At 44.7% G+C, this 1153433-nt stretch overlaps 2 protein-coding genes across 4 annotated transcripts; both read left to right on the top strand.

Moving 5' to 3' along the window:
- Nucleotides 1-237704: 237704 nt before the first annotated feature.
- Nucleotides 237705-320744, top strand: CACNG8 (calcium voltage-gated channel auxiliary subunit gamma 8). 3 transcript variants are annotated; one of them, XM_078650933.1, is made up of 6 exons: nt 237705-237932; nt 253160-253162; nt 290974-291049; nt 314715-314855; nt 320161-320645; nt 320697-320744. In XM_078650933.1, exons 1-6 carry the CDS (start codon nt 237705-237707, stop codon nt 320742-320744), a joined length of 981 nt encoding a protein of 326 aa, XP_078507059.1. The 3 variants fall into 3 exon arrangements, with proteins under 3 accessions (XP_078507059.1, XP_078507060.1, XP_078507058.1); XM_078650934.1 differs by lacking the exon at nt 253160-253162 and having other exon boundaries at nt 237705-237927; nt 290966-291049; XM_078650932.1 differs by lacking the exon at nt 253160-253162 and having other exon boundaries at nt 237705-237927; nt 290966-291049; nt 320161-320744.
- A 344809-nt stretch (nt 320745-665553) lies between these two features.
- On the top strand, nt 665554-1145841 carry CACNG6 (calcium voltage-gated channel auxiliary subunit gamma 6). Its single transcript, XM_078654965.1, has 4 exons — nt 665554-666087; nt 1119848-1119922; nt 1121754-1121891; nt 1143486-1145841. Exons 1-4 carry the CDS (start codon nt 665775-665777, stop codon nt 1143716-1143718), a joined length of 759 nt encoding a protein of 252 aa, XP_078511091.1. The 5' UTR covers nt 665554-665774; the 3' UTR covers nt 1143719-1145841.
- Nucleotides 1145842-1153433: the final 7592 nt, after the last annotated feature.

Genomic DNA, 1153433 nt, shown 5'->3' with positions numbered 1-1153433 from the left:
CAAAGTGGGGGGGTAAGGGACGCCCGTCAGGAGGGTTGGCAACTTTGATCGCCTCCCACCTGGGCTGTAAGGCTAGTTGTTTAGCTGTAGACTCTCAGGATATTCTACCAGTCCTCCTAGAATGGCTAAATCTGGTTAAGTTACTGATCATAAACGTCTATTCGAGACCCGTGCCCTTATCTGGGGAATCGAAAACAATTGAGGATCTCTCAACCCTTCTGAGTGATATTCCAAGGGATCTTCCTCAGTTGGTAGCAGGAGACCTCAACTCCCACTATGAGCCACTTCCCGGATTGTTGGAAGGACCATCCCTAGAAGAGGACGCTAGTTGCCTGATACCAGACACGGTGGGTCCTCCACCAAGAGCCTGGACACCCCTTGCATTACAAATTACAGCCTTGACCCTTAATTACGGTCTACGCGCATGCAACGGGCGTACAAAATCAGACAACCCCTGTAGATGTACATTCAACAAATCAGGTAGCGAATCCAGACTAGACTACATTCTAGCCCAAATAACAAACTGGACACGAATAATTGATTTCAGGGTACAACCCAGAGAGGATAGCGACCATAACGCACTTATACTTGAATACGCCACCCCTGGTATAGATGACATGGGAATGGATAATGAAAATGGGACCACTGGGCTACTCCTAGAGAACAACAGGAGGAGAGTGAGGTGGGGGAAGTTGGCAACTAATGATGCAAAAATATCCAGGCTCTATGCCAGAATCACTCCAGTCCTTGAAAGGGCATTAGGTCTCTCCGATAAACTAGCGGACAGAAGGAATGTAGAACTACTGGGCCAAACCCATAAAGACCTAATAAATACTTTACAGTGAGACCTATTCTCAGAAGCACCATCAAAAAGCAGTACGCTAAATAAAAAATCCTGGTACAAGACCGTATGCCGGGAATCTAAACGGGAACTTTTATCTGTAATTAAGGCTCATGGATCCCGTGAGATAATACAAGGCAAAAGACGGGCATATAGGACATTGCTGGCAAATGCCAAAGCCGAATGGGACCAAAAGCATTGGGAAGACCTATCTGAGGCACTAGCCAATAAAGATTCTCGTAAATTTTGGCGAGTGGTTAACCACGGGTCAGAGGATCTTCCCCCTGCCATTGAATCTAACATTGCTCCTGCCCTATGTCAGGAACACTATCAATCCCTATACTCAACTGAGGATATGCCTCATACCAACTCTAACAGTATTGACATGATAGGTCAAGTGGGCGAACCATTCGTGTTAAAAGAAGTTCGCGCCGCAATTGCAGGACTGGCAGGAGGTAAAGCACCGGGACTGGACGGGGTCCCTGGAGATCTGTACAAACAGGAACCAGAGATATGGGCATCATATCTATTGCTGATATTCAATGCGGTCCTTAGGGGCATGGAGGTCCCAGATACTTGGCTGGGCGCAGAGGTGGTCCCTATATTCAAAAAGGGATCCCCTCTGCTCCCAGCCAACTATCGCCCCATAAGCCTCATTGATGTCTCGCAAAAGCTCTTTGGCAGACTAATCCTGAATCGCTTACAGAATTGGCTGGAGGAAACGGACACCCTCAGCCCATACCAGGCTGGATTCAGGAGGGGTGTCTCCACATTGGACCAAGTATTCAGATTAAATCTCATATACTGGAGACGGGCACTTATCGAGGGCGGCACCTTATATACGGTCTTTGTGGACCTGCGTGCCGCCTTCGACTTAGTGCCAAGAGCAAAATTGTGGGAGGTAATGATTGAACTGGGCGTCCCAAAAGACATCCTTGCGATTTTGTTTAAACTACATCACAACAATTTCGCAAGGGTCAGATGCGGGAGAAGCGGGAAGCTGACTGAAAGATTCCCCGTTCGCAGAGGGGTGAGGCAGGGCTGTGTGCTTGCACCGACCCTGTTCTGCCTCTTTGTGAACGGGGTAATCTCACACCTGACTGGGATTGCCAACACCGACGCCCCAAAATTGAACGGCAGCAGGGTGCCAGCCATTATGTTTGCGGACGACACCCTGCTGCTATCTAAATCCCCCATGGGCATACAGAGGGTGATTGATGGCTTCCAGGACTTTTGCACAGAAAGGGGCCTCGAAATAAACCCCCAAAAAACTAAATTTATGATCATCAATCCTAAGTCCCAAAAGCGCTCAAATCCCTTACTTGGTTCTGTGAGGCTGGAAAGGGTATACACTATTGAGTATTTGGGGCTAACGCTAAATGAAAACTTAACATGGGGGGCCCACCGGATAAAAGCCAATATGAGGCTAGTTCAGAGGGCGGGGGCTATCATGAGAATCGCTTCACAATCAACTTTTCGCTCTCTGTCCCCGGCCATCCAAATTTATAAAATGCAGGCTCGGGGTGGTGCTACGTATGGGGGAGAGATTTGGGGTCACACGTCATCTTCCAATCTACAGGTGACGGAAAATAAATTTATAAGACAACTTACAGCTTTACCAATAAGCACCCCACTCATGCCGTTGAGATTGGATCTGGCTCTGAGGCCCATTACAGAAGAACCTAGGGCTAAAGCCCCTAACATTTTGGCGCCGCATATGGAGCAGCCAGGATCTCACTTCCTATCGATCTGAGTTGCAGGAATTTCTAACCCTACCCAACGCCGCCAAGATACTTTGGCTAAATTACATAAAGACAACATGCGAGACCCTCGGATTAACAGAACTGTGGCTAGACCCACAAAGCACAAGCACCAGGATCTCAAGGAAAGCACTCTCCAGAGTTTAATATGAAAAAATGCTCACCCGAGTCCTGGCAACTGCCCGAGAGGGCTCCTTGACGCATGCCTTTATGATAATTAAAGACTTATACAACTTTGAAAGCGTGTTGGATGGCATGGCTCCTGCTCTAACAAGGAACCTTTTTTTTACAATGGAGGTATAGGACTCTTCCCCTAAAGACCTTCACTAAAGCGTGGGCGGGACAGTTGCCGAATGAGTTGTGTCCAGCTTGTGCTACAACTAGAGAAAGCGAAGTCCATGTTATCTTCTTCTGCCCAGCCTACCGTAAAAGCAGACGATATTGGTTGACCCCCATTACTGAGAAACCTAGGATTCAGAACTTTCCTTCCTGCATTTAGAGTTTTAAAAACAGACCTATCCCCGTCAACGGTGTTTGCCTTGGCTAAATTCTTAACAGCAATGTGGTATGGCAGAACCCGATATATAAAGATTGCAGAGGACCACTGAGAACTCGTTGTTTTGATACACTGTAATTTCTGTTTTAATAGTCTTTTATATTTTTAACGATGATGAACTGTTGTACATCTTTTATGATCAAATGATCGAAATAAAGATTTGAAATTTGATAGAATACACATTTTGTATATTATGACATTTAGAAGCTAACTGCATTCTAATACATAGCAATGAAAACAAAGTTAAGAGTCAAATTTTTTTTTCTTCCAAGCAGCAAAGAATGACCAGAAGCTCTAGCATCAGTCCTCAGGTTACACAGATATCATTATATAAGTAAGTGATAGCTTAATTTATAACGATGACAGACTCAGACATCACGTTTTGTTAATGGAGGGTCTATTTCCTCTGGGAGCCATTTGCAAACCAATAAGTGCTCTCCTGATTCCCATTCCCTTGTTTGTGGTAATTCCTGCTTGCTGTAATATAGTGAAAGAAGTATCATGGCTTGGAATGGCCTGAGGATCATGCTACCTCTATGAATATTATTTTAATTATTTTTATTGGGTTTTTATATTTTCTTAACACACAGAATACAAAATAGAAGAATAAATTCTACAGTCACAGGTTAATGTCTCTCGTCTGCTAGAAGCTTACATGGTGTAACATTTGCTTAAGTGATGAGGGTGCAGAGACAGAAACGCCACTCCCCGCATATAGGAGCTCATTACGATGTCAGTCGGAAAGCCTCCGCCAGACACGTCTTGGATTCGGGACTGACTGACTGGCGGTCGGTGGTTCTGACCACCAGATTACGATGCGACCGAACACTGTTCGGTTTGAGTCCCATTGTTCCCTTTTGTGAACTCGTGTTCTGCCTGACAACTGGTCATAACACAGGTTCCTATGGGGAAATGGGGTGTGTGCGGAAAACCCTGTACCCTGTCGCAGGCACCCCATGATGCCTGCTACACAGTTTTACAGGGGGTCCCTTAGGTACCCCCTCGACCATCAAACGCAGGCCTCAGGGGCTACAGGCAGCACACAAAATACAATATTAAATTCTACAGTCACAGGGTAATGTCTATCGTCTGATAGAAACTTACATGGTGTAATATCATTTGCTTAAGTGATGAGGGTGCAGAGACAGAAACCTCCACTCCCCACATATAGGGGTTCATTACGATGCCGTGCGGAAAGTCTTGGATTCGGGACTGACGACTAGCGGTCAGCGATTACAACCGCCAGATTATGATACGACCGAACACTGTTCCATTGGAGTCCCATTGTTCCCCTTGTGAACACATGTTCCGCCTCATAACCGGGCATAACAAAGGTTCCTACGGGGAAATGGGGTGTGTGCGGAAAACCCTGCACCTTGTCGCAGGCACCCCACGATGCCTGCCACACAGTTTTACAGGGGGCGCCCTTAGGTACCCCCTCGGCCATCAACTGAAGTCCGCAGGCGTTAGGGAGCCCTGCTAGGGGGCCCCAAAGTCACTTTCCGACAGCCTTTCCATGTCAGACAGGCATACGCGGAAAGGCTGTTGGAAATAGACATTGTAATCCCGACGGCGGAAACGCTGTCCATAGGGGTGTAAGATGCGGTTCCAACCGACACGAATACTCAGAACTGAGTCAAAATGACTGCACGGTGTACGTTCTGACCGTGAAAAATGGTAATCGGGCTGTCATAATGTAAACCAACAAAGTTGTTTGGAGGTGCTCCAATGCGCTCGAGGAGATTCCGACTGTATGGAGGGGACTTTCCGTCCGACATCATAATGAGCCCCATAGTGTGTGGCATGTGCATTGCATTTCAAAGTAAGCCATAGTGGCTATGCCAACCTCCCAAATTTTACAAAAGTTCCCTGCACAGCTCTTGCTTTCACAGTTAATTTTTTCTTTGTCCTTACACCATTAAAGATTTCTTGTCCGACGGATCTACGAACACCAACATTTCTGGGCTATGCCCCTCATTTGGAAACTGGCGCCCCAATTACAAATAACTTTCTTTACATTGAACCATCTTACCCCATTCCAAACAGTAAGTGGTCGGGGTTTCACCACTATGGCTATTTGTTCTATCTCCCTATTGCAGAATTATTTAACCTACGGGCACTGGCATAATGTATGGTAAAATGTTCTTTGCTATCCACAATTCCTCAGGCATTCAACAGTATCAGAGTGGCCTAAAAATAAGCATTCACATACTGGTGTAATAAACCCTATGTGGTATTTTGATTATAAACCCTAGAAGCTAATCAAGTGTCATTCACCCATGCCCTGAAGACGACTGACTTCCCCCGCCCACACACAATGGAAAAATTCCTAGATTGTTTTCCTCTCCACTATTTCATGCCGAGCCCTTGTTATCACTTTTGCTGGGTTGGGTTTGACAGATGCTTGCTTATCCCTATAAATAATGGGCAGAGCCCTTTCCACCATTTCGCCCCTTTCTTGCTCCAGTGACAGTTCCGCTAAATGTCTGAAAGGAAAGGTTTCTCGATTTTTTTGACCTGGCTCTAACAGGTATTCCATTAGAGTTCTTTGAGTTGCCAGACCACTGCTGTTGTCGTTATATAGCTAACATGCCCTCTTTCCCTTACTGTTCTCATGCTAACATGCACTGCATCTGAAGCATCTTTTAAAGTGTAATCCGGATCGCCATTGGTTGCTTATCCCCTTGTATTGTTGACAGCGGTGGTTGATGTCATTAATACAGTTTTTAACCGAATTTTCAATCTTTTGTTGTCTTCCGACATCATGCCAGACACATGGAAATTTGCTAGGGTGATTCCTCTTCTTAAAAACCCATCCTTTTAAAGTAGAGGAAGCTTCTAGAGGTTTTCTATCCCCCTAGAGGGTTAGGCATCCCCCCTCCTCCCATTCCTGGCTCTAATGTGTCTGGAGTCACAAAAGACTTGTGTCAACTCTTTAGTGAGAGTGCTCAGGCAGAGCCTTATGATGTGCAAGTGTGGTAGGTAACAGCTCCTCCCCTCATCATCTCAGAGTGGCCCATCCTGCCAATGCCTATCTTCCCTTTGTCTCACTGTCTGGGAGCAGTACGAAAAGACCAACTGCCAGCTACACCTAGTCATTTGACCCAGGATTAGGCTGCAGGCACCAAATGATTAGCACAATGAAATGCCAACTTTTTTAAAGTGCCATTTTCAGAATTTGTGACAAAACATCTGACTTTACCACCAAAGAGGAATTTTACTTACAATTCTTTAGACAACAAACTCGAAATGTCTACCTGCTCTCAGTTGAAAGTAATCACTACATTAAATGTAATAAGGTAACCCAATGTTATTCTGTGGGAGAGGTAGACCTTGCGAAAGTGAATAACAGATTTAGGAGTTTTTCACTACCAAGACATGTAAAGCTTAAAAGTACATGTCCAGCAAATTGCGATTCCCAAAGTGCATTCGCAAAGTAGGTAAGCGCAAAAATTGCGATTACCTATTTTGCTAATGCAATGCCTTTGATGATTTGGAGAAGGTAATTTACCGGTTGCAAATGGGACGATTCTGCGAATCGGCCCGTTTGCGACCGGTAAAATGCTTGATGCATGTGCCCCAAAGTGCACAGAGTCCTAGAAGCTAACAAAAATGGGTTCCGAAAACAGAAAGGGGAAGGCAAGACGTTTGGGGATGACCCTGCAGAAAGGGTCAAGTCCAGCACTCATCTTGGATGAGAGAAAGGCAGAGAGCACACTGCCATATTGTTAAAAAGGTCTGGCCAGTGAATGACAAATTTCCATTTACACTCAAAGGACCAAAGCATTGTTGTGGGGTAGGAGGGCAGAGGAGGAGTGGCAGTTTTTCATTCTAACTCCAAGGCAATTAGAAAAGATTGTATTGATCAGCATACAAAAAACCAAATTAATAAAGAAAATATGGAAAAGCACTGTTACAACAAGTTAAGGTTTTTTGTAGGTTTTTTGGCTGTCTTTTCTATGTTAGGCCAATGTTGGAATGCCCTGTTGAGTCACTGGTGCCCTTAATAGACTATATTCACACTTATACTTGTGTGAAATATGAATGTGCATTCTGAACACTCTTTTTGAGTAGCCGTGCGCTATATAAAAGAATAAATAACATAACATAACATAACATAACAAATGTCAACTTAGAACCACGGACCTTTGCCGCCGGGTCTGCCTGCCAGCCTGTCCTTTACATACTGTGAGAGTCCTGAGGTGCCCAGAAACTGACTGAAGCAGATTTCTATGGAACACAAGAAAGATCTTTTTGATTCAATAGGTATATGTGGACCTACTCTATTGAGAAGCTACCTCCTTGTATTGTATGCTTTTTACTGTGAGGTGCTGATTTCGCTCTCAATCATATTTGTGGCCTGTTGCCTTCTAATCATCACGAAGCTGGAGTTAGGAGCACATAAATGTCCAGGCAGTTACTTTTGGATTGTACCCCCTTTGATTAATATTTACTCAATGACATTTGAAACCAAGGGCTGACTTCCTGCTTCGGCCCTACTTTGACCCTGAGTGGTTCTTGAGGTAAGGGACAACAGTGGGGAGTGTGCACCAGCCCATAACCTGCTGGAAACACTGGAGAGGCATCTCTCCAGTGTGTCCAGCAGGCTGTTGCTGGTTACCCAGGTGTTCTGGCAGCCAGAGTGATCCCCCCGTGATTGGGCGGGCCTGACAGAGATGGATTCTAAGAAGCAGGGGACCAGAGACGTCTGTGCAGATGGTCCACTGTGGGCTGAGACCCATTTCTATTCAAGATCTCAAACGGCTTAGTTAACTGGATCCTGCGGTAAACACTACAACACTACTGCCATTGGTAACCATATACATAAAAAATGGACTACGATGGCCATTTTTGAATGGCTTTTTGAGATAGAGGAAAACAGTAACAAAGACATGAACTAATTTATGAACCTTAACTTCTACTTGAGCACAGAGACAGCAGACAAGTCCCCACAGGGCCTAGTGAGGAGAAACTCTTGACAAAGGCCAATGTATATGTCCAAATAATTACTGCACCAGTCAGGCCATGGTACATTGGGAGCCTAAATGAAGAAAGATGCAATTTGAGACTAGCTGAACGAGTGTGGAGGTCCACAGTGTCCCTAAAACACCTCAAGCACCTGAGGGACACACACAATAATCACACCAGAGACTCAAAAGCAAGGTTCTTCACAGTTCAACGAGACAAAGCCAGAAATCGTCCAAAAACTGTTCGTAAATTATCCCTTACGCTGCTAAAGTGCAACATATTTGCCTCCTTCTTTCTTGAAAAGTCTAAACAGATTGCAAGTGCTCTCCAAACAGTAATTAAGTTCCTACCAATGATACCCCCAAATAGCACAGCCCCACATCTGATCGTTCAGCACCCACACATTCAAAGACTCACCCTCAAAAACAACACATCGTGGGACACTTACAAAACCTTTGATGAAAATGCCATTCTTAATATCTTAACAACACTTAAACTGTCAAACCACTTCGGCGACCCTCTACCAGCTAACGTCTTCAATGAGATTAAAACTTCTTTACTCCCTCTCGGAACTAAGATAGTGAATGCTTTGCTACTTCAAGGGGCTTTACCAGGCTGCCTAAAATCAGGCAGGCAACCCACATTCTAAAAAAAACACAGCAGATCATACAAATTCAGATAACTTCCATCCCATCTCCACCATTCCCACTCTGGCAAAGCTCTTGAGAAATGCGTACATACCCAACTATGCAATCACATTGATCAAGTCCACCTTATTGAGCAATTCCAATCCAGTTTCCGTCAGGGTCACAGCACGGAAACAGTCCTTACACACATAGTTGATGACACACTTAAAATGCTGGATGAGAACAAATCTTGCCTCCTAATCTTCCTAGACCTATTCTCAGCCTTCAACACAGTCAAACATGACAGCCTCCTTGAAACACAGAATGAGAATATCAGGGGTTGTCCTAAATTGGTTTGCCACATTTCTACACAACAGAACTCAAAGAATTAAGGTTAACCAATCCTTATCCAATACCACTCTGGTCACTTTAGGGGTCCCTCAGGGGTCCACCTTATCACCTAATCTCCTTAACCTGTTCTTGGAGCCTTTAACCTAAATTCTGAAATGTTGCAATGTACAATACCACATGTATGCAGATGACACCCAAATAAACCTCAAAATCTCCTCCCCTGAGGTTATCTGTCTACTCAACACAACTCTTCGAAAAAACCAAAACTGGCTAACCAGATACCACCTTAAACTCAATTCACTCAAAACCGAAGTCCTCTTAATTGCCCCACCAAAAAGCTCTCTTGACATCGAAGATTGGATGAATCACTTCACAACCTTAACTGCCTTCCACATTATAGATTACACAAGATCACTAGGAATTACACTTGACGATAATCTGAACATGCAAGAACGCATCAACTCAGCCATAAGAGGAGCAAACTTTCAAATGAGCATTCCAAGAAAAATAAAACCCTTCCTCCCCTTCGACGACCCCAAATCAGCGGTGCAAGCTCTAGTGATTCCCAGATTAGATTATGGGAGTGCTACCTTATGTGGTCTGCGGAAATCCAAGTTGGCTCTACTAAGGGCATCCTTTAACTCTACTGCAAGTCTCATTACTGGATCGAAAAGGTACAACCACATCACTCCAGATCTGAATGCACTAAACTGGCTCCTTTCTGAAGCTAGGATCAGATAAAAATGTAGTGCATGACCCACAAAGCTCTACATTTGAACACACTGAAGTACCTAGCTGACAAACTGGAACTGTCCAGCGGTAGCAGATCATCGACAAGCACCAGCACCTTACTGTTGGAACCTCACAAATGTAGGAAAAAGAAAACCTACAACCAAGCCTTCTCCGCATTGGCCTCTAGAATCTGGAACTCCCTGCCCCCTGAACTCATACTGATCCCTCAATAACTTGATTAAAAAAATAAGTAAAAATGCTTTTGATGAATAACTCTCTACCCTGAACCAACTGATTCATTCTCTGGATACTGATATGACACAGTTCTCCAACCAGGGATTACACATGCAGTCTGAGTCCAGTTTTATAACTCACGGTCCTAATCTTGATTTGCAACAGACAATCGCAGCGTTTATGTTTCTTGGTTATCTATTTTCTACTTATTGAACTATTTGTAAAGACACCTGCTCCGCAATCGGTGTGTCCAATACACATATCACCCCTTTCACCATTAGATAGGTATGAGGATAGTCATGTCCTAAAAATGTATGCCTCTCAAGAAGTCATCAGTCCTAATATACTTCTGTGCCACACACCAAGGCACTGATGCCAACAAATGCTGCAACCCTTGCCTATCCATAAACATTAGTGCCTATCAACTGACTAGACATGATATTTAAATCGGTGAGACACCTTCTCTTCATTGAAGCAGTCACTGGAAAACCTCAGAAAGTGACCATCAACCATAGCACCACATCACTAGATACTGCACAAGAAACCATTCTGAATGAACTCAAGACCTTTAGGACATCAATTGACATAACAGAAGACACAATAATGAAAATGTTGGCAGAGATCCTCTCTATGAGAGCATCATAGCATCCTTAAGCAAATATCTGCAAAGACAAAAAACAGATTTTCCCAAATAGAATGGAAAATTGCACTCTCCACTGACTGGGAGCAGAGCCACTGGTACAGGAATAGGAAAAACATGAAACTGGATGATTAAAATCATCAAGACAATCTTTGCTTCTATAGTATACTAGACCAGCTGGTAGACAGAGGCGGAAACATGCTCATCTTTCTAGTCCATTTAATTCCTGAAATCACCTATTTAGCATTTGAGTCTGCGCTGGAAATGCAGCGACCACACAGAATTAGAACCAGGGGCTCAATAAGCAGAAAAGGTCCAAGCTACATGATTGCTTGGTTTTTTCAGACACCAGCATACAAGTCTGATTATAAATTAAGCAAAATCGTTAGGCCCCTTTAAGATCAGAGTACAGCACTTCTTCACCTCGCAAGATTTCTCATAGGAGATTGCACAATGGCATAAACGATTTCAAGCTATGAGACCCCTCATGAAGAAATTAGGCAACCATTACAGTCTACTAAACCCTGCAATGATGTACATTACCTATAGCAATTATACCTCCGAATACGAAAGCCCTGCCAGCTAGAAGGCTTTATAGACTCCATATAGAAATTGGGCATTGACAACACTCAGAGACGAGAAGACCAAGAACTACGTTGGATTCAGAATAATGTGCAAATTGTAGAGTAGAAATGGTTAGATGAAGTTACCATACAGTGGTCTATAGGATCAAGACCCAAGAAGGCCAGTAAATCACCCCCACAAGTGATAAATAATTACCGCCAATGAAACCCTTGTAGAGGCTCAATTGGGATGCTAACAGATCATGAGAATGCCACAAATACCAATTATCCAGGCAGGGGAGGATCTTTGATAAGAACCACTTACTAAAGGGTCTCATACTGATCTCTACCATAGGAATAACGTAATAAAACATGGTGCAATCATGCAACACCCCTTGCACAAAGTCTGGAGGAGGGTGAGATAAAAGCTACAAAGAAGGGTTACATAATTAATCATACTAGCCTATCAATCATGACCCTCGGAATTATAGAGGGTGGATCCCACCAGGTCTGTTCAGGTCCCTAGTGCCACCCCTGAACGTAAAATACGAGGAACAATTATTCATGGGCAACTCCTCATATAATTCACCTTAGATTCCACTCACATGCTGGAATGACATCTATAAAATATGGTCAGCTTCTTGAGAGTGTAGGTTGACCAGAGTGATAGGCACCCCACCAGTTTCTCAATCTGTTATCCACCTTCCTCATTAAAAACAGAACTCTTCACGTTACGCTTGAGCAGTTGCTATCACCCATCCTCCACCACTAGATGACATACAAAATCTTAGGGAACACTAGCTTTTGTCTGATGAACATAATTCCTGCATACTTATTCCTAAAACAACTCACTATCTCCCAACTCTCCAACCTTACGGAGCGATTCAGACAAGTGCATCATAATCCCATCGAGAAACCACTAAATGTATGCTCCACACAAATTGTCAGTAATATTGGTGGAGCAAGGTGGCAAAACAAAATTTTGGGTACCCCTTGTGAAATCAATGTTCCATAACGTTAACATTTATTAATGGTGTGTTGTGGTGAATTAATCAACAATAGTATAAAATGCACATACATGAACTCGTGGGAATACTAATTTTGCTTGCATGAAGCAATATAATTAACTAATTTGTATTGTTATTGTGATGTGAACTAATGCACGGCTTAAATATAAATAAACGCAGCATGAATGTGCTTATTGTACACGTTATTGTGCTGAAAAGTCGTCGGATATGTAAGTATAAAACGCATTTATGTGGCTTACCTGCTAGGTAATAACTAATAGGGAAATATTAGTACGGTGGGAGGTAAACAGAAGGGCATTAGTTCCATATTTAACATGAATTTGTGTTTGTTTCTATGATAGTTCCAAAAGTGGTCTCTGAGGCCTAGTGACAACATGGCTGCTCTGATAAACTGCGAGCAAGTGCTGGACTGCGCATGCGCGCCCAAAGCCTGCAAGCGAGAGTGAACTGCCTGTGCTTAGATGGGAAGTTCAAGGCTACTGTGCCCTGGAAGTCAGGATGGTTGCCAAAACATGGACAGTCGAGTGTTCTGAACGTGGGAAAGTAATGCGAAGTTACAAGTCAAGGAAGTGACCAGGCCAAAGACTGTCCTAAACAATACCCCTTTATTAAAATACTGATTCACCGTGAATATGATGTTGTAATGGTGAGGAGATGCTCGCCCATCCTAAATTTGTCCAATCAAACCCCGAATTGGTGATGTTAGATACGTTTTAGTTAGATTAAGTTAGGAAATTAGTGTATAAAAAACCCTGATTTTGCTTAGAGAGTGTCGCACTTTCGATTTCCTCTCGAAGTGCTGTCGGATTGCAGATCGATTCCTGGATGTAAGACTCTTTGATTTATTTCTTGCTTTCTTTGCAGGACTGAAGGATAAGATGAGGGCGTTAGTTAGGGATGTTAGGAGAGAATTAATTTGGAACTATCTGTTCTTTGCTAAACTTCAACTGATTTCTAAATAAATGACTATTTTCTGTGCTCTAAATAAAATTATCATTTCTGAAATAAAGTTTAAGATTTTTATGAATAAAGAATTAATTAATGCCTAAATGTCAGACATATTAAAGTTTTGCTTTTAATAAAATTAGGAAAATGGAATATTAAAGCTGGTCTTGTAATTTTTCCTACGCCTGATTTTCTTTCTAGCAGATCCATTGCCACTATGGTGGTGTGTCTGAATAAAATGTATGTTTGTTAAAACCATGGTAAATTGTATAAAACTATAAGTGTAAATAATAACTTGTTAAATAGGTTTAGACACTCCGCCAAATGCTACAGCATTACTCCTTTGTGTTTTACCAATCCCTGGAGTCGAATTAAATGAGCATAGAAAGTGTGCAGTGTTATGGACCCCACTGGAGAATAAATGTGTGATCGGAGGTTTCAGGGAAAGGTGATGCTGATTTAGAATTTATCTTAGGAGTTCCGCTGGAGCAATATCGCTCAATGTGAATGGTCTCACCCATTTCATAAAGAAGAAAAATATATTGCTCTACTCACACTCCTCCAGACCCAAAATCGCCCTCATCCAAGAGGTCCATCTCTCCGACTTAGAGACCGAAGAAAATAGGCAATACTAAGTAGGCATGGAACATCACAATAACAAGGGCAGCAGAAAAAACACCTGTTCCTTAACCAAATCAATCCAAAAAGCGGACTCGCCATCCTGATCAAACAAGGACTACCTCTTCAAGTCTTTAGGATTTGGCAGGACCCCTGTGGCCATTTTGTGTACATCAAAATTACAGTACAGAGTCAATCATTATTAATGGGATCAGTATATGCACCAGTACAGGATAAATACAAGACATTAGGTGAGATATTCAGAATATCAAAAGTACTGATATCAAGTGGCTGGATTTGGTTGTCGACCCATTCTTGGACATTCCAACTAACCCATGGCAAAACAGCATGCCAATAATGGTCTGTTCCAAGAGTTGACGTCCAACCAACCCCTGACAAAACAGCATGGCGACTGTCAGAAATGGGATCTCTAGTTGGCAGTGGTTTTCCCCAGGTAAAAGTAGGAACCCACACTCTAGTCAGGGTAAGTGCAGTACACGCTAAGTTTACCTGTGCTCACTTTCTGATACCTTGACACAGAGCAGTTCGGCTAAACTAAAGAGGCAATGTGTACAGTATTTGTGCACACACACACACAGTACAATGATGAGAACACCACAAAAGTACTCCACACCAATTTAAGAAAATAGCCAATAATTATCTGACTGAAACAAGACCAGAACAATAAAAATCAAACATACACGTCAAGATATGAATCCTTCAAAATTGAAGGCAGATTTAGTGTTCAGAAAACAACAGCTCAAACTTGGGCTATTTAGGCACGCTTGACAGAGACAAATCCACTAGTTCAGTCTGGCCGTGATGGAGCGTGGGCCGGATACAGGAGTCGCACGGACCCCAGTACAGTACCTTGGATGCGTCACAAAGTGAAAGACGGTGCGATGCACAGAGGTGGTGAGGGATCACAAAGGCAGGTGATGTGTTGGTTCTTTACTGCTATGCAGGTTGTTGGCACTTGAGGACGATGCATTGCTGAAAGGAGGTGAGACATTACTGTAGCAAAGTGATACATCAGTTCCTGGAGGTGGTGCAGGCTATTGAGCCACTAACACCCAGGGACCATGCAGGGTGCAGGGGAGGTAATGTGTTGGTTACAGGTGCGAGACCCCGGGTCCTGAAGGCAATACCTCGGGTCCTGAAGGCAACGCGTTGTGGATGATGCGTCAATGTCACAGTGCTGTGTGTCAATTCCACGGAGTCGATGTTGAACAACCGAGGCCCCAGGCACAGAGCTGGAGTCGGAGCAGTGCGTCCTGGACTTCGGTGAAGCAGTGCTCGAGACTCATGCAGTGGCACTACTTTGAAGGCACAGTGACATCAATGGGCTTGGGTTGCTAGTCACAGTCGTTGCACTGCACACTCAGTAAGCGGGGACCACGGCTTTGTTGCAGGCAGCAGCGATGTGCAGATTTTCAAGGGATGCGCCAGTTCCGAACTGATGCTTGGAGTCGATGCATCGATTTCTTGGTTGCAGCACCAGAACCACCTACAAGGGTCCAGATCAGAGTTTGGCACTGCATGAAAGGTCAGGGCTCAAAGCAGAGGAGCCCAGGTGCTGGTAGCAAGATGCAAGTGAAGTATTTGATGGCCCTGAGACTTCTAACAGGAGGCAAGCTCAACTCAAGCCCTTGGAGAAACTTTAGAAAGTAGGATGTGGAGAGTAGAGTCCAATGCTCTTACTCCCAGGAAAGAAGCAGCAGATAGCAGGTCAACACAGCAAAGCAAGCAGCAAAGTGGCAGTCCCTCCTGGCAGTCCAACAGCTCTTCTTCCTGGCAGAATGTCCTCAGTCCAGAAATGTTTCTGAGTCATTCTTGTAGTACTTATGCCCTTTTTAACCTTTGAAGTAGGGAGACTGCAAAAAAGGTCTTTGTAGTGCCTACGACCCTGCCGTGCCTGGCCCTGGCTCCAGACACACTACAGGAGTGTATGCAGCTCTTTGTGCAGGGACAGGCACAAGCCTACTCAGCTGCAAGTGTCAATTCCTCCCACCACTCTAGCTCAGGAAGACCTATTAGGATATGCAGGGCACACCTCAGCTTCCTTCGTCTAGAGTGAATTCATAAAGCCCAACTGTCATCCAAACAGGACCTATTTTGTAGGGACAGGCAGAGGCACAGAATGGTTAAAGTAAGAAGATGCCAACTTTCTAAAGAGGCATTCTTAGACTTTCAATTTAAAAACCAACTTCAGAAAAAGATGTGTTTTAAAATTGTGAGTTCAGGGACACCAAACTCCAAGTTTATATCTGTTTCCAATTGGAAGATACACTTGTAAATGTTCAAAGCAGCTCTAATGCTAACCTATGGGGATAATAGGCCTGGCTGTAGAGAAACACAAATTTAGCAGTTTTTCACTACCAGACATGTAAAACTCACAAGTACATTTCCTACCTTTTAAATCCACACACCCTGCCCATGGGGCCACCTAGGGCGTAACTCAGGGGTGTCTTACATGTATTAAAAGAAAGGTGTGGGCCCCGCAAGTAGGTGTACTTTCCAGGTCGACATGGCAGTTAAAAACTGCACACACTGGCTCTGCAGTGGACGGCCTGAGGCAAGTTTGGAGGGTTACTCATGTGGGTGGCACGATCAGTGCTGCAGGCCCACTATTAGCATTTGGTTTACAGGCCATGGGAACTTGTAGTACACTGTACAGGTGATTTACTAGTAAATCAAATATGCCAATCATGGAGAAAACAAATGTTATTACATGTTAGACACCGAGTACATGCACCTTAGCACTGTTCAGCAGTGGTAAAGTGCTCAGAGTACAGACACCAGCAAAAAAAAGTCCAGCACACCATCAAGAACAGGAGGCCAGAAGCTAAAAGACGGGAGATCACACCAAAAGATGTCAGGTCTAACACAGACAGTGGTCTGGTACGAGACTTAATGACTGATTTTTCATTATCAGATACCTGGAGACTGATGCACTTGACAGAACACGGTTACACTTATAACTCCTGAGTATATGGTACATGCACAAGGAGGACTACTTCTTAACTTCTGTAACACTCCTGGGTAGAGTGGCAGAAGCAGCCATTCTACCCATCAGTGTTTCGGACCATGACACCATCCAGATCGGGCTAGATCTGGGTATCCTGAGACCCGTCTAAGGACAATGGAAACTTAACATGTCCAGATACAATCTCCCTCATGGCAAAAAGAGCCTAGAGTCTATACTCAGTACATTCTAAGAGGAAAATGAAGGTTTAGTATCCTCTGTTCAGATGATCTAGGAAGTGGGAAAGGCATACCTATGAAGAGAAGTAATGCAAGACTTTGCGCTCCACACGCTGAAACACTCCATACTCAACATAGCTTGGATCAACAGGTCACCTTCCTATCCATACACTACAACTCCATGAAATGTCCTGTCTATGCTGCTTAAGGCAAATTACGATCTAAACACTATCTAAACCACGGAAGTAGAGAAAGGTCTGTTCTTCCTTTAACAGCGACTTCACGAACAAGGAGAGAAAGCAGACTGACTACTTGCTCTACAACTCAAGACAGTAAGAGGCCTACCACACTATACCACTCAATATAATTGTTCAATATATTGCCCTTACACATCCTCTAGACATAGCTACCACATTCAGTGATTTTGTTAAGACTCTGTCCCCCTAAATGCAAAATGTTATACAGAGGCAGACAGATTTATGTCCACCATCCTGATAACAACACTAATTCCTGATCAAGAACATTTGGATGACGATATCAGAGAGAAAGATATCAGCTATAGGCAACTTTTCCTATAGTATAGCTTCTGAGGTCGACTGCTACACTTCAGAGTTTTATAAAGCCAACAAAGAATCATTACCCCCTCTGGAAGATCTTCCATGAGATATAAGATGGCACTACTTCCCTGAAGGAGACAAATAAAGCTAGAATCTCTGTCATCCTCAAACCTAGTAAAGACCTGCTGAGTTGTGCCAGCTACAGGCCTATCGTGTAGTTCCTATAAAACCTATAAAGGATCTTCGCGTTCGGACAACATACACTATAGTACTGGTGTCAGACTGATTCTAAACACCCCCACTGGCCTTCTGTATCAGCTAGCTCTCAGTGCCACTAGAATCTCCTCTTACCAAGGAGAGAATAGCTCTTGGCAACCATCAAACATGACAACCCTGATCCCTCAGGACCATGGAAACAGTGCACTACTTTTCATTCAGTCACTCGCGCTCGCTAAGTCTCAGAGAGATACACAGAATAAAGGTCTGGACGTTTTTAAATAAGCATTTATTGAACAGTTGTTATTCTAGTGTAAAATAGATGAGCTGCAACAACTATTAGACATTAACAGATAGAAATGATTAGAAGCACTATGAAAGTAAAAGGATAATAGAGTTCTACCATCTTGAAAGAATCATGAATACATTTGAGTATATAAAATACATGATAATAACAAGTGCCTACTCCTACGATGCCTCCCTAACTAGATGATACCTATGTGTACCTAGCATATATGTGGGTGTTAAGTTAAGAATCCCTCTAGGATAATGTCAGCCCCATTACCTGGATTGAGAGACTCTGGGACCCCATCTTGATCTCGAGTTGAACACCCTGCAAGGGAAATAAGACCACTGCGAGCTGGAGAATCTGCATGCAGGAACCTCAGCGTCTTTGGTCAGTGTGTCGGCTGGGAAGTCCTGGTCTTGTCTGCCTATTGGTGTTCCGTGGGGATGGTGGACTTGCTGCAGGATTCCTGCAGGTCTTCTACTCTGCTGTCTTATTCCCACCATTGGTCTTTCTTCTCTATTTGGTGCTGCTGAATGGGGTCGACCCTGTCTCGGTAGATCCCTTGCGGGTCAATGATTTCCTCACTGAGGGGTTTTCCCTTGGTCTGGCTCCTTCCACTCTGTGGGCTCAATGGGCTGCCTTGTGGGCTTTCCACAGTCCGGTGCTGGTCGGCCTCGATCCTTTGGTGGCTCGCTTGCCGCGGAGTTGTTTTTTATAGCTGCCTCAGGCTATTTACCTGGCTTCGCCCTGGGATCTCCCCTTGGTTTTGCGGGCCCTCCAGGGGTCTCCCTTTGAGCCACTGGGCTCAGTGGATTTAAAATTTCTCACCTTCAAGGTGGTGTTCTTGGTGGCTATTGTTTCAGCTGATAGGATGGGCAAACTGAGTTCTTTCCTTCGGTCTCCTCCCTTCTTGTGGGTACTCCCGGATGGTCTGGTTACTCGGTTACTTCCCAAGGTTCCTTTGGTCATTAACCGCTCCTACGAGGTGGCCTTGCCTTCTTTTCCTCCAGGGGTTGACTCGGGTTCTGATGACTCACTGTCCCTGCTTGATGTCTGCAGGTGGTTTTGGTGCATCTGGACCCCATGGTGGCCTTCTGTTGTTGTGACAATTTGTTTGTGATGTATGGCCTGGTCCAGTCTTGTCACAAGCCTTCCATCTCCACATTGAGTCGATGGATTAAGCAGGCTATCTTGCTGGCCTCCGGGTCCCAGGGGTCTGAGCTCATGGCCGGGGTTCCGGGTCATTCCACCCGGGGCCTCTCTGTTTCTTGGGCCTCATTTAAGGGGGTTTCTACAGAAGATATTTTCAGGGCTGTGACCTGGTCCTCCCCGCACATGTACATGGAGCACTACCAGGTGGTTTTGAGTGGTTCTCCTCCTGGGGATTTTGAAGAGGTGGTTCTCGGTGCTGGATCCTCCGTCCCTTGATTTTGGCTTTCTGGATAAGGCCTTTATGGTTTGTTCTGGATATTTTGTTCTCTGGATTGAATCCTGTATTGGTGTCATGTACCCCTTGTCGTTGGTTTCTTGTTCACTATGAAGCCTCTTGGCTTGGGTATGTGCTCACTTCATTTATCATGTGGCTTAGAAGACTTACGAGGAGGTAATGCCCTGGTTACTTACCGGTAATCTTCATTACTCCGAGTATTGTCTTCCTCGCCATATGAGTTCCCATCCCTTCCTCCCTCCCTGGGGTGCTATTGGCTTCATATTTGGGCTTGGTAGTTCTTCAGCATGGGGGTTGGGCCGACCCTCCTCTTATAGGGGTTAGGGGTGATATGGGTTGGCCATGTTGGGAAGGGATGGGAGGCATGGGAGGCAAACCTTTGCTTTGAAGGGTTCTGGTGTGGAGCTGAAGCTCACTTTGTTTATCATGTGGCGTGGAAGACAATACTCGGAGTAATGAAGATTACCGGTAAGTAACTGGGGCATTTCATTTGCAGAGATGCTTTCACATGAAGAGAAAACTGTTACTAGCATGGGGGATACCTTCTATAGAACTGGAGATGAACTGTTGTGAAGAGGGGTGTCTGCTTCAGAAAGGAATTCGAATATACGGGACAATATGTCATCTCTAGCATTGAGACTGATTTTTTGTTACAGTAGATGTTTCTTCGTCAGTTCAAAAGTATTACAAGCAAATGAGCTATTCTCTCTAGAATTGCAGTGGAGCCCCTGTGACAGGAAATGACATTTACAGAGCTGACGAGCAGGTGCTGTGATAGGAGATGCTTTCTGTGGAAAGAGATGCAACATGTATAACTAGAAATAATTCAGTGTCACAATAGATTCTATCTCTAGATCAGGAAAATACTTGCAATGAGAGAAGATGCTTTCCCTTTAAGGGGACACTATGACTGGGATTTGGGGTTCCTTCTCTAGAACTGGAAAGGAAATGATGTGATGAGAGATGACATGTCTAAAGAGACTTGCAGTCTTTTGTATCAGCGCCTTCCCTTTCTAGAAATGAAAAGGAATTGTTGATGCAGGGTTTGTCTTCTAGTGTTGACAATAGTGCGTCTGACACGGGAGATATATTCCTTAGAAATGTAACAGAACCACCGTGAATTCCTTTTCTTGAACTGGTAGGTAGGTGTTGTGATAAGAGGTACCTTCTTGGAAAGGGAAAATTATTTCCTGCCAAGGCATCAGAGGCTTCAAAGGACTGGAAATAAACTAATGACAGAAGAAGACATCTGTAGATTTCGAAAAGATATGATATAAGTAGAGATGTTTTCGGTTAAAAAGGAAACTATTATTGTCATATAGGGTGCCTTCCCCACTACTTAAAAGGACCTTTTTTGATTTGATGTGATATAGCTCTGGAAGAGAGGTGTCAGCTCTAAAAGAGAACATGAATCAATACGAGAGCACACTTCTGTGATTGAAGGTTTGTGTCCTGTGGCACGACAAGCATGGGACCCTCATCTTGGCGAACAAGAGCTATAACTTAAGGCATTGCCATGCGTAAAACGCAATGAAAGAAGTGACATGATGGCAAAAGTCTCTAGCAATTGCTCAGTCACATTGAAGTGGATAGAATTTTGCTCATGCTACCAATTCAGACAGAGATATTTAAGGGGTAGACCCTCAAGCTACGCCTCGCTGATAAGATCTGGCTAGCTCGAAACTGGTCTGGGGTTGCTTGTTCAGAAGCACGTTGCCTGCACATACAAATAGGATTGTTTGTATTTGACTCATTTGAGTAAGGTTGGTTTCTGAAGTTGCATTGTGGGCAACAAACGATGGACTGGAATGCAAACTCGAGCAGGCACTTTGACTGAGAATAATTCAAGCATTCCACCATTCACCTTTGTGTTTTCTAACTGGGCCCGAACAGAAATGCTAATTTCCCTCCAAATACTATGGTCTCCCTGGTACACAGAGCACACAAAGCTGCTGCATTGAAGGTATCAAAAGAGACCTTTTGTCTAGACTTCTAAGGAAAACACTTTCGAATGAGGATGGCAATCAACACTGTTGCTTTAACTGTTGGAAAGGCATACTGGACTAAAAAAAAAACAATTTAGCCTGCTGTGTCATCACGTCTCAATGAGGACCTTCCTCTCTATTCCACTTAAGGTCATTACATCAGAGACCTTCCTCTCCACTGAGCAGCGGGCCATTACATCAGAAACCTTACTCCATTCAAGACCAGGTCATTACATCAGAGACCTTCCTCTCCACGGAGCAGCGGGCTATTACATCAGAAACCTTACTCCATTCAAGACCAGGTCATTACAAAAGAGACCTTACTCTCCACTGAGCAGCGGGTCATTACATCAGAGACCTTACTCTCCACTGAGCAGCGGGTCATTACATCAGAATCCTTACTCCATTCAAGACCAGGTCATTACATCAGAGACCTTACTCTCCACTGAGCAGCGGGTCATTACATCAGAATCCTTACTCCATTCAAGACCAGGTCATTACATCAGAGACCTTACTCTCCACTGAGCAGCGGGTCATTACATCAGAATCCTTACTCCATTCAAGACCAGGTCATTACATCAGAGACCTTACTCTCCACTGAACAGCGGGTCATTACATCAGAATCCTTACTCCATTCAAGACCAGGTCATTACATCAGAGACCTTACTCTCCACTGAGCAGCGGGTCATTACATCTGAAACCTTACTCCATTCAAGACCAGGTCATTACATCAGAGACCTTACTCTCCACTGAGCACCAGGTCATCACATCAGAGACCTTACTCTCCACTGAGCAGCGGGTCATTACATCTGAAACCTTACTCCATTCAAGACCAGGTCATTACATTAGAGACCTTACTCTCCACTGAGCAGCGGGTCATTACATCAGAAACCTTACTCCATTCAAAATAAGGTCATTACATCAGAGACCTTACTCTCCACTAAGCAGCGGGTCATTACAACAGAAACCTTACTCCATTCAAAACCAGGTCATTACATCAGAAACCTTACTCCATTCAAGACCAGGTCATTACATCAGAGACCTTACTCTCCACTGACCAGCGGGTCATTACATCAGAAACCTTACTCCATTCAAGACCAGGTCATCACATCAGAGACCTTACTCTCCACTGAGCAGCGGGTCATTACATCAGAAATCTTACTCCATTCAAGGCCAGGTCATCACATCAGAGACCTTACTCTCCACTGAGCAGCGGGTCATTACATCAGAATCCTTACTCCATTCAAAACCAGGTCATTACATCAGAGACCTTACTCTCCACTGAGCAGCGGGTCATTACATCTGAAACCTTACTCCATTCAAAACCAGGTCATTATATCAGAGAACTTACTCTCCACTGAGCAGCGGGTCATTACATCAGAAACCTTACTCCATTCAAGAACAGGTCATCACATCTGAGACCTTACTCTCCACAGAGCAGCGGGTCATTACATCAGAAACCTTACTCCATTAATGACCAGGTCATCACATCAGAGACCTTACTCTCCACTGAGCAGCGGGTCATTACATCTGAAACCTTACTCCATTCAAAACCAGGTCATTACATTAGAGACCTTCCTCTCCACTGAGCAGCAGGTCATTACATCAGAAACCTTACTCCATTCAAGACCAGGTCATTAAGTCAGAGACCTTCATCTCCACTGAGCACCAGGTCATCACATCAGAGACCTTACTCTCCACTGAGCAGCGGGTCATTACATCAGAAACCTTACTCCATTCAAGAACAGGTCATCACATCTGAGACCTTACTCTCCACAGAGCAGCGGGTCATCACATCAGAGACCTTATTCTCCACTGAGCAGCGGGTCATTACATCAGAAACCTTACTCCATTAAAGACCAGGTCATCACATCAGAGACCTTACTCTCCACTGAGCAGCGGGTCATTACATCAGAAACCTTACTCCATTAAAGACCAGGTCATCACATCAGAGACCTTACTCTCCACTGAGCAGCGGGTCATTACATCAGAAACCTTACTCCATTCAAGACCAGGTCATCACATCAGAGACCTTACTCTCCACAGAGCAGCGGGTCATTACATCAGAGACCTTACTCTCCACTGAGCAGCGGGCCATTACATTAGAAACCTTGCTCCATTCAAGACCAGGTCATTACATCAGAGACCTTACTCTCCACTGAGCAGAGGGTCATTACATCAGAAAACTTACTCCATTCAAAATAAGGTCATTACATCAGAGACCTTACTCTCCACTGAGCAGCGGGTCATTACAACAGAAACCTTACTCCATTCAAAACCAGGTCATTACATCAGAAACCTTACTCCATTCAAGACCAGGTCATTACAACAGAGACCTTCCTCTCCATCGAGCAGCGGGTCATTACATCAGAAACCTTACTCCATTCAAAACCAGGTCATTACATCAGAGACCTTCCTCTCCACTGAGCAGAGGTTCATTACATCAGAAAACTTACTCCATTCAAAATAAGGTCATTACATCAGAGACCTTACTCTCCACTGAGCACCGGGTCATTACATCAGAAACCTTACTCCATTCAAGAACAGGTCATCACATCTGAGACCTTACTCTCCACAGAGCAGCGGGTCATTACATCAGAGACCTTACTCTCCACTGAGCAGCGGGTCATTACATCAGAAACCTTGCTCCATTCAAGACCAGGTCATTACATCAGAGACCTTACTCTCCACTGAGCAGCGGGTCATTACATCAGAAACCTTGCTCCATTCAAGACCAGGTCATCACATCAGAGACCTTACTCTCCACTGAGCAGCGGTTCATTACATCAGAATCCTTACTCCATTCAAGACCAGGTCATTACATCAGAGACCTTACTCTCCACTGAGCAGCGGGTCATTACATCAAAGACCTTACTCTCACCTGAGCAGTGGGTCATTACATCAGAGACCTTACTCTCCACTGAGCAGCGGGTCATTACATCAGAAACCTTACTCCATTCAAGACCAGGTCATTACATCAGAGACCTTCCTCTCCACTGAGCAGCGGGTCATTACATCTGAAACCTTACTCCATTCAAGACCAGGTCATTACATCAGAGACCTTACTCTCAACTGAGCACCAGGTCATCACATCAGAGACCTTACTCTCCACTGAGCAGCGGGTCATTACATCTGAAACCTTACTCCATTCAAGACCAGGTCATTACATCAGAGACCTTACTCTCCACTGAGCAGCGGGTCATTACATCAGAAACCTTACTCCATTCAATACCAGGTCATTACATCAGAGACCTTCGTCTCCACTGAGCAGCGGGTCATTACATCAGAAACCTTACTCCATTCAAGAACAGGTCATCACATCTGAGACCTTACTCTCCACAGAGCAGCGGGCCATTACATTAGAAACCTTGCTCCATTCAAGACCAGGTCATTACATCAGAGACCTTACTCTCCACTGAGCAGCGGGCCATTACATTAGAAACCTTGCTCCATTCAAGACCAGGTCATCACATCAGAGACCTTACTCTCCACAGAGCAGCGGGTCATTACATCAGAGACCTTACTCTCCACTGAGCAGCGGGCCATTACATTAGAAACCTTGCTCCATTCAAGACCAGGTCATTACATCAGAGACCTTACTCTCCACTGAGCAGAGGGTCATTACATCAGAAAACTTACTCCATTCAAAATAAGGTCATTACATCAGAGACCTTACTCTCCACTGAGCAGCGGGTCATTACAACAGAAACCTTACTCCATTCAAAACCAGGTCATTACATCAGAAACCTTACTCCATTCAAGACCAGGTCATTACAACAGAGACCTTCCTCTCCATCGAGCAGCGGGTCATTACATCAGAAACCTTACTCCATTCAAAACCAGGTCATTACATCAGAGACCTTCCTCTCCACTGAGCAGAGGTTCATTACATCAGAAAACTTACTCCATTCAAAATAAGGTCATTACATCAGAGACCTTACTCTCCACTGAGCACCGGGTCATTACATCAGAAACCTTACTCCATTCAAGAACAGGTCATCACATCTGAGACCTTACTCTCCACAGAGCAGCGGGTCATTACATCAGAGACCTTACTCTCCACTGAGCAGCGGGTCATTACATCAGAAACCTTGCTCCATTCAAGACCAGGTCATTACATCAGAGACCTTACTCTCCACTGAGCAGCGGGTCATTACATCAGAAACCTTGCTCCATTCAAGACCAGGTCATCACATCAGAGACCTTACTCTCCACTGAGCAGCGGGTCATTACATCAGAATCCTTACTCCATTCAAGACCAGGTCATTACATCAGAGACCTTACTCTCCACTGAGCAGCGGGTCATTACATCAAAGACCTTACTCTCACCTGAGCAGTGGGTCATTACATCAGAGACCTTACTCTCCACTGAGCAGCGGGTCATTACATCAGAAACCTTACTCCATTCAAGACCAGGTCATTACATCAGAGACCTTCCTCTCCACTGAGCAGCGGGTCATTACATCTGAAACCTTACTCCATTCAAGACCAGGTCATTACATCAGAGACCTTACTCTCAACTGAGCACCAGGTCATCACATCAGAGACCTTACTCTCCACTGAGCAGCGGGTCATTACATCTGAAACCTTACTCCATTCAAGACCAGGTCATTACATCAGAGACCTTACTCTCCACTGAGCAGCGGGTCATTACATCAGAAACCTTACTCCATTCAAAACCAGGTCATTACATTAGAGACCTTCCTCTCCACTGAGCAGCAGGTCATTACATCAGAAACCTTACTCCATTCAAGACCAGGTCATTAAGTCAGAGACCTTCATCTCCACTGAGCACCAGGTCATCACATCAGAGACCTTACTCTCCACTGAGCAGCGGGTCATTACATCAGAAACCTTACTCCATTCAAGAACAGGTCATCACATCTGAGACCTTACTCTCCACAGAGCAGCGGGTCATCACATCAGAGACCTTATTCTCCACTGAGCAGCGGGTCATTACATCAGAAACCTTACTCCATTAAAGACCAGGTCATCACATCAGAGACCTTACTCTCCACTGAGCAGCGGGTCATTACATCAGAAACCTTACTCCATTAAAGACCAGGTCATCACATCAGAGACCTTACTCTCCACTGAGCAGCGGGTCATTACATCAGAAACCTTACTCCATTCAAGACCAGGTCATCACATCAGAGACCTTACTCTCCACAGAGCAGCGGGTCATTACATCAGAGACCTTACTCTCCACTGAGCAGCGGGCCATTACATTAGAAACCTTGCTCCATTCAAGACCAGGTCATTACATCAGAGACCTTACTCTCCACTGAGCAGAGGGTCATTACATCAGAAAACTTACTCCATTCAAAATAAGGTCATTACATCAGAGACCTTACTCTCCACTAAGCAGCGGGTCATTACAACAGAAACCTTACTCCATTCAAAACCAGGTCATTACATCAGAAACCTTACTCCATTCAAGACCAGGTCATTACAACAGAGACCTTCCTCTCCATCGAGCAGCGGGTCATTACATCAGAAACCTTACTCCATTCAAAACCAGGTCATTACATCAGAGACCTTCCTCTCCACTGAGCAGAGGTTCATTACATCAGAAAACTTACTCCATTCAAAATAAGGTCATTACATCAGAGACCTTACTCTCCACTGAGCACCGGGTCATTACATCAGAAACCTTACTCCATTCAAGAACAGGTCATCACATCTGAGACCTTACTCTCCACAGAGCAGCGGGTCATTACATCAGAGACCTTACTCTCCACTGAGCAGCGGGTCATTACATCAGAAACCTTGCTCCATTCAAGACCAGGTCATTACATCAGAGACCTTACTCTCCACTGAGCAGCGGGTCATTACATCAGAAACCTTGCTCCATTCAAGACCAGGTCATCACATCAGAGACCTTACTCTCCACTGAGCAGCGGGTCATTACATCAGAATCCTTACTCCATTCAAGACCAGGTCATTACATCAGAGACCTTACTCTCCACTGAGCAGCGGGTCATTACATCAAAGACCTTACTCTCACCTGAGCAGTGGGTCATTACATCAGAGACCTTACTCTCCACTGAGCAGCGGGTCATTACATCAGAAACCTTACTCCATTCAAGACCAGGTCATTACATCAGAGACCTTCCTCTCCACTGAGCAGCGGGTCATTACATCTGAAACCTTACTCCATTCAAGACCAGGTCATTACATCAGAGACCTTACTCTCAACTGAGCACCAGGTCATCACATCAGAGACCTTACTCTCCACTGAGCAGCGGGTCATTACATCTGAAACCTTACTCCATTCAAGACCAGGTCATTACATCAGAGACCTTACTCTCCACTGAGCAGCGGGTCATTACATCAGAAACCTTACTCCATTCAATACCAGGTCATTACATCAGAGACCTTCGTCTCCACTGAGCAGCGGGTCATTACATCAGAAACCTTACTCCATTCAAGAACAGGTCATCACATCTGAGACCTTACTCTCCACAGAGCAGCGGGCCATTACATTAGAAACCTTGCTCCATTCAAGACCAGGTCATTACATCTGAGACCTTACTCTCCACTGAGCAGCGGGCCATTACATTAGAAACCTTGCTCCATTCAAGACCAGGTCATTACATCAGAGACCTTACTCTCCACTGAGCAGTGGGTCATTACATCAGAGACCTTCCTCTCCACTGAGCAGCGGGTCATTACATCGGAAACCTTACTCCATTCAACACCAAGTCATTACATCAGAGAGCAGCAGTTCATTACATCAGAAACCTTACTCCATTCAAGACCAGGTCATTACATCAGAGACCTTCCTCTCCACTGAGCAGCGGGTCATTACATCAGAAACCTTACTCCATTCAAGACCAGGTCATTAAGTCAGAGACCTTCCTCTCCACTGAGCACCAGGTCATCACATCAGAGACCTTACTCTCCACTGAGCAGCGGGTCATTACATCAGAAACCTTACTCCATTAAAGACCAGGTCATCACATCAGAGACCTTACTCTCCACTGAGCAGCGGGTCATTACATCAGAAACCTTACTCCATTCAAGAACAGGTCATCACATCTGAGACCTTACTCTCCACAGAGCAGCGGGTCATTACATCAGAGACCTTACTCTCCACTGAGCAGCAGGTCATTACATCAGAAACCTTGCTCCATTCAAGACCAGGTCATTACATCAGAGACCTTACTCTCCACTGAGCAAAGGGCCATTACATCAGAAACCTTACTCCATTCAAGACCAGGTCATTACATGAGAGACCTTACTCTCCACTGAGCACCAGGTCATTACATCAGAGACCTTACTCTCCACTGAGCAGCGGGTCATTACATCTGAAACCTTACTCCATTCAAGACCAGGTCATTACATCAGAGACCTTACTCTCCACTGAGCACCAGGTCATCACATCAGAGACCTTACTCTCCACTGAGCAGCGGGTCATTACATCTGAAACCTTACTCCATTCAAGACCAGGTCATTACATTAGAGACCTTACTCTCCACTGAGCAGCGGGTCATTACAACAGAAACCTTACTCCATTCAAAACCAGGTCATTACATCAGAAACCTTACTCCATTCAAGACCAGGTCACTACATCAGAGACCTTACTCTCCACTGACCAGCGGGTCATTACATCAGAAACCTTACTCCATTCAAGACCAGGTCATCACATCAGAGACCTTACTCTCCACTGAGCAGCGGGTCATTACATCAGAAACCTTACTCCATTCAAGACCAGGTCATCACATCAGAGACCTTACTCTCCACTGAGCAGTGTGTCATTACATCAGAAACCTTACTCCATTCAAGACCAGGTCATTACATCAGAGACCTTCCTCTCCACTGAGCACCAGCTCATCACATCAGAGACCTTACTCTCCACTGAGCAGAGGGCCATTACATCAGAAACCTTACTCCATTCAAGACCAGGTCATTACATTAGAGACCTTACTCTCCACTGAGCAGCGGGTCATTACAACAGAAACCTTACTCCATTCAAAACCAGGTCATTACATCAGAAACCTTACTCCATTCAAGACCAGGTCATTACATCAGAGACCTTAATCTCCACTGAGCACCAGGTCATCACATCAGAGACCTTACTCTCCACTGAGCAGCGGGTCATTACATCTGAAACCTTACTCCATTCAATACCAGGTCATTACATTAGAGACCTTACTCTCCACTGAGCAGCGGGGCATTACATCAGAAACCTTACTCCATTCAAAATAAGGTCATTACATTAGAGACCTTACTCTCCACTGACCAGCGGGTCATTACATCAGAAACCTTACTCCATTCAAGACCAGGTCATCACATCAGAGACCTTACTCTCCACTGAGCAGCGGGTCATTACATCAGAAACCTTACTCCATTCAAGACCAGGTCATCACATCAGAGACCTTATTCTCCACTGAGCAGCGTGTCATTACATCAGAAACCTTACTCCATTCAAGACCAGGTCATTACATCAGAGACCTTCCTCTCCACTGAGCACCAGGTCATCACATCAGAGACCTTACTCTCCACTGAGCAGAGGGCCATTACATCACAAACCTTACTCCATTCAAGACCAGGTCATTACATCAGACACCTTCCTCTCCACTGAGCAGCGGGTCATTACATCTGAAACCTTACTCCATACAAGACCAGGTCATTACATTAGAGACCTTCCTCTCCACTGAGCAGCGGGTCATTACATCAGAAACCTTACTCCATTCAAGACCAGGTCATTACATTAGAGACCTTACTCTCCACTGAGCAGCGGGTCATTACAACAGAAACCTTACTCCATTCAAAACCAGGTCATTACATCAGAAACCTTACTCCATTCAAGACCAGGTCATTACATCAGAGACCTTACTCTCCACTGAGCACCAGGTCATCACATCAGAGACCTTACTCTCCACTGAGCAGCGGGTCATTACATCTGAAACCTTACTCCATTCAAGACCAGGTCATTACATTAGAGACCTTACTCTCCACTGAGCAGCGGGTCATTACATCAGAAACCTTACTCCATTCAAAATAAGGTCATTACATCAGAGACCTTACTCTCCACTAAGCAGCGGGTCATTACAACAGAAACCTTACTCCATTCAAAACCAGGTCATTACATCAGAAACCTTACTCCATTCAAGACCAGGTCACTACATCAGAGACCTTACTCTCCACTGACCAGCGGGTCATTACATCAGAAACCTTACTCCATTCAAGACCAGGTCATCACATCAGAGACCTTACTCTCCACTGAGCAGCGGGTCATTACATCAGAAACCTTACTCCATTCAAGACCAGGTCATCACATCAGAGACCTTACTCTCCACTGAGCAGCGTGTCATTACATCAGAAACCTTACTCCATTCAAGACCAGGTCATTACATCAGAGACCTTCCTCTCCACTGAGCACCAGGTCATCACATCAGAGACCTTACTCTCCACTGAGCAGCGGGTCATTACATCTGAAACCTTACTCCATTCAAGACCAGGTCATTACATTAGAGACCTTCCTCTCCACTGAGCAGCGGGTCATTACATCAGAAACCTTACTCCATTCAAAACCAGGTCATTATATCAGAGACCTTACTCTCCACTGAGCAGCGGGTCATTACAACAGAAACCTTACTCCATTCAAGACCAGGTCATTACATCAGAGACCTTACTCTCCACTGAGCAGCGGGTCATTACATCAGAAACCTTACTCCATTCAAGACCAGGTCATCACATCAGAGACCTTACTCTCCACTGAGCAGCGGGTCATTACATCTGAAACCTTACTCCATTCAAAACCAGGTCATTATATCAGAGACCTTACTCTCCACTGAGCAGCGGGTCATTACATCAGAAACCTTACTCCATTCAAGACCAGGTCATTACATCAGAGACCTTCCTCTCCACTGAGCAGCGGGTCATTAAATCAGAAACCTTACTCCATTCAAGAACAGGTCATCACATCTGAGACCTTACTCTCCACAGAGCAGCGGGTCATCACATCAGAGACCTTATTCTCCACTGAGCAGAGGGCCATTACATCAGAAACCTTACTCCATTAAAGACCAGGTCATCACATCAGAGACCTTACTCTCCACTGAGCAGTGGGTCATTACATCTGAAACCTTACTCCATTCAAAACCAGGTCATTACATTAGAGACCTTCCTCTCCACTGAGCAGCGGGTCATTACATCAGAAACCTTACTCCATTCAAGACCAGGTCATTACATTAGAGACCTTACTCTCCACTGAGCAGCGGGTCATTACATCAGAAACCTTACTCCATTCAAGACCAGGTCATTACATTAAAGACCTTACTCTCCACTGAGCAGCGGGTCATTACATCAGAAACCTTACTCCATTCAAAACCAGGTCATTATATCAGAGACCTTACTCTCCACTGAGCAGCGGGTCATTACAACAGAAACCTTACTCCATTCAAAACCAGGTCATTACATCAGAAACCTTACTCCATTCAAGAACAGGTCATCACATCAGAGACCTTACTCTCCCCTGAGCAGCGGGTCATTACATCAGAAACCTTACTCCATTCAAGAACAGGTCATCACATCTGAGACCTTACTCTCCACAGAGCAGCGGGTCATCACATCGGAGACCTTATTCTCCACTGAGCAGCGGGTCATTACATCAGAAACCTTACTCCATTAAAGACCAGGTCATCACATCAGAGAAATTACTCTCCACTGAGCAGCGGGTCATTACATCAGAAACCTTACTCCATTAAAGACCAGGTCATCACATCAGAGACCTTACTCTCCACTGAGCAGCGGGTCATTACATCAGAAACCTTACTCCATTCAAGAACAGGTCAACACATCTGAGACCTTACTCTCCACAGAGCAGCGGGTCATTACATCAGAGACCTTACTCTCCACTGAGCAGCGGGTCATTACATCAGAAACCTTGCTCCATTCAAGACCAGGTCATTACATCAGAGACCTTACTCTCCACTGAGCAGCGGGTCATTACATCAGAAACCTTGCTCCATTCAAGACCAGGTCATCACATTAGAGACCTTACTCTCCACAGAGCAGCGGGTCATTACATCAGAAACCTTGCTCCATTCAAGACCAGGTCATTACATCAAAGACCTTACTCTCCACTGAGCAGCGGGTCATTACATCAGAAACCTTACTCCATTCAAGACCAGGTCATTACATCAGAGACCTTCCTCTCCACTGAGCACCAGGTCATCACATCAGAAACCTTACTCCATTCAAAACCAGGTCATTACATCAGAGACCTTACTTTCCACTGAGCAGAGGGTCATTACATCAGAAAACTTACTCCATTCAAAATAAGGTCATTACATCAGAGACCTTACTCTCCACTGAGCAGCGGATCATTACAACAGAAACCTTACTCCATTCAAAACCAGGTCATTACATCAGAAACCTTACTCCATTCAAGACCAGGTCATTACAACAGAGACCTTCCTCTCCATCGAGCAGCGGGTCATTACATCAGAAACCTTACTCCATTCCAAACCAGGTCATTACATCAGAGACCTTCCTCTCCACTGAGCAGAGGTTCATTACATCAGAAACCTTACTCCATTTAAGAATAGGTCATCACATCTGAGACCTTACTCTCCACAGAGCAGCGGGTCATTACATCAGAGACCTTACTCTCCACTGAGCAGCGGGTCATTACATCAGAAACCTTGCTCCATTCAAGACCAGGTCATTACATCAGAGACCTTACTCTCCACTGAGCAGCGGGTCATTACATCAGAAACCTTGCTCCATTCAAGACCAGGTCATCACATCAGAGACCTTACTCTCCACTGAGCAGCGGGTCATTACATCAGAATCCTTACTCCATTCAAGACCAGGTCATTACATCAGAGACCTTACTCTCCACTGAGCAGCGGGTCATTACATCAAAGACCTTACTCTCACCTGAGCAGTGGGTCATTACATCAGAGACCTTACTCTCCACTGAGCAGCGGGTCATTACATCAGAAACCTTACTCCATTCAAGACCAGGTCATTACATCAGAGACCTTCCTCTCCACTGAGCAGCGGGTCATTACATCTGAAACCTTACTCCATTCAAGACCAGGTCATTACATCAGAGACCTTACTCTCAACTGAGCACCAGGTCATCACATCAGAGACCTTACTCTCCACTGAGCAGCGGGTCATTACATCTGAAACCTTACTCCATTCAAGACCAGGTCATTACATCAGAGACCTTACTCTCCACTGAGCAGCGGGTCATTACATCAGAAACCTTACTCCATTCAAAACCAGGTCATTACATTAGAGACCTTCCTCTCCACTGAGCAGCAGGTCATTACATCAGAAACCTTACTCCATTCAAGACCAGGTCATTAAGTCAGAGACCTTCATCTCCACTGAGCACCAGGTCATCACATCAGAGACCTTACTCTCCACTGAGCAGCGGGTCATTACATCAGAAACCTTACTCCATTCAAGAACAGGTCATCACATCTGAGACCTTACTCTCCACAGAGCAGCGGGTCATCACATCAGAGACCTTATTCTCCACTGAGCAGCGGGTCATTACATCAGAAACCTTACTCCATTAAAGACCAGGTCATCACATCAGAGACCTTACTCTCCACTGAGCAGCGGGTCATTACATCAGAAACCTTACTCCATTAAAGACCAGGTCATCACATCAGAGACCTTACTCTCCACTGAGCAGCGGGTCATTACATCAGAAACCTTACTCCATTCAAGACCAGGTCATCACATCAGAGACCTTACTCTCCACAGAGCAGCGGGTCATTACATCAGAGACCTTACTCTCCACTGAGCAGCGGGCCATTACATTAGAAACCTTGCTCCATTCAAGACCAGGTCATTACATCAGAGACCTTACTCTCCACTGAGCAGAGGGTCATTACATCAGAAAACTTACTCCATTCAAAATAAGGTCATTACATCAGAGACCTTACTCTCCACTAAGCAGCGGGTCATTACAACAGAAACCTTACTCCATTCAAAACCAGGTCATTACATCAGAAACCTTACTCCATTCAAGACCAGGTCATTACAACAGAGACCTTCCTCTCCATCGAGCAGCGGGTCATTACATCAGAAACCTTACTCCATTCAAAACCAGGTCATTACATCAGAGACCTTCCTCTCCACTGAGCAGAGGTTCATTACATCAGAAAACTTACTCCATTCAAAATAAGGTCATTACATCAGAGACCTTACTCTCCACTGAGCACCGGGTCATTACATCAGAAACCTTACTCCATTCAAGAACAGGTCATCACATCTGAGACCTTACTCTCCACAGAGCAGCGGGTCATTACATCAGAGACCTTACTCTCCACTGAGCAGCGGGTCATTACATCAGAAACCTTGCTCCATTCAAGACCAGGTCATTACATCAGAGACCTTACTCTCCACTGAGCAGCGGGTCATTACATCAGAAACCTTGCTCCATTCAAGACCAGGTCATCACATCAGAGACCTTACTCTCCACTGAGCAGCGGGTCATTACATCAGAATCCTTACTCCATTCAAGACCAGGTCATTACATCAGAGACCTTACTCTCCACTGAGCAGCGGGTCATTACATCAAAGACCTTACTCTCACCTGAGCAGTGGGTCATTACATCAGAGACCTTACTCTCCACTGAGCAGCGGGTCATTACATCAGAAACCTTACTCCATTCAAGACCAGGTCATTACATCAGAGACCTTCCTCTCCACTGAGCAGCGGGTCATTACATCTGAAACCTTACTCCATTCAAGACCAGGTCATTACATCAGAGACCTTACTCTCAACTGAGCACCAGGTCATCACATCAGAGACCTTACTCTCCACTGAGCAGCGGGTCATTACATCTGAAACCTTACTCCATTCAAGACCAGGTCATTACATCAGAGACCTTACTCTCCACTGAGCAGCGGGTCATTACATCAGAAACCTTACTCCATTCAATACCAGGTCATTACATCAGAGACCTTCGTCTCCACTGAGCAGCGGGTCATTACATCAGAAACCTTACTCCATTCAAGAACAGGTCATCACATCTGAGACCTTACTCTCCACAGAGCAGCGGGCCATTACATTAGAAACCTTGCTCCATTCAAGACCAGGTCATTACATCTGAGACCTTACTCTCCACTGAGCAGCGGGCCATTACATTAGAAACCTTGCTCCATTCAAGACCAGGTCATTACATCAGAGACCTTACTCTCCACTGAGCAGTGGGTCATTACATCAGAGACCTTCCTCTCCACTGAGCAGCGGGTCATTACATCGGAAACCTTACTCCATTCAACACCAAGTCATTACATCAGAGAGCAGCAGTTCATTACATCAGAAACCTTACTCCATTCAAGACCAGGTCATTACATCAGAGACCTTCCTCTCCACTGAGCAGCGGGTCATTACATCAGAAACCTTACTCCATTCAAGACCAGGTCATTAAGTCAGAGACCTTCCTCTCCACTGAGCACCAGGTCATCACATCAGAGACCTTACTCTCCACTGAGCAGCGGGTCATTACATCAGAAACCTTACTCCATTAAAGACCAGGTCATCACATCAGAGACCTTACTCTCCACTGAGCAGCGGGTCATTACATCAGAAACCTTACTCCATTCAAGAACAGGTCATCACATCTGAGACCTTACTCTCCACAGAGCAGCGGGTCATTACATCAGAGACCTTACTCTCCACTGAGCAGCAGGTCATTACATCAGAAACCTTGCTCCATTCAAGACCAGGTCATTACATCAGAGACCTTACTCTCCACTGAGCAAAGGGCCATTACATCAGAAACCTTACTCCATTCAAGACCAGGTCATTACATGAGAGACCTTACTCTCCACTGAGCACCAGGTCATTACATCAGAGACCTTACTCTCCACTGAGCAGCGGGTCATTACATCTGAAACCTTACTCCATTCAAGACCAGGTCATTACATCAGAGACCTTACTCTCCACTGAGCACCAGGTCATCACATCAGAGACCTTACTCTCCACTGAGCAGCGGGTCATTACATCTGAAACCTTACTCCATTCAAGACCAGGTCATTACATTAGAGACCTTACTCTCCACTGAGCAGCGGGTCATTACAACAGAAACCTTACTCCATTCAAAACCAGGTCATTACATCAGAAACCTTACTCCATTCAAGACCAGGTCACTACATCAGAGACCTTACTCTCCACTGACCAGCGGGTCATTACATCAGAAACCTTACTCCATTCAAGACCAGGTCATCACATCAGAGACCTTACTCTCCACTGAGCAGCGGGTCATTACATCAGAAACCTTACTCCATTCAAGACCAGGTCATCACATCAGAGACCTTACTCTCCACTGAGCAGTGTGTCATTACATCAGAAACCTTACTCCATTCAAGACCAGGTCATTACATCAGAGACCTTCCTCTCCACTGAGCACCAGCTCATCACATCAGAGACCTTACTCTCCACTGAGCAGAGGGCCATTACATCAGAAACCTTACTCCATTCAAGACCAGGTCATTACATTAGAGACCTTACTCTCCACTGAGCAGCGGGTCATTACAACAGAAACCTTACTCCATTCAAAACCAGGTCATTACATCAGAAACCTTACTCCATTCAAGACCAGGTCATTACATCAGAGACCTTAATCTCCACTGAGCACCAGGTCATCACATCAGAGACCTTACTCTCCACTGAGCAGCGGGTCATTACATCTGAAACCTTACTCCATTCAATACCAGGTCATTACATTAGAGACCTTACTCTCCACTGAGCAGCGGGGCATTACATCAGAAACCTTACTCCATTCAAAATAAGGTCATTACATTAGAGACCTTACTCTCCACTGACCAGCGGGTCATTACATCAGAAACCTTACTCCATTCAAGACCAGGTCATCACATCAGAGACCTTACTCTCCACTGAGCAGCGGGTCATTACATCAGAAACCTTACTCCATTCAAGACCAGGTCATCACATCAGAGACCTTATTCTCCACTGAGCAGCGTGTCATTACATCAGAAACCTTACTCCATTCAAGACCAGGTCATTACATCAGAGACCTTCCTCTCCACTGAGCACCAGGTCATCACATCAGAGACCTTACTCTCCACTGAGCAGAGGGCCATTACATCACAAACCTTACTCCATTCAAGACCAGGTCATTACATCAGACACCTTCCTCTCCACTGAGCAGCGGGTCATTACATCTGAAACCTTACTCCATACAAGACCAGGTCATTACATTAGAGACCTTCCTCTCCACTGAGCAGCGGGTCATTACATCAGAAACCTTACTCCATTCAAGACCAGGTCATTACATTAGAGACCTTACTCTCCACTGAGCAGCGGGTCATTACAACAGAAACCTTACTCCATTCAAAACCAGGTCATTACATCAGAAACCTTACTCCATTCAAGACCAGGTCATTACATCAGAGACCTTACTCTCCACTGAGCACCAGGTCATCACATCAGAGACCTTACTCTCCACTGAGCAGCGGGTCATTACATCTGAAACCTTACTCCATTCAAGACCAGGTCATTACATTAGAGACCTTACTCTCCACTGAGCAGCGGGTCATTACATCAGAAACCTTACTCCATTCAAAATAAGGTCATTACATCAGAGACCTTACTCTCCACTAAGCAGCGGGTCATTACAACAGAAACCTTACTCCATTCAAAACCAGGTCATTACATCAGAAACCTTACTCCATTCAAGACCAGGTCACTACATCAGAGACCTTACTCTCCACTGACCAGCGGGTCATTACATCAGAAACCTTACTCCATTCAAGACCAGGTCATCACATCAGAGACCTTACTCTCCACTGAGCAGCGGGTCATTACATCAGAAACCTTACTCCATTCAAGACCAGGTCATCACATCAGAGACCTTACTCTCCACTGAGCAGCGTGTCATTACATCAGAAACCTTACTCCATTCAAGACCAGGTCATTACATCAGAGACCTTCCTCTCCACTGAGCACCAGGTCATCACATCAGAGACCTTACTCTCCACTGAGCAGCGGGTCATTACATCTGAAACCTTACTCCATTCAAGACCAGGTCATTACATTAGAGACCTTCCTCTCCACTGAGCAGCGGGTCATTACATCAGAAACCTTACTCCATTCAAAACCAGGTCATTATATCAGAGACCTTACTCTCCACTGAGCAGCGGGTCATTACAACAGAAACCTTACTCCATTCAAGACCAGGTCATTACATCAGAGACCTTACTCTCCACTGAGCAGCGGGTCATTACATCAGAAACCTTACTCCATTCAAGACCAGGTCATCACATCAGAGACCTTACTCTCCACTGAGCAGCGGGTCATTACATCTGAAACCTTACTCCATTCAAAACCAGGTCATTATATCAGAGACCTTACTCTCCACTGAGCAGCGGGTCATTACATCAGAAACCTTACTCCATTCAAGACCAGGTCATTACATCAGAGACCTTCCTCTCCACTGAGCAGCGGGTCATTAAATCAGAAACCTTACTCCATTCAAGAACAGGTCATCACATCTGAGACCTTACTCTCCACAGAGCAGCGGGTCATCACATCAGAGACCTTATTCTCCACTGAGCAGAGGGCCATTACATCAGAAACCTTACTCCATTAAAGACCAGGTCATCACATCAGAGACCTTACTCTCCACTGAGCAGTGGGTCATTACATCTGAAACCTTACTCCATTCAAAACCAGGTCATTACATTAGAGACCTTCCTCTCCACTGAGCAGCGGGTCATTACATCAGAAACCTTACTCCATTCAAGACCAGGTCATTACATTAGAGACCTTACTCTCCACTGAGCAGCGGGTCATTACATCAGAAACCTTACTCCATTCAAGACCAGGTCATTACATTAAAGACCTTACTCTCCACTGAGCAGCGGGTCATTACATCAGAAACCTTACTCCATTCAAAACCAGGTCATTATATCAGAGACCTTACTCTCCACTGAGCAGCGGGTCATTACAACAGAAACCTTACTCCATTCAAAACCAGGTCATTACATCAGAAACCTTACTCCATTCAAGAACAGGTCATCACATCAGAGACCTTACTCTCCCCTGAGCAGCGGGTCATTACATCAGAAACCTTACTCCATTCAAGAACAGGTCATCACATCTGAGACCTTACTCTCCACAGAGCAGCGGGTCATCACATCGGAGACCTTATTCTCCACTGAGCAGCGGGTCATTACATCAGAAACCTTACTCCATTAAAGACCAGGTCATCACATCAGAGAAATTACTCTCCACTGAGCAGCGGGTCATTACATCAGAAACCTTACTCCATTAAAGACCAGGTCATCACATCAGAGACCTTACTCTCCACTGAGCAGCGGGTCATTACATCAGAAACCTTACTCCATTCAAGAACAGGTCAACACATCTGAGACCTTACTCTCCACAGAGCAGCGGGTCATTACATCAGAGACCTTACTCTCCACTGAGCAGCGGGTCATTACATCAGAAACCTTGCTCCATTCAAGACCAGGTCATTACATCAGAGACCTTACTCTCCACTGAGCAGCGGGTCATTACATCAGAAACCTTGCTCCATTCAAGACCAGGTCATCACATTAGAGACCTTACTCTCCACAGAGCAGCGGGTCATTACATCAGAAACCTTGCTCCATTCAAGACCAGGTCATTACATCAAAGACCTTACTCTCCACTGAGCAGCGGGTCATTACATCAGAAACCTTACTCCATTCAAGACCAGGTCATTACATCAGAGACCTTCCTCTCCACTGAGCACCAGGTCATCACATCAGAAACCTTACTCCATTCAAAACCAGGTCATTACATCAGAGACCTTACTTTCCACTGAGCAGAGGGTCATTACATCAGAAAACTTACTCCATTCAAAATAAGGTCATTACATCAGAGACCTTACTCTCCACTGAGCAGCGGATCATTACAACAGAAACCTTACTCCATTCAAAACCAGGTCATTACATCAGAAACCTTACTCCATTCAAGACCAGGTCATTACAACAGAGACCTTCCTCTCCATCGAGCAGCGGGTCATTACATCAGAAACCTTACTCCATTCCAAACCAGGTCATTACATCAGAGACCTTCCTCTCCACTGAGCAGAGGTTCATTACATCAGAAACCTTACTCCATTTAAGAATAGGTCATCACATCTGAGACCTTACTCTCCACAGAGCAGCGGGTCATTACATCAGAGACCTTACTCTCCACTGAGCAGCGGGTCATTACTTCAGAAACCTTGCTCCATTCAAGACCAGGTCATTACATCAAAGACGTTACTCTCACCTGAGCAGTGGGTCATTACATCAGAGACCTTACTCTCCACTGAGCAGCGGGTCATTACATCAGAAACCTTACTCCATTCAAGACCAGGTCATTACATCAGAGACCTTCCTCTCCACTGAGCAGAGGGTCATTACATCAGAAAACTTACTCCATTCAAAATAAGGTCATTACATCAGAGACCTTACTCTCCACTGAGCAGTGGGTCATTACAACAGAAACCTTACTCCATTCAAAATCAGGTCATTACATCAGAAACCTTACTCCATTCAAGACCAGGTCATTACAACAGAGACCTTCCTCTCCACCGAGCAGCGGGTCATTACATCAGAAACCTTACTCCATTCAAAACCAGGTCATTACATCAGAGACCTTACTCTCCACTGACCAGCGGGTCATTATATCCGAAACCTTAATCCATTTAAAACCAGGACATTACATCAGAGAACTTACTCTCCACTGAGCAGCGGGTCATTACATCAGAAACCTTACTCCATTCAACACCAGGTCATTACATCAGAGACTTTCCGCTCCACTGAGCAGCGGGTCATTACATCAGAGACCTTACCCTCCACTGAGCAGAGGGCCATTACATCAGAGACCTTACTCCATTCAAGACCAGGTCATTACATCAAAGACCTTACTCTCCACAGGGCAGCGGGTCATTACATCAGAAACCTTACTCCATTCAACACCAAGTCATTACATCAGAGAGCAGCAGTTCATTACATCAGAAACCTTACTCCATATAAGACCAGGTCATTACATCAGAGACCTTACTCTCCACTGCGCAGAGGGTCATTACATCTGAGACCTTACTCCATTCAAGACCAGGTCATTAAGTCAGAGACCTTCCTCTCCACTGAGCACCAGGTCATCACATCAGAGACCTTACTCTCCACTGAGCAGCGGGTCATTACATCAGAAACCTTACTCCATTCAAAAAAAGGTCATTACATCAGAGACCTTACTCTCCACTGAGCAGCGGGTCATTACAACAGAAACCTTACTCCATTCAAAACCAGGTCATTACATCAGAAACCTTACTCCATTCAAGACCAGGTCATTATATCAGAGACCTTCCTCTCCACCGAGCAGCGGGTCATTACATCAGAAACCTTACTCCATTCAAAATAAGGTCATTACATCAGAAACCTTACTCTCCACTGAGCAGCGGTTCATTATATCAGAAACCTTAATCCATTCAAAACCAGGACATTACATCAGAGAACTTACTCTCCGCTGAGCAGCGGGTCATTACATCAGAAACCTTACTCCATTCAACACCAGGTCATTACATCAGAGACTTTCCGCTCCACTGAGCAGCGGGTCATTACATCAGAAACCTTAATCCACTCAAAACCAAGACATTACATCAGAGAACTTACTCTCCACTGAGCAGCGGGTCATTACATCAGAGACCTTACTCCATTCAACACCAGGTCATTACATCAGAGACTTTCCGCTCCACTGAGCAGCGGGTCATTACATCAGAAACCTTAATCCATTCAAAACCAAGACATTACATCAGAGAACTTACTCTCCACAGAGCAGCGGGTCATTACATCAGAAACCTTACTCCATTCAACACCAAGTCATTACATCAGAGAGCAGCAGTTCATTACATCAGAAACCTTACTCCATTCAAGACCAGGTAATTACATCAGAGACCTTCCTCTCCACTGAGCAGCGGGTCATTACATCAGAGACCTTACTCCATTCAAGACCAGGTCATCACATCAGAGACCTTACTTTCCACTGAGCAGCGGGTCATTACATCTGAGACCTTACTCCATTCAAGACCAGGTCATAACATCAGAGACCTAACTCTCCACTGAGCAGCGGGTCATTACATCAGAAACCTTATTCCATTCAAGACCAGGTCATTACATCAGAGACCTTCCTCTGACTGAGCACCAGGTCATCACATTACAGACCTTACTCTCCACTGAGCAGTGGGTCATTACATCTGAGACCTTACTCTCCACTGAGCAGCGGGTCATTACATCAGAGACCTTACTCTCCACTGAGCAGCGGGTCATTACATCAGAAACCTTACTCCATTCAATACCAGGTCATCACATCTGAGACCTTACTCTCCACAGAGCAGCGGGTCATTACATCAGAGACCTTACTCTCCACTGAGCAGCGGGCCATTACATTAATAACCTTTCTCCATTCAAGACCAGGTCATTACATCAGAGACCTTACTCTCCACTGAGCAGTGGGTCATTACATCAGAGACCTTCCTCTCCACTGAGCAGCGGGTCATTACATCGGAAACCTTACTCCATTCAACACCAAGTCATTACATCAGAGAGCAGCAGTTCATTACATCAGAAACCTTACTCCATTCAAGACCAGGTCATTACATCAGAGACCTTCCTCTCCACTGAGCAGCGGGTCATTACATCAGAAACCTTACTCCATTCAAGACCAGGTCATCACATCAGAGACCTTACTCTCCACTGAGCAGCGGGTCATTACATCAGAAACCTTACTCCATTAAAGACCAGGTCATCACATCAGAGACCTTACTCTCCACTGAGCAGCGGGTCATTACATCAGAAACCTTACTCCATTCAAGAACAGGTCATCACATCTGAGACCTTACTCTCCACAGAGCAGCGGGTCATTACATCAGAAACCTTGCTCCATTCAAGACCAGGTCATTACATCAGAGACCTTACTCTCCACTGAGCAGCGGGTCATTACATCAGAAACCTTGCTCCATTCAAGACCAGGTCATTACATCAGAGACCTTACTCTCCACTGAGCAGCGGGTCATTACATCAGAAACCTTGCTCCATTCAAGACCAGGTCATTACATCAGAGACCTTACTCTCCACTGAGCAGCAGGTCAATACATCAGAAACCTTGCTCCATTCAAGACCAGGTCATTACATCAGAGACCTTACTCTCCACTGAGCAGTGGGTCATTACATCAGAGACCTTACTCTCACCTGAGCAGTGGGTCATTATATCAGAGACCTTACTCTCCACTGAGCAGCGGGTCATTACATCAGAAACCTTACTCCATTCAAGACCAGGTCATTACATCAGAGACCTTCCTCTCCACTGAGCACCAGGTCATCACATCAGAAACCTTACTCCATTCAAAACCAGGTCATTACATCAGAGACCTTAATCTCCACTGAGCAGAGGGTCATTACATCAGAAAACTTACTCCATTCAAAATAAGGTCATTACATCAGAGACCTTACTCTCCACTGAGCAGCGGGTCATTACAACAGAAACCTTACTCCATTCAAAACCAGGTCATTACATCAGAAACCTTACTCCATTCAAGACCAGGTCATTACAACAGAGACCTTCCTCTCCACCGAGCAGCGGGTCATTACATCAGAAACCTTACTCCATTCAAAACCAGGTCATTACATCAGAGACCTTCCTCTCCACTGAGCACCAGGTCATCACATCAGAAACCTATCTCTCCACTGAGCAGAGGGTCATTACATCAGGAAACTTACTCCATTCAAGACCAGGTCATTACATCAGAGACCTTACTCTCCACTGACCAGCGGGTCATTATATCAGAAACCTTAATCCATTCAAAACCAGGACATTACATCAGAGAACTTACTCTCCACTGAGCAGCGGGTCATTACATCAGAAACCTTACTCCATTCAACACCAGGTCATTACATCAGAGACTTTCCGCTCCACTGAGCAGCGGGTCATTACATCAGAAACCTTAATCCATTCAAAACCAGGACATTACATCAGAGAATTTACTCTCCACTGAGCAGCGGGTCATTACATCAGAGACCTTACTCCATTCAACACCAGGTCATTACATCAGAGACTTTCCGCTCCACTGAGCAGAGGGCCATTACATCAGAGACCTTACTCCATTCAAGACCAGGTCATTACATCAAAGACCTTACTCTCCACAGAGCAGCGGGTCATTACATCAGAAACCTTACTCCATTCAACACCAGGTCATTACATTAGAGACCTTACTCCATTCAAGACCAGGTCATTACATCAAAGACCTTACTCTCCACAGAGCAGCAGGTCATTACATCAGAAACCTTACTCCATTCAAGACCAGGTCATTACATCAAAGACCTTACTCTCCACTGAGCAGCGGGTCATTACATCTGAGACCTTACTCCATTCAAGACCAGGTCATTAAGTCAGAGACCTTACTCTCCACTGAGCACCAGGTCATCACATCAGAGACCTTCCTCTCCACTGAGCAGCGGGTCATAACATCAGAAACCTTACTCCATTCAAAATAAGGTCATTACATCAGAGACCTTCCTCTCCACTGAGCAGAGGTTCATTATATCAGAAACCTTAATCCATTCAAAACCAGGACATTACATCAGAGAACTTACTCTCCGCTGAGCAGCGGGTCATTACATCAGAAACCTTACTCCATTCAACACCAGGTCATTACATCAGAGACTTTCCGCTCCACTGAGCAGCGGGTCATTACATCAGAAACCTTAATCCATTCAAAACCAAGACATTACATCAGAGAACTTACTCTCCACAGAGCAGCGGGTCATTACATCAGAAACCTTACTCCATTCAACACCAAGTCATTACATCAGAGAGCAGCAGTTCATTACATCAGAAACCTTACTCCATTCAAGACCAGGTCATTACATCAGAGACCTTCCTCTCCACTGAGCAGCGGGTCATTACATCAGAGACCTTACTCCATTCAAGAACAGGTCATCACATCAGAGACCTTACTTTCCACTGAGCAGCGGGTCATTACATCTGAGACCTTACTCCATTCAAGACCAGGTCATTACATCAGAGACCTTACTCTCCACTGAGCAGCGGGCTATTACATCAGAAACCTTACTCCATTCAAGACCAGGTCATTACATCATAGACCTTCCTCTGACTGAGCACCAGGTCATCACATTACAGACCTTACTCTCCACTGAGCAGTGGGTCATTACATCAGAGACCTTACTCTCCACTGAGCAGTGGGTCATTACATCAGAGACCTTACTCTCCACTGAGCAGCGGGTCATTACATCAGAAACATTACTCCATTCAAGACCAGGTCATTACATCAGAGACCTTACTCTCCACTGAGCAGCGGGTCATTACATCAGAAACCTTACTCCATTCAACACCAAGTCATTACATCAGAGAGCAGCAGGTCATTACATAAGAAATCTTACTCCATTCAACAGCAGGCCATTACATCTGAGACCTTCCTCTCCACTGAGCAGCAGGTCATTACATCAGAGACTATACTTTCCACTGAGCAGCAGGTCATTACATCAGAAATCTTACTCCATTCAAGACCAGGTCATTACATAAGAGACCTTACTCTCCACTGAGCAGCGGGTCATTACATCAGAGACTTTATTCCATTTAACACCAGGTCATTACATCAGAGACTTTCCGCTCCACTGAGCGGCGGGTCATTCTATCAGAGACCTTACTCTCCACTGAGCAGCGGGTCATTACATCAGAAATCTTACTCCATTCAAGACCAGGTCATTACATAAGAGAACTTACTCTCCACTGAGCAGCGGGTCATTACATCGGAAACCTTACTCCATTCAAAACCAGGTCATTACATCAGAGAGCAGCAGTTCATTACATCAGAAACCTTACTCCATTCAAGACCAGGTCATTACATCGGAGACCTTCCTCTGACTGAGCACCAGGTCATCACATTACAGACCTTACTCTCCACTGAGCAGTGGGTCATTACATCAGAGACCTTACTCTCCACTGAGCAGTGGGTCATTACATCAGAGACCTTACTCTCCACTGAGCAGCGGGTCATTACATCAGAAATCTTACTCCATTCAAGACCAGGTCATTACATAAGAGAACTTACTCTCCACTGAGCAGCGGGTCATTACATCGGAAACCTTACTCCATTCAAAACCAGGTCATTACATCAGAGAGCAGCAGTTCATTACATCAGAAACCCTACTCCATTCAAGACCAGGTCATTACATCATAGACCTTCCTCTGACTGAGCACCAGGTCATCACATTACAGACCTTACTCTCCACTGAGCAGTGGGTCATTACATCAGAGACCTTACTCTCCACTGAGCAGTGGGTCATTACATCAGAGACCTTACTCTCCACTGAGCAGCGGGTCATTACATCAGAAACATTACTCCATTCAAGACCAGGTCATTACATCAGAGACCTTACTCTCCACTGAGCAGCGGGTCATTACATCAGAAACCTTACTCCATTCAACACCAAGTCATTACATCAGAGAGCAGCAGGTCATTACATAAGAAATCTTACTCCATTCAACAGCAGGCCATTACATCTCAGACCTTCCTCTCCACTGAGCAGCAGGTCATTACATCAGAGACTATACTTTCCACTGAGCAGCGGGTCATTACATCAGAAATCTTACTCCATTCAAGACCAGGTCATTACATAAGAGACCTTACTCTCCACTGAGCAGCGGGTCATTACATCAGAGACTTTATTCCATTTAACACCAGGTCATTACATCAGAGACTTTCCGCTCCACTGAGCGGCGGGTCATTCTATCAGAGACCTTACTCTCCACTGAGCAGCGGGTCATTACATCAGAAATCTTACTCCATTCAAGACCAGGTCATTACATAAGAGAACTTACTCTCCACTGAGCAGCGGGTCATTACATCGGAAACCTTACTCCATTCAACACCAAGTCATTACATCAGAGAGCAGCAGTTCATTACATCAGAAACCTTACTCCATTCAAGACCAGGTCATTACATCGGAGACCTTCCTCTCCACTGAGCAGCGGGTCATTACATCAGAAACCTTACTCCATTCAAGACCAGGTCATCACATCAGAGACCTTACTCTCCACTGAGCAGCGGGTCATTACATCAGAAACCTTACTCCATTAAAGACCAGGTCATCACATCAGAGACCTTACTCTCCACTGAGCAGCGGGTCATTACATCAGAAACCTTACTCCATTCAAGAACAGGTCATCACATCTGAGACCTTACTCTCCACAGAGCAGCGGGTCATTACATCAGAAACCTTGCTCCATTCAAGACCAGGTCATTACATCAGAGACCTTACTCTCCACTGAGCAGCGGGTCATTACATCAGAAACCTTGCTCCATTCAAGACCAGGTCATTACATCAGAGACCTTACTCTCCACTGAGCAGCGGGTCATTACATCAGAAACCTTGCTCCATTCAAGACCAGGTCATTACATCAAAGACCTTACTCTCACCTGAGCAGTGGGTCATTACATCAGAGACCTTACTCTCCACTGAGCAGCGGGTCATTACATCAGAAACCTTACTCCATTCAAGACCAGGTCATTACATCAGAGACCTTCCTCTCCACTGAGCACCAGGTCATCACATCAGAAACCTTACTCCATTCAAAACCAGGTCATTACATCAGAGACCTTACTCTCCACTGAGCAGAGGGTCATTACATCAGAAAACTTACTCCATTCAAAATAAGGTCATTACATCAGAGACCTTACTCTCCACTGAGCAGCGGGTCATTACAACAGAAACCTTACTCCATTCAAAACCAGGTCATTACATCAGAAACCTTACTCCATTCAAGACCAGGTCATTACAACAGAGACCTTCCTCTCCACCGAGCAGCGGGTCATTATATCAGAAACCTTACTCCATTCAAAACCAGGTCATTACATCAGAGACCTTCCTCTCCACTGAGCACCAGGTCATCACATCAGAAACCTATCTCTCCACTGAGCAGAGGGTCATTACATCAGGAAACTTACTCCATTCAAGACCAGGTCATTACATCAGAGACCTTAATCTCCACTGACCAGCGGGTCATTATATCAGAAACCTTAATCCATTCAAAACCAGGACATTACATCAGAGAACTTACTCTCCACTGAGCAGCGGGTCATTACATCAGAAACCTTACTCCATTCAACACCAGGTCATTACATCAGAGACTTTCCGCTCCACTGAGCAGCGGGTCATTACATCAGAAACCTTAATCCATTCAAAACCAGGACATTACATCAGAGAATTTACTCTCCACTGAGCAGCGGGTCATTACATCAGAGACCTTACTCCATTAAACACCAGGTCATTACATCAGAGACTTTCCGCTCCACTGAGCAGCGGGTCATTACATCAGAGACCTTACCCTCCACTGAGCAGAGGGCCATTACATCAGAGACCTTACTCCATTCAAGACCAGGTCATTACATCAAAGACCTTACCCTCCACTGAGCAGCGGGTCATTACATCAGAAACCTTACTCCATTCAACACCAGGTCATTACATTAGAGACCTTACTCTCCACTGAGCAGCGGGTCATTACATCTGAGACCTTACTCCATTCAAGACCAGGTCATCACATCAGAGACCTTCCTCTCCACTGAGCAGCGGGTCATTACATCAGAAACCTTACTCCATTCAAAATAAGGTCATTACATCAGAGGCCTTACTCTCCACTGAGCAGTGGGTCATTACAATAGAAACCTTACTCCATTCAAAACCAGGTCATTGCATCAGAAACCTTACTCCATTCAAGACCAGGTCATTACATCAGAGACCTTCCTCTCCACCGAGCAGCGGGTCATTACATCAGAAGCCTTACTCCATTCAAAATAAGGTCATTACATCAGAGACCTTCCTCTCCACTGAGCAGAGGTTCATTATATCAGAAACCTTAATCCATTCAAGAACAGGTCATCACATCTGAGACCTTACTCTCCACAGAGCAGCGGGTCATTACATCAGAGACCTTACTCTCCACTGAGCAGCAGGTCATTACATCAGAAACCTTGCTCCATTCAAGACCAGGTCATTACATCAGAGACCTTACTCTCCACTGAGCAAAGGGCCATTACATCAGAAACCTTACTCCATTCAAGACCAGGTCATTACATGAGAGACCTTACTCTCCACTGAGCACCAGGTCATTACATCAGAGACCTTACTCTCCACTGAGCAGCGGGTCATTACATCTGAAACCTTACTCCATTCAAGACCAGGTCATTACATCAGAGACCTTACTCTCCACTGAGCACCAGGTCATCACATCAGAGACCTTACTCTCCACTGAGCAGCGGGTCATTACATCTGAAACCTTACTCCATTCAAGACCAGGTCATTACATTAGAGACCTTACTCTCCACTGAGCAGCGGGTCATTACAACAGAAACCTTACTCCATTCAAAACCAGGTCATTACATCAGAAACCTTACTCCATTCAAGACCAGGTCACTACATCAGAGACCTTACTCTCCACTGACCAGCGGGTCATTACATCAGAAACCTTACTCCATTCAAGACCAGGTCATCACATCAGAGACCTTACTCTCCACTGAGCAGCGGGTCATTACATCAGAAACCTTACTCCATTCAAGACCAGGTCATCACATCAGAGACCTTACTCTCCACTGAGCAGTGTGTCATTACATCAGAAACCTTACTCCATTCAAGACCAGGTCATTACATCAGAGACCTTCCTCTCCACTGAGCACCAGGTCATCACATCAGAGACCTTACTCTCCACTGAGCAGAGGGCCATTACATCAGAAACCTTACTCCATTCAAGACCAGGTCATTACATTAGAGACCTTACTCTCCACTGAGCAGCGGGTCATTACAACAGAAACCTTACTCCATTCAAAACCAGGTCATTACATCAGAAACCTTACTCCATTCAAGACCAGGTCATTACATCAGAGACCTTACTCTCCACTGAGCACCAGGTCATCACATCAGAGACCTTACTCTCCACTGAGCAGCGGGTCATTACATCTGAAACCTTACTCCGTTCAAGACCAGGTCATTACATTAGAGACCTTACTCTCCACTGAGCAGCGGGGCATTACATCAGAAACCTTACTCCATTCAAAATAAGGTCATTACATTAGAGACCTTACTCTCCACTGACCAGCAGGTCATTACATCAGAAACCTTACTCCATTCAAGACCAGGTCATCACATCAGAGACCTTACTCTCCACTGAGCAGCGGGTCATTACATCAGAAACCTTACTCCATTCAAGACCAGGTCATCACATCAGAGACCTTATTCTCCACTGAGCAGCGTGTCATTACATCAGAAACCTTACTCCATTCAAGACCAGGTCATTACATCAGAGACCTTCCTCTCCACTGAGCACCAGGTCATCACATCAGAGACCTTACTCTCCACTGAGCAGAGGGCCATTACATCACAAACCTTACTCCATTCAAGACCAGGTCATTACATCAGACACCTTCCTCTCCACTGAGCAGCGGGTCATTACATCTGAAACCTTACTCCATTCAAGACCAGGTCATTACATTAGAGACCTTACTCTCCACTGAGCAGCGGGTCATTACAACAGAAACCTTACTCCATTCAAAACCAGGTCATTACATCAGAAACCTTACTCCATTCAAGACCAGGTCACTACATCAGAGACCTTACTCTCCACTGACCAGCGGGTCATTACATCAGAAACCTTACTCCATTCAAGACCAGGTCATCACATCAGAGACCTTACTCTCCACTGAGCAGCGGGTCATTACATCAGAAACCTTACTCCATTCAAGACCAGGTCATCACATCAGAGACCTTACTCTCCACTGAGCAGTGTGTCATTACATCAGAAACCTTACTCCATTCAAGACCAGGTCATTACATCAGAGACCTTCCTCTCCACTGAGCACCAGGTCATCACATCAGAGACCTTACTCTCCACTGAGCAGAGGGCCATTACATCAGAAACCTTACTCCATTCAAGACCAGGTCATTACATTAGAGACCTTACTCTCCACTGAGCAGCGGGTCATTACAACAGAAACCTTACTCCATTCAAAACCAGGTCATTACATCAGAAACCTTACTCCATTCAAGACCAGGTCATTACATCAGAGACCTTACTCTCCACTGAGCACCAGGTCATCACATCAGAGACCTTACTCTCCACTGAGCAGCGGGTCATTACATCTGAAACCTTACTCCATTCAAGACCAGGTCATTACATTAGAGACCTTACTCTCCACTGAGCAGCGGGGCATTACATCAGAAACCTTACTCCATTCAAAATAAGGTCATTACATTAGAGACCTTACTCTCCACTGACCAGCGGGTCATTACATCAGAAACCTTACTCCATTCAAGACCAGGTCATCACATCAGAGACCTTACTCTCCACTGAGCAGCGGGTCATTACATCAGAAACCTTACTCCATTCAAGACCAGGTCATCACATCAGAGACCTTATTCTCCACTGAGCAGCGTGTCATTACATCAGAAACCTTACTCCATTCAAGACCAGGTCATTACATCAGAGACCTTCCTCTCCACTGAGCACCAGGTCATCACATCAGAGACCTTACTCTCCACTGAGCAGAGGGCCATTACATCACAAACCTTACTCCATTCAAGACCAGGTCATTACATCAGACACCTTCCTCTCCACTGAGCAGCGGGTCATTACATCTGAAACCTTACTCCATACAAGACCAGGTCATTACATTAGAGACCTTCCTCTCCACTGAGCAGCGGGTCATTACATCAGAAACCTTACTCCATTCAAGACCAGGTCATTACATTAGAGACCTTACTCTCCACTGAGCAGCGGGTCATTACAACAGAAACCTTACTCCATTCAAAACCAGGTCATTACATCAGAAACCTTACTCCATTCAAGACCAGGTCATTACATCAGAGACCTTACTCTCCACTGAGCACCAGGTCATCACATCAGAGACCTTACTCTCCACTGAGCAGCGGGTCATTACATCTGAAACCTTACTCCATTCAAGACCAGGTCATTACATTAGAGACCTTACTCTCCACTGAGCAGCGGGTCATTACATCAGAAACCTTACTCCATTCAAAATAAGGTCATTACATCAGAGACCTTACTCTCCACTAAGCAGCGGGTCATTACAACAGAAACCTTACTCCATTCAAAACCAGGTCATTACATCAGAAACCTTACTCCATTCAAGACCAGGTCACTACATCAGAGACCTTACTCTCCACTGACCAGCGGGTCATTACATCAGAAACCTTACTCCATTCAAGACCAGGTCATCACATCAGAGACCTTACTCTCCACTGAGCAGCGGGTCATTACATCAGAAACCTTACTCCATTCAAGACCAGGTCATCACATCAGAGACCTTACTCTCCACTGAGCAGCGTGTCATTACATCAGAAACCTTACTCCATTCAAGACCAGGTCATTACATCAGAGACCTTCCTCTCCACTGAGCACCAGGTCATCACATCAGAGACCTTACTCTCCACTGAGCAGCGGGTCATTACATCTGAAACCTTACTCCATTCAAGACCAGGTCATTACATTAGAGACCTTCCTCTCCACTGAGCAGCGGGTCATTACATCAGAAACCTTACTCCATTCAAAACCAGGTCATTATATCAGAGACCTTACTCTCCACTGAGCAGCGGGTCATTACAACAGAAACCTTACTCCATTCAAGACCAGGTCATTACATCAGAGACCTTACTCTCCACTGAGCAGCGGGTCATTACATCAGAAACCTTACTCCATTCAAGACCAGGTCATCACATCAGAGACCTTACTCTCCACTGAGCAGCGGGTCATTACATCTGAAACCTTACTCCATTCAAAACCAGGTAATTATATCAGAGACCTTACTCTCCACTGAGCAGCGGGTCATTACATCAGAAACCTTACTCCATTCAAGACCAGGTCATTACATCAGAGACCTTCCTCTCCACTGAGCAGCGGGTCATTAAATCAGAAACCTTACTCCATTCAAGAACAGGTCATCACATCTGAGACCTTACTCTCCACAGAGCAGCGGGTCATCACATCAGAGACCTTATTCTCCACTGAGCAGAGGGCCATTACATCAGAAACCTTACTCCATTAAAGACCAGGTCATCACATCAGAGACCTTACTCTCCACTGAGCAGTGGGTCATTACATCTGAAACCTTACTCCATTCAAAACCAGGTCATTACATTAGAGACCTTCCTCTCCACTGAGCAGCGGGTCATTACATCAGAAACCTTACTCCATTCAAGACCAGGTCATTACATTAGAGACCTTACTCTCCACTGAGCAGCGGGTCATTACATCAGAAACCTTACTCCATTCAAGACCAGGTCATTACATTAAAGACCTTACTCTCCACTGAGCAGCGGGTCATTACATCAGAAACCTTACTCCATTCAAAACCAGGTCATTATATCAGAGACCTTACTCTCCACTGAGCAGCGGGTCATTACAACAGAAACCTTACTCCATTCAAAACCAGGTCATTACATCAGAAACCTTACTCCATTCAAGAACAGGTCATCACATCAGAGACCTTACTCTCCCCTGAGCAGCGGGTCATTACATCAGAAACCTTACTCCATTCAAGAACAGGTCATCACATCTGAGACCTTACTCTCCACAGAGCAGCGGGTCATCACATCGGAGACCTTATTCTCCACTGAGCAGCGGGTCATTACATCAGAAACCTTACTCCATTAAAGACCAGGTCATCACATCAGAGAAATTACTCTCCACTGAGCAGCGGGTCATTACATCAGAAACCTTACTCCATTAAAGACCAGGTCATCACATCAGAGACCTTACTCTCCACTGAGCAGCGGGTCATTACATCAGAAACCTTACTCCATTCAAGAACAGGTCAACACATCTGAGACCTTACTCTCCACAGAGCAGCGGGTCATTACATCAGAGACCTTACTCTCCACTGAGCAGCGGGTCATTACATCAGAAACCTTGCTCCATTCAAGACCAGGTCATTACATCAGAGACCTTACTCTCCACTGAGCAGCGGGTCATTACATCAGAAACCTTGCTCCATTCAAGACCAGGTCATCACATTAGAGACCTTACTCTCCACAGAGCAGCGGGTCATTACATCAGAAACCTTGCTCCATTCAAGACCAGGTCATTACATCAAAGACCTTACTCTCCACTGAGCAGCGGGTCATTACATCAGAAACCTTACTCCATTCAAGACCAGGTCATTACATCAGAGACCTTCCTCTCCACTGAGCACCAGGTCATCACATCAGAAACCTTACTCCATTCAAAACCAGGTCATTACATCAGAGACCTTACTTTCCACTGAGCAGAGGGTCATTACATCAGAAAACTTACTCCATTCAAAATAAGGTCATTACATCAGAGACCTTACTCTCCACTGAGCAGCGGATCATTACAACAGAAACCTTACTCCATTCAAAACCAGGTCATTACATCAGAAACCTTACTCCATTCAAGACCAGGTCATTACAACAGAGACCTTCCTCTCCATCGAGCAGCGGGTCATTACATCAGAAACCTTACTCCATTCCAAACCAGGTCATTACATCAGAGACCTTCCTCTCCACTGAGCAGAGGTTCATTACATCAGAAACCTTACTCCATTTAAGAATAGGTCATCACATCTGAGACCTTACTCTCCACAGAGCAGCGGGTCATTACATCAGAGACCTTACTCTCCACTGAGCAGCGGGTCATTACATCAGAAACCTTGCTCCATTCAAGACCAGGTCATTACATCAAAGACGTTACTCTCACCTGAGCAGTGGGTCATTACATCAGAGACCTTACTCTCCACTGAGCAGCGGGTCATTACATCAGAAACCTTACTCCATTCAAGACCAGGTCATTACATCAGAGACCTTCCTCTCCACTGAGCAGAGGGTCATTACATCAGAAAACTTACTCCATTCAAAATAAGGTCATTACATCAGAGACCTTACTCTCCACTGAGCAGTGGGTCATTACAACAGAAACCTTACTCCATTCAAAATCAGGTCATTACATCAGAAACCTTACTCCATTCAAGACCAGGTCATTACAACAGAGACCTTCCTCTCCACCGAGCAGCGGGTCATTATATCAGAAACCTTACTCCATTCAAAACCAGGTCATTACATCAGAGACCTTACTCTCCACTGACCAGCGGGTCATTATATCCGAAACCTTAATCCATTTAAAACCAGGACATTACATCAGAGAACTTACTCTCCACTGAGCAGCGGGTCATTACATCAGAAACCTTACTCCATTCAACACCAGGTCATTACATCAGAGACTTTCCGCTCCACTGAGCAGCGGGTCATTACATCAGAGACCTTACTCTCCACTGAGCAGCGGGTCATTACATCAGAAACCTTACTCCATTCAATACCAGGTCATCACATCTGAGACCTTACTCTCCACAGAGCAGCGGGTCATTACATCAGAGACCTTACTCTCCACTGAGCAGCGGGCCATTACATTAATAACCTTTCTCCATTCAAGACCAGGTCATTACATCAGAGACCTTACTCTCCACTGAGCAGTGGGTCATTACATCAGAGACCTTCCTCTCCACTGAGCAGCGGGTCATTACATCGGAAACCTTACTCCATTCAACACCAAGTCATTACATCAGAGAGCAGCAGTTCATTACATCAGAAACCTTACTCCATTCAAGACCAGGTCATTACATCAGAGACCTTCCTCTCCACTGAGCAGCGGGTCATTACATCAGAAACCTTACTCCATTCAAGACCAGGTCATCACATCAGAGACCTTACTCTCCACTGAGCAGCGGGTCATTACATCAGAAACCTTACTCCATTAAAGACCAGGTCATCACATCAGAGACCTTACTCTCCACTGAGCAGCGGGTCATTACATCAGAAACCTTACTCCATTCAAGAACAGGTCATCACATCTGAGACCTTACTCTCCACAGAGCAGCGGGTCATTACATCAGAAACCTTGCTCCATTCAAGACCAGGTCATTACATCAGAGACCTTACTCTCCACTGAGCAGCGGGTCATTACATCAGAAACCTTGCTCCATTCAAGACCAGGTCATTACATCAGAGACCTTACTCTCCACTGAGCAGCGGGTCATTACATCAGAAACCTTGCTCCATTCAAGACCAGGTCATTACATCAGAGACCTTACTCTCCACTGAGCAGCAGGTCAATACATCAGAAACCTTGCTCCATTCAAGACCAGGTCATTACATCAGAGACCTTACTCTCCACTGAGCAGTGGGTCATTACATCAGAGACCTTACTCTCACCTGAGCAGTGGGTCATTATATCAGAGACCTTACTCTCCACTGAGCAGCGGGTCATTACATCAGAAACCTTACTCCATTCAAGACCAGGTCATTACATCAGAGACCTTCCTCTCCACTGAGCACCAGGTCATCACATCAGAAACCTTACTCCATTCAAAACCAGGTCATTACATCAGAGACCTTAATCTCCACTGAGCAGAGGGTCATTACATCAGAAAACTTACTCCATTCAAAATAAGGTCATTACATCAGAGACCTTACTCTCCACTGAGCAGCGGGTCATTACAACAGAAACCTTACTCCATTCAAAACCAGGTCATTACATCAGAAACCTTACTCCATTCAAGACCAGGTCATTACAACAGAGACCTTCCTCTCCACCGAGCAGCGGGTCATTACATCAGAAACCTTACTCCATTCAAAACCAGGTCATTACATCAGAGACCTTCCTCTCCACTGAGCACCAGGTCATCACATCAGAAACCTATCTCTCCACTGAGCAGAGGGTCATTACATCAGGAAACTTACTCCATTAAAGACCAGGTCATTACATCAGAGACCTTACTCTCCACTGACCAGCGGGTCATTATATCAGAAACCTTAATCCATTCAAAACCAGGACATTACATCAGAGAACTTACTCTCCACTGAGCAGCGGGTCATTACATCAGAAACCTTACTCCATTCAACACCAGGTCATTACATCAGAGACTTTCCGCTCCACTGAGCAGCGGGTCATTACATCAGAAACCTTAATCCATTCAAAACCAGGACATTACATCAGAGAATTTACTCTCCACTGAGCAGCGGGTCATTACATCAGAGACCTTACTCCATTCAACACCAGGTCATTACATCAGAGACTTTCCGCTCCACTGAGCAGAGGGCCATTACATCAGAGACCTTACTCCATTCAAGACCAGGTCATTACATCAAAGACCTTACTCTCCACAGAGCAGCGGGTCATTACATCAGAAACCTTACTCCATTCAACACCAGGTCATTACATTAGAGACCTTACTCCATTCAAGACCAGGTCATTACATCAAAGACCTTACTCTCCACAGAGCAGCAGGTCATTACATCAGAAACCTTACTCCATTCAAGACCAGGTCATTACATCAAAGACCTTACTCTCCACTGAGCAGCGGGTCATTACATCTGAGACCTTACTCCATTCAAGACCAGGTCATTAAGTCAGAGACCTTACTCTCCACTGAGCACCAGGTCATCACATCAGAGACCTTCCTCTCCACTGAGCAGCGGGTCATAACATCAGAAACCTTACTCCATTCAAAATAAGGTCATTACATCAGAGACCTTCCTCTCCACTAAGCAGAGGTTCATTATATCAGAAACCTTAATCCATTCAAAACCAGGACATTACATCAGAGAACTTACTCTCCGCTGAGCAGCGGGTCATTACATCAGAAACCTTACTCCATTCAACACCAGGTCATTACATCAGAGACTTTCCGCTCCACTGAGCAGCGGGTCATTACATCAGAAACCTTAATCCATTCAAAACCAAGACATTACATCAGAGAACTTACTCTCCACAGAGCAGCGGGTCATTACATCAGAAACCTTACTCCATTCAACACCAAGTCATTACATCAGAGAGCAGCAGTTCATTACATCAGAAACCTTACTCCATTCAAGACCAGGTCATTACATCAGAGACCTTCCTCTCCACTGAGCAGCGGGTCATTACATCAGAGACCTTACTCCATTCAAGAACAGGTCATCACATCAGAGACCTTACTTTCCACTGAGCAGCGGGTCATTACATCTGAGACCTTACTCCATTCAAGACCAGGTCATTACATCAGAGACCTTACTCTCCACTGAGCAGCGGGCTATTACATCAGAAACCTTACTCCATTCAAGACCAGGTCATTACATCATAGACCTTCCTCTGACTGAGCACCAGGTCATCACATTACAGACCTTACTCTCCACTGAGCAGTGGGTCATTACATCAGAGACCTTACTCTCCACTGAGCAGTGGGTCATTACATCAGAGACCTTACTCTCCACTGAGCAGCGGGTCATTACATCAGAAACATTACTCCATTCAAGACCAGGTCATTACATCAGAGACCTTACTCTCCACTGAGCAGCGGGTCATTACATCAGAAACCTTACTCCATTCAACACCAAGTCATTACATCAGAGAGCAGCAGGTCATTACATAAGAAATCTTACTCCATTCAACAGCAGGCCATTACATCTGAGACCTTCCTCTCCACTGAGCAGCAGGTCATTACATCAGAGACTATACTTTCCACTGAGCAGCGGGTCATTACATCAGAAATCTTACTCCATTCAAGACCAGGTCATTACATAAGAGACCTTACTCTCCACTGAGCAGCGGGTCATTACATCAGAGACTTTATTCCATTTAACACCAGGTCATTACATCAGAGACTTTCCGCTCCACTGAGCGGCGGGTCATTCTATCAGAGACCTTACTCTCCACTGAGCAGCGGGTCATTACATCAGAAATCTTACTCCATTCAAGACCAGGTCATTACATAAGAGAACTTACTCTCCACTGAGCAGCGGGTCATTACATCGGAAACCTTACTCCATTCAAAACCAGGTCATTACATCAGAGAGCAGCAGTTCATTACATCAGAAACCTTACTCCATTCAAGACCAGGTCATTACATCGGAGACCTTCCTCTGACTGAGCACCAGGTCATCACATTACAGACCTTACTCTCCACTGAGCAGTGGGTCATTACATCAGAGACCTTACTCTCCACTGAGCAGTGGGTCATTACATCAGAGACCTTACTCTCCACTGAGCAGCGGGTCATTACATCAGAAATCTTACTCCATTCAAGACCAGGTCATTACATAAGAGAACTTACTCTCCACTGAGCAGCGGGTCATTACATCGGAAACCTTACTCCATTCAAAACCAGGTCATTACATCAGAGAGCAGCAGTTCATTACATCAGAAACCCTACTCCATTCAAGACCAGGTCATTACATCATAGACCTTCCTCTGACTGAGCACCAGGTCATCACATTACAGACCTTACTCTCCACTGAGCAGTGGGTCATTACATCAGAGACCTTACTCTCCACTGAGCAGTGGGTCATTACATCAGAGACCTTACTCTCCACTGAGCAGCGGGTCATTACATCAGAAACATTACTCCATTCAAGACCAGGTCATTACATCAGAGACCTTACTCTCCACTGAGCAGCGGGTCATTACATCAGAAACCTTACTCCATTCAACACCAAGTCATTACATCAGAGAGCAGCAGGTCATTACATAAGAAATCTTACTCCATTCAACAGCAGGCCATTACATCTCAGACCTTCCTCTCCACTGAGCAGCAGGTCATTACATCAGAGACTATACTTTCCACTGAGCAGCGGGTCATTACATCAGAAATCTTACTCCATTCAAGACCAGGTCATTACATAAGAGACCTTACTCTCCACTGAGCAGCGGGTCATTACATCAGAGACTTTATTCCATTTAACACCAGGTCATTACATCAGAGACTTTCCGCTCCACTGAGCGGCGGGTCATTCTATCAGAGACCTTACTCTCCACTGAGCAGCGGGTCATTACATCAGAAATCTTACTCCATTCAAGACCAGGTCATTACATAAGAGAACTTACTCTCCACTGAGCAGCGGGTCATTACATCGGAAACCTTACTCCATTCAACACCAAGTCATTACATCAGAGAGCAGCAGTTCATTACGTCAGAAACCTTACTCCATTCAAGACCAGGTCATTACATCGGAGACCTTCCTCTCCACTGAGCAGCGGGTCATTACATCAGAAACCTTACTCCATTCAAGACCAGGTCATCACATCAGAGACCTTACTCTCCACTGAGCAGCGGGTCATTACATCAGAAACCTTACTCCATTAAAGACCAGGTCATCACATCAGAGACCTTACTCTCCACTGAGCAGCGGGTCATTACATCAGAAACCTTACTCCATTCAAGAACAGGTCATCACATCTGAGACCTTACTCTCCACAGAGCAGCGGGTCATTACATCAGAAACCTTGCTCCATTCAAGACCAGGTCATTACATCAGAGACCTTACTCTCCACTGAGCAGCGGGTCATTACATCAGAAACCTTGCTCCATTCAAGACCAGGTCATTACATCAGAGACCTTACTCTCCACTGAGCAGCGGGTCATTACATCAGAAACCTTGCTCCATTCAAGACCAGGTCATTACATCAAAGACCTTACTCTCACCTGAGCAGTGGGTCATTACATCAGAGACCTTACTCTCCACTGAGCAGCGGGTCATTACATCAGAAACCTTACTCCATTCAAGACCAGGTCATTACATCAGAGACCTTCCTCTCCACTGAGCACCAGGTCATCACATCAGAAACCTTACTCCATTCAAAACCAGGTCATTACATCAGAGACCTTACTCTCCACTGAGCAGAGGGTCATTACATCAGAAAACTTACTCCATTCAAAATAAGGTCATTACATCAGAGACCTTACTCTCCACTGAGCAGCGGGTCATTACAACAGAAACCTTACTCCATTCAAAACCAGGTCATTACATCAGAAACCTTACTCCATTCAAGACCAGGTCATTACAACAGAGACCTTCCTCTCCACCGAGCAGCGGGTCATTATATCAGAAACCTTACTCCATTCAAAACCAGGTCATTACATCAGAGACCTTCCTCTCCACTGAGCACCAGGTCATCACATCAGAAACCTATCTCTCCACTGAGCAGAGGGTCATTACATCAGGAAACTTACTCCATTCAAGACCAGGTCATTACATCAGAGACCTTAATCTCCACTGACCAGTGGGTCATTATATCAGAAACCTTAATCCATTCAAAACCAGGACATTACATCAGAGAACTTACTCTCCACTGAGCAGCGGGTCATTACATCAGAAACCTTACTCCATTCAACACCAGGTCATTACATCAGAGACTTTCCGCTCCACTGAGCAGCGGGTCATTACATCAGAAACCTTAATCCATTCAAAACCAGGACATTACATCAGAGAATTTACTCTCCACTGAGCAGCGGGTCATTACATCAGAGACCTTACTCCATTAAACACCAGGTCATTACATCAGAGACTTTCCGCTCCACTGAGCAGCGGGTCATTACATCAGAGACCTTACCCTCCACTGAGCAGAGGGCCATTACATCAGAGACCTTACTCCATTCAAGACCAGGTCATTACATCAAAGACCTTACCCTCCACTGAGCAGCGGGTCATTACATCAGAAACCTTACTCCATTCAACACCAGGTCATTACATTAGAGACCTTACTCTCCACTGAGCAGCGGGTCATTACATCTGAGACCTTACTCCATTCAAGACCAGGTCATCACATCAGAGACCTTCCTCTCCACTGAGCAGCGGGTCATTACATCAGAAACCTTACTCCATTCAAAATAAGGTCATTACATCAGAGGCCTTACTCTCCACTGAGCAGCGGGTCATTACAACAGAAACCTTACTCCATTCAAAACCAGGTCATTGCATCAGAAACCTTACTCCATTCAAGACCAGGTCATTACATCAGAGACCTTCCTCTCCACCGAGCAGCGGGTCATTACATCAGAAGCCTTACTCCATTCAAAATAAGGTCATTACATCAGAGACCTTCCTCTCCACTGAGCAGAGGTTCATTATATCAGAAACCTTAATCCATTCAAAACCAGGACATTACATCAGAGAACTTACTCTCCGCTGAGCAGCGGGTCATTACATCAGAAACCTTACTCCATTCAACACCAGGTCATTACAACAGAGACTTTCCGCTCCACTGAGCAGCAGGTCATTACATCAGAAACCTTAATCCATTCAAAACCAAGACATTACATCAGAGAACTTACTCTCCACAGAGCAGCGGGTCATTACATCAGAAACCTTACTCCATTCAACACCAAGTCATTACATCAGAGAGCAGCAGTTCATTACATCAGAAACCTTACTCCATTCAAGACCAGGTCATTACATCAGAGACCTTCCTCTCCACTGAGCAGCGGGTCATTACATCAGAGACCATACTCCATTCAAGAACAGGTCATCACATCAGAGACCTTACTTTCCACTGAGCAGCGGGTCATTACATCTGAGACCTTACTCCATTCAAGACCAGGTCATTACATCAGAGACCTTACTCTCCACTGAGCAGCGGGCTATTACATCAGAAACCTTACTCCATTCAAGACCAGGTCATTACATCATAGACCTTCCTCTGACTGAGCACCAGGTCATCACATTACAGACCTTACTCTCCACTGAGCAGTGGGTCATTACATCAGAGACCTTACTCTCCACTGAGCAGCGGGTCATTACATCAGAAACATTACTCCATTCAAGACCAGGTCATTACATCAGAGACCTTACTCTCCACTGAGCATCGGGTCATTACATCAGAAACCTTACTCCATTCAACACCAAGTCATTACATCAGAGAGCAGCAGGTCATTACATAAGAAATCTTACTCCATTCAACAGCAGGCCATTACATCTGAGACCTTCCTCTCCACTGAGCAGCGGGTCATTACATCAGAGACTATACTTTCCACTGAGCAGCGGGTCATTACATCAGAAATCTTACTCCATTCAAGACCAGGTCATTACATAAGAGACCTTACTCTCCACTGAGCAGCGGGTCATTACATCAGAGACTTTATTCCATTTAACACCAGGTCATTACATCAGAAACTTTCCGTTCCACTGAGCGGCGGGTCATTCTATCAGAGACCTTACTCTCCACTGAGCAGCGGGTCATTACATCAGAGACCTTACTCTCCACTGAGCAGCGGGTCATTACATCAGAAACCTTACTCCATTCAACACCAGGTGATTACATCAAAGACCTTCCTCTCCGTTTCCACACGAGGTCATTACATCAGAGACATTCCTCTCCACTGAGCACCAGGTCATTACATCAGAGACCTTACTCTCCATTTAATCCAAGTCGGTACATTAGAAATCCTCCTTTCGCCTATTAAAGGGATTATGTTGTGTCTCAACAGAAATCTTTCGTCCCTGAATATGATAGCGGACATCATGAGGCCTACTCCAGCCTACACCTTTTATCCCTATCACATTTTCTGACAAACTACGTCTCTCAAAGGCCTAATCAAAGGCACATTTGTCTCTGTTAAAAATCTTGTTATGAATGCCCCTTTAATAGTGATGAGGCAGGTACCTCCTGTTACTGGACCAACCTGATTTACACATTGACATCATTTATGGGTTGCCTGGCTTGCCACTTGCAACCCGTAGCACTGCCTTGTTGGCCCCTATCCTCAGGGGTTGCAAATTCAGTGCCAAGAACTCCAAATTCCTTAATGTCTGCCTGTTTTTCATTATACTAATAGTACATAATATTCTATTATTAACTGTTAAAGTAATAAAAAAAATGGAGCACACTTAGGACCTCTGGCGGCATCTGTGGCAAAGTAAAAATGGTTTTAAATATATGTTGTATGCGTGCTTGCAGGAGAGAGCATGTCTAAATGAGAGAGAGCATGCATGTATGTGAGAAAATGTTTCTGTTTGTGTGAGCATTTGTAGGCGGGTGAATGTGAATGAGAGTCATGGAACAGGTAGTGAGTGAGATTGTGTCAGCTTGAGCCCAGATTTACTATTTTCTGAATCAAGACAATGCTGCACCAAACTTGCTGCACTGCCTTGCATCAAAGGGGCGAATTAAAAATGTGCCATTTCAAATTCGATATGACACATTTTTTCTCTCCGAGTGCAGTTTGGGCAGCTATGTACAGTGGATATTTCCTTGTAACAGAGTGCCAGGTGGGCTAATTTTCGGAAGAACAAGTTTTGTACTGAAGGAGTCCCATCCAGACCACAAACTATGATTTAAGGAGTTTCCCACTTTTCATGTATGCTGTACAATACAGCACTGTTAGAAATGGGTGTCTGTAGTTGCCAGTGGTTTGCACCCTGTTCCAGTAGGGACCCAGATAACCCCTGCTCGCCGCTATGGTAGCTTGGCACAAACAGTCAGGCTTATTTCAGAGGCAATTTGTAAAGTATTTGCACATAAAAACACAGTAACACAGTGAAAACACTTCAAATGGACACAACACCAGTTTGGAAAATTTTTAAATCTTTATCTAAACCAAACAAGACCAAAACAACAAAAGTCCAAGATGCAGAACTCAAAATATCACTTTTTAAAAGTTTAAACAAGTTGGTCCATAGAACTATATGGATGGGGTAATTTTACACATAGTACCTCTGATACGTCAAAATCCAAGTTGAAAAACAGCCGCAAGGGAGGGAAGCATTAGAAAACAAATGGATGCATCGGTTCCTGAGTCCTCAAGGAAGCGATGCATCAGTTCTGCTGCATGCAGGAGAATTATTGTGTCGGTTCTGGGCTGCATTTGGAAGCAATGCATCGAAATCAGAAGACAGTTTCAGCTTGTGGGTGATGCATGTAAAACTTGGTTTGCTGGAGTCGATACGGCAGCAGCAAATTAGGCGCTGATTTGATTTTTCCAGCCGCAGAAGGGTGATGCAGCGATTCTTTCAGCAGGGCCTGCATCGAAGTCGGAGTGGGGTCTAGGACGTTGCAGACTCAGAGCTCTGAACTCAAAAGCTGCAGCGGTTGCTTCAGCCATGTACAGGTGCTGCATCGATTTCTTTGCCTGCATGGCAGTGGTGTGGGGATCCGTTTCCCAGACTTCAGTGCTGGGTCGGAAAAATAGGTGCTGGAAGGGTGATGCTCCGTTTTGAAGGCTTTAAGCAGCAGAACACACTTCAAGGTCCCAGAACTGGATTTGGCACTACAAGGCAGGTGAGATTTCCAAACAGTGGGTGCTGCAAATTACGTCTTTGCAGATCCTGAGGCTTCCAAAGGAGGCAAGCACACACAAACCCTTGGAGAACCCTGGAAAAGCAGGATACAAAGCAAAATCCAGTTCATGCAATGCAACTGCAGGCCAACCCAGCAAAGCAAAGGAGCAGTACTCCTCCTGACAGCTCTTCAGCTCTTCTTCTTGGCAGCGTTCTGAAAATAGGGGGGGTTGCCTTTGAAGTGGGCATACTGTAAAGAAAAGTCTTTGTAGTCACAAGTTCCTGCCTTGCCCTGCCTTGACTCCAGACACACACCAAGGGGGTGGAGACAGCAATGTGTGAAAACGGGTGCAGCCCTATTCAGGTGTCAGTGATAACTCCTCACTACAACTCCTCCCTACAACTACAGTGACAACTTTAGCTCAGGAAGACCCATTAGCCTGGTGGTGGGCATTCAGGTTATGCAGGGCACACCCCAGCTCCCTTTGTGTGACTGTCTAGAATAATGCACAAACAGACCCTGTCAGTCTAAACATTGATTCCAGAGGGAGGCAGAAACACAGAATAGAAAAACAAGAAAATGCTCACTCTCTAAAAGTGGCATACTCAAGCACACAATTTAAAAACAAACTCCACTGAAAGATTTGTTTTTAAATTAGGAGCTCAGGGAGCCCAAACTCCAAATCTCTACCTCTCCCAATTGAAAGTTACACTTGTAAAATGTTGCAAGGCAGCTCTAATGAGAACCTATGGGGGACCTTGCAATAGTGAAAATCAAAATTGGCAGTGTTTCACTATCAGGCCATGTAAAACACACCAGGACGTATCTTACAGTTAAAATACACTGCAGCCTGCCCAGGGGGCTACCTTGGGTCTACCTTAAGGATGCATTGCCTGTAATAAAAGTGAAGGTTAGGGCCTGGCAACTGGGTGCACTCACTAACTCCCCACTGGGCAGAGGGAGCAGACCAGCCAGCACCTAAACAGATTACATTTTTGAACTTTTGAATACTTGACGTGTGCCACGCCACCCCACATATTGCACTTGCCAGGTCGACATGACAGTTTAAAACTGATCTCACAGACACTGCAATGGCAGGCCAGAGACAAGTTTACAGTGCTACTCATGTGAGTTTTCACAAGTGCTGCAGGCCCACTAGTAGCATTTGATTTACAGGCCCACCGCACACAGTCAAAAATACAGGAGGTAGAGGCATAAAGACGAGGGAGACCACTCCAAGGAAGCCAGGTCTAGCACACACACATGCAAAGTTCGAAAAACGAGACACAATGAAAAAAGTTCTCCTCATTTCGCCTGACTGGAGGTACAAATTCTTGTCTACCAATGCTTATAGATAGGGGTTTGTTTCAAAACTCATGAGTGGTTGCATGAGAACACCCATGCACCATCCATCAAACACCCCCTTGTTTCAAAATAATGCAAAGCAGCACATAGCTCAACTTTGAGGTACTTGGTGATACTAACCAACGCAAATTTGCAATTGTTGTGATGTTAGATCATGTGACATGCCTTCCTGGAAAAAGATCTGGGGCAGTGCTCCTATGATGCCACCTCATTTGATGTCACTGAGGTCGAAGGGTATGTGATGTCACTTCCACTACCCCTGGCATTTAAGTGAATCAACGCCCATGGAATAACAATGTACACAGAACTGGTAAATTCTTCCCAGATAATTCACCTGTTCCAAGCAGGCAAAATGTCTAGGAAGATTCCCGGAAGAAATGAGGAATCACTAAATGAAATGGATTTCGAATTACCAACTCCTCAGGTAAATCCTAATTTCTCAAGGGAGCCTGAAGGTCCCACGTGCTAAGTAGCTCTGGTATGTAGGGGTTTGACAGCAGATTCAATGTGGCACTCGTAATGCGGCCCAAAGCATGCCACAAAAGCTGGCAATATACACTGAGACATTCAGGGAGGGGAGTTTCAAAAAGCAAGCCCCGCACCCTCCACCCATCATCAGATCAGCCGTTCATATACTGGACGAGTGAGATACAAAAAGTCATTAAAATTAAAATAGCTCAATGTTTCCCCCTCGGTGCTCTGAAAAACAAAAGGCATTAAGATGCATTACCATTACCCCTTGAAAAGGCAAGGATGGGGAGGCTCTGGTACTCGCTGAGCATCCCAGGTTGCCGTGGAAACAGCGAGATGAGAGGCAGAGCTGGAGCTGGGCCTGGCTGCGAGTGAGGGAGATGCTGACTTCCAAAGAGGGCTGCAGGCAAGGACTCTGGTTCCCACAATTATGGCCTCGTCAAGAGGGAACATAGCCCTCTCATCGCCTCCATCGGTGTGCACCTGCGACCTTCTGGACGCATTTGCTCTCCCTAGTCGTATTACCTCGCTTGCCCCTTTACAGTTGGATTAACACGTTGGAAACGTTAAGCCTTCCATTTTTATTCGCACTTTCGCCGTCTTTTTTTCCACTCTTCACGCCTCTTCATTTCCCCTTTGGTATTTTACTATGTATGGCCGCCACGGTCTGACCGTCGCCTTCTCCCTCAGGTGCTTTTCATTCACCCTTTATAAATGCCCTGCCCCCACGTCCCCGTGGCACCTAGTGGGGAAGGTCACACCCGCTTTGCCGTTCTCTCTGCTCCTTCTTTCCACCCGTTTTTCTTGTTATTATAAACGGGTCTTCCTATGCGCTTTCGCAGGAGTACGAGTTCCTTTTCTCTTACATTCTCCGTCTCTCGTTCTTACTTTCTGTACAGAGCTCACATCATTTCTGATTCTGCCCCTCGCCCCTTCTTTTATCTGCCTCCCCATCGCCCCCTTTCTAAGTTCTACTCTCTCCTACGCACCCCTCCTCTTCCCAGGCCCATTCCTTCCTAACTCTCTTTCTCGTTGCCGGTGCAACACCTCCTCTCGCCTTTCCCTTTACCCCCTCTGCATATATCCCCGCCTCTTAAGTCTTTCTTTCAATTCCCACCTATCTCCCATTCCTTCTCTTTTCTTTCCTTGCGCTTTTTTCTCCATTCCCTACTTCTCTCATTATTCCTTTCCTTCTTCCCTTTCCGCCTTTTGACCCTCTCTTTCCTTCACTCGATCTCTCACTCCTCCGATCTTCCCCTCTCTCTCGTGTCCATGTTCCCATCCGTCATCATCTAACTCCTTCTCCACCTGTGCTCCTTTCATGCCGTCACTGTCTCTCTCGTTCCATCCACCCCCCTCTCCCTTCCGGTCTCTCCATCTTTCTTCCTCTCACATTTCCCATTTTCACAGCTGTTCATCCCTGGCTCTGATGTAGAAACATCCCCCCCCCCCACCCCACACACACACAAACCCACCGCCTACCCTCAGCTCACTTTGCTCCTGATGCACTTCCCCTCCGGTCTACCTTTTTTTCCCATTTCTGCTCCCCTCACCCTCCACTCCCCCACACTCCCTGTCAGCCCACCCACCCACATCCCCACCTACAATCCCAGGGCACCCTGCCTCTCCGGCTCCCCTCCCTCCCTCTCTCGCGCTCCATCTCTGCCTTCCTCCCTGCCCCCTCCCCTCCTCTGCCTCTCTCTCTCTCTATGGTACTTTTCTCACAGTGGTTCCTTCCAGTGACATAATCACAGGACGCTGAAGTCTTTCTCCTTTTCTGCAAAGATTCCCTCTTAAAATAAACGCCATTTCCACAGACTCTTCCCGGGCCGAGGGGGGGACGCGCGCCCGGGGCACCTATTGATTGGAAGAGCGGCAGACGGAGCGACAAATGTATATTTATGCATTTCCAATATCTATTTGATTTTTTCGTTATAGAAATAAGCACTCATTCTGAGCTAAAGGTAAGCCGTTTAACCTATTATCTCTCACAGATGTTGCAAATGCAGGCGCTTTGGACGGGGGCGGGGTGGGTGGGGGGCGGCGCGGGGGTAGAGCCGGCAGTGGTCTGGGAGAATGGCAGCGGGGACATTGGCCCCACCGCATTAATTGTTGAATGCATTTTGTTCACATGGGCAGTGGTTTCCAGCGCCGGGGTGGCTCTGAAGTGGGCACCTTTGAGAGAGGGATGCTTGTAGGAGGAAGTGGGTGAAGGGGTGGGGGGGTCATTGGGGAGGGTGTGGACAGACAGTGAATGCAACAGATACCTTGCTTTATCGATATTTCTCACTTCTCGAATGGCCTGGGGGTTGGGGGGAAGGTGGGGGTTATGCTACAGAAGGGCTGTGTTGCTTCAACCAAAAAGGACGGACATTTTCACCAAAACATGCGTGTTTCTGCTCTGTTACTTCGGCCGTGCTGAACACGGACGCGTGGATGTCTGTGGCCTCCCAGCTCGCGGGTGAGCGCGCGGTGTGGGCGCACGGAGCCGGGCAGTGAGGGCGGGGGCTCAGTTTGCATGCACTGTTTGCCCAATTACCGAAACTGCAAAGCAATAACCTGGTGATATTTCTCTGGGGTACGAGAGGGAAAGCCTGGGGCTTGGTAGTCAGAGAATATGTTTTAACATGCTTGCTTCCCATACGAGCCCCAGGGCACCTAATATTGACCGCAGTTATTTCGCGATTTTCAATGCCCCCCCCCCTCCCCCATAGAGACGAAGTGTATTTCGTCAATGAGCTCTTTCCCCCCAATTCCCATTGATGTTCCCACTGCCCTAACATTTGTTGTGGCATTTTAATGGCAGGTCACAGTGTGACATTGCCAGAGAAATGCAGCATTTGGTAAACCTCACAGCAGAATAACGCCAGCCCTCCCCCTTAACCTCCCCCACTCTCCAACGCCCTGCAACACCCCTGTCCTGAAGAGAGGGTCTGCTGGGTGCTGGTGGGTGTGGGATGCTGAAGCAAATGTCCCCACAGAAGAGAAGTGAGAATACGACCCTAGCCCTTCACGTGAAACCCAAGAAGAAATGAGAATTAGCTTCAGTTGTGCAGAGACTCCTGTTGAGTGCAGACAACGTAGGTTAAACACGTTCCCCTCAGTCCATGGTCTAAGTATATGTATGTTACGTCTGTGCATGCAGCGCTATGAGGTTATACGAATGGCAGAATAAATGTGTATATACCACGTCCACGTACTAAGTGTATGCAATCTACTGAAGCTAATTTATAATAAAAGTTGTATTGTAAGATGGGCTGCAGGCACACACGCAGTTTAAGTGTATATACACACATACATGCACAACACAAACCGACAAGGCGCTCTTAAAGCACATTTGTTTGCAATATCGCTCTTCAAGAGGGGTACATCAGCCTGTGAACAGGGACGTCGCTCCCACTGGTGCAGCAGGTGCAGTGGCACAGGGCCCAGAGGCCTGAGGTGCCCATGGAACCCTGATTATTGCTGCATTTCACAGCTCAAACAGTGAAGGGGGAGGAGGGTACGGTGGGGGGAGGGGGTGTCTTCCGTCTTTGCACGAAGGCCCATGACACTCTGGCTACGACACTGCCTGTGAGCAAGCCACATGCGATGGTGAATGCGATACTAGCTACAGACTGTTGCGTACGGTACATACTAGATTTCATTATACAGGAAAATCATGCTTATTTCGACTTGAACATATTTCACAGTTTACTAGTTAGGGGAGATGTCCAATTTGAACTTCCCTATCACTTGGCTCATGACATCACAGATGACGTCCTCAGTGACACAACTGGCGATGTCACAAGCTTATCACTTTTGCCATCACCAATGACATGTTTAATAACGTCCCCAATGACATCACACACAACAGTATTTGAATCGGTTGCTGATTAACACGTTTCATATTGTGTAATACTCTGCCTAACCGTAGCATTTTCAATTCACCAAGCAATGACCATGTCGCATTTACCACTAAATAAATACCGTGGCGCGCTCGTGTTGTCACTCCCCAATTACCACAACTTGCACATATTTATTGTCTCTTGGATGCCATTGGCTCCATTTGCTGTGTATGTGAAGAGTAGCGCGTCATTAGCTGTCCAGTGGATGCCAGGTGGGATTACATGGTACCAATCAGACTTTGATTCTATGAAGAAGTCCCTCATGAGTTAGGGTAGAGACACAAAGGAAGGACGGTGATCTGTGTGTGATACATTACTGCCAGGCCTAGAGGTTAATGTGCATTATCCGGGGTTTCTAACTGCGTGTGTTAAACACTTGACTAGAAGGGCGCTATTTCGAGGCACGTGCACGCCAAGAGTGCCCGTGGAGAGCACAGGGGTGCCAGGAGTGTGTCCAGGAGAAGCAGATGCGCCCCTTGGATAGAATGCGGGAAGGTGAGTGGCAGGGTCGGTGGGGTACAGGCCACACACGTGTGAAGAGTTCCCATGCAGAGAGCTCTGGTCCTGAGATCATGTGTGTAAAGGACATACATGTTACAAGGGCATGCAAGGAACACGAGGTTCCTAAATCGGAGTTTATAGGAGAAGCAGCAGCAGAGGAAGCCTGCATAGAAGGAATGCATCCCAGTACTGTGTGCACGGATATGTACTGACAGAGCTTTATGCTGAAAGAACATGGCCACCAGGGATGTGTATATGGAGCACTTTTGTTGTTTTGTAGTACATGTGATGTCATTAATGCCGTTGGCGATGTTAAATGTGATGACATTATCGATGTCATCTGTGATGCCGCGTGTGACGTCATGAAACATGGTTACGTTTCTAGTCTGCTTACCTCCTTAACTGGTGAACTTCACTGAACTGAATCAGTTGAGGATTGGAGTCGCAACCTCAAGGTCACTTCATCTATAGGTTTTCACATCATTGCTATGATTTTATTCCCCGAATGGCATTTTCCATCCCCACTGGGCCATTTTGTGTTTACATTTTAATCCTGTTTTTTATGTAATTCCATCAGCTTTATCATCTTTTACTGTGATAAATCACAGTTGCAATCCTCCAGAGAGAACGCACGTGCACAGAAATGAGATTCATCAATCTAGCTGTGTGTTGTGCACCTGCTGCACACAGGGTAGAGACGGCTAAAGATCATAGGTGTGCGACTGGGATACAACAAACTCGGCGGGGCCAGGGTGTCAGTATATTTTAGGCTATGTCATCAGTATGTAAAGTCCAAGTGCGTTGGTGCTCCATTCAGAGTATGTGTGGAATGGAAAAGTATGTTGTGACTTCGTTCCGTCCCATTGTACTGTGGCACCATACAACCCAGCTGTGCTGTCAAAACTGTATAATCAAGGAGTGTCGTGGCTTTTGAATTCCAGGTCGACCGTGGCTCTGTAAAAGGCAGGTATACAATGATACTGTTAAATTAAAGTGTGCTGTACAATGCAGATGCGCGGTTGGCTCTGCAAAATATAGATGTGCGGTGTGTAAGAAAGAACGTCACATTCCAATGGATTCACCCTTTTTTCCTGTTTGATTTTGCTAACTTTAGGATTCTGTGTGCTATGGAACTGCTAAACAATATGCACGTTTCCTCCTAAAATGTGTACTTTATATCGGATTCGCCCAATTAGCTTATTTAACTTCCCAGTAAAGGTGCAATAAGTTGGTGCAGAAAATATAACAGTGAGTTTCAAGATAGGTGTCATATGTGGGCATATGTGACTAGAGTGTATGGCTTCAGAGACAACCATAGTGCTCTGGTTCATAGGGAGTTTTAAAACCCCTTCTGTGATACATGGAAAGGAAAAGTGTCTGTCATGTAGGAAAACCTACTTTTATATATGAGCTAAGGCACCCCTAAGTGGTTTGGGTCCTTAATGTGTAAACGTGGGACATGCTAAATGTTAAGGAAAAGGGTGCCCTCACAGTGAACAGCTGAAAAAAAGTTGTTTGTCACTGTGAACAATGAGCTACATTTTCCAAGAGAAGGCCTATTCATAATTAAATGACTGCCTTTGTAGCTTCAGCTGGGAAGATCCTTGAAAATTCATAAAAAGTTATTTATAGCTTGTTAATCAAAAATCTAATTCAGTTGTGAAACGACCTTTTTGGTAGATTAAGTTCGAAAGCAGCCTTTTAAAACTGCACATTTTGCTGCCTATTGCTTTAGAACCAGTTTGCCTAGGAGGGTTGCTCCAGAGACAGGAAGACACACCCCAGACAGGTTTTTAACAACCAGAAAATGGATGACTGTGCAACTGTTACTAGGGTCATGCCAGCTGAAGTGGCATCAACAGTGAATACTTAGCAGAGTTTACTCATTTGTTAAGAGAGGAATAGAGGGAAAAACAAAGGGCAGCCTTGACAGATATTCCTTTTGAAGTGTGGACCCCAAAGGAGGTCTCAGGCACCAGAAGCATTCATGCCCAGAGACACACTAGACATTCAGTCTGTGCTTCCACAACCAGAATGAAATGTTCTAGCTCTGGGAGAGGCGAGAATACCTCATGTTCACGTGGGGGTAGCTAGAGGGTATGACAAGGCTCCTGCAGATAGAAGAAGCCATTTTGGATGAGGAACTCTGCAATGATTTGCAGTATGTCGAGAAAGGAAGTTGTGTAAAAAGGAGGTCTTGCCATGATTGGGTGTAGGGAATTCTAGAAGCATAGTATAGTGTATACCTCACCAGAACATTCCTGGATCTGGAAGAAACATCAAGACAAACGAATATATTTTACCTGACTTATGGATAATATAAGACTTGCTAGTGCCCAGGTACTCTAACGGCATTTTTAAATATGGTGACTATACTTCATCGGTGTAGCAGAATAAATACCTCCACTGATCTCGCAGAACTTAGTATATCCCGCGAAACCCTAAATAATTCCCTTAGTATCGGTCTTGATGTCTGGGGAGCAAGCACAATGTGCTAAGGCTTCTTCATGGAGGCTGAATTCTTGACCTGCAAGATATTCTGGATTGGCTTACTTAGAGCTTTAGGTGACAAAGGAAAGGCTTCAGTCGGACCTCATGATGAAGGTATCCTGCCTTGTCAAGCTCTGCCCAGCTACAGCATTCAGCTTAGCCTGGCTGGAGGATTTCAACATCTAGAAGCATAATGAGTATGAAGTAAGCTGAGTTTGGGATCAGTGGCAAACCCACCCCGTAGCAGAGAGACTTTAGCGACGACTGAATCCTGCTTTTTCCCAGTTGGTGCATGTGGTGTCAAAATGGAAGGTTTAGTGAGAGCTCCATGATAACATATCCGACTGCAAGTGTTCCCTGTCAGCTTCAGCATCCCTCCTTGCTCCGCATGAGGATTTTGAGAAGTAAGAGGTGTCTAAGCCCCTAGTTAGAAAAGTTAGTGGAGTGACCTGCTGTGCATACCTGACAAGTACTCCACAGCAGTCATCAAGAAAACATTGCCTAGGTCTTGGTCAGACATAAACCATGACTTTCAATTTGACCTTTGGGATTTCTTCGCACTTTTTGGTTTAACATGAAAAAATATTTAACCGTGCTCTCCCATCTCCAATTGTAATATATTTGGCGCTAGCACCACCAGAGTATTTATATTTAGGATAGGTAACATTAATTTCCCATTTTGGTTTCCATAGAAGTGCTTGCTCTCTGATAGGCAAAAACATGACAGACAAAAATTACACCAAAATTTGGCAAAAAGTTCAACCTTTACTCACTAACCATACTTTTCATTATTTGGTGAAAATCTATTCAACAGTTTTCGAGAATTGTTTTATTTAAAAAGGAGCTCTGGTGGTCATGAAGGGGTTTGTTACTAGAAAAAGTTAGTGATACCTGGACTACTGGTGTCAGGAGGTGCTTTGTTTGGTCATTTCAAAGGAGACTGGTCAATCCTGATTGGCTGGCCACAAATTAAACAATATGTTGTGGCAGCCATTATAGAACTCAGGGACATGGCCTTGACGTCTTGAAATGAGAAAAAATATATAAGGGACTGAGCATTCCCTTTTGTCGAGGGACATTTGGGGATGGGAAACATCCCCTTTATTACCTGGCCTGAACATGGACAACATGTTGTGACAACCATTACAGGGCAGAAGTAAATGGTTCCAATTAAAATAGATTGTAGTGAAGGCCTGTTTTACAGAGTCACATAAAGAAATAGATATAAATGGCGGTAACAGATTTTAGTCGCAATGTAAATCATTTGTTGGTGGTATCATCAAAATGTTTGGAATTGTGAGGTGTTCTAGGGTGATTTTATCCTGTGAAAAAAGCTGATCCTCTGCTAGGATTTGATGAACCAAGGTTGACAGAAAACTGTTTTCTCTCATGATTTTCTCATACAGGTTATGGAAGGTCATCCAGAAGGTAAAATGGGAACACCTTGGTTCATACTATCTACCTCAGCTATGTGAGAACAAAGTAAAATATTCTTACTGAAACATTTACTTCCGTCATCCACAGCACCTTTTAGCTGAATCCCTTTTGTTCTACTATAGGTTCACAGCAGCGTTTTAATGAATAAATAGAGTGCTTGTATTATGTATTTATGACAAACGTGTGGCAAACCTAAATGCCATGTTGATGGAATCACAGCTGTAAAACTGAAAGCATTTTAATTGGAATTGAATTAAACGAAGTGGTTCAGTTTGTCATAGACATTATGATTTGTGCTCTAGAAATCTAAAACGAGGACACATTTTCAATTAATTTTCTAATATATTCCTCATCAATGTCAGAAAAAAAGTCTGATATGCTGTGTGAATTGTTCTTCCAACACCAGCAGTAACCTGACAGTTGATTCACCAATGTTTTAATGCAGCTTCACCACTAGGTTCTAATGAACAATTAAAATATTAGAATGCTAGGAGCTCCATTGAAGAAAATGAAGAGGCTCAGGACTTATAATGGCTGGTATAAGCCTTGTGCTCCAACATTAGAATGTTTGCCTTTCTGTTTCTCCCTTTTTAATTTAGAACATTCTACCCTCTGTGTGTATATTCGGGCACTAACGGTCTGTATTAATTAAAAAATGGTAGCACACAGAAAATACTGCAGTAAATGAAAAATTGAAGGGTTTCTTTTCATTATAGAAATTATGATTAGTGCTCATTATGATTAGTGCTTTGAAAACTAAAATGAGATACAAATTTCTATGACTTCTCGCATATCTTCCTCATCCATTTTAGTAAAACATTCTGACATGCAAAGTGAAGCATTTGCTTCCAACACTATCAGCAGTCTGTTAGTTATCTCCCTAGTAATCAACTGCAGCTTCTCCAGAGTTCTAATGAAAAAGTAGAGAGCTAACGTTTTGTATTCAAGACAAAAGTTAGGCAATCCTTAATGCCATTTTAATGCAGTAGGAGTGGTTTAATGTAAAGCCTTTCCTGAAGAGTAGGCTGGAGTAAGTGACCATTGAGATGTTAATGCAGGCATGAAACCAGAAGGCTAACAATGCGATGGGAGGTGTGGGTTTTTAGTAATTTTAGGTATAGTATATTTTTAAAATCACTAAAAGTAGTTAAGAGACACATAGAGCTATTTTTTGGGATATGTGTCTCTGCACACTAAGATGTTCTACAAAAATGGGTGCCCTACTTTTCTGGATGAATCGTACCGAAAAAAACAAAAAATGAAATACATCAAAGAAAACGAATGGAAAGAGCACACCACATAATTAGTAATGAGCTAATGCAGTCCTTTCATGCATATTCGACAACACTGATCCGAAGTGCCACGAGTCCAGAGCACTCAAGATGAGAGATGCAGCCAAAGCATTTTTGCCAAAAGAGGCAAGAGGAACTTCTTCAATGCTAAGAAACATCCCCAAATCAATAAATTCTCATAATCTCACATATTCTGAATGGCATTTCACAGGTTTCGAAAATTCCTTGTCTAATTATCAGATAACTAATGCCCACATTTCATTAAAGGTTGACAGATCAGCAGCTTTTAAACGTAATATCCAAAAGCATAAACCCCTGTGTGGGAAGCCCAACCGGGGTGTTATTTCCTCAACAGAGCATGCTTCAAAAATATTTAATTGCAAAAAACACAGTTGATGGACAGAATGTAGAACAATGTCATACATTCACCCCAGTACAAGGATCTGGGCCTAAATCCATCTTTTTTTGCACTCCACACCACCCTGGGTTAGACACTGGCTATATGCAAATCAGCTCTGACCCTGTGCCTCATGGGAACAGTCCAGTCCGAACTACCAAGCCATGTCTTTCCCAGACCGGAATCAAGCATCCAAGGACCGGTTTCTGGCTATCAGCCTTCATCAGCCTGGATAGCTTAACTCCAGTGGTGTGGAGAGCCTGGGACTCACGTCTGAGCATACCCAGCCCACTCGGGGTGAAAATTGCAAAAAACACAGTTGATGGACAGAATGTAGAACAATGTCATACATTCACCCCAGTACAAGGATCTGGGCCTAAATCCATCGTTTTTTGCACTCCACACCACCCTGGGTTAGACACTGGCTATATGCAAATCAGCTCTGACCCTGTGCCTCATGGAACCAGTCCAGTCCGAACTACCAAGCCATGTCTTTCCCAGACCGGAATCAAGCATCCAAGGACCGGTTTCTGGCTATCAGCCTTCATCAGCCTGGATAGCTTAACCCCAGTGGTGTGGAGAGCCTGGGACTCACGTCTGAGCATACCCAGCCCACTCGGGGTGAACATTGCAAAAAACACAGTTGATGGACAGAATGTAGAACAATGTCATACATTCACCCCAGTACAAGGATCTGGGCCTAAATCCATTGTTTTTTTGCACTCCACACCACCCTGGGTTAGACACTGGCTATATGCAAATCAGCTCTGACCCTGTGCCTCATGGGAACAGTCCAGTCCGAACTACCAAGCCATGTCTTTCCCAGACCGGAATCAAGCATCCAAGGACCGGTTTCTGGCTATCAGCCTTCATCAGCCTGGATAGCTTAACTCCAGTGGTGTGAAGAGCCGGGGACTCACGTCTGAGCATACCCAGCCCACTCGGGGTGAAAATTGCAAATAACACAGTTGATGGACAGAATGTAGAACAATGTCATACATTCACCCCAGTACAAGGATCTGGGCCTAAATCCATCGTTTTTTTTGCACTCCACACCACCCTGGGTTAGACACTGGCTATATGCAAATCAGCTCTGACCCTGTGCCTCATGGGAACAGTCCAGTCCGAACGACCAAGCCATGTCTTTCCCAGACCGGAATCAAGCATCCAAGGACCGGTTTCTGGCTATCAGCCTTCATCAGCCTGGATAGCTTAACCCCAGTGGTGTGGAGAGCCTGGGACTCACGTCTGAGCATACCCAGCCCACTCGGGCGAAAATTGCAAAAAACACAGTTGATGGACAGAATGTAGAACAATGTCATACATTCACCCCAGTACAAGGATCTGGGCCTAAATCCATCGTTTTTTTGCACTCCACACCACCCTGGGTTAGACCATGGCTATATGCAAATCAGCTCTGACCCTGTGCCTCATGGGAACAGTCCAGTCCGAACTACCAAGCCATGTCTTTCCCAGAACGGGATCAAGCATCCAAGGACCGGTTTCTGGCTATCAGCCTTCATCAGCCTGGATAGCTTAACTCCAGTGGTGTGGAGAGCCTGGGACTCACGTCTGAGCATACCCAGCCCACTCGGGGTGAAAATTGCAAAAAACACAGTTGATGGACAGAATGTAGAACAATGTCATACATTCACCCCAGTACAAGGATCTGGGCCTAAATCCATCGTTTTTTTGTACTCCACACCACCCTGGGTTAGACCCTGGCTATATGCAAATCAGCTCTGACCCTGTGACTCATGGAAACAGTCCAGTCCGAACTACCAAGCCATGTCTTTCCCAGACCGGAATCAAGCATCCAAGGACCGGTTTCTGGCTATCAGCCTTCATCAGCCTGGCTAGCTTAACCCCAGTGGTGTGGAGAGCCTGGGACTCACGTCTGAGCATACCCAGCCCACTCGGGGTGAAAATTGCAAAAAACACAGTTGATGGACAGAATGTAGAACAATGTCATACATTCACCCCAGTACAAGGATCTGGGCCTAAATCCATTGTTTTTTTGCACTCCACACCACCCTGGGTTAGACACTGGCTACATGCAAATCAGCTCTGACCCTGTGCCTCATGGGAACAGTCCAGTCCAAACTACCAAGCCATGTCTTTCCCAGACCGGAATCAAGCATCCAAGGACCGGTTTCTGGCTATCAGCCTTCATCAGCCTGGATAGCTTAACTCCAGTGGTGTGGAGAGCCTGGGACTCACGTCTGAGCATACCCAGCCCACTCGGGGTGAAAATTGCAAATAACACAGTTGATGGACAGAATGTAGAACAATGTCATACATTCACCCCAGTACAAGGATCTGGGCCTAAATCCATAGTTTTTTTTGCACTCCACACCACCCTGGGTTAGACACTGGCTATATGCAAATCAGCTCTGACCCTGTGCCTCATGGGAACAGTCCAGTCCGAACTACCAAGCCATGTCTTTCCCAGACCGGAATCAAGCATCCAAGGACCGGTTTCTGGCTATAAGCCTTCATCAGCCTGGATAGCTTAACTCCAGTGGTGTGGAGAGCCTGGGACTCACGTCTGAGCATACCCAGCCCACTCGGGGTGAAAATTGCAAAAAACACAGTTGATGGACAGAATGTAGAACAATGTCATACATTCACCCCAGTACAAGGATCTGGGCCTAAATCCATCGTTTTTTTGCACTCCACACCACCCTGGGTTAGACACTGGCTATATGCAAATCAGCTCTGACCCTGTGCCTCATGGGAACAGTCCAGTCTGAACTACCAAGCCATGTCTTTCCCAGACCGGAATCAAGCATCCAAGGACCGGTTTCTGGCTATCAGCCTTCATCAGCCTGGATAGCTTAACTCCAGTGGTGTGGAGAGCCTGGGACAAACAAAGTGTTTCTTTTTAATAATGATCTGTACAAACAGGAATGCGGCACGGCCATGGGAATATCATTTTCCCCTAATTATGCCAATATCACCATGGGGTGGTGGGAAAAGACAATTGCATGGAATGACACCAACCAGGAAGAATTAGATCGAATAATTCTGTGGGTCAGATATATTGATGACCTTTTCCTAATCTGGAATGGTACTGATGAACAATTCCAAAGATACTTTGCCGGATTAAATGATAATGAGGTTGGTCTGCAATTTACTTGTTCAACAAATAAAAGAGAAATAGACTTTTTAGACACCAAGGTCTACATCTCCAATGGTAAACTTGAAACAACTCTGTTCCTCAAAAAAACTGCAACTAATAGTGTGCTACATGGCACCAGTTTCCACCCGAAGGCATTATTGAAAAGTATTCCATATGGAGAGTTTGTACGTTTAAAAAGAAAGTGTTCAAAACCAGAAGATGCAGAAAAGAAAATACATGAAAGCCAAGTCAGGTTCCAGTCAAGAGGATATAAAGATTATGTCCTAAAAAACTGTAAAAACAAGGTGGATAAGATCAGTAGAGCAGAGACTCTGATTGTAAAAGCAAAAACCCCCACAAGACAAAGATCCCCCAAATCAAAACATACAGCAAGGAGAGTGGAGTAATTGCCAAAAAAATTAAAAAATATTGGCATCTAATAACCAGTGATCCGGATATAGGCACAATAGCTGGTAATCATCCTTCCATCACGTATAGAAAAAATACATCACTTCAAGACCTACTGGTGAAAAGCTATTTTCAAATCAAGCAGCAACCTAAATGGTGGACAGAACAAAATATAGGTTTCAAACCCTGCACCTCATGCAAAGCGTGCAAAATAGGAAAAAGAATGAGAAATGTGGTGGAACCTGATGGAAAAAGCATGCCTATCAAACAATATATCACGTGTACATCAAAAAACGTGGTATATGTTATTGAATGTAGGTGCGGAATGAAGTACATAGGATGCACCACATGCATGCTTAAAAAGAGGATATTGGAACATATCCGTGCCGTGAAAAACTCCAACATGCTGTATGCCACAGCGAAACATTTAAGTACTTGTCAAAATGGAGACTGGCGAGCAATGAGCTTCTATGGATTAAAAATGCTCACCAAATTGGAAAGAGGAGGGGATACAGTCCGTCTTCTCCGACAAATGGAATCACGTTTCATTGTTCGGTTCCGAACAAAGCATCCCAGAGGCATGAATTTTGGAGAGGATCTCCACATACATCTGGAATAAATATGAACTTATCCGGCTAGTAATAATGTAAATAGGGGTACTATACCCTAAACTGAAGAATTAAAATTTTGAAGATAAAGAATATGATGAAAATATATGCCCTAAGTGAAACGAACTTTGGACGCAATGTACTATACATTAACTTAAGGAACATACCAGTCCTTTGTTTGTTGTAACTGTTTTATAAAATTATTTTTTCATGAACTACGTATCCCATAATGCCACCTCAAGGCAAACATGGGGCAGTATATAAATGGAAATTTAAAAAGGACTTGCTGACCGTGAGAAAAGCCGTGAGGCTGAAACGCGTCGGTGGGGTGTTGTGAAGTGTGAATAAAGCTTCTAAAAAGTATCCGGTTGTGCCGCCCTCTTTGTGCTTATATATATATATATATATATATATATATATATATATATATATATATATATATATATATATATATATGAGGTATGTCAAGTTCCTTTATCCACCAGCGCTGCAATCTGCCACACAAAACGAACAGGAACCAACGAGACCCAAATGTGGTGCAAAGTTATTTTATTATTTCAAAAGACCCAGCACCAGTCCGCCACGACGCGTTTCGGCTAAACGTAGCCTTGTTCACATGACAACGTCACGAGGGCTGGCCACCCTTTTAAAGTGCATAATAGCCATCACATGACACAAACATAGAAGAGTTCCTAAAATCTTATCAGATAACTCACGCGTTTGTTGATATATTACAGCATGAATGCTGTTCAATTGCACACTATTGCACAAGCCCAAACAAATATCAATTCTTATCTGTCCGAGTAATTGTAAAATACAAAATACAAAATAAACCGTGTCACTGCACATTACATGCTATAGAGGAGTCCCTCTTACCAAAATTTCATATATAGACACACATCATATCACAATGGTTACTCAATAATTGATAAAAGCTCAAAAGGACAATATAAAAGTTAAAAACATAAATATTTACATTAGAAACCATGTCCTGATGGTGGAACTCTCTCCTAATAGTTAACCAAATTGGCAACTAAATCCATATATAGCGTATGCAGTTCAATAGATTAAGTGTGCAAATAGCAAAATTTGTGCAAATTGTTTCTAATTTGATATATGTACAGATGGCTAAAAAACAGGTGCTACCATACAGTGAAAAATAGTGCAAATACAAACTTTGTGATTAAAATCAGTAATACAGTAATCTGGCGAGACGTCCAGGGTACAAGATAAAGTTTAAAGTGAAATACAGCTACAGAAAGGCTATGTAATCATAGGTTACATGTAACAGTGGACCTTGTTCATTAAAGATAGGTGTGGCAGTCCTCCCCAGTGTTGAGGCCCTGTGGTACCTTAGTATCTAAAAGGATGATATAGCGCGTTTCTAATTTACGCAACAGGGACTCTCTATCACCTCCCCTCCTCTGGGGAGGAACACAGTCTATCACAAAGTATGACAAGAGGGAAGCATCTTTCCCATGGCACTTGTCAAAGTGCCTGGCAACTGGATAAGAGGTGTCAACGTTGCAGATTGCTCGTAAATGTTGAAGAATGCGTTTGTGGACCTGAGGCCTCGTACTGCCCACGTATCTTAGCCCACAAGGGCACTCCAAAACATAAACTGCAAACTCTGTCTTGCAGTTGAGCTTGTGTTTAATTTTAATTGGAAATGGCGACAATGGTGTTCTCACTTCTGTTTTACTAACGCCATTTTTACAAGCCTTACAACTTGAACACCTCAAAAAGCCCTTACTCTCATTGAGCCAGTTTCCCATCACCACCTCAGGACTGCTGGATACCAGGCTATCTTTCATTGACCTAGCTTTGCGATATGCTATGCTAGGAAATTTTGGAATCACTGGACCCAAGATAGGATCCTCAGATAGTAGGGACCAATTCTCTTTAATGATTTTATAGATGCTATTATGCTGGTTACTATAACCCATAATCATCCTTGTTACCCCTTGTGGATCTTTTGCCTGTACTTTTGACTTCGTCACTCCTGAGCCCAGGAGTGACAGCCTGTCCATTCTGTTAGCCTTTAGAATTGCCATATTAATGGCTTCAGTTTTATAGCCTCTAAGAATGAAACGCGATTTACAATGGAGTTGTGCCAGCCGGCACTCCTCCTCACTGCTGCAAATCCTCCTGATACGGAGCATTTCCCCATAAGGTATGCTCCGTATCAGGTGTGCAGGATGGTGACTCCCCGCATGCAGCAATGTGTTGCCCGCAGTGGGCTTTCGGTGCAATCTTGTTTGAAGGCTGCCTGTCTGAACGTAAATCTCAACATCTAGGAACACAATTGAAGTCGCACTGATGTTGCTGGTAAAACGGATGTTAAGGTCATTGTCATTCAGTTTATCAATGAAATCAATCACCTCCGTCTCAGTGCCCTCCCAAATAAAAATCAAATCATCAATATATCTTGACCAGAGTTTCACCTTAGTATTCATAATGGCCAAATGTTCTTGCCATAGGACCTGCTCCTCCCAGTACCCCATATGCAAACAGGCATAACTGGGAGAGAAGCAGGCCCCCATAGCCACTCCCCTGGTCTGAAGAAAAAGCTGTTTGGCAAACAAAAACATATTGTTCTCTAAGCAGATTGCAATCATGTCCATCAGCATTTTAGAATGGTCTTGGAAACAAGATGGTCTTTTCCCAAGAAAATGCTGTATTGCTCTCATACCATCATGGTGGAATATACTGGTATATACGAGGTGACATCCATAGATACCAATAAATAGTTTGTATTCCATTGGAAATTAACTAGTTTCTGCAATAAGTCACTAGTATCCAAAATAAAAGATGGCAGGTTTCTCACAAAATCTTGCAAAAAGAAATCAATATATTTGCTCATATTCTCCAACAGGCTATTGCAAGCCGAAATTATGGGCCTGCCTGGAGGTTGTTGGTAGCACTTGTGAACTTTCGGAATGAAGTAGATGACTGGTGTGACCGGAAAATCATTCCTCAAAAATTTAAGTTCTTCCATAGTGAGCAAACCCTTGCTCCTCCAGGCTATCAGCGTTGAATATATTGTGTTTCGCGCCTGTAGAGCATCCTGTGGTGTAATACGTTTATAACAATCCCTGTCATTCAGTTGTTTAAGGGCTTCTTCTAGATACATCTTACGTGGCCATAAGACCACGTTGCCCCCTTTATCTGATTGACGTATCACCACATTTTTGTTTGCACTCAGCTTTTTGATCAATTGATGATATTCACTGTCCCTATAGTTGAAACGTTTCTTTCTATGGGCATTCTTGATCTGTAGTTCCTTCAATTGTAGTGCCACTTTGTCATGAAAGATATCCACGTTGTCTTTTATCATTAGTGGACAGAATTTCGACTTCGGTTTGAAGGGTGTTGTACATGAGGCCGTAGCAGGTTCCCCACCTATTATCATAGAATTGTGAGCACCTGATGGAAACTCCTCCTCTTGAAGCTCAAATAGTTCTTGCGTTAGAGCTAATCCTGTCGATGGCTCCACATTTCCACCCTCTGGAGTACCACACCCTACGTCTACAGGCTGATCGTTGCTATTCGCCACATTCTCTGTTGTTTTATGCGCATTATGATATTTCCTCAGCTTGAGTTTTCGCACAAATTTAAATATATCGATCTTTGTGGTTGTGTAATCAAAATCTCCCCTTGGACTGTACGTTAAGCCTAACGCCAGAATGCTGGTTTCTTTGGGGGTTAGGTCGATATCAGTCAAGTTGATGACAGAATGTCCATCCTCATCAACTGCTGTGTGGGCGTTCAATCCTGTGACGCTGCTGGCTGTGCTTTGTTGCGCTGCCAGCGAGTGCGCTGTCTCCTTGGGGTTTCCCTTGCGCTTGCGGCGTTTGTTGCTTTTGCGCCTTTCTGAGCGTTTACGATTGGCTTGCTGCCTGCGGTAGATTGATTTGCTGAACGCAAAGTTAATTTGCGATCCCGCTGGACCAGCTCCAATTCCTGCCCCGGGGTAAACTTCCGAAACCCCGACCTTTGTTGTCGCCTCATTTCCGAGTCTGACTCACTCTCTGGTTGTGAGCTATCCCCCGAAACCGAGGACAGTTCTACTTGTTGTAATGATACAGTGGTATCAGTTGACCTTGTAGCAGCTGCGATTGGTAAATTTTTACTTTGTTTAATGCTGTCATATTTTCTCGCAAAAGTAAAAATTTGGCCATTTTCATAGTCCAGTCTATCACGTATGAACTTGAAAGCTTTCCTCTTCTTAATGATGTCCTCCTCACGCGCTAGTCGTGCATTCATATCCGTTCTATACTTATCAATTTCCGGAGTAGGAGGTAACTTAAGAATGTCAGCTTCAATCAAGTTGATTTCGTCTAAGAGTTTTAATCTATCGCTCTCAGCGAACTGAACTAGTATGGCCATCAATCGTTTGGAGTTTTCTAAGTTGCAGAGCGCCCATGCTTGTAACATAAGTGGGTCGGGCTGTTCATAAGAAGGAGCTAGCATAATGCGCAGTCCGCGAGGTACTCGCCCCACATCCAAATAGCCGGTCAGGGAAGTGAATTCCCACCACTTGGATAACTCTCTCTTACTGCACTTTTCCAAACGTTTGAATAATTCCTTTGCCTCATTTCTCGTGCTGCTAACTGCAACTACAATAGGATTTGTATTAGTCCCGGACCCCCCAGCCGGGGAATCCGTAAACATGCCCCTGGACGCCTCAACACGCCCCCTTAACGTGTCCGCCGACATGGTGCTTGACAATGGGTAATATTCAAAAATGCACACAGCAGTCGTTGCTCCTACCGGTTGATATACCGCCGAGCCGATCCCGCTACTCCACACAGGGTATCTCGCGGTCCGTCCGCACAGCGTCTCAGGTACACACACGGGGAGTCCAGTAGTTCTTGATCCGCTTCCGCCGACCCAGAATGCCGAACTCCTTCCGGTTTTCCTCTGACCCGCCGCGGTCAATTCCGCCTTCCCTGGGGCGTTGGCGACGTCTCCTCCACGGAGCTTTGTTTAAAGTCCCAGAAGACCGTTGCTTCTTGCCGCCGTTGCCCAAAACATGGAGGGGTCTCGTAAAGTCCGGGGAAGCAGTCCCGGATGCCAAATACGAGGTATGTCAAGTTCCTTTATCCACCAGCGCTGCAATCTGCCACACAAAACGAACAGGAACCAACGAGACCCAAATGTGGTGCAAAGTTATTTTATTATTTCAAAAGACCCAGCACCAGTCCGCCACGACGCGTTTCGGCTAAACGTAGCCTTGTTCACATGACAACGTCACGAGGGCTGGCCACCCTTTTAAAGTGCATAATAGCCATCACATGACACAAACATAGAAGAGTTACTAAAATCTTATCAGATAACTCACGCGTTTGTTGATATATTACATATATGAACAAACAAGGGATGCCCTTGAGGAGATGTCACTCCTGGAAGAGTTACCGCACTTGCACCCACGGCAGCGGCAGTCCTGCTGCCCTTCTCACTTCCCTCCTGGATATCGCCAGACACGTTTCAAGCAGTAAGCCCTTGTTCACTGGCATTCACAGAGACACGGAGGCGGCAGCTGCGTTCAGAACTCCATTTAATTAATAACACAGTCCCGCCCCTGTGGGCGTTGACGAGCAGAGCATTCTGGTATTTGCAGTTCATTACTTATCAAGACCTGAGTTGCTGAAACAGACACCCCAGTGGGTATTGCCACCTTCGTTCCAAATTTGAAAGCAATCACGCTACAGCTGAACTGTCCACCAATACAATCCGTAGGTGAGGCCCCCTCCACTCCACAAGGTGCCTGCAATCTCAAGCACCAGGATCCGCTACTGACAGCGGCGGGACACCTCCGCGACCGGGCCGGCCGCCAATTATGAACAAACAAGGGATGCCCTTGAGGAGATGTCACTCCTGGAAGAGTTACCGCACTTGCACCCACGGCAGCGGCAGTCCTGCTGCCCTTCTCACTTCCCTCCTGAATATCGCCAGACACGTTTCAAGCAGTAAGCCCTTGTTCACTGGCATTCACAGAGACACGGAGGCGGCAGCTGCGTTCAGAACTCCATTTAATTAATAACACAGTCCCGCCCCTGTGGGCGTTGACGAGCAGAGCATTCTGGTATTTGCAGTTCATTACTTATCAAGACCTGAGTTGCTGAAACAGACACCCCAGTGGGTATTGCCACCTTCGTTCCAAATTTGAAAGCAATCACGGTACAGCTGAACTGTCCACCAATACAATCCGTAGGTGAGGCCCCCTCCACTCCACAAGGTGCCTGCAATCTCAAGCACCAGGATCCGCTACTGACAGCGGCGGGACACCTCCGCGACCGGGCCGGCCGCCAATTATGAACAAACAAGGGATGCCCTTGAGGAGATGTCACTCCTGGAAGAGTTACCGCACTTGCACCCACGGCAGCGGCAGTCCTGCTGCCCTTCTCACTTCCCTCCTGAATATCGCCAGACACGTTTCAAGCAGTAAGCCCTTGTTCACTGGCATTCACAGAGACACGGAGGCGGCCGGCCCAGTCGCGGAGGTGTCCCGCCGCTGTCAGTAGCGGATCCTGGTGCTTGCGATTGCAGGCACCTTGTGGAGTGGAGGGGGCCTCACCTACGGATTGTATTGGTGGACAGTTCAGCTGTACCGTGATTGCTTTCAAATTTGGAACGAAGGTGGCAATACCCACTGGGGTGTCTTTTTCAGCAACTCAGGTCTTGATAAGTAATGAACTGCAAATACCAGAATGCTCTGCTCGTCAACGCCCACAGGGGCGGGACTGTGTTATTAATTAAATGGAGTTCTGAACCAGCTGCCGCCTCCGTGTCTCTGTGAATGCTAGTGAACAAGGGCTTACTGCTTGAAACGCGTCTGGCGATATTCAGGAGGGAAGTGAGAAGGGCAGCAGGACTGCCGCTGCCGTGGGTGCAAGTGCTGTAACTCATCCAGGAGTGACATCTCCTCAAGGGCATCCCTTGTTTGTTCATAATTGGCGGCCGGCCCGGTCGCGGAGGTGTCCCGCCGCTGTCAGTAGCGGATCCTGGTGCTTGCGATTGCAGGCACCTTGTGGAGTGGAGGGGGCCTCACCTACGGATTGTATTGGTGGACAGTTCAGCTGTACCGTGATTGCTTTCAAATTTGGAACGAAGGTGGCAATACCCACTGGGGTGTCTTTTTCAGCAACTCAGGTCTTGATAAGTAATGAACTGCAAATACCAGAATGCTCTGCTCGTCAACGCCCACAGGGGTGTGACTGTGTTATTAATTAAATGGAGTTCTGAACGCAGCTGCCGCCTCCGTGTCTCTGTGAATGCCAGTGAACAAGGGCTTACTGCTTGAAACACGTCTGGCGATATTCAGGAGGGAAGTGAGAAGGGCGGCAGGACTGCCGCTGCCGTGGGTGCAAGTGCGGTAACTCTTCCAGGAGTGACATCTCCTCAAGGGCATCCCTTGTTTGTTCATATATATATATATATATATATATATATCTATATATCATGGATCCTATGCTGGATTCACGATATCTGTGGTAAAAGTACTTTTATTTTAATTTTAATACTGGGAGAGTCCATTTGCGACCTCTCCTAACAAACACTTCACATGGGTAGGTTCACCCTGTCTCTTTCTGAACTTTTTTGGTGTGACTTTACAGCACAGCTGTTACCAGACAATTATATGACAACACGAGGAGAGTTGATTTTGTTTTGCCCACTTATTGGGAGCCAGAAGTTTATGTTTTGAGTCAGCAGAAGTTGTGTGCTTCCACAAAAAAGTGGTCGCTCTCCACACAATTGTGATTATTTTGTTTATTTATCCAGCTCCCTGAGGTTGAACTTTTAGGAGCACACACATGAGAATATTATATTATTAAATTGCCATAGATAACTAGATAAGTTATGGTGCTTTTCTCTGGCAGCAGCACAGATGGGGGGGATAGCAGTCATTAACCTACATGGACTTATATATCTAGCTTGACAGTGCAGCTGTCACATAACCTTTTATCCTACACCAATAATATTCTGTAATTCTTTGCTTTCACACAAATACGCATCCATTCCCATGCTATCTACGAGTAATACTTCACATTATCATACAGCATTATTTCAAAGCCATACCTGTTGGCATTCCCAATGCTTGTTCTTTTTGGGAAAGACTGTGCTCAGTCCACTCAGTTCTGTCATGATAGCTTAACAGAATTGCCTCAGTGATGACCAGCCAAACCAATCAGAAAGTGGCATATTCACAAATCGGGAGCTGAATTTGTGAAGCCGCATTGCACAAAGAAAGAATGTGTGTCCTAGTCCAACTGGGTCCCTATATGAGTCATAAATGCCCCATAGATTTATGAATTCGAGGAGGATATTCAAATTAACTGTCAAGATATCTCTAAAATGTAAACTCTTCTCCAGATAGCTCTAAAATGTAAACTCCTCATGCCCTATCCAGCACCTTTTCAAAAGCTAATTTCTTAAAACAAATACAGACATATTTACAACAAAAAAATAGCCATTGAGATAAGTTCTACTTCATGCTAAAATTGGTGCAATTCTGTTTAGTTGTTTTTTCATAGAATCCTATGGTTATTAAAATGAGAAATTAAACACTTGGACATCCCCTCTTTCTCGCTGCACACTTGATGCATTTGCATTAAACTTACCACAAAGAGCCCAAAGTGACTGTGGAACTTTTTCTGATAAAGGTTCATGCAGAATAATCAAAGACCTTGAAAGTTATTAAGAAAACAAAAAAGGCTTTCCCTACGGAACTCTGACCTAACCATAACTACAATGATGCTATCACTGCCACTTTAATATACATGTGTGTGTGTGTGGGTGAAGGGTGATGGTGTGACTGTGTATCATGAGGAATACAAGAATGTGTGCTGTGTGTTGAAAGGATATTGCAAGTCAACTTAGAATTTGATTATCTTATTATATATTTGTATATATATTTAATACATTTGAGACAATATTGGCATAGTAATCAGTTAGTTCAGAATGTCATAGGAAAGGCATTCTTTTTTTCTTTATAACTTTGGTGTTGTTCAACGAATCTGCACAAAACTTTCCAAAAGAAAATCATCCACTTTGGCTCTTTCATGGAAAAGGTTGGTGCTGATCCACCAAGCAGAGGCCAATAAAAAGAGGGTGTCTCAAAACATTAATTTCCGATTTTAATTTCAATATGAAGGTTTACTTATTGATACAGCAATAATTCTGAATGGAATTTCATAACATTTGGTACAAAGTTAGAACTTTACTCAGAAAGCCGTCTGTTTGTTATTTGGTGTAAATCCATTCTGTAGTTTTAGAGAAATTTGCATTAAAAGAAGTGTGCAGGTAGGGCATGAAGTTGTTAACCTCGAGAAAAAGTGAATTATATCTGGACCATTGGCGCGTCCAGCCATTCTCTGTTTAGCTAATTTAAAGGGGAATTCTCAGTGCTCTCAGTTCTTCCTCTCCCAATATTCAAGAGTCTGGCACCGAAAGGCATAAGTAGGGCCTATTCAAAACTTAGGAACAAGTACCACCAACCAAAATTCTCTCTCTAATACTATCTCCAAGGTTAAGAGGTTCAAACAGGGAGGCTGATAGAGTACCCCACTTCTGGCCACCCTATACTTTACACTGCAGGAAGTACAAGTTCTCAGCTGTGCCATTAAAAAAAGTTAAGGAAGAGCCGAGTTCAGTCCTTCCACCATGAAAAAGACTCGAACAAACTGGAGCACAGAGCTAACTCAAAAAGTCCCCAGGACAGGTGAGCCTTGCAACAAATGAAACTTTTCTGACATTAGGTGTAACTACCTTCTAAATGTGCTTCCTTTATTCATGTAGCTGTGCGAAAAGATTTGAATGCATTGTGGAGTAGTGTGGCTCACTGGTTAGAGGCGGCAGGCCCGAGAGCAGAAGTCGGCCTGGGACCAGGGTTCAATTCCCGACGCAGCAGGGTTGTGGACCTTGGTCAGCCGACTCGATAATTCTCGCTTCGGTGCTTACTCTAATCAGGGGTTCCACTGGGCATCAGCTTGCCTAATCTCCACAACGGCCCCACCAATTCCGGGGATGCCTGGCTCCACCTTGGGGACTCCCAGCAAGGGACCATCCCACAGGGAAAGCCAGGACGGGTTCCCCAGAGTTATACAGTGCCAGGAGACCTATGGACGGGTAGCAGTGTGCTTTACAAGCTCAAAAACATTTACACACATTTACTGGTCAGTGACCTAGTAGCCAATAATGAAAAAAATAAAAACTTTATTTTCTAAATATTGCATTTCACAAGACTGACATTAATAATTCTTGCTTCATGGCCTTACACAGTGGGCAGAAAAGAAGGAAGTGCAATAGTGCATTCGACTTCAATCCCATTGCAGAGACATGTCTGGTTTGGCTGTGCTGTTTTTTCACCATGTGCAGGTACCATTGATCAGAGGGAGCTTTGTCATTCATAACCGATAATTAGACTTCACTTCAATGATTTTTTTCTCTGAGAATGTATGATTACTGGCCAGTTAAGAGCCAAATTTAGCAAGGTTTTGTGTCGCCCTGCAAGGGGGAGCAAGGGCGACGTAAAACCTAAGTGAGATTTATCAAGCCATGTAAGGCCATCTTGCTTGGTTCTGTAAAGCTTGATAAATCTAGAGTAATGCAAGGCACAAATCGCTACTTTGTGTTAGTCTGTGGCAGGAAGGCGTTCCATGGGTGGAGTGTGGGTATTCCCACGCATGCACCCATGGATTTTGGTGCATTCCCAGATTTACCATTAGTGGTAAGACCTAGGAGTGCGTCAAAATATTACGTCTCCCCAGATGAATTGTATCAAGGAGAAATATCTTTATTTCTCCTCATTGTTTTCTCTTTCTATGTGTGCTGCCTTCTGCAGCACGCACAGAAAAAATGAGATGCCTCCCAGGATTGTTTTTGTGCAGGAAGGTATACTTCCTGCACAAAAACATTCCTGCCTACAATGCGGGCACCCTGGCAACGTGATGCAAGGGTGGCTGCACTGGCGCTAGGAAGCCAAACGTGTGCCAGTACTAGGAAAAGACCAAAGTGGGCAGTACAATGTTAAACGTGGTAGATTGCTGCCCTTTCTGTTTAATGGCTTGCGGCGTTTAGCTGTGTGAAAGATTGATAAATATTCCCCAAAGTATTAAGCTTGGCCCTCACTGTTGCAAATGTGATTTCATGTACATTTTAGTCATTCTCTAACCAGCGATAATCTTGCTCTCTAGCCAAATGCATGTGATTTCTTTTATAGCCATCTTTCAGACCAGGCTCTCATTCCCAATTTATAGAACAAGATTTGAGGAGCAGCAGCTTAAGACATAACAACCCTTAACATGCACTAATTAAGGGCAGTCTTGAGATCAAGCAGAAATCCAGAATACATATGCGTTCTTGTTTTCCTTATCCCCAATTTTATAACCCTAAACCCACACAGATAGGATAATTTGTAGAGGAAGTTCTGTTTAGTTGCCTATCGGAGGCATAAATGCATGAAATGCAATTGTCATAGAGAAAATATAATGAAAACACGAATAATAAGTATGTCTACATATAACAATAATAAGCACAGCAGATGTTGATGGGCTACAGAGAGCTGAGAGTGGGGACTGACTGGTGGCAAGTCCCTGCCTTCAGCCTGATTCAGATGGTCGAAGGCTGTGATTAGCAGTGGTTGGTCATTTGTGGAAAGCTGAGTACAGTGGCTGGCTCGAGGCTTATGACCTCACAACATGTAGACCAATATATAATTAGTATACTATTAAATCAACATAAATCAAGCTCTAATCATGGCCATCTATTTATTTTGGTCCTCAACATGTTGCGCATGATATTTTGATAGCACGATATCCTGAAGTCAATATTAAGGTGGAATACCGCATTACACTGTGTAGATACTTGCCCCGAAAAAGCTTGCCCATTCTATGCCACGTGTTTTTATCTCGAAACTGTCATTGTGACATTGCTGCAGATCTCAGATGCCTGGTTGGTTGGTGTAAATTATATTGTAGGAAGCCTAGCCCTATGTCCACATAACTGTTTGTATCAAGCATAGCGATTTATGCACACAGCAGCGTCAAGCCAAAGGGGAGTGATGGTGTCCTATGGTCTCCAAAACCAACAGCAAGTAAAGTATGCGTTTAATGAATTGGGGCTTGTTTACCAACATGTCCGCCAAATACAGAGATTTTTTATATTACAAGACAAGATTGTGGTCGGTTCCAGGGTCAATTGTGAGGTTTCGTTTGGCCATGACCTCGAAGAGGATCCGACCAGCATAGTTTTAGTTTTAAGGTTTAGCTAATTAACTGAGGAGTTCTGTGACCAGTAAGGCTGAAGGATTAGGTACTTTATAAGGTCATGGAACTCAGAGGAGACTTGAAATATTCTTTTATTGGACTACAAAGGGTATTTGTGTTTGCTATAATATGTGGCCACGTAACCACCCTTCCCACATACAATACATGATACATTCAATCTTGGGTGTCTTGCTTTTTCATATTAAAAAAACAGCATGATTGCAGACATGAAGAATAAAAGTGAAATATGCAGTGTGATATCAAATACATCAAAAACAGTTAGTAATTTAGTTAAAAAAAGAAATGTGAAACATTTTAGTCTAAGTCAGATCAAATAAATGCTGTAGGTTAGAATGTGTAGAAACACGCAGAAAGATCTATTTTTCCTTTAATGAAATATAGAGTGCAAAAAAAATGTATCCATAAATCTATACTTTTTGCTAGGGACAGTTCATTTCAATTAAACAGATCAGAAGAACGAAAAGCCAGTTCTTGCGTTTGAACTTCATTTGCAATCATGCTCCATAACCTGCTATTCACCTATACGTTTTTGTGTGACTATTGTGTCTTTAGTCTGTGACTATCACTATGACTAATTCCATGACTTTGCACAATTCAGGCACGACATCTGTAAAACCCACGCAGTCTTTGATTCTGCACAATCCAGCTATGTCACCTGTAAGACCTAAGTACTCTATGCCTCTCGGCAATCCATTTGCGATAACAATATTGCCCTATATTCCCTCCACCCCTATACCCTAAAAATATTCTTACCACCCTATACGCTTAACCAATCCTAATCCCTAAAAATGTCCATGCCACCTTATGCCCCTACCCACCCCATAACCTTAAAAACTCCATAACCACATTACCCTACCCACCCCATAACCCTAAAAATATTATTACCACCATATGCCCTTATCCACCTCTAAAACCTAAAAATTACCCATATCATCCTATGTCCCTACCCACTCCTAAACCTTAAAAATTCCCTTACTACCCTGTGCCCTTACCCACCTCTAAACCCTAAAATGCTTTTACCGCCCTATGCCCCGACCCACTCCTAAACCTTAAAAAATACCTTTACCAGCCTATGTACTTACTCAGCCATAAACTCTAAGAATACCTAACCACCCAATGCCCATACCCAACCCTAATCTCCTAAATGTATTCACACATACACACATAGACACAGACACACATACATGCACACACACAGGCACACATACACAAAACCACTCCCCTCACACACACACACACACACACACACACATACTTACCTGAAGTATACTTACCACGTGTGGTAAAGGTATGCGTGGTAAAGGCTCCAAAAATTGTATGTATAGTAAACGCATGTGTGATGAAGGCACTGGATGGTAAAAACATTGTAGTAATGTATGTTTCTCCTAGGAAACATCCTAACCATGTAGTTGTTGGAGGGGCACCATCAAAAGCTGAGGGCCTTAAAAATGCACCTCTTCTAAAAGTGAGCTAGAGGAGACCAGTAAAAAAATCTAAAATCCTAGCCAATTGAGGCAGGTTTAGTATAAGAATGTCTGTAGCATTCTGTATGAGCTGCAGCCTGGGGAAGGGATTGGAAGAAGGACCTAAAAATAGGGAGCTACAATAATCCAATCTACTTTAACTAGAAACTGGACAAGTGTTTTTTTAAGGATCTCGTAATAAACACCAAGTTTTTCCTCAGGGCCGCAATAATGAAGAAGAAATTGACAATGAGTTTGTTTATAAGAGCCTCAAATTATTTTTTCATCAATAGTTTTTTTTGCATTTGTCACCTTGAGTGGGACGGGTATGCCCAGAGGTGGGTCCCGTGCTCTCCATGCCACTGGAGTCAAGCTATCCTGGCTGATGAGGGCTGAAATCTCGAAACAGGTCCTAGCATGCTTGTTTCCAGTCCAGGGAGGACCTGGCTTGGCAGTTCGGGCTGGACTGTTCACATTGGGCGCAGGGTCAAAACTGATTTGCATATGGCTGGGCCCAAACCGGAATGGAATGGTAAGCAAAAAGACGATTGATTTAGGCCCAGATCTCTGTACTGGGGTGAATGTCTGACATTGCTCTGCAGTCTGTCCATCAATTATTCTTTTTGCATTTGTCACCCCGAGGGGACGGGTATGCCCAGATGTGGGCCCCATGCTCTCCATGCCACTGCAGTCAAGTTATCCTGGCTGATGAGGGCTGAAAGCCCGATATCGGTCCTAGGATGCTTGTTTCCAGTCCAGCGAGCACAAAAACGATGGATTTAGGCCAGATCTCTGTACTGGGGTGAATGTATGACATTGTTCTGCATTCTGTCCATCAATTGTTCTCTTTGCATCAAAACAAACACTAGCATCACAGACTACTCTTAACTTGCAGCACTGTGATTGGGAGAGGGTCAGGACCCCAAAGACCAAGGTCAACAGTGTGGACAGATAGAAGAATTACCAAAGATTAGGACTATCGATTTACCCACCCACTAATTGAAGGCAGCATTTAGAGTGGTCCTGAGTGGAATGTTGCCCACCCTCCAGGCATAGGATGATTTTGTTAACATCAGCATTGGAATGCAATGTAAATGCAAAAGAGTCAACCAAATCAGCTAAAGGTGCCACACACAGATTCAATGGTGTGGCGCTGAAGGAAGACCCCTCCACTTCAGCCTAACCACCTTGGTGTGTCAATTGAGGAAAGATTTGAATCAACCCCAAACATTTACTTGCACGCCCATATACCAATGAGTCTGTCTAAGAGGATGTTGTGAGAAACTATGTCCAACGCGGCCAATGGACAGAGGAGAATGGGGGCAGCCAAGCCTCCTGAGTCCGAGATCATACAGAGGTCATTACTGGCAGATGTTACCATGGTCTCGATACTGAGAAAGGAGTGGAACCCTAAATGATATGTGTTCAGGCAGGCATTTTCCTCAATTTTGGGAGTTGACACAACTTTTAACAATGGTGTCAATCAAAGGAGTAGAGAAATTGGGAGATAGTTAGAATAGATCAAAGGATTGACGGAGGGTTTACAGAAAAATGGAACCTGGTGCGTGGACGGAAATTTTTTGCAAAATGACATTAAGACCAATGACACAGAAGGAGCAAGTGCCTTTTTGCAGAACACAGGTCAAGTGGGGCCCGGCAGTTGACAAGTGTCAGCTCGGAGAGTATGGTATTAAGTGACACCGGGCTGAATTCAGACCAAGGAAATAGAATGTGGAAGAAGGTTATGAAGGCACAAAGCAGCCAGGCCTAACTTAGAAGCATTGTGTTAATTATGTCTGTCAATTTTACTCAGTTTAAAAGGAAAGCACAAGGACTTTAACACTGGTTAGTAAAATTAAAGTGCCCAGATTCCTATTGCCAACAAAAAAAGCTTCAGAAAAAGGTAGAATTCTGGGGAATGCCACACAAAAGATGGTCATTTCCAGCATGCCACCCCTCAGTAGAAAGCAGGGAGAACTACATACCCTTTTTGGAGTCCTCTTTACTAAAGCGGGAAATCTTGGAAAGACCATCAACATTACCCAGGGTAATGTTCCACTTAAAAGTCCACTCCATGTACGGAGATGGATCACCTCAAACGTTTTGGATTTTCACACTGCATTGCAACAGCCATCCAAGTGGTCTGTGGTCTGTCTGATGCCTGTGGTGAGTCCCAAACAGGTTCGGTCTCAACTTCTTTAGTGCGCTGACCAATGCAAATGCTTCAGTTTCAATTGCACTCCACCTCAGTTCCCTGGAAAGTAGTCTACTGCTGAGGAAGGCTACACATGGGTACAAGCCCTCTCATTTAGCTGAAACAAGATAGCCCTTGTGCCATGCTCTGATAGAGCCTTGACAATGGGTGCTGTACACATAGCCTTCTTTAGGGTGTCAAATGCCTTCTGGTTCCTCTCTATCCAAATCACTTTTCTGGGCAGCTTCATAGAAATCAGCTCAGTTAAGGGGACAACAATGGTGCCCTTTCTCTTAACAAATCTCATGGTGTACCTATTAAGGCCTAAGAAGGCTTCCACCTTGGTCAGGGTCTTGAGAGGCTCCCAAATCATAATGGTCTGTATCTTGGACTGGAGAGGCTAAAACATGCCTCCACCAACTTGGTGACCCAAGAACATCACTGATCCCTGCCCCATCAGGCATGTACTAGTCTAGATAGTCAGGCCTGCATGTTACAGGGACCACTTGACAGAGGGGATGCAGGTGGTCATCACAGCTGGAGATGAAAAAAGCAAAGTCATTCAAGTAGGCGGTGCTGATGTTTTCTAGCCCAGCAAGGACTGGTTGGTCAACCTCTTGACGGTGGCAGGGGCATTCTTCAGCCCACAGGCTCCGTCACTCACACCTTTTGACCAGGCTGATATGCCAGTAGAGTCACCTTCTGGTCATACTGGTGCTTCACGACTTCCTGGATGGCTTCATGTTCTCAGTGGCCTCTTTCTAGAAGCACTTTATCTGAGACTTGAGGGCTAACATATAGCTTACTCAATACGGGGAGAGTTCCCTGGGAGCTTGCTCCCACCCTCCCTTCACAAGACTGAGAGGTCCATGCACTGGGTGACCAAACAGAAGTTCAAAGGGACTATACCCCACTCCTTTCTGAGGCCCTTCCCTCTACGTAAATATTGAACTTGGTAAGAGAATGTTCCACTTACACCTCAAGGTCTCTGATAGTCTCATAGGCCTACAGGGTGTTCTTGGATCTTCAAAAAAGCCCATTGGTCTGGGGTGGTATTGGGTGGAGATTGTGTACATGATCCAACACTCATTCCATAACAACTTCAAGTATGCAGACATGATGTTGGTGCCTCTATCAGACGCAATCTCCTTGGGGAAGCCCAGATGAGTAAATATCCCTATCAGTGCCCTGGCCCCATACAGTCACCAATGAGGAATGGCCTCAAGGTACCAAGTGGGACGGTCCACCAAGACCAGGATAAACCTGTTGCCTAAGACAATACCCATCCTTTTTTAACCCGTTGGCCGCAGGGCTAATTCCCCCGCTGAGCTGGGGGGCGGGGAGGGCGCACACAGCTCCCTGGTGCCCATGACGAGCTCAGCTCGTCACAGCCACACCCATTTTCATAGAACGTTCAGCACAGCGGGGGAATTAGCCCCGCGTGCGAGCGTTCGGACCGTTATGACTAGTTCAGCTCGTCATGAGCACACGAGCACCGTGGCTCATGATGAGCTGAGCTCGTCATGAGCGTTCAACGGGTTAAGGGTCTTCCCACTACAGGGAATAGAAGCATCTACCTTTTGCTTCACCCCTAACTTCCCACTGGGCTGGCATGTTTATTTATAGAGTTTTGTATAGCGCGGACAAGACCCGTGGGTATCAGAGCGCTTCACAAGGAAAGAGATACACATATAGACATTCAAATAGCATTGATAATAACAAATTGATCTGAGGTAGCAGGTACTATACTCAAAGCTGTGATTAGATATGAGTATTCCTATTGTCTGTGCAATTAGCAGTAGGTGCTTAACATGGAAAGAAATGACATATAGACATTATATTAACATTAATAGTAACAGATAGATATGAGGTAGAAGGCAGTGTATTGTAAGGACGTGATTAGATATATATACTCCTATTAACTGCCCAATTAGCAATAGATGACGAGCAGGCTGAGCTCAGGTCAGAAATATCACACCTAGCTCGGTGAGGTAGGGTTATAAGGCATTCAAGTGCATCGCAAGGATGAAATGGGTAGATAAATACAATGAGGTAGCGGTTATAAAGTTTGACTGTGAGATATAGTTATAGGTGTCTAGCTTCAGCTTGAACCCGGCAGCAGTCATGTTTCATGACGAGGAACGACCCTCCATTCTTGTAAGTGATCGTCCCAGTCATCTTCATTTTCTATGTCGGGTATTTACTCATCAAGTGGCTCTTCAGTTCCCGTTTGAATGTCATTATATTTTGAATCATCCTGATGTTTGGAGGGAGGGAGTTCCATATTCTGGGGGCCGCTCCGGAGAATGCTCGGTTGTAGGTCTTTTTCTTGTGGAAAAAGGCTGGTCGTAGTAGTAGTTCTTTTGCGCTTCTGGTTGTTCTGTTACCCCCTAAAAGCTTAAGTTTCTTAGCCAGGTATCTCGGCGTGTTGTAGTGGACCGCTTTGTGTGTAATGCAGGCCATCTTCATTTGGATTCTGGCCTCGTAAGGTAGCCAGTTTAGTGCTTTCAGGTGCGGGGAAATATGATCGAATTTTCTCGTTCCCGTAATGAGTCTAGCCGCTGCGTTGAGGCAGGCTTTTAGTGGTGCAGTGGCTGTTTTCGGTAGACCCGCTAATGTGGTGCAGCCGTATTCGATCCTCGAGATGACTAGTGATTGGATAGCCAGTTTTAGATCCGACTCTGAGATAAAGGGTTTCACTTTCCTTAAGTAATTCAAATGGAAGCGGGCGCTCTTGGCCATTGAGTTAATATGATCTTTCATGTCGAGGTTTTCGTCTAGTATAATTCCAAGTGATTTGACTGAATTAACTAGGGTCGGGGTACAATTTAGCGCCGTCACCAGTTTAGTCCATTCTTTAACTTCAGATTGGCTCCTTGTCGGTGAAATTAGCAAGAATTCTGTTTTCTGGGAATTTAGTTTCAGATGGTTTATTGTTAACCATCGCAAAGCTCTCTTTAGTGTTCTGTTCATTAGGTCAATGTCCTCAAGGGAGGCGATTTTTATGTATAGTTGCGTGTCGTCTGCATACATATGATAGGATACCTGTGATTCTTGAAGGATCTCCGTGAGAGGTTCTACATATAAGTTGAATAGATCTGGGGAAAGCGTTGATCCTTGTGGAACCCCGATTGCATTGGGGCTCGGGGTGGAGATTGCTTGGTTAACCAGGTATCGTTGAGTCCTGTTCTGTAGGAAAGAATTGAACCATTTCAGCACGTTCCCTGACAGACCCATCCTGTCTTGTAGTCTGGTCATTAGTAATTCATGCTTTACCGTGTCAAAAGCTGATGACAGGTCTAGGAGGATCAGTAAGCATGTTTGATTTCGGTCTAGGGCTTGTAGGGCGTCATCAACAATATGCAGGATCGCCGTTTCAGTGCTGTGACCAGTTCTGAATCCTGATTGGCAATCGTCAAGTAGCGAAAATTTAGCGATGTGTTGACTTAGTTGGCCCTGCACGCATTTCTCAATGAGTTTGGCCAGTAGAGGGATGTTGGTCACTGGTCGATAGTTGTTCAGGTCAGTTGCGTCAGCCGTCGGTTTTTTGAGGATGGGCATTATCTGCCCTGTTTTTAGGCAGTCAGGGAGGGTCCCTTGTGCAAGTGAGGCATTTATTATATCGGTCCATATCGGAACTAGAGTGTGGCTGATTTCTCTTACACATTTTCCCGGTAGAGGGTCTTGGTAGTGGTTGTTTGGCTTAAGTTCCGCCAGCGTTTTGGCGATTTTTCCCTGGTCGTATAATTCAAATGTGTCCCATTTCGCCTTATTTTTTGATTGAAGACCCTCTGCTGAGACATTGGCCTCATTTTTAGGTGGAGGAAGGGTCATAATGTTAGTTGCTGCATTTGTGAGTTCAACTTCTAGCACTTTGGATTTTTCCGTGAAGTGTGCAGAGAATTCCTCGCAGCTTATGGGTGTTTTTGTCTTCTCTTGAACCGTTTTGGCCAGTTTATTCGACTGTTGTTTTAAAATCTCGAAGAGCTTTCGTGGTCTATTTACGGCACTGTCCAATTCAGATCTGATAAATTCTTTTTTGGAGTTGATTATCCTTTTGTTATATTCTTTTCTTGTTTTTCTGAGGGCTTTCAGTTCAGGGGAGGAGGGATGCTGTCTCCATTTCCTTTCGGCCATTCTCAGTTTGCGCCTATCCTCATTCAATGACTCATTGAACCAAGGATTTTTTGGTTTCTCTGAGACTTTTTTCAGTTTTTGGGGCATGGTATCATTAACGATATTGCCAATTGAGGTTAGGTAGTGGTCAGTCAGCTCATTAACATTCTGCTTATTGTTGGGTGGCTTCAGGTCTGTCTCACACCTTTCGACCAGTAGTTCAATATTCGCCTCTTTTGTGTCTCTGATCAGTTTCTTGAGATTGCGTGGTTGCACGGTCCTGCCCTTTTTCATTGTAGGTAACGCGAATGTTATGGTATGATGGTCCGACCAATCACATGGGTCTATAGCGAGGATTGATGCCTCATCCTTTCTTGAAATAATCCAGTCTAAGGTCGCTCCATGTGAGTGAGTGGGTTGGTTGCAAGATTGTATAAGTTTTAGCTCACTGAGGAAGTCTTTGAGCGAGTTGACCAGTTTGTCATTGCCGTCATCCCAGTGGAGGTTAAAGTCGCCCAGGAATATGTTATTGACCTCCGAATTAGAGTTGGTCGTTATGATCTCCATCAGTTGCTCAGTGAACTTTGCGTTCTCTCCTGGTGGGTGGTAGAATGCGTGCAAGTTGCAGTTTTGATTATTTGGTGTTCTCACCTTAATACCAAGGTATTCGCAGGATTCTAGGGGGTCAGATTGGAATTGGCAGACCTCAATCTCTGAGCGGTGAATGCAAGCTATGCCTCCTCCCACATTCTTTGGTCTATCTAATCTGACGATGTTGTATTGTGGGGGTATTAAGAGATCCATGGTAGGAGAAGAAGATTCTTTGAGCCATGTTTCGGTGAGGATGGCCAGGTCAATTTCCTTATTAATGATGAGGGCAGCTATGTCTGATGCGTGTTTAGTCGCCGAGCGACAATTAAGTAGTAGGCAATTCAGGGGTTTCTGTGCTTTAACGAGTTTTTCACTATCGGATTTGGATGCTGTTAGCTGAATATGTTGTAAGTTTTGGTGAATTGCTTTCCTGTCATTCTTTCTGTACATTCTGTTAGAGTCAATAGGTACTGTTTTGATCTTCTCCTCCCTATTGCAGGCAGGTTGTTCATACGATTCGAGTAAGGCTAGAGCTTCTTCATTTGACAGGGGCTTAGTCCTGATAGGTCTGTTGGGTCTGAGTACCAGATTCTGGATGTGTGAGACCTTGGTGTGCGTACTTAAAGCCATCTCCTAGATTTTCCCAATTGTCTGTGAGATTTTTATCGAGTTTTGTGTCAGGTTGCCTACGAGCTTCTGGAGCTCATAGACTTCTTTCTGTGTTCGGGATGATTTCTTATGTGCGATAGGTCTGGTAGGATGAGTATTGCAGTTTGCTCTTCTCCGTGAGTGATCTGTTCTCACTGCCACACATCTTTTCTTAATAACCTTAGATTGTTTGTGATTTCTGGCTCTATTCGAGATGTCGCCATTAGTACTTATGTTATGGGATGTGAGGGGTCTTTTTGTGGATAGGGATCTATGGGACTCAGGACTAGCATTCGGTGGAGGCTGGAGGAGGTCGAAATCATTTGTCTTTTTCATTTCGTTGACTTCCATGCGGGACTCGTTTGGGGCTGGGGTACACTCTTCTTCAGGCGCAGTGGAGTTGTGCGTTGGCGTCAGCGGTACTATCCTTGGGGCCCGGTTCTTCACTTTGTTTCCAGGAATAGTGGCCAGCGTTATCCTTTCTATCTCATTCTCTGTAATTACCATCTCGTTGTCAGTTACGTCTTCGGTGATAGCAGTTTGGTTGTTATGGTCATCAGTTGGAATGATGTCTCTAGTATTGGAGTCGTTATTTTCAAGCGTGCAGTCTGGTGGTTTCAAGTTATTTTGGTGGTTTGGTCTTTCAATGTATTCCTTCAAGTTTTGAAAGGTTAACTCGAATTTCTCGAGTTCTCTGTTGCTTGCTTGTATCAGCACTATTCCCGTTTTATACATAGTAATGCATACTTCTGTCTTGCTTCTTTTGGTTAATGTGGTCGTTATCTTTATGCCATATGGTATGTTTTTTATAGATTTAGTGAACAGCATATTTGAAAGGGCGTTGCGCCATTTGGCTGTTTTGTCTGTGTAGAAAATAAGATCATTCATCATGATGCCTTTGACACTGTCAAAATATGGGTCAGAGAACAGTATGTCCGGGTTTTTTCTCAAGGTATAGTGTTTGAATTTTTTGGCAGCATTTTTGGATAGCGTTGCAGGGTATTCTATGCTCTTTGCATAGGACCCAGTCGATCCTTGGTGACTACCATCCATTTTCGCTTCACCTTGGGGATTTGCAGGGGCCAATTGAACGTTATGTAATGAGTAGTTCCCAGCTGGAGTATCTTGGTGGTCGTAACAATGTAGTAACTAAGTCCTATTGTTACGAGGTGGAGGTAATAGCTCCTTAGTGGAATAGTTTGCTTTTAGTGATACACCTTTGTATACGTGGGAGATATCGTGGGTTCAGTTGACTTACAACATACAGTTTTAATTTGTTCCTTTGGTTCGTTAATCCTTATTAGTTATGCTGCTTTATTCTAGTATGTAATTTGTAAATAATTGTAGTCGATTAAGGGTAATTAATTAATTAATTGACTATCTCTGATTGAGATAGGTAGTTGTCCTGAGATCAGTAGCCAGTACACGAAGTCAGCCAAGATTCTCCCTGATTAATTCCTGAGAGGGGGGAGGGTTTTCTCTCTTTTCTCTTGAAGTTGTTATTCCCTTTTTACTTTCCTTGGTCCTTTCTTTCTTTCTACTTTTCTTCTTGAAGTTGGTTGGTTCCTTTTGCTTCTCTTAGTCCCTTCTTTCTTTCCACTCCATGACTTGTTTGTGCATTTACCATTATCCTTATCAGTTGAGAGGCTTCTGGGAGTTCTCCTTTCTCTTGTTTATCTTAGTCCTTTGACAGTTTTCTTTACCGAGTTAGGTGGGTTCTGGGAAGTATCTTTTCTCTTCCCCGGTGCCAGTCCTATTTCAATTCAATTGTAAAGGTTAGTTGGTCCCTTTTCACTGTCTGTTCGGTCGGGTTAGGGAGGTCTTCTTTCCCTGGCTCAGGTCGCCAGTCCTTTCTCGCTGTCTGTGTCTCCAGCGTGAGTACAGTGAGTGGAAGAGTGAGATAGTCCTATGCGGCCGCCATTTTAAGGACAGGCGAGCCGCTTTCCGTTATTCCCAGTAGCAGTGATTCCCCGTTTTTTTCAAATGCCTATATTCGGCGAGTTGTGGTCTCGGGGAGCTCCCAACTGGTGGGGCCGCGCTGGGGATGCGGAGGATCCTACCTTTTTGTCCGTCTCCGAGGTCTCCCAGCTCCGCCTTCCGAGCTGGACAGTCTATGTTCACGGGCACCGGAGCCTACAGACCGCCGCCGATCGTTCTCCTCAGAGTCCTCAGGCTCGCATACATCCGTCGGGATGTCCGTTGAGGGTGCTGCTGATGGTCCGCATCTTGGGGGTCGTCAGAGGAGTCCGTGGAGAGGAGTCAGCCTCAGGTCAGCCTCGGAGTCCGACTTGTCCACCGCCCAGGTAAATGATTCACTCCGGCGTCTTGCTTCATATATGTTCGTTTCGCTCACACAACATACAGCAATGGTTCCGCTTGGTGTAGGGTCGTGAATTAGGGGATGTTCAGGGATTTAATCCAAAATTGGAGATCCCAAGCCCCCGGAGCTCCTCCCTAGGGCTCTCTTACAGCGGCCATTTCCGGCGGCATGAATGTTATCCTGGATTTGCAGAATGTATGTGATTGCATCCTCATGTGGGGCAAATAAAAGTGGATGACTAGTGGGAAGGCTTTGGCCTGCCTAAGACCTCCTGCCAAGGGGACATCATATGCCAAATCCAGCGTGGTAGCACTGAGGGACCACTAACACATGGGTTGAACCAGGCTAAGGGACTTTAGACTCACTATACCGGAGACCATTTTCCCAATAAATGAGGTGATCACCAGAGTTGTCGCGAGCTGCCTAGGCTCAGCCAACAAGTAATAGAGAAAACAAGGGTACCCCAATATGTGAACCTGGGGTGGTAAGCTGTTTAGGTAAAACAGTGGTTCTGGTGGAGCCTAAAGGTCCATACAGAAGTGACCTTGTGTGGGGCACTATGATTGAAGTTTAAGAAGTTAATGTCTTAAAAGGGAGCAGAAAGTAATATACAGATGGACATGTAGGTCAGTTTATGACAGGTGTTAATTCCAGAACAGTAGTATTCAGGTGCTCACACAATAAGTGACAATATGAGTTACTTGATAAGCGAGGCTGGTATTAAATAAAGACATTGCATTGACAACAGTAATATGAACTCCTTAGAAAAATTTTACAGAGTGAAAGGAGTACATGTTGTAGAGGGTCGATGGCATTTCGAACTCAATTATTTAAGTTCGTCATCAGGACATACATAGGTGAGCAAGTGAGTTATGATGCTGTTAATTAATAATCTGTGGTTGCCAGCGCCTGTGAAGCGTGGCGCTCTTCTTTACGTGAGCGCGGGACACTGTAGTGCCGGTTTTAATTCTGGACGTGCTGCTCTGTAGCACTGTAGGGCGATTGTTCCGTGCTGAATAGTTATTTTGAAGAGACCAAGGCACTTAATGAAAGCCTGGAGCCTGAGAGAAGGATGCATCCTTCTGCTGCGATTGCCTGTGCTCAGAGTGGGCTCAGCTACTGTCCCTCAAGGGAAGGGTACTCCCTCTGCTCCTGCAGAACTCTGCCTGAGATGGCCCTTCATCAGTTTGCCTCCCAGCTAACTCAGGTACGTCCTTCATGTTAGCAATGTCTTCCCCTGTAGTTTTCAGGGCATTGCCCACAGGATCCTCCTCCTTCTCCCAGATTGTGGAACTGTTTGGGGAAGGTTTACCACACCCCTTGCCCTTTCTTTTTCTTGGCAAGTACCTGGGGCACCTTTTTCGGCTTCTGGTCCTTCTAACTCCAGCGATGGGCTTTCATAGATCGTGTGGTCAGACACACCCACTCACGCAATGCCAACATCTCCAAGTGGGACCTGAGGTCCACCTCTCTCCAGAGGGTGTAATCTAGGTAATTTTCTAACAGAGAGTCAACAGGCATGACCCGACTCACAGCTACCTTTAAAGAAACTGAGACCCTTTCCCCCCCTATTCAAAGGGAACTAGAGTCACTGGATAGTGACTCACCTGGTTGTCTGCTGTCGCAACACAACCAAGTGTACTACACCAGGGACTACCTGCTCTGAGGAAACCAGATGATACAAACACTAGCCATACTGGCTCCTAGGTCACTCAGAGCCTCCACCCTCTAACCATTGATGGTGAGTCACTGACTATGCGTTTTAGTATTGTCACGCATGTGAGACTTGGGTACCATCTCTTTGTTACCTAGCAGCACTAGAAAAACCTCTGAACTGCGCACAAAACGAACCTGGACAAACTACTCCCCTAGCACTATACTGGCCATTCCTGGGGTGAACATTCAGTGGGGGAAACTGCTTCCTTGGAGGCAGGTGGCATTCCCCCTTAAAGTGCCCACACTGGTAACATTTATGGCACTTTGGCTAAAAGTAGCCCAGGGACTTCCCATTAATCACACACTTCTTCTGCCCAGGTTTGGATCACATTCCTTCTCCTGAAAACACTTTGGGGGTCATTAGAGAATCTCCTTTCGTCTTTCCCTCTTACCCCCACTTCTCTTTCTGTTGGTAGCGTTCTGTTCACCTTTCTTGGGGTCCCCCAGATTCCTTCTTTGACACTGGTTCTAACCCAGTTGTCAATCTAATTTGCAAGCACTCTGGGCGCAGTGAGCTTTGAATCAATCAGGTTTTGACGCAGCACTCTAAAGCAATTACTGAACATGGGCTCTTTCATAAATAGGTTGTACAGCACATCTTCGTCACTAACTTTGTTGCCTTTCACCCAATCATCTAGTGCCTTACATGAGCAATCTATTAAATCCAGCTAGGACTGGATAGACAACTTTTGGCTGACCCTAAAATTCAAGTGGTATTTCTCTGGGGTAAGACCATACATGACAATAAGGGCTGCTTCCATGGGGGCATATCTCGGCTAGTCAGCTCTAACTAGGGCCCTGAGGGTATCCCTTACAGGTCTTGGCATGTTTTTCTAGAGACTAGCCCCCAATTCTCCTCTAGGGCTCTGTACATGTACAAAGCTACACAAAGCAAGGCACCAGGTCTTGGGGATGTGGACCCTCTAACCTCCTTTATGTAACCATGTATGACTGCAACCAACTTCAATGGACTCTGTGACCTTCATGACTTTCAGGTTCATGTCTTGCTTGATCATCTCAGGAGCAGGCGGTAATTTCTTCCTCTCCAGGGTTTGCCTTGTTTCATCTAAGGCTCTCTCAGCTTCTGCCTGAACTGTCTGCAGGTGCTTCAGCTTTCCGCTCCACCATGGGCAGTTTTGTCTCCTCCATGGCTAGAGTGGTCAGTTGCAGCCTCAGTTCTTCCTCTAACTGTCCTCCAACTCTTCTGGGGTCAGGTTGTGGGAGGACACACTAAGATGTAGATTACAACATGTGGACCCCTTCCCAGACAGCTATCTGATAATCCAGCATCTTGGAGCCATTTGCTGGTTTGAGCCCCCTCTTCTTACACACATTTTTCAGGTCTTAAAGTGGGGTATTAATGTCACTGAGATCCACCTTCATACCTGCGAAACTCACAGTGGAAAATATAGGGACAGGAGTGAGATTTAGGAAAAAGGAATACATCGCCAATTAAAAATAAAGGAGAGTTAACAAATTGATTTTGATGTCAGATTATACGAAGGGATTTTGGTTTCCACACAAATCACTGAGTGACACTGCACTAACAAGTGTTGGAACCCACTGTTACACACGAATGTACGAAGTTAGAGTATTAGTTGAAGGGGGAGAGAACCCTCTGTGATATTGTGCTTCTGTTTCTCTTATCATTTCTGCACTGTTTCTTTAATTACACATCTCTGGATTCTTTTTGATCCTCCTGTATTCGAGAATGTTGATAGGATTTGAGTCAGTTGACTCTGAGCGTTGGTGGCTGAGGTTTTAATAAACCCTACGCTTAAGCCTATATGTTTCCAGAGTAATTATTTATTTATTACAAGACACCACATAAATTGGCGACGATTGGAAAGGAAGAGAAAACCTCAACACAGAAGAAAATTCAAGCGGAGTCCCCTACCTACGTCTCTCCTCCAGCGGCGGTTGATGACAAGTGAAGCGTTGTCTTCCCAGCGGCAGATTATTGAAAAGTAACTCTATCCTGATTTGAGTTATTGGTGAGGAGTATGGCGGGAGGTTAATTTAATTTGATAAAGGGATCGTGAAGAATAAACCTTGGTCACTGGTGGCTGATGAACTCACTATCACAGATGGTATGCTGACTCGTGTTACTAAATTAGTTCCTCCTTTGGGGATTCGGAAAAAGCTATTATCTCATGTTCATAGTGGTCATTTGGGTATAGTAAAAACAAAGGAGATGATGCGTTTGCAATTTTGGTGGCCTAATATGGATTTAGAAGTAGAGAGATTAGTCAGGGATTGTGTTGAATTTTGTGCGAGTGACAAGATTTTAAAAACTAGACAGATGCCTATGGTGTGTAGAGCTTTGCCTAGTTATCCTTGGGATGAAGTTGCCGTTGATATTTTAGGTCCACTAAATGGTGTGTCTGACACTCCGTATTTGATTGTTCTTATTGATTTGTATTCCAGGTGGATTGAGGTGACTGCGGTTAGGGACATTACCTCTAACTCTGTCATTAAGTTTTTGGAAGAAGTATTTAAAAGGGAGAGTTTTCCTAATAGTTTATTGTCTGATAATGGTCCTCAGTTCTGTTCTGGTTTGTTTTCTGATTTTTTGAGAAAATGTGGTGTTGTGCACAAAAGATGTTCCCTATATCATCCAGAGACCAATGGTGCTGTTGAGAGAGTGAACAAAACACTCAAGGAGTCTATACAATTGGCAAGGTCCAATGGTTTGAACTGGATTGTTGTTCTTCAAGAAAGGATAAATGCTTATCGTTTTTCTCCTCATTCCTCTACTGGGAGATCTCCTTTTGAGTTATTCAAGGGTAGAATACCCAATACTTTGTGGTGTCCTGGTTGGATGAAACAGAATAAAGGTTTGATTGATAATAGCATAGGTGAATGGAGAGAAAGAGAGTTGGATAAACAGATGTTGAGAAAGGTTTATTTTGATGAAAAGAAGTGTGTACGTTTTCAAGAGATTAATGTGGGTGATCTTGTTAAAATAAAAGCACCTGTTGGATGTAAATTGTGGTCTAAATATACAAATGTAAGACCAGTCATTAAGGTTTTCAAGAATGCTATAAAAACACAAGATGGGAGGATATGGAACAAGAGTCGTGTTGTGCTTGTTAAATCTAATACTTTAGTTTCTGATTTGTCTAATGAAAATGATTCTTCGTTCAATGCTTTCAAGTTCTCTACAGCTGACCCTTCCACTTCTTGTACTCCCCGTAAGAGGAGCATGAGGTTATGTAGCGCTCCAATGTACATGAAAGATTATGTTTAATTATTTTCTTATTTTTGTTCATTCTTATTTGTGTTCTGTTGGGAAGGAAGATGTGTGATATTGTGCTTCAGTTTCTCTTATCATTTCTGCACTGTTTCTTTAATTACACGTCTCTGGATTCTTTGTGATCCTTCTGTATTCGAGAATGTTGATAGGATTTGAGTCAGTTGACTCTGAGCGTTGGTGGCTGAGGTTTTAATAAACCCTACGCTTAAGCCTATATGTTTCCAGAGTAATTATTTATTTATTACAAGACACCACACCCTCCTCAAGTAATATTCACAATCCTTGTTAGGATGCACAGCTAAATTGACTAATTAAACCTGTGCTTAACCCTTTAGTAGCTTGTCACAAAGCAGAGGGCTTAACTTAGAGGCAATGTGTAAAGTATTTATGCCAATTTTACAAGGTTTAAAAGGGAGAGCTCAAGCACGTTACCACTAGTTAGCAGGAGTAAAGTATGCAGAGTCAACGGGCCAGCAAAAACAGGTTAAGTAAAAAAGGAAAAAATTCCAGGGAGGTTCCATGCAAAAGGTGGTAATTTACAACCTTATACTTGGAGTACAAATCCTACGCTATTCGCGTCTGACTCGCTCAAAATAGTGCGAGCCTGAGCATCCTGCAGAACACTCATTTTTAGCACTAGCACCACTGATAATGTCATTGCTTGGAAACTCTATCTACACCTTGTGGTGCACCTTTTTTTGTCCTCCATACAATGCAGCGCACATAGTTTCACAGAGCTCTCCACAGCGTGAAGCATAACAAATCTGTCCCACCTAGTACCTCAGTACCACCCAAGTGAAGATTGAGACTAGCCAGAAGAAATACCAAGTGTGGAGATGAGGAATGGATGCAGGCTGTGCGTCAAAGGCAACTGGCACACAGGGAAAGCAGTAGAGCAGCAACAGATGTAGGCTGAGGGCATTCGGCCTAAGTATTGAACAAAGCTGTGGCAAAGGGTTCGGGCAACCATGAGGGTCAAAGGACGATATACACAAAATAGAAAAATATGAGGGCAGTGAAGGTCAGTCAGTCAGTCACCTTACAAGAATGCCCTGGTAAGCAAGCAAAACTTGCTCTGCCCTGGCAAGTAAGCAATACAGAAGTGCCACAGCCCCCTTGATCCGTGATCCTGTTGTTCTTTTTCCCATTTTCCATTTTTCTGTTTCTTGTAGCTCTTTTGGAGATTTTGCGTATCTGGTCTCCGTTCCGTTCCATTGTCCACCAGGTTGTCACCTGGCTTCTAACAGCACCACCGAATCATCTCAAAAGAGGCACTCCTGCGGTTCTGGGTTACTGGTGAGTCAGTTGTACACCACAGATGAGTCAGTCCTGCTCAAAGGGTATGCACATGGAAACAGCCTTAAAGCATGACTCGGTTCCTTACATGACTAATGCAATGTATTGCTCTATTCAAACTTGAGGTTGGATTTCTAAATTATGCTCCTCTGCCTCCCTACCTCCCTTTGGCATGCACTAGTCATCCTATTCTTACTACGGCTTCGCCCCTACGCATCTGTGGAACGCAAGTGTGCCTTTCCATTATGATTTATAATATACACATAATTACTTGAAAATTACTATAGGGAGGTTGGTCCAGTCATGAGACACACTCCCCCTAGAAGCTACACAGTGGTATTCTTCAACTACCATTGGCATAGGAGCGCCAGAATCTACCACTTCCACTCATGAGGGGTTTCTCTTTCTCTGTCCTGTTTAGCTTTACTGCAATATATGATCTGCAAATCTTCCTTCTGCGTCTGTAGTTATTTGGTTTATAAATATAGAAGTTTAAACTCCCACTTTGCAGATGCGTTCATTGACCTAGTCACTCAAACAGTATTGTTCTTTGCTTAGCTTATAATACTTAAGGATTTCAATGCTTGGGCTGATAAGCCCTTCCTACAACCTCTGCTATCCTACACCTCAGAAGAATTCCCTAGCAACGTCTCAGTTCATCTTAGATCTATAGCATCATTTGTCATGCAGAAGGCCTTATGCAGAAGGACATATGCACAAAGCTCAGGCAGAGCTTTATGCACAAAGCTGTATACGAAAACCTCAGAAAGATATGCAATGTCATGTAGTGTGTCCAAGAGTTCCATTTTAGGACACCCGCGCATTCACTATGTTTCTGGTGCTTTCGAGCTCGGTGTTTGAGGCAACATGAGTTTCCACTAACCAATATGTTTGTGATCCAAACCTCTTGTTAAAAATCTTTCATAAATTATATTCTCGCTTGGTGTCGCCCACTTAGTGCTTGGATGGATGATAACTTTTTGTCTCAACCACAAATAACAGATTTGCTCCATATAGAGTCTAACTATAAAGACAGGTTTGATATCTCATTCATGGGTGGAATTAAATCATATTTTCCTTCTTTTTCTTCATTTGTGAATTCTTTAAGATTTACACTGAACTTGCTTTTTTTTACTGGTTTCTCACATAAACAAAGTTATTAAAACTGTCAATTTTCACCAAATACGGACACTGCTATTGCTTGGCCACCTAAAAGCAGCAGTGCACACCATCGTTATCTCTCGCTTGAACTTTAGCAATGCCATCGAGGTTGGAATAATTAAATCCTCTTTCACCCCACTTAAGGATATTTTACGCTCCACAACCAAACTCCTATCTTCTTCAAGAACAATTTATTGCATCATTGCTATCCTAAGCAACTTACACTGACTCCCAATTAAACAGAGGTTGAAATTAAAATATGGTTCTTAGAGGTCAATTTAATTCTTGGCATTATGGATACACCATAGCAACAGTGATGGCGTATCCTTACTGCCAAGAATGCGGTCCGCCCACCAAATTTACATGTGGGTGGACCTTAATGTAAATCAAGGCAGAGCCTACAGCGTCTCCTCCTGAATAATCCTCTCTCACTCCCCTGCGAAGTAATGGCCATCAGAGGCTGACCTGCCATTCCACCCACCTAATTTATATGAGCGGAATGACAGGTCAGTCATTACTAGGGGGTAAGGGGTAGTGAAAACTGCTTAATGCTCTCCAAGTCATGGGAGAGGGCTCTCATTGTGAGGGGAGCACTGTAAATTTTTATTTTCAAAAAGAAAATCCCATTTCAGGATTTTCTTTTTGAAAATAAAAAAGCAACCTCTTTGGTATAGGACTCTGCTGACAGAGCCATGAACCAAAGTGAAACATGCATTGACAATTGCTTATAAATGATAGTCAGCTTGATGGTCATTTATAAATCTGTCAGGCAGTCCATCCACCAGGGCTGTGGAGCATTTTACTCCATCGCCCTGGAGGAACAAGGTGTCATCCGCCAATATATAAATGAGGCCTTTAATCACCGCAGTTTTTGATTTTAATACTACTACTACCTATCTTTCCAATCAACTCACGATCTCCAGTAGTTGAAGAAGACCAAGAAGCAGGAGTTCTGTGAACAATAAAATGTCAAATAAATAAGGGCCTGCATAGGATGTTGGTGGAGCTGCTACCGGCAGGCCGTCAGTGGTGGTCCCACCAACTTCCAGCTGAGCGGTCCGACTGCCAAAATATGATGCGGTCGGTTGGACCACATTGGTCAGAGGGACCGACCAACGCTTCTGACAGGCTCAAGCAGCCTGTTGGACCGTTGGTCGATCGTAGTCCATACATTAGAGACGGTACCTGCTCAGACACCGCTGTAGGGAATATGATGTCCCTTTCCAACAGATTTTTCATTGCGGTCCGACCACCTTAGAAACACTGTCAGACATGGACTTTGGGGGCCGCTATCGCACTTGGGCGTCCACTACGAGGCCTAGGGGCATATGTGGTGCTCCCCCAAATATCCATGCTCCGTGTGCCAGGCACCACAGTAGCTAAGCTAGTACTGGTAATTGAGCTTTCTTTTCAACAGCTGGTGGGCAACAGTGCAGATGTTACTGCTCTTATTTTGTTACATATTTTGCCAACATTTAAGACAGTCAACCTTGACATCTTCATCAATTGGCGTACACTTACGGAAATCACTGGTGCAGGGTTAGTATTCATTTCAGCATACACTGGTCTTTCCTCCCATGCCATACCTTTTAACCCCTTCGAGGCGGATGACGAGCTCATGAGTTACGCCTCTCGTACGCTCATGACGAGCTGAGCTCGTCATGTACCGCGGCTTTTTTACAAATGCAGCGCAGCGCGGAAATCTGCACCGCACGCATGCGGTTAAAATGTGAACCTCTAGATTCCCTACATGTTAATTTCCATGTGCAACTTCTACCACTGTCTATCTGCTCAGTCGCTTTCCAGTTGTGTTTGTATGCTGAGATGCTGCTCCAGACGACTGGGGGTATGACTCTCTCACTGTTGTGGTTCAGAGACTGTGCACCGGTGATGGACATCTGAATGAGAAGGAGCTGCCTTAAATTGAACACTAATTAGAGATGGATGATCAGGGTGCAAAGGTTTACTCCTTATCAGTGGCACTCACCTTGGCATACTCACCTTGGCATAGAGTAGTGTATGAATTAGTTCTATTTGCTTACACCTCTCATAAGGACCTCTTTGTTCTCACCTGGACTAATGTTCAGCATCCAACTTATTTCCTAGCTGGAGCATCTTCAGGTGCAGTGGGATGTCTTTACGAGAACTTCTGTTCCTCTGGACATTTCTCTAGGGCAGCTCCTGCTGCCATCCATCATGAAGGACTCAATAGGGTATCTCTCTCGGTAGGTAGGTAGGATGAGGGCTTTAGGCCCAGTCCTTATCAAGAAAATTCTTGGACAGGGAAAAGATTCTTGACTGTTGACCATTATTGACTCGTGACATCAGGTGCTCCAATATTGCCAGATTCGTCTAGAGCCCTGCACCGAGGGGGGGAGCGGTCTGAGCTGCAGAAGCAAGCCTTTGAGAGGACTGGGTTTCACCACTGGCAGTCATGTTGAGGAAAGAAACGTTTATACATTTCCTCAGGAAGTGGCTTTCCCTTTGTTATGGTGCCTCAAAGGAGAGATAAATGTATACTGTTGAACCACCTCTGAGTAGCCCGAATTACCGTGAGTTGTACATAAGGACTTGATATTCCTCATGATGAACTAGAACAACTTCAACTGCCCTATATTCAGTTGTGAAACCAAGAAACTCCCAGCAGCCCATCCACACCAGGATGCTGAGCTGGCTGCCTTGAAAGACCGTTCTGCATTCACTTCAAAGCACCAGAGTCCATATAACTTTTGTGGGGTGTCTTTTCTAATCCCTCTTACCTTAATGACAGGCAACAAAGGCATACTTGTTGATTTCCCTTCTCTTCCATGGTGTAAAGTGCACACCGGGATTAGTATTTTATTGTATACAGTGTTGGCATCATTATTTCTAGCTTTGTAGTGCAGGTGGTGTCGCTAGTCTATTTACTGCCCAACAGGGATTCTGAGACCTCAGGTGAGGCGCGGGCACCCAAACCCACATCCCACTGGACAGTAAAGTATGGCGGCCCAGGGCTTTAAGTGGGCCAGGTCTCACCAGTGCTTAGCACCGGCAGTATTTTAGAGGGGGCCTCGAAACGGGTCTCTATCGGGCTCTGTTTTGTGCCATTGGCACAGGGGGTCAGTTTTTTCCCGGACTGCAGTGACAGCAGGCACAATGATGTGCGCGTGCTCACACTGCTCACTTCTCACTAGTGGAGAAGTTACGGCATGACGTCATGCCAGGTGAGCGTTGTATGGGAAGAGACATCGTTTAAAGAGAGTCATTTTCTCTCTGGATTTCCCTTCACTTTTTGAAACTCACGAGCAGCAACGTTGTTGTGGTGTCTCTAGGGCTTTAAGCAGAAGTTTTTTCAATATTATATACAAGCCAAAGTTGCCGCTTATTTATCTTATGCAACTAACAGCCATTGACAAAGCCAATAGTCCTGACTTGCTGTAGGTATGATGTTACTACTTGTATCATATACATGGATGCAATGAAAGAAAAAGCAAAATACCAGTCGGGCGGCGCCCTGTGCTAAGCACAGATTTTTGGTTATGTGCTTTAAGCCACGCCCCTTTGAGAGACCCCCTATTTTTTTCACCCCACTTAAAGCCCTGTGAAGGCCCCTAGTCTTACGACTTCTGTTCCGCACATCATGTAACCCTCGCTTACCGGGCGGCCTCCAGTGACACACCTCAGGCGTCAACCTTTTGCAGGTCTCTGTTTGGCCTTTGATTTCCGGTGATGGTCTGTCTCTTCCATCCATCACGGATCGTTATCTCTGACTGGTACAGGTTGACTCTGTTGTCATGGCTTCCTGCCGCCTGCAGACAAAACTGTGGACGGCACAACCTTCCAAGGCTTACAACCTTCCACGGTTCCACTGCGGGTTCAATGTGCTCTGCAGGTCCCAGAAGTCTGTTCGCGTACCTGCCTCTACTGTGGTGCTGAAGAAGCTAAACCCCTCTCTCCTAGGTCGGTCTCTGCGAATGAGCGCGGCTCACAGATGCTTTCCTTAAAAGTAACCCCGTGAGGGAGGCCTCTGCTTCGGCCCCCTCCCTCTTCGGAGTACCGAGCGCTCGCGCCCATCCGGGCCCTATCTAATCATCTGCCATTCAGGCAGGACATAAAGGCCTCGCTCTCCGCAGTTTTACAGCCAGCTGACTGTCATTCTTCATCACTCAAACCCCAGCATCCCCCACCTGCGCCTGCGCTCCGTGAGTGCTCGATACAATGCGGTGTAATCAATGGGATTACGCTGTTTCTCCCCCATGCAAACACCGCGATGCGTGACAAGAGCAGCCATGGGACCCACAATAAAGAACATGTGTGGCGTGACCTAGCGCTCAGCTGAGTGTGTGCTCCGACTCCGAACAACCCAGGTGTGCTGCGGCTCTCTGCAATCAGGGAGGGGTGCGTGCTACTGGCCTCTAAACTCAAGACCTGCAAGGAGTCTGTCAACAAGCTGTACTGTTGCTGTGTGCAATAAATAACGCCGTGTCTGATGTGTAGAATATAGAAGGATAGTGGCTTTCGGAACCATAGCTGTGTACTCTCAGGATTGCAGTGGCCTTATAAAGGCCTATTAAAACCCATCTCTGACACTCTACAGTCTGGTTACGTTATGGACCTGTAAAGTTCAGGGGCCTCATTTATGAAAAGTGACGCATCGCTGCGTGAAAACAGCGATGCGTCACTTTTCACTGCGCCCTCCTTGCGACACCAATGATGCGTCATATTTACAGTATGACGCATCATGGCGCTAGGAGTTACAGATACGTTAGTATTTCTGACGTATCTGTATGGCACAAAAGTGACGCATTGCTGGAGTGTGTCACAAAAGTGAAGCAACTCCAGCAATGTGTCCTTTCACATGGGAAAAGCCCCATGTGAAAGGGCCTGCATCAGTCTTACGCCTGCTGTGAGGCAGGCGTAAGAAATTGACGCATTTGTGTCCGAGAAGTGGCGCAGTGAAATCTTATAGATTTCACTGCGTCACTTCCATGACCCTTTCTTGCGTCAAAACGCCCCCCTTGCATTCATTATACCTGGCGCAGGTATAATGTGGCGCAGGGATTTACAAAGTGACGCATCTACCTAGATGCGTCACTTTGTAAATATGGCGCAAAAAGGTGCATTTTTTACGCCACTGGTGCGTCATAAAAAGTGACGCACCGGCAGCGTAAAAGTGACGCACAGCCTCATAAATGAGGCCCCCGGTGTTTTCGTACCGTGCAGTTCCGGTGCTCTGAGTTTCCTTATAGACCAACTGGGTCATGATTTTGTAAAGTTCAGGTTGTGGGTCCCTGTGCTATCCTGTTGTGCCAAGCCACTGTACAAGCGAGTTGTGCCAGAGTACAGTCCAGCTCTGCTCTCACTCTCTAAATCCTGGTCCTGCCTCTCCACAATGTAGGGTTGAGGGAGCTTCTTACAAGAACGCTATGCTGTCGCACACTCATTTGTTACATCTCTGTGTATAAAACACGTATGATATGATCACAGCCGTGGAAACCATGACATGTTGCTGCACATTATGTTTAAAATGGGATTTGCCTCAAATGCTTCCAAATTGGTCGCTGTAGGAATGTGCTAAACAAAGGTACAGTTCTCTTCTTACAAAGAGTTAATGACTGCATATGTTCCTCCTCACCCACCTCTCTGCCTGTCCCTCACTGGTCATCAAAGATTGATGCCTCGTCTACCTGATCCATAGTCATGCAGGAATCTGACATATCCTTGTCATCACCGGTCAATGCTGTCGTGAAATCCTCCTCCAGAGCTTCAGACTTCTCAGGTGAATATGTCTTATGTTCGGATGTGCAGAGGCGATGAGATGTAACTCACCTTAGTGCATAGAGTGTCTTATCATAGGGTAAATCCCTGAAATTTACTTACGCTGGTGAGCCGGGTCAGCTGTCATTCTACAGATTTCAACTCTATCCTCATCAACTTCAACTAGAGTAGCAGGTTTTTGACTTGAGATGCTGCTTATTTCTTCATATCAAGCTGCTGAGGCTTTTGTTCTCAGGCAAAGCATCCAAGCTTGTAACCCTTTGCCTGCTCGCATCACAAGGAAAGGCAACCACCTCCCTTTAAAGAACACTATCACAACATAGCTGCTCCTTAACATGATTGATAACTGAAGTAAATATGATCATGGACCACAAGCACAGGTAAGCTTTGTGTAAGCTTTATTGCAGCACAGAGATTAGTAGATCAGCTCCCTGTCTGACCAGAGTTCCAACTGCCAACAGGGCGAAGGAGGGCTCCAGAACCTAGAACACAGGGCGAGATCTAGAGTGCTAGCTCGAGAGGAAAGCAAAGCACTGTACAACATATCTCCCTTCCTTGTAAGGAAAGAAAACACAGGAACATGGAAGAAAACATTATTGAACATAGTCATTCAAATATATGGGTGGGCGGCGGGAGCGAGAGCTCCTTGAACGGACATCAGGTAGGGAAGAGGAAGAAAGAGTAGGGGTACGAGGTACAGATGAAGAAGCAAGAGAAGTAGAACCGGAATCAATCACAGAACTCCCATGATAGGTACACAAGGAAGTGGAGGCATCACCACCACCTACCTCCCCCCGACCAGTTGACATGGGAATGGGAGATGAGGGACTACCAGAGGACAATAAATAACCATTACAACCATCCACCTTGGCAGGAGACAGGTCATCAGAAGAAGAGTCTTTACGTTTCTGGTAGAGAGCTACCCTCCGGTAATTCCAACTCTCACCATTGGCCAATAAGATGAAGTGGGGAAAAACTTTCTTGACTCTGTAGGGACCTCTAAATTTGCCAAGACCCTTGGTAAGTCTGCCAGGCTTAACTTTGACCAAATCACCCACGGAGATGGGCAAGGAGGCACTGTCATGAGTAAAGGGTACATCACTACGAGAATTCAGCCAAGAAGGGGTCAATTTACTCATTGGTGTGCGACCACGCATAAGCTCAAAGGGAGACTTTTCACCAGACTTATGGGGTGTGGAGCGATAAGCCCAGACTAGTTCTTGGACACGCTCATCAGAGAAACAGCCAGACTCCACGAACATCTGAATCACGCCCTTAATGAGGCGATTCACCCTCTCGCAAAGTCCATTGCCTTGTGGATTGTAAAGACTCGTCTTCTGATGTCTGATACCACAATCATTAACAAAAGAAATCATTTTTGAGGAGGTGAGCTGAGTACCATTGTCTGAAATGAGGACAGAGGGGTACCCCTCATTGTTAAATATGCCCTTCAAAAACTTAATGGTAGCATCGGTAGTAATCTCCTTTACGAACTGTACACACAACCACTTTGAAAAACAGTCAATAAGAACAATTGCAAAGCGGTGATCATTGGGAAGCTCGTTCATGGGGCCTATGAAATCTATACAGACACTATGCCAGGGCGTATTCTCGAAGAGAATCTTGTGGGTGGATTGAGAGCCTAAAATTTTGAGCCGCTTCTCACCCTCCTTGCAGAAACTACACTTTAACACGCAATCTACTGCTTCATTATCAATAGAGGGCCACCAAAAGTTCTGTTTGACCCGGCGTTGTGTGAGACTTTGACCTAAATGTCCTTCGTGGGCCAAGCTCAAAATTCTCTTTCTTAACGAACTAGGGGGAACAAAGCGATCACCTCGCACTAGAACATCTTTTCCTTCTACAGAAAGTTCGTCCAAAATTTTCAAGAAGGGTCTGACAGAAGGACTAACAGTGCTTTCCCTCCTAGCACCACTAGACAAGAGGCCGATAACGGCCTTCAAAGTCAGATCCTCCTCCATGCCCTTGGACCATTCCTCACGGGAAAATGTACCACCACTTACCGACAAGACATCTTCCATAACAGCAACTGCAAGGTCATCTGACTTGACTTCAGAACTACAATCAGTGGAAGGCATAGGGAGCCTAGATAGACAATCAGCTTGGATGTTTTTCCACCCATGAATAAATTCAATCTCGCACTGAAAGTCTTGCAAACGAGAAGCTAGTCTCGCCAACCTCGGAGAACCCTTACCAGCACCACCAGGGGCCAGAACGTTAACAAGGGGTTTGTGATCGGTACGTAAAACAAACTTGTAGCCCCACAAGTAGGTTCGAAAATAACTCGTGCCCCAGACTGCGGCAAGGGCCTCACGTTCTATCACTGAGTAGTTTGACTCAGAGGAGGACAAGGGTCTAGATGCGAATGCAATTGTTTTTTCAACGCCACCATGTCTCTGTAAGAGAACTGCGCCCAGACCAATGGCACTGGCGTCCACCATCAAGATGGAGGACCGAGTAGTGTCAAAAGGGGTGAGGACATTTGCGGATTTGAGCTCCTTTTTGATCAAATGGAAACAGGACTCATGTTCCGTGGTCCAACTGAACTTGACACCTTTTTTAAGTAAAGATCTAAGGGAAGCCGTCTTGGAAGAAAAATCCCTTACAAATTTCGAGTAGAACTCAATCAAGCCCATAAAGGACCGAAGTTGATCTTTATCAACTGGGGAGGGTGCTAGTTCAATAGCTTCAATTAAATTCTTTTTGGGTTTAATGCCTTCTTCAGATAAGCAAAATCCTAAATATTCTATCTCTTTCAATAGGAAGGCACACTTTTCTTTTCTTAAGGTCAATCCAGCCTCATCTACCCTAAGTAACACATCGTGCAAGATTTTGTTGTGTTCTTGTAGAGAACTACCATAAATCAAGATGTCGTCTTGAAAAAACAGTACCTTATCAAGACCCTTAAAAACTTCAGAGACAAGCCTCTGGAACACGCTAGCAGCTGAGACTAGTCCAAAAGGTAGTCTGGTGAATTGGAATGTGCCTTCGCTGGTGATAAAAGCTTATATCTCTGTAAAATGAGGTTCTCTTCTTTACCAAAGCGAGTTTCTAATCTTGTTACTGCCTCTTTAAATTCGTCAAAATCAGCTTGTGATCCTGCAGGTAGAACTTGAGGAAGGTATCTGAACAAGCGTTGCCCCTCTTTACCCAACGAGGTCAATAACAGTGCTTTTTTCCGTTTGGGTGAATAGTCTTCTCCATCAAGAGCTTCAATATAGTTGTGGAACATGACTATCCAATCCTCCCAAGCTATAGGGGGATTACCTGGCTCTGACAAAAATTGAGGGGGAAGAGCAACATTGATCGATTGTGCCATGTCCTTTGGGAGTTATTAACAGATCAATAATAAACAAGTATACCAAACAGCAGAGTAAAAATAAATTATGATGACAAACGCTTACTATTATCACGAGTGATTTGTGGTAAATTGTTGATGCTTACTAGTTCACCACAGGCGTTTTCAACGATGTCAAAACGAGAATTTGTGCAAAGATAAGCTTCCAGACTGCTGTGTGCGTTACATCCACTCCGGTCACTGAAGTGACGTTCTCCTGTTTTTTTTTGGGCGTGTGCGCTGGGCGTGTACGCTAAGCTCCTGTATTCCCCGGCGTGTAACCAGGGTAACGGCAATGTTGTTAAGATGGCCGACAGCGTCGTGCGTGTGCGTCACACGTCAGACGCTTCACGTCAATTACAGCGTGAGACTGCGCGCATAGGAAGACGCGCTCAGTGACGCAGCGTTGCCAGGAGACTCACCGGGCAATGAAGGCTGGCTCTGGTGACGCTGCTGCTTACGATGTCTGAGGACGTAGGCTGATGACGCGGCTGTCAGTGGTCAGTTGCTAGGAAACGCGTTGAATTAGACGTTGATTGGGATGACATCACGCAATGTGCCACAAGCAGGAAATCGACCCAAAAGTCCACAAATCTTCACCACGAAGTCGCTGTCACTGAGGAGACAGAGGCGATACTCTGTACTCACGTTGTAGATCACACGCGGATTCTTTAGGGAGTTGATGCGCTTCTACTTCTCTGGAAATTGATTCAGGCTGCAGCATCTAGGAGGGGACAGTGGTCAGACACTTCTCCAGTCCAAGTCGCCAAATGAAGTAAATATGATCGTGGACCACAAGCACAGGTAAGCTTTGTGTAAGCTTTATTGCAGCACAGAGATTAGTAGATCAGCTCCCTGTCTGACCAGAGTTCCAACTGCCAACAGGGCGAAGGAGGGCTCCAGAACCTAGAACACAAGGCGAGATCTAGAGTGCTAGCTCGAGAGGAAAGCAAAAATGTTGTAAATAAATATTCCAAAGTGTAGGCCGAGTGGTAGTTCCAAGTAGATCCTTTATTAGTTTCAGTTACAGTTGTAGAAGATGAAGGTAGGATGGTAATAGGATAGAAGTAAAGATGTATAGGATGTACAGCCCCACCAGGAGCAGTCTCCCTCTGCTCAGCCTCTCATCCTCCAACTGACGCTGTCCACTAGTCCACACACCAACATTCCATGACATCATACAATAATCTACTGTCATGCAGGCTGAACAGAGAGAGCATTGATGAGAAGAAAGAAGAGGGGAATTAACCACTACAACATAAAGCACTGTACAACAATAACCTTCTCTACTGGAACTTCTCCAGGATCCCCCAGGGCTGTCAATGAAAATGTATCTTCAATTCTATAATATATTAGGTTATAGCCGGAGTTCTCTGTTGTTATCTATCAAAGAATTTGAGCAGCCATGTATACTACCTCCCTCCTTGTTGACAATTATGTCAATTCAGTTCTTGAACCCCCAAATCTGGCTAGCCATGTATAGTATACAATAAGGGGGAGGAAAGATCTGTCCGCTCAGAAGGGCGAGAGTACCACTCGGGGCCATGGATAGTACATTTTTAGTTTATGCACCAAATTAGACCTCAAATGGCTCTGTGAGGTATATGCGTGAGTGTGCATCCTTCTGCCGAAGCACCATGTCCGTTGCGTCATAATCTGAGCAATAATATCTCTGAAACATGCAATACATGGCGCAATCTTGCAATACTAGTTGGTTGTGCTATGGCATGCATACTTTTATTTACTAGGTTCATATTTCTACACTGATGTAGAATATGAGATGTGATCTGGTGGCTAAAGTTTCTGCCTTTGAAACCTGGGGACCCAGGCTCTACTCCCAGCACCACTCAACATCGTGTGATTCTGGGGAAATCAATGAATCTTTCTTTGCTTAAAAAAGTAATGGTGTAAAAAGTGTTTTTTTTTATAATACCCATTTGATGTATAAGACAATATAGATTATTTTCCAAACTTTTTATGTAATGAGTTATTTGTATGTGTTTTCGATTATTTTGATTTGCACAAATGAGAATGTGCTCTACCTGCCATTCCACCTTTGTTTAGGTTTTACCCTTAACTTGTCGAGAGGACAAACACTTGAATCAGGCGCAATCTGTTCAAAACCCATTTGGAAAAAAACTTGAGTTTATACCTGGAGCAGGATGAACACACTCTTTATAATCAAAGCCTTGGCTTTGATGATGTTGTCATTTTGATTTATTTTTGTTTGGTTACATGTCAGAATATTGGCAAGAAAAGTATGTTCTGACATACAGCTATTGTGGCCTAAATAAGTTTTTCAAAAATATTGTTCCACGCAGTATATATTTTCTAATACTAAATCCAATGAAGTGATTTTGTAGTAAAAAATACTTAGAACATTATATATTTGTCAAACGATATTACAGAATGATATTCTGGAACCCTATCTTTTTGCTGTTACCTTCTTTCCAAACAAATCTCCTGTGTATATTTTGAAAAAATATGAATTACAAAATGGAAACTTGCAATAAGACTTCTGAATTATTTGTTTAGAATTTATCTGCTAGGCTGTAAATCTTTTCATTAGGCTTTATTCAAATTTGCCTGAAGATAATGGGTCTCATGCAATACTTCTTTGTAATGAGATGAGGGCTGTAAGATTTGCTGACCCATTTTAAATCAATGACTTCATTCAGTGTTGTGACACTGTTAATAAGATGCTTACAGGATGTTACAGCAAATGCCTTAATTCCATGGTTTCTGTGAAGACAGTTTCTTTCTAACAAGCATACTAAGAAAATATGTAAATGCTAACTCCATTACTCCATTACAGAAGCTGAACGCCTGAACACCTCTCTCTCTCTCTCTCTCTCTCTCTCTCTCTCTCTCTCTCTCGCGCTCTCTCTCTCTCTCTCTCTCTCTCTCTCTCTCGCTCTCTCGCTCTCTCTTTCTCTCTCGCTCTCTCTCTCTCTCGCTCTCTCGCTCTCTCTCTCTCTCTCTCTCTCTCTCTCTCTCTCTCTCTCTCTCTCTCTCTTTCTTGCATGGATATGACATCTACTTATGGTATTCACTTTTGCTCGTTCTCGTCCCTTCCCACTTATGTTCCACAACAATGAGGTATTCTGTAGCCAGGAAGACATTTTTGAAGTTCATGCTTCAGTATCCTAAATGTGATTTACTTTACATTAGCAACCCAAAAAGACTATCCCCACTCAGACATCTGCCTTTAATGGCGCCTCCTCATGATACTGCCCAAAGCAACCTATTGACCTCCTTCACTCCTCAGTATTCCAATGAATTATCCCCTCTTTTTTTCACATTCCCTTCCTTTACAAAGAGGACCTACCCAAGCCACCCATGGGAGAAGGACAAAGAATATCCAGAAAAACAAAACACACAACACAAGAGGTCATGGTGTCGCACCCATATGTTTTTTCTGCACACACACAGAAATATCGCGTATGATCTCAAGCTACCACTGACCTCCCCACAGTTCCTGCAGCTTCCTTTTCCAACAGAAACGTTTAATGTGTCAAAAGGCTGGTAAAGATGCCCAGGACAAAACTTGATATGCATCCACCCAGAGGTAGCCCCACCACCAATGACTATGAAGCCAAAACTTTCTTTTGAACACGTTTGAACCAAATCAGGCAACTTCTAACTGCTTCCCTCACTCATTGTAAGCCATAGCAATCAGGGACCCATGTGTTCTACATAGATCTAAGAGACTTCTTCCCAGTCATCTCTGGGTCAAAAGTGCCAAAACGATGAGTTGCAAGATGGTAATTCCTCATTGTTTACCAATATACCTATAACAACTGCTTGACGTCCTGCTCTGCAAATCTGGACAGCCGTTACCTCAGCAACACCACCTAACAATATTGCCTGCTCATCTGTAAATCTGGAGTACACACATCACCAAAGGTAAATGCCAGGGTGGTCCTACCACCTTTGTAGGTGGAGGTAACAGCATGTACTCTTTCAGTGATTTGGGAGTCAGAGGCCGAATTATGCTATACTCCCCCAACCCTAAGGAAGGCTGAAAATGTGTGTAGCCACCCAAGGGACAATTAGGACTGCAACAGTAAAACTCTTATGAAACAATCATTGCATGCGAATACATGCCTGAATTGTAAATAGCCATTTAGAGTGATAAACAGCTGCAACCGCCATCCTGGACATTCCCTGATGCTTGAGACCAACATTTCAATTCCCAAACTGCTGGTTTCGAGAGAAAAAAGTCTGACTCAGAGGCTGCCATTGGACCCACTGACATGCTACCATAGGGAACTAAGTATGCAGTACTAACATCACCTCCAGAATCTATCACTGAAAGTTGGTTCCACACTCTCCCTCTGACCCATGATCGCTACCATTGAGAGCAATGGGGCAAGTGGGAAATGATATTGCAGCTTGGACTAGAACATGAGACTGAGTTGTTTAAACCTCTGATTGGCTACTCCTCTTAGTTGCACCACACTCAGACAATGGGGTTTCTTTTCTGACATCAGGAAGATTTTGGCTGTCAGTCTCAGAAGGCCTTGATGACTGACAAACACCTTGCAACAGTATTGCTGGCACATGAACATCTTTTTTTCCTTGACTTGATGTGATAATGCTCTCATGTCATGTCAGATTACTTCACGTTCCTTCCAGTGTCTAGTAGAGCCTCCATCTGCTCCACCGTGGATTCTAGCCTCCTCTGCAGGCATCAGCGTTGATGACTAAAGAGATAGAGGGGACTAAGGAGACTCTTTTCCTCATATTTGTGATTGGAAATCACTAATAAAGCAAATTAAAGATTTTCTTGGCGGCAGGGGTTGCCACTTAAATTGTTCTGAATCTAAGCTTCGCTGAGACAGATTGCTGGATATAAGCAGCTCAGAGTATGTCTGACCCAAGGTACCAAGACGGAAGTGGAAACTAAAAGCTACGCCTGCACCAGAGCATTTTGGAATCACAGTGGCAACACTTGAATCCAAACCTCCAGGAGGAACACCATTCCCAGGGTTGCGTAAAAGAGCCTCCCAGTTAACTCAGGGAACTCTGTATGCACAAGATGGGCATTCTTGCCATTGAGGAGAGTGCCACACTTGCCCCTCACCTATCAGAGACTCCATTGCATGTGTTGTCTAACTAATTGGCTAAAGGAAGTTCAATTAATTGCCATTGAGGAGAATGCTGCACTTGCTCAACACCTGTCAGAGACTCTGTGTGGCACTTGCTGTGTTACTGATTGGCCGAAGAAAGCTCAATCAACCAGGTATGCTATTAAGGATGAATTTTGATCCCCTCTGGATGTAGTACACCCACAAGAGATGCCAAACTCTTTGCAAATATCTTAGAGGCAGCTTCCAGACCAAAGGGTAGAATAGTGAACTAAACTTGCTACCCTAATATGGTGAACCAGAGAACTCACCAGTGATTCGCTGCTTTTGGAGGATGATGACAGTTGCCACACAGATCCACTGACATGATGGAGTCCAGAATCATCAACATCATGCTTTGTGTGTCACAAAAATAATCATGTAGAATCCAAATGTGACCTCTGAGTGCAAGACTGGCAAATGGCCTGCTTAAGCAGTAAATCATGTCTTCTGAAGCCATACAGCATTCAGGATTCAAGGGGCCCTGCACCATTTTCAAGCCATATTGCAATGGAGCCCCCTCAACCTTTATGCATTCATCAGGATTCATGGTCTACATAACCCAGTGATCTGAGACAGATAGATCTCACGCTACCCCGAAGAGACAAAAATGTCCTCATACCAGATTACCACAGCAGCAGAGTTTGATGATAATCAGGACCGACACAGCTTTATTTGCTACTACTACCTAAAAAAATAAAGTTTCCTTTTCCAGTGGACTTGTAGTACAGTTACAACAGCTTGTAATCAGCTGTGTGCCTGGAAGAAGAGAAACCCACTGAGCAATATTCTGTGTCTCTTAATTTTGAATACTTAGGGCTTAACTTCCAATGGGTAGACATATTTTCTATTCTCAAAGGCTTTTTTCACCCTGTTTTCCACATTAGGCCCAAACAGTGTCTGTATCATAGAGACTGGTGGAAAAGGTGCCTACACATTCAGTGCTGCTGATTCTGAGTTTGAGTTGAGTATCAGCAGCATATTGGTGAAATGTGCTATTGTGGTTACAGCAAATCTCTTAAAAGGGTTCAACATAAAGGTGAAAAAGTAGGAGGGCTAGAATGGAGATTTGTGGTACTTCATGGGACACAGTTACATGGGCTGATATGGAGTATTCTTTTTTAATACATTGGGATCTGTTTGATAGCTAGCATCTAAGCCAATGTAGTACCCTGCCTGGAATGTCTACTCAATTAGAGTCCAGAGGAGAATGTTATGGTCTATGGCACTGAAGGCTGCAAAGAGATGAAGGAGCACCACCATGCAATAATTCCTTACATAGAAGAGATGAAGGTGTTACCTGTGATTATTAGCATGGAGGCTCCAGTACTGTGTCAAGATCTGTAACCAGATTAGAAATGTTGAAGGGGATGTAAATGCTTTTCAGGTTTGAAGATCCCTAGTTGAAAGGACATAACCGTAGCCATAAAGGATAGGCCAGCGATGGGTTTACAGTCCTTAGTGATACTTGGATTTGCATTATTTAATGAGGATGGATATGGTTAAATGTTAGTTCTTTTTGGAAGATATGTTGCTTGAAGGATAAACTTATGAATTTTAGCCAGCGAACAGAGATAAAATCTGCATGTGGTTTAGAAAGAAGGATAAATAGTTTAGAAGATGAGGGTTAAGTGATTTTTAAGGCAGGGTTGAAAGAGGTCCAAAATGCAGCATTGTATTTTCAGGAAACGTAATAGGTTGTGTTTCAGGATATCTCAAAGTTTCTGGATTTTTTATGTAAAGTCATCTACACAATCCAGCTACAGAAAATAAAACATAGAATTAATTATGTTATGGTCAATATCCTTAATCTCACAAAAAGATGCTGAACATTGACAAACATTCACCCTCAGTCACAGATTCGGGTTAAATCCATCATCTTTCTTTAGCAATTTTCACCCTGAGTGGCAAGGGTATACCCAGACGTAGGTCCCATGCTCGCTACTCCACCGGATGCAAGCTAGCCTGGCTGATGAGGGGTTATGCCTGAAACTGGCCCCAGGATGCTTGTCTTCCGATCCCGGGAGAACCTGCTCTGGCAGTTTGGTCTGGACTGTTTTCATTAGGAGCAGGGTCAACACAGATTTGCATATGGCTAAGGTTAAACTGGAATGGCGAGCAAAAAAATGATGGATTTACTTCCAGAGTGAACTAGGTGTAAATGTTTGACACTGTTCAGCATTGCATCCATCCTCTTTGTTTGTTTTGTGATTTTTGCCCTGAGTGGCAAAAGTGTACCCAGATGCGGGGGCTGTTCTCGCTACGTCACAGGATTCAAGCTAGCCTGGCTGATTAGGGGGGATACCCTTAAATAGGTCCCTGGATGTCAGAGTTTTAGGCTCACTTCTCTTTGATGCTGATGAAAAGTTTTGACGGTGAAGAGGATGAAGCAGTGTTCTGATCAGTTGAGAGTGCAGGGTTCATAAAGTTGGATATGGTTGTTACTGGACATGACTAGGTCTAGAATAGATCCCTTGATGTATGTTGACAAAATGCAATGTTATTATGTCATATTCTACATGAAAATATTTTAAATGAGAGGTGAAGGTGCACTTCAGGTTGTTCCAGGAAAGGATTAAAGTTGCCTACAAAATGTGCTTGTAAATGACAGGAGGTGAAAAGTCATGAAGTGAAAAAGTTCTATTAGCAAGTTGTTTTCTGCCAGGTTTTTGGGGTGATATATCATAAGTATTCTGGTAGTTGTGTGAGATGAATATCCTATAGCTATCGTGTGAACATGGAGTGTCAGAGTAGTGGATGTTAATCAGTTATGCATCTATGTAAATATGAGCTACAGCACCCTACATTTGTTTAGGTCAGTCAATGTAATGGATGGTACACCCAGTTGGCAGCAAGAGATTAAAATGTGGTTTCGGGATGGGTAGAACCAGGTTAATATGATTGTAAGAATACCTGCTCATAGTCAAGTAAATGAGTGGACATGTCAAATGAGTTCAAAGCACCTTTTATGAGGCGAGTTTCCTCAATGAGAAGAGTATTATAGTTGCTATTGACAATGATCAGTCTGTTTGGGACTATTGTTGATTGACCGTTAGTAGAATCTAGGTTTGGAAATGATGAGAATTGGGAACAGAATACAGTGGAAGTGTGCTAGGCATTGAGTGGGGCTGGTGGTGAGGATGAATTCAGTTTTCAAGGTAGCCAGGCTGGGTGAAGGGTGAATCCTGCTGGAGGTTTTCCATAATATGGAGAGCTTAATTTATGAGGTCAAAGAGAGATACAGCTTTGCTGCTTTTGCAAAGAGTTATAGAGGTTTCAAGGCTGTGATCATGTTGGTTCAGTGTTGGACAATGCACATGGTAGGATGACGGGCTCATATGTTGGGAGATGAGGATACAGGATATGGTTGGGTAAGTTAAGGAGACCATTTACACTCATTTTGAAGTTTAGACACCATTGTCATGGATGGTATTTAATAATAGGTTCAGGGCTACAATCTCTCTGTGAAATTCTTTAGTGTTCGGGCAGTAGGCAGGACACTGCTCGAGGAATCCTTACTGACTAGATTAGAGAATCATTCACAGGTGGCATGATCCCCATGGGCCTAGTTGTAGGGTAAGCTGGTGTTAAGGATATTCATGACAGGGAGAGCGGTGATGTTGAGATTAGGGTGTGTAGTATAATGATTAATCAGCAGAAAAAGAAAAGCAAGGAGGTTAGTTAGGGTTAGCATTCAGGTGAACTTGGAACTTTATCAAAGCCATCAAAAGGTGAGAATGAACAAACAAATACCCTCAAGAGAATTGGGTCAACCTTTGTATGTAGACAGCTGAATATGGATGTTATAGAACCTCGACAAAAATATCTTAAGTGCCCAGTTTCTTTTTCAGCTACGTAATGTCAACAAAATAACTCACAACGTCTGTACATCTGTAGTTCAATATAATAAGATGTGTAAAAGCCGTGTAATAGCTCGGTACAATCCATGTGGTCTAGTGATCTAACCAGTATAAATGTTCAATGCACTCCATATGTGTTGTTGCTGTTTACAACCCAAGTATGGTGTGGCTGTTTGTAACCTAGAGGAAGATTACTAAGACTTTGTACTTGCACAATGACATGCAAAGAAACACAATGAGGCACAAAGTCTCGGAAGGCATTTATTTTCTGATTAAATAGACTGACTTTCTCCCTTATGTTGTATATATTTATTTTCTAGTGCCAAAGCTAATCTGCGCTGGAAGTGAGTCCTCTCCTAAGCTCAAATTGCGCTTTGTGCTGCTTTGTACCAACTTGCATCAAGGGGGCATTACATGGTTGGTATTTGGGCATTAGAGTGTAAGTACCCATAGTTTTTAACACAAAGCTAGGTCAACTAAGATAGTCAGACCAAACTCTATGTAAAAAAATAACATCTCATTGAAGCCGCAAAGTGGAGATGTTTTAATTTCTCAAAATACTCCACACATTGCATGTGCCCTGCACTGTACAGCACACTACCAATCTGTGGAATACTAAGGAAATTGGAAGGGTGTCAGATTTTGTACTGCAATGGAATATTTCCAGTACAAAACTGTGAGAAAGTGTCTTGGTTTGCATTATCATCCCCATCTTTTGCTGACTGATATTCCTTTTTTTACTCTGTATACTGGGGAACTGATGTCCAGACTCCATTCTATGTTCTATGGCCCTTAAAGCATGGTAACATTGTCTAACTTTTAATTGGCCACCAGAGAATTTGGTGCAGACAAATACACCAATGGCATGACACGCTAAAAGTCACATGTGGATAGCAGCATTTACTGTGCCATACAATAGAGGGACAAAGAGAACATAGCTTTAGGGCTACCTGTGTAGCTTGACTACTGCAGTTGTTTCAACCATGCAATCGACCCTGTTAAAATAACCCTTAAAAAAAAAATAATAAGTCAACCTGAGAAGGCCTTGTAGCCCACAAGGTAGGGTGTCTGGTATTTAAAAGGAGTAAATGCTATAATTCAATGTTGGCGTATAGCTTCTGTAATTAGTCCCCAGAAGTTATTTTCACTTTAAGGAACTATAGCTGTCATTTGAAAAATTATATTTTTTCTTAAAAAGGGGAAACCCCCACAAGAGAGAGGGTCTTATAGACCAATATCATTAATTAATGCCGATGCTAAGATATTCGCAAAAACACTAGCGACAAGACTTGCGTCACTAATGTCACAGATGGTTTCACCATTTCAACACGGGTTTATCCCTAAACGGGATACTACCGCTCACATTAATACTGCTATAACAGCATTTGACGTTGCTAGGACGTCTTCCACCCCACTCGGCATGATCCTTTTAGATGCAGAAAAGGCATTTGATCGCGTGGGGTGGGACTTCCTTTGGGCAGTTTTGGCGGCATTCGGCATAAAAGGTCAGTATTTGAAATGGGTTAAATCCTTGTATGATCAACCAAGGGGCAAGGTATGTTATTCAGGACGTTGCTCACCTACCTTTCCAATCAAACGTGGTACACGACAAGGGTGTCCTTTATCTCCTTTGTTATTCGCTTTAGTAATAGAACCCTTCTTGATTGCACTGCATAAGCAAGAGATGATTATACCATTTAAAAATGGCCTTAATATATTAAAAATAACTGCTTATGCAGATGATGTAGCGGTTTTCTCTACAAATGTCCCTGATGCGATATTAGGTATAGGTACCGAAGCAGATAAATATGGTTTGGTATCTGGGTATCGGTTAAATACTAGCAAAACGCAAGTTATCATAAACTTTTCTCCAATCACACCAGTAGCTAGAGTATGTAACGTGGCAACTTACCTCGGGGTAAAAATCTCTTCTAATCCTGAATCGATAATTGCACTTAATTATGAACCCCTGTTAATAGAAACCTCTCTTCTCCTCAAGAAATGGCACAAACTTCCAATGGGGATTTTGGGGCGAATTAACTTAATTAAAATGAAGATCTTGCCTAAATTTTTATATCTTTTTCGGTCTATACCTTTAAGAGTGTGTAACACATATTTCAGCAGACTGGAGGGTATCATCAGTAGCTTCATATAGGGGTATAAAAAAGCACGACGGGCTCTATCTTTGCTTAAACTCCCCTATGACCAAGGTGGACTTGGGTTACCAGACTTTAAATTATATTATTGGGCTGCTTTTTTAACTCGATTTCGCAGCTTGCTTATCCCTGACAAATGTCTTTATTTTCATAGATTTATATTAGGGGGGGAGGCTGCTATGTTTTTATATAGACTTAATGACCCTAACTACTTTAAACGAGTACGTTTTAAGACGATTCGAGACACGGTTAATATTTGGCGATCTATTCTTAATAGGAATAACATCTCCTTATTTCATGCCAAAACGCCCCTCTGGTATAATCCAGGGTTGCCAGGAATTTTTCATGATTCAGCTAGTACTATGTTTTCGGATAACAGCATAAGTAATCTTGGAGACCTGTATGACCATATTGGATTTTCTACTTTTGAAAAGCTAAAGATGATATATAACCTACCAGAAGGGGCTTGGTTTAAATACAATCAGATCAAGGATTATATTATTCGTAGAACAGGCTTTGATAGCATAGCCAAATCTGAAATCTGGAGTTGTATGTATAGAGATTCTGACAAGGCACTGATCAGCTGTGGTTATAAGACTTTTTCTATCTTACACAAGGATGATATCAGTAAGGTGGCAGAAAAGTGGAGTACAAAGTTAGAGGTGAATGTAACCCCAGATATGATAACCTCCTCACTGAACAGTCTAAATAACGCAGTTCAATCGTCAAGTCTGAAATTACAGCTGTTTAGAACTTTGTTTCAACTGTACTATTCTCCAGACAGGATTTTAAAATGGGCTTGCAATAATGAAATGAATGATCGTACAAAATGTCCTAAATGCGCACTTAAAGGGGCAGATATTGTGCATATGTTTTTTTCATGCCCTGAGTTATCCATCTTCTGGAAGGATGTAGCTGGTGTTATTTCAGCCAAAATGGCTAGGCCAATTGTACTCATGCAACTGGATATTATGATCGGGGCTGCTGGGGCAAATAACAGATTCCGGGACTTGATGAATATACTTCTGACATGTGCCAGATTAGCTATTGCTAGGGTTTGGATTCAAAGTCATCCCCCCACGGTTATGGAATGGTGGCTTTTGGTTAAAGACATTCATAATATGGAAAGCTCTTTGGCGATAACTAAGGGACAGAAGAAAAAACGAAAAGTGGAAAAAATTTGGGGATTAATTATGTCCTAATGTTTAAACTGAAATATTGATTTTTAGTACTGTTCTGATCGATGTCTCGTCTTACATGATTTGTCTGATACCCTTGTTAATTTGATTTTTTTTTTTTTTTTCTTCTTTGAGTTATCTGTATTTGATGTTACTCATGATGCTAATAAAAAATATATAAAAAAAAAAAAAGGATAGCAGCATTTATTGTGCCATACAATAGAGGGACAAAGAGAACATAGCTTTAGGGCTACCTGTGTAGCTTGACTACTGCAGTTGTTTCAACCCTGCAATCGACCCTGTTAAAATAACCCTTAAAAAAATAATAATAAGTCAACCTGAGAAGGCCTTGTAGCCCACAAGGTAGGGTGTCTGGTATTTAAAAGGGGTAAATGCTATAATTCAATGTTGGCGTATAGCTTCTGTAATTAGTCCCCAGAAGTTATTTTCACTTTAAGGAACTATAGCTGTCATTTGAAAAAAGCTAAAGTTTTGAATAAAATCATATCTCTGCTATCATTGGCTTGGGACAGCTACCCTGATTCATTCAAACACTATTTTTAAGATTGATTAAAAATACAATTCAGTGGTGAAGCCAGATATTAAAAACATATTTAGGGAACATGACTTAAAGAAAAATTGACATTGGGTCATATCCCTGAATCTCCAGTAGGTTAATTAGCATTAGTCTGCCAGCAGCTGGCCTGTTAGTGCTTTTTCTTAATAAGGTGTGAAACAATTTCCAGAGAAGAAGCAAGTTTGGCAAGTTTGCAGTTTGGCATGTGACACATCAGCTCAAGAAGTGCATCTGGGAAAGGATTCAACACCTTCATTAACTTGATATGGACCATAGTAAGGTCTACTCATTCCTAGTGTGAAGGGAAATCTGGGGAAGAGAAGCCTTTTCTTTCTATTATGTATATATCCTGCTTAGCATCAGCCCACTGCAAGGGGAACTGGTCTAAAACAGTTTGGTGTAGTTATGTAGGAGGGGGCTGCTCATTTTCTTAAACATTGGCACATTGACCACCTGCAAGAACAGAAAGACTGCACCCTTTAGTTTTTTTATCTAACAATAGTGCTCAGTGGGATAGTTTACAGTAAGACAAACAGGATGTGCTGCAGAAGTGGGAAGGTTTACTGCTGGGAACTTGTTCTTCGTTGATTAGGGAGTGTGCAAGAGTAAGCGGATGAGGGTACCTGGGGAAGGCAGAGATAATGTAATTTGCCATCCCAATGGAATAAACTCCATCTCCCAAACTCTAAGTCGGCCCCTAAGTCCAAAGATAGAAATCTTGAATGGGAGAAGGCACTAAAAGTATCCGCCTGACAGGAGCACTTTGGCAACTATGACATTTGTATTTCTCCTGCTTGGAGCTGAGGAAAGTCAGGAAAATGGTCAGGCGATTTAGTCGATGTTTCTTAAGTAATTTTGCCCGGCGTTAAACGCCTCTAATACCATACGAAGTTTATCAAATAAAGAGGCAGGCGCTGGAGACAGGAAGACAGGAAACAAGTTTTATTCCGATGGAGCAGAACACATCAGATCGGACAACAAGGTATCGTCTCGAGGTGCTCTCTAGCAGCCTCTCTGAGGCCTGGCCTTTTATACACTGGTTTACGACATGTGACCGCTCTTTATTACAATAAAGACATTGTGAAGTAATGAGAAATGACATCCCCGGTACCCCCCCCAGTTCCGGCTCATTCCAACACGTGGCTACAGTAGAGGTCCTCACCCCCCATACAATAGGAGGGGGCTATCACGCAGCTGAGTGTTCCGCCGATTCCTTTGGAAAGTGTGCGCCTGATCGAATCTCAGGGGGTGGGGAGGTCATGATCAATAGTAGCTCCTTTGAAGAGGGGCGAGTGCATACAGTAGTGGGCAATAAACTGTATCCTCAGGCCAAGGGATGACCAGCGGTCCGTGCAGACAATCGGGCTCAGAGGAAGGGGTCATCAAAGGAGAGATATTCATGAAAGAAAGGATCGGTGTGGACAATCGAGCATAGAGGAAGGGTTTATCAAAAGAGGGGTATTCATGGAAGGAAAGGAGGTGTTGGTCAGGCGCGGGGTGTGATTCCCAGAGACAGAGTCATGCGGAAGAGGGGGGTTCATGACTTGTGCATGTGAGCGCGGGGGCAGCCAGGGTGCATGGGGGATGCTTGCAGGGTCAGGGAAGTGCGCTGATGATCGATCGTGAACAGGGAGACCATGGTACCTAAAATGGCTGTCGTGTATGTTCATACGTGAGTCTGAGGAATGGGCAAGATGGCGCAGATGATGTTCAGTTCACGAACTAAAATTCCACAGTCCTCCCTTTTAACATGTCTCGCCAGCTTGTCAATTCGGATCTATCCCCATAAGACCACGTATTTCTATCTCATAGAGGGGACTCATGTGCTCAGTTCTAAAGTCCAAAGTCTTAGGGCACATACAGTTAGAAATGAGTGAACACAATGGTGGCAACCATTGAATACCTAAGCAACACCCACACAGTATCACGACTGGTATCAGTATAAATGTAAACAACCTCCATCCCCAGTCCTTCAAAGTGTCCCAAAACCAGCTTCCAAGCGACCATCCTTCTTGCTCCTGGTGAACCTCTGAGGATAGTCTGTGGAGGTGTTCGATTGCTTTGTAGACTGAAGGCGAGTTATCTGGCACATAGGTGCAGCAGCTGGAGCCAATGATGCGGCATGCTCCTCCACGGTCGGCCAGAACCACATCTAGAACAAGGCGGTTTTGAAGAGCCACCAGGCGGACTGCCAGAAGCTCAGCCGTGTTGTTAGCGAGGATGCCAGCCGTGATGTTAATGGTTGTTTCTACTGCCTGAGTCAGATGTCGGATAGCGCGGCTATTTGCCATTGGGCCCCACAGAGGAACAAGTCCCTTCACCGCATCCAGGAACTGTGCTCCGGTGGAGTCGGCTTGTCCAATGTCTCCGGCGCACTTATGCCGGTGATGGTAGGCTGGGGCCACATACGTGGGGGGAAGAATGAAGGCGATGTAGCACGTACCCCTCCAACCTTTCGGGAGCCAGGTGTAAGCTTTGATGCCACAAACAAAGTACATATTCGGAGAAGCAACAAAGGAGGGGGGATCAACTGAGACCAATGTTCTGGTGATGTGGCAGGAACTGTGACCCACCGGCTGTGTTCCTTGGCCTTCGAGGCACACGAGACCTGTGACATTGATGACAGACAAGGCCACAGTCAGAGTGGCAGCCGTTCGCTTCCGCAGGTGGGAGAAGGTGGGTCTAGCTGGATTGTGGAGCACTTGCATTTCAACTCGTTCTTTGGCAGGGATGTTCATATGGAAGGCGGAACCTGAGGTCACAGGACAAAAGGGGGCAGACGTCCTTCCTGTTTTGTTCAGCCAGAACCCATAGTAGAAGTGTGACACTGTTTGACCAGAAGCGGCGTTGTCCTTGTGGCTTTCCTGCAAGAGGATCAACCAGGCGAGGCAGGAGCCGTGAACTGAGAAAGGAGAAGGGATGAAGGGGATGGAGTGTCCAGTGGCATGCGGGAGCAACCCGCAGACCCAGCAGTTTGTGGCATTTGCAGCAAGGTTGTGCTGGTGCAATAGTTGCACGAAGGAATTGTTCCAGAACTCCTTACGCCTTTCTCGGAGCTGAGGCGAAAGGGAGATCAGGTGATGCTCTTTCATGGTGGTTGGCTGTGCAGTGGTCAGCAATATCTGATGAGCGGGTGTGCTGTCCTCCAAGATCCAGAAGGAAGTCATGAGGAGGAGGCAAAGGAGGAAGAGAATGAAGAAGGCGATTGTCTTTGATTTATGCAAATTGTCAGTCTTTGGGTTCCTGTAGTGGGTATTTCCGGTTGCGTCCATCATCTTCTTATCTGGCGCTTCCATCATCTTCTTATCTGGCGCTTCCATCATCTTCAAGGTGCTCGGTAGTGGGCAGAACCACAGACTTTGTTTAGCTTCTCTCCGGGTAACCCTTGGTTGTTTTAGGCCACCGTTCTGAGATTTTAACTTAGTCCGTGGTCTACTTAGCCGAAGCTCCCTCCTTTCGACGCAGGAAATACCCTTCCCGGGATGGCACAGTGGGATCAGGGAATTTTGCAAGTTCAAGTGCCTCGGTATCAGGATAGCAGTTCAGTGATGGCCGGTCTTTGTTCAGGAGCTCTTCTTGGGTGTCGACGTTGTCTGTCGTGGCCAGGGTCGAGGAGACCTTCTTGCAGTGGTGGGCGTGCAGCCAGTGCCTTTTTCCCTCTACTCGAAGAGCCGTCCGAGTGGTGATCAGTACTTGCCAGGGGCCCGTCCACCGGGGTTCCAGACTCTTTGCCCGTTGAAAATTCCGGACTAAAACATAATCTCCCGGTTGGATATCGTGACCGGGACCCCTGGAAGCATCGGGGATGGCCTGCTGCACCTGTTGATGAATGACAGACAACGTTTTAGTTAACTTGTATAAATAATCTGACAGCAGGACGTCGGGGACGTCGTGAATGGAGGTCGGTTTGGGGGCAGTCCAGAGGTTCATTGGTCGCCCAAACACAACCTCGTAGGGGGTCAAGTGGTGCTTAGTGGGAGTGGAGCGCATCGATAGCAATGCCAGTGGGAAGGCATCTGGCCACTTAAGTCCTGTGGTGGCCACTATTTTTGACAGTTTCAGTTTCAGTGTAGCATTGTGTCGCTCAACTAGGCCAGCGGATTGGGGGTGGAAGACCGCATGGAACCTTTGCTTTACCCCCAGTCCCTTCAAGATTAGTTGGATAACTTCAGCTATGAAGTGGGGGCCATTGTCGCTCCATAAAATTCGACAAAGGCCGTAGCGAGGGAAAAACTCTTTCATTAGTACCTTGGCAGTGGTCATGGCAGTGTTATCACGGGTTGGATAGGCTTCCACCCATTTGCTGAAGGCGCATACAATGACTAATACGTACTTCAGGCCTTGGCATCTCTCCAGCTGGATGTAATCCATCTGGAGGACCTCAAAGGGGTGGTCGGGGATCCCAAACCCTCCCCGGGGTACCACAGTTCCTTTCCCGGGGTTGTGTTGTAAGCAGATAAGGCACTGCTGGACCAGGTGTTTGGCTGAGTCGGGGATTTTGTTGTTGTGCCAGACTTTGGAAATGAGTTGAATCATGGGGGCAGAACCTATGTGTGCAGGGGAGTGTGCCATAGTCAGTATGGGAATCAAGTATGAGTCAGGCAGCAACCATTTGTTTGTGTCTTTTGTCCGCCAGCAGCCTTCATCGTCCTTTAGACCCACCTGTGCCCACTCAGTCAGTTTGTGAGGTGTGCTGGCCGACTGGATGTCCCTAATCGTTTCCCTAGCGTCAGTCCATTTTTCTGCTTGTGACCTGGTCACATATATGCGTGTCGTCGTTCTATTCTCAGCTGTGGTTCGGGCAGTGATGTCGGCCAGTGCGTTTCCCTGTCCAACTAAGTCCGTCACCTTCTTGTGTGCCTGGCATTTGATCACTGCTAATCGTTTGGGGAGGAGAACTGCTTCAATCAGGGCGGAGACTAGATCTCCGTGAAGGATGGGCGTGCCGTGGGACGTCAGGAATCCCCTTTCCCTCCACAAGAGCCCAAAATGATGAACCACCCCGAAGGCATACTGGCTGTCCGTGTAAATGTTCGCCGCGGTTCCTGCTGCTATGATACATGCTCGTGTGAGGGCAATTAGCTCTGCCGCCTGTGCGGATCGTTGCGTGATGCGGGCTGTTTTAACTACTGTTCGGGCTGTCGTCACCGCATAGGCAGCTGAAGTGGTGCCGTCTGGGAGTTTGATACAAGAGCCATCTACCCATAGCTCTCCATCAGGGTCTGTAAAAGCAATGTCTCGGAGGTCAATTCTACTCCTGGTCTGTTCGTCCGTAAGGGTCACACAGTCGTGTATAGGGGGCACATCGGGGTCATTTTCAGGCAAGGGCAACAGTGTAGCAGGATTCAAAGTTGTGCATCTCTTCAGAGTGATGTGGGGTGCAAGTAGAGTCAATTTGTACCCTGTCAGTCTTGCACTAGTCAGGTGTTGGGTCTTGGTCTGGTTCAAAAGGGTGTCAACTGCGTGGGGTACTAACACCGTGAGAGAGTTCGAAAGTACAATTCCCTCACTCTGACGGATAGAGACAGCAGCGGCGGCTACTGCTCGAAGGCAGGCAGGTAAAGCTCTGGCGACTGGGTCAAGAGTGGCAGAGAAGTAGGCACAAGGGCGTTGTTTGGAGCCGATGGGCTGAGTTAGAACAGACAATGCGCATCCCTCCCTTTCGTGAGTGAAGAGGGAGAAGGGCTTGGAGTAATCTGGTGTTCCTAGGACGGGTGCCGAGCAAAGGGCATCCCGCAACTCCTTAAAGGACGCTTGGCATTCGGGGGTCCAAGGGAGTGGGAAGGGAACATCTTTGGCCAACAGGGAAAGTAGGGGCTTTATAATGAGACTGAAATTTGGTAACCATTGTCGGCAAAAAGAGGTAAGGCCCACCAATGAACGGACTTGCTTCTGTGTTTTTGGGATGGGGGTGTCTAGGATGGTTTGGATTCGGTCGGGTGTAAGTTTCCTCCCTTCTTTGGACAGGAGATGGCCTAGGTATGTCACTTGAGGCTGGCAGAACTGTAGTTTCTTTTTGGAGACTTTGTGGCCGCTCTCCGCAAGGAAGTGCAAGAGTTGGATAGTGGCCGTGATTGCAAGTGGAGTGGTGTCGGCCGCCAAGAGGATATCATCGACATATTGGATCAACACCACTCCATCTGGTAGCTGGACGGCGTCCAGCTGTCTTTTGAGGGCCTGGCTGTAAATGCTGGGACTTTCAGTGTAGCCCTGGGGAGCTCTACAAAATCGGTACGAACGTTTTTTTAAGGTGAAGCCGAAGAAATAACGGCTGTCTGGATGGATGGGGATAGAGAAAAAGGCATTCTTGAGATCATTAACGGTGAAGGTGGTGGCAGTGGACGGGATGAGGGTCAGAATGGTGGTGATGTCTGAGACTACGGGGTACTGTGGCACCACCACTTTGTTGACTTCTCGCAGGTCGATGATGAAGCAGTACGCTTTCTCATCTCTCTCACCTTGCTTCTTAACAATGGGTAAGATAGGGCTGTTGCAGACATTACTAACCACTTCCTCTACCACTCCTGCATCTACCAGGGACTGAATAATCGCTACCAATGCCTTCTCGACTTCGGGCGATATCCGGTACTGTGGGAGTTTCGGGAGTATTGCGTCTGGTCGAACAGTTATGTGCACAGGGTCGATCATCATTCGTCCTACATCCGAGTCGTTTCTGGCCCATAGGTACAGGGGTAGGGTGTCGAGCAAGGTTAGGTCAGCATCAGTTATAGAGTACATATGTCGTGCGGGGCGGGATCTGGACATGCTCGGGTTGTCGTACAGGATGACTCGGACTCCATCTGGGGAACACCTAATAGTAGCTCGGAAATGTTTTAGTAAATCAATACCCATAATGGCGTCAGGAGAGTTGGAGGAGAGCAGAAATGTTGTGTCAGTGGGGTTGTTTCCTAGGTCAAAGGAGATAGGTACAGACAGGGGATTAGTGGAGGGCGTTCCATCGAAACCTATCGACGTAATGTGTGAGCCAGACAAGGGTGCCCTTGGAATCAGTCGCTTTGATAATACACTACGTGTCGCTCCAGTGTCTACCAAGAATGGAGACTTTGTACCCAGGACCTTAGCGGTGACGTAAGGACCTTGCTGGTCAACACAGAGATCGACTGGATCCCTCCCTTGCCCCTGGCAGTCCTATGCGAAATCGGGAGTGTTCAATCTTCCTGGTCTGTCGCTGTTGGTGTCGTTTGTGTACCCCCGTCCCTGTCCTCTAGTCCTGGGGCCATTCGTCATGTCCCTCGTTTCTTTATTTTTAATTAGTTCCAGAAGAGCCGGACATTGAGACTTCCAATGCCCGAATCCTTTGCAAAATGCACACTGATTATCTTCTATATCCCTACGTCCAGAGTAGGGAGTGGGTGTGCGGTCCTTTGGGGGTGGATTTCTAGGGGCGATTGATTGGTAGCTCCCCCTGTGTAGTTCTTTCCCGACTGCCACCCCTTGTATCTGGGCTATCATCACCCTTTCTTTCAAATCTTTCTTCTTTCTCTCGGTTGCCCTATCATTCTCATTCTTTTGGCGTTCGTAGTACTGAGCCATTTGGAGGATAGCGGCGGGTTTGGAGGCCCCCCAACTACTCTCGCTCGTTTGTAACTTTTCGGAAACCTCTCGTGACAGACCCTTTACGTAGTTTTTCACAAATAGGTGTTGTCCGGTTGTGGTGGTCATGTCTTGGCCACTGTAGTCGGAGAACACCGTTTCAAATCGGGAGAAGTATTCTGATACGTCTTCCTGGGGTTTCTGACGGCAAGCCGTGACTATTGACCAATCTACCTTTTTCTCTGGGATCAAGGTTTTCAGCTTCTGAACTATTTTGTCCGGAAGTTCCAGTATATCTTTTATCGGTTTCCTTCCGGGCTCTCGTCGTCTATCTAGCTCACTGAGTTGATTCCAGGTATGTCCGAACAGATCTGTGTGTTCGGCTTTCCGGATTTGCTTCCACACGTCAGCCGGCAGACATAACCCGAAAAACAAATCAATGTCTGCTAGAGTCATTATCGTTGAGCCCAAGGCTGTGCCTAAATCGGTGTAAAATGCTGTCGGGTTCTTCCTTAAATCAGGCAGGGTTTGCCTAAAGGTTAAAATATCTTGTCGATCCCATGGTTGGTAAACCCAATTGTACACAACCCTTCCTTTTGCATCTGCGTGGTTGATATCGTCGTTTGTTCCCTGACCTCTTAGTAGGGGGCGGCTTCTCTGATAGGCATCATAGTGTTGGCTACTTCTAATGGGGACTCAGCCGTTTCAGGGACTGTGATCTTAACCTCTGGTTTCTGTTCCGTGAGGTGGCGGAAGACCTCAAGCGTTTGCATGAAGAGGTCCGTCACATCGCGTTCAGTCCCATCTCCAACATCGATCTTTCTATATAGAGCCGTCAGCTTAGCAGGACCCTTAGTTTGATACCTATCCTCATATGCGTTCAGGGTGTGGTAGCTGAACCGTAAAATGAAATGCCGTCTGTGGCTACCGGCATGTGAATTGTACATATCCATCGTATATTCTTCGCTCTCTTTCCGTTCTACCAGTGTCTTTGCTATCTTGTCAATCCCATCCCGCTCGTGTTTGCTCAACCTATTTGGTCTGGCCGTTAGCTGCTTGCTAGTCTCGAGTTCATCTGATGTTGTTACCGATGTGGCTGGTGCGAAGGCCGTAAGAGCCGGGGCACTAGCGCTAGAGTCACCCTCGCCCGCACTCAGAACTGGTAGGTGCTGTGCCAGAGGCTGGCAGGGGGCATAAGGAGGGGGCATGTAGATAATCGGAGGACCTAGCAGTAACTCGTCGTTTGCCCGTTGTTTGGAGGGCATCTCCGGGTAGAGCGTAGAGGGGGTCCTAACAGGGCATTGGCCTGTCGACCCTGATTCTTGCCTTTGTCTAACTTCCTCTCTCCTTCTTATTTCTTCATCTAGTTCCTTAGCGGCCAGGTGGGCTGCCTTTCGTAACTCTTTCCCTATTCTTGCTTCTTCTCTTTTCCTTCGTTGCTCTGCTTCTTTGCGCCACATGCCGATACTATCGAGCATGGTGGGGGTTGCCTTATTTATTCTAACAGCTGCTTCTAGCGCTTTTATTTTATGATCATCAAAGGAACCTATCAGTGGCCACTGACTTTCGGGGTCCTTTTTTGTATATTTATGCCATAACTTACTATAAGCTATAGCGACTAGTCCTTGTTTAGTGAACATGTCCTTATTAGGGGTGCCTTCCAATGGAGCTGGATGGTTCATCTCTAATAAGCGGTCCGGGTTGTACCAACTACCAATCAGTGGGGAGATGACAGGCACGACAGATTACAACGGGGGACAAAGGTCCGCACTACCTATCTTTCACTATTTGCAAAGACTAGACAGAATATTGCTATTCTACGTTATTTGCAAGCAGAGAACCTCAAAAGAACTATACTCCAAACAATCTATGTTCGGACAATCAATCAGTGGGGAGAAAAATAGGCACGGCAGATTACAATGGGGGACAAAATTCCGCGTTACCTACCCTTCACTATCCGCAAAGGGAGATAGAATATTCCTATTCCTCCCCGTTTGCAGGCAGCGAATATCTCAAAGAGCGAAAATGCAAATACTAGTATTTCAATCAACCAAACAATCAATCAATTCGCAATTCGTCGTGTGTCACGACCTTACCCGGACCGCATGGACAGTTTCTTGTCTTCCGCTTCCAGCGCCCGATCGTCCTCTACTCTCTGCTGCTACCGTGGCACTCCTGATGGTTCCCAGTCAGGACCGTAGATCACTCGGGAGAGGTCTGCTTGGAACCAGTGAAGTTCGGATGATCGGCTGTCAGACGAGGGTCTATCGGACAGGAGCTCTCTCGATCGTTGCAGTCATTCACTCTGTCGTCGGGACCTCTCCCACTGGATCCACGTGTCGCTGATGGGCCCCACGTTTGGGACGCCAATTGAGGAAAGTCAGGAAAATGGTCAGGCGATTTAGTCGATGTTTCTTAAGTAATTTTGCCCGGCGTTAAACGCCTCTAATACCATACGAAGTTTATCAAATAAAGAGGCAGGCGCTGGAGACAGGAAGACAGGAAACAAGTTTTATTCCGACGGAGCAGAACACATCAGATCGGACAACAAGGTATCGTCTCGAGGTGCTCTCTAGCAGCCTCTCTGAGGCCTGGCCTTTTATACACTGGTTTACGACATGTGACCGCTCTTTATTACAATAAAGACATTGTGAAGTAATGAGAAATGACATCCCCGGTACCCCCCCCAGTTCCGGCTCATTCCAACACTTGGCTACAGTAGAGGTCCTCACCCCCCATACAATAGGAGGGGGCTATCACGCAGCTGAGTGTTCCGCCGATTCCTTTGGAATGTGTGCGCCTGATCGAATCTCAGGGGGTGGGGAGGTCATGATCAATAGTAGCTCCTTTGAAGAGGGGCGAGTGCATACAGTAGTGGGCAATAAACTGTATCCTCAGGCCAAGGGATGACCAGCGGTCCGTGCAGACAATCGGGCTCAGAGGAAGGGGTCATCAAAGGAGAGATATTCATGGAAGGAAAGGAGGTGTTGGTCAGGCGCGGGGTGTGATTCCCAGAGACAGAGTCATGCGGAAGAGGGGGGTTCATGACTTGTGCATGTGAGCGCGGGGGCAGCCAGGGTGCATGGGGGATGCTTGCAGGGTCAGGGAAGTGCGCTGATGATCGATCGTGAACAGGGAGACCATGGTACCTAAAATGGCTGTCGTGTATGTTCATACGTGAGTCTGAGGAATGGGCAAGATGGCGCAGATGATGTTCAGTTCACGAACTAAAATTCCACAGAGCTTTTGCCACTAAAACCAATAGCTTTAGCGGGACTGCGTTCAAAGGCTATCCACCTTTGAGAGGATTTCAGTAGATACAGACTGCAACCCTGTGCTCACAACCCCAACTTCATGCAGTGCACCGTAAGTGTATCATGTGGAGCAAACTCATTTCATATAACCCAAGGCAAACAGGTAATGTCTCCTGTGCATTCAAAAACCAAGTGAGTTAGTGCATACACTGGAGGGAAACCTGAAAGGTATCACTTGTGGAGTTCTTTGGACCACCTGCAATTGTAAAGTGCACTTGCACAATGACTAGTAAAGATAAATAGAACTAACCCTTTCACCCAATTGGAGCAGGGGTAGTGCATAGAATAAGAAAACACTGAATTAATAAAGTGTATTTATCAGGAATATTCATTCAAAAACCCTGTTTCATATGTAAAATGATTTGGTTAAATAATAAAATCTCAATGTAGACAAACAAGGAGGGAAACAAATTATTAGTACATAAAATCCTTAGAATGTTCACACGCTTGCCCAAAAATACTCTGATGATGATCATATATGATATTGGGATGAAAAGGCTAGAACATCTTGCTGTATAGAGGCTATTGGTGTATTGGATTAGTATTTGGACAACTAGGGAGCTAGAGACCTACAGGCAGACCCTGAGGGAGTTACCGCATCTGGATGTATTTGTTACTCTCCCTTGGTTGTCCCATATCCGAAAATGGCTCACCGATCTAGGTTTGAGCCTTTATTGGGTAACCCTGTGTTTTCAGACCCCTGATTCAAAGAGAGAGATCAAGACTACATATTGGGACTTTATTATGCACAAAGTCACTTTTAAACCCTGAGCTAGGAAGATTGACTGCTCAATTCCTGTCTTTGAGTTTTGAGCCTTTTCTAGATGAGATCGAACCCCAACTGGCAAAGTCACTTTATATGACGTTTAGGTATGAGATACTCAAAGTTAATGTTTTCACAGCAAATGGGCAAAGTCTCAATTGATGGGAAGAGATCCTAAATGCTCCCTGTGTCTACTAGGTGTAAATGAGGACATTGCGCATGTTCTATTTTTTTGGGCTGCATATGCAACCCCTAGATGCAAGTGGATCAAGCCCTTCTGCAGAAGTTTGAATATTAAGAACTACCTAGAGTCGTTCTAAAATCTGACAGCTCCCAACTTATTTTATCTGGTGTCAGTAAATTGTTGTTGGCTGCTAGTCCCATAAGAAATAAGAAAGGGCTAAAATGTTAAGAGTCCTAAAAGAAATGTTAAAACTTTTTTAAAGAGTTTTAAAAAAATGTTTTTGTTTTGTTTAATAGTTTACTGGTTCTAGATTGAATCATCTAATTAAATTAGCGGCATTGGAGCTCAAGTTGGCACTGCACAAGCTATTGGAATAGTTATCTTTGTACTGTATTGGCAACAATCTTAATGAATTCATGTTTTTAGTGAAAAGACCGAAAGTAGAAAATCCTAATTGTAGATACGCCTTGCATTTAAGTTTCTTGTCATCGAAAAATTTGGTTTAAATGTCTCTCTACCAGATGGGCCAATATTGTAATGTGTATAAAGATCTGTTTGTAATGCTTGGATGACTCCGCAAATCAAATAAAGGTTTTTGACGATGCATAAAATCGAAGGGTATTTACAAAATATTTTTTAATATAAGTATAGAAAACTTCAATAGTGCAAATGGCGTAGTGCTCCATGATGGGAAAAAACATTTAAAAATAATACAAATTATGTTAATAGGTTTCTGAGCTTCATCTCACTGATATATGACAACAGTCAATTAAATCCTCTGAGATTTGTGTATTGTAACAATATGTAGTCTTGGTCTGTTAGTGTTAATGTTTCGATCCAGTGAAGTACATTTCAAAATCAACTGTCGGAGTATTACATAGAACAGAATAAAAAGGTTCCCTCTTAGAACTTCCAGTACTGTGATGGAATATATCACGTGGGCAAAATATATGAATACCCATAGCTAAGCAATGGCTTATTAAATCATGCGATGTGAATGAGAGTTTGCCTATAAGTAAGAGAGGCTGTGACATATGTGAATCTGCTGTCTGATGCCCACAGTTAAACCCCACTTGTGATTGGATCCAATAAGGAAGTTACCCATAATGCCTACAAGGGATTGGTTGCCTCAACTTGCAGGGCGGCTTCGCACAAATGGGCATGTAGCATTCCGCATTTTGGCACACCAAGGCAAAAAGAGAACTGCGAAGCCCAACTGAGTACATCACTGGCTTTATTGCTTTTTAGAAATGGCAGGACATCAAACCCTACGCGTTTTGGCTGTTGGTCATGGCCTTGTTCACAGGTGAGGTGCATCACACCTAATCAGCTCTCACATTTTGAACACCTTGATCATGTGACCTGGTGCAATACTACCAATCCCATAGTGCACCATGATTGTTGCTGCAAACTACGGTAGTTGTAAAATATTGCTCAATAGCACAGTTAGAGTGGAACCCTTGCTCAGTGCTATGTACTGTGATATGATTAAAATACAGTGGCATGGTGTCCTTAATCACAGTACATTAGTCTGAGTGCACTTGTTGTTCACAGAAAATGTCACGCTATAAATGTGCAGCAGTTACCTTCCACAATGGAGTCCACAAGATGTACTGCCCACAATGTCACCAGACTTACTAACCTGGACCAGTGATTCCAAAGTCGGCAAGAGAAGATGTCCCTCCTCCTGTACTCCCTTCTGGGCACCGTGCAAGAATCTCTGAGAAATCCACTCTGTCTGCACAAGGGCGCGTGGGACATGCTCCCCAATTCAATCGATCAAAGAATTTCTCCAACTGATGGGAGCCCCCATGCCTAAAGGGCGGCTTCGCAAAAACGGGCTTGGAGCCTCCCGTATTTGGCACACCAAGGGAAAAAGATATATATATATATATTAGTCTACATATTGACACCAAGGTTCTAGAACCAATTCTTTGTAAAATTTAGATATTGCATAGATCACAGGTGTTCTCAGGTTTGGTTTGTTGAGGAATTCATTACCTTCTCACTGGGTACACTGAGTTACTGTCTGCTCTGTCTCTGTTCTAATCTTCTGTTGTGAGTCGTAAGTGGGTTCCTTGGTAATTTCTTGTGGTGATCAGTATTTGATAATTGCGTTAGAATTTCTAGTCATTTTTGCATGTATCCAGTGTTACAACTGCCCACCCTTGTCAGCTGGTTTGATCATGAGAGCACCATTGTCATTTGGAGTATGGGGAGCCATTATGTCTGCTAGAGGTATATTGTGTGTTTCAGGGAAATTCAGTGTTCTAAGTTATCTACTGAGTACATTTTTTCAATGCTAGAATTTCAACATTTTTGTGTGGGGGAGATAGAAACGCAAGGGTAGTTGGAAGGCTGTGGAGTCAGTTGATCTCCATTGGGGTTAACTGAAAAATTGTATCATAATCTTATATTACAAAAGAATTACTGTGTCGCTTTCTCGTTCAGGAAAGAAATGTTTTCTTTGCTACTACAAAACCCAAATCTTTAATTCAAATACTGGCCTCATCCTGGTTCAACTTGCATGAGGAGGATATACTGATTATTAAAGATGGCCCTCAGAGCTAAATTTCCTTGCTCTCTGAGGCTACTGTTTGTGTAAAGTTACTGTGTAATTCTTAAACAATTTTTCATATGTCACAGAGAATTCCGCGATCTGTACATTTAAAATCTTCTATACATGTATTAAAAGAGATTGTGTAAATACACTTGCTGAATGTAATGCCTCAAGGCCTGGGTCCACAGGCAAAACTGAGATTGTATTACCAAAGTAGTTTTTTAAAATGAAAGAGAATTTTTTTCTGTCATTGGAAAGTGTATTTATAAATAGCACCCTCTTTTCAAAGAATCCAGTCGGACCCGTGTTCTCTTATTCTTGCACAAATATTGACATAAATATTGACTCCCTGCCTACCCTTGGAAGATATCCTTTTGTGTGGCCTTATCATTTCATTGGGAAACTTTATGCCAGATTCCATTGATTTTGTCTGTTCATTATAAAAAGTTAGGACAAAGCCATTAGACCTGACTTACTTTCTTTGTGTTAAAGTGCATAAACTTATAAGGATGGATTGTAATTAAACTGGGCTAAAGTATTTAGGCCGGTATGTTGCAACTTGGATTTTCAGAGATATATTGTGAGTATACAAGGCTTGTGGTGTTGATGATCTTCCAGAATAAACCTGGGAATGGAAGATGTGCACTGAAATAGTTTTTTCTAGGTTCTCTTAGGAGGGGTTTTATATTGTTTTGACAACTGTAGATGTGTACTTATTTGTAATTTTACCAGGGTATGCCTAATGGCTGCTTTGTAGGAAAGCTAATGCCCAACACAGTAGGTCTGAGTTGGATACAGCGAAAATCTACTAATAATAAAGGTTATTATCCTGATTGTTTATTATGAAAAGTTATGATAAAACAGGTGGTTTGGTGTATGTATTATGAAAAGCAAATGTAAAATTCAATATGTTCTTAAGCGTGAATTGTCATCACTCTGCATTAAAGCCTGCTGATAGGTATTTTGTGTTGTTACATGACATTTTACCAATTACAGTAGTTTCAAGCATTTTGGTGTTGGCTACCCCCCTGACAAACTGGGGGGACAGGAGATTTGCACCGTGAGAATACTCATTAGGTCCTTTTAGGAGAAATAGAATTTTGCTTTGGTAACTGTAATTTTGTATACATTTATGAATTTATGACTGTATGCCGGATGGTTGTTTGTAGGGAAGTTCATGCTCAATAGAGTAGGCCTGAGCTGGTTATGGTGACAAGCCATCAATAACAGTTATAGGCCTGATTGGGGCAGATGCCATAGGTCTAGTTGTTATAAATAATTATGACAAAGCTAGTAGGCCTGGTTTGTTTACTGTGAAAAGCATTTGCTTAGGCCCATAAGCCTCTTACAGTGGATTGTTATCACACTGGCGGTAGACAGCTATTTAATCAGATGTAATCTCACAGATTACCATATTAAGCAAGGAGTTTGGTGTTGGTCACTCAAAACCAACAAACCCTAGAAGTAGAACATTTTCCCTGTGATGATTCTTCGTAGACCTTATTGAGGGTTGTATGTTTTTTTGCTGTAAAACTGCAGTAAAACAGTAATTTTTTACATATTTGTAATTTCATAACTATATGAACTATATGAAGGATGGTTGCCAGCGCATATACATTTCATTAGGCTAGAGTTTGTTACAGTCCAAACTAATGGTAAAGGGTATAACCTTTTGGTTCACTGGCAAAATTATGCCAGATTCTTTAGGTGTGATCTGTTTAGAATTAAAGGTTATGATAAATGAAGTAGGCCTGACTCACTTATTGTGAAAAGCATGTGTTAAAGGCAAATGTTTTGAGGGCTGGATTTTAAAACATTGTACTAAAGCCTGTAGTCAGGTATTTTGTGACACATAATCCTGCGGAGTACCGTAGTAGGCATTATTTTGATGTTGACTACCCTGTAACAAACTATTATTATATAAGATTTACAATGTGAGAATCCTTGTTAGCCTATCTTAAGAGAGATAGTATTTTACTTTTCCAACTGTAATTTTGTATACTTTTTCAATTTTATAGCTGCATGTCTGATGCTAGCCTTTTGGAAAAGCTTATTTGAATACAGTAGTTCTGTGATCGCGATGCTGAGAAGCCAGTAACAGCAGTGATAGGCCTGATTGGTTCAGTGAGAAAAGGTATTTCAGGTGCCATTGTCTGATGTGTTCATTATGAAAATGTATGACAAAGGCAGTGGTTCTGATTTATTTATTAAGCAGCACAAATGTTTAAGTGAAGAGTGCTTTTAAGGGTGGATTGTTTTTGCCCTGGGTTAAAGATGCATGTCACGTTTTTGTTACATGAAATCTCTCAGATTACCTCTGAAGGGAAGGATTGGGGTTGGTTACACTCTTTGGCAAATCCTAGGAAGCAGAAGATTTTCACTGTACCAATGTCAAGATCTTATTATCGAAAAATCTTTTTAAAATACATATATATCCATATAGATACTTATAAAGCCTTTGCATCAGTCTTCTTCTGCCATTGGTCTGTCTGATTGCCATTTACACCCTGCTTCCATCTATGATAGCGTACTGCATGGGGTAATGGTTTAGTACACATCAGTCATTGGTTCTCTTGCAATGTGAATGACGGCTTTTTCTGAACACGTGTACATCCAGTTAAAAATAAGTGTTCTTCAGTATCAGGGATGGCCCGCCAGTTCTTTAGTTTTCAGTTTCCTTGTTTTATAGTGTGCCTTTCATTTCTTTGCTTCTTCTCTTTTTATTTTAATTTAGCTTAAGAGAATACTACAGCTCCCCAGGCAGTGAAAACGGGGCTGCTTGCTTGCACTTCATTTTAACCAGGCGACCATTATGAATTGTGGTTGTCCATAGTATATCATTATTATACTGTTTTGCAAGCAGGAGTCTTAAAAATGTAGCAACCATGCCAGAACTTTAAAACAATAAACTATGGACAATACCACTATAAGATTGACACTGGCTGCTGTGTTTAGTTTTTTTTAAAATTACAAGCATTTTCCGACTGTGCTTAGACAGCAGCATGTTTTTTCTACTTACATTATTTTAATTTCTTTGCATTCGTTGTTACATTTTGTGTGTTTTATCCTAGCTGTGTCAAACGGTGAATGCAAAAATGAGTCAGTATATGGATGAATGATTGCATGAGTGACTGATAGACTGCATATATGATGACTTACAAAGTGCCTAAACCAATCAGTAAGGCAAAAAGCACTTTAGTTCAAACATAAGCCATATTTATTGTCATTGCCAAAGTGATAACAATGCCAAAGTGTATAACAAACATCTCAAGAACTTCAGACCCATTCTCCCTGCTCTCCTTCCCAGCCAAGGTCATCGAAAAGACCAGCAACGCCCAACTCTCCGAGTTCATTGAGGCCAACCACATCCTAGACATCTCCCAATCCAGCTTCCGAAGCAACCACAGCACTGAGACTGACCTCCTTGCCGCCACCGATGACATCTGCTTCCTCCTCTACCAGGACAAAACACCAGCCCTCATCCTCCTGGACCTCTCAACTGCCTTCAACACCATATCACACCTCACCCTAAGCAGGAGACTACACGACACAGGCATCCGTGTTAAAGTCCTGGACTGGAGCCAATCCTTTCTCACCGGTCGAACACAGCAAGCAAGGCTACCACCATTCCTCTCAGAACCCACAGAGATGAGATGCGGAGTCCCACAGGGCTCCAACCTGATTTCCACCCTCTTCAACATTTACATGGCCCGCTCACAGCCATGGCCAGGAACCATGGATTCAGCATCGTCTCCTATGTCGATGACACCCAGCAGATTCTTTCCCTCACCACGAACCCACTATCACCAGAAACAACTTCTACGACGGGATGAAGGCCATCGCTACCTGGATGAGAGACAGCTGCCTTAAGCTCAACTGGGACAAGACCACAGTCCTCATCCTTGGCCCACCACCTCTGCTTGGGATGAATCCTTATGGTCTGCTACACTAGGACCCGGTGGAGGAGGGTAGATCGGAAGACACCCAGACTGAGCGATACACGAGCTGAGCCGTGTGACTGGCTCCACCGGGCACTGTTGAGGCCTGGGGACCACGAAGAATGGGTAGATCCAGGCAGGTTGAAGATAAAGTAGGGTAAACTAGTTACCTGTTTTAACACTTATTATTTCTTGTAGATAGCACTTTTTTCCACGGTCCTGAAGTATCGCAGGGTTAATTAACCAGACAGTGAGAAACATGTTGACCGACACACTATAGCAGGAGCACATAGACCCACATAGTGGTACATGATAGCACCCTGTTACACTTCTTTTAATTAGGACAGGAGACACCCAGAATAAAGTTTGTCCATTCAAGGTACTCCCAGCCCTATTTTAACTCACCACATAGCATTTACATTCCTTGGCCCCACACCCGCACTCATCTTATGGCAGTTGGATAGAAGATCTCCGACAAAGAGCCCCTTTTTAGGGAGCCTGTTGGGGATTGCACCGCCGCCCCAACGAGGAGCAGCCCAGATGATGAAGCATGACACCTGAAAGGGTGTGTGAGGGCATTATGATCCAACAAAAGGATCCCCACTACAACCCTTTATAGGGGACAGTGAGGACCATTCTCTTGGCTTCTCCAAACAGCTAATCTTTCTCTTTCTTTCTCTTAAGAGAGGAACAACATAGAACTCCTTTGTATATTACACTAGGAACACCCCCACACAACCAGACCACAGACCTCTGCATCATACCGGACTCCTCGCTCACTATGAACTGCCAGATCAGTGCTGTCTCCTCATCATGCATCCACATGCTTCGCCTGTTTAGAAAAACCTTCAGATGGATCCCCATGAAATCCAGAAAGACAGTCACCCAGGTGCTCTTCAGCAGCAAACTCGACTATGGCAATGAACTTTACACCAGCGTCACCCAGAAATCGCTCAGGAAACTACAGAATTATCAAAACGCTGCAGCCAGACTGGTCGTCTACATCCTCCGCCACATCACCTAACACCTGCAAAAACTCTACTGGCTTCCAGTGAACAAAAGAGTCACTTTCAAACTCCTCACCCATGCCTACAAAGCCCGCCACAATGCCAGAAAAGCATACCTGAACTACAGTCTCTCATTCAACGTACCCACTAGACAGATCCGCTCTGCTCAACTGGCTCTGGCCACCGTCCCATAGATCTGCAAGCCCAGAACCGGAAGAAGATCTTTTTTCTTTTTCCTTCCTCTCCACCTCAGTTAATCCCTGACCCAATTCAGGAAAGATCTCAAGACCTGGCTCTTTGATTTCACCTAGGTAGATCAGCAGCTTTCCCCCCCCCCCAGTACCTTGAGACCCTCACAGGTGAGTAGTTGCCCGTTACAAACACTGATTGTTTAATTAAAACAAACCCTCACAAAAATATGATGATTAACATTGCACAAAAGCACCAAACCACACATTTTACAGAAGCCTACTAATATGCCTTTTAATTGCCTAATAATGTGTAATCTTAATACCGAACATCAGCTACAGGCATGTTAGCAACTATAAAATGCATGGACTTTAAAATGGGTAAAGTATAAAGTGCTTAAGGGAGAAATGAAAAGTCATGGGACAAAACCCTCATTGACCATCCATAAAAGACTGAAAGAGCCCAATCATATCCGAAGTATATCCAAGGGACCTGGATCCTTGTCCTAAAAACATTTAAAAACAATAAATATGAATGGCAAGGATGTAGTGCCCCTTAACCTAAGTCGGTCACTTCGCCCACCAAGTGAGCAAATGGTTATGGCAAGCGGCAGCATCTTACGCATACTATTACCCAAGGTATTAACTGTTCATTTTCTCCTTTTCTTTAAAGCTAGTATGCTACCACATTTCCATGAATTTCAGATTCTGACACAATTATCTAACTGCCTCGGATCCTTTGAAGACCCTTGCAAGCCCATTAAGATCTGAATAAAATGGTAAATCAATGATTATTATTCCACCCGGTGCATGAAATATGTTATTCCAAAATGTTTTCAGTAAAGAGCAAGTACAATTATTAGTTTCCGGGCTCTCCTATCCACAATGCAACCTTGACGCATCTCGTTTACTAATGACAATATTTTATGGTGCTATGCCAGTTGAATAATAAAGGTAATAATAACATTCCAAGGTATTTTACTCTCTTTATATTAGACACTATAATGACCCTGTGCATGCAAATAGAACTTATTTTAATTATATTACCAGGTTCTGGCTTCAAGTGACTAAATAATTATCAGTCTTCTATTGAAGAAATTCAGTTTACTAATGTACAAATAACTGAAATGCAAACCTGCCTTGTGCTAGAATCAAAAAGTGATAAAAGAGTGATATCACTCTATAATTGCAGTAATTTGAAAAAATGCTCAACCATAATCTGAACTCATCAATGATTGCTGTACATTCTTTTAGACTGCCACCCAACAAAATCTGTATAGAAAAAATATACCTCTTTTGTAGATTCTCAATACAGTTGGAGACAGGTGATATTTCATGGCAAATAAGTTTGCTTTTATGTAGTGGTATATACTTGCGGGAGTAATTTATCAGTGTGAGTATGGTCTATAGAAATGTTACAAATATTTGTTTATGGCAATATAACCCCTTAACTGCTACGGCCCCCCCACTGCCCACCCCCTCCCAGTGCTGAGCCTTATTTTTGGCTATTTGAGGTAGTACAAGCTTAGGGCTTCATAACTTATTGGAGTGACTTGCACGGCTCTCCCAAGGTTTTCTCACCCAGAATCCCTTATAAACCTCACAATTTGAACAAAAACACATTTTCCTCACATTTTTGTGATGGAAAGTTCTGTAATCTCTGGCAAGCCACAAACCTTCTGCCACCTGGCATACCTCCGCATCTCCCGATAAAAATGGTAGCTTACTTATGTAGGTGGGCCTAGTTCCCACGACAGGAAAGAGCCCAAAATGCAACATGGACACATCACTTTTTTTCATTGAAAAAATACCCTTTTTTATTGTTGGTAGCTGTGGATTTCGATCCCTAGCTCAGCCAGCACCTAAGGAAACCTAGCAACCCTACACATTTTTAAAACTAGACACCTGGGGAAATCCAGGAATGTAGGATTTCTGCTGATGGAATTACGTTTTCTTAGGAGCAATTACAAACATCAAAAGTGACAAAAACACATTTTATTCAGATTTCTATGATGGAAACTCCTTCCACCCAACATTCCCCCCCAAGTCTTCCAATAAAAAATGGTACCTCACTTGTGTGGGTAGGCCTAGTACCACCAGAGGTAAGAGCCTAAAACGCAACATTGACACATCACATTTTTCCACTCAAAATGGACCCTTTTTTTGTAAAGTGGGTAGCTGTGGATTTTGGGTCCTAGCTTAAGGGCAAACCTGACACACCTGACAAACCTGACACACGTGCCCATTTTTGAAAACTAGACAAATGGAGGAACCCAGGGTGGGTCAATTTGCATGGCTCTCACTTGGTTTCTTTTACCCAGAGTCCCTTGCAAACCTCAATCTTTGACTAAAAACACATTTTCCTCATATTTCTGTGATGGAAAGTTCTGGAATCTGCAGGATTCCACACACTTCCTTCCATTCTGTTGCATTGGTAGGCACAGTGCCCACGAAAGGAAAGGGCCCGAAACGCAACATGGTTACATCAAATTTTTCCACTCAAAATTGACCTTTTTTTTTGTAAAGGGGTTGCGGTGGATTTTGGGTCTCAGCTTATCTGGCACCTAAGGAAACTTAGCACACCTGCTAATTTTTTTAACTAAACACTTGAGGGAATCCAGGGTGGAGTGACTTGTTTGGCTTTCACCAGGTTGGAAATCTAGCACACCGCCCATTTTTGAAAACTAGTTACTTGAGGGTATCCAATAATAATAATAATAATAATCCACATTTGTAAAGCGCACAATCACCCGTAAGGGTCTCTAGGCGCTGGGGGCCGTCGGGAAGATTAAGCAAAGCTATTGCCCAGAGTCACATGGTGCTGGGCTAACCTGCCGCCGCAGCCAGGGATCGAACCCTGATCCCCAGATTCCAGCGTCAGTCGCCCTGGCCGCGGCGCCACACCTCTCCAAGGTGGAGGGACTTGTGTTGCTCTCATCAGGGTTTTTCTTTTACCCAGAATCACATGCAGACCTCAAACTTAGACACATATCAAATTTTCCTCACATTTCCCTGCGTTGGTAGGCAGAGTGCCCGCGAAAGGAAAGGGCCCAAAACGCAACATGGTTACATCACATTTTTCCACTCAAAACTGACCTTTATTTTGCAAAGGGAGTAGCTGTAGAATTTGGGCCCTGGCTTAGCCGACACCTGTGCAAACCTAGCACATCTGCACATTTTTGAAAATCTGAAACCTTGAGGAATCCTGGGGGGGGGATGACATGGCTGACTCCAGGTTTTGCTACCCAGAAACCATTGTAAACCTCAAACTATAACTACAAAAATTAATTTTTCTCACATTTCTGTCAGGAAAACATCCAGAATCAGTGGTGATCCACAAAGTTTGTATCACCCAGCGTTTTCCCACATGTCCCAAAAGCACCAGTACCTAACTTGAATGAAATGAATGAAAAAATATTTATATAGCGCCTAAACTACCTGGAGGCCTCGTAGCGCTTCAGGGAACCAAGAGCGGCACAAATAGAAGTCTCTACTAAGACTGCCAGTCAAACAGGTGTGTTTTTAGGAGTTTGCGGAAGGTCGTCAGATTGCGAGCCTCTCTTACCGACTGAGGAAGAGAGTTCCACAATCTGGCCGCCGTGTAAGAAAAGGAGCGACCTCCCCATCTTGCCCTCTTAACCTTCCTGGTACTAGCCAGGAAATGGTTGCTGGAGCGAAGAGGTCTAGATGGTAAATAAGGCGATAGCAAAGAGTGAAGAATGGCAGGGCCTGATTTCCACATGGCTTTGTGAGCTATGCACATCGCCTTGAACTGTATCCTGGCGGCCATAGGTAGCCAATGAAGCTGGCGGAGGGCTGGTATTGCAGATTGTCTCCTAGGGACCTGAAGAAGCAATCTTGCTGCACTATTCTGGATCACCTGGAGTTTGTTTATTATGGCCAGTGGGGCTCCTAAGTACAGCACGTTTCCATTGTCCAGCCGAGAAAGTATCAAGGCCTGGACCATAATTCTACGAGCTTCGAATGGGAGTAAGGGAAGGATTTTGCGTAGCATCCTCAACAGCCCATAGCAGGTTGATGATAGAACCGTGGCTTGGTGTCCGAAATTGAGGGTGTCATCTAGCCACACACCTAAGCTCTTTATGTATGGCTTTGGCGAAGGAACAGGGCCTAGGCATGATGGCCACGTGGGAACGGAGATTAAGGGGGAACAATTGCCCAATAGCATGATCTCCGTCTTGTCTCCGTTAAGACGGAGGTAGGAGCCCTCCATCCACCTGGCCACTGCTTCAAGGCAGGGGCCAGCATGCACGACGATCCCTTGTCGTGGCACAGAGATACCACTAACTGGGTGTCGTCTGCATAGCTGACGATCTTAATGCCAAATGGATGGATGACAGCTGCCAGCGGCCTCATGTATACATTAAAGCGCGTCGGACTTAAGGCCGAGCCTTGTGGTACCCCACATTCCAAGGATAAGCTGGAGGACAACCACATCTCCCTCGAAAACTTGGAGGCGGCGGTTACTGAGGAAGGAGGTGAACCAAGCTAGTGCAGCACCCGACACACCACTACTCTTGAGTCGGTTGATCAAGATGGTATGATTGACCTTGTCGAACGCTGCACTTAGGTCCAGAAGAATGATAGCAGCCCCCCCTCCCTCGTCCACCAGCTTCCTTGCCGCATCGGTTACTAGCAACAGCGCGGTCTCCGTCCCATGATTTGGGCGGAAGCCGGTCTGTGTGTCATCCAGCAAACCGTTGGATTCTAGGTGGTCAGCAAGAAGATTGTTTACGTGCTTCTCCAACAGCTTACTGAGCCATGGCAGAAGCGAAATTGGACGGTAGTTCTAGAATATGGTTGGGTCTAGCCTAGGTTATTTCAGTAATGCCTTGACCATGGCGCATTTCCACATTAGGGGAACAGTGCAGGTTAAGATAGAGAGATTTAGAACCTCTAAGATGGTGGACTGAACAGCTTCCAAGGCTGCTCTAAGCTGTTGAGACGGAACAACGTCCAACGGGGAACCCAAAGTGACTCTGCTGACAACTTTGCCAAGCGTCTCGATGTTCAGGGGCTGTAGTTGGTCGAACCCTGGTTCATGAGCTAGGTCTAGGTCTATTGTGTCATATTCCCCCGGTTCGGACTGTTTGGAATGAAAGGCGGTGTAAATGGCCTGTATTTTCTCTTTGAAGAACACCGCCAGTTGATTACAACGTTCAAGGGCCCCTTCCTTCGATGGAGGCGTTTGTGAAGGGGTGATAAGAGACTTCACTATTTGGAAGATTTCTTTGGGGGAGTTGGCTGCGGTACTAATTTTAATCTCGTAAAAATGTATCTGGGCCATTTTTATCTCTTGTGAAGGGTGAGCTAAGAAAACACAAAAGGCCTTAAAGCAGAGTGGAGAGATTAGCGATAGGGGTAACTGCTGTATTTGGGGCTGTGCTGGGCCATTACCCATGGAAAACCTACAGACCAGAGACATTTATGAAAGCTAGACACCCAGGGTATTCCACTGTGGTGCTCCTCCTGTGAATCCCACAAGCTTTTCGTACCCACAATGCCTTGCAAACCTCAAACTTTGACAAAAATCATGCATTTTCCATACATTTCTGTGATGGAAACTACCACAATCAGAAAGAATCCATAAAATTCCGACGACACAGCATTCCTCTACTTGTCCCGATAAAAACACTGCCTCATATGTGTTTCTGCCCCTAGTGCCAGCAAGAGGAACCAATCACACCAAGGCCAACAAGAGTTCCACTGTGGGACTTATTGACCCGGGTTTTATCCATTGTTTTCATGATCATTAGTATATGTGCTACAGTTGGTTCTGTTGTGTACAATAATTGCTTTACAGTTGCATCAATAATTGTACAGAAAGAAAAGAAACACACCTGAATAGAATTAATCAAAGTCAATGTATTGACACCTTATTCGCTTTGTTTTCTTTTTTATTATAACATACTATGGCTGTCACAAGCAGACAAAGATTATTGAAAAACGACGCAAAGATAACTTATAAGTGATTAGGTGATCTAGAAGTGGCAAGGTGCTGTAAGTGAATGAAATATATACACAGTGCTTTACAAGAAGTATCTAAAATGTTCAAATCATTGGACATCTGTCCCTAAACACATAAATCTCCAATCTGCCTATTGCTTACTATGCTTAATCTGCTTTTCGTGTTGGATGGAGAGGGTATAGATTTTACAGGCACGTCGATGTTTCGACCCAGATGAGTGCTTGATTTGCGATGGAGTCACTGCGGGACTTCTTCAGGACAGGGGGGAACAGCAAGTATAGGTGGTATGGGATACCATTTGAAGTCTTCAAGTTATAATCCACCAGAGGTTGGATTCTTGTGGGTGATGGAAATGAATCACATCATTCAGAGAATCTTATTTCATGACTCAAAGGCTCGGTCGAGCAGCTCGCTGAATGGAAAACCACAGTCATTAGGGCCAGCCACATAACTGGGGTAGCATTTTTATTGGAACAAGTGGGAGAGCGCTTGGTGGAAGAAATGTGTGGATTCCTCCTGATTCCGTAAGTTTCCATCACAGAAATGCATGGAAAAACTTAGTTTTAGGCACAGTTTGAGGTCTGCAGGGCATTGTGGGTAAAATAACTTCATGGGATCCATGCGCAGCACAACACCCTAAACTCCCCAGGGTGTCTAGGTTTCAGAAATGTGTGGGTTTAGTAAGTTTCCCTAGGTTATGGCCAAGCCCAGGCCCAGTTCCTGTAGCTACCGCCATCATCAAATCAGGTTAGTTTTATGACAGGAAATGTTGTTGTTTTCACATGTTTTGGAGCTTTTCCAGAAGTTGACATCACAGAAATGCAAGGAAAACGTGTGATTTTAGGCAGAGTTTGAGGTATGAAGAGCATTATGGACTCCCCCCTCTCTCTAGTTTTCCAAAATACCTGGGCTGCGTAGCCTACCCAAACCAAAAAAGTACAGCCATTGACCATAGCAAGTAGGATGATATTAGCATTTAGCCTCACTCTCCTGGCCCATATGCAGAAACAACACCCAAAATAATCAAATGTCCTCTCGCTTGCCTGTGGGATTGGATTCTATGGTCTGTAGGAGAGCAGAAAGACTGTGGAGTCTTTAGGGGTGAGGGTATGGCCTGTGCCAGGATAGGCCAGATCCACTCCATTATTTTATTTAAAAAATATTCCTCTCATCCAAGCAGTTTTCTGCCCCCTGGAAGAAGATTGGGGCCAATCTCCCTCCCTGCCAAAATATTTATTTGTCCCCTTTGGGGTATGAGTATGCCCTAATGTCAGAGTGCAAAAAGAACAATCGATGGGCAGAATGCAGAACAATGGCATACATTCACCCCAGTACAGAGATATGGACCTAAATCCATTGTTTTTTTGCTCACCATGCCATTCCAGTTTGGACCCATCTTTATGCAAATCAGTCTTGACCCTGCGCCCAATGTGAACAGTCCAGCCCGAACTGCAAGGCCAGGTCCTCCCTTGATGGTAAACAAGCATCCTAGAACTGGTTTCCGGCTTTCAGCCCGCATCAGCCAGGATACCTTGACTCCAGTGGCATGGAGAGCACAGGACCCAAGTCTGGGCATACTCGTCCCACTCGGGGTGACAAATGCAAAAAGAATAATTGATATACAGAATTCAGAACAATGTCATACATTCACCCCAGTACAGAGATCTGGGCCTAAATCCATCGTTTTTTTGCTCACCATGCTATTCCAGTTTGGACCCCGCCATATGCAAATCAGTCTCCCTCCATCAACTCCTTGTGTTTGCTTTGTTTGCCCTAAGTTGACAGGGTATGCCCGGACGTGGGTCCCTTGCTCACATTGCCACTGGATTCAAGCTAGCCAGGCTGAAGAGGGCTGTTACCCCGAAACCAGTCCCAAGATGTTTGTTTCCGTGCCAGGTTGGTGAGTGAAGGTTCTTTTAAGAAAACAAGTTTTTTTTTCTTTTCACCTGAATCACACCTTTCTGTGTTTTCTGTTATATTTTGTGTTATTGTATAGATTGTTGCAAAGTTGTAATTTTCATTTGTTTGCACCACTAGTCACTCTTATGTTGTTGTTATTTAGTATCTTTGAGGGGTAGAGGAGTGACCGAGCGACCCTAACTCTCTTGTTGTTTACATATATCCGTTCCAGGGAAGACATGGCTTGGCAGTGCGGGCTGGTCTATGCCCATGAGGCACAGGGCCAAGACTGATTTGCATATAGCTATGTCTAAACTGGGTGGCATAGTGAGCTTAAGAATGATGATGGATTCAACCCAGATCTGCGACTGGGGTGAGTATCTGAAATGTTTCAGTGCTCCGTCCATCATCTCCTAGTGCTTGCTTTGTTTGCCCTAAGTTGGCAGGGTGTGCCCAGACGTCGGTCCCTTGCTCACTTTGTCACTGGATTCAAGCTAGCCTGGGTGAAGAGGGGTGTTACCCCGAACCGGTTCCAGGATGCTTGTTTCCGGTCCTGGGAAGACTTGGCTTGGCAGTTCAGGCTAGACTGTTCCCATGAGGCACAGGGTCAAGACTGATTTGCATATAGCTGTGTCTGAACTGGGGTGGCAAAGTGAGCTAAAGAATGATGATGGATTCAACCCAGATCTGTGACTGGGGGTGCGTATCTGAAAAGTTTCAGTGCTCCGTACATCATCTCCTTGTGTTTGCTTTGTTCGCCCTAAGTTGGCAGGGTATGCCCAGACGTGGGTCCCTTGCTCACTTTGCTACTCGATTCAAGCTAACCTGGCTGAAGACGGGTGTTACCCCGAAACTGGTCCCAGGATGGGTGGAGGAGAACACAGAGCCATGCCCAGGGGAGCTACTCTCACACCCCAAAAATAATGCATAAATTCAGTCCCTGGTGTCAAGTGGGTTTTCTGACCCCATGGGGCAAATTGGGCATAATTGTCCCCATCTGTCCCCCGTGGAGGCATAAAGACTGTTGAGCCTTTCTTTGGGGTGGGGACAAGGCCATGCCGATGGTGGATAGACCACCATATTTTGTTTACCCTAGTGCTTTTTTCTTTGGTGTTTGATGGTCTTTCTTCTCCCAGGGTGGTCATTTTAAAGGTAATCGCCCACATCGGCACCCCTGGAGGGGTGGAAAGAATATCTGTGCCTCTCTGGATTATGGCATGGGCTGAGAAGGTAGGGCCGATGTGGGCCAATGGCTATGTTTAGATTATGGGTAGGCGATAAATTCCGCTCTGCCGGCAGAGTTCGCTGAGTTTTGACTACTTTGTGTTGCGCTTGTAACACAAATTTTTTACAATACTTCAACATTGGTTGTATGTCGAATTTTTTGTCTAGCATGCAGCTCACCATCAGTAAGTTGACGAGCAAGGATAGGAGTCGCCTAACGCGATTTCCAGGCACTAGGACGGCACCCATCGAAATTTTCTCAACACAAGCTGTTGCAACGTTTCTCAGTGAGAAAGCTGCAGCTTGAGTAGAAAATCTACTTGAGTGGCAGCAAAGAAGCAGCACCCTCTGGCACATCACGTGGTGCCATTTGCACTGATTTTGCAGTGTGGAACAATGTCCCAGCACTAAAAATCAGTGCAACGCGCAGATTTCTGCCTGTGCGTGGAACTACATTGACTCCGTTGACTCCTGTGGAGTTTTCATGTAACTCAGCAGAGTTAGTTCCGCCCACCCCTAGTTTAGGTCATGTCATGTTTAGATGATAGCGAAATCAATAGAAACACTGTTAATAACAGATACAATTTACCCCTGATTCACATTTTATTGGATAAGGTTAGAAACACAAATATTTTCCCTAAACTAGATCATAGGTAAACATACCATGTAGAGAATGATAGGATGAAAAATGGAAAACTGTATTCCACTGTTAGAATATGAAGTCAAGTCTTTTGAACTTAGCAACTCTCCTGCAGCTTTTCAGTATTTCATGAATGAGGTTCTGATAGCATGCTTAGATGTATTCTGCATAGTTTGGCTGGATGACATTCGGATCTACTGATATTCCCTGTACACACACACCATATTAAGGCAAGCTTACAACAGCTGATAGAACACCGTCTTTGCGCTAATAAGTTTGTTTTTCATACCACTACTGTAGAGGTTTTGGATTACATTATTAGGCCTGAAGTCACTAAGCTAGAGTAGAAGAAAGTGTCAGCGGCCACAACTAACCTCAGGTATAGCTCTACAAAGTTTTTGGCCATTACCAACTTTTATAGACGATTCCCTCATCAGTGTTCTTAAATAGTACGGCCTGTCATTAGATTACTATGGAAAGGAGCAGTTTTGTTTGGTCTAAAGAGGCTGACTAATTGTTTTGCTTTTCTTATGCACTGATTTTGCAACATCACAATGCGGAGCATCCATTTATTGTTGAAGCAGACACCACTAATTATTGTATGGCAAGTGCTTTGTCTCAGATAAATCCATATGATGGGCATGCCCATCCAGTCACTCATGTCTCTCAAATCATTTCTACAGCAGAACTAAATTATTCCATCACTCACAGTAAGCTTTTCGAGACTAAAAGGTCCTTTGAGGACTGGAAATAGTATTTGCTAAGAGCTAAACACATAGCTGTGTGGCATAGTGTGTATTTGTGCTTTTCAGGACAGTGAAAATGGTCCCACCAATTGCTACAGCAAGGATTAACCCCATGGTGATGGTTGTATTACAAAAGCAGTAATGATAGACGTATGTATCCATCATAATTTTGACTGAAGTGCTATTAGTGTGGTAGCGCTAGTTTCTGTAAAAGTAGACACAAAACCTGTAATAGGAGCAATAGTATGATTTACAAAGACCTACTCTATTTTATCTGTACATCTATTCCCTGGTGGAGCTCATTCTCTCTGGGCTCAGCTTCATATACTACGCCACTGATGCTCATTTCCCTTGATGAACAGCCTCGCAACAACAGCGCAGGTTTGATATTTGATATTTTATAATTTATATAGCGCCCGAATCACCCGTCAGGGCTATCTCCGCGCAGAGATTACGAGCTACAGCTAGACAAGCACATCTCAGAACAGGAAGGTCCTTAGTAGCTTTCAAAACTGTAAGTAGTCTGAACATAGACGTAGGGGCATGGGGAGTTGGTTCCAAAAGAGAGGGGCTAGATGAGGAAAGGCTTTACCACCCATGCGAGCTTTTTTAAACCGTGGGATGCAGAGAAATGATTTAGAACCTGACCAAAGGGATCTAGCAGGTGAGTACCTTACACGTTTGTTAGATAGGCAGTTGGGGCCCAGGTCATAGAGAGCTCAAAAACAGTACCGCAAGGTTTTCATAAGTGTGACCGAAAGGTGGCCAACTGGATGAGGACGAATGCTCAACACAGAGAAGACTGAGATCTTACTGTTCTTTGGTCAAAACAGGTCCCCGACCTTACCTGCTGGCTTTTGGCCTTTGCATCAGGACTCCCAATCTGTTCCTGTTTTCTCTTCCCGGAACTCAGTCTTCGTGTTTGATCAAGATCTCTCATTAGTCTCCCAGGTCATCAAGCTTTCCTCCACATGTTTTGATTTTCTTAAGTTACTCGGCAATCCTCCCTTTTGTTCCTAGTGAGTCGTGTCACTTGGTTACCGTTGTCACTATTTTTAGCTGTCCGGATTATTGCACTTTATTTCTAGGCTATCCATCCTCTCTGATTGAAAGGCACCAGCATATTCAAAACATGGCTGCCCCGTTGGTACTCAGTGCTTCCATTCTCACCTCTTCTTCTGCCTGTCTCAAAACTCTCCACTGGTTGCCCATTGCCAAATGCATCCTCTTCAAAGCCTTGTGACTCACTTTCAATGGCTTTCCTTGATCAGTTTCCAGTTACTTCAGCATCAATTGTCTACTTACTCACGCGGTCATTTCAGATCTTCAATGAGATGTTGCTGCTGGCCCCTAGGGTCAGTCATTACTGGTGGGGACTTCGGGCCTTTGTGGTAGGGGCAGCTAAACAATGGACCCTCCTGCCGGCACCTTTATGACCTCATGATCAGTTAATACATTTTCTAAAACCTTTGAACGCCTGACTTTTCACTCTCTATTCTGATTTTTCTAGCTTACTTCGGTTTCTTTGATGTGATTTCTTAGCACCAGGGCACTTTTTTAATGACTATTTGCTTTATAAGCTGAAAATAAAATGCAGTAGAATAGATACCATCAATGCCTCCAGCTGTTAGGAATTCTGTCGGTATAGTGTCCTGCTTGTTGCTGTAAAAAGAACAGGCAGAGTCACATTCTGTCAGAAAAGGTAGATGCCTTGCAGAACTTCCCAGGCCTCTCCAATAGAACTTATAAAATGTTTAAACAACATGTGTCAATAATGTGGCATAACGCCTATCCTATCCATTAACAGAAATGTCGGTGTTTAGTCCCTTTTCAAGGCTACCAGCCTGTTCATAAAACAAAAAGTGGGGCCAAGTGGTAATCCCAAAATTGAGAGCCAATGAATTGTAAAGAATTTACCAGAACAACTTTCTCTTAGGTCCCAAGTGGGTGTATAGGGAAGAGTCGAACTCGACCGATACTCTGACCCGTCACAATGGAGAGCCTTACGCATTATCATCAGGGCGTTGAATTTTATTCAGGATTTAAAGGGGAACCAGGTAAGAGTTTGACGAATGGTAAATGTAACAGTAATAGTAGAACTAGGATAAGATAGATAAGGCTTGTCACAGCAGACCCCTTATCGTTTGCACGAAAACGTAGGGCAAGCATCCCTCTAGTACTGGGCCAATAACGCTGCATCCATGACCCATGAAGGCCATCAGAGATACACAAGGTGAGTGACAGCGGAAGGGGCTTGAGAGAGAGAAGGGGGATACATGGCAGAGCATTGTTACAGTATCCAACAAGAAAATACCTGAAGAACACAAAGTGTGCTATACCAATAACTGTACAATGCTGGTTTAGTTTGTAAAACCCAATAAAATTTGTTTGCAAGAAAAAAATTAGTAGAACTAGGAATATAGTATTCTCACATTATAGTGTGTCATAATGAGGTACATGTTGTGGTTGCATGGGACAATATGTGATGGTGACAAGATGTGATAGGACAATGACTAGAAGTTGCCCTTGGCGTCCTGCATGCGATGGCATAGGTCATGGTTTTATGATTTCATTACTAAGATCAGTAATCACAGAAATTCTTGCGACTTTGACCTGTATATTCTTTTGGTGCTGATCAGTCATGAACTATTTTTTTTGAGTGTTGTTGATACTGGGTGCCAACTACTGCATTCTACAGCGGGAGTGTGGCAGCAGGACCTGTGCAGCTACTGTTCCCCTCTCACAGTTCTATGACACTGCATTACCACTCCTGGGCTGGTAAGGACGATGGAAAGAGTCCTATTCGTAGCATTGTTATGTTTCTGCTCCAGTGGATAATCAGACATGGCAGGACAGACCTTGTATTCCATCGGGCATTTCCCCAGTGGGCTGGAGTCACCGAAGGTCGGGTTTGAAAGCCCAGGGCCACTACCTCTGTCACTTTATCCAGCTTCCGGTGGTTAATTGCACCAGGCACGGGTGGGGACTGGAGAAGGGACTCCAGAGACAGACGAGAGAGAGAGATTTTGAGAGAATGGCACTGAAGAGAGAGATAGAGAGGAGAGAGAATTGGTGAATGGAAACAGAGAGACAGAGTATAGGGAGGAAGGGAGAGGGGCTGGTTCGTGCATTTTTTCCAGGGTTGCTCTTAGTTCCCAAGTCCCTGCCTTGAACGGCAAAGTAAGGTGCACATACCAGCTTTGTGAAGATTTGCACAGTAATAGTTTGTCACAGTAGATTGCACATAGTTTCTGCATGACGTTGCGTGTGCACAGTAACTCCACATAACATTATTCATCTCTCAGTACCTGGTGTAATTGACGTAAATGATGTGATTCCCTATAAATGATGGGGTAGGTGTAAGTAGTAGCTGAACGTCACAGTAATGTGCACATGCATGCTTCACAGCTGTTAATTCCGGCTGGGCTTTTGATGTGCATTTTTTGAATTCCTTTCAAGATCCTCAAAGAAATTCTCAGTCCCATGCGTGCAATTTCGTTTTAAGTAGAGACAGGTGACCTTCAGTGGTTATACATGACTCTGAGAAGGAAATCTGCATGCAATGTTACGTTTTTGCTGTCAGCAAAAAAATGATGACACGAACTCTCATTTCTAATATGCATCGCACCTTCTGTCTGAATTATGATTCACAAGCAGTCGACAGTTTTGTAAATTATAAATGGTCATCAACGCGTCTATCCTGGAAAGTTCACATTCTGAGTCAGCCCACGGAGGAACATTTGCAGGCTGTCTGCTAACACATATCAGGCTCGTGGTGACGTAGCACGAATTAAAGAGCTCTCCCCTCGGCATGCTCACTTGTCTTCAGCAGACTGGAAGTACACAACAATTTCACACTGCTTAGACTCTTAGAAGTCTGTACGTGGACGTTTGCACAGCATATTAAGCACACTGCTCTGGGCCCATCACCTCACAGCTTGCAGTTTATGAGGCCACACTCACAGTGCATTGTAACCCACATCTAGTAAAAGAGAGCACCTCCCTAACTGAAGATGCAGAACTTAAAGGGGCTGTCAGCTTTTGAACCGAAGTCCACCTCAAAGACTGTACGTACCAACACAGAGCTAGGGTAATTTGATCAATTAATCAATCAACCAATCAGGATTTGTAGACGGGGCTGCTTCACCCTTGAGTGTCTCGAGGTACTATTGGATGATGCTGTCAGTTCTCCTATTGGTTGAACCTCTGAGTTTTGAGGTCCTCACTGCTGGAGTGACGGTGACGCTCTGAGGTGCAGGGGGAGGTCGTTCCAGGTTTTGGCCGCCAAATTGGACATCATGGCATCATTAGAATCCTGGAAGTAATGTCTATCCATATTTCTTCGGAAGCTGATTAGGTTCAATGTAGAGACAGACATCACATAAACATCTAACAATTCATACTGATGTGAAATGATTTGTCATAGATCACAGAAAGTTTAGCACATGTACTTCCCTGCATTCATGAGATGACTCCTCATTAAACACACAAGGCTTCCATCTCAAGGCTGGTTAACTCCAGAACAATGTGAAATGCCTCTTAAAGGCCCACAGAGGCCTCCTTTAGAAGACCTATTAACTCTAGTCCATTGTGTGACAATATCTCATTGAACATAGGAGGCCTTCTCTAAAACATCTATTGGCTCTTACACATTTGTGATTATATCTTATAGAACGTAAGAGGTCTCGCTTGTAAGACCTAGTAACTCCATGTGATATTTCATAGAACCTAAGAGATTTATTTTACAAGACCTTTAACTCCGGCGTAACATGCTATGACATCTCATACAATACTCACACATCTTTACTAACTACAAGTCAGTGTAATATGATCTCATAAAATACGAGTCCTCTTTTACAGGGCTTATAAACTCCAATCATCTGAGATATTATATCATGGGATAACACCACACCATAAAGTCCACATTTGTAAAGCGCACAATCACCCGTAAGGGTCTCTAGGCGCTGGGGGCCGTCGGGAAGATTAAGCGAGCTATTGCCCAGAGTCACATGGTGCTGGGCTGACCTGCCGCCGGAGCCGGGGATCGAACCGTGGTCCCCAGATTCCAGCGTCAGTCGCCCTGGCCGCGGCGCCACACCTCTCCCACACCATGGTCTGAGTGCCATTGAAGGAATAAAAATAATACCTGATTTGTGGTTTATAATGTGTTATTCACTAACTAAGCGGTCTCACTGTGTTTATTGTTGCACAGTCTTCGATCGAGCATTTATCACTTCAAATCTATCAGTCTGCAAAGAGATGAATGAGACATATCATTCGGCAGACACTGTAGCAGTCCTTGACTAGTTTATGACATTTTTGACTTGTAGGAGTCAATTGATTTCTTTTGCATTTTAGGTCTCGCTGAGCCAGCGCATGCGCTACTCTGCGAGACATTTAGTATTGGGGTTTTCAAAGTGCTGCCACAGGCTTTTGGTAGCCTAGCACTTGCATTCACGCGAGCGTGCACGCATGCAGCCGCCATCTGCCTCCCTTCCAGCGCAATCACTTTCACTTCTTCGCGCTGCTGCGCGCCCGCATCACTAGCGTGTTTTTTTTAACATTACTGCAAGCTTCCCCGATTCGCGAGGCCAATGCTTGTTTCTTCGTGTCTGCAGTTCACCGGTGAGCAGTATCGAGTGTCTGTGGGAGCTGTTGCCTACTTTTATTAAGGACATCTTCTGTCTTGCTGGGACTGTTATGCTTCGTGGCTACGCATTCATGTCGGTGTTCGCGGTGTTATGTTTCCCCACGGCTCTTAAAAGATGACCCCCGTCACTCTCAAATTGAACCCCACTGTTTTTACAACTGTTCGCACAAATTGGAGAACAGAACATTTCTGTGTCTCGGCGAGCCGAATGGGGATAATTGCACCAACACTGGAGAGTCTGCACTTTTCAACACACAACCTTGTTCCTTGTATTCACAACATCACGTGACTTTGAAACTGCCACTTGCTGCTTAATGAAACACACTCGATCAGCTTTAAATGGCGCTGCTCATCTGTCTCTTCATTCACAAAAATATATTACAGGTTTTCGTCAGGGTAAGACGTAAATATCACTGTACAGCAGAAACGTTTGTTAATTTTACGCTAGCCATTTATTCATCCATGCATCTCGTAATGTTAAAAATATGACATTGGCACTTCATAGCTTAGTTACTGTGGTGCAAGTAAAGATTTTAAGGCAACTTCGTCTTTCGTACTGAAAGGTCAGACATTTGCTAACAGGAGACCTTGAATTAGGAAGCTATCAGTTGGGTTTTGTCCACATTTTTTGTCAACATGACTTTTTAGCATATTGTAAAATGTGCACATCAACACAATGCACCACGTTTACTGGCAATAAATTGGCAGCTGCTAAGAAAGTAACTGCAATGATCAAATGATGCAAAATTTAAAGGCACCACTACTTGACTTTGCACTTTGACTAAAATAGTTTCTACCTGCATTCCAAGTTCATTTCAATTTTGCTTGTCGATTTCTTCCCCAAAATAAATACCATCTGCATTTTAATTGGGTTAAAATTTCAAGCTGTTCAACAAGCAAAAAAAAATAACCAGGACTGGTAAAAAAAACGTCAGCAGCTTTTCCAAATGCATGGCCACTTCTTCCCCATGCTGGTATGCAGTCACCACTTGTTTAATCCTTCATTCACGGATTTATGCATTAACGCATCCCTTTTATACCGATAGTTTGGGGGTGCTGTGCACGTGACTAGTCATGCATTCATCATTCTTCGACAACTGCGTTCTTTTAGCGCAGCTGTCCTTGTTACTTCAATCATTTATTTGACAACCTGTCCCTGCGTGCCAGGGGTTCACTCCGCTCTACGTGTGAACACGATTAATTCGCTCATTCATTTGTTACCACCTCAGTATTTTCAAACGGTTATCAATCATACCACAGAAAACAAGCAGTGGCATTGCCAATAGATCTCGCCTTTGGAACCTTATAAGTGTTTAGCTATCCAGCACAATATCCTTGGTGCAACAACAACAATGTTGCATTGCTAAACACTTATTAGGTCCCAAAAGCAAGACCTATTGGCTATGCCAATGCTTGTTTTTTTACCATAGGCTGTTACCAAATGTCCTGTGGTGTCCTCCAGATACTCATGGTTACTTGGGGTCTGTTCAATATCCTGTCCTTGAGCATCAGCTCCTACCTGTTTCCTCTCAATATCAAATTAATGTTGAATTTTCGAGGCATTCCATTTTCACTTATAGGGCTGGTTGTGTAGTAATTGGAAGAAGTGAAACAGAGCACACACAAATCACAATTGTTGGAACAGGAGATCACTTTGGGAAACCAACTTTTGATCTCCAACATGGATGCTTGTCCTAGTCCTGTCGACCCTCTAAGGAACAGGGGATTTAAAACTGATACATGTCTCTCCCTTAACACCACGCTAATTCTGTGATTTCTTCCTATTTCTACCAGCTCTAAGAGTTCCACTAGGTCACACCCTGTCGTTTTTTTGAAGTGTGGAACGCTTCGGAGTTTGTTGTAGTTAGCTCGAGGCTAGACTGTAGCGACACTTTACTTGGAGATTCTGGAATACTTGAACAGACTGAGCACATCTATTAGTTGTGTAAGACGGGCGATCACTAGAGGAGCAAAACTTTTCTTGGACTGGAAACCAAAAGGAAAACTTGAACTTGAACTTTTTTTGATTTCATAGGAACAAAGAAGAAACACTGTGTGTCACTAGAAGAAAAATGTAACATCCTTATATACTTCAAACCCAGGGCCATAGGCATTAACAGAAAGTGGTGTGTTAGTACCGGTGAAGTCTCATATCAGTGGCAGTAAGAGATATTCACACCGAGTCATCAAGCATTGATGCAGAGCCTTAACCCAAGAGAAGCACCCTAACAAGGCTATCAGTTACCTTAATATCTGAACATACCAACTGTCGTAAACAACAGGTACATAGGTGGAGTTAGGCAGGGGCCAAGATGGCTGCCTCCGCCTAGAGCTCTGCAATGCTGCTAGCCATTGGGTGTCATTTCTGCACTACGAGCCACAGAGGTCACCACATCGTGGCATCGACTCTTCAACGCGTGGTTACTGTGAGTAGCTGATACTGCAGCTGTGAGTGTGAGGTTGGGTGTATAGTGCTGCTGGAGTGGAATACAAACAGACGACAGTGTTAGAGAGCGACAGCAGCCCGAACCCTGCTTCTGGATTTGGAAAGGTGACTCACTGAATCCCAGGGTAGCCCTTGTGCGAAACAAACACGTTTCTTGCTAAGAGGGGCGACTATGGAGTGGACAATATCATGCAAGATGCAAAAAGGTGCGCGGCTGCAGCAAATAGCATGAGAGTCTATTTCCCTGCATCCAAGTCCCACTCAACAGAGTCCTGGCCTGTGCTTCACCAAGATTTCCGTCTTGGACATACCTAGAAGGCTGCTGACTGTACCAAATCCTACTGACGGGCCTAGGTCACCATTCACTCCTCATTTACCCGTCCTACCTGCAGCCCAACTTCAGTCAGTTAAAAAACAATGGGGTTCATCGAGACAATGGCACATATTAGGCTCCCAGGGTGTACACACGAGTTTAAACCTCGCTCACCCCCGGGGATTCAACACATAAATGGTGCAAAGGGGCTGCTAGCCGTGACTCCGGGAGCCTGATACTCCTGCTGACTAAGCCTGAGATGGGCCCCAGGATAGAGCCATAGACTGACGTGATCCTGGACTAAGGGCTGGATTACGATCTTGGCAGACAGGGTTACACCATCACATACAATTGCATTATAACCGATGGAACTTGTAATATAGTGGACGGGATATCCATCGCGTTTGTGACAGAGGGCCTGATTACAATACTGGCAGATAGGATACTCCATCACAAGCATGACGGATATCCTGTTCGCCAAATTACAAGTTCTGTAGGATATAATGAGACTGTAATTTGACGGCCAATATATCCGTCACATTTGTTACAGAGTAACCCTGTCCACCAACATTGTAATAAGGCCCAGAGAATTCCATCCGCCAAGATTGTAATCAGGCCCCAAGTCTAGCCATGGACCAGCCCTCTTTGACGGAACTCCTGACAGGACCGATTCCTTCTTCAGTCCTGTTTCCTCGCGTACTCCCCTAACTCCCACACAGGGCACCAGATTAAGCTAGCCTGAACATGATAAAATTGACATCACACGAGCTGGCCTCCACTCATAAGAAATGACCCAAGACCTGTGAAAGCCATATAACTAAAATACTAAGATATGCAACTCAAGGTTAGACAAGAGTATTAAATAGATTGAGCGTGTGAGGTATGAAATAAAAATTGGATGAAATATAAGACGACAGGTGACGAAACAAGCGATCGACGTAATTGATCAATTATCTAATTAATTCTTATTTAATACCTCAGCATTGAGACATCGGAAACAGAAAAAAAAATGACTCACTCTATCATTATGCAAGAAAACCTTTCCCTTAATTGGAAGAATATATTAAACCCTGCTCAATTGGATTTTCTGCTGGTTGGTATGTCTGAGCATTAACAAACAACAAAACAATTTATGACAATGTAACAGGTTTTTGAAAACTGCTATTAAGTGAGCGTCACAATTCCCGTGTTGCTCAGGCTGATCGAGGAATGAAGAACACATTTTCTATTTCGATGAGCGTCAATCATTTGGTTTTCAATTACATTAACACAGCGCGAAACGCCTCTAAAAGGACGATACTCCGAAAACAACACCTTGACTTAACTGTAAATGTTTTCTCTCGCTGTGATGAGAACCCGCTCTCTTGCACTGCTGAGTATTCAAGAGCACCGGTGTGTCTGCTAAGACCAGAAATAAGAATATGGGCATAGATTCTTAAGAGATACAAGCACGCCTGAGACTGTAAACGGACTGCCATCATTGTGTAGATGTTTAGGTACACACACTCCTTGGAGCTTGTGAGACAGAAACAAAGATGAAATAGTGCACCTAGGGCCAGATGTAGGTAATTCATATTTACCGACTCTTAAATACCGAATTTTACCGATTCGGTATTTAAGAGTCGGTAAATATGAAGGGGGAGATGTAGGTATTACAGATTCTGTAAATACCGAATCGTTAAGATTCGGTATTTACCGATTCTGTAATTACAGATTCGGTATTTCCTATTGATTCCTTTGGGCTGTGAAGTCCATAGGAATCAATGGGAAATACCGATTCGGTAATTACCGAATCGGTAAATACCGATTTTTGCAAGGGTGCAGGGGGTGTCACTTTGACATGCTCTAGCACCCCAAATACTGTCATGTGTGCCATGTGGCAGACAGACATGCCCTAAGGGCATGTCTGTCTGTCACATGGCACAGGTGTGCATGCACACATGTGCATGCACACCTGGATTCGGTATTTTACCACCCAATTGGATTGGGTGGTAAAATACCGAATCTGTAATGGCTTTGGGACTCTGAAGAGTCCCACCTACATATGAAAGATTCCGAATCGGTAAAAATACCGCTTCGTTATTTTACCGATTCGGTAAAATATGCCCCCTACATGCCAAATCTTAAATACCGGTCGGTAACGGCCGAAATCGGCCGTTACCGACCGGTATTTTGGCTCCTACATATGGCCCCAACTCCTGTAGAAACACCAAACAGAAATTAGCAAAGGCAACAGGTCTATCTTATAAATTAAAATTACTAGATGAGTCTATCCTTGCAGCCACTCCTCAGCCCATGCTCTAGATCACTCATCATCCATGCACTCATCTACTCATTCTTGCACTCATGAATCCATTCATTCCCCAGTTGACTCAATCTTGCATTCACATGCTAGCTTATCCACAACAATACGTGCACATCAGTGGCGGCTCACACTGTGGGGCGGTGAAGGGGGGCGGGGCAGGGTGGAGGGGTAGTGGAGTTTGACATTCGACAGGAAGCTTAAAGTAAAGAAGTAAATACATAAAACCACTTACCTTACGCTCATCGTATGGCCGAGTCGGCGATGTTGCGAGAGCAAGGTTAGTGATTTTATTTATTTATTTATTTACTTTAATCTTTCCTTTCATATGTCGAACTCCACTACCCCCCATCTTGCTCCACTCCCGTCACACCACCCCACAGCATTACCACTGCAAACCTCCACTGGCACACATTAACTACCAAATTTACCAATCAGTCAAGAGACACTTTCAGTTATAAGACAGCTATCAGTCAGTCCTGTGTATTCCTGTGTTCAGTTGTGATGCATGTGAGTGTGCTGTTAGTAATATGTGACAAGTAGTTGGTGAGTAGTTGGACAGCTTGTTTGTGAGGGGTTGTGAGAGTGTTGTCAGTGGTGTGGGAGGTTACCAGTGGTAGTGCGAGGCTACCACTCTGTGAGGGGTGTAAGAATACTTCTGGTGGGGTGTGAGGGGTAGTATGTGTGGAGTGTAAGATGGCTGCTCTGGCTTTCCCATCATTCCCTTTGTGTTTTCTGTGAGGTCATTGCTCTTGAAGCAATGCCACAGCAATCAATACTTCGCAGAGTCCTCTTTTAATACCTGTGAGCATCGAAGGACTGCCTTAATTAATGGGACTGCCCAACGATTAGGTACTAATGACCCAGACTGTCCAGTTATTTATTTTTAAGAATGCTTGCCCAGTGATCACTGGCAGACTGCTTGCACCCATCAACCCATCAACCCCCCTGAACAGATCACTGACCTCTACATCATGTGCACAGTCAATTGTATTTACTGCCATCAACAAGCATGAGATGCAGCAGTAAACAGAACCTCTGTCGCCATTCCCAGGACATCCTTGTATTCACAGGCTGTCACACTGTTTCGGTACTCTGATACCTCTCTTGAACTGCTTAGCAGCAATTTCTAGCAGTTACTCTCCAGGACTGAAGACAATCCTAGTGCACTAACCCAGACGTCCCTCCAACTCCCCAGCATGCGTACACACAATGTACATATGCAGTAAAGTAAAGTAAGGTGCTCTTAAGGAGCATGGCACATGTGCACTACAGTGAGTTTGCAAGGCACAGCTGGTCCTTCACCAGGCATGATCATGTGCCGAAGAGCGTGTACTTAAGCATTCATCAAAGAGCAGTGGGATGGCAGAAGCCCTGCAGCAACCAAGACAATAAATCAACCAATCAATCAATCAATCAGGGGTTGTAAAGCATGGCTACTCACCCTGAGGGTCTCAAGACGCTGCATGACACCATCAGGACCGGAAACAAGCATCCTGGGACCAGTTTCGGGTATCGCTTTGATTGTTTACTACAACAAGCATTGCCTACCAACCCATCATATATGCTGTTGCCCCGTTATGTTTGGAAACTGTGTCATCTCAGGTGTGGTGAATCTGCTGCGTGTGGTGCTATTAGTAATGCCCCTACTGCTGGCAGCTGCAAAGGGATGCTCGGTTGCTTTTTGTTCAATACAACCAGCACTGCCACTGTTGGAGCTTGTGATATCACAACGAAAGACACAGAGGGCAACTGGCAGTAGTAGGGATGGCTTATTCTGGGGAAGGGAGCGACAACAACACACCTCCATTGCAGTTCATGTGGTAATGTGGGAAGTGGGTCAGGCATGTCCGGAGGTAAGCAGGTGTCGTTGGGCTCCAATAGTGATAAGTGAAGCCTTTCACCTCTGATGCCCTCCAATTGCCTTACTATTGGACCCCCATGTAAGCACCAAGAACACCACTTTAGCAGTGACCTTCCGGATAGCTAGGCAGAGCAGTTTAAGGCTTAATGGTGGGGCAGAAACAAAGAACCCAGCGCCAGTTCCGTCAATGTTTTTACTTTAAAAAAGTACTGTACACCACACATAACTGAATACTAAACATAAAATTACTAAAGCACACATTGGAATCAGACCTCTGTAGCCTGTCTCGAAATAGCAATGTCTCTGTACGAAGGTGTGCCATAGCCCCTTCTTGTGGTGCTATGACATTCACATGTAAAATCACTTCCGATTTTATTTGTCAAAGAGTTTGCAATGTACATTCCCTTTCAATTGCATTTGTTTGGAAGTGAACAACGTAAAACCCCATCCTACTGTGTGTTTTCACTGGTTCACATCATGCAAACCTCCTTTTTACTGAATTTATCATGGGGTCTGCAGTATCAATGCCTCTATTGGATATGAGCAATAGGACCACATCACTGATGGGCTGACATACCTGCTGCCCAGTCAAGCGCTCATAAAGATCTCAACGGGGCAGAGGCAAAGCCTTGGGTCACTTTACTATTGGACTCAAACTGAGCACGACCACCCCGCTAGCACTTGACTCTCAGGGTAGCGAAGCGAAGCAGTCCAAGTCTCACTCAGGGAGGTGGTGTGGGTTAGAAATTTAACAAAGAAATAAATGTCCAGCCAGTGTTTTTTTGCTGTTAATAATAATGTACATTCATTCATTTACAGTCAACTAAATAGTAAACACATATTTACAAATGTTCACAAAGAAAACCGGATCATTTAGCCCCTCTTGAGCTATAGATCGCTGTTAGAAGGTCTATCACTGTTAAACTATGTAAATCTTTCTCCTGTGGTGTTTGATATGGAGTTCACAATGTAAAACCCCTTCGTACTGCATTGGTCTGAGAGTTCACAATATAAACCCATTTCTGGTTGCATTTCTCATCAGATCCACAATATAAACACCCTTTCTATTGTATTTGTTATAGAATGTACACTTTTAAAAGCCCTTGGCGTGGTGCCTGTCAAGGAATCCACAATGTAAATGCCATATAACTATATTCTCTCACAAGATTACACCATGCAATGCCCCTTCTTACTGTTTCGCACATGAGGGCCTGTTTTACTAATGTCTCTGTCAGTTGTGAGCAATGGAATAACATCACAGGCGGGGTAACTCCAGTGCTTAATTTGAGCCAGTGCTTTCCGGTGCTCTGCACCGGTACCTAATTCCCAACACCATACTTTGAACAGTCTACCACATGGTGGCGCTGCTCATTTTATTTATAGATGAGCAAAATAACGGTTGTTTAGGAATACAATATACATTGAAAAATTGCTAACACCTACCTCCCCAGCCATTCCTTTAGCTTTGGAGACCTGGAATATTCTGAACTGTCGCATTTATATGAGAAAGAGATGGTTAGTAGTTGTTTTGGCAGCGATGACAGGGGCGATGGGCGGTGCAAGCTGCAGTGGCCTCCTGGTCAGAGCCCTGGCATTTAATATTTTTCAAATTAAGCACTGGGTAGCTCATCTGCTGCTGAATCAATTACGTGTGAGAATAAGATCAGCAGAGGGCAGAACCAACTGTCCTTGCCCTCTACTGCTATCATAATTTCTTTTGATACCCTATTGTCTGGAAAACAGATAAAGCTATGTCAAGCCAGACCTAAAATGTGTTTTGGATCAGAGAAATCTTTAGAAAATTGTAACTTATAGATTTTATGCCTATACAAAATGCCATCTCCACTAACTGCAATTTGTTACTGGTGTTTGAATTTCACAGCAGATATATTTGAATCAGTTGTGAACAATATTTTAAATAATAACATCAATAATAAATGCAAGATATGGGGAAATTTCTCTAACAGCCCATAAAGCCTACAAATCCCAAAAATTCAGACACCATTTTTAAAAATCATTATTTATTTATTTATTGAATTTATAAAGTGCAGGCTGTCACCAAACTGGTATCCTGGCGCTGGAAGCGCAACACTGCTGACATAGAATAGAGAGAGCACATGAACAAGGGACAAGTTTCTGCTGGAAAAGTCAGTTCTTTAAAACTTTCCTAAATTGCAACAGGTCTGTGGATTACTTAAGACTGGGTGGCAGTTTGTTTCACAACTGGGTCGCTTTAACTGTAAAGACCCAACCACCTTGTCTTCTCTTATGAAATATATTTATTGAAACAAGATTTGCAGAACTCGAGCGGAGATATCTCTGAGGAGTGTAACCTTTCAGTCTAAATTGTAGAAGCTCAGAACCTTTGCCATGTAAAGCCTTAGACATGGTGTACATCATTTTAAAAATGATCCTCTGCTCAATGGAAGCCAGTGCAAATCCTTCAGTGGATTGAATCCCAAAGATCTACGGGGTATGTTTTAAGCAAATCTAATCTACTTAGTACAACACAATAATTTGATTTTATCCCTGCGTATTGTGAGGGAACTTAAGTTCATCCAGTTAACAATATCTGAAAGGCAGTTCTGAAAGGCTGCCATTCTATCCTGGTGGCCACAATTTAGGGACAAGATCAGCTGTGTATCGTCCTCATAGTGGACCACCTGATGTCCTGTGACTTTATCAGAATAATCAATGGCCTCATGTAGACATGGACGTAATGCCTAGCCCTGTGGGACTCCTTGACCCAGGCTTTTAAATTCAGAGCAATAGGGGGGCAAGGCAACATCCTGACACTGATCTGACAGTTAGGATTCCATCTACTTCAGCACTGCACCCTCCACTCAAATTGAGACTAATCTGGCAAGAAGGATTTTTTGGTTGACCGTGTGAAAGGCAGCCGACAAGTCAAGCATGACCAAGACCATCAACTATCCACCCTCATCCGCAACTCGTCTATGGTGACAGGTATGGCTGACTCAGTGCCATGCCTAGGTCTAAAGCCAAATTGTTCATCCCCAAAGAGAGAGTGAGTTTCCAAATATTGGGTCAGATTTCTGCTCACATATCGCTCCATTATTTTCAATGGAAATGGTAGTGTGGTTACTCAACACCAACGGGTCGGCTGTAGATTTCTTTAAGAGGGAGGTAACTATGGCCTTCTTCCATGTTTGTGGTACATCACCCATCTCCAATGATTTATTGCATAATAACATTGTGGGGGGGATGAGTTTATCTTCCAACTCTTTCCGCATCCTAGGAGGTAATGTATCAAGGGGAGAGCCAGATAAAGTTGACCCTGCAATCGATAGGAAGCATTCCTTGGGGATAGGTTCAAAAGTATCAAACCTATTAACCTGACTCTCAAAGGAGTCTGGTCCATTGTGGATCATGGTGGGATCTAGCACAGATACTTCTGTTTGGACATTGAAATCACTGATTCTGGATATATTTCCTGAATTATTTGAGGTAGTCTGACCGGCGAGTTTCAGTTGGAAGGGGCACCAATGTCCACCAGGATCATGCTGATCTTCTTATCAAAGAAGTCAGCAAGATCATTGCAAAACTTTTGCAAGGGTGTGAATTCCTGTTTTACAAAGTTTGGGTTTGATACTTCCCAAAAAATATCGTAAGCCCTTTTTGCACCATTAGTAGTTTTAAGCAGTGCATCCCAATTACCGGATTCTACCTTAGTTACTGTAACATTCTTAGATTCATACCATATCATGTTATGTTCCACGTTCTTCTTGGAATCCCTGTCTGGTTTCCAGGAGAGGTGTCAGTTTCCACTGAACCTTCTCCGAAGCCACTGAATACTTCGCCATGGGTCCTTTCTCTTGGACTTATGGAATAAACCTTTTAAAATCACTCTCACAGTCTCATGTATCGGTCTTTCAGCTAACCCCGATACTACAGCAACATTCCTTGAACTCACTCCTATTTGTAGGTGATGATATCAAATAACACTTCCACATATCCGCATCTTTGGGAGAGATAAGGGCAGAAGAAATTCAGACCGAGATTATACTTTTGGGTGCACTATTTGCAAATGTACACTGGCCCCTGATATTCTACACTGGTTGCAGACAACAGAGGTGCCATATGCACATCACCCAAGCCTTGTGCCTCAGCTGCAAAGAATATGCATTTCTTTAGATGTTGTGAATACATGGGGCCCGATTCTGATGCGGTTTGGAAAGCTTCCCAACCGAATGGGTTTGGGAATGGTTTCCAACAGAATCAGATCGGGACAGTCCAATTGACCGAGGACGATGCATCCGGATGCTTCCAGATACGATTTGGTTGGACTCTCATTGACTTCAATGGGAGCTTTTGTTCCGACCGAATGCATAAGCTCCCATTGAAGAAAGGTGTGGCTAGGGAAAATTGGGCACCCTGTGATGGGCACCCCCTGGTGCCTGCCACACTGTGCATGGCTGGTAAGGGAAGACCCATGGGTACCCCCACAGGCCCCACTGGGAAGGCTCCAGGTGCAGGGGGCCCCCAAAGTCTGATTCTGACTGCCGACTCAAGCGGACGAGACAATTCAGAAAGGCTGTCCAAATCCAGCATCGTACTCATTTGCTTGGAAACGCGGCCCGTGGAGATATGCAATTCTGCTCCGAACAGTTTGGTCATTCCAAAAGCTCTCTGGGTTGGATTGGAATATTCCTAACACCTAACTTGCATCATACTTGGTTGGTTGGAAACCTTTCCGAGTCAGTTGTAAAGACACATTCCCGATCTGATTTGGAGGGAGCAAATGCCGTTAGGAGGCCTTGCTAACCACATCAGAATCAGGCCCATGGACAGGGCTGTCTTTTTTTATTTTTATTTTTTTATTTATTTATATTGGCAAATTCAATCGTAGTACATATTCAAAAGAAAAACAGAATATAAATGTAACAATTGATATCCTGGCTTAATTACTAAAAGAAGTGATGTAACACACAAAGAAAATATACACAGTTTCAGATAGGGTGGTTACAACATGCTAAGAAATCAAAATTAATTAATCATTGGCAGAATATGAATAGCGCCTCTCATTCGTATACCATCTAGAGATGGGGTCCCATATCTGTGCTCCTATTGCTCTTAATTTTCGACCTCTAGTAGCATATATTGCGGTTTCTTGTTTATAGATTGAGAGAAATCGGCTTAACCACATACGAAACGTAGGGGGTTCCGGGTCTTTCCAGCGAGCTGCCAGAATGATACGGAAGACGGCATACCCCAGAAAAACTACCGCTTGCTCCTCACTATTATGGCCGAGCGAATCATCGTGGCCTAATATATACAAAGTTAATGAGTCTTTTATCTGATGTTCAAAGACCTGGGCCCAGAACTCTAGTATCATGGTGTTTAACCCTGACAATTCGGAGCATTCTGAAAACATATGTAGAAGGTTAGCAGATGGTTGTTTACATCTAGGGCAATTATCATCGGCCCGAAGACCCCAGGCAAATAATTTCGCCGGTGTGTAGTATAGATTGTATATAACTCTATAGTGTTGTGCTTTTAAGTTAGTAGCTATAAAATATTTTGCTGACAGCGCAATTGAGAGATCGATATCGACATTAGGGTTTGCTAATTTTAGAGCCCAGGATTGTTCGGTTCGTTCTATATCATCAGGGATTTTATCCATCAACATCTGGTAGAGGGCCCCTATTCTTGTAGTTTTCTTACCTATAAGTTCAAAAAGTGGCAAGTTGTCTAGTGGTATAGTTGGTATAACGTTGCGGATACTTGACAATATTTGAAAATATTTAAGAAAATCATATGTGGGGATGGAATATTTTTCTTGGAAAGATTCGAAAGATATGGGAATATTATGTCCTAGAATGTCTCCAACTGTACTGATACCTAGGCGTTCCCATCTCTGCGATGTAGCATCGTTAAGAGAGGAGGAGATAATCTTACTATGCCACAAAACGGTATATTTTGTAAAAGTGGGAATGGATAGTTGTTTAGAGATAGCTTTCCACACAGCCCTTGCATCTGCAACTGTCTTCAGTTTAATTTTTTTATAATACGAAGGCTCTACCTGCCTTAAAAATAACCCCTTGCATTTATCACCTAGACCAAGTTCATAGATCGAAGGAATATATAAATCTGGGGGCAATATGGTAGTAATTTTTTTATCCGTAAGTAGGGGATCCATAGATTGTATTAATGTTGCCCATAGATATAATTCCAAATTAGGAATAGCTAGTCCACCTCTGTCCTGAGGTAGTGACATTAAGCGAAGCGATCTTCTTATCTTACCATAGCCCCACATAAATTTAGAGAGGGCAGTATTGATGTTCTTAATGAAGTTAGATCCCGCTAGGAACGGGATCGCTCTAAAAAGGTAGAGAACCCTTGGGAAAATATTCATTTTTATATAATTTGCTCTTCCAATTATAGATAGATGTAGATTGTCTATTCTTTTAAGATCTTTTTTAATTTTATCAATGAGGGGGGTGTAGTTCAAATCGTTAATTTTATCCACCTCAATAGAGAGGCATATTCCTAAGTATGTAGCCTCTTTGACTTTAAGAGAGCTTTCATATTCAGTATTTTCAGTAGCTAACACCATAGTTTTATCCCTATTTAAGGAATATCCTGAATAAGTCCCAAAAGCTTGAGTAATTGATTCAATTTCCAGAATTGCATCAGAAGGGTTAGTGGTTATAATGGCAACGTCATCAGCGTATGCCATCACTTTGGTAAAATATGAGCCTATTTTAACTGGTTGGATTAAGGGTGTCGAGAGAAGTTTCTGAATGAGGGGATCTATGTATAAGGCAAATAAGATCGGGGAGCATGGACACCCCTGCCTTGTACCTCTTTGTACCTTAATAAACTCTGACTCATCGCCGCATATAGAGATTTTTGCCTTGGGATTGATATATATGGCTTTAATAGCTCTAATGAAGTTGTTTCCAAAATTCTTTCGTTCTAAGATGTTCCATAGAAACTGCCATAATACTCGATCAAAAGCCTTTTCGGCATCAAGGAGAATCATCGCCATCTCGCCCCCCATGGTGCCCATGATATCGAAAAGGGTAATGGCTCTCCGGGTATGATCTGTAGTGCCCTTTCCGGGAATGAAGCCGTGTTGCCAGGGGGATACGAGATGTTTGACGACCCTACTCAACCGACTGGCTAGTATTTTGGCATATAGCTTTGAGTCAGAGTTTATCAAGGATATCGGTCTATATGATGAGGGGAGATGAGATGGTTTTCCTTTTTTGTGGAAAATTATTATATTCGTTTGTTTCCAGGAGTCAGGTGGTACTGAATGATACTGTACTCCAAGAAACAAATCTAATAGAATGGGTATTATTTGATTACCTAAGATTTTATATAGGTCTAGGGGAATTTTATCGGGGCCTGCCGCTTTACCGTTAGAAAGTTCGGATAAGGCGGACTCTACTTCAATATACGTGATTTCTCTATCCAGAGTTAATTTAACCCTATCATCAATCCTGGGATTTAGATCTTGATCGGGTAACCAGTTGTTCAAAAATGTTGTTATATCCGCGTCAGAGTATGACACATCACTGTGATAGAGTTTTTGATAATATTTTTGAAATATGTTTAGAATATCCTGCGTGGATGTGTATTCTTTAGCTTCATATTCGATCTTCTTTATGCTATTATGTGATTGTTTTTGACGTGTTCGTAATGCTAGCTGCCTGCCAACATTTTCTCCCGATTCATATAGTTTGGTTTTGTTTGCTTGGTAGGTTTCAGCAGCTTTCTGAATTAAAGAGTTATTTATTTCGTTCTTCAGGATCAATATTTTTTTGAGAGTTTCTGAGGTTGAAACACCCTGACCTATCTGAGTGGCATGGTGGGTCTCGAGATCAGAAAGTTCTTGCATGAGTTGAGCATTAATATTATCCTCCTGCTTCCTTTTATTGGCTACAAATGAGATAGTTTCTCCCCTTATTGCGGCTTTAAAGCAGTCCCAAACCATTATTCTTGATGCGCTGTACCGGTTACAATCGAAAAAGCCTTGAGCCCAACTTTTCATGTGCCTTATATATTCCTGGTTGACCAAAAGTCTTCTGTCGAAGGTCCATTTAGTCTTTGATTTTACCAGTTTGGCTGTGTCGAAGATAAGGGTAAGCGCATTATGGTCCGAAATCGTTTTAGGGGATTTAATTATATCCACTATTGCCAGACCCTCTAAAGATGACATAACGTAGTCGATTCGAACATATTTATTGTGGGGGTGAGAAAAATATGTATAACCATCAACGTTTTTGCCTGATACATCCCAGATATCAAATAAGTTATGACTTTCCATGAGCTGCCTTAATGCGTTAAATACCTTTGGCTTACGTCCTTTATATTTTACGGACAAGCGATTGTCGACAAGTATTCCTACATCAATATTAAAATCTCCACAAAAAATTAGTGGGCCAGTCCATGAAGCCAATTCAATTTCTAACTCCTTGAAGCTAGTGGGATCGTCAGTATTTGAGCCATATATTGCACATATCGTTAGGCCAAACTTTAGTTGAGCTATGGCCCGTCTACCATTTTTATCAGCCAAACTGCGAGTCGGGAGGCCCAGTATGGGTTTAGCTAAAATAGCTACTCCTCTGGTTTTGAATGATTGGCTTGTGGCTATCATAAGGTTATATCCCGGTAATTTGAGTAATTCTCTGTCAGCAGCTGTAATATGTGTTTCTTGCAGACAAAGTATGTCTACAGGGTTCTGGCGTGTTAATTGAAATAGTTGAGTCCTTTTATTTCAATCATTGAGGCCAGCCACATTCCAAGAACATAGACTCATTCTCCCCATTTAACATGATATTGGTTCAACCTGGCTTTAAAACATTGATCAGATGAGTAATAGCTAACATTACATTTTATATTGATTCTTTGTTTTCTGCCATATTGATTATAATCCACATACAATCTTTGCATATATTTTACTTTTTGAATGAATTTGCACACTTTTTAAAGTTTCCCCCCCCCTCCCCTCTCCCTTTTCCTACCCTCCCCCTCCCCGTCCCCCATCCGCCCCCCCCCACACACCACCCATTGAGGCATTTAGACTCTAACCAGAGTCTGTTGCGATGGAGAGACACCCCTAACCAGTGCCGCACACTTAACTTCTAACAACCCTTTATTGGGCTAAAACTAAAAAAAAGGCTAGGAAGAAAAAAAAAAGATAGTGACAAAAAACAGAAAAGAACTAAAAACGAAATAAAAAAAGATAGACCCTTATAGAAACTGAGAAGAATTATTAAAGACCCTATCGAGAAAGATCAGTATAAATCAGTGCCGCAAATAACAGTTGTCTCTGTGTTAGAGAGGCCCAATAACCCTAGATAACCCTATAGCCAGTTATCTAAAAATATCAAGTATATGATGCTATTAAGAGTATTTTTGTTGGCTAATTCCAAAAATCAAATATTTAACTAGGTCCTTAGCTTGATTTATATACTGGTTAGATTAATTCCATCTCATTTTCAGCGATAGGGAGGGTTCAGTGTCATAGAAAAAAAAAGAGATATATTTTTAGCTCAAACTGTCTAGGAAGTCCTTTGCTTTGATTTCTGAGGTGAAAAATTTAGCTTGGCCCTTGTAGATGACTTTAAGTGTGGCTGGATTATTCAGGTAAACCTGAATCTTCTTCTCCAGAAAAGGCTTAATCAGTTGTCGAAGCCGCCATCTCCGCTCCACCGTGGTGTGGCAAAAATCGGGCCTTACAAAGTATGAAATTTCACCTCTAGTTCGATGGGCATCCGGTCTTGCTTTCTCGGTAATTGCTTGACGGAGAAGGAAGTTTCCGAAATATACTAGAATTGCCCTTGGGTATTTGCTTTGCGAGTTTGAGGCCCTTAGTGTAAACGGAGTTCTGTGGACACGTTGGACCTCTAGTTCCTAGTTCCAGGTGGACAGCTCAGGGAATGTATCCTTGAAAAGCTGGATCACAAATCCACGTACATTGTCCCCCTCAATTTTTTCAGGAATACCTAGTATTCTGAGGTTATTGCGTCGCATACAGTTTTCCATTTCTTCCAGTTTCCACCTGACGTCCTTTAGTTCTGCTTCATGAGCTTCTACTTGTTCTTTTACGGCTGTAGCGTCCGCCTCGTTTATTACAATACGATCCTCCATATCGATCAATCTTGCATTAGAGGCGGCAACAGATTTAGAAAGTTTACGCACTACACCTTGAACCTTGTGTAGTGCTTGTTGTGCCTTACGCCCATCCTTTGAGGTCTGTTCTCTATGGGAGGCTATTGCTTGAAGCACCGTGTCCATAACCGATGTTAAGTTGGCATTTTGCTGCTCAAAGAAGGGGGTACCATCGAGATGGACTTTAGAGGATGGACCCTGCGTGCTTGGAGCTGTTGCCGGAGAAAGATCCCAAGGTGGACCATCCACGCCGCGGTGGCTTTTTTCCCTTCTTAACACTGTATGCCTTTTATCTCGAGCTTTGCCCATGGCTGCGTCAGAGTTACTTTCTCGAGAGCTCGCGCTAGAGGCCGTATGAAGATCTGAGTCAGAATAGGAATGAGAATAAGAGTCTGAATCAATGTCTTGGTCTTGAGATAATACAGGATCCTCAGCTCCTTCAGAAATGGTGAAAAACTCAGATGGTTCTTTGTCTGTATCCGACAGTATGCCCGCCCCCACTTTGAGATCTCTTAAGGGGTCTACTGGACCCTGCTCGGTACTTAAATGTTGCCAAGAGTTGTCATCCTCGCTAATCAAACTAGGGGAGACAGTCTCAGGAAGCGAGATATTAGTCTGGGGATGCACTGGAATTAGTGCAGTAATGTTGGGGTTCAAAGGGGATATAGCGTTATGGGGGGTAGGTGTGGCCTGTGCTAGTTGTGATACAAGCCCACCTTCCTTCTGAATCAGACCCAAAGTTCCATACGCTGGTCCCTGCCCAACCGCTGATGTTATTTGCGTTGTTTGTGTTGTAAGTATTATTTCTGTGCTAGGCACCCCTAACGTGTCCACTGATTCCCCATTCACCTGCATATGTGATGTTACCTGTGGCTGCGCGGTTGTATCTGCAGCTTCAGTAGCTTCAGTAGTTTCTGTGAGAGCTGCCACTCCAGAGGCCATGGATGATTCTGATTCTACCTGTAGAATAGGTTGAGCAGACAGCGAATCCGTATTGGCAGGAACCGCGGGTGCTGCTGCAATCACTGTCCCGCTTATTGCATGGACAGGGCTGTCAACAGTCAAGAGATGGCACCTCAGCTCATGCACTGCTCACCACATTTAACAGTGCCCCAAATGCATTTCCTCTCTTCGGCACCATCAATGTTTATATTTCCATTAGAGAGAGTTTATGCCCAGTTGACATTACATCTCAATGGGTCACTTGGAATGCTGGAAATGTTCCTTTGTCCTGCAACTCTGTTGGCTGTTCATTAAGCTGCATAGCAGCAATGCTCCTGCGTACTGTGGATGATCCTGAAGTTTAAATGTACAATTTTGTAACATTTAGAAATGTTTAGTTCTGGGAGCAACCAGCCACTAAACCACCCAAACGCCCTTTAAGAGGGTGAGCTTTGCTTGTCCATTTTACTGGCTGTAATATGGGGCTTGGATTACACAGTTTTCCATTGTTGACTATAGTGCTACTGGCACCCTGCTTAGAATCCTGACTACAACAGAGAAAGTTGCTTAGGTAAGAATTAAAACGTTTCCAATCTGAAACAAACAGCCACAGCAGAAGTAACGCTCAGCATGTATGTAATGCTAGAAGAAATAATGACCATCTGGAACACTGTGTTCTATTTAAAGAAACCTGATTTTGAATATAAAGCTAGTAAAAAAAACTGACATCAGAAATATGGCATACCTAGTAGAAATAGTGCTTCACTGTAGTGTATTGTATTGTATTGTAGCTTCATACCCTTAACAGGATTGCAAAGTAATACTATGCATTGGCATAATGCCCTTCAGAGTATTCTGCCATCAAATAATGCTTCCCCATACAATCGGCTCAGTCCTTACCCACATGTTACTAAATTACACAATATGTCCTCTGAAGAGTGTGCAGTAGAAGGAAAACATTTTGGTAGTCATTAACTGAAATGAAAATAATTTAAGAAAATGTTTACAGCATTAATCTGAACAGCCCATTTCTGTTATCAGAAAATATTTTAAGTAATATTGAAAACTGGGACATTCTGTGAAATGCCAAAGAATGAGTTTTCAGATTCTTTCTGCCTGCTTGTTTTTCTACATAGGTTCATATCAGATAAGTGTCTGCAGGGCTCTGATCTCATATAATTTCGTACTTTTTGCTATATAGCCTTGGATTTTCAGTTAGTTATAACCAACGTCTTGCTGTTCTCTGTGCATGTTAATATCCAGTAACAGGTCCTACAAAGAAGTTAGAAAAGTAATTGTGACTCCTTGAAAGTTCAGTACTTCCTCCACTACTGTTTACTTTTGACTATTATTATTTTTTAATTGTTTTTTATTTTCTATTTTTTAATTATGTACAATTATTTGTAAAAAAAATAATTTGTTAATTACATTTTATTTTTACAGGTTTTGTACTAGTTTGTTTTTACTTGATATATGTTTTTGTTATGTGTTAATATGAATGTTTAAAATATTGTAAAAAATGTTTATGTAATTTTTTCATTGTTTAAATATTGAAATATTATCTTTATATTTGTTAAATACTGTTTGTATATATATATATATATATACACACACACTTACACACACACACAAACACACACAAACAAACACACAAACACATATATATATACATACATAAACAAACAACTTTTCCTCCCAGTTTGAAGAAATTGCACAGACTACTCACGATGCTTCAGTGATTTATTTACACGAAGTCAGCAGCTCCCTACCGACGCGTTTCGCCACTTAAGGCTTGGTCACGGTGAATGTGGTCAGTTACAAAGTGCTATTTACATCTTAAATCATTAACATAAACAGAGGACTTTCGTTAGACTTCACAGACTACCTTGTAGTAGCCATCTTTGAGTGTGTAATAATTTCGTTTTTTGCCACCAAACTTTACAAAAATTAAATTATTCCAGCGTTTTGCTGATTCATAAATATTTGCATGGAGTTAGCTTAATGTCGCCCAAGTGGGCAATTCATTTTTCTTGATACACTGTCAAATTTGTCAACAAATTAAATCACAGAGCATATACTCTTATTACGCCCCAGTGGGCTCCTGTTAAACATATATTTATAAATAAACTTTATACTCAATAACCCCAATGTGGGCAATTGCATTCCAAAAATTCATAAAGTCAACAAATTATATCGCCCGATTTGGCTCAATCCATGCCCCAGTGGGCTGGTGTACCAAGTAACAGTTCCTGAGCTGATTTACTCCACAATTGTCAAAAGTCTTGCCCCAGTGGGCTACTTGTGAGTGGCTCTCCTTTTGTCCACAAAAATGTTACGTTTGTCCTCCAGATCTTGCTACATGTTCCTGCATGAAAAAGATGTAATTTTTAAAATTCATAAATTCGACAAATTTACATGTTAAAACTAGAGAGAGATGTCTGAACCTGATTACATTTACACACATTATCATAGGTGGACTGCCATTTCTTCACTGCAATTCATCCCATTTGGATGTAAGGTCTCGAAGTCAATTATATATTTCGACTCGAGGATTCTCAGCTGTCGCAACCTATCACCACCCCTTACATTTTCTTTGACTGCATCCAGTACCACGAATTTCAACAGATTGTCATTCTGGTTGTGGTGTGTCTTGAAATGTCGGGCAACAGGATAAAGTTCATTGTTGTTTCTAATGGCCCGTTTATGTTCCAATATCCTGATTTTTGCCCTGTGTTTGGTGCTTCCAATGTAGACTTTCCCACAGGGGCAAATTAAACAGTACACACAATATTCGGTATTACAGTCAAAGTTACCCATGATGGAAAATGGCCTGGAGCTGTTGGGCATCTGTATTTTCTTACAGTTAGTACTTCTTTTACAGGCCTTGCACTTCATACAACACTCAAATCCTGCTCTATTCCTGGCTGTCGTTTTCTTTCTTGACGAAACCATATTTTTGCTTAGATCGTCTTTCAAAGATCTTCCCTTGCGAAAAGTAATCTGGGGATTCTCTGTTATGTGTTTGCTCAGGAACTTATCTGTATTTAGAATTGGCCAGTTTTTTGTCAGTATCTTCCTTACCTGATATGCTTGCCCAGAATAGGTAGTGATAAATCTTACTGTCCCCTCCACTTCACTCACATTTCTTTGTTTGGGTACTAGTAAGTCAGTTCTTGACATTTTATCAACTCTGACAACTGCTTGATCGATTGTTTTTGCAGAGTAACCTCTCTCCTTAAACCTCTCTGTCATCACTAGTTTTTCTTTTTCAAAGTTGATACTATCACTATTGTTGCGTTTGGCTCTCAGCAGCTCACCGAAAGGTATACTCTGGATGAGACTGTAAGGGTGAGCACTAGTAGCAAACAGCAAGCTGTTCCCCGCTGTGTCTTTTCTATGCAGGCTGGTGGATAGTTTGTTGTTTCTGACCTCCACTACGGTATCTAGAAAGATGACCTTCTCACTGCTTATGTGAGAAGTTAGTTTGATATTCATCTCGTTGTTATTAAGACTGGCAACATATCTCCTGGCACTCACTTCATCTCCCCTCCAAATGCAAAAGATATCATCTATAAAGCGAATCCAGAGTATCACCCTTTCCCCCTGGTCGCTTTGGCTACTGGACACCTGCTCCTCCCACCAGCCCATGAATAAATTCGCGTAGCTGGGGGCGAAGCAGGTGCCCATCGCCGTGCCCTGCATCTGCCTGTACAGTTGATCGTTGAAATAAAAAAAGTTGTTTGATAGACAAAATTGTGTCATTTCAATCAACATCTCACTGTGTGACTGGGCAGTGATTGATCTCGCTCTAAGGAAGTGTCTGACTGCCTGGATGCCAGTTTCGTGTTTAATTGATGTGTATAAACTGGTCACATCCATAGTTATTAACAAATAATCAGATTCCCAGGTTAGGTCATGAATTAGATTTAAGAAGTGCATGGTGTCTCTGAGGTAGGCAGGTAGGGACATCACAAAAGGTCTCAGGAAGTAATCTATATATTTGGATGTTACCTCCAATTGTGACCCCATGGATGACACAATGGGTCTCCCTGGTGGACACAGTGGGTTTTTGTGTAATTTTGGCAGCAAATATAAAACTGGTGTTTTCGGATATTTACATTTCAATCCTAGATATTCTCCCTTTTCCAAAATTCCCTTTTCATACCAGTTCAATAGCATACCCTCATATTTTACCTGAGAGCCTTGTAAATCCTCCATGGATGCTTTACAATAACATTGTGTGTCATCAAGTTGTATCAGACCTTCTTTCAGATATTCAGCCTTACCCCACACCACAACATTCCCTCCCTTATCCGAATTGCGAATTACAATCGAATCATCATTTTTGAGGGAATCAAGTGCCTCACATTGCAATCTCGACAAGTTGTATTTAGCCAATCCAGCAGTACTGTAACGAATCTTTTTTAAATCTTTGGTGACGCTGCGCTCAAAGACATCAATTGCATCACTCTGAACGAAAGGAACAAATGTGGATTTTGGCTTAAAGCCACTCTTACACGGTAATGCTGTAGTTACTGCATCATTATCAGTGTTAGAGACAGTATTTCCCAATATGTCAACATTATCTATCTCTTGTATTGGGGCCACATCTGTGGTCAGCGAATCTGTTATACCATTAGATGCCACATTTATGGACCCATTCAATGCTTGGAGTTGAAACCACTTTTTCAATTTTAGTTTGCGAATGAAGCAAAAAGTGTCTATTCGTGTTTGGACATAGTCCATTCTCCTCATTGGACAAAATGACAACCCCAACGAAAGCAAGTCAATTTCAATGTTATTTAACTCACGTTTTGAGAGGTTAACAACTGTCATCATGTCCCCTTTCTTGCTCTGGTCTGCATTGGTGGTGGTGCGGGTGTGTTGGAATCTCCTTTGCTTCCTCCGCCTCGCTTTTTGGTTCCTCTGGATCCTCTTGCTATGCCGCGAAAGTTTCGTCCTCGGCCCCTGTGAAAATCCTGATCCGCTTGGCCCCCTTGTTGGTTTTGTTTTGCTTGGTTCAGCATTTGAAATTGCGTTAGAAAATTAATCCTGCCCGTAACTGCTCTTCGAATTGGTGTCCCTGGTGAACTTCCTGTCGCATCAGAGATATTGCCATTGGATGCATCACTTTCTTCGGGGGCAGTACTTTCCCCTTCCAATGTAAGATTTGCTTTGCTTGTATCAGCTTCATTCATGTTTGCCTTTAAAAACAAGTGATCATATTTCTTGTGGAATGTTAGGGTTCTACCCGTTTGATAATCCTGAAAGTCCCTTATAAATTTCCTTTGTTTGCGTGCTGTTATTTCGTCTTCAAGTTTGTTTAGACGTACTTCAAGCTTGGTCATGAATTCTTGAATTTTCTCTTGGGTAGTAATAGTAGCCAGTTCTGATAATATTTCATCAATTTGTTTTAATAGCTTGGCTCTGTCTTTTATAGCGTATTTAATTAGAATGCGCATCATTGTTGCAGTGCAGTCTTTTGTATTACATGCCCATTCTTCCAGCATCTCAGGGTCCGGATTGTCAAAGGTGGGAATGGTGTAAATCCTCAGTCCTCTAGGTGCCCGCTGTGCATCCAGGTATTTCTGTAAGGATTCTGCTTCCCACCATTTTGCCACCTCTTTACGGTGTAGCTTGTCCAATTTGTTAAACAGTTGTTGTATTTTTACTTCGTTGGTTAGGAGAGCTTGACCTCCTTGTTGTTGGCCCTCATTCCCAGCTCCAGTAGTGGGGTCAGTGAAAAAAAGCCGATCAGACATCTCTCTCCTTTTCGCTTCAAAGCGAGCCGCCATTGTTCGTGCTAGTTGTTTATATTGTTAAGCGCTAGTCCTAGCGCTTTAGCATCGTGTGTGGACTCGCTCGTTTCAATCACGGTTGAGATCCACTCCGTTACCGCAAATGCCGCAAGTTCAGTGGCTGACCCGGTCTCCCTGCAACGACACGTACCACGTTTGTACACCGCGGAGATTGCCGAGGTCGGGTTCCGTTCCAGGGGGTTTTCTTCAACCACTATGCTCACACGTTAATAATTCAACATTCACTCTTGAATTACTCACGAACTTGCTTTCCGCCGTCTCCTGGTGCGGTGTGTGCCGCTCAATTAGTTCCGAGGATGTTCAAAGCGGAGTTCTTTTGCGGGAAACCAGGAACATTTCATAACATGTACGACAACCATTCCCGGCTGTTCCCAGTCTCTGGTTACGGCGAGTCTGTGCGGGTGCCGGCCACCCTATATAAACAAACAACTTTTCCTCCCAGTTTGAAGAAATTGCACAGACTACTCACGATGCTTCAGTGATTTATTTACACGAAGTCAGCAGCTCCCTACCGACGCGTTTCGCCACTTAAGGCTTGGTCACGGTGAATGTGGTCAGTTACAAAGTGCTATTTACATCTTAAATCATTAACATAAACAGAGGACTTTCGTTAGACTTCACAGACTACCTTGTAGTAGCCATCTTTGAGTGTGTAATAATTTCGTTTTTTGCCACCAAACTTTACAAAAATTAAATTATTCCAGCGTTTTGCTGATTCATAAATATTTGCATGGAGTTAGCTTAATGTCGCTAACTCCATGCAAATATTTATGAATCAGCAAAACGCTGGAATAATTTAATTTTTGTAAAGTTTGGTGGCAAAAAACGAAATTATTACACACTCAAAGATGGCTACTACAAGGTAGTCTGTGAAGTCTAACGAAAGTCCTCTGTTTATGTTAATGATTTAAGATGTAAATAGCACTTTGTAACTGACCACATTCACCGTGACCAAGCCTTAAGTGGCGAAACGCGTCGGTAGGGAGCTGCTGACTTCGTGTAAATAAATCACTGAAGCATCGTGAGTAGTCTGTGCAATTTCTTCAAACTGGGAGGAAAAGTTGTTTGTTTATATAGGGTGGCCGGCACCCGCACAGACTCGCCGTAACCAGAGACTGGGAACAGCCGGGAATGGTTGTCGTACATGTTATGAAATGTTCCTGGTTTCCCGCAAAAGAACTCCGCTTTGAACATCCTCGGAACTAATTGAGCGGCACACACCGCACCAGGAGACGGCGGAAAGCAAGTTCGTGAGTAATTCAAGAGTGAACGTTGAATTATTAACGTGTGAGCATAGTGGTTGAAGAAAACCCGGAACGGAACCCGACCTCGGCAATCTCCGCGGTGTACAAACGTGGTACGTGTCGTTGCAGGGAGACCGGGTCAGCCACTGACCTTGCGGCATTTGCGGTAACGGAGTGGATCTCAACCGTGATTGAAACGAGCGAGTCCACACACGATGCTAAAGCGCTAGGACTAGCGCTTAACAATATAAACAACTAGCACGAACAATGGCGGCTCGCTTTGAAGCGAAAAGGAGAGAGATGTCTGATCGGCTTTTTTTCACTGACCCCACTACTGGAGCTGGGAATGAGGGCCAACAACAAGGAGGTCAAGCTCTCCTAACCAACGAAGTAAAAATACAACAACTGTTTAACAAATTGGACAAGCTACACCGTAAAGAGGTGGCAAAATGGTGGGAAGCAGAATCCTTACAGAAATACCTGGATGCACAGCGGGCACCTAGAGGACTGAGGATTTACACCATTCCCACCTTTGACAATCCGGACCCTGAGATGCTGGAAGAATGGGCATGTAATACAAAAGACTGCACTGCAACAATGATGCGCATTCTAATTAAATACGCTATAAAAGACAGAGCCAAGCTATTAAAGCAAATTGATGAAATATTATCAGAACTGGCTACTATTACTACCCAAGAGAAAATTCAAGAATTCATGACCAAGCTTGAAGTACGTCTAAACAAACTTGAAGACGAAATAACAGCACGCAAACAAAGGAAATTTATAAGGGACTTTCAGGATTATCAAACGGGTAGAACCCTAACATTCCACAAGAAATATGATCACTTGTTTTTAAAGGCAAACATGAATGAAGCTGATACAAGCAAAGCAAATCTTACATTGGAAGGGGAAAGTACTGCCCCCGAAGAAAGTGATGCATCCAATGGCAATATCTCTGATGCGACAGGAAGTGCACCAGGGACACCAATTCGAAGAGCAGTTACGGGCAGGATTAATTTTCTAACGCAATTTCAAATGCTGAACCAAGCAAAACAAAACCAACAAGGGGGCCAAGCGGATCAGGATTTTCACAGGGGCCGAGGACGAAACTTTCGCGGCATAGCAAGAGGATCCAGAGGAACCAAAAAGCGAGGCGGAGGAAGCAAAGGAGATTCCAACACACCCGCACCACCACCAATGCAGACCAGAGCAAGAAAGGGGACATGATGACAGCTGTTAACCTCTCAAAACGTGAGTTAAATAACATTGAAATTGACTTGCTTTCGTTGGGGTTGTCATTTTGTCCAATGAGGAGAATGGACTATGTCCAAACACGAATAGACACTTTTTGCTTCATTCGCAAACTAAAATTGAAAAAGTGGTTTCAACTCCAAGCATTGAATGGGTCCATAAATGTGGCATCTAATGGTGTAACAGATTCGCTGACCACAGATGTGGCCCCAATACAAGAGATAGATAATGTTGACATATTGGGAAATACTGTCTCTAACACTGATAATGATGCAGTAACTACAGCATTACCGTGTAAGAGTGGCTTTAAGCCAAAATCCACATTTGTTCCTTTCGTTCAGAGTGATGCAATTGATGTCTTTGAGCGCAGCGTCACCAAAGATTTAAAAAAGATTCGTTACAGTACTGCTGGATTGGCTAAATACAACTTGTCGAGATTGCAATGTGAGGCACTTGATTCCCTCAAAAATGATGATTCGATTGTAATTCGCAATTCGGATAAGGGAGGGAATGTTGTGGTGTGGGGTAAGGCTGAATATCTGAAAGAAGGTCTGATACAACTTGATGACACACAATGTTATTGTAAAGCATCCATGGAGGATTTACAAGGCTCTCAGGTAAAATATGAGGGTATGCTATTGAACTGGTATGAAAAGGGAATTTTGGAAAAGGGAGAATATCTAGGATTGAAATGTAAATATCCGAAAACACCAGTTTTATATTTGCTGCCAAAATTACACAAAAACCCACTGTGTCCACCAGGGAGACCCATTGTGTCATCCATGGGGTCACAATTGGAGGTAACATCCAAATATATAGATTACTTCCTGAGACCTTTTGTGATGTCCCTACCTGCCTACCTCAGAGACACCATGCACTTCTTAAATCTAATTCATGACCTAACCTGGGAATCTGATTATTTGTTAATAACTATGGATGTGACCAGTTTATACACATCAATTAAACACGAAACTGGCATCCAGGCAGTCAGACACTTCCTTAGAGCGAGATCAATCACTGCCCAGTCACACAGTGAGATGTTGATTGAAATGACACAATTTTGTCTATCAAACAACTTTTTTTATTTCAACGATCAACTGTACAGGCAGATGCAGGGCACGGCGATGGGCACCTGCTTCGCCCCCAGCTACGCAAATTTATTCATGGGCTGGTGGGAGGAGCAGGTGTCCAGTAGCCAAAGCGACCAGGGGGAAAGGGTGATACTCTGGATTCGCTTTATAGATGATATCTTTTGCATTTGGAGGGGAGATGAAGTGAGTGCCAGGAGATATGTTGCCAGACTTAATAACAACGAGATGAATATCAAACTAACTTCTCACATAAGCAGTGAGAAGGTCATCTTTCTAGATACCGTAGTGGAGGTCAGAAACAACAAACTATCCACCAGCCTGCATAGAAAAGACACAGCGGGGAACAGCTTGCTGTTTGCTACTAGTGCTCACCCTTACAGTCTCATCCAGAGTATACCTTTCGGTGAGCTGCTGAGAGCCAAACGCAACAATAGTGATAGTATCAACTTTGAAAAAGAAAAACTAGTGATGACAGAGAGGTTACTCTGCAAAAACAATCGATCAAGCAGTTGTCAGAGTTGATAACATGTCAAGAACTGACTTACTAGTACCCAAACAAAGAAATGTGAGTGAAGAGGAGGGGACAGTAAGATTTATCACTACCTATTCTGGGCAAGCATATCAGGTAAGGAAGATACTGACAAAAAACTGGCCAATTCTAAATACAGATAAGTTCCTGAGCAAACACATAACAGAGAATCCCCAGATTACTTTTTGCAAGGGAAGATCTTTGAAAGACGATCTAAGCAAAAATATGGTTTCGTCAAGAAAGAAAACGACAGCCAGGAATAGAGCAGGATTTGAGTGTTGTATGAAGTGCAAGGCCTGTAAAGGAAGTACTAACTGTAAGAAAATACAGATGCCCAACAGCTCCAGGCCATTTTCCATCATGGGTAACTTTGACTGTAATACCGAATATTGTGTGTACTGTTTAATTTGCCCCTGTGGGAAAGTCTACATTGGAAGCACCAAACACAGGGCAAAAATCAGGATATTGGAACATAAACGGGCCATTAGAAACAACAATGAACTTTATCCTGTTGCCCGACATTTCGAGACACACCACAACCAGAATGACAATCTGTTGAAATTCGTGGTACTGGATGCAGTCAAAGAAAATGTAAGGGGTGGTGATAGGTTGCGACAGCTGAGAATCCTCGAGTCGAAATATATCATTGACTTCGAGACCTTACATCCAAATGGGATGAATTGCAGTGAAGAAATGGCAGTCCACCTATGATAATGTGTGTAAATGTAATCAGGTTCAGACATCTCTCTCTAGTTTTAACATGTAAATTTGTCGAATTTATGAATTTTAAAAATTACATCTTTTTCATGCAGGAACATGTAGCAAGATCTGGAGGACAAACGTAACATTTTTGTGGACAAAAGGAGAGCCACTCACAAGTAGCCCACTGGGGCAAGACTTTTGACAATTGTGGAGTAAATCAGCTCAGGAACTGTTACTTGGTACACCAGCCCACTGGGGCATGGATTGAGCCAAATCGGGCGATATAATTTGTTGACTTTATGAATTTTTGGAATGCAATTGCCCACATTGGGATTATTGAGTATAAAGTTTATTTATAAATATATGTTTAACAGGAGCCCACTGGGGCGTAATAAGAGTATATGCTCTGTGATTTAATTTGTTGACAAATTTGACAGTGTATCAAGAAAAATGAATTGCCCACTTGGGCGACATTAAGCTAACTCCATGCAAATATTTATGAATCAGCAAAACGCTGGAATAATTTAATTTTTGTAAAGTTTGGTGGCAAAAAACGAAATTATTACACACTCAAAGATGTCTACTACAAGGTAGTCTGTGAAGTCTAACGAAAGTCCTCTGTTTATGTTAATGATTTAAGATGTAAATAGCACTTTGTAACTGACCACATTCACCGTGACCAAGCCTTAAGTGGCGAAACGCGTCGGTAGGGAGCTGCTGACTTCGTGTAAATAAATCACTGAAGCATCGTGAGTAGTCTGTGCAATTTCTTCAAACTGGGAGGAAAAGTTGTTTGTTTATATAGGGTGGCCGGCACCCGCACAGACTCGCCGTAACCAGAGACTGGGAACAGCCGGGAATGGTTGTCGTACATATATACATACATATATAGGACTCCCACTTCAAACTCCGAACTCAGGGCGGGTGCTATCATCCTTCAGTGAGGGTGAGACCTCACTCTTGCTACACATCAACTCAGATACAAATTGGAGCACTCGCAGGTTCATTTTAGGTTTATTTTGTTAACAGCAGACGTGTTTCGGCGTTCCTCGCCTTTTCAATGCTGTGAAGCTTGACCATGGTGCACAGTATGAGATTGGACAATTATACTGTATCCACTTTAGCCATTGGATAATACCAGGCCAATTGGGTGGCTCTGATGTTCCGTTAGACCAATGTCCAATTGATTTCATCGCCATTTCCATGGCCCATGTCGTTCGCCGAAGTTGTTGTTGCCGGGGAAGCACAGTGTCACATAAGATTACTTATGCAATCATTAGGCATCTCCTGCTCCATATCGCCATCCAATTTCAGCAGCACATGGACCCACCAGGTTCAGGCGGTGGTGCTCCTCCTTGACAGGGGCCGGCCACTTCAATGCAAACCAAAGTTGTCCTTGATGTAGAGCACTCTCAGGATCGCTCCACAGGCACAAGCAGGTTACGTAATCACATCCCCTTTCTTTCTCCGCTGCCAACGCATTTCGGGCCAACCGCCCTTCCTCATATGCAGCCAGTGATTAAATAGCGGAGAACAAACCAAAACCAGCATATCCCCTCTTTCATTTCCATTAATGCCTCAATAGGTAATCTCAATGAATTGTGGAACTGGTGGTTTACAAATAATCAAACCCAAGTGGGATGCCGCCATTATCAACATTGAAGTTGTTGTTGTTGTCGGGGAAGCACAGTGTCACATAAGATTGCTTGTGCAATCATTAGGCATCTCCTGCTCCTTATCGCCTTCCAATTTTAGCAGCACACACTCCTGCCAGGTTCAGGCGATGGTGCTCCTCTATACATAGACATAGAGCAGTTGTAGCCACTCTGTAGTTATAGTTAGAGTGACCAGAGATTTGGTGTCTTTGGATTTTTATCCATTCATAACTTTTTATCCGTTTGACTAATGTTTACAAAACTTTGCAGACTTGCTGCCCCAGTTTTATTTGGGGGGGCACAGTATTTGGTCAATGGGGTACAAAGAAAAAGGGGGAGGTCCCAAAATAGGGTTGAAATGCAATGCATTTTCCATAGACGTTTGTATTTCACATACCATAAAAACCATCAGCTTGATTTTTATGATAGTTGACAGTATTACAAATTAGGGGCGCAGATGGTTCTATGGGGGTAGTGCAGGTAAGTAGAGTAGGTTTTTTTTTAAGTTATAAGGTTTTTCAACTTAGTTGTATCCTGTAGCACAATGCTACTAAAAATAACATGGAAGCCTATAAACGAATACACAACAAATAGAATACACCTTAATCTACATAAGTTTTCTCTGCATGCTCTCTGGCTCACAAAATAAAACTGCGCCCAACAAGCCAAACAAAAAATATCTTCCTTATGTACTCATCTGCAACAAAATGGAAAAGTGACCTAGCAGTGAGCGACCCTAGCTAATATATGGAAGACATGATAATTGGCCATTAGGAATAAAAATTCTTAATTTTTATGACAGCAATGGTTGGCTTTCATTCACTTTGGGATTCACATGTAGCACATCCTATTACAAGTATCAAGAAAGCCCAAACAAAAAACTAGACTGCATATGTAAAGTTTCAAAATTTTACTATGTGAACAACTAAAAGACACATTTATGATCACATGATTATGTAAACAAATAAACAAATGCATAACATACGCAATAGAGAAAAAAAAGAAATCACATTAAATCTGATTGTCACTCTATAGTTATAGTTAGTATTCCCAAAGAGAAGAATTCCTCAGATATGAGCTCCCTAATAACTTTCTACCCATTTGACAAATCACCAGAAAGCTTTCCAGACCTAAAGCATTTTCTACATTTTGAGATGAAAGGGGGTCCCAAAATTCGTTTTCCCACCAATGCATTTTCCATAGACTATTGTGTTTGACATATGCTGCAACAGCCTAATGTTTTTACATGAAATTTGCCAGGATTATACTTTACAGAGCAGAAATAATGCTTTTTAGATACTGCAGTTAAATAGGGAAAATATTTTTTAAGTGGTAAGGCATTGGTGAGATCTGTCACCACAGTACTTTTCAAGAATTTCACAAACGTTTCTGAAAGTACTACCGTACATGGGCGTAAACTTATTTTAAAATATATAAACAAATTCCCCTCCCTATTACCACTTTGTTAAAGTGGCAATAGGCAGGGACCTACTATTTAACTATATTTAAGTCCCTAACACTGAACACAGTCAAAGTAAAATAATAACGATATAGTGGCTTTTTCATTCTCTAAAAACAGCCATTACCAAATTATATACTGGCTTGTCATCATCATCTACCACAGTATGCGGTTTAGCATGGCCGAAAATATAACTATGGCCTAGCTGTATTATTGAATTGTGGTACCCTTGCCTCGCTCAAAATGTTGCATGGCATTGTAATACTTAAGTCAGATTTACAAAAGAATGCAATGCTACCATGCGTGGCCCTGTGTTGATTGGTTAATCTGGAGAAACGCAAGGCAGCGCAATTCACTGTTTTGGGCTACTCGGCACGCCATAATATACATTACTGCTAGCTTTCACACACATCAGTATGTCACACCACTGTAGCCACTCCCTATATGCTATTTCACTCTATGCCACTCCATTCTACGCCTCTCCAATGTACAAGACTCCAATCTACACTACTCCACCCAAAACGACTACACTATATGCAATGTCAATGTACGCCACTCCAGTGAACATCACTCCACTGTATGGCACTCCACTGGATGCTGCTCCACTATATGCTATTCCACTCTACGCCTTTGTACTGTATGCCAAGCCACTCTACTCTAATTCACTATATGCCACTCCACTCTACAACACTCCACTGTATGCTATTCCACTGTATGCCACTCTACTTCAAGCTAATCCACTCTACACCACCCCAGTGTATGGCACTATAATCTAAGCCACTTCATTCTATTTTATTCGATTGGCACCGTTCCATTGTACGGCACTTTACTGTATGCTATTATCCTCTACCCTATGCCTTTGCATTCCACTCCAGTCCACTCCGTTATACGCCACTCCACTGTACACTACTCTACTATACACTATTACATTCCATGCCACTCCACTGTACAACACTCTGCTCTTAACCACTCCATTTTACACTATTATACTATACACAACTCCACTCTATGCTAGTCCACTCTATTGTATTACACTGTATGCAACTCCCCACTATGTCTCTTAAGTGAATGCCACTCCACTTTATGCTTCTCCAGTATATGGTGTTCCACTCTACGCCAATCTTATTTGCCAATACAGATATTCACACCCTTAGTCAGTTGCTAATACAGGTGCACTCACCCACCTACACAGTAACTTATACAATTAATTGACCATGCATTCAATCCCTAAGATACTCAATCACTTTTCCATGTAACTACTTATACACCCAAACACTCACCCATACAGATGGAAAGACATCCACTCACTTCTGTAAATATCATGCATACACTTACTTACTTATTTAAACAGCTACTAACACAGCCAGTCAGTTACTTGTACAGCTATTGTCATAGATATTCAATATTACATTCAAACACTGACTAAGTCACTTAATCGCCCATAGAGGAACTCACACAGCCAATGAGTCACTGTTGCAGATGCTTATGCTTATGCACCTGCTTACTCACCAATAAAGATACTCACCCATCCATTCACAAATTTATACAGACTGTGACACACCCAGTCACACACTAGTGTACACATTATCACACCCAGACATGCACTGATGCTTGTTTCCTTTCCAGTAAAGAATTGGCTTGGTAGTTTGGTCTGCCCTGTTCCCATGATGCACTGGGCCAGGGACAGACTAATTTGCATGTAGCCAGGTTCTGAACTGGGATGGTGCAGTGAGCTAAAAAACGGTGATGGATCAAGCCCTGATCTTTTGACTGGGTAGGAGTGTTCTGATTAATTCAGATATTCTGTCCATCACCACCCCCCCTTTTTGAATCGTCTCCAAAACTACAGCAACACACTGCTTGCCTACGTTAAGCACTGCATTGAAATCTAAACAAAATGTTCCTACACTCCTCAGTACAGGAGACATTTCCAGCAGACATTGCTCCACTTCGGCAGAAATGATGACTCCTGCAGTAGCTGGTGTAGCAGTCCAAGTTGATGGTTCAACAGCACTTCTCTCCCTCACTGCACTCTTCAGCGGCATACTATGAGAAATGGGAAAACATGTTGGTAGTCCCACATGAATATTTTTTGGTAGTGTCCCCCTAAAGAATGTTGCCACATAAGAAGCACTTTACATATTTGGTGACAGTTTTTTCTCCCCAGAGGGAATTGTGAAGAAATCCCATGCAATGAATTGCCACTTAGAGGCTGGTTCTTCATTTGAAGAGTCTCCTTCTTGAGGGCATGGCTCCTGCCCCTGACTTTCTCCAGATGCCATTTTACATAAGATGGAACACAAAAAACTCAAAAGGGAGTTGTAGCAGTGCAAAATAGAGGACACCTGCAAATAAGCTTCCAATATCTGCACTGGAAGTATGTAAATGAGAATACTGGGTGGGAAATTCCTTTGAAGATTACTAAAAAGTGTCTTGTCCAATCAATTTGCTTTGTAACATAGTCACATAATATTTCCCAAACGCCGATGTTATCATGAATAATGTTGTCACCATGAGGACGACAAATAGAATTGAAAAGTGTTTCACAATAAGATTACTTACAGAAATATAAATTTATACAGTATATTAGTAAACTACTGATCGCCAACATTAATTATAATATGGGTATATATGTGTTTTCACTTTTTGAAAAACACGCCAAATTCGTGAATATCCATGACACCGGAAAATATATAACGCAACATTTCGTGACAAATTCGTAAAGAATAAAAAAATTTACAAAAATATATAATGAGCAAACCACTAAAAAACCTGCCTCCAGATGGACTCAGGAAAAAAGTGGACTTCTACCCCCAACTAGTAGCATGCCAGGAGTAGCGTTTGCAGACTAGTGGAGAAAGGAGCATAACTTCCTAAGACCTCTCAGCAATCCCACTGTGTGTGTTGTGATGCTAGTAGCACAAGACAAATAAAAGGCCACTAACCTCGGAAGTCTGCCAGCGGGGATGATGGCGAGCAGAGAAGCCCCCCTACTCCCCTGGGTGCAACCCCACAAAGAGTGAGAAAAACACTACTATGCAAGAAAGCGCTCCGGGGAAAAGGGAAGTGGATAAAATAATAAATACTGCAGGCCAGATGGGATCTTCCTAGCCCACGTCTGTTTTTTAGGGTTCAGCACAGATGCAGACGAAGCCCCTAGTGTTTGAATTATGTACAAAGACAAAACAAGAAGCCATATGTTAGGCTGTAATATAAGGAGAAGGATCTTTCATACCAAACATATGTGATAAACAAGATATAGCAACTCACACAACAGCACAGGTAAGGATTAGAGTACCTTGGTCCTAGCACAGGAGAGCATGCTTCCTACAGCTTGTGTCGTGAAGCCCTGCGTTTGTAGACAACACAGCGCTGTCACGAAGGCGTGAAGTAACCAGTTGCGCTTCAGCACAATCCGGCGAGAAAGACCAATACAGGAGTATCTCCAGGTCGCTGTTACCTCACAGCAACAGAGCAATCCAACAAAAAGGTAAACCAATCCGGGAGATACATAACTGAAAGACGCGGGTTTGGGAGGAGCACTGCTGCGCAGCTCTCCCTTTCCGCTCACCTAAATACCTGGGGAACTCCGGCATTGCATGCAGTTCGAGTCCTAGGCTGCGAACAAAGGATGACGAGAAACTAGCTGAGCAGGACACTGAAAATGCGACTGGAAACCCTCAAATACACGAAGGTGGAAGAAAAGGCTAGATCCCATCTCTAGCTGTTGAAAACGAGAAACGAGAATCTGGAACACAGGAACTCCAGTGGGGAATACCATCCGCTTGCTGAAAACAGCAGGAAAACTGGGAAGTATGTTAAGCCCCGACCCTAGGAAGGGGAGGGGCTTTATAGGAGTGGTTAGGGTGGCAATGCTGGATTCGAATTCCTGTTTGGCGTCCAAAGGGCTTCTGGGACTTGTAGTGTCTCATGCACCGTACGCCCCCTAGTGGTTCCTCACTCGCCACACACTCTGTCTTGCTCACACATGCAAAGGGACATGAAGGGGTAACCGACTTATAAGCCCCCACCCTGGCGCCAGGACAGTAATTGCGACAGTGTGGGACTTACAAGAAGTAACAGGAGGGGTAGTTGAGCCCCATGGACCCTCTGGAGCTAAGGTGACTTAATCGCCCAGCCAGCATTGTGCCAGGAAGAGCATTTGCAGAGTATTGGAGAAAGAAGATACAACCTCCGAAGACCTCTAATCAATCCAGATATGTGGATCTTACTGGAGGTAACAGGAGGGCTTGTTAGCCCCCAAGGACTCTCTGGAGCCAAGGGGTCTTCATCCCCCAACTCTCAGTGAACCAGGAGATGCCACCAGGAGATGCGTTTGCAGAGTGATGGAGAAAAGATTGGTGGCCTCCGGAGACCTCTGAACAATTGCAATGTGTGGAACTTACTGGAGGTAACAGGAAGAGTTGTTGGCCCCCATGGCCATCCTTGTGGGCCAACTATCCCTCTGGTTACCTTCAGTAAGTCCCACACTGTGGGGGACTACTCAGAGGTCTTTCGTGGCCCACCCCCTTTCTTTACCACTTTGCAAAAATGCCTCCAGGTGCACTACTAGTTGGAGATGCAGTTCACCTTGGCTGCTGAGGGACCCTGGGGGCCAAGAAGCCCTCCTGGTACTTCCTGTAAATCCTGCACACAGCGAGAGTCCTGAGAGCTGGTCAGAGGCCCCACCCCTTTCTCCACTACTCTGCAAACACCTTTACTACTTAAAAAAATAGAAATTTAGGGAGAAAAACAAATATTACAAGGATGTTATAGTTAAGAATTAGCATTTAAAAAACCTTAGAAATTCACTGAACAAAACAAAGGTTACAAGAATGTTATAGTTAGGAAATGGAATTTAGAAAAACTTTAGAAAATCACTGAAAAAAACCAAAGGTTACAGGGATGTTATAGTTAGGCTCAGGTTTCACTCATACAGAACCAGTGAAATTCAGCAGTTATAGGGCCAGATGTAGGTCACCAAATACCGGTCGGTAATGGCCGATTTCGGCTGTTACCGACCGGTATTTGGTGATTGAGATGTAGGGGGCCTATATTTTACAGAATCTGTAAATTTACCGATTCGGTAAATTTACCGATTCGGTAAAATACCGAATCGGTATATTTACCGAATGGGTCAATCTATATGTAGGTGGCACTGGAAACAGTGCCACCGGCCGCTAAGAATTAGTTATTTACCATGTAATATACTTCTTCTTGTTTGCTGAGGAGGTACTTTGCATATATATATATACATATATATATATCCAACCAAAGAGTTGCCTGCAGTGAGGGAGCCCACACAAGTATTTTCCTTCAGCAAACATCTTTAATGAAGGACAGCGTGAGAAGCAGCATGGTACCTTCGCACAAATCAAATGTCCAGCCCGACGCGTTTCGTGCCTGACAGCACTTCCTCATGGGCTCTGGGCTCAGGTAAGGACTCCGGCAGTTTGTAACAGCACCTGTTAAATCTCTTGACACCCCGCCCGGATGGGCGTAGCCACCCGCGTGGCCTCCTGGTAGTCGTAGTGCCGTTAGTCTTACTCATGTGAGTTGTCGTGCCTTCCTGATAATTAAAAACTGTATTAATCCAAGTGCATTGCGATGAGCACTTCAGCAGCTTCTAACGCCCACTTGCCCCTTCATTAGCTGGTACTTGTTCCTTAAGCTGCCGCGGCATGTGGCGCTACAGCGGGTCTTCACAAAAATGAAGCAGGGCTCTCCTCGCGGCTCAGGCGGTGCCGCAATACATCCAACCAAAGAGTTGCCTGCAGTGAGGGAGCCCGCACAAGTATTTTCCTTCAGCAAACATCTTTAATGAAGGACAGCGTGAGAAGCAGCATGGTACCTTCGCACAAATCAAATGTCCAGCCCGACGCGTTTCGTGCCTGACAGCACTTCCTCATGGGCTCTGGGCTCAGGTAAGGACTCCGGCAGTTTGTAACAGCACCTGTTAAATCTCTTGACACCCCGCCCGGATGGGCGTAGCCACCCGCGTGGCCTCCTGGTAGTCGTAGTGCCGTTAGTCTTACTCATGTGAGTTGTCGTGCCTTCCTGAATAAGTTGTTATCAGTCTTATTTCATTCTCATTGCTTTTTGATGTTTTCTTTTCAGCAATTAAATCAGTTCGTGATCGTTTTTACATCCAAAAGGCGGAATCAAGATTCAAAAAGAGGATGTATAACCAAAGTACAATTGAGTCTGCCTTAGAGAGAACTGAAAAACGATCACGAACTGATTTAATTGCTGAAAAGAAAACATCAAAAAGCGATGAGAATAAAATAAGACTGATAACAACTTATTCAACCAGTAACAACCAAGTCCTAGCCATCTTGAGAAAAAATTGGCACATCCTCCACATGGACCAGACAACTGCAAAGATCGTAGGGGATCATCCACAAGTGACGTACAAAAGGGCAAAAAACCTACGGGACAAACTAGTACATAGCCATTTCCAAATGCCAAAAAAACCAGAAGCTTGGCCGAAAGTAAAGGTTTTTTTTAAATGCTCTGGATGCAAGGTGTGTGCCATTGCGGAAAAGAAAAAGGAAATTACAATGGCAAATAACAGAATTTGGAAAATACAACAGCTCATCAATTACAAAAGTGAATACGTCATATACATAGTGGAATGTCCATGTGCCTTGAAATACGTGGGAAGCACGAAGTGCGAATTGAAAAAACGAATCCTTGAGCACGTAAGGGCAACAACAAATTGTGATAGAAGTAATGCCATCTCAAGACATATGGAAAAAGAACACAACAGTGACTGGAAGAAATTAAAATTCTACGCTATTGAAAGCGTCATCAACAACCCACGCGGTGGCGATCGAATCAGAACCCTAAGACAGAAGGAATCAAAACACATCCTAAACTTTCGAACATTAACCCCTCATGGATTGAACCAGGACGAGGAACTTCATTACCATCTGTAACATCAATGCCCCTAAAGTATAATTAATTGCTAAAAAGACAACCTGCTCTGTCTTCCTCTTTATTGTCACCAATTTTTATGTATGATTAATTTTGCACCTTTTTTTTCACTTCAAGTAACCTAGCTGACTAGATACAAACAGTGCAGAGTAAAGTTACCAAAACTGTTAACAGAATACCCCCTTGAGCAATCAATGTCCACAAGAAGGACAATAATGAAATGATTGAAATGAGCAACCGGCTAAAAACTTAAAAACATGGAACCTTTATGGCAATCCACTGGAGGAAATGAATAAAGTTAACTATATGTGATGTAAGAAATTATGCCCACCAGAGGGCTAAAATGATGTTATTGAAATGTTTAATACTTTATTGAACAGCCATTAGACAAGAATAGAGTAAAAGTATATGCAACAAAGGGTACTGCATATCAAAAATATGAGTTTTTGAAAATGTTTTGAATTAAGAACTACATAGACCATAATGCTCAGCTGCACTTTGTACAGGAAGTCATTTGTAAATCGTCACTTCCCACCACCCCCTTCCGAAATTTTTTTTTAGAAGTGAACACAACACTTTATTTAAACGTGATGACAAAATGCACAAATGTAAAATTTGCCTCGTGAGAAAGCGGCGTGGTGCCGCGAAACGCGTCGAGGAGTATGCTGATTACGAGCTGTAGAAATAAATGAAAATTTAAACGACCAAAATCGTGTTGCAGTCGTACTTGAATACCGGGAGTGCGGGAGAACCTCTGCCTTTGCAGAAACCGATGTAATTTTCAGCAGCGGGGCCCTGCTGCAATCTCCCTCGCACCGCCAAGAGAGCGCTCGGAAGCCTCCGCCCGGGCCAGTCGAGTGGGATATATATATATATATACACGTAGCTCGTCAACAAAACCAGGCAGCAGCCAAAGTCTTTCCCCAAAATGATGAAAGCAGACCCAAATTCTGTGCTAATTCAAGGTGTTTTTATTTCTCCAGCCAGCCAGCCGCCATTACGCGTTTCGCCTCCAACGAAGCTTCAAAATATATATATATATATATATATATATATATATATATATATGTAGAAATTTGCCACCACCAACTGCTTTTCCTTACAGCACAATGACGATGAGCAGACCCAAGGTTTCTGGTGCAAAATTAAAGTACCTTTCTTGTGCCCAGCATGTCCGCCATAACGCGTTTCGCTTCCCTACGAAGCTTGATCACATGAGATGTTGCGAGTGATCAGGACGACTCTTAAAGTGCTAGTACTGAAAAAAAGGCCACTTTCAGTGCAAAAAAGGCATATACATAAAGGACATACTACACGCATAAATAATTGACATTGCAGTACACTAATTCATCATTATTAAAATCAACGGGGCATATAAATATATAAAGATATTAAAATCCAAGGTTTCTTAAAAAAATCACAAATTTGATTGAATTTCTAAAAGAAAACCCCCCAAGAATAAATAAATAAATAAAGCCCTCTACAGTGCATAGAGATCACTATTAACCTTATAGCTGATGATTGCTAAAGTAAATGCTTTATAAATCAATAAAGCCCGAGTGGGGCACTAAAGTGCACTGCCCTTTGACTTCATCCTGAATTTTAAAAAATGGCCAACCCTTTAAAGATCGTGTGTAAAAAAAAAACCAATGTGCAAAAAACAGTGAGTACATTTTGTTAACCTACAACTAAAATCAACTCTTACACATTGTAAATAACTAAAACCAGGAAAACAGAGGCAGACTTATAACAATTGTAAGATGTAATAAGTTTCCTTAATGATAATACCTCTTCCATACCAGTTTAGTTATGTCCCTATATAATACATTTGAGAAAACCCAGACAGGCACTTGAGAAATGGAATCTAAAGGCAGGTATATAGATCCTCTCTGGCGTTCAGCCCTTTTGGATTTTTGCTATCAAGCTCCAGTATATAACGGGTCTCGAGAAGACGCAATTTAGCCTCACGGTCCCCTCCTCGCTTTAATGGTAACACCGTATCAATAACAAAATACTGGAGATGATTTGGATTCCCTTCATGTTTTAATTCAAAGTGCCTGGCAACTGGGTATGCCTGATCCTTGCACGTGATTGCCCTAATGTGCTGGAGTATCCGTTTGTGGGCGGGTAGTCTGGTACTCCCAACATACCTCAACCCACATGGACACTCCAGCACATAGACTGCGTGATCAGTTTTGCAAGTCAATCTTTTAGTAATCTGGATGGGTTCCTTTCTGAAAGGGCTGCTATAATGGGTCTTATTGCACCCAAAACGGCACGCTTTGCATTGAGAACACTTTTTAAAACCCTTATTTAAAGACATCCACGTACCCGGAGTTGATATTTCTGGGCTGTTGCTCACTAAAGCCTTGCCCATGGAGGGAGACTTTCGAAATGTGAGTGCCGGTTTGTTAACTACACTCTGACCAATTATGAGGTCTCCCTTAATCAGATTCCAATTATTATAAAAAAATCTTCCTTAATTCCGAGTGTCGTCTGTTGTATGTAAGGATCACATGTGACTGGATACTGGGGTCCTCGATTGTTTCTGATCTAGGTTTGAATTTGGGAATTAGTGCTTCCTGCCTCGTCATGCTTTGAGTGCGCTTGATAACAATATAGAGAACTTGATGAGAATAACCCCTGACTCGAAAACGCAACCTACTTGCCGCTTGTGCAATTGCACATTCGGCATCGGAGCTGCATATCCTCCTGATACGCAACATCTCCCCGTATGGGATACTGAGAATCAGGTGGTGCGGATGGTGACTCGCCGCATGCAGAACAGTATTCCCAGCAGTGGGTTTCCTGTACAGTTTTGTAGCCAAGTTATTGTTTTCTACATATATTTCTACATCAAGAAAGCAAATAGATGTTGCGTGGATAGTGGATGTGAACTTTAAATTAAGGCTGTTGTTATTTAGCTCATCCACAAATGCCCTGACACTGCCTTCTGAACCCCTTCAGACGAAGAACAACTCATCTATATATCTTAGATACAGGATTATATTGTGTTCCACCGTTTCTCTATGTTGCCCAATGAGGACCTGCTCCTCCCACAGCCCCATGTGAAAACATGCATAGCTGGGGGAGAAGCAGGCCCCCATCGCATATATATAGTCCGAACACTGTCGTCACGGAGCACTTTTGTGGGAATGGAAACAGAAAAATAATCAAAAAATATTGTGGAACATACCAATTGGTGCCGTCTCCTGCTTTAATGGTGAATAGAAGTGGTTGAAGGGATACGGGAACTAAGCTCATACACACTAAGCATGGGCGTAAAATCCGTTCCGCTCGCGGAATTTGCGATTTTTTTACAAATTTGCATTTCGCGAATCATGTGAATTTGTCAAAAAATTCGCAGTTTGCAAGCTTGCGGATTTTTTTGCTTGGTCGCAAGACTTTTTGTCCGCGAGCAGGCAAAAACGGACGCGAACACACAATTGCACAACACGAGCATGCAACTAGCCCATGTACGACCGCATGGGTAACCTCGCGGTAGCCGTGCTGAGAAAATCCCGCAAACACGCAAAAGGCCCCACGAACACGCAAAAAGCCCCGCGAACACGCAAAAAAAATGTTGGCGCAAAATTTGCTTATGCGCAAATTCGCAATTTCGCCCATACTTAATACACACACACACACACATATATATATTTTTTTTACTAATACTCCGTCGCACTTGGGCTGGAGGCAAATGAGACAAGTGTAGGATGCTGTGTAGGAAAAGCGTTTTTTGATTTTCTAATAACTTCGGCGTTGTTTGAAGACTTCGCAAAATTCACCCAAAAAAAGGTCTATCCAGATTAGCTCCTATCCTGAAAGTTTGGGGTGATTCGTCAAGCGGGGGCTGAGGAAAAAGGGTGGTCCCAAAAAGTGTTTTCTCTATGTTCATTTCCATAAGAAATTTTATTACAGGCTACAGCCCAAACTGCTGAATGGAATTACACCAACTTTGGCAAAAAGGTAGCACTTGGTGCAGAAAGTGACCTTTTTTTATTTTTTAAATGGTGTAAATCCGTTCAGTAGTTGTTGAGAAATTAAAAAAATAAAAGTCTGAAAATCAATTTCCCACAGGAAACTTTAGCCATGGCTACTGCCCGAACTGCTGAACGAAATTACACCAAATTTGGCAAACAGGTAGCGCTTGGTTCAGAAAGTGACTTTTAAAAAAAAAATGGTGTAAATCCACTGAGAAATTAAAAAAATAAAAGTTTTGAAATCTGGGGCAGCGGTGGGTTCGCACACTCTCCCGACCACGAGCTTTACTGTGATTGGCTGCCAACTCTCCAAACCAGGAAGTGTTGGCAGCCATCTTGTGACTCGGTAGAACCAAGTCACAAGAAAACAATAGAAAAAAGATTCAAAAAGAAGAAAAGGGGAAGGGTAGAAACACCCTGACCACCTAGGCCTGCTCTGGGGGTCCCATAAGGACCTCCAGGCCCAAATTTCATTTTTTTAAACATCCGAATGCGCGCTGGGTGCACGAATCTGGACCAATTTTGTTTTTTAAATGAAGCAAGGCTCCACCACTTCATTTAAATGAGCCAAAGGTGGGTCAGGTCCCGGGGGTAATCCTATAATCCTGGGGCCCGCTGCCTCCCTGGGGCTATGTAAAGACCGCCACCTCCCCAGGGCTTGATTTTTAATTTGTGGGGAGCGTCCAAGGCTCTCCTAAGCCCCGGGGACCGCCACCTTGGGGCTTTAATTAAATATGAAGGGCGGCCTTGCGGGCCCCCCGAAGTCCTGGGGACCACCTCCTCCCCGGGGCTTTGAAAATAGAGGGAGGGGGCCACGCGGCCCCCCTCCTGGAGCCCTTGAATGGCCCTGGGGACCGCCACCCCCCAGGGCTGGCTCATTCAATGTGCTAGGGTACTCACCCCTGGGATATTGCTGTTTGCCATGGCAGGGTGGGAGCACGGCTCCTGCCCTGTATTAACAAACCCTGCTTTGCTTCATTGAAGCGAGAGCAGGAAAACCTGCTCTCGCTTCAATGAAAAAAAGCAGGATTGCTCTTGGGCGAGGGGAGCTGCATGTTAGCAGTTCCCCTTGCCCAAAAGCAATGCCTGTTCCCGTAGGAGGCGGGGAGCCGACGGAACCGTGGGGGCATTGGGGCTCCCCCCACGATCCCCAACAAAGAGGCTAGGGCCCTTGGTATGGGTCCCCGGGGCCAGAATGGACCAGGGAAGGGGGACCACACGGCCCCCCTTCCTAATTATTAATAAAAACATTCAAAAATTGGGCATGCCCCAGGGAATGGGGTCCTCGGGGTGAATATAAATTAATGGAAATTAACCGTTTTTTAAAAAAGTTTGGAGCGGCGATCCTAGCGTGGCACTAAGCACGGCCCCGTAGTGTAAACGCGCTGGGTGCACAGCTCTCAGTGCGACCCCCCTAGTGTAAACGCGCTGGGTGCGTGGCTCTCAGCGTGGCCCCCTAATGCGAACACGCTGGGTGCATGGCTCTCAGTGCACACCAGAGTATTTCACAAGTCTTTAAAAAACTATTTTCCTGTAAATGAGGCTTTGTTGTGTTTTTATCACTTCTTAGATCCCCTGCATCTCCACTCTGCCTATGACTGGAAGAATTAGCCCCTACCCCAAAATGTTATCAGCCTCCCTGAAATTTGGCTCTAGTTGCACCCCTGACTGGCGTATGCCGGTTCTGCCCACTCCGCTTACGCTTACAGAATTCCATAGATTCTATCAGCTGTATGTCAATGATCAAGCTGTGAGGCTGGGAATATCTTGCAGACAGGATTCTGGGCCTTTTATTACTGGTGCTCCACGGGCCGAGCAGCTCGCTTAAGGGGATCCAGTGGAAGGGACTCTGGGGATCCAACAGTCAGAATTCCTTGATCCAGAGATCCATGACCTAGGAGGGTATCCACTGAATGAGAATGCAGTTACCACAATGAGAATTCTAAGCTACAGGACTCGGTTTTCCAGGCATCTGTGCTGTATTCCTGCTAGCCAGTGGCCCAGAATTTTAGTGGGAGGGAACCCAGGGTACTAGAGCAAAGGCTGTGGGGATCCCATAGCAAAGAAGGCGGGTGCCTCAGGAACCGGCGTGGTGCCTACTCACGCTCTGTGCGTTGCGTCGGTTCTCCCTAGCCTTGGTTTGTAATCCAGATGCTCCGCCGGGGTTGCCACTGGTTGGCAGCAAATTAGAGCCAAGCTTGTGCTCGGGGGTTAGGCTCTGCCAACATATGTACCTATCCAATCACTCTGCCAATCCCCAAGCACTTATAAATTCACCATACACTCTCCTTGCAGGACTCTAATCATCCAGTCCCTACCAATGTACTCATAGAATGACCCAGCCAAAGTTATCTAACAAAGGTCTTCCCCACTGCCGTAGGTAATATGGTTGCATGCACAGTCAACAGTACAATGTAATGTGGTAGGGCCCAGGGCAATCATGCATACATAATGAACACATGCACACAGTTTGATAGATAGTGGAACTGGCTATGGGCATGTGTGCTCAGCCCTTTTTTATTACCAGGGTCACATGTCCAGTGACGTCTGTGCTGGATGCGTGTGGGGTGAGTGTAAACCAGCCCTCAGGGAATGGTTGGTGCTGGCAACAACTACAACAGTGATCATCGGATCACACACAGAGATTCAATCATAAAGGGTCCATGACTTGTGGTGCACTAAGGTAGGGGCACCAGATCTTAAATCACACACAAAAGATTGTATCATAAAGGGTCCATGACTTGTGGTGCACTGAGATAGGGGCACCAGAGACGAGCATGCTCATGTGAAGAAATTGTTAATGTCCCTTCTGGATATTCCTGCTGCCTGAGGTAACATTGTTGCGTCCGGTGTCTACAGCATGAAAGTCATTCATAAATGGTCCATGAGTTGTAATGCACAGTTAATGGCACCTGAAGAGCTCAGCGTGTGCGCAGCCAGCGATGATGGCGTGTCCTTGCATGACAGGATTGGATTGGATATACGTGAGACCTGCTGACCGCAGTGTAGGCCCGGAGGCAGCGGTCAGCAAGGGCCCACAACCACGTGTTGTTGACTTGTGGTGCACTGAGTTAGTGGCAACAGTGGCACTCAGCGTGTTTGCAGCCAGCAATGATAAGTGGTTCGGGCGGGCCGCACTGGGAGCAATGTCTTTTGCCTAATGTGGCAGTGACTTGTGGTGCACTGAGTTAGTGGCATCAGAAGCATTCAGTGTGTGCGCAGTCAGCGATGATGCGTGGTGCGGGCGGGCTGCACTGGGAGCAATGTCTGTTGCCTACTGGACCGTGTCATCTGCAATCACGACTCGATATGAATTGTGAGCCCTGCTGTCCGCAGTGTAGATGGAAGGCAGTAGTCAGCAAAGTCATGGTATGCCCTTGAAGGTTCATGCTTGGGCAGTTTGATAAAGAAACAAAATGAACATAGCTGTGTGAAGCGCAGTCATTTTTTTAATGTAAGCTCACAACCTGTGCCCAATCAAAACATGTAATCGTGGCTCCTGAAATGTGGGTGGAGCCAAAGCCCATGTCCAGTCATGCTCACATAATTGTCTGGCAGCAGCTGCACTGTCAAGCTAGACCATAATAATAATCAGTTGTTAGACCAAAAACGTATGGATGGCCTGTCTGGCTCTGGTCACAAATTATATTTCCTGAGACCCACAGCTTTCCTTACTGATTTGTTTTGTATTTGTTTGTAACTTTTTCAAGGCATATACTAAGGTGAACCCAAATACAGACTGCTGCAGTAGTCGATTTTAGTGAGGACACAGTCTGAGATGACTAGCATGGATAGATTTGTAAATGAAACCCAAATGTGCAGATGATCTAAGAGAGGGGTTGGACATAGATACTAAATAGCATAGAAGGCGGAAGGAGTCGTAGGGATCAACACATTGTACTGATGATTTCGCCGATCTATCATGAAATTAGCTGACAGCTCGTGTACGATCTTGCAGAAAGGCAGAAAAACAATTGGCTAGAATGCTCATGCGTGCCAATTTTTCTAAAGCAAGACGTGGGATAGTATGATCAATCATACCAAATGCAGCGGACAGGTCGATTAACATCAATCCTGCTGCATCTCCCTGGTCCCTAATTTGTCTTAGGTCGTCTTCCATCATAGTGAGTACTGCTACTGTACCGAATCTTGGGCAAAAACACATTTGCAACTATCTAATACATCACACTGCTCAATATAGTTGGCTATCTGATTGGCTACAGCTCCATAAATGACCTCGGCAAGAAAAGGCAGGAGTCTGATAGGACAATAGTTTTCTTTTACAGTGTTGTACATATATTACATTGATAGTGAACCACTCCACTTTTCCCAGCTAACCACAGGTTGAAGAGATGCAAAGCAAGAAGTGCAATAGAAGTAGATAGTAGCTAAAATACATGTTCTAAGCAGATGTCATTGGGTGATCCAACCTAATGAAATAAGGCACTTATCCCCTGCAACTCCGAAGCATTTTGTGTGCGAGAGCATACATTGTTTACCTTTTCCTGAAGAGGAATACAATGCAAATTTCGCACAAATACTAAATACTTGCAAAGTCCTTCTTTTCACACAAATCGAAATTCATGTGAGACTTTGCAAAGTATAAGTGCTATGCATAGTTTTTCGATCAATATCACAGTTTGAAAGAAAAGGTTGCCATTTTAACGTCAATAGTGCTTCCCTTACATTTTCAAATTATTAATGAAATACATTTATTTAAGTAGAGATATTGGATGACGACAAATGTGGCAAAAGTTCTGGTTTTTTATATGCATTCTGCTACTTGGCTTTAGCAGAGAATGTTATAAATTGCACAGAAGTGGTAACAAAGGCGGGCACTCAGCGGTACAGTTCCTCAGCTGCAGGGGGCCACAATAGCGATAGCGATGATTCTCGTAGGGCGGCAAATGAGGACACTCAGCGGCACAGCTCCTTAGCTGCAGGGACCCATGATAGCGATGATTCTCATAGGATGGCAAATGCGGGCACCCAGGGCATAGCTCCTCAGCTGCATCGGCCCACAATAGCGATAGCGATAATTGTCATAGGATGGCAAATGCGGGCACTCAGTGGCACAGCCCCTCAGCTGCAGCGGCCCACAATAGCGATAGCGATGATTTTGGTAACACAGGCAAATGCGGGCTCTCAGGGGCAGCAGCTCCTCAGCGGCAGCGGCCCACAATAGCGATAGCTAGGACTTTGGCAACACAGGCAAATGCAGACTCTCAGCGGCAACAGCTCCTCAGCTGCACCTGCCCAAAATAGCGATAATGATGACTTTGGCAACACAGACAAATGCGGGCTCTCAGCGGCAACAGCTCCTCAGCTGTGGCGGCCCACAATAGCTTTAGCGATGACTTTGGTAATGCAGGCAAATGCGGGCTCTCAGCGGCAACAGCTCCTTAGCTGCGGCGGCCCACAATAGCGATGACTTTCAGTCCGCGTTCCCCGCAGTAGAATCAGAGGCTCTGGAATTCTCAACAGAGGCCTCACCTGCAAGTAGAATTCCCCTCAAATAGGTATCCGGACGGCTGATGGGTGAAGTTTAATGTCTCTGAGACTTCGGCAGGAGGCAAGCCTTAATCAGGCCCTTGGGTAGTTGCTTCAGCAAGATGGATGAAAGTTTCAAAGTCCTTTCCCTCTCGTTACACGGACAGAGGTTCGTCTTGACATCCAGAAGTAACACCCCGTGTAGGGGTTTTAGCACAGATTTTTATACCCCAAAAGTCTTTGTTCTTAAAAAGTCACAAATTAGCGGAACCCAGCCAGAACCAGTTTGGTGTCGTCCTGAGGCACTTTGTTTAGAAGGCTGCATCCTGCCTTTCAGGAAGAGGGGGTCTGCCATCAGACGCACAGTGGGATGTGGAGCCATCATTCACCTTGCCACACACAGCCCTGCTCAGATCAAAGGGTCACCCCTCCTCATACTCCAACTGCAGAGCTCTCTATTCAATCCAGGTCGGGCTCAGCCTGCCGTGTCCCTCCAAGACCAAACAGCCACTACACATACCAGCAGAGCACACTGAAAGGTTTAGGCACGAAAATACCCACTTTCTAAAAGTGGTATTTTCAGCCACAGAATATAAAAATAAACTTGACTCCCAGATGCACTTTAATATTGTAGGCTCAGGCATACTAAATTTGGCTTTCCTATATTGTTCCTTGGGTCAATGAAAATTATAGAATGTAACACAGTCCATTTACAATAGGGAGCATTTACTCTGTGGCACTGAATGGCAGTGGCACAGCGCCCAGAGCATCTAACACCAGCAAACACACAGGAGACAAAAAGCGAAAAAAGGAAGGGAGACCCACACCAATGGTGCCTAACAAAAGGCAATACAGAAAGCCGTAATGTTCGCTTCAGACTGGTGATATATAGAGATGTGGTCCATTACGGTATTTGCATTTAAAATAAAAGATCTATGAAATGAAATTTGATTTGTAAAGCGCATGGCTGCCCGAGAGCGTCCCAGCGCTACAGAACAAAAAGCAACCTAAGATGGGCAGGGTTAGTTAAGGGTCATTGGGAAAAGAAAAGTTTTAAGAAGTTTCCGAAACTTCCAAAGATTGGGTTCAGTTCGGATCATATGAGTACAATATGTATGTAGTACGTGGGCCACAAGTATCAGTTTTGATGTACATGGCTCTATACTTTGTTTAGTGATCTTTGTAAGTGATCCGCAAGTATGCACTCTGCATGATGCATAAATATGTATACGTTGCATGTGGGGTATTTTAAGTGCAAAGCTCTAGTCTAGGTAAATGTGTATGTGAATTTGGTAAACACTGATTTTCGAGTGCAGAGTTCAGTGTCTAATACATAAGTACTTACATTCGGTATGTTGGTTTTCCTGTGTACAGAGTTTTGTGAGGAATTTGAAATTTGGTTTGTGAGTTTTCATGTGTGCTGTACTTTATGTACGATGTATAAGAATTTGAATTTGGGATGCAGATTTCTCTATGTAAAATGTCGTGTCAGATGCATAAGTATCTGGACTTGGTATGCGGGTTTCTCTGCAGGACTTTGTACAGCACTGATGTGTATTTGGATGTGGTATTCATGTTCTCTGTGTGGAGAGATGTGCCGATCATGCACAAGTATTTGAGGTTGGTGTGCGTGTTTCTCTGCATGGCAAGCCTGACCTCTGTAAACTTACTTGGATTTGCTATGTGGTTCTAAGTGTGCACAGAGTTTCATCACAGTGCATATATATTTGGATTTGATGTGAAGGTTTCTGTGTGTGCAGGTTTGATACGTATTTGAATTTGGTGTTTATACGAGATTCTATAAGTACAACACAATGCCCAGTAGAAATGGCCACACTTGTGTGGACTGCAATTACTCGAACCTGATGTGTGTTTTTATATGACTGCATAGCTGCGTGCCTATGTTTGAGTATTGGAATTTGGTGTCTGATTTCTATGCGTACAGCGCTATTTGCAAAATGCGTTCCTATTTGATTTTGGTGAGCACGTTTCTGTGCGTTCACGTGAAGCATGACTACTTGACCTGGTATGCATTGTTCTTTCTCTGTGTGACAATATTTTTGGGACATTTGATCATGGTATACTTGAATTCCTGTGTGCTAAGGGGATAGGAAGTGTAATGTGGTACGGATGCCTCTCTATGTGCACAGCTGCACGCGCGAAGCCTGTGTTTGTGCTCCAGTGTGCGTTGCATCGAGCCTCGCGCACAGGTATCCTCATTATTAGCATCAGTGTGAACCGGGCTCGGAGTTTTATGCAGGACGCACATTTATTTTACCTTGGCCACGATGTGCACTTAGAATAACAAGACATCAAATTGTGCTGTGGCTCAGATGCTTACTTTGGAAGGTGGCGACAAAGATCGAATCCCGGACTTGCCACTACTGGAAATTGTTGGATTCTGGTCGAATCACTTCATCTCCATGTGCCTAAAGTGTGTATATGTCAAAGGTGTGAAATCTTATCGTGAACACAAAGATGTAAATTCACTCTTGATGTACAAGAAAGATCATTTCTCGAGACTTCTATAACATCCAGCTGTTCCCCTGCTAGGTTTTCTACATAAATACCACTGCATGCATCAAAGAGCTGAGCGGTAGCCTTGAAGACACTCCAGCCTATTAACGCGTGTAGGGAAGCCTCCTAAGACACCCACGGGCATTTAAGCCGCTCCACAATGCTTCTCTCACCAGCTAGCATCTCTTTGTCTTGTCAGGGCGGCCAGTTCTTTCTTTTCATAGCACTTACGCTTGTTCAGTAGCCCCTGAGGCAGTGGAGAGGGACATGGGTACCCTCCTCACACATCCCCCCATCAGGGGCGCAACTAGAACCAAATTTCGGGGGGGGCTAACACTTCAAATGCTGGAGGCGGAGCCAAATTCAGAGTCAGACTAGAAATTGCTGGTGGGTCATCCTGTCATTGTAGTGGCATAATGCATGGGGGTTATTTTGTTGCCGATACATCACAGCTCAATTCAAAGCACGTTGGGCTCTAACATTAATGTATTCATAATAGTATTTACCAAGTTTTGCAGGAAGTTTAGGACTTTCCTTCAAAGAATTCTAGTAGAACAAATATTAAATGTTGTATTTTAGTAAACATTTAATGAGTTTACCTACCCTCACATGACATTTATTTTTATAATTACAGTTTTACCAACAATTAGTGACATATGATGCACTGTAAAACACCTGAGGTGAATTGTATTAGCTTCAACCCATTAGCCGTTCAAAATACTTTTAGAAGATATTTGGGTACCTCCATCGTCCCACCTCCCAGAGTGGTTCGAAAAATGGTGGCAAATAGTGCAGTTTAAGCACACTTCTATAGTTATTGTTCTACTGAATGAAATGAATGATTAAAATAATATGTAAAGTGCACTTTTGGCCCTAACCAAGCAGCCTGGTGCTGAGCAGTAAATGAAGGAGAGGTGGAGACTGCACTAATATAGAAAAGGCACGTTTTTTTGTGAAGGACTGGAGTCCTTGGAGCTCGGGAGCCAGAGAGTTTCAGTGTTTTGATGCCAGAAATGAGCAGCATCAGCATTCATTAGGTACTTGCCTAATGTAAGGAATGTAGGCAGTTGGCTACTGCAAAGCATAGGATTTTGGAAAGAATATAAAGAATGATACAATGGTGAAGAAGCAGAGAATCTGTTTTATGGAGAGTGCCAAGATCTAGGAACAACACTTTGAAGTCACATTGTTTCACATTCAAAGGCAATAGACAGTACAGCAGTGAGTGAGAAGAGATTGTGAAGCAAGGGGGCAGTCCTCAGATGAGGCATGCAAGAGGGTTTTGAATGATTTGAAAGCAGGAAGCCCAAGATAGACTTCCATTATCTAGTTGTGAGAAAATAGTTTAATTTATAGCAGTCCTGTGATCGCGAGAAGAGATGGTTTTGCCTAACATGAGGATGCTGTTAATGCAAGGAGAAAATGTGACTGATCTGCTGAAAGAATGAGAACATTAATCCAGGATTCTTTGCTGAGTCAACCTCGAGTGGACGATGGGTCCAACTCCACCACCACCACCACCAAATTGAAGACCATATCTATTCATTGAAGGTTCCCTAAAGATGAAGCCCTCTGTGTTGTCATAATTGAGTTTTGATTTGACTTAATCCAGGAGGCAACTGTGAAAAAGCAAGATCATAATTTCTCTTGGGCAGACCCCAGATCATTGCAGAAGAAAATGATCCTATGATATCATCTGTGTAGGACATCACAGAGAAACTAAAGGGTTGTATAAATAAAGCAAACTTAATAAGATCAACAGTAAACAATGTAGGGCTCAGAGAAAAGCCCTGTGGGATCCTGCAAGTGAGAGGTCTCAAACATGACTAAAATACGGGATGTGAACTGTTTATGCCCTCTCAGATAGAAAAAAGGTCAGACACTCCAGGGCAGTAGCTTCAATGCTACATTGCACCAAATAATTGGTATTTTAATAAACATTTTATAAAGTTTAAAACAATCATGTTATTACAGTGCATATGAATATCACCTTAAAGCACATACATTGTTATTTTAAAATGTACTCTTTATGTGTTGGGGGTCAGCTTTAACCTGTTTTTAATGAGTGATCACAACTATGCAATACCATAGGATACTGATTTGGACCCCGAGTAAACTGGGTCTCTCACTGGTCGTGAGCCTATTAAACTTTGCGGTGTATCTGCTCTTCCGGTGAGCAGTGTGTTGTCATCCCTTGATTATCTTCTGACTCTTATACAGTATATATTTATTTGTTAACCACACACCAGTGTCTACATTGAATTGGTAATCACACACCAGTATAGTGTTTTATGCAGTTGGGAGGACCAGTTATTGAGGGTGGCCTATAATCTGAAAACTTTTCAGTTTACAACATTATTGTTTCCACTAGCTGCTCCATGTATGTGTATAACTGAGTTTCTCACTGTTGTACATTCTGCCTCCACCTATTTCTTTGTCTGCCTCAAACTGTTTCGTTAAGTGCTATTGATGCTCTTCATGACAAAGCTATGCTACATGTTGCTGCCACTATGGTCAAATCTGCACACCTGAAAAGTCTTCCTTCTTTTGGCTCTAGGCATCAAGGCCATCATGCTCACCCTCTGAGTAGTCTATTCTTTCACCTACTACTTTTGCTGTTGTTTGAGTCATGTTTCCAGTAGTCTAATAGATACCAGCACTCCTAAAGACAGACAGATGATGATCAAATCTATCTTTAGACCCTCATGTCTGAAAGATTAATCTTTAAAGTCCATATCTTTCTGAACTTCCTTGGGGTGAGATAGTTTTGATGAAGAAACTTACATTGTATTAATTTGAAAAGGGCAATGATGCCACTGCTGGTAATTGTAAAACATCTAGGAGGGCTGCCATTGAGTAGACCACTCTCTTAGAGTTCAAGGAATTTTAACTATCCAAAATGAAGCCATTTTGATCATGAGACAGAGAGCAAGGGCAACAATCTATTTACTAGCACCTTCCCCAGCATTTTATACTGTATAGTCATCATAGAGAGTGGTTGCTTGAAAGTCCTATCAAAACTATCACAGCCAAATTGTAGAATCACTACTAGAATCTATGTCATTTGCGGAAGCATGAGTAAAGTTTCAGTCTGGTTATAGACATCCAAGAGCTGAGGAGCCATCAGTCTTTTGTATGTTGAGTAAAATTTGTTTGGCAGGCTATCCGACCCTGGATTCTGGCCATTAGTTATCACTTCTATAGCTTGAATAGTTTCAGCCAGGGGTGCCTCCAGAGCAAGTCTATGATCTTGTGATGAAATGTGAAGAGCCTGATGTCCTTAAATCTTCAGTAAATGCACCCTATATCTCACATGGCAGCGCATCCAATCAGATGAAGCAATTACGAAAGTTTGCTAACAACCTGCCTGATCTATCACCCTCTCAGAGTCGTTTGGCTGTGAATTCCTTGAAAGCAAATGGGGTTCAATCTATGTTTGATCATCTTGTACCTTTCCCTACATGCTAGTAATCTATCATTACTCTTAATGCCAACCCCAGTATCCCTCAGAGGTGTATGCATGGCAGTCTCTCTCTTGCATACTTCCCTCTCTAGCCGCACTTGAGCCCCAATTACTATGCTGATACACACTACCCGAAACATTAGCTTTAACACTTATTATTCAGTCAGCACTCTCCCTAATGTACCTCCACTTTCCCTACAATAGTCCACATTGGCTTTGCTCACAGCCACCCAAAAAGTTGCATTTCAGAGCGCTGCCACCTAAGGTTTCCATGATTGAATGCTAACAGGCAATATACCCCAGCCCAGGTTAACTAAGAGCAGCAAGTGGGCCTTATTATTGCGCTTACGTACTGAGCATCAGCCACGAGTCCCATATTCAGGAAAGTTTCCGGGTCACCTGTGGTGCCACTAATCACCAATGTGCTGTCTCCTAAGCCACAGGTGATAATCAAGTCCAGCGATTCATGGAGTGCCTCCACTGATGCAGCAGCCCTCTCAACTTGTGTAGAGTAGCGGATGGTCTGTCAACCTTTTGTGTTTATCTCCTACGCTGTGGTCTGGATTTCAATCTGTTCTGGGATGACAAATAAATAGGGCTTCCCGAGTTTGTCAGAGCTTCAGCCAATTTCCATACTGCTGATGTATCAGTATAGATGTGTGATTTCTCATTGTACAAGACTTTCAGGTTCGCTGGGGAATGAAAACATGTACTTGAAGTGTAATTCAGGGAGTTGTTTCTTAACTTCCAGATATGCTCTCCCCTGTTTTTGCACCATTAGAGTGTAATCTGGAAAATCAGTACTTGTGTATCATCAATTGTGGATAGTCCATCCAGGCCAGCCTGGAGCTTTTGTGGTGCCCTGACCCAAAGAACCTGTCTGTCTATAATGCTCAAACTGTATGACCCTGGTCAATTGCTTTCCTTCACTGCGACTCCTTTTTCAGGATCATTATATGTTAAGGCACCTTGAAATAATTGTTCAGGATGCAAACTGTGCAGAAACCTCTCTTGTTTATTGTTTAATGCACCACGATGTTGCTCAATATATAACAATAAAGGCCTTATATAGGAGGCTCTAAACACCTGCCTAGGCATGCTTGCCTACCACAAACTGTCAACTGGAAGCCAGACTTTTGTCACAGCATGGGCATGGTCTGTTTCACAGCATGACTGATTACAGCTAACCCTTCACCCTGTGAAAAATGCTGCACATCATGCCGACAGTCTCACTGATAGCGCATTGCATGGCCTCTTCAAGGAGCAGAACCTGAAGAAAATTGTCCCGCCTGCCCACTTCTTGGCAGTGCTGGGGTCATCTCACCTAGCACACTGCCCGATTATGCCGCTTTGTGTCAATCTTTGATACCAGAGCTGCATGAGTATGCTTTATAGTGAGCAATATAGGTTAAATATGTCAGCAGTGTCCACAGTTGCAGTTCAGCCCTTACCTCCATGCCCTAATCTTCAACTGTCAACTCTCCCCTGTCTCTTACCTTCTTCCTTGCATGTCTACCCTTCCTCTTTCTTGCGGAGCATTACTTTTTCTGACTGATTAGTTCCCTCATACACTCGCCTTTCCCCCTGCTCCCTCCCTCTTTCCTATAGCCTGTTACTTTTGCTCACTGGTTCTGCCCCACTTTCATCCATTTTTCCCTCCATGCTGTAATTTCCCATCGGATTGCACCTGGCCAGTCTGTTACCTAAATAGCGGATATTTTTAAGTAACAGCTGGTTAAAAAAAACCTTGGAACTCAGCAAAAGCTCATAGTTAGTCTTGTTTGAAATACGAGGTCCAAGCAGTTAATACAGGTATATATCCATAGACACTGGAGGTATGCAACTGTATGGCTGTGTTTTTCTTCTCGCATAGTTGAATATTTGCTGCATTTGCCACATAAACTGCCTCACAATCTCCAGATGTTAACAGAAAAAAAAATGTTTTTAGCTTAAATGTTCAAAAGTTACTAAAAATGCAGTAACAGGTTGCCACGCAGTGGAAGGACTTTTGAAAATGGTGACTGGTCACCTTTCTGTTGCTTATTTCTATATTTGAGTTTTTAACTAGTATTAATGAGATGCAACCAATGTCTAGACAGTGTTAAAAAGTGTCAAATTTACAAATTCATATAGTAATGCTATCACAAAATGTGCAGCATTATGCCACATAATTCACTCAACCTTGCTGCATGATTTGGCTCACCCCTGCTGCAGAATTTCAGTGGCCTGCATATATCGCATCAAAATTATTACCAAGCAACATACACAATTCCTAAATTATTATTAAAGCTAACAGAGTCTTACTCTTCGCTGTTCAATAATTGTCTCTAAACATTTTTGATGACCTGACTTTATGACTTCGATTCCCCGTGTATTATATCTAATAATTGCAGCTTCACGTTCACTGTGCTCCAGATGACGTTTTATTTTTGTCTATTATATCTGAGTGCGCATTGCGAACTCCTCAAGACTACTATACTTTATGTGACACTCTGTACTGTGTTCATTTTCAACCCCATTGTCATTTTAGTTTGGTGACATTATAAATTAAAATAAATTGCCTGAGCAAAAAAGTTAAGAGTTGTGAGTTAATAATTGTATTTAAAAAAAAAAAGGCTAACAGCAGATTTAGTTGCTATTCACTTACCAGCCTCCTCCCCATTTGCATCTGAAAATGTGGCAACCCTATGTTTATCATGAATGATATGCCCACTTTACAATCATCACTCCGCTACATTCTTTGCAAAAGTCTGTCGTGATGTGGCTGTATTCCATTTTGTTTGCAGGATACGCTGTTGATTCCCGGACGGGGAGGGGAAGGTTAACTTTACTTCACACCTTTGAACACTTTTAACTTTGCCAGTCTCGCCGCTGTTGTCATGCAGATACAGCCATTAAGGAATGAAAGGGTCATTCGTGCAGGGGAGTGTACTAAAAGAAAGAAATGGGTAAATAGGATAAACAAGAGGATAGCTGTAACCGCCAGGGCTTCAGGACAGATCGAGTAATATCCTGGATGAACCTTGACTACTGCCTGGCAGCCTCAGCCCGGCCCACGGAACCTGACGGGGGGGGCTGAAGCCCTTTCAGCCCAATGGTTGTTGCGCGCCTGCCCCCCATCAACCTGTAAGTTCTAAGTGGCCCAGCCTGTGCGTGAGATGAGTCACTGCGAGCTTAGCGTCCTACATCTAGCTCCCCTTGGGCTATCTGCCTGCCCATTGGGCAACCAAGTGTTCCAAATTGCTCATGCCAAGATGAATCACGCGCCCTGCAACGTAGCTCCGCTGGAAACCCTTGGTGTCAGGATCGCGAGGGCGCGAAGGGATAGTGGCTAAAAGGAACCATGGGACGAAGAGTGCTAAGCCTTATCCTATTTTTAGGCACCACTCCGCAGCAGTGAGTATCTTGGACTATACCAGCGGAACAATATCTTTTTTTCCTAAACGGGCCCCAGGGAGCGTGCGTGACATGCGACCACAGTCAGAGGATGACTACTGTCTGGTTTGCATTGATGCAGACAGCTGCAGGCATTGACCTTCCAGTTTTCACTTTATCTTTGTTAACTCACTCAAACCGACTCAGAATGTAAATGAAATAACTAAAGCAAGGCATGTAAAGTGTACTGTGCTGATCTTCATCTCTTTACAGAATATCAAAGAACTGCCATGTTTAAATTGATAGTTTATAATGACTTAGCCAGTAATGACTTATTGTTGTGTCTTCTCTTGGCTGGCTGAGACCTAGTCAATATTTCCAGCATGAGTACCTGTGGACCCCATGTAAACTCCATCACATGAGTGAAGTGAAAATAAGTTTTGTAAAGCACTCAATTGTCCCAGGGCATCCTGGCGCTGGTAGCATAACAGAAGGGAGAATAGGACAAGAATTAAAAAGCCAGGTTTTGAGATTCTTTCTAAAAACTGACAGGCATGGACTGGTCTTTAAGCGGAGGTGTAGGGCATTCCGCTGCATGGTTGTACCATACACGAAACTTCTTCCCCCCAAAACGTTCTTCTAAACTTAATCACTTTAAGGTTGGCTGATGAAGAGGATTGAAGTGCCCTAAAGGGAATGTATCTGGCCAGTTTATTTTAATAAGTACTCTAGGGCTTTGCCATGTAAGGCCATAAAGGTGATACAAAGTGCCTTGAAGTCCATCCTCTTCTCAACGGGCAACCAGTGAAGCTCTACTAGTGCCTTAGTCATTGAGCTTCGTCTAGGTTTTCCAAGCAATAGAAACGCTGCTGAGTTCTGCAAAATTTGTGGTTGTTAAAGAGCATTTCTGCAAGCTAATGTATAGACCATTACAGTAGTATATTTTGGACAAGGTAAGGACAGTTACTACCAGTTTCATCAGCTCCAAATGGATAAAAGGTAAGATCTTTCTCAGAATTTTTAGCGTAAAAAAGGCACTCGAGGTATCAGCGTTTACCTGTTTGTCGAACGACAGATGGTCATCAAAGGTCACCACCAAATTTTTCACCCTTGTGACTGGGTTGGTACAGAACCAAGCTCCTCTGGCCACCAGACCAAGTGTGTTATATCCTGCCTATTTACTAATGTTTCTCCTATGTTACCTAGCTCCTAGCTGCTCAGCCAGCGTGAGTGTTATGAGTGGAATGTTGGTGTGATGGAGATGCATGGAATGTTTGGGTGCATGTGTGGAGAGGTAGGACAGTTGAAGATGGGCTGAGCAGCAGGTTGGCTGCTCCTGGGGGGGGCTTCTGTACATGGACTATAAGGCTGAAGTACATGGACAGGGGATGTGGAATGTAACTAGAAGATGTCAAAATTCATTTCATAATCCTTTTAGAAAACAAGTGGCATTTTATTGTAATGGAATATAATGATTTTATGTGGATGTTCATATTGGTTACAAGGTGTGTATTATAATAATTAATCAGTTCTATGAATTGGATAATACTGTTGGTAAATCTGGCACTGACATTTTATTTTATATTCATTAGGGATCGCAAGATTACAGGATGTTTTGCAAGCAAATTTTGTTGCATTACCTTTCTTTAACCCCTTCTATGCTCATGACGCAATGGTTCCGTCATGTGCATAAGTACCAGTGTACTCATGACGGAACCATTCAATCATGAGCACACATTACAAAAAAATCCCTCTGCAGAGGGATTCCCCATTTTTGTTTTGCTTTGGGAGGTGGGGAAGAGCTTCCCCAACCTCCCAAAGCATACTGTTTTCATTGTAATGACGATCGCGCTCATGGCGTGCTGTCATCATTACAATGAAAACTAAACTAAAACGTAGTTTCCGTTTTACAGTTTCGGTGCTTGTGGGGCTATCTCAACGACTCGAGCACCGCAAAACATGGGAGGGGTATTGTTGGAAAGGGGAGAATCTCCCCTTTCTAATGGTACCCTTACCTAGTGGATCCCTGCTTGGTGTTCACCACAGGAAGGCGATTCCCAAGCAGGGATCCACCAACTAGACACCAGGGAGGGGTGAGCAGTCCCTTGGGCAAGGGCCTTTGCTCCCCCATATAAAATTATTCCATACAGACTTTCTGCCCCCCGGGGGGGAAGATGGAGGCAGTAGCTCTGAATCTGCCCCTCCGTGGGGGAAAGAGCATCCTAGGCGCCAGGGATTTTTTTTATATGCCTGGGGTGGGGGCTGCCCAGAATGGGCATGCCAATGCCCCCACCCTATACCCCCAAAGAAGGCACAAGGCGTTCTGCCCACCCAGGAGGCATATGGGGGCAATAGCTCCTGATCTGCCCCCCCGGGGGGCAGAAAGCCCACTAGGCCCCAGGATTTTTTTAATTTTATATATACGTTGGGGTGGGGGCTGCCCACAATGGGCATGCAAATGCCCCCACCCAAATGGTACAGTCTTCTTTTTGCCCCCCCCGGGAGGCAGATGGGGCATTAGCCCCTTATCTGCCCCCCGGAGGGAGCAAGTCTGAAAGACACCAGGGATTTTCTTTTATGTACATAGGACTTGAGTATGCCAATGCCCCCCCAAGAAATTGCCACAGTCTTTCTGCTCCCCAAGGAGGCAGAAAGGTTCAAAAGCCCCTCTTCTGCCTCCCGGCGGGGTGGGCAGACAGGCCAATATGCATCAGGAAATATTTTTTAATTCAGCAGTGTGGGCTGCCCAGAATGGGCATGCCAATGCCCCCACCATGGCCTCAAAAATGCCACAGTTTTTCTGCCCCCCCAGGAGACTAATTGGGGCAGTAGCCCCTGATCTGCCCAAGGGGGCATCAGAGGGCACACTAGGCACCAGCGATTACGCAGGCTCTTTTTATCCTTAGGTGTGGGGGCTGCTCAGAATGGGCATACCAATGCCCCCACCCGCCAAACTAATAGCAACAGTCTTTCTGCCCCCTTTGGGTGCATATCAAGGCAACCCCCCCCCCCACACCCTCTCGAGTTCCCGCCCAGGGCAGCAGAAAGCCCACTAGGCACAGCCTTGTTTTTTAGCAATGTGCCTACTTGTGGATTTTGGGCCCCAGCGCAGCTGACACATAGGGAAAACTAGCAAACATGTACATTTTGAGAAACTAGAGACCAAGGGGAATCCAGTATGGGGTGACTTGTGTGCCTCTCATCAGGATCTGTTACCCAGAATCCCTTGCAAATCTCACACTTAGTTTAAAAAAACACATTTTCCTCACATTTCTGTGATAGAAAGTTCTGGGATCTGTGTGGATCCACAAAATTCCACCCACTGCACATTCCTCGAAGTCTTCCGATAAAAATAATACCTCACTTGTGTGGGTAGGCCTAGTGCCCGCGACAGGAAATGGCCCAAAACGCAACGCGGACACAGCACATTTTCACAGTGAACATTGACCCTTTTTTTGCAAAGTGCCTTGCCAATTTTTCCTATATTCAACTGGTAGTTTCTATAAAGAAACCTTAAAGGATCTACTCAAATAACCCCTTGCTGAATTCCTAATTTTGTCTACTTTTTAAAAATGTGTAGCTTTCCAGTATCCATTTTTGCTATTATACCCACTTCTACCATTAATTGGAAGAAGGTTAAAAACACAAAAAATAGCAACAATAGGCTATGCCCCAGTAAAATGTCAAAACTGTGTAAAAAATGTTGGTTTTGTGACAAAAGACTGTCAGTCCCTAAAAGCTGGGCAAATGGTGATTTCAGCCACACAACCCCTTTGTTGACACCATTTGCCAGGAAGAAAACAGCCACTTTCATTTGCAGCATTTATTTCCCATTTAAACAAACAAAAATAATTTGTTTGCTGTGTATTGGCTAATTTCTGGGTCCCCTTCAGGGGGATCCACAAACCCTGGGTACCTTTAGAATCCCCATGATGTTGGAAGAAAAGGACGCAAATTTGGTGTGGATACCTAATGTGGTCAAAAAGTTCCAGGGGCCTAAGTGCAAACAATCCCAAATAGCCATAAAACCGGCTTAGCACGGTGGGGGGTGGCAATGATTGGGGGTTATACAAGAACAGGCCAGCTATGCTGATCTCTTGTAGCTTTTATGTCTGTCATGGGTTATTGCAGCTTTTAGTGTGTTTGTCCTCCATCTTTTAAAATGGATGTTATGGGTTCTTGCAGAATTTAGTGTGTTTGCCCTCCAGCTTTTAATGTGTCTGTGATGGGTTCTTGCAGCTCTTAGTGTGTTTGTCCTCCAGCTTTTAAAATGTCTGTTATGGGTTCTTGAAGCATTTAGTGTGTTTGTCCTCCAGCTTTTAATATGTCTGTCATGGGTTCTTGCAGCATTTAGTGTGTTTATCCTCCAGCTTTTAAAATGTCTGTGATGGGTTCTTGAAGCATTTAGTGTGTTTGTCCTCCAGCTTTTAATATGTTTGTGATGGGTTCTTGCAGCCTTTAGTGTGTTCGTCCTCCAGCTTTTAATTTCTCAGTGATGGGTTCTTGCAGCTCTTAGTGTGTTTGTCCTCCAGCTTTTAATATGTCTGTGGTGGGTTCTTGCAGCATTTAGTGTGTTTGTCCTTCAGCTTTTAATATGTCTGTGATAGGCTCTTGCCACATTTGGTGTGTTTGCCCTCCAGCTTTTAACATGTCTGTGTTAGGTTCTAGCAGCTCTTAGTGTGTTTGTCCTCCAGCTTTTACTATGTCTGTAATGGGGTCTTTCAGTGTTTATAGTGTTTGTCCTCCATCTTTTAATATGTCTGTCACAGGTTCTTGCAGCATTAAGTGTGTTTGTCCTCCAGCTTTTAAAATGTCTGTGATGGGTTCCTGAAGCATGTAGTGTGTGTGTCCTCCAGCTTTTAATATGTCTGTCATGGGTTCTTGCAGCATTTAGTGAGTTTATCCTCCAGCATTTAATATGTCTGTCATGGGTTCTTGCAGCTTTTTGTGTGTTTGTCCTCCAGCTTTTAATATGTTTGTGATGGGTTCTTGCAGCCTTTAGTGTGTTTGTCCTCCAGCTTGTAATGTCTCTGTGATGGGTTCTTGCAGCTTTTAGTGTGTTTGTCCTCCAGCTTTTAATATGTCGGTGATGGGCTCTTGCCACATTTAGTGTGTTTGCCCTCCAGCTTTTAACATGTCTGTGATAGGTTCTTGCAGGTTTTAGAGTGTTTGTCCGATAGCTGTTAAAATGTCTGTGATGGGTTCTTGCAGCTCTTAGTATGTTTGTCCTCCAGCTTTTAATATGTCTGAAATGGGGTCTTGCAGTGTTTAGTGCGTTTGTCCCCCAGCTTTTAATGTCTGTCACAGATTCTTGCAGCATTTAGTGTGTTTGTCCTTCAGCTTTTAATATGTCTGTCATGGGCTCTTGCAGCTTTTAGTGTGTTAGTCCTCCAGCTTTTAATATGTCTGTGATGGGTTCTTGCAGCCTTTAGTGTATTTGTCCTCCAGCTTTTAAAATGTCTGTGATGGGTTCTTGTAGCTTTTAGTTTGTTTGTCCTACAGCTTTAAATATGTCGGTGATGGGCTCTTGCCACGTTTAGTGTGTTTGTCCTCTAGCTTTTAATATGTCTGTAATGGGGTCCTGCAGTGTTTAGTGTGTTTGTCGTCCAGCTTTTAATATGTCTGTCATAGGCTGTTGAAGCTCTTAATGTGTTTGTCCTCCAGCTTTTAAAATGTCTGTGATGGGTTCCTGAAGCATGTAGTGTGTTTGTCCTCCAGCTTTTAATATGTCTGTCATGGGTTCTTGCAGCATTTAGTGTGTTTATCCTCCAGCTTTTAATATGTCTGTCATGGGTTCTTGCAGCTTTTTGTGTGTTTGTCCTCCAGCTTTTAATATGTTTGTGATGGGTTTTTGCAGCCTTTAGTGTGTTTGTCCTCCAGCTTGTAATGTCTCTGTGATGGGTTCTTACAACTATTAGTGTGTTAGTCCTCCAGCTTTTAACATGTCGGTGATGGGCTCTCGCCACGTTTAGTGTGTGTGCCCTCCACCTTTTAACATGTCTGTGATAGGTTCTTGCAGGTTTTAGTGTTTTTGTCCTACAGCTGTTAAAATGTCTGTGATGGGTTCTTGCAGCTCTTAGTGTGTTTGTCCTTCAGTTTTTAAAATGTCTGTAATGGGTTCCTGAAGCATGTAGTGTGTTTGTCCTCCAGCTTTTAATATGTCTGTCATGGGTTCTTGCAGCATTTAGTGTGTTTATCCTCCAGCTTTTAATATGTCTGTCATGGGTTCTTGCAGCTTTTTGTGTGTTTGTCCTCCAGCTTTTAATATGTTTGTGATGGGTTTTTGCAGCCTTTAGTGTATTTGTCCTCCAGCTTTTAAAATGTCTGTGATGGGTTCTTGTAGCTTTTAGTTTGTTTGTCCTACAGCTTTAAATATGTCGGTGATGGGCTCTTGCCACGTTTAGTGTGTTTGTCCTCTAGCTTTTAATATGTCTGTAATGGGGTCCTGCAGTGTTTAGTGTGTTTGTCGTCCAGCTTTTAATATGTCTGTCATAGGCTGTTGAAGCTCTTAATGTGTTTGTCCTCCAGCTTTTAAAATGTCTGTGATGGGTTCCTGAAGCATGTAGTGTGTTTGTCCTCCAGCTTTTAATATGTCTGTCATGGGTTCTTGCAGCATTTAGTGTGTTTATCCTCCAGCTTTTAATATGTCTGTCATGGGTTCTTGCAGCTTTTTGTGTGTTTGTCCTCCAGCTTTTAATATGTTTGTGATGGGTTTTTGCAGCCTTTAGTGTGTTTGTCCTCCAGCTTGTAATGTCTCTGTGATGGGTTCTTACAGCTATTAGTGTGTTAGTCCTCCAGCTTTTAACATGTCGGTGATGGGCTCTCGCCACGTTTAGTGTGTGTGCCCTCCACCTTTTAACATGTCTGTGATAGGTTCTTGCAGGTTTTAGTGTTTTTGTCCTACAGCTGTTAAAATGTCTGTGATGGGTTCTTGCAGCTCTTAGTGTGTTTGTCCTTCAGTTTTTAAAATGTCTGTAATGGGGTCTTGCAGTGTTTGCTGTGTTTGTTCTCCAGCTTTTTGCATGTATGTCACAGGTTCTTGCAGCATTTAGTGTGTTTGTCCTCCAGCTTTTAATATGTCTGTCATGGGCTCTTGCAGATTTTAGTGTGTTTGTCCTCCAGCTTTTAATATGTCTGTCATGGTCTCTTGCAGCTTTTAGTGTGTTTGTCTTCCAGCTTTTAATATGTCAGTGATGGGTTCTTGCAGCATTTAGTGTGTTTGTCCTCCACCTTTTAAAATGTCTCTGATGGGTTCTTGCAGCTCTTAGTGTGTTTGTCCTCCAGCTTTTAATATGTCTGTGATGGGTCTTGCAGCATTTAGTGTTTGTCCTCCAGCTTTTAATATGTCTATCAGGGGTTCTTGCAGCATTTAGTGTGTTTGCCCTCCAGCTTTTAACATGTCTGTCATGGGCTCTTGCAGATTTTAGTGTGTTTGTCCTCCAGCTTTGAATATGTCTGTGATGGGGTCTTGCAGCATTTAGTGTTTGTCCTCCAGCTTTTAATATGTTTATCAGGGGTTCTTGCAGCATTTAGTGTGTTTGTCCTCCAGCTTTTAATATGTCTGTCATGGGCTCTTGCAGCATTTAGTGTGTTTGTCCTCCAGCTTTTTGTATGTCTGTCACAGGTTCTTGCAGCATTTAGTGTGTTTGTCCTCCAGCTTTTATTATGTCCGTCATGGGCTCTTGCAGATGTTAGTGTGTTTGTCCTCCCGCTTTTATTATATCTGTCATGGGCTCTTGCAGCTTTTAGTGTGTTTGTCCTCCAGCTTTTAATATGTCAGTGATGGGTTCTTGCAGTTTTTAGTATGTTTGTCCTCCACCTTTTAAAATGTCTCTGATGGGTTCTTGCAGCTCTTAGTGTGTTTGTCCTCCAGCTTTTAAAGTCTGTGATTGGTCTTGCAGCATTTAGTGTTTGTCCTCCAGCTTTTAACATGTCTGCAATGGGATCTCGCAGCTTTTAGTGTGTATGTCCTCCAGCTTTTAATTTGTCTGTGATGAGTTCTTGCAGCTTTTAGTGTTGTTTGTCCTCCAGCTTTTAATATGTCTGTCATGGTTTCTTGCAGCATTGTGTGTGTTTGTCCTCCGGCTTTTAACATGTATGTATTGGGCTCTCACAGCTTTTTGTGTGTTTGCCCTCCAGCTTTTAACATGTCTGTGATAGGTTCTTGCAGCTTTTAGTGTGCTTGTGTTGATCTCTTGCAGCTTTTGACATGTCTAAGCTGGGATGTTGCAGCTATTGCCACGTTTATGCTGAACTCCTGTGGAGTTTGGGATGTAAATGCTCGTTTCTTCCAGCTTTCGGTATGTCTATGCTCTGCTCTTGTGACTTTCAATATGTCTCTGCTGACCTATTGCAGATTTTGGTATTCTACGCTTAGTTCTTGGAGCATTTGATATGTGCATGCTGGGCTCTGGCAAATGTTTTAGTATGAATGTGCTGAACACTTTCGGGTTTTGAAATATCTGAACTGAGTTCAAGTAGGTTTTGATATACATGGAGCATTTTCTTTGTCTGTCTGTCTTGCAGATTTTGTATGTTTATTCTTCACTCAAAGTTTTTGCTGAATTTTCTGAAGCTCTGATATGTGTATTATAAGCTCTTGCACCGTTTTGTATGATTCTGATCAGCTCTTGCAGTTTTTAGTGTGTCTTGGCTAAGTTCGTGCAGCTTTTGCTATCTCTGGGAGGGCTGCAATCAGTCTTTAATATCTTCATGCCAAGTTCTTACAGCTTTGGGAGTGTCTGTGCTGAGCGCTTGTAGCTTTTGTTATGTCTCTGTGGACTCATGCATCTTTTGATGTGTTGAAGCTGAGACACTGCAGCTTTGGTTATGTAGGTGCTGAGCTTTTGTTTTGTATCTAATGTTCTAGCTTAGCCCTTGCAACATGCGTTGTTGTAGCTTTTGGTATATCTATGCTGGGTTCTTGCAGGTTTCGGGATGTCAGTGCTGAGCGCTTGGAGCTTTTAGGATGTCATTGCTGAGTTCTACTCTTGAAGCTATTGGTATGCTTATGCTGAGCAATTTTTGTATGTATATGATGATCTTTTGTAGCCATAGGCATGCCTAAATGCCTAAGTTGGGCTCTTCCATCATTAGGGATGTCTATACTGAGGTCTAGCAGCTTCTGCTCTGGATTTGAGGAAGGACATGTCTTTCACTCCCCTCATTTTGCGAAATAAGTGGGTTATTGGGTCTTCTTGACCTATGTCCACTGCAGGATCATTGACTGAACTCCAGTGAACACAGGAGGCACATCTTATTAGCTTTCATTTTAGTATTTGTGGTATTGTGATTTTAGCACTGACTCTACAGCTGACACCATGTGCATCTCTAGTGTACTGTTAATGGGAAACATGAAACATAGGCAACACAACCTAATTGTAAACTGTTTCTTTTTTGCCAACAGGACTGCCTCTGCATTCTTTTCCATTAAGAAGTAAGTTCGCCCCCTGTGCCTCTCAGCAATCGAAATGTGTGCAAACCGCCTCACTGAACGGTGAGAGGTATTCAGAAGACCATCAAGACGTCAATGGAACCAAGTCTAGGGCTTGCTGGAGGAAAGCTCATCCCTTGTGAGTTGGTGGCTTCCTCACAACCTCCAAAGAGCCCTGCTGCCTTGTGGCTGACATATCAACACTGTCTCTGAAGCCATTATCACCAAAGGGGTGGACACAAAGACAAGCCAGACAGGAGTGCAAGAGGAGGAGGAAGAAGGAAGTTCAAGGGAAGGAACCCGACACTAGAAAGGAACATTTTTCTCTGGCTGGGAACCCTTTAAGCTGTCACCCTGGAGTCGTGGAAGAGGTGGAATGAGGGCAGAATGGTGTGGTGTGAGAAAGGGGTCCAGATCCTGCTAACCACGGTGGGGGCCTTTGCAGCATTTGGCCTAATGACAATAGCTATCGGCACAGACTATTGGCTGTATGCCAGGGCCTTTATTTGTAACACCACCAACATTTCTAGTGAGGACACACCATTGAAAGACAAGAAGGACCCTGGAGGGCTCACCCATTCCGGCCTCTGGAGGATCTGCTGCTTAGAAGGTAATGTTCACAATTCCCTTTTGTACATATCCCACAGTGCACCTGAACTTTCTTTTGAAATGTGACATATATATATATATATATATATGTATATATATACTCTGCATGATCCATTACTCCCACTACTCCTCCCTCTAATACTTCAGTCTTTTGATGATTACATACATACACACTCAATTATTCAATTCAATTAAGAATCTTTATTTGGTGATTAAAAAACACCATAAAAGCACATATGTATATACATTGATAAAAAGTTATTAAACATTAATCAAGATCCTTATACAGAATTAATACAAGTAGAAATACCGACATACAAAACCATAAACTTAAAATAGAAAATCCAGAATCTTTCATTCCTAACCCCTAGTCATCCTTAATCGGACCGCAACCTTAATAAAATTCATAATACAACACAAGGTTAGGGGATCGGAGGCTTTTTGCAAGAAGACTAATGCATCCCTAGCATGTTCCTGTTGGGCATTTTTTTAAATATTTACAAGAAAACTGCGCCTGGGCATAGAAAAATAGGGACAAAGCAGAACAAAATGGAGGGAGTCCTGCGGAGACCTGTTGTCGCAACCGCAGGGTCCCTTCTGCTCGATTGATGTGGTGAAACCTGCTGGTGAAGCCAACATAAAAGGAAGTAAATTCAGTCTAAAACGGCACATAAGAAATCTATCCTGTGCATTATGCACGAGGTACAGATAAGGCTCCATACCCTCCACATTCTTCACCAGATTATGAGCCCTCACAGTCTTTTTAACTCTTTCAGCCTCAGCTCTGCATTGGATTTTCCGCTCTAGGAAAATTTCCCCTACTTGTTTCTTGTGCTGGACTGAAATTGTTGTAGGGTTCGTGAAGAGGTTTCCACAACCTAAATCCTCAAGGGTATTTTTCACGTATTTAAGCCAGGGGATGCGCATACAATTAGTCCTATCTAAGCAGTCCAATAAAATTTCTCTGCTTAGATGCGCATCTGGATTAACCCATATTTTTAACCAGGCCACAATTGGCCTAAATTTTAACAGGTCATCCAAGTATGGCCTCCCTAGCTCCCTATGAGCTATGATTCCAGCGGTGCTGGGTGGCACCCTCAGGATAGATTTCAGATATTTGTTTTCTTCCTGTTGGATTCTAGTAGTGTTCACAAAGCCCCATACTTCTGCCCCATAGATTACTTTGGAGCATGATACGGAGCAATACAAGTTCATCACCTGTTCCAGGCTCCATCTACCTAACCTCCTGCCGTATCCTGCTATTGCCCCATTAGAGGCAATCATTTTACTACAACGTTCCGCCACCAAGGAGTTAAACTGCAAAGCGCCATCGAAGGTTACTCCAAGATAAGCGAACGTTTTGACCTCCTCTAAAATATGGGTGCCTATTGTATAAGTAAATTTAGAGGAAGGTTTTTTGCCGGCCAGGAGCACATAAGATTTACCCAGGTTGACAGATAGATCCAGGGTGCTCATGAACTTAACGAACCCATCTATCAGGATTTGTAGGCTTCGCGGTGTGCGCGCGAGCAAGACCGCGTCATCCGCGTAAAGCAGGACAGGGATATGCCTCGGCCCGACCCTAGGGGAATCTGCCTTTAAACCCAAAAGAAACTGCTCCAAGTTGTTAATATAAAGGGAAAACAGAAAAGGGGCAAGGATGCAACCTTGTCTGACTCCGCTCTTACATGGGAAAGAGTCAGACAATCCTCCCTCCCTGTTAAATCGAACCTTGGCCGTGGTGTCGCTGTGCAATTCCCTTAATATAGTGATTAAACCACTCTCAATCCCCATGCTTGACATCAAGTCCCACAGCTTTCCTCTATTGACGTGGTCAAATGCTGCTGCCAAATCCATGAATCCCATATAAATAGGTTCATCACTGGCCAGAGTATATTTGGCAGTCAGCATGTAAAGGTTCAGGCATTGGTCACTAGTGGACCTCCCTGTCCTAAACCCGTATTGAGTGTCCGAGAAGATGTTATTCTCATCGGTCCACTCGGACAGTCTGTTAAGGATTGCCCTACCCAAAAGTTTGGCCGATACGTCAATCAGGGAAATCGGCCGATAGCACTTGGGGTCGTCCCTGTTGCCCTTTTTAAAAATTGGCACAATAATCGCTTTTGACCAAGATGGTGGCAGGTCACAAGAGATAGCAGTATTTATGACTCTGGTCATCAGAGGGGCCCATAAATCTATATTGCTAAGAAACAGGTCAGGGGGAATCCCGTCCGGACCCGGAGCCTTATTTTTGGTCAGACCCTCCATCCCTGCAGTAATCTCCTTAAGAGTAAATACTACCGGGGGAAACCTGACTTAGGGTTACCGGTGGCTCTACAGGGATACCGGGCTCATGGTTATATAAACCCCTAAAGTGTGTGACCCACTGCTCCGGGAGGATGTTAGCCCCTATATCCGGGAAATCATTTTCTTGAAAAGTCGGTCTATTAATGATTCTCCAAAAGCCCGCAAGATCCTTTCTTTCCCCTGCCTCTCTTAAATCTGCCCATGCTTCTGCCTGCAGGGCAAGTTTCCTCCTTTTAGTCTCTTTTTTGTATTTTTCTCTGCACACCCTAATTTTTTGAGGGTCCCTTGGTTTTAGCTTAAGGCAGCATTTCAACTCCCTTAGTGCCTTCGAGCAGTCTTTATCAAACCACCGGGGATTAACCAGGTTACGTGTGGGCGCACTGGTCTTAAGTAGGCCGTCGATCAGGTTAGCTATCTGGTCAAATGCTTCCAGTAACCTTGATCCCTGGACTTCTAAGTCTAGACAGTCATTAATGGCCAGTAGGCCCTTGTCACCCAAGGTTTTAAAAAACTTTACCCCGTCTATTTTGGACCATTTCAGTCTCCTGCCCTGGTCTATGACCCTCTCCTCAATTGTGCGATGGGCTCTGGTTCCAGCACCCACCCTATACGAGAGCACCAAAACGAGAGGGTTGTGGTCGCTGAAGCTGCTCCATTCTATCCCTGCACTAATTATTTTATTTATCAGGGATCTCGAAGCCAAAATATAATCTATAATAGATGAGCAACCCCTACCCTTAAAAGTTGGTGGAAGTGTGCCATCCGACTGTGGATCTATCATATTAATGGTATGTTCTAAGTCATACTTAAGCCGAAGCAGACCAAGAGCCGACCCGTGGGTGTATGAGAGAAATGCGGCCCCTTCTCCATTGGGCATTGTGACCAATCTGAGTTTGCCTTGACCAATGCCGGACAAAGATGGCAGTTAAAGTCTCCCATTAAAAGCAGCCCATGAGACTGCCCCTTATTTTGAAATGTTGTTTCTTGTCCCAGCCTCTGGTCTAGTTCAGCTAGTAGCGGGATATGGTTGTTTGCTGTCTCAGTGTTATAGATGTTAAAAACAGAAAATCTTAGCCCCTTTCCAAGGAACCGAACTACCTGGATCCCATGTGAATTCCAATCTGGGGAAGACCAGGTGCCTGGGAGGTCTAAATCTACGTAAATGGACAACCCGCCCATTGCTCTCCCTGATCTAGATTTTCGGGCGGGAACAAAAAAACACTTGTACCCCTGTAAATGGTAATTGTTCACCAAAGCCCATGTCTCTTGAACACATATAACATGAAATTTCCTAATGAAATCAACCCATTCCTTGTTGTTAAATTTACCCGCTATGCCCGCTACATTCCAGGAAATCAGTCTCACTCCCTCCCCCCTCCCTTCTGAGCCCTCCTGTGGACTTGATTGTATCTCCTGTATTGACCCTTGCAAGGCCAGCCCATGTCCCCCTCCTATACATTCTATGACTGTAGCCTTAGGTTCAGCACACCCGGGTTTCCCAACACCAGTCAGTAGGGTTTGCTGAACATGAGAGCTTCGCTCGACCAACACCTCTGCCAGGACGCCCTTTTCCATGTAACCCTGGGGGGCGTTATCCATTTGTCAATCTACCCCCTCTAGATCGTTCAGGCAATTAAACCGATTATAGGTGTGAAAGGGTGGTTCTGGTCGGCCAAATAATGGTCTAGGGTTAAAATCCTGGTGTCTCCCCCTTCTGCCAACCCTCTCCCAGTTGTTTTGCATTTGTGGCGGCTGTAGTGGGACTGGAGTGATGGGAAAGAAGAAAGACACCCGAAGGGTTTGAATGGTGGATTCCCTAGATCTGTTTTTCCCTTGGCATATATAGGTCACTGTTTCTGTGTCCCTAAAACTCACCAGTATACAGTCCCCTATAATGGATTTATGTGTTCTCCCCACCCATGGCACCCTTCTTACCATTATAATCTCATTATTAAGGTGTATCGGGAGGGGTCTATTTATGTTTAGCCACTTAATGACCCTACTTTTCAGGGCACAAAAATCCTCGGTTTCACCTACTTCGAGTGGGGGAACACCTGCCATGACTACAGTAAAATCATTAGTCTCAGGGGGTAGGTTGGGCCTACGTGGTCTCGAGGGAAGCTTCATTAGAGGGATCAGTGTAGTACTGTCTACCGGCTGTGCCGGATAAACCGGACCTGAAGGGGGAATGGGAATGTTAAAGTTAAGGGGCTTAGTTGGTGCAGGCTTGTTCCTTAGGGGATGTTGCGAGACCGCCGCATTTGCGGTTTGTGGAGGGACTATGTTTGCAGCACTATTTACAGGCTGTTGGAGGGCTAAAGTAATGGGAGTAGGTTCTGGATGCCTTCCCTGATGATCAGCCGGGATTTTCAGACTACTTAGTGTGGTCTCCAAAATGGTTAGTCTGATCTCGATCTTTTTTATACTCTCGCTAATCGGTAATAATAGAGACCTTAGCAAGAATTCCAAGTTCCCAAGCGGGACAACAGAAAGGGGAACATTGGCGATATTAGTTCCCGTATTTTTTGTCGAGGCTGGAGCTAGATCATCCTGGACAATAGGTTTGGGGTGTGATTCAGCCGGTAATTTCGCTGCTAGTACGGGGGGTTTAGTAGAAGACTTCCCAAAATCCAGATGAGAGATTTTTGGTTTGCTCCTTCCCTGGGCTCCCTTCGATTTCCTCCTACGTTTGTTAGGAGGGGGCCCAAGTACTCCTTGCGCGGTGGCTGGTTTGGGTTGAGCTTTCCTAGCCTTAGGGGCTAGGGGGGGTTGGGAAACTAAATCAATGGTCACCCTAGTGGGGCTTGGACTGGTAACTGGAGCTATACTTATGGCTTCAACTGGTGAGGTGTTCATACAATCCCTCAGCAGGAGTGGGACATCGTCTATTAGGGACAACTCCTCCCTAGGCGTGGTGGATTGGTCTCCAAGGGGGGTATTTTTCAAATTATCTATTGAGCGTCTCCTTTCTGCCCTTAACCGGGACAGATTACACTCTTTGTCCCCCTCCCCCCCGCCCGCGAGAAATAATTCTCTAGGGTCCTGCTTTTGACACCTCCCGGCTTCAATGGAGTGCTCTCCTTTGACGGGGACGGCATTATAATAGTACAGAGTTATATTCAGCAGGGGATTGTAACAGTTAATGTGACCAGGAATCGAATACACGAACAAAGGGGGTAGGCCCAGCCCGGCCTCCTTGGCCCCGGACGGCCACAGACGGTCCCGCCCTTGTCCCGGGCTTCTCCCGGCGCGCTCCCGCAAAGCGGAAGCTCTGCTCAACTTTGTACACTACCACACCCGCTTGGAGGGCTGATAGGCGGGGGGCGTGGCCAGCGGGGAGAGCAGCCCAGGCGTGACTGATTGGGCGCGCAGGGACTCCTGGACGCTGGAGTCCCTGCCTCAGTGCTCGCAGCCCCGCTGACACACTCGCCTGCCCCGCGTTCCACAAAGCTTCCACAGACAACCAGCAGCTCCCACAGTCAACAAGGGGCTGCGGGACCCGCGAAGCGGGTCCGGCGAGGCGCTAAGATAATCCTTACGTGCAGGGGTACAAAGGCTTCCCACAGTGCGTCAAGGTCCGCAAACAGGTCTTCGCAATTGGCTGGAGGGTCCCAGTAGGTCGAGTGTTTGATCCGCTTTTGGCTCCGTTGGCGGGGGGCGTGGCCAGCGGGGAGAGCAGCCCAGGTGTGACTGATTGGGCGCGCAGGGACTCCTGGACGCTGGAGTCCCTGCCTCAGTGCTCGCAGCCCCGCTGACACACTCGCCTGCCCCGCGTTCCACAAAGCTTCCACAGACAACCAGCAGCTCCCACAGTCAACAAGGCGCTGCGGGACCCGCGTAGCGGGTCCGGCGAGGCGCTAAGATAATCCTTGCGTGCAGGGGTACAAAGGCTTCCCACAGTGCGTCAAGGTCCGCAAACAGGTCTTCGCAATTGGCTGGAGGGTCCCAGTAGGTCGAGTGTTTGATCCGCTTTTGGCTCCGTTGGCGGGGGGCGTGGCCAGCGGGGAGAGCAGCCCAGGTGTGACTGATTGGGCGCGCAGGGACTCCTGGACGCTGGAGTCCCTGCCTCAGTGCTCGCAGCCCCGCTGACACACTCGCCTGCCCCGCGTTCCACAAAGCTTCCACAGACAACCAGCAGCTCCCACAGTCAACAAGGCGCTGCGGGACCCGCGAAGCGGGTCCGGCGAGGCGCTAAGATAATCCTTGCGTGCAGGGGTACAAAGGCTTCCCACAGTGCGTCAAGGTCCGCAAACAGGTCTTCGCAATTGGCTGGAGGGTCCCCACACACACTCATCAATGCTACTTCCCACAAAGAACACCATCGAAAGTCACACAATCTCAAGTTGTGATTATATGCAGAGATTTACGACCATGGGACAAGCCTGGACATTTACCTCCACATTATGAACAGCTGATATGCATAACATCTAGATTTTCCTAATAGACTACAGAAGATTCAGTGCATAGTGAGTGCTGCAGAAGAAAACACTCTCACTACCTCACTTTCTCATTCATTCAGCTGCTCTCCCCAAACCACTCACTCACCGTGTGTCACTCACACACTTATTCACTTGACTGACTCAATGACTATGCTGTCACTCACACTCTAACATATTCACTGACTTCTCAAATCAGATGTCTTGCTTACTTCCTTGTCAACTCACTCCCTCCCTTACTCACTCACGTTTAAATAATTTTACACAGCTGCACGCTAACTCATCGTTTCATGTATTCACTTAACTAAATAATTTTACATACACTCACTCATTTACTAACTCACCAGACTAATCATTCACTGACCGCTTAAGACTAAAAAATACAAATAGTTTAATGTTTATTGTGCATATATTTGAACTCTTCTGAAATGTATGTTCGCCTTAGAAATACTTTAGCATATAAATACGGTATTATGAATTTTCAAAGATTCAATTAAAGATGTGATTTTACTTACTCGATCGCTGAATCGTTTACTTTACTGAAATGTTGGGTCAGATTGTTTCTAATGAGGAGGGCATTGAGCACCAAGGTGAGATGATTTACAATACGAAATGAATATTAGCAAAACTTCAGAAAAAATGCCCCAAGTTTGGGCTGCATCTCACTTCACAACGTTTCTCTCTCTCTCTCTCTCTCTCTCTCTCTCTCTCTCTCTCTCTCTCTCTCTCTCTCTCTCTCTCTCTCCATTCAAAGGCATTCTTAAGCTCAGCCCAGCTGCTTGCATCACAGGCACAGAAATATGCTGTAAACATAATAGAAATACTATATATATTGCACTGTAATGTTAATGAAGGTTGCCTGAGCCATTCTGAAGGATATCGGGGCATGAGGATTAAAGGAAGAAGGAACAGGCAGATGAGATGGGGCTGCTAGGTGCCTCTGCACAGCCACAGTGTCTGGCTGGAAGGACACATTTGTTAGGGAATGCTCCAGTCCATTGATTGGTTGATTTCTCCTTTGAATCTGGATGAAGAGAGAAACTCATTTGATTTGCAGCGAAAGGGACCAAGTCTTCCGGTGAAAGACAAAAGCCAGCGGATAACTCCCTCTTGGAGGATTCACCACATCATCCACAAATGCAACAATTTTCGTTTACCACCCAACTGTAAATGAGGCTCTTCTTGATGAAAGGCTGTTCACTTCCTTGATATCTTTATTCCAATGGCATCATAATTTAATTTATATCTGAAAATTAAAGCGGTATTAAGAAAACATTATTTTTTACAACAATTTGTTTCATGGTGTTGGCTGAATTTGAAGATATTTTTTTCTATATTTTTATAACAAGAGATAAACCCTGTAAGTTACCTTACTTCAGATGGACCAGTGCAGCATCTCCTCGCACTGACCTTGGGGGGTGCTGTGTGTTTAAGTTAATAAATTACAATCCTAAAATAGCACAGTGACCTATGAGCTGTCATCAAAGAGCTGCATGCAAGCGGTATGGTATAGGTTAAAGTATTATGCCCCACCTCTTATGTTATCTTATCACTTACCCATTCTTCCTCTACGAGGGTACCCCCATCGCCCGAAACAGATTCTGTGTTGCCTCACAAACTAAAACAGCTGTTAGCTAGTTTACCCAGCCACCACCTAAAGGCTGGAACAATGACCACCCTCACTAACAGCATTCTGGTTTGTATGGTGTTCCATTGAGGCTGGTACCGTGAGGCGTTCTGAACTGCGGGCCAATGTCAGACTGGCCTCTGGGGCAATCAGGCAGCCCAATGGGCTGATCTGACAGGTTAGCATATGGGCCTGTTTTGTGGTTTGCTGGCTGTTTTTGACTGTTGATTTCCTTTATATCAATACAAATATTGCCTGCAGCAAGCTCAAATCCTTGCAATCTTCCAAATCTTCTAAACTATTTAAACAGCATGTTTTTACAAGTTTAAAAGTACTGCAGTATGCACACATGGGCCACTGTTTTAGATATCTAATTCACAAATGTGGGCCACTTTTATTTTGGTGCTTGGACCTATTTGCTGTCCTATTCCAACCCTGCTTCTGCCTATTGTAGAGAACCAGCAACATCATCCAGTGGATCCCGTTCTTATATCATCCTGTAAGGGACCCTGCTGTGTGATCAGGAAGAGAAAGAAAGACCATCAGAAAGCACACTAAGAAGCAAGCATTGTCTCACTGCAATGGCCCTTATTCCTGATACTGATCAGCCTTTGTCACTGATTCAGAGACTGACGCTATTGCTCTTACTTTTTCTGTGCTTTAAACATGTTTAAAGCCTTGACTATTACTCATAAAGCTGATAGCGCGGAAAGAGTTCAGATTTTAATTTCCAGTTCCACCAGTTCAACTGGTGACTTACAAGAATGGGCTCCAACTCCGTGCCAAAATCTTCTTCTTGGCGGCAGATCTTTGCCACTGTTTTTGAATGGAAGCTAAATTAGATCATATTGATCAACATCATATTAAGAGAGTTTTAGATTGGTTGGTTCCAAAATCTATTACTCTCGTTAAGAGATTAGTAAATTATTTTGATATTTTTATTTAATTAGTTAGTCAGATAAATCTGTTTATAGAAATGTATCAAGGAAAATATGGTTAGAGTATTCAATTATGCAAAAATTACACACTTGTTCCATAAATAAATTAATCCCTATTCTAAATAAAGTATAGAATCAAAAACTAATAGAAGCCATAAGTAGTTTGAGAAAAGAGTGAGGTGAAAGGAGCATGACGTTCAAAATCAAATTCGGTAGTCAAACTCCCCATAAACAGCAGTTCATGAAACTCAGCAGAGTCTCAATATCCAAAGAGCATCAGCATACACTTGCGGTAGCAATCTGTATAAACAAAGCCTCAACAGGGAAAATATGGGGCAACAGATGCAGCAGTAGCTACAACCGTCAGGGACAAGAAGGGTGGTTAAAAGTCTCCAAGAGAATCTGGAGGGGCATCACCTCAGAAAGAAGTCTCTGCCTCTGTCCTAAGAGCCTAAATTGCTTTCTACCTAGAAACACGCACTAATATAAAAGACAAGAACATATGTAAACAACATTGTTGCAGGTGAGATCACTTCTGTCCAATGGAAAGATATCTTTTGATGTCAAGCAGGCTTCATTCTTACTTTTCCACAGAAAGCACATGAAGTCAACAGTATGCTATCAAGTACGTAATAGGCATCACTAAATTAATTTATTTATGCCATTTATAGAGAGCACTTATCACCAAACTGGTAACCTGGCACTAAAGCTTGGAGGTGGATACAGAACAGCCAAAATATAACCATCAAGGGGAATACATGGGCATGATTATTTAGGGAAAAGCCATGTCTTCAGAGCTTTCCCGAATTGCTGTAAAATCAATGCAGATCTGAGGGATGGCGGCAGCTTATTCCATAGTTGGGCTGCTTTGACTGAGAAGGACGGACCCCCTTGTTTTCCCTTACCAAACTTAATAATACACGCTACGTTTTCAGTGGTGGAGTGAAAGTGTTGCTCTAGAGCATACCTCTTCAATCTCCACTGTAAAGGCACCGAACAAGTGTCCTTTAATGCCTTGAACACAATGCACATGGCTTAGAGACAATCCTCTGCTTTAGAAGCAGCCAGTGCAGTTCCTTCAAGGCATTAGGGGCCAGATGTAGGTCACCAAATACCGGTCGGTAACGGCCGATTGGTATTTGGTGATTGAGATGTAGGGGGCCTAAATTTTACAGAATCGGTAAATTTACCGATTCGGTAAATTTACCGATTCTGTAAAATACCGATACAGTGAATTTACCGAATCGGTAAATCTATATGTAGGTGGCACAGGAAACAGTGCCAGAGGCCCCTCAGAATTCGTTATTTACCATGTAATACTATTGCATGGTAAATAACAAATTCCTGTGTACATGCACATCTGTGCATGTACACCTGTGCCATGTGACACACATACATGCCCTCAGCAAAAAAAACTCAAAAACTACCTTGTGGTCTTAATTTGTTACATTAGGGTTTCAATGGTATCTGAGGGCATGTATGTGTGTCACATGGCACACAAGCCTGAATCAGGGGTGCAACAGGGTGTCAAAGTGACACTCTGTCCCCCTTGTCAATTCGGTAATTTTACCGAATCAGTATTTACCGATTCGGTAATTGCCATAGGTTCCTATGGGCCTCAAGGCCCATAGGAATCAATGGCAATTACCGAATCATACAGATTCGGTAAAAATTACTGAATTATTACCTACATCTCATTTACCGAATCTAGAATACCGAATCGGTAAAATTCGGTATTCTAGAGTCGGTAAAAGAGATTTACCTACATCTGGCCCTAGATGCTGAAGATCTGCGAGGTCCGTTTAAGGCCTGTTTGGCTGCTGTAACTTTGGCTCCATATAATCTGTTAAGTAGAAAGCCAGGAGCCCTAAGTAGCAAGGCATTACAGTAGTCCAATCTGCTGACTATGTCGCTACACACTACAAGTGATTTAACTTGAGCAGGCAGCAGTGGTAGCACCTCCCTGAGACTACGTAGAAATGCAAAACATGTGCCTGCCACTTTTGTGACAAGGTTTCCAATGATAACTTGTAATCAAATGTGACCCCACATTACGAACTGTGTCTGATTGCAGCAGCTCATGTCCAGCTGAGAGGGGCCAGAAGTTAAAGGGGAGAGTCATGGGAACCTTGCTTGCCGAGCAGCACATTAATTGTGTTGTGTCCCCATTTAGTTTTAATGAATTTGCATTTATCAAACTGACAATACCCAGCATGCCTTTGTGAAATGTTTTTACTCCCTCCTCTTTATTATTATTAAGGAACAAAATCAGCTGGGAGTCATCGACATAGTTGACCACCCTAATGTCATGCTCCTTTCTCAAGGTAATAGGTGGCCTATAAATGTTGAATAGGACAGGGCTGAGAGCTAAGCTCTGTGATACTCCCTGTCACAGTTTTTTAATGCAGAGCAGCAGGGGGGCACGATGACAGCTTGACATCTGTCCGACAGGTAGGACTCCATCCACCTTAACGCTGTACCTCCGATTTTGATTGAGGCTAACTTGGGCAAGAGGACTTTGTGGTAAACTGTGTCAAAAACAGCCAACAAGTCAGGTATGATGAGGACTGATGACTGCCCGCTATTAACCTGCATCCATAACTCATCCAAGGTGACGAGTAGGGCTGACTCTAAGGCCGGACTGGCTGTAGCAGGCACCGGGCGTTTTCCCATTGAGCCGGAAGCATGGGGGCCGGCTTTGACCTGTGGAGGCCTGTTTTGTTACTCAGAGATGGTTTTTCAGCAGTGCTGCAATATTGGCCCCATGTAACATTAGCAGCAGCGGTGCTTGACACTAGCACCCCCACTCCTGGCCGGTGCTTCTCAGAAGCACCTCCCTCCCCCGGGGCCGGTGGAACTCAAGTGGCAGGGTTGGTTTCTGGTCCAAATCTGGCCGTGGCTGACTCGTTACCATGTCCAGGTCAAAAGCCAAATTGTTCATCCTCAAGGAGAGTGTAAGATTCCAGATATTGAAGCAAATTTTCACTTTCTTATCATTCCAGCATCTTCACAGGGAGTGGGATGAGTGAGATGGGCGTATAGTTACTCAGAATTCAGGATCATCTGACAAGATCTTCAAAAGGGGGGTGACATTTGCTTTCTGGCTTGAGGTACTGAACCCTTCTTCAAGGATTGGTTTCACACCTGCATTATTGGGAGTGTTAGCTCATCTCCCAGCTCTTAGCATATCCTAGGAGGTAGGAGATCCAAGGGAGATCCCTAGGTAGTGGACTTGGTGATATCTAAGAAGGTTTCCTCTGAGATAGCATCAAAGGTGTTAAGCCTACCGTCATAGCATCTATACATTTGTGTTTCTGGAAGCGTTAACATTGGTTCCCAGAGAAGCTTAATGAAGAGTCTATTCTATCATTCATACAATGTTTCACTGCATGACAATGAACTATACTAAGGACAAAAACATTTACCAGCAGATTTCTAGTTAGGTAAAGCTTTTCGTATTTCATGTAAGTGAAAGTTATAGTTAAACTATGCAATTCCCTATTCAGTATAGGATGAACATGAGATAGACAGGGAGTTCAAGCTTGGTGCAAACGAGAACATGTAGCTTAAAGAAGGCAATACCTTTTTATAAAACCGTAACATTCTGCAGTTGTGACGAAGATTTTAAGCAAGTCAAATTAAGGTCAAGCTATAAAATACATTTGTGTTTAGTTCAGCAATTTCTAAAACTTCTATTTGTTAAAGAGCAGCCTAGCAGTGAATATGACTGCCTAATGCATTTTGCACATTTTGACTAAGTGCCATTTTACAGTGCATTTTCACGTTAATGCCTAAGGCAAATTTTCAGCTTTGTTAGTTAATTTTAATTTTACAAATGTAGCTTTGTCAGGACTTTGTATCACTCTGGGCCTCTCTACTTACAAAGGAGATTCAAGAAATATGACTCCAGTAGGTCTTTACGCTCCTCCAACCAAGGCCTTGTGTGTATTCCCAAGATACATAAAGAGAGGCTGGGTGGATGCTCATTGGCCTATTTGGCCACCAAAAGCTGGAATCTGCTTCCTAAAGCTCTAAGAGAGCAAAATATGAAAATTACTTTTAAGGCGCCTTTAAAAACATTACTTTTCAGGGAATGCTAAGTTACTGTACCACTCTATAGGCACATTCAGCACCGGGACACTACTTGGGAAGCAGCTGTTTGCTTTACAAATGCCATTCATTCATTCTGTCCCTTTCCCAGCCTCAGAGCTTGCTGAACTAGGTGTTCCAATCCCATCTCAGTGGAACAGTAAGCCATTTGATTGAAGACACTGTTACACTTATTACAACCAGAGATTTCTTTGAGATGTCCATCCTAACAATCCCAGAGTTACTTCTGATTGTGTTTCTGAAGAAGGGGAGATAATGTCACCAAGTCGTGCCTGGCCTCTGTCTTGGTGGATGTGGATCAGTGGCAAGATAAGCTTTACGCGTCAAAGGCTGACCCCTCGCAAAGTGCAATACTTATGAAACTTTCCTTCCTGGTACAGAAACTCACTGGCCCATGACTAGAAAAAGAGGATCAACAGTCTTCTCAACCTGACAAAGGAACAACCATCTTCCCTTTATTCTCCTAGGCATTTGTATATGTAATTGACTTCCAAGTGTACCTCTGGCACCAGTTACTGAAGCATTATTTCGATCTGTCTGTGCAAGGCCACTGTTTTCTGTGATCCCATTTTCTGTCCTCCAGATTATGCCAGTCTTACCCTGTTACTGTAACTGAAACCTTTACAGCACTAGCACTCGATGTCCAAATATCATGGACGAAGAATGTAAACGACCTTCAGGTGGGTGAAGTATGCCTTAGCTATTCCATCAAATGTTGAACACCTGTCATGGACCTTGCAATTATTCCTAAACTTGGGCATCTAGTTGACAACCCTGTTTAGCCATCCCATTGAGAGTCAGTCTCTAAAGAGATCCCAGGAACTAGTGGAGGAAGGAGCCACGATCACAGTTGCATCTCAAGAAAATTGGTTTACTCAATCTTGGCTTGATACTGAACTTGTGTGATTTCTTTAAAGCATGAGCAGTTAAGGTTTTACCTTGACCAGGGAAGTTGGAAGTCTGGACACTTCACCGTGATGGTGACAGGCTCACTTTCCCAGCTAACTTTTCCAGTTTCTACTGCTGTTGCTGAAGAAAAGATTCCTTGCCTGTGGCCCATACAACTGGCCTGTTTTCATTGCTGAATGTCATGCGTGTGACAAACAAGACAACAAGCAACTAGTGCTACCAAAGATATTACCTGAATGGAGCAGAGTAAAGAAGGTTGATTGGTGGTTGGAAATGAGGACAGTTAAAAAAAAGTACCATGCCAGTGAAGGAGGGGGTTAATAATAGAAGGAGTGATATCTCAAGGCCAGGGAAGTGCAGTAGGGGATATTGCAGGCATAGTAGCTCTGTCAGGGATAGGTGTCGAGCCGCTCGCTTGGCAGGACCTGGACCCCTAAGTCTGTAGTAGTTAGCAAGAGACTAGTTCACTTAACCCTTTGATCACCTCTCTAGTCCTGGAGATCCAAGCCAGAGGGCAGAGGGGAGAGGATGTAGCCTTATGGCTAGAGCAGTCGACCTAGGACCTAGTCTCGGCAACAACGCTCAAATTCTGTGATTTTGGGCAAATCACTTAATCTCCCCGTGCCTAACAAAAATGAATGTGTTCATCTATAACGAAACTGGTGCTCACGTAAAGCGCTCTGATACCTCTTGACTCAGGTCTAGTTTGCGCTACATTAAAAGATAGATAGAATAGAATTCTTTTAGCAGCAAACAGCCAAATCAGTTTTTCATCTTAATTTCTAAACTGTTGAATCTGTGACTGGCAAAGACACCTGCACAATATTCACCCAATAGCTTCAAGATAGTGACTCATTCCCTGTTAATGTTCAAGGGATATGCTTTCTTGCAAAAGCCAATGTAGAGTTTGTTTTTTCACAGAACAAAGGCGCAGGAGACTGGTCCTATCTCTCCTTTTTCATGGGTCCCTCCCAAGGTTGACTCAGTTACTTCCATCAATCATAAAAGAAAATCACCCTTTCCAAACTCCATTTGTCCTCTCTTCCTTGTTGTGGGTTTCTCGGCTGATTTGAGAAATGACTCGAATTTTAAATGTCCTTAGTTTTGTGGATTCCCTTTCCTAGGGATAGGTGGCCTGAGTGTGTTGGAATAACACACTCTAGCCCTAGGTAAGGATTCCTGAAGCCTTTCTGTGGGCATACCTTTGAAGCCTCGTAGCTGGCCTCATCCGTCCAAGAGGAGGTGAGGTGTGAAAAGTGACAATGAGTTTGACCAGCAGCCAGGCCAGCTAAAGAATATGAATAGCCTTTAGCTAAACATTATTTCTAAAGTTCAGGCAGGCAATGTTAAACAATTTAAAAGATGGATACTTCATATAGTTAATAAAAATGTAATGATTCATTTGATGTTGTCTTACTTGGCTGCCCATTGTAGTACAAGTTTGAAGTTTGTAGCATATTATTGACATAATTTAGCAATTTAATTCGAGATTACAAAGCTTATGTGCAGTTGCAAACCCTGTGATACACAAAGTCAAAGGTTTGTGATCACAAAAACTAATTCTTCATATACAAAATCCCTTTTATGAGTCAACAAGTATTTCTACCCCATAAACTGCTTTTTTTTATCCTTTCTGAATCACAAATAGAGAGAGGCATGACAGGTGTGTGTCTCCTATTTCTGATTGGGAAACAAATGTATCAAGTATTTGTGACCGCAATTGTGGTAGCAAAACATTGAAGATTTACCAACAACTGAGTCAGCGTGGTAACGGATTCAGAAAGGGTAAGGGTCCTCTTGAGATACCTTCTCCTTTGTAAATCCTATTGGTGGCCTCCGAGGACTCCTTCCGCTGTCTTCCCAAACTGGAAACATCTTTCTTTAAAAACAGCACCTGTTCCTTTAATGTGTACCAACTGCTTTATTAAAAAACATGTTTCCTGTTTTGGAAAGAACGTGCAGGGGTTGGAGGTCTGCTCTGCTGCGCATTGCCAACCAATCACAACAGGGAGTAAATTGTGGCCTGCCTATTGGATATATTCATTTGGCAGGTCCTTTAATGTCTTGTTGTGAATGGACAATTTGCAGTGCAAACTATTAGTACATATGCTTCATCACACATTGCATTACCACATGCAAACCAGGGGTCGTATTACAGATTGTGCCCCGGGGGTGCAAAGGGTGTTTGTGACCGCTTTGCACGCTCCTGGGGCACCTAGGTATTATATTAGGGGGCGCACATGCTTGTGCGTCCTCGTCTATAATACCATTAGTGATGGCACACTTAAAGCGTCAGCGCTATCTTCAGAGGGAGTTCCCTCATTTGCATAGGGAGTTCCTTTGACTCTGCCCGCGCCATACTACAGACGAGGGCGCAGAGTCAAATAAGCCCTTAGAGGCGTGCCGCGCCGTCAGTGCGCCATTTAAAAGGCGGCACACTGTCATCGCGCTCCCTGACAGCAGCCCTCTGCAGGGAGTAGAGGGGGTCCCATGGAACCCCCAGACATCCCCTTGCAGGCGGGTGCAGTCACTGACTGCACCCGCCTGCAAGGGGATCTCTAAAACCCTTTCAAAGTACAGGCGGGTGCGCCCTGCACAGTGAAAACACAGAGCACCATGGCTCTGTGTTTTGACATGAATGCGCTGCCCCCAGGGCAGCCCGAGGTCGGGGCTGCCCTGCGGGCAGCGCATACATCATAATGGGCATATTATCATGGTTGCCCCCGGTGCACCTTTTGAAAGGTGCGTCGGGCGCAAACAGTGATAATGTATAATACGGCCCCAGTTGGTGTGCAAATTTCACATCCCAAATTTGTGAATAGGAATGATACATCTGGTCCTTAACTTTTTTTTAATCCATCTTGCCCTTCTAAGGGCAGGCCTTTTTGATCTTGCTGTATTAATATGCTTTTTAGCACTTGATCTGTTTTTTAGATGCAAGTACAGAAAACATCATCTTCACTCTAGTGCCCCCTATCTGAACCTTCTGGAACTGAGCAAAACTTTTGTGCACAATTGCAGAACACTTGCTAATGTATCAGTTATTGCAAATTTGAAGCAAAAATGAGTTTCTTTATTAGGAAAGTGCACATGTAGCTGGATTCTGGTCGACAGTGCCAATTTCCTGTAGCCGGATGTCCCGCCCTGCTAGGGTAGCACAACTAGCAGTAGATAATTCATTTCCTAGGCAGAGTGCCTGCATTTCAAAGGGGGCAGCGATCTCCTAGCAGGCTGGCATAGTGAGTGAGTGACTGAACCCGGCTGCAGGAGGATGGGCATGGGACTCTTTATCCCCTTTCCTAGTGGCACCATCAGGCCTCTTTTCTTATGCACCTACATATGTAATATGGAGCATGTTCAATGACAAAGAATCCCCTCACTAGCTTGGGGGCATGGAAGGAACGTCTCCTCGAGACTGCGCCAGCATTACACGTGTGCCAGCTTGTGTGGCTCCTTCTGAAATACTAAAGTGTCCTGAGGACTGAAAAATGTGGCACACACACCAGCTGCGACAAATCCAGTTGGGGTAAAATAGGGAGTGGAGGGGCAATGCAGCATTTTGCTGCAGTAGCTTACTACAAAGTGCAGCCCAGAGTAAGTGTAGGAAGACCTCCTCTCCCTAATATACCAATTTCCTGTAGCCGGATGTCCCGCCCTGCTAGGGTAGCACAACTAGCAGTAGATAATTCATTTCCTAGGCGCACTGACTTTCATGTGTGGGATGTCTTCCAGCAGGCAACCCCTGAGCGAGAAGCTAAACTTAACCTCAAACAAAATTCTGCACAGAGGGAAACTTCACTCATCTTCTAGAAGGGCGATGTTTTCCAAACTTTGCCCGACTTCCATAATAAAGTTTTAATTTCTAACACCCATAACGTCCATGCGATCCTCATAGCACATCAACCTTTCTTGTGATTTATTCATTCAAAATAGAGAATCCCAATTCACAGTGCTCCCCTATTGAGATATACCCACGTAGTGGTTCATTTTAATGAGGCAGGAGTTCTCCTCCATACTGTGATTGGACCGCTCTGTATTTGCAGAGGACTACAGTTATGGATGGATCTCGAATCTCAGGAAGTTCTCGTCAGTATCCAATCACAGTTGAGCCTTTATAAGTGCCCTTTTTCAAGGTCATTGGCAAGGTTTTCTTTTTCCTCCTCTGAGTAAGGAAGCCATCATCTCAAGTGTCCTCCCTTCTAAAAGGAAAGTCACCATCATATTGTTGGTGGTTTATTTTCAGGGGATATTTAAATTTCTGTTTTCTTCGTTCCCACGTGTTTTTCTTTAAAAGCAGCGCACAGATGTAATACAAGGTCCCCTAAATGGCAGGAGCTTTCAGAATTGTTAATACCACCTACATTTTTAAGTTGCCATGGAATGCAATGTGTTATTGACAAAAGATAACAATGAGGTTGGCTTAATATATGTAAACCTTGAGGGACACACTGAGTCAAGAACACTGGGATATTTGGACATTGTCTATGTGTGTGTGTGTGGAATTCAACCTGCATTCTATCTGCGCATCCCTCTTACCTCTACTTCTCTATGACGCTAGTTCTTTCATTCAGGAACTTCAGAGGTCCTGCACCTCAGTGATGGTTCTCAGCATCCAGCAGAAATGCTCTTCTTCCTCATTACTGTTCCAGGGCACTGGCATCTCAGATGTGTGCGTGTGGGTGCAATGGTCAATCTCACAGCTGACATTAATACTTTTCACCCTTTCTCCTTTACTCTAATAGCCACAGTTCCTTCCAAGACCAACTGGAAGAGTTCTTTCTTGTCCCCGTTTGCCTTTGGAGTTTGTGGTTCCCTCTTCTCTGCCACAAGTCAATGACACATGAATGAGTTTTACCCTTGGACCTATTTACACTTCAGTGGCAAGGTCTGCCAACCACAGATGGTCCTATTTCGTAATTGATGTGTTGGGAGCTGAACAGGTTAAGCTCCAGATTCTTTAGATAGCTTACATGCCTGTATGCATGAAATTGCGACATGGCTGAAGGGAAACTCGCTCCAGTTCAACAACGGAAAAACGGAGATCCTACAATGCAAGGTGGGGAAGGTCGCCAGAAGCCTGCCTGCAGACTTTTGGCCTCTAGTCTCGGATGGACCACTGACACCAGTGAATACGGTGCGGAATCTGGGGGTCAGCTTTAATGAAAATCTAAATCTGGAGACCCACGTTAACAAACTGGTGGGCAGCTGCTTTACTTTAATGTGAGGTCTCCGGAAACTGCTACCTTTGCTACCGGTACAGGCAAGAACTACTGTAGTCAGGAGTACCATTCTTAGTCGCCTGGACTACTGCAAAGCCCTGTTACTGGAATCACCTGGCTATCTGATTACCAGGCTACAGAGTATCCAGGCGGCAGCAGCTAAGTTGGCCCTCTCACGAACCCACCAATCCTCAACGACTCAAGCGCTGGCTGACTTGCACTGGCTACCAGTACCTCAGAGGATCCTATTCAAATCCCTATGCACCGTATTCAAAGCAGTGCATGGTCAGGGCCCTAAGCCACTTCAGGACAAGTTCCAGTGGTACGAGCCCACATGGGCCCTCTGCTCCTCTTCCACCAACCTTGTCAGAATACCCAGGATAAGAAAAGCGACCCAGGGCGGTAGAGCGTTTAGCGTACAGCGGCCCGACTCTGGAATAGCCTTCAAATTAATATCAGGAAAATCAGCGATTTTCTGCTGTTCAGCATAAAAAATCAAGACCTCGCTCTTTCCAAGGGTATAACCCCTTAGGGGCAATAGTAACAGACTCCTGTCAACACACCCTCCTTATGCTCTCAGGACTGACTGTTTTTCGTTGAACCTTTCTCTCAGTGCCAGGATGCCCGCAGGGTTACAGCGCGCTCTATAAATGATATAAATAAATAAATAAATGTAGATATTTTAAATGTTTGTGCACATCTAAGTCCTAAATGTTAGTTCAGAAGAACTATTCTGTGTGTATGTTAATATAGCTTACAATGATATTTCAAAAAACTGATAAAAATATATAGTGGAATATAAGATAAGTGTTTTGCGCTATTTGGTTTGGCCCAAGGTACATTTTGCTTTCTCATTTGTTGACTGTTCTCATCCATTTGGAGAGACACAATTGCTTTAAAAAAAGTTCTTTAGATCTTTAAGAGTGGTAGAACCACTGTTTCGCATATGCACATGAAGACAAACATATTCACATGGCCCCTCCTGCGTAAAGTTGATTGTTGATTGTGAGAACTGGGCCTGCACAAGCAGAAGACACATTCATATGGCTTCTTCTATGAAGAGATGATTGTACCGCTGCTTGTAAACACTGTGCCTGCATGCTGGCAGTGAAACACATATGTTATATTAGCCTCATATTTTTAATGGTATTTCAAAAGTGGGCAGTCTCAAGTCCTAGTAATAGGTGGCCTTTATGAACATTCCGCAGGGCGTGTTTACAATGCGACAATGGCCTCCTCTGTCATTAACACAGGTTACATGAGCGTGGAGAGGAATTACCTAATTGTTTGATTGACATAGAAATACATTCACACTATTTCAGGGAGCATAAAGTAATGCTTCTCTTTATTATATGGAACAAAATTAAATAGATATCAGACATTTGTTTTACTTCTCTCTAGTACAGCTAACAGCAAATGAGCTCAGATTTGTTAATTATAAGAAGCTTGACCTCAATGACCTTGTGTATCCTCAACAGGAACTTTGTATCTAAATAACAGACACCCTCTTTGAGGCACACTGCTGATTGAATGTTACTTCTCAATAGTAACTCTAATAATTTAAACATGAAATAATCAAGGTTTTTTGAACAATTAAATGGCCCTCATTTTTATCAGACTCAAAAAGATAAATGGCATAAGTCTGCAATTGGTGCTAAACCAATGAGGTTTCTATAGCTGCAATAAATATTTTTGCAACTATCATGGTAAAGTGTTATCACTCAAGGAAGAAACACAATACTTGTCAAGGTGAACCACAAAAGCCACTAAATAAACCTATACTAGACCCTCTGATAGTTTGGCACCAAAGCAGTATGGCTCATCTTAAAAGCAAATGTAAAGTATATTTATGCAGCACTCAAACAGTAATAAAGTGAATACATAACAAGAGAAAAATCCCAAACTAATTTAGAGAAATGGATTCGATTTTAATAAATAAAATGACACCAGAACAACAAACATCTAATACACAGACTGAAGTTATGAATTTTTGAAGTTTTAAGTAAAAATATCGTCAAGGACAATGTCAAAAGTTAAGGCTCATAGCAATGAAGTATGGGTCGGATACAGGGACCAGGTTCATTCCGGTGAAAAGTTTACCATCTAACGCAGTCCAGTTCCAACTGATGCGTCTCAGCCGGAGCTTCACGTTGGCAGGGTTCTGCAAGGAGATCGTTGGCGTGAAGTTCTGGTCGCCGGTCAGAGTTTTGCATTGGCTAGGAATATGAGGCAGTTGTTGCTGATGCAAAGAGCACTGTGCAGTTGAAACACAGATTCTGTAGCTGGGGATGTCATGCCAACAGTTCGGTGAAGGTCACGTGCCAGACTCAGTGAATTCTGTTTGCATTCAAGAGACCAAGGATGGTTCTTTTTTAATGAGAAGAGCACAGAACCTCTGGAGTTTCACCTGAAGTCCAGTTCTTGAAGTTTGCAGGTTTGAGTAATAAACTCTGACACCATCCAAGGGTCCAGAACATGGGGCGTCACCTTTTGGGGGACTAACTTCAGCAGAGGCTATTCTGATAGTAGGTTCTGAGTGTGCTAATGTTATACCCAGTGCAATCCTGTGTGTGGGGTTCACTTCCTTTGTCTAACCCTAACCTGGTCAGCTCTACCTCTTCTCCTAGTTTTAGCTCCAAACAGTCTAGGGCAACAAAGGGCAGGTATCATTTGCATTTGGCAATGACAGAGGATGCAGGTTCAAAAGTCAGGAAGTGCGTGTCCAGAGCCCTCAAGCTACCTTTTAAAGTTTAGGCAGGGCTGAGTTCAAACCTCCACCCCACAGGCCAACCTGCTCAGGAGAGGAACAACCTTCTTTACAAAGTCCTTTTGACCCCTGCCTCGAAGGCATACACATCACACCACAGGAGAGACATTATCAATTATGTGACCTTGAACACTGCAGAACGGCACATTTGGTTTAGACAAAAAAAGCCATATTTTTAATGGTTACAAAAAGGGGGTGGTGATGGACAGAGTATCTGAGTTAATCAGAACACTCCTACCCAGTCAACAGATCAGGGCTTGATCCATCACCGTTTTTTAGCTCACTGCACCATCCCAGTTCAGAACCTGGCTATATGCAAATTAGTCTGTCCCTGGCCCAGTGCATCATGGGAACAGGGCAGACCAAACTACCAAGCCAATTCTTCACTGGAAAGGAAACAAGCTTCCGGGGACCGGTTTCTGGCATTACAGCCGTCTTCGGCCCGGCTTGCTTGAATCCTGATGGTGCAATGAGCAAGGGACTCATGTCTGAGCATACCCTTCCACACTCATGGTGGCCAAAATAATTACAAAAAGGGGGTGGTGATGGACAGAGTATCTGAGTTAATCAGAACACTCCTACCCAGTCAACAGATCAGGGCTTGATTCATCACCGTTTTTTAGCTCACTGCACCATCCCAGTTCAGAACCTGGCTATATGCAAATTAGTCTGTCCCTGGCCCAGTGCATCATGGGAACAGGGCAGACCAAACTACCAAGCCAATTCTTCACTGGAAAGGAAACAAGCTTCCGGGGACCGGTTTCTGGCATTACAGCCGTCTTCGGCCCGGCTTGCTCGAATCTTGATGGTGCAATGAGCAAGGGACTCATGTCTGAGCATACCCTTCCACACTCATGCTGGCCAAAATAATTACAAAAAGGGGGTGGTGATGGACTGAGTATCTGAGTTAATCAGAACACTCCTACCCAGTCAACAGATCAGGGCTTGACCCATCACCGTTTTTTAGCTCACTGCACCATCCCAGTTCAGAACCTGGCTATATGCAAATTAGTCTGTCCCTGGCCCAGTGCATCATGGGAACAGGGCAGACCAAACTACCAAGCCAATTCTTCACTGGAAAGGAAACAAGCTTCCGGGGACCGGTTTCTGGCATTACAGCCGTCTTCGGCCCGGCTTGCTTGAATCCTGATGGTGCAATGAGCAAGGGACTCATGTCTGAGCATACCCTTCCACACTCATGGTGGCAAAAATAATTACAAAAAGGGGGTGGTGATAGACAGAGTATCTGAGTTAATCAGAACACTCCTACCCAGTCAACAGATCAGGGCTTGATCCATCACCGTTTTTTAGCTCACTGCACCATCCCAGTTCAGAACCTGGCTATATGCAAATTAGTGAGTCCCTTGCTCATTGCACCATCAGGATTCAAGCAAGCCGGGCCGAAGACGGCTGTAATGCCAGAAACCGGTCCCCGGAAGCTTGTTTCCTTTCCAGTGAAGAATTGGCTTGGTAGTTTGGTCTGCCCTGTTCCGATGATGCACTGGGCCATGTTCAGACTAATTTGCATGTAGCCAGGTTCTGAACTGGGATGGTGCAGTGAGCTAAAAAACGGTGATGGATCAAGCCCTGATCTTTTGACTGGGTAGGAGTGTCCTGCTTAATTCAGATACTCTGTCCATCACCACCCCCTTTTGAATATTTTTAATGGTGGCATTTTCAAAATAGTGAATTAAAATCTGACTTTACCATTCATGTGGATTTTAAATTGCAATTAAAAAGAGTGGAAGAAGTATTTCTCTATCTTCTCCTAAACTGATGTTAACACGTTTTAAGTGTAGTAAGGTAACCCAGTGTTAGTCTAAGGAAGAATTAGTCTTGCTAGAGTGAAAAAACACTTTGGAAGGTTTTCTCTGTCAGGGCATGGAAAACGTAAGGAAACATGTCCTGCTTTTTTAATACAATGCACCGTGCCCTATGAGCCTTTAGTGTCTACCTTAGGGGTGACTTATTAGTATTAAGTAGGAGAGTTTATATCTGGCAAATGGTTTATTTTTCAGGGTCACAATGGCAGTTTAAAACTGCACTACAGGTTTCAGTGGTTAAATTAGTAGGTGGAACAATAAGTGTTGCCGCCCACTAGTAGCATTTAATTTACAGGCCCTGGGTATATGTAGTACCATATAATAGGGACTAATAAGTAAAGTAATCAATGAGGTGTATACCAATGTTACCATGTTTAGAAGAAGAAAAAGAACAACCACTTTACCACTGGTTAGCAGGAGTAAAGTGCACAGAGTCCTAAAAAGTCAACAAATACTGGTTCAGAAAAGGAGGGCAAAAATCTGGGGTGACCTTGCAGAAAGGGTCAGGTCCAACAATGGTCAACTTTCAATTATCACTTGGCAAGTCACATTGACTTTGTGGAGAAATACATGGTGTTTCCTTTCCATACACAAAGCTTCTCTATACTTTTTTTTATTATTTTGCTGTAACCAAATATTAAGTTTTTCAAGTGATTACTGTGTCATACTGTATATTTGAGTTCCAATCCTTCAACCACTTTTTGGAGTAAGCCTTGACTGCTCACTTTTGTTGCATCTGAAAAGACAAGTTTACAAAATGAATAATTCTATTGTGCAATGGGATGAAATAGAATGTAGGTCCAGAAACACAAATTGTAAACAACATTATCCATCACAGATACTCCCCAGTAAATCCCTACTGCCACAGAGCTGATAGAAAAAAGGTATTATAGTCTACTTAGAAAACATTTAGGTTGCGAGTGCTATTAAAACCCTAGCAGGATCTGTTGTTAGACACCACCACTAAATGGGTTTCACTGCCCATATTGTACCACCATGTGGTAGACTGCCATAAGTACTGGTGTTGATAATTAAGTGCTGGTGCCGGGCACCAGAATCTACAGGCTCAAATGAATCACTGCCACAAGTTAAATCAACCAAACCCTCCTACACCAGGATGAAGCGGCTGCCTTGATCCTTCTCGACCTCTCAGCTACCTTCGACAGTATGTACCACCACACCCTGATCAAGAGGCTTCATAAGGTCGGAATCCAGGAGGACACCCTCAAATGGATTGCATGCTTCCTCACTGGAAGAACACAGACAATCTGCTTTCCACCCCTCTCCTTTGAGCACACAAACATCATCTACGGAGCCCCTCAAGGTTCATCCCTCAGCCCTACTCTGTTCAATGCCTACATAAGCCCACTTGATCAACATCAACAGAAACCACAGACTGACCATTATCTCCTGCACAGACGGCACCCAGCTCACCCTCTCTACCTTTCCGAAGAACCATCCATCACAAATGCCATCTTCCACCTGTGCATGACCAGCATCACCGACTGGATGCAAACAACTGCCTCAAGCTGAACACAAACAATACAGATGTGCTGATCTTTGAGAACAACACCTTCCTGTGGAACGTCTCCCCCTAGCCTGCTGAACTAGGACCCTCTCCCACCCCCACGGACCCCGCCCAGAACCTCAAAATCACCTTGACAGCAAACTCACAAGGAAAAACCAAATCAACACAGTCTCCTCTGCCTGCTTGGACACCCTGTGCATGCTCCCAAAGATCTTCAAATGACTTTCACTCTCCACCAGACACACCTTCTCTCAAGCCCTTGTCACCAGCCGCTTGGACTACGGCAACTCACTCTACACAGGAATTACCAAACACCTCCTGCAAAGACTGCAGACCATTCAGAACTCAGTGGCCAGACTCATCCTCGACCTCTTCAGATAGACCCTTTGGATAGTGTGGCTCACCGATTAGAGCGGCAGACCCTGAGGCAGAGGTCTGGGCCGGGACCAGGGTTCAATCCCCGTTGCGGCAGGTTCTTGGGCTCAATGTCCTGGGACCCGATAATTCTCGCCTCGGTGCCTACTCTAATCATGGGTTCCACTCTGCAACTCTGGGCAATAGCTTGCTTAATCTCCATACCGGCCCTAACAACGCTAGGAGGCCTGGCTTCACCTTCTGGGGTGCCCAGGAGTGGGCACCTCACAGGAACAGGCCAGGAAGGGTTCCACAGCGGTATTCTTACAGCGCTTAGAGACCCCTGGGTGATAGGCGCTATACAAGTGCAAATTACAAAATTACAAAATTACATCACCCTCACCTCTGGCACTCCCTCCACAAGAGATGCCAATTCAACATTCTCACCCATGCCTACAGAGACCTGTATAACCAAGGATCAGCATACATCAACCACTGCATGAGCTTCCATCAACCCTCCAGACTCCTGTGCTCCACCTCCTTCTCCTTCTGCCTCACCCACACCCCCACAAGCAACAGTAAAGTAAAGTAAAGTCCACATTTGTAAAGCGCACAATCACCCGTAAGGGTCTCTAGGCGCTGGGGGCCGTCGGGAAGATTAAGCGAGCTATTGCCCAGAGTCACATGGTGCTGGGCTAACCTGCCGCCGGAGCCGGGGATCGAACCGTGGTCCCCAGATTCCAGCGTCAGTCGCCCTGGCTGCGGCGCCACACCTCACACAGTGGAGTACACTAATTATCCTACCTCTCTACGAAGTCCTTGAACAGCCTCCCCCTCCATCTCCAGACCTCACCTCTCTTCAGGAAGGGGACTCAAGACTTGGCTTTTCAACTGATGCCACCCAAGCAGCTTGGCTCTCATTGCCTAGATACCCTCGCAGGTGATTAGTTGCACTTCAAAAATCCTGATTGATTAGTTGAACCATTTCATAGATTCATAACCATTTGAGTTGCCTTTTTTATAGTAACCGTAATTAAAGGGACACTGTGTTTTCTTGTTCGTTGGTTCATTAGGACAATAACGCTTGTTGAGAAGGGATCAAGCAGGAGACTATGCAGGTTCTGAAAATAATAAGCAGGCTTGAAGTGGGGTAAATGATGCCCTAAATATTGCCCATGAGATACAGTGGAGCAATGATATTGGAAGATGCCTAGGTAAAGCTAGAGCAGTACAAAAGGGGGTGGTGATGGACGGAGCATCTGAACCAATCAAACACTCATACCCAGTCAACAGATCTGGGATCCATTACCGTTCTTTAGCCCACTCTGCCTGCCCAGTTCAGACATGGCTATATGCAAATCAGTCTGACCCTGTGCCTCATGGGAACAGTCCAGCCCGAACCGCCAAGCCATGCCTTCCCTGGACCAGAAACAAGCTTCCTAGGACCGGTTTCTAGTTTTAAGGCCATCTTCAGCCAGGCTTGCTTGAATCCAGTGGCAAATTGAGCAAGGGACTCATGTCTGAGCATACCCTGCCAACTTATGGTGAACAAAGCGGTACAAAAGGGGGTGGTGATGGACGGAGCATCTGAACCAATCAATCACTCACACCCAGTCAACATATCTGGGTTTAATCCATCACCGTTCTTTAGCCCACTCTGCCACCCCAGTTCAGATATGGCCATATGCAAATCAGTCTGACCCTGTGCCTCATGGGAACAGTCCAGCCCGAAGTGCCAAGCCATGCCTTCCCTGGACCGGAAACAAGCTTCCTAGGACCGGTTTCTGAAAGCAAAATATTTATTGTAGCCCCTAGACATATGTCTGTACTCCATTCCGATTCTTCCCTCTTTAATCAGGTCAGCTGCACTTCAGCACTCATTTCAGTTTTATATATTTATTTTAACTAAATATTTCTAAACTTCCAACACGCATCCATACCGGATAAAAAGATATAAACAAGAACTAATCGGAATAAATGCAGTTACAATACAATACAATACCTTGGCTCTTCTTCTGTAACTGTTGGTGAGCAGGCAAGGCTCACTCACAGGAGGTGGGTATAGGGACTTGGGGCCAGATGTACAACCTTTTTTTGCAGTCGCAAAAGGGAAATTGGCCCGTTTGCGACCGCAAAATAGGTCTGCCCCATGTACAACCCCTATTTTGAGAGTCGGTAACCTATCACTGACTCGCAAAATAGGGTTTGCAACTCGCTATTAGGAAGGGGCATGCCAAGGGGCGTCCCTTCCTAATAACGACTTGCACTTGCACTGGGAAGGGGTCCAAAGGGACCCCTTCCCCTTTGTGAATGTATGCGAAAATATTTTTTAAGAGCAGGCAGTGGTCACACGGACCACTGCCTACTCTTTAACAAGTATTTGCAATGCAATAGGTCTCGCATTTACTTAGGTTTAAGCTATTGGCATTGTAAATGACAATGCCTTTCATTTATGTTTTAAAAAGGAAAACAAAAATAAAAGGCATTGGTATTTGCAATGTCAATAGCTCTAACACACATAAATGCGAGACCTATTGCATTACAAATGCTTGTTTTTAAATGCATACTGTTTTCCTTACAGGAAAACGGGATGCATTTAAAAAAGAAAAATTAAATGTTTCTGTTTCATTTTTTAAGAGCAGGCAGTGGTCCCTGGGACCACTGCCCGCTCTTAAACAATATTTCTGTATACATTCAAAAAGGGGATGGGGTCCCATAGGGACCCCTTCCCATTTTCAAGGGGCTTACCTCCTACTTGATGTAGGTGGTAAACTGTGAATGTTTTGCGGTCGCAAATGCGGTTACAAAACAATGACACATTCCATTGTGACTCACTATTAAGAAGGGACGCCCCTTCCTAATAGCGAGTCGCAAACGCTATTTTGCGAGTCCCTGACTCGCAAATTAGCATTTGTACATGCCAGGACCCTATTTTTCAGTCACAAACGTGCTGATTTCCTATTTGCAACCACAACAGCGCATTGGCATAGTCAATAGGTCTCGCATTTGGGACCTGCTGCATAACTAAATACTTATAAGGTCCCAAAGGCGAGACCTATTGGCTATGCCAATGCTTGTTTTCCTATTACAGGGAGAGGCAGGGGTTGAGCAGCACTGTGAGCAGGGGGAGGAGAGAGAAGTTTGATGTGATGGGTTCTGCCTACACATTCCTATTCCTTAGTGCTAGTCTGGGCATCAAAGGCAGATTGTGACAGGGCTATTGAGAGTCTGCTCTCCACAAGTTGGATTTCTTTGTCAAGTGCGATCACCGTCTTATCTATATACTCATCTAGGGTGCCAGATTTCTTGTTGACAAGCCCCTCTGAATGCAGGCCTAGCTTGTGCTTTGCCATCGTTGTTAGTCACACAGGACACAAGATCCCGCAACAGGAAGCAGCTAGTAAATTAGACACGTAAAGTGCCAAGATGCCACTAAATCAGAACTGAAGGAGGTAATTCAATGGTAAACTAAGTAAGAGATCACAGTCCCTTAAAGTACAATGCCAAGATGGGTGGCCCAGCCTACTCTGGGCACTGATGGGCGTGGATGGGCTTTGCTCGGGTGTGTCCCGTGCGCTTTCCACAATGCAGGGTGGTGTTGGTGCTTTTATAGCATGGTGGGGGATCCTCTGCATTGCCCCAAGTCAAACGCCTCCTGGCGCCCTGGATACTGGGGCTTTGAGTCCCCAAACAATGCAGTAGTCGACTCGCACTGCGGTGTGGTGTTGACGCTTTTGTAGCATGAAGGGGGACTACTCCCCCTTGCCTCTAGTCAAGCGCTTCCTGGCACACTGCATACTGGGGCTTGGAGTCCCCAAACAGTGCAGCAGTCGACCCGTGCTGCAGGGTGGTGTTGGTGCTTTTATATCTCAGTAGGGGATTTCTCCCCCTTGGCTCAAGTCAAGCACCTCCTAGTGCGATGGATACTAAGGTTTGAAGTCCCCAAACAGTGCAGCCATTATCCCGCGCTGTGGGGTGGTGTTGGTACTTTTATAGCGGTGTGGGGAGCTCCTTCCCCTTGCCTCAAGTTGAGCGCCTCCTGGCACGCTGGATACTGGTGCTTGGAGTCCCTAAACAATGAGGCAGTCGTCCTCGCACTACTCGAATGGAAATCAGACGAGACCTATTGGCTATGCCAATGCTTGTTAGATTGTGTGACTCTCTGGGCTCCCCCTACACGCCTGTTAAATGTCTCAGCACATTTTAAAGGTCATAATGTGGCCTTTCCCACTCTACTGAGCTCGAAGCTGTTTAGCTACATGGGTCGGTAACGCATTGATGCCCGCAGCAGTGTACCCGACTTCAGAAATGTCCTTACCACGAGGGGGCGCTGAGCCTTTCGTGCATTTTACTGTTCAACTCAATGTAAAAAATGCTTCTTGAAACTTAACTGTGTGGTTTTACGATCCATCCTGGAAATAATGACGCACATTCGATGAAATTACTTTACTGAAAAATACAGATCAGGGGTTTAGAGAGCTCAGCAAACCGTTAGCCTGAATTTACAGCTGTTGCTGCGTGCTACAGTAAAGCCTGCTACTGGACTGCATGGAGGACATTAAGTTGCAACAACGGGCTCAGCACAGACTGCTGATGCACCCACTGCAGCGCAGCCACGCACGTGCGTGCACTTCCAGGCTTGAGGTGCGCGCTCTGGACCCAGCGTGTCTCGGCGACAAAACGTTTCACGTTGCAGCAAAGGGCCCTACCAGTAGCATTACGGTAATTATAACCTACCAGACCCTAATGACAGGTATAGAGAAGTAAGGGCAATTTTGCTGTCAAGGACCCGATGTGAGGGCGGGGGCTGATTGAGTCGAGTCGAACTAATGAAAATTCGCAGTTCTTAACTTTCAATCAATGTCTGTTAGAAGGATTAGCTTGAACTAGTTAAAAGAATGCTTTTCTCCAAGATCGGCTGGCAGCTGCGGGATGCGGCAGACTCTGACTTCGGAGGGCCGGGGAGGGAAGGGGTTAATGCAAAGGGAAACAAGCCTTGTGCTAAAAGTGGGAGGGGTGGGGGGAGTGTGGCCCAGAGCACACACAGCGTTTCCCTTGCGGGGAGCAAGCCAGGGGCACAATGTGTTTGTAAGTTAATTACAAACATATGGTGTCAAGCTCGCTCCTGCAAGTGAATCACCAGACGTGCACGCGTTGCCATTGAAGGCAATGCAACCTATGCACGTTTTTGGGGCCAAAACTGCATCGATGGCTAAAGGTCTTTTTCCAAGCAGCGCATGCACATCTGTCCCCAAACACCGTTGAATTGCACGGGTGGCTCATTAGAGCCATGTTCAAATCACCTGTCCTGAAACCTAGAATAAATCCGGCGTCACACTGAGTATCTCCAAAATGTTAAAATAAATAAAAGTAACATAGTGCAAGGCTTGTAAAAGTTTAAATAAAGACAAATAGCATTGCAGGAAGCATGTGCAGAACGTCAGCGGCAGCTGAACATCTCCAAAATGTTCAAAAAGTGTCCCTATCTAAAGCACTACACAGTGTCCATCACTAAAGCATTGCACACTGTTGCACAGTGTCCCTCAGTAAAGCACCATGCAGTGTCCCTCACTAAAGTTCTGCTAACTGTCCCTCATTAAAGAAGTGCTAGGTGTCCCTCACTGAATCACTGCACGGACTGTCTCTCACTGTAGCACTTTACGGAGCGGCTCTCACTAAAGCACAAGCAATTTAGAGTGCCCCTTCACTAAAGCACTGCACAGTGTCCCTCGCAGAAGGACTGCACAGCGTCCCTCACTAAAGGACTGCAGAGTGTCCTCAATAACATGATGCATTGAAAGCTACAGTACAGTTCGGATGGCTGAAGTCAGTTTTATGCACCAAACAAATTTAAATTGCATGAGTGGCTCGCTAGAGCCATGTTCAAAGGATCCGTCCTGGAACATAGAATAAATCTGACACCGTGCTGAGCATCTCCAAAATGTTTAAAAATCTAAGAGTAAAATGACGTGGTGTGTAATAGTTTAAATAAAGAAAAATAACATCTCATGAAGCGTGTGCACAGTGCACGGCAACCGCTAAGCAGAAGCACTGCTAAACGATTCGGCTGGGAACCTTTCTGCCTGCGCGAAGTAAAGATAACACACATGAGCAGAGGCAGGCCAACAAAAAGAATGCTCTGCATGTATCAAGTGTTTGTAATAGGAGCAGTCCTCATGGGAAGTTACAAAAGTAGAAAAGGAGGGACTACTATGCATATTAACCGATAAAAAATCAGTAAAAGGAGCCAATTAAAAAAGGGGCAATGCTTAAAGCCCACATTATAGATACAGCATGTCTCAAAAAACCAGCGCATGCGCTGTCTAGGTGAGACCTAAAAACCGACCCACACTCTGATCTGTCATACCTGCTCACCTGGCACTGTCTGATTGCCCTATAGGCCAGTCTGACCTTATCTGTGGGAACAGTTTCTCAGCGTGGACTAAAACACCCTGTTGGGAACATTTTATGTCATTCAAAATGCAAACAGAACAGACTAGAAAGTCCATGAGTTAAGGCTACAATGTAATAGGTTGTGGTAATGCTAGTCTTGGCAGCAATGCTGCCTCTATCGCATGAATCTAAATAGTCATCAAGAACAAGCTTCACCTGGAATGTAAAATAAAGACACAGTAAAGCAGAAGGTTGACGTTATAACCATTAATGTCCAGCAAACTCTTCACCTCTCAGGTTCTACACTTATGGACCTCCCATTCTCCAGACTTATTAGCATTCATTAGCTTCCTGCTCCATCATTCTATCCTGAATACAGATTTTTCCACCCTGGGCCAGCCAGCCCGAACTTCGACCATGGACATCAATCCCCCATTCCTTCTGTTTATTACCCATTTTTCCAAATTACCAAACCTATCTCACACATACTTTATTTCTCTTGAGAGCTTTGTATGCCACCAGAAAACCCCTCCTGAGGTGTTCGTCATCTCACCCAGTCCTGCTATTGCTCCTTCCACCCTTCTTTAACCGCTACTCTCACTTTCCTGCTGTACTTGCAAAATCCCCAGGTTCTAGCCGTGTCGAATCCTGCACCTACCCCAAATCACGTCCATGTACCCTGTACCATGTACCCTGCCACTCACTGCTCATTTAGCAAACAATACAAACAAATAGTTTCAACTCTGTCTGCCTTCTAGGCAATTCCAGTGTCAGAAGCAGGCCATATCAAATACAGCATGATATACTTTCTTGATCACCTCCACTGCTAACCACTGAAAAACACATTGTCCAAATCTTCCTTTGACTCACCACTGTCTTGGTCCTTGCCTATACTTCAGCTCCAGACAGCCCTACAGCAGGTCCCACACCAATCTAGCAGCTAGCTTGCCTTCTGTAACACTGGAGAGCGAGACACTTTTGCACTGCTTGCTTGCCTATCTAAAGAAATCAGTTGCTCGTCCCAATCCTCTGAACTGTGCAACCCCCCAACAAATGCAATGCCTTACCCATGCAAGCATCCTTTCTGCTTTTCCAGTTCCACTCACCCCAGTCATACTCAAGCACATGCTGTTACTTTCCCTGTTTTTTCTCATGTGGTGTGCAACCCAAAACTAACTGCCACTCAGCAGTCACCCACAACCTTTATTCTGCTGATGTCCCAATGCCGGTCCACCCCATCTGCAGCCAACATGCCCACATATGCATACACATCCTTCACCAGCTCAGGCTGTGGCAAGAGACTGTTCGATGTGGCATCTGCAGTAGTCCCAGCAGCACCATGGCAAACATTTCCCATTTGATCATGTCTCCCACATCATCATGCACATCTAAAAGTCCTTGCAATCCTGCCATCAGATCCTCAAAAGTCACTAACAGATGCCCAAGTCATCTCTCTGTGTCACATGCACTTCAAGCCCTGCCGCTCATATTAAGGATATAATAAATTCATGACCAACAGACTAGTAACAGCATCACCTTTGTTATGGCTTTGATACCCAATTTTATATCTCAGTGCACAAAGACACACAAGAAAAAAGTCCCCAAACACAGTAATAATCTAGATACCAGCATCAATGTCTTCATTTCTATTCTCCCTTAAGCAGCCATCGACTTGGCTCTATCCCCTTAATGTGTCAAAGCCTGCTACCCCCACCTGCCAGTCAGTCCCATCTACTCTGTTAAGCCCTATGAGCTTCTAAGGGCAGGAACAAGCAAGCCTTCTCAGGTATTGCCCTGAGAATCTGGAACTCCCTCCCCCCTACAATCAGACTGACCCCTTCCACTGTATCATTTAACAAGCATTTACAATGCAATAGGTCTCGCAGCATTAAAGTTTGAGCTATTGGCATTGTATATTACAATGTGTTGCATTAATTTGTTATCAAACTCTGAATTGTTGTATAAAGATGATTTGCAAACTGTCAAATGTTGCTGAATAGTAAGCAACGTTGTGAATAATATTGTTTGCTAGTCATCCTTGGGTACCAGAGTACTTCACTTGAGGCAGAGGTAAGGGGAAATAAAAAGAACCGGCGAGACTGAGATACAGAGAGTAAGTGTAGGGTGGGTGAGGATTGGAGAACAAGGCACAAGGTGAAATCGCCCAAGGTTCTGTTTTAGACGGGGAAGGCCACTTTTATTCTCAGCACCTGACCAGGTCCATGTATCACCTCCATGCCCACCTATCAGGTGGCGGGGTTTGATTTTTCTGGGAGTTGCACTTGTGCATCCTTCAACCTTTTAATTTGCAGTGTTCAATCTCCGTAACCTTGAACAGTGATTAATTCATGTGCAGCTGCGTGCTCGGGTCCAGGTGAGACTGATTTGCATGCTTCTGAGGTCGATAACAGAAGCGAGTCAGTCGTGCTCAAGTGCGTACAGCAAATTCGGCTTCCAAGGAGGACGACAGAAGAGAAGTGTTTATAGTTACCCGAATGGCTCGCTCTTGGCAGCATTCTGGTGGGAGTTTTCAGGGCTCGGGACGAACGCCGGACCCCCGCCTTTAATTTGGAAATAATATCGAGTCACAGGCCGCGCAATGGGCGGATGCCGCCCAGTGACTCGTTTCGCATTTATTTAGAAAGGTCTCTTCCCGGATCAGTTGCGCAAGTGTCAGCGTGACGCAAAAGGCAGGCGAGCCGGGGCGAAGCCATGACTCATTGTATGTAGGCTTACTGATCACGATGCCCCACCCAGCCTCCCAGGGAGAGCTGCCACAGGTTCTGAGTAATACCAGCCATTAGTTCAGCGTTTGTGATTCTGGACGGCCCGGCAACCGGTACTTATCGTAGGATGTATCTATCCTCTTTCCTGTTTCCAACACAACAGGTCTGCATGTTTCTCGTTTAATAATGATATACTTGCAGTATGTTTTGTTATATTTTTTGTAGTAGAGCATCTGTAAGGTTAGAGCCATGTTGTTGGTTCGTGGCAGCAGGTGTGAGACACAGAAAGGGGATTCGCGGCGTGTTAAAAACAAGCCGTGAGCGTGCACTCTCCCGAACTTCCGGTCTTGGGATGTGCCCGCTCACGGCAGTCGTGGGGCGGGACTTCCGACTTTGCGAGAAGCCCGCGCCCACAGAGTGGATGGCAGCAGAAGTCAGGAGAGGCGGCTGAGGCGGTAAGTGGGGCTTGGCACCTGTGTGTGAGCATGTGTGTATGCAGTGTGTGTGTGCGATGGCGGGGCGGCAGCGGCGGGGGGAGGGGGGTCTTTGTATGTGTGCGTGCGTGCGTGAGTGTAGGTGCGCTGGTGTGTGTGTGGGGGGTCTCTGTGTGTGCGTGTAGGTGTGCTAGTGTGTGTGTGTGTGTGTAGGTGTGGGGGCGGGGCGGGGGGGGTGTGCCTGTGTATGCGTGTGGCTGTGTATGCGTGTGGCTGTGATGTGCGCATGCGTGAATGTGGGTGCGCGTGCACGCAGTGTAATCCAGCCGAAGAGAAGCTCGTGGCAGTTTTTTGTCCTTCATTCCCCCGAGTCAGCTAGCTATAAGTCTCCACCTGGACGCATCCTTTGGATGCGAATTCCAGGCTCGACCTAAAAAGGAAGTCAAAATGCTACTCATGAACATATTTTTGTTCTAAGCTCATATACTTTACCAGCTGGCCACTTTGGCACATCTGGTATATATTTGTAAGTTATTGGACTTCTATGATCATGTATATCTCAAATTGTAGCGGTTGCTTGGGCTTTGAGATGGCCTCCTCCCTCTTTCGGCCCCCTCCCTCCCTGTTTGCTCCTGATTTTATCTGTTTTACTGTTTCTTTCCTTGAGCACTTATAAATCACTCTGATACCTTCTAGGGTCACGTGTATGCTATATAAAACTTTTATAAGAATAAACCCGCCAAACCTTTCCTGTCACTCTTCCACAAGAAGGATGCCCCTACCACCATCCGACTTCTTGGCATGCAGTTAGCACTTAGATGTTTACGTGAAGACCTAGACAAGGCCATTCAGAGGCCATCTCAACCGGCACCTTTTATAATTATCAAGCTTTTCCCCTTTTCGATATTCACCCTTTTAAGCTAGATATGTTGGTTATTCAGATATGTGACAAACATAGAATACATGTTTATTAATGTAATTATTCTCTGCCACGTGAAAATCAAGTCTGCTCAAATATATTCACACTATTTAATCTGAATATAATTCTCTGTTCTAATTAATTATTTTCGAGTTATGAGCAAGGTTTCATGGAAGGTGATAATTACATTTCTCGTCTACCATTGTTTAGCAAAGGGCACAGTTTTGCAGAATGAAACTAAGCAAAATGGCTTCAAGGTCTTTTTCTGCTAGTTTTGTATTCTGAAAGATTCAACAATGACACGCCGTGGTGGCACAACTGCAATTACCCCCTGCCCCTTTCACTGCATTGACATGCTCACCTTCAACATCTTCTAATATGCTTCATTTGAGTGGGTGTCGAGGTTAGAGCCTCTCCTTTACCATAACTCATTGTCTACTCAGTGGCCCCATTCATTGTGACTTCCTAAAGTCTTGTCCCATAGGATAATTCTGGCACAACATCCACATGGAGCCAGTCATCCAGCTATCCAGTAGGGAATTTCCTCTCCAATGTCCTGACCACTAAGGCGTAGTTTCAGTTTTTTTCGTTCAGCTCCCTAAGCTTCAGTTCCACATTACAACCATTAGTGATGTGGATACCTAAATCCATATTTCCCTCTCAAATATTCACTGATGGGTTGCACATTTCCAAAACTAATCTTAATCATGTCACCTCTTTCATGTTTGTGCTTAGATGGTGACTACTACCCAACAGCTCTGTTCACTACATCATTTTTCCAATACCCTCATTCGTGCAGGAGTTCCCCATCCTATAAAAATAGATCCACAGTACAATAAGGAAACCAGCTATGGGATCCACCCTATACATTTTCTGCTCTCCTCTTAACTGAAGTTCCATTCCTTCCCTACATGCAGATTCATTTCTTCTTATCCTCCTCGTGCCCCTTTTTTCTCTATCCCTAGTCCCACCACACTTTTCAAGTGTTCCTTAGCAATGTCTTATGCTGTCGGCGTCGGCTATTCCTTTTGACCTTAGCCTGTGTTGGTATCAAACTAGTATAATACATTTGTGACACCAATCACAGCCAGTAGTTTACACTTTTAGAGTATACACACAAAACTTCTAATCTCAGAAGCCTTTTTTTGAAGTATATTGATTTTATCTACTTCGTTCTGCAGGAGTATGAACACAAACGTACTCGACTATTTCTTTTATCAAGGATATTAGATAGTAACACAATCCACATCCCATGTCCTGCTCCTGGCTCCCTCTTCTGCCCAAACACAATGAAATGGTTGGTATTGTACACATAAAGAGATACGTGGTTATTGTCTGGCCAGTATGTCAATGTCATAGCAAGTATTTTTATGTCAAGACCAATCATAGTTTTTAGGAAAGTAAACACAAGCCAGTACTTTTACAACTTTGCTATTTAAAAATAAAACTGCAAACACAAGCATTTAGAAAGTCATTTGACATGTACAACTATTCCTAAATGATTATGCAAGCAGAGAAAGAATGACTATGTTAAGAAAGAAAATGGACAATATTAGACAACATTATATTCCAATACCAGTCCTAACCCTTCCAGAATCCCAAAATCAGATAAATTGCCTGTAGTTTTCAAGAGAAAGTTGGCAAACACAGAATGAGAGGATGGAGGGGGATATTCAGAATGGGCCCTACCAGACGTGCAACACCCATTGGGCTCACGGGGCTTCGCCCCCCCCCCCCCATCCCCCTCCCGTTGCGTGTGTCAGCCCAGGCTGACACAGCTTTGCGGGCTGGCGACCATCTAATTGCACCCGCACCCGAGTACTTAACAGGTCTTTAAAAGACAATTTACTTGTAAATTAGGCTTTTGTTGTGTTTTCACCCCTTCTTTCAGTCACTCTGCCTATGGTTGGAAGAATTAGCCCCCCCCCCCAAAATATTTTTCAGCCCCCTCCGAAATTTGGATCTAGTTGTCCGCTTGGGCCCTACCACCAGTGATCACCCCAGACCCTTTCTGCTCTGCCCGGGTAGTTAATGATGGGAGCCCATCTAGTTCATTAGTCCTCTTCTTCCGGCATCTGGGATCTCTAGTTCTACCTTGCCCTTCCCATTGGTGTTGTGCTCTTTACTGGGCTCAAAAAGTAGCCCCTGGTAAGCTCCTTCTCTCAGCTCCAGAGGTCTTGTACATTCAAAGGCAGCACCTAGCAGTCCCGAGAGCTCCTCCTGCACTGACAGGGACTGACTAAAGGAGCTCCTGCAACACAAACATCCTCTTTACGGAATGCGCAAGGGATTAAAATTCCCTCTGCGAATGCCTGATGGGTGGTCCTATCAGGTCCATTAGATGAAGGCCGCAAGGCCATCACGTTTCAGACCGCTCCGCCCTTGTTCCCTCGTCCCTCCCTAATGAAGGAAGTTCCATTCCATCTGTCCAGAACACACCTTCAGCTGGGTATCTACGGGGTGACTTGAGCAGATCAGCGAAACACAGGTGCCAGCTCTTCACCTTTCCCGCATTATTATTTAGCGCTTGGATGAGTATGATCGCCATGCACAAAATGTGGACCAGACATTTTTTATCAATAAGACAACAGGATAGGACAACCTGTTCTGCAGAAAACATAAACTGTTTATTTCAACGATTTGAAAGGGAATGTTAGAAAATTGTGTCCAAGTTATTATAGGTCATCTGGTATACCATATCCTAATCTGGAACAGCCAGCAGCAGAAGACCTTTCAATGCCTCCCAGAATAGCCTAATTTACGAACCAAAAAAGCAGTGGCAGGGTCCAAAGTGCTGATGTAGGAGCTGGTTCCAAATGCTGGGGGGGGGTTTACCAAACACCGGGCTGCCTTACCTTAATTTCACCTTATACCTCTTTCTTACATGACACTAGACTTCCAGGCTCTTTAATTCACTCTAGAAGGTTCTTTATCATCCCTGCTTTTTCCCTTTGTCATTGTTTTCATCTCTTTTTCTTCCTCCTTCTGTTTCCCTTTTCTGTCTTTCTCATTCTTGCTCTGGGTCAAAGTCTGATAAATCCTTGTCCCCAAAAATGAGTCCTGGTGCCCAGCACCTGCAATTACTTACAAAACTTAACTGTCTCCCAGCCATTCTGCAGAAGCCAAGTCCTATGCGGTATGTCTTTCCCAATTTCATGGTGCTGACAATCTAGGAATTGTGGATGCTTAAGGGCTGCAGGGCAGTTTGTCAAAGTCTGCAACAAGTAGGAGGGCATCACGGTCTCTGTTTCCAGTCCAGAAGTTTCATATCACAACATAATGCATTCTTGACTTTGTAGTCTTTCAACCCTGTCAAGTTTCTGATATCCATGCGTAGTATGCCGCTCCCGTACAGGTTTTTACTTTCCATTTTGTGACTTGTTCTCCTGGCTTTAGAATGTGATAAGACTACAAGTTCCAGAATGCAAAACACAACATGGACCGGAACAGCTAGTCGCTCATGGACTTGGGAAAATGTGATGGTTTGTTCTTGCTTTAATGAAAACAACGCATCATTATAGGCCCATTCACAGAGAGCTTACTAGTCCCACGTCTTCCTGAATAGATCATGTACTCACTTCTTGCTTTTAGTCCTATTCATACAAATAGAAAATCATGATTACAATACCATCATGCGAAGAAAAAAACTAGGTAAGCCACTCAGGAAGGAGCTGGGAAACATAAGGGCAATAGGATGTCAGTTGGAGATAGACTTCATTTCATTTGCCAGTATTGTTGATGGACAGTCAATATAAAGAAATGGGTTGGGGTGGGTCCCCATTGACTAACAGCCACATGCATCAAGCTAAAAACCGGTCGCAAATGGGCAGATTCTCAGAATCTGCCCCTCTGCGACCGGTATTTTTGCATTTGGAATGCATCATCCCAAATGCAAAAATCGCAATTTAAGGAATCTTTAAACTGAGATTCCTTAAATTGCGATTGCATTTAAGGAATCCCAAATTGAGATTCCTTAAAAGCAATGCATCAAAGCAAAAAAATTAGCGATTTTGCTAATAGGAGTAGCAAATTACCATGAAGTTGAACTTCATGGTAATTTGCAAAAACTTTGAAAAATGCACTTTTGTGCATTTCATGTTGCGCACACGCATGCCCTTAGGGCATGTGTGTGCGCAACATATGTGCACAGAACAATTTCAGGGGTGCAACAGGGTGTCATTTTGACACCCTGGCACCCTTGAAATTGCATTCTCAATTTGCGATTCTCTAATTGAGATTCGCAAATTGAGAATGTCTTCCCATTCATTCCTATGGGCCTCAGGGCCCATAGGAATGAATGGGGAGGTATTCCTTAATTGCGATTCACAAATTGCGAGTCGCAATTAAGGAATGTTTAGAAATCGCTATTTTTTTAAGCGATTTCTAAATGCATAGGGTTTTGCGATTCCTTAATTGTGATTCCTTAAAAATCGCAATTAAGGAATTGCAAAAGCCAACAATGATGCATGTGCCTGTAAGTGTCAACCGAAAACCAATTGGACAAGGAAAGGGTCACTCGCCAGTAAACAGAATCTCTGATGTGACTGACACAGCCTCAGCTGTGCAGGGCCGGACTGGGAATTCAAAGCAGCCCTGGCAATTTTGTCAGACCGGCCCCCAACCCCCAGGGGTGGGGGTCAAGCATGAAGCACTGCTGCTAAACAATACCAGCCCCCAGCACTGTTGCTTTTGTTACTGTGCGTCGATATTGCAGCATCGCTACAAACCCTGCCCCCACAGCTCCAAAACCTGCCCCCACACTTCCTGTCTTCCGGGCAAATGCCCAATGTGTGCTATGGCCAGTCCGGCCCTGCAGTCATGTCTGCATTTCCTATTCTGCAGTCAGCCAAAACCAATGTAGATAGAACAACATGCTTTTGCTCATTTTGGGTCAGTACAAAACGGACTTAGGCTCTGCCTCCCATTACGTCTAGCTCGATTGAATATTAACCATTTGATGTAGGCATAGATTTAATATAATATGCTTTACCTGCGAGATCTAACCACACTTAAAGGCTTGACCACCCAATAATCTGCCATTTTTTTTTTATTGAACCCAAGAATGCTCCCCAGACAGAATGAGGTATCTTTCTTGGGAGGCTTAGTGCGATGTGTGACATTATCTACCAGCGCTGTTTTTTCACCCAACAGCATGTAACATTCTTGAACGTATAGTTCTTTTAACGTTGTAAGGCTGGCCTAAAAAAATCCCTATACATAAAGTGTTGATACCTAAAAGTGCTTCGACTGGCGGAAGGTGCTACACAGGACATGGAGCCGCTTGACAACTATGTGGTACCATTATCTTCCTTACTGTAATGAATCTTCCACTTCACGCCAAAATTACAGTTTTACTAATGGTCGAATTGTAATGGAATGCCACACTTCTCGATTATAAAGGGCATTTTAACGTACAAGAAAGCTTATGGAAAGCTTATAAAAGCTATAAGAACACTTTTATGCAGGAACACTAATATTGTGGGATTCACAACCCTAGCACTCGGCTGAAGAAGAATACAAAGTATTTTAAGCAGCCAGGTTTTTCAAAGTTTCTAATTTTTGTTATTAACTTTATGGACATTCCTAATTGAAGTCCACATTTGCCCATTAGAAGGTTTTCTGCACATTGCAAGATGTGTTCCACTGCATTGTATAATCACTTCAATTCTAATTAAACCCAGACAATGTGGAAAATGTATACCGACCTTTGACTCTGCGATCTACCTTTTGCAGGTAATTCTATCTACAATAGCAAAATTATATAGCCGTTTTCTCTGCACGTTTAACTTTTGAAATAAGGGGGGGCAGAAGTCGTGTAAGGGACTATCGTGGAGAGACACGGAGATTGGTTCAATCTCCGTGCCTCTCCGCGATATTCCGTTATGCGCCACCTGCCCGCTGCCCACCTCCAGCCTCCCGCCCGCCTCCCGCCCTCCTTATTAAATTATATGTAAAAGCCTAAAATTAAACTTAAATAAAACTTACCTTACTGCGGCCGCAGTCAAGGACTGCGCATGCACAGGCTCACGTGCATGCGCAGTTTCCAGAAGAAGCCGCGATGGACAAGGATGCGGCCGCAGTAAGGGAAGTTTTATTTAAGTTTAATTTTATGGTTTAAATCTCTTTAGTAGCATTTTAGACATAACAAAGGGAATAGGACCTCCTGCTCCTTTAAGTGCGATACAGACTCCCGAGTCGGCGAATATAATCTTACCAAGTAATTGCTAGGAGCTGGTCAACAATACAGATTCATGTATAACACAAAAGTATGAACCAGCAAACCCCCCCCACCCCTGTCCACAAATCATGAGAAAAACGGAAAAAGAATTGGATATAGAGTTAGCGTGTTTTGGGCTTCCGCAAGTGTGTGTGGCTGCTTTGCTCAGGGATTGGTGTATCTGCCAAGCGCAAAAGTCGCAGATACAAAGTTCAGCGAAGGGTTATAAGAGTGTTCAGAAATAGGATGGCGCTCTACAGGTAGTGGTTGTAAGGTAATTGTGAGACTTAAAGTGGTTGGTGCTTCTTGATCAGAGATAACCCTAATCTCTGAAGAAAGAGGGGAGAGCAAAGCTCTACCTTCTGTATATATGCATGCAAGGTCAAGCGCACACAACCTGAGTCGGGTATACGGTCGGTCACAGGCTAGCAAGCCGATCCGCTTGCCCCATTTCTACGGCTTATTGCCGTGGCGAGAAAGACGGGGAGTAGTCCGTCGGTTCTCCGGGTGTCTCACACACCGAGAACCGACGGCGGACCTTTCTACCCCGATACATTTCTTGGACGCGTTTGGAAGCACTCCCCTTTGCGTCCATCTTCATTTTTTACACCCGATTAGGACCGGGTTGGAATTATCACCGGTCTGACGATACTGTCTTCAGCCTAACTTCGACAGCCCTGAAGAGTCACGGGTCCACCCCGTTATTGACGAAACACGTGTCGGCTGGTATTCGTGTAAAACAAATACTTTCAGCGGGCTAAATAAATAAGAAACGAAACAACAAGAGTGGAGTTTGATCTCATTCTTTCATCGAAAGACATACAACATACCATTGAACTAACTCAGGTTGTGTGCGCTTGACCTTGCATGCAGAAGTCACAGATATCGCGGACAGCTCAGCTCGGGAAATTCCCAGATGGGAGTCGATATCATCAAGGATTGTAGTCCAGTAGGAGTGAAGCCGATCACAACTCCAAAGTAGGTGTTCTAGTGTGCCTAGTTCCCCGCACCCTTTCCAGCAGCAGTCACTAATGCGGGAGTCGAATTGGTGGAGGTGCTCTGGTGTATGGTACCAATAGGTGGCTATTTTGGTCAGTGTTTCAATGAGGTCTGCATGGTAGTAAATGCCATGCCATTCTTTATGTGAGAGAGCCCTCCCCAGGTCCCGTTCCCAACGAACCCTGCCAGGGTTGTAGGTGTGAATGTTCGCTACAAGGAGGTGTTGGTATAGGTCAGAGACTAGCTTTTTATCAGAAGAGTGAGTGACCAGCCACTTCTCGTAAGGGGTGAGGTGTCGTTGTGCTCCCGGTCGGACCTGTGGGTGAAGCGCCCAGTGTTGCACCTGCAGATAGGGTAGCCTGTACACCTCAGGAATGCCATAGTCGTCTCTCATTTGCTGGAACGAGAGGATACCATCTAGGGTAAAAAGGTGCCCGAGGGACCGGCAGGGGTAGCGCCGCCAGGTCACAAACGCTTTAGGATATAATCCTGGGGTGAAGTCAGGATTATTAAACAGCGGGGTCAAGGGAGAGGGGAAGGACGTCAACTCGTGCTTGGTGGCGGCCCGGTCCCATGTCTCCATAACAGTGCTGGTGATGTAGGACGCATATAGGTTAGGTGGCCGGTGATGCTTCGGGAGAAAGGGGATCCCTTGTAGGGGCATACCCGCAACCGTCTGGTCCTGGAACGGCCAGTGTATACCAGACTCCAGCCAGTGCCATTCCACCAAGTAGCGGAGCAATGTCGGGTAGAAATAAAGTTGCAGGTCAGGCACTCCTACTCCACCGAATTCTGGCGGGAGGACTGCAATACTCTGCTTGAAGCGTGGTTGGCGGCCCTGCCAGATGAAACGTGCCAGGTCAGACTCCGTCTGTTGGATCCAGTCTGCCTGTGGACGCAAGGGGAGGGTCTGAAACAGATAGAGGATCTGGGGGAGAAGTGACATTTTGATGGCCAAGATCCTCCCTAGCCAGGATAGGGAGTGATGCTTCCATCTCCGGAGTTCCCCACGGAGTTGTGTGCGGAGCTTGGTGTAATTCGCCTCAACGGTGGCAGGGATAGTGGGGCCCAAGAGGACACCCAAATATAGGACTGTGGTGTCAGACCACTGTACGGGATGCTCCTCCTGAATGGAGGCGAGGGTCGAGTTGGACAGGAAAATGTTAAGGGCAATCAATTTATCTGCATTGATCTTAAATCCTCGCCTGTGCAAAACAGTGCAGTTCAATAAAGAGAGCTCGGATGGATTGGACAGGGTCAGTAAGGGAGAGTAAAATATCATCTGCGTATTAGCTAATCATATGAACATCCCCCCAAATTTAATTCCCGCAATGAGAGCGTGGTGTCTAATTCTCTGGGCTGGCGGCTCCATGTAAAGAGGGAATAAAATGGGGGAAAGAGGGCACACCTGTCGAGTCCCTCTACCTATAGGGATGCAGGAGGACGTATGGCCATTGAGGCGTACTGTGGCATTAGGCGACCGGTAGCAGTTTAGAATGCGGGTGCACAGAACACTCCCAAGGCCGAACAGATGTAAAACTTGCTCCAGATAGGGCCAGTGGACCCTATCAAAGGCCTCGGCTTCAATGAGGTGCACGATCCGTTTGGTATTGTCACTAGTTTGACGCTGTGTGATGAAGCCGGCCTGATCCGGCTCCACCAGTTGTGTCATATAGGGCACCAGCCGTCCCGCCAACATGCTCGTATACAGTTTGAAGTCGATATTAAGAAGAGAAATTGGCCTATACGAGCCACAGCGGGTTGCATCTTTCCCAGACTTCGGGATGACAGTAATCGAAGCTTCTAGCATTTCCTCTGGGATAGCCCCAGGTTGGGCGAAAGAATTAAAAAGGTCCTAAAGCAGGGGGGCCACCTGATGGCAAAAGGTTTTATAAAAAGCTGCCGAGTACCCATCCGGGCCGGGGGATTTTGCCCAATTTGAGGCACGACATGGCCATGATGATCTCCTCCAGTCCGATCTCCATGTCTAAGATTGCCGCCTGGGCGGGGTTTAATGAGGGAAGCTGTGCACCCTTCAGGTACTCCAGGCTAGAACGCGGGTCGAGTGAGTTGCCCGCATAAAGTGACTCATAGAACGCTCGGAATGCCTCTGCTATGGCCGCGTCATCCGAAACTAGGTCACCCTGTGCCGAACGAATGGCTTGCACCCCATGTCTCTGGCGTTTTTCACGCAGCTTGTGCGCTAGGAGGCGGCTGCATCTGTCCCCTCTGGAATAGTAGGCGTGACGTAGGCAGAGAGCCGTGTATTCTGCCTTATCCTTGTTCAGAGCGGCTAGCAGTTTCCGCTCTAGGCACAGTTGGCGCCATGCCCTTGCTGCCCCAGCACGCTGGTGCATTTGTTCCAGCTCAGCTACCCGCTGTGAAATCTCTGCCCGTTTCAGCGCTCACTCTTTATTGTTGGCGGCGGAAATGGAGATAAATTCTCCCCTCAAGACAGCCTTAAGGGCAGACCATTGCGTTGCCAGGGAGGTCTCAGCGTTAGCATTATGGGCTAAGAATTGTGTAATGGCCGTTTTATTCTGGTCCACTGTCAACGGGAGATGTAGGAGGGAGTCCCAAAGGCGCCAATGTCGCTGCGGTGTGGGGGCAGCGGGAAGCAAAAAGGTAACCACTACTGGGGAGTGGTCCGATAAAGACGCAGGAAGAATGTCGGTTTCCATCGCCAGTGCCACCAGTGAGGAGGAGCACAGGAAGTAGTCCAGCCTGGCGTAAGTTTTGTGGGCTCCTGAGTAGTAAGTGTAGGACCTGCTATGTGGGTGAAGGTGTCTCCACATGTCAACAAGATCTAAGTCCCGGAGGTGTGCTAAGCCGGACCTGGAGAGAGCCCCCAATTGGCCTGACCATTGGCAGGAGCGGTCAGTCAGGTTGTGGAAAACAAGGTTGAGGTCACCCCTCAAAAGTATGTGCCGCTCAGAGTTGGCCGTGGCTGCCGAGAAAGCTCTCCTGACCTTCGTTGGGAGCGTACACTTAGCCCCCCACCAGGGCCTGACCCGCCACTAGGAACCAATAGGCCAGCAGGCGCCCCCTGATCTCCACCTCCCGCTGAAGCACCCTGCCCCGGAATGCTCTAGAAACCAATATCGCCACCCCCGCAGATTTCAAAGAGAAGGAGGAAAATAGCTGTGTGGGAAAGGCTTGGGACTTCAGCCGATGTTGATCTTTATGTAGCAAATGAGTCTCCTGCAGGAGGAAGATGTCTGCGGCAGAATGCTCCAGAAGGGACAGAACTGCTCGTCGTTTGATGGGATTATTCAGCCCTCGCACATTGAGGGATAAGATTTTAAGGCGCGAGTGAGTCCTCTAAAATCCAATGTTTGGCTATTAGCATGGAGTGCCATCTGTATGCCGAATGCCAGAAAGGGGAAGTACGGACAGCTTCTGAATGTAGTGTGCTTTAACCAAAAGGAAAAGTGTGGACAGGGGAACCCCCCCCCCCCCCAAGAACTAACGGAAAAAATGAACAAGGGAACAGCAGCCCACTCCCCAACCTCCCCAAGCCTCCCCCCCCCACCACTCCGCTTAGCGAACAGCAAATCGGGAGTCCAAGTCTCGGTGTCAAAGAGGACGGGAGTCCCAAAACCCAGCCCGGCATGCCCCCCCCCCACCCTAACCCTAACAGCCCAAAACCAAAGAAGGTCTATGGGTAATGTCTGTTTCCAGAGGGCGTCCAGTAGATGCAACCAAATGGGGAACATGGTGAATCAGTGAAAAAAGGGAACAAAGAACCCTCCCCTCCACCCCCCGCCCACAAAGCCCAGCAAAGTCGCTGCAACAAGGCGCCAGAGGTGCCCCTCCGCCAGACCCTCAAGTGCCCTCCGGGGTCTCGTCCGCGAGGGCCACAGTGGCGGTTGCCAGTGCATCCTGCTGACTCTGTGCTATTTCGGATGTGTGTGGCTTCCGGTGACGCCGTCTCCTGGTTTGTCGCTGCCATCCCGAAGGGGATGTCGTGGGTTTCATGCTCGAATCCTCAGTTGCCTCCTCAGCCTGCGGGGGCGTCAAACCCAATAGTCGGCAAGTGTCTTCCAGAGAGCGAAGCTGATGGATCTTATTGTTAAGCAGGAAGATAAGGCGAAAGGGGTGCCCCCAGATATGCCCCCAGATATGCGATCCCTTGCTGCCTCAAGTGGTCAGTCACCGGTCGGAACTGCTTGCGCCGCTGTAGCGTGATTAATGCTAAGTCCTGGTATAATACAGGTGAGTGGCCCTGGAAAGAGATCGGGCGCAAGGCTCTCGCTTTCGAGAGAATTAGTTCCTTTGTCTTGAAGTCCTGCACACAGACCAAGATGTCCGCGGGTGGAGCCCGAGAGCCCCAGGGTGGGCCCACCCTGTGTGCCGTGTCCAAGACGATTTCTGCCGTGTGGGAGTCACCCAAGATGTGCCGGAATAGGCTAGTTGTAAAGGTGAACAGGTCCCTGGGGTCATCTGTGAGCTTCACCTCTCGAATGCGAATATTATGCCGTCTGGACCGATTTTCGACGTCCTCCAGGTGGAGCTGCATGTCCATGTTCTGGTCCTGAAGCCGGATGACCTCCTGCTGAAGGGTTGACAGGTCCGCCACCGTGGTGTCACTGTTTTCCTCGAGAGCGGCTACCCGTTCACCGATGGAGTCCACATCACGTCACACGTCCTTAAGCTTCGAGGGGAATTCAGTTTTCACCGACTGGATATCCTCCCGCAGGGTGAGGAAGAGTGATTCCAAAAAGGCCTTCGTAATAGGTTCGTCTGCAGCACCGGCAGGGGGCTTGGGCATCGCTGTTTCAGAGCCCGCCGTCACCATGTCTGGGTTGCACTGGGTGCGACCAAAGATGTCCTTCAAGGGCTTCACCTTCACGCTCCGGGCCTTGGATATACTCCTGTATGGCTAGCGGGATCTGAGCAGGTGGGCCGGACCTTCAATTGGATCCAGGGACACCCACGATGCACCCACTGGTGAAGCGCTCCCACGACGGTGGCGGCGCGGGGAGAAGCGATGGGGTATGTGGTGGAACGTCAGACGCGGGCCCCAGACAGAACTAAGATGTCCGCCCACCCCTATTTTGAAACGTAAATGTGGGGAAAGCATGAATCTTCACAGCTTCCTAAAATGGCAAAGGTTTCTATAGCATTGTAAGAAGGTTGAGAGAAAGAGAAACTTGGGATCTTATCACACCACTATTTCGGTCATCTGTAACTTTCTGTGGTTCAGTCATTATGAACCTCACATACACACACAGGGCATTATTTACAATGATTTCGTGTAGGGCAGAACCGCAAGTGTTTTTGCCAAATCAGAGGGCAGGAATGCACCATATTTACAAGATACAGTGCCTTCTGTCCATTCAGCCGATGAACAATATTTTGTTTAGCGCCAACGCAGGCACCCTTGCTCTATAGTGCAAGGGTGTCTGCGTTGTTGCCAGGATTGTTTTTGTGCCGAAAGATACACCTTCTAGCACAAAAATAATCCATGGAGGCATTTTCCTCTTTCTATTTGTTCTGTGGAATGCAGTACACATAGAAAGAGGACAAAACTAGGAGAAATAAACATATTTCTCCTTGTCAAGCCTGTCCTGGCGAGGAGTACAGTTTTGACGCATTTCCAGGTTTACTGGTCCTTGTAAATCTGGGAATGCATCAAACCCCATGGGTGTGGCTGGGAACACCTACCGCAGTGCCCATGGTACACCTCCCTGATGCAGCGTAAGATGACACAGTGTCTTGCTCTGCTTTACCTTACACCATATCTAGGAGGCCATGGAAAGCCACACAAAGTGGCTTTGCGTGGCCTAATAGATATAGGCCCGCACTCTGTGCTACTAGAATGTCATAAAATGTGACCTAGCGGTGGTGCAAGGGCTTGTAAATAAACCCCACAGTTTTTAGAATTTTGGGCCCTAATTATGATCTCAGTTGGTAAATATTGTGTATAGAGTTGAGTCAGTGTTACTGTTCCAGCAACTATTCATACATATTTCGATATTGTGCAACAGTTTGGTGAAATAACTGATAAAAACATTAGGGTGACTAAAGTTTCATGCGACACAACTCAGCAAAAAAACTTATTTCACAATGTTGCATTAAACAACAATGCTACGTAACCTACTAAGATATGATGTAATTCTGCTCCTTCCTTGCACTGGCACACTGAGTGCTGCCTAGCGCCAATGCGTACACCCTTGCGCCATGGTGCACGGGTGCCTGCTTTCCAGGCTGACGCGTTTTTATGTATACCTAGATGCACAAAAACAATCCTAAAAGGCAATTTTCTCTTTCTATATATGATGCAGATTACATCAGGCATAGAAAGAGGTAGTAACAAGGAGGAAAAAAACATTATTCCTTGTTACACCAGCCTCAGGTTGGTGCACCATTATGGTGCAAGCCCAGGTTTATAGATTTTAGTAAATCTCGGTTTGCATCAATATCCATGGATGGATGCCTAGGATTACCCATGCTCCACCCACTGAATGCCTCCCAAATGCAAGGTAAAAGCAAGGCAGCATCATGCACTGCCTTGAGTTTTTTTTTACTAAACTAACCAAAGCCATGCAAATCTGGCTGGGTGTCTCAGTAAATCCAGATATACATATTGCATTAAGCTGCATCAAAAAATGTGACACAGCCCAACACAAAATATTATTTAATCTGGCCCATCGTTTCCAGCAGTCATTGTTTCAGACTTTTGCTGTGGGAAACACTTCTGATAGTAACCAGGAGATGCACAGTATTACTGGAACCACTTTTGGCAATTATCGAAGATACTTAGGGTGCCGCAAGATTCTCAGCTCCATATGTGAGTATCTCATCTAGTCCGAAATGTTTCCTTTCCATTCTAGGATTTGTAGCCATATTGTTGAGATTATAAAATAATGACTACCTGTCTTAGTGTGCAAGGAATAAATGCACTTCTGCTCCTCCCTAAAGTCCATGTTGCCGTATCAGCCTTGTTTCCACAGACATCACCAGAGCCACTATGGTCTGTCCTTGTCCATTCCAATGCACAGATCAGCTTGCCAGTCTCATGTCCATATTACTCCAGTATGTACAACACCATTGTAAACCATATATGCAGTATGCAAAGGACATATTGACACGCGAGTCCTGTTTTCACAATGTTCTGATATGTGAAGTAGGGGTGTTCCTGCAACATTATGAGAAATTGTCCATTACGTGTAGTTTTTCATTATTTTTGGCAAGATAGTTCTGACTCTGAAAGCTTAACTGGCTCTAAAGGGCACTGGGTGCTTTCCCAGTGGGCTGGCAGGTTGTAGATAGGTTTCACTGCTGCTGGGGGATGGTTTGGGTACTTGTGGCTGGGCCTGCCACATTTCATACCTGCTGTGCTTCGGTACTTTACAAATAAATAATACAAAACAAATGGTTTTAAAGCGAGGCTCAATTCAAAACTATTTGTTTTTGCATTTGGGTGGTTCTTACCGCCTGAAACAGCCATGAGCATCACTGGCCATGAGGAGTTTGGGGGGCTAGGGATCCGCTGTTGCTTGGCTCAGAGTGCCCACTACATACATGCTAAAAACTCAGCAAAATTCAAAACAATGTCTTTCTTTGTAATGTGATCCTTCCAACAAATTTCAGTTTAGTATTTTAAATTATACCATTGCATTAAATAGCAATCATTAAGTTAGAAGCAGATTCTATTCATGAACTTAGAAACATTCATGCCCCAAGTCCCACTGCCCTGAAGATGATGCTATTAGTGAACCAAGAGGAAAGTCCGCTGTTTGTTCCCCGCTATATGGGGCCTAGCATGTTACTATAGATGGTTTAACATTACTGTGTTTTGCTTTCGTGCAATGCACACCTCTTGCTGATGTATTTCGAGGTGCTCTCATGTGATGATGAAGGTAAAGGAGGAATTGTAAATAAAGTAATTGCGTAGCAACCCACATTTGGTCAAGGGGAAAGCAGGATTGATGCAAGGTGTTCTGGTTTAAATGTGTGCTATTCCGCCACTGCATGGTTGTCTGTGCCTCTCGTTCATTTTTAATCAAAGCCTGATGCTTTCTGTTTAAGGTTTCGAGGTACTAAATCAGTGGTGCACAGTATTAAATACATTTGAGCTATGCATGTTTCACAAGGGCTGGTGGTGGTAGTGTTTGGGGAAGGTGATAGTTTAAAGCTGAAGCCAAAATGACAACCAGAGCACACGTCATTGGTGAGTGTGAGAAACTTTACCCCACCAAACTAAAACTCAATTTATTGTCATCAATTCTTGAATGTATTCCTCTACACACTCTTCACCATCAAACTGGTGCTTTCACTGTGAAGTATTCCTTCTAAATAACCATGTTTAGTGTATACACGTATGCTGGGAAAATAATTGTAACTTTCATGGTTGTCATATTGATTTCCTAAATCCAAAATCAAAGCTCAAAGGCAAGTTGAAACAAAATCCATATACCTTTAATATGGTTGGACCAAAAAAAGGTAAAGCATTAAAGGTAAGCACCCTCCGCTATCCAGAAGCTGCTTCCAGTTTGGAGATATCAGCATCATGTGTAGGGCCCACAGTGTGAGACTGTGAGAGTGATGTCCAGCTAACCTGCTGTTCACTAATACATACCCAAGTGTCATGCGGCAATTTAGTGCTGCTGCGGCAAAGCAGTTGGCAGTCCTGAATTTGTGGGCATGGTGCAGCTATCTGCATGTACAGAGAGTCATGCTCCCTCGATGAGTTATGTGCAGACATAAGTTGTAGAAAAAGCAACACTCTTTCACTGGTACTTTTCTATTTCATTCAAGAAAAGCAAGTGACTTGTGAAACAGTGCTACCTTCTTGTGACTTTATCCATTGTTGTCATCTTGGCTAGGTGATTAGGTGGATTTAGCTGATGGGCTGCTGCATGGGCTGTAAGGCTACTTTTGGAAATGGATGAGTTAACGAACCCCCAAAGAATGCAGCCCCATAGTCCTAGATGGCCAGTATAGCCCTGTGGTGTTGGTCAATCTTCGACGTTTGTGCCTATACATACTTCAAGTCGGATCTACACAACTACCCTATTCAGCAAATTTGAAGTAACTGAGCCCTCTATTAAGCTCCATACCATGATTTTGCGCAAGCTGGTGAGTAGCACCACCTTTAACCCAAAATAATAAAAACAATCACTGTAACAGCTAGTCAGACCTGACATGTGAGACCTTGAGATCCCCTCATTAGCAGTGCCTAGCTGCAGTATGCCTCTCCAAAAAGTCCCTTGCAGCTCCAATAGCCCTCTGCTTTGTCCAACTTCTCATTGTCAAGAACTCAAAGAAATCAAAACTCAGTTGCTAATTAGTCCAGGAAGCTAATGTTTGTGTTTCTTTCATATTTAGGTCTTAAGAGGGGTGTGTGTGTGAAAATAAACCACTTCCCTGAAGACACAGACTACGATCATGACAGTGCCGAATACCTCCTGCGTAAGTACTCTTGCTCTGATGATTGCTCTGTTGTATGTTGTTCCAAATGAGTTTAATTCACTGAATCCCTAAAGCTGAAGGCAAACAGCAATGGCCATAAAGGGAACTTCCTCCCAAACACCACTCTTAGTCATGAACATCTCTTACGCAAATAAGAAAGACATCTATTTGTCCCCCCCCTAAGTAATGACAGTGACAAATATACCCACCTATGCGTAAACAGAGGCGCGCATTAAGAAGGTCCCTCGAGGAATGCGTGACAGTGGTAAATGCCTCTGATGTATGTGCCTGTGGAAGGGCTCAATGGCTCTAGATGAGTGATAATGGGAGAAATGATTACCGCTCATATGAACGTTAAGTGTGTATGAGTAACGAGTGCGTACCCAGCAACCGCCTACAGGGCTACCACAGACGGCAAGCAGTGCTTGGAAAATGAATGTCACATAATACCATGCTTCCGTAAAAGCAACTGTGATCCCATGGACCTCCGACCTAGCGATGGTCTTTTGGATCTGGGACAAATGATGAGAGAAGCTGGAAGATGAATATAAAATCTCTTTAAAAGAGCAACAGCAGTACGCTACCTTTACCTATAGCAAAGAGGTGAAATGTAATTGACAATGAGCACATCAGTAATCCATAAAGTCATGGAAGCAAATCAGTTAGTGCAGTGCTCTCTGACTGTCACGGAGGGATCCATGTCAATATTCGGGATAACCATAAAATATGACTTTTCATACCATTAATCGCAGCAGAACTCATTCATACATTTAGTGGTTATTCAGAAAATTTGACATGAAATCATCCCTCCTTGTACTATGTTATAGGCCCCTCAGTTACTTGCATCTTCATCAAAGATAAAACAAAGAGACAGAATGAGTTATTTAGACCCTTTTCGACAACCCACCAGCCTTCTAGGTCAGTGGAGTCAATGGCCTTTACACCTGCAGCAGAGGATTGCCTCACACATTTAGAGATTCCCATCATGGGAAGCTGGGATGCATATGCCCTCAGGTGATATGCCAGTGTAGTATCTCCCTGAAAGGTACTGAACTTTGCCAAATGGAGTGCCTTGGTTTTTTCTTTGCAGGAAATGATCTTACAAACTGGCACTCTGGTTCCTGAAAACAAAAAACACAGTGGCCATCACATGCAAGGTGTTTTCTCCAGCACCTAGTGGCCATTGAGCTATTTCCTTATCTGGGACCACTATGTATTTCATGATGATCCCAGACAGGTAAATAACTAAAATAGAGTTCGGTGAGCATCACTAAAACATAAAACCCATTGCCAGACGAGCATTCGGGTCATTGGCTTCTGACAGCAGAGCCAGCTGATGGTCTGCCGACAGAAGCCCTGCAGTTCCTCCACATCTAAAAGGGACAAAGGACCTGCAAGTTTGGCAGTGTACATTGCATCACTTGGGCCTCGCTACAATCTATATGAACACCCCGAAGTCGTTGCCATTCGTTGTGCTTTACATTTGCCCCTAACAATGGCACAGTCCACTAAGGGGCGTGGATTGATTCACTGAGGCAGCCCAAAGCTCCGTTCTGGCTGTGCATCTAAATCAGAAAGAAGTGTTTCTGTCTGCAGCGCATGCGCTACAGACAGCGCACGATGGAAAATCAGAGCCAGCCTTTACTTGTTGCTCCTTGCTTTTGTGCAGGTGAACTACCAATCCAGTAAAGGCTCAGTTTATGGTTTCCTCTTAAATAGAAACTTACTTTTCAAGTTCGAAATATATTGATATCTGGGTGCTTCTACATATCGCTGATATATCATAGAGATGTATAATATACAAGTAACTAAGAATATTTTTAAGCCTTGGATCACACTTATATCAGACATATTTAGTCAATAGCCAGAAAGACTGTTCTCTTTACAGCTTGAATTTGCATTTGGGCATTTTGTCTAGAACTTGAACCCTCATGTTTCTAAGCACTAGTTCTGTTTTCTGACTTTCTCCTGATTGTAATGGTGTTCTTGTACTTGCTTTTAAACAGGAGCATTTTAGCACTTTTCTAAATTTGCTATAGTTTTCTTCCAATCAGACATGACACGTGAATCACCAAGTGTGTCTAACTATATATAAAGCCCACACTACAGACTTAAGTGCCCCTTGGCTTGGTTCGGTAGGGTGCAGAATTTCATATTCTAAGTCCAGCTGAAACCAAACATTAGGTCCCTTCAGGTTTTGCTTCCTACATGTTGGCAGGGCTGATGCTACATTAAGGCCTCTGTAGAGAGTGGCCCTTTGGTGCCACCCCACATGGCTACCAAAAGGGTGCTAAACCATTACTGGTGTTAGAACTTCAACTGGTAAAATATAATTCTGCTCACCACTTCAAAAATCATTGCACCGGAGCTGTAGGTTGAAAAAATGAAGTAGTATAGAGAAATAGACCTGAAAAGTACACAATGGCATTTAACATTGGATATTGTCAGTGGGGTAGATAGAGCTGCCCATTCTGGATGGATGCAACCAGGCAGCAGGCAAAAGTAAACGGCAAGAAAAACCCCTGAAATAAAACAAATCTAACACTACTTTGACAAATGGGTCCTGATTGTAAGCTGCTTATGGAGATTCCCGAGCAATTACTTTTGGCAAAAGTGTGGTTATAAGATAAACAGAGACAACAAAAAATAGTGTTTTATAGAAAGTGCCAGGGTAACGATCATAAAACTAACATGGTAGGGCCTAACTAGAGGAGGTAAGTATATGCATGTGCACCCTAAATTCAGTAAGAACACATTGTGCATTGCTGTAGTTATAATTTAAATATTTATTCTCTTCAGACAGGCCTTAGAATCTGAACCATTCGATTTCTGGACTGGACTACTGCTTTCACCTCCTTAATGAGATTCAAAAGTTTATAACATATAAATGGAGGCCTACAGTTATGGTGTACATCAATAGCCAATATATAGCTATGGCGTTCAAATCAGTTTGTGGAAGGAGACCTGTTTTGGTTGAGCTCTCTCCAAGTACTTACATATGAATTGTATTATATTCTGTACTTCAATTACAATACTACAAGTACTTACACATGAATTGTATTATATTCTGTACTTCAAGTTTAATACTTCAAGTACTACACATGAATGGTAGTGTATTCTGTACTTCAAGTACTGTACTTCTAGTACTTACATATGAATTGCATTATATTCTGTACTTCTAGTGCATTACTTCAAGTACTTACATATGAATTACATTATATTCAGTACTTCAAGTACTTACATAAGAATTGTATTATATTCTGTATTTCCAGCAAAATACTTCAAGTGCTTACACATGAATTGTCCTTGCCATCTATAGAGCCTTTCCCATGGTCGCTCCTTCTGCTGGCAGTCCTTCTAAGCCTCCAGTACTGGATGTTTTACATTCCTTTCCGAGTTTAACACTGGAAAGCTTTGGGAAATTGGCTCAGCAGGTCAAGTCCGGGTCTCCGGCTGACCCTTTACGGCCAGCTTTGTTCAGAGTCCTAACATCTCATGGTCTCTCGCCGATATGCTCTCTGATTAACACCTCGCTAGCATCCGGCCTGGTCCCTGCGAAGTGGAAACAGGCGGTGGTTATGCCCATCCTAAAGAAACCAACTCTGGATGCTGGCAAACCCGAGAACTACCATCCAATCTCACTTCTCCCGTGGCCAGCCAAAGTTGCGGAGGCGCATGTTAATTCTGCCCTCTCGGACCATCTTCTACGAGCTAATATCCTTGACAGCACGCAGAATGGTTTTCGGGCGGGACATAGCACGGAGACAGCCCTCCTCTTTATGGTGGAGCACCTTCGCTCCGTGCTTGATGCGGGTCAAACGACGGCGCTGGTGCTATTAGATCTGAGCGCCGCCTTTGACACCGTTTCCCACCCGATCCTTCTGCAACGCTTGGAGGAAGCTGGAGTCACCGGCCCTGCACTCCAGTGGTTCCGCTCTTTCCTTGCCAACCGATCTTTTTGCATGGCCGTTCCGCCCCATCAGTCCAAATTCCATCCTCTGGATCTTGGGGTCCCGCAGGGCTCCTCGCTGAGTCCCACGTTATTCAATCTTTACGTGAGACCGCTGGCTGAGGTTGTCAAGCACTGGGGTATGACCATGGTGTCATATGCCGATGACACTCAGCTAGCGGTTACGATCAGCGGGGATGCGGATGTGGATTCCCCCAGATTCCAGAACGGACTCCGGGCGGCCGCCAGCTGGATGACCTCCAACTGTCTCCAGTTGAACGCAAATAAGACGGAAATTATGATCTTTGGCAAGCATACGGAACTCTGGGGAGACAGGTGGTGGCCTTCGGATTTGGGTCCTACGCCAACTCCGGTCGCTGAGTTAAAAAACCTTGGGGTGTGGCTTGACCCAACTCTCTCCTTTGTCTGCCACACAAAGCGCACGGCGGCCTGTTGCTTTGGCATCTTGTGTGGACTACGTCCCGTATTAAAATTCTTCGATGCCACCACTAGGCAACTTGTGGTTCAGGCAACGGTGATCTCTCGGGTCGATTATGCCAGCTCCCTTCTAGTTGGGCTAAATCGGGCCGAAATCACCCGCCTGCAGCGGGTACAGAACGCAGCGGCAAGAGCGGTTGTGGGCTTACCTAGATTCTGTCCCACATCCAATACCTTGCGTGCCCTGCATTGGTTACCGATTGTGCAAAGGATCCAGTTCAAGGTTCTTTGTGTAGCCTATAAGATTCTTAAGGGCTCCCCTGCCTTGATTCTTTCCAATCTCCTGTCCCGCTATGTTCCGGTCCGCGCTTTAAGATCTTCGGACCTAGAACTTGCGGTCGTTCCCCGTTTCAAGCGCTGCCGGGCTGGCGGCCGCTCATTTTCAGTCCGTGCTGCGGTTTTGTGGAATTCCCTCCCCCTGAAATCCGTGCTCTTAGGGATTTGCTTTCTTTTCGCCGAGCCATCAAAACTCTTTTGTTCCCTTAGATTCATCCTTACTCTTTCCCAGTTGTGTTGTGTTGCTACCTTGTCGGGCGCCAGGACGCTCCTTTGCTGGAGCATCTGTGCGCGTAATAAATGATGCTAGCATAACATAACATAACATAACTTCAAGCACTTACACATGAATTGTATTATAATCTGTACTTCAAGTACATACATGTGATTTGTATTTTATTCTGTAATTCCAGTCCAGTAATTCAAGTACTTCCATATGAATTGTTTTATATTCTGTACTTCAGGTACAGTACTTCAAGTACTTACATATTAATTGTATTATATTCTGTATTTCCAGTACAGTATTTCAAGTACTTACATATGAATTGTATTATATTCTGTACTTCCAGTAATGTACTTCAAGTACTTGCATATGAATTGTATTATATTCTGTACTCCAAGTACCAACATATGAATTGTATTATATTCTGTACTTCCAGTAAAGTACTTCAAGTACCGAAATATCAATTGTATTGTATTCTGTACTTCCAGTACATTCATTCAAGTACTTACATATGAATTGTATTATATTCTGTACTTCGAGTACAGTACTTCAAGTACTTACATATGAAGTGTATTATTTTCTGTAAGGCGTTCCATCTGTACAGTAAGCATCTCCAATATAGGTACAGAGAACCAGATCCACGCAGGATTACAGAATGGCCAATAACTAAGTAAATCACTTCCATTTAAATACACTATATTCACTGTCTGTCCATGTACTGTAAATTAATATAAATCTGGCATGAATCCAGCCGTACTGAATTCAAAGTGGCCATCATTTGGGTCTGATCTATATAACATAATATTTGCATGACTATTCATGACTTATCATTCCTTGGTAGGTAGAAGACAGCAGGGGTGAGAGTTTGGCTTTGAAGTGCAGCCAAGCCCCTGGCATGGTGCTGCTGTCCTACTTTAGATTATGCTGTAAAGTCATTCAGTAGGGCAGAATAGCCAGTACTCAATCTGGTAAAATCCAGATCTCATGGAAGCCCGGCTTCCAAAGTAGAATCGTTTTCAGTAAAGAGGACCTCCACAGCATCTGTGAATGGAGCTCCCCCCATCGCTTGTATTCCTCAGTCATGGGACCCCTGTTGGAGATAATCTGCATAAGATGTAAAATGAGAAAGCAAGATAAGTGGGACAGCAGGTTTTGGCCCTCATTAGAAATTCATGGCTAAATTCCAATCCCTTTACAGACAGGAGTTTGCCAAGAAATTAGAATTTCACGTTTTGTGATAACTATCACTCAATCAAAAATTTCCCCTGATAAACTCTGGCAGGTCAACCTGATAAAATGTATCTGGGTAAAAGACGAGGAAAAAAAGCAAAAAATGTTAACCTTAGTGTGTTAAAAACTGATTCTTTATGACATGCCTCAATAACGGAACTTGGAAGATGAGGTAAATACCTCACCCTATTCAGCAGAACTGGTAACCAGGGCCTTTGATGGCTAAGTCATCCACTCCATTAAACATTAAGAAATATAGTTTAATGAACAGATGCATGCCCTGTTCTCTTTTGGCAAATGTATCCTATTCTAGATAAATCTACAGGTGTCTTCATATATGCCAGCTTTAAAAGCAATGACTTCTTAACAGGTCAGGAAAAAGGTACATTGGGCCCGATTCACAGAACTAACTTAAGACAAAATTCTAAACTTACTACTTTTGGTATTCACAGTAGGCATTTAGTAGTAGTAAAGTTAGGATTTTGTCTTAAGTCTGTCTTAAGTCTGTCTTAAGTCCTAAGTTTGTCTTAAGTCTGTCTCAAGGCTGTCCTAAGTTTGTCTTAAGTCTGTCTTAAGTCTGTCCTACATTTGTCTTAAGTCTGTCTTAAGTCTGTCCTACTACTTTTGGTATTCACAGAAGGCATTTAGTAGTAGTAAAGTTAGGATTTTGTCTTAAGTTTGACTTAAGACAGTATTAAGACAGACTTCAGACAGACTTAAGACAAACTTAGGACAGACTTAAGACAGACTTAAGACAAAATCCTAACTTTACAACTACTAAATGCCTTCTGTGAATACCAAAAGTAGTAAGTTTATTATTTTGTCTTAAGTTAGTTCTGTGAATCAGGCCCTTTGTTTCTAATATGAAATTAACCTCTCCAACATCTGCAGATACTTTACCTTAGTAAGTTTAATGCTGGTAAAGGCTTCACACTCTATGTCTTGTGCTTCCAGCTCCCTAATGCTTATCAAGGCTGGTGGCTAATATGGCATCTGTGATCAAAGCCTGTGGTGGCACCTGCAGGATACTAACCAGAGTTTGACTGCAACCTGTAAAAAACACAGGAGGTCCATGGCAACTCAAGACTCCAAAAAACATACTGGACAAGGCAAAGGAGACCATAGTGTCAGATCCCAAAAACTTGAAGAAATTACCTCCACTATCCTACTAACAGAATCACATATCCATTGTTCAATTTAATTTCATATTTCTCTATACTAATAATGTATGACTAATCCTTTTTGGGTTCCGCAGTCGTGTGCTATTAGCAGAAAAGCTCTTCAACGGCTCGTCAGGGGTAGTAAGCGCTATATAAATGCAATTACAATTACAATTTCGTTACAAGTTAAGGTCATCATTGGCGGTGCTTGATTTGTGGTAGTGTTTGCAGGGGATGGGCAACAACACTCATGTTTGTTAATTGGGACTTAGTTTTCATCATCAGACATTAACCCACAACAAGACAGAATAAAACAGAAGATGGATGAGGAAAAAGACAAAAAGAAGAGGAAAAGATAGAAGAACGATGACAAATGGATACATTGGAGATGAAAATAGTCTGCAAGATCAAAAAAGGTAGAATCTAAACTAGGCAGACTTGGCATTCGGCAGCATCGGCAGTCATGGCACTAGTGGTGCACTCCAAAGAAATATGTTTGAGCCCTGCACTCATTTATTTACAAATAAAGCACTGGCATCAGTAAGCCCAGTGAAGTAACCATTTGTTTTTTGCATCAGCGATCGTCTCCCCTTAAATTCATCTCGAATTAAAACCTGGAATGTAGATTACCCTACTGTGCTAACGCCTGAATGGGACAACCAGATATGGTAATTCAAGGTATCAAAATAATCGTTACATTAAACACGACTTGTTGCTCAAGTCAAATTTATTGTAATTCTTTCACAAAGTTGTCACTTTGTTGCCTTAAGCTTTCTAGTGACTGTTTACAGTTGCACACAAGTTGCTGTCCTCGAGACAGCCTTCTGCCTTCCTGGGGAGATACCTGAATGACTCTCAGGAAGGAACACAAATGATCTGCCAAAACAAGGTGTGTGACCTCCTCCTGTGAGCCCAAAAGGGGAGCTTCAGAGGGAAAATGATAGTCACACACAGAGGCTACTCTTTTGTTTTTGCAGACAAGCTAGTATTCTGGCCATAGAGGGAGAGGATGTTGCCAAACCTGTTATCAAGTAGGCGTGTAGCCCCCAGGTAACCACACCCCTGGGATGGGGTAGGTAGATCCACACACTTAAAGTTGAGTTCTACCATGTTGAGGGTGGCATAAAGGTGCACCCTGGGATAGCTAGAGGAACCTTTTCATAGGAAGTTGTCATCAAGTGTGAGGAACCTAGTTGCCCGAATGGCTATCTAGCCACCCCATCCCCTATTAGCTCATAGTGGGCATAAAAATGGCGCTCAGACCTCAGTTCATGTCTGTACTGAAGAGGAGATGAAAAACGACTGCACCAAAACTGGACTGCATCTGCTGCTTCTTGCACTAGCAAAGAGAGGACTGTGCCTGTGGTTCCCTTTTCAAGGAAAAGTCATCTCCAATCCACATACAGAAGTGACTCCATGAGTCATTTAGCTGACTTCCTGTTACAGCGACAGGGCCACAAAATCAGAAGAAATTTTCTTTGGTGAGCCATTAAAGTTTATAGCTGTTCAACGATAGAGCCTGGAACTGGACTGGAGACTGCTTTGACTATGAGGTAACTAGTCATCTAAGTCTCTTTGACTCGTGACTTAGTCCCTGCTGGAGTTGGCTGCCTAAAGCAGGTGGGAGCAGTAGTTTCAACTTTATGAAATGTGTTCCAAAGTTTGCACAATTGACCACAAGCATGGTCTATTACCATGAGTTATTGCTCTGGGTGAAAGATTCATATCTCCAGAACACTCTGGTGGGGGAAACATCCATAAAAACGCGGGCATTACCCGCACTGCTATTACAACGCTGCTATTACAACACAAGTCATTACAACGACTTGCGCTGGAGGGCGCTGTAGGATAGGGAATAGTTTAATTTTCTATCGAACACCTTCCCTACAGTCAACGTGGGCTGGAGTTGGAAAAGAAAATTAAACTATTCCACTATCCAGTGCCCCCCAACGCAAGTCGTTGTATTTACTTGCGTTGTTAAAACTGCGTTGTAATGGCATGCGGGGTAAAAGCCCACATTGTAATGCCGTACAACCCTCTGGTGGATTTTTGACATTGAGGTGTCTATTAAAAGATAGAGGTATAGTCTATTTTGTAAATTGGTGTAAGATTTTTATTGAGTATTGTTTCTTAGTCAATTGTTTTGGTACTTCTTAATGCTTTTCATGTGTTTTCTCAGTTACCCAGGGTTGAGCTAAGGGTTTTGAAACAAATCTGAATGGACAGTGAGTTTATTGCACAGTGAGGTCACACAACCACACCATATAATAAACAGCTTTCCTCACAAACTCATGTGTGGCTTAGAGCCTGGCTGCTTTTTTTTACTGCACTCTAATATTTTCATTCGTCAATTCTTTCTTTACTATGATGGGTTTTCTATATCCTCAAACACACTCATTTATAGATCTCCTTTCCAACGGCCGACGGGAGCAATCCCTCCCTGGTGCTGCGAACGGCCGTTGGCCGTGTCAGCCCCGCCCACCCTTTAGAAGGCCCGCACTGCGGCAGAATTGCTGCCGCGGTTAAGGCGTTAATGATTAGCCTCTTAAAGTGACTCTTTGTACCTCCTGTGGCATAGTTAGTTGTATTTGTATCAGCAGAGCTACTCTACTTATATATAAAAACAATTTAATACAATGTAATTGAAAAACATTTATGGCAGTTTAGTCAGGCAAAATTTATGGCAGGTATTTTTTTTCATTTTACTAAGTTTATTTAATTGCTTTATATAATACCTTGTTCCAGTTCAAAGTAGACCTGACTTGGCAGTTCCAGCGAAACTCCTATTGGAGCAGCATTAGGGCTGATTTGCATACAGCTGGGCCTAATATGAGATGGCATGGTGGGCCAAAAAAAATGTTATGTTATGTAGATTTGTAGACCACACTAACACCCTAGGGGTATCCTGGTGCTGAGCAGATGTGAGTGCAGGCATACCTAGGGCCTAGTGGGACTACTTGAAAAGCCAAGTCTTTGGCTTTTTGAGAAAATCAAGAAGTGGGGAGGAGGCTCTTATGTATAGAGGCCGGTCATTCCATGCTATAGCAGGGGTGTAGGTGAAGGCTGTACCACCAGACCTAGTTTTCTGCATACGTGGAATTTGTACAAATAGGATACCAGATGAGCAGAGGTGTCTGGAAGGTTTATGAAAGTAGATGCTGCTGTATGCTGGGCCAGCATTATTTAGTGCCTTCAAAGTGTCAGTGAGGAGTTTGAATTGTGCTCATTTGTGAATGGGGAGCCAGTGGAGCGTGGGAGGTAGAGAGTGATTTTGGCCGCCAAGTTGTAAATGGTCTACCGCCTTTTCATGAGTTTTTTGTTGACCCCAGCATAGAGGGTGTTCTCAAAGTCGAGCCTAAAAGCTTTCTACTCGGTTGAATTGTTGCTCTGAATTCAAAAGAAGCTTCTCACCTGTTTGGGCCCTCACTTCCCAACAGCTCCTTCAAACCTTAGGGAGTACTGAGGCTCAGGACTCAGGAGCCAGAACTTGATAACACTTTGAGGAGACTCTACAGACCAGCTGAGATAGAGTGCTGTCCATGAGATGAACTCACTGATACTCTTATTTAGTTCTTGTTTCTTATGTTAACTGCTCCAGTCTTTCTAAATGGAAATAAAGCCAGACTGATTTTAGATCCTTTTTGGACCCTCTTCTGGACCACAGTGTCTTCAATTTTAGGAGTTTTTGACATCTTTTTACCAAATCCTCTTTCTCCACTTTGGGTGTGTGACAAGGCTCTGGCCTCTTGTGTATTTCCTTACCTATAGTGTCATGTGCATGGTACAACATTCTACAGTTCCTCCGGGGTATTCCTGGCATTGATAGCACTTTTGTAGCCCTCCTCAAAAAACAGCTAATAGGAGATCAATTTTTGTAGCCCTCTTTACAGACCAGCACATATGGCAGTCAATATGGTAGCCCTCTCCACAGATCAGCCAATAGGAGATCCAATTTTGTACCACTCTTCACAGACAAACCTCTAGGAGATCCAATCTTGTATTCCTCTTCACATGTCGGCCTACAGGAGATCCAATCTTGTAGCATGCTTCACAGTCATTCTGCAGAAAATCCAATCTTGGAAACTTCTTCACAGGTTAGCATATATGAGACCCAATCTTACATTTCTTCGAAATCAGCCTTGCATACTTCTTCACATGCGAGCCGATAAGAAGAAGGATTCAAGAATGAATATTCTGTCAGCTTATAGGAAACCCAATCATCTAGCATGCTTTAAAATCAGCCTGCAAACAATCTAATCTTGTAACCCTTAATGTCAGCCTATAGAAGTTCCAATTTTATTACCCTTTTCAAAGGTCAGTTTATACAATATCCAAGTGTGTAGCCATCTACACAGACTACGCAGCACTTTGAGTTGAAATAAAAAAAACCCTGTCAAAATTCATTGCAAAGATTGACTTTTTTGTTTTTAATTGGCTTTCAGTTTTAATTGGGTCCTTTTTTGATTTTGTCCTCAATTCATTCTTACACTTAATGTTTGAACCTTAAGCTTTTGGGAACTTGCACCCACATGCATCATTGTAGGAATTTGCGATTCCTAAATTGCGAAAATTAAGGAATCTCAATTTAGGATTCGCAAATTCCTATGCATCAAGAAATTTCAAAAGTTTTAACGATTCCTTAATTTTCTGTATTTGCGATTACTTAATTGTGAATCGCAATTAAGGAATCGCATTACATTGATTCCTATGGGCCTAAAGGCCCATAGGAATCAATGGCAAGGCATTCTCATTTTGCGAATTCGCAATTAAGGAATCGCAAAATGAGAATGCAATTTCAAGGGTGCAGGGGGGGTCCAAAGGATCCCCCCTGCACCCCTGAAATGTCACGTAAGTACATTTTACTCACACACATGTCCCAAGGGCATGTGTGTGTGTAAAATAGAAGTTTCAAAACTGCACTTTTCTGAATTTTTAAAACTTTTCGCAAATTACCATGAAGGTTGACTTCATGTAATTTTCCCCTTCCTAATTGCAAATTCGCAATTTTAAAAAAATCAGGCATAGCATTTAAGAAATCGCAAAATTTGCGATTTCTTAAATGCTATAGCAATTTAAGAAATCGCTAAAAATTGCGATTTCTTAAATTGCGGGGAAAAAAATGATGCATCCCAAAAATGGTTTTTGCATTCGCAAACGGCCGATTTTTGCGATTCGCACCGTTTGCAAATGCAAAAACCAATGATGCATGTGTCCGATGGAGGTGGATGTGGCTAACAAGGAGACATGGCAGAGATGATGATCATATGCAAGCAATGAACAATTAATTTGACAAGTAGTCTAAGAAAGAGGAGCCTGGAGGAAATCAGTCAGTAACAGTCCACCTCAGAGGACAATAAGGATGAAGTGTGAGAGGAAAATGAGGCTGCATTGAGGTAGCCCCAGTGCCCGGGGAATATTCTCGAAGCAGGAGCATTACCTGCATTGTCCAGGGCTGAGAGCATTATGTCCTCCCATAGTTTATCTTAGAATTGAGGCAGGTGCACAGATTCCCTTCGTCGTTCCTTTATCACAGATTTAAAGTTGATTTAAAGGTGCTCCACAAGTGGCGTCCGAATGCCCTATGACGCCTAAAAGGATTCAAATTAACGTGCTCCTAATTTGGGAAACAGAGTAAGAAGAACATCACCCAAAAGGATATAGACACTTTAAGAAAACTGGCAGCCAAGACTGAGATAACTTGCACTAAGGCAGACAAGGGCGGCGCCCTAGTGATCATGAACACCACAATGTATGAGGATAAAGTCAGAGAACACATAATGGATACCAACACGTACATGAGATTGGATTATAATCCTACAATGGAGTACATGGGAGTGTTGAGGAATATCGTTGACAAAGCCTACGAAATGGGTATCATCAACGACAAGACGAAGAATTTTTTGATTAAAACTAATACCAAAAGTCCGGTATTCTATATGATACCTAAGATCCATAAAAACCTCTGGGATCCTCCCCTTCGACCGATTGTTTCAACTTGTGGGAGCTTGCATGAGCCGATAGGGCAGCTACTGGACACGTATCTGCAGCCGACCGTTAAGGGTATGAAGACGTATGTCAAAGACACTACGGATTTTTTATTGAAATTGGAATCATGTACAATGGAACCTGGAGAAAAACTGATCCTATGCACAGCTGACGTCCGTTCACTTTATACATCGATACCTCATTTACTAGGTATAGAGGCAGTTGAAAAAGCACTAATGAACACCAACCTAGAACTTCCATTCCAGACATTCCTCATGGAATTGATGTTATTCACTCTGTACCAGAGCTACTTCCGTTACAAAGATGAATGGTACCAGCAACTGGTGGGTACGGCCATGGGAAATCCGGCGGAACCGGTATATGCCAATATTTTCATGCAGGATTATGAGGAGACACACATATTGAAAAAAACTGAGTGGCAGGATAATCTGAAACTACTCGTGAGGTATATTGACGATATATTCATCGTTTGGAAAAATATAAAAGAAAAACTGCAGGAGGAACTTACAGAGTTCAATTAAAGGGATGACCGCATACAATTAACCTGGGACATTTCAGACACACAAGTAACCTTTTTGTATGTAAAAGTAACAATTACAGATAAAGGTTTTGAGACTGATATTTTCAGGAAAAGTACTGACAGGAATAATATGCTTCATTACCTTAGTTTTCATCAGCTAAGCCTCAAAAAACATCTTCCGTTCTCTCAAAATGGCGAGAGTAAAAAGAATTGTTTCCAATGAAATTACACTAAAACGTAGAATTGATGAGATGGCCACAAGATTTTCGAACAGAGGTTACCCGGATAACATCATTGATGAATCTAGAGAACGGGTGAGCACAATGCAAAGAAGAGAATTACTCCAAACAAAAACTAAAACGGATAAATCAAGAATAGTGGCAGTTTCTAAATTTTCCACACATAGTGATCGTTTCAGAAAATTATCATAAAGAATTGGGCAATACTGAACTTGGAAACAGATTTTAATGGAATTTTCGAAAAACCACCTTTGTTTGCTTACACTAGAGCCCGTAATTTGGGAGAAATATTGAAAAACAAACCACCGAAGGCTGAGGTATATAAAGGCACAAAAGCATGTTTGAACTGTGGAAATTGTAATAGCATCATCAAGGGTAACAAGATCAATCACCCTATGAAAGGCCATGAGATAAAACTCAAAGTCAATGCCACATGTGAAACAGCAAATGTCATCTATGCTCTAAAATGTCCCTGTGGAAAATTGTATATTGGGAAAACCAAAAGACGTATGAGAATAAGACTCACGGAACATAAATCCAATATACGTACGAAAAACATGAAGTCCTCAGTTGCTACACATTTCATAGAGGAAAAACACAATATATATAATGCAATTGAAATTCATGATTCTGGAGATTGTGGAGAAAAAAGAAGGGAGAGACAATACTAAATATATGTTACAGCAAGAAAACCATTGGATTCAGAAATTATCTACCCAAAAACCTAATGGTCTCAATGATCGCACAGAACTATCATGTTACCTATAAAGACTTTAATGCTCCTTGATCAAATGGATGACTCTTGTGCAATTTTACTTTGTATGAACTATATATTTGTATATTGAATGTCATGGTTAGACTTGTGGATAGCTTTAGATAATAGGCACTTTCAACCAGACACACTAGATAGCTCTACACATAGGACATCAGACGTTGGAGTCAGTTTTTTTGCTATTGAGGGTTCGCGCCCCCTATCTGCATTGGGAGGAGCAGTTATAATTTTTTGAATTAGCTAATTTTTTTTAGCGTTATTTCATGTACCAGAAGGTGAAACTTTATGGAATTCTGTTTTGTAACAGACAGTGGGAGACCCCTGGAGGGAAACTATTTAGTGCATGAGTATGTTGTTTAGCTCGTTTTTTGGTCACATGATCGGTCTCATGGCCAATGAGAAGGCAAATGAGATTATTTTTGAAAGCAAACTGATAGTCCAAACAAGCTGGAACCTTTGGGACTTCGAAGAAACTTTGGTGTGAGTTAAGAACAGGTCAGTTTGTTTGTTGTTGGAGATTAGATTTTTTGGAAAAATCTGAATGCGATAATTCGCATGAGTATAGGTGTTACAATTTGGTTTCCCCCGTTTTTTCTTAGAAGAGTTCTCGCTATACGCGGTGACACCGGCATGTGAGTTTTTTTGAATTTTGTAAGTTACTCCCACAGGTTATAAGGTTATAAGGGTTCGAATGTAAAATACACTAATAATTTTTATAGTGTGCACACCTTATAAACTCGATACTTAGAAGGATTTTATGGACTCCACGGGATGAATAGTGGTCGTGCGGTGAGATGCAGGATATTTACACTCTAGTATCACACTTTAACATTGAACACGAAGTTACAAAAGTCGCTTGTACGAATAATTTGCTGATAAATAGTTTATATGTGGATTATTTTCATTTTTTGAATTTTCTTTAGTATTATACCCTGATGAAGGGCAGTCATATATGCCCGAAATGCATTGGATGTTGACGCAATATATGCCGCATGTATAACAGTGAAATCAGCTAATGAATGGAACAAATGAAAGCTAAACGTAAAAACATTGATAGTTTGTGAAATAAAACATGAAGAAATATTGAAGGAATACTGTGTTCAGAACCCTCATTTGTTATTGAGGGGTGATTGTGTGTCTGCAAGGATGCAACTAATGACCCATTAGGAGCACGTTAATTCTCCCATAGTTTATCCCCATCAGAGCATGTGCACAGACAGGTGGATAGGGACTTGAAGTTGCAACTGGCTCACTTGCCTTTAAGGGCAAAACACTGACCTTGGATGCTGAAGAGAAGAAGATTACATTGACCATAGACGAGAAGGAGGCTCTGCTGCCCCATGAGAGGACAGAGTGCAAAATTTACTTTAGACCCTGGGGGGCCTTTGAGTCCAGTGATGATGGTGGCAGCCTAGGAAATGTAAACAAAGGGTCCACATCCCAAAAGAGCTGATGCCTCGGTATGTGTTGGGGGAAGGTGACAATGATTAGTGGCTTTAACCTTATCCATGCATCATGGTGGGCGTGTGCGGAGGGCGACCAGCGGCCGTCCAAACTGCGCATGTGTCAGGGAATGTCCGATGCAGCGCAGCGGCTAAGCATATGAGATGGCCCTGCATATGCACAAGGGAGATTGGGGTGTTAGGCTGTGGTAGCACATGCTTATTGTAGGGAGGGATACACTATGGGCCCTAGATGCAGCTGACCAGGTTAGACATGCCTGCATGAAGAAGGCTCTTATCTGCAAATCGGGTTTAACCTCATCAAAGTACAACCTGATGTTTAAGGATAGCCAGAAGCAGTCACAATAGTCTTAGGCGGATTTTGTGGCTTTATCTAACAAGGCACTGGATGGTTGGGTGAAAGGCTTAAGATGGGCTATATAATTTTATTCTGCGGGAGCACAACTTGAGTAATTGCTTTACAGAGATACGTTAGCACCTGATAGATTGCAAGCTCGCTGTGCCCAGAGAGTTTGGAAAAAAGTTGACCTCTCGCTCAGCACCCAGGTGTCCAAGAAGATACCCTGAGTGACTACTGGAATGGTGGTCTGGGTTCCCCTCCAGAGAGGGAAGTGAATACCAGAAGAATACTGAAAGGTTCCCTAATGGTCCCCAAAAGAGTCTGAGGGGAGGGATTCCCAGACCAGTGCCAAAGGGGGGTTTTGGAGGGAAGAAGCACACATTGCCATATCACCAAGCCTGGCCATAAGATGGGGGTGATTTGTATGTACCCAGAAGCCATCCACAAGTGGGCACTCCATATGGGTGACTAACCTAGACCTAGGAACATATTATTTCCAGGAGGAAAGGGTAGAGCTTTCCCTATTATCCGTTAGCTGGGAGGTGGATCAAGAAGGTAAATTAGTGATCACTGAGGGTGGTAGACATCACTACCATGAGGTCACAATGAATAGGGTTTGTGTCTCTCCTCTATAAGGTACTTTTGCCAGCTAGACCATGGAGGTAGCAAAGCTGGTTCCCGAACAATATCTGTCAAGACCGGTCTATAGGGTAACGCAGGCCAATGGGCAGAAGCATGTCCACTTTATGGCCATGGTATCCTTGCAACTGGTGGGGATACTTGCCCAGAGGAGGGTTTTCATCAGTTCCCAGATGCTCTGGGACTGCATCCTAGGCAATGACCTTCATCTGTTGTAAGAAGAGCCAAGAGGGGCAGCTGTCCATGGTGCTACAAAACTGCAGATTTCAATGGGTATCGTCCCTAAGTGGAGAGTACATAGACGAAGATAAGAAGTAAGTGGTAGGAGATAGATTCCATCCACAGAGGGGAACAACAGAGCCAGATGGTACTGCCTGACAATATAGCACCCCAATACTGACCCTGGTGAGGCAACCTCTGATCTGGATATGTTGCACACACTGTCACAGAGACAGATCACAACTGGCAGACACCTACATGACACCACCAAAGTGTGTCACCCTTAAGGGGATACTGTGTCCACCTAACACGTGATGGACTGCTAGTCACATGTTCAGTCTCCAGAAACGGACCTTGAGGTGGGGAACAAGTCTCAGGGTATCACCCCTGAGATGAATTCAGGCATCACATCCATCACTTTTTTGTATACTTCATTGGTTTGTGACATGAAGGAATTTCCTTAGAAGAAAAGGAAGTTACAAATGCAGAGAACATGGCATTATTTTCTGAAAAACTGGCACTATCATAAAATATCTCCAATTTTATAAAGTTTTTTAAAACTTTGCACTGATTTTGGATTTTTCTTCTCGCTGTAGATCTTTTCGCAAAAACTTGAGCTGAACGAACTACATTTTATATATCGCACCGCTGTTTAAAGTCAGATCTTTAGGTACCTGCACAATACTTCAGTACTCCTCATGCCTACCTTTTCTCAAACATTCCTGTAAAGTAAGTTTAGCTGGTGTATCCCATTATAGTAACAAAGTGTTGCTGGTGAAGAGTTTCAGATAGTCAATGCATTGCTTTTTATTGTGTACAAACCTCAAGGTCAAAAACTCTGATTCTGGTGGAGATTAACTCTGCATGTATTCCTTTCATGCTACCTATTTTGTTACTAAAATAACCATTTGTAAAATGTTCTAAATGTGTTATATGAATACCGAATAAACAAGGTAACTATTTGAAACCTAGTATAACCAACTTAGTTTGTCATTCTTCCAAAGCCAGTAAAAACATGGGCCACTTTCACATATGTAGGGTAAAGTGTATTTAAAGAACGTGTCACAAAGTGCTATAAATGAAACCGATACATCTGCATAAGATAATTGTTGGCCTTGGCCCTTTTTGCAGGGTCATCCCTGAACTTTTTGTCTTCCTCCTAGCCTTTTTTCTGACATGGTGTTGGTGGTTCTAGGACTCTGGGCACTTTAGCACTGCTGTCCAGTGTAAAGTGTGTGTGCTCTCTGTGGTAAACGTGGTAAGATTGGTCTACACCTGTTTGGTATATTTAATTTACCTGTCAGTTCCTGGTAAAGTGGTATCTCAGATACCAAGGGCCAGTAAATTAAATGCTACTGGTGGGCTTGCAGCGCTGATTGCGCCACCCGCCAAAGTAGCCTTTCAAACCTGTCTCAGGCCTCTGCCATTGTCGGGCCTGTGCACGCAGTGTTACTGCCTCTGTAACGTGACACCTAAAGTGTGTGCCACGTTTGTGACCCCCTTTTTAGTGCATATCAGTCACCCCTAATGTAGACCGTAGCTAGCCGTATGGGCAGGGTGCATTGTAGGTAAAAGGTAGGACATGTACCTTAAGTGTGTGACATGTCCTGATAGTGACAAACAGCCATTTTGGTTTCTCACTGCTGTGAGACTGCCCTCTCACAGGAATGCATTGGGGATTCCCTAGTAAGTGTTTCAGTGGTAATTCCTGATATGAGAGGAGCAGTGTGGTCAAGTTTGGTATGTTTGGAATAGTAATAATAAATGCTGCGCAAAGGTGTGCGCAGATTTATTATCACTATTTTAGAAATGTCACTTTTAGAAGTTGGCATTTCTGTGTGTTATATGCCTGCCTGCCTATTGTGTATTGCAAGTCTGGCTCTGGAGTGACTGGGACTGAGGAGGTGTGTGTGGCTCCAGGGAGGGCAGGGTGAGTCAGCGCTAGGCTGAATAGGAGATCTGCCTTTAGAGGAGTGGAAGGAGTAGCCCCCTGACCCTGAATAGGTTTGTGCCTGCCTGGGTGAATGCTGGCTCCGCCCCCCTGTGGTGGTCTGATGACCGAGGCCCCACCTCACAAAGGGGAAGAGGAGCCCTGTAAACAACGTGCTCCAATACTCCCCAGAACCAGTTGAGGCTGGTTCCCTCAAGCCCTGTGCCAAGGGCAGAACAAAGAAAAATGCAGTATAAGTACTGGGGCTGTGACCCCATCTGTTGTGCTTGTGCTTCCTTGCTTTTGGGGACTTGCTGCTGCTGGGCTCCAGGAGGTACCAACATGAGGGACAGCCTCCCTGCTGGAGAGCCCTGTGAGCTGGCCTGCCTGGGCTCAGCCTTGTGCCCCTGAAACTTTGCCTGGGCGCCTTGTGAGCGCTATATATCTCTCCCAGGATGGGGAGAGTGCTGGGACTTTGCAGCGCTGAGCTGCGACATATTTGGAGGTAATCCCGACTTTGGGATTCCCTTGCGTTGATGCCTTGGAGGAGGGAGCCCACCCCGCATTGGTGTTCCTGAACCTACTCCACTGTTTTTGTGATCCTGAGAGCTGGAGCCTACCCCGCAACGGCCAGCCTCGAAGAGTGGGAGACCACCCCACATTGGTAATGAGCCGCTGGGATCGCCATGGAGAAATCACTGCCAAGATCGCCGGCCCGGAAGCCAGGCGAGGAGCGCCTGACTCGAGGCGTGGCCAGGAGTTAAGTGCTGCGCAAGAGGAAGATAGGCAGACCTGCTCTCTGTAAGTGGGCAGGGCCCCATGCCAGTGGGAGCCCCGCGTATTGACGGCGACTGTTGCAGGAGGGAGACGGAGCCTTGTGGCAGCTCTCCCACTGCGCGTAGATGTCCAAAGAGGAGCTCCGAGAGGAGGGGCTCGACTGGAGCCTAGCGGTCTCCCAGCGCAGGTCGACAGGCGTTCTCCCTGACTGGAAGAGTGAGGAGAAGCCGCCCGTATAGAAGAAAAGCCGCCCGCCAGCTTTCTGGGCCGGCCAAGGCACATTGTCGGTGCCTATCCCATGTGTGAAGGAGACTGGAGGAGTCCCCAGAGAGCCCAGTGAGTAGGGCTCGAAGTGAAACAATGCTGAAGCCAAAGCTAAGCTCCTCAGCTGCACCACAAAAGCATGGGCAGCTGCACCGTGGGGCAACTTTGTTTTAGGAGTCCCAGAGTGGGGCTTCAGAGGCATGGTAGTGTTAGTGCTGGTTTCTGTGCCAAAGCTGCACCTCAAACACGGGCAGCTGCAACGTGGGGCCATTTCCTTTTTCATCATGATAAGGAGGGGGTGAGTTGCACCCCACGCCCTCAGCGCATTGCGCACAGTGTTTCCGCTGCCAGGGCAGCCAAAGGGGCCAGATGACAGCCCCAATTAAGCCCTGACATTTTGGACAAAGGGCATTTGAGCCCCAGTGAAAGGCAGTTGGACTGGGTCAGGTTTGGTACCTGTGTGTACCACGAGGGCACTAGGCCCTAAAGGAAGGTGATGTATGTACCTAGGGAGTGTTACTAAGGTGCACTCCTAATTGTGATTTATGCATAATGTGATATAATGCTGAGTTCAGTATTTTTGCCAGAAGTTACTGGTTGTGTTTTACAATTGCTACATGTGCTTTGTGATGGTTCCTACAGTGGCCTGATTGGCCATGTCATGCATATAATCCCCTGTAAATTATGACCTGATGCCAGTTGGCACCGTGTATATGTGTGATGATGATTCTAATGTGTTTTGGATAATACAAAGGCTATTTTTTATATAACCTTGTGTGGAGTTTCTTTTGTTGTGTGTCTAGTGTATTTCTGCTTTATGTGTCTGTTGTGCAAATGCTTTCCACATTGCCTCTGGGATAAGCCTGACTGCTGGTGCCAAGCTACCAAGAGGTTGAGCAGGGGTTATCTTCAGTGTGTAACTCCCCTGCCCTGACTAGAGTGGTGGTTTCTGCCTGGCTTAGGCGCAAGACCTAGCCAACCATAAATTCCATTGCTAACAATAATATTATTGTTCTTTTGTGCACGCACACAGACACAAACACAATCTGAAATGCGCTCACAAAATAGTATGGGGTCCACTGATGTTGGTAGTTTCATCTGAGACAATAAACATGGTGGACCATGTAACAGTAATGTTTTTTCTGTTTTTAAAAGCATAACTTTCAATTGAATTTTACAATCAAATTGTACAAACACAATAATTTACTAGTTCAAAAATTGTTTTGCTGTGAGATTCCTTTTTTGTTTTAATAATGTGCAAAGAAATAAAAATCTAGAAACATAAAACAAAATGCTATCGCTATTTTTAGCCGAATCACATTAGAGTGATGTGCAGTTGTTCCCGCCTGCACAGCCAACGTGATAAATTACCATCGAAAATTCCCTTGACATTTGGGAGAGAATCAATTATTTACCGTTCTGACAGAGTCCCACGCTGCACCGTAAAGGAACTGTTATTGAGTATATGCTGCGTTTTAGTTCTGTTTCAAATGCATTGTTTATAATTAACTAAAAACTAGCACAATAAAAAAATTAAAAAAACATAAGATAGCGTTTTATAAAATACTCACATTTCCACGAGTAAACGGCAGCAAATTGAAAATGCATACAAACAACAACGCATGTAAAGAGCAGGCCACAAAAATGAAACGACCAATCCATCTTCATTAATTATCCGCTGTGGTGACCACAAGGAAGTGCCTGGCCTTTAGCCCAGAAGCTAATACTCGTGTACACAGTAACAGTGAAAAGCAGACCTAGTACAGAGCCTGCTGTAGAAGACAAAGCAAAAGCGTGATTATCGCAGAGGGATTTAGAAAGTTAGAAAGAAATCACTACAGTACTGATATGGTCTTAGGCTAAACACAACAGACCCTATTCACACAGGCATTTTGGACTAGGTAAAATATAACTTTCGGTGTACCCCGGTCGCATACTCTTAACTGCTTTTGTCAATTGACCCCATAATATCTAAAATAGGAAGAAACTTGTAAAATTCAGTGAATGTTCATATACAGTTAGTACAAATAGACAGGACTGTGCCCTTTTGCACTTTTACTAACAGGAAGTTGGGCGTTTCTGGGCTGTTTCACAAAGGCATACATGAGGATGTAAAATAATTCCTATATAGTACTAGCTCCTGTACTCATGAATTCTCTTTTGAAATAATCCCATTTTGGTATCTGACCAGAAGATCCTACAGGCGTTTCAAGAACTGGTTTAAATATTAGAATGGTGGCAACAGAGTTGCATTTTGTCTCTTGTAAAGGAACTAGTCTACGAGCTAGCAGCCCTTAACTAATGAGACACCTAGAAGAAGAAGACACTGGCCTAAGTAAGTTCTTACTACCTTTGGTTAGTACTTGAACACATAATATGAGAGTGATCATGTTTATAAACCCCACAAAGACAATTCTAAAAGCATGCACCTTTAGAATTACTTCAGGTTAGTAGCGGTCGGTGGTAGGAGTGCTGCCGGGTGGTGATGTGGGGCGGGGAGGGGCAGGGCGGGGGTAGTAAACTATGGAATACGGCCAAATGCAGGTAAGTAAACATATAAATAAATAAAACGAATTTCGTTACGCGCACTGCATCGAATTTGGTGATGCAGTGCGCGCAACGAAATTCGTTACAGTATATTTTACCTGTACATGTGTACTCAGATAAGAAGGGAACATACGTGCTGCGCTTGACTGTTGCAAACCAGGAATTAATTATGGATCTCCTGTGAGTGATGCATGAGATGGAGGGTGGAGGGAACACGCCAGAAGACAATGTGAATTGTGGGGCACCGCCAAAGCATTCATGAGGATCAAATGGGATGTCTCTTGTGTTCTGCTTTGGTTTTAATAGCAAAGTAAGCAACAGGACAACAGAGGTGAAAGTCTCTTATTATTACAATCTGAGCCCAGTAACTCCGGATTGCACTTGACTCCTAAAAGTTTTCCCACAGTGCTTCTATGTGCAACCTGCCACCCTCTTGCATGTGGAACCTTGGACAGCTGCTTAATATTATCTTAAGCCCTAGCTATGGTTCTGAATGGAGATGTAATAGCCTTGGTCATTCCATTTTTATTCTGCGCATGTGCAGTGCCCAAATGTCTTCTGTCATGCCTTTGTCAATGTGCCTGACTCTTGCTTTCCTTTCTTCTCCTGACAGGCGTAGTGCGCGCTTCCAGCATATTTCCCATTCTCAGTGCCATGCTGCTTCTCTTGGGAGGACTGTGTGTCGCCGCCAGTCGTGTTTACAAATCCAAGAGGAACATTATCCTGGGAGCTGGAATTCTTTTTGTGGCTGCAGGTGAGTACTTTGTATTCCAGTTTGGGAAGCAGCTGCTAAAAGCTGCCATCTTACTGAAAAACATAAACGTTGTGCCTATTGCCCACACTTTATCCATCACACTGCTAAGTGCTGTGCCACATAACATGATAAACACACTTCAGTGGTCCTTATGCATGACATGGAAATACTTCCCGCACAGGATAATAACGGTAACAGCACCCTTCCACAATACACTATACATCGCAGGATGATGCCCTTGTATGCAAGCGCTTCAGCACCCCACATAGGAGTAGTAAGTATTATAAAATTCTGCAGTAAATGCAATGCAACATATTGCTTCTGCTGGCAGCTTAGTTTCAGGAGCTGACTGAATGCCTCTGGCACTGAAATAAATTACTACTGAATAACTTAATAATGGGTTTTATCTGACATTTTCCACACAAAGGGTAGGATTTAACAACAAGTGCATTGTTGTCAAACCAATCTCTCTCCTTCGTGCGTAAGCTTATTTGTGTGCACATATGTTGGCATTTATTTCGATTTTTAACATTTTCTCCATCCCCCTGCACCTCTGATTCTAATGCATCCGCACATGCTGCAAGCTACCAGCCCTGCCATCCTCCCGCCAAGGTAGAACATCATTGCTCGACGTAAATCTGACCAAGCTTCATTACATATATTTAATACTTTTGATATAACTGTTCAGATTTCGAGTCCACTTCCACATATAGGGGCCGATTAGGATGGCGGACGGACTTGCGTCCGTCCGCCATCCCAGAGGTGGAGGGACCGTCCGCATGGACTGCGGAGGTCCCTCCATGCAAATCAGGATGTGACCGCCACCCTGGCGGTCACATCCTGGATATTTAACATTGCGGCGGGTGCTGCTTCAAGCAGCACCCGCCGCAATGTTAAAAGTGCATGTGTAACATTTACATGCACAAAGCGGCAGGCACCATGCGGTGCCTGCCGCTTTGTGCATGTAAATGCTGGGGGGTACCATAGGTACCCCCATGTGCACCCCCCACCCGCCTACGCCCTGGGGGCCCGCAACGGGCCCCCAAAAGCAAAAGTACACATGCTTTTCCACGGCGGAAAAACCGCCGCGGAAAAGCATGTTTACTAATGCTTCCTAATTTGGCTGGCGGTGTCTGATAGACACTGCCAGCCAAAGGAGAGCTTTTCCGCCGCGGTTGTAATCCGACCGCGGCGGAAAAGCAGCGACCAGAATCCAAGACCCACCAGCCATCGTAATGCGGCGGTGGGTCTTTGGTGACTCCGCAGAGGATTTTCCGCCTCCTCCGGGCCGGCGGTGGCTTCCGCCGGCCCGGAGGAGGCGGAAAATCCTCTATCATAATCGGCCCCATAGTTTGGAACTCAATGTGTTTCACACCGTTTTGGTGCTTCTCAAGGAGTATGTATATGTGGTCACAGTTTGCTCAATTCCTCGCGATTCTTAGCTGGGTAGCATCTGCTACGATTGTAAGGTGATAGGATTTGCTACCTTTCTTCCCATATTTCTTGTCGTACCCAATGACATATCCACATGATTTCATGGTGTCGAGATACGATGTGTCATATTTTATCAAATGTAACACGTTTCATTTGCACTGCTCTGATTTGGGCTAAAGGTAACTTTTTTCCATAAAAAATAAAATATTATAGCTCATGACCCTCTCACGGACCAGAGGGATGGACAGGCCAGCACTAGGATGGTTTCTGAGCCTGGTGTGTAATTTCCTTGGCATCCTGATGGTTGTTGACCATCTGTGGCCTTCTCTGGCACCTAGAGAGCCCTATAGTGCCAATATGCTAAGAGTCCTTCTAGGCAATACGTAGTTTTTGTCAGGTGGGGCACCATTATATGTTCCCTACCAGGGCAGGGTGAAATAGAATGAAGTTGTCCTGTCACCACTAAAAGCCAGGAATCTAGAGATGGTCCTGCTGTTCAAAAGACCACCTGAAACACTGGAAGGCTATCCCCTCGTACCAGCTCACAAGATCAAGTCTGATTAGACCATCTTACTGTCTGTACTCTGAAGCAGGTTGGAATACTCCTGGGATCCTCCTGAGAGGTCGAAGGTGCCCTGAGCAATGTGCTAAGATTCCTAGGAAAGTGCAGTACTTCTTTTCACAGCGCTGAGTACATTGAGGACCAGAAGTAGATATGATGCTGTGTGTTCTTATGAATGATGTGCTTGCGACTGAGTGACTGGGGGATGTAGCAGAGGCCAGATCTTAGAGTCCTGGGGTTGCGACGGTGAGTATGCACAGGACAGGCTTCATTGCTTAATATTTTGTTAGTGTTATGTGACTCCCTGGAAAAGTTTTCTCATCCCTATTTTAAAGACGTTGGAGTTTAAGCAGGTGCGACCAGCTTTTATTTATTTACAATTGCTGTCTGAAGACACTATTTTATTTTTTCTTAACTTTATTAAATCAGCAGTGAAGCTCAGAGCCTGTTGTGATTAATTGATCGTGGCTTTTAAATTAGGGCATAGTCCAGTTAAGGACCGTGGGTTCATTTTTCTCCTGTTATTTATTTTTAATGATTTATTGTATATGGTTTTAATATTTCTTTTAAGTATGGTATGAGATTTTAGGTGAGTTTTGTAATTTATGTAATTCCAGCGTAATCACTTTGTACCAGTTTACTTTTTGTACTATGTATGGTATTTAGAATACTTTTATGATTTTATGCAGAAACCGAATAAAGTGTGTTTGATTGATTGATTGGTTGAGTGACTGGAATATCCAGATGGTTGTGTTGCACTTCAGTATATATATGTTTAGACAGAATCAGGGAAATGTTAATGGTAAATCAGGGAAATGTGACAATATATGAGCGTGACACACGGTCTATATGGTAAGATTACAATCATCAATTTATTTAGTGTTCCTGTTTTTGATGAACTATGAATGCGTGTGTATATATATATATAGAGAGAGAGCGAGAGAGAGAGAGAGAGAGAGAGAGAAAGAGAGAGAGAGAGAGAGAGTGTGAGTGTGTATTGAAAGTTGCTCCTTAGCCATGACTTCACCAGTTGGCACCAACTTCAATCACCTCAAATTTAAAAGGGCTAAAGGTCTACTTCCTCCCTTGGTGTCCCTAGATATGCATATTGGATAAGATCAGAGTCTAGTGCTAGACACTTTTTGTGTAAAAGTGTTCTTTATTAGCTCTTTATACGCTCAAATCATCATCAAACTTCCCAACTAGGGGGCCTATTACGATTGCCGATTTCCCGCATCCTCTGGGCCGGCGGAAGCCACCGCCGGCCCGGAGGATGCAGGAAAACTGCCGCAGAGGCTTGAAAGACCCACCGCCAAATTAGGATGGCTGGTGGGTCTTGCAATCTGTCCGCAGCTATTCTGCCGCGGTCGCCTTCCGACCGCGGCAGAAAAGCTTTAACATGGCTGGCAGTGTCTATCAGACACCGCCAGCCATATTAGGATGGAGTAGAAAGTATGCTTTTCCACGGCAGCTTTTCCGCCGTGGAAAAGCATACGGACCTTCACTTCGGGGGCCCGTTGCGAGCCCCCTGGGTGAAGGGGGGGTGCCTGCCGCTTTGTGCATGCAAATGCACAACTTACATTTTTAACATTGCGGCGGGTGCTGCTTCAAGCAGCAACCGCCGCAATGTTAAAAATACAGGATGTGACCGCCAGGGTGGCGGTCACATCCTAATTTGCACGGAGGGACCGCCGCAGCCCCTGCGGACGGTCCCTCCTACTCTATGGTGGCGGACGGACTCAGGTCCTTCCGCCATCATAATCGGCCCCTAGGATAGGTATCAACAGAGAAGAAACAAGAGACGACGGGCTTATGAAGAGACACACTTTAACTCATCATTTCCATCACAATAACACTTGATCACACATTTATGTATTTATTTTATATATATTTATGTGAAACTGGCAACATTTCAGAAAGAAACACAGTACAAAATGGACAAGTAAGTAGGTACAGAAATATTTAGTGGTTGGCTGCTAAACTGGATGTGGCAAAGGTACATTTGTTTGAATGAGGATTTCGAGTCCAAAAGTAGCGATGGTCCCGGGAACACTGTGCCACTGGAACCTGGCCTGGCAGTTCGACTGGACTGTTTCCATTGGAGCAGGGTCAAGATTGATTGCAGAAGTAGGAGAACAAAACAGCTCAGTTTTTCGCCTCGAGTGTCAGGAATAGGTGCATTTTAGATTGGGAAAGGAGAGGAAATAATTCCATGTTTACAAGAAGTGTAGGTTAAGAGATCCCTCAGTTGAAACAGAGCATTTCCCCCTCCGAGGAAATAAAGTTATATGCATTAATTCAGATTTACACATCACTTACGTATGCCTCATTTTCTAATTTATGTAAATTACTGATTTGTATATTGTATGTAATTTTCTATGTTACTTCATTGACTGAGAATTCTTTAAAAAATATAGAAACTCTACACTAAGTGGATTTGTAAATCAGGCCCCTCAGGCTGCTCTGCACATGTTCAACCACCTGTGGAATTATATATTGTAGCCATTTCATAGTCCATAAACCCAGAGGTGCCTAAAATGTTCTTTCTTATCCTTTTGGTTATTTACTTAAACATATTTTGAACAGCTGTTAGCTTGACATTTTGTAAGAAATGCTTATTTGTATTGAATCTGAAAGTCTGCTATTGCTGTAGCTGTCTGTTGAGGTGTACATCTCCAGGAGTTTCTGAAATCAGAATAAGGCTAAGTTGGTCTCGAGTTGAAGTGGTAGGACTTTGTAGCCTCTTTTTCTACTAAAGTTCCCTCCCTCCTAGGTTACATTTCGAACACTGGCTGTTTAGGTCTGGGCTATGATACAAAGCTGCCAAATTGACGTATAGTTAACCCAATGCACATAGAGCGGGCTTTGGGTCCACCTTTTTCAGCCAGTTGATTTACAATCAGTCAGTCATTTTTTTTTAGCTAAGCCTCTCACCTCATATGACTGGTTGTTTGGAAGTATGTTTCCAACACAATTGAGTGCTTAGATGAAACTGCAAAAGGGTTTGGAAGTATGTTTCCCACACAATTGAGTGCTTAGATGAAACTGCAAAAGGGTGTTTATTGTACAAAAAAATGTAATACTAAATGAAAAAATGTATGTTGCCAAAGAATTAAGGATGAAATATAATGAAAAATCTGCATCTTCAAGGAACCGAGGGGCTTCTATTACATAGAATGTCTTCTTGCAAAACATATGCACCTTTCTAGACAGGACATATCTTAATTAACTAATTAATGTTCTATTTATTTAGTTAGCCATCAAAGTAATCTAAGTAATACATCTTTTTCATTCCTCCCACCGCTGCAGGTCTGAGCAACATTATCGGAGTGATTGTTTACATATCTGCCAACAATACGAGCGAGCCAGCCGGCAAGTCTCATGACGAAAAGAAAAGCCATTACTCGTATGGTTGGTCTTTTTACTTCGGAGGGCTATCATTCATACTGGCAGAGATGATCGGGGTCTTGGCTGTCAACATCTACATCGAAAAAAACAGGGAGGCCCATTGCAAATCTCGCACGGAACTTATCAAAAACCCGTCGGCCATTTTACGACTGCCCAGCTACCGTTTCAGGTACCGCCGGCGCTCCCGCTCCAGCTCTCGGTCAACCGAGCCCTCCCAGTCCCGGGACACGTCGCCGGTGGGAGTGAAGGGGGTCCCATCGACTGACATCTCCATGTACACCTTGTCCAGGGATCCCTCCAAGGCCAATGTCAGCAGCCTGTACAACACAGAGCGGGCAGACCACAGCTTCCTGCAGCTCCACAACTGCTTCCCCAAGGAGTCTGGGGTCACCGTGACCGTCACTGGCCCAGCGTCCAACACGGGCACGCTGGGCAAGGATGGCTCCAACACCAACACGCTAAACAGGAAGACCACGCCTGTGTAGGGAGTGGGCACGCCCGTGGGGTGTGTTTGTGTGAGTGAGTGTGTGTGGGAGTGTGTGTGTCTTGGCGACTGTTGTGGGAGGAGGTATTAGCCATTATTGCCATGAAGCAACATGAGGAAGATTCCAGAAATGTTTTCCTTCACAAAGTATGAAAGTTCGCAGAGATAGATCAGGAAACTGGAACTGGTGGACGGAGAGAGGAAAATGAAATAATAATAATAGGTTGCACATAAAGAACAGAGAAAATAATGTATGTTTAAGAACACTGTAAAGAGGCAGTGTAAGGGAAGAAAACTGAGATGTGAAAGGAAAAACGCATTTAAGAAAAGATATGAAAATAGAGACGGGAGGAAAAAATAAGGAATGATTTAAGCAAAGAAGGAAAGAGTGAAGAAAAAAGGCCAGGAGAGAGGAAGGATGGAAACAAGGAAATAGGGTGAATGGGGGAAGAGAGATAGGAAGGAAGTAGGGAAAATAATATTTTTACAAAGTTAAGAGGTTTCCCTCTGGAACGTAAGCATATCCCAGCTTTGTTGGGTAGTTAGATGGACGTTGCTTGCTGTGTTGCTGTTTGATCCCAGAATGTCCTGGCTCAGATACAAGGCTTCAGATGAAGGAACCAATCCCTGGAACTCTAACTACCCCGCAGTGCTGAGTGGAGTTTGAGCTTGTCCTGCAGGCCTGGTGACAACAAAGTGCAAGGTTGTTATGGCCTTCTGCCAAGTCACTGACTGATGCCAAACAGCTATTAGGAGGTGCTGAACTTCATTGGCTGAGGCGAGGCATCAGGGGTCTACGTTGAACTAATGCCAGTCAATCGAGGGCTCATTTAGACAGCCAGGGCCTGGTGTTGAGAGGTTATGGGAGGATGCCTGACAGTCATGAAGTAATGCTGGGCTATTCTTGACTGATGCTGGGTAGCCACTGGCTGATTCTAAGCAGCTGTTTGATGTGTGCTGGGCAGTCATGCACTGATGTTGGCAGTCGCCGGCTTATGATGGACAGATACCAGGCAGTCACAGACATGGTCTGATGTTTGGCTTAATGAGCTGATGAAAATATTTATGGTCTAATACTGACGTCAAATACTAAGCAGTCTCGGGCTAATTGTAGGCATTAATTTGCTGATGTCAGATAATCGCACCTAACACCAGCTGTCTGTTGTCGAGCTGCCATAAAGATATAGATCGGTAACCAGATGATGCCCTGAACTCACAAGTTCAAACTGAGCAGTCATTTGTTAATGTCAGACAGGAACATCCTAATACCAGGCCGTCATGCCGACATCCGCAGCCTGAGGGAGAGCAGTCATTGGTTATTGTCAAGCAGTTACATCCTACTGCCTGGGCATCACTGGCTGAGGCCGGGCATTCACAGCCTGATGGTGAGTACTCATTGGATTATTTTTAAAAGTCAGTGGCAAATGCTAAGAAGTAATTTGCTATTGTGGACAGTAATAAGCTGGCGAAGCACGCTCGTGGTAGAGGTGTTGCAGTGGCACATTTTGTTTTTGTGAGAACTTCCCAGTTTCTGCGCTTAGTTGGCAACGGACCTTTTATGTGAGGTTTCATGTTCCATTTCCTTTTATGTCGTTTTGAGGGGAAAACGTTCGCCAACATCCATCCAGCTTCAAAAAGAAACAGGCGAGCTTGTCAGTTTGCGATGATTTTTTTTTTTACAAAAAAATCATAAATGAAGGAAATTCAGAAAACTTTAAAAAGCACACATCGGTCAATTATCAGAATCTCCGGAAGACTTTGCTTACTCCATAAAAACTTTGCTCATAGACAATGTGTGATTAATTGCTGGGTTGACAGACTGATGCGAGACAGCAGTGCTTAATTTGTGCCGGTGGTGGTTACGGGAGGACTGGGGGTTATTTTTGATCCAGAAAGAAGGGGGAAAAGGGGGAGAAAGAGAGCGATCAGAAACAGTAGAAAGCAGGAATGCAAAAGAGCCAACGAGAGTGAGTTAAAAAGACAAGAACTCGGGGGGGGGGGGGGGCAGGGGCGTAAGAACTAGGGAGAACGGCGTGACTGGCAACCTTGTCAATAGGCAGCCCCGGCATTTGGCGGGGGCAGCGACGAACTCCTTAGAAAACACTCGGGACCCATCACTTCTTTTATTGTTTTATTTCTTTTTACAAATTAAGCAGTGCGGGCAGGAATAGGGTACCGAAGGGCATCCCTGGGCTCTTCGGGACATTGATGGGCTATTGGGGCGTGCTCAAGAGTGGGCGTGTACTGATGTTGGTCAGTGAGATTTCAGCCATAATTTGGGCACCTAAACCATCACCCCAGCATCAAACTCCTCCTACTAATGCCCCACAGACAACAAACACAACAAACACTGCCTGCGAAGCTGCCGGGGCAACAGAACCCCCACCAGCAGCTGCCAACACAGCGCATGCAGGTAGACCCAAGAGAGGGGTTCAGCGGGCGCGGGAGGGGACAGAGATGGATGGAGGCGTTTACACGTTATGCGGAGGGCCCGCGCCGAGCAGGTGTCTGGGACAGATGTCTCGCGCTCCTCTGTCCTGGGAGACTCCCTCTACAGATGAGGGCAAATGCATCCGAATCAACGGGTAATCTACCTCTGCCAGCATCGCCCACGCGTCGTTTATTTCGTGTGTTCCTGGATGATCACCCCGCTGCTGTTTTGGATAATTTATGGCGATGCTGAGCAGGGAAATGCTTTACTTCGTCTGAGGGAGCGGGGATCGTATGGATTAGGCACGGAGTGGAGCGGCGCTGGGCTTGTACGTTATAGATCTGAGCCACAGCCACTCTGGGGGGAGAGCAGGAAGTGTGAGAGGCCGGCGGCGAGGCCACGACCCCAGCCGAGCCCTCCGTTTATCACAAGAGGAGAACAACACTGGTGGCAGGGCTTGGGGGACTGACGTCACTCTGGACTGGACCGAAGCTTTGTAAGTGATGCAGACAGTGCATAGGTGGTGAGCACATACGCAGTGCTGGTGGCAGGGCTGGGGGACTGACGTCACTCTGGACTGATGCCTAAGTTGTAAGTGAAGCAGTGCTGGTGGGAGGGCTGGGGGACTGACGTCACTTTGGACCGAGGTCTTCTATGTGATGCACTGCATAGGCGGTGAGCCCAGTAGCAGTGCTGGTCACAGGGCCGAGGGACTGACGTCACTTTGAACCCAAGCCTTAAGGGATGCAGAGCATAGGTGGTGAGCCCAGTAAGCAGTGCTGGTGGGAGGGCTGAGAGACTGACGTCCCTCTGGACTGAAGCCTTGTAAGTGATACAGGGAATGGGCAGAGAGAGCACATGTGCAGTGCCGGGTGGTGGAAGGGGCGGGAGACGGACATCACTCGAGTCTAGACTGAAACCCTCTCTCTGATTGACGCCGAAAATGCACAGCTAAGGCAGAGCAAAGCAAGGGCACGTCAGTGACCGAGGACTTTGAACCCCTCAGTTTATAGGAAGAAAGATTAGTGCAGACCGGAGCAGCGCTGCGGTGGGTGACTGACAGGCCAGTGGACCGACTGCCTTCTTATCACACAGCAGAGACAATGTAGAGCAGAGCGGGGTACAGGGCGGTAAGGGAACGACAACTCTGGATCCCAAGCACAGGGATAGGACAGGCAGGAGCAGACCGAGGGGAGGTGAGGGACTGGCAGCCGTATTTATCCCAGCGGGGAGGGTGGGGGGGACGACAGGTCTAGGGATAGGAAAAGGGCCGACATCCTCTGTTTATCCCAAAGAAAGAGAGAGTGCAGGCAAGAGAGGCGAGGAGGCAGCATCCTCTGTGTATCCCAAGGCGGGCAAGGACAGGGAAAAGGGGGAGACGAGGGACCAACACACTCAGTGTATCCTAAGGACAGGGAGTGCACGGGCAAGGAGAGGGAAAGGGGGAGGTGAGGGGCAGGCATCCTCTGTTATCACGGGGCAAGGGCAGTACAGGCAAGGACAGGCCTGACGGGGAGGTGAGGGACCGACAGCCTCTATGTATTATGTGGACAGCCCAGACACAGGCCTGTTAGAAGGGATAGACCGAGAAGGCTGGGCTTTGTGTATCCTAGGACAGGGCGATCCAGGAGTCGGGCTAGTGTAAAAGTGATTATCTGGCAACCGTGAACCTCCTGAAGCCCTGCCCTGTACTCAGGGCGAAGCAAGCGGTAACTGGTCATTTTTATCGGTAACTTCTATAACTGCACCCTATTTGGACCAGCCTTTCATCCTAGCCGATTGCCCCTTCCATTCCGGTCACAGCCCTTTGTTTCCGGTTATTCTTGCTCTCTTCGTTTGCCGCATGCTCAGGACTGGGCGGGCTGGAGTAAAGAGGGAGAAGTGTTGTCTCTGACAGCTGGAGGGGTAGGAGTATCACAGGAACGGAGCAGGGCTGGTTCACGACTCGTAGGGGGAGAGGAGTGGGGATACCGGGCAGTGACATAACTCAAAGTGATGGGAGGGGCCCTTAGTTTCCCATATCTCAGTCATGCATTGCCCTTGGGCTGAATGAAGGGTGGGGCCCCCTGAAGCATTGGAGCCCCCATGCACTCCAGGGAGTGCGTGGGCCCGAGTTACAGCCCTGATGCTGGGACCACCTGCCACTCTCTGGTTATCCCAGGACAGTGACAGTGCAGAGGCGAGGGTCTCTCAGCACTGGAGGATGAATGCATCATTTATCTCGGGAGAGAGGCAGTGAAGCAGTGGTGCTGATTGGCTGAGGACTGACACCACTAGGCACAATAGCCCTCTGCATGTCACAGGCCCGGAGCAGTGCATGCAGGAACAGTTGTGAATGCCTCGTGTGTGGCGTAGCTAGGGGAGGGGGGACGTTTTTGTTGTTGTTATTAATTCTCATTGGCGTTGCTAAACGCCTCCTATGCTCCTTTTTGTCTGTCGCCCGTACCCCTGCCCGTCGCCTTACGTCAGCATCCCCCCCCCCCCTCTTACCAGCACTGGGTGGCAAACTAAGGGATCGCCCCGGGCGTCCAAAGCTCTAACTATGCCAGTGTGCCTCATGCAGTGAACACATTGTTAATGCACGGAACGCAGAGTAAAAAAGTGCAACGCTTCATTGTGCCGCAGTAAGAAATAGCAGTGCATCAGATTTGGTAAGGTTCACCTGCCAGTGACATCATTGGCAACACTCACTCTAAATCTCATGGTTATTCGTGACACTAAGCCTTGCCCTGGAATGAAAGGTGAGTCAGCAGTGTCTGGCCACGGACTTATACAGTTCTAGGTATTGATAACAGCAGAGGGCTTAGACATGTACGATTTTTGTTTCAGGGTAAAACACACTTGTTACAAGTAGATATATTAGGCAATATATACCTCTTGACTTCTGCTTTCAGTAAGCGTTAGAATTTTGGGCAAAGCCAGATCACACAAATTTAGTAGAGCAGCCTGTGTGCCAAACTTCAGGTATTTGCTCTGGACTGCCCCAGACATGCCCCTCTACCCCCTTTGCATGCATTAATGGATGATGGTGCAAGGGGTTTGGGTGCAGCACGAGGACCAACTATCAGTGAAAACACATTTTACATGTGAATGTTGACCCCTTGTTGCTGTGTGCAACACTTGGTGATGCTTTGCATCACACAAGAACCAGAGCAAACCTATAGCAAATATGGGACATCAATCTATCTCCTCTCTCTTCTTATCACATGATGGTGACTGTGAGGGAACAGTCCTGAGGACGTGCAAACGGACAGATCTGGCGTTGGAAGCCTTCTAGTTATCATTGACCAGGAAAAGTGCAGGGGAGAACAGTGGAAGAGGGGAGAAGGGCAGCACTCGCAGCTGATTGTGTTTTTTACACAGATCGAAGACAAGGGGGCTCACTCACTATATGTTGATGCATGGAAGCGCAGCAAGCCTTCCCGCTCACTGCTGTGCATCAAAATAAAAGAGCAGGAATGCGCTGTATCTACAAGATGTACTCCCCTGCACAAGTGCACAAACAGCAGCCGTGGGCCAATGCAGACACCCTAACGCCATGGTGCAGGGAAGTCTGCGCTGCCGGGATGAATGTTGTTGTGCAGGAAGAGACATCTTTCTGCACAAACACAATAATAATTGCGTGTTGCTTCGATGCAGCACCCGGCGAAAGTGCAAAAAATTAGGAGAAACAAAAGTTTCTCTTCATTGCACCACTCCTACGCTTTCCCTAGGGAGCTGTAGGATTCTGACGCATTCCCAGATTTACGGAACATTGTAAATCAGGGAATGTGTCAGGTTCCAAGGATGTTGCATGGGAACACCCACAACACCACCCATGGACTACCCTTTTCACGCAGAGTAATGCATGAAAGGGGCCCATATTTACAAGGCGATGAAAAGTCACACAGGGTGACTTTACGCAGCCTTGTAAATATGTGCAGACACACTGCGCGGCCTGTGCATAAAAAAAAGTAACTCACCGGCAGCGCAATGGGATTGTAATTAAGTCCCAGTGTTGGCATTAGTGGCGTAATACAAATATTGGAGACTCCCTGCGGAATGTGCTGAGGGTCCCAAGGCTCCTATATCTCAGAGATAGCACATAGGCTTCATCCATTGAGGAGGGAACCACCATAGCACAGTAGGGGCTCAAGAGGTCTACGTTACACCCTGGCAGGCAGATGCAATGTCAGGTTTAAGATTGGGAACCCCCTTACACTTCTTTCAGGGAGCAGGTAGTACTGGGAACTGAGTAGCTGCATTTAGTTTATTTGCAAAGGAGAGTACTGGCACTTGTGAGCAGAGGTGCAGCAGTTTTAGTGGGTCACTTGTTGCATTTCTTAGTTCCAAACAGTACTCAGAGTGCGTCTTCCCATGTCCCATATCTATTTCAAGCATTGTCCACATATGGGAAATGTACAATAGTTCATAAAGTTTCTTAGACCCGTTTTGTCTTTAGTAATGTAATAGTGTTCTGGGGAAGCAGGAGTCATTATCTGCAGTTCAGTCTGATCTTGACGTTTGACTCCTGTTCATATTTGATAAAAACCACTGTTGATAAGCGTGATGTCACTCAAGTGATCACTTATAGAACAGCTGCACACTCATTTTGAGGTGGGCGTTAAATAGAATAGAGTCAATGGCGCAGAGTATTAATGTTACCATACAGTATTATGTCTAGATTGAGCGTACAATGTAAGAAAACGAGGAATAGCGTGCAGTATCATTTCCATTCAACTTTCCCTTGCATTTGAGCTTTCTGAATCAGTTTGCTGCATCATTGTAACTCTGTGGTAAGAAAGAAATGAATCTTAATTGGGTTGCAGCTAAAACAGCATTTAAATGGGGCACTCGATGAGCCTGTCATGGTGCTACACCAAGACAAAGTCTGTCTGTTACTCAGTACCTCAGTTCTACCAGAGCAGTACTTACTTTGAGCCGGTTGTTGTCAGTAGGGGCCACCGGCACTCTTTTTGGGGGACAGGCACTTATTTCTCTTTATCAGACAATTCCTGAGAAAAGAGAGGGAAAAATACACACATGGGAAAAAACCCAAGGAAGAGAAAGGTGGAAAGCCCTCATGTAGGGAGAAAGCAGGAACCTGTAAGAGTGAGTGCAGGGAGAGTCTGGTGATGAATTAAAGAAGCCTGATGTGGATTTAGGAGGTCGTAGCTTTGGTATTCGGCATACTGATGTTTAATAGAATGCCGGACATGGTCATCTGAGAAGCACTTTGGGCACCCGCACTTATTGTTTTACAAGTAAGCACTGTTCCAGGGCATGGTTTAAGATCCCGACAATGGTATACAGAGCCTACAATTCCAATGCCACCATATTCATGCTGAACTGACAAATAGGATATGCACCCACCACTGCCTTATGAGCTCCACCAGCTACTATTTGATTATTTGCCCTTTGAGCAAACAAAGGGTAGGTACTAACTACTCGGTGTAGGGCTCCATGCTATGGAGCACTCTTCCTGCATGTCTACATTTTGTTGAAAACCATAAGAGATTCAGAAGTGCTGTGAAGAATCATTTCCCCCAGAAGGCTGTTCAAAGTTTAATTTTCAGTTTAGTTTATATTTTTATCAACATGCCCTTCCTAAAAGGGATATCATACTCAATACACTTTGCATGGTTTAATCAATACACAATATAGGTATTAAAGACATCCAGGGAGTAATAATAAGTTTCAACTTCAGCGTTCTTCACAAGTCTGAAGGCAATGCGTTTCAGCACTCTGCCGTCACTCTAGAGAATGCAAATATCCCTGTTTATGTGTAGTATGCTGAGCCTGAGATAGCATATCTTTGAAAAACAGTGGCATTGCAAGGGCTCATATGCCCTTACCTGGAATCCAACTGAGTAGTGAAAGACTACCTGTGTAGTAGGCTCCTCACACCTCTGAGTCCTGGTGTCTGTCACCTACAGCTACAAATCTGGAATGAAGATTTGCTTTCTGGCCTCTGGAAAACAGTCGAGGCTGAAAAGGTGTCATGTACCATGCAGGGTTTTAAAAACCATCACAGTCAGCTTGAAGTTGGTAAGGAGAAGAAACATAACCATCACCTCTGAAACACTCGGAAGTACTGGGACAGACACTCACCTGGCAGGCTTGAAATTTAAAGGGATGCAAATGCTTGTTTGGCTTAGTATTCAGAATCTTGTCCCACTTGGAAGAAGACCAGGCGCAAGCACAAGATAACCCCCATGTCTTGGCTCTGCACGATGGGTGGCTTCCTAGCAGTGGAGGGGTTTAGCGCTTCAGATCTCACCTTGTGACCAGTAAAGGTGGCTCGGGACTTTATAACTCGCTTGATTAAAAGTGAATTCAGAAGTTGCTGGGTGCACTGATTCCTTCTGCAAAGAGATGTCAACTAGGGGGACACATGTCTGAAAGAGACATGTGTAATATTATAAATAATCCAGGAATTTACAGTGAACCTGCTTGACCTCAGGTACATCTCCTTATGTCTTTAATTTCTCAGTTCCAAGGCCTGTCAAAAGTGGGAAAGATGCTTTAAAACAGCACAAGAGTAAGGGTGTGGGTGAGGGGAGCTACAATATTTTGAAGTCACATTGGTCCCCATTTACAGTTTAAAAGTATCTCAAAGTCCTCCAATTTCTGTAGGAAACTTTTAATGTGGAGTAGAATCGGCTGAATTTCCTCCACCATTGGGATATTATTGTGGATGAAATTCAGCCAGTGGATTCTACTCCATATTTAGAGTTTCCTCCAGAAATTGCAGGATTTTCATTTCCCTCCAAACTTTAAAGAGGCCAATAATGTGAAATGACTTAAAATCTGGGAGGCACTTGATATGAAATGAAGGATTTCATTTGAATGAAATTACTATTTTGTTATATAGTTAAATATATGTATAGCAAATGTGACGATTCTCCCAGTATCTCGTTACCAATCACAAACTTGCTCGCTGACACATGTTTCGCAACACAAGTTGCTATGTAAAAGCATGTCAAGTACTTCACTCAATATTAGTTAGTTAGTCTTTGGTCATGCCACTGCTTTCCTCATAACCTGCCTTCCTCACTAATGTTAACCTGAGGAAAACGCTCTAACAAATAAACACGACGAGTCGAGAATAAACCGATAAAGTGCATTTGACCTAAGAATTGATATGTTGAATGAAGCATTATGATGAAAGAATTGGCTCACATGATGCTTAACAAGCTAATACTGAGTGAACAGTGCATTAGGCCTTGAGAAGACCACTTTTTTTGCAAAGCATGTGTTGCCAAACACGATTTTTATTGAGAGAATGAGAGAGATGTTATATTTATATTCAGCAATGTATATTTTTGAAACAATTCATTTCGAATGAAATTATTGATTTGATAACAAGTGCCTCCAACATATTTAATATTGATCAATGCATATTTTTTACACACAGGAGAGCTTGCGTTTCCTGCTCTTCCATATCTCCCTGGCTCCTGCTCTCGCTACCCTCTCGGTCACATCGCCTTCAGGTTGAGTCTCTTCCCGTGTTATGAAGAAGAGCTTTGGCAATGGCAGATACACTTATTATATTCAAGCGATGAACTTTGCACTCAGCAATAACATCATCCTAAACCTATATAATTTATCAAGATGATTACAGCGATGTAGAGGTCATACCTCGTTTATATAAAGAACACTGAAACGAAAATTATACATTAAGTGTACTAATTTGCATATAATAATAGTGTTCTGAGTAAAATACCACCTTGTATTCTTGGCAAGAAAGAAGGGCCATAGATGAAGTTATGCAGTGAGAATGGAAGCCTGCTTTATACTTTGCCGCGACTTCGTAGCTGCCTGCTGCAGCAAGAGGCTGTGAAGGAGAACAAGATGGCGATTCTCACATTGTGACAGGCAGTCCATTGTGCTTCCTATAGGATTCAAATACAGATATGTTCAGCTGCAGTTTCACTTCGTGGCTGCAAAAAACACAAGACAAAAAGGTCAGGAGCCAGTAGTAGGGGACACCCTCCAGGTGAACACTGAAAACAGGGAACCACAAAACAACAGCAGTGTTACGGTTGGACCAAAATGGCTGCTAATAAAGTAATACCGAGTGGGAGCCTGATCAAACCGGCCACAAACAAAATAGGTACTGAGTTGCATAATGCTTACAATAGATACTCATAAGCAGATACTATTCAAAATGCTCCTCAAAGTAGCTAAATATACAAAAGTTATAATATTTTGCTTATTTAGTGATTGATGGGAGTTATGTATGCATATAGTTCAGGCCCTGGTTGGCGTCTGAGTGATGTGCAGAGATCAAAAGAAGATAGGATAACTCCTTTTAGTAATCATTGTGAGATATTCAGAGCGAGTTGTAAGGACTTGGCCGGCATACTGTTTTAACTAACCTTTTGAAGATTGTTGGGGTGGGGAGAAAGTCTGATGTGTTCAGGGTTCCCTCCATTTGCTACCTACCTCAGCAAATAAAGAGCATATTCAAGTGTGTATATTTTTCAACCATAGCGTTTTCCAGTCCGATAAAAGATGGGTTGACCCTTGTTATGATCCTCAGGAGGTGACACCCACATTTCACCTGTCACCCTATCTTTTTCACACCCCTCATTTTGAGCATCAGCTAGTTTGTCAGTCCAAATGACTCCAAGCTAATACGTCACACAGCAGGAATGATTCCTGAGCTGTAAAGTTGTAGATGTGGTAAGAACTGAAGCATGGGGGCAGCATGTACTGGACAGAAGCAGGAGGGACCATATTCCCTCTTCCTGTTAAATGTGTTTTTGAAATGCATATTTTATGCTTGCTTCATCCAACATCACAGCATAACATAACTTTTAACCATTTGAAAGTAGCGGGAACATGTGCTGGTACTTTATAAACATATTTATGAGTAATTCTCTTGGTAAGGTCTTAGCTATCCATCTAGTTTAACGATTGTGTGCATTTATGATCATACAAGCTATTATTAGTTTTGGGGGGATCTACAGCAGTCATCTAGTGGTGTTACCAGAGAGTGAGAACGATTGGGTAGGTAATCTCAATATCAGCTCCTTATCACTCATGATATAGCTATTTAAAAAATAAACACATTCTGGGATAGTGTTTTAAGGACTTGACTAGTAATTAGCGAGTCACGTGAGCTACGCTGTCGTCTTGCCCCATCTAAAGTTGTGTTAAATCTAAAGTCTACCATCATGAAAACAACTTATCGATGTACACAGTGCAAATTCATAAACACCAGTTCTGCCAAGGCAGTGGTTCTTTATACCACAGTGCTACGTCAATACATCATTGATGTACTATTGAAATGCTATTTTGTGCCAAACACTGCAGTCACAGCAAGTAAATGCCTATATGTAGTCTTCAAAATTGGTATACTGCATCCATGACATTAATCTACTTTTTTAAGTGTTGGGTTCATATGCTGCAGTCCTAACAGGGATCAGACCATTGTTAGGTTGGCAAATTGTTATACTGCAGTTATAGCATAGATGTTCACTGGTTGAGTGTTCCAAAAGCCATGTATTTGAAATGTAACATTACTATACCTAAATACAGCATGGCAAACTAATACGGAAATATACAAAGAAATACATGATAATAAATGCCAAAGCAGTTAGCAATGGTTATGCCATGAATCTAACCCTCTATACCTTGTCAAACCTGTATTTACATTTGTTACACAGATATAAAACTATTTATTTTGACAAAAATGTATACTACAGTACTTCGATGTCTAAATCAATGATAGAGCTTGCCAAATCAGTGCAGACTACAGCCAGTATTGACCTAACCATAAATAATGTGCTCCAGACTTCTACAACAGCAGTCTTATTACTGTAATGCCCTTTGAAATGTGCCAAATAACAAAACTGCAGCCATTCGATACATACAGAAGATTTAAACATGCCAAATAAACACTAAAGATGTACAAGGTGCACTGTTTGTTCTGTTTTCTAAACTTCACAAACATTGTGACCTTCATAAAGTTTGCAAAGTTAACAAGCATTTGCAATGCAATCAGTCTCGCCTTTGAGACCTTATATGTATTTAGCTATGCAGCACATTAGCCTGGGTGCTGAAACAGCTACTGTTCTTAAACATGGAGGGAAAGTAAGCACCATAGTGTGTGACACATCAGGTATGGGAACACATAAAGATAAATATTGCCTTTCAACGGGAAATGGCATAGCCCAAAGCTCGGTTTTTAATATAAAATCAGGGCCTTTGGTGTTTTGCTGAAATTACAAGATTTGAAAAAAATATTATTGTCTATGGGTGCTTGCGGAAGACAATTTCTACGGACAGGAATCCAGAGAATGCTAAAATAATTCTGGTATTTGACTGACCTATGCTGGTCATTTCTATCAAGAAAGTTAAATAGAGGCAGTTGGACAGACAAAAAGTCCCCAAATGGAAGCAGACAAGTCCTAGGGCTGATCTCCAGAGCCCACAAAGTACATACACATATAACTATATACTAAAGTATATACAAGAGGCCTCGGATGCTCGACCTAAAAAGCCTTAGAAACAGATTTTAAAATTAATTTGTACGATGAAAACTCTGTAATACATTTATTATAGCAAGTGAACTCATTCTCAGAATGTTTCTGCAAGAAAATAATTATATCACAAACTAGTTCCAAGCATGTACAGAGTTTTCTATTCCATCCAGCTCTGAGAGCGAATTTTAAAATGTGTGCACCATGCAATAATGCTATCAATATTAAATGTACACCTATTGGATGCCAGAGCAATATTTTGCAGCCGTGTCATGGACAAGTCCTCATTCAGTGTATTGATTACATAGCAGAGCTAGTGATGGAATAAATATACACTTTTTTCCAATAAATAGATACTCTGCATTCATGTCAAGGGTGTATTGAGGACTAGTGTGCTAATTGTGCAATCTTTAGTCATTTTACGGGTTATTTCAGAAGAGTGTGCCAAATCAAAATATTCCATTATGTTATGATTGCATCTTTGTATAATGTGCCAAATCTATTTGCTTCAGCGACTCAGTGGGAATATGAAAAAATAGTGTGCCATATCCATAAGCTGCATTCATGTCCTCGGAATACCAGTGCATAGTGTGGACTATACTTACATATTACCTGATGAAATGTGTGCCAAATCCTTATGCTGCAATCATGTGGATTTTGATAAATCATTTGTGAAATCCATACATTGTAGTCATGCCAGGGCATACTCAAGTAAACTCTGCAACATCAAACAATGCAGATGTACAATGGTGCCAAAGGATAGTGTGCCCAATCACTGCAATCAGTCATTATAGGGATCTGTTGAGGTGTTGCATGTCATAATCATGTACTGCAAACATGCCATGGGGATATTCATTTATAAGGCAGCAGTAATATCTTGCAGTTGGGCAAATGTGACACCCATCTATCAGTCACTGTAATTCTAAATGAAATACAAGACTTCAATGTGAAACTTATGCAAAATTACAATAATACCATAGCTATTCTATTAATTAATCTGATCCTGCATCGACTGCGGTCATATCATAGATACGTTTCTCTATAATTCCCCATTTAGTATTCATTATAAAGTGCTTCAGAAACATATGTTTCAGCAGTCCCATGGGCATTTTAATCTGTCATCCTCCAAAACCATGTCCCCAAGAAATCACCATATTACCATTTGTACTTTGTCCAGACTGCCTTGTACACAACTGGAAGAGGCCAGATATACATTTAAATGAAGTTGCTCTAATGATAACATGATAGAAGGGAAGTTCTACAAGTTAACCATAAAATGGGAAGTTTGAACTTCAACGTCATTGCTTATACCAAAGAATTTAAGGTCTAATTTAGACAACTACCAAATCAATTACTGCATTGCTCTTAACGCACACTGGTTGTGGTCTGTGCTCCAGAGAATATCTAATCTAAAACTATGATGAAGCTAAGTATGCCAGTTCCCTCAAATTGTTTCTTGACCACCTGCAGAAAGCCTAAATCATATAATATTATTGTATCAATGGACTATCAAAGCTATACCATTCAGATGGGCCCCCAATCCATTCTTCTCTTTTTTATATCCTTTTTATTTGAGCAAGAAAAAAAGAAACAGGCAGTACAAATAACTTATGCCTTACTTTCAAAACGTACAGGTATAAGGCACGTAAATAATTCTCAGAAAATTATCAACTAATTCATAAAAATAAACTAAACACATCTTCCTCACAATAGCAGCATCAATAATCTACTTTAGAACACCATAATGCAATTGTATCTTATTAAAAACAACAACAATAAATGTGAAATATTCAATACTAAAATCTATAAAGCAGCATTACCATTATTCAATTAAGAGCAGAAGCTTGCCGTATTCCGCATCACATACCTCCTTCATCTAGATTGCATAATGGTCCTTATATTTCATTGAAAAAATGAAGAGTAATCAGCCCACGTAGCCTACGGAGTGCGCTTACTCTCTTCGGATGTGACTCCTCGAATTCATAGGTCTTGGCTACCTTATTAAGCCACTGACCTATTGTCGGCACCTTTGATGATTTCCAGTTCTGTAGTACCAAGGACCTGGCTACCGCTATTGATATACAAAAAAATATTGCAGGTGTTTTGTTAACTGACGCACCAAATGCAAGAAGCCAAATAAAACCCACACTGTTGATAGAATAGCCATCCACATGCAATAACTAATTTTCTGAAAAATCTCCTCACAAAAGTGCTGTAGGCGAGGGCATGCAAAAAAGATATCATCTTGCATCTTAAACATTAATCCAGAGTTGATGGGAACATTGTATGTAGTCTATGAGGCGTATAATATGTCATCCATCTAGATAGGAAAGCCATTCTGTTAAAGTTTGCCGCTCTCAATGCACTATGACCAATCTCACTCAGTAACTGCCATTCTCTAATGTTAGACCAGCATCCCGTTCTTGCAAAATGTTTGGAAGATACTCCTCCATAAGTTTATTAACATCCTGCATTAACAGGCAATACCAGTTTCCTATTCCACTCATCTTATTGTCCTTAATCCGGTTTATCATTCTTGCGGTTTCATTAATCATCATGTAATTATTTTTAAGAAAAGTGTTTATTTGGTTAAAACATAGCCGTAGAGCTGCATTTTGAAGACCAAATTGTTGTAGTATCGATTTGCATGTTATCAAGTTAGTAAGGCTATAAAAATCCCCTAGCTTCACAAAACCTAGATCACGCCAGTACTGCAAGACCCCTTGTGAAAACTGTATGCCCCAGATCACATAGCCCTGAAGAGAAGTAAGAACGTAACATGCTGGTATATTATATAGAATGCCTGGCTGCATGATACTATTGTGGTTCTAACCTTATATCTCATTTTCTTAGGTAGTTTCAGGTAGGCCTCCAATCCTTGCCAACAGCAGATATGCTGGAGCGTTCTAATACTGATTTAATCATAAAACAAATTAAGAGGGTTTTGTCAGTGCTTTAACACTGCCACGAAGTGATCTAAAACACCAAAAAACCTATATAATAAATAAAGAGTTGAACTTTTCAAAATGTGAATTAAAAGTTGAGCTACTACAGTATGCGATGTAAGGATGGAAATCAAGGAGGTAGGACAGATTATGAGAGACTGGATATGTGGCATTAAGAGAAGAATTAAAAGCTTCCAGTGATTGCAGGATGTGATGAGATTAAAGACATAGGGAATTACAAGGTATGTTTTAGATCTGCTACAAAATGTGTTTAACAATCAGAGAGATTACCTGATGTAGTATGATAAATTAACAGATTGAAAAATGTATTCCAAGAGCCAACAAATTGAAAAATGTATTGCAAGAGCCGAGGGTTACCAGTAGATGATGTAGGAAATTGGTGGCTAGAGGATTTCAAGTATATGCTAAGAGATAGCAAAATGTGGAGTATGTATTGAGATATTACAGAATGAGGGTTACTTATTAAGGTAGAGCTAAATATTTTTATTGAATGTGTGGCAAAAAATGGGAAAGTACATATTATTATGTAAAACCTAAGAAGTCGAATGATATGATATAAGAAATTAGGATTTTTAGAGGTGATTGAAACAGTGGAAGGATTACTGCCACACATAAGTAGAGATTACTGAATGTGACATAGAGTAAGTGAATACATGAAGTTACACAAGAATTGAGGAATAGCATGATGGAAATAAGTGCTAAGAGATGTTATACAGTGTGATTCAAAGTCTATGACACTTCAGAATAGGATAAAAGATATTTCAGCCGTGAATATGAGAATGAAGGTATACAAAATGTGACGTAACAAATGCATCTCTTCCAAGATGTCATCATAGAACATAAAAAATATGCTATGTAAATACACAGGAAAACAAGATTTAATATAGGCATATGTGTGTATTCTGTGATGTTCAGCCTGAGATTACAGAATGCAGATTAAGAAAAATGCAACCTAGTGCAAGTGGAAAAGAATGTAGTTCATTAGGCAAAAGTTTTTTCTTTATAGTCAAGATCCATCAAATGGATCTAACAGGTTCTCTCTGTTCCCTAGGAGGCGGGCTGTTCATTTCCATGTTGTGTTTAGAGACTCACTGCTACTTATTACATGACTAGTTATATTCATCTTCACCTTGCTCCATAAAATGGCTAGAAGGGTATATTCCCAGTGCTATAAATATACATTTGCTCAGATAAATCCAGAGACATTCAAGGAAAGCAATGACAGCAAGATCAAAAACAATGTACCACAGAAGCAAAACAACTGCAGTCCAAAAAAAGGAAAAGTAGGAAATTAAAGCTGTCCCAATGTAGCCACTTAGCCTCAATGGAGAAATGAAATGAAAATGGCACTTATAAAGCGCATTGATACCATAAGGCCTCCCAGCGCTAAGAACCGAGCCTGCAGGTGCGCGACTTAACTAGCTGGAAATAGGGACGTCTTCAACTGTCTGCGAAAAGACAGATGGTCTTCTTCCAGCCGAATATAATCAGGAAGAGTGTTCCACTGTTAAAACCTGAGTCGGGTCGGGGACAATCGATATTTGCCCGGCGGTATTGCCTCTGTGACCCTCTAGTTATTTAATCAATGAAGAGGCAGGCGCTGGAGACTGGAAAGCAGGAAACAAGGTTTTTATTCTCTCCGGAGGAGAACACAACGAAACGGACAGAAGGTATCGTTCTGAGGTGCTCTAGATACATTTCTGAGGCCTGGCCTCTTATACACTGTTTTATGACTTTATTGTAGATTACACATTCATGTTAAAGCTTTGATGTATGAAAAAGACATTCCCGGAACTCCCCTTTGGGCCCGTTCCCACACACATTTACAGTTGAAGTCCCCACCCTAGTCACAACAGGTGATGAGTATCACGCAGCCGGATATTCCGCCGATTCACGGAATGTGGGGGGTTTGATCGGATCTCATGGAGTGGGGGCTTTGATCAACCCGGGGATCCTTTGATGGGGGAAGCTTTCTATTGTACGGGGAGGGGCAAGGAATGGTATCGGCAGAGCTGGGTGTCGGCCTGGGAACGGGGAAGACAAAACGGGCACACGGGGAAAAAGGGGTTTGCATCTAAGGGCCGGAGATCATGAAAGGGAAGCAGGGAGGTGTCGCGCTGGGAACAGGATGAGGGCCTGGGGCAGAGCAGCGCCGAAGAGGGGTTTATGACTCAAGGCAGGTGCAAGCAGGGGGTGGTCTTAGTGAAGGCGAAGGGCTATGTCAGGGGCCAGCGGCATGCAAATGGGTCCGTTCTGCTCGGGGCATCTTAAAAAAATGGCGGGCGCGCACGACAAAAGTGTGGCATCAGGGGAAGAGGCAAGATGGCGCAGATAATGTTCACCAAAACGTACTAATTTTCAACAGTCCTCCCTTTAACATATTCAAGACATCTTGCTGGTTCATTTTCTACTCGGTTCTATTGTGGTGGGCATGAGAAAGAAAACGGTAGGAACCCTAGAGGAAAAGAGTTGTAAACAATACATTTTAACATTTCTAGTTTTTAGGAGGTGGGCCTATTTGATAAACTTTGATCAATTTGTTTAGCAGGAAAGTCATAGGAATGCAATACAAAAACGATTCTGTAGCGAGAGCAGCAAGCATATTTCATACTGGCAGGTTATTACATATATATCAGGTTCGGATTGGAGCATGATCAATACAATGGCGGCTGGGAGAGAAATGAGGTCTAGCAGAAACGGCGATTGGGGATGTCAAATGTTCGAAGTTTAACGAGTTCTCATCATTCTTTGTTGCCTTTCGTTGGCGCTGTTGAGCACCGGCGGTGGAGCTACAAGTCCAGCTCTGTTCTAAGTTCTGCGTTGCAGGGCACGACCCTTTCCTCGCGTTTCTGGTCGGAAAGGTCCTTATCACCCTGTGTCCTTTGAGGTGATTGTCAGAAAGTTCAGATGGAAGAAGAGCGTACAAAACAGTCCATAGGGTAGGTCAGAGGAAAAGGGGGATGGAGCAAGGCCAAATTAGGAACAAACTAGGGAAACGAGAGACTTCAAATAGGCAGGCGTGTGACCGAATTCAGAGAGCGGGGACTTGTCGACCAACACTGGACATCGAGCAGGGGCATCAGGTCGACCCTTTCTTCTCATGTTGTCGAAAACAGTGCCTCGTCCTGCAGCTCTTTTCTGTCGTGGTCTCGCCTTGGCTAATGTCGCAGGTGTTCCTTAGTCTGCAGTCAGGCCTCGTGCTCCCACATCCGGTCCTTCTCTCCTCCAACAGCAGTACCCTTAAATAAGTTTGAAAAGACAGTCTTTAGAGAATTTGTAGATGAAGATAATCAAAAAGTCTATTTCTCTCCCAGCTCCAGGCAAAGAATGAAAATGCCCGTTATATTAGTGTTCACAACTGGCATATGAATGACCGGTGACGGGCCTGTTGGATTTACTATGACTTTCCTTTACAATTATTTATTACAGTCACGACAGTTCATCTGATGGTGACCCACCTTCGTGAGACGAACCTGGCAAAGATATGCCGTTCTCTAGAGTTTTACATTTACAAAGGGTACTGTGAGTCGTCAACATGGTACTACACAGGTATTTTGCTGAGAGACGAACATGGCTACCTGTTTTTCAACTACTACGGGGTTCATTTCGATGATTTCTTTACCTTGGACTAGTCTGTTAACCTTGTAAAACATCATTCTGGATCCTACGTAACCCTTTACAGCCCGATTACTTAATTAGGAAGGACAGGGGTTTTATGGGAAACAACCAGGGACATAGGAAACTTGTGGTAAGGGCATAAATCGACCCATCTCTCACAACCGGAAATGAGGGGTAGTTTCATAATTCCAGTTTTTGGGCGGCTGATACAGGGGAGGTAACAGGGGTGATCATTTTTCCGGTTTGGGTATTGCGACAATTCGGGGAGGGGAGGGTCGCGTATTCTGAGGTCCTTGTTTTATACCATAGGAGCCGTTGACATGTAGTTCCCTTATTTCGGGTCAGATTAGGGAACCTCTGTCGTCTTACCTGTCCTTTCCCTTACGGCCCAATCTCGGTTCATTGACTTCTAGCGGAAAAGGAGAGGTAATGACGCGGCCTCAGGGTGATTGTATTAAAGACAAGTTTTTGTGCAAATACTGACGGTATTTGAAGCCAATTAGGTGGTGTGCTAGGGGTGGCAGTCTGCCAATTTCGGGGCTAATCACTCGGAAGAGTGGGAATGCAAAAATAGAGGGAGAGAGAGAGAGAGAGAGAGAGAGAGAGAGAGAGAGAGAGAGAGAGAGAGAGAGAGGGAGAGAGAGAGAGAGAGAGAGGGAGAGAGAGAGAGCGCAACGGCAGGCTAAATAGTACACGTGCAACAGAGAGGGTGGCAGTGTATTCAAGAAAGGCTATTTAGTGCATTACACAGTAAAGGGTATTCACGGGTCTGCGTTAGAATCTTGTAATCATGCAGTTTGAGCATTAGACAGGGTAGAGGGGACGTGCCTTGAGAAAAAGGAAAGAAGAAAGGAGGTACCATTTTGTCGCACTTTCTCGCATTCTCGGTCCTTCGACCAGTTGGGTCAACGCCTCAGTCACACACACACATTCCCTCATAGTTTCGCATCATACGTGACATGGGTTCATTCGTCCGGTCTGGTTTAAGGGTGATCACTTTTTATCAGGTTGTGCTAATTTTTCGGGTTTATTCGATACGTGAGTAGTTTGCAGGCGAGCTTAGACACCACCTTGCAGCGCTAGTCCGCTTCGTGTATTAGACATGGCAAGGCTTCAGATCTTCGCCACACCTCGGCTGTAATCTCTGATGTAACCTGCAGAGGGAGGAAAAAAAGGGGGTGGGGGAGACAGCATTCGCGCATATTCAAATACATGGATTCATAAGTTCTTTACTTACCTCTTACTCGTCTTTCCTCCTCGGGGCAGGGTCCCCGGGGATATGGTTTCTGGAGTCGAGGGGGGTAGTGTGTCCATATAGGTCGTGTGCGGGGAAACGTAAAAAGGAAACCAGAGGTGCTTAGTGCGAGGTATCTAGTCAAAGGATGTATCTCACTATCGGGATCCTTAAACCTCTTTCAACGCTGTGGCGTTCTAAGGTTCTTCGGTTCTTGGGTCAGCTCCGTTCCCTGATACTTTGGAACGTTGTACTTTATAACATTTACATTATTTCATTTCACCCTCCTTTTACATTCCCTCATTTACACCGTTCGTTTTACCCATCCTTGGAAGTCAGGGTCTTCCTCTGCGCGAGAGTTCATGGGTCAGTCGCGTACTTTGAAGGCGGAGTGTCGTGTTGTCGATCCGATCCGTCCTCCAGGGCTGGGCAACCATCTTCTTTTAACCTTAAAGAGAGAGCAGAGTAGGGTGCACAGAAAAGAACTTTCCCACCGATCCCACATTTTTAAAATAAAGCATGCAATACCCGTCCATAGTTTCAAAAACTTTATTTTGCAAAATCATTTCAGCATGTGGATTATGAGGGTGCGGTCGTATTTGGCCGGTCGTGGCAATGGCTAAAGTGCGTACAGTGGGGGGTGTCGTTTGCAGCAATAAAAACATCGGAAAGTTTTACTCATTCATTTGTAAGAAACTAAAACGTCTATTAATTGGCTGGGGGTTCGGGGGCATTTATTTTCATAATTTAGAAGCATAATCATAATAGTTGTAATCAGATTTCCTATATGCATACCGTACGTGTGCGTCGTAAATGAGGTTTACATCAGTTATAAAAATATAATACATTGTACATTTGTAATCAACATTTGTAACGGGGATCCTTTCGTACTGTTCGTCGAGTGAGTTCTCCTTGTCTTTTCTAGCCAAGTGTACAAAGGATCATATAAAATCTCAGAACATCAAGTTTATATTAGTGCGAAGGAACACCACGAGGTGTTCGTAAGTTCTGATTGACACCAGCGCCATTTTGGGCGGGGCCGGCTCAGTCCGGAAGCAGCATCAGGGGGAAATGTTTCCCATTACTGGCAGTTTGGACCAGAGTCCTTTTCGGCAGTTCTAGAATTCATGCTAACAGAAGGAGTGGCAATGTCATGTTTGTTTCGTTGGCGGTCAAGGCAGCCGTCCCTTACCGGAAGCCTGCAAAGGCCGAAGGTTCCGCCGGGGACCTTTGTAGGATCTTCAAGGCTGCGGAGATGCTGTCGGAGATGGGGGCTCGTGCTCCAGGGGGCAAATGTTCGAGTTATATTGCTGGTCAAAGTTACTCTAGTGGCCGGGGCCCGCCTTCCAGCGGACCCAGACGCCATTTTGAGGCCCTACAGGGGCCACTCTCGTCGAGTTTGCAAGAGTGGGAGAGATCCTTCGGAGTGAAAGGAAGAGGTCCCTGTTGTGTGAAAGCGGGACGTTCAGCTGGGGTGCAGCTGTGATGCCCCCACCCGGGGGGGGGCGAGGGAGACTCGTCCGCATCGTCTCCTTCTCCCGGTGCACTCCATGCCGCTCCTTTTCATCGCCCCGCATGAAGGTCTCTCCACATCCGGTGTTCCCCAGGTCCTGTGCTCAGTGCTGTGGGAGTATGGCCACCTGTGGCGCGCATTCGGCGCGGCACGAGTATCAGTGCAGTCATTGCAGGTTCGGTGTTCCGAAAATATGGCCACCATTGCACGTTCGGTGCTGCGCAAGTACTGGGGTGCCACCATGGTGTGTTCGGTGCTGTGGAAGTATTGGCACCATCGCCTGACTGGGGGTGTTCGGCGTCGGGCCGGGGGCTGGGAGACCTCCTATCGGTGGAGGTGGGAGAGGCTCGTCCGCGTCGCCTCTCCCTCCCAGCCCAACTTGGACAAATTGTTGTGGAGGTACGTGCAGGACATCCCGCCATCCAGAGCTGCTGCGGCTGTTACGGAAGGGAAAAGGAAGAGGTGCCTCGTTCTTCTCTGGACATGTGGCGGGACTACTTAAGTCTATCCAGGCCCGTTGCGGCTGGCTGAGGAGACATGTGGCGGGACTACCTACAACTGCCCGGGCTGCTGGCTCCTGCCTCTCCTCCGGCTCCCCCATACGTTAAGATTTCCTGACCAAGAGTTGGCGGCCGGGCCCGCCTTATATGGGTTGCCGTTGGTTGGGCGTAGCCGTAACCCTGCCCTACTTTGGAAGGTTCCAGAATGGGGGGGGGCGAATGTTCTGTTTGACTTTCATTTTCTACAGTTTACCGTTATTATTCCTTGTTTGTTGTGCTAAATTAAAAGTTCAAGTTCATTAATGGTCGACGGATTTTGTTTTACCATTTCTTTCTTTCCAGGTTGCTTTTATGCTAAGTTTCTGCTAACAGAGGTTGAGTAACACGGAAACACGTGTAGAGGGATGACGCAGATTTGTACATTACATACACACAAACTCAGACGGGGGACAGTACAAGTACGACATACAAAGACCCAAGACGAATATAAAACAGTTATTGGTCGTAATTATCTCTTTCCGTCTGCGAATTTGAAACGAGGCTGGGTTCCCGTCTTGACGTTGCCCGACCTAGGAGAACTTGAGCATGCCGCTGAAATTGTCCTGGCGAAATCTGTGCCATCGGGCATAATCAAACGTGGTGGTTCTGTCTGGTCTGTCTATGTAAGTCGGGTTCTTCTTTGTCTCGCGCTTTTTCTCGTACTGCCGGTCTGTCGTTCCTGTCGGCCCTTTGCCTTTACTCACGCTCAGTAGAGTCGGGCATTGGGCTTTCCAGTGTCCGACATACCTACAAAAAGCGCATTGGTCTGGCCCTAAGTCTGGTCGTCTTTTGCATAGTGTCGGGGGATAAGTTGTGGGTAGCGGTGTCCTGGGGTTGTCCTGTCGGTATATTTCTCTACTTGGTTTGTCCTCGTCTTTTCTCTGTCGTTGCATAGCCTCTCTGCGCCACATACCGAGACTGTCGAGCATAATTGGCGTTGTCTTATTATTTCGAAGGGTTATTTCTAACGTTTCTATTTTATCAAGGTCAAAGGATCCTGCCAGTGGCCACTGTTTGTCTTGACTCTCTTCGGTATACCTGTGCCACAATTTATTATAGGCTATGGTGACTAATCCATAGTTTATGAACATGTCCTTATTAGGGGTGCCTTCTAGTGGAGCTATATGGTCCACCTCTAATACACGGTCCGGGCTAAACAGGCTATTAATCAGTGGGGAGAAGACAGACATGACGGCTCGTAACGAGGGACTAAAAAGTCAGCACTGCCTATCTTATCACTAGGTGCAAAGACTGGACAGAATATTTCTATTCAACGTTGTTTGCAGGCAGTGAATACCTCATGGATCAAAAATAACAAAAAGACCAATAAATAACAATGGGGAGAATGAGTAGGTCCGCAAAGATCTGCGTTACCTACCCTTTTCACTATCTGCAAAAAGGGTGGTCTCTTCCCTGTTTGCAGACAGGGAATCTCCAGGAAACAATAGTTTTGCGAACAACAGTTCAGTTTCAAGTAATTATTGAGTGGGGGAGAAAAAATAAGCACGGCTGCTGCCCTACCTATCCTCCACTGGTTGCAAAGAGAGAGCCCGTTGTTTCTCCGTTTGTAGACAGTGAATCTCCAAATAAATAAAGAGCAATACTAGTATTTTTAAACAATCAAACGATCAAGCAATCATTTCGCAACTTGTCGTGATTACACGACCTTACCCGGACCATGCGGACAGTTTCTTGTCTTCCGAATCCAGCGCCCGATCGTCCTCTTTTTCTCGTATTTCTCACGGCACTCCTGATGGTCCCCAGTCAGGACCGTAGATCACTCGAGAGAGGTCTGTTCGGAACTAGTGAAGTTCGGATGATCGGCTGCCAGACGAGGGTCTATTGGGCAAGAGCTCTCCCGATCGTTGCAGTCGTTCACTCTGTCGTCGGGACCTCTCCCACTGGATCCACGAGTCGCTGATGGGCCCCACGCTTGGGACGCCAATTGTTAAAACCTGAGTCGGGTCGGGGACAATCGATATTTGCCCGGCGGTATTGCCTCTGTGACCCTCTAGTTATTTAATCAATGAAGAGGCAGGCGCTGGAGACTGGAAAGCAGGAAACAAGGTTTTTATTCTCTCCGGAGGAGAACACAACGAAACGGACAGAAGGTATCGTTCTGAGGTGCTCTAGATACATTTCTGAGGCCTGGCCTCTTATACACTGTTTTATGACTTTATTGTAGATTACACATTCATGTTAAAGCTTTGATGTATGAAAAAGACATTCCCGGAACTCCCCTTTGGGCCCGTTCCCACACACATTTACAGTTGAAGTCCCCACCCTAGTCACAACAGGTGATGAGTATCACGCAGCCGGATATTCCGCCGATTCACGGAATGTGGGGGGTTTGATCGGATCTCATGGAGTGGGGGCTTTGATCAACCCGGGGATCCTTTGATGGGGGAAGCTTTCTATTGTACGGGGAGGGGCAAGGAATGGTATCGGCAGAGCTGGGTGTCGGCCTGGGAACGGGGAAGACAAAATGGGCACACGGGGAAAAAGGGGTTTGCATCTAAGGGCCGGAGATCATGAAAGGGAAGCAGGGAGGTGTCGCGCTGGGAACAGGATGAGGGCCTGGGGCAGAGCAGCGCCGAAGAGGGGTTTATGACTCAAGGCAGGTGCAAGCAGGGGGTGGTCTTAGTGAAGGCGAAGGGCTATGTCAGGGGCCAGCGGCATGCAAATGGGTCCGTTCTGCTCGGGGCATCTTAAAAAAATGGCGGGCGCGCACGACAAAAGTGTGGCATCAGGGGAAGAGGCAAGATGGCGCAGATAATGTTCACCAAAACGTACTAATTTTCAACACCACCTTCTGGAGGCAATATAGGAGAATTGTCGGCCTCCACTTCTGGTCCTATAAATTCTCAGAACAGTAGCCAAGCCTTTGTTTCCAGAGCTCTACTGGGATGATATGGGACAATGATTGACTGTAAGATTGGCAGACGTTTGGCGGCCATAATCTTATGGGTGACACAGAGGGCTTTAAACTGAATCCTCTCTGTAACTGGGAGCCAATGCAGAGAAGCTATAGCTGCTCAAGCTGATTCTCTGCGGGGAATATGTAGAAGCAGTCTAGCTGCACAGTTCTGAACCATCTGGCGTCTCATTATTGTGGATCGTGGGGATCCAACATAAAGGGCATTCACGTAGTCCAAGCGAGAGAGAATTAGGGCTTGGACTACTAATTTCTTAGCATCCCAGGACAATAGGGGGAGAACTTTCCTCATCATCCTTAGTAGTCCAAAGCAGTATTGCCTCCCCTAAAAAAAGATTATAAATAGCTGAATGTGATATTACCTCGCAATAAAAACGGTATAGAGAGCAAACTATTTTGTTTTTAAATAGTTATACTTTGTGATATAAAGACAATCTTTGTATACTGAGAATACCAGTATTCAGGGATGCATCAACCAATACATTTTAATCCAGAACTCTAGGTTCTTATACTGTAATTTGGACCCTATAGAAATATACACTGTGCATTTCAAAATATAGCTTCACACAGTCTTAGTTAATATATAATTATATGCTGCTTTAGTAAGAATCACGTTCCCAAAAAATAAAGATACCACATACACTTGAAAAATTGGCATAGGGAAAGCAATTTTAAATAATGGGAGCGAGCCAAAGCATCAGAAAATTTACATATGTCATTGTAATGAAATCCATTTAGAAAATATAGTTTGCAATATTTTACTAGAGCCTCATATCATCTACAAATAGAGTGGAATCTGAGAGAGTAAAGTATCTAATTTAATTGAACAAACCTCTATTTCTAAAGCAAACGTTCACTGCTTTTAACGGTAAGGTGCTTTTTTAGTCTTTAAGTCTGGTGGTGGATCGTTTCTGAGACAAAGGTCTTGCACAATAAAAGACCTGCTTTTCAATGTCTTCTTTCTATAGCTAAGAAAAACAAAATAATTATGTGAGGAATGCTTGAATACATCTTCGGTCTCAGAGGTTCAAAGTTATTACTTTAAACCTCCTCCCTGTCCATTTAATTTTGAAAACATTCTGGAGTCATTTGAGTTACCATTTAGAAGGGTGTGGCCCGGCAGTTCTGACTGCACTGTTCTGATTGGAACAGGGGTAATCTGCTGATTTTACATAAGACTGGTCCCTGTCTCGAGTGGAATAGTGGGCATAACATAACAACAGACAGGAAGAAGCCAAGACTATTTACCATTATTTCTCTCCTCTCTTTAAAGGATTGCTTTCTGTATAGAATGCATATGAGTTAAATATTTAAATGTGGCAAACAGCTTATTGATTCAGTGTAATTTTCAGATGTGAAATAGTCCCTAATGGAAGAACTTCCTTTCCTCGAAGGCAGAATGATACATCAAATAACTAATAGCTTCAGATGTGAGAGTAATGCTCCTTTGAGAGGACCAAAAGCCCACTCTCTTTACACTTTAATCAATTGGTAACAATACATTAACAGACAGCTATGCTGTCAAGTCAGACCTAAAAAGCAGCAGGTTACCTTCAAGGCATCCATGAAATGGGAAGGCAATGAGACATCTAAATGCATAGCTAATATTATGCTAACACTATAATGAAAATCACGTCTGAGAACCAATAACGGCCATCTGCATCTAATTAATCGTTGGAAGCAGTTATAACCTTACCTTTGTGCCAATCTATTGGTAACATAGTCTGTACTGCAGTAAACGAAAGACAAACACAATTTCAAATAATATAACAAAAGATAATAAACTACCACAGGCTAATTTAACCAATGGCAATAAAATATACTAATAAACAAATACATTTCTTTAATGCAACTGAACATGACAATCATATACCAGAGATGATAAACACTTCAGTTCCAGGGCTAGTGAGCAAATAATTTACTTTGCTAATGTTTTCTTTCAATTCATTATCAGGGTTTATTTATCTAGTCATTCTTCATTATGTGTTTAAACTAGGTCTTCAATTAATTAAAAGTTATCTTTGTGCCAAAACTATCCATCCACAAAGGGGTTCTGCGCCATTTCTAAGCACAAATGCCTGCTAGGAAGCACTAGTACTGTGCTAATAAAACCACATGCAACGGTTCTTTTATTTTTCTAATTTATTGCAAGCAGATGTCTGTCACGTTCTGGCAGTATTAAGTTTCTTTAATTTTTTTGTGTTACTTTTCATTTTTGTGTTATGTGCTACAATAAAAAAAAGATATGTAGTCATTGCACCAGCTTGCCAAAGCTATTTGTTTTGTTCAACTCATGTTTGCTGGACCCTAAGATTTTAGTAGTATGCATGCCCCAACACATTCCAAATAGGTACATACACCGGTTTAACATTTTTCTGCATCCTACAGGCTTTATGTTAGCCAAAAGGTTAACAAAGATACATTTCCCACAAAATGTAACGAAATGCTAGATAAGAGCTACATTCTAGAAAAATTGTTCACCACAGGAAAGATCCCGAATGCAGGCAAATAATGGCAAAGTACAAAGTCAACTGAAGAGGTTGGTACAGACAGACCTGGACACCAGAGTCAGACTAGATCGATCAGAAATGTCACTTGAGCCTTTTGGAGCGTGTGATCCGCTTCTCCAAGCTCTGTACCGAATTCTGGACCAGAGAAGCCCTTGTGAGAGGAGTACACACAAGAGAACTGACTTTATAGGTTTCAATTCTTAGCACAAGAGCTGTATCCAGTTGAGAGAAATCCTAGAGCCACCAACACTCGTGTAACATACAGGTCATGCTTGGAAAGCATTATTTGATTGTGAAAGTTCCAGAGATTTGGTTCCGGGCTAATTCTTAAAGCTCACAGTATTTAAGTAGGGTATGTGAAATTCGAGTGATTTGCTTTTTGTGTAACTATGCAAAATTTCAGCAAAATTGCACAAAATGCAAATCTTTCAGTTTGCACAATATTGTAGCACAAAATGTTTCCTAGCATCAATTTTCTGTGCAAGAATGCATTTAAACAACATCTGCTTATATTCTGTTGTTTGCATGCACACTTGGTAATTTTTTACCATGAAGACACTAAAACATATTTAGCTTAATCACACTTAAGTTTATTTATTTTTTGGCCATTTCAAATGATTTTTGGAAAGGAAGCTACACAACCTTTGCGAAGGGTTAAGTGTTACTGACATCTGGTCTATGCCACACACAAAAAACTAAAACTGCAGAGGTTGCCCATAATACATGTTTCTCAATATGTGCCTTTATAGCCCATCTTCGAGATGTCTCAGTTGAAAAATTACATGGCTGCAACTATGGATGAAATATATGTTTTGCAAAAATGACACAGGGTAAAATACTATAGTCCAGGTCTATGATGGGAGTCCCATGAATTCGGTGTTGGTTTTCTACAGCTTTTATAGTGAAATAAAAATAGAAAACATAAAGGGCCCTATTCATAAAGGTGAAAATGTTATACATCTACTCAGTCCCATATTTATTTCTTAGGATGGTTGCCTGAGTAAAGTTTAGATAATTTGCTTAACATATTTATTAGTCGATTAGAAAAAAAATGCAAACTTTTGTATTGCTTAGCAGATTTGTTATGGGAATTAGGCAGATGTTAGCAGCAACACAAACATCTGGCGGTTTTGGTCTTTTCCATATTAGGGTCAGGCACAAACGACATTGAATTATGCGGAAGTAAATTTTAGACAAAATCCACATAATTCACTGTTGGGAGTAGAAAATCCACCTGGCTCTAATTTGGAATGTTCACTGTGAATATCCATTTCTGATTTCCTTTTGAATGAGAAAAACCGAGCATAATGCATTCCATGCAGTTGCTTTTAGCAAAGAGCATAAATCCAGTAACCTATTGTCTCACATACATGAATAGTAAATCCTGGGCGTTTTAGAAACCAAGGACTGGTGACATAAAAATAAAAGCAATTAACGAATGCAAGAATTCTCATCCAGAAAATCCATCCCCTAGGCTAGTGGTGGTACCTAACCATTAGCTTACCCCCTCGGACTTTAATTTTAAAGATGGCTACTTCTAGTTCACAATGAATGTCCCTTCACACACGTAGGCAAGTAATATAATACTAAAGGCACAACTTCTTTATCGAAAGATCCGCACTCACTGCTCTGTAATACCCCCTATTGAATATTTTAATTATGACATTGCCTGAGCGAGATGAATGTTAAAGACGACTAGTGGGTGATTAGCCTCATATCTGTTTTATAGCCGGTGCAATACTGGGCACATATGTCTTACAGGACGTGCACATAACAGAAACACAGTTTACCATCCTCTCTTTGGGTGTAAACTGTTTGCTACCGTTGAGTTCAGGTTATGCTGTTGTGTTTAGACTATTAGTGACTGTACACTGAGATAACAGCCGTGAAACACTCAAGCATCAAACTCATTATGCCGTTGGAGTTCCAACAAGGTTTTCAAACAGACAAAAATGTGTTAATTTCACATTACATTTGGGCACATAACTATGTATATACTAGTTAAGATTAGACAATATACTCCACATGAAGAAGTATATATTTTATAAGAAATATTTCTTATGTTTTATAGCTAATCAAATATTTCTGTTGTGGCAGTATAACTTTTGATATCTATCTATCTATCTATCTGTCTATCTATCTATCTATCTATCTATCTATCTATCTATCTATCTATCTATCTATCTATCTATCTATCTATCTATCTATCTATCTATCTATCTATCTATCTATCTATCTATCTATCTATCTATCTATCTATCTATCTATCTATCTCTCTCTCTATCTACCTGTCCGTGTGTCTGTCTGTATAACTAGCTATCTGTCTATCCAACTATCTATTTATCTGCCTGCCCTACCTACTCACATGATACCTCCCACTCAATGTATATATAAAATTATATAGCATAATTTATGTGTAGAATAATGTACATATGAATGTATGTATATAAATGCATATCTATATAAAAATAGGGCAAACCTATGCATAAACCTATCCATAAGATTCTTATGCTTTTTGTCTCCCAAGGGCTCTGAAGAAACATATCTTGAATTATTGACTGACCGGATATCTTTCACTGTGCTCCATGTGATTTTTTAGCATGGCACCATCATTTATTTTTTCAAGTGTTTTGTTTTCTTCATCCATACACATACACTATAGGCAGACATTAAGGCCCACTATATGCAGGGCACAATGGCACAGTTATTCTATTTAGAACAGCCTATATTCAGCACTTCGACACTTTGTTTTTGAGAATTGAAAAATCTTTCTATTTGCCTGAAATCATAGCAGATAAGTGATGGCCAGACAGGCTCTTGATGGCTTTATTGATGGATGGACAGATTCACAAAGAACAGCCAGCGGTCTGCAGCGAGAGAGAGTCTTCCCAGATAGGAGGTAGAAGAATCAGAATTCAGTAGTGAGAGTGTGTCTGTTTAGCTATCTCTACAGCGCAGTGGTCGTCATACAGACAATTTGCTACTGTCACTCACAGGTCCAGCTTTTCTAAGATGCTGATTTGGGGCATCAGCTGTCCAGATCACTCTTACTGTCTGGTGCTTGGTTTAGGTATACAACCTTTACAACGAAACTTTTACAACGACCTACCGTTACAACACAACTTTTACAACGCAAACTATTACAACGCATTGCTCTGGGGGGCGCTCTAAGATAGGGAAGAGGTTAATTTACTATCCAATAACCTTCCCTACTATCCACGGGGACTGGAGTTGGAATAGTAAATTAAACTATTCACTATCCAGCACCTCAAAGCGCTATGCGTTGTAATGGTATGCGTGGTAAAAAACGCGTTGTAAACGTAGGCGTTGTAAAAGTATGCGTTGTAACGCCATACATCCCTTGGTTTAAGTTTAGGGCATACTTGCTTAATATGATGATTTATTGGTATCTGCTGGTTAGCTAGTATTCTTTGCAGGCGACCATACAAGCAGTGTCCACAAAAAACAGTTTCATGTTCCCCCACCTAGGAATACAACCTGCTGTAGATAGACAGGAAGTGGGTAGATTATATAGAGAGTTCAGGAATGGTAACTGAATGCATTTCTATATATAAGTATATGGCAAACATTTCCGTTCACGCTGTCAGGGCTCACTAGGGCACACCAGGGACAACTCCTCCGGCTGCTGAGTGGTGTGTGTGCACGACAATGTGGCAAATCTGAGGGAATGGCGTGTTCCACAGCTTAAGAAGTACCTACAGCTGTTCATGAGGCCTCTATAGTTTCTTTTCACTTATTTCCCCATGTGCCATGGCCTACATACCTTCACCTCTTTCTTTTAAGGGTCCCTATGACCTTTTAGGCAAAATCCATCATCAGCAACTTGAAAATTTAACTCCATCTGCCAACTTTTTCATCACAATCCTCATTTTTTTGTGACGTATAAACATTAAAACTAGAGAAGAGGATTCTAAGTTGTCTCCACCCTCGTTTGGTCACCGGACCCAGTTTTATGTCTTTCTGCATGCTACACTGATTATCATTCTGAGAAAGTGGAATGGTTGCTGTTCAAGGGGCGTCTTTCTTTTCTTTTTACTAAATTCTGAATGTTGCCTTTAGTATGATGTAAGTGGGGAGGAGAGCGAGAGATGTACCTATGGCGTTAGAACTATGAGGACTGAACATACTGGTCATGGACTGAGACAATGTCTGATGCCTGCCCCCAAAAAATCGAAGTCAAAACTGCCATCTCTCACAAAACATATAGGTGTGTGCCTGGTTGTATTTGTATGGTGATACATGCTAGTAAAGACCAATCAGGCCTTTACCAGTATATGGAAAGAAAGTTGGAGAAAGTTGGAAAATCATGTCATTTTGGCTAACACAGCACTGTATTAAAGCTCTAAAGCTTGTTTTCTCAACCAGTGTTTCTTTGAAGGATCTAAAAAGGAATTTTAACTGACTGCATTAACGATTGGACATTTGTGGTGTGTATCATAACTGTTTCCATGTATATTACTTTATTTGTATTTCTATATTCTTTCCTGTTTATAACTCCTGGATTTACAAACAAATAATTATTTAGTTCCCTTCTATATCACACTGCATTCCATTACTGCTACTCATGTGATATCTTATAACTCTGTGCCATAATGTTATTTTAATATCACAGGAGGATGCTGGCAGACCTAACTACTGAGAAGGGACAGCATGGTGTATCTAGCTATATGTTCAATTGTCATTTAGAGCTGTTCCTACTGCTCAAATTTAGGTTTAGCAGGTTACAGAATCGAGGTTTAGGGAAATTGGTTTTCCCAATGTTGGTGAAGCGGGGAAGCCAGGATTAACACTCAAGTCTGCATGATCCACAGTCAACAACGTATCTTCTGTTTCGTGTCCTTCAAATGAGAACATTTACGATTCTAATAGCAATTGATTAAGTTGCCAGGGTCTTATCATCGGTGTATCATTTCAAGAGATTTCCACCTGCAGGCCAGTCACTCTCCGAAATTGCCATACATGTATATTCATTCCAATTCAGGATTGGAGAGAAAGTACTCTAGCCGCAAGGCCAAATGAAAAACATTGGTGTCAACTGTTGTGCTTTAATTAAAACATTTATTAGTTTGCAAAAATGTTTACAAACAAATGTATTAAAACAAAGAGGCATTGCATTGTCAATTTTATGAATGTACATTGGGGGTGAGGCTTCTTCAAGCAAGCTGCTATCGATATAATCATTAGAATACATGGGATCTGAGCTAAACCACTGTAGATCGCTCACTATCCTGACAGCTTAGCCGAGGCCATGGCCTCTGCCCCACTGGATGGGAACTGCTTGCCATATGTTGAAATCCCCTCTTGCCTTGTGGGGATCTCAATGCTTACAATGCATCCTTTGGTATGGTTTGATTTTTGGTGGTAGAGTCAGCTGGGGGATCCGCTATTAGAATATCTGTGGCTCCCCCACCTCGAAATAGGATGTAATGTTGTACTAGAGCAGGGTTCTCCAAATTCGGTCCTCGAGGGCCGAATCCATGCCAGATTTTTAGCATAGCCCTGTATAAATAAATTAAGTAATCTTAAAAATCAGGCATGGATCCAGCCCTCCAGGACCTACTATGGAGAAGCCTGGACTAGAAGTAGCGGGCACACCATCCATGGGGGATTACCTTCTAGACCATAATGAAGAACAAAGTCACAGGAGATGAGGTCAACTTCCTGTCATAAGAACCACTGGAATCATTTGAAAGAAGATCTCTTTTTCCATGGCAAGTGGATAAATGGAGACAATCAAAGGGTGAGGCCTTCCTTTTTAATTAAGTGATTGGCACAGGGGAAGACAATGTGTGAGAGATCCTCTTATGCAAAGTCATTGCAGAGAAAAGTCTTCCCTAGTGCAACCATCGATCACTACGTCACTAGGGCAGTGTGCAGTTAACATTCTTGGATAACTGTAGCTAGAGGTGCCTCCCGGGCATGTATGATTCCCTGATAGGGCTTCTCATCTCTGGGGTCCTTTAGTGCTATTTAAGCAGGCAACTGATGCAGAGAAGCGCTAAGCGGATCACGGACAGAAAGTCTCTTATTCCTTAACATGCTGAAATGTGTTAAGCGCTCTGCAAGAACCTAATGATTTATTGATTACCATACCACAACCACTGAGACAGAGACCTATATAAAATGCACAGCTGTTCTCTTTCTGTATTGAAAAGTGCCTCAAAAAGTCTTTCCTCTGGTTAGATCAAATGCAGCATCATCAGCCATTGTGTTCAACTTACCTGTTGAAAATTGGGTTGGGTTGACCACACATTTTCTAATATCCGGGAGGTCCAACATCTCATATTCTTAAATGAATACTCTGAGTCATTAGGAGTCCTAGGTGCGTGGGTTTGAGAGTGGAATAGATGTGGTGGAAATTTGCAAATTGTGGATCCTGGATCCCTGAGTTCTAATCCTGCCTACACCGCTTGACTGCACTGTGTGATTCTTACTTCATCGCTTCATGCCTTTGTGTTTTCTTATCAGGCAAATACTGGAGTCCTTTGAAAGAGGCAAAATGAGAAAATTAGGCTTTATGAATTTGTACGTTGCGTCTCCATTTATAAACAGAAATCCTGCAACCAGCTGTTGCAGAGCCATGCTAGTGAAATACAATCCATACATTGGATGACTTGACTATAATCTGGGCGTTCAGTCTCTGCCATCAGTCCTCTGTAAATACCTTAGAAAATAACTTCTTGACACGCTGGCTAACTTCGAAGGGACTGTGGAGAGGAGACATTTCAGAATCTTTTTTAAAACAATGACTTATAAAGTTGGAAGACTGTGTGCTTGTGTGTGAGTGGCAAAGACAGAATGAAACAATGTTTTTTACCAGAGCACAATCACTTTTGAAATTTTTTCATCGTCATTTATCTGTCTCCCCATCTTCTCACTTCTGAAAGTGGTACCTGCTGCCCACCCATGCCGTTTAAACAAGCGCTTTCCCTCTAGCTCTCTGCATTTCAACATCATCAATATGTTTTATATGAGTTGTTTTATTTCCCACGCCACCCCTTTCTTTTTGAGAAAGGAGAGTGCAAGCTCAGCGCCGACCCATTCCATGTTCTCTAACAAGCGATGTTCCTGTGTACACCTGTTGTACTGCTGTTGAATAGTTGACAAAGAATAAACAGACAAACAGAAACAAAAAAACATAAAGACCAAGAATGACAGTGCATGAATTTTTACTGGAGTCCTTCTATAAATAAAGTGCTATTAAAAGAAACTGCCTGCAAGTAGTGCTTCTTTCTGATCTCACGCTGTCCAGACACCAGATATTTAATTTATATTGATGGACTTGAGTACTCACATGCCTTAACTATTCACACAAAAGGGTCAACATGTACCTGTTTTGGGAGTGTGTCCGACTTGAAATTGAGAGGCACATTTGCATGAAGGTTTTTTTGAATTCTCTCGCAATTTCAAATTATTTTGATGAATCTAAGCTTCTTTCACACGCGTTTGACAGTCTTTCCAGACAATTGATCGCATAAAAATGAAACATAATAATGTTATTGGTTTAATCTAGTTCTTGTTAGGTTGTCACTCAATTTGTGCAAAAGAAAAAAGTTTCACATTCTCTGTTTATGAACAAGGAGTCAGGTATAATTTCGGTCTCATTCCGAATCTTTCTTACAAATATAGCCACTATTATGACCATCTCCCGTACATTTCTCCATCAGTGTTTCCTGAAACCTCAGCGAATGTTCAAGCTGTTTTCTGGCAGTCATCTGTGTTGAGTAAAAAGTACACCAAAATCCGTAGTATTTTTTGTGGATTTATTCAAGGGTTGAAACATCAACAGAGCACATCATCTTCAATGCTGTTCCCCAGCAAACCAAGGCAAGAATGCTGGTTGCCAAGGAGAAATGTTTGAAGAATGGAACATACAAGTTAAATAAATACAATGCTCACGCAGTATCACAAGATAGGCACGAGATATACAAAATAATTTAAAGTGAAATACACAACACATCTTCCCCCTTAATGAATATTTTAAATAATAAAGAGGAAATTAACTAGAATGGTCATCACAGTCAAAATCCGATAACCATTTTGGTTTCAAATCGGCGCGTGCACATCAGCTTCTTTCTTCAACAACTACATTTCCATTACTAGCCTCTCCAACATCCACACTTTTATTACTAACATTAACCATGTTATCCTTTCCAATAGAAGATTTAGGTTAACATGAATCATGTTAGCATCTGCATGAACATTGGGAATATCACTATTGGCATTTTTTCAAATTATCATTGTAAACAATGTCATCATCAGTATCATAGAATTGTAAATTACGCCTTGAGAGAGAACAATCTGCAGTTTTCTGCTGCTAAAAACTTAAACCTTCTACAGGGACACATGGTTTAGAATGATTAAATAACCACTCAGGATTAAATTTAGTTTTGACAGTTCTTCCCCTCATCACCTTAAATGGTGACACTTCTAAAGCATTGTGTGGAGTAGTTCTGTACATCCAAAGAGTTTTAAATAATTGCATTTCCCAATAACATTTATTGATAGTAGCTGATTGTATAGCATTTTTAAGAACCCTATTAAAACGTTCAATTATGCCATTTCCGCTTGGATTATATAAAGTAGTGCAATGTTTTATGGCCACTTTTCCATAGTAATTCTTAGCAATTTTAGAAGTGAACTGGACTCCGTTATCACTGATGATGAGTGCTGGAAGACATTCACTTACAAAGACACTGTCTAAAAATCTTATGACTTCTTCACAATACACATTTTCAACAATTTTAAGTACTGGCCATCTGGAGAAAATATCAATAAGTGATAAGATATATTTGCTTTGAATGCCAATGGTTCCCATAATGTCAATGGCAACAGTGTGCCAAGGTAATCTGGGAATGATTGGTTCTGACATAGCAGGTTTTAAAGTTATTAGAGTTTTATCAGAGTTGGCACACCACACACAGTTCCTTACAATTCTCTCAATGGACAAATCCATACCTGGCCACCAATCGCATTGTTTTATTCTTTGTTTTGTTTTAACTATGCCCCCATGACTTTCGTGACACATCTTGATTATATCAAGTCTGAGTTGTGAAGGGGGTATCATTTTCTCTCCTCTCATGATATTACCATGTAGTACTGATAATTCATCACAAAGTTCCCAAAATTGTTTAATCTCTTCTGAAATACTGTTTTTTGGGGGCCACCCATCAGTAGTAAATAAGCGTAGTTGCTGTAGAATTCTGTCATCATTATAATTCTTAATCCATTCATCTTTTATGACCACATATAAACCTTGATCATGGACCAACACGACTTGGACATTTTCCTATTCATGGTCAGAGCTGTTTTGTAATTCTGTAGGCATGAGTGACAAAACATCTGCCACCACATTTTCTTTCCCTGAAACATAAACAATTTTATAAATGTAATCTTGTAATCTTAAAGACATTCTGGCAATTCTAGGAGATGCATTAAACAACTCTTCAGTGGTCAGTAATCTTACAAAGGTTTGTGGTCACTACGTACAGTGCAAGGTTTTCCCCATATAAATGCTCTGAAGTGCTCTAGGGCCCATATGCATGCTAAAGTGTCCTTCTCTATGACTGGGAATTTTTCTTCAGTGGGTGATTATGCTCGTGAAGCGCAAGCGATCATAAATTTCTTGCCCTCTTGATTAATTTGAGAAAGTACTCCACCTAAACCTTTTTTACTAGCGTCTACAGTGATATAGTTATTGAGACCATGATCAAAACTACTTAGAGCAGGTGCACCAGCAATAGCTTTCTTAATATTTGCAAATTCTTTATCACAGTCTACACTCCAATTGAATTTGTTTCTGTCTTTGAGAAGTTGTCTTACATTAAAACTTCTACTTGAAAATTGTTGTACGAATTTGAAGTAAAACTCAACCAAACTGACAAAGGATCGTACCTCATCCTTATTTTTTGGATTTGGATGGGGGCATTTATAATAGTATCTACTAATGCAGGTTTGGTGGACACTCCTGCACCACTAATGACATGACCTAAGTAAGTGATGGTCTTTACACCAAACTTGCATTTAGTATGTTCAACAGTTAAGCCTTTTTGTTCTAATACACTTAAAACATCTTTCAACACACTATCATGTTCTTCTTTGTCTTTGCCAAAAATTAGAATGTCATCTTAAAAGCACTGTACCTTATCATGTTTTCCAAAAAGCTGATACATTAATCTTTGAAAGATAGCTACGGCTGAAGCAAGGCCAAACGGTAAATGCTTGTACTGAAAACAACCTGATGGGGTTATGAATGCAGTAAGTTATTTACTATCTTCAGATTGAGGAATCTGATGGTACACAGCAGATAAGTCTATGGTGGAGAACCAATTAGCATCTTTTATGAGGGTTAACATTTTAGAAATTTTAGGTAAAGGAAACCTATCCACCACTATGTTGTTGTTTAAATGGCGCAAATCAATGCAGAACCTCAATTTCCCATTGCTGCGTCGAGCGACGACTATTGGAGAAATCCACTATGAAGATTCAATGGGTTCAATTAAATCTGCTTTGGTTAATTTCTCAAGTTCTATCTCCTCCTCCTTTCTGAGCAGAATAGGTATGTGTCTAACTTCACGAACCTTGGGACAGGCATCTGCTTTCAATATGTTACAGTGTTCAAAATCATTAATTTTGCCTATTTCTTTACAAAATACTTTAGGATTTTGTTATTTAATATCCTTACATAGGCTTGTATTATCATTTAATAACATGACAGGAGCAGCACTATTAGAGTTGGGAATTATACCTAAATTACCTTGATTCTTCCAACAGAAGACTGCAGGACCTTTTTTAGCCACATATGGTTTCCCAAAAGACTCTCTTCCTTTAAATCTAAACAACAAGGAACAGAAACCAATCATATCAATTTTTCACCTGAGAAACCTTCTGGATAAATGCCAGCTGGAAGTAAATGTTGCTCTAACTTATTAGCAAATGTATTCATCCATGTTTCTTCATGTAGGGTGATTCTAAATCTGCATACATCAATACGTTTAAGGGTATAGAACATAAGGGGTTCTTTTTGTTATCTATTTTCTTGTAAATAATATCTAACACAAATAATTCCCTGGAATCAAAGTCATTGGAATCCTCACCACATGTAATCCTGTGAGAAGATAATTTTTAGAATAACCGCTCTTCATCACTAGACCTGGATAAATCATTATCAACACATTTTACTTTAACATTCTTCCTTCTTCTGCATACTTTTGCAAAATGGGCCACGACATTACAATTTGAACATTTTTGTTTTGAGGCAGGACAAAATTTGCTAGAAGCTAAGTGTGAACTGCTATCACAGCAATAGCATCTAAAGGTACCACTTTTTTTAACAGAATCATATCTTTTAGGACTCACCCTCCTGGTCTTATCTGAAGTATTATTCTTAATTTTGCTAACGATATTTTCAGATTTAGTTTTACAATCACCCTTAAGTACTTTTGCACTGGGGCTCAATAACTCTGCCTTTTTTACAATAGCTAATATGTCTTTCAATTCTGCATCACCATTTATCCTTAAGCAATCTTTTATAGCAGGATCCCTGGTGTGCATGGCAACTTGGTCTCTAATAAACTGATCTTGTAAATGGTCAAATTTACAATCATAGGCGAGTCGTTTAAGGGCAGAAACATAGTCATCAATTAACTCATTCAGCTCTTGTTTCTATGCAATAACTTGTACCTTAAAATGCCTATGCAAACTTTAGGTGCAAAATGGTTATCAAAATCTTTAAGAATGACATTAAACACATTAGTATCACCACTCACAACCCCTTTTTGCATTCCTTTGTAGGCCTTTAGTCCACCTGGACCAATAGAATATAAAATATAGTTTTTTTGCTCTTGGCTGACATCTTATTTTCTTCATCTATGGCATTAATGAAGTTTAAAAAATAGGATTTCCATTCAATCCATTTCATGCATCAGGTGTTTCCTGCAGGCCAGAAAGCTTGAGGCAACTAAACTGTGAAATTCTGTGTTGCCATGGTGTAGGTAAAAGAGAATGTAAACTCTGTAAATAAAAGTAATATGTACACTTTTGTCCAATACAAGTAATAAGTAATATTGTGTAATCCAAATGTAAACTCTGTAGATAAAAGTAGTATTTTTAAGTAATGTTGCACAATCCAAATACCAAATAAAGACTCCCACAAGGAAAAACAATAATGTAAATAATGCAAATAATGCAAGATGTAATTACAGTACCAGAGATGATGCACTCGTAAATTCTGTGAGAATTGATGAATGGGGCCCGATAAATGGTAAATCCAAGATGTCGTCACGTAATTGACCTTATGTGACCTCGTAACACACTTACTCCGACGCTGAATCAAGGATGTGGCAGACTTCCGACCCAAGATGGCGTCACATAACGATGCGTGTCACTGTAATGCACCGTGTACGAATGCTGACACTTCGCTCCGTATGACAGTACTGGAAAACAAGCACCAATTCAAAAGAAGAAGAAGATGGTTTGTGTTCCACAGCTCATCAGGGAATCTGGGGAACTTCTCTCATGATGGCATCCAATTCAAAGGATGCTTCCAATGGACAAATGTAACGAAAGTGGATCAGACACGCAAATGCATGCTACGCCGACAATAATCCACAGGCAAAGCAGAAGGTAACTCTCCCATGAAGTCAATGTGTAGAAGGTCCTCGTATATTGAGGTATTACAATTAAAAATCCTCAAAGTGCGCAAAATACAAATATCGCATAAAATCCATGGGTTTTTTGATGGCGTCTCAACAATAACTCGTCACCAAAATTGTTGAGTAAAAAGTACACCAAATCCGTAGTAATTTTTGCAGATTCATTCAAGGGTTGAAACGCCAATGGAGGACATCATCTTCAATGCTTCTCCTCAGCAAAACAAGGCAAGAATGCTGGAAGCCAAGGAGAAATGTTTGACGAATGGAACATACAAGTTAAATAAATAGAATACTCGTACAGCAGCATGAGATAGGCACAAGATATACAAAACACTTTAAAGTTAAATACACAACAATCTGTCTTGGAAGAGACCAACTGAATGCTAAAGAGGATGTGGAATATATTAATGGTAACTTGTCTTTTATAAAGAACTCAGCGTGGTTGTGTGATCCCTAAATGCTGTTTAACAGTGAGCAAGCAGGCTAGCTGACCTCAGAAGGATGAGTAGACATTGGGAGGTGTCAAACACTTAACCTGCAGTTTACAGCAGAAGGCATTTAGGAGTATCTAACTCATTAAGGACCATCTTGGCTGCTCAGAATAGGTAACAATGTAAGAAACTTGTCTGCTGTTCTAGTCCCAATGCCCAATCCCGAAGGTTGAACAGATTATCATGTAAGGTATCCTCAGCTCATCTGTGGTAAAGTGGTTTGACCATCAATGCTAGACTCTTAGGGAAAGTGCAAAACTTGGGTAATTTCTATTCGTTTAATTACAGGAATTATTTGGAAAAAGTATGCAAAATTAATTGTAATTATGCAAATCTGCCATTTGGCGCCACATGTTAGCACGAAATGTGTCCACACGTCCATTTTAGACACAAGGAGCATTTTGCAGTATGAAAATATAGGCCCAAAAATAAGCATTGCAAACAACAACCGCTTGAGTTCTGGTGATTCACGTTGTTCCCTTGTGGAGTGCTACATTTTTGCTGCGAACGCACATGTAGCAAAATTACCACAATTGTGAAAGATTTCACCAGCGTGACAGAAATGTTAATCAGGCATAGTGGTGATGGTGTAACAATTTACACAACAATACAGTGAAAAGGGAGAAAAAATCTTTGAGACTCCAACTTATCTATAATGTCCATTAAATAGTAAAAATGATCACTATTAGTTCAGTGAATTTAAAGTTATGAACATCAAACTCTGTGAGGATAAAAATAAAGGTGAGATCTAGCTAAGCATAGTTAAAACAGAAAAAAGGATGTCTGCTAATTCTCATCTATGATAGTAGGTGGTAAGCCTCCAGCGTTGTTACACAGTTACCTGGCAGAAATCAGGACGTACGAAAAATTCACACCCCATACCCTTCCTAGGGCGTAAGGGTCTAGAAAGGTCATACAAAATCTCACGAAGCAAGTAATTCTGCAGACAAATTAGAATAGCCCTAGGCTTCCCAGCGCCCCAGCCCTATCTTGTTTCTGAGTAAAAGGAAAGCGATGAGCCTTTATAATCTCTTTATCCCAGTCCCAATCCTTGAGATCTGGAAAAGCAACTGAAAAGATTTCAACAACAAATCGCCGGGCATCTTTTCCCTCGGAAAGTTCTGGAATCCCCAGGATGCGCAGATTGTTTCATCGTGCGCGAGTCTCTAAATCGGTAAGTTGTAGGCAACGAGAGAGAGCCTGGCGATTAGACTTTCTCCCGGAAAAAAAGGCATCTTACAAAGAGGCGATCAAAGCCTACAGAGAAGGGGTCAGGACGGCCCAGGCAACCTACTACTCTGACAAAATTCTGGAAGCTAAATCAATGCCCAAGAAAATCTTCCACATTATAAAACAATGCACCAGTGTCATCAATGCCCCCCATCCGATCAAGACTCAAGATCAATGCAATGAGCTGGCGGAATTCTTTCATAATAAGGTGTTGAAAATTTACTCCACCTTCCCAACAATAGCCTCAAACCCGGATGCGACTGATTTACTTCACCCGAGAATCTCCCTCCCCCCAGACCAGCCAACTCTTGATCACTTTCCCCTTCTGGACCTTGACACCCTAGATAAAGTGGCACGCCAAGTTAAGTCGGGCTCTCCACGTGACCCAGCTCCTCCAGAAATCCTGATGCAGGCAGGTGAATCTACCTTGCCTGTAATCCTGGAACTTCTAAACTCATCCATATCTGCATGCTCAGTTCCCACTGCCTGGAAGCAAGCCATGGTGCGGGCGCTGCTGAAAAAACCCAACCTGGACCCTGATGATCACTCCAGCTACCGCCCCATCTCACTCCTCCCTTGGGCTAGCAGAGTGCTGGAGAAATATATAAATGCCCAGTTGGTCCAGTTTCTAGAGAACCACTCTCTACTACATACGTCCCAGACAGGCTTTAGACCAAAGCATGGGAATGAAACCGCCTTATTAGCAGTCACCGAAGAATCTCGAAGAATACTGGATCAGGGAGGATCAGTGGCAGTGATCCTCCTTGATCTAAGTGCCGCCTTCGATACGGTCAGCTATGCCACCTTGCTGAACCGTCTCCATAACATCGGAGTCTCAGGTGATGCATTAAGGTGGTTTGACTCTTTCCTGTCTGATAGATCTTTTCAGATCTTCGACGGCGATACAATGTCATCTAGCAAGCCTCTCAGCTGCGGAGTACCGCAGGGCTCTTCCCTGAGCCCTGCGCTATTTAATGTATATATGAAACCACTGGCTGGGGTAGTCGAACCGTACGGCATTAAAATCGTGTCGTACGCCGACGACACTCAGCTAGTGGTTTCATTGGCCCAAGAGAACAACAGGCAATCCCCGGTAGGTCTGCTGAAATGTTTAGAGAACGTGAAGGAGTGGATGACCAACTCCTCCCTCAAGTTGAACGGAGAAAAAACAGAGCTCATGCTCCTAGGCCCAGCCTCGCCAGTACCTTTCACTTCTTTGTGGCCCTGCGGTCTGGGTGTTCCCCCACCCCCAAGGAAAGTGTCAAGAGCCTGGGAGTATGGTTAGACAAAAAGCTCTCCTTCTCCACCCAGGCCACTAAGTTGTCCGCTACCTGTTTTGGCCTACTTAGAATCTTGAGGAAGGTCCTCCCACTTCTGCCTCTAGAGGCCAAAAAAGTGGCAGTACAAGGCCTCATCCAGTCCCGCCTGGACTCAAACAATGCTCTATACGTAGGGGCCCCTGAGATGACCCTCCGGAAGCTGCAGGTGGTACAAAACTGCGCTGCACGTACCTTACTCCAGATTCCGCGAACCCAGTCAGCTAGACCTGGATTGAAAAGCCTGCACTGGCTGCCAGTGAGGCAAAGAGTGGCATTTAAGGTGCTGTGTATTGCGCATCGGGCCTTTTGGAAGACGGGATCAGCAATCAATAACAACCTTGTCATCCCCTACCACCCAAACAGGAACCTTCGGTCTACGGATGCTTTCCTGGCAGTTGTTCCTAGAGTGAAGAGAGCCAGGACCGGGGGAAGGCTGTTCTCGCTGAACACCGCCAAGCTCTGGAATGCTCTCCCCCTCACTCTTCGGTCTAACCCTGACCTGCTCTCATTCCGGAAAAAGCTGAAAACATTACTGTTCGCCAACCCCCTCTAGTCTTAATCTCCCTGTTCCGTCACATCTCTGCTTCAACTCAGCGCTTGGACGCCCGTGGGCAGCAACCGTGCTTAACAAATCTTTTTTCATTTCATTTTTCATTTCAAGTTTCCAGTCAATGTCCTGACCAGTCTTATGTAGTTGATTAATTGAGATTTTTTGAGTGGAGAGCTCGTCCTCCACAGTGGAAATCCGATCTTCCGCTTCCTGTACTCTCGTGGTGACTTCATTACAAGACTTGGCCAACCGGCGGACCACATTTTGCAGTTTACGTACTGCCCCTTGAGTCCGGAGCCCCTCCGCTTTAGTCTCTTCTCGATGGGCCATGATAATTTTATACATAGATGATTGCAAGGTATAAATGGATTTAAGTGTGATTTCACCTTCTGCTTCCACATTATCCAAGACCTCGCCCTGGTTATCTTGTGCTTCCCATTCAAAATGGTTCACCAGGCTCGGGATATTAGTGCAGAGGGGGTTCTGTACCTCTAGATTTTTCCGAACAGTGCCAGGCACTTCCACATTAGCGGGGGATTCTAGGCTTAGAATATCTTCTTCCAGAGATAGATTACCTTCGTCTGCCCAGCAGCCTGAAGACGAGATCCTCTCATTTTCGTTACAATCATCACTCTCCTCCTCTGACACTATAGAACCTTCGGACGTAGAGTAAAATTGGCCTCCCGAGCCTTCAGATTCCCCATCATTCAGGGGCTACATCGCTGCATCAATCCCCTTGTTCTCCTTATGTTTAATTGAATTGACATTAATGTGCTTCTTGTTTACAAGGGGAGCTGCATCAGAGCACAGAGGCCCATTAGAGATACCAGAAGTCAGATTTGTGATGGCAGGGGGAGAAACTCTAACTTCTTCTACGGCCTGGCAAAGATCAGCCAATTCATCATCCGTGTCCTTCTCATGAGGCTGCCCAAAGTCTTCGATAGCTGGTATAACCGAAACCGGAGAGTGAGGAAGGTTCGGCAATGGACGATGTTTAGGGATGGCTCCTAAAGCTGATGTATTAACATTACTATGACTGCCTTGATTATCAGAAATAGCAGAGACTTGTGCGGAAATCTTAGAGGCATTCGTCATGTTCTTTTTCTTGAATAAATCCAGCACTATGCGTTCTCTTGTGTCTCCATTCCGGGTAGATACATTTAAACCGATCCCTGGGGTGCCCTTAGCACTCGGGTTTGTACCTTTAGCTAAGGAGCCAGCAATAGGAATCCCTGTATTCGTATTTAGCGTTGAGACTGTGGCTGCAATAGCTGGCGTAGCATTTGGGGTATTAGAGGTGTTGACAACCTACACTTTAACCCCCCTGCCCTTTGGAGCCATGGTATGCCGTCAAAGAATAGGGGCTCAGAACACAGATATTACCCCAAGAAAGAGTACTTCAGAGAAAAAACACCAGTCCTTCAAAAAAAAAAAAAAATAGATAAATAAAAGGGGGGTGTAAGTATAGCTATTCTCCCCCACCATAAACTCCTGGCCGCAAAGTAGCAATTGCTGATCCTGCCGGTAACAATGTCAATGTCAATGGTTCTAACACTTCAGAGGGTTTTCCAAGCAGTGCCGCCGTAAAAAGAAAAAAGAAAACTCATAGGCCGTTGATCGCCCGACAGAGCGTGTGGGAAAACGGAGGAGAAGCCCCACGCTGTGATATTCGGCAGTAACCGGCACCTGGAGCCGGTCAATCAAAGCCCGCAAAGCCGCTGGTAATTACGGCGCTCTCTCTTCAGCTCCGCCCGCCTTGATCCGCAACGTTGCTTCGCTGAAACCGGCTCTCCTGCAACCCACACCGGCAGCGGATCAGCACGCCAGCACACGGAGGTCGGGATATCTCGGAGAAGGGAGACACTTCCACACATGCATTCCTCCGTGACCCTCCACAATCCGCAAACAAGCACAAAGCTCAACTCCAGCCAACGAAAACAGCGGGAGCAGCTGGAGTCACTCCGGGCAGGTCAGTTTCCAGCAAGGACGCTCCGTACCTCCTCTCACTCGGCCTCTGATGCGGCCGCCATCTTGCCTCCAAAATAGGGAGGGCAGGTGTTTTTATTAAACCCTGCGAAATTGAAGGTTATTTATAGAGAAAAAACATCCTTTTTCGTTTCTGAAATTAAAGCGCAGGAATTTGTGGATGCAATGTAATCTCAGTATGTAGAGGAGGATACTATTCTTACTATTCTATAGGCTTAAGTAATAGATTACTGTTTTTTGGATGTGTTTTTTTTTCTTTTTTGTTGGTACAGGCTGGGACGCTACGCTCACGACCACTCACCATCAATGAGGGTTTTGTCCTTACGCCTCGGTTGGGTGGGTTCTTTGAGGGTGGGGGGGCGATGTGGGGGAGGAGAGGTGGGGAAGGGGTGGTGCTTGGGGGGCAAGGGAAAGAAAACAAAAGAATGGTTTGTTTCAACTAAGACTAAGATTCAACATTTGGTGATTTATCTTTTTTGTCGCTGTTCTAATATATTTGTGTTATCCAATGACTTCTTTATTCTGTTGGAGGGTGCTGGGCTCTTAAACAGTCAAGAATATGGGTAGAATTACTTTGTGTTCATGGAACGTATGTGGCCTTAACGATAAAAGAAAAAGGGGCATAACGGGTCAGATCCTGAGAAATATGAGAGCAGATATAATATGTATTCAAGAGACTCATTTACCCTGGAAGAATAGAGGATGGCTTAAGGATCTTGGGCTAGAGGTTGTGGGTTGCTCTCGACAGAGTTCTACTATAAGAGGGGTGGCAATTTTGAGACGATTTGGGTTGGGACAGGTTAGAAGAGTCAAAGAAGACCCATTGGGTAACTGGGTAATAGCTGAATTGAAACTTGGTGCCGTAATTTTGACTATTTTTTCAGTTTATGGGTCGAATGTCGATGATGCTACGGCCTTAGATCTATTAAGTATTGAATTAGCCTTATGGTCACCCCTGCTAATTCTTTGTGGGGACTTTAATTTACATTTGGATGCGACATTTGATTTATCTAGTAGCAGCCCCTATACTGGTAGGAAGAAAAACGTCTTTAGAACTGTTAAATGTATGGTTCAAGAATTTGGATTAATTGATGTAGGGTATTCTATGTCTGGGGACACATTGGGGCCTACTTTTTTTTCAGCTCCACATCAAAGGCATTTTAGGCTTGATTATTTTTTTGTTGCGGCAGTGCTTATTAATACTTCTGCTAATCTAGGGTACAATGTTCTTCCTAAAGTTGTTTCTGATCATAACCCCATTGTTATGACTATTGAAGTAAATTTTACCTGAGACAAGGGGCAAGATGGCTGCCGAGACGCCGTAGGGGAAGGTCGCACCCTACCCTGCTCCTGATGGTGGCTTGATGAAATGAAAGAATGCTCATCCCGTATCTTACACTCTCAAAGTATCGGGCGGCGCAATATTCTATATCTAGCACTGCATTTTGAAGTTCCCGTTGATGAGATGTTTGCAACTTTGACAGACTGGCCCACAATACTTAAAGATTTCACGTACGTTAAGAAGCTAAGAAAAGGAAGAAATTTTTTTGAATCCTTCACAGCTTTAATTGCAAGGACATTTCAGGCGGGTCGCTTCTATTACTCTACAACGATGGCGCCCAAAATCTACCGCACGAACAACAAAAGTAACGACTTAGCCCCCTCCGACGAGGAGGAATTGTCCGCAGATGGTCCTGGAGCCTCGGCTACCAACCTGAGAGCCAAGTCAAGGAGTAAAGCCCAGTTGAGGCGGGAGGCGGCGAAAGAGGCAAAGGAGGCTAAAGCACGAAAGCTAAAAGAAAGAGAGCTGACTAAAGCGAGTAAAACGGAAAGTGCCCGATCCGGTAAAGGTTTTAGCAAGGGAGTCACAGACCTGAAGTTGCCGGAAACGCTGGGAAAAGAACCTGCTCTACGACAGACCACAATAGTGGAATCGTTCCTACCTGCACCGGGAGTGGCGGCGGGAGTATTGGCGGATACACAAACGGAGCAGCAGGCGCCTCTCATTCCCACGCTGGCGGCTCTGTGCGGGGACAGGTTGGGCCATGTGCGACTGCAAAGCACTGCAGCGGCTGTCGCTCTCGCTGGGGCCAACGAAGATGCGGTGGGCGCCGAAATTGCAGGCAGCCTGGCGAAGCCTCCTACAGGAAGTGAGGTTACAGAATCGGAGGGAGCGGACGTCCTTTCAGCGGCTGCAGAAGGGGGCGGGTCTACGGATTTAAAGGGCCAGGAGCCTGATGCAGACACTACTTTAACAAAGGAAGGAAACAATGTGGCAGTCCTATCCTTAGTCCTACACACAATTAGAGATTCTGGTCCTGGCGCAGTGGGCAGTGTTGTGAACGAGGGTGTGAATGCCGCCCCCTGTGGAAACAATGGAGGAATGCAGGCTATGGAAAGGCAGACACAAGCGCAAGTACAGGAGGTACTGGATCCATCAATGTCAAACAGTCACATCTTAGTGGATACAAACACGACCACTGGCAACATAAAACACATGCAAAGTATTCCAGAGCCATCTTTGGCATCCCCTGGCGAAGAGATCTTCTTCACTGGGAATGATGAAGCAGACAATGAAGAAGACAAGGAGGAGCTTGATGGAAGCGAAACAAGCAGTTCAGACTCTTCTATTTTAGATTCAGAATTGGGCATCTCAGATTCTGTGGTAGGCTCAGGTTCAGAAACTGATATATCCGGACTTGGGAACGTTTCGACCATTTCGGACAGTGATACTGACTCATTGGCGCATGAGACAGTACAAAGAGTGGTAAGACCAAAAGTAAGACCAAAAGTTAAAAAAGGTTTAAGAGAGGAGCTTAGGAAGTCAAAAGATAACGTCTCTGTATATAAGGGTAAAAATGGCAACCCAAGCCGCAGGAATGAATCTAAAGCACCTCGCAGAAGACAAGTGAAATCAGTTGCAAAAAAATTAATTTGGGATAACACAGCAGAGTGCGGAATAACTCAGACTGGAGTATTTGTAAACACGGAAACAAGGGTTCAGGAGTTTACCTCTCATGGAGCTGAGGGGGGCTCTGAAAGGGGCGCCTCAAACTTTGAAGTCTTATTTTCGACCTTAAAGCAAATCCAAACTGAGGCACGCGCTGAGAGCCAGAGATCAAGCAGGAGGGCCAGGCATGCAAACAGAAAGATACAATCCTCTCTGCAGAAGGTTAACAAATTGTACGAGGACATGGTCGGGAGAGTATCTGAGCTCGAGGTCAGAACAAGCAAACTGGAAGACGATTTTGTTAAGATGAAAGATGCTGGTGATGATAAGGATAAGACAACCGCTGATATGCTCTGGAAGCTAGAGGACTTCGAAAACAGACAAAGGCGGAATAATATCAGATTAATTGGAATTCAAGAGGGGAAAGAGGGGGGGGGATGTTAGAGCTTTTGTTATTTACTTGATGAAAGGTGCATTCCCTGATCTGGCCTCATGGGATTGGGAACACGAGATTCAAAGAGCGCATCGATTCCCGTTGATACGAAAGGATTCGCAGGGCAAGCCCCGGGCAATACTGCTTTATGTTGGTAACTTTCTTTTGCGCGAAGAAATAATTAATAAGGCAAAACCACAGTCTAAACGTTCCTATAAGGAAATTGAGTTTTTTGCCCGGCCTGATTTCTGCCACGCCACCGTGGAAAGAAGGTGGCGGATGAGACAGCTCATTACCCCGTTTCAAAATATAGGCTATGAGGCTTATCTTTTATTTCCGGCACGTTTGAAAGTCGGACTAGAGGGTAACTTCAGAGTTTTTTATTCTGAAATCATGGCGCAAGAATATCTCACCTATTTGAGAGAGAATAGGGGCCGTCAAAAGTCTTCACGTGGTACTCTGGAGGTCCAAGATATACAAGCTGGCCCTGTCAAAAATATACCCCGTAAAAAGTAACATACTATGCAAGAAACAAAAAAGAAAAGAAAAGTAAGGTAGTAAGGTAGTAGGAGTAGTCTGATCTCTAACCCTATTTATTTATTATAAACTCTTAATTGAAGGGTGGTCGTATAGTAGTGCAGCTAACTGCTAACTCCTTTGTATATTCCTTTTCTCTTGCAATATATTTATTCTTGAGAGGGTTTTTTTGTATGCTGTATAATTTTCTAATGTTGCTCAAATTGGTGGATATGCCTCTTTAAAGTGTAAAACCATTGCCTAATGGGTAGCAGTTACTGCTAAAAACTCTGAATCATAGCATATACGGTTAGCTTTGATTCTATGTTAGTGAGCATTCTGAATAATGTATATAGTTAAGGAAATTCAGGGGGGGGGGGTGAGATAACCCGGTGGCAAACGTCGGCCAGACATAGGTCTTATGGACCTATTTGCCCGTAGGGGGGGAGGGACTACGAGGGTGGGAATTCTGGGGTGGGGGAGGGAGAATCCAGGGACAGGGCACAAGGGTATTGAAATTTGTAGGGGTCATGATGGACATATGATGGAAAAAGTGATTCAGTGGCAGGATGTTAAGGAAGGGAGTATTGAAATTAAGTTCTACGCATTGAATGTATCAGCTGTATTGAAGATAAATTTCGTTAAAATAATGTCAAGTGAGCAGGCAGTCAACGGTTTCGGGAAAATTAGCAATGACACTTAGGTTTGTAACATGGAATGTGTGCGGCTTAAATGATGTCCAAAAGAGGTATAAGATAGGCGCTCGATTACGCCAGATGAATGTAGATTTTATTTTTTTGCAAGAAACGCACATAATGAGTACCCAGGAGTTTTGTCTGAATCAGCTGGGCTACCAGCTCATAGTTAGTTCTAAACAAGGTGCTAAAAATAGAGGAGTTGCCATTTTGTCAAGGAGTAAGAATTTGATAATAGGGAGAAAATTAGAGGACAAATGGGGAAGATGGGCCATGGTAGAGATAGAGATAGATGGGGTTTGGACAACGATGGTGTCAGTTTACGGATCCACGCAGGACGATCCGGAGGTGTTACAGTTTATAGACTCTGAGTTAGCTGCTTGGCCCCCACAGGTTATTATAGGAGGCGATCTCAATATCAATGGGGCTGACGGGTTAGGAACTGGTCAAAATAGATGTTATAAAGGCCGTAAGAAAAGAGTCCATAAGGCACTTGTCGATCTCCTGTGTAATAATAATCTGAATGATGTTTGGGGCACAATTAGACTACAGCAGAAAGGATATACTTACTACTCTGCACCACACCAAGTTTGTGTTAGGCTCGACTATTTTATGATTTCTAACAATCTAATGTCAAGGGTCAAGATCGATAGATTGCCAAGAATCTTGAGTGATCACAACCCATTAATTTTGGAACTAAAGTTAGAAGGAGGAAAAAGACCTAATCGGGTATGGACTTTTGAAATAAGACTTCTTTTAGAAGAGGAATATGTACTACATATGTCGAAATGGATCACTGAGTTTTTTAATTATAATAAAGGAACGGCATCGGTGGGAGTCATATGGGATGCTTTTAAGGCAGGCACCCGAGGAGAAACATGTAGTTACAGCATTCATAAACGCAAATTGGAAGGGGCACTGCAAAGGGAGTTAGAGAGAGCCGTCTCAGAAGCAGAAGAACAACTTAATAACTGTCTCATCAGAGGGGACCCAGTTGAACAATATCTGATAGATTTAGTAAAAGTTAAAAGCGAGGCGGAAGGGGATCTGGCAAAAAAAGCGGCAGTACATTATACAATTCGTAGGGAGAAATGTTATGAATACAATGAAAAAGTTGGGCATGTACTGGCCATGCGTACTAGGCAGATAGCGGCAGCAGGGACGGTTAGGCAAATTAGAGATGAAAACGGCAATATACAAACTGGCCCTGAAGAAATTAGGGAAGTATTCAGGAAGTTTTATCAGACCCTTTATGATCACCAACACCCCTGTAGTAGTGAAGAGATTAGCGATTACTTGGAGAATATACCAATCGAGAGGGTCTCGGATGAAGAAGCAGATAGATTAGAAACTCAGCTAGAAATGGAAGAGGTTAAGGAAGCCATGGGTAAACTCCCCTCAGGTAAGGCTGCTGGTCCCGACCAGATACCTCTAGAATTTTATAAAACTTTCTGGGGAGTGCTCGCTCAAGAGTTAACTAGAGTGATTCAATCTGCACAGCTTGGGCAGTCTATACCAAAGTCTTGGGGGGGTGCAGACATTGTCCTGATTCTTAAAAAGGGCAAGCCGGAGGATGAGCCTGGGTCTTATCGTCCCATTACATTAATGAACAATGATACCAAAATATATTCCAAAATGTTGGCAATGAGATTCGCAGAAGTGATAAGCTCATTAGTTTATTATACCCAACATGGCTTCATTCCTGGTAGAGGAACGACCCACCATACTAGGAAAGTAATAACATTATTGGATGCCACCGAAGTCACAGGGGACCCGATGGCAGCGATGCTGTTGGACGCTGAAAAAGCGTTTGATCGGGTCTCCTGGGACTATTTGTGGTATACTTTGGCTAGAGTTGGACTTAGGGGTGGGTTTATAAAAGCACTGCAAACTTTATATAAAGAACCGGTTGCGGCTTTAAGAGTCAATGGGGGGACTACAGGCCAATTTTTAATTAAAAGGGGTACACGGCAGGGGTGCCCATGCTCCCCATTACTATTTGCCATGTATATGGATCCACTGATCCGTAAACTAGAGCTTTGTCCAGAGATAACTCCGCTGCCGACATTGCTGGGACCATGTAAGATCTTGGCTTATGCTGATGACGTGGCGGTGATAACACCAAACCCCACAGAGGCAACTGTTTATATAGAAGAAGAGGCCCGCAGATTTGGACGGATATCTGGGTACGCTCTAAATGCCTCCAAGACTCAGATTATTAAAAATTCAGCGACCACGTGTGATGATAATCGTGTGGTTCAGGCGGGGACCTACCTCGGAATAAAAATATCAGCTGATCTAAATAATTTGGTAGAAAATAATATTGTCCCAATAATAAGCAAAACAAAGAAGGACCTGGACCGGTATGAAAATTTACACTTATCACTAGTAGGCCGGGTCAATATTATTAAAATGATGATATTGCCAAAATTTTTGTATATATTCAGGGCCATCCCACTCTTATTCGAAAACAAGTGGTTTAAAATATGTGAACAAATGATCAACCGCTTCGTCTGGGCTAAAGGAAAAACACGTAGAGCACTGAGATATATGTCTCTACCGCGGGAGCGTGGTGGCTGGTCCTTACCAGATCTAAAAGTGTATTATTGGGCCGCCGCATTCCAAAACATGTTGGGATTGGTAGGGGGGGCTGATATAGATGACTGGGACAATGCCGGATCACTTGCAATTTATGGTTTGGTTTTAGGTAAAAACGCGGAAAATATATTTTTGAGATTCACTGAGGAAAGTTATTATAAAAGAACACGGTTCAAGATCCTAATGGCTGCGCACAATGTCTGGAAGGGAATATCAAAAAAGATAGGATTTGGGAAATATAATTTTTACACTAGACTCAAAAACAACCCCTCACTCCCTAGTATGGTTTTTTCGGGAGTTGTATTCCAAGACTGGGAGATGCGGGGGATAAGAAAGATTGGAGATATTCAGGGTCCCCAAGGTATTTTACAATTTGTTGAGCTACAGGCTCGATATACCCTAGATACAAAACACTTTTTTAAATATCTTCAAATAAGGAGTTGTTTAATAAACAGGAAAGGAGGGCCCTTGGGGTTTGATAGAAATATATTGATGGATATTATAGAGACAGGCTCGGATTGCACCATTAAGAGATTCTATTTTGAGATGACAATGTTAAAGAAAGATGATATGGAGAAATGGATCAACAGGTGGTCTGTAGATTTGGATATAAATAGGGATATTTTCTCAGATTCATTAGAGATGGGAAGAAAATTGTTGTGTTCATCATCATTACAGGCTCAACACTATAAGACCCTATTCCATCTCTATTATACGCCTGGGAAAATTGCTCAATGGGGGGGCTCTACGGGAACCACCTGCTTCAGATGTGGTAGTCCGGGGGCGGACCTAATACATATCTTCTCACTCTGTCCACACTTAAATAGTATAAAACTGGATATTGAGCAATTTTTACAGAATGTATTAGCAACTACAATAGAACTAAATTCAGCTGTAATGTTATTAGGAGTCAACCCTGAGACACACGTGGGTAATGAAAAGTTTCTATTTGTAGCATTGGCTATTCTCAGACTATTAGTTGCCTCGGCTTGGTTGGATCCTAACCCTCCTACATATCATCAATGGTTGGGGAAGATACTATCTATTCAAAAGCTAGAATCAGCTATATATGCGAGGAGGGGGAGAAATGGCAAGAAACTTGGTCTACAAATATGGGAGCCTCTCGTCCGTTGGAAACAAGGTCCCGATTACTGATTACTGTTTTACTAGGGGGGGGGGCAGGGAAATTGAGAACGAAGTATATAGAAGTCTGTGTATATTTGGTATATATGATCTGTCTTGGAAAAATTATGTATGATTTGATATTATTTTTGACTTTAATGCTTTGTATAATTCCCATTTCTATACATGATTCTGCGCTGTAATGAATGTTATTGTGCCCTGTCCACATCTCAGGGGGGGGGGGGGGGGGGAAAGGGGAAAAAATTTCAATAAAAACATTTTTAAAAAAAGAAGTAAATTTTACCCAAAATCCGAAACCATGGTCCTTTGAGCGAAAACTCCTTCTTGATCCCTGTTATATCAAGCACATGAGTAAGTGGATCCCAGAGTTTTTTTTAAATAATAGGGGATCAGCTTCCGTTGACGTTGTATGGGATACATTTACGTGCGGGCTGCGCGGGGAAACTTTGAGTTATTCGTTGAAGAATCAGAAGGAGATTCGGAAGAGGGAAAAAGAAGAGATGGCTAAGCTGAGAGAACTTGAGATGCAATTTATGTGGGCATGCAATGGGGGACTTGATACCGAAAACATTTCTACAGAATTATTGGCCCAAAAGGTTAGAATTCATCAGGGGTTTGCCACTACACTTGCTCAACAATTAGCGGCGTTTAGATCAGAAGTCTATGAAGTGGGGGAGAACTCAGGGAAACATTTGGCTAAGAGATTAAGGCAGAAAGCTGCCTTCTCCAGCATAGAAAAGATAATGGATGACTCAGGGAAAATTCTTAATAATACCGCAGAGATATTGGGAGTGTTTAGTGATTTCTATTCGAAACTATATACAGAAGATATAGTGGGGGATTTTGCAGCTAGGGTAATGGACTTTGTAGACCCTACGGATAATCTTACTTTGGTGGGAGAGGAGAGGGAACAACTGGAAATACCTATCACCTGGGAAGAAATAGAGTTATCTCTCCTATCGTTAGCACCAGGTAAAGCAGTGGGGCCCGATGCCATTCCCCTGGAGTTTTATAGAACTTTTAGCTTTTTTTAAAGTCTGAACTAGTGTGTCTATTTAAATTAGCTCAATTGGGTACTGCTCCCCTTTCTTGGGACGAATCTATCATTACCGTCTTCTTAAAGAAGGACAAACCTCCCCTCTCCCCATCCTCTTTTCGCCCTATTTCATTAATAAATGCTGATAGCAAAATATTCTCTAAGATTCTGGCTTCACGACTTTCCAGTGTTATATCTCCATTGGTCTCTAAACATGGCTTTATTCCTGCCCGGGATACGGCTGACCATATTCGCCGCCTTATTGCTTTCCTGGATTGGGCCCAGGCAACCCGATCAAATATTGGAGTAGTTTTATTGGATACCGAAAAGGCCTTTGATAGGGTTGCCTGGGCTTACTTATAGGATATTCTGGCCAGAAGGGGATTTGGCCGTGGTTTTGTTACTGCCCTAAAGACTATGTATGTTGCCCCTAAAGCTTGCATTCGCATTAATGCTCAGGCCTCTTCTTTTTTTTCAATCACTCGGGGTACCCGACAAGGGTGCCCCTGCTCCCCTTTACTTTTTGCTCTCTACATTGACCCTTTAATTAATCGTCTTAATTTGGAGGAAAGAATTCAACCAATTTGCTTGGCTAATGTCAGTTATCGAGTACTGGCGTATGCCGATGACATTGTTGTTGTAACAAATGACGTCCAGACAGGGGTACCAGCAATTAATGATTTAGCACTACAGTTTGGATACTTTTCAGGGTATAAGCTCAATCTGGCAAAAACACAGATTTTATGCTCTGGTGACAACCCTCTGGTTAACATACCCGTAGTCCCGGAAGTTACGTATCTCGGAATTAAAATCTCATTCCCGATTTCCGGAATTCCGGAACTAAATATTAATCCAGTCGTGGTCAAGATTAACTCTATTTTAGAGCATTTAGATCACTTACATTTATCTCTACATGGTAGAGTCAACGTTTTAAAAATGCTGATCCTACCTAAGGTATTTTATATGTACCGCACAATACCTTTGGAATTTCCTTCTTTCTGTTTTAAAAATTTAGAAAGGGCGACATCTAGGTTTTTGTGGGGATACAAAAGACAGCGGAAAGCCCTCAAAAAGATGATCCTTAATAAAGATTGCGGCGGCTGGAACGTTCCATACTTTTTGTTTTATTATATTGCAGCGACTCTTCAAGGTATCAGCCCATTGATAATTGGGGATAAAGCCAGAATTCCCGCGTTTAATTTCCCGTCAATCTATGAGTTGCTTATGGGAGAAGGAATGAAAGCCTGTTTCCTTAGAGTGGTCGAACCTAGCTATTATAAAAAAAACGAGGTTCAAGACTCTGAAAGCAGCATTTGGTGTGTGGCAAAAGATCCGAAAGCATTTGGGATTAACTAAACTTAATGTCTACACACCCTTTGCTGCCTCCGGCTTATCTGCCATTAGGTGGAAGGCGAAAGGAGTATGCTATTTAGGGGATTTGTTTTTTGATGGCCATTTTGCGGCTTTTCAGGAACTACAGTCTAAATATTCTTTAGATAAGAATGATTTTTTAAAGTTTCTACAGATTCGTAGTTATTTACAAAATTCATTGCATATTGCAGCTGCAAGCATGAATAAGATTCCTCTTCTGGAACATTTACATAAAAAAACCTCTATTGGCATTTTGTACTCATGTTTGATGCAGCAATTCCCGGAAGATTTAGAGAATTGTCAAATAAAGTGGGCAAGTAAATTGGGGATACCAACAGTCGAAGTTTATGAGTCTGTTAAGCTTGCCACTGAATTTCTAATAACCGGGATGATGAAGTCGCAACACTTTATGTGTATACATGATTTGTACTATACACCCGGCAAGGTGGTTAAGTGGAGTACAACAGTTGGTACGAATTGCAATCGCTGTGGGCTGTACGCAGCTGATACGATACATATGTTTTTTCATTGTCCTAAGCTTAGGGAGTTCTTCAAACAAATTGAAAGGTTTTTGGCTGTTATTTTAAAGATTAATATTGATGTAACTGCCGAAATGGTGTTAATTGGATTAAGCTCTAGTATCTCAAGATCTAAATCTTTGACTTGCTTTCTTTTTATTTGTATGGCGGTAGCTCGAGCCTGTATTACCAGGGATTGGATTAATTCCGATCCCCCGTATTTTTTCAACTGGAGGGAGAGACTATTATTTATGTATAATATTGAATCTGCTATGTATAAAGTTAAGGGCATAAAAAGGAGGGCTATGGGGGAAAAATGTGGGCGCCAATTGCAGATTGGATTTAGACCTTGTATTAATGTGAGTTTTCTCTTTTTTTTTATTTCTATTGTTGAAACTTGTCTTGTGAAATTATGCCCCTTTATTGCCTTTCTTTTGCTGTTCTTTTTTCCTTGCATAAAACAATAAAACTAAAAATATTAAAAAAAAGAAAAAAAATGATAATAGCTACAGTGATTGGATTTCTAAATACTTTTAAAGCTTAGTTAAATGCCTGTTCAGGACGAATATGCTGGACAACTTAATGGTATCCGCAGTGGTGATAACCAGAATACCATGCATAAAATGTAAGGATCATGAGGTAAGCGAAGCATGAAAAAGACAACAAAAGTTGATAAACACTACAGTTCTACTATGCTCCCTTTATTAAAAGAAAAAAACTGTCTGTCTGTGTACAATCTGAGAATGTCCATGTAGTGGAATAATTCTGCCTAAAAGTGCATTTTTGTCTCAAATCGGTTTGCAATTTCACTATGAACAATTATATATTCCTTACATGGCTGTTACATCTGTACTTGGGCTATATACTTTACTTTTTTTAATTTGTTTTATTTCTAAAGCCTGATTAACCACATTGAGTTGGCCTCTGAGTGCCATGGGTCACGCGACACATAACGGTTTGGAGTTGCAATAGAAGATGTTGGCAGGATCCTATAATTGGGGGCCAATTACTTGAATAGAGAATATTCTGCCATGATAGTATCAATGTGTGTGTGGATAAAAATGTATTGGTATATAGGTTGAACCTAGCTAGGAAGCAACAGAGCACTGTACATTACATAAGGCGTTGGGAGCCGATTTACAAGATCATGAACATCGAGTGTGGATTTACAATTTTTAGATACAGGGAAATTAGGAATTGGACCAGAATTCCATGACATTGAGCCAACTATTAAGGCTGGGATTCAAACCTGGGTTCCCGGTTCTTAACTCAGTAACTCTAACCACTAAACCACATCTCTTACCAACATATTGAAAATATTGTGCTTCAAATATATTTTAGCCAAAATATTAGATACAATAATATTGAGAAATTAGGTTTATGTAGGAAAGAATAGATTTAATATAATTTACTCCACTTAGAGGTGTGCTGAAAATGCATCTTGGTTCAACATTGCAAATATGGTGTTAAGAATAGCAAATATATTCATAGACATATACGCTGGGGCTGGGGCTGGGGCTGGAACGTCAAGGGGACCAAAGGAAGCCCGAGGACGTCATTCCAAATTCAGGGCCATCCATCTTAACACTTCACACCTTTGCCCTGGTGATAGGGACATGAACTCTGTCTCCCCCAGGCAATGCCTATCCCGAAACAGTGAACTCTGGGACCTGTAGTCAAGATCGCAAACTACAGAGGGCGTGCAAATATGAGATCGTGGGACTGAGCTCTCCAACCAATGGGAGCATGGCAGGACATCCAAAGGTGAGGGTGGAGCAGCGCCGTGTTTGCAGTGACATCTGATGAAGGCAATGAACGCCAAAATGCCTTATGCCGATTTGTCCCATTAAAAGGCTTCCAACTGGAACTCCCCGGGTGGCCTTTTACTTCTTTGCACCGGAGGGGTTTGTTTGGATATATTTATATATATATATATATATATATATATATATATATATATATATATATATATATATATATATATATATATATATATATGAACAAAACCACCTCCTCCAAGGACGAAAGTATATATATATACGCTCCAAACTGCACCTTAACTCTGCACTCCCAGGCGGGTGCCCGAACGCGGCGGTGCTTGCCGCGAATTAAATTCACGCTGCCAATTCCGTCGATTCAGAACAGAAATACGGGCACACAGGAAGCATCCATCGATATTGATTTATTCAGCAAATGGTATGAGAAACAGACGCATTTCGGATTACTCCTTCGTCAGTGTTACATCGACTGACAGTCAGACACCATTTTAAATGTTCCCGCGTCACTGAGCAGACAACAGTGACGACGGGTTAGCTCACCAGAGCAGTTATGAAAAAACATGAGTCCCTTGCTCACTTTGCCACTGGATTCCAGCAAGCCGGGCTGAAGACGGCTCTAATGCCGGAAACCGGTCCTCGGAAGTTTGTTTCCGGTCCAGGGAAGGCATGGCTTGGCAGTTCGGGCTGGACTGTTCCCATGAGGCACAGGGTCAGACTGATTTGCATATAGCCATGTCTGAACTGGGGTGGCAGAGTGGGCTAAAGAACGGTGATGGATTAAACCCAGATCTTTTGACTGGGTGTGAGTATTTGATTGGTTCGGATGCTCCGTCCATCACCACCCCCTTTTTTACCGCTACAGGAAAGTTCAGGCCAAAGCACGGGCTGATCTTTTGGAGGATCAATGGAGAAGTACAGGAAGGGCAAAAGCCAATGAGAAGGATGACAAAGTTCAGTTTCGGATGATTACTGGCTACTCTGAGGATGCACAGAATGTGAGACGCATCTTCAGGCGTAACTGGCACATCCTACAGACTGACCCAGTTATAGGCTCGGATGTCCCAGGATCACCGTTGATGACTTTTCGTAAATCGAAGTCTCTAAAGGACATCCTAGTACAGAGCCATCTGTCACCGATAGCGCCACGAACAGGAACACTCAAGGATATGAAGGGCTTTTCCCCCTGTGGGAAATGTAAGGCCTGTGCCACGAGCAAAAGGGTTCTGAACTACATGATCCCAGGTTGTAGGAAGCCGTAAATGATTGGTAAATTCATCTCCTGTTTCACTCCTTTTGTGCTGTACTGTTTGGTATGTCCCTGTGGACTCAAGTACATAGGGAGTACTGTCCACAATGTAAAGGTAGGAATTTTAGAACACCAGCGGGCCATAGTCAACAAGGACGAAAACTAGCCTGTAGCTCGGCACTTTGCCTTGAAACATCAAAGCAATAGAGAGCTGCTACAATACTATTGCATCGATCATGTCCCAATAAACCCAAGAGGGGTTAATAGGCTTCAACGATTAAGGAGACTTGAATCCCGCTATATTATAGACCTGCAAACCAAGGCACCCAATGGGTTAAATCAGAGTGAAGAATTAACTGTACACTTGGGATAGTCATATGTAATTTCTTAACTCTGAGTTAAATTGTATTGAATCTGTAGCTGTTCATGATGCAGCGAATGATACAAGTATGAGATTATAATGCTTCCTCTATTCAGTTTTTTTTTGCATTGTATAGTTTACTGATGAGGGGGTAATGTTAGACTAACATCGATAACTTCCCACACAGGGGCTCACTCACGGTCATTTGGTTATGCCGATACACGGCTTGATGTTATTGTCCACTTACGGGGCTTATGGTTTAAATATCTGAGGCGAGATCACTCTCTCTTGATACTTTTTGAATTAACTTTATTGACAACCTGACCCCTCTAACATGTGGACCTGTGCCGATCCACGGCGAGATTTTTTACATTGTCCGTTGATGTTGACTACTCTGGTTATGCTCTAGGAGTATAAATTAAATTAATTATATATACTCATATATATAATTTTTGTATCATAACCTCCACGAATCTATACATATGCATATGAATGTAATATAACATTGACTGTGTTAAAATGGCGACCGTTTTTTCGTAACTGCTCTGGTGAGCTAACCCGTCGTCACTGTTGTCTGCTCAGTGACGCGGGAACATTTAAAATGGTGTCTGACTGTCAGTCGATGTAACACTGACGAAGGAGTAATCCGAAACGCGTTTGTTTCTCATGCCATTTGCTGAATAAATCAATATCGATGGATGCTTCCTGTGTGCCCGTATTTCTGTTCTGAATCGACGGAATTAGCAGCGTGAATATATATATATATATATATTCACAGAAAAAACCATAGGTTATAGACCATATATAGTTAGGAATTAGCATTTACAAAACCTTGAAAATTCACTGAAAAAACCATAGGTTATAGACCATATATAGTTAGGAATTAGCATTTAGAAAACCTTATTTTACTCACACAAAACCATTGAAATTCCATATATAGTTAGTTGCACTAACTATATATCGCGCACCCGCAATCCACTGCTGATGATGTCACATATTACATCATTCATGACATGGTCAGTGACATCACTGATGACATCACTGATGACATCTCAAATGACATCACTGATGACATCACTGATGACATCTCATTTGACATAATTCTTGTGCTAATACGATAAACCTCTTCAGACTCTAATATAACCTTAGATACACTCAGTGTATACAGACACACACACACTGTCACTCATCCATGGAGTTACTCACACACCTAGTCAGTCATGCAAAGAAACAATCTCACCTCCATTTCCTCAACTATACAGTTATACACACCTTACTTATTCAAACATATACTAACACATATTTACTCTCTTATACAATCCCTGATAGAAGTTCACAATGATCCATACAGCCACTCACACATTCAGTGGCTCTCATGCACAGTTATTTATATATGCCAACTCTCACATGTACTGTGTTTTACATATGTACTTACTATGACATGTAGCATTGAGATATCCATTCACTCATCAATACACTCATGCACACAGTCAACCGCCCATGTAGCTTTTTCCACATGCACTCTTGAACTCATACACCTAGTGAATCAACTGCTCACACATCTATGCACAGAGTCACACACCTCCCAGCCACCCCCACACAAACTCAATCTCCCATAGAAATACTTGGGCAACCAATTAATAACACATATAGCCTCTCGTATAGCTAATGATCAACACATGCAGCAGTTTACATCACAACAGACATAATGATGCACAAATTAAGACAGTTTAGTCACTAACCCATGCATTCAGTGAGACACATTTAATCACTCACTCATACAGTCAGTCACGCACCTACTAAATCCTTCATCCAGACACTTATACATCCACTCATTCTTCAATATCTAAGACATATTTTAACTTTACAGAAACATACAGTCACTGGATGTTGTCATCAGTGATGTCATTTGAGATGTCATCAGTGATGTCACTGACCATGTCATGAATGATGTAATATGTGACATCATCAGCAGTGGATTGCGGGTGCGCGATATATAGTTAGTGCAACTAACTATATATGGAATTTCAATGGTTTTGTGTGAGTAAAATAAGGTTTTCTAAATGCTAATTCCTAACTATATATGGTCTATAACCTATGGTTTTTTCAGTGAATTTTCAAGGTTTTGTAAATGCTAATTCCTAACTATATATGGTCTATAACCTATGGTTTTTTCTGTGAATTTCATTGGTTTTTTAACAGCTAATATCTGTAGCTGTAAAATGTATTCTTCTTTAAATCCAAAAATATATTTTATATGTTTATGAATAATTTTTTTTTTAAATATTTTTTTTTCTTCGTTCCCGCTTCGCGAATCGGGAAGCTTCCCGTTAGCTGACCTTGATGCCGCGAAATAGACCGCGAGCCGGTAAACGTTTCTTTACCGCAAGTGCCGCGTTAGAAAACAACATCGTGACGCCTCCCGTCCGCATGACGTTTCACGTTGTCGCGTGATACGTCATATGACGTGCTACGTTAGCGAACTGGTACGCGAAGCGAGTGCCAAAGCGCAGGTTTCTGGAAGCAAACCGGGAGGCCCTGCAAAGCGCTTAACGTAAACACAGCAAGTCATGTGACTTGGTAATAACACTTTTCATTGGTTCATTTCACTTTTGGTTTCCTAATGATGTAAGACTAGGTCATATAATCTAAAATGAACACTTTTGATTGGTTGAGAACTCTTGTTTTTCCCAAATGATGAAAATCCCTCCTTCTTTCCTCACTCTGACTTTCATCATTGTGAGAGAAAGACCCTTTGTGATCACTGAGCAATGGCTTCTTTAGTAGCTTCAGCTGGTGCTTCCCCACCACCTCCACCACATCCAAGGAAGAGTGGACCACCTGCTCAAGTTGTAATTCAACAAGAAGAAGAAGAAGAGGAACAGGAGGACGAGCACGAAGAGAGGCAGTTTTTGCCTGAGCAGCCCAAGACGTCTCACCGGAAAGAAAACTTCATTTGGCAATTTTTTAAAATTCCCAAAGGTCAGAAAAAAGTAAATGCAAGATACGTAACTTGCCTTATATGTCAAGATAGACTGTCCAGAGGGACCGACAAAAAATACAGTTTCGGAAACTACACAATGCATCGCCATATGACTAGGTGGCATCCTAACAACTACAGTGCTGCACAGTTTCGGAACGACCTAGATAATCTCCCTATTATGGCCAGAAGATCTGTTGTACCGGAAGTAACGGGACCAGAGGGCAGGGAGATGGTGCCAAATATACAAATGAGATTTGGTGAAGTAAAACACACCTGCGTATTTTGCGATGGATTCATTTCCTACGGAGAAAGAAGCATCACTCTGATCAACAGAGCTATTGACTATCATATGCAAGTTTGTCCGAAACGCCCAAAATAATAAATACTTCTTTTTTTTGTTTTGTTGCTCCTGTTGAGCCCTTTACAATGAATCGTTTTCATTGCCCCCTCCAAGAAAAACCCAAAAAAATATAAAACTGTTCCGAAAAATTCAAAAACAGTAAAAAAATGTTCAGAAAAATAAAAAAAAAAGTTCTTTTCAGAACTACCTCCCCGTTATTAAAAAATTGGTACAATATTTGGAACTGTGCCAACCTCTATTTCTCTTAGTTCGCTTCCTAGTTCGCTCGCTGGTACGCGAACTGGAAGCGAACCAAAAACAGTAAGTATAAGGGAAGGAAACACACACTTATGTTAAAAGAAAGACAGCTATAGGGGAGTAAACTAGAGATACTATTACCCATAATCCACTGCTGATGATGTCACATATTACATCATTCATGACATGCTCAGTGACATCATCAGCAGAGGATTGCGGGTTTTTTGGCAACATGCCTTATCCACGGTTTAATAACGCTGCCTTTTGCTTTATATAAGTTTTCAAATTGTATGAAATATATACCAATAGGTCTTTATGAACCTTTAGGTAGTGCTTTTGTTCATGAGGTCTGGTCGCTTCCATACACATACAGATGTTTCAAAGATGATCAAGAAGTTTATCTGAATGGAGAGGAATGCACTGAGACGCCAGATCATTCACTAATGTGTAGGCACATACAGTTACACGATTCATGCAACAAACACCGACCAAATATGGCTTGCGTGTTGCAAGGCACGCCAGTTCCTGCTATCATCCCCACGTTCAAGTTGTTGGAAAATGGTAGTTATTTGATGCTCAATAATGAAGATTGTTCTGAGTTAATTAAAAGTATTCCTTTTATCGTAACAGTAAGTGAACGGGTTATTTGCTGCAGAAATGTTCTATTTCCTCCCACACATGAACATAGGGAGTTTTCAATCTGGCCACAAATACCAACCTTGGGACACGTTTCAACGGCATGGCAAGAATAAGAGCTCTTTTGTCTCAGAGAGAGGTGGCCTTGAGTTCGGCCCGTGAAACTTTCGTACTTCACATAGCGAACACCCGTACACAGGTTTGCCTTTCAATTTCAGCAACATGTTTCCGACTATCTTTAACGCATCCTCCACAAAATCCCTGGCACACTTTTTTAAAGTTGTTACCAGTGGTCTCGTGACTTCATTTGAGAAAATCTTTGGAGTCATCCCTGCTCCCTTTCATTGTATTTTCTGCACTCTGGTTCGTGGATTGGCATTTTTACTTGCATTACCAGCGGACGCTCTTGTGCTTTTTTACATTTTTAAATATGGATGTCCCTCCTATGCAACCTCCGACCCTGCAGCTGCTGACACTGTTCCGCAATCGCATGCTAGAATATTATGGCACAATGCCGTTGGCGATATTAAGCACGGCATATGGATTATCTTTTCGGTTCTCCTACTTCACCTGTGTCCAGCCTGTATTTCACTGCCTGACCTGTGATTTCGATTGGGCCATTGATTTGTGTCTCTGCGGACCGGTTTCTCCTGACGTCGACTTTAATCAGCTGATGACTCCTATCATTACTCACGAGTTGATTTGTCCTGGCGAAAGGATTATGGCTGTGGCATTGATGCATGGACTACTTGGTCCCTGGAATTTACTGGCGGCAGCACAGTCTTTCTTGGAACACAGCTTTCTTGAAAACCCACCGAGCTGTCCTCTGATGGTGATAGAGGATCCGGTGCTGGGAGAGCACGTATGTTCTTTTCCGCTTTTAAATTGGATGGCTGAACTGTTTTCGGATGAAGACGGTGACTTCCTATTGGAGGCTGTTGCAGCTTATTTTGCATACACAGTTATGTCATAGACCTTTTTCATGTTTGATATGCTGAGTACTAGCATTTCATTGACAATTCATTGACTTATTTGTCAAGTTTTTATTATTTACCTTGCCTATTGGCTTAAGACTCGATAAAGTACTTGGCTGTTTTATTTTTCTTTAGCATTGAATTTTCCTAGTTTTTAATGCTTTACCTTGCGGACCGTCCACATATAAACTTGCAATCTGCTCTCATGAGATGGCACTTCTATTATCTTATTCAGTTCGTTTCCGGATCATGAGGAGGTGTCATCTAGGTCCTGGATATCTTTACACCGTGTTAAGTTAGCATGGGCTCATTACCGGTTTAAACGCCATTTTTCCTTTTTTGCAACTTCTGCACACGACACTTAGTTGTTGCTTTAGCTTTCCACCTAGTAGTTCATCGTGGTTTACATGAGAATAATATGTTATTGGTCTACTATCTGCTTTACTTGTTAAACTATATCTGTACAGCGAGTGCTAAAGTTTCAAGAACAACACGATACAGAATTGTTATGAGGTCTGATCTCCACGACTTCATACTCATAACATAAGTGCAACTTCTGCCAATTCTGGGCATGAGGCGGGTTTTATATTGCTTTGCCGAACACACATACACAACAGTTGATGCGGTTCACATGAAGAGAGAGCTGGTGTATGCTGATGTGATTCCTTCAAATCTAAGACACTAAAGTATGGGCACGCCCTAAACCAACACAAAGAGACCTTCTTAGCAAATAATATAATATGTGTATTAGGGAGGGTGAGATATAAGCAGCCGCGGGCCGTGGAGGGAGTTACGATGGGGCAGGGAGGCGGGGAGGGGGAGAAGCAGGGTGGAGCCCTCTCTACCTTGCCCCTCCCCCTCCCCGCCTCCCTGCCCCACCGTAACTCCCTCCACGGCCCGCGGCTGCTTATAAGTGTTGCTAACTCTTATTCATTTACAGCATGTTAACATACTGTCACCATTCGCTTTTTATGTACTAGTAACTATGCTGGTAATTTTGCTACTGATAATATGTGTACTTGTATTCTCCACCCTGCTTCTCCCCCTCCCCGCCTCCCTGCCTCACCGTAACTCCCTCCACGGCCCGCGGCTGCTTATAAGTGTTGCTAACTCTTATTCATTTACAGCATGTTAACATACTATCACCATTCACTTTTTATGTACTAGTAACTATGCTGGTAATTTTGCTACTGATAATATGTGTACTTTTATTATCTAAGGTACTACGCCTGAGAAGACGGCATTAGTAAATAAACATTTCAAATACACATCTGTTCTTCTTAACTCCATGTTCTGGTTTCTAAGAAATCTATAACGACCGACTGTTCATGAGTTCCACGTATCCTGAGGTACTATAAGTTCATATTCTGGATTGTCTAAACATTGAGAGTTTGTTATATCCAATGTGACACTGTACCTAGCTTGCTAAATAGTTTTTGATTACTAACGTGAGTTTTGGGACACCCTAATTCGCCGAGGTTCCAATCCTCTGTCCACAGTTCTGTGTGAGAACAGAAACCCTGCGACAGGGGCACCCCTGAGCCTTGCTGGAGCTTCATCACACTTGCGATACAACTCCAGCAATGCGCCACCTTTACGGCACAGATACATCACGCATCTGTGCTGTTTTTGCCCCATGATGCGCCGCATTGTAAATGCAGCACACCATAGGTGACGGAACAGCGGCACAGAATGACTAACACATCCCTGGTGATGCGCCAGTCATCATAAATCTATCCCTATGCTTCTTATCTTGTTAGAGATGAACCGCCATATGTATCATCAAAGTTATTTGCATTTCCTAAATAGCGAACTTTAAGGAATAAATAGCGATTCTTTACCATTCCTAGTTTGCGATGAGCTATTTGCTAATTAGCCGAATGTAGCCCAATGAAGCCCAATGTAGCCCAATGTAGCCCAAAGATGGCCGCCAGACACACAAAAAAACAAATGTAGCCCAAATATCAGCCAGATGTAGCCCAACTATAGCCCAGTGACAGAATGACCAATCAGCTTCGCAAACCTCCGTTACGCGAAGCGGAGCGCTGTTACAGATATATATCTTTTTTTGAACGTTAATTTCTCAAAATCCACTGGAGCACATATATTGAGACCTAGCAAAGGCACATCGGGCTACCAGTCCCTAATATTTTGCCAAGTTTCGTGCAAATCCATTCAGCCGTTCAATTATTATTTTTATTATTTTTCTTTGCCCCGCGGGGCCCTTTTAAAACCTCCACATCAAACCTAGGGGGTCAGCGAGGATCTACTATGCCCCCTTATAGTTATTTCCCCCTTTGTTTTGACCTCCTCTTGTCTCTCGATCCTACCGAGAGACAAGATGGCGGCCGCTACGGACTGTTTGGAATGTTGACAGACGCCGGAGAACCAATCAGCTTCGCTTCACAAAGCTCCGTTGCGCGAAAAGTCCGCGAACCAGAGCGCTGCCTGGTCCGCGCTTACAGATATATATCTTTTTTTAAACGTTAATTTCTCAAAATCCACTGGAGCACATATATTGAGACCTACAAAAGGCACATCGGGCTACCAGTCCCTACAATTTTGCCAAGTTTCGTGCAAATCCATTCAGCCGTTCGGGCTAAAAGTGAGGCCAACCGCCCTATGGAAAACTCAATGTTAAAAACACGTTTTGGGACCCCCCTTTTTTCTCGGCCCCCCCTGGACGAACCCCCCCCAAATTTTCAAGGGCTGCTCAGAAACAAAATGTGCCATTTTCCTGAAAATTTCAGCCAATTCCGTCCACAAACGCCAAAGTTATTAGACATAGAATTTTCAAAAAACCCATAGAGAAAAAATCCTAACTATATATACCTACTGGCGACCGCCAGTAGGTAATATATATATATATATATATATATATGCAACAAAATGATAACATTATAATTTGTGGTTCAGATAAAGGGGGAAATGTAGTCTTATGGAAAATACAAGACTATATGGATGAAGCATTGTCACAGCTAAATGACAGGGCATGTTATCGTACCAGCAACATCTTAGCACTCAAGGGAATATATGGAGAATACTATGGTAAACTAGTGGCCTGGAAAAGTGTGGGATTGATAACAACAGATGAATATAAGTTCATTAGGAATGACAACCCAAAGGTACCAAATATTTACTTCATCCCTAAAATACATTAGAGTGCAAACAAACCCCCAGGAAGGCCAATTATTTCGGCTCAGAACAGTTTGCTAGAAAATACCTTAATATATGTTGATTATTTTTTACAAGACTACGTAAAAGAGTTACCATCTTACATAAGAGATACAAGTGATTTCATTGTAAAAACCAAAGATTTTAAACGAAAAAAGAACTATCTCTTAATGACTCTCGATGTAGTATCATTGTATACTTGTATCAATCATATTGACAGATTGCTTGTACTGGAATTCTACCTGAGGTCAAATGAGAATGTGTTAACCCCCCCATGATGCTATGTTGATAAACATGATTAGTTTTTGCCTAAATAATAATGTTTTCTTGTTTGACAAAGCGTATTACCAACAGATGCGCGGAGTCGCAATGGGAGCCAGCTTCTCCCCCAGTTATACCTGTTTGTTCATGGGATTGTGGGAGAAGCTGGTTTTGGAGGTAAAACACAATGACTACATGATGAGCAACGTAAAAGCATATTTTTGGTATATAGTTGATCTGTTCGTTGTTTGGGAAGGAACAAAGGAAGAAGCAAATGATTTTGTTGCTGCAATTAACATAAATGATATAAAATTACGATTCACTGCTACCATAAGTGAAAGGAACATTCACTTTTTGGATGTGGAAATTTATATAGCCAACAACACCTTGGAAACCAAAATGTTCAGAAAGGAGACAGCCGGTATCTCGGTGTTGCATTCCAGCAGTTTCCATCCACGACATCTAATCGAAAGTATACCCTATGGGGAAATGATTAGAATATAAAGAATATGCAGTAACAATACAGATCTTCAACTTGCTCAACAGGAAAGTAAAAAGCGATTCCTTGAAAGGGGATATTCTAGAAAAACAGTAGAGGCCGCAATTAGCAAATCTAACGATAAAGAAAGATCCCTTCTCTTACAAACTAAGAATGAAAGTCAATTGAAATAGGACCAATCACCTTCAGATGTTAGATTCATTTTAACCTACAATGCGCAACAGCGAGAAATCTAAAAAATAATGCAACGCAACTGGTCAATAGTTAAAAGCGATCCAATAATTGGTGAGAGTATGCCAAAGAGGTTAGGAGTAACCTATAAGAGAGCAACATCCATGCATAACAGCTTGGTAAGCAGCAACCCTGAAGTGAATGAACCAAGAAAATGGTGGCTGCAAAATGGCTTTACTAAATGCAAAAATTGTAAGGCATGCCAATATGGGGTTAATGCAAAATCATTTAGGGCAGCTTTTAGCGAACAAATCCAAATGATCAATAAGCCCTTAACTTGCAAGACCGAGTATGTAATCTATGTCTTAGAATGTAGTTGCAATCTGAAATATGTGGGCAGCACTAAGCTTCCTGCTCACAAAAGAATTTTGTAACATATAAAAGCTATCTGCAATAACGATCATACTTACCCAGTTGCAAGGCATTTTAAGGAAAAGCACAAGAATAACCTCAATGATTTCTTGTGTTATTTAATTGACACCATCCCCCCAAACAGAAGAGGAGCAGATAGGGAGGGTCAGTTAAGAAAATTAGAAACTAGATACATTTTGAACCTCGACAGTAAGATGTCAGGGGGTTTAAATACCACAGAGGATCTTTACACATGCCTATAAGAATAAAATGAGAAGCAATATAAAATTAGATTTTTTAATCTAAACGATCTGAAGGGTTAAACAAATTAGAGTACTGAACAGAAATGGGCCGCCGAACCAACCCAATAATGGAGGTATTGGTTTGTTAACCATGTAACTGTAAAAAAAGAAAGTTTATGACATGATAAAATCTAATAAATATGTTTTTAATTGTAGTATTTGCACTATTTAGGATTTAGGATTTGCACATCGTAACTTATCTATGTTTAGTGATATGTTTTGCACTGGTGTTAGAAGATATCGATTTTAGACAAACAAGGCAGTAGACTACAGTAAATTTCGTAAATAAAAGGCTTTATTATGGATTTTAATAAGTGAATGTTTACCTTAGGTGAAAACTATGCATTTATGCGACAATTGTGAATTAAAAAATTTATGGACAGCTTATACTAACAGGCTTCTAGAGTTTTAAAACGGAATATTTATATATTTATATTTATTTATATATTTATCTATTTATTCTATGTTCTTGAACAATGAAGTGTTTTAACATAATTTAACTTTATTGACATTGGGTTTTTAGACAAAAAACCAGCACAACAGGTTTATGCTTTTTTTATGGACATATCATCTACTTATAACGTATGTTTGTGTATTATATGTAAAGGCAGCTATTGTAAACATAAGAATCTTATTTATCCTATTTATTTGCCAATACAGTTTGAGGGAATGAGGAAATACTTTATAGGGTATTTCTTTCATGTCTTCATGTTGACTTCGAAGTAATTGTTGCACTTGTCACTTTAAAAGGGGTGTCAGAATGGTTGAGCGTTGTCATGTGATCAAGGTCTTCGGACTGAAACGCGTTATGGCCGACTTCTGAATAAAGAAGAAATTTGAGCACTTACTCCGTGGTCCGTGCCCGCTTTACCCCGACAGAAGGGGCTTTGGAGGAGGCAAGTTCTTGGGATATATATATATATATACATATATATATATATTCCAAGGCTTTTCTCCCCCATTCAGATCAAGAAAGAGGCGGCACCACGGGGCTCGGGATACACCAGTTTTTATTAAAAACATTAGGCATGACGCGTTTCGGAGGGTTCCTTTCTCAAATGCCCCTCTGTTTTTGAAAGTGCCACTGTTGCTCGCAGTCCCATCTTTTAAAAGTCCTTTGTCAGTTGCCTAATTACTGAAGTAGTATAGGCTCCCTTGAAAACCTGGCCCGGAGTTGTCTCTGCATCCACGAGTGGCCTGCATTTCCCAGCATTTAGTATAGCTTGCTTGCTGGCGATCGTTCCGTTTGTTAGCAAATCTGTTTCCTCGGTTGAGTAGCTAACTTGCCAAGTTCGTAGGTGAGGACTCCAGCATTCGTTCTGGGCATGACGGTGTTCTTCCATTTTCGAGTCCCGTACTTCAAGCCTCGCAGGTGTGCCCGTCGAGGAGTAAGGAATGTCCGTGAAGTAAGGGATTTTCTCCATAAAGTATGGACTTTATGTAAGTTGCCTTTTTAGTCTGCCCGTGAACAAGGACATTGATTGTCTGAAACGCGTAGGGCTCTAATACTAGGATGCAAGGAGCGAGACTGCAGCTCTGTATCTGTGTCCGCGAATAAAAGGTGTTACTCTCCCTGCAAGTGGCGTCTTCAACTGGTGTGGATATATATATATATATACATATATATATATCTATATATATATATATATATAGATATATATATATATATATATATATATATTCTAACTCATGAATAGAGTTCTCGTTAAAAAAGATATACGAGCAGGTATTCTCAACTGGAAATATAGCTAGTAATTTCTGCAGTTTAAAGAATTGGGTTTGCAGATAAAAGGATGAGTTTTAAGGGAGGATGATTGCCCCACTTTATTTGGTTATGTGGAGCGCATTGACAAATGTTGATGAATGCACCATGCAGCAAATTGTTTTTCATGAATATGATATTGGTAATGACAAAAAAGGAAAAACGATAAATATGGTTAATTTTCTTTTGGTGACCTTAATAATGAATTTTAATTGTGTGGTACAAAAGAAGAAATGTAACAGAATTTTGTCAGAATGTTTATGCAAAACTACGAGTCTTTCTACCATGGCATTGTGTTTGTAGATCATCACGTTGTATGTCACATGCACAACATTTGAAAATGGTTGATTTTGGCATTAACTTTGTTGGTGAGCAAGCCTGCTGGGACAGGCAAAACGCGTCCAATCAGCCGAAAAATAAAACCTATTATTTGTCAAAACACGGCGTCGTCAATCCTTTGTTGCAGAGGAGTGTAACTGATATGAATTACAGATCGAGCTTGGGTGGTCCGGTGTGACGATGCACCCTCTGGTCAGGAGTTTGCGGCGGCTGGTACACAGCAGTGTGGAGTAATTTGTTTGCCACCGCCCCCCGGAGCGCGAAACCAAACCAATCTTGGTGGAATTATGATGAAGCCAACCAGAGGCATACAGCGTGACTCGATAAGTCGGAGGATCCGAGGAGTACACCCGTTAGCCCAGGTGAACGCCAATCGTGAAGTGTAACGGGAAGAGGGGAAGCCAGCGAAAATTGCTTTAATTTCCTTAATTTTTGAAAGCAGACACTGTCGGTTTTTGACATGTGGAGTAACACCCACAGGCAATTCGAATATGTCGGCTGTGGAGATGAAAGAGAGGGAGGAGGCAGCCTTAACAATATTTGACGATACAAAAATGGCCATTAATAAAGGCACAGGAGGTGCGAGTAGCAACGATAAAGTGTCAGATGTAATGGCAAGACTAAAACGCTTGGAAAAGCTGAAACAAAGAGAACTATCCAAATGGTGGGAGGCTAAATCACTCCTGCTTTATTTGGAAGTTAAAAGAATTTCGAGAGGACTTAGAATTCTGGTAGCCCCCACATATGAGGACCCCAATCCCAATATATTGCGAGAGTGGGCGGATAATAATCAAGAGTCTTCACGGAGGATGTTAGCAATTTTGATCAAATATGCAGAAATAGACCGCGTTAAGCTAATGGAAGAAATCAGTGAAATCACAGAAATGTTGGAAAAGGAACAAGACCAAGAAACAATAAACAAATTTACGAAGGATATGACTGAACGTTTACGTAAACTAGAATCCTCCATTCAAAAACGGAAAGCGCAGAAATATTCGCGAGATAAAGGTGATTATGAACGTTGTCCAATCTATACGTTCACTAAAAAGTTTGAAAGTGTGAGAAGGCAAAAAATTAATGCAGGTACGAGACCAACAGAAGAGATGCAATCGGGGCTTAGTAGCGTACAAAACGTACCATCAATATTGGATGAATTTGGTCTTTTACAGAAAGAGCGGAGGTTCAACCTTCGCCCAAGGCCATGACAAGTTATGCAGTTCCGCAAAGGGGAAGAGGCAGAGGAAACAGAGGCGCAAAGGCGCAAAATAACTCGAGTACAGAAGGCAGAGCCAACAAGAAACAAACAAGGGAGTGGATATGGAGAATGAGGCATCTATTATCAATCTCACTACGATCCCCTTATCGGAAAATGAAAAAAAGATTTTAAAATTGGGATTTTCCTTCTGCCCAACATCTAAATTTAATTATGTGGAAACCAGAATAGATACCTTTAAATATACCAAAATTCTCAAATTGAAGAAACATTTTGCGCTAAATTAAAACAAAGCAAAATCAACTACAGGGAGCAACTTGTCTGGAACGCATAAAGAACCAAGGACTTTACAAGTCAGTGATATGGATCTCTAATTAGAGATGAATCAATTGCAACTGAAGTACATACCAATGAACCGTAAGGAAATGAATCAAGTTTAACAGAAGTGAATCAGTTGGCGATAGAACAAGGTATTGACATTGGAGACAGTGAAACAACGAGTTTTAGAATGAGATCACGTTTTGTTCCCATGTCTACAAGAGACTCAATAGATTTCTTCAATGATTAAATGATTAATGACTTCAAAACTCTTGAGAAATGTACCAGTGCAATGCATAAAGAATGGTCCAAGCAGCAAGAAGATTGTGAGGCCCTTGTTGTCAAACTATCCACAAATGACAACTGTATAGTGAGAAATGCGGATAAGGGCCGAAACGTAGTGCTGTGGGACAGACAAAAGTATTTAGATGAGGCATATAAACAATTGAGGCAGTTATGGCAGTATATCAGCATAGGTGATGACTACTAGCCATCCTTTATATAACTCTCAGTTACAGCATTGGTATGATAATTGTTTAATCAGGCATGAAGAATTGGTGTTTCTCAAGATTAGTAATCCTGTGGTCCTGGTATTTTATTTCATTCCGAAAGTGCACAAAGATCTTGATAATCCGTCAGGCCGTCCGATCATTTCAGCCATAGGCAGTGCTTTGGAAAATACATCCAAATTTATTGATTCTCTTTTGTGCCCTTTGGTTAAATTATTGCCATCATACACACGTGACACAGGAGATTTTTGAAAGGCATTGATTATCTACCTTGGGAACAAGATATGTTATTAGTTACTATTGATGTGACCACGCTCTTTACGAGCAATAGACATAAAGACGGTCTTAATGCCATAAAACATTTTTTAGGAAACAGAACGATTTCATTATGGTCACATACACAGATGCTTATTTATATGACTGAAAGCTGTCTACAGAATAACTTTTCCCTCTTCAATGGAGAACTATTTCATCAAACCTGCAGTACTGCGATGGGCAACTGCTTCACCCCCAGCAATGTGAATTTGCATATGGGCTGGTGGTCTGAAAGCAGTACCATGAAGAATGGCAGAATATTATTCTGCACTGGAGTCGCTTTATAGACAACTTATTTATTGTGGAAGGGGAACAACTGAAACAGCTCAGTAATTTATAAAAAAATCTTCAGGTGAATAATCTTAATTTAAAATTCACAAGTACCATCAGTGACTATTCAGTTAACTTTCTTGATTTAACAGTATATTTGAAGGAAAGGAAGCTGGAGACGAAGCTTTATCGTAAACCTACAGCAGGAAACACGTTGCTTCCTGCAACAAGCTTCCATCCTAATACTTTAATTAGGAGTATACCTTACGGTGAATGCCTATGTACAATGAGAAACTGTAGCTAGCCAGAAGTTCTTGAGAATGAACTGTCAAATTTACATGCACGTTAGATCTAGAGGTTATGGAGAAGGATGTGTGCAATCTACAATCCATAAAATCTGAAGAAAAACAAGAGAAAAATACTGTTTAAAAAAAGTACGACTGAGAAGGTTACTTTCAACGTGACTCCTAATAATGAGTGTAGAATGATAACAACATTCAATAACAAACTTGGGAAAGTCAGAAATATTCTGACCAAACATTGGCACTTAACCCGCAAGGACCCTATCTTGGGGAAATTAGTGTCGAGGAGACCTTTTGTGACATTCTGCAGGGCAAAATTCTTCAAGCAAATGCTAGTTAGCAATATGGTACCAAAATCTGACACAAATAAATCAAAGGCAACATGGTTACAATGAAAGGCAGGCTTTATTAAATACATGAAATGCAAGGCCTGTAAGCATGGCAGAAATACTAGCATTTATGTCCCAGGGTTATCTAAAAAAGAATGAAAAATAAAGGGACAATAAGATTGTAAGACCGAATATGCCATTTACGTGCTAGAATGTCCCTGCAAACTTCAGTATGTTGGGAGCACAATTTTACCTGTACACAAGAGGGTGCTGCAGCACCTCAGAGCTATCAAAATGGCGACAAGACATACCCAGCGGTGCGCCTTTTTGACAAGTATCAGAACAAGAATGAACAAGGCCTAATACATTTCGTCATAGATTCTATCCCCCCCTGATTAGAGGTGGGGACAGAGAAAAGAAATTAAGAAGATTAGAATCCTATTGTATATTAGAGCTAGATACACGAGCCCCGGCAGGATTAAATATGGAGGAAGATTTATATACACACCTATAAACTTCCCAATAACTTAATGAACTGTACAATTCAGATTAAATAAGAAACTCCTTCCGATTCTCTGTTTTAGTAATTTTAAGTTATTAGTCAACGTTTACACTTTTTTTTAGTTTAAGCACCATGTGTACACAATGCTAAGCTACTCAGAACTGTAGTTTGGTTTTTACGACAGCCCACTTGGGCATGACGATTGAGCACTTTTAACGTCTGTGCTTCTGCATAGAGTATGAAATTTAAGCCCACTGGGGCAGTATTCTAACTCATAAATAGAGTACTCGTTAAAAAAGATATACGAGCCGGGAATCCCAACTGGAAATATAGCTAGTAATGTCTGCGGTACAAATAATTTGGTTTGCAGATAAAAGAATTAGTTTTAAGGGAGGATGATTGCCCCACTCTATTTGGTTATGAGGAGCGCATTGACAAATGTTGATTAATGCACCATGCAGCAAATTGCTTTTCATGAATATGATATTGGTAACAAAAAAAAAATATGGTTAATTTCCTCTTGGTGACCTTAATAATGAATTTTAATTGTGTGGTACAATAGAAGAAATTTAACATAATTTTGTCAGAATGTTTATGTAATACTACGAGTCTTTCTACCATGACATTGTGTTTGTAGTTCATCAAGTAATTTATCACATGCACAACATTTAAAAATGGTTGATTTTGGCATTTACTTGGTTGGTGAGCAAGCCTGCTGGTACAGGCGAAACGCGTCCAATTAGCCGACAAATAAAACCTATTATTTGTCAAAACACAGCGTCATCAATCCTTTGTTGCAGAGGAGTGTAACTGATATGAATTACAGATCGAGCTTGGGTGGTCCAGTGTGACGACGCACCCTCTGTTCAGGAGTTTGCGGCGGCTGGTACACATGCAGCGTGGAATTATATATTTTCAGTTTTCCTCGAGTGAAACATTAATATATATATATATATATATATATATATATATATATATATATATATATATATATATATATATAAATGTTTCACTCGAGGGAAACTGAAAATTAGCCCACCTCTATTTGACAGATCCCCGTTATCCCTACAGGGAAGAGTCCATATGGTTCACTTTGGTTAATGTTCTGAGAAGGACACACATAGCACTATAAAAGGTCCATATAAAGTCTTTATTTCCACAGCATCTTCATGTTAAACATTTCTCCAAAAATCTCCATTTAAACACACATATATGACAGCCAAGTCATATTTTCGACAGCCAAGCCAAAACTTTCATGAGTATCTCGCTTCTTCAGGGCTTCTAATATGAAATTTAAGTACGAACTTCCACTATTCGATTCTTCCTGTTATCTCAGCCAAGTAATTTAAAGCGATGCAATGGCTGTTGCTATCATCTATTCCCTCTGAACAAATGCACTCATGCCGAAGCGCAAGTAGGAGCCCGCACTTCAGAGCAATGTATCAACATCAATTTATTTCGGCTGAAGCATTTGACCTGCCCAGTCATTGTCAACGCCATCATATCAATAGTGATAGTGCCATACTTCTTTTAAACAGAATTCACCTACACGAGTAAACATAGTAAACAGACTTGTGGGATCTAAGCCAGTTGCATTCCCTAAAAGCAAGAAAAGACAGGGTAAATATTGTTTGAAAAATGTGATACAAATTAAATAAACACAAATGTGTGTTCAAATTAAGCAAATGCATATACCAATTATGTCAACACTCTGGGCCTCATTTCAACAAAGTGATGCACCGCGGAGCCGCAAGCCAGTTTGCTGCGCCGAGCTGCGTCATTTTAAAAGCCCAGGGTTGTGTCATATTTACAACAATATGACGCATCCCTGTGCTTTCCCCTGCACTGGCGCACAATTGGCTGCCATGCGCCAATGCAGGCCCCTTGGACCATGGTGCAAGGGTGCCTCCGTTGTGTGGATGAATGTTTTTGGGCAGGAAGGGACTCCTGCCTACACACAAACAATAATTGATGGTGTTTTCCTCTTTCTATGTCTATTGCAGAATGTATCTTGCATAAAAAGAGGAAATAACTATGAGAAATAAAAGTATTTATCCTTGTTGTGCCTCCTTACACCTCCCCTGGGGAGGCATTGGAGTCTGACGCATTCCCAGGTTTACGAAATGTTGTAAATCTGGGTGAGGCTGATTGCATTGATGTTGCGTAAGAACCCCCACACAGCAATACCCATGGCATGTCCTTTTCACGCAAAGTGATGCATGAAAAGGGGCCATATTTACAAGGCCATGAACAGTCATGCAGGGTCACTTTGCGTGGCCTTGTAAATATGGGCCAGCACACTATGCCGCTGGTGCGTCAAAAACAGTGTTGCACTGGTGACGCAAAGGGCTTGTAAATAATCCAAAACACACGGAAGGTACAGAAGGTCTCAGAAATACAGAGGGAGAGAAAAGAAAATAGCAAATCTCTCTATTGGGACCTAATAGTGTCCTCTTTACATGCCCAGAATACACAGTTAATCTGGAAACAACCAAGAAAACAAAAACAAGAGAAGATGCACAAGGAGAGGAAAAAGATACCCATCAGCCCACTCATAAGTGGAATCTCGTCATCTGGGTATATGTTGGTAAATGGTGTCCTCTAGGGTCTGCCTTGGAAACAATCCATAGGACTGCCTAGTGATGGACCCAGAACATTTCACCAACAGATGACAGTATATGAGCGGGAGGGGTTGAGGTTGCAGTGCTCAAAGAAAAAGAAGAAGAAAAGGAAAATAATCCAAGTGATTCTAAAAATACCTACGATGATGTCATGAAATACTTCCAAATTGACCATCAAAGTGGTATGGTTAAAAACAGTATGCTGATAGCATGTAAGGAATTGCTACCCACCAATGTTGTTATTCGGTCAACATGTTTCAGCCTCAAGGGCTTTCGTCAGGACCTATGGTGCTACTGCAACACTTACTTAAGTGATGTGAAAGTGGGATCTACATCTGCTTTCCAAACTGAAAAGAGTGTATCTTCTCCTGCATAGACACAATACAAAAGACAGAAACAGAGACATGGACAAATTATGTCAACAAAAATAAAGTGCACAGACTGCAAACTCTCGTTTCTATGGTCTTTATAATATGGCTATGAACACTTGAAAGACACACACCCTTATTGTGGGGAAAGAAAACCTCACCTCACCTGGCCACTGCTCAGGAAGAAAGGGAGGCCACGCACTGGAAATAAACAGAACACTTAGAAAGTTATAACCAGTGGTAGTAGAAACACAATCTACAGACAAGAAAAACTGGATTCAAAACACATAAATCAGAGACACACATGGTGACACAATGGCCAGACTGGTTTCCTCTTGCATCAGGAAAGTATACCACAAAGCCTCACTGACTGCACTGCTTGCACAAACCTGTAGACCTATAAAGTACAAAGGCCCAGGTAGCCAGCCGCAGTCACTGGGAATAGAGGCGCCTACTCCTGTGCTTTCCACCTAGTACTCAAAGACCAAAGACCAAAGCAATAATGCTATTGACTGTACCACCACCACTGACCTCTCCGTCGTTGCCTCGGAGTGAAAACTGAGCCGAGGGGGAGGCGACGACTGATGGTCACACGCGATGTTAAATACACTGCAGTGGACCTGAAAGGAAACTCCTTTGTTTCAAAATTTGATTGGCTCATGTGTAGGCCAATGGGAATTGGCTCACAGGCAGCCAACCGTGACCTACACTGATAAGCCTGCAGTGGACCTCGATCTCCGATCTCAGTGGTGACTCGATCTCCGCTTCCCAGCAGAGTGGTCGCTCCCCTGAGGCCGTGGTATCGTTACTGCAGCTCTTTGCCCACAACTACTTACACATTTATTTGCCAGCGCTATCTGCTTTATTTATTGCTGTGTGCTCTGACCGCCGAATTGCATTTATTTCACGTTAGTCTGCCTGCGTTATCGTCATAGTTTCATATTTGTGTGTTCTGACCGCCGCTCTGCATTTCTTCCACGTGTATTTGCCAGCGCTATCTGCATTGTTTATTTTCAGCCTAATTCTTCCCAGCATTTGCGTTCTCCCCAAGCGCTATCGGCGCCCAGACCCCTCCGCCTCCATTTTGATGATTGTTGTCCTCCGTAGCAAGCCCGCCCCGCCTCCCAGCTGAGACGCCCTCCCACAGTCAACAAACAGCGCCCCAGCACCTGGAAGCGCCGTGACTCGATCTCCGCTTCCCAGCAGAGTGGTCGCTCCCCTGAGGCCGTGGTATCGTTACTGCAGCTCTTTGCCCACAACTACTTACACATTTATTTGCCAGCGCTATCTGCTTTATTTATTGCTGTGTGCTCTGACCGCCGAATTGCATTTATTTCACGTTAGTCTGCCTGCGTTATCGTCATAGTTTCATATTTGTGTGTTCTGACCGCCGCTCTGCATTTCTTCCACGTGTATTTGCCAGCGCTATCTGCATTGTTTATTTTCAGCCTAATTCTTCCCAGCATTTGCGTTCTCCCCAAGCGCTATCGGCGCCCAGACCCCTCCGCCTCCATTTTGATGATTGTTGTCCTCCGTAGCAAGCCCGCCCCGCCTCCCAGCTGAGACGCCCTCGCCCCTCCCCCTCCACTATCCATATATGACAGTAGTTCCCGCGCGCAGCGTTCACGCGCAGCGTCCGCGCCCAACCCGCGCCGAAGGTGCGCCAAAGGTAAGCCCGTCTACGCCCGTCCGCGCCTGGACCGCGCCCAGCGCCAGACCCCCTGCCCCCCGCGCAGCCCAGCCCCCCCGCATTACCTACGATGCCGCCGCCCTCCTAGCCCTTAACACCGGGCGCGCCCCCAACTGCGTCCAAGCCGCTCCTGGACACACCCATGGACCTTTCTCATGCTACTCCTGCAAATTCAGCGGCACCAACAACATCTCCGCTACGACCACAACACAGATTCCCGACCCCAACCACCTACAATGCATCCTTCTCAACACCCGCTCGGTCCACAGGCACGCCATTGACCTTTGGAACCTACTAGACACCATCTCTCCTGACGTCGCCTTCCTAACGGAAACATGGATGAACGCTTCCTCCGCCCCTGACATCGCCACCGCTATCCCTGATGACTATAAGATCACACGCAAGGACCGCACCGACCATACAGGAGGAGGTATCGCTATCGTCCATAAAAAATCCATCCGCATCTCTACCAGCTCCGACGCCAACCTCGCTAACTCCGAACACCTTCACTTCCAGATCCACACCGACCCCAAGACAACTCTCAGAGGCACCCTCCTCTACAGACCACCAGGACCCCGCGCAAAATTCAGTGAAGACATCACGGACTTCATCACCCCACACGCGCTCCCCTCCAAAGACTACATCCTTCTGGGAGACCTCAACTTCCACCTTGAAAAGATCAACGACCGCAACTCCGCCACCCTCTTGGACAACCTCGCCAACCTCGGACTTAAACAACTGGTCACTTCCCCCACCCACATCGCAGGTCACACACTCGACCCCATCTTCACCTCCAGCAACCATGTCTCCTTCAGCCACACTACGAATCTCCTCTGGACTGACCACAGCTGCGTTCACTTCACCTACAACAAGCCGAAACCCATCATCCACTTCAAACCAACTCTACAAAGAAACTGGAACAAAATCACCACGGATCAGATCTCCACATCGCTCCTTCGAACCTCCCCAGCCCTCTCTTCTAACGCCAACGAAGCCGCCTCCAACCTCACCCTTTGGTTATCCAACACCGCCGACACCTTAGCACCACTGAAAAAACGTCAACACAAATCTGGCAACAAGAAGGCCTCATGGTTCAACGATGATCTCAAGAAGTCCAAGAAACAGTGCCGCTGCCTTGAAAAGGCCTGGAAAAAAGACCCATCCACCAGCAACAAGGACGCCTTCAAATGCGCCACCCATACTCACCACCAACTGATCCGAAAAGCCAAGAAAACAGCATTCAAGGATCGACTTGACAACAACGCCCACAACAGCAAGGAGCTCTTCAACATCGTCAAGGAATTTTCCAACCCCTCGGCCAACTCCAACGACATCACCCCCTCTCAAACCCTCTGCGACTCCCTAGCCTCTTTTTTCCACAACAAGATTGCTGACATCCACAACAGCTTTGACAACCAACCCGGAAGCCAACCCACCCTACCATCTGCTGACCATCTTCCCCCCGTAAACACCCTTAACACCTGGAACCCAATCTCCACTGAGGACACCATCCGCCTGATGAACTCCATCCACTCTGGATCCCCCACAGACCCATGCCCTCACCACATCTTCAACAAAGCAGACTCAGTCATAGCTCCGCACCTCCGAGACGTCATCAACTGCTCCTTCAACTCCGCTACCTTCCCAGCAGACTGGAAACACGCTGAACTCACCGCCCTTCTGAAAAAACCAACAGCAGACCCCACCGAACTCAAAAACTACCGCCCCATCTCGCTTCTTCCATTCCCGGCCAAAGTCATCGAGAAAGCTGTCAACAACCAGCTCGCCGCCTTCCTCGAAGCCAACAAATCACTCGACCCCTCACAATCTGGTTTCCGCGCCAAACACAGCACTGAGACCGCCCTCATCGCAGCTACAGACGACATTCGAACTCTACTGGACAATGGAGACACAGTCGCCCTCATCCTCCTCGACCTCTCTGCAGCCTTCGACACAGTCTGCCACATCACCCTTCTACAACGCCTCAAAAACATCGGAATCCAAGGAAAAGCACTGGAATGGATCACCTCGTTCCTCACCGGAAGAACCCAGAGAGTCCGCCTCCCACCATTCAAGTCCGAGGCCTCTGAAATCATCTGCGGAGTACCTCAAGGATCCTCACTCAGTCCCACCCTCTTCAACGTATACATGAGCCCCCTCGCGGCCATCGCCCGCCAACACAATCTCAACATCATCTCCTACGCGGATGATACTCAACTGATCCTTTCTCTCACCAAGGACCCCAGCACCGCTAAAACTAACCTACACGAAGGAATGAAAGAAGTCGCCGAATGGATGAAACAAAGCCGTCTGAAACTGAACTCAGACAAAACAGAAGTCCTCATCCTAGGTACTTCCCCCTCAGCATGGGACGACTCCTGGTGGCCGGAAGCCCTCGGAAAAGCACCCATCCCGACGGACCATGCACGAAACCTTGGCGTCATCCTGGATTCCTCACTCTCAATGAACAGACAAGTCAGCGCCGTATCCTCTTCCTGCTTTAACATCCTTCGCATGCTCAGAAAAACATTTCGCTGGATCCCATCCGAAACAAGGAAAACAGTCACCCACGCTCTAGTCACGAGCCGACTGGACTACGGAAACACCCTCTACGCAGGTACCACCGCTAAACTCCAGAAGAAACTACAACGAATCCAAAACGCCTCAGCCAGGCTCATATTAGACATCCCACGCAACGAACACATCTCTGGCCACCTTAAAGACCTCCACTGGCTACCCGTCAATAAGAGGATCACTTTCCGACTGCTTACCCACGCACACAAATCACTCTACAACATCGGACCAGATTGCCTCAACTCTCGACTGTCCTTCTACACCCCCTCCCGCCAACTTCGCTCTTCCAGCCAAGCCTTCGCCACTGTACCTCGCATCAACAAGACCACCATGGGAGGCAGATCCTTTTCATACCTGGCTGCCAAAACATGGAACTCACTCCCCGCTCACCTTCGCCTCACCCAGAATCACCTAGCGTTCAGAAAGCAGCTTAAAACGTGGATATTTGACAAATAATCCTCCTCCCCTTCCTAAGCGCCTTGAAACCCTCTGGGTATGTAGTGCGCTATACAAATTTTATGACTTGACTTGACTTGTGGACCTGAAAGGAAATTCCTTTGTTTCAAAATTTGATTGGCTCATGTGTAGGCCAATGGGAATCGGCTCACAGGCAGCCAACCGTGACCTACACTGATAAGCCTGCAGTGGACCTGAAAGGAAACTCCTTTGTTGCAAAATTTGATTGGCTCATGTGTAGGCCAATGGGAATCGGCTCACAGGCAGCCAACCGTGACCTACACTGATAAGCCTGCAGTGGACCTGAAAGGAAACTCCTTTGTTTCAAAATTTGATTGGCTCATGTGTAGGCCAATGGAAATCGGCTCACAGGCAGCCAACCGTGACCTACACTGATAAGCCTGCAGTGGACCTGAAAGGAAACTCCTTTGTTTCAAAATTTGATTGGCTCATGTGTCGGCCAATGGGAATCGGCTCACAGGCAGCCAAACGTGACCTACACTGATAAGCCTGCAGTGGACCTGAAAGGAAACTCCTTTGTTTCAAAATTTGATTGGCTCATGTGTAGGCCAATGGGAATCGGCTCACAGGCAGCCAACCGTGACCAACACTGATAAGCCTCAGCCACATTAACAGGCCGACCGTGAGACATACCTCACGCGCATATGCGCACCAGTCAAATCGTAAGGCAGTAAGATGGTGTGTTGTATTCTATCCGAAGAAGAGCCATAAGAAGAGCTAGGTGTGTTTATTTATTTATACTGCTAGAGGGCAATGTTTAGAGGTCGCGCGCTAATTTAGCCGTTTGCCAACTTCCAGTCGGATAGTACCAGGGGCTTAAACTGATATAGACACTGGCTACATATATTCAATATATGAGCCAATCAAATTTTGAAACAAAGGAGTTTCCTTTCAGGTCCACTGCAGGCTTATCAGTGTAGGTCACGGTTGGCTGCCTGTGAGCCGATTCCCATTGGCCTACACATGAGCCAATCAAATTTTGAAACAAAGGAGTTTCCTTTCAGGTCCACTGCAGGCTTATCAGTGTAGGTCACGGTTGGCTGCCTGTGAGCCGATTCCCATTGGCCTACACATGAGCCAATCAAATTTTGAAACAAAGGAATTTCCTTTCAGGTCCACTGCAGGCTTATCAGTGTAGGTCACGGTTGGCTGCCTGTGAGCCGATTCCCATTGGCCTACACATGAGCCAATCAAATTTTGAAACAAAGGAGTTTCCTTTCAGGTCCACTGCAGTGTATTTAACATCGCGTGTGACCATCAGTCGTCGCCTCCCCCTCGGCTCAGTTTTCACTCCGAGGCAACGACGGAGAGGTCAGTGGTGGTGGTACAGTCAATAGCATTATTGCTTTGGTCTTTGGTCTTTGAGTACTAGGTGGAAAGCACAGGAGTAGGCGCCTCTATTCCCAGTGACTGCGGCTGGCTACCTGGGCCTTTGTACTTTATAGGTCTACAGGTTTGTGCAAGCAGTGCAGTCAGTGAGGCTTTGTGGTATACTTTCCTGATGCAAGAGGAAACCAGTCTGGCCATTGTGTCACCATGTGTGTCTCTGATTTATGTGTTTTGAATCCAGTTTTTCTTGTCTGTAGATTGTGTTTCTACTACCACTGGTTATAACTTTCTAAGTGTTCTGTTTATTTCCAGTGCGTGGCCTCCCTTTCTTCCTGAGCAGTGGCCAGGTGAGGTGAGGTTTTCTCTCCCCACAATAAGGGTGAGTGTCTTTCAAGTGTTCATAGCCATATTATAAAGACCATAGAAACGAGAGTTTGCAGTCTGTGCACTTTATTTTTGTTGACATAATTTGTCCATGTCTCTGTTTCTGTCTTTTGTATTGTGTCTATGCAGGAGAAGATACACTCTTTTCAGTTTGGAAAGCAGATGTAGATCCCACTTTCACATCACTTAAGTAAGTGTTGCAGTAGCACCATAGGTCCTGACGAAAGCCCTTGAGGCTGAAACATGTTGACCGAATAACAACATTGGTGGGTAGCAATTCCTTACATGCTATCAGCATACTGTTTTTAACCATACCACTTTGATGGTCAGCCCTAATAAAGTATTTCATGACATCATCGTAGGTATTTTTAGAATCACTTGGATTATTTTCCTTTTCTTCTTCTTTTTCTTTGAGCACTGCAACCTCAACCCCTCCCGCTCATATACTGTCATCTGTTGGTGAAATGTTCTGGGTCCATCACTAGGCAGTCCTATGGATTGTTTCCAAGGCAGACCCTAGAGGACACCATTTACCAACATATACCCAGATGACGAGATTCCACTTATGAGTGGGCTGATGGGTATCTTTTTCCTCTCCTTGTGCATCTTCTCTTGTTTTTGTTTTCTTGGTTGTTTCCAGATTAACTGTGTATTCTGGGCATGTAAAGAGGACACTATTAGGTCCCAATAGAGAGATTTGCTATTTTCTTTTCTCTCCCTCTGTATTTCTGAGACCTTCTGTACCTTCCGTGTGTTTTAGTGTCTAGTTGGGGGACTAGGTACCAGTAGGTCTATAATAATTTTTTCCCCTCGGACCCCCCTCAACCGTTTATCTCTCTGTCTTGTAAATAATCCCCCATATTCTTAGTACTTAGGCGACTCTGACAAGAAATGAAAATCAGTTGAGATTATTACACAATGCTGCAACAGTGTGCTTGCGAAATACAAAAACTAAGCAATATTTAATGACAGATATCTTGGTCACAAAATAAAAAAGAACATAATGATATATTGCATTTTCAAAATAAATAGATAATACCTAGTTTGTTCGTTAGATGTCAAGGGACTTAGCAAGTAATCTTGATCTTACCATAACATAATGGTGAACCAAGATCAAAAATACAATGTTATAGGAGAATATCAGCTTTAAGGTCCTATGACACGATGATCAAACAAGGTATTATCTATTCATTTTGTAAATGTAATATATCATTATGTTGAAACAATTGTTTCCAACATAATAATACACTGCATGACTATGTACACCCGTTGTTTGTGAAATACAGCATATGATGTTCGATCGCCTGTACTTCTTTATTGTACTAACATGTACCTATTTCTAATTTTATTATTTATTATTTTGTGACTAAGACATCTGACATTAGATGTTGCTTAGTTTGTATAATTTGCAAGCACACTGGTGCAGCATTGTGTAGTAATCACAACTGACTTGCATGTCTTGTCCGAGTCATATATGTACTAAGAATATGGTGTTTTTATGGACATGATTAGTATATGCAATTATTTATTTTGCATTACATTTTTCAAACAATATGTGCTCAGTCTTTCCTTCCTTTTAAGGAATGCATCGGTGTTAGAACTGGCATAATTTGAGTGGGTTTCCCCTGTATTTTTGCCTTTTGCCTCCTGTGTTTCTGTTGTGTTTTGGACTTCGTTTTGCTAGTCTAGATGCTTTGGGCACTTTTCCACTGTGGTTCAGTGCCAAAGCGTAAGTGCTCGCTTTGCAATTGTTGTTATGGATAGATGATTCCATGATTGGCATATTTGGTTTACTAGTCAGTCCCTAGTACAGTGCACTGTGTGTGCCCAGGGCCTGTAAATCAAATGCTGCTAGTGGGCTGCAGCACTGATTGTGCCACCCACATAAGCAGTCTGTAAATGTAACTCAGGCCTGCCATTGCAGAGCCTGTGTGCAGTCTGGTACTTCCATGTCGAACTGGCAAGTGCACCCACTTCCCACGCCCTAACTTTCCCTTTTCTTACATATTAGTCACCTCTAATATTGGCCCAATGTACCCCTGTGGGCAGTGTGCAATGGGGAACATCCTTTTCAACGCAACTTTTACCACGCAGTGCTTTTACAACTTTACCACGGAAACCATTACAACACATTGCACTGGGGGGCGCTCTAGGATAAGTAATAGTTTAATTTACTATTCAACACCTTCCCTACTATCCACGGGGACCAGAGTTGGAATAGTAAATTAAACTATTTACTATCCAGCACCCCCCAAAGCAATGCGTTATAATGGCTTGCGTGGTAAAACTTGCGTTGTAACAGCATGCGTGGTAAAAGCATGCGTTGTAACAACGTACATCCGTGTGCAATATATGTAAAAGGTAGGCCCTGATGTGTGTGGCATGTCCTGATAGTAAATTACTGCCAATTTTGTTTTTAACTATTGCAAGGCTACCTGTTTCCATAGGATAGAAAGGTGGTTTTGACATAACATATAAACATAACTACCCCTGGGTACAAGGTAGGAAACTAAAGTTTGACATGCCTGAACTCAGAATGTTAAAATGCATCTTTTAGTAAGAGGGATTTTTACATTCTGTGTTTGAAAACACCACTTTTAGAAAGTAGGTATTTTCTTGCTTTGCCATCCAGTGTGCCTCTGCTAGGTTTTTGTATTGCCTTTCTGGCTTTGGAATGACAGGTGCTATGGAGGAGCATTGGCCCCAGCGAGTCTGATGAGTCAGGGCTGGGCTGAATAGACCTGGGCTGCATTTAGAGTAAGAGGGGGAGATTTTCTTTCACCTGAATGAGCCTGGTCTGGCTTCCACAATGTTCTCTCCACCTCTTGCCAGGAAGCTGCACCAGAGAGGATTTGTTTTGACTGAGCACAGGGCTTCTCTCCCACCAGAGAACAAAGGATTTTGTAATATAAATATTGGGGCCCAGACCCCAGATTTTTAGATCACTTCTGGGAATCAAGAATAACCTTTGCCAAGGAGAAGAGCCAGAGAAGCTGAGGAGGAATACTGTCCCTGTGCTGTTTTCTGCCTGGGATTGGCCTGCAGTGGCTACTTGATGCCAAGGAAAGGAGAAAGGACTTTGCTGTTTGCTGTGTCCCCTGCTTGAGGAAGATCTCTAAGGGCATGAAACTGAGCTTGCCGCCTGTTCCGAAGTCTCAGGGACACAAAGAGTTCACCGCCAGCTCCCCTGAACTTCCTTTCTGGGAGTTCTGACCTGCAGAGAGGTGGCATCTGTTGTTTTTGACCTCTAGAAACTGTTTTCTGCTGGGAGCTGTAAAATCAATGCAACACCGAGAAGCATGACGCATTCATACTTGTTTCCGATGCATCACCGAAGAAACCGATGCAGTGCCTGCCGTGGCTTGAAAAAGTGCTGCACGCCACATCGAGTGCAACGATCTCCGAAGTCCGAGATCACCGCACCAATTCCAACGCAAGCCCTGCATTGCAGCTACAAGAATCCACGCATCGTCCCGGATTGTCGCATTGCATCGAGGCGCCAAGTGTATCGCATTGTTGGTGGACGCAGTAAGGAACTGACGCATCACCTCCCCACACAGTAAGAACCTGACGCATCACCTCCTCCCCAGTAAGGAACCAACACATCACCTCCCCTGTGCAGCAGTAAGGAACCGACGCATCACCACCCCACAGCAAGGTACCAACGCATCACCTTCCCTGAGTGTAAGAAACCGATGCATCACCTTCACTGTGGCCATTTTTATTTGCGTGCACAACATATCCAAGGTACTTTGTGTGTTATGTTATGTTAAGTATGCTTGTAAAGCGCATGGCTGCCCCAGCAACGGGGCGTCCCAACGCTAACGGACCGGCAGTCAGAGGGCAGGCGAGGGGGTGGCTACTGGATGCAGCCTAAGTATCGACCTCCTGAATGGAGGCAAACAACCAGGTTTTGATGTATTTCCGGAAGTGCCAATGATTTTGAATGGCGAGTGCCTCCAAAGGGATGGAATTCCACAGGGCCGGGGCAAGGGACCTGAAAGATCGGCCCCCATCCTACTCTTACGTACTCTGATGGTGCGGGCAAGATTAAGATCAGCAGAGCGTAAGGCCCGGGTAGGGACGTAGGAGGTACAGAGATCCTGCAGTATACGAGGGCCAAGGCCGTGAAGAATTTTGTGGGTGAGACAAAGGATCTTGAAATCAATCCTTTGTTTCACTGGCAGCCAGTGGAGTCGGCGAAGCAGGTGAGAGGTATGGCAGTGCTTGGGTAGGGCAAAGAGGATACGGCCGCCGCGTTCTGAGCCCGCTGGAGTCCCTTGATTACTGCCTTCTTAGCACCCAATAAAAGACCGTTGCAGTAGTCTAGGTGGGAGAGAACCAGGGACTGAACAATAACTTGGCGAGTGGGCGGCTCAAAAAAGCCTAAGATGGGCTTAATACAGCGTAAGCGGCCAAAGCAGGTTCCTGCAACTTTTTTGGCGTGCGATTCAAAGGACAAAGAGTTGTCCATTAGGACTCCTAGGTTTTTAACAGTCTCTTTCGGAGTAGGGGGGGCCAACAGCGATGGTCCCACTTCTGTATGTTGCCTCCCAGCCAGAGCACCTCCGTTTTGGAGGAGTTAAGCTGAAGATAATTATCCGACATCCAGTTGGAGATGGCCAGAACATCTTCTTGGAATTTAGCATGGTCAGGAATGGTGCCCTTAGGGAAAGTAAAGATAAGTTGCGTATCATCCGCGTAGGAAATCATGTTGATCCTACGCTCCCTTGCCAGTATGGCCAATGGGTGGACGTACACGTTAAACAACGTGGGGCTGATCGCCGAGCCCTGAGGGACGCCGCACTCAAGAGGGAACATGCTGGAAGAGTACGGGTGTCATGGATCTGGAAGGAACGGTCAGATAGAAATGACATGAACCAAGCCAGGGCCCCCTTTTCGACCCCGATCTCCCAGAGGGGCTTAAGCAGTATCTCATGGGAGACCGTGTCGAACGCCACACTCAGATCCAGCAGGATCAGGGCGGATGTGTTACCAAGATCCTGAGAGGCCCTCAGTTGTTCTGAGACGGCCACAAGAGCTGACTCCGTGCTATGTCTAGCCCGGAAGCCATTTTGTGACTCGTCCAAAATACCATTACTTTCCAGGTAGTTAGTCAGGGTAGCATTCACATGCGCTTTCATCACCTTTGCCAGATACGGTAAAAGGGAGATGGGTCTAACATTTTCGGGCCGGGAGGGATCAAGGGAGGGCTTCTTCAGCAGGGGGACGACTTTGGCGTGTTTCCAGGACCTAGGGATAATGGAGGATCCCAATGATCTATTAATCAGTTCACGTCCTTCGTGCAGGATGGAGTCCTTGCAGAGCCTAAAAATATCAGGTTTGACTGGATCGTCAGGAGATCCGGACTTCACCTTGATGGCAAGGAGACCCAGATCTTTATGTGAAATAAGGGGAAGAGTTTGTAGAGGGGCTGGGAAATCGGGTCGGTATAGCGCAGGGCTAGGGGTGGGGGAGGCTTCCTGGCTTCCAACGAGGAGTAAATCACCTGTATTTTATTAGTAAAGAAGAGGGCCAGATGTTCGCATTGTGAGTTGGATGAAATAAGATTATTAGTGCCCACAGGGGCTTTAGTTAGTGAAAAAGTGGTTTTAGAGGGATTTTGACTGGAGTGAATCAGGTCAGTGTAGAACGCTGCCTTGGTATTCCTGATAAGTTTGTGGTATGCTTTGGTAGCTGACCTACAGCTATTTTTTGCAGAGGAATCATAGGAGCGCCTCCAGATGCGTTGAAGAACCTTACAATGCTTTTTTTCAGACGCTAGGGTCTCGGTATACCAGGGGTGAGATTGCACACGTTCTGGCCGGGACATTTTATTGGGTATCTGGAGGTCCAGGGAACTGTTGACCCAGCCCCTGAAAGCATTATCTGCGTCCTCCAAATTATGTGGCCAGGCCGGACGGGAGGTTTTAGGATGGACCTCTAAGCTGGGGACGTTCAGTTTGTGCCACGGGCGTCTCCAAAGGGGGGGGGGAGGGGCGCTGGCGAGCCACAGCCGTGACCCGAATGCAAATATGGATAAGAAAATGGTCAGTCCAGATGAGAGGGAGGGGGCAAACACTCTGATTCCCTCAAGTTTAGAGAATACCGGGTCGAGTAAGTGGCCTGCTAAGTGAGAAGGGCCTTTGACCAGCTGGGAGAGTTGACAGGCCTCCAGCTCTCCAAGAAAGTTAGTGATGCCCTGGGAGTCAAGTCGCTCTAGATGAAGATTAAGGTCACCCAGTATACTAAAGTTAGAAGTCTGCAGGACCAAGGGGGAGATAATCTGGGGCAAAACTTCCTGGAAGGCTCGAGACGAACCAGGGGGGGCGGTAAATAAGGAGCCCCATAAAAGTGAAATTGTCTGAAATCGTAATTTTAAACTGCGTGCATTCACAGTCAGGTAATGTCACTGGGGAAAGGGTGCAAGGAAAAGTAGACTTGGCTATCACTGCAAGCCCACCTCCCCTACCGTAGGGCCTATTCTGGGTATACATAGAGTAGCCCGATGGGAGGGCTAAGGCCGGGATAGCAGTCGCGTCATCGGTAAGCCATGTCTCCGTGAGGAAGAGTAAATCAGGTGACCTATCCTGAAGCAACTCAAAAACATCCTCATGGTGCCTAACCATGGACCTACAGTTCAGACTAAGTACATTAAGGTTCACGGGGTTAAGTGACTCTGGGGTTAAAGGTTCAGCCCCAGTAGCCTTGAACCCGCATTTTATGCACCTAGTACCTGGGGTGTCAACATGCCAGCAATGGTCCGCGCAGGGGGCCAGAGGTCGGAAGGCAAGTAGCTCCTCGCGGGAATACTGGAGCAAACAGGCTGTCCGACACCCAGGGAGTCCGGCGTCTGGCGTCGGACTGGCGCGGACGGGCGCAGACGGGCGTGCCCGCCGCGCGCATCCGCTGCGCGGAAGTGTAGGCATTTCCGCTATAAGGGCTCAGGACCCGCCCCTGCCGGAAATGCGTCACCCTCAAGAGGCTGAGCCAGGTCTATCAATGCAAGCGGCACCAGCCGTGGTGGAACGGGGCATAGACCGCAAGAGGGAGCAGATAAGTAAGTAAAAGAGCACAGTTTAAAATATACACAGGTATTTTTAAAAAAACACTCCAAATTGGCCATTTTTGTTTGCGTGCACAACATGTCCAAGATACTTTGTGTGAAAAGTGTCACATCTGCAATTTACACACTGCCTCTGAGATAACCCTGTCTGCTCGTGCCAACCTACCAAGGGGATGAGCAGGGGTTATTTTAGAAGTGTATCCTCCTTACCTTGCCTAGGAAGAGGGGTCCCTACTTGGACAAAAGTGCCTACCTCTGCCAACTAGCGACACCCATTTCTAACATTGGTGGTCAGCGATGAGGATCTGGACTTACATTTCTATCTTTCATACAGTGATTGGTGTTCACTACTAGTAGAGTGCAGACCATCACACAACCACATACAATTGGTGGAACTTTTTCTTGGGACTATTTTTTCTTTGCAACTGAGAACTGCCAATCTTCATCATGTCAAAGCTAGCATCAATTGCATCCATGGATCTTGAGTTTGAGGAGGATAGGGTTGAAACCTACACTGTGCCACAATTGAAGGCCATCTGCAAAAAGTTTAAAATCTCTTTAAAGGGTTTCTCTCGGAAGCAGGAACTCCAAAAGGTGCTGAGGGCCTGGTTGGAGTCAAGGGATGCCAGCGAGCATGTGATCAGCCTATGGAGGAGGTGCAGAATTTAGATGGACAGCAGGATGGGCTATTGTGTCTGCCTGGGGGGAGGATACCTTCCCGGGGGGGCAGCAGTGTCTCTTTAAAGGGGCTATCTCCAGCAGAAGAGCTGGAAAACAAACAGGATGCATGAATTGGAGCTCACAAAGCTCCTGCCGGGGAAAGAGGACGGGAAGTTGGTATTTCAGAGGGAGAAGTTAGCCCTGGAAGAGAAAAAGATGTTCTTGGAGCATCAAAGAGGTTTGAGAGAGCTGGATCTAAAGGCAAAGAGTTTACAGTCCAATCCCCATGGTGGAAGTGCCCCATCAGTGCCTGGAAAAGGGAGGGTGTACATCCACAAGGAGGTTATTATGTATTTTATGAAGCAAGAGGACATTGGTTAGTGGTCAAAAGCATACGAGTTAGTGATGAGGTCCCACAGAATCCCTGAGAAAGACTGGAGAGCGGGATTGTGGAGTCGCTTTGTTAGTGAAGGGAGGGACATGTTGCTAGCATTACCCACTGAGAATCAAATGTCTTATGCCCCCTGTTAGACCTGGCATCTTTGGCGTGGTTTCCCCTATCTTTTTGCCTCTACCTCCTGTATTTTTGATGCTGTGCTGGATTTCGTTTTTGCTGGTTTAGATGCTTTGGACACTCTGCCACTGCTGATCAGTGTCAGAGTGTAAGTGCTCCCTGTGTACATTTTTATTATGATTGGATATACATGATTGCATATTTGTATCACCAAGAAGTCCTTAGTAAAGTGCACTGGGTGTGCCAGGGCTGGTGATGACAAATGCTACTAGTGGGCCTGCAGCACTGATTGTGCGACCCACATGACTAGACCTAAAATGGTGTCTCAGGCCTTCCACTGCAGTGCCTGTGTGCAGTCTGTGAACTGCCATGTCCTCCTGGTCAATGTCCCCACTGACTAGGCCTAACCCTTCCCTTTCGGTGCACATTGGTCACCCCTATGGAAGGCCCAAGGTACCCCCTTGGGCAGGGTGCAGTGAATGTGAAAGGTAGAGCATGTACTTGTGCAGGTGACATGCTCTAGTAGTGAATTACAGCCATTTTCGTTTTTCACTGCTGCATGACTATCTTGCTCCATAGGCCATCATGGGGGATGCTGGCGACAGTGGCTACCAGCATATCTTCCCATAGGAACAAGATAGGACATAAAAGTCTGGAATCCCTGAACTCAGAATTTAATAACACATCTTTTAGGAAAGGTTGTTTTTAAATCCTGTGTCTGAGAACAGCACTTTTAGAAAGTTGCTGTTCTCTTGTCTGACCTTTCTGTGTGCCTTGGCCTGTTTGTGAATTGACTGTCTGGTTTGAAAGTGACAGGGGCTGGGGATTCCCCAGGAGGGTGGCTGAGTCAGCCCTAGGCTGAATGACTGCATTTTCAAGTGGTGGAGGAGATAGCACCTGGGCCTGAATAGGGCTGTGCCTGCCTTCCAAAATGCTGGCTCCACCCCCTGCTGGTCGGCTGACGACCCTGCCCCTCACTCTGAAAGGAAAGGAGAAGCCAGGAAAACAAAGTGCTCAAGGAACACCCAGAACTGGTTCAGACCGGGCTCAGGGCCAACTTGCACAAAGAGAACAAAGACTTTTAGGGGTATAAGTAGAGGACCCCTGACAACAGAAAATTAGATCATCCTGGAATCAAGAAGGAACCTCTGCCAAGGAGAAAGCTGAAACTGAAGAAGGAAGACTGTACTGCTGTTGCTCTACTGGACTGACCTGCTGTTGCTTTGCTGCACCCTTCGTTAGTGGGAAGATTTCCGCCGCTGCAAACATCGTCGCAGAGCTTATCATCGCTGGGTGAAATCATCGCATCACGTCACTGCGGGAATCGTCGCAGAGCCATCGCATTGAGGCGCTGAGAGAGAAAGATCGCCGCTGAACCGCGCATCGTCGCCCCGGAGATCATCGCAACACCCGAGAATCATCGCATCGTGCCTTTGCGGGAGAAAACTTCCTACAGAACCTACACACCGGAATCCATACAAGTGGCCTTTCTCCCCATACAGACCGGATTCGTCGCAACACGCCCGCTGCTGCAGCGGGGCTGCCGCAGCGGGGCTGCCGCTAACGCCTCCCCAGGGTCTCAGGAGCAACACATCGCTTGTTTTTCACCGCTACAGCTTCTGTGCTTGGAACTTTTTATAGCTAACGTGACGCAACTGTGGATAATTTTATCACTAACCTTGAGAACATTAAGAACTCTTTTGCAACCATATTCTTGAACAGTGTATGTTGGATTTTTGTCGTTTTTGTCTTGTGTAGTTTAGATTAAATACCTTTATATTTCTAAACTGTTGTGGAGTCAGTTTGTGGTGTTTTCACTGTGTTACTGTGTGTTTTGGTACAAATACTTTACACATTGCCTTTGATAAGCCTGCCAAGCTACCAAGGGGGTGAGCAGAGGTTATCTAAAGAGTGTTTCCTCCTTACCCTGACTAGAAGCAAGGTTCCCTATTTGGACAGTGGTACCTACCTCTGCCAACTAGAGACCCCCAGTTCTAACATTGTTGGTCAGCGGTGGGATTTGAACTTTTATTTGTACTAGACCCACAGTGATTGGTGTACATCACTAGTGAGTGCAGACCACTACGCCACCGCATACTAGTGTTTTTGATTTTTGGTTCTATTTTTGAGTAACTCTTCAAAGCATCATGTCTGTGAATGGAAAGGCACTCAGTGAGGAGGCAGAAGTAGAATTGGAGTTTGTCATTGAGGATTTGTATTCCTACAAAGCAAAAGATCTTAAGAGATTCTGCCAAGAGTTTGAGTGCCCCATAAAGAGCAACACCAGGAAAGAGGAGTTGCAGAGAATCTTGAAGGCCCATTGGGAGGCACAAGAGGGAAATGATGCAAGTACAGGGAATGGTTTTCAAATCACAGATCTGCCTGTGAGCAGAGTAGGCTCAAGGGCTGGCAGTCACCATTCCAGTAGAGTTTCACTCAAGAAGAGTTAGAAGAAAATCAAAGAGCAAGGGACCATGACTTGAAGGTCCTGAAATTGAAAATGAAGCAATTGAAAATGGAAAAAGAGAATCAAAGAGCTGAGAGAGAAAGAGTGGCAGAGGAGAGTTAAAATGCCCGTGCCCTGGAGGAAAAGAAATTGCTTTTGGCTCATGAGTTGACCATGAGAGAACTGGATCTTAAAGCCAAGGAGGTGTATGCCAGTTCAAATGGTGGCAGCGCACAGCCAGTGCAGGGGGGTAAAGTATATATATTCCCAAGGATATGGTACAGAATTACAATAGGAGTGAGGATATTTATGCCTGGATTACTTCTTATGAAATTGCATTGAGAATGAATGGTGTGCCTGAACAACATTGTGGGGCGGGCCTGTGGAAACATTTTGAGGCTTCTGGGATAAGTGCTCTAGAGATCTTAGAGTTAGCAGGTGCCATGACCTACCCCAATATGAAGGAGGCCCTATGTCTCAGGTATGGACTTACTCCAGAGCAGTACAGACTGCAGTTTAGAAACTCTAAGAAGAGAGAGTCTGAGACTTGGATTGAATGTGTGAATGTGTACTCACGTGCACTGGAAGGTTGGATGAAGGGCAGCAAAGTAACTGATTATAAGGGGTTGCTGCATTTAATTAGTTGAGAGCACTTGAGTAGTCTTTGTGTTCCAGAGCTGCGCCAGCATCTTTTAGACAGCAAGCTGACAGACCGCATTGAGCTTGCTAAGGAGGCGGACCACTGGACCAGCACCAGGGTCCACAGAGGAATTGTGGGTACAACAGTCAAAGGTGGGCAGGGTCCCCAGCAGAAGAGTGGGGGGGGGACAAGGGTAACCAAAAGGAGTTCTCTCAAGGCCCCAAAATAGTTCCCACGGAAAGGTGTCCCAACCCCCAGGCCCAAGCAGCCATGGCCCCCTAGGGGCAGATGGGAAAACAGAGGTCCCCCTACCTGCTTTCACTGCAATGAGGTGGGACATGTTATCAACAGGTGCCTCAAGAAAACCCCAGCACCCGCTGGTGCTCCCGCCCTAGGATTAGCATGCAAGGGTCCCTATTTGGACAGTGGTACCTACCTCTGCCAACTAGAGACCCCCAGTTCTAACACCCCCATAATGGAAGCCTTGGTAAGGAGGTATGGTTTGACCCCACAGCTTTATAGGCAGAAGTTGAGGGATTGAAGAAGCTAGAGTCAAGCACTTGGGTGGAGTATCTCTCTTATTTTTGCAGAGCACTAGAGGGATGGGTGAAGGGTAGCCGAACTGCTCCGAACCACCGTAGTTTGCCATAGCAAGTGAAGCTATATTTATACCTTGAAGGTGTTTAGGAATGCCATAGATTGACGTAAAGTCGGGCATAATAACGTCAGGAAAGAACCCTTAGGGAATAGTTGTTCTTTGCAAAGTATATGAGTTCTTGGACTAATCAATATTCAAGCAAGGGGAAGTTCCCTAACTGCTTAAGCCGATTTTCCAAGAAATCGTTGTGACGTTTGGTACGGGTGGAAGTAGCCATGCCTGTATTTGGTCTGCATGGGCTATGTCTAAATAAGGGATTGATTTCTATGCCTATATAAGGGCAATGTGAATTGTACCTATATAAGGGCATGAATCGGGAGAATTCACTCAGAGCCTAAAACGCCACACAACACCCACTCTCCTTTATTATGTATGACATTACTAAGTTATAAACACATTAAACATATCTAAACAATGTGTTAAAAACCACCCAAAATACATAAAGATACATTGGTACTGTTTGTACACGAAAAGCATTTGTGCTGTACGCATTTAAAGCATTGTATGTATGTATGTATAGGCGTTCTTATATAGCGCATTTGCTGTCACCCGACGGGCATCCTGGCACTTAGACTGTTATGACACATACATGATGTTACCAGCATCCGATCCGTTTACAGTATCCTAGGAAACAGGTAAGTTTTCAAGGCTTTCTTAAAAGAAGGGAGGTCTTCCAAGCCCCTCAGGCCCAGCGGAAGGGAATTCCACAGTCTCGCTGCAGTGATTCTGAAGGACCGACCACCCATCCGGGACCTCGAAATCTTGGGTACTACTGCCAAATAGGCTGAGGCTGACCGGAGTGATCTACACGGAGTGTACCAAGAGAAAAGGTCCTGCAGAGTGGACGGACCTTGTCTGTGAAGAGCCCTAAATACCAAGCACAGAGCTTTAAAATCAATTCGTTGAGCAATTGGCAACCAGTGAAGGTCCCTAAGTGCCTTGGCAGAAGAGTCCAGGCGTCGACGCGACAGTGCAATTTGGCGGCAAAATTCTGTACTCGTTGCAATTTCCCCAGCAAAGAGGCAGGTGCCCCCAGAAGCAGCGCGTTGCAATAGTCAAGTCGACTTAAAATTGTGCTCCGCACTACCTCTGGTCTAGCCTGTACAGGGAGCAAGGGTAAGATCTTTCGCAGCGAGCAGAGCAGTGCCATGCAAGTGGCTGCCGTTCTCTTCACTGATACATCTAGCTGCAAGCTGGAACTGAACATCACCCCCAGATTTCGAACAGATTCAGCAGGCAAACTAGTCCCTTGTTTCATTCAAAGCATTAAGATGACATTTGAAAATGCTATCCGAATGAATCAAGTAAATACATTTATGAAATGGCTCTTAATTATAGAAGAAAAAGTCGAGACCATTCCATGGCAGATTATATAAACTGTTTGAATGTGGACAAGGTCAGATATTGTCTCTTGAAAGTTTTTCAAAGAATTCTAGTTCTCTATGAATAGTTCTACTATGAGCAGATTACTTAATGCCAAAAAATGAAAAAAATACAAATTTGGAAAAACAAAAGCTTGATCATAGACAAAAAAGAGTTCCAAAGTTAGAAACTTGTTTTGAAAAATGAAGGTCGAATTCAGAGTCTCTCCGAACACTGTGTGCCAATTCAAAAGTCAGTGTTATTGTTTAGAGAAAACATCAAATCTTCTAAGTCTGAAAGAAAGTTGGATGACCTCGTTTTGAAGATTAATTGCACAAAGATACGAAGCATCGCCGACAGCGTTGGTCGCATTAGCAATGTTCGAATTGGATGGTACCTGTGTGCTGCTTTCCTCTCGTACCTCACCGTCAGAATTTTGCGTGTGTGAGATCTCAATGAATGCTGTCATCAGAATTGGTAGCCGCTGGGGATAACACTGCGCATGGGCCTTTACTGGGTCCAGCAAAGCATCAACATCCATTGGCATGACTGATGGGAGTGTGAGCCAGATGTCTAACACGCATTCTTCTCCACAGGCATCGTAGAACAGGTAAGATGCAATCTTGCCAGATTGGTCTGATTGACATAAACCATGTGGTATTTAATTCTCTTAAACGAGTTAATCCCAAAATTTGGACTGTGCGCACACAACACTTCATCGCCAGAAGAGTGTTCTAAATGGTGAACTGGGTATCGCTTGTGATTTGGCTTGCCATATCGGAGCAAAAGGAGCAAAAATAGTGTCTCTGCTGCGAGTCCCAAACGAGAGGCAGTCCGCCAAACACAGAGTGCATGAAGTTTGGACAAATTCCTAGGACTGCTTCAAAAGGTGCTTACAGTCCCGAAAAAATCATCTTAAAAACATGTACAATACCACTCATATCAGACATATTTAAGATACGACCTAACATTTCTGAGAAATGTACAGGGCAGTTTGTAGTTAATAGGGTGTGTATCTCTGCAGAAGTCCTTGCGACTTGCAGATCATAGGTTTCTTTGGCCGAGGTCAATGGCACGTTTTTTTGTAAAAGAATGGCTTTCATTCTGTTCAAAGTATCAATTCGTATAAAAAAGATGTTCAGTGAAGGCCATAACGGCAACTCCCAGTCTGTCTTGGTTTTTGGAAACAATACTTGCATGCAGTAAGTGACCCTGGCTGACACAGTTATGAGATAGACTAAACCTGGCAACATGCTACTGCAGCTGTGATCATTCAACATGATGTAACTTCCATTAGAAAGTTGCCTAGTGTATGTGAACCCTTGTGTCTTATTCAGGAATCTATTGTGACAGTTGTTTGTATCTCTGGGCCAGATTAACCATTTTTTCAAATCAGGATCTGTTCTGTTGTGAAGCAAAATAGTATGTACGTCGACCTCCCCCTCTGAAGTGTTACTGCTATCAGGTGTAGGTGTAGGTATGGACGGTTTGTTTAAATCTTTTATCTTGGCTAACCCAAGACAAGATGTCTGCTGAACAGTGTCATTCATAAACATTATTTGCTCTGGGATGAAACAGGCTCTAAATAAAGCTTCACTTGCTTGTCTTTTGTGCCCCAGACCGTTTGTGTCTCTATTGTGTCTTTCCAAAATTCAAAACCTAATGCTGACAGCTGAGCATATAAGGCCGCAGAATAAATTTGCTTTGTATGTGTCATACTTTTCATTCCTGTTCTATTAAAATTTTTGAAGTAAAATGATTCTGGATTTGAAACATTATACCCTGAAAAGTATGGAAATTTGCCATAAAATGTTTTTGACCTACCCTTTGGTGGCATAGGACAATGTTCCTATTGGTTATATGCAAATACATTTCTAGGATTTGCAGATTTGTGAAAGAAATTATGACCATAGTGATTATAACAATACATTGGTTCATAATCTGATGAACCTTCTAAATATTCATGATTTGTAAACTTTGCAGACATTTCTGAGTCTGACATCATATTATTAACAGTCTTGAAGTCCCAGTCATCAGGAAAGGTACTAGATGAAACAAAGTCACTCAAGGAAATCTTGAATTGGTGTGGAATCTTCAACAGCTCTGCCGGACCAAGAATGTCATATTCAGTTCTGTCCCAAGCTATACCACCTGGTATAGGAACGGCTGTGATATTCACTGATGACAAGTCTCTTTGTTCACGATAAGATGATTTGTGTGGCTTGAGGAGTAAGTTGATGTTCTTACTTGCTGTGTCCTTTTTAACATATCTTCCATTTATCAGCATTCCCAAAGTTAATACAAGAGTCAACCAAAGTAAAGAACAAGTACACCCAACACAATCCAAAGTTCAATCCATGGTGAAACCAGATAAGTCTTTTCCAGTTGAAGAAAAAGTTCTATTGCTTGTTCTTTGAAAGTTCTTTTTACTGGCATCATTTCTGGTTCGCTGGGATCCTCAGAAAACGTATCAAAGTTAATGGAATATCCAGAGGCAGTTCTGTCAATTGTAGGGATTGCATCAGGATTTGGTGAAATTGCTGATCACTTGTTACATTTGTATAGTCAGTTGCTATTTCATTGTAGGCAGGCGTTTCTTTACAAACTGTTATTTTGGTCTCAAGAGGTACAAGTTCCATGGCTTTGTTGCATAGTCGTTCTTTTTGCACTGCAAATTCTACAAAGGTGATGAGTCTCTCAGTTTGAACCTCTTGAATAGTAGCCAGATTCGGGCGTCTGCTACATCCTTGGAGTCGACTTGGCCTACTACTTATGATCGGCCACATGATGTGGTTTGACCAGGTCGATGGACACGAACCTGTTCTCCTTTTTACCAGCAAGGGGCGGCAGTAATAAAGTTCTTGATCCGTGGATGGCTAGGACAGGTACTGGTTGTCTGTAAGAAGGCCCACATTCCTTCTTGTCCGCAATCTTTTCTCTGACTAGATCCCCAATCTTTGGAATCCAGACAGGTCTTGCTGGGATGGATGGTTTCTTTTAAGTGGTTGTTAGATTAAGGAGTATGTTTATTTGTCTGGATCTTATATCATTTAAGTCCTGCAAAACAGCCAAACGATCTTTAATATAAAAGGGTTTTTGTTCTACCAATGAAGTGTGACAATTGAGGATCTGCACAATCATTCTAGCTTCAAAAAGGATTTCATATGGAGTGATACCCCCTAGAGAACTTCTTGGCAGATTGTTAAGACTATGTTGGACACTTATTAGATGTTTGACCCACCCGTCACCCGGGCCTAGTACCCTAGCTGTTATAGAATGCTTTATGTCCTGGTTTTTTCTCTCCACTACCGAATTTCCCTCAGGATAGATTGGACTAGAATACAGCAATGCAACACCCATATTGGCCATGGCCTCTTTGTAAGCTCGAGAGCTAAACGCAGGATCCTGGTCAGAATGTAGCGTGCCGACTGCGTATGTGTCGATAAAGACTCGCAAATTTTTTATAACAGTTCGAGCGTCAGCCAAGCACTGAGGCCACATCCAAATGAATCTTGAGCATGAATCCACTGCGACCATTATATATTTGTAGTTACCATCCCTCTGTAAGGGACTGCAGTGATCCAGGTAAATGCACGCTAATGGTTTATCTGAAATTACCAAGGGCGTCTGTGCAGGACGTTTCACAGTAGAGACTTTCATCTTTTGGCAGATTTCACATTCCAAAACATAGTTTCTGGTCTGTTTCCTCATGCGCTGCCACCAGTTTCTTTGTTTTAATAATGACACTTTTGCGGAAACACCTGTGTGTACAGAGGCGAGCCCTTCATGTGCTGCTAAAATTAGTCCTAATCTAAATGCGATGTTTGGAATTACTCTACCCCCACTCCAGGGATTTGAGCAAAAGGAACGCTATTTGCATCAGTTATGTATGAGTATTTGAGTGGAAAGCCTTTTGGTAATGTTTTACTACTGTCTTTGCTTGAAGCATTGACAGCTTGCATTATTTCGCCGTCTATTTCCGTTTTTCAACAAGTGATTGCAGCTACGGAAGCCGTTTTCACAGCTGACTTTCGCGGCTTCATCTGCCAATGAATTCCCTGCAACGTGAACGCCATCACGTTGATGACTCAGTGTATGTATCACGTGAGCCTTTTGTAGTCCTTGTCGTAAATGAACAACTTGTTCCCAAAGCAACTTATGCTTGATTGTACCACCTTTTGCAACTTTGAAACCGTTTTCAATCCAGTTCTGCAAGTATTCATTGTAAGATTGAACACAGTTATACGAATTGCACACTATGAGTGTGGGGCATTCGTGATCAGTATTTTCAAGCTCCATCTTGAATGCTTGTAGTTCAGCTCACTGAGCTATACAATCTCCTCGAGATTAATTTTTAGTGACTATTGGTCGGAATTTGCCATCTCGCAAGCGACCTTTAACGATCGCGCACGCAGCACTATAAGCTTGTTGACTCCCAATAGCGGGCTGTGCTGATCCGTCTGTATAAATTATACATTCATACAGTTCTACAGGCAGAATCTCAGTAGGCAGAGGACATTTTTGTTCATATTGTAGAAATGTTTGTGTTTTCAAATAAGGGTTGCAGCAAGAGAATTAACCCATTGTATCCATCTCGGATGTAAAGCTTTTGCATTCGGAATGCTCGCTTTCGTCAATGCCTCTAAGGCAGGTACAGGAGTAAGGACCATTATGCGCTTACCCTGTGCGAGCGCTCTCTCTTTTGCTACTGCAGTTTGAACCGCTGTCAGAATTTTTTCTGTAGAAGTGAATTTCATTTCAGCTTGTGTGTACAAGTGAGATTTGATCGCTATTGGTACTTTTTCTCCTTCATTAAAGGTTAAGTACATGAATCTGCATCTTCCTTGGATGATTCGGATCACTAAGTTGCGTACATTTACGCGTGTTTGCAAATGTTTTGTTGCCAACATGTCCGTTTGGACTGAACGCAAAATTTCTGTGTGTTTTTGTGTCCAATTGTTAGAACTGGGGGTCTCTAGTTGGCAGAGGTAAGTACCTTAGACCAAATTGGGGCCCTTGCTTCTAGTCAGGGTGAAGGAATAACCTTCTGAGATAACCCCTGCTCACCCTCTAGGTAGCTTGGCACGAGCAGTCTAGGCTAAACAGAGGCAATGTGGATAACATTTGCACTTAACACAACAATAATCCCCAATCCACCACAGACTGAGACCACACAGGTAAGTATATTTTATAAAAATATAAAACTTTATCTAGTTTCAGCAAGGTAAATAAAGCAGTTGCACAATAATCACTTCATCAATAGGATGTTGCTCTTAATCTTAATGGTTGCAGGTATATAGGAAGTCTCTTATTAACAGGCAGTCTCAAGTCTCTTATCCCTCAATATCCAACAACGAGTGATATTGATTTCTTTTATCTTGGATCTCAAAACGAGTCAGGAGAACAATGCCGATGTCAAAATATGCCACAGGAATCAGGGTTCGAACTAAGCACTACTGGCTGACTTCCGGCATATACGCTCTCAAAACGAGCAAGGGATCACTGCCCACGTGTACTCTTACTTGCGGGCCTCAAGCGCTGCAAATGCGCTTCTTCGCGAGGCCCCCGGGACTCTTTCTTTCCCCCGGGACAGATTCACTCGCACTTGGGCTCCAGGCGCCCCGCGCCAAGCAGAACGCACGCGTCCCCGCCCCGGCCGCTCCCCTTTCCTCTCCCGCCCGCTCTCGACAATCCAACGAGCGGCGGGGGAGGTGGTGCTGCTCTCCTTGTGGGGGGACGGCAGGCCAGGGGTGCGGGACGCTCTGGATTCCCCCGGCGAGGTCCGGTCAGTCTTCCCCGGTCCCGGCGGTGATCACGGTACTTCCTCGGCTTCCGGATCAGCTTCAGCTGAGGCAGCCAATCCCGTCGCGGCTCCTGTGACGAGCCCCTCTGAGCGCGAGGCCGCCAACCAATGGCAGCGCGGCCTCGCCGATGACGCTACGCTCCACGGGCCAATCCCGTTGCGGCGTTAGTGAGGGGGCTTGGCTCTCTCAGCCAATGGGAGCGCGGCGGCTTCGTTCTTCGCCGCTGCAGCTCCCCAACGATCGGCAATCTCCTGGAAATATTCCTGTCCCCCGGGCAGCGGCGGTGAAGCTGCCCACAGTGGTTTTCAGTGCGCCCTGCACGGGGAAGGCCCACAAGTCTCTGGTCTCCCCACACGTGTCGATGAACACGTCGATCTCGGCCACACAGCAGGCTGGGTCAGCGTGGCGCCCTCGCTCCAATTAGAGAGCAGCCAGTGCGCTAAGCAGACAACTTACAGGGCTTCACGATCTCTTCGCCACACAGCAGCTTCAGGGGGCACAACAGAGTCTTGTAGTCCTTGGGCAACCTTTATGTCCCTGGGTTGCAGACAGGGGGCCAGCTCCTCTCAGGCCCTTGGAGATTCAAGTTTGTAGACACAGCACACAGCAAAGTCTTGGCAGTTTCAAGCAGGTAGGGTCACAGCACACAGCAAAGTCCCTTTCTCCTCCTCAGCTTTCAGTTGCACAGCAGAACAGGTCAGCCCTTAGAGCACACAGCAAGGCAATCTTCCTTTAGTTCTCCAGCAGTCCTTCTTCCAGCAAAGGTTCCTTCTTGAGTGTAGAATCTTGGAATCTAATCTTCTGTAGTCAGGGGTCCTTCCCTTATACCCCTCAACGTCTTTGAAGTCCTTTGAAGTCTTTGTGCAAGGGGGCCCTGTGCCCGGTCTAAACCAGTTCTGGGGGTTGCGGAGCACTGAGGTGTCTCTGGTTTTCCTCTTCCTGTCAGCTTCAGGGTCAGAGGTGTCAGGTGGCCAGCAGGAGGGGGAGCCAGCATGGTGGTCAGACAAGCACAGCCCGGTACTATCAGGCGCTTTCTCCTCCCACCTCCCTGGCAGCAGATGTGCCCTTTCATCCCCGGGCTGCCTCAGACCCTTTCCTCCGGGGGCTCTGTAGCCCCCCTGGCACACCCAGACCAGACAGGCATTCCACAAACCCAGGTACACAGCAAGGTTTAGACAAGAGAACAGCCACTTTCTAAAAGTGCTATTCTCCCACACAGGATTTAAAAACAACCTTCACTAAAAGATGTGTTATTAAATTCTGAGTTCAGGGATATCTTTCACTCATGTCCCATCTTGTTCCTATGAGGAGATAGGCTGGTATCCATTGGGACCAGCCTCCCCCATGTTATTCTATGGAGCAAGATAGCCTTACAGCGGTGAGCGCACAAAATGGCTGCTGCCCACTACCAGAGCATGTGACCTGCACTAGTACATGCTCTACCTTATCCATACACTGCACCCTGCCCAGGGGAGTACCTTGAGCCTTCCATAGGGGTGACTGATGTGCACAGACAGGGAAGGGTTAGGCCCAGCCAGTGGGGACACTGGCCAGGCGGACATAGTAGTCACTGACTGCACACAGGCCCTGCGCTGGCAGGCCTGAGTCACCACTTTAGGGCTACTCATGTGGGTGGCGCAATCTGCGCTGCAGGCCCACTAGTGGCATCTGTCATCACCAGCCCTGGCACACACAGTGCACTTTACTAGGGACTTCATGGTGATGCAAATATGCCAATCAGGTATATTTAATCAATATGGCAATTTACAGAGGGAGCACTTACACTCTGGCACTGATCAGCAGTGGCAGAGTGTCCAAAACATCTAAACCAGCAAAAACTAAATCCAGCACAGCATCAAAAATACATGAGTCAGAGGCAAAAAGATGGGGGAAGAACCACGCCAAAGGTGTCAGGTCTAACACAAATTAACTGTTTTGAAATCTGGTTTGATGAATTCGTAGAGAGGTTTAACCCTTTCTGCGTAATTTAGAATGTAAGTTCTTCCAAAATTTAGGAAACCTAGAATCGACTGTAAGTTTTTCAGCGTTTTTGGAGGTTGGAGCAGCGCACATTTCTCAGGCTTTTGCCTTCACTTGAAAGTTCATATCCTAGGAAAAGGACGTTTAAATGGGCAATTCTTGATTTGTTGAAATTGTATTTATACCCTTCAGAGGCGAATCCCACAATAATGGTGGTCACTCTGTTCAAGTGCTTATCCAAGTCATTATCTGTTAGATAGATGTCATTGACATATGGTAATGACTCATCATCATAGGTTTGTAGTAACTCTGTTACTCTGGCTGAAAATACCCCTATACTATTCTTGAATCCCTGGGGGACACGACAGAATTGACCTTGTGTCCCCATGATTGAGAAACCGGTCAAATACCTACTTTCATGTGCAGTGTTTTGACAGAAGAAACCGTTAGAAATATCTAATGTGGTTTTATATTTTTTAAGCACAATGTTATTCATTAGTGCTCCACAGTGTGCTTTTTGTACTGCAAAAGTTTAGCAACAAGAGTTTAAATGTCTGTAATCCAAAACTAGACAATATATATTGTCTGGTTTGGAGACAGAAAACAAAGGATTGTTCATGGACAAGGTGCATGTTTCAATCAACCCTTGGTATTCAAGTTTTTAGCTTCTTGCTTAACTGGGTACTGCCTTTGTGCAGTTGGTTGAGTTTTTAACTGGATTTTATGTTGAGGAGAATCCTCATCCCATCCCACATGATTTCTATATAATGCAGGAGCCTGGGCTACTGCCCATTTCCTGGCATAGGTATATTTTTTATGAATTGGAATATGATTGGAGAAAGCTGGCATAATGTTGTTTTTGCCATGTGGGCCCTCCCTCACAAATTCAGGTGGCCAGTCTTGTTGAGCTAAAAGAATGTCATAACCCTGAGAGAGCTTCTCCCAAAAGAGTGCTCTTATTTTTCTAGTTATGTCCTCCTCCATCCGGAGTGTTACTTCATATAACTTATGTGGGACACTAACCCTGGTATCTGCAGTTTGAACTTGGATGTACTCATTCAAGTCCACTGTCTCCAGATGATCCTTCAAGTTCTTGCGAGCTATGGTGCCTTCTGCTGCGCTGTCCAACATCCTTTGAGCCTATTCCCCGTGCTTGAGTTGTGTCCTCAAGATCATCGGCATGTCTGATTTTTAGACCTGCTACTTTCTTTTTGGTGAATTGATGTTTTTGTTTTTCTGAACGTGTTGATCGTCTTTGGACTTCACGCGTTCTTCTTTGTTTTCTGACCGTCCTCTTCTTTCGGATTTTTGTAACGAAGTCTGAAAGGTACGAGAGGAACGTGTATCAGTATCTTGATATCTATCAGGTTTTCTCAAATTATCCCTATTCCTGAGGCTGTACCTCCTTTCAGAGGGCTCCTTTTGAGGAGACCTACATCGGGATTGAGAATGCATCTCTTTAGAAGTGTGTTTAGTGTTCTCCCACTTCTTTTTGGGAGGAGTAGGAGTGTTTTTAATAAAGACCTTTTCAGGACTTTCAGTCAGTTGGGGTTTCACTGGTTTACCACGCAAACTGTCTCTTCCTAGTTCTTCATAGGATTTTTCAATTATTCTGGCCAGTTCATATGGTTGCTCAGTTACATCAAATTCCCTTAACTTTTGGCGGATCACCACGGATGTCGCTTCACCTTTAAAATTAGCTAATATTATTGTTTGGACAGTAGTTTCATACCTAGATTTAAAGCAGGCTCGGCCCCGTATTCATTTTGAATCTGTTTCAGGATGTCAGGTATTACCGCCATAGACGGAACACCAAGTGTTTTGGTTTCGATTGCAGCAAAGACTGTACCCCAAGTGTCGCAGTCCTCCAGGTGTGGTGCGATCCCCATTGGTAAACAGATTGTTAGAATCCTGTGTTTCTCATGAAGGGTAGTATCAGGAAATACTGCCTCGATTTGAGTACTTTTTTGAGATATCCAGAATGGAATTTGAGGTGTGTTGCAGAATCCTTATTGCTGTTTGGGTTGTAAGAGTCCGCATGACATATTGGACCAATTGTCTGTGAATTTTAATTAGCTCTTTTAGTTGAACTAATAATTCTACATCTGTCTTATGTTCAATGGCAGGATGTGGTGTATAGCTGGCTAATACCAGGCATGTTGCTCCTAGTCTACCTAGTGGAACAAGCCTGGTAATGTGATGTGTATGTTTTAGGGCGCCTTTAAACCAGAGCGCATGCTCTTGGTATGTTAGTGGAATTTCAACATCTTTGAAAGGAATGTATTCCTCTGGAGCTTCATCTTCTTTGTAAAAGTGAAATACTTTTGTTCTTGGATTTGCTTGAGGGAAGACTATCCATAAATAGAATACCTCTGTCTGATGATATTCGTGTGCCTCTATCACAAAAACTACCCTACCACCTCTAGATGATAGGCCATTTCTTATAAGTTTCATAGCGATAGCTTTCCTTAAATCCGCATCTGCGTCGGTCTCTTGGAGACCTGTAAAGTTTAAAGCTTGAACGGCATTGCTGCCTGTAGCTTCACCGTTCTCGGTGTCCCTATCCGGCATTTTTGTTTAATGAAACTTTGCAGAGCAAGTTTCAAGGAAACAAAGATAAGGTGCACAATATTTTGGAACACTATATCCTTCAACGTTGAAATAAACCAAAAACGAATACATAGGATTTTCGTCCTACTCAGCTATGGCGGAAATTTATCCCTTTACCCACTCTAGATGTCTATTGGAGTATTTTACGGGGAAAAGGGTCTCTGAGAAAAGCACAACTGAGTTACTTTAGTATCTGCAAATCAAAAGGGAGAGAGAGGACTAGGTAAGCCAGTCCGGGTCCCCTGGTTATATGTAGAGATATCAATATAGGACTAGCTATGTTGTGTTAGAGGAAACTCAGAAGGTATATCTGTAGGCAAACCCTTAGGTTTGGTCATGAAGCCCTCACACACCAACCTAGTTGGTGTCATGCTTCATCATCGGGCCCACCACAGTGACACCGAATGTGTCCCGGGTGTGCTGCGACTCCAGATTACTGAGGAGCTGGTATTCTTACTGAGTGTGCAGTGTTGGTGAGAATGAAGATGAAAGGTTTTAAAAGCTATACAGGTGGTCCCAGTTCCCGAGGGTAAGAGGTAAATTTAATACCTGGGCCCCTGTTAGCAAGATAAAAAGGCTGTGGACGATGTGGAGTATATTAGGGGCTCCTACGTCCTTGTGGTCTACATGTTTCAGCCAGGCCTTTTGATTAAAACTGGCTTTCCTCAGGACCAAATGAGTATGTGTGGGTGAAAATAAACTATATTAAGTGAAAGTGTGTGGTAAAAAAGTGTTGCACTCGCTAAGGTGCCGTACGTGTAAGAGGGGGATTCCCTCTGCTTTACTGTACATAAAACACAAAGACAGTACAGACATACAAAAAGAGTCATTGAGAATGGTATTAACCAAAACACAACAAATAGCCGGCTTCTGGTGTGCGTGAGCGACCTAGAGCGGCAAGTAACAATCCCATGAGTGTGCCATGGCTAAGGTGAACTATGGCGGTTAAATATTAAGCGCAGTGGCAGTGGTGGGCTACACAGCGAAACAGGCATAGCGTGAGGTACAGGTAAGTATGGTACATAATTCCTCACACTTGCTACTTGCTGTTAAAGCCTCATGGGTCACTTGGCAGGGAGGGAAAGAAGATCCTAAATGTTTGTAGAGGATTACAGTTAGGATAGTACCTGTGGAGAGAAATTGTTGCTTACCCAGAGCGTTGTGCAGAGATCAAGCTTACTCACGGTATTTCCGATCAGCGGTTCCTGCGACCTATCGTCCTGCTCCAGTGTCCCGAATGAGCTTTGCCAGAGTCAGGTATGGGCTTAAATAGCCGGTTTGATTGTTATCACCTGGAGAGGGGAGAGGGCGCGGTCGCGTTTCCTTTTTAGAGCGCGGGCGCTGGGAGCTAGCGGTCTGCGCGTTGCGCATGCGCGATGTGAGGTTTCCAGCGCATGCGTGGTAGAGGTGTGTGCGAGCGCTATCCATTCGCGCATGCGCCATGGTACCAGGACTAGGTTAGCATTGGTAGTGGCATGTGCGCGCGAGTGCGTGCGCAACTGGGGCAAAAAAAGGAAAAGAAGCCCGTGTGGGTCTTTTAAGGTTTAAAAAGCAACAACAGCGATTGCAAGGTATATAGGCAAAGAAGGCAATTACAGAGTAGGGACAGATCACGAGTCTGAGCGCAGACAGGGATACTGACCAATACTTTACATAGGAGTGTTTATCTCGCCAGAGCATTCCACGGGATGGAATCATTGAGCCCCTCTATATGGGTAGAAAGGCGATAAATCCAGCGTTGCTCTTTGGTGAGCAGAGTCTTCTCATCACAAGCTGAAAGTGCGAATTGTTCGATGACCGTCCAGGTGAAATCATTCGGGGTGTGATTTTGCACGATGAAGTGCTGGGTCAGTTTGCTGATGTTTTTACCACAGCGCATGGTGCTCCTGTGTTCAGTCATCCTGGTTCTAACCTTCCTGGTCGTCATGCCTATGTATCTCAAGCCACAGCGACAGGTGATTAGGTATACTAGGTTAGATGAATTACAGTTCGTGAATTGTCGTTGTGTCCAGGTTTTACCATCTTCCAACGACAATGTTTTGGAAGGGGTAGTCAGGTGGCAGACGCTACAGTTGTAACATGGTTGGTGGCCTGTTAGTTCTGGTAGGCCCCAAGTGTTTAAAATTGTATGGCCGGTTTGCTGTGTTTTTCTGGGTCTCGTGGTTACCAGCTGATCCTTCAGATTTTGTGCTCTTTTGTAAGCAAAGCGGGGGAGGTCCCAGTTCCTCGCGCCTGAATTGATGATCTTCCAATTTTTGCGAATTATGCTGGAGACCTGATTGGAGGCGGTGTTATAGGTGGTGACACACGTCATGATGGGTGTTTCTGGTGGTCTGACCACGGTCTCAAGAAGGGCCTCCCTGTTTTGGTTGCGTGCTCGTTTACAGGATTTTGTGATGATTCTGGATGGGTAGCCACGGTCTCCCAACTTGTGGACCAAGGCTTTGGACTGGTGTTTGAAGTCATGGAGGTTGCTGCAGTTCCGGCGAATGCGCAGGAACTGTCCAAATGGCAGGTTCTCTCTCAAAGGTCTGGGGTGGAAACTATCAAAGCGCAACAACGAGTTCCTGGAAGTCGGTTTGTAATGAGTCGTTGTGGTCAGACCCCCCTGATCAGCTTTTATGTTGAGGTCCAGAAACGCCAGTTCAGTAGAACTGCTAGTGCAGGTGAACTTTAGAAAGGGATCAAGGCTATTGATCCAGGTGAGAAAATCTTTCAATGTCTCCTCATTGCCTTCCCAGACAATGAGGATATCGTCAATATATCGACGCCAAATTGTTATATTTGCTGAGTAGGGGTTCGTGGGGGCTTCGATATTTGTCTGCTCAAAGTGGTGGACATATAGCCCCGCCACGCTCGGCGCAAAGACACTGCCCATCGAGGTACCATTCGTTTGTAAGAAGAATGTATCTTCGTATTGGATGTCAGTTTCGATAGAGACAAACACCTCCTGGTGGGATTGGACGTGGAGAGCCTATATACGAGCCTCCCTCAGGATGCCACACTGAAGGTACTCCATGATGTCTTGATGGAGATTGACTGGCAACATCGTACACCCCGTCACTTCATCTTGGATTGCGCCACGCTGGCATTAAAAGAGAACTATTTCCGTCGATATATTGACGATATCCTCATTGTCTGGGAAGGCAATGAGGAGACATTGAAAGATTTTCTCACCTGGATCAATAGCCTTGATCCCTTTCTAAAGTTCACCTGCACTAGCAGTTCTACTGAACTGGCGTTTCTGGACCTCAACATAAAAGCTGATCAGGGGGGTCTGACCACAACGACTCATTACAAACCGACTTCCAGGAACTCGTTGTTGCGCTTTGATAGTTTCCACCCCAGACCTTTGAGAGAGAACCTGCCATTTGGACAGTTCCTGCGCATTCGCCGGAACTGCAGCAACCTCCATGACTTCAAACACCAGTCCAAAGCCTTGGTCCACAAGTTGGGAGACCGTGGCTACCCATCCAGAATCATCACAAAATCCTGTAAACGAGCACGCAACCAAAACAGGGAGGCCCTTCTTGAGACCGTGGTCAGACCACCAGAAACACCCATCATGACGTGTGTCACCACCTATAACACCGCCTCCAATCAGGTCTCCAGCATAATTCGCAAAAATTGGAAGATCATCAATTCAGGCGCGAGGAACTGGGACCTCCCCCGCTTTGCTTACAAAAGAGCACAAAATCTGAAGGATCAGCTGGTAACCACGAGACCCAGAAAAACACAGCAAACCGGCCATACAATTTTAAACACTTGGGGCCTACCAGAACTAACAGGCCACCAACCATGTTACAACTGTAGCGTCTGCCACCTGACTACCCCTTCCAAAACATTGTCGTTGGAAGATGGTAAAACCTGGACACAACGACAATTCACGAACTGTAATTCATCTAACCTAGTATACCTAATCACCTGTCGCTGTGGCTTGAGATACATAGGCATGACGACCAGGAAGGTTAGAACCAGGATGACTGAACACAGGAGCACCATGCGCTGTGGTAAAAACATCAGCAAACTGACCCAGCACTTCATCGTGCAAAATCACACCCCGAATGATTTCACCTGGACGGTCATCGAACAATTCGCACTTTCAGCTTGTGATGAGAAGACTCTGCTCACCAAAGAGCAACGCTGGATTTATCGCCTTTCTACCCATATAGAGGGGCTCAATGATTCCATCCCGTGGAATGCTCTGGCGAGATAAACACTCCTATGTAAAGTATTGGTCAGTATCCCTGTCTGCGCTCAGACTCGTGATCTGTCCCTACTCTGTAATTGCCTTCTTTGCCTATATACCTTGCAATCGCTGTTGTTGCTTTTTAAACCTTAAAAGACCCACACGGGCTTCTTTTCCTTTTTTTGCCCCAGTTGCGCACGCACTCGCGCGCACATGCCACTACCAATGCTAACCTAGTCCTGGTACCATGGCGCATGCGCGAATGGATAGCGCTCGCACACACCTCTACCACGCATGCGCTGGAAACCTCACATCGCGCATGCGCAACGCGCAGACCGCTAGCTCCCAGCGCCCGCGCTCTAAAAAGGAAACGCGACCGCGCCCTCTCCCCTCTCCAGGTGATAACAATCAAACCGGCTATTTAAGCCCATACCTGACTCTGGCAAAGCTCATTCGGGACACTGGAGCAGGACGATAGGTCGCAGGAACCGCTGATCGGAAATACCGTGAGTAAGCTTGATCTCTGCACAACGCTCTGGGTAAGCAACAATTTCTCTCCACAGGTACTATCCTAACTGTAATCCTCTACAAACATTTAGGATCTTCTTTCCCTCCCTGCCAAGTGACCCATGAGGCTTTAACAGCAAGTAGCAAGTGTGAGGAATTATGTACCATACTTACCTGTACCTCACGCTATGCCTGTTTCGCTGTGTAGCCCACCACTGCCACTGCGCTTAATATTTAACCGCCATAGTTCACCTTAGCCATGGCACACTCATGGGATTGTTACTTGCCGCTCTAGGTCGCTCACGCACACCAGAAGCCGGCTATTTGTTGTGTTTTGGTTAATACCATTCTCAATGACTCTTTTTGTATGTCTGTACTGTCTTTGTGTTTTATGTACAGTAAAGCAGAGGGAATCCCCCTCTTACACGTACGGCACCTTAGCGAGTGCAACACTTTTTTACCACACACTTTCACTTAATATAGTTTATTTTCACCCACACATACTCATTTGGTCCTGAGGAAAGCCAGTTTTAATCAAAAGGCCTGGCTGAAACATGTAGACCACAAGGACGTAGGAGCCCCTAATATACTCCACATCGTCCACAGCCTTTTTATCTTGCTAACAGGGGCCCAGGTATTAAATTTACCTCTTACCCTCGGGAACTGGGACCACCTGTATAGCTTTTAAAACCTTTCATCTTCATTCTCACCAACACTGCACACTCAGTAAGAATACCAGCTCCTCAGTAATCTGGAGTCGCAGCACACCCGGGACACATTCGGTGTCACTGTGGTGGGCCCGATGATGAAGCATGACACCAACTAGGTTGGTGTGTGAGGGCTTCATGACCAAACCTAAGGGTTTGCCTACAGATATACCTTCTGAGTTTCCTCTAACACAACATAGCTAGTCCTTTACTTTAGTATCTAGCATTAAATTAGTGCCTTACCAAACATTGGACGCCATGTAGTGTAGTTCCTATATTCTCAATAGGCTCTGCGCATTGGAATAATATATCCTGTAGATTAGACGTAGGACTGAGGTCGACTAGGTCTCTATCGAATATACTAAACTTAGTAGTGAGTGCTAGCTAGCTATGGGGTCATTAGAAACTTTCTCGAATTCACAAGAAGGGATTAGTTTCTGACAACCGCATAAACATGACAACTTTGTTTCCCAAGAATGAGAAATATACCTCTAGTGTCACAGAAACAATAGATAAGTATTTCACTCAGTCAATCGTGCATGCTTCGTTTCAACAGAGTTGCAGAGAAATAGAGAGACGGGCGTTTTCAATAAAAAAGGTTTATTGAACAGTCTTCTTTCTCATGCAAGAGGAGTGAACTGCTACAATCGTTAAGCAGACTGCAAAGTATAATGGGTACAGCGAGAATAGTATTATAAAATAAAACTGTAAAAGCATTGTGTGCTTTCTAAGCCATATAAAAATACATATGTAAATAACATTGACTAAAATACTCAACTGGTGGTTCTAAATACGCCTACCTCAATGTACCTAACCTAAGTCTAGTATGCGGGAAGAAGTAAGTATTGTGTAGCATAGATTTAGTTGTTTTTTGCCAAGAATCTACCAAAGGTTTCTCTAGGTTCTAATCAGCTCAATACCTTGGTTTAGGATGAAGGAGGTCTGGTATCTCTGTCTCAGGACTCGACTTCCCAACACCCCGCAAGGGGAGCTTGGAAATACTGGAGCTGGATTCTCAGCGAGTGAAAGCCAGTCTCTTGATCAGTGCGTCAGCTGGAGGGTCTGCTTCCTTCGGCACTTGCTGTAGCGAGCTGCGTCCGGCAAGTAGATAGTCGAACTGCTCCGAACCACCGTAGTTTGCCATAGTAAGTGAAGGTATATTTATACCTTGAAGGTGTTTAGGAATGCCATAGATTGACGTAAAGTTGGGCATAATAACGTCAGGAAAGAACCCCTAGGGAATAGTTGTTCTTTGCAAAATACATGAGTTCTTGGACAAATCAATATTCAAGCAAGGGGAAGTTCCCTAACTGCTTAAGCCGATTTTCCAAGAAATCGTTGTGACGTTTGGTACTGGTGGAAGTAGCCATGCCTGTATTTGGTCTGCATGGGCTATGTCTAAATAAGGGATTGATTTCTATGCCAATATAAGGGCAATGTGAATTGTACCTATATAAGGGCATGAATCGGGAGAATTCACTCAGAGCCTAAAACGCCACACAATCTTGCCTCCTGTGTTTATGCCATGTGTGGGACATCATTTTGCTGGTCTAGATGCTTTGGGCACTTTTCCACTACTGTTCAGTGCCAAAGTGCAAGTACTCTCATTGTTAATTGTTGTTATGGATTGATGATTACATTATTGGCATATTTGATTTACTAGTCAGTCCCTAGTACAGTGCACTGTGTGTGCCCAGGGCCTGTAAATCAAATGCTGCTAGTGGGCTGCAGCACTGATTGTGCCACTCACACAAGCAGCCTGTAAATGTAACTCAGGCCTGCCATTGCAGATCCTATGTGCAATCTGGTATAGCCATGTCAACCTGGCAAGTGCACCAACTTGTCAGGCCCTAACCTTACCTTTTCTTACATATTAGTCACCCATGAGGTAGGCCCAAGGTACCCTTGTGGGCAGGGTGCAATGTGTGTAAAAGGTAGGATGTGCCCTGATGTGTGTGGCCTGTCCTGATAGTAAAATACTGCCAATTTTGTTTTTCACTATTTCAAGGCCTCCTGTTCCCGTAGGGTAGAATGGGGAGTTTGCTTATAACATCATATAAACATAATTACCCCTGGAAACAAGGTAGAAAAAGAAAGTTTGATATGCCTGAACTCAGAATGTCAAAATGCATCTTTTTGTAAGGGGGATTTTACATTCTGTTTTTGAAAACACCACTTTTAGAAAGTAGGTTTTTTCTCGCTTAGCAATCCAGTGTTTCTCTGCTAGGTTTGTGTATTGCATGTCTGGCTTTGTAATGACAGGGACTGGGGAGGAGCAGCAGCTCCAGAGGGTCTGATGAGTCAGGGCTGGGCTGAATAGACCTGGGCTGCAGTTAGAGCAGGGGGAGGTGATTTCCTTTCACCTGAATGGGCCTGGTCTGCATTCCACAATGCTGTCTCCAACTCCTGCCAGGAAGCTGCACCAGAGATGACATAGCTGGTTTTGACTGAGGAAAGGGCTTCTCTGCCACCAGAGAACAAATCATTTTATAGTATGTGTTAGAACGGGGGGTCTCTAGTTGGCAGAGGTAGGTACCTTTGACCAAATAGGGACCCCTGCTTCTAGTCAGGGTAAGGAGGATACACTTCTTAGATAACCCCTGCTCACCCCCTTGGTAGCTCAGCATGAGCAAACAGGCTTATCCCAAAGGCAATGTATAAAGTATTTGTACCAACACTCACAGTAACACAGTGAAAACACCACAAATGGAAATGGAAAAATAAAGTATCTTTATCTAAACTTCTCAAGACCAAAACGACAAAAATCTAATATATATAGTTTAAAAATAGGACTTTAAAAAGGTTTCAAGAACTTGTACCATAGAAATCTATGGATGCATGACTTTGCACCAAAGTACCTGTAGAGGCGACAAAAGTTCCCAAGCCAAGCAGCTGCAACGTTGAAAAACAAAGAGATGCAACACTCCTGAGCCTCTGAGGAGGTGATGCGACATCCACTCTGCACGTAGCGGGCGGGTTGCGTTGAGTCTGATCTGTAGGGGGAGCGATATGTCGAGTCTTTGTGCCAGGTTTGGAGGTGATACGTTGGGAAAGCGTCTCACACAGTTACGATGCGTAGATCTTCGGGATGCAACAGCGATCGATGCAGCAGCATTGTGCTGCGCCGCGTCGTTCCTCTTCAGCTGCGATCCCTCGATTCGTCGCTTCTTGCAGCGGCGAGAGGCGCTGCGACGATCTTCGCAGCGGCATTGCAATGTAATGGAAATCTTCTTCTGCCGTCGAGATGCGCTGGTGAAATGTGCTGCAAGAAGAGCGATGCAACGGGTTTTGAAGTTCTTTTTACGCTTCTTCTTCTTCCAGCTCCCAAACAGCAGCAACAACCTCCAGAGGCGCCACCATTGGATAAAGCACTCTAGGCAGGTCAGAACTCACACAGCTGAATTCAGGGGGAGCTGGGGGGTGAAGTCCTTTTGTTCCTGGGACTTCAAAACAGGAGGCCAGCTCTCCTCATGCCCTTCGAGATTTCTTCAAGCAGGGGACACAGCAAAGTCCTTCTCCTTTCCTTGGCAGAATAGCAACTGCAGGTTAGCCCCAGAATACACAGCAAGGGCAGTCCTTCTCTTCAGTTTCTCCAGGTCTTCTCCTCAGCAAAGGTTCCTCTTGAATTCTAGGTTGATCTAAATTACTGGGTTTCAGCTCTCAATTTTATACCCCAAAAGTTTTTGTTCTCTATGTGTGAGGGGTCCTGGACCCAGTCCAAACCAATTCTGGGTGCACTCTGCCAGTGCACAACTTCTTCCTTTGTTAGTGTGGGCCAGAGTCATCAGACACACCGCAGGAGGTGGTGCCAGCATTGTGGAAGGTCGGCACAGCCTTATTCAGGCCCAGGTGCAACTCCTCCCACCGCTCCAAATGCAGACCAGCCTATTCAACTTAGTGCTGACTCACCCAGATTCCTGGAGTCACCTCAGCTCAAACCAGGCAATCAATCCACAAACAGACTGAGGCACACAGAAAGGTTGAACAAGAAAATAGCCACTTTCTAAAAGTGCTATTTTCAAACACAGTATTTAGAAAACATTTTTACTAAAAGATACCAGACTCCAATTTTCTATCTCACTCTTATGGGAAGATATGCAGGTAAACATGTTACACGGCATTCCCAATTCTGTCCTATGGCCAAGATAGCCTTTCAATAGTGAAAAATAAAAATTGGCAGTATTTCACTATCAGGACATGTCCTACCTTCACATACCTTTCACCCAGACCCGGGGGGTACCATGGTCCTACCAAAGGGGTGTCCTAGGTGTAAGAAAAGTGAAGGGTAAGGCCTGGCAAGTGAATACACTGGCCAGGTCAACATGGCACTTAAGAAACTGCTCACTGGCCCTGCAGTGGCAGGCCTGAGACCTCTTTTCATGGATACTTATGTGGGTGGCACAATCAGCGCTGCAAGCCCACTAGTAGCACTTGAATTACCAGACCTGGCGCACTTAGTGCACTTTACTAGGGACCTACTGGTAAATCAAAAATGGCAATCATGGATAACCAATCACAATAACAATTTACACAGAGAGCACATGCACTTTAGGACTGATCAGCAGTGGTAAAATGCCCAGAGTTCTATAGCCAACAACCACAGGTCAGGAAAAACAAAGGAGGAAGAAGCAAAAGGTTTAGGGATAATCCTGCAAAAAGGGCCATTTCCAACAGTATGAATATTGGTGCCCAGACCCCAGAATTTTAGATCACTTCTGGGAATCAAGAGGAACCTTTGCCAAGGAGAAGAGCCGGAGAAGCTGAGGAGGAATACTGCCCCTGTGCTGTTTGCTGTCTGGGGTTGGCCTGCAGTGGCTACTTGCTGCAAAGGAAAGGAGAAAGCACTTTGCTGTTAGCTGTGTCCCCTGCTTGAGGAAGATCTCCAAGGGCTTGAGACTGAGCTTGCCTCCTGTGCTGAAGTCTCAGGGACACAAAGACTTCACCACCAGCTCCCCTGAACTTCCTTGCTTGGAGTTCTGACCTGCAAAGTGGTGCCTGCTGTTGTTTTGGACCTCTAGAGACTATTTTCTGCTGCAAGATGGAATATCAGCGCAACACCGAGAAGCGTGACGCACTCGTACCTGTTTCTGATGCATCACCAAAGAAACCGTTGCATCGCCTGCCGTGGCTCGAGAAAGCACTGCACGCTGCATCGAGTGCAACGGTCTCCGAGATCACCGCACTGATTCTGATGCAAGCCCTGCAGTGCAGCTGCAAGAATCCACACATCGTCCTGTATCATTGCATCGCATTGAGGCGCCAAGTCTGTCGCATTGTTGGGGGATGCAGTAAGAAACCAACACATCACCTTCCCATGCAGTAAGAACCCAACCCATCACCTTCTCTCTGGTAAGGAACCGACGCAGCACATCTCCTGCGCTGCAGTAATGAACCAACGCATCACCTCCCCCGGAGAAATCAATCAACGCATCACCTTCCCTGAGTGTAACGAACCCTCGCATTACCTTCCCTGCAGCCATTATTGTTTGTGTGCGCCACACATCCATGGTACTTTGTGTGAAAAGTGTTGTATCTGCAATGTGCTTTGAACCAAACTATTTCTACCATTGGAAAGTTATATTTATATTACTGTATTGTGGGTTTTTGTCGCTTTGGTCTTGCTTGGTTTAGATAACGATTACTTGTTTTTCTAAACTAGTGTGGTGTCCATTTGCAATGATTTCACTGTATTACTGTATGTGTATATCAATGCTTTACACACTGCCTCTGAGATAACCCTGTCTGCTCATGCCAAGCTACCAAGGAGTTGAGCAGGGGGTTATTTTAAAAGTGTATCCCCCTTACCCTGACTAGGAAGAAGGGTCCCTACTTGCACAAAGGTACCTAACTCTGCCAACTAGAGACCCCATTTCTAAAAATCAGGCTTCGATCCAACAAGTCTGTTTACTGTGTTTACTCGAGTAAGTGAATTCTGTTTAAAGGATGTAGGTCGCTTTCCCTATTGGTATGTTGCCTTTGACAAAGACCGGGCAGGTCGAAACTTGTCAGTCTAAATTAATTGATGTTGATACATGCCTCTGGAGTGCGGGATCTTAAAATATGCAGAGAAGCATGTCAATTTTGGGTTCAGTATATTCATGGTGATCAATATTGACAATTTTACCATTACAAGACTGAATGTTCTATCTGTAATCACTTTTTCATTGCGGTATTATTCCGTATTTAAGGTGTATGGATATCAATATACCGATGTACAATTAAGCACTTGTTATATTGTATATACTGTATGAATTAGGTTTCTCTCAAAAAACGTTATTGAACCTACTGTGCTTGTCTATTGTGTATACAAAACACCATTACAAAATGGCCGCCAAAAAACGGAGTGTAGAGACAAGTAATTTCTATTAATTTTCTCCACTATATGTAAAGTGAATTTTCAAACAGTTCTTGACCCATGACCAAGGTGCTTGTCACCGGACAGCGTTGGGCATGTTATTTGCTTGCATGTCTTAAATAAATTATCACGCTGCAAAAGAAAATTTGGGCTCAAACTATTCTTGGTGATTGCTGGAGGAATCAAGGTTGGAGTTTAAAGAGGGTTGCGACCTCGTCTCGAGCCCGACGCCATTAAGAGGCAAAGAGACTCGTGAATGCTGAGGTATATATATATATATACAGATATATATATATATAGATATATATATATATATATATCTATATATATATATATACATACATTATACATATATGTGGCTCATAATCCTCAAACTCCTGTCGGAAAACAGCACTCGTAGGTACGTTGATTTTAACTCTCCTGTTTATTTACACAGAGTCGACAAACGCGTTTCGGCTGCAAGCCTTCGTCAGTGTCGATTACTGACTAAGTCTTGCAGCCGAAACGCGGGAGGACGACGCCAGCTGTTCAAACTAAAACGCGTTTGACCAGCGTGACGAGAACATGGTGTTGAACTGCGCACAGTCCATGAGGAAGGGGCGTTTGTGGCCCGAAACGCGTCGGACCCAATTTTAATTCAAGGGAACCTGTGAACATTGCAGAGGAGCCTAATACAGACCGGAGGGTCGGATGAGGCGGTGAGCCCTCCCGAAGCGCTTGCGCAATTTGCTCTACTATATTCAGGCGGCCAGCCTTGGTCGCGGAAGGAGCTCCACTCTGATGGCGGAACATGTATCCTGTCCTAAGAGACTGAGGCGAGATCAAGCACACTCGCCTGTCAGCGCAACATCCATCTGAATAAAACGTGATGCCCGCAGCTTCCCTCCCATCCTACTTAAGGATTTTAATGACAGTAATGAAAGTGCAGACACGCCAGCCTACTTAAGGTTACTATTTTGTTTCACTTCACAGGACTACGTTGCCCAAGAGTCCCGGTGTTGCCAGACTCCACCCCCTCAGGGAGGACGACGCCAGATGTTCAAACTAAAACGCGTTTGACCAGCGTGAAGAGAACATGGTGTTGAACTGCGCACAGTCCATGAGGAAGGGGCGTTTGTGGCCCCGAAACGCGTCAGACCCAATTTTAATTCAAGGGAACCTGTGAACATTGCAGAGGAGCCTAATACAGACCGGAGGGTCGGATGAAGCGGTGAGCCCTCCCGAAGCGCTTGCGCAATTTGCTCTACTATATATATATATGTATATATATATACATAAGCTACTGATGGTCGCCAGTGGGTAGTTATACTTATTACGTAGTTTACTTAGGAAAAGCATTATTTGCTTTGCCAATAACTTTGCTATTTGATGACTATTCATGAAATTTTCAAAAATAGTACACCACTCACTTCAGCTGCTGTCTTGAAAGTTTCAAGGTGATTCGTCAAGTGGGCACTGAGAAAAAGCTGGGTTCCAAACCTAATTTTCCCCATGCAATTTCCAATTGGGATTTAGAACCAGACTAAAGATTGAACCGCTGGACGGGATTACACCAAATTTGGCAAAAAGAAAACAACATTTGTATATCTAGCGATGCGGATCCTCCACGGATCCTCCCGCGATAGCTCTGCAAATTCTCATGCCAAACAAGGTCCTGATTGGTTGGCTGCAACTTGACAGAAAAGTTGCAGATTCCATTTTATATATCAGCTAACAGTCCCTGGGGCTGAAAAGTAACATCTAAACTAAATGAAGTGGTCAAGTGAGAGCTTATCTGACTCTATGTGTGTGTTATAGATGTGGGAAAAAAGCATGTACAATGGGCAGCAAAATGCCAGATTTTGTTTTTTTGCCATGCCAGAGATCTGCGCATCTCGTAGCGAATCAAAAAATTATCCATACTCACGCACCCTTTATGACACCGATACAGACACTCTCACACCCACTGTGACACTCAATCAGACTCTCACACCCAGATGGATGGTTTTACACCCATTGTGACACCCAGACAGACATTCCCACATCCACTCTGTTAGAAATGGGGGTCTATAGTTGGCAATGGTTTGCACCTTTGTCCAAATAGGGACCCTTGCTTCTAGTCATGGAAAGGGGGATACACTCCTAAAATAATACCTGCTCACCCCCTTGGTAGCTTGGCACGAGCAGACAGGCTAATCTCAGAGGCAGTGTGTAAAGCATTTGTGAACAGATACGGTAACACAGTAAAGCACTACAAATGGACACCACACCAGTTTAGAAAATAAGTATTCTTTATCTAAACAAGACCAAACGACAAAAAATCCACAATACAGTACTAAAATAGGTTCTTCAATCGTAGAAATAGTTCAGTTCAATGCAAGTTGAAAAAGCAACACTGCTCCAACAAAGTACCTTAGATGTGTCACGCAAAACAAACAAAATGTTAATGTTAATGTTTATTGGGATTTCTATAGCGCATTATCACCACTGGTCTCGAAGCGCTTGAGAGAATGCCCAACATTGGTACCCTAGTAGGAAGTGTGCCCAGGATTGACCTACATTGTGCCTCAGGCTTCAATAAACAGAAGGGTTTTGAGTTTTTTCCTAAATGGGAAGAGAGTGGGCTCCCTACGGAGCTCTGCTGGTATCTCATTCCAAAGTTGAGGAATCAAAGAGGAGAAAACTCTACACCCCGTGGACAAAGTCGGGAAACGGGGGCAGACCAGCCGGCTGGCATCAGAGGAGCGCAGGGACCGTCCTGGCCTATAATTTTCCAAGCTTTCCTTAATATATGCTGGGGCTTGACCATGGAAGGCTTTGTGGGCAATACATAGCCCCTTGAATATCATTCTCTGCTTGATCGGAAGCCAATGGAGTCGCTGCAGTAAGGGGGTGGTGTGGGCTCGTATAGGGAGCCTAAACACCAGTCTGGCAGCATGATTCATGACTACCTGAAGTCTACACAAGACTTTTCCGGGGAGGCCCACATACAGCAAATTCCCGTAGTCCAGACGGGAGATAATCAATGCCGACACTGCCATACGAAGTGCCATTAAAGAGAGAAGGGGGGCAAGTTTCCGCAGCAATCTCAATAAGCCCACACATGTCCCCACCACAGTTGTAACCTGGTGAGACATGGAGAGTTTAGCATCAATTTTTATACCCAGACTCTTTACCACAGGGCTCTGGGGAGTGGCCCAGATCTGGTGGCCAGAAGAGATCACTCCAAGGGTTGGCATTTGTGGCGACAGCCAAAACCTCAGTTTTATCGGGATTGATTTTGAGGTAGTTGGCTGATATCCAGTTAACTATAAATTTCAGGACATTCTGCATCCGTACATGTGCCGCAGGTGAGTTGTCAATCTGGGTCAGGATTTGGGTGTCATCCACGTAGTTGAAGACCTGGCACTCCATTCCAGCCAATGCTGTCACCAATGGCTGAAGGATTAGCATTAAAAAGAAAAGGGGATAGTGCCGATCCCTGAGGGACGCCCCACGTTAGCTTGCCTGCATCCGATACCTGGTCCGCAAGTTGAATCCTTTGAGATCGGCCTGGCAAAAAGGACGCCAGCCATTGGAGTGCAAACCCCTGAACTCCCATCTCCCTAATCCGCGACAAAAGAAGGTCATGATTGACCGTATCAAATGCCGTGGACAGGTCTAGGAGTACCAGGGCGCAAGGCTTCTTTTTGTCGGCCATAAATCTCAATTCATCTAAAACAGCCAGCATTACCACTTCTGTGCTGTGGTGCGCCCTGAAACCAGCCTGTTTTGTGTGAAAAGGCTAGTTGCTCTCCAGGTGGTCGGATAGTTTTCAACACATGTTACTCCAGCACTTTAGCTAAGAAGGGGAGCTTGGAGATAGGTCTAAAATATTTAACATTTGATGAATCAGCCCAAGGTTTTTTCAGTAAGAGTATGACTCTCCCTCTTTAAAATTAGTTGGAACTTGACCGATTTCAAGGGACCGTTTCAGTAGGTTGAGGACCTCATTCTCCAATCCCGGGCGTGCCATGCAGAAAACCCTAGGTGGACAAGGGTCCGCTGGTGACCCTAATTTGTTGCGGGCCACTTTGACACTTAGTGAGTCATGATTTAACCTTGGGAAGGAAGAAAGGGGTTTGTTATAGACAAGTAGTTTGGGTGCACCCCTTAAGGGGATGTGGGCAACCGGGGTATGTTGGATGACCGATAGGAGGTCAGTGACTTTTTGTAGAAAATAGGACTCAAGTTTATTACAGTCTTGCGGACAGACCGGAAGTCTTGTACATGTGGCTGTCTCAGCTCAGTTAAGATACGAAAGGTCTCCTTCTGCTTATTATCTGCAGCCAGGAACCTTAGTTCGTAATATTCTGCCTTCCTGCCAACAATGTCTTTTTTATATGTGGCAAGCATAATTTTGTATTCCGAGAGAGCACCTGGATTGTAAGCTTTACGCCAGGTTCTCTCCACTTGACGCAGTATTTGTTTCTTCCCTCGCAGCACCTCGTTAAACCAAGGGGCCCCTTTACTTTTGTACCTTACTCTTACCCTATGTGGTGGGGCAACTTTGTCGGTGGCATTCCTCAGCCTAGTCGAAAGGACTTTGCTTTCCTGGTTGAGGTTGTCTGGTACTGGCCTTCCAGTGGCTGAGTTGCGTAGGGTCTACACAAGGTTGCATTCCTTGATTTTCCTCCACCCACGCAGAACCTTCCATTCTGGGGGTGAGGGAAGTGATCGAGTTTCGAGTGGGATCACACATTTAATCAGAAAATGGTCTGACCAGGCACATGGACTGATTTCCACCAGGGCAGCTTAGGGACGAATGGTCCAGACTAAGTCAAGTGTGTGACCCTTGTTATGAGTGGGTACATTAACAAGTTGGCTAAATTCCAAGGCAGTTAATGCGTCTTCTAGTTGTTGTGCATGTGTATCTCTGGGTGTCTGGTCCCAATGTAAATTGAAATCCCCAGTAAGCATGGTGCACTGATACTGGGAGCGGAGGTCACTCACTAATTCAGTGAAGCACTCAATAAATTTGGAGGAAGTACGCGGGAGCGATAGACCATAACTACGGTCAGACAAGTAGTCTTAGTGGAGATCTTAGCTCCCAGAATATCTGCACCCTCAATGTTTTCAGTAACAATCATCTCTATTCCCAATTGCCGATTAAATAGGATGGCTATCCCACCTTCCATATTTCCCTGCCTATTGAGCCATAATGCCACATAGTCCAGGGGCAGGGCTGCTACTATGTCTGGGGTGGAAGAATCCTCAAGGCAGGTTTCCGTAACCCCTAAAATATCTATTGAGTTGTCCTGGAGAAGTAAAAAGACCTCCATGTTGTGCTTCTGCAGGGAGCGGGTATTCAAAATTGCTACCCGAAGTCCCTGTGTACTACCATGATTTTCATGTCTAGGACGGTGCGGTAAAGTACTTATAGTTCCAACTGCAGTTGGATGCCTTAGTAGCCCTTCCGTTACAAGGGTATCTGCTATGTTAGTATTTAGGGAGGCAGAACCATAGGCTAAGGCTGAAAGAAAGTCTGCTGGATAGACTTTGCGCAGGTCAGGGGATGTGGCCCCTGGACCCAGCCGGGTGCGGACGGGTGCATATTGGCTTTCCTTAAGCGCGCTGCACACTTGCTCCAGCGTGGTAGATATTGTGTTGGCTCCCCCCCACTAGTCAGCCCTGCTGTGCAGCAGCTGATCATGTCTGAGTGGTCCCTGACCAGAGATGGTTTTTTGATTTAATCAAGCTTATAATTATAAGTTCCTAGATGTGAGCTTACCTCACTTGCTCAAAGTATTCAGTACAAACATTTAGATTAAAAATGCAACAACCCAGATTGTCATAGTGGAGAATAAACAGTTTTATTCTACCAACTTCCAATAGTCTTTTTATCTTTTTTCAAAATCAATTCTACTCACTTTAGGTACACAGAGAGGTTGCTCAAAAGAACGTGCAAAAGGAGAGGTGCTCAAGAATTAGAGGGGTGAGTGAAAAAGAGCAAAAATACGTGACATTTTAATACCATAGAGAAACATGGACTGGTTCACTAATTCCAGTTAAGTGTGTCTTGGCCACAAATACTATTACCACATAGTACATTATCATCAAGAATTTCTTTTTTGGCACGTTTTTACAGATTGGGGTTATGCGTGGTCAAAGAGGGTATAGGGGGGCGTCGACGTTTCGACCCGGCTTAGTGCTTGGGGATTAGTGGGAGCCTAACAGAGGCATACTGGATGGTTAGGCAAGAAAATACCTAATTTCTAAAAGTGGTATTTTCAAACACAGAATGTAAAAATCACCCACACTAAAAGATGTATTTTAACATTCTGAGTTCAGGCATACTAAACTTGTGTTTCTACCTTGTTCCCTGGGTCAGTTAGGATTATAAGATGTTATAATAAAACTGCCCATTCTGGCCCATGGAGACAGGTTGCCTTGCAATAGTGAAAAACTAAATTGGGTGTAATTCACTATCAGGACATGCCACATACACCAGGGTGGGAAACATCCTTTACAACGCAACCATTATATCGCACTACACTTACAATGCAGTCATTGCATCGCAACATCCTTTACAACGCATGTCGCTGTAACTAAGGCATTACAACGCATACCATTACAACGCATGACACTACATCACATGTTACTACAACGCAGGCATTACAACACATACCATTACAACACATAGTACCCCTACACTATCCAACACTTACCCTACTGTTGCACCCCCTGGAATTAGAATAGTAATTTTTACCCCTAAACACTAGCCAACACTTACCCTACTGTTGCACCACCTGGAGTTAGAATAGTAATTTTTACCCCTATACTTACCTTAAATGCAATGTAATGGTATGCGTTGTAAAGGTATAATGCGAAGTATTGGAATGTGTTGTAAAGGTAGTTTCTAAAAATGTGATGTAATGTCTTGCGATGTAATGGAGTGCATTGTAAAGGATGTTGTGATGTAAAAACTGTGTTGGAAAGACAGCGTTGTAAATGTATGTGTTGTAACTTCATACATTCACCAGGGCAAGTCCTACCTTTCACATACAATGCACCCTGCCCATAGGGGTGACTAACAGGGCCGGACTGACTACCGGGCGTTTTGGAATTCTGCCGAGCTGGGGGCTGATTTCACTGCGGTGGGGGCTGATTTTGTTCATGGAGACCTGCGTGTACTTCAAAATAATTAATGCAAAACAAAATTTGTTCCGTTCACGCAGGTTCCCGTCAACGAAATCAGCCCCCAGCTCAGCAGCATTCCAAAACGCCCGTTAGCCAGTGCGGCCCTGGTGACTAACATGTAGAAAAGGGTAGGTTTAGGGACTGGCAAGTGTGTGCACTTGCCAAGTCGACATGGCAGTCCCAGACTGCACACAGGCTCTGCAATGGCAGGTCTGATCCACATTTTACAAACTGCTTCTGTGGGTGGCACAATCAGTGCTGCAAGCCCACCAGCAGCATTTGATTTACAGGCCCTGGGTACACATGGTGCACTGTACTAGGGTCTGACAAGTAAATCAATAACCAATCCTAGAATCACTAATCCATTACATCACTTTACAGTAGGGAGCACTTGCACTTTGACACTGAACAGCAGTGGCAAAGTGTCCAAAGCATCTAGACCAACAAAAACAGATGAGGTAACAGCAAAAAGTGGAAGGGAGACTCACGCCAATGGTGCCAAGTCTAACACGTGTCCCCTCCAGCTGAAATGTGGGCAGAACTACCCACCCTCTTGGGAGTTCTCTTCACTAACAAGGAAAAATCTGGTTAGACCATCAGCATTGGCGTGTGCTGTACCAGGGCGGTGTTCCACCGTAGTCTATTCCCTGTAGGGAAATGGACCACCTCAACAACTTGGCATTCTCACCCCTCATCTGCATCAACCATCTGAGGGGCCTGTAGTCTGTCTTAGCCCGGAAGTGAATCTCAAACAAGTATGGTCTCAGCTTCTTCAGTGCCCAGACCACAGCAAAAGCCTCACGCTCAATTGCACTCCACCTCTGTTCCCGTGGAAGTAACCTCCTACTGATGAAGGCTACAGGTTGGTCTAGGCCCTCCTCTCACTCATCTGTAAAAGCACAGCCCCCATGCCATGCTCTGAAGCATCTGTCTGCACAATGAATTCCCTTGAGAAGTTGGGCGCCTGAAGCACGGGCACCATGCATATGGAAGATTTCAGGGCATCAAAAGCTTTCTGGCAGGCATCACTCCAGTTCACTTTCTTGGGCTGCTTCCTGGAAGTCATCTCTGTCAAGGGTGCAACAATGTTGCCATACCCCTTGACAAACCTCCTGTAATACTCTGTGAGTCCTAAAAAGGCTCTCACCTCTGTCTGGGTCTTGGGAGTTCCCAAGCCAGAATGGTATCAATCTTGAGCTGTAGGGGTGCCACATGGCCGCTCCCAACCTGGTATTCCAAGTGCACCACAGAACCCTGCCCGATCAGGCACTTTGATCGTGAGGCATGCCCTCTGCAGCAAAACAAACAAGATGATGGATGGAATGTTGCACAATGGCAAAACATTCACCCCCAGTCACAGATCTGGGTTTAATCCATCGTTATTTTGCTCACCAAGCCACCCCAGTTCAGACATGGCCATATACAAATCAGTCTTGACCCTGTGCCTCATGGGAACAGTCCAGCCCGAACTGCCAAGCCATGTCTTCCCTGGACCGGAATCAAGTCCTCTGCAGCGCCTTCAACACTTCCCAGAGGTGGTGCAGATGTTCCCCCCCAAGTAGCACTGAACACTGCAATGTCATCCAGGTAGGCGGCACTGAAATCCTCCAGTCCAGCGTACACCATGTTGACCAACCTCTGAAAGGTGGCAGGGGCATTCTTCATTCCAAAGGGCATCACTCAGAATTGGTAGTGCCCATCTGGTGTGGAGAATGCTGACCTCTATATTGCCCCATCAGTCAAAGCACTCTGCCAGTACCCAGACGTTAAGTCAAACGCTCTGAGGTACCGGGCATCCCCCAACCGATCTATGAGCTCATCAGCTCTGGGGATGGAGTGACAGAATTGAGCCCTTGGTAGTCCACACAGAACAGGAGTTCAGGTGTGGCACCGGCCGCAGCAGCCTTTGGGACCAAAACCACTGGGCAGGTCCAAGGGCTGTTGGAGTACTCAATCACCCCCAGCGCTAACATCTTGGAGACCTCCTCCTTGATGCAAGCTCTGACCCTGTCAGTCACTCTGTATTTCTTATTTTTTACTGGAGGACTGTCCCCAGTGTCCTCATCATGGACACACCACTGAGTGACACCAGGGGTCAGGGAGAGTAAATCAGAAAACTGCCCCAACAGCTGGCTTCAGTGATCCTGTTGCTCAGGGGTCTGGGCGGTAGAGAGGTTTGCACAATCCACTGACCCGGCTTGCTCCTGGGCAGACGGGTGGTCAGGAAGAGTCTTTGTCGCCTCTTCCATCTCAACATCTGTTGCTAGGAGCATGCCCACTTCGGACCTCTCCAAGTAGGACTTCAGGGGGTTAACATGAAGGACCTGCAAAGGGTTCCTAGGAGATCTCAAGTCCAGCAGGTATGTGACGTTACTCTTGTGCTCCACCACCTCAATAGGTCCTGTCCACCTATCCTGGAGTGCATAAGGCTCCACTGGGGCCATGACTCAAACCTTTTGTTCAGGCTGAAACTCGATCAGAGTGGGATTCTGATCATACCACCGTTTCATCTCCTCCTGGCTGGCTTCAGGATTGCCTGAGCAAGTTGTCTGTAACGCCTAGTCTGGTTTCTGAAGGCCAGCATGTAGCAATATACATCCTGGGGAGGTTTACTGAGCGCTTTCTCCCAGCCTTCTTTCACCAAACTCAGAGGTCCTCTTACAGGGTTACCATACAGCAGTCCAAAGGGACTGAACCTTAAGGACTTCTGTGGCACCTTTCTGTAAGCAAAGAGAAGGCATGGCAAGAGGATATCCCACTTATGCCTCATGGGTTCCTCAAGGCCCATAATCATGCCCTTCAGGGTCCGGTTGAATCTCTCAACCAGCCCATGACCTTGGGGGTGGTACGGAGTGGTGAACTTATAGGTTACACCACACTCCTGCTACAGGAACTTCATATACTTAGATATGAAGTTGGAATCATGGTCTGACACCACCTCTCTGGGGAACCCCACACAGGAGAAAATCCCCATCAATGCACAACCCACCACGGGGGCCGCCACAGTCCGGAGAGGGATGGCTTCCGGGCACCGGGTGGCATGGCCCACCAAGACCGGGATGAACCTGTTGCCGTTGGCTGTCTTGGGATCCAGAGGACCCAAAATGTCAATACCCACCCTCTCATAGGTGGTGCTGACCACAGGGAAAAGTTGGAGAGGAGCCTTGTGCTTCCTCCCACTCTTACCACTTGCCTGGCAAGTCTGACAGTTTCTGCAATGAGTATCTCAACTCTTGTGCATTTAGGGCCAGTGAAAGTGGGTGACAAGCCTTTCAAAGGTCTTGTCTTGTCCCAAATGTCCTGCTAAAGGCACATCGTGAGCCAGACCCAGTTGAAAGGCTCTGAAGCACTGGAGTACCATCAGCACATGGGCTGACCCAGGCTCAGCAACCTTAGGCTCACTATACAGGAGGCCATTCTCCCAGTAGATCCAATGTGATTCAGACTGATCACCTGCTGCCTGTTTTGTGGCCTGTTGCCGCAAACCCACAAGTGAAGGGCACGTTTTCTGCTCCTTGCAGAACTCTTCCCTGGACGGTCTTCCTTCCTGCTGCCAATGGGTCAGCTCAGGCAGGTCCGCCAGTTCTGCTACCTATTCCCCTGTAGGTTCCAGGGCATCACCCTCAAGGTCTGCATCATCCTGGACCATGGAAACCTCAGGGGCCAGTTTCCCACACCCCCTGCCTCTTCTCTTTAAGGCAGGCACCTGGACCACTCTTTCAGCTTCCAGGTCCTCTGGAACACCCTTACCGGCTGCCATTGACCAAGTGGTCACACATGCCCACTCAGGCAGACCCAACATCTCCAAATGAGACCTCCGCTCCACCTTCGCTCAAGGGCAGCTCTCCAAATCATTGCCTAGCACCCAGTCAACAGGCATGGCTGGCCCCTGACAGCTACTTGAAAGGTACCCGAGACCCCCCAACCCCCCTCAAAGGGAGCCTGAGCCACCTTGCAGTGGCTCTCTAAATTGTCAGCGGCAATCACAGGGTAGAATACATTGGGGATCACGTGCTCTTCAACACCAGCCGATAACTAACAGCTGTCACACTGGCTCCATTGTCTCTCAGAGCCTCCGCCCTATGGCCATTGATGGTCACCCACTGCCTGTATTTCTTAGTGTTATCAGGCAGTTGAGTCCTAGGGACCATCTTGCTTTCTCCTAAAGAGACTAGGGACATCTCTGCGGTACCCCACCCACCTTGGGCACCCAACTCCTCCCCCAGGGCTACACTAGCCACCTTCCGGGGTGGGGCACCAGTGGGTGTAATGGTAACTGTTTTGATACACTTAGGATCTCCCCTGTAATGACCCTCCGGACCACAGCTAAAACAGATTTTATGACCCTTCTGCCTAGGCTTACCTGGCTGAACTCATGGTTTCTTGTCACAGGGAGGCTGGGAACCCTTCCCTTAGTTCCTTGGGAATTACTTTGGGGCCCTTTCTGGAACTCTTTTGGTTTACCATTGTCCCCCCACTTTTCTGCTGGGGACACCGCCCACCTTTGGCAAAGTCTCCCACATGACCCCTGTGGACCATGGTACTGACCCAGCGGTCCACCCCCTCAGCAAGCTTACTGGGCTCAGCTTACTGTCAAACAAATGATGACGTAGCTCTGGAAAGCAATTCCTGGACAAGTGCTCCCATGCAATCAAATCATAGAGCTCCTTAAAATCATTTACTTTGCTACCCTTCACCCAACCATCCAGGGCTCTGCAAAAGAAAGTCACATATTCCACCCAGGTACTAGACTCCAGCTTCCTGTATTTTCTAAATGTCAGCCTATAAAGCTCTGGGGTCAACCCATACCTGGTCATTAAGGCTTCCTTCATGGGGGCATAGGATGTCTGATCCTCTTTGGGAAGGTCTAACAAGGTGTCCCTCCCTTCACTGACAAAGCGGCTCCACACCCCGCTCCCCAGTCTTTCTCAGGGACTCTATGGGACATCATGGCTACCTCATAAGCCTTAAACTACTGCTCAATGACCTCATGCTTCTTAAATTCCTTAATGACATCCTTGGGAATACATACTCTACTTTCCACAGGCAATAATGGTGTGCTGCCACCTCTGATCTCTAAACTTTATGCTTTCAGATCCAACTCCCTCAACCCTCTTTCATGCCCCAAAAGCATATTTTTTTCTCCTCTATGGCTAATTTCTCTCTCTGAAATGCCAACTCCTTATCCTCCTCCTCCAGCTTGAGCTTTGTGAGCTCCAATTCATGCATCCTGGTTCTCTCCCTGTCTTCCAGCTCTTCTGGAGACAGGCCCTTAGAAGAACACTGCTGCCCACCCTGGAAGATTATTTCCCCCAGTCAGGCCCAATGGCCCCTCCAATTGCCCATCCACATTCTCTCCCTCCATTATAGGCTCTTCAGGATGCTCACTGGCATCCCTAGATTCCAACCAGGCCCTCAGCGCCTTTTGGAATTCCTCTTTCTTGGTGAGGCCTCTCCTGAAGATTTTGAATTTCCCAAAAACATCTTTAAGGTGTGGCACAGTGTAGGTATCAATCCTCTCTTCTTCAAAATCTAAATCCATAGATGCATTGGATGCTGGTTTATTTATGGTAAGTATTGGCACTTCTCAAAAAATAGTCCCAGAAAAGATCTACCAAAATGTATGTGGTTGCATATTGGTCTGAACTCACTAGTATTGTACACCAATCACTGTATGTAAGGCACAAATGCAAAGTCCAAATCCTCCACCAAAGTTAGAAATCGGGGTGTCTAGTTGGCAATGGTTTGCATCTCTGTCCAAACAGGGACCCTTGCTTCTAGTCAGGGAAAAGGGGAAACACTCCTAAAATAACCCCTGCTCACTCCCTTGGTAGCTTGGCGTGAGCAGACAGGCTTATCTCACAGGCAGTGTGTAAGGCCTTTGTGAACACATGCAGTAACACAGTGAAACACTACGAATGGACACCACACCAGTTTAGAAAAATAAGTATTCTTTATCTAAACAATACCAAATGACAAAAAATCCAGAATACAGTACTAAAACAGATTCTTCAATGGTAGAAATAGTTCAGTTTAATGCAAGTTGAAAATGCAACACTTTTCCAACAAAGTACCTTATATGCGTCACGCAAAACAAACAAAAGGGTCACAGGGCAGGTGATGCGTCAGTTCCTTGCTTCTGGGGAGGCGATGCGCTGGTTCCTTACTGCGGTGTAGGGGAGGTGAAGCGTCTATTCCTTACCAGAGAGGAGGCAATGCGTCGGTTTCTTACTGCTTCCGGTTGCTATGCGACAAGTTGGCACCTCGATGCGATGCGACGATCAGTTGCGATGCGTGTGCTTTTGCAGCTGCCCAGAAGGCACTGTGACGATGTTCTCTGTGATGCGTCTGGACTCGGTGTAGATGCGGCACACTTCTAACTGTGGCTCGGAGATGCGTCGGGTCTCGGTGTGGATGCGACAAGCTTATTCGTCGTTGTGTCGTGCTTCCAGCGCCCAGTGCCAAACAGTCGCTAGAGGTCCTAAACAGCTGCAGGCACCTCTCTGTAGGTTAGAATTCCTAGCAAGGAAATTCAGGGGGAGTTGGTGGTAAAGTCTTTGTGTCCCTGAGACTTCAAACAGGAGGCAAGCTCAGTTCAAGCCCTTGGAGATCTTCCTCAAGATGACAGAGCAAACAGCAAAGTCTTTTTCTCTTTTCCTTGGCTACAAGCAACCACTGCAGGCCATCCCCAAACAGCAAACAGCACAGGGGCTGTAATCCTCCTTCAGATTCTCATGTTCTTCTCCTTGGCAAAGGTTCCTCTTGATTTCCCAGAAGTGATATAATGTTCTAGGGTCTGGATCCGCCTTCTTTTTATACAAAACACATCCTTTGTCTCTGAAGGCAGAAAGTGTCTGTACCCAGCCAAAACCAGTTCTGTCCTTTCTGGTGCAGCGTCCTTGCAGGAGTTGGAGACAGAATTATTGAAAGCAGACCTGGCCCAGGTAGCTGAAAGAAAATCTCCTCCCCTTACTCTCTATTCTATGAAAGGGTCAGGCAAGTGAAAGTAAATCTCCTCCCCCTACTCTCTATTGAATGCAGGTCCTATTCAGCCCAGCCCTAACCCATCAGACTGCTGGAGCCAAGGCCCTCCCCAGCCCCCTGTCACTCACAACCGAGACATGGAATACACAAACCGAGCAGAGGCATGCCCGGATGGTAAGGTAAGAAAATACCTACTTTCTAAAAGTGGTATTTTTAAACACAGAATGTAAACATCACCCACACTAAAAGATGTATTTTAACATTCTGAGTTCAGGCATACTAAACTTGATTTTCTACCTTGTTCCCTGGGTCAGTGAGGATTATAAGATCGTATAACCAAACTGCCCATTCTGGCCTATGGGAACAGGTAGCCTTCCCATAGTGAAAAACGAAATTGGATGTATTCACTAACAGGACATGCCACACACACCAGGGCATGTCCTACCTTTCACATACAATGCACCCTGCCCATAGGGGTGACTAACATGTAGAAAAGGGATGGTTTAGGGACTGGCAAGTGTGTGCACTTGCCAAGTCGACATGGCAGTCCCAGACTGCACCCAGGCTCTGCAATGGCAGGTCTGAGCCACATTTTACAAGCTGCTTCTGTGGGTGGCACATTCAGTGCTGCAAGCCCACCAGCAGCATTAGATTTACATGCCCTGGGCCCACATGGTGCACTGTACTAGAGTCGGACAAGCAAATAAAATAAACAATCATGGAATCACTAATCCATTACATCATTTTACAATAGGGAGCACTTGCACTTTGGCACTAAACAGCAGTAGCAAAGTGCCCATAGCATCTAGACCAACAAAAACAGATGAGGCAACAGCAAAAAGTTGAAGGTAGACTCACGCCAATGGTGCCAAGTTTTACACACTGTGACACCCATACTGACACTCTCACACCCACTCACACACCCAGACAGAAACTCTCACATCCACTCTGATAATCATACAAACACTCTCACGTGCAAGGACATGCACAGACAGACACTTTCACACCCACTCTGATGCCAAACACACACTCTCATACTCATTCACACACACACACAGACACTCTCACACCCACTGTGATGCTCATACAGACACTCTCACACCCACTCACTCACAGATACTCTCATACCCACTTATACAGAGACAGACACTCTCACACCCATTCTGATGCCCATGCAGACACTCTCACACCCACTCACACACACAAACTCTCTCGCTCCCATTCTGACACCCATACAAACATTGCCACACCCAGTAACACACACAAACAGACACTCTCAATATCTGCCCATTCAGATATTCTCACACCCACTGTGATATCCAGACACTCTCACAACCAGTCACACGCCAAGACAGATGCTCTTACACCCACTGTGACACCCAGACAGACACCCCCACACCACCACATCCACTCTGACACCCATACAGACACTTACACCATTTAAGAAAAGAAATGCTCTCGGGACCAAAAGCTACCTTTCTACCTAATTTGGTGTAATTCCGTTCAGCAGTCTGGGCTGTAGCCGCGTGTAAAGTTTCCTATGGAAATTAACATAGAGGCTTTTATTTTTGGGAGCCTCTATTTTCTTGGCCCCCACTTGACGGATCACCCCAAAAGACAGCAGCTGAAGTGACTGCCCTGATAGTTTTGAAAATGTCACGAACATTCGTCAAATGATGGCAAAGTTATCGGCAAATGAAGAAACGCTCTTCCAATGGAAACTACATCCTCACAATTACTATGTACTGGCGACTTGATTAGCCGTGGGAGTTTTTTCTCCCATTGGCCATTTCTATAACACAGGACCAGTTCTGATCTCATGATACCACCAGATATGCAACTTGGAGAAAAATGTTGTAGCCACCATTACTGGACTCCTGAAGTTACATAACAAGATATAAGGGGGCAGGGTAGAGTACCCAGACACCCCCTGGAACTTTTGGGGGGAAGGGGCCAAAAGATAACGGTTCTCAGAGGCCAAAAACTAAAGATTTCCTTTTTAGTGCCACAGTTACTCTGGTACTCCCACAGGACCCAGCATGGCCCTCCAATGGAAGCAACCACACAAGCTTCACCCTGATGGTAACGCAGTACCGCACAGGTTTCTCTAAGGGAAGCTTGCACAGGACCATAATACCATTAGGGTGCAGCTTGAGCACTGGTACCACAGGATTACCCCAGTATAAACCAAAAACTTTTAAAAATGAAATGTGGGTTGGAGTTCTGCAGCCTGTTGGCAGCCTGAAATGGGTTGAGTCCATAGCCTGGTCAGTCACTAATCTCCAGCTGTGCCCAGCCAAAGACTGTTCGCTTTTGGAAGTTGGCCACTTGCAGCAAAGTTGTCAGCAGGGCCTTTCTGAGGTCAGGTTGTGGGTCCTCCACCAGAAGCTCATGGCCAAAGGATAACAAAGACTTGATGATGTCCTCAGTGATGTTATCAATGATGTCATATAAGATTTCATAAGTGATATGTGTGGTGGTAAGTGCTTGACAAGGACTCAAGTAACAGCTGAACAAACTTAATAACTGATGAACTTTAGTATTTTTTGTTTTTTAAATGTAAATTTTTGTTCCACAATTTGTTTTGTGCAATATTCTCATAAACAACTGAAAAAGCAAGTAGTATGTGGAAAGAGGACTGTTGTCAAATATGACCCCAGAAGCTTCGAGGGGATGAAGGTATCTAAACCATTGAAATAGGAGTCATGGAGGTCTTAGGTAAAATCTGTGTCTTGATGGACAGTATGCTGCAACAGTAAGCACAATGACTGTGGATGCTTAAGTTTTTCCCGTGCCACAATGATGGAAACATTTGTTATTTGTGAGGAAATTACTGGTGATTTTGGGATGGCATTATAGGAGCTCAAATTTGATCAGCTTTTGGGAATTCACAAAATTGCAGAAGGTTACGCTAAGGAAATCTACAACATTCTGAAATTTCCATGTATAGGTCCTTAGTTTACTAACGTTCCTAGGCCAACCTGGTTTCAGCAAATACCTTTACTGGAGAATCCATTTTTCTCTGAAGGAATTTTGGGGCATATTAGCAAGAACCTTGTTAAAATTCCCGCTGTTTTAGCGGCAGGAAACAGCCGCTAAACGGCGATAAGGGGCTTGCTAATATGCGTTATAAAATTCCAATAGAAGTCCAGGATAGATGTGCAGGACATCTAACCTGGGCTTCTATTGGAATTCTATAACGCATATTAGCAAGCCCATTATCGCCGTTTTAGCGGTAGTTTCCTCCCGCTAAAACGGCGATAATTTTAAAAGAGGTTCTTGCTAATATACCCCATAGTTTTTCCTTGTGGAGAAGAATCTTCCCCGAAAGCCCATGAAATATAAGGGTGTTCCACCGTGTAAACACATTTAATCAAGACATGTTCAGTAGAGATTTTCTGTATGCTTTCAGAGTAGAAAATGGTACCGATGTTGGCACTTTGTGGACACTATGGGGTGTTTGCATGCCACCAACATTTTCAGCGATGACTGTTAACCAATCAGCTACACTTCTCTGCACACGTTTACATCTAGAAACACATCAATACATTTTGATTCTGTGAATCAGCAGTGTGAATTTTAGAATCCCAAATTAAACGTTTTTGCAAACCTACATGAAACTCAGGTGTGAACGAGGTGGCCCACACAGTATTAAGGGAAGTTCTTGCTGGTTGCAAGACAACCTTATGTTGATTTGAAAAAAACGCTATGACATTTTCTGTCATAGTATGCAACAATTTTTCCTGACTTGCTGTGCAAAGGGTGCTTTTGGAAAGCACATTTTTCTTATCTTTTTTACAGTAATATGTTCGTTTTAAACCTTCTACCGCTTCCACAATATTTACATCAAAAATGTAATCCACATTAACAGCACAGAATGTCAGAAGAGCATTAGAATTGTTAGCTATTGACAAGTTTGGAGAAAAGCCACCACATCTTTTGAGGTGTCTTGTAACCCAATTGTTTGTTTGTGTTTAAAATGTACATTTTCAAAAAATGCAATTAACAATGGTTTGCGTTAAATATATTTTAGAGCTAAACCTTTAAAACAGGTGAGCAAACATTTTGTTCTAATAACCGCTGTACCAGAAGCCCTTTTAGGTTGTATGACGATCCGTCGCACACAATGTTATCGCGGCAATTACATCGCAAAGGCCGTCACACTGGCCATTATCTCATCGCACGTAGGTGCGACGCAAATGCCGCAATGTAATTGGATCGTGTGTCACATCGGCAATTTAACATTGCGCGACATGACAACGCGATGTTTGAGGCCACTCTTTAAAAATGGGTTTGTGGGGGGGTGGGGGTATATATTGTATTGCCCACCGTTTCAATCGTTTTTTGTGTCCTTCTGCCCTTTGTATCCCTCGTATTTTGTGTCCTTCTGCCCTCTGTTTCAATCGTTTTTCCCTTGTTTTCCGTGCCCTTCTGCCCTCTGTATCCCTCGTTTTTTATGTCCTTCTGCCCTCTGTTTCAATATTTTTTTGTGTCCTTCTGCCCTTTGTATTCTTCGTTTTTTGTGTCCTTCTGCCCTCTGTTTCAATCGTTTTTTGTGTCCTTCTGCCCTTTGTATCCCTCGTTTTTTGTGTCCTTCTGCCCTCTGTATCCCTTGTTTTTTGTGTCCTTCTGCCCTTTGTATCCCTCGTTTTTTGTGTCCTTCTGCCCTCTGTTTCAATCGTTTTTTGTGTCCTTCTGCCCTCTGTATCCCTCGTTTTTTGTGTCCTTCTGCCCTCTGTTTCAATCGTTTTTTTGTGTCCTTCTGCCCTTTGTATCCCTCGTTTTTTGTGTCCTTCTGCCCTCTGTTTCACTCGTTTTTTGTTTCCTTCTGCCTTTGTATCCCTCGTTTTTTGTGTCCTTCTGCCCTCTGTATCCCTCGTTTTTTGTGTCCTTCGGCCCTCTGTTTCAATAATTTTTTGTGTCCTTCTGCCTTTGTATCCCTGGTTTTTTGTGTCCTTCTGCCCTCTGTTTCAATCGTTTTTTGTGTCCTTCTGCCTTTGTATCCCTCGTTTTTTGTGTCCTTCTGCCCTCTGTTTCAATCGTTTTTTGTGTCCTTCTGCCCTTTGTATCCCTCGTTTTTTGTGTCCTTCTGCCCTCTGTATTCCTTGTTTTTTGTGTCCTTCTGCCCTCTGTTTCAATCGTTATTTGTGTCCTTCCGCCCTTTGTATCCCTCGTTTTTTGTGTCCTTCTGCCCTTTGTATCCCTCGTTTTTTGTGTCCTTCTGCCCTCTGTTGCAATCATTTTTTGTGTCCTTCTGCCCTTTGTATTCTTCGTTTTTTGAGTCCTGCCCTCTGTTTCAATCGTTTTTTGTGTCCTTCTGCCCTTTGTATCCCTCGTTTTTTGTGTCCTTCTGCCCTCTGTTTCAATCGTTTTTTGTGTCCTTCTGCCCTTTGCATCCCTCATTTTTTGTGTCCTTCTGCCCTCTATATCCCTCGTTTTTTGTGTCCTTCTGCCCTTTGTATCTCTCGTTTTTTGTGTCCTTCTGCCCTCTGTTTCAATCGTTTTTTGTGTCCTTCTGCCATTTGTATCCCTCGTTTTTTGTGTCCTTCTGCCCTCTGTTTCAATCGCTTTTTTGTGTCCTTCTGCCCTTTGTATCCCTCGTTTTTTGTGTCCTTCTGCCCTCTGTATCCCTCGTTTTTTGTGTCCTTCTGTCCTCTGTTTCAATCGTTTTTGTGTCCTTCTGCCCTTTGTATCCCTCGTTTTTTGTGTCCTTCTGCCCTGTGTATCCCTCGTTTTTTGTGTCCTTCTGCCCTCTGTTTCAATCGATTTTTTTGTGTCCTTCCGCCCTTTGAGTTCCTCGTTTTTTGTGTCCTTCTGCCCTCTGTTGCAATCATTTTTTGTGTCCTTCTGCCCTTTGTATCCCTCGTTTTTTGTGTCCTTCTGCCCTCTGTCTCAATCGTTTTTTGTGTCCTTCTTCCCTCTGTATCCCTCGTTTTTTGTGTCCTTCTGCCCTCTGTTTCAATCATTTTTTGTGTCCTTCTGCCCTTTGTATTCTTCGTTTTTTGAGTCCTGCCCTCTGTTTCAATCGTTTTTTGTGTCCTTCTGCCCTTTGTATCCCTCGTTTTTTGTGTCCTTCTGCCCTCTGTTTCAATCGTTTTTTGTGTCCTTCTGCCCTTTGTATCCCTCATTTTTTGTGTCCTTCTGCCCTCTATCCCTCGTTTTTTGTGTCCTTCTGCCCTTTGTATCTCTCGTTTTTTGTGTCCTTCTGCCCTCTGTTTCAATCGTTTTTTGTGTCCTTCTGCCATTTGTATCCCTCGTTTTTTGTGTCCTTCTGCCCTCTGTATCCCTCGTTTTTTGTGTCCTTCTGCCCTCTGTTTCAATCGTTTTTTGTGTCCTTCTGCCCTTTGTATCCCTCGTTTTTTGTGTTCTTCTGCCCTCTGTTTCAATCGTTTTTTGTCTCCTTCTGCCCTCTGTATCCCTCGTTTTTGTGTCCTTCTGCCCTCTGTTTCAATCGTTTTTTGTGTCCTTCCGCCCTTTGTATCCCTCGTTTTTTGTGTCCTTCTGCCCTTTGTATCCCTCGTTTTGTGTGTCCTTCTGCCCTGTTTCAATCGTTTTTTGTGTCCTTCTTCCCTCTGTATCCCTCGTTTTTTGTGTCCTTCTGCCCTCTGTTTCAATAGTTTTTTGTGTCCTTGTCCTGCCCCCAAAACTACCCCGACTCCAGCCCCCCTACCCTGAGCCCTGTACTCCATTCCCTACATCCCTAAACTACATGTAAAGTTTCCCTTCTCCGCCTGCCCTGAGCCCTTTAAAATAAGCCCATGCCCCAACAAGTACCCCAGCCCCCCTGCCCTGAACCCTAAAAAACTGTCCCCTAACCCCGTGAAGTACTCAGACTCTGATCCCTACCTTCCCTGGGGGCCTAAAACTGTCCTCTGCCCTGAACCCTAAAAACTATCCCCTACATCCCTAAACTAACCTGACCCTGCCTTGACTTCATAAACTGTCCCTTCTCTGTCTGCTTTGAGCCCTAAAACCTAAGCCTAGGCCCATCCCATCCATGCATACACCCATCCATGCATCCATCCATGCAGTCATCCACCCATCCATGCATCCATCCATCCATGCATCCATCCATAGTCATCTACCCATGCATGCATACACCCATGCATCCATCCATCCGCCATCCATTCATCCACCCATCCATGCATACACCCATGCATGCATCCATCCATCCGCCATCCATTCATCCACCCATCCATGCATCCATGTTATGTTATGTTATGTTAAGGGGATTTTGTATAGCGCACTGTCACCGGAGGTATCATGGCGCTGAAAGGGTGCTGAGGAAACAAAGGGAATTTAGCGGGATTGTGGGAAAAGCCAGGTTTTTAATGATTTGCGAAATTGAATGAGAGTACCGGAAGTCCTAACTGAGAGGGGAAGAGAGTTCCAAAGTTTGGGGCCGAGAAAGGCAAATCTTCGACCCCCAGATCTACAGAGTTTGAAGGGAGGGACCACCAGAAGATGTAAGTGAAGTGATCTAAGGTTACGTGAGGGACAGTAGGGGCAGATAAGGGATTTCAGAAAGGCGGGACAGGAACCAGAGAGAGATTTGAAAATAAGACAGCCAACCTTAAAGGCAGCCCTTAGGCTAACCGGGAGCCAGTGTAGCTTGATAAGGAGGGGTTTGGCGGACTGCCACTTCGGAATCCCGAGGGCCAGTCTCGCCGCCTGGTTTTGAATGACTTGCAACCTATTGATGGAGCATTTGGGCAAGCCATGATAGATGGAATTTGAAAAATCCAGGCGGGAGAGAACAAGGGCCATGATGACTTGAAGCAAGGCATCGGGAGTAAGAAGGTAGGCCACCTTCCTGATCCTGCGCAGTTGGTACATGCAGGAGGAAACCACTGTCCCCACCTGCGGCCCCAGAGAGAGCCCGGCGTCAATAGTGACCCCGAGGCTTTTCACCGAGGTTACCGGGGAGGGAGGAGAGCCAAGCTCTGTCGGCCAGAAATATGGACCCCAGTGGACGGCGCTCTTACCCGGCAGGAGGAGCTCCGTCTTACCGGGGTTCAATTTCAGCTGGTTCTGACACATCCACTGAAAGATATGGGACATGACTGCCTGAAAAGTAGGAATAGAAGAAGGAGAGTTAAGAGAGAAAATGAGTTGTAGGTCGTCCGCGTAATTGAAGACGCGGACGTCCCACTGCCTCAGAGAAGAGAGAAGAGGGCAAAGATAGAGATTGAAAAGAAGAGGGGATAGAGAGGAGCCCTGAGGGACCCCACAAGGCAGATGTTCCCTAGGGGCCCTAAATGTACCTAGGCTGAGGGACTGGGATCTCCCCATAAGGAAAGATTTCACCCAGGCCAGCGCCAGGCCCTGGATGCCGGCCTGTTCGACACGGTGGAGGAGGATGTTATGGTCCACCGTGTCGAAAGCGGCCGACAGATCTAGTAAAACCAGGGCCTGGGAGGTACCCTTGTCAGCTCCGTCTCTCAAGGTGTCTAGGACAGCCAGGATTTCAGCCTCCGTAGAATGACCAGGGCGGAAGCCGGCCTGGTTGGCCTCGAGAAAGATGGAACTCTCGATGAACCCCGAGAGACAGGCAGTGACATGGGCTTCCAAGATTTTTGAGAAAAAAGGTAAGAGAGAGATAGGACGATAGTTTGCCGGGACGGCAGGGTCGGCTCCAGGCTTCTTCAACAGAGGCACTAGAACGGCCTCCTTGAAGGAGCTGGGAACCGTCCCGGAAAGAAGAGAAGAATTGAGCAGAGGAAGGATACAGTCGGGTAGAGAGTGGCAGATATCGCAAAGTATGGAAGGTGGACAGTGGTCGTCAGGGGAGCCAGACTTGATCCGGGCAGCCAGGTTGGCTAAAGATCTGGCGTCTAGTGGGGGAAGCTGGGTGATAGAGAAAGCATTATGAGGGGGTGTGATGGGAACAGCATCCAATGAAGTGACCGGGATAGTGCCCTTAATCAAAACAATCTTCTGTAAAAAAAAGGTGCTAAGTGCATTGCAAGATTCCTGGGTAGGGGCCTGGGACAAAAGCGTTCTGGCGTCAGACGTGAACTCGTCCAGAACTCTAAAGATCTCCTTCGACTTACAGGGAGCTGACAGGATACGCTCGGAGACATAGGCTTTCTTGGCTGCAGAGATAGCAGATTTGTACCTGTTACGAGCTGCCACATAGATATCTCTACTTGACGGGCAGTAGTCTCTTCTCCATCTGCGTTCGAATTGACGAAGTTCTAACTGTAAAGTTTTGAGGAGTGGAGTAAACCATTTATGAGAATGGTTATGACGAGAGCGAGGGAACTTGGTTAGTGGGGCAAAGATATCGCTGGCTGATATGAGCCAGTTAGAGACTTGCCCATCTAGCTCATTAATGTCAGGGTTATTGGGGGGAGGCGGACGTGTGTGAGACAGATGAGTTAGCAGTTTGGAAGAGTCGACGGCCTTCCACTTGCGAGCCATGCCACCCTCCCGCGAAGGGATCCTGACCTGACCAGCCATCGAGATGGTGGTATCGATAAGGCGGTGGTCCGACCACACGTAGGGTGTAATAAGCGGGTGGGAGGGCTTCACCCCATAGACCCAGATATGATCAAGTATATGGCCACCACTATGGGTGGGGGAGGTGACTAACTGGCTGAAGTTCAGGCTCGAGAGACCTTCAAACAATTCGAGGGCATGGGGGCCGGCGTCCCTGTGCTGAAACCAATAATTAAAATCCCCAGCAATAACTATGCGAGGAGAAGAGGTAGCAATACTAGCAAGCTGCTCAATAAACAGTGCGGGGAAAGAGGGCATGGATTGTGGGGGGCGGTAAAGTACCATAAAGGTAACAGCGCCCACCTCAGTTCCAAGACTGAAGACAAGATTATCTACATCGGGAAAAATCATGGAAGTGGGGGTGATAACCTGAATATCCTTACGTATTACCGCCGCGACCCCTCCTCCAGGGCGACCCCCATGGCGGTTGGTGTTAAGCAGGCAGTAGTCAGGAGGTAATGCTGCCAGTATGTCCGGGAGGGAGTCGTCCGTAAGCCAGGTCTCAGAAAGTAGAAGAACGTCAGGTCTTTCAGTCGTAAGTAGATGGAAAATATCAGTTTGATGCCTGACTAAAGAACGAGTGTTCAAATATAGTAGGCGGATCTGCGACTCAGGAATAGTGAGGGAAGTGGGAGGAGTGAGTGGGCCAAGGTGGGGGGGTAGATTACCAGTGATTCCTAAAGTAGTGATCCGCGTCCAGGTGTCAAACGGTAGGGGGCAGTCAGCAGCTCGAAGGTGCATCAGGGCGGGGGATGAGTAGGAGATGGTAGTATCCACATCCCTAGGCCCTAGGCCCGTCCTGGCGCGGACGGGCGCAGACGGGCTTGACTCTGGTGCGACTCCGGCGCGCCTACGTCGCGCCCGCTGCGCTCGTCCGCTGCGCTGACGCATGGGGCCCGTCTAAATAGGCGATGACGCCGAGGGGGAGGAGTCAGGAGGGCGGGGTGGGGGAGGAAAGTTAAAACACAAGGTGTGCCACTCACCACTAGTAGTCAGCGGGGGAAATGAAGTTTTAAAGCTGCTAGCACTCAGCAGCAGAGAGGCAAGCAGAACAAAGTTAAAAATACAAGGCTTCACAGCGCTCAGCGCGCTAAACCTCTGCCCTCTGCCACAGGGCTTTGGTAAATCGCGAGGCAAAAAGTGGGCGGAGCTTAAATAGGCGATGAAGCCAAGGGGGAGGAGTCCATCCATGCATCCATCCATACAGTCACCCACCCATCCATGTATACACCCATGCATCCATCCATCTGCCATCCATTCATCCATCCGCCATGCATTCATCCACCCATCCATGCATCCATCCATCCATACACCCATCCATGCATCCATCCAGCACCTATCCATGCATCCATCCATAATACAGTCCTAAAAAGGTAATGTAGCGCTGCACGTTTAAGTTTGGCATCCATCCATAATACAGTAATAAAAATGTAATCGCGAGTTGATAGGAGGCTCGAACCCTGGTTGACAACACCAAAGTCGGCAGAGATATCCGTCATGCCACATCCTCTCACAGCCATCGATGCGGTCATTCGAAGCTATATGTTAGCCCGTTTTTAGTGAAAGGACATTTTCTTCTGTTCTCCTTTTAGCAAAAAGTTTGTGTCACCCCTTATGCGTTTTGATATGTGAAATATATCTTAGCCCGTTTTGTAACTGTTTCCGTTTAGCCCGTTTTTTGCTTTGTCTCACCCCTTTTCCGTTTTGTATATAAAATATACACCCCTTTTGCGTTTTGGTATCTGAAATTTATGTTAGCCCGTTTTCTAACTCTTTCCGTCCGTTTTTAGGTTTCGACCTGGGGAGGGCACGAAGTGCCCCTCCCAGATCGAAAACTTTTGTCAAGAGTATGGATGTCGGCACCGCCTCTGTCTCTCATTGGCTAGCTCCATAAATGGAGGCTAGCCATTGGGAGACAGAGGCTGTCAATCGTGCTTTCTCTTGAAAACGCGATTCGGGGGCATTTCGCTGTGTTTTTTTAAGCCCCGCCCCTTTGTCCTGGGCCGCGCTGCGATTGGCTGCCGGCCCGGGACACCCCCGTGACGTCATTCCCGGGCCGCGCTGTGATTGGCTGCCGGCCCGGGACACCCCCGTGACGTCAGCCAATCACAGCACGGCCCGGGACCTGACTTGTTTTGTTTGTTTTCGTCGCCATGTTGACACCAAACCCCAGGCTGATGCTTCTCCCGTATGCCGAGGCCCCCTCTCACCACACCGGATCAGGTATTCATTCTCTCAGTAACATCAATTCCAGCCGGAAGAAAAGAATTTGTTACAGAATTACGGGTAATCAGGGCAAGCATCTCTGGGGCCCTGGGCCACAGCCTACTTTGCCCCTTAAATCGTCTCTGTACAACCACCAGTTTTTGACCCACCTCTTCATGAGACCTTTGGTGTATTTTGCAGACTGCAGCAAGGATACCCTCCTATCTACTACGATGCTCAACTTATATAATAGCTAGACCATTAAAATGCAATAAATGCAATCAACGTGCTCTCACCCTTGTACATAGTGGGCACCTGTATTAAACCTCACATCCATCCTATTTGGCTTAAAATAAAGTTCACGAATAATTAGGAACATTCAGTGACCAGTTTGACATTGCCCTACCAAATTATCCGCTGCTTGTCTATGGAGACCTGTGAAGTCTACTTGCATTCCTTGGCGCTAGCGCGTGGCTCATATGAGCTGTCTGAGACTGATTCATTCACTCACGTAATTAGGCAGCGCAGGACGTGTCTTTTCAAATTTCAAATAGAGTTAATATTAACATTGTCAAATAAGTCATCAGCGCCTTGCAGGACGAGGGTGATGATCTGTGATGTTTGTTGTTCTTTGGAGATCTCGGAAGATGCTCCAGGTGACGTCACCGTATCTGTTTCAATGGAGCCTGCTTGATTGGTCCGCATGACGCATGTACGTGAGGCGGCTCCTCTGTTTCGAGAACAGCATGTTCGACCACAATGGCGCTGTCAGCATTAATTAATGAGATTGGTGTAAAAGTTAAACATCACCCCGTGTCTTTGTCATGCTCCGGGTTAACTCTGATTAATGGTCTTGAGAGCTGGAGACACGTTTCCAGTTTCCACTTATGATCTGAAGAGCTCCTGAAGTAGAGCTGGGGTTAGAATTTCCTAGATTCGTTCACTTATTTTCTTTAGAAATCTAACTAACTTTGGTGGCTGGCCATTTGGCATCCCATTAGTCACCTCCGAGCTCCCCCCCCCCCCAGATTAATTGGTATTTTCAAGTGCTTGTGAATTTTCTTAGCTCCACTCTGGAGCAGTCCACTGAGGAAGGGTTTAGGCATTGGTTTTGAGCTGAATAGTTCACGTTCTCAGTTCAACATAAGGTCTTCTATTATCTTATTTTCACTCAGTGCCTTGTTTATAAACAATTAAGCGCAAATACCAAAAGTTTTACTTAGGAACCCATCAATAGCCATGCTGGTTGCCGGGCTGGCTAAATGCCAAGGTTGCCTTGTCCGGATTACACCTCATGCCTCTTTCTTTCATCTCCCTACAGCTCCTGTCTCTTTACCTTGTGTTCAGGTCCTTTGTTATCTCTTCTTTCTCCCCTTGTCACATTTGTATTCCACCTTCTTTCTCGCTTTAATTCTTTTCTCTCTCTCTTGCTGTGGGTAACAGACTAATAATTTCAAAGCAGTTGGGGGTCCCTAAAAAAAGGAGTGCTGGTGCCTGTGATGGTGGTCAGGCCTTGATCTATGCACATAAATGATCACACGTAGTTGCTTGTATGGCAGTGGCCAGATAACTGCGCCAGGCCCGGAGCCCTGGGATTTTTATTAACTCTTTACATTCTCCTGGCGTACTCCTGGTCCTACCATCTACACCACGCAGATGGGGGTCACGGCCGCTTCCCCCAGTGCCAGCAGGAATAGTGGACTAGTGACCATCTTCTTTCCTGACAGACCTCCCATTTTAAACATGGCAGTCCAGGATAGAAAAAGTAAACAAATGCGCTACACAAACTGGGAGAAGACTTCTACAAGCCATAGATATTGGTTCTGGTTTTTTTAAGGTAGGCTCCATCACATTTGAAGTCTGTCATTAGAAAATTAAATGCTGAAAGGTGCTTTATAGCTTGAAAAATATCAGACACCGTATTTTTCGCCTCTTAATGAACCAGCCAGCCCGGTACATTTTGGAAGGCCTCCTGCACTTGGGATCTCAGCATGGCCTTACAGCAGGCTGATCCAAGGGGATGAAGATGGATTGTTGAGGGAGTGCTCAAAGTTTCTTGAGGGCCGGGGTATGCTAGGCAGCACCCAAGGTCACCAGTGCGAAGGTTCCAGATTGCCCAGGAATCTTCAGATATAGCCTCATTGCTTGTGGAGGGAGAGGCATGAAAAAATAGTGTAACAAGCATTTACAATGCAACGGTTTCGCCTTTGGAAAAGTTAGAGCTATTGCCATTGTAAATGACAATGCCATTTATTTATCTGTTTTCAAAACCAACACATAAATACAAATTTTGTCATTTACAATGCCAATAGCTCAAACTTTTCCAAAGGCGAAACCGTTGCATTGTAAATGCTTGTTTGCTTTGTCTCCCCCTTTTCCGTTTTGTATATACAATATATGTTAGCCCATTTTGTAACTGTTTCCGTTCTGTTCCCCCCCTTTTCCGTTTTGTATATACAATATATGTTAGCCCATTTCATAACTGTTTCCGTTCTGTTCCTTTTTATGAACGTCGCAGTTCCTTGCGTAGTAATGGCTTTTTAACATCGCATGCGTTGTAATTGCATGCGATGTTAATGCCATCGCTCCGTTGTAGCACGCACACTAAAAGGCTGCGATGCCAACGACAATGCGATGTAACAGTCGCACCGCGATGTATTTACATCGATGTCATTGGTGTTTCCCCTTTTAGAAAAGTAGTTAATTAACTGTTAGCAGCTACTTAAAGGATATAAGCACAAAACAATAGAAAATATTAACCAACTATTCAAATTTCAAAAAACATTCAAGACAATATCTAGTACTCATTTACGAGACATGAAGAGCCCCTTCTCAAAATAAAAATTCAACGCACCAATTTGACCTTACAAGATGAGTGTGAATGGTAGAACTCCAGAAAGCAATGTTCTAAAATATGTTTGACTGACCTTTTGTTATATTTAAAGATCCCCCATTTTTGCTAATGAGAAGTATTTGCGTCAGAACCCGTTATACAGGGCAAGTAGGGATTACTGTGGCATACCCACCACAGTTGAAGCCTTTTAGCAATGATGACCTGGAGCCTGATTTACCATAGCACTGAAAGTTAAGTGACAAGTCCACCCTTTCTGCACTTGACTCTCAGGGTACAATATGCGAGCAGTTCTAGACTAATCAGGATATGGGGGGATTTATAAAAGTACTTCAATCACACACCTTAATGTAATGCTACTTATAGGAAGAGTTAAGCAGCTACACACTTCTAAGAAACTACTACGGGGTTCTAAACACACCGAAATATTCACGCATTAATCTGGCGCAGGTGTAAGACATTAATATGTTGCAAGCAGCTTCCCAGGTTCTGTGGCCCATTGATCAGTTCATAATTGCGTCAATTCAAAGATTTCTTTAGGATAGTTCAGTCCCAATGCATTAAATAAATACCTGAGCTTTAGCAAGGGAAGTCAAGTTCATGCACCTCAAGTTACCCGGTTGACTGGGCACTTGGAACACACTATTGTGAAGCGACAGGTAACCTGAGCATTTGCAAGTAATCCTGGTTGCAGCTCCCAGTAGTGTAGGCAAGTGGCCCTGCCTCCTTTCACTCGCAAGGCTTGTCTACAGTTGCTCCAGACAGTAGCCAAACAGATCTTGCAGCACCCCAAGATCCCTCACTGACAGGAATCCTGCCATTGGACCATTTAGGGTCTTTAACCCCTTCGCTGTGGCGGCTATTCTGCCACAGCGCTAAGGGGGAGGCGGGGCCGCGCGGCGGTCCCGTGCTCGTGACGGAACCGCTCCGTCACGGCCCTCGGGTGAGCTGTGCTTGTGACGGCCCCGCCCGGTCTTCAGAACGTCAGCGTAGGCGCGGAATTCGCGCCACGCAGGCACGGCGAGCGAGCCGTGACGGAACCGTTCCGTCACCAGCACAGCTACCCGAGGCTCGTGACGGAACGGTTCCGTCACAAGCATGGGAGGGGTTAATCATAGGGCTCGATGTCTCAGCAAAGTTAGTTCTTCAGCCGCCGGCAGACAGACACATTGCAGATTCACTGGATAACATTTGCTTGGATTCAGCTTACTTGGCTTGTTGTGGAACCCTGTAGGGGAGCAGTGAGACCTTCTACAAAATTGGTACAGCATGTTTTCAGACGCTGGATGTTGCTCCTACTGTCGATGTCCAGAAACCAGCTTGAAGTTGTTCCTTTTCATCTCTTTTTCCTTCTGCAGAGCAGGCACATTCTTGCACATTCTTATTCAAGTATGCTGTTTCTCACAGCATGTAATGACAATACTAAAAACTAGCTCCAAATGATGCAGACAATGAAGCTCAATGAAGAGTGAAGTCTTTGCACATGTCTGTCACCAGCCTTCTGCAGTAGCATTCAGGGAAGAGAAAAAGGAGGCATCCTCTACCTCAAAGAGTCCCTCTCTTTATTAACACAATCCTCTACCCTTCACTACTATCAACCCAAATGACAGTGCTGAGGAAGAGCTAACCATCAACCCCAACTAATCAGAGCCTCTAGTTTTGCCATACAATTAGAGACAGGCTTGCTATACTGGGATTGCAGGCTTCTCTGCATTGTTCTAGTGTTGCCTTCACCTATCTGTACTGTTTCAGGTATGGGAGACTGGTTTGCACAGATAATGTCTTGCACGAATCAAGACACTGATGTCTGTCACAGATGCCTGTCATAGAGATTGAAAGAAATGTTCTGCTGCACAATCTCCAGCAGGCATTTTGAGAGCTTGTTTATCCTGAGGTATTCCATCATATACAATATTTACATTGACAGTCAGAGCAGTCTATTGTTCGCCCACTGCTTGGGAGAACGTTGTCTTGTACTATTAGTATTGAAATCACTGAAACAATATATCTTCAATATTTTGCTGCCATTGGAAATGCTTGGATTTGTGCTGAAAATACACCTTGGGGTCTCTGGCATACCCTACTAAAAACCATATAATTAATGCTGAAGTTGTATTCCCTACTGAGAGACAGCATTGATCGATTAAGTTACTAGCACGAGCCAAGACATGTGAGCAACTTTAAGCATTGCTACCCTTAACAAGGACCTTTTAAGAATTCTGTCGATGGCACTTGTCATGACACTTTTTTGGAAGCTATTTTGGACTATTATACTCGTACTGTAGGAGAAGCTATCGCTTTGTTTCATTGTTTCTAGTGGGCAGAACGTTATCTATTAACCCCTTCGCTGCTAGGCCTTTCCGTCTCCTGTGCTAAGCCTTTTTTAGGTGATTTGGGGTAGTGTGCGCTTAGGCCCCTGTAACTTTTCGACCACATAAGGTATCCACACCAAATTTGCGTCCTTTTCTTCCAACATGATGTGGATTCTAAAGGGGCCAGGGGTTTGTGGATTCCCTTGGAGGGGTCCCAGAAATTAAGCAAAATACAGTAACATTTTTGTTTTTTTCAGAAAAATGGGAAAAACGGGCTTCAAATGAAAGCCTCTTGGTTTTTCCCTGCAAAGGTTATCAAAAAGGGTTTGTGGGGCTGAAATCTCCATTTTCTCAGCTTTTAGGTAATGACAGTCTTTTGTCAGAGAACCAACATTTTTCACACAGTTTTGGCCTTTTTTCTGGGACATAGCCTATTGTTGCTATTTTTAGAGCTTTCAACCTCCTTCCAGTTAATGGTAGAAATGAGTTTGAAAGCAATAATGGATTCTGGAAAGCTATACATTTTCGGAAAGTAGACAAAATTCTGAATTCAGAAAGGGGAAATTTGTCTAAATCCATGAAGGTTTCTTTACAGAAACTAACAGTCAAATATTCAAATAATTGAAAACTAGTTGAAAAAAACAGCCTTTTGTCTCAACGTTTTCACCTGTAACTTCTTGTAATTTTGACAGCTCTTTGAAAACAATATACCGTTACATCCAATTGACCTTCCTGGTTGTGGGGATATATAGGACTTGTAGTTTCACCAAGAACCCGACGAACCCAGAGCCAAAAATTGAGCAGCAACTTGCAATGGTATTTTATTATTTACCGGGTATAGAGCACTTATTCTTGGAAAATGTATACATGGAGAAATCGGTATGAAAGACACCTACGTATTTCTGAATTGGGTACAAATTATAGAGTTTAGAAACAGTATATGTTTGCACATTTTCAAAATTGGGAATAGTCATACTAGCATGAGAATTATTGGTCATTTTTCAAAATGATTTTTTTTTACAGAATGTCTTTCATTGGGAAGGGAGAAATGCACAAAAACTCAATAGGTAATAACAGTTGATTTACAAATCTGAATTACCCTAAGTCTCCCGATAAAAACGGTACCTCACTTGTGTGGGTCGGCCTTGTGCCTGTGACAGGAAATGGTGCAAAATGCAACGTGGTCACACTCAATATTGCAGATAAAAATTGACCCTTTTATGGCAAAGTGCCTAGCTGTAGTTTTTGCACCCTAACTATGCTGGCACCTAGGGAAACGTAGCAGACCTATACATTTTTGAAAACTAGACACCCAGGAGAATTCAGGATGGGATGACTCGACTGCCTCCCACCAGGTTCTGTTACCTAGAATCCCTTGCAAACCTAAACAATTGGAAAAAAAATGCATTTTCCTCATATTTCTGTGGTGGAAAGTTCTGGAATCTGCGTAGATCAACAAATTTCCACCCACCCCGCGTTCCCCAAAGTCTTATGAGAAAAATGGTACCTCACTTACCTGGGTCTACCTAGTGCCTGCGACAGGAAACGGCGCAAAACAGAACGTGGTGGCACCTCAATTTCGCAGTCAAAACTGGCCCTTTTTTTGCAAAGTGCCTACCTGTAGTTTTTGAACCCTAGCTCTGCCGGCACCTAGGGAAACCTAGCAAACCTATACGTTTTTGAAAACTAGACACTCAGGGGAATTCAGGATGGGGTGACACAACTGCCTCCCATCAGGTTCTGTTACCCAGAATCCCTTGCAAAGCTAAAGAATTGACAAAAAAACGCATTTTGCTCACATTTCTGTGGTGGAAAGTTCTAAAATCTGCGTGGATCAACAGATTTCCACCCACCCAGCGTTTCCCCAGGTCTCCCAAGAAAAATGGTACCTCACTTGCCTGGGTCTGCCTAGTGCCTGCGACAGGAAACAGCGCAAAACGAAACATGGTTGCCCCTCAATTTCGCAGTCAAAACGGGCCCTTTTTTGGCAAAGTGCCTACCTTTCGTTTTTGAACCGTAGCTCTGCCGGCATCTAGGGAAACCTAGTAAACCTATACATTTTTGAAAACTAGACACCCAGGGGAATTCAGGATGGGGTGACTCAACTGCCTCCCACCAGGCTCTGTTACCCAGAATCCATTTCAAAGCTAAAAAATTGACCAAAGAAAAGCATTTTCCTCACATTTCTGTGGTGGAAAGTTCTGGAATCTGCGTCGATCAACAAATTTCCACCCACCCCGCATTCCCCCAGGTCTCCCAAAAAAATGGTACCTCACTAGCCTGGGTCTGCCTAGTGTCTGCGACAGGAAACAGCGCAAAACGCAACGTGGTCGCACCTCAATTTCCCAGTCAAAACAAGCCCTTTTTTGGCAAAGTGCCTACCTTTCGTTTTTGAACCCTTGCTCTGCCGGCACCTAGGGAACCCTAGTAAATCTATACATTTTTGAAAACTAGACACCCAGGGAAATTTAGGATGGGGTGACTCAACTGCCTCCCACCAGGATCTGCTACCCAGAATCCCTTGCAAAGCTAAAACATTGACCACAAAATTCATGTTCCTCACATTTATGTGGTGGAAAGTTCTGGAATCTGCGTGGATCAACAAATTTCCACCCACCCTGTGCTCCCCCAGGTCTACCAAAAAAAATGGTACCTCACTTGCCTGGGTCTGCCTAGTGCCTGCGACAGGAAACAGCGCAAAACGCAACGTGGTCGCACCTCAATTTTGCAGTCAAAATGGGCCCTTTTTTGGAAAAGTGCCTACCTTTCGTTTATGAACCCTGGCTCTGCCAGCACCTAGGGAAACCTAGTAAACCTATACATTTTTGAAAACTAGACACCCAGGGAAATTCAGGATGGGGTGACTCAACTGCCTCCCACCAGGTTCTGTTACCCAGAATCCCTTGCAAATCTAACAAATTGACCAAAATAACACATTGTTCTCACATTTCTGTGGTGGAAAGTTCTGGAATCTGCGTGGATCAACAAATTTCCACCCACCCCGTGTTCCCCCAGGTCTCCCCAAAAAAAAATGGTACCTCACTTGCCTGGGTCTGCCTACTGCCTGCGACAGGAAACAGCGGAAAACGCAACATGGTCGCACCTCAATTTCGCAGTCAAAACGGGCCCTTTTTTGGCAAAGTGCCTACATTTTGCTTTTGAACCCTAGCTCTGCCGGCACCTAGGGAAACCTAGTAAACCTATACATTTTTGAAAACTAGACACACAAGGGAATTCAGCATGGGTGACTCAACTGCCTCCCACCAGGTTCTGTTACCCAGAATCCCTTTCAAAGCTAAAAAATTGACCAAAGAAAAGCATTTTCCTCACATTTCTGTGGTGGAAAGTTCTGGAATCTGCGTCGATCAACACATTTCCACCCACCCCGCATTCCCCCAGGTCTCCCAAAAAAATGGTACCTCACTAGCCTGGGTCTGCCTAGTGTCTGCGACAGGAAACAGCGCAAAACGCAACGTGGTCGCACCTCAATTTCGCAGTCAAAACTAGCCCTTTTTTGGCAAAGTGCCTACCTTTCGTTTTTGAACCCTTGCTCTACCGGCACCTAGGGAAACCTAGTAAATCTATACATTTTTTAAAACTAGACACCCAGGGAAATTTAGGATGGGGTGACTCAACTGCCTCCCACCAGGATCTGTTACCCAGAATCCCTTGCAAAGCTAAAACATTGACCAAAAAATGCATGTTCCTCACATTTATGTGGTGGAAAGTTCTGGAATCTGCTTGGATCAACAAATTTTCACCCACCCAGCGTTCCCCCAGGTGTCCCGAAAAAAATTGTACCTCACTTGCCTGGGTCTGCCTAGTGCCTGCGAAAGGAAATAGCGCAAAACGCAACGTGGTCGCACCTCAATTTTGCAGTCAAAAAGGGCCCTTTTTTGGAAAAGTGCCTACCTTTCGTTTATGAACCCTAGGTCTGCCAGCACCTAGGGAAACCTAGTAAACCTATACATTTTTAAAATCTAGACACCCAGGAAAATTCAGGATGGGGTGACTCAACTGCCTCCCACCAGGTTCTGTTACCCAGAATCCCTTGCAAAGCTAAAAAATTGACCAAAGAAACAAATTTTTCTCACATTTCTGTGGTGGAAAGTTCTGGAATCTGCGTGGATCAACAAATTTCCACCCACCCCGTGCTCCCCCAGGTCTCCCAAAAAAAAGGTACCTCACTTGCCTGGGTTTGCCTAGTGCCTGCGACAGGAAACAGCGCAAAACGCAACGTAGTCGCACCTCAATTTCGCAGTCAAAACTGGCCCTTTTTTGGCAAAGTGCCTACCTTTTGTTTTTGAACCCTAGCTCTGCCGGCACCTAGGGAAACCTAGTAAACCTATACATTTTTAAAAACTAGACACCCAGGGGAATGCAGGATGGGGTGACTCAACTGCCTCCCACCAGCTTCTGTTACCCAGAATCACATGCAAATCTTAAAAATTTACCAAAAAACATGTTTTCCTCACATTTCCGTGGTGGAAAGTTCTGGAATCTTTGTGGATCAACAAATTTCCACCCACCCCGCGTTTCCCCAGGTCTCCCGAAAAAATTGGTACCTCACTTGCCTGGGTCTGCCTAGGGCCTGCGACATGAAACAGCGCAAAACGCAACATGGTCGCACCTCAATTTCGCAGTCAAAACGGGCCTTTTTTTGGCAAAGTGCCTACCTTTCGTTTTTGAACCCTAGCTCTGTGGGCACCTAGGGAAACCTAGTAAACCTACACTTCTTTGAAAACTAGACACCCAGGGGAATTCAGGATGGGGTGACTCAACTGCCTCCCACCAGGTTCTGTTACCCAGAATCCCTTGCAAACCTCACTTGTGTGGGTGGGCCAAAGCAGAACATGCCAAAAATGTATTTTTAAGATATTGGAGCGTTCAGGATTGACAAATTAAGCACAGAGATTTCCACAGTTTTGGGGTCATCCTAGTCACAGGCCTTTGGCCCATCCACACAAGTGAGGTATCATTTTACTCGGGAGAACAAGGGGAACGATGGGTGGTAGGACATTTGTGCCGGCACGGAGATCCCACGCAAAAATGTATGGAAAACTGTTTTTTTAACCTAATTTTAAGGTTTGCAGGGAATTCTGGGTAGGAAAACTTTGGGTGACCCACGCATGCCATACCTCCCTGGACTCCCCGGGGTGTCTAATTTTCAGAACTGTTTAGGTTTGGTACTTTCCAAAGATGGCCGCCGAGCCCCGGGCCAAAAACTCAGGTGCCCCCCACCAAAAAATAAGGTAGTTTTGCTAAAGGTAATTTTTAAGTCTCCACCGTACGATTTGGGCCTTTTCCTGTTGCAGCCACTATGCCTGCCCACGCAAGTGAGGTACCATTTTTATCGGGAGACCTGGGGGAAGGCTGGGTGGGTGGAAATTTGTGTGAGCCCAGTGATGCCACGCTTTCCCACACAAAAATGTGTGAGCGAGGTTTGCAAGGGATTCTGGGTAAATGAACGTTGGAGGATCCACGCAAGCCATACCTCCTTGGAAGCCCCCGGGTGTCTACTTTTCAGAAATGTGTGGGTTTGGTAGGTTTTGCTAGATGCCCGTCTAGCACGGGGCCAAAAACCCAGGTAACCCCTCTTGCAAAAGCTGGTGGTTTTGACATTGTGGATAAAAAAACAATAGCATTCACAAGAAAGACATGACCATATAATTCCATGGTTTAACAATAATATTTACATTTAGTAAGTTATTTATAGCTATAATGTACACCTTAACAGAGTTACTCAAAAGTCAAACTTTCCAGCACGGCTATCTATTCCTCAAAGGCACACACATACAGGTTGGATTTGGCACGAGGGCGAGTGATGGTTCAGTACATAAAATTTTATTAACAAGATATTTCAACTAAATGAAATGCTCTGTCAACAAATAAATGCATAAAAACCGAACCAGTGACTCGCAACTCGTGAGCTGTAAAGCCACGACAAGGCACCAACCGTTTTACAGGCCATTCACGCACCTTTCAAACCTGATACACACCAGACCATTGACACCATCCGGAAGGAAAAGCAACACATTACAACATTCACAAAAAGGGACAAGGTACACCCTACTTCAGAAAGAGAAAAAATACAAATATTACTGCACAGCCATCTATTCCACAAGCACACACACATACTGGTTGGATTTGGCACGAGGGTGAGTGATGATTCAGTACATACAATTGTATTCGCAAGTAATTTCACAAAAATGAAATGCACTGCGAATAATTGAAAGTATGAGAAACTGATCCACTGACTCACAGTTAGGGGCTTGGAAAGCCACGTCACGGCACCAACCTCTTCACAGGCCATTCATGCACCTTTCGTACGTGTGACACATACAAAACATTCACACCGCCAGCCCGGGACCCATCACATTACAACTCTCACACCAGCAGACAGCGCCATTCAAGGGCCCATCACTTTCACACGCCCAAACTCCTGACACTGCAACTACACAAAATGATGGACTGCATGGAGTGTCACTCAACTAGCAGTGCGTGTAGTGACCAACAGAAAGTAACTACTCACACACCGCCAGCCGAGCACCAGTCCACCCACACCACCAGACCACGTACACCGCCAGCCAAACACCACTCCGCGCACACCGACAGCCAAGTACCACTCCACGCACACCACCAGCCAAGCGCCACTCCACGCACACCACCAGCCAAGCACCACTCCATGCATACCGCCAGACAAGCGCCACTCCACGAACACCGCCAGCCATGCGCCACTCCACACACACCGCCAGCCAAGCACCACCCCGCGCACAGACAGCCAGAACCACTCCACGCACACCGCCAGCCAAGCGCCACTCCACACACACCGTCAGCCAAGCGCCACTCCACGTACACCACCAGCCAAGCACCACTCCACGCACACCGCCAGCCAAGTGCCACTCCACACACACTGCCAGCCAAATACCACTCCACGCACACCGCCAGCCAAACACCACTCCACGCACACCGCCAGCCAAGCGTCACTCCACGCACACCTCCAGCCAAGTACCACTCCACACACACCGACAGCCAAGCACCACTCCACGCACACCTCCAGCCAAAAGCCACTCCACGCACACCGACAGCCAAGTACCACTCCATGCACACCACCAACCAAGCGCCACTCCACGCACACCACCAGCCAAGCACCACTCCACGCACACCGCCAGCCAAGCGCCACTCCACACACACCACCAGCCAAGCACCACTCTGCGCACAGACAGCCAAGTACCACTCCATGCACACCACCAGCCAAGCGCCACTCCACGCACACCGCCAGCCAAGCGTCACTCCACGCACACCTCCAGCCAAGTACCACTCCACACACACCGACAGCCAAGCACCACTCCACGCACACCTCCAGCCAAAAGCCACTCCACGCACACGACAGCCAAGTACCACTCCACGCACACCACCAACCAAGCGCCACTCCACGCACACCACCAGCCAAGCACCATTCCACGCACACCGCCAGCCAAGCGCCACTCCACACACACCGCCAGCCAAGCACCACTCTGCGCACAGACAGCCAAGTACCACTCCACGCACTCCACGCACACCACCAGCCAAGCGCCACTCCACGCACACCACCAGCCAAGCACCACTTCCATGTACACCGCCAGCCACGCTCCACTCCACACACACCGCCAGCCAAATACCACTCCATGCACACCTCCAGCCAAACACCACCCCACACACACCGCCAGTCAAGCGTCACTCCACGCACACCACCAACCAAGCACCACTCCACGCACACCTCCAGCCAAGCACCACTCCACGCACAGCGACAGTCAAGAACCACTCCACGCACACCTTCAGCCAAAAGCCACTCCACGCACACCGATAGCCAAGCGCCCCGCCACGCAGACCGCCAGCCAAGCACCACTCATACACCTTTCGTACGTGTGACACATACAAAACATTCACACCGCCAGCCGCGGACCCATCACATTACAACTCTCACCCCAGCAGACAGCGCCATTCAAGGGCCCATCACTTTCACACGCCCAAATTCCTGACACTGCAACTACACAAAATGATGGACTGCGTGGAGTGTCACTCAACTAGCAGTGTGTGTAGTGACCAACAGAAAGTAACTACTCAAACACCGCCAGCCGAGCAGCAGTCCACCCACACCACCATCCAAGCACCAGACCACGTACACCGCCAGCCAAACACCACTCCGCGCACACCGACAGCCAAGTACCACTCCAGGCACACCACCAGCCAAGCGCCACTCCACGCACACCACCAGCCAAGCACCACTCCATGCATACCGCAAGCCAAGCGCCACTCCATGCACACCTCCGGCCAAGCGCCACTCCACACACAGCGCCAGCCAAGCACCACTCCGCACACAGACAGCCAAGTACTACTCCACGCACACCACCAGCCAAGTGCCACTCCACACACACCACCAGCCAAGCACCACTCCACGTACACCACCAGCCAAGCACCACTCCACGCACACCACCAGCCAAGTGCCACTCCACACACACTGCCAGCCAAGCGTCACTCCACGCACACCTCCAGCCAAGTACCACTCCACACACACCGACAGCCAAGCACCACTCCACGCACACCTCCAGCCAAAAGCCACTCCAAGCACACCGACAGCCAATTACCACTCCACGCACACCACCAGCCAAGCGCCACTCCACGCACACCACCAGCCGAACACCACTCCACGCACACCACCAGCCAAGCGCCACTCCACACACACCGCCAGCCAAGCACCACTCCGCGCACAGATAGCCAAGTACCAATCCACGCACACCACCAGCCAAGCGCCACTCCACACACACCACCAGCCAAGCGCCACTCCACGCACACCATCAGCCAAGCACCACTTCCACGCACACCGCCAGCCAAGCGCCACTTCACACACACCACCAGCCAAGCGCCACTTTACGCACACCACCAGCCAAGTACCACTTCCACGCACACCTCCAGCCAAGTACCACTCCACACACACCGACAGCCAAGCACCACTCCATGCACACCTCCAGCCAAAAGCCACTCCACGCACACCGACAGCCAAGTACCACTCCACGCACACCACCAACCAAGCGCCACTCCACGCACACCACCAGCCAAGCACCACTCCACGCACACCGCCAGCCAAGCGCCAATCCGCACACACCGCCAGCCAAGCACCACTCCGCGCACAGACAGCCAAGTACCACTCCATGCACACCAGCAGCCAAGCGCCACTCCATACACACCACCAGCCAAGCGCCACTCCACGCACACCACCAGCCAAGCACCACTTCCACGCACACCGCCAGCCAAGCTCCACTCCACACACCGCCAGCCAAATACCACTCCATGCACACCTCCAGCCAAACACCACTCCACGCACACCGCCAGCCAAGTGTCACTCCACGCACACCGCCAACCAAGCACCACTCTACGCACACCTCCAGCCAAGCACCACTCCACGCACACCGACAGTCAAGCACCACTCCACGCACACCTTCAGCCAAAAGCCACTCCACGCTCACCGACAGCCAAGCACCCCGCCACGCAGACCGCCAGCCAAGCACCACTCATACAACTTTCGTACGTGTGACACATACAAAACATTCACACCGCCAGCCGCGGACCCATCACATTACAACTCTCACACCAGCAGACAGCGCCATTCAAGGGCCCATCACTTTCACACGCCCAAATTCCTGACACTGCAACTACACAAAATGATGGACTGCGTGGAGTGTCACTCAACTAGCAGTGTGTGTAGTGACCAACAGAAAGTAACTACTCACACACCGCAAGCCGAGCACCAGTCCACCCACACCACCATCCAAGCACCAGACCACGTACACCGCCAGCCAAACACCACTCCGCGCACACCGACAGCCAAGTACCACTCCACGCACACCACCAGCCAAGCGCCACTCCACGCACACCACCAGCCAAGCACCACTCCATGCATACCGCAAGCCAAGCGCCACTCCACGCACACCGCCACCCAAGCGCCACTCCACACACACCGCCAGCCAAGCACCACTCCGCGCACAGATAGCCAAGTACCACTCCACGCACACCACCAGTCAAGCGCCACTCCACACACACCGCCAGCCAAGCACCACTCCACATACACCACCAGCCAAGCACCACTCCACGCACACCACCAGCGAAGTGCCACTCCACACACACTGCGAGCCAAGCGTCACTCCACGCACACCTCCAGCCAAGTACCACTCCACACACACCGACAGCCAAGCACCACTCCACGCACACCTCCAGCCAAAAGCCACTCCAAGCACACCGACAGCCAATTACCACTCCACGCACACCACCAGCCAAGCGCCACTCCATGCACACCACCAGCCGAACACCACTCCACGCACACCGCCAGCCAAGCGCCACTCCACACACACCGCCAGCCAAGCACCACTCCGCGCACAGATAGCCAAGTACCACTCCATGCACACCACCAGCCAAGCGCCACTCCATACACACCACCAGCCAAGCGCCACTCCACGCACACCACCAGCCAAGCACCACTTCCACGCACAACGCCAGCCAAGCTCCACTCCACACACCGCCAGCCAAATACCACTCCATGCACACCTCCAGCCAAACACCACTTTCACGCACACCGCCAGCCAAGCGCCACTCCACACACACCACCAGCCAAGCGCCACTTCACGCACACCACCAGCCAAGTACCACTTCCACGCACACCTCCAGCCAAGTACCACTTCCACGCACACCGCCAGCCAAGCGCCACGCCACACACACCGCCAGCCAAGCACCACTCCGCGCACAGATAGCCAAGTACCACTCCATGCACACCACCAGCCAAGCGCCACTCCATACACACCACCAGCCAAGCGCCACTCCACGCACACCACCAGCCAAGCACCACTTCCACGCACACCACCAGCCAAGCACCACTCCACACACACCACCAGCCAAGCGCCACTCCACGCACACCATCAGCCAAGCACCACTTCCACGCACACCGCCAGCCAAGCGCCACTCCACACACACCACCAGCCAAGCGCCACTTCACGCACACCACCAGCCAAGTACCACTTCCACGCACACCTCCAGCCAAGTACCACTCCACACACACCGACAGCCAAGCACCACTCCATGCACACCTCCAGCCAAAAGCCACTCCACGCACACCGACAGCCAAGTACCACTCCACGCACACCACCAACCAAGCGCCACTCCACGCACACCACCAGCCAAGCACCACTCCACGCACACCGCCAGCCAAGCGCCACTCCGCACACACCGCCAGCCAAGCACCACTCCGCGCACAGACAGCCAAGTACCACTCCATGCACACCACCAGCCAAGCGCCACTCCATACACACCACCAGCCAAGCGCCACTCCACGCACACCACCAGCCAAGCACCACTTCCACGCACACCGCCAGCCAAACTCCACTCCACACACCGGCAGCCAAATACCACTCCATGCACACCTCCAGCCAAACACCACTCCACGCACACCGCCAGCCAAGTGTCACTCCACGCACACCGCCAACCAAGCACCACTCTACGCACACCTCCAGCCAAGCACCACTCCACGCACACCGACAGTCAAGCACCACTCCACGCACACCTTCAGCCAAAAGCCACTCCACGCTCACCGACAGCCAAGCGCCCCGCCACGCAGACCGCCAGCCAAGCACCACTCATACAACTTTCGTACGTGTGACACATACAAAACATTCACACCGCCAGCCGCGGACCCATCACATTACAACTCTCACACCAGCAGACAGCGCCATTCAAGGGCCCATCACTTTCACACGCCCAAATTCCTGACACTGCAACTACACAAATGATGGACTGCGTGGAGTGTCACTCAACTAGCAGTGTGTGTAGTGACCAACAGAAAGTAACTACTCACACACCGCCAGCCGAGCACCAGTCCACCCACACCACCATCCAAGCACCAGACCACGTACACCGCCAGCCAAACACCACTCCGCGCACACCGACAGCCAAGTACCACTCCACGCACACCACCAGCCAAGCGCCACTCCACGCACACCACCAGCCAAGCACCACTCCATGCATACCGCAAGCCAAGCGCCACTCCACGCACACCGCCAGCCAAGCGCCACTCCACACACACACCGCCAGCCAAGCACCACTCCGCGCACAGATAGCCAAGTACCACTCCACGCACACCACCAGTCAAGCGCCACTCCACACACACCGCCAGCCAAGCGCCACTCCACATACACCACCAGCCAAGCACCACTCCATGCACACTGCCAGCCTAGTGCCATTCCACACACACTGCCAGCCAAATACCACTCCACGTACACCTCCAGCCAAACACCACTCCACGCACACCTCCAGCCAAGCGTCACTCCACGCACACCTCCAGCCAAGTACCACTCCACACACACCGACCGCCAAGCACCACTGCACGCACACCTCCAGCCAAAAGCCACTCCACGCACACCGACAGCCAAGTACCACTCCACGCACACCACCAGCCAAGCACCACTCAACGCACACCGCCAGCCAAGCGCCACTCCATGCACACCGCCAGCCAAGCACCACTCCGCGCACAGCCAGCCAAGTACCACTCCACGCACACCACCAGCCAAGCGCCACTCCACACACACCACCAGCCAAGCGCCACTCCACGCACACCACCAGCCAAGCACCACTTCCATGCACACCGCCAGCCAAGCGCCACTCCACACACACCGCCAGCCAAATACCACTCCATGCACACCTCCAGCCAAACACCACTCCACGCACACCGCCAGCCAAGCGTCACTCCACGCACACCGCCAACCAAGCACCACTCCACGCACACCTCCAGCCAAGCACCACTCCACGCACACCGATAGTCAAGCACCACTCCACGCACACCTTCAGCCAAAAGCCACTCCACGCACACCGACAGCCAAGCGCCCCGCCACGCAGACCGCCAGCCAAGCACCTCTCCGCCCAGACTGCCAGTCTGCGCACACCGCCATCAAATTTTGAATTTGTTTTAACAAAAGAAACAAAATAATTGCAAATAGATAAAAACTCTAGTAACACAAAATCTGTAACTAAAAACATTGCACAAATGCCAACCTTAAAAAATAATACAAATTATTTAAAAAACACAGACCAGGCAGTACATTTTACCACTCATGGATACTCCCAAAAATTATTTTGTGTGTGGTAAGCTCTATAACAAGCAGGCACACACAGCCCAGGGTTAGAAGGACACCCAGGGCAGTAAAGACGAGTCTCCTTCCGCAAACCTCTTCGCCAACAGACTCTCCATCTCCTAGTGGGAAAGTCTTTTGTAGATGTGGGAGGAATGTAATCAGGAAAGTGGCGATCTTTCAATCGAGCCACATCCTCTACCACTCCAAATCTAGGAACACTTACTTGCTCCACAACAACAAGGCTAGATATCACAGAGTGCTGAGACTGAAGAAAGGTAAACTTTGACCCAGGAGAACACGCCTTGAACACAATAAAAGCATTGAAAGTTGCTAAGTTGAAAAAATGGATGGCCAACTTCTTATACCAAACATAAGCCTTCCGAATAGCAGTGTAAGGTTCCAACATCTGATCTACTCTGTCAACACCACCCATGTGCTTATTGTAGTCCAGAATTCACACAGGTGTGTGCACTTCAGCAACCTGGCAGAGGTGAAGTACTCTCATCATGGATGGTACTCAGCATGTACACATCCCTCCTGTCCACAAATTTTACAGCTAATAGTTCGCCACAACGTAAGGAACTGCACTGATCCCTCTGAAGTTTCTTGCAAACAAGCTCCTTTGGAAAACCTTTGCGGTTAGAGCGGATATTGCCACATGCAAAAGTGTTCACTTTAAACAATTCCTTAAACAATTGCACAGCAGTGTAGAAGTTATCAAGGTACAAATGGTGACCTCTGTTGAACAGTCTTCTAGCAAGATCCCACACAATTTTCTCTGACACTCCAAAAGTGGACGGACAACTAGGGGGTCAATAGTGGAATCTCTACCAGTGTACACACGAAAATTAAAAACATACCCTGTCTTACTCTCAGACAACATATACAGTTTAATTCCATAGCGTGCCCTCTTACTAGGGAGGTACTGCCTAAAAACCAAACGACCCTTGAACAAAACCAAAGACTCATCAATAGAAATTTCTTTTCCAGCAATATAAATCTCTGAAAAACGATCAACAAAGTGATCAAGAACAGGCCGAATCTTAAAAAGACGGTCACAGTCAGGGTGACTACGTGGCAACGCCTCAGAATTATCCACAAAATGCAACATGCGTAGCAAAAGTAAATACCGATCACGAGTCATAACAGCTGGAAATATGGTTGTTGCCATCAAAGGACTGGTAGGCCAATATGAAGCCAGGTTCAGCTTCTTTAACAAACCCATCAATAAAGTCAATCCCAAAAACTTCTTCAGCTCTTCCAGATTTGTGGGAGTCCACCGGGTAGCTCTAGAGTGGGGCCTAAGTTTGTCACTGTTGACCCTCAAAAACTGTTCAGCATACAAATTAGTCTGCTCAACAATCTCATCCAAAAACACATCATCCATAAATAACTGAAAATACTGTATAGGCAAAATGTTTTCACAATCCACTACACACCCTGCATCACCGCTAAAGGCAGGCAACACTGGCTGCACCATGTTAGGATCAACCCAGAGTTCAACACTTCCAGTAGGAAGACTAGCAGCCTCAGGCTGCAATCCAGCTGCCTCATGCACCATCGGCACAGCAGTGTCCTCCTCTAACACAGGCCCTTCATCTGCACTGAGAGTACCTTCATCATCCGATGATTCCATGTGGAGCGAAAACTCACTGCCAGAATCTTCCCCTCCCTCCTCTCCCTCAGACGCACTGTCAATGTCATAATCCGGCTCAGAGGAAGATTCAAGAAGCATACCTACCACCTGCTGAGCAGTCATTCTACGGCTAGCCATAATGATTACTAACAAAGGTAACTTGACACACAAGTCAACAACTACAATCACTATGTGAAATAAGCAATGAACAAAATTCACCTTTATCAAAAATAACTACACAGTGCAAAACAATACCACTCACTTGCCAGAAGCAACTAAACTCACCACCACGTAGTCTGCACTGACACAGTATGGATCATCAATATCCCACTAAAAAAGAAAGAGAAAAAAAATAGACATAAGACAATGCAAAACACATCACAAAAATGTTCATGCTCACAACACTAACTAAATGCCACTAAGACACCACTTACAAAAAAAATCCAAACATTGCAATATTACTCATTTGGAGTACATACAACAAAAATAATTTTCTTACCTACAAAAATGCAAATACACAAAACTGCAGAACAACCACTGTCGAAACCGCAAACAGGAATCAAAAGCTTTAGACTAGATTTAAAAAGAAGAAAAAAAAACATTAGATTCACATACACAAAAAATACACTAGTCCAACATGCCAAGTTAAGGGGTAGGTGGGCCTAACAGTATAACATCAATAGGAGAGCAACCCTTGCCCTTGAGGCCACCCCCAAAAAGACAAAATCTTTAAAAATTCTGGTGTCTACTGGCTTCTGCCCCCCTTGGGAACAGATGGGACTGCTACGCTGCCACTCAAAGAGGGCAGAAAAGGCCTCAATCATCCTCCCATAAAGGAAGGGGAACGACCGACGACCATGGGGCGGATCACCAAAATAAAAATAAACCCTGGTGCCCTAGTGGCCCTAAAAAAAAAAAAAAGCAGAACTGCCCTTCCAGGTGATACCAAAGGGGATGACGTACGGAGCGCATGCGCAAATCTAACACTCACCCCCAGGCAACTGAACTTGAATTAATCCATCATCATTGTTTAGCTCACTTCACCAACCCAGTTCAGACATGGCCATGTGCCCTTTTATTTCCCTAAGTTGGTAGACGTGGGTACCTTGCTCACTTTGGCACTGCACTCAAGCTAACCTGGCTGATAATGGCTGATTAGCCAGTAACCGGTCCAACATAGATATGGGACCCCCTCTATATGTATTTTTCAGGTCAGGGAAAGAGAGGAACACAAATATAACATACAGAAATATTCCCTCACGACCTACACAATTTTGAGATTAACAATTTTTATACTTTGGCAATTATTATTTGACACAGGGTGACAACATTTACTTTTTTTCATATATAGTTTTTATTATTTTTTTATGTATGAAATTTCTTTCATCTTTTTCTCCTTTCAAGTTATCACAATCATTTGATAAAACATATAGTACTTCGTTAGAACAATAAAAAACATAACCATACCATGCAGAGAAAGGAACAAAAACTTGATCAAATCTTACAAAAATCCCTGAAACAAACTATCTCACACACACTACATTCACTCCTTATTCTGCGTCTGAGGGATCGCAAGTTGTAACGCGAAGTTGGTAGACGTGGGTACCTTGCTCACTTTGGCACTGCACTCAAGCTAACCTGGCTGATAATGGCTGATTAGCCAGTAACCGGTCCCATTATGGTTATTTTTCAAAAAATTTGACCCCACTCCCAGCCAAAGGCTTACAACATGCCCCTTAAAGGGGAGCGACCCTTGTCCAAGGGGTTGCTCCCCAAAACAAAAAAAACATTAAGGCTACTCAATGAAAGTGACCCTTGCCCAAGGGGCCACTCCCCTGCTCTTTGCCCCAAAGCATGGTGTATATATATAAAAAATATTTAAATAATGCCCCCCGGGGGGGCAGACAAAGCAAAAGTAATTGCCCCCTAAAGGGGAGCAACCCTTGTCCAAGGTGTTGCTCCCCAAAACAAAACAAAAAAACATTAGGGCTACTCAAAATGGCCTCTAAAGGGAGAGTGACCCTTGCCCAAGGGGCCACTCCCCAGCACTTTTCCCCAGTGCATAGAAACATTTGTATGCTACTGCCCCAGAAAGGGGAGCGAACCTTGTCCAAGGGGTCGCTCCCAAAAACTAATAAAAACAATAGGGCCACACAAGATAGCCCCCAAAAAAAGAGTGTCCCTTTCCCAAGGGGCCACTTCACTGTTCTTTGCCCCAGTAAAGAAATATATACATATATATATTATAATGCCCCCCAAATACAGGAGCCTCCCCAAACCAAAAATAAAGAAAAGGGCAGCACAAATGGCCCCCATTTTGAGAGTGACCCTTGCCCAAGGGGCCACTCCCCGAACGCACAAACAATGCCCCAAAATGCAGCTTTTTAAAAAAAAAAATAGGCAAATTCTGGCCCCCCCTGGGGGCCAGACAAAACGAAACATATTGCCCTCAAATGTGGGAGCGACCCTTGCCCAAGGGGCTGCTCCCCGAACGCACACACAGCCAATACAACAACAACAAAAAAAATCCCTGGTGTCTAGTGGGCATTCCTGCTGCACGATCGCACGATCGAGCAGCAGGAATACTCTAAAGAGGCATTGAGGGAAAGGAAAACCCTTTCCTTTCCCCCGATGCCTCTTTAGTTTAAATCCCACCCGCCCCAGGCCCCAAACTTACCTCTTTCTCCTCCGACGCGCAGGAAGCAAATGGCTGCCCTGCGTGTCGGAGGAGAAAGGGAACCTCCAATGACGTCAGCGCGCCTTGCGCGCTGACGTCATTGATGACGCGGGCGGGGAGGCCGGGGGGAGGCAGGGGAAGGTCTTCCCCTGCCTTCCCTGCAGAAACTTAGAAAATCGGGCACCAGCGGGGGGAGCGCAGGTGCTCCCCCGCGGTTGGAGCTCATGACGAGCTGAGCTCGTCATGAGCACCCGAGCACTGTATGCCATGACGAGCTCAGCTCGTCATGAGCATACAAGGGGTTAATAACTGTTTACCCTAAAGTCCGATTTGGGTAATTTGTTTTGCATTTGTATTTTTAATGTTTGTGTCATTGAAAATGATCCTGTATGGATAGTAGAGCGATTTTATACTAATATTACTTGTCCTAGGGTTTGAGAAAAACTGTGCCTAATATCTTTTCTGTGTGGAATCAGCCTGATTACTCACACTATATTATCGAAGATGAGTTATAGTGGTGGTGTGAAACCAGTTCATGAGGTGAGTCAACCACTCAGCAGTCTCTACAGCAGACAGTTGCCAATTTACCTGACATCTCTGAATTTTCTCAAATTGTTTATGTGTTTGCTGTATTTTCAGTGTTTGTGTGTAAGAATGGAGATGATACAGAAATATTGTACACAGAAATACTCTGTTCAGTGCTGCATTGAGTCTGGAAGTAAAATTGTGTCTCTAATTGACCAGGACCTTCCACTAACTGATATGTTAACCCCTTGCGTGCTTATGACGAGCTCAGCTCGTCATGAGGCACAGTGGAACTGTGCTCAAGACGAGCTCAGCTCGTCATAACGGCCGAGGACGGCCCACGCAGGGCTAATTCACCGCCTGTGAGGGCGTTCCATGGGAGTGGGTGGAGTCGTGACGAGCTCAGCTCGTCATGAGCACAGCTCCACTGTGCAGCATGACGAGCTGGGCTCCCTCCTCGCACTGCAGGGAAATTAGCCCTGCGTGGAATGGTTAATAAAAGAGGGCATTTTATTTCCCTATTGCATTTTATGGAAGGTGCAAGATGCAGAAGGGAGGACGTTTAATCATTTTCAGCCTGGTACTAAGATTGCATGGATGAGGTTATGAGGTTTCTTGATTCTTGGGATGCTGGATTTATATAAAATGTTGCTACTTGTGTGACTACAGTGGCTGGGGGTAGTTAGTTTTGTAATGTGGTAGAAATGTTACTAGAGCGTCTAAATTCACTGGTGCAGATGGCGGCAGTGGAATCCAGTGCAGAAATCTGAGGCCAGGTGTGATAAAGTGACAGTTCCTCACCCCAGTAATGAGTCAGGATGCAGGATTGAGCATGGATTTTGAAGTGGTTGCACAAGCTGTGATTCTATGAAGTTGCATTTACTCCGCTGACATGGTTCTGAATAAATCCGGGAAAGACAGAAATGTATGTCTATGATGTGGTTTTGATGTTACTGTGTCAACTGTGTCTAATTGGCAATGTGCCTCACAGGGAACAGTTGGATTCCAGGAGGTGATACCACTGTTTGCCAGAGAGGGCCTCAAAGACTGGGTATCATTTCTTTTCTAAGCAGGTCAAACAGAGGAGGTACTCTATTCGGTCAGGGTTGGACTTGAGACTGGCAGTAGATATCCAGGTCTTAATCAGTGACAGGTAATTCTATAATTGATAGGTATGGGGTTCTGAGAATACTCTGAGGAACGCTTTGGTGTCGTAGGCCATTGTCTATAATGTCAAAAGCCTCAAAGAGATCCAGCAGGAATGTTAAGCAGGTTCCTCTCTTGTATGTGTTCTGGAAAATGTCACTGACCACCTACAGGGAATCTGTCTCTGTTTCAGAGGGCTTTGAAGCCACATGGATAAGGAAGGACAAGGTTAGATCTGTATGTGGAGTTTTACGTAACATGTCAACATTTCCTTGATTAGACCACCTTGGAGGGACATCAGTACTTAATTTGGTAAATGACAAGTGCAATCCTAAAGATTTGTAAAGAGGCCACCACCACTTCTGCCACCGCCACAGACTGTTTCCATCACTGGCACAGGCCATTGCCACTATTGGTGTCAACCATATTCAGGTTGTTTTGCCCAAACCCAATGTAATCATCATATCTACCCTTTTGCTCTCCCACTTGTCTCTACCAGGGCTCTGCACTCTCACCTTCTTACTGCTGGGCTGGCTCCATGCCTCAACCCTTGCGTTTCTATCTCTGCTCTTCAACCTATTGTTGTGGACCCACCTCAAAATAATTTCCTTAGCTCCAAGGGGGTATTTGCTGATTTCCCTCTCTTTGGAGAAATGGAAAACAGGCTTGTGTCACTCATCCTTCTCTATAATGAGTTAGGCTTATCTAGATTTAGAGGGTTGTGAGTCAGACAACCCTGCCAAAGATTATCTTATCTGCAGGAGTTATTTGTAGTTGTGCAGACCCATACCCTGATCTCTGAAATTAGTAGACATGTATAGCAATTGGTGTTTATAATGATTAGCTATTTATTATGCACCCAAGTCTTGTGCGTAATAATGATAAGACCTATTATGATTATTATTTCAGCTGCCATCATATAATACAAAATGAATATTGGAAACATCAAAAGAATATTATATATCACACATTCCCACTGTCCATAGTAATTAGTCTAAACCCTACATTTCTATTTAGCGATCATTCTTCGTGTCTGCCCTTCTCCCTAATTAACATTTCTCTTAGTATGTTCTTCCTATATGATTTTCTATCAAGACAGGAGGGGGAAGTACGTGTGCAGCTTCTTGCATCTATATCGGTACTCTAACAATACCTCAGTTGAGACATATCCAAAAGGCAGGCAATTGTATCAAAAACAGGCTTCTGCCATCGGCTGGATGACCTTGCAATGTTTCCTAGTGCATACAGCTTCCTAAAGAGCTGAGTGGAAAATATTCTATTTTCTGCATTTTTGTTATTTTTGTTCAAGTTCAATCTTTATTTCGTTGCGTTGCAACATAAAAGATGGCAATAAAAATATAAGCATAACATAATGCAACATATAACAACAATCAACTTACAATTCATTGTATTTAAGGACCCTATTTACAAAATCACATTTCATCATATTTGGTCACACAGTTATAGTTTGAATTTAACACAGAAATTAAATAAATATTTAAAAATGTTAAAAAGCAAGTTAAGAAAACATTAAATTAGTTTATAACAGCCAGGAGTTTAAGATGATACAGCTAACTAGACATAATTCATGAATAAGGAGGTCCAGAGTAAGCAGTTTTTCTTGGTTAAAATGGAATGGTTAGTTTCCGTCTAATAAAATATACGGCCAATAAGAATCTACTGGTGCCGAACACAATTACTTGGCTAGTGTCCGTTATTTTTGTTAATGTCAGCCTGTTTATGAAACACTATGGAAATCTCACAACTCTGCTAGCTATTATCACAGTTTCAAATATTAGCTTTATCATTCACATTCCTGAGAATTAGTGTGGTGATGTTTAACATACAAGTAAGCCTCATTTATATGTAAGATGTTTACGTTGTCAGGAAAATGCCCTGTCATATATGTAATGTAATGTAGTGTAATTTATTTTTATAAAGCGCAACTTACACTCCACGGAGCATCTTGGCGCTGACCGTAGTGTCTAGGAGGTGTATGGCCATGGAGCTGGTCGTATACCAGTGTGACAGGAAGATGAATTCGGGGGGGGGGGGGGAGTTTAGATCATGGCCAGGCAGGCTGAGTCAGTGAGTTTAAAAATCCATATTTTTAGAGCCTTTCTAAAAAGGTTCTCTATCGGGATCTGGCGTAGTTGCAGAGGTAGCTTGTTCCAGGCCTTGGCGCCCAGCACTCCAAGGGTTTTGCCTCCTTTCGTAGCTAATCTAAATTTGGGAATAACCAGCAAATTAAGGTTGGAGGATCTGAGTGATCGGGAGGGCGCATATCTTCCAAACCTTTTAGACAGGTAGTTGGGGCCCAGCTGGTAGTAGGCTCTAAAGGTGATTACCAGGATTTTGAATAGTATCCTTTTGTGGATGGGCAGCCAGTGTAAGGTCTTCAGAGCTGCAGATGCAGACGACTTCCTTGGCCATCTCAGCACAAGGCGGGCGGTGGCATTCTGGACCATCTGCAGTCTATGCAGTACTGCTTTGCTGGAGCCTGCATAAAGACTATTACAGTAGTCCAGACGAGATGTAATTAGAGCCACCGCCACGGTCTTTCTAGCTGTCAGGGGGAGAAGGTCGGGGGGGAAGTTTAGATCATGGCCAGGCAGGCTGAGTCAGTGAGTTTAAAAATCCATGTTTTTAGAGCCTTTCTAAAAAGGTTCTCTATCGGGATCTGGCGTAGGTTTTTTTTGTTGTTTTTTTTGTTGTTTTTTTTTTCATTTTTAATGCGCCCAGCTGCTCCAGCGAAGGAGCGTCCTGGCGCAGGGAAAGGTGGACACAACACAACACTAAAACAAGAGAAAAAGGAAGAAGCAAGAATTTAAAACAAAAAGGTTTTCAGGGCCCTACGAAATGTTAATAAGTCATCTAGCAGGCGGATTTCTAAAGGAAGAGCGTTCCAGAGAATCGCAGCTCTAACTCGAAAGGAGCGTCCGCCCATCCGGCTGAGTCTGAAGCGTGGGACAACCACAAAGGATTGACCAAGAGATCTGAGTGGGCGAGTTGGGACATAGGGAGATACAAGATTGTTAAGTATCTCTGGCGCCGACCTTTTTAGAATTTTAAAGGCCAGGCTAAGAGCTTTAAAGTGAATTCTACTTTTGATCGGTAGCCAGTGCAAGGACCGAAGAGTATTAGAGGTAGGACAGGTCCGAGGCAAACCGACCACCGCCCTCGCCGCTGCATTCTGTACCCGTTGTAGGCGGAGGATCTCAGCTTGGCTTGCTCCAAGAAGGAGTGAACTAGCGTAGTCCAACCGGGAGATAATCATCGCTTGGATGACCAGCTGTCTTGTCGGGGCGTCAATAAATTTGAGCACCGGTCTTAATCCACGTAGGACACCAAAGCAGCTTGCCTCCACTCTCTTGGTATGGGTTGTAAAACAGAGTGTATGATCAAGCCACACTCCCAGGTTCCTGAGTTCCAAGACTGGTATAGGGGCCGGCCCCAGCTCAGGCGGCCACCAACTGTCCCCCCAGCGGTCCGCATCTCTTCCAACGATCATCACCTCAGTTTTTTTCGCGTTCAGCTGGAGACAGTTGTTATTCATCCAGCTGGCCACCTCTCTCAGCCCGTTTCGGAACCTGGGGGGCATCTTGCTCGGCCTCCCCGCTGATCGTAACCGCTAGCTGAGTGTCGTCGGCATAAGAGACCATGGTTAGGCCCCACTGCCTGGCGACCTCAGCCAGCGGTTGCACGTACAGGTTGAAAAGCGTGGGACTCAGCGAGGAGCCCTGGGGAACCCCCAGGTCTAAAGGATGGTACTTGGACTGGAAAGGAGGGGTGGCAACGCAGAAGGAGCGATCACTGAGGAAGGAGCGGAACCATTGCAGAGCAGAGCCACAGATGCCAATGTCCTCCAGGCGGTGAAGAAGGATGCGATGGGACACAGTGTCAAAGGCAGCGCTAAGGTCTAATAAAATAAGCGCTGCCGTTTGACCTGCATCCAACACAATCCGCAGATGTCATACCATTGCCAGAAGGGCCGTCTCCGTGCTGTGACCAGCACGGAACCCATTCTGCATGGGATCGAGGACATTGGCCCGGGTCATATGCTCCGCAAGGGCCAGATTGACGTGAGCCTCCATAACTTTGGCCGGCCAGGGAAGCAACGAAATAGGGCGGTAGTTTTCTGGTTTTAAAGGATCCAAAGATGGTTTTTTCAGGATCGGGGAAACCACCGCTTGCTTCCACTTGGCGGGAACGATGCCTGAGGTCAGGGAGAGGTTAATCAGTGAGCACACTGTCGTGCGCCCCTGAAAAGCAGGATCCCTGAAAAGGGCAGATCTTAGAGGGTCTGCAGGCGAGCCAGACTTGACTCGCTGTGCCCGCTTGGCAAACTCATCCCCAGAAAGAGTGGGAAGAGAGTGCAGCGACGGACAACTACTGGAGCCCTTCAAGGGGATCACAGGCAGCGTCGTACTAGGGAACGACTGGTAGATGTTCTTAACTTTGTCCAAGAAAAAAACGGCTAAAGTTTCGCAGTGGGAGATGGAACTATCCACTTGCGGGGCAGCTCTCTTAGCCATCAAATCCTTAATAGTTTTAAAAATGGTCTTAGATGGATTGAGGCTGCTACGGAATTCTGCCGCGTAGAACGCCGCCCGGGTTCTGCATATGGCTTGGTGGTAGAGCTTGACAGAAGCCAGATAGGCAGTTTTTTTGACGGCATCATACGTCTTGCGCCACTCCCTTTCTGCCCGCCTACAGGAGCCCTTCAAAACGCGGAGAGCACTGTCGTACCAAGGGCTCGCCTGCCAGGAACTGGATTTACTAGAGATGATAGGTACCAGAGCGTCAAGCGCCTTAGTAATCCAGTTACAGAACAGATCATAGCCCGAGGTAGCATTAAGCAGAGGGCCTAATGGCTCGTCAGCCATGATGTGATGAAGGTCCTCTAGCCTAAGCTTGTTCCAGTGGCACCGAGGAATCCACTTAGAAGATGGAATAGTAGTTGTTACAGGAAGGGGTAGCCAGACGGACACCAGAAAGTGGTCAGTCCATGCCACAGGAGAAACAGCCGAGACTTGGACATCCGTTAGGTTGGTAAAAAACGGATCCAAAGTGTGACCAGCCAGATGTGTAGGTTGGGAGACAAGTTGGATCAACTGCAGGGCCTCTAGATCCGCCAAAAAACCACTGATAGCCATAGTCTCTAGCCTGTCGAAGTGGAGGTTAAAGTCACCTAAGATAGAAAAGTTGGCGCAACCACTCGCCAGCGTGCTCACCGCCTCCAGGAAGGCGCCCCTAAAAGCGACATCACTGCCTGGGGTGCAATAGACAACCATCCCTGACAGCGAGAACTGGGGGCTAATGATGATCTTAAAAAGGGCGCTTTCGCACCCAGCAATCTGCAGACCCGTCCAGGTGCACGCAAAAGTGGATTTAATAACTAAGGCGACGCCTCCACCTCTAGACCGGCGATTACATGTGAAGAGCGAATAACCGGGAGGACAGGCTAGACTGATTATGGCAGCATCGGTGTCCTGTAGCCAGGTTTCAGTAATGGCAAATAGGTCTGGCAGCTCATCCATGATGAGATCTGCAATGGACAGGTGGTGTTTTACCAGAGATCTGGTATTGAGATTTAGGATCCGTAGACCAAGCACCAAACCTCTAGTCACCGGGGGCACGCCGATGCGTGCTCGTGGAGCAGATGGGGGGTCAAAGTCTCGAATACCTACTGGCAAGTCCAGCGACCACCTCTTACAGGCACACTGATAGGGGCCACACAACGGGTGGTGCGGTGCAAAAGAGCACCGTGCGAGAGAATTCCCAATTGCCCGAAGCGAAACACTGGAATATACGATCATCCTACCACCCAAACGGTATAGCCGGGGGGAGACCCGCGACGCCCCGCGCGTCCTTAGCGCGGACGGGCGCAGACGGGCAAACTCTGGCTTGACTCAGGCGCGAGTCAGGCGCGCCCGCTGCGCGTCACCGCTGCGCGGGAGTGGTGAGGATTAAATAAAGACTCACCTGCTCTGAGCACTAGAGCGCTCAGGCGAATAGCACAGAGGAGGTCCCGGTCTCACCCAAGATGGCGGAAGACGCCACGAAGAGCCGGTAAATACACAATTAAATCCGCTCAAAAAGCGGTGGGGGGCACAAATTAGAGTGCAAGTGTGTGGGCGCAATGATAGTGATTTTAAAAACAGGGTCAAATAAATTAAGTAAACCTAAATAGAAAAAGCGGTAATATTTAAAAATTAGCGCTGCATGCTCTGTTCTATGCTGCCAGTGAAGCGCAATACAAATACAACATTACCTTTCCCAAAGTTGCAGAGGTAGTTTGTTCCAGGCCTTGGCGCCCAGCACTCCAAGGGTTTTGCCTACTTTCGTAGATAATCTAAATTTGGGAATAACCAGCAAATTAAGGTTGGAGGATCTGAGTGATCGGGAGGGCACATATCTTCCAAACCTTTTAGACAGGTAGGTGGGGCCCAGCTGGTAGTAGGCTCTAAAGGTGATTACCAGGATTTTGAATAGTATCCTTTTGTGGATGGGCAGCCAGTGTAAGGTCTTCAGAGCTGCAGATGCAGACAACTTCCTTGGCCATCTCAGCACAAGGCGGGCAGTGGCATTCTGGACCATCTGCAGTCTATGCAGTACTGCTTTGCTGAAGCCTGCATAAAGACTATTACAGTAGTCCAGACGAGATGTAATTAGAGCCACCGCCACGGTCTTTCTAGCTGTCAGCGGGAGAAGGTCGAAGAATCTTCTGAGGCCTTTGATTATGTTGAAGCAGGACCCTGCCACAGCACCTGCTTGTTGTCTAAATGGCAGGGCCTCTTCGAACCTAATCCCGAGATTGCGGGCCGTAGTGATGGTGTTGGGGGGAACTTCTGCATCTTATGGCCACCATGAGTTTGGGCAGAAAAGGTTTTGTTGACCGAATGGTAAGATTTCGGTCTTGCCCGAATTACATTTAAGGTGGTGTTTTCTCATCCAATCGAATGTTGCCACCAGAGAATCTCTCAGGTTTTCCTCTGCCTTGGTAGTGTTGCTATCTAACAGAAGGATAAGCTGAGTGTCATCAGCGTAGGATATAGTGCTGATATGGAACGAGGTGATGATGAGTTCTATCAGGGGGGTCATATACAGGTTAAACAGTACTGGGCTTAGGCTGGAGCCCTGAGGTACTCCTGTATTTAATGCTTTCTCCTCGGAGTGGTATTTCCCTAGTACCGTGACCTGTTTCCTGTGGCTAAGAAAGTTTTTTAGCCATTCAAGAACAACTCCTGATATTCCTGATTCTGCTAGACGGCCAATTAATACGGAGTGTGAGACCGTATCAAAGGCCGCCGATAGATCGAGCAGAACCAGGACAGCCTTTTTTCCTTGGTCCATAGCTATCTTCAGGGTTTCTATCGTATGTAGTAAAGCTGACTCCGTGGAGTGTTTAGCCCTAAAACCCGCCTAATTAGGATGCAGGATATCATTTTCTTCCAAATGTCTGGTTAGCTGCTTATTCACTGCTGCTTCCGTGAGCTTAAAGAGAATAGGGAGCAGTGAAATAGGACGGAGGTTTGAAAGTGTGGTGGGGTCTGCTAGGGCCTTCTTCTGCAGAGGTTTAACAGCGGCCAATTTCCATTCTGATGGGAGGCCGCGATAGACAAGGAGGAATGTATGATAGCATTTATGCTAGGGTTTACTGTGTCCACTAGAGCGTGTAACAGTAAAGGGGGGCAGGGTCAAATGGAGAACCGGATTTGCTGGATAGAATGGCCCGACAGGTTTCTTCCAGGCTAATATGGGTGAATATGTTAAACTGGGTCTTGTCATTAGGAGGTGTTATTGTTTCTGCGAGGGGGGATGATGGTAGGTCTGGGAAATCCTTCGTGAGATCAGATATTTTCTGTTGGAAGTAGTTGGTGATTGAATTACAGAGTGGGAGCGAAGGAGAGCTCTCCTGTCCTGTCGCGGTACATTTCATGTTACCTTCTTCTTCATCTATCTCCAAGCCTTGTATTGGTAAGAGCAAGCCTTCCTATCGGTGGGACAAGCTTAACATGATGGCATTTAACCAGCATCTTACTGAATCTATTCAGATTCTGGAAAGCGCTGGTTCAGAATCGAATGCTGCAGTTTCTCAGTGGTTAACAGATGCTGTAATTGCATCCTCTCCTCCTTTATCTAATAACCACAGATCCCTTCATCCTCCTGCACCTTGGTTCTCTGAAGATTTAAAATTACAAAGAGCCAAGTGCAAGGCGTTGGAAAGAAAATGGAGACTTTTCTACTCTACCCCTAGTAAGGTGGCTTATAAAACTGCATTAAAAAGCTACCATGTTAATTGTAAACTGGCTAAGGCAGCTTTCACCGCATCCTCGATTACCCAGGCACAGAATTGCCCACGGACTCTTTCTGCTGTGGTAAAAAAGTTAACGGGAGGAGACACAGTACCTTCTGCTCCGGCATTGGATAAATCACAGTGTGATGCCATTGCAGAGTTTTTCATCTCTAAGGTGGAACGTATCTATGAAACTTTAAATACTTCCACGCCACTTGCTGACTCCCAATCAGCGGCTATATCTAGCAGTCCTCTCCCTTCCCCTTCAATGTACATTCACGATTGGCTTCTGTTTGATGACACCACTTTTCTTTCGTGCCTGAACAGTATCAGGTCAGGTTCCCCACGGGACCCTGTTCCTATGAAAATCTTGAAACTGTTGGACCTTGAACCACGGTGAGTCCTGATGAGACTCCTAAATTCATCTCTTACAGAATCTCTGGTGGCGCAAGAGTGGAAGCATGCCATGGTTGTTCCCTTGGTGAAAAAGATCGGTGCGGGCACCTCGAATTTAGCCAATTTCAGGCCCATATCCCTGCTGCCTGCATGTTCCAAAATTTTGGAACGACATGTGAACACTCAGCTTAACTCATTTGTCGAGAACGTGGGATATCTTCATCCATCCCAATCCGGGTTTCGAGCACACTATTCCACTGAGTCCGCTCTCCTCGGGGTGACGGAGAGGCTTCGGCACGGAATCGATCGCGGGGAGACCTTTGCACTCATCCTTTTGGATTTGAGTGCAGCGTTCGATACCGTGTCTCATTCCATCCTTCTTGACTCTCTCCGCTCCCTTGGTGTTGCTGGATCTGCGCTGGCCTGGATTACCTCCTTTTTAGGTGAGCGCACCTTCCAGGTGTTCGACAGAAGCTGAATCTGCTGTCTACCCATCGGCATACGGCGTCCCCCAGGGGTCGATACTCAGCCCTTTGCTGTTTAATATCTATATCAAACCCCTTGCTACCATCGTAGGGACGCCGGGTTAACTATCTCTTCGTATGCCGACGACACGCAGATCGTGTTCTCTCTTTCCAGCAGTGAGGGTCATGAGATCTCGGCCTTGAAATCTGGCCAGTCACGCGTTGCTACTTGGATGCACAACCATCTGCTCAAGCTCAACGGTGACAAGACCGAGGTGGTTATCCTGGGCAAGAACAAAGATCTGTGGGGCCCCCGACATTGGCCCAGTGATATGGGTCCTTTGCCGCAGCCATCCCCCGTTGCCCGCAACCTAGGCTTTCTCATAGATGATAGGCTCTCTATGAGACAGCAGGTAACAAAGGTTGCTGCTATCTGTTTTTCCACTCTAAGATGGTTGCAAAAGATCTTGTGGATGCTGCCTTGTTCTACGCGGAGAACTGTTGTCCAGGCTCTGGTAATTTCTCGTATTGATTATGGGAATGTGCTTTATCTTGGAGCCGATAAGGCCACTATAAATAAACTTCAAGTGGTGCAAAATTCGGCAGCCCGTCTACTGTGTAATGTACCTCGGAGATCTTCTGCAGTTCAGGCTTTGTGTGACCTTCATTGGCTTAAAGTCCCGAACCGTGTAAAATTTAAAACCTTATGCCTCCTTTTTAAAATCAGGCATGGTTCTGCCCCTAAATATCTGCAGAACCTGGCTCAAGACTATAAGCCTGGTCGGATTTTAAGATCTTCCACTAGTGGCGACTTCTCTGTTCCAAGAATTAAACTGGCTAAAATGGGCGGCCGCTCATTTTCTTATCTTGGTCCAAAGATGTGGAATGCCCTCCCGACGGTTCTGAAAGCTGAGACTGATCTTCTTTCTTTCCGTAAAAAACTGAAGACTCTTTTGTTTAATTAAATCCCTGCACAGCCAGTTTTTGTCTGGACCTTCTGCTTGTCTCTTTCTTCTATCTATCCCTGGCGCCGGGAAACCCATTGAGGGTAGCTGTGCGCAATACAAGTTCAAATAAATAAATAAAAATAAAATAAAGAATCCTAGGATTCATGAAGTCGTCGACTATTTTGAAGATATCTTTTTGTTTGTTGTTTGACGAGTTTATGGCATCAGAAAAATAGGTTTTTTTTGCACTTTTAATCATTGCATGGTACTGTTTTCTAGATGTTTTATAGATGGCTAATTCTTCTGTTTCATATGTACAGCGCCATATTCTTTCCAAGGTTCTGATTTCTTTTTGTTTTTCCTTTAAGGCGAGGGAGAACCAGGGGGCGGACTTTTTGTTCCGCTTCTTACTCACTTTACTGGAGTCCTCAGTCCCGCAGAATCCAGTGATCCAGGTACAGAAGTTGGTGTAGTCTATTTCCGTATTTCCAGTTAAAAGGGGTTCACTATCCTTGGCAATTTGCTGCAGGTTGGGGGTGTCCCGGATCTTATTCCAGTTTTTCTTTGAGTGGACTTCAATTTTCTGATGGTCCGTTTTGATCCCTTTCCTTTCCAGGGTTAGGTTAAACGGGACCAGCAAATGATCGGTCCAGGTCAAAATACGAGGGGAGTCCACTTTCATGGATTTAGTATTAGTACAGATACAATCTAAGGTATGGCCCGCTATGTGTGTGGGCTCCTTTGTCAATATTGTGAGTCCTAGGACACTGACTAGGTCATTCAGCCATAGCGCCTTTGGGTCCTCAGCCTCATCAAGATGGATGTTTAAATCACCCAGCAGAGTAAAATTGGCTAACTTGAGAGTAAGGTTGCTGAGTGCTTCCCCAAGATTTTCTAAGAAGTTATTCTGTGAGCCCGGAGGGTGATAGATTAGGGCTCCTGAAAAGGTAGTTTCCTCGTTTATCTGGATACAGAAACCCATGCTTTCAGCCCCCTTGATGTCCGAGAGTTCAAACATGGTGCATTTGATAGAATCGCGGTAAATGATGGCCAGACCACCCCCTCTCTGTTCCTGTCTGTCCACTCTTTGAATGCAGTAGCCTTGAGGAACTGTTAGGGCTATTACCGGATTACACCATGCATTGAGCCATGTTTCTGTGACAAAAAGCAAATCAAGTTCGGTCTCCGTGATTAGATCATGAATGTGCGTCCCATTTTTGTACATGGATCTCGCATTGATCAGTCCTCCTAGGAGGCGGGTATCATGTCCTGTTATGGATGACGGTGGCTCTGGGGTAAAATGAGTTCTACATTTGGAACAGCAGATTGGTCCCAGCCAGTTATCAACATTTATAGATTTATGGCAGTATTCGGACTGGGAGTTTAAGGCAAGGATCCCTTCCCTAGTAAAGGATGGAGTGTTAGCAATAATAGACGTGGATTGCGTAGTGTGACTAGCCGCGGCACGGACGGGCACAGACGGGCTTGCCTTAGACGCGCCTTCGGCGCGCAAACGGCGCGCCCGCTGCGCTCACCCGCTGCGCGTTCTGAAAAGGCACATATTTATGAGACTCGGAATCGTCTATGTGGGGCGTGGCCTCAGAAAGGGGCGTGGCCGTGGTTCGCGGCAGTAATGGCGGGGAAAGACTTTTGTTGTTTGTGTTACCGTGACAGCGCTAAGATCCGCTGCACGGTGATGCGAGGAGCGTGAGAGAATGCTGGTAAGAGAAAGCTTTCCTAGTTTTAAAATACAAGTGAAAATAGTGACAATTACTGTTTAAAACAACAAACAGGCTCCCGGCTTCCGCCTCAGGAGACACACACAATCCTAAAGGTCGCTCGTGTTCAGCGGCGCTTTGGTAGGAGAGGCGGTGGGCGTGGCCTCAGAAAGGGGCGTGGCCGTGGTTCGCGGCAGTAATGGCGGGGAAAGACTTTGGTTGTTTGTCGTTACCGTGACAGCGCTAAGATCCGCTGCACGGTGATGCGAGGAGCGTGAGAGAATGCTGGTAAGAGAAGGCTTTCCTAGTTTTAAACTACAAGTGAAAATAGTGACAATTACTGTTTAAAACAACAAACAGGCTCCCGGCTTTAAAACAACAAACAGGCTCCCGGCTTCCACCTCAGGAGACACACACAATCCTAAAGGTCGCTCGTGTTCAGCGGCGCTTTAGTAGGAGAGGCGGTGGGCGTGGCCTCCGAAAGGGGCGTGGCCGTGGTTCGCGGCAGTAATGGCGGGGAAAGACTTTGGTTGTTTGTCGTTACCGTGACAGCGCTAAGATCCGCTGCACGGTGATGCGAGGAGCGTGAGAGAATGCTGGTAAGAGAAGGCTTTCCTAGTTTTAAAATACAAGTGAAAATAGTGACAATTACTGTTTAAAACAACAAACAGGCTCCCGGCTTCCGCCTCAGGAGACACACACAATCCTAAAGGTCGCTCGTGTTTAGCGGCGCTTTAGTAGGAGAGGCGGTGGGCATGGCCTCAGAAAGGGGCGTGGCCGTGGTTCGCGGCAGTAATGGCGGGGAAAGACTTTGGTTGTTTGTCGTTACCGTGACAGCGCTAAGATCCGCTGTACGGTGATGCGAGGAGCGTGAGAGAATGCTGGTAAGAGAAGGCTTTCCTAGTTTTAAAATACAAGTGAAAATAGTGACAATTACTGTTTAAAACAACAAACAGGCTCCCGGCTTCCACCTCAGGAGACACACACAATCCTAAAGGTCGCTCGTGTTCAGCGGCGCTTTAGTAGGAGAGGCGGTGGGCGTGGCCTCAGAAAGGGGCGTGGCCGTGGTTCGCGGCAGTAATGGCGGGGAAAGACTTTGGTTGTTTGTCCTTACCGTGACAGCGCTAAGATCCGCTGCACGGTGATGCGAGGAGCGTGAGAGAATGCTGGTAAGAGAAGGCTTTCCTAGTTTTAAAATACAAGTGAAAATAGTGACAATTACTGTTTAAAACAACAAACAGGCTCCCGGCTTCCACCTCAGGAGACACACACAATCCTAAAGGTCGCTCATGTTCAGCGGCGCTTTAGTAGGAGAGGCGGTGGGCGTGGCCTCAGAAAGGGGCGTGGCCGTGGTTCGCGGCAGTAATGGCGGGGAAAGACTTTGGTTGTTTGTCCTTACCGTGACAGCGCTAAGATCCGCTGCACGGTGATGCGAGGAGCGTGAGAGAATGCTGGTAAGAGAAGGCTTTCCTAGTTTTAAAATACAAGTGAAAATAGTGACAATTACTGTTTAAAACAACAAACAGGCTCCCGGCTTCCACCTCAGGAGACACACACAATCCTAAAGGTCGCTCATGTTCAGCGGCGCTTTAGTAGGAGAGGCGGTGGGCGTGGCCTCAGAAAGGGGCGTGGCCGTGGTTCGCGGCAGTAATGGCGGGGAAAGACTTTGGTTGTTTGTCGTTACCGTGACAGCGCTAAGATCCGCTGCACGGTGATGCGAGGAGCGTGAGAGAATGCTGGTAAGAGAAGGCTTTCCTAGTTTTAAAATACAAGTGAAAATAGTGACAATTACTGTTTAAAACAACAAACAGGCTCCCGGCTTCCGCCTCAGGAGACACACACAATCCTCTATATGTCACTATCTAAAGCAAATCTGCCTTTTCTGCATGCTCCCCCCAGATTGTTCTTCCTTTCTATGGACAATATTTTTGCTGTTTTTAGGACTTTTTGCATCTTACCACTTCTATACTGTAGTAATGTGCCTGTGCTTCCCCTCTAAACTCTAAACATGAGTGCTGTGTATTGGAACTCCCTACTTGGCCAATTTACCTTTCCTATAAGTCCATGTGAAAGGTGCCTAAAGTACGTCTATCAAATGGAATTTGAAAGCCATATGTAGGCTGCAGCGTGTATTCATACTACCCACAGATATGACAAAGCACCATTGTGTCCAGGCAGGCCTGCGTCTGACATGCACTGCAATGTCATATGGCAAGGAAAATGTCTCTGTCATGTAGTACAATCTATTTTCATTGGTTACAATTATCGCGTGCCTTGGAAAGCTATGAGGCAGGGTGCTAATATATGGAAATAAGGCACCCTACATCTAAAACCCAAAAGCTATTTCACTTTCTAGGCATGGGTACACTTTTCCCTAACAGATGGGATTAAAATTATTATTTTCCTATCAGTTTAGGAAAAGACTAGAAGAATACATGCTCCAAGTGAATTGCTGCTAATGTTTAAAAATCTGACTTAATGATGAAATTAAATGTCTTATAACTTAAGCAGAGAAGTAACTTTGGAAAAATGCCTAAGCGATAACTGATCAAACGAGTTCTGCCACTCATCACACCCGAGAGCTGGAAACACATTCTTGGTTGGGGGGGAGTTAACAGCCCTGACTCAGAGTACAATAGCCTGTAGTGTCTCTCTCTCAGCACAGCAAAGGGCAATTGGTGTTACCAGCTGACCATTTAGCAGGGATTAACACTTTGGGAGAGAACAGGAGGAGTAGGCAGGTCAAGGGCAGCCTTAGCAATACCTCGTTTGACTTGAAGATGCCTGGAAGGGCTTTTACTATTCATTCCCAGGTACCTCTCAGACAGCCAGCCTCCAGTCACACTAGGAGGAAAGACCAGGCCTGGGATACACATCCTTTGCTGTGTTAATGGCTCTGACTCGGAGTATAATGATTTGACTCTGCCTAGGTAAGCCGAATTGATGGTAACTTCTGACCACATAGCAGGAATTAGATATATGGAAGTGGACAGGAACAATTGGCAGTCGTTTGACTTGGAGATGGCAGGGAGAGATTCACCTGCTCATCCCAAGGGACTCTCCTAGACAATCAGACTTTGGAGACAATAGAAAGGGAAACTAGTTTTGATCCTGTGAGTTAGAGGAGTGGCCAAGAAGCTGAAGACAGACGTACCTGGTGGCAGCAGAATCCTGCCATGTTGTAACAGGGAATTCTGAGTAATGCTACAATAAGGAAAATAAAAAGTGGTGAAAACTAAGGTAAGGGGGCTGCAAGAAAGTAGTTAGGATTTTCTTCTGTCACTTGCACAGCATACGTTTGGCACTTCAACCAGCACCTCTTCAGAACATTTCTGGACATGGGAAGACTCGTTTGAAGAAGTTCCTGCTGGAAGAAGAAGCTTGACTTTTTACTTCTACTGGACGAAGAGGATTCACACAAGGTCTCAAGTACTCCATAATCCTGCTGAACCAAGGGACTGAAATGCTTTTCATGAGGCAAGTGGGTTGGCCTCCTGCTTACCTGTTTCAGGGGCACACACATTAGAAGGACCCCTTACTCCAAGATGGCCTAGCCGACTAATGAGAACCAGACCTTGCATAACACCTAGCTGGAAATAGACCTGGGTCCGTGTATGGAAGTGGTCAAGGGTGCAACAGGTGTTTGTCCCTGCTTTGCACACTCCAGGGCACTTTGGTATAACAGAAGGGGCAGCAGATGCATGTGTGTCTCTTTCTGTAATACTGATAGCGCTGGTGCAGATAAAGCGCCAGCGCTATCTTCAGAGGGTGTTCTATCATTTGCATGGGTGGGTGGCTCCAAGTAAATGAAGGAATCCCTTTGCCTGTGCGCCCATGTCGTATTATAGATGCAGGCACAGAAGCAAAGAAGCTTGCATCTAAAAGGTGGCACACTGTTACTGCGCCCCTTGATGGCAGTCGTCTCGAGGCGGGAATGGGGTCCCATGGACGCCGCAGACATCCCTTTGCAGACAGGTGCAGTCACTCACTGCACCTGCCTGCAAGGGGATCTTTAATCCCCTTTAAGAGAAGAGCGCAGGCAGGTTTCCACCTGCACTGTGCAACATGGGTCTGCTTCAAAGCAGCTGCTCCATTTTTCACATGAATTTTGCGGCTGCCCCCATAGCAGTGCATTCCATGTAATAGGGCTCACTTTCTCTGTTTGCACCAGGCAACACCTGTTTAAAGTTGCCCAGGGTGGAAACAGGGAAAGTGCACCCTTAACATAATAGGACTCCTGGTGCCCAGAAGCCTGCCCTGTGGAGCTAGGGGCTGCAGAACTGAATAAGCTTTGCTAGCAGCTGGAGACAAAATCTAAAGACAATGTCTTTGACTAGGACAATTTGCTTGGTGTATCTAACTTCCGTTTCATTGTGATCTGCCTGAAATGGGCCTGGTCCAACAAACAAACTGTTGCTTTTCCAGTGTGCTTTACATTTTCTAGGTGTATTTTGCCATAACACTTTACAAATGTGTACCTCCAGTTCCTCATAATGCATTTTGATGACCTTGGTGTCATTTTTCTAATTAAATATCGATTCTCTAACCACTCTGGCCACAGAAATGTGCTCTTCCAAATCAGGAAATGAAAATCAATAAACACGGTGTCACACTCCACGGCCAGGACTACCCCTGTACACTGAACCTATGAGACCTTACGGCGCATTGACATCATTTACTATCAGCTCCTAATCAAAAGATTGACCACATTTACTCACATCAGATGAAAGGCGCTGTCATGGTAGGCCTCGTATTTCCAAAACCACACACATCAATAACAAATGCTATTCAACATTTACCTGACCCTGCTTGCTCATATCGTAGTCTCCTACAAGTTTGGTTCTCATATGAATGCTGATGATCGACAGGACTACTCACACATGCACCTCAATCTGGGTGTTGAGCCAGACAAGCTCCACAACTTGCCTCACTGCCTTTCATGGTTTCATCATTAGAAGCAGAATACATGGTTCTACTTGAATTATGAAAGAACTGAAATCTTGCAGTTTGCCCTATCATTCGAAATACCCTACCTTTATCTTGGCCTGAGATGTTGACCCTTCCCCCAGCTCTCTATAATAAAGCATACAGATTGGGAGTGCTCTGTGGTAGTGACCAATCATTTACCCCAAATAAACAGTCTCCAAAACATAATTCCATCATGTTTTTTCAGCTACAAATGGTGCTGCTGTTGCTTGTCTGCTCTCCAAAAATCAGCCCTATCCTCACCATGATCAAGACCATTCAATGACTAAAATGGCGTATACTCAAGGCTAGCAACATGTCTCTTTAATATCTGCACAGTGTTCAAAACTACTCATCCCATCTTTGGTTTGAACCAACATGAGCACATTATATCAACCATGGAACCTCTCCATTGACCACCAGTAAAAAACAGTGTCCTTAGAAACATCCTTCTCACCTGGTTAGAGAGCGAGAGATTATAATACCAGTTGTACTCTCCCAGAGTCATTAGTAACACATAAAAAGCAACTGGAATGTTTCCATAAATTGATCAGTGATGAATTAATCGATCCTTTCATTGAACCTCTTGGATATCTAAAGATATTAGATTAGATGCCTTACTCACTCGATCGTGACATGCTTTATCATCGGCACCAATCCACACCGTAGTAGGATGGTACCACCAAGGTGCACTCAACTAAAGATGGAATGAGAGTTCTTAGATAAATCAAAACTGGATAAGCAGGGATCCAGGTGAGAAATATATTATTATAAATATCCACAGGCAATTTCTTTTATTCACAGGGTACCTGGGGAATGGTTTAAAGAATATTTTGAGGTTTTTGTTGAATTCAACTGTTCAACGAAACCTGCTGTGTTTTTGTCACATCTTCATATCACACAACCGATCTATTTTAATTATACCAATTCCTGGAGTCTCTAGTGTCTCTAAGGAGTCAGTTTATATTCTTTGGAAAGCTCCAGCCAGAGGGCAGTACTTTGTACCATGTACTCTCATGAAATGTGCCAAAGTAGTTCCAACGCAAGAGGTTGCTTTCATTTCCATCTGTTTAGAGAACCTTGTGAGTGGGGTGCTCGTATAGTTTAGTTTTTATTTCACCATATTGCCCCTTAATAGTTGTAGACTTAATTTTATAAGGTGTTCCTTGCTGGCAATATATGTGGGTCTAGTGCTCGGGCAGGCAACACGATATGAATGGATTGCTTTATTTCACCCTAATGAATGTCTTTTACCTGCAAAGAGTGTGACTATAAGACGGCGCCACTCTTCAAGACTGCATGAACTTCGAAAACCCAACATCAAGGGTAAGCATAACAACTAGAATTAATGGTTTTCCCCACGTTTTTATCCCATATTTGTCACCTAATACTTTGTCCACAATGTTAAAAGTGTATTAAATTATCGGATATATCCATGATAACTAATGGTTAGTCTTTAGAACAACAAAAAAATATTTTTTTAACCAAAAGGAACAGTGAATTAACTTCTCTGTAGATATAGCAATTATAATGTTGTACCTACACTGAAGACATTTGGCAAGCCCTGACAAAGGCCCCAGTCCCGAACAGGCTCTAAGCGAAGGATGAAACATGTTGGCAAAAACACAGCAGGTTCAGTTGAACAACTACATTCAACAAAAACCTCAAAATATTATTTTAACCATATCCCAGGTACCCTATAAATAAAAGAAATTGATGGGTATACCTGTAGATATTTTTAAAATATACTTCTCTCCTGGATCCATGCTTATCCAGTCTGGATTTATCTAAGAACTCTCATTCCATCTTTAGTCCGCCCTGGAGGTACCATCCTACCAGGTTGTGGATAGGCGAAATGAAGGATGTCACGATCAAGTGAGTAAGGCGTCTAGTCCAATATATTTGGATATCCAAGAGGTTCAATGAAAGGATCAATTCATGCATCACTGATCAATTTATGGAAACATTCCAGATGAGATGAAAACTACCATGCAATACTGTTTCTTAGTTATGGAACAGAAGTGTCAGGTCTGCAAACAGGTGCATACTGACTATCTGACTGATCAGATACAAGAGATTTTTCATGTTCTGGCCTTCTCCATATAGCTACACATGCAGGCCCTCCAGGACCATTAGCTGTTTTTACAAAAATCCTAAATAAAATACTAAAATAACTCACTCTTCACTTTTGAAATATACTTGGGGATACACACAAAAAAATTGTGTCTACCCTGCCATCAACGTCCTCACCAGCATCACATCAGATGTCCAAGTAAAACTTCATATTACATTTATATACACTCTTAATTAGAAACATTTTAACCATTTAGTATCAGCATATAGGGTTTATTATTGCCCCACTAATCATTCTGTACTGTTAGCCAAAGCAATATAACTTCAATAGGGAAAGCAGCATGCCAGATAATTTAGAATACATGACCAGAGCCCACATATTTTGACTGACAGAACAGCATTGCCGGTGACACAGTAAGACAAACCCAGAGAAAAGGAGTGCAGAGGTATAAATATCCAATTCATTTTCAATGTAGGACGCAATTAATTTCCCTAACGTGAGTCTATAATTCTACATGGACCATTTATCAAGATTAATTTAACACACATACATGCCATGGGGCAATCTCTGACCATAACTCATTCAAAAACTACGTCAATACAGAAGCATACAACAATACATGTACACGAAAAGGAAAAAATATACATATATATATATACACAACACTCTATATCACCAATACCCCAACAAGTTATTTAATGGCTAATGTTCACTCATTAGATCTGGGTGATAAACTCAGATGTGAAACACCGCTCTATCCTTTCACTCTGTGTGCTCCTGATCAATTCAACAACATTTAGAATTGAAAGTCACTCCTCTATACAAAGCTGTCTACGCGGGCGCGTTGCAGCCATCAATTTCTTCTGGCCTCCTCAGGACAAGGGCAATGAAACCAATCTAAAATATCCATAGAAAAATATAGCAGCAATGGATCACTGACATAATATAGAATGACAAAATATAGACTTACCAAAATATAGTCACCAAAATATAGAATGCCAAAATATCGAATTCCTATCTACAAACAGGCAAGTACAAAAATATCGAATCCAAAATATAGTCTGTAAAAAATATAGTCAGTCAAAATATCACATTTTTTTAAATGTCTTAAAAGTAATTTAAAATTAATGAAATAATAAATATAATTAACTAAAACAGACTTAAAAATACTCAAATAACCTTAAAATAAAGATATAATTAATTTAAGTTATTAATAAAAAATGTACAATATTTTACCGTAGGATAGCAGGAGGGTAACATCTAATATTACCACTCCAGGGAGTGCAACAGTAGGGAAAGCGTTGGATAGCGTAGGGGTAAAAAATACTATTCCCACTCCAGTGAGTGCAACAGTAGGGAAAGCGTTGGATAGCGTAGGGGTAAAAAATACTATTCCCACTCCAGAGAGTGCAACAGTAGGGAAAGCTTTGGATAGCGTAGGGGTAAAAATTACTATTCCCACTCCAGAGAGTGCAACAGTAGGGAAAGCGTTGGATAGCGTAGAGGTAAAAAATACTATTCCCACTCCAGTGAGTGCAACAGTAGGGAAAGCGTTGGATAGCGTAAGGGTAAAAATTACTATTCCCACTCCAGAGAGTGCAACAGTAGGGAAAGCGTTGGATAGCAGGAGGGTAAAAAATACTATTCCCACTCCAGTGAGTGCAACAGTAGGGAAAGCGTTGGATAGCGTAGGGGTAAAAAATACTATTCCCACTCCAGAGAGTGCAACAGTAGGGAAAGCGTTGGATAGCGTAGGGGTAAAAATTACAATTCCCACTCCAGAGAGTGCAACAGTAGGGAAAGCTTTGGATAGCATAGGGGTAAAAATTACTATTCCCACTCCAGAGAGTGCAACAGTAGGGAAAGCGTTGGATAGCGGGAGGGTGAAAATTACTATTCCCACTCCAGTGAGTTTAACAGTAGGGAAAGTAATGATTTAATATATTATTAAAAATAAATTAGATATCAATACCAATAAAACATTAATTGAAATTAATAACCAATTTAATATTATGTAATAATTAATTAGAAATACAACTACATATTAGTTATTAAAAATTAATAACCTATTCATAATTATTTAACAACTAATTATTTTCAATACCAAAAACTAATTAATAATAAAAATTAATACCAATTAAAAATTAACAGTAAATTAATTATCAATACACAAAAAGTATTTTTAATATGTAATTAATTACAATTACATTACTTCCCACCCTATTCCCCTATAAACCCACAATCCACTACAGAAAATACATTAATACAATTATCATAATTATCAAATATTTAATTAATACAAAATAATTACCAATTAATAAAATGTAATTGCCAATTAATAGAAATTAATTACCAATTAAAAATTAATTAACAATAAATTTAAAATCAATACCAATAAATGAAAAAAATTATTTACTTAATTACAATTAAATTACTTCCCACCCTATTCCGATATAAACCCACAACCCGCTACAGAAAATAAATTTAGAAAATTAACATAATTAACAATTAATCAATTAATACAAATTAATTGGCAATTAATAAAAATTAATTACCAAATAAAAAATAACAATAAATTCAAAATGAATACCAATAAATAAATAAAAATATTTAATTAATTACAATTAAATTACTTCCCACCCTATTCCCCTATAAACCCACAACCCGCTACAGAACTAGAAAGCAAAATTTAATTAAAAATTAATAATAATTGCTAAAAATAATATTTAATTTAATATAATTAAATTACTTCCCACCCTATTCCCCTATAAACCCACAACCCGCTACAGAATTAAATTACGCAAAAATTAAATAACATAAAATTCATTACTTAAAATACATTAAACATACATTACAAAAATTAATATACACTTTTCACACATATACTAACATACAAAACACTTTAAAAAATTTATATTATTAAAAAATTTATATATTTAATGCCTATATTTTATACTTCGATATTTTGACTTCTATATTTTGAAAATCGATATTACTTACCTTAAATTCGATATTTTTAACCACTATATTGTGTCCATTCGATATTTTGTCCATTCTATATTTTTACTTCGATATTATGTCCATTCTATATTTTGGAATCGATATTATGACTGTTTACCAGCAGCAATATAGAGAATCCACATCTATCCGATATATTACACACAGTGCGCTGGGTTTGTGCTGCTATCAACCAAAAACACAGCTACGTGTTCACCTCCCGGTGCCAAACTAAAAACCAATGGGTTCACTCAAGTAGAGGTTCACTGTTTATTTATATACTTTTTTATTTATATTCTTTTTGTATTCAACATGTGCACATTCACCGCATCCTCCCCGGTTTATTATACGGTGGTAGGGGCTTGGAAGACTAGATGTTTAGGATGCATGCACAAATAACATCAGCATGCTTACCTTTGTAAACATCATATATTTGCTTTATTAACATTAGGCTCTAGAAGAAGTTCACCCGCAATTGATTATTGAGTGAACACGTTGGTATTTCTTGGGTATTCCATGCCCTGATTTGTTAGTTACGCATTGTATTTGCAGGATTTTAAGTCTAATCCCGAGTGAACATACGGACAATATAGCATTGAATTTTTGTAGAGGTGACTTGAACGATGCAGACCTTTGTAGTCTGGTTGCGATTTCTTTTGTATTTTTGGGCGATAGTTTGTTGACAGCACTCAAACCCAGGATGATTCAGACTCTATGGAATCTGTCCTCTATGTTCATTTCAGCCGGTACAGGCATGCGATTTGTTACCTCGGCCGGCCAGCCTTTAAAGATATGTTGTCCCGCGGCTCAAGCTGGCACATGTAGATCCGCCATTAAAGAGAGTACTCAGACTTTTGTGGTGGCAGACTGCTTCAATAATTGGTGAATTTGCTGCATTGACTGCACTATGCTTGGCTTCTCAGTAGAAAGCCAGAGTATAGGTGTTTCTGGATTGAACAACATAGTTCTTTTGTCTTTTTTCTTGTTTTTGTCCCTGCTTGCGCATTAGGAAAGGGTGGTGGCGTAAGGGAGACGGAGGCCCGTTTAGTGCAGATGGCCACCATCAGAAGAGGTAACTGCCCCGTATTCGTACGGTAAACTCTCAAGGTCCAACAGTGGGTAACTGGGAGCCGTTCTACATATTCATTTGGTCCCACATTTATAGGTGACCCCGTCGTGGGTAGAAATTCAACACGAGTATGGGTGTTTGGACTCAGGGATTGCAACCTGACAGAAGAAGGATTACAGTGTGAATTTAACTGCGCAATCCAACATTATAGGTACGGTTTTGTTGGTACATATAGCCAGACCATGAGGGGAGCACATGTAGAGGGAGAATTGACCAGGAGCACGTCAGAATATTATAGTAGTTCTTCTGACTCACGGGTTTCATGTGTTTCTTTGTTCACATACGGAGTCTGTGTTATAATTACTTCCATCCCTATTATTAATTCATCTTTTTTTTTGTTTTAGCACTCGGAGGTGAACCCGTAGCTGTGTCTTTGATTGATAGTGGCACAAACCCAGCTCACTGTGTGTAATATATGGGATAGATGTCGATTTTCTATATTAATGTAAGCATTTTTCCATGGATATTTTAAATTGGTTTCATTGCCCTTGTCCTGAGGAGGCCAAAAGAAATTGACGGCTGAAACATGCCTGCGTCAACAGCTTTATATAGAGGAGTCACTATTAAATCTAAATGTTGTTGAATTGACCAAAAGCACATAGAGTGAAAGGACAGAGAGGTGTTTCACCTCAGGTGCTGTAAGGACTACCTCTGAGTGTATCACCCAGATCTAATGAGTGAACACTAGCCAATAAATAACTTGTTGGGGTATTGGTGATATAGAGTGTTGTGTGTGTGTGTGTGTGTGTATATATATATATATATCCACAAAAGGTGCCTGCTGATAGAAAGGCCACACGACAGGAAGGTATCTGCCACACTTGTTTAATGCAGGGAACAGCGGTGCTGAATACTCGTAACCACAGCAATTTCTAGTCCAAAATGCCTGACGCGTTTCGTGGGGAAAACCACTTCTTCAGAAGCAACGGACTTGCTAGAACAGAGGCACGGCATTATTTAACACATCTGAAATTCATCATAGTCCAGCCCCAGTGGGCGTGGCCACTCCCGTGGCCCGATGGTATTTGTAGTGTCTTCATGTGTCTAATCTTGCTTCAGTGAGCTAGCGTGCCCCTGCTATTAAATTATCTGCAATAGTTCCACAGTGGGTAGTGAGGAGAGTTTCAAAACACTTCGCTGACACTGGATTTCTGTAAAAAAACGGCTCCTGTCCCATTTGCAATGGCGTCGGTTGGCGGCATCGCAGGAGTGCTGAAACCAACACAGGGGCTCTTTCCGCGGCTCAGGCGGGGCCGCAAAACATCCATAAAAGGTGCCTGCTGATAGAAAGGCCACACGACAGGAAGGTATCTGCCACACTTGTTTAATGCAGGGAACAGCGGTGCTGAATACTCGTAACCACAGCAATTTCTAGTCCAAAATGCCTGACGCGTTTCGTGGGGAAAACCACTTCTTCAGAAGCAACGGACTTGCTAGAACAGAGGCACGGCATTATTTAACACATCTGAAATTCATCATAGTCCTGCCCCAGTGGGCGTGGCCACTCCTGTGGCCCGATGGTATTTGTAGTGTCTTCATGTGTCTAATCTTGCTTCAGTGAGCTAGCGTGCCCCTGCTATTAAATTATCTGCAATAGTTCCACAGTGGGTAGTGATGAGAGTTTCAAAACACTTCGCTGACACTGGATTTCTGTAGAAAACCGGCTCCTGTCCCATTTGCAATGGCGTCGGTTGGCGTCATCGCAGGAGTGCTGAAACCAACACAGGGGCTCTTTCCGCGGCTCAGGCGGGGCCGCAAAACATCCACAAAAGGTGCCTGCTGATAGAAAGCCCACACGACAGGTAGGTATCTGCCACACTTGTTTAATGCAGGGAACAGCGGTACTGAATACTCGTAACCACAGCAATTTCTAGTCCAAAATGCCTGACGCGTTTCGTGGGGAAAACCACTTCTTCAGAAGCAACGGACTTGCTAGAATTGCTAGAACAGAGGCACGGCATTATTTAACACATCTGAAATTCATCATAGTCCTGCCCCAGTGGGCGTGGCCACTCCCGTGGCCCGATGGTATTTGTAGTGTCTTCATGTGTCCAATCTTGCTTCAGTGAGCTAGCGTGCCCCTGCTATTAAATTATCTGCAATAGTTCCACAGTGGGTAGTGATGAGAGTTTCAAAACACTTCGCTGACACTGGATTTCTGTAAAAAACCGCTCCTGTCCCATTTGCAATGGCGTCGGTTGGCGTCATCGCAGGAGTGCTATATATATATATATATATATATTTATTTTTTTTGTTCCCTTTTTTTCATATGTACATGTATTGTATGTTTTTGTATTGACGTATTTTGGAATGAGTTATGGTCAGAGATTGGCTTCATGGCATGTATGTGTGTTAAATTAATTTTGATAAATGGTCCATGTAGAATTATAGACTCATGTTAGGGTAATAATTGCGCCCTACATTGAAAATAATTTGGATATTTATCCCTCCGTACTCCTTTTCTCTGTGTCTGTATGATGTCCTATGCCCAGGTATAGGAGGGTAATTTGGGTATACCCCAAGTCTTTTGTCTAATGGTGACACAGTAAGAAGCATCGTGCTAATGGTGTATTAGGGAGATGTGGAACACAGGAAAAGCAAGACACAACACAAGTATTAAGGGGGCCATAGCCTGACAACCAGACCATACTACTTGCAAATGGGACAGGTTTTGAAGAATCTCTGAATTCTTGCTATGGTGGGACAGTAGCAAAGTGTGAAGACCTCTCCTCAGTCTTTATGACGTTGTGATGCTTTGCATGATGGATCTCATGCAAGAGTGTCATCAGAAACTTCATGTGATACTTTGGCACCCCATCCACAGAAGGTGATACTGGCTTCTGCAGAAAATAATTCACCCTAAAACCGTGAAGTACCAAGGTAATTCTTCTTCAGTCTCCATCATGAAGGTATATGGCTATCATGGTGTGGGTATTATAGTTGTACCTAAGCAAACTCTATTCTATTAGGCCCTTCCTCCTGGTGAAAGTCATACAACTCACTTACTTATAACTGTAAAAATACCCTTAAAATGAATTGCTCTTACTTAGAAGCCCTGTAAAGCATGTAGACTCAAGATAGGCAAACACTCAAATTGCCTCAAACAAGGTGAGAGCTAACTTTTTAAAATACTTAAACTGCTCCTAAAAATAATTAAGCCACCCTATACAATGTTAGATCAGCAGTAAAAAAAAAACAGAAAAGCTAGTAATACTATTATTACTAATGACAAACTAGATTTGTTCTTTTCAAATGAAACATGGATATTTAAGATGAGAGCCTATATTCGAATACCTCATTCAGATGAGTTGTAAAGTGCATTCCGATTTGGAAACTATGGGCTGACTACAGTGGCACAGATCTGCCTTCCATACGTCCCCCAAAATCCCTCATCAAGCAGGAAATAAGTTCATATGGCCGAGTGTATACTCTCACTTTATAGATCCCATCATTCCAATGTTGTAGTCAGACATTCCTTGCGGGAGGGGGGGTGGGGGTGGTACCTGGTGTGTGCCTGGGTTTTTCCTTATATCTTTTACTTCTTTGTTGACGTTTTGAAACATGGGTTCTGCTCAGAAATGTACTATACCTTGATCTTTGTGAATGGGCCTTTCAGGCCGTGCTGTACCGCCAAAATCTCAATAAAATCTTTTTTTTTTTTTAAAGTACATTCACATGACTTGTCAAGTACTAAGTATGGACCACCAGGAAAAAAGGAGATGGCCTTGCAGTTATAGTTAAACAATCAATAGACGTACTAAGGCAGACCATTCTTCTCTTTCCAGATGCTCAGGAGCTTCTTATCAAATTAAAGCAAACAGTAGACTCTTTTTATATCCATTGCCCTCCATCTTTATCTGTAGAATTCTTTACCTGGCCTTGAAAAACATTTATTTTACACTAAAACTAAAACTCACTTTGATAAACAATTAGTGCTGTATTTTTCAAATATCTTGGCCGATTGCCGTAATGATCATACAAGAAGTGTTATCTTTCACTCCATGGAGATTTCTATCAGAATTCTATATTCATTTGGAACATCTTATCACATTACAGTGAGTACTATAATTCATTTGCATGAATGTAGCATGACTTGTTCACGGTAACAGTATCTGTTCTTAGATCACATAGAACAGTAAACATTACTTAAGTACATATATTTTCACAATAACTTGGCCTCACTTCGTATTTTCCTCAATTGCACGTGCCACATTGTCAAACCGATGTTACCCAGGTATATCTAGAGCACAGAGCCTACTATGTCATTTTTATATATGGGATAACTTCTCTGTTAACCACCATCAATTGGTTACTTCAAAACATTGATGCTGTAGTCAGACATTGATTCCCGGGTAGAATATTCATAACTTATTCCTATTGTTTAAAATGAGATAGAAATACTTACATATATCTGATAATCTCAACTCAGATTAAAATTCTACTCCTTGTACTTTTAGGGAGCCCTTGGTGTGGTAAAGTGGCATTAGGTCTGATGAATGATTGCAATTTGATCATTAAGGGATATATGATTCTTTTGCACTCAGCTATTTTTATCATCTCTTTGAAACATATAGCATGTGTGGGCCAAAGTGTGGATTCCCAAAATCTTTGGGTGCACAGTTTTGCCATTACCATGGCCAACTAACATCTTAAATGGGATGCTATGCCGTGTATCCCCGGCATGTTAAAAGTCTGATCACAAACCATTTCAGGACTGTACCTATGGCCATCCAAAACCATGTGAGTTTTCTACAAGACCAGAGGATGTGTAAATTATTGCAGTCTGCTTGGCTCCAGCACCAGAGTTCGGGCACATGTGAGCTCAATGTACCCTTTTGGGGCACCTGTGCTAATCATACAATATTTCAAAATAACTACATTTAAGCCTTGCTTTACTTAATCATTTATCATTTGCTTCTGGAATATTGTTCCATATGTCATCACTGCGTTGAAGGTCTAGTTTTGTTTGCTATCTGAATATAAATAGCCTTGCCTTGGGCTTTGATGCAGTATCTATTAAGATCCCATATAGTCCAGAGATCACTCTTCTGTAGGGCCTCCAAAGTTTAACGTATTTCAAAATCAGTGAAGCCTGAACATAATAAGGGGGTCCCCTAATTTTGCATCAACAGAGTGGATCAGTTGGTTATCTTTCCAGACCTCAGTGTGCTGAAGGCTATGTTCTAATTTAAGTATATCAAATGATTTTAGTTTCCCATGTAAAAGCAGATCTCCAGTGATCTATCTCCTGGCTGTTCCCAAGTTTCCTTGTTATTTCCTGTATTACCGGAAACTGACATGTTTACATGTATGTGAGGGTCTAGCAGAATGAATTTGTATGTGAATCTCTATCCACATGCTGTTGAAGGTATACTTGGGTTAAGATGTTCCAAGGTTCAAGCGAGATCCCTACATATTTAGTATACGCCTTTGGTAGCTACAAGTAATTTTTCCTCAATTTTTACCCACAATGATGCCTCTTCTAGATCAATAAGTAATTTAGATAATAGGCCAACTAGTGCGCCAGATAGTAAGTTATCATACTTCTCAAAAGTAAACTCCCGTTCTCCATGGAAACATGGGGTTTAGACGGTCTGGGTTAGGTTGCAACATTCACCAGATAAATCACTAAATGACTCAATCAATATCTGCTATTAAGCTTTCCAGGATGGGTAATGGTGAATGCATAATTAAACCAAGGAACTACAGACATCTTAATCATTTGAAGTCCTGCCCCAAAGTGACGACTGGAAGCTAGACCAATTTACAAAGTCTGCCTCTATCTCTGTCGATATGATTGGATTTTATTCCGTACCATATGTGCAATACCTTGGTTAATAAAACTGCCTATATATTTTAAATGGGAGGGTACTCATTTGAAAGGATTTACCACCCAGTACTGCATCTAGTTGTGACCTGAAAAACTGGAAAGGCTTTACCTTTAACACAATTGGTATGGTATGCCGAGAATTTGAAGAAGATTTCAATGATTGACATGACATGACATCTCCTCTTTACTTTTTCTTACATTGCTTACATATCTAAAAGCTGCTTGTCTATCTAGAATTCTCTGTCTGCCTCTGTTAACTTAGCCTTTTCTATCTCAACATTTTCTACTTAATATGAAGGTCGATTTTGTCTGTTGTTTGGGGCGTGGGGGTTTATAGGGCTGGATTAGATCTGCTTAGTAAAGGCAGTAGAAGTACCATGGGTTGATTCTTTCTCATGAAGACTCATGCTGTGTATTACATGATCCCTTATCAAAGGCTTTATACAAGGCAAGTAGGTGACGGAGCGAGGGTGAAAACAAGAATTTTTGTATACCCCTCTCGTAAACTCTTTCTCATAACAGTAATATGTATTAATCGTGTGGTTTTTAGATTAACCAACGTAGAATAGAATTCATACACACAAATACACGTGGGATACTAATTTGCTTGTGTTGTGAATCTTAATATATTAATTGAGTGAAATTGTTATACTAACATAGTACGCAAATGTCATAATCTAATGAAAACTTGTGTATGTATGCTTTCTATATGTCCTATTGTGGCAGAAAGGATGGAGAATGGTAAGAAAACCACACATAAATGTAGCTAAATTACAAGTTAATAACTAACAGGGTTACCTTAGATAGGGGAAAGGAAAACAGAAAGGCTATACTTTGAAATCTAACGTTCAATTGTGTTTGTTTCTATAATAGTTCCCATTATGGCCCATGCGGCCTACTAGAAAATGGAGGTTTCCAAGACTCCGAAACTGTGGTGATCTACACATACGCAACTATGCTCGAGAGATGTGCAAGCAGTCTGTGCCTGTACATCGTGGGTCAAGGTCAGCGTGGCCTGGAAGTGTAGAAGAGTACCAAAAATTTGTATGACTGCGCTGTGAGCCTGGGAATTAATACCGAATTGACAATTTAAAGGACACAAGTGAAAAAACTGTTAAAGAACAATTGAAACCTTATTTTTGATTATAACGATGACTTGGCTGAAATATGGACAATGAGGAGATGAGGTTATGCTCATCCACCCCTTACATGGACCAATGAGAGTGAACGAGGACCCTAAAAGTTTCAAATCTTAGACAGATAAGTTAGGGAAAAAGTTTATAAAAGAAAACGTTTGGAAGTAAGAAGAGAGATTGCTTTTAATTTTATTTTCGCACCACGACATTGTTAAACAAAAGGGTTCAGGCAGATCGGGTCGATTACCCCTTTCAAGGTTTGCCCAGCGTCAGCCGCTTCTCACCCAACTCACGAATTATCAAATAAAGAGGCAGGCGCTGGAGACTGGAAGGCAGGAATCAGGAGTTTATTTCCGACGGAGCTGAACACATCAGATCAGACAACGAGGTATCGTTTCGAGGTGCTTTGACAACCTCTCTGAGGCCTGGCCTCTTATACACAGTTTTATGGTTTTATTGCATTCATTGCATCCGTAATATTACTTTGAAGTACTGCATGACATCCTCGGAATCCCCGGCCCAGGCCCGTTCCCACACACATCTACAGTAGAGTTCCCACCCCGATCTCAGCATGTGATGGCAATCGCGCAGCTGGACATTCCGCTGGGAACGGGAATGTAGGCGATCGGTCGGATCTAGGGGTGTGAAGGTATTGATTAATCTCTGCTCCTTTGATGTGGGGTGAGTTCCTGCAGTGGGGGCAATAAACTGCATCTGTTGAGCTATGTGATGGCCTGGGGTCAGGCCAGACAATCGGGCAGGGAGGAAGAGGTTATCAAAGGGCCTGTTCTATGAATGAGATGAAAGAGTGAGGGGGTGCAGCACGGGATGTGGCTGGAGGTGCGTTTATGACCCAAGCAGGAGAGACCGGGGGCTGTCGGGGATGCTTGCGAGGCTGGGGAGTGAGGGGGGGAGAGAGAGAGAGAGAGAGAGAGAGAGAGAGAGAGAGGCTGGCTATCGGGTGTGGGCAGAGAGGCCATGGCATTCAAAATGGCTGCTGCTTACGCGCCCGTACGAGTCTGAAAAGGGACAAGATGGCGACCGATAATGTTTATGCCACAATCTAGATTTTAACAGTCCTCCCTTTTCAACATATCTAGCCAGCTTGTCAATTTACGTCAATCCCCATTATATTTCTTATTTCAAGGTCATACAAGGCTTTCATGCGTTCGTTTTCAAAGTCCAGAGTCTTACGGCAGATACAGTTAGTCAAAAGTGAGCATAGAGGTGGCAAGCATTGAATACCCAGGCAGAATCCACATATTACGACAATCGGTATCAATACGATTTTAAACAACCTCCACCCCCAGTCCTTTACAGCACTCCAGAACCAACTCCCAAGTGACCATTCTTCTTGTTCCTGATGAACCTCTGAGGAAAGTCTGTGGAGGTGCTCGATTGCTTTGTAGACTGAGGGCGAGTTATCTGGCACGTAGGTGCAACAGCTGGACCCGATGATGCGGCATGCTCCTCCACGGTCAGCTAGAACCACATCTAGAACAAGGCGGTTCTGAAGAGCCACCAGGCGGACTGCCTGAAGCTCGGCCGTATTGTTAGTGAGGATGCCAGCCGTGATGTTCATGGTCGTTTCTACTGCCTGGGTCAGGTGTCGGATGGCGCGGCTGTTTGCCATTGGGCCCCACAGAGGAACAAGTCCCTTCACTGCATCCAGGAACTGTGCTCCGGTGGAGTCGGCTTGTTCAATGTCTCTTGCGCGCTTCTGCCGATGATGGTTTGCTGGGGCCACGTACGTTGGAGGGAGAATGAAGGCGATGTAGCAAGTGCCCCCCCCGACCTTTTGGAAGCCAAGTGTAAGCTTTGGTGCCACAAACACAGTACATATTCGGAGAAGCAACAAAGGAGGGGGGATCAATTGAGTCCAATGTTCTGGTGATGTGGCAGGAACTGTGGCCCACCAGCTGTGTTCCCAGGCCCTCGAGGCACACGAGGCCTGTGACATTGATAACAGACAGAGCCACTGTCAGAGTGGCAGCAGTTCGTTTCCGTAGGTAGGAGAAGGTGGGTCTGGCTGGATTATGGAACACCTGCATTTCAACTCGTTCCTTGGCAGGGATGTCCATCTGGAAGGAGGGACCAGAGGTCAAAGGACAAAAGGGAGCAGATGTTCTTCCGGTTTTGTTCAGCCAGAACCCATGGTAGAAGTGTGACACTGTTTGACCTGAAGTGGCGTTGTCCTTGTAGCTCTCTTGCAAGAGAATCAACCAGGCAAGGCAGGAGCTGTGAACTGAGAAAGGGGAAGGGATGAAAGGGATGGAGTGTCCGTGGCATGCGGGAGCAACCCGCAGATCCAGCAGTTGGTGGCGTTGGCGGTAAGGTTGTGTTGGTGCAACAGTTGCACGAAGGAATTGTTCCAGAACTCCTTACGCCTTTCTCGGAGCTGAGGCGAAAGGGGGATCAGGTGATGCTCTTTCATAGTGGTTGGCTGTGCAGTGGTCAGCAATATCTGATGAGCGGGTGCGCTCTCTTCCACGATCCAGAAGGAAGTCATGAGGAGGAGGCAAAAGAGGAGGACAATGAAAAGGGCAATTGTCTTCGATTTGTGTATACTGTCAGTCTTTGGGTTCCGGTAGTGGGTATTTCCGGTTGCTTCCATCATCTTCTTATCTGGCACTTCCATCATCTTCGAGGTGCTCGGTAGTGGGCAAAACCGCAGACTTCGTTTAGCTTCTCTCGGGGTAACCCTTGGTTGTGTTTAGGCTACCGTTCTGAGATTCAACTCAGTCTGTGGTCTACTTAGCCGAAGCTCCCTCCTTTCGACGCAGGAAATACCCTTCCCTGGATGGCACAGTGGGATCAGAGATTTTTGCAAGTTCAAGTGCCTTGGTATCAGGATAACAGTTCAGTGATGGCCGGTCTTTGTTCAGGAGCTCTTCTTGGGTGCTGACATTTTCTGTCGTGGCCAGGGTCGAGGAGACCTTCTTGCAGTGGTGTGCATGCAGCCAGTGTCGTTTCCCCTCAACTCTAAGAGCCGTCCGGGTGGTGATCAGTACTTGCCAGGGGCCCGTCCACCGGGGTTCCAGACTCTTTGCCCGTTGGAAATTTCGGATCAGCACATAATCCCCCGGTTGGATATCGTGACCCGGACCCCTGGAAGCATCGGGGATGGCCTGCTGCACCTGCTGATGAATGACAGACAATGTTTTAGTCAATTTGCACAAGTAATCAGACAGTAGGACGTCCGGGACGTCGTGAATGGAGGTCGGTTTAGGGGCAGTCCAGAGGTTCATCGGTCGCCCAAATACAACCTCGTAGGGGGTCAAATGGTGCTTAGTGGGAGTGGAGCGCATCGATAGCAATGCCAGTGGGAGGGCATCTGGCCATTTAAGTCCTGTGGTGGCCACTATCTTCGACAGTTTTAGTTTCAGAGTGGCGTTGTGTCGCTCAACTAAGCCAGCAGATTGGGGGTGAAAGACTGCATGAAACCTCTGTTTTACACCCAACCCTTTCAAGATTAGTTGGATAACTTCAGCGATGAAGTGGGGGCCGTTGTCGCTCCATAGAATTCGACAAAGACCGTAGCGAGGGAAAAACTCTTTCAGCAGTACCTTGGCAGTGGTCATGGCAGTGTTATCACGGGTCGGATAGGCTTCTACCCATTTGCTGAAAGCACACACAATGACTAATACATACTTCAGGCTCTGGCATCTTTCTAGTTGGATGTAGTCCATCTGGAGGACCTCAAAAGGATGGTCGGGGACCCCAAACCCTCCCCGGAGTACCACAGTTCCCTTCCCAGGGTTATGTTGCAGGCAGATAAGGCATTGCTGGACCAGGCGCCTGGCTGAGTCGGGGATTTTGTCGTTGTGCCAGACCTTGGAGACGAGTTCGGTCATGGGGGCAGATCCTATGTGTGCAGGGGAGTGAGCCATAGTCAGTATGGGGATCAGGTATGAATTGGGTAACAACCATTTGTTAGTGTCCTTTGTCCGCCAGCAGCCTTCATCGTCTTTCATTCCCACCCGTGCCCATTCAGTCAATTCGTGTGGTGAGCTGGCCATCTGGATGTCCCTAATCGTTTCCCTAGCGTCAGTCCATTTTTCTGCTTGTGACCTGGTCACATACATGCGTGTCGTCGTCCTATTCTCAGCTGTGGTTCGGGCGGTGATGTCGGCCAGTGCGTTTCCCTGTCCGACTAAATCTGTCACCTTCCTGTGTGCCTGGCATTTGATTACAGCTAATCGTTTGGGGAGGAGAACTGCTTCAATCAGGGCGGAGACTAGATCTCCGTGGAGGATGGGCGTGCCGTGGGACGTCAGGAATCCCCTTTCTCTCCAAAAGAGTCCAAAATGGTGAACCACTCCGAAGGCGTACTGGCTGTCCGTGTAAATGTTTGCTGTAGTCCCTGTCGCTATAATGCATGCTCGTGTGAGGGCAATCAGTTCTGCCGCCTGTGCGGATCGTTGCGTGATGCGGGCGGTTTCAACTATAGTTCGGGCTGTGGTAACTGCATAGTCAGCTGAGGTGGTGCCGTCGGGGAGTTTTATGCAAGAGCCGTCTACCCATAGCTCTCCGTCGGGGTCTGTGAAGGCGGTGTCTCGGAGGTCAACTCTACTCCTAGTCTGTTCGTCTGTGAGGGTCACACAGTCATGTATGGGGGGGACATTTGGGTCGTTTTCGGGCAGGGGCAACAAGGTGGCTGGGTTCAGTGTGGTACATCTTTTCAGCGTGATGTGGGGTGCAAGCAGAGTCAGTTCGTATCCGGTCAGTCGTGCGCTAGTCAGGTGTTGCGTCTTAGTCTGGTTTAGGAGGGTGTCAACAGCATGGGGCACTAATACCGTGAGGGAATTCGAGAGTACGATCCCCTCACTTTGTCGGATAGAGACAGTAGCGGCAGCTACGGCTCGAAGACAGGCAGGCAAGGCTCTCGCTACGGGGTCAAGGGTGGCAGAGAAATAGGCACATGGTCGTTGTTTGGGGCCAATAGTTTGAGTTAGGACAGACAAAGCGCACCCCTCCCTTTCGTGAGTGTAGAGAGAGAAGGGCTTGGTGTAATCGGGGGTTCCTAGGACTGGCGCAGAACAAAGGGCATCTCGAAGTTCTTTGAAGGAGGATTGGCATTCGGGGGTCCAAGGGAGTTGGAAGGGGACATCTTTGGCTAGTAGAGAAAGTAGTGGCTTTACAATGAGGCTGAAATTTGGCAACCACTGCCGGCAGAAGGAGGTGAGGCCTACCAGGGAGCGGACTTGTTTCTGGGTCTTTGGGACAGGGGTTTCTAGAATGGCCTGAATTCGATCGGGTGTAAGCTTTCTCCCGTCTTTGGACAAGAGGTGGCCGAGGTAGGTGACCTGGGGTTGGCAGAATTGCAACTTCTTTTTGGAGACCTTGTGGCCATTTTCCGCGAGGAAGTGCAGGAGTTGGATGGTGGCTGTGACTGCAAGGGGAGTGGTGTCGGCCGCCAAAAGGATGTCATCGACGTACTGTATCAACACCACTCCCTCCAGTAGCTGAACGGCGTCCAGCTGTCTCTTGAGGGCCTGGCTATAGATGCTGGGACTTTCAGTGTAACCATGGGGAGCTCTACAAAATCTATATGAGCGGGATTTTAACGTGAAGCCGAAAAGGTAGCGGCTGTCTGGGTGGATGGGGATGGAGAAGAAAGCGTTCTTGAGGTCTATTACAGTGAAGGTGGTGGCTGTGGAAGGAATCAGGGTCAGAATGGTGGCGATATCTGAGACTACGGGGTACTGAGGTACAACTACCTTGTTGACCTCTCGAATGCCGATGATGAAGCGGTACGCTTTCTCATCTCCCTCGCCCTGCTTCTTCACAATGGGTAGGATAGTGCTGTTGCAAATATTGCTGACTACTTCCTCTACCACTCCTGCCTCTACCAGGGACTGGATTATCATTACCAATGCCTTCTCACCTTCGGGCGATATCCGATACTGTGGGAGTTTTGGGAGTATCGCATCTTGGCGAACAGTTATGCGCACGGGGTCGATCATCATTCGTCCTACATCAGCGTCAGTTTTAGCCCACAGATACAGAGGTAGAGAGTCAAGTAAGGATGCGTCAGTGTCAGAGATGGAGAACATGTGTCGTGCGGGATGAGGTCTGAGCAGAGTCGGGTTATCGTACAGAATGACTCGAACTCCGTCTTGTGAACACCTGATAGTAACTCGGAAATGTTTCAGTAAGTCAAGTCCCATAATGGCATCGGGGGTATTGGAGGAAAGCAGAAACATCGTGTCAGTGGGGTTACTGTCCAAGTCGAAGGAGACCGGTGCGGATAAGGGGTTAGTGGAGGGCGTTCCATCAAAGCCTATTGATGTTATGTGTGAGCCAGACAAGGGTGCCCTTGGAATCAGTCATTTAGATAACGCACTACGTGTTGCGCCAGTGTCTACCAGGAATGGAGATTTCGTACCCAGGACCTTAGCGGTGACATAAGGACCTTGCTGGTCAACATAGAGCTCGACTGGATCCCTTCCTTGCCCTTGGCAGTCCTATGCGAAGTCGCGGGCATTGTCGCAGTCAGTCTGTTGGCACTGATTCTGCCAGGGGCGGTCAAATGTGTTCGGTCTGCCAGTTCTGTCATTGTTGGTGTTATGGGTGTGCCCCCGTCCCTGCTCTTTAGTCTTGGGACCATTCGTCGTATCCCTCGTCTCTTTATTTTTGATCATTTCCAGAAGAACCGGACATTGAGACTTCCAATGGCCAAATCCTTTGCAAAACGCACACTGGTTCTCATCGAGGTCGGTTCGTGGAGCGCCGGGTGCGGGTGTGCGGTCTCTAGGGGGTGGATTTCTAGGGGCGTTCGACTGATAATTTCCTCTATACTGTTCCCTTCCTGTCGTCACTCCTTGCAATTGAGCAATCATCACTCGTTCTTTCAAGTCCTTTTTCTTTTTCTCAGTCGCCCTATCGTTCTCGTTCTTTTGGTGTTCGTAGTACTGAGCCATCTGAAGGATAGCTGCAGGTTTGGAGGCCCCCCAACTACTTTCGCTCGTCTGTAATTTCTGGGAGACTTCTTGCGATAGACCCTTTACGTAGTTTTGCACGAATAGGTGTTGTCCGGTTGCAGTGGTCATGTCTTGGCCACTGTAGTCGGAGAACACCGTCTCAAATCGGGAGAAGTATTCTGATACGTCTTCCTGAGGCTTCTGACGGCAAGCCGTGACTATTGACCAGTCTACCTTCTTCTCTGGGATCAATGTCTTTAGCTTCTGAACTATTTTGTCCGGGAGTTCCAGTATGTCTTTTACCGGTTTCTTCCCGGGCTCTCGCTGTCTATCTAGCTCACTGAGTTGGTTCCAGGTATGTCCGAACAGATCTGTGTGGTCGGGTTTCCGGATTTGCTTCCACAGTCAGCCGGCAGACATAACCCGAAAAACAAGTCAATGTCCGCTAGAGTCATTATCGTTGAACCCAAGGCTGTACCTAGTTCGGTATAAAATGCTGTCGAGTTCTTTCCTAAATCGGGCAGGGTTTGTCTAAAAGTTAAAATATCTTGTCGATCCCATGGTTGATAAACCCAGTTGTACACAACCCTCCCCTTTGCATCTGCGTGGTTGATATCGTCGTTGGTTCCCTGACCTCGCGGGGGAATCCAGTAGGGGGTGGCTTCTCTGATAGGCATCATAGTGGTGGCCACTTCTGTTGTGGGCCCAGTCGGGTCAGGGACTGCAATCTAAACTTCTGGTTTCAGTTCCATGAGGTGGCGGAAGACCTCAAGCGTTTGCATGAAGAGGTCCGTCACGTCATGCTCAGCCTCGTCTCCAACATTGACTTTTCTATATAAAGCTGTCAGCTTAGCAGGACCCTGATTCTGATACCTATCCTCATATGCGTTCAGAGTGTGGTAGCTAAACCGTAAAACGAAATGCCGTCTGTGACTACCGGCATGTGAATTGTGCATATCTATCGTGTATTCTTCGCTCTCCTTCCGTTCTACCAGTGTCTTTGCTATCTTGTCAATTCCCTCCCGCTCATCTTTGCTCAATCTATTCAGTCTGGCTGGTGGCTGCTTGCTAGTCTCGAGTTCATCTGATGTCGCTACTAATGTGGTCGGTGCGGAGGCCGTGAGGGCTGGGGTACTAGCTCCAAGGTTATTCTCATTTGCATTCGGAGCTGGCAGGTGCTGTACTAGAGGTTGGGAGGGGGCGTATGGGGGGGGGCATGTAGATGATCGGAGGACCTAGCAGTAACTCATCGTTCGCCCGTTGTTTGGAGGGCAGCTCAGGGTAGAGCGTAGAGGGGGTCCTAACAGGGCATTGACCTGCCAACTCAGATTCCTGCCTTCGTCTGCTTTCCTGTCTTTCTTTTATTTCTTCTTCTAGTTTCTTAGCGGTCAGATGGGCTGCCTTTCGTAACTCTTTTCCTATTCTTGCTTCTTCTCTTTTCTTTCGTTGCTCTGCTTCTTTGCGCCACATGCCGAAACTATCAAGCACAGTGGGCGTTGTTTTATTGTTACAAAGGGCTGTTTCCAGCACGCTTATTTTTGCGTCATTGAAGGATCCTATCAGTGGCCACTGACTTTCCTGATCCTTTTTAGTATATTTATGCCATAACTTACTATAAGCTACGGCGACTAGTCCATACTTTAAAAACATGTCCTTATTAGGAGTGCCCTCCAGAGGAGCCGGATGATCCACCTCTAATAAGCGGTCCGGGATGAACCAACTACTGAACAATGGGGAGAAGATAGGCATGACGGGTTACAATGGGGACAAAAGTCTGCAGTACCTATCCTTTCACTGCTTACAAAGACTAGACAGAATATCTCTATTCCACGTTATTTGTACGCAGAGAATACCTCCAAAGAACCAATATCGAACAATTAATGTCCGTTCAATCAAACAATCAGTGGCGAGAAAGAAATAGACACGACGGGTTACAATGGGGGCAAAGGCCTGCATTACCTATTCTTCACTATCAGCAAAGGAGGACAGAATACTTTTATCCTTCCCCGTTTGTAGACAGAGAATTCTCGAGAAAACAATCCTCGAACAAACAATGTTCGAGCAAACAATCAATCAGTGGGGGAGAAAGATAGGCACGACGGGTTACAACGGGGGCAAAAGCCTGCGTTACCTACCCTTCACTACCTGCAAAGGAAGAGGGAATACTTTCTATTCCTCTCTGTTTGCAGACAGAGAATCTCCAAGAGAACCAACAATTCGGAGAGTAATACTAGTATTTTCCAATCAACCAATCAAATATTTCACAGTTTGTCGTGTTACACGACCTTACCCGGACCACATGGACAGTTTCCTGTCTTCCGATTCCAGCGCCCGATCGTCCTCTATCTTCTGTCGCGGCACTCCTGATGGTTCCCAGTCAGGACCGTAGATCACTCGAGAGAGGTCTGTTCGGAACCAGTGAAGTTCGGATGATCGGCTGCCAGACGAGGGTCTATCGGGCAGGTGCACTTCCCGAGCGTTGCAGTCGTTCACTCCGTCGTCAGGACCTCTCCCACTGGATCCACGTGTCGCTGATGGGCCCCACGTTTGGGACGCCAATTGTTAAACAAAAGGGTTCAGGCAGATCGGGTCGATTACCCCTTTCAAGGTTTGCCCGGCGTTAGCCGCTTCTCACCCAACTCACGAATTATCAAATAAAGAGGCAGGCGCTGGAGACTGGAAGGCAGGAATCAGGAGTTTATTTCCGACGGAGCAGAACACATCAGATCAGACAACGAGGTATCGTTTCGAGGTGCTCTGACAACCTCTCTGAGGCCTGGCCTCTTATACACAGTTTTATGGTTGTATTGCATTCATTGCATCCGTAATATTACTTTGAAGTACTGCATGACATCCTCGGAATCCCGGGCCCAGGCCCGTTCCCACACACATCTACAGTAGAGTTCCCACCCCGATCTCAGCATGTGATGGCAATCGCGCAGCTGGACATTCCGCTGGGAACGGGAATGTAGGCGATCGGTCGGATCTAGGGGTGTGAAGGTATTGATTAATCTCTGCTCCTTTGATGTGGGGTGAGTTCCTGCAGTGGGGGCAATAAACTGCATCTGTTGAGCTATGTGATGGCCTGGGGTCAGGCCGGACAATCGGGCAGGGAGGAAGAGGTTATCAAAGGGCCTGTTCTATGAATGAGATGAAAGAGTGAGGGGTGCAGCACAGGATGTGGCTGGAGGTGCGTTTATGAGCCAAGCAGGAGAGACCGGGGGCTGTCGGGGATGCTTGCGAGGCTGGGGAGTGAGGGGGAGAGAGAGAGAGAGAGAGAGAGAGAGAGAGAGAGAGAGAGGCTGGCTATCGGGAGTGGGCAGAGAGGCCATGGCATTCAAAATGTCTGCTGCTTACGCGCCCGTACGAGTCTGAAAAGGGACAAGATGGTGCCGATAATGTTTATGCCACAATCTAGATTTTAACAACATGCTGCCGGACTGAATTTTTCCATGGTGCAAAGACTTTAAAAATTTTCTTGACTTTAACTTTTGATGGGTGCGGAGGCCGGATGGGAGGTGAACATCAAGAAAGAATAGAGAGGCGAATTTGGGGAACTTACTTTTGCTAACCTGATGTCCATTTACTGAAATCTTGGTAATATGGTTTTAACTTATTTTTCTGAACTATTCTGCTAATAAATGTAAACTGTTCGAATTTAAGTTTTCTTTTCTCTAGGTTACTAAAATGGTTTCATGGGTATTGAATTGAGGCTAAATGAAATAAGGTCATGCTAGGAGATTAAGTCTCTGAATAAAAAATTAAATAAATGGAGAATTAAGCAGGTCTTGTTTTCCATTAGTTAACTTTTACTAGCTGATCCATTGACCAAAATGGTGGGGTGTTTTAATGTTTCTTCAGAAAAAACCCATGGAAATGTTGATAAACTGCAGATGTATATAGTGTATATAATTCAGAATGAGATAAGACACTCCGCTAAAATCCAGCATCTCCTCCTCTAGTCTTCGCTGATTCTGGGAGCAGGGTCATTTGTGAGAATGAATGACTTGCGGTGTTGTGGACCCCACTGACGAGTAAAGTGTGATAGCTCCTAGGAACATAGTGATGGTTTGGAGGTTTCGTTTGGAGCCGCGCTGGATCATAGGTTACCAGGACTCACGGTCCTCAACTAATTTTCCTCAATGGCTACAGTCTCATCATTTTGTACACCAGCTTATATTAATAAACAGCATTTCATTGGGTTGCAGTAATGTGTCAGATTGCAACGCTATCAGCACATTTTCTATTGAACACACTGTTGCAGGGGACGACAGCCATGCTAAAAGTGCCCCACTATCTAGGAAACCAAGTACATGATCTGCGGTGGAAAGTTGAATTCCCTAAGCCTCTCTCATTCTAAGCCCGGATAATGAGGTTGGGGCGAATAAAGGATGAAGTATTTACCTCCCGCCCAAATAAAACATTATCCCAGGGTGATGCATTTATCTGGTTTTGCAAATAGCTCTTAATTCATGATTTGCACTTGGAAAGATGCATCAAATGCTGAATCTGTATTTAACACACATAATTCTGTATGTTTTGCCTTTGTCCTGGGCTTTTCCCTGAGACGTTGCCAGGGTTGAGCTGCCTGAATGTATCTGGGTTTAAGTTTAGTGGCGGTGGTGGTCAATAATTGAGATTTCTCACAATCTATATGCCCTATTCGCTTCAAATCAGAAGCTCCTCCATTTTGGGGATGGTGCCTAGCAACCTCGATGATGAAGTGGGTAAGACCACTGCCTCACCCACATGAATCAGTGCAAACTCGCAGTCATGAAATACTTTACTTAGGCAACCCATACCTTTCTCAACCTAGCTTTCTGGCATGGCAAACCAACTGAGTGCTGGACCTCTGTGACTATAAGTAGGTCAAACAAAGAACAAAACGATTATTTTGGGGCATTTAGGAAGTGGGCTCAGCATGCAACCATCATTCAGCTCCCCTGATTTAGCAATAGATTTCTTGAACAACATTCATCTGATCACTGGTGAGAAATAGGGGTAGTTTCAGGGGCCACTGTCAGAAGAGCCTCTCTAGATCCCAGTGAGTTTTGTCAAGTAGAGTCACATCCTTTGGCTAATCTATTAGATGCATCTTCCATGTCAGCTGATTGCAAAGCCTGCTGAAGGTTTGTCTCCATGCCCTCACCTTGCAAAACTCCCCATTCACTATGCCTCATTTTGAACTGGAGAACGAACCTGAGTGAAAAATCATCTTGCTATCAAAATGGATGTAATGTATGCTGTTAACAGGGCCGGCTCTAGGCTCATGGTGGCCCTGTGCAGGGAGCGTAGGTGGGGCCCCCGGAAGAGGGGGTCCGGACGGGGCAGAGCTCAGGAAGGTGTTTTAATAATACGTCCAGAAAAGTCGTTAGATGATTATCACCCCTCGCCCTCTTGCGCTCGTCCTCTCTGCCTCGCCCTGTGCCCACTCAACGGTGCCCCCCTCCATCTCGACTATATATGTCTCGCCCCTCTCTCCCTTGCTTCTCTCCAGTTTGTTCCCGTTTCTCCTGTGCATTTAGCCCCGTTCTCTACCTGGCCTCTCTTTCTTCCACGTTCATGTTTTAATTACTCTCCTCATTGCACCCCACCCCGTCGGTTACCTTTCTCTCTTCCCCTTTCGTCCTGTTTCCCCACTTGTTTTCTTTCCACCCTTCTCATGTGTCTCCCCAGTTTCCCCATATCCATCACTAGCCTTTCTCTCCCACGCATCGCCTGTCCATGTCCTTCTAAATGTCTGCACCCACAGTTTCCTAGGGTTTCTTCCTCTCGCCTCACCACCAGCCTCTCCAGTTCTACCTTTACCCCATATATACAGTGCTTTAAATGGGCCGGTACTGCCCGGTATGGAGTACCGGCACTTTTTTATTTTGAAAGGGGCACTACCGGTACCGTTTTAAAAGAAAAGCAATACTTTGCATTGGAGAGTACTGGCACCTCTCACAAAACAAGCAGATACTCTGGTACCTGCACTTCTATTTTTCCTTTTCAAGCACTGCATATATTTCCCTTTGTTTTATCAAGTCTTCTGCGTATTCATCTTCTTCCCTCCCATGACTTTCTCTCCAGTTTCATTCTGCCCCAGATCCAGTCCCCCCCACCCCTATCCACGTGTCTCTTGCTCCTCCGCATGTCTCGTCTACCCAGTGTTCTCTTCTCACCCACTCCATCCTGTCTGTTTCTCTCTCCTGGTCATCCCATGCGTACATCTCTGATTTCCTCCCGTTCTTTAACAGCACCCCGTCTTGTCTCTTCATCCACCTGTTCATCTTCCTAGTCCTTCTTCTCTGTTCATGCTCACCCTTCTCTCGCTCCCTCTCACTGTCCCTTTTTCCTATCTTACCCCATATCTCTCTGTCTTCTCACCTACTCGGTCCCGTTTTAGCTTCCCGCTGTTGAGACTCCTCGAGCCACTGTTTGTAACCCTCATCTCTACTGTATTTGTACACGTGTTTCAGATACACAAGTTTAGTTAAAAAAATCCCAGTTAATTTAAAAACAGCCTGTGCGGCAACTGGCAGAACGCTTAGAAGTTAGAATGAAAATGGTGGTTAACTAAAAAACAGCAAGAGGCACAAAAATACAGATGAAATATACTCCTGGGAAGAGGAGCCTGATTGGAATTGCCCAGAACGGATATACCCGCCCCTCCCTCTGCTGGCTGTCAAGTTCAAGTTTCATTGTCTGTTCGACTCGAGGCCTGCACCGTCCCGCATTGCACAACAGTGCCTGCCTGTAATATTCACAGATCGATTCAAATTTGAAATTAATTGTACGGTCAGTCTATATTCCTGCAGTGCAAGTCCGCTGTCGTCCGCTGCCTGAGACTTTTACAAGTAATAAAGAGAAGAAGTTGATGCAGCTTGTAGTTTATTTGTAGATAGGACCCTCAGATGTCACCAGTACAGGAGCTCAGCAGCAACTGACTCTTACATTCCTATGTACACACAGTGGTCACTAACATTCTACAAGAATTAAAGGAACAGTAATAATGTAGGAGAATGTAACACATCCCTTTTCTTAAAATAAAAAAAACAAATAAAAAAAACTATGTACATTGCAATGACGCATTATATATATATATAGAGTCACATAACATAATCTTTAAGCCTGACAGGTTTCACAATGATTCGTCCAGATAACCTTCTGGAATTGGAAACATCTAACCTTGGAAGATCAGATGACGTGGGTTGAACATGCGGAGAATGAACGGAACAAGGAACAGATCTGGAACCAGACTCCTTTTTTAACCAGAGGTCAAGCTCTAAATCATTGCACTTAACAACATTACAAATATTCCACTTCTGTCCATCATCCAGCAGAACGCAATTACCCAATACTTTCAACACCTTCTTGGGACGAGACCACCTGGAAGAACCATCCTTGGACAACCCAAAACGAGAAGACTTGACCCAATCACCAATTTGGAAACTACATGCATGTTTTATAATTTTGTCGTTATGCCTGTCCACATACTTCTTTTGGTAAAGACTCATTCTACTGTCGAGATTTTCTTTATAATTACGGCCAGCAGAAACCTTGAGCATCCAAGCAGGAGTCACCTTGTTACCAGCAGAACGCCCCTTCAGAAGATGAAATGGAGACACCATGGTAGCAGAATGTGGAGTATTCCTATAACTCCAAACCAAGTTTTTGACAGCAACTTTGCAATCATCACCACCAGAGACAGCTAATTGTATACAATCCTTTAAAACACGGTTGAACCTTTCTACCATGCCGTTCTCTCTTGGGCAATAAACAGCCGTAGTGATGTGTCTAATTCCGCAAGAATGTAAGTAACTTTGGAACTCTGAAGCAACAAATTGTGGACCATTATCAGTAGTGATGCTCTCAGGAAAACCTTCCCTATGAAAAACCTCCTCACAAAAGTTAATTATGCTGGAAGCTTTAACTTCTTTAACAAAAGCAACTTCAGGCCATTTGCTATAGTAATCCATCAATACAATGGCAAATTTGCCAGTAATACTACCTACACTGAACGGGCCACAAATGTCTATAGCTAGTTTCTGCCAAGGCCCATCCGGAAATGCTACAGCAGAAATTGTGGTTTCTTGAGAAACATGAGATTTGTCACTGCACGTGCAAGCAGCGCAATTCCTTACACATCTGTCAATATCTTTGTCCATACCTGGCCACCAGAAATCACACCTACATCTTCTTTTCATCCCAGACATGCCTGAGTGCCCTTCGTGCATAAGATCCAGTAACCTATTCCGTAAGGAAGACGGTACAACAAGTTTGTCAGCTCTTCTAACCACACCCATCACAAGGTCATAAGAGAGTTCAGGCCAAACAGTTTTATATTCGGATAAGTCAGAATCACTCCAAGAAAAATTATTGAATGGTGATGCTAAACGTGTAATTACCTCCTTCAATACCACATCATCCTGAACAGCTTGTTTCCATACCTCTAAACTTATAGCACCACTACAAGCTTCATCCACAGAAGCAATTGACCAGTCTTCATCTTGTTCAACCGGAATATCCTCACCCCCAATAGGAAGTCGAGAAAGGCAATCAGCATTGACATTTTTTATTCCAGGTACATATTCCATTGTAAAATCATACTCTTGTAACTTATATATCCACTTGGCAATTCTAGGCGTGGCTTTCCCTGCACCCTTAGTGGAAAAAATATCAACAAGGGGCTTATGATCCGTTCTCAACTCGAAATTAGTGCCCCAGACATAGTTCCTGAAATAATTAACACCCCAAAAACATGCTAAAGCCTCCTTCTCGATGACAGAGTAAGAAGATTCAGCACCCTTCAATGTTCGTGAGGCAAAAGCTACCACCCACTCAAATTTGTCTTTCCCTTGCATCAAGACAGCTCCAAGCCCATATGCACTAGCATCCACCACGATGATCGACCTCTTGCTGGGATCGTAGGGTTTGAGAGCAACAGCATTAGCAATCTCTCTTTTTACATCATCAAACACTGTTTGACACTCCGTGGACCACAAAAATTTTGCATCTTTTTTCATCAACAATCTTAAACAGAAAACTTTAGAGGCAAAATTCGGTACAAATTTCGAGTAATACTCGGCAAGACCTAAAAAGGATCGGAGCTGGTCTTTATCAGATGGTGCCGGAGCATTCTTGATCGCATCCAATAAATTCTTTTTAGGTTTAACACCATCTGCAGATAAAGTGTGCCCAAGATATTCTATTTCATTGGTAGCAAATTTGCATTTCTCAGCAGCTACAGTCAAACCAGCCTTTTGAAGTTTACTTAATACATCATGCAAAATCATGTCGTGGTCACACTTGTCCGCACCCCATACAAGTACATCATCTTGAAACACTAACATGTTAGGTATGCCTTCTAGGACTTTGCACATGACTCTTTGAAAAACGGCTGAAGCAGAAGATAATCCAAAAGGCATTCTCAAAAATTGAAATGCACCCTCAGGAGTGATAAAAGAAGTTAGATGACGGGATTCTGGGTGTAACTTTATCTGATGATATGCATTTGATAGATCAATAGACGAGAAAAATTTTGCATCTTTAACAGAGGCAACCATTTCATTAATCTTGGGTAAAGGAAAGCGATCTACCCAAATATTTTTGTTTAAATCTCTCAGATCAACACACATGCGCAATTTTCCATTGGATTTGCGTGCCAAAACTACTGGACTAAGCCATTCAGAAGCTTCGATTGGTTCAATGATGTTCAAGTGACAAAGGCGATCTAACTCCACTTTGAGTTGAGACCTTAACACTAACGGTACATTACGTACTTTATGAACAATGGGGGTACAATCAGATTTAAGAACAATTCTGTGTTCAAATTTTTTAAGACACCCTAATTTGGGATTAAATAAATCAGGGAACTTTTTATGTAATTCTGACACACTGTTATCATCCTGAGTTACTAGTACTTCTTCAGAATTTATTTTACGCCAATTGGGAGATAGTAAAACTTGGTCAGGATGATTTGGATCAAGGGTCAAACCTAAATTCCATACTTCTTTCCATCCTAATAAGGCTCTTCCCTTTTCTACCACATAGACAGTTCCAGGAGTACTCCTATCTTTAAAAATGATCTCAGATGAAAAACATCCGATCACAGGTAGTCTAATGCATAGGTACCCCACAGGAGATCTTTGTGAATGAACTAAGGTGGGTTTACCACACGTTTCCCACATAGTTTTATCGATAATGGTATACAGGGAGCAAGAATCAGCCCAAAGGAATAACTTGTGGTTGTTGATAGTGACTTCACATTTTGGTGGTTGAATTTCTTCAGAAATATGATTAACCTCATCCTCATTCCAAATGGTCATAACTTCAATATCACTATCGTCATCAGATTCATCAATAAAATTCACAGAGCTTTTCCAAGCATTGGGATTCCCAGACCTGCACATTTTGGAAAAATGGCCAGATTTGTTACACTTGAAACAAGTGACATTAGACGCCGGACACCAAGAATTTTCAGTGGTATGCTTGGCATTCCCACATCTAAAACAAAACTGCTTATTGTTAGGAAGCATAGTCTTATTAGAAGACATCTTGTTATAAGATACAGTGTTTTTGTTGGCACCAGAAAAATTGCGAGGTCTAATTCTACTATCATATCTGACATTATGCTTGGTGTCAAAAGTTTTTGGCTTACTGGATACCGCACATACTTCGCCAGAATCTTTACTGTCAGTTAGCTTTCGATCTGTAGTATGCGTAATGTTTAACTCTTTGACATAACGTGAATTATTTTCCACCCTCCTGGCAATAGAAATAGTTTTGTGGAGAGATGGATCTTTTAAGTCAAGTAATTTCTCCTGTATTTTAACATTGTTAGTTCTATTGATGAACTGATCCCTTATGATTTCCTCATGTAACTCTTTAAACCTGCAAGTGACAGCTAACCTTCTTAAGGCAGTAACATATTGTTCTACAGTTTCCCCAACCATCTGTGCTCTTGAGAAGAATTTATGTCTTTCTACAACAATACTAGTTTTTTTACCGAAATTTTCCTCTAGTGCATTAAGTGCATCTAGATATTCATCAGACAGAGGTGGTTCAAGTTTGGAACAATCAAACACAATTTCCTCTTCACTGAGATCTTCATCTCCTCCTGCACATACCTTTGAACTAACAGAAGATACAATAGGTAATGTTTTTAGTACTTTTCTACCTTCTACGCCAAGACTGTGCTTGAGTAAAGCTAATTTTCGTGATGCAAGAAATACCTCTCCTCCTATTGCCTCCAAATAAGTTTCGAAGGATTCACGCCAATCCTCCCAATTCATAGGAGGTATACCAGGGTCTTGTAAGAATTTGGGTGGAGCTAAAATATTATTAGTTTCCATGTCGAATTATGACAAATTAATATAAGATACACAATAACATCACAGGAATAATATTATAATCAAAGTTGGTATTTTGAACAAAATAAAATTAACCACAAAAGTAGTCACCGTTGTCTGCGTCGATTCCTAGAAGAATGCTGAGAAAAAGGAACTGTTTTCCAGTAAATTTGATGCTGAATACTGTTGTTTGTAAAACGAATAAAGTATGTTTTTTTTTTTTTTTTTTTTTTTTTTAAATGTCCCAGAATGCTTTGTAATCAATTTCCCAGAATACAATGCAGAGGAAACGAAGAAAGGCAGCAGGTGAGTGTCATATCGATGTTGTAGCAGTAGTCAAAGTTAAAGCAATAGTTAGTTGTAAAAATATAGTTGAAAAGGAAAGCTTGGCGAGTGCTCTGTTTGGTACGAGTTGATCGTTGTTTGCGTTTTTTTTTTTTATTTGGAAGATAAACGCTGGGTTAACGCTGGGTTAATGTTGTTGAAATCGGTAAAAGACGCGTTGCTATGCAACTGGAGATATAAGATGGCCGCTACGCAACGTGATGCCTGACACTGTCTGCAGTTCGTGCGCCTGACGTATGACGCTTATGACGCTGGTGCAGAGTCAGCTGGAAGTTGCATGCCGATGCGCTCGAGCGTTCCAACAGATGCTTTGTCTTTTAAAGGATGCAAAAATGAAATTACACGCCTGTTGTGCGCTTACATGCCTGTTGTGCGCTTACTCAAATAAACGAAAAAGGTTGTTTAACGAGGCGTTTTAACAATTTATCAGCGCTTAGTAAAACACAATAATAGTTTTGGAAACAGAGTTTCTTGGCATTAACGAGCGCTTCCAGAGTTTGGAAATAATAAAAAAAATGATAATATTATGACAACTCACTGCATGCGAAGCTGTTCTTGTTGAAAGTTGTTTTGCAGATGGGTTTTGATTATTGATTCCTCAGTTGAAGGCGATTTCTTTGATTCCTTTTTTTTTTGCTTGTAGGAAAAAAAATACAAGAAATTTTAAAATGAAAAGAACATCCAAGGGTCAAATGGGTCGTTTTCCTCGCTCGTCGCCACTTTTACAAGTAATAAAGAGAAGAAGTTGATGCAGCTTGTAGTTTATTTGTAGATAGGACCCTCAGATGTCACCAGTACAGGAGCTCAGCAGCAACTGACTCTTACATTCCTATGTACACACAGTGGTCACTAACATTCTACAAGAATTAAAGGAACAGTAATAATGTAGGAGAATGTAACAGAGACCTGCTCAGTCTCTCACCGTCGTTCACTTCCAAATAGGGTCGGGGAACCGACGAACCAGAGTCGGACAGCCAGAGGTGTTCAATCTCTGTGAGGGTGGCCTGCGCGTTACAATGTTCTTTCTTTATTCTCGATGACGAGTGACGACGCAAGCACGCACTCTCTCGTCTCGTGACCAGACCACCACTCGTGACCGGGCGAGACGCCGCGTTAGCTGCGCAGCAGGTAGTGAGTTGCGCACTGCGCACAGGCAGCGCGCGCCGCGGGGGCTGTCCCAGGGCCGTCACGTCATTGGTGCTAAGATTGACGGCCCTGGGACCCAAACTGATGGCTGCACTCTGGGATTGGGAAAGTAAAACTAGTAACTACTAGCAGGTATTGGTAAAACAACAAAACAACGGCGCTGGCCGGCCGCTGTCATTGCTAGCCGCCGGAGCCGGAGTGGAGGCCGCCAAATCCTGCCAGGGGGCCGCCAGTGCCACGAACGGATCCTCGTCGTGGCGGCCCCTGGGGTTTGGCGGCCCTGTGCAGGTGCACAGTTTGCACATGCCTAGGGCCGGCCCTACTGTTAAAAACTTCCCAGAGGTTTGATAACTAACACTTCAAAGCCAACATTCACCAGAAAATCAGGGAAGTGTTGTTAAGTGCATATTATTTTGAGGTCTGGCTTGACGTTACAGCCATTGAGACCTCATGTGATCAATAAAAAAAGAGCTGTAAGACATACCATTGAAAGAGGGGCTTTGGTTTCACTCACATTTGTTTACCATGAGTACAGCATTTCATTGGAGAGAAGCTGTATGGTTCCACCAAAATAATGCATATCTTGCACTTCAATAGGCGGTTAGAGGGTCTCCCCTCACCTAAAATGGCTGTTACAATGAAACGTCATGAAATGCAAGAATAAATCCTCTATGGTACTGTGATCTGTGTTTGAACTGCCTATTAGCACAGACTATTGATGGCTTACCAAGCTCCGTGAGTCAGGAGCAGTGTGGCCAGCAGAATAGTTTTTGCAACACTCAGATTACAGCAATGATATCTCGAGGTGGGTGAGCCACTAAAAGCTCAAGCCAAGTTCGAGCCTAAAACCCAGAAGCGGCTAGTGTGGGGTCGGAGTGTCGGGGCAGTTGGACGAAGGGGAGGTGGGGAGGAGGGGGTTAAAACAGACAACACACATGAAACAAATACAAAGAACGTACCTGCCACCCGACGCTCATTTCCAGGTACTCGCTGCTGCAGTCTCCTTTCTCCTGGCACTCCTTGGCTGACTCGGGCAGAAAGGGAAGGGCTTCCGCCCGAGGACAACGTGAAACCAGCTAATCCTGGAGATGAAGTGGCTGTAGCAGACTAATCTGCAGCTCATTTTGAGGCTGGGGGCCTGCGGCTGCAATCCCTCGGCTGTTTCTCAGCTTTGGGATTGCATGCTCTGAAGTGCGCACAGGTCAGATTGGTCAGCTTTAGATAGCCGGCCAATCTGACCTGCACACTGGCAGGGGGCTCAATTACTAGTGCAACCGCACTGATCAGCCCCGCCCCCTGCCAATGCGTTGTAACAGTGTGAGCCTTCAACACATTAATAAATGTGTTTGAACCGCAATCCCAAAACGAGCTGAGCTTTCATGTGACTTCTGCTTGTCACCCTCCTTCTACCCAGGATGTAGCATTATGGACAGAGTTGCCGACTTTGGAACTTGAGGAGCAAGTTTGAGTCTTGGCATCATCTCAACATACTGTGATTCTGGGGAAATCACTTAATCTCCCCGTGCCGATAAACAGTGAATATGCGCTTGTGTAATCTAACTGGTGCTCATGTAAGGAGCTTCAATACCTTTAGCCGAGTTCATGCCACATAAAAACAGCAGAAACATGTAGAAAAGAGGTAAAAACAAAGCCTTAACATAAGGAGATATACATAGATACTCATTTACTGACTGATTTGTATAAAGTACCACCAGTAAACCTGATAAATCAAGACTTCCCCCACCGGAACCCATGTTAATTCTTTATTGTGTATGAAAGCACTTTCAAATATGTGAAAGAAAAATGTCCTAGCTACCGTAATGGAACGTTTCAATTCTATTAAGGACACAGAGGCGAGGATTAGGCTTTTCCTTCTTCACTTTTTCATTTCAGTAGCTTTATCAAAGCAACATTCTTTAATAACAAACTACATTTCCCATGAAACAATCGGGAATGACGGAAAAAGTCCATTGAATCAGAGTGCCGCACCTTGCATAACCATCCCCATAGACACTCTATCTCCCTCTTTCTTTCTGCAAACACAGCATCTCTGCCCGAAGACTACTCCTGTCTGTTGCATTCAGTTCATGTAATAAAAGGTGTAAAGAAGGTGTAAATGTTCCTTCCCACATATAGGTTCCAATTATAACAAGTATACATTCCATGCAAACATCACAGGGTAAAACATCTGTGGTTCTTAGTTAGAAGATTACACAAATCAAACTTTGAATCATTCCAAAAGCACATACAACCGCCACTGTTTCTTTAATGACCCGAATTCCCCGTCCTCTGTTAGGGTGGGTTCCAGTATATAGTTACAACAGGTGGGCTAATCCTCACCTCTGTGTCCTTAATAGAATTGAAACATTCAGTTACGATAGTTAGGACATTGTTCATTCTATTTCAGGAACCGGAGGCGAGGATTAGGCTAGTTTAAAGCTGGTTTACCACAACGTTTGCTAGAGATGACAACGGTTTAAAATAGAACCTCTTAAAAGTGGAGTCAGATGACCAATCTGCCACGTTTAGGATGTCTTCCAGCCTTGTTCCGAGAGAAAGCCGTATAGGGCATGGGGAACCTCACTGAATGCGCCCCAAAGTGGGAGATATTAATGCCTGCTTCTCCCATTGCCCATCTGATCCATCTGGCAATCGTAGGAGGTGAAACCACACTGTGAGGCTTAGTTAAAGCAATTAACAATTGTATTTCCCCATGAGGCCAGAACTAATCTGTGACGACTTTGTACATTTTAAGAGCATGAACCACACATCATTTCAGCACTTTTGGGAACTCTGGATAAGACACAATCCTTGAATTACATTTTGTCCTATGAGCAATATGAAATGTCACTCCTTCTGGAGTGAATACTCTACCTGTAATGTCCAAAGCCTGAACATCGGAGACTCTGCGACACCAAATGAGACATAGTAACATTGCCATCTTCGCTGATAACTGCTTCGTAGACAGGTATTTATTTGAAGGCCAGGATTTAAACATTGTAAGGACCTTATTCACATCCCATAAAACCGAGAATCTAGGTTCGGGGGAAGAGATAATCTGATGCCCCTTTGGAGCTTGCATACCAGCGGATGCTCTACCACTGGATGCCCATCCACGGGCCAATGTCCCGCTGAGATAGCTTATCTAATCCTATTAATGGAACTGTAGCCCAAACCCTGAGAAGCCAACGCCACCAGACAATTCAGAATCTTGACAATTTCCGTCCCCACGGGATCCACCTTGCGTTGGACACCCCAGCCCACCCTTCTAGACCAGGTCGATCTGTACCTTCTGGTGGTGCTATCCGCCCAGGCTCTAGCGAGAAGCGAGGCAGCCTCTGCTGAAATTCCAAGGACTTTCTATTGTTCCCCGTAATCCTCCATGCCATGAAGGGGAACCCGCCAACACCAGGGGGTGAGGGTTGCCCTGAGTGTCCCTCAGGAGATTCGGACACAGGGGTAGAGGCATTAGAAAATAACAGGAAAGTTCCATCATCACTGGAAACTAGGCTTATGATCTCGAGATTGGGGTGATCCCCACTAGGTCCGCTCCCTGTCCTCACACTTGTGCTGACAATCGCATAATCATCGTGAATGGAGTGAACCCATAGGCTCGTTCCAAGCTCAAGTCCTGGAGGAAGGCATCCCTGGCTATGGCCTGGAGGTCCAGTCTCCAGCTGCAATACTTGTCCAGTTGGAAGTCCAGGCAAGACACGAAGAGGTCCATGGAGAATGGACCCCAATACTCCTGGAGTTGCTGGAAAAACTGGGAATACAATTTTTACAGGCCGACGTCTCTCCAATGGCGGGCGTGCCAATCCCCTATCTGGTTGGGGCCTGGCAGGTGCTCCGCTGCCAGGGAAATGCGATTGGTTAGACAGTACTCCCATATAGTCCTAGCGAGGTCCGACAGGGTTTTTGATCGCGTGCCCCTGAGACAAACTATTTTCAAACGTTGCAACGCCCGATAGTGGACGGGGACCAGGTAGATCACCTGAATTGAGGATGAGAGAAACTCCACTATGCGTGTCAGCTGTTTTAAGGAGACTTGGGACTTGGCAAGAGTTCTCCAGAGTTTGTGCCTGATTTTGGTTAACTTCTGAGGTAGAAGACTGAGGGTCGCCTCTACCAAATTGATGGGGAACACTAGAAATTGCAGGGATTGGAAAGGCACCAGAGCTGATTTATCCATGCTTATTACAAAGCCTAGCTACTCAAACAGATCTATAGCTATCTGTAACGGCACTGAGAGATTCTGGAGACACCGATTCAAAATGAGGATATCGGCGAGATACACAATCAGACATACACCCGCACCTGCAGGAGTTCAACCACCGGCCTCATCAGTTTGGTGAAACACTAAGGGGCTGACAAGAGCCAAAAGTTAGGGAGGTGAACTTGAACACCTGAGAGCTCCAGTGGAATTGCAAGAAGTGCCTGTGAGGCTGGAAGATTGGCACGGGCAGATAGGTGTCCTTTAGGTCCGGATGAACCATTCAGTCCGCCTGCAGAAGGAGGTCCCTGAGGAGGTGGATTGAGGTGGATTCCCTCCATCTTGAAATGTCTGTAAAGGAGCCAACCATTGAATTATTTTAGGTTGATCACCAGACACTGACCCCCGTCCCTCTTCTCTACCAGGAAGATTTTCTGAGGACCCATTGCGTGCACCGTTGTGAGAACAATAGCCCCTTTCTCCAGAAAGCTTGTTATCTCTAGGTCTAACAAGAACTGCTGGTCCTGTGGAAAGGCCAATGGCCTGGGGCTGTAGGACTGGGTAGGGATCCTGCAAAATTCTATGCGAAACCCTTGCACTGTCTGATGGACCCAAGCATCTGTGGGAAGAGATTCTCAGTTCAGCAAGAATTGCCCCAAACGACCCCCAAGCCGGAGACCCCCCAGGCTTTGCGTTCTCACCTTGTGTATTGCTGTCGTTGTTGTGGCCTCTAGAACCGCCTCTAGCTCCCCTGCGTCTGGCATAGGTTCTGGTCGGATAGAAATTTCCAAACTTGCTGGAGTCCTGGTATTGACCTTGACGAGAATCTCTTCCTCTGGGGGCATGCTGAAGGGGACGGCAAGTCGGGCGCCCCCTTCTTCAGCCAGAGTTGGCAAAAACACGGGGGTTAAAGATTCTCTTTATAGAGGTCTGGGCTTTGTCCAAGGAGTTGAAAGTATTAACAGATTTCCCCAGCTCACGTCTGAAAGGATCTCAAATTAGGTTGCCTTGGGCGACTGTACCTGCCTCAGAGGTAGAGAGGTCCCCTAACTTGGGGTCAATCTTAATTAACAGTGACCTGTTCTGTATAAATTGCGTGATTCACATGCCCAAGAAAGATAATTGCCCTTTGACCCCAACTTGGGAGGAACTCGGAAGAGATTAGTGCACCCCAGGCATTCGCATCCTCCGCCATGTCCATGATTTTGGCCAGTGGCCCTGTCAAATCTAGCAATTTGTCCTGGGGTGAGCGCCAGGACCTGTTGTAACCTTTCTTTGGGTCACGGACGAACTTGGCAGAGAGGAAGAGAAGCCAGACGTCAAGGCCTAGACTGGTCCCCATCACCGTCAGAAGTGTTCGGGGAGTAGTCCCAATCTCCTGGATTCGCTTGGGGGGGGGGTGTTTGGATTTTCCCCGGGACTCCTGATCTGGTTGAGCATACAGAAATGCCTTTTTTAGGAAAGCAAAGGCATTGAGGTCAACACCTGACTCTTCGGTTTGTTTGCATTTATCTTAACTGGGATTAGCTGCATTCCCTGGAGGTAGTAGGGCTCGTGAACCTGAGACGTCTTCCCTCTGCCTGAGCGGTTTCTGGCATTGCACTTGCAAAGCCAAAAATGTATGCTCCAAGAGTGCAACCACTTGTATCACAGCTTTGAGGTTGGAGGCGCCATTACTTGACAGAAGTGATCAACAATTAGGAGATAATTAACCTCCTCCTCCTCCATGTATTTCTCCTAGCATTCAAAATCCTCCATTATGGAGATTATGGTGATAAATGAATATATATAGCTTTATGGGGTAGAGAATTGGGTATGTGCCCTTGAAGTAATTGCCCTGACATAGGGTTTCTTTTTTTTTTCTTCGGAGTTTTAATAGCATGGACTTGACCCAAACGTATTGGGTATTAGAGCGCTTTACACGAGCACCAGTTACTTACACAAGGACTCATTCATTTCTTTTTTTGTTAGGCACTGGGAGATTAAGTGATTTGCCCAGAATAACAGGATGTTGAGCTTCATTGTTGAGACTCAAACCCGGTTCCCCAGATTTGAGTTCATCCGCCCTAGCCGTTAGTCTACATTCTCTACATAGGGCTACATGTTCAACCCCACATCCCTAATTCTTTATAATTTATTTATTTAATTTATGTATTTAAAGAGTTTTATATAGGGCTGGCTAGACCCGAAGGTATCAGAGCGCTTTACATGAGAATCAATAAAGTTCAACAATTACACAATACATAAAAAAAAAAATAGGCAATACAATTAGGAGAGGAGAGAAAGGAGAGAGAAAAGTAGTGGAGGGGGACTTGCTCCCTATCTTAGCAAGGGAATTCTTTGCCATCTGGGAAAGTCCCACAGATCTTTAAAACTGACTGTTCCTACTAGTTCAGGGTTTCGGGTCTCCAGGTGCGGGCTTGCACAGGTGTTTGAACGGCGAAGCAAATTATATTCACCCGTGCCAATTACCATTGCCGGCCGCTCTTCACTGAGCTTACAGTGAAATTCATGTGTGCTGGACGGGGGGGGGGAGGTGCAAGTCATGCTGCGTGAGTACAGGAAGTTCATGTAAGCAGAAAAGCGGGTGCTTCTACAGGAGGCTTCTGGAAAATGATGACCTTGAAGAGCAGGATACGAAATGGAGTAACAGACCGTGGCATGGTGAGGGCTTTAACAGAGATTGATTGACATGGCAGGGAAAATTCTGATTTCCTCAAGCCTCAGCACTGTAAAGCCATTTATAATCTGTATCATACACCCTTAAAGATGCTGAAGTGGGGCGGGGTAAATGATGGTGAATGCTTTAGGTGCAGAGCTGACTCAGCTGATAGTCTTCACGTGTTATTTGCATGTACGAAATTGTAGCAGCTTCTTCTAGGGATAGAGCACTTTGTAGGTCGAGCTCGACCTGCATTCAATGCAAAGCATTGATTGCTGTCTGCTCGACAACTATTGTCAGCCGTTTCTGGGAATGTAGACACGAGTCAGACGCGCGCTTTTGCAGTCTCAGTTTTGACCGCGGGAGCGCGCTTCTGAGACGCGCTTGCGCAGACGAACACACAGCCCCTGCTTTAGCTTGGCTCGCATGCACTAACGGCGCACACACACACACACACAGACAGCCCCCACCCCCCTGCACGTACACACACACAGGCGCGCGCACACATACACACGCTGCCGCCCCCGACCCCCCTGCACACACATAGACACGCACGCATACACACACGCCGCCGCCTCCCTCTATCCACCCCCCAAACACACACACACACACACATACACACACACACACACCCCGCCCCCCTTACAACTAAGCCCCACTCACCGCATCACCGCCACTCCTGACTTCTGCAGCCACCGCGGGGCATCCACTCCGTGGGCTTCGCGGAAGACGGAAGTCCCGCCCCACGACAGGCGTGACGCTCCCAAACTTCCGTTTTCAGGATGCGCAAGCTCACGGCTTGTTCATCTATGGTGTGCAATGCAAAGTGGAATAATTAAAGAGCCCGCTGGATGTCCAAGCCACTCTGGGGTTGCATCAGTCAGGTAAATGTGCTTTTTATTCATCATATGCTGCTGGGAAAGTTGGGCTTTATCATAGCTTACCAAGCGGTGTTTATTCTAATGGCTAAGCAGGTGGCTGCACTTGCCATTCTCTTTTATGTGAGAAATGCTGCTGTCTGCCCATAGCGCTGCTCACGCAAGGACCCGCCGGGCGTGTGTAATGTGCGGCGGGTGAGGGGTGCTTCGCACGGGGCATTGTTACGCACTGTATGTGCAGAGCCTCCGAGGAGAGAGCGTGTGCCTCAGTGCATTGTGGAGCGTGCTGTGTGGGGATAATGTGCTTACAATACAATGCGCCTTCATGGGAGCCGCGGATAGCAGAGTCATGCTTCCAGGAGCGCCGGAGCAATGCGATTTGTTGCATCCTTGGGGCATCAGCAGATTGAAGCATGCGCTATTTTCTCTCATGTATGGTTTCATTATTGCAAACGCAACGGAAGAAACAGCTCTCCAGTGAAAGTTAATGGCATTCAGCGGCGTTCGCCTGGTTACCCTGATGTCACGGGTGTTTGCTGATTCTCAGCACTAGTGTAAGTCGTCAAGCAGTCTCTCTGTTGTGCCCCCCTTGTTTAGTTCTGTCACCAAAGCCGGTGCTCGCCGAGCATCCTCAGTAATTGTATGTTATGTGTCTGAAGCGAAGGAATATGCCGCGGAGCTACCACTCACAGGGAATTATGCGTCATGCCAACAACCATGTGTGCAGAAAGGTGCCTCTCCCCTCCCCCTTTCTCAGAACGCACCTCGGTTCTGGCTGACGCGCGAACACCGTTCCTCTTAATTGTATTTTGAATGTGTCTGACGGGAAGCAGCAGCCCTGTCTCAATGGCGAACCATTTTCTATCCATATTTGGCAACTTTACCTACAACTTAAAGAAAATAACTTTTTGCACAGCACTTACAAAGTGTGGCCTATAATATATTCCCAAAAATATTTTCTCTTCCTGTGCCATAACAGATGGTGTCTATATGTGCATATTGTGTCCAGCATGGATGCTCAAACCAAATCAGTTAATTCGCAAAACGAGCAGTGTGAGTGCCGTTTGCATTTTTAACAGATTTAAGACCCTGGTGTAAAATGTGAGCTCAGATGCATGTCAAGCAGTGTGGCTGGTGCACATCTTGCTGCATTCCTTTTTAACAAAGGAACCCAGCAAGATTTGGCCTGCCACACAACCACCACCTGTGCGCCTGCCTAGTGTAGGCTGGCTCAGAGAAATCACATACTTGACAGGGGAGAGAAACATCCACTGCTCGTATTGCAAGCCCCATGCACTTCGCTGCTCTGGTATGCCACGAGCAGTGGAGCATAGAATTACATTTCTAACCTGACTTTAGAGACAAAAATGTAATTCAGTAAATTTGCAAATAATTGCTCTTCGATGGTCGTACCGATCATCTTTGAGGGGCACTACTGAACGCCACAGCATCACTCGGTGCCACCACAATATCAATCTGTGCAACCATTCAAAAACAACTGGTTCAAATATGTTCTCTTAATGTTTCAAGCTTTATTACAAATGTCACAAAAAGATGTTAATATTTCACTTTTGTTATTCGATTTTCGTCACAATAAAATACACTGAACATAATCTTCACAAAAGTTATTTACAAAAGTTTAAGCTATTGCCATTATAAATTACAATAACTTTTATTAAAGTATTAATTATTTAAAAAAATTAAAAGCCATTGTTATTTGTAATATCAATACATCTAAGTCACATAAATACAACACATATTGCATTACAAATGCTATAAGTGTCACATTTGCGAAAGTTATAACCATTGGCATTGTAAATAACAATGCTATTAATTTCACTATTTTCAAAACCAACACATAAATAACAAATTTGTCATTTACAATATCAATAGCTCAAACTTTCCTAATGCGAGACCTATTGCATTGCAAATGCTTGTTAACTTATGTGACAGGGGTAGAAATCATGCTTACCCCGACAGCTATGCTGCTAGGCTTGGCAGAGGATTCATTGGCTAGAGTTGGTACACCAAAGGTCGGCTACATTATATTCATGGCAACTGCTTTCGCTCCGCTTTGTATTACGTCAGCATGGTTGCAGAAAGAATCTCCTTCTTTTGAAATGTGGAAAGCCAGGTATTTTGTATTTTTTAGCCTAGAGCATAACTTATACTCTTGAGAGAGCGCAAATCAAGAAAAATATAGAAGTGCACCATATTTACAAGCACGTTGTATTAGTTTAGTAAACATTTTATAAGAGTGTCGAATCTATAGAGTGAAAATATATAATAGTGTCTTATTAAAATAGAATACTTATATCAAGTGTGAAAAGCTAATGTAGATGTTTGCAGAGATGTTAGAATGATGTTGAAATCTCATGTTATGTGGCTGTTGTAGGGGAAATGTAATTCTGCTAATGTAGAAATGTGTAGGCCACATGGCAGTTCACATAGAGTACAAGATGCTGTTACACTCTTACACGATGGTGGATTTCAATGTTATTGTAATTCAAAGTATTATTGATCCTAGAACTGAAATATGTTTTATAGACATTTCATATAATCATAGTGTGTAATAAGTTAGAATGCTGTTTAGAAGAATTAAATGTTTTACAGAGTGCACAGGCCCGTTCATGTAATTCTAGATAGGCCTGAATAGACAAAGTTATTTCTTTTGATCTGCATGTGCTCGTTAGAGAAAGGTCGTGTTAAGCACAAACTGTGGAGCCTGTTCGAATGGTTTACGACTTAAAGATATGGTGGAGGACGGAATTTGGGGCCCACAGTACAAGTGTCTGTTTGCAGGTGCGAGGAGGTTTTAATCAAGAGAGTGATGAATAGACTTTTGTTCAAGAGAGCCAGGCACAGGCCTGGAGGAGTCTTCAGGAATTTCCTGGGGGTACCGTCTTGCCGGAGAGGAGCTTGGGAAGCAAGGTCAACGCTAACGATGGGCCCAGAGGAGTACCAGCATGGAACATACCAGAACCAACACCACGTGAGGGGCGTCTCTAAGGGGTGTCTCCAAAGGGCGTTTCTATTGTAAATGTGATTTTGTGTTAGGGACAGCACCCCTGGGTGGAGTTAAGGCAGATGATCTGAGGAACCTAAGAGAGCGGATGGGTAGGCAGATAGGGAACTGCGAGACATCGTTTTGAAACAAAGACTAAGGGAAGTGTGTGATCTTCTTTGGAAGTCACCACTGCTGACACCTTTTTAGGTTAAGATCTTGCTAAGTAGGGATGTCACTTAGTCTAGTGTAGGGACAGTCTAATCTGATTTCTTTCCTTTCTGTAAATGACTCATAAGCTACAGCTTGTGTCTATTCTTGCAACTTTGATGATTTTTGAATTGGTTTTGGTAATATTCTTTTGCCGACTAAGAGCATTTAGAAAATTCATGTTTGTATTGATACCCGTATGTCTTTTTGAACCTTATATTGAGATGTTTGTATCTCCAGTTAAGTTTGGCTTTGTAATAAACTTTTAAACCTTTTAAGCTTAAGTGGTTCTTTAGAGTGGTGTAAGTCATTAACGGATTAACCTGGTAGTGGATTGCCTTTTACTCAATGACAGGTACCAACGGTTCAGTCGACCTGAGTTGGGATCTAGGCCTATAACTATAGACCAGAAATCCCGTGTTAACAGTTGGTAGCAGAGTGAGGATGGTTACCTTCTTGAGGAAGGTGATCTAGACTAGGTTAAGTTTACCCCAAGGTCCCTAGAGATCGAGAGGTGGCCCGCCGAAGAGGGTGCTGACGGCGCGAGAGAAAAGCAGCAGAATCGGACAAGAGTGAGTATAACAAGGGTCATGCGTGGACAGATTGCGGTGTTTTGTGTTGTATTTGTAGTGTAATGTCATGCGGAGTAGAATGCCTGTAGTGTGAATGAGAGAGGGTTGTGAGCGCGCGTAACCTGGCAAAATCTTACGTTCGGGGAAGAGCTTAAGTGGTTCGGGTGTATCGAACATCCAGAGTAGTTGTCGACCAGAGAAAAGGGGGTCATGAGGTGCCATTGATCGCCCGCAGGACCGAGATAGGGGGAATGCAAGAGTGAGTGTGTGGGTAACGGACGCAGGTCGAAAGTTACCTTGTGCAAGTAACCTATCAGAGAAGGCGATTGTCTGGACGTACACGGAAAGACATTTCGTCAGTTAAGGTGACAATTACAGTTAGACTGTGGACGTACAGTCAAGGAAAGTGATCGCTTGGACGGAAGTAATCATTTTTCAGAAGTATGAATGGGACGCATGCATGACCGAGAGACGAGCGGAGAAAGGAGGGGAACTGCTGCAAAAGGGGGACGAGTGGCGTCAGCGAGAGCCGCGCTGTGATAGGCCGGTCGGTGTGAAGCCGCGCTGGGACGAGTGACGTCAGCGAGAGCCGCGCTGAGATAGGCCGGTTGGTGTGAAGCCGCGCTGTGATAGGGCGGTTGGTGTGACGTCAGCAAAGAGCCGCGCAGTGATAGGCCAGTTAGCGAAAACCGCGCTGAGATTGGTGGATTGTCATCAGGAAGTAAAACGAACGCGGAGAAAATAGAAATTTTGTAGATTTTGAACATGAAGTGTTTTAAATGTTTGAGAGGGATTTTTAAGAGAAAAAGAAGAGAATCTTATTGCGGGGAAGAGGCACCGCCGGAGGGTACGCCAGCTCACTATATGGCAACGAATGTTGGGTTGCATACTATACTGTGGCTTGGGACTTGGAGTAAGATTACAGAGGGGAATGAGGAACTGACTTTTCCAAAATACGGAACGTTTAGATTAGAAGTGTTACATCAGTTGAAAGCAGTTATGTCCTCATTGAGACCTTTGCCTAGACCAACACAGTTTGAGGCGCTTAATGCATGGATTAGGGCGGCGCACAACAGGAGTCAGAACAGACGCCAGGAAAGGGTACGGCGATCAGTGAGGGCAGTGCAAGATGCCAAATGGGATGCGGAAGCCAAGAAGTGGAGGGTACTGGTGATTGAGGTGGATAAGTTGTACCCCATGAGAGAGGTCACAGGTGGAAAGAAACCCATAGAAGAGGATGATGAGAGCGAGTCGGAGGACGGCCTAATAAATAGGTTGTTGATAGATAAACCACCTCCGGACAATAGGGAGATAGAGGGTACGGAGCTCTCAAGGAAAAGTAGAGTTGACATAGAAGAGAACAGGCCACTCCCCATAACGGATTGGGTGCCTACCAAAGGTGAGGAGACACCTCAACATAGTCCTGTACAGAGAGTAATCGGAAGGGTTGTGGTGCAGAAGATGCCAGCAACAGAGAGGGTTGAGTCTTATGGATTGCCAGATGCTCTTCAAGTACCCGTTACCATAGGTCCTGTAGTGTCGGTTTACCACCCAGAGAAAGGGAGAGAGAAAGAACAGGTACGGCTAGAGAAAGAGAGAGTTGAAATGGAAGGAAGGAATAACACGACCAATGCCTGGAGGCAATTGCCAGGACCAATAACGTGGAGCACCCCATTGGATTCAGCAGTGGGCCCCGTAACAGAACAGGGGTGTCAGAGAGGACCGATGGACCTGAGGGGACCACGGCCGAAATCCTATAAAGAGTTGAGGGCTGACCTGAGGGAATGGGATGGGTAGACAGGAGTACCGAGCAACAGGTCAAGACCAGAAGCAGAATGGGGAAGTCGAGGAAATGGAATATTATCTCACTGCGGGGCTAGCGAAAGCAGTCAGGAGTGGGAAGGTAAAAGTCAGGAGAGTAGAGGAGTTACACGTCATACAGACAGAGGAAATGGGCAGGAACAAAGAGGCAGAAGTACGGAGTGTGGAGAGACATCTCGTCCCATTCAAAGTGAGGAAGACCAAAGGACCCAAGAATACAGAGCTAGGTTTAGGTGCACTCACCATGCACCCAGTGATAATGTACAGCACTGGAGTCGTGGGAGCATAGGGAACAGTGAAGGATCTTGCCATGTGCCGACTGATCAGAGACCACCGGCAAATGGTGAAGAGATGGGGAATAACGGGAGGTCTTACCATGCACCTGGAGAAACCAGGCAAAATGAGAAATATGTGATCATGGGAAACAGAGGAGTGTTTCACCATACACCCAGAGAGGATGGAACTGCATGGGACCTGGAGAGATGGGAGCAAGGGAGGACTCCCCATAACTCGCCTGAGCCTAGACGTAGGACTCAGAGCTGTGATGGGAGGGATGTAAATAGACTCTCTAGAGATGGCATATTGAAAGCTGTAATAAAAGCCAAAAGACTCGACGTGTCCAGTTTAAAATCTGACCTGGACGAGATAATAGATGGTACAGTGCCGATAGAAAGGATTGACATGTACGAACAAGATGAGCTGTTGTTTATAGCAAAGGACATCACTCGAAAAGCCAGAGCAACTCATGAGGAACTGTCTGAACTGGCAGACAAGTATATGGTAGATTTGTCCAGAACCAAGGCATTACAGGGTAACCACAGGTTGCATTATTCAGATCAGGACCTAGATGAGAGGAGGACAACTGGATTAAAAACACACATAAGGGAACTGATCACAGGAATAAGAGCATGGAGAGATCTGGACAAATGGGAAGAGAGGTGGCCGAAGAAGGGCACTGTTAGGCGGAGTGCGAATGTGATGTCTCCGGAGGGAAGACTAATGCAGATGGAGGCATTCCCTTTGCGAGAAATAGCGAATGGGAATTATGTACACGTACCCTGGAGTAGGGGAGATTTGGCTGCCTTCACCAACTCATTTCCGAAGTTAAGGGAGAACCCTGTAGAGTGGTACAAGCAGGTAGAGAGGTTTGTGAAGATCTCAAAAGTATTGTGGATTGATTTGAACACCTTGTTTGACATTGTGGTCCCAGGAGACTTGTGGATAGCATGCAAGGTTAGTGTCGAGTGGCAAACTACAGAACCAGCAAGGGATACTCGTACTAATGGACCGTCAGAAACAGTAATGTTAAAATACGATAGGGTAATGACATGGCTGAAGGAGAAGGTGCCACCACAAGACATAGATTGGGTAAAAATAGACCGAACAAGACAGGAACCAAAGGAGACAGTCCATGAGTATTATGAGCGATTGCTGAAAGCATTCAAACAATACAGTGGACTAGATGTAATGGACCCCAAGGATATAGGACAGTTTGTATCAAAGTTTGTTTTGGGGTTGAGACCTGATATTTGTCTGATGATTCAGCAGCATTTAATTTGTTGGCAAAACAAACCATTGGATGAGATTCTGAGATACGCAAGATACTGCAGTGATGAGATAGAGTCCAAAGCAAAGAAATTAAAGGAGAAATTGATGATGGTGCAGATGCAGTCAGCTGGAAAGGGAGGACAGCAGCAACAGGGAACAGGGACAATGGGACGGAAATCAAACAATCAGAATAGGGACAACGAGAAAAATCCGAGACCTAGAATAGACTTTGCTACATTGAAGAAAATGACAAAGTGCCATCAATGTCACCAGGTGGGACATTGGAGACGCGAGTGTCCCTATAACCCTGAAAACGGAGAACTGGAAGTTCTAGAGGAGGAAGTTCAGGAAGTTCCAGTCCAAAGGGTGACCGTGACAAAGGGTAAGGTGGCCAAAGGGGGGATTTCGGCTCCACGAGCTCAGTTCCCGCAGCCACCAAAGATTACGACAGGAGGAAAGGTCTATAGACAGATGCCTTTGTTCACAGGTAAAGAAGAGTGTTACTACGTTGATCCATTGACGGGATGACGTGTAAGTAGAGAGGAGGACTGTACCCTCGGGGCAGTTCTAGAAGTGGATCAAAGAGGACCGTTCGTTGAGGCAGAAGTGGCAGGGTGTCCTACAACATTCTTGGTGGATACTGGAGCTACTCGATCCACTCTGAGATCGGCAGTGGTTCCAGATCTACCAATGTCGGGGGAAACGATTCAGGTGGTAGGAGTTGCAAATAAAAGAATGATTAGCCCTTTGACGGAACCAGTATCAGTGAAAATAGGAAACTACACGGATGAACATCAGTTTGTGGTATGCGATTCTAGTCCTGTGTGTCTGTTAGGAAGGGACTTATTGTGCAAACTGAACTGCACAATATACTGCACACCTCAGGGAGTAGAGGTACAGACTACAGATGATGACGCTACCTTCAAAGTTGTAAATTCGAGAACATGCATAGAACTGTATCCTACCCTGACAGTGGAGGAGCTCCCAGGGGATTTACGAGAGGCGGTGTCATCAGAGGTATGGGACTTCACTGGAGAAGAGATAGGACTGATCAAAGGAGTAGAACCAGTGAAGATTATGGTTAAATCAAATGCTGAATATCCAAGAACGCCCCAGTATAAACTGACCCCGGAGACGATTGCAGGAATAAAACCCGTAATCGACTCTATGATTCAACAGGGAATACTGAAGGAAATCGTGGGAAGTCCATGCAACTCCCCGATTATGGGTTTGCAGAAACCTAGTGGGAAATTTAGAATAGTGCAAGATCTTCGAAAAATTAACAACATAGTTGTTTCATTTTGTCCAGTGGTACCGAATCCATCAGTGATATTGTTTCAGATACCATTCCAAGCTGAGTAGTTCACAGTGATAGATCTTTGTCAGGCTTTCTTTTCAATCCCATTGGATGAAGAGAGCCAGTACCTTTTCGCTTTTAAAATGGAAAATCGCGTTTTAACATGGTGTCATATCCCCCAAGGGTTTACAGATAGCCCATCAATTTTCAACCAGCTGTTGAAGAAAAATCTTGAAAGTCTGGTACTGCCCCAGAACTCGGTTCTGGTCCAATACATAGACGACCTACTTGTTGCGTCAGAAACAGAAGAGGCTTGTAAGACAGATACCATTGCCTTGCTGAACCATGTAGCTGAAAATGGGCATAAGGTATCTCCAAACAAATTGCAGTACTGTCTGACAGAAGTACAGTACTTGGGTCACAGGATAGAAAAAGGAAAGCGCAAAGTGTCACCAGATAGGATAGAGGCGATAATGAAGATGAATGCGCCTACGACACAGAGAGAAGTCAGGATGTTCCTAGGAATGGTTGGTTATTGCCGACAGTGGATAGCTAACTTTTCACTGAAAGCAAAACCTTTACAAAAACTGACGCACAAGGAGGTGAGTGATCCGGTACCATGGGACAAGGATTGTTTGATGGCGTTCCTCCAGCTGAGAGAAGACTTGTGCCGTGCTCCGGCTTTGGGAATGCCAGATTATGAGAAACCATTTTCACTTTTCTGTTGCGAAAGGGAAGGTTGTGCTTTGTCAGTTTTAGTGCAAATTCATGGAAATGCCCGTAGACCAGTTGCATACTTTTCGGCTACCTTAGATCCAGTAGCCGCAGTGTTGCCCGGATGTCTGGGGGTCAAAATTGACAATGGTTTGACCCTCAGATCTCAGATTCTCACTCTTACAGGCTCGTGGTTTGGACTTCTCCGCATGTTGCGGAAGTTCTTTCCGCTGCTCTCATAAGATCACAGGAGGATTGCGGTGCAGGCCTTGATCGGTTCAAGATTGGACTATGCTAACATCTTATATCTGGGCCTGCCTGAATACCTCTTGCAGCGGATGCAGGTGGTCCAAAATGCGGCGGCTCGCGCCATTTTTGGCTTGCACAGGCGAGCGCATGTCTCTGGCCTATTACAGGCACTTCATTGGCTGCCTATCCGACAACGGATAGTTTTTAAAACTCTGACTCTTGCCCATAAGGCCTTTTACTCAACTGGGGCTAAATACCTGCAGAGGAGGCTCAAGCAATATTGCCCGGCGCGATCTTTGAGATCAGGATCACAGTTTCTTGCCGTTGTGCCCCGTGTGAGGAAGGCTCGACTGGGAGGTCGTTCCTTTATGCTTCGGGCTCCTCAGCTTTGGAACTCTCTGCCTTTTCTGTTACGAAGCAACTCTAATTTGCTATCTTTTAGAAAGGCCCTCAAAACCTGGTTGTTTGCCTCTTAGATTTTACAAATAATTAAAATTCTTTTTTCTGCTTCTCTCTCTATTCTTTATGTGTTATGTTTGCTTTTAGGATGTCAATAAAGCGCCGGGACACTCATTGAGTAGCCGTGCGCTATAAAAGTCACAAATTAACATAACATAACATAACATGTCTCAATCCGTTGCTGCAACAGGTGTCAGCATTGAGCAGTGTGAAAATATTGTAATGGGACACCAGTTAGTGGTGTATGTACCGCATTCTGTAGAATTGTTGATGACCAGGACCAAGACACAGCACATGACCAACAGTAGGCTCACGCGCTACGAGCAAGTTATACTTGCTGCGGAGAACGTGACCCTTAAGAGGTGCTCTGTTTTGAATCCTGCTACATTGATGCCACTTCCTAACGATATTGAAGGCGAGGAATGTGAAGATCACGACTGCCTTGATGTGACTGAACTATGCACGAAACCAAGACCAGATATCGTGGATGAGCCGTTGATCGACCCTGATGAAATTTTCTTTGTTGATGGCTCATGTTTAAGAGACGATACTGGTCGGTTGAGAGCAGCTTATGTGGTTTGCACCATTACTGGAGTTGTGGAAGCCGCTTGCCTGAAAGTAGTACACTCCGCACAGGTGGCAGAAATCATTGCATTGACACGTGCCTGTATAGCAGGAAACAAAATTAGAGTCACCATCTATACGGATAGCCAATATGGTTTCGGTGTAGTTCATGATTTTGGGCAGTTGTGGTCTCAGAGAGGTTACATGACCTCCTCTGGTTCGCCTATTCGAAATGGAGAATTTGTGCGACTGTTGTTAGAAGCATTACAAGGTCCAGCTGCAATTGCAATCGTCAAATGTGTAGCCCACACCAAAAATACTGATTTTGTGTCACAAGGTAATAGATATGCAGATGAAGTTGCCCGCTATTGCGCGGAGCAAGGATACTCTTTCACGGAGGTGAAAGTAGGTGGGGCTCAGGAAAAGACCGAATTAAATATGATGTTAGAAACAGTAGATACTTGGGAGGACTTAAAAAACATGCAAGAGAACGCACCTGATTCAGAGAAAAAGGCATGGGAAACAGCAGGATGTGTGAAAAGTGAAATGGATTTCTGGGTTTCAGCAGATGGAAGAGCAGTGTTACCTGCGGAATTAGTGAGTCCAATGGCACGACAGATACATGGTCCAGTACACTTAGGAAGGGATGCCATGCTGAGGGTATTCAGGCAGACTTGGTATTGCCCTAAGTTTAGGATTGCAGCAGAAGCAGTGTGTAGGAGATGCGTTACTTGTCAGCAACTGAACGTAGGGAAAAGAACACCGGTTACAATGAGTCACATTGGGAGGTCTGGGGGGCCTTTCAACAGAATGCAATTAGATTTCATTGAGATGCCAAAAAGCAACCACCTCAGGTATGTTCTGGTGGTTGTATGCATATTTTCCAGATGGGTCGAAGCATACCCTACACGCAGGTGCGATACACTCACAGTAGCAAAGTTGTTGCTTAGAGAGTTGATCCCGCGCTACGGGGTGTCAAACTCCCTGGAATCAGATCGAGGAACTCATTTCAACAGTGAAGTTGTGAAAATGCTTTGCTCTGCATTGAATATTGATCAGAAGTTGCACTGTAGCTATCGACCAGAGGCCTCAGGTATCGTGGAGCAGATCAATGGCACTTTGAAGTCCCGAATAGCCAAAGTATGTTCATCGACGTCCTTAAGTTGGCCTGATGCTCTGCCCTTGGTACTCATGAGTATGCGTAGCACACCAGACAGGAGGACAGGTCTCTCTCCACACGAAGTCTTAATGGGGAGGGCAATGAGACTTCCGTCTGTACCCACTACAGCCTTGTTGAATATTACAGATGACCTGATCCTGGATTACTGCAAGGGTCTGTCTGCCGCCATTCATTCTGTGTCTCTTCAGGTGCAGGCTGCTGAAGTTCCATCTTCAAGAGATCTATGTCACGACTTGTGCCCAGGTGACTGGATCCTGCTGAAGAAGCACGTCCGGAAGAACTGCTTAGACGTGCGTTGGAAGGGGCCCTACCAGGTGATCCTGACGACGAATACCGCTGTGAAGTGTGGAGGGCTGCCAAACTGGATTCACGCTTCCCATACTCAAAGAGTTCCAGCACCCCTAGAAGAAACAGCTCCTCTCACAGATGAAAATTCAGCAGTGGAGAGAGAACCACTAGAGGGGATCAGTCAAGCTGTGGGGGTGTCGGAAGAAGTTGGGAGCGCTACAGATCAAGAAGAAGGACAGGACGGCAGTGAAACTGAAGTTGCCACAGAAGGAGAAAGTTGCTGTGAATACGGCTCAGACCCAGATCAAGCCCAGAGTGATCAAGAACCGAGTGTGCGGACAAGATATAGGAGAGAGAGGCGTGGAGAAGCTAGTTGGCCAAGTGAAAGAAGAAAGAGGCCAAGCTTGAAGACAGCTCCAGAGAAAACTCTTGCCCCTGTATCTGAAGACTCGGATTTGGACGAAAGTACACAAGGACAGGAACAGGAAGGTCCGAGAAGATCGAGGAGGGTGCGAGTGCCTTGCAGAAGATACGCTACTCCTGAGTGGACCTCCCTCGCTGCAGATGTCCAGTGTACGGGGAACTGGGAGGGTGAGGGAAGTGACCCTGATCAGTACTGACCCCATCATAACAGTGGAGATAGTGTTGTTGATACCGGGAGTGGAGGTCAAAGGGTTGCTGACACTCAATATCCCCTATCCTCCTTATCTGAGTGGAATAAGAGACTTGGTTTTAAACAGAATAGATTTCCCGACTTGTTGTCCAAGGAGGTCAATACTTGGGGAGGTCCTTCTTCGTTTGGAAATATTAGAAGCTGTGATTAGAGTCGCTGGAACACGTATAATTTCGGATTGCTAAAAAGACTGTGTGAAAGACTTTGCAAATAAACAAATTGAGAGATAACCTAGCGCCAAGTGGAAGAAGAAGAAACTAGGGACTTCCATTTAGTGGACGGAGAAGGGCTAGGGTTGTCTGTTGCTATAGAAACAAAGACTGATCTTGCGGAGAAGATTATCAGCTTCCAGGTGTGGTTCGAAAAGAGACATTGTGCTGAGAAAGAGAACTGGAACTACACTGTTTGAGAGCATGGAGGTTGGCAACCCGAACCGCAGGGCCAAATGTATAATAGGCACACTTTTAGTGGGAGTGATTTTTCTTATAGCTTTAGTGGTTACAATATCATATGTAGTGGGACATGAAAACGAAGAGAAAGCAACAACAAAACCAAAGATTACATCGACACAGAAACCTACTATTGCTGGTAAAAAGGGGGACAATACAGAGGAAGATAAAGCTTTACTAGCAGCTGAGACTCGTAGGTTACATGTAGATGAATCACAAGGGAACTTTAAATCGAATGCATATGCTAAATTGCTATACGAATATGTTGATGCTATGGAGGCTAAAAATTGTTATGTCTGCATGAAACTGCCAGCCTCTGTAGACGAAGGTATCAGATACCATCATCTTCCATTGACTTATGGAATCACATGTAGTTTGCTGCTGAGCATATTTTATAAACGAGATGGGTTTGAATATTATTTCTCAAACTTTGATTCAGTGTTACCAGAAGTTCCAAATTACAAGCATTTGAATAAATGGGATTATTACAAGAGTGAAGACAGATTACAGAAATGTTTCCTTCCCTGGAAAACATTAGATACTTCACATGCCCGAAGAAATAATTTGACTTGTAAAGTGTCAGAAATTGAGAAAAGGTTTGTAGGGCAGGTGGATGATCGATACAGGAGACAAAAGATTCTGAAAGCTTCAGGTCAATGGAAGACAGATTGGACCGAGGAAGAAAGGGCACATCAAAGAAAGGGTAGCAATGGTCCAATAGCTTTAGACCGAGAGAAAAAGGGGAAATTGTGCATACATAGAAGTGAAAGTTATTACGAGAATGTGTTTGCTGGAAAGGTGAGTTGTGAACATGCTTTCCAATTAGAATATTATTCGAAAGATTTCTTGAAGGAAATGCAGGTGATCCCAAATGTATATTTTGTCTGCGGGAAAAATGCATACGTGAAATTACCAGATAATTGGTATGGATCATGTTATTTGGCAATTGTCTTCCCCAAAATATACCATGCTAAGGATTTGGAAATTATAGAGGGAGGAACTCAAGCTAGAGGAAGAAGGGATGTAAGCGCTGAGGAGGTAGTTGGAGACGTATTTGGTGCTATGTTTCCTATTTTGGGGATAGCACTAAATGATGTCAAGATTAGAAGATTGGCAACAGTTGTAGATAGGTTGTCCGCCAGTACTGCTAGGTCACTAATGCTGGTGGAGGGAGAAATGCAATCGATAAGGGCAATGGTTCTTCAGAACCGACTTGCTCTAGATGTTATGTTAGCCAAAGAGGGAGGAGTCTGTAAGGCTTTGAAGGTCCAGGAATGTTGCACTTACATTCCAGACAATTCAAAACCTTTAGAAAAGTACATTAGGAACATTACTGAAATACACCATGAAATTGAGGATTTGACAAAGGTAACAGTGTGGGAAAAGGTAGGTCAAGGAATGGGTAAAGTTGGAGGTTGGTTTGCCAACCTAGGAAAGAATATTATTTGGTACATACTGAAACCTATCATCATAATAGTGATTTGTATAATCACTTTGTGGGGATTGGTGCGGCTGTACCAATGGTATAGATCAAACAGGTTGCAAAGAACCATGAGAAGGCAAGAGAGGAGATTGACTGCGATGCAGGATAATCAGTACAGGAGTCTAAAAGCTCTAGAAATGATGAAACGAGGGGGTACTGAAACGACTTCAGTTTGACTCAGACCATACCTCAGGGATGGTGTTGTGATGGTGATGACTACTAAAAGTCATCAAAGGGGGGATTGAGAGAGCGCAAATCAAGAAAAATATAGAAGTGCACCATATTTACAAGCACGTTGTATTAGTTTAGTAAACATTTTATAAGAGTGTCGAATCTATAGAGTGAAAATATATAATAGTGTCTTATTAAAATAGAATACTTATATCAAGTGTGAAAAGCTAATGTAGATGTTTGCAGAGATGTTAGAATGATGTTGAAATCTCATGTTATGTGGCTGTTGTAGGGGAAATGTAATTCTGCTAATGTAGAAATGTGTAGGCCACATGGCAGTTCACATAGAGTACAAGATGCTGTTACACTCTTACACGATGGTGGATTTCAATGTTATTGTAATTCAAAGTATTATTGATCCTAGAACTGAAATATGTTTTATAGACGTTTCATATAATCATAGTGTGTAATAAGTTAGAATGCTGTTTAGAAGAATTAAATGTTTTACAGAGTGCACAGGCCCGTTCATGTAATTCTAGATAGGCCTGAATAGACAAAGTCATTTCTTTTGATCTGCATGTGCTCGTTAGAGAAAGGTCGTGTTAAGCACAAACTGTGGAGCCTGTTCGAATGGTTTACGACTTAAAGATATGGTGGAGGACGGAATTTGGGGCCCACAGTACAAGTGTCTGTTTGCAGGTGCGAGGAGGTTTTAATCAAGAGAGTGATGAATAGACTTTTGTTCAAGAGAGCCAGGCACAGGCCTGGAGGAGTCTTCAGGAATTTCCTGGGGGTACCGTCTTGCAGGAGAGGAGCCTGGGAAGCAAGGTCAACGCTAACGATGGGCCCAGAGGAGTACCAGCATGGAACATACCAGAACCAACACCACGTGAGGGGCGTCTCTAAGGGGTGTCTCCAAAGGGCGTTTCTATTGTAAATGTGATTTTGTGTTAGGGACAGCACCCCTGGGTGGAGTTAAGGCTGATGATCTGAGGAACCTAAGAGAGCGGATGGGTAGGCAGATAGGGAACTGCGAGACATCGTTTTGAAACAAAGACTAAGGGAAGTGTGTGATCTTCTTTGGAAGTCACCACTGCTGACACCTTTTTAGGTTAAGATCTTGCTAAGTAGGGATGTCACTTAGTCTAGTGTAGGGACAGTCTAATCTGATTTCTTTCCTTTCTGTAAATGACTCATAAGCTACAGCTTGTGTCTATTCTTGCAACTTTGATGATTTTTTAATTGGTTTTGGTAATATTCTTTTGCCGACTAAGAGCATTTAGAAAATTCATGTTTGTATTGATACCCGTATGTCTTTTTGGACCTTATATTGAGATGTTTGTATCTCCAGTTAAGTTTGGCTTTGTAATAAACTTTTAAACCTTTTAAGCTTAAGTGGTTCTTTAGAGTGGTGTAAGTCATTAACGGATTAACCTGGTAGTGGATTGCCTTTTACTCAATGACAGGTACCAACGGTTCAGTCGACCTGAGTTGGGATCTAGGCCTATAACTATAGACCAGAAATCCCGCGTTAACACTCTCTCAAGGGACCTCGTAGAAGGAACTTTGGTTTAAAAGTCTGGGGAGCCATAATAGATTATGTGACCAATGAAGGTGAAAGCATTGCATTGTTAAATTTCTGTTTTTCTATCGCACCCTTTTCCTATCCCATCGTGATGCCCTGCTTGCTTTTGATTGAATTGATCATTCTTACCGCTTTAGCTAAGCAATGATTAATGTTAGCTCTTTAATATGTAATATGAAAGTTGAATATTATGTATGTAAGCTAAATTAACTTTTTGTATTTTGAGACAAGGTATATTTTTATTGTGATATTAATTACTGCTCCACGCTGATATAATAGCCGAATAACATTAAAAAAAAATTACAAAAGGAAGTGTATGGGCCCCCTGGTGGTCAGCCTGCTGCACTGCACATGCAATCCTCAATGGATACGACTGTGTAAGAGCGAGGAGAAGCTTCCGTGGTAACTACGAACATGAAAGGAAAGGCAAATAAGTAAACAAAAGTGTGGCGGAGCCGACACAGAGCATAAGCATGAATTCAAGCAGAAAATATGAAATCGCCTCCTTTCTAGAACAAAGGACCCCAATAACATTGAGAGAGCTGAGCACTTACCTGTATGTAGCTGGAGCAGCAAAGTAAGCGGGAGATAGAGTGTCTGCGGGGACCGTTATGTACAGTGCAGCACTCTGATTGGCTGCACTTTTTTCTGTTGTTCCCGATGTGTCATGGGAAATGTAGTTTGTTATTAAAGAATGTTGCTTTGAAAAAGCTGCTGGAATAAAAAAGCGAAGAAGGAAAAGGCTAATCCTCGCCTTCCGGTCCTGCCATAGAATCCAAAATACCAGGTGCACAAAAACCTATTGTGTTGATTTAATAGACTATAATTTTGCTCTATAATAATCTGGGCTACGTATAGGGTGTACCTGACAACACTCTTGCCTCTTTTAGTAACTACTTCTCAGTGCAGTGCTTTCATATGATGTATTAGTGTCAAAGCTTCCACATGTTGAAGAAATACACTCTTTTGAATTTTTAAGATACTTTCTCAAGTTTTATGTGATGTTTATTGTATGATTAACATAGCAACCATTTCAGGGCTCAGTTTGTGCAAGGGCTCTGGCTTGGCTTTCCCTGTTAATTTGTTGGCACACCCACCTCTAGTGACAACTCTGCAGCCTAGAGGGCGGCTGAACCTCATTAGGGGCCGGGGATTCAAGTGTCTCATTTGCAACTGAAGAAGGCTTGGAAAACCGAGTTGAGAAAACCACTCCTGTTTCAGATTAGCACTATAGTTTAGGTGAGCGGATGACAAATCCTGCACTAAAGGTAAGGATTTAGGGGCATATTACCGCCGCTTTTGCAGCTCTTTTCGGCCGACAAGCGGCGATAATTTCATCGCCTTATCAGCAAAGACACGCTATTACGTGTTTTGCTGATTTAGCGCCCCTTTCAACAATGCCCAGCTTTGCATCTCTAATGAGATGCAAAGTGGGCGTTCCGTGCAAAAATAACTGGGAAAATGTCGCTAACCGACATTTCTCCAATTATCAAGCTGCACACTAACAAGCAGAGCGTGAAGAAAAGTAGCGCTAACCACAGTTAACGCTACTTTCCTAACGCTGCTTGTGACCTGTTTTAGCCATGTAATCCAACGGGAGGTGGATTACATGGCTAAGATCACCCTGCCCTATCAGCAAGGTTTCGCTGGTAGCAGTGTGATTATCCCTGGATTTCCAGCGATAATCACACTGTTTTACAGCTAACGCATGGATTCCTATCGCTTGGGAGATAAGCGTTGCTGATAGCATGCTATCTCCGTGATGGAATCCAGCGTTAGCCTGCGATAATTATCCTCGCGCTAAAAGCGCTGATCGATAATTATTGCAGGAGATTTCTAATATGCCCCATTGTGTGACAAGCACTAGCGTCAAACATTTCCCCAAAAAGCAGAACAAATGCTCGCTACAATGTCACTACACCTTGGATTTCAGCCTGTTCCTCAAAGCGCAGGAAAGAAACTACATGTTTTGGAATATCTGATTAGTGAAAGGGGAAACCAATTAGGGAACCAGAAACACTGGCATCTCGCTTTTGCAAGGACTGGGCTGATTGACCACTTTCCAAGGGGCCCATTGGTACATCATATGGCTTCATTTATTTGTTGTTGTGCCTATCACCCTCAACTAGCACTCCCTTTCCCCCATCTCCCCCCCCCCAACACCCCCTCCCCCAAAAAAATAAGGTAGAGAAGAACGGTACAGAAGAACGGTACAGGAGGTGAGGGAAAGGTTACCATAGGTCGAGGCTTATTACATTATTTCAGGAGTGTATACCATTCAGCTGAGAAGCAGTTCTTAGAGCAGCCTTTTCAAAGTTAGCCCAGTCCTGGCTTTTTAGCCAACAACACTTGCAGGCCGAATTTGAGCTAATGCAACGTTAAATAGCAAAACTGCAGGCCCCAGAATACATTTCGTAGTTTACTCAAAAGTCAACAGTGGGTATACAGGTCACCTATTTCACGGGACCACTTCGCAGCTATGCCAGCATACGGCGTGTTCTCACACTCCCTTTTCAACAGAGGCAGTACATAGGAGCAGACCGGAAAAGCATATATCAGGGCTGCTCTTCTTTACAGAGTGTGCATTAATCGATAGCTTTTCACTGAGTACACAATTTCGTTCAACAAAGTATTATAAAGACAACACTCAGTAAAGAAATACAAATTAAAGATTTTCTGTTTCGAATAATTCATGCAAAAGTAGCTCAAAGATCTGTATTCTGTGTGTTTTTGCCAAATGTTTTTAGAACCGTGAGTAACTAACTAGCTATGTTAGTTCAGGTTTGTTTTTGTATTCTCAGAATCGTATTGCTAGTTTTATAATGGGAGACAAAAGACAAAAAGACAATGGGGCATATTATCAAGCACAGCGTTAAAATTATCTCCAGTTTAGCGGCAGAAAAATGGACTTTTATTGGAATTCTCAAGGGCATATTATCAAGCCCATTATTGCCGCTTTAGCTGCATTTTACTGGCGCTAAACCAGCGATAATTTTTAACGCCCTGCTTGATAATATACCCCTAAGAATGCAGAGCACACCCTGAAGTGGAGCAGCTAATCACGCTGGATCTGGGGTACTTGGCAGGAGCGCACAGAAGATTTCCCCTTCCTATCCCCAATGGCCCAGTCTGCCATCTATGCCAAGACTGGAAGGAAGAAGCCTTTCGTCGGGCTATATCTAGGAAACCCCCACTAGGCTGCCCCTCTGAGTCCTGTAGAAAATACATTTGAGCCCCTGTCCCTTGGCCTCTCTGTGGGGCCTTGCTTGAGGTGGCCAGCAAGCGGCCTGACCCTATTCCTTTTAATAAACAATCGGTCTTCTGTGCCTCATCTCCTACCTTTACATGATGCTTACAGCCCTGCAGGAGTCTGCACACTGGGTCGGTCTGCATTGGAGCCACTGCTAGTCCAGTGGTGTAGCCCATTGCCTTGTCCTCCCTCCTTCCACCACTCACCTTGAAAAGCTTCTGTTTGTAAACAAATCCACACTATCTTTAGTTACAGGGACTGGTGACATGTCCCTCTACCAGCTTATCCACTGCTCTTATGGTCCAGTGATGCTCTCGTATTGCTGAGGGCTGTATATCTAAAGAGGCCACCTCACACCAGGTCATTAGTCACTATCTCCAGTCCTGAACCTTTCACCTACACATCATCTATTTCAGGTGTGTTTGTCTTCTTAGATGAATGGAAATAAACCATGGCAGCAGCACCCAGAATGCATTAGGCTATCACACAACAGGCCAGGACTGGAAATAGTGCCCTAAATGAAATATGAAATGAAATAAAATACCAGTATTTGTAAAGCGCACAAAGTGGTGTCCCAGCGCTGGGGCCCTCTGGAAGATTAAGCAAGCCATTGCCCAGAGTCACATGGCACTGGGTTGACCTGTCGCCGGTGCCGGGGATCGAACCGTAAGCCCCAGATTCCAGCATCAGTTGCCCTGGCCGCTGCGCCACACCTGAAGGGAGGTGGTGACCCTATGCATGTCAACCTGGGCTTTGGACCGCACCTTCAACTGCAGGGAGAGGATGTGACGTAAGAGCTAGAGTGGTACACTATGAAGCTGGGGAACTAGGTTCCAGTCTCGGCGGGAGGCTCAACACCCCGTGATTATGAGCAAATATGTTAATCTCTTCATGCCTAAAATTAAATGTGTCCATCTGTAATGCAGCTTGTGCTCATGTAAACTGCTCTGATATCTTCAGGTTGAGTTCGCTCTATAGAAAACTGCACACAAAAAAACAACTAGTGCAAGACCTCTGACTTACAATATGGAGTGGGTTTTGCGCATCTCCCTTTAACCATTAGTTTATTTCATTCAGCCTTTTTCAATCAGTGGCTTAAAACATTGTCAATCACAATCTATATCAACCCAGTTCTCTCTGACATTTATGCTGTTGTCTGATTTTATTCCTTCATTCTGTCTGCTATGTATGCTTGCACTGCAATGCATGATGGATTATTTTAAATCTAAAAAGTGCACTCATCCATCACACTTTTTTCATATTCAATTATTCATCTCATGTATGCATTGTATTCTGAAAGCAATCTCTTTTTTGCTACAACTGACATATCTGTATTTCTTTTGTCATGCCTCGAGTGCAAGGCTGGCCTTAAAATGACTTCTTAATTGATTTTGTAGCATTCACGCCATCCCATTTGTGTTCCCTCAACAGTCCTCATTGAGATGCCTTAAGTGACATAGAAATACTGAGTCACTGATATATTGAGTCTTGGTTCCTGTGCACACTTTTCCACAGCAATCAACCTGCATCTCACTCAGGAAACTTAATTAGACAGAAACCAGCCTGGGCTTGTTTTTTCAGAAGGGCCCGATGGGATATCAGGCTGAACTGTTTATATTAGAGCAGTACCAAGGCGGATTTGCATCAGGGTTGTTCTTGTCTGGAGTGGCACAGTAGGCAATACACAAATGTGGTGCAGAGTAATTATGAGTCGCTGAGATTAATTCAAGCATTCCATCCATCACCTTTTTTAGGTCAAGCCAAGAGTCAGCGTGCATGCGCTGCTCTGTGAGGTATGCTGCATTCCGTATGAGGAGTTTGGCCACGCCCACCACTTTTAATCGATTCCTTTCTGTGCCTCTCAAACTACTTTATTTTTGTGTGGTAAATGGTGCCATGTGTCCTTCCTTTGGGTGTGTTTGTCATGCCCATTGCGACAGATCCTCTTACATGGGTCATTTTGCTTCAGGCTATTTCCTACTTGTGTCACACTCTTCAACTTATTTTTGGCTAGAACACTAGTGCTCGTGTTTTCAGTTACTGTACGCTTGTGTTTTGTATAACATTTGTTTTTTGGCCGAAACACTAGTGCTCGCTCCTCCTCCTGACATCCGCTATCACAGCTTTACTTTAGTTTGTGATGTCGCCCCAAAACTATGGCAGGCTTCGCTTTTTAAAAGGGACACTTTACTGCCTTGCCCCACAACGCCTTTCTCCAGGTCTCTCTCCTTCGATCCTTTTCTAGATACCTATTGCATTCTCTATGATATCCTACTCTTTCCTGGTGTGCTACAGTCATCAGTCTCTGTCCTTTAACCCCTTGGCCGCGGCAGTAATTCCGCCGCGGCCCTGGTGGGAGGGGGTCATGCGGCGCCGCCATGTTTGTGACGGAACCACTCCGTAACGAGCCACGGGCGGGCTGTGCTTATGACGGAGTAGTTACGTCACGACTCCGCCCACTCACTAATTCGCCTGCACAGGCGAGGAATCGGTGCTGCGTGGGCGGAGCGGTCGCGGCATGACGGAGCCACTCCGTCATGAGCACACGCCACCCGTGGCTCGTGACGGAGTGGTGCCGTCACAAGCATGGAAGGGGTTAATGAGTGGGTTAGCCAGTTGTCATATCTGATCCTTCCTTTTGGTTCCATGCCATCTGGCATGACGGACATGCACCGGTAATCAGTAGGTAGCAGTATTGCCAAAGTATGACAGATTATCTTGACGCATTTTGGTGTGTTTTGGCAGACAGCAATGAAGAAGTTGGAAACCGAAAGTGAAATTAGTAACCTCAAATTCTGGGGTACTGGATTTGAAAACTGGTATAAGATGTTTCAGCACAATGGTATTAGATTTCCTTAGTACTCAGTACTGGCTTTAGGTTAGGTCGATGCAACCTGTGCCGTTGCACCTGGGGCCAAGCTGGTATGGGCTGTCTTTGCATGACAGGTTGAGTAAAAACAGAAATCTTTGTATGCATGACATTTTTTAGGCACTAATTGCAACAACATCATAAATAACTCTGGTGGTTAATGCCCTTGATGGAGAGGATGCAATTTGTCTAGTCACAGTTTTGACTAGTGATAAAGTGGCATTACGTGTTGTTTTTTGTCCAGCATGACTACAAAGAATAATAATCAGAAAAAGAATTCTGATGCATACAGCGCTAATGCACTTAAAAAAAGTGTATTAGCCCTGGCTGCTTCATGTGTCCATAAATGTTTCCTGGAGCAAGCATGTATTCCCGAATTACACTGCATGACCCAGTGTGCAGTACTTGTATAGCTCTTCAGTCCCTGAGGGCACGGCAGCCAGGATAATGTGCTACATGGCTAAAGGATTAGACTGTCCCAAAGGCGAGACCTATTGGCTATGCCAATGCTTGTTGCTTTTCTCAATGCACAGGTCTGAATATGATGGGGCTATCTAGACATGAGTAACATGCTCGGAATGCCACAGGAAACAAGCTGCACCTCACCTAAAAGGCCCAAATAGGCCAACGCCGGCCTGGAGCTATTTCCCACTCAAAGGGAATCTGTTCTTGCAGTTTGGGATGGATTGTTCCTGTTGGAGTAAGAACATGCCTGTTCCACATGAAAATGTCACTGTCTGGAGTGTCACAGTAGGAAAAAAAACAATACTCTGGAATGTGGGCCAGAGTATTTACGAGTGGCATTTTAGCCAACACCTTTTTTTGTTTTCCTTATTACATCAGACATCCATCTTGGGGTTAGTTCATACTGATGTAATAAAAATAATAGGAGGTGTTTGTACCAGATATACACATGCTAATATGTGGGCATGAGATCAGAACAACTGATCCTTTAATCACCAATATCGCATCACCACCAAGAGTATATTAGTACTAGGACACCATCAACAGTACTATCACACTAATAATGATACCTTCACCACCAATCCTCCATCACTACCACCGCAGCTATCAACATCACCAATACCATACCACCAGTGTCATCACCAGCAATACCCCTAACATCACCATCAATACTAACAATCCCACAACTATACTGCAACCACCATACCACAACTACCACTGTCAAAAACACCAACACCATTCCAGCAAGTGCCAAACACCCCACAACCAGTTCCAACCACCACCACTACCAACACTATCAATACTGCCACAATACCAACACCCATAGCAACAAATATATTCAACAAGACACCAAAGCCACTGGCATGATCAGTACCATCAACAAAAAATGTCAAAAACACAAAACCAAAACAACCACCCACACCAACAGCACAATACAAAGACTACACCACCCCCACAAATACCATCACTAATACTATCACCAAGATGACTACCACCAAGATGACTACCACCATCACCACAGAAACTACCATCAACATTACACATAACAAGTATTACACCACCAATAAAATGACCGCCATTTCTACTACCAACAATACCATCACCAATACCAGCGATAGTAACACAGAAATAACACTACCAGTAACATCATCAATATCGAATACCATCAGCAACACACCAATAGCTGCACCATCCGACACCACCAATATCATCACCACTACCAATATCACCACCAGTACCACCCATACTGTCAGTAATGCCACTAATACCATAAGCTATACAAAGCCACAAAAGTAATCTACTCAATTCCAATGCCACTACCACCAATAACACACCACCAGTACTGCTAACACAACCACTACTACTTCTACCATCACTACAATATGTTGGCAAAGCCAACAGGTCTGGTTTTAATGTGCTATTACATGGAACCTTCATGTCTCCATGCCTTTGCGTATGTACATTATAGCAATAAACCCAGCGTTGCTTGTTTGTGTTTACTCTTATGAAACAGGATGAGTTGCCTTAGGGAAACACTAATCAACCTTCTTTATGCTGATCCTGAAAATGATTTGTTGTGTGCCAAATCCACTTAAAAATTCTACAAGGTGAAAACAAATATGGTTGTTCACCTAACTATAGTGCCATGGCATCAGAAAGGCAAAAGAACTGCAGGAGTGCACACCTTGAGATACAGTCCTTACCATGGGTTACTGCATCACAAATTTGGTGAATATCCAGTTCACCATATTACAAGTACATTATATCCTATTAAACATGTGATAGGGAGTACAGGATTTCTTGAGTAAGCCATCCACTAAACTTTAAATCTGGCTCTAAGTTACCATTGTACACTCTGCTTCTAATGGCACATATTCAGCGATTTGCCTCATTTGGCAACTGCAAACCCAACTCCCAAAGGCTGTTGTCACAATCCGCAATAGACTGTGAGTGAGTGCACAGCACACATCTAGTAAAGAAAAACCTCCATTTTCAATATAGGAATGGCCTGACTTCCGTATAATTGTCAGCCGTAGGAAATTGTGTTAATGGTTAAGTGGGGTGTAAACCCTCCTCAATCAACAAACCCAATCCTTGTCAAGGTGAACCACAAAACCTCACTATATTAACCTGTGCTTATCCTCTGGTGGCTCGGCACAAAAGCAGTCAGGGTATTTTTGCAGCACTCAAACAGCCGTAAAGTGAAAACACAACACAACAGAAATCCTAAACAAAAAAAAAAAAATTAGATTATGTTTTAATAAATAATTATCTGGCGTTGGTTCTGATGTGTGACAAGGTTTTGTGGGGATTGGCATCACTCTGTGTTGGTTCTGATGAAGCTTGCAGCTGTGTGGCATGGCTTTGTGGGCTTCGCTTCACACCGGATTTGGTGGAACATTTACTTAATCTAAGAGGAATTCTCTCTGATGCAAGGCAATGGTTCAGGACCTCAGGAGGCACCTCTTGGGGATCAGAGACTAAGTCCAGCAGAGGTTAGCAGGGCTTAAGCTGGTCCAGTTGCTGGTCAAGTCAGGTCCAGACAGGGCCAGTGCAACAGATCTGCTGGGCAGTTGCAGGATGACTCTGGAGGTTGTTGTGCCCTGTAGCTAAGAACAGGGGGCCAACATGACATTGGAGTCATTCAATCTGGGATGAAGGGAGCAGGGCAGGCATCGAGCAACAAGGCAGTCAATCAGCAAGTCAGTCCTCTGGCAGCAGGGCAATGCTTCTCTTTGTAGTATCCATAGGTACAGGAGTGTACTGAACAGTTGGTCTGAAGGTATTTATATTTATACCTGGTGTCAACTTTCCCTCACATCTGGTTCTAGGGCTTCCTTCCTTCCCCTACCCAGAATCCAATGGGTCTGTGGTGACAATAGGCTGTCAGTGTGCTGGAGACAGCCCCTGCCAACACCTAGTCCCCCTTTTTCTCACTGTCTCAGACGAATACACATGCCAACTGTCAACTACACCCAGTCATGGGACCCAGGATACAGGTTGCAGTCATCGAATGGTTAAGACGAGAAAATGCCAACTTTTTAAAGTTATCCATGTGGCAGGAGAACGATGTGATCCAGAGGGAGCCCTATCAAGCTTTTGTAAAGGAATCACACAGGGCTCCAGTATCCACTTCTGAACAAATAAAAATTACAGAGGCTCACAGAACAATATGAGCAATCCAGAAAAGCCTCTCCTGATTCTTTGATTTGTTGCACAAGTAAAAATCCCTAATAACCTCGACAACTGATTAGTCGTAATCAAAACCTTTTGTTGTGCCCCCTAAGAATTCACAAAATCTTTGTCCTGAAGAGAACCCCTAAAGAAAGTGTGGGTTCGAAACGCATAGCCAGGGATCAATAGGGGATCCTAGTTCAAATATCTTCCAAAATTCACACAGAACTTTTTAAAAGTGGCATTTTCAGAATTTTTACTTAATATCCAACTTTACCATTAAAGAGGGTTTTAAATTATAATGGATTTTGAGTGTAAACATGACATTCTTACCTACTCTCAATCAAAAGTCATCACTTATTAAATATAATATGGTAACCTAATGTTATCCAGTGGGAGAAATAGGCCTTATGGTAGTGAAAAAACGAATTTAGTAGTTTTTCACTGCCAGGACATGTAAAACTTAAAAACACTGTCCTACATTTTACATGCAAAGCACCCTGCCCTGTTCTGTTTAGGGCCTACCCTAGGGATGATTAATATGTATTGATAAAGGTTGGTTTAGCCCTGGCAAAAGGTTTATTTGACCAGTGGAGTTGCCAGTTTAAAACTGCAAACAGGCTGTAATGGGAGGCTTGAGAAATTCTTTAAAGGGCTAGTTACGTGGGTGGAACAATACATACTGCTGGTCCACTAGTAACATTTAATTTACATGCCCTGGGTACATGTTGTACCACTTTACTAGGGACATATAAGTAAATTAAATGTGCCAATCAGGTGTTGGCAAATTTTACCATGTTTTAAGGAGTGACTAGAAGTACGTTACCACTAGTTAGCAGTGGTAAAGTCCTAAAGCCAAAAAAAATGAATTTCAGCAACAGAAGGCAAAATATTTGGGGAAAGCCCACCCTAAGGGCTGTCAGGTCTAACATATGTCCCCCCAGCTGAAAGTGGGAAGAACTTTCCACCGCCATGGGAGTTCTCCTCACTAAGGCAGAAGAACCTGGATAGACAATCAGCATTGGAGTGGTCTGACCCAGTGTGTTGTTCCACCATATAGTCCATTGCCTGTAGGGAGATGGACCACCTCAACAGTTTGGTATTCTCACCCCTCATCTGTATGAGCCATCTGAGAACCTGTGGTCTGTCTGCATTTGAAAGTGAGTCCCAACAGGTAAGGGAACCAGGAGAGTCTTGAGCTTTTTATTTTATGTCACACTGGCCTGGCAGGTGGGACATGACCTACAGAATGTACTTGAGGCTGTCTTCATCCAGGGCCAATAAAAGTGGATGACAAGCCTGGCAAAGGTCTTGTCCTGCCCCAGATGTCCTGCAATGGGTATGTAATGAGCCAGACCCAGTAGGGAGGCTCTGTAGCAATGGGGGGCCACCAATACACAAGCTGCCCCAGGCTAGAAGCCTTAGGCTCACTATATGTGAGGTAATTCTCCCAATAGAAAAGGTGATCTCTAATGGTGTAACCAGTTGAATGGGCTTCAGCTTGTTGCCTCAAGCCCTCTAGAGTTTGGTACTCTTTCAGAGCTCAACCGAACTCTTCCCCCTAAATGTGGAGCACAAGTCAAATATGTGTTTATTGTGATTAAAATTATTCTTGCATCATGCAGTGCGACTGATTGGCGCATTAGGTATGCACCATTTTTACCGTTAATCATACATCTTTGACAGTTGGGACAAATCATGGCTTCAGTCTGCACGCCATTATATAACTAGAGAGAGAAGACGAACACAAGGAGGTGTGCATCCTATCACCTTTTACATTGTAGTCCCACCATCAGCCTGCCATCCTACAATCTCAGGCAGGTGTCCAAGGGCTGCAATGTCCTCACCTGTTGGCTCCAGAGTGACACACTCAGTTTCTGCTTCCTCCTGGACCATGGGATCTTCAAAGGCTGGTTTAACACACGCCTTGCCCTTTATCTTTCTGGCAGCTGCCTCGGCCATTTTCCTAAGCTCCAAGCCTCCTTGACTCCCCTCTTTTAAAGAACTTGAGACCCTCTCCTCCCCCACTCAAAGGTAACCAGAGACCTGGATAGTGATTTTCACTGTTGTCTGCTACCACAGGCTGGGAGATTGTTTTTGGGATACCCTGATCTGAGGGCACCAGATGACACCTTACATTAGTCATACTGGCTCCTGTGTCCCTCAGAGCCTCTGCCCTCTTCCCATTGATGGTGATGCCCTGCCTGTAATTAGAATTATGTGAAGGAAGGTGGGCTTTTGGCATCATCTCTTTGTCACCTAGGGACACTATGGTAACTTCAGCTCTACCCCCACACTAATTGGGGCAATATTCTCCCCGCGCTCTACACTGGCCATTCCTTGGGTCCACCCACAAGTGGGTGGCGGTCGCCTCTTGGGATACTTGGTATCCCCCTTCATGTGCCCTTACATATGACACTCATGGCACTTGGACACTCTGGTGCTTATCTGGAAGCCCTCCTTTTTGCAAGCTCCCTGAAGTCAGTTAACTCGCAGTCAATCAGATGTTGATGCAAATCTGTAAAGCAAATATTGAGCATGTGCTCTCTCACAATTAGATTGTACAGCCCATTAAAATAACTCACTTTACTGCCGCTCACTTAACCACTTATAGTGCCTTGCTAGAGAAATCCAAGAACCAGACTAGTTTGGCAACCTTATGGGTATCCCTGAACCTGATGCATTGTTTCTTTGGGGTGAATCCAAACTTAGTGAGCGGAATGGCCTCCATACTTAATCTAATCCCCCACCTCTAGTGTAAGAAGGGTGACCGTCCTCATTATGGACATTTATTTCCATATTTCCACAAGCTTGCCCTCAATCCTCCTCTAGGACCTTGTGTATCCCCAGTGCTACCCCCTAGGCTGAAAACAATATATCTATATCACCCCCTCCACCACAAAGTTAGGCACCAGGTCTTGTGGTATGTGGACTCTCACCTCTCTATTGGCCACTGGATTGCTGCCAATATTGTTGCTAGACTCTGCTGCTTGCTTAGCTTTAAGATTGTGTTCCTTCATACTCACTTCATGAGCCAAGGCTTCCTTATAGTCAAGGCTCTTTCAGCCAAAGCCTTCACTTTCTCCGGGCCAGCTTCTCTTTTGCCAAGGTTCTTTGTGCCTCAGCTTTCCTCTGCCCCAGAGCCCCCTGGGCAGCAGCCTCCTCCTTGACTGCTTCCACCTCCAACTTGATTTGGCCAGCAGCAGTTCGAACTACCTCTCTGCTCTCCTGTCCTTCAGCTACTCTGGGGTCAGTTTGCGGGACCATAGGCTTCTGCCTGTCCGGGAATTGAACTGGCAGGGACCCTCACTCCTGAGGGTCCTCCTCTCACCTCTGGAGCCATGGTCAGGGAGCTGCCCCATTCCATTTCTTCCTCCTGCTCCTCCTCAACATCCACCTCCACATCCTCCTTCTGTACTGTAGCCTATAACTAACAGGCCTCCTCACAGGCCCTGAGGGCATTGTGGGGCTTCTGCTTCTTGGAACTCTTGTTTGCTGGAAGCTCCTTCTCTCTGCAGAATTCCTTTAGCAGAGCTGCAGTGTAGCTCTCCAGGTTGTTGAGATCAAACTCCATGCTTGCACCTGACAGAGTGACAGATGCACATGGTAGGGTAGAATGGAAGTGAAGTTAGAAAAAGCAAGAGGTAAATCAATGAGAATTTCAAAAGAGGTTGAATTTGGAATCATATTATTTATATGTGATTTTAGTGTTATTCAAAATCATTGAATGGCACTGGACAAATGCAAGTACTGGATCTTACTGCTGCCACTAATGTACGAAATTGGGTTATTGGTTGAGGAGGTTGTAAACACTTCTCAGGCAACAACCAAAATGCTTGTCAAGGTGAATCACAAAACATCACTAAATTACCCTGTGTTTAACCCTCTGGTAGCTTGGCACAAAAGCAGTGAGGCTTAACTCAGTGTGTTAAGTATTTATACAACACACAAACAGTAATTAAGTGAAAACAAAATACAAGAGAAATCCCAAACCAATTTAGATAAATAGATTATGTTTTAATAAATAATTTGAAACCAAAGCGACAAAATATCCAATCAACGGAACTAAACATAATGAAATTTAAAAGGTGTACATACAGGTAGCGCCAGAAGCCACACAGCAAAACTGAGAGATATCTGGTCACACTAGAGCAGGACAAAATCACAAGCTCATGCTGATGGCGATGTAGCACAGACCAGGACCAAGTTTGGCATGTTCAAAATGACACTTATGTCCTTTGTATGCGGTCTGGCGCAGTGTTGCTTTGTGAGGCTTTGCATCTCTCTGAGTCAGTTCCGATGAGAGTGTGCGGCAAGGGTTTGTGGGGCTTTGCATTACTCTGCGATTCTGATGGAGCTTTTATCTGTGCTGCGAGGCTCTGCGGGGCTTCGTGTCACTCAGCATTGGTTCCGATTAAGCTTTCAGTTGTGCGGTGAAGCTTTGCAGGCTTGTACTTTGCACCAGATGTTGTGGAACGTCCACTTAGGCCAAGAGGAGTTCTCTCAAAGGCAAGTTAATGGTTCAGGACCTGGGGAGACATCTCTTGGGAATCAGGGACTCCTTCCAGCAGAGTAAGGCAGAGCTCAGATAGGCCCAGTTGTAGGCCCAGGAAAGGCAATGTGTATCAGATCAGATAGGCAGTTTCAGGGAGGCCCCAAGAGATTGTTGTGTCCCTATAGCTCAGAACTAGAGATCCGCCAACTGACCCTAGCACTCATTCAGCCTTGGATGAAGGGAACAGGTCCAGCCTTCCTTCTCAAAGAGCAGCGCAGGCCTCAAGCAGCAGGGCAGTCCTTCTTCTGCCATGTCCACAGGTTCAGGAGTGTACTGAAGAGTTAGTCTGAGGGTCCAATATTCATACCTGGTGCCAGCTTTGAAGTGGGAAAAACGTCTAGACATCCCTCCACATCTGGTTCTGTAAATTCCTTCCCTTCCCTGCCCAATCTCTAAGGGGTCTGTAGTGACATCAGGCTGTAGTCAGGTTCTTTATGAGTGTACTGGAGGCAGCACCTTTGAAATGTAATTGGGACAGGGAACACATCTGATCTTCCCATCTTGGTATGAATTTCAGCATCAGGATTTGAGAAGCCAATACATTTAGGGGAAGACCATCTGACGGAATGTCAGGTCTAACATCAGCTACACTAGTGTCATATTATGCAGCTGAGAACTTACTACCAAAGCGTAAATGGTGTCTGGTAAAACAGGAGGACTCCAAAAATTGGGCCAATCTCCACAAAATGTATTTGAATATCAAAGGAGGTGTATGGGAAAGGCAATGCAAAGCTCGCTTCAAATTTACTAAAGACAAAGCTCGACTTCAGGAAGGACAGATAGACAAAGAGAGACCCTCTACTACGCAAATAGTTCATCAGGTCAAACAAGTTCAATGTTTTATTCGTGCCTTGGCACCCGAACACCGCACACTTAAGAATTTCACCTAGGTAGAACTTTATTGCACATTACTTGTGGAGTGCATTCATCCACTTTAAGGATTGTTCCTACTTGAGAATTTAGACCACCCAAAGTCTGACTCTGAGGTGATACCCTGTTAGCTTAAATGACCCACGGGTTTCGAGAATATGTTGGTTTGCTCCATGGTGACGTGGGGGAAGGCAATACAAGGGGGTGCACTGAAGGTCAGATAGGTTTCAGGTGCATGGTATCCACCAAACCTGGCGGTTTATTTAAAAGAGCACTGTGCCACTGGAGCATCACTTTTTATGGCGCTCCGTGGTCCAATGCCCTGCTCCATATTTGCAAGGCGGAGCTAACCCACTTTGCATGGCTTAACACCGCCTTGTATATATGGCCCTCCTTGCCACCATTTTCTGCAGCAAAGGGGCATGCAATGGGTATTGCTGTGGTTGTTCCCACGCAAAACTCATTGCTTTTGACACTGCCCCAGATCGACACGGATCTGTAAATCTGAGGCATTGCCAAAAACGAACACCTTCGAAAAGAAGGCGCTAGAGTGGCGCAACATGGAGAAATACCTTTATTTCTTCTTGTTGCTTCCTCTAATGCAGCACACATAAAAGGAACATATTTTGTTGAGGAAGGTGTACCTTCCTGCACAAACACAATCATCCCTGCAAGTCAGGCACCCTTAAACCATGGTGCAAGGGTGCAAACGCTGGTTCACCCTATTCTTGTCAGTACGGCGCACCCCTTTAGTTTTTAAATGACACAGCACGGCTTAGCTAATTTGCTTAGAACGCCGAGCTCTGCCTTTTCTGCGTAAATATGCCCTCGGTTTTCCGTGTCATTCAATAACCAACACCACAAGACCTTTACCTAACATCTCCCACACACACCAGTATTCAACATCCCCTTTTCAACCATGCACTCCGAAAGGATCCCCGAGGAGCAGCCGCCAACGGTGGCGTTTTGTGACCCCTTTCGTGGGTATGAAGCTCTAGATAAATGCTACAATGCAGTTCAGGTGTAACAGCATATTTTGTGCCTCTGTGTGCACCCTCTCAAAAGAAGCCACGCCAGCTTTGCCAAAGGCTTTCTTGTACATTGAAAAAAGAAAATAGAGACCGGTTAGGGTGGGAAAAAAACATTGGGCCTCCAAACCCCTTTATCTGTCTGTGTGCAGAAAATCAGTCCATTTGTTTGCGTGCCCATTTTTCCAGAACGTGGGTAATGGGCTGGCAAAGAATGCATATGCTGCAAGCTGATTATTTTGCCTCACAGGTTCTGTTTTTCACGGCTTGACTAGTTTGAAGGAAGAACGCCGTTCAGTCCAGCTGTTACTATACTTGCTGAAATGTTTCTGCAGGGTTTTCATATCAGCAAATTTTGGCATACACAAATTTATGGTGTAAACAGATCCCTTGCATACATTATCTGCCTATCTATGTAATGTGTACTGTGCTAACTGTATTACTGTCATTCTGTCTGTTCATGCAGAAGAGTAAATCTTTTTTTTAATCTATATTTAGTTATGGTATTTGTACATATACATACAATACAAAAGGGAATCGACTTACCATAATTCTGTGTGAAGATAGAAAGGAAGGAAGGGTGACAAGGAGGGATGGAAAGAAATAAAAATATGAAGAAAAGAAATAGAGAGTAATAGGAATAAATGTCAGGAGAAAATTAGGCAATGCCTAAGTAGCTTAATTTCCATAGTGAAATTATTCAAAATTGTCGAAACATTACGCCAAATGAAGAGCAAATGTACAAAATTCAAAACTGGTGCTGGGTGCTACATTTAAACATTAAATGAGTGCTTCAGACAGTTTTGGACTGGAAAGATACATTGGGGCAGATTTACAAGCCCCTTGCACCACTTTTGCGCCACTTTTCCCATGTTAAAAGTGACGCAAAAGTGCTGCAAGGGGCTTGTAAATCTGCCCCATTATGTGCAAAAAAGTAGCGCAAAAAACACAAGCGTCGCAAATAGCAGTCTGCTTGTTGGCATTGTTTCTGTGCACTTCTGCTAAATTTTCGCTGCGAACTGTGTGTAATTTTTGGGTGTGGGGTAATAGTGTAACTTTGAAAAATGCACATAGCAGACCTAACACAAAATTACTAAATGTATGCGAGATTAAGCCGGCACTACAGACATTTTACCTTGCCAAAAAAAATTATGTTTTTAAGTCCTTTTGTTTTTAATTTGTGACATCTAGTGGTGGTACCCTAATACTGCTGACTTGATGCGCATTGTGGAGGCACCAAAAGTTAGAATAGGACAACAAAAGCTCGAATGGAATAGGATCACATTTTAGAGAAGAATCCCGTTTTTGGAGCTTCCAAGTTTAGGAATGCCATCACTTTCTTGTACTCTTAGCTAGAACCAGGTGTCACACACATATTAATATCCTGCTGCTTTCACTTCAGGTATATGGACATCAGTCATTCATAATTCCCATCATTGTTTGTAATGGGAACACAAGCCACAAAACATTCAGATGCAGGGGAAGAGAGGACAGTATTAAAACAGTGATGCTTACCAGCACTTTTTCATTGGAGATTAGGCATTTGATTTCAGCTCATTTCTCAACCGGAAGAGACTGATGGAGCTGTGCATGTTCAGAAGCACTGAATTCCATGAGCATACTGCCCTGAATTCGAATTTTCTGCCTTTGGCCTTCTGGAATGCCCTTGATCTTAATGACATTTTATTTCTTGTGCGAAGATCCCTAGTGGTTTCATACAGGAGGTGCCTCTCCTCAAATAGTTAGGAGCAGACCCTTGTGTGATAGCATCATGCATCAAGGTCAAAGTCTTTAAAGTTTTTTTTCTTGGCCAGGCTGTCTACACATAATCTGCAATTCAAGAGAGAGGTGCTGTCTCCTGGACTGACCGGTGATAGTCTTTGCCATTGTTTTGATCAGCACTTGCAATTTCCTAAAGTTAGTTGCAAAGGCATCTGCTTGTACTGTACTACAAAAAATCAACGTAGCGCCCAGACTGGCCCTTCCAATAACTACCCTGTGTTTTTCTCCAGGTGTTGGATCCTACATATCAGGATGATATGGTAACTAGTAAATTCAGCAACCTCGTTCACATGCTCATTAATGGATATCCACTAGTCAAAGTTCACCCGCAATTTCTTAACTTTATCCTGGAAGAAGTTTTCACATTGCAAGTATGAGGTGAAAATCAGGAGGTGTAATGGAGCCCTGAAGCTCCTCCAGGAGAGGTTCAGATGGAGACTTGAAAGATTTAAATTGTGCCACCTCAGTTCTTGTCAACAGGAAAGGGGAAGAATGAATCCAGGTCCTGGCTGCCATATCCCATCCTGGATAACGGAATGGCCAGGAATCCCTCATGGGGAAATGTCAAAAGGTCTAATACTTGAATTGGCTATGGTGCATTGATCCTGAATGCTACAGATCTGTTGATACTAGGCTAACAGAATCTGCACATTTCCATGTGGTACTCTGCATAGAGATTTACCACTGAGAGTTATGTAGATGTGGTATTTTGCACAGTTTTTAAGGTCCAACCTCTCTTCCTGAATGAGTGCCAGTGTTATTGCTTTATATGTAAAAAAACTAAAATAGGTGCAGAGGCCCACAGCCTTTCTCAGAAGTCCTCATCCTACAATAAAATAACTGCAGAACTTAAAAGCCTTTTTTTTTTATTAAACATTTTTATTTGCATTTTGGTTATAACTCAACAGTACAGTCATGCAATTATCCGTGCTCAACCCCCTACTCCTCCGCCCACCCTTCCACAATCCGACTTTGCTGTTACGTTTCATAGCACACTTGTACAATGTCTGTAGATTCGATGAGCAAAGACCTCTCAACGTCCCCTCCCATACCTCTCAGAAGGTGTCTAAGCGGTTTCGCACCCTAATGCTGAGCTCACCTCCCTCCCAGCCCCCCATCCAAGCCATGGTAATGGCGCCACCTGGCCTAAACCTTACGGAACTTCCTTGGACACCCTCTAGCTTTATAGGTCACTCTCTCGGCAGCCATGTAGAGATCCAACCCTCTTCTCCATTCCTCTAGTTCCGGGGGAGCCGGCGACCCCCAGTATTTCGCTATGTCCCTTTTTGCTACCACCAAGGCCAAAACCAAAAAGGTTAGGAGAGGGCGCGGTAGTCCACGTCGTTAGTCATTCCCAAGAGGGCCAGCTTGGGCTCCTGGATAAGTGGGACCTCCAATACCTCTCTCAGTTCCATAAATATGTGGTTCCAATAGGTTTGAATCATGTCACATGCCCACAATATGTGGTAAAAATCTCCTTCGTCCTTGTGGCATCGGAGGCATGTGGTGTCGTCTATTTTCCCCATTTTATGGAGTCTCACCCTGTCATAATAAGTCCTGTGGAGTACATTATATTGAATAAGACGCAGCCTAGACTTGATCGCCACCTCCCTGGGATGCATCAACACTATGTCCCAATCCAGGTCATCCAGTTCTCCCACCTCCACCTCCCGTGTATGTCTAAGTTTCGCCAGGTCTCCTAACATATTGTTAGTTAAGGTTTTATAGGTGAGTGAGACCGCCTTCCCCTGAATCTGTTCTTGCAGGAGCCGACCCTCCAGTGGAGCATATTCTGGGAGTCCAGGTAAGTGTATGTTTTGTATCCGCCAGGCATGGCGCAGCTGCATGTATTTGAAGAGCTGTGAGTGTTGAAGCCCAAACTCCGACTTTAGGGTCAGAAAGGATTTCAATTCCCCCTTGGCGACCACATCGCCAATGGTGGAGATTCCGATGTCATCCCATCGTTTAAATCCCTTCAGTTTATGAAGTTCAGTTAGCCATTTGCAGTGCCATAGTGGCCTCTGCCGGGTGGGTTTCTTCTCCCAGCCAGTACGTTTCTGGCACAGTGACGCCTTGTGCCACGCAAGTAATGTAATAACAGTCGCTGGGAGGTGCTGCTCCTGTCCAGAACCCCCATAAAGATAGTGTAGTAAATTGTGCGGGGACAGTTTGTGTCATTCTAGGGCATATGTGGGATGGTCTGCCTGGGTATGTAGCCACTCATTGATCGGGGTCATGTGTTCCGCCCAATAGTAGGCTTCCAAATTAGGTAGCGAGATTCCTCCACTGTATTGGCGTCTCTGGAGGGAAGTCAGCGCTATTCTAGGTTGTTTACCTAACCAGAGTAAAGCCCTGAGATCTGAATGAATTTTAGGCAACATCGTTTCCGATAGCGGATAATATTCATTCTGCAGAGCGTAGAGATATTTGGGGAGGATGATCATTTTGTACATAGCCGCTCGACCTAAGAGTGTAAGCGGCAGCTGCCTCCAACGGTCCATATCCGCTGTGGAGTTCAGCATGATCCTCTCTCAGTTTTTCTGAAGCGATAGTTTCCTGTCAAGGGTGATGTGAATTCCTAGATACTGAAAGCCCTCCGTAGTCGTAATTAATTGCCCTGGCAGTGTCGTCCAGCGTTCCCTACCCCGTGGGTCGTACAGGACCGATTTATGCCAGTTTATTTTGTACCCGGAGTGTCTACCATAGCATTCCAGTTCCAGGAAGAGCTCCGGGATAGTGGTTTCCGGGTCGGTAATATACAGTAGCACATCATCCGCATAGAGGGGTAGCTTCACTTGTGCGGGGTCAGTATCGGCTCTTCTGAATCCAGTGATCCCTGGATTTTGTCGGACCCTAGCTGCTAGTATCTCGATGGTAAGTGTGAAGAGGAGGGGGGACAGAGGGCATCCTTGTCGGGTCCCTCTCTGAATCTGGAATTCACGTGATAGTCTCCCATTCACCCTTACCCTAGCTCGCGGCGTGGTATAGAGGAGCCGGACCCAGGTCCGAAATTTAGGACCAAAGCCAAATTTATGCAAGACACCCTCCAGGAACAGCCAGTGGACCGCGTCGAAGGCTTTCTCAGAGTCAAGGGAGAGAAACCAGTGCGGTAACTCTCTGTCACCTCCTGCAGCCAATTGTGGGTGCGTCTAAGGTTCAGCTTGGTGGCCCTGTCTGGTAGGAAACCGGTTTGATCCAAGTGTATGAGGTCCGGGATCACAGACCTCAATCGCAGCGCCAAGATAGTCGCAAGGAGTTTCACCTCTGTGTTCAGGAGGGAAATGAGGCGGTAGGACGCGCCGTCCTCTCGTGGTTTGCCCTCCTTATGTATTGGAATGATCGTCGCCATGGAGAGGTCTGGAGGGAGCCTCCCCTCCTGATATGCCCCCATGAAGAGGTTCCTCAGGTGAGGCACCAAAAGGTCAGCCGTACACTTGAAAAATTCCACCGGGAAACCATTTGGTCCCGGTGTTTTACCCGCTCTCAGTCGAGCAATGGCCACAGAGATGTCCTCCACTGTGATGTCAGCCTCTAGTGTCTTAAGGGCCACAGGATCTAATGAGGGAAGGTCAATCTGCTCCATATATTGTAACGCCTCCTCGCAAGTCCCTAGGTCTCTGGAGGTGTAGAAGCGTTAATAATGCATAGCAAAAGCCTCGGCAATGTGTGCATCAGTACTAACAAGCGCCCCATCTGGATCCCTAACATGGTCCACCCATCTAGCTGCCCGTTCCCTTCTACTAAGCCACGCCAGGAGTTTGCCTGATTTATCTCCTAAGTCATAGAGGCGGTGGAGGGTGGCCAGGTGTTGAGTCTTAGCCTCCTCCATCACTAATTCTCTATATTGTTTCTGTTTATCAACCAGTCTCTGAAGAGTCCCAACATTTCTCGTACTCAGGTGTTCTCTCTCCAGGTCCAAGATAGTGCGCTCTACTGCAGCTACTTCTCCCTGGAGTTTTCTCCTTTCCTCTCCCAGTCTATTTTGTATCATGTCCCGCATCACAGGCTTCAAGGCTTCCCAGAGGGTCACCCCTGAATCAACTGACCCTTCATTGTCGTCGATGTAGACCCTCACATCTGCTCTCACACCTCTCCGTACCGGTGCCTTTTGGAGATCCCAGGCAGCAAGGCGCCAGGAGGCCCCTCCGGCACCCCGATTCTGTCCCATACTCACTAACATTGGTGAATGGTCGGATATTCCCCTCGCCTGATATACCGCAGTTGCGTCTGTAGTTAGGTGCTGTCTGGACATGAATATGTAATCTAGCCTCGAGAAGACCTTGTGGGCGGCCGAGTAAAATGAATAGGCAGTGTTGCCCAGGTGCAACCATCTCCAAATATCCGTAAGGCCCATAGTCTCCATCTGCCGGGCTAGTGGGGTCCGGTGCCCCCCCGTAGCTGGCGTCCCTGACCGGTCCATCCCTATTTCCATTACATCGTTAAAGTCACCACCCGCTATTTGTATGGTGTCAGCCGTGTTGAGAAGTATGTTGGCCAGTATTCTAAGTGTGTTCGCCTGTAACTTGGGCGGTGCATACACTGATATGAGTGTGTAAGTGCGTCTGCGCCACGTCCCCTGAACCCCAACACAGGTCCCCAGTGGGTCGACCCAGGTGCGCGTAGTACAGAACGGGGTGGTGTTCTTTATAAGGACTGCTACCTCTCTCGAATCAGTTGTGTAGCCCGCGTGCGCCAGAACTTTGTGTCGCCCCCTGGCTATAAAGGGGCAAATATGTCCTTTAAGATGAGTTTCCTGTAGGAAAGTGATATCTGGGTCTAGTCTTTTAAGATAGGAGTTCACTAATCCTTTTTTAATCTTGTTACCAAGCCCGTTTACATTCCAGGTCAGGACACTAACTTTTCTGTGTTCTGCAGATTGTACTGCTACTGAATTCGCCATTCTAGGGTACAACTAGAGCTGTGTGGACGGTCTCTGGTGTAGGAGTGTAACGTGGAGCACCAATGCACATGACTGTATTCAACCAATTGTTTCCCCCTCCCCCCAACCAATTTCCCCCCAACAAAACTGTTCGAGGACCCCCAACCCCGCCCTCCCCCTCCCCACCTTTTCCTCCCGTCCATCCCTTCCGTACAACAATTGACCAACAGGACTTTCAGGTGGTAAAGGTCTGTCGCCCTCCCAGTGGTAACCCCAACTAAGCTATCCCTAAGGCTCTATCTAGAGCTCCCACAGGGCCTTTTGTGTGTCAACTGCCCCACCAACAGTAGGGCGGGTCCATCCGTGTCGTGTGGGGCGATGGGAGCGCCAATAAACCAACAAACAATGTTATGAGTCAACACAGGAAGAAAAGTGCTCGTAACTTGCGTGCCCCCAGCAGCGGTGTACTGCTGTTTCGGATATCAGTTTCATACTTCCTCAGGAGTGGAAATCTTGCGTTTCAATGTCGTGATCGTCCGACGTGCTAGTCGCTCCTTGTTCCAGTTCTCGGATTGTTGTGACTAGAGGATGCAGCGAGTGATCCGTCAATTCCTCCACGTCTGACATACGGTCACGTCCCTCGTTTTCCACCTCCGCACCTGTGTGATGCACCAGACAGCTGAACCTGGACCCCTGCACCGGGTTTTCCTCTGCAGACGTGGCCCGACTCCGTTCCCCCGGCCCGTCGCGGGGTGATCTGGATAGGGAGTCAATTGCGTATGTCGTCTTGTTCGCGGATTCTGGGACCTTTGCGCCTTGGGTGGGCTCCTCCGGAAGTTGGCTACCCCCATTTCGTTCGTATTCTGCGACCTGCCTCCTCAGCTTCACGGAGCAGGGGGCGCTCCTCCAACCACTGCCAGGCCTCCTCCGGTCGATTGAAAAAGTGGGACCTTCCCTTGTAGAGTACTTTCAATTTCGCCGGGAAGAGCAGCATGTATGATATGTTCAGATCTCGCAGCTTTGCTTTTACTGAGTCATAGGAGCGTCGCTGTTTCTGTACATCCTGGCTGTAGTCTGTGAAGATCATGATATTCGTGTTTTCCAATCGAAGTTCCCCCTTTTTTCTGGCTTCTCTCAGAATGAGGTCCCTGTCCGCAAAATTAAGAAAGCGTGCAATGATCGGTCGCGGTCGCGCCCCCTCCGGCGGTTTCATCAGCAGGGCCCTATGCGCTCTTTCAATGACAAAACAGTTCGAAAATTGGGCCTGCGGAAACGTGGACGTTAGCCAGGTACGTAGGAAGGCCGCTACATCGGTCTTCTCGATGCCCTCTCTAAAGCCCACAAATCTTAAGTTGTTGCGCCTCGCCCTGTTTTCGGCATCGTCCACCCTCCACAACAGCTGTCTGTGTGATGCTTGTAGCTCCACCATATCTTTCCGGAGGGTGGTAAGGGAATCTTCTGCTTCGCCGATTCTGGTCTTCGCTGTGGTCACCCTCTCATTCAAATTTCGTAAGTCTTGGCGCAGCAAGAGGACTTCAGAGCCCACCTCACCTATTTTAGTCTCCAGCGCCGCTCTAGAGTCCTGTATATCCGTCCTAGAGGCTTGGATCGCCTCCAGAAGCATAGCTGTGTGAGTGCGTGCGCTCGGTACCACCGGAGTAGCCTCCTTCTTTGCCCGCGTCATGGCATAGCTCTCAATGGTTTCCTGCCTCGCCGGTCTCGCCACCGGTTCTCTTTTCCCTATTTCGTCCCTCCATCATGGGCAAGAGCCGCTTGGGGCGGCCGAAGGGGGGGGAGGGAGCTTGCCCAGTTCACGTCCAAGCTAGTAGGCCTCCGCAGGCGGACAAACAGAGTGGGCGGTGAGGGCAGGGGGGCCGAGACAGTAGTCGTGCGTCTCCTGTGCAGCGACAATGAGGCCGCACCACCAGCCTGGACTCGCAGCCGGTAGTGGGCTTCCTCCCCAGTCGTCAGCGGCGATGCAAGGCCCTCAGGAAATCCAGCTCACGGGAGTCCAGCAGGATCAACCCCCAGGCAGCAGAGGCGGTTCGCAGGCCCAGTGGGGTCCCACAGGCGCCCACAGGCGCGTCACACAACGCAGGTCTCTCCAGGAGGGGCACAGGGCCGCCGGGGTCGGGACTCCGGGGCAGGAGGCACCGCAGCAGGCCAGACCCCGATATGGTGGAGGTCAGGGTCTCTCTGTGTGGCGGGGTCCTCCTCCTCCTCAGCGCATCTCCCCCCCGGGCATTAGTGGACAGCCAGCAGTGTCCCAGGTCGAGAGCCCCGGCCGCCGCAAACAGGGGCCAGAACCAGCTCCTCGTCTGTGCTGGAGGGGGAAGGGCAGTCGTTCACTCACCAGCCGGTGCAGTGGTTCCTTAGACCTGCGGACGTCCGATGTCAAATTCCCCCGCGAGGGGTGGTCTCTGTCGCAGGCGGTGCCCCGTCCGAGCTACAGTATGCCCCGCCGGGCTGGTCTCAGTGGCGCGGGTGGAGTCAGGTCACTGGTCGCGGGAGGCCCACCGTCAAATCCTCCGGGCGTCTCTGCCTCCCGGCCTCTCTCGGACCGCAGGTCAAGTAGCCCTCCTCAGTGGCGGCTCCCCCGCTGTCTCCGCACAGTCCGCCGTCAGACCCCGGCCGGGTGGCAGGTCTCCGCCGGAAGGCTCTCCTAGCCTCTGCAGTCACTGGCCGCCCCGGCGCCCCGAACAGCCGCTCTCGGGGGGGGAAGCGCGGGGGTCGCTCCGCTGCCAGCTGGGCTCTCCCTCAGTCCCCGGATGCGTAGAAACTCCGAAGGCAGCAGGCTCCGAGGTCGGGGTGTAGTCACACTCGGGCCGAAGGAGCGCTCCCGATCGCCATCTTGGGGAAGGGGTTACGCGCCAGCGAGGTTTCCGCGGCCGATCACAGCTTGTAACCGACCCGATCGTTCGAAACCCTCAGCTGCACAGAGGCAGTAACTGGTCCGGTCGTCGATTGTCAGGTTTTTGGAAGTTTTAGATGTGTTTTAAAGTCGGATTTAGTGCAGGACACCGGGAGCCAAGCAGAGGCACGTCCTACCTCGCCATGCTGTTGGCCACTCCCCCCCTTAAAAGCCTTTTTTATGGCTCCTTACCCACATTTAAATAAGTGCAGGTGTCCAAAACGTATTTATTAGTTTTCTGCTAAATTTGCCACATGCTGATATTGCTCAATACTAAGGCTACTTAGTCTTGATTCCACCCAATTTCTCTTTTCTCCACTACCCTAAACCTGTCTTTATCTCTTGTAGGTTGTTTTTCATCCACCTTGCCTCTCTTTGTCATTGTTTCCCATATTTCTCTTCCATTTTGTTTTCTCTCTGTTCTGCTTCTGCTCTCTTTTTCTGGGTGATGAAGAAGAATAAGTTCTGGTCCTTCACAATACTTACTGGTGCTAACCACCTGCACCCAGAGGCACAATTTTAACAGTGACTCGTGGGAAACAACCAGCAATTGGTAGGCAATAGGTCTATCCTCACACCTGCACCCATGAAGAATCATTAGTCTGGCGTAAAATAGACCCTGGCCATTGAGATAATGCCATCTCACCTAATGCCAGAGACTGCAAGTGTGAGTCACTATAGGAGGCACAATTCATTTAGGGCTGCTCAACTGCCTCACAATCTGCCTCTAGAATGATCTTGAAGTGCTGTTGGCTGTCGATGGGTGCCTCCATACAACGTTTACATCACAGATCTGAGACTGAGTTGTCTGAAGGTTCTAATACTGTGGGGTGTAACTGTCTGGTGTGAAGTTGGATGTTGAGTTCAACTTTTACGTAATATATTTAATGAATGTCTGGCATGCTTTGTACTGCATGTGAAGGGATTAACAGATGCCTACATGAGTGTAAAAGACATTTGTAGATGAAAGCTTCAGTGTTTGATTTAATTTGTGACAGAATCAATTACTTATCGATGGGTTTCCCATGCTGGTGCTGGAGGGCTGGATCCATGCAAGATTTTCATGATATCCTCATGAGGTGAGTTTACATATAATTCATCTACATGGAACACACCTACATAGTCAGAGGATGTGGTTTAGACGTGGTAACAGGAGTACATTGATTCTGATACTGTCTACCCTCTATGTTGGATGGTAGAAGAAACTAATCAATCAGTCAGGGTTCTTATAGAGCACGGCTAATCCCCCGTGAGGATCTCAAGGCGCTGGGGGGGCGGGTGGTTCTGCAGTTCAATTGAAGAGCCAGGTCTTAAGGTCCTTCCTGAATTGAGGTAGTGCAGTGACGGTGATTGCCTGAGCTGCAGATGTATGGAGTTCCAGGTCTTTGTACTAAGGTACGAGAAGGATCTTCCTCCAGCCAAGGTCTTGCGGATCTGTGTGAGAGTGGCCAGGGCCAGATGGATGGAGTGGAGATGTCTGGTTGGCGTATAGAAGTAGAGGCGGTAGTTGAGGTATTCAGGTCCATTGTTGTGGAAGACTTTGTAGGCATGCATGAGAAGCTTCAAGGCGATTCTTTTGTTCATTGGGAGCTAGTGGAAGTCTCTCAGGTGACTGGAGATGTGGCTTCAGTGGGGGATGTCCAGGATAAGTCTGGCGAAGGCATTCTGGATGCGCTGCGATTTCTTGTGGAGTTTTTCGGTCATGCCGGTATTGAGTGCGTCGCAGTAGTCGAGCTTGTTGCTGAGGAGTGCCTGGATGACCGTTCACCTGGACTCTGTGGGGATCGATTTGAAGATCTTTCTGAGCAGGTGGAGTGTGTGGAAGCAGGAGGACAATACAGCATTGATTTGGCAGTTCACAGAGAGTGAGGAGTCAAGGATGATGCTGAAATAGCGTGCGTGGTCGGTGTGTGTTGGAGGGAGTTCCAAGTGCTGCTGCTACCAGGAGTCATCTCAAGCAGAGATTATTTTAAGATTGGTCTCTGTCAGACCAGAAGGTCACAGGAGATATACAGACCAAACCCTCTAAGCCTACTTGAAGGCAACTTGTTCACCCAAGATTAGTTTCCTGAAGTTGTTTTGTAAGTTGTCACATACATTATACTCCCAGCAGAGATTTGGAACCTGAGATAGGTGGACTCCTCTTCGAACTGTCTGTTGTCTTATCTTTATCCAGTCTTGGTTTTCTGTAGAGCAAGGAAGATTAAATGTGTTGAGCAAGTAATTGCCCAACACTGGGTGGCAGGGCAGGACAGTGAAATGATACAGTAAAGCAGGCACCAGTCAGACAAGTCAGAGAATGTCACATGTAACAACAGCATTCCTGTGAATAAAATCATAGTACATTTTCTTTTGCAATCAATGCCTAACATATTGCCACTTTACTTGAAGCCGCTAACCAGCCTGCAGCTTTATACCTGGTCACTCTTCAATTATATGAAGCAATCTTGCTAATCATAGTCACTTCTAAAATGGTCACTTTCAGAGAAGCAAATATGCGATCAGAAAGAAAAAAAGCTGTATAATCATCTGGAGGTGGCTACTGTCTACTTGCATCAATATCCCAATCTGTGTTCTTGCATGATACTTTTGACACCCAGTCTGGGCTCTTAACTACTACACTTTGTAACCAATATTTGCTAGGGTCGGACTGCTTGGTACAGTCATAACAGGAAACAGGTAGCTGCACTGAACAGGTGTTAGTCTCTGAAGGTGTGAAGGTCGAGATCCTGGAAACTGGATCCAAAATACATTGCTACGCCATATGCCATATGCAGTGATAAAGCAAACACAAGGAGATGATGGACAGAGCACTGAAACTTTTCCTACACACATCCCCAGTCACTGATCTGGGTTAAATCCATCATCGTTCTTTAGCTCACTTCGCCACCTCAGTTCAGACCCAGCCATGTGCAAATCAGTCTTCACCCTGTGCCTCATGGGGACAGTCCAGCCCGAACTGCCAAGCCACGTCTTCCCTGAACCCGAAACAAGCATCCTGGGACAGGTTTCTGGGTAACACCCTTTATCAGCCAGGCTAGCTTGAATCCAGTGGCAAAGTGAGCAAAGGACCCAAGTTTGGGCATACCCTGCCTCCTAAGGGCAAACAAAGCAAACACAAGGAGATGATGGATGTAGCACTAAAACTTTTCAGACACGCATCCCCAGTCACAGATCTGGGTTGAATCCATCGTCATTCTTTAGCTCACTTCGCCACCTTAGTTCAGCCCCAGCCATATGCAAATCAGTCTTGACCCTCTGCCTCCTGGGAACAGTCCAGCCCGAACTGCCAAGCCAGGTCTTCCCTGAACCGGAAACAAGTATCTTGGGACCGGTTTCAGGGTAACACCCTTTATCAGCCAGGCTAGCTTGAATCCAGTGGCAAAGTGAGCAAAGGACCCAAGTTTGGGCATACCCTGCCTACTAAGGGCGAACAAAGCAAACACAAGGAGATGATGGATGTAGCGCTGATAAATTTGCCTCTTTCGTTTCTTTCATCAGAGGATATACAGCATGATTGAAGCTCCATGCACCCTGTCACGTGATGTCTTATTTTTCTTTCAACAGGCACAGGCAGGCCTTGCTTCATGTTTATTAGTGCTGGTGTTCAGCTTCATGGTGCCTCATGAGCAGGTGTGCCACCCCTCCAAGTGGACCAGATGTACTCGTCCATCTGCAGTTAATCTTCCTTTGTTGTGCCCTGCGTTTTTCTCTCCATACACCCTGGTGCAATTATAGGTGAAAACAGTTCATTTTGCAGACCTCTTGCAGGCAGTACCACCATTGTACTCATATTTAAGCTTATTGGCACTCACTTGCTTTTGCTCTAAGATGGCTTCACACTTACTTGCTTGTACCCTAGTTTGTGATTTTGTAACAATATAAGTCTAATTAACCTATTGCTAAGACCAGATACATGCACTGAGTGCCAGCCTTACATTACTTATGATTTAAAATATTTTCTTTACTTTTACAAGTATCTGTATAAACATGTACTACTAATATTTGTGATATCAATACCTGATTCTTTTCTTTTCAGATGATTTGGATCACTCTGTACAAATGTCCTGCATCAAACCACTTGGTGCACTGAGATGACGCTCGGTGTCTCAGATTTTGTTTGACATTGTCTTGTAGTGTAAGTCATTATGACTTACTCTACAAGACAATTCATTGCACTGAAATATGTACCTCGTAAATTTGTAAAGCATGAAAAGCATTTGCAAAGCAGACCATCATGAGTGAAAAAAGTAACAAATTCAGTACACACAGGGGCATTTCTCAAGGACTTATCGCCAAGTTATCTGCACTTTAGTGCAGCAAAAGTGGTGAAAGAATTATCGCCCCATCTCAAGTTGGTGCAAACTGCTGATATCGCCAGTTTTCCAGCGATAGCTTCCACAAAAACATTGCCACGGATGAGAGCGACAACTAACGCTAGTGATATGCAGAGTAGGCGTTCCCGTGCAAAAACACACACAAACACCACTTCGCGATATTCTTAATGACCAGCTAGATCTGCGATGCGATCCAAAAACAGGCGATAAGGCGTGTTAGCAGCAGGGATTTAACACCTGCCTTTTACTGGTGTAAAGCAGGATGATTACCTGCAGTATGAAAGGGAGCCCAGCCCAGAGCCACATCTGAAAACCAACACATGTCATGGAGACACTGATCATGCAGCTTGGAGACCCAAGAGGTCCACAACACCTACCGCCACCACCCCATGCCCCCCCTGACCACAACCCTCCCCCGGACTACCACCGAGGCAGCGCAGAACAGGACAGCGGACATTCCGAAATTGGCATGGCCCCTCAGCCACACAATAGTAGAATGTGGGGAGTGGTAGGAACCAAGTATGTGTGGAGGTAAGTCACCCATGAATAAGAATACACACAATGCCAAGTGTGGCGGTGATGTGCTGGACAGACCTCAGTATGCAGAGCACAGACCTGTCCATGTGGACATATACTGCTGGTGTTTTTGTAGTGTTGTGGACAGTGGAGGCGACCATGTTTCCTCAGGCAGTGGAGAAGACCTCGGTCATGTAGCTGTGCCGTCCCCCCTTTAAGCATAAGCGGAGTGGGCTGGTCCGGCGTGCGCCAGTCCAGTGTAGGAATGTGAATAAATAGACCGGGGCTTTGGGCATTGTTCACTCCCGGGATGGCCAACGTGTCTTCCAGGGCGGCGCCCCTCACCCTGCCACGAGGCAGCCGTAGTGACCGCTGGCCTCCTCAGCCGATCGCTGGCATTCGCAACAGAGGCCCCCAGTGAACCCAGTGGCACAGCACCACAGAGTTATGTCTGTGTTGACTACTTCCTTTGACCTACACTGCGGTCAGCAGGGCTGACAATTCAGATTGAGTCACGATTGCAGATGATTCAATCCAGTAGGCAACAGACATTGCTACCAGTGTGGCCCCCCAGATGATGCATCATCGCTGGCTGCGCACCCGCTGAGTGCTTCAGGTGCCACTAACTCTGTGCAGCACAAGTCAATGCCATGTGGCTGTGGGCCCCTGATGACCTCTGCCTCTGGCCTACACTGCGGTCAGCAGGGCTCACACACATCAAATCCATTCCTGACCTTCACGGACGATGCATCATCGCAGGCTGCACACCTGCTGAGCGCCACAGGTGCCACTAACTCTGTGCACCACAACTCATGGACCCTTTATGATTGAGTCACGTGCTGTGGACTGCGGATGCAACAATGTCACCTCAGGCAGTGTGGAAGACCTAGGACGATGATGATGAAGATGAGGCAGGTGTAACACACCCCACTTCAGCTGCAGCAGGAAGATCCTGAAGGGACACAATCATTGACAATTTCTTCACGTGAGCAAGCTCAGGTCTGGTGCCCCTACCTCAGTGCACCACAAGTCATAGCCCCATCTGACTGAATATTGGGTGACCTCTGTACTTGCTCCAGCTACCTCCATGATGATTCGCAGTTGCTTGTGTTATGTCGATGTTTTCTGTTTCCGCTTTAATAGTGATCAATGTTCAAGTTGTTGCCAGCACCAACCACTCCCTGAGGGCTGGCTCACACTCACCCCACACCCATCCAGCACAGGCGTCACTGGATATGTGATCCTGGTAATAAAAAGGGGCCGGGCGCACGTGCCCGTAGCCAGTTCCACTACCTATCCAAGTGTGTCCGTGTGGTCATTATATATGAATGATGGCCTCAGGCCCTACCACATTACATTGTGCTGTGGACAGCGGACGCAACCATATCACCTCAGGCAGTGGGTAAGAGCTTGGACATGTAGCTAAGTCATCCCCCCTCTGAGCGACAATGTTGCAATGTAGCATGCACCCGGAGGGCGGGCTTGCACGAACGGAGTAATAAAGGAGCGCAAGAATGCTCAGGGTACAGGATCATACATGCCAAGTGTTGTGTCTATCTGTATTGCCGCAGCATGAGCCAAATGCCTTGCCACATTAGCTGCGCCAGTTCAGCCAGGCATGTACTCTCCCTATGTGTCCGCCCTATCCTTACCATATGCCTACACTCATGTGGCCCACCACCTTCAACGGCCAACATCATAGTGTCGTTGTCAGGCTTGTGGACATGCGCAGACAATCATGACAATACTGTGCCGTAGGAATGCAAGTGATGCAATCGCACAGCGCACAGAAGTAAATGGGTTCAGGGAGAGGGAGGAGCAGCTGTGAGGCAACGTAACACACAGTGATGCCGCTTATATGCCACATACAAGACATGTCAAAAATTAATCCCAAAGTCGCACTCATCCCACCCCACCCCCAACAAGCCACTTCACATTTCATGACTGCAAGCAGATTACAAACTTACACTTGAGATGAAATCTCCTTTGTCTGAACCACCAGGCGGAAGCACATCTGCACCTCTGACCTCGGAATTGCATGTGCCCGGCAACCCCTGACAGATACTATAGCAGCTGATGCCGACTCCCACACACTGCACAGCCCGACAAGAGACCAATGTATATACACCCCACACACAGGAGTACTTGCTCGAAGTTATCTTGCATGGAATGGCCGTCACACTTACTCCTACAACATCCCAGGCGTACAACTGGTGCACACTAAAACAACTCATTGATCCGAGATGTGGCATTTCATCCACAGAACTGGTGCAGGTCAGAACAGTGCTGCTTCAACAAGAGCCACTAACGCAATGGCCGAACATCCCGGACACATGCACAACCCCTGTCACATGGAACGGTACACTTCACGAATGCTGCATTTACTGGGGGCACTGCCATTGGCAGTGCTGCGGATCAGTTACCGGATAAGCTTCCGCCTTGCCAACGTTACCTGCGTTCAGCCTGTGTTGCATTGTCGATCTTGCATATTCGAGTGTTCCATGGATGTCTGCCTATCCCATATGACCGCAGGTGAACTGGATTTTGACATGTGTGTGCACCTCCTGTTGGCATATGACCAGGAGTGTCACCGTGTTACCAGTTGGGAAGCTAGGTCTGATGTCCCGCTGTCTATTGTCGATGGACTTTGATGCAGTGTACACGCTCATGCTGTCTTTGTATGTTTCATTTATTATAAATGTCAATAAATGTGATTATCAAAAAAGAAAAACTGAGTCCTAGAGAGCCCTCCCATCACTCATACACGTCCTGCCCCCACCACAATGATCTTCCAAATTTGGCACCGCTATATTCCCTAACCTCTACCACAGGTTCCCTGTTTTAGAGGTACCCGCACGAGTACATGATATGATGGATATAATGGACATCCCACCTCTTCCAATCCTCGGCCTAGACCGCACAGCTTACTCATGCTCTTCCTCCCATCTCTAGAGTCTGGAAGTGGTTTAGTTGCCACCTCACACCCATTCTGCACCCCCTGGCAGATGTACCCCTGAACTGCTAACTTCAAGTTGCTTAATGTCAATCCTGATGCATGTAATGTTGTCATTCTCCTACTGTGTCATATTGTACTGATAAAATGCCTCGGTAAAAAGAATTTGAAAAAAAACATAGTACTCAAATTATAGAGATGCACATAAGTGCAACAGCATGTAATATGCAGAAACATAAATTGTCTGTTTTCAAGAGACTTCAAGCATATGGGTATTACATTAGTGAACTGAGCCTTGACCACCATGACACCTGGCTTTCTCTTTAGCTTTCCTCCACAGTATCTTAGTTAGGGCTAAGACTTGTAAAGCATGTAAAATAAGAGTAGAGTCTACCTTGTGCTCTTTACCTACTTCCATGACAGCCTTTTCTGTAGGACAAAAGACCCTATCTCTGAACACAGTTATTAGTTCAGCATGTCCCTGGTCCTCATTGCACTCCTCATCCATGATACAATCTGCTACAGTGAGGTGTTTCCTAATCTGTATGTATCACAGTACACACGCACACCAGGGTATCTGATAACCATTTATTTTTCCAGCCTGGTAACCCATTGACTTTATGGTGTTGTCTAAATTGACTACTTGTTTGGGGAAATGTAATTATATCATTACAAAGGTATCCCTAGAAATGTCAGAATCTACTGAACAGGGACAGAAGCAGAGATCTGTGTTTTGACACAGTAAATCTGATACTGTCCGGTTTATCGACATGACTACTCAGTGTGCTGAGGGGCAGACTTTCCTGGCATATGTATGTGTTTGTTTCCATGACCTTTATGCTTCAGGACTGACACAGCAGCAGGCTCTTGTACTGAGTTGGGAACTTGTAATATAGCCAAACTGTTTTCCCTGTTTGTTGAGTTGATGGTAGGAATGAAAGGGGTGAATATTCTAAATGTTTAGGGCCCTGAGCAATCCTTTGGTCTGTACTCATTCCAATAGATGGGTCCCATTCAGTAAAGAAAAGAGGGCCCCAGTAATAGCCTCTGGATCTGCTCCTGGGCAATTGTCCACATGTGGTGCAGAGTGACTGCAATTGAGGGCTTCTATACCAGCTCTGACTGTATTGTTGTGGATTACCTGATGTCCCCTTGACAGAGATTCAGCTTTTCAAAATTATGAGCTGCTTCTTGAAATGCACTTACCACTAACTGGTCTCATACAGATGTAGTATATGACGTATCTAAATTTCACCCCGCAGCTTGTCTCACTCCTGAAGATATCCTGATGATTATATCACTAAGACCAGCTACATTGGCTGAGTTGAGTATATCATTGGCTCTTTTAAGCACTTCCTACTGTGTTCTCAGTGGCGGCAGGTATGAAATGAGGTGGTAGGCGGTGAGGGGCGAAGGACAACTAAAACAAAACAAAATAAAAAAAGTACCTTTTGCCGGCCGTCATCTCTCCTCCGATTCGGTCCCTTCCCACACTGCCTTCTCCTCAGCTTCGGCAGAAGCAGGAAGCAGACAGGTTCCCTCCCTAAGCTAATCATTGGTATGAGCGCAGTGGTTCGGTGCTCAAATGGGGAATGTGAGCCTGGGAATGTTCCTCACTTGGGTCTGTAATGCAGCCTGGTGGGACACATGCAAATTGTCCATGACTGTTTGCCCGGCCCAAGAGGGCCAGACAAACAGTCCTGCACAATTAAGGAGTGCAAACCACTCCTCCCCCTGTGACCCCAGTCCTGCCCTAACCTAGCCCGTAGTGAAAAATAAACAAATAATAATGGGGTCATTTTGTTTTTCCTTTCTCTTGCTCTGAGAGCAGTGGGGCGATTTTCCCCCGCCTTAGCAGAGGAGCCACCCCTGCGTGTTCTTTTCATTCTTGCTTTTCCTCTCTCCTCCCTGTGTTTATATTTTCCCTCTGTATCTAGCAAGGTGTCAAGCTCACGTTCCCACAGTTCCCTCATATGTTCGCATTCTTTCGGCATAGTCCGATCAGTGAAGACTATTCATTTAGGCACATATCCATTTCCAACTTCAAAAATTGTGGGGCATATTACCAACGATTAGCGATATTTATTGCTAACTTGGCTTAGCAACAAATTTTTTATCGCTATGCATCGCCGGAAATTATCGCTGAGATAAAGTGCTATTAGCAACGTTTATCTCCAAAGCGATACATTTTCCGGCGATAGCGTGAATATCGCTGAGAATACAGCGATATTCACGCATTAGCGACAACATGCTCTTAGCCATGTTATCCACCTCCCATTGGATAACATGGCTAAGAACTGGTCTGAGCAGGCGTTAGTTTTTGGAGATATTCGCGCTTAGCGCGAATATTTCAAACGCTACGCCTGCCTTGTTAATAGGCAATAGCGACGTTATCAACTGCTTTCAGTCGCTAACGAGTTGGGTACGCCCACTTTGCATGTCATTAGCGATAAACATCGCTGACATGCAAAGCGGGCCCCAAACCGCTCGCTATCGCCTAAAAGCTGTCGCTAACATCAGTTAGCGACAGCTTGCTAATAGGGCGATAGAATTATCGCTGCTTAGCAGCCAAAAACGGCCGCTAAATCGGCGATAATTGTCTATCGCCCCCCTTGGTAATATGCCCCTATATTTCCAGCCATTATGGGCAATTATTCCTTCCTTAGGCCACATAGGTTCATAAATACTAGTTTTTCCGTTTTTTCCTTGCTATGCCTATCTGTCAGAGTTGTGGCCTGTGTGTAGTGTGTTGTTAAGTCAGCAATTATTTCCTCATCTTTGCATTCTCACCATCAAATGGTGTTTTCTGTGGCATTATGGAAAAAATAAAACTACATATATTCAAAAGTGCTCACTACTCCTAATCTATTAGTATCTATTAGTGGCCCCAGAATACCTTTTCTATGTGGGTCCCATGAACCCTTCATCATTTTGTCCATAATATGCAAATGTACCACATCCACGGGTATGTTAGGCCATACATTTGCCAGTTGTATCTTGACACTCTGCAGAAAAGAACACAAAAGCCATTGTTCTTTTTAATGCCATCAGTAAAAGCAAACATGAAGGGGAGAGGGAGTCTTCTGTGAAACTTTTCTCTAAAACAGAGGAGACACTGTTTTTGGCTATTGTACCAACAAATTAGACTACACAGAAATCCAAATAAGATTTGGATGCCGAAATATATTTTCACAATCAGTTATTACATGCAGAGGAAAGGGAAATATCCAACTATATTGGCGCTGGGCGTAGACTTCTTTTCTTTTCTTACGCAGTGCCAGATCTCATCTAAAAAGAACGAATATGAAATTTACAATCAACAAAGCACATCTCTCTTTTTTTCTGCATATCAACATGTCAATTGTTTATTTTAATGTTTCCTTGCATCACTGCTGCACCAACAGGCTTTGCTACTATTTCGGGACACATGGGGCGCACTCCGGTCATTTTGTGCACTTTTCTTGTTTTTACTGGTTTCATCTCTTCAATGTAGATCCAGTGTTTCTGGTCTATTTCAGAGCTGTGTACTTGATACACAGCAAGGGATAATTTGTCTGTGATGACATATGGCCATGAAAACCATGATGCTGGAAAAGGGATGTATTTATCAGAACAGTACACTCAGCTCTAAGATTCATCTGTCTAATATCTGAATGAATGTCATATCAGTTTCATTTCTTCTTTCATCTGTTGGTCTGCAGAATCTACAAATGCATGTACTTCTGCTAGCCTGTCAATCATTTCCTGTACAAATGCTTCTGGCACCTCTTTGGAGCACTTAAATCTGCAGACGTGGTACAATTAATCCACCCTTGCATTGGTCTCCCAAAAAGTGCTTGATAGGAACTTGAGCGTATACCTGAGAGGTGTTGTGCTTGTGCTGCTTGAAGTAGATCTGACAAATGCTTATCCCATCCACCTCCTTTAGCATATGACCCTTTTTTCAACTGTTTTTTCAACTCTGCATTCAATTATTCAACTAGTGAGGTTGCGAGTTTTAGTTACTTCATGTTATGAGTTATAATTACTTGAAATAACTATAACTGGTGAATTTCAGCGGTTGTGTTAATTTAAACGTTGTTTTAATGGATATTTCCACCTAAACCTTTAAGCTTTAACCCTTTAACGTTTGGGTTGTTTTTTAGAGAATTTCTATGTTTTTTTTAATGTGAAAAAAGATAGTACAATTCTCAACTCCACGGTCACTTTAAACGTTATTTTTTTTAGTGAATTTATATGGGTATTTTTTAACATGAAGTAAAATGTCCATCACTGTGCATACCGTGGGGTTGGGTTCAGGGCCTTGCTGCACAATATAAAGGGTGTGATTTTAAGTAAGCCAGACCTACTAGCTTTGTCAAAAGGGTCAGAACAACAAAATATAAAAAGAGGTGGTCTTATTGGCTTTATCAAGGGACAACCACAACATTTATATATGTAGCAGTCCTACAATAACTATAAACAAATGAACATTTTGTAAATTCACATATTTCAAAGTTTAATAATAGTGATTGGTGGAAACATTTTCAATAAAGCATTTTTTTTTATTCATCATGTCTTTGAGGTTTTTTGTTGCGTTTTTCAGGCCATAAGGAGCAGCCATAGAACCAATCACAAGGGCTCACTGCATTTCAGATGAACAGCATACAGCTCCAGTTTGGAGTGCTTTAAAAAATATGGTAAGCTTTCCTGGGGTAATTGATTCAATGACTCCGGAGACTTACTGTGAATTTTTTTCATGTTGGTTGTGGGCTGCTTTTTCTAAGGACAATATCTGTGAAGTACTGCTGGCCGATGGTGGTCAAGTAGTAGAAGGAGGCAGTTGCATCTTCATGGGCCCAGCTGTATGGACCTTGGAAATGACATTGCTGCCACCGCAGGCAGGCTTGATTTCCAGCCACCCAAACCTCTCCCCAAACCCAACCACCATCGCAGACTTTGCCTTCCAAAGTCAAATCACTTGGGACCTGTACGAAATTAGGGAAGGCCAGCAGGATCTCATGCGACGGATGGAGGCAGTGGAGGGTCATTTTTATAATGAGGCGGTGGGACTTGTGAGTGATGAGGGTGGGAAGAACAGTTGGGTGACAAAGATGTTTTTTGTTTACTTTTTTCAGGTGAGGTTGAGGTGGTGGGCCTGTTGTGAGAGGAGAGGTTTGGAAGGACATTCGGAGCTAGGATATTTTTGGGTTTGGAAGGTGAGAGGAGGAGGCCTGTTGTGGGAGGGGAGGGCAGGAGTTATTTGTGTATTTAAATAAATGGGTTTGGTTTTCTTCACTATCTGTCTTTACATTTGTAGTAAGTGTTGCATCAATGTTAATTTAACACATAGCACTGTCCATGCAGTGATGAAATAGGATGTTCTTCAGTTCGCACCTGTTCCACCACAAAGCAAATGTCCCAATGCATCCATCCCCTCCCCCCTCTACTTTTTGGTAGATCCCTCGCCAAACTCCCTTGCCATTTGTTTTTAAGTAGTTCATTGCTTTATCCCTTCAAACCTACAACCCACTGCGTAAACAGTGCTGTAAAACAAACTATGAATGACCATACATAACAATCCCACTCTCCAATTGCTTGATCAATCTGGACAGCATCCATCTCCCCATCAATGTCACTAACAGTTGTCTACTACTTACTGCTTTTGCCCCACCACTGGTAACTAGTGGTTGCTAAAGGAGGCTGTCAGTGTAGAGCAAAACCAACAATCTCTCTTTCCAGAGAACTTATTTTCTTACCTGAGTGGATGAAGCAATGGCTGCTCCCTCTCCTAATGGGCCCATACCTTAATAAAAGGTTTTCCAAAGGGGCTTCTTAATGCTACCGGTGGGGGCCCACCGGTACTATCAGGGAACACATCACAGGAAAAACCTGAGCAATTCTGGTGAGGTGAACTAGTGCATCACAGGCAGCTAAATTAAAAGAAAACACAGAATGATTGGAAAATTCAGTTTTGGGACCATCATGATTAAACACTAGGCATGGGTGTAATTTTAATTGTGCTGGAGTAATCAGATTATTTTGGTAATCCCGCAGTCCTCTTTGATGCAGAATTTCAGATAATAACTTGCTATTTGTGTTCTGCTGCAATTAGTGCTATTTGTTCATGGAAAATGCATCCCTGCGTCCATTTTGGCTGCTAGGCTGCATTCTGCGCTAAGAAACGAGAGCTTGTTGCCCGTAGAAAGTTGGGGGAAAAGTCTACTCAAATAGCTGCGGGGTAGCACATATAGCACTTTTTCTTAATGCAAATGCCTTCACGCGCTCAGTTGGGATGTGAGGTGGGAATTTTGCAATAAGACATCAGCACTAAATGCTGGGGGGTAGGTTGGGGGAAAACCTTATCCAAAAAGCCCATTTAGTGAGTAGCTGCTTACTCTTGCTATTTGTGTTCTGTTGCAGTTAGCACCATTTCTTAGAACAAAATGCATTCTTGCACCCATTTTGGATGCAAGGGAGCATTTTTGCATTAAGAAATAGCGCTAAATGTTAAATTACTCATATCACGTAATTATGCATAGTGTTGCAGAATTTTGATTACGCTACACTGAATACATGAGTTATGACCACCTCTATTAAAAAAAACAACTAGCCACATAGAGTTAACTCACTTAAGAAAGCATAACAAACATAAGAAATGAGGTTACTGGTTAAGGGGGGGGGGGGTTGAAACTCTATTCAATCACAAACCACATTCCTTGTCGGGGTGAAGTCACAAGCAAACCGCAAATTAACCTCTGCTCAAACCTCTGGAAGATTGGCACAGAGCGATTAGGCTTAACTTAGAGGCAATGTGTAAAACATTTATCTAGCACTTCAAACAGTAATAAAGTGAAAAACAACACAAGAAAAATCCCTCTCCAATTCAGAAAAATAGGGCAAAATGTAATCAATATTTAAGACCAACGCAACAAACATCCAATCAGTGAAACAGGAGATATGTAATTTTGAAGAGTTAAGTATAAAATACCACCAAAAAGTACAATGCGGCAATTGTGAAAATCTGGTTGTGTCAGAACGGGGCAAAGTCACAAGTTAATGCCAGCTGTGATGAAGTGCGGGCCAACTACAGGGATCCAGTTAGGCCCGCTGAACACAGTGACTTAAATCCTGGCATGCAGAGCGTAGTGAGAATCCACGTCGAAGATGAGTTGCGCCGATGAAGCGAAGCAGCTGTTATGAGATGAAGCGGGCTGCATGAGAGGGCCGGCGTCGTTATCAAGGATCTGTCGGGAGGGCTCATAAGCAAAGTCCAGCATTGAGGATGCAGTGTGCACTCGAGGCAATGCATCTGTCTAGAGGAGCATTGTCATTGAGGCTGCCGTCGTTGAGAAATGCGAGGGCCTGTGCCGAGGATGCGTTGCGCATTGGTGGTTCTAAAGGCAATGCAGGCTGCGTGTGGGAGTGAGACATGTCTTTGCGATGGGCCCAATCCACACAACAGCAGAAATACATCAATTCTGCTCTGGGTTGCACCGCACAGCAGAGAAGATGTTTTGGTTCTGCTGGGTCCACAGGGGATGGCAGAGTACCTTAAGCCCACTTCCAAGGATCCAGGACTGTGGTGGTACCACTTGGCCGATAGACTCACACATTGCAGAGTCCTGATGTAGTTGCAAGGTTGTTGGAAGGCTGTTGTATCTCTGAAGCTTCAGATCAGGAGACCAACCAACGAGCCCTTGGAATCAATGTGGGTTCTGCATTCAAGAGGTGCAGGTGCAGTTCTTCTCATCCAGTCAAAAGGTCAACAGGCACCAGGTCAGAACAGGAGGGCAGCAGTTCCTTCAGAGCAGCTGTCCAGCAGAGTGGCAGTCCTTGTAGTGAAAATAAAATGTAAGAGTTTTTCACTACCAGGACATGTGAAACTTATAACTACATGTTCAACTTTTTAGATACAATGCACCGTGCCGTTGAGGCTGTCCAGGGCCTACCTTAGTGATCACTTATATGTATTAACAAGCATTGGAAATACAATAAGTCCCACATTTGTTGGAGTTTTAACTACTGGCATTGTAAGTGGCAATGTTTTGGACCTATGCAATAGGACTTATATTAGCTGGAGCTATTTGCATTGTAAATGGCAATGTTTTCAACTTACCTTATTTGAAAACTTTTATATAGTGCTGGCTAGACCCGGAGGTATCAGAGCGCTTTACAAGAGGAACAGCGAGTTACAGGTTACATAGTGACATCAATTAAATCGAAGAATCATGGTGGGAGAAGTAGGGGCAAGGGGAGGGAAGGAAACACAATGGGGAAACGAGGAAAACAGTGTCAGATGACCGGCTGGGTAGGTGACAGCCGAGGGGGTGAAACCAGGGCCAGACTCCTCTATAGCTGCATATGACAGCTCCACCCGGCATCAGCCAGGGTTGCTCGTGCACCGAGGTAAGTACAAACAGTTTTGGTATCTGCCCAGGGAGCATTGTCCAAAGTCCATGGAAAGTGCCATCAAAGTTCCACCGGGCATGGGCCCTGTTGATCCGGCTCCATGGTGTGTACAATGCTCAAGGTTTCAGTCCAGGGGGCATCGTCATAGATCAAATTGGTTTCACCCATCCCAGAGTTACTGGGAGGCCAAGACATATGGTAGGATTGATATGCACTCAATAGCAATGCTTCCAGGAGACAGGCCATGACAGCCATCTTCAGGTCAGGCATATAGAATGGGGAGGACCAGGGTTGTAGGGCACTCAGCTGTTGCCCCAAGTAATTCTCTTGGTGTGAGTTAGGCTGACGTAGGACTAAGTGTAAAAAACAGTCCCATTGCAAGACTTTTGCACTGTGGAGACCCTGGTGTGAGCAACAAAATCACGCTCCGGACGCCATTCTAGGGACAGCCACAGCCCTTGCCTGGCCCACCTTTAAGCAACTCTGCCATGATTTTCAGTCATTTTGGGGTCAAGCGGGCTGGAGTGGATAGGCGGGGTGGGGGTGCAGAAGCACCTGGGGTCAAGGCATGACTGCTCTCGGGAGGTCAGGGAAGCGAGGCTTCATGGTGGTCGGCAGACAAGGGAATGGAAAGCCACAACAACAGGGCACACTTCTGAGGCAGCCAGAATCTTCACGCACGGTCCCCCATCCAGGAGCAGGTTGCTGAGGGGGGCGGGTAGCACCCTGAGAGCCCAGCGATCAGCCTCTGTAACACTTAGAGCCCGGGGCACGCTGCGAGGGAAACCGACTCACCCAGCAGCTTGGGAGTCAGGATTCCTCGGACGTAGCACAGCTCTTGTACCAAAGGGGGTCCCAGGGCAGCGATTTTGCAGAGTGCGGACAGCAGGGGTAGGTTGCCAGTGGCCCGGGTGCAATCAGTCTCAGAGAACCTAGACTGCCTCAATGCATCCACTGGACTTACCAGCATCTGCGCATCAGGACTCGGTCTTCTTGTTGTACATAAAATAAGATGTACACGTAGGAACTTCAATGTAAGCTTTGGAGTTTATTCACAGCACACTCCAACTGACTCACTCAGAATGCCCTATAGAACATCAGAAGGTAATACATAGACAAAGTTCCAATTGAAAGACACAAAGGAAAGACTAACCCATAAATAAGAGAAATCATATTTACAACACATCTGCCTCCCATGAACCACTAAAGTAAAAACAAAGAAAACAAAAATGATTAACAAATATAATCACCCAGATAAGCAGGTGGATGTCGGGAGCGAGAACTTCTTACAATTGTTCTCACATTTGTACTGACAGCATTGTCATTGTTGATAACATTGTCATGAGTAGAAAAACTAATAGCTTGAGAATTTTCACAACCAGAAGCATCACCACTACCCACCTACCTCCTTGCACCAGACTGCAAAGATTCATTCGAAACAATTTGAGTAGAAAGCATATATCCATTATTGCTAATACCAGGGTTATAACTAGAATTACCAGGTACAACATCAAAATGTCTTCGATACAGTGCAACTCTACGGAAATTCCATTTCTCCCCATTCACAAGGACAATAAACTGAGGAAAAACTTGTTTAACATAAAAAGGACCTCTAAACTTCTTGAGTCCTTTAGAAAACTTTCCTGGTTTAACTTTGAGAAGATCCCCACAGCAATTGGCAAAGAAACGCTGTCACTAGTAACTTGGGAGGAAAGATTTACATTAAGATTTTTTAACCAAGATGGTATCAATTTCGTGACAGGAGGACGACCTCGCATCAACTCAAACGGAGACTTCTCATCTTGTTTGTGAGGAGTAGACCGATAGGCCTACACAAGCTCTTGAACACTATCATCAGAAAAACATCCAAACTCACATGACATCTGAATAATGCCCTTCACAAGTCTATTGACTCTCTCGCACATACCATTTCCTCTAGGAATGTATAGGCTAGTTTTGCGATGACTTACTCCACAACTTTGCAAAAACACACTCATTTTGTTCGAAGTCAACTGTGTTCCATTATCAGTTATTAAGAATGAAGGAAAACCTTCATCCACAAAAACACTTTTGAGAAAGTTAATTGTGGTATCAGTAGTAATTTCCCTTACGAAACGCACTGTTAGCCATTTGGAATAACAATCTACAACCACAATTGCGAATCGTTGATTAAAAGGTAATTCATCCATGGGACCAATAAAGTCCAAGCAAATAGTATGCCATGGCTTATTGAGATAGGAAATTTCACCAATATCTTTGGAACTTACAATTTTTAAACTTTTTTCTCCTTCTTTGCAAAAACTGCACTGCACCACACATTTTACAGCATCCGCATCAATAGATGGCCACCAAAAATGTTCCTTTACCCTACGTTGGGTAAGGGTCTGGCCAAGGTGCCCTTCATGTGCCAAAGAAAGTATCTTGTGCCTTAATAAACAAGGAGGAATGAACCTATCACCCCTCATCAACACATTGTTGTTAGAAAGAGATAAGTCATCCAGTATTTTTATGACAGGACGGACGGAGGGTTCAACAGTGCTTTCTCTCCTGGACCCTTTTTTGATAAGATCAATAACTCTCCTAAGAATCACATCGTTCTCCATGCCCATTGACCACTCATCCCAAGTGAAAGAACCTGCACTCAGAAAAAGAACATCATCCATAAAAGCAATAGCACAATCATCCTGAGGTTCGATCACCCCATTAGATTGAACGGGAAGACGAGACAAACAATCAGCTTGCACATTTTTCCAGCCCTAAACAAACTGCAACTCAAACTAAAAATCCTGAAGACGTGAAGCTAGTCTAGCTAATCTGGGTGACCCCTTCCCTGTACCACCAGGTGCCAAAACATTGATCAAGGGCTTGTGATCTGACCGTAACAGAAACTTATTTCCCCACAAAAAGGTCCTAAAATAATACGTGCCCCAGACCGCTGCAAGCGCTTCGCGCTCAATTACGGAATAGTTCCGTTCTGAAGAGGTTAGAGGTCTGGAAGCAACCGCTATAGTTTTTTCTTCTGAGCCATGCCTCTGTAAAAGAACAGCACCCAAACCAATGCTGCTTGCATCCACCATTAAGATAGATGAACATTTAATTTCGAATGGAGTAAGAACCTTAGCAGAGACTAGTTCTTTTTTTATAATTACAAAACAAGATTCCTGCTCTGAAGTCCATGAAAACTTAACACCCTTTTTCAGTAAACCCCTCAAAGGAGCAGTTTTGAAGGAAAAATCTTTCACAAGTTTCGAATAAAATTCGATAAGGCCCATAAAAGACCGCAACTGATCCTTATCAACAGGAGATGGAGCCATTTCAATCGCCTCTAGTAAATTATTCTTAGGTTTGACCCCATCAGCCGAGAGAGCAAAACCTAAATATTCAATTTCTTGCGACAAAAATGAACACTTTTCCTTCCGTAGAGTAAGGCCAGCCTCATCAATCCTACACAAAACACGTTGGAGAACATTATTATGCTCTTCCAAAGAATCACCAAAGATTAACATGTCATCCTGGAAATATATGACTTTATCAATGCCCTTAAAAACCTCTGACACCATCCGCTGAAAGACACTAGCTGCAGAAATCAGCCCAAAAGGCAATCTAGTGAACTGAAATGTCCCCTCTCCAGTAATAAAGGCTGTAAGGTGCTTAGACTCATCGTGAAGACAAATCTGGTGATAAGCATGTTTTAAGTCCAGTTTACAAAAAAATGTTGCTCCTTTCAAAGTAGAAATCAGCTCACCAATATTTGGCAACGGGAAGACATCTGCAACTACACACTTATTAAGGGATCTCAGATCCACACAAAATCTAATTTTTTAATCAGATTTCTGAGAAATAACAACAGGCGAAATTCATGATGATGCCTCAACAGGTTCAATGATCCCGCCTTGAAGCATTTCCTCTAAAACTTCTTTGACTTCATTTCTAACAGCAAATGGGACCCTTCTGGCTTTATGTTGGAAAGGGATGGCACCTTCCTTTAACAAAATTCTGTGAGTATACCCTTGTAACTCCCCCAATTCATCTCTGAATACATTCTGAATACTGTGGAGAATGTCATCAATGTTAAGATCATCTACAACCGACACAGGTTCAACAGCCCTTCGATTGATCTTAATGTGAAGGTCAAATTGATGCATCCAACCTAAAATGGCTGGACCATCAGTCGAAACATAGAACTTTCCATGAATCAATCTGTTTTTAAAGCGAATTTCACCCTCAAAATACCCTACTAAATCAATCTTTTCACCCTGATAGCCTGATGGATAAATGCCAGAAGTCAATAAGATTCTATCACCCCACACTTGCTTCAGTAATGACATAGGAATAATGGTCCACTTAGAACCACAATCAACCATTAAACTAATGTCCTTGCCATCAATGACAAAGTCAGCTTTTGGGCGTCTCTCTCTATTTTCCAGACAAGAGCCAATCAAAGTATCATCCACAACAAGAATTTTGTTTGCATCACGTTTTATGTCATGTTGCTCACCAACTACAGTCACTCTCGCACTCATTTTATTTTTGCACATTTTTGCAAAGTGACCAACTTTGCCACACTTCAAACACTCTTTATTGTTAGCAAAGCAAAACTTTGCATCAGCACTATGAGTGTTACTTCCACACCTCGAACACACCTTGTTTTTTTTTTTGGCATGACAACCCTTTTTTCCTGACAATTGCAACAGCTCCACCTTCATTGTCACTGATATCACTATTAATTACAGATTTGTGGGATACCTCTGTCACACTCTGCTGTAAACCACTTTTCTGTAACTGTAACATGCACTTTTCTGATTCCTCAACAATTTTAGCAAGCTCAATTGCAATTTTTAAGGTTGGGTTTTTTGCCGCCCAGAGCCTCTCTTGTATCTTACGATTGTTACACTGAACAATGAGTTGGTCACGTATGTGTTCGTCAGTCATTTGTCCGAAGTTACACTTCACTGACAGCTCTCGCAACCGAGCCACAAAATCATCAATAGTTTCTGCTTCACGTTGTCTATTTTTGTAGAATTTGTATCTGTTCAGGACAAGATTTTCCTCCTTTGCAAACCTTTTTCAAGTCTAGCAATTGCTTCCTTGAATTCATCTAAAGAAGATTGCGAACCAGAAGGTAGGACCTGAGGTAGGTACTTGAATATTCTTTGTCCTTCTTTCCCTAAGGTGGTCATTAACAGCGCTTTTTTCCTTTTGGGAGAAAAGTCCTCACCATCTAACGCCTCTATTTATTTATTTATTTATGCAATTTTTAAAGCGCGCAAATACCCAAGGGTGTCTTGGCGCTAACGTAACAGAACCCTCACTGTGGCAGAAAGTAATTTATGGTGAGAACAACCATGTTTTGAGCTTTTTTCTGAAGTTAATGAGCGTGGGACCGGTTTTGATATGGAGGGGTAGGGTGTTCCAGAGTTTCGCTGTCGAGATGGTAAAACATCTGTCTCCCCAGTTGGCCCTTCTTGTACGTGGGACCTTCAGCAAGTGGGCTGATGATGAACGTAAAGTCCTTGAATGTTCGAGCGGGCAAAAGGCTTTTTTTAGAAATAATGGGCCTAAGTTGTTGATGGCTTTATATGCGATGCATAAAGCCTTAAATTTAGTCGGGCTCCTCACTGGGAGCCAGTGCAGCTGTCGGATATACGGGGAGATGGATGTGAACTTGGGGATAGTTAGTAGGGTCCTGGCCGAGGCATTTTGGACCAACTGCAGTTTGTTGAGGACCTTTTCCTGGGCATTCAATAGAAGGGCATTGCAGTAATCTGTTCTGGAGAAGACCAGGGTACTGATTAAAGTTTTGCCCGCGGAAGGAGGTAGGTAAGGGATTAGTTTTTTGATCCTCTTTAAGACGTAAAAAGATGAGGAGACCACAGAGTTGGCATGTTGGTGGAAAGTCATTTTGTTGTCAAATATGACTCCTAGGTTACGTACCTTGGCCACCGGTTGAGGGGGCGATCCCATCTCAGGTGGCCACCATTGGGGGGACCAGATAGGTTCCAGTTTCCCGAATGTCATCACCTCTGTCTTGTCAGAGTTTAATTTGAGACAGTTTGATGACATCCAGGAACTTATTGCCCTCATTCCCTCTTGGAAGTTATCCGCAACCGATATGCCATCGTTGTATGCAGATAACACCAGTTGAGTGTCGTCCGCATAGGTTGTAAGGGCGATTCCATAAGATTTTATAACCCTCGCTAAGTCCGAAACATAGATGTTGAAGAGTGTCGGACTTAGCGAGGAGCCCTGTGGTACTCCGCAAGGGAGAGAGAAGGTCTGGGAGATGTAATTACCCATCTTCACTGTCTGCGGACGGTTAGCCAGAAACGAGGCAATAAGTTCCTTAGCTTTGTTTTTTATTCCTAAGGCTGAGACACGGTCGATCAAGGTGACGTGATCGACCGTGTAAAAGGCTGCGGAGAGGTCCAAAAGTATTAGTACCGCGGCTCCTCCCTTATCCATTGTGATCCTTATCTCATCTGCTGCTTTTAGTAGTGCTGTCTCCATTCCATGACCCTGTCTGAACCCGAATTGGGTGTCATCAAGTAGGTTGTTGTCATTGATGAATTTCGATAGTTGTGTGTTCATAATTTTTTCGAAAACTTTAGCAGGGAAAGGAAGACAGGCAATGGGTCTGTAGCTGGCGGGAAGGAGAGGATCTAAAGTAGGTTTTTTAAGAGTGGCTTGATAATGGCCTCCTTCCAAACAGATGGATATATGCCAGTTAAAAACATTGCATTGCAAATCGTGGTAAGGGCGGAGGAAATGGCTTCAGGGATGAGATTGAGGATGGCGGGGGGCAAGGGTCAAGTGGTGACCCAGATTTAGTGCGAGCAACAAGCTGTTGGATATGTTCCTGCGTAGTAGCTTCGAAGGCAGAGAAGTTTGGTGCCTTATTGGGAGGGGATACCATGGGGGTAGGAGAAGAGGGAGAGTGGGAGAAGGTTGAGAAAATGGCACTAACTTTGTCTTTGAAGAATTTAGCTAAAGAATCCGAAAGTGACTGTGATCCTTCTAAGCGCGGAGCAGGTGGGTTGGACAGATGAGTGACCACCTGGAATAGTTCTCTTACAGAGTTTTTCGCCTGGTTAATTTGAGAAGTATAATAGCGTGTTTTTTCCGATGTAATAAGTATTTTGTATTTGGCGAGAGCGTTTTCATAGGCGGTTTTATGGATAGGACTGTAATGGCGACGCCAATGCCTTTCCAGGTTCCTGCAGTGTTGTCTTTGCAGTCGTAGGGATTCCGTAAACCAAGGTGCCGGGGGGAGCTTTCTACTGCGGTAGGAAGTTTTAATCGGAGCTAACTTATTGCAAGCTGTGTTTAAGTTGCTCAGATAGTTGATGGACGCTACTGTGGGATCCTGTTCGTTAGGGATAGTGCTGTGTAGCATCATCTCCGCAAGATGGTCTGGGTTAATATTTTTCCAATCTCTAAAGGAGACGGGGAGGAAGATATAGAGGGAGGAGTGAGGGAATTGGTTCTTATGGAAAAACAGACGGCTGCATGATCCGTCCAAATAAGAGGGATTACCTTAGAGACAGATATATGCGGATTGCTGGTAAATAGTCCATCTAAGGTGTGTCCTGCTTGGTGAGTGGGTTGTTTGACAATTTGCAGAAGACTGGCTGCAGCTAGGTCATTGATTAACAGCGAAGTGTCAGGATCATCATTTAATTCGAGATGAAAGTTAAAATCTCCCAATAAGGTGAAATCGGGGGATCCCACTGAAGCCTCGATTAGGTTACCAACATTCGTGAGGAATTTCGACCTAGACCCGGGGTGGCGATAGATTAACATACCTTTGAATGATTGTTTATCAGAAAGGCCAATAGTGAAGGAAAGAGCCACACACTCGGTATAGTTGGGTTCCACAATTGTAACTTTGAAGTGATCTTTATAAATGATGGCTATACCTCCACCCCTTCTTTTAGGTCTATGTAGTTGTTAAACATCACAATCCAATCTTCCCACGCAGTACTCGGATTACCAGGTTCACAGAGGAATGGAGGAGGCAAGGCTACATTTACTTGTTGAGACATTATGAACAAAAGATCACAAACAAAACAGAGAATAAATTGAAGATAAGTTGCTTCTAATTGTTACTTTGTACTTTGTGAGAGATTCACCCCGAAAGCAGAAACATGTGAGAGGCTTAAAATGTAAAATAGTCAAAAGCGTGATGACATTAACTGAAAGAATTTCCTTACTTCCTTCTTTTCACTATGGAGGGATCATGAAACAGCAAACTAGCTTCTTCTAAATTGCAGTTAAGCAGTGTAGCGTTGATACTCCCTCACCGTAGGTACACCTTAAACGAAATGAGGTCGAAAACAGCAGGATAAACATGCCCAGTAAGGAATTGACTTCACTTCACCTTCTGTTGTAAACAGAAAACTCAAGATGGCCGCCGACGTCGTGCGTCTTGCGTCGCGACGTCACAAGGTCAGAAGTCAAATGCACGGAAGTCCCACTTGCGCGTTATGACCTCACCTCTTTCAGCGTACACCTCTTTGGATCGTTAAGACAAGAAAGAGACTCTATTCGTTGTCGTGACAACTATTGCCATATGCGTTGACTGACACAGCTCGAATCATCAGTTACTAAGCAACAAAAGTAACGCGCTTCAAACAAAGCACCCAGCTCGTGCTCGCACGCGAAGTAAGTTTCAACGCTCACCTCCAAACTTTCCAAAACGTCTGCTATTCATCCGACATTATCCAAAACACGATGGAAAGATCTATTTTACGCTGCTAATTTTTCCACAAACCGTAGCACGCTATGGATTCTTTCTCGATGCCTGTTCTGTCCGTTTTCTGTTTTTCTTCATAAATTGTCCTCTGTGAGATCATCAAACAGCTTGCCAGATTCTTCAGAGTTCCCTCTTCGCCAAAATGTTGTACATAAAACAAGATGTACACTTAGGAACTTCTTCGAGTATCCGGGTCAGTTGCAGGAAGAGCGGTTGCACATACATCCAAAGCTACCTTTCAACAATGCGGCAATCCACTCCCTGGTCCGCAGCAGTTCAGGGGGAGCCTCGTTGTCATAGTTGGCTACCGGGTAGATTGCCAGGAAAACCGGCAGCCACCATGGCCAATTCTTCCTTGTGGGGAAGTGAAGCAGACCACAGCAAAGAGGAAACAGGCCTCTCCGCGGTGGTGTCGATCATACGGGTGGGCATAAACATGGATATTCACTAAAAATTGATTCTTAGCCCCGGAGCTACATCGCAGATCTCCTGCCCAGTGGCCATCTTGTTTCCTCAAATCCTTACGTGTTATGGAGTGTATGTATGTAGTGTGTTGTAGATCTATGTAGGTTGGATTGGGTTAGTTAGTTGTGTAATTGTGTGGAGTGGAATAGTGTGGTGTGGAGTGGATTTGTGTATTGGAATTATGTGACATGGTGTGTTGTGAAATTATGTGGATAGTAATTATGTGGTATTGAGTTAATTGGAATTATGTGGAGTGGGAGCATATATTTTGGAGTGTAATTATGTGGAATGGTATTTTGTGTTGTGGAGTGGTATGTAGTCTTTTTAGGAAGTAATAGGTAGCAGAGACAAAATAGTAATAACCTGGTCTCGAGTTGAGAATTAACATTAAAAGCTTCAACAATTTTCATAAAGTTGCTTTAAGAAGGCCCATAAAGGTGCAAGAAACAATAGTGCTTGCGTATTGTAATGGGACATTTCACCTGTCCATGTTACCTATTTTTTACAATTGTGGATTTTGAATAAACTATTTTTGCACATTATTAGGACTCCCTGTTTTATGGAATTCATTTTTTTTACATTTCCATCTGTATTTATTCATAATTATGTTTGCTAGTTTAATTTGTATTTATCCATATTTCTCCATATTTTTTGGGGGGGTTCATGGAAAAATGAAGCTGAAATTAGTATATTTCCACATTTATTTAACCGATAAATATGCCCTCATGCATGCCTGCCAGGTTTCAATGCTGTGAACACCCGCAGAAGTTAGATCAATGCACTGATAGGAAAATATGCAAATTTCAATATCAACCTTGTACATATCTACTGCTGTTAAAGCCTCTTAACTAAAACTCCTTGATTTTTTAACCTCCTTACTTATCAATCCACACAGCTACTGGACAGGCAGTCATGGCAGACAGTATTTAGAATTACTTAAAAAGCAACCAAATTGCTGTTTTTATCCACATTTTAAAAATAAATACAGGCAAGTAAATAGATGTTTTCTGTCGGTATAGATCTGTAAAAATCAGCAAAAATGGAAAACAGGGAGCCTTCATTATAATATAGCGGAGACAGGACTGATACCTTTCATGTTGATTGAGGATTTATGGTGCTTGCTTTGCTGTAGGTACTGGCACTGAATTACATGGCATTCTCAGAAGCGACAGTTTGTTCGCTCAAATAAACACATGCAGAGTGCAGTCTGTTGCAAAAAAGCACTCAGCCACACAGCATCAGAATTGCCCTTTTTTCTGCTGTAGCTCAAAGCCCAAACCAGGGATATACCGACCTCAGAGCACAGCTTAATTAAAAGCCAAAGAGCCCACACTACTTACACCCTTGCATTGTTCAGGATACAAAATTATTAAATCAATTGAAAATATGTCTGGGTACCCAGCTTACGTAGTCACAACAATGTAAAGAAAATTCATAATCTTCAAGTTGCCCACAAATGTATCGCAGTAGATTAATTCCTCAACATGTCGAAAATAGAAATTTTCACCAGGTGTCTGATGAAAGCCAGTGAGACTCCATTAGTAGACAGTCCTGCTGAAGGGTAATACACAATATACATTTATCCTGCGGGCTGAAGTAAGATCACCAGCCACAGTCCACAACATTACAAAAAGGGCTGGAGAGATACCTCCACATCATAGCCCATTGCTATGATGTGGGAAGAAGAAGAAGAAGAAGAAGAAGAAGAAGAAGAAGAAGAAGAAGAAGAAGAAGAAGAAGAAGAAGAAGAAGAAGAAGAAGAAGAAGAAGAAGAAGATGAAGAAGAAGTAGAAGAAGAAGAAGAAGAAGAAGAAGAAGAAGAAGAAGAAGGAGAGAAAGAGAGAGAGAAAGAGAGAGTAGAGACAAGGAGATGAAAAGAGAGAAAGTGAGAGAGAGAGACTACGATCCCAGGCACATAAACCTAATGATGGGAGGTTTAGATGAGCAACTCTGATAAGCGCTGCAAGCTGTGATCTGAATTAACTAAAACCTACAGATTCTGGTAACAGTGATAGGGGGATATGGAGTAGACACTGGAGGAAAGAAGTTCCATCCTCCAGTATATACTGGAAGATGGAGGTTCGTCTCCCGGAGTTCAGAAATTAATCCATTTGTCTCTTTCTCAAAGATGGTAGAATAGCGGTGGTAACACACAACCCAGAGGTGCAGCAAATCTAGATATAGGTATAAGCAGACACAACTTAAGTACAAAAATAAGTCTCTGTCACAATGCAGCATCGCTTTCTCTCCTGCACACCGACAACAGCGGGAATCACAAGCTGTGGGTGGTATGCCTTCCAGCAGTGCGTCTTACCCTGCCCACCGCCATCAGCAGGAGCAGCCCACAGTGGGAAGGGTGTGCAAACTGAGTGGCTACGCTTCGGATTGGCGTGCGACTCCAACCATGAGGATCACACACGGGGGTGAGAGGCATATCATGTTATGGTGAAGATAGTGGGCATTGGACTCTCCAAACGAACCCTGAAAGATTATTCCTAGGGCGGAAAGGCTAATACCAGAACGGCGAGTGATCACATAATTGCGGGAATGTTGGGGATTGTAGTTGCCGCCCCCTGCTCACCAAGGTCGGTAACAAACAAGCGAACAAAACGTGGTAAAATAAACCGTGCAATATAACATATAAAATGTGTGTGAATTAAAATGTTTCCAGTTACAAGATAATGTACGTCAGATGAAATAGTATGTGCGGTGAACAAGATAAAACATATGGTATTCTCGATTCCTCACTGTAGGGCGGACACATAAAACCCCAGAAAGGAAATTCCCACCAATGAGTGAAACAGCCTATCAACATACAAATCAAGGAGCATGGAAGAGGGATTTTGTTTCTGTTGACAAAACTAGCTATAAATAAACCTGAAATAGACAGATTGGAGGAGAGAGAAGAGGCCATCACAAGCTATAACAGTGTGAAGTCCAAACAAAATGTTCTATTAGTGAAATTGCCTAGGAGGGAGCTAAGCACACAAGGGAGGGGCATTCAAACAAATGCACCAATAACAAGCCATCATTTTTAAATGACACACATAACAACCAATAGCCATTGGTGGGTGTGCCAAATGCCCGTACAAGAGATACAGCAGGTCTTGCAGACAGAATAAGCTCTGTCAAGGCTTGACCTAAAAAGGAAGGTATGGACCTAGCAAAAGGATTCTTTTGAAAGGCCCAAATGACAGTTAAAACTGCACACACAGGCTTCAATGGCAGACCTGAGACATGCTTAAAGTGCTGCTTAAGTGGGTGGCACAATCAGTGCTGCAGGCCCACTGGTAAAAGACACACAAATGATGGCCAGAATGTGGAACAAATCGAACATTCACCCAGAGTCAAGAGATCAGCGGGAAATCTATCATTCTCTTGTTCACCATGCCACCCCAGTTTAGATCCAGCCATATGCAAATCAATCTTGTCCCTGCTCCTCGTGGCAGCCCGGGACCATCGTCTGGGGTACACGGTGTACTTAGGGTGAAAAACCAAAAGACACTCAAATGATTGACAGAATGAGGAACAAATCAAAATTCACCCAGAGTGTAGAGATTGGGATTAAAACGATCATTCTTTTTCTCAACATGCCACACAGGTTGAGACCCAGCCATATGCAAATCGGTCTTGACCCTTCTTCTCTTGGGAGCCCGGGACCAACGTCAGGGGTACCTGGCACACCTAGGGAGAGAAAGCAAAAGGCCATTGTAGGAGTGTAGGGTCTGCTTCCTATGGTTACCCCCACTTTTTTCTTTGATTTTCTGGTTTTTCGACTTTAGTGTGGCTGTGAGCCTGCTAATCAGACCCACAGCCCAGCTGTTCTCTCTCTAAATTGATACCATCTACTTTAGGTACATACCTGATTGGGTACTGGGTCACCTTTGTGAGCCCCTGTATAGTGTACCATAGGTACCCAGGGCATAAGTGCATCCAAGGCCTACCAGGGGCTGAAGCATGTATTATGCCACCCCTGGATGGCCATCCAAACTGGCACCACAGGCTGATCACTCAGCTTGGGTAAGGTGGTGTAATCACCCCTTGCTTAGATATATTATATCTATATCTAACTTATTTATAGACATATATGCACCTATAAGTCACTCCTATGGTAGGCCTCGACAATCCTGGAGGCAGAGTGCTTGGTTTTATGTGAGAGGGTGCCCTAGCATGAGCTGATCAACAGAAAGTGAGCAACCCAAAATACCCTTGAGGGCTTGGGTGATAAAATAGAGAGGTATAGATGCCTTCAAGGGGATTTGTTCGGAGAACAATTAGTGATTCTAGCTGATTTCAAAGGATATATTAGTGATCCTTCCAGGCAATCAATGCAACAATAAAATCAATATTCAATTCAATACATAACCTATATTTAGTCAAAACATATAAACGACATATAAACAACAAACACAAAGGTGTATTGGAAAAATAGAGTTTATCAAAAGACATTTTTGAAGAGTAAGTGATTTCATATATACAGATGTGAATGACACAGAAAAAATTAGGACTGAAGGTACACAAATAAATCAATTAATAAGTGACTCAACAGACCCTAAAAGCACCTATCCCAGATCAAAATGAATAAAACAGAGTAGGGATGAGATGATGGTCGACGTTTCGGTCTCCTAAATAGCACTTTCTGAGACCATCTTGAGGACGGATGTCAATTATGAACTGTATATGACCACATGTAATCTTGATTGCAGTGCTGCAAGTTAAGAAAAAGTATTTACTCGATCACGGTTTCATGCGTAGCGGAGCTACTGGAACTGCTCCTAGATTTGTATAGCACCAACACCTTAATGACTTAAGGTAGAACGGCTGTAAATTTCAATTACCACCAACCGGTAGTCTAGTGCTCAATACTAACTGCATATACTCCAAAAAACGAGTGATGTACTCTTCATCAGCCGTAGGAATTAAATGATACAAAAGGGGATGATGGACGGAGCGTTTGAGCAAATCAAACACTAACCCCCAGTCAACTGATCTGGGTTTAATCCATCACCATTCTTTAGCCCACTCAGCCATCCCATTTCAGACATGGCTATATGCAAATCAGTCTGACCCTGTGCCTCATGGGAACAGTCCAGCCCGAACTGCCAAGCCATGTCTTCCATGGACCGGAAACAAGCATCTTGGGACCTGTTTCGGATTCATAATCCTCATCAGCCAGGCTATCTTGAATCCAGTGGCCAAGTGAGCAAGGGACTCACGCCTGAGCATACCCTGCCACACTTAGGGCGAACAAAGCGATACAAAAGGGGATGATGGACGGAGCATTTGAGCAAATCAAACACTCACCCCCAGTCAACTGATCTGGGTTTAATCCATCACCATTCTTTAGCCCACTCAGCCACCCCATTTCAGACATGCCTATATGCAAATCAGTCTGACCCTGTGCCTCATGGGAACAGTCCAGCCCGAACTGCCAAGCCATGTCTTCCATGGACCGGAAACAAGCATCCTGGGACCGGTTTCAGATTCATAATCCTCATCAGCCAGGCTATCTTGAATCCAGTGGCTAAGTGAGCAAGGGACTCACGTCTGAGCATACCCTGCCACACTTAGGGCGAACAAAGCGATACAAAAGGGGATGATGGACGGAGCGTTTGAGCAAATCAAACACTCACCCCCAGTCAACTGATCTGGGTTTAATCCATCACCATTCTTTAGCCCACTCAGCCACCCCATTTCAGACATGGCTATATGCAAATCAGTCTGACCCTGTGCCTCATGGGAACAGTCCAGCCCGAACTGCCAAGCCATGTCTTCCATGGACCGGAAACAAGCATCCTGGGACCGGTTTCGGATTCATAATCCTCATCAGCCAGGCTATCTTGAATCCAGTGGCCAAGTGAGCAAGGGACTCACGTCTGAGCATACCCTGCCACACTTAGGGCGAACAAAGCGATACAAAAGGGGATGATGGACGGAGCGTTTGAGCAAATCAAACACTCACCCCCAGTCAACTGATCTGGGTTTAATCCATCACCATTCTTTAGCCCACTCAGCCACCCCATTTCAGACATGGCTATATGCAAATCAGTCTGACCCTGTGCCTCATGGGAACAGTCCAGCCCGAACTGCCAAGCCATGTCTTCCATGGACCGGAAACAAGCATCCTGGGACCGGTTTCGGATTCATAATCCTCATCAGCCAGGCTATCTTGAATCCAGTGGCCAAGTGAGCAAGGGACTCACGTCTGAGCATACCCTGCCACACTTAGGGGGAACAAATCGATACAAAAGGGGGTGATGGACGGAGCGTTTGAGCAAATCAAACACTCACCCCCAGTCAACTGATCTGGGTTTATCCCATCACCATTCTTTAGCCCACTCAGCCACCCCATTTCAGACATGGCTATATGCAAATCAGTCTGACCCTGTGCCTCAGGGGAACAATCCAGCCCGAACTGCCAAGCGATGTCTTCCATGGACCGGAAAGAAGCATCCTGGGACCGGTTTCGGATTCATAATCCTCATCAGCAAGGCTATCTTGAATCCAGTGGCCAAGTGAGCAAGGGACTCACGTCTGAGCATACCCTGCCACACTTAGGGTGACCAAAGCGATACAAAAGGGGATGATGGACGGAGCGTTTGAGCAAATCAAACACTCACCCCCAGTCAACTGATCTGGGTTTAATCCATCACCATTCTTTAGCCCACTCAGCCACCCCATTTCAGACATGGCTATATGCAAATCAGTCTGACCATTTGCCTCATGGGAACAGGCTAGCCAGAACTGCCAAGCCATGTCTTCCGTGGACCGGAAAAAAGCATCCTGGGACCGGTTTCGGATTCATAATCCTCATCAGCCAGGCTATCTTGAATCTAGTGGCCAAGTAAGCAAGGGACTCACGTCTGAGCATACCCTGCCACACTTAGGGCGAACAAAGCGATATAAAAGGGGATGATGGACGGAGCGTTTGAGCAAATCAAACACTCACCCCCAGTCAACTGATCTGGGTTTAATCCATCACCATTCTTTAGCCCACTCAGCCACCCCATTTCAGACATGGCTATATGCAAATCAGTCTGACCCTGTGCCTCATGGGAACAGTCCAGCCCGAACTGCCAAGCCATGTCTTCCATGGACCGGAAACAAGCATCCTGGGACCGGTTTCGGATTCATAATCCTCATCAGCCAGGCTATCTTGAATCCAGTGGCCAAGTGAGCAAGGGACTCACGTCTGAGCATACCCTGCCACACTTAGGGGGAACAAATCGATACAAAAGGGGGTGATGGACGGAGCGTTTGAGCAAATCAAACACTCACCCCCAGTCAACTGATCTGGGTTTATCCCATCACCATTCTTTAGCCCACTCAGCCACCCCATTTCAGACATGGCTATATGCAAATCAGTCTGACCCTGTGCCTCAGGGGAACAATCCAGCCCGAACTGCCAAGCGATGTCTTCCATGGACCGGAAACAAGCATCCTGGGACCGGTTTCGGATTCATAATCCTCATCAGCAAGGCTATCTTGAATCCAGTGGCCAAGTGAGCAAGGGACTCACGTCTGAGCATACCCTGCCACACTTAGGGTGACCAAAGCGATACAAAAGGGGATGATGGACGGAGCGTTTGAGCAAATCAAACACTCACCCCCAGTCAACTGATCTGGGTTTAATCCATCACCATTCTTTAGCCCACTCAGCCACCCCATTTCAGACATGGCTATATGCAAATCAGTCTGACCATTTGCCTCATGGGAACAGGCTAGCCAGAACTGCCAAGCCATGTCTTCCGTGGACCGGAAAAAAGCATCCTGGGACCGGTTTCGGATTCATAATCCTCATCAGCCAGGGTATCTTGAATCCAGTGGCCAAGTGAGCAAAGGACTCACGTCTGAGCATACCCTGCCACACTTAGGGCGAACAAAGCGATATAAAAGGGGATGATGGACGGAGCGTTTGAGCAAATCAAACACTCACCCCCAGTCAACTGATCTGGGTTTAATCCATCACCATTCTTTAGCCCACTCAGCCACCCCATTTCAGACATGGCTATATGCAAATCAGTCTGACCCTGTGCCTCATGGGAACAGTCCAGCCCGAACTGCCAAGCCATGTCTTCCATGGACCGGAAACAAGCATCCTGGGACCGGTTTCGGATTCATAATCCTCATCAGCCAGGCTATCTTGAATCCAGTGGCCAAGTGAGCAAGGGACTCACGTCTGAGCATACCCTGCCACACTTAGGGGGAACAAATCGATACAAAAGGGGGTGATGGACGGAGCGTTTGAGCAAATCAAACACTCACCCCCAGTCAACTGATCTGGGTTTAATCCATCACCATTCTTTAGCCCACTCAGCCACCCCATTTCAGACATGGCTGAATGCAAATCAGTCTGACCCTGTGCCTCATGGGAACAGTCCTGCCCGAACTGCCAAGCCATGTCTTCCATGGACCGGAAACAAGCATCCTGGGACCGGTTTCGGATTCATAATCCTCATCAGCCAGGCTATCTTGAATCTAGTGGCCAAGTAAGCAAGGGACTCACGTCTGAGCATACCCTGCCACACTTAGGGCAAACAAAGCGATACAAAAGGGGATGATGGATGGAGCGTTTGAGCAAATCAAACACTCACCCCCAGTCAACTGATCTAGGTTTAATCCATCACCATTCTTTAGCCCACTCAGCCACCCCATTTCAGACATGGCTGTATGCAAATCAGTCTGACCCTGTGCCTCATGGGAACAGTCCAGCCCGAACTGCCAAGCCATGTCTTCTATGGACCGGAAACAAGCATCCTGGGACCGGTTTCGGATTCATAATCCTCATCAGCCCGGCTATCTTGAATCCAGTGGACAAGTGAGCAAGGGACTCACGTCTGAGCATACCCTGCCACACTTAGGGCGAACAAAGCGATACAAAAGGGGATGATGGACGGAGCGTTTGAGCAAATCAAACACTCACCCCCAGTCAACTGATCTGGGTTTAATCCATCACCATTCTTTAGCCCACTCAGCCACCCCATTTCAGACATGGCTTGGCAGTTCGGGCTGGACTGTTCCCATGAGGCACAGGGTCAGACTGATTTGCATATGGCCATGTCTGCATGACCTTCATCTCATCCCTACTCTGTTTTATTCATTTTGATCTGGGATAGGTGCTTTAAGGTTCTGTTGAGTCACTTATTAATTGATTTATTTGTGTACCTTCAGTCCTAATTTTTTCTGTATCATTCACATCTGTATATATGAAATCACTTACCCTTCAAAAACTTCTTTTGATAAACTCTATTTTTCCAATACACCTTTGTGTTTGTTGTTTATATGTCGTTTATATGTTTTGACTAAATATAGGTTATGTATTGAATTGAATATTGATTTTATTGTTGCATTGATTGCCTGGAAGGATCACTAATATATCCTTTGAAATCAGCTAGAATCACTAATTGTTCTCCGAACAAATCCCCTTGAAGGCATCTAGCATGAGCTGAGCCCCTCTGCAGCTTTCGGAACCATCTCCTTATAGCCATACCATATACTCTTAAGTGCATCATAATCCTCGCGGTTAATGCTAACTTTGGTTTGGCTTTATCAAAACATGTTGTGTAAGGTGTCAAACACTTTGGAATACTACCCCCCCTCCCCACACCAGTCCTGGTGGTGGGGGTAGCATTCCACTCTTCTAAAGGGAAAAGACTTGTATGTTACTGCTTTACCCGGTTAAAGTTAAACAGAGCCCCAGCATTACAAAATGGATGCTGCTGCCACAGACACAAGTCTGACCTCCTGCTGTTGGACGAAACTCCATCAGGGGAGGCCTGGACAATAGGTTTCCTGTCCAGGGAGGTGCTAACACCTCCCCAGACAGGCTGATGTGTATTGGGACAGGGAGGGCTGCATCAGCAGATGTTTTTTGAGGCACTGCCTGGGGCAAACAAGGTAGCCCGGTTCAAACCAGTTGCTGGGGCACTCCAGCCCCGCTCTGGCGTGAAACTGGACAAAGTGAAAGGGGTGTAACCACCCCCTTCCCAGGTCCACCCATAGGAGGGACCTAGCAGGTAATCCAGCCCATTTTCATAGTATAAAGATAGGTGCTGTGTCCCCAGGACTTTAGATTATCCTGGAACGAAACTCTGATACGAAACTCCGTTCAGACCATCAACATCTGCTGCAGGTCATGAGGGCAAGGAAGGTAAGAACTGGTGGCAGAAGATTTTCCATCAACGTGGCCATCTTGTGGAACTCCCTTCCTCTGCACATGCGCTCGGAAACAAGCTTCTTACGCTTTCGCAAGCTGTTAAAAACCCACCTGTTTCCTGCTTAATTCCTGTGTCGCGTGTCATGGCGTCTCTCTCTGGATAAGCGCGGGGATGCCCAAGGGTAACCAGGCGCGGTATAAAATTCCTTAATAATAATAATAATAACTCTTGGACCTTCGATGTTCTTTTCTGACTAGAAGACTGACGACATCTCCCTTGTGATCAAGGAGTGACCACCCTGTGCAAACAGCCACCAACAGTAACTTGCCAGTCTGCTTTGTCTACGCTCCCACCAGAACTCGAAGACTCAGCGACACAGGAACTGGACTCTCAGACTTGTTTGACTCCGACCCACATCCACAGCAAAGCTGAGACCTGTGGCGGGCACGAGAGACGTGGGACCGGACACCCTGGACATCCTGCATTTTGCTAACAGCTCGACTGCCAAGGTACCCTCGCAATTGTGCATTGGGTTACGAGAAGCCTCAGACCTGAGCGCCATTTGCACTGAAGCTCATCCCTCCACACTCTACGAGTGCCGCGTGGGGCCTGCTCTTGCATTTCAGCTAAACGGGTCTTCCCTGTTGCAAGCCCGCTGGCTAGTGAGCACCCTGAAGACAAACCTTTGAAACCAAACTGCTTTCCTGGTTGCTCCAGGCTTGCTCCAGCTTCTCTGTAAAGGAGAAACTCCTCAGACCTGGCTGGTCTGCTCCGAAGCCAATCTTCCCTTCCTGCGTGGATTGCGTTTGCCAAGGCTTGTTGGGTCCAATCCGGATACCAATACCACTGTCAACTAGATCCTTTGTGAGACAGCTCGAATCCAGCTCTTGGTTGTCGTTGACGCCTCCTGGTCTTCGTGGCTGCAGAGACAAGCCTCACCTCTTCACCTGAGATCATTGTGACATCGCCTGTTCCTTCCTGGTTCCTTCCTGGTCACTGGCTAGTGACCCAGACTCTGTCCCCTCTGCTTTCAGGTTCTTCACTTCATCGATCCACCCTTGGATCCCCCAGACACTTTTCCTCTGGTCACCTGCAGCACTTCTTTGCAGATCTCCGTAGAAAATGACGACGAAACCCGACACGAAAAGACACCTATGCACCCGGCTTCCCTGGGTGAGGTAACACGAGTACTCCGGTGCTCCCTTGGGTCTTGACTCTCCAAGTGTCCTAGTTTAAAGGGGCTTTACCGTAGTCCATCCGGAAGTGTCCTTAAACAGTAACGTTGTAACTTCTTCATTCTCCATTATAAGTCAATGGTAACTCGCGACTGTGTTTAGACACTGCACGCGTCTCCTGTGGGTCTCCTACGTCCTAACCTTTGGTTATTTAGTGTAGCCCCAGCGATTCCCTAGGCCCTAGACCTTTTCACTATTTCTGAAGTGATTCTTTTACCACTTACTTAGTATATGTTTTGTGAGGCCCCTAGGGCATAACTGTATTTGTGCAACTTATCATATGCTAATTGAGTAACTTGTGATGTACTTTGATCTTTGACCTCATAAAGAGTGCAGAGGGGTTGTGTTAGAAATAAATACATATATGTTTGATATATACCTTGTGTGGTGTCCTTTCATTTGGTATTCAAGAAATTATAATTGGTAAAACAGCTTGCTTCACATGCTCTCTGAAGTCTTAGCCTATGACTGCTGGTCCATGCTATCACTAGGATAGCTTGTCTATAAGGTTGACTTTACAACCACCATCAATAAGGGATGTTTAGACTGGTGCAAGCTGCCCACTAGAATAGTGGACATCATATGCCAGGCTAACTTCTCACACACACAAATAATAGACGAAATGCGGAACAAATCAAACATTCACCCCCAATCAAAAACTCTGGGTTAAATCCATTGTTCTTTTGTTCGCCATGCTGCCCCAGTTTAGACACAGCCAAGTGCAAATCAAGCTTGACTCTGCTCCTCATAAGAACAGTCCAGCCGGAACTGCCAAGCCATATCTTTCCTGGACCAGAAACAAGCATCATGGGACTGGTTTCAGGGTATCCTTCCAATCAGCTAGGCTAGTTTGAATCCATTGGCATGTTGAACACAGGACCCATGTCTGGGCATACCCGTCCCACTCGGGAGACAAATGCAAAAAAAACAATTGAAGGATGGATTGCTGAACAATGTCAAACAATGGACACCCCCCTCCTGATCTCCATCTTCGGGCCTGCCTGGCTCCTAGGTCTCATTGCTGAATCACAGGGCTTGGGACCTGGGGTCTGGTGCCTTTGTCCTGGGTGCTGGGGACTGAAACCTTGGGCCTGGGGCCTATGTCCTGGAAACTTGGCCTGGGTCATGGGGACTGGATCCTGGATCCTGGATCCTGGATCCTGAATCCTGGCACCTGGGGCCTTAGTCTTGGGGCCTGGGTACTGGGGCCTGGGAACTAGGGCCTGGGTCCCTGGGCCTAGGTCAAGGGCCTGGTTGAGAGGCATGGGTCCTGAGGCACAGGTCCTGTGACCTGGGTGCTGGGTCCTGGTGCCTGGGTCCTGGGGTCTGGGTCCCGAGCCTGGGGCCAGGGTCACGGGTCCTGGGGCTCAGGTCCTGCACCCAGGACCTGGGTCCTTATGCCTAGGTCCTTGGGCCTGGGGCCTGGGCCTTTGTCTTGGGCCTAGATCATGGGCCTGGGCCGTGGGGCTTGGGTCCTAAGGCACAAGTCCTGGGGCATGGGTCCCGGGGCCTGGGTCCTGTGGCCAAGGTCATGGGTCCAGGGTCATGGGTCCTGGGTCCTGCACCCGGGTTCTGGGTCCTAGGGCCTGGGTCCTGGTGCCTGGGCCCTTGGGCCTGGGCCTTTGCTCTGGGCAATCTGATCCTGTGCTTTACTTGTGCATTATGGTGCCCACTGGCCTTGAATCAGAGCTCCACCAGGGCCCCTCTCGTAGCCTTGTGCCTGAGGCCCAGCTAGGGCTTCAAGCATCTGAGCTGCAGGCTCCCCTGAACCTCGCCATCTGGTTGCATGCCATGCTTTCCAATGGAGCAACCAGATGGCTGGGCTGCCCTGGAACTCCTGATGAGGGCTCATTTGCTTCCTCAAGCCCAGCCAGGGCTCCAGGATGTTGGATGCATTTGCGCCTTCGGTCTCCACTGTCACTCTGTGCACATGGATTACAAAAAAAGGGGCTATTCTTCCTCCAGATCTCTACAATCAGGGTACTCCGAACCCCCTTGTGATCCCACGGTTCCCAGCAGGGTGCTGCCAAGGCCTGGGGTGGCCCCCTGGAGCGCGGGCTCCCTCCTGCCTCCCAGCCCTGCCCAATGGATCTTTCTTCAGAGCTTGCCTTCCCCAAGAGCAGTCAGGGACACAAAGTTGACATCCCAGTCGACCTGGAGGTCCAGATGAGGGCTCATTTGATTCCTTAAGCCTAGGCAGGGCTCAAGGAGATTGAGTGATTTTCACCAGTGTTCCCCTCTGTCTCTCAGTGTGCATGAATTACAAGTAAGGATGGCAGCCTCTCTCTGGATCATTAGGGACCTGGTACTCCAGACTGCCTTGTGGTCCAGCGGTTCTCAGCTGGGTGCTGCCCAGGCTGGTCTACCTGGTGTCCCAAGGGCCCGGGTCAACGCCGGCCTCCCAGCTGTGCTTGATGGGCCTTTCCTCCTAGCCTGCCCGAAGATCAGGCAGGGAATTAAAGCCGCCATCCCAGCACAGGGCTGCCTTCTCAGGGAGGGTCCAGCCAACGCCACATACTCTTATTGATTGGTCATGCTTGGTCCATTTAGGGATAGACTACTTGGCCAGCCTTGGCTGTTGTTTCAAGCAAAGAGTTTCCACCCTGCCTGGCACAATACAACCCGAGGGCGTGTCATTTGTGGAGACCCTACTCAGCAAAGTGAAAGCAAAGCAGCCATGTCAGCTTGTGGTCCCCTCAGTGGCCTGACCAGAGTGGAAGGGGATGGGTGGTGCCAGGTCCTGGGTGCTGCCTGGCGGTCTGGGCACCCATGCAGCATGTCGTTGCCCTCCTCCGCCAAGCGCATTTGCACAGCAGCTCAGACTGACCATTCTGAGGGATGTCCTTAGCTGCCTGACCAGCACGCCTGTGTCTCACTCAGGCTTCACCTTAGCCTGCCTCTCCCTTCTGTGGAAACGGCTGGGCCTGATGGTGCCCGTGTGACTGCACCTGTGACCCCATCAATCTCACCCAGATAGACAGGATTCCCCAGCAGGCTCCTGGGGTGTGAAAAGGTCAGCCTGGGACAGCCTAGGACAGGCACGTTGCTCCAATCAACCTGTACAGCAGGTGCAGCTACCTGGTTGATCCTACCAACAGCATATGCTTGTCTCAAAGATTAAGTCATGCACGTGTAAGTACACACGGATTTTACTGTGAAACTGTGAATGGCTCATTAAATCAGTTGTGGTTCCTTCTGTTACTTGCATAACTGTGGTACTTCTAAAGCTAATACATGCCAGCGAGTGCTGACCTCCCGGGATGCGTGCATTTATCAGATGAAGACCATTCTGGGCTTGCTTGGCTGCTCTGGTGAATCTAGATAACCTTGGGCCGATTGCCCGTCCCTGTGATGGTGACAATACGTTTGGATGTTCTGTGCCTACCATGGTGACTACGAGTAACTGGGAATCAGGGTTCAATTCCGGAGAGGGAGCCTGCAAAATGGCTACCACATCCAAGGAATGAAACAGGTGTGCAAATCACCCACTCCTGACTCAGCAGACTTGGTAATTCCAGCTCCAATCGTGTATATTTGAGTCGCTGCACTTAAAAACCTCATAGTTGGATCTTAGGATCAAGCTGTCAGTCTGCTGCGAGGCTAGCTTCCACATGTCCCAGCCCTTGTCTCTTGGTGACAATTTGATTCCCTTGACTGAGTTTCCTGTGGGTCCAAAGCGTTCACTCCGAAAAAACTAGAATGTTCAAAGCTAACCTGTCGCCTGAATATTTCAGCTAAGAATAATAAAATAGGACTCCAGTTCTATTTTTGGGGTTTTCGCAACTGGGGCCGGATTAAGAGGGATGGCCAGGGGCATTCGTATTGTGCCATTAGGGGAGACATTTTTGAATCAGTGCAAGACGAACCAAAGCAAAGGAATTTGACAAGAATGCTTTCATTATTCCAGAAGGATAGTCGGAGGAATGAAGATGATCAGTTCTCTTCATAGTTCCGACCATTAGTGATGCTGACTAGTGGTCTGGCTGCATTATTTCCATGACCCGCAGAGTGGTTTCCAGGAAGCCAAAGTCTTTTGCATAATCTGAAAATTAAAAGAATTGACGAAAGAGCACCACCAAGAGTGGAACACGTGGCTTAGTTTTCACCTGGCCCGGACATGAAAAGGTTGACAGATTGATAGCTCCTTCTGGATTCTGTGGGTGGTGATGCATGCAAAAAACACGAGAGGTACTAAAAGTCTAGAAATCAGAGAACTACTGGAACCTAATTGTGTCCCATATTAATGTTCAGACCACACTGTTAATCTAAACAAATGACAGTGTCATGCCAGAGAAGTGAGACAGAGAAGATACAAAGTCTAAAAGACTAGAAAAAGACTGGAAAAAGTACCCATCAGCCCACTCAAAAGTGGAATCTCGTCATCTGGGTTGTTCAGTGTTGGAGACAGGTGTCCTGTAGGCTCCTCCTCAGGGAGAGTCTGAGGTTGCCTAATGATGGACCCTGGGATCAAGCATCCAACCAACAGAAGACAGTCTGTGAGCGGAAGGGGCAAAAAGTTGCAGTGCTCAAAAGAAGAACAGAAAAGGAAAATGATCCTAGTGATTTAAAAATACCTACTTTAATGACATAAAGAAACTTTATTGGGTCTGACCATCAAAGTGGTATTATTAAAAGCAGTATGCTGATAGCGTGCAAGGAATTGCTATCTACCATGAATGTTAGTTGGTCGACATGTTTCAGCCTAGAGCGGCTTTCTTCAGGACCTATGATTGGCTACTGCAACACTTACTTATCGTGTTATAAGACGTGATTTACAACCATTCTCCAATTGATTAAGAGGAAAGATGGTATATCTTCTCCTGTGTATACAAATGTGGGAGACAAAAGTAAAACAGTATTAGAAATATGCATATCTGTAGCATGCACTTCACAACTCCGTACAAGTGAAAGAAATAATATGAAAAAATGTAGTTCTCACTCACCCTAATTGTGGGGAGAAAAAACCTCACCTCACCTGGCGACAGCTCAGGTTGGAAGGAGGCCACGCACTGTAAATAAGCGTATGGATCTGACGTTAATTTCAGGGCGACTATTACAGTCACACAAAACATTTAAAACATTTCATAAGTGATACTGTTGAGGCAAAAAGGCAGAACTAGATTTAGAATGTACAAAGCTATGGAGAGCGTCCAACTGGAATATTCCATTAGGACACCTCACTAGCTGGTCAAAGTAACCAAGTAGCTATTCCATTAGTGCTTGGGTGAATAATTAGTACTCAATGAAAAAGTACCACACCTCCAGTACTCTGTCAAAGACAGAGAACAACCGCATAGTAAACCGCCATGACTCACCTCTCCGTCGTTGCCTCGGATTGAAAACTGAGCCGAGGGGGAGGTGAAGTACTGAGTTGTAAGCGGTGTTTTATCAGTAGGTGGCGGACCTTAGAGGGAACTCTAAATGTAAGCGTTTCTATTGGCTTGCTATCTGCACATAACATGAGCCAATGGTGGCAGTTCGGGCCTCCATGCTGGGCTATAGGAAGCGATGAACTGTCGGCCAATGGAGGGCCATGACGACAAAATTAAGTCCGTTAGGGTGGCGGACCTTGTTGGAAGCTCATAAGCGGAGTATTCCCATAGGCTGGCTGTCCCGACCAATAGGAAGTCTCAGAGCAGAATACCACTCGAATTCAGTGATTGGTTAAATGTAGGCCAATCACGGAAGAGCTCAACTTCCGTGGTTCTGTCCAAGGGGACTGGTTTCAGAAGTGTTGTTATGCATGCGAAACAAGGGTGACGTCTGCGGTATTACGCGGACCAATTGGGAAGGTGAATGGGAAGGAGAGTTTAATGCCGCCTTCCCATTCGTAAGAGAGCTGCATTCCCATAGTCATTTCCAAAGAAATAGCGCATTATGTGGAAAATTATTAGTAGCAGAATTGTAGTAAATCCTTCGCTTGCAAATGAGGGTCACAGGCTAGCGCACAGACTCAAAAATGTGTTGAAATTTGAGCCAATGCCAAACAGCAATAACGTCAAGGGTTGGACGCGGACCAAAAGGGAAAACAGTTGGAAGGATGGTATAATTCGGCCAAAACAGAGTTCATTTTGACTAAAGGCATATACTGATCAGCCTGAATGCTAAACAGCTACCTTCACATTCAATATGTCAGTGCAAAGGGCAGTCGATCCTTCGTACAACATTGATCTTGCCGACAAAGGAAGGCAGACCCAAAGTACGATGAAGAGAAACTCAGACAGAATCAAATAACCACACGATCTAATGCGCCATGCATATGTTGCAGTGTGGAATCGATATATCCATAGACCAACGTGACCACAGTAGATAGTGAGGCCAATGTACATTTAGAAAAAAAAAAAAAAAAAAAAAACATTAGAGAAAACATTTAGAAAAATGGCTCGCGAAAAAGGCAGTGCCTATCGGTCAACATGGTATGTAGAGCCAGGTGGTTTATCTAATGGATGGGCATGTGTCAGTAGTATATGACATTATAGCCAAACATTCAGGAGCATCAATACTTCTATGCCAGGAGTGTCATTCAATAATGTCAATTGAGTGATACAGCTTATCAGCTAAGTCATACTGAGTTCAGGCTCACAACTGCATCCACGGGATGTCGTCGTTCAAACCTTCTGTGTCACTGCGTAATTTATAGACCCATCTTTGTTCTTTCCTGAGGAGAAACAGTGGAATATCTGTAACGTGACTGGGTATATATGGTTGCTCAAGGATTACCCACTTCAAATCATCGGGATTGTGTTTTTTGTCTAAAAAATGCGAGGTGAGGCGGGTAGCCTGCTTATTGCGTCTAATTGTGCTCTTATGCTCTGGTATGCGCAATTTGATTTTCCTCGTCGTCATCCCTATGTACCTCAGACCACAAGGACAGGTGATTTGATAGATGACTTTGTCACTGTTGCAATTCGTGTGGCGTTTAAGTAGCCAAGGTCTGGTAGTGCCAATGTCTACTGCAAGGGTCTTACTGGTTTGTGCACACACTGAGCAGTTCCCGCAGAGATGATGTCCCTGCACCGGAGGAAGGTTCCACAGGTTGGAAGTGGATTCTACAACTTCTTCTCGGGGTCTCGTGTGGACCAGTGCGTCTCTCAAATTAGTACCTCTCTTGAAAGAGAACAATGGCAAAGGAATATGTTCTCCTGAGCTATTCAGAATACGCCATTTCTGTCTAATGATTTTCTGAATTTTAGACGAAGAGGTGTTGTATGTGGTCACACACACCAACCTCCCAAGAGGTGGTTTCTCAACTGGAGGCTCCAGTAGGGCCTCTCGATGATTGTTCGCAGCGCGTTTTAAAGATTTGCGAACTAGAGTGTGCGGGTAGCGCCGCATTCTCAACTTCGTGGAGAGATCTTTGGCTTTAGTATGGAAATCTGTGGGGTTGGAACAATTCCTCCGAACCCTCAGGAACTGCCCAAACGGGAGGTTCTCTCTGAGGGAACGGGGATGATGGCTATCAAATCTCAGCAATGAGTTTCGTGCCATTGGCTTCCGATATAAGGAACTGGCCAGATGTCCTTCTTGTGGGAAAATTACCAAGTCCAAAAAAGGGAGTTCAGTTCTGCTGTACTCCAATGTGAACCTGAGATAGGGGTTCTGTCCATTCAGCCATTCTTGAAAAAGCAAGAGGGATGGTATGTCCCCTCGCCAAACAACTAGAATGTCGTCAATGTACCGCTTCCACATCATCAGTTGTTGATGATGTGGGTTGGTGTTATTAAGTACATGTTGGGTCTCAAAATGGTGGACATATAAATTCGCCAGGCTCGGGGCAAATTTGCTGCCCATTGATGTCCCCGTTACCTGTAAGTACAGAGATTCCTCAAAGGCGAAAAAGTTCTCCGTCATGGCAATTCTTGCCAGTTCCATTATAAAATGAATGGGGGTCACAGTGTCAACAGAGAAGTCCTCTAGAAGTGTTTGTACCGTTTCTAGTGTCTCAATTTGAGGTATACAGGTATACAATGATTCGACATCAAAGCTAGCTAATATGTCAGTGTTGATGTCGAAATGAACCTCAGGTAGTGTACGTAGAACATCCTTTGTATCCTGAAGATATGTTGGCATGGTTTTCACAATGGGACTGAGAAAGACATCAACAAAAGTTGATAGCGGTTCCAACAAAGATCCAATTCCTGAGATGATTGGACGACCGGGCGGTGGTCTGACCGGTTTATGAATCTTTGGAAGAGTATAGAAATATGGAATGATAGGACATTTAGTCACCAAAAAAGTAGCCTCTTGTTGAGTGATCCATCCCTCAGCGCTTGCTTCTTCCACTAGATGTTTAATCTCGTTGGTGAGTCTAACGGTGGGATTTTCAACAAGGGGGGTGTAGAACTGAGTATTGCCTAGTTGTTTGAGACATTCAGTGCGGTATGCATTGGTGTCCTGAACGACTATAGCTCCCCCCTTGTCCGCCGGTTTGATCACTATTGCAGTGTCCTTGGAAAGGGTGTTAAGAGCGGCTCTGTCGTTCTTTGAGAGGTTCTGGTAGTTGCCTTCTTTAGAGAAATCAATAGATTTCAAATCTTGCAGTACTGCTGCCTCAAAAGTACCAACCTTGGATGGTACTTGTTGGAGTAGGGGCATGAAGGTGGATTTAACTCTTAGCCCTGTACTGATATCTTCAATTGGTGTAACTGGCTCTTTCTCCTTAAAGAAATAGTGTAGCCTTATTGTCCTGAAAAATCGTTCGATTTCTCCTCGTAACAGAAAAGGTTCTCCGCTGTTAGTAGGAACAAAACCGAGACCTCTATTGAGAACCTCCTGTTCACTGGGGGTAATGACCCGGCTGCTCAAGTTTACAACCAAGTCTTCAGTGGGCTGGGGTCTAATGTCTATTGGCCTCGTTTGTTGTGGGTCATTGGGGGATCTTGATCGGCTGCCCATTGTACTTGGCCTTGACCCTGACCTCTCCGTCTGCCTCGGTTCCAACCTCTGCCCTGTCCCAAAAAAGCCTGGTCGTCAAAGTACTGAGGCTGCATAGGATAATGAGACATGGGTGGGGGAAATTGCGGATAACCCCATGGCGCTGGTGGCCACCATGATCCTGTCTGGTACATGTTCCCACGTCCATTGTATCTCCTGTTGGATCGGTTGTTCCGTCCTCTGCCCCTCGGTTGACTGATGTCTCCGCTGTCTGAGCCGGAGGAGTCGGTGTCTGAGGATGTGGCATAGGAGGAGCCTTGAGTGTTTTTCTGTTTATTAGAATCAGTGGGAGTGTAATTGTCACTGGTGTAGGGGTACACTTTCTCATGTGAGAATTTAGCCAAGTCTTTTTTAAACTTCTCTATTTTGGCAAAGAAGATAGGTTCTTTATACTCCTTATTGGCCTTATTAGAGTCCTCTTGCTGTTTCTCAAATCTTTTAGTTGTTAAGGTGGTTTTGATTTGTCCTTCAAGAACCTGTATTTCAACTAGAATGGCATCTGCAATTCTTTTGGCTGTAGTGATAATTAAAATAAGCCAGTCTCTGGTGCAGCGCCAGGCTATCAGGGACCAGTCCTTAATGAAGGCCTTGTCTGTGAGGAATAGCCTGGGCGCATTAGTCACTATGAGACCTGTAGGTGAACATTTTCCATGCAAATACTCCGCCATGATCTGTCCATGTATAATGGTGCGTGAATGGCTCTTTTTGAGATTGAGTACTGTCTCCCAATCCCCCACTATAGTTGGTGCCGGGGTTGGAATTTGGTCTAACATACTGGGGTTTTCTGACAGAATAGATGAAAGGATTTCATCGTCAAAACCTAGGCCGCCAAAGTCTGCCATAGTATCACTCAATGAAAATGTCAAAAAGCACTTACAATGTGGTGCATTGATTTAGTAAATAGGGACCCGCAGCCTCAGCTGCACAAGTAAACAAAAAGACAAAAGGAGTGGTGGAGGGTCCTAGGGGAGTTTGTTTATAGACCGTGAGAGTACCTAGTCCCCCAACTTGACAGCAAAAAACACGAGAGGTACTAAAAGTCTAGAAATCAGAGAACTACTGGAACCTAATTGTGTCCCATATTAATGTTCAGACCACACTGTTAATCTAAACAAATGACAGTGTCATGCCAGAGAAGTGAGACAGAGAAGATACAAAGTCTAAAAGACTAGAAAAAGACTGGAAAAAGTACCCATCAGCCCACTCAAAAGTGGAATCTCGTCATCTGGGTTGTTCAGTGTTGGAGACAGGTGTCCTGTAGGCTCCTCCTCAGGGAGAGTCTGAGGTTGCCTAATGATGGACCCTGGGATCAAGCATCCAACCAACAGAAGACAGTCTGTGAGCGGAAGGGGCAAAAAGTTGCAGTGCTCAAAAGAAGAACAGAAAAGGAAAATGATCCTAGTGATTTAAAAATACCTACTTTAATGACATAAAGAAACTTTATTGGGTCTGACCATCAAAGTGGTATTATTAAAAGCAGTATGCTGATAGCGTGCAAGGAATTGCTATCTACCATGAATGTTAGTTGGTCGACATGTTTCAGCCTAGAGCGGCTTTCTTCAGGACCTATGATTGGCTACTGCAACACTTACTTATCGTGTTATAAGACGTGATTTACAACCATTCTCCAATTGATTAAGAGGAAAGATGGTATATCTTCTCCTGTGTATACAAATGTGGGAGACAAAAGTAAAACAGTATTAGAAATATGCATATCTGTAGCATGCACTTCACAACTCCGTACAAGTGAAAGAAATAATATGAAAAAATTTAGTTCTCACTCACCCTAATTGTGGGGAGAAAAAACCTCACCTCACCTGGCGACAGCTCAGGTTGGAAGGAGGCCACGCACTATAAATAAGCGCATGGATCTGAAGTTAATTTCAGGGCGACTATTACAGTCACACAAAACATTTAAAACATTTCATAAGTGATACTGTTGAGGCAAAAAGGCAGAACTAGATTTAGAATGTACACAGCTATGGAGAGCGTCCAACTGGAATATTCCATTAGGACACCTCACTAGCTGGTCAAAGTAACCAAGTAGCTATTCCATTAGTGCTTGGGTGAATAATTAGTACTCAATGAAAAAGTACCACACCTCCAGTACTCTGTCAAAGACAGAGAACAACCGCATAGTAAACCGCCATGACTCACCTCTCCGTCGTTGCCTCGGATTGAAAACTGAGCCGAGGGGGAGGTGAAGTACTGAGTTGTAAGCGGTGTTTTATCAGTAGGTGGCGGACCTTAGAGGGAACTCTAAATGTAAGCGTTTCTATTGGCTTGCTATCTGCACATAACATGAGCCAATGGTGGCAGTTCGGGCCTCCATGCTGGGCTATAGGAAGCGATGAACTGTCGGCCAATGGAGGGCCATGACGACAAAATTAAGTCCGTTAGGGTGGCGGACCTTGTTGGAAGCTCATAAGCGGAGTATTCCCATAGGCTGGCTGTCCCGACCAATAGGAAGTCTCAGAGCAGAATACCACTCGAATTCAGTGATTGGTTAAATGTAGGCCAATCACGGAAGAGCTCAACTTCCGTGGTTCTGTCCAAGGGGACTGGTTTCAGAAGTGTTGTTATGCATGCGAAACAAGGGTGACGTCTGCGGTATTACGCGGACCAATTGGGAAGGTGAATGGGAAGGAGAGTTTAATGCCGCCTTCCCATTCGTAAGAGAGCTGCATTCCCATAGTCATTTCCAAAGAAATAGCGCATTATGTGGAAAATTATTAGTAGCAGAATTGTAGTAAATCCTTCGCTTGCAAATGAGGGTCACAGGATAGCGCACAGACTCAAAAATTTGTTGAAATTTGAGCCAATGCCAAACAGCAATAACGTCAAGGGTTGGACGCGGACCAAAGGGGAAAACAGTTGGAAGGATGGTATAATACGGCCAAAACAGAGTTCATTTTGACTAAAGGCATATACTGATCAGCCTGAATGCTAAACAGCTACCTTCACATTCAATATGTCAGTGCAAAGGGCAGTCGATCCTTCGTACAACATTGATCTTGCCGACAAAGGAAGGCAGACCCAAAGTACGATGAAGAGAAACTCAGACAGAATCAAATAACCACACGATCTAATGCGCCATGCATATGTTGCAGTGTGGAATCGATATATCCATAGACCAACGTGACCACAGTAGATAGTGAGGCCAATGTACATTTAGAAAAAAAATAAATAAATAAAAACATTAGAGAAAACATTTAGAAAAATGGCTCGCGAAAAAGGCAGTGCCTATCGGTCAACATGGTATGTAGAGCCAGGTGGTTTATCTAATGGATGGGCATGTGTCAGTAGTATATGACATTATAGCCAAACATTCAGGAGCATCAATACTTCTATGCCAGGAGTGTCATTCAATAATGTCAATTGAGTGATACAGCTTATCAGCTAAGTCATACTGAGTTCAGGCTCACAACTGCATCCACGGGATGTCGTCGTTCAAACCTTCTGTGTCACTGCGTAATTTATAGACCCATCTTTGTTCTTTCCTGAGGAGAAACAGTGGAATATCTGTAACGTGACTGGGTATATATGGTTGCTCAAGGATTACCCACTTCAAATCATCGGGATTGTGTTTTTTGTCTAAAAAATGCGAGGTGAGGCGGGTAGCCTGCTTATTGCGTCTAATTGTGCTCTTATGCTCTGGTATGCGCAATTTGATTTTCCTCGTCGTCATCCCTATGTACCTCAGACCACAAGGACAGGTGATTTGATAGATGACTTTGTCACTGTTGCAATTCGTGTGGCGTTTAAGTAGCCAAGGTCTGGTAGTGCCAATGTCTACTGCAAGGGTCTTACTGGTTTGTGCACACACTGAGCAGTTCCCGCAGGGATGATGTCCCTGCACCGGAGGAAGGTTCCACAGGTTGGAAGTGGATTCTACAACTTCTTCTCGGGGTCTCGTGTGGACCAGTGCGTCTCTCAAATTAGTACCTCTCTTGAAAGAGAACAATGGCAAAGGAATATGTTCTCCTGAGCTATTCAGAATACGCCATTTCTGTCTAATGATTTTCTGAATTTTAGACGAAGAGGTGTTGTATGTGGTCACACACACCAACCTCCCAAGAGGTGGTTTCTCAACTGGAGGCTCCAGTAGGGCCTCTCGATGATTGTTCGCAGCGCGTTTTAAAGATTTGCGAACTAGAGTGTGCGGGTAGCGCCGCATTCTCAACTTCGTGGAGAGATCTTTGGCTTTAGTATGGAAATCTGTGGGGTTGGAACAATTCCTCCGAACCCTCAGGAACTGCCCAAACGGGAGGTTCTCTCTGAGGGAACGGGGATGATGGCTATCAAATCTCAGCAATGAGTTTCGTGCCATTGGCTTCCGATATAAGGAACTGGCCAGATGTCCTTCTTGTGGGAAAATTACCAAGTCCAAAAAAGGGAGTTCAGTTCTGCTGTACTCCAATGTGAACCTGAGATAGGGGTTCTGTCCATTCAGCCATTCTTGAAAAAGCAAGAGGGATGGTATGTCCCCTCGCCAAACAACTAGAATGTCGTCAATGTACCGCTTCCACATCATCAGTTGTTGATGATGTGGGTTGGTGTTATTAAGTACATGTTGGGTCTCAAAATGGTGGACATATAAATTCGCCAGGCTCGGGGCAAATTTGCTGCCCATTGATGTCCCCGTTACCTGTAAGTACAGAGATTCCTCAAAGGCGAAAAAGTTCTCCGTCATGGCAATTCTTGCCAGTTCCATTATAATATGAATTGGGGTCACAGTGTCAACAGAGAAGTCCTCTAGAAGTGTTTGTACCGTTTCTAGTGTCTCAATTTGAGGTATACAGGTATACAATGATTTGACATCAAAGCTAGCTAATATGTCAGTGTTGATGTCGAAATGAACCTCAGGTAGTGTACGTAGAACATCCTTTATATCCTGAAGATATGTTGGCATGGTTTTCACAATGGGACTGAGAAAGACATCAACAAAAGTTGATAGCGGTTCCAACAAAGATCCAATTCCTGAGATGATTGGACGACCGGGCGGTGGTCTGACCGGTTTATGAATCTTTGGAAGAGTATAGAAATATGGAATGATAGGACATTTAGTCACCAAAAAAGTAGCCTCTTGTGGAGTGATCCATCCCTCAGCGCTTGCTTCTTCCACTAGATGTTTAATCTCGTTGGTGAGTCTAACGGTGGGATTTTCAACAAGGGGGGTGTAGAACTGAGTATTGCCTAGTTGTTTGAGACATTCAGTGCGGTATGCATTGGTGTCCTGAACGACTATAGCTCCCCCCTTGTCCGCCGGTTTGATCACTATTGCAGTGTCCTTGGAAAGGGTGTTAAGAGCGGCTCTGTCGTTCTTTGAGAGGTTCTGGTAGTTGCCTTCTTTAGAGAAATCAATAGATTTCAAATCTTGCAGTACTGCTGCCTCAAAAGTACCAACCTTGGATGGTACTTGTTGGAGTAGGGGCATGAAGGTGGATTTAACTCCTAGCCCTGTACTGATATCTTCAATTGGTGTAACTGGCTCTTTCTCCTTAAAGAAATAGTGTAGCCTTATTGTCCTGAAAAATCGTTCGATTTCTCCTCGTAACAGAAAAGGTTCTCCGCTGTTAGTAGGAACAAAACCGAGACCTCTATTGAGAACCTCCTGTTCACTGGGGGTAATGACCCGGCTGCTCAAGTTTACAACCAAGTCTTCAGTGGGCTGGGGTCTAATGTCTATTGGCCTCGTTTGTTGTGGGTCATTGGGGGATCTTGATCGGCTGCCCATTGTACTTGGCCTTGACCCTGACCTCTCCGTCTGCCTCGGTTCCAACCTCGGCCCTGTCCCAAAAAAGCCTGGTCGTCAAAGTACTGAGGCTGCATAGGATAATGAGACATGGGTGGGGGAAATTGCGGATAACCCCATGGCGCTGGTGGCCACCATGATCCTGTCTGGTACATGTTCCCACGTCCATTGTATCTCCTGTTGGATCGGTTGTTCCGTCCTCTGCCCCTCGGTTGACTGATGTCTCCGCTGTCTGAGCCGGAGGAGTCGGTGTCTGAGGATGTGGCATAGGAGGAGCCTTGAGTGTTTTTCTGTTTATTAGAATCAGTGGGAGTGTAATTGTCACTGGTGTAGGGGTACACTTTCTCATGTGAGAATTTAGCCAAGTCTTTTTTAAACTTCTCTATTTTGGCAAAGAAGATAGGTTCTTTATACTCCTTATTGGCCTTATTAGAGTCCTCTTGCTGTTTCTCAAATCTTTTAGTTGTTAAGGTGGTTTTGATTTGTCCTTCAAGAACCTGTATTTCAACTAGAATGGCATCTGCAATTCTTTTGGCTGTAGTGATAATTAAAATAAGCCAGTCTCTGGTGCAGCGCCAGGCTATCAGGGACCAGTCCTTAATGAAGGCCTTGTCTGTGAGGAATAGCCTGGGCGCATTAGTCACTATGAGACCTGTAGGTGAACATTTTCCATGCAAATACTCCGCCATGATCTGTCCATGTATAATGGTGCGTGAATGGCTCTTTTTGAGATTGAGTACTGTCTCCCAATCCCCCACTATAGTTGGTGCCGGGGTTGGAATTTGGTCTAACATACTGGGGTTTTCTGACAGAATAGATGAAAGGATTTCATCATCAAAACCTAGGCCGCCAAAGTCTGCCATAGTATCACTCAATGAAAATGTCAAAAAGCACTTACAATGTGGTGCATTGATTTAGTAAATAGGGACCCGCAGCCTCAGCTGCACAAGTAAACAAAAAGACAAAAGGAGTGGTGGAGGGTCCTAGGGGAGTTTGTTTATAGACCGTGAGAGTACCTAGTCCCCCAACTTGACAGCAAAAAACACGAGAGGTACTAAAGTCTAGAAATCAGAGAACTACTGGAACCTAATTGTGTCCCATATTAATGTTCAGACCACACTGTTAATCTAAACAAATGACAGTGTCATGCCAGAGAAGTGAGACAGAGAAGATACAAAGTCTAAAAGACTAGAAAAAGACTGGAAAAAGTACCCATCAGCCCACTCAAAAGTGGAATCTCGTCATCTGGGTTGTTCAGTGTTGGAGACAGGTGTCCTGTAGGCTCCTCCTCAGGGAGAGTCTGAGGTTGCCTAATGATGGACCCTGGGATCAAGCATCCAACCAACAGAAGACAGTCTGTGAGCGGAAGGGGCAAAAAGTTGCAGTGCTCAAAAGAAGAACAGAAAAGGAAAATGATCCTAGTGATTTAAAAATACCTACTTTAATGACATAAAGAAACTTTATTGGGTCTGACCATCAAAGTGGTATTATTAAAAGCAGTATGCTGATAGCGTGCAAGGAATTGCTATCTACCATGAATGTTAGTTGGTCGACATGTTTCAGCCTAGAGCGGCTTTCTTCAGGACCTATGATTGGCTACTGCAACACTTACTTATCGTGTTATAAGACGTGATTTACAACCATTCTCCAATTGATTAAGAGGAAAGATGGTATATCTTCTCCTGTGTATACAAATGTGGGAGACAAAAGTAAAACAGTATTAGAAATATGCATATCTGTAGCATGCACTTCACAACTCCGTACAAGTGAAAGAAATAATATGAAAAAATGTAGTTCTCACTCACCCTAATTGTGGGGAGAAAAAACCTCACCTCACCTGGCGACAGCTCAGGTTGGAAGGAGGCCACGCACTATAAATAAGCGCATGGATCTGAAGTTAATTTCAGGGCGACTATTACAGTCACACAAAACATTTAAAACATTTCATAAGTGATACTGTTGAGGCAAAAAGGCAGAACTAGATTTAGAATGTACACAGCTATGGAGAGTGTCCAACTGGAATATTCCATTAGGAGACCTCACTAGCTGGTCAAAGTAACCAAGTAGCTATTCCATTAGTGCTTGGGTGAATAATTAGTACTCAATGAAAAAGTACCACACCTCCAGTACTCTGTCAAAGACAGAGAACAACCGCATAGTAAACCGTCATGACTCACCTCTCCGTTGTTGCCTCGGATTGAAAACTGAGCCGAGGGGGAGGTGAAGTACTGAGTTGTAAGCGGTGTTTTATCAGTAGGTGGCGGACCTTAGAGGGAACTCTAAATGTAAGCGTTTCTATTGGCTTGCTATCTGCACATAACATGAGCCAATGGTGGCAGTTCGGGCCTCCATGCTGGGCTATAGGAAGCGATGAACTGTCGGCCAATGGAGGGCCATGACGACAAAATTAAGTCCGTTAGGGTGGCGGACCTTGTTGGAAGCTCATAAGCGGAGTATTCCCATAGGCTGGCTGTCCCGACCAATAGGAAGTCTCAGAGCAGAATACCACTCGAATTCAGTGATTGGTTAAATGTAGGCCAATCACGGAAGAGCTCAACTTCCGTGGTTCTGTCCAAGGGGACTGGTTTCAGAAGTGTTGTTATGCATGCGAAACAAGGGTGACGTCTGCGGTATTACGCGGACCAATTGGGAAGGTGAATGGGAAGGAGAGTTTAATGCCGCCTTTCCATTCGTAAGAGAGCTGCATTCCCATAGTCATTTCCAAAGAAATAGCGCATTATGTGGAAAATTATTAGTAGCAGAATTGTAGTAAATCCTTCGCTTGCAAATGAGGGTCACAGGCTAGCGCACAGACTCAAAAATGTGTTTAAATTTGAGCCAATGCCAAACAGCAATAACGTCAAGGGTTGGACGCGGACCCAAAGGGAAAACAGTTGGAAGGATGGTATAATACGGCCAAAACAGAGTTCATTTTGACTAAAGGCATATACTGATCAGCCTGAATGCTAAACAGCTACCTTCACATTCAATATGTCAGTGCAAAGGGCAGTCGATCCTTCGTACAACATTGATCTTGCCGACAAAGGAAGGCAGACCCAAAGTACGATGAAGAGAAACTCAGACAGAATCAAATAACCACACGATCTAATGCGCCATGCATATGTTGCAGTGTGGAATCGATATATCCATAGACCAACGCGACCACAGTAGATAGTGAGGCCAATGTACATTTAGAAAGAAAAAAAAAAAACATTAGAGAAAACATTTAGAAAAATGGCTCGCGAAAAAGGCAGTGCCTATCGGTCAACATGGTATGTAGAGCCAGGTGGTTTATCTAATGGATGGGCATGTGTCAGTAGTATTTGACATTATAGCCAAACATTCAGGAGCATCAATACTTCTATGCCAGGAGTGTCATTCAATAATGTCAATTGAGTGATACAGCTTATCAGCTAAGTCATACTGAGTTCAGGCTCACAACTGCATCCACGGGATGTCGTCGTTCAAACCTTCTGTGTCACTGCGTAATTTATAGACCCATCTTTGTTCTTTCCTGAGGAGAAACAGTGGAATATCTGTAACGTGACTGGGTATATATGGTTGCTCAAGGATTACCCACTTCAAATCATCGGGATTGTGTTTTTTGTCTAAAAAATGCGAGGTGAGGCGGGTAGCCTGCTTGTTGCGTCTAATTGTGCTCTTATGCTCTTGTATGCGCAATTTGATTTTCCTCGTCGTCATCCCTATGTACCTCAGACCACAAGGACAGGTGATTTGATAGATGACTTTGTCACTGTTGCAATTCGTGTGGCGTTTAAGTAGCCAAGGTCTGGTAGTGCCAATGTCTACTGCAAGGGTCTTACTGGTTTGTGCACACACTGAGCAGTTCCCGCAGGGATGATGTCCCTGCACCGGAGGAAGGTTCCACAGGTTGGAAGTGGATTCTACAACTTCTTCTCGGGGTCTCGTGTGGACCAGTGCGTCTCTCAAATTAGTACCTCTCTTGAAAGAGAACAATGGCAAAGGAATATGTTCTCCTGAGCTATTCAGAATACGCCATTTCTGTCTAATGATTTTCTGAATTTTAGACGAAGAGGTGTTGTATGTGGTCACACACACCAACCTCCCAAGAGGTGGTTTCTCAACTGGAGGCTCCAGTAGGGCCTCTCGATGATTGTTCGCAGCGCGTTTTAAAGATTTGCGAACTAGAGTGTGCGGGTAGCGCCGCATTCTCAACTTCGTGGAGAGATCTTTGGCTTTAGTATGGAAATCTGTGGGGTTGGAACAATTCCTCCGAACCCTCAGGAACTGCCCAAACGGGAGGTTCTCTCTGAGGGAACGGGGATGATGGCTATCAAATCTCAGCAATGAGTTTCGTGCCATTGGCTTCCGATATAAGGAACTGGCCAGATGTCCTTCTTGTGGGAAAATTACCAAGTCCAAAAAAGGGAGTTCAGTTCTGCTGTACTCCAATGTGAACCTGAGATAGGGGTTCTGTCCATTCAGCCATTCTTGAAAAAGCAAGAGGGATGGTATGTCCCCTCGCCAAACAACTAGAATGTCGTCAATGTACCGCTTCCACATCATCAGTTGTTGATGATGTGGGTTGGTGTTATTAAGTACATGTTGGGTCTCAAAATGGTGGACATATAAATTCGCCAGGCTCGGGGCAAATTTGCTGCCCATTGATGTCCCCGTTACCTGTAAGTACAGAGATTCCTCAAAGGCGAAAAAGTTCTCCGTCATGGCAATTCTTGCCAGTTCCATTATAAAATGAATGGGGGTCACAGTGTCAACAGAGAAGTCCTCTAGAAGTGTTTGTACCGTTTCTAGTGTCTCAATTTGAGGTATACAGGTATACAATGATTCGACATCAAAGCTAGCTAATATGTCAGTGTTGATGTCGAAATGAACCTCAGGTAGTGTACGTAGAACATCCTTTGTATCCTGAAGATATGTTGGCATGGTTTTCACAATGGGACTGAGAAAGACATCAACAAAAGTTGATAGCGGTTCCAACAAAGATCCAATTCCTGAGATGATTGGACGACCGGGCGGTGGTCTGACCGGTTTATGAATCTTTGGAAGAGTATAGAAATATGGAATGATAGGACATTTAGTCACCAAAAAAGTAGCCTCTTGTGGAGTGATCCATCCCTCAGCGCTTGCTTCTTCCACTAGATGTTTAATCTCGTTGGTGAGTCTAGCGGTGGGATTTTCAACAAGGGGGGTGTAGAACTGAGTATTGCCTAGTTGTTTGAGACATTCAGTGCGGTATGCATTGGTGTCCTGAACGACTATAGCTCCCCCCTTGTCCGCCGGTTTGATCACTATTGCAGTGTCCTTGGAAAGGGTGTTAAGAGCGGCTCTGTCGTTCTTTGAGAGGTTCTGGTAGTTGCCTTCTTTAGAGAAATCAATAGATTTCAAATCTTGCAGTACTGCTGCCTCAAAAGTACCAACCTTGGATGGTACTTGTTGGAGTAGGGGCATGAAGGTGGATTTAACTCTTAGCCCTGTACTGATATCTTCAATTGGTGTAACTGGCTCTTTCTCCTTAAAGAAATAGTGTAGCCTTATTATCCTGAAAAATCGTTCGATTTCTCCTCGTAACAGAAAAGGTTCTCCGCTGTTAGTAGGAACAAAACCGAGACCTCTATTGAGAACCTCCTGTTCACTGGGGGTAATGACCCGGCTGCTCAAGTTTACAACCAAGTCTTCAGTGGGCTGGGGTCTAATGTCTATTGGCCTCGTTTGTTGTGGGTCATTGGGGGATCTTGATCGGCTGCCCATTGTACTTGGCCTTGACCCTGACCTCTCCGTCTGCCTCAGTTCCAACCTCGGCCCTGTCCCAAAAAAGCCTGGTCGTCAAAGTACTGAGGCTGCATAGGATAATGAGACATGGGTGGGGGAAATTGCGGATAACCCCATGGCGCTGGTGGCCACCATGATCCTGTCTGGTACATGTTCCCACGTCCATTGTATCTCCTGTTGGATCGGTTGTTCCGTCCTCTGCCCCTCGGTTGACTGATGTCTCCGCTGTCTGAGCCGGAGGAGTCGGTGTCTGAGGATGTGGCATAGGAGGAGCCTTGAGTGTTTTTCTGTTTATTAGAATCAGTGGGAGTGTAATTGTCACTGGTGTAGGGGTACACTTTCTCATGTGAGAATTTAGCCAAGTCTTTTTTTAACTTCTCTATTTTGGCAAAGAAGATAGGTTCTATATACTCCTTATTGGCCTTATTAGAGTCCTCTTGCTGTTTCTCAAATCTTTTAGTTGTTAAGGTGGTTTTGATTTGTCCTTCAAGAACCTGTATTTCAACTAGAATGGCATCTGCAATTCTTTTGGCTGTAGTGATAATTAAAATAAGCCAGTCTCTGGTGCAGCGCCAGGCTATCAGGGACCAGTCCTTAATGAAGGCCTTGTCTGTGAGGAATAGCCTGGGCGCATTAGTCACTATGAGACCTGTAGGTGAACATTTTCCATGCAAATACTCCGCCATGATCTGTCCATGTATAATGGTGCGTGAATGGCTCTTTTTGAGATTGAGTACTGTCTCCCAATCCCCCACTATAGTTGGTGCCGGGGTTGGAATTTGGTCTAACATACTGGGGTTTTCTGACAGAATAGATGAAAGGATTTCATCATCAAAACCTAGGCCGCCAAAGTCTGCCATAGTATCACTCAATGAAAATGTCAAAAAGCACTTACAATGTGGTGCATTGATTTAGTAAATAGGGACCCGCAGCCTCAGCTGCACAAGTAAACAAAAAGACAAAAGGAGTGGTGGAGGGTCCTAGGGGAGTTTGTTTATAGACCGTGAGAGTACCTAGTCCCCCAACTTGACAGCAAAAAACACGAGAGGTACTAAAAGTCTAGAAATCAGAGAACTACTGGAACCTAATTGTGTCCCATATTAATGTTCAGACCACACTGTTAATCTAAACAAATGACAGTGTCATGGCAGAGAAGTGAGACAGAGAAGATACAAAGTCTAAAAGACTAGAAAAAGACTGGAAAAAGTACCCATCAGCCCACTCAAAAGTGGAATCTCGTCATCTGGGTTGTTCAGTGTTGGAGACAGGTGTCCTGTAGGCTCCTCCTCAGGGAGAGTCTGAGGTTGCCTAATGATGGACCCTGGGATCAAGCATCCAACCAACAGAAGACAGTCTGTGAGCGGAAGGGGCAAAAAGTTGCAGTGCTCAAAAGAAGAACAGAAAAGGAAAATGATCCTAGTGATTTAAAAATACCTACTTTAATGACATAAAGAAACTTTATTGGGTCTGACCATCAAAGTGGTATTATTAAAAGCAGTATGCTGATAGCGTGCAAGGAATTGCTATCTACCATGAATGTAAGTTGGTCGACATGTTTCAGCCTAGAGCGGCTTTCTTCAGGACCTATGATTGGCTACTGCAACACTTACTTATCGTGTTATAAGACGTGATTTACAACCATTCTCCAATTGATTAAGAGGAAAGATGGTATATCTTCTCCTGTGTATACAAATGTGGGAGACAAAAGTAAAACAGTATTAGAAATATGCATATCTGTAGCATGCACTTCACAACTCCGTACAAGTGAAAGAAATAATATGAAAAAATGTAGTTCTCACTCACCCTAATTGTGGGGAGAAAAAACCTCACCTCACCTGGCGACAGCTCAGGTTGGAAGGAGGCCACGCACTGTAAATAAGCGCATGGATCTGAAGTTAATTTCAGGGCGACTATTACAGTCACACAAAACATTTAAAACATTTCATAAGTGATACTGTTGAGGCAAAAAGGCAGAACTAGATTTAGAATGTACACAGCTATGGAGAGCGTCCAACTGGAATATTCCATTAGGACACCTCACTAGCTGGTCAAAGTAACCAAGTAGCTGTTCCATTAGTGCTTGGGTGAATCATTAGTACTCTGATGGGTACTTTTTCCAGTCTTTTTCTAGTCTTTTAGACTTTGTATCTTCTCTGTCTCACTTCTCTGGCATGACACTGTCATTTGTTTAGATTAACAGTGTGGTCTGAACATTAATATGGGACACAATTAGGTTCCAGTAGTTCTCTGATTTCTAGACTTTTAGTACCTCTCGTGTTTTTTGCTGTCAAGTTGGGGGACTAGGTACTCTCACGGTCTATAAACAAACTCCCCTAGGACCCTCCACCACTCCTTTTGTCTTTTTGTTTACTTGTGCAGCTGAGGCTGCGGGTCCCTATTTACTAAATCAATGCACCACATTGTAAGTGCTTTTTGACATTTTCATTGAGTGATACTATGGCAGACTTTGGCGGCCTAGGTTTTGACGATGAAATCCTTTCATCTATTCTGTCAGAAAACCCCAGTATGTTAGACCAAATTCCAACCCCGGCACCAACTATAGTGGGGGATTGGGAGACAGTACTCAATCTCAAAAAGAGCCATTCACGCACCATTATACATGGACAGATCATGGCGGAGTATTTGCATGGAAAATGTTCACCTACAGGTCTCATAGTGACTAATGCGCCCAGGCTATTCCTCACAGACAAGGCCTTGGGGTTATCCGCAATTTCCCCCACCCATGTCTCATTATCCTATGCAGCCTCAGTACTTTGACAACCAGGCTTTTTTGGGACAGGGCCGAGGTTGGAACCGAGGCAGACGGAGAGGTCAGGGTCAAGGCCAAGTACAATGGGCAGCCGATCAAGAACCCCCAATGACCCACAACAAACGAGGCCAATAGACATTAGACCCCAGCCCACTGAAGACTTGGTTGTAAACTTGAGCAGCCGGGTCATTACCCCCAGTGAACAGGAGGTTCTCAATAGAGGTCTCGGTTTTGTTCCTACTAACAGCGGAGTACCTTTTCTGTTACGAGGAGAAATCGAACGATTTTTCAGGACAATAAGGCTACACTATTTCTTTAAGGAGAAAGAGCCAGTTACACCAATTGAAGATATCAGTACAGGGCTAAGAGTTAAATCCACCTTCATGCCCCTACTCCAACAAGTACCATCCAAGGTTGGTACTTTTGAGGCAGCAGTACTGCAAGATTTGAAATCTATTGATTTCTCTAAAGAAGGCAACTACCAGAACCTCTCAAAGAACGACAGAGCCGCTCTTAACACCCTTTCCAAGGACACTGCAATAGTGATCAAACCGGCGGACAAGGGGGGAGCTATAGTCGTTCAGGACACCAATGCATACCGCACTGAATGTCTCAAACAACTAGGCAATACTCAGTTCTACACCCCCCTTGTTGAAAATCCCACCGCTAGACTCACCAACGAGATTAAACATCTAGTGGAAGAAGCAAGCGCTGAGGGATGGACCACTCCACAAGAGGCTACTTTTTTGGTGACTAAATGTCCTATCATTCCATATTTCTATACTCTTCCAAAGATTCATAAACCGGTCAGACCACCGCCCGGTCGTCCAATCATCTCAGGAATTGGATCTTTGTTGGAACCGCTATCAACTTTTGTTGATGTCTTTCTCAGTCCCATTGTGAAAACCATGCCAACATATCTTCAGGATACAAAGGATGTTCTACGTACACTACCTGAGGTTCATTTCGACATCAACACTGACATATTAGCTAGCTTTGATGTCGAATCATTGTATACCTGTATACCTCAAATTGAGACACTAGAAACGGTACAAACACTTCTAGAGGACTTCTCTGTTGACACTGTGACCCCCATTCATTTTATAATGGAACTGGCAAGAATTGCCATGACGGAGAACTTTTTCGCCTTTGAGGAATCTCTGTACTTACAGGTAACGGGGACATCAATGGGCAGCAAATTTGCCCCGAGCCTGGCGAATTTATATGTCCACCATTTTGAGACCCAACATGTACTTAATAACACCAACCCACATCATCAACAACTGATGATGTGGAAGCGGTACATTGACGACATTCTAGTTGTTTGGCGAGGGGACATACCATCCCTCTTGCTTTTTCAAGAATGGCTGAATGGACAGAACCCCTATCTCAGGTTCACATTGGAGTACAGCAGAACTGAACTCCCTTTTTTGGACTTGGTAATTTTCCCACAAGAAGGACATCTGGCCAGTTCCTTCTATCGGAAGCCAATGGCACGAAACTCATTGCTGAGATTTGATAGCCATCATCCCCGTTCCCTCAGAGAGAACCTCCCGTTTGGGCAGTTCCTGAGGGTTCGGAGGAATTGTTCCAACCCCACAGATTTCCATACTAAAGCCAAAGATCTCTCCACGAAGTTGAGAATGCGGCGCTACCCGCACACTCTAGTTCGCAAATCTTTAAAACGCGCTGCGAACAATCATCGAGAGGCCCTACTGGAGCCTCCAGTTGAGAAACCACCTCTTGGGAGGTTGGTGTGTGTGACCACATACAACACCTCTTCGTCTAAAATTCAGAAAATCATTAGACAGAAATGGCGTATTCTGAATAGCTCAGGAGAACATATTCCTTTGCCATTGTTCTCTTTCAAGAGAGGTACTAATTTGAGAGACGCACTGGTCCACACGAGACCCCGAGAAGAAGTTGTAGAATCCACTTCCAACCTGTGGAACCTTCCTCCGGTGCAGGGACATCATCCCTGCGGGAACTGCTCAGTGTGTGCACAAACCAGTAAGACCCTTGCAGTAGACATTGGCACTACCAGACCTTGGCTACTTAAACGCCACACGAATTGCAACAGTGACAAAGTCATCTATCAAATCACCTGTCCTTGTGGTCTGAGGTACATAGGGATGACAACGAGGAAAATCAAATTGCGCATACAAGAGCATAAGAGCACAATTAGACGCAATAAGCAGGCTACCCGCCTCACCTCGCATTTTTTAGACAAAAAACACAATCCCGATGATTTGAAGTGGGTAATCCTTGAGCAACCATATATACCCAGTCACGTTACAGATATTCCACTGTTTCTCCTCAGGAAAGAACAAAGATGGGTCTATAAATTACGCAGTGACACAGAAGGTTTGAACGACGACATCCCGTGGATGCAGTTGTGAGCCTGAACTCAGTATGACTTAGCTGATAAGCTGTATCACTCAATTGACATTATTGAATGACACTCCTGGCATAGAAGTATTGATGCTCCTGAATGTTTGGCTATAATGTCATATACTACTGACACATGCCCATTCATTAGATAAACCACCTGGCTCTACATACCATGTTGACCGATAGGCACTGCCTTTTTCGCGAGCCATTTTTCTAAATGTTTTCTCTAATGTTTTTTTTTTTTTTTTTTTTTTCTTTCTAAATGTACATTGGCCTCACTATCTACTGTGGTCGCGTTGGTCTATGGATATATCGATTCCACACTGCAACATATGCATGGCGCATTAGATCGTGTGGTTATTTGATTCTGTCTGAGTTTCTCTTCATCGTACTTTGGGTCTGCCTTCCTTTGTCGGCAAGATCAATGTTGTACGAAGGATCGACTGCCCTTTGCACTGACATATTGAATGTGAAGGTAGCTGTTTAGCATTCAGGCTGATCAGTATATGCCTTTAGTCAAAATGAACTCTGTTTTGGCCGTATTATACCATCCTTCCAACTGTTTTCCCTTTTGGTCCGCGTCCAACCCCTGACGTTATTGCTGTTTGGCATTGGCTCAAATTTAAACACATTTTTGAGTCTGTGCGCTAGCCTGTGACCCTCATTTGCAAGCGAAGGATTTACTACAATTCTGCTACTAATAATTTTCCACATAATGCGCTATTTCTTTGGAAATGACTATGGGAATGCAGCTCTCTTACGAATGGAAAGGCGGCATTAAACTCTCCTTCCCATTCACCTTCCCAATTGGTCCGCGTAATACCGCAGACGTCACCCTTGTTTCGCATGCATAACAACACTTCTGAAACCAGTCCCCTTGGACAGAACCACGGAAGTTGAGCTCTTCCGTGATTGGCCTACATTTAACCAATCACTGAATTCGAGTGGTATTCTGCTCTGAGACTTCCTATTGGTCGGGACAGCCAGCCTATGGGAATACTCCGCTTATGAGCTTCCAACAAGGTCCGCCACCCTAACGGACTTAATTTTGTCGTCATGGCCCTCCATTGGCCGACAGTTCATCGCTTCCTATAGCCCAGCATGGAGGCCCGAACTGCCACCATTGGCTCATGTTATGTGCAGATAGCAAGCCAATAGAAACGCTTACATTTAGAGTTCCCTCTAAGGTCCGCCACCTACTGATAAAACACCGCTTACAACTCAGTACTTCACCTCCCCCTCGGCTCAGTTTTCAATCCGAGGCAACGACGGAGAGGTGAGTCATGGCGGTTTACTATGCGGTTGTTCTCTGTCTTTGACAGAGTACTGGAGGTGTGGTACTTTTTCATTGAGTACTAATTATTCACCCAAGCACTAATGGAATAGCTACTTGGTTACTTTGACCAGCTAGTGAGGTGTCCTAATGGAATATTCCAGTTGGACGCTCTCCATAGCTGTGTACATTCTAAATCTAGTTCTGCCTTTTTGCCTCAACAGTATCACTTATGAAATGTTTTAAATGTTTTGTGTGACTGTAATAGTCGCCCTGAAATTAACTTCAGATCCATGCGCTTATTTACAGTGCGTGGCCTCCTTCCAACCTGAGCTGTCGCCAGGTGAGGTGAGGTTTTTTCTCCCCACAATTAGGGTGAGTGAGAACTACATTTTTTCATATTATTTCTTTCACTTGTACGGAGTTGTGAAGTGCATGCTACAGATATGCATATTTCTAATACTGTTTTACTTTTGTCTCCCACATTTGTATACACAGGAGAAGATATACCATCTTTCCTCTTAATCAATTGGAGAATGGTTGTAAATCACGTCTTATAACACGATAAGTAAGTGTTGCAGTAGCCAATCATAGGTCCTGAAGAAAGCCGCTCTAGGCTGAAACATGTCGACCAACTAACATTCATGGTAGATAGCAATTCCTTGCACGCTATCAGCATACTGCTTTTAATAATACCACTTTGATGGTCAGACCCAATAAAGTTTCTTTATGTCATTAAAGTAGGTATTTTTAAATCACTAGGATCATTTTCCTTTTCTGTTCTTCTTTTGAGCACTGCAACTTTTTGCCCCTTCCGCTCACAGACTGTCTTCTGTTGGTTGGATGCTTGATCCCAGGGTCCATCATTAGGCAACCTCAGACTCTCCCTGAGGAGGAGCCTACAGGACACCTGTCTCCAACACTGAACAACCCAGATGACGAGATTCCACTTTTGAGTGGGCTGATGGGTACTTTTTCCAGTCTTTTTCTAGTCTTTTAGACTTTGTATCTTCTCTGTCTCACTTCTCTGGCATGACACTGTCATTTGTTTAGATTAACAGTGTGGTCTGAACATTAATATGGGACACAATTAGGTTCCAGTAGTTCTCTGATTTCTAGACTTTTAGTACCTCTCGTGTTTTTTGCTGTCAAGTTGGGGGACTAGGTACTCTCAAGGTCTATAAACAAACTCCCCTAGGACCCTCCACCACTCCTTTTGTCTTTTTGTTTACTTGTGCAGCTGAGGCTGCGGGTCCCTATTTACTAAATCAATGCACCACATTGTAAGTGCTTTTTGACATTTTCATTGAGTGATACTATGGCAGACTTTGGCGGCCTAGGTTTTGACGATGAAATCCTTTCATCTATTCTGTCAGAAAACCCCAGTATGTTAGACCAAATTCCAACCCCGGCACCAACTATAGTGGGGGATTGGGAGACAGTACTCAATCTCAAAAAGAGCCATTCACGCACCATTATACATGGACAGATCATGGCGGAGTATTTGCATGGAAAATGTTCACCTACAGGTCTCATAGTGACTAATGCGCCCAGGCTATTCCTCACAGACAAGGCCTTCATTAAGGACTGGTCCCTGATAGCCTGGCGCTGCACCAGAGACTGGCTTATTTTAATTATCACTACAGCCAAAAGAATTGCAGATGCCATTCTAGTTGAAATACAGGTTCTTGAAGGACAAATCAAAACCACCTTAACAACTAAAAGATTTGAGAAACAGCAAGAGGACTCTAATAAGGCCAATAAGGAGTAGAAAGAACCTATCTTCTTTGCCAAAATAGAGAAGTTTAAAAAAGACTTGGCTAAATTCTCACATGAGAAAGTGTACCCCTACACCAGTGACAATTACACTCCCACTGATTCTAATAAACAGAAAAACACTCAAGGCTCCTCCTATGCCACATCCTCAGACACCGACTCCTCCGGCTCAGACAGCGGAGACATCAGTCAACCGAGGGGCAGAGGACGGAACAACCGATCCAACAGGAGATACAATGGACGTGGGAACATGTACCAGACAGGATCATGGTGGCCACCAGCGCCATGGGGTTATCCGCAATTTCCCCCACCCATGTCTCATTATCCTATGCAGCCTCAGTACTTTGACAACCAGGCTTTTTTGGGACAGGGCCGAGGTTGGAACCGAGGCAGACGGAGAGGTCAGGGTCAAGGCCAAGTACAATGGGCAGCCGATCAAGATCCCCCAATGACCCACAACAAACGAGGCCAATAGACATTAGACCCCAGCCCACTGAAGACTTGGTTGTAAACTTGAGCAGCCGGGTCATTACCCCCAGTGAACAGGAGGTTCTCAATAGAGGTCTCGGTTTTGTTCCTACTAACAGCGGAGAACCTTTTCTGTTACGAGGAGAAATCGAACGATTTTTCAGGACAATAAGGCTACACTATTTCTTTAAGGAGAAAGAGCCAGTTACACCAATTGAAGATATCAGTACAGGGCTAAGAGTTAAATCCACCTTCATGCCCCTACTCCAACAAGTACCATCCAAGGTTGGTACTTTTGAGGCAGCAGTACTGCAAGATTTGAAATCTATTGATTTCTCTAAAGAAGGCAACTACCAGAACCTCTCAAAGAACGACAGAGCCGCTCTTAACACCCTTTCCAAGGACACTGCAATAGTGATCAAACCGGCGGACAAGGGGGGAGCTATAGTCGTTCAGGACACCAATGCATACCGCACTGAATGTCTCAAACAACTAGGCAATACTCAGTTCTACACCCCCCTTGTTGAAAATCCCACCGCTAGACTCACCAACGAGATTAAACATCTAGTGGAAGAAGCAAGCGCTGAGGGATGGATCACTCCACAAGAGGCTACTTTTTTGGTGACTAAATGTCCTATCATTCCATATTTCTATACTCTTCCAAAGATTCATAAACCGGTCAGACCACCGCCCGGTCGTCCAATCATCTCAGGAATTGGATCTTTGTTGGAACCACTATCAACTTTTGTTGATGTCTTTCTCAGTCCCATTGTGAAAACCATGCCAACATATCTTCAGGATACAAAGGATGTTCTACTACACTACCTGAGGTTCATTTCGACATCAACACTGACATATTAGCTAGCTTTGATGTCGAATCATTGTATACCTGTATACCTCAAATTGAGACACTAGAAACGGTACAAACACTTCTAGAGGACTTCTCTGTTGACACTGTGACCCCCATTCATTTTATAATGGAACTGGCAAGAATTGACATGACGGAGAACTTTTTCGCCTTTGAGGAATCTCTGTACTTACAGGTAACGGGGACATCAATGGGCAGCAAATTTGCCCCGAGCCTGGCGAATTTATATGTCCACCATTTTGAGACCCAACATGTACTTAATAACACCAACCCACATCATCAACAACTGATGATGTGGAAGCGGTACATTGACGACATTCTAGTTGTTTGGCGAGGGGACATACCATCCCTCTTGCTTTTTCAAGAATGGCTGAATGGACAGAACCCCTATCTCAGGTTCACATTGGAGTACAGCAGAACTGAACTCCCTTTTTTGGACTTGGTAATTTTCCCACAAGAAGGACATCTGGCCAGTTCCTTATATCGGAAGCCAATGGTACGAAACTCATTGCTGAGATTTGATAGCCATCATCCCCGTTCCCTCAGAGAGAACCTCCCGTTTGGGCAGTTCCTGAGGGTTCGGAGGAATTGTTCCAACCCCACAGATTTCCATACTAAAGCCAAAGATCTCTCCACGAAGTTGAGAATGCGGCGCTACCCGGACACTCTAGTTCGCAAATCTTTAAAACGCGCTGCGAACAATCATCGAGAGGCCCTACTGGAGCCTCCAGTTGAGAAACCACCTCTTGGGAGGTTGGTGTGTGTGACCACATACAACACCTCTTCGTCTAAAATTCAGAAAATCATTAGACAGAAATGGCGTATTCTGAATAGCTCAGGAGAACATATTCCTTTGCCATTGTTCTCTTTCAAGAGAGGTACTAATTTGAGAGACGCACTGGTCCACACGAGACCCCGAGAAGAAGTTGTAGAATCCACTTCCAACCTGTGGAACCTTCCTCCGGTGCAGGGACATCATCCCTGCGGGAACTGCTCAGTGTGTGCACAAACCAGTAAGACCCTTGCAGTAGACATTGGCACTACCAGACCTTGGCTACTCAAACGCCACACGAATTGCAACAGTGACAAAGTCATCTATCAAATCACCTGTCCTTGTGGTCTGAGGTACATAGGGAAGACGACGAGGAAAATCAAATTGCGCATACAAGAGCATAAGAGCACAATTAGACGCAATAAGCAGGCTACCCCCCTCACCTCGCATTTTTTAGACAAAAAACACAATCCCGATGATTTGAACTGGGTAATCCTTGAGCAACCATATATACCCAGTCACGTTACAGATATTCCACTGTTTCTCCTCAGGAAAGAACAAAGATGGGTCTATAAATTACGCAGTGACACAGAAGGTTTGAACGACGACATCCCGTGGATGCAGTTGTGAGCCTGAACTCAGTATGACTTAGCTGATAAGCTGTATCACTCAATTGACATTATTGAATGACACTCCTGGCATAGAAGTATTGATGCTCCTGAATGTTTGGCTATAATGTCATATACTACTGACACATGCCCATCCATTAGATAAACCACCTGGCTCTACATACCATGTTGACCGATAGGCACTGCCTTTTTCGCGAGCCATTTTTCTAAATGTTTTCTCTAATGTTTTTATTTATTTATTTTTTTTCTAAATGTACATTGGCCTCACTATCTACTGTGGTCGCGTTGGTCTATGGATATATCGATTCCACACTGCAACATATGCATGGCGCATTAGATCGTGTGGTTATTTGATTCTGTCTGAGTTTCTCTTCATCGTACTTTGGGTCTGCCTTCCTTTGTCGGCAAGATCAATGTTGTACGAAGGATCGACTGCCCTTTGCACTGACATATTGAATGTGAAGGTAGCTGTTTAGCATTCAGGCTGATCAGTATATGCCTTTAGTCAAAATGAACTCTGTTTTGGCCGTATTATACCATCCTTCCAACTGTTTTCCCTTTTGGTCCGCGTCCAACCCTTGACGTTATTGCTGTTTGGCATTGGCTCAAATTTAAACACATTTTTGAGTCTGTGCGCTAGCCTGTGACCCTCATTTGCAAGCGAAGGATTTACTACAATTCTGCTACTAATAATTTTCCACATAATGCGCTATTTCTTTGGAAATGACTATGGGAATGCAGCTCTCTTACGAATGGAAAGGCGGCATTAAACTCTCCTTCCCATTCACCTTCCCAATTGGTCCGCGTAATACCGCAGACGTCACCCTTGTTTCGCATGCATAACAACACTTCTGAAACCAGTCCCCTTGGACAGAACCACGGAAGTTGAGCTCTTCCGTGATTGGCCTACATTTAACCAATCACTGAATTCGAGTGGTATTCTGCTCTGAGACTTCCTATTGGTCGGGACAGCCAGCCTATGGGAATACTCCGCTTATGAGCTTCCAACAAGGTCCGCCACCCTAACGGACTTAATTTTGTCGTCATGGCCCTCCATTGGCCGACAGTTCATCGCTTCCTATAGCCCAGCATGGAGGCCCGAACTGCCACCATTGGCTCATGTTATGTGCAGATAGCAAGCCAATAGAAACGCTTACATTTAGAGTTCCCTCTAAGGTCCGCCACCTACTGATAAAACACCGCTTACAACTCAGTACTTCACCTCACCCTCGGCTCAGTTTTCAATCCGAGGCAACGACGGAGAGGTGAGTCATGGCGGTTTACTATGCGGTTGTTCTCTGTCTTTGACAGAGTACTGGAGGTGTGGTACTTTTTCATTGAGTACTAATTATTCACCCAAGCACTAATGGAATAGCTACTTGGTTACTTTGACCAGCTAGTGAGGTGTCCTAATGGAATATTCCAGTTGGACGCTCTCCATAGCTGTGTACATTCTAAATCTAGTTCTGCCTTTTTGCCTCAACAGTATCACTTATGAAATGTTTTAAATGTTTTGTGTGACTGTAATAGTCGCCCTGAAATTAACTTCAGATCCATGCGCTTATTTACAGTGCGTGGCCTCCTTCCAACCTGAGCTGTCGCCAGGTGAGGTGAGGCTTTTTCTCCCCACAATTAGGGTGAGTGAGAACTACATTTTTTCATATTATTTCTTTCACTTGTACGGAGTTGTGAAGTGCATGCTACAGATATGCATATTTCTAACACTGTTTTACTTTTGTCTCCCACATTTGTATACACAGGAGAAGATATACCATCTTTCCTCTTAATCAATTGGAGAATGGTTGTAAATCACGTCTTATAACACGATAAGTAAGTGTTGCAGTAGCCAATCATAGGTCCTGAAGAAAGCCGCTCTAGGCTGAAACATGTCGACCAACTAACATTCATGGTAGATAGCAATTCCTTGCACGCTATCAGCATACTGCTTTTAATAATACCACTTTGATGGTCAGACCCAATAAAGTTTCTTTATGTCATTAAAGTAGGTATTTTTAAATCACTAGGATCATTTTCCTTTTCTGTTCTTCTTTTGAGCACTGCAACTTTTTGCCCCTTCCGCTCACAGACTGTCTTCTGTTGGTTGGATGCTTGATCCCAGGGTCCATCATTAGGCAACCTCAGACTCTCCCTGAGGAGGAGCCTACAGGACACCTGTCTCCAACACTGAACAACCCAGATGACGAGATTCCACTTTTGAGTGGGCTGATGGGTACTTTTTCCAGTCTTTTTCTAGTCTTTTAGACTTTGTATCTTCTCTGTCTCACTTCTCTGGCATGACACTGTCATTTGTTTAGATTAACAGTGTGGTCTGAACATTAATATGGGACACAATTAGGTTCCAGTAGTTCTCTGATTTCTAGACTTTTAGTACCTCTCGTGTTTTTTGCTGTCAAGTTGGGGGACTAGGTACTCTCACGGTCTATAAACAAACTCCCCTAGGACCCTCCACCACTCCTTTTGTCTTTTTGGTGGTGATGCATGGCCATTTTTAGTTGGTGCAGTGATTGGTCTAGTTAATACCAATAATGAATGTGGCCCCTCCATGCTAACTAGTTATGCAACTCCCCCCGGTAGGCATCCAACTTCTTAGAGGGAAAAGCAGCATTTAGTCACAGAAGATTTAGCAATAATAGGTCTGAGATGCCCCTAGATGACCAAGGCTGCACAAGTGCCACACTGATATGATTTTGTTATAGGAAAACCTTGAAGGATCTACACATATGACCCCTTGCTGTATTCAAAATGTTGTCTACTTTTCAGAAATGTATAGCATTCTGGGACCCACCATGGGTTTCACACCCATTTCGACTAACAACTAAAAAATTGGTAAAAATGGGCTATGACCCAATAAAATGCCAAAACTGTGCTGAAAAATTGGATTTCTGAATTAAGGTGCCTGCGTCTGAAAGCTGTGAAGATGGTGATTTTAGCACCACCAACCCTTTGTTGATGCCATTTGCAAGAACAAAAACAAATATTTTCTTCTGAAGCACTTGTTCCCAAAAAAAGAGAATGTAGGTGTATTTTCTCTAATTCATCAGTCCCCTCCAGGGGAATCGACAAACCCTATGTACATTTAGTATCCTCAGGATGTTTGTAAAAAAAGGGCATACATTTGGCATGGATACCTTATGAGGACAAAACCTTATGGGGCCTAAGTGTGAACTTCCCTAAATAGCCACAAAGAAAGGCTTAGCACAAGGGGGAAGGGTGGGCCTAGCAGCAGAAGAGGTAATCACAAACAGGCACCTTTTATACCGGATACAGAGGAGTGTTATCGGGAGTCAATTCAGGATGGGCTTCTGCCAGGCTAGAATTTCACAGGAGATATACAGGCCAACTGGCTAAGTGTGCCTAAAGGCACCTCGTCCAGCAAAGATAGATGTCCTGGAGATGTTGTGCAAGTTGTCACATACATTTCTCTCCCAGTGGGGATATAGACACTGATATAGCTGAAATCCTCTTGGTCTTATCTTCAGGAATCCAGTCCTGGTGGCCTGTAATGCAGGGGGCTTGAATGCATTGAGCAAGTGATAGCCCCACCCTGGGTGGCAGAGCAAGACAAATAAATGAGACTGCAATACAGGAACTAGTCAGAGAATTGAGAAAATGTCACTTATCACAATAGTTTTCCTAGCAATCAAAACACAATTGATTTCCTATTCCAATGAATATGACGTTAAACAACCCATAGGCAAAGCAATTAATTATGCAGCACTGGCGAACCAAATAAAGCTAAAGAGATGACTAAATTATACATAAAAGGGCAAATTGTGTGGCATAGTGTGGTACATTTTCATAATTTGTTATTTTATTACATTTTTTAAGAGTTTTCACCTCATTAGCAAGCATCAGTTCCACACCTGAATATGGCCTTCTGCAATTAAAAGATAAAAAGTTAACCTTTGCAAATGGCCGGTTACTGTGGCGCATCACAAGTGATAATTTTTAAAGTATTTATGATCCGTTTGACCCCCAAACAGTTTTTTTCATTGAAATCTGCAGATGCTGCAGCAGATGGTGGTTTATCTGGCAAGTGCAATGAATACATATGTATGAACAAAAAAAATACCATAGCGAGAAAATTGCATAATTGCATAATTATTACGGACCTGCCTATAGAATTACCAGTAACAAAATGCATCAATAGCTGGGTATCAAATAGCAATTTATGGGCGGTTTATTGCCAATGAAACAGGGTATATTTTTTATGCAGTGTTAACTTTTGATGTCGTCACGTAATAAAAGTATTACAAATCTAAATAAACGGATGTATAGAGAGGCTTCACATATCCCCAAAATCACAGATATTCCCAGTAGGTCACGTTAGAACTTGGTGTTACTAATGGCCACGTTTAACTTCTTCCCACAAAGCTTTTCAATTTTGACAACTTTACAATACGTTTGCTATATGTCGAAATTAACATAATTGATATGGTGTTGGAGGAGTATTCCCAGTTCCAGATATCCAGAGTCTCAGTGGGAAGTAATGTCGTATATCTCTGTCCATGGAGCAACTATTAGACACTCCAATTCTAACACTGACACGGAACACAGTTAAATTCTTAGCGGCCCCCCTTATCTCTGTCACTCCCACCAGCAGGAGGCATTGTACCAATAACCCACCTTGTCATTTCAGACTTGCTCGGCAGGGGTCACTAAAGGACGCTATACGCTCTGTCCTCACAACACCAACCTGTTTCACAATCCCGACCACCAATACAGAAAGCAATGATCAATGTGTGTCACATACTCTCCATCTTCTTGCACCTAAACAGATTTTTGAGGCGATCGTGGGCAGTGCTCGGACTGTGCTCGGGCAGTGCACAGTGCTGCCTTTCCCTTTCCCCCATCCCGTGGTCAGCACTGTGTGCCCTGCTAACTAGGCACGCGCCTTTAAGGGAGACTTAAAATAACCCACTCGCCTTGGCTATCTGATGAATGCAACAGGTGCAAAAATGATATCCAGGCAGAGTGTGTGCCCGCGTGTGTGCATGCAGAACTATCAGGGCAGAGCTCGCTACTCCTCCGGTGCTTGGGCCGCGCTTCCCTGCCCTACAAAAGCTCCGGGAGAACACTGGCTAACACATGATATAAATACCTCAAGTCCAAACACAGCAGCCTACGTCGCCAGCGGCGGAAGTAGAACAAGCACCGGAAGCGCCGTGCACCTGTCTGGGACCCCACACAGCTCCAAACGTGGCGAACCCTTCAGAAGCAAGGATGTGGTCCAACTTTTTCATGCAGGAGGAGGAACAGCGGCTGGGGGCCCGGGGCCGAGGGAACCGGGGCCAGATGAGCGACGCCCAGGAGGGCAAGATCAAGTTGGCCTTTTTCGTGGCCATCGCGGGCGTGACTTTGACCGTGCTGGCCGTGGGCACCGAGTTCTGGGTGGAGATGAACACCTTCAAGCAGAACCAGAGCCTGACCTGCGAGGCCGCGCACTTCGGGCTCTGGAAGTTCTGCTACAAGAAGATCTACGTGGACGACGTGGACGTGCTGCGGGCCACCTGCGGGCCCGCCGAGCTCCCCGGAGGTAGGGCTCGGCGACGAGTGTCCCTTCGCCTGGTGTGTTGTTGTCACCGGCATTCGGTGCGGGTTCGTTCTTGACAGCCGTTAGCCAACTCCATCAGGGCGTTTAGTGAGATGTGCTAAAATGGAGGCTTGGATAATCTGATGGGGGTGCAAAAACGAGTGGTTTTACACTAACAGCCCTAGAAGGTTTGCATGCAGTTAGTTTGCTATGAGATAGTGGGGTTCCTGACAGAACTACAGCAGGGAGGCCATGAGCCCCGGTGCAAGCTAGGAAAGTGGCCCCTTTGACTTCTGCTGGTGTCAAAAAATGCAGCATTGTCAGAGTTCAGTGCACCCCTCGGGGATCTGTGCCCCGGTTCCACTGCACCTGCTACACTAATGATAGCTACGCCCCTGTCCAGGCCAGTGTTATGTTGCGCGCTGTGCAACGCTGTGTGGTGCTGGAAACGTTTAATGTCGAATAATAACCAGTGTTGTTTTTTTAAATCTGAGAATAGTACACCTCAGATTGCACATGCTATACACACCGACGTTGTGGTAGGTTGGGGGAATGCGTGTACTTGCTTGATGGTCATGCACAGGACATGATCGTTTTTGGTCTGTGGCAGTCTTTCCTTGTAGCACTTTTGAGCGCAACACTAAGCTATTCTGAGGTACACACAACGCCTTGAGACCCGTCTGGCGGTGGTGGGGGGAGGAGAGATTAATGATGTTATTTGCCTGTAACGTAGGGACGGAGACATCAATACACCTGGCTCCAGTCCAAATTAGTGGGCAGGTGTCCAGTTTGCACCCACTGCCAAGTGCCAACCGAAAACCTCTGCTGAGAAATCAAGTGCTGATTACGTATCAAAACGAAGCATTCACCCCTGCAGAGACGATTGGCCGGTTCATTTATGGGCCGAGATAAACTGGCAGCATATGAGGATGCCAGTGCGTCCATGTGTGCGCTGAGCGCGTGATGAGCATGTGAGCCCGTTTTCATGCATACGCTTGTGTACTTGTGTGTGTTAGTGTATCAACTGCTCCCAGATAGTGAAATACTGACAAATGGCCAATTTCCTGTTTATGTTATCTGTTCCCGTTGTGAATAGCATCCTCTCGTTTCTCCGCAATGCTGCCCTCCTTTGGGGTGGAACACATTTGCCAGTAGAGTTTTTTAACACTCATTCTTTGTTTTGGCAACAAAATATGTTTATTTTGTAAGATTCAAGGCGGGACAGGTCTGTAATTGACGAGCGTCCCTTAGAGATGTCCCACTGCCACAATAATATTCGAAGTGCTGCTGCTTCTTTACATGACAGTGGCGTGAAGCCAGTGAACATGCTCGTGCCAATACCTTGATTTTGGTGTAAACGTTTAAAGGGCTGCAGGGGACCCATGATGTGGGAATATGTTCAAGCGCCATGCTACTTTTGCCAACATGTATTTTTAAAATTGGAATGGGTTAAGAAATACAAGGAAATTACCTCAAACACAAAAACTGTGCATTAAACTGAACATACATCTCGTGGGGCGTAGCTTGGTCAGTAAGAGGAGGGGGGTAGATTCAGATTTTTCAACAATCACGTTGCCTTATGAAGTTAAACTGCATTATAGGACAAGCAGGGCGCATGAGAGGGGCTAAAAGTGCGGTGGAAATGGAGACGAAGGTGGATTAGTAGGGGTGCTAAGTGAGAGAAAACACAATATTTTGTAAAATAACGAACACTTTTGAAGATTTTCAAAACAGAGTGGGAGAAAGTGTGTGCGCATATTTACTTGTGTGTATATAAACATTCCTGGTGAATTTCGACAGACACCGAACACAACCCGACCGAAAGCCTCTGTATCCAACTATTTACCAGAAAACACGTGTATTGGGAGGGAGTGGGGGTGTAACGCCCCAAACTCCCCTCTGAAGCTTCACACCCCTGACGTGAAGCTACACCCCTGACGCTCTGTCCATCGGCCCGGTTCGTAAATAGCTGACACGGTGTCTGCCCGGATCGCCTTCCCGGCCATACTTTAGGAATAGATCGCTTTTCGAAGTAACGTGAGATTGTCTGTAAGGGAGACCGTCTTAGAGCCTGATGCGCGAAGACCATTTTCAGTCTAGGCTAGCATTCCCTTGCTGGCTTCTCAGTAATCATTTAGTTGCCTTCAAATACTTATTTCAAAGGTCGAAACATCTGTAGCAATTTATGAGGAAATTAGGGAACTTTCAGTTTTGCAATCCAGTCCTGGCTCCGCTCCCGCGCGCTGACCACTCTTGTTACCCTGGGCAGGCTTTGAGGCGCTCCTTCTGTGAAGCTGTGCTTTGGAAGCGCGCTGCCACTCACGCGCCCACTTGGTGCTTGCTACTTATAAGTAGGGCTCCGGCGCCCATGCCCTAAATGTGGCCATCACAACTCACGTGGGCCCGCTGCTCACTGACAGCTATCATTGAAAGCACCTTCCTTTTCACACGAGGACTCGCTTTGGCGGGACCTCCTCGGCAGCGCGGTCAGGGACCTGGAAACGTATCCTCTGCTGTTCCTTGTAATGGCTGACAGTGGTGTCCTCTGGGGGCCATCAATAGCTCTCTGTTCAAAGGGGGGTTCGTTCCACCAGGTCAGATTCTGTGGCTTTTGACCACTCACCAGATAGTGCATTGTGCTCATTAACAGCCTGATTCATCAAGCTAAATTGCACTCGCAAAGGGCAAGATTCTCAGAATCTTGCCTTTTGCGAGTGCATTTTTTGCATTTGGGATTCATCATCCCAAATGCAAAATTCGCTATTTAAGAATTCGCACATTTGTGAAGAATTGTATTTAAGGAATCTCTATTTGAGATTCCTTAAATGCAATTCATGAAGCATTTTAAAATTGCGAAAATGCAATATTGGGCCGCTATTTACCGAGAGGTCAGACCTCTCGGTAAATAGCAAAAACTTAGAAAAATGCATTTAAATGCATTTTTCTAAGTTGCATGTTACACACACACATGTCCTTTGGACATGTGTGTGCGCAACACCTGTTTCAATTTGCATTTAATGGGTGCTACAGGGTGTCCTTTGGACACCCCTGGCACCCTTTAAATCGCTATCTTATTTGCGATTAGCTAATTGCTAATCGCAAATAAGGAATACTCCCCAATCATTCCTATGGGCCTTTTGGCCCATAGGAATGTATGGGGAGTTATTCCTTATTTGCGATTAGCAATTTGCTACTCGCAAATAAGGAATGTGTAGGAATCGCTATTTATTTAGCAATTCCTACATGAATCCCGTTTTGCAAGTCCTTAATAGCGATTCGTTATGAATCGCTATTAGGGGCTCGCAAAACGGGAGATTGATGAATCAGGCTGTAAGTTCCCAATTGCCACTGCTTTTAATCGCAGCGGTTTTTCCGCCGCGATGCGGGTGTTCTGAAGAGTGGGCGGGGCTGCGACGGCAGCACTAGGGAGGTAGTGCGGTAGTGCTGCCGTCGGCCAAAGGCCCACGGCAGCTAGCAAGGGGTTAAGACTCACATAGGTAGGAGCTGATGCACCGACACACAGCACTGTGAACATCCCTCGTCCCCTGTAGTCCACGGAATCGCCCTCTGCTGTAGATTCACGCACACCAGCTGGACCACCTCCACAATTTCCAAAGCTCAGCTGCCCACATCCAGGGCCGGATTGGTAAAGCGGGCACTTGGGCAACGGGCGATGGGCTGGTATCTGAGTTGCAGCTGTGGGTCACTTTTTTGGCCAGTGTGCTGTCCGATTTGTGCAGTGTCTGTGCTGTTCAGATGCCGCCAGTGGCCCAGTTGGGGCCTGAGCGGCCTTTCCAGAGGCTACTGGGCCTCTATTACCCCCCTCTTTTTTTCCATCGGGGCGGAGGTGGTATTCCCAGTCTCTCGATGGGCCGCCCATTGATGTAAGCAGATGGGGCAGGGGCCAGAGCAGAAGTGGCCTCATTTATATTCAGGTGTGGTTCACAACTGTGAACTAATCCGTGCAAAAAGAGTCCTGGCAAAAATATTTTATTTTCTCAGCGTAGTTAAGGACAATTGCCTCTTTTAGAGAACTCTCCCCCTCCCTCCTTTTCACAATACTTAAATCACTGAAGTAGTCTTTTGTGAAAAAGCGCAATCCACAAATGTGATCACCATTCTTAGGGGTCCCAGGCCTATTTTTGATCCCAATTCAACCCTGCCCACATCAAGTGATGTAGTTACGGCCATCTTCAGAAGCCACCTCCAGGGCTCTGCACGCCTCAGTGCACCGTTCATACTGCTAAAGTTTATCTTCAAATACCTAACTGGGTCCTTCCATCTCCACTCTCGCCCTTCAAGCCTCCTGGGTGACCCCACACCCCAGACCTCTTCAGAAACTCCGTTTTCCCAGATACAGATTGTTAGTGGCACCAGCAGCGCTTCGGGATCTAGGCCGCACTCCACTGAATTTTCTCAAGAATATTAGAACCATGGGTACAACACAGCCCCCTACAGCCCCTGGGGCGCAGTTGTGTGTGTGGGGGGGGGTCGGGGGTGGGTGGGGGGGTCGGGGGTAGCAACTCTCTAGGCCCCCCAAACGTTTAACGGGTCCACATTTATCCAAAGGTCAATGAATATCTGTGAGATATTGGAATAATGTTGTAATTTATGGCGTGAATTTGGGTAGGAGAAGCACACCTTTTTCACGTTTTCCAAACGGGTTATTTAAATCTAATAATCTACGCGTGCAACAGTGGTAGCACGTTTGCCCTCACGTGCCCACACTTAAACCAACCTACCTCGAGTGAATTACACCCGACCACTGTGCACTGTTGCGAATCTCTATTGAGTTTAATTTTTCAAAATTTTATCAATGTCAAAGAAAAATTTCAATTTCATCAACATAACTTGTCAATTCAGTACATTGAAGAAAACATTCATAATTTGTACATTTCTGTACTCTTTGATTTTAGAATTATACAGTGTACACAACACAACATATCATCCTTTCATTATACATTTGAGATGCCCGATGCATTTCGAGCCCTGTGAGGCTCTTCCTCCGGGGCCTGAAATCTGAACAAATATGAAAACAGCGTTACATTTTGGGACCACAAGTAAGTTTGAAATGAATACTCTTGCTAAGTGCACCTCCACCATCTAACCGTGTGGGTGATAAAAGTTGGGCTTACCCTCTACTTCTTAACGCTGGACGTAAAACCTGTGTAATGTGAAAAAATACCATGAACTCTCAATCCCTATATCGAAAACAACACACAAATAAAAATAACCACATCAGCGTGGCGGCTTAACTCACCCTCGTGCAGGCATATATCCGTGACTGATTCTACAACAAAAAACCATAATCAGAATTCCTGGAAAACCTTAAGCTATTCATTAAAAAAACCATCGAAAACCGCTTAACAGACTGCGTACCTGGATGATAACGCTGTTCCTCCGTATCATTACTCGTGGCGGTTGCCAAACGTTTAGGTGCACCGTAAATGACTGCCGTACTAATCATCACGTAAACTCAGAAACACCCAATGAAAACGCTGAACGCCCTAGGGCGTCACGAAAACGACTAGAACGGCCCGCTGACACTGAACGCGGCTTCACTTCCTGATCACTCTCCTCACCAGTGACCACGTGTTACTGTTTCAACCAATCCTCTTCTACCTCTAAGGTGCCCTGAACTTAAAAGCACTCTTGGGTGCGCGGCGCATGAAAAATAAAAGAAAATAAATAAAGTGTGATAACTGAAAATGTGATACATGCAGTGAGAGAATGCTGGGGGAAGACAATGTATTCATTATTTTCAATCAACCATAAGTACATTCAAAAACACATGACGCATTGAATTACATGAATTTACAGGAAACACGAAAAATCAATTTTTTCATTTAACCCTTTGGGATCTTGTGTCCCCAACCTTTTAATCCAATACATTTCTCTTTGTAGCAGAGATCTGGTGAGATCTGTGCCCTCAAACTTCTCAACTTTTTCTAAGACTGAAAACTGCAGTTGGGCTATGCTGTGTTTAGCCTCCAGCCAGTGTGCTGCTAGGGGACTCTTAATAGATTGATTTCTAATTGTGCTTTTATGTTCCGAAATCCTGACTTTTATTTTGCGCTCCGTTTTACCCACATAGAGTTTCCCGCATGGGCACTTTATGTAGTAGATCAGAACATTGGAATTGCAATCAGCATTGAAAAATAACGGTATAGTTTTGCCTGTTTGTGGATGGTGTATGGATGTGCCTGTAATAACATTATTACAATGAACACAATTACCACATCTCTTCATTCCTTTAAAAGAAGAGATTTGTTTTTGTTTAAGCTTAGGTGCCAAAAGTTCTTTGAGATTCTTAGACCTGGTGTAGGCAAACATTGGCTTTTGCTCGAATATTCAGTTGAAGTCTGCTTCATTTTGTAGAAGTGCCCAATGTCTATTCACTATGTTCTTTATCTTTTGGGAACTAGTGGAAAATTTCGAAACAAATACATGTCTTTCCAATTTCTGTTTCATTTTTTTGGTGTAACAAATTAGTTCTATCATACGTTTTCACACGTTCTCTTGTTTTATCCAGGATATCTTTCGGATAGCCTCTCTGTTCATATTTGTTCTGTTGTATATCTAAATGTTTCTCCAAGTCTAAATCCTTAGAACAAATTCTTTTGATCCTCATGAATTGCGAGAGGGGTAAATTGTTTTTCAGGTTCTGCGGGTGAAAACTTTGATACAACAGTGCATTATTTACATCAGTCTCTTTACGAAAGACTTCTGTGTGTATTTCTGAGTTCTCTAGACTGATCGCCACATCTAGAAAGGAAATTCTCTGATCACTGATGTTTGACGTGAACTGTATGTGTTCATTGAATTGATTCAGTTGGGTCAATTTCTTTTCCAATAGAACCTTCTCAGCGTTCCAGATGACAAAAATGTCATCTATAAATCTACAGTACAATACTGCATGTTTTTTCCAGTCTTCGTCAGTGTATATATGTCCCTTGTGTATCGGCTGTTTTGATTTCTTGAATAAGTGAATAGATGTTTGATGCTTCTTCTGGTGTATAGGCTAGAGTACTTGCTCTATGTTCAGTTGTATTCGAGATTGCTTCAAATTGCATGATGGGTGCTTTCTCACAAAGGACAAAGTTTCTGAAATGAATTTGGGTAGGAGAAGCACACCTTTTTCACGTTTTCCAAATGGGTTATTTAAATCTAATAATCTACGCGTGCAACAGTGGTAGCACGTTTGCCCTCACGTGCCCACACTTAAACCAACCTATCTCGAGTGAATTACACCCGACCACTGTGCACTGTTGCGAATCTCTATTGAGTTTAATTTTTCAAAATTTAATCAATGTCAAAGAAAAATTTCAATTTCATCAACATAACTTGTCAATTCAGTACATTGAAGAAAACATTCATAATTTTTACATTTCTGTACTCTTTGATTTTAGAATTATACAGTGTACACATTGATGTAAAATCACTGTATACATCCATCCCCCATCAGGGAGGACTAGAGGCTGTAGAATGGGCCTTGTTGAGTCAACCTTCAATCAGAGCTGATAAAGTGTTCATCCTGGAAATTCTTCATTATTGTCTGTATCACAGCTATTTTCAATGGGAAGAACGATTCTTTTTACAACAACAAGGAACTTCTATGGGATTTGCCGGGGCTCCGGCATATGCCAACACATTTATGGCTAAATTTGAAGCAGACCATATATACACTGATGAAGACTGGAAAAAACATGCAGTATTGTACTGTAGATTTATAGATGACATTTTTGTCATCTGGAACGCTGAGAAGGTTCTATTGGAAAAGAAATTGACCCAACTGAATCAATTCAATGAACACATACAGTTCACGTCAAACATCAGTGATCAGAGAATTTCCTTTCTAGATGTGGCGATCAGTCTAGAGAACTCAGAAATACACACAGAAGTCTTTCGTAAAGAGACTGATGTAAATAATGCACTGTTGTATCAAAGTTTTCACCCGCAGAACCTGAAAAACAATTTACCCCTCTCGCAATTCATGAGGATCAAAAGAATTTGTTCTAAGGATTTAGACTTGGAGAAACATTTAGATATACAACAGAACAAATATGAACAGAGAGGCTATCCGAAAGATATCCTGGATAAAACAAGAGAACGTGTGAAAACGTATGATAGAACTAATTTGTTACACCAAAAAATGAAACAGAAATTGGAAAGACATGTATTTGTTTCGAAATTTTCCACTAGTTCCCAAAAGATAAAGAACATAGTGAATAGACATTGGGCACTTCTACAAAATGAAGCAGACCAACGGAATATTCGAGCAAAAGCCAATGTTTGCCTACACCAGGTCTAAGAATCTCAAAGAACTTTTGGCACCTAAATTTAAACAAAAACAAATCTCTTCTTTTAAAGGAATGAAGAGATGTGGTAATTGTGTTCATTGTAATAATGTTATTACAGGCACATCCATACACCATCCACAAACAGGCAAAACTATACCGTTATTTTTCAATGCTGATTGCAATTCCAATGTTCTGATCTACTACATAAAGTGCCCATGCGGGAAACTCTATGTGGGTAAAACGGAGCGCAAAATAAAAGTCAGGATTTCGGAACATAAAAGCACAATTAGAAATCAATCTATTAAGAGTCCCCTAGCAGCACACTGGCTGGAGGCTAAACGCAGCATAGCCCAACTGCAGTTTTCAGTCTTAGAAAAAGTTGAGAAGTTTGAGGGCACAGATCTCACCAGATCTCTGCTACAAAGAGAAATTTATTGGATTAAAAGGTTGGGGACACAAGATTCCAAAGGGTTAAATGAAAAAATAGATTTTTCGTGTTTCCTGTAAATTCATGTAATTCAATGCGTCATGTGTTTTTGAATGTACTTATGGTTGATCGAAAATAATGAATACATTGTCTTCCCCCAGCATTCTCTCACTGCATGTATCACATTTTCAGTTATCACACTTTATTTATTTTCTTTTATTTTTCATGCGCCGCGCACCCAAGAGTGCTTTTAAGTTCAGGGCACCTTAGAGGTAGAAGAGGATTGGTTGAAACAGTAACACGTGGTCACTGGTGAGGGGAGTGATCAGGAAGTGAAGCCGCGTTCAGTGTGAGCGGGTCGTTCTAGTCGTTTTCGTGACGCCCTAGGGCGTTCAGCGTTTTCATTGGGTGTTTCTGAGTTTACGTGATGATTAGTACGGCAGTCATTTACGGTGCACCTAAACGTTTGGCAACCGCCACGAGTAATGATACGGAGGAACAGCGTTATCATCCAGGTACGCAGTCTGTTAAGCGGTTTTCGATGGTTTTTTTAATGAATAGCTTAAGGTTTTCCAGGAATTCTGATTATGGTTTTTTGTTGTAGAATCAGTCACGGATATATGCCTGCACGAGGGTGAGTTAAGCCGCCACGCTGATGTGGTTATTTTTATTTGTGTGTTGTTTTCGATATAGGGATTGAGAGTTCATGGTATTTTTTCACATTACACAGGTTTTACGTCCAGCGTTAAGAAGTAGAGGGTAAGCCCAACTTTTATCACCCACACGGTTAGATGGTGGAGGTGCACTTAGCAAGAGTATTCATTTCAAACTTATTTGTGGTCCCAAAATGTAACGCTGTTTTCATATTTGTTCAGATTTCAGGCCCCGGAGGAAGAGCCTCACAGGGCTCGAAATGCATCGGGCATCTCAAATGTATAATGAAAGGATGATATGTTGTGTTGTGTACACTGTATAATTCTAAAATCAAAGAGTACAGAAATGTAAAAATTATGAATGTTTTCTTCAATGTACTGAATTGACAAGTTATGTTGATGAAATTGAAATTTTTCTTTGACATTGATTACATTTTGAAAAATTAAACTCAATAGAGATTCGCAACAGTGCACAGTGGTCGGGTGTAATTCACTCGAGATAGGTAATTTATGGCATAACACAGGCCCCCGCAGCCCACGTGGTGCGGGGGTGCCCGAAGCTCCAGGGGCCCTCCTTGGCACTGCACTCTGTCCAGAGAGCTCCTAATTGAGCCCGGAGGGGGCCCCTCTACATACCTTGCAGGGAGGCCCCCTCAATTTTTGTTACGCCAGTGCCTGTTGTCCAAACTAGATGTGTTCTTCCGAGCCGATGAAGCAGATTTCTGTGTAGCAGTAATTTAGGGGTGAATTCTGAGAATTTCGTACTTCATGACAAAGTGTAAAGTTTTCCAAATTTGTCTCAAGATAGCATGTTAACTTCGTACGTCCTTGCAGCCGGATGTGCCATCACAGCCCAGAGGTGGCATCAATCTGCAGGGGCTTTAGTCTTCCTGGTGTCACCTGAGTGGCAGCGGGGAAACCCAATGGCTGCTGCTAGGCTGCACGAGCTCTGTTCTCTTCTCCCAGATGTCCCAGGATAGGACACACAGGAGCAGGAGAAGAAGGAGGACTGCAGTGCTTCCATGGAAACAGAAAAGGGGCTCTGCTGCCACCCCTGCATCACAAACGCAACAACGGACCTCGTCCACCAAACTCTTGCTCCACCCACTCATTTATGAGTCCGGTGGACTGTCAGTGTTATGGCACCGCATATGAAACATATAACCTTGTTCACCACCTTTCCAACACAAGTCTGAACCTCCCTAGGGTGCTTTTAATTGCATGGTATTGACATTTCTCCTTGTTAAGATTTTATATTATTTGTCCTTGTGCTGCATTCATATAGACAACTTTGAAGCTATTACCCAAGTATTGGACCACAACCTTCCAGATATTGTTGTATTCAGATTTCTTTCCTATATAACAAAGTATTTATGTGGTTTGTCTAAATGTCTGGTAATCATATGTAGACAGAAGTGTGAAGTTCCATTTTTTGTTTCTTTTTTTGTAGAAGATTACCTCTAATGGTGTTTTTCCTCTAATTGCTAGTTCTTTAGTTTGCCTTTTGTTTCTCCAGTGTTGCAAGTGAACCATTCTGTAGTGGTCGTTTGGTGTCAATGTCCCTTCCATTACTGGAGTGTTTCTTTCTAATTTACCCCACCAAAAAAGTTTCCCACTCACCCAAAGGACAGAAGTCACCCCAACTCTTTTAAAGATTGGAATGGGTCAGAGAGAAGTTTGTCAATGTCCTTGTGGGTGTGTCCAAAATCTTAGGGGCCTCTCTGCACTTGAAACCTCGTGCAAGCCCCTGGCCACCCTCCACCTCACCCGTTATGTATGCTTTTTTCAATATTTATGTACGTACACCCTTTTAGGAGTGTGTAAACCAACTTTTGTTGAATTACAAAGGAGAGCTTACATTTGTAAACAAATCCGTTGTGTCTGTTAGCTAAACTTACTGGCTCCAATAGCTTTGTGAATCAGCATTATGTCGATACCACCACACGGATGGAGGACAAGGACAATCATCCTATATAGTCTTCTATGGCCTGAACAGCTGTAAAGCTCTCGCCCTTGCACATCCCCCAGGTTCTAACTTTGGTCTAAAACTGTGATTAGTGACTGTCAAGTGCTCCTAACACTGACTAACAGTGATTGGCCAATAAGCTTCAGCACTAATGCACAACAATCACATTTGAAAAGATAGCCAAGAAATTACACCCTCGCCATCCGATCTCTCCAAGAGATAGACACTCCCTGGCGAGTGCCAGCTGCAGTGGTGCTTTTACTTTAATTGATAACAACTCAAGAATTTTTAACAACCAATTCACTTCCATCAGGCTCTCCAGCATTCACATGATGATCACTGTTTGGAAGTAAATTGTTGGTCTGTATGAAGGGAGAAGAAACTTGGATGAGAAAAGTAATGTATCGGTTTTGCTTATGTTATGAAAAATAAGCTGTTTTTATCAATCCCGTCTGGGACAAAGGAAAGAGCTCACTAACAACAAGTATCACAGGAGTGGAGATGATGTGGCACAGAGGCCAGAGCTACTGACTCAAAAGCTAGGGATCCGATTCGAGTCTTGGTGGCAGAACATCCTGTGATACTGGGCAAATCTCTCAATCTCTCCAGCCATGATGATAAACTGGGCTTTATAAATCTGCTGCAGGATGAACAAGCAGAAAGAGGCAACACTTTATGAAAAAATAGTTCCACCAAAACGCATCTTAATAGTATTTCGTCTACGGGAAACTGATAAGAGAAGCAGATGAGGAACAAGCACTGGTAAATATAAGAAAATATGCTACAGCCAATAGAAATGGAGGAACAGTAAGCAGCAAGCACAGGAACCAACGAACAGCCAGGAAAGAGAGGGGTTTTATTAAAAACAATAGATTTCACAAGCACGGCGCAAGCGCTGTGCAGGTGAAACCTAATGAAAGCTTTTTTCCAGGTTCATCGGGTAGTAGAGTTTAAAAAGTGGGATGATTATTTATAAGAATAGTTATCTCTGATCTTCTTCCAGCAAATCAATGCCTCACTTAAAATACAAGGTTTAATGGTTCGGTTTCATTAATGAATGGAAACTATTGCCTCAAATCCATCAGTGGTTAATAGATCTGAATGGTTCCTTTTCCTTCCCTTCCGCCAAAGCAGCCTTCAAAGACCAAACCAACAAAAAGGCCCAAACAGCCTAGTACTGTGTAATTTTTTGAAAAAGTATAACATTTTTTACCCTAAATCTTTCACATACTCATAAAAGCACGTTTCCTCCCATATTGAGAAAGAAAACATCCTGCTCGCTGGCCCTACCAACACTACCCTCATCCCACTCACAGGTGCCTAGCACCCAGCTCCCTGGAGAGTATAAATCCAACCACAGTCCTACCACCGTTACTGACCTGCAGAAGCTCCCCAACCTAGTTCACTTGAAATTAAATTCATAGGCATCAGTGACGGAGCTGTCTGCCCATACACCCACCTACCTAGAATGGCTAGTTATGTTTCACTGGCTGCACTCGCTACCCTTTTATCACTGGCCATTTTTTCATACGCATAAAAAAGCAAGAAAGAAATAAACAAGAAAATAAATAGTTGCACCCATTAACCTCCATCCACTTGAGAACGACACAAACCCCTCCTCTTCAGGGAACAGCCAATTTACTAAGGGCTGTTTGAAATCATGATGTGCAATAGTACACCAGCTGGTTTGAACTGCCCTTCACTGGGCAATGTGATTAGCATACTAACTAATCAGCCGCATTGCAAAATGTATCTTCATTGAGCATCATAAAAGGTCCTACCTCACATATATGAGTGAGGAGCTCGATACCAGAATAGCGAGTCTTAAATTACGACGTGCGGAAATATTAGGGGGAGAATACCACGAAGGTCAGTATTTATAGGTTAGTATAAGCTTCTATAAATACCTCTGCTTCTAGGTATCTTTAGGATATATATCTTAAAAGTACGTATGTGGAATTAAGAATAGTAAATCTATATTTAGCAATATATACTTTTTTTCACATAATTCTGGTTTTCGATATGTTTTCCAAAATACTTTTTCACGGCAATATTGGTGTACTGGATATTGTGACATACAAGTAATGGCGATAGGATGCATTTTGCGGCGCTCTATGAATGACTGTGAACACAGGGATGGCGGCCGGGAGGGGCACAGACCTGCATTCACTTCATCACAACCACAAGCTGTCTTTCAAAGCTGCCTGTGTCCCTTACATGTGACGTGTCTGCTTTCATAAACATGTCTCATGTAGCTCTGCCTTTTGGATTAGAATCAAATGGCTTCCTTTTTGTACTGGCTCTTCTTTTTTTTACGTATTTTGAACCATTAGCTGATCATAAATCACGCTTACTCTTTCCTTTTCTGAAAATATTCATCCTTTCAGACATGTGCACATATTATCCACAATTGCCATAGTAGGCGAGGATCCCAAGAAAAAGGAGTGACCACCGTTCATTGAATTCCATACCCAAATCAAGAGTATGCCTTAAAATAGATCATTCTTCTAAAAGTCAAAACAAACTCAAAAGGTTGAGTGCTCCAGCAACTACAGATCTTTTAATAAAAATATCCACATCCTGAAAAGACTTTGGATGGGGCATACATTGGCCCCTCCTAGACGTCCACCATGATACCCAATGGGGAAGTTGGTCAATTTTAAAATGGAAGTGAGATGCCCTTTTGATGACCCTTCCCATTTGAGATTAGGAAAGAGCTACAAAACCATCAGAAAAAACATTTCCAACTCCCAAAAGGAGTTTGTTTGCATTTCAAAACGGTATTATGTGATTCTAAACCATATGCTTTTCCGAACTGCTAGGCTTTGTGACTCGAAATACCTTTGTATGTTGAGCTTCTCGCCCCTGCTATCTGAATACTTCGCACCCTAGTAATCCACCCCCATGCATGTAAACATACGCCTACGTCTGTGTAATCAGCACTCACATCATGTAACCCTCAGATCTACATAAAGCTCTCCGCTATCACCAGGGATTAGAGCTGAGCTATATAAATACCCCTAAATAAAAATAAATAAAATACATGCATTCCCTCATATTGTATGTTTAGAAGCAACTGCCACAAGCGGACTGGCATTTAGAAATTGTGGGATTCATTCCTCAAAGGCTGAGGAAAAACACATGCCACTTACCTATAAATACTAAAATTTAACATCAACATTTCTGTAGGTTGCTTTATATTTCCCGAGTCCTAGAAAAGCACACACCTGTCTAACTGTGTCCATCTGTGTCACGGAAATGGAATGCAGTTTGTTGTATCATATCTCCTCCCTCGCACAAATGCTAAGTCCTTTGCTGTATCAGATAAGACCAGTCTTATCCAAAAAGTCCATATCTATTTGTAGAGAGTACGTCACTGGCCTTCGACTCTCCAGCTCTGTTCAGCCAGCTTCCTAGAATCACCTTGGCTAGTTGTTATGGGGCAGACTAAAGAAGTGGCTATAAGTGCAGCGGCTTGCAGCAGGCATTTGCACTAGCTTTTTGGCACTTGACTGCAGTAGCGGCCCGTGGAGGGATTTCCGTGGGGCGGGGAGGGGAGGGTGGGGGGTAGTAAACACTGGAATATGGATGAACGGAGGTAAGTTAACATGTAAATAACTAAAACAACTTTCGTTGCACGCGCTGCATCGCATTTTATGATGCAGCGCGCGCAACAAATTTCGTTTTATTTATTTAAATGTTTACTTACCTCCATTCATCCATATTCCGGTTTTACTACCCCCCAGCCCACCTGCCCCTCCCCCGAACCACGGAACCGCCCCACGGAACCCCTCCACGGGCCGCTACTGCTTAACTGTTACAGAAGGGAACATAAATACGTGTGCAACTGCTTACGTAATTACCAGTTTGCAGTGACACATTTCATGTCTGCATAATGGTAAGGGGGTGTTTCCTAATTTGCATTGAGGGTGGCCCCATGCAAATAAGGAAATGCCTTTGCCATTAAGACCGTGCCATATTACTGATGCAGGTGCAAAGAGGCTCTCGGTAGATGCCTGAGTTGACCACTATCTTGGAAATGATGGATCGTTTGTGTGTCACAGGAAGCAGAACTTTCACAGGAGTGAAAGAGGGACCCTCAAACTTCTCTAGAACTCCAGGTAGGGTGTTGGAGTCTGCGAGGACATCTCCATACTCCTTGCAAATGTAAGATTTTTCAAAGGCAGTAACAGATGCAGTGGCAGTTTTAGAATCAATACTCTATTTTCACGTATTCAGTCTCTCTGTAAGAAATTGGACTAATAGTTGAGGGAGTGAGTATCCACCACAAATAATAATCACAGTCCTTGTCCAGGAGAACCACAATAATCACTAGATAAACCTGTGGTTTAGCCTCTGGCAGCTTAGAACAAAGCAGTCAGGCTCGTCCTAGAGGCAAAGTTAAAGTGCCAATGCAGTACTCAAACAGTAAAAAAGTGAAACCGCAACACAGGAGAAATCCAAAACCAATTTAGAAAGATAGAGCAAAATGTAATACATAAAATGACATCAAAGACAAAATTCAATAAGTTGAACTGTAGTTATTAATTTTTAAAAATAGCATCAAAAAGCATTAAGTACCATTTGTAGTTATCTGATTGCGTTTCATTGGGACATGGGTAAGGTTTAAAGCTGACCTCAGCTGAGCACGTGCCAGCTACAGGGACCAGAATGGTCAGAGTGAAAAGTTTTACCTTCAGACCAAGGGGCATATTATCAACGGGCAGCGATAATTATCGCTGGCTGCTCTGAGCGTGAGAATTATTATTGCTGGCTATCGCTGGAAATTATCGCCATGCCAGCGCTGTATTAACAACGCACAGCACAATGGCGATAATCATTCCAGCGATAGCGATGTTTTCCATGGAACATCGCTGGTTTTCCAGCGATGTTCCATGGAAAACGGCGATAACCTTGCTGATACGACTCTGTGGTCGTATCAGCATAATCCACCTCCAATATAAAGTATAGATAAGTCAGCATTTTTGCAGACGTTAGGTTTTTGCAAAAGAACGCGGTTTTCTGCAAAAAACGCGGTTTTCGCCAAAAACACAGTCTTCAAAAATGCCTGGGCCTCCTTGTAAATATTGCGATGTGAACATCAGCAATAATTTACAAGGAGTACTGCCCAGTGATGCCCACTTTGCATCTCATTAGAGATGCAAAACGAGGCATCGGGAAAACGGTTTACAATGCATGTTAGCACCACCTTGTAAATAGGGCCATTAAAATATCGCCACTTTAGCGGCAAAAAGTGCAGCTAAAGCGGAGATACTGCCCTTGTTAATATGCCCCTTAGACTCCGGGGCCCTCTGAAGAGGAACTATCGATCCTGTTACTGACTCGATCCTTTCAACAGGAGGATTATTCGCACATCACACCCCTGATCAGCGCAGCTTTCAACAGCGAGGCCTGCCTGCCTCTCACACATCACAGAAAGGCTGCCTGCACCTCACACTTCACTGCTGCCTGCCTCTCACATCCCTGCTGCCTGCATCTCACACTTCACTGCTGCCTGCCTCTCACATCCCTGCTGCCTGCACCTCACACTTCACTGCTGCTTCCTACAGCGAGGCCTGCCTGCCTCTCACACATCACAGCAAGGCTGCCTGCACCTCACACTTCACTGCTGCCTGCCTCTCATCCTGACCATCCCGACTCGCTCAGAGGCGGTCGCTCCCCAAGCTCCCTGGCCTTTGGGTATCGTAGCGCTGTACTGCTGTGTCTGCTATTTGTGCATTGCTCGCATTGACTGGAAGTCATCTGTGCCTCTTTAGCTTCGCAGCGCTCCTCTGCCCTGTTTACTGTTTGTGCATTAATCAAAGTCATCTGTGCCTCTTTGCATCGCAGCGCTCCACTGCTCTGTGTAGTCTTTGTGCATTGCTCGCATCGTCTCGCATATCATTTGTGCCTCCTCTGTATCGTTTGCGATATTGCTCGCATTGCCTGATAAATATACATTGCGCCAGACTGTGGCCCCAATCTCGTCCTGTTTTCACTTTCGTATTTACAGCCATTTTGTTGTTGCGCCTCGTAGCCCGTCCCTCCACCCCGCTCCCGCCTCCCAGCTGCCCCTCCCTCCCACTGATAGTTGAGCTGTGTGCCATCCGGGGAAGCGCTGTGACCATCCTGCCTCGCTCAGAGGCGGTCGCTCCCCAAGCTCCCTGGCCTTTGGGTATCGTAGCGCTGTACTGCTGTGTCTGCTATTTGTGCATTGCTCGCATTGACTGGAAGTCATCTGTGCCTCTTTAGCTTCGCAGCGCTCCTCTGCTCTGTTTACTGTTTGTGCATTAATCAAAGTCATCTGTGCCTCTTTGCATCGCAGCGCTCCACTGCTCTGTGTAGTCTTTGTGCATTGCTCGCATCGTCTCGCATATCATTTGTGCCTCCTCTGTATCGTTTGCGATATTGCTCGCATTGCCTGATAAATATACATTGCGCCGGACTGTGGCCCCAATCTCGTCCTGTTTTCACTTTCGTATTTACAGCCATTTTGTTGTTGCGCCTCGTAGCCCGTACCTCCACCCCGCTCCCGCCTCCCAGCTGCCCCTCCCTTGCCCCTCCCCCTCCACTATCCACATATGACAGATGCTTTTGCGCGCAGCGTTCACGCGCAGCGGACACGCCCCATGCGCGCCGAAGGTGCGCCAAAGGTAAGCCCGTCTACACCCGTCCGCGCCTGGACCGCGCCCAGCGCCAGACCCCTTGGTCCCCGCAATATCCACTCCACCCGCATAACATACGCTGCCGCATCCGTCTCTGCACTTAACCCCGGCCGACCTCCAAACTGCTACCAAGCCACCCCAGGACACACCCATGGACCCTTCACCTGCCACTCCTGCAAGTTCGACTGCATCAGGACCCGCACCAAATCCACAAACTACAAACACAGCTCCGACACCAACCACCTGAAATGCATCCTGCTCAACACCCGCTCGGTCCACAGACACGCCATTGAACTCTGGAACCTACTCGACACTACATCGCCGGACGTCGCCTTCCTTACAGAAACCTGGATGAATGCATCATCAGCTCCCGACATCGCCATAGCCATCCCGGACGGCTACAAGATCATCCAAAAGGACCGCACCAACCAAACAGGAGGTGGCATCGCCATCGTCCATAAGAACATCATCCGCATCACGACCAGTTCCGACGATAACCTCGCTGCCGCCGAACACCTTCACTTCCAGATCCACACCGACCCCAAGACCACACTCAGAGGCACCCTCATCTACAGACCACCAGGACCCCGCACACAATTCAGTGAAGACATCACTGACTTCATCAGCCCACACGCCCTCCCCTCCGAGGACTACATTCTACTGGGAGACCTCAACTTCCATCTGGAAAAGAAAACGACAGCAACACCACCACCCTTCTGGACAACCTGGCCAACCTCGGACTCGAACAACTTGTCAACATCCCCACCCACTATGCCGGACACACGCTCGACCCAATCTTCACCTCCAGCAAGCACATTTCCTTCAATCACACCACAGCTCTCCACTGGACGGACCACAGCTGCGTTCACTTCAACTACAAAAAGACCACGACCCACAAGCCCCCACAACCTATTCCCCGAAGAAACTGGAACAAAATTACCACCGACCAGCTCTTCACATCGCTTCACCAAAACCCTCCTGCCAAATCATCGGACCCAAACCAAGCAGCCACCAACCTCACACAATGGATCACCCACAGCGCTGACGAACTAGCACCCTTGAAAAACCATCAAATCAAGCAAGGTAGCAAAAAAGCCCCCTGGTTCAACGATGACCTTAAGAAATCCAAGAAGCTCTGTCGTACCCTCGAGAAAGCCTGGAGAAAAAACCCAACCACCAACAACCTGGCCACCTTCAAGAACGCAATCCGCAAACACCACCAACTGATCCGATCCACCAAAAAATCAGCATTCAAGGATCGCCTTGACAACAACGCCCAAAACAGCAAGGAACTATTTAACATCGTCAAAGAATTTACCAGCCCCACCGCCGGCACCAACGACATCACTCCCTCACAAGACCTCTGCGACTCCCTAGCCTCATTCTTCCACAACAAAATCGCCGACATACATAACAGCTTTGGAATCCAGTCCGAAGACCAGTCCACTCCACCCACTTCCGAACCAAAACCACCCTCTAACAACCTTTGCGCCTGGAACCCAATCACCACTGAAGACACCATCCGACTGATGAACTCCATCCACTCAGGATCACCAACCGACCCATGTCCCCACCACATTTTCAACAAAGCAGACTCCATTATCGCACCGCATCTCCGTGACATCATCAACTGCTCCCTCAACTCCGATACCTTCCCGGTAAGCTGGAAACATGCCGAACTCAGCGCCCTTCTGAAGAAACCCACAGCAGACCCCACTGAACTTAAGAACTACCGCCCCATCTCGCTCCTCCCATTCCCTGTCAAAGTCATTGAGAAAGCCGTCAACAGTCAGCTCGCCGTCTTCCTCGAATCCAACAAATCCCTCGACCCCTCACAATCCGGCTTCTGAGCCAAACACAGCACCGAAACCGCCCTCATCGCAGCAACAGACGACATTCGAACTCTACTGGACAACGGAGAAACAGCTGCCCTCATCCTCCTTGACCTCTCCGCAGCCTTCGACACAGTCTGTCATAGCACCCTCATACAACGCCTCAGCAACGTCGGAATCCAAGGAAAAGCATTGGACTGGATCACCTCATTCCTCGCCGGTAGAACCCAGAGAGTCCGCCTCCCCCTTTTTAGATCAGAGGCCACCTAAGTCATCTGCGGCGTCCGGCAAGGATCATCACTCAGTCCCACCCAGTTCAACATATACATGAGCCCCCTCGCATCCATCGCACGCCAACACAACCTCAACATCATCTCCTACGCAGACGACACCCAGCTGATCCTCTCCCTCACCAAAGACTCAAACTCCGCCAAAACCAACTTACACAAAGGAATTAAAGAAGTAGCCGAGTGGATGAAGAACAGCCGTTTAAAACTGAACTCGGACAAAACGGAAGTCCTCATCTTAGGTTCATCCCCCGCTGCCTGGGACGACTCATCGTGGCCACCAGCCCTGGGAACCGCACCCATACCTACGGACCACGCACGTAACCTGGGCTTCATCCTGGACTCCTCCCTCTCGATGACCAGACAAGTCAACGCCGTCTCATCATCATGCTTCAACATCCTACGCATGCTCAAAAAAATCTTCCGCTGGATCCCCACCGAAACAAGAAAGACGGTCACCCACGCACTGGTCACAAGCCGACTGGATTACGGAAACACCCTTTACGCCGCAACCACAGCCAAACTACAGAAAAAACTCCAACGCATCCAAAACGCCTCAGCCAGACTCATACTTGACATCCCCCGTCAAGCTCACATTTCCGGTCACCTGAAAGACCTCCACTGGCTCCCCGTCAACAAGAGAATAACGTTCCGTCTCCTCACCCACGCACACAAAGCCCTCTACGACCTAGGACCCGAATGCCTCAACACGCGACTGTTCTTTTACACCCCCACCCGCCAACTACGATCGTCCAATCAAGCCCTCGCCGCAATTCCGCGCATCCATAGATCCACCATGGGGGGAAGATCCTTCTCCTACTTTGCGGCCAAAACCTGGAATTCTCTCCCCACCCACCTCCGCCTTACACAGAACCACCTCTCCTTCAGAAAGCAACTAAAAACTTGGATATTCGATAAATAAAGTACCCCCCCTCCCCAAGCGCCTTGAGACCCTCTGGGTGAGTAGTGCGCTATACAAATTTTTGAACTTGAACTTAGTCTCTGGAATGCAAGTCAGAAATCCACAGCATGGCAAGGCAGGTTTTGGCAGAAGATGGCTCCATGTCATTGGCTCGTCGCTGAAAAAGGTCTGCATAAGCTGTTGACTTTTGGTGGAAATTTGAATTATGTGCCAAGAGAAAGTCCCTATCCGTCGGATACTTTTCACATCTTTGCATGGTGGAGAGTTCTCCCTTTGGACTTGGTCACTTTTTTAGAGCTTGGGTCTTTCAGCAGGTCAAGGCCAAAGAGAGTTCCACATAGCCAGATACCTTCTCCAAAAGGCCCCACTGAATCAGATTTGCTGCTGTGCAGAAGAACATAGTGGGAGCAACATGAATCTTTGGCCAAGCGGCGATGCACTCCTGTTGGATCAGCTTGGCTGGTTGGCCTTGGTCTCCCGTCATATTCCAGAGCAAAAAGTTGGCAAAAAATGTGTACATCCCAGGTTTCCAGAAACTTCAGGAGGAGTACATTTTCAGCACTGGCCAAGGATTCAGGACCTTTGGATCAGCCCTTGGGGTCAAAACTCACTCCAGTAGAGGCCAGTAGTAGGGTCTGCTGGGAATGCTTCACAGAACCTCTTGGAGCTTTCTTGTGTCCCTGTAGCCCAAAGAGGAGGTCTGCCTTTGGACCCATGGAGTTAACTTCTTTGTCATAGGTAGAGTGGGAAACCAGTCCATTCTTCAAGCTCTTCTCAGGTCACAGAGAGCAGGTCCAGTCTTTGTTCTTCCACTGGTCCAGAAGAGACACGAGGGCACTGGGCATGCCATATTGATGCCCATTGCCTGCATGTGGGGGAATTTCTTGGTCACTCCCTAGCCAATAGGGTGAAAGTTCCCAGATATGATCCCGCCCAATTTTGTAGCACTTCTTGCATTTTTTACTTTAAACTATCCCACGGCCCATGTCTACCCAAAACCTACATGGCAAAACATTTCTTGCCTTGCTCTTAGCTTACTACGCCCACTCAGATTTTTGACTATGATAATAGCAATCCCTTCCTTGTGGTTATTCCAAACCAGTTCTGTGGCCGCTCCCCGCTTTAACTAGGGAGGATGGCCTAGGTGTGAGCTACATCTGCCAGTGACAGGGTAGGCATCTTTGAAGCACAGCCCCTAGGTTATCCTGCTCAAGGAAGAAATACACCTCTCTGCGCCCCAGCCGTTTATCCACTCTCTGGGAGCAATCTGCTTCACACCATAGGGGAGACATCAGCAATCAGGTGACACTGGACATTAGCATAAAGACCATTTTGGCTTAGGCAAGAAAATTACAACTTTCTAAAATTGTAATTTCTAAAATAGTTATATGTAACCCGACTTGACCATTAAGCTAGATTTTTAATTACTATTAAAAATGAGTCCTTCAATGATTTTTTTCTAGCTACTCCCAAACTGGATAAAACACCTATTAAGTGTAATGGTGTAAACCAGCATTAGCCTATATGAGAGTCAGCCTTGCCACAGTGAAAAATTAGTTTGGAGCTTTTCACTGCCAGGGCATGTACAACATTGAGGGGCGGATTTACAAGCTTCTTGCACCACTTTTGTGCTGCCGTTGTGTCACTTTTGTGACACAGTGGTGGCATAAACAATGCGGCCAATTTACAATGTGACGCATCTAGGGAGATGCGTCACTTTGTAAAGCCCTGTGTCACAATATGCCTGGGTCAGGTATAATGTATGCAGGGTGGGCGTTCTCATGCAGGCAAGACTTATAAAAATAACACAGTGAAATCTATAGGATTTCACTGCACCACTTCTAGGACGCCACTGCATCAAAACCATACGCCTGCTTGAAGCAGGCGTAAGGAGTGACGCAGTACAATAAGTATAGGCCTCAACATGCATTGCAGGAGTTGCTTGTGCTTGCGACACAGCTCCAGCAATGTGTGACTTTTGGGCCAACTGATGCGTCTGAATTTCTGACGCATCTGTAAATCCTTGCGCCATGGTGCGCTGAATTATGAATATGGTGCATCCAAGGTGGTGCAGGGGTATCGCAGGGAAACAGACACATCTATACTGATGCATCAGTTTGTTGTAAATTTGCCCTTGAATGAGAAATTAAGAATTTTACTACTGGTTAGCAGGGGTGAAATGCAGAGTCCAATGGCCAGCAAAAATGGATGCAACAAAAAAAGCCAAAAATCTGGGGTAATAGCATGCAAAAGATGTTCAGCTCCAATATTTTCCGACTCATTCACTTTGATAGTTAGCACCTGCTCTGGATAAAGCACAGTATTTTTGTATTTAAACACATACCTAGATTGTGTCTCCATTTTAGTATTACAGAGCCTGGTGCACTGTGGTTAATCAATGGTGTAGAATGTGGAGCCCAATAGAACATCTGCCCAAAAGGCCAGGGAGGGGGGAGCAGCAATGAGTGGACAAGTCATTCCAGTGGGGGCTCATTAGTTGCTGTGTTTTGTACCATATGCACCTAAGTGATGTAAAAGTTCCAAGAAGGCCCTAAAGATATAATCAGATGACATCAGAGATTACCCGCAAGGCACTGTGGAGCTGCACAAGATGGCGTCCAACAGAGTCAATGGAACAAGGGGTGCTCTGGAAGGTTCTATTTTAAAACTTACCAGGTGACTGAGGCCAGTAAATTTCTCTGTTTAAAAAGGATTTCACTTAGATCAACAATTACTCTCACAAACTCTTTCTCGTTTCCTTCACAGTGGTCTTTGCAAACTATCCTGGTTCCGTTGTTTTCAGTGTTATTCAAGGATATTCTTAATCCATAAAATTTGACATTGTAAATACGTTGTGGTTGCTTTGTGCCGTTGTTGCTGGTATTTTTTGTTCTCATTAACACATAGGCGAACTCTACTATTACACCAGGGCTTTAAGTGGGCCAGGTCTCACCGGTGCAGAACACCTGCAGTTTTTTTAAAGGAGGCCTCGAAAAAGGTCTCTATCGGTCTCTGTTTTGTGCCCTAGCACAGGCGGTCCGGTTTTTTCGAACTGCAGTGAAAACAGGCACATCCATGTGCGCCTGCTCACACTGCTCACTACTCACTGGTGGAGAAGTTACTCATCAGGTCATGCCAGATGAGCCTTGTAGGGGAAGGGAAATCCTTTAAAGGGAGTCATTTTCTCTCTGGATTTCCCTTCTCTTTTTTAAACTCAGGAGCAGCAACATTGTCAGGGTGTCACCAGGGCTTTAAGTGGAAGCTTTTTCAATATTATATACAAGCCATAGTTGCTGCTTATTTACCTTATGCAACTAACAACCATTGACAAAGCCAATAGTCCTGAATTGTAGTAGGCATGATGTTACTTGCTGTATCATATATCTGGATGCAATGACAGAAACGGCAAAATACAAGTCGGGCAGCCCACTATGCTAAGCACAGATTTTTAGCTTAAGTGTTTTTAAGCCACGCCCTTAATTACATTGGCCACGCCCCTGTGAGAGACCCTCCAGGTTTTTCATCCCACCTAAAGCCTGCAGTACACTATCAACATTTACAATCCTTAATCATGGGAGGCAGTGTTTTAGAAGTGTGCTTATAGCTAATTAGTTGTATAGTGCATAGTAGGTTCGTCGTCAGGGATGGTAAGTTCTGGAACCATAATGTAAGAAAGCGGGGCGAGTGTGGCAGACCTACTTGGTAGCCTGTCACCCTGAGCGTCGGCTATTTCTTAACTACAATGTCTAAACGGAGACACAAAGCCATTTGCACACCTTTGTTAAGAAAAGACACGTGGAGGTGTGAAAGAGAGCTTCAGGTTGGATAGACGTCTGACATAAGGAGAGCAGATCTACAAAGCTCCAATTCTTTTCTAGCTAGGCCCCCTGCTCCCTTCTCACACTTGCAAAACAGGTGAAATGTTCTGCTCTCTGTGGAAATGACGGAAGGAAACACAGGAATGGAAGACCTATGAAACATTAGAGAATGAAGAATTGTACCTAAACTGCTATTTTACCATTATTGAACTTCTGTTAATTCCAGTACTCAATTTGAGCTGGTGGTTGCAAGAGGGGCCTACTAACACCCAATTCTGGGACTTGCACTTATTTTTGCTCAACAGACTTTGACCCAAGGCAAGAGACAGAAAAACAGTAGAAAGAGAAAGACAGAAAAACATTGCCAAAGGGAGAACGCAGGGAAGAAATAGAACCTTCAAGAGTGAGATAAAGTTGCAGGGAGTGTCTGGTGATGGATGAAAGAGCTGTGAAATGGAATCAATACTGCAAAGCCTTAACCTTCAATACCGCCAGCTGCGGGCTTCTGTGAAATCTTTAGACACCGGCACAAATTAATTTACAAAATAAGCCCTGTCGATTCCCTTTATCTGAATATACCAAAACACAAACTAAATTAATTACAAAGCCAAACAGTAAGATTGCTCGGGGATGAAACAGAATGAGACAATACTAAACATTTGCTGGAGAAACTGAAGTGCCTTCTGAAGATATTTAGGATCTAATAGAAGATGACCTATATAGCTAACAGCCATAATTTAAATCCCCAAGAAACGAATTCATGATAATTAGATTAACCCGAAGATTAATGTTCACAGTGACAAACACTTTGAAAATCCCACACTCTATCACACCTTCATGTGTTGAGTGACCATCAAAAACTACAGATTTCTGGTCGGAATAAAGATAGGTTCCTCACAAACTTTTATACTACTAATGATGATTAGGACTGGGTGGAGTCTGCTGAGTACCATGCAGCAGATCTCATCGAAGAGAACAAAAAACTGCAGGCGACAGAGTGTGTTAGGTCCCGCTGTTTGCGTGGATTTTTTGCACCAGGTTTTTTCCTGCACTTGAGCATCAGCACGAATGACACCATGCACAAGGTAAGAGGGTGCTGCTTCTGTCTGCCGAATAAGTAGATGTTCTACTCGAGCAGCAGCTTCCTCAACGCTAATGGTTGGTTTCTCAACATGAACAGTTATGACCATCCGTGATCGCCAGCTTTGAGAAATCTCACTGGGAGGTGGTCTTGTGTTGGATTTTCGTTGCTCTCGATCGCCAACACAACATTAGCAAACACGAGGGAGGAAAAAACTTTGGTCTGTGAAGTTTTTCTGAACTCTGCATGCTCCGCGGTGTGCAGAAAACTCAGCAAACTCCACGAACGGAATGGAGTTCACCAACCAAGTCGAATATTGATAAAGTGAGCAGGACAGATTCGGGTCCTATCAATACCTACAACTTCATTCTCAGTGTCAAAGGAATACCAGCTTCAGGTGACAAGTTGTACTCGACCCTCAATGTCCAATAGTGTGCATACCGGGTGCGAGTCGCCCTCCCATAAAAGACACGAAACAAGTTGTTGTCGTTCACCGCGTAGTCTTTTATTGAATCTTTAAGCAGTGTCATTAATCCTTTATTCATCTTGGATTATTAATCCTTTATTCATCTTGCTTATGGTAAATCTTTAAAATACTTTGCTTATCAATGCCACAGCATATAAATAAATCTCAAAGTTGTACATTGTCATTATATTTTCAACCCACTCTCCAAGGGGCCTTTTTCTTAACCTTCAGGCTGTGCCAGCAGGCCACAACCAAGATAGCCTGCTCTCCTTAAGTTGACCGCCCTCCGGTCAACGGAGCCGCAGGTAAATAATGTGCCTCCATGAGACAACCATACTGGGGCATACCCCCTTCAATGTTATAAACATATACCAAGGCATCTTGGGTAGGGGAGGAGAGGTCAAGGACCACCAGCAGGTCAGTCCCCCCTCTCCCGCCAGCCCAGAGCCCCACAATGACTGCTTGCCCTTTCCAAGGGGCATCCAGTCCATACCAAAAAGGAAGTCCACCGCCTTTTCTTGCCTGGGACCCCGCTATGCTATTCCTTGTTGCAGGGATGGGTGGGTGGGTAATTCGTTGCTGGTCTGCTGCCGGAGCTGTAGGGAGAAGACAAAGAGGGTTAGTTCTGCCTCCCCCGAGGTTTTATACCCTCGGGGGAGGGAAGGTCGACCCTGCCTTCCTGACGACTCTGGTCTCCCGTGATAGGCTCACTTGGACCTGCTTTGCTGGCTGCTCCTCCCCTGTCCTGTTGCTGCCTCAAGGACATTCCTGCTGGCCTCCCGCCCCAGATGCCCTCTAAGGGCGCCACGCCCCTAGGAGCGGGTGGCGCCGTCATAGTGTGCATACCGGGTGCGAGTCGCCCTCCCATAAAAGACACAAAACAAGTTGTTGTCGTTCACCGCGTAGTCTTTTATTGAATCTTTAAGCAGTGTCATTAATCCTTTATTCATCTTGGATTATTAATCCTTTATTCATCTTGCTTATGGTAAATCTTTAAAATACTTTGCTTATCAATGCCACAGCATATAAATAAATCTCAAAGTTGTACATTGTCATTATATTTTCAACCCACTCTCCAAGGGGCCTTTTTCTTAACCTTCGGGCTGTGCCAGCAGGCCACAACCAAGATAGCCTGCTCTCCTTAAGTTGACCGCCCTCCGGTCAACGGAGCCGCAGGTAAATAATGTGCCTCTATGAGACAACCATACTGGGGCATACCCCCTTCAATGTTATAAACATATACCAAGGCATCTTGGGTAGGGGAGGAGAGGTCAAGGACCACCAGCAGGTCAGTCCCCCCTCTCCCGCCAGCCCAGAGCCCCACAATGACTGCTTGCCCTTTCCAAGGGGCATCCAGTCCATACCAAAAAGGAAGTCCACCGCCTTTTCTTGCCTGGGACCCCGCCACAGGGCGAGTAGCTTACTGGCGCGCTCGCCCCCCCCCCCCGACCGAACAGACTTCACAGCTGGGAGCCACCTCTGCACCAATCCCCTGTTCATGTATGCCCGGGAATCAGCCTCCGCTCTTACCACTGCCAGTTAATTCCCAGCTGATGGCATGCTGGGCCCCCCCGATGGTAACTCACCGTCTATCATAATGTTTATGTGGAGGCCTGATCAAGACAACTGCCCTGTAGTGATCTGACTGGCGCAAAGCCAAGAAACCCCATATCTGGCACCTTAGTGGCTTTCCTCACTTGCCGCTTTTCACCCTTTTTATCCAGCCGACCTGTGACTGCCAATCCCATTGTAAGAGGTAGACAGTTAAATTAACTTCCAGACTGATTGTAAATACCTGTAGAGACTTGCAATCCTTGACAAAATACCTGACATGTATTATCTTCAGAATAATTATACGTTCAAGATTGCGGGCCTGTGAAGCGGCTCGAGATTCAATGTTCTTGGAGGCTACTTCACCCATTGTCCAATATAATGCATGGCCCACCAAGCTCGAGGATATTATGCATGAAATAAATTATGCAAAGATTTCACCGCTGCTGATGGCGCCCAATTTTAGCTAATGAAGCATTTGCCGTAATATGTGAACTTTTACCCTCACCTTAACTGCAGGCGGTTACGTTAAAGACGTCTTCATATCTAAAATGCTTTCACACTTCATAACCCCACATTGTGAAAAGTGAACGTATTAAGCATGAACTTTACAATCTGGAACATAGACTTACAGGCAATATCCGCACACATTCACGGACTGCTCTGATGAAGTGGCTAATTAACACCCAATATCATGAGAATGACATAATTATGCCAGGTTCCCACATATTCTCTTTTGTGTGCCAAATTCGGCGGTTATGAGATAGATGTGTGTGAGTGGCGTTGCGTGTGTGAGTGGCGTTGCGTGTGTGAGTGGCGTTGCGTGTGTGATTGGCGTTGCGTGTGTGAGTGGCGTTGCGTGTGTGAGTGGCGTTGCGTGTGTGAGTGGTGTTGCGTGTGTGAGTGGCGTTGCGTGTGTGAGTGGCGTTGCGTGTGTGAGTGGCGTTGCGTGTGTGAGTGGCGTTGCGTGTGTGAGTGGCGTTGCGTGTGTGAGTGGCGTTGCGTGTGTGAGTGGCGTTGCGTGTGTGGTGTTGCGTGTGTGGCTGGCATTGCGTGTGTGAGTGGCGTTGCGTGTGTGAGTGGCGTTGCGTGTGTGAGTGGCGTTGCGTGTGTGAGTGGCGTTGCGTGTGTGAGTGGCGTTGCGTGTGTGAGTGGCATTGCGTGTGTGAGTGGCATTGCGTGTGTGAGTGGCGTTGCGTGTGTGAGTGGCGTTGCGTGTATGAGTGGGGTTGCGTGGATGAGTGGGGTTGCGTGGATGAGTTGCGTTGCGTGTGTGAGTGGTGTTGCTTGGGTGAGTGGCTTTGCGTGGGTGAGTGTGGTGTTGCGTGGACGATAGTGGGCTTGCGTGGGTCTGAGTGGCGTTGCGTGTCTGTAAGTGTTGCTGTGTGGGTGAAAGTGGCACAGAGCCTTTGATGTGGCCTGGCGCAGGAGAAATGCTGCTGCTGCTAATTAAATACAAGAGCGGCCGGGAAGCGGCCGGGAAACACAAGTACGGCCGGCCACATAATTAGGGGAGGAGAAGCCGCACAGCACACGCTGGGAGAAGCCCTTTGATGTGCTGTGCGGCCGCGATGCGCGCTCTGTGCTGGGGGAGGGCCATTAGCCTGAACTCGCGGCAAGATCAAACGAAGGGTGGGAGGGACATTGAGGAACAGATGGCCATGAAAGTGTATGGGCCAAAAGCGCGTGCCTGTGGCCACGTGCACTTGAAGAAAACGCCACGAAAAAATGCGGTGGTTTGACAATCAGTTCGAGCACTTGAATTCTCGCCATTTCCCATTCCTTCGGAATGGTAAAGGACGAGACCTAAAAAACAAGCTTAGGGTGGTGGAAGTGGCTTGAGGTGGAATCAAAACCAAGGGCCTCATTTATGAAAAGTCACGCATCGCTGTTTTCTCGCAGCGATGAGTCACTTTTCATTGCGCCCTCCTTGCGACCCCAATGATGCGTCATATTTACAATATGACGCATCATTGCGCAAGGACTTACAGATACGTCAGTATTTCTGACGTATCTGTAAGTGCAAAAGTGACGCATTGCTGGAGTGTGTCACAAAAGTGACGCAACTCCAGCAATGCCTCCTTTCACATGGGGTAAGCCCCATGTGAAAGGGCCTGCGTTAGTCTTACGCCTGCTGTGAGGCAGGCGCAAGATTTTGACGCAACGGCGTCCTACAAGTGGCGCTGTGAAATCTCATAGATTTCACGGCGTCACTTCTACGACCTTACTTGCGTCAATACGCCCCCCTTGCATACATTATATATGGAGCAGGTATAATGTGGCGCAGGGGTTTACAAAGTGACGCATCTACCTAGATGCGTCACTTTGTAAATATGGCGCAACAAGGCGCATTTTTTACACCATGGTGCGTCACAAAAAGTGACGCACCGGCGGCGTAAAAGTGAATCACAGCCTCATAAATGAGGCCCCAAGTACCTGTGGAGGGGTGGACTGATGCTCGGTATATAGGGCTGTGAAAAAAACGGCATGGCATAACTTAATTGTCCTACATAGCATAAAACAATGTAACCTAGCATTACAACATAACAAACACAACATAATATATTGAGTTAAAAAGTGTACCTTGTGGCATGTTAAGACGCGCAGGGGCCTAAAAATGTTCTTTGGAGATGATCGCCGGCACTACTGATTGTAGAATTGCTGAATCCCAAAGGTACTTGGGGCCTCATTTATGAGGCTGTGATTCACTTTTACGCCGCCGGTGCGTCACTTTTTGTGACGCACCATGGTGTAAAAAATGCGCCTTGTTGCGCCATATTTACAAAGTGACGCATCTAGGTAGATGCGTCACTTTGTAAACCCCTGCGCCACATTATACCTGCTCCATATATAATGTATGCAAGGGGGGCGTATTGACGCAAGTAAGGTCGTAGAAGTGACGCCGTGAAATCTATGAGATTTCACAGCGCCACTTGTAGGACGCCGTTGCGTCAAAATCTTGCGCCTGCCTCACAGCAGGCGTAAGACTGACGCAGGCCCTTTCACATGGGGCTTACCCCATGTGAAAGGAGGCATTGCTGGAGTTGCGTCACTTTTGTGACACACTCCAGCAATGCGTCACTTTTGCACTTACAGATATGTCAGAAATACTGACGTATCTGTAAGTCCTTGCGCAATGATGCGTCATATTGTAAATATGACGCATCATTGGGGTCGCAAGGAGGGCGCAATGAAAAGTGACTCATCGCTGCGAGAAAACAGCGATGCGTGACGTTTCATAAATGAGGCCCTTGGTTTTGATTCCACCTCAAGCCACTTCCACCACCCTAAGCTTGTTTTTTAGGTCTCGTCCTTTACCATTCCGAAGGAATGGGAAATGGCGAGAATTCAAGTGCTCGAACTGATTGTCAAACCACCGCATTTTTTCGTGGCGTTTTCTTCAAGTGCACGTGGCCTCAGGCACGCGCTTTTGGCCCATACACTTTCATGGCCATCTGTTCCTCAATGTCCCTCCCACCCTTCGTTTGATCTTGCCGCGAGTTCAGGCTAATGGCCCTCCCCCAGCACAGAGCGCGCATCGCGGCCGCACAGCACATCAAAGGGCTTCTCCCAGCGTGTGCTGTGCGGCTTCTCCTCCCCTAATTATGTGGCCGGCCGTACTTGTGTTTCCCGGCCGCTTCCCGGCCGCTCTTGTATTTAATTAGCAGCAGCAGCATTTCTCCTGCGCCAGGCCACATCAAAGGCTCTGTGCCACTTTCACCCACACAGCAACACTTACAGACACGCAACGCCACTCACACCCACGCAAGCCCACTATCATCCACGCAACACCACACTCACCCACGCAAAGCCACTCACCCAAGCAACACCACTCACACACGCAACGCAACTCATCCACGCAACCCCACTCATCCACGCAACCCCACTCATACACGCAACGCCACTCACACACGCAACGCCACTCATACACGCAATGCCACTCACACACGCAACGCCACTCACACACGCAACGCCACTCACACACGCAATGCCACTCCCACACGCAACGCCACTCACACACGCAACGCCACTCACACACGCAACGCCACTCACACACGCAACGCCACTCACACACGCAACGCCATTCACACACGCAACGCCACTCACACACACAACGCCAGCCACACACGCAACACCACACACGCAACGCCACTCACACACGCAACGCCACTCACACACGCAACGCCACTCACACACGCAACGCCACTCACACACGCAATGCCACTCACACACGCAACGCCACTCACACACTCAACGCCACTCACACATGCAACGCCACTCACACACGCAACGCCACTCACACACGCAACGCCACTCACACACGCAACGCCACTCACACACGCAACGCCACTCACACACGCAACGCCAATCACACACGCAACGCCACTCACACACGCAACGCCACTCACACACGCAACGCCACTCACACACGCAACGCCACTCACACACGCAACGCCACTCACACATTGTGGGTGCAGATTGTGGGTGCAGATTGTGGGTGCAGATTGTGGGTGCAGATTCAGAGTGCAGATTGTGGGTGCAGATTGTGGGTGCAGATTGTGGGTGCAGATTCAGGGTGCAGATTCAGGGTGCAGATTCAGGGTGCAGATTCAGGGTGCAGATTGTGGGTGCAGATTGTGGGTGCAGATTGTGGGTGCAGATTGTGGGTGCAGATTCAGGGTGCAGATTCAGGGTGCAGATTCAGGGTGCAGATTCAGGGTGCAGATTCAGGGTGCAGATTGTGGGTGCAGATTGTGGGTGCAGATTGTGGGTGCAGATTCAGGGTGCAGATTCAGGGTGCAGATTCAGGGTGCAGATGTGGGTGCAGATTGTGGGTGCAGATTGTGGGTGCAGATTGTGGGTGCAGATTCAGGGTGCAGATTCAGGGTGCAGATTCAGGGTGCAGATTGTGGGTGCAGATTGTGGGTGCAGATTGTGGGTGCAGATTCAGAGAAAACTCAGCAGCACCACCACCATTGCAATGCAATAGGTCTCGTTTTAACGCAAATTTAAGCTATAGGCCTTGTAAATGACAAAGTCTTTTATTTATGTTCCAAAAACCAGAACGCAAAAATAAAGGGCATTATCATTTACAATGCTAATAGTTCAGACTTGCGTTATTGCGAGACCTATTGCATTTCCAATGCTTGTTTTATTTGACATTTGCAGATTCTTTTACATCACTGCCTTCTCCCTTTGTCAGCTGTTACACATTTCTATTCGTTCCCTTTTCTGCCTTTGTCTATCTTGTTCTGTGTCAAAGTTTGTTCATGAAAAATAAGTTCCAATCTAGAGATATGGGTGCTGATGCCTAGCACATGTAGCCACAGGTAAGTGTGCTCTGTAGAAGATGCAGGATTTGTCTGAGACAGAGTGAATTCCAAGTGAAGCTGACTTGAAAAATGGCAGATGTGAATCCCATGCAGGGACAATTCAACCATTCATGCTTCTGAGGCCCAGTGTTGCATCACAGCAGCACCTTTGACTATTCCATTGGGGAGTAGCACTTGCTGCTAGATTTGCGGTGATGGAATCTCCATTTTCACAAACACAGCCTTTCATCTTTCCTAGGTCGGTACATTGTGTACCATTAAATTGTACAATAATATCATGTGTTGTTTACGGCTCTTAGAAACGGGGGACGTGCTGTTTCTTTTTCAAGCTTTATTACGAGGACAATGAGATCTTTTTAGAAATAACGTCTGATAAGTGATTCCTAATATTTGCTGTCGGGAAGCCTAACGGGACCTATGTTTTTGTTTGGAAGAGGATGTCTAAGGACGTCAGGAGGTTCTGTGTAAAGGTAATCTCGCGGGATCGTATGTCTCTAATGTCACACAGTACGGCTAGAATCTGAAGGCATGTAGGACTAGCAGAAACACATCAAGTGATGCCTGGACTTCAGATATCAGATGTTACCCCTCCCCCAATCAGCAGCGGATGAATTGTCACATAGGGCCTTGTTGGAGAGCTGAACCCAGCATTAGCTCTAAGATCCAGAGCACGAGTCGAGCATCACAAGATATAAACCGAGCAACAATAGTCATGAAGAAATAAAATATGAAAAATACTTAAATGAAAATATATATATATTCTTCAACATTTCTGGGTCTCTAAGTTAATTGCATACAGTTATATCACTGGATTGAGGGACGTTTATTAGAAGGTATGTTTTTTAAACATGAAACATTAAAGAATGCACTATGCCCTGACAACGGATGTATGACGTTACAACGCATACTTTTACCACGCATACCTTTAGAACGCGGTTTTTACCACGCATACCATTACAACGCATAGCGCTTAGAGGTGCTGGATAGTGGTAAGTATAATTTTCTATTCCAACTCCAGTCCCCGTGGACACTAGGGAAGGTGTTGGATAGAAAATTAAACTTATTCCCTATCCTAGAGCGCCCCCCAGCGCAATGAGTTGTAATGGTATGCGTGGTAATACCTGCGTTGTAATGGTAGTGCGTTGTAAAAATTTCGTTGTAAACGTTGCATACCCCTGACAACGTTTGCAAGAGTTAATTAAAATGTGTCAATTTGTCATGTTCTCTATTTACATAGCCTATATTGTTATTAAACATGAAGCAATACTATTTTATGCGGACTATATATAAGGGATTTATTTTCATAGAGCACAGATCCTGTACTGAATTGTGCTCTCAAACGGGTTGAAGGAAAACGATACATAGTGAAGTAAAGAGGTAGGCCATAGATCACACAATTTGGCTAAGTGGGGAAGCTGGGATTGAGATCATGATTCCATACTGTGTAGTTCAAAGACTATATGGTTGCATTCTTCTGTCTTTCGTTTAACACCAAAGATATGTGCTTTATAGTTGGATATTCAGTTATTGTTATTCAGTTCGGGATAGTACTTGGCGCTTCATAAATACACCTATCGCAAAAAAATCAAATTGATACTATACTCATATATATATATATATATATACACATATATAGTATATATATATATATATATATATATATATATATATTTATATATATATATATATATATATATATATATATTCACTGAAAAAACCATAGGTTTCACACCAGTTATAGTTAGGAATTAGCATTTAAAAAACCTATTAAATTCACTGAAAAACCATAGGTTTCACACCAGTTATAGTTAGCTGGAAATTTTACTCGCATAAAACCATTGAAATTCCCACGTTATAGTCAGTTGGACTCACTATAACTTGCGCGTGCAATGCACTGCTGATGACGTCACATATTACATCACTCATGACATGGTCAGTGACATCACTCATGACATCACTGATGACACCATCCAGTGAATGTGTGTCTTTCTGAAAAATAAATATGTGTTATATATGTATATGTTAAAGTTTATTTTATTTTTATTTATTTTCCAAAGTTTTATATAGCGCGAACAAGATCTTCGCAGATATCAGAGCGCTTTACATAGAGGGGTACATTAGGGAACATTGTCAAACAAATAAATCAATAGATCACACAGTACAAATCGGTGGCTGCAAAGCCCATCACGTGAGTAATAAGAAAACTCATACAAATAAGTAAATGGGTCAAACATGTAGTACAGATCGGTGCAGGGTGTTAACAGAGTTCGAGATAATAGATCAAGTGTATTTAGCCATGAGGATAGCTTTTACTTCTTTTTTAAAGAGTGTAGTGGAAGAGATAAGCCTGGTTTCGGGAGGGAGTGAGTTCCAAATCCTAGGCGCCATTCCTGAGAAGGAGCGCTTGTATGTTTTTTCCTTCCGGAATCTTCGAGGTTTCAGCAGAAGATTGTTTGTGCCTCTCGTGTTTCTAATTCCCCCAGAGATTGTCAGTTTCTGAGCGAGGTAGCCGGGTGAGTTTAGGTGTACCGTCTTGTGTGTCATGCAGGCTATTTTCAGATGTATTCTGGCTTCAAAAGGCAGCCAATTCAGGGATTTCAAGTCAGGGGTAATATGGGAGTGCTTTTTTGACCCAGTGATGAGTCTCGCTGCAGCATTCAGAGAAGCTCTTAGTAGTGCGGTTGTAGTTAGGGGGAGTCCGCAGAGGGCGGTGCTGCCGTATTCAATTCGTGGGATGACTAGCGCTTGTACTGCGGTTTGGAAGTCTTTGGCTGGGAGGTAGGGTTTAAGTTTCCTCAGAGTATTGATCTGGAAGTTCGCTCCCTTTGTTGCCTTGCTGATATGTTGCTGCATGTTGAGATTGGTGTCGAGTGTTATGCCTAAAGATTTTGCTGAGTCCACGATGGTGGGTTGGACATTGAGTGCGGTTAGGAGTTTAAGCCAAATTTGAGTGGTGGATATCTTCGCTGGAGGTGAGATCAGAAGGAACTCTGTTTTCAGGGCATTGAGTTTGAGGTGATTATCGGCAAGCCAGGATTGGGTGCATCTGATCGTTGAGTTCAGGAGCAAGATGTCATTGGGGGATTGTAATTTGAGGTAAAGTTGGGTGTCATCGGCGTACATGTGAAAGTGTACATTGGATGCTTGTAGCAAGGTGGTGAGAGGTTCCATGACTAGGTTGAACAAAGTTGGGGATAGAGAGGATCCTTGGGGGACGCCTAGCGTTACAGGTATTGGCGAGGACATCAGGTTGTTACTCTTGAATTTCTGCGACCTGTTGTGAAGAAAGGAAGTGAACCACTTGAGAACAGTTCCAGATAAACCCATTCTTGTGTTTAGTAGTTCGAGTAGATTCTCATGTTTAACGGTGTCGAATGCTGAAGAGAGATCAAGAAGGATGAGGAGGCAGGTGTCGTTTTGGTCTAGCATTTGAAGTGCGTCGTCAATTATGTGAGTCATAGCAGTTTCTGTGCTGTGTCCTGCTCGGAAGCCTGACTGGTGAGGGTTGAGGAGATCAAATTGCTCAATGTGTTTAGTCAATTGTAGTTGTGCGCAATTTTCCAGCAGTTTGGCGAGAGTGGGAATATTGGTGATGGGACGGTAATTGTTGAGATCAGAGGGGTCGGCTGTAGGTTTCTTTAGTAGAGGTGTGACCTAACCAACTTTGAGGGAGTCAGGTATGCTTCCTTGTTGGAGAGAGCTGTTGATAATTTTAGTCCAGAGAGGGAGAAGCAAAGGGGTAAAGTCTTTTACTGCGGAGGCAGGGAGGGGGTCCGTGAGGTGATTGGATGGTTTCAGGGTGCTGAGCAGTTTGCCAATTTCTTCTTCCAAGTATGTGCCGAAGGTTGACCATGTAGCATTGTTTTTTGGTTCAGTGGGTGCTAGGCATTGGGGTTTGGAGTAGAGGCTTGCGTCAATGAGGAGATCGCTTTTTATTTTGTCAGTTTTTTTGGATAAAGAAAGCAGCGAAGTCTTCACAGGAGGGTGCCTCATGCCTGGTGTTGAGTGGTTGGGGTTGCTCCTTGGATTGTGAATTGATTAGCTCAAACAGTTTTCTCGGGCGGTTTTTTGCTTGGTCGAGTTGGAGGCTGAAGAAGTCTGATTTTGAGCGTTTTATTTTCCTGAAGTAGGCGTTTCTCTTTTTCTTCAGATCTTTTAGGTGCATTGCAGAGGGAGCTGATCTCCAGGTACGCTCTGCCATTCGCATGTCTCGTCTATCCTCATTGAGACTCCCGTCTTACCATGGTTTGGAGATTTTAGTAGAGACTCTTTTCAGCTCCATAGGTGCAGCCTCATTAATTATAGAGGTCATAGCGTTGAGATAGTGGTCAGTCAGAGTTTGGACGTCCATAGCGCCTGTCGGTGGGAGTAGGAGATTGCAACTGTTAGGGGGCAAAGAGCCTGGGTTGAGCTTTTTCGAGTCTCTTTTCCAGACTTTGGGCTTGGAGAGTTGAGCCGGGTTAACTTTGACTTTTTCATTGATAAAGAATGTGACAATATGATGATCTGACCAGTCACAGGGTTGGATGGACTCGAGTTGGATAGATTCCTCTTTGGAGATGATCAGGTCGAGGGTAGAGCCTTTCTCGTGGGTCGGGCTGTTGCATATTTGGGTGAGGTTAAGGGCAACGAGGAAATTTTTAAGACTATTTACCACTGCGTCGTTGCGATCGTTCCAGTGGAGGTTGAAGTCACCAAGGTATATTTGGGTGAGTTGCCGTCCGGAATTGGTTGAGATCAAATCCATGATTTGTTGGGTAAAGGTGAAGTTGTCCCTGGGTGGGTGGTAAATGCTGTGAAGAGAGCATATCGGTTTGCCCTCACTAATAATGTCGAGGCAGATGTATTCCCAGGATGTTGGGGATGGTAGGGAGGTGGAATTGACTTTCTGAACAGAGAGGTTGTTCCTGTAGATGCATGCGGTTCCACCACCTATTTTGCCTGTTCTGTCGAGCCTGATAATGTGGTAGTTGGGAGGAACCAAGATGTCCATTATAGGTGTCGAAGATTCAGTTAGCCAGGTTTCGGTCAGGATGATTAGGTCAAGGTCCCGCGATAAGAGGAGGTCAGCAATGGCGGCGGAATGTTTCTTGGCTGATCTGCAGTTGAGAAGAGTGCATTTGAGACGGGGTGTGTTGAGGGTGGTAGATGGTTCTAGAGAGAGAGGGACTTTTCTAAGGTTATTGGGGATGGAGAATCTGCTGTTTAGTGTGGGTGGTCTAAGGGGATTTGAGTGTATCGTGGGAATGTTGAGGTGTGGGGTGGTTGTGTGAATTTGGGGGGCTGGGTCATAGGAGCGGAGAAGGGTGAGTGTGTCGAGGTCAGAAGAAGAGTTGTGGGTGTGCCGAGGGCGGTTGTTGCGATTACGAGCTGGGATTGTGTCGAGGTCAGAAGAAGAGTTATGGGTGCGCCGAGGGCGGTTGTTGCGATTACGAGCTGGGATTGTTGATGTTGATGAAAGTTGATGGAAGAATAAATGTTTAAATAAGTGTTTACATGGATTTTTTTTAATTGATTAGTTAACTGGCTTATTAAGTGTATCTTAGTGAATACATATATTAGTGAGTAATGTTTAAATATTTAAATATATGTATTAGTTTTTCACTTTGTGTATAAGTGGCTGCATGGGTTGGTGAGTAGCTACATGTGTATGTATATGGGTTATTAGATGTTTTTCTTAGAATCAGTATGAGTGTTTGTATGGTTTGGTGGGGGTATTACCTAGCACATAGATGCATGAATGACTGACTCTCTCTTTGTATGTGATTTAAAGACAGCATATGTGCAGGACTGTATGGGTGGATGAGTGTGTATATGTGTGTGTTAGGGAGTGAATGACTGTCTCACTAGTGTCTTTATCAGTAACTACATATGTTTTAATATAGTATATGTGAATATTGATGTATATAAGTGAGTATATGTGAGAGTAAGAGATTGTAAGAGTTCCTGTTTAAATAAGTATGTGTTTCTATAAGTGATTGTTTAAGAGAATAAATATGTGTAAATTTCCTTAGAAGTAAGGTGGTAGTGTGTGTATAGCTCTATATGCAAATAAATGGATGTTCACTAGTTTATTTGCATGTGTGAGTATGTGTGTGAGTAACTTTTGGATGACTGTCGGTGTGTAACAGGATGTATAGGTGTTTCACTACATATGATGAGTGAGTATATGTATGAGTGACTATATAGAACTGTTGGTGAATGAGTGGATGTGTATATAGATGGTGGTATTACTGAATTGGTTGTTGTAAGTGGTATGGCTATCTCCATTTTTTTGTAAATTTTAGTTTCTATTTTTGAATATTTGTTTCAAGGGTTACATTACAGTGAAAGGAGGTCTGTCACTCTGTCACAAGGATGGTGTCATCAGTGATGTCATGAGTGATGTCACTGACCATGTCATGAGTGATGTAATATGTGACGTCATCACATATATGTGCTCCAGAGGATTTTGAGTAATTTAGGTTAAAAAAAATTATATATCTAGAGCCGCGCCCCGGTACGCGTACCGGGGAGCGCTCCGGTCGCGCCACACGACTTGCGCACGGCAAGCTGAATAGTTCTCGGGTGTCTGTAAACATTCAATATGTTGAATGTTTCCACAGGCTTTGGAGATCAAACACAGTGAAAGACCATGCCTGTCTCGGGCTGCACTTCACACAAGTGTTTTCTTGAAGTGCTGGTATTTAAGGAGTAAACTCTGTTGGGGTACCAAGACCTCTTAATTTTTTGCTAATTGTTTAATTGCATTATTGAGGTTTTGAGAATCTCCTAAAATCTGTCTTTTTCTCAAGTCTGCCCAGCTGGCAATAACATTAACATAAAATAGAATCTCCTGCCTTTCTATACTCTTCTGGCATTGCAAAGAGGATGATTGTAGGAGTGGCCAAAACCTCATAGTTAAATAATTAACAAAACAAAGAGGTCATAGAGCCTTCCTAGAGTTTGCTCCTCATGTAACAGTGCTTTGGAGAGAGTTAGGCGTTGTGCAGCATGGATTCAGATAGACCTCTTCTGTCTGAAACTGTTTATTCTTTAGTTTTCATTTAAAAAATTGTCGAGGAGGGGTTGGGGGATATTGTTACCTGTTCCTCTGTCCCGCCACTCACGATTCCTACGACCAAGCGTGTTTAGATAGGACACCTCATGTTGGGCATGCACGCTGAGCTCAACGCAAGGCCCACTGAACAGTGCAGAAATCATTAATAAGGGCAAACTGAGAGATAGGTAATTGATTATAATTCCTGACAAAGCTAGGTGTCTAATGTGTGACCAATATAGGGTTAACCATTATGCTTGGCATGTAACCAACTCTGCCCCTCTGTCTTTTAGAGCCACCCAGCAAATCTTACAAATTCTGTGCACCCTAGCCCCCTTCTGTACCGGCTCAGGCGTTTATATACTAATATTTTGTGCAGTAAGCAGGCAAAGCGTTGCATCAATTTACTCACTGTGCAGTGTCGCATAAGCGCCCATAAAACTAGGCCTTAATAAGCAGTTCCACAACCATAGAAATGTGAATAAGCAGTTAACGGGTATATTAAATGAACCCGTCTTAGAATATTGCAGCGTGAACTATTTTAAGCCACAGCAGTTTTTCCTAGCTGAGTGAGCACCTGAGGAGGGTCAGGTGATAGCAGCTTTCCACGAACCAGTGTGTGAATTCCTGGAGTCTCCTTGCTAGGACAGCTTACATGGTCTTGCTTTGTGTCTTGATAACCAAGTCTGGCCATGAGTGTTCCCTGCTTCTTTGGTCCATTGGCAGTATGTGGCTTTTCATTGAGGACTTTTCCAGAGGGCGGTTGGGTCTTCTGATTTCCCACCAACACCTGCATGTGTACTGTGGTTCACGATTGATGGTTATTTAGGTATATGTAGCTATTTTATGTCTGTGGGAGAGTGGATGAGCATTTTGTTATCAGAAGATCACTTCTAGAGGGAGCTCTGTTTTCTTGAGTCTCCTAGATTTCTTTTGTGTTCTAGGTATCAACAAGGGGCGGTGGCTTCGGTCCAGTCTGTCTAGCTTTACAGAAAGCTTTAATGTAAAAACAAGTGCTGGCCTTAGACTTCGGAGCGTTGAATATTTACGTCGTTGGGTCACGAGGGAATGTATCTGGTCTTGCCTATCAAAGAAGTCCTCCCTTTGAGCTGCTTAGATACCTACCAAACTTGAGTATTGATGGAAGACAAAAAGGGTTTTGTCTGATGCAACCTTACCATGAGGGGATCCATATTTCCTCGTATCCCTATAATGGTGTTTCATAAAATATCTGTCTGATTAAAGTCTTTCATTCTCATATGGAAAGAAAAATATTGGTGCTGTGTTGTAGGTGAGGCATGGTGTCATATTGTGTGAGACGATGTAGCCGTGGGCGGTGCATTATCCCATGGCTACACCATCAAACTTCCAAACCCAACCTGGATACAATTATTTGGAATCTCAAGAACTTTGGAACCTGCAGCAGTAACAATGGATGTAAATTACATCTACCTCATCGCCCAGCAACTCCGCACCCTCCCTAATAGGTCACAGGCTTGTACATTCCTTGGGATATGTGCAATTTGTAAGATGGTTTTGTGAGGGGGAATGAATTCATGCGCAAACTGGCAGAGCACTGGCTGAGAGGAGAGGGGGGGTGAGGGAGAGTAGGGGTTGAAACTTCCCACAAACTAAGTCGAAGCACAGAACGATAGGTTACTATCAGTGCTCTAAATGGACAGGTGATGTCCAGTACTGAGTTCCAGTACTTATTTATTTTTACAGGGAGAGTACCTGCACTTCTCAGCACTGCTGCAATACATTTAATGGGGAGTACAACACTTCTCAGCATTGCATCACTATATGTAATGCAAGAGTACAACACTTCTCAGCATTGCAGCACTATATTTAATGCAAGAGTACTACACTTCTCAGCATTGCAGCACTATATTTAATGCAAGAGAACAACACTTCTCAGCATTGCATCACTATATTTAATGCAAGAGTACAACACTTCTCAGCATTGCAGCACTATATTTAATGCAAGAGTACAACACTTCTCTGCATATATTTAATGTGAGAGTACGGCACTTCTCAGCACTGCTGCAATACATTTAATGGGAGAGTACTGGCACTTCTCGGGACGGCAGCAATATATTTAATGTGAGAGTACCGGCACTTCTCAGCACTGCTGCAATACATTTAATGGGGAACACACCACTTCTCAGCACTGCAGCAATATTTTTAATGTGAGAGTACTGGCACTTCTCAGCACTGCTGCAATACATTTAATGGGAGAGTACAACACTTGTCAGCACTGCAGCAATATATTTAATGTGAGAGTACTGGCACTTCTCAGCACTGCTGCAATACATGTAATGGGTGAGTACAACACTTGTCGGCACTGCTGCAATACATTTAATGGGGAGCACACCACTTCTCAGCCCTGCAGCAATATATTTAATGTGAGAGTATCGCCACTTCTCAGCACTGCTGCAATACATTTAATGTGGCTCACACCACTTCTCAGCACTGCAGCAATATATTTAATGTGAGAGTACCGGCACTTCTCAGCAGTGCTGCAATACATTTAATGGGAGAGTACTGGCACTTCTCGGGACGGCAGCAATATATTTAATGTGAGAGTACCGGCACTTCTCAGCACTGCTGCAATACATTTAATGGGGAACACACCACTTCTCAGCACTGCAGCAATATATTTAATGTGAGAGTACCCGCACTTCTCAGCACTGCTGCAATACATTTAATGGGAGAGTACACCACTTCTCGGCACTGCAGCAATATATTTAATGTGAGAGTACCGGCAATCCTCAGCACTAATGCAATACATTTAATGGGAGAGTACAACACTTCTCAGCACTGCTGCAATACAATTAATGGGGAGCATACCACTTCTCAGCACTGCAGCAATATATTTATTGTGAGAGTATCGCCACTTTTCAGCACTGCTGCAATACATTTAATGTGGCACACACCATTTCTCAGCACTGCAGCAATATATTTAATGTGAGAGTACTGGCACTTCTCAGCACTGCTGCAATACATTTAATGGGAGAGTACAACACTAATCAGCACTGCAGTACAACCGGCACCTCTCAGGAGCAAAGTCTAAATAGGAAGTACCTGCACTTCTATATTTCTATTTACAGCACTTGTTACTATGGTTATATTACAATAAGGGCACATTTGGCTGTGCACTTAGCCTACCTCCATAAAGTAACCTGCACACCGAACTGTGGGGCATATTATCAAGCCTGGGTGATAAAATTATCGCCGCTTTATCAGCAGAAAACTGCAGATAAAGCGGCGATAATGGGCTTGATAATATGCTCTATGGAATTCCAATCGAAGTCCATGTTAGATGTCTTCACCTCTAACATGGGCTTCGATTTGAATTCCATAGAGCATATTATCAAGCCCATTATCGCCGCTTTATCGGCAGTTTTCTGCCGATAAAGCGGCGATAATTTTATCGCCCAGGTCTGATAATATGCCCCCTAGTACGTAAATGTGCATTTTTTCCATGCAACACTTCATTCTTGTGCTCAACCTGTTTTTTCTGACGCCCTCTCAAGTTTGCAAATAGAAACTGAGGTCCAGAGAAGTAGACACTTGGTCAGCACACACAGTTTTTATTAAGGGTAAAATGCAGGCCAAGCCTAGTAATTACCTATTCTGGTACCATTGTCGGCAGGCTTCAATACACTATACATAACACAGAATTCAATAAATACAGGGATATAGCCTTGTCGAAGGACGTGCGTCATACCGGTCTCGATGAACGAATCCATGGGCATCTGTATTGTGAAGCGTTCGTATTCTTCTGTCAGCCCACTGCATAGTGCGACAGGATATGAACGGGGATGTTGATTCCGCGCGAGCGCAGGGCTTTCACGCTCGCAGGCCTAGGTACAACATTAGCAGAAGGGGCTAAACGGAAATATGTGCAGCTGCGTCAGGGCAGAGGGGGCATTCCAGGGTTTATCGAGAGGCTGCTTTTAGGATCGCGAGGCCTCCATCGAGGGGGCCGAGCGTGACTTACTGACAGCTTCGAAATCTGAGACCAGGAGTGAAACCTGCCGAGAGCAGCGCGAGAAAAGGGGTAGGTGGCACGACGGCGCTTGACTCCCACCCCACCTCACCCCATCCTCTGGCACAGATTCGAGTTGCTGCACTAAGAAGCAATGCTGCTCATTTTGCTCAAGGTGTTGCTCAGCGCCAGGCGCTTGCAAAATAGACCGTATGAGATAGTTCAGTGGGTTGGGCATCTGCTGCAGAGGTCTTCGTGTATCCTGAGCAATGTTGAGTTCATGCTGCCATTTATCCTTCTGAAATTCATAGGAGGGCCACTGTGCAGAAGTCTAATCTTGCTCCCGTGGATACAGTTGTGGCTGGAGTCAGGGCAAAGTGCGGGGCGCGAGAAGGAGTGGGACACAACACATTTTTTTTTTTTAAACTTACCTGAATCTGGGGGCGTGGCTTGGATGGCAAGGAGGCAGCAGACCTAAGTCCGGAGCTCCCGACCCCCAAGTCAAAAGAACGGCGAGCAGGAGAAGTGAAACGCTAGGAAACGTGACAACGGTCACAAGGAGAGGTGCATGAACACAAGGGGCACCGCCAGAAGTGTTTCAAGTCGGCCGCGTCCATCGAAGAAGCGAGGATAAGAGAAAAGAAAGCGGGCTGGAAAAGAAGAAGGGGGAGCGCAAGATGGCGGAGAGATCGTAGAGAGGAAAGACCGAGACGCAAGACCACCAAGCCACCAAGTAAGAGCGCCCGAAGACCGGAAGCACAGAAGCCCAAGCCCCCGTTAAAGGGGAAAAAAAAAGACCCTCCCCTGGCGTTTGGCCCCGCATGCAAGGTATCGAGCGACTATAACCTCCAAGACGAGGAAGACAACACACGGCGGCCATCTTGGGAGAGGAGCGAAGCTAGGGGGCAGCCATCTTAGTTAAACTACAAAGGCGGGCTCGTACACCCGAGCGAAATACAGACTCACTCAGGTACTGTTACTGAGGGCGTTAGTGAAAGGAAATTGCAGGTCGAGGAACGAGGCTGGCAAGGAGGCAGCAAACCTGAAACTGGGGAGCGCAAGAGGTCCGAGAGAAGCGAAACCGAATAGCACACAGCAGCAATACCTCCCAAGTAAGAGCGCCCTAAGCAAGAAGCGCCGCCAGCGATAGGCAAGCCGCCGATGCACAGTAGGAACAACGCTAACCTAACTAGAGACGAACAAACAAGTACACGGTACCCACCTGGAGGAGGCACAGAAGCAGGGGGGCGGCCATCTTAGGGAAGGCACAGAAGCAGGCGCGCGGCCATCTTGGAGAAGCAACGGCACGGCGCGGAAGAGACGTGCCTCCGTGAGTAGAGACAGCAGCAAAGCGCAATCCAGCCCAGCGCAAGCTGCCGACCAGAACTAGCTCACACCACATATCCTCCGTACCCACCCCTGAAGCGAGTAAGCGGACCACGAGAGAGGGTGGCCATCTTAAAAAAAAAAAACAGTGGACAGAAGCGGGCAGGCAGCAGTTTGGAACAACAGCGGGCACGAAGCAAGGTGCAAAAAGGTGCAAAAAGGAACGGCCAAATAGACGTACGCCAAGATAAGTAAACCGACCGGTGCACGCCTCAAGCGCAAAAAGCAGCAGACCGAACCGAGGCGGGGGAGGAAGAACTGCGGTAGCCCGCAAGCCGCACAACAACAAGCCAGAGGTAGGCCGGCACCCCCAGCAAGCAGCTAACCAATCGACAGCCCCCAGTAGAAGCAGCAGGGCGGCAAGAAACAGAGACCGAGAGAGCGCAAAGAAGGCAAGACGCAGGGGGAGGCTGGCGGAGTCTAGGACCAAAACTAGAGTGGTCAAGTGGCCACCCAGATTCAGGGACAGCTCCCTAACAACAACAACAATCCTGAGCAACAAAGAAGAAAAGGGACCGAAAAGGGCCGCCTCAAAACAACAACTAACAGAAGGGAGACCCCAGACACTCCAGGTCAGAAGAGGTTTCGACGCCATGGCAGGGAGAGAGGGCAAACAAGTCACAAACGACCTGAAAAAAAGCAAGAACGAAACCCCTGCCTCACCGGCCAAGGAGTGTGGCAGTCAAGGCGACGGAACTATCACACTTGACACACTTCTGAGGAAGATAACGGAAGGAAACGAGCTAGCAAAAGCCACAAAAAAGACAGTGGACAGTATCCAGATGGAACTGATAGCAATCAGAGCAGAGCAAAGCAAAGCCAACGGCAGAATCGATGAGGCGGAGAAAAGGATAAGCCAGCTGGAGGACCGCGCTAATGTGACCCACAAAGACCTGGGCTTGGTGATAAAGAGAACCACAGCACTACAAAAAGCCATGGCGGAGCAAGAGGACAGAAGCCGCAAAGGAAATATAAGACTCTTGGGAGTGCCCGAGGAGGAAGAAGACACACCAGGGGCGTGCGCCCTAATGCTGGAAACCTTACTCCCCAAACTTACTGGTCTCAGCTTTGACAGACCGCTCGAAATGGTCAAAGCCTACCGCATACCAGCCAGGAAACAAGCGAACAGTAACTCTCCCAGACCAATAATATGCAAGCCGTTAAGAGACAATCACGCAGACGCGATCTTCACAGTGTCCAGGAAAGGCCGCCCAATGTTGATAAACGGGAAGAAGGTAACAATCACCCAAGATTTTTCCAGGCTAACAGTTGAAGTGAGGAAAGGCTTCCTAGCCCAGAGAGAGCACCTGCGCAAAAAGAACATTACTTTCACCTTTGCAGGCCCTTCCAAAATGCGAATAACAGACAGGCACGGGAGCAGAATCTTTGATGACCCCAACGACCTACACAGATACCTGCAAGGCCCAGCCCCAGAAGAAATGGAGCTACCAAGCCCAGGAGCAAAGCGAAGAGCATCCTCAGACGAAACGAATGGAGAGGAGGAATGATGAAGGGGCAAACGTACACGTATGGAACTCGAACTTGAACGAACTTGACTACCTCAGACAAACGCATACAATCAACCGCAGCTACCTCAGCATCGCCGCCACAACTACGGGAAGGAAGGAGAGGAAGAACAACAACAGCCATATCCTTTTTATTTTTGTATAAAGTCCTTGATCTCTCCCTCCTCTATAGACGGACTTTTCCTGGCGTATGCACAACTCAGCAATAGAGACTATGAAAGGACTTGGGGGGGGGAGTGCGAGGACCCTTGCTGTCGCACACCCGATTTTCTACCGGCGGAGGGAGGGGGGCGGGCAGGGGGGTAGGGCGGGACAGGTGGACAGGACGGCAGATGATACAGCAGGCAATTGTGTAACAAAAAATTCCCTTTTTCTTTCTCATTTTTCTTTTTCCATTCCCCACTATATCCTTTCCTCACCTTTCATCCCATACCGTACATCCCAACCCCCAGGGGGGGGTCACAAGGCACACCACGAAACATGGACATACAGGCCAGCACCAAACGTAAGAAAAAAAGAAACACCAGCGATAGCACGGCACCACCGTGACAGACCCAACAAAAGCTAGCCTGACCGCGAACCTGAAGGTGGTATCCATGAACGTTAAAGGCCTGAACCACCCAGTCAAACGCAGGAAAATACTAGAACACCTGGCCAAACTAAAGGGGGACATCTACACACTGCAAGAGACCAAACTCTCAGAGGAAGAAGCAAAGCTACTCAAAGCAAGATGGATAGGGGAAGTACTCTGCTCGCCGGCAAAAGGGAAGAAACGAGGAGTAATAACCATCCTGAGCAAGAGGGCCAACCTAACGATACAAAAAACAAACGCAGACGAAGACGGACGCATGCTAATAACAAGCGTCCAGAAAGGCAGCGACCGAATACACGTAGCCAACATCTACGGACCAAACTCTGGAGATAAACAATTCTGGCAAGAAGTAGACAGCAAACTATCCGACTTACCGCAAGAAGACCTCCTGCTCGTAGCAGGAGACATGAACAAGACGATGGATCAGGCCACGGACAGGCACCCAAACAGACCAAGCCATGACTCCCACAACAACAATACCCTGAAAGATCTGTGCATCAAACAACACCTGGCAGACCCATGGAGGCTACAACACCCAACGGCGCACAAGTACACGTTCTACTCACACCCACACAACTCCTACAGTAGGATTGACTATATACTTATGTCCAACACACACACGCACCTAATAGAAGAAACGGAGATAGCTCCAATAACCATCTCAGACCATGCTCACATATCACTCACTCTGAGCGGCAAACACAACGAAAACCCAACGAGAAGATGGAGACTAAACGACGACATCCTGCAGAACAGAGAAAACGTGAAAGAAATTGATGAAGCAATCAAAGACTACCTCAAACACAATGATAATGGCGAAGTAGGGAAGAGCACCATATGGGACGCCCTCAAAGCGACACTAAGGGGTAAATTGATCAACATCAAATCAAGGATGAACAGAAGCAGAAACAAAAAAATCTCCGAAATAGAGGAGGAGATAAAAGCACTGGAGAGAGGTCATTGCGCAAACATAACAGACAAGAACACACTCACCTTGCTCACAAAGAAGAAATACGAACTGAACAAGATTTTAAGCGAGAGAGCAGGCTCCTGGCTAACAAAATTCAAATCCGTGAACTTGTGCGCAGCCAACAAAGCAGGGAAACAACTGGCATCCTACCTAAAGGCAAAACAAAGGCAGCACACAATCGCAGCGATAACAGACAAAACGAACAAGTCCCAAACAACAAACAAGGGAATACTAGAAGTCTTCAGACAGTTTTACCAAGAACTATATTCCGAGGATAATAACCTGAGCAAAGACGCAGGACTCACTCTTCTCAATGACACCAATCTGCCAGAACTCAAAGAGGAAGAGAGAGTGTCGCTCGGAGCCGATATAACAGAAAAAGAAGCAGCAATCAGCCAGCTAAAACAGAACAAGGCGCCAGGACCAGATGGATACTCCACCATGTTCTACTAAACCTTCGGCCACCACATAAAAACGCTACTGGCAGAAACATACTCGGCCTGCATACAGAACGGCAAGATGACGGAGTCCATGAGCGAAGCAAACATCACAATAATCCCCAAGGAGGGGAAAGACCCACAGTACCCTCAGAACTACAGACCCATCTCGCTAATAAACGTCGACTGCAAAGTCTACGCAAAGATACTAGCCAATAGACTAAACAAATTTCTACCAGACATCATTCACAGCTCACAAGTGGGCTACATCAAAAGCAGGCTATCGCAAGACAATACAAGGCTACTATGCCATCTGATCAATCACACAACACAAAGCAGCGAACAGGCTGTCATGATAGCGCTAGGCGCAGAGAAAGCCTTCGACAGAGTCTCCTGGCCGTTCCTAAGGAACTGCATGGGAAGATTCGGCCTGGGGGAGAAATACATAGCAATGGTGATGGCCCTCTACAACAAACCAAAAGCAAAAATAGTGGTGAACGGAAGTTCATCCGAAACGCTCACACTAGGAAGAGGCACCAGACAAGGATGCCCCCTCTCTCCCGGCCTCTTCCTGCTGGCACTAGAACCCCTACCAGCTAGAATTAGAGACAATACGGAAATCACGGGCGTCAAGGTCAAAGAGAAGACAGTTAAACTAGCGGCGTACGCGGATGACATCCTAATCACAACCACAAACCCATCCCCGTCAATAAAAGCGCTCATGGACACTATAGGAGAGTACGCGGAAGCCTCAGGGTACAAACTCAACAAAGACAAATCGGAGTGCAAACCAATGAACGTCCACACCACAAGAGAGGTCCTCGGGGAATCCGGCCTGGCATGGCAGACAAAACCACTCAAATACCTAGGACTGCACTTTGGGAGAGACCTATCATCCACGCTTCAGCACAATGAGGACCTAACGCTGAAAAAAATTAAAGAAAGACTAGAACTATGGTCGCCAAAATACATAAGCTGGTGGGGAAGGATAGAAACTATCAAAATGATGATAACGCCGGCGATAAACTACACGCTAACCATGCTACCACTCCTGATGACAGAAGCCTTCCACAAGAAACTAGACAAACTTATTAACATCTTCCTATAGAGAAACAAAAAACCCAGAATCAGCCTACACCAACTGAGACTAACCAAGGACCTTGGGGGCCTCAACCTGGCAAATTTCAAAATATACCAAACAGCCTCATGGCAAGGCAAGGTACAGCCTGGGTAGACGATACCCAAACATACAAACCAGTCTGGCTAGAGGTAGAGAAAGACATCCTGGGAGGCCTCAACCCAATAGCTCTTCTAACAGCAAACAGACACCCCCAAAGATCTAACCCAATACTGAAACACACGAGGGAAGCGCTGATGAAAATAGACAGACGCATGATGCAGAGTTTGAAAGGCACAGCATGGGAATCTATCTGGTTCAATACAAAAGTAACTTACCAAGGGGCAACAATGCACAACGACATATGGATCGAGAAAGGAATTAGTCTCCCCAAACAGATGGAAACCAAGCAGGAACCGTTGACATTCCAAAACATACAGCAAATACACGGTCTCCCAAACCAAGAGCTCTACAACTTCCTCAAGATCAAGACAGCCATAACGAGAGCAAACCTACACAGAGAGGAACCAAGCATCATCAAATATATGCAGACCCTCAACTCAGCAGGCCACCAAACTGCAAAGATCTACAAGCTCCTGAGCCCCTCTACACTGTCGCAAAACAAGAAAATAACAAACACATGGGAAACACTCCTAGGCAGGCAACTAAATGAAAAAGAACGGGCAAAAATGTGGGGGTCAGCGACAACAAACAAAGTCACCCCACAACTAGTGCAAACCAAATTCTGGCTTCTCCATAGAGCCTACTGGACACCGTCCAAGCTCCACAAGGTCGGCATTGCAGAATCGGGTAACTGCTGGAACTGCCAAAAAGAGGAAGGAACACTCGAGCACCTCATTTTCAAATGCGTGAAAGTCAAGAAGTTCTGGACACAGATCAACACCTTCATAAACGACATGCTCAAAGCAGACCTAACAATCAGCTTTGTAAGCCTAGCAACAGAACACCTGACCGCAAACCTAAACAGCAGAGAAGAGAGAGACCTACTAGACCTGCTCCTCACAGCGGCCCTAAAAATAATCCTGACAAACTGGAAGAACACGGCCAAAGCGAACTTTAAAACGTGGATTAATTGGGTCACCTTCCTGAGAGGAGCAGACAACATAACAGGCAATTTCTCTAAGGAGCACAACGCCAAAGTACACATGTGGGGCCCACTCGACGAGCATCTGAGGAAAACCCAGCAACCATAACCACGAGTGAGGCACCCTACAACCCCCCCCACCCCCCCTCCTCTTATCTCTTTCTCTCCTTCTTCTCCTTTCACTCTCCCCCCCCTCTCACCTGGGGGAAACCAAAGGGAAAAGCGCGCATTCACAAATGGACTGTATATATTAAAAAAAAACTGCCAATGTATATTCCACTTATATTTTTTTTATCAATAAAAAAAATTTACTAAATAAAAATTTTTACAAAAAACTTACCTGAATCTCGCCACATCGCCGCTCTTCTGGCTCCACTGCAGGCATATACTCCCAGACTGCCCTGCGGACAATCCTGGTGTTGATCCCACAGTATGAGAGCAGCAACAGGATTGGCCTGAGTGTCCTCGATTTGTGCTGCCAGGGAGATTGGGAGCCTGTGTCTGCTGCCCCCAACCTGGCAACGCAGCTCGGGTTAGCGATAGCTTCGGTGCGCATGTTGGTTTGGCCAGGCAGGCAACTAGAGGCAAATTTCGGGGGGGGGGGGCTGAAAAATATTTAGGGGGTGCTAATCCTTTCAACCATCGACAGAATGACTGAAAGAAGGGGTGAAAACACACCAAACGCTTAATTTACACGTAAATGGTCTTTTAATGACCTGTTAGCACTCGGGTGCGGCTGCAATTAGATGGCCGCCAGCCTGCAAAACTGTGTCAGCCCGGGCTGACACACACGACGGGGGGGGGGCTGAAGCCCCGTGAGCCCAATGGGTGTTGCGCGCCTGGGTTTGGCCGGCCTAAGACAGGCGGCCAAACGGTCATGGGCACTGATAACAGTGCCCAGCACATCCCTGAAGTGCCTGGCATCCCCTGGACCCGCCCCCAAGACTCCACAGTAGGAAAAAAATAAAACAATAATAAACATTGTTTATTATCGTTTTATTTTTCATGTTTTGCAGCTGCTGGCAGGGGGAGGCGACGCTCCTCCACCATAGAAGAGGACCCACCGCTGCGTAGATACATTCTGCTTCTGTTAGTCTGCACAATTGCAGGAATGTTATTTGGCATTTAAGTCTATCTTATTAACTAAAATGAGCATTGGCTTTGCCAATAGGTCTGGCTTATGAATGAAGGTAGTTTCACAAAATTCGAGTATATCGGAAAAAAACCTAACCTATGGGGGATCTAGGATTCAAAGAAGGTTCGTTGTAATGACCTCACTAGAAAAAATACTATTTTTCTAGAGACCCCTCAACCACCAGGGTTTCCCCTAGGTGGCATGCTTCATCATTTGGGTTCCTCTCAATCCTCTATGGGTTGAGGCGGGCTGCAACTTGCGAACTACATAGGAACACTTAGTTATGGACTGCGTGAGGTGCAGTGACGCTGGGCGAAGGAAAATAAGTCTTAAAAATACCTAACTAGTGAGCTACTATTTTATTCCCACCCCTAGCTGGTATGGTTAAAATCAGGGGTTAATACCAGGGAGAAACCTGAACTTAATGAGTTTGGTTCCCCCGAGTATTGCGTCTGTGTCAACATGTTTCGAGCTGTCCCCCTACAAGCTCTTCATCAGGACTACACAGAGTCTAGCCCGATGCATACCACTCCTAATAAATCCTATAAGGATGAAAGATCGTCGCAGCGCCTGTTGCCTCTGCAAGAACCGTCGCATCGTTCGCTTGTGGAGCGCATCGCCCCGGTGAGGGAAGATTCCTGTTGCTGCGAGTATCATCGCAGAGCCTGTCATCGATGGGTGAGATTGTCGCACCGCTTGCTTGCGGACCTTATCACGTCGCTGCGAACATCGTCGCAGAGCCATCGAATCGAGCGGCTGTGGGAGGAGAAGATTGAGGCTGCCCCACACATCGCCATCGCACCTGAGATTGTCGCCGTCCCGAAGATCGTCGCATCGTGCCTGTGTGAGACGCTTCCTACCGAACCTGCGCACCGGAATCCATGCAAGGCATGACATCCTCCCCATACAGACCGGATTCGTCGCAACACGCCCGCTGCGTGCAGCGGGGCTGTCGCATCGCCTCCCCAGGGTCTCCGGAGTAATGCATCGCTTGTTTTTCAACATTGCAGCTTCCACTTGGAACTTTTGTCGCATCTACAGGTACTTTGGGCTAAACGTGACGCAACTGTGGATTATTTTGACGCAAACCCTAGAACTCTTTTAGAATCATATTCTTGAACTGTGTATGTTGGATTTTTGTTGTTTTAGTCTTGTGTAGTTTAGATAAAGATACTTTATTTTTCTAAACTGATGTGGAGTACATTTGTGGTGTTTTCACTGTGTTACTGTGAGTGTTGGTACAAATACTTTACACATTGCCTTTGATAAGCCTGTCTGCTCGTGCCAAGCCACCAAGGGGGTGAGCAGGGGTCATCTAAAGAGTGTATTCCCCTTGCCCTGACTACAAGCAAGGGTCCCTATTTGGACAGTGGTACCTACCTCTGCCAACTAGATCTAACAACCCTCAGAGGGATCTTAAAGATTTGCTCTTTGAAAAACTCTGCTTTCTTATTACAAACAGTTTGGGAGTTCTCTACCTCCTGCACCATCGGTTGTGACATAAGGGTGCTTACTGTATTAAAGATTTCTTTTGGGGCATTCGTGGCTGAACTTTTCCTTTGAGGCGAAATAAGCTGATTTGGTTTCTTTAATCACCCTTTTATATTTGGGAGTTAGCTCCCTAAGTTTGTTTTTCTCTCCCGGCACTAAGGCCAGTTTCCATTTCCGCTCCTGCCTCCACACTTTCTTTGGAGCTCCTTGAGTTCTTCTAAAATCCAAGGTGCAGAGGGTTTCTTCCTACCCTTTGAGCTAACTTGGGGGTGTAAACTCTTCTATAGCCAACATCACCCAGTTATTAACATTTTCAGCAGAAGAACCCATACCCAAATGGTCCTTCTAATTAAATTTATCCAGGGCATGGACAAATTCTCCTACAGCTATTTTTCCCCAGTTTCTAGTATTCTTGGTGATACTCTGTGTGTCCTTTTTTGCCCAGGTCTCTATGCCAAAAAGGTAGTCCAACCGGGTTGTTTCAATCAACTCACTAGTTTCCAAGTTTTGTTTAATCAGCATTCACCACAGCACAGTGGAGAGCTTCCTTGGTCTCTAAGAGGCCCTCAGTATGTACTTCCCAGACATTCACCGCGGGGAGCCATATCAGGTGACTCTCTATTCTCCCCCTTAGGGCTTTCAAATGTCCAATTATAGCAGGCATAATCTAAAACTATCACTTCCCCATATCTCATCATAGGCCTAGATTCATAGGAGCCAGTCTAGAATAAGTCAGGCGGTGCTCCCTTGCATCCAAACTGACAGCACCCCTGGCTCCTGTTCCCACTTGGGCTTGTCTTTGGCATACCAGCGCTGGGTTCGCGGTGCGCAGCCGTGCATTGCGCACTTAAATTGTGGGGCCAGACACATCCTGCGGAAGGCAGCGTAAAAAACTAAAACACTACCCTTCCCCTAACGTATAATCCTGGTGGCAAAACAAAGATGGCTGCCTCAACGAAAACATGGGCTCTAACAGGCCCTTTAACCCAGTCCCAAGTGAAGAAAAGCTAAAGAACAGCCCAATTAAAAAACAACAACATTATTTTTTTTAAAGCAACAAAGCAGTATTAACCTGCAAGACCAACACCTTACCACAATCTCCTCTCCGCCCACATCCGCACATCGGTACAAAAAGGGGGTGGTGATGGACGGAGCATCTGAACCAATCAAACACTCACACCCAGTCAAAAGATCTGGGTTTGATCCATCACCGTTCTTTAGCCCACTCTGCTACCCCAGTTCAGACATGGCTATATGCAAATCAGTCTGACCCTGTGCCTCATGGGAACAGTCCAGCCCGAACTGCCAAGCCATGCCTTCCATGGACCAGAAACAAGCTTCCGAGGACCGGTTTCTGGCATTACAGCCGCCTTCAGCCCGGCTTGCTTGAATCCAGTGGCAAAGTGAGCAAGGGACTCACGTCTGAGCATACCCTGCCACACTTATGGCGGCTAAAGCGGTACAAAAAGGGGGTGGTGATGGACGGAGCATCTGAACCAATCAAACACTCACACCCAGTCAAAAGATCTGGGTTTGATCCATCACCATTCTTTAGCCCACTCTGCCACCCCAGTTCAGACATGGCTATATGCAAATCAGTCTGACCTTGTGCCTCATGGGAACAGTCCAGCCCGAACTGCCAAGCCATGCCTTCCCTGGACCGGAAACAAGCTTCCGAGGACCGCACATCGGCACATTTAAATTGCAAACCCTGTCCTCATCTTTGTACTCATGCATCATTCACCAACCTATTCATCCTCTGACACATCCACAATAAAACTCATACAAACTCAACAATTTATGCAAGATAAGTTAAAAGCATGCAAGTAGAATAAAGAAATCATGCTGCCTTCTAAACACAGTGGGGATATGCTTCCAATAACAAAACTAAATACAGCAATGGCAATCCGTTTTGCAAAGGTATTGTCATCATCATAAACTTTATTTCGATAAAAAAAAATCACAACATTTAAGACAACATGAACGTGGATGGCTGATAAGAATTTAAAATCCAATATGTTTCTAAGACAGGAATCTTATAAATGAACTTAAATAAGAATGAGCACCCAGGATATTCTTCATATAAAAATAGATTAAAAAACTCTAAATGACATCCATGCAAGGAAGGCTACGTACAGAGTCAGCCTTCAAGCTTTGGGTTTACAAGGAAGACATCATTACAGCACTATAAAGTGCAAAGTGCTAGTTTGATCAAACAGAGCTACAGGACATAACATAGACAATTACCTATGCCACCTTTCGTTCCATTGGATCACCCACACCCAACCCAGAAACTTTGCTGTAGCAATTATAGTTGCCCCATCCGCTGTTGTTTTAAGTATCCTAATCCTAAAGGCCTCACTACTGGATCTAGTACCCAGGCTAGCACATACAGGTTTCAACCAACTGGATCTGGGTTTACGGTAGGCTGGACAGACAAAGAAAATATGGCCTAGTGTTTCAGTCAGGTCCAGACAGAAGGGGCAATTGTTAATGTTTGTGTCACACCATTTAGAAGTGAAGACATTAGTAGGGAGTGTTCCCACTCTAAACTGGTGGAATAGTTTCCTATCTCGACTCAAGGAAATTAAATCCCAGTACCCCTCATATTTGGGCTCGTGCTTGATATCGAGGAAAGCATTGGACAGAGTGAGACTAGAGGAAGCAGCAAAGCGCTTCGTAATTATCAGGTTCGAATAGGCTGCCTTTAGCTCAATTTTAGTTGGAAATATACTTCCGGCAGGGGAGGTCCACAAGCGGCTCATCCCCAACTCGCAAAGTATATTTTTGACACACTTGAAGGTATTGAAAATAGTTTATCTTTGTTTTAAAGTTCAAGCACGGCCACCACATTTAGAACTGTGTTGTCTATCTTAAAATGGTAAAATAATGATACACACAGGAAACCAGCATTCCATAATAATATCCTGCTTTACAGCAAGTGACCATCTAGAAAACTAAAGGACTTGCCAACCAGCACTGCTAATGAAGCACGCTCATTGTCAGGTGGATGCACACACATGATCAGAAAATGCCACCATTCATAGGGCAAAAAAGTCAATGGCTGATGTAGACTGAACCATTACCCCATGCATTTTGGACTCATGGATGAAAGCAGAGTTTAAGTGGCAGACTGACCAATGGCAGAACAGAGTGGACCCAAAGGACCTCTATTTATCTATGTGGCTATATATTTATATAGAGAGATGTATGCATTATTACATTCTTTTTGTATTATTAATGTCCTGCCAGACATTTAAGAAGAGATTCTAGCAAGAAATATTAAGTTCAGTTCTTCTCCCCCTAAGGTTTGTCAGAGGCAGTGCCAACACCATAATCACTCCCATCAAAGTTAATTTGGAAATTAGACATAGTTAAAAACAATCCACTCTTAAATTCCTATTGAATTTAGCATATACTTTTCTCAATCAATATGTCAAGCCTAATGTGTTTGTCAACATTTTTCTAACAAGGATTCTGACAGTACAAATCTCCTATGCCCATTGTTTGTCAGAATGGGTAACCAGCACCAACATATTTGTCTACTATAGTAATCTGTGTGATTCCACGTAACAAAATACCTATCAGTGGGCTTTAGTACAGAGTAATAAAAATCAGGACTTAAATACCTATTGACTTTAACATACATTTTTCACAATCAATATGTCAAGCCTATTGTCTCTGTCATAGCTTTTCATTAGAAACAGTCACGCTTATAACATTTACAATTGGCTTATTACCAAAATGAACACAGACCTACTGTGTTAGTTCATAAGCCTTCCCACAAGGAAACCATCCGGTGTATCATAATTGGTTTTGTACAAATATGTGCAAAGTGCAGGTGTGAAAACAATGCAAAGTCCCTACTAATAGGGCATACTAAGGATTACCATACTGCAAATTGTCTAGCCTCATGATTTGTTCATGTGGGTCACCAGCACTAAACTGTTTGCCTGCTACACTAATGTGTGAGATTCAATGTAACAAAATGCCTGCCTTGAGACATTTTTGTACAGTGTAATAACAACCCACCCTTAAAAGCTGTTTACCTTTAAGATGTGTTTTTCACAATAAGTAAGTAGGGCCTACATGCTTTGTCATAACTTTTCATTCCAAAATGATCCCACCTAAGGAATCTGAGATAACTTTTCCCAGTGAACGGATAAGATCTCTACCCTTTACCAGTGGCATGACATTATATACCAGCCAGGCCTATAGAAGTAGACGAATCTGGCAACCTTGAGGGATACAATCATAAAATTACAAATATGTACAAAACTAGTTTTCAAAACAATATATAACCCTAGGGCCTAACAAGAAGCATCACAGTGAAATGCCTGTCTTCTTTGTCAAAGTGGGTAACTAACATCAGCCCAAGTCCCTCTTTCATCAGGACGTTGATAGCTCTTGTTTATTAATCACGCAGTGACAGTTGCACTGTCAAACCAGACCTAAAAATCCATTTAGGTTATTGACTGCCCTCCTCCCATATGTGTTGCTGCCAGAGAAAAACACTGTAAATTATCTAGTAATATAAGACAATATAATAGCATTAAAATGTATGCCCTTGAAAGTTGAAGCTTAGGCAGTTGGATAAGTAAATAAAACTACCACAGCTAGCTGGAGGGCAAGCACTTGTTTGTTGAAGCACACAACTGCTGCCCAATCAAAACATACTCCTGGCTCCCAATATGTGGACGGAGCCAAAGCCCCCCTCCTAGTGATTCTCACATAATTGTTTGGTGACAGCTGTGCTGTCAAGCAACATCACAAAAAGCTCAGGCGATTGAATAAATAAGCAAAATGATGCCATTTAGGTTATTGACTTCCCTCCACCCATATGTGTTGCTGACAGAGAAAACACAGTAAATTATCTAGTAATCTAAGACAATATAATAGCATTAAAATGTATGCCCTTGAAAGAGTAAATACAACGATCACGGCTGCCTGGAGGGCAAGCACTTTTTTGATTGAAGCACACAACTTCTTTTCAATCAAAACATGTACTCCTGGCTCTCAACATGTGGACAGAGCCAAAGTCCATTTCCTGGTGATTTTTGCATAACTGTGTGGTTGGAGCCGCACTGTCAATGTACAACACAACGTGAAAGGCCATGAGCTAGTCAATGGACAGACTTTTCTACGATTGACTTGCACATTTTTGTGTGCACAATATTGCATTACATGTGGAAAAAAGAAAGTTATAGAATGCGACCATATGAAGATATACAATTTCAAACTATGATGGGGGAGGGGGACACATTCCCACAAACAATTGTATAATTGAGTACAGGAATGAGTAGCATGACCAGATTTTGAAATGATAAACCTGGAAATTCCATAAATATAAACATAGAACTACTACTATTTTGTATTGATGGGGGCAATAGTGGAATTTAATTGACAGCGCTGCTCACCTACATTAAACACCACAGACAGTGAGGCACTAAGGTGAACATCACATTGCTTTCTGATAGTGGCTGCTAATTAATTCTGAAAAAGAACAAATGAAAATAATGGTCCTTCTGTTTTCAGTGGATTCTCTCTGAAGGTCGGGAAATTTGCCAGGAAGGAGAGTGAAGAACAGTGACTCTTCAAGCTAATCGGAGGTGCCCGGTCATCCCAGTAATATGACACCTGGGGCTGCATCATGCATGAGCAAAAAATGCTCATGCATGCATGAGCAAAAAATGGTTTGCCCACCTCCACTTGCATAAAGGCAGCTGTGGTTCACTAACTATTGAAAAGGGTAATATGTGCCTTTGTGCTAATCTCAACATCAGGCATGAGTGCAATGTGGAGTGCAATGTGACGATTAGGTGTACAAACCTCCGAAAAGTGGTTGTAACTGTGTGCAAGTGTATAAAACAATTTCTGCACAGCCCCATGTTAAGGTTCCATTAGTTAATGACCAGCAGACGATTTAGTTTGTTGTGTGCTTCATACACAAATGACTTATCAATATGCATTTGTTATTGCTAACAGTCATATAGTTATGTTAACTATATTAATAGTGATGATGCTCATCATAATAATAATCATAATAATATTAGTTTATGCATTTCCAGCTAGTACAGCTTGACAGAAATGTCCGGAAAGATGTAAGCCGGAATTGGCATCGCCTGCTCTGGGAACGCTCTCCCATAAAACGAGGATGGAATGAAGTATCAGATCTCCAGAGAATGCAATTAGTGAACAGTTTGTTTGCTCATTAAATAAGTGCACGTGTGTGGCTACAGACCAAAACTGCAAACGTAAGCAGAAAGTCTAATAAACATTCTCAAGCCATGCGATAAACGATTTTACTGCACCCTTTAAATGGTTGGACGAATTAATTCAGTGATAGGACTGTGCCTACTCTCACTTTATAATGTCTGTCTATGTAAACTTTCCAGGAATAGTGCCATATTGGGCCTAGTTCTGCATGGAAAGATTCAGGGTGATCCATTTGGCGGTGGCTGAGAAAAAGGAGAGGGGGGGGTCCCAAAATGCTTTCCTCCATGCAATTTATATGGGGATTTTGCAGTTTTTCTACACGACTACAGCCCGAACCGCTGAATGGAATTATACCAAATTTAGGGGCAGATGTATCGTTTTGCGACTCGCAAAGGACGAAATTCGCCGAATTTCGGCCTTTGCGAATCGCAAATGGTCTTTTTGCATGTTTTTGAATGTAATAAAAAGATTTGCGAGTCCTTAATTTGCCATAGCATTTAAGGAATCGCAAATTTTGCGATTCCTTAAATGCTATGTAAGAAGCATTTTTTTTGGGCGACTTTTGGTTAAGGAATCGCAAATTACCACCGACTTGTAGTTGATGGTAATTTGCGAAGTCCTCAACATATGCACAAATTTGCATTTTTTAAGGTGGCATGTGACGCGCACACATGCCCATGGGGCATGTATGTGCGCCATATGCACACATATGTACATTTCAGGGGTGCAGCAGGGTGTCTTTCAGACACCCCTGCACCCTTGAAATAATTCTCAAATTGCGATTAGCAACTTGCGAATTCGCAATATGAGAATTACTTCAAAATCATTCCTATGGGCCTACTGGCCCATAGGAATGCATTGGAAATTAATCCTTATTTGCGAATTCGCAAAATGCAAATTCGCAAATAAGGAAGTGTAAGGAATCGCAAAAAAATAGCGATTTTTTTTCATACATTCCATTTTGCGATTTCTAAATAGCGATTCCTTAAAAATCGCTATTTAGGAATCGCAAAATAGAATCTTGATACATCTGCCCCTTAGCAGAAAGCTAGACCTTGATCCAGGAAGATCTCTTTTTGTAATGTGGTGTAAATCTGTTCAGTTGTTTGAGAATAATGAAAGAAAGAAATTCATAGATATTTAGAGACGTGGATCTTCCGTGGATCACGTGGTTACAGGCGGGGCAGGTACCCATGGATCCAAAGCCCAATGGAAATTTTAAAAAACATACGACCGCTGCACCCGGACTATGGCTGTGCGCCACATGGGGTTGGGTGCATGCAGGGCCTTACCTATTGTAATAAATATATTGCTTTTTGTTAAAAAAAACATAGAAATTCTCAGGAAAAGGTTACAGGGACGTTATTGTTTGGTTCACGTTTTACCCTCACAAAACCATAGACATTTGGCAGTTATAGTTATACTTATCTAAAGAAACTATAACTTGTACCACTAAGTAGCTTTAGGCCACGAGTTATAGTTTCTTAACATAAGCATAACTATAAGTATAACTATAACTGCTGAATCTCAATGTTTTTTTGCGAGGGCAAAATGTGAATCTAACTATAAAGTTCCTGTAACCTGTGTTTTTTTCAGTGCATGCACTTTTTGTTTAAAACAAAGGTTAAAACTTAGTTATAGTTAGGGGAACTTAACTTATTAATTTTATACAAAACCTACTTAAACTACACAAACATTAAAGACTTTAACTTTATAGTTAGAACTTTGTATTTATAGCTTAAAGTAATAATTTGCTCCCTGTTCAAAACTTACTATAACTAGAGCACCCACGTACAGAGTTGTCAACTCGCTAACAACAGTAAGAGAACTATAAATCGCACATTCCCCATGCACAGCTTATACTCTTTCTTATTGCATCACTTGCAGCAGGCATAATCATAGCATTTTTAAGAGCACTCGTGACATCTGAAATGACATCATTTATGTGAAGACTGTGCATGATAGGAGGGGCGAGTTATAGTACATTTACTGTAGCTTGACAGCTGACAACACTTTGTACATAGGTGCATGAGTTATAGTAAGTTTTGGGCGAGGCACAAATTATGACTTTAAGTTATTATCTATATCGTTATAACTATACCTTTTGAATTTGTAGTATGTGTGGAGTTTAAGTTGGTTTTGTATAGAAATAATAAATTATGTTTTCCTAACTATAACTAAGCTTTAACCTTTTTTTCTTTGAATTTAAATTTTTATATATTCTGTAAATAAAAATGTGCTTAAAATTATTGAGTGGAACTTCATTCAGTAGAAAAATGTAGAGTTGCATTTAGTAGAGTGTTGTAGAGTGTAGTGGCATAGACTGGAGTAGATTATTGTAGAGTTGAGTATAGTATAGTGTCTTTGAGTTGTGTGTCATAGAGTAGTGTGTCATAAAGTGGAGTGTCATAAAGTGTTGTGGCATAGAGTGGAGTAGAGTGTTGTAAAGAGGAGTGGAGAAAAGTATCATAGACTGTGGTAGAGTAGAGTGCCATTGTTTGTCTTAGAGTGGAGCAGCATAGAGTGGAGTAGTGAAGTAGAGTACAGTGAAGTAGTATGTCAAAGAGTGGAGTGTAGTAAAGTGTTGTAGAGTGGCATAGAGCCTACACTATTGTAATAGTGTAATAGTGTCTACCCTATTCCACTGTACACCACTCCACTGTAAAACACTTCAATCTACAACAGTACAACATTCTCCTTTACTCTACTGTACCACACTACACTTAATGCACACCACTCGAAGACAGTAAAATCTACAATTTAGAACACATAGAAATCCAAAGAAAAAAACAAAGGTTAAGCCTTTTTTATTGTTAGGAAAACTTTACTTATTCTTTCTCTACAAACCAAACTTAAAATGTGCAAACATTACAAATTCTAAAGTTATACTTATACCTTAATTATATACATTATGCACTTCTTTTAAAATTAATATATCTTTATTTATTCTTTAACTACAAACCAAACTTAAACTACACACAAATGAACAAAAGAAACGTATATTTCTATGTAGAATATTGATAGCATTGTTGGTTTTAAGAATAGGAGGTAAATAATAAGCGTATAATGATTGCAAATTTTTTATTTTCAGTCTGCCTTTTGCTGATGTAATGTGATGAGTGTGACAACTGTTTTATTAGTATATATTGTAAGGATTTTTACAACTGTTTTATTATTATATAGTGTAATGATTTTTAGTAATCAATTAATAAATTTTACTTAGTGTTAACATTGACACTTCTGCACCTCCCCATTCCTTCTGTTTTCCCTGGTGCCCTATCATCGAGTCTGTAGGTTAGGGGAACTGAAGAATTCTAGCTCTTGGAGTTTTTAACTTTCCCCATACAATTACAGTCATCTTGATAAGCCTCACTGGGCTGCTGAGATACAGAAGATGGCTGTCTTATCTACCTACATGTAATCCTTCTGTTTCTGGTAGATGTGTGACCCTGGAGCCATACATGCTCTCCTTTGTGAAGTCCATGATCTCTACACCTGCCTATGTCATTCCTGTCATTAGCATATTGGGTACTATTGAAACATTGATAATATTGTACTGTATTGCATTTATTCATAGAGTGCACGTACGCCAAAGCTTCATGATGCTGGTAAAATTACAATGCAGATACAAATCAGTGGTGGGACAGGATGCTATGAAGGATATTCATTAGTCCGGGTAGCGGAAAGTTTCACATTCTTAAGAACATTAAAAGAAGGGGTGCACTTCTCAAAAACTGGGGTTGATTATTCCACAGTCTGGTGGCAGAGTATCAAAGGACCTTGTCGCCAGCTATCGCCTCGTATGTTTCTAGGAATGGTGAGTATATATTGGCCTCTAGATCTTAGATGTCATAGCGGAAGGTGGAGAGAGAACTTCTTTTTCCAGAACTGTGGTGGCTTGCCATGTATAATTATGTGCATAATGGTCAGAGTCTTGAACTGTATGTGCTGCTCCACCAGCAGCCAGTGAAATGTTCACAGTCTGGGGTGGAACAAAGTTAGCAAACGCCTGCTACTTTTTTTCCTTCTGATGCTCACAAGAGGAGAGGTTTATATTCAGCAAACAGAAGTTGTGGTGGGGGTATGGGATACTTACACTTCCTACTATAGTACTTTACTCTAAACCTGTGAAATATGTTGGCATTATGAGGTGTTGGTAATAAGGTGAGTAGCAGCATTCCATATTCTTTGTAGGTAACTTGGACTATTTGTAGTGGCACACAAATACCAGTCATCCCCATATTCAAGCTGGCTTAAGGCTAAGGCTTAAATAACAGTTCTATAAAGACATGGATCCTGAAAAGGTAAAAAGTTCTTCAATATATTCAATTGCCGAAAGCAAGTACTGGCTGTGTGGGTGACCTGCAGATTAGTTGTGACAATGGCCGGACTGGGAACAGCAACCAGCCCAGGCAGATTGCTGATGCTAGTGAGAAGCACTGCTCCCACTTTTGATACAGGGGGCCGATATTGCAGCATTGCTGCAAAACCATCCCCCAGCCACAACACCAGCCCCTTTGGGTACAAAAACCGGACCCTGCACCTCTGACCCACCGGGGAAATGCTCGGTGCCCCTTACAGCCAGTCCGGCCCTGATTGTGACCTGAGAGTCTAGCAGTATGCACAGATTTGTAACCTTGTCAACTGGGTAGCAGGGGGATATCTTCATAATAGAATGCCAGCCAAAGAGAAAAGGGCTTTCCTCAGCAGATATTCCTATGTTCACAAGTTCCGTCTTGGAAGGATTGAGTTTAAAAATATTGTGTCCATACATTGGATGGTGATAAAAGTCTGATTTAAGCGTCGCTCATCTGGACGGAGCACCTGACTTTGAGGACTGAGGGTGAAGATGAGTTGGGTATTGTTAGCATGCATGTAGAACCACACCCCGTGCTACCCAACAAGCTGGCTAAGGGAGTGACGCAGTGTTAAAGAGTAGGGGGGAGATTAATGACCCCAGTAGTTCCCTACATACAGGGGTCTGAGGTTTCGAAACAAATGGAGGCAAAGCTACGACGTGAGTCCAGCCCACCAGTAAGAAGCAGAACTATTGAATGATCAGGTGGTCACCTGCCAATAAATTCTAGATGGTTCAGTAGTATCTCATGGTCAGTAATGTCAAAAGATTTGGATGAGGCCAAAAGTACTAAGGCCACCAGTTCTCCCTTGTAAAATTTAGGACATAGATTGTCTATGACAGAGAGTACTCCCAACTCCGCATAATGGCCTCTATGAAATCCCACCTGTAGAGGATGCAACAGTTTATTTTTCTCTACAAATTCCTAAAGTTGGCTAAACTTGAGTTTCTCCAACACCTTAGCCAAGATAGGAGGAGCCTTTGATGAGGTGCTGCCTTTAACAAGGGAACAGATCTCCACATTTGAAGTTAGTGTTTTGGAAGGCCCCTGTTTCTGTATTGGGTTGCCTGCCAACTAGAGATTAATGGTATTATCCAGATCACGGTGTTTGATGGTCATCTACATTGTACACTGACATGTAAGACTCAATGTCATGTAGATCTGACATCTGGAATTCTATTTCTTACTGTATATGTGCTGTAGATGAGTCTCAGAAACGTGGGTGTGGGATGCCTTGAGGTTTTACAGGATGATATTTATGCTATGTTTCACAGCCTGCCAACTGTTGATCTTATGTACCAATAAATAAATGTTCATCATAATCTCAGGAGCCATAGCCTGGGGTGGAAACAGTTAGCAAACCCCTGCTACTACTTTTCCTTCTGATGTACACAAGAGGAGTGGTTTATATTCTGCACCCAGAAGTTGCGGTCGAGGTATATGATACATACACGTCCTACTGTAATATTTACTACAAACCTGTAGCACAATTACAGCATCTTTCCAAGATGGGGGTATAAGTGTGTAAAGTGGAACACACTTTCTGTTCCATTTATCACACTACATGAGGCTGCTGGAATAGATGGCTCACCCACCATTAAAGAGACATGGAAGAGGAAATGAAGCGGAATGCAGTGATCCTTCCAGGGACATACTGGGATTCAGTTTGAGAATAGAGCCTGGTTCAGAATCAGCCAATTTTGAGATACAGTTAAATGGTAGCCATCTTCTAAGAAGGATCGCTTCAGTTGCTGAAAAGGTATTTGTCTTTTATTGCCGTTAAATAACAGTGCTATACCTGTGACTTCCATCAACTCGAATTAAGGCAACAAATCTTAAGAGTGTAATTACAAATGAAACGTAACTTCCGTTTTGAGCAAAATCAGAAGGAAGTTGCAATCTAAGTTTATTCCCTGAGGCACAGCAATCTTCCTCAGCATCCGTCACCACAGAGCATCACTTAGCGCAAGCCACAGTATTGCAGAAGCACAAGTATAGGACACTGGCACCAGCTGGTGTGGTGCATAAAAGAACTGTGTAGCCTTAAAGAAAGAACTATCAAGATTTGACATATATCTATCTCCTTTCTTACATAATCAAACACAAGTTAAAAAGGCTAAGTGGAATAAAGAAAAGAAAATTAAAATAACGGTACATTATAATACACCCATAGTACTAAATAAATATATAATGTGATTGAGGCATTTTGAAATTGACAAGGAATGTTATTCTGTGAATCAAGTGTAACTGATATAGTCTTTCATCCAAAAAGGCTGTTTATGCTTCCAAGTTTTGTTATTCTAATTGGTGTCCTCCCTTGTGCCAATTTGGTCTTCCACGGTGTATGGTGAAATTGCAAAGTGTTCAGTTACATTCCTTACAAAAAATGCAGTGTGCTCATCCTGAGGAGTAACATAAGTAGGTACTGCTTAGAGATCCAAAAATACCACTGTCCACTTAATCTTGTAACCTGCTAATAATTTCTTATTGGGCACAACCTGAGGGGACCGATAGAGAAGGTTGCAGTGCTACTTGTTAAACAACATGTGATATCTTTGGTCTATATGGATTAGCAGGAAGTACAAGGGAACAGGAAGAGTTTTTGCACAGAATGTAATCAGAATGCCTTGGCCTTAATATTGTCTGTTAAAAAAATTATTGTTCTAAATATTGCCAACAAAAAAGTTTTGCTCCATTGGAGTTAATGTGTTACACCCAACTGGAGGTGTGGGGAATGTATTAACCCAGAACCTGGGGCCATTTAAACAAAATGAAAACCACATGTGGTCCCAGAAAATTGATTAATTCACAAATAACATGCCAAGCTGGACACAAGATAAAGGTACCTACAAAGGAATTTGTTTCAAAACAGTAAACATTATTATTGAAGAACAAGTATAGCAACACAATACAGTATACAAACAAACAGTTTGTGCTCACCATGTTACACAAGGCAAACATATACAAACAATATACAGTGTAAGCAAAAGACAATCACATTGGCAAAGGTTTTCCAATTCAATAAAGATGTCCGCATTATAACAGGAACAGAACATAATCAATACTTTATCCCAATTTGCAAGAAGTGCGTCATCAAGGTTTTGACCCTAACAAATTATTGGCTCTTCATCCGGTAAAATAAATACTTTTTGGGCAACCACAAGACATGACATCTGAAAACAAAAATAATATATATAAATATATGAGGGCACCAGGAGAATTAAAAACACCAAGCTCTTGGTAATACTGAATCAAAGGCCAGGTACTCACATAAATGACCACTGACCAAACCACATACAACGTCTCCGAACTTCAAGAGGCCAAATAGCGAGCAGTCATCATTTGTGCGCTCATGCCGCCACACTGGGCTAATTAGTGTTAACAACACAAAATCTACAACAAACGTAATGATATTTTTGTAAATGATATTTAGCCACAATATTTAATTAGATGATATTTTTGTTATCAGTATTTTGGCATACGACAGTTTAAAAAGCTATGTACTCTATGGCTTATAAATAGTGCCATAGAAAAGTATTATGTATGTTATGGAGGCTGGAAGTGGGAGAAACTTGAATCGTTAACATAGAGTCTGCATGGAACCTTTGGTATAATTATTAAGTCATGGAAGGTGATAGCTCGAAGGGTGAGGTAGTAGATGAAACAATACGGGCAAGATAAAGGTTTAAAATGGAGATGGAATCGCTGTATTTAGGCCTCTGTGGGATTGCCTAAAACTATTCTATGCAATTCCTCAAAGGAGGCCGTCCTCTTTTCTTAAGAGTTAAGAAGTAGTCAGATTGAACCCATTGTGTGGAGAATAAGATATCCTTTCTCAGGAAAGACTCATCCAACATGCAATTATGCTTGGAGTCATCTCCAAGGATCTCATTCCAGGTTGCTCATCGTCCCCACTGGGCATGGTAACAAGAGCTACCAACTCCATTGGGAATATGAATAACACAATAATCCTTATTACCTATTCATCCTCCTCAAGGAATTCCAGCTGCGCTAAGTATTGGATGCAGTAAAAAGTCTATTCGACTAGTTATTTACCATTCCTAAGTGTACCCTCAGGTTCCAACTCATAATAAGGCAGTTTTTCTGACACCTGGGGAAAGGTGTTCCCAGTATACTTTAGCGGGTGATAATATTTCTTTGGCAGTAATCCATATCCAATACTTAAATGGAAAGAATGTAATTCAGGTTGGATTTTTTTTTATAAGGGTGGTTAAATTCTAGGGTTCTCTCATTGGTCATTTATTTTAGCTGCAGTCACACCAATCAACATTTATCATCACTCTAAATGCAAGGCTATCTATGTACTATTACCATGAAAACCTTATGATGTTCACTATCTTCATTGTCAACAGTAACGTATTTCGCTCTGAGAAGAGACCCAGCAGGACTGAAATTTTTTCTAGACCGTCTGTTCTTTTAATGACCCTTCAGTATCATCACTGGAGTACAGAGTCTGTTCTGCTGCTAGAATGAAAGTGTCTAGAATGCCAGAAAAGCAGTCCCCAGTACTCTAATTCTGAAAGAGGTATGGAGTCTCAGTATCACATATGATATAAAGCATGGCACAATATCACTACCACTATATTGTCAAGGTAGGTAGATGTGGAGTTAAAAATAGTAAACCTACACTTACCGATATATACTTACAATGAGAATTTAGACACTGATTCTGTGTTATCCAGTATTGGGCTGCTGTAAAATATAATCACATTGATTTTACTATTACCGCCTGCTAAAATCATCCTTATACTAAGCAATTACAAGTAAGACCTCCATCAAATGAACAAGTGGTACATTTATGCATGGGACTGGGGATTGCTTGGGGTGTGAAGGAGGCGTGTGGGGGAGTTGTGGAGGGGAAAGATATGTTTCTAGTTGTAGGCAGCATTGTATGCCCCCTATTTTGGCAAATGGAAAGGAATAATGAGGTTTGGCGGGTACAGCCAAAGCTTCATGTTATTTTTCCGGCTAGAATTACTGGCCAGAAAAATCCTTTGGTTTTCCACACCTGGTAAAATCAGGTGAGGAAAACCAAATCTCTTATAATTACGGGGAATAACAGTAACACTTAAAGCATGAAAGCATGTGTTAATTTCATCTAGCATAACTTGCAATCAGACCCTATGTGTTACGCAGTATAGTGGATGTGATATTTTTGTAGGTTGATTTTGTTGACACCGATATATAGTCAATCAACAAGAGGGAGGGGGACCGGGTGCAAGTTAAGGTCCAGTGTCCGTGCTCCACTATAAATTACTAAATCAAAGAGGAACCTGTTCCGTGGCAATGGGCGCTTGTATGTCACCCAAATCGGTCAGAGAGTGAAGAGAGGAAAGATAAGAGGTAGTAGAGAGGAGAGAGGAGGTAGAAAGAGAGGGTAGGGGTGGAAGGAGAGGGAGGAAACGCAACGATAGATGAAAATGTATTTATGGACTCACAATATGGTGTATATCAACAAGATACGAGATTGGGTAATTATGGATACTAGAAGTAGTTTGTCTCGCGCACAGAGGTGATTATATATCAAATGGACACACAATATGGCGTCCATTGACGAGATGCTATAACTGTAGGGTGGCGGTCTAGTCGCTGTTAGACTGGGGTGCGGACTACTTGAGACTGCTTCCGCGTTTGCGATACGGACTGAATCAGACCACGCGGGGACGCGGGATGAGTGTGGCCGCTTGGATTTAGCCAGATACGGGTACGTGTAAAAGATGCCCCTCCGCAGTATTAAGATATGGTAGGCCGGGAGCGGCTGTTTTTTATAACTAACAATATCCCCGTTTGTTTTTTATCTTTCGTTTCTGTATGTAGTGCTACTGACCGATTAGCAATATTAACGGACGCCTTCTACGGTACTAACATGAATAATTTACACAAGTGAGTGCTTTCTAACGTTTATACCTGTATTGACAGAGGTTGGGGGCGCTTGTGAGCCCATATTGGGGACGAGTTATGTTCTGACAAGTGATAAATGCTTTCAATTAAGGCCAGTCATGGTTTTTGGAATGTAGAGAGTAGAAGTGTTCTACAACATTTGAATAAACTCTGAGTGCTTGAACTATATTAATTCACAGATACTGTACAGAAATATGAAGAAAAGATTTACGTTTTGTCTATCTATTTGCCCAACCCGTAACAGGCTGGGACGGAATTACAACCAGCCAGGAGGTATGTTTAGCACGTTCATGGTGCGATATAGATAGGTGCATTTGAGACATATTGACAGGATGGCCATATGTTTAATAAAAATATAATGTTTTCTGCAATTAGGTGAAAACGATTGTGATTATTACCATGAAGGTAGGCCTGGGGTACGCCTCAGTCTGTTTTATGTTGGCACGATGCACTTATATCACAAATTCTTTTCAGATTACTGTTCGGGATAGATTGAGACATCACACACAGCACCCCTGTCCTCACTATATCTAGACACACGTGGGCACCATTTATCAAATGATTTCACCTCACGTACACGGTCATCATTGATTTGATTCTCGGTCATAATTTGGATTGGTTTCTTTCTCATTAGATGGGTTTTTCTTCCGTTGCACCATTGAGGGTGAGAATATGCCACCTACACTAAGAGGCACCTCGCATGCCATATGCTTGAGTATATTATCACTTGTAATGCTTGAACATGCTGTGAGAAATGCCCACTGTATCTTGGGCTTACACTGTATTTTTGTATATGTTTTTTCCAGCCCTGAGGAAGTCGTGGGTAATCTGCCCGAACGACGAAACACGTGTCGGCTGGAGGTGGAACAGCTTTTTGACATAAAAAAATACATTTTGTCAATGTTCTTGTTGAATTAGAGTAACAAATTAATTGGTTTATATATACATGGTGGTCTGCTAGGCTCTTGTTCAAAGGTATAGGATCGGCTGATCTGTTTGTTTGAGGTATTGGATGACTGCCTCGATCCTAAGCACCCACTAAATAGATACACTTTGTGAACTACCATATCGACCATAACAGGCCAAGAGCCATCACAACCCAGGGTAAATTCATCCAAACCTTTGGTACTAACATTAAACACTTACCATAAATATTTATCAATTGATAAATTAATATTAATAATCAACAAATAATTAATTTATTAAACATAAATTACATTCCACCCTATATCCAATAAACACCACAACCCACACCTAAAAATCATTACACAATTTCCATAACTATTTTTACATTAACAAATTAATATTAATTAACAACTTATTACTTAATTTAAAATAATTTAATTCCCACCCTTTACCACTATAAACCCCACAACTTACATAAAAAATTAATTACACAATTACCATAATTTAATTTTAATTAATTAATTAGCATTATTTAGCAAACAATTATTACTTAATTATAAATAAATGACTTCCACCCTATTCTCCTATAAACCCCAGCACCCACTTCTAAAAAAAGACACAATTAACATAATTAATTACAAATTAATTAATTAATAATAATTAACAACTAACTAATACATATTTAATAATAAAATAACTCCTGCAATTAACACTATAAAATATACATTAAATAAATATTAATAAATAGAAAATATGAACACATTTATTATAATTATAATTAAACTATTTCCCACCCTATTCCCATATAAACCCACAACCCGCTTGTAAAACAATGACACAATTAAAATAATTGCCAATTAATTATTTAATAATAATTAACAGCCAATTATTAATAATACATTAATTCCCACAATTAACACCATAACATCTAAATTAAATAAATACTAATACATAAAAAATAATCATTAATTTATTACAATTCCCACCCTATTCCCCTATAAACCCACAACCCGCTACAGAACTTAAAAAAATGTAACACCTACATTAAAAAACAAAACAAATTTGTATACAAAAAAATATATCACATATTTTTAAAATACATACTAAACCACATAACACTAATTGAAACATCGATATTTTAAAACAACTATATTTTTGCAAACAATATTAACAACTTCAATATTTACAAAAATGATATTTCTTACCTGCAAGTCGATATTCTTGACCACAATATTTTTCCTGTCGATATTTCTGCATCACGATATTTAAAACTTGATACTTGTGTATGGCGGCATTTTGACTCGAAATTCTGTTCACGTTCTATCATGGTCGACTCATCCTTCATATTTCTAATGTAGATTAACTGAGTACCACTGAGGGGGCTAACATGTATACCTCTTAATGAACAGTCTATTCTCATGAAGGTATAATCTTTGACTTGACAACCTGGGAATCTTCACCTCAGTGAAGACGCGCAAAGTCCCATTGACTTAGCTGACAAATGTTTTCCCCACCAACATCCTGCAGGCTGCTTGCTGTCCTACCACAGGATGTTCTGCCCTTAAAGGGCGTGTGAGAATATGAAAGATTATCGAGGGGTTGGCCAGGTTGACTGGCATAGAACCCAAGAAGTAAAGATCATTTCTCAATGAGGGTCCTTGGTTTATCTTTGGTGCTTTGTTCCATTCTTCGCTGACTTGACCCAGGAGTTACTTTTCATCTAGATCTCCCATCCTGGTTTACTCGTTATATATTTCTGAAGATGACCATTGTGAATTAGAAACTCCAGAAAAAAAGGACTTTTCAATCATAAAGTTGTGTGATGCTGTGCCAATAGGAAGGGACAATTGTTTCACATTAGTGGGGATCCTGGACAGGGATGACAGGGTGATCCCTGGATAGCCACTAATGCAGCCCTATACATATTTTTTTTAATTTACAGAGTTTTATATAGCGCAAACTTGACCCGAATCAGGTATCTGAGTTGCATTACATGAGGACACATTTTTTTTTTTGTTAGGCACGGGGAGATTAAGTGATTGACCCAGAATCACAGGATGTTCAGCGTCATTTCCGAGACTCAAACCCAGTTCCCCAGATTCGAGTTTGACCACCCTAGCCGTTAGGCCAACTCCTCTCCCATATTGCACCCCCAGGTGTATACCTGTAGAGTCCTGTTATTCAGAAAATAGCACAAGGCATCAGCTGTATGCCCATGTAGAGCCTTTTTTGAAGTTCTGAGTTCTATAAAGCATGCTGATGCTCCTACCAGCGCCGACAGCAAGTAGTGAGTGGTACTAAGAAATACAGTACAGAGTTTGGTGTTATCTTATTGTGAGTATTATTGTGTGTTGTAATGAAGTATGTGTTACGCTGGATTTGTGCATTTCTGATGTTTGTTGCTGGAGATATTAAATCTGCATTTTTGAAACATACAAATGTAGCTTAAAAGAGAGCATTTGCGCAATCAAAGATTAAAAGCATGGAACTCTGAAGATCTAGGCATTTTATATCAGTCTTGTGGGTGTTGTATTTAGATTTCTAGATTGTGCTGTCTGTGTGTGATATGCTGGGAAGCAATTGCCCACATACGTTGGCAATGAGCTTGTGTGCTATATGTCTGTGGTGTGGTACTGTGCGTGTTGTGTTTCTTTGTATTTGTGTGTTGTCTATATTTTTGTTGCGGTTGTGTCTGTGTGTTATGTTTAGTTAATAACTTCTGTGTACTTTCAATGACTGTATTTGCTTGTAGTTGTGATGTGGGGTCTGGGACAGATTCACTAAGAAGTCACGCAACGCAATGCAGCAAAACAACTAGCTGCATTGTGTAGTGTCAGTGAGCAGAAATGTGCCATATCTGCTAAGATATTAAATATTTCTGCTCTCTCTCTCTATGCTGGTACACCATATGCTGCCTAGCACCAGTGCAGGCACCCTTGCGACAAGGTGCAACAGTGCCCGCGTAACAGGCTGATTTGTTTATGTGTAGGAGTGTATAACTTCATGCAAAAAATACAGTCCTTAGAGGCATTTTACTCTTTGGAAAGGGGAAAGAATGAGGAGAAATAAAGATATTTCTCCTTGTTTTGCCTTACTTGGGAAGGCGTAACAATAACCCCAGCAGCCCCCATGGTGCAGGGGCTCCCTGACCTCCAGGCGGCCCCCTCAATTACCGTGTATGGGCAGGCCTGAGAGTTTCTGACTGGGTCCAGAATGTGGGGCCCCCTCCTCATACACCTTGAGAGCCCCATTCAAGTTTTATTATGCCTCTGGGCATACCATCTTGACTCAATACCAGGTTTACTGACCTTAATAAATCAAGGATAGCATCAAAATGGATTGGTGGGTGCATGGGAATGCCCATGTTGCACTCATGGAATGCCTTCTCAGTGGAGAATAACGCAAGCCAGCGATTTGCACTGCTTTGCTCTGGATTTACTAAACCACACAGAGCCTCGCAAGGTGACATTGCACAACCTTTAGTATATCTCCCATAAGGGCTTACGTTGTGTGCATAGCCTTGCGTGACAACTGGGCAATGCAGGCCCTTAGTAAATCAGCTCCTTTGTGTTCAGCCTCGTGTGTATGTGTGCGCATGGTTTTTTTATCCACTTGTAGGAGTAGCTGGATTTGTGTTTGTGTGTGTGTCTGTGTTACACTGTACTTGTGCCTGTTGTATCTCAATGAATGTGAGTTGCGTTTGTGTGATTGTATCCATATATGATGTGATTTATGTTTGTATTTTGTGTCCTATGACTTTGTTCTGCTCATTTACATCGAGATATAATGTTTTTATGCTGTATGTCTGCCGTTCATATATGCACTTTTCTATATTACGTGTGCCATGCTGTTATTAATAATAGTTTTCTATGTGTTTCTTTTTCTTAGTGAGTTTTGCGTTTGTATGTCACACATACGTGTTTTTTCTCTGTGTGCTTGATATGTTTGTTGTGTTATGTCAGTGTGAGTTCTCTGCATGTGTTTCGTCTCTGCGTTACGTCTCTATGTGACATTTCTTTACTATTTGTTCCTATGTTTGTTGTGGTTGTGTGGCTCATGTCTGAGCATGACATGTATGCATGAATTGTCCTATGTATGTTATATGAGTATACATGTTGTCCCATGCCAATACATGAGATGTGAACAAATTGGGATGTGTGTGTTATGTCCTTAGTCCGTATGTGTTGTGTCTGTTTGGGTTGTGCCTGTTTGGGCTGTGCCTGTATTTATTGAGGTTGTGAGTTTTCCATGTATGTGTGTGGTGAGTATTAGCGCATTAATAATGCTAGGAGTGTGTGTTACTTATATCGGTGATAAGTCTGTGTGTGTGTTGTGCTATGCCACTAAGTGCTATCTGCCTCTATTTGCCATGTCTGCATATGTCGTCTCCTGTTTGCTCCCTGTGTGAGTGTTGATAGAGGGGGATTGGAACAGGTGCTAAGTGTCTTCTTTCCTTTTGCTACGGGTGCTGCTCAAGTGTGATTGAAGACGGTGCATACAGTGTCAGACACACCTCCCACCCCCGCACTAAAATAAACCTTCCTTGAGTTGCAGCGCAGCCCAAAATCCGAAGAAGACGTCATCAGAAATATTTCTATAAAGAGCTTCCCAGTGTTGTCATGGCAACCTGGCCGCGGTGTGAGAGAGAGAGAGAGAACGAGAGGGAGAGACAGAGAACGAGGGAGAGAGAAAGAGCAGCATACACATAAAGAGAGAGCGAGAGGGGTGATCAGAAATTAACTACAAAAGAATCATATAATCGTCTTCAACGAACGACAGCAAAACTGCTCTTCCTTCCTGTGTGTGGGTGGCAAAAAAGGGAAATCATCAGCCGGTTGCAGAAGCAAGAGCTGCTGGGGGAACCACAGGAGAAACTTCTCTGATGCCATAAGTAAAACCCACTCACTGGCATAGAGATGATAGGTGTGCGTAGGGTACTGAGCTCCGATTGGTCAATAGAGGGAAGGTCATAAACGTTTAGTCAGGCGACGAGGCCGCGCAGGATGTACTGGTATTCTTCCTCAGATCTGAGATTGAATTGTAAATTGTCATAGAACATAAAATAAGCTAACCTGGTGGGCTGTGTTCCACACTCTACAACGCAGAGGTGAATAGGTTTTCTTTAGAGTCCCTACACTCAATTTCCTACCAAGACCAGAGCAACGAAGAAACCCTTAAACAATAATATATATATGTATATATATATATTGTTGTGTTAAATGTCACCAAACATTAATATTAACACAGTTAAGAAATAAAAGACCACCAGACACAGGGACCCTACTAACTGGCAGGGTGGGATGGGTCAGACAGATATGATGCAGACTGCTGCTCTTTTAATTAAGACATTACAGAAATATTTCAAAACGTTTTCCAAAGCTGTAGCAATTTTCACACACTTCAGTGTGAGTTCTGTGGCACTCATCTATCTTGACCAAAACGTTGGTGGCCTGTAGTGTTGGCTTTCTAGTTGTTTTACCTATGTCATCAAATGGAATGTTACCACACAGGATGTCTGATTGGAATGTTATGTTCCTGCCATAAATCAAGACTTATGTTCGTAATTGTATACATGCAGCGCTACAATTGTTAATACCAACCCTTATATACAGCTTTAACTATGCATCAACCACGTTATTTTAAATGAGGAAATGGGTTTGGAATTTTTAGAGGCTTATGGCGATTTCTACGTAAATTATATTAAGTTTCTACTTGCCTCTCCAAAGCGGCAGTGTAACCGTCATTCATTCAGGTTAATACGGCTCGAGCGTGCAGTCAGCACGTTCAGCAAGCGCGTGCACCCTCAGAATAGCCAAACATTTCCAGTCTTCGCACATAATGACGTCAACAATGCTGCGTTGTTGCTTTTGCTGCAATTTCGTGCCTTCAACCACACGGTGCGGCGTCACCTGTGCGTGCCACCATATTAGAGTTACGTTTTTGATGGTGGTTATCTTTCAGCCCGGTTCACCTGCCACAGTTACTATTGCCAACCACGTTTGTCTATAAAGTGGAATAATAAAGTTAATTCAACGTTGTTTCACAGTGCCTCAAGACGTTCTTGGATGTTTAAGTTCTTCAAAATACCATTTACGTTTTCTTCAACTACAAGATTTGTCTTTGAATTTCCTCACAGGTACTTTCATGTTTAATTTAAGATCTACATTTTCACAAAGTAATTGCCGCGCATGTTTTCGGTGACATGCACACCATGAGAAGTATTTATTTTGATAGCGAGTTCTATTTTAATTATATACTTTATGGCAGTGCAACAACTTCAACGCCAGGCATGTTTTCGGTGACATGCACACCATCAAAGACATTTATATTTTACAGCAAGTTCAGCTATTCATAATTATTGTGTTTGCAGAACGAAGCAGCAAATGTTTTTTTTTCCTTCAGGTTGCACCTTCTTAAATTTACGCAGGTGTTTTATTTCACAGCTATCATTAACTTACACTTCTATACCTTTTTCTTGATGATGATTGTCAACGATGACTACATTATTTATTTTAGTTTCTTATTTTATTATTCTCACAGGTGTTCTCCATTTGGTATATTGGATTTTATGAGCTATGCATAGTACAAGTGATTATTTGGTGTATTCTTTTCTGCTTCTTCAATGTTTTTTCTGGTATACAGAATATTTTAAAGTAAATAGTAACCCTGGGCGTAGTGGGCGTAGTGGGGCTTCGTGGAGCTACGTGAAGTGGGCGAGAAACTACGCCCACCTCCGCACTCCGTGTAGCCCCACTACGCACCGCAGGCCTCCCTCCCGCCCTCCCTAAATACTTTAAATTAAAAGTGTAAAAGAATTAAAAGGCACTTACCTTGCCCGCCGCTGCCCGCCGCGTCCCCGGGGCTCGCTATCTTCATGGCTTCCGTCTTGTGTATCTAATGCGCATGCGCGGGCTACCGCGCATGCGCATTTCTCGTGAGAAATGCGCATGCGCGGCCGCTCGCGCATGCGCATTAGATACACAAGCCGGAAGCCATGAAGATAGCGAGCCCCGGGGACGCGGCGGGCAGCGGCGGGCAAGGTAAGTGCCTTTTAATTCTTTTACACTTTTAATTTAAAGTATTTAGGGAGGGCGGGAGGGAGGCGGGTGGCGGCCAGCTACGCTCCGTCTGCGGAGCGTGCATAGTGCCGGATTCTACGCCTGCTACGCAAAATGCGTAGAAGCCGGCACTACGCACACTCCGTGCACGGAACGTAGCCGCCCGCCCAGGGTTAGTAAATAGTTCTGTTTCTCTTATGAGTGGACCTATATTGTCTACATTTTACCGGTTTATTAATTGATTGCTGACGTCAGTTTTAAAGGTTCAGTGCACTAAACGTTATTTTATTGATTATATATGAGCTCTATAATTTTCTCCTTTGCGCAAAGATTTTCAAGACTTTTTATGTGCGTAGACGTGCGTTACATGAATTGTCTTTAAGGTTTTCAAGACTTTTTATGTGCGTAGACATGCGTTACATGAATTGTCACAAAAGTTTTCCAAACTTTTTATGTGCGTAGACGTACGTTACATGAATTGTCATTATTCACTTATTACTTAAAAGTTTTTAGTGTCACATGTACGTAATTCTGTTATGTGATTACTATGCCAGTTTTTCACCTGTTTTTATAGGTTTCTTTCAGAATTAATTATTCTTTCTGGCAACTTTTCTTCAGGATTATATAAATGTGATATTGTTGAGAGATTATTATGCCAGTTTTTCACTACCTAAATTTTTTTCTGACAACTTTTCCTCAGTGTTATATGCGAGTAGTTCTGTTTTATGTTTATTATGCCAGTTTCTAACCGTTTTTACAGGTTTCATTCAGAATTTATTATTCTTGCTGGCAACTTTTCTTCTGTTCAAACTCTTATTAGATATTAATGTACAATTTTTTTTTCACTTTTAACTTTCTCATATTTGTGCTTACTTGGTTCTACCTTTCACTACTCGGTTCATTGTTTCTCAATTACGCCAGTCTGGCCAATTGGTGGGTTTGCTGATTCCGTGAATTTTGTGTTCGGTGTCCATATTATTATTTTCGTTTTCTTCCTTTCCTTTAGGGAGAAGATGTGTTGTCTTTTGTATTTTCATTTGGTTTCTGTTCATTCTTCTTAGTTCTAATCTTGTTTGATTTTCTCTGTTGATTCTTCTTGCTTGTTATCTTGCTTGATTTTTCTTTGTTGATTCGTCTTGGTTTTGATCTTGCTTGATTTTCCACCTCTTAGATGTTATTGTAATTTTTCTAGTCATAACTTCTCTTGATTCTTATCTGTTTAAACTTTTTCCATTTATTTATTCTTATGTCAACTGTTCTTATGATTGTGTTTGCCTTCTTCACTGGTATGTATCAATTTCTACTCCCGTTTCTTCGTACCTTCCGTTCACTTTTTACATAACCCATTCCTACGTCCGTTTCTATTTATCTTCCTTATATCTAGTTATTTTGTAATTGCTTTGTTCACATCTTAACTTTTAGTTACAATTGCAAAATGTATAAAAGGGGAAGATGTGTAGTGTTGGCTTTCTAGTTGTTTTACCTATGTCATCAAATGGAATGTTACCACACAGGATGTCTGATTGGAATGTTATGTTCTGATGCTAGCGTCAGTTGGGAGCTGAGGATTGAGCTGACTGGTTACAGCTCCTGGTGGGGATTTACCTTGGAATTACTCTTACTATCTTGAACTACCACCTCATGTTAACTTAATTAATAAATACATCTTTCTACAAGAACCTACGTGACCTGATCATCATTTAACAACACTTCATGGCCCTGTGCAACCACACCACGCAGGTCTGCACCATCCTTCCCAATACCGCTAACATCAGCTGTGAATTGTTCCACAACAGCCAGATTCTTATATTCAACAGCCAGATTCTTAGATTCTTAGATTCTGAGAATCTTCTCAGGAGTCAAGTAAGCAATATGTAGTATTTAAAATGTAATGAGTTTCAACCTGGGGGCATATTACCAAGGGCCCTTATTGGCGCTTTAGCGGGACTTTTTCCCGCTAAAGCGGCGATAATTTGATCGCCCTATTACCAAGCTGTCGCTAATACCAGTTAGCGACAGCTAATAGGTGATAGCGGGCATTTAGGGGCCCACTTTGCATGTTAGCGATAATTATCGCTAATGACATGCAAAGTGGGCGTGCCAAGATGTTAGCGACTGAAAACAGTCGCTAACATCGCTATCTCCTATTACCTACAAAGGCGTAGTTTGGGAAATATTCTTGCTAAGCGCGAATATCTCCAAAAGCTAACACCTGCCCAGAGCAGTTCTTAGCCATGTTATCCAATGAGAGGTGGTTAACATGGCTAAGAGCATTGTCACGATCCCGCATTTCGAATGATTTTTATCGTTTCTGAGATAAACCTTGTGGATAGCAAGGTATCTCAGCGATAATTCTCGTCGTAACGCGGCGATAAAATGATTCCCGCTACCCCTGCTTAGCGATAAATATCGCTATTGCTAGGTAATATGCCCCTAGTGTTTCCAGCCATGGCGGCAGGATGCGCTAGTATCTGAGAAGATTCATCAAGTTTTTTTTTAATAGGAGCTGGTCCGTTCCATCCGAGGAGCTTGTGGCTAAATTCAGACATGCAATATATGTTTCAAACATGCCCTGAGTTCAGTTGCTTCTGGCGTGCAGTAATGGACCAGCTGAGCCAGCTGTCCAGACTTTTCTTTTTTTTGTTTTACATAGAGCAAACTATACTCAAAGGTATCAAAGCGCTGCACACGAGCACCATTTGCGTTACAGACAGACACATACATTATTTGGGGTTAGGCCCAGGGAGATTAGGTAATTATAGTAATGTGCAGAGAATCACAGGACGTTTAGCACCCCTGTCGAGAATCGAACCTGGTTCCCCTGCTTCGAGGTCGACCTCCCTAGCCGTTAGGCCATAGCCTCTCCCCTAATCACTTGCGGAATTTAAGGTTATTCAAGCGCTCTTGCAAGTATGGGTCACTTTTTAGGCTTAGCCCTGCTACTAGCTTGATTCTCTGCATAACTGGTCAATGGAAAATCACTGCCAGCCCCTCTTCCAGCAAAGATGATGTAGCTTTGTTCAGTTGTCTCCTGCGTTGAATCCGAGTGCACACTGCTTAGACACGAGGACGCCAGCTTGCTTAGAAAGTGCCCCTTCACTAAAATGGGATGAGTTACTCACACGTTTTAGAGTCTAACCCAAAAACAAGCAAACAAAAAGAGGTCACCCAGGGGCATGTGTGAGAGGGTGAAAATGAAGCCTTCTGCTCAAGACAGATGATCCGATTACGGTTAATTACAGCAGGGGGCGAGGCAGGGACACCAGTCTCTGCCTCCAGCTCTTCAGCATAAGGCAAGGGCATTATAAACTATCAGCACAGCCCTCCCTCTCCGTCAACATGGCTGCAGGGGTGTAACACAGGCCCCTGCAGCCCACGAGGTGCGGGGGGCCCCAAGCTCCAAGGGGCCCCCTCGGCACTGTACTCTGGCCAGAGAGCTCATGATTGAGCCCAGAGGGGGCCCCTCTACGTACCGTGCAGGGAGGCCCCCTCAGTTTTCGTTACGCCGTGAGTCAGGCCAGGCTCAAGCCTGCTGACTAATTGGGAATGGTAGGTAGACCCGAGAAAATACACATGAATGAAAGCGAAACCAGCGCAAGGCTGATAAAGTATGTCCACAATTATTAAAACAAACAACCGAGTGGGAGCCATAGCAGTAAAAAAGCGGCAGTAACACAACTGTGGCAGTAATGAGAGGTGGGTGGACGAATGCTATATTTGAATTTAAGACAAAACAGAAATGTCCCTATGATTTATTACCAAGAGCAGAGTTTTCTTGCTCAGGACCAATTGCCTAAAGCCATCATTCAAATCTTTATCCAAAGCTTTCTATGTGAGTAATATCTCGTATTCTATCAACAGACAAAAACATATAGCAACTAGGTTATTTATATTCTCTCAAGACAATTTATTGACCATAAAAATATTTAAAAACACACACATGAAGCTATTGCTTGCTTCAATCAGAATCATAATATTACCCCCACTAGGGGTTACACTCTAAAGGATATTTAGTTAAAAACGTTATTAAAAAAGAACATATGTTTTTGTCTGTTGATAGAATACGGGATATTACTCACATAGAAAGCTTTGGATAAAGATTTAAATGATTGCTTTTTGCACTTGGACCTGAGCAAGAAAGCTCTGCTCTTGGTACTAAATCATAGGGACATTTCTGTTTTGTCTTATGTCTAACCTGTCCCTCTGCTTTTGCACTGGGGTAGCTCCTCTCTTTTTTTGCTACATTTGAATTTAAGCAGCTAGGACTCTGAAGCTATACACAGACAAACAGTAACAAACCATGAAATAAAAAAAAAATGGTCCTCCAGAGAACAGATGAAAAATTGTAGCGGAATGAAACAGTGTTAAGTCCCTGCTCTATGGGAGGAACAGAAGAGAGAAAGGAGAGACAAAGAAGCAGGACCGACCACTAGCAAACATGGATTTTTGAAATACACTGACATAGACAAATAAAAATCAAGAAAGGGGATGGGCTTGATGCCCACAGACCGATTACAGCAGGTCTCAAAGAGACAGCTGCGCTTTCTAGTTTGACCTAAAAATAATTTAGTGTGTATTCTCTAATATTGGCATGCTTTTACCATCCAAACTATACTTTTAAGTTTACACCTATAATGTGGTAGTTGCATATTTTTCCAGGGGGCATGGACAAAGGAGGTTTTTCACATGTTAATTCTGAGTGCATTCAGGAGCGGCTCTACCAAAAAGGTGGAGGAGCGTCGCCCCAATAACTAAAATGCCCCCAGAAAAGCCCACAAGATTAAAAATAAAATGGTAATACAGTTCATTTTTTGCCATTTTATTTTTTACTAACCTGCTTACAGAACCGAGTGTCAGGACGGGGTGGACCGTTGCTGCTGAGTGGCAGCAGAAAGGAGGAGTGGTGGGCTGGGCACTTAAGTTTCAAGTGTGCATGTCACTTCGGCCAACTGTCTTGAGACAGCCAGCCAGACATGCACACTTAAACCTCTCTAACCCAGCTGTCTTGAATAGCTGGGATAGAGCAAGCACAATCCTCCATTGCCGTGGGAGCACTGAGAGAGGCCCCTCCCTTCAATCCTGGTGCTTCTCTCATTCTTGTTAACAGCATGAGAGCTGACTAGTGTAAAGAAATTATAGCTAGAAACTTATTCTAAAAAATTATTGTCTTAAAGAATACCATGTAAAATCTGTAATATGTGAATATAGGAGACACGCATTCTACAACAACAAGAATAAAGCTTTTTTAACAGTTCAAATTATTTATTTATTCTTATTATATATATCATGTTTATCTTGTTTTTTTTGTTTTTGTGATTTTTAGAATTATATAAACTTATATAAAATCAAATGGAAATAGAAAAAATTGATTACAACAAATCAGTTAATGCAAAGTCAACAAAATGTAAGAGTCCAGGTGACAGACGGAGACGTTGACTCAGGCAGTGCGGCAGATGTCTACAACGCGCGTTTCGGCAAACATGCCTTCATCAGGTAGCCGTCCACTACTCCAGAGGGAGATGATAATCTTTGATATGCTGTGGTTTCAGCTCAGTCAGTATATCGATGTAGGCAATATTATGTGCCCATGTATAAAAAATTATAATGTTAAATGGAGCAATATCACGGTATCGTCCCTACAACTTCATGTCGGGAGAGAGCGACAGACCCACGAACTAATGATCTAGATGGCGGTAAAGGGCACTCCTCAGTATGAAGTCCCGAATATAAGGCGGCATTTAAATGATGAATTCATTAAAAGATGTGACACATTGTTGCGGTCGGATAATCAAATCTCAATTATGAATACTAGAGTATAACATTTTCGGTAATTATTGCCGCACGTTACACATTGGATATATCAGGCTGCTGCTTAAACCTCCTGTGCCGGTGTGTTCCTTAAATGTTCACCGGGCGTTGCCGACAGCTTTTCGTCTTATTCATACCGGCTCCGGGTCTATTCGAGAAAACGATGCGAACCAGGATTGAGTATGGGAGATGGCTGAGGCCCACACTTGAGCCTGGATGAGAGAAAAATACTGGGACCGGAGCAAGGAGGACGTGTCATGCAGCAAGCAAGGTAAGTGGCTATTTGTTTTATAATATAGGCGCCTTGCATGTAGCATGCACGCATGCACCTACCAACCACCAATTTGCCCACCCCACTACTCTCAGTAGTTGCCAGCTGCCTCTAAGTCTATGTTGAGAAAGAAGTGTCAAACGTGTCAAAGAACCGGATTTGGACTGTCCTAAGTCATTTCAAAAGGTAGAAATCCAGATTTGCCTATAGAAGTGACAGGAGTTAACAGTGCAAATGCATCATCCCAAATACAAAAATCGCTATTTAAGTAATCGCTAACTTTGCGATGACTTGAATTGTGACGGCATTTAGGGAATCGCAAATTGCGATTCCCTAAATGCAATAAAAAAAGAAATTTGCGATTTTGAATTTAAGTGTCATAAATTACCATCTACTCAAAATTGATGGTAATTTGGAGAACTTTGATAAATGCAGCAAAAATGCATTTTTCAAAGTTCTATGTTGCACACATACTTGCCCTTGGGGCATGTGTGTGCGCAACATGTGGTCACATGCTAATTTCTGGCGTGCATTAGGGTGTCCTTTTGGCACCCCTGCACCCTTGAAATTGCATGTGCAATTTGTGAATACCTATTTGGTACTCGCTAATTGCAAGTGCAATTCCCATTGATTCCTATGGGCCTCTAGGCCCATAGGAATGAATGGGAAGCAATTCCTTATTTGCCATTCGCAATTTACGAGTCACAAATAAGGAATGAGTAGAAATTGCAATTTTTTTTGCGATTCCTACATGTATAAGGAATTGCAATTCTTAAATTCTGATTTCTAAAAAATCGCAATTTACGAATCGCAATTCCTAACTTTGATGCATGTGGCCTTATGTTATTCTTCTCAAGAATTTGCTACTATTTTGCTACCCCAACTGTTCTTAATCCTTATCCGTAGAATGCACATTAATTAACCAAAACTTGAGAGCTGCTGTTCAAAAAATTTCCTTCACATGACTTATTACACAAAGTGACCCGTTTGTACCCACTTTTTGCACCCCCGGGACTCTTTGGTATTGCAGAAGGCCATAAAGGCATCTTCTGAAATAAGGATTGCACCAGTGCAAAACAATCATTGTTTGTAATCCCAAGAGGGAAGTCTCCTCATTTGCACGGGGCATTACCCCCATTGAAATGAAGGAATGGATTTGTCTGTCATTACCCCTTCCCATGTTACAGAAACAGACACAAAGGCAGACAAGCCCTTGAGAGGTGGCATGATTAGGCACCAGATATGTAGGGGGTCACAGCCAGTACATTCCTGCCTATGCCACATTAGAGGGAGACATGGGCATCCTAGGGACCTCTTAGACATCCCCTCATAGCCCACTTTTGTCACATACTGCATGTGCCTGTGGGGAGCCTTTGATTCCTGGATCCACCTCCCTCTGACTTGAAATTAGACTGCGCCCACTGTCAGTAAGAGATGGAGCCACAGTTTCAAACCACAGGTCTGTCAGTCATTTCAGTGCTCTTGGTAGCACAGGCGCAAACTCAGGAGTTTGTGCCTGCGCTGCTCACTGACATGGTTTGCGTCAGATGTATCCGAAACAAGGTGTATCAGATTAGGGGTGGGCAGAACTCACAGAGTTTCACTCCGTGGAATTACGCTCAGTTACATGAAAAATCAAAGAGATTCCGCAGAGTTCCTTGAACTGGCAGAATGAGGCACTTCACACTACTCCCGCTGTTTTTTAGTGCCGGGATCTCGTTCCACACTGCCAAATTAGCACAAATGTCAACATGCGGCATGCTAGAGGGCACTTCTTTTTAAGCTGATTTTGCTGCAGCTTGTGTAGATTTTGTACTCCAGCAGCAGCTTTCTGACCACCAACGAGGGGAAAATATCTCTACGTGCCTTCCTCGTGACGGAAAATCGCACTAGGGGATGCCAAATCTTGCTTGCCCTTGGCAATTTACTGTTGACGAGCTGCGCGCAAGGAAAAACTCTACCATGCGGCAGTTGATGTAATTAGGCCAAAACTCCACATTACATGTGTTACACCAGAGTCGCAAGAACTCTACCAACTCTGCTGCAGAGTGGAATTGATTGCCCATCCCTACATCAAGTGTACAATATTATAGTGTGCATGATTAATGTTCTCTGGCAGCAGGGGCCACATTGGACATGCTGCATTCCATCATTGCCTGTTCCTCCCTGCAACATGACTAGTGTACTCCAGGTACAAACAGGGACAGGCCGCTTTTTTATTGAGAAAACATGCACTCTACCCAGTGCAGGTGCAAACTTCGCTAGTTCATGCCTGTGCGAAAGAGAACTCATCAGTTAAAGTCACAGTTGCAGTTTTACTGCCATTCATTCCCTGCGACGTTTTCAAGCAGTTCAGTGTATGACTGTTCCTGCCTATGCCTGGGGAGGTCCCTAGGACTCACGCGCTCCTACCCAATGGAGTGCCCTTTAAGGTAGTTTGCTGATTCTGCCCCACCTTATATGTGACACAATCAGTAGACCTCCCAATAGTTTTTTTACCTCTGTAACTGCTTCTGCAATATGGCACCGACACAAGGTCAAAGGCGTTCAATCATTTATAGGAAGCACAGCCCCATGTAAATGAGGAAACTCTCCCTTGGGATTGCACCAATGCATTATTTGTACCAACACAGTCCATATTAGAGGAAAAGTAGGGTCAACTGATTTGCATATGACTTGGTCCACACTCGGGTGGCATAGTGAGCAAACAAATGATGGATTAAACCCAGATCTGTTGACTAGGGGTGAGTGGTTTAAAAGGTTCAGCACTCCATCCATCATCTTGTGTTTACCGTATTAGAGAAGGGACAAAATAAGCATTTGTGCTCATTCTATAATACAAAGGTAGCCATGGGTGCAAACATGGGACTGCTCTTTGTACAAGAGAGGTTGGGAGAGTTGGTCAGATAGGGAAGAAGATATGGTGTTCAGCCTTTAGTAATAGTCCACGGAATGGGGCCCAAGAAGAGATTTCAGATTGTGATTTTAGTTATGATTTTTAACAGTTCAGAAAGAGGGTTGGACGTAATCCATTTTGTTGCGGCTTTACAATGTAGATTAACCCCTTGACTGCTGCCGTTGGCCAATGGTCGTCGCGTGCACTACCTAGGTGGTGCTGCGAATGTCCGTTGGCCGACGGTGCCCCACCCGTTTTTCGAACGTTCAGCACTGGAGCTGAACGTTCGACGCAGCCAAGGTGTTAAGGTCTTATTGCCAGTTTTAACTACATTAGAGAGTTGTTTTGGGCGACTCTTTGTATTATCAATTAAGAATCTGATTTGGGTATCCTTGGCCTTGAAGATGTTTGTGTGTACCACCTTCTGGTTGCCCTGCATATTTCCAAATAGGAGGAGGAGGGTGGAGTGATGATGTGACACTCTAGGACTGGGCAGAAGTGCCCACCTTCCAGAACATTTCACACCCACTTCAAAACCCCTCTACAAGGGAAAGACTGTTGAACAGACACTGGACCTGGAAGCAACAACAGCAAAAGTAAACTCTGCTGAAAGGAGAAGCCAACTGACCCAATGAGAAGATGGACTGAAGGACTTTGACTCCAGCTGGAACATAGGACTAGTACGGGTTTTTCCAGGGTCATTGGCGATGGCCCTACTATGTTAACTGAAGAGCAGATGGACGAACAAACCTACTGGAGGACCCAGAATAGTTCCCTTGGAGTTATGTGGACTGGCCACTGACCCACCCTGGCTAGGTTTGGGCATTACTCATGTAACTCCGTGTAGCAAAATCACATGAAATTACCAATTCATTCTGTAAGATTAGGCAGAATTACAAAAGAAGAGAGTAATTCTGCATTTAGTGCTATTTCTTTACCACAAAACTTCCTCCTGACATCCAAAATTGATGCAAAATGGATTTTGCACTAAACAATAGTGCTAACTGCAACAGAACATAAACAGCAATGCAAGCAATCTCTCGCTGCATGTGTTCTCTTCGTGGGACTTTTGCCCTCAAATTACTCTTTATTATGCGGGCGGGACTAATCACATTATCAGTAAATCTGCGTCCAGTGCAATTGAAATTCTGCCCATGTCTACCACTGACGCAAATGTGCCCTGCAAAATGGCAAAAGACAGGGAGGGTTCTGCTTGTTGGCTGTGAAGGGTCTGTGCAAACCACCCTCAAGCAGTTGAGAGCAGCAAGGAGCCCCGGCAGAGGACAGAGATTGTGAAGAGAGCTTCAAGACGCAAGCTCCACAAAAAAATACAATTTAGGGGCTAGGAGGCCGGAAGAAAATGCTCCTAGTGGATAGAGCTCGCCACCAGGAGCAACATGACACAAAATAGGGTAAATCAGCCCTATAGGTCCAAAGAAAACTGCACCTGAAGCTTGGTCCTCCAGGGGAACCAGTTAGGAAACTGAGCACATAGCTCTCTGCCGTAGTTTCTAAAAGTGCCTCCACAGAGAGCAGAGCCCCCGGGGGTGGCGTAACCCTTATTTAATTATGGTAGAGGTGTGCATGGGGTGCCTTTTCCAGAGCCACCTTTGTCCGAGGGAACCCCATCTCCCAGGGCCCAACTCAATGGAGACTGCCAGAGGACCCCTTCTCCCTGGGACAGAGAACAAAACATTCAGTACCAATGCACTGCTTCTGGGGAGGCCAGGGACCCAGGAGCAAGGTGGTATGCCTCTTCTACCCCATGCCCGTGACTGTGGGGTGCTGACCATTTTGGGTGCTGCTAAGAGCGCAGCAGCCCCTACATTAGCCCCCACAGTGTTTGCTTGAAGTAGTCCTACATCTCCCAGGTGGGTATATCCATGTCTCTTGGAGAGGCCTGTTACATTTTGAAGCACTCCTATGGGCTCTGGACTGCAGCAACTCTTGATTGGGTGGTCCTAAAGCTGTAGTGACAGACATTTAATGTCGGAAAAAAGACTCTGGGACATGTAACTTAATGTAATGCTTTATTGAAAATGTAGATGATTGACAATGCAAGGGTTTATGTTACAATCAATAGTATTTGATGTTGGCATTATATTAATTGATTTCAGTGGTGTGGCAAAGGTGGATTATAACATGTTTCTGAATTTACTAATGCGGTGACACCATGACAAAGTCAGTAAACCTGCCTTGTATGACACTCTATATTGTGATATTCTAACAAGAATAGGTTGGACGAGAGTGTGAATAATGATTAAGGGCTTCCTGAGGGGGTGAACTGTTCTGAGGGTGTTACCAAATATAGTTCCATCTACTTGACTGTATATATTTAGGGAGTTTTCGGAAGTGACTGTAACAAATTCTTTAAAAAAAAAAAGAAAATGCACAAACTGGACGGTGATTTACTGAGTGTTGTTGAGTACCAGCAAGATGGGGGTACTAGTCCATATCACCCTCCCCTGAGTAGGTCTTGGAGTGCTTCGGCTCACTCCCCTGAGAAAGTCAAGTGCTACAGTGGGGTACTTACAAAAAACTATTCATCACGAGGAAAAGTGTATCAAAAGCAATATCAGGCGTGGTGAATATCAAGCACATGCTAAACACTTCATATGCAAAATATAAACTACATTAGATCATCAGACAGTATCAGCCATATGAACGAGTTGAACATCACTCACTTTAGTAAAAGAGTAGAGGCCCAGTCCATCAATAGACGTATAATGCCTAAGATAAGTAATGTCTCTCAATCACAGTGGAGACAAAGTCCTACGTAGAAAAATAAACATTAAGGGAGCACCAAAAGATGTATCCGTTATGATGCTTTGGGGACATTGAGCACATGGTACCATACTTAGCCAAGACCTAAACAATATTGGAGCACAAAAGGCCAACCATGAAGACAGGGCAAATAAACAATAACGTAATGTGACCAAATACACGTGTGGGCTTATATTGTTTAATATAGGTATGTCTCTCAGTCCCAGTGGCAGAAGAAACAAATTGCATTGCAAAGTCGAGACAGACAGAAGGTGTGATGCACCATGCAAGCCGTAGTAGGTCAGTCAGACTGACTCTCACACTGTTAAAAGTTTGAAGAAGAAAAATGACAAACTTTTGGGCTTCACTAAGTAAAGTAGAATAGACACAAAATTGCACATGATTACAGTTGATGAACTTGAAGGGGACATAACCTAAGGCGGTCTACTTTTTAAACTCATTACACCAATGATGAACAGAAAACACAAGACAGTGTAGAGTTTTCACTGGTAGCGTAATCACAACACTTTAAAAGGTTTTTAGGGGTTTTAGTTTCTGAGAAAACATTTTGTTTCTGCACATAAGATAATAAAACCAAGAAAAACATTTTTTTTGTCTTCTCCAATCATGACCAACCCCCTCAGATCCAAGAATGGATAAACAACCTAGACTCCCTAAACTGCAAGCTTACCCCAGCTAACTTAGCTACATCTCTAGGGATTTCTCTGGACACAAGACTAAACATGAGCTCACACATAAGCCTAAAACCCCTCAACACAATCATGCATTTCCTCCCCCCAATGACCTAAAAATTGCAACACAAGCTCTAGTTCTGTCCAGACTTGACTACGGAAATGCCACTCTAACTGGGTCAGCTAAAACACACATTACCCCTGGTGATCCACCCTAAATGCAGCAGCAAGAATGGTCACAGGATCCAAGAAACACAACCACATCACCCCTGCTTTGCAAAACTTAAAATGGCTACCAATCGAAGCACACTGCTGTTTCAAAACAGCCTGTCTCACGCATAAAGCTCTACACACTGGCAAACCAGATTACCTCACAGCCAAACTCACTAAAGCAGGACAATCGAGAAACCTGAGAAGCTCCGACACGCTCCTTCTAATCCCACTCAAAAGACATAAACAAAAAGCCCTCTCCCGCTCTTTCTCTGCAACGCTCCCTAAATCTTGATCTCTCTCCCAATTCATATCAGTACTAAACCTTCCTTCATGAGTTTCAAGAGATAATTAAAATAATTTCTCCTCAACCGTCATCTCTATCCCTCTGGACAATAGCCACACACATACTTTCATCTTCTTAATCCCCTGCTAATTGATGGTCACCACTGCCACAGAGCTTCTTGATCTGATCCTCAAATACTCAACTAAACTCCCCCTCCATACTGAAAGGAATTTTTACCTCATAATTATTAAACTGATAAACCTCCAGAATCTAGGTGTATTAATGTACTGTGACTGTTTATGTTTCTATTCATGTACGTTGTTATAAAGCACTCTGATACCCCTCGTCGTGTAAGACCTATATAAAACTAAAGTAAAAATAAATAAATAAAAGCTGCCTTTGCTTACTATAAAGCTTAGACATAAGAATACTCCAAACATGGTTGCTTTTATTTCATGTTCACTGCTTTAATTGCATCATAAGAGCTTTACCTGCACTACAGAAATTTTATGAACATCGAATCAGGACTGTAATACATAAAGTGTTTTTTTCTAAAGGAATAGAATACATGCATTTTAAAATGTTAGTGATGCCAGGGAAATGTTCTAAGGTGCTGCAATTCAAGAACATGTGAGAAAAGCCTAAATAACTTTTATTCCTCTTCATAAACCTCTATGAACCATAGAGATGTAAAGAAAGAAAATGGGGGTGTACTTTACACCTATTTTGTGAGTACCTTTCTGACTTTTTTAGTTATCCAAAAGAATACCAGAAGCACTCAAACACATAAAACATTTTGTCTACGTAAACGTGTGTGTTCATTTCTGCATGTGTAAATATCAGGATGTACTGCAATTTTTGGGGGAGTTATGTTTCACCATTGAAATAACACGCATCCTTTGCATTCATAGAAATTTTGTGTGTTCTGTCCTGGATGTATGTTACATTATCTCAGTCGAATTATATCGAACTGTAATAGCGCATCCACAGTTTTGACTCCCATTATATCATTAATGTATGCTTATGTATATAAATATATATTTACTGTTATTATCTCCACATCTGTTTACTTTGATCATAGACAAGAGTTCAATTTTGTGGATGCAAAATTGTTGCAGGTGATATTTCGTCTGAAGTATTGTTGCCTTCTAATTTCTCTGCTGTTCTACAGGGATGTACATCTGACTTTGATACGAGTAAATCTCCAACTAGTTGCAGGGTGTTCAAGTCCCTACCAAGGGTTTTTTAATGCTCATGCACTTGTGAAAAAATCATTTAAAAGTGCAAATTCACATACTGTGATTGAGCAAAGTGGATTTGCAAACATTATTGTGGATATCTGGAAAAGAATGGACACATTTAGAGTTTGGCGGTGCTCCTTATGAAGGCTATCCCATCCTCCATTTTACATATGCCATAGGCTGTATCACGCTTTTAATATGGAGGACAGGATATCTGTCACTTTTGTGACCGAGTATTCCATGCTCAACATTTTAATTCAGACCCAAATACTTTTAGGTGGGCAAATATCTTGCGAATCAGGCCTAATGCAGCAAGTAGAATGTGTAGACACTAAATAAATCATGTAGTTAAAACTGGGTTTTGGTGACTTATGAAGTCTTTCGGGTTTAAGATGGTATGATATGGTGACGACATGCAAATCAAGGCATCCTTTGCAGGGGAACCAACCAACACCGCCTCTAGATTTCACGACTATATGCAGGAAGTTGGGAATTGGATGTCCGAAAATTGAATACAGGAAATACCGAGGTGCTTCTGTTTGGATGTGATACCTCCTTTTGGACACCACGCTGGTGGCCGCAGGAACTGGGAGAAATTCCTTAGCCAGTCACCATGGTAAATACAAAATTCAGAGGCCTCATTTATGAGGCCTTGCGTCAGTTTTGCGCTTCTGATGCGTCACTTTTTGTGACGCATCGGCATAAAACATGCCTCCTGTTGCGCTCTATTTACAAAGTGACGCATCTAAGCCGATGCGTCAGTTTGTAAACCCCTGCGCTACATGATACCTGCGTCAGGTATAATGTATGCAGGGGGGTGTTTCCCCACAAAAAGCTTTGTAGAAGTGACGCAGTGAAATCTATGAGATTTCACTGCGTCACTTCTAGGACACCGTTGCGTCAAAATCTTGCGCCTGCCTCACAGCAGGCGTAAGACTGACGCAGACCCTTACATATGGGGCTTGCCCATGTGAAAGGAAGCATTGCTGGAGTTGCGTCACTTTTGTGACACACTCCAGCAATGCGTCACTTTTGCGCTTACAGATACGTCAGAAATACTGACGCATCTGTAACTCCTTTGCGACATGATGCGTCATTCATTAAATATGACGCATCAGGTATGTCGCAAGGAGTGCGCACTGAGAAGTGACGCATCGCTGCTTTCACGCAGCGATGCGTCATTTCTCATAAATGAGGCCCCAGGAGTCTACTTCGCCACCAAACTGTCCTTCGAAGGGCAAATTAATGCTATCACCTCCTCCTGCTTTTTATCATTAAAACTCTCAGGAAAATACTACAGTTTCTTCCGTAAGAGCTTCAGAAAGCTGTGGTTTCAGCACTCATTCTGTCAAAGATTGATTATTGCCGCTGTCTATTTCTTAATATTCAATCAAGGTTCCTAAACAAAATGTAGGTTTTCCAAAGTGCAGCAGCACCTCTCCTGCTCGCCATTCAGAAACATCAATCAGTGCCTCATGCCCTGCCAATTCTGCACTGGCTACCAGCAGTGGTGACATTTGAAAGTGGTGGGGGCGTAACATTATTGTCGTACTGTACCGCTGCGAGCGAGCATAGCGAGCGAGCTCGAACAACCTACGGGGGGCTAGGGGTTCTCCCCCAAGAAAATTTTGAAAAAAAGAGTGGACAACCGGTGCATTTTTAAGCAAATTTGAGGAAGCAGGAAGGTTAATAAAGCAATTAGTGCTGGGCCTAAACTGCCCTCACAGGCTTATCTACAAGTTCCTCATCTCAACACATCTTAGACACTGATAGGCTGGCCACCCAACCCTAATTGCAGATCTCACCTTGTTTAATGGTAATTCTTGACCCTCATCCCCCTTAAAGAATTCTTTGAAGCAACCAGCTGGTTGCTTGAGTACCATAAAAACTCAATACACTTAATACAAAAATAAATAAACTGAACAGTAATAGAGAAACACAAAAAGCCACACCATAAGCATTTGAAGACAGGGGAAAGAAACACAGATGAGAAGTCAACTCTATAAATTTCAGTATTCTGTTTAGACATGTGAATCTTTAAAAACACCTATCCTGAACTTATATGCTCTGTCTCTAAAAGATACACTGCAAAAGGGAACACACTATTATATTACGTATCATGCAATCTTTAATGGGACACATTTACAATGTAACTGTCCATTTTCTATTTCAAAGCCTTAAGTGCCAAATTAAAAGCCACATTTTGTTACCACATTTTGAACCATCTCAGACATTCTGACAACTTTAGAAAAGTGAAGTGACAATGCAACTGCTTGTGCTCGCCCAACTAATTTCAACCACCAACAACAAGACTAGGGGCTTCAGAACAAAAGGAGGCTTGGAGCAACCCTTTAACACAACATAAAATACACGGAGAAGCGTGGCTCAGTGGTTAGAGGCGGCAGACCCGGAAGCTGAGATCAGCCGTGGACCAGGGTTCGATTCCCCGCCTCGGCGGGTCTCGGGCTCAAAAAAAAAAATTTCCACGGACTCGACAATTCTCGCTCCGGTGCCTACTCGACTCACGGGGTCACACTCTGCGACTCTGGGCAATAGCTTGCTTAATCTCCACTACGGTCCCTCGCGGCGGGATGCCTGGCTTTCACCTTGTGAATACCCTGCTGGGGTATCTCACAGGGGAATACCAGGACGGGTTCCCTAAGCAAGCGCCTTGAGACCCCTGGGTGATTAGTGCGCTATATAAATCGAAACACATTTACATTTACACATTTACATTTACAATACAACATACAATACACGATGGTGTAACCCTCGTCTTGACAAATCAAGGCCTCTCATGGTGCCTCTCATGGTGGCACCTTTCAGCGTCCTGTCCTGGGGGCCGAGAAAAGCCGACATGGGGTTAATGGGGGTCCGTAGCCCATCCCAGTACAGGGATCACAAAGGCATCACATCACACCAACATGTCACACGAATAGGAGTCATTTGTTTTTCAATTGCATTGGTTTGGATTTCTTTCACAAATTAATTATAGGAATAAGTTTGCATTTTCTTGTTCATTTGTATGAGTTATGATTAATTCTTGTTTGTACCCTATGAATTGTTTGTTTAAAAACGTACATAAAAGAAAATACTCTTTGATATAAAACTTTCCCGTGTTTCATTTTTCCTTTTATTGTTTATTTAAGTAGCTTCACAAGTAATGTTTCAGACACCAATTGAATTGGAACAGATATAAATTTAGGTATTCAACAAACAATCTGTCATCTGTGATAAATACCTTAAAGCAAAATCCCTTGCTGGCACTTTTTTTATAGTTATCTTGTTTGCCCAAGCCCGCAAGGGTATATTGGGTTTCCCACCCCTTTCTCTTTTATGATTTGTCAGAAGGCTAGGTGGCAGATCTGCATGAATACAAATTATGTTTACAGAAGCTTAATTTGCATTATCTTCATAAACTGAGTACAGTTCTTGAGCGCTATCAGTTTGGGAAGAGGATGCAAATCCAAGGGGAAACTGTTGAAAAATACATAACTGAGATGTGTAGGCTAGCTTTTACATGTGGTTTTGGTGGTTCCAGTGAGGAGCGTTTAAGGGGCTAATTTATGTTGGGTTGCATGTTGGAGAAGGCCAAAGAAACCATGTGGCAGAAAGACAAACCCACTCTGCAGGAAATCCTAACAATGGCAAAGACTCATGAACATTCAAATGCATGTGTTGAATGACTTGTCGCATGCGGTCAAGGAATGATGAGGCAACTGCTAAACTTGTACGGGAAAAGTCAATTGCGGGAAAGGCAAGTCAGGACAAAGAGGGTACACTGGGCAAAATGGCTGAGATGTTTTCTGGCAAGTGTTTTCTAGGCGCAATGTAGATCATAAGGCAAACTACAAAGAGTGCCCGCAGTGGAAAGCTATGTGTAAGACTTGCGGTAGGAAGGGACATTCCACAAAATGTTGTAAATCCAGTCTTAAAAAAGTGAGAGAAGGTGACTGTGATGATGAGGATGATGTAGTGGAGGAAGTGGTGGTACTACAGACTAAAGAAGATTCCTTTGAAGGGCCTCTTGAGATGGGACAGGTTAATGGGGAGCCGAATAAGATTTTATTTGACTCAGGTGCTAAGATAACCTTGATACCAAAAATGATTTATAACAAACACTAAAAGGGAAAGTAAAACTCTTGAAACCAGACATTAGGCCTAGAGGATATGGTGGTGAGCCAATCAAATTGTCAGGATATTTTTGGAAAATGATTGAATTAAAACATCACATTATACCTTGTAAGATTTATGTATTGGTTAAAGGTAATTCCCTTATAAGCTAGTTTCATCAGCAAGACCTTTTTGTTTCTTGATCGGAATGAGAATCCTGCAGTCAGAGTGAGGGATAAGTGTATTTTAGATGGTTTTGATGGGTTACTGAATGTGTTACCTCATGTTTTCAAAAATAAATTAGAGTCCCTCGAGAACTATGTACATGTGATTAAACTCAATGCCAATGCACAACCAAAAATTGCAAAAGTCAGGAATGTACCTTTTTCAGGGGTCTCAGCTGCGGTTTCAGCCCCAGTCAGCTTGCGGTTCGGGGCGTCTCCCTTTCACGGAGAGGAGTAGCGCAGCAAGGTGCAGTGAGCCGCAGGCGGCGGCTCCTACAATCAAATAACTGGCTAGCCTGTAGTGCAGTGAATCAACAGGACTGGACGCCAGACGCCAGAACGCCATTGCCCCGAGGCGGACGCGGGCGTCTCTACCGCGTTTCTACCGCGTCTCTACCGCTGTTGCTGCTGCTACTATCACCACCGCAGAGGGACACAGAGGGATATTGAGTGACACAGGAAAACGGCAAAACGGCAAACGGTAAACGGATTACCTGCCAGAGCCGAGGAGAGAGCGGGCCATCGGCCGGTCGGTCGCCGGCTCCCATCCGTTCCCATCTGCTGTCGGCTTGGCTTTGCTCTCTCTGCCGACGGGGAGCTGGGTCCACTTTTTCCGGGGAGGTGCCGTGGACTGGCCACGCGTACGAGGAGCAACCTCTACAGGCGGGTGTGAGCGCTGAGTCAAGCCCTGTAACAACAACACTGCTGTAGCCTTGCCCCGCTGCACCTGGTCCCCCTATCAAAATCTACCAGCCCGTTAAGGAGCTGACCCGCACCCGCACCCGCTCTGGTTGCAGCACAGCAGTATAGCCGACTGGCCATGTGCGAGAGGAACAGCAGCTGCTGGCGGGTGTGAGTGCTAAGCTAAGCGCTGTGATAACAACACCGCAGCAGCTTTTGCCTCATCGCGCCTTGCCCCCTTACCAGCCTCACCGCTGATGAACTGAGAAAGTCCAGGGGAAACCAGGAGCCAGGAGTGAGGGATAAGAGCACCTGCGAGCCGGTGAGTCAGCACCAAGGCGGTAAGGCACGGGGGAGGTGTAATCTGCCGACCAGGTGGTTGGCTGAGGCTGGCACTGCCTCAGTCGCTCGGAGATTCGCTGCAGAGCTTGTTGCCAGCTGCTAAGACCGCCCCTGGGCTGTCGCTGTCTTTGCAGCCTCGCAGCCCCAGTTCATTACTTCTGGGCATCCAACACTCTTGAGAGGGGTTAGGAGGTGTCTAAGATTCGGCCCCGCCCAGCCCGCAAACAACACCTAGTGGACTCACCATGGAAAACATCAAGCTGCCTAGAAGACTTCCACGGAGAAAGGGTACTACTCTCCACTCCGCCTCTCCCGGGGAGGCTCAACAGGAGTCGCCACCATCTCAAGATACAACGTTACACCCAGGTGGCCTATCATCGCAATCTCGGATCAGCGACTTCTTCGGAAAAACTCCTCTCCAAAAGGGCTCTCCTTCCACTCACCCACTACGGCCCGATGCGGATTTTAATGTTGACACTCAGAGTGAAAACTATTGCTCTCCTATTCCAGTTCACATTAAAAACTCAATTCTGGAGAAACCCTCTCTGTCCTCGCCTAAATCCTTCGCCTCACACGAGGCATACCAGCTGCATATGCTCTCTCAGGAGATTGCTTCTACGACCCAGGACAGTCTCTCTGCCTCACTGAGCGCCTCCTTTGCAGCCCTGGGAAACTCATCCTCACCTGTTTTCAGTTCTGACCCCTTAAATACTACAGTATTAAACACTGCAACCAAGCTGCAAATCCAAGCCCAGGTCTATGGCAGCGCCCAGCTGACATCATCAGATCACCTTGATAACAGTAACGCGGCTAATCCAACTTTGAAGCCCCAGCTTCAACACAGCCCAAACTTATGTTCAAGGGCTCCCTTAATTGGACATAATGACCATTCATCTTTAAACAAGAGTTACAACTATGATGATTCTTCCTTACCTAACAAACTATCCAACCGATTCCTGGCCTCCTTAAAAGCCCGAATCGAAGATTCACTTGCTCACTAACCGGGCCTTAGCCCGCTCTCAAACTCTCTTAGAGCGTTAACGGAGGACCGGGATTCTCCAGTGTTTACTTCCTCGGACACCACAAACTCTATCTTGGTCTCACTGACATCTCTGCACGCAAAGCAAGACGCAATAGCTAAAGCCACGTTATGGCAGTCGCAGAAAATGGAGCTGCAGATCGATCTAATGCAAACTCTGGCCTCAGCACTATCGGACCTGGGCTCCAGGATAACCTCTCTTGAAGGCTCGGCGGCGCTAACGGGCACTCCAAATTCTTGCCCCTGCTCCCCAATAATCAACAAACTTGCGCCTCTCCCCGAAATCTTGAGTGCAATCTTGAATAGTGTGAAGTGCCATAACAATGGAGAAGGACCACTAAAGCCCACATGAGAGCCTCATCTTTCACTTACCGTCGAAGAGCCCTCATGCTCAGCCATAGTTCCCAGTCCACTCCCAGAGAGAAAAAATATTTCCCCTTGTGTCGGCCCAGCCACTATAAGTCCAGCCCGCTTTACACCGGGGACTAGTCCCTGCCCCCCCAAAGCGGGCTCTGAACATATTGAAGTTACTAGCCAAACATCAACGCAATTATTAACTACACTAACTAACTACACGATCAGCGAAAAGCGAACAGCGAAAAGGAGAGCGGGCTTGAAGGCTCAGCAGCACTCAGTTTGCCAGCCACTAAATCAAGGTGCCTCCCCCATTTTCCTATTTTCAACTTGCCCTCAAAATCCAAAACAAAAACTACTGAGACAAGCTTGACCGCCGTGGGTCCAAAGGTCAACAGTGAACAGCCCTGTCTATTAACACAGGAAGGTCCTGGGGCCACAACAGCCATCGATTTAAACTTCCCACCAACATTGAATGATCCATTGTCTAACAAAATTACAGCATCAATCATTCACGATCAAAGATCTAGGAAACAGGCCATTAATGTACAGTCTGTTGCAGCAACATCAGAAACTCGGGAGAGTCCACTTGAAAGTCAGGCAATGGCGAAACCATTGAAAGTGGACCCGCAAAGTGCAATAGAGGGCGATGCAACAAGCCGCTGTGCTTATCATCCATCAGAGGATACATCTAGAGCCGGCTGGCTCTCTACTGCGCAGATGCAGAGGCCCTGTCCGCCTCAATTGCCACAAGTATCAGAAACGGTAAGTTACTCGGGGGGGGAACAATCACCCACTCGAAGTTCGCTTCCAACCTCTGACGGCGCCAGCACCCTCAAATGACCCAGCTAGGACACTGAATCACCAGAACCTGGAAAAGGGAGCAGAACTTGTCTTTTTTCCACACTACGAGCATAAGGGCTCATATGACGTCCTCACTAGAGGCAATCTCATCCGTCTACTCAAATGTGTTCCAGCGTTGTCTGGGGTCACTTCCGCAGACCTTTTATCGGTCAAGTTTTTTTCAATACCTGGAAAAGGGGGCTCAGAGGCCACCACTACATCGTGGTCCCAGGAATCCATTAGGAACGCAATCCTTAGGGAAGCCAATTTATTTGAAAATTGGGGCGTCGAAATGTGGGTTCCTACCCATCAAAAATATCCCCACGTTCTCCTACCCCAGGCCCCAGTGAAGCAGTATACTAGCGTACTGAAGGGGTCCCGGGGCGCAACCCATGCATGGCTTCCGGAAGCGTCGAAAGTAGACAATCTCTTAAACATCGCATGTCATAACAACCAACGTCTGATAAGTTGCAAACCTAACTGCCCTGCCTTCTACACAAACGATATCCGCCACGGCTATTCCGCCCTCGAGCCTCTTACTAACCTAGCCCAGCAGCGCCCCTCCTAACACGGGCGCCAGTCGGATCAACCCTAAATTAACCATCACATCCTGGAATGTGGCTGGGCTAAAGTCAATTCTTGCCTCAAAATCAGCCGTGGATTTCCTGAACAAAAGCGATATCATATGTCTCCAGGAGACTTGGGGCCAGATGTAGGTAATTCGTATTTACCGATTCATAAATACCGAATTTTACAGATTCGGTATTTATGAATCGGTAAATATGAAGGTGTGACATGTAGGTAAAATCGGTAATTGAATTACCGATTCTGTAAAAATCAGTATTTACCGAATCGGTAAATACCGATTCGGTAATGCCCATTGATTCCTATGGGCATTGAAGCCCATAGGAATCAATGGCCATTACCGAATCGGTATTTACCGATTCGGTAAATACCGATTCCAGCAAGGGTGCAGGGGGTGTCACTTTGACACCCTCTAGCACCCCAAATACTGGCAAAAAGGGCATGTCTGTCTGCCACATGGCATAGGTGTGCATGCACACATGTGCATGCACACCTGGATTCGGTATTTTACCACCCAATTGGATTGGGTGGTAAAATACCGAATCTGTCAGGCCTTAGGGACTCTGAAGAGTCCCACCTACATCCCGAAGTTACCGAATCGGTAAAATTACCGATTCGGTAAATTTACAGAATCTGTAAATTTAGCCCCCTACATACCAAAAACCCATTTACCGGTCAGTAACGGCCGAAATCGGCCGTTACCGGTCGGTAAATGGCCTCCTACATCTGGCCCTTGGTCTCTATCCCCATCGCCGCTGCTTGGCTATCACAAACTTTTTCAACGAGCCGTCCAGGCCAACCCCTACGGAAGACCCTCTGGGGGCCTCTTAATTTACATTAAGCACAGCTGCAAGATAACGGTCACACCTATTCCTTAGAACCTGACAACAGGGCAGACAGTACTTATCACCGGCCTCTCACTGTCAGGTAGGGCCCTTCCAATTCTCCTAATCAATTGTTACCATAATATAGCGAAATCCACAAAATCAACCGCAACTGATCTACTGGTAAAACATCTGGAAGATCTCCTATTGGAATTTGCACTTACGGAGGTACTGTTATTAGGAGACTTTAACATCAAAGACCTTGCAACTAATGGTCTACTAGCAAGGAAAACCAAAGAGCAGGAAGCGATGACCATTTTTTTTAACAACTTACAACCTCCGGGCAGCTCAGCAAATTACACTGGAACAGCACTCGGGTGTTCATTTTCTGCCCACGTTCAGAACCATCTCAACCATTGACTATATTTTCTTATCACCGCTTTTGGGCAATAATCTGGTCAGGATGGTAATTCTAGATCGTATGGAGAGCGACCACAACCCCCTAACGGTAACATTGCATTTGCAAACGCTGGTCGCCGCAGAAACAACGGAAGTGGGGCAATCAACGCGGGCCGAACTCCACACCTTGGCTAGAAGAATTAAATGGGATTCACTAGGCTCTGTCAAGGTGGGAATTTGGCTTAAGGCCGAAATACCTAGCTTCAGACCAGAGGCCCCCACAGAATTACATCATCTGTGGGATGATGCCATCGTTAAACTACAGGATTAATTGGTAGGCCGCGTGGTTCAGCCTAGATCATCTGGACCACGTCCAAAGCAAATTCAAGATCCAGCACTAGCCTCCCAAAGAAAGACCCTCAGGAGGGCTGTGCGTAGGCACAAACTGATCGGAACTGTACATACTGCCAATAATGTGGCATTGCTGCGAAAGACCTTCAAGAAATCCTTATGGGAAACCAAGTGGCTAAAAATATTCAACCTGCTTAAGGGCAATAGCCAGTCCAAGTTTTGGACCTACATGAACAAACTCCGTTCCACGAACAAGATGAGAGGAAACGCGGTTTGTGAAGAAGATTGGGCCCTGCACATGTCCAATCTATATCGCAGTGATACCTCGGACCCAGTGGTGATCGTACTAGGAGATCATGTTGCATCCACTCAAACAGAAACTCATGAGCTGACCACTCCAGCCGAGGTCTCCAAGCATCTGCAAAATATGAAAAATGACGGTGCTCCAGGGCCCAACAGTCTTCCGGCTGGGGTATTTAAATGTGCCTTGGAAGAGTGGGCGGCCCTCTTGACTCCTCTATACAACAACGTGTTCAGGACTTGCCAGCTACCAGACTCATGGTTAGGCTCGATTCTATGCCCCATACTCAAGAAAGGAGACCCCACGCTCCCGGCTAATTACCGACTCATCGCACTGTTAGACCTTGAGGCAAAGGCATACGCACGATGTCTACTTAGGGTGCTTGAAAAATGGGTTGCTGACAATAACATAATACCATACTATCAAACAGGGTTTCGGGCATCGGCCTCCACAATAGACAATGTCACCACTCTAGCCATCCTGAGTCAACAAGCAGGCCAAGAAAACCATCTTCCACTTTACTGCTGCTTTATTGACTACAGCGCGGCCTTTGACAAAGTGTCCCGGAACATCTTGGGGAGGGAATTGAATAAGTGGGGGATCCCGCAGAGCCTCCTAAGAGCACTCATTTCACTGCACAAGAATACATGGGTGCAAATCAAAACAGGCCCAAAGACAGTCTCTTCAAGAATTAGTGTCACTGACGGGCTAAAGCAAGGCTGCGTTCTCGCCCCTCTCTTATTCAATCTTTATACAGCTGATCTAGGAACATTTTTAGAGAACAGCAATCTCCTCCCGTCAAAACTCAGTCCTGGTAAAAAGTCTCTGCATATACTACAATATGCGTATGACATTGTAATAATGGACAAAGCTAAATCGGGTCTTCAACGAGCGTTAAGTACGCTCCATATATACAACACCGCTAATGCCTTGAAAATCAATCAGCCAAAAACCAAGGTACTGATATTTGGCAGATGTAAGAATAAGAAAAGCTTAAGGTGGAACATCCCTTGTCATTCCTTTAACTGTATGCATGCTTTAGCTAGCTTGCTGGTTTCCGACCCTCCCTCTCCTTTTTTTCCCGGTTCTGTAGAAAGGCGGCAAACTTGGAACTCCGGGGATAGAATTAAAGGGTCCCGAATAAGAGTGGACAATATACTCTTTCACTTTAAATTTGGAAGACCGGCAAATAGTGAATTTATAGGAGTTCAACACTGCCTACTAAACAGGTGAGCCCCGCATAAAGCGCTCTAGCCACCACGAGTGGATTAAGAGACATACTCCATTGTTTGACGAGTGTCCCTGGTTCCTTTTCAGTATCTGAATCAATTGAATACAGTGTTGTCTAGACTTGATTGTTTAAAGAAGATATGTTAAGAGAGGATTTATTTATCTCCGAAGGTAATGTTAGACTTTGGTCACTAGGTTTCTTTGGTACTAGTTTATTCATAGGTATATAAAGATTGTTTTTTTGGTGGCTATTCTTTATTCTTTATTCTTTATTCTTTACTTACACGACACAGGGTGTTGTCTCCTGATTATTTATATATATAGTTAGAATGGTTTATAAGGAAGTATCTAATAGTGCACCTATGTTTTATAAAGACACACAAGGTTTTTTGCAGTCTGACCATGTCTAGTTAATAAACAACTGGATTTGTATAATTGTATATATGGATTTGTATAATTGTATATATGTAAATTTTGTATGTAGACCTCTGACTGTCTGAACATATTGATTTATTTTAGATTGGATTGATCCTTTAGACCGAAGTATTTACTAGCCCTAGTCCTGATGAGGCCAGAATTATGATGGCTGAAACGCGTCGACATTTTGTTTGAAGAAGATCCCAGCCAAATTATTTGAATTTATGGAAAATATTATTCACAAGGAGTTAAAAGCATTGAAGATAGCCTAAAAAGATATGGACTATTTATACTTCTTGTGTTAGGTCTGGTGGAGCTTACTTTGAGAGGAATGCGGAGTCTGTACATATAGCGAGGATCCTTTGTTGAAAGAAAAATTGGGCTACAGTATTTTGAATACATCCTTCTGATTTATGTGTGTATATATATATGTGTTTTATATATGTTTATGTAAAAATTAATGTGTAAATATATATACGTTTGTGTTCGTTTGTTTGAAGTGGGCCTACAAATCATACAAGCCCCAATTTAATTCGAATATCCTTTTCAATTAAAATGAAAAATCAATAAGAAAACAAATATTGTGTGCTCTCTTTATGGAGATGGGAAATGTTATTTATACTAATACAAAAATAGTGTTTCCAGACAATTTATTTGTCATAGGGGTAGATAATTGAACTATCTCACCATTTACCATAGATTCTGTTAATAGTGTCCCAGGCACCATTTTGCTTTATGTATAAGGTGGAACATCGGGCCTGCCAGGATCAACACAACTGCAAAATATAATTATTTGGGAGTCTGGCTCAACGAGACGTCTAGACCTGCAGCTCATCTAGCTGCCTTGCAAAAGAGAGCAGGAGTACTCCCTGACTCGGTTGAACCTGTCCCTGTGTAGTCCCTCTGCAGAAGCCATTCTGAAGGTGATCAAAGCTACTCTTCTTCCTGCCTTAACCTACGGGCATCAGGCCTTTCCCGGGGCATGCTCTGCTAGTCTTGATCTCGCCCAAATCTCCACCTACAAAAACATTTTCCACCTCCCAAGTTTCATTCAGCGAGCAAGACTACGTTTGGAGTTGGGCCTACAAAGACAATCAATTTACTGCGAGGCCAATACCCTGAAATATTTCATACGGCTATTAAAAGCCGCTGACAACACTTTAAAATTCCACCTAAAAGAAACCTTTTCCAGTCCTGGCAACCCTTGGAACACTCAGGTTGCAAAGGCCATAAGAGTCCTAGACATGGACAACGCATCCCTCTTTTTAGATTCCATTCCATACTCGGCCTGGAAAAATACCATCAACAGACAGGTCAAATTACTTTCCCATCGCATGGATTTGCATTGCGTAAAAACATCTTCCATTCTGCTCCCACTGAACTCTTCGTATCTTCCCGGGAAACCGCAAGCTTATTTACAGGAAAACTTAAATGCAGCGGCACGGAAGAATATTATGTTCATGCGACTTCTTGGCTTGCGTTCAACGGCTTTTAACAGATGGGCTCCAACAAGGGAGGGGGGCTTGCAGACTGTGCAATTACCACTCTGAGTCATGGCTGCATCTCCTGTGTTGTTGCCCGGCCCTAGCTGCCCCAAGAAAGTTTCTCTTAAAACCCTTGTATTTAAGATGGGGCATCAGGACATGCTGGGAGGCTTCGGCTCTTTGTTTCGCATCCACTGACATCGAAGTGTTTGCAAGGTCGGGAAAATTTGTGAGACTCTTAGATAATCTTCTGTCACCTTCTTTGGCCCCCGCACTCCCACGTCTTCTCCCTCAAAAACTCATCACAGACTTTTTTTCTCCCGTGGTTTAGCACTATTCGTTTTTGTTATCTTTAACCTTGGTTTTGCGTAGCACAATGTTTATATCGGCAACCACAAGACTGTTTTTATTAGAAGCACAATGGTCACTAAGCTCAGTGAGCTGTTTCTCAGCTTTGTGTTTCTGTTTTCTTCCTTTTATCCTAAACATGACAAATGTGTTACTGCTGATTTTTATATATGTGCTAATGCTGTTTTTTATAGCAATGGTTTTAAGTAACTGTGCTAATAAAAACTTCAAACTACCTTTGTCAGTCAAAGAAAGAATGAAAAAGGAGTTGAATAAGTTGATTGACAAAAGCAAAATACAGGAAGTAGAAGCCTTGGAATGGCTTGCACCAGTCATGATGGCACGAAAGGCTAACAGTAAGGCTAGGTTATATGTGTACTTGAGAGAACTAGGCAAGGAATTGGTGTGGTATGATAGGTGTGAAAAAGAAATCTCGGTCATAACTGACGCCAGTTCAAAAGGGTTAGAGGCTGTCTTGATACAAAGGTCAGGAGGTAGAATCATTTTGTTTATATCATGTGGTCCGAGGAGAGCTGAAACCCACAATTTGACTATTTTGAGGGAGGCATTAGGGGTATGTTTGCCCATAAGGAAACTGAGAAAGTTCCTTTGGGGATGCAAATTTGAAGTGAAAACTGCCCCTTAAAGTTTCATTCACGAATGGGTTGTTGCGCTTCAGAAGTTTGAGTACGCACTGTCTCATGTGCCTGGTGTGAGTAATTTACAAGTGGACTGCATCTCAAGGTTGTGTCCTGAACCTGAAGTTGATAATCTCTTGTGTGATGAGAACCTTGGAGGGGAGACATTTGAAGAGGAAGTGAGTGTCTGCTTGATAACAGAACAGGAATAAGTGTGGAAGAAAGAACTCCAGGAAGTTGAGAGTCTACAGAAAGTGGTTAAGATGGTATTAGGAGGTTGGATTGGTAAAAGCAGGTGTGATGATGAAATCCTAGGATTGTGGCAAGTAAGAACTTAGTTGACTGTTGTAGATGGGTTATTGTTGAGAGGGAGTAATTTGGTACCACCACAGAAATTAAGGTGAAAATTGACAGATTGTGCCAATGCCAGCCAGATAGGCATATTGAATACTAAGAAGAGAGTTAGAGAGGTCTACTGGTAATCGTCAATGGACTTGATGATTGCGAGAGAAGTGAGGAATTGTGTTGAGTGGATGCAGAGTGACAAGTTGTTCAAGTGTAGGTGTTCAACCTTTTTGATGTAATTACCAATCTCACGTTGGCCCACTCTAGAATGATCATTCTTGGGGGCTTTAATCTCTGGGAAGACGGGAAGGCCAATAATCATCTGCGAGACCTAAGATTTACCTGCACTAATCTGGACCTTACTCAGATGGTGGAAAGCCCGACACATGAAGGGGGACACGTCCTTGATTTGCTATTTTCCAATCAAGCCACAACGAGGGTACTAGATGTAATGCCTCAGACTTGGTCAGAACATCATTTAGTCCGGTTTAGCATCAGGACACTGCACCTAAGGGACAGTGAAGGTCAGCAAAGGTCCTATAGGACAGGCAGGGAAAGGGGCGAAATTAGGTCAGATTAGATCCCTAGTATTTGACCCAGAGGTCACTCATTTCGACCCCATGCTATCTGTAGGAGAGAACTACTTATTATATACAAACCACATGTTGGCCATCTTGGACCTGGCAATTCCCCTGAAGATGATAAAAAATAAGAGGAAGGCCATGGCGCCTTGGTTTAATGAGGAGCTGAAACAGCTCCGCTTGCTCCGTAAGAAGGCGGAAAGGAAATGGAGGAAGGGTTATGGAGAGGAAGATAAAATCGAACTAAGATGGAGACATGTTATGTTATGTTATGTTATGGTAAAAACACTTTTATAGCGCACAGCTGCCCCAGCCAAGGGGCGTCCCGGCACATGTTACATTATAAGGAAAGCATCCTCAAGGCCAAGGCCGACTTCTATGCCAGATCAATTGCCCATGCATCGAATGGGACAAAAGCCCTTTTTGAAATTACTAAGACTCTGTCTGCACCTAAATGTATGGACAATAAAGTGGCAGCATCACAAAAACTCTGTGATGAAATTGCCACACACTTCCAAGATAAACTTGCTAAGATTGTGGATAGTCTTACTGCCATCAACGAGGCTGAACAACTCAATCCTGTACAGATGGGAGTTGAAGATCAAGTACAACCGGTTTCTCTGAATAATTTTCAAACCCTCCCAAAAGCTGCATTTGACAGTCTGGTAGAGAGTGTATCCTCAGGCTCACCGAATGATCCCTTCCCCACTAGAATATGGAAGTCTTCTGGCTGAGATACTCTTCCTTGGCTGAGGCAGATCTGTAATCAGTCTCTGGAGAAAGGAGAGGTCCCAGAGGAATGGAAAATGGCAGTGGTAACTCCACTGATTAAAAGCCTTCCTTGGATCCATCAATACCAGCCAATTTTAGGCCCATCTCTCTCCTACCCTACCCAGTGAAGATTCTAGAGAAAACAGTTAGTAGGGAACTGTCGGGCTTTCTGGAGGAAAACTCCATACTTGACAAAGACCAGTTTGGCTTCCGTCCTGGTCATGGGACGGAGGCGGCCCTGGTTACAATGCTGGATAACCTTCGGATGCGTGCCGACAACGGGAATACGACTGTGCTAGTGCTTCTCGATATGTCGGCCGCATTCGACACGGTGAACCACCTTATCCTATTGGAAAGACTACAGAATCTGGGAGTGAGGGGGTGGGCACTACAATGGCTACAATCATACCTGGCAGGACGTCAGCAGGTAGTAACACGGGCTCCTTTCACTGCCCGTAAATCCTTAGTCACTCACGGGGTGCCGCAGGGCTCTGCGATCAGCCCTATTTTATTTAATATTTATATGCAGCCCCTGCTCCCTATTATAAAGTCCGCCGGAGTCTGCAGAGTTAATTATGCGGACGATACACAATTGGCGTTCTCTCTGGAAGGTGACAATGCAGTATCTCTTGACCTGTTTCAGGAATGCATGCGGAAGACAGCCAACTGGTTTAGCAGGAATTCACTGCAGTTTAACGCAGGAAAGACCGAGGTGGTCTATTGCTCCTCGGGTGGGCCATCTAGACAATTTCCTTTGGAATTTAGGCTTACCCCAGAGGAGGAACCGTTGACCCCGGCAAGCAGAGTACGCAACCTGGGGGTGCTGATTGACAAGGATCTCCAGATGGAATCACAGGCTAATAAGATCGCCAATGTCTGCTTTGCTTTATTATACATGTTGCGTAAAATACTGCCCCTGCTACCTAAAGAGGCGCGCCCACAGGTAGTTAGTAGTATAGTGGGTAGCAGGCTGGATTATTGTAACTCGCTGTATTTGGGGGCCCCATTATACATTCTGCAGGGGCTCCAAAGAATCCAGTCTGCAGCAGCTAAACTTGCCCTCGGTTGGCAACGCTGCTCCTCAACAACACTGGCCTTGAGAGAGCTGCACTGGCTACCGGTGACGGAGCATATTCGCTTTAAATCCCTGTGTCTGGTTTTTAAAGCGGCACATGAGCTAGGGCCTGTTGCTATGCAGGAAAGGTTCTCCTGGTACCAACCCACCAGGCAGCTCCGTTCGTCCAGTGCCGCGCTACTCACGGTGCCTAGGTTCAAACGGGCCAGGCTAGGAGGCAGAGCTTTTAGCGTGGCCGGTGCGTGGCTGTGGAATGGACTCCCCCAGAGCCTTAGACAGATCAGCGCCCTGCTAGAGTTTCGCAGGAACCTGAAAACCTGGCTTTTTCCCAAGGCCTAGCTGGAGTCTCTTTAGGCTCGGGCAGGTGTGACCTATTCAATCGTGGTTCAGTTTACAGTCTGAAGTGCCAGGATACCCGTGGGGTGGCAGTAAGCGCTATACAAGTTTTAAAATCAATCAATCAACCACTATCCATGGTGGTGAGGGAGCAAGCATCAGGACCATAGGTAGATATTGCACCGGACATTCTTGGGCCTGTTAGAGTGAAAACATGTGAGTAGTATGTTCTTGTGTGCATTGATATGTATTTATTGTGGAGATTAAGGAAGTCAATTTAATAGAGTCTAAGGATGTGGTTTGTTTTTTGGAAGAATCCTTCAAAAGAGAAAGTTTTCCATCCACCATGCTTACAAGTAATACTTTTCGGCTTACCTCAGAGGTGGTTGAGGAAATGTTGAAGATTAGAGGAATTAAATACAGGAGAGTGGCATTTTATCATCCTGAATCAAATGGTGTTGTGGAACGCTTTATTGAAGTGTTGAAAGAAAGTTTGCAACAATCCCTGATGAGTGCAACAAATTAGGAATAGGGTATGAGGAAGAAAGAAAGGGATTACTGACTGACACCACATTCTACCACTGGTGTTTCACCTTTTCAGTTGTCTAGAGGAAGAATTCCCAATAGTGAAACTGTCCCTGCATAGTTGAATGAGAAAAGAAAGAAAATGGATGATCAAGTTGGTAAAGTAGAAGGATGGAGAGAAAGAGAAGAAAGAACAAAGTGAGAGGGAAAGAACTGCATGACAAATGGAAAGCAGTCAAGGAAACTGTGGTGCAGGTGGGGGATTGTAAAAAAATCAAATCTTTTTAAGGTGATAACATTGTTAACAAATGTGCTAAAGACTGATGATACAAAAATCTGGAACCTCAACAGGGTGGGTAAATATGGTCCTGTGCAAGGTGAAGTCTCAACCTTTTTGGACAAAGATTTATTGCAGGATCAAGTGATCAGACTGCAACGTGAGAGGAGGAGACCAGCACGGTTACAAGATTATGTATGAACCTAAGGCTGTTGTGATATTACATTTAGTTGGCCAGCATGTTTTTTAATACAACGTAATTTTTGTGCTAGATAGGTTTTCATGGCGTAGCTAGAGCTGTGTCCTTTTTAAATTACGATCCGTGCCCCGTCTACTGTGTTAATTCAATAGGAAATTATGGAGTAATCATGAAAATGTAATGTGTTTTTATTATTGTATCTTTTATGGTTATACATAACCGAAATAAAGATTAAATGAATGAATGATATTACATTTTTCTTGTCGAAGTCATGGTTGATGTGATATTACATATTTCTTGTTTATAGTTATGTTTTTGTTTCATCTTATTTTATTTGTTTTATTGTGTACAGAGAGGGAGGTGATGTGGCATTCTGTATTGTAGATTACGGGAACCTGTTGTGACCTAAAGGTTATGTAAACATTTGATGATATGTTGATCTGTAACCACTAGAATGTAGGGGATAGAATTGTGACAGAGTCAGTTGGTGGGGACTGGATCTGAGCCGAGGCACTTCCTGTTGTGGATGGGGTCTCCGTACCTTTTGGACTTAATAAAAGGAATACACCTTTCTCTACATGCTGTGGTCAGTGGCTATTATTTACAACGTAACAGCCTAATATTTGGGAAATAGGCTTAGGGCAGGGCCGCAAATCTTCTTGCTGCTCTACCCTACACCAATGTGAACGGGCAGGGATGCACTGTATTTATGAAATACGGTACATTCCTGTCCTTTCCCCTCTGCTGGCACACAACTTGCTGCCTAGTGCCAACCCATGCCCCCTTGCACCATGGTGCAACAGTGTCTGCATTGCCTTCACCTTCCTGCACAAAACAATTCAGAGAGGTGTTTTCCTCTATATGGAAACAGGAAAAAACGAGGAAAAATAAAATATTACTCCCCGTTACACCTGGTCTGGGGAGGCGTAGTGTTTTTGCGGTGCCCCAGGTTTACATGATTAAGTAAACATGGGCAGTGTCAAAATCCATGGGTGTTGCATTGGAAAACGCACCAAATTGTCTTACTCCATATCTAGATATGATTGAAAGGGTTGCGCTTCTGGAGCATCAAAAAAGTGATGCTCGGACGGCGCAAGCCCCTCCGACTGACTATAGAACGTAACACCCATGTATGCCATACAGGAACACTGGCTAACATGGCTAACATGTGACATATGACAACTTGACCAGAAGATAAACTGGTTAGTGTGCAATTGCTGGTGCGGTTTAAAATATACAGTGTGACCCTGGTGAGGTCAATCGTAACATGCTGGAAATTAGTTTCATGATGTAAATATTAGACTGTGGTTGAAACCTGTTGAGAATGACTAAAAACTGTCCTAATGGTGTTCCAGCCTGACAACAGTTGGGAGTGAATCACATGATCCCTGACATTCCCATCCTAGCTCATATTTCCAGCCACATCTGGAAAGCAGACTCGGATGGACACCAGAGTTGGCCTGACTCAATAAGATGTTATATTGCAGGACAAGGCAATCTTGCACATCACTTATGGGGAATAGAGTATTAAAATGCAGAGTCCACTAGGTGACCCAAGTTCATGAATCATACACTAAGTCATGAGACGAGAGGGCTGCTTTATGATGCCTTGTGTTTGTGTGTGCTCTGTAGTATCTCATTTGAGGTGCGCTGATGGTGATGGAAGAAAGTCAAGAAATCCAGAGAAATAAGAAAAGCAGTCACTAGAAGCAATTGGGTCGGCAGAGTGAAGCAAACAAAGAAGTCCAAGTATGCTACTTTACTCATGGTTTTCAACATGCGCTTATAGTGTGTGGAACGATTTGTTCTTGCACACTGTTATAAGCACTATGTGATGTGATCAGCAGCATATCTCCATAGTCACCAACAATCAATTGTGCTGCAATTGGTGAGCTACAATGTATGAAGTTGTTCACAAGGATGTACAAGAGAAATGTTCCTAATGCGTCAATTATCCTCTGGCATCTAAGGCAGCTTGCACTTTTATTGACTGCCTACTGTGACATTTGTGATACTGTTGTGTAGTCTGCTGCATGTAGTGCAGCAAGTACCATAACATCGACAAGGGTGTAATGGGAGTTAGATGTTGGTGATACTTGCTCTTAGTCCCCCTACCATGCCTAGGATCAGATGTGGCGAGAAGTGTTTTCTTCCCAAAACCTCTTTCACAACCAGTCCAAAGAGTATGATTTTTCATTGCGACTGCTCTCCTTTCTCACTGAGTTGGTCTAGATGATCATCACCATCACTGCATTGCCCTATCCTGCCTTTTTGTAGAATGAGTTTGGCTTGGGGTTTGTTTACTTACGGGATCGGCTAGTATCTGATTTTGACTTTTATATGCACTGTAGCTGTGGTGGTTTGTCTAAATTAGCTCTCATTGTGTTCTGCTCACTATCTGAATGCTTAAACTTTGAAATTGAATGACAGCAATGCTTACACTGCATGCTGTGTACATTGGACTAACTGGTTTCAAAGAATTCTTTTACAAATATACTTTGTTTTTTTCAAAAAGACGTGGCTTAGACATAGCATGTCACCTGATAGATGTGTCTGATGTAAATGCATTTTGTGTATTTTTGATTTATATTGTGGTTAAGCAGTTTTTGATTTGATTTTGCTTTGACGTTGTGCCTAATTGTAAGGAAGTGGGTTATTAGTTGGGAAGAATGTGAGCCCTTTTTAAGTAATACATCTGAAACATTCCATTTACTAGTAGCCAAGTACCCATTTATAGTACTTGACTCTCTCATGGTAGTGAGGCAGAGCACTCCAATGCCTACTCAGAGGAGGAGGTGCAGCTTAGTGCCCAAGTCTGCAGGTACAAAACAAACATGCAATAAATCATTGTCCATCCAAAACTCCTATTCTTTCTTAATAAAAAGAATCTAAAGTACTTCAATGCGCACTCTACTCAATACCATGCATTAAAACAAAAGTATATACAAGTTGCCAGGTGGAAATACCTAAGGTGACACTCTGCCAACAGTTGACATCCCTGGCAAGCCCTTAACTCTAAAACCACATTACCCCCTCCATATACCAGACACATTACACTGGGGTGTAGCTATTAAAAGTCAGGCTTACAGACATTGTCAGAGACTCATCACAATGGTAAAAGCAGAGATATGTCAAGATACACCAATACAACACTATTAAAACCTCTAAAATTGGACCATCTTACAATGATTTAATTTATACATGTAATGATTCACTTTTAACTTTGTCATTGGCACTAAAGCATTCCAATGACAATGTACTAGTACATGAGTCTTTTTCCTACCTTTACACAAGCTACCAAATGATTTTGTTCATCGTACCTGAGCAGACACACACTGTCCTGCTACTAGGAAGGATTGCCTCAGGCTGCAGTTGATTCATTCTCCATAAGAGACACCGAAGTGAGAATATTCTCACCCTCCACATGATAAAAGTATGGCCTCGTCGTGATTGACAACAGAAGGAAGTAGCCTGCTTCCATTCATGCGCTCAGAATCGAACTCGATCCTTCTTGACAGCGCTTTGATCGTGCCATCCTCCGCACACGTGGAGCCTTACATTGTGCTCATTCACATAATAGCCGGCTCACCACTCACCTCACACTTGGGCTCCTGGCTAGGACCCATGCGAGTATTTTTCTTATCCTTTGCATTATGCCACACCCTTCACACTAGCTGGTCCATTACCCTTCAGGAGTCCCTACGATCATAGGTCCTGAAGAGACCCTACACTGCACACAGGGTCGAAACGCTGTCGACAAGTTGCATAAATGTACCATTGTTTACCAGCACTGATCACTGTATCTAGCGCTGTTCAGTGTACATATATATGTTAATGGTCATTCATAATAAGCATTGGAAACCTTGTATATTTTTCACATATATGTCACTAATTTCCTAGGTTCCGTTTTTCACTGGGACACCTCTCACTCAGAACTATATGTTCAAATATATTACTTTGTTACAGCATTTCATTTCAAGGATTATATAAATATTTTTGATTAAAAAACAAATCAGAGGTGTATTTGCTTCCTTCTCTATCCAATATCACTATAACCCAATATATTGCCATTGTGCCCATGAGATTACTTCATTAAGTGTCCACAGGTTTTATGATAATAAACCAAATGATTTATGACCCAACAATAGAGATCCCTGTGCCTCACAGCCATCAGGATAAAGGCCCAAGCTCCAGGAGTGCTTGAAATCAAGGAAAAGGTGCCCCCATGGTCATCAGTTCGACCTTTTTATGATGCCATTATTAGACACCTTCAGGGTGCTCCTCAGCAGGGTCTCTTGCCTTTCTTGGTGCCTCTCTGAGAATCCTCAATTAATTTGTTTAACTTCATCCATGTTACAATCAACCATTTCATTCCTCTTCTTCCAACCAGGTTTAATCTTAGAATGAGGTATACTGCCTCGCATTAATGAAAACTGACTCTTACCCACAGTACCATGAATTGTACGTCGGTAAGCCCAAACCATTTTCTTTGTTTCATCAATCCATGACCCACCACCTTTCTCTTCAAGTTGCAGAACACCTTTAATACTATGGTTCACCCTCTCAACAATACCATTCCCACTGGGATGATACAAAGCAGTGAAGCGTTGTTAAACCCCAGAAGCATAAAGATGATTATTTATTTAAGAATAATTGAATTGCACCCCATTTTCTGAAAGGATTATAGCTGGAAACCCCTCCCTTAAAAATAACTCATCCACAAATTAAATCAATGTTTTTGTGTTGATAACCTCCACAACACGAACTTCCAACCACCCTGAAAAGGTATCCTCCACCAGAACTAGGATGTATTTATGTGAACCATCTTGCCACAAGATGGGTCCCATTATATCCAACGCAATTACCTCCCAAGGAAGCTTTGGACAAACCGAGGGGCATAAAGGTGAGTTAAAAGTTTTCAGGGTCTCATCAGATATCTCACATTTGACACATAATCTGACACATCTTTCAATGTCTACATCCACTTTGGGCCACTATTAAAGTTCCTTGAGTCGGTGTTTAGTACGTGTAATGCCTGAATGATCCTCATAACATAAATTAATATTTTTTTCTCCTAACATTTTAGAAGGAACCACCTTGTCTCCACGTAGGACTAATGAATCACATATACTTAGTTCATTATGCACTTCCCAGAAACCCCTGTACTCATCTGTCACTAAATTCTTCTTCATGCCATTCAATCCATTCACACTCCATTCTTTCACTTCCAATAGCACCTGATCAGTACGTTCAGCTTCAATCCATTCCTCCTTAATAAAACTGTTCTGAGATCCATTCAATGACACTTCAGCTACAGAGAATTTATTCCAAGGACTATTGTCTACTTCTGTCAACTGTAAGGACAATGTGCTCAGAAAATCAGCTGTGACATTTTTTAGCCCTGGATCATATTGAATGTCGTACATGAAATCTTGCAACTTCATGGAGAGTCTTGCAATTCTTGCAGTAGCTTTAATCAAACCTTCCGTAGTTAATAATTTGTTAAGGGGTTTGTGATCACAACGCAGTGTAAACCTTCTGCCTCACAAAAACGTCTGAACTGATCTAGCGCCCACACACATGCCAAGGTTTCTCGTTCAATCACTGAGTATTTCTCCTCAGTACGGATGAGCGAACAAGATGCAAAAGCAATCACCATTTCTCTGTTATTGCCTCCAGTTGAGTGAGGACACTACCTAATCCTTTACTGCTATCGTCGGTGGTGATAATGGTACCAGCAAGAGGATCAAAGCCTTGTAAAATTGGTGCATGTCCAATAGCATTTTTAATTTCTTCAAAAGATCGCTGACGAACCCAGTTCCAGGCAAATTGTACTTTGTTCTTAAGTGAAGATCTCATGGCATGGGTTTTTTCAGAGAATTCTTCCACAAATTTTGCATAGAATTTTGCAAGTCCTAAGAAAGATCTAAGATCTTCCTTAGACTTTGGTGAAAGAGCATCAATGATAGCTCTTACTAAGTTCGTTTTTGGTCTAATACCAATAGCACTAATCTCATGACCTAAATAGGTAACTTTATTTTCCTCAAATTTACATTTTGAAATTTCAGCTGTCACACCTTTACTCTGCAGGATACTCATTACCTCTCTCAACTGTTCATCATGAATTTTTTTATAAATAATATGTCATCTTGGAAAAAAAAAACGACTCCTTGCATATAACCAAATAATTCTGACATCAATCTTTGGAAGACTGATTCTGCAGATGCGAAACCAAAAGGCATGCAGCAAAATTGGAAACAACCGAAGGGTGTGCAATAATCAGTGTACTATCTGCTAGAAGGATGTAGAGAAATCTGGTGATATGCAGAGGAGAAATAAATGGTTGAAAACCATTTTGCGCCTTGAGTTAAAGAAAGCATTGAGTTAAAGAAAGCATTTCTTCAATTCTGAGTGCCTTAAATTTAACATGCTGGCAGACTGGGAGCCAATGAAAATCCTGGATATCTGTCCTAACTGATTGATATTTGGAAATATCCAGGATTATTCTAGCGGCAGTGTTCTGTACCGCCTGCAACTTCCTAAGTAGCCTGGCTTGGAGGTTCATCTATAGGCCGTTACAATAGTCCAGTTTGGATAAAACTAATGTGAACACAACTGTTTTTCTCCCCAGTAAAACTCTCAGGATTAACATCAGTAGGTTCTAAATAAGGAGCTATGGTATTAACAAACTTGTCTTCCCAAATTGAGCAACAATGATGGTGAATGGCGATCCAGAGTCTGCTGCTACTTGTAATGCTATACCCCCAAAGGAAACAGAGCACATAGGTTTGTTGCTATTATCTCCACTTAAATTTAGGACAACATTTTTCTTCTTTTCTGTAGAAATGGTACCATAATTTTCAGGAGAATCATCTGAATCATTTCCTGATAAATCTAAACCACTTTCTGTTACACATGCAACATGATTTTTCTTTGTGCGTTTCTTCCTACACAACCTTGCAAAATATCCTACAATCCCATATTCTAAACACTAAGGGAGCCATTAGGATGGCGGGCGGATTGCCCCCGCCAGACTGGCGGTAGCCACCGCCGGCCTAGCGGGAGTAATCTGCCTGCCATCCTCACCTAAATGCCCGCGGCGGACGGAAAGGCGGTCCGCCGCTTTTCCGCCACGGTTGCCTTGCGACCGGGGCGGAAAAGGTCTAACATGGTGGCGGTGTCTATTAGACACCGCCAGCCATATTAGAATGGGCCAGAACAGATGCCTTTCCGTGGCGGCGATGCCACCGCGGAAAGGCATGCGGTCTTCACTTCGGGGCCCCCTGTGGGCCCCCGGAGTGAAGGAGAAGTGGGGGTGCACATGGGGGGTACCTGTGGTACCTCCCTGCTTTTGCATTAACAAAGTGGCAGGCACCGCTCGGTGCCTGCCGCTTTGTTAATGCAAATGCATTCGTGCATTTTTAGCATTGTGGCGGGCGGTGCTGAGAGCACTGCCCGTCACAATGCAAAAAATGCAGGATGGGCCCGCCACAGTGGCGGGCGCATCCTAATACCCCCCACGGGACCCTCCCCTCCCCGCGGTCCCAATGACCGATAGGATGGCAGTCCGCCCGCTAATCTAATGGACCCCTTAGACAATTTGGCAGGACATCTATCAAACCTAGCAGTATGATCTAAACCTGAAATTGTCCCCTAGGGTGTTCCCTTCTTTCTTCAATTAGGTTTATGGTGCATTCTATGATTCTTAGATGTAGCGATCTTTTCTCTTTTCCCGTCATTAATTTTGTTGACAGACGAATAGTAATTTGAAGGAGTTACAACTTAAGCGCACCTCTCGCAAGTTCCACTTTTTTTTACTAAAGTTATGATGTCTTTGAGGCTTGCTTCACCTTTAATCCATAATCTGTCTTGAATGCTCTTGTTTTTTGTACACAGAACAATCTGATCTCTGATCAATTCATTGTGTAAAGATCCAAATCGTCATTTAATGTCCAAATTCTTAAGTGCAGAAACATAGTTTTCAATGGACTCACTGGTATCTTGCTTACGTTTATAAAATGCACGCCTGGACACTGCTACACAAACAGCAGGTAAATAGTGATAATCTAGATCTGCAATAACACATTTAAACACTTCAAAGTCACCACCTCTTTCAATTTTTTGCATTTGAATATACACTCTGAGACCCTTAGGGCCTAAACAATGCATTAGTATACGTTTTTTTTCTGGTGACATGACACAACCATTGTCCTTCAGTGTAGCAATATAATAATGAAATATTCTTTCCACTCTTGTCATTTTACTGTAGGTTCACCAGGATTGGTTAAGAATTCTTTAGGGGTGTTAAGGTTTATGCTAACATTTATTGCACCCATTGAATTAGCTGCTATTGACGATGTGCTTGCAGAATTTCCTTCCATCACTAACTTGAGGTGATTACACAGTCAATGACAGAAAATACGAAATAAGTCAAACAAACTAACAAAACAAAACCAACCAAAAAAAAAGGATGAAACACCCATTCTTACTGTAATGAACGTCCTTCGCCCATAAACAGCGCTATACCCTATTTTTTTTAATGTAGTTGTGAAGGAGTAGTAGATATGATGAAACGATGTTTCAGCAATTAGAAATTAATGTAAAATATAGGTTTCTTTATTCCAAATCCTGCCTGGAAGAAGACGTCCAGCACGAAACTGCCCCCAGCAGTTAATCATCTTTCTCCACCCTATTGCATACCTACCATTCCACCATTCTAGGGTAGAATTCTACAATTAACTCTATACCTACCATGAAAATGTTCCAAGCAACAATACACAATACTAGAGCGTGCCATTATTAGATATCTTCAGGGTGCTCCTCAGCAGGGTCTCCTGCCTTTCTGGTGCTTCCCTGGGGCACCACAGAAAGAAATATGCTAATTAACAGGCCCTCCCTCCCCCCACGACTAATGGTGCAAGGCTTTCTCTCCAGCTAATGGGTGCCAGCGGCACGCCCTTTTGTGTCCCATTAGCATTTTATAGTTGCTTTTTACTTTTTTTAGTTTCTTAAGATGCTTAAGGCCCCCTTCCCTTTCTGGGTGGCTCCTGGGGGTGACTTGGGAGCTCAGCGCCAGTGGAAGGCCTGGCCTTGCTGCCTTTCACTGCCTAACACAGCTTGTGTGTTGGCACAGAGCAGACATCCTCATTCCCCTACCCATGCTTCCAACCATGCAGGAGGGGTGAATGTGTTATTTCTCCTCTCCCACTTTTGGGCAGTACAGAATGGGCTTGAAACACTGGACTCTCTCTCCCTAGACGTGGTCATGGGGAGGCCACCCAGTGATGCTCCTGGATATTTGGCACTCCCCGGTAGTTTTCCCAATATCTGAGCCTGATGGCTCTCCAAGGTCTTCAGTCCTCAAGGAAATGGGGCCCTTCAGGAACATTTGGTACATAACAGTTCCACAGCACTCAATTCTTTTATTTTCTTCACCTCCTTTTGTCAGATACCGGGTGCCAGGCGGAGCAACTCAATAACAAATACGGGGGATGCCACATGTACCACATAGGCAATGAACTCCTCATGATCTTGACCCTCCCCTGGAGAGTTACTAGAGCTTGAGTAGCAGGATGCTATGTGTGCCAATCCTAGTAGTTTCCCTGGAGGGCCAAACCTCCCTCTGTTTTTTTCTGGCCTCTTTCTGCCATTTATGATGGTCATGGACTTCTTTGGCTCCTGGTAACACTTCCTAGCTACCAGGAGTGACCATTTTATGCCATCAGCTTTCTAACCTGTCTTTTGCCTCTAGTAGCTATTTTTATTCTTACCTCCCCCTCTGATTAGAGAGGTCAGGGCCAGCCCTCCTGCTCCTTAGCTCCTGACCAAGAACCTGTCCTCTGTCTTGTATGTGGTGTTCACCTCACCTTGGGGTCAACTCCAGCAGCACCACACAGCCCTCAAGGCAGAATACCTTCTCCCCTTTGTTCTCCTTGGGATGAGCCTACTCAGATCTGGTGCAGTGTAAAAGGTAATTAGCACATGTAGATTCTGGCTCAATTCTTTCCTTTGCCAGGAACAGGCCTACTCACTGTCAAATGGCTCCCTTGATCCTCCTGCTGGCCAGCAGAGTAATTACCTAGACCCAGCTGGATGAACAAAATCCAGAATCTAATCAGGGGCTCTGTCTGAGAAATATGATAAAACCTCATGTGTCAGAAGGAGCGAAAATATGGCAAAAGTAATCTTAAGTCTGCACTTGTGATCTTGGTTACCATACGACTGGTGTGTCACCTGAGTCCCTAAGCCTAACTATGATAAAACTGTACTTTTGTGCAGATTTTGCCATTAGGTATAAAACAGTGAAACACACACACATTCCGAATTATACTGTGTATTCCCAATCACAAATAATGCATGTACCAGGTCAGCACCAAACCATTTGCATCACTTCTGGAACAGGATAGCTATGCGCAGATATCGGCTAAGCTAGACTGCCGTCCCACTCAAACAGCCTACACACATTTACACATATGTTCACATGCAACCAACCCAGATACTCTTCTCCCAAAGGTGCAGCGGCAGACCTTTTTTTAAAAGATGGTCGATGGGGACTGGCAGTCCTGTTCCAATTTCACAGAGCTTAGTGTGAGTGAGACTCAGTTATTGAGACTCACCCACAACAAAACAAGAAGTCCAATAAGCAAAAGTCCAGATTCTTAAATGGGTTAGAATCCATTTTCCTACACTAAGGATTTATCATTTCAACATTTCTCTTGCTTAACATTTCTTTTCAATATTTCTTGGCAAGTCCACTGAGTGAAATGTGCATGTACTTCAAGGATAGAGAGGTGTACATTTGAACAAGATGTGATGGGAGTACTATTTGAATCAGTTTGAGCTATTTGTGGTTTTACTGATTGGCATTACATTGGCTATATTTTTCTCCTTCTCAATTATTTTTCTCCTCACTGTTTTTTTGAGGATGTTCTCTCCTTTGGGTTGCATTTGTATTAAACATCCATATTTGGATTTTTATAGTATATTTTCAACAGTGTAACATTAAGTTTTGGCCAGAACAACTGAGGCATGATAGCATGGATAACACTAAATATATGTTTCTAAATGTAGGTTTGTGAATTTGAAAATATTACATTTGGCATGATTAGTAGGCAGACACCAGGAATAGTATTACAAACGCAAAATTTTGGTTTTGTGAATTGGGTCTAATGTGAACCTGTTGCTTCCTTATTTATCACAATTAGTCATGCAGCAAGACATACTAAACCGAGCTTTCTGAATATTAATTAACTCATGGGGCACTGCAAGCTGAGTCAGATAATGAAGAGAAATTCATGCATATGTTAATCTAGATATCAATATTTTCCCCATAATGTGCACACAACAAAGGTTCAAAGGGTACAGTTATTTGTCATCACATTTAGCTGCTAGTACTTTTGTTATGTTTTATTTTCTTGAGCTAAATGATGCACTGACTGAGCATTTTTACGAATAGATAGTGGTCTGAAAAACACTTCCTCAGCATCAAAATTATGATACATCTAACATCAACACATATTAACAGGTGATGTAGTTGACCCTCAAAACGTATGTAACAATTAGAAAGGCAAAGATATGCAACCTCCATTTTAAAATGTGGAATACACATATTGTGGTGTTATAGTACATAATGCCTATTAATATTATGTGAATGAGCAAAAAGCTGGCACTAGCCTTTTTGACCTTGATATTTCAGACTTATTTTTCAAATACTTCATTAAGGTTGTGTAAGAAATTGGGTTGTTGGTTGACTGGAGTGTAAGCTCTGGTCAAGTAGAAGCAATCCTTGTCAGGGTAAGGCACAAGCAAACCTCAAATTAGCCTGTGCTCACCCCCTTGGTAGCTCGGCACAGAGCTATCAGGCTTAACTCAGAGGCAATGTGTGAAGTATTTGTGCAACACTTCAAACAATAAAAAAGTAAGAACACACCACAAAAGAAGCCCACAACACATTTGGAAAAATAGAGTCATTTTTATAAATAAAACAAGACCATAACAACAAAACTCCAATTAGTAGAACCAGAGATATTGAATGTAAAGTTTTTGTGCGAAAATAGCGCCAAAAAGCAGAAAGTGCCAACTGAGAATATCTGGTTTTGCCGGGCCAGGGAAAAGTTACAAGTTCAGGCAGACCACGATGGAGCATTGGCCAGTTAGGCCCGCTGAACAGAATACCTGCAATCATGGTTGCAGAGCTTTCCGTGGATCAGAGTCATAGATGTGCTATGCAGCCAAAGTGATGCATCTGTTCAGACATGCGTCGAGGCTGCAGTGCGCGGTCCTGTTGCGTCGTCAATGAGGATCCCGTTGACGGGCCGTTCAATGTGAAGTCTGGCACTGTGGATGTTGCACACAGTGGGGATGCGTCCATTCCGAGGAACTGAGAGGCTGCGAACTGAGTCTGGCATTGTCATAGTGGCTGCCATCGACAAGTGATGTGAGGTCATAGGCTGTGAATGTGCTGCACCATTGGGGCGATGCATCAGTTTCAAGGACTGAGGAGGCGATGCAGATATCTGCGACTGGCCCAATCCAGGCACCAGCAGCAATGCGTTAGTTATGTTCGAGGATGCACCACTCAGCAGAGAAACTGCATAGGTTCTGCTCTGGGTTGCGTCGTTCAGCAGAGATAATGCATCCGTTTCACTTGGCAAGCACCTTAGGCTTGCTTCCAAGGGTTCAGGACTGGCGTGGCACCACTTAGCAGGGTAGACTCTCAGGTGGCAGAGTCTAGATCAGGTGCAGGTGCAAGGTGGTTGGAAGCCTGTTATGTCCCTCAGGCTACAGATCAGGAGGCCAGCCAACTAGCCTCTATAGTCACTCTTGGTTCTGTGTTAAAAAATGCAGGTCCAGTCCTTCTCCCCCAGGCAAGAGGGCAGCAGGCAACAGGTCACCACAGCAGGGAATCAGGTCCTTCAGAGCAGCAGTCCTTCCGCAGCACAGCAGTCCTTCTTCCTGGCAGAGTATCCATAGGTCCAGAAGTGTACTGAAGAGTTGGTGTCTGAGGTTTCCTTTTTATACCTTGGTGCACTGGTTCTGGAAGTTGAGAGTTGTTTCCAGACAAAGTCTTTGAAGTGCAGGGAATTCTCTACTTCCCCTGGCCTGGCTCAGAGCTGGTTGAAAAATGACAATGCAGAGTTGTTAGGCCCTTTGGATGGAGACAAGTGTTAGACCTGGCTTCTTTTAGCACGGATTCCCCAGTCTTTTTGATTCTGACCTCTGTTTTTGACTGTGTGCGGGACTTCATTTTTGCCGGTTATAGGAATATGGGCACTTTACCACTGCTGACCAGTGCTAAAGTGCATGTGCTCTGTGTGTAAAATTTATTGGTATTTGGTTTCTCCATGATTTCCATATTTGATTTACTAGTAAGTTGCTAGTAAAGTGTGCTAAATGCGCCTAGTGCCTGTAGATCAAATGCTACTAGTGGGCCTGCAGCACTGCTTGTGCCTCCCATGAGTAGCCCTAAAAACTTATGTGTGCCATTTTAAACTGCCATGGCGACCTGGCAAGTTCACCTACTTGCCAGGCCCTAGCCTTCCCTTTTATTACGTGCAAGGCACCCCTAAGGTAGGCCCAAGGTAGCCCCATGGGCCTTGTGCAGTGTATTTAAAAGGTAGGACATGTGCTTTTAAGTTTTGCATGTCCTGGTAGGGAAAACTGCTAAATTCGTTTTCTTTACAGCAAGGACTATCTTTCCCATAGGTTAGCATTGGAGCTGCATTGTAACACTTTACAAGTGTAACTTCCTATTGGGAGCAGATGGAAAATTAGACTTTGCTGTCTCTGGACTCACAATTTTAAAACACATATTTTAGTGAAGTTGGTTTTTAATTTTCAAGTCAGAAAATGCCACTATTAGAAAGTTCAAAAGAACAACACAACTGCCAGTACTGGACGTTACTTATATGTATTTATGCCGACCTTTATGAAGAAAGCATAACGGTCCATTTTTTACTTCCGTCACTAGTTTATTGATTCATTTTTTCACTAGTGGAACGTTATTTTCATAAACAAATCAACAATTTCTTTGTGCATGTACAAATATACAATATTACATTACATCAAGGTCTCGATGAACAATACAATTTACAAATTTACAACACATCCAACTCACACACTGGCCAATACATTCACCCTTTTAATAACATACCACAATATACACTTAGGTCCTAATGTCAATAGTGAATTCTCTGTCCATATAAATGGTTTTGCATCCAAGGATTTAATTCGTTACGATAAAGACAGTTTAGAAATGTAACCCTGCTTTATGAACACTATTCACGCTATATTTCCAGTTGACAAAAGGCACCAAAACAGGTTGACGCGTTTCGAACCCCCAATTGCGGGGTTCTCCTCAGGACCAACAATCTTATTAATGTGAAAAGCACTTCTACAATAGGTGATGCTCAGATGACGAGACACTCTATTTAGTAGTGCTTCGAAGCAGATTTTCGGAACACTGTGAGAGGCGCGAGGAAGCCGACACAAAGGACGCGAGATAAACAAATACGCGGCGCCTGGAAAAATGTAATTACGGTTTGGAATACCGAAGCATCTACACGCGACATAGCTGCCACACTACTAAATAGAGTGTCTCGTCATCTGAACATCACCTATTGTAGAAGTGCTTTTCACATTAATAAGATTGTTGGTCCTGAGGAGAACCCCGCAATTGGGGGTTCGAAACGCGTCGACCTGTTTTGGTGTCTTTTGTCAACTGGAAATATAGCGTGAATAGTGTTCATAAAGCAGGGTTACATTTCTAAACTGTCTTTATCGTACCGAATTAAATCCTTGGTGGCAAAACCATTTATATGGACAGAGAATTCACTATTGACATTAGGACTTAAGTGTATATTTTGGTATGTTAGGAAAAGGGTGAATGTATTGGCCAGTGTGTGAGTTGGATGTGTTGTAAATTTGTAAATTGTATTGTTCATCGAGACCTTGATGTAATGTAATATTGTATATTTGTACATGTACAAAAAAATTGTTGATTTGTTTATGAAAATAATGTTCCACTAGTGAAAAAATGAATCAATAAACTAGTGACGGAAGTAAAAAATGGACCGTTATGCTTTCTTCATAAAGGTCGGCATAAATACATATAAGTAATGTCCAGTACCGGCAGTTGTGTTGTTCTTTTGATAGTTTAGGCTCAGCCTTGCTGGATCAGAGGCACGACCCTGTGTCGTTTTTCTCACTATTAGAAAATTGGCATTTTCTTTCTTTAACCATTCTGTGCCTCTACCTGTCCCTAGAATACACATCTGGGTCAGAGTGACGGCTGGGCTTTGTGAATTCACTCTAGACAGTTGCACACACAGGGAGCTGAAGTGTGCCCTGCATATCCTGATGGCCCATCATCAGGCTGATGGGTCTTCTTGAGCTAGAGTGATGGGAGGAGTTGACACTTGAATCTGAATCGGGCTGTGCCTGTCCCCACACAAAGAGCTCTTTTCGCCCCTGTAGTGTGTCTGGAGCCAGGGCCAGGAAGAGCAGGGTCTTTGACCCTACAAAGACCTTTCTTTCAAGTCTCCCTACTTCAAAGGCTAAAATGGGTATTAGTACTGGATCTCTGACACTTTATACTCAGAAAACTTCTGGACTGTGGACATTCAGCCAGGAAAAATAGCTGTTGAAGTGCCAGGATGGACTGACACTTTACTACTTGCTTTGCTGTGTTGGCCTGCTGATTCTTGCCTGGGAGTGAGAGGACCAGAGTTTAGTCTCTGCATCCTGCTTTATAAGGTTTGACTGAGCTTGCAGGGACATCTACGACTTTACCTACATCTTGCTACCAGCACCTGGGCGCCTCTGTTTTGATTCCTGACCTGCCATGTGGTGCCAAATACAGCCGTGGGCCCTTGGACTTGATTCTGGTGCTGTGACCAAGAAATCAACGCACCCACTCCAATCATCAGGTCGGAACTAATGCATCTGAGTGAAATTAATGCATTGTTGCTGCCTTTACCAAAGCTGTGGACATTGCTCGCTGAGTGTGCAATGCAATGCCCTCAACATTCAATGCATCCCCAACTTTGCTGCAGTGCCTCCAAAGAACCACTGCTGCATGAGTCTCGGACACCGCACCACTAATGCCCTTGGTGCTCCACCCTGCTTCTGACGCATCCCCGGCCCGAGTAGCTTTCGACAGAGGCATCGCTTTCAGCCCAGCGATTCGACTTTAACGCTGAAGAATCAACACCACGCACTCTCGACATCGATTTATCATCGACACCACATGGCTTTTAGAAACTGAGGTCTCACACCCGCAACTGAAACATCACCTCCTCTGCACAATGCATTGTCCTGGTGCAGCAAAGCTTCAATGACCTTTCTCCACCTGAAGAAATCGATGCCTCACCTGCCTATGCATACACAACGCTACACCTCCTTTGGTTTCTGGCATATATAAAGTACTATAAGGGGGTATGTGTGAATACTGGATCTGGCCCATTCTCCATCGCATTCAGACGGAACTTTTGGATTCGTCCTAGTCAAACGTGATCAGATAGCCCCAGTTGGGGCTTTAGCCTTCGAGGCACTGCATTTAGGTTTAATCTTTAAAAATTCATTTCTTGACTTGCTTAATTTGGAATTTTGAGGTTTTGCCCTTGTTTTACTCAAATAAATGTTGGCTATCTTTCTAAACTGGTGTGGAGTACGTTTGTGGTGTTTTCACTCTGTTACTGTGTTACTGTGTGTGTGTGTGTGTGTGTGTGTGTGCGCGTCTTTAGATTAGCCTGACTGCTCTGCGCCAATCTGCCAGAGAGTGAGCACAGGTAAACCTTTAGTGTGTACTACACTAGCCCTTACTAGAGTGTGGGCCCCTATTTGGACAGGGAGAATTTCTCTACCAACTAGAGGCCCCATTTCAAACAACAAGACACAGCTATTCAGATGTGAGTAAGGCTGGGTGCAGTTCCTCCCTCCCATCCTGCCAGTGACGGCCCACCCAGTCACACCTAAGCTTCTATTGTGTGTGGCTGTCTAGGAGGAATACATAAAAACCCAACAGCCAACTATTCCCAGTTAAGTGACCAGAGACAGGATGCGGTGACCAAACGGTTAAGGCAATGAAAATACCAATTTTTTAAAAGTGCCATTTTCAGAATTGTAACTTAAAGTCCAACTTCATCATAAGTTTAGGATGTTAAATTAGGAATACAGAGACACCAAACTTGAAACAGCCATCTCTTCCTATTTGGAAATTAGACATAAAATGTAGTAAGATAATTCCAATGTTATCCTATGGGAGAGATAGGCCTTAATGTAGTGAAAGGCGTTTTTTCACCATCAGCACATGTAAAACGTAACAGTACATGTCCAACTTTTTTTTAATACATTACACCCTGCCCTTTGGGCCATCGAGGGCCTGCCCTGGGGATTACTTATGTAATAAAAGGAAGGGTTTAACCTGTCAAAAGGTTTATTTTGCCAGGTCGAAAAGTGTTCAGAGTCCTGAGTCCAGTAAAAACGAGGACAGAAAAAATGGAGTATGAAGGCAAAAAGTTGTGCAGAAGACCACCCTAAGGCTCACTGGTTTAACTGTCTGTAAATGTTTTTAAACTGTCTTTATAAATAATTAGCTGACCAGAGAACAAGAATATGTATTCTTCAGTAAGTGCATGAAGATGAACACTGTAGTAAATAGTAAAGTACCGTAATTTCCACTTATAACAATGACAGTAGATGACAGAACCAAGATACTTGCTGCTCAGCGCAATGAAACCCACTAGACCTCAGCAGATCATCAATAGGTTTATTTAGGGGGTTAATTCAGTAACACAAGTCCTGGTCTGGGTGATAAGTAGAGACGTGTATTAGGGAAGGCAGTAACAATAACTTGAACAAGATTCCTAATATCGACTGCACGCAGCTCTCTAGGATGCGCACACACCCACTGGTCTTACGTGTGCTGTGGGTTTTAATGGAACTCTGCAGGAATAAAAGGTACAAATAGCAAACTTGCTTCGTTGCCACAGGCCGGAATCGCATCCAGTACTTACCCGTGAAGCCCACACTCGCAGGAAGCTGACTATGCCAGACAACTGACGCACAGCCTGCTGGCACTCGGGGCCGGCCACGCTGAGCCTGACTCAGGAAATCATCTCCCTTTGTTCGTGATTGCTTGCTGTGCATTTTGTGAAAGGATGCAGAAAATCCTCCAGCAATTGGCATAAATACTTTCACTGTGAGGTGGCACAATGCTCCTGTGGAACGGCTGCAAGTGCCCACAGGTGTTCCAGGACATCCTTTCTCAGGCGCAGTGACACATTTACAATGAGATGATTCTACCACTGGAAACATAATATCTTCTCCTAAACAGGGTTGGATATCTGAAAACAACACAGCAAAGCACCAGCACAGAGGAATTCCTTTAACAGTTTTAATTAGCATGTGGAGTTAAAGAAGTCAGTCCGAGGCTAGAGATGTAATTCTGTGTTATTGGAATACAATATTGAATAGTCACACCATAGGTGTATAGTTGTTTGTAGCCGTTAATGGGGAATTCCCATCTGAAAATAGTAAAACAAAACATTTGCTTCCCTTATGACCTCCCAAGATCAGGCCTTTAGGTTCCAGTGGGCTGGATGTAGACACACCGAAGGACCTTTTACAAAAAGTGCCTCGGGCACCAGTGTTTTGTGCCCACTGCTTGTATCCCCGGATCACTTTAGTATTACAGAAGGGGCCGCAGATGTTTGCATGGGCCCTCTATATTATAGATTGTGCTGGTGCACATTTTGTGCAGGCACAATCACAATGGAGCAATCCCTCATTTGCATAGGAGTGTGATCTCATGCAAATCATCAGGGAACAGTTTGTCTTGGTGCCAGTGCCATCTTACAGACATAGGTATTGAGGCAAAGAAGCTACTGAGAGGTCCACTGACTTTGTGCACAACATAGGGGTGTCCAACACATAGAGGTAACAAAAGATAACAACAGGAGGAAAACCCAATGGTCCAGTTGAGAACGGGTAAATACGTTATATGAGGCAACAATGTCTCAACCGGAATTCACGTAATAAAAATCTTGTGAAATAAAAGACAAGTATAATATATGCAGATTAATGTCAATCACAAAGAGAAGGGAGACCACAAGGATTTAAGGAGGGACCAAGGCATTGGTCAGTATATTTAGCGGTAACAGTAGTTGTATCAGCACTACATTGCATTACATTATTTTGATGATTACCCAAAGTACACTGTGCACAATAGTGCTCGTGGATAAGTGAACCGTGCAAGTGACAAGTGGAAATAGTGAGAAAACAGCTAGCAATGGTGCAAGGACCAGAGGTAATAAATGGTTACAAAAATAGTAGGTAGGACTTTTTACAAGGTTTGTGCTGTTTTATGGAACCAGGATGACGCCTAAAAAAGCGCTGAATAGTCGACAGCGTTTCGAACCAGATGAATAAGGATCATCATCAGGACTGGGTTACTTTACGTTGGAAGGTGCTGGACAAGGGATAAAGAGAGGGTGTTAGCCGAGGGAGAGGACAGGAGAGAGGCAAGTGAGAAAGGAAGGGAGGGGACAGTGGGTGGGTAGGGATTACCTGGAAAAGGGTCACAAGTGACTAGAGCAGAAGGGTAATTCTAATGTGGAAGGTGTCCAGAAAGGACCTGTGGGAAAAGAGAGGGACTAAATAATCATTTAATAATTGTAGCAGTGATGGAATCTAATCCGGGAAAGTGGAGAGAGAAGACATGCGTGGTCAGCTTACCGGATCAACAAGTTCGGTAAGAATGAATCCTGGTAAACAGTCAGCGTAGTCATTAATCCAGGGCTGCAGGAATCGTAAGGTAAAAGCGGACGTGGCAGTTCAAGACAACCCACTAGCAGGAATGTCCATGGGCTGGAAGATTCAACAGTTCAGGACCAGAACCGGAGTAAAGCCGGTCCATAGCTGTATGAAAAGAAACCGTAATGAATGGGGGAAGGGATCAGCTACATGCGTGTGGGGTGGGAGTGGCAGCGGCAAGAGTGACAATTTACATCAGTTGAAGTGAATCTGGAGAAACGCGAAGGCGGACTGAATGCTTAAGGGCCGGGGAACCAGTCGCCTGGAGGAATGGTGAATCTATGGGCTGCTTCGTAACCGTGCCAAGCGGTCACGTGTGGATGGGTCTGGAGAAAAGAGGACGAAACGACTAGAGCGGCAAGGTGGGGACGGAAGGTACCCCAGAGGTACAAGTAGGGAAGGTCAGAGGGACAAGGGTTATCCTGTCATAGGATAGGGAAGAAAGGTGAAAATAGAGAGGGGCAAGGGTACAGTTAACACCAGCAAAAAGGACATATTAATATTATAATTTTAACAATACTAAAAGTGCTGAGGATACAATTGGCGGTTTCAGTGGAAACGATGGTAAAGGATAATAATAATGCTTAACAGGTATAAAACAATCGCAGGAGTACAGTGGTTTGATCAGCCACCGGATTGGTAGTTTGAATTGAACAGAGGAACATATCAAAATCATTTGAAACCAGAAAAATCATATATTACTGAAAATAAGAAATAAATAAATATACAATAGTGCGGTAGCACATAAGCACGGCAGTATGCAAGAAAAGGAGAGAAAACATTTCAAACCAGGACAAGCACATAATGCTAGAAATAACAATTAGACATTAGCAAGGCAGCAAATATGTACGGCAGTACACAGGCAGGAAGAGCAAGGGGATTGAAGAAAGCAACAGAGGGTACACATGTGAAAAACCACGTAGATTAACGGACATCAATGGTGGTATTCCATTATTAGGTTTTGCAGCAGAAAGTGGTCTTAAAATTTAGCCATTTGATTAAGTTCACAAACTTTAGGACACCTCTTCATAATGTTGCCAGATGTGACTTTGACCAACTTTGCTAACATCTACAAATGATCATGAGCCTAGGTGTGTGCAGATACCCACTTCAACCCAAATATGGCTTTTTGTTACCTTCTCAGAGGGGGTTAATGGTCCCAGCTTCCTTGCATAGGTTATGGCCCATAATAACCTTGTTAACCTACACTTGTTATCGGACCAACACAGCAAAAAAGTAAACTTTAGATTTTTTTCCAAATTCAGGTAGAACTCTGGCACCTCAAATCAGAACGTTAGTTACAATAGTTTCGTTCAGTTACTGGATTTAAAGCATATTTCTCTTTTCTTTACATTTCAAGGCAGTTGACTTACACCTGGTGTACTGCAAACACCCGTTGGGTAGCATGTTGTACTCAAAAGCTGCAGATAGCCCACAATGCCACTTTCAGTAGTGACTGTAGACTAAAAGGAACCATATTATGTCCTTGGTCAGAAGATACTTTGCCAGCTACCTGTGAAGAACTATATAAACTTTAAATTGTGTGGCCTTTTAAACGTGTGACTCACCAGGCTCCCTAATATGGTACAGATTATTTTATACTTCTGAACTTGGGAATTACCGATCAGCAGTTTCTTACAGTGCTTCTCCTCTAACTGGGAAAGTATGAGTGGTTAGACCTGTCACTTGAGACTCGGCTAAATCTCATGAGATTTAGATTGATTTGACTGGCAATTATCGACTAAGAGTAGTCAAAGCGTCTGGTACAAATACAGTCTACATTTGAGCTAGCATTGGCTTTCAACCCATTGTACATATTCTTTATTAATGGCAACAAATATCTGTATCATTGGAAAAAGTGATAAAAAATGTTTCTTTCATTTTCACAACAATTTGCAGAGAAGTATGTATTCACCTCTAATACCCATGCAACACTTCATGAGAGAAAAGTGCCTCAATCACATTTAGATTGAAATTAAGATTGCATATTTGCTGGTTTTATTAAACTTTTTTTTCAAAAAAAGAAAACAATCAATAAAAAAGTAAACATTTAAAGAAGTAAACACATCTAAGAAAAACAAAAATAATCAATAATTTCTCAATTCTGCAAGTTGATGCTTGCTCCAATTGTCAATTGATTTTTTTGTTAATATCCTTGAAATGTAAGCTTTATTTAGTAAGATCCTGTGACATTGTGGTTATTTGTTATACTATTTAGAGCATCTCTTAGAAACTCTTATTGTTGGTAAAATTTGGTAGGCTATGAATAGGTAAGTCAATATGCACAGTTATATTCATCAAAAGTTCGTAGGGATCATTTTTTTTTAAGTTCAAATTTTTACACCTCATAATACTTAGTAGTTCATAAAACCATTTAAAAGTAACCCGTGAAGAAGTAGACGTTTTGTGTTAGTAACAGCCAATCTTTGAAAAGCTCTTGGCAAATGAAAACAACCCTCAGACAAATGTTACCACATGTTTAAAGTCTTAAAAGTGGTTAAACAACCCAGATGCAAAAAATGCATCCTTATGAAAACATAAATCATCCTTAATCATGTGATGGCGACCATTGGAATTGTAAATATTCAATCCCTGATTCACCAAACTATGTCTAGAGATTTATCTTCAGTAGAGCTCCAAGCATTCCAATGTTTTTTGTGGGTGAGGCTGGTGGTTTTAAATTGGGGGCAATCTTTTAAAGAACCTTAGGGCTCTTGAGTGTGTGTGTTTCTTTTCTCTTTGTAGTTTCGAGAGATGTGTCTCGAGGATTCCTGCATAGACATAATTGCAGTAGATCATTAGTCTGTTTGGACAGGTAGAGAGGAAGGTAAAGCTGTGCAGTGCTCAGTCTGGCAGATAGCTGCTTACATGGCTTTTGCCTGCTGCAGGAAGAAAGTCACTTTGTCCCATAGGCAGTGTCAATTCAAGGTTGGTAAGAAGTTTCAGAAAATTGCAAGGCGTGAATCAGGTGACCTAGGTTGAGGCAGAAAAATTGAATCATCTTGCAGATTACATAGCATTAAACTTCTATATACTAAACGTATGCACCTTGCGTAAATGAATTTACCAATGAGGTAGTTATCTCCTGAAGATATCGAATTCACTTTATATCTCAAACTCATCTGAGGAGAGAGGTAATCCAAATAGACATAACCACTGAGCGACAGAGGGCACGATTCACAAAGTTAAACTTACACTTTTGTGTTTGTTTACTACTTTTCGGTATTCAGAAAGGTAAACTTAGACCAAAAGTCTAACTTTACTAATTTTCGGTTATCACAAAGGTAAACTTAGACCAAAAGTCAAACTTTACAACTTTTTCATATTCACCAAAGTTAAACTTAGACCAAAGGTCTAAGGGTCCCATTCACAAAGGTAAACTGAGTTGAAAGTCTAACTTTACGACTTTCGATATTCACAAAGGGCATTTACGAGTAGGAAAGTTAGACTTTTATATCAGTTCAACTTAAGTTTTGGTCTTAAGTTTAACTGAGATCAAAACTGAGACAAAAGTCTAACATACTACTCATAAATGTCCTTTGTGACTACCAAAAGTCTTAAAGTTAGGCTTTCGCCTCAGTTTACCTTTATGAATCGGGCCCTAACTTTACAACTTTTCAGTTATCACAAAGGTAAACATAGACCAAAAGTCTAACTTTACTACTTTTGGGTATTCACAAAGGTAAGTTATTACTAGTAAAGTTAGACTTTTGGTCTAAGTTTAACTTTTTGAATACTGAAAAACAGTAAATTTAGACCTTTGGTCTAAGTTTACCATTTTGAATACCAAAAAGAATTAAACATACACAAAAGTGTAAGTTTATCTTTGTGAATCGGGCCAACTGTTCATCAGTGGCTGCATTAACTATATCATTAACAATGGAAATGTTTTTCAAGAAACTGCAAATTAGAACTTTCCATGCTCACATAGCATACCTCATTTTCACATTCCACTGCAATTTAATGGTGTTGCTTTCAGTATGCATAGACATACTCTAAAGAAAGATCAGTGGTCCAGGGCAATGAATGCTGCCAAGAGGTCCAGCATAACGAAAAAGCATTCAACACTATCATCTGTAAAGAGCAGGGCATCATCTCCCAAACCATGCAGGGAAAACTCTATGTCTTGTGATGAGGGCAAAATCCTGATTATAGATGACATTTGCACTTATCCAGATGTTCCTGGAACTGTGTCGCCATCACAGCTAGACCCTGTTTAAGTGGGAGTGTTACAAAGCCATTGAAAAAAGATAGGTTCACCTGCTGCAATATAATGGAGAAACACACTCCTGGAGGAGCCATGCTGGGACCAATCTACATAAGAATCTGTGGCTTCAGAAATTTTGACCCCTTCGGTGCTGCGGGCGGCCCCCGGTCATCCCTAGTAACGGTGGGAGTGTGCGGAGGATGGCCGGGGGCCATACGAATCCCGCCCACTCGCTAATTCGCCTGCACAGCGGGAGAATTAAGCCAGCGCTCAAGGGATTAAGATAGGCTCAAATTAAATATGGTTTCCTGACTGCCTCAAAGGTAAGGGGGATATGCCTGATTTCTTGTCCCCTAACCGGGTACTCAAAACAATGACAAAGTTAAGATGAATGCATTTTTAAAGAGCATTGTGTATATATTTTGGGCCAGATTCTCAAAGATGTTGCTGTGATTTACTCTTGTAGTACTCTTGAATTGTTGGAGTAAACAAGAAGTAGCCCTCGCTCACCCCTGAATTTCTTTCGTAAAAATGGGGTATTACAAGAGTAAATCGTGCTCATTCATACACTAATCTTTGAGAATCTGGCTCTTTATGCTTTATGCAGCCAAATACTGCAAACATTGCACTATTTCTATTGTGATCTGTGAAGTGAGATACACAGACTGGCAGTGAGTACTGCATTATTTGCAAAACTGGCTTATTTTAGTCACCCACACATGCTGTAAATCTAGCACAATTAGCATCATGTGTTTAGTGTAGAGATCTCCCCCACAAACACATGCACACATGCAAAAATACTGTGAAATACTTAGTATGTGCATAGACATAGAAATTACAATCACTACATTATTTGTATCAGACGCCGTGCCTGATTTAAAGAATAATAATAGCAACTACTCCAATTGTAGAGAAAATGATAACTCTTCTTGGAGGAGACTCCCACGATTTACAACCAACTGCCAGGGAGATCATATGGCAAAGGTCATTGTTTTGTGACTCTTTAGATCTGGAATTCTGTCCAAGAAAACACCCTATGCTTACCCAATCATCTTGAGCCTGTTTACTTATATTTCCACATTCATTCAGCTTCTACTTGTAATTCTCCACTGTCCTATCATTAAATGAATTGTCTCCTGGTATTGTTTTTGTAACATAATACTCAATTGAATCACAGTCTTTGTTGGCATGAGCGCCACCCAGTGCTTAAATTGTACCGGTGTTTGCTGGTGCTGCGCACTGGCACTTATTTGTAAACACCAGCACACATTTATGAGAATTTACACAAGGTGTCGCTGTGTGTGTATATTTTAGCACCGTTTGTTAATTTATTTTTCAAAATGATAACATTCGGACTTAAAACCGCAGTGCAGTGCAGCTGCAGTGGTCCCATGTGATATACCTTTGGCTCTGGCACTTAATTTGTACAAATTGAGCACTGCCGCCACCATATACATAACATGACAAGATATATTTTTAATTATAGGGTGCACGTAGAAAAAGCAATCTAACTTAGAACTGGATGTCCATGAAAATCCTTAAGTTAGTGGAGAAGGGACTTCATTTTCTAATCCTTGGGGGAATCCAGGAGCATAATTTCCACTGTGCTAGAGATAGTGTTGAAGAGATAATTTTGCTGGTGGATTCAGTCAATAACTGGACGCTGTCTTTGAAGCTGTCAGAATTATGGAATGCTTCCTGTAATCACTGTATGTACTTCAACACTCAGGATCTCAGGAAAGTAGCAGGTGTCCCACTGAAGGGTCACTGATTGGAGGAAAAAGCCAAGTGACATAAAAGCCCTTCAGGCATATACAATACCCAAGGTAGAGAATTGTAGAAGAAAAGAATCATGAGCAAAAATCAGTAACAAGAGGTGAAGTACATACTGACGGAAAGTTACTGGAGCATGCCCGATGCATGATATTGAGTGTTCCAGTTCCTTTAATAGTGAGAAACAGGAAGTATGTGTAAAGAAGAATCAGGAAGTGACCTACAGGAAACTGGAAGTAACATACAGGAAATCAGCAAGCCATGTTGGATTAGGAAACTAAAAGGCAGTGTCTTTACTAAGGAAGCCATGTTAAGTTGAGAATAACATACTGCAGTCTACATCCTTCCGTGTGAAGGGTGTAGACTGCAGAAGGAGGAATCTTGGACCTAGAAGTGAATCCAGAAAATGCCTCTGCCAGGTAAGAGGATAACAGAAAGAAAACGAGTGAACAGGCTTGCCCCCGTGGATCCACTGACAGTAAGTGAAGATGGTTACGGACTGAATTCATTCAACAGTGTGCTGATCATGCGGTGCACCTCAAGGAAGGTTTGAGGAATTTATAAGGGCAATGACAACCCATCCATGGATCACTGCCTGCAAGAAATATTAGATTCACCAAGAAACAAGAATCCTTTAGATAATTACTTTGCACTTCTTGTGCGAATTGTAAGTTTGTCTATCACCAATTAACTCTAAATAAGTCCCACATTGTATGTAGACTTCTCTATCACTATCATGTTCTTAGAGTAGACCGACACACATATAGTCAGGAAGCAGAGATACACTTTTATAGTAAATGTTGCATTTCATGGGTTTTTGTTGCGTAACATATTAGCCTTTCTATTAGTCCTCTTCATACTGTTTTACCATATGGAACACCTAAACTGATGAAGAAAGTCTAGCAGTTTGCCACAACATTTCTGGTGTAATAAGCCAGAAATCTGTAAGTTTTATCAGAAATCCTTAAGTTTAGATCTTTGTGATCTGATAAACGTTAATAAAATGCAGATACCCACTTGCATGCTTTATGTGCTAGTGTCATATGCATTTTCTGTCCTATTAATGTGCAGGGCTGGGTTCTTCTTGAGCAATGCAGACGTTTGGATCAGTGTGTTTGTTGCATTTCCCCTCCCACCTCCTCTTCTTTCTATGCTGTTTCCGCCTGGAAATCTTTCATGCTGCAGATACTGGTTCTTAAATGGAAGTTGTCATGGCAACTCCAGTCAACTTTTTTGCACACCATGCACTAACATGACTGAAAAAGTAACAGACGGGTAATGATCACTCTAAAAAACAATTGTTAATATTGAAAAAAGTCAATGTCAATGTGAATGACAATACATTTACCTACAGAAACCAAAATGTATCTTCATTGACAAATTCATCTGTTGTGAACTCTGCGTCAACCCCAACTCAGAAATACATAGGCAGGCCCTGAGACCCCGGCCCGAGGTCACTGATTGACAGAGCACAGATAGGGTAGCACGTAGTCAGCAGACGAAAGTGCGAACAGGAAATCCCAGATCAAACCCACAGATAGGAGCAGCAACACCACAATGATTCTCTGAGATTGGCCCAAATAACGCAAACATGGGCGGAGGGGTGCACATGTTCAAAAAGCATGATAAAGTTAGAAGCCTCATAAAGTTAGGAACACTCAGCCAATCAGGACATAGCACACACAGTACATGCAGATATCACATGCTCCCCATTCCAGACATATGGCGTCGTTATATACTGGCCGCATTGTGTCCACTTGAGGTGGAGGCCCACCTGGATTCGTCATCCAAACATTAATTTATGGCCCCAAAGACAGCAATCCACATTCCTTTTCAAACAAGCATTTGCAATGCAATAGGTTTTGCATTTATGAGAGTTTGAGCTATTGGCATTGTAAATGACAACGCCTTTTATTTATGTGTTATTTTTAAAACAGATGAATAAAAGGCATTGTCATTTTCAATGCCAATAGCCTAAACTCTCGCAAATGCAACACCTATTGCATTGCAAGGGCCCGTACTATACATTTTTTTAAAAGCATAAGGAGAGAGGGTGTACTGCCTGCAACAACAGGCAGGACAAAGCGATTTGAGAAAATAGTGCTTGGAGGCTGTACTTGTAGCTTACCGAGTAACAACACACTTTACAGGGTGTGTTGCCATGGTCAGTTACAAAATTAGACAAGGCAGGACTACCAAGCCTATTGACCAATGAACAGCCACAGTTTACAGTGGACAATGTTACCAGTGAAAGAAATATATGGGTAGAGAGTGGGTGGAGCTTCAAGTTCTGGCCTGCATAACGCATGCATCGCAGAGCAGCACACTCCCTGCCCAGGCTCGACCTAAAAAGGACTGGCAGAACCATTTTATTGCACCCAATGAACTGTATACAAGTCTTTGTTATACCAATGGTAAATTGAGACAGTCCTCAGACCCTATGCCTAGAACTGTTCGCTTGGCTGCACTGTTTAATTAAATAAACGGTTCCTGTTTTGCCAAACACCTATTGTGTCTTGTTTTGTTGTTCAAGGTATTGCATGTTCAAGCAACATAATCACTGGAGCAATGTTCTTCCAGTTATTGAGGGACTCAGAATGATCAGCTCCACCAAGACCTGATGCTATGCAGTGCACACTCGGAAACCACCCTCCAAAAGCATTTGCACACAACAGAAACAGAATTGTCATCTGCACCCAGAGTTTGGGATGCGTATTGTTAAAAAGCTTTTCAACTTTGGAAATGTTGTGTAGTTGTTCATGAGAACATTTCGACTTTTGAATCAATTTATGTATCTTATATCCATATAAATAATAGAAATTCTGTATATTACGATTCATTCCGAAGGTCAAGATACCTCACTTTGGGGTGATGATATTCACACTTGTCCTCTTTCCTCTTACCACTTCTCTGCTCTCTTAACACGCTTTATCAAATGGCTGATACAATTATGATTGGCTGATAGGCTACAACTGGAACCAGTTTCTTGTATTATTGCAACCTCTCTGCCATTCTCACCATCTGTTATGATTTCAGCTTTTTTACTACTCTGCTGTCTGATACTCTATCCACATGCCTGATAACATGGCATTGGCTTTGATGCTTTTAAAAGCTGTCAATCAATCATATCATTTGTAAAGCGTACAACTCACCCGTGAGGGTCTCAAGGCGCTGGGGTGGGGAATGCTGCTACTGCTCAAAAAGCCAGGTCTTGAGGAATTTTCTGAAGGTCAGCAGGTCTTGGGTCTGCCGTAGGTGGATGGGGAGTGTGTTCCAGGTCTTGGCGGCGAGGTGAGAGAACGATCTGCCGCCTGAGGTCGCTCTTCGGAAGCGGGCGACTGTAGCGAGGGAGAGGTTGGCTGAGCGGAGCTGGCGGGTGGGGGTGTAGAAGCTGAGTCGTCTGTTGAGGTACGTTGGTCCGGTGTTGTGGAGTGCCTTGTGTGCGTGGGTGAGGAGCTTGAAGGTTATCCTCTTGTTGACCAGGAGCCAGTACAGGTCTCTCAGGTGGGGTGTGATGTGGCTGCGGCGAGGGATGTCGAGGATCAGGCGTGCAGAGGCGTTCTGGATGCGTTGGAGCCATCTCAGGAGTTTGGCCGAGACTCCTGCGTAGAGGGCGTTTCCATAGTCCAACCTGCTGCTGACAAGGGCCTGGGTGACAGTTCTTCCCGTTTCAGTGGGAATCCACTTGTAGAACCTATGGAGCATGCGGAGGGTGTTGAAGCAGGAGGAGGAGACGACGTTGACCTGTTTAGTCATGGAGAGGGTGGAGTCGAGGATGACCCCTAGGTTGCGTGCGTGGTCGGTGGGTGTTGGAGCAGTTCCTAGTGCGGTCAGCCACCAGGAGTCGTCCCAGGCCGAAGGGTTGGATCTGAGTATGAGGACCTCCATCTTGTCCGAGTTCAGCTGCAGTCGGCTGTTCCTCATCCATTCAACAACGGCCTTCATTCCTTCGTGAAGGTTGGTTTTGGCGGTGTGGGGGTCCTTGGTGAGGGAGAGTATCAGCTGGGTGTCATCAGCAAAGGAGTGGATGTTGAGGTCGTGCCGAAGGGCGACGTGGGCGAGCGGTGCCATGTAGATGTTAAACAGGGTTGGGCTGAGGGATGAGCCCTGGGGTAAGCCGCAGATGATCTCGGTGGCTTCGGAGCGGAAGGGGGGAAGGCGGACGCTCTGTGTTCTGCCGGGGAGGAAGGAGGTGGTCCAGTCCAGGGCCTTCTCTTGGATCCCAGCGTTGTGGAGCCGTGTTCGTAGTGTTTGGTGAGAGACCGTGTCGAAGGCGGCTGACAGGTCCAGGAGGATGAGGGCCGTCGTTTCTCCGTTGTCCAGCAGGGACTTGATGTCATCGGTGGCGGCGATGAGGGCAGTCTCGATACTGTGGTTGCTCCGGAACCCGGACTGGGAAGGGTCCAGGATGTTGTTCTCCTCGAGGTAGCGGGTCAGTTGTTCGTTGACGGTCTTCTCGATGACCTTTGCCGGGAACGGGAGCAGGGAGATGGGTCGGAAGTTCTTGAGGTCCTTGGGGTCCGCCTTGGGTTTCTTGAGTAAGGCGTTGATCTCGGCGTGCTTCAAGCTCTCCAGGAAGGTTGCTGTCTTGAATGAGGTGTTGATGACTTTCCGGAGATGGGGTTCGATGGATGTGCTGGCTTTGTTGAAGATGTGGTGTGGGCATAGATCTGACCGAGATCCGGAGTGGATGGTGTTCATGATCTTGATAGTGTCATCGTCGTTGATGTTGGTCCAGTAGAGCAGGCGGTTGGTGTGGATGGTGGTCGTGGGGGCGGAGGTCTCAGTGGTTGTTGGGGCGGTTGTGGCATTGAAACTGTCGTGGATGTCTGTGATCTTGCGGTGGAAGAAGGTGGCCAGCGAGTCGCACAGGTCTTGTGAGGGTGGGGCGTCGTTGTTGTTGGAGCTGGGGTTGGAGAGTTCCTTCACGATGTTGAAGAGCTCTTTGCTGTTGTGCGCGTTGTTGTCTAGGTGGTCTTTGAAGGAGGCCCTTTTGGCGAATCTGATGATGTCAACAACCCTTACCAAATATCTAGTGGTAAGGATAAGCCTTCTGCCAATAAAACATGCTTCTGCAGTTACAATCGGTTGGCTACCCTAAATCTGGTACACTTTGTTAACAAACATACCTTTACTCTGTGGTATATAAATAAATAATACCGGATCTAGGTTTGACTGGACATAGTAATAACAGATAGCTCAATAAATAAGAGTCAAGATTCGAGGTAGTAGGAGTTTGCAGGTTTAATACAGCATAAAGGACAGGAACAGGACAACCTGCACAGGAATAGGATGGCAGAGCCCGGCAGCTGCCGGGGCTGGATCTGGGATGAGCGCGCTAACTTTAATAACAGTACACAAGCATATATACTAAAACAGTTGCACTACAATACATACAATAGGCGGAGCAGTGGGTGTGGTCAATAGCAGTCGTGAAAGATAAGGGTGAAAGTGGGTGTAACAGGAGGCGTATACATAGACATGTGATGTAAACATAACAGAATATGTCATAAATGGGCGGAAACATGGAGGGGGCTACCTAAGGAGCCGGGACCTCTAACCTAATGGTGCGCGCAAGCTGACAATGACGTGTTACTAGGAGAAGCTGGGGGCTATGAACTCTGTACTAGGAGCAGAGACTGGAGTCTGGAGAGTCAGGGCGACATGTGCCTAAACAATATCTAGTATCTGATGTTTAGAGAACATGTTGATATAAACTAAGAGTCAGGAGGGGAGAGGCTAACAGACTCTAAGACTGGAGCATGCATTATTCTACATGTAGTGCGTGATGAAGAATATTAAATGACCATAAATACAGTATTTCTCTTACATGGAGACGTAAAGGCTAGACGATGACTGAAACTATTGATGCGATTCAGTAGTTTAGGAATGCAGAGAAGGAGGGCTGGACTGATAACTAGAATCATAACATACTCTTGGCAGACTCGTAGGCAGAGCCAAGCTGAACCGGGCACTGCGAGGCAGGAAGTAAGTGAAGGGTCGAGGATACAGGTGGGGGCTGTATCGCTCCTCAGCGAGGGCTCAGGAGACAGGAGTTGAATCTGGTGTCCGGGCCCTTTTGAGGCCTAGAAACGGGGACTTTACAATGAAATAACGTGCACACTGAGAAACGTGGCAACGTAACTTTACATAGGCCTGATATTCGTAGTATTCACGAGAACTGGGAACTGGCATACTAGGGATGGACACAACTGTAATTGCGTCTTTAATCAAACATGGGGAATACATATGCATATTAATCATGCACACATAACATAAGATGGGGAACACGTAGGGACACAGAACATGGCAAAATTTACTTTTCCACATTCCCTCCTTGTCACTACGTTTCCATCAGGAAACATCAATATTCATGATACCATCTATCATTTCATACAGTATCATTTGCTCGTCTCGAATTTTCTTGGGACTGGATTTAGAACGGGACTTGGGACTAGGAATACAAGAGGTAGCACAAATGCCACAAATCGCAGGGCCACATTGTATACAAAGGCAACAACTGAATATGATCGCTACTGCAATACCTAGAAAGGACAATACTTTCCATCCCCAGGCGGAAATCATATTCCAGAACCAACCGGACCATGTCCAGGTGCCTGGATCTTGGTGTAACATATGGGCAATTTTATGGAGTCTGGTTATAGCTGAATAAACAGACGGCGCGTTATTAGGAATGAAAATGCAGCAACTAGATCCGATGACTCTACATGCCCCGCCCCTATCAGCCAGTATGACGTCAAGGACGAGACGATTCTGGAGCACGACAATTCTCATAAAGGATTGCTCTTCGGTCAAGTTACCTAGAGCAGAGGTGGTCTCAATCACTACTGCCTCGAGTGTTCTGGTTAATCTACGTATCAGTTTACTATTCACAACAGTACCTAAATAAGGGAAGACACCTTTATTGATATCTATATATTGTTCTATAGCAGTTTCAGTATAATCGACAATCGGGAGGTCTCTCTTGTGTCTGATATGTACTAGGTGGGAATTCCTATGGTAGTCAGGTGGGGCTAGAAAAACTGGTGGCAGTAGGAAGGCAATGTAACAGGTTCCCTCCCAATCGAGGGGCAGACGGACATATGCGGTCTGACCACAAACAAAATAAGAATGACGTGAAGCTTTAAAAATAGATTTCCCACTGTCACTATACTTGACAATAGTAGTACAATCACTATGTCCTACATGTACGGAACCATTCTTTCGGACACATAATTCACCTTTTACTGGTAATACTGACATAGCAGGGAAGTCTGGAGTAGTATCAGACTGAACATTCAGGACCATGAAATTCGAAGAATAATTACCTAAATTATAAACTTCATTTTCTAGATCTAGCCCTGTTCTGTGGGGAAGACCTTGCTTGTCTGGAAAACATGTACTGTTAAGAAAAGACATATCTGTTGAGGATGACGTTAACGTGGACCATGCTCCACACGAACCATTATGTGAAAATGGATAAGGAAAGAGTGGCAGAACTCCCTTCGGTGTCTGGAAAGGGGGGAGTCGACCACACACTCAACAATTAGTGGCATTGCTGGTCTGGTGTGAATAATGTAACATGCGGATAAAGGAATTATTACGCATAGCAAGACGATAAGATAGTTCATGAGGAGGCAGATCACTAAACGTGTGCTCTACTGTAACAATAGAAGACTTATTTACATGAGAAACTGGAAAACACAAATAAAATGCATAACCTGTGCAGGTAATCATGAGGCTGAAAAACAATATGAAACTTAGAAAAACGATACATCGGATTGAGTTTTGACTAACTCTCTCACTATGGGGGTCTATTTTATACATGTCAGAAACCGGTCTAACCGTTTCACCTAGGGGAGGACTTAGACAATCAAACTGGCTGACTTATTTTACTAGACCTTAATTTTAGCTTATACTCCTGTTGCGGAGTTTTCTCTAACAGGGAGGGATTTGTATCATTGTCTTTTGCGGGACAGTCCTTAAGAATAGTACTTTGGCAATCCTTAAAATCCTCGGAAATGTTCTTGGAAACAGTCTTTAGTCCATAAAACTTTTTCACATGAGACAGGTGGACCCAGCCCTTCCTGCCTTCCAGCTTGACGGCAGTACGGGTGGCCAGGAGGACCTGTTTTGGCTCCTTCCAGCGAGGCTCCAGCGGACTTGAACGATCAAAGTTCCTCACAAGAACCAAACTTCCGGGAACGATGTCATGCGGTGCCACCTCGGTATTGTCTGGAAATGCGGCAGAAACCTGTGAACGACAAGAGTGTAGGGCAGACATCAAGGAAGCTAGGTAATCTGTCAGCATATTACTTGAAACATCGGTAATACTTCGGGGTCTAGGTGTACCCCACATATTAGGGGGGCGGCCGAATACGACCTCGTACGGGGACAGACCTGATCTGGAATGTGCGACCATGCGCGTATAAAACAGAGCGACTGGCAGAGCTACTAACCAGTCCACACCTTTCTCTTTACATATTTTGGCAATGCGGATTTTCAGGGTCTGGTTATGTCTCTCTACGAGACCGGCTGCTTCAGGATGGCGTACACAATGGAACTTCCACTGGTACCCTAACAAAAGGGAGATGTGTTTCATAAGCTCAGATGAGAATGGCTGGCCGTTATCAGAATATACGACTCTAGGGAGTCCGTAGCGGGGGAAGAATTCACGAACCAACTGCTTGGCAGTGGTCGCGGCTGTGTAATCTGGGACTGGATATGCCTCTGTCCACCTGGACAAAGCGCATACAACTACAAGGACATACTTGAAACCTCGACATCGCTCCATCTGAATATAATCCATCTGGAGGACTTCAAAAGGGTGGTCAGGGGGCTGGAATCCACCTTGTTCCACCGGGACACTTTTACCTGGATTGAACTGGCAACATATCATACAGGTACGGACTTTCTGCTTGGCTGCAGCTCGTAAATGCTTGTTGAACCAAATGTTCTGGATACTGTCTAACATGGCTTTTTCTCCTAAATGTGCTGGACTATGTGCGGTATTGATAATGACTTGAACCATAGAGTCGGGGAGAAACCATGTGGCTCTACCCTTCGTTACCCATCCCTGATCTGTCTGGACCCCTCCTTGTTCGGACCATTTCTTGATTTCTTCGGGAGTAGCATGTAACTGGATATCTATGACATCTTGAGTAGGGTCCTTAACTGTCATACAGGTAGTCGGAGCTGGAGCATGTGTCTGTGTCGGATTAACTGAAATGTCTGGAGTCTGTGCTGTAAGCTTGGCTGTGCGATCTGCTAGATCATTACCTTGAGAAATAATGTCAGTAACTTTCGTATGTGCTTTGCACTTCATGATAGCAATAGATGTCGGTAAATGTATGGCATCTAACAGAGCTTGAATAAGGAGACCATGCTGAATCTTGGTTCCATGAGAAGTCATGAAACCTCTCTCCTGCCAGAGCACTCCAAAGTCGTGTACAACTCCGAATGCGTAGCGTGAATCTGTATAAACATTAACTTTCAGGTTCTTAGCGTGTATGCAGGCTTGTGTCAGAGCAACTAGCTCTGCTGCTTGAGCAGACAGGGTGTCAATACGGTGTGTTTCTATAACTTCAGTGTCAGTAGTTACTGCATACGCGGCTACTAGTTCTCCTGTACTTGTTCTCATACATGAACCATCCACATAAAGTGTCAGGTCGGGATCTGGTAATGGAATATCTGTCAGATCTTGTCTTGGCTTTGTCATGGTGTTAACTACTTCCACACAGTCATGTGTGGCAGGATTCGAATTAACTGACGGTAATAGTGTAGCAGGATTTAGAACGTTGCAGCGTCTGATTTCTATGTGTGGCTGGAACAGTGTCAGTTCATAACCTGTTAAACGTGCAATTGTCAAGTGCTGAGTCTGTGTTCGATTTAAAAGAACTTCCACAGAGTGTGGAACTTGTACTGTCAAGGAATGTCCTAATACTATGGAATCACTTTGTCTGATAGCTAGTGCTGTGGCTGCAACTGACTTGAGGCACGCAGGCAGAGCCTGGGCTACAGGATCTAATGTGCTCGAAAAATAAGCACAAGGCTTGTATTGTCCTGCTTGATCTTGTGTGAGAACAGATAATGCTGTACCTTCGCGTTCTGTGACGAAAAGTGTAAAAGGCTTACTGTAGTTCGGTGTAGCTAGAACTGGAGCTTGGCATAAGGCTTTCTTCAACTCATTGAAACTAAGTGTATGTTCAGATGTCCAAGGGAGGACAGTCGATACGGCTGCCTCCTGTGTCGTTAACTGTATTAGTGGTTTAGCTAGAAATGCATACTGAGGAATCCATTGTCTGCAGTAAGAAGTAAGGCCGATAAAAGCACGTACCTCCTTCTGTGTCTTGGGCTGAGGAAGACTCGCTATTAACTGGATACGGTCTGGTGTCAACTGCCTACCCCACTTGGACAGTAAGTGGCCTAAGTAGATCACTTGCTGGACACAGAATTGGAGCTTCGAAGGGGACACCTTGTGCCCCATCTCGGCAAGGAAATACAAGACTGTAAGTGATGCTCGCTCGCAAGCACGTTCAGAACGGGCTGTGATCAGTAGATCATCGACATACTGGAGCAGGGCAGTGTCTGTTGGCATGTGAATGTTGTCTAGTTGTCTCTTAAGTGCTTGACTGTAAATGCTAGGACTTTCTGTGAAACCTTGAGGAGCTCGTGTGAACATATAGCTCCTTCCATTTAAACAAAATCCGAAAAGAAACTGGCTGTCTGGATGAATGGGGACACTGAAAAACGCGTTCTTGAGGTCAATGACTGTAAAAAATGAGGCTTCGGAATCAATGGCTGTCAATAGGGAAGAGATATCTGGGACAACTGGGTACTGGGGAATAATACATTTATTGAGTTCTCGAAGGTCAATCACTAATCGATATACTGGGGGTGCATTTGGATCAGTACGTTTCATGACTGGAATGATCGGAGAATTACATACATTGGAGTCAGTTTCTACAACTACTCCTTGAGCCATGAGCTCGTCAATAATTTTGGATAAGGCTGCTACAGCCTCAGGTGGCAATCTGTACTGTCTGATTCGTGGCAGGACTATACCTGGTTTGAGAGTCACACGATGGGGTGTGATTTGCATAAGACCTACATCAGTTGGACCTTGCGCCCATAGATGCTGCGGAACATTAGACAATCTTGGATCAAAATCTCGTAATACATAGTGACCCTTGAAGTCACGTAGAAACAGTCGTATTCCCTCGGGGGAACAGCAAATAACTGCACCTAATTCTTTCAGTGTCCTAATACCTAACAGATTTTCTGGACATGACTTCGTAAGTAACAGATCAGTAGTGCGGGACAATGGACCTACTTCTAGAGTAACTGGCTTAGATATCTCGTTTACAATAGGCTTTCCTGAAAATCCAAGGGAAACATTTCTAGAGCCTGAGAGCGGAGCCCCTGGAACTTCGGCGTGACTGATGGTGGTCCTACTTGCCCCTGTATCAATCAGAAACTTTCTGTCTTTCCCTAGTACTTGACTATGAACATAGGGACCTTCTTGATCTACAGGAATCTCGATGAGAGGCAAGCCTACCTCCCTCTCTAGGCTGTTTCATGAGTACTGTTGATACTCTGGATACTCAGACTGTGCATACTGGTACATCTGCTGTGTAACATGCTGTGTTGCAGCAATAGGCTGCGGTGCTGGAACTGTCTGTTGTGCATTCTGTGGCTGAGAAGTCTGTGAAACTTGTTCTTGTCTAGGCGGACGTGGTCTTTCTTTAGTCTTACCAGTAGCTATATTGTGTTTCAGAACTGCACACTCGTTTATGAAATGACCTGGCTGTTTACAATAATTGCATGTCCCTTTAACGGGAGCTGCAGGATGACTGGCTTGATTCGGACCCCTCTTCTGACTGTCTTGAGGAACAGATTGTGCAACTAGTACTTTCATTTTCGTGTCTTTCATACGTTTTCTCTCGTGTTCTTGCTCTTCTCTGATTCTATTCTGGTGGTACTGGAGCATCTGTAACATCTGGGACGGGGTACTAGCTTGCCATGTACTTTCGACTTTCAAAACTCGATTCTTAACTTGTGGACTTGAATTCTCGACTAATTTAGTAACAAAAAGATGAGGGTATGACTCGCTACTCGTCTTCAAGCCACTGTTTATAATAAAGCATTTATCAAATCTAGAATAAAAATCACTAGTGTCTTCGTCTTGTTTCTGTTTACAGGCTGAGATTGCATCCCAGTCTTCCTTTTTAGTGGCTAATAACCTGGGCAAAACTTGTATTAACAGTTCTGGTAATTCTTTACATTTCTCTCCAAGACCGGTACCTGGTACTCGTATCTTATCTTCAGCTTCTAGAACTGCCCAATCGATCTTTTTCTCTCCCACCTCCCATTCTTTTTCCTTGAGTTTCTCGTATACCCCTGCGGGCAACAGGACCTTTAGCATTTTAATAATATCTGGATACGTGTATTCTCCCATACGGAGCATGTCTTTTAATTCTCGGTGGAACCCTGCTGGATCTTTGTCATGACAGGGAATTAATTTCTTCATCTCTAAGAGTTCCATCTTTGTAATTGGGGTGTAAACAAATACTCGTTGCATTTCACCGTCTGCTGTCCTGACTGGGTGTACTTCTCGTAACGGATTCTGTCTGTCTATGTAAAAGGGTTTACTTTCTGGAGGTGAGACATGAACAAAATGCGGTTTCAGGAACGTTCTATATTTGTGGCGCTGTTCTAGAATGACACTAATTAAATCGGTACCTAAACCTTTCCATCTATACTGGAGTAACTCGTTCAGGACATCGTGTAACGGACCTGGATCAGAATGTTGACCCTCATACAGAGTAATGAGATGCTGGATCATATACATACCCACCAGTCGTTGCTCGGCTGGGGGCAGTTTCAGAAACATTTGTGCCACTATTTCGTCTGGAAAAGTGGTAGAATCAGTAATCCATCGGACTGCTGATCGGGCTAGTTCTTGTTCATGCATAGTACTTAACTTACTATAACCGATTCGTGATTTCAGAATATGATCGATAGCTTGAAATACTTGTTCTAGAGAACCTTGTTCTGGTGCTGGGTGATGAAAAACTGACTTGTGTTCTAGGCGTAAATGGCGGTCTGGAAATCTAGATTTTCCTACATACGCTATTCTGGCGGGATTCTCGTCGTCTACCTCTTCAGTAGAAGAGTCATTCTCTTTCTCGCTTACTTGTGCTGCTTTACGTTGTTCGTGTAACTTTATTATTTCCTTACGAATTCTCTTGTACATACTCTCTATACTACTGATAGTTCTGTGTTTACCCTCGGCTATATTATCACTCCACCTTGTCAGGATTCTCATTTCGGCCGGATCTTTGGACGGGTAATCTTGTTCTCTTATTAAACAATTAATCAGAAACTTTAATAGCATGAGCTGGATCTCAGCTTTCCTTTGAGACATGGCTTCGCCAATACTTTCTGGATCATCCCCTGTACGGATGAAACGATATATTCTGTCTAGATCTTCTTTCATATTCGGTAGGGTGTCCAAATACCCGGTCACCCGTCTTACACGGATGGAATATATAACTGTACTATCATCACCTGCAACTGGATCATAGCGGCATTCAGTAAGAGCTCGTCGGATATCTGCAACGGACTTATATTTGGGCGTACGCTGTAACGCACATTCATGTAACTCGACTAACGTTACTCGTTGGTGTGGTGGCGGGGTACCAGGAGGACCTCCTCCTGCGGCCCCTAAACTGGAATCGTCGACTGATACTCTTCGTACTGGCGCGGCGGGAAATTGTAATGTAGGCTGGACCGGGGGTACCGTGGCAGGTACTCCGGTGTCTGGAGGAGCAGGAATTACATGATTTACAGGGACTGGCGGAACAGGATTTGCATATTCTGGGACTGTGTCGTCCAAGTAGGACGAGATGAAAATATCAGCTGCGGTCGGTTTGTGACGTAGCTTGGTCGGAACTAATGGTGGCGGAAAATTACTGGATGCCTCCGGGGTCGCTTTTGGCAAGCCCTCGGCAAGAAGAGGATACATACCCTTAATGAGGGCATTCCTCTGTCTGTCTGACTGTTCGGTTTTAACTCGTTCACCTATCTCGATTAATTCCCTTTCTTGGGCTCGTTCTAAGGATTCTCTACTTAATTCTGACTTTCTGATTTCTTTTTCGGTTCTTTTATGAGATTCTTTGCGCCATAACTCGATGGCATCTTTCTGTGACTGTCTGGCTTTCTTTTTCCATAATACTTCTTCTACTCGCATGATGCACTCGGCATCCCATGTACCCGATACGGGCCATCTATACTTTTCTTCTAACTGTTTGGTGTACTCCACCCATAAATCTAGATATAATATGGCACTTATGCCATGCTTCTGATACATAAAATGACCTGGACTGTCCCTAGGCGGGACAGGAACTGCTGCTTCTAACAGACCTTTTCTGGTTTTTAACTGACGTAGTTTAGAAAATAAAGGCATGACTGAACTGTAATCTAGACACAATACAATACAAAATGAACACGATAATTACACCACTCTCATACCACGACATTAAAATACATGAAAAACATTTAAAATAACAGTTCGAACAGAATACTACCTGGAATACGGAAAACAGAATACATGAATTTTCTCGAGAACAGAACTGGCTAGAACAGAGACTAGATGCACTGCTGAAACAGTACGAAACTTACCGGTCTCATAAAGAGACACGTCAGGACCCGCATCCACCGAAGTGGACACTTCGTTTTGGGATCTGTGTACCACCAAACCCCACGGACCAGAGACAATTAGATTGACCCTGTCTAGATACTACCCTAGCAACGGTACTCACCGGGCAGCAAGAACGGAAGGCCTCGGACTGGACTGGACTGCTTCGACGCCGGACAGACGGACTTCGGACTTCTGTTACGGGTGGGCCTCCGGATACCTCGGACCTTGGACTCTCGGCTTGGGCTCTGGTCGGGACTCGCCGCGTTCCTCCACCGCCTCGTCTGGATGCTGGACCGCAACCTCCGTCTCCTCCGTGGGCCTGAGGGATACTTGAAGCAGAAATATCTGCACGTGGCCGGTATGGTTCCGTCACGGCTGCAGAGGGTCAGGGGGCATACGTGGCTTCACCGGCGCGTGGGGAAAGGGCAAGTCCCTATTCGGGCGCCATTATGTGGTATATAAATAAATAATACCGGATCTAGGTTTGACTGGACATAGTAATAACAGATAGCTCAATAAATAAGAGTCAAGATTCGAGGTAGTAGGAGTTTGCAGGTTTAATACAGCATAAAGGACAGGAACAGGACAACCTGCACAGGAATAGGATGGCAGAGCCCGGCAGCTGCCGGGGCTGGATCTGGGATGAGCGCGCTAACTTTAATAACAGTACACAAGCATATATACTAAAACAGTTGCACTACAATACATACAATAGGCGGAGCAGTGGGTGTGGTCAATAGCAGTCGCGAAAGATAAGGGTGAAAGTGGGTGTAACAGGAGGCGTATACATAGACATGTGATGTAAACATAACAGAATATGTCATAAATGGGCGGAAACATGGAGGGGGCTACCTAAGGAGCCGGGACCTCTAACCTAATGGTGCGCGCAAGCTGACAATGACGTGTTACTAGGAGAAGCTGGGGGCTATGAACTCTGTACTAGGAGCAGAGACTGGAGTCTGGAGAGTCAGGGCGACATGTGCCTAAACAATATCTAGTATCTGATGTTTAGAGAACATGTTGATATAAACTAAGAGTCAGGAGGGGAGAGGCTAACAGACTCTAAGACTGGAGCATGCATTATTCTACATGTAGTGCGTGATGAAGAATATTAAATGACCATAAATACAGTATTTCTCTTACATGGAGACGTAAAGGCTAGACGATGACTGAAACTATTGATGCGATTCAGTAGTTTAGGAATGCAGAGAAGGAGGGCTGGACTGATAACTAGAATCATAACATACTCTTGGCAGACTCGTAGGCAGAGCCAGGCTGAACCGGGCACTGCGAGGCAGGAAGTAAGTGAAGGGTCGAGGATACAGGTGGGGGCTGTATCGCTCCTCAGCGAGGGCTCAGGAGACAGGAGTTGAATCTGGTGTCCGGGCCCTTTTGAGGCCTAGAAACGGGGACTTTACAATGAAATAACGTGCACACTGAGAAACGTGGCAACGTAACTTTACATAGGCCTGATATTCGTAGTATTCACGAGAACTGGGAACTGGCATACTAGGGATGGACACAACTGTAATTGCGTCTTTAATCAAACATGGGGAATACATATGCATATTAATCATGCACACATAACATAAGATGGGGAACACGTAGGGACACAGAACATGGCAAAATTTACTTTTCCACAACTCTTAGAATTTGATTGAAGCCCGATGCTTACATGTTTACTACCCCTGCAACCTGCCTAATAATGTGCTACCGATCGTAGCAGGTGGCTTGATGCACATTATAATTCTGTTGCATATATATTTTTTGTATATCCCAGAAAGGTTTTGTTGCAAATAAAACATTGAATGTGCCTATGTTTACTTATGAATTCTCACTAAATCCTCTCAACTCAAAGATGTCAACAATTCCCGAGATTTTCCTGTTGCCCACATGAGTTCCAAACAATCCCAATGCCTATCTGTTGGCCCTAGGAAATAAAAGTAATGTTTTAGACTTGGTTTCTGTTTCATATGAATTATCAATAATGCACAGAAGGGTTTTGTTATGCCAGTAAATACCAAGAGGTCCCGTGATATGTTTGGTGCCAGGGCTTATGTGTTCACTCTGTAGACTGTCCTAAAGCTACATTACTTTTTTGCTGCCAATGTGAATACTCTAGAATTCTCACGACCTTTAAGAGGCCTTTAAGAAATGACCACCACTTTCAAGACTGTTCTGTTTCCGAGATGAATTGTGAGTTATTCCCCACCCAGGACTGTTTGTTTCCCCTTTGAACGATCAGAAATCCTCATGCATTTTCTGTGAATTCCACAACAGTAAATAGTCCCAGTGATTTGTCTGCTGCTTTGATTTCACACATAATGATGACACCACCACCGTCAATATAGCATCTGACCTTTGAATCCCTCTCCCAATGCTCCCACCTCTTCCTGCTTTCCTGCCCTCAATTCATGTCATATGTGTCTCTCTGACCAGCTGTGCTTTCAGACTTCACTCTCTGGACTGTCGCCTCTATCCAGGCCCCCCTCTCGCTCTCTTCACCCTGAGAGTTGTGTGCATGTGCCTCCGGTGTCAGAGTCTGCCTCTACTACACAGTCACCCCCGTTGAATTGGCTACCTCCCAATCCCTTTCTTTATTGCTTGTCCAGTTTCTCTTTCCATCCAGTCTCCCCACCTGCCCCTCTAACTCTCCCCACTTTACTCTGTTTACCTTGTTCCACTGTCTGTTCCTTCTGGATCTATCACATGGTCAAGATGCGTCGGAAAAACGCACAGTCTTTGATATATTAGGAGTTATAGGCAACTATATAAGCCTTTTGATTGGTTGAGCCAATATATTTATTCCGTTTCTTGCCTGGTTTCTTCAGTGGTGTGTGGTGTTTTGTTGAGAGAACATCTCAAAAACTTGGATGTGAAGAGAACATTAAATTTGGAAATACTAGAAAGTGTGCAGTGTAGTAATTTACCTGAGTCACAGATACAATTATGTGAATATAACAGAGTTATTGAAGAATTATTAAAGCTGGGATTCTTAGGTATCCTGTTAGCAGTGAGGAAAACACTGAAGTCTGATGCTTTGGTATATCTTTCATAAACCACATTATACTGGATGAAAACGTAAATGATTTGATTGGGTTCTATGTGACTCCCGTGTCAGTCATGCACTTTCTTACAAAGGCACCAACAACAACCGCCCCTACTCCATTACAGACAAACAAAAGCCCTCCTATGTCTCCAGACTTAATTCCATACAATAGATATAGGAAATTAACCATTTGGGATGCAAATTTGCAGGTGAGCATAAGGTATTGTCGCAGATCTCTCATGAAATTGAATTCCAAATAGAAAGAGAACACTTTCTTTTCATGTTGAACCTCTTTGTTCATTTGAAGGAACATATATGTGTGCTGTTTCGTCAATTGCAGGGCATCTGGAAGTCATTTTTCTTAAAGCCAAAGTGCCTTCATTTCCTCGTTGATAATATCATCTCTACGTCTAAGAGATTTCGCTCCTCCATCATTCTTTGGAGCGTTTTCCTTCTTTTAGTGTCTTTCTGAATCCCTGATTCACCACATCTTTCGTGGGGTGATTTTATTTGATTTGTATTGTTGCATATAAATTCTAAGACTTCAGTATAATCCTGAGATGTTAGTAATTCCATGACCCGCCTGGCTGCTAATGCCCCCCAGCAGAACCCTCTGAAGTTGGCTGGCTGTGTCACCGGGTGCCTAGTCCTTCTCAGGCATGGCATGAGCGAGCCATCTCTTAGCTCTTTGGGAACAGTTGCAGTGATTGCTGGCAGTCGCTGAATACCACCAACAAAAGCCACTTACGAAGCTAGATGCTTCCTATCGCTTTTGTGAATCAACACAGGAGATTTTTGCTGGCATCTGTCACCGATTGCTTGTTACACGGCAGCTGTGGCAGCCCGCTTCTGCTGTGCGACAGCGGATCGACTGGGCTTATAAATATGGATTTATAGACACGAGGTTTCTGTATGGATCTGCGTTCTTTGCTTCCATGAGCGCGTGTGTGTGTGTGAGTCTTTATCAAGAACCCTGGCTGCCTGTCCTTGGATTGTTTCTGTCATCGTTCTGTATATTTCTGGCATGTGACCCAAGGCCTCGCCGCAGCGAATTTGTTAACAGAACTACAGTCCACTATTAACAGCCATTTCCAGGAGACTAGGTAGCTAGAGGGCATGTTGATGTGATGCTATGGTGAATGGACTGAACTGGGTGACGTCACCTCATCATAAAACGGAAGTTGTCCCAGTAGTATATGAAAGGGAGAGAAGTCCTTCTGGATGAAGCTACCTCTGAGATGTATTTGGAAGGCTGACAGTCTTTGCTGATATCTCAGGTCGGAGTGTATCGAGTTTCAGAGTAGTGTGTCCTTGAAGAAGATGGTATTGACACTATGGGCCTTGCAGTTGAATGTCGTTTGTGTTATCAGGTTGTTATCTAAGCTATCAGAACAAATTTCTGTAAAGATTTTGGGCTAAGGCGCTTGCACATGTTGGAGATGCAACAATATGAACATCTGTATATCTATAAATGTCCCTATGTTATCAAATATTTTTTTGTATGTGCAGTGGCCTGTATGAGAAACTTACTGTCAAAGTACAAGCAGGAGGATTACAGGCTAAACATATTTTAGCTGAGAAAGTCCTACAACACTGTAATCCAGCTGTTTACGGACAGTGATAGAGTACATTATAAAAGTGCCAGTGGCTCAAACGTAGCGAGTCGCTGAGGCCAAATCAAAGGGCTAGCTCTGTCAGAGGCTCTGCAGAGTATATGAGTTGGATATGTAGCACATAATGTCAAAACCAAAGACGATATAAAAATGTGTCAACTAACAATCATTAAAAACATTAAGGGTGACAACTGGAGAAAACCAAGATAAAAATACATAAAAATGTATTTACCTGGTTTAGTAAATATATTTAAAATCCTAAAGCATCAAAAGCCATCCAAAGGGGTTCAAAATCCCTGAGGTGTTTTACCACAAATTTCAAATGGCACAATACGAACATCTGGCAAAACAATGGTCTGAAAAATATTTGGATGCTTAATTTAGAGTTTAGTTTTCTGAAGTTCTATCTATCATTACGATTGTCTGTCATGGTTGATGGAAGTTTCTTCACTAAAAGTACTTTATCCCCTAGAAGAGGAGTCACTTTGGCTTTATCTACAAGGGGGAGTCGTCACTTGCTTTTATGCGCTAGGGGAGAAGCATTCCACAGAAAATCCACCATCAGTAAACCACAGTTAAGATATACTGTTCGTGTCACTATGTAACCTACCTTGTCAGGCAGTACGTCCTAAGCTGTTTGGGACACAATTCTGCCAACCTTTCCACAGCAGCCTCCTGGAGTAACTTTGCTAGACTGATTGGTTGTTCAGCCACCGTACCTGGCAAAGCAGATTCAGGGCCATGCATAGTCAATGTAAGTGCTTAAGCACTTGCCATTGTTCATAAAATGGGTGTACTTCCTATGAAAGACCACAGTGGCTAAACTTGTTTGAGACAAAGTAATTAGGTCACCCGCACCTATCCCATGCACTAAAATGATTGTTTATTAGTTTCGTTGCATTTTCAGATTGATTCTTGAAGTTTTAAAAAGATCTGTTTGTATCAGGACTTTATTAGCGATCTTCATCTACATTGTACTTTAAATTATCTTCAGCACTCTCCTTTGGGAACATGTTTTCCTTCTAATGCATATGAATTTACAGTCTCCAAACGTGCATTCTCCCATTGCTCCTGATTATACCTCTAATTCAGTACAGAGTGTCTTGGTGAGTCTGTATCCAGCCCCAAGTTGCAAGGGTTGGGAAAAAGATCAGCCACCAAAAGGCTGGGGCAGCTATAGGTTGCACTCAGTTTCAGTGTGATGATGACATCTGTTTACTTCAAATGTTTCTACGAAATTGCACTTTTGGTCTCATTCTGATCAAAAACAATTGAAATCCATTTTTTTTTCTCATCATGTGCACCCTTAAGCGCCACAGCTAGGGTTCCCACCTGGCCGGTTGTATACCAGCATGACTGGTGTTTTAATGTCCCGCTGGTACAGAAATTAGAAAAATCACTTAAAGCCGTTATTTTTTCCCTGATGAGTAACATACTTCAAATAGTAAATGTTAGTAGAACACACTTTTTATTTTTTTTATAAAATAACATTTTTATATTTTTTATTTATTTAATTTTTAATAATTTATATTTATTTTTTAATATTATTATTTAAATTATATTTTATAAAAATATTTTATTTTATAAAAATAAAAAATATTTTCTATAGCCTTCCTTAAGGACCTCTGACTGATAATTAAACTAAACAAATACAGGCGACTTCATATAAAGTTCTACTTAAGAATCATAGCTGGTCCTTTGCAGAGTATTTTAACGTAAACAGATGGCCAGTATTTTTCTCTAGAAAAGGTGGCAACTCATGCCACAACTGAGATAAACTACAGCATTTTCAGATAGGCACTTCTGAGCTGTGCCAGTTGGCCAGATAACAGCTGCCATACGATAATCCCTTTTTAGGTCTCACTTACCAGATAGTGTACACAAGAACATTTTATGACAGCTTAAGGTGAACTTAGTGCCTGATCATTGCATACCATTGATTGGCTTTATTGTCACTCTCAGTTGCTTGCTATTTATTGGCCAGCTTTATATCCTCTTCTTATGTTTTAACCCCCCTCCCACATGGACTGTCTTTCCATTTGATGTAATACTTTTGTTTTAAATTAGTAAAAACTCATTCAGCCAGTACCAAGAGATTGCAAAATGATCATGATTACAAGTTTCATAGAAAACCCATAACTCTCATTTCTCTCACTATGACAACCCTAGTGAAATGTGCAGGGGAAAACGACTAAACATTGGAGAAACCCTGATGGAATCAGAGGAGAAGTATTGATTTGGATGGTAATTCCTAATTTTCAGGTTAAAACTTGGCACATCTGAATGGTATCAGTAATTCCGAGTGAAGGAATACTGCACTGGTATTTCCTTCTACCCAGGAGTGGACCTTGGTCCCACAGCAAGGCGCAACATCTTGATTGTGGCTCAGCTTTTCTTTGCAGTCCTGCCAAGTATCACGCTTCACTTGTGACACTAACGTATTTCAGTGTGGTGATCCGCATCACCACACTGAAATGCATTGTCACGCATATATAGCGCCTACTGAGCTGGTAGCAGGAGCGCTAGGAACCAGGCACCACTGACAATACTGAAACTAACCCTGGAGGGAGAAGTGGCAGTGCGCCCTCCACTCAGCTCCTGGGGCCGTCTTGGAGTCTGCAGCTATGGCTGCGAAGTACTACAATGTAACATTTGTAGTAGGATTCACCACCGGAGCAGCAGGGGATATTTGCTACATTCCTACAACTTCCGTGACTCAGAGTCAGGAGGTTAGGACGAATTTTGTAGCACACACGTCAAGTGACATCTTGCTGCCGCCAGCGGCTGGAGTCGGCAGGCTAGCACCGCTGTTAATTTAAATAAATATAAATGTGTGCTCTAGAACCGGAGGGAGCTGACTCCCAGCACCGGAACGCTGGCGGTTGATTGAACAGCCCCTGGCAGGCCTTGCGCTGGAGTTGCTCAGCACATAAGGTGCGCCAGTGAGTCTCTCCACGCAGCTGCTGAAAATCAGAAGGCGGATTCGTTGAGGCCACGGCAAGGGCAAAGTGAGTGCTGCCTGGAATGTGAACTCTCGCTTACTTCCCCTCGCTTGGCCTCAGCTCTTCACCGCATTTGCGCCGACTAATGGCAGGACCTCGCGACCGGCCTTGGGAGCCCCTTCCTGAAACAAGACATCTTGGAAATGCTGGGCACAGGTACAGGTAGAGCAGTGAGTGTGTGGTGTGGGAATATAGCGGCCAGGGGTGGGTGATGGTTAGGTGTCAGGTGTGCGAGTGGTGGCAGGAGGCCAACCTTTCAAGAGGCTTTGCTTTTCAGTGACATTCACTCCACACATTGACCACGGCTCCACGTGCTTTAAGAGGCTCGCGTGAATGAGGAAGGGCTTTGCTGCATAGTGATCAAGTGTGTGTTTCTGTTCCCTCCTTGACGTTTGCGGGTTATTTCTGAAAATCTCTGGGAGTAATTTAAAACATGTTTCTGACAGTCCTATGTTGTCTGCTATGTTGTATGAGAATCTACTGCGCAGGCCTCAGCCTGTGAGGATAATGCAAGATGGTGTTTGACAGCCTGTCTTCTGCTAGTCAGCTGGGACTGTGTGGCTCTTAGGCAGCTCAGATGCCTCCGTGTGCAACATGTTCATTTTGGGCCCCTGCATATGCTTCCTGTTGGGCCAGGTCCCACATGGACAGAGAGACCATTTCTGGTGCTTTGTAGCAGTTTTAAAATCTTCTTGGAGTTTCTTGTTGCTCAAATGGGTCTAAATTCTGATAATTACATGTTTCCCTTGTCTACATTGCTTGATTTTTGCTCGCAAGAAAGTGTCACTCATAGTAGTTTAAATGTCACTCATAATTGCACTGAAAATATTTAAATGTCACACATAGCTATCTGAAACCTTGGCAGCTATAATATTCGCCCACTTCCAGCAGTGTATGTTTATCAATCTTATCGACTTCTATTTCCATCATTTTCCTTCTTTTGGGATGTGGCTGCTGGTGATGATGGATGTTGGCAATACTTGCAGTGGAGATTGTGAAACAGGAGGCTTCATTATTTATCAGTGGGAGGGCTATGCAGTGCAGTGTGTTGACAAGAAGGCAATGCCCGCACAATGCCTCCATGAGATCAGAGGAGCGTCTCGCGACAGCCAGCCTGACATGTGCACATGAAATACTCCAATCCGAGCTGTCTTAGATAGCTGGGTGGAGAGAATGCACTGGCTCCCAGTGCTTCGGGGAGTTTTCAACCAGTACACTCCAGCCAATCCTGGTGCTTCTTTTATGCTGCCTGAGCAGTATGAGAGCAGTGCCAGGATTGGTAGAGAGGAGTTGTTGACTGGAGCTCTGGGAGCCTCTGCTGCCGAGATGAAGAGGACCATCGAGCATGAGGCAATAGGTAAGTTAATCGTTTTATTTTTTTTCTTAAATCATTTAACTCACTGACAGGCACTGTGAGGAATTCGCAGTGCCTTCAGTCTCAACTCCATAGCTCTGTTTAAAACGGACCACGATTGAGAGCATTGGCCCTTGAGTCTAAGGGCACTGCTGGTTTTTAGGTCTCGCGCCTGCGATTGCAGGGCAAAGCCCTGCTGTCGCAAAGCGAGCCTATAGTGATCGTTTCTGCTTTCTAGGACTAAAGAGGAGAGGACAAGAGACTGGAACGCGCACGCAGGCTGCCGGAATCGGATCAGGTCGCGCGCGTGAACACGCGCTCCCATTCCGGCAGGCTGTTCACACACACACAACGGATATGGAAGCGCACACACAAACAGACAGGTACACACAGACACACGTACACAGACACACGCGCACACACACACGCAGACACACACAGACACACGTGCGTGCACACACACACACGCGCAGACATATGCAGACACACACGCGCACACACAAACATGCACCCCTCCCTCCACCACTCACTGGGCTCTTTCTGGTACAGGCTCCGAAAATGCGGGGCTCCCTCAGCTCAAGGGAGCCCCAGACACTGCTACAGGCTCCAAAAACGCACGGCTACCTCAGCTCATGGGAGCCCCGGACACTGCCGCGCGCTCCATGCCCCAGGCAAAGTTGGCCGCACGCATGCGCAGTGCGTAAGGACTGCATGTGTGTTCCCGTGAGGTCATGCGCTTTCGCTTCGGCTAAACCCGTGCGTCCCTTGTTAAATTGTGCTTTCAGATACGGAAAGCCGTTTTATAAGCTTGGCAGTATGCTGCATATACGGCGTTATGCTCAATAATATATTTCTTCGTATTTGTTGCTTCCCATGTTTCATTTTAAATAGATAGATGTGTAGTTATTTACTTCGAAATAATTTGCCCAGCTCAATTTAGGTCTGGTTTCTGTACATTTTAAAATACATCCAATGCACAAGGCAGTTTTAGCACAAGTCAAAATAACAAAAAGCACACTGTTCAAAAGCTGTGTTGTGGCAAAGCCATCGACGGTCACCTACGTTTATCGAAAGGCATTGTGCTCGTGCACCCAGTTAATAAAACTTTGCTCGGCAATTTATGCAGAATGGCATGCACGAGGTGACTGTTGAGGACGAGCACTGCGCGCGCTGCTAAGGAAGCAGGGCTCAAGGGAGCTCTTGTGAAGGTACGGCACAATTCACTGAGGGAAATAATGCATGGCCGTGAACGAATATCCTCTCTTAACCATGGTCCGTAGCCAGACGCAGGGATGCCTAAAAGCAAGGGTTGTAAAGGCATCCCGGATTAGGTCACCGACTTCTTTAATATTTTCCGTTTGTGAAAGGTGCGACAGGGGTTACCCAAGCACATATTTACCAGGAGGGTAGAGGGAAAAATTTAGCCAGGTCACGTCCTCACAAACTAAATGTTAAACTGTGAGAAAGATTATGGACTTATGGTTCCATCTATGAAACATTCATCTATGTGTTGCCGTTAGGTCCCGTGTAAGGATAGCGTCTGGCGTGAGTAATTACTCCCTACGTCACCAATCTGGAGTCAACAGCAGTGAGGGGTGGACCTATCATTCTGGGTGACTGGAATACATGGTCTCTCGCCATTGAAGGTATATTATACGTCGGCTCGTTTTATAAGGGTCTCTTAGCTTCTCGAGGGAGACTCCAGCATGTACACAATGGGGCGATGGAGGGACAGAGCCATCTTCAGACATAGACGAAGTTATCGCATCCCCATGACTTGGCATTAGGTCAGTGGCATTAGAATGAAAACATGCAGTGACGGCACGTTAGCATCTCCTACCTCTTTGACTGCACTGTTTCTTTACAATGTGACCTGCACCAGACTGTCTCTTACACTAGTCCATCACATGGAGAGCCCTTTCTGTAGTCTCTGGACAGTGACAGCAGTCTTTACTTTAGTGATGCCATTACTGTAGTCAGAGCGCACAGGATGCTGTCTCTTACTGCAGCTCACTGGGTGCGCTTACCGTTGCATCAGTGCCACACTGCGAGCGGCCTTCACTGCACTGTAATGACCCTTTGCTGCCCACACTGCAGTGCATTGATGCCCTCTCACGCCAGTGACACCGCACTTGAGAGTTTTGGTCACTGCGGAGAGAGACAAGACTGTGTTCTAAGCTACTCTCACCCCAGCAAAACCCGGAGTGACAACTCTTCAGCAAGACTAGCCTCCAGCGAGTCCTCCCCTCACCGCAGAGGTCCCTGTTATCTCCCGCAGGCACATTTCCCCCCACCCCCTCTGCAGCTCTCTGTCCCACTGCACTTTACATCTGCCGACCTCTGCGGATCTTGAGCACCCCCCTAATGTACATTTAAGGCTTCACACATGGCCCCACTAATGTGCATCCTTTTTCACAGTGCCTGCACTGAAAACCACTTCCAGTCCAAACAAGCATTTGCAAGAGTTTAAGCTATTGGGATTGTAAATGACAATGACTTTTATTTTGTTTATGTTTTGAAAACCAACACGTAAATAAAATGCATTACCATTTACAATGCCAATAACTCAAACTCTTGTAAATGCGAGACCTATTGCATTGCAAATGCTTGTTATTAGTGCCCGTAAGTGGGTTAATATTCACTCGTCGCCCCCACCTGTTCTAATTGCCACTGCCTGCCACTGGGCAATACAACAGTGGAAAAGTGGAAGCAAAATTTAAAAAAATGACAGATGAGCCCTCTACCCAGGCCCTTTAAATTCAAGGAGACAGAGACCTGGAAGTGGCAGAAAAGAAGTTGCAGCTGCTGTGGCCACACCAGGCACACAGAGGTCCCATGGGTCCTTAATTTCAGCACCCCACCAAGCGGGCTCTCAATCAAGAAGTAGATATCTATCGCCCCTTATAAACTAATCCTAATCCGTGCTGTCAGCAGCAGTTATCAGTGCAACTGAGGCCAGGCCCTCATCAGGGCAGGTCAGAGAAGGCCGTCTATAAACAGACCACAGACGTCCAGGCTGGGAGGGAATTGCAAGGAACAAGATGGGGCATATTATCAAGGGGCTTTATCTCCGCTTTTTTGGCTTTAAAAGCCAAGAAAGCGGAGATAAAATTATCTCCCTATTACCAAGCTGTCGCTAACACCAGTTAGCGACAGCTAATAGGAGATAGTGACCATCTTGGGCCCCGCTTTGCATGTCAGTGATATTTATCACTAATGACATGCAAAGTGGGCGTGCCAAGATGTTAGCGACTGAAAACAGTCCTATTACCAACTTTTGGAGATATTCGCGCTAAGCGCGAATATCTCCAAAAGCTAACACTTGCCCAGGAGCAGTTCTTAGCCATGTTATCCAATGGGAGGTGGATAACATGGCTAAGAGCATTTGCTCGATAATGCATAAATATCGCTGACTTTTCAGCGATATTCATGCATTGCGGCCGTTTTTTATCGCATTTGCGATAAACCTTGCTAATAGCAAGGTTTATCTGCGATAAAAATCGCCGATTTGCGGCGATAATTTTTGGCTCTAAATAAGTTAGAGACAAAAATTATCTCTATTGGTTTGTAATATGCCCCACGATGAGAGGTTTTTAGCGCCTAAATACCAGTCTAGGTTGGGGAATGATGTGAACATACCATCTGTAACCTATGCATTTACACAACACGTATAGAGAGTTACACATTTTTATTCAATGTTGCACCAAAACTTGCACTGAAAAACAACTAAAAAAATGGCTAGTAGAGCAAATATTAACTTTCAGATGTTGGTCAGTGCAAATTTCGTTTTTGAATTGGTTAGTCAGTACAATGCTTCGTTACACCAGTATTTAGGGATCCTGAGTCAGCAGAAACAAGCAGCAAGCACATGCAACTGAAGGTCAGCCCACAGCACACAGTTATCTACTCCCTGGGGGAGTGGATTTCCGGGTGTGTTGGGATGGGAACGCAGGTGTGTTGGGACAGGAACATAGTAAACTGACATGTAACCCTGCCCTGAGAGACCCAAATGCATGTGATATCTGGTAGTCTGACAATTTGTGTCCCAGTACACACACCAATCCAACTTGCACTCCGAGGCTTAGGACTCTCTTTTTAATTTGAGTCTCTGGTCCATAGTCTAGCTCTTTGATCTAAAGAGACGCTCCAACTCTGCCCGATAGCTGTCCTTGGACTATTGTCCATCTACTGGTTTTCCAACATTAAGCGACAGTAGAGGAAATGTGACTCCGATCCTTTTGGATCTGTCAGCCACATTTGATACGTTCAACCACGCTCTCCTAATTGACTGCCTTGAAACAATAGGGATCAAAGGCAACAAGCTTAAATTCATCTCGTCCTTTTTGGAAGACCGCATCCAGTCGCTCTCTCTTGGTGATTTTATCTCACTTGCAACAGAGCCGCGGCTGAGGGAAGTAAGGCAACGGAATTTGCGTGTACCAGGTGCTAAAAAGCACTACAACCCCAACGTTCTGGAGGCTCATGATGCCAACCATGACTTTGGCAGCAAATTCTCAATGCAGATACCATTGAATATATAAGTAGGCACATAGTAACTTTTTTTGTCTAATATCACTGTTTTTGTAGATAGGCCAAATAGACCCAATGACGTGAGTAAGGTGGGGATCTGTGCACCGCGTCCTGAAGAAGAAGCCTAGCTTTGAAACATGTTGACGCAAACATGAGGTGTTGTACATCAACATACATAATACCTCATAATCACCCTTTTAACAGTACCAGCACAGAGGGCTATTCAAGTTTTCTAGACCTCATGTGCCAGGTACCTTTTAACTTCACTTTTTCACTCTTCGGAACCCACCACTCACTTATACACAAAAAACACACACACACCACACATAGCCAAAATAAAAGTGCTCCCACATAATCGTTGGTTAGCAGCACGCCGCATCCCGTATAGGGGTGAGAAGACCCCAATGATGAAGCATGACACCAAGGGTCCTTTTGGTGTGTGAGGGGTATTTAAAGAACACTGTGTGCTCTCCACCATTGTAGGGACCACTCCAATCAACATCTTGATGTGGATTCTTTTTGTTTACATAAATCTGTAGAGGGAGAACGAATCCACTTTTTCTCTCCTCTCCCTTGTTGTTATATTTGGATTTTAGCTCACCACCTTTCTCATTGCCCTGTGGAGTCCCTCAATGCTCATCTCTAAGCCCCACTTTGTTCAACCTTTATGTGACCCCACTTGCAGACCTGATGAAAGCATTCGGTTTCTCTCTGGTCTCTTATGCGGATGATACACAAATTGTTGTATCCATCACGGACACTCCTGGGGAAACTGCAGCCCAGTTCCACGATTGTATGCTCCACATCGGGAATTGGATGAGAAACAATTGTTTGAAACTGAACTCCTCAGAGACTGAGGTCATGCTATTCGGTTACAATCCTTCCTTTTGGTCCAACAACTCTTGGCCCCAGGAAATGGGGATTCTGCTCACCCCCAGTAACAAACCAAAAAACCTTGGGATAATTATTGACACCAATTTATCCTTTGAAGGGCAGATAAACCACATCACCTCATCATACTTTTTATCCTAAAAACTATAAGGAAAGTCTTGCCATGTATCCCAACAAGTCTACAAAAGAGGGTAGTTACAACTCTTATTTCCTCCAAAGTAGCCTATGGCAATGCTCTCTTTATCAACATCTGAAAGCGTTTTCTTGAAAAGCTCCAAACACTGCAAACTGTCGCAGAATGGCTACTATTTTGCATTGCAAAACATAAATCAGATTCCCAAGCATTGATTCACTTGCACTGGCTCCCTATCGATAAACGTATTTAATTTAGGGCACTCTGTATTGCCCTTAGAGCTCATCAAGTTGTTGGCTCAGACTACCTGATTCAGCATTTCCAACGCTACATTCCTTTCCGTCCTTTATGTTCATCCACAAGCGGCAATCTCATAATCCCCATATTTAAAAAAGCCAATTGGGGTGGGAGAGACTTCATCGTCTGCACTTCCAGGCTATGGAACTTCTCTCAACAGAACATAAAACTATGACAAATCTGTTGGACTTTAGGCAACATCTAAAAACCTGGCTCTTCCACAAATAATCATTTTTCAGTTCCTCTTAGCCTGTTTTGTCCACCTAGTGCCTAGATACCGCCGGGTGATTGTCTCTCTTTATCAATTTTCATTTCATTTCATTCATTTCATTAAGCAGTGGTAGGAGTGCACCATTTTTATAATCCCAGCACTGAACACCCTTTTTCTGGTTCAGAAATGCTGAACCTATTTGACCCATGTACATGTACTTATGTAAAGCTTCTCTTGTATAACATCCACTGTGCATGTCAAGAGTGTGTAGAGGAAAGCATGCATGGTACCAGGACTTTGTGTGGATGTGAGTGTGAAACTGCTGAGACCAGCTATATCCAATAAGGATTGCCCCGGTTTTGCCTGGTTCAAGATGGAGGTTATGGCACAGCCTTCCCAGACAGTGGAAGTGAATTTATTAGAAAAAAGGGCAGAAAAGGTGATACAGAGGAGCTCGTGTCCTCATCATTATTGAAACTGTTATCAGGCTGAAGACCCTACCATATCAAATGGACTAATCAGAATTTATTTTTTTTGCTAGAAAAGACAGATAAGATACAAGAAGGAAGTTAAGGCCATTGAATTCCTTGCAGACTTTTCATTTTCTTTCCCAGACTTTAACCATACTGACTGGGGCGCATATTAAAGTAATAACAGGTCACCAGAGAGGTATTTTTAACTCGCAAACAAAATCCCTCAATCTCCTGTTCACTTGCAATATCGGTTGGATACCATCCAGTTCTCCAGTGTAATTCACAGGTACCAACATGCCCCGTAGTGTAGCGGAACGGGAAGAACCCAATGATGAAGCATGCCACCCTGATGGGTAAGGGTTTTTCTTACAAGCATTGTTGCATTTACAGTAGAACATTCTGGTTAGTCCATTTGATAAGGTAGGGCTCGTCAGTCTGATTACAGTGGTAGTGAATTGCCTACATTTCAGAGCTGGGGGGAGGGGTTGGAGACAGGCTGACTTTAAACTTCAATGCTATGTTTTTAACAGGAGAATGAGGATTAGTCCCACATGATCATTTCCATTTGGTTTAATGGCGGAAGAAAGGTGGCGAGACATCAGATTCTGTTGTTAGAAGAAGAGAAACACCCAGAGATGGACTGCCCCTTTTTATCTCTCTACTTCAGGGAGTCTAAAGCCAGGCAGATGCAGAGATTCCACACATCATGTGTGCTCATGTTGTGGGTACGACTGCCCATTGTACCCACCTTCTTTGAGATCCATCGCCATTTGCAAATATTTTGCCTGTGCTGCAGAAATACTTTGAAATACAAAAAGGAACCACCCTGAACCTGTTTCCATGCATTCATAGTCGGAGCAACATCCCCTGTCTTTGGAAGTGTGTATAAAAGTGGGACCATCACCACCCCACTAGGTTAAATTTCCGGGTTCTTAAACTAAGGAAATGCTTGGCAGAGAACTCCTAGACCTGCTAAGATCCAGAACTGATGCCTGTTAAACAGCCAGTCTTCCAGATGTGACAGAATATCACTGGAGGCCTGCATATCTTACTGGACGAACTGTGGGTCAGCCTGTGACTAGGAAGCCTGCTGTGCTGCTGTAAAAGGAAATGAGCGTGTCCCACATGTGCAGACTGCCCAAGAAAAAACAAGCCGAGCTACAGAGCCTGGAACAGGAACAGCCCAGAAGAGGGACGTTTGTGGAAGAATAACCAGAGTTGACCAGAGCCTGCCTGAAGGTCTCTCAGATTCCGAGAGTGTTTCATCATTTAAGCAACGTGAATCGAATCAGTTCACTGAGTGCCACCCAGTATTCCCACTACAGCAACCACCAGCAGAGCAGGACAACAGACTTGTGCTGACTTTACCTTCTGCGCACCAAGATCAGGGACCCATACCATGTATGGAGTCCACCCTCTAGGTGTCCCAGTCCTGTCTGATTCCGACCTCACAGCCCCAGAGCCCTGGCCCCTTCTCTGCGCGAAGAGAAGGAGGTAAGGTTACCTGGCTGAGTAGCTACATCTGCAAGTGTGCCTGCTTGTCTTTGAGGTTGTGGTCTACATGCTTATGATAGCAAACGCTCAACATCTCAGTTAAAAACATTGCCTGAACTGAACATGGATTGTGGGTGTTAATACTGATTTATGTGGGAGCCATGTTTTAACAATAACCCCACAATTTAGAAAAGAAAATAAGGAATGACCTAAAAGTCCCAGAAACTAGGCAAGCTGCCCATCGGCACTTAAAGGGACCTTGCACTTCCATTTCAAACCAATCCAATGTATTCTGTGTAGATAGCTCGTGTAGTACCCATAGTATATGACCTTGTGGTTATTAACATTTCTGGGGTGTAGTGATTAAAGTGCTTCTATTATTACTAGAAGAAAAACACTAGGTTGGACACTGAACTATTGTGTTTGTTGTTTGGCTGTGAGTTCTGAGTCCTTACCCACCACACAACGTTTCTGAGAACCATTTGATTGCTCACCCCCTCTACCTTGATAGTGAAGTGCGGAATGGGTGTACTTGGCCCAGTTTTCAGAGCTGTAGTAGGACAGGCCACAAGACACCACAGGGAAATAACCTGAGCCTCCACAATAGTGCTGCTTCTCACTATTGTAAAGTAAAAAGAAGTACGGTGGAGTCAGCTGTCATTCAAACAGTTACTGCAGCTTCGGCGAGACATTAAAAGCCGTTGCCTGCCAAGACATAGAGTTCTTACAGGATAGTCAAGACCTTAGACACCTCTATCATTACCACTTGCCCTCAAAGACATAGAGAGCAGTAGGGTCCTCTATGACAAGTTAAGCTGTTGTGGTCCTGAAGAGAACCCCTCAAAAAGAAGTGGGTTCGAAACACGTCGACCTTGTGTTGTTGTACCAAACAAACGTTTTGTAATAATTTTGTCTTTGTGCACTTTAAATATTTTGTCACTTTGGAAATTTACTGTAAACTGTGTTCTATAGTGCACTAGAAAGTTTGTTGTAGACTTTATTCAGTTGTTTGGTGGTCCCCTCTGGTTTTAAAATTTCAAATAAGTCTGTTGAATCAGGAAGGATTTGGTGTGTATGGCTGGATTGTAGTGTGGGTAATAAATGGTTGTAAATGGAAGTCATTGAATGTGAGAAATAGATGATGAAGTGAGAGCATGGTGTCTGTAGATATATTTTGTATATTATATTCATGTAAAACTTTACCCTGAATTCAAAAGCTCCACTTAGCTAAAAGAAAAAAGAAAAAGTTAAAAGAATTCTAAAATAAATTAAAGAGTTCAAAGAAGACGTTATGTTGTCTTAGATCAATTTCTAAGGGCCTTCTAAATTATCTTTAACTAGCAGCCCGTCCCGACGTTGTCCGGGCATGAATTGCTGCCGGCCAGTAGTATATTGTTTTGTAGGATTTCGTTTTGATAGCATTTCTTATCCGTGACAGGCCTGTGAAACACTCCGATTCACAGTGCACTGCTGATGCAGTTAAGAGTGCACGTTCAGGAGTGTGTGAACTCGAGTTTCCCTACTTTATTTTTCCTTGCAATATTATATAGTGCGAACTCGACAGCATGGCATGAGCACAATTTACATTACAGAAGAACACATTCATTTGTGGTAGGCACGGGAAGACAAAGCGATTTGCTTGGAATCACAGGATGTTGAGCTGATGCCGCGATTCGAACGTAGCTCCCCAGCTCTAAAGTTCGCAATTCTAGAACTTGTGGCGGGAGGTGTGTCTAAAAGTGTATGTCGGTGCTGGCCATCAATGAGAGAGACCCGTGCATTTTTCAAATCGGTGGTGAAAAAAAATGAGTATGTTGCTGGAGATGTGGGCCGCCGTGCCACCAATGTACTTACCGGGGGAGAGTAAACACCCATTATTCTGCAACTTTCTTTCCGCATACCATCACTCCGCATACTTTCATTACGAAAGTACCATGACTCCGCAATGCCATTATAACGCATGGCATTACATTTTATATGCTTTACCACGCATACATTTACAACGAAATTCGTTGTAAATGCATGAATGGTAAAAGCATGTTTTTTTTAATGTTTGGATAAGGTAAGTATGGGTATAGGGGTATATGTTTTGGGGTACTGAGGTATATGTTTTGGGTGTTTGGGTATTTTAAGGGTTCAGATATAGTTTTGGGTTATGGGGTACAGGGTTAGTTTTAGAGTTTAGGGATAGGTATGGGTTTTGGGGTAAAGGGGTATTTTTAGGGTTCAGGGCTAGGTTTTGGTTTTGGGGTACAGGGGTATTTTAGGGTTATGGGGTAGGTTTGGGTTTTGGGGTACAGGGTTATTTTTATGGTTCAGGGCTAGGTTTGGGTTTTGGGGAACAGGGGTATTTTTAGGGTTCAGGGGTAGGTTTGGGTTTTGGGGTACAGGGGTATTTTAAGGGTTCAGGGCTAGGTTTGGGTTTTGGGGTACAGGGGTATTTTAGGGTTCAGGGGTAGGTTTGGGTTTTGGGGTACAGGGGTATTTTTAGGGTTCACGAATAGGTTTGGGTTTTGGGGTACAGGGGTATTTTTAGGGTTCAGGGGTAGGTTTGGGTTTTGAGGTACATGGGTATTTTGATGGTTTAGGGATAGGTTTGGGTTTTGGGATACAGGGTATATTTATAGGGTTAAGATGGGTTAGTGTTTAAGGTGTTGGGGTATTTTAAGGAGTAAGGGTGGGTTATGATTATGGGGTGCAGGGGTATTTAAAGGGAGCAGGGTGGACTGTACAGAACCTGGGAAGAAAAAACAATGAAATATTGGGCACAACGCTTGCTTTTTTTCCGTAATCCCGCGCCCCGCACACGCCCACGCCCCCAGCACACGCCCACAGCACATGATATGAGACATGGCATGAAAGGCGGAATGTACCACACACCCCAGGCGTTTGTCACGCCCCCAGCACACGCCCACAGCACAACGCAGACACGCCCACAAGGGACTACTTTGCTGGCACGGTTCTTTTACCTTTTAAATGTATATGGTGGGCGTCTGCATAGCCTATGTCCTTCTGCTGCAACTGCCCTTTCCAACGCTGTATTGGGTGTTGTGATTGGTGCTATGGTTCCTGAGATTACCCGCCTAAAATGTTTGGGCTCTCTCTTTATTATATTAGTATAGATTGTATATCAGTATTGGCATTGTTGTTTGGTTTGTTGTTAAGGGCTCAGCCTTAATGATTTGAGCCAAGACCCATTGTTGTTTTCTTGATCCTTATTGTGACCAGCACCATATTCCTGCCCTGCATCTGTCACCAGCAGAGAAAGCAAGGTAAGGTAAAAAAGAAATAAAGTTGTTGCTCTGTGGTGCCTATGAGCAACCAAAAAGAGGTGTATGAGAGTTAGTGTGTTTGTGTGAGTGTGTTTGTGTGTATAGGTGGGAATTAGAGTGAGTATGAGAGAGATGATGAAACTGAGAGTGTGAAAAAGTATGATTGAGAATACATAGGTGATACGGTTAGTGAGAGGGAGTGTGGGTGAGAGTGAGTGAGTCAGAGAGGGAGCATGAGTGAGCATGAGTTAGAACATTTTAATAAGGGTGAGTGAGTAAGACACAGTGTGAAAGAATGAGAGTGAGTGTTTATGTCATTGTGAGTATGTGTGTGTGAGCGAGAGAGAGAATCAATAAGAGAGTGGGAAAGAGCGAGAGGGAGAGTGGGTGCAAGTGATTGTTTTAGGAAGTTTGTTTGAATGGCTGGCAGTATGAGTGAAAATGATAAAGTTTGAGCAATAGTAAGTATGAGAGTGAGTGAAGGGGATTGATGCAATGTGAATGAATTAGAATGAATGAAGGAGGGGAGTAAGTGAGTATTACTGGGCAAAAGTGTGTGAGCATGTGTGATAATGTGTTATACTTGCGAGGCTGCTGCTGGCCGTTACTTGAGGGAATTTTTGCCATGTAGACAAGTCAATGGCACTATACAGGCTCTGGCATATTCTTGCCATAATTGTAGGCACCAATGCCGTAATGCAGGTCCTGGCATACTGAGGTTTTGGGGGGGAGACAGTGGGTGGAGGAGAGATGAGGAATGCTGGCCCTGACTAACGGGAGTTTTTTTTTATATTTCGTGAACAAATGCTATAAGGGTGGCATCAATGACAAAAATGATGGTACTCAGATGTTGTATGCAATTTTAGGCATGTGGATCAGCCCAGATATACACAGGGCACCATGTCAAAATGCTGATAGCAGCACTTTGGAGGTTACTCTTAACAAACAGCAAATTGGTGTCAACCATTGTGAAGTCTTAGGCTTAAATGTAACACCATGAACGTGCTGGAATATTTCATGGCTGCCCTTTTATAGCCTATGACTTTGCATCAAATGTTTGTAAATATTGTGATCTAAAATGCACAATTTGAAACCCATTTTTCAAAATCTGAGGCAAGCAATACCCTCCCAGCATTTTCAAACATCATTAACTATCACTGGTGCTCTCCAATCCCTGTGCAAGAGCCCTTAATGCTCCAGCATCTAAACATAGGAAGGAGTACAAAGGCTTCGTGGAAAACAATAGCTTGGTAGATAATCCCACAACACCCAGCTGCCAAATGCTCATGAAGGCAGGAAGTGGGGCTGCCAAGGAAGAATCTGTCAGTGGCAGAGGACAGCTGAGAGCGCGCTAATCTTACAGAAAGAATCCTAACAATGGAATGTACGACTCCTAACACAAGGAAAACTGAAATATCTTTCGTACTTGGGAAGATCTTTATAATGGCCACAATAATGTAGGCCAGTTGTGCAGGCTCACTTCACATATCACCCTTTATCATGTCCAGCCAATCAGGATGATCCGTGGTCACAATTTCAGTTTGACTGTGCAAGCATTTAGACTGGTTCTTCACCTACACAGGCTGGAGTAGAAAGCAAAATTTTGATACAGCTGGGGCATCGGATAGACGGTGGGAATACATTGCACAGCCTTGAGTATCACTAGTAAGACAAATTAATTTTTGTTTCACCTGCCTTAAAAATTTGCATGTAGTCTGAATATCAAGGCTGACTCAGCTTTTTGCCAAATGTACTCAGTTGTTAGGTAGAGAAGTGACTATAAGTCTTTCAAGATTGGTGAGTTTGCTTTAAGTAGAATTTCTGAAATAACTATTCAGGCACCAGATGTGCATCGTATGGTACCCAGTTAGTGGTAAAGAATTGTTATTAAACTGTAATTTCGATGTGTTTGCGATAAAGGGGCCTATGGAGTACACATCTTGGCAATGCCAAAGGCAGTCTAGACTACATACACGTTTTTGTGATATTCCTACATTCGGTGTACAGTAGTGTGAAGAAACGTGTGGTACATTCACTTATTTGGTCAGATGTTGCTTTCAGGACATCAGTGTGGTTAGATGATTTTGGAGGGCAGTTCTCAAAGATGCATCCTAATCAAGGCAAGGTATGGATTGAGGTGTGAGGAAGATGGTACGTTTGGGGAAGAGAATGCTGTAGGAAGCAGTTTTCAGGAGTACAGAGACGGCCAGAAACCTATCTGCGTCCCCAGTTTTACATTTATAGGCTTATCAAAAACAATTGTAGATATTTTCAAATGATTAGTCTATTTTTGAAGGGGCTGAAGGATGGCTGTGGTTTGTTCTCCTCGGGGATACTAATTCATTTTTAACGGGAGGTTTTCACACCGTTTGTCGGTAGAAGCCAGAGGGTGTTGGAGCTGCTGAGTTTTATGTAGATGTTTGTGGTTTTCAGTTTATGTCTCAGTAAATCGGGTGTCCTCAATTTCCTGTGTTTAAAAACTGGCACATGCCCACCCGAAAATGCACTGTTCTTTCAAGGGGATCCATTTGAGGGGATGAGCTGTCAGCTTTTCTAGTACCAGGCACGTGATCACAAAGAGGGGTGGATACCTGATGACAGATTGGTAACAATAGGTCAGCTAAAGCACAATTCCTGGTCATTGGGCCAGTATGGGCCAACCAATAGGAATTCTGGTGAGGCCCTGCTCTGACCTATGTTTTGTAGTAAGTACTTTTACACAGGAAGCTTCCAGAAAAATGTGGGGGCACCTTTGTGTTACTGAACCAAGAAATGCATATATATAACCTCCTGCTTGCTTCTGCTTATGGTATGCAAAGATTGGTGATTGCAGACACCAACCATAGAGGAGTCAGATCAATGACGGAGTAGGTCAATTTCAGCAGACTGACAAGTGATCCATTCACATTCCTTCTCCACCCCCTTTATAACATCTTGTCTGTACCTACCTGCCATATATCTCAGGCTGGCTCCTCACAATGCACTCTCATTCTGTCCATTGTCATAGTAGAATTTTGGGGAGGGCGCTAAACTCACAAGTCTTCCTCGTTATTTCCTCTATCTTGACCCTTCCCTTGTTGGCCCCTCCTTTCAATCTCTCTGCTGTCCTTCACTCAACATTTTGAGGCAGCTTAATCATGCGATAAAGCGCAGCACAAATACCCAAAATGGCATATAATCTACACAGGGACAATTTATGAGGTTGTATGGCAAGTAACGATTTCCGTCTTCTTTTGCACTATTATAGTGCTTGAATAAGTGCAATTTTGTAAATATTTTATGAGTCATGTTTTGGAACAAAACACCTGAAGGAATTTGAAAAACACAAGGAACAATATTCTTCCCAGAATGCGAAGCCAGTGAGCTGTATCTGGTCTGGATGCCTTATTAGGAGCCTGAAGGCGGAAGTTACGTATGCAGTGTTAAAAAACATGAACATGTAACCATTATTTTGTTTTCTAAATGTAAAACTCGCCCTAGAGAATACCATGGGTAAACCAATGGTTTTTAAAAAGATCTTGCAAAGAAACAATGAACCTTCATTGAGTCAAAATGTTACAGGGCAACTTTTAAGCTAACAGAGTGCTTAGCAGAAGCCATTCAAATTAAGGTATGAGTGAATGAATGAATGAGCAGACCCTCTAACTCACCAAACATGCCTCAGAAATCTGGGACTTGCTGAATCACAATTCTCCAGACCTACTTTTCCACACAGAAATTTGGCTGAGCCCTATATCGGCAACTTATCTCGCCACAGCCTTCCCCCCGGTTACAAGATTGTTAGGTAAGACAGATCTCACAAGTCCGTAAGGTGGAATCGTCATCATCCAAAATAACTTGATCAGTTGCACTACATACACCTCACCTTAAGTGGCACTCTCTTCTACAGACAGGGACAGCCCACCAACTTCACTGACACCATCACTGGCTTTGCCACACTACTCGTCCTCTATGCCAGCAATTACATCCTACTCAGAGACCTGAACTTCAACCTGGAAGACCACTCAAAAAAGCTCATCGAATATTTTGCAAGCCTTGGCCTCACCCATTGAGTAAAGGGACCTACCCACATTGTCGGACACCTGCTGGACCCTATTTCCACGACCTTTGACAACATGGATTAGTCGTTGAGCCCACACTTGTCCCCTGAATAGACCATGCCCTTGTTAAGTTCAGGATCCCCATCTTGGTCCAAAGCACATGCACTACCACGCAGAGCAGCCTGTTGAAAAAGGAACAGCATCACTGACAAGGACTGGAACACTGCTTTCAACACCCACCAACCCATCACAGCAACAGCCTCCACAACGCCATCAAGAATTTTTGACTCCCTGTTCCTCTCAAACACAGCAATAAAACAAGATCCAGACCCCAGGCCATTTGGTACACAGAGGAACCCATTGGATCAATACGCCACTGCAAAGCAACTGGAGCTCAATTGGAGAATGAGCCAGGACAATGCAGACAAGAGCATGTTAAACTCCGCACCAAAAGACGCTATCACCAAATGATCCCCATTCACAACCAAGTACAATTCAAACTCTTTACCTGCACTTTACCTTAGCTACATAGCACTGGCCCACATACTTCAACAATCTCATCCGCTTTCACAACCTTCTAGGCATCTCAGTTCATCCGGGCTCTTAATTGCACACATCCCACACATACAGAAAACCAGATCCTGCAGTCAAGCATTCTCCTACATCGCTCCTAAAGCATGGAACGACCTGCCACTACACATGAGAGCCTACTCCTCACTCCTTCAACTCCACAAGATGCTAATAACCTGGCTTTTAGAGTAGTGCCACTCGGCCCTAGGTATGGCTAGACTCACACCCGCTCAGCATCAGGATAACCACCGGACTGATACTGTGCTCTACAAACCTACATAACATACAATAACATGCATGCCATAACATAACGTACCATAATATATTATAACATAACATAAACTGTATGTAATGTAATGTAATGTATGTAATGTATGTATACTTGTAAAGCGCACTGTTACCTCGTTACGTGGTGTCCTGGCGCTGTATACCGCTGGGGAACCCGTCCTGGCTTTCCCTGTGAGAGGGCACCCCAAGGTGAAGCCAGGCATCCCTGGCGTTGCTGGGGCCGTTGTGGAGATTAAGCAAGCTATTGCCCAGAGTTGCAGAGTGGGATCCATGGTTAGCGTAGGCACCTAAGCGAGAATTATCGAGTCCGCGGACATTGACCCAAGACCCTGCCGCGTCGGGAATTGAACCCTGGTCCCGGGCCGACCTCTGCTTCAGGGTCTGCCGCTTCTAACCGGTGAGCCACACTTCTCCAATAAAGAAACTGTTTGTATGGAACCACCTGAATGCATTTTTTTTGACTGAAGGAACTGGCATAGGGCATTCAGAAAAGGAGAGATTTCTTTTTCAGGTTGTGAAGGTGATACTCACCTGGAGTTTATTCAATAGTGTAGACCCTGAAAAGACAGCGTTTTTTGGTTTTGCACTTTTATATAGCACAAACTCAGCTGAAGAGCGTTGGAGTGTTCTATATGAGCATCAGTTACATTACCCCAATTCAGGATCAGGTTAAATATTTTTTTAGGCACCGGGAGATTACGTGATTTGCTCTGAATCACAAGATCTTGGTCTGACGTTGGAAGTCAAGCCTGTTTCCCCAGTTCCAAAGTCGGCAGTTCTGGCCATAACACCACATGGTCTGTCCCACCTGCATTCGAGTGGCAGGATGTGCTGCAGATGTGGCTTAGAAGTCTCCGGCACATTATCAAGAAACGGCTTTAAAATTATCGCCGCTTTAGCGGCAGGAAACTGCTGCTAAAGCGGTGATAATGGGCTTGATAATATGCCCTTGTGAATTCCCATAGAAGCCCATGTTCTGGTGTGAACCTGGGCTTCTATGGGAATTCTCTACGGCATATTATCAAGCCCATTATCGCCGCTTTAGCGGCAGTTTCCTGCCACTAAAGCGGCGATAATCTTAACTCCGTTCTTGATAATATGCCCCATGGTTTCATGAGTGGGGGGAATGGTGGATTGGAACTTTCAGGAGTGGAAACGTTTATTTTTTGCTGCAATATGTTGCAGTTTTCCACAAATTATTTTGTTGATAAGGTACAAGTAGGCCTGCCAATTTTTAAATGATTTTCACTAGAGAGTAGCCTGGGCCTGTTAACACTAGTATTGCTGTGAAAATAAACAGCAAACACTATGTTGTAGACACCTTAAATAGGCGCTGTGTAACACGCTGTAGACATTTGTGGGAAAATCTCATCCATGTTGTTCAGCAAGATAGAGTTGGTCTAGATGACAAACACTGGTAGAGAGCTTTAATGCCCACAATTCATACTGTAAATGCGCACAAGATGACACAGCGTAGGGAGCAACATAACTTCATTACATGCCGCAATGTAGTTGTAGTTCCACAGAAACGTAGAATAAGTGTCAAGGAATGCACCTACGTGACAAAGATGAAGTTTTCACCTGTGAGGTTGGTGTGCTGGTAGGCGAGGCTGTGGATGTAAGGCCAAAGTCCTAAATGAGTAACACTCAATCTTGGCTAGCTGATAATCACCTCAAACTAAATGCTCTGAAAACTGAGTTCCTTCTCATCTCACCCCCGGCGAAAATTTCCACCACCCAAACATGGCTCAACAACCTAACAGCACTCAATGTCCAACCCACCATCGTGGACTCAGCGAAATCCCTGGGCATCACACTGGACGCCAAGCTCAACATGCAGCAGCACGTTAGCAAAGCCACAAAAGCAGCTAATTTCCAAATCAACACACTGAGGAAAATCAAACCCTTCCTCCCTGCTGAAGACTTCCAAACTGCTGTACAAGCGTTAGTCATCCCTCGAATAGACTACGGAATTGTGGCCCTCAGCGGACTCCCTCTATCCACAACAGCACCCTTAAGAGCCTCCCTGAACGCTGCCGCAAGACTCATTACGGGCTCAAGAAAACATTCGCATATTTCCCCAGACTTAAAGTCCCTAAAATGGCTGCCTTTTGAAGCCAGAATACAACTAAAAATTGCAGTTATGACACACGCGGCCGTGCACCACAATGCACCCAACTACCTCTCTCAAAAGTTGTCTATATCAGGAGGTTCGAGATCCAATAGAAGCTCAAAAAATCTACTCCTGAAACCCCGTAGATTCCGGAAAGAGAAAACCTACAAGCGCTCCTTCTCAGGAATGGCACCCAGGATCTGGAATGCGCTCCCTCCTGAAACAAGGCGTATCTCCTCCACTGCACTCTTTAAGAAAGAGATGAAAACCATCCTTCTGGCCAAGATCTCCTGAACCTTATAGGTGCTGGATCAGAGACTCTGCATTGCCTTGTGTCAATGCTCACCTTGTCCTTTGGCACTATACCTCTACTTGATGACTATACTAAAACACTGGTATAAGCCTTCCACACACCCAAGGTGTACCTGAACACCTCTGTAGTGGGATCAATGACTTGTGCCGTCTCATATTACTTGTTTACCTGACTGTATATTGATATGTTTTATGTATGTTATTATTATCCTTTCATGTTAGTGACTACTACATTGCTCCCACTACCTCTGTTCATTCCTACTGCCCCTACCCTGTCATTGTGAAGCGCTCTGATATCTGTAAAGATCTTGTTCGCGCTATATAAAACTTTGAATAAATAAATAAATAAATAAATAAATGATGAGCACCACACGCCTGGGCAGGGTTGTCCGATGGTGAGGACACTGGTGGGGCTTAAAGGCATAGTGCTTCATGCTTACTTGTTTCTTGATGTCTTATTTTCATTTCTTTGTAGTCGTAGTTTCTTCCTTGTGGTCATCTTTGTAGTTTTGTGTACAAAACATCTGTTTCTTGTTCCTAGAAATTTCCATCTTGTGGATACCTCCTCTTCTGAAAATTGTGGTAGTTGCCACTTTAGTTTCTGTAAATTTCGCCATCACCTGGTCCACTTGTAAGTCAGGTACCTGAGATTTGCTTGTAGCTGTAGGTTCTTCATCACCTCATCGCCAAAATATGTAGTGAAGAAGGTCCACGCAGAAATGATGTAAAACATGAAGTCTTTATTGTAGTTAACATCAAGTAGATATGTGGTAGATCAAAGCCCCACGAGGAGCTGCCTGTCAGCTGCTCAGCCCATGACCAACTGTCACTCTGCCTCTACCATTCCCAACATTCCGAGGCAACACCAGTCTCCAACATTCTAATGAGTCAGAGCACAGGCACTGGCTGAGCAGGGGAGGGAAAACACCTTACAATATATATGCAGGATACTATATATTGCCTAAACATCTGTCTGGCATAAGCTATTGCTGTTTATTAATCTAAAATCACACCCACCCTTCACAGCAAGTCAAACACTTCCATTGTCAGGAATGCTGAGAAATTGACATGAAGTTTATGAACCTAGAACCTCGACATTCCAGCTGTACACCTACTCTGCTTAATGGTTTTCACCTCACCTTAATATTCACCATGTGATAATGTATCTTCACTTGGTGGCCATATGAAGTGTGCCAACATTGTATGACACATGGAGGCACCATGTGAGTAGACAGGCATGCATGAGACATTGAAGGAGATCCAAATACCAATTATGGTGGCGTCTTTGCTAGGGGGATAATGGACACTCATGGGGATCGCCCAATACTATTCTAGTTGTAGTATGTTTGATGCTTGTCAGTCTAGGAGTACTATGGTTGACATAGCTGAGAATTGTGCTTTTGGTGTTCCAGACTGCAATGGACGTCTTTTTATAGGACTAGTCATTAAAGTAAGTAGAAGTATTTATTATCATAGTGCTATGAAAATATACAAAAAAGCATTTAACAATTTTAAATTCAGTCTTGTTTTCATGAAATTCTTTTAAAGGCACTTATGTTTTAGTCAAAAGGACATTTATATTGATTTGAGCAGAGCAGAGAGAGCCGGCACGTGTTTCATGTTTCACTGCTTAGACTTCCTCAAGGCTCAGGAAGATTAAAACCATGAGATAGTGATGAATAAATGGCATACGGGGAGAAGGGCAATCATTCGAGGCATTTTGTATTAGAATGTGGGGTCCTAAAGGATGGTGTAAATGTAAATAGGAGCCAGAAGGTATATGTAGAAGGATGGTAGAAGAGGTCCTTATGCTCGAAATAAGTACCAGCAGATCTTACTAGCCTGTACAGGTTTTCATACCTGACTGAGTTTACCCATGCTGAACTTTCTCCGTACTACTCAAAAACACGGTATGATCTCTTCTAGCCACAATGAATTCCGAATATGAACACTACAGTAGTTAGAATTTGTAGTGCTCGTAACAAGTTGAGGATAAATTCCAATCCCTGGATCAACATGAGGGAGTGCAGGGGTGAAATATTGATTATATTTCATCTGGTTAAACCTGCCAAAACTTACCAGGTGAAAACCTGCGGGAAAAGACTGATACATGCAGTAATGGTACAGAAAACACTGATTTCACATGAAATTATCCATTTTCATAGTGAAAACTCAGAACTTGTGGGATTTGCGCATCCGGTAAACAACACAGACCAAGGTATTGGTATTCATGTTACTCACTAATAATCAGGACAAGTGTACCTGCCTGCGCTAAGCACAATATACAACTGAAGGTCATGAAAAGTACACATAAAACACACACCTACTGACTTTGTCACTGTTTCTTATGGTCTGTATTCTTCTGAATGGAGCTCTGAGCCGGAAAGGAATGTGGTCAACAATTAATGGGCTGGAAAGTGAGAGGGACAGCTGGACAGCGAGAGAAAGGGTAGACGCCGACCGGAAGTTGGAGTCTGGGAGAGGAGAGCTTTTCCATTGTACAAATTTCAACTCTCATTATTTCTAAATCCCTTTCTGTGTATGCTGCCAGCAGGCACTTAGAAGCAGGGACCATTCAAGCTGAGCTATACTTAGTGTGTCAATAGGAAGCCAAAACGACACTGTAGCCATCAGCAGACATTCAGACTGACTGAGCTTTTTATTTTGTATTTTTGTACCCCGCAGCAGTATTTTATACTGATTCGAAAGTTTGAAGTACTCCAGATTCAATATTAAAAAGGCTCAGAACGTACTGGTGTGTCGTGCATGGTGGTTCCCCTCTCCATCACAGAGGTCCTGCATTATTCACGAGTCTTCATGCACCTTTGATTTGGAAAACAAGTTGAGTAATGGGCAGGACATGTGGACTTCAATAGTCCCAACATTACAAACGAGAGAAGTATTTCACTCATTATATCAGTCTATTTTATCCTATAAGCATAGTGAATTACTATTACCCTTATTACAAATGGAGGGGTTCATTCCGAGTTTGTGCAGAGATCAGAATTATGACTCGTGTGATAATTTTCACACCGTCGCTTTTTTCCTGAGAACTCCTGTCAGGTCAAATAAAAAAAAAAGATTTCTTGATAAAGGCTGGGTAAACAAGAAAACCTACAAAGTTTAGTGTGTTCAAACAATTCTATGAGTTATACCGTATTTTGTTTTTCAAAACTTGGAATATGAGGTATTTGTGCAATAACACCACTCCACACTGTTGTGACAGCGTAAAAGGCCATTTATTAGGACAAGGTTTCTCACATACTAATAAACTTTATTAACATTAACAATAAATTCCAAAATATGAATCCTGACATAACCCAGACATTTCCATTCTCCCTGCCCCATTCACCACTCACCCGCTTCCACTTCCCCAGCAAGACCATATCATTTGTTCCACTCTCCCCCTCTCACTTGCCAACCGAATTCCATATGCCCAATCTACTTGCCCTCCAAACACCCTCCCTTGAAGATCCTTCACTCGCTTGTCGCATCCCGTGTACCACCATCAGTCCACTGTGTAATCTTCCTCCCCCGAGGGGTGGCTATGCCTGCTGCCAACCAGGGATCCCCTTAGGGTGGTTACCTGCCCCACTAGCACAAAAAAACCAATGCAGCTTTCTGCCCTCAGCAATAGGACCTACGGCACCAAATCGACTTGTTCCACAATGCACTCACCACATCCCGCATTTCAATCATTTAATAAGCAATCCCCAAACGTGAAAGTTGCACACTGTCATCCCTAAACAGACCTGATTCCTCCTCTTTAAGCCCCACATGTACAATCACCTTGATGTCATGAGCAAGGCAGAAAACCCTAATTGCCTTGTTCAACTTCGTCTGGGCCTTATCAATTGCAGAATGCTGCATAGCCTCCATCCTGACCATGCGCGGCACCTGCTCAGTCAAACCACACATGTTCCGGAAAAATTCAGTTTGATCGCCTCCAAGTCTCTTTGCATATGGTGAAGCAAAGTCAATCCAGACAATTGCAGCAAGTCATTTTCCCCCAGATGAATCAAGAGCATATCCGGGCAGCCCTACTGCAGAACCAACTTCTTGAGCCAAGGCAATAACGCCCCCCCATCACATTCCCCCTTTACTCCACCAAACACCTTATGGTGGCTGCTCCTCAAGCCCAGGTTCCGTCCATAGATCTGTTCATCTGCATACTTGACTACCCATGGTACAAAGGAATGTTCTATGATCCAGGTAACTGTCTTGGTTACTGGCCCTCTCACACACTCTGCAGTAGAAGAAAGAAATAATTAGCTCAGACAAAACACCTCCCCAGTCCTTCCACCAGACAAAGACCATACTATTTTCACACATAGCACTCGCAGCACCTTCACTTTCACCCTCTGTCGAATCCTCCCCCAAGACCAACTGAAGCTTGCTGCATGCATGCCAAAACTAGCAGGGTCTCTACCAATCCTGTGCAAAGCCATGCACAGCACAGTCAACAACTGAAAAGCGGTGACCCTGCTACCCTCGGCATGACAACATATAACTGATAAACATCTCCCAGACAATGACAGGAAAGCATGCCTTTCCTGCACTGGGTATACCACACTGCACTCACCCTCACGCATCCAGACCCATCTCCCCCTGCCTCCCTAATCCGTTTTAGACCGTCGCATCCCGATTCCCAATCTCCCTTGGTCCAAACATACTTCTTCATACAAGACCCTCCCTTGGCGAGCAGAACCCAAAAGTTCAGAAACATAAAAAAAATCCAGTTCATATATATCGGATCATAACAACACAGAGGCAGAATCGCCCACAACTCCCCCAACAACTCAAACGTGAAAGCTTCCCGCAACACCGACCTCCTCCTTTTACCCACGCCTTCAAGACTTTTCCCAGAATCTTGTCCTTGCCAGGGTCAAAACCCAAATACAGCTTACCATAGAACAAAATTCCAGCCAACTTGCCCGCAATAGTGGTAGGCGACAAACCTTTATCAATGCAGGATAAAACAAAACTCAAAACTCCCTGTTCAGTGTCCTACCATTCAAGGCGCATCAGTTCCAAAGAACGGTTAGAAAAGTCCCCAAATTCGCTCCATGCCGGACTGTAACTTCTCCTTGTGGATTCAGCCGGCTTTTTGAACAGTCAAACAACTCCCACTCCCCACAGGCCCAAGTTTCCACCATCAGTTCTAGCTTGCTCTCCTCTGCTCATTGCAGGCCCCTGGAACATGCTTCACCCTGAACACCACATTAAGCCGCAAGCACAACAATGTGAAACTCCTCAACAGACATAACACCCTCAAATCCCTCGCTCGCTACCTGTTCACTAAGTCCACCACAGTCATATTGTCACCCAAACAGCCAGGACTACCACCAGTGGAAAGAACTCCAAAAATGCAATGTTGTGTCCTTATCTCAACCAATGTGCTGGCCACTTCTCTGCACACCATCTAACATTCCGGAACAGCCCAAAACCCGAAGCCCCAGCAGCATCCGAGAATATCTGGACCTGCCACACTGTATTCTCCTCCAGAAAATCCAAGGGCACCACATTGAACTCCACCAGGAATGTCTGCCAAATGCACAGGTCTGCTCGTACACCCAAGGATGTTCTCACCTTGTGGTGCGGCAACACTGCCTCCGACATGGCCATGTCGAGACACCTGCAGTAAGTCCTGGCTGCTCTCACCACTCTGCACACAAAGTTTAGTAAACCCAACAACTTCTGCACCACCCTCAACTCAATCTTCCCCTCTCCAGTCACATGCAACAGAAAAACCTGGATCTCTTCCACTTTTCCTCTCTGCAGACATGAATCCCACGGCACCGAATCCAGTTGAATGCTTAGGAAAATCAGCACAACACCAGGCTATTCCATTTTCTCGGGAGCCAAAGGCACCCCAAAATGCTGTGCTAAGGCTTCAAAGTGGAGCAAAGCCACGGACACAGTCACCAGACGCTCGTGCCCCAACAAATAAGAAATTGTCAAGGTAGTGGGACACATTCCGATGTCTACTGGGCACAACCCATCTGCAGCACTTTATCCTGCTAAATAGCACCCCCAAATTGCATACCAAGCAACGAGAAATCCGCAGGATGAATGAGCAGCAGAACGAAAATCAGACTTAAAATCACACTTCACCAACTCAGCTCCCTGTCCACACCTCTGATCAGCCATATGGTGTCCTCCACTGAGACGTACAACACCCTGGTATCCTCCTCAGCAATGAAGACATTGACAGACCCACCTTTCAGCCATGAGAGATGGTGAATCATCTTGAACTCCCCAGGCTCTTTCTTGGGCATCACTCCCAAGGGAGAAACAATCAAATCCTCCAAGTGCCACTCGGAGAATGGACCCACAGTCCTACAAGTCCACTGGCTTTGTGTGTCGATAACGAGGATTGAGTGGACAGCATCCACTGCATCCACAGCTCCGAATCCACATCTCCTAATGGTTTGTCCGGATTCAAACTGACACTGGCCCTAAGCCCCTCATCATAGCTCAGGCATTACTCCAAAATGCATCCTTGCCTTGTGAATGATGTCCATATACTTCAGCAAGGCTATCGCCCTGTCTAAATGACACTCACCATAGATGCTAGCGTAAATCAAAAAAGCTGAGGTCCAATTTTCCATGTTTATGGGCACGCTTAGTCTTTTGGTCAACTCCCACTCTTCCTCCTTGGAACCCTCTTTGACCTGAATCTCCTGATGTTAGAGTTTGAAAACATCAACATATTCATGTTTCCAAATCCCATTTTTGTGTATTCCAACAAGTGGGACCCTAAAGGCATCGCCAAGCCCATATATGGCATCCGCTTCTTATGTTTGTCTTCCTCGGTCTCCTCCTTCCCGTCAGTCTCACGGTACCGTCCAGTTGTGCCCTGGCACCAACTACCTGTTTGCTACTCTTTCCTTTTTCAGTACCCCATGTACTGGCTCTGCGTCCGTCAGTGCAGCCCATGACTCATCCACCACGCCATCTCCCAATCCCACCAACCTGCAATGCCCATGTCCCCCCATTCCCAATATCCCATGCTGTCCAGTAATCACCATGACCTAGCAACAGTTTGCCGCCCATGGCCTTTACTTTCTGCCGTCCTCCGTCGCTCTGTAGTCCAGTAGGCTTAGCACTCCCCATGCCCACACTGGACACCGGTAAGACACCAACATTGCTGATTGCCCTCTGCGTCTTCCCAGACCTCCACCTTGGTTCATCTTCCTCCTCTTGCAACTCCCCTTCTTCCCATTCATCACTGTCATCCCACTAGTCAATCAACAGCTCTGCATCCCCCACAGGTTCAACACACACAGGCTCCAGCACCACAAGCGCCTGCCATTGCACTGACACACATGTGTAACTGTACGATTATCCATCGCGTCTCCATGTGAGCGATCCCGTGATGCTGGGCAGGCCGCCTCAGACTCCTCTGCTGCTGGGGCCGTATTGTGCCCCGCTAGCATCACCACCATTCTCCGGGCCTCTGCAGCCAGTCTTGTGCCTCCATTCCCCATCAGTCGTACAGAAAAAACAAGGGAACCCTACTCATGACGGAACCAGGGTGATTGAGTATTTTAAGAAAAAACAGTGGCTCCTTTGGAGAAGATACTTAATAGTAGATTTGCAAGAAGAAGCGAAAATTCGCATATATATACAGGGATTATGGGGAGATGTCAGACAGAAACACTGATTATGTTTTTCAATTGTTGTATTGAAATTTGGATTCACAGTGAAAGTAATTTTACATGAAATATCAGAAGTTATTTACAATTGTGAAATGTGTCCCAAGTCAAATTATGAACCTAAAGCAAAGAAATACCACTTTTGTAAAACAATATGTGAAGGTTTCAATTAAACTTTGGTGTTTTTAAAAAGCGACCACTTTTTTTTTCTTTTTTTCAATACATAACATCTATATGGTGATAGAATGCGAGTTACAGTAGTTCGCTTTTCTTAATTGTCGACGGCGTTTCGACCCTAATATGGATGTAGGGTCTCTTCAGGACCTATAGTTTTGGGGACATCTAGGGAAATTAAAATTAAAAATATGTGTTTAGTAAAGCCGGTCTGTTGGACCTGGGATCTCCAAGTCACAAAGGGTAGCTTGGCACTAAGCAGAAAGGCTTAATTCAAAGGCACATGCGTTAAGTTTGCGTCACACCCTTCAGTAACATAACGTCCATCCACTCAAAAATAAGGACACTACACCAGTTTTAGGAAAATACGGTTGTTCTTTTATAAAATAATCTTTAGCAGTTTCTTTTAACTTTCAGCACAGTCTCCCTTCAATACAGTACATCCCTCTGTTGTCAATTTATGGTCTAAGCACAATTTCACAAAGCAGCATTTATACTCTTCACTTTTCTTCAAGGCAAGTTCCCAGGTTTAATTCCTGAAAAGCATGCAAGAAATGTACATTCCACAACTTCAATTAAGGTACACAGAGGTTATCAGATTGCCCTACAACTTGCCAACTTTGTACATTACCCTCGATGTTTCAGCGCTACTACAGGCAGGGGGTACAGGTTTTCAGCAACAGTCCACTAACAGGCCCCTAATATCATGGCGCAAGCAGCTGGAAATCTGGATAACGACAGGCAATGTACATTACTTTTTCATATCACCATATAGATTGCTCTTAACCTACAATGGAATATTCGTTTCTTACAGACTCATCCTTAGGCTTTAGGTATTCTTTGTGCAATTGGAACACCCTTCTCATCCGGTTCCCCCTTAACCTCCGTGCAGCCCTAACACCTCAGCTATTAAATGCGGAGCGGAATTGCAGTCAGTTAGCTCCTTTCCTCGGAGATTGTTGACTTAAACAGTGGTACTTCCCACTTAATGCACAGTTACTCGGTACCCAGATGACAACTCGGGTGCCAGTCTCTCCTCTCCCGCCACCACTTAGTAGGCTGAAGCAGGGCCCGTTCACCCCTGGGGCCTCGCGCTTCACTCACGGCCTTACCGGGTTCCTGCTAACTTCCTGCTGACGGGACCGGGGTTGTGCTGCGTCTCTCCCGGTGTTCCTCAGGACGTCGTATCCCGCCCCGCGCCTTTCTCATCAGAGGGGGGAGGAGGCGATGTGGGCGGCCTTTGTCAATTTCCCGCCCCCTTCTTCCGACGCTGGTCCGCCTCTTCCGACGCTGGTCCGCCTCTTCCGACGCTGCTCAGACTTCCGTCAACAACAGAAGGAGTCCGCGCCGAATAGGGTGCTTCTGCCCCACAGGAAGGACGGCTGGCCTCGCAAGATCAACGCGCGGTGAGTCCTTGATGAATGGGCCAGATAACTCCCCGCAGGCAATACGAGGGGCAAGTTGACTTCCGCAGTCTCTAGGGATGACCCCTCGGAGTTAAATTTCCTCAGCTCCTCAGTAACGATTCAATATGGGGTCCCCAGGGCATTTGGAGAGTCACGAGGGTCTTTTGAGAATTTTAGGTGTGGACTACCCTGGCAGGGTTTGGTCAGCCCAAGTGGGGTCAGGTCAAAACAGGAGATCAGCCGGCCCACAGGTCGATCCCACGCCTTGTAAAGCGCTGTCCTCCCTCTCAGAGTCGCCTCTCTCCTTGCCAGGTCCACTCTGTGCTCTCACGGGTCAATTCCAAAATGGCTGCCTAAAAGTCCGCCTTATATAGGCTCCCCTACAAAGGTCCAGCAGGGTCCAGAAGGTTCTGGAAGGTCCCTATTCTAGGCTATGGGTCTTTCTCCTGAGGAGACCGTTATGGCAGTTACTGTCCACCATTTTAGGTATCTTGGCTGTACCTCAGAAAAGGAGGGATTTCTGGGTCTGAGAGGAACCATGGGGTCAAGAAGCACCTAACCCCCCTGGTCAACACTTGAAAAATTCCCAGTGGACATAAAAAAATTAAGGTTATGAGGGGCAAAAAGGGGACAAAATAAATAATAAAAGGAGGGACCACCCATAAGGCCTTCAGGTCTCACACGGTCCAATTACTGTGTGGGGATAATATAATAATATATTACTACGGTAAGGGTATTACATCTGGTAAATTCCCCACCCTATTCTGACCAACTTGTAATGAGGGCCTCAGTGTACTAAAAAGGGACAGTTCTGCCCACAATTATTTTCATATCAGGCTATTAAATATCGTGTGAACAAGGTGGCGTTACACCTTGAGAAAACCCTTGGAGGAAGGTGTAATGGTTGTGTTTCCTGACTATGGAAATGTTCAGTGATCGTCGGTATTCTAACTGAGGATTTGTTGTAAAGGATGGTTAATGATATTGCACTTATGTACCTCGAGTAAGCACTTCATTGTAAAGACAAATTAGAGAATGTTGTAGTAAGGGTAGTTGTTGCATCCTGCTTTCATTTCTTCTCTGTCCTTCTTTAGTGTTTGTCATTACTTGCTCAGCAGGCATCTATGATGTCACTTAGTGTTCCAATTGTGTATGCTTGAAAGCAGGGACAGTTACATCTGAGGCTGAGCTGAAGGCCATCTGCTCCTGGTGGGGTTTCTATTACTGGATCTACTTTATTCTATTTTATCTACCTGACCTGAATCTTATCTTCAATAAACCTGATCTGTTTCATATACTGGACTTAAAGACATCAATTTGTTACAGTAGTGTATTTGGGATTGGATTTACCAATGGCTGAAAGAAAGGTGCTTCATTAAAATGGTTAGAATTGGGGAACCTTGCAAGGGTTCAGCAAATTAGAAACAATTGCTAACCATAGTTTGGGAGAAAAAGAATGCAAAGTGATTGTAGAAATGAAAAGTTGGAAAGTGCTTAAATGTAGACTTCTGCAACTTCTTCATATATATAGGCAATGTTGTTGAAACTGGGCTTCTTCAGAGTTCAACTGTCTGAGAAAGACAGTGGGAAAATTATAGCAATAGAATAGACACAATTGTCATGAAAAATCATTTATTAGATCAAATTAAACCATACACACAGTAAATGATGTCTTCTGACGGTTAACAACCGTTACAACGGACTACTTTTACAACGCAACTTTTACAACGCAGGATCCATTACAACGAAATACCATTACAACGCATTTTTTTACAATGCAATACCTTTACAACGCATACAATTACAACGTAAGTATTGGTAAGTATATAATTATAGTAAAAATGTTTTATTTTTGGGTTTTTGGGTAAAGGGGTATTTTTAGGGTTCAGGGCCAGGTTTGGGTTTTTGGGTAAAGGGGTATTTTTAGGGTTCAGGGCTAGGTTTGGGTTTTTGGGTAAAGGGGTATTTTTAGGGTTCAGGGCCAAGTTTGGGTTTTTGGGTAAAGGGGTATTTTTAGGGTTCAGGGCCAGGTTTGGGTTTTTGGGTAAAGGGGTATTTTTAGGGTTCAGGGCCAGGTTTGGGTTTTTGGGTAAAGGGGTATTTTTAGGGTTCAGGGCCAGGTTTGGGTTTTTGGGTAAAGGGGTATTTTTAGGGTTCAGGGCCAGGTTTGGGTTTTTGGGTAAAGGGGTATTTTTAGGGTTCAGGGCCAGGTTTGGGTTTTTGGGTAAAGGGGTATTTTTAGGGTTCAGGGCCAGGTTTGGGTTTTTGGGTAAAGGGGTATTTTTAGGGTTCAGGGCCAGGTTTGGGTTTTTGGGTAAAGGGGTATTTTTAGGGTTCAGGGCCAGGTTTGGGTTTTTGGGTAAAGGGGTATTTTTAGGGTTCAGGGCCAGGTTTGGGTTTTTGGGTAAAGGGGTATTTTTAGGGTTCAGGGCCAGGTTTGGGTTTTTGGGTAAAGGGGTATTTTTAGGGTTCAGGGCCAGGTTTGGGTTTTTGGGTAAAGGGGTATTTTTAGGGTTCAGGGCCAAGTTTGGGTTTTTGGGTAAAGGGGTATTTTTAGGGTTCAGGGCCAGGTTTGGGTTTTTGGGTAAAGGGGTATTTTTAGGGTTCAGGGCCAGGTTTGGGTTTTTGGGTAAAGGGGTATTTTTAGGGTTCAGGGCCAGGTTTGGGTTTTTGGGTAAAGGGGTATTTTTAGGGTTCAAGGCCAGGTTTGGGTTTTTGGGTAAAGGGGTATTTTTAGGGTTCAGGGCCAGGTTTGGGTTTTTGGGTAAAGGGGTATTTTTAGGGTTCAGGGCCAGGTTTGGGTTTTTGGGTAAAGGGGTATTTTTAGGGTTCAGGGCCAGGTTTGGGTTTTTGGGTAAAGGGGTATTTTTAGGGTTCAGGGCCAGGTTTGGGTTTTGGGGTAAAGGGGTATTTTTAGGGTTCAGGGCCAGGTTTGGGTTTTTGGGTAAAGGGGTATTTTTAGGGTTCAGGGCCAGGTTTGGGTTTTGGGGTAAAGGGGTATTTTTAGGGTTCAGGGCCAGGTTTGGGTTTTTGGGTAAAGGGGTATTTTTAGGGTTCAGGGCCAGGTTTGGGTTTTTGGGTAAAGGGGTATTTTTAGGGTTCAGGGCCAGGTTTGGGTTTTTGGGTAAAGGGGTATTTTTAGGGTTCAGGGCCAGGTTTGGGTTTTTGGGTAAAGGGGTATTTTTAGGGTTCAGGGCCAGGTTTGGGTTTTTGGGTAAAGGGGTATTTTTAGGGTTCAGGGCCAGGATTGGGTTTTTGGGTAAAGGGGTATTTTTAGGGTTCAGGGCCAGGTTTGGGTTTTTGGGTAAAGGGGTATTTTTAGGGTTCAGGGCTAGGTTTGGGTTTTTGGGTAAAAGGGTATTTTTAGGGTTCAGGGCCAGGTTTGGGTTTTTGGGTAAAGGGGTATTTTTAGGGTTCAGGGCCAGGTTTGGGTTTTGAGGTAAAGGGGTATTTTTAGGGTTCAGGGCTAGGTTTGGGTTTTTGGGTAAAGGGGTATTTTTAGGGTTCAGGGCTAGGTTTGGGTTTTTGGGTAAAGGGGTATTTTTAGGGTTCAGGGCCAGGTTTGGGTTTTGGGGTAAAGGGGTAGTTTTAGGGTTCAGGGCTAGGTTTGGGTTTTTGGGTAAAGGGGTATTTTTAGGGTTCAGGGCCAGGTTTGGGTTTTGGGGTAAAGGGGTATTTTTAGGGTTCAGGGCTGGGTACAGGGTAAAAATAAATTAAAAATAATATTAAATTAAAATAAATTAAATTAATTTTAATTAATTACATTTTAAAAAATACTATATACTTACCAATACTTACGTTGTAATGGTATGCGTTGTAAAAGTATTGTGTTGTAAATAAATGCGTTGTAATGGTAGTTCGTTGTAATGGTTCCTGCGTTGTAAAAATTGCGTTGTAAAGGTAGGCGTTGTAAATGTATGCGCTGTAACGTCATACATCCCTCATTTTTTAAATGTTTGTAAACTGTACAAAGTTAGAAGCATGCAGTTTCTACACTGGTGTGTCTTAGGAAACCTCTGTAGTCATGTTCTCCTTTTACCCTCTCTTGTGGGAAGTGTTAATATTTTCAAGTTTCAAAATTATATGACAAATAAATGCAGATTAACTAATGAATCAAAAATGCAATTTGTATGTCAGAAGAACATGACTACAGAGGTTTCCTAAGACACACCAGTGTAGAAACTGCATGCTTCTAACTTTGTACAGTTTACAAACATTTAAAAAATGAGACCATCCTTAGAAGTACTAATGAGGCATTTTACTTCAGGCTCATTTTAGACTTTGGCAGACAGCCACCCTTCCACGACAAAACTCTGTCACCCTCATGGACTACTGTCTGCCACATTTAGAGTTCACAGTCAGTGGTTCTTCTTAAGGCACTGCAAGTTTGGCGCACACTCGCTGCCTTTCAAGTGCCCACGCACCAGATTTTGTATCTTTCAAAGACAAACCCCCAAGGATGAAGTTTGTCATTAAAAAACGAATGAGCCCCAAACTCTGAGAGTTTTGTTCCTTACTATATATTAAAAACTTTGGATGTGATGTTTCTGCTGTGTGAGACATTGCTAAGTATTGCATTACATTTAATCATGAGGTCATGAGAATTATCAAGACGTAGGTTTGTGAGAGTGTATGCTCTATCAAGAACAGACATGCAAGTGATTGAATCTAGGCACTATCAATTGCATAGCCCTCTGTGAGTTTTGGGTACAACCAAGAGTGAAGCTTTTGTGGGTCTGTGTATTATCAAAACTGTAATAAATGCATATGCAACGGGGCCCCCTTCACTAATAAAAAGTTCCTGAGACATGGAAAAGAACAAATGTAATGTAAATCCTCAGGCAACCACTCTCTTTACTTACAAATTCGATATTTCATGATTAACAGAGCTCATGAACACATAAATATTAGAAAAGCAAAAAAAAGTATTTTATTATCCATATTCAAGAATACACACACACATGACCTATACATAACTATATATAAAAAACAGCTCTAAAACAGACCAGTACAATCATCCACAATTGTCATAACCCGTGCACGTTCATGAATAGCACTTAGTAAACAAATAATGGAGTTCCAAAATATTTATAAATCCCTTTCATGTTTATTTGCAAGTCCTAATCTGAAAGATAACCATTCAAATATATATTTTCTTATATAGATCAAGATATGGCACATGACACAAATTCCAACAGCCAAATATCATCGACAGTTGATGAATGTAACGTAGCTGGGGTAAATAATAAACTCAGAAGATCTCTCCACGTGCGTTTCCACTCGAAGGCCTTAATCAGGAGAGCCATATTGCATAGGTTTGGATAATGCCATCCTACTTCTTGCTTATTAGAGTTTATACATCACACAGACGATGCAGCTAGATTGACATGTAAAAAATGACTTTCTTTCCTCAATTGATTATATATGGTTGTTCCTGTGACGTATCACCAGGAATAACACCTGACACAGGAGTTAAATAGCATGCAAGGCTTAGAACAAATTGCAAATCAAACATGCGGTTCTTGATGGCACTTCGCCGTGATGAGACAGCGTCCCAGTCTCTTTACAATTCTCAGATTAATTTTCATCCTTACAGGGGCTTAAGTACTTAAAAGAACATCTAGTTTCAACATTGTATCCCTTCCACATGCAGTTCAGTCCTCAAAAATCATGAATGCTTGTGTGCACGTCTAGGATAGAACATAGCATGTGCAATACCACCGTGTGGTGCAGCCAAGTCCTCCACACAAAGTGTAAAACAGGAAGTCTGAATATTAGCAGTTATAGAGTTGCTAGGCACACATGGTATTAATATACGCACAGCTCTGTTTCAGACAGAGCCTTGTGTGAGACTGTGTATCATGATGGTTCAATTCCAGGGGCCATTTTATGGAAATTGCCCAGGGGGTGCAACGGACATGTACGCCCGCTTTGCATGTCCCATTGTGCTTTGGTATTACAGAAAGGGCCGCAGACAGTTGTGTGGCCCTTCCTGTGATGTATATAGCGCTGGCAGATATATAGTGCCAGCACTATCACCAGAGGTTGTTCCCTCATTTGCATAGGGGTGTGGCCCCTTGCAAATTAAGGAATCTCTTTGACTCTGCGCCAGTGCACTACAAGATGGCAGCCCACTGGAGAGACATCCCCTTGCAGGCAGGCACTGTCACTCGCTGCACCCGCTTGCAAGGGGATCTCTCTCCGCTTTTCAAAGTACAGGCGAGTTGCCACCTGCACAGTGAAATATGGAGCGGCTCGTTCAAAGCCACTCAGTTTTGTCAAGGGAATGCGTTGCTCCCAGGGCAGCACGACTTCACAGCTGCCCTAGGGCAGCACATTCAATGTAATAGGATGCACTCCCTGTTTGCGCCCGGAGCACCTGTTTTAAGGTGCGCTGTGTCGCAATAAGGGAAAGTGTGTTCTTTGTGTAATAGGGCCCCAGGTCTATCTTTAAAAGTGACCATTATTCCGTTAATTATGAAAGCAAACAAGATGAGATTATTCACCCGATAAAACTGAGCTGGATTTCCAGTGGTTGTTTCTGCTGAATACACAGCATCAATAGGCCATTCACATCGAAAATGTGGTTTCTGGAAAGGGCCATACCAATCCACACTGTTATCATTCTTTGGGAGAAATGTGCTGTTCAAGATTCCAGTTTTGAAAAATGTCAAGGGAAGGGAACACGTTTGCCACTCTCCTACAAAAAAGGTATGGCTTATCCTGCACTTGCCTGTTTGGTGACATCAATTTCCTGTGATTATAGCTATGAGGCACCAGTGGCCATTCTACTTGATAAAGGTACAATTTTAATTTACTTCCCTTTTCTGAACAGATGTTTTGTAAAATCATGTGGAGTTATACTGAGCTTGCATGTCTAGGGGGCTGGAGACCTTCTTTGAACTCTAGCAATAAAGCATTCCTGCTCCTCTCCTTTCCCGGAAAAAGCACCTAGGGTTTCACCATCTTCTCCTCCTAAAGGTAGGACTTTAAAACTCTGCATCCAGGGCTTGCTGTCTACATTCTGTACATATAACATTTTAGACTACTTACTAAACTGTTAACCCCATCCTGAATTCCATAACTGTAGCAATGTTTGTGTTTGTGTCTCCAAGTTCAACGGTTGCTAGGGAATGTTACACGCTCTTGGCCTCCAGGTCCCTGTCTGGTTGCCAGATGCCCTTCTGCCACTGTAACCAAGCTCCTGTGAGGAATGGGAGATCATGTGACGAGCTGTAATGGAGACGAGCTTCATGATTTTGAGGTGTCTGCATGTTTTGGAGCTCAGGCCGGGTGTTATTCTGGCTGCTGAAATCTTTTGCTGTCTTTCTCGTTCTGCTAAGTAGGATTAACCCTGTCTTTTGTCCCATTTGCTTGCCCCGTCCTGAGGTTTCACCACATAAGTCCCCTCCAAGTTTCGTGATTGGACCCATGCCCTTAGAATTCCCTGTCTGTGCTACCCAAATGGAATTGCCTCCTACCAGCATATTGTACTCTCATTGAGACCAAACGAGGAAAAGTTTACTATATAAGTGCAGTTGCTCTCTAAATCGTATTCTCTAGGGGTGGTGTGAAATTTCTCCCACTCCTACTATATTAAGGGGCCTATAATCAAGGAACGGCGTTAAAATTATTGCTGCTTTAGCGGCAGTTTCCTGCCGCTAAAACAGCGATAATGGGCTTGATAATATGCCGTAGAAAATTCCAATAGAAGCCCAGGTTAACACCAGAACATGGGCTTCTATTGGAATTCTCAAGGGCATATTATCAAGCCCATTATCGCCCTTCCTTGATAATATGCCCCTAAGTTTTTAAAACATTTATTGAACTTCAAGATGTTGACTGTTTTTATTGTTAAACTGTAAGGCTAAATGTGGTAAACTTAGTGGCGGGCGTAACTCGCATAACTCCATGTAGAGTAGTTACGCGGAATTACCTAAGGATTCCACAAGATTAGCTTGAATTATGTGAGAAGATTAATTTTGCATGAAGTGCTATTTGTTAGAGCAAAAATGCCCACTCTTATCCAAAATTGATTCGAGGATGTTTTTTGCAGTGATAAACATCACTAAAGGCAACAGAACATGAATAGCTTGCCGAGCAGCTGCTCCCGCTTGCTGAAAGTGTACGTGGGGAAGGATTATATCCCGCCTTACTACCAGCATTTAGTGTGCACAGAGCGGAAGTGAGAATGCATTTTGTGCAAGGAAACAGCATTAAATGCAGAAGAAGACAAATATTGAGCGTGAGTGTCTGCTTATGCTTGCTAAATGTGCTCTTGCAGTAAGATTTGTTTCCCAAATTTATTTCTTGATTACGAGAACAGGATTCATTGCATAATTATCAGTAATTCCACATGAAAGAGTAATGCAGAATTACCAAAATTACTCAGGATAATACAGTGTCATCGAAATTCTGCCTAGGCATAAGTACAAACATTGTTTGTAAATTACTGAATGATTTCTTGTTTAATCTCAGTTAAAACCAATCTTTTGAGAGTTTTCTACATATTGTCGTGGAAAACAAGTGCTACAATTCCCCCATAGGGACAATTTGTGCCTCTAATAAATAGGCCTTAGTAAAAGTAGAACTTTGTATGAGTATAACTCACTCAAACCTACCTTGTCTTTTTAGGGAATTTTTACCTCAAATTCTTTTTCAGTTGGTAAACTTCACCTACTCAACTGGGGTTGTGCAAAAACTACTAAAGTGTACTATGCACAACTGTGCTTGTAAAGGTATAATCTTACTAGAAATTTGAAATTAAGGGCATATCTAGCATTAAAAGTCACTTAAGATACATGCAACAAGACTGGTTTCCGCTCTAGTCATTTCTGATATTTTGTATAATTTGCATAGTTCGAAATAACACAAATTAGGAAAATGATGTATGCAAAACAGAACATTTCATACAGAACTACTCTTCACTATCAGACCTGGGAAGAAGATCTGGTTGCAAAAATATGGTTGCCATTTACAACCAGTAACTTTGCGAAAAGTGAAAAATCTAACAAAATGATGTATGTACTAATAGGTTGGTTCCCTAAACTCGGATTCGGAGTGGGTCATAATCTGACTACCTCATGAATATTAATGAAGCAAGTCACACATTTTGATTTACTCCAATTGGTGGCTGTCACAGGGCTCAGATGACCATAACTTTGATCAACTCTAAATAAGTAAACTCTTTTTTTAATGCATCCCATTTTCTTTATCCCCTTTGATGCTGCAGATGCCCCCGGCTGTCCCACGTGACGGTGGGCGTGTGCGGAGGACGGCCGGGGGCCATCCGAATCCCACCCACTAGCTAATTCGCCCGCACAGCGGGAGAATTACTGCAGTGAGCAAGGGTTTAAAGGAAGGAAGGAGATGCATTTAAAAAGAAAACTTTGTTTTAAAGTTTGTTTTAGAGTTCTGGCCACTGACTTCTCATCAACAAACCATTTTGCACATTCACTGACCCCTTCCATTTGTGCAAATGCATAACAAATACTGAATTGATGTGGAGTCACAATCCGAATTTAGGAGCCGGTAAAAGTTTTGTTATTTCGTAAAATGGCATTAGTACAGAAAACATTTTGGGGGATTTGTGACCATAAAAATGCTTCATACATCTTGCCCCAGATTTGGTGAAGTCAGTTGCCCAAATGGCTGCAGACATCAAGAATCAAACAATTCTAATGAGGGTGTAAATTTATTACAGACATCTGGGGTTGTGCTTCTTTTTTGCCTCCCTGCCAGCATGGAGAGTCCACTGCATTTAATTCAGGCTTTAATGTCATGTCACCTGGATGTTGAAGGTAATTTCAAACTTGGGATCTTCTCCACTATCTGAAGAGATTTTAATCCTCGATTATCCCTGCTACAATTTCCATCACTGTAAGTAGCTGGACGACTTGCAAGGAAAAGGGGTGAAGTGTCCAGGCCTATTGTTCCAGGGGTACCTACTTAAGATTGGTTGCTCCTAATCCTGTTTGGCATGTCTAAGTGCTGGCCTAGCAGTGTATTCTGACAAAGTATTGTGAAAAAATATTGTGGCATAGAAATAGTGTGTCAAAAATATCTCAATGTCAAGAATATTGTGGAATATAATATAGAAGGTAGGCATATAATGTTCTAGGTATTTAATAACGTGTTTAAAAAAATAACTAAAGTTATACATAATATTTTCTATATATGAGGTTGTATTTACAATGCTGGCATGCAGCTCCCTCTGAGTAAAGAGCAAAGTGTGCTCTGCTTTGAGCAAGTGAGACCAAAATGCTCAAAGTAGAGCAACAAACGGCAATGTCCCGGGGCTGGGCTCAGTGGGACATTGCTATAACTGGCTCTGGGGGATGGCGCGTCCCAGGGCCATTTATGGTTCCAGGAAGGGGGGCCACTTGGCCCCCTCCTCCCTTGACAAGGGGCCCAAGGATGTGGCGGACCCTGGGGCAGAGAACAACCCGGGAGGGGGGCCACACGGCCCTCGTCCCATTTCTTACATAATACACTTCTTACATAATACACTTTGGCCCAGGGGAGGTGGTGGTCCCCAGGGCAGCGGGGTCCTCAAGGCCCGAACACCATTAGCACCGCAATGGGAACGCAAAAGGAGTACTAGAATGACATGGACTGTGGACTGTGGAGTCCATGCTGCCCCGGAACTTGGGGTGGATGCAAGCAGGGGAACACATATTGTTCCCCTCTGAATGCATCTCCATGGTGGCGGGGATATAGGGCCCTATGTGTCCCCCTTTGTTTCCCATCCGGCAGCCTTTTCAGGGTGGAGAGCCCACCATAAAAGGACTGGCGAATTAGAAACTCATAATATGCTATGCCGACCGTGGAGGTCCAGCCTTGCATATTATATAGCCTCTCTGCACTGCGCCACCACCAGGGAACAGTGGTTCCTTAACACAGCCGGCACAGCAGTGGTCAGTTCAAAAAGCCACCTCGGAATAGGGAGGAGGCAGGACCGACACTGCCTCGCCACCGTGAGTCTGGTGGTCCAAGACTGCCAGACTTTAGATTGGGCCCTTTATTCTGATGTGTTTTAGTTATGCCACATTTCTGTGCAAGTTACATTTGCTTCCTGCACCCCGCACATATCCTCTTCCCATAATCTCTGCAGAACACAAGCTGTCATGTGCGAGAATATTTTTCACTATGTTTATTGTTGTGATCATGGTGAACTTTTCTAAATTGAACATAACTGGCAACATATTATTATGTCTTTCGGTGCTTCATTGAAGTCTATGCATTCAAATAATGTGATACTGTAAATATATTTGTTCAAACTTCTCCAGATGGTATTAGCATAGAGGGTGATAAATAATTATTTAAGAAAATGGGATAGTGCTTAGGTGTTTTGATAACGGTGTTTATTTTTTCATGAGCTCTGATTTGCTGAAGAAATACATTTGATCACACCGTGATGATTCTGCAAAATTTCTTAAAACCTATGCAAGAATTGCACATAAAAAATGTGTAATTTTTTAGGGTGAGCTTGATTTTTCGCTCATGCAGCTAGGGATGCTGCACATTTTCTTTCTGATTTGTCTGCCCATTGGAGCTTAGAATATTTTTTGATGTTTTGCATACTCTCGACAACGTTGCCTTTGAGATCCTTCACACCATTGACCCTGTATCCTTATTTTCAAATGTTTTAAATAAAAAGTTTACTTTTCATTGATCTAGAACGCAGTCATTGAGCAGGCCCAAAATATTATTAAATTAGAATTATTTAATGAGGATGTATTTTATTGATTCTGATGTATTGGGGGGTGCCTTAATGCGAGGACACGTTGCGTCATGAAATTGAGCTTTAACACTATCCAATCCAGTATAATGTGGGAGAAATTACTAAAGTACATTTTGGGGTGTCTTGATTTTGGAGTACAACGTTTTGCTCCTGTGGCATTAGAATGTCTTTGAAATAATAGCATTTTGTTTCTTTACTGAAGGCTATGTAGAATGATGGTTGGAGAACTGTAGAAGCAAAGATTTTCTAAATTGTAAAATTAAACAAGAAAAAGCATTGCAAAGCCATTAGGTCTTGGCTGTACAAAGCCAAGTAGTTTACTTCTTTAAAAAGCCAATGCTTTTTTATACCGGTAATAAATAATCCAAAAAGGAGGACACAAGAAGCCTACCATTAAAAAAGAGAGGTATATAAATAAAACGTTGAATACAGAAAACATATCAGGTTAGTGGGGCAGTTGAATATGCAGAGAGCATGTAGTGGGCAGGGACTTAGGGATTCTAGAAGAAACACAGTGGAAGAATCAAGGAAATACATGCACTCCCATGGAGTGCTGAAAGGTAAATAGAACACGCACTGCCAATAGTAGTAATTTTAGGTGAATGTGTTTAATGTTTGTTTCAGATTACAAGGTAGCAAAAGGGACCAAGAGAACAAGAACTGGCAAAGCCAATAGTAGTAATTTTAGGTGAATGTGTTTAATGTTGCAATGTTTGTTGCAGATTACAAGGTTGCCAAATGGGTAGCCAAAGGGACCAAGAGTATTAAAAACTGAGGGCCTGATTGCAAGTTTGGTGGTGCAATGCCGGGTATATCCTGCCCCCACACCCCTGAAACCCGTGGTTGGGCCGCCCACAATACTACAAGTGTTTTTCATGTCTGACGGGCTTTTTTTAAGGATCCTATGGCGCTGCCTCAGAAAATGGGCTCTGCAATGGGAACGCCAAAAGCAGTTCCTGCACGGCATGTACAGTAAAGTTCATGCCATGCAGGAAGTCAGGTGCATGCACATATGGGCCCAATGTTGTGCCCCACTGCATGCACCCCGTGGTCCAGAGGCAACAGGGGGCAATGTAGGGCCACCTCTGTTTCCTCACTGCCACGGTTTTTATGGAGGAGAAACCACCATGAAAACAGAGAGGGGACTCCCCTTGCTAAGAAGCAGTATATACTAGAAGACCTCTTGGCTTTGTCAGCATGTTGAAAAGTCAGCCCATATCGCACCCGATGCCCAGGCTGCTGGTGCAGGGCGACTCTTCGTTCCCATCATAAATAATTACCAAATGAAGAGACGGGCACTGGAAGTAGGAAAACAAGAACAGAGTTTATTACTCATGAGGAGAGCATGTCATTTGGGACACTCGCATAGTGTCTTCGGGAGGTGCTCTAACAAGTTTCTCTGAGGCTTCGTCTTTTATACACAGGTTTATGACACACACACATCCTTCATTACAATCAAGACATTGTAAAGTACGAAGATATTCCAACACGTGGCTACAGTAGGGGCCCTTATCCTCCACACAATAGGAGGGGGCTGTCATGCAGCTGAGTGTGCTGTTGATTCCGTTGGAATGTGTGCTCCTGATCGAATCTCAGGGGGTGGGGTGGTCATGATCAATAGTGGCTACTTTCAAGAGAGGCGAGTGCATACAGTAGTGGGCAATAAACTGTATCCTTGGGCTAAGGGATGACCAGCAGTCCGTGCAAACAATTAGGTTCAGAGGAAGAGGTCATCAAAGGAGGGGTATTCATGGAGGGACAGGAGGGGTTTGGTCAGGCGCGGGGTGTGATTTCTCAGAGACAGAGTCATGCGGGAGGGGAGGGCTCATGACTTGTGCGTGTGAGAGCGGGGGCAGTCAGGGTACATGGGGGGAGATTGCAGGGTCAGGGAAGGGGCGCTGGTGATCGATCGCAAACTGGGAGACCATGATACCTAAAATGGCTGTCGTGTACGTGTGTGCATGGGTCTATGCTAGCGGGATAACACAGTCAGTGCTTTAGCGATATCCGTTCTGCTTACAAAAAGGGGTACAGTGAACACAAATGAACGCCGCTTATGTGTATATATAATGCCAATTTCAACAGTCGCCGCTTTTAAACATAGCTAGTACATTTGTGTTTACCCCAACTGATGGAGTGTACATATAGTCATGTGTGACCAATGAAATAACGTTCGTCGAATGCTAGCAAATTGCGTGTAGCCATATGCAGTCGATACAATTGGCGGAATACGGTACATATGAATTTACATTCGCTGCGTTATTCATAGATCGGCATAACACGTAGTCGAGGGCAATCAGGAAAAACGTTCCGACATATTGTAGACTCAGGTTCTGACTTTCTTTTCAATGACATCAACATATAGTAAAAAGTGCTATATGAGACTTTTGGACTTAAGTGACCAAAAACATTTTTGAAAGCAACAAGAATTGAGGGAGAAAGTTCAGGAAGGGGGTCTTAGTGAAAATGTCTTTTTCAACGACGAGCCACCACTGGTAGACTCTGTTAGTCCGTTTTTCTTTTCGTTGGCGCTTTTGAGCACCGGCGGTGGAGCTATAAGTCCAGCTCGGAATCATCCTTACGCGTTGCAGGGTGCGATCAGTCCTCTGCTGTTAGATCACAGTCCTGTTTCCTAACTCATTTTCTTAGGGGTGCCTCATGCTGGGCACCTGCGTGTCTTTCTTTTTCCGTGGCAAAATCCCATTCCATAGTCAAAAGTTTATATGAAAGAGTTTGTTGAATAATCGAGGGAAGAGAGGGCGGAGTGGGGCCAGATCTTCGAACACACCAAGAGACCAAGGGAGCAAAGGACAATGAGCAGGCAAGCCCAACAGTCGGACTCAAAAGGGGACGGGGGACTTCAGGCACAAGTGGGTCAGCGAGTCGAGGGCTTCAAGGCAGCCCTTCATTCCTCCATCTGCTGAGTTTGAAAGTTATGCCTCGTCCCGCGTCTCATTGCTCTGCGGCTCCACCTTTGGTCGTCACACGTGCTCCATGATCTGTGGCCAGGCTGTGCGTTACGTCCAGCTCCTCTCCTCCGGTGATTATATCTTTGAATGGGTAGAAAACAAGTTTTAGAAAAACTGGCAGGAGAAGACATTTATACATCTCAATTCCATCCCCAATCCTATGTAGGTGGGGGATAAGTTCATCGGTCACAGTCAGAAGTCGTCATTTATGGAGTCTGTAGGAGTGCATTGCTTATGGAATTCATAACCCTGTTCGGCGCTCATTCGTGACGTACGTGGAGAGAAATTGGACTTTTATACACAGTGTATTATAGCAAACTCAAAGTCGAGTCCTTATGTAGAGACTCGCCCTTCCCTTTAACCCAAGCATCGACAATCTTACATCTCCCTTCGGGATCGGCTAACTCTTGTAAGTGGGGCGTTATCGTCATGAAGAAGGGGAAGGGGGTGGACGTAAAACATGCTCTTCTTGGGGAGTGCTTTCGAGGGTAGATGACATGAAGCTGGGGTTAATCGGGGGAAAAGGGGACGTTTTGGACAGGGAGCAGGGGTCGATCGGGAGAAGTGGGGTATTCTGGACATCCACCCTTTAGTGCAGAGGAGCGAAGTAATCTGTGCATTGGGAATTGCATTTTTAGCGAACTGAGAAACAGGAGGCCATTGACGTTATAGTCCCCCTATAAAGGCCAGATTAGGGGACGTTAGTCGTCTGACCCGTCCTTTCTTTCATGACCAACTTGGGTTCTATTGTTTTGCAGAAAGGAGAGGTAGTAATATGGCAAGTTACAGTCGTTTTAGTTCCTGTCAATTTTTCCAAACACCTTTGTTTTCGAGGAAACCCAATTAGGTGTTGTACCGGGAGGGGCACAACGTTACCATTACAAGAAAAGAGGGAACGGGGGGTTTTTAGAGAGTGAGAGAGAGAGAGAGAGAGAGAGAGAGAGAGAGAGAGAGAGAGAGATGAGAGAGAGAGAGAGAGGGAGAGAGAGAGAGAGAGTGAGGGAGAGAGAGAGAGAGAGAGAGAGAGAGAGAGAGAGAGAGAGATCGCACTCTAAATGGTCCATTCTGTACACGCATGGCATGGCGCGAGAGAGAGAGAGAGACGTGTACAATAATGGGCCATCCGGTGCACACAGAACAACGGGGATTAAGTACTACGGAAATACAGACAGAGGGATGACGTAGATCCATGCATCACGTATACACAAATTCAGGCGGGGAAGACAGTACATGTATTATGTACGAAAATCCAAGACAAAACATAAAACAGTTATTGGCGAAAATTATCCCTTTCTGTATGCTGTGCATTCTTAGCATCCTAAGCTCTTTTTACCTTTTTCTTCTCTTTTAACCGTCGGCTGGCCTTACTGGTGGTTTTGATTGTACACACTTACGCCTTTGGCAATTGGTCATGAACTAACCTGGTCGGGCTAATGCTCACGGTGGTTTATTCGAGTCATTTTTTAGCAAATGCGTTTCCAGGCTGAGACAACGGTTGGTGTCAGTTGGAGAACAATGGGGCAGCTTGGAGTTACATGTCTAGGAGGGTGCGAAGAAGGATGCAGTAGATTTTAAATGTACCTCACCCCAAAATATTCATTAAACTTTCCCTATTTAATTAATTGTGGGGTGCTTATTCATTAGCGCACGTCATTTTAGTTGTACTAATCGGGGTGCCAAGCGAAGTTATATTTTGCGGTTTCCCCTTCAGGCTGCCCTCCCAGGAGCTAAGTTCAGAGAGAGAAAATAGTCATGGTTTGCTTGTTGCGGTTAGGTACCATAATCAAACCCTTTTTCCCGTCTCTTCGTCCGTTAGATCATCGTTTTCATACATTGATCGATATTCCGATGTGACCTGCAGAGAGAGGGAAAAAGAAGGGGGCAGGGGCTACATTGATAGATACATTAGCGTGCATAAACCCAGAAAGGCTTTTACTTACTGCATACTCGTCCTATCTCCACGGGATGCAGTCCCTGCCAACTGGGCGTTTTAAGCCCCGGTGGACCGTTAGTGTGACTCTTTTTATACAGGTAGCACATAAAGTATAGGCTAAACACCAGGATTTTTAGCGGTTGCTTTTTGGCTGCACAAAAAGGAAAAACGCACACAACGAAAACTTGGACCCTTCATTTTTGCAATATTTCTACGTACTATACTTTTTAATCCTTTAAACAGTGGTCATTTATTCGAAAATTACCAATTCACACGTGACAACTACGCTTGCTTTTTCCAAAAATCTTTAATAAGAATGTCGGTGCATAAATATGGGCCTACAACCCCGTGGGCCGGCCACGGAGCAGGCTGGAACTGTAGATGCGGGGATACTTTATTAGTAAAAACTTTAGCGGAGTCAGTGGTCGTTTATTTCATAATAAAAGTGCGAAAAGCGCAATAAAATCATGTCGAGACTTCAGTATGAGCGAGTGTCATAAGTGTTGGGCTTCCTACTTTCAATAATCATGATGTGCAAAACTTAAACAACAATTCATTGTCCGAATGTTCAAATAATACCCATCTGATATCAATTTACCGTCTGAACACATAATCAGTACCCATCCAATATCAATTCATTGTCCGAACCTATAACCAGTACCCATCCCATATCAATTCATTTCCCGAACTGACAGTACACATCCTGAATCCATTAATTGTCCGAACATGTAATCAGTACACATCCTATATCAATTCATGTGGTTAAAAAAAACCTTCATACATATCTCATGACACCAGGGCTGAACAATCGGGGTACAACAAGGAGTTGAAAGTTTCATTTGCATCGGCGCCATTTTGGGTGCAGTCAGGCAGACCAGGCATAGTCTAAATGTCTACTAACTCGTGGTTGGCCCAGAGCTTCTTTCGGCAGTCCAAAAGTTCCGTAAAAGGGTAAAAGAAAGGATCGGTGGTCTGAACCGTCAATCAAAAGGGGAGGGAGGCAACAATGTTCCTACCGGGTCATACTGTGCTTTCACCGGAACTGATCCGAACTGTAGTCTGCAGGATTCTAGTCATTCAAACTGAGGCTGGCGACAGCATGGGAGCGCCAACGTCCCGCGGCTATATTTCCATCGTTCCGTGGGCAATCATGGCAGTCATTCCCTATCGGGGGTATCTGCGGGGGTCGGGGACTCCCGCGGCTCCTCTAGAATCTTCAAGGTCGTGGAGAACTATGATGGTGGAGTCAACAAGTGACCGGGCCATTCCTTCATGCAGGGCCCGCTCTTGCCAGGTCGATCCATTTTGAGAGTTCGGCAGCTACCGGCGATCGCAGGGTCAAATGAGCGGACGGGCTCCACCCTGCCGGGCGAGGCGTTGCAGCATCGCCACAGTGGAAGAACCCTTTTCCGGGCGCCTGGAGTGCTGAGGGTGCAGCTGGGAAGCCTCCACCTGGGGAGGCGGGAGAGACTTGTTCGCACCGTCTCTCCCTCCCAGTGCACCCCGCGGCGTCTCGCTTGACATTTGTTATGGCCAAACCAGGCGATGAGGACGAGGGGGGGTCGGAGGCATGTGCAAGACATCCCCCCCCAGGGTTGTCGCAGCCATTATTGAAGAAAGAAGTGGCGCCTGGCATGTTTTCGGGTCGGGCCTCCAGTGGATGGCGGCCGGACGCTCTTCGCCCTGGCCCCAGGAACGGGTTCCTTGGTTCATCCGGTGGGGTAAGCCTTGGCGTGTGACGCCTCTCCTGGGCCTTTCGTGCAGTGGCCTCTCCACTCCCAGGCCCTCCATGGATGCTGGTCCCGACTGGGAGAGAGAGGGGAGGGTCGAGGACATAGACATTCCCCCCCCCTTGCAACTCTCCAGGGTTGTCGTAGCAGTCCCCTTGGCCGGGTCATTTCGGCCTCGGCCTCTCCTCCGGCTACACCCTACGTGATGATCTCCGGCCGACTGTTGGCAGCAGGATCCGCCCTATATGTGTTGCTTCCGGCTGGGCGTAGCCGCAACCCTGTTGCACTTTGGAAGTTTCCAGAATGGGGGCGGATGTCTGTTGCTTTGTATCTTTCTCAGGTTGCCGTTATTGGGCGTGGCAGGTGGTGGGACAGACATGTTTGGGGCAGTGAGGGGCGATGAAGCCTCGTTGCCTTGTGGCCGTTGCAATGCCACGCTTGATTTCTCTTACTGTTTTCAGGTTTCTCACTACGGGCTTATTTCTAACGTTTCTTGTTTCTAGGACAATAATAGATTTTATCATTAAGTATTGTTATTGTTCCCTTGTTCGTTATTAAATAAAAAGTTCATCAGTGGCCTACTGATTTCGTTCTCCTATTCCTTTCTGTCCAGGTTGTTTCATGCTAAAGTTTCTGTTAACAGGATACAGTGATCACTTTGTTATTATTGCATATGTCCTTTTCACTAGGGGTGCTCTCTGGTCGGGCCAGATGACCTATCTCTAGTAAATGGTCCGGGTGAGACTGGTGCATCAATCAGTGGGGAGTAGATAGGCATGACATATTACAATGGGGGACAAAGGTCCGCATTACCTACCCTTCACTACTTGCAAAGACTAGACAGAGTATGGCGACTCTGTGCTTGTTTGTAAATAGAGAATACCTCCAAAAAGAACCAATTCCAAACAGTCAATGTTCGGTCAAACAATCAATCAATGAGGAATGAAACAGGTACGACGTGTTAAAGGTTTGCGTTACCTACCCTTCACTATCTGCAAAGGGAGAGAGAATATTCCTATTCTTCCCCGTTTGCAGACAGAGAAGATCCTTAAGAGAACCAACTTCGAACAATTCAATGCTCGATTCAATCAATCAATCAATGGGGAGAAAAATAGGTATGACGGATTACAATGGGGACAAAAGTCTGCATTACCTATCCTTCACTATCTGCAAAGACTAAACAGAGTATGGCGACTCTGTGCTTGTTTGCAAATAGAGAATCTCTCAGAAACAATCAACAAGTAATACTAGTATTTTCAAACAATCAATCAATCAATTTTGCAATTTGTCGTGTGTCACGACCTTACCCGGACCGGACCATGTGGACAGTTCTTCGCCTTCCTTTTTCCAGCGCCCGATCGTTCTCTTTTCTCCATGTTTTTACCGCAGCAGTCCTGTGGGATTCCAGTCAGGACAATAGGTCACTTGAGAGAGGTCCGTTCGGAATCGGTGAAGTTCATTTCAATCGGCAGCCGGACGAGGGCCCTCTCAAGGCAGGTATACTCCAATCATTTAGATGTTCACCCCATCGTCTGGACCTCTCTTACCGGACCTTATGTCGCTGATGGACCCCGCGTTGGGACGCCAATTGTTGAAAAGTCAGCCCATATCGCACCCGATGCCCAGGCTGCTGGTGCAGGGCGACTCTTCATTCCCATCATAAATAATTACCAAATGAAGAGACGGGCACTGGAAGTAGGAAAACAAGAACAGAGTTTATTACTCATGAGGAGAGCATGTCATTTGGGACACTCGCATAGTGTCTTCGGGAGGTGCTCTAACAAGTTTGTCTGAGGCTTCGTCTTTTATACACAGGTTTATGACACACACACATCCTTCATTACAATCAAGACATTGTAAAGTACGAAGATATTCCAACACGTGGCTACAGTAGGGGCCCTTATCCTCCACACAATAGGAGGGGGCTGTCATGCAGCTGAGTGTGCTGTTGATTCCGTTGGAATGTGTGCTCCTGATCGAATCTCAGGGGGTGGGGTGGTCATGATCAATAGTGGCTACTTTCAAGAGAGGCAAGTGCATACAGTAGTGGGCAATAAACTGTATCCTTGGGCTAAGGGATGACCAGCGGTCCGTGCAAACAATTAGGTTCAGAGGAAGAGGTCATCAAAGGAGGGGTATTCATGGAGGGACAGGAGGGGTTTGGTCAGGCGCGGGGTGCGATTTTTCAGAGACAGAGTCATGCAGGAGGGGAGGGCTCATGACTTGTGCGTGTGAGAGCGGGGGCAGTCAGGGTACATGGGGGGAGATTGCAGGGTCAGGGAAGGGGCGCTGGTGATCGATCGCAAACTGGGAGACCATGATACCTAAAATGGCTGTCGTGTACGTGTGTGCATGGGTCTATGCTAGCGGGATAACACAGTCAGTGCTTTAGCGATATCCGTTCTGCTTACAAAAAGGGGTACAGTGAACACAAATGAACGCCGCTTATGTGTATATATAATGCCAATTTCAACAAGCAGACCCCATACCTTAGCCTATAGATGTTAGATCTACTTCATGGCTGCTGTCTCGCTCTTCACCCTGGAAAGGTCCCTCTCCAAGTGTGTCCCCCCCCTATTCATGTATCCCAATGAAACTAAAGTACCTTGTCCAAACAACAGCTGCATCAGTGTGTTTTGTCTAGTACTGAGGCCTGGCCAGCACAAAATAGCAAGGGGCATTGTTGTTTGACCTTGCTCATAATGTTCAGTCAAAATCCCAGGAACATGCAGAGATTGAACACAGCGATGAGTTCTCATGTGAAAACAGCCATAGAAATTATTGCAAAAAATAAAGACTTAGTAACATGAGCAAAGCAGCAGGCAATCTGCAGCGTGCTCATGCTAACTTAGTGAAGACGACAGTGTCCATTTGGGCCACGTGGCAATTGTAATAGGTCAACCGGAAGACCGCCATGCCCCCACGAATCTGGTGGTTCATGGACCTTCAGCCTCATAATTGAGCCCTGAGGGTGTATTGATGTGTGTTTTGCTGCATTTTGAGGAATGTGTTTTTAGTGTACCTATGTTAAAATATATCTGTATATGTATGTGTTTTAGGAATACATGGCAGGTTGTGTGTGTCAAGAAAATGTGTATGACTGTGACCATCTTAGATATGAGAGCCTAGCATGGTCACAGTCATACACATATTCTTGATACACACAACCTGGCACATGTCATAGCCACTTTCTATCATGGGTATATATATCGTACTGAATGAGACATGCAAACAATGTCACACTCTTGCTAGGGGTCGCAAGGCACTGCTAGGGGGGGTCACGAGTTGCAGTCTAAGGGTCGCAGCTGCGACCCCTGGCGACCCTTAAAGGACATCCACGGTGTCACTATCATCCAATGTAATATTTCAATTATTGAATAGAACGATGAAAGGCCACTACTGACCTTGATCATCACGTATCTCTCATTGAAACATCCTATTAAACATACACAGAAAGGAACACACCTGAGAAACAAAGTAAATGTGACACATAGCTAATGCACATTATCATTTCATTATAGCATGCAGGAAAAACACACATCTTTGCGCATAAATGAATACGCTCATGAGCACTCCTGGGAATCTGTGACAGACACAGATTCCCAGGAGCACTCCATGGATTCTTTGAGAAGGAATAGAACGCCGAAATTGCATTCACTTCTGTGACGAGGTCCACCTTGAGCACATGGGGATTTGGAACATGTGACGTTGCATGACAGAAGCAGAAGGAGGCGGCCTTCCTCTGCCTACCTCTCACTCTGTGGCTGTAAATGATACATTGTTTGCTGACAGTTCACACCTGGGAGCACACGCTTTGTCGGAGTGTAAAGAGATACATTGTTTGAGAAATTAGCAGCTTTTCTTAAATGACGGGCTCTTAATTACCTACAACTGTGCCTGCAAAAAATAGAAACTTACTACTCATATTCAATATTCATAATATAATAATCGACATTTGTATAGCGCACAATCACCCGTTAGGGTCTCTAGGCGCTGGGGGCCGTCGGGAAGATTAAGCAAGCTATTGCCCAGAGTCGCATGGTGCTGGGCTAACCTGCCGCCGGAGCCGGGGATCGATCCCCTGATCCCCAGACTCCAGCGTCAGTCGCCCTGGCCGCGGCGCCACACCTCTTCATCAAATCAGACTTGTATTTAACGTGGAGTTGTCAGTGCCTTTTTAGTCACAGAAGAACTGTTTTCTTAAACCCTACAAATGATATCCAGAATTTAAGTGGAACTCTCATTCCTGGAAATTCACAGTGATGAACCAGAGTTATTAGACTCTTGCCTGCCTCATGTCTGCTTAAAGTGGCCAATGACAATTGTACATATCAGTACATTTGGCCTTCTTTAGAACTGACAGAATGCATCCGCTATAAGGTACTGGTACTTTCGGTAAACTTAATATCACCCGCTCTAGTTAGAGGGGGGAGCTCCAGGTTTACACCGGCAGTGCCTCCTCTGTCTCCAACGGTGTACGTTTCTGAACTGGCGATCCTTCCACCAATAAGCTGCCAGGTCATCTTGACAGTTGTTTTGCCTTATTGATGGCAGGGGCACCATCGCTAACTTTGTTTTGTGTTGACAAACATATGAGACAAACTATGCCTTTCTTAACCACTCATCACCACTTTTGTGGGACTTTTTACTGCATAATTCTACTCACTCGTGGCAGAGAATTACACACTTTTAAGACCATTTACACCTGTCAAGAATCCTTCATGCATAAATTAAGCTACTTTAATCATTAACCTATTTTTACAGCCAAAGGTGTGTTTGAGAAAATGGTCATTTAAGCATGGAGCAAAGTAAAAGGATCTGAGAATGACAGCAGCTGTGAGTGAGGAGGTGGTTGGCCAGGAACTCCCTTGATTTTCCGAAGTACTATTTAGGCTGGAAGCCCTGAGATTTCAGATTTCGCTGGGTAGTGCTATTGAAGAAGACAACCACACACTCTTTGGCTTTGAAACAGGCGACAGACAGCAGCGGTATCCAACATTAATCTGCACTGAATCACAAGGGTCTGCGCTTCAGTTAAATGTGAATAGATTCCATACCATCTTTCGGGTGGAAGCCAGATTGATCGCTAATGGGGACCTAATGAGAGTCCAGATGTTTTTACAGGTGCTTACACAGCGTGGCCTACATCGCCAATTGAGATTGTGCATTTATAGTATGGCATATGGCATGACTGTCTTCTATAGAGGCAAATGCAAATATAACTACTATTATATAATTAGATTACTTCAACTTTTAAATCAGCTAATAGGATGCTGCATGTTTATTCTCACCCTCTTTGATTGCCCTTGGAGTACATCTTTTTTTGCGCATGCTATATGATTTCATGGCACACCCACTGGACAATTTTTCAGTCCAGTCTGTATGACTCCTAGCTTGATTTCCCCCACTTCCTTCTGAGATGTGTACAGCCTTAATGAAGCACTATAAATCTTTTGCGAAACATATTCTTGTAATGTGTAGGATGCAGTGCCAATGGCATACCAAGTCTGGAGTCATGGCATATCATTGCACCACCTTATTTAATGGAATGTTAGCAGCTAAATAGCTAGTTGATTACTTCTTTATGTTTTTACTGTTTTGTAATCTTGCATATAAACTAGGTTATTGACTTCAATTATACAGTTTCATGTAATGCCAACAGCTAAAAGGGACATGACGTCTCTCTGGCTGAAGAATCTGGTTGGCCGTAAGCTGAAAGTCTTCCGCTGAGCCTGGAGAAAGGAGTGTAGAGTGGCTGTCTCCAGCTCTGCTCTGAATCTCTGGACCCAAACACTTCTATAATACACAGATGAGCTGACTTACCTCTAGCTGACCTACAAGGGCAAAATGGGTCTATGATGTGATGAGAAGAATACCTGCCTTGGAACATCTTCCCTAGGTTTGAAACTGTAAGTGAATTAAGTAACAGTAACAGTGACAGATGCATCTGCCTGGAAGACAAAACAGCAAGAACAGTGGTAACTGGGCATTTGACTGCGCTCCTGTTTGGACATGGACTAAAACTTTCCCTCAGTTGAACCTGTAGCCATCTGTATCAAAAGCCTTTCCTGGAAGTTTGGGAAATTTTGGAGCTCCATGGATTTTGTTTGAAATGAAACAAGGAGATTTGTTGTGAGCTAAAGAGTATTTAAGAGGATGGCATTGCGACAAATACTTTTCCACTAGATGGAGGAGGTTACTTTATTTCAGTGCCTGAAACAAATGCACTGCTACCACCAAGTAGATATGTTTGTGAATGTTGAGAACTATTGCCAGCTCCTTCGTGTGCTTCAATTTTTACAACTTGCACTCACTTTTTGTTTTTAGGTCTCGGCTAGCCGCGCGAAGCGCGTCTCCGCCGAGAACCTTTTGTCGGCATGTGTGCTTCCCAGGAGACAATCCTGGCCGCGCGCATCGCCTTGGAGGCGATTTCAAACTGACACGCGCACGGGAACGAGCGCTGTGGCCAGGCGCTGTCTCCTGGGCAGCACACACGCATGCGCATACACACACACAAACGCACACGCACATACATACAGAGAGACCCCCCCGCACACATACACACACACGCGCACACACACGAGTGCACCCCCCTCTCCCCTGCCGTCGCACACATGCATACACACAAGCACACACACACAACGAGGGAAACGAGCCCCCCCGCCCTTTTCAACTTACCAGATCAATTCTGAGGGACTCCGCTCTCCTTCTGGCGTCGCGAGTCGCTTTCACTCCGCCTTCTCTTCCGGGCCGGACGCAGCCCCGCCCCCGTCACAGGCGACTTTGCCTGACTTCCGGTGAGGCTGCGTAGAAAATAATGCTGGGCTCGTGAGTAACAGTGACTTCCTTGTTTATGTTATTGTTTTGGGAACATCTGTCTTGTACAGGAGAACAAAAGCCTTGGATTGTAACAGCCATCTTGTGGTAGGTATACATTGTACTGAGTCTATGTTGTGAGAGACAATTATATTTATAATAGCGGATATTTTTATTAGTGACGACGATGATAATAATCGTATATCGATGCACCTTGGAAGACGGATATATAGTTTGGCTGGTCCTCACAGGCTGGCCCTGCAGCCCCCGGGGGCTCTTCCCACCACACTCACAGCCTCAGCCCCCGGGGGCCCTTCCCACAGGCAGGACCTAGATGCTGAGGGAAAGGATGGCTCATATTTTAGCAATGTTTTCGTCTAAAGCTCGGATTCGCACCTGCTTTGCATGCTGTGAGGTGCTGCATTCGTCGCCCCGGCTCCTGTCCGTGAGAGGAGCTCGCGCGCGAGGTATCTGTCGCGTGTATCTGTCGCCCCGGCTCCTGTCAGTGAGAGGAGCTCACGCTCGAGGCGGCCCGGGAGAGACCCGGCTTCACCTGCTCTCTCGTGCTCTTTAAGATGCCCGGGAATGCTTGTCTGTCGCTTCCTTTTTTAATCTTTCGAATCCCAAAAAAGTCTTTCGCCAGGGAATTTCCCGTTTTTATTCGATTTTGCCTTTTAATTGTCAAAGAGAGCCGAACTTGTGGGGAGAGGGAGTTGGCAGTTGGAGGGGAGGGGAAAGGAAGCGCTGCCCTGTCCGAAAAGAAGCATCTTTCCTACATTGCTTTAACTGTGGAGAAAAAACAAATTACTTGCCATTCCAGGTAAATCGAATAATTATTTGCGGACACTCATTCGTTGAGTTATGCGTAAAGGAGTGATTTTTTGAACATTCGAACTATCCCTACGATGTATGTGGAATATAAAACGCCAGCGACTGCTTTCAACGAATGAATGCTCGTTTAAAAGGCGGGATGTCAAGGTCGGATCCACAGGCCCCAGAGATGGGAGCTCGAGTCAGGGCCTCGGAGGCTTCGGTAGAAAAGGGGAACCACAAAAGGAGGATACTATCTATCTATCTCGTCACCCTGTTTCGTTTTCAGGCTGTCCTCCTAACTTTGGTCCTTCTACCTCATTCCCAACTCCCTCTTCGCCCCCGCCCTCCTCTGTACGTTCCCACTCCCTCTCCACAGGCCACCATGTATCTCTCCCTCTGTCTTATGTGCTTATTTAATCTCCATACTGCATCTTCCTCTTTAACTCGCTCTCGACATGGATTGACCCTTTCCAGCCTCAGCTCTCTCTCTCGCTCCTTTCAGTCTCCTCTCTCTGTCTCGCTTCCCGTCTCTCCACCCCTGACTGTATCCCCAGACATCGTCCTTCCACGCATTTATCTCCAGGCACCAGCCCTTCCCTTCCTCTCCACTGCCGCGTGCCTGTATGTATCCCCTCGGACTAAGGAATCACCTCAAGCCGGTTTGTGTAGCCCTTCAAGTTGACATACTTCAAACAGCAAATGTAAATAACAAGCACGTTTACACTGTTCTAGAGCTGTGTGTGTCAATCACCCCTGACTAATAAATAGAGTAAAGAAAGGCAGACCCGTAACGTTGAAAATAAATAGATAAGATTTTGTTTAAAGTCCTCCTATTGTATCATGTCCTACAATTTATAGACTTTTGGTGCAATTGGTGTTGCAATATTAAGCAATATCAATAGCTCAAACTTAATTAACCCGAGACCTATTGCATTGTAAATGCTTGTTAAAAATCTTTCATTAATACATCAGTTTTGTTTCATTTTTGTGTCATTTGATCATTCAGTTTTGTAATAACTTGGTTTGGGAATTTAATATTGTTTATTTCCTAACTATAATTTAGTTTTGTTGCTGTAGTTCGTGTATCACTTACAATTCTCCCTGCTAAAACCTTGCTCCTTGTGTCTGGCTATTGGGAGCAAGCTTGTAATACCCCACAGAAAACTGTGAGTTAGGTCCTTTTGAATTTGTTGGAGTGTAGCCACGGTTCATACCTAGAATAAGGTCTAACTTTCTGTAGTGTAACAGGGAGTTAGGCTTTGGTTTGTTCCAACACTCCACTTAAAAGAAATTAAATGCAGTAGAATAAAAATCTCCAAAGGTGCTGCAGGTGCAATCACCCGTATAGAGGTGCACAGACATGAATGGGAAATACAATAATATGGGGCTGTGTTATGCATTGTTAGATACAATCGCTTACTTCCAAGACAAATTCAGAATTGAGATCTCTGGAACCTGACAATGCCTGTCAGTCTTTCCAATTTTAAATTGAGTCCACTCCTGATCATTTCATGTGAGGGCTGAAATAATAGTCACTTGAATTCCTATGCTTAATTTTAGCAACATGAGTTGCAGGCTACCCTAAATCCCTGACCACTTTTGTTAGCCTCATTGGTTCAACATTAGGTTTCGAATTTGTAACACACAAATAAAACAAAGTGTATAGGTAACACATTTGATTCAACCTACTGCTTATATTTGAATCATAGATTAATCAAGTGTGTATGCCTATATAATAATTAAATATATAATAAAAATGTACATGTATGTTTTTTCTCTGAGCAGAACATTATTTTAATGTTTGCAGATTCTAATAATGCAGACGATTTGGTGCTCATTCTAAAGGATGATGATCTATTGAATATTGTGCACAGAGGATCCGAACAGAGGATGGCGTTGGTGTGGTTTATGGCGTCAGCACCAAAAGTGATGACAAACTCGGGGGCAGTGCTTATACTAAGCAGGAGCAACTGTGCCCTATCCAACAGTAGACTCACACTTGAAAAAAGGCATGGCATTGTAAAATGATGGGCTCCATCCTACCTTTGACTCTATGACTACATCCTGCCTTTCAGTATTTCCAGCACATCCTGCCTGGACATGGGCTGGTGAATGTGGAGGGCTCATCTCGAAAAGAGGGTGTCTCCAAACACCCACAGGCCTGTCCAGAACCAGTGTGAGTTTTAAATTGCTCAGTCTTGCCCAAGGGCTGGGTGCACGTGAGGTGACCCTTTGCACCCTGACCCTGTGTAACACCGTAATTGCCTGGCCCTTTGGTGGGGAAGGAATTTGTGTGGGGCTGCACAACTCATCCTGCAATCTTTGTTGTTTCCCTGTATAGCTAGAGGAAGGAAAGCAGCCAAGAGGGGTAATACCCCAAAACACTTTCAGTACAGCAGCCTGACCCAAAGGCTATGGTGCAGTCCCATCGCATTCCTTAGCCCTTTCATGCCCCCCAGTAATTCACTGTCCCTCCAGGCATTTCAGGAGAGCATCTGGGCAGATTGGAAGGGTGAGATGATAGTACCCTGGACTCTCAATGTCACCGGGATACACCTCACTGTTTCATTGGAGAGCTCCAAGGCTTCCAATGAATGGATCCCCAGAAGCTTGCCATTGACATAAGGCTGCTGGATTCCTGACAGTTTTCCATTCAATCCTCTTTCACAAACCGTTACTCTGATGACGTAAGACAGGGATCACTGCCGTAATATCAATGCATACAATATTGAAACACCAAAATATCAGAAATTAAATATCGATAACAAAAATATTGAATTCCTTTACTTAACTAGTAAAACCACAAATATTGTGAACACAAATATTGTTAAAAATATTGATTTTTACAGAAAACAAAAATATCGGTAACACAAATAGCGCTACGAGGCCTCCGGGTTGTTTGCGCTTTATAAAACTCGGTTAATAATAATAATAATAATAATAATAATAATAATAATAATAATAATAATAATAATAAATATTGTTACCTTTAACTAAACATATAATATGTCAAAAATATTGATTCACACAATATCAACTACAATATTATTGCCAAAAAATGAATCATTATTGAATATATAAAAACACTTTATACATAAAACAGTTACTTCAAATAAACCCAAAACATTTCATAAACATATTTAAATTAAATACAATACTCTTCTCACTCTAATCTAAACCAATTTAAGGATTGTGTTGGACATTAAAGGGGTGACTTTTGCTAAAGGGGTGACATTTACTATTCCCACTCCAAACTAAACCAATTTGGGGAAGGCATTGGACACTAAAGGGGTTACATTTACTATTTACATTCAGATCTAACCATATTGGGGGAAGGTGTTGGATGCTAAAGAGGTGACATTTGCTAATTGCACTCCAACCTAAACACATTTGGGCAAGGCATTGGACACTAAATGGTTGACATTTACTATACTCACTCAAATCTAATCTAAACTAATTTGGGGAAGGTGGTGGCATTTATTATTCCCACTTCAATCTAAATCAATTTAAGGATGTGGTTGGACACTAAAGCTATTACATTTACTATTCTCACTTCAATCTAAACCAATTTGGGGAAGATGTTTGACACGAAAGGGGTGATATTTACTATCCCCACTCCAATGAAAACCACTTTAAAGAAGCTGTTGGACACTACAGGGATGACATTTACTATTCCCACTCCAATCTTAACCAATTTGGGGAAGGTGGACACGCAAAAGGGTGAAATTTACAATATTCCCTTCAAAATATTGCATCTTACAAAAGATAATATTAAGCATTTAAAAAACACAATCAATGCTCCATACTCACACATTTTTTTACTATAAAATTAAATAAAATAATGTCTAGAAACATGCAAAAAAACTATAAAATTATATTTGTATATTTAAATATTAAAATATGTAAAAACTAATTACTATTAATAATTATTATATTTTTCAAAACGTTTACTTTATACCACTCAAAAAGATGAAACCATGAAATGACAGATACAGTCATACTACAAAATTAACAATCATAAATGAAAAAATATTTTCAAATAAATATTATATTTAAAAAAAAATGTGGAAAGAAAAGTACAATTTTATAATCCATTTTTTTTTCAATATGTCAACTTTTTTTAAAGTTTGCAACAAATATTTAAGATTTAAATACTTAATAGAGTCTATTTCTAAATATTTAACTTTCCTACATTGTTTATTTGCTTGCTCTGGCCCCTCCCAATCATGCTCTGTAGTCCATCTTTTGCCATCAGTACCGCTCGTCCTCTCTATGTTGTCTGCCCGCTTGCCCCCAGTCCCTCCCATCTAACCTCCTTTATCCTTCTTCTTACCCCCAGCCCTTACTAACCACCCTTCTTTGTCCATGTGCTTTTCCCCAGCTCCTCCCAAACACCCTCAGTTGACCGTTTGCTTGCCCTTAGCCCCTTCCGCCAACTATCCGTTGTCTGCCTCCAGTCCCTCCCGACCACCCTTGTTTTATTTGCATGTTTGCCCGAGCCCCTCCGGTGACGCACTTTGTTTTTTGTGTGCTTGCCTCAAGCCCTTCCCAAACATCCTCCATTGTCCATCTGGTTGCCCTCACCATCTCCTACCCCTTCTCCAATGTCTTTCTGTTTGCCCCAGACCCACCTGACCACCCTCCATTATCTGCCTGCTTGCCCAAGCCTCTGCTGCCCCCCTCTGTTGTCAATCTGCTTGCTCCCAGCCCCTCCCACCCTATCTCCATTGTCCTTGTGCTCCCACATCCCCTCCCTTATCTGTCCTGTCCACCCAACTGCACCCTTCTCACCTTGTTGCCTCAGAGTACATTGCTGCAAATTAGAAAAAGGGCCTTGAAGCGACTGGCACTGGCCGAGTCATAACAATTATTTTTTGTTTCTTTTAACCATGATGCACAGCAGACTGACTGTTGTGCAGCATGGCTACAAAACATTGCAACAACCAATAGCGCTCATAGGCGAGACCTATTGGCTTGCCATTGGCTTATTTTTCGATTTGGTCTCAACAAGTATGTGATTTTCATGGTAATCATGTTGAGTATTACTTGTTATGGCCAAGGTTTGCCTGTGGATTTGTGCGGGTTTGCATTTTCTAAATATAATTCTTATACCAAATTGTGCTATCCCGGCTAGAGGTTCTGCGAGTTATTCATATCACCTGTCTTGTCTCCTTCGTCAATGATCCATTTCAGTGTGGTGGGTTCTTCTCAGAAACCTGTGGGATCTTTAGATTTGACAGCTAGAATCTACAACAATTTGCCTTGTGGATATTGAACATGGATTCAGTGTTGGTTTCATGTATGTGGTTGTCCTGCAGTCAGACGCACTAGCTGCTTAAGTAAATCATCACTGAGGTGGGAAAGATGTTTAAGGAGGTAATATTCTGATTAGTTACCTATAATTTAATTATTCTAATTTCTGGTCTTCTTAACAGTCCTGGCATTCCCTCCCTCCTGAGCATATGCTGATCCTAACTACTGGTGGTGCGTGGGCATAGCTCCATATGTGGTTAAAGTGAAAGTGCAGTCTATGATGGCAGCAAAGGAAGGAGCAATCTATAGTGATAGGTAAATAATGTGAAAATGTATTACTTTGTTCAGACAAGTTAAGAAATACTGTCTCCTGGACATATCTATTTCTCACTTGGTAAGACTGTGATGAGGAAGATCAGGATAGTAAAGAAGATTACCAGTAAGTAATTGGGACACTTGTAAATAAATTCATAAAATAGTTCTTATAATTATGTTAGCACAGTGATACTCAGAGTATGTCCCGGGGGCGCATGCAGCCCTCTTGACCTCTACATGCATCCCCCTGGTCAAAAGCAGCACTGGGCTGCTGTTCACTTGACTCAGGACTAACATTAAAAAGAAGTTGAATAAACAGTCAAGCCTATTTAAATGTTAATTGAAGTTAAAGATAGGAAGTTACTAGGTTGTCCTGCACCACTTAACTTTAGTTACACCTTCATTTTCAAAGCCATCCTAAGCATAAACATATGATAAGATCTTTCTAAAGTCAAACAATGTGTATTACATTCACATGCAGAACAATTTCACCTTAGTACATCTGATTATAACAGTGCATTGTTGTTAGATATGAGGGTCTCTAGTTGGCAATGGCGGGCCACTGTCCAAGTAGGGACCCTTCTTCCTAAATCAGAGTAAGGGGGCTACACCCTTTGATAACCCCGGCTCAACCCTGTGGTAACGTAGCACGAGCAGCTAGGCTTATCTCAGAGGCAGTGTGTAAAGCATTTATGATCATACCCAGTAACACAGTGAGGAACACTACAAAGGGACACCACACAAGTAGTAAATTATTAAAATAAGTATCTTTATATATAGACTTAACACAAGACCAATAACGGTAAAAAGCCACAATACTGTAAAGTAGGATTATTCTTTAAATGTTGTAAAAAATTTTCAGAGTGTGCAAATAGGAGTTCAATTCAAATTAGTGGTCTCTGCGACCCTTTTACTTACAAAGTACCTGGATTTCATAGCAAATCAAACAAAATGTCGCAAACGAGCTGTAGCGATGATTTTCCTCACCCGAGGCCAGCGATGCATTAAATCCTGGCCGCAAGGGAGGATGATGCGCCGGTGTGCGGATGCGTGCGGTACAAAGCGACAAAGTTCTTCACGCTAGGCCAGCGATGCGTTAAATCCTTGCCGCAAGGGAGGATGATGGGCTGAGCCTGTTGCGTGTGCGACCCTGTTGTGATAAGTAGAAATGGTGCTCCGCGAGGGAGCGACGCCCCGGGCGTGATGCGAGGAAAATGGTGGGCGTATGGCGCCCGCACTGCGATGCAATGATCTCGATACGAGGATCCGGGGTTAGCGAAGCACGCAAAAGTGCGATGCGATGATCTTTGGGGGTTAGCGAGCACTTTGTGGCCCACAAGCGTGCGAGGTTTGGTTTGCAAGTGCTCGGCGGCAGCAGCGTAGTGATTTTTCTTACGCTCTTCAGCTGCGGCAGCTCACAAACGGGCGTTAGCGGCGATTTTAGCACTCTCTTCTCTGTAGTAGAACTAGAGACCCTGGAACTCACAGGGGCCTCACCTTCAGATAGAAATCCTTGCAGGGAGGAATCAGGAGGCTGGTGGGGTAGTCAGATGTGCCTGTGACTCCAGCAAGAGGCTAGCTCTCTTCTAGCCCTTGGGTGATTGCTTTAGCAAAACAAAAGTCTCTCAAAAGTCCTGTTCCCTCTTCTTCCAAGTCTAGGGGAAACTACTGCAGGCCATTCCAAGAAATAGCACACAAGCACAAGGACAGTCCTCTCCTGCAGAGTCCTTCAGTGAAACGAACAGAGGTTCTTCTTGACATCCAGGAGCAATACAAAAATCAGGGGTTTGGGCACAGATATTTATACCCCAAAAGTCTTTGTTCTCAAAAGTCTCTAGTCACTGAAATCAGCCAGAACCAGTTCTGCTCAGGCCTGGAGCACTTTGTTTACCAGGCTGCATCTTTCCTTTCAGAAAGAGGGGGGCTGCCATCAGACGCACAGTAGGAGTGGAGCCAGCATTCACCTTGCCAGGCACAGCCCTATTCAGCTCAAGGAGCTACCCCTCCCCAGTGCTCAATGCAGATCTCTCTATTCAACCCAGGTCTGACTCAGCCTGCCTTAAAGCCAGACAGTCAATGCACATAACAGCAGAGCACACTGGAAGGCTTAGGCAAGAAAATACCTACTTTCTAAAAGTGGTATTTACAAATCCAGAATATTAAAACCAACTTTGCTAAAGGATGTATTTTATTATTCTGAGTTCAGGCATACTAAACTTGAATTTCTACCATGTTCCCTGAGTCAGTTAGGACTATAAGATGTGATAGTCAGACTGCCCATTCTAGCCTATAGAGAACAGGTAGCCTTGCAGCAGTGAAAAACAAAATGGAGTGTAATTCACTACCAGGACATGCTACACATATCAAGCCATGTCCTACCTTACACACACAATGCACCTACCATAGGGGTGACTGACATGATGCCAAGGGAAGTTTCAGGGGCTGGGAAGTGTGGGCACTTCACAGTCTAGATGGCAGTTCTGGACTGCACACACACTGCATTGGCAGGTCTGAGGTACCATTTACAAGCTGCTTCTGTGGGTGGCGCAAACCAGCGCTGCAGGCCCACCAGCAGCATTTTGGTTACCAGCCCTGGGCACATACAGGCTACACTACTAGGGACTAACAGATAACCCAAATAAGCCAATCAGTGATATACCAATTCACAATTACATTTACACGGGGAGCATTCGCGCTGTGGCACTGAATGGCAGTGGCACAGCGCCCAGAGCATCTAATACCAGCAAAAACAGAAGAGACAACAGCGAAACATGGAAGGGAGATCCACGCCAATGGTGCTAGGTCTAATAATTGAGTAGTATTTTCTGAAAGTGATAGTTTTCATATATGAATTTAGAAGCATTTATTTTCCCCTCACACTGACAACAATGCCAATAGTGGACTAGGAGGGAGGTCAGTTGTTTCGATCGCATCACATCACAAACTTTGTGGCCCAAGGGAAAATGTTTGCGAGTACCCCTGTGTTGGCATATATCTTGCAACACACAAGGTATATAAGTTTCCTTGTACATGTGCTATATTTTTTGCCAGTTCTATGTCAGATTTTGCATGTAAAGTGTGTTTTGACTATTTAAGTCAGCCACTTTTGATGCCCATTGACACTGATTACATTTGTTGCTTTTGTTGTTCGAGTGCTTGATTATGCTGATAGTAATTATAGATCATTCTAATCCTGAAATAAATGCATACGATTGTTCTTTGCATTAGAACATGTTTTAGTGATAGAGTTGTGCAGAAGTCAGGGCCAGCTCCACACTATGATAGATTGTGGGTAATGAAGACGTGGATGTACGTACAGAGAGTCATTAAGTTCTGGTCTGAAAATGCTGTTCCTTATTTCAACAAATAGAAACAAATCATTTACATTCCAATGGAAGAATGAGACCACTGGCAAAGGTTTAAAGCTTGATTCATTTATTTTTAAATCCAAATTGAATAAATATATATATATATATATATATATATATTTTTTTTTCAATTCTCCATACATGTGGCACCTCCTCAACACCCTCTCACCGGAAGTCGCCTTCTTTACAGAAACCTGGACCAGTGCATGCTGCGCACCCGACATTGCCACCGCCATCCCTGACGGATACAAGATCCAGAGGAAAGTCCGCCCCAACCGCCCAGAAGGAGGACTCGCCATCGCAGACAAGAGCTCCCTCCGACTCCCCACCTCTACCACCTAAGACCTTAACTTCCAGATCCAGACCAGCCCTAGAACCACACTGTGCACCACCCTTGCTTACAGAGTCCCCGGCCCACACGCCTCTTTCGCCATGACCATCGCTGACCTCATCGCAACCCATGCAATCATGGACTACATATACATCAGAGATCTGAACTTCCACCTCGACAACCCCAGTGACTCCAACTTCACCACCCTCCTAGACAACCTTGCCAACAGCGGCCTGAAACAGCTCATCAACACTCCCACCCACAAGGCAGGACACACCCTCGACCCCATCTTCGCAGGAGGTAAGAGTATCCACTTCAGCCACACCACGCAACTCCCCTGGATGGACCACCAGTACGTAAAATTTAACGTCGACAAACCCACCACCCCGAAACCTACACCGCGTCCTCCATGAAGGAACTGGAGCAAAATTACTAAGGAGCAGCACAACTCCACCCTCAACCGCGACGCCCCCACCACCTCGACCGACGGCAACCTCGTAGCCAAAGAACGCGACAGATGGACCTCCAACTGCGCAGACGAGCTCGCACCCCTCGCAACTCCGACAGAGAGTGCCCCAGGAATGCCACCTGGTTCACCACCGACCTCCAAGAATCCAGACACACCTGCAGACGTCTCGAGAAAAACTGGAGAAATAGCAAAATGCCAGAAGACAGCACCATCTACAAGAACGCCATGACGGAATACCACCAACGCATCAGATCCACCAAAAGGACCATCATCCAAAACAAGATCCTCGCCAACTCCAGCAACTCCAAGGAACGCTTCAGTGTCATCCAGGAATTCACCAAGCCCCCCAGCAAAACCACAGAAATCACCCCCTCCCAGGACCTCTGCGAGAAGCTCGGATCCTACTTCCATCTGAAAATCAAAGGCCTCTACGACCACTTCAACAACCAAACACCTGACGCCTAAACCACCTCACTCCACAGCAACGCCAGCCAGCCTACCATCTCCTCCTGGACCCCAGTCACCACTGAAGACACCACTTTGACCATGAAGGGCATCCACTGAGGAGCCCCCACCGACCCTTGCCCGCTGCACATCAACCACAGAGCCACCACCACCATTGCTCCAGAACCAGGACACACCATCAACACACCATCAACACCACCATCAAGACTGGCACCTTCAACAACGAAACTCGCAGAAGTCAGACCCCTGCTCAAGAAGCCCTCAACAGTCCCCACGGACCTCAAGAACTACCAGACCATCTCCCTCCTCCCTTTCATGGGCAAAGTCACTGAGAAGATGGTCAATGCACCGCTAACAAAATTCATAGACGAAAACTCCATCCTCGACACCTCCCAATCCGGATTCCGCAGCAACCACAGCACTGAGATCGCTCTACTCACCGCCACAGATGACATCTGCACCCTCTTCGACCTAGGACACACTGATGCCCTGATCCTACTGGACCTCTCTTCAGCATTTGACACCGTCTCCCACGCACACTTACCGCCAGACTCCATGACTCCGGCATACAGGGAACCGCCCTTGACTGAAACCGCTCCTTACTCACTGGCAGACTCCAAAGAATCAGACTGCCACCCTTCCTCTCTGAACCCACGGAAATCAACTGCGGAGTACCCCAAGGATCGTTGCTCAGCCCCACGCTCTTCAACATCTACATGGGCCCCTCTCGCCACAATCATCAGACACCATGGACTCAGCATAGTATCCTATGCCAATGACACCCAGCTCATCCTCTCCCTCACCAAGGACCCTGTCACCACCAGACTCAACTTCCAGGAAGGAATGAATGACATCATCTCCTGGATAAGCAGCAGCTGCCTGAAGCTCAACACACACAGAGAAGACAGAGGTCCTCGGCCCTCCCCCTCCGCATGGGACAACACCTGGTGGCCCACTGCCCTTGGCAGCCCTCCCACCCCCACGGACCACGCCCGAAGCCTCGGCATCATACTTGACTACTCCCTCACCATGACTCGACAGCTCAGCGCCGTTGCCTCCAGCTGCTTCAAAACCCTCTGCATCCTCCGAAAGACCTTCAAATGGATCCCCCGAATCAAGTAAGACCGTCACCCAAGCACTCATAACCAGCAGACTGGACCATGGAAATGCCCTCAATGCCGGAATCAACAAGTGTCTTCTTCACAAACTCAAATTCAAGACCATACAGAACACTGCAGCCAGACTTGTCCTCGGCATAGCTTGACGCAAACATATCACCCAACACCTTGATAACCTCATAACCTCCACTGGCTCCCCATTGAGAAGAGTGTTACTTTAAAGATACTCACCCATGCCTACAAATGACTCCACAACACCGGACACTAATAACTCAGAAAGAGAATCTCCTTCCACGTACCCAAGAGAAACATCCAATCCACCGTCCTGGCTGAAACCCCATGAATCCGCAAAGACAGAAAAGGTCGAAGACCCTTCTTCTACATCGTGGCCAAGACCTGGAACGAGCTTCTATCGGCATCAGATGCGCACCCTCCCATAACATCTTCAGAAAGACACTCAAGACCTGGCTCTGCGGCTGAACAGAGCCGATTACCCCCACCCAGCACCTTGAGACCCTATATATATATATATATATATATATATCCACTGAAAAAAACACAAGTTTCAGGAAGGTTATAGTTAGGCTGACATTTCACTCATACAAAGCCAGAGAAGTCCAGCTGTTATAGTCAGCTGAGCTAACTATAACTTGTCCCCCGCAATGCACTACTGATGACGTCACATATTAAATCACTCATGACATGGTCAGTGACATCACTAATGACATCTCAAATGACATCATCCACATAATTTCTGATGTACCTACTCACACCCCAATATAACCTTTCATACACCCACTCCAAATTTCAGACTACCATTCTCGAAACCATAGACACACCAATACCAGATAGTATATACCCATTCACTGAGTCATAGGTCTACACAAACATCTATCACTCACCCACACAGCCACTCATACACCAGGTCACACACCAATACAGGCACTGATATATCCACTCATACACCCATACAGACACTCACACACCGCCTCTCACCCATGGAGCGACTCACACACCTAGTCACTCACCCAAAGAGTCAATCACACTGCCACTCAATCACTTATACAGTTATATGAACACCACTCACTTATTCATAGATACTAACACATACTTACTCTCTCATACAATCACTGACACAAGCACACACTCATCCATACAGCCACTCTCACAATCACTCACTAACACATACAGTCACTTATATACTCTAACAATGACATATACTGCCTTCCAGATACGCAGTTACTCACCCGTACACCACTGAGACATCCATTCACTCCCTGACACAGCCACACGCACATTCACTCACCCATACAGCCCCATGCAGATGCATTTATGAACTCATACCCCAGTGAATCACCCACTCACACATCCATGCACAGAGTCACACACTCCCTCACCCACCCACACAGACACTCACAGGCACCCATACAGGTACTCATACAACCAATCAATAACCCATATAGACACTCATGTAGCTACTCACCAACCCATGCAGCCACTTACACACCAACTGACAGGCTGACACAGACATTGACACAGATTCGTCACTCACCGATACATTCACTGAGACACGAATAATCACTGACTTATACAGTCAGTCACACACCCACTAAATCATCCATACAGACACTCAAACAACCATTCATTCTTCAAATCACCTTGCCGTGTATATATATATATATATATATATATATATACATCTTTTCAATTTAGCTCCGGGGAGCTGGCGGTCAGTGGGGCTACGGGGGGCCACATGGCTCCCCTCATTTAACATAATTTGCCCTGGTGAGGTGGGGGTCCCTGCGGCTGTGTGAGGGGGCAGGAGTCCCCCATACATTTATTCCGAAAATAAAGCCCCGGGGAGGTGGCGGCCCCATAGGCTGCAGGATGGGCGCATGGACCCCCGCCTTTTAACATAATTAGCCCCAGGGAGGTGCCGATCCCCGAGGCTGCATCGTGGGCAGGAGCCCCCATGCATTTATTTAGAAAATAAAGCCCTGGGAAGGTGGCGGTCCCGCGGGCTGCGCAGGGCCCACATGACCCCACCCACATTTAATTCACATAGCCAGTAGGTAATATATACATGTATGTATGTATATATATATGACGTGTGCATAATTTGGAGGGGGACAGAAGATGAGGCATCATCATTTGTATCTGATTTGAACACGAACATACTCAATCTAAAATTCACTGCTACTATAACGTCAGAAACAGCTGAATTCCTTGATGTGCAGATGTTCATAAGAGATGACAAACTTGAAACTCGACTGCACCGCAAATCTACAGCGGGCAATTCGATTCTTCATGCCCGTAGTGCCCACCCTTCTCATACTATTAAAAGTATCCCATAAGGGGAATTTATCCACATCTGTAGAATTTGCAGTGACACTACATCACTTGATCATTGTTTAAATGAATCGAAACAACGCTTTTTGAACAGGGGATATTCCGAAAACGTTCTGGATCAAGCTTTAATTAAAGCTAGGTCTTTTGATCGGAATTCCCTACTTGCACCAAAAAAGTCCGACAATATTAGCCCAGATTGCTCAGTCAGGCTCATTACAACCTTTTGTGCACAAGAGCGTAAAATTCGACACATCATCTGCAAGGAATGGCCAATAATATTAACTGATGTCATTTTAGGCCCCATCTTACCTGGTACACCTAATATAACATTCAGGAGGGCGCCATCAATGCGAGATGCATTAAATAAACCATCACCTGAGGTCTCCCCTAAAAAACCTTGGTATCACAAAACGGGATTTTTTAAGTGCACTTCGTGCCGCGCTTGCACATTTGCTAAAAACAGTACCCACTATATGACAGCATTTAGTGAGGTTCCTGTGCCTATTCGAGAACACCTAACTTGTAGGTCAGAATATGTAATCTATAAACTAAAATGTACTGCAACCTCGAATACATAGGGAGCACAAAACTCCCGGTGCATAAGCGTATCCTACAGCACATACAAGCAATCGTTAACAGTGATGATAACTATCCTGTGGCAAGACACTTTCGGTCTGTGCACAACAAACGATTAAAAGATCTTGAATACACTGTTTTGTGCTCGGTGCCTCAGCCCAGACGGGGTGGGAACCGGGATAAATTACTTAGACAAAAAGAATCGCACTTTATACTGTCTCTAGATACCAAGGCTCCAAATGGGTTAAATTTAACGGAAGATTTGAACAACTTTCTGTAAATCCAGCTGAAAAAATCTATTCCTTTTAGGTAATAATATGTATGTTGTTTGGACATCCTTCCGTGTCTTAAATCATATTACAGTAATTGGTCATCGGCTGATGACCAATGAAAGTATTTTTCTCATGTAAGAATCTATTGAGAACAAGGTTTTCAGAAATTTCTACATTACAGGATCCTGTATAGCTGTCGGGTCTGCTTACTTGGCTGTGAGCGACTCATATTTTAACTATATTTGATTGTGTGTTTTAATTTGATGATCTAGGTTTTGTTTATGGATCTGCACATTTTGAGCACTTTTTTTTGGCAACTGATAATCTTTAAAATATAGAAAAATGCTAAACTATCTATATGCATGCTTGAAATATATTTTATAGTAATTTTGGAGCTCTGTATGTTGCGAAATAGACTGTATGAATTGTTTAAATACATTTAAATTGTTGACATTTGTCAAAAAATACATATCCATTTGCAAATGCGAATTTCATTAAGACACTATGTCGTAATCATGATTATTCTATGCTTTGCTATTAATGGTTATTATTATTATTTGGCTTGAACAAATCATCTACTTAGTTGACTGTTCTATTTTCATAACTACTAAGCAGTTGCTCTTAAGATGAACTTTAAACAATTACAAGTTTGTGCATTAAGCTGGAATAATGTATTAACATCTTTAGTTACTTCTACCTTTCTAAAATGGCGTTTGTTTGTAGAGCACAAGCAAAACTAGAAACATTGGTCTGTCATTTGTTTTTACACTATCTTCACTGTGAGGGCGTGCACTTTATTGATTTGTCCCATTGCTATGTTGATTATAAAATGGCTGAGCTTTCTGAGCGTGTTATGTGATCAAGCTCCCTTGAGGAGTGAAAGCGTCGTCGGATGGACATTTGTCCTTCAATTTAAAATATTAAACTTACTCTGCTACCTATTTGAGGATTTGTATCTTCTATTGGACTATTTACTCGCTGCAGTAACGAGGCTGGTTGGAGGTCCGCACCTGGTGTGTTTCCGTCCTCCATTGGCGGAACAGGAACATTATTTTCATATATATATATATATATATATATATATATATATATATATATATATATATATTCACTGAAAAAACCATAGGTTATAGACCATATATAGTTAGGAATTAGCATTTAAAAAACCTTATTTTACTCACACAAAACCATTGAAATTCCATATATAGTTAGTTGCACTAACTATATATCGCGCACCCGCAATCCACTGCTGATGATGTCACATATTACATCATTCATGACATGGTCAGTGACATCACTGATGACATCACTGATGACATCTCAAATGACATCACTGATGACATCACTGATGACATCATCCAGTGATTATGTGTTTCTGTAAAGTTTAAATATGTTTTACATATTGAAGAATGAGTGGATGTATAAGTGTCTGAATGAAGGTTTTAGTAGGTGCGTGATTGACTGTATGAGTGACTGATTAAATGCGTCCTACTGAATGCACGGGTTAGTGACTAAACTGTCTGAAAGTGTGCATCAGTATGTCTGTTGTTGTGCAAGCTGCTGCATGTGTTGATCAGTAGCTATATGAGTGGCTATATGGGTTATTGATTGGTTGCACAAGTATTTGTATGGAAGACTGAGTGTGTGTATGGCTGGCTGGGAGGTGTGTGACTCTGTGCAGATCAATGTGTACTTGTATCAGTGATTGTATAAGAGAGTAAGTATGTGTTAGTATATGTTTCAAAAATGTAAGGTGTTCTGTGTTTAACTGTATAGATGAGAAAATGGAAGTGTGATTGATTCTTTTCAGGACTGACTAGGTGTGTGAGTAACTCCATGGATGAGTGGCAGAGTGTGAGTGTCTGTATAGGTGTATGAGTGCATATGATAGTGTTTTAAAGATGAGTGATTGTATGTATGAATGATTGTATGGGTGAATGAGTGAATGTGTGTGTAGACATAGGAATCAGTGAGTGCGTATGTAGTAACTAGTATTGGTGTGTCAATGGTTTCAAAAATTATACTCTGTATTTAACACTGGGTGTAACGGAGGTTATATTAGAGTGTGAGGAGAGGCATTGTATTATCACATGAATGATATCATCAGTGATGTGATCATTGATGTCAAATGAGATGTCATCAGTGATGTCATCAGTGATGTCATTTGAGATGTCATCAGTAATGTCATCAGTGATGTCACTGACCATGTCATGAATGATGTAATATGTGACATCATCAGCAGTGGATTGCGGGTGCGCGATATATAGTTAGTGCAACTAACTATATATGGAATTTCAATGGTTTTGTGTGAGTAAAATAAGGTTTTTTAAATGCTAATTCCTAACTATATATGGTCTATAACCTATGGTTTTTTCAGTGAATTTTCAAGGTTTTGTAAATGCTAATTCCTAACTATATATGGTCTATAACCTATGGTTTTTTCAGTGAATTTTCAAGGTTTTGTAAATGCTAATTCCTAACTATATATGGTCTATAACCTATGGTTTTTTCTGTGAATTTCATTGGTTTTTTAACAGCTAATATCTGTAGCTGTAAAATGTATTCTTCTTTAAATCCAAAAATATATTTTATATGTTTATGAATAATTTTTTTTTTTAAATATTTTTTTTTCTTCGTTCCCGCTTCGCGAATCGGGAAGCTTCCCGTTAGCTGACCTTGATGCCGCGAAATAGACCGCGAGCCGGTAAACGTTTCTTTACCGCAACTGCCGCGTTAGAAAACAACATCGTGACGCCTCCCGTCCGCATGACGTTTCGCGTTGTCGCGTGATACGTCATATGACGTGCTACGTTAGCGAACTCGTACGCTTACCGAGTCGCAAAGCACAGGTTTCTGGAAGCAAACCGGGAGGCCCTGCAAAGCGCGTAACGTAAACACAGCAGGTCATGTGACTTGGTAATAACACTTTTCATTGGTTCATTTCACTTTCGGTTTCCTAATGATGTAAGACTAGGTCATATGATCTAAAATGAACACTTTTCATTGGTTGAGAACTATTTTTTTTTCCCAAATGGTGAAAATCCCTCCTTCTTTCCTCACTCTGACTTTCATCATTGTGAGAGAAAGACCCTTTGTTACCAGTGAGCAATGGCTTCTTTACTAGCTTCAGCTGGTGCTTCCCCACCACCTCCACCACATCCAAGGAAGAGTGGACCACCTGCTAAAGTTATAATTCAGCAAGAAGAGGAAGAAGAGGAACAGGACGACCTAGATAATCTCCCTATTATGGCCAGAAGATCTGTTGTACCGGAAGTAACGGGACCAGAGGGCAGGGAGATGGTGCCAAATATACAAACGAGATTTCGTGAAGTAAAACAAGTCTGCGTACATTGCAGTGGAATCATTTGCTACGCAGAAAGTAGCATCACTCTGATCAACAGAGCTATTAACAATCATGCTCATGTTTGTCCGAAACTCCCCAAACAATAAATTCTTTTTTTTGTTTTCTTCCTCCTGTTGAGCCCTTTACAATGAATCGTTTTCGTTGCCCCCTCCGAAAAAAAACCAAAAAAAATATAAAACTGTTCAGAAAAATTCAAAAAAAGTAAAAAAATGTTCAGAAAAATAATAAAAAAAATATAAAACAACAAAAACAATTTAAAAAAAAGTTCTTTTCAGAACTACCTCCCCGTTATAAAAAAATTGGTTCAATATTTGCAACTGTGCCAACCTCTATTTCTCTTAGTTCGCTTCCCAGTTCGCTCCCCGGTACGCGAACCGGAAGCGAACCAAAAAAATTTTTTTATAAAAAAGAACAGTAAGTATAAGGGAAGGAAACAGACAGTTATGTTAAAAGAAAGACAGCTATAGGGGAGTAAACTAGAGATACTATTACCCGTAATCCACTGCTGATGATGTCACATATTACATCATTCATGACATGCTCAGTGACATCATCAGCAGAGGATTGCGGGTAACAGTATCCCTAGTTTATTCCCTATAGCTGTGTTTCTTTTAACATAACTGTCTGTTTCCTTCCCTTATACTTACTGTTCTTTTAAAAAAATTTTTTTTAGATCTGTCAGAAACAGTGAAAGTAATGAAATATAAAAGACTACGTAGAATATGAGCACTGTATGCAACAACTTTGACACTGACAGAAGCCTCACCTTCTCCATGCCTCCTACACAGTTCTACATGTACATCATAAATGCAAACAGAACAGAATTAATTATACATGTTAAATGGTTTATTTTTGCTGTTCTCAGAATGTATCAAATTTCACTAAAACAGTGACTTGAAGGTATTCATCATATAACAGCGGGGAAAAAAAAACACAATCAAAATGATTGTGTTTAAAAAACCCATACATTACAAATCAGAATTCAGAACTCCTTAAAGTTAACTTACTTTCCATGACGGCCAAGGATGTCCTATGAACAGCTTACACTCTGTTGTGCTGTTATTACTTTCAACCCGCCACTTTCTGAAAGAAAACCTCCATCGTTTTCAAAAACATGTTACATACAATAAATGACTTCTCGCTCTCTACCACACGATTCCACAAGGCCAAATCGTGTCAGAGCCATGTATAACTCTTGGATTTCTTGTAAGCCAATCCCGTCTTTTCGCATTTCCGCAACTTTCAGAATTAAAATGTTGAAGATCATTTACACAATCCTGGACTAGTAATATCTTCCCCTTCTTGCTCAATCATGTTCTACATTTCCTATCACACTGATACTGCTTACTATGAAGCAGACTTACACTACCTTTATGACTAGTACAATTATTTAATTCTCTACATCACTTTTAATCACAAAGCAATGTAAAACAGTAGACAGCATTGCAGACTTACATTCCCTCTACTCCATGTTTTGATTCGCTGCTTCAATTAGCTTATAAAAAGAAATAGTTTTTCTGAACTCATTCAAAGTGCACGTATTTCTCAATAACGTCCAGTGTTATGGTAAAAAGTTATGTCTCTGTACTACACTTATCCTCAAGGCCAAATAGTGTAGGAGCCATGAGAACTTCTTGAAATTCCTCAGAGCACATCCCGAGATTCTTTCCCTAAAATTTTGGTTTTAAAAACACCAGGTAAGAGTTTTTAAGGTCATATGGCAATTTTTTTTTGAAAATTAAAACAGAATCATTGCAGAATGACCAGCCATTTCTACACTTTAAATAAGCTGTATAATGTCCTGATGTTATTGAAGGACCATCATGATATATAATTGCTACAGTTACAAAAGTCCTTCCTGATATTGACAACTGTGAAGCCACAAAATTTTTAATTAAAGTTGTCAATTTTGTTCCATCAGGCCTACATCGTTGGAACATTAAAATGACATACTGGCCATATGTTCGTATAAATAAAGTGGACATCATTTCAGATTTACATTGGCTACACTCCATGTTGTGATCAGCTGCTTTTACTAGCTTATTAAAAGAGACTGATTTACTGTCTGGCAAAGTTAAATATATAAATCTTTCTGAGTCTACACTAGTAGTAGCTGATACCCTACAGTTCTCGCAGTCATGCTGCCATTGATAAGAAAGCCCAAACAGGTGATCTACATCTACACCTTCATCATGCAATACATCAAGCATATACATTAAAAACTCCTGACAATCTTGCTGACTATTTTGAGAGAATTGTGTTTGGCCTGAACATCTGTCTAACAGATTTCGAATTTCAGACACACTTTCTATGTTTGTTCTATCAGTGCTACATTTCTCTAACACAGAATTTAACAAACTGCAAAATCTTTGATCCGAATTGACCACAATCTGTTCTTTTAAAGTTTCTAGAGAAAAGACAACATTAACCACTACATTAGCATAGCAGTTGACACCAGAACTGTTTTCAAATTGAAAACCAACAACATCTTCAACAGAATCCTTTTTGTTTCTGCTTATAATTTCAGGTTCATCAACTTTTCGTCTTTTTGCTACAACCTCCCCAGTATTGGTCACATTTCTTCGTTTCCGGCCTACCACACGTTTCTCAAACAAAGGATACTGAGGCAAATGTGACGCATACTCTCTTCTCAACCTATTGTATTCCTTAACACAATCTAGATCCGCACAAATGTTTGTGACATCACACTCAATCAAGTACAATCCCGATAAAGTTCTAACTCGTGACAATGCCACATATGCCATACCCTCCTTGAACACAGAACTGCCAATATTCACCAATGCACAGTCTACACTTAAACCTTGCGATTTATGGATTGTCACCGCATATGCCAAGCAAACAGGAAACTGCTTACGACGAACATATAAGTCTTTTACAAGCAAAAATCTAGCAGAACAACGAGCAATTAGCTGTACTTCCTCAATGCCATCAAATTTAATTTTTAAAAATTCAATTCCATCTCTATTTCTGTATTTCACAAAATCAACAACATTACCCATTGATCCATTTACCAGACCTCTTTCAACATGTAAATTCCTTCTTAAAATTATACGGCAGTTCAAGCACACATTCAGAGTCTTTTCAAAACCCGCAGTTTTAGATATACTCTTCTCTAATGAATCCAATTTTGTTTTCAGATTCTCAGACAAAATAATTGTTGATCCCATATGCTCTACTCTGTCAATAGCTTCCAATTTCACAATCTCTTGCTTTTCTAAATGCAACATTTTGTTGTTGAATTTGGCACATTCTGCAAGAGTTGGCATCAAACATATTCCAGATTTTTTCTCAGTAACTTTCTGAAAAATATTCTCAGGCACAACATCTTCGTCTGGATATAAATTTGTCAGTAATCGTGCATGTAAAGCTTCTTTCCCATGCTCGGTCACTTTTCCAATTCTAACATCTTGTAGAATAGTCTTGTAAACTTCATCCTTTGCCTGACGCATATTTTCATGCAGTTCAGCATAATTGAAGTTTAACCATATATTGACGTTGCCAATACTCCCTAAGCACTTCCTGGTATCTTCATGCGTGAGCATTTTGAACACAGGTTGCCCTTTCACTGGTGTCAGCTGCAGAAGATCTCCAAAAACAATGATGTGTTTGCCACCAAATAACACATCATACTCTGTTTTGAGAACTTCTTGCATTCTCAAATGCACAAAGGCAAGCATGACATTGGAAACCATGCTTACTTCGTCAATGATAAGAAGTTTCATTTTCCTCAAGACTCTTGAAACTTCAAAACAAGCATCTCCAGATAGCTTGTGATATTCTAATTTGTTGTCATGCTCCACTGGCAGCATCAGTAAACGATGTAAAGTAATCCCTTTAATGTTATGTGCTGCCAGTCCAGTTGGAGCGGTGACAACACAAGACAGCGATGACTCTGTCCTTTCCTGCAAATAACATGAAATTGCTTTAATAAGGAAACTTTTTCCAGTTCCCGCTTCTCCACTCACGTACAGTCGGACAGGCTTCAACGACGTACATGAGCACTCTTTCTTATCATGACTTAATCCATGATCAATTTGCATGGTAAGTTCGTCATATATTTTCCTCTGCTCAACGTTGAGTTGTCTTTCCAACTCTTCTAAGTTAACCGCATCCTCCTGAGCATGTGCCATGGCTCTTTCCACTTCATTCATAGCAGTGGCAGCTTCATTTTCGATAAGAGGTCCTCCTAGTGGATCCTGACTCAATGAAGCAGAACTCTGACTGTCCTGAGAACTGTCTCTGGCAATCTCGGCTGCAATCGTTGCTTCCTGCTCAATTTCCACATTCAACATTTCTACATATTTGGGAAAAGCAGGACATTCTATGGTCTCCTTGGCAGCATTGAAAGAGTCTTCGTAACAGAGGAAATCTCCAAGCAGTTCCTCTTCTGCACGCCAAGGCTTAAAAAGTTGCAAAAGTGCTAAATAGAAAAACTCCTTTTTTTCAGGAGATTCGCCACTCAATTTTCGATGGTTTATCAAGTGGCATTTTCTTTGCTTGACCAGACATCCCTCACTTCCTATTACAGCATACACTCCTTTCTCAGTATCTTCTTTGATGTTCGTCTTGAATATGTAATTTTGCAGAACCTCATACAGACAAACATTCTCGAGGTGACTGCTTCGATTTGGATAATATGTATCCAACATGTTGCTCTTCAAAATGTCGGTACTGTTTGGCTCCTTTTCCGCCAAATACTCAATTTCCCGCACAGGTTTCAGAACTCGATTACGCGTTGCAGCAAGACCAACACTCGCCCAAACGATACTCCTGGACTTGGCATAGAGACTTGCTGAAGACAACCGGTCAGAACATTCGTAAGCTCCGATTTCTCGATGCGACAACATCTTCAGACTGAAACTGTACAACTTCTTGCTGAGGCTCTTTTCATGGGAAATGTCCTCCCACATATCCTTCAATTCTGTCTTCTCTTTTTTGGTGATGTAAGATGTCACATACCTAGCCACAGCCATACAGTTATCAGCCACAAACTGTATATCCATGTTAGCATTCCACATGGACAAAATCACCGGGTTGTAGTCGTTGATGTACTTAGACTCTTCGTTCCTCTTCAAATTGTATGTGTTTTTAGGTGATTTCTTCATCACATTATGTCGCAGCGAAGACATCAAACTGTTCACTCTTCCTTTAGAAATCACCGATCGTGGAAAGCCGAAACGACATTTGGTGTAGAACTTGTCTTTGTTCCAGAATTTACGACGACAGTACTTTCCACATCGATGGCTTTGGAAACGTAGAACTTTTTCTCTTAGGCTTTTTTTCTCCTTTGCGTTTGGAACAGCACACGTAGAATACTGTTCTATGAAACTCATCACTGAGTCGTCTGCATCCGTTCCAAATTTAGGTGCATCCTTGATCCACAGCAACATATGTATATGAGGAGCACCTCTTGCTTGGTACTCCTTTCTCCAGAAGAAATCCAACACCTCTCCAAGAGGTGGATTCTTCTTATTCATGATGAAAGACATCATAGCTTCAAATCTATGATTGAAGTACCTGCATACATTCACTGGATCCAAAGAGCACAGTTCTCCGGGTGTCTTGAATTCGATATTTTCAATGTTTCCATTTGCCTCTCGTAGAAATTCAAGTAAGTCTTCCCAGCCATACTCGGCACAGCTCAGAGTGAGGAACCATGTGGGAGTACCTAAGTTCCTCAGCATACATTTTAAATCACCATGACGACGGTACCAGTACTCATTAGTACCACGCTGACACGCCATGAGATTAATCAGGTGAGAATCCAAAATACTGTCTTGGACATTGACTTTATCCATAAAGTCACTTGCCGAGATGTTTTGCATGTGTATACCACTTTTCAAGATGTGGTTCACTGCATATGACAGTCCAGACAGATCGCTTTCAAACAGGAGATGAAACAAATAGGGAATGCATTGTCGAAACCTAGCATCTCCTGCATACAATCGCAAAGTCCGGTATTCAGAAGCAGGAATTTGATGAGGTCGCTCATCATATCTTCCTCCCTGACCTGTTGGAAAAAGCTGTGGGAAACACCGAGCTTCCAAACTTTCCTCCCAAACACTAATGGGACTCCCTTTGGCTTGTTTCATTTGAAACAACTCAATAGCATTCCCCATGACTTCCTTGGAATGCAAAGGATGAACACTATAATGTTCATATATTTCTTCACTAGTACAGGGTTCTACTTTCTCAATTTGACCAGCACACAAATCGCTATCCTCTTCCTCACTTACTTCCTCTTCTGCAACATATACATTTTTATAGTATTTATTATATTTTTTCAAATACAATGTTGCCCTTTTGACTTTCCTAACATCTACTAAATCTTGCCATATTTTCTTATTCTTTGTCGGAACCCCATTAACTAAGATAACCAGAGGTTCCTCTTCCACTTTTTCTACTCCAATTGTGTTAATGTTTTTCTTCAAATCTAGAGGCAAATAAACAACTCTTCCCTTTAATCCTCTCTGTAAATCTGATGGAGGCAATTTCCCTGTCTTTGGCTCCATTCTTACAATAGCCTGAAAGGGATGGATACTTTGAATCAAAATAGATTCATAAGTATTTAAATCCTTCAATTCAGAAGGAATTTCAACCAATTCCAGATTATTATGAACTGCTCTAGCAGGCATCTGGTTTTCATTTAATTTGTTACAACAATAAGTACACACACGTTGATCCAATCCCAAATCAAAACAATTTTCTACCATCAAGTATGTTGTAAAATCCTTCCATTCACTATTATTTTCCCTTTCACTTTTTCCATATAAATCCACTAACTTAGTCTGATTCTTATAATAAGTGCGTCGACAACACACACAAGTGAAATTTGGCCTCTCACTTGATTTCACCTCAAACGTCGCAATTTCCCTCTGGAAATTATCTGTACTGGAAACCTGTACACTATCTTCCACATTACTCTCTTCTTCTTGGTCAATTTCAACATTCTCCTCTTTACTTCCAAAGTAACAAAACTCAATTTCTTCACATATATTCTTCACATCTATTTCAGAACCATGCAAAAGAGCAGCGCATAATTGTTTTAGAATAATTGCTGGACTCTTAGCATAATACAACATTCTAACTAATTTCCTCACTTTATTATGATGCACTGCTAGCATCCTGAAATGATGAAAAACACTCTGGCATACTCTCCTGGAAAGACAAGCCAGTGAATGGCCATGCAAACCTATCACTTCTCTCACTCTGCAAGGATCTAATTCTTGCAACAACTTCATTTTCTGCTTCAAACTTTTCTTACTAAATGACCGTATAAAATCACAAAGCAAATTGATGGAATCCTGTCGTACACTGCAAATACTACTACACTTCCAGGTGTACACAGGACCCTTAGGACGTCTCCCTAAAACCTCATTACCTAACACCTCTTCTATCTCTGTTCTCACAAGTTTTTCTTTTTCAACTGGACAACCATCTTTCACTTCATAAGCTCGACCACTGGTGTCAACTGCATGCACCAAATCATTATCCTGGAAATAACTCTCCTCATTAAAAAATGCCTCAGAGCTTGAACTATGCATCCATTCTCCAGAAAAAACTTCACAAAAATTACTACGATTAACTATTCTCTTCCATCTACTATTTCTTTTGAAATCATAAATTACCTTGTTTAGCTTCCTAATTCTATTGATTGTCAAAATAAATAACTTACGTTTAATTTCAAATGCCTGATCAATAACTTTCTCAACTATTTTTTTTCTCTTATAAAAAACCACTTTCTGCTGACCTTTCTTAATATTTTTTAACAAATTCCCAATTATCCTGTTGCGGAACATTCGTTTACGAATATCCCTAAACTGTTGTTTCCTTCTACTTTCATGCATAGAGTTATCTCTTACTCTAGCAGTAACATTTCTCATTGGCCTTTCCTTACCATTTGAATTCTGTCTCCTTTTCTGGAGTGAAACATTTTCTGTAGTAATATTTTTTTTACTACACATATTTCTTATGACTGTTTTTCGACTCTTACCCGGTGCTTTCTTGGTGACTTGACAAATCTTTTTGTTAGAGGACTGCTGCAATATTCCATGCTCCTGCTGTCTTTGACGTTTTCCAGCCTTTCTTACTCTTTCTTTGCTAGGCATCCTAAAATCTTGAAATAATCTGCAGTTGAATCTGTGGTAAAATATAATAAAAAATGTTATTAACCACTATTACCCAACAGTAAATTAATAACAGTCATCAAAAACTTAACACACTACTTAAGTATATAATATACTGAAGCCTATCTCCAATTTTTCACTGAACAGGACTCATCTCTTCTTAACCTTGGATAAACCTCACCTACTCTGTGTCCCCTGCACATAATTAAATGTAAAGGGGCAGATTTATATTAACTAGCACATCCCCAGGGATGCACCAGTTAACGTGCACCGCTGCTCTGCCACCCACGGTGTGCCGCATTTACAATCAGATAGGACAAAGCTACATCAAAACCCTGCGCCTGCTTGAAGCAGGCATAGATCTTGACGCAGGTAGGCTGAAAGCTAAAGCAACAACTAAGTGTCGTGTGCAGAAGTTACAAAAGAGGAAAAATGGCGTTTAAACCAGTAATGAGACCATGCTAACGTAATACAGAGTAAAAATATCCAGGATCTACATCAGTTTGGGGTTCACGAACCTGGCAGGTACAAGGCACTGAGGCTTTCCACCGTGCATGTCTCATCCCAAAACATATGTTGTTTGTGAATGAAACAATTTCCCAGACCAAATGCTTTGGATTGGCTACTTCTAAAAAATTAAACACCCCTACTATCCCGGAGTTAGAGGAATACGATGGTTGGAGTAATTTTACTCGTTGTCTATTAAAGATTTACAGGCCCTACTCCGTAATTCTTCCTTTAACATTTCCAGTATAAATCCAAAAGGTTGACTGCTTTGGCAACGTGCCTTATCCACGGTTTAATAACGCTGCCTTTTGCTTTATATAAGTTTTCAAATTGTATGAAATATATACCAATAGGTCGTTATTAACCTTTAGGTAGTGGTTTTCTTCATCAAGTCTGGTCGCTTCCATACACATACAGATTTTCAAAGATGATCAAGAACTTTATCTGAATGGAGAGGAATGCACTGAGACGCCAGATCATTCACTAATGTGTAGGCACAGACAGTTACACGGTTCATGCAACAAACACCGACCAAATATGGCTTGCGTGTTGCAAGGCACGCCAGTTCCTGCTATCATCCCCACGTTCAAGTTCTTCGAAAATGGTAGTTATTTGATGCTCAATAATGAAGATTGTTCTGGGTTAATTAAAAGTATTCATTTTATCGTAACAGTAAATGAACGGGTTATTTGCTGCAGAAATGTTCTATTTCCTCCCACACATGAACATAGGGAGTTTTCAATCTGGCCACAAATACCAACCTTGGGAGCACATTTCAACAGCATGGCAAGAATAAGAGCTCTTTTGTCTCAGAGAGAGGTGGCCTTGAGTTCGGCCCGTGAAACTTTCGTGCTTCACATAGCGAACACCCGTACAGAGGTGCAGACCCTTTTAAATACAGATTCGACTTTGCATTTCAGCAAGATTACCCATTCATTTCCATGCAGCAGGAGGCCCATAGGAATGAAGGTGCAATTTGCGATTAGCAATTACCTCATCGCAAATTACGAATTTTTCCGACGATGCAGGGGTATCTCAAGAACACCCTGCTGCACCCCTGAAAAAAAAATTTGGGGTCATATGGCGCACATAAATTTTGAAAACATTCCTTTACCTCAAAAACGATTTTCAACTCATAATTTGAAAACACTGCACATGGGGAAATGACTTAAAATGTCCTTAAGACACATAAAAGCATTTTTTGATTGCCTTTGCAGCATGTTTCAGTCACCTTTAACATGCCTATGTAACGGAAACATTCAAAATCTAAATTTGCCATGCACAGGTGGGAGCATATTTACAAGCAATTTGCTCCACAGACAAACTTCTTACATTGAAATGGGAAAAATAACATCAGAGACTCTCAATTACCTTATAAAGAAGCAGACACCATTATGTCCTTCTCATCAATATTAAAACCATTGCTTTTTCTCAAAAACGATTTACAAGTCATAATTTGAAAACACTCCACAGCTCCTATGCACATAAAAGCCCTGTCAGTACTAATACTTCACATTTTCTCCAATTACAATTTCTCAAAGAAACAAAATCTATTTGTGAAACACTTGAGACAAAGCAACATTTGAAAAACACAACTTTCTTCATAATTTTCTCCTTAAAGCACACTATTTTCTATCTAAATTAAAGAAATTTTTTCTCACCTTAGCAAATACTTTGAGTTTCAAAACAGTCTCAGAAACACACCAATTTGTCTTCAGCAGAGCAAAAGGTATGCACTCCAGAGTCTGCAGCTATCAAAAGCACAGAAATGCTGTAATTCCTCACACAGATCTCTCATGTCACCCAATCAAAACTCTTCCCTCACTTTTTTTCAAAGCAAAACCCTTCCCCCCTCTGCCCCCTCTCTGCTTTTTCTGCATAGCAACCACCTCTTGCAAGACCTCTCACACAACAATGTTGCAATTGAACTCTGAACTCTCAGTGCACCTGCATATCCAAAGCATTCTTTCATTTAATGATTTTTTCTTCGCCACTCAAAATACATCTTTCAACGAACTCATCCATGCACACTAACTTTCTGTTTTCAGCAATCAAAATCCACCAATCACTCTTACTGCTTCATTAACACAGAAACTCCTCAGTTTTTTTCATTTTACACTCTCATTTTTTCAACTGCCATTTCATTGCCACACTTCATCTGACTGCAGGAGAACCTTCTCTCGCCATGTTTTCTGTCTGGATTGTTGGACATAGCTACATCTATTGGGCTCAAAGGTACGCTGAAAACAGGAATTTACCTAACCTCAATTTACAAGATGTGGAAATTAAGTGGTTTGGCCACAGAGGATTAAAATGTCACCAATTGATACCATTGGTGAAAACCTTTATGCATTTGCCAAAACCTGACCTGTTAATTGTGCACTGTGGAGGTAATGATTTGGGCACTTTGACTGGGGTAGGTCTGGAAATGCTTTTAAAGGACACCTTTGAGCAATTGATGGCACTTTTTCCTCAGACTGCCTTGGTATATTCAAATATATGCCAAAGACAGAAATGGAGGTGGTCGAACCAATTTTGTCCACAAATTGAGAAATCGAGGAAGCATGTAAACAAATCTGTTTCAGCTTACATGAGAGACCATGGAATGGGCTCCCTGTACAACAATAACTTGCGTTACTACATGCAAGATATCTACAGAGGAGATGGAGTTCACTTCTCAGATGAGGGCAACAGAGTTTTCACTCTGAATTTAAGAATGTGCATTGGTACCTACTTATAAGTACCTAAATGTACCATAAACCCAAAAGCTCTTCTCAGAGCTACCCTACATCTGATCACTCACAATTATTATTGTACTCTAACTTTTTTCACTAATTTTCAAGAAAGTACGCTCCCCAGAACGCTTCCCGGTTCGCGAACCGAGCGCACTCCACGCAAAAAAACTAAAAAAACGGTATATATTTTTTTGCCCTGCGAGAACCTTTCAAAGCCTCCACATCAAACCTAGGGGGTCAGGGACGATCTACTATGCCCCCTTATGGTCATTTGCCCCTTCGCTTTGGCCTCCTCTTGTCTCTCGATCCTACCGAGAGACAAGATGGCGGCCGCTACGGACTGTTTGGAATGTTTACAGACGCCGAAAAACCAATCAGCTTCGCAAACCTCCGTAACGCGAAAAGTACGCGAAGCGGAGCGCTGTTACAGATATATATCTTTTTTTGAACGTTAATTTCTCAAAATCCACTGGAGCACATATATTGAGACCTAGCAAAGGCACATCGGGCTACCAGTCCCTACAATTTTGCCAAGTTTCGTGCAAATCCATTCAGCCGTTCGATTATTATTATTATTTTTTTTTTTGCCCCGCGGGGCCCTTTTAAAACCTCCACATCAAACCTAGGGGGTCAGCGAGGATCTACTATTCCCCCTTATGGTCATTTGCCCCTTCGCTTTCGCCTCCTCTTGTCTCTCGATCCTACCGAGAGACAAGATGGCGGCCTCTACGGACTGTTTGGAATGTTGACAGACGCCGGAGAACCAATCAGCTTCGCTTCACAAAGCTCCGTTGCGCGAAAAGTCCGCGAACCAGAGCGCTAACCGGTCCGCTGTTACAGATATATATCTTTTTTTAAACGTTAATTTCTCCAAATCCACTGGAGCACATATATTGAGACCTACAAAAGGCACATCGGGCTACCAGTCCCTACAATTTTGCCAAGTTTCGTGCAAATCCATTCAGCCGTTCGGGCTAAAAGTGAGGCCAACCGCCCTATGGAAATTAACATGGGAAAAACGCGTTTTGGGACCCCCCTTTTTTCTCGGCCCCCCCTTGACGAACCCCCCCCAAATTTTCAAAGGCTGCTCAGAAACAAAATGTGCCATTTTCCTGAAAATTTCAGCCAATTCCGTCCACAAACGGCAAAGTTATTAGACATAGAATTTTCAAAAAACCCATAGAGAAAAAATCCTAACTATATATACCTACTGGCGACCGCCAGTAGGTAATATATATATATATATAGTCACTGAAAAAAACATAGGTTTCAGGCACGTTATAGTTAGAAATTAGCATTTAAAAAACCTTAGAAATTCACTGAAAAAGCCATAGGTTTCAGGAACGTTATAGTTAGTTGGATATTGGGGGGCGCTAGGTGGCGCCGGACCAAGATGGCCGTGCTTATGTGAGGCTCCTACCCTTCTACGCAGATACCTATCCTACATACCATCATGCAGCATTTTTAAAGTCCATACTTTTCACCGATGTATTCGTGAGAGTGAGAGGAACCCGCCGATGCCATACAAGCTGGGCTGCCTGCAGTGGAAGTCAAGATACGAGTGCCGAGACCTGTCCGCGAGCTACAGCTAGTTCCCATCGTCCCCCTGACTCGGATGCCGCCTTCACGCTGGGCCGGGGATTGTAGGCCAGAGGGGACGGAGTGATCGCGCGGCGGAGGTGAGATGCAGGAAAAGCTTCCCTGAACGTCCAAACTAGGGCGGAGAGAGCCTTAGGGGTGCAGCTGGCCGGAGCTGAAAGAGAGCACTGAACTTTGCCGGCGAACGCGGTGCTACTGGACCGCACACTGGGGCCCGCCCGCGGACTAGCTGCCGCCCGGCAACAGCGGCAACCTGAGACCGGGGATTGAAGGCCTGATTTTGATGGCCATATCGCCACCGGGTAGGTGCGTACTGACCCAATTAACGAACGGCCCCCGAGCTATGGACCTCGACACAGGGGGTGCCCCGACTGCTGCTGCTCTTTACATTAATCTCGCCTGGGGCGATGCATGTGGCGCGAACGCGGCGGCGCCTGTGGCCTCCCTCCTACCCTCACCCCAACGAGGAGTCAGGCCTCTTGAATTGTGTTAATTTGGTGCCACTGAGCAGCACCCGGACCCGGGGAGCTGTCGCTGCAACAAGCGCACTGCCCCTACACAAGCCAGGATCGATCCAGAAGAGCGACACTGATTGTCACCCCGGGGTGCAACTGGGCCACTTGATTTTTATTTATTTTTTTCAATCGACGTGAGGGAAGCTGTTGCCGTTTTGCGGTGATTCCTACTGGGGAGATGGGGGAGACGTACGCTCCGCCGCCGCCATTTTTAATTGCCTGCCATTTTGAAAGTCTCCCCCCCTGGCACTCACAGTGAGACGTGCTGTTCACTGACGGCTACCTGGTGGAGGACAGCATCTCCTGAGCTGCAAACACGCGCCGCAGAACTTGAGACTTCACGAGCCCATTGCCTCATTGCGCCTGCGGTCCTGCCCTGATGGTAGCGGTGTCTGGATTACTTCATGCGAGGCGGCGTGGCTGACGGTCGCCTCCAGCCCTCTACGTGCGGCTAGGCCCGCCATTGACTAGCTGTAAACCGATCTGTGGCCTCGGGAGGGCCCCTCCCTCCCCCCCACACATACCCTGCAGCAGTGGAGCTGCTTATTCTTGGATGCTCACCAAGTGACACCTAGCTGGCTGATTGCTGGACCAAACCGTCCGTGTGAAAGGATCCCTGAGGTGAGGGTAATCCCTGTCTACATTCCACCACGATTAATCCTTCACGGCCTAAACATTCACTTATTGCGATTTGCGAGCCCACACCTAGGCACCAACACTTACTGCCACACAATGGGGTGAAGGGACGCAAAGCAATCCAAGCTTCCATTTGAGTCCCGCAAAAACCCCATGTCCCAATCCGCGCACCATTCGGAGACGGGAGCTGAAGCCCCGCCAGAGGAAGACTGGAAAGCGCTCTTCCTAGGGATGAAGCACAGCCTTACATCAATAGATTCTAAAATCGACGCGTTAAATACCAGGATGGACACTGTTGTTGCCAAACGGAGCCAGCACGACACTCGCTTGAAAGAGGTGGAGAGCAGAATTTATGACCTGGAAGACAACGCGACAGCAGGCGGCCGCCAAGTCACACAAATGGACAAACTGCTTAGGATAATAGCGGACAAGAATGAGGACGTGGAGGCTTGCTCCCGCAGGAATGATGTGCGCATTTTGGGTCTTGCAGAATTCGACCAACACGGGCCGCATAGAGGACTTCATAGAAAAACTTGTGGTCGACTTGTTCGGCAGAGACTCCTTCTCCGCACACCTAACTGTGGAGCGAGCGCACCGCTCCTTAGCGACCCGTACTCCTCCCGGCGCATCACCCAGGCCCATCATTGCTCGTTTCTTGAATTACCTAGATCGAGACACGGTCCTTCGCCTGGCCTGGGAAAAACAACAGGTACCATACGAGAACACGTCACTGGTGTTTTATCCCGACTTCACACCGACGGTACAGGAAGCAAGACACAAATTTGCTGGAGTAAAGAAGAAATTGCAAACCCTGGAAATCCCCTACGCCATGCTCTACCCGGCCAAACTGAAGATTACACATGGTGGGAAGCAGCATTTTTCAACACCCCGCAACAAGTCGAGGACTACTTAAAGCGGCACAGAAAAGCATCTTCCAGAGAGGCTGAATCCAACGGCCGCTCCAGATCGCACTCTCCGCTCTCACAGCAGGACTGACACACGTTGAGACAGAAGACCCCGGCGGGGCACCTTTCCACCTCTCTATGATGCGACGAACTGAACTACTTTGGTGATGTATATGACTGAATTACTTTGCTTAAATATGCACCCACTACCTTGCTCAGACGTTCATTTCCGTCCCATGTTCGAGTAACTAGCTCACAGCTGTGGTACCTATGGGTGAAAGTAGGGAGATGAATGGGCAGGTCGGTTGCCCCTAGCGGTTCTTTCCCCCTACAGGGCGAACCCCCGATTTCCTCCCCCCCACATTTGCTTGGGTGGGAGTAGTTCTGTTCCACGATGTGGTCTGTTTCAAGGGGTGGGTACTTAATGCCCGGCAAGTTGGGGAAGCCGGTGCGGTAGGTGGGATGTATTGTTGGGCAAAATTGCATTTACGTATGCCGAGGAGAAACCAGCATTTGATTCACACACGAAGTTCAGTATAACACACATGTTGTTACAATCGGATGATAGACAGGCACACACTCTACAAATGATGTATAACAAGAACTGGTATGGGTCCCCCGGGTGAGACAAGGGCGCAGCAGACCATAAAGATGACCTCCTGGAACATCCGGGGCCTTAACGACCCCAGGAAGCGCAGGCAGATTTTGGGGTACCTAGACAGGCACGGAATAGCCATTGCGCTACTTCAGGAGACGCACCTGGCACCCAGCAACACTCCACATTTTGCATCTAGATGGGCTACGTGTCGGACGTTCTCCTCATATTCTAGCTACTCTAGGGGAGTTACCATTTTGATTAAGCGTGGGATAGCTTTCACTCCTAAAGGTATGGATACTGATGCAGAAGGGAGATTCTGTTTGTTATGGGGGCTCTTGTGAAGTTCTATTTGCCAACTACTACGGACCTAATGTAGATAATCCTACTGCTCTGCTCTTGCTGTGGGGGAAAATCCAGACGTTGGGAATAAGGTATGTCGTCTTAGGGGGTGACTTCAACACTGCTTTACGTCCCCAGATGGACAGATCAAGGCCACTTTCAGCACACTACACAATCACGCAGAGAACACTGTGCGATATAGTGGATAACAATGGGCTAGTAGATGCCTGGAGACATGCTCACCCCACTCTCAGGGAAGGAACACACTACTCATCCATACATTCTACCGGGGCGCGGATAGATTATGTCTTTATATCGACGGGAATTGCACACTGGCTGACGCATGCAACCAACCTGGCCCACACATTTTCTGACCACTCCTTGGTCATTGTAGAACTTTGTGTTCCTCTTGACTGCTCCCCTTATTTGAATTGGCGACTAAACCCCGCTCACCTTCGGGATGCCGTGTTTAAAGCAGAGATGGAGCAGGACATTAGAGACTTTTTTGACCGCAACTTATCATCTGTATCTAGTCTCATGACAGTATGGGAGGCTTTCAAAGTTACTGTAAGAGGTTGGTGTATAGCCAGGGGGGGTGGAATCCTGAAGTCCTTGCGAAACGACCTGCACACATTAGAAACTGAATTGCGCGAGTTGGAGAGATCGCTTGCCGCAATTCCTGACGATGGAGGGATCCAGGTCCGTATGCGCGACAAGATGACTGAATACGAAACAGTGGCGGAGAGGGAATACAACTTTCGAGGGAAACCACATGCTGCGCGGGTTTATGGGGAGGGGGACCGACCGGGAATGGCGCTAGCAAACTCAATCAAGCCCCCCAGATTTGCCAACTATGTCACCGAAATACAAGATACTCACGGCAATACATATAGGAACATCCCTGACCAACTACGAATTTTTCAGGAACACTATAGTTCACTTTACACCTCACATAGAGGGGAACCTCTGGACCTCCCTACCTATTTTGAGGAAGTTGCACTGGCTTGGCTAGGAGACACCCAGCAGAAATTCCTCAATTTGGAATTGGAATTAGATGAGATGAGATCACGGAGGCTATCATGTCGATGCGCTCTGGTAAGGCCCCTGGGTCAGACAGGCTTCCGATCGACTTTTATAAAACCTTTGCTCCCCTCATAGCTCCCATTTTGAAAAAGGTATTTTATGCAGCACTGGAAGAGGGTTCCCTCCCCAACACTATGCGTGAGTCGCTCATAACTTCCCTGCTCAAACAAGGCAAACCCCCCGATCAATGCGACTCCTACCGCCCCTTGTCGTTATTGAACTGCGATACCAAGATTTTAGCAAAGGTTTTGGCGACGCGCCTTAATCTACTCATGGAGCGCCTGGTTCTGCCGGATCAAGCTGAATTTGTCCCCAATCTAGCAACCTCGCACAATCTTCGTACCCTACATGCGGTACTACAGGATATTGATCCAAAATGCGAGGCAGTGCCGGTATTCTTGGATGCCACCAAGACCTTTGACTCCTTAGAATGGGACTACCTGCTAGGTAAATTGGAGCACATGGGGATGCCCTTCAGTCTTATAAATTGGGTGAGGCTGCTGTATCACCAACCGACAGCCACGATACTACTAAATGGAACTAGATCCACCCCATTTACCATTCATAGGGGTACACGCCAAGGATGCCCCTTATCCCCCATTCTTTTCGCAATCGCTATTGAGCCTCTAGCTGCAAAACTTCGACAAAAACACAGTCACCGTGCACTTGTTTACCCGGCGCGTCAGCTGCTCATCTCGCTATACGCTGATGATATGACGCTGTACATCAAAAAGCCCCGGGACAACCTTAATCCAGTACTGCGGGAAATCACGACATTTGGAGGCATTGCGGGTGTGCAAATTAACTGGGCTAAGTCCGCAGTATTCCCGCTAACGGACAGCACGCTCCCGCATCAGCTAGACTACTCCTTTGTCTGGTAACTAGAGGAATTGAAATATCTGGGTATAATAATCACCAGACAAAAAGATGCTATGATGCGCGCTAACTACGGAACGGCAATTGATAAAATAACAGACAGTATCACTAAATGGACACGTCTCCCACTCTAAATGGCTGGACGGATTGCCCTCAATAAGATGGTGATACTGCAGAAACTATTGTATCTTTTTGTTAATATCCCGTACAACCCAGGGAGATTCTTCTTCCGTTCACTGAGGACTCAACTAACAAGGCTGATATGGGGCGGGAAGCAGGCGCGCCTTAGCCTCGACACGCTTATGCAACCATACTATCAGGGCGGGTTTGAAGTTCCCAACTTCGAGAGATACTATGATTCCTTCCAGGCACACTTTGCCGCATGTTGGTTTCATCCGCCGCCATACATGGCACACCTGGCGGTAGAAGATGGTCACATGGCCCCACGGGTAAAGACAGGATATATATACACGGCGGTAGGGCCCAGGGAACATGACCCATCCACGGTGGATTGCACCGCGGCAGCTTGGCACCGTATAGCTCGTGCCATGGACAGCCCGTTTTTATATTCGCCTAGAATGCCGCTGGAAAACGATTCCCGACTGCTAGTCACCTGTGAGATGATTTGTCGTAAAATGCTTAAAGAGCTGAAGCTTCATTTGTGGGGAGACCTATATATGCATGGTCGATTTCGCACCATAGAACTATTTTTTTGTGAACGACCACCCTCCATGATGGAGACCTTCCTATATAACCGCCTACGACAGGACGTCCGAGCGACTACCCCCTCATTCCTGGAGGAGCCTGAAATCTTCGTACCTCTACATGCCATACTGCAAGCCGACGCACCGCTTCATGTCCCTCTGTCCTCTGCCCTCATGTCCCTCGCTCGAACGGGCTGAGGGCCAGACCCTATGCTGGATCCAGTCATCAAGAGGGTGAGTTACTCGCGCCGCGCCCTTCTAAGTCTTAGACCTACAAACAACACATTGTGTAACTATGTACATGACTCAGATGGACTCTTTATAAACTGTACACTCTGCCACCCAGTCCACCTACAACTCACCCAGGCACCGACCTCATACTCTGGACTAAAACTTGCAGAACTGAACTGCAGGTCCCTCCCCATGCACGCCCTGCTCATCAATCACCTGCTTGTGGACCACGAGCTAGACATTCTGTTCCTCACAGAAACGTGGCTCACCACACACTCGGACTCGGATGTGGTCTTAGCCCTGCCCCCGGGTTTTCTCATCCAGTCCCAATTACGTCCCTCTGGCAGAGGAGGCGGACTAGCCATCCTGCATAGAGATCACTTCTCCTGCAGAATCAGCGACGCACATATCATGGACTCAGAGAGCTGCCACTTTACCATCCAGCTGGCCCCGACAACTTCACTGGTAGGCCTCCTGGTGTATCGCCCCCCCGGGCATTTTGGCCCCTTTGCTAGCGCCCTACTTGAATCTATATCAGCACTGGCCCATTCCACCCCCAACTTCACTGTGCTAGGGGACCTTAATATCCACTTTGACGATGCCCTAGACACAGGGGCCGCCGACCTGATTCTAGACTTGGCTGCCTATGGTCTCCAACTGGCCAACTCTGGGGCCACCCACATCAAGGGCCACCTGCTAGACCCAGTCTTTACGAATGTTCACACCCTCCAGGCCAAAGCTTCTTGCCCCCTCCCCTGGACGGACCACTTTTTGGTCCCTCTCTTTTGGCCAGGAGAATTTAGGAAGCCCCACAAGCCGGTCACGTATATCCAAGACAGGGCATGGTCCAGACTCTCAACAGAGGACTGGGCCAGAGCCCTGGAATCAACTACCCCCGCTCCCTCAGAGGATCCTATCATAGCAGACAGCAATTTCAGCGTTGCAGAGAGGTGTAAAAGGGGCGTGGCCTGGACCACCTCTCTGCAAAGCAGCCCTGTGGCGCTTAATGGAGGTACCTGGTGGGCTAGTTGGCCCCCAGGGACCCCCAGTATTGAAGGGGAATTAATTCTCCAATTTAAAACGCGCCACAGGGAGCGTTTGCAGAGTGTTTCTGTGAGGGGGCGGGCCTAGGCATGATCGTGTGTCTTTTTTAGGAGGGAAGGGGGGCTGGTTTTCTGGGTAAAAAATCTAGCTTTCTGCCAAATTTGATGTAATTCCATTTAGCTGTTTGGGCTGAAGTGCTGTTCAAAACTCCCCATGGAAATTGCATAGGGATATTACATTGTTTGGACTTTTTTTAAATTTGACCCCGCTTGACAGATCACCTCCAAACTTTTAAGGAATTAGCTGAGGTGGATGAATAGTTTTTAGGAAACGTTTTGTGAAGATTCATCAAATGATACCAAAGTTATTAGGAAACCCAAACCAAAGCCTGCACTCAATCGAAAAACAAAACTCTATTGTAATTAGATCCTTACTATAACTACACGGTTGCAATCATAAAAGTCGATGAGTTACAACTGAACATTTGGGTCCACTGTATCTTTATCAAGAGAACTGTGGTAATAATGATCATTACTTTGTATCTGAAATATATTCTGATAATCCTTTATCGATTGTTTACTTGTGACTTCAAGTTTAAAACTTCACTTTAAAAAATGTTATTGTTGTTACTAGAATATGTATCCTGTATCATGATCCTCTTAATGATGTATTGTTGTTTGTGCAGTCCACCAATTTCATCAATATTTGCAAAAGAATTACATTACAATGTTTCTAAGCTGTTCAATCTATTTGTTTTCTTTCCATTCAACTAGATCTTTTGGATAATGTATGACATCTATTAATAAACGTGCCTCAGGAGCTTTGAGGGAAATTTAGTTGAGACATTATGTAATGGTGACCCTACAAGTGTAACATGCAAGATGACCTTTGGTTTGTCATTAGAGGGCTGGAAAGTGCATATGTGTTAAGTATCAAAGAGTATTTTTAGAACTCTGACCTCTTGGTTTGTGTCACTTGAATTATTTTCTGTCAAGTTCCCAACTGAATTCCACAAGCATTAGATAGTTAATGGCTGTAGTAACACACTATATACTATTGCAATACCTAATCCTTACATACATTCTTAATAATGCAGCATTTTTCAGACCACAAGGAAAAAAGGGTGCATAAAAGCTATTTATCAACATAATGAACAGGTGGAGTGCGCTTACACTGGATCCCTAAAAGATAAGCCTCTTTTAAATATTCTAGTTTATATTCTGCAAAAATGTGCATAGTTTTTAGCTGGGGGTTTGGGTTTAGCACCATCTTTTCAGAAGCCTAAAAACTGAGGGTTTGCTGTTTGTGAATTTTAAAAATCCTTTCCTCTCTCCAGGCAGATCTGGGCTAAGATTGGGTTCTTGTGCAGTCCTGGCAAGAATGTTCATATCTGCCCGCTCAGTTTTTCCCTTGTATCTCTATTTCCATCTATACCTTCTCCACCTCTCTTGTTCTCTTCCTCTCTTCTTCTACTTTGATGCCTCTCTACATCTTCCAATGGCAGAAATGCCCAATGCAATACATGACCTAGCCAGCCCTGGACTCTTCGATCCTGATTACGAGGTTAGGGGGCATTTATCGCACCTGATAAATAATGATACCATGTGTTATGTAATTTATTGAGTGTAATAAATAACACTTATTAAGAGCTGGTGGGGAATAGCATGTGGATTTTTGTGTTTAATGCACCACAGTCTGCATGTTACGGTCAATACTGTATGCTTTTCCCTTTCAGTTCGGCAGATTTAACCTGTCGACATTCAACAAAGGTTTCCGATATTTAAAGCATTTGATAATTATCGTATACAATAAAGAACAACCACTTGTAATTCCAACCCGTGCGTAAACGTTTAGTTTATCTACCGGTCGGAATATACTGACCAACTCTTAGTCAGGGCTTTCTTCTTCTAAATGTAGATGATTCCCTCCTTTGGGAGGGTAGTCTTTTTTTCTACGGTTACTGAGTTGTGTTCTCCCTCTTTCATAGCGCTTTGATGCCTGACTGGTGCAATGCGCTTTATAAATGCTAGAAACATAAATGCAGGTTCTTCCTATTTAAGTGACCAAATGAAATGCTAGCATTGCACTCTTCACTCGATAAGTGTCAAACCCCTACTGAAAACGTAAATTGTGTTTTCTTTTTCCATCAGGAAAGGTAACAATTGGCAAATCATTGTATTAGTTTAGCAACATGCTCAATAGGTGGTCAGCTCAAACTTAAAACATAGAGGATCATTCATTTACCACAATTACCTACCTTAAATTGGTTTTCTTTGTTTCACACAATTTATTAAGTTGGGATTTTGGGATCAGCCAAGACTGGTGGCAGTTTCTAAGTGGCTGTATGATCATTGTGCTTGCAATCGTTGGGCATTTGTGAATATACAAAGTTGAACTTTATGACTTTCGTTATTCACAAAAGGCACTTACGAGTCTCATTTTGCCATTGTCAATCAGGCCCAATATTTCTAATAATATATGCTTCCTTCCACTGGGTGCATAGCCTAAGCCTAGAGTACAAGGTTGAACAAAGGGGTTGTTGGTCCTGAGAAATGAATCACTACCCTCTTCTTCTAAACGCAGGTCCACTCCGGGATGTAGCTTCAGGATTTCGGGCGAGGGGGTCGAAAACCCCCCCAAATAATTACCTAATTGGGTCTTGGACTTACAATAACTGTTGGATCAGCCAAGAAAATAGTTATAGTTGCCATGTAAATCATGCAACAAACATAATGCAAAATATGATAAAGTCACTTCAGATTTTAAGAACCTGTATATGTTTAATCTCATAAATTCCGATTATATCACTGCCTTGAGAGTCATTTATTAAAGTGAAAGGTTTAAACATGAATTTTGAAATATTCACCTCTTCTACCCTGCTCTTGCTACAGTGCCACATGTGAAATCAGAGGCAAGTCAGTTGTCATGTGTAACCAGTATGTTGCCTACATTCTTATTACAAATAGAGACAAAATATAGTTGTTTGAATCAAACACAAGGGGGCCCATTATGATGCCGGGCAGATTGCCCCCGCCAGGTTGGCGGTAGCCACCGCCAGCCTGGCGGGGGCAATCCGCCCGACATCCACACTCGTTTCCCCCCGCCATATTAGTATGGCGGGGGGACCTCGGCGGACGGAATGACCGCCCGCCGCTTTTCCGCTCGGTCGGCTAGTGGCCGGGGCGGAAAAGGAATAATATGGTGGTGGTGTCTATCAGACACCGTCAGCCATATTATGATGGGCATTTTTCAATGCCTTTCCGTGGCTGCTGCCACAGAAAGTCATGCGGTTTTCACTTTGGGGGACCCCTGCGGGCCCCCAAAGTGAAGGAGGGGTGGTGGGTGCAAATGGGGGTACCTATGGTACCACCCTGCATTTGCATATACAATGCGGTAGGCACAGTGTGGTGCGTGCCGCATTGTGTATGCAAATGCATACATGCATTTATGGCATTGTGGCGGGCGGTGCAATGTTATAAATGCAGGATGCGGCCGCTACTGTGGCGGGCGCATCCTAATACCACCCACGGGACCCCAGCCCTTATGGCGGGCGGTCCAGAGCGAGTTCCGATACCATGGCGGGCGGACTAAGCCCACCCGTCATCCTAATTACCCCCAAGGTGTTTTCTGCACCACACTTCCTGAGCTCACTCATTTGCAAGTACTCTCATATATGAGAATGGAGGCTTGGTGAAATAAAATATTTTTGAAGAATCACATAATGTGTTCAAGCTGGGAAGCCGGGATTGCTCCTCGTGCCCTAAGAAGAAGTGTATGGTACGCAGGCATGGCAGAGGGCATGGATCAGATTGAGCACGACCCATCACTCACTCCACATCAGTGTGCCAACAGAAGCACTCTAATAAGCCAGGTTTTACATGCATATTGTAATTCACTACAGTCTTTGAAATTTGTCCCTATTGGGTCCTACATTCATGCTCTTTATAAGCAAACCATAATAATGATGAGTTCCCTGTTTGCCTTTCATTTTAACTTCATCGTGCATTCCCTAAAAAGAATTGGGGGTTTTCCCCACATGTAGGGGACAATTAGGATGGCGGGCGGACTTTGCCCGCCTGCCATCCCCGTGCAAAACGGGACCACCCGCCATCGGAGTGGCGGTCCCGCCTTGGCCATTAGGATGCGCGCCCGCCACACTGGCGGGTGCATCCTGTATTTTTACTATTGCGGCAGGCGGTGCTGAAAGCGCCACCCGCAGCAAGGGTAAAAATGCACATTGTGCATTTCAAAGCACAACATGACAGGCACCGCGCGGTGCCTGCCATGTTGCACTTTGAAATGCGGGGGGGTACCACAGGTACCCCCCATGTGCACCCCCCACCCCCCGGAGTCACAGGGGGCCCGCAACGGGCTCCCGCAGGGAGTCTCCGCATGCCTTTCCGTGGCGGCTAGGCATGTCTGCAAGCCCATCATAATAGACACCGCCACCATATTAAACATTTTCTGCCCCGGCCGCAAGGCGACTGGGGCGGAAAAGCGGCGGACGGTGTTTAAAACGGGTGGCGGCCGGGAAGGGATGTCGGGCGGATCGCCACCGCCACCATGGTGATGACGATCCGTCCGACATCGTAATGGGCCCCACAGTGTTTCTGTTTTTTTTACCATGTAATATATGTCCATGATATATGAACCTGGTCTCCTCTAGGAGTTTGAGTGCTTTCTGCTTGTGGGCGTGAGTTCATGACAATGCAAGATTGAGAGCTGAAGTGAGAGCAAGTCTGAAAGTAGTGTGAATTTCTGATCATTGAGTCATAAGGCTATTCATATTTCATGCACATGCAATCCTTGGTCACCATGCAGAGCGCAAAAAGTGACGGTCACACAGGAGCCACTTGTAATTGTGATTTTTTGTAACAACCCAAGGGTGAAACTTACATCACTTCAATTAACAATCGAACAAGGAGGTCTCGCTTTACTCCATCTAAAAACGTACTACGATGCTGCTTTCTTGGACCTATTGGCGGGGTTAATGGGCTCAAATGGCATTAGAGATAATTTTTTTTGTTGACAAAATGGTACAGGAAACAGGCTCTCATATCTTAATATTCCTAAAAACCTCCAAATTGCCGAAAAGAACAAGATATAAGACACTTAAGGACTATTCTTTTAGACTCCAGGCTTTTTTTTTTTTTAAATGACGCTTTCCTCCAAGTTTCAGTATTTAAAATTACAAGAAAGCTAGAGCCTCGGCCTCCAAATTCAAGCAGGTCACTTGAAACATTGGGAAGGTTGCAGGCTTGGGGCGCTAAGAGATTCTTCAATACAGAATGGGACGATCTCTTGGCAGGAGGTGGTACTGAGGAATGGAAGCCAGAGGAGGCCCACCTTTTTTGAATACTTACAAATTGTTCATTTTGTTAAGAATATGAAAAGAATCTTTGACACCTCGAATAAACTGGTGATAGCGCTCTTTGGGGCAAAATTAAGTGGGATAGGGAACTGGTGCCGTTAATTTGGAGATCAGGGCCAACTTCTGTTGATTGAGAACCACCTGGAAAAGGTGGCCCGTGAAACACAATGTACTTTTTCCATCCCCGAATGGGAAGCCTTATGCCTTTGCGGAAGTAAGTCTCTGACAGAAGCCAATTATAAAAGGATGGCTTTTCTATCCAGGTGGTTGGCCTACCTTACCCTGAATGCACTTATGAAAAGATATCTGGACGTCAAAGATAGGTGTTTTCGAAGTCAGGAGGCAGGAGAAGGGGGCTGGCTCCATACTTTCTTTTCGTGTCCTAGGTTTGGGCTTTTTTGTGAGGCAATTTTTTGGGCCTTGAATTAGGCATTTGAAAAGAGGCTATTACCAGAGGCCGAAGCTGCCCTGTTTGGAGTGTGCAAACATAGAAAACTTTTAACTGAAGCAGAAGAAACTTTTCTTTCTATTACTTGCTCAGTGGCCCGCTTCTTAGTTTTACAAATTTGGAGGTCTAGGGAGGTTCCCACTTATGACAAATGGCTGAACAAAGTGAAAAGGACACAGGCTTTCCAAGAAGCTTACGCAAAGGGGGTGGGAGCCTCCAGAACATTTGAAAAAAACTGGAAGTTCTTAAGCAAGGTGGAAAACCCAATAGAGAGATAGTAATATTTGGAATTCAGAATTGAATTAATGGTCCTTTATGTTTTAAATATCTGGAGGAATTATAAATATATGCTGTTATGCACTTTTGCACTTGCATGTTTTGCCCTAGCATTTGCACTTTTCTCTTGCATGTGGTGACGGTCTAGTTTATCTGGCCGGAACCGGAAGGTGTTTAGAGGAAGCGGAAGGCGGCCATTTTGTGTTCAGCGCCGACCGCATCCGAAGCAGCGGTGTTCCCGGCGCTCCGGGGAAAATAAATACCTTTCAACAAGATACCGGCTCCTGTTGTACATTACAAAGGGAGTTTCTATAATGGCGACGAGGCGTGCTAACCCACGGTGTGCCCAGTGAGGCTGGCGACGCACGGCTACTCCCCTGGTCGAGGCGGACGCTCCTGCCAAAGGAAAAGACACACCCCCTACCCGGAGCGCGGCAGAGGACAGAGCGCACGGCGCCCACGGCCCTTTCCAACCCCAGCAACGAGGTACAATTACCAGCGGGTCGAGGGAGCCACAGGGACTGGACACGGTGCAGCTGATCAGCTGTCACTTCAGATACAACTGAAGGTCTTCATGTGAAACGCGCAGTGCACACCAGGAGTGTCAAGCCCTACTTACAAGGCGCAAAATAGACTTTTCTGTCATAAGGGGCCACGAGGGGGAGACGGTTGACCCGGTCCTCGTGGGACAGATAGGTAGTGCAGACCACGCGGTGCAGTTCACCGCGCCAAACTGGCGGAGGAGGCAGGCCAGGGCGGAAAGTCGTCGGCGGTCGGCGGTCGGCGGAGAGGGACAGCGTTCCCCACACACGACGGCAGCGACGTCGAGTGGTGCCACTGGGGGCAGTAGGAGTGTAGCGGACACTGACACCAGACAGACTCCGGGCAGCCCTCCCAACAGAGACGTTGCGGCTCCAGCAAATTCAACCGTCGTCAGGAGGATGGCTGCGCAATCCACAACACTCATGCAGATGGTGCCTTTTCTCCCGGCCAGGGGTGAACCGGTGATGCCCTGGGAGGATTGGAAGAGATACTTCCAGAATTACCTAGAGGCGTTGGAAGAAGAGAGTGGGGCGGCATATTCCAGCAAGAGGAGATTGAAGATCTTGCTGCACAATTTGGGCCCTGAAGGCATCAGAGTGTTCGACACCATAGTGAAAGGACAAAGGGATGACACAGATGATGATGTGTTCAGCCATGCCATTGCAGACCTAGATGCGCACTACAGACCAGTGGTGTGCGTGGCTATAGATAGACACAGTTTTTTCCACAGAAAGCAAGCAGGAGGTGAGACAGTGGATGAATATGTGTCTACACTTCAGAAACTGGCCCTCACATGCTATTTTGGTCCCCTCCATGATGAACTCATCCGAGACCAAATAATAATGCACACTACGAGTACGCACGTCCAGGAGAAATTGTGGGTTAACGGCGATGCCCCCTTAAAAGAGGTATGGGCCATGGTGAAGAAAGCGGAGATGTCAAAGAGGTGTGCGCAAGCGGCCAGGAAGGACACGGGACACACCCAGATGGTCTGCAGAGTCATGACGAATTACAAAGGGGAGAAGAACAATCAGAAGGACCCTATGAGAAACCCAGATAACAGAAGAGGCCTGCAACAGGCAGGAGGTACAGCCCAAAGAACAGGCAGAGGAAGTAAGCCGAGTTGCTACAGGTGCGGAAGCACAACACATTTGGGAAACGACAAAGTATGTCCGGCGTTCCGGGCGAAATGTGCATATTGCAATATTTTCGGTCACTGTGAGAAGGTGTGCCGTCGCAAGCCCAAAGGGGCCACCGTCAAATACGTGGACCAGGAACAACAAGAAGAGGATGAGAACCACACAGAAGAAGAAGATCTGCAAGAGTTTCTCTACATTGATGCACAGATATTGGATGTGAGGTGCACAGAATCGGACAAACCTAGGTTGGACATGCACATAGGAGGTGTACCCATAGAAATGATAGCGGACAGTGGAGCCCCCATCACCATAATCCAGAAGCAGGTATGGGAGAGAGAATTTGAGACAAGGATAAAGGAGAAGCTACATCCGATGGACTTACGACCAGTCACGTATACGGGACAGAGGATACCCACGCTGGGCTACTGTCCACTCCTATTTGAATTTCGGGGACGACAAGCCAGGTGCAAACTGTACGTTGCCGAGAAAGGCCCATCTGTGCTCAGCTGGAAGGACCAGGGTGCCCTTGGCATACAATTAAACCCAGGAGGAGTGGAGAAAATATTATTGATGGACATGGAACAGAACTGCGATACCGAAGCTTGGCGCAGAGAGTACCCCTAGGTGTTCAATGGTCAAATAGGTGAGCTGGTTCAATACCAACACCTCATCAAGATGAAGGAAGGTGCCCAACCCGTGGTGCACAAAGTGAGGAACATTCCGCTCAGGTGCCGGGAAGCGGTCCAGGCTGAGCTGGACAGACTAGAGAAAAGTGGGGTGATACAGGCCATAGACAGTTCGGAATGGTTATCACCTTTGGTGGTAGCACAGAAGCCCAACGGGAAGGTGAGGCTATGCGTCGACCTTAGAGAACTGAACAAAAATATCTTGGTTGACAAATTCCCACTTCCACGCATCAACGAGATGTTGGCCAAGACGAAAGGCGTGAAGTGGTTCTCCACATTGGATATGTCCTCCGCCTACCATCAGGTGAAGCTCCATCCCTCATGCAGCCATCTCACGTCTTTCATTACGCCATTCGGGTGTTACAAATTTGTCAGGATACCCTTTGGGTTGGCCTCGGCAGCTGCCGTGTTCCAGAACCTCATGCACAGACTCTTCAGGAAGATGGAGGGAGTTCAGTTCTTCCAAGATGACATCCTGATCATGGGTGCATCCAGGCAGGAACACAACGAGAAGCTGCATCAGGTACTACGCACGTTGCAAGCCAATGGATTGACGGCAGAGTGGTCAAAATGCAAGTTTGGGGTTCAGTCCGTGACGTACCTTGGGCATGAAGTAAGCGAGAAGGGCATAGAACCTAAGAGAGCCAACATGCAAGCAATTTTAGATGCGCCCACCCCAGGGAAGAAAGAAGATGTCAGGTCGTTCCTGGGGATGGCAGAGTACTATAGCAAATTCATCCCCAACTTTGCTACAAAAACTCATTGCATGCGCCAGCTACTCAAGGAAAAAAACGGATTCCAATGGAAGGAGGAAGAACAGGAGGAATTTGCCGTGCTCAAAAAAGAGCTGGGCGCGACGATACCTTTAAAGGGATTCGATCCTGAAGCGGTCTCTGTCCTCACAACCGATGCCAGTGATCGAGGATTGGGAGCGGTGCTGATGCAGAAATCGGAAAGGGGTGAGATGTCCACAATCAGTTTCGCTTCGAGATCCTTGGCGCCTAACGAAGAAAAGTTTAGCGTCGTTGAGAAAGAAATGCTAGCAGTGGTGTGGGGAATGGAACGATTTCGGCAATATCTGTGGGGAGCAAAGTTCCTAGTGAGGACAGACCACAAGCCGCTAGTGAAAGTGTTGACATCGAGTGGCCATGCCCATGCCACGCCCCGAATAGCCAAAATGACACTCAGGCTGTTGGACTTTGTATACGAAGTAGAACATATACCAGGACCACAAAATAAAGTGGCTGACTTTCTGAGCCGAGCGGCTGCGCAAGAAGGCCCCGAGGTGCAAGTGACTCCGAAGTGGGAAGGCTACGTGGTTGCTACCATTCAGGACATGGAAGGAGTGATCAGTGCCCAGGAATGGGAAGAGGCATACAAGATGGACGAAGATCTGGAAACGGTCAAAGGATATGTGATCCATGGATGGCCTGAAAAGAGACATCTCAAAGAGGTGTTAAAGAGATATTGGGAAGTGCGAGATGAAATGTCGCTGGGAGAAAACCCCCTTTTCCTACTCAGGGGTGACAAAGTAGTACCCCCCCAAGGGGTGATTGAACACTTACTGCACGAGGGTCATCAAGGAATAACAAAGACAAGGGCTCTGGCGAGGCAAATGTACTGGTGGCCAGCCATAGATTCTCAAGTAGAGCGCTATGTGAGACAGTGTGAGTCTTGTGCCAAGGCAGACAAATCCCAGTGCATCCTAAGACCACAACTGGGAAGATTTCCCATTCCAGAAGGTCCTTGGGAAGTAGTCTCCGTCGACATCATGGGACCCATTCTCAACACAGAAGGTACACAAAAGTACGCAGTGGTATTGATTGATAAGTACTCTAAATGGCCGGAAGTCGACGTACAAGAGAGCATGGATACGGACGCAGTGATAACGTTTCTAAGAAACATCTTTCTCAAGGAAGGCATTCCCAAGGTGATCATCAGTGACAATGGCCCTCAATTTACCTCGGTGAAATGGGAAGCGTTTGTATCAAGAAACGGAATTGAGGTCAAACACACGCCAGTATATCACCCTTCTGGTAATGGGCAAGTTAAACGCTTCAACAGGGTGATCATGGGAACGATTCAAGCAGCCATCAGTGACGGATTGGACTGGGAGAAAGAGTTGCCGAAAATGCTGTGGGCCTACCGCATCACTCCGGGCAGCACAGGATACAGCCCGTTCAAGGTTCTGAGGGGGAGAGACCCTTTTACCAAGGACAATGCTGTGTGGAGGAAGATGGTTGTGCAGAGCAAATGGTCCCCAGCGGTAGTCAGAAGAAACTTGGAAAGGGCGCAGGAGACATACACTGAACACTTCAACAAAAGACACAATGTACATGGAGTGACATTAGAGAAAGGTGATTGGGTAAGGGTGAAGGTTGCCACACTCAAAAGAAAGGGGGAAAGTAAGTTCACTCCCCCCCTACAAGTACTGGAACCATATGCAAGATCGGCACTACTCAGCGACGGTAAAGGATGGTCGCAAGACAAGATGGCGAAGTGCAGTAAGATACTAAATTGGGGAAATGAGACATGTGAGGAGGTGGAGAATGTCGAGGAAAGAGAGGAGGCAAGTGGAGAAAGAAGGAACGAGCAAGTAGAAGCAGGCATGCAGCAAGTGGATAAGGGAAACAGAGTGGAGAGAGGAAGAGAAGAAACGAGAGGACATAAGGAAGAGAAGGGCGAAGGAAATGGAGATAAAAACACGAGTGAAGACGGTGAGAAAGCAGGGACAAGTAGGACGACAGAAGGACAAGGAGGAGAACAGCATGATCGTACCATTACAACGAGAGCAGGAAGAACAGTGAGAAAGCCGGAGAGATTCAAGGACTTCGAAATGGACTACTAGTAAGACTGTTTTGTTTAAAGGGTTTATAAAGGAGGGAGATATGTGGTGACGGTCTAGTTTATCTGGCCGGAACCGGAAGGTGTTTAGAGGAAACGGAAGGCGGCCATTTTGTGCTCGGCGCCAACCGCATCCGAAGCAGCGGTGTTCCCGGCGCTCCGGGTAAAATAAATACCTTTCAACAAGATACCGGCTCCTGTTGTACATTACAAAGGGAGTTTCTATATTGCACTTTTGCACTTTCGTATTATAGAAGGTGCAATTACTCTGCTTCTGGGATTTCTGATAGCCCTGTTTTAAAAGAAAATAGAAATAGATTTACTGCGCCATTGTCTGCAACCTGGAAAAATGAAGTTAACGATTTTTGTGCCAATGAAGGTTAATATGTGTTTATATGTTATTTATTGCCCGTGATGCTCTGCTCAATAAAAAAACGTTTAAAAAAAATTAGATTCTGTAACAGTGCTTCCCCATTACAAAGTTTTATTATGCCTTATAGAGCAGCAGATAGATGTATTTCCTCTTCAAAGTCATTAGCCCCTTTTTACAGCTCATAATGTGCACAAGGAAAGCAGCTCCAAAAGCAGCAGCTAAATTATGCTCATTCATTCACATATGCATCCGTCTGGGCACACACTCACAAGATCTAGCCATACACAACAGGCATACACATATAACATATTCACGAAGTGACCTTTAATCCACCCACACACACAAATTACCCACCAAACATCCTTGCACAAATACCCATCAATCCACGAACATTTTCCTTTTACAAGCAAACATCCCTTGAGGATATTAGTGGTGAAATAACATATTGCAACCATCAATGCCTAACCGTTTCACTTGCTCAATCATCCATGCACTTACCAATCCATATAACCATACTGAAATATATGGATCAAATAGGCAAGGGTTGTTTGCTGTAGACTAGGCTGTGCCTGATATTTGAAAGTGGAGGCTACACTAATACTTCCTGAGTTTTACCTGTTCACATCTGTGACAGCATGAAACTTGTATTTCTGCAATAGTGTCAAGGATAGAAGCATGCTCTATATACCTGTTCCATGAAGGAGGGAAGCTTGTGTACTTCCACCCATGCTGTATATTATCCTTGAGGAATGAAATCCGGAACTGTTAATGCCTAGCTGTTCATTTTTGTGTGAGGGATGTTGTGGTGCACTTTTTTGTGAAGGTGAGAAGCTTGTCAACGGATGCCCATGGAGTATCGGTTCTGTGTCAGAGGGAAAGATGTACTGCTAATGCCTGGCTGTGCCTGCTCCGTGATTGGCCCTTGCACTGCAGATTGTGTGCTGTACCTATTTTGTGAGGAATGGAAACTTGCGCTCCCATGTTTCAGAACAGATCTGTTGATGCCATAGCAGTGATCCCCTACTACCTTTCAATGAGGCACTGCTACCGTCCTAAGGCGTAGGCCAAACGTTGCTCTGGACCCCCAGTAAATTGCCATATTTTGAGTCAACCCTACATTTTAGTCTTAGCACCCCTGTCCTGTAGGTTAGGTGGTGCAGGCGTCTATTAGTTGGACGATCCTAAATACTTTTCTGACTACTCCTCCCAAGAGGGAGCCCAAACAAGTTGTCCACCAGTTTCATCCTCAGGTCTGGTAAGCCAGTTGCCTGCTGGTATGCTATTCCCATGCTCTTTGTGATTCAATAGCTCAAGTCCTCTCAGGTGTCTTGGAAGATCTCCGACCTATTCTGACTCAAGCCATAGAAGACGGTCGTGATACAGCCAAGTTCACAATCCATTGTGACTTGGATGCCACCGATTCTATTGGGCAAGTCATTGGAACCAATATCACCATTTGCCACCACACTTTGCTAGATGGAAGGGGTTCTTAGATGATGTTCAGTTGTCCTTTATGGACATGCCTTTGATGGGATTCACGTCTTTGGGGAAAAGGCAGACTCTGCTCTAGCGTGGTTCAAAAAGAGTAGGGTCAGTTCACGCCCTGGGCTAATCTGCTCCACCATGCCAGCTGCATCAGCTCTGTTCTTTTCATGTCTTCAGAAGAGGTACTCCATACCTGCAACCACTTCAGCATCAGCAAGGTGGCCAGCCATTTTGTGGTCGAGGCTGTGGCAGCCACTGGCCCCTCAGTCAGGGTCATTGAGCCAATCAGCCTATTGGCCTTCCCCCTGCAGCCCCACCTGCGAAACCCCTTTACAGTGCCCTTATTGAAGCAGGGCCACCCGGTTGGAGACAGAATCCAATGATTTTTGCCAGGTAGGCAAGCCATAACATCAGACAGGTGGTACCTGCATATTGTGCAGAAGGGATACCCTTGGCCCTTCATAGCCACTCTGCTGCACCTTTCACCATCCCGGGACTGACTGATGGAAGAACATCTTTTCGTCTTAAGGCACAAAGTGCAGCCCTTTTTGGCCAAGGGTGCTGTCAAGAAGGTGCCTGTTCCAGAAGTAGGTCATGGTTGTAATTCCCGCTACTTTCTAGAGCTGAAGAAGTAGACCTGCACCCTCTCAATGCCTTCCTTTGGAAGGACAAATTAAAAATTCTCACCCTGGCCCAGGTCTTGTCTTCTCTCAACTGTGGAAACTGGATAGTGGCGCTGGATCTGCAGACTATTGATGCCTATTTCCATATAACTGTCCTGCAGGATTATCAGCACTAACTGCAGTTCATGGTGAGACAGGAGAATTTTCAGTTAGCTGTGCTCCCCTTTGGTCATGCCAGTGTCCATTGGTGTTGACAAAAGTACTGGTGATGGTGGTAGCATATCTTCAGTGGTCGGTGGATCCGGTTTTCCCATACCTTGATGTCTGGCTGTTGAATGCCTGCTTCCCCAGGTAGTTGTCAACCACCATCGGACATTGACGAACATCCTCTGGGGTTTACTGTCAATGTGGGGAAGTCACACCTGACTCCTTTGCAGATGTTCCCCTTCATTGCAGTCTTTCTGAACATGGTTCAGTTTCATGCATTTTGTCTGGAAAGGAGAGTCCAGCACATTCAAACTATGATCACAGTCTTTCAGCCTTGGTCCACAGCCTCAGAGGGTTCAAATTTGAGGCTGCTGTAATTTATGGCCTTGTGCATTCCGCTGGTACAGCACACCAGGTGGCATATGCAGGCTCTGCAGTGAGATCTGCAGTATCAGTGGGCCAAAAATCAAGGGGACCTCTGCCACCATGCCCTGATTTTGGAGGAGACTGCAAATAATCTGGTGTGGTAGTTACTGGTCTACAATTAGGTCAACAACAGACCTCTCTCCTTAGCCCACCCAGAAATTACAGTAGTGACGAAGTTAGAGTGGCCACATGGGAGGGGTGGAGATATGAGACCTCTGGTCACCGATGGTGGCCCGGCTCCATATCATCCCTTTTGAGCTCAGGGCCATTCATCGAGCGTGAAAAGCCTTTCTTCTATCCATGCTGGAACTCTGGACTTCGGTATGCCTTCCCACCTGCATCTCTTCTTCCCCGACCTCTGAAGACCAGTATAGTGAAGGACGAGTCATACTAGTAGTCCCAGGTTGGGCATGGAGAGAGAGTATGGTATCCAGAGCTCCTGGTCAGTTCCAATCAGGCTGCCTCTCCGGCAGCAGCTGCTGTTGAACAGGGCACTGTTCTGCACCCAGACCGTTGCAATCTCTACCTTCATGCTTTGAGATTGAGCAGTGACAGCTGAACAACTTCGATCTTCCTCCAGAGGTGGTTAATTATGTTTTGGTAGCCAGGCATCCCTTGACAAAAACTGTATACACCTGTCATTGGGACAAGTCTGTAGCTTGGTGCGGCATGTAGAAGAAAGACCCCCACCTGTTAAAGCTATCTGTTGTTCTGATGTTTGTTGTGTCACTCGATAAGCAGAGCTTTGCATTTTTCACAGTAAAAATTGTATCTTTTGGCTCTTTCGTCCTTTTTTGTGCTTGCCAAACCAGTATAGGATAGGATAGAATTCATAAAGCACACTACAACCCGAAGGTGCCAAAGCGCAAGATCGGGACAGATGAGTCAGTAAGAGCAACGCAGCTAAGAATCAAGGTTTCTAAGATGAAAAAAGCCAGGTTTTCTGATGTTTTTTAAAGGACATAAGAAAATCTGCTTCTGAGATTTAGGTGGGCAGGGTGTTCCACAGTTTGGTGGCTACCGAAAAGGAGCGACTACCCCATCTAGGCTTCCAAAATCTGGGGATCCTGACCTTTTTATAGCATGAAGATCTAAGTGGTCCGCCAGGAGTGTACCAATGAAAAAGAACATTCAATTGAATGGGGCCGTTGTGAGGAAAAGCCTTAAAAACTAAGCATAGGGCCTTGAAAGAAATTTGCCTCCTGATAGGGAGCCAATGAAGAGAACAAATCCTGCTCTAACCAAGTGTCGTTTGGGAATGTTCACAAAAAGGTATGCTGCTGCATTCTGTATGACCTGAAGTTTGTTCAGGGAGGAACTATTGATATTAAGGTAAAGTACATGATAATATTCCAACCGTGAAGTGGCAAGGGTGATAATGAGTGTATGGTGCATTTCTGATGCAATGTAAGGAAAGATAAAAACAAGTGCTAATAATGCGACTGACCCATGCATCAAAGCATTATCACAGATGACCCCAAGGTTTCTATCGACTTAACGTGGTGGGGAGAGGTCCGCAGACATCTGGCCACCAAGTGTTGGAACAAATGGAGTTTTGAGAGCCAAACATAAGCACTCTCTTGTTATTCAAATTACCTGTTGTGATGCTTTTTTGATGGGGTTACGACATATGTTTCCTTCCTCTCCGCTTGTCATGTCACAGTGAACCCTCAACTTGGTTCTCACTCATTTTATTTGTACTCCTTTGAACTACTTCTCAGCTCTCATTTGATACTTCTTCTCCTCAAGCAAGTGGGGATCGTTGGAGGAAAATAAGGCAATGCAGTGCAAAAAAGGACCATCTCTTGCTAGATTGTGCTCTCCATTAAGATCTGCTATACAATGTCCAAAAAGCAGCATGTCGACGGGCTCATTCCACCAGAGCCTTCTACTACTGCATTAGTTGAGAAAAGCACAGGTCTGGGGGTGGCCACTAAGGCTACTAAAGTTTTAAGAGCAGCGTTAGTCAAGTACAGCAGTGCAAGAGAGTCAAGGCGGGACTGGTTATGCAATATAGGCTGGCATACAAGGTTTGGAATGACATCACATTTATTGACAGCATAAATGGAGTATCAAGGTATATTTTTAGTAATAGTTCTGGTGCTCACACAAACATTGGGCTACTCATCTGTCCTGGCCCCACCCAGCATAGCTCCTGTCCCCTTTATCACCATTTGTCATTTCTTCTGACCGTCCTAACTTCGTTAGAAGCGGTCGCTCCCTGCTGCCCCTGCTCTCCTCTGCCTACTGCACCTGGGTATCGTTTGAACTGCTCTGTTTGCCTACAATAACGCGTGACTGTGCCTGCGCCTAACTGTGACTGCATTATTTTATTTATATAATTAATTGTGCCCGTATTGTTTTGCCTGCATCACCTGATCGCTTATTCATTTTTGTGGTCCTTTACCTCTGCGCACCACTCCTCAAGCGCCTCGCTGACCACAGCGTCATTAAATCATTATTCTCCCCCAACCCGGTTTGCGCTTCCCTCTCTGCCGCCATTGTTGTTGTTGTTGGACCCGGAGCCCGCCCTCTCCTCCACGCACCCGCCTCCCAGCTGCTCCTCCCTCCCACTTAGAGGCAAGGCTTCTCCCTGCAGATCCAAGCGCTGTGACCGTCCTAACTTCGTTAGAAGCGGTCGCTCCCTGCTGCCCCTGCTCTCCTCTGCCTACTGCACCTGGGTATCGTTTGAACTGCTCTGTTTGCCTACAATAACGCGTGACTGTGCCTGTGCCTAACTGTGACTGCATTATTTTATTTATATAATTAATTGTGCCCGTATTGTTTTGCCTGCATCACCTGATCGCTTATTCATTTTTGTGGTCCTTTACCTCTGCGCACCACTCCTCAAGCGCCTCGCTGACCACAGCGTCATTAAATCATTATTCTCCCCCAACCCGGTTTGCGCTTCCCTCTCTGCCGCCATTGTTGTTGTTGGACCCGGAGCCCGTCCTCTCCTCCACGCACCCGCCTCCCAGCTGCTCCTCCCTCGCCCCTCCCCTTCCACTATCCACATATGACAGATGTTCCAACGCGCAGCGTCCACGCGCTGCGGCCGCGCCAAAGGTGCGCCAAAGGTAAGCCCGTCTACGCCCGTCCGCGCCTGGACCGTGCCCAGCGCCCGTCCCCCTGCTCCTTGCCGCTCCCGACCCTCCAGAGTCACATACGATGCCGCTACTCTCCTCGCCCTCAACACCGGACACACCCCGCTATGCTGCGAAGCCACCCCAGGACGTACCCACGGCCCATTCTCCTGCCTCTCCTGCAAGTTCAACTGCTTCAGGACCCTCACCAAACACACTCCCTCCACACACAACTCCGAACCCAACCGCCTGAAATGCATCCTACTGAACACCCGCTCAGTCCACAGACACGCCACTGAACTCTGGGACCTACTCGACACTGCGTCACCGGACATCGCCTTCCTTACTGAAACATGGATGAACGCATCTTCTGCCCCCGACATCGCCATAGCCATACCGGACACTTACAAGATCATTCGAAAAGACCGCACCAACCACACTGGAGGAGGCATCGCCATCGTCCATCGAAACACCATCAAAATCACAACCAGCTCTGACGACAATCTTGCAACCGCCGAACATCTCCACTTTCAGATCCACACCGACCCCAGGACCACCCTTAGAGGCACCCTCATTTACAGGCCCCCAGGCACCCGATCTCAATTCAGCGACGACATCACAGACTTCGTCAGCCCGCACGCCCTCGCCTCCGAGAACTACATTCTTCTAGGAGACCTCAACTACCACCTTGATAACATACTCGACAACAACACCACCACCCTTCTGGACAACCTGTCCAATCTCGGACTCAAACAACTTGTTGACACCCCCACTCATGTAGCCGGACACACGCTCGACCCTATCTTCACCTCCAGCAAGCACATCTCCTTCAATCGCACTACTGATCTCCACTGGACGGATCACAGCTGTGTTCACTTCAGCTACAAAACCACCCTGACCCACAACCGTCCACAACCCATTCCCCGGAGAAAATGGAACAAAATCACCACCGACCAACTCCTCACATCACTCAACCAAAACCCTCCCACCCTAGCAATGGACCCAGACCAAGCGGCCACCAACCTCAGGCAATGGATTACCCACAGTGCAGACGAACTAGCACCCCTGAAAAAACACCAGTTGAAATCATCCAGCAAAAAGGCTCCCTGGTTCAATGATGACCTTAAAAAATCCAAGAAGACATGCCGCACCCTGGAGAAGAATTGGAGAAAAGAACCTACCTCAGACAACATGACCTCCCTCAAGACAGCCACCCGCAAACACCACCAACTGATTCGATCCGCCAAGAAATCAGCACTCAAGGACCGTCTCGACAACAATTCTCATAACAGCAAGGAACTCTTCAATATCGTCAAAGAATTCACCAACCCTTCCGCAGCCTCCAACGACATCATCAACTCCCAAGACCTCTGCAATGCGCTATCCTCCTTCTTCTACAACAAAATTGTCGACATCCACAACAGCTTCAAGAATACTCCCAATGATCAACCCGCCCCACCCCCTTCAGATCCCACCCCTCCAACTAACAACCTCAGCTCCTGGAACCCAATCACCACTGAAGACACCATTCGCCTCATGAACTCAATCCACTCTGGCTCGCCTTCTGACCCCTGCCCCCACTACATCTTCAACAAAGCTGACTCCATCATCGCTCCCCAACTCCGCGATGTCATCAACTGCTCTTTCAACTCTGCCACCTTTCCAGAAATCTGGAAACACGCAGAACTCAGCGCCCTTCTGAAAAAACCTACAGCAGACCCCTCAGAACTGAAAAACTACCGACCCATATCCCTCCTCCCTTTCCCGGCCAAAGTCATCGAGAAAGCCGTCAACAACCAACTCGCAGCCTTCCTTGAATCCAACAACTCCCTGGATCCCTCACAGAACGGCTTTCGAGCCAAACACAGCACCGAAACCGCCCTCATCGCAGAGACCGACGACATCCGAGCACTCCTGGACAACGGAGAAACAGTGGCCCTCATTCTACTCGACCTCTCCGCCGCCTTCGACACTGTCTGTCACAGCACCCTCATACAACGCCTCAACAACATCGGCATACAAGGAAAAGCCTTGGACTGGATCATCTCGTTCCTAGCTGGGAGAACCCAGAGAGTCCGACTCCCCCCATTCTACTCAGAGCCCACCGAAGTCATCTGCGGCGTACCTCAAGGTTCCTCACTCAGTCCCACCCTCTTCAACATCTACATGAGTCCTCTCGCCTCCATCGCACGCCAACACAACCTCAACATCATCTCCTACGCCGACGACACCCAGCTAATCCTCTCCCTCACCAAAGACCCCAACACCGCCAAAACCAATCTCCACGAAGGTATGCAAGAAGTAGCCGAATGGATGAAACAGAGCCGCCTAAAACTCAACTCAGACAAAACGGAGGTGCTCATCCTAGGATCCTCCCCCTCAGCTTGGGACGACTCTTGGTGGCCTTCCGCTTTGGGATCAGCACCCACACCCACAGACCATGCTCGTAACCTTGGCTTCATTCTTGACTCCTCTCTCTCAATGTCCAGACAAGTCAACGCCGTATCGTCCTCCTGCTTCAACGTCCTTCGCATTCTCAAAAAGATCTTCCGCTGGATCCCCCTCGAGACAAGAAAGACTGTCACCCATGCACTGGTCACGAGTCGACTGGACTATGGCAACACACTTTACGCCGGAATTACAAAAAAATTACAGAAAAAGCTCCAGCGCATCCAAAACGCATCAGCGAGACTCATATTAGACATCCCGCGCCAAGAGCACATCACCGGACACCTAAAGAACCTCCACTGGCTTCCCGTCAACAAAAGAATTACTTTCCGCCTTCTTACCCACGCACACAAGGCCCTTTATAATCTAGGACCCGAATGCCTCAACACCCGACTGTCCTTCTACATTGCCACCCGCAAACTAAGATCATCCAATCAAGCCCTCGCCGCAGTCCCGCGCATCCAAAAAACCACCATGGGCGGCCGATCCTTCTCCTTCCTGGCTGCCAAGACCTGGAACTCACTCCCCACCCACCTCCGCCTTACTCAGAACCACATTTCCTTCAGAAAAGAACTGAAAACCTGGCTATTCGACAAACAGTGAACCCCTCCCCCTAGCGCCTTGAGACCCTCTGGGTGAGTAGTGCGCTATATAAATGCCCGATCTCTCTATCTTCTTCTAGGGGTGGGCCTATTTCTGCCCATTGGCGGAACTCCGTGGAGTTTTTAATGTAACTCCGCTGAATTCTGTGGAGTCAAATTCTGTGAGATCTGCCCACCCCTAGTTTCTTCAAAACGGAGTCTTCATCAGGTAAGACAAAGTGGAGGGTGGCAGTGGTGATTCCCCAGGATGTTAATGATGTTCTGTCAGGTGCTACTGTGGGAGTTTCTATATATCACTCAGTGTGGCCTACTGGATGGTGCCAGCCTGTTTCTGTCTCTGCCATTTCTTGTCTCCTGCCTCTCACAGCTTTGCTTTTTAGGATGCCTGTATTTTCCTCTTCATAACCCAATGCCCATTTTTGTACGTTCTATGATATAAACTCCAGTGTTCGTAGATTTGTCTGCGGGGTTTCCAGTAGCTCTCAACAAAAGTCCGCTATTTTTGACCCGGTGAGGCTCATATGCAGCGAAAAGATCTTATGCATGAAACTGTCCTGATGTTAAGATGTCTGACACCCATTGGAGTTAGGGCTCATGTGCCTTGAGGATGTTTTAAGGACTTGTCCATTTTTATTGTAGGGGCAGGATCGGGGTGAATGAGGCCATCACCCTAAATCGGCTGCTAATTATGGACTACCTGCCTCTTTCACGGTCCTAGATATTCCGTGGCTGAGTGATGCTAGGGACTGGACAGTGGCACTGGGCAGGCGGGACTTATTTGAAGAGCCCTTGTGATCGATGCTTTCCCACAACATCTAAAAAGACACTGAGGGATAAATGCTATATGCTCTGGGAGGAAGAAAGACAAGCTAGGGTGTCTGGACTCCCCTCTGTCATTCATTATTTGCAACTTGCTAACCCCAGGCCCCTGCAAACATTTTTATTATACAACGCACAGCACTATCAGCACTTTCTTTTCCTCAGGTTATGTCTAAACATATTCCACAGACTGGTAAACTTCCCTCAGTGTCATGACTGGTTGCGTCACATGATGCCCTGCCCATATGATCAGGCGTTTTACATGTAATGTTTTATTGTAATTTTTACTCTGTACGTAGACCCATGGTTCTCAAATCTTTTTTAATTAAGCATTCTTAGCACTGTTGTACAAAAGCTTTGCACCTTTTACAAACTTTGGGATCAGAGGAAATTGCTTTCATTGTTCATCCCTTTTTTAGGTTATTGCTCAAGGCAAGTAAATTGCACGGGCAGACCTGCCCATAAAAATGACATATTTGTGTACTAAGGCCATATGCTAATTTTAATCATGTTTCCTGTAGTGACTGAAACATTTTTACTGTTGAGCTGTATTATAATCAATGTATTTTAGCCTTCTTATGGCAGATGTTTTATTCTTGTTGCATTACATCAGGAACTGAACCTCTGGACTGTATTTTGTGTGCGCTATGGTTTTATCTTGAGGTGTGCTGCTTCTAATTGCTGTTTTATTTCACAATGTACTGTTTTTATATATATATAGGACTGTACAATGCTTCAAAATGTGGAAAATACATTTTTGAGAAGCCTGCTCTTAGTCCCACAATCAATACCTTCTTATATTATTCATCAAGAAGTGGGTATTTGTTTTGTGGTAGATCTGATTAGAATTTCCCCCTTTCTTAAATAGATCTCGATTTGGACCAACTCAGAATTAGTGATGAACCAGGAGATCATACAAGACTGTACCACACTAAATAGGTTATGTAGCATCCCTTGGCTTAGTTATGTGAAAAGTATAGCAAGGTTGTTAGGTAGGCCAGAGGTATTTGATAACCCGGAAACATAATGTTAAAAAGATCTGGCGTGTGCTAAGACCTCATTTCAACGTCTAGCATCTGTAGAAAGAGAGGCTACAGAGTTATTGAAACCCACTGTATGGGCCCACCAAATTGTAAAAACTACTTATTTTATGGAGCCCTATTAAGATTAGCAGCCTGATTCATGAAGCGAAATAGCGCCCGCAATGGCTGCGAAAACGCAATTGCGGGTGCAAAACACGGAATCGGCATTCAAGTACGGAATAGCGAAATCGCTAAAAAATAATAGCGACCGGAATAGCGATTACGCTGTAAAAGTCGCAGACTCCGGGAAGCCGAGCATTAGCGATAATGAAATAGCGACCAACCACGGAATCTGCAAATTGAATAGCGAAACGCAATATTGTCTCAATCGGCATTCATGAAAGAAATACATTAGCGAAAAAGCGCTAAATCGCACATTTGCGCGGCGCAATTTAAGGACAACTCAAAGCAGGTGGTAACCATAAAAGCCATGATTAACCAAATTTTGAAAAACTGTTAGCCAATCACCAACAGGTCCAGGCCTGACCAATCACACATAAGGACATTCAGCAGCAGCAATAGGCGTTCCACAATGCCTGGGATGTACATGGTGGTGAGGCGGCGAAGGCTACAGCGAGCAGCACGGAGGAGACGCATGAGGCAGGCAAGGATTTACCGGCAGCGGGTCACCTTGCTGGGGCAAACCAGAGAACAGATTTATGCTAAATACAGGCTGAATGGGGAAATGATCACCTGGCTGATACAAGAACTCGACCCCATCATGCAGCACCCAACAAGGCGAAACCATTCTGTGCCCACACATGTGCAGGTATTGTGCAGCCTGCACCTCCTGGCATCCGGCAGTTTCCAGGGCATAGTAGCCGCTGCTGGGGGGATATCCCAGCCCACCATGTCACGCTGCCTCCACACTTTTGTTGACGCCATGCTCACCCAGCTCCACCGGAACATCACATTTCCCACGAGCCAACAGGATTTGGACCTCACAAAACTACAATTTTATAATGTTGCCCATTTTCCCCATGTCCTTGGCTGCATAGACTGTACCCACGTAGCCATCTGCCCACCAGCTGGCACGGAGTATATGTACCGCAACAGGAAGTCGTACCACTCCCTCAACATACAGATGGTCTGCAATGCCAAGACCATCATCACTGACATTGTGGCCCAGTACCCAGGGAGTACCCATGACTCCTTCATCTTCAGGCACAGCGGACTCCACACACGACTGATCAGGGGAGAGTTTGGGGAAGGACACCTACTCGGTAAGTACACTTTGTCGACAATGTCACATTGCTATGAAGTAACTGCGCTGCACAGGCAATCAACATCTGCTCCTCTCATACAGGTGACAGTGGCTACGCCCTACGGGAATACCTCCTGACCCCTTACCTCAACCCTGCCACACCTCAGCAACGCCGCTACAATGTTGCGCACATCCGGACAAGGAACTGTATTGAAAGGACATTTGGCCTGCTCAAGAGCAGGTTCTGTATACTGCACAAGACAGGTGGGGCCATGTATTACAGTCCTGCAGCGTGCTGCCGCATTGTGGCTGTCTGTGCAATGCTTCATAACATTGCAACCAAGCGCCGGATACCAGTTGACATCTCAGGCAGTGAATCTGAGGGGGACGACCGGCCACCAGCACATGCGCACCATGCACGCGGGGAGAACCCAGCTGAAGGCCACAGACGTCGCAACCACATCACAGCTAACAATTTCTAGCCCACCCCCTTCCCCCACCCCACATATCACAATTGCATGCAAACTGTAATGATTACACAAGGCGTATGTGTGCACCAAAATAAATGTATTTGTTATTATCACAAAAAATAATGGGTCTTGGAAACAACTATTTACAAAATGCAGTATTCATGCATACTGCATGACACGGTCCATGGCAGGCTTAAGTTCAGCCTGCGCCTGTGTCCCTGACACAATGTCATTGGCGCCTCCGGCGCACAATTTGCATGCGCCTGGGAGGCTCCTCCTCCTCCTGGGCAGCTGGAGCAGGCGTAGCCCTTGTGCTGCGCCTAGGTGGGGGGGCCTGCGTGGCAGAGTGGCTGCTGACACTGGAGGCACCCTCACTAGCATCATCACCCCCCACAATTGCCGGTAGCACAGGTGCGTGCAGTGCGGTGACGGCGGTGGTCAAATGCTCCAGCACCCGGGTAATATCTTCGCAGCACTGGACCAGTTGGTGCTGCTGGGTCAGGGAGCGCCGCGCAAGCAGGGTGGTGGCATTTGCCGAGACATAATTGGAGCGGCTGTAGGTGGACAGCCGGCTCAGCAACTGGTGGTGGCGCCTGCTTGCAACACTGCGGTGCTTCACCAGCGCTGCAGTGTTGTCTTCCATAGCCGCCGTCATGCGGTCCATGGCCGCCGTCATGCGGTCCATCCTCTCCCCGACTCCAGCCACATTGCGGCCTATCTTATGGAGCTGGAGCTGGATTGCTCCCTGCTGCTGGGACTGCCGCTGGTGTATGCGGAGCATGCGCCGCTCCACGCTCAGGCAGGCATGGAGATGCCCATTGCCCCGCCTGCTGTTGGGCCGCTGTGTAGCGGATGTGGCTGGGCCAGATCTTATTGGCCGTGCTGCAGGTGTTGTTGCAGCTGGTGTTGCAGGTGCCGCAGCCACTGGAGGCACATTGGTGGGGTGCCTGGCTCTGGCAGACGGTGGGCCTGCAGGTGTTGAAGCAGCAGAGGCGGGGGGCCTGGCCTTGGCAGCCGGTGGGCCTGTAGGTGTTGATGCAGCAGAGGCGGGGGGCCTGGCCTTGGCAGCCGGTGGGCCTGTAGGTGTTGATGCAGCAGAGGCGGGGGGCCTGGCCTTGGCAGCCGGTGGGCCTGTAGGTGTTGATGCAGCAGAGGCGGGGGGCCTGGCCTTGGCAGCCGGTGGGCCTGTAGGTGTTGATGCAGCAGAGGCGGGGGGCCTGGCCTTGGCAGCCGGTGGGCCTGCAGGTGTTGCAGCAGCAGAGGCGGGGGGCCTGGCTGCTGGTGTTGGCGCTGCTGCAGGGGCTGGTGGCTGTGTCTCAGGTAGGGATTCCTCCTCCTGGGCCTCCTCATCGATCAGCAGCCTCTCACTGTCACTGCTGTCTCCCGCACCTGTGAGGGTAAGTGGATACTCATTAGGTGCATGTGACTGTCAGACGTGCAGATGTTACATGCATGCTGGGTGTCATTCCCTGGGTGGCTGTGTATTTGCGCACTTTGGAACCTTTCTGGCCGCATTGTGGTACTACTACATTGTGGACATACTACGTCTCCCACAATGCTTCAGGGCATTTCCTGATGCACAACATAGGCATGACTAAGGGCCAATGAGTGAGCCTATTTGGTCAGGGGCGTTCATAGGGGACAGGGTCGCAGTCGCATGCCACTTACCTTGGGTGTCTTGGGTGGGGCGGGAGGAGTCCAGAGGGGTCACGCCAACACACGCCTCCCTCTCCAACGTGTCCTCTACCTGGTCCTCCAGGGGGGTGTTGGGTGGGACAGTCGGTCCACCACCTCCGGTGCCTGATGCCTCACCAAGGCGCTCCGCAACCCTCTCCTTGGCACGGCCTCGGAGGTCGTACCACCGCTTTTTGAGTTCCTCCAGAGACCTGTCCGCAACGCCCACAGAGTTCACACTGGAGGCAATCCCAACCCAGATCCTCCTCTTCTCCTGCTCTGGGACCCTCCGGGAGTTGGCACCAAACAGCTGGTCGTGGTTGGCCACCACCCCTTCGATGAGGTTCTCCAGCTCCTGTTCGGAGAATTTCAGTTTGCGCTTGCGGGCAGCGCTGTTGCTGGGGCCTGGCTGGGGTTCCTCCGACATGGCGGTCGCTATTTCGGCGGGGTTGTGAGTCGCTAACGGCAGTTTAGCGGCAGCTTTCGGTCTTCAACACTCGACTGATAGCGTCACTGTGTTGTTTGGGGGTGGGATTTGGCTGCTTCCTGGTTGTGATGTCATCACGGTGCTCGTAATGCGTCTTCCCGTTTTCCAGATCCCGCGAGATAGCGACTCGGATTCCCGATCCCACGGGATTGCGAGTCGCTATCCCGTGCGATCGGGATTGCGAGTCGCTATCCCGATCGCAGGTAGCCGGAAATAGCGATTTTTCTGCGTTTTTTTGTCGGTCGCTAACGGCTTTAGCGCCCGCGTGCGAGTCGCTATTTTTTCCCCGAAAAGTACATGAATGCCGTTTTGCGTTTCCTCAATAGCGAGTCGCTATTAATCGCTATTAGGGACACGCAAAACGGCCCGTACATGAATCAGGCTGTTAGTCACCAAACCCCAATATTGTTTCCTTTTAACAAGTCTGAGATTTAACTAGCTGCACTTCTTGTTGGCCGAACCTCTGGGCTGGAGAAAGATAGAGGATCTGGGACCCTGTTCTGGCGATAATTTCTCGAGTCAAGATACTTTGCACTTTGTCCTGTTTTGTGAGCATTATTTGTTCATTCGTAAACATTTTTTTTTCTTATTTTGAAGGACAAAGGCTTCTTGCAGTCTAGGCCAGCTTTAACATACTTCCAGATCCTGAATAATCCCAGGAAACATTTTAACATTGCTAGCTTTCTAGTAGCGCCAGTCAGAGCAAGGCAAAAAAGAGGGCCCATGAGATCTGACCTATCAATTGTCTATCCTTTTTAATGTGAAATGGTTTTCTCTCTTATAATATGCACTTTATATTACATTATCTGAACTTTTTAGAGAATTTTTAACCGGGACTGTATACCAACTATGATTGATTTTCGTTTTATGATTGTGTAATATTTGGTTTTTATGTAATGGATATTTTACCATGCTTTTATGGTATTAAATAACCGAATAAAGTTATTTTGACTCACTGATATACTTTTATAGTCTATCTAATATTACCGAATAAAGTTGATTTGACTTAACTTGACACCCATTGGGTCTGGTTTACACTATATATAACTGCAATCAATACATAAATAACTCGCTCTCTGCTTCCTTCTGACTGATGGAAAACCATCCTGCTCTCATTTTATTGATTTGCTTGACTCCTCCTGCATCGCCGCTACAAGAATACTTCTATGTGACTATATTTGACATCTTAAGGCCCCTATTTGGCTCTCAAGACCTGTCTCTATAAAATGTGTTGTAACTGGATGCATGCTTAATTTAGTATTTTTAACTGGTTACCTGTTGCATAAAATATGGGTGAGCTATACAAAACCTCAGAAGCTGCATATATTAACAAAAGCTATTTTTCAGTTATAACAGAATCCTCTTTACACGTATTTATTTAAAGAAGTTATCCGCTTCTTGTGATAATTGATGCTGAGTTTGCCATTCTAATATAGGTGACATATTACATATCTGAGTTCAATGTAATAACATATATTTCTTTTGGAAACCAATTTTCACTGCAATTGATTGCATTTTGCTTTTGACTGTTCCCATTGCTGTTTCAAACATATGTTGGTTCCTTATCTGTTTGTGCAGTAGTGATTATAAAATGTTAGGTTCAGTTACATTCACTGCATTTCAACATATTACCTCTTGTTGGAAAGAGGCTCCTAAGCTATCCTTTGTCTCTTACAGGACTTGTGTATGCACAAAGCATAGGACAGATACAATGCATGCATTTACCATTCCAGATAACATCAAACTAGTTTTATATTGGTTGCTTATAAGAAAGATTTTATCATACAATGCTGCAAAAATCACAGTCCACGGTATATGATGGTGTGTAAATCTCTGGGAGATTAATTAACAACATACAATATTTTTATTATTTTTGGTAATATTTCACTACTTAGAAAATGTTGCATTTAAATATCTACTAATATTTACGGACACTACCATTGTTATATGTTAAACACAATATTTGTATTGTATTATCTCTTTCTTTCCCTATCTATTTTATCATGATACAATATAGTACTTTGAAAGTATTATACATTTTGTTATGATTATTCTTCCTTACTGTTCAGCAGTGCTTTTACAGAACTCTACATTATAATAAAGTTTTGTAAGAAGATTGTTATCTCGTTATTCTTATATGCAATCATCTAACATTTCTCACATTTCTTTTTATTATATTTTAATTGCTTAATTTTCTAAACTTACTTTCTTATCCTATGTTGCATGTTGTTAAGATTTTTATGATTTGAATATCCTGAAAATGTTATTCTCATAATGTATTGTTATTAATAATATTCCAATAGCATTACCAAATCACTAAATTAAAAAGGAGAGGTGTATCAATCAATCAATCAGAACATTTGTAAAGCGCACTACTTAGCCGTGAGGGTCTCAAGGCACTTAATTTTCTAAACTTACTTTCTTATCCTATGTTGCATGTCGTTAAGATTTTTATGATTTGAATATCCTAAAAATGTTATTCTCACAATGTATTGTTAATAATAATATTCCAATAGCATTACTAAATTACTAAATTAAAAAGGAGAGGTGTATCAATCAATCAGGACATTTATAAAGCGCACTACTTACCCGTGAGGGTCTCAGGGCGCAGGGGGGGATGCTGCTACTGCTCGAATAGCCAGGTCTTGAGGAGTCATCTGAGGGTTAGCAGGTACTGGGTCTGCGGTAGGGGGTGAGGAGGGTGTTCCAGGTCTTGGCGGCGAGGTGGGAGACAGTCATTTTAGAGTCCATATTCAGAAAAAAGAGACTTTATTACTCATTTGTTTCTTATTTGTCAATAAATACTTGATTGATAAGTGATTTAAAGATTATATTTGTATCTGGGGATGGTTTTGAGGTATTTGCCTACTTCCTCTGGGGGTAGCCTTACCTCCAGATGACTGAGTTTCATGTACTCATTATGGCTGGCGTTCTGTAACTTCTTGTGCTTCAAATCTACTTGGATTATTGACTGGAGGTTCACGGTACAGAAAGATTGTGCAGCAGTCATGCAATTTATATGTTTTTTTAATAATTATTTTCAGCCAACTCATCTGATGACGTGTGTTGCACACTAACTAAACTATCCTTTGCACTACTTGCAGTTGCAAATTGACACTTGCTTTACATATAGGATCAAATGTAGTGTGAAAAACAAGAAAAAAAATAGAAAAGAGGAAGATATTGAGAAGGTAACAAAAACAGTGTTACACAAAACGGGATATATCTGCAACGAACAGTTAAGAAAATTATGAATCATGGTGTAAGAATTTTAGTCTTTACATTCTGTCAATGACGTGTACTCATGCAACAAAGGGGCCTAGCGTGCTGATTGCCACAGCTGGACCGGTGGTGGCCACCACCTGCCCGGCGGTGGCAATCCGCTATCTATGTGACTAACGTTTACCCCCGCCATATTATTATGGCGTGGGCACCGCGGCCGATGGGAAGACCGTCCACCTCTTTTCCGCCCATAGACTCGTTGACGGGCGGAAAAGGGGTTTAAAATGGTGGCGGTGTCTGCAAGACACCGCAATCCATATCAATGTTAATGTTATTGGGACTTAATTGGCGCTAACTGTTACCCGGAGGTGTCCTGGCGCTGTGTGAAGGTCCTGACTGAAGATGACATCGGTGTAGTTATTAACCGTTTTACTTTGCAAAAAGCCATGTTTTTAGCACCTTCCGAAAAGCTAGGAGATTGTTCATGTTTCTCAGGTGGGGTGGGAGGGCATTCCATGCTTTGGCCGCATTGGCACATAGCTTCTAGCACCCCAGTTAGCCTTTTTCACCCGGGCTCAACCGCGACCTTAGCATCAGATGACCGCAAAACTCTTTTTGGTTTGTGCCAACGAAATCTTTGTTTTAGAAAGTCCGGCCCAGTTCCTTGCAGGGCTCTGAAGACCAGACACAACGCCTTGAACTCAGAGCGCATCCTGACCGGAAGCCAATGTAGTTTTTTTAGGTCTCGCCTACGACGAACGCGCTGAAAGCGCGTTCTCGCAAGCGAGAACTATAGTCGTCGTCTCAGCAGTCTGAGACCGACGAAGGGATACAAGACCTGGCGGCGCGCAGCGTTTTTCCATAGGATAACGTTGTGCGCGCGGCCAGGTCTTGTTTCCACGGCATGGCACGGCAGACAGGATCGCGACGCGCGCCTCTCTGGAATGCAGGGGAGTCTGCAGAGAGGCGCGCGGCGCTGATAAAAACTTCCCTGAGCGGTGACTCAGGGGAGGCGAAGGTTAATAGGCATGCTATTGAAATGCGTGCATACCAGGGGTGCTTGAAGGTTTACTGCGCAAGGAAAGTTTTTCAAAATTCCCGAATATTGACCTTCCTAGGCAGCGTTGGTACTGTAAGTTCGAGTTTTTTGTTTTGTTTTTAATATCCATTGGACAGGAAAAAAGCTGAAGTGAGCGAGGCCTTTTCCTATGTACTTACATAAACAGAAGGTTGAACCTGCCAGAGAGCAAGGGCTTTATTTAGCCACACCTAAAAGGTTAAACAGACTAGTACATACTATCTATAATCTAATTTACACTGAACGTTATGCCTGGAGCAACACACCGTATTTGCACAGTAATGATCCCTGAAACTATCATTCCATCAGATTAAAGGTTTTTCCACAGTAAAACCCGCGCAATCCGGCTGATAGGTCTCCAGGTCAGCCAATGAGCAGGCTCGCTGCTAAAGGGATTGTTGCTGGTTTGCGTCCTTACAGTGCCTTACTGTAAAACTCTCCCCCCCCGCACCTTGTCAGCTGTAATTTCTCCCTGACAGCAGTCGATGCTCCTGAGCGTGCCAAGCTCGGAGAACTCGTGTGAAAACCAGGCCGTAAAGTGCACGCGCACACATCAAATCCTCTTCATTCCTCCCTCGTTTCAAATATTTTGGGTTGCTCCATATATATCTATATATCAGACTTTTTGTGTGACATTGAGGTTAAACGTGTTTGAGCGGCGGGGTCGGTGTAGTCCCGATTTGGCGATAAACGGCCCCTTACTTATACGCAGATACACTTAAGTGGCTCTGCCATGCAAGAAGTGCATTCCAGTCCTGGCAGCTGGAAACGGCTGCCATATTAGATCGGGAAATGGTTTGTAGATTTTATTTAATATGCGCTGCAGCAATAATCAGCAGATGAACATTACATGCAGATTAATTGGACTTGCTCTGATTTTGAAGTGAAAAGTCGAGGTGTAAAAGTGTCTTTGGAGAGGATTGTTAGGAGATTTATTTTTTACAAATGTCTAAGTTATGACACGTTAAAGTCGCCTATTATTTTATACAACCTTGTAACGTAGCCCCGGGAACCCTAGGGGTTAGGTGGCCGAACTTGTTTTCAGCTGTCCGTCATTTGCGAAGATGTGGACCATGCAGCAGAAAAGCGATCTGCCAAGTCGTCTCTAGTGGACTCATGTACTCCTGCTAAAAGGGATTTCTATAGTAGAATGTGCTTATACTGTTCAGGAGGGCACAATTTGTTGTGCAAAGGTGTGCTTGGTTTTACTAATTGAAGGTCTCGTGCCTAGAGCCATGGCATTGTACCCTATCAAATGCATTTCCAAAGCTATGCAATCCTTTCCAGCTGTGCAGGGTTTTATTTTGTTTTGTTTTGAGTAGAGTACAAAACTAATGAAAAGACTTTTTTGTAGGTATTTCGAATCTTGGAAAATAACAGTTTGAGCACAGAGTGAAAATGATTCCCCTTGGAAGAATTTGCACGAGGTGGAATTAGAAATTGACATCCTCGTTGGTCAGCCGACCTTCGATCCCATGAGTTCTCAGGACATCTCAGAGTTCAGGTCCTTGCTGATTTCATCAGGACTTTCTCTTTCTGATTTTATCTTTACTCAGTTCACACTTCATTTATCTTAATGAAGGTCTCTGTAATGCTATTCTCTTCCTACTCTGTTTGTCAAGGCTTCCATGGGTGTTGGCATACTGCACATGCCTGCACATACCTGGTGCCCGGTTACCAGGTCATTGTCCTGTTCTGTGCTGGGCGCACAGTATTCGAGTGTCCTGTCCTAGCAGCACCACAGCACCACTCAGCAGCACCATAGCATCACTCAGCAGCACCACAGCACCACTCAGCACCACCACAGCATCACTCAGAACCACCACATTATCACTCAGCACCACCACAGCACCACTCAGCAGCACCACAGCACCACTCAGCAGCACCACTCAGCACCACCACTCAGCACCACCACAGCACCACTCAGCACCACCACAACACCACTCTGCACCACCACAGCACCACTCTGCACTACCACAGCACCACTCTGCACCACCACAGCACCACTGAGCACCACCACAGCACCACTCAGCACCACCGCAGCATCACTCAGCACCACCACAGCACCAACCAACACCACCACAGTTCCACTCAGCGCCACCACAGCACCACTCAGTGCCACCACAGCACCACTCAGCACTACCACAGCATCACTCAGCACCACCACAGCATTACCACAGCATCACTCAGCACCACCCCAGCACCACTCAGCACCACCCCAGCATCACTCAGCACCATCCCAGTATCACTCAGCACCATCCCAGTATCATTCAGCATCACCACAGCACCACCACAGCACCACTCAGCACCACCCCAGCATCAATCTGCGCAACCATTCAACAACAACTGGTTCAAATATGTTCTCTCAATGTTTCAAGCTTTATTACAAATGTCACAAAAAGATGTTAATATTTCACTTCTGTTCTTCGATTTTCGTCACAATTAAATACACTGAACATAATCTTCACAAAAGTTATGTACAAAAGTTTTTGCTATTGCCATTATAAATTAAAATCACTTTTATTTAAGTATTAATTATTTAAAAAAATTAAAAGCCATTGTAATTTGTAATATCAATACATCTAAGTCACGTAAATACAAAACATGTTGCATTACAAATGCTATAGGTGTCACATTTGCGAAAGTTATAACTATTGGCATTGTAAATGACAAAGCTATTAATGTAGCTATTTTCAAAACCAACACATAAATAAAAAAAATTGTCATTTACAAGACCAATAGCTCAAACTTTCCTAATGCGAGACCTATTGCATTGCAAATGCTTGTTTATTTTGTCTGAGATTGATTCAAACTTTGGTGTGCCTGTGAGAAGTCTGACTGCAGGCGGAGATGTGCCTTTCCATGGAAGTGTTGCCACCATGCAAAAGCATGTGGTGTCTGCATGTGGGGGCCCGTTGCGGGCCCCCGGAGTGTTGTGGGGGTGGACATGGGTGGTACCATACCCCCCTGCATTTGCATGCACAACATTGTAGGCACCCCTCAGTGCCTGTCACGTTGTGCATGAAAATGCACAACATGCCTTTTTTACATTCTGGCGAGTGCTGCTGAAAGCACCGCCCGCCGCAATCTAAAAAATGCGGGATGCGTCCTCCAGTGTGGCGGGTGCATGCTTATCTGAATCACGGTACCGCCACACATATGGCGGGCGGTCCCTTTTGCTGTTACGGTGGATCGTAATAGACCCAAAGTATTTATATCAGATCAAATTGTAACGAGCTGTAGAAGATGAATACTGAAAGACAGGGAACACTTGAGATGGGTTATTGTGACTTTAGTAGTCTCTCTCACTTACAAAATAGTACATTCAGGAGCCCTAAATACCTGGCATAGATACTAACCATCTTGTGGCCACATAGTCATGTCTCGGATTGACTACATCTATGAGGCATATGCTGGCATTCTGGGCTACATGCTGCCTTGACTGGAGAGACCACACACTACAACGGCACAAGCATTGGGGGCATTTGAAATAGGAATGCATACATCCAGGATTTACTTAACCCCACTGGTTACCAGTACTTAAGAGCATAAAGTTCTAGTTGAGAATGAGCCTGCTTTCCTGGGAACAAAGCTGAGACTCGGGGCTTAATTCACAAAGGTAAACTTATAATTTTAGTATAAATGTATTATTATTTTTGCTATTCACAAACTACGAGTGTAGTTTTATGTGTAGTCTGCTGTGTACTGCTGAGGCTGTCCTATCTTTTTATGTGCAGAGTTCTCCGCAGTCTTAAAAATACCACATGTAAAACAAAAAATACTATATTTACACCAAAAGTGTAAGTTTACCTTTGTGAATTATGCCCCCTGTGTTCTTTCTAGAGCCCTTAAAATGTATTGAAGTGGAGACAGAACGTTATCTGTTCAGGTGACCTGTGATTTCTAATTCAATGCTGTGAGACCTACCAATTAAAGTCACTCACTTAGACTTAAGGAGAGGCCTGACAACATACCTATTACTGCGCTGATTGCAAGCTGTGAGGAATAGAGTGGATATTTACCACAGCCAAATAAATGCCACGTCCTGAGGTAATGTGTGTATAATAAGTTCTCCAATTCTTAGGGGCCTATTATGATGGCGGACGGATCGATACCGCCCGACCGGCGGTTGTGATCCACCCGCCACCACAACTACATTTACCCCCCGCCATATTACCATGGCGGGGGTACAGCTGCTTTTCTGCCGGTCGGCAATCTGCACAATTGTCGACCGGGCGGAAAAGGCACACAATATGGTGGCGGTGCCTTGCAGTCACCGCCATCCATATTATGATGCTGGCGGTGGTTATGCCTTTCCATGGCGGAGACTCCACCATGGGAAGGCATATGGTAAATCACTTTGGGGGCCCGTTAAGGGCCCCTCGGGAGTGGGGGGTGGGTGGCTGCACATGGGGGTACCTATGGTAACCCCCTTCATTGCCACGAACAAGGTGGCAGGCACCGCACGGTGCCTGTCACGTTGTGCATAGCAATGCACGACATGCCACTTTATCATTGCGGTGGGTGGTGCTTACAGCACCGCCCGCCTTAATGATAAAGATGCTGGATGCGACCGCCAGGGTGGCGGTCGCTTCCAAATTGGTCTCGCGGAACCGCTGCCCCTCTGGCGGTTGGTCCCATTTTCCGATACGGTTCTCCGCCCGCCATTGTAATAGGGCTCTAAGTTTTCAAATGGAAAGTAAGGCATAACCTGCAGAATCTGTTTTTAAGAGATCGAATTTTGCAGCTTTTACCCTTTTCTGAATCATTTCCCCTGAAACATTCAAGAAGGTTGAACCTTTCAGGCTTTTAAGGAGGAAAACAGAGAGGATGTCATACTTATCAGACAATTCAGAATTGCAATCCCTCTGCATACGTCAGAATGTAGAACTGATCTTCTTCTGATCAGGGCCATCGAAGGTAGTGGGACTCCAACAGTTGTCATGCTGTTGTCAGTGATGGTGGAACCTGTGCGCATCATTCCACTAAGCATCTCCTTTTGCCAATTGTGCTCCTTGTAATAAACTATAACATAGCTTGCTTGCCGCACATGAGGAGTGATGTGTAATAGTCAATGTTGCGTAGGTTCACTGATAGAATATCAATATTAAAAATATTGATGATCAAAATATCGAACAAATATATAGACTACAAAAATATCGACTCCCATACCTACACAGGTAAGTACAAATCTATTGAATCAAAAAAATTGATGTAAAAATATAGATTTAGATAAATATAAAATAAAATAATATATATTAGATATTAATATGAATGTTAACAAAATATATTAATTTTAACATACATTTTTACAAAATATTACAAATAAACTTAATAAAAAAACACACATAATAATGTATGCATATATACATATACATATATTTACATTAAATTAATTAATAAACTATTCTTACATTTATTTTAAAACTTTTAAATTATATAAAAATAATATATGTATATGAATAATTTAAAATATAAAAAAGAATCTATAATAAAGTAAAACATTAAACTATTGAAAAATATTTAAACTTAAATTGCCCAATACAATCAATGCAACAGTAGAAAAAGTGTTGGATAGCAAAATAATTACATTTACTACACCAACTTCAGTGAGTGCAACAGTAGGGAAGTGTTGGATAGTGAAGAGGTAAAAATTACTATTCCCACTCCAGTATGAGCAATAGTGTTGGATAGTGGAGGGGGAAAAAAAGATTCCCATTCCAGTAAGTGCAACAGTAGGGAAAGTGTTGGATAGCGGAGGGGTAAAAATGTGTCTTCCCAATCCAAGTAAGAGCAACAGTAGGGAAAGTGTTAGATAGTGGGGGGGCTCCTACTCCAGTGAGAGCAACAGTAGGGAAAGTGTTGGATAGCGAAGGGGAAAAAATTACTATTCCCACTCCAGTAAGAGCAACAGTAGAGAAAGTGTTGGATAGCTGAGGGGTAAAAAACTACTATTCCCACTCCACTGGGTGTAACAGTAGGGTAAGTGTTGAATAGCGGAGAGGTAAAAATTACTATTCCCACTCCAGTGAGTGCAACAGTAGGGAAAGTGCTGGATAGTGGATGGGTAAAAATTACTATTCCAACTCCAGGAGTGCAATAGTAGGGAAAATGTTGGATAGTGGATGGGAATAAAATAGTAATCCCACTCCACTGAATGCAACAGTAGGATAAGTATTGGATAGCGGAGGGGTAAAAAAATATATTCTCACTCCAGTGTGTGCAACAGTAGGGAAAGTGCTGGATAGCGGAGTGCTAAAAATTACTATTCCCACTCCAGAGAGTGCAACACTAGGGAAAGTGTTGGATAGCGTGAGAGGCAAAAATTGCTATTCCAACTCCAGTGAGTGCAACAGTAGGTAAAGTGCAGGATAGTGGAGAGATACAAATTACTATTCCCACTCCAGTGAGTGCAACAGTAGGGAAAGTGCTGGATAGTGGAAGGGTTCCCACTCCTGTGAGAGCAACACTAGGGAAAGTGTTGAATAGCGAAGGGGAAAAAACTACTATTCCCGCACCAGTGAGTGCAACAGTAGGGAAAGTGTTGGATAGCGGAGGGGTAAAAATTACTATTCCCACTCCAGTAAGAGCAACAGTAGGGAAAGTGTTAGATAGCGTAGAGGCAAAAATTGCTATTCCAACTCCAGTGAGTGCAACAGTAGGTAAAGGGCAGGATAGTGGAGAGATACAAATAACTATTCCCACTCCTGTGAGAGCAACAGTAGGGAAAGTGTCGAATAGCGAAGGAGAAAAAATTACAATTACCACACCAGTCAGTGCAACAGTAGTGAAAGTGTTGGATGGCGGATGGGTAAACATTACTATTCCCACTCCAGTAAGAGCAACAGTAAGGAAAGTGTTGGATAGCTGAGTGGTAAAAATTACTATTCCCACTCCAGTGAGTGCAACAGTAGGGAAAGTGCTGGATAGTGGATGGGTAACAATTACTATTCCAACTCCAGTGAGTACAACAGTAGGGAAAGTGTTGGATAGCAGAGGGGTAAAATTGAATAATCTCACTCCAGTGAGAGCAACAGTAGGGAAAGTGTTGGATAGCGGAGGGGTAAAAATTACTATTCCCACTCCAGTAAGAGCAACAGTAGGGAAAGTGTTGGATAGCGTAGAGGCAAAAAATGCTATTCCAACTCCAGCGAGTGCAACAGTAGGTAAAGTGCAGGATAGTGGAGAGATACAAATAATTATTCCCACTCCTGTGAGAGCAACAGTAGGGAAAGTGTTGAATAGCGAAGGGGAAAAAATTACAATTCCCACACCCTTTTGAAACAGTAGGGAAAGTGTTAGATGGCGGCGGGGTAAACATTACTATTCCCACTCCAGTAAGAGCAACAGTAGGGAAAGTGTTGGATAGCTGAGTGGTAAAAATTACTATTCCCACTCCAGTGAGTACAACAGTAGGGAAAGTGCTGGATAGCGGATGGGTAACAATTACTATTCCAACTCCAGTGAGTGCAACAGTAAGGAAAGTGTTGGATAGCAGAGGGGTAAAATTTAATAATCTCACTCCAGTGAGAGCAACAGTAGGGAAAGTGTGGGATAGCGGGGGGGCAAACATTACTATTCCCACTCCAAGGAGTACAACAGTAGAGAAAATGTTGGATAATGGAGGCATAACAATTGGTATTCCCATTCCACTGAATGCAACAGTAGGATAAGTGTTGGATATCAGAGGATTAAAATAAATTATTCTCACTCCAGTGAGGGCAACAGTAGGGAACATGCTGGATAGTGGAGTGGTAAAAATTACTATTCCCACTCCAGAGAGGGCAATAGTAGGTAAAGTGTTGGATAGCGTAGAGGCAAAAATTACTATTCCAACTCCAGTGAGTGCAACAGTAGGGAAAGTGCAGGGTAACGGAGATATAGAAATTACTATTCCCTCTCCGGTGAGTGCAACAGTAGGGAAATTGCTGGATAGCGGAGGGGTGAAAATTACTATTCCAACGTCAGTGAGTGCAACATTAGGGAAAGTGCTGGATAGCGGAGGGGTACAAATTACTATTCCCACTCCAGTGAACGCTACAGTAGGGAAAGTGTGAGATATCGGAGAAAATAAAATTACTATATACACTCAAACACACGCAAAATAAATTAATAAACAATATTTAATACATATACATATATATATATATGTATATATATATATATATATATACAAACACACACATATATATATTAAACAAACTAAATGAACACATTTTATATTATTAATTACATATAACAAAAGCCTACAAATACTATATATACTACAATAATAAATACATTTACAAAAAAATAATTCCTTTAAACTAGAAATAATTTACAAACAAAAAAATTACATTAACATAAATGTATTTCTTTTATTTCCTACCTTATTGCACCACACCAATACCAAAACACTTCAACAGTATTTTATTATTTAGTTACATAATTAACATAATTAATAATCACGTAAAAAATAATATTAATAAAAAACAAATACAAATTCATTGACTACACACACTTTAACACTATAATTTCCACAATACACACCTAAATTAAACAATAAAACAATAAAACACAATTAAAACGTATTGTAAAATTGAAAACTATTACTGTTAACAACTAGAAAATTAAATAGTTAAAATAAATGTAATACCCACCCTTTACCCCTAAAAGTAAAAACAACACACACAAAAATAAACAATTACCCAAAATAAATATCAATAAATTAACATTAACATCTATATATTAATTAAACACAAATTACTTCCCACACATTACGCCTATAATCACCACAACATTCACCTAAAATTAATTACACAATTACCATAAATAATTACCAATTAATTAATTACAATTAACAACCAATTATTAATTCAGAAATTACTTCCCACCCTTTACACTTATAAACACCACAACACTCACCTAAAATTAATACAGAATTACCAAAATTATTAACCAAGAAATTAATTAAATAATTAACAACCAATTATTAATTCATAAATTATAAATAAATTACTTCCCACCCTTTACAAATATAAACACCACCACACACCTAGAATTAAGTACACAATCACCATAATTAATTACCAAACAATGATTTCAAATTAATTACCAACCAATTAGTAATTCATTAATAATAAATTACTTTATACATGCAACACTATAAAATCTCAATTAAACAAATATTAAAAAATGAAATTAATCAATACATTTAATATAATTAAATTACTTCCCATCCTATTCCCCTATAAACCCACAACCTGCTATGGGACTAAAATGGCAAAATTCAAATAAAAAATATTTGTAATACATTTAATATAATTAAATTACGTTCCACCCTATTTCCCTATAAACCCACAACCCGCTACGGAACTAAAAGCGCAAAATTCAAATAGAAAATAAATTAATAACTAGTAAAATTTTTCACATATATTAAAAAAAATTTGAAAAAAACATACATCACATGTGTATAAAATATATACAAAAATACAGAACAATAGTAAAAAAACATTTTTTTTCCAACTATATTTTTGCAAATGATATTAAACACATCGATAGTTTTTAAAATCGATATTACTTACCTTAAGTCAATATTCTTGAACACGGTATACTTGCTGTTGATATTTCTGACCCACGATATTAATGACTCAATATTTGTGCAACTCAATATTTTGTACTCGATATTCTGTCTCTGCACCATTGAGTGTTTAATGTGGAGGCAGGCTCTCAGCACTGGAAATCCAGTAGGTATGGCAGGACAGGATTGGGGTGAACCAGCAAGATGGTTTACATTGACAAATATTGGAAGAGCTGTGACATGTAGCATGGTATTTAAATGCATTGGCCGTGTTGTCCTTGGTGTCCTCTTTGTGGTGGCAGTGGGTGCTGCAGGGTAAGACCAGGGTGAAGTGGCAGTGTTGCACATTGTTAGCAGCTTACGGTAAATGTGTTGAGCTAAGTAAACTGGTGTGAACATACCAGTGGAACTGCGTAGGAAGAGAGATGGTGCTTATGTCGAAGAATTGAATATGAGCCCAGAATAGCGTAGTGCTCATGAAGTAGCACTAACATAATGAGTGCAAATGGGGGAGGCTTCTAGGAAGTTTGAACACCACTCCTGGAACCTGAGTTGAAGAAATTCCAGGCAAGAGAGGAACACGAATGTTCTGGATAGGAATTCATGATGCATGACGTAGATACAGACCCAGAAATAAAAGTCCGAAGGGCTCACCTCTCCCTCAGAGCCATTACTGGAACAGTGTAAACATGCAGAGGTAAGAACATTGACTTGGAGACAGTGGTGTAGCCGGGGGGGCTGGGCAGTTGTACAAGTAATGAAACTAGCCCCCCAGCTGGTATTAAAATTCTTCTATAAATTAGGTGCAGGACAACCAAAATAGTCCTGGACTGCGGTGTTAACGCTCTTGCTACACTAATGTAGTTTACTGATGTCCAAGCTCCTCACTCAACTCATCTTTCCTTCTCGTCTCCCTATCTTTACCCCGCTCTAATCTCATCTCCTTCGTCCGGTATATGTTTTCTTCTCTATCCCCTTCCTCAGTCTCTCTCTCACACCATTCCTCATCTCCATCCTCCTCTTTATCCTTATTTCTGGTTCCTTTTTTTCCTTTTTCCTTGCCAGCTTCACTCATCCTTATCACTTTTACCTTTGTGCTCAACCTTATTTCCTTCTACTCTTTTGTCACCTTTTCCTGCCCTCGTCTCCGTTCTTTCACCTTCTCTTTTTTTTCCATTCCTTTTAGTGGCGGCCGGCACATATAAAAAGTACTGGGCGGATGGAGGGGATGCGGGGGTTTGAGCAGAGTGATATAATAAATAAATTAAACGTACCTGATGCTGCAGGCCACCTGGCACCTTGATTCTCCTCTGCTTCTTGCTCCCAGCAGTCCCTGGGACAGCAACAGAGAGTCTCCATCAAATACTCACGCTGCTCTCATGCTATTACCATGGATTATGAGAGCAGCATGGGGATTGGCCTGAGCGGACTTATTTAACCCCTTCGACGCTGATGACGAGCTGGGCGCGTCATGAGGTAGCCTCCTGCTACGCTGATGACGAGCCCAGCTCGTCACGTAACATGCGAATCCATAAAAGTCAGCGTGCGGGCGGAATTCCGCCCGCACGCATGCGGTTAATGCTTGCTCAGGCACAGGGAGTCTGTGCTGTTTCTCCAACCCAGCTGTGCATGTCTATTTGGCTGGCCTTAGATGGCCCGCCAAACCGACATGTGCAGGTAGTACCGCACATCACTCCACCCCATCTGCCATGGCCTGGCCCGCCCCACCCTCCTCTCTCTGGCTAGGCCAGCAGCTGAAAAGGAAAATGATAATAAAATATTGTTTTATTTTTCAACTGTTGGCTCTGAGCCAGTGGGGCGACACTCCTCCGCCATTGCAGAGGAGCCGCCGCTCATCCCTTTCCTCTCTTCTTTATTGTTCGCTTATCCTTTGCTCCCTCTGTACCTCCTCGGCCCTGAAAAGTAAACACAGCCAAGCCCCTGGCATGCACTGTGTCTAAAAAAATCAGAACAGGCAGACTCTGTAACAATATCACCTGGGGCAGGACAGACTGGGCCCCCTCCTACGTCTGTGCCCGGGTGCTTTGCATCTGCTGCACCAATGGTAGCTATGCTTCTGCTTGGAGACACAGACATGTCAGATAGATTGTGCGTGATGTGTATGTGTGTTTGTTCATTAACGTGTGCTGCATGCCATGGAAAAGAAGGTGCGGATCACGCCTGGCCTGTCCCTCTTACAGTAAAATATTAGTAATACATATAATCACTGGTCGTTATAATACTCACATTTATGTTGTTATCAAAAATAAAGGTACTACTTCTGCAATTACTACTCCTTCTACAAATAAAAAAGATTTAATTATAATTATTTTTCGTGACATCCTAGTGTCTGTTGAAGACATGTAGGGCAAGGACATCACGACCCAGATGTCAGGCTCATCTTACAACCTGCTCATGGTGACATTATTCTTTCTTTTGCATTGAGCTTGGCACCCAAGTCTTTTACATCAAAGCATTGAATACACATTATTATCTATATAGCTATAGCTGATATAGCTAAACACTAAAACCAGCATCAGTTTCTTTATGCATAAAATACATTAAAAACGTTTGTCAGACTTTGCTTACACAGGAAGTGCAGGCGCGGTGTATTCGCTCTGGACCTCTGTGGCACACCTGACTAGTGACTACATAGAAAGTAGGAGTGTACACACGCTTGTGATACACATTAGAGCTTTCTGCTTTCAGAAGTGGAGATAGAATGTTGGTTTGGACACAAAGAAATATAAGTTAATATAAATAACCTATAGTCATTAAACAAGTCATTTATAAACACACTCCAGTCTGCGGTCATCAGAGTTTTCAAACTACTTTGCAGCATTTATCCAGACCATCTCCCAGGGACAACGATCGCATTAACATATGTTAATGTTACTCCACGCCTGTTTTCTTTTACGATATTCCTTGATCTGTCTATTCCTGTGGTGGACTCAGGAATAATGGGGCATATTACCAAGGGCTTGTATCGCCGCTTTCTCGGCGAATTGTGCCGAGAAAGCGGCAATACAGCTAGAGCCCTATTACCAAGGGCACTTTAAAGTCTGGCCCGAGCCCACTTTGCATGTCGGCGATAAACAGCGCTAATGACATGCAAAGTGGGCGTTACCACGTCCAACCACATGTAAAATGTGGTTGGAGATGGGAACACCCTATTACCAAGGCAGGCGTTGGGAGACAAAAACCTGCGATAAACTCATTTATCGCAGGTCTCCCAACGCCTGCTCTGGCCAGGCGTTAGGCATTGTTAACATGGGGGTGTGGATCATAAAGCTGAATCCACCCCCCCATATTATCAAGGCCCACATTAGCGCATGAAAACAACGTTTGTTTTCATGCGCTAATGTGCCATATCGCCGACTATCGCCGGATTTCTGATCGCCAGCCTGATGCGCATTGATAATTGCTCGCTAATTAGGCGATGAAATCCGGCGATAGCCGGCGATACGGAGATGTGCGTTGTGCGTTTTGCAACGCACATCTCGGTAATATGCCCCATAGAGCCACATGTATCAAAATATTTTGCATTCGCAAATAGTGCAAATTGCTAAATTCGCCCATTTCCGAATGCAAAATTGCCTTTCTGAATGTATGGAAGGCTTTGGAATTCGCAATTTAGGTAATCACAATTTTTAGCGAGAACCTAAATTGCAAATGCAAATAGGTAATCACAAATTGTGAATCCCTAATGCACATGTAAGAAGCCTTTCCTAAGTGCATTTAGGAAACACTATTACCATCAACTTCAAGTTGACGGTAACCATGCACAGACTTTGAAAAATGCACAAAACAGCATTTTTCAAAGTGTCATGTAGCACACACGGGCCCCTAGGGCATGTGTGTGCTTTACATGTGCACACTTTCTTTTTTTGAGGTGCATCAGGGGGGGTCTTAGGCTAATTTGCGATGCCCAATTATGTAATCGCAAAAAAGCTAATGCTAAACCATTCCCACCTATGGGCTGGTACGAATGGAGTAATATTACCTAATAGCGCTTCGCTATTTACCAAATTGCTTTTAGGTAATATTAAGAAATCGCGAAATATTTCGCGATTTCTACATACATAGTAATTTGTGATTCCCAATTAGCAATTCAGTAAAAATCGCTATTTGGTAATCACAAAATGCTTATTTCATACTAGTGGCCCATAGAGAAGAACCATGTAGAGTAGTGGAACAGAGTTCAGAATTAAATGCAGCATGTGAACGGTATGGGTGTTCGGTGGCTGACAGAAAAGCCGAAAATAATGATTAGACGGGGAACCAAAACGAGCAGCCCTGTTAACCCTTCCCAAAAAAATCCTGAAATACCTGTAGGAGTGTAACACAATGCCAGGTGTGCAGACAATGAAGTGTATGGGGCCAGAAGCGAAGTGACTTGCAGCTAGCAAGTTATCCTTTTGTTTGGACATTTGTGATGACGGCCTGGCCTCCTTTTATGGCAGAAGTAGCAAGAAAAGAATTGTACTTTCAATTCAGGTGCATATGGTTTGTAATTGACCATAATAGGCAGCGGGGCTGGAATAATTTTCAGACTGGAGGTGCTGCTATCAATATTACATCAATGTACTCAAAGAGATTGCAAAAAATTCAAGTGTCACAAAGAAGGAGGGTAGGAAATAAGCCACACCCATTTGGCAAGAGAGTGGTAACGGTGCATTTTGAAGTACACTGTCCTCTAAATGTGATCAGACATGCATTTTTACTGATGAAACTAGACACAATATAAACCGCGATGTGTGGAAATTAAATGTTGTTGTGCCTTAGAAAAAACAAATCCTACAGCCTCTAATTTCGCACCAGTTAGATTGTCACAGTTCACTTCACAAAATGCTCTCACTTATGAGTCATAGAAAGAACATTAAACACTGGTCTCCATGTTAAAAGAATTAGAAACAATTTGTCAGAAGAAACAGCCTGACATTTGACATCTGTCTTCAAACACACAACAAAGGTGACAAGATAAAAACAAAATGCAGATTCATCTGGAACTGCAGTATGTTAATTTTGGGAGTGCTGCAGCACACAGCGTACTCCTACTTCCAGAGTTTATGATAATAGATTGAGTTAAATGTAAATTGTGATGTGTTATGTCGGCAGCCAACTTGGAATTTGTTTACTGCTGCATGCAATTAATTCATAATTTATTTTTATTCCAGCATTAACCCTGGCAGAACCAGTCTTTGCCTAGGGAAATCCGTGTAAATCTCCTAGACTTTACTTCACAAGCAGCTAGTGCAATGGATGGAAACAATCACACTTTGGACATGTGGCCCCTTGGATCCAAATCTGGGCGGGGGAACTGAGGGAGCAGGAAATGTAACGACCTGAAAGAGGGGTAACAGTTATTTACTGTCTGGTTGGGACAAGAAAGTTGGGTGAATTTCTGGGCAGCTGGGAAAGTTCTGTTGGACCCTGTAGTGATGTACTTTAAGAATAAACCGCTGACCCAATGTGGCTTGTTAACAGCTTCTTTATTTAATTACATGGTTCCCTGAAGAGCGCCGAGCCAGCGCTCCGTTTCCCCGGCTGCCGCGCTTCCTAATGCGCTGCGCGCGCAGTCCCTCAAAATGGCCGCCGCACGTCACGTAGCTACGTGACGTGCATAGACTAGAGCGCGCCACTACATATCTCCCTTTTTTCCAAACAGTTCAAGAGTCACTTACAGTTCAATTGTCCATTTCAAAATCTTGGAACCTTGCTGGTCTCACCACCGGTCTTCCGCTCCTGGTTACCTGGGTGTAGCCCCCCTGGGACCTTTGACTCGGCACCTCATCGCTTCTTTCCTCTCTCTGTTCCGCCATGTTCTCCTCTACGCTCCTTCTTCCCTCTCTTGGTTCGTCTCCACCACTTCCTTCTCCACATTGCTCGCCGGTTCCTTGCTCTTCTTCTGCATTCGGCTCTTCTCCATCGTCCCACTCAGCTCCATGTTGATTCCATTGTAAAACTTTGTTACACCTGGCCATGCGATCTTGGGACCACACGTTGCCGTCACTCAGCAAGGCCGCACGATCGTACACCTCCTTTACTTGCATGGGCCTGCTGTATTTACTGTCTCCCTTCTTCTGTAGTGTTGCCAACTTTACTCTTACCCACTCATCCTTTTCCAACCTTGTCCCCTTTACATTTCTCCGTTTGTTGTAGTGGTTGGTGTATATCGATTGTGCCTTTTCTAGGTTGGCACGTACCACCGCCGGGGACCATTCGCTGGTGATAACTTTCTCCTTCCAAATCCGATTGTCATGGGTGAAAGGTTCTCGCCCTCTCAGGATCTGAAATGGACTGTATCCTGTTCCAGTTGGCGTAATCCTGTAAGCCCATACCATGTTCTCTATGGCTTTTTCCCAATCCTTATTACAGGAAATCGCTGCTTGTACGGCACCCATCACCACTCGGTTAAACCTTTCCACCAAGCCGTTCCCTGCGGGATGGTAGATCGCTGTGTGTTTAATGGCTATGCCGTTCCTTTGCATGAAGTTGTTCCACCTTTCTGACGTGAATTGGGGGCCATTATCGCTCAAGATGGATTTGGGTATGCCCTCCCTCACGAAAGTGTCTGACAGAAACTTCAGGATGTTCTCCGTGTCCATGGTCTCCTCCACTTTCAACTCAGGCCATTTGGAGTATCTATCCATGAGGACACAAACATACTTCTGAGTGCCCTGGCTATCCAGGATGGGTCCCAATATGTCTATAGACAATTCCTCCCACGGGTTCTGTGGGGTCTCGAACTGTCCCAGCGCGGGGCGCAGGGGCTTGAGTGATTTGTCCGCTCCCTGGCACTGTGGGCATTCTCTGACATGCCTCTCCGCTCTTATGTCCATGCCTGGCCACCAGTAATTTTGTTTGGCCCTTAACTTCAGTTTCCCAATGCCTAGATGGCCCTCATGTAGCATGTCCAGTAACTGGGTTACGAGTTTCCTGGGAGGGATTACCTTGTCCCCTCTGTATGTGAACACTCCTCTATCCCCCACTGATAATTCTTCTCTGACTTCATAGTAGGGTTTGACATCTTCACTCACGTGCCTCTTATCTGGCCATCCCGTTACAATGTACTTCTTCACTTCCTCCAACACTCTGTCTTCCTTATATTCTTCAACCCACTCTTTATAGTCGATGACTTTGCCTTGATCCCCCACCAAAGCCACCAGCTCTCTTTGGTCCGTGGGGTCTTCTTCTCCAGGCTCCATTGCTGCTGCCCTGCTCAGATAGTCGGCCACTCGATTGCGATTTCCAGGGAGGTACTCCACGTCGTACCTGAATTCGAGTAGTTTTAGGGACATCTTCGAAATCCTGGGCGTAGCATTGGCATGCCCACTCGATGTTAACACTTTTACTAATGGCTTATGATCTGTTCTGAGCAGGAATCTGGTGCCCCATAGGAACTGCCTAAATCTCGCTGTAGCCCACACTACCGCCAGCATCTCCTTTTCGATGACGCTGTACTTGCTTTCGGTGGCCGTCAATGCCCTAGATGCAAAACTAATCGTCTCCATCTGACCTTGTCCTCGTTCTTGCATGAGCACAGCTCCCAAGCCTTTTTCGCTGGCATCGGTGGTGAGGACCGTGGCACCCTGTGGGTCATATCCTTTCAGTGGCACTGCTCCCGTGACGTTTCTCTTAATGGTATCAAACTCCTGTTGTGCCTCTGGTGTCCATTCGAAAGTGGTGTTTTCTCTAGTCAGCATCCTCATATTGTGCGTTTTGGAGGCAAAGTGAACCACAAACTTACTGTAATACTCCGCCATGCCCAAAAACGACCTGACTTCCTCCTTGTTGGTGGGGGGCGGAGCTTCAGCAATTGCCTTTACGTTGTCTGCCTTGGGTGTAATGCCCTGCACCCCTATCTCGTGACCTAGGTAAGTCACCGATTCTAGTCCCAAGCGGCATTTGGTCCATTCTGCCGTGAGGCCTTTGCTTTCCAGGGTCTTCAACACTTTCCCTAGTTTCTGGTCGTGGTCCATTCTATCTCGCCCCATTATCAGAATGTCGTCCTGGAAATACTGGATGCCAGTTAAGTCCTTAAACAGTTGGTGCATTAATCTTTGGAATACCGCAGCCGCCGAGGCCAGTCCGAACGGCATGCGGCAGAACTGGTAGCATCCGAATGGGGTGATGAAAGACGTGAGTTTCCTGCTGTCTGGGTGCAATACTACTTGGTGGTACGCAGAGGTCAAATCGATGGTGGAGTACCATTTGACTCCTCTGGTCTTTGCTAGCATTTCGTCGATCCTTGGGAGGGGAAATTTCTCGACGACAATGTTCTTATTTAACTCTCTTAGGTCGACGCAGAGCCTGACCTTTCCATTCGGCTTCATGACTACCACCAAGGGTGCGAGCCACTCTGCGCAGGTAATAGGCTCAATTATCCCCTTGCTCTCCAATTCTTGGAGCTCCTTTTGGACCGCCTCTCTTACCGCTATGGGTATATTCCTCACCTTGTGGGCAACTGGAACGGCGTCTTCCTTGAACACGATCTTATGTTGAAACCTTTCAAGCTTTCCTACCGTGCCTCCGAACACTCTTGGGTACTCCTCTTTCCATTTTTCGAGATTGGGCCAGGTGTCTGGTTCTGTGAGCAAAATCTGTTCTTTGCCTCCCGGGTCTAATTTGATTCCCAGGTCGCCCTGGTCCAGCCACCCTAAGACGGACGGTCCTCTCTCTGAGATGTACAGCTTGCATTCCGCTGATCTGCCTCTGAACTCAAACTTCAAGAGTCTATATCCTACCATTGGGATACGATCGCCATTATATGTGACTGGTCGGATGTCCAATCTCTCCAGCTCCGGTCCGATCTTTGGTCTGAATGTTTTCTCCCACACTGCTCTTGGTATTATCGTGAAGGGAGAACCTGTGTCTGCCACTACGCTGATGGTTACTCCTCCCATCTTCATTTCCAACACGGGTTTAGTCGTCCTTCTCCCTTCTATACTCATGATCTGGTCGTATATGCATAACACGGTGATGACTTCTTCCTCTCCCGTCTCTTCCTGGTTTTCTTCTTCCTGGTCTACGTATTTCACCACGCCCTTGGACATTTTCTTCCGGCACACTTTCTCGTAGTGGCCGATGATGCCACAGTGCAGACACTTGGCCCTGAACGCAGGGCATCTTCTGTCGTGTGCCTCATGGGACCAGCTTCCGCACCTGTAGCACGTTTTCTTGTTGCCACTTCCTTCCAGTTTCTTTTGCAATCCGGAGTTGCCCTGCCATTTGTTGGAACCCTTCCACGTAGCACCTCTGTAACTCTGATCCTTGCGGGGCCCCTCTTCCTGTATCCTGTTCACGATGGCTGCAGTTGGCGGTTCTTTCTTGGTTGCGTCAGCGCACCTCCGTGCGAGTTCAGCCCTCTTGACAATGACCATTACGTCCTTGAGTGTGGTATCCCCACTTGCCCATAGCTTGTCCTGGACATTCGTGCTGGTTGTGTGCATAACTATTTGGTCTTTGATAAACTCTTCCTCCCACAGGGCATACCTGCACGTGGCCGCCAGTTTCTTCAGGGCCGCTACATATTCCTCAATCGACTCTCCGGCGCGTTGTTTCCTCTGCTGGAAGTTGAATCTATCAACTGATACACATACCGTGGGCCGATAGTGTTCATTCAGATCGTCGATCGCATGGGCGTATACATCATCGTCCGAGCCATCTCTCGGTTTGGGTACCAGGCTTTTGTATATTCTAAGTCCTTCTGGCCCTAGGTTGAGTAATAATATCCGTTTTTTTCTGTTGGGTTTGAAAGACTCTTCATTTTCGTCCTCTAGGACCTCTATGAAGTTGTTTATGTATTCGCGCCAGTCCTCCCACTTCATCAGTGGTTCTCCTGGCTTCGGGAGGAACTGGACTGGTGCAATGGCGTATCCCGCTGGGGCGCTCATTTTCTCTTCCTTGGCCGTCGTCGTTCTGTTTCCTTTCCCTGTGGGGCTCCCTGGGGTGTTATCCGTCTCCTCTTCCTTGGTCTGCACTGGGGGACCTTCAGCGTCAGCCCCCTCACCCTTCTTTATGGTAGCCAGGTCTGGCCTCTCCGTGGATAGCGTGGGCCGACTGCGACGCGCTGTCTGGCTGCTGTGGGGTCTCTCTGCTATTTTCTTTTGGTGTGCCCGGTAATGGCTCTGCCGCGCTCTTCAGGGTACAGTACCTCCTGTGGTGATCACAGTCCTGGTGGTTCTCCAGTGACACTGCACAGGTTTGCTGTTCAGCTGTCCGGTCCCCTTCTGCCTTGGTGACACGGTTTGCCTGGGTTCCGCTGGTTCCACGTGCTTGCGTGGATGTGGATCTGCTGTGTCCCCCTTGCCACGTGGTGGGTGTGATGCCCTTCGTTTTTTTTTTGTTTTTTTCGAAGGTTTGGTCGAATCCCGACCTCGTCGCCACTGTAGTGATGTACTTTAAGAATAAACCGCTGACCCAATGTGGCTTGTTAACAGCTTCTTTATTTAATTACATGGTTCCCTGAAGAGCGCCGAGCCAGTGCTCCGTTTCCCCGGCTGCCGCGCTTCCTAATGCGCTGCGCGCGCAGTCCCTCAAAATGGCCGCCGCACGTCACGTAGCTACGTGACGTGCATAGACTAGAGCGCGCCACTACAGACCCAAAGCTTACACTGTGGAACCAGTAGCTGGTCCTGGAGGGAATGCTGCGGGCGGTGGGGAGGGGCGGAGGGGCGGCGGGGCGGGGGAGGGTCATGGTGGAGGATAGTAAACTCCAGCATACGGATGATCGGAGTTAGGTAAAGAAATAAACAAATAAAACGAATTAAATTGCGAGCACTGCAATGCCAAATTCATTGCAGCTCACTCAATTTCATTAGTTGTATTTATTTCTTTACCTAACTCCAATCGGCCGTATGCCGGAGTTTACTAACCCCCACCCTGCGCCTTCCCTGCCCCGCCCCACGGCCCCGCAGCACTCCCTCCAGGAGCCACTACTCTGCGGAACTGTGCTGCGGTTCCGGTGTGAATGTCGGGGAAAGTGAGGGCTGTATCCAGCAGGTAGGCCTCTGGGTGTATGCATCCTTTGCACTGACTCGAGTGTTGGGAGCCATGAGGCAGCAGAAGATGCTTCCTTGTGCAGGCTGAAAGCCATAAGGGAGCTGCCAGGCCTGTCTGTGACACCAACCCACATCCTGGGAGCAGTAGCGGTTCCTGGAGGGAGTGCTGTGGGGAGGTGGGCGGGGGGAGGGGCAGGGTGGGGGTTGGTAAACCCCGGCATACGGCCGATCGGAGTTAGGTAAAGAAATAAATAAAACTAATTAAATTGCGCGTGCTGCAATGCATTTGGTGTTGCAGCGCATAATTTAATACTCAGCTTCCAGGCTGCAGTATAAAAAAGCTGTTTTGAATTGTTTTTAGTCTAGGTTTTATTGCACTGACTCCACTGTTACAAATATGAATACCAAAAATGTAAATAGCAGAGGCAGTTATATCTTCCTTGGAACTAAACTGGATCAAAAAGAGGAAAGGACTGGAGTTGCATTTTCTTCACTGCCATATTCCCATACACGCAATGCTTTTCCACGATAACTATTGGTGCTATACCACTGGAAAGCACAGCTGCTTGGTGATCGAATTCCTAATCTATCCAGAACTTCAAAGGTGTACAAAGGTACTGGGTCACTTGTAGAAAGGTACACTTTGGTATTATAGATTTGGTAAATTTAGGGTTTAGCGTTAGGTAGTGGTAAAGGGTAATTTTAGGTTTTTGGGGTGGGTTGTGGTAAAGGGTAGTAAGGGTAATTCTAGGGTTTGGGGGTAGTAGTAAAGTGTTTTTGAAGGGTCATTATAGGGTTTAGGAGAGAGTAGTGGTAAAGGGTGGTAAGGGTAATTTTAGGGTTTTAAGGTGGGTAGTAGTAAAGGAGAGTAAGGTTAATTTTAAGCTTTATGGGTGGATAGTAGTAAAGGAAGGTTAGAAGTAAACTTTAAAAAAAAGGGGGACTGGGTGGGTTTGAGGGGGGAACCCACCATAAAAGTACACAATTAATGAAATATTAAGTTTTATGGTTTAGAGATGGGTAATGGTAAGTGGAAGCATGTGTAATTTTAGGGTTTAGGGGTGGGTAGAGGTAAAGTCAGGTTAGGTGTGCATTTAAGAAGGGGGCGCATTGTGGGGTGGGGTTTCCACTCCCACCCCAAAAGATATAGATTTAGATACATATGTATTTAGTTATTATATTTACCTTACGTGGTAAAGGGATATGTGTTAGAGAGTATGCGTGTAGCTTATGGCTGCCTGAAGTGTTTCAGCACAGGGGAAGAGAGCAACCACACTGCATGTTAGTAGATATGGCACAGTTCTGCTGCCTTCCATTCACAAAACACAGCACAGCATCTTTGGTTGCTATGCTGCACGCATCACATGTAGGTAAATCTGACTCTAATACTGAATCCAGAACTGATTAGTATTGAACCTTGAGGATTATCTCGACTCACTGTGCTCGCGGGTTGATGGCTGAATCAGCTTAGACATATGATATACCAACATCCTCTTACTGGGTCGTCTGAACTAGAGCACTGTTTAGAATCTAAATGTTGAAAATAAATAATAATGCAATAATTTTTTTCTATTAACGAGTTTGCAGTGATCACTATAATGCTATTACTGAAATCAGAGTGGTACTAAATAAAGAATGAGTGAAATTGGTGTATTCTAATTGAATCATTTTATATCACTTGTAAATGAAATAGTGCAGTTGGTTGGTATTCAGCTTGCCCAATATGAGTGCAGGTTTTAGTTCCTAGCACATCAGAAGACGGGTAACTCATGAGTGTCACATTGAGCTCTGTGGGTAATTGGGCTCTGAGATATTTTATGTTATGTTAATTATTCTTAAGTGCGATGGTTACCCGAAGATGTCCTGGTGCTGAGTGCTGCCTTCTGGTTGTCAGGGTGTGAGTTGGCCTAGGAGGTAAAAAGATAGGTTTTAAGTCCCTTCCTAAAAGTTAACAGTTCTGTGGTGTTCCTGAGGCGGAAAGGAAGCTCATTCCAGGCTCTAGTGGCACAAGTAGTGAAACTTCGTCCCCCCCATTTTGCTTTTTTAAAAGACTACCACTAGTCTAGTCTGTCGATCAGAGTGCTCTCTTAGGCGCGTACCATTTAAAGCACCGTTTTAGATGTTCTGGGCCTCTTCCATGGAGGACCTTGAAAACTGTGCATAAGGGTTTGGATTGAATCCGTTTTTTGACAAGGAGCCAATGCAGCTGTTTTAATCCTTTTTTTTTATTGAGACAAATTTAGGTGTTCCAGTCAAAAGTATTGCTGCTGCGTTCTGCACAAGTTGAAGCCTGTGTAGATGTTTCTTTTGGATGTTTAAGTTTAGACTATTGCAGTAATCCACACGTGATAAAATTAGGGATGTTATCACTACTTTGTGGCTAACTGCTGGCAACAAAGACATAATTTTCCGTATCATCCTAAGAAGATTGAAGCTTTCGGAGGAAACCGCATTCACCTGGTCTTCGTATGTCAGTTTATTGTCAATTAAGACTCCTAGGTTTTTTGCTTTCCTTGTTGGCTCCAGGAACGTCTCTAGTTCATCTGGCCACCAATCTGGTGTCCAAAAATTGGCATTGCTTCCAAATATGAGGACCTCCGTTTTGCTTGAGTTCAACTTCAAGCAATTCATTGTCATCCACAGCCTGACTCCTTTCATGCAGTCGAGGTACTTTTTCCCTTTCTCTGCGTCTAGTCCAGGATGTAGTAACATCACTATTTGCATGTTGTCTGCGTAAGATGTCAGCTGGAATCCAAAGGATCTCATTTGTGCGGCTAAAGGTGTCACATTAACAATAAAAAGGACTAAGGGAGGACCCCTGTGGTACTCCACATGGCAGGGAAAATGGTTGTGAGCGAGCTTTATCAAAGTCCACGGTTTGAATCCTTTCTGTAGGATTTTAGGAGGTTCCAGGCCTTGCCTACTACGGCCCAATCAGAATATCGTGATGGACCGTATCGAAGGCCGCAGAGAGGTCCAGCATTATAAGTGCTGCATTACCTCCTTGGTCCAGAGCTTCCCTTATTTCCTCCATGGATTGTATCAAGGCTATTCTGTGCCATGCCCTGCCCTGAACGCATATTGAGTGGAATCTAATGATTTCCTTACTCAGAGATGGGTGCTGAGTTGGGTGTTAATAGCTTTTTCGATAATTTTTTTATGGTAGAGGTAGATGAGAAATTGGCCGATAGTTGTTGGGGTCCTTATGATTGAGGTTGTGTTTTTGAGTAAAGGGAGAATGGACACCGTGTTCCATTTATTAGGGAAATGCCCTGATTCAAACATTTCATTGAAAAGAGGTGTCAATGCCTTGCTGATAAGCTCTGGAACAAATTTGATCACTGAAACTGGCATGGGTTGTTTGGGGACCCTGATTTAATAGCAGCAAGGAGCTTAGTAGTGTCCTGTGTTGTCAAAGAGAAGAATTTATATAGGATTGGTTGAGGCTCAGTTAAGTTTCTCATCGACATGGCTGGCTCCATGGTCTGTACGGTTGAGGAAAGACTAAACGAGGAGAAGATAGCTTCCACCTTCCATTGGAAAGAAAGTAGTTATTTCTTCACAGAGTTCTGGGCTGCTTTAGGATTTTGGAGTAGATGGAGCGGTCAATTTGACTACAGTTGTAAAGAGTTCCTTCGTAGAGGATTTTGCATTTGTAATTTGCTCCATGAAGATCTTTTTAGTATTGAGCAGTTGCTGTTTATAAAAAGTGATGCTCTGTTTTTAATATTCTTTGTTGACATCATTGTAGCCTCGCCGCCATTTCAACTCTAATCCCTTACAGACAAGTTTTTGCTACCTCAGTTTTTCAGAGTATGAGAGAGCTGAAGGCTGAGAGTATTTGGGGGTCCATCGTTTCACTGGGGCTAGTTATTTGCATGTTACATCTATCCAATCAGTATAGGAAGTTGTGGCATCCTCTACGTCTACAGGGAGACAGCGAGCCGTCGCCTGGAGAGAAGCAGCTAGCTCTGAACTACTTATTTCCTTCCAGGCTCTTATTTCAATCTCCTTTTTTGGTCCTAATACGCTACGGTAAGGTTTAGGGGATGTTAGATCCAATAGAAAAGTGGCATGATAAGTCCAATTCAGAGGCAACACCTTTGTATAATTTATTAGGGGATTGTTTGAGAATATCCATCTAGTGTGTGTCCTGCCACATGCGTAGGACCCTCCACAAGCTTTCTTAATTCTCCGCTATTTATCACCTCTACCAGAGTACTGGTGTCCGGATCGAGATGAACTTCCAGATGGAAGTTGAAGTCCCCCAAATCGTGAATGAGTCATTACAGAGCCCAGCCTATAACAGAGCCACAATTGACTCTAACAAGCGCTTCTTGGGCCTGGAGATTTATATAGGAGAATCCCCTTAAAGGAATTCTGCTGGGCTGTGTAAAAACTGAACGATAGTGCTTGCCAGTCTATAGTTGATGCCATTTGGAAGGAGGACTAAAGGGAGGTATGATAAATAATTGTGAATCCTCCCTCTCTCCTGATGGGTCTAACTTGGGTGTAGCATTGTAAATCAGGAGGTGTGGCTTTCGCGAGGTCTGGTTCTGAAGCCTTGTCTGACCATTACTCCAGAATAAATGCTAGTTGTATATTGTGCTCCTCCAAGAATAGTGCACATTCTGTGCTATGTTTTATCTAAGATCTCACATTTAGTAGTAAGTACCGTGTATGTCCACTTTAGGTCTTACTTGTTTGCTTTCCACTCGTTCTGGCTGTTGTATGGGGTTAAATAGGTCGTGGGCAAGAGTTAGGCGACAGTTTATACAGGTTGCCACCGGTTCTTTTGGAGTGACCTTAAGTTCTAAGCATGGACACATGGTATTTTTACGTTTGGGGTTCCATGCTAGCTGGTCATCTCCAGAGTAAACTAGTGAAACTGATCCTGACCTCTGGGGACCGGGGCGTCTAGCCCTAAGCAGGTTCAGAGCGCGGGCGGGCACAGGCGGACTTGCCTTCAGCGTGCAAGTGCGCACAAGCTGCGCGCGTACTCTGTGTGTCCACGCCAGCGTGCCCTTAATTAGCATGGGCTCTGAAGACTAGCCCACTAAGAAAAATGGCGGCCAGTTCCCAAATCCCCTTCTGGTATAGCACAGTCTGATGAGTAAAGTGCAGTGCAGTCGTGCATACAGTAATACAGTTTACTCAGCATTTAAGTACCTAAAAACCTTTAAAACCAATCTTTGTTTTATCTCGCTTTGGAGCAAACTATTTTCCTTACCATTACTTTCTTTATGTTACAATGCAGAGGGTGTGGATTAACAGCTAGAGCAGACAATTCTTTAAGCTTGGGAACCAGGTTCGAGTCTGACTGAGGATCAGGAATCTTGTGATTCTGGGCAAATCACTTAATCTTCCTATGCCTAAAAAAATGAATATGCAGTCTGTAATGCAACTGGTGCTCGTGTAAAGCGCTCTGATACCTTTGGGTCGAGTTTGCGCTGTATAAAGCTGCAAAAAACCCTTTTTTTACTAGTAGCAGCCCATCCCCTGCCAAAGTGGCGGGCGGACTGGGCTGGAGGAGGGAGGAGTACTGGACAAAAAAAATATAACATAAATGATATAAAAACTTACCTGAACACAGCCGCCCGCCGCATTGCGCACCTCCAGGCTTCTTCTACTGGGCACAGGCTCCCAAACTGCACTGCGGCCAATCATGACGCTGCATAAAAGCAGCATTGGAATTGGCCTGAGCGCAGGCAACTTGCGCTCCCAGGCAGACTGGGGCTGGAGAGAGCTTCACTGCGCATGAGGGTTAGGCCTGCCTGAGACGGCTGGCCAAACCCTCATGCATAGTGAAAGGAGTTCTCACCACTACCCAACTAGCAGTGTCATCCCCTCGACCCACCCTGCCGCCCTAATGGAGCGGCCTACGCTGCTTTTTACCCACATAAAACTTTGTGCCACAGCTTTTCTATGTAAACTTTGGGGGATACCTGAAGTGACTGGCCACAACGTCTGATCTTAAACACCGCTACAGAATTAGAAAATTATGCTAACAGAAGGGATGATAAAGTATTGCGCTGTCCATTCTTAAATGTTACCACATATTTTATACCAAGGTAGGCAAGTAGGTACGTAGTTTCAAGGGTCTTGTCATTCATTCTAAATATTTCCCCAAGGGGTGCCTCATACCGCAGAACATGATTTTGTCTCGTTTATACTGATCAGCTTTTAGGAAAATGGAGGGCGTTGGGATGAAATGTCCAACCTACCTTCATATACGTAGTTGATCCTGTGAGTTCTAGAATGGATGTAGGTGTAGGTATGAGAACTTAAGAACACATATCAGTGGGCCACTCTTAGGAATGTATCTTTACCTTATAGAGTGCATCCTTTAAGTAATGAGGTGGGAAGCGAGCTTGTTATCCCAACCTCTCCGTGGTTTTCGTGATAACGGTTTCTTCCAAAATATTCATAGTAGGCAAATGGTCCAATCGAGAAACTTGAGGAAGGTACATAATCTACTGTCTGGTCAGATAATAACCTCCAAGTGTGTGCTTGTGTTGCTGCCTAAAACTAGTACACACCGTATTGGAAGTCCGAATTACTCGACTCGAGTCTGTAATAGAGGAACAAGGGTTGCAGAATACTTCATGAACTATGGGTGTTAATCTTAGTTAAATGTGTCTGCCTGTGGACCTTAACATTGAATGGCGTCTTGTCGCCTTTACATTTAGCAATTTGCAGTTAAAAAACACAGCCTTGCAAGCTTTGTCAAGGTGTTCTCAATCAATAATAAAGACATATTTTGTTTAATAATAATCCTGTCTTTCTATTGAACCAAACATACAGGCTTTGACATAAGTATGAACATCCGATTGCATCCTAGAGATCAGCGGTGGAAAAAAAAGGGTAATAACAGTACCATATTATAATTTTATTGTTCCCTACCGGCACTGTAGGTGTGATGCAGGGTGGACAGGGCTGGCCAGAGCATTGCAGAGGGATAAGTGGAGGCACTCTCCAAGTACCCATGACGGTTTGGCCGGCCGCCTTGGGCTGGCCAAACAGTCATGCACACTTTGCATGTTCTCCACTGGCTGTAATGCCCAGCCTGGGTGCAGAACATGCACAGGCCCCAGTCCCTATCAGAGCGCCAAACAGCCAACCAGCAGCACTGTGATTGACTAAGGGAGTCTTGGAGCCTGTGTGCTTCCTGTTTCCTGCCTGCATCGTGGCAAGAAGGACGGAAGAGAGGAGGCCACCGGTAAGGTAAGTTTCATTTTCTTTTCTTTCTCTTTTTTTTCATCCCCACCTCACCACTGCTTCTCCATAGCAGCTGCTAGTGCTTCCAACCTACTTCCAGGTAGATCTCTTAAGACACAAGCATTGCTTATGGCCCTACCCAAATATATATATATATGAAAATTATTCATATGAGGCCTCTCCCTGGAAAAACTTTTTAAAATCAGAACCAGACTCAGTGTTGGTTTCTGGGCTCATATGCTCCAGCCCTTGTATTGTATTGTATTGTAGGGGTTATTTATAGAGCGCACTGTGACCAAAGATGGTATCCTGGCACTAAACTATTGTGTAAAATGTAGCAGAGGGAAAGCTAAACAGTGGCCGCTAGTATGGAAATAGCCAGGTCTTCAATGCCTTCCTGAATTTTTGTAGATCAGTTTGAGAGCGTAAAGGAGGCTAAAGTCTGTTCCATAACCGGGCTGCGTTCACCATGAAGGTGCGTCACCCTTGTTTAACTTCCTTGTACCTGATCTCCTGGGCATAGTGACCATTAGTATAGTGAAGGTTCCTGCCGGGGGTGTACTTTTGTTATCTTGTTTTGAAGGGGTATTGACCCTTTATTGTGTAATGCCCTATGAGCAATACCTAGAGATTTGAAAGCTATTCTCTGCTTGACAGGTAGCCAAAGAAGCTCCTTCAAGGGTTCGGCAGCAGATGAATGTTGGTGTTTGTTCAGTGTCAACTTGGCAGTAATGGTCTGAATACGCTCTAACTTTTTTAGTAGGTAACTGGAAGCTCCTGCCAAGAGGGCGTTGCAGTAGTCCAGCCTACTTAGTATTACCCCTCTGGAGATCAATGACCTGGCAGGTATATCGAGCAGAGGGTATAGCTTCCTAAGAGCAAGGATCAAAGCAAAACAAGTTCCGGTGGTTTTATTCACTCAGTTTTCTAAAGATAACCCTTGGTCGATGGTCACACCCAAGTTTCTTACTGCCACAGGATTGCTCAAGGGCTTTTCCATTGGCAGCGGCCAGAAGTTCGATGGTAGGGACATCAGGATTTTGGTGGCAGGGCAGCAAAGAAATTCTGTTTTTATTTCCATTCATCTTCAGTGAATTGGAATCATCTAATCAAGGATGTCAACAATGCATGCTTGAACGTTTCTGATAGTATCCTCCTGGTTATTATTCAATGACAACATTAATTGGGTGTCGTCCATGTAGTTGATTAGTTTGATGTTATAGGTTTTTATGAGTGTGATCAAAGGTTTAATGTAAACATTAAACAAGATAGGGCTGAGGGAAGAGCCCTGGGGGACACCATGTGTTGTTTTTATGAATTTAGAACGAAACGGGGGGAGAGATATGGCTTGGTGGCAGTTGTGTAAGTATGACTTTAGCCAGTTTAACATTGGTCCCCCCCCACCCGCTGCTGAGAGCCTGGATGTGAGGATGTGATGGTTGACCATATGATAACGCAGCTGATAGATCTAGGAGGACATGGATGGCCATTTGTCCTTTGTCGGTGGTCCTCCTTAGTTCATTGGCTGAGCAAATAAGGGCGGTCTTTGTTCCATGACCATAACGGAATCCAAATTGCTCCTCTTCAAGCCATGTAGTCTTCTAAATGTTGTGACAGAAGTGAACTTATGTGCCTTTCCAAGATTTTTATAGGTAAAGGAAGAAGGGAAATAGGTCTGAAATTAGTCAAGTCGGCGGGATCAGAGAGAGCTTTTTTCAGCAATGGTTTTACTATTGCTTTCTTCCAGCAGTCGGGTCCCCTCTGGGTTTCCAGAGAGTGATTGCAGAGTTGTCAAAGGGGGCCTGCCAGCTCTTCTTCTCATACTAGCCACTGCCTTGGGGGCATAGGGTCCAGCGGGGATCCTGATTTAATAGCTCTATACAAGGTTTTTAAGTCTTCTCTGGAGATAGGGTGCAGTCTGGTGAGTGTCACCAGTGGTAATTCGGCAAGGAAAAGATCTACGGAGGGAGGGACAGGAAGTAGTATCAGTTAAGCGGGACTGTGGGAGTGTGCACTTGAGTGTATAACTGCTGGTATGTTATTGATCCCTTCTAAAATAGTTGTGATTTGGCTGTCGAAATATTCCGACAAGTTGTCACACAATGTCTGTGATGGAGCGATAACTTGCTTGAAGCGGGATGGATCCGGTGAATTCCTTAAGAATTTTGAAAGTTTTCCCCCGCTTTATTAGGGTTCGATCTGCTCTTAGATGTTTTTAAAATTAGCTTATCCCTCTCGAGTTATTGGCGTCTAACCCTGGGCATAGTACTACTCTACGCGTGACACGTAGCACAGTACAAGTAGCAGCTAAATCAATGCAATCCTCAGATGCTTTCATAAAGCAATTTTACATGCTTAAAATCATATAACCAATTCACAGTAAACTTTTTCAATGAAAACATTAGGCAGTGAGAGAGGTGATGATTTTGGGGCCCCCCCTAACCTAGGGGGAGGACCAAGCAGATGCCTTGAACACAAAGAGCATAAACAAAAAGTACAGCTTGTTGAACTTCGGTGGTGGTCCCATCGTTTTAGGACCACCCCAAGCACGAGTCAAATGCAAAATCAGTGAAATTGTTCTTACATCAAGCTGCAGTTTCACTAGTCGTTACTAGATGTCCCTCACAAGTCAAATGCAAAACCATTGAAACCCTTTCATCAAGCATTTGCCTCATGAGGGACATCTACTAATGACTAGTTGAACTGCAGCTCTTTGTAGAATTATTTTGATATTGGATTAATATTCCCTGCCCACTGCTAATCTCATCCCATAATGATTTGCAGGGCCTTTGGTTGAGATTGTTTTTTTGCCAATAACTGTACTTGGGGTGATCCTAAGATGATGGGGCCACCACCGAATCGTTCAACAAGATGTGCTTTTTGTTTTCAAGGCATCTGCTTGGTTCTCTCCCTAGGTTAGGGAGGATCCCAAAATCATCACCTCTCTCACTGCTTGCTAATTCTTCAGTTTCACTTTTGTGAAAGTACTATATGCTCTTTAGCATATGTAGCTAGAGATAGTAATTTTAGAATAACTGGTCCTGTGCAAGATGCCATTTGCAATTATTTCACAGATCAGACAAGTACACAGTGCCATCAGCTACGCTATGCAGTACTACGTGTAGTTCAAAGTATACTACGTGCAGCTATTTGTAGTGCTACTATGCAAACTATGCCCAGGGTTACTGGCGTCTCCACTTCCTTTCCAATTGCCTACATCTAAGTTTTGCATTTTTTAGAGTAAGATCGTACCAAGGGGCTGAGAGTTTTTTTGATTTCTTCTGGGTAGTCAGGGGTATAGTTTCGTCTAGACTTTTTTATCATTTCCCTTTCGAATCTATTATAGTTTACCTCCGTCGAATCTGTTGATGAAAAATATGGGATCCTAATAAAAGGTTTGTTTTTAATTTCAGGGAGCTTATTCCAAGTTCTTCCTTCTACTAAATTTATTACTGGCTTGGCGAGGGAACAACTTTTGGGGGGAGAATATAAGGTCCAGGGTGTGGCCCAGTAATTATGCAGGTCCAATGACCTGCTGTTTAAGGCCGCAGGTTGCAGGTACCGTGCAATTCCTTGTATGTTGCCGACAGGTTTTCTTCTGCCCAGAACTTAAAGTCTCCCAACAAAAAAAGTTTATTGTGTGTAATCCACAGATTGAAGATATCATCTAGGAAAGATGGAAGGGCAGAGGTTACAGCCGTGGGTGGTATATAACAAAGGACTCCTGTGGCCATGTTTTCTTTCCTGGCCTTTAACTGAAACACAAAGTAGTTCTCTTCCCTCAAATGTATCTATCGGGAAGATGTTAAAGTCCAGCTTGTCCCTGTAGAGGATACCAAAGCCCCCGGCCTTTTTTGCCATCTTGAGGTTTAAGGAACCCTTTGAACCCATCTGGGCAGACGTTATCTAAGTCAGAGAGTGAATCTTCTGTGGACCGGGTTTCAGTGATGAACGGTGCAACTGCGTGTTTGGCAAGAGATCTGGCATTCAAGAGGCCACAGATTAGACTTTAGCTGTTCTTTTACTGATTGCTCAACAATCAACAGAAATGTCTGTAATTTCCTTTTTTCTTTTTTTTCTGGTGTCCTTGAGTAACAGCTACACCAGTGCCTTTTAATGCCCTGACATACCACACCTGCAAATGGCCAGACACTTTTCCTAGGTGCCTCGACCATCTGTGGCACACTTGACACTTGTCATTGATCCTCCTTGCTATGTGGTCCAACCATTTACCAGGCTCTTTCTTCATTTACGAGGGGAGAGCAGGCATGGGCAGGCTGAAGAGGCCTCCCCTCGGTGTGTCCACTCATCAATTAGCTGGTACTACTTTCCTTCAGCCTTCTGATGTCCCTCCTGGCTCCTTAGAGTGCAGGCAGTAGTGTCTGGTCTCCCAACAACAATCTGGTTGCAGGACAAGGTGGGGAAAGGATGACAAGACACTGGTATCTGAAGAGGATCCTAAAAAGAATGAGAATTACTGGTGAAATGTGCAGTCATTCTTAGGACGCCCACTTCAGCTCACTCTAGCTTTGCATCCTGAAACTGCAGGTTTTACAAGGCTGCAGGTTAACCACAACCATCAGGACCTTGCACACAGCTTGGAAAGAGCCACAGCTGAGGTTAAATGCAGCCGCGGCCCGTGGAGGGTGTTTCGGTGGGGCAGAGTGGCGGGGTGGGGGAGGGGCAGGGTGGGGAGTGTGAAAAACCGGAGTATGGATAATTGAAGGTAAGTAAACAATTTAATTAACCCCTTCCACACTCATGACGAGCTGGGCTCGTCATGCAGTAGCCTCCCAGCACGCTCATGACGAGCCCAGCTCGTCATGAATAATGGGTTTTTGCATATTCCAGCACAGGGCTGGAACTCATCGAGCATCGATGTGGTTAATAAAAAGAATTTCGTAGCGCGCCCTGCATCGCAAAATATGATGCAGGGTGCGCTACGAAATTCGTTTTATTAATTAAATTGTTTACTTACCTTCAATTATCCATACTCCGGTTTTTAGCACCCCCCCCCACCCTGCCACTCCCCCGCCCCGCCTCTCTGCCCCACCGAAACTCCCTCCACGGGCCGTGGCTGGTTAAATGTAGATGTTTAGGGGGTCGCTGAACTAGCTTCAATAGGGCTTCAAGCGTTCCTCTTCCAGGTGGCAGCACTGGTCATCAGTGCCAACAATTCTAGCGACCTTCCTAGCCCTATAACACTTTAGAGGATTTCTTAAGCCCCTCACACCCTCCGGCACCACTGCATACTCCTTCTTAAAGCAGCAGCTTCAGTGTAAGGACTATTGGCCTGCCTTCCTGCCCTGCTCTGTTGATCTCCTGATATGGGACTCTTCAGCTCTTGAGCAGCTCCCCACAGATACTCTTCATCAGACTACACACTGTTCCTACTCTCTCCTACCACAATGTTGTGTGCTACTTCTCCAAGCACTGCCACGGGACTAGTGTCAATACAGGGCTTCCTGCTTCACGAGACATCAGCAGGTCCTCTCTCCACTTGTCCTGGGGGAGAGCTAGGGAACTGGAGCCCTGAAGATGGTCCAAGTTACAGCCGAAGAACAAGGCAGAAGTAAAAGCATCTGCAAGGCTCCTGTCAGGGGCTGCAGGGGTCCTGGTCCTTTCTCCTTTTCCAGGTTCTTTCTCAACTCTCTCTATCTGTGCAGGGGTAGGGTTCAAATGGGAGTTCAAGCGTTACGTGACTGGTGATATAAACAAGTCTAGTGATGTGATACTACATCATCCGTTCTTTCACCTCTAACTGACTAGCAAGTAACCAGCCCACTGACCGCCCCACCCATGCGCATCTTTCTGGGAAAAATGATAACAGCAGTTCTCTCCAAATTCAGAGCACAGAATTTCTCTGGGTTTTTCTCTGTCCATAAAGATGAGGCATATTCCTTCTAAGACTTCAAAATAAGCAGCAGGGCCAGAGGCAGAAGCCTGCCCTCTCCCCACTGTTAAGACTGGGAACTTGCCCACCTTAACAGGTTGTTATTCATGGACAGCTATTAAATTAGCCACTTCCTCAAGCAGGAAAATCATAATCTCCCTGGAATGGGCCTATTGTTAACTGGGGCCTTTGATCAGCCATGGGATGGGCAACAGTAAATACTACACCCAGCCTGGCAGCTCAAAGACTGAATGTCATTAGTGAGTGACTCAGAGAAATGTGTACTCATACAAATAGGTTAAGAAATTCATCTAGAATAAATCTGACCTGAGGTCGAAATTCTGGGCTCAAAAATGTAGGCAAGGCACGAACTTTGCCCCTTCGACTATGTGCCAACCCATCTTACTATCTGTAGATGCTGAACCAAGTCAGAGAGCAGTTTTCTTTTCTCAGCCTTCTGTGCGCACACTTAGGTGAACTAGTGTATCCTGCAACCTCCTCAGGACCCGTACTTGCAGCTGTCCACAAAGCTCTATATACATATAAATCATCAAACTTTGAAAACGCTGCACTCCAGGAAAATTATTTTTCAATTTGGTTTATTCGCCAAGTACAAATGTCTCCATATGCACCACCGCCGACGCATTTCAACCAACGGACCTTTCGCGCAGTATGTACTCTAATTATTCCAATGCAGACCCTGGAGGATGTAACTTAAAACATTTTATATAGAGCATTACAGTGAACAACACTCCTTCAGATGGTCTCCTGCCAAAACCAGCAGAACTGGGTATGTTCATGGACACAACCCACATTCCTTTCAATGCATTTGTGTTAATTTCTCTCAAGGAGCCTGCAGAATTGAGTAGTCTATGTTCATATGACACAGCAGGTACACATTTTCCTTTGGGCTGAATTACCATCAGGTGCAATCATTGCTGTATATGTGGCTCCAAATATCACTGTCGTTTAGGGGTATTATTTGACAGCCCCTTCAAAGCGTTTCTTCCTGAGTTTTCCTCTGGGACTTATACTTTGCAACTTAGAGGTTGTAGCATGAAACATTCGTATGGAGGCCTTTCATTCCTCGCATGTCTTCTAAATCTGTCTGTCCCACTCTCTCTCTCTCTCTCTCTCACTCTCCCCCCCCCCCACCCCCCACCTCTATCTCTGTCCCTCTCTCTGTGTCTGTGCTTTTCACCCTCGGAGCCTATCTCTTTATTTAGCTTGTCTCTTTCTCACACTCTCTCTCTCACGCTAAACATCACCTCTCTTAAGTAGCACACAAATGCTGAATCGGGCATCCGGAAAATATGATCTCTCATCATGTATCTAAATTGCATACATTTGCTTGCCTTCTATGCTATTCTGTACCGCCCATTCCAAGCCCTTGTCCCTAGTGACATGAAGGCTTTGTGTCCTCTTCTATCCCTGTTCATATTACGAATATACACTGTACTTTTCTTGCACACTGAAAGGGCGCTGGAAGGCTATCTGTCTCGTTCGTTTTCTCTCTCTCTCTCTCTCTTTGTCTCTCTGTTATCGGTTTATCTGTAACTCGCTCTCTTTCCATCTCTAACTCTGCATGTTTCGTCTCCCTAGTTCTCTCAATCTTTCTGTCTTTCTCACACCTATTCTCTGTTATCCCCACCCCCTCGGTCTTTATCTGTCCATCTCCTCTTCTCTCTCTTTCTCTCCCTCTCTCTCAGTCTCAGTCTCCCGCTCCTGTTCTTGAATCTCTCACTCGCTTACCATCCTGTCACTCTCTTCTTGTTCTCTCATTCTCTAGCTCCCTGCCGCTCTATCAGTCTCTCTCTCTTTCTCTCTCTATCTCTCTCTCTCTTTCTCTTTCTTCTTGTTCTCTCATTCTCTATCTCCCTGCCGGTCTGTCAGGCTCTCTCTCGTTCTCTCTCTTTCTCTTCTTGTTCTCTCATTCTCCAGCTCCCTGCCACTCTGCCACTCTGCCACTCTCTCTCTCCCCCTTGTTATCTCCTCCCACTCCGCTTGACCCTTCTTTGCACCATCCACTCTCTGGGGCTTTGTGAAGCAGCTTAACTTGTGGTAGGGGGAGATGGGTAGAGGTTATGCATGTGTGGCCCATCCCAAGCAGGTATCTCAAGTGCTCATTGGAAGGTGAAATGGAGGGGCAGCCGGACACAAGCAGCTTGTAGGCCTCATAATGAATATCACTTATCCAGGCATTAACTTTACTATGTGAAGAGCAGCGTCACAAGCTACTGTCCAACCCAGGAAACCAGACAGTGAAGACTGTGACATCACTTTAATAAGATAGGAAGTCTGAGTTCTCGTTGGGTTGAATTTCAAGAACCACTATGCCCGAGATCCTTGACAGTAAAGAGTATGTTACCGTTTTTAGAGAGGTAACGTATCTGGCAACGAGTTCTTCCAGTGGTTTTTGGGTGGCACAATCACACTAATTGTGGAGGGTACCCTGTTTCCTTGTCTATGTGTGAAAGTCCCTACAATGAATTAACTGGCATGAGCTTGTTGCCACCATAAGCATGAAGTAAACGAGAAAATAAGTCAATGAACAAATTTGGCACTAAAGGTATTCATGTAGCCAAATGCCTCTCTAATTTTCGTGAGGAGTCCAAATACCTTGATCCTCACCAGGCAGGGTTTCGGCCGGCCAATTCCACCGAAACAGTCATCCTGGCAGTCCTGGACACTCTCCGGGACCATGCTGGTAAGGGTTTCCCTCAGGCACTAGTATTATTAGATCTATCTGCCGCTTTTGACACGGCCGACCGTGCTATTCTGGCCGACCATGTCAAACTTGGTGGCATCCAAGGTACAGCTGCTTGTTGGCTTACCTCATTTCTGGATGATAGGTCTCAGGCTGTCCGTCAATTACACTTCTTGGCTCCCCCACGTAAAATCACCTGTGGAGTCCCACAGGGCTCGGCACTCTCCCCCCACTTGTTTAATATCTACATTTCCCCTCTGATTCAATCTTTGAAGGAAAGAAAGATGACAGTTTTCAACTACGCGGACGACTTACAGTTGGTCTTGGTCTTCAAGATTGACGGCTCTCACAGCTCTGTTGTGGATTTTCAGGCAACAATTTTATACATACAACAGTGGATGGACCATAACCATCTTAAATTAAACCTGGGAAAGAAAGAGCTTGTTCTGACCGGGGACAGCAATAGGTTCTGGGGCCCGTACTACTGGCCATCAGAGTTGGGTCCCTCTCCCTCCCCTTCACTCTCGGCCAAAACATTGGAAGTCTCCCTCAATAACGAACTCACGCTGAAATCTCAGGTTGGCACAGTGATTTCTAAGTGTTTCTTCCAGCTGCGTAAGATTAGGAAGATACACCGTCTATTCACTCACGATGCACTGATCCAGATTATAATTGCCACAGTTCTGTCACATCTGGATTATGCCAACTCTGTGTATCTGGGAATGCCACTCTACCTGTTTAAACGGCTGCAGCTGGTTCAAAACCATGCAGCCCGGTTGGTCTTTCGACAACCAGGATGGCAACCAGTTATGCCCTTGCTGGAAATGGCTATCCATTTTCCAGCGCTGTGCTTTTAAAACGGGCTGTCTTGTTTTTAAAGACTTGCATGGCAATAGCCCTGCATTTATTAACAGCCTGATACTTAGACATATTCCTTCACGTAACCTTCGATCTGCCCACCTCTCACTCCTCACCACTCCAATTTTTAAGCAAGTACGTCAAGGAGGCTGCAGATTTGCGGTCCTCGCTCCTAAACTTTGGAACTCCCTCCCATTGGAAACACGATCCAGCACTGACATTCTGCAATTTAGGAAGCCTCTTAAGACCTGGCTGTTCCTGCAAGCGTACAATTAAAAAAAATTCTGGTTAGCATATTAAGCCTGTTAGCGCCATGAAGCCACCCGGTGTAAGTGCGCTCTATAAATGATTATTACCATTAACATTAACAAAGGTCACCTCCAGCCCTGCCACTACTCCTCTCTTTCCTTCTTTTCTGTGGGTCATCTGCCTTAAAACTGAAACTCCTGGAAATAGCGAGTGGTAAAGAAATAGAGACTGGAAGCGACACTTCACAGAAATGTTTGGAACCGCGATTCTCCCACAGAAAGCGCTAAGAGAACACCAATTTGCTATTTTTCGCTCCTTTTCTCCTCCGTTGCCAAAGGGAATATTTTGCCCTTGACATCTTCCCTAAATAATCTCTGTTCGACAAGTTGTGTTTCAGGAGCATTTTCAATCAAAGGCAAAGTGGCACTTTTTTTGCTCAGCATCTTTTCCTGCCACGAGCCATCCCCTCGACATACTGTAGTCTGCCGTCCTCGCCCTTTGTAGTGTCAGGCATCTGTGAATCTTCAGGCAACCTGTGCCTCTGCTCTGCGAACACGGGAGTCTTCCAAGCAGGCCAGTGCTCCTGAAAACGCTGGTCGGCCCGGGCCAGTCTACAGCTGAGCGCCACAACCCGTTAATCAGCGGTAGAGCCGCCCATGGGGAGGTTTGTAGAACCCCCTCCGAGCCTGCTCGCCTTTGATGAATTCACTGTGTAGCGCTGGGAACATCTTTTCATTTTGTCACGCAGGAAAACTAGAGATAAAGCGAAAGACAGATTACAGCGGAGCAGCGACAGATGAAGAGAAGGCATGCATAATTATAAAGTAAGCAGAGTCCTAAGGGGAACTGCAGGCTGACACCAGAAACCGTGCTTTCTAATTCGGTGCAGTCAAAATATAGATGCCTGGTGCTGCTGCCCCGGTGGGCGCAAGCTGGCCCTTTTCTGCAGAGAGGGCAGTCCATCCTGCAGCACCTGCCCTACAAGTGCCTCAAATCAAAAACAGGAAGATGAAATGGGTCTAATTACCCAGCGTGCTGCGAGGCCCCGTGATCCCATTAGCGGAATGTAATGCATCACTGATAAGCGTGTAATTCTATCCAGGGAGGCGACTGACATGTAACCCACTCAGCTGCCAATCACCACATTTGTAATGACATTGCTGGGGTGAGCAAATCTGCCCAGGCCTCGGTTTAGGAATGAGAAATTTGTCTCGGGAATACTATGTGGCTGTTTAGAAAGCTTTTCATATTTCCTGTCGATTTTCCACAATAAGTAAACAAGGGGCAGGCCTGTCATCTGAGGGCCATTTTTTTTGTCAGGTTTTTATGTCAAAGCCTACCAGACAGCTGCTCTGACTGGTTGCTAAATAATTCTTGGGGAAATTCTGAAAGCTGACCTAAGAATGCATTCCGCCCATTGCTTACCTTTGGCTTTGTGGTTTGTAACTCACATTTGCTTGCTTTCTGCTTGAGTTGTTTTAGGCTGTCCAGTATGTCTTTGTCCCTCCCATGGATCATACCTTTTTACTGTATTCTTCCACAAGTTCTCCCTTTCTGTAAACAGGCCTTTAAATCATTTTCTTATCTGATAACATTTGGAGTACATTCAAAGGCAGAGGTCAAATGTCAGCCTCTGTCTACTGAGGGAAGTTGGTGTTTACATTTCTTTGCATTCAAAGTGAGAGGATTTATCCAACCATCATTACTTAAAGAGTTGTTGAGAAAGCTGAGAATAGTGATGTACATAATTTGTGTTTTGGCCCCAAGCTACTTGCTCCTAATTTCTCTGAGTGTCTTTGTTTTTTTCCTTTTAAATTTGTGACATTGTGATGTATGTAAGTTTTTTGAAGGGGAGGGTTTAGTGAGTTTTTTTTGATTGATTTTGGGAACGTATATAACCCTCGTTGGCGCATACATGATCCATCTTACCAAAGTCATCCGCACTCATGACAAACGTTCTCTCCTACTCAAATCACAGACAACTATAACGTGCCTGAAACCTATGGTTTTTTCAGTGAATTTCAAAGGTTTTTTTAAATAACGTGCCTGAAACCTATGGTTTTTTCAGTGAATTTCGAAGGTTTTTTAAATGCTAATTTCTAACCTTACCGTAACTGAAACCTATGGTTTTTTAAGTGATTTTCTAAGGTTTTTTAAATGCTAGTTTCTTACTATGCCTACAGAGGGAGGACATGTGAAGAAAGAAGAACAAGCATTAGAAATGCAATCGGGCTCGGATTTATTTGAGTTTGAGCTAATGGCATTGTAAATGGCAATGTCTTTTCGCCATGTGTTATGGAGTGTGTGCATGTGGTGTGTAGTGGAATTATGTGGGTTGGATTGTAATTTTACCAATGGTGGCATGCTGTGCTTTAGATGAATATGTTTAAAAGTAAAGTGTACCATACTGCGATTGCTACAATAGTTAATTGTGGATGCGTTAACAATTGATGCATGCACTGATGGCTGGTGGTGTGTGACTCACTGTCACTCACTGTCACTCACTGTCACTCTACACTCACTGTCACTCTGCACTCACTGTCACTCTGCACTCACTGTGCACTCACTGTCACTCAGCACTCACTGTCACTCTGCACTCACTGTCACTCTGCACTCACTGTCACACTGCACTCACTGTCCCTCTGCACTCACTGTCACTCTGCAATCACTGTCACTCTGCACTCACTCTACACTCACTGTCACTCATTGTCACTCTGCACTCACTGTCACTCTGCACTCACTGTCACTCTGCACTCACTGTCACTCTGCACTCACTGTCACATTGCACTATAAACGCATTACAGTGAGTGATACAGCTGTGCAGATGATAAGTACAGTGAAAACTCCGCCTCCACCTGACACCTTGCATGAAAAGCTGGTGCCCTCGCGCTCTGCTCTTATGTATTTTTTGCATTGCCATTTGTGTAGCGCACAATCTGCCGTTGACTTGGCATCGCAGCGCCTGGCACGCGTTATACTGTGCTACCCTCTTCAGCGCAGGGCTACGTGGAGCAAAGGGTGACTTTTGAGCGCTTTACGCAGGAGAAGACAAAAAACGAAACAAAAACATCAATTTACAATCTTAAAAACAATTACTAGTCGAAGCCTATAGGGACAGCTTCCTATATCGCGGATGGGCACTTTACATAGAAAACGCTATAAACGCATTACAGTGAGTGATACAGCTGTGCAGATGATCAGTACAGTGAAAACTCCGCCTCCACCCGACACCTTGCATGAAAAGCTGGTGCCCTCGCGCTCTGCTCTTTTCTATTTTTTGATTTGCCATTTGTGTAGCGCACAATCTGCCGTTGACTTGGCATCTCACAGTCCTGCCAAGTATCACACATCACGTGTGACACTAACGCATTTTGGTGCGGTGTTCTGCATCATCGCACTGAAATGCTTTGTCACGCATTTTAAATGCCACTGAAACAGCCAGGCTACCGCACTGGTGCTAGCATGCTGCCTCTGCTGTACCAGACTTGCCTCAAGCAGCTCTGGCAGTGTGGCTCATAAATAGTTAAATTCTCGTTCTCCCCAGCTCAGGCCAAGTGAGTCACTGAGAGTGCTGGCGGCAGTGCTACAATGTTACCTTTGCGGCCTCAGCCGCCCGCCAGCCTAGCTCCATTAATTAATTAATTCCCGGCCCGACCGCGGTGCCGCACGCCAGGCTGTCGACCACACTCACTGACTCTACCGATTAAACACCCGGGGCGGGGCCATGACATGTGTGCCAGTGGGGCCATTACCCCGTTACCACAGTTACCCTGTGCTGCTCACCGCCGTGGCCGCTGGACGACCGTGTAGTTAGTCAGGCTTGACTGACAAGACCCGCGTTACCTTTACACTCTTTGCCGGGGCCGCAGTAAGTGACTACTATTGGGGGGAACGTCGGGGTTCACACCGTGGGACAGGGGAGAAAGGGTTTCAAGAAGTTTGAACTGTCAATTCCTGCAAAACGTCATTAACATTATCCTCCACGTTGCCTTCACGCAACAATCATTGCCGTGAATGGGCAGTCGATGACGTTTTCCTATGGGTTTCAGTGACTCGCCCTCTGCCTTTTGCAAACTTCAGCACGAACAATCTCCTTACGTCCCGTGCCTGGAGCACCTAATTTAGAAATACACACATTGCCACCTCGGAAATTAGCTTTGCTAATTGCCATCATGTCATCGGTTAACTTTCCCACTGAGCGCCTCCGAAACAAACAAAAGTTTCAGCATCAAAAGGATTTTAAATAACTTGCTGTTTACCCGCTGCACGCTTTTATTATTACTTATTTCAGCACAACAGCTTTTTCACATCCCCCAACCAGTATCTAGTTCCACTTGACCGATATTACATTGGGTATTAAGTTGGCTTTATTCAGAGCTGCTTCCGTTACCGTACCCTGTACTCTAGTATCCCTGCAGTAAAGCAGCGTGTCTCTGCTTCAACAGTGAAACGTTAATGCACATTACTAAAATGTAACAGAGTCGGGGTGTGGGTGAGTGTGCCGTGCTAGTGGACTAGCGTTACATGCAATTTGCCAGACTATAGCGCCATGGGCGTCGCTGTGCGCCGAATACAACAACGATCTCTCCAGCATGGGGCGTCCAGCCCAGTTTAACAGTACGACCTGATTGCAAGGGGCACTAGATTATTGTCCTTCAATATCTGGTGCTTTGAAGCAGCTTTAAAATCATCTTTTTCTCATTGTTGAAGTGGGTTACATTATGGTATTTTTATGTTTCCCTCTTCTTCATTGATTTATTTTGCTGGTGAGAAAGTGTCACTCATGGTCATTGAAATGTCACTCAAAATTACTCAAAAATTATGAAAATGTCACACATACCTATCGTCCACGTTGCCTTCATGCAACAATCATTGCCGTGAATGGGCAGTCGATGACGTTTTCCTATGGGTTTCAGTGACTCGCCCTCTGCCTTTTGCAAACTTCAGCACAAACAATTTCCCTACGTCCCGTGCCTGGAGCACCTAATTTAGAAATACACACATTGCCACCTCGGAAATTAGCTTTGCTAATTGCCATCATGTCATCGGTTAACCGTCCCACTGAGCGCCTCCGGAACAAACTAATGTTTCAGCATCAAAAGAATTTTAAATAACTTGCTGTTTACCCGCTGCACGCTTTTATTATTACTTATTTCAGCACAACAGCTTTTTCACATCCCCCAACCAGTATCTACTTCCACTTGACCGATATTACATTGGGTATTAAGTTGGCTTTATTCAGAGCTGCTTCCGTTACCGTACCCTGTACTCTAGAATCCCTGCAGTAAAGCAGCGTGTCTCTGCTTCAACAGTGAAACGTTAATGCACATTACTAAAATGTAACAGAGTCGGGGTGTGGGTGAGTGTGAGTGTGCCGTGCACGGGCCTGGGCGCGCCTCACAAAAAGACATTACACGCTGCAGACGAACGCGCGCCTGATACATGCAATGCAATGCTGAATGGTGAACTCGCTCCCACAATCTGGATTGCATTTGGAGGAGCACCCTGACAGCTCCTAATTAAAATTAATGGACTGCCGTGCGCGTAACCACACAGAAAATGCCAACAATGGCGGACGAAAATTACATATAGCCTATCGCGTCAAGGCTACTAAAAAGACAGCACAGCCAAGACGAATCACTATGCAGATGCCATAAAAAAAACTCGCGTACTAAGGAATGTTTCTGGCCCGAGCCCTAAAGAAACTTTTTTTTTTTTGGGCTCGGCCTACGTCACCACGAAGTGGGGCGGAGCTCCGAGCTCCTATTGTTAAAGAAAAAAAAAAAAAGTTTCTTTAGGGCTCGGGCCAGAAACATTCCTTAGTGCGCGAGCTTTTTTTATGGCATCTGCATAGTGATTCGTCTTCGCTGTGCTGTCTTTTTAGTAGCCTTGACGCGTTAGGCTATATGTAATTTTCGTCCGCCATTGTTGGCATTGTCTGTGTGGTTACGCGCACGGCAGTCCATTAATTTTAATTAGGAGCGTTCAGGGTGCTCCTCCAAATGCAATCCAGATGGTGGGAGCGCGTTCACCATTCAGCATTGCATTGCATGTATCAGGCGCGCGTTCGTCTGCAGCGTGTAATGTCTTTTTGTTAGGCGCGCCCAGGCCCGTGCACGGCACACTCACCCACACCCGACTCTGTTAAATTTTAGTAATGTGCATTAACGTTTCACTGTTGAAGCAGAGACACGCTGCTTTACTGCAGGGATACTAGAGTACAGGGTACGGTAACGGAAGCAGCTCTAAATAAAGCCAACTTAATACCCAATGTAATATCGGTCAAGTGGAAGTAGATACTGGTTGGGGGATGTGAAAAAGCTGTTGTGCTGAAATAAGTAATAATAAAAGCGTGCAGCGGGTAAACAGCAAGTTATTTAAAATTCTTTTGATGCTGAAACTTTAGTTTGTTCCGGAGGCGCTCAGTGGGAAGGTTAACCGATGACATGATGGCAATTAGCAAAGCTAATTTCCGAGGTGGCAATGTGTGTATTTCTAAATTAGGTGCTCCAGGCACGGGACGTAGGGAAATTGTTCGTGCTGAAGTTTGCAAAAGGCAGAGGGCGAGTCACTGAAACCCATAGGAAAACGTCATCGACTGCCCATTCACGGCAATGATTGTTGCGTGAAGGCAACGTGGACGATAGGTATGTGTGACATTTTCATAATTTTTGAGTAATTTTGAGTGACATTTCAATGACCATGAGTGACACTTTCTCACCAGCAAAATAAATCAATGAAGAAGAGGGAAACATAAAAATACCATAATGTAACCCACTTCAACAATGAGAAAAAGATGATTTTAAAGCTGCTTCAAAGCACCAGATATTGAAGGACAATAATCTAGTGCCCCTTGCAATCAGGTCGTACTGTTAAACTGGGCTGGACGCCCCGTGCTGGAGAGATCGTTGTTGTATTCGGCGCACACCGACGCCCATGGCGCTATAGTCCGGCAAATTGCATGTAGCGCTAGTCCACTAGCACGGCACACTCACCCACACCCCGACTCTGTTACATTTTAGTAATGTGCATTAACGTTTCACTGTTGAAGCAGAGACACGCTGCTTTACTGCAGGGATACTAGAGTACAGGGTACGGTAACGGAAGCAGCTCTGAATAAAGCCTACTTAATACCCAATGTAATATCGGTCAAGTGGAACTAGATACTTGTTGGGGGATGTGAAAAAGCTGTTGTGCTGAAATAAGTAATAATAAAAGCGTGCAGCGGGTAAACAGCAAGCTATTTAAAATCCTTTTGATGCTGAAACTTTTGTTTGTTCCGGAGGCGCTCAGTGGGAAGGTTAACCGATGACATGATGGCAATTAGCAAAGCTAATTTCTGAGGTGGCAATGTGTGTATTTCTAAATTAGGTGCTCCAGGCACGGGACGTAGGGAGATTGTTCGAGCTGAAGTTTGCAAAAGGCAGAGGGCGAGTCACTGAAACCCATAGGAAAACGTCATCGACTGCCCATTCACGGCAATGATTGTTGCGTGAAGGCAACGTGGAGGATAATGTTAATGACGTTTTGCAGGGATTGACAGTTCAAACTTCTTGAAACCCTTTCTCCCCTGTCCCACGGTGTGAACCCCGACGTTCCCCCCAATAGTAGTCACTTACTGCGGCCCCGGCAAAGAGTGTAAAGGTAACGCGGGTCTTGTCAGTCAAGCCTGACTAACTACACGGTCGTCCAGCGGCCACGGTGGTGAGCAGCACAGGGTAACTGTGGTAACGGGGTAATGGCCCCACTGGCACACATGTCATGGCCCCGCCCCGGGTGTTTAATCGGTAGAGTCAGTGAGTTTGGTCGACAGCCTGGCGTGCGGCACCGCGGTCGGGCCGGGAATTATTTAATTAATGGAGCTAGGCTGGCGGGCGGCTGAGGCCGCAAAGGTAACATTGTAGCACTGCCGCCAGCACTCTCAGTGACTCACTTGGCCTGAGCTGGGGAGAACGAGAATTTAACTATTTATGAGCCACACTGCCAGAGCTGCCTGAGGCAAGTCTGGTACAGCAGAGGCAGCATGCTAGCACCAGTGCGGTAGCCTGGCTGTTTCAGTGGCATTTAAAATGCGTGACAAAGCATTTCAGTGCGATGATGCAGAACACCGCACCGAAATGCGTTAGTGTCACACGTGATGTGTGATACTTGGCAGGACTGTGCGATGCCAAGTCAACGGCAGATTGTGCGCTACACAAATGGAAAATCAAAAAATACATAAGAGCAGAGCGCGAGGGCACCAGCTTTTCATGCAAGGTGTCGGGTGGAGGCGGAGTTTTCACTGTACTTATCATCTGCACAGCTGTATCACTCACTGTAATGCGTTTATAGCGTTCTCTATGTAAAGTGCCCATCCGCGATATAGGAAGCTGTCCCTATAGGCTTCGACTAGTAATTGTTTTTAAGATTGTAAATTGATGTTTTTGTTTCGTTTTCTGTCTTCTCCTGCGTAAAGCGCTCAAAAGTCACCCTTTGCTCCACGTAGCGCTGCGCTGAAGAGGGTAGCACAGTATAACGCGTGCCAGGCGCTGCGATGCCAAGTCAACGGCAGATTGTGCGCTACACAAATGGCAATGCAAAAAATACATAAGAGCAGAGCGCGAGGGCACCAGCTTTTCATGCAAGGTGTCGGTGGAGGCTGAGTTTTCACTGTACTTATCATCTGCACAGCTGTATCACTCACTGTAATGCATTTATAGTGCAGAGTGACAGTGAGTGCAGAGTGACAGTGAGTGCAGAGTGACAGTGAGTGCAGAGTGACAATGAGTGACAGTGAGTGTAGAGTGAGTGCAGAGTGGCAGTGATTGCAGAGTGACAGTGAGTGCAGAGTGACAGTGAGTGCAGAGTGACAGTGAGTGCAGTGTGACAGTGAGTGCAGAGTGACAGTGAGTGCAGAGTGACAGTGAGTGCAGAGTGACAGTGAGTGCAGAGTGAGTGCAGAGTGACAGTGAGTGCAGGGTGACAGTGAGTGCAGAGTGACAGTGAGTGCAGAGTGACAGTGAGTGCAGCATGACAGTGTGTGCAGAGTGACAGTGAGTGCAGAGTGACAGTGTGTGAAGAGTGACAGTGTGTGCAGAGTGACAGTGAGTGCAGAGTGACAGTGAGTGCAGAGTGACAGTGAGTGCAGAGTGACATTGAGTGCAGAGTGACAGTGAGTGCAGAGTGACTGTGAGTGCAGAGTGTCAGTGAGTGCAGAGTGACAGTGAGTGACAGTGAGTGCAGAGTGGCAGTGAGTGCAGAGTGACAGTGAGTGCAGAGTGACAGTGAGTGCAGAGTGACATTGAGTGCAGAGTGACAGTGAGTGCAGCATGACAGTGTGTGCAGAGTGACAGTGTATGCAGAGTGACAGTGAGTGCAGAGTGACAGTGAGTGCAGAGTGACAGTGAGTGCAGAGTGACAGTGAGTGCTGAGTGACAGTGAGTGTAGAGTGAGTGCAGAGTGACAGTGAGTGCAGAGTGACAGTGGGTGCAGAGTGACAGTGAGTGTAGAGTGACAGTGAGTGACAGTGAGTGACAGTGAGTCACACACCACCAGCCATCAGTGCACGCATCAATTGTTAACGCATCCACAATTAATTATTGTATCAATCGCAGTATGGTACACTTTACTTTTAAACATATTCATCTAAAGCACAGCATGCCACCATTGGTAAAATTACAATCCAACCCACATAATTCCACTACACACCACATGCACACACTCCATAACACATGGCGAAAAGACATTGCCATTTACAATGCCATTAGCTCAAACTCAAATAAATCCGAGCCCGATTGCATTTCTAATGCTTGTTTCTTTAACAATAGGAGCTCGGAGCTCCGCCCCACTTCGTGGTGACGTAGGCCGAGCCCTAAAAACGCACAGAAAGAAATAAAAGAAATGCAGAAAGAAGCAACAGAAGTCCTCAAAGACGAAGAAAAGTGCAGGAAGAAGGAAGACGTGCAGAAAGACCAAATAGAGGAGCAGAAAGAAGGCTTGTTGCAAAATCATCCTCTACCCTCAACTTTTTCAGATGGGTACTGGTGGTAACTGAGTCTGAGTAGCCAGTCCTAGAGCCAGTGCTATGTTAAAAGACACTTAGAATACAGTGGACACACATACATACACTAGGGAACACTACGTGTTGCAGTACCCCTGTGATTACCATGGCCTCCTCTGTAAGACCCTATTACATAATAGGGCAGGGTGATTAAAACTACCTCTTAAAATGCACCACAGGAAACGTTTGCACACTGGTGAAGGGAGAGGGGTCCTGAGGTGACATGTGTGCAAACACGCCCTGTGGCCATTTTAATTTGGGGGATAAAGTCCCCTTGAATCCTGAGGGTCCCGAGAGTCAAACTTACCCACTAGGTACCTCCAGCAAGCGCCGTTGCAGAGAGGTGTAAAAAGTGGCACGGCCTGGACCACCTCTCTGCAACGCAGTGCAGTGGCACTTACTGGAAGCACCTAGTGGGCTAATTGGCCCCCATGGGCCCTCAGGATTGAAGGGGAATTATTTCCCCAACTTAAAACACACCACAGGGCGTGTTTGCACATGCCACCTCAGGCACCGTCCCCTCCCTTCCCCACTGTGTAAACGCGCCCTGTATCAGTTTTAAGTTGGGAAATTAAGTCCACTTAAATCCTGAGGGTCTCTAGGGTAAAACTAGCCCAATAGGTTCCTCCAGTAAGCGCCACAGAGCTGCGTTGCAGGGAGCTGTAAAAACGTGCGTTGCCTCTGAAGACCTCTCTGCAACGCAGCTCCCTGGTGCATACTCGAGGTACCTGGTGGACTTTTTGGCCCTCAGGGACCCTCAGTATTGAAGGGGAATTAATTCCCCAGCTTACAACTCGCCAGGGGGAGCGTTTGCACAATGCTGAAGGGAGGGGGCAGGGCCTGGGATGACATGTCTGCAAACACGCCCTGTGACGCGTTTTAAGTTGGGGAATTATTTCCTCTTCAATCCTGAGGATCCCTGGGGGCCATCTATCCCACAGGTACCTCCATTAAGCGCCACAGAGGTGCGTTGCAGAGAGGTGTAAAAAGGGCGTGGCCTCAGAACACCTCACTGGTGCATACTGGAGATTCCTGGTGGGCTAGTTGGCCCCCAGGGACTCCCAGTATTCAAGGGGAATTTGTTGCCCATCTCCAAACGCACCATCGGGCGCGTTTGCAGTGTGATGCAGTGAGGGGGCGGGCCGGTCTTTTTTTCCTTTTTTTTAAGAAGGGGGGCTGTGTGGCCTCCCTTTTTCTCTTAATTTATTGGCCCTGGGGACCCCATCCCCCAGGGCCTGACCCCTATTTTATTTTTTTATAAAACAAATTTGGAAGGGGGCTGCGTGGCCCCCCATCCCAAAGCCATAATTAGCCCCGGTGACCCCATCCCCCGGGGCATGGCCATTTTTAAAATGTTTGATTAAGTATTGGAGGGGGGCTGCGGGGCCCCCCTCCTCAGGCCATTCATGGCCGCGGGGACCCCATCCCCCAAGGCCGGCCTTTCCTTTTTTTATATTAATTTATAATTGGAGAGGGGTCACGTGGCCCCCCTCCCGGGCCACTAATAGCTCCGGGGACCCCATCCCCGGGGCTGGCCCTTTCCATAGGGGACCGTGCAGGCAGCAGCATTGTCTACGCCCACTGGGGCAGGTACTCAGGGTATTTAGTGGCGAGTGTTTCTTCAAGCCAGCCCATGATTAAGTGTGTGAAGCACGAAATGCATCGGGCTCAGGGCTATAGACTTTGGGAGAAGTACCTGTTTTCCTGCTGCTGCTTGTTGCCATTGAAACGCATACCCCTTCCTCCTGCGTGTGGTTCTTTTTAAGGGGACACCTTTTGTTGCGGATACATAAATATTACTGACGAAGGCGTACCGCCGAAACGCGTCTTGATCTTTGTTACTTCTGTGTGAAATAAATCGGTCTTGGATTTAACCCCCGCGAGTGCAGTCATCTTTTCCTGTAAATATATATATATATATATATATATATATATCCGTCATTTCAGGAAGCACAAAGGAGGAATCCACACAGAAGATCAATAGGTGAAGTGCTTTCTTTAATCGAGCAACTTGCCAGCAGTCATCTCGCTCATAATACAGGCATCTCATGTTTGACAAAAGCCAGACGCGTTTCAGGATATTACCTCCTTTCCTCAGTGGCAGCGGGGAGAAATGAAAAGTTCTCGCTACACACGTTCAGTTTATATTCCAAACACCTGCCATAGTAGGCGTGGCGCTCTCGCAGCCTCATGGTATTTGTAGTCCGTGTGTACATAATTCCCCAGTGGGTGCGCTTTTCACTCTCAATTGTCCCAAAATAATCACTCATGTGAGTTGATGTCCTGTTAATAGAGCTGTGACTGCCCTGCTTTTCAGAAGTCCAAACACACTGATGCAGGTTCCCGCCCTGAACAGGCTCCTGCATCTCTTCCACCCGACACTTCTAACCTCAGTGTGAAGCCAGAACGGGCCCGCCTCTCAGCAGTGGGTTTCCTCGCCAGCCGTGCAAGCCGCATAAATCCGTCATTTCAGGAAGCACAAAGGAGGAATCCACACAGAAGATCAATAGTTGAAGTGCTTTCTTTAATCGAGCAACTTGCCAGCAGTCATCTCGCTCATAATACAGGCATCTCATGTTTGACAAAAGCCAGACGCGTTTCAGGATATTACCTCCTTTCCTCAGTGGCAGCGGGGAGAAATGAAAAGTTCTCGCTACACACGTTCAGTTTATATTCCAAACACCTGCCATAGTAGGCGTGGCGCTCTCGCAGCCTCATGGTATTTGTAGTCCGTGTGTACATAGTTCCCCAGTGGGTGCGCTTTTCACTCTCAATTGTGCTTCCTGAAATGACGTATATATATATATATATATATATATACTACTATAATAAAGGAAGAACTTTCAGCCTTTGAGGCAGGTAAACTCGGGAACCACAGCGCCAATCCACACACCCGATACACCGTTGGAATCGTCAGGGTGTGTAGATGGTTATAGGCTATATAAATTTTAAAATAAACGTACAGTAAAAAAAAAAGTAGCACCGGCTGCGACGTTCGTGCTCACGTCAGGAGCGCGGGGAGGAGCGGCATCCAGGAGCACGACGAGGAGCGGCGGACATGGCGCGGGGGAGGAGCAGCGGACAGGCCAGTGGCTGTGCGAGCAGTGGACACAGTGGACAGGCCAGCGGCGGTGCGAGCAGTGGACAGGCGGGAGGAGCGGCGGCTCAGGTAAGGGGACCCATGTCGGGGCAGGTGGGGGTCGGGGCAGGCGGGGGACAGGCCGGGCGGGGGCCCAGGCTGCTGCACAATGTCGCGGGGGGCGGGGAAGCCTGTTGCACCCGGACAAGGTCGGGACGGGCTGCTAGTATATATATATATATATATATATATATATATATATATATAGATAGATACACACACAAACATATATACAGTATGGTGTGTATATATATATGTGTGTGTGTGCGTGTGTGTGTGTGCATGTATGTGTATATATGTGTGTATATAGATATATATACACATACACATACACACACACATTTATATATATATATATATATATATATTCCACTCAAAGAAAATATTCCGGCACTCCGCTTGGTAAGTTGAATTTAGCCACAATTAGTCACAATTCTAGCCACAATTCAACAACATGAACGAGGAGGAAACAGAAAACTGAAACTATGATGATTTGAATCCAAACTGATCATGAGATTCAGAACGAAACAGCCTACAGGATTGAATGGGCACGAAGAACTTTATTTCCATCTTTGATTTGGAGCACGTCACAAAATGAACACATAAACTCTTTGAAGTACAAATGAACTAACCTGGAACATGAGGTTCGGTTATAATGTGGAATTGCCAGTATGATTTACTGTACAACAGAATTACAGTTTGATAAATCAATGTTATTGGGACATAAATAGCGGCTGTACAACAGCAGTGGTAAGGGCACTCAGCCCTAGACATAGACTGAAACTGTTCACATTTATAAATTTGTTGAAACGTAAATTGAACAATGCCAAAGGGTTGAAGTATAACCACATGTGCACAGCAACACACTGCTTAGCTGCGTATTGACGTATGAAAATGTCAATCTATAAAGCATACAGGGATCACGTAAATCGAGTCACACTTGCGCCGCATATAATGCGTAATAGGGCACTTAGCCCCAAAATGCATATTTCACCAATTTAATTAGGAACGGTGAGAATGACAACGATATTTAGAGCGCAAGCGTAAGACACTGTTAACATGTTTTTCTGCTTATAAAGACATAGGCACAGTTACAAATGTTATTGAATAAAGTTTTATTCAAATGCGTGTACAAACTACATATCCCAGCATGCACTATCAATAACAAAAATGTATAAATATAGAAAGTGAAAAGGGACAATTGTATGACACCGCCGTGAAAAGGAACGTTATGTTCGAAACGCGTTGAACATCACAGTGTGTTTAATAAACTAAATTCAACTTACCAAGCGGAGTGCCGGAATATTTTATTTGAGTGGAATATATATACGAGACCCTGTCCTGGTCTCGATCCTGGCACCAACTCTGGGTGCTCCCTCTGCGACAGGACAGCTCGTGTTGTGATATATATATATATATAGCGCCAAGAAGCTTTTGGGCGTATGTGCGCTTTATAAATTTTAAATAACATAACATAACATATATATACACACACACACATACATGCATACACACACATATATACACCTATTGGGAGTTGCCAGGCAGGTATAGTAGTTAGGATGTAGCTTCCATAGGAAGAGCATTTTTTTGTTTGCCAATACCTTTGACAATTCTTTGCAAAATTTTCTAAACTAGTTTGACGCTCACTTCAGCTACTGTCTGGAAATTTTGGGGTGAGCCGCCAAGCGGGAGCGAGAATAAGTTGGAGGGGAGGATCCCAAAATGCTTTTTCTGCATGTTAATTTCTAGAGGACACTTTAAACACGGCTACAACCCGAACTGAGGAACGGAATTACACCAAAGTTGGCAGAAAGGTAGCTCTTGGTCCAGAAAATTACCTTTTTGTTCAGTAGTTGCTGAGAAATTCAAAGAAATTCCCATTTGTATATGGGGACGCGGTCGATCTGCGACCCCTCCCAATCTTTTGCTGAGATCTGATTGGCTGCCAACACTTTAAACCAGAAAGTGTTGGCAGCCATCATGTGGCTTGGTTGCACTGAGTCACAAGACAAAACATAAAAAGAAAGGAAAGGGGTCAGGGTAGAAACACCCTGACCCCCTAGGCCGCTTGGGGGTTTGGGGGGTGTCCCACAGGGACCTCCCAGGGCCAAAAAAGCATTTTCTTTAAATCCATAAGCTTTCTGGTTAAGAGTATCACATGAAGTATGCAAAAAGAAGCAGAGATCACTGGGTAGTTCTTAAGTTTTGGTGGAGAGCACCTCCACTATAGAGCACCTTACAACACCAGCGACACTACTCTGAATATGCTCACCTTAAATATCTGCTTTTCTAGCATAGGATATGCTGGTGGCTCGCTGGACTAATGCGTCCACTGTAGGGGCCTGTGTTTGACCTCATGGTCACAGATTCAAATCCTGGTAGGTCCATTCAGCCTTTCATCCTTCTGAGGTCGATAAAATGAATACCATTGGATAACAATAAACATCTTTTATTCAGTGCCAAGATACTCTCCTGGGTGAATGTGCACTTTACAGATATGTATGTTATGTAGCAGAGTGCCAACCATGTCGAGCTTGAAAGCGACAAATGCTATTGTTATTTCTACTTCAAAGTCTCAGCCTATGATGAGGTCATAGAGAATGTTGAGTGTGTTTGTTTTGGAAGGGAGAATCAGTTGGTGTGGAAGGGCTGGGCAGGGAGGAGGCTGCTCCTGGTGGGGCACTTTAAAGGATCTGACTGACATCTTCTAACCTGTAACCAAGAAGTGATCTTATGAATAAAGCTGTGATCTTGTTCTACATCACCTGGCCTAATATTACACTTCTTTGTAACAGATGTTTTCGTATTTCCTCTGCTATATCAAAATGTAATGGTGAACGGCTAACTCTTTGTTTAGACTTTGTCTTCTCTGGTGTTACATGAATACCCTTATACTTATATAGGTTTTTGATTACTTCTCCTTGGTCATACATGTTCACTTTTTTCCGGGATAAGGCATGTAAGGTGGCTTGTATCTTTGGTATATACTTAGCGGCGTATGGTTGTTTGCTGAAATATTTTTTTTTGAGTGATTTTTAAAACTACGTTAAACCGATGGGTGCATACTGCCCATTTACGAGGCAGGGGCATTTCTACTCGTCATTTTTCAGGCGCTCGTATGTTGATTAAAGTTTTTAGGGAAATATGGGACAGTAGCTAAATGATGCAGAATCTTCCCTCTTTTGGATATGGTTGCCTAATAAATTTTTGGTGACCAGCATTAAGGTAAAAAAAACTGACGCAACTTAAACCTTTAAGTCTGTTCAGCAATGCCTACTTATGACGTGGAGGCTACATAATGGGTGTTCGTGTTGCCCATTTGTGATACAACGGCGCTTTCACTTTTTGACTATTTTCAGATGATTCTACATTGATTAAAGTTTTAATAAAATAGGAGACAGCTTTTCTTTAATACAGCATCTGCCCTCCTTGATAAACTGGGTGCCCAATGGGTGCCCAATAAAGTTTTAGTCCCCAAAAAACTGATGCAACACGCGCATTCACCTTTGCCAGTAACGCCTATTCATGACATGGAGGCGTATCATAGGTTCGGCCCTTAGCTTGGTATTTAAACCGGGAACGAGAAAGGAACAGGTAGTTGGACTGACGACTCTTCAGTCCCTTCTCCATACTACATGCACCAATATGTAAGACGAACACAGGTAAGTGCTGGGGCGCGTTTCTTCAGTGGGTAACAGCCATGGGAGGGAAAGTATGCATGTGTTTTTAGCGATATTCTTGAAATGATTTTTCCATTTAGCAACAATCAGGGTGGGTATTTAAGCTACCGAATCAGTGGCACTTGCGTTCGTTACATAAGACCAGATTTATTTTGGTTACGCTTAGGACCTATTATGGGGGCTGTTGTAATCTCCATACCTGCTCTCTATGTTTTCTGTAGACGGAAGTAATTGCACACCGTGTAGTTGGGGAGATGGGATGTGGATTTCCTCAGACGGTATATTTCTTCCCCCTCTTTTTGATACTAATTTGGTTAGATATTTTTGGAGTATATAGTTGCCACCGTAGATGTAATGATGTAACTTTTGGCAGGCAACCTTCAGTATGGTTATTGTTAGTGACAGGTTATGTATTATGTTATGAGGCTCATACTGATACTGAATTTGTGTCACGCATAACTTCTGATGACATAAAAGGAAATATTTTAAGGATGTTCAATGTCTCATTTTTTAGCATCCACGTGAGTTTTTCGGCGGACTTTACTCTTGGATCACATCTATCGAGGCATCTTCTTATCACCTTGCATGCATAAAATATACAGTTGTTATTTTTAAAATATAGAAAAGCAATATTTTTAAAAAGTATTAACATATAAGCAGGACAGTGGAAGGATTTGGAGCCGAATGTTATAGAACTACTTGAGATAGTTGGCGGATTCTATTTTGTCCAGTTCTTTTGCCGCGTTTTTCAAAAAGTTTATAGCACTGCTGCTATACAAGTTCTTATTAGTTCCTTCCTGAAGACCTCCCGAAGGACCTTTTTGCGTGTTTCTACTAGAGAAGGGCAGATGCATATTAGATGCAGTAAGGACTCATCCTCTACTCCGCATGGGCGGCATTCCTTTGATTGCCACATGTGATTCCATTTTGGAGTCAGAAGGTGATAAGAAGATGCCTCGATAGATGTGATCCCAAAGTAAAGTCTGCCGAAAAACTCACGTGGACACTCAGTACCCCGCCACAAATGGGAGTCGTAGAAAGTTGCTGGTATATGCTAAAAAATGAGACATTGAACATCCTTAAAATATATCCTTTTATGTCATCAGAAGTTATGCGTGACACAAATTCAGTATCATTATGAGCCTCATAACATAATACATAACCTGTTCACTAACAACAACCATACTGAAGGTTGCATGCCAAAAGTTACATCATTACATCTACGGTGGCAACTATATACTCCAAAAATATCTAACCAAATTAGTATCAAAAAGAGGGGGAAGAAATATACCGTCTGAGGAAATCCACATCCCATCCCCCCAACTACACGGTGTGCAATTACTTCCGTCTACAGAAAACATACAGAGCAGGTATGGAGATTACAATAGCCCCCGTAATAGGTCTTAAGCGTAACCAAAATAAATCTGGTCTTATGTAACGAACGCAAGTGCTACTGATTCGGTAGCTTAAATACCCACCCTGATTGTTGCTAAATGGAAAAATCATTTCAAGAATATGGCTAAAAACACATGCATACCTTCCCTCCGATGGCTGTTACCCACTGAAGAAACGCGCCCCAGGACTTACCTGTGTTCGTCTTACATATTGGTGCATGTAGTATGGAGAAGGGACTGAAGAGTCGTCAGTCCAACTACCTGTTCCTTTCTCGTTCCAGGTTTAAATACAAAGCTAAGGGCCGAACCTATGACACGCCTCCATGTCATGAATAGGCGTTACTGTCAAAGGTGAATGCGCATGTTGCATCAGTTTTTTGGGGACTAAAACTTTATTGGGCACCCATTGGGCACCCAGTTTATCAAGGAGGGCAGATGTTGCATTAAAGAAAAGCTGTCTCCTATTTTATTAAAACTTTAATCAATGTAGAATCATCTGAAAATAGTCAAAAAGTGAAAGCGCCGTTGCATCACAAATGGGCAACACGAACACCCATTATGTAGCCTCCACGTCATAAGTAGGCATTGCTGAACAGACTTAAAGGTTTGAGTTGCGTCAGTTATTTTTACCTTAATGCTGGTGATAAGCGTGGCTCAAATTCACCCGAGTGACTTACCACACTCACCTATAGTTACCCAATAATAAGTCAGCCGGACAGTGGAGAAGAATGAACAGGGTAATTTTATTAGGCCACAAACTCCCATATGAGAGGGCCCCGTCCGACCTCACCCCTAAGAGTGCGCCGGGAGGACTGACCCATCCCAACACAGCAATACATTATATCAGGATACAGTTGAGTAAAACACGCCCAGTCTGGAAAAATACTGGACCCCTGGAAGAGCGAACAATGGCCTCACACAAGAGGCATCTGCACCTGCGTTGGCAACATTTCTCATCTCGGCCCAAGGCCGCGGAGCCAGGCCTCAGCATCTCCAGCACATGAGAACACCACTGATAATGAATTTGTTATAGTTTCGATCACAGTTAGCAGAGAAAGGAAAACTACTGCGTTAGCATTTCTTTCTCTATTCCTATGGGAGGGGTGAGTGAGTGTGACTCGCGCGCAAAGGGAAATACTCAAAAATGGTGGCACACAAGCTAAGCTAAGAAAACATGATAATGTAACAGCATAGACGAATATTAGATGAAGAATATGAACGTAAATGCATAAATGAATATACCATTGGTTAGACACATCATGCTAACTCATAAACGTAAATGTAAATGTAAATGGGCGGGGATCGGGAAATGAAACCTATCAGACCCTCCTTTTAGCAGGATGTGGCTAACATGAGTGCAGCCTTTATTAACTAAAAGGAGAGTCTTTACACAAAATGCTAAGGGACGGGACACTACACTATTCAAAAATATCGTCATCAATAAGCATCAACCAGTGTATATCATGAAGCTCAACATCATTGGAAACAGGATATTGTCGTGTTGGTTCTTTAGACACTCATATATTGCTGGCACACACGGAACAACAAGGGGGAAGGCAATACACACAGAGGCAGCAAGTCAGTAGTACACCAACAATCCCTACAATCCCCATCAAAATCTTCCAACCCCAGGAGGAGAAGACACTCCACAACCATGTCTTTAAGGACCAAGTACCTGTATCCTGATGAAGATCAGCAGCCAATCTATGGAGCTTCTGTACCGCTAAGTTAACAGTCGGGGCAGAGTCTGGAATATATATACACAACAAGAGGTCCCGATGACGCGACAAGCTCCACCCCTATCTGCAAGGATGACGTCAAGCACCATCATGTTCTGGATCGTAAATAATCTCATAGCCTGCATCTCAATGGACATATTGGCTGCAATATCAGCCTCCGTATTCACTACCTTCTCCATTACCCTTGAGAGACGCCTAATAGCTCAGCTGTTAAAGATAGGACCCCAGAATGGCAGTAAACCCTTAGAAAAATCTGTGAATTGCTGCCCAGAGGTGTCAGTCTGATCAACATCCTCAACCTGGAGTTCCCTCCTTCTACGCTGTCCGGGCATTATGGCAAACCTCCGATGAGTCTTATGATAATCTGAAGGTGCCACATAAACAGGGGGAAGTAAATAGGCTAGGTAACAGACCCCACCCCAACCCCCAGGCAACCACAAGTATCCATTACCCCCGCATACAAAATAAATATTCGGAGGAGTAACTAATGAAGGACTAAGGGGCAGGCGAATTGAAGCAGTCACATTGCAGGAGCTGTCCCCCACCTTAATGGGACCTCTCCCCAAAATACAGAAACAAGGTGAAGGCCCAACAACCACCAGGGGTACCAGAGAACGACCACTACTGTTTGTCGCAGGAGGATGCCTATAGGTCAAGGAAGAGTTCAACTGCAGAAAACTTTCCCTCACTTTGTCTGTGTCGTTGGGTGTCACAAATTGTTCTACCTTTTTCGAGCACGTCTCTAAGAATGTCTGATCAAAACGTCCATCAGTAAACAACCGTCCAAGGGATGAAGTGGGCATAGGGCGTACTCGCATCGTCAACGTTGACCCAGTACCAGGTAGTCGGGGATTCAGAAAATCAGGCTGCTGAAAGAATTTCACCATACCAATCAAAGTGTACCAGCCCACACAACTATTCACAGGTGTTAAGGGAAGTGCCAGCAATCTATCCTTCTTGTATGCAGCGGAAGGGAGCAACCCACAGACCCAACAATCTGTCACATTATACACAGCATGAGCATGATGTAGAGTCTTAATGAAAACATTATGACGATAGCCCTTCCTCATGCATTGTTCACCATAATCAACAGTAATCATATTATGCTCCGGCAAGGCTGAAGGAGTGGGGACGAGCTTATGGACAGGGTCAGCTTCATCTAGGAAGAACAGTATTCCAAGAATTATCAAAAATATAATAATGAATATCACAACAACCACTATTTTTCCTTTTCGGGGCAGAGCACGCCATGGTGAATCTGGTTCTGGTCTACGGGGAGCTGCAAAAGGTTGCTCCTCCTCTGGAATAGGATGGCCAAAGGGATACATATCACCTAGCTAAGAGTCCAAAACTAGACTAAAACAATACTAAAAATGTCCCAGGCACTCCAAAACCGGCCAGGGGGGTTCTTCACCCTCGAAAGGGATCTTCTCCCTGTGTCCGTTAAAGCCTCATAGGCAGACTTCTATTGTTCAATCCCTAATCCCTCGACGGAGTCGCACAACTGTAGCAACTCAGGAGCACCGAACCTGGGCCCAGACGCAATCCTAATGTTCCATTCGACAATGTCTCGAAAGTGCACCAGGGCTCTTACCAGCAGTTCATCCCTACCATTAAGCTAACCTGTTCAGCAGTGTCCACACCTATTCCCTAACTCAGCCCTTCTTCCAGTGCTCACTTTTCCTTCCTCTCTTTTCTGGGCCGCAGATTATAACGAGTGCTCCCTCGCACTTCAGGATCTGTGAACAGAATGGGGAGATCAATAGCAGGGGATGTAGCCTCCGGTGTTTGCTCACTGTGATCAGGAGAGGCCCCACCACTTGCACTCAGAGCTGGCCTCCTTTCACTCTCATTTGGCTCGTCACCCTTCAGTGAAGCATCCGAGAAGGGAACGTAACGAGGAACTGTTTCGGTCTCGTGATCAGCAACGCCGCCTCTCACCCATTTGTCATAAGGCAGTGGAAGAGGAACTCTCTTAACATGTGAGGCATGGGTCCATGCCTTCCGGCCTTCAACTCGAAGTGCAGTGCGGGTGGTTAGGAGCACTTGCCTTGGCTCCGACCACCTGGGCTCCAAGCAGGACTTCCGTTGGTACTTTTTTATCACGACCCAGTCTCTGGGTTTGATGCTGTGTCCGGGCCCCTCCGGCAACGGCTTCAGGGTGTCTGCTACCTGCTGATGAATAGAACGGAGATCTTTAGTCAAAGCATACAGGTAATCTATCAACAAAGGATATTCAATTTCCGAGAAACATTTAGGTCTAGGGACACCCCACACATTGGCGGGCCTGCCAAATATAACCTCGTGGGGGGAAAAACCTGTCTTGGAGTTAACTGTCACTCTAGTGGAAAGCAAAGCAAGAGGAAGTGCGTCTGGCCAGCGTAGCCCTGTACTCTCCTGTATCTTGGCCATCTTGAGTTTCAAGGTGCCGTTAAATCTTTCAACCAAACCCGCAGCCTGGGGATGTTGGGCTGCATGGAATTTCTGAGAGATTTGCAATCCTTTACAGATCTGCTTCATCAGTTCAGCATTAAAAGATGTGCCATTGTCACTCCAGATCACCCGAGGCAAGCCGTACCTCGAAAAATACTCTTTAATCAGCATCTTAGCTGTCGAGATGGCTGTACAATCTTTAGTTGGAAAAGCCTCCACCCATCTACTAAATGATCATACCACCACCAGGACATACTTGAGGTTATTAATCCTCTCCATCTCAATGTAGTCCATCTGTATCACTTCAAAAGGGTAAGATGGAGGAGCAAAATTGCCAACTGGAACGGGTGTTCCCTTCCCAGGATTATGCCTTAAACAAACCATGCACTGCTGCACTAAATGTGTTGCCACCTTGGAAATGTTCTTATTGCTCCACACTGGGTCTAATAATTTGCATATTCCTTTTGCACTAATATGAGCTGGTCCGTGGGACATTGTCACTACTGGAAGGACATATGCATTCGGGAGTAGCCATCGTCTCTTATCTGACACATCCGTCCAACACTCATCTGAGTCCAACCGCCCCCCACCATCCTTCCATGTTTTCAACTCATCCTCAGTCGCTTTTTCTTGTATGTTCCGCACACTCTGTACAGTGTTGGCGAACATTTTAACGTCCGGTACCCACCTAGCTGGTCCTGCCACAAACATTCGTGGGAGTTTTGTCCTAGCCGTTTCTTTATCTGTTTGGTCTGCAAATGCATTTCCCCGTCCTACGTCATCTACCACCGCTTTGTGTGCACTACACTTGATCACAGCCAGTCGTTTAGGAAGTGTCAAAGCTGTCAATAGTCGTAATATCAATGGGCCATTCTGAATCTTCTGTCCGTGTGATGTCAAAAATCCCCATTCTGCCCACAGTCGCCCATAGCTATAGGCCACGCCAAAGGCGTATTGGCTGTCAGTGTAAATATTCACATCCAATCCTTCACTCAATTCACACGCTCGCATCAATGCTACTATTTCTGCAGCTTGGGCTGAGTTGTACGGGACCCTAGAAGTCTCCACCACTGTTTTCAATGTTGTGACTGCGTATGCTGCAGTTGAGGTACCATCTGCAAGTTTAAAACAGAAACCATCAACATACAGTTCCCCGTCGGGATCATCAAGGGAGGTATCCGTCAAATCTATCCTTCCCTTCGTCTCCTCCTCTGTCCGAAACAAACAATCATGTACGTCATCGTCCTTTTCATCTGAAGGGATGGGTAGTAACGTAGCCGGGTTCAAAGTGGTACATCTTTTGATCGTAACATGGGGTGCAAATAATGTCATCTCATAACCAGTAAGACGAGCACTAGTTAAATGCTGCGTCTGCGTCCTGTTCAATAAAATGTCCACAGCATGCGGTACCATTACTGTGAGAGCTGAACCCAGTACGAGCCCTGCCGATTGTCTAATTGAAACCGCAGCGGCCGCTGTAGCCCTCAGACAACTCGGCAACGCTCTCGCCACATTGTCAAGCATTGCAGAAAAGTAAGCGCACGGTCTCTGTTTCCTGCCAAAACATTGAGTTAGGACAGACAACGCGCAACCTTCCGCCTCGTGTACATAAAGCACAAAAGGCTTCTGGTAGTCAGGGGATCCCAAAACAGGTGCAGAACATAAAACAGTTTTTAGTAACTCAAACGCTTCTTGACATGCTGGAGTCCAGGTTAGGGGTTCCCGCACTTCTTTGGTAGTCAGATACAGAAGGGGTTTTGTTAGTAGGGCGTAATTAGGTATCCACTGGCGACAATACGAAGTTATGCCCAAGAACGCGCGCACCTCTCGCTGCGTGTTAGGTACAGCCATGTTAGTTATTGCCTTAATGCGCTCCGGTGTCAGCCTCCTCCCCTCCTTTGATAGGAGATGACCTAAGTAGGTAAGCTCCTGTCTGCAGTATTGTAATTTAGGAAGGGACACCTTGTGTCCTTTGTGAGCCAAATGGTGCACAATTTAACAGTGGACTCTCGACACCCTTCCTCAGTGTCTGATGCTATGAGGATGTCATCCACGTATTGCAATAAAACATTACCGTTCGGGAGTTCCAAATCATCCAATTGTGCCTTCAAAGCTTGACTATAAATGCTGGGACTTTCCGTATAACCTTGGGGAATTCTAGAAAATCTAAAACTTCGGCACGCCAATGAGAATCCGAATAGGTAACGGCTATCTGGGTGCACAGGGATACTAAAGAAGGCATTCTTCAGATCCAGCACAGAGAAATATTTGGCAGAGGGAGGGATCATTGTCAAGATTGTGGTAATATCAGAGACCACCGGGTATTGGGGCTCAACCACCTTGTTAATGTGGCGTAAATCAATCACAAATCGGTAGACATCAGGTGTACCATCACTGGCATCGGGGGAGGACCTCTTAAGGATCGGAAGAATGGGGCTATTACAACTGTTAGAGTCCGTCTCCTCCACTACCCCTGACCGGATCAAGTCCTGTATTGTTTGCAACAAAGCCTTCTCTCCATCCCTAGATATCTTATACTGGGGTATCCGAGGCAGTCGGGCTCCCACCTTAACCTTTATTGACACAGGGGCAATATCCATTTTTCCCACATCAGTATCACTACTAGCCCACAAACTCTCGGGGATCCCCTCAAACTCAGCTGGGAGGGGCTCATCTTTTGAAAAGCACTGCTGCGCAGGCACGACAGTAGGACCCAACGTGAGGTACACACCGTCTGGAGAACAGTAAATGGTAGCATTCAATCTTTTCAGCAAATCCAAACCCAGCTAATTCTCGCCACAATTTGAAGTCAAAAGGAAAGGAGAATCAACGGTGAAAGGACCAATCGTAAGAGCAAGTGGTTTAGAAATGGGGCTAATCACTAGAGTACCTGAGAACCCTACGGAGATATTATTCTTGCCAGACATAGCCGCCCCAGGGACCTGAGAACGTGCCACCGAACTTTTCATAGCACCCGTATCCACCAGAAATTTCTGAGGGGACCCCGACAAATCTGCAGTCATGTAAGGCCCACGTTGATCAATATCCACAGAAACCGGTCCCATGCTCTGTCCTACGCTGTCCTAGTTATGAGAAAATCCAGTCAAGTCGTCCATAGTATAAGCATCGTTGTAGTACTGTCTGTCTCTACCATTGTCACCCTCTCTCTGAAAGTGTTGTCGATCCCCGTCTCCATCAAAGTAATTCCCTCCCGGTCGCCTACCTTCATCAGACTGTCTATCCTCCCTGCGAAATTCACCCCGACCTCGTCCCCTACCTTGTCCGGCAGTGGACCGAAGTTCCGGACAATCTCTCCACCAGTGCCCCTCCTTTTTACAGTTGGCACACTGATTCTGTCCCAAACGCTCTCTGTTCTCTCCCCTTCCATAACTACTTCCTCCTCGACCAGCTACCATAGGTGGGGCTCCACGTTCCCGACCCCTTGCCACCTGCTGCAGTAACACCCTTGTCTTTAAATCCTTGGCCTTCTTCTCTTGTCTGTCCTTATTTTCATTCTCCCTATGTTCATAATACTGAGCCATACTCAGAGTACCAGAAGGAGTGGATGTCGTCCACGTACTCTCTGACGCCTGCAAGCGAGCTGATATTTCCGGTAACAGATTTGTTACAAATCTATTAACGAAAAGTCGCAGGCCTCCATCCTGGGAAATATCCTGACCACTGAAATCCATAAAGGTCTCTTCAAAGCGAGTGAAAAAATCTGAAACCGCCTCATCCTTTTTCTGCCTACATGCAGTCAACTTATCCCAATCCACCTTCTTAGGAGGAATAAGGGAGTGCATATATTTTATGATGCGTCCTGGTAACGCTAAAATCTCAGCCTTCGGCTTCTCCCCTGGCTTTCGTTCTTTGTCCCAATCCTTAAGTTCCTCCCATGTACCACCCAGCTCTTTAGCATGGTCCGTACCCTTTACATGTCTCCACACATCCACCGGAACCAACAGTCCGAAAAACAACTCAACATCTGCTAGAGTCATGACCGTCGAGGAAGCTGCTTCTGTTAGCTCTTTATAATAGGCAGTCGGATTCTTTCTCGAATCAGGCAACTAAGCCTTCAGTGCTAAAACCTCGCTCCTTTTTCCAAGGCGTATACACCCATTGCTCTTGGAAATGAGCATCGACGCGAACTCGGGTGACATTATTGGTGATCGGGTCTACTACCTCAGGTATTTCAGGGTGGAAAATAGGGTGTACCTCCCGCATCGGATGTACCCCTGGGAAACAAGACTCTCCCGCCGACGGCAACTCATTTCTATACTCCAACAAGGACTTTAAACTGCGTAACACAGCCTTCATACCAGTATTAGCTCTATAGGCATTATTCTTAATATCATGAAGAATCGCCGGTGCCTCCCCACCATATCCCTGTTCCCACAACGCTATTAATGTCGTCGACATATGCCATAAAGCATGCTGTTGCATCAGGGGTTCACAATCTTTCATCGTGGACCAAATATCCTCAATTGAATAAATATTATTTCTAGCCCACTGGCAAGCCTGATTAGCCACCACCGTTTTCTCATTCAACCCGACAGCAGAACGCGTGAGCAACTTCCGTACCTGAGTAAGCAGTCCACTTCCCACACCTCGAGCCGGGGTCACCAACCCACCTTGCGGGGTAGCGCTAGCAGAAACAGTAGGAAGCGCAGGGAGGGCCGCCGAGAGGGCGGGTGAGCTCGCCGCCAGGAGGGAGACCAAGGGCGCCGTTAATGAAGAAGTGACAGAAGACAAAGCTTGTTCAACATCACTCAACAATTTTGGAGTGGAAATGGAGGAGGTGGTGGGGGTGCCAGATAAAGGAGAAGCACCTGCCTGCGGAACCAAAACCGCCGCAGAAGAAGCAGAACCCGCCAACACAGGGTACAAGGGTTGCGGGGCATACGGGGAGGGCGGCGAGCGTTCAAAATGTCCTCCCATCTCATCTTGTTCTTCCTCTCTAACCACATAGCTTTTGCTATCCTGTAACCTGAAAAGCCTGTCTGCACGCTCAATCCGCTGCTCATTCTCTCTCTTAGTGTGTTCTCTCGCCTTCTGCGCCATTGTCTGTGCCGCTCTCTTCTGGGCTACCTTCTCTTCTCTCAACTGTCGCTCCTTTACTTCCTTCTGCCACATCCTCAAAGAATCGAACATACTCTGACGACTGCGCTTGGCAAACAATCTGTCTTGTAAATAGTCTAATTTTGCTCCATCTAAAGAACCAGTCAAAGGCCACTGCAAATCCACATTTCCCTTTGTATATTTATGCCACAAAGTACTAAACAAAATCAGAGGCAAGCCATGTTTAACATACATCTCGAAATTCGGAGAACCCTCCACCGGGGCGGGTTGGCTCTCGGCCAATCTAGTGTCCGAGGCGCCACAGCAGCACCCAAAGCACCGCAGTTTACTAAAACACGGCATCGCCACTCACTCAATCTCACACCAACACAAAACTTTCACTTCCCCGGGTCACACAATCACCACAGAAAATTCACACGCACACGTAGTCGCACTTCTTATTTCTCCCACACAACCCCTACCAAACACGTGTTATCAAAAATGGGACGAGGCCCGTCGACCAAGTCCTGGGGAATCTGGACCCTACCGCAGACCGAACAGTATACACACTGTTCCGAAATTGAGGAACACATCCGCCTCCCAGGCGGCACTACAGATCGCTGCGCACTACACCACGTGAGATCCGGGACCCGCGCCCAGCGAACCCACACCCTAGGGGTTCAGGTAAGTCCCAAAATCCGTCCGCAGTGAGCCACGCATCGACAGCAGTACCATCCAGTCGGATGATAAAGCAAACGTCCACCCAATCTCCACTAAGTCTGTCAGGACGCCACTCGCACCCTGAGTTCCCCGGAGCACACTAGCCCCAGGAGCACACCGGCTCCTCCTATCACCAGGGACACACCGGTCTCAGAAACACACCGGTCTCATGGAGCATCCCCGCTCCCTCAATCAACAGTCGGACCACTCACCTTCTATGCGCAGTACCGACTTCTACCGTTCTCCACCTCCGGCTGCCAGGACCAACATGGTCAGCTCCAAAGTTCCGCCTTCCGGACTCCGGCGCAGGATCATGAACCGGGACCTCTCCCGATCAGCAGGGTGGGGCAGCGCTGCAAGAACCAACCTCGGCATCAAAGTGGGTACCCAGAACCACCGTGCCGACCAGAGGGTCCCCGGTCTTCTGCTACCCACTTACGGGTTAGAAAGATCCTTATCGCGGAGGCCCTGTTCGGGCGCCATCTGATAAGCGTGGCTCAAATCCACCCGAGTGACTTACCACACTCACCTATAGTTACCCAATAATAAGTCAGCCGGACAGTGGAGAAGAATGAACAAGGTAATTTTATTAGGCCACAAACTCCCATATGAGAGGGCCCCGTCCGACCTCACCCCTAAGAGTGCGCCGAGAGGACTGACCCATCCCAACACAGCAATACATTATATCAGGATACAGTTGAGTAAAACACGCCCAGTCTGGAAAAATACTGGACCCATGGAAGAGCGAACAATGGCCTCACACAAGAGGCATCTGCACCTGCGATGGCAACATTTCTAATCTCGGCCCAAGGCCGCGGAGCCAGGCCTCAGCGTCTCCAGCACATGAGAACACCACTGATAATGAATTTGTTATAGTTTCGATCACAGTTAGCAGAGAAAGGAAAACTACTGCGTTAGCATTTTTTCTCTATTCCTACGGGAGGGGTGAGTGAGTGTGACTCGCGCGCAAAGGGAAATACTCCAAAATGGTGGCACACAAGCTAAGCTAAGAAAACATGATAATGTAACAGCATAGACGAATATTAGATGAAGAATATGAACGTAATGCATAAATGAATATACCATTGGTTAGACACATCATGCTAACTCATAAACGTAAATGTAAATGTAAATGTAAATGGGCGGGGATCGGGAAATCAAACCTATCACTGGTCACCAAAAATTTATTAGGCAACCATATACAAAAGAGGGAAGATTCTGCATCATTTAGCTACTGTCCCATATTTCCCTAAAAACTTTAATCAACATAGGAGCGCCTACAACGAGTAGAAATACCCCTGCCTCGTAAATGGGCAGTATGCACCCATCGGTTTAACGTAGTTTTAAAAATCACTGAAAAAAAATATTTCAGCAAACAACCATACGCCGCTAAGTATATACCAAAGATACAAGCCACCTTACATGCCTTATCCTGGAAAAAAGTGAACATGTATGACCAAGGAGAAGTAATCAAAAACCTATATAAGTATAAGGGTATTCATGTAACACCAGAGAAGACAAAGTCTAAACAAAGAGTTAGCCGTTCACCATTACATTTTGAGATAGCAGAGGAAATACGAAAACATCTGTTACAAAGAAGTGTAATATTAGGCCAGGTGATGTAGAACAGGATCACAGCTTTATTCATAAGATCACTTCTTGGTTACAGGTTACAAGATGTCAGTCAGATCCCTTAAAGTGCCCCACCAGGAGCACCCTCCTCGCTGCTCAGCCCTTCCACACCAACTGATTCTCCCCTCCAATACAAACACATTCAACATTCTATATGACCTCATCATAGGCTGAACATCAAGGCAGAGAACTTCTGTAGGGAGAGTGCATTGAGTAATTAGTACATTCCAACAACATCCCATAGCGATTCCAATCACATAATGTTATCCAAACTCCCGATTCCCAAGTACACTACCTTGCGGTAAGATTGGCCAGGTTATCAGATACAACATCAGACATGTATTTACAAACTGTGAAAATTCAAAAACAGTATACACACAGTCATAGATGCATCCCAGCCACCGAAAGCTAGTACGTTTGTAGAAGACACAAAGTCATTGATTTAGAACATTTCAATAGATCAGAACTGGACATACAACCCCAATTATCCCTAGCTGCTTAGTTTTTATTTGAATAAGTATATAACAAAGATATACTAGTTTTGCTCTATTAAATCCAGCCAGGGATTCAAACACATATTGAAAATGTAGGAAGAGAGGAGAGAGAATTTGTGTGCACATCTGAATTCTAAGGGCAGAGAATGAAATGGTGCTATCTCATTGCTCCTTTGACACTGTTGATTTGTGATGTGAGAAAAATATCAGAAGGAAGTATCCCCTACTTCTGCAATATTTTCCAAGACTTTTGATGGGTAAATTAGGATTTGTCATGTTAAAAATCCATAAAGAGGTCAAAGAGGTTTGGAAGATCCATCATTTCCTTCATTAACATTTTACAGAATATTAACCTTATCCACTGCGGAGGACTCAGTTCTACTAAATACATATTACTTGGAGTCATTGATGTCAAAGTGTTCATAATGATCCTGCTACTGTCCCATCACTGAATTTTTCGTGCACTTCATTTGCAGCAGGAAGTATGGCAATAGGTCTTTGTCTGCAGGGACTGGTTGAGTCTATGGCTTTTTGTTAAGGAACATGAAGATAATTGCTTGTTTCGGGTGTCGGAATAACATCATTCTTATAAGACTGATTAATAATTATGGTAACAAAAGTTAAAGCAAGGTAGAAATACAGTGTAGCGTTCACACAGGGGAAGGATTATAGTCTAGTTTGATTTCTTTAAGATGTTGAATGTAAGAGATAACATCTGTGAAGGAAAAGATGAACATAGCAGGCACAAGCTACTAAAGGAGGTCGTACAACTTTTATATAATTGAGGGACGCCTTAGACAATGAATCATTAAACAAGGACCCACACCTGACTGGAATAGGCATTAGGTTTACAATCACATTGAAAAGTGCAAAAAATATTTTTTCTTGTAAAATATTTACTCTGTTGAAGAGTGAGCACTTTCTTCCACATGAAACTCATTCTGACATATTTCATACTGACTTAAATGACTTTACAACTTTTTAAAGAATACATCCAATTTTTCAAAATCTAGGCAGCTTTTATATGGGGAACATCCTTTACAACGCGGATGTTACACCGCAGTTCCCTAACGACGCAACTTTTACAACGCAAGTTGTAACAACGAATTGCGCTGGGGGGCGCTCCAGGATAGTAAATAGTTTAATTTACTATCCAACTCCTTCCCTACTATCCACGGGGACTGAAGTTGGAATAGTAAATTAAACTATTCACTATCCAGCCCCCAACAACGCAAGTTGTGGTAACGACTTGCGTTGTAAAACATGCGTCGTAAAGTACTGCGATGTAAAACATTGCGTTGTAACGACGTACATCCCTTTTATATCAATAAAACACAACGTAATGTTATATAGTGTACTTTTATATATTTTAGTAAAGATGGGATTGTTTTCAGCCTTTTGTTTTAAACTATTTACTTACAACGAAACAATTCAAGCTGCTTCAATTTTTGCTGATTATTTTTCAGAAAAACTTTACTTTGCCTTACAGATGTTTCCCAGAGAAATACGTAAAAACCTTATAAAAACTATACACCTTTAAGAAACTGTGAGATTTTCATTCTCCAATCCGTAGGATGGATTATTGGAAAATAGATACAACAGAAAATTCACTCCATCTAAAGCAATTCTGACGTTAGCAAAAGCCCACTAACATTGATTAAATGACATTTCAACTCCTGCCTTGGCTGGGTAATTGCTCTGTGATTTGAAATTGCTAAATGAATGAATGAATAATTAAATAAATAGCAGGCTGCCTGTGCATTGTAAATCTCTATAAATACCCAATTGCAGTCATTTTTTAATTGCTTCATTTTAGTGATGCTTTTAATGCAATTTTTATGAAATGTTAAATGATGTTATCATTTTTGTTTACACATATATCCAGTATTAGTCCCTTATTCCCCCATACCACAAAAAATATTAATGCTGTGCGAAGCCTTTTCTGCTATCAACTATGTCGCCCTCTTTTTTTTCAGTGCATATTAGTGTATGTACAATCTCCAATCTAACCTAAAACTAGTTCTACACTACAGCCAGATTAGTTGCTTTTGAATAATTTGATATCTCCTTGGCATTACTGATGCTGCAGGTGAGTTCTTAACAGCCACTACCCTTCAAATTCACCTCCCTCTCTATGACCCACCAACACCTGCACTTTCCCAACTGACTAGAACAGTAATTTGCAGACCCCCATATTTAAAGCCGCATCCAATCATGTTGTCTGAGGATTGGAATGCATTGGAAAACTTCATGATCATTCACCTCCATTGCTGCAGGAAAACAAATTAGTTTCTCTTTAAACTATCGAAATTGCCTTGCTAAAGTTCCTCATGCAGGCAAATATTCCCAATGCTACTACTGTTTTGATAAATATTGTTGAGGTTAGTACCCGGTAGAGAATCAAAGCTAGCACCACAACTGTCTAGTATATGGAGTCTGGAGAGTTTTTTTGGAGACAAGCAAGAATGCCTAAAAATCAGCAACCGAAAGGAATTCATGTCCCAATTTGTATGGTGGACCAATCGGTCTTGTAGCAGGTAAAACAAGGAGCAGCAATTAGACTAGATAAAGATGATCTAAGTATGTGAACAAACAGGTGTTGAAGATAGACAGCGCCAGTGTGTAAGTAAGTTTTGTGAATCAGGTACAAGTAGTTGAAGAAAATACTTTTAGAAACTGGAAGCCAGTGAAGAGAATTCAAGATGGGAGATTGAAGATAAGATAAGCAGCACCATTCTGAATGCTCTGTAGGTGCCCCGGAAGATCAGCAGTAGGCATAACATGCAACAATAGATCTGGCTGAGTATGTTCACTTAAACTACCAGGCAATAAGAATTAGAAAGAAGAAATACAATCATACAAAGTAATTTTAGATGGAAGAGACAGGATAAGGATATTTTATTGACCTGTCTAGAAAGAGAAAGATCTTAATCAAAAATGACCACAAGATTGCAGTCCGGTAGGGTCCAGGAGGGGGAAGGTCCCTATTTGGGTAGACCAATATTCCGTTGGTCAAGATCAGTGTTTGTAACAACCACTGATCCCCAGAGTCTCTGTTTTGTCAGTAATCAATATGAGTGAATTGTTTGCCATCCAGGCAACTACAGTGAGAATTACATTTTTGAAGGTATTCCTGGTAGCCGGCAACTGAACCTCAATAGTAATCAGAATTTGCTTGGCATCTGTGTAACATATGAGGCACAAGACAGGAGAGTAAATTCCTTGGCCCAGAGCTAGGAAGTGAAGACTGAAAAGGATGGAAGAGCCCCGATTGATGCCATCCAAAAGTGGAGCGGTGGGGGGGAAGTAAATCCTTCGCCCCCAGTCAGACAATTTGAATTTAATTCAAGCCAGAACGCTGATCCAAATTATAGACTCCAACAGTTGATCAATAAGATGGTCGTAACATACTGTATTGAAGCTGTGGAAAAATCAATGCAACCAGGGCAAAGCAACTATCCTGGTCAGACAAAAGACAAAGATCATCAAAGATAAAAAAAAAAAGTGCAGACTCAGTGCTATGGCATGAGGAAATGAGGTTTATTATATGGTGTGGTGATGCGGCCTCACCGTGTAATACACTTATCAACCCTGTTTAGGAGCAGTAGGTTTTGTGTGTAAAACTCCTCAGCGCAATTGAGGTAGCTATGGCACTGAGCAGGGAGGCTTAAACAGAGGAACTGGCATTTAAACAGCACCAAAACAATTGGAGAAGAAAGAGACTCAACAATCAAGATATCGGGCACCAATTTATAAAAAATATCCAATTTTTTCAAGTATTAATTTAGACACTAAAATGAAAAAGATCTACTGGAAGGTTCCAGCGGTATGGAATTTACAAAAATAATAAAGAAAAGCATTTCACTCAACTGCAAACAAGCATTGGCAAATTGAAAAACTTGGACAAGTGTCAATGCGGTTGGGTAGATTTACTTGAGGTAACTAACTCCGCTAAGGAGTTAGTCAGAAGAACCATCAAGATCCTCAGAAACAGTTACCTCCACAAAAGAAGTAGTCTTCATGCATTTTCAGTCATTTTATCTGCATTTCAATGGATTCCCATGGAGTGGTCCTGATGCAAGGGATAAAGGATGCTGAAGATGCTCCAATGATGCTGAAGATGCGATGCAGTCGACAAGATCTTGCTGGGCTACTCCTAATCCCCTGAGCTGGGTGAGGCAGTCTTGGTCGCAGGGTCGATGTCCCCAAAAGTCCCTCCCATGCTGGCCATCACCATGTGTCACAGTTTTAGCAGGATCTTTCCTTGGGTGATAACTTGCCTACCGGGCAACCAAGAGGCATTCCGATGGCTCGTCAGGATCCAGCAGCCGCAGGTGCAACTTTGAATAATGGGTCCTGGTCCTGGGTACTACATTGTGGTTAGGAATGGCGAGCCAGTGATCTGCTGCGCTACCAACTCGCCACAGTAGGATTTTTGTTTTGCTCTGTTGTTGCCCTGTCCAGCACACGGGGTCAGCCAACTGACCCATGGAGTCTCTGACTTTGGCTAGGCTCAGGAGATAACTAATCACCAAGCAGGACACAGCAGGCAGCCACAGTACCTTCTCTTGTTAACCAACAGGTGCAGCAGGTGCAATCCACAACTTTGCAGCCTCTCTTTGACCGTCAACGGTGAAGCAGGGAAGTCCTCCTTCAGTTCCTTCTGTCAGTCGATAGAGATCTGAGTTCTGGGTGCCAGGAGTGCCCTATTTATCTTCAGAAAATGCCCTCAGGGTAGGATGCGGATGGTAGTCAATGAGCCAGAAACTTGAGTGAGCTATACTACTTGAAAGGATCCAGGATAGCTGTGTATTGATGACAGTTTCTAATATTTTAATCTGGAATTGGAGCACAGAGTTGGGTCTAAAGACGTCCAAGATGGGTCAGCTGAAGGTTTCTTAAAGAGTGGGATCACAAAAGTAAGGGGGTACATATAAGAAGGCAGTAGATTTTTTGCAAAAAAGACTAGAGCGCATGGACAATTAACAATTTGTAGAGCAGAAGGAAGCAAGGAGAGCAGGGATCAAGTGGGTGGTAGGTTGGATGGCGGATATGAGTTCATTAATTAAATCAAAAGAAAGAGGAGAAATTGTGTAAAATGGGAGGAGACATTGAACCATGAAGGTTAGGTTACCAGGAGTAGATGTTGAGTCAGGAGAGGGAGAAAATGATTTGCAGATGGAGTTCATTTTGTCTGCGATGGAGTTTTTTACTTAAGGACAACAATCGGGGGATGCAAATTAGTGATACTTTTTTTTTTTTTTTTTTTTTTTTTTTAAAAACCTTTATTGAAAGACAGGTATAAGTACAAGCGCTGGCCCAAAACCGCAGGGGCCGGCCGCAAAGTCAGGAGAGTCGAAAAAATAAAGCAATGTATACGACAGGATGAATACAGGATGGAAGCAAAAAAGTCATGACATCGCCAGCGCCAGGATAAAGAGGTTTCATTTTACATTTTACATTAATAAAGGAGGCAGCAACCATATCTACCAGCGCGTCATGCAACATATAGCAAAAAGAGAAATGGGGGGGGGCGGGAGGGAACAACCCCCCACGCAGGCAGATGACACAGTAGAGCAGAGCCCAAAGACCTCACACGCCCATAACAGGCGCGAAATAGACAAAGAATACCAACAAACGAATAAAGTGGACGCCATACGTACAGCCCACCCACCCCGAAAAAGGAGAAAGTGCAGACGCTTACGAAACAAAGGAATAAACACCAAGGGACACCGCCCACCCCCTGAAAAAAGGCAAAAAGGGACCATAGAATAAAACAAACTAAAACAACAAACACCCCCCCCACCCTACATCACTGTAATGGCTACGGTCTACCCCACTAAACAGCGTGCCTGTCGCCCAGAGTCACCCGAAATATAGAAAGAAGAAAGGGAATAATAACAAGGAAAGAGAGGGGACAAGAAAGAAGGGAGAAGAAAGGGAAGAAAGAGAGAAAGAGAGGAGAGGAGCCAGCGAACGAGACATAAAACACCACCCCCCCGCAACAATAATGCAAAAAACAGGATGTAGAAAACACTGCAGCGTGAAAACAGGAGGAGGATCAATTCCAGGCAACCCGGTTCCCACCAGTCACTAATACACCTTCCACCCCTGGTTCAGGACAAGCAGCAAACAGTAAGGCAAATACAGGAGTGAAGCATTAATCAACAGCGGTCAAATAATCTGGACGCAAGAAACAATCCCAAACCCCGGTCCATCAGCCCAGCAGCAAACAACAGGAGAAGCACCCTAGCCCTGACCCGAACGTGGATATACCCCCAGATGCGCTTCCCAAGAGAGGCCCGCCCACCGCAGAACAAAGGAGCAAAATGGCGAGAGGAAAGACGACAACAATATGGGAGCACAAAATGGCCACGATGAATCACCAGGGAGTCCGTCGAGTATAGCAGAATGGTCCATAATAACACCAGGAGCACATGACGTTGTAGGCAGTGTAGGCAAGAGGCACAGTGCAGGAGGAGAAGGCAGCCGCAGCACCACAGACAGTTCTCGAGGCACACACGATAAAGAGTCCGGCCACAATGTTGCACTCTTCACTGAAAGGGGAAACAAAGTATCTCGGGCGGAGTCGTCAAGCTGGTGATCTTGGGCGGCAGCAAAATCGACAGCGAGCTCAGATGTATAGCAGGCAGGAGAAAGCGCTGTCGCCCCATCCATTGAAGGTGGTGGCAGGCGGCAGCTCTGCAAACCCGGGTCATTAGCGCCCCACCTCTGCGTAGACGCCATGTCGTCCAGCTTGTCCCCCAAGTCCCGGTAGCAATGGCGCACATTTGCACGGAGGATGCACAGGGCTGCCAGGACAGTGCCAAGGGTAATCTTAGGCTGTAGTCCCTGGACCTCATGTCCCCGGGGAATCTCACGAGTTTCGGGCTCTCCTGTAGACAGGGCAACACTGGTCGCTGGCGTGGACGGGCGCATCATCTCACAAAACATGGCGGTGTACAGAGCCATTGTGACCAATCTCCACGACGTTCACCGGGCCAAGGAGAGAACCAGCGCACCCCCTTTTAGCCGCCGGCGGAGCATCCCGCGCCGTGCCCAAGAGACATTCCGTGCAGTTCAAGCGCCCCTCGGCAATCCCGGGCAGCGAGGCGTGGGGTCAATAAGCTACATGCGACCCAAAATGGCCGGACAGTCCTCTCCCCGTACCCTCCGCTTTGAACAAAGGCTCTGTTCCGATGGGGATCTGCAGCTCCGTGCGCGCTGCCCTCTCTCCGTACGCCTCGCGTCTGAATAGGTGGCTGGGCTCGGGCAGCGCCTCGCAAGGGTCTCGTCGGTGTCTCAGCAGCCAGCGCCAACGGAGCTCTCCGGCCGGCAGCAGGTCTCAGGGGCACGGCAGGAGGAGCCCACGTAAGCGGGGTCCGGGGCCGCGAGCTAGGAGGCAAATATCTTCGGCTGCCGGGCAGGCCGAGGGTCCGGGACAGCGCCGTCGGGATCAGCGCCGCTTCGCACACAATCTACCATCGATTGCGCCAGGATTAAAATCAGGATGCCAGCGCGGCAAGAAAGGACTGGCGGAGCCGGGAGCCTACAGGTCCGCTCCGGTCGCCATCTTGGCTCCTCCCCCAGTGATACATTTTTAATAGTTCTTTGGTAGAATTATGTGAATTGGATATGCAAGTGGCGAAATAATTTGTAGAGATAGAGCAGACCACAAGCCTACAGGAGTGAAGAGCTAATCTTATAGCTTTTTTGCTGGAAGAAGAATAGTCCTTGCACCAAAAACGTTCCAGATGTTTTCAATGAGATGTATCATCTCTAAGCTATTCATTAAATCGCAGGTCGATATGCACCTGTGGGATCCTGTCCAGATATTGAAATCCCTGAATAAAAAAGTAAGAATGGCTCTATATACAGCGAGAGAATAAATCAAATAAGAGACAGCTAAAATCAGGTGAAATACTTTATTTGGGGTGAGGGCAAGGCCAAGAAAGGCAGGAAAGCCACCATAGTCCAGACTTCTATCATTATTAAGAAATCAGTTATGGCATGAAGAGGAAGATCTTAAACTTTGAGAGAATGTTTAACAAGAGATAATGCACTGAGAAGAGCACGGAGAATGGCGTATGAGTTGGGGAAAGCAGGAGTGGACGTACCTGCAAGCAAATGTGGTTTGATGGGATTACTAGGTGTCATGTGAATAAATTATATGATCTGAAGTTAAACCATGGAGCTGGGGTTGGTATGAAAAGAAAGGCTACAGACAGAGTTACTGGTGCTGTATGTGAACAATGTGTGAATGGGTACTGATAGGCTTGCCGGTGGAACACTGAAACACGCCTAGATCATACCTGAGTATGCACATGGATAGATGCTGGCCATCCTCAGAGTATCCTGTATGCTTCAGTGATGTTTAAGTTTATGTTTACCTTTGATATCTAGATTCATGTGCGAGGGATTCCTATCTTGATCTACTTATGATTTCTATGGTCATCTGTCAGTGTTAGATCCCCATCTGCTCACGATGATTGACATTTGGATTTAGCAATGTCAAGATTCTTGTTTTGCCGAAGACTAATGGCGTCTAGGGTGGCTGCTGCGTTCAGGTAGATCAGGAACAGATTCACGGTGAGTCTTTACTGAGGTCATCTTTAGTGTGTCGTCAAGGGGCATTGTCTCATTGTGATCAGTGTAGAAACATGTCCCTTTAAACCATTACATGGCTTTTAGGTTCTTTCTTTGGCAGTCTGTCCTGAATTGCATATGTCATATCAGGCAACATTATCATTCTTGTCCTCGTATTCGCAATTCTTTAAAAATGTGCAATAAGAACACATATAGGGAGAGTGGGCGTTGTGTTTGCACTCCTCATCCATTGGCTTGAATTAATTTTTCTTACTTTCGATTGCTTCTATGGATTTCTGTTGAGGCCATGGTATTTTGAAGATGTTAACATTGCCCCATTTGTATTCACATCATGCTTCGGTGATGGGACAGGAAGTAGTCCTTTTGTTAGACTGTATATGGGCCCTGAGAGAGAGTCACTACACAGTCATTTGACTCCCTTGCTCTTTAATTTGTTTTAATTTCCCTCATGCTAACATCTTGTTGGAATTACCAAATAAACACACAGTTCTATTGCCTGGGCTCCATAATGATGTTAAACAAACAGTACTATTAATTCTTAGGCTCTATTTCACTTTCATTCTTTGTACCTTCTGCACACAAGGTTACTAACATGTTTTAAGCAGTAAAGCAACAAATATTAACCATAGCATACATTTCCTACACAGGTGTCCGTAGATACTATGGGAAGCTAAATATAGGAAAAGCTATATCATCAAGAAAGTCACAACATGACAAGGTGAACACTAATGATTGAACTAAAACATTTTTCACAGTGTTCTTAAAGGCAACATATATAAAGTGTTTTTAACAAACAGTGCGCACACTTAGGTTTTCAGAAGAAAAGCCCCAGATATTGGCATCCTTCTCACTTTCACTGGTATTGCCAAGTTTTGATTTTGATCCTAAAAGCGAAACTAAAGCTTGAAATACAGTGAGTTTCTATATAACATTTTTTCTAGAGTTTCTCTTTAATAGCAAGCATTTTCATATTCCAAGTAATTTTCAAACATTGTTACAGTTGTTTGTATTTCAAGAAAACCATCATGTTGTACAAATGAGGCACATTTCAAATTTAGACTACCATGAAGTGTTTTTGTCAGCTTTAGACAGCCATATAGTGTTTTATGAGTAGCAAGCATTGATTCTTTTTTGACTATGGTTGCCCGTAAAGTTTGCCCATTCCACTTTCCATATTTTACCCTCACCTCATGTTTATGTTCCTTGTTAGCACCTCCACCAGCCTGTACCTTTCCTTGCATGCATTTTTCTCTGACCACATTTCTGTCAGCCTGCACCAATCTCACACGAACATCTGTCTGTAGCTCTCTCTGGTTGCATCACTGTCAAACTACGCCTCTCTTTCCTCATTCATCTCCTAGCCTGTACCCCTCTTTCCCCATTCATTTCCCAGCATGTACCTCTCTTTCCCCATTCATCTCCCAGCCTCTAACTCTCTTTCCCCATTCATCTCCCACCCTCTAACTCTCTTTCTCCATTCATATCCCAGCCTGTACCTCTCTTTCCCCATTCATCTCCCAGCCTCTAACTCTCTTTCTCCATTCATCTCCTAGCCTGTACCTCTCTTTCTCCATTCATCTACTAGCCTGTACCTCTCTTTCCCCATTCATCTCCTAGCCTGTACCTCTCTTCCCCATTCATCTACTAGCTGTACCTCTCTTTCCCCATTCATCTACTAGCCTGTATCTCTCTTTCCCTATTCATCTCCCAGCCTGCACCTCTGTTTCATTATTCATCTCCCAGCCTGCCCCTCTCTTCCCTCATATATTTCCTGCCATCATCTCTCTCATCTCACACCTCATTCTTCTTACTCTTCCTACCCACTCACTTCTTTCCAAGGGGCTGATTTGCAAAGCGCCTCCGCACTCATGGCGGAGGGGCCCGAAGTTGTGGGGGGGGTGCCCGCACTCATGGCGGGACCGCTGTGCAGCAGTTACTTATTGCACAGGTCCTGGAACGAGTGTGAGGCTCCCGCCACCATTGCGGGGCCTCTGCCACGATTGCGGAGGCCCTTTGTAAATTTGCCCTTAGCTGTGCATCTTTCCCTACTCTTATCTCTTCCTCCCAGTACCTCGCCATACCTCTTGCTGCTCTTACCTCTCTCAGCCTGCATGTTTCCCAGTTTGCACCTACCCTGCACCATTCTCTGCCAAAACTCTACCTACCCGAACCTGTCCCTGCCAGCTCTTCTTCCAGCCTGCACCAACTCTCATCTATTACTGTCTGCTTTGCAAATCTTCTCCTCTCTCCTGATTCTGGTACCTTTCCCAATCCACACATTTTATTTTAATTTTGCGCCTTCATGTGTCTCTGTCCAGTATCTACCTGTCCGGATTTCTTGCATACCTCCCCATGCCTTTCAATGCCCCGGCTTCTCCCAGGGACTACCCAATCCTCTTATTGCCTGCACTGCACCCTCTGCTCATCAGCCCATGCCTGTATCCCATCCTTCTAATATCCCTCCCTGTCTGCATCTCTTGCATTCCTCACCGCTCCTTGTTTGGACCTCTCTCTGTCGACATCCAGCTTACATCACTCCTCACTCATGCTTTTTCCTGGTTACACCGCTCACTGTTCACACCTCTACTTGCTTTCCTATATCTATGTTCATATATTTTTCAGGCTTTAACACTGGCAAAGTCAATAGGACATTCTTACAACCAAAAGTTCACGCAAGTCCCTTTTGCTTTGGCAATGCTTATTCATATTGACTGGTCGCAACTCAAGACATAAAACCTTCGGGTAACCTGTCATCCTGCTCCCAATCTTCCACCATGCCATGGCCTAACAAGGAGTGTCTTCAATCATTTCATCCACTACATATCATCAAACAACATCTTAATGCCACATCTCCAGAAATTACACTATGCAGAACACTATTTTCCTTGTAATTAGCTTAATGCTCTTTGTGCACGTTAACTGTCTCTCTTTCTTTCTGATCCTCCTACTGAACACAGTCACAAATGGTGAAAATCACTGAGTCAGCTCTTCCCCCGCAGCTTCTGATCAACAGCATTAAATATAAAACTAAAGACATTGCTTTTGCTATACACATTCATCCTAATTATGAGTCTGGCATTCCCCGGAGCACCAGACTTGTAAGGCAGCGTTGGGGGGTCTTCCGGCCTCCACATTATGACCTTGGCGGTCATGCCGCCCCGGGGCCGCCAACTCCACTGGGGAACCACTGTTCCCTGGCAGTGGTGCGGTGGTCAAGAGGCATCAATATGCTTGGCAGTACCGCAGCAGTCCCTCCAAGCATATTACGACTTTCTTCACTGTCACTGATTTCATCAAGGCCTTTCCTCCATGAAAACAGTGGTGGTGAGGAAAGTAAGGAGTCCCTACAGTGCCCCCTTGTGCCTCACTCCATGTGGATGTATACCCTGTGTGCATGTACCCCTAGTTACAGCACAGCATAAGCTTCAAAGTCCATGTCATGCTGGAACTTCCTTTGTCGTTCCCATTACAGTGCCTATTTTAGAAGCACCATATTTTATAGGCACCACTGTGGGAACACCAAAGAATCGCCCACCAAGGACTGAAAATGTCATAATATGGGGGGCGGTTATCACGCGGGTTTGGCGGTGCGGCGGTGGCGGGCCGTCCTGCCCCTGCACCATCAAACTCATAATCAGGCCCTTTGTATAATTCAAAGCCTCACAAAGTAGTATTTCAAGCAGTACAGTCCTATTGGCAGACAATCACTTTAAAATCTTATTATCATCACGCGTTGCCAACTAGAGCTGTACAACATTTTCCTAAACCTCTTTTCTTTGTGAGGTTCTCCAAGGTTCTGAAATTTCCACCTCTGCTTTGCAGTAAATAGTACCTATTTAGATGTAATTAAATAGCCTTTGTCTTCAGCAATTTCTAAAGATAAAAGGTACAATTTTATCTCTTTCACCTCCATTACCCCATCTTTGCATCATTGCCTGCACCTGGCAAATTAATCGCAGTCTTAAGCTTAATCCATGAAAGACTGATGCAGATATTTTCCCGCTTCCATGTCCATTGACCTTGTTCTCCCTTTCTCCACCCATCCCTTTAATTCCACAATCCACTCCTTCCATTATTAAAGACATGTCTGCTAATTCCCACTACTTAACATTCACAAGCAGGGGTGGGCGAGATTTGCATAGTCTCACTACGCAAAGCTCAGCGAAACTGTAAAAATTCTCTGCGAGCATGCAGAGTTCCGCAAGCACGCGGAATTGCTTGTTTTGCCAGTTCGCGATGCTTTTTTTCTGTCCCCTAACGCTATTTGCGTGCTCGGGGTGGGGGAAATATTTCGCGAACACGCATTTTGAAAGCGCGAACAAGCAAAACATTCTGCGAAACCGTGGAATTTTTGGCAATATCGCGTTCTCCGCAGATCGCAAAATTACCCAAATTACGCAAATTCCACAAGCGGAACGGAATTTACCGCCCAGCCCTATTCACAAGACATGCCCCACTTCACAATCAACACAGTTGAAACCATAGCCAGTGCTCTACTACTCACAAAATGTAATCACTGTAAATGCCTCCTTATTAATCTGCTCCTCTTCAGCCCTATGACAGAGCCCACGTATATTCAGCCTCCCACACTCCACAGCCACCTCATCATACTGCCATCAAAAGTCTACCATATTATGTTTGTTATAATACTTGTCTAAATATCCACTCATGATCTCTCTTCTTTTCTCAAGTGGCACCTCATCACTGAATAAACCACTCTGTATCTATCATAGGATTTCAAAACCTAGTATCCCTTCTTTTACCACCTTCAAAAAGGAAACGAAAATGTTTCTTATGAACAAATCCTCATCTTAAACCTTTAACTCCTAGAAGCCTACTTACCACCGCTTTTAATCAAACAGCAATGTTTAACTCATTTGTATTATATGCGATTGTATGTATAACTTGTGATAATTTTTGTACTGTAAAGTACTCTGGTACCCTCGTGGGTCATGTCCGCGCTATATAAAACTTTATAAAATAAATAAATAAATAAATCTCATGAAATAGGTTCTACTCCCTCCTTGCTCCTCAGCATTGGAACATCAGACCTTGAATGTCACATCCATCACCAATCTAACTATACCTTTAAAAAAGAATATAATACATCACCTCATTCGACTAGAAGGACATCTCATCAACAAAGCAAGACAACTAAAAACGCTATTAGACTTCACACCACCATGCCACTCAATATTTCATTATTTGTCACCTTTTGCTGCTTTGCTAACAATTCACATCACCCTGACGGTTTATAGTACCACCCGCTGCAATGCTCCATGTGCCAGCTGCTACTTCATTTTTTGACGGGCTGGCTTGTGATTATAAGCCACTTCGTAGCACTATTGAGATACCAGAATGTTGATTGTAATGGCGACGTATTCCTGCAGCGTGGGAGCTGTAATAACTAAAATCGAAAAAATCCAATATATTCTTAGATCATCCTTTAGTAAGAGAGGCCCTGTGTTAGTGCCCTGGCCCTTGTAGGAGGGAGGTAGTCTTGTGCATGACTGGTAGAGAGGAACATTCCTTGACACAAGACACAAGGCTTCAGATATTTTTTGAAGGATGTAAAATGTGCCTTGTTCCTTGGGTCTAAATACAGGTCTAGATGCACTAAGATATTGGTCACAAAAAGTGGTCACAAATTGTCAATTTTGTGAATCGACCCATTTACACTAATAGTTTGGTTTTCAAAGTACTCTATGCTACATAACAATTAGGTTATACCACTTGGTGTAGTTGTTTTCAGTCTTACTAGTGCTCTCCGATGAACTGCATTGGTTGGATTTTTCTGGCTTTCCCTCCATCATGCCTTTTCTGAACGTCAATGCAGCCTGCAGAATTACATGAAAATGAAGAGACTAAACCATTCCTCCGGCCCCTAAATGCTATGATAGACAGGAACTATGGGCACTACGTTCCGTGGTAGCGGATTGCTGTAGGCATACTTTAGAGGTTACCTCATTCAGCAAATGTCCCCATTGTTCTTTTAACGCTAGGAGAGAACTGGTGTGTAAATCAGGAGTAAGAAGCTATCAGGGGGGCCTCCTGAACTGCAGATCACTGCCTAAACACGGCTTGCAGATTTGGGATCTTCTCTTGGAAGAGAAGATGGACATACTCTTCCTGACAGAAACCTGGCTGGGTACGGACTCGGACCCAGAGGTTATTGAAGCATTACCTCCTGGCTATAGTATGACTAGAGTGGATAGACCTACAGGGAAGGGTGGGGGAATTGCAATAATTACGAAAGCCCCCCTTGTGTGCTCCCTTGAACCTCTGGCGATTGAGAATTGTGAGGCCGGTAGTTTCGGGCTACAAACCGGCCCCCAGGGTCATATATCTGGCATTCTTCTTTATAGACCTCCAGGGAGTGTTGGTAACTTTAGGCAGAGTCTGCAAGATTGTGTGGCACACATGGCGCTTAGGCGTAGTAAGATTATGTTATTAGGAGACCTGAACATTCATTTTGAGGATGTCCAACTTAAAGAGGCTGTGGAGATTAAGCAAGACCTACAGGACATCCAATTAGAACTGAAAAACCTTACCCCAACCCACACGCACGGTCATTTACTGGATCCGGTGTTTGTCAGTTGGGAGGGTATAACAACGAAAGCCACACGCCCGGTTCCCTGGATGGACCATTTTCTGGTTTCGTTTGAAATCGGTGTAGCTGGGGCAGAAGACTTGCTGAGGGGGGGTGAAACCGGCTATCCCTACCGGAAGTGGAAGAATTTTTCCCGGTCCACATTTAATGAGATGTTACGTGAAGGGGTGATGCTGGGAGGAACAGATAGTGAAAGCTCTAATAAAAATCTAGAAGATCGTATCCTTATAGCCCTGAATAGGGTGGCACCGTTGTCACCGGTAAGCAAGGGAATAGAGTTAGAAAGTCGGCCCCTTGGTATACGACAGACTTGCAGGCCCTTAGGTCTGAATGTAAGAAGCTTGAAAGGAGCTGGCGCAGGGACTTTTCTACCCAGATGAAAAATGAGTATAGGGTTGCCCAGAGGGGCTATCAGATGAAGGTGAGGGAAGCAAAGGCCTCACACTATAAAACTAGAACTAGTGAGGCGGAATGCTCCGCAAGAGAACTTTTTAAGATCTATAAAGAGATCTCTGTGGTTTCCAGCTCCAATGCCCCGGAGTCTGATTCTATCATGGAATGTAATAGAATGGCAGAATTCTTTGCTAGCAAGGTTAGAAACATATACAGATCCTTCTCCAGCTGCCCGGCAAGGGGAGAGACTTTTGTTGAAATGAGGGAGGCTAGGCACTCCGATCGGAGATTAGAGTGCTTTACAGTACCCACATCGAAGGAGCTTTGTAGGATATGTCACAGTGTTAAGTCGGGATCCCCACGAGACCCAGCCCCCCCTTGGGTGGTGGGTGAAAGTCTAGAGGTTCTAGATTCCTATATGAGACATGTCCTTGAAGTCTCCTTTAGCTCCCAGACTCTTCCGCTTAGCTGGAAGAAGGCGATAGTTCTGCCGATCAGGAAGAAGGCTAATATCAGTCATTCAGTGCTTGACAACCTGAGACCGATTTCCCTGCTGCCATACAACGTTAAAATAGCAGAAAAGATAGCTAACATACAACTGATGGCTTACCTGGAGGAGGCTAAACTCCTACACCCTTCCCAATCAGGGTTTCGGGCAGGGTATTCGACCGAAACTGCCTTATTACGCGCTACAGAGACACTGAGGCAGGGCGTAGATGCAGGGCACACCATGGCACTGGCCATGCTTGACCTTAGTGCAGCGTTCGACACTGTAGCACACATCACCTTGCTACAGTGTCTGAACAAGGGTGGTGTGGCTGGTCTGGCTGAAATCCTTCCTGACTGGTAGAAGCTTCCAGGTTCAGAGAGGCTCTTTTCAATCGGCTGAAATAGCCCTGGATCAGGGGGTGCCTCAGGGCTCGGCCCTGAGTCCCAGCCTATTTAATTTGTACATGGCCCCCTTAGCAGAAGTAGTGCAATCGTTTGGCGTAGAGATAGTATCCTACGCCGACGATACTCAATTGCTGATCACCCTTTCCCAAGTACCGTCAGGTGGAGCAGACAACTTTAGAGCTTGTATGCAGGCATTAGCTGTATGGATGGACAATCATTGCCTGAAGCTGAATGGTTCAAAAACGGAGGTACTGGTGGTAGGTGGTGATAAACGGAAATGGGCTGGCGACTGGTGGCCTAAGTGTCTGGGGGTAGCACCTATTCCGTGCGTCGAAGCCAAGAATCTAGGGATCTGGGTAGACCCTACACTGTCCTATGAGTCGCATATTAGGCGGGTGGTCGGAAAGTGTTTCGGGGTACTCAAGATCTTAAATAAAACCCTGGATCTGCTTCCCCTGGAAGCAAGACGCACGATGACCCAGGCCTTGATCACATCCCGGATTGATTACGGGAATGTCCTCTTTCTGGGAGCATCCTGTAAAAGCATAGGGCGGCTTCAGGTACTACAAAATGTGGCAGCGCGGCTTGTGCTCAGACTCCTCAGAAGAGAGGCATCCAGTGCAGCTCTGGCGGCCCTCCACTGACTGCGTGTTAAAAAAAGAATACTGTTTAAAGCCCTCTTGACTTGTCATCGAATCTTGTGGCAGAAGGCTCCCTCATATTTGGCTGACCTGATCAACAGATATGAGCCAGTGCGAGCACTTCGGTCCTGCGGAATGGGCACTTTGGTGACCCATCGATTTAAGAGGGCAAAAATGGGAGGTCGCTCTTTTAGAGTGATTGCTGCCATAAATTGGAATAAACTTCCACCTAACCTGCGTCTTGAGCAAACAGAAAGGAAGTTTCGCTGTCTGTTAAAAACTCACTTGTTTACATGCTAGAAGGGTTCTGGTATCTGCTGCTTGTTAGCTCTTATGTCTTTTTTGGCTCCACAGTTCTACAGCGCGGGGACACGCCGGGATGGCCCAGCCATAGCGCTCTATAAACTTCTTTATTATTATTATAAAAAATAAAAAAGAGGATATACCTGACATGACCAATCTTAAAAAATGGTGGCTGCCTATAGCACTTATGTCGATAAAACTTTGCCTTCTTTGGTACTGTTGAAAATCCTGCAGCTTTTTTGCCTCTGCGCCAACATCGATAATACAGCGCGGGTGCAGAGGCAATGGGATTCCCACATTTGCATGGGGCCACACCCCCATGCAAATGAATAAAACGCCCTCTGAAGATAGCTCTGGTGCTTTATGTATGCCAGCGCTATCGGTATTTCAGAAGGGAACGCACAAGCGTCTGCAACCGCTTTTTGTAATACGGAAAAGCCCAGTGGGCGTTCAAAGCAGCCACAAATGCCTGTTATGCCCCAGGGCACTTCCATGATATGGCCAAAGTTATTTAAACAAAATGATCAATTGCAAACGTTTCTAGACACTCCGGGTCCTTTTCTTCTGTAAGAGGGAGTAACAATTTCTTCCGCTTTTACAACGCCTTGAGTTTGGGGTATAACTCTGGTTCCTTATTTGAAACTCACATCTCCCTTGTCTCTTTTATGTGGTGTGGAACAACCACTGACCAACTGTACGTAGAACTTTTCCATAGCCCTGTTCTATCTACACCCTGCTTCGAAGCTGAGAACTGTGAGAAATAATTGAGAATCGATGTTAAGTATTTGCTTAATTCAAATTTTTTTTTTTCAGTGACTCAGCACTAGTGCTCATTGATGACTGGCAGCTTTCATTAAACGATGCAACCACCCCCTGCAATTTGTATGCCCACATTGCTCTTGGATACAATGTTGATGTAGAGAAATGAGAATTTTTATCTGCTCCAAAGCCTGCTTCAGAATACGAGGAACCCTAGCAAACCACAAGGACGGAATGTAACATTTGAAAAAATTGAGATTTCCTTCTGCACCACATGAGTGCCAATTCTCATAAAAGCACTCAAAAAAGTCCACTCTACCTGCCTGAGTTACCGAAGTTTATTATACAATATACTTACCATTGACCTTATGTTATATCGACTGCTTCACTATGCTGTATGTTAAACTGTTTATATAACCGACTCAGTGTCTTGTTTTGATATGCACTGTTGCAATCGATACATCAATAAATATCCTCTCAACAACTGGGTTTAGCACATGCCAAGTAACTTTTATGAGGTTGCAAAACCTATGATTTTTCGAATTGGAGGGTTTATAACCACTAAAATGTTTAGTACATATGGGGTTGTGTAGTTCCTTGGAATCCCCCAGGACCTGCGCTTTTGGATGACCTAAACTAAGGGCTTGTTGTCCCCACTGCTTCTGGACACCCCCACAGGATATGACATCTGTTAGTCCAGCTAGCTCTACAGTGCCACTACCATCCCCCTGTATTCTACAGTGGTGTAAGTAGTTTCTGGCAATCACTGAACATGATAATCCTGATTCCTCAGGGAATCGTGGAAAACAGTACAGTATGTTTATCTCAGACACTTGTGCTTGCTTACTCTCAGAAAACACACAGGGTGGCGATTAGGACGTTTCAATAAGTATAATTAGTCCAGCGACAGCCTCGTGTAAAACATATGTGCTGCGAAAATCAGGAGACAGAGCATACGAAAGAGATTGCTAGTACCAATATAGTAAATAGTAGATACATGTCTACCATAGTGCTAATAAGAAGAACATAATCAATTCAGACAAAAACTGTGGCGCTTACATATTCCTAAAATACGCACACTAAGTAATTTCCCTAAATGTACCTACCCTAGATTTGTGTATGTGTAGCATGTATATGTGCATATGTATGTCTGTAGGTATGTAGCCAAGAAACCCCTATGGATGAATCAGCCCCCTCACCTGATGGTTGAGAATAAAGGACCCTGTCTCTGCTTCGAGGATGACACCCCGCAAGGGATGTCAGACCGCTGAGTGTCGAAGATTCATTATGCAGGACCCTGTCTCAGCTTGAAAGGAATTCAACTCTACTTTGTTGTGGAGAGTGAGGGTCTTTTAGACTAAAGTAGTCACTCCAGGGTTTTTTCTAGAATCAATATGTTTTTTAAACCATCATGGATGCTTTAAAAACAATCCTGAATGTTTTGAAAACAATGTTTTTCCAAACAAATGTGATCATGCATAGCTGGCTGTTGGCCAAGGATGAAAAAAAGTGGTGACCCTTAGGCAGAACAATTCTGCTGTGCCTGGGGACATGTTTATGTACGTCAGGTACAGGGATTATGATAGAGTACTGACAGCCTGGTGTCAAAGAGACAGTAGCAAGCTACTAGGTAAAATGTCACTTGTTTAGAATTGCTATTGTCGTATAGATGGCACAAATGTATGTAATAGGGGTATACATGACAGGACTACCCTAAAGGACATGAAAATAGGGCCCTATTATGTAAAGGGCGCACTTTCCCCGTTTGCAGACAACGCACCTTAAAACAGTTGCGCCAGGCACAAACAGGGAAAGTGCGCCCTATTACATGGAATGCACTACACCCAGGCAGCCCGAGAACTCGCGCTGCCCTGGGGGCTGTGCATTCAGGTGAAAAACGGAGCGGCTGCTTTGAAGCAGCTCCATCTTTCACTAAGCAGGCCATAACCCGCCTCCACTTTTAAAGGGGATTAGAGATCCCCTTGCAGGCAGGTGCAGTGAGTGACTGCATCTGCTTGCAGGGGGATGTTAGGGGGTCCATGGAACCCCCTGTCCTCCCTCAAGAGTGCTGCAATAGGAGGGCACACTAACAGTGCACCAGCTTTTAGGTAGCGTACAGCCAGTGTACCTCCTGTCAGCTTATTTGCCTCTGCGCCAGCATCTATAATATGGCGGGGGTGCAGAGGCAAAAGGATCCCCCCATACAAATGAGGGAGCACCCTCTGAAGATAGCGCTTGCGCTTTTTGTGAGTCCGCGGTATTTAAGAAGGGGTCGCCCAAGCATCTGCGGCCACCTTCTGTAATACTAAAGTGCCCCAGGGGTATGCAACGCAGGCACAAACGCCAGTTGCGCCCCTGGGGCACTTCCATAATACAGACCCTGGCCCACTTATAGCTTCAGAGATGTGCACCCATGGCTGCAAAATTATTTTGGCTTTTCTAAGCAAAGTACGATTGTCTAACCCAACTTGGTCTGAAGACTGAGAATATGGGTTTAAACTGTATTAGGAAGGTCCTGTCTGTTTGATTCTTTAGTCTTTGGAGCTTTGGACCTCTTTCTTAGGTGACCCAGCATAATTTATGTTGCAATAGTCTAGTTCAATCTGGATTTTCAGTTTCAGGAGAGAAGAGATCTTTCTTAACATCACCAACTGGTAGTTGGTATTTTTCACAGTTGTTGAGATCTGGTATTTAGGATAAATATTAGTGACAAACACCCTGTGGTTTTGTTACTATTTGGACCAATAGTTTCTAGTTTCTCTGTCCACCTCAATGATAGACTGCTGTTTGGCTTCAGCTATTATTTACTGTGCTTCTAATTCTTGACGAAAATATATTTTTTATATTGCACAACACTGTTTTCTGTATCGCCTTGAGGCTATTCTAAGCTACATAGCCCCTTTTAACATGACTTCCTTCTACTCATCTCTTAATATTTCTGTTCAGCCAGTTCCTAATCCCTCCACATTTTTACAGATAAAAGAAATAGCATAGAGGCAAAAGTAAATTCAGCTGCATATATTGACTTGCGACCAAACTTACTTTTTTAACACTTGAAAAGAATTCACAAAAGGATTCCTGGCAAACATAAATGCTTTTAAGAGCACATGTTTCTCTACCATGCATGGTGCACTAGTATCCCTCAATGATAAATCTCATTCAAGGGCTAGAAAGAGCATGTTCCAAGACGGCGTTTGGTTTTCGTAGATTGAGAAGGTCAATAAACATGTATATTTGTGAGCATTCGCAAACTTCTCTCCTATCCCTTTTTAGGTCTCGCTGAGCCAGTGCATGCACTGCTAGCGAGACATTTAGTAAGGGGGTCTTCAAAGTGCTACCACTGGCATAGAGCTACAGTGCACGAGGTGTGCACGCACGCCAAGCAGCCAAATGGCTTTTCGTTGCCCTCCCTCAGAGCCTCCTCTCCGCCCCTTCCATGCTGCAGCTTTAATCAGGCTCCTATGCTGCTGGCATTCCCCCCTCCCTTCTAGCCCAGTCCTTCTTGTCACCTCGGCGTGCACTCACCCCTCCTTTCTCCCCTTTCGCCCGCTTTGATGTTTATCAGGCTGCTCTGCTGCTGCCATTTCCCAGAACTCTCTCACCCCGCACTCCACCCAGGCTGAACGCGCCGTTCAACAGAACTTAACTCCAGAAAGGTGGGAGAGAGCATTTGCTTTCAGTAAAGCTCCTTTGTGACGGGTGAAAACAAGCATTAATAGCAAAGAAGTGACCATGAAAGATATGAACTCTGAATGCGGTGGAACTGAGCGGAATGTTCAAAGCGTGGCTTCTCCCACAAACCACCCATCTGTCTTATTCTGCTTTCATTCAACAGAAGAATAAACACGCAGAAAGCACAGCCATATGCAAATATAATTAACAATGTCAAGGCAATATGAAAATTAAACTTCTCCGAGAAACAATCTGCCTCTGACACAAGGGTGTATGGAATGCAACTCTCGGTTTAAACATAAATATGTATTCGTTTCTGAAATACAACAGCCGAGTCCAGGACATTCCACTCCTGAAACGCGAGTAACCCGGTCACCACCACAAACACAGGAGTGACCCGGTCACCACCACAAGCACAGGAGTGACCCGGCACCACCACAAACACGGGAGTAACCCGGCACTCCCACAAACACTTGGCCCTCACCACCGGCTGCCATGTCTCTCCCCCGTGGGTCTCTGCTGCTCCTGCTCTGCCTCTGCCCAGTGCTGCTGCCAGCCCAGGGTGGAGCCCGATGACTCTGACCTCACCAAGGAGGAGGAGGAGGACCCCCACGGAAAGCACCTCTACAACGCCGAGATGTTCACTCACACCATTACTGAGGCGCCGCATTTCATCATGTTCTTCACGCCCTGGTAAATATGAACAGATACTCTAATGCGAAGAATAGCAACCCTCTTTTAAAAAAAATAATCTCCCATGCAGGGTTGCTGACAGCAAAGTACTTGCATTCCCTTAACTAATGTGACGTCTTTCAAAGTCGCTCGCAGAATTCTAGCCGAATTGTGTGAAGAATAAGGCATACCTCCATCGATTTAAACCAATTTAAGTTGATTTCGAGTTGTCTTTAAGTACTTGGAATACTAGAATACTAATTGTAAAGCTGATTGAAGTGTTCATAGGCGAACCTAGGCGTTAGTTGTTAAGCCAGGAGCTACACCCCTGCGGTGTTTGCTCGGGCATTGGCTGCTGACGTGGCGGCACCACAGTCACTTCCTCTTCAGGCCAAAGAGGGACCGGGGCCTGAGTGAGCATCGAAAAGGCTCCCTAGTCCATCGCAGTATGATGAATACTTAGGTCCAATTCCACGGGCACACCTCCACGTCACAGTGTTCCCTGTTAAGCAGGAAGAGACTTTATTTTTCGCTTGACTTAGATATTCTCAACCTTATTTCAAATTTCTCTGCTAAAATATCCCTCAACGCTAGCCAAATACTTTTCTCACTTTCAGAACTGCAAACACCTCTCACATCCACCTTTTGCAAGGATCTTAAGATCCAAGTGTGCAGCAGTGGGATTTAATAACTTTTGCCCAGGGGATGATTACAGAGGCCTAGTAGTTTTCTCAAGACATGCCAAGTACTGTTATGAATTGTCTTGAACAATAACATTTAAAAGAGGGCGTTTATACACTCACAATGTGGTAGACTTTCCATGTGCAAAGTGCCATAAGAACATTAAATCATGCACTGAAGCAAATATGGTACGTTAAACTGGTCGTGTGCAGCTGTCGAGATTTGTAAAATGGGAGACTGAGCAAAAACGTTGTCCTAGCTTCGAATGACATTGAAACTGATCTAAGGTGTGGGATGTTTTAAGTGAGTTTCGAAATCTCTGCACCTAGCTATTGCCGTGTACGTTAACTGAACTATGTTACCATAGCCAACAAGCGTATTACACGTTTATACATATACCAAAGGAGATCTTAATATACTGCTGAACCCCAGAATGCAATTGTCCTTTGTTTCTGGAGTGCTATTACAGGATTCAAGCTTGAAGAATACAGTTTCTAGGCTATTTACATTTTGCCCATGCAATCGAATTGCATCCTATTGCGTTGGGCAAATTTAAGTGAGGCAAACTAAGTCAGGCCTTACTCTGTGGTTTCCATCAGGAAGTTTCCTTTCTTACCGGTAGATATCCCCCCGCTCGGATTGGACCAGCTGTCTTTGACTTTCTTCAAATGTAGTGATTGTGTTCTGTGAGTGTCTGGCTACCTACTCCAGATTGTTCCTGCCCCCCCCACACACAGCTACGATCTGTTTCCTTTGTATGTGAGGGCAGCTTGTATGTAATACGTTCATGCTACACATTCTGTGCCCATCGGAAACTCTGTACTGATGCCCATTTGGCATCTGTACCAGAGGAGACCTCATGTAACTGTTTTGTGGTAGGGGCGAACATTTGCTGTTGTATGCACAGTGCTTGTTCATTGTGCGCAATGGATATGCCCCTGATCAGTGCTTGGTTTGTAAAATTGCCCGCAACCTATGCTGATGAATGTCAGTCTAGCTGACTACCAGTGATTCAGTCTTGATTCCACCTCATGCCTCTTTCTTCCACCACAACATAATTCATGCCCCCTTATTGCATCCATTCTGATTCTGCCTCATCCCTTCTACGTTCTCCCCTTTTCAGTGAACTTCGTTATTCTCTTCCTCCTCTGTCCCCCCTTTTGTGTTTTTTCTCTTCTGCGCTGGGTCAAAGTCTAATGAGGAAAAGTAAGTGCCTCTCCCCAAAAATGAGAGCTGTTGGGCCCCTTCTGCAATCACTGGCTCAAATTCTGAACTGCCCCTATGCTATCAATCATTTTGGCTTTTGATTAGTGACAAGCTGTTCACAAAGCTTAAACGTCTTAGAGGAAACAGGGATAGGACAGGTGACTGTGTGTTCTTCCTCGTACAGAGATTTCAGACCAGTGACCTCTGCAGTGCCAGGGCAATATTTTCTATGTCTGGTAAACAGGGATCCCCTATTTTTACCTTGTGCTACCTCTTCTGTTTATTAAACAAGCGCACGCGTGTTTTTAGGTGTCGCTGAGCCAGCGCGCATCCGCTGCTAGCGAGACATTTAGTAAGGGGGTCTTCAAAGTGCTAGTGCTGGCATCGCTGGCATAGAGCTACAGTGCACGAGGCGTGCACGCGCGCAAAGCAGCCATATGGTTTTACGTCGCTCTTCCTCAGAGCCTGTTCTCCACCCCCTTCCCTGCTGCAGCTTTAATCAGGCTCCTTTGCTGCTGGCATTCCCCCCTCCCCTTTCCCCCAGTCCTTCTTTTCACTTCGGCGTGCACTCACCTCTCCTTTCGCCGCCTTTGGCCGCTTTGATGTTTTCAGTGAGCCGCGCAGCCAATGCTTGTTGTAATTTATCCCTAACATCATCACTCTGAGGAAGAGGTGACTGTGCAACTGGATTTAGACATTATAAAGAACAGCAAATTAAGGGTGCCCCCACTTGTTACCCTGTGAAGCATAAAGGCTTGCATTTTATGTGTTTATTTGTAACCAAGCAGTGCAGTTGTTTCACCGACAAACAATTGATTACCCATGACGCAGGTAATTTCTCATGGGTCAATAGGGTCAAACTCAGCAACTGAGAAGTGGCCTCACATTTGAAAACTCTCACGTACCTACAGAAAGCGAGAGTGTTATATTCAAGCTCATAAACGTACTAATAGTTTGACGCTTGAAGGCTGCACAGTGCTTTTGGCAAAGGACTGGGGCGTTAAACTAACTCTAAAAACCTTCAAACAAAAGGCCTTCAAAAGAGAGCACATTCGCCATCATATGGCCCGGAGCAGATTAAAATGCTTATTCCTAACATACGACTGAACTTGTATCTGAAGCAGCACTTATGAGATGTTCTCTCAAGCAATGGCAACGAAAAAGCTTTTTTGACAATAAATAACGATAATTTTTGCGGTCACAAAAAATGTGTTAATAATGGCCTACCCGTTTGATGACTTCATCATGATGAGCCCTCAATTGCGAGAGTGGGAATGGTGGCAACTCAAATCCAAACCACCCACCATCAGCACTGCATCTCACGCTTACGCGCCTCAATAAATAGACCCTTGCCCTAAGCCTTTCCCTTTCGTTTTGAACCATTACTATTCAATTTTTTGTTGTTTTGTTAGGCACGGGGAAGTTAAGTGATTTGCCCAGATTCACAGGATGTTTTGCACCCAACCACACACACACACACACACACACACAAAACCACACACAACCACATACACAGCCACACACACACACACACACAGCCACACACACAACCACACACACAACCACACACACACAACCACACCCATAACCACACTTACAAACAACCACACCCACACCCACACAAACACACAACCACAACCACACTCACAACCACACACACAACCACACACAACTACACAAACATAAACACACACAACCACACACACACACACACAACCACACATACCCACACACACACAACCACAAGCGTACACACAACCACACACACACACACAACCACAAACACAACACACAACCACACACACACAACCACACACACAACCACACACAACCACACACAACCACACACACACGCACAACCACACACAACCACAACCACACCCACAACCTCACATACACACAACCACACACACAACCACACATACAACCACACACACAACCACACAACACACACACAACCACACACACAACCACACACACAACCACACACAACCACACACACAACCACAAGCGTACACACAACCACACACAACCCAACACACACACAACCACACACACACACAACCACAACACACAACCACACACACACACAACCACACACACAACCACACACAACCACACACACACACAACCACACACAACCACAACCACACACACAACCACACATACACACAACCACACACACAACCACACATACGACCACACACACACAACCACACACAGAACCACACACACACAACTACACACACAACCACACACACAACCACACACACACCCACACACACAACCACACATACAACCACACACACAACCACACACAACCACACATATAACCACACACACACAACCACACACACACACAACCAACCACACACACAACCACACAGACACAACACACAACCACACACACAACACATAACCACACACACAACCACACACACAACCACACACACAACCACAACCACACCCAACCACACAACCACACATGCAACCACACACACAACCACAACCACACACACAAACACACACACACAACCACACACACACAATCGCACACACAACCACACACACAACCACACACATGCACACAACCACACACACAACCACACACACAACCACACATACAACCAACCACACACACACCCACAGAACCACAACCACACACACAACCACAACCACACACACAACCGCACAGAACACACACAACCACAGACACAACCACACATACACACACACACACAACCACACACACACACAACCACACACAACACACACACAACCACACACAACCACAAACACAACTACACACAAACACACACACAACCACACACACAACCACATCGTCAGTGCACACTTTCACCAGGCACAGATGCCATCAGTTGTCAGTGCACACTTTCACGGGGCACAAACACCACCAGCCGTCAGTGCACGCTTTCACTGGGCACAAATACCACCAGCTGTCAGTGCACGCTTCCACCAGGCACACACCACCAGACGTCAGTGCACGCTTTCACCAGGCACACACACACACCACCAGCCGTCAATGCACGCTTTCACCAGGCACATACCACCAGCCGTCAGTGCACGCTTTCACCAGGCACACACACCACCAGCCATCAGTGCACACTTTCACCAGGCACACACACCACCAGCCGTCAGTGCACGCTTCCACCAGGCACACACACCACCAGCCGGCAGTGCACACTTCCAGCAGGCACACACACCACCAGCCATCAGTGCACAATTTCTACAGGCACACACACCACCAGCCATCAGTGCACACATCAATTGTTAACGCATCCACAATGAACTATTGTAGCAATCGCAGTATGGAACACTTTACTTTTAAACATATTCATCTAAAGCGCAGCATGCCACCATTGCTACAAAAATAAATACACATTTTTTTTTGCCTACAATTTATAGGCCTTTGTTGCAATTGGTGTTGCAATATTTAGCAATGCCAATAGCTCAAACTTAAATAATGCTAGAACTATTGCATTGCAAAAGCTTGTTGAACCCTGTAAATAGTTCGAGATTTAATCCAGCACAGAGTTGGCGTAACTCATCTCCCGGAGTAAGAGCAAGAACAGATCACCCTTACATCTGATGGTTGTGTAGGAGAAAGGCTTTCTTTGTGGGACAGAATTTAAAAAAACGTTATTTAATAAGTGTTTCCACAGAGGGATCTATTCCGCCATGTAGACTCTGCCGCTATGGAGAATTTAGCATAAGACATATAGGAGCTTTCATAAATGTCACATGGCATTCTTAGAAGTACAGGTGGAAACCTGTCCTTCACTAATCCTTCCAGGCATACATCTGGGAATGTTTGTGAATGGAAAAAACAAGGAGTTGTTTTTTGTGATTAAATGCGATAGTGTTTATTCCATGAACACACATGTTCAAGTGTTGAATTTTGGTTTAGAAACAAAGCCTCATGTTTGCAACATGTGGAATTAAGAACCACATTTCCACTGTACCAAATAAGCTTTTTGTGGATAATCACCCTATTATTGCTTTTGCTATATGTTTTCTGCTAGAAGATGACTCTTGACTCCTGACTCTTGACTACTGCTGGAAGCAGGTAACTCATTAACGGAATCGGGAACTCCTGTTCCCTGCTGCCATCCACTGATTAGAACTGCTCTCCAAGAGTCAATAAGTTGGCCTCCTGTTTACTGCTTCAAGGACACAAAAAGCAGAAGCACTACTGACTCCAAGATGGCCAGCTGACTACAGGGAACTGAAACCTACAGGATACCTGGCTGGATAGAGACTTGGTGCCTGAAAGCCTTCTTCAAGAGCTATGGGTTGCAGGGCCCGACCAGAAAGAACTTTCCCAGCAGTTGTAAAAAAGTGGAGCTTAGTCAATTTTCCACTCTCTTGGGGACTGGGACAGTGTGTTGAGGCTAGCCTATTAGGGGCAGACCCTATTAGGACAAGAAAACTAGATGTTTCCCACTCTGGCTTTTTGCCCTACTCACATCAGGTTCAGCTGTGCTTTACAATAAAGGTATCCCACTTTGCCCTGATCAGCTACAGCTTCCAGCATTGAACTGCTGAAGGATTTTGACATCCAAAAAAGTGACCATGTCCAAAGGTAAAACCTTGGATTAGGGCAAGGTGGTGAATCTATCTGACCAACTATGCACCGTTTGTAGCCCCAACATTTATTTGACTTTGTCCACCTCAGAGATTTTTATGCCAACACCAATGGCTTTAGCAGGGGTTCATCAATGATGTGCTCAACTTGAAGGGACCGTCGACGGCCACAGCCTAAGAACTTGCACTATTGCAAGATTGTAAATTTCATTTTAGGTAAAAGGTGAAAGTTTTTACTAAGATGGCTCCCTTGGTCTGACTTCTGCTCTAGGGAAGAGTGCTGGGACATCGTTTGCACTAAGAAGGAGTGAGTCTCCGACACGCGGGTTGGCGTGTGGTGGTGCAGCCAGGTCATTAGTGGAGTGTGCCTGGTACCTTGTGTGCACCAGAAGGAGAGGTGAGACTCAGACGCGCAGTGTGTATGTCGTGGTGCGACCAGGGAGTTAGTGTAGAGCGCCTAGATCATCGTGGGCACCAAGAAACAAGGTGGGTCTCCAGCATGCTAGGAGCGTGTGTGGGTGCAGTTGTGGCACTAGAGGAGAGTGCCTGAAGGTCGTGTGCACCCGGAGACGAAGCAAGACTCAGATGCGCAGGGTGTGTGTCAAGGTGCCAGCCGAGGTGTAGTGAGGTGCTCCTGGTCATCGGAGGCCAGAGGAAGAGTGAGTCTCGGACGTGCCGGAAGTGCGTGTCGATGGTGCCACCGGAGGTGCTGGTGAGGAGTACCGGGAAGCGGTGAGCACCGGGGAGCGAAGAAGTCCTAACAGCGCTGGAGAGGAGGGTCAAGTGGTCGGGCCCTCGAAGGCAACGTGGGGTGGCACCAGCATTGTGTGGAAGGCTTCGTGGAAGGAGTTTGTGCTGAAAGTTGGAGGCCCGGACCGGCAGCCCCGCTGGAGCTGAACTACCGGCCCGTAGAAAAAAGGGAATTGGAAGACATACATTTATGTGTATGTATTTCAGGGTCTATATGTTTTAAACCATTACCCAAAGCCTTTTCGTTTGGACCACCAAATGATCCCTAGTACCACTCCTATCAGTGAACAGAGTTCCCCAAGAGGGAAAACGCCAGACAGTGGGAATAGGAGCTTGCTGTAAAATAACCTGGACCCTTCATGGGAATGTTGGCCAACATACTAATGGAGAGAAAGGTAGGAGACTCAGATGCGCAGGGTGTGTGTCACTTGTAGGACACCCCCGCGCCGCATGGCCACCAGCTGCTGCGAGTGCCCCCTCCGCCTTCTGACTCGCTGCCTCGCTCCCCGGCTGCTGCCGCTGGACCCCGCCCCCTCCCTCGAGCGACGCGGTCCGTGGTAGCTCCAGGGCGCCGCCTCTCTCCCTGTGCCCTGCTGTCGTCTCTGTTAGCCTCCCTCAAGGCTGTACCTCTGTATTTAGGGTAAAAGTGTTACCTTTGTATTGTTGCTGCATTTTTGTTATTTGCACTGTTGTCCCTTGGTTTCCTCCCCGCTCCCCGCTTCCCGCCACCGCCAACAAGCCACGCCCCTTTTTACCTTCTGTATCCCTCCCCGCTCCCGCCTCCCAGCTGCCCCGCCCACCGGCGCACTTGGCCATATATGGCGACCGTGCGACGCAGGTGAGTGTGACCTACTTGTAGGACACCCCCGCGCCGCACGGCCACCAGCTGCTGCGAGTGCCCCCTCCGCCTTCTGACTCGCTGCCTCGCTCCCCGGCTGCTGCCGCTGGACCCCGCCCCCTCCCTCGAGCGACGCGGTCCGTGGTAGCTCCAGGGCGCCGCCTCTCTCCCTGTGCCCTGCTGTCGTCTCTGTTAGCCTCCCTCAAGGCTGTACCTCTGTATTTAGGGTAAAAGTGTTACCTTTGTATTGTTGCTGCATTTTTGTTATTTGCACTGTTGTCCCTTGGTTTCCTCCCCGCTCCCCGCTTCCCGCCACCGCCAACAAGCCACGCCCCTTTTTACCTTCTGTATCCCTCCCCGCTCCCGCCTCCCAGCTGCCCCGCCCACCCGCGCACTTGGCCATATATGGCGACCGTGCGACGCAGGTGAGTGTGACCTACTTGTAGGACACCCCCGCGCCGCACGGCCACCAGCTGCTGCGAGTGCCCCCTCCGCCTTCTGACTCGCTGCCTCGCTCCCCGGCTGCTGCCGCTGGACCCCGCCCCCTCCCTCGAGCGACGCGGTCCGTGGTAGCTCCAGGGCGCCGCCTCTCTCCCTGTGCCCTGCTGTCGTCTCTGTTAGCCTCCCTCAAGGCTGTACCTCTGTATTTAGGGTAAAAGTGTTACCTTTGTATTGTTGCTGCATTTTTGTTATTTGCACTGTTGTCCCTTGGTTTCCTCCCCGCTCCCCGCTTCCCGCCACCGCCAACAAGCCACGCCCCTTTTTACCTTCTGTATCCCTCCCCGCTCCCGCCTCCCAGCTGCCCCGCCCACCCGCGCACTTCGCCATATATGGCGACCGTGCGAACGCGCAGCGTTGACGCGCAGCGGGCGCGCCGATTGTGCGCCGAAGGCGCGCCAAAGGTAAGCCCGTCTGCGCCCGTCCGCGACCGGATCGCGACCAGCGCCAGGACCCCTGGCCCCCACCGACGGAAGCCGACCCGACGAACCTACGGCGCCGCCGACCTCATCGCACTCAACACCGGCCACATCCCAGGATGTCACCGAGCCGCCCCGAAGCACACCCACGGACCCTTCAGCTGCCACGCCTGCAAGTTCACCTGCATCCGGACCTTCCCTGCACCCGCCAAGCCGAACTCCAGCAGCAACCACCTCAAGTGTATCCTGCTCAACACCCGCTCCGTCCATAGACACGCCGTAGAACTCTGGAACCTCCTCGATACCACCGCCCCCGACGTTGCCTTCCTCACCGAGACCTGGATGAACGCCTCCTCAGCCCCAGACATCGCCATCGCCATCCCGGAGGGCTATAAGATCATCCGAAGAGACCGCGACAACCAGACTGGAGGAGGCATCGCCATCATCCACAGAGACACCATCCGCATCACGACCAACACCGATGACACCCTTACCACCGCTGAACACCTGCACTTCCAGATCCACACCAACCCGAAGACCACCCTCAGAGGCACCCTGATCTACCGACCCCCGGGACCACGCACACGATTCAGCGAGGACATCGCCGACTTCGTCAGCCCGCACGCCCTCCCCTCCGCCGACTACATCCTCCTGGGGGACCTCAACTTCCACCTGGAGAACAACAACGACCGCAACACCATCAGCCTGCTCGACAACCTCGACAACCTCGGACTCAAGCAACTGGTGAACACCCCCACCCACCTCGCCGGACACACACTCGACGCCGTCTTCTCATCCAGCAAAGACGTCAACTTCAGCCACGCCACAGAGCTGCAATGGACGGACCACAGCTGCGTCCACTTCACCTTCAGAAGAACGACGATCCACCACCACCAGCAACAGGTTGCCCGAAGAAGCTGGAACAAGATCACAGCCGACCAGCTCACCGCTTCCCTGAGCCAGCACCCTCCGGCCAGCTCAGCGAACCCCAGCCAGGCCGCCGACAACCTCACGAAGTGGATCAACGACTGCGCGGACGAACTCGCCCCTCTGAGAACCCCACCCAGCAGACCCGGCAGCAGAAAAACACCATGGTTCACCGACGAACTCAAGAGCTCCAAGAAGAACTGTCGAGCCCTCGAGAAAGCCTGGAGAAGGGAACCAACGACGGACAACATGACCACCCTCAAGCTCGCCACCCGGAAACACCACCAACTGATCCGCGCCACCAAGAAAAATACATACAAGGATCGACTGGACAACAACGCACACAACTGCAAGGAACTCTTCAACATCGTGAAAGAGCTGTCCAACCCCAACGCCGGAACCAATGACATCACCCCGTCGCAAGAACTCTGCAACTCCCTCGCTTCCTACTTCCACAACAAGATCACGGACATACACAACAGCTTCAACAACCAACCAACGCAAGCCACAACCGCAACGACGCCACCCACCACCACCCTCCGCACCTGGACCCCGATCAGCACCGAAGACACCATCCGCACCATGAACTCCATCCATTCCGGATCTCCGACTGACCCCTGCCCTCACCACGTCTTCAACAAAGCCGACGCTGTCCTCGCACCCCACCTGCGGGACATCATCAACACCTCCTTCGACACCGCCACCTTCCCTGAGAGCTGGAAGCACGCCGAACTCAGCGCTCTCCTCAAGAAACCCACAGCAGACCCCACCGACCTCAAGAACTACCGTCCCATCTCGCTCCTCCCGTTCCCGGCCAAAGTCATCGAGAAGACCGTCAACAAACAGCTGGCCGCCTTCCTCGAGACGAATGGATCCCTCGACCCCTCACAGTCGGGCTTCCGAGCGAACCACAGCACCGAGACCGCCCTCATCGCCGCCACCGATGACCTTCGAACTCTGATGGACAACGGAGAAACAGCGGCCCTCATCCTCCTGGACCTCTCCGCGGCTTTCGACACTGTCTGCCACCGCACCCTAGTACAGCGCCTCAGCAACATCGGAATCCAGGAGAAGGCACTGGAATGGATCACCTCCTTCCTCAACGGAAGAACACAGAGAGTCCGCCTTCCACCGTACAAGTCAGAGGCCTCCGAAGTCATCTGCGGCGTCCCTCAAGGATCCTCACTGAGCCCCACCCTCTTCAACGTCTACATGAGCCCCCTCGCGACCATCGCACGCCAACACAACCTCAGCATAATCTCCTACGCCGACGACACCCAGCTGATCCTCTCCCTGACCAACGACCCCGCCACCGCCAGAGCCAACCTGCACGAAGGGATGAGAGATGTAGCCGAATGGATGACGACCAGCCGCCTGAAACTGAACTCGGACAAGACGGAGGTCCTCATCCTGGGCTCCTCGCCCTCCGCCTGGGACGACTCCTGGTGGCCCCCCGCCCTGGGCACCGCACCCAAACCGACGGACCACGCACGCAACCTGGGCTTCATCCTGGACTCCTCCCTCTCCATGACCAGACAAGTCAACGCCGTCTCCTCGTCATGCTTCAACATCCTGCGCATGCTACGTAAGATCTTCCGGTGGATCCCCACCGACACGAGGAAGACGGTCACCCAGGCCCTCGTCACCAGCCGACTGGACTACGGCAACGCCCTCTACGCCGGAACCACTGCCAAACTCCAGAAGAGACTCCAGCGGATCCAGAACGCCTCGGCGAGACTCATCCTCGACATCCCCCGACGCAGCCACATCTCCGGACACCTGAGAGATCTGCACTGGCTCCCGGTCAACAAGAGAATCACCTTCTGTCTCCTCACCCACGCGCACAAAGCCCTACACGACCAAGGCCCGAGCTACCTCAACAACAGGATCAACTTCTACACTCCCAAGCGCCTCCTCAGATCAACCAACCACGCCCTCGCCGCCGTCCCCCGCATCCGAAGAGCGACAACAGGAGGAAGATCCTTCTCCCACCTGGCCGCCAAGACCTGGAACTCACTTCCGACCGACCTGCGCCTGACCCAAGACCACCTCTCCTTCAGGAAGAAGCTCAAGACCTGGCTGTTCGAGCAGTAATGGCACCCCCCCCCCCCACCCAGCGCCTTGAGACCCTACGGGTGAGTAGTGCGCTCTACAAATGACTTGATTGATTGATTGATTGATTGAGACTCACATAATGCTGCAGGGAGAAAAACAGATGAGGATAAACAGTGTAATAAAGTACAAAAAAAGAGATAGATGAGCTACGTGAGGAAGGGGGGCAGAGACAGTTGAGAAAGAAAAATTGATGGCAACAGAGAGGGAGAAGCTAAGGCGAGATTGACAGGACTCCTGGGGCGCCTGAAGGAGAGTGTAGCTTGGTAGGAAAGAGGGGGTGGGCAAAAAGAGTGGGCGTTGTGCAGAAACGTAGGTGGGGAGAGCACATCAATTCAACTAACGAAGCCATATCGACTGAGTCTGAGAGTGAGCATGACAGCGTGTGAGCTGAGGGGGTGAGAGTGAACTGAAAGACAGGCAGAGAAAGGAAGGGGAGGGTAGAGAGGAGGGAAAGAAAAGGCAAGCAGTTTAAATGAAGAAGAAAACAAGGCAGAGGAAAGAAAACACGACAGCGAGAAGGAGAATGGGAGAGAGAGAGCCCATGGAAAAGGAGAAACTATGGAGGAGGGGATAACGCTTCACGAACAGAAAAGAAGCGTGAGACGAGAGAAAGGGGAAGGTGGGCAAGGGACAAATCGTGCGAAAGGAGAGTGGCAGAGTGTGGGCTGCAGACGAGGAGACGCGTTTGAGCGGGCCGCCCACACAGCTAGCGCGCCAGCACCCGAGCTGCACAAAGGGAAGGCTTGAGAGAGAACAAGGCCTCGCTCGCCCAGCCTGCAAGAGCGCGCTCCCCCGGCCCTCACACCCCCTCCTTCCGTTCACACTAAGAGGAACACAGCCATGCCGCAGCACTTTAGTTTCCCCAGTGCGCATTATTACTATGCAAATAACAAAAGCCTACCTACCTCCTCCTGGTCGGAGAGAGCTGTAGGGTCAGATAATAGGCGCGCACGTTTGAATAAAGAGGGACAAGCCGGGGGCCCGAGCATGTATTTACTCTTCAGTCATACCCCTGCTGCTTTCATTGCCAAAGTTGGGCCTGACTCGTTTCAAATTAAATTAATTATATTTTAAGGTGTTAAGATTTTGTGATTTGAGGTCAAAAAGGTGCACAGCTGGGAGTTATTGCCCCCAGTCCCTTTTCCTTCCCACCCCGGTCCCCAGCAAAGGACCCTAGAGCTGCAAGAATGCAAACCCGATAAACCCCCAAGTTAAAATGAGGGAGAACGGAAGTACGAGCAAATCAACATATCATTCACGCAAACGAGAGCAATTGTGTGCCACAGACATAAGTCATCAGCATGTGAAAGGAAATTTGCTTTATCGTAATACAAATCAAGGAATGTCTCGTTCGCAGTACCTGTCTGTAATAATGAAGGTACACAAACAAGTGTTGTTTCAATCGAGCGATTGCAAGTTGCCACATGAATGAAATGAACTCCCTATCTGCTGCTATGCAAGGTTAGGAAATGTCTTCTACCTGCAAACACCAAAAATAAATCATTATTTGGCTAGTTTTACCAAGTGGGAAAATGTAAAAAGCATTGGCAAAGTTAATAGGTCTCGACTATGAAAGAGCCATTGGCTTTGGCAATGTTTTTTAACCATTATGTTCACAATTGTTGCTGCTGTTCAGTGTGGTTAAACGTTAGTGGGGTAGGGTTGAGTGGGGTGGAATGGGGAGGAATCGGTGGAATGGGGTGGAGTGGGGTAGGGGATGGAGTGGAGTGGGGTAGGGGATGGAGTGGAGTAGATTGGAGTGCGGTAGACTGGAGTAGAAAGGGGTAGATTGGGGTAGAGTGGAATGGGATAGAAAGGGGTAGAGTGGAGTGGAATAAATTGGGGTAGAGTGGAGTGTGGGAGATTGGGTAGAGTGGGGTAGATTGTGATAGAGTGGAGTGGGGTAGATTGGGTTAGAGTGGAGTGGGTGATTAGCAGCACACTTCAAATTCACATAGCATACCACTGCCCCCCCCACCCTTAGGCCTACCCTACTCAGCGCTTGGATACCCACACGGGTGATTAGCCATGCTCTACAATCTCACATAACAAATTCATATAACATAGAGAGGAGTAGATTGGAGTGGGATTGAATGGGATAGAGTGAGAAGAGTGAGGTAGATTCGGGTGGGGTACATTGGGGTAGAGTGGAGTGGGGAAGATTGGAGTGGTGTGGGGTAGATTGGAGTGGCAACTCCACTTCTTCTTTAAATGACCCCTACAGGCCGGGCACTCAGAGGGCACGCCAAATGTAAGACCGTCTGTGTTTGTCCAGGCAGAACTGGCCCAGGGGCCAGAACCCCCGGCCCCGCAAAACCGGTAAATATAGCTAATCCAGTAAGCAGTTACTAGCCATAAGGCCACCACCACACCCATCCTGTGTAATTGAACAAGGAGTTGATAACACACCCTTATCTAGGGTAACCTGTCAACAATGTGGATATAAGACTCACACTAACCTGACAAGACAGGTCTGCTCAAATACCTCTAAAGAGGATACTTGGAAGATGGGATTGATCAATGCCTGCTCTTTCCCAAAACACACCTCAGACATTAGAATCATGCTAGAGGAAGACCACTATACATATTGTTTGTAACTGAGACTTGGCTCAATGGTAGCTCAGGCCCAGATATCCATCTCGTCCTCCCCCTGGGCTACCAGATACACAGGCTAGACCGACCAGACAGAATCAGGGGTGGCATTGATATCATCTTAAAAGATGAATTCAAATGCACCATATCGCAATTCTCTCTTTCTGAGTGTGAAAGTGCACAGTTTTACATAGCCTTATTTCCTACCCGTACATTCTCAGGAATACGTATCTATAGGCCCCCAGGCACTAGCAGTACATTTTTAGAGACACTACCCAATTCTATATCCAGCCTCACAATGGAAAAGGCCCAACTGACCATTCTCTGCAACTTCAATCTACACTTTGATGAACACGAATCCCCCCACATCAGACGGATGCAGGGTGACATGGAAGCATTACAATTAACACAATTCGTAACATCACCTACGTACGAGAAAGGGAATATATTGGACCTCATTTTCTCTAACGACCCGCACATCATAGTCTCAAAACCTATCTCAGTACCCTGGTCAGACCACCCTTTAATCATGTTCAGTTTACCAAAACCTTTGCTACCGGAAAAAACCTTAGTACAAACCATCACCACTAGGAGCTGGTCCAAACTGGACCCTAAAACGTGGCAGGCAGTACTGAAGGACAATTACCCTACCCTTACCGGAAATATAGATGATAAATACCAGCAGAGGGAAAACTGGATCACCCAATCAGCCGATATCTCTGCCCCCAAAAGAACTCTTAACCGTAAACCTCACCCCAAAATTACCCCATGGTACAATGAACAGCTTGCCGCTTTGAAACAGCAATGCAATAAATTAGAGAGACACTGGAGGAAAAATGATGACCCTTCCCTCAAGTCTGATTACAAGCTGTTAATCAGAATATATCACAATGAAATGAAGACAGCCCAAGCTATATATTATGAAGGCAAAATAGCCCGGGCAGCAAACTCCCCCAAAGAGCTATTTAAAGTATTCAAAACTTTGGCCAACCCTCATGGAAATACCAACGCCCCCCCTACATCTATTAAGAGATGCAGCAACATAGCAGCATTTTTCTCTAAAAAGGTGACAGGAATATACTATCAGTTCCCGAAAAAAAGGGAACATACTACAGCTAAAATGAGTAAGATACCCTCAACTTCTTCACTAGTTTATTTATGACATTTAATTACTGCTACCAAATCCGGCTCTCCTTTGGACCCAGCACCCCCACGGCTCCTAGAGGATGCTCTGGAGATCCTTTAACCATCGGTGACGAAACTACTCAATGGAAGGACGCAATCATTAAGCCTCTACAAAAGAAGCCCAATCTCGATCCTACCATTTACAATAACCTCCGTCCCATCTCCCTCTTACCGTACCTGGGTAAACTTTTGGAGAAGCATGTTAATCATTCTCTGACCAATTTTTGGGAGACCAGTGACATCCTCCATCCCACCCAGATGGGCTTTCAAGCCGCACACAGCACTGAGTCAGTACTACTGATGGTCACTGAGGAGCTAAAGTCGATACTCAATGAGGGTAGGTCAGCCGCCATCCTCTTGCTGGACCTCACCGCCACCTTCGACACCGTAGATCATACCATCCTAAAATTGAGATTAGGGGAAATTGGCATTCCAGGCAAGGACTTGGATTGGCTTACCTCCTTACTGGAGAACAGAACTTTCCATGTGATGGAAGGGGACTGTGGCTCAGAACACCTCCCTATCACATGTGGTGTCCCTCACGGTTCGTCCCTTAGCCAGACCTTGTTTAATACCTATGTACGACAGCTGGCCGAGGTGGTGCATGAATTTGGAATATCAGTGGTGTCTTATGCTGATGACACCCATCTAGTTGTGTCTTTTACCAACAGCTCCAAAACAAGCAATTATCAGCTGCCGCTTGTCTGGAGAAAGTGGTCAACTGGATGTCCAACAGCTGTCTGAAGATAAATGGTGGGAAAACAGAGCTCATGCTGCTGGGATACCTCGACATCCACTCACCCCTGACACACTGGTCCAACTCCATGAGAGATCCACCTATCCCCAAACCAGCCATAAAAAACCCTGGAATCTGGCTGGAGGATACCCTCACACTAGATTGCCAATCCAAGAAGCTATCAGGGACATGTTTCGCCCTTCTTAAAATGCTAAGGAAAATCATTGTTGTGGTTCCTGAGCACCTGACGAAAACTGTGATTCAATTCCTCCTTATCTCACAACTGGACTATGGCAACTCCCTCTATTTGGGTTCACCAATGTATGTTATAAGGAGACTCCAAGTGGTACAGAACGCTGCAGCTAGACTCCTGTTAAAAATCCCCAACCTCATCTCTGCAAAGGAACAACTTATACAGCTGCACTGGTTGCCTATCGAAGCCAGAGTTAAGTTTAAAACTCTCTGCATAGCTTGCATTGCCATTAATAACACTGGGCTTGAAAAGCTGTGGAATCTGATATCTACGTACACCCCGACTAGACATCTCAGATCCTCCCATCAACAGCTCCTTAAGACAACCAGAATTAAAAGGGCTAGATGGGGTGGCAGATCTTTCGCCCAAGTTGTGGAATGCCCTCCCACATGAAATCTGAGCTGTATCTAACTACTCCTCTTTCAGAAAAGAGCTGGAAACCTGGCTATTTCCCCTCTAATTATTCAGTGGCTCGGCACTTTACTGGCAGAACTCTCCTTTAGCGGTGGGAAGCCCTCGGGCTGCCATGCACTCTACAAATCCCTTAAATAAAATTAAAAAAATATATTGGGGTGGGGTAGATTGGGGCAGAGATGCAGGGGTAGATTGGGGTAGGGTGCAGAGGGCTAGAGTAGACTAGATTTAGACAGGTCTGGGTAGATTGGAGTGGGGTATACTGGAGTAAGGTGGAGCGAGTTATAGCGGGATAGAATAAAGTAAGGGAGTGTGGGGTAGATTGGAGTGGGGTAGTTTGGGGCAGAGATGAATGGGGTAGATTGGGGTAGGGTGCAGTGCGGTAGAATGGATTAGATTCAGACAGATCTGGGTACATTGGAGTGGGGTAGATTGGGATGAGTGGAGTGTGTTATAGTGGGGTAAAACGAAGTAAGGGAGTGTGGGGTAGATTGGAGTGGGGTTGATTGGGATAGATTGGAGTGGGATAGATTGGGGAAAAGTTGAATGGGCTAGATTAGGGTATAGTGGAGTGGGGTAGATTGGGGTATGGTGGAGTGAAGCCGATTGGGGTAGCTTGGGGTGGATTAGATTGGAATAAAGTGGAATGGTGTAGATTGGGATAGGGTGGAGTGAGGTAGATTAGAGTGGTGTGAATTGGGCAGAGTGGGGTAGATTGATTAGAGTGGGGTAGATTGGGGTAGATGTGAGTGGAATGGGTAGACTGGAGTGGGGTAGAGTGGTGTGGGGTAGATTGGTGCGGAGTATATTGGCATGGGATAGATTGGAGTAGAGTGGAGTGGGGTACATTGGGGAAGCTTGGGGTGAGGTATATTGGGTTAGAGTGGAGTAGGGTACAGTAAAGTAGGGTAGATTGGAGGTAGAGTGGAGTGGGGTAGATTAGGGTAGATTGGAGTGGTGTGAATTGGAGTAGAGTTGGTTAGATTATAGAAGGTAGATTGGAGCTGGGTAGATTGGGATAGACGGGAGTGTGGTAGATTGGAGTAGAGTGGAGTGGGGTAGAGTAAAGTGGGGTATATTTAGGTAGAGTGGAGTGGGGTAGATTGGGGTGGGGTGTAATGGGATAGAGTGCTGTAGAGAGGGGTAGAGTGGGTCGATTGGGTAGATTGCAATAGAGTGGGGTAGATTGTAGTGGAGTGAAGAGGGTGCATTGGATTGGGGTAGATTGGGACACATTGGAATGTGGTAGATTGGGATAGATTGGAGTGTGGTAGATTGGGGTAGAGTGGAGTTGAGTATTGATGAGTTAGATAGGAGCAAAGTGGAGTGGGGTACAGTGAGAGGGTGTACTGTAGGGTGGGGCAGATTCTGGTTGAGGAGAGTGGGTTAGATTGTGATAGAGTGGGGTGGAATGGAGTGGGGTAGATTTGGGTAGATCGCAGTGGAGTAGGACATATTGGAGTGGGGTAGATAAGGGCGGATTGTATTCAGTGTGGTACATTGGAGTGGGACAGATTACAAAGCAGCAGCGGTCACTGTGGAACATACAAATGGGCTGCATTCTTGATAAAAGTTTTAACTGCATGAAACAACCAGGTCACATAGATGCAGCTGGTCCTAGCAACAGGGTGCTGCTGGCGACCCTGTTGTTTTTCAGCCATTGCAACACAGTCTCCATGTCAGAATTTGTAATGAGAACATTGAAGGTACACAAGTAGCACGTTTACTGCTGCTGAATGAAAGCAGCACTGCCTTAAGCCCACGCACAGTGGTGCCTTAATGGCTCAACAAAAATGGAGGGCTTCGGCTGAAAGAAACAAGCAGCGTCACTTCAATATCGTGTGATTCTGGGCAAATCTATTAATCTTCCAGCATAAATAAAGAAATATGAACTTGTGTAATGTAACTGATGCTCATGTAAAGCGCCCAGTACTTTCCGGTCAGGTTGAGTTCACGCTTATATAAAAAATGCAAAAAACAGTGGGAGCAGTGGACGGACACTAATTAAGTTGAATTAATCTGTACTTTGTCAATGCTCCACACAAATACAAGGAAGTCACACAGTAAGGGTAGCCTTGCAAGTGCTGCCGAATTAGAAGGCAGAAAAGAAGAGTGATAAGGATGCCAACAAATGGTAAGTAATGGGTGGTCAGAAATCTCATTTTTAGAGAATTCTTTCTAAAGATACAATAGGCTGCTGCTAAGCAACTGCACATGTGCGCTGCATGCAGGCTCAACTCAAAAACGAACTAGGAAGCATTCAGTACTATTGTACTTTGAATGTAAAAAAAAGCACATTAGCCCTAGCTGCATCGTAGCAGTTTGTGAAATAAGTTTTAGCCGCACTGCCAAGCATGTGCGCTGTTGTACAGTATGACTACAAAACATTTCCAAAACCAATACCTCTCACATGCAAGACCAATGTGGACTATTAGCTTTGTTGTCGTGGACTAGCATTGTGAGGAGTGGAGCAGACTGACATTGTGTTTCGTGGAGTGGCATTGTGGGGCACTGTAAGGAGTGGAGTGGCATTGTTTGCATTGGAGTAGAGTGACAGTATGGCATGGAGGAGTGGCATTGTGTGGTGTAGATGTGGCACATAAGGAAGTGGAGTGGAAATATATTGCCTGGTGTGGATTTCAGCGAGCTCCAGAACTATCGCCCCATCTTGCTGCTCCTGTTTACTACCAATGTCCTGGAGAAAGTAATTAACCTCCAACTCACCGAACACCTGGAGAGAAAAAACCTGCTGGACCCCACCCAATCAGTATTCAGAGCCAATCACAGCACAGAGACGGCTCTGATCACCGTAACAGGCAACATCCACACCCTACTCAGCAGAGGAGAATCAGTCGCCCTGATCCTACTCAACCTCTCCGCAACCTTCGACACTTCCTCCCGCCATACACTTATCGATCGACTACGCAAGATCGGAATCAGCAACAACGCCCTTAGATGGATGGCATCTTTTCTCATGGGGCGCACCCAAAGAATCCGTCTCTCCCCCTTCACCTTTCAACCCAAGTACATCCTCTAGCATCCCTCAAGGCTCATCCCTTATTCCAACCCTTTTAAACATTTACACAACACCACTCACAGACATCGTCAGAACATACAACATGATCTCCTAAGCCGACAACACCCAACTCGTCCTCTTGCTCTCAGCGGATCCCACCTCGACAAAGACCATTTTTTAAAACTGTGTGAAAAACGGCTCGGGCTCGATGAAGAACAACTGCCTGAAGCTCAACATGTACAAAACTGAAGTCCTAATCTTTTGCAGACACACCTCCTTCTGGAATGGCTCTTGGTGGCCATTGGAACTCAGACCTACCCCCACTACAAAACACCACACCCGCAACCTCAGCATCATCCTGGGACGGTGAACTCTCCAAGAACCGTCAGGTCAACACTTTCCCCTCAGCCTGTTTCCTCACTCTCTGCATGCTCCACAGAATTTTAAAGTGGCTACCCACAAATACCAGGAAAACTGCGATTTGGGCCCTCATCACCAGTCTTCTGCACTATGGCAACACACTCAATGCAGGCACCACCACTGAATTCTTGAGAAGAGCCCAAACAATCCAGGTGCAGCAGCCAGACTGATACTTAACCTACCCAATATAACCCACATCACCCAGCACCTGAGAGACCTCCACCAGCTCCCCATCTAGAAACGATGTCATTCAGGATACTGGCCAATGCCTACAAAGCCCTCCATGACCAAGAACCTACCTACATGAACTACTTCCTGAAGCTCAACATGTACAAAACTGAAGTCTAATCTTTGGCAGACACACCTCCTTCTGGGATGGCTCTTGGTGGCCATTGGAACTCAGACCTACCCCCACTACAAAACACCACGCCCGCAACCTCAGCATCATCCTGGACGGTGAACTCTCCAAGTACCGTCAGGTCAACACTGTCTCCTAAGCCTGTTTCCTCACCCTCTGCATGCTCTGCAGAATTTTAAAGTGGCTACCCAGAAATATCAGGAAAACTGTGATTTGGGCCCTCATCACCAGTCGGCTGCACTATGGCAACACACTCTATGCAGGCACCACCACTGAATTCTTGAGTAGAGTCCAAACAATCCAGGTGCAGCAGCCAGACTGATACTTAACCTGCCCAATAGAACCCACGTCACCCAGCACCTGAGAGACCTCCAGTAGCTCCCGATCTAGAAAATATGTCATTCAGGATACTGGCCAATGCCTACTATGCCCTCCATGACCAAGAACCTACCTACATGAACTACTGCCTGAAGTTTCATGGACCATCCAGGAACCTTCGCTCACCTCGCCCTCACACAGACTATGTGCATCCACTGCTGCAGCACCAGAGAATGCTCCTTCTCCCATCTCACTGCCAAATCCTGGAACACCTTTCCTCTCCACCTGTCCACGTTACTGTCACTGACAGACTTCAGGAAAGGACTCAAGACCTGTCTCTTCAACTAAGACCCGCAGCACAGGGCCTGAATAACCTCATGGGTGATATGCAGCGCTATAGAAATTCTGATTGATTGATTTAACTGGCATGGAATTATGTAGAGTGGAGTGGAATTATGTGGTGTGCAATTGTGTGGTGCAGAATTTTATGGCATGAAATTGTGTGGCATTGAACTGTGGCGTGGAGCGGAGCTGAATTATGTGGTATGGAGAGGAATTGTGTGGCATGGAGTGGAAATATATGGAAAGAAATTATGTGGTGTGGCATGGAATTATGTAGCATTGAGTGGCATTATGTGGCATGGAATTGTGTGGCTTGGAGTTGAATTGTGAGACATGGTATTGTGTGGTGCAATTGTGTGGAGCTGAATTATGTGGTGTCGAGTGGAATTATGCCGTGTAAAGTGGAATTATGTGGGGTTGACAGGAATTATGTGGCACAGAATTATTTGGCCTGTAATTGTGTGGTGTTAAGTAGAATTCTAAGACATGAAATTGGCTGTCATGCAGTGTAAATGTGTACTATGGAGTGCAATTGTGTGATGTGCAGTACAGTTGTGTGGAGTGCAATTATGTGGCGTGGAGTAGAATTGTGAGACATTGAATTGTGTGCCATGGAGTGCAATTGGGTAACGTGCAGTACAGTTGTGTAGAGTGCAATTTAGTGGTGTGGAGTTGAATTAAGTGACATAATAGCGAATTATGTAGCATGGTGTGGAATTATGTTCTGTGGAGTAAAATTATGTGGAGTAGAGTAGAATTATGTGGTGTGGAATTGTGTGGTGTGGAATTGTGTGCCTCCGTGTGTCCAGTCAAATTATGTGCCATGGACTGGAATGGAATTATGTGGGATGGACTGGAATTATGTTGCATGGAGTGTGGTGGAATTATGTGGCATGAAGTGAAATTGTGTGGTGTGGGGTGGAATTATGTGGCATGGAACTGTATGACTTGGAATGGTGTGGCACTGAGTATAGTGGAATTATGTGGCATGGAGTGGAAGTATGTTGTATAGAGTGACCATTTGTGTAGTGGAATTATGTTGTGTGGAGAAGAATTATGTCATGTGGAATTATGTGGCATGGAGGGAAATTGTGTGGCATGGAGTGGAATTATGTGGTGTGGAATTGTGGTGTGATTCTTTTGGGCCTGCACACTGTGCCAGTGGGTAGTGTATGAGATATCAGTTTTTCAATGGCCTGAAAACCAAACCTTAAACTGGGAGGCAGGCTTATCTTCCTGACTTCTGTTATCCCACTTGCATAATCTGCGACACATTTTTTATTATACTTTTGTGAATAAAAAATAAATTAATATATCATTTTTATTAAATCTAATTAAATAACTTTAAAGTCTATACATCACTTTTAATAAATATTAATGCATAATAAAATATTTTATTTTTGTACTTTAGGTGGAAATGTATTCTTTCATTTAAGATTAGGAATAATAATTTTACATGAATGTAATATATTTTAAATTGATTAAAGATTTAAATTAAAATTAAGTTAGTAGTGCTGTAATTTATTTTTAATTTGTTCTCCATTTAAAATAAATGCATTCATCAAATACATTTAATAGATATTAATATTTAACAGATTTATTTAAGGTAATCTATTATAAATTCTAATTACCTTTTATGATGATCCCTATACTTTACAATAGGAAGATCTTTTCAATTAAATTAAAGTTGGCGAGGAAACTGTACATTCAATTTAGGCACAGGGTTCTCCTGCTGCAAGTTTTTTCCTAATAAATGGGCATGTACATTCTCCCTAGGCTGTCCAGCCTGTAACTATGTAGAGAGGTCAGAGCTGATTGTATTCTTTTCTGCCCTGGCTACAGTAATTCCAGATGCCATTGGCTGAGCCAATTATGTAGAAATGTGGGGACGAATCACTGTGTAGAGGCGTTTAGGCTGCTGAAATACAATACCCTATCCCCAATCGTATTTGCGCTTTCACGCTTCCTATTCTCTATGTGGTGCGTGCGCAGGTCGCTTTGAAAAATAATGTACAGGACTAATTTGACACGACTTTTTAAAATCTTTTTAGTCGGGCATGTTCCCTTTTAACCAACTCATTTTTATGTGATTTTACAGATTACTTTTTTTGTGCTGTATCAATACGAAATGTATTAAGTTCTACTTTTGCCCAATAGCTGTATATTTTATTAATATGGCACTTTGTATGTGTTGTTATGTATTATGATTAATTATTGGGGTGTGGGTTAACAGTCTGCATTTGTGATATAGGATTCTGGGGTCTTGAGCACATGTATTGGTGGTTGCTTTTATGTAGTGTCAGCTTTTTGCACTTGCACTTTTATCGTCTACTGACTGTAATAAAGTATTTGAATTGAATTGATTACTAAAGAATGTATAATTAAATAATAAGCATACACTATTTTATTAACAGTAAATTATATCTATTTATATCTGTTGTTATTTTAAATAATTTAATCAAGATAACATTTAATGCAGGGTTTTCTAACTCCATTGTATTTTATGGGAGGGTGTTGCAGTACCAGTCTTTGGCCATCTGTGGTTCTGGACGTCCTCCAACATGAATTGGAGTAAATTACTAATGAATCCAGTCCCTTTTTGGCTGTAGTAACTTGAGAAGGGAGGTTTGTGAATAACAATGGGCTTTCATTTTTGTGACTGGGTGCATGCCTCTCCCTAAACTCAAACCTAACCTTCTTTAATCTCCTCCTTAGTCCTCCCTACACCTCTTCCATTTAGTAGTAAGTATTCCCCCTTTTCTAGGCACTCCATCTGGTCCCAACCACATACAAGTAATAAACTTTCATATATAAGTCTTTCCCTTTAGAAAAGATTGGAGAGGTGTAGTTGGAGATTTACACTTGTAGGTATGTGAATTGCATTGTTAGAATGTTGGAAGTGCTATTGTATATCCAAACTGGACCAAGTATAACTCTTTGAGAACTTAAAAATGTGTATTGAGGGGTAGAGGCGTTAATCAGGTATCTGGGGAGTAGAGGGCACCATAGCATTTGGTGGAAGTGATGGAGTTTAATAACCGCAATCCCCTAATAAGAGTCCCCAAGGAAAAGCAGAGGTACACTACTATTTCAGAGGTACACCATTACACAATAGCATGCTAGCATCATCCACCCGAAGGGGCACTTTTGTTTGTCTGGAAGCATCATGATTCCCCCATGATGTCACATATAAATACTTTTGCACTTGTGATCACATAAATTGAGTATGTTTGAACTGTAAACATGTGTGTATAACTCTTTTGTAATAGAAACAGACCCCAATGATTTGCAGATCTGCTTCATAGAACTCAAAAACTACTCTTTAGAGGTTTGCAAGGTATGTGTTTGTAACAACAATTCACACAAGAGCAGTTGCAGCCGGTGCAGGTAAGAGTAGGGGGGCAGTGGGGCTGGGAGGGAAGGGGCGGGGGTAGTGGGAAGTCGTCAGACAACGGAATAGAGAAAATAAAATAATAAATAAATAAACCACTCACTTTGCGCTTGCCGACTGGGCAAGCTCAGGGGTTTTATAAAAAAATATATATTTTCCCTATTCCGTCATCTGTTGACTTTCCGTCAACCCCGCCCAACCTTGACTCCGCCTTTTCCCACCGCTCTTACCTGCACCTGCCAGGACTGCACAAGAGCAGGGCTCCAACAGTAGGCCACAGGCAAGAGAGCAAATCAGAGACTTTACTATCCTGTGGTCAAGCACAAGCCTGACAGCTGAAGCCATCCTTAGTGCAGTGGGGATTCAACAAAATTCAGAAGAGCTCTCATCAGGGTCGAACTGAAAACCAAAAATCACTCCTGATAAAAATGTTTAAACCAATCCCACACTGAGAAAGGCCAGAATTAGAATGAGGCCATGGGGGCGTGGTTGAGTCATGGCAACCCATGCTGCTCTGAAACAGCCCCTGACCTGCAGCCTATTGGGGAAACGCTAGAATGGCGAAAGGCTAGACCTGCCCTGATTCTCATACATCTGTGTGTGGAGCCAAAGGTGAAATCCTTATTTTGAGATGTATGCCTGTGCACAGGGAGCGCTACAACGCATTGCTATGGAATTAATCTAATGAAACTATTTTGGGATGGTTTTTGACATGTAGTCACATTTTTTCCTAATGTTTTTAAAGTAAATCTGAGACTGTTGAATGGTGTATTTTTTAATGTTTGGCTGCTGTAGTAATGACAATAGATTTAAGATTTTTGTCTGGTCTTACATTTGAATTCAAACTTGTAAGACCTTCATTACAAGTTACACTTGAGTGGTTACCAAAACTGGCCAATATCATTACTTCTGCTGTGAAATATTTACCAGTTGAAATAAATACCTCTTATTTCTGGGTTTTGAACTTGAAAAGTAGGTGTAGCATACACAATCAGTATTTAACATGGCAAACTCTGCATGTTTTGAAGTTTTTACACAACTTTTCCCCTGATAAAATTTGGCAGATTTTACATACTATAATCTATCTGAGGAAAACTGTGACAGTGTGGTAATTATCACACAAATCATAATTCCGATACCTGAGAAAACTACTGCCTGCACAGATACTAGAATTTGATCCTAAGGCTGCAATGAGGACATAAAAGTCAAGCTGATTCAATTTTAGATGTATTTTAGGGTTGTAAGTGTAAACCATTACTTTTCACCCCTCCCCTCCATCTCCCCTTCTGGTCCTCTTCCTCCTCCATCTCATGGTCTCTGTCTCTCTTGTGCTTTCTTTGTCTTCCCCTATATTTATCTCTCCATCCTCTCCTAAAATCCACTTTCTCCCTCTAGTCTTTTTCATAAAGGTATCACTTGTGTTGGGTTTAGGAAAAGTGAAGAATGACTTTTAGGGGAATGTGTTTGTATGTCAGGGCTAGCTGCTCAGGGATGCTGTTGAATTGGTCAAATGTATTTATATCACAGGGCTACCTTTAAAAATAAGATGCATTTTCTAGTTTTTTTATGGCAATCCAGATGCCATTTTATGCAGTATTGTGCTGTCTTTACTTCTTAAATTGTTTATAATAAAACTACTGTTAATGGTGTGTCCTTGAAAATAAATTGCACTTTGTTCTAATAATTCAGTCTACAAAATACCATTTTACAGGCAAGTTGAATTTGAAAATCGAACATTTCACTGCACCTGTCTCAGTCTTGGAGACACTTTTGAGTCCTTAAGTGTATGTACAGTTATGGGATGCATTTCCTCCTTGTAGACAGAATCAGCAAGATACGTTTTTACAGGACGCTTGTGTCTATGACACACATAGACTTTCACATTGCCCCAGCAAGCACAGGCATAAACTGACTTATAAACACAAGCAGGAAAGACAAATAAGCTGAGACCAATGTGTTTCCTACAACTTACCTGCAGATAATATATATTGGATATCGATCAAGCCCGACAGATACAAGAAAGACAGTCACCCAGGCCCTCGTCAGCAGCAGACTCAACTACGGAAACGCCCTCTACGTGGGAGCCCCGACTACAACGCATCCAAAACGCCTCGGCACGACTGATCCTCGATGTACCATGACAGGGCCACATCACCCACCACTTGAGAGACCTGCACTGGCTCCTCGTCAACAAGAGGATACCCTTCAAGCTCCTCATCCACGCACACAAAGCTCTCCACAAGACCGGCCCGGCCTACCTCAATAGACGGCTCTCTACATCCCCAACCGCCAGCTATGCTCCGCTGACCTCTCACTCGCCACCGTCCCGCGCATCCGAAGAACAACCACCGGTGGGAGATTCTTCTCCCACCTCACCACCAAGACATGGAAAACCCTCCCACTGAGCCTACGACAGACCCAAGAACTGCTGACCTTCAGGAGGATACTCAAGATCTGACTGTTCGATCAGTAGCGCACCCCCTTCCCCAGTGCCTTGAGACCCTCACGGGTATGTAGTGCACTTTACAAATGATTGATTGATTAATTGATTGATGCCTTTGATATATTGCTAGAATTATATTTATTAGTGAGTTCTAGAGCCCTTTTCCTCAAAAGATGGAGATAGAAAACAAATCCACACTGAGGGGGATATTATCAAGGACTGGCGATAACTATCGCTTACCTAGGCTAAAGTTAGTTTGTTTATTGCCGTCTATCACCTTTTTAATCTGACTTGTTAGCAATGTATTATCAACACGTTACTAACAGGTCATAGCTTCCGCGAAAATTGCCGCTAACCGCTGCGCGATGGCAATAGGTAAGCCGGCGATAGTGGGCAGAATCCAGCGATAAGCTTTTACCAATTATAAAATGCACGCTAACTCGCCGCAAGTGTGGACTTTGGAAAAATAGCCTATCAGTCCACCTACCATAGAATAGATGTACAAAAAATGTTTCAATGCAGATTTGGGCACCCAGGGCCAAGTGCAGCTCACATAAACAACCCCCTCAAGCCCCCCAACATCCAGGATTACCAGGATGAGTGCCTGGATGACCCGCTGGACTTGCACCTGGAGCCTAGATGCCGCGCTGGACTTGCGTCTTGCGCCTGGATGCCTCGCTGGACTTGCGTCTGGTGCCTGGATGCCTGCTGGACTTGCACCTGGAGCTTGGATGCCTAGCTGGACTTGCATCTTGCTCCTTCATGCCTCGCTGGACTTGCGTCTTGCTCCTTCATGCCTCGCTGGACTTGTGTTTGGTGCCTGGATGCCTCACTGAACCTGCGTCTGGTGCCAGGAGTGGGATGTGAAGTCGATGACCCGTGGCAGGAGACATTGATGTGTGACGATCGCCCGTACCTGGTGGTGAAGTCTGGCAGGTCGCATGGAGACACGCTGCTGACCTGTGTGAGAAGTCCGCCTTGCGCACCATGGAGCAGTCAATGGTAGAGGCGCTCCTGCGCACCAACGTAGTGAGGTACGCATCACATGCTACAATCCACCACTACACCAGGGTGCATGGAGTGGATTACCAACAGTGGGTGCCGTCTCCCTGCATAATAGGACGGATGATGTTGGGATGGCCAGATGCTGTGGAGGGTGAGGCCCCTGTGCTACGGCCAACTTGTGTTGTCTAAGTGCTGCAACTACACGACTAAGGGAGCCCTACTGCATCAACTGCATGGGGAGGTTCTCCATCAGACTACCCAGTGACGTCTGTACCCAGTCCAGTGAAATCACACATGGCTCAGGCTCCTGCTGGCTAAGTCACAGATTTGGAGAGAGTGCAATGGATTCCACCACAGTGTCAATGTCCAGGTAAGGAGAAGGTGGGACGCATAGCGCAGGAGTGCTGGGGGGTGAGTCGCTCATGCCTATTACATGTAAATGACGCACCCCCAGTAGCGGCAGTTTCACTATGGCACTATGGCGGAAGAGCTTTGCCTCACCACCTCAAGCAGTGCAGTAGCGGAACAATCATCACATGATGACAACTCAGTCAATCATGGGAATAGTAAGCACCCTACTCACCCGTGAGGGTCGTAACGCACTGAGGGGGTGGCCACAGAGCCATGTATTGAGGGTCTTTCTGAAGGTGTTCAGGGAGGGTGCACCTCTGATGTCTGCCAGTAGCGCGTTCCAGGTCTTGGATGCAATGTGGGAGAAGGATCTTCCACCTGCTCTGGCTCTTTGGATGCGCTGGGTTTTGGCCAGTGCGAGGTTGTTAGATCCGATGTCTCATTTGGGTACGTGGAAGTAGATTCTGTTGTTGAGGTATTTGGTTACGTTGTTGTGTAGGCATTTGTAGGCGTGAGTGAGGATTTTGAAGGGGACTTTTTTCTCCACGGAGAACCAGTGGAGTCTATGTAGGTGTTGGCTGATGTGTTTGTGCCGGGGATGCAGAGGGCAAGTCTGGTGGCGGTGTTCTGTAATGTCTGGAGTTTGCGGAGTAGGGACTTGTAAATGCCTGCATAGAGTGCATTTCATTAGTCCAGTCTGCTGGTGATGAGTGCATGGGCGACTGCGGAGGATGCGGAGGTTGTCGAAGAAGCTGGAGGTGATGGCGTAGACCTGTCGGTTCATGGTGAGGGATGAGTCGAATACGATGCTGAGGTTTTTGGCGTGGTCCGAGAGGGCAGGTGGGCTTCCAAGGGCGGCGGCCACCAGGTGTTGTCCCATGCTGAAGAGGTGGTTCCAAGGACGAGGACTTCTCGGAGTTGAGCTTCAAGCAGCTGTTGCTCATCCAGACTTTGATGTCATGCATTCCTTTCTGGAAGTTGAGTCTGGCGGTGGTGGGGTCTTCGGTGAGGGAGAGGATGAGCTGGGCGTCATCAGCGTAGGATACGATGTTGAGGCCATGTTGCCGGACGATGGCGGCGAGGGAGCCATGTAGATGTTGAAGAGGGTTGGGCTCAGAGATGACCCCTGTGGGACTCCGCTGGTGATTTACGTGGGATCGGGGTGGAAGGGTGGCAGTCTGACTTTTTGGCTTCTTCTGGTGAGGAATAATCAGATCCAGTCTAGGGCTGTTCCTTGTATTATTTTATTTATTTATTTATTGTACTTGTAGAGCGCGCTATCACCTCAAGAGGCATCCTGGCGCTGGCAGTCACAAAAGCAGAAAGAAAAGTCAGTTGGAGGCGGCTGAAGGTTAAGGCAAGCGCGGAAAAAGCCAAGTTTTTAGCTGCCTTCGAAAAGCAGGCAGGTGATCAATCTGCCTGAGTTCCATGGGCAGAGAATTCCACAGCTTAGCCGCAGCCACACTAAATGCTCTGCCTCCAGCTCTAGATCTTTTAAACCTGGGGACAGCCACCACCCTGGCCAGGGAGGAGCGCAAGTTACGGGCCGGAACATACCATGAAAACATCCGTTGAAGGCAAGCCGGACCCAGCCCATGAAGGGCTTTGAAGGTCAGACACAAGGACTTAAAGGTCACCCTCTCCCTCACTGGGAGCCAATGTAGCTGCGCCAAGGCCGTAGCAGAAGGGGATCTCGGAGGCCAACCTAAGGCCAATTTGGCAGCTGCAGACTGAAGTCTCTGAAGCCTATCCAAAAGATAGCTCGGGGACTCCAGCAGAAGGGCGTTGCAGTAATCTAACCTGCTTAGCACAGTGCAACGTACCACCTCTATCCGTGCCATAGGTGGTAGCAGGGGCAGGATTTTTCTCAGAGGGCGAATGATTGCCATACAGCTAGCTACCACCTTAGAGACCTGCCCCTCCAAGGAGAGATCACTGTTGAACATGACACCCAGGTTCCGAACTACCCTCACCGGCTGGACCAATGTCCTTTGGCCAGAAGTTATCAGGTAAGGAAGCACTTATCCTAGGCCGAGGGCAATAAAGCACCTCGGTCTTCCCGGAGTTAAATTGCAGCGAATTGGCTTTCAGCCATTCTGACGTGGCTTGCATGCAGCTGTGGAATTCCTCCAAGGAGGTAAGATCATTCCCCTCCAAGGGCAGAATCAGCTGTGTGTCATCAGCGTAGTTGACAATTTCGATCTTAAAATGTTTGATGACCGCTATTAAGGGCTTCATATAGATGTTGAAAAGAACTGGGCTAACTGCCGAGCCCTGTGGAACGCCATGCGAGACAGTGGAGAAGGCCGATTGAAAAGGTGGAAGGGATACAGCCTGTTCCCTGCCTTGAAGAAATGACTCAAACCATCGTAGGGCATTCCCCACAACTCCAACATCTCTCAGCCTGCCCAGTAGAATATCATGGTTCACCGTGTCGAAGGCGGCAGACAGGTCAAGCAGGATCAGAACCCCTGCCTGTCCCCTGTCTGCCCGCCAACGAAGCTCGTCCAGTGCGGTCACCAAGGCCATCTCGGTGCCATGAGCTGGACGAAAGCCAAATTGCGCTTCCTCCAGGAGCTTATGCTGTTCAAGATGTTTAGAGAGGGTACCTGCCACCACCCGCTCTACAATCTTAGCTGGATAAGGTAGAAGCTAAATCGGCCTAAAGTTCTTAAGAGAGTCCGGATCAAGGGAGGGTTTTTTAGTAAAGGGATCACTATAGCTTGTTTCCATTGTGATGGAACCCTACCCGTAGCAAGAGACTGGTTGCATACCCGCCTGAGCGTCGGGAAGAGCTCCGGCTCATACTCCTTTCAGATTTTTAATGGGAGCGGGTCCAGCGGGGACCCAGATGTTATACCAAGGGTCACTTCCCTAAACTCTTCCACTGACAACTGTGCAAATTCTGCGAGGGGCTCGACTCCTCCTAATGCAGACGAAGTGTCGGGCGTCAGTAGGCTTCCACCGTCAGTTGTTACCAGAGATGGTTGAGGCCTCACTCCCAAGTCATCAATAATCAATTTGATTTTATCCTGAAAGAACCTAGCTAGGTTCTCGCAGAGCTCCTGCAAAGGGGGGAAGTCATTCTTCACACACTCTGGACTGATAAGATTATTCGGGATATTGAAGATACTACGGGAGCTGTTTGGGGCCTCAAGGATCATCCTCGAGAAATGATCCACCTTAGCTCTGTGAATCTCCTTCTTGTATTCCCCTCGCTTGATTTTCCCGTTCAGCTTATCCTTATCCAAGTATGCATGCCTCCACTTTCTCTCTGCGTGTCTACATTCCTGCCGTAGTTTTTTGAGGCTGTCTGTAAACCAGACTGCAGAGGGTCTGCCCCTGCTCAAATGATGTTTAAAAGGAGCAGAGGTATCCAATACTGCAGTGATCTTTGCGCAGAGAGCCGCATAATTCACCTCTGTCTGTAAGGCGAGAGAAAAGCCTTCCTCAACCATAAATGTCGGTGATGTATCTTTCTTCCGCGCAAGGGACTTCCAGTCCCTACTCACATATTCCCTTACTTGGCCGGCCGGCCCTGCTATAAGCACATCTGACTTTATAAAAAACGTAATCAAGGAATGATCAGTCCAAGCCATAGGTAACACATCCCCAACCGTGAGAAGATTGATCTTGGAAAAGATAAAATCCAACCGGTGACCTCCTATATGAGTAGCTTGTAGAATACGCTGGGAGAGGCCGAGGGCCTCACATGAATGGATTAAGTTGAAAAATCCTGTGTTCAAGGTACCATTCAGCCAGATATTGAAATCCCCCAGAATCATCAAATGCGTATGACTAAAAGCCAGATTTGAAAATAATTCCAGCAGCGCCTGCTGCTGGGCCAGCGTAAAGACTCCCGGAGGCCTATAGCAGATAATACCAGTCACAGCAGGTCTCTGCGAAATCTTCATGGAAAAACCAAATACCTCACAGCCATTACACTCTTCCAAATTAATAACGTTCAAACTAATAGTATCTTTAAAAATCACACCCACCCCGCCCCCTCTACCACTCATCCTAGGCTTGTGACACATTTTAAACCCCAATGGGCAGGCAAACCCGGCATCAACGTCACAGCCGGGTGCCATCCAGGTTTCGGTCATGCATAAGAAGTCTAACTCGTGGGTCTCCAGCAGCAATTGAATGTCCACACAGTGTTTAGAAAGGGACCTCACGTTCAAGAGTCCCCCAACTAAGGAATCGCCCTTTAGAATGTCTACTAATGGGGAGGCCGTATTGGACAACAGAAGTCTCCCTATGCCACGACCCTTCTCACCAATATTGATAAGTTCCTTGCTGGAATACCTTAGTGGGTCACCCTCAGCACCCGGTACCCGTCCTGGCCAAATAGGAGCAGCCTCCCTGGCGCTGGGCGCGTCCTTGGCGCGGACGGGCGCAGACGGGCTTGCCTTTGGCGCGCGCCCGCTGCGCGCGTCCGCTGCGCGCTCGCTCCAGCGTCGGCTTTTGTGCCCCCGTGAGTGCCTGAAACTAGACCGCCACTCTGCAGATCGAAACTACTTCCAAGATGGCGGGTCCGCTCGCACGGACGGACCCCCCACTCAAGGAAGAAGCAGAGTGAGCCGCGGCTGTTCCAGACCCCTTCTGCCCTAGGGTAAGTACCAGCAGTGCACGAGATGTTTTGGAGCAAGAGTGGAAAATGTCACAGACAGTATCAAACAGCAGCTGAAGACACAAGATGCTGGGGTCATGTAGTCTGGCGACTAGTGTGCATTGGGAGATGGTGTTGAAGGTTGCTGACAGGTCAAGTAGGATGAGGGCTGCGGAATGGCCTTTGTCCAGGACGTTGCGCATGTTGTCTGTGATGGCGAGTAGTATAGCCTTGTTGCTGTGGTTGCTTTGCAATCCAGATTGGGACGGGTCTAGGATGGCGTTGTCTTCAATGAATCGTGTCAGTTCCCTGTTGACTGTTTACTCTGCAACTTTGCCTGAAGGGGAGGACCGAGAAGAGCCAGTAGTTCTTGAGGTTGGTGGGGTCAGCTGTGGGCTTTTTGAGCAGGCGTCTGACTTCTGCGCACTTCCAGTCATCTGGGTAGGTGCCTCTTTTGAAGGTGGTGTTGATGGTGCATTGTAGTTCATGTGCGATGGCAGACGCAGCTCTGCGGTAGATGTGAGGAGGGCAGGGGTCGGTGGTGGTCCCTGAGTGAATGCCTTTTCATGGTCGAGGCAGTGTCTTTGGCTGTGACTGGAGTCCAGGAGGAGATGGTGGGCTGGCTGGTGAAGTTTTCGTAGAGTATTTTGATCTTGAGGAGGAAGTAGGTTCCACGCCTATCGCAGAGGTCTTGGGACGGGATGATGTCTGTGGCTTTGCTGCGTGGGTTGTTGAATTCATGAATGACACTGAAGAGTTGGTTGGAGTTGGTGGAGTTTTCGAGGAGTTTGTTGTGGATGAAGTCCCTCTTGGTGGTTCTGATTTGGTTGTGGTATCCATCATGGCATCCTTGTAGGTGGTGTAGATTTTGGGTGTCTTGGTGTTTCTCCAGTTCTTCACCAGACGCCTGCAGGTATGTCTTGCTTCTTGCAGATCAGTGGTGAACCAGGCGGCTTTCCTGGGGTGCTGTTTGTCAGGGTTTCGTATCGGGGTGAGCTTGTATGCGCAGTTGGAGATCCATGTGAGGAGTTCTCTGGCTGTGATAATAGTGTTGGGTGCCCAGGTGAGGTTGTGTCGGGTGAGGGTGGAGTTGAGTTGCGCGTCAGTTACCTTGCTCCAGTTCCTCTGTGGTGTGCGTGGGGCTGGTTTGGGTACCTTGTGTTTGTCAACGGCGAAGTGTATGCAGTGGAGGTTGGTCCATGGTGTTACCGTTGTGTGGTTGAAGTAAACGCTGTTTCCTGCCGCAAAGATGGGGTCAAGGGTGTTGCCTACTCTGTGGGTCTGTGTGATGATGAGATGTTTAAGTCCAATGTTGGTGAGGTTGTCACGAAGGATGGTGGAGTTGGGGTCGCTGAGGTTGTCGAGGTGGAAGTTCAGGTCTCCAATGAGTATGTCGTTCATTGAGGCGATGGCATGGGGTGCGATGAAGTCGGTGATGGTGGTGGCGAACGGTGTCCGGGGGCCGGGGGTGTATGCAGACGAGGGTTCCTCGGAGCGTGGAGTTGTGGCTGGTCTGGATCTGCAAGTGAAAGTTTCAGCAGAGGGGAAGGTTTCACTGGAGGTGTTGAGGTGGGGGGTGCTCTTGTGGGCGAAGGTGAGGCCCCCTCCTGGGTGGTTGGGGCGGTCCTTCTTCTGGACCTTGTATCCATCTGGGATGGCGGTGTTGATATTGGGGGTGGAGGAGGCGTTGGTCCAGGTCTCTGGGAAGAAGTCATTGTCGGGCAAGAGAGAGTTGAGTAGGTTAACTTTTTTCCACAGCGTGTTTGTGCATGGAGCGCATGTTGAGGAGGATGCATCTTAGGGTGTCGCCGGTGCTGGCGTCGGCTGTGTTGGAGTCCAGGGTGGTGGTTAAGGTCTGGCGGTAGAACTGGCCATGGGTCGTATTTGGTGAGGCCTGGTGGCAGTCTCTGACATTTCTGTGGTTGAGTGCATGGAGGGTAGCTGTGCTGTAGCAGTGGGGGACCCGAGATCCAGGGTTCCTGGCGCTGTTTGCGCTTGGGTCACAGATGGGCTTGGCTTAGGCGGCCTTCTGTGCACCAGCGGCACATGTCCGCTGCGCAACCGTGCAGCATCCGCCATTTAGTAGGGAAGGGGGAGGAATGATCAGCTGGGAGGCGCAATGGGTGAGGACCGCGGTGCGGGGCCACAGGCGAAGCAGCGGCGAGAAACAATAGTGCGGGCTCCTAGAAGCCCCAAAATAACATAAAAAGTTAAACACAAGGGATAATTAACTGATGTAATCATGCTATGTATTCTCAGGTAAAGACTGCTCCAAACACAGAGCAGGGCATGGGCAGATTGGCATGCCCACTCAAGTGCGCAATGACTGTTTGGTTGGCTCACTCAGGTTGCACAAAGCAGTCATGTGCACGTCCCTGTTCACAATGCAGGCTGCATTACAGCCTGTATGGAGAATATGGCCACCCCTCCGGCCCCTGGCTGCAGGACTTGTCCCGTTGCCGATCACCAATTCCACCGCTGCATTGCAGCGGTGTGATTGCCTCAGGGGAGGGAGCCTAGCTGCCTACTTCCTTTTGCTGGAATTAGACGCAAGAGAGCAGGAGCTCCAAAGACACAGGACATGGCTTTGAGGTAAGACTTCCCTCAATAACTTTTTAACAACACACGCTCACACACACATCCTCTCGTCCACGCACCATCCAGTGTTATTTCCGGCATTTCCCACCTCACAGCTGTCCAGCCCCCGCACTTCTCGATGTTGGCCGCTGTGCACCCATGCACAGCGGGAGTACCCCTCGTGTGCCATCACCTCACATTCCATTCCAATGCATACTGATACTAAGCACATTACAACAGTAGAGTGGGTGTTGCATAGCAGATACATAAAGATCACTGGTCCCACTTCAGTGAGTGCAACCCAAAACTAACCTTTGCACCACAAACCCAACCGTGAACCATGGAATTCCTTTTTTGAGTTCCCAAAACACACAAAAAACCCACGTTTTACACAAATGCACACACCATTTTACATTTTTTACCCCCAAAACACCCTATTTTTCTTATTTTACCCCAAAATTCACCCCATTTTTCATATTTTACAGGCAACAAAACTTACATTTTCAAATTTTACATCAAAACCCATACACACATGAGAAACTTTTATTTACCCCATTACTGACCTCACAATGCGTTGTGATCAAATGCGATGTTGAGGCAACCGCGTTGCTCGAGTTGCTTTGTTAACGATGTACTGCCTGTGTTGTAATGGTCATCTCCCGTGCCAAAGGGAACCAATTTACTACGCCATTTGCGTCCGTCTGCCCCTGGACCGCACTGAGCACCAAGGAGCATTCCTCTTGGATACTCGCCCGCTACAACGTCTCAACCCTCCTCGCCATCAACACTGGACGCCACCTCACCTGCCAGGACCAACCTCTGCTCCATGCCGGACATCGCCTTCACCATCACTGACGGCTGCAGTATCACCCACAAGGAGCACCACGGCCGTCAAGGAGGAGGCATCGCCGTCACCTATAGAGGCTCACTCGACTGACAACACACTCTAATTTGCCAAAGGTGACTATGGACCACGTCCACTCCCAGATCCGGACCAAGCCCAAGAACATCCTCTGCAGCACCCTCATGTGCAGGCCCCCCAGGCCATGGCCCCCCATTCTCCAATGCCATTGTAGACCTCCTTGCACCCTAGTGTCTCCCATCCACCAACGACATCCGTCTCAGTGTACTCAAGTTCCACCTGGACAACCCCAGTGACCAGAGCACCAACATCAGACACAAGTAGCAAGTCACCTCAACAGGCTACATAGCAACACAAGGTCAAACACATCACCTCTGCCAGCGGGTACATCAACTACAGCCACAACACCTGACACTCCTGGACCGACCATCATTGGTAACATCATATCTTCACCTTGCCCACCGGTTGCCACGCCATCATCACACCCTCTCGCAGCTAGATCAAGGCCACGAAGAACATCTTGTCAACCCCTCTGCACCAACACTCCACCAACTCTTCCAAACGATGACACCGTTACGCGCAACCACCACCGATGGATCTCCAACAGCGCCGACATTAGGGCACCCCTCCTGAACAGCACTGCGTCAGTACCTTCCGCCTGCCTAATGGCAGGCGAGAGGGTGAGGCAGTACCACAGGGATAGGCTGGCCCCATGCATTGCTGGAGTTGTGTCATGGTTGTGACACGACTGCAGCAATGCTTGACTTTAGTGCCAGCAGATACATCAGGATTCCTGACATATCTGTCATTGCATCATGGAGCGCTGTCTAGTGATTACAGCGCATCCATGCTGTTGCAAGAAGGGCGAAGTGAGAAGTGTTGCAACACTGTCTTGTCGCAGCCCAGCAACACTTTTCATGACTGGGGCACAGGTATGCGCACTATCTTATTGATTGTGCGCAGTCCTTCACTGTAGTTTTGTCGCAGGGCAGCGCTGCAACATTGCTTGCAGCGCTGGCCATGCCCAAAACCTGCAGAGATATGGACCCAAGTTTTATCACCATTTTTAAGACCAGTTATTTTCTGGTCTTAAGTAACTGGCTCTCACTGCAGATAGAGCCAGTTTTTTTGGCTCTTCAGAATTTCAAGGAACGCCCTTGATAATATGGAGTAGTGGTGTTTGCGTGCCTTTTTGCACGGGAACGCCTACTTTGCATGTAATTAGCGATAAATATCGCTTATTACATGCTTTGAGATAAAAAAAACGGTCCGCTATATCACCCAAAAACTCATGCTAAGCCCCGTTTGCTGCAGCTTGCTAATAGTGAGATAAAATTAGCGCCGGTTTAGTGGCAAAAAAAGTGCAGCTAAAGCGGAGATCGGCCCTTGATAATACGCCCGTATGTATTTTTAAAAGGCTTTATTATATATTTAATCCAGGTTTGAGTACAGATTATATGAAAGGAGCGTTCTATCAGAATTACATTTATGGTGAAAACCAAAAAAGTGACACATGTAAGTAAATACAAGAGAAAACGGTAGCATGAGCATGGAAACAAATCACTGGACGAATCGAATCAATCTGTATCAGATTCGGAATCCGTCATGTCCTAGCCTCCAGCTAGCGCCAAAAATGCCAAACTAATACATTTCCTAGACGCTGCCTTTATACACATAAGTTTAACTCCTAGGTTGTCAATGTTGATCAGGCTGCAGCAAGCAATGCCATTCTCTGCCTCTGCGATACTGTGATTTGCTCGTGAAAGCAGCAGACCACCAAATGCTTGACCTTCAAGTAGACTGGTGATGACCTTGATGCTCTCCAGAAATACTGGTTTGTTTTTCCGCTAAAATGACTGTGTCCAAATTATCTTCCAAGCACATGACACTCTAGATCATCTTCACCTGGGAAAGAGCATTGTAAGGGATCTTGGGATCTGATCCAACAGACAAGCTGACGAAATGGCAGTTGTCTTGGACCTCCCTAATAACAATTGAGATGTTCTATTTGGGATTCTGTAGTAAAGACACACTACACAGTGATGTTGAAGAGAGAGATTTATTAGTCGTAAATCCTCCGGTGCACCCAGCTGGGTGGCATAATAATGACAACGTTCCAAGGCTGCCTCCAGGCTGACAGCTAGGGTGAAACCAAGGTAGAGGAAAGGGAGGGGGGGAAAGAGACAACCAGGAAGAAGGGACATACTAAAGTTACAACACATCTTTTTCCCTAAGGGAACAAGGGAAGGGAAAGGAGGTGGGCAAGGAAGGTCGGGTAGAAAGGAAGAACATGAGTCCCAGAAGCCGGACTATACAGCAAATACAATGCCAAGGGGAGGGGACCAGGGATAACCTTTAATGGCTGGAAAAGTCACCTCATGCTATACTGTCGGTGCCAGGCCGGGATGGTCTTTTTTCTTTGACTCTCCCTGCAGTGCCCCAGTTCCCTTGCTCTGTCGCCTGATCCTGCCCTATCTTCCCTTGACAAGTTTCCTTCTGTAGTAACTGGAACCACCCTATCCTGACTCCACACTCTCCCATCCTGCATAACTACAACATTGCTCCTAACCTCTCTTATCCTCCCTGGGGGGTAGAACCTGTCCTCACTTTTCCCCATTCTGTCTGGCTTCCTGATGTATACCATCTGTCCACTACAAAGTTTCTTTTCTCTTACTCCCCACTTCTTGTCGTACCACTCTTTATACTTGTCTTGCTTGTCTTCAATTCTCCTCATCACCTCTCCAGAGTCTATTTCTAGGCGACTTCCTTTCTCCATCCACTGTGGGGACAGTTTAGATCCTGCTCTTCTTCCTCTCATTAGTTCGAAAGGTGAATGCCCTGTTGTAGAATCGGGGGTAGTATGGTATGCCCACAAAGTTTCCAATATAGCATCTTCCATATTTTTCCCTGATCTTCCTGCCAACTTGATGCTCTCCTTAAGTAATCGATTCGCCCTTTCCAATTTGCCATTAGCCTTTGGGCAGTACAACGGCGTGCGGATGTGGGAAATGGAACAGTCCTTTAAAAATTCAGTCATTTCTTCTGAAACCAGCTGGACCCCGTTGTCTGTTATTATAGTTGCGGGGATCCCCTCTCTCGAGAACACCTCTTTCAAGAAACCTATCAAAGCTTTGGTGTTGATGTTTACCACAAATTTGTGAGTGATCCAGTTGGTAAAGTAGTCTATCAGCACTAATAGATATATATCCTGTGAACCTCTTCCATGAATAGGTCCAGTGATATCAAAACCCAGTTTACTCCACGGAGCCTCAGGTACCTTTACTGGTATTAACGGAGAGTACTTGGTGATTTTTGACTTGTCACTGATGCTGCACGCATAACAGTCACGAACTTTCTCCTCCATTTCTCGGTCCATCTCCGGGAACCAATAGTCTGCTCTTAATCTATTCTTGCACAAGCTTCTGCCCAGATGGCCTTCATGGGCTAAGTTGATGATTTGCTGCCTCACTCCCTCAGGCGGCACTAGTTTTCCCGACTTCATGACAAAGTTCGCATCCATAGAGAGATCCTCTCTTACATTCCAAAACGGTTGGATTTCTCTTTCCAGCTCCTTGCACTTCTTTGGCCACCCCTTGACAATGTACTCCTTAACCTTCTTCAAAGTCTCATCTTTTCCAATGTGCTCTTCCCACTCTTCCTTCATCACAGCAGATACATTTATCTCCAAGATGGCATCCTGCACTTTTCCCTCAACTGTTTCATCGTAAACTGGAGCTCTAGAGATGAAGTCCGCCACTCTGTTAAGTTGTCCAGGAATGTATACTGCTCGAAAATTGTACCCCTGCAGGCCCAAGACCCACTTGGCTATGCGTGGGGTCATTTCCTCCATATTCTTCTTGCTGAATAGTGGGACCAATGGCTTGTGGTCCGTGTGCACCTCAAATGGTACCCCCCACACATAGAATTTGAAGTGTTTGATGGCCCAGTATACTGCCAGAGCCTCTTTCTCCACTGTAGAATAATTAGCTTCTGGAGAAGTAAGTGTTCTTGACGCAAAAGCAATCACCGTAAGTTGTTTTTCCACCTTCTGTGATAATGTTGCTCCTATTCCCTTGTTGCTCGCATCGGTGGTTATTACTATTTCTTTTCCTTGATCAAATTTGCCAATGAAGGGCGCCTGAATTATGGCATTCTTTATGTCTCTGAACGCCTCTTCCTGCCTTTCACCCCATTCAAACTTGCTGTCTTTCTTCACCAATTCTCTCATGGCATGTGTTCTGATGGCAAAGTCTTTGATGAACTTAGCCATGTATTCCGCCAAACCCAAGAATGACAACAATTCCTCTTTGTTGGATGGTGTTGGTGCATCTCTGACTGCATTGACCAAATCACATTTTGGTTTAATACCTTCTTCGGAGATGGTATGGCCCAAGTAATCCACGGAGCTCACACCTAACTTGCATTTGCTCAGCCTGGTGGTGAATCCTACTTCCCTTAGCTTCCTTAAAACTCCTTTTAAGTTTTCACTGTGTTCCTCCTCACTTGAGCCATAGGTGAGAATGTCATCTTGGAAGCACATGGTTTTCCTGCATTCCCTTAGGATGTGCTGCATAACCCGTTGGAAACCCGCTGCCGCCGACGCCAAACCAAACGGCATCCTTAAAAACTTGAAATTGCCGAACGGAGTTGTGAACGCTGTCAGAGACTGTGAATCTGGATGTAGCTCTATCTGATAATAGGCTGAGGACAAGTCCAGCACACTAAAATACCTCGCCCCCTGTAGGGTGGTTAACATCTCTCCAATTCTCGGGAGGGGGTACCGGTCTACCAGGATGTTTGCATTCAAGTCTCTCAGGTCTACACTAAGGGTGGGCGTAGTGGGCGTAGTGGGGCTCCGCGGAGCTACGCGGAGAGGGCGAGAAGCTACGCCCACTCCCGCACTCCGCGTAGCCCCACTACGCACCTCCCTCCCGCTCTCCCCCGCATACATTATTTAAGCAATTAGCCTTATTAAAACAATATTAAAGCACCTACCTTGTCCGGGGCTCGTCCGGGGCTCTCTCTTGAATAGCGTCCTTTTCCTGGATACCAATGCGCATGCGCGGCCGCCCGCGCATGCGCATTGGTATCCAGGAAAAGGACGCTATTCAAGAGGGAGCCCCGGACGAGCCCCGGACGAGCCCCGGACAAGGTAAGTGCTTTCATATTGTTTTAATAAGGCTAATTGCTCAAATAATGTATCTAGGGGAGGGCGGGAGGGAGGCGGGTGGCGGCCGACTCGGCTACGCACACGGAGTGGGCGTAGTGTTGCCGGCTACGCTGTCTACGCAAAATGCGTAGAAGGCAACACTACGCCTACTCCGTGGGCGTAGCCGAATCGGGCGCCCAGGGTTAGTCTACACACAACCTAATGTTCTTTCCTCCGTCCTTGGTCGTGATCACGACTGGAGCCAACCATGAAGATGTTTCTATTTCTTTGATCACTCCTTGGCTAACCAGTTTGTCCAACTCGGTTTTCAAAGGTTCTTTCATGCGTAGGGGTATGGAACGTGTTTTGTGTATCACAGGCCTTGCCCCCTCCTTCAGTGTAATCCGGTGCATATAGTTCTTTAGCACCCCCAGCTTTTCACTAAACACTTCCTTAAAATCCTGGATAACATCTTCTGCAACACTGGAGGGTTCTACCAAGAGCACCTGTTCCTTGTTGTTGGGATCCAATTTGATGCCAAGTTCCTTCTGATGTTTCCAACCCAACAGATTAGAACCCCTCCTGGCAACATACACTGTCCCTACCGTATGCCTATCTTTAAAAGTTATTCTCATTTTTGTCATTCCCTCTAGCGGTATGCGCTCCTTGTAATATCCTACTGGGTTTATGTCAGCTCTCTCCAAAACTACTCCCTGTCCCGCAAACTTTTCCTCAAACTCCCTCTTGTCTATGAGTGTGTATCTGGAGCATGAATCAGCATAAACATCAAATCTTTTACCATCCAAGGTAATCTCACATTTTGGATGTTCATTACAATCACTTTCCTCCTCATACCCCACCTGAAAAATAAACGTCTTCTCTTTTACATCTTCAATTTCTACATTTTCCACCATATGTATTTTCTGGTTAACATTTTTACACACTTTAGAAAAATGCCCTCTTTTGTTGCATTTCCTACACAGAGTATCCCTGGCAGGACACTTCCAGCTGTTTGCCAGGTGATTTGGGCTACCACATTTGTAACATAACAAACCCTGGGGGTTATTGCGCTGACTAACCTTAGCTTTCTCTCCTACCTTGCAAATGGTCTCCCCCTCTTGTGCCCCTTTACTCTCATTCTTATCCCTTAATGCTCCTTCATGTATTTTCATCTCTTTCATACACATGGCTGTATGCTCTAACCCTTTAGCTATACTTAAAGCCTCTTCCAGGTCAGGATTTCTCGTAAGAAGCTCTTCCTGAATCCTTGAATCATTTGTGCACCTCACAATCTGGTCCCTTATCATAGAGTCACTTAAAGCCCCGAATTCACATGTAGCAGCTAAACCCTTAAGGACAGCTACATAATTTGTGACTTTCTCATCTTTCTTCTGGGCCCTTTTATAGAACTTATGCCTTTCCAGCACTACATTGAGCTTCATTTTAAAATGTTCCTCCAATTTTATCAAGGTATAATCATAAACATTCACCCCTTCAACCTCTTCTTGTTCATCATCTACTAGTCTTCCTGTTATGTCTTCAAACACTTTTCTTCCATGTATGCCCAAGTTATGTAACAAAATATGTTGTTTCCTAACATTGTTATAATTAGCTCCCCCTATCGCTATGAGATAAGACTTGAAAATTCCAACCCATCTCTTCCAAGGTATTTCCGGCTCCCCCAGCTCATTTAGGAAAGGTGGGGGCTGGCTCATACCTGCACCTGCCATGGCCATACAGTAGGGGCTTGAAATACTTGCTTTTAAAACAAATTATCAATGAACTCACAGTTGAAGAAAAAGGAAATATGCCTCACTGAATAAGAGCAATAGGTACCACTTGTATAGGCATAACACATAAAGGAAATAAATAGCGAGTATAATATTCCCTTGAAATCTAAATAACCCAGCACTTAACCTTGGTGTCCCTGACTCCTAGCTTAGTAAAGTCCCCTTTCTGTTTCTTCAATTATCTCAGTTTGTGGATATGGGCGGGAACTTCCTGTGGTGAGCGCCGTCGCCTTCTCAAAGCCTCACCGTGCAGTTAACAGTTCTGACGCCGTTCAATGCCCCCCAGCGCTGCTCTCCCTCGCCAAGCCGCCGTGGAACAACAGAACTGAGGAGAAAAAGTTCTGCACCTTCAGAAAACCCAAACGGAGAGTGGAGGAAATAGGGTCTTCACAGAATCGCTGCTCTTCTCACATCGGAGCCTCCTCACAAAGGCGACGTCACTCAAGCCACCTCGAAGCGAAGCGCTGATCACTAATTGATGATGTTACCCTGCGCGGCAGGAGTACGTTGAAATCACCGACACTCCGATGACTGCTCACCTCAAAGCAGCACAGACAGCCGACGCTTGAGTCAGGCACCCTTCCGCAAACCGCCTCATCCGTCACACGACTCCCTTTACACACGAAGACGGGCCTTCGTTTAACTGGGATCGGTAGTTCTCAGCAAACTCCGCCGCCAACAACAGCTCAAACTTAGCTCACAGCACCATTCCCATTTTTGTATGGATGTCGCTTTAATCACCACAAGGCTATCTTGCTTCGTGCTGTAACCAGAAGAGGAGAAGCTGAAGGAAAACACAGCGGAGACGCCAGGCAGAGGTTTCACGAAACGGGTAGGTGAAGTGTCTTAAAATGTTCCGTCCCCAGCAAAATTCACTCCAGGGGGATGCACCACGCTGACCCTGGCTCAGCTCCTTGACCCTCGTCGCCAAAAAGTGTAGTATAGACACACTACACAGTGATGTTGAAGAGAGAGATTTATTAGTCGTAAATCCTCCGGTGCATCCAGCTGGGTGGCATAATAATGACAACGTTCCAAGGCTGCCTCCAGGCTGACAGCTAGGGTGAAACCAAGGTAGAGGAAAGGGAGGGGGGGGAAAGAGACAACCAGGGAGAAGGGACATACTAAAGTTACAACAGATTCTTTACTCTATTTACCAATCCACAATGCCAACAGTAACTGCACTAACCATTGGAAGCAAAGTGATAGAACCCCTTCTCCCCTACCAGGAATGCAGACAGAGGTACAAGTAACAGAAACTCTGGAGAGAGGTAGGAAGGCTGCAGGGAGCCAAGGATAAGGACACTGGGTAGGACAGACAAGAGGTGACAGTGAAGAGGTCCACTAATTAGAGACACCAATAGCAAGGTGGCCGCAGCAATAAACACACAAACTCATCGGCCGTGGGGAGAGCCACACATACTCAAGGAAGAATAGAAATAAAGAGACATCTGTGTCCTGAAAACACAGAGAATCGCATAGAAAGAGGCATACTCTCTAAGATGGAGAAAAGGACAATCCAGCAGTTTATCACTGTATATCTCATCATATCACAGCATGCAACAACATCCCATGCCACACTAACCAACAATGTATCGCACCATACCCCACCATCATCCACCACACATTATGATATCCTAGTGCACACCACACAATAACATACACCACTTGTTTCATGCTGCCACACACCAAACTGTCCTGCACATAACACCATTTAACACCAGTCCATGCCACAACACTGTACCTCACCATACAAGCAATGCAAATATACTCCATCACATTGCAGCACACCTTATCACAACACCCCAACATGTCACATGAGATTATAAAACTCACAATACCAATATATCCCATATCTTCACACCAAATTCAGACAACAGAACACTCATATGACTACATACCACATAGTGCATGACAAAGAATAACACTATATTGCACGTTCATATTCCACACCACACATTCACACCTCCCCTTCACCTAAACACTATGTCAAACAAAATGCAGGATTATATATTTATCATGTGATGATCATATCATCTTACAACACTACACCAAATTATCCTACAACACTGCATTCCACTGAATAATAACACTAAATATCACTGCATGCCAAGACCCACGACAAGAACACCACATTGCATTATCCCACACCTCATATGCAATATCACAATACTCAGCACTGGACCACATTCAAAAACACTTCTTCACAAAACATCCATAGCTTGCATGCATGATGTAACACAATCCAACACCACATAACAAAATACCATTCTCGACCATCACCATACCACAGTTGTCACACTTTTGCATACAACATTACTATAACCAACTCTATACCACATAAAACCACAAAAGTCATTGTGAAATGATAGCATCCCATCATGTCACACCACTCTGAACAATAGGAAAATGACCCATCACAATTACTTAATACAACGCTTTACCTTAACATAAAATTAGATAAACCATCCACCAAATACCATTAATCACCACACCACATGAGCACTATATCACAACTTTGCTTACTGTCCAACACACACTACCACAATATACCACGTTACGCATCATTTCAACACTACCTTTCAACAGTTCATACAATCCAATACATCAAGATTTTACACCATATACCGCACTTCAACCTATGCCACACCAGACCTCTACACGTAGCACCACAGTGCAGTCACCTTAACCAAACCCAGTTATACCACATCTCACACCAACACTAGACCGGGGATAACACTTGTGCAATAGTAACAAATGAGGTTGGTGGACATCTAGGCCAGGGTAAAACATGGACTTTGGAAACACTGACACAGTTTGAGTGGAGGGCAGAGCTGACAACACCTGAGTCGTGCATAGCATTCCCGGCTGAAAAGGGGGTGGAGCTGCACTTCCGCTTGCCCTCTTAGATCGATGTGCCAGCGTGCGCGCCTAAGGCAAGCCTGTCTGCTCCCGTCCGCGACCGACTGGGACCAGGGGCCAGAACCCCTGCTCCACCCGGGATAAAATCAAAAAACCCATTGCGCTACTCAAGAGAAACACTTCTTGGGTTAGCCACCCATACTGCATGTAAACCAATCTCGGATAGTATCATAGGATTCTTCTCCTGTATACAGTGCAAATGGAGCAGTCTAACCTCGCACGAGCAACCTCAAGGAGAAAAGGATAATCATAGTGAGCTTAACTGTATCTATTTAAATGCCAGGTCAGTGCCGAAACACGCACTGGAGATCTGGGACACTATTAAGGAGACAGACACAGACCTGGTCTTTATCACTGAGACCTAGCTTAGTGAGAGCAACTGCCCAGACATCGCCAACACCCTACCCCCCCCCCCGAGTATAAAATACTCAGACTAGATAGAATCGGATGGAAGGGTAGGGGGCTAGCAGTCTAATTCAAAGATTATATCACCTGCTCCCTCACAACAGTAGCCCAAACGTGAGAGTATGAATTACTACCATTCGAATTATCTATCAGGAACCACATACTATTTGGGGAGACATCGCCAGCCTGCTTGTTGCACAATTCCGCCTGCCTGAGGACCCGTTTTGTGGAATCAACTGCGCTATCCCAGCGCAAGGAATCTCTTTCCCTGTTGCCTCCCGGTCCCCCCCGCTGCCGCTCACCATTCCAACTAGCGGCCGCCGAGCGGGGGGACTACGGTGCCCACAAGCCCTTGCGACATTGTCCCGCCTCCCTGAGATGATCACAGCGCCCGGAGGTGCATTAAAAGCCGGCGCTTCATCTGCGTCGCGGGAGCGACCGGGGCGAAGACCGGGCAAAGAGCGGGCCCTCTAAGGCCCTCTGAGACCAGATGAGCCAGGGCTGGGCCACCTCTTTTCAATCCGGACTTTTGGAGAGGATTCCTCCATATTACACCAGTGAGCTGACATTTCTTCTCGCTTGTAAGATTGTTTAAGCCCCTAATGACTATGCTATCTTACTCAGGGCTGTGTTTAACATATTTGTGACTTGTACTTGGTTTGATTTGGTGCATACCTGCCATATATTGTCATCTATTGGACTGATTTACATCATGACTTCGATTCTCCCTAAAGAGAAATCCTCATTGCCAGGGGGGGGGGAAAGAAAGGAACGCTAGACAGTTATGTTATTAGATCCAACGCAGGTATTGATAAGGATATGGCCTTGGGGGAGCGACGGGCCGAGAGACGCCGCTCTGTTGAACTTATGAAGAATAGGCGTTCTTCTTTGGGCCCGATGCATTTAGCTGTCTAGTCGCCCCCCAGTCTTCTTACTAGCACACCCCCTGATAGTATGGGACTCGAGGCTTCTCCTAATGACAGTATCCCACTATTATTACGGGATAAATCACCCTTACCCGATGTAAGTCTTTCTACATCTTTTTGTACCCCAATACCGGAGGTGGAAGTTATAACAGTTACGCCGTTGCGATCTGTAGAGATTGTCCAAATAACGAACAAATCTCCCAGTACCCCTCGACCCCAAGGCCCACCCCCAAAGAAGAGGAGAAAAAGGGGGGGGGCGGACTCAAGAAAAACAAGGCTACTTCAATTCTCCTTGGTAATTCAATGAGTTCTTTACCCAATGTCCCATTAACACCAACTATAGATATTCCTCCTCACCACCCAATTGAAGTAACACCTTGTAGTGATTTGTTGGGAGGCATTGAGCAATTAGTACGGTCTCTAATACTCCCTCTAACTGAGAGGTTAGAAAGAATAGCTCAGCAGGTGGGGAATTTAGAGCAAGCATTTGGGGAAATTAAAGGGGTGATTAAGGACTTACCAAAGACTATAACAGTGTCTCCAATTATAATTCCATCTCTAGATAAAACTGTTCATAAATCTGTTCAAAAGGGAATACAAGGTACCAAACAGGACAAATTGAAAGCCCTGAAACCCATGCCTCCTAAAACATTACGATTCAGAAAAGGGGGTGGTGATGAACAGAGTGCCTGAATTAAGCAGACCACTCTTACCCAGTCCAAAGATCAGGGCTTGATCCATCACCGTTTTTTAGCTCACTGCACCATCGCAGCTCAGAACTTGGCTATATGCAAATTAGTCTGTTCCTGTCCCAGTGCATGATGGGAACAGGGCAAACCAAACTACCAAGCCAATTCTTATACTGGGAAGGAAACAAGCTTCCGGGGACCGGTTTCTGCCATTTCAGGCGTCGTCGGCCCGGCTTGCTTGAATCCTGATGGTGCAATGAGCAAGGGACTCACATCTGAGTATACCCTTCCACGCTTATGGTGGACAAAATGATTCAGAAAAGGGGGTGGTGATGAACAGAGTGCCTGAATTAAGCAGACCACTCTTACCCAGTCCAAAGATCAGGGCTTGATCCATCACCGTTTTTTAGCTCACTGCACCATCCCAGCTCAGAACTTGGCTATATGCAAATTAGTCTGTTCCTGTCCCAGTGCATGATGGGAACAGGGCAAACCAAACTACCAAGCCAATTCTTATACTGGGAAGGAAACAAGCTTCCGGGGACCGGTTTCTGCCATTTCAGGCGTCGTCGGCCCGGCTTGCTTGAATCCTGATGGTGCAATGAGCAAGGGACTCACATCTGAGTATACCCTTCCACGCTTATGGTGGACAAAATGATTCAGAAAAGGGGGTGGTGATGAACAGAGTGCCTGAATTAAGCAGACCACTCTTACCCAGTCCAAAGATCAGGGCTTGATCCATCACCGTTTTTTAGCTCACTGCACCATCCCAGCTCAGAACTTGGCTATATGCAAATTAGTCTGTTCCTGTCCCAGTGCATGATGGGAACAGGGCAAACCAAACTACCAAGCCAATTCTTATACTAGGAAGGAAACAAGCTTCCGGGGACCGGTTTCTGCCATTTCAGGCGTCGTCGGCCCGGCTTGCTTGAATCCTGATGGTGCAATGAGCAAGGGACTCACATCTGAGTATACCCTTCCACGCTTATGGTGGACAAAATGATTCAGAAAAGGGGGTGGTGATGAACAGAGTGCCTGAATTAAGCAGACCACTCTTACCCAGTCCAAAGATCAGGGCTTGATCCATTACCGTTTTTTAGCTCACTGCACCATCCCAGCTCAGAACTTGGCTATATGCAAATTAGTCTGTTCCTGTCCCAGTGCATGATGGGAACAGGGCAAACCAAACTACCAAGCCAATTCTTATACTGGGAAGGAAACAAGCTTCCGGGGACCGGTTTCTGCCATTTCAGGCGTCGTCGGCCCGGCTTGCTTGAATCCTGATGGTGCAATGAGCAAGGGACTCACATCTGAGTATACCCTTCCACGCTTATGGTGGACAAAATGATTCAGAAAAGGGGTGGTGATGAACAGAGTGCCTGAATTAAGCAGACCACTCTTACCCAGTCCAAAGATCAGGGCTTGATCCATCACCGTTTTTTAGCTCACTGCACCATCCCAGCTCAGAACTTGGCTATATGCAAATTAGTCTGTTCCTGTCCCAGTGCATGATGGGAACAGGGCAAACCAAACTACCAAGCCAATTCTTATACTGGGAAGGAAAGAAGCTTCCGGGGACCAGTTTCTGCCATTTCAGGCGTCGTCGGCCCAGCTTGCTTGAATCCTGATGGTGCAATGAGCAAGGGACTCACATCTGAGTATACCCTTCCACGCTTATGGTGGACAAAATTATTCAGAAAAGGGGGTGGTGATGAACAGAGTGCCTGAATTAAGCAGACCACTCTTACCCAGTCCAAAGATCAGGGCTTGATCCATCACCGTTTTTTAGCTCACTGCACCATCCCAGCTCAGAACTTGGCTATATGCAAATTAGTCTGTTCCTGTCCCAGTGCATGATGGGAACAGGGCAAACCAAACTACCAAGCCAATTCTTATACTGGGAAGGAAACAAGCTTCCGGGGACCGGTTTCTGCCATTTCAGGCGTCGTCGGCCCGGCTTGCTTGAATCCTGATGGTGCAATGAGCAAGGGACTCACATCTGAGTATACCCTTCCACGCTTATGGTGGACAAAATGATTCAGAAAAGGGGGTGGTGATGAACAGAGTGCCTGAATTAAGCAGACCACTCTTACCCAGCCCAAAGATCAGGGCTTGATCCATCACCGTTTTTTAGCTCACTGCACCATCCCAGCTCAGAACATGGCTATATGCAAATTAGTCTGTTCCTGTCCCAGTGCATGATGGGAACAGGGCAAACCAAACTACCAAGCCAATTCTTATACTGGGAAGTAAACAAGCTTCCGGGGACCGGTTTCTGCCATTTCAGGCGTCGTCGGCCCGGCTTGCTTGAATCCTGATGGTGCAATGAGCAAGGGACTCACATCTGAGTATACCCTTCCACGCTTATGGTGGACAAAATGATTCAGAAAAGGGGTGGTGATGAACAGAGTGCCTGAACTAAGCAGACCACTCTTACCCAGTCCAAAGATCAGGGCTTGATCCATCACCGTTTTTTAGCTCACTGCACCATCCCAGCTCAGAACTTGGCTATATGCAAATTAGTCTGTTCCTGTCCCAGTGCATGATGGGAACAGGGCAAACCAAACTACCAAGCCAATTCTTATACTGGGAAGGAAACAAGCTTCCGGGGACCGGTTTCTGCCATTTCAGGCGTCGTCGGCCCGGCTTGCTTGAATCCTGATGGTGCAATGAGCAAGGGACTCACATCTGAGTATACCCTTCCACGCTTATGGTGGACAAAATGATTCAGAAAAGGGGGTGGTGATGAACAGAGTGCCTGAATTAAGCAGACCACTCTTACCCAGTCCAAAGATCAGGGCTTGATCCATCACCGTTTTTTAGCTCACTGCACCATCCCAGCTCAGAACTTGGCTATATGCAAATTAGTCTGTTCCTGTCCCAGTGCATGATGGGAACAGGGCAAACCAAACTACCAAGCCAATTCTTATACTGGGAAGGAAACAAGCTTCCGGGGACCGGTTTCTGCCATTTCAGGCATCGTCGGCCCGGCTTGCTTGAATCCTGATGGTGCAATGAGCAAAGGACTCACATCTGAGTATACCCTTCCACGCTTATGGTGGACAAAATGATTCAGAAAAGGGGGTGGTGATGAACAGAGTGCCTGAATTAAGCAGACCACTCTTACCCAGTCCAAAGATCAGGGCTTGATCCATCACCGTTTTTTAGCTCACTGCACCATCCCAGCTCAGAACTTGGCTATATGCAAATTAGTCTGTTCCTGTCCCAGTGCATGATGGGAACAGGGCAAACCAAACTACCAAGCCAATTCTTATACTGGGAAGGAAACAAGCTTCCGGGGACCGGTTTCTGCCATTTCAGGCGTCGTCGGCCCGGCTTGCTTGAATCCTGATGGTGCAATGAGCAAGGGACTCACATCTGAGTATACCCTTCCACGCTTATGGTGGACAAAATGATTCAGAAAAGGGGGTGGTGATGAACAGAGTGCCTGAATTAAGCAGACCACTCTTACCCAGTCCAAAGATCAGGGCTTGATCCATCACCGTTTTTTAGCTCACTGCACCATCCCAGCTCAGAACTTGGCTATATGCAAATTAGTCTGTTCCTGTCCCAGTGCATGATGGGAACAGGGCAAAGCAAACTACCAAGCCAATTCTTATACTGGGAAGGAAACAAGCTTCCGGGGACCGGTTTCTGCCATTTCAGGCGTCGTCGGCCCGGCTTGCTTGAATCCTGATGAAACATTACGGCAAAAGGATGCAGGAATTAGCGATAAAGGACCTGTGGGAACTGTAACATCTAAACAGGTAGTAAATACGTTTAAAGTCAATAGTAGTGAAAACCCTGATAGGGTTCCTGTCCCCAAGATACCGAATGTAGAACTACCCCCAGATGCAGTTCCGTATGTGGTAGTCCTCACGGGAGTGCCTGTTTTGGAGGGTAATAAGAGAGAAGATCAATTGCAGCTTAAAAATAAAGTCATATTCTGGCTTAAACAGAATAGACCCCTTCCACTTGATATGGACGGTGAAATCCTGCACGTGAGGCGTCTTCCTTGGCTGGGCCATAGAATAAAGGAAATAGCTGGGGTATCATCGTAATTAATTTTAGAGATCAGTTAGATACATCTTAGACTACTTTCCCCCTAAACGTAGGTAGTGCGATTATCCCACGCGAACTGCCCTTTTTCTACCCTAGAGCGCCATTGGCGCCCGAAAGTAAGCATAGATTCTTACCTCGTAGCTGGGACGATCGTTCTGGGCCTCCCTTCCAACACCAGTATGATGGCATTAGGCCCCTACTCCAGCATCAGAACGATCGTGTAAAACCCCCATATCAATATCAGGATGACATTTTTGGGCATTGTTACCAGCATTTAAATGACCGTGTTAGGTCCCCATTCCAACACCAGTCTGATCGTTTTGGACTTCCATCTCAATGTTGGGATGATCGTCCTAGGTATCCGTTTCAACAACAGGAGAACCGGATCAGGCCTCTATTCCAACAATATAATGATCGCCGTAGGCCCTCTTTTATACATCTGGGTGCTGGAACCCTGTATCCACAAGCAGGCCAACCGTGGGAATATCCCAGGAAGAGACAGTTAGTTTTGGAGGGTAATAAGAGAGAAGATCAATTGCAGCTTAAAAATAAAGTCATATTCTGGCTTAAACAGAATAGACCCCTTCCACTAGATATGGACGGTGAAATCCTGCACGTGAGGCGTCTTCCTTGGCTGGGCCATAGAAGAAAGGAAATAGCTGGGGATATCATCGTAATTAATTTTAGAGATCAATTAGATACATCTTAGACTACTTCCCCCTAAACGTAGGTAGTGCGATTATCCCACGCGAACTGCCTTTTTTCTACCCTAGAGCGCCATTGGCGCCCGAAAGTAAGCATAGATTCTTACCTCGTAGCTGGGACAATCGTTCTGGGCCTCCCTTCCAACACCAGTATGATGGCATAAGGCCCCTACTCCAGCATCAGAATGATCGTGTAAAACCCCCATATCAATATCAGGATGACATTTTTGGGCATTGTTACCAGCATTTAAATGACCGTGTTAGGTCCCCATTCCAACACCAGTCTGATCGTTTTGGACTTCCATCTCAATGTTGGGATGATCGTCCTAGGTATCCGTTTCAACAACAGGAAAACCGGATCAGGCCTCTATTCCAACAATATAATGATCGCCGTAGGCCCTCTTTTATACATCAGGGTGCTGGAACCCTGTATCCACAAGCAGGCCAACCGTGGGAATATCCCAGGAAGAGACAGTTAGGTCATCCACCCCGGACACCTGGGGGAAATATGGGTTATATACCTGTTATGGGGAGATCAAATAGGTTCCGGTCTAAATGAATGTGATTGACTGTGTGGCGGAAAGGATACAACCATGATGATATGTCAAAGGAATAGGACTCTTGTACAATATATCCCGCAAGATTATGTAACAAAGGTGAATAGCCGAGTAGAGAAAATGCACAATAAATTAGTTTCACCTAGATTGGAACCAGAACTTATTAAAGAAATTGCTTATGTGCCCCTACCTGGATTAAAAACCAATGTTGGGGTTGGGGAGGAAACAGAGTCAGTTTTGACTGGCAAGAATGAATTAATGCATGAGCTGGAAGATATGGGGCTTGGCTTTGAGCCGAATTTACATGGGGCAAATATTGAAAATGACAATCAAGTACCAAAAGTGAAAACGCCTAGGGTGGAGGAAGGACCATTGAGGTTGTCTCCTGGAATGTATGTGGGTCAGAGAACAAAGTGCACAATACTGTCTGGGGAGATGTTGTCCAAAATATCGACATTCTTTGTGTACAAGAAACCTGGCTCTTGGATGAGAAACACCTTTCTGGTTTTAAAACTTTCCATGTCCCCGCAGTCCGCTCCTTGTTTGGCAGACATAAAGGAGGAATTTGTATTTATGTCTCAAATCTCCTGAAGGTTGTTAAAATTACCAGAAGGAAAAACACACATTATTACCAGATGATCTCAGTTACCCTACATCATCGTGTCGAGTTACTAATAGTTAACTTCTACAACAATATAAGTAATGGGGATTTTCCAGAGGTTATAAGCAGCCTGCAAGGGGATCTAAACGCTGAGAATCTGTCGGTGGAGTTAAATAAAATGCTGGTATGGGTAGGGGATTTTAACTTGAATATCTGTAACCTAGGAAGTTGTGGGTTCCAGGAATATGGCAGGGGGGAAATGTGAGTAGGTGTCATTTTATGCATTCTGGAAAAGGAGAGGCATTAAATAACGTGTTGGCCAAGTTTGATCTTGGTTTCGCCAACCTAATGTGTACACCTAAGGTGGAATTTACCCCAACATTTCTAGCAAGAGGGTGCCACTCCACTATAGACTTTGTAATTGTGTCGAATTGTTTTGCACATTGTGTAGTAAATTTTGAGATCCCGTCAGTCAGGTTAAGTGATCATCTCCCTGTTAGTATGACCTTGAACATGGGAGAGTTAAGTAGATTTACTACTATTGAATCGCTTACATGGACACAAAACATCGCTATAGCTCGTTATAACGGGCTGACACTTAAATGGTGCTCTGTGGACCCAGTTAACAAATTCAAGGAAATAATAACCTTGGCTCTATCAGAGATTTTGGTTTGTTTGGATGAGAGCAGTACGGAAGAACAAACCCTGGAGGCGTTTGGTAAAATTACAGGGGTGATTCAGGATAAGCTTACAAGGTCCCAGAGAAAGAACCATCAGGGAGGGGGGGTGGGTGGTGGTTTGACTCTAGGTGCACTAAGGCATATGCGACCCTTAAGGCTGCCCTGAGCCTTAAACCGAGGGACCATGTGGCTATTAGGCACTGTAGGAAGGTGTATACTCAGGCAAGGTCTCTGAGAAAAAAGGAGATCAAGGAGCAAGCTTGGCAACAACTGTTGACTGCCTCACAGAGTAGAGACCCTAGGGCTTTTTGGGAGGCAGAAAAGCTAGATATTGCTATTGATGAAAAAACCTGGATCGATTTTTTTTACCAAGGTATATAGAAACGGGGAGGAGTCATACATGGATGATGAAAACTTTAAAGGGTGTGTAGAGAGAAGGTGTGCTTTTCCCCCTATCACCATGGAGATTACCCTTCAGGAAGTACAGATGGCCTTATTAGCCAGTAAAAATAATAAAGCCCCGGGTCCGGATGGGATCCCTAATGATATTTATAAGCTAGACATGGATGTCTGGGCCCCACTGTGTACTCGAGTCTTACAGGCTTGTTGTGCGATAGGTTTCATTGGTACATGGTCGGAATCGGTTATAATACCGATATATAAGAAGGGGGACAGGGATAGCCCATCCAACTATAGACCAATTTCATTATTAGATTCCCTCATGAAAATGGTGGGGAGGGTGGTCTTAAATAAGTTACCGTTGTGGGCTGATGAACATGACATCTTGAGTCCAGTACAGTATGGCTTCCGTGAGGGGATGGGCACGGTAGAGCAGGTCCTAAATTTCGTTTTGTTACAAGCTAAATACACAAGGGCAAAGGAAGGTCAACTATATGCCATCTTTGTTGACCTTTCCGCTGCCTTTGATTGTGTGATACATGCTAAGCTTTGACAAATTCTGGAGGAAATGGAAGTTGATCGTGCCATCGTACTTTTTCTTAGGCAACTTTATTCGGGGGCAACTGCAAAAGTCAGATATGGGCTGAGGGGGGAATGCACAGGCTCCTTCAGAATAGAAAAAGGGGTACGACAAGGCTGTGTATTGGCCCCTTTTCTTTTTTCTCTTTATACAAATAAACTGGAGGAGGAATTGGGTGCTTGTAAAATTGACTCCCCAAAATATGGCAAAAAGACCATTGTGTCGCTCCTGTATGCTGACGACGCAGTTTTAATGCGAGAACAAAGGTAGGAGCCCAGAAAGCCCTCGCCAAATATCTTGAGCTTATGAAAGAAAGGGGCCTAAAGATTAATGCCAAAAAATCTTACGTAATGCAGTGTGGTAAGGGCCGCGCTAGCTATAAAACTCTTAAAGCGGCAGGGCTCGTAATTGAACATACTAAAACCTTTCCATACCTTGGGGTCACAATTGAGGGTTCTGGCTCCTGGGGGCCTGAGATTAAGAATAGGACCTTATCTTTTAAACGTACCATAGGGGCCCTAAAGAACTTTGCAGCTAAGTTGGGTAAAAGACACCCCGAGATTATGCTAAAGATCTACATATCTAAATGTAGAAGTGTTGCGTTATACAGGGCAGGGATTTGGGGGTATCAGGATGCATCGGCGATGCAAATTGAAGAAAATAATTTTTTCAGATACCTCCTTGCCGGTAAACATCGTTTACCACGAAGTTTTTACAACGCGGTTCCTTTAGCACGCATCCCTTACAACGCAAGTCGTTACAACGACTTGCGCTGGAGGGCGCTAAAGGATTAAAAATAGTAAATTTACTATCCCAACACCTTCCCTAGGGTCCACGGGGACTGGTGTTAGAATAGTAAATTATACTATTCGAAATCCGCACCCCCAACGCAAGTCCTGGTAACGACTTGCGTTGTAAGGGATGCGTGGTAAAGGGATGCGTTGTGACGGTACGCGTTGTACCGTCATACATCCCTCCTTGCCCTTCCGAAAGGTGCTTCAGTTCTTAACTGCCACCAGGAATTGGGGATGGACTACTTATTAGATTTGATTAAATTGCAACCTGTTTTACTTTGGCGTAGAGTATGGGTGTCAGGGGATCTTATCCTAAATCAGGAAATTATCAGAGATGTCATGGGCCTTGACAATGTGAAGCGTATAGACTGGCTTGAATATATCAGGAAATTATTCACTGATATTCAAAGACCCGAGTTTTTCAGCACTCCTGCCTCAATTCAGAATATTTCAAAATCAGAATTGAAAGGGCTATGTATGGCCCATTTTGAGCTTCTTAGGTGTGTAGGTGAAATGACAAAAAAAACAGTCAGGGATCATCAATTGTTACTGACCACCAACAGAATCAAGCCGTACCTAGCAATGTGCAATTTGGGATTTGATCGTTTTCTCTTAACAAGATTTAGGTTCAATTTATTCCACCGGTTAGTCTCATTTCCTAATAAAAATGACTGGTCTAGAACCTTGGCTGTTTGCCCATGCGATAGTATTTCTGTACAATCTACATTTCATGTAATCTTGTTTTGTAAATTTTATGAAAGTGAGCGTAAAAGGTGGATCAAACAGTACTTGAAGCAAGGTGCCTGGAGACAATGCTGTCCTGCGTTTCTTACTTTGCAGCAATTAGGCAATGCAACTTGTATTATGGTCATGACTGGCTTTTTAAAAAGTGTTTTTAAAAAAAGGAACTTAGTAATTAGCGAACTCGTTTGAACTGATTTAATACTGTTTTAATCTAGTGTTATTTATTGTAATGAAATGGTTTTTATTGATGTGTATATATATGAAAGTTGCTTTTATGATTTTATGTAACAAAAATCGAATAAAGCTAATCGAAATCGATTTGGAGGAGCTTTGATCTACAGGCAGATTTTAGCACCAAACTGCTCACGGACCTATTGCCCGCATGTATAAATTTAAAAAATTATTTGGTTATTGGAGACTTTAATGTTAATTATGAAATGACAGACAACGCAGCAACAAGTCACCTTGAAAACGATATGTCTATCCTTCACCTAAAACAATGGATTAAGTGACCTACACACATTGCAGGGCACACACTAGATCTACTGTTCTCTAACATAGAAAACATTTTAGTTAAAGAGACTTAGGCAGTCACATGGACTGATCATTCATTGATTAGCTTTACTCTCTCCTCACAGGAGAAATTAGCAAGAGTCACCAAATGCCTGCCCAAAACGTATAGAGCTTGGAAACTGGTAACCCCTGACTCATTCCACGAACATTTCTCTCCCAATAATCTAGCAAGTTTGGAGAAACTATCCCCCACCAGAGGTGCACTGCTTTTTGAAACAGAGATTACTAAAACACTAGACCAACTCACACCGAAAACCAAATCCAAACCCAAGAAAACAGTATCTGAAAAATGGAATACGGTAGATCTTAAGACGCTGAAAAAAGAGTGTAAAACATTGGAACACAAGTGGCGGTTGTCCAGACTGGACTCTGACAAATCAGCGTACAAAACACAACTCAGGGGTTACACACACGCAATAAAGAAGACAAAAAAGGCATCTTTTACACAACGGATTAATGAAAACACAAATTCAGCAAAAGAACTCTATAAAATAGTACGCAAACTCTGCAAGCCAACCTGTATGTCCCAAACTCTGCCACCCTCAGCGGACAGTTGTGAAAAAATTAGTAATTTCTTCACAGATAAAATAGATATGATCTGTTCATTGTTTAACATCATCCCCCCAGAAAATCCCATCAAGTGGGAAAATACTGACCCTCACCCAGAGAGCCCTGTGCATCTAGATAGCTTCGCCCCTTTTACAGAAAACGAAATTGCCACAGCAATGGGGGAAGTCAAATCTGGATCCCCTCTTGACCCATGTCAGCACTTTATTTTTTCACAACTCACACCTATTCTGTGCCCTTACATTACACAGCTACTTAACCAATCTCTAGAGACTTAACAACAAGGGGTGGTGATGGACAGAGTTTCTGAATTAAGCAGAATACTCTCACCCAGTCAAGAGATCAGGGCTAGATCCAACACCGTTTTTTAGCTCACTGCACCATCCCAGTTCAGAACCTGGCTATATGCAAATTAGTCTGTTCCTGTCCCAGTGCATGATGGGAACAGGGCAAACCAAACTACCAAGCCAATTCTTACACTGGGAAGGAAACAAGCTTCCGGGAACCGGTTTCTGGCATTTCAGCCGTCGTCGGCCCGGCTTGCTTGAATCCTGATGGTGCAATGAGCAAGGGACTCACATCTGAGTATACCCTTCCACGCTTAGGGTGGACAAAATATTTAACAACAAGGGGTGGTGATGGACAGAGTTTCTGAATTAAGCAGAATACTCTCACCCAGTCAAGAGATCAGGGCTAGATCCAACACCGTTTTTTAGCTCACTGCACCATCCCAGTTCAGAACCTGGCTATATGCAAATTAGTCTGTTCCTGTCCCAGTGCATGATGGGAACAGGGCAAACCAAACTACCAAGCCAATTCTTACACTGGGAAGGAAACAATGTTCCGGGGACCGGTTTCTGGCATTTCAGCCGTCGTCGGCCCGGCTTGCTTGAATCCTGATGGTGCAATGAGCAAGGGACTCACATCTGAGTATACCCTTCCACGCTTAGGGTGGACAAAATATTTAACAACAAGGGGTGGTGATGGACAGAGTTTCTGAATTAAGCAGAATACTGTCACCCAGTCAAGAGATCAGGGCTAGATCCAACACCATTTTTTAGCTCACTGCACCATCCCAGTTCAGAACCGGGCTATATGCAAATTAGTCTGTTCCTGTCCCAGTGCATGATGGGAACAGGGCAAACCAAACTACCAAGCCAATTCTTACACTGGGAAGGAAACAAGCTTCCGGGGACCGGTTTCTGGCATTTCAGCCGTCGTCGGCCCGGCTTGCTTGAATCCTGATGGTGCAATGAGCAAGGGACTCACATCTGAGTATACCCTTCCACGCTTAGGGTGGACAAAATATTTAACAACAAGGGGTGGTGATGGACAGAGTTTCTGAATTAAGCAGAATACTCTCACCCAGTCAAGAGATCGGGGCTAGATCCAACACCGTTTTTTAGCTCACTGCACCATCCCAGTTCAGAACCTGGCTATATGCAAATTAGTCTGTTCCTGTCCCAGTGCAGGATGGGAACAGGGCAAACCAAACTACCAAGCCAATTCTTACACTGGGAAGGAAACAAGCTTCCAGGGACCGGTTTCTGGCATTTCAGCCGTCGTCGGCCCGGCTTGCTTGAATCCTGATGGTGCAATGAGCAAGCAAGCCGGGCCGAAGACGGCTGTAATGCCAGAAACCGGTCCCCGGAAGCTTGTTTCCTTTCCAGTGAAGAATTGGCTTGGTAGTTTGGTCTGCCCTGTTCCCATGATGCACTGGGCCAGGGACAGACTAATTTGCATATAGCCAGGTTCTGAACTGGGATGGTGCAGTGAGCTAAAAAACGGTGATGGATCAAGCCCTGATCTGTTGACTGGGTAGGAGTGTTCTGATTAACTCAGATACTCTGTCCATCACCACCCCCTTTTTGAAATTATTTTGGCCACCATGAGTGTGGAAGGGTATGCTCAGACATGAGTCCCTTGCTCACTGCACCATCAGGATTCAAGCAAGCCGGGCCGAAGACGGCTGTAATGCCAGAAACCGGTCCCCGGAAGCTTGTTTCCTTTCCAGTGAAGAATTGGCTTGGTAGTTTGGTCTGCCCTGTTCCCATGATGCACTGGGCCAGGGACAGACTAATTTGCATATAGCCAGGTTCTGAACTGGGATGGTGCAGTGAGCTAAAAAACGGTGATGGATCAAGCCCTGATCTGTTGACTGGGTAGGAGTGTTCTGATTAACTCAGATACTCTGTCCATCACCACCCCCTTTTTGAAATTATTTTGGCCACCATGAGTGTGGAAGGGTATGCTCAGACATGAGTCCCTTGCTCACTGCACCATCAGGATTCAAGCAAGCCGGGCCGAAGACGGCTGTAATGCCAGAAACCGGTCCCCGGAAGCTTGTTTCCTTTCCAGTGAAGAATTGGCTTGGTAGTTTGGTCTGCCCTGTTCCCATGATGCACTGGGCCAGGGACAGACTAATTTGCATATAGCCAGGTTCTGAACTGGGATGGTGCAGTGAGCTAAAAAACGGTGATGGATCAAGCCCTGATCTGTTGACAGGGTAGGAGTGTTCTGATTAACTCAGATACTCTGTCCATCACCACCCCCTTTTTGAAATCAATCTCTAGAGACAGTGGCATTTCCAGAGGTCTGGAAACAAGCCTTATTAGCCCCATTACTTAAAAAGGTAGGATCTGATGTCAACAATCTAGCTAACTATAGGCCAATCTCACAACTTCCCTACCTCTCCAAGGTCCTGGAGAAACTTGTCAATAGACAGCTAGTCAACTATCTATAATCAAACGAGCTGCTGTATCCCACTCAAACAGGATTCAGGGCCACCAACAGCACGGAGGAAACCATCCTGGCCGTCCTAGACAATGTAAGATCACTGTTGGACCAGGGAAAGGCGGTAGCCCTGATCCTGTTGGACCTGTCGGCAGCGTTCTACACGGTCTCTCACCAACTTCTACTGGATATACTACACAAAAAAGGAATGCATGCTAAAGCCCTGAAATTGTTGAGCTCATTCCTATGTAACAGAACTCAAACTATACAGCTAGGGACCTTTTCATCCACCCCAAAAAATCTTAAGTGTGGCGTTCCGCAGGGAGCATCCCTAAGCCCCACTTTATTTAAAGCCTATGTTTCATCCTAGGCAAAGATTGCAACGAAATGGGGCTTTGGAATGTGCTGCTATGTGGACGATACCCAACTGACAATAGCCATTGGAAATCAGCATGATGACACCAGAACCAAACTCAATAAATGTCTTACAGAGATGGCAAACTGGATGTCAGAGCATTGCCTTAAGCTCAATGCAGAGAAATCAGAAATCCTGCTTCTCAGCGATGCCAATCACATCTGGGATTCCACCTGGTGGACTCACTCTTTCGGCACGGCGCCAGTACCAAAACAGTGCGTCAAAAACCTGGGCATCACCATTGACAACACCTTGTCAATGAAAGACCACGTACGAATCCTGTGTGGTAGAAGTTTCACCACCTTGAAGCTCCTAAAAAGACTATTCCCATGGATACCTCTGGACAGTAGGAGAACCATCACGCAGGCGCTGCTGGTCAGTAGGCTGGATTACGGAAATGCACTGTTTGTCGGCATGCCAGACTATCTTTTTAAACGCCTGCAGGTATTACAGAATGCAGCAGCCAGACTGGTGTGCAAAGAGAGCAGATACAGTTCCGCGACAAAATGTCTAAAACAACTCCACTGACTATCTATGCGCCAAAGAGCGCATTTTAAACTCCTAGGACACGCCCACACAGGCCCCAAGATTCTCCAGAATCGAATTAAATTCAACACCCCACCTAGATGCCTACGGTCTCGCTCCTTAGCACTAGTGGAGACTAAAAGAATCAATAGGAGCAGGACAGGTGGACGTTCTTTTTCACACCTTGCAGCTTTACACTGAAACAAGCTTCCACTGGAGTTATGACTAACTAACGAATTTGCAACATTCAGGAAGAAACTCAAAACATATCTATTTCCCTAACCCCACCATCAGCCGCTGCCCCATTAATCACAACATGCTCCACCACTACTCTGCCACTCCTAGCACCGTGATATCCCCATGGGATGAATGTCGTGCTTTACAAATAAATAAATAAATGGACTTTGGAAACACTGAGACAAAGAAACCTGTGGCTAGGGTATACACCTGCACAGTGTATAAAATGTGGGCAAGAAAGACATTTAGTTAGTGGAAAGATGCAGGCAAGCGAGACAAGTGAGGATGGGAAACATGTGATGGCGGAGGCTCTGCCCATCTAACAAATGGCATATTTCACAAATAATAAATGTTCTATTCTCAAATACAGCCTAGCTTCAATAGTACATCCCTGTTATTTTAATACCCGGAATTATTGTATTTTGTTTGATGGTCTATAAATGAGGACATGCTTGGCCATGCTTCTTAAATACAGAGGCTTATTTACAAGCCCATTGCGACACCAGTGCATCACTTATTTTGACGCACCAGTGGCGCTGTGTTCCTGCCCATATATACAAGGCCACATGAAGCCCCTCTGTGTGGCTTTTCATGGCCTTGTAAATATGGCCCCCTTTCACACATCACTCTGCATCAAAGGGGCCTTCTGATAAAGATCAATTCAAAATGGTCAGGCGATTTAGTTGATGTTTCCTAGGTTAAATTTGCCCGGCGTAAAACGCCTCTAATACCATACGAAGTTATCCAATAAAGAGGCAGGCGCTGGAGACAGGAAGACAGGAAACAAGTTTTATTCCGACGGATTGGAACACGTCAGATCGGACAACAAGGTATCGTCTCGAGGTGCTCTCTCAGCCTCTCTGGGGCCTGGTCTTTTATACACTGGTTTAAGACATGTGAACGTTCTTTATTACAACAAAGACATTGTGAAGTATGAGGATGACATCCCCGGCACCCCCCCAGTTCCAGCCCACTCCAACACATGACAACAGTAGAGGCCCTTACCCCTCATACAATGGGAGGGGGCCATCACGTAGCTGAGTGTTCTGCCGATTCCTTTGGAATGTGTGCGCCTGATCGAATCTCAGGGGTTGGGGAGGTCATGATCAATAGTGGCTCCTTTCAAGAGAGGCGAGTGCATACAGTAGTGGGTAATAAACTGTATCCTCGGGCTAAGGGATGACCAGCGGTCCGTGCAAACAATCGGGCTCAGAGGAAGGGGTCATCAAAGGAGAGATATTCATGAAAGGAAGGATCGGTGTGGACAATCGAGCGTGGAGGAAGGGTTTATCCAAAGAGGGGTATTCATGGAAGGAAAGGAGGTGTTGGTCAGGCGCGGGGTGTGATTCATTCATGAAAGCGTCATGCAGAAGGAGAAGGGTTCATGACTTGTGCATGTGAGAGCGGGGGCGGTCAGGGTGCATGGGGGATGCTTGCAGGGTCAGGGAAGTGTGCTGACGGGTGATCGTGAACAGGGAGGCCATGGTACCTAAAATGGCTGTCGTGTATGTTCATACGTGAGTCTGCAAGATGGCGTAGATGATGTTCAGTACACGAACTAAAATTCCACAGTCCTCCCTTTTAACATGTCTCGCCAGCTTGTCAGTTCGGATCGATCCCCATGAGACCACGCACCTCTATCTCGCATAGGGGACTCATGTGCTCAGTTTTAAAGTCCAAAGTCTTAGGGCACATACAGTTGGAAACAAGTGAACACAGAGGTGGCAAACATTGAATACCCAAGCAACACCCACATAGCATCATGATTGGTATCAATATAAACGTAAACAATTTCCATCCCCAGTCCTTCAAAGTGTCCCAGAACCAGCCTCCAAGCGACCATCCTTCCTGCTCCTGGTGAACCTCCGAGGACAGTCTGTGGAGGTGTTCGATTGCTTTGTAGACTGAAGGTGAGTTATCTGGCACGTAGGTGCAACAGCTGGAGCCGATGATGCGGCATGCTCCTCCACGGTCGGCCAGAATCACATCTAGAACAAGGCGGTTTTGGAGAGCCACCAGGCGGACTGCCTGAAGCTCAGCCGTGTTGTTAGCGAGGATGCCAGCCGTGATGTTAATGGTTGTTTCTATTGCCTGAGTTAGGTGTCGGATAGCGCGGCTGTTTGCCATTGGTCCCCACAGAGGAACAAGTCCCTTTGCTGCATCTAGGAACTGTGCTCCGGTGGAGTCGGCTTGTTCAACATCTCCGGCGCGCTTTTGCCGGTGGTGGTAGGCTGAGGCCACATACGTGGGAGGAAGAATGAAGGCAATGTAGCACGTACCCCTCCAACCTTTCGGGAGCCAGGTGTAAGCTTTGGTGCCACAAACAAAATACATATTCGGAGAAGCAACAAAGGAAGGAGGATCAACTGAGACCAGTGTTCTGGTGGTGCGGCAGGAACTGTGACCCACCAGCTGTGTTCCCTGGCCTTCAAGACACACAAGTCCTGTGACATTGATGACAGACAGAGCCACGGTCAGGGTGGCAGCTGTTTGCTTTTGTAGGTGGGAGAAGGTGGGTCTGGCTGGATTGTGGAGTACTTGCATTTCGACTCTTTCTTTGGCAGGAATGTTCATAAGGAAGGCGGAACCTGGGACCGCAGGACAAATGGGGGCAGACGTTCTTCCTGTTTTGTTCAGCCAGAACCCATAGTAGAAGTGTGACACTGTCTGACCAGAAACGGCGTTGTCCTTGTTGCTCTCCTGCAAGAGGATCAACCAGGCGAGGCAGGAGCCGTGAACTTAGAAAGGAGAAGGGATGAAAGGTATAGAGTGTTCAGTGGCATGCGGGAGCAACCCGCAGATCCAGCAGTTTGTGGCATTTGTAGCAAGGTTGTGCTGGTGCAGCAGTTGCACGAAGGAATTGTTCCAGAACTCCCTACGCCTCTCTCGGAGCTGAGGCGAAAGGGGGATCAAATGATGCTCTTTCACGGTGATTGGCTGTACAGTGGCCAGCAATGTCTGGTGAGCGGGTGTGCTGTCCTCCAAGATCCAGAAGGAGGTCATGAGGAGGAGGCAAAAGAGGAAAAGGATGAAGTAGGCGATTGTCTTTGATTGGTGCAAATTGTCAGTCTTTGGGTTCCTGTAGTGGGTATTTCCGGTTGCTTCCGACGTCTTCTTATCTGGCGCTTCCATCATCTTCTTATCTGGCGCTTCCATCATCTTCATCTTCAAGGTGCTCGGTAGTGGGCAGAACCACAGACTTTGTTTAGTTTCTCTCTGGGTAACCCTTGGTTGCTTTGGGTCACCGTTCTGAGATTTTTAACTTAGTCAGTGGCCTACTTAGCCGAAGCTCCCTCCTTTCGACGCAGGAAATACCCTTCTCGGGATGGCACAGTGGGATCAGAGTGTTTTGCAAGTTCAAGTGCCTCGGTATCAGGATAACAGTTCAGTGATGGTCGGTCTTTGTTCAGGAGCTCCTCTTGGGTGCTGACGTTGTCTGTCGTGGCCAGGGTCGAGGAAACCTTCTTGCAGTGGTGTGCGTGCAGCCAGTGCTTCTTCCCCTCCACTCAAAGAGCCGTCCGAGTGGTGATCAGTACTTGCCAGGGGCCCGTCCACCGGGGTTCCAGACTCTTCGCCTGTTGTAAATTCCGGACTAGGACGTACTCTCCCGGTTGGATATCGTGACCGGGACCCCTGGAAGCATCGGGGATGGCCTGCTGCACCTGTTGATGAATGACAGACAATGTTTTAGTTAACTTGTATAAATAATCTGACAGCAGGACGTCGGGGACGTCGTGAATGGAGGTCGGTTTGGGGGCAGTCCAGAGGTTCATTGGTCGCCCAAATACAACCTCGTAGGGGGTCAGGTGGTGCTTAGTGGGAGTGGAGCGCATCGATAGTAATGCCAGTGGGAGGGCATCTGGCCACTTAAGTCCTGTGGTGGCCACTATCTTTGACAGTTTCAGTTTCAGTGTAGCGTTGTGTCGCTCAACCAGGCCAGCGGATTGGGGGTGGAAGACTGCATGGAATCTCTGTTTTACCCCCAACCCCTTCAGGATCAGTTGGATAACTTCAGCTATGAAGTGAGGGCCATTGTCGCTCCATAAAATTCGACAAAGGCCGTAGCGAGGGAAAAACTCTTTCAGTAGTACCTTGGCAGTAGTCATGGCAGTGTTATCTCGGGTCGGATAGGCCTCCACCCATTTGCTGAAGGCACATACAATGACTAATACGTACTTCAAGCCTTGGCACCTCTCTAGCTGGATGTAATCCATCTGGAGGACCTCAAAGGGGTGGTCGGGGATCCCAAACCCTCCCCGGGGTACTACAGTTCCTTTCCCGGGGTTGTGTTGTAGGCAAATAAGGCACTGCTGGACCAGGCGTTTGGCTGAGTCGGGGATCTTGTTGTTGTGCCAGACTTTGGAAATGAGTTCAATCATGGGGGCAGAACCTATGTGTGCAGGGGAGTGTGTCATGGTCAGTATGGGGATCAAGTATGCATCAGGCAGCAACCATTTGTTTGTATCTTTTGTCCGCCAGCAGCCCTCATCGTCCCTTAGACCCACCCGTGCCCACTCAGTCAGTTCGTGAGGTGTGCTGGCCGACTGGATGTCCTTAATCGTTTCCCTAGCGTCAGTCCATTTTTCTGCTTGTGACCTAGTCACATACATGCGTGTCGTTGCCCTATTCTCAGCTGTGGTTCGGGCAGTGATGTCGGCCAGTGCATTTCCCTGTCCAACTAAGTCCGTCACCTTCTTGTGTGCCTGGCATTTGATTACTGCTAATCGTTTGGGGAGGAGAACTGCTTCAATTAGGGCAGAGACTAGATCTCCATGAAGGATGGGCGTGCCGTGGGACATCAGGAATCCCCTTTCCCTCCACAAGAGCCCAAAATGATGAACCACCCCGAAGGCATACTGGCTGTCCGTGTAAATGTTTGCCGTGGTTCCCGCTGCTATGATACATGCTCGTGTGAGGGCAATTAGCTCTGCTGCCTGTGCGGATCGTTGTGTGATGCGAGCTGTTTCAACTACTGTTTGAGCTGTCGTCACCGCATAGGCAGCAGAAGTGGTGCCGTTTGGGAGTTTGATACAAGAGCCATCTACCCATAGTTCTCCATCAGGGTCTGTAAAAGCAACGTCTCGGAGGTCAATTCTACTCCTGGTCTGTTCGTCCGTGAGGGTCACACAGTCGTGTATAGGGGGCTCATCGGGGTCATTTTCAGGCAAGGGCAACAGTGTAGCAGGATTCAATGTCGTGCATCTCTTCAGGGTGATGTGGGGTGCAAGTAGAGTCAATTCGTACCCTGTCAGTCGTGCACTAGTCAGGTGTTGAGTCTTGGTCTGGTTCAAAAGGGTGTCAACTGCATGGGGTACTAGTACCGTGAGAGAGTTCGAAAGTACAATTCCCTCACTCTGGCGGATAGAGACGGCAGCAGCGGCTACTGCTCGAAGGCAGGCAGGTAGAGCTCTGGCGACTGGATCAAGAGTGGCAGAAAAATAGGCACAAGGGCGTTGTTTGGCGCCGTTGGGTTGAGTTAGAACAGACAATGCGCATCCCTCCCTTTCGTGAGTGAAGAGGGAGAAGGGCTTGGAGTAATCTGGTGTTCCTAGAACGGGTGCCGAGCAAAGGGCATCCCGCAACTCCTTAAAGGATGCTTGGCATTCGGGAGTCCAAGGGAGTGGGAAAGGGGCATCTTTGGTCAACAGGGAAAGTAGGGGTTTTATGATGAGACTGAAATTCGGTAACCAATGTCGGCAGAAAGAGGTAAGGCCCACTAATGAACAGACTTGTTTCTGTGTTTTGGGAATGGGGGTGTCTAGGATGGTTTGGATTCGGTCGGGCGTAAGTTTCCTCCCTTCTTTGGACAGGAGATGACCTAGGTATGTTAAGGTGGTGGCGGTGGACGGGATGAGAGTCAGAATGGTGGCGATGTCTGAGACTACGGGGTATTGTGGTACCACCACTTTGTTGACTTCTCGCAGGTCGATGATGAAGCGGTATGCTTTCTCATCTCCCTCACCTTGCTTCTTAACAATGGGTAGGATAGGGCTATTGCAGACATTACTAACCACTTCCTCTACCACTCCTGCATCCACCAAGGACTGAATAATCGCTACCAATGCCTTCTCGCCTTCGGGCGATATCCGGTACTGTGGGAGTTTCGGGAGTATTGCATCTGGTCGAACAGTTATGTGTACAGGATCGATCATCATTCGTCCTACATCTGAGTCGTTTCTGGCCCATAGGTACAGGGGTAGGGTATCGAGTGAGGATAGGTCAGCATCTGTTATGGTGTACATATGTCTTGCAGGGTAGGGTCTGGGCATGCTCGGGTTGTCGTACAGGATGACTCGGATTCCATCCGGGGAACACCTAATAGTGGCTTGGAAATGTTTCAGTAAATCAATACCCATAATGGCATCAGGGGAGTTGGAGGAGAGCAGAAATGTTGTGTCAGTGGGGTTGTCTCCTAGGTCAAAGGAGATAGGTTCAGACAGGGGGTTGGTGGAGGGCGTTCCATCGAAACCTATCGATGCAATGTGTGAGCCAGACAAGGGTGCCCTTGGAATCAGTCGCTTTGATAATACACTACGTGTCGCTCCAGTGTCTACCAAGAATGGAGACTTTGTACCCAGGACCTTAGCAGTGACGTAAGGACCTTGCTGGTCAACACAGAGCTCGACTGGATCCCTCCCTTGCCCCTGGCAGTCCTATGCAGAGTCGTGAGCATTGTTGTAGTCGGACTGTTGGCACTGATTCTGTCGGGGGCGGTCAAATGTGTTTGATCTGCTAGGTCGGTCATTGATGGTGTCGTGGGCCTGCCCTCGCCCCTGCCCTCCAGTTTTGGGGCCATTTGTCATGTCCCTTGTCTCTTTATTTTTAATCATTTCCCGAAGGGCCAGGCATTGGGACTTCCAATGTCCAAATTCTCTGCAAAATGCACACTGGTTCTCATCGAGGTCAGTTCGTGGAGCACCGGGTGTGGGGTTGCGGTCTCTAGTGGGTGGATTCCTAGGGGCATTCGACTGGTAGTTCCCCCTATACCGTTCCCTTCCTGTAGTCACTCCCTGTAATTGAGCAATCATCACTCGTTCCTTTAAGTCCTTTTTCTTTTTCTCATTCGCCCTCTCGCTCTCTTTCTTTTGGTGTTCATAATACTGAGCCATCTGAAGGATAGCTGCAGGTTTGGAGGCTCCCCAACTACTCTCACTCGTCTGTAACTTTTGGGAGACCTCTTGCGATAGCCCTTTTACGTAGTTTTGCACGAATAGGTGTTGTCCGGTTGCGGTGGTCATGTCTTGGCCACTGTAGTCGGAGAACACCGTTTCAAATCGGGAGAAATATTCTGATACGTCTTCCTGGGGTTTCTGACGGCAAGCCGTGACTACCCACCAGTCTACCTTCTTCTCTGGGATCAATGTCTTTAGTTTCTGCACTATTTTGTCTGGGAGTTCCAGTATGTCTTTTACAGGTTTCTTTCCGGGCTCTCGCTGCCCATCTAGTTCATTGAGTTGTTTCCAGGTGTGTCCGAACAGATCCGTGTGGTCGGCTTTCCGGATTTGCTTCCACACATCGGCCGGCAGACACAACCCGAAAAACAAATCAATGTCCGATAGAGTCATTATAGTTGAGCCCAAGGCTGTGCCTAGTTCGGTATAAAATGCTGTAGGGTTCTTTCTTAAATCGGGCAGGGTTTGCCTAAAAGTTAAAATATCTTGCCGATCCCATGGTTGGTAAACCCAATTATACACAACCCTCCCCTTTGCATCTGCGTGGTTGATATCATCGTTTGTTCCCTGACCTCTTGGGGGAACCCAGTAGGGGGCGGCTACTCTGATAGGCATCATAGTGTTGGCTGCTACTACTGAAGGCTCAATCGTCTCAGGGACTGTGATCTTGACCTCTGGTTTCTGTTCCGCGAGGTGGCGGAAGACCTCAAGCGTTTGCATGAAGAGGTCCGTCACATCGCTCTCAGTCCCATCTCCAACATCGACCCTTCTATATAGAGTCGTCAGTTTTGCAGGACCCTTATTCTGGTACCTATCCTCGTATGCGTTCAGGGTGTGGTAGCTGAACCGCAGAATGAAATACCGTCTGTGACTACCGGCATGTGAGTTGTGAATATTCATCGTATATTCTTCGCTCTCCTTCCGTTCTACCAATGTTTTTGCTATCTTGTCGATTCCATCCCGCTCATCTTTGCTCAACCGATTTGGTCTGGCTGTTAGCTGTTTGCCAGTCTCGAGTTCATCTGGTGTTGCTACCAATGCGGCCGGTGCGAAGGCTTTAAGAGTTGGGGCACTAGCGCTATGGTTACCCTCAACTGCACTCTGAACTGGTGAGTGTTGTGCTAGAGGCTGGCAGGGAGCATAAGGAGGGGGCATGTAGATAATTGGAGGACCGAGCAGTAACTCGTCATTTGCCCGCTGTTTGGAGGGCATCTCCGGGTAGAGCGTAGGGGGGGTCCTGACAGGGCATTGGCCTGCCAGTCCTGATTCTTGTGTTTGTTTAACTTCCTCTCTTCTTCTTATTTCTTCATCTATTTCGTTTGCGGCCAGATGGGCTGCTTTTCGTAACTCTTTCACTATTTTTGCTTCTTCTCTTTTCCTTCGCTGTTCTGCTTCTTTGCGCCACATGCCAATACTATCGAGCATAGTGGGCGTTGCCTTATTTATTTTTACAGCTGCTTCTAACGTTTTTATTTTATTTTCATCAAAAGAACCTATCAGTGGCCACTGACTTTCGGGATTCTTTTTTGTATATTTATGCCATAACTTACTATAAGCTATAGCGACTAGTCCTTGCTTAGTAAACATGTCCTTATTAGGGGTGCCTTCCAATGGAGCTGGATGGTCCATCTCTAATAAGCGGTCCGGGTTGACCCAACTAGTAACCAATGGGGAGAAGATAGGCATGACGGATTACAATGGGGGGCAAAAGCCTGCACTACCTATCTTTTCACTATTTGCAAAGGCTGGACAGAATATTCTATTCTACGCTGTTTGCAAACAAAGCATACCTCCAGAAGGAACCAATTCCAAACAGTCAATGTTTGGATAAACAATCAATCAATGAGGAATGAAGTAGGCACGACGGGTTACAATGGGGGCAAAAGCCTGCGTTACCTACCCTTCACTTTCTACAAAGGGAGAGAGAATATTCCTATTCTTCCCCGTTTGTAAGCAGAGAAGATCCTTAAGAGAACCAACTTCGAACAACTCAATGCTTGATTCAAACAATCAATCAATGGGGAGAAAAATAGGCACGGCAGATTACAATGAGGGACAAAAGTCCGCGTTACCTACCCTTCACTATCTGCAAAGACTAAACAGAGTATGGCGACTCTGTGCTTGTTTGCAAATAGAGAATCTGTCAGAGACAATAAAATGAGTAATACTAGTATTTTCAAACAATCAAACAATCAATTTCGCAATTTGTCGTGTGTCACGACCTTACCCGGACCGCATGGACAGTTTCTCGTCTTCCGCTTCCAGCGCCCGATCGTCCTCTACTCTCTGTTGCTATCGCGGCACTCCTGGTGGTTCCCAGTCAGGACCGTAGATCACTCGGGAGAGGTCTGCTCGGAATCAGTGAAGTCCAGATGATCGGCTGTCAGACGAGGGTCTATCGGACAGGAGCTCTCCCGATCGTTGCAGTCGTTCACTCTGTCGTCGGGACCTCTCCCACTGGATCCACGTGTCGCTGATGGGCCCCGCGTTTGGGACGCCAATTGATAAAGATCAATTCAAAATGGTCAGGCGATTTAGTTGATGTTTCCTAGGTTAAATTTGCCCGGCGTAAAACGCCTCTAATACCATACGAAGTTATCCAATAAAGAGGCAGGCGCTGGAGACAGGAAGACAGGAAACAAGTTTTATTCCGACGGATTGGAACACGTCAGATCGGACAACAAGGTATCATCTCGAAGTGCTCTCTCAGCCTCTCTGGGGCCTGGTCTTTTATACACTGGTTTAAGACATGTGAACGTTCTTTATTACAACAAAGACATTGTGAAGTATGAGGATGACATCCCCGGCACCCCCCTGTTCCGGCCCACTCCAACACATGACAACAGTAGAGGCCCTTACCCCTCATACAATGGGAGGGGGCCATCACGTAGCTGAGTGTTCTGCCGATTCCTTTGGAATGTGTGCGCCTGATCGAATCTCAGGGGTTGGGGAGGTCATGATCAATAGTGGCTCCTTTCAAGAGAGGCGAGTGCATACAATAGTGGGTAATAAACTGTATCCTCGGGCTAAGGGATGACCAGCGGTCCGTGCAAACAATCGGGCTCAGAGGAAGGGTTCATCAAAGGAGAGATATTCATGAAAGGAAGGATCGGTGTGGACAATCGAGCGTGGAGGAAGGGTTTATCCAAAGAGGGGTATTCATGGAAGGAAAGGAGGTGTTGGTCAGGCGCGGGGTGTGATTCATTCATGAAAGCGTCATGCAGAAGGAGAAGGGTTCATGACTTGTGCATGTGAGAGCGGGGGCGGTCCGGGTGCATGGGGGATGCTTGCAGGGTCAGGGAAGTGTGCTGACGGGTGATCGTGAACAGGGAGGCCATGGTACCTAAAATGGCTGTCGTGTATGTTCATACGTGAGTCTGCAAGATGGCGTAGATGATGTTCAGTACACGAACTAAAATTCCACACTTCCATTGGTGTTGCTGTGAGTTATCCCATGCAACATCCATTGAACCTACCACATTACCAGATTTACAACGTTTTGTAAACCTGGGAATGCATCAGATTCCTCATCTCCAGGGGGGACGTAAGGGAGGGGCAATGAGGACAAATACCTTTATTTCTCCTTGTTTTTCCTTTTTATATATGTGTGCTGGATTCTACAACACACATAGAAAGAAGCAAACACCTCTAAATATTGTTTTTGTGCAGGAAGGTATCCCTTCCTGCACAAAAACAATCATCCCTACAATGCAGACCTCCTGCCACAATGGCAGAAGGGTGCCTGCGTTGGCACATGGCAGCCCGTTGTGCGCCAGAGCAGGGAAAAAGGACAGGAATGTATCTTGTAGGTACAGCATTTTTCTGCCCTTTTCTTTTGACGCACAGCAGCACAGCTGGAAGGCCTGCTGTGCTGCCTTGTGTCAAAATATTGTAAATGAGGCCCACCGTTTATTTTCTAGGATGCAACTTTGACTAATAGAGTGTACATGTGAAGCCCTGGGTTGCAGGTGTTCATCAATTCAAAGTCTGTTTGTATGATCAGTTCTATATGTAGATTTCCTTGAAATATAGTACACAGAGGAGGGCTAGCTGGACTGAGTAGCTGAGAGTATCCTCTGCCCCCATATCTTATTAAGGAATTTCAATAATGTAGACTTTCTGGGGTGAAACGACCATATCATGTAGTTTATGGACCCTCTCCTTTCTATATAGGAAGCAGGTCACAAGACATTGCCTTTTAATGTGTGCCACACTCTTCACAAATCTGGAAAATGAATGAGAGGTAGATATTTGCAGATCAGTACCCATGGGCCTCAAGAGTCCAAATGCCTTCAGGGAGCATGGGGAAATAAGACAGATAGGACCTTATTGAATGAAGGATGAAATACGTGTTTCTAGTATAATGGTTCCCATGGCTATTTTTGCGGTTGCACACCATGGTTACTAGGAATCCTAGTTAGAAGAAAGTAGAGAAAATTGCCAATTCCACCCCCAAGCCTAATGGAAATTGAATAATATTAGCAACACAAAAAGATGATAGATGGAATGCGGAACATTGTCAAACATTCAACCCCAGTCGCAGATCTGTGTTACATCCATCATTATTTTGCTCACCATGCCACCCCACTGGCCAAGGGTATGCCCACTCTCACTGAGCCACTTGATTCAAGCTAGCATAGAGGCTGATGAGGGGTGTTATCCTGAAACCGGACCCAGGGTGCTTGTTTCCAGCCCAGGAAGGACCTGGCCTGTCAGTTTGGGCTGGACTGTTCCCATGGTTAGCAGGGGCAAGACTGATTTGCATATGGCTGAGTCCAAACTGGGGTGGTTCAGTGAGCAAAAAAATGATGGATTAAACCCAGATCTCTTGACTGGGACTGTGTTTGAAATGTTTCAGCACTCCGTCCATCATCTTGTTGTGTTTGCTATATGTGCCCTAAGTGGACAAGGGCATGCCCAGACCAAGCTCCCTTGCTCTCTGTGCCATCAGATTCAAGCTAGCCTGGCTGATGAAGGGTGACACCCGAATCCTTTCCCAGGACGCTTGTTTATGATCCATGGAAGGCCTGGCAGTTCTTGCTGGGCTGTTCCCATGGCTGAGTCCAAACTGGGGCTGCATGGCGAGCAAAAGTACAATGGATTTAACCCATATCATTTGAAAGAGCGTGAGTGTTTGAAAAGTTTCAGCACTCTGTCCATTAGCTTGTTGTGTTTTCTATATCGAATGATGTTGACATCAGACAGTAGGGGTCTCTTCAGATTATTTACCTAGCTACATTAATCCACTGCATGCCCGGGTGATTCCTTCTCTTGCACTTCAGGGCAGAATTTAATGCATGAGGAGGGGGGTGGGCACTCACTGCCTCACACTCCAGCACTCAGTTTGCCCCGATGCATCATAATAAATGCAGAACATGATAAACACTTTCTTCGGTGTGAGGCTTTAGATTTTCACCCTTGTTGGTGCAGCCGGTGCTATGTATCTCTAGACACGTGTTTAAGGATAAATTGTACTTCTTCAGTAGAGAGCAACACTTTATTTTGGGGTGCTGGAGATGCTGCCCAAAGTCTTCTCAGGTCTCAGTACCACTTGCTGGGCGCAGGTGCATCGACCAGAGCTCGTTAGCTCAAGGGAGCTTTTTAAAATAGGAAGGGGGTGGGCGCACACTGCCTCACACTCCAGCACTTAGTTTGCCCCGATGCATCCCGTTCTAGACCTACACAGCACTGGCTGCACCAACAAGGGTGAAAAACTAAAGCCTGACACCGAAGAAAGTGTTATCATGCACTGCATTTACTATATTGCATCGGGACAAACTGAGTGCAGGAGTGTGAGGCAGTGTGTGCCCACCCCCCTCCTATCCAGAATTTAATGCATATTTATGATATCTTTGTCTCATGTACATGGCTTTCAGTTACCCTATGGCTGTTCCTGGATGCACTCTTTAGGTCATTTTGCCATGGGTGACATTATTGATTGCCTGTCTGGAGTTTGCCCTACGTGGCTTCTGGTTGGGCTTTAAAGAGCATATAGCTTGGCTGGTGATATCTGGTGAATTACTGAGAGTTGCTCCTATGTAGGTTGTGTGTGAAATTCGCATAATTTGCTTTCATGTATGAATACAAATTTTCTGGAAAATTATATGAAATTGTGCATAAATCTGTGAAATGCACATTTGTCATTTTGCACTATATTTTGCTTGAAATACGTCCTAGTGCCAATTTTTGGTGTGAGGACACATTAAATAAATGTAAGCAATAGCTGCTTGTGTTCTGTGCCAGTGCATTTAGGGTTAACTTGTTAGTGTGATTAGCACATTTGCAGTAAATGTTTACCAGGAATGATACATAATTATGTGAAGTGTCATAATGGAGAGATTTTGAAATTAACCAGCATAACATGAAATTCCTGCAGTTACACAAAGTACCCCAGTTTAATATACATTTTGTCAGGCCTGCTACTATGCCTCTGAAACCATACCAAAACAATAAACATAATTTATAGAATAAATGAGACAAATCACCAATAGTCAGCAATGCAAGCCTAAGAAAATGCTTATACCAATTACAAACTGGATACAAGAGAACTTCCTTCTATTAACCCCGTAGGAAACAATTGTGTCTTCTTCTCTCAACCTCTTTCAAGAGCACACTTGAACCCCTTTTCTGAACTCCTCAAATTGGAGGGTTTTCCACTCACGCTCACTCCATCTAAAAAATGTTTAAACTCAAATCCACTTTTACCGATTTAACTAATAATAACTCTATGAAATGGGGCTGTTGGTTGACCCAGGAATCACTCCCCCGCAGCCATTCTCTTTTACCTACATTGGCTCCCCATCGGCAAGAATGCTGCATCGTAATCCTGCTGCATGCTCCAAAAAGCCACCCATGCCTTTTCACCTCCACTATCAGATCTTCTCATCATATCTGGCAGTCCTGGGGGCTTTAAAGTCATATAAACGTTGGCCTGAAGCGTCTAAGCTTCTAACCTCTAGAGTGAAGAAGCAATCCTTCTGTGGACAGCCGCCTCGGCTAGGACCGCTCTGTCTCCTGAGCTCAGAACTCTGACCCCGCACACCACATTCCAGAAGCAACTCAAGGCTCATCTATTCAGAGACTTTCTGAACTAAATTATAAACTGTTTAGACTCACATCAAATGTACAAATGGCAATGAAAGTTCTCATTCTTGTTGTTCCACCCTGGCATAATCTCAATATGACCCTGTTTTTTCCAAACCGTTTTCTTTGTAAAGTACCATGACTTTCAAAAATGATTAAGATAAATGAACCAAGTTATCTCTTGAGATCCCTAAACCTGTCGTGACGTTTTGCTTCATTTGCATAAGGCCCCATTATTATGCGTAATGAGACACCCTGCCCTGGGTCTGTGAAGAGGTCCCAAAACATGTTTCACGCTCAATTGCTTCCTCAAGGTTGAAAACATCATATATGTATAACAATTATTACTTTTATAGTACTGAGCAATTTATCAATAACAGTATATGATACACAGTTTGAGTTAATATTATGAGAGGTGGAAGTACACTCTTACTGCTAAACAATTTAAGATGGCATGTGTTATTTCACAATCACTTTGTCCACTGATTGACATACCTGCTTACCACACTCTAAGGACATTTCTTCTGTTATTCAGACCACATATGAACAAACATTAAAAAAGTTCCAATAACACACATTGGAAGCCTTAAGTAATAATCATCGTTTGTTTTAATACTTTAAATATGCTGTTCATTTGTGGATGTGGCACAATATACGAGGAATAGACTTGCTTTATTTGTCATATGGACCAAGGGTTCATGTAGTTTTTTTTATAACTATGAACTCCCAAATTGCCTTTTTTCTAACACCTGAGACCCTTCAGAATGGTTTTTAGCAAACTTAAATCATGCTCAGTGCATCTCCACTTTGCTGTTTCCCTTTCATAATTAGTTGCTCACTAGGTTTGTGGGAGGTTATTTCGTTTTGTAGAATCAATGAACGATCAATACACCAATATCCATCATCTCAGTAAAGTCTACCATTTACCGCGGAGACTTTGCAGGGCGTTCTAATTAAAAAGGAACTCATCTAAATTACAGAATATGTGTTTCTTTTATATTAACCAAACATAGAGATTATTGCCAATATCCATTTTTAAGGTCAAGAACATCAATATAATTGATTTCTCCAAAATATTTTCTGGGGTGTTACTTCTCTATTGGTCCACCAGCCTTCATTAAATACCTTGATTTAGTTTATTTCCCACCATTGTATCTTCATTCCAATATCCACATTTTTATAAATGCTAATTTCACTTAACATTTGAAAAAAAAGGATTTGGAGGATGGGAGATGGGAAGAGGAGGTCTGGCTAACTAAGAAGGGTGACAGCGACGTTGCACTGAGTTACGAAGCCAGATCAATACTCTTCTACATATCATGCAGATCCACGTTTCCCTTTGTCCCTTTAAAAATGTCTCAATTGAAGCTGTTTGTGATAAAAGCATACATTAAAAAGGAAGGATGAGAGTGAAAGAGAACATCACTCCCTGATAATATACCTAACAGATGAGTTTTGTTCGTTTGCATATGATTTGTTTTTCAAAAAAATTAGTGAAACATTTTTAAAAAAATGCTCTGCTATAGAATACATGACGTAAGCATGATATAGAGGGCCTGGCATACATGGAATGGCCGTGCTGTATAGATGCTCTTCTTTTTGGTAGCTTCAGCAAACTTTGCATCAAATTAAATGATGGTACTTTGTATGGTAGTTTCTTGAGCACGTTCCACAGAGGAGAAATTGATATATACGTATGCCACTTGAAGCGAATTTTAGGTTTAATATTCATGTACTGTTTCCCCATTCCTTGCATGTGGGCCGTACCGACCCCATGCACATTGACACTCATGTTCATGTGAAGATTTTTATGAATGTACGCAATTGACCATTAGGATTCAAAGGGATGGTGTTGCCATGGCCATAAAGATATAAAAAACCTAGGTGTGATAGTGACTTAAAAGACAATAATAAAATGCCAGTGCCTTTCATACAATAAAACGTTAGATATCTTTTGGATGCTATTTGGAACTTGAGAGAACTGAATTTAGGAAATCACTTGAAGAAAAAGAGCAAATTCAATAGATAAGAGACAATCAGCCAGATTCATCAACGGCAATTCGGCTCGCAAAGGGCCGGATTCTGAGAATCTGGCCCTTTCTGAGCGCAATTTTTGCATTTGGGATTCATCATCCCAAATGCAAAAATCGCAAAATGCAAAATCGCTAAATTGCGAGGAATTGCATTTAAGGAATCTCTATTTGAGATTCCTTAAATGCAATTCATGAGCCATTTCAGAATTGCGAAATCGCAATTTTTGGCCGCTATTTACCGCGAAGTCTGACTTCGTGGTAAATAGCGAAAACTTAGAAAAATGCACTTTAGTGCATTTTTCCAAGTTGTATGTTACACACACACATGTCCTCTGGACATGTGTGTGCGCAACACCAGTGTAAATCACCATTTTAGGGGTGCTACAGGGTGTCCTTTGGACACCCCTGGCACCCTTGAAATCGCATCCTTATTTGCGATTAGCAATTTGCTAATCGCAAATAAGGAAGCTGTAGAAATCACAATTATTTTTGCGATTTCTACATGAATCCCGTTTTGCGAGTCTTTAATAGCGATTCCTTAATAATCGCTATTAAGGACTCGCAAAACGGGACATTGATGAATCTGGCCGAATGTCCTTCTGACTTTTTACATGTTAGCGTTCAAATGTCGAACTCAGAAACCTTGACTTAGGTTCTTTTGTGGCCAAGAGAAAGATAATAGCCATATAAAGCAACTATACGAAAGCTACATCGCTTAGTTAGAAGCCAGAACATTTAATTTATTCAGACATCTTTTTGTTATTTTCAGAGTTCACTTTCATTTTTTAAAGCAACTTTAATTTGTAAATGTATACATTTTGGAAAGGAATATGACATGTAACTTAAACATATACTCAAAGAACAATGATTACAATGTGGACTCATTCATTCTTGTCTCTAGAAAAGGAGGCAAAACTTGGCAACAGTGTGAACTAACCTCTCTCTCTGACAGCAACAGTATGAAATAGTGGCAGTCATGTCCCGTACCTCTTAGAGGCCTGGGGGAGGAGGGGCTGGTTGGATGGATTGATGAATGGATGGATGGATGGATACATTCCAGTTTTAGTACTATAAAAGCATACTATCCTCTTTCCAAGATTGCCAAATTAAAAGATAAAGTTCACGGCACCACTACAGAGTTCTATGCAATAGAAATTGCTAGTGTGTTAGGAGTTAAAGAGAAATGGCCAAAGAAACTGACAAAGCCCATGTATTGAGTCTCAAAATTATCATGTGGGAGAGTGTCATCAGGCACCGCAGGAGTTCTGAGTTCCATAATGATGGGATATTACTTCTTACTCAATAACTGATGCTAGAGAATGTTTCCATAATTTGCTTGAATAAAAGTTCATGTTGTTCTTTTTCGTTCTTCTAGTATCCAATTGCTCCTTCTTCAAGTTCTTCACCTCGGGCGATGAAGCGCAAATATTTCAACGCACCACCCACAAAGGTAAGATGTTCATTTACCCTATATCCTGCTTTGTTGTGGCATGTCTTGAATGGAGAGTTTAGATTCTGTGATGCAGCATGCTGTTAGCTGTTTGATATCTATAGGTTCATATCAATGACCATAAATGATGGGGTGTGATCTAAGGGGCTTATTTGAGCCACATGTTTAGCTACAGCCTTTCATCTGCCACCCACATGTTGAGACAGCCTGACACTGATTTGACATCTCTTTACCACAAGCTTTGCTCTGTCCAATGTTAGTACCACTGCAAGGAAGCTGAGAGGCTCCAGAAAGAAAACGGTGACTGGATCAAAGGCAGGGAAGCTGATTGTTGTTATAGAACAGATTCTTGTGCAAAAAGGAGAGAAGACAGCCCACCCAGAGAACAAATATTCAGGAGTGAGAGGGGCTGACAATAAAGATTGCAGATGGAGAGGCTAAGGAGTACATTAGAAGTGACCTTGAGATTAGTTAAGGTTATTTAGGGATACAGATCATGTATCCATTCCTTGCGAATAAAGTCTGCTCAACAGAATTCCCTTTCACATTCAACAAATTAAGGTAAGTAAAAACTCAAATAGGGACTGCTGAAAGAGGCTCCTTACCAACAGACAGGGTGGGAAAAAAATGATACACTGCCAAGTTCTAAGAAGGCAATGGCTATGCTACACTTCATTGTAAAATGCAATCAATATTAGGTTGTTACATTTTGAGATGTAAAGAGAAGGAAAGGAAAAGACAGAGGGGCATATTATCACGGACGGCGTTAAAATTATTGCCAGTAAAGTAGCAGAAAGCTGCTGCTAAAGCGGCGATAATGGGCTTGATAACATGCCCTGGAGAATTCCAAAAGAAGCCCAGGTTCACACCAGAACATGGACTTCTATTGGAATTCTGAAGGGCATCTAATCAAGCCCATTATCGCCGCTTTAGCGGCATTTTACTGCTGCTAAACCGGCGATCATTTTTAACGCCGTTCTCGATAATATGCCCCAAAGATAAACAATTCCATAAGAGACCTGAGCCAGAATTTCTGCTGGAATTAGAAATTGGTAAACATTTCCAACAATACCTCGATACACACCAACTTTTTCGTGGCTGGTGAATCTGCGTTTAAAATCATTTGCCTGAACATTTACATTACTTTGACCTTCAGCTGTGACAGTTTCTAAATGCACCAAAACTGTATAAACATGTCTGACATCTTTGAACTACGCCCAAACCTCAGACTTTTGCTCTAGAATGTAATAATCTGTCTGAAATATTACAAAATATATTAGTTTTTGCATTTTAGATCTAAATTCATTTTATTTTTCACCCGGCAGAAATTCATAACTATGAACACACAGAACCAGTCCATTACAACACACTTAATACCTTTAAATGTATTACCATGTGTAGTGGCCATACTTTGGTGTTACCTGGACTGTTGCCTCTGCAAACTTCTCAAAGTTGTTTTCGGATGTTTACACATTTCTGTAACTTCGCAATGCTTGCAACGTTTAAAAACAGAGGAAAAAATTAATCTGCAAAATGTAGGTTTTTATAACTGGAAACCTCTGTCAGAAATATGCTGAGAAAAACCGTTACAGGTACATTTTTTGCAATAACTTTATGCCCCAAGCGAAGTGCAGCAGATCACAGTTTTGAAGTGTGCGATACATGTGCACTTCGTGCAATTTTAGAAGTTGAAATAGAACCTTTCCACCCTAATTTGATAATATAAAAAAGTCAACTATCCCTGTTTACATCCTCATATTACTGTTATTAGTGGTTTTAATGCTGATAATCTTCTGATCTGTTTCCTCAACACTCTTCTTTCTGCTTGTAGACCTCAACATCACAGCAGCCGTTATGTCTCTACTCAGCATTCTCTTGATGGCAATGGGTGCCCTGTGCATCACCATGGCTCTCAGCAAGGGCGTAGAATTTCTTCTTAAGCCGGCTTCTTTCTTCTTCATCTTCTCTGGTAAGGGATCACTTTGTTGTTAACATCTACCAAGCCTTCTCTTTCTGAAGTAACCTGTCCACACAACCGGGATGATGGGGAAACAGCTTTGAAGTGTTTTTCACGAATTGGAACCCATCTCAAATGAGTCCAGGGCAGCTGGGTTGTGGCCAAAAACCTCTATCAATCTAATTATTTTACACTGGAGGACTCTGTCTCAGCACCCTGGGGTAGGGATTTACATATTATATGTCCCTTCAACTCTAGAGCTAACCAGTAGACATATTTATAATCACAGACTAAACTCAGTATATTTCTTAATTTGACGGACATTGTGATTTAACAGCCAGATGGGCTTTCCTCAATACCGATAATATATTTTCAGAACTAGAAGTTAAGCATGGGCGGAATTTGCGGATTCGCGATACACAAATTCGCGTGAATTCGTAATAGCGGTTTGCAAAAATCCGCCAAATTCCGCAAGCTTGTAAATTTTTTTATTTTATGAGTTTGTGAGATTTTTTTACCAGTTCGGGAACGAGAACTTGCGCATGCGGTCCCAACGGTCGCGAACATGTTGTTTCCACTTAACCAGCCTGCTCGCGATGCCTTTTTCCTGTTTCGGGTCGCAACGACGTGTTCGCAATCGCAATTTCCTGTTTCGGGTCGCAATGACGTGTTCGCGATTGCGGCATCGCTCGGCCAGCTACCGAAATCTCGCAGTGGACACGAACAGGGAGGAAAACTCATCAGCGAACGCAGAATCATGGTAAGTCAATGCCACGCGCGCGAGATTGTATTTTTGAAGCGCGAACAAGAAAAAAAATCCGCCAACTCGCGAATTGCAGATTTTTGGGCAATTTTGCGCGATTCGCGGATCGCGAAATTGCCAAACATTTGCAAATTACGTGAGCGGAACAAATTTTCTGCCCATACTTAGTAGAAGTGGGCAAAGTTTCAATTTCATCAGCACCGTTGGGCACACTTTTTTTTTTTAATTCTGCTCAATTTTGTCTTATAGCAAGATTTACGTCTGCTTAATTTTTGGAGGGGAAATGTCCTCTTTCATTTAAAATGGTGATTAGAATAAATGTTTCACTTTTTTGTTGACAGAGATCTGCAAAATAAATATTTGATGGATTTTTTTCCCTCAAAATCAATTTTTTAACTACTGCCAAAAAGCACGAGACTACAGAAACTTTGTGAAGTTTTCAAAGTAGGTAAAAAGCCATGAGATGTGTGGAAGCACACCTCTAAACAAAAGGGAGACGTGTGCACCTTTCAGTTTATTCTGAAGTTGTAGAACGTATGTATTAGTCCCTACAAGGCATTACAGTTCTGTACAACTGATGCTGGCTATAGGTTTGGGTCACTCATTCCAGGGGTGGGATCCAAGGGGCATAAGGTAGCAGTCTGCTATTTACATGTTGTACCAGTCTGATACAAATCTGATATCTCTTTACCACAATCTTTTCTCCTTCCATTGTTAGTACAACTGCAGCTGAGAGGCTCCAGAAAGAGCAAGATGCATTAGAAGACACACAGGGACTAGTTGGGTAATTTATGGATAAAGATGATGGATCTGCTCCATCTTAGTAAAGTCTACTCTAGACAATTCCATCACATATTTAACAAATTAACACATATGAAGACCCAATTAGTGACTGTGCTGGAAGAGGCTCAGTACCAACATACAGGCCCACTCCCAACATGCTAGTGGGGGAAACAACTGATACACTGCGCAGTTTCAAGAAAGCAGCCAGTCTGTAATAGACTTTGCTACACTTCATTGTATAATGCAACCAATATTAAGACGCTACATGTTGAGCAATAGGTCTAACCATCAACCATAAGGAGGTGCTGACAAAAGGATGAAAAATACCTGAAACCGAATTCAAGGAGAATACAACAAAGGAGCGTTATGGAAGAAAGGATCAGCCTCATGGGTGAAATAGTCCTAAGTGAGAGTTGGAGCACCTTACACAAGTGGGAAAGGCAGATTGTAGTATTTTAAAAAAGGTTCAATGTTACACCACCTAGTGATTGATCATTAGTAACATATAGTTAGCGTTCGTACGAGTCAGTTAAGAAACACATACAATTGGACTCGTATAAATAGTCTGTTTGGGGCATGCAGGCAAAGAAGAGAAGGTATTGTGGACAAGAACACGTGTTCAGAAGGATTTGATGCCTGTGAAGAAAAAAAACAATGAGGGGTGGAAGGGTTGAATTAATCTCAGCCAATGCTGAGCTGCATCCCCTTCATCGCTGTTTTGCACAATGTACACTATAAACAGGGAACATCCATATCAGGCTTCATCCTGCTCCTCCAGAAACTGTTAAGTCCAAACGGCCAGACCATATTCCCTTGGAGCTGGTATTCCAGGGCATAAGAAAGCTTGGGGATGCAGTTGTCTTGGCCAGGAAGTGCAGTTTGCATGGATCTTCTTACACTATGTTTAGATGAAGTTCGAGGTCCATTTGTCAAGCCAACTAATTTGGAGTATAAAACCAGCATTGGGACATGCCACCAGTAGAGGATAATGATATCTTTTACTGGATCGCGAGGTTAGATTTGGATGGAGAGAAGAATAGGACCTTCCCCTTTTGTAGAATTAATTTAAGGTAATGCAGAATTCTACTCTTAAGTGGACTTCATGCAGGTTGTGATATGAGCGATGCACCTCTCTGTGCAGCAGGGTATCATCAGCATATTGAGGCATAGTGATGTGCAGGGTTGTGGTAAGATCCCGAAGAGTGAGTTATATGCTTTAAAGAATCAAGGCATTGTATTGAATCTTGCAGGGCTACTGAACATACCAAACAAGGTGAATTTGGACTTCTCTGTCTTGGACAGTTCTTATTGCTTTTCTGTTATGGAAGGGAATCAAGTTGTTACTTTGCCCAGGCACTTTCCAAGGATGTTAATGGATTGCATTATCAACAGTATCAAATTCAGCTGGGAAAAAACCAAGAGCAAAAGCAGATAGGCACTGTTCTTGTCTCTAATGTAAAGCATACAAAGCAGAGCCTCTAGTTCCAGAGACTATTACGTGCCGTGGCCTATATGATACCTGATTGATGAACTCTGGCCAGGTTTAGATAGAACATTTGAGAAGTGAGAAGCGAAAAGCGAAAGAACTTTGAGTGTTTCTTCTTTTAAGGATAGGTCTGTTGAGGGTAGAAGCTGAAGAGATTTAGTATCCCAATGTCTGCTGCCACTAACAGAGCAATAGGAGTTGGACAGTCAGTCCCAAGTAAGTTACTTGCAATCTATACATGTTTTACCTGACTGGAATAAGGCAAACTTGGGAAATTTTCACCACAGGCGATGGCTGCTACCTTTGAATGGCAATGATGAACTATGACACAACTATGAGCTACGACAGATTTTCTTTGTGGCTACATTGGTGCGGACTACATGTCCGAGTTCATGTGGGCTGAGGAGGAGGCCCTTTATGCTATCGCCATCATCTAAAGGGTATTAGTGCTATAAAGTGCGCCAGGGAGTCCTGCAGCAATGGAGCTGTCATGGATACAACTGTGATTCTGGCTCAAGATCTTTATCATCCTCAGAACCCCTATAAATTGTATGAAAACTCAGAGTATCAGGGTTCTGGAAGACTAAGGCTCAGTTAATGCCATGTCCATTCCATGTCTAGCCTGTGGCTGTTATGCGAAGGGTCCTATGGAAACGTGCATTCCTGGCTCTTTATCCTCAGTATTGGTCGCTTCAGGTAGTCTCACCAGCACTGAGATGAAATCTAGATCTGCTGATAGCATCCAACCACAAATGCAGTGTCCAAAGTCCTAGAAAAGTAATTTCTTCCTTAATCACGAACTGGATAGGTGTTAATTTCAAAGACCAAAATGTGTCTCTATCCCAATTTAGCTCAGGTCAGATTTTGCAGGTCAGGTCAGATTTTAGTCTATTTTGGACCTTTATGGAGGTGATAATTCTAGTCCTGCCTGACTAGATGAACTTCAGTATATGAGACTGCATCAAATATTGTGAGAACCAGCAATGATCTCTGTGTTTCTTCCTGAATCTTCTTCTTGGAATATATACCTGCCTCCTCCTTCATGGGTCACTGTGCTATCATTAGTAACGCTTCTGGTTTGCGTGTGAAAAAACCTTAGCCTGCCCGTTTTACCTGATATTTTTTGATGGAATCTAATTTCTATACTACATGTGGGTGCTGGCAGAGCTCAATGCCACATCCTTAGTTTGGTATGCAACATTGCCTTGAAGGTCTCGGTGTGGATTGTATCCATCTTTTTCTTTTTACTTTTTATTTATTGAGATTTTCGTGGTGCACAAAGGTACAATATCAGCGTCCATCGAGAGGCTAAATCTTGAACATCTCAGAATGTAGTGAACAAAACAACGGAAATTAATCATCAAACTCGATACAGAGGTGCTCTTCAATTTGAGAAGTAGCTTTCACAACCATTCACCGTGCTAAACACTATGCCCGTGGATATCAGTATTGAACAACTGTATGGGTCACGTATAATCCCTAGGACATCCATAGCTCAGTGAGATGCCCTATACTATAACCAACCCCCCCTTCAGGATTCACGTTACAAGTTCATAAACATGCTTCAGCCTGTGCGCATAAATCCCCCCTCCTCTCGGTAAGCGGTAGGTGGTACCAAGGATAGTAGGTAGTTCACATCTCACCCCTGCCCCCGTGGAGGAGAGCCCAGTAAGTCGTAGCCTGCACAGAACCCACAGTCAATCTCTAGTGGATATGCCTGAAGGTAAGCTTTCAGAAGTTGGCAGATATCTTTCGGGTGAGCGGCCAGCATTTGCAATGTGGCATATATGTCGCTGGTGGTATCGTAATATATCAGGCCGTGAATCCAAGCCTTTGCTGTCGGGGCCTAGGCACTATCCCAATGTAATGAGATCTGTTGTTTCGCAATGAGCAGGGCCAGGCCAGGTGCGAAAACCCTGCATGATCAGTATCACACCTGGTACATGAGTGTGGGATGGTGGGATCCATCTTGGCCAGAAGGTGTGGTGCGATGTACGCTCGGTGCAGGTACTTAAAGTGCAGTAATTTATGACAGTGGTTATTAGATACATATCTCATTTGTTCGCATCAATTTAACAATGTTTGGTCTGTCAGTGGGAATCCTAGGTCTTGTTCCCAGGCTTGACTCGCTTTGCTTCCAACAGCTGGACGGAGGGCTAGGGATGTGTGGTAAAGCTGTGATACTAAATTAGCCCCATCTGATGTTGTAATAGCCAATGTAAGTGGTGATAAATCTATCGGCTCCATCGTCATGGCTGGGAGTGCATCACTTAGGGAGCTGCACACCCTGTGTGGGATAAATCTATCCATATATGACACGATCACGATTCTTTAAAAAGGTCACCTATAGTACGCAACCCATATCGAGCCAGAGTGCGTTTGGTGAGTGCCTCAGTTGCTGGGGATAGTCAAGGATTATCAGCTAACTGTATATGAGGAGCGTACAGGAATCCGTCATGTAAGTATCCCTGTAGCTAGGACCACGCCCAGCATGCAGTAGGCAATGTCTGGATCTCAGCAGGGTTCCGTGGCAGCCCCTGTGGTAGTATAACTGAGAGCAAGTTTGAGTGGAACGGGAAGCTTACTGGTTTCAGATATTGCAGCCTGGCGTCCATGTGATACCAGTAATATGTAAAGTGAGTTTGAGCGACCAAACCCCCCGAGCCGGTACGGCATAAATAGTGTGTTCCACCCTATACACGGCTACTTGCCTGCCTGTACCAGCCGGATAGGGTATTGTATCCCTATCAATGGACTCCTTCAAGGAAGAGGGAGTTAAAGAGAAGAAGCTCCATGGAGGTATGCAAGCTGCATGCTTAAATGATGTATATTCCTGCATTCCTATATGAAAAGTGCAGTAAATTTCTGTGGGGTCTTGTGGTAGAATGACAACTCTATCAATAGATGGTGCACTTTCTTGTCTTGAGTTTTCCTACGACTTTTCAGCTCCATAGCAAATATGGTTGGTCATTTGCAGAGCTTCATATGTAGCAAAGTACAATCAGGGTATTGTGAAACTCATTAACTCTATGGTGTTAGGTTTGTGGATAAGATCCCACAGTCATTCAGAATTTCCACCACAAAAGTTTGTCGGCCCTTAAGATTCATGCTGTATGGAGTCAAAAGACTCAGTTCAAAACCTCGCTATTTAGACACTTTCTCTGCTCCTCCTCAGGATTACGCAGAATGGTGGCGCAACATGTACTTTAGCGATTGTTACCTTTTAAGGCAATACACATCGCCTTCTCGATTTAGCCAATAAATTTACTGAACTGATGAAAGGAATTTCCTTCTGAATGCCTCCAGGTTCGTATAAGTCATAAAGGGAAGGCTCTGAAGTCATATACACTGTCATGGCACCACAGTGTAAATGGAATCCTTTCCAGGGGCTGAATTTAGTCACAGAAAATTTCATTTGAAAATATGTGACGCACAACTAAAGTTCATTGCTTTAGGTACATTTGTTTTCTTTTCTCTGTCAGGCATAAAGAATTTTCTGTGGTCCTTACTCCCGGGGGCTACAATTATCCTATTAGCGGGAGCACGCCTGGAATTATATTTGCCTGAGCAAAGACCAGTTTGGCTCTGAGAACAATTCGAAATGTGTCCTTATCGTCACATGGTTAGAGAGGGATTGAATCTTTCCTCATCAATTGTTGAGTCTAATTCTGTACACTCTCCTTTCAGTCCTCTTGAACACTATATTGACTCACAAATTTTGAAAATGATGCAGGTGGCCCCAGGCAGACCAAAATATTTAGGTCCTGTGATTACCTCGTATTTATTAGAGCATTACTACTTTACTTGCCCAACCTTTACTCCATTGACCCCTGTCCACCTTGGGTGTTCTCATGGTAGGATAACGTTTCTTCAGTCAGCCAAGGAGTCAACATCCAGATTCCTACATATGTGGATGATATACTGTCACTGATATCCAGTGGATGATACACTACCACTGATATCCAGTGGATAATATACTGCCACTGATATCCAATGGATGATGTGCTGTTACTGATATACAATGGTGGATATACTGTCGCCAAGGGATGATATACTGCCACTGATATACAGAGGATGAAATAAAATAATAATAATGATAATAATAATAATTACATTTGTAAAGCACCTGGTTACACTGGGCCAGTGTTTCCCCACGCTAAGGTACCCGCTAAAAAACAGCGACAACAAGGGGCCTACAACTAAGATCTAAGCTATACCACAGAAACAAATGGGTCTTCAAACCTTTCCAAAAAATAGACTCAGAGCACTCCAGCCGGAGGCTCTGAGGAAGTGTGTTCCACAACTGAGCCGCCAGATAGCGAAAAGAACGACCACCCATCCTAGCTCTCTTGATGTTGGGAACACACACCTTTCCTTTCCCACTAGATCTTAGATGTCTAGTCGGTGCATAGGGAATTCAAAAGTCATGCGAGTACGAGGACCCCTTCCTCTGTAAAATCCAGTGACTAACACATAGGGCCTTTAAATTTACTCTCTCCCTAATAGGGAGCCAGTGTAGGGAGGCCAAAGCCCTTGTTGCTGAGGTTCTTTTAGGAAGCATAAGAACCAATCTTTCTGCTGCATTCTGGATGCACTGCAATCTCTGTATGCATTTAGCAGTAGGATGTATGTCGTTACAACGCTTGCTTTTTCCACGCATGCCTTTACAACGCAGGTATTACAACGCAAGTCCTTACAACGACTTGCGTTGGGGGGCGCTGGATAGTGAATAGTTTAATTTACTATTCCAACTCCAGTCCCCGTGAATAGTAGGGAAGGTTTTGGATAGTAAATTAAACTATTCCCTATCCTACAGCGCCCTCCAGCGCAAGTCGTTGTAATGACTTGCGTTGTAATACCTGCGTTGTAAAGGTACTGTGTGGTAAAAGTTTCGTTGTAAAGGATGTTTCCCTTAGCAGTAGCACCCAGATATAGGAGGTTGCGATAATCCAGGCGAGAAGTCACCCAAGCGTGCACCATGATTTTCCTTGATGCAGTGGGAAGAGCTTATAGAGTTTTCTGTAAACCCCGTAAGATACCAAAACAGGCGCCTGCCACCCGACTGGTATGGTAATCAAAAGATAACTTGTTGTCCACCCATACCCCAAGGTTCTTAGCTTGTTCACAAGTGTAGGAGTGGGACCCAAAGTCTGGGGCCACCATGCCGACGACCACACTGGTGGAGCCTTCCCTATCACCAGCACCTCGGACTTGCTGCCATTCAACTTCAGGCACTGATACCCAATGGATGATATACAATGGAGGATATACTGTCACCAAGGTGTTATATACTGTCACTGATATCCAATGGATGATATACTCCTACTGATCTAGAATAGAGGATATACTGGCACCAAGGGTTGATATATGCGGTATCCTGGCTGCAGAGCATGCATCCAGCTCCATGGCAACTGGGTGATGCTCTGTAGTAGGATTCCAAAATTGTAGGAAGAGTTGGACAGTTGAAGGAGAGATGATGAAGATGCGAGATGTACCTGCTTGTTCACCAATAAAGAAGTTACTTTCCAACCTATGATTGGACTATCTTTACATTTTGGCGACGTTGGATGGTGAGAATATATTACAAGCAGAGATTTTGGAGGACCCATGCAGATCCCGTTTCTTTGGAAATTTTAATTATCCTTATAAAGATGGATTTATGATTTTTGACTCACAATCTTCATTAAGATAATCCATGGATTTACTACAAGGAGTGTCTTGCTAATATATCCCTAGATATATTTTACAGGCAGAAACCTTCATACTTAAACAGCATATCTCAGGATGAACTTGCAACTAAATCGTAAGTAGAATATCCTGAGTGAGCTGATTGTGGTGTGACTCTTCATTACATGCTACATAAATTCTATGATTCCTGTTGTGGCTGAAGCATTTTGACTGTATTATTCAAACAACCTAACGATTAAGTTGTGGGAACATTTTCATCGATACCATTTAAAAATCATTAACAAGTGCTTCTCATGATTGATGAACTTTCAAGTGTGAAAACATTTTCTACGGGTGCCATTTAGAAATTGTTGACAAGTGCTCATCACTTTAACAGCATTATTTCGGCTGCGTCATTCGAGCGGCGGCGTGGCGTTTACTGTAGAGTTGGCGCTCTAGTTATGATGACGCGGCACGCCCGCGGCCATGTTTAGATGTGCGCGCAGCCCGGGGAAAAGAGCGCGAGTGTCGGGGCCAGCGAGACCAGCGGCTCGGCATTCTCTGATGCTTGTAGTGGAATAAACTACTTAAAACGTACAGCGACTCCTGTCATACTTGTGGTGGTGATAGGGAACATTACAATGGCGACGAGGGCGGGATGCACAAGGAGATAAGAAAAAAAAAAAAAAGAAAAACCAGAGGCAACACCGATCATTAACCCTGGGCAGAAATACAGACTAATCAGCACGACGTGCTCAACGAACCCACCTATCAACCACAGAACAAGGACGTCGGAGAGTGTGGCAGAGCCCACCTACACACAAAGGGGCCACACTGCCCAAGAAAGGAGGTGTGAGTGCACGGAAGGAGGGGGTAAAACAATAAGGGACCCCACTAACCTCACACCACAAGGGCTGGAGAGATGGCGACCCTGGGGAAAGGCGAAGGGGAAGACAATAAAAGCCCCCAGAGACAGCCAAAGAAACAGGAGGAGGACGACTCACCAGGCAGCCCAAAGAGCCACAGTGAGACTGGCTCCCCAGAAAAGCGTGGAAGGATGTGCGCCCAAACGTCTTCAGCTATGGCACCAGTACCATTCCTACCCAAACCAGGGGAACCCCTCATGCGGTGGGAAGATTGGAGAGAATATATAGACAACTTTATAGAAGTGCTAGAGGATGAAAACAAGGAGAAATTCACAAGCCAGAGGAAGAGACGAATATTACTACTCAACCTAGGCCCGGAGGGACTCAGGGTCTTCAAGAACTTAGTACCCAAGCAACGAGCAATCACTGATGATGACGTCTACGCCCACGCCATTGAGGAATTGAATGAACACTTTCGACCTGCGGTCTGCGTCTCAATCGACAGGTACAATTTCCAACAAAGAAAACAAGAGATAGGAGAATCAGTCGAGGAATACGTAGCGGCATTGAGGAAATTGGCCTCCACGTGCAGGTATGCCGCATTCCAAGATGAGTTCATCAAAGATCAGATCGTTATGCATACCACGAGCAAAGCCGTGCAGGAGAAGTTATGGGCGAGCTGGGACGCCACACTGAAGGAAGTCATGGCGACAGTCAAGAAAGCGGAACTCGTGAAGCGGTGTGCCGAGGCAGCAAAAAAGGAGCCGGTGGACAGACCAATGGTGAACAGGATAGAGGACAAGGGGCCCCGGAGAGAAGGCAAGTACAAAGGCACAGCGCAGAAGACTCCGAACAGAGGGCAAGGTTATCCAGGACCCCAGGAAAACAGGCGGGAAACAACAAAAGGAGTTGTTACAGATGCGGAAGCATGGCGCATGAGGCCCACGACAGGAAGTGTCCGGCGTTTCGCGCCAAATGCCTGTTCTGCGGTATCATAGGACACTATGAGAAGGTGTGCCGCAGGAAATCCACCAGGACCATGGTGAAGTTCGTAGACCAGGAGCAAGAAGACCAAGGGGACGACAACTACAAAGAAGAAGACACCGTGCTGTGCATCTACGACGAGATACTCTGTGTCGACACCAAGAGGTCAACCAAACCAGTGTTGGATATGACGATAGGAGGAGTTCCAATAAGCATTGTAGCTGACACAGGCTCACCTTACACTATAGTCCAGAGGGCGGTATGGAATGAGATATTTAAGCCGACACTGGGCCCGGAACTGGAGCGTCTGGACATTCGACCGGTCACGTTCAATGGAGACCGCATACCCATGGCAGGATTCAGACCATTGAAGTTTGAATTCAGGGGACGCACCGCCATCTGCAAACTGTACGTCTCAGAGAAGGGACCCTCAGTCTTGGGTTGGCTAGACCAAGGGGACCTGGGTATCAAACTAGACCCAGGAGGAAAGGTCCAGATACTACTCACCGAACAAGATAGTTGGCCGGACTTAGACCAGTGGAAGAAGGAGTACCCCAAAGTATTTGGAGGCAAGGTGGGCAAACTAGAGAAGTTTACACACAAGATCGTTCTCAAGGAAGGAGTGGTACCGGTATCACACAAAGTGAGGAACGTACCGATGACCGTAAGAGAGGCAGTGCAGGAAGAGCTACAAGATCTAGAAAACAAGGGCATAATCGAACCTATCACATGCGCGGAATGGTTGGCACCACTGGTGGTGGTAATGAAACCCAGCGGGAAGGTCAGGCTGTGTGTTGACCTCCGCGAGCTCAACAAAAACATTGTGGTGGAAAAATTCCCCTTACCCCGCAGCGAAGAGATGCTAGCAAAAACCAGGGGCATAAAGTGGTATTCCACGATAGACTTAACGTCCGCGTACCACCAGATCGCATTGCATCCTGAGAGAAAGAGATTGACGTCCTTCATCACTCCTTTTGGGTGCTACCAGTTCTGCCGCATGCCGTTTGGACTGGCATCGGCTGCGGCGGTGTTTCAAACATTGACGCACCAACTGTTCAAGAACATGGACGGCATCCAATACTTTCAGGATGATATCCTGGTGGTGGGGCGAGACAGAATAGACCACGATGCCAAGCTAACCAAGGTCCTGAGTGTGTTGGAGGAAAAGGGCCTGACGGCGGAGTGGAAAAAATGCCGCCAGGGCATGGAATCAGTAACATACCTGGGGCACGAGATAGGGGTGCAAGGAATCAAACCGAAAACTGAGAACGTGAGCGAAATTTGCGATGCACCACCCCCCCGCCAACAGAGAGGACGTCTGATCCTTCTTAGGTATGGCGGAATACTATAGTAAATTCGTCCAGCACTTTGCAACAAAGACCCACCACATGTGACAATTGGCAAGGGAGAAGACGTCATTCAGCTGGACGGAAGAGACACAGCAGGAATTTGAGAGTGTAAAGAAGGATGTGGTGAATGCAGTACCCCTGCAAGGGTATGATCCCCAAGGCCTAACGGTGCTCACGACAGACGCCAGCGACAAGGGACTTGGTGCAGTGTTAATGCAGGACAGAGGCCAAGGAGTGGTGGAAACGTTAAGTTTTGCATCACGCACACTGAGTGACACAGAGAAAAAATTCAGTGTCATAGAGAAAGAGATGCTGGCCGTAGTGTGGGCAATGGCAAGATTTCGACAATTTCTATGGGGCACACGGTTCCAGTTGAAAACAGATCACAAACCATTAGTAAAAGTACTAACCTCAAGTGGACATGCCAGCGCCACGCCCAGGATAGCCAAGATGACGTTGAAGCTGCTGGAATACAGATACGACGTGGAGTATATCCCGGGCAGTCGAAATAAAGTTGCCGACTATTTGAGCAGAGCAGCAGCAATCGAGGCGATAGCAGAGGACGGAGAAGTCGGAGGAGAAATGGTGGCATTGACTGAGGACCAGGAAAGAGTCATCAGTAACCAAGAGTGGCATGAAGCCTATGAAAAGGATGCAGGCTTACTGGAGGTGAAGGAGCGCTTAGTGAAGGGATGGCCGGAGAAAAGGCACATGGATGAAAATCTAAGGAAGTATTATGAAATCAGGGAAGAACTGTCTGTTTGCGATAAGGGAGTGTTCGTATACAGGGGAGATAAAGTCATCCCCCCCAGCAGGAATCATTCCGAGGTTACTAGCGATACTCCATGAAGGACATCTGGGGATTGGAAAGATGAAATTACGGACTAAGTAAGGGTACTGGTGGCCGGGCTTGGATGTACAAGCTGAGCGGTACGTCAGGGAATGCGCACAGTGCCAAAAAGCGGACAAAACACTCAAGCCCTTAAGGCCAGCGCTGGGGAAGTTCGGGTCCCCAAGGAACGCGTGGGAAGAACTGTCCATTGACATCATAGGCCCAATTTTGGATGGACAGGGTACCCAAAAGTACATATGTGTCCTCATAGACAGGTACTCCAAGTGGCCAGAAATGAAGGTGGCGGAAGTGATGGACACAGAGACAGTTGTAAGGTTCCTTAATTACACATTTGTGAGAGAAGGTATACCCAAATCTATACTAAGTGACAATGGGCCTCAGTTCACCTCAGAGAAGTGGACTAATTTCATGACGAGAAATGGTATCCTGTCCAAACACACGTCTATTTACCACCCAGCTGGGAATGGCCTAGTAGAACGTTTCAACAGAGTGGTGATGAGGTCTGTGCAGGCGGCCATAACGAGCGGGAAAGATTGGGAGAAGGAAATATGGAAGATGATATGGGTCTACCGAATCACACCCACGGGGACAGGATATAGCCCCTTCCAGATATTGAGGGGTCGCGACCCTTTCACGAGGGACAACAGAGTGTGGAAAGAAAAACCTGTCACCAGCCAATGGTCCCGAGCTGTAGTCCATGCCAATCTGGAGAAAACACAAGCAGTTTATGCCAAACACTACAATTTGCGTAGGAATGTGAGAGACACTGGACTGGAGAAGGGCGAATGGGTGAGAGTCAAACTGGCGACATTACAAAGGAAAGGGGACAGCAAATACAGTACACCAATCCAAGTGAAGGAGGTGTATGACAGAGCGGCCTTATTGAGCGACGGAAATGTCTGGTCCCAAGATAGGATGGCAAGGTGAAATAGAATAGTAAGATGGGACGCCGACGAACAGGAACAGGGAGTAACAGTGGAGTTCGAACAGGAATTAGAACTTTCCAGCTCGGGGACGGACACAGATGCAAGAGGCTGGAGCGAGGAGCAAAGCAGCAATGGTGACCACAGCACGGAAGCGGAGAGGAGCATAAGGAGATCGACTGGGAGCCCAGCTGAACTGAGCCCAGGAGCAGGTGGTGGAGTGATTCAGGAGAGAGAGGACACTGCAACCCCGGTAAGACGCACCCGAGGGGGGAGAGCAGTGGTGAGACCATCCAGGTTCCAGGACTATGACATGGGTGATGAACAATAGTTCCATGTTTTGTCATATGTGTGAAAAGGGGAGATATGTAGAGTTGGCGCTCTAGTTGGAGCACGCAGCGTGATGACGCGGCACGCCCGCGGCCATGTTTAGATGCGCGCGCAGCCTGGGGAAAAGAGCGCGAGTGTCGGGGCCAGCGAGACCAGCGGCTCGGCGCTCTCTGATGCTTGTAGTGGAATAAACTACTTAAAACATACAGCGACTCCTGTCATACTTGTGGAGGTGATAGGGAACATTACATTTACCTTGACGACATCTTGGCTGCATCATTTGAGCTGGGCAGTGTTGTGCATTCGCATGCTGACGTAAGTCTCTTGCACCACACTTCCATTCTTCAGTCTCCAGAGAAGCAGCCACACGCTCCGACTCTTCAGTCTTCAGGGAAACAGACCCGTGATGTCTACAAAGGAAGAAACGTCATCGGCAAGGTCACACGACATGACCCTGAGCGCCTCCATTTTATTTACGCGTCTGTTCTTTAGCCGCAATAATCTCTTGTCGGAGCAAGAGAAGACTCATCTGACGCAAGATTTCATAGATTTTATTTAAAATCAACTCCAAGGTACTTTATTTTTTCGAAATTCTTTCAGTATTACTTCAGATATGTGCACACTGCAAAGCAACATGAATATTCCACTGTGATGTGCACACATTGTTTTTAGCTTATGCACATCTATTTATTACTACTACAATGCGGTGATGTGCACACCTTCTTGTATGTGATCTAATTTATTTACACGTTTATATAATTCTGTTGTGCAGATATTTACAATTAATTTACTGTTACTCAAATTTAATTTTACATTCATAATGGCATCCCAAAGTGGCTTAAACCCTCCTGTTGCGTTTTTGTCAAGGCCAGGTGAACCTTTAATTAAATGGTCTGACTGGAAAGTTCATTTTTTAAACTACATTGAGGCACTGGAAGAAGATAGTGATGAGGCATTTACGCAATCTAGAAAAAAAAGATGCTTCTTCACAGTCTTGGTCCTGAGGGCATTAGAGTTTTTAACCAAATGGAAAAGAAAGTGAGATCAGATAGCAGTGCTAATGTGTTTATTGATGCTTTCACATTCACATTCACATTATCACCCTCCAGTATGTGTGAGTATTAGTAGGCATGAATTTTTCAAAAGGAAACAAGGGAAGACAGAGTCTGTAAGACGATTATGTAGCCTCTTTAAAAAAGTTAGCCATAAATTGTGAATTTAGTACACTGAATGAAGGTATTTTGTGCATTATTGATAATTGTGATTCCAATGACATTGTGTCAAACATCAACACCAAATCAAAAAAGAAACCTACTTACGACATTAAGATTGGGGGGATCATTATACATATTGTACCAGATTCGGGTTTCCCGTACACTATTATACATCGTGACGTTTGGAACTAACTTTTTGATGACACCTTAAACAAAGACTTTATACCCCCTGACATACAACCCGTTACGTTTACTGGTGAAAAAAATCCCCATGGTTGGATTTGTAGAGGAAACCTTTGAATTTAAGGGTAGGAAAGTTTTGGGCAAATTGTATGTTGCAAAGGTTGGTCCTTCTTTTCTGGGATGGATTGACCAGGGCGCACTTGGGATCATCCTTAATCCAAAGAATGAAAACCAAGTAATGATTTTGGAAGAAGGAGACAAGGAATTTATGGATAAAATTGTGGAACACTTTCCCACAATTTTTTTCTGGTGAAGTAGGCAAATTAATTGGGTGTTGGCATACAATAGTGCTTAAGAATGATGCTCGTCCTGTTACCCATAACGCCAGGGAACATACCCATAAGTGTGAAAGAAGCAGTCATGAATGAATTAGATATTTTGGAAAAAAAGGTGTGATTGAGCCTATAGAGAGCGCAGAATGGTTGGCCCCATTGGTCGCCGCTAGGAAATCTGACGGCCGTCTTCGTGTGTGTGGACTTGAGGGACCTAAACAAGAACATTTTAATAGATATGTTTCCTTTACCCAGGATTGACGAACTCTTAGCTTAAACGAAAGGCATAAAATGGTTTTCGACAATCGACCTAACGTCCGCCTACCACCAAATACCCTTGCATGAATCCAGTAAAAACTTGACTGCTTTCATTACTCCATTTGGATGTTATCGCTTCATCAGAATGCCTTTCGGATTAGCGTCTGCGGCAGCAGTTTTTTAACGGCTAATGCACAAACTGTTCAAGAATGTAAATGGAGTCACTTATTTCCAAGATTACATATTTATCATGGGAACAAAGAAGAGCATAATGACAGACTTATTGAAGTGTTAAGGATTCTGGCTGAGAAGGGCCTAACAGCTCAACTTAAGAAATGTAGATTTAGCATGAATTTGGTCACATATTTTGGACCCGAAGTGAGTGGGGGTGGTATTGCACCTAAGAAGAAACTAATTTGTGCCATTGAAAATGCCCCCATTCCTAAATCTAAAGATGATTTAAGGTCATTCCTAGGAATGGCGGAGTTTTATTCAAAATTTGTACAAAACTTTGCCAACAAAACCTTCAACCGCAGACAGCTCCTCAAGGTTAGACAAGAGTTCAATTGGAATGAGGATCTTCAAAGTGATTTTGATAAAATAAGGAATGAACTAGTGTCTGCCCTTCCCTTTCAAGCTTTTGACAGTACAGCTCTTAGCATAATCACCACTGATGCTAGTGGGAAAGGTTTGGGTGCAGTCCTGTCCCAAATTGGTGATACTGGTTATGAAATAACAATTGGGTTTGCATTTGGTTCCCTGACCTCTTCTGAAGAGAAATACTCTGTTACAGAGAAAGAAATGCTAGCCACAGTCTGGGCCATGGAAAAGTTCAGTCAGTTAATTTGAGATACCAGAATTACCTTGCGCACTGAACACAAACCCCTACTTAAAATACTTACACCTGATGGTATACTAAAGGCCACTCCCAGGATGGCTAGGTTGAGTCTTAAATTATTGGAATTTACGTATGAGGTTGAATACCTGCCGGGAAGAGGAACCAGTTCGCAGATTATCTGAGTAGGTCCCCTTTACCTGTTCAAGACAATTTATATGACATGTGTGAAGATTATAATGTAGCCATTGTTCATGAGGTTGATGGAAACGCCGTAAATGATATTTCAAAAGAAGAATGGGATGAAGAATGAAGGAAGGATAAAACCTTAAATGTTGTTGCCAGACATGTTATCAATGGTTGGCCTAGGAAATCGAGTATTGATGATTGTAACCATTTATGTAGGGGTGAAAGAGTAGTGCCATCAAATTTACATGTTAGAATCTTATCCATTAATCATGAAGGCTATTTGAGAATAATTAAACTTAAATCTAGAATTAAAATGTGCTTTTGGTGACCTGGCTTACACAAAGACATTGAAAGTTTTACCCAGCAATATTCCACTTTTGCCAATGCTGACAAAGCTCAAAGAGTATTCAAACCTTCTCTTGGGCTTAGACAAATTCTTGAGCATCCATGGTAAGATTTGAGCATAGATTGGCTGGGTCACATTAAATATAATCATGGTTACATGAAATATATCCTAGTTGTCATCGACAACTACTTTAAATGGCCAGAGATTAAGATTACAGAAAAAAGTGACTCAAAAGAAGTTGTAATGTTTTTAGAAGAGTTATTCTTACGTGAAGGTATTCCCAGACACATTCCGAGCAACAATGGACCACGATTAATATCAGATACTTTTCTTCAATTCTTGAAAAGGAATGGTGTTATTGTAAGAAAAATCCCAGTTTACCATGCAGCCAGAAATGGAATTGTTGAAAGAATCAACAGAGTCATTATGGGAAGCATACAGGGGGCCATTAGTGCAGGGAAGAACTGGGAGAAAGAATTGTACAGCACTATTTGGGCGTAAAGAATCACTCCCATATGTACAAGTTATAGCCCATTTAGAATACTTAGATGTAGAGAATCATTCACAAAAAAAATTGTTGCTTGGAATAAAAAAAAAGGTGTGTGGAAAATGGTCTCCTGCTTTAGTTCGTCCCAATTTACGCAAGATTCACAAATCTTACAAAAACAATTTTGAGAAAAAACATGTCACCAAGGAAGCCAATTTACAGATTGGCGATTGGGTTAAAATAAAACTATGTTCTCAAGTCAGAAAAGGTAAGAGCAAATTCTCATCCCCCTTTACGAGTAATGGAGTTATACTTCAAATCCGCTAAACTAAGTGATAATAAAATTTGGCATCACAACAGAATTGCAAAGTGTAAAGGGAACTTTTCTGTCACAAGCAATAAGGTAATGAAAACACCATCTATGGATTGGATGTGGGAAGAAGTCATCAATCCATTGTAATATTGATGATTCACATGCCAGTGCATCCGTACCTTTGGAACAAGCCACGTGTAGCGAGTTTAAGACCACACGCACTGGCAGATCAGTAAGAGTTCCAACAAAATTCAAGAGTTACGTAATGTAAGTCATAGGTAATTTTTGTGTCAAGAGGAAGTGGGGTTGTGTTAATATTACACTTCTTGGTGTTCTTCTTACCTTATATTATTCTTTTATTAGCTCTTAGTAATTTATGTGTCATTATTTTTATTCTATGTTTCTTATTTTCTTGTTAATTGTAAAGAGAGAAGATGTGGTATCCTGGCTGCAGTGCATACATCCAGCTCCATTGCAACTGGGTGATGCTCTGTAGTAGGATTCCAGAATTGTAGGAAGAGTTGGACAGTTGAAGGAGAGATGATGAAGATGTGAGATGTACCTGCTTGTTCACCAATAAAGAAGTTACTTTCCAACCTATGATTGGACTATCTTTACAATATACTGTCACTGATATACAGTGGATGATATACTGTTCTTGATATCCAATGGATGATATACAGTCACTGATATACAGTAAAATATATTCTGTCACTGATATACAGTGGATGATATTCTGTCGCTGGGTTTGTAAAACAAGTGCAAACTTTTTTGGGACTTTGTGGGGCAGATCTGCAAACAAGTGCTGCATCGTGGCACCACAAGCCCTTTGGCTGCGCCACACTGCAGCACTTCCGAAGAACAGGGATGCGACATATTTATAAGAATATGTCACATCTCTGTGCTTTCCCCTGGCGTACAAATTGCAGCCATGCGCAGGCATCCTTGCACCATGGTGCACGGATGCCTGCGTGGTGGGGAGATAGTTTTTGTGCAGGAAGGGGCAACTTCCTGCACAAAAACAATCACTACAGGCATTTTTCTCTTTCAATGCGTGCTGTAGAATGCAGCATGCATTGGAAGAGAACAAAATCGGGGAAACATTATAACATTTCTCCCCGTTGTGCCTCGCTACGCCATCTCTAGGGTGGCTTAGCATTCAGACAGATCTCCAGATTTAAGACTTCTCGTAAATCTGGAGATTTGTCTTGTTCCATGGGTGTTGCATGGGAACACCCACAGCAACACCCATGGAACGCACCTTCAACGCAAAGTGCTGCGTGTGAAGGACCATATTTACAAGGAGAGGAAAAGTGATGTACTGGTGGAGCAGGGGGCATGTAAATCTGCCAAAGTGTATTTTGCTCTCTACTTGACTAAATTTGCCATTTAGGACCCGATGTGGCAGCATGACAGTGCAATATGTTTCACCATAAAACAGAGTTATTTAGAAAGATTGTGAAAAAATCCCTTCTCCTTGTATAGCAGAAATGAAGTAAGCTTTTGCTTGAGAATTTTATATTATTGTGCCTGCTCTTGTTTATAATTCGTTTCAGCACAGTACATTTAGAGATAGTGAACTGGTGACATACACAAATGAGTTTATTGTCATAGTTGCATCTGCAAGAAAAATATACTACCTGCACTTGCTTTCTTCTAGCACATGTTTTAATTGAGATGAAGTGTTATTAAGAACTTTGTACTCTTAGGGGGTTGGGAGCGCACCAGACACGCCCCAACGTAATTACCTCGTGCATGGTGGTTCACGTAGTTCATAATTTCTCGCTCAATTCAATTCAAAGTGTTCATAGCCAGTGCTGTATTATTAGTTTCGATTTGTGTCCCTAGACACGTGTTTCATGATTCCTCAATCGTCAGTAGAGAAAAAAATCAAAGTTCATAGGTTGCAGGGCGTGCTGCCTTATCTCTCAGGACCAGTTCCACTCACAGCATGAAGGCGGCTCGTGAGAGCCAATCATTATATATCGGGTTATTAAGAACTGACGTAATTTTTGCTAAAGACTGATTAGGATTTTACAGTGAAACAATAGCTTTTCCTCTCTATGTTACTTCCAAATGTTAAGAGTAATTTTTTTCAGTGGGAAGAGTAAATTTCCTAATCCAGATTTTCAATGGATCCTATTGATTGGATGAAGTCTCTTGATGAACTGAACAGGTGTGTTCTATACACGAGATCTTAAGTCGGGTCCCTAGCATCTAAGACTCACTTAGCTTAATGGATCATGCCCTGTAAAGTAGAGGGTCGTACTCCTTGCCTTCTGCCTCTATTTTAAACCATTGAGAAACATGGAGTTAGAGTCAAGGAAGCATCAGCGACTTTTCTGAGGCTGGTCCCACTTGATGAGATATGTAGAGCAGCCATCAGGGAGCAGGTCCCACTTGATCTGATACATAGAGCAGCCATCACGGAGCCGGTCTCACTTGATGAGATACGTAGAGCAGCCATCCCGGAGTCGGTCCCACTTAATGTGATGCTTAGAGCAGTCATCACGGATAATTTTCAGTTTTGTGGAAACACTATGCATTACCTCCAGAGCAGAAGAGTATTTCTAGTCAGCCATGTGTAGAACATCTCTGGCTAAGCCAGTAACATTCTATGTGTTAGTTGCTTACTCTTGTGGTTTTGGATAAAAAATTATCAGTTTCCATGCTAGTCTGGAAAAAGAGGGATTAGCAAGTAGGAATAAGTGCACGTTGTTTACCTCAGTGACTCTTGTAAACCTAGACATTCCCCCCAAATGCCTCTAGAATTGAAAACTATTCTCTATTACCACTATCTGTTTAAAAATCTTTACTTGGTGTTGTGCTTTCGAAAAGTTACTAGAGATTCATGATACCAGAATAGCAAAAATATCCTCAACAAAATATTGCTGTGTTAAGTATATATTGTAAGTCTAGAGTTACTATTCTTAGCTCCACTCTATGTATCTTGAATATACATAGGTGGAATTTAGTATATTAAACCATTACTTGCCTCTATATACTTAACAAGATGATATTTTGGTCATCAATACTTTTGCTACAATATTTTAGTATAGCACAAGATTTAAAACGTGATATTCTCGTTCCATAACTTATTTACAGTATGACTACAGATTAAACCCTGTGAGGTTTGGGGAAGCCAGCTGGGCTTGTTGGTCTATGCTTCCAAATTGTTCTACTTTCAGGGTGCACTTTGTGCTCTAAATCCCCTCCCCCCCCCTTACCATTAGCCAGGAGCAAGGAGCTGATAAGACTGATAGTAGAAGAGTATCTTCAAAGAGTACCATTTCCCTTCTGGTCGATCAGTAAGCGTATGCCACTTGATAAATATTTTGAGTGACCTTATTGCCTGAGTATTGTTGCTGCTTGCTTTTCACATTATAATCCACCTTGATGCATGTTTGTCCAAATTCCAGTAACTCTGTAAAGCTTTATTTTGCAGGACTGATGGTGCTCGTCACCATGGAGATCTTTCGTCAGGCTGTTCGGTGGCTGATCGAGAGTGATCAATCTATACCTCTGGAATATGAATACTCTTGGTCGGTTGCCTGTGCTGCTGCTGGTGGTGCCATCATGATGTTCGGAGGCTTGTGTTTTGTCATTCTGTCTCTTCCGCCATTGACCAAGAAGCCCTGGGAGTACTGTCTGAAGAAAGAGCCACAATCCAGTACTTAAAAAGGCTGTGATAGATATGTTTTGACCCGAGGAGATTTTTTGGAATAAATACCACTCAACAACAATGTCACCAGAACTGATTCTTACTGGAAGAACCCTTCATTTGAGAAGGGCTGTTTATTTTGGCTTTTATTTTGCACCGGATTCATTTAACAGGCCATGGGACTTGTGGTGCACGCCCGAGCCCCAGAAACAGAGGAACCCCGGGAGAGGGAAGGATAAATCAGACACATCAGAGCAGTCACTCTGTTGGACCTATCATTTGTTGTCTCTCTTGTAAATAAGCTTTCTAGCATACCAAACCTCCTTTAATGTGTTTACTTTGGACGGGAAGGGGAATTCACGGGTGGGCCATGGCGGGAGCTGAGAAAATGGAGGAGGTGGTACATAGTATACCAACATAGGAGCAATGACCAATATGGTTTTATGTATCCCTATTTTATTAAAGATTTCTACAACTGTGGTAAGTAGTCCCACAGACCAATTCTAAGTTGATCTGTATTTTGGGTGGGTAACCACTACCATGAATTAGTTCAAACTGACTGATGTCTTGCAAGTTTGAGGAAGAGGGATTATAAGTGTTGTTGCAGTGCAGTCTCCTCATTGTGATATAGGCTGAGAGGCTTGATAGTGGAATTCAGGTTGCCTTACGCTGGGTGACAGAGATTCAGGATGGAAAAGGCCAAAGGTCACATTTATTTGAATGCAATGAAGAGCGAGTATCTAATCACACAGCTTCTTGAGGTTGCCTTTACCCTAGCAATAGCATTAGATCATCATTCAGTGATTGCAGCTGCATTTAGGCTAGTATAATGCTAGTATAAAGCAAGACAAGGATCTCGACAGTCACCAGCCCTGCTCTTAGAATGGTGGTACCACCTTCCATCATTCTGAAAGGGGTGGAAAGAGATCATGCTGCGTACAGTGTTGAAAGGTTCGAGAAACTTGTGTTGATTGTTCTTCTGGTAAAAGTGATGTGTCCTGGGCAAAGCTTTCTTGAGCAGGGGGCTCAATCAATCATGCTATCTTCATGCCCTGCTGTGTGCCAGTCACAAATAATCACATTTATAAGGAAGACAGAGCCTACATTTAAAAGCCTACAGCTGACATCTAAAGTTTTATCTCTTACATGTCAGTAGGAAAGGAGAACTTCAGGGCTGAGGGAAGATTAGTTAAATCTTTGTTTATATAAAGGAGATAGATATTGTAAGTTGCATCCTGTTGTCTGTGTACTTTGTAAAACAGCAAGGAAAATAAGTTGGTGCATTTTATTCTGAAGCATTGACAAAGAAAGAGGCTGTATCCTCAGGCACAATGAAGCAACATGAAGCAGAATTACCATTACCTTATTTATGTTTGTGCTGACCAGAGATTTGTTATATGAATTCTTTGCTCTGGGAGGTTCAGAGTGTTGTGTTACATCTTATACTGAAAGCTCAATTGAAATTCCAGTCATGCTCTTTGAAACAATATTTATTGCTAGACACCTGGCAAAAATGTGATAAAAACAGTTTGGTTATGGTGCTCATCTGAGTTGGTCAAAGAAATGTTTGCATACCTAATTTTTTGCCATGTAGGACCTATGCTGGTGAGAGCTTGATGAATATAAAGCAGAAGATACCTCTGCACACATGGGGCACACCTGTAAATAAAGCAATGTGAGGTTTGTTTTGCCTTGGTTTTAGCCATCTTATATCATTTCTAACCTTCACTGGGGTATTGCATCACATGTTTGTGAGCTTAAATCAATAATGTGTATGCGTTTATGTAAAACTGTGGGCTAGGTTCATTTACAGGGTTGCTGAAAGGGTAGACATTGAACGGAATTGGAGATTATAAATGAATTTTGCAATTCATGTCCTTATGTGGGAAGTACAATAAAACGTTGGGCATCATTTATGCCCTAGTTGGACAGCCACCATGCCACTGGGGCAACAGAGGTCCTGCCTCTGCCCACCCAGCATTTCACTGTTCCTAGCTGAACTGATGGGGAATATTCTCTAAAAAAAGCCTCCGCGGACACAACAAAAGCTCTTCTAGGAAAGCTACACTATGCTTGTCGGCCCGCCATGTAATTTACTTGTAATTTACTTGTTTCTCATAAATAAACACAGAAAGCACTGGTTTCTTTCTAAAAATCCTTCTTTCAGTGCGTAGGCAACAATGGGTGAAGGCATAGAAGGCCGGGGGGCCGGGGGGGCCGGAAAAACAATGCTGGAAGTACTGTCCTAAAAAAGTAGGTCCTTCTTATAGCACAGACCTGGCTGTTCTTCGGGGGCTGGCATGCGGGGAGAGGTGCAGAACCTCTTCTGTTAGAAATTAAGCACCTCCCCCACCTCTAAATATTTTTTTTTTTTGTTCAATATTTTATTAGTTTCCAAAAGGACATATAAATAGTTAAATACAATACAAAAGTGATACATTGAGCAAAAAAGAATCATAAGAACACCAATATAAACATATCATATACAGTAACTATGACCAATTTCAGAGAAATAGTAGCACCAAGAAACCATAATAAAAAATCAGATGTATCACTTTGATAATAAGTAGTTAAAAAAAGTAAGAATAAAAAGAAAGAAAGAAAGTGTAAGAAGAAAAGAAAGAAGAAGAAGAAAAGAATAAATCAAAAAAGATTAAGAAAGGGGAGGAGGAGAGGGGAGGAGGAGGGGAGGATCTCCTGTAGCACTACAAAAAGGAAGAAAGGAAAGAAATTAAAGAGACGACACAAAGGGAAATTGTTCCACCAACCCTTTCGATGCCAAATCGATATATTCATCTAAAGCTCTCCATACACCACTAGAAATAGAAGGGAAGAGATGAGCCTCGTCTACACAGGTATGCGCTCCTCGCAAGAAAGACACCCAAGCCCACCATGTATGATAAGATATGGAACTAAAAGATTTCCATTCCGTAAGGACAACTAAAAGATTTCCATTCCGTAAGGACAACCCCACCTCTAAATAATAATTGGGGGTGAGGGCCAAAAGGTGCGGTAATCTGCCATTGTTTTACACATTTCTCATTGATCGCCAACTCTAATGTGGCCTAACTCTTTGCTTCAGAGAAATATTAGATAAAAAAAGACAGCGAAGTGTGGTCAAAAGCAGCTGCTGAGTGACCATGTTGCATGCTGCAGTGCAGACCTAAACATAATATGGGCATATAAAATGACTGTGGTTAACCTACATGGTGTTTTAGTTGGATGCAAGATAAATCAGCATAGATCATTAAAAAGCAGAACGAGTTCACACCATTTTTTTCTATTTAAAGATATTTATTGATGAAAATGTGATGCATAAGAGAACATTGTAAATATAAACTGTGAGGTTTAAGCTGCGAATATATTATATGTAAGTCACAATGGGAGAGAATACTTATTCAAGCAATATTAGCTATGTAAGATTAGGTAATAAACTTTTGAGTATAATTGAGAAAAAGCAAGAGAAGGGGAAATTAGGAGGGAAAAGAGGAAAATAAACTAGAATATTATTGAAGTTGTAGCCATACAGGTACTGAAATAACAAAGCAGTTAAAACAGAGGAATGATGTATATACAAAGCATTATGCAATGCTAGGTGTATACAAATGTAGAATGATAGACTTCAAGTACGAATTATATAGTTAGTTGGGGGAGGAGGGAGGACAGTCTCCTTAGCAATAGGTAACAGGTAATTAGTGAGTGGTAACCAAAGCTGATGATGCTTATAGTTATCTAATTTATGGTGATGACATTCTAGGATCCACCTACCTTGAAGAGTAATATTATCTGTGGATTTCCAATTGGATATAATAGCAGAGATAGCTATGGAGATCAGCAGATCAACAAGTTTCCAAAGCATTCTATGAGAATCCCATACATCGTGTATGCTGCAGAGAAAGAGTAAATCATGTGAGAGAGCTATGTGAATCTGAGTAATGACTATTATGCGGTTCCATATTATAACCCAGAAAGTGGACAGAGCTGGAAAGGAGAAGAGCATGTGAAATCAGGTGTTTAGACAAAATATTGAGTTGCAAATATCAACAGACAAGAATATCGGGTTTAAAATATTGTGACATGGAAATGTAGATGTAAAAAATATCGATTTGAAGGCAAGTAATATCGATTTTTAAAATATAGGTCATTAATATAATTTGCAAAAATATAGCTGTTTAAAATAAAAAATAAAAATTAGTGTTATGTATTTTAGTATTTATATTAAATATTTGTGATGTAACTTTTTGTATGTGTTGTTTATTTTTTTAATGTATGTGTTACATTTTTAATAGTTATTATATGTTGTGTTTTTTGGTTCTGTAGCGGGTTCTGGGTTTATAGTGGAATAGGGTGGGTAGTAATTTAATTATTATAAATTATGATTTTTTATTTAATAATATTTGTTTAATTGATATTGAATTGTGTTAATTGTGCTTTTAATTTTTGTGGATGAATTTTATGTGTGAGTTGTGGGGTTTATAGGGGTAAATGGTGGGAAGTATTATATTGTTTATTAATTAATAATTAGTTGTTAATTAATATTAATCAATTGATAATAAATTATTTTAATTGTGTAATTTCTTTAGGTGCAGGTTGTGGGGTTATAGGGGTAAAGGGTGGAAAGTTATTTATTTTTAATAATTACTTGATAATTAATAATAATTATTTAATTGATAATTAATTATGTTAATTGTGTTATTTTTTTAGGTGCAGGTTATGTGTTAGGGGTAACGAGTGGAAGCTAATTAATTTCTGATTAATTAATAATTAGCTGATAATTAATATTAGTTAATTGATCATTAATTAAGTTGATTGCTTATTTGCATTCGTTTAGGTGCAGGTTTCGGGTTTATGGGGATAAAGGGCTGGAAGTAAATTATTTTAATGACTTTTTAATTAGTTGTTCAATACTATGTTATTTATTTGAAAATTCATTTTAATAGTGTAATTAATTGATTTAAAGTTTACTTTTAAATGCGGGTTCTGGGGATTATGGGGATAAAGGGTGGGAAGTTCATTACGTTTAATGATGATAATTAGGTTTCTAATTAATATTATGTGTTTAATTAATAATTAATTATGTTAATTGTGCAAATATTTTTGTTTTTAGATTTTAGATGTGGGTTGTGAGATTTGCAGGCATATGGGTTGGGAAATAAATTAAGTTTAAGCAACAAAAATTTATTGTTTTAATTCATATTAATTATTCATTCAATAATTAATTATAGTAATTTTGTAAATAATTTGTTGTTACATGTTATGAGTGTGTTGTGTGATTTGTGGAAATTTATTGTGGGTAATATGTTAGTTATAATTAATTAATCATTAATATTTAATAAATGAAAATACATTTGTGGATGAATATTTTTATTAATAGTGTAAAGAATTTTTTAGGTGCAGGTTGTGAGTTTTTGAGTGTTATAGGGTGGGAAGTAACCAAACTAAGGGGTCCATTAGGACAAAGTCCGCCCGTCATCCTAGCGGGGATTGGGACCGCCCGCCATAAGGGCGGGGGTCCCGTGGGGGGCACTAGGTTGTGCCCGCCACAGTGGCGGGCACATCCTGCATTTGTAGCATTGTGGCGGGCGGTGATCTCAGCACCGCCCGCCACAATGCTAGAAATGCATTTCAGCATTTGCATATACAAAGCGGCAGGCACCGCGCGGTGCCTGCCGCTTTGTTTATGCAAATGTGGGGGGTACCACAGGTACCCCCCGTGCGCAGCCCCCACCCCTCCTTCACTCTGGTGGCCCGCAGGGGGCCCCCGGAGTGAAGACCGCATGCCTTTAGGAATTGTAAAATGCTCATGCTAATATGGCTAGCGGTGTCTGATAGACACCGCCACCATATTATTCCTTTTCCGCCCCGGCCGCAAGGCGACCGGGGCGGAAAATCGGCAGACAGTCTTTCCGTCCTCCGAGGTCCCCCCCACCATACTAATGTGGTGGGGGAAAACGAGAGAGGATGTCGGGCGGATTGCCCCCGCCAGGCTGGTGGTAGCTACTGCCAGCCTGGCGGGGGCAATCCGCCCGACATCCTAATGGGCCCCTAAATGTATGTAATAATGAAAGTTTTTGTTAATGAATAATTTTCAAGTATAAATATATATGTGTATGAAAATAATTTTTGTATTTTATTTATAATAAAATTTGTAGGAATTTGTGATATGTGTTTAACATTGTGATATGTTTTTTTTTTAATGTTAATATTAAATATATTTTTATTTTCTTTTTCAACATATTTATATATTTTTTTATTAACTTTGTTTTTAAAATAATAGTATTTTGTTGAAGATATGTTGTTTGTTTTTACTGTTGAACTGACTGGAGTGGGAATAGTAAATTTTAACCCTCCGCTTTCCAACATTTTCTCTACTGTTTCACTTATTGGAGTGGGAATAGTAAATGTTATCACTCCGCAATTCAACACTTTCCCTACTGTTGTCCTGAGTGGAGTGGGAATAGTACATTTTACCCCTCTGCTATCCAATACTTTCCCTACTGTTGCACTTATTGCAGTGGGAATAGTAAATGTTATACCTCCGCTGTCCTACACTTTCCCTACTGTTGCATTTATTAGAGTGGGAATAGTAAATGTATCCCTTCGCACTCCAACAGTTTTGCTACTTACTGTTACAGTGGCTGGAATGGGTACAGTAAATATTACTTATCCGCAATCCAACGCTTTTACTACTGTTGCATTTATTTGACGGAGATTTGTAAATTTAAATCAGTGCATTTATAGAGTGCACTACTCACCCACGAGGGTTTCAAGGCGCTGAGGGTAGCGGGTAGAGGGGGAGGTGCTGCTACTGCTCGAACAGCCAGGTCTTGAAGTGTCTCCTGAAGGTGAGAAGGTCTTGGGTCAGTCGGAGGTGGGTGGGGAGGGAGTACCAGGTCTTGGCGGCATGGTAGGAGAAAGGATCTGCCGCCTATTGTTGTTCTTCTGGTGTGTGGCACGGTGGCGAGGGCGAGGCTGGCTGAGTGGAGTTGGCGAGTCGTGGTGTAGAACGAGAGGCGTTTGTTGAGGTGTTCGGGTCCGGTGTTGTGGAGCGCTTTGTGTGCATGGGTGAGGAGCTTGAACGTGATCCTCTTGTTGACGGGGAGCCAGTGCAGGTCTCTCAGGTGGGTGGCGATGTGGCTATGGCGGGGGATGTCCAGGATGAGGCGTGCGGAGGCATTCTGTATGAGTTGTAGTCTTTTCTGTAGCTTGGCCGTTGTCCCTGCATAGAGTGCGTTGTCATAGTCGAGCCGGCTTGTGATGAGGGCTTGGGTCATAGTCCTTCTTGTTTCCGTGGGGATCCATTTGAAGATCTTTCGTAGCATGCGGAGGGTGTTGAAGCAGGAGGAGGAGATGGCGTTGACTTGCTTGGTCATATTGAGCGATGAGTCCAGGACGAACCCAAGGTTGCGTGCGTGGTCGGTGGGAGTTGGTGCTGTGCCCAGGGCTGCGCGCCACCAGGAGTCGTTCCAGGTGGAGGGGGATTGTCCAAGGATTAGGACCTCTGTCTTGTCTGTGTTCAGTTTCAGGCAGCTGATCTTCATCCATTCGGCGACGGCCCTCATTCCTTCTTGGAAGTTGGATTTGGCGGTGACTAGGTCTTTGGTCAGGGAGAGGATCAGCTGGGTGTCGTCGGCGTAGGAGATGATGTTCAGAATAGTTATACATGTTTATATTTTATAATTTATTTTATGCTGTTATAATTTATATTACTATTTTTTTTGTTTATTTAAAATTAGAATATTTTTAGTAACTAATATTTTTCATGTGTAAAATATTTTTTGCTAAATTTAAAGAATTTTTAGCTGTTTAATTTTTTGTTTAATTATAGCGGTTTGTTTTTCAAAGATTTTATGTTAATGGTATACAATTATATATATTAATTTGTTTTTATATCATTTTAAAATCTTAATATAAATTTAAATTATTAGTTCAATAACTTTTTTGTAAGTAGATATATGCAAATATATTTTAATTATTATATAGGTGCATTTAACTTTTTTAAGTTTATTTGTTATATTTGTTAAGATATATATTAAATATTTGTTACATTTTGTTTAATTAATTGTACTATTTAATATTTATTATTTCATTTTATATATGTTTAAAAATGGATCTTTCATACAACTAAATTAATGACATCGATATTTTTTTCCAACATTTTTGTACGATAATTGTGCATGGGGATATTTTGAGTCTCAATATTTTGTAAGTGTACCCTGTAAATCCATACCTAAGTGAGGGGGTGAATAGGATGACGGGCGGACATATGTCTGTCCGCAACACTATCGGACAACGGGACTGGCCGACTTGCTGGATTAAGCAGTTAATGGCTTCTCCAAAGGAGCCAGAAATGGAGTTTGAATGATTGGAATTAGTGATTAATTAAAAAAGTTTTGGAGTTTGGCAAAATGGAGATAAAATTAAACTGTAAAGCCATTAGAGCTCAGTGCTTTCTCTTTAGGAAGAGAGTGTAAGGCCGAGTAGAGTCCTTCAATTTAAAACAGTTGTTTTAAAAGTCAGAATTCCATCAGTGGTGAAGCTCTAGTTTTGAGATTGGAGAAATATGTATTTAGGGTTCCTCTGATTGAGTGGTTTCTAGGATATAATAATCCTTGTGATAGGAGGCAAAGCATGCCACAATATCATTATCCCTGAACAACTTTTCACCGGAATTATTATTAATGGATTTAATAGCTGTCTTCACCGTTCTGCATTTTAAATAGCAAGCTAGTAAGGAACCAGCTTGATTCGTACCACCATAGTATTTCACTTTTTATTTACGGTGTGTATCACAGGCTTCTTCAGTCGTAAATTTATTGAATTCAATCTTAGCTGTAACAAAGACTTTGTGATCAGATTTGCTATTTTTACTTGTATAATAATGATGTTCGAGGGCTTAATATTTGCTAGAATAGAAGCAGATTTATGTTGTACTGATTGTTTTGGGGGAAAAAACCTTAGAAGCTGCCTTAAAAGTGTCCCAAACAGAATGAAATGATGTTTGATCATTGTCATTGCATTGGAATTTTTTAAAGAAGGTGATATAGGAAGAGAGAAAAAAGGCAACCATTACTAATGAGTTGTTGAACCTCCAAGAAGATTTGTTAGGCCTACTGGTGAGGATGTCTAAATCAGTTAGTACTGGGGCGTGATCCCCTAGAAGCATAGGACCAATCTCTGAGTTGACCACACGTAGCAATAAACTTTTCCTGAGGGAAATATAATCCAATCTCAATTGGGAGTGAGAGAGTAAAAAGAGTGTTCCAACAGGTTGGTATTCTATTATCTTCAAGAATCAGAGAGGCAATGTTGAGAAATTAGGTTTTTAAAGGCTTTGTGGGAGGCATGGGGAACAAAACATGAGGTGGAAAGCCTGACCAGAAAGGGATCAAGGACTTTATTAAAGTACCCTCCTCCTATTAAATTATTCAAGGTGTGTTCAGTTATAGTGCGTGAGAGCAACTGCCAGAAATGTGGGTCTGGATGCTTTGGACCATTAACGTTTAGGTTAACATACTGATAGTGGTATCATCAATTGTAAGGTTGAGTAGTTACCAATGATGATGTTGAGAGTGGATAGTGAGGCGCAAAGACTTATGACAGAGGATGATAACACCATTTTTGTTGGTTTTGATGGCAGAGGAATAGAGTTCACTAACCTTATTGTTTCTTAAGTTTGGCAGTCTCCAGTTCGTTGAGCTGTGCCTCTTGTAACAAAGCGTTGTGACATTT

Source organism: Lissotriton helveticus, chromosome 7, assembly GCF_964261635.1.
Source record: "Lissotriton helveticus chromosome 7, aLisHel1.1, whole genome shotgun sequence".
In the NCBI taxonomy this organism is placed as follows: domain Eukaryota; kingdom Metazoa; phylum Chordata; class Amphibia; order Caudata; family Salamandridae; genus Lissotriton; species Lissotriton helveticus.
Note: the sequence above shows the minus strand (reverse complement) of the source record. Positions and strands in the feature narration are given on the sequence as shown.

What these genes read in the sequence shown, in the direction of transcription:
- CACNG8 (XM_078650932.1), top strand. Translation starts at nt 237,705, where the DNA reads ATGGTGTGGTGTGAGAAAGGGGTCCAGATCCTGCTAACCACGGTGGGG. An exon ending in GAGGATCTGCTGCTTAGAAG is followed by an intron (nt 237,928 to 290,965) that starts GTAATGTTCACA and finishes TTTCATATTTAG; the next exon opens with GTCTTAAGAGGGGTGTGTGT. An exon ending in AATTCTTTTTGTGGCTGCAG is followed by an intron (nt 314,856 to 320,160) that starts GTGAGTACTTTG and finishes CCACCGCTGCAG; the next exon opens with GTCTGAGCAACATTATCGGA.
- CACNG6 (XM_078654965.1), top strand. Translation starts at nt 665,775, where the DNA reads ATGTGGTCCAACTTTTTCATGCAGGAGGAGGAACAGCGGCTGGGGGCC. An exon ending in TCAACGCACCACCCACAAAG is followed by an intron (nt 1,119,923 to 1,121,753) that starts GTAAGATGTTCA and finishes TTCTGCTTGTAG; the next exon opens with ACCTCAACATCACAGCAGCC. An exon ending in TTTCTTCTTCATCTTCTCTG is followed by an intron (nt 1,121,892 to 1,143,485) that starts GTAAGGGATCAC and finishes TTTATTTTGCAG; the next exon opens with GACTGATGGTGCTCGTCACC.